The sequence below is a fragment of the Ovis aries genome, chromosome 3, assembly GCF_016772045.2.
Source record: "Ovis aries strain OAR_USU_Benz2616 breed Rambouillet chromosome 3, ARS-UI_Ramb_v3.0, whole genome shotgun sequence".
Taxonomy (NCBI): domain Eukaryota; kingdom Metazoa; phylum Chordata; class Mammalia; order Artiodactyla; family Bovidae; genus Ovis; species Ovis aries.
The window spans coordinates 172,532,250-173,640,396 of record NC_056056.1 but is presented as its reverse complement, the minus strand read 5'-3'; the positions used below and the strand labels follow the sequence as shown (position 1 = coordinate 173,640,396).

The window sequence follows — 1,108,147 nt, the reverse complement described above, 5'->3', positions numbered from 1 at the left end:
TTTCTCTTTAATATATTCCAGGAATAAATATTTTTTTCTTTTCCCAGTATTAACACAAGGACAGAGATGTGTGTTCGCTCAGTTCTGAGTATGTCATCAAGCATGTCAGCAGAATGACCTCATTTAATTCCACAACAGTCCCAGGAGGACTTATCTTAGCCATCCTTCCCTGAGGTCCTAGGAAGTAGATTTTATTCTTTGCTACTTGAAAGATGTAGCAATATCAATAACCTCAGATATGCAGATGACACCACACTTATGGCAGAAAGCAAAGAGGCACTGAAGAGCCTCGTGATGAAAGTGAAAGAGGAGAGTGAAAAAGCTGGCTTAAAACTCAACATTCAGAAAACTAAGATCAAGGCATCCAGTCCTATCACTGCATGTCAAATAGATGGGGAAACATGGAAACACTGACAGGCTTTATTTTCTTGGGCTCCAAAATCACTGCAGATGGTGACTGCAGCCTTGAAATTAAAGGACACTTGCTTCCCTGGTGGCTCAGAGGTTAAAGCGTCTGCCTCCAATGCGGGGGAACCGGGTTCAATCCCTGGGTCAGGAAGATCCCCTGTAGAAGGAAATGGCAACCCACTCCAGTATTCTTGCCCGGAGAATCCCATGGACTGAGGAGCCTGGTGGGCTGCAGTCCACGGGGTCACAAAGAGTCGGACACGACTGAGTGACTTTACTTATTTGCTCCTTGGAAGAAAAGCTATGACCAACCTAGACAGCATATTAAAACCAGAGACATTATTTTGCTGACAAAAGGTCAGTATAGTCAAAGCTATGGTTTTTTCCAGTAGTCATGTATGGATGTGAAAGTTGGACCATAAAGAAGGCTGAGTGCCAAAGAATTGATGCTTTTGAACTGTGGTGTTGGAGAAGGCTCTTGAGAGTTCCTTGGACTGCAAAGAGATCAAACCAGTCAATCCTAATCGAAATCAACCCTGAATATTCATTGGAAGGACTGATACTGAAGCTGAAACTCCAATACTCTGGCCACCTGATGCAGTGACTCATTAGAAAAGACCCTGATGCTGGGAAAGATTGAAGACAGGAGGAGAAGGGGATGACAGAGGATGAGATGGTTGGATGGCATCACTGACTCGATGGACATGAGTTTGAGCAAGCTCTGGGAGATGGTGAAGGATAGGAAAGCCTGGTTTCCTACAGTCCATGGGATCATAAAGAGTCGGACATGACTGAGCAACTGAACGAGAACTTGAAAGATGAGGAGACTGAAGTCGGCAGGCGTTATTATTCATTCTAGAGGGGGAAAATTGAGACTCAGAGAAGTTAAGGACTTTGCCGGAAGCTCACAGAGCTAGTCAGTAGTGGACTGAGAATGTGAATATAGCACTTTTTTAAAAAAAGATTTTTTAATTTGATGTGGACAACTTTTTAAGTCTTTATTGAATTTGTTACAATATTGCCACTGTTTTACATTTTGCTTTTTTTGGCCCCAAAGAACATCTGATCTGAGCTCCCCAGTTAGGGACTGAACCCTCACCCCCTGAATTGGAAGGTGAAGTCTGAACCACTGGACCACCAGGGAAATTCTGAGCACTTTTGACTGTGAGTTGAATATGAATACATCATAATATTTCCTTAAACCAAATGAGGAAAAGTGGAGCTATCTAAGCAGTATTTGTTATAGCCCAATCCAGACAAAACAAATCTGTCAACAGCAGAGTGGATAAATGGAATACTCGACAGCAAAGTGGAGTCACACAATGGAATACAAAGAAGAAAATGAAGGGGACACTGTCACCTTTCCCAACATGGATGCATCTCACAGGCACACATCAAGGGAAAGAAGTTGGACACAAGAAACTACCTACTGTGTGGTTCAACTCATAGAAAGTTTATGAACCCATCGGTTAGAGGAAAGGACCGAAATTCCTTTGGGAAGGAGGCAGAGGTAAGCAGTAGAGAAGCCTGTGGGGCAAGGCGGGTGTCTGGGAAGGAAAGTCAAAGTCAAAGTGAAGTCGCTCGGTCGTGTCCAACTCTTTGCTACCCCGTGGACACCAGGCTCCTCCGTCCCCCGGATTTTCTAGGCAAGTGTACTGGAGTGGGTTGCCATTTCCTTCTCTAGGGAATCTTCCCGACCCAGGGACTGAACCCAGGTCTCCCTCATTGTAGACAGATGCTTTACCGTCTCAGCCACCAGGGAAGTCTGGGAAGGAGGCAAAGCTCTATTTCTTTATCTCTTTACCTGGAGAGTGGTCACACAGCTGTGTTCACCTGTGCTAACTCATTGAGGATCACACTGGTGGACTGTGAATTTTCCTATATATTTTTACTTAAAACTTTTCTTTTAAACAGAGATATTTATACTTTGTTTCAAATGTTAATTTCAGGATTGCTATTCCAGAGATGTCTGTGATCTTCCAAGTTGAAATTAAATGCTCAAAGGCCCCAAAAGCACTCAACACAGTGTCTGGAATGGAGACCTACACCATATAAATTCTAGCAAGTGTTATTATTACTCTTATTATGTCTTTGGCTTTCCAAACGGCAGTGGAGAACTTTTGAAAAGTACACCACGACTAATTCCCAGCTTGACTGCCAGGAGTTTGCTTAAAGGGGGCCAAAGGGTGGTACCAAAGTATAATCCCCCCGCCATCTAGGACCTTTACGAGCATGGCCACAGGCCATGGAGGGCTGGCAGGGAGCAGTGGGGATCCCGGGAGGGCCCAGGCTGTCTGCCAACCTCTAGATCCCCTCCCGGGTCCATATGGTTTTCTTTGCCCTTTTTCCATTACCGGCACAGGACACCTTTTTATAATGTGAGCTTCTGGACTCAGCCTGAGCACAGGCGCAGGTACTTGTAGGAAAAGCAAAGCAGATCCTGGACACGGGCGACCACCAGGGCCAGCTGCTACTGCCACCTAGTTAACTGTGTCCCTTCCCAAAGGTCTTCTCTTCTCCAAGGGTACCTACACCTCTTCCCTACCTTGTGCCTTGCTCCCACGGCTGCCCAAGCCTGCGTGCTACCCTGGGTCTAGGGCCACCCGTGCACGCTCATGGGGCTGAGTTGACAAACATGTATCACACGTACATTCTCACTCATACAGGCTCATGTGCTGACAGTCACACGCTCACACACACGCACACATGCATGTTCACGCCATCTCACATCAAGAATGACTCAGGGCAAACAACACTGTTCAGTCCACTGCTGCTGCTACTGCTGCTAAGTCGCTTCAGTCGTGTCCGACTCTGTGCGACCCCAAAGACAGCAGCCCACCAGGCTCCCCCATCCCTGGGATTCTCCAGGCAAGAACACTGGAGTGGGTTGCCATTGCCTTCTCCAATGCATGAAAGTGAAAAGTGAAAGCGAAGTGGCTCAGTCATGTCCGACTCTTAGCGACCCCATGGACTGCAGCCCACCAGGCTCCTCCATCCATTGGATTTTCCAGGCAAGAGTACTGGAGTGGCCTTTGCCTTCTCCACCGTTTGTGCACTAGGAGAATCTGAACCCTGGGCACAGTTTCTCAAACCATGGTCGCCATAAACCCCTCTACACAATCACCTGCTGTGTGAAAACATGTATCCTGAAGGCGAAACTACAGCATCCTGGCCCAGGGGGGTTGCATTTTAACAAGTCACACAGGTGTGTTTTTTCTTACCGCAAACCTGAGAGCCAGAGATCTTTCTAGAAAGACATGCACACATCAAGGGAAACAAGTTGGACACAAGAAACTACCTAATCGAAATCAACCCTGAATATTGGCCACCTGATGCAGTGAATCATTAGAAAAGACCCTGATGCTGGTAAGATTGAAGACAGGAGGAGAAGGCCACGAAGAAAAACACTTTTGAGACAGGCATGCACAGGGCAATGCAAGTCCACACCTCTGACCCCAAGACCCGCTGCTCTGGGTCTGGTTGAACTCGGAGGAGGCTGGGACCCACCATGGGACAAGATGGAGGCAGAGGTTGGGTTTTTGTGCTTCAGCAGTAACAGAAGCATATTCCAAAGGCTGGAAGAGAGCAGATGTCACACTCTACAGGAGGATTATTTTCTCAACCCTGGAAGCTTTGGATGGGGACTTTTATACTAGGTTGCTTGACTATCAATTGACAGGTAATATACTACCCTAGCTTTTAATGGCTAAAACAACTATTTTATTATCTCACAAAAATTCTGTGGGTTGACCAGCTGGTTCATTTTTGTAACCACAGAACCAACCCCAAACTGGCCCTATCCTGTTTTGAACAAGATACTGATTTGTTTTCCAGAGACAACGAACAAAACTCCAAGTCGGACAGCTGCCATGCACAGAGGAGATTTTGACCTCAGACCACGCCTGGAACCCAAGGACAGGGACATGACCAGAACCTGAAGGCTGGAGCCCTTTTAGAAGCCCTTTTAGAAGCCCTTTTAGAAGCACAGGGTCCGTTGTCCAGGAAAACCTGATGCTGAAGCCCCTCTAGCACGCCTTACCGTAAAAGGCCAAGTTCCAGGGCCCTCTAGCCAACGCCTGCCCACCAGCGCCACCACACCTCAGCCTTCCTCCTCTAACTCAGAGAAGTGTGACTGAACCCCAGACTGGGGAGGCAGATTTGAGCCTTGCCTCCTGTCTCCTTGCTGGTCCACCTCACAATACACCTCTTTCTTTTCCCAAAGACCAGTACTATAACGTTGGCTTCCGTGTGTGTTGGGCATTGAGCCCTTTGCATCATAACAATGTCTGCTGGCCTCCCTTGGGGACACTTCTGTGGCTTCAGTAAGATGGCAGCTGGGACTGGAACTTTCAAAATGGCTTTGCTCACACATCTGGCATCATAGCAGTGGAAGGCTGGGCCTCTCTCTCTTTTCTCTCCCATAGTCACATAGCTAGCTTGGGCTTCTTCACATGGCAGCTGGGTTGCAACAGTGAGCATTCTAGGAGAAAAGAAGTCCTTCCTCTCCCCTGGTTTTCACACCATCTTGAAACAATCGTGAATGAATGTGTCTTTGCTTGTGCTGTGTGTGCTATGTGAAGTCACTTCAGTCATGACTTAACTTTTGGGCTAATTCTTTGTGACCCTATGAACTGTAGCCCAGCAGGCTTCTCTGTGCATGGGGATTCTCCAGGCAAGAACACTGGAGTGAGTTGCCATGCCCTCCTTCAGAGGATCTTCCCAACCCAGGGATCAAACCTGTGTCTCTTAATTCTCCTGTATTGGCATGCAGGTTTCTTTACTGCTAGTGCCACCTGGGAAGCCCTGTCTTCACTTGATAAAGTTAACCATTATAGCATCAACTAGAATGTTTTCAATTAATCTACACTAGTTTTTCATACCCTTAGGTGTCAAGGAAGAAAGCGGAATGTTTTGACAACATCCAGATTTTCCGTTTTATAAGAGAGAAAAAAACCTTTCCTGGAGTCAACCATGAATGGAATATCATCCTCACAGAGGAGAAATAATTCCTTCAAGACAGACTATTTCTTTTCAGATGTGAAAAAATGTTAAATATATTACATTTCTAAACAAAAGCATTAGAAAAAATCTTAAGGACCTTGGGTTTAGCAGTGATTTCTTAAGTAGAACATAAAATATCATGAACTGTGAAAGAAAAAAAATATCAATGAATTGGACTTCATCCAAACTTAAAACTTCTGTTCTTTCAGAAGACAGCTTTGAAAATTAAAATGCAAACCCAGCTGGAAGGAAAATATTTGCAAAACATATAGTTGACAAAGGACGTATATCCTTTGAATATAAATAGTACTAACAATTCAATAAGATAAACAACCTAATTTAAAAAATGAACAAAACATTTGAACAAACACTTCACCAAAGAAGTGATACAGGTGGCAGATAGACACATGAAAAGATGCTCAACATATTGCTAATTAAAGAACTAAAAATTAAAACCACAATGAGATAACAATATCTACCACCAGAGTGGCTAAAATTAAAAAGACTGGCCATATCACAGCAATAGAGAAAAGAATTATGGACATGGGGAGAGGGGAGGAAAGGGTGAGATGTACGGAAAGAGTAACGTGGAAACTTACATTACCATATGTAAAATAGGTAGCCAAAGGGAATTTGCTGTGTGGCTCAGGAAACTCAAACAAGGACTCTGTATTAACCTAGAGGAGTAGGATGGGGAGGGAGATGGGAGAGAGGTTCAAAAGGGATATATGTATACCTATGGCTGATTCATGCTGAGATTTGACAGAAAACAATACAATTCTGTAAAGCAATTATCCTTCAATGTAAAAAATTAATTTAAAAAAATGCCAGAGTCACAAAAGAGTGAAAAAATTAAGAGTGATTAAGAGACAGAGAAGACAGAAAGAAGATGCGCCATACGTGTACTTAAAATTCAGGAAGAGAGGGAAGAATGGGGCAAAAGCAATATCTGAAGAAATAATGGTTGACAATTTTCTGAAGCTTTCCCAACTGTCAAGCTACAGATTCAAGAAGCCATTCAAATCTCAAGCAGGATAAAATTTAGGATTAGAAGATGTGGTCTACATTATGCTTCCATATATACTTATTTTTATATTTCCACTGAATTCTTTTATAGTTCTTATAGTTTTATATCTTTCTGGTAACTAATTATGTAACACACAATATGTGGCATAAATGCTGCAACTACTTTCTCCAGGGTCAGGGTCAGAAACCATTAATTGGTCCTCTGATGGAGGCTGGTGCAATAAACCGTCCTCAAGGCGCACTCTGTTGGGAAGCAATCCTCTACGGCTTTGTCGTGTGCCTGCACAAATTCCGAGCAGAGCATTTACTGTCCATTGTTCTGAACCGTCTTTTCAAGGTTGTATAGCAAACACCCTTGGAAGATATAGTACCTCCCTCATGAACAAAGGGAAAATTTGCTAGTAAGGATAAAAGACTCAGCGGATTCATGTCAATGTATGGCAAAACAAATACAATATTGTAAAGTAATTAGCCTCCAATTACAATAAATTAATTTATATATAAAGAAAAGGATAAGACTCAGATCTTTAAGCCCCAAGTCTTTTTGTAACACATTGCTGCACGCACCAGTGTCATCTGGTTCTCTTCATATCACCTGCTGGGAATTGGGATCCAGGAACTGATGTAAAAATGATGTAAAAATGGGGTTCAGGATGGGGGGTCACATGTGCACCCATGGCTGATTCATGTCAATGTATGGCAAAAAACCATCAAAATATTGTAAAGTAATTATCTTTTCATTAAAATTAATTAATTAAATAACAACAGCAACAAAAAAAGAATGGCCGTATCAAATACTGATGAAGATACAGAGCAACTGAAACTCCTATAGTCTACAGGTGGTATATATACTATGGTATAACCACTTTATAAAACAGTTTGGTAGTTACTTATAAAATTATACATATACCAATCATACGACCCAGTCATTCCACTTCTAAGTGTTTACTCAGAAGAAATGAAAGTATATGTTTACATAAACAATTACATGAATGTTATCAGCTTTGTCAAAAGAAACAAAATCAAATGTCTATCAACAGGTGAATGGATAAACTATGGTATATCCATACCATGAAACACAATTCAACAATAAAAAGAAACAAATTACAGATACACACAACAGGATGATTCTGTGGTATCTTAAAATAATTCTGTCAAGTGAAAGACCAGACACAAAAAATACATACTGCATTGATTGCATTATATTAAATTCTGAAAATACAAACTACAGTAGCAGTAAGACCAATATTTTTACCTGGACACAGGAGTAGAGAGAAATGGGTTACACAGAGTCATGAGGAAACTTTGGGGTTGATGAGTATATTCATTGTCTTGATTGAGGCAATGATTTCACAGGTGAACAAATATGTCAAAACTCTTCAAATTATGCAATTTAGTGTAAGACCATTACACATTAATGATGAAAAATTAAAGTAATGCAAAAAAACCTTAATAAACAAGTACATGTTGGCCTTTACTTATTTGGAGCAACTCTTTCCACCATAAAAAGTATTCTTATATGTCCTCATTTATAAATTTTACCAATGCTACACCATGACATGTATTGGCGAAATCTATTGTCATTTTCTCTGGATGGAGAAGCTATTATTTTTTAGTTTATTACATAAACTTCTTCAGTATCCTGCGACATGACATCAGTGTGTTGATTTATCATGTTCTTTGAGAGAAGAACCTTTCTAATTCCTCATCCTGTGTCTCGTCCTGGCGTTTTACTCACTAAACCTTTACTGCTATTATTAGGTTTTCACCAACTATGTGGCCTTTCCTTCTCTGGGCACTAAGTTTTGCTGCTAGATAATTTGCTTTCTGTGCCTGAATGTGACTCTTTCTCCAAAACTTTACAATGTTTGAGATTCCAATTGCCGTTAAAAATGACCAGTTCTTTCCTCACCCAGCGGCCGTGGCCTGTGGTTCATCGTCTCCTCAGTGGGCCAGGCCATTCCTGCTCTTGCAAGTTGTCTATCACATTGACATGGTGGAACATGACCTCGGGAGTCACCAGCTTGTGGGAACCAATTCATGACTGATTTTCACGGTGAAGAATAGCATCACTTGTGTCCCTTAGTTGAATAGCACTGCGCGATGTCTCAGAAGACTATACTTTCTCATCACTGACTTCCGGTGTCAAGGCCCTCCTGTCACCCTCCCTCGTTCACTGTATCAGGACTGCCCACCAACCTGGCCCTAGCACTCTCCTCTTCTGCTTCACCCCTTACCTTTTGGAACTCACCATATAACCCTCAGAAGAGTTTGTAAAACACAAACAAAAAAACGGAAGGGCAGAGGTCCCCTGGTGGCTCAGTGGTAAAGAATCCGCCTGCAGATGCAGGAGACACAGCTTTGATCCCTGATTCGGGAAGATTCCCAGACGCCGTGGAGCACCTAGGCCTGTGCCACAGCTTCTGAACCTGTGCCCTAGAGCCCTGGAGCCGCAACCACACGCCCTGGAGCTTGTGCTCCACAACAAACGAAGTCACTGCAATGAGAAGCCTGGCGTTGCAGCTAGAGAGAAGCCTCTGCTCACCACAGCTAGAGAAAAGTGCAACAGAGACCCAGCACAGCCAAAAATAAATAATACATTTTTTAAAAAAAGAAAATACAAGGGCATCATAAATTTTCCAGGGTTGACAAGGACACCAAAGAGAGAGAGTGGGGAGCTGAGGCCAGGGGGTGGACACTCCTTTATCTTCAAGCAAATACATTTTTTCTTTTGTTGGTGGTGGCGGTGATCTATTTTGTTATCACTTGAAATTATTTATTTATTTTTTATTGGCATATAGTTGCTTCACAATGTTGTGTTAGTTTCTGGAACACAGCCAGATGAATCAGACACTCCTTTTTTTTAGTTTTAATATTTCTCTCAGATTACTCTTATGCCTGCACAGCTTGTTTGCTCCTGCAGTCAGCAGCAAGTAAGGAAGATTGGGAGAGGTCGTTTGGGAGGAAGAAACTGATGCCATCAACCTGCTACTACCTCCCTTTCATGCAAGGCAGAACTCTTTAGCTTTCTACAACCTTCCCTATCCGGAGCCAATGGATTCCAATGAGAATGGACTCGGAGGATGAACATGGCTCTGTTGTGTGTTTCCATAGGGGCTCGGGTGGTGAGCTTCACGTGCCGACTTGGTTAGGTTATTGTTCCCAGTTATTCAATCCTACACTCATCTTGGTGTTGCTGTAAAAGTATTTTATAAACGTGATTAAAGTCTATAATCTGTTTACTTTAAGAGAGGAAGATTATCCTAGATGAGCTGAATGAGCCAGATTCAATCAGTTGAAAGGCTTTCAGAGCAGAACTGAGGCTTTTCTGCGCCTCAGAATTTTGCCTGTGAACAGCAGCTTCAGCTCATGGCCAAGAATTCTGCCTGCTCTTCATCATGGCCTTCCACATGGATTTCAGACGCGCCTAAACAGCAAAGAGTCGGACACGACTGAGCGACTGAACTGAACTGAACTGAGACAGTTCCCACAACTGCCTAGGCCAATTCCTTGCAATCAATCTCTCTCCATTTATTTACAATCAGTAGGAAAGATTTTAGACATATATAAAGATATGTAATATGTAATTCACATATAATATGTATTACATAGTATAATATTAATATATCATATAGAATATATATGTGTGTTTATATATATATATATAAATGAATTTTACTGATTCAGCTTCTCTGGTGGAATCCTCACTGACAGAGGGACTGAAAGACCTTTAAAATTTTTCAAACAAGGTTACCCCCTCCAACTCCTTTATTGCAGATATTAGCACAATGCAGACACAAAATTTTAAATATGATGTGGGGTTTTTTCCAGTCATGGTCTCTCACCAACCTGGGTTCAAAGTCCTAGTTCTGAACAACCACCCTAGACCGCCTTCTCCATTCACAGCAATACTCTTTCTGACACTGTGAATTTGCTTACTTCTAGTTCTTTATCTGAGCCATGCTTTACAGGCTGTCTTACATAAGCAGCTCCAGCACCACAGCTCTGCTTGATCCAGGGACCCTTCTACCTCATTGCCCCTCTGCCCCTCACCACCACCACCCCCCCACACCACTTCAGCCAGTTCCCAAGAAGCTACCCATGGACCCAAGCAGAAAATAAAAATCTGCCTTCCAATGCAGAGGACATGGGTTTGATCCCTGGTAAGGGAACTAAGATCCCATCTGTCGCATGGCAACTAAGCTGGCGCACCACACCAGCTGCCCTGTGCTGCAACAAAGACCCAACGCAGCCAAAAAAAAGACAGAAAAGAAAGCTCTCCTTTTCTTCATGGAAAAGGAAAATAATGATATTTTCCTACCCAACTTCATAGGACTATTATGAGCATCAAATATGATAAAGGATTACTTTCAAAACTTAAAGTCATATAGGTGGAAGAATCATCATCTTTGTAATTATCCTAATTATTATTATCACTCTACTAAGCCCACCAATTATTCTTTTCCTGCCCACACCCCTTTCTAAGAGAAGTTGCCTTTATCCACAAACCAAGGTGGGATTAAGCCACTACATTTCTCCCAGGTGCAGCAGAGAAGACAGATGACTAAAAAATTTGGATTCCATGAAGAACTGGCTGTATAGTTCCACACTCGATATCCTTGAAGAAGTTAGTTCATATTAGTTAGGATTATTGGATTGTAAATTTCAGAAAACCCAGGTGTACTGACTTAAGAAAAATAGCTGACCAGCCCATAAACTGAAAATTCACAGTTGACTATCGCCACTAATGATTACACAGTACTACAGGTCATAGCCAAGTCTATAAAGAAAGAAAGAAACGGTGTGGAAATTGGAAGGTAAGAGCTAAAAGTGTCATCATTTACCGAGAAACACCAACAGGATCAACAGACAAAATATTAGAATTTATAAGCAGTATTGCCAGGTACAAGATTAGCTCATAAAAATCAATAGCAGTTCTCCACATCGGCAATACATCAGTAGGAAAAAGTAAGTTTAAGACATATTTTTTCCACATTTTAATGCCTTTGAAATTGGAATTCATCTTACATTTATGGCATTTTATATTTGAATAAATACAGAAGTGAAAATATCACACTATTCATAATAGTCACAGATATTTTAAAGTGTCTTCAGAACAATTCACCAAGGAATACACAAGGCCTCTCTGGAGAAAACTTTCAAACTCTGGTAAAGAATACAGAAGATGATCCAAATAAGTGAAGTGACTTTGTATTTAATATGTTCTTGGTGGGATGATTTAATACTATAAAATTGTCAGTTCTGCCCAAATTAACCTATCAATTCAATGCAATCCCAATAAAAATCCATATGGATTTTTTGTAGAGGAACTCAGTAAGATTTTACATAAAGACTTCGATATATAAAATAGAACTGTAAAGTTAATGTTTTAAACTATAGAATATCATTGTGACATGGGTTGATGTTTTTCAACCTTTTTCTATGTTCACCTCTCAAGGAGTCTTTTTAGACAATCCCACCCCCAAATGGAACCCCACACCCTCACCCCAGGGAAATTTTAATACCAAAATTATACTGATTTTCTGTTTATATATTGTACGTTTCTCTGCGTTATATATATATGGTGGTGGTAGTTTAGTCGCCTTATATATAAAAGGAGTTTAAATTCCTTTCACCCTTTCCCAACTCAAAAACTGCTTTTCATCCTTTTGGAGGTGATCAACCTCCAATTCACCCCACTGGAAACACTGCACACATATAGTTTAGAATAAACTTTTAAAAATTAATTTATTTATTTTCATTGGAGGCTAATTATTCTACAATATTATGGTATTTTTTTGCCATACATTGACATGAATCAGCCGCAGGTGTACATGTGTCCCCCATCCCGAATCCCCTTCCCATCTCCCTCCTCAGCCCATCCCTCTGGGTTGTCCCAGTACACCAGCTTTGAGTGCCCTGTTTCATGCACTGAAAAACAGGCACAGGAGACATCCATGGTGGTCCAGTGGCTAAGACCCTGCACGCTCAACGCAGGGGGCCCAGATTCTATCTATAGTTGGGGAAATAGATCCCACACGTGGTAAGCAAGAGTTCACATGCCGAAACTAAGACTAGTTCACGGCCAAATACATAAGTAAAACTAAATTAACATTTTAAAATAAATAAAAGCAGGCACATATCTTAAAGCAGAAGACATATATATGATTACTATGCAGCGCTGTGGTTAGTTGTTCAGTCATGTCGGACACTTTGTGATCCCATGGACTGTAGCCCAGCAGGCTCCTCTGTCCATGGGAATTCTCCAGGCAAGAATACTGTACTGGGTTACCACGCCCTCCTCCAGGGGATCTTCCCGACTCAGAAATCGAACCGGGGTCTCCTGCATTGCCGGTGAATTCTTTACCAACTGATCATAGGGGAAGCCCTAAGATTACTATACTGGTTTTCTATTGCCACCATAATGAATTACTACAATTTTTTTTTACTTCAAACAACATTCACTTATTATCTCATGGTTCTCTAGGTCCCCAGTGCAGTGGGCTCAGCTGGGAACTTAGCCCCACAGGCCGGCCTGGACTCTTTCCCAGAAGCTCTGGAAGAGAAGCCACGTGTAGGCTCATTCAGGATGCAGGCAGAGCTGAGTCCCATGCAACTGTGGGTCTGAGCTCCCAACTACTTCAATCCCGTTTGCCTGCTAGCCACCAGCCCAGGGGGCCTGCTCGCCATCAGCCCAGGGGGCCTGCTCAGCTTCCTGAGGCCACACCCATTCCTGGGTTCCTGGCTTCCTTCTCTTTCTCAAGCCAGTAGGATGCAATCAAGTTCTTCTCCACTTCCAATCTTTCTGACCTCCTTTCTCCTTGGTTTCTCCGCCTGCATCTCACTGATGTCAGCCAGAGAATTGTCTGCTTTTAAGGACTCGGGTATTTGGCTTGGGCACATCCATATAATCTAGGATAATCTCCCTATTTTGAGTTCTGAATGTTTGTGTCCTTTAAAATTCACTTGTGGAAACCTAAGCCCCAAGGCGAAGGTGTTAGGAGGCAGGGCTATCACAGGATGATTCGGCCATGAGGTCAGAGCTTCCTGGATGGGATGAGTGTCCTTATGAAAGAGGCCCCACAGAGCTCCCTTGCTTCTTCTTTCACATGAGGTTACAGCTAGAAGGTGCCATCTCTGAATCAAACACTGAATCTGCCAACACCTTGATCTTCAGAACTGTGAGAAATACATTTTTGTTTAAAGCAAAGCAGAACTTTATAAGCCATCCAGTCTCTGGTTTTTGTTGGAGCAGCCAGAATGGACTATGGCAGCCCAAAACCTTAATTACATCTGCAAATTCCCTGCACTATAGTATCTCAGTTAGTGCTTGATTGGATAATCAGGGATGGGACATCTTGTGGGGACATTAGATGTCTACCTACCACGATGACCTTCAAATGAAGGATTTCTGGTCCACAAAGGACACTCTGGGCAAAATTCATGGACAGATGAAAGGCAGACGGAAATATTTCAATTTCTAAAACCACCAAGTGTTGCTCATTATAAAACAGAAGAAACCCTTGCAAATCAACAAGAGGAACTGAGCAAGGACATGAACAGGCAGTTGAACGAGTTTATGGAAGGTAGTTTGTAGAAGGGATGACTCAAAATACTTACAGCTATATGAAGAGATGCTCAAAATCACTAGTAATCAGAGAAATGCTGATTTTAATAACCTTTACCATTATCTTAAAATTACTTGACTGGCAGAAACTAGAAAGCTGGAAAATGCCAAATGCTGGCAGAACTCAGTGGTAAAAAACACACCTGCCAGTGTAGGAGACTCAGATTCAATCCCTGGGTCAGGAAGATCCCCTGGAGAAGAAAATGGCAACACTCCAGTATTCTTGCCCAGGAAATCCCATGGACAGAGGAACCTGGCGGGCCACAGTCCAGGCGTCACAAAGAGTCGAACATCTGGAGGAACCCTTAGACACTACTGTTGGGAATGTAGACTGGGATATTACCCAGAGAAATCAGCAACTTAGTCAAACAAAGCGCTCCCAGACCAGAAACCCCAATGCAAGTGTTATGACCCATGGACATTCTTATTTGGCTCTATCGAGGGAAACATACTGCAGGTTCGTGCTGTGTATTCTGTGGCAGGGGAATGGATATATAAAATATAGTAATATGCCCTGGTGGCTCAGTGGTGGACAATCTGCCCGCCAGGGGAGGAGACCCAGGTTTGATCCCTGACCCAGGAAAATTCCACATTGCCAGGAAGCAATTAAGTTTGTGCACCACAGCTCCTGGGCCTGTACTCTAGAGCCTGGGAGCCGTCAGTACTGAAGCCCCTGGAGCCTGTGCTCTATGACAAGAGCAGCCCCCACAGGGAGAAGCCCAAGCACCACAACCGGAGAGTAGCCCCCACTTGCCACAACTAGAGGAAAACCTTTGCAGCAACAAAGACCCAGAGCAGCCCCCCAAAGCATACAAACACAAAGTTACGTGTTACATCATAATGGTTGCCCATGGGAAGGGATGGGGAAAAGGAATACACAGTAAGTTACTGGAAATAAAAAAATATTAGGAGATTTTGCATAAAGTGCCATGATCTGAGGATTGTGGTTAACTCAGTCTTCTTTACTGCTGCCCTTTTTTTTTTTTAATGGCATTAGGCAGTAACAGATTCAGGCATAGCTTGTTCCAGGCCTCAGGCAATGATACCAGGATCCTCCTCTCTGCTTTGTGTCATCTGGGCTGGGTTCCGTCCCCAGACTGGCTTAGACAGAAGTGAAATTTGATTAACTACAATTTTCAAGGTAAATATATATATGTTCTGCTTGATTGCATGTTCTTATTTGCAAAGTCATACCCAGACCAGAAGTTGAAAATACAGCATTTATTAGTGGTTTTTCCTGCCCGAGTAATTTGAGCCCCTGGAACCTATGCCATTTTGAACAGCTGTGGTCACTGTTCTTGAGACCAACAGTGTACATGTGAATCTGTGAATAAAAACATCCGCGTGTTGTTATGACCACCACCCTGCTCCCAGGCCATGGTTATGTTTTGATTAAGTACTTGAGATAAGCTTGCTTATTTTTCTGAGGAGTAGAGAAAGAGCAAACAATGAAAGTTCACTAGGTAAGGACTCTAGTTGAGTCAGAACGAAGACTGCATTAAGGCTTCGCTCCACTGGGGTGATGGCTATCAGTGGCAGTGTTGGGGGAGACTTGTCTCATCTCGCTTCTTATCTCTGAGTAAATGAGCTCCACGGGGGTCGTGTTCCTGGCTCCTCCTCCAATCCCAAAAGTGACTCGTTTTTCTGGCGAGTGGGGAAAGGACCAAGACTTTCTTGGCTCTGTCTCCCGCGCCATCTCTTGCCCTGGATTCTGCCCCGTACATTACTGTCCTTGACCGCTGTGTTAATTTGCTAGGGCTGCCGCAGTAAAGTGCCACAAATTGGGTGGCTTAAAACAATGGAAATTCATTCTCTCACAGTTCACGAGGCTGGAGTCTGAAGTCTAGGTGTGGTCAGGGCTGGTCCCTTCCGGAGGCTCCCGGGGGGAGGCTGTTCCCAAGCTCTCTCTTCACTTTAGGGGGCTGCCAGCAGTCCTTAGTGTCCTTGGCTTGTAGCTGTACCCCTCTAATCGCAGCCTCTGACTTCACAGGGTCTTCTTTCTGTATCCTTTCCTCTTATTAGGATGCCAGTCATTGGATTTGGAGCCCACCCTGATCCAGTAAGATCTCATCTTCTCCAGTTATATCTGCAAAGATCCTATGTCTAAGAAGAACACAATTTGAGGTCCCGGGTGAACTTGAATTTTGGGGGACACTATTCAACCTACTACAGTGATCAAGCCCTGCATTTGTGAGCAGTTGAGTCAGCCTCATGCAGACTCAGGGTGGGCATATATGGATCAGTAAGCTAGTGCATTGGACCTAGGACATGCAATCAGTAAGTACGACAGAGAAAGAAAAATGTCATATGAACTCCCTTATATGCGGAATATAAAAAGAAATGATACCAATGAACTTACTTACAAAACAGAAAGAGACTCACAGACTTAGAGAATGAACTTAGGGTTGCCGAGGGGAAGGATGAGTGGGAAGGATATTAATAGCTGGGCAGTCTGGGATGGACATGTACACACTGCTATATTTAAAATGGATAACCAACAAGGATGGGCTTCTCTGGTGGCTCAGTAGTAAAGAATCTGCTTGCTATGCAGGAGTTGCAGGAGAGGTGGGTTCAGTCCCTGGGTTGGGAAGATTCCCTGGAGGAGGGCACAGCAACCCATTCCAGCATTCTTGCCTGGAGAATCCCATGGACAGAAGGAGCCCGGCAGGCTACAGTCCATAGCATCACAAAGAGTTGGACACAACTAAAGCAACTGGGCACACACATAATCAACAAGGACTTACTGTGTAGCACAGGGAACTCTGCTCAATGTTATGAGGCAGCCTGGATGGGAGGGGAGTTTGGGGGAGAATGGATACATGTATATGTATGGCTGAGTCCCTTCACTGTTCACCTGAAACTATCACAATATTGTTTATTTTAATCGGCTATACCCCAATACAAAATAAAAAGTTTATAATAAACAAATAAAGGTCAGAGGAAGTTCTGATAAACCCCTGCCTTCTGCAGGCAGCAAAACACCTTCTACTCTGGTGGGAAGAAGTGGCAAAGAGTTTGCTTCTTTGCCAGTTTGCTTGGCAGTTTGCTTGGAGGTCCTAGGCTTCCTCCCTGGCCATCCATCTGAAGGCAATCATCTTTCCCCAGCTTCCTCGGGTGGCTCTTTCTCGTTTAATTATGCAGCTATACCAACCCCAGTATGTGAGCAGAATTCCTAACTGAAACCGTACCCAGTAATTGAGAGGCGTATCCAAGGAGACTGACAGGTAGCTGCGAATGTTATAAATCAAGATCTTGATGTTGCATTCTTAATGCCTTTTTCCTTTGAAAGCGCTTCTGTGCTCTCCCCTCACTCGAGTTGTCAGGGGTGTAATCGAACCTTGGCTTGCACCTGAATGAGAATGCCACCCTGTGCGATGCCCAAACTGGGTGGGAAATGATCCTCCCATCCTGGGAACCCAATTCCAGCTCCCAGTTCAAGATTTGGCCTCGGGGTGGAGGCGGGGGTGAGGATAGATACTACAGCAGAGCGAACTCAGAGAATTCACTCAGTCAATACCTCCATCCGGTTCAACCATTCAGAATGAAGTGGCCTTTCTTGAATGTTTTTACTTTTCGATTGATTGTTACAAGGTACAAATGCAGCCAGGGCGTTAGTCATTTGTCAAGATGTCATCCCTTATCCCTTTGTGAAGATGCTTCATAAGCTTTAAAATGATCTGTGGGTGAAACGTGTAAGAATTCTAAAGAGAGCAGATTGCTTCTTCTCCTTGAATCCTGATGGCTTATTTACTGAGTTATTCCCTGAATAATTTTTGAGCCTTATATTTTTATCTGTTGCTACATAACCAATCACCCCCAACTTAGCGGCTTAAACAGCAATGATCCTTTCATTTGTTCACAAAGATGCAATCTGAGTGGGACTCAGCTGGGCAGCACGTCACAGCATCCACTCAGGGTCACTGGAGCGGCTTCACCAGGGCTGGACCGTCCACTTCTAAGCCGGCTGCCTCCCATGGTTGTTGGCTTGGTGCTGGCTATCAGGTCCTCTCCCTGGGCGTCCTCACGGCCCGCTGGCTGGGGTTTGAGAACTGGTGTCCCGAGAGACGGGCTTCCCTGGTGGCTCAGACAGTAAAGTCTCTGCCTGCAATGCAGGAGACCTGGGTTCAATCCCAGGTAGGGAAGATCCCCTGGAGGAGGGCATGGCAACCCACTCCAGTATTCTTGCCTGCAGAATTCCATAGACAGAGGAACCTTGCAGGCTACAATCCATGGGGTTGCAAAGAGTCAGACACGACTGAGTGACTAAGCACAGCACAGCCCCAAGAGACAGGAAGCAGAAGCTGCTAGTTTCTTAAGACCAAGGCCTCCAAACTGGCACAGGGTCGCTTCCACCATATTCTACTGGTTGAGCAATCTTGCAGCCCAGATTCAAGAGAGGGGACATAGATCCCATGTCTCAGTAAGAGGAGTTCAGGCTCTGACAAGAACCCGCCGTGACCCAGTGCTCTGTGACAACCTAGAGAGGTGGGATTAGGCTGGGGGTGGGAGGGAGGTTCAAGAGCGAGGGGACATATGTCTGCATATGGCTGATGCATGCTGTTGTATGGCAGAAACCAACGTAACATTGTAAAGCAATTAAAGTTTTTTAAAAATCTGCTATGTGCTAGGTACTGGAGAAACAGAAATGATAACCAACATTTATTGAGCGCTTACTGGATACCGTATACATGTACTATCTCATTTAAATGTTAAAACAAAAAGAGCCTTGATGACATGGCATGGAATAATAGATTCCCAAAGGTGCCCAGAACCTGTGCATATGTTCCATCACTTGCGACTATGTTATGTTACATGACAAGGGGCATTAAAGTTGAAGTTGCCGATGGAATTAAGGTTAACTGGCTGAGCTTGAAATAGGGGGGTTATTCAGGGAGGCTGAATGGAACCGTTTACATTGGGAGCAGGAAGGCCAAAGAGCTGGTGTCAGAGAAGGAGACTGACGATGGAATCAAGGACAGAGTGATGAGACATGAGAAGAACCTGACCTGCCGTTGCTGCCTTGGAAGAAGGAAATCACAAACCGAGGAATGTGGGCTGCCTCTAGCAGCTGGAATAGGCAAGGGAACTACTTTTCTTTAGAGGTTCCAGAAGGAACACAGCCCTGCCCACATCTTGATTCTGCTCAGTGGGACGTGTGTCTCACATCCAATTTCTAACCTACAGAAGGGTAGGGTTTGTAGGATCTTTTGCTCCCAGACCAGAGACTGAACCCAGGCCCGGGCAGTGAAAGCATAGAATTCTAACCACTGGACAGCCTGGGAATGCCCATGCTGCCTTACGAACGCAATAATGCCATTTGCAGCGCCATGGTGCAACTGCAGATTATCATACGGGATGAAGTATGTCAGAAAGAGAAAGACAAATCCCATATGATATCGCTCTCATGTGGATTCTAAAATATGGCACAAATGAGCCTGTATGTGAAATAGGAACAGAGTCAGGGACATAGACAACAGGCTGGTGACTGCCAAGCGGGAGGGGGTGGGGGAAGGATGGGGTGGAGTTCGGGGTAGCAGATATAAGCTTTCATATATAGAGAATGGATAAACAGCAAAGTCCTACTGTGTGGCACAAAGTATATTCAATGTGTATGTGTGCGCTAAATCACTTCCGTTGTGTCTGACTCTTTGTGACCCCACGGACTGTAGCCAGAAAGGCTCCTCTGCCCATGGGATTCTCCAGGGAAGAATACTGGGGTGGGTTGCCATGCCCTCTGCCAGGGGATCTTCCCAACCCAGGGACTGAACCCACGTCTCTTACGTCTCCTGCACTTCTTTGCTACTAGTGCCATCCGGGAAGCCCCTATATTCAATATCCAATGGTAAACCATAATAGAAAGGAATGTCTTAAAAAATAATGAATATATATGTATAACTAAATCACTTTGCTGCACAGCAGAAACTAACACAACATTGTTCATCAACTTCAATTAGAAAAAAATATTCCAGGAGCTAGAAAGAGGCAATTCGCCAAAGGCAAAGCAAGGGTTGGTCATCAGAAGAAAGAGGAAGCAAAATCAGGCAGACAGAATCAGCTGCCCGCTGCTCAACCTCAGCTTCCTCACAAAGTCACATTTAACATATGAGGGTCGCACATGTGACATTTATTTATTATGGGTGGCATATACTGCTATACTTCCTCCCCACCCCCATCTCTTGCTAACAGAACTTGGAACTTAAATTTTGCTCTGGTAGATGGTAAAAAGCTCTTGAATTCAGGGACTGAGGACTCCTCCCCAAGCCCCAAGCAATTAACCATGATTGGGCTAAACCAATATGGCGACCCACTGCACTTTGCCAGATATTGTCTTTCCATCCTCCTGTACTGTTAGGCATGGCCACATACCTGAGTTCTGGCCAATGAGCTTCAAGGAGAAGTCAGCTTGGGGGCTTCTGAGAAAAGCTGAGAGGAAAGCTCCCTAACACCAGCCACTCCCCTCTTCTTGCCTTGAACATGCTGGTGTTAAGGACAAGATGCTTGGAGCTGCAGCAGCCATCTTGCAACCGTGAGGCATCAAGCCTAAGAACAAAGACAGCATACTGAGGGTGACAGAGGGGAGAGAGGAAGTCATCCGGAGCTATTGCACAAACCTGGAACTGCCTATTGCTAGACATCTTGTTATGAGATAATTAAATGTCTTTATTGCTACAGCCATCGTTAGGTATCCTGTAATGTGTAGCCAGACACATCCTGACACTTTATTATAAAATGAAAGATTATTACACCCTCTAGTCTGTTTTTCTTTGAGGATCACAAAAGCCTTTCCAGAAGCTCTCACCAAAACCATTATCTCAGATGCTCCTTCTGCCAGATTTTCTGCAGCTGCCCATTAATATAACTTCTGGAAGTCGGCAGGGCATTCGCAGGTAGTGTTGCTAATCTATGAAGCTGTTTTGACAGCACTGTGTACTATATTATTAGTGGCACAAAGCAGGCAAGTTAATTTCCGTTCCCTCTGAAATACATGAAGGAATAGGGTATAATTCAGTCCTTTATGGGTATTAAAGAGAAAATCATAAAGGACATTCTTTTGAATTATGAAGAGCCAAAAGCTCTGTTATTTAAGAGACAGAGTCATGAAAGTCCAACAATACACTAGCAAGACATTGTTGAAGCACTTGCAGAACTATATTTTGCTAAACAGAAGTGAATAAAACTTGACCTATTGATAAAAACTCACATGCAGCAAAACAGCAATACATGACCCACGTCTCTGGCAATCTGTAGAAATCCTCAACTTAATAGAAGCTCTGGAGGGCATACTTTGTTTATTTGGGCTTAACTCATTAAATAATAATCAAGTACTTGTGAACTGAAACAATAGTCTCCACAAGTATTTGTTGAATTCACATTCTATTACATATACGAGTACTTTGGTCAGTGCTTTCAATGCATCAACTTATTTAATATTCATACCCACCCAAGGCCATAGTTACTATTATTGATATTATTTCACTCTGTAGACTAGAAAACAAATCTGAAGACATTAAGTAAACTAACAAAGGTTGCACAGTTCCAGTGGTGTGCCAATCGTTAAATTTTCAGGAATTTTGTGAGCCAGTCGTTAAAAATAGGTAGCTTGGAACTAGTATGATGGGAGTATTAACACCGCAGAATTTGGAACACCACAAATCCTCCTCCCCATTAACTAGTACACTATTAGTTAATTATGGGTATTTGTTTTTGTTCAGTCGTTCAGTCGTGTCTGACTCTTTGAGATCCCATGGACTGCAGGATGCCAGGCTTCCCTGTCCTTCACTATCTCCCAGAGCTTGCTCAAACTCATGTCCATTGAATTATGGGTATAGTTCCACTATTAATAGTCAACTAAAACAAATACATGACTATATTGATGAGAAATGGTAGACCAGGTATATTGTTGATGGATTGGAAAATGGGTAGGAATAGTGACTATTCCAGAAATAAGAAGCCCCCAGATAGATCTAGGCAATGAAGTGTATATGTGTAATGAGAGAATTCTAAGAATACAGAAGAATCATCTCTGTGCTTCAGTAAGTCTCCAAATAGAAAAATGTAAATTCCTCAAAGCTTAATCAGTGTCATGGCCTCCAGCTCAGACATCTGAGTTATGTAAATATCACCAACTCCAGGGCTGGATAGTGTAGAATAAATTTGCAAGAATATAACTACTTTAAAGATATTTGCAGAGGCCTTAGCTTGGGGTCATTGAAAAGATTCAGCCCAACCAAGAACAAGAATTGAATCTACTTATGAGCTCAGAAAACAAAACTGATGGCAATATGTTAGTGTTTAAAATTAGTAAAAATGTAGATGGATGTGTCTACCAGGCAGAATAAATTCACATTTGAACTGAAATTAAAAGAAAAATAGTAAATATCCTTGGCCCTCAGTTTTTATTGTAAGTCTTAGATTATTTCCTTTTATTTCCTATACCACAGTCTACACTCTAGTCACTCTGACTGCTCACCTGGCCTTTGTACATGCTTTCCTCTCTGCCCTTCTTTTGGCTTAACAAACTCCTATGCAACCATTGAGACCCAAGTCAAACATCACCTCCTCTGGGCAGCCTTCCCTGACTCCTCTAGGCAGTACCAGTCTTACTGTTTTCTGAAGTCCTTCAGTCCCCTGGTAGATAGCTCTACTTTGCTATGACTCACCTAATACAACACATCCTCCCCACTTGATGGTGAGCCCCAAGGACAGCTGTATCTAATTCTAATCTGTATCCCAGCACACTCCCTGCCTCTTCCCCTGCCATTCTGCCTTATGTCCCACTTCAGTCATTCTGCCTACTCTCTACTTCTTGAGCTTGGCCAGGCTACCATCCACTTTAAGGGTTTTGCATGAGTTCTACAAAGAATGCTCAACACACACACACAGACGCCCTTCACCAGCTAAGAGCCAATCCTGATGTTTGATTCAATCTTCAGGCCTCAGCTTAAATGTCACCTCCTCAGGGAGGTCTTCCCTGATCTTCCAAGCTTAGTTAGATGCCACCTCTCCTCTTATTTTATATTCTCATGTTATCCTCCATTTTCCTCCTTAACATTTATTATGATTAGAATTACAGGCTAATTTCTGTATTAGCCTGTGACGTATAACTGCATTCTAGCGCTACAGTCCATGAGTTTGCAAAGAGTCAAACACGACTGAGCACAGACGCATGCACGCATGCTTGCTAATATGTGTCTGTTGTTTGTCTCTCCCCCGAGTCTAAGATCTATGAGACCTTAGTTCTCCTGCTCTTTATATGCCCCCAGCACCCAGCACAGGAACCGGGGCAATGTAGGTGGTAAACATCACTCATTGAGTGAGTGGATGGTTGGCTGGATGAGTTTGTTGGTCTACAGTTTATGTTTGAGGATGAGAGAATGTTTATTGAGGTGATGTGGGCTGAATTCCTACTCATCTCTCTCCTGCTTCCCTTTCCTTCTAACTTACAGGTGCTTTAGCACATTGTTGTCTTTCACCCGGTCTTGTGATTGCTATTTGATTTTATACAAAAGTATTATTGGTAAAAAGAAAGGGTTAGTTTGTATTACAAACCATTCCTGATAAAACCTTGAGTCCTTTTCTAGTAAGAGACTGAAAGATATTTTTCTTCATCCCCAGTGCAGCCCGACACAGCTAGGAGAGCAGACACAGCACTCTCTCATTCAGCTCTCCCCGACCCTCCCTTTTCAGGATTCATTTCTCTCTGGAGGAGCATTTAGGGGAGCCCTGCTGGCTGTTTGCTAAGACTGGAATCATCCCAACAAAGCAAGACTTGTTCACATTAGCTGCACAGGGGAGCAGCCAAGTCAAATAGACCCTCTCTCTGGGGCCATTAGGTAAAGCTCTGACCTACTCTCATCCCCTGCAGGCTAATTATCTAAACATCTATTGGGTAATTAATTCAAAGCTCCACCCACTTTGTTCTGATTGGTCTTCCATCTGTGTCCTAAACCTGTCTCTTGTAAAGTACTGGTGATGCTGTAGATTTGGCAGACAGGCAAAGTCGCTTCAGTCGTGTCCAACTCTTTGCAACGCTATGGACGGTAGTCTGCCAGGCTTCTCTGTCCATGGGATTCTCCAGGCAAGAATACTGGAATAGGTTGCCATGCCCTCCTCCAAGGGATCTTCCCAATCCAGGGATCGAACCCACATCTCTTACATTTACCTGCCTTGGCAGGTGGGTATTTTACCCTGATTTTAGCTGGACAGAACTCCTGAAAATTTAAGTGTCATTGTTGGAAACCTACCCAAGCCCATATAATTATGCACAGTCATCCTTTGGGTTCTTTTTGATAGCTGTAAGAATTTCCAGAATGTCTGAAGTGGGCAAGGGTTAACTTCTTCTCTTACAACCTTACTACAGTTACATTGAAAGGGAACTTCAGGTCCAATTCCATCACAGACTTTACCTTTAACAGGCATGCAGTTAACAAACCGCTTATACCTTGTAATTGTAAACTTGGTAAAGTTCCAGCTCTCCAACTTCTTAACTGATCTGCTCACATGTTACGGGGAACATTGTCTTGAGAATTAGATGACAAGGTTTCAGAGGCAGGATCCTGCTATTCCTATGCTTAGCAACCACATAACCTGCAACCCCGTGCCCAGACACAGGCACCATCTTTGAAGGTGTAGGGTGAGCCTCATTTGACTCCTCTACCTCAATCATCAAGCAGGGAGAGTGTCACTTCAGCCAATCCCCTAATCTTGAATACCACTAATTTTACTAACGAAAGCCCAGTTCTAACATCTGTTAGGTTGTTGGCCACAAATTTCACTAGTAAAACCCCTCTTTTGCTATTCTCTGTGCTAATTAGTAAGACACCTGAGCTTGGCCAGAGATACTGAAAACAGGGGAGATGTAGCAAGTATCTTGAGATGTGACCCTTCTGATCAAATGTTATGTCTCCCTAGGACTGTGAATCCCTGCCTGCCTGCACCATCTAGAACTAAGCATCTTTAAGCAGATTACAGAATACCAAGGCTTTTTTTAAACCTGAGATTCATAAACACCCTGGGCTTCCATGAATAGAATTTAGGAGGCCCATGGTTGTGGGTGGGGGGGGATGACATCTTGATTTTTGTTGACCTCGGTATTTGCAAGCCCTGTAACTTCTCACCAACAGAAGTCAGATCTTTCCATATCACATGGCAGCTGCTATATACATCTTGAGATACCAACACTCCCTGTTTTTTTAGATTATTAAACCCACCAATAGGTTCTTTGTTAACTATATTACTCTATCACAATACCTTCTATACTGCTATGCCATATATTGATAGTCATAGTCTATTTTGATAACAGTTTGATAACTGTGTTTCCATAAAATTGGTTTACTTTGCAATATGATGCATTTGTTTTATGCATTTCTAAACATTAAGAAAAGGTCCACAACACAAAATTTCTGACCTGCCTGAGAAGCAGCTTGACAGGTCAGGCCTTCAGAACATCACTTTCCTGCTCAGTGTCTGAAACTTCACAGAATAGTGCCTAAGATTCTGGCCAGCTAGTAACACCTGATACTCAGGTGGCTTAAGATCATTGTGCCAAGGTAATACTCTCTGTTGCACTCTGGGTCCCCCAGAAGCAGACTCAGAGATGGAGATTTACGTACAGGAAATTTACTGGGGAGTGTCTTTGGGAACAAAACCTGTCCTGTTGGTGCATGCAAGGATACAGGATTAGATAAGAGGGAGAGGTAGGGCTTCGGCGCCATCACAACATAGCCTTAGCTCACCCCACTGAGAGCTCTGGTGCTAGGCTGGTGCTTCAGACTTGTCCCCACTTGGCAGGGAGCTGGGCCTTTGTTCCCCCACATCAACCCATCCCTGGATGTGGGTGACCCTGGGGGAGCCAGGGCTCTCTGTCACCCATAAGCCTCCAAGGTGCCCAGCAACTGGGGAAATAAATGCTTCTGTCTTGGAGGGATTCCAGCCGGCACAGCACGACTCTCACTCCCCTGCATCCTCCCATGAACACTCACCCACGTGTGCTGTTTCCAAACCTCGCAACTGTCCTACAGGGTATGCACATCAGCCCCATTCTAGATTGTAGAGCCTGACATTCGGAACAAGGCGGTGACGCACCTCCTGCTAGTGCTGTCAGTGCCGCAGGCTGACACCTTCATTAAGTGTGGAACTTCAGGTTATATAACTCCATCTGTCCTCCAAACTAGAGTCAGCGAACCAAGGAATGACTCTAATTTCACTCACTTTAACCTCTTCATCTCTGATCACCCTTGCCAGTTGCGCACCCCTGGTCCCTCGCCCCCACTCAATCACCAAGTGTTGGGTTTCTCATCAGTCTCCCACGCCCAGTCCTCACCTGCCTTCACATCTGTCTATTTCATCCCTCCCTTCCCCCCAGCACCTCCACTTTCACCTGAATTGCCTTAAGAGCTTTCTGGCAATTTTCTGTGTCCCATTCCCAGCCCCTCTTCTCTCTCTCTTCCTCTCTACCAGCCAGAGGGATGTTCCTCAAGCGGAACTGCTCAGGCTCCAGCTAAACTGAGCTACTCATTTTATCCCCATCTTTGCTCATGGTCTTCCCTTTGCCAGAAATGTCCTTCCTGCTCGCTGAGCACCTACCACATGTCCAGCACCGTGAAGGAAGGAGCAGTGATCGCGATGAATGAGGTTCTGCCTTCCAGGGCTTTCCCTCTATTGGAAAAGGCAGATAGTGAAAAAATCAACTTGATAATTGCAGATTCTGGTAGCTGCTAAGAAAGCTTCCAGGCCATGTGCCAAGAACAGATCACAGATGTGAGAGATACAGAGCTCCTTGATGTTTGCCTCATCCTTTAGTCTGGTGAGTATCATTTTCTGCCTTCACCATGATGGGAGACAAGCTCAAAAATCAGGAGTGCTAGGGAAGCACCGTGTGGCCACGTGAGCGGAGACCAGACATGTGAGCAGAGATCGGAAAGGAGCCCTACACTGAAGGAAAGAGCAATCCAGGCAAAGGGTCCAGTGGGTGGCAAGCCTTGAGGCCGGTCAGAGCTGGGTATACTCCCAGGACACAAAGGAGCTGGGCAGAGGGGTCATGTACAGGCTGGTGTGAGATGAGCTGGAGGAATGGGTGAGAGACATACCTTCCCTCCTCAGAGGTCAGCCTGTGGACCTCACCTTCTAACGCATTATAAATGCAGGCACTTGTCCCCTCCCCAGACCTACTGAATTATAATTTGCATTTTAATAAGATCCCAGGCCATCCATATGTACATGAATATGTGGTTCAAAAGTAGGCCATGTAGGACATTTCAGATCCTGAAAAGGAATCTTAAACCCTTTCTCCCTCTCTCTCAAGATCACTATCAAATGTTCATCCCTTTAGGAAGTTGTCCTGATTCCTACAAGCCATTGGGATTATGGAGACAAAAATGCACTTGGGCTCAATTACTGGATCACAGGCTCCTTGAGATGAGAGATTATATCTAAATCATCTTGCAATCTCCAAACCTCTCTGCAACACCTTGCCCATCATGGGTAAATTATCAGAAAAAAACATCACACAGTCACCTACTGGTGCACATAAATTGAGTGATACCATATCAGACAGGCCTCTGAACTCTTTCCAGGAAAGTAATAGACTTTAACTACTGACTTAAGCAAAAAAAGGAGGAATTTATGAGCTCCCAGAGCTGAAAAATAAAGGAGAATAGCTTCAGGCACAGCTGGATCCAGGTGTTCAAACAATGTACTCTTTGTTTTTCTTCATTTCTCTGCTTTCCTCTAGACTAGCGTCGCTCTTAGGATCAAGTCCAAGTATTGATAAAAATGACCACCAGCAGTCCTGGACCCATCTTGTGCCAGCCTATAAACCTAAAGTAAAGACAACGCTCTTTCTTGATATTTACAACTCTTGTCTGTCCTTTGGATCAAGAGGTAAGACAGCACCACCTGAACCAAATACTGTCATCAGACAAAAAGGAGAAAAGATGCTGAGCAGAAGGAGAAGCCATTCACTACAGCCATCATGAGACAGAACTGCTGTGCTGTCTTTAAAAATCAGGGAGGAGAAAAATATGTATTAACCTGGGGAAAAATTCATAGAGTCTTGCTAAATTAAAAAAAAAAGTACACTGCCAAACATTATTGTGAAATGATATCATTTGTGGGTATGAAAATACATTTTTATACTGTTTGTATGCCTAGAATGAAGATAATAAGGAGGATCCATCCCAGTAGGCCCTGGTAGGATTAACATTTCTTTCTTTTTTATTTATTTTTTGCAATTTTCATATTTATATATTGAATGTGGACTGCACTTGCCATCATTAAGAAATATATTTAAAAATGAATGTATCTGTGATGGTTGATTTAGAGTATCAACTTGGCTGGGCCTCAGTGCCCAGATATTTGGTCAAACATTATTCTGGATGTTTCTGTGAAGGTGGTTGAATGAGGTCAACACTGAAATCGGTGGACTTCGATTAAAGCAGATTACTTTCCATAATGTGGATTTGCCTCATCCAATCAGTTGAAGGCCTGACTGGAACAAAGACTAACCTCCCCTGAGTGAGACGAAATTCTGCCAGTACACGACCACTGGACTCAACCTGCAACCCTTCCTTGAGTTTTGAGCGTGTCAGCCTAACCTACAGGTTTGGGGTTTGCCAAACCTCCATAAACATGTGAGCTAATTCCTTAGAATATGTTCTCTCTTGGAAAACATATATCTGTTTTGTTTCTTAGAGCTCTGATTTGTACAGTATGGTTCTTGCCTTCCATTATTAAATCCCTGTCAAAAATCTTAGAGCCAGAAAGCATATGTTTGAGCCCTGGGCTGCCCCTTGCCAGAAGGCTGGTCTTAGGCAAGTCCATTGACCTCCATGAGCCTGGTTTCCTAGTTTACATGGAAATGACCATTCCAGCCTCGATGGCAGGGTGCGAGGGATAGCGCCAATGATTACTGTGGTGACAGTCCTTAGTATCATTTTCTCAAACCTGAGCTGCCAGTTACCTATTTTTGAAGATTAAGTCCTGCTGTGAAATTCTTTACCTTAGAAATCAGCGTGGAAAAAAAATAGAACAACAAAATCTCGAGCTGGGAGACTTGTCACCAATAAATAGATGAAAAGAACTGTCTGTTTTATCTTCACACTTAAAACACCTCCAGTGTCAATACATTTCCCAATCTCATTATTAGCATAGAGCACACTGATTTGTGTTTAAACCCAGCAAGACTTTGCTCCCACCAGGAAGGGACTCTCACTTCTCGGATCACCTCTCTGACTTTGTACTTTCTTTGTGTGCTGAACATCAAATGTGGCGTGAAGTGAGAAACACTTTAAACCCCCACACTCTGAATCATTGCACAGGTTCTAAAAGCACCAGAAAGGAAACAGTTCTTGCTCTTGATTTCAACTCATGCTCACTGGGGATGCCCGGAAAGGAATGCCTGCCTTTGTTCAGATGCGGGTCTCATTGAAGACCCCAGTGGCCTTTCCTAAGGTCCTGTAAGCTGCCCTCAGGCTGCCCATGTTCTCTTACAGCCTCAGAGATGCTCAAGGTGACCCCTCAAGGCCTGTTAGTAACTGGAAAGTAGCCAAGACTCATTCTGTCCAGCCCAGGAATTCTCACACCTGTCAGTTCCAGCAACCCCTTCATAGAACAACAGATTGTAATGCCTCTTTTGCTGTGTTGAAATTAAATTCATAGATAATTTTACCTCCCTGCACACACAATTGAAGAAAAAAAAACAATAGAATGCCCTATCTATAATGAAAGAAGGAGGAATAAAAGAAAAGTAATTTAGAACAAAAATTAAAGTCAATAGGAATAAAACAAGATCCATGCTCTCAACCACTCAATAAATGGCTGAATGGTTTATGAGAACCTGTTCCCAGGCAACTCTGTAGGTGCCGAACAGTGAGGAAGACTGGCAAGAAGAGGGTTTTTAAATGTACGTAGTGTGTTAGTCTCTCAGTGGTGTCAGACTCTTTGTGACACGATGGACTATAGCCTGCCAGGCTCCTCTGTCCATGGAATTCTCCAGCCAAGAATACTGGAGCGGGTTGCCATTTCCTTCTCCATTGAAATGTTTAGGGTGTGAGGTAACAGCTTAGGCCAGACCTCAGTGGAAGTCTTAATGAACTAATTAGATGCTTGCATCTTCTTGTGTTAATTAATTCAATATTTACTGAATGTTAACCGGGGGTAGGCGGGGAGGCAAGGGACCAAGCAGTTTCCTGGGAGATGGGAAATCAGCAGTGAACAAATCCTTCCCCATAGAGCGCCATCCCAGGCAGGGGGCATAAGTCTGAATGTAAGCGGGATGTAGCGATCAGGAGCTGATCTCCATGAAGAAACAGGGAGCTGCAGGCATGGTAGACACAAGAATAAAAACTAGGATATCACACATCTCAAAAGAGAGCCTTTGTACGTGGATAAGAGAGAGAGTTGTGGGCCACCCACCCAGTCTTGACCCTTGCCTAAATTTAGGGCTAGAATGCTTCATTGGAGCATGAATCACCAGAAGTACGTCTGGGTCTTAGATGATAACCCAAGGCTTCCCACATCTTGGCCCTTTGGAAACAGGCAAAATAAAACCCCTCAGGCAACCTTCCCACTGCCACCTCACCAACTCTATGCTCATTTTCTCCTCTGGACTCATTCCTTCACTGAACCTGTGCTCTCATGACTCCACTCAGAGAGGGCCTCTCTGTCCGCTGTACAGAAGAACACTCCTGCCCCCACCTTGTCACAACTCACCCTCTTACTCTGCCTCATTTTCCACTCATAGCTCTTTGAAGGTATGTCACATGTTTACTGACCAGCTTGTTTGTTTACCGTCTGTCTCTCCTACTCTACACTTTTTTAGGGCAGGAGCTTTGCCTGTTTGGTTCACTGCGGTGCTGAAGGCACAGTGACTCACACACAGTAGGGTCGCAATCAATGTATATCAGATGTAACTTATATCCAGTGATGTGCTGGAGCCAGCTCACAATGGCTTGTGAGAGTCAATTACACACATCTTGACCCAAATGCATGTTCAATGATATCATGAGGGTATCTTAAAATCTGCCACGAAGGGACCATTTACACTATAGAAATTGGCCAACATTATATCAGGACTTTTATCATTAAACAAAAATGCACATGTGCTATCAGAATATGTCTCCTTGATTAAAAGGGGTAGTTTCCATACAACTCCAAGGAAAACAAGTCATTTGAGGAATCCAAGGGACAGTTTCAATGCCAAATTGCTTTTCTGTCATAGGCTTAACAGCTGGGTGCTATGTTGCAAAGCCCCAAAGCCTGACATATATATTTTTTTCTCTGCACACCATTACTGATATTAATGTACAAACACATTCTTAACGACACTAGAGCCATCTCATCTAAGGGTTGCCATTTTCCTTTTTTGCCCTAGTAATTAAAAAATACCAATTGCAATTCATTAAAATAGGAAAGTAGATAAATAGTTGTGATAATTGCCGCATTTTTCTCTTCAGAGAAAACAGCAATACTGTATGTAGTCATTTTCGATAAATATAGAAAATAAGTAATTATTGCTGGAGCTATTCATTATGAATCTCTATTCCCAGTCTCACTTCTGTAAACACCATTCATTGTTTAAAATAATTATTTTGAAAGGGCTGGCCAAAATTCTCATTACTGGCTGACAAGCGCCCTCTCAGATGGAGACACATGGATTAGCCTGGGTAGTTAGTTAGCTGGTTGTCTCAAAGCTGATTGTGAAAACAAGTTTGAGAAGATTACCTTTTCCACCATGGAAAAAGCCAAAAAGAGCAAGCAAAAGCTAGCATGTCTCTCTGTGTACCAGCCAGAGACAGCTGCAGCTTCAGAGATTTAATTAAGAAATGTGCAGTGGATGAATGTTTTGGGGTTGACTTTGCATCCATTCAGTCCACAAGTGCTTCCTTCATGTCTATCCTTGATTGAACCATGCTTCTCAGAAAGTCTGGACCTGATGGAAAATAAATTCCACTGGATTCGAATGGAGCCATTAACATCTCCCTTTTGGGGCCTGAAACATTTATTTGCTTTAAAATACACACACTCATCTCAGTTCTATTAGGAGGCAGAGCCAGCTCTTACCTGGGAGGGAGATTCATCAGCCACTCTCTCCCTCTTCCTGAATGCTGCCTCCTCCCTCAAAGCAGGACTGAGCTGCTGAGAGACAAGAGAAGGGATGAGGGGGAAAGGGAAGGGAATCCCATGGACTCCACACTTCATCAGCTGGTGGGAGAAGCCCTGAGACCATCTTGGGGTGTTAAGTCATGACCAACCCCAAACCCCTGCTCCCTCCCCAAACTCAGGTTTTTTATCTAAACTTTCACACTGTCAATGATTGGAGAAAGATTACTGGTGTAATATCAAGACTTGGGTCTAAATCCTGGCTCTGTCACTTGGGCAAGCCTCTCTCCCTGTCTAGATCTTAGTTCTTCATCTGTTTCAGAGGGTAGGTTGGACCAGTAGTTCCCAGATAGGGTACTGCTCCCTATGGAGCATTTCAAGATCTGTGAGAGCATATTTGATGAGCGCAATAACTGGGGACACCATCGGTAGGAGCAGGCATTGGCAAGCATACTAGATGTCCTGCCATGCTCAGAACAGTCTTTTACAATGAAGAATTATTCCACATCCTGTGGGACTTTCAAAGGCCCCACTGTATATTCCTGTGTCTATGTGATCTCTTAAGGTGACTTTGCTTCTCCAGATTTCACTTCCCTCATCTAGAGCTGAGAAGTATTGTTCTCTTGGTCCAGGACCGTGTGGATGTTGTACTCTGTGATAATGGTGAAAATAAACACGTTTATTCACAACAAGTCTTTCTCGAGCACCAGCAATGTATCAGCTACTGGGTTGCGTGCTTGCACCCAGCACTGAGCCAGACATGGGTCTTGTGTGTATGAGGTTCATAGTCCAGTGTATTCAAATCTGCAGTCCTAGAAAGGATATTACACTCCCGGATTATCAACATTCAATCTCCATTTATTGGCTTCCCATTAGGTGCCTGTCACTGAGATAGTACTAGAGATTCTGTGAGAGATAAGATAGATCCTACTCCTAAGGCATTCAGTGCGAGCAGGGGTGATGAACAAGTAAACAATAAGCCAGCCACACGGTGCAGTGTGATAAATCCTATGTTACAGGTTCGTGAGCTACATGATAAGAGCTACCATTTATCATTCACTTCCTAAGTGTCAGGCCTAGGAGAGTTACTTGACTTGCATCATGTCCTTTTAGTCTCACAACCACTTCACAAAGTAAGCCAGCATGTGTGTGCCACTGTTTCCATTTTTACCATTTTCACTTAACACCTGTTCTGTATTTACTCAGTGTTTTTAACTGACTCAATTCATTAAATCAGCCCTTGCCCAAGTAATGATATCTCTGAAATCATAAGACTGGTGATCTAGCTTTCTGTGAATATCTATATTTTTTCTAATACCTATAAAAATAAGTGTGTTACAATTTAAAGTTTGTAACTGGATACCATCTAAATCATCTTGGTTATCAGATGTTGGGAAATACTGGGTATGCAGGTCAGGGCAGGGAATACTGGGTAGGTAAGTCAGAGCAGGGGATGCTGGGTAGGTGAGTCAAAGCAGGGAATGCTGGGTAGGTGAGACAAGGCAGGGAAAGTTAAGTTAATTATTGCAGAAACAACATGGTCTAGGTTTATTCATTGTCATGTCACCATTTTATGTAGGTGATGGGCAGGTGGGGATTCTCCACAAAGTCACTCCAGGACCCAGGCTTTTTGCATCGAAAGGTTCCATCATTTCCTGCCACCATTGGATTCTCTGCATCCAGCTGGCAGATAAGGGAAGGGAGAGCATCGTATCTCATTGGTCAGAATTCATCCACATGACCCCACCTAACAGCATGGGACACTGGGACGGGAGGTTTACCCATGGATCCAGGAGGTGAAGGAAAACAGGTATAGTGAAGATCCAGCATGGTCTCTGCTACACAGGTGGCACAGTGGTAAAGAATCCTCCTGCCAATGCAGGAGATGCCAGAGACACAGGTTCAGTCCCTGGGTTGGGAAGATCCCCTGGAGGAGGAAATGGCAATCCACTCTAGTATTCTTGCCTGGAAAATTCCATTGACAGAGGATCCTGGTGGGTTACAGTCCCTGGAGTTGTAAAGAGTCAGCCATGATTGAACAACTGAGCACAGCACACACACACACACACACACGTGCACACACACTGCTATACTGCAGTAAAATTCCTCCTTGAGAAGCACTAAGATACACATTTCCACTTTACACTCTAAGTTAACTGCCTTAGCTTATATAGGTATCAAGCAGTAAAGCTTAGACTCTAGCCCAAGTCAAGGCTGTGATAAAGCCATCACCTGTGTGCTGAGTGAGGATTCTCACAGCTCTCTCTCTGCTCAGAATTCAGTCCTGAGCTACAGGATTGCACAGCAGAACTTCCACAGAGGTCCTCATCTGGCTGTCCCACAGACACCTCTAACAAATGGGTTCTGAACCCAGGCCGTCATTCCTCACCACCCCCAACCCTGGCACCTTCTCCTCCTGAATTCCCCATGTCAGTAAATGAGTCCATCAATCAAGCCAGAAAACTACATCTTAGCCTAGAATTCTCCCAGCACAGAATGCTTTCAGCTGCAAGTAACAGAAAACCTAACTCCAAATACATTAAACCACTAGGAAGTGCTCCATTTCATATAAAAACAAGGCCCACAGATGCAGCAGCTCTAGGACTGGTTAATGTGGGGGAGCAAACACGGTGTGGAGGACCCAAGTTCTTCTGCCTTTCTACTGGGCCACCCTCAGGCTCTTGACTCCGTCTCTTAGCCCAGCTCCCCTCATTCTCCCAAGATGCTTTCCCTGGTTCCAAGTCACACAAGCAGAGAGCAATGTATGGAAGCGGGAAAGCAAAGTTTCCCCTCACCATTCTCTTCTAAAGAGCAAAGAAACCCTCCACAGAGGTGCCCCACGCCTGTGAAGGATGTGATCTCCTTCACATCCCACTGGCCAGGATTTTGTCCCATATCCATCCCTAAGCCCGTCATGGGCAGAGAATAGAATCTTCACAACAGCTGAGATTAACAATGATTCACTTTCTGGGGTCCTGTAGAGACCCTCTCTCTCGTCACACTGGCCGCCTAATACCAGAACCAAGATGGTGCTCTTTGGGCAAGAAAGATGAGGCAGCGGACAAGCAGCATACAGTGTCTGCACAGTGCCTTCTTCCTTACCCCAACACCCAACCGATCACCACCAGCCTGCCAATTTCACCTCCTTCATTTCTCTTGGTTCCGTGCCTGGCTTCTGGTCTCCATCTAGGCTATCATAATTCAGAGCCTCTGGCAATTTCTACCAACAGTGAATAACTTTGTTAACATATAAATAAACACTTCTTAAATGCTAAAAAGTAAAGATTCTTTCTGTTAAATGATTTGTACTGTCAATTTGTTCCAGCAAATCTTTTCCTTAAAGAGATAAAAAAGATGAATTATCCCAGTTTTTGCATAAGTTAAAAAAAAAATCTCCAAAAATGAGACACCAGAATTAATAGGTTGGTACTGGATTTGATGTTCTCTGTTTCTAGAAATAATTGTGACTAAAATTATTATAGACTCTGATTTCTGAAGATGCATTAATTAACATTTTTTAAAGTGGTTCATGGGAGAGCATTTAGATCATAGATACTGGTAGCTAACTACCATTTGAAACACGATCACAGAAACAGAAATATGTGTGTATTGTACATATCCAAAACCAAACTGACTATTTTCCAATCAGAAAGTGCTTCTACCTACACTTACATTATGATATGATTAATGATCACTACTTCTTCCAGTTGCCCAGACCAAAAACCCTTTTGTATTAGTTATATATCATGGCATAACCAATTATCCCCAAACATAACAGTTTGAAACATATATGTATTATCTCTCCATTTCTGTGGGTGAGCAATCTGGACATGGCTTAGCTGGGCCCTCAGCTTCAGGGTCTCTCACAGGTTGCAATCACAGTATCAGCAGGTGCTGCAATCTTAAGTCAAACCTCAACTGGGGAAGGACCCACCCTGAGCTCATGTGGTTTTTGACAGGATCTAGTTCTTCATGGGCTGTTGGTCTGAGGGCTTCAGTTCCTCACTGGTTGTTGGCCAGGGGCTACCCTTGGATCCTTGACATGTGGACCTCACAAGTAAGGCATCTTGCTTCATTGAAGGGTGCAAGCTGAGAGGGCAATAGTAAGAATCTGCCAGCAAGAGGAAGTCACAGTCTTTTGTAACCTAATCACAGAAGTGCCATTCCATCAACTTTGCCATATCCTAGTCATCAGAAGCAAGTTACCTGGTCCAGCCTTGACTCAAGAGGAACGGAGTTATACAGAGATGTGACAGCCGGGAGATGGGGGTCTTTAGGAGCCATGTCAGAAGCTGGCTGTCTCCCCTTGGAATTCTCCCCAGTTTCTCTCCTTCTCTCACACCTTTGCTAGAGAAGACTCCTGAGAGTCCCTTGGACAGCAAGAAGATCCAACCAGTCAATCCTAAAGGAAATCAACCCTGATTACTCACTGGAAGGACTGATGCTGAAGCCGAAGCTCTAATACTTTGGCTACCTGATGCAGTGAGCTGACTCATTGGAAAAGACCCTGATGCTGGGAAAGATTGAGGGCAGGAGGAGAAGGGGGCAGCAGAGGATGAGATGGTTGGATGGCATCACAAATTCAATGGACATGAGCTTGAGCAAACTCTGGGAGATAGTGAAGGACAGGGGAGGGACGATGGAAATGTGTTCTCTCCTTTTAAAAACCCAGTACAATAAGAAAAAATTTTATTTAAAGATTTGAAAAGATTCCATTCTACCTATGCACAGAGGTGTGGATTCTGTTGGTTGCTTCATTGGGCTCCCAAACTGAGCCTGTCAGAGCTCTGACTCCCCACTACCCCCAAAGCAGATGGGACAGAGAGAGGAAAAAGCCTCATTTCAGCCCCCAAATTCTAGGGTGGTCTCTAATTTAGCCTTGAAAAACCACACAACATGGGCTCCTGGGCTAAAACTACAGGGGATATTCTGCCAAGGGAGACCTCAACTCTGAAGACCCTGCCCATCAACGCACAGACCATGGTCATGGGTGGACAGCAATGGAAGGCAGCCCAGGACAGAAGGAACTGGCTGTATTTTCTTGCCTAATGACCAATGGCTATGAGGCTCAAGGGAGTCTTTGTAAAGCAGAACTTCTCAAACTTTTCCACAACAGTATCCCTCAGGGCAACTAAAAATGAATACTCAATCTTGGGGGCTTTGGGAAAGGAGGGGCACGGTGAGGGGGGTGTGGGTATTTTGGGGGCGATATCTCATCTGAAGCTTACCAGGAAGACAAAAACCAATCTGCTAATTTTAATTTTCTCTTTAAAAGTCACCTACATTTCACATTTTCCTCAGTAATACAGCTGCATCTGATTCTTAATACAAAACAAATGCCTTAAATTATTTGTTTCCTAAAAATTTCTGCCTTTTTTCTTCAGTCAGTGCTAAAGTACCAAGGCTAAAGTTCCGAAAAATTGGGGCTGAATTGACGGAGTATATGCTGCATAGCAGATTCAGAACCCAGGCAATATCTTTGCATGGCTTTTGAAAATTCAGATGCACATAAAGATGTGGGTTGCAGAAGTTAGATGGCAGATGGTGGCAGGGAAGTCACAGGGACAGTGCTGCTGTAGCAGGGTAGGGATGGGGGTGAAGCCTCCTGCACCTCTTTGGGGCTCGTATCCCAAGGCAGTCTGTGAACATCCTCTTACTGAGAGGGCCAGAAGCTTGGGTCAAACGATAGCTCTAAGGTCTCTAATCCCAGTCTCTGTTTTTGATGGCTGTTTTTACCTTGGAAGAAAGACAGTTTTCAAAAGAAATTTTCCATGAACAAAGACTGATTCTTTTGTTCCTGTTTTATCACAGAGACTATAACTTTTGTCACCTGTAAATGATTCAGTCTTCACCTTCAAAGATTCAGTCTTCCTGATCAACTGCAGTCACCCATATCTCAAATTTCATTGTCATGGGATCAGTCTTATCATGGCTGATAAGAGCAGTAAGATAATATAAAATCTGCACTCATTCAGGCTTTTAAAAACATCTGCTAAGTAAAGGAAACTTGGGAGGGGCAGTAGCCTTTATCTTGGGTCCAACACTGAATAGACATTTTTACCCTTTGTCTTCATGTCAACTTAATCTTTCACAAAGAAGAGGAAGTCAACCCCAAATCCTATCCCTGAAGACTGGGACTGTCTCTTCCCCTGACAAAGGGAGCAAACATCTGTGCAAAAGTCTTACTTAAAGTCACTCCCCATTTCCATGTCGGATGGAAAGAGATGGGCAGCCAAACAGTCTTTGTTTCTGCCCTTTTCAGTATTCCACTGAATGCAATGAGAAACCGAGAGAAACTTCCCAATGTGCGATGCTCACAGTGAAAGAGGCAGGACTTGCTGGGGAGTTCAGGGTGAGAAATAACCTGGAGGCAGGCTACCTCTGCTATCTTTTTTGCTCTTCACAGACTTGACCTTGTCTTTGCAACACATTTGCACCTTTCCCCCTAATTAATTCTATGCTGGCTCAAATGCTAAAATACCAGTTGGATTGAAAATGCTTCACTAGTTACTACCTGACACATTATAAATTTATACTCTTCTACATGAGGTCCTGCAGTGCAGCTTCTGAGTCTGAACCCTGGAGTTGACTGCCTGAGTAGGAACCCCACCCAGCTCTACCAGTCTCTGGCTGTGTGACCTTAGCTATGTGCCTCAGTTTCCTTATCTGTAAAATGGGCTAACAATCATGAGGATTTGAATAAGTTCGTGCGTACAGAACTCTCATGCCTGGCAAGCAAGGAGTGCTGTGTGTGAGCTGTTCCTTCATTTCATTGTATCTAAGATGCCATCAGTTATAAGAAGCACCACTGTTTCATGTACAACTAAGAAAGAAAAAAAAATGCTGCCAACTAAAATATGACCCAGTGCTTTAGCTCTTAACATTTTTATTTTAGCCTTATCAAAAGTGCTTATTTAGACATATTGCATGTGGCCCTTGGGCACACCTGAGAGGAAAGTATAACTGAAAGAAATTGGTTAAGTTATTCTCAAAACTTCTTCACAGAATCCGAATCTTAGTGATTTTCAACTCAGTGCTGTCAGGGTTCATGTTTTCAACCCAAAGTTGCCCTGCAGGTGATCAATAGCATCAATGAGAGAGTGTTTCTTTCAAGGGTGCCACTCTCTGAATGTGATCAGAGGTGATGACAATGACAACCAAGTCATGACTTTGTGTCAATGACAATAAGACATTGATCATAAGTCATCCAATCACACAGCTGCTAAAGTATGTGTAGAGGGGGGAAGGGGCAGCATCTTGCAATCAGCGAAAATATGTAAACAGTATTACATTCTCATTATTAAAAAAAAACAGACAAAGCATACTAGAAATGATTGAATCATCAAAGTCTATGCCTTCATCTAATTGTAAAGAACTGTGAACCTTGGTCAAGATCTCAAGCACTTGTGTAAAAGTATTTTTTGAGCACAAGCAATTTGTCATTCCATGAGGGCAGTTTTCAGCTTGGCTACTTAATTTTGACCCAAATCAGATGCATATAAATCTTTACCAAAGTTTCTCTGGATGGGCAAGTCACAAGTCATTGTTTAAATTGAGATGTAATTGACATGTAACATATCAGTTTCGGGAGTACAATATGATTCAATATTTGTTAAATACATTGTATTTCACAATACTGTGTATATATTATGAAATAATCACAATAAGTCTAGTTAATATATAAATTTTTTCTTATGATGAGAACTTTAAAAATTACTCTCACAGCAGCTTTCAAATATATAGTACATTATATCCCCATGACTTACTTAGTTTGTAACTGGAATTTGAATCTTTTGATCCACTTCACCCATTCATTCCTCCACTTCCCCTGCTTCTGAGCTGCTTTTCGTTCTTGTTGCTTTTTTAGATTTCACATATGAGTGATATCATCCTTATTTTTATTTGTCTTTCTCTGTATAACTTATTTCACTTGGCAAAATGATCTCAAGATCCATCTATGTTATTGCAAATGGGAAAGATTTCATTCTTTTTTATGGCTGAATAATATTCCATTGTATAAATATACAACAAAATTCTTTATCCATTCATCCATCACTTAGGCTGTTTCTGTGTCTTAGCTATTGTAAACAGTGCTACAATGAATGTGGGGTGCATATATCTTTTCGAATTAGTATTTTTAATTCTTTCAGATAAATACTCAAAAGTGGAATTGTTAGATCATATGGTAGTTCTAGTTTTAATTTTTTGAAGGACCTCCATACTCCATACATGGTTTTTATTTATTTGGCTATTTCGGGTCTTAGTTGCAGCATGTGGGATCTAGCTCCCTGACCAGGGATTGAACCTAGGCCCTGGACCACCACAAAGTCCCTGATTGTGGTTTTTACTTCATTTCCCTGATGACTAGTGATGTTGAATACCTCTTCATATACCCATTGGCAATTTGTATGTCTTCTTTGGAGAAGTGTTTATTCAAATCCTCTGCCAATTTTTAAATCAGATTGTTTGCTTTTTTGTTATTGAGTTTGGATTCTTTATTAACCCTTTAATAACAGTATTTGCAAATACTGTTTTCATTTGTTGTTCAGGTGTTCAATTATGCATTTGAAGGAAAAGGAAACAAGCAGTGTTGATTCTCTTCAGATGGTCTCATCTCTTTTTTCTTCTCTGGGTTTGCCCAGAGCACCCCTAAAATGCAGCCAAACAGTGGTTCTCAAATCCAGTGGCTATACAGTCACTTGGAGAGACTGGTAAAAATGTAGATACAAAGACCCACTCAGGAATTGGACTAAAACAGCCTCTGGAAGTGAGCCTCAAGAATCTGCATTAAAAAACAAAACAAAACAAAACTGGTCCCTCCCCATGATTCCAACACAGCCTAAATTTGAGGGTCACATCTCTAGAAAAAATCATGGTAGGAAAAAATGGGCACGAGATGGGGAAAATGCCATGGGGGAGGGGAGCATAAGAAAAAGTTGTTTCTACAGAGCACAGTTTCCAAAAGTGGCTCTTTTCAACACCTTTTAAAGTAATATGTTGACTTTATAGTGCTGTTAAAATGAGATGAAAGCCAAGGAGAACTCATGGAAAGGGTTGAGCTTTAGGTGTTTTCTGCCTCCACCCAAGGTCCAATCCCAGCTGTGCTGAACGACCGGGAAGTACACTGGCCCGCCAGGGAGGAGGGCAGGAGCGCAGGCCAGCCGCTCCCTGAGATCCTGGGACACCTGGCCCCTTTCTGTCCCTCCGCTCTACCACATGCAGCGTCCCTCTGAAGCCTGGAATCCTCGAGAGTGGAGTGTGCCTGCCAGGGAAATCAGGATAATGTGACCACCTAGCATGGCCTGGAAAATGGCAACCAACTGGTCCGCCTGTTCAGAAATTACTGCAGCAATGGTGGTGGTGGGGGACGTCTTTAAGGAAAATATAGAGTCCACTGTAGAATAGTTTAAAGTGTATTTTTAACTACTGAAAATCCCAGCAGCCTTACAAGCTAATTATTTCCATTTATTAATAAATGGTGTAGGGGGGGAATGTCTTTAAGGAAAATAAAATATAGAGTCCACTGTAGAATAGCTTAAAGTGTATTTTTAACTACTCAAAATCCCAGCAGCCATACAAAGTAATTATTTCCATTTATTAATAAAGGCCTTCTCATTTAATTCTGATAAACCCATATAATGTTTACATAGTCATAATCACAGCGCGCTCCCGCGCACGCACACACACACACACACACACACATAGTTTTGAGCATCTTTTTTGCTCTTAATATTATTCTCTAAACTTTTCTTCATGTGTTATAGACACCATGTAATTTCAAGTAACAGCAGGTCATCTTTTATCAATAGGCCAACAGGTACTTAACCAAATTCTACGGTTTCTTCGAGTTGCTCACTGTTACAGGCAAAGCTGTGATGAAAATCTTTTGCATATGTCATATTCTACACACCCACTGCTTGAGTGATTGTCATTTTCATTTCTACCCTGTGGAAGAGAGACCTTTCCCTGGAGCCTCTCACAAACTGCTCCCTTGCTCACTGGGTAACATCATTAAGGTACCGAGCTTGAGATGGCAACATTATCCTGGATTATCTGAATGCGTCCGAGGTAAAAAACATCCTTAAAAGAGGGAGGGAAGGTGATTTCCCGGGCAGTCTGGTGGCTAAGACTTCAGCTTCCAATGCGGGAGGTGCCAGTTCAATCCCTGCCAAGGAGCTAAAACCTCACACGTGGCCAAAAACCAGAACATGAAACAGTGGCAATGTTGTAACAAATTCAGTGAAGACTTCTATGTTTAAAGGGAGGATACAGGATGGGAGTTAGGTGGAGGAGATGTGACTATAGAAGCAAGAGGTTGGAGGGATGTGAGAACAGGGTCCTGAGCTGAGGAATGTGGGTGATTTGTGGAAGCTGGGGAAACAAATGCTTCTGGGAAGGATCCAGAAAGAACTCAGTGTGCCAACACCTTTGTCATAGACTTCTGGTCACTAGAACTTTTAAGAGACTAGATCTGCACTGTTTTAAGCCACTACATTTGTTATAGCAGCAGGAGGAAACAGATACATGTACTGCTGGGGCTGGAGCCGGACAGGCACAAAAACCAGTAATAAGAGTGATAATAAAAGTACTGACTTTCTTCGAGGGCTTACTTTCTCTGCTTGCTTACTTACTTGCTTGTCCTGCACATCAACCTAGAGCATCACAACTCTGTGAGATGGGTGTCGTCATCCCCACACGCCAGACATGAACCTGAGGCTCACAGAGGTTGAGGAACTTTACAAGGTTGCACAGCCTGTGAGCGGTGGAGTCAGGATTGAGACTTAGTCCAGAGTCTAGCAAAGATGATGCACGCATAACACCTGTCCAAGGTGCTCAGTTATAGACAGATGCAAAAACAGCCAATCTCAGCCTCCCCATGGACTCCAGGGGACTCTTTCCTTAATAAAGGGGCTAGATTGGCCAGATGGTAGCGGGGCAAGAGGGTGGTGTGGGGGACCCAGACCTGGATGAAGACTCGGATAGATTCTTCCAGATTCTGCTCCAGGACTTGCTGGGCATCACTTTTTCCTAATCAGACAGAGGTTCCCGGTGGACGTCCTGTCTCCGCAGCTCCTCTTTGGTGATTCTGACATCTCAAAGCCAGCTCCACCCTCTCAAGCTTTTAGCACCTTTGTCTGTAGGGGAAGTCTGAGAAATGCTGCAAATTCCACCAGCCCAGTGCTCTTAGAGGGGTGCGTGGTGTGGTCTCTGCAGGCTCTGAACTCTAGCATTCCTCTCACTGAACTGAGCTTCTTGGAGCCAGTGGCCACTGCAAGCAACTGTGTGTGTGGAGCGCCACCTAGTGGTGTCCAGGGTCCCCAGCATTTCTTCTCAAACCTGGTCAAGAGGAAGGGGCCTGGAGCATCTCCCTTCCTCTGAGGTCATTCCAGGGAGGCTTGGGTGACTTAAGAGTAGTGGTCCCCAAAGACTTTTTGGCACAGCCAAAAATTTGGAAGTCAGTTGTTCCATGAAACGGGGGCGGGGTGGTTTCAGAGTAATTCAAGCACGTTATATTTACTATGCACTTTATTTCTATTATTATTAGATCAGCTCCACCTCAGATCATCAGGCATTAGATCCCAGAGGTTGGGGACCCCAGATTTAGAGGGTCCTCATCCCTCTAGGATTCCAGGACCCTTTAGAGAAGCTCAAAGCCTGCTGTGTGTTGTACTGTGTGTGCTCACTCATGTCTGATTCTTTGGGACCCCTTGGACTGTAGCTTGCCTATCTCCTCTATCCATAGAATTTTCTAGGCAAGAATACTGGAGTGGGTTGCCATGCTCTCTTCCAGGGGATCTTCCTGACCCAGGGGTCAAACCCACGTCTCTTGCATCTCCTGCATTAGCAGGGGGATTCTTACCACTGTGCCACCTGGGAAGCCCCCAAAGCCAGCTGCTCCCCTGAAAACCTGTCAGTTCATGTTGGGACTGTTGCACCCTGGCTCTGCCTGGCAGCCCAGATGCAGGCTCTGGGTTGAGATACAGAATCATGCTTTTTGTCATTTCTCAGTTCCATGGCCTGAAAGAGGGTGGGGAAGGTATCTATCTGTTGGGGTAGGAATTGGCATCTCTTTCCAGTGTGAAAGGAACTGATAGAGGAAAGTGAATTTTAAAAAGTGATTTTTAAAATCTGTATTGAGAATATAGATTACTTGACAACTTAGATAAAAATGGGCCAATTCCTTGAAAAACACAAATAACTACAACTCACTCAATATGAACTAGATAATTTGAATATGCCTACAACTGTTAGGGTTTCCCTTGTGGCTCAGCTGGTAAAGAATCGCCTGCAACGTGGGAGACCGGGGTTTGATCCGTGGGTTGGGAAGATCCCCTGGAGAAGGGAACGGCTACCCACTCCAGTATTCTGGCCTAGAGAGTTCCATGGACTGTACAGTCCATGGGGTCACAAAGAGTCGGACACAACTGAGAGACTTTCACTTTCACAACTGTTAAGGAAATTGAAAATAAAAAACTCCCTCTCAACCTAAACTATACATTTAATACAAAAATTAACTCTAAAATGGGTCATGGACTTAAATGCAAAACATAAAACTTTCAGGAAAAGACAGGAGAAAATCTTTGGGATTTTTTTAGGCTAATTTAAGAGCCCTCCTCCCTCCAGGTAATTCTAATGTCCACTCTTCTGCCTCAGTTGACAAATTCTGCCAATAGACAGAGGCCACTGATTCACAAACAAGTAGATACATCTGGCTAAAAACTATCAAAACTGTCATTTAACCTCTCTAATGATCAAAAGAAAGTTGACATAAAAACAGTAACTGAAGGAGTTCCCTGGGGCCCTAGTGGTTAGGATTCTGGGCTCTCACTGCCATGGCCTGTGTTCAATCCCTGGTCAGGGAGCTGAGATCTCAAGTACCACGTGGCACAGCCAAAAAAAAAAAAAAAAAGTCAAATGACCAAATTTACAAGTAAATCAAACAGAAGTTAATAATTCATGCTTCCCCTTTCACACCGGTAGGATAACCAATGGTCCCATTTGCCCAGGACTAAGGGCATTCCCAGAATTGACGACTTTATGTACTATGCCAAGTCAATTTGATGAGTCTACACAAGCCTCATGGGATCAGTATAATTACTGCTTACTCTCTGCTTTCCCCATTAGACAGAGATCCACAGGGGCAGGACCCTGTGTATCTTATAGCCTGGTCCATATCTTTGTATATCATAACTGTTCAATCAATATTTGGAGATGGAAGACAGAAAGGCAGGAACAGAGCGAAAGAGAGAAGGAAGGGGAGAGAGGAAGGCAGACAGACACTTGCTGGGCAGCCTCCCCCTCACATTACTCCACCATCAGACACACACCATGATCGCAGTTTTGGCTGCATCACAATATAGCTACTTATTTATAGGCCTGTCTCCCTCAATTAGGCCTGAACCCCTCCTGTACGTGGACTGTATTCTACACACTGTCGTATCATCAAAGATGCCAAAGCTTAGAGGTTAGGAGAATCAATGTTGAGTTCAGGCTGCCTGGGTTCATATCCTAACCCTACGGATTATCAGCTGGGACCTTTGACAAGCTGTTTCACCTTTCTCTACCTCAGCATCCTCATCTGGAAAACTGAATATGGAAAGAATAATACAGGACCTACCCTCATGGAGTTGCGAGAATTTTACATGTGTTACTGCATGTATGCCGTTTAGAATGGTGCCTGGAATTCTATCTAGAGCATTCAATGCCATAGCTAGAATTGTTACTGAGGGAACGGAACCCACAAACCCCACTTAAAGAACTGAAGTGGCCTCATGGCAATCAGGAGCCTACAGGTGGCTGTATTTTCTGGTTGGTGGATAGACGGCAGTCTCTCTGACTACCTCCAAAAGGTCAAGAGGAAACTTTTCAGGTTTGGGAGGGCAGTGAAGGAAGGCTCCAGGCTGACATGGGGCTTCCCTTGCCCACGTCCCTCCTGCATGTGTCCGCTACTCATTGCACCATGAAGGCCAGGTACCCCAGTGCCTCTGGTGTCCTCAGAGCATCTAGCCTACATGTGCACCTCCACATGTATTGTCACTTGAAGGGGGCAAGGGGCTCTCAGTGGAAAGTCAGATCTAGGTGAGTGAATCCTTCAGTTCATCACTGAAAGCCCAGAACCTGGTTTCCAGCATAGAGAAGGCACTCTGGAACTACTTGTTAAGAGACTAATTTTAATAAGCATAAATATTTTTTTTAACTAAGTATATGTGTATAACTGAGTCACTTTGCTATATAGCAGGGATTGGCACAACACTGTAAAACCACCACACTTTAATAAAAAATAAAATTTAAAAAATTCAACAAAGTTTAAAAACTGGTTGAAATGAAAATAAAGTTAAGCAGATAATATTTATCAAGTGCCTCCATACAGTGGCAAAATGGGTACTGCACAAATGTAAAACCTCAAACCTCACAGGTTGACATTTAACTGGGCATTCTTGCATCCGTTATTTCATTTGACACACCCACCCCCCACAAGTCTATGAAGCAGGTAATAAAGATATTATCTTTGATTTACAAACCTTTTCAAGTCCCAGTTGTCTGTCGGTGCCCAGATCCACATCACCTGTGGTCCTGCCCTTGACTGTGCGTCTCCTCTCCAGGTCCTTCCTGCTGGGTCATGAACCAGGAAGCAGAATGGCCATGAACCAAACTATTCCATCAGGATTTACCCAAAGGAGTTGGAAACTTACGTCCACACAAAAACGTGCACGCTGGTGTCTATGGAGGCTTTGTTCCTAATCACTAAAACCTGGAAGCAACCAAGATGTCCTTCAGCAGGTGGAGGAACTCATAAACTGTGGTACAGTCAGACAACGGAATACTGCCGCTGCTGCGGCTAAGTCGCTTCAGTCGTGTGCGACTCTGTGCGACCCCATAGGCGGCAGCCCACCAGGCTCCCCCATCCCTGGGATTCTCCAGGCAAGAACACTGCAGTGGGTTGCCATTGCCTTCTCCAGTGCATGAAAGTGAAAAGTCAAAGTGAAGTTGCTCAGTCGTGTCCGACTCTTAGCGACCCCATGGATTACAGCCCACCAGGCTCCTCCATCCATGGGGTTTTCCAGGCAAGAGTACTGGAGTGGGGTGCCACTGCCTTCTCCAAATGGAATACTATTCGGTACTAAAAAGACACAAGCCATCAAGCCATGAAAAGACGCAGAGGAACAGTGAATGGGTAATATTACCAAGCGAAGGGAGCCCATGTGGAAAGACCCTATCCTGGGGTCTTCAGTCTTTGTTGTGGCGGCGGGATATCTTTTTTCAGTTGCAGTATTTGAACTACTAGTTGTGGCATGTGGGATCTAGTTCCCTGACCAGGAATCGAACTCCCTGGATTAGGAGGGCAAGTCCTAGCCACTGGACCACCAGGGATGCCCCTCCAATTGGATGATATTCTGGAAAAGGCAAAACTATGGAGATGGCACAAAGATCACTGGTTGTCAGGAGTTTTGAGGAGGGAGGGATAAACAGATTGCAAGGAATTTTTAGGGCAGGGAAAGGATTCTGAAAAGTAAATTGGTTCCACCTGTGAATTCCCCAGGATTCCACCCCTCCCCACTGTCCTCTTGACTTGATAGAGCAAAGGAGAAGAGACCCAGCTGGGTTGAGTAGGCAAGAGACTAAATTGTCTTTTTTTTTGTCACCAGCCTTTACTAGGGATATACAGGAAGGCCCCTTTGTCCCAGCTCCTCACAGGCATTCATTCACCCTATTTGCTCTGAGGCACTGAATAAGCTTGTTCTTTGCGCTGGACTTAACCGCGCAGTTCGGTGTGATGAGATCATCCTTCCAGAGAGAGTGCTTGTGAAACCAATAAAGGCTGAGTTAGCACCAGGCTTCCCCTCCCCCTCCCCCAGAATAAATTTTCCCTCCCATGCCTGAGCCCCCGCCCCGGGACATGCCACTAACAACGCTTTCTCAAGCTTATTTCTTCGTCTCTTTCCCTCCTTAAACCACCACAGGGACCCTGTTCATCCATCACTCGTTGGCCAGCCCCACCTAGGAGGTGGCCGGTCCCGTGCTAAACACGGCAGACAGAGACGAATAGCCGCAGCCACAGCCTCTCGACTTGTTCACTTCCGCACCCTTGGCATCAAGCGCGGTGCTCTGCAAAGAAAAGACCTTTGTTGAAGGAATGGGTGAAAGAATCCCTGAATGACCCCACATCAGGTTATGGAAACTGCCCAACTGAAATCTGTTTGGGGGCTTTGGCCACCTGTGCCTGGGCCCCTCACTCCGGGAGAGCAGGGATGAGGACAGGAAGGGTCCTAGTGACATAAAGGATGGACAGACAGTGTCCTTCATTATCACAGATCAAAAGCCAGTTCAGCCAGCTCAGCACTCTGACAGCCCAGGCCGCCCTTTGTCCAGGAGAGAGATGCAAACCAGACAATGGTTCTTCCAGGAGTGGAAATGTACTGACACTGTTCTTGCTTGTTATTTATCTCCCCCTTTAACAAAAATGGGACCGTATAGTATGGACCATTTTGTAAATTTGGGTTCCCCACGCCCTGGCCACTTAGCGAGTATTTTTCCACAGTACTAAATTTATAAGGCAAGAAGTGGTTTTAATGGTTACATCACGTTTCCCTGTATGAATGTACCAGCTCTTATTTTAACTGTTTCTCTAGTTTGGGATGTTTAGGCTGTCCCTAGATTTTTGCTGGGATGAGTATCCTTATTCCTAAATCCTTAAAGAAACTGCTAGAAGAGGAATTGCTGAGTCAAAGAGCACATACATATCAACTTTTGACCTTTATGATCAAATTGCCTACATCTGTCAAGTTCCTGCAGGGGATGGGTGAGCACCGGGCCACTGTGAGGTTAGTGGGCAGTTTAATACAGATCCATGGCGCTTATCTGAATCCCTTGGGACCAGATGTACTTCAGAATTCAGAATTTTCTGGATTCTAGAGAAACACCACAGTGTATATTCTATGCGCCATCTTGTACCTCCAGAAGATTCCAGGGCAGACCCACAATCCAACTCATTACGATTTCCTCAGTAAAACACATGAAGATTAACAGTAAGTGAGACAATTCAAGACCACAAAGAGCCTCGTGGCAGCTCCGGTCAGGTTTTGGAGCTAGATACGCTTTGAAGCTAGAAGTATGTTTAAAAAAGAAAAAAACAACTTGCACAGGCCAGAATTTTTGTAGCTCAGATTTTTGGAGAAAGAACCATGGTCTGTAGTCTTTCTGCTGCTTTGTGAGGGAAACTGGCTTAGCGGGACAAGAGGAGGGAAGGCAGGGTGAGGATGGAGTCAGCAGCTTGGGAGGAAAATCCATCTGGGTTTGGATCCTGGCTTCACCAACTGCAAGCTGGGTGTCCCTGGGCCAGTAGCTTGCCCTTTCTGAGCCTCATCTCTGAAGAGCACAGAGCTGCGGCGAAGACTGCAGAGAACTGAGCATACAAAACTCTCAGCATATACCCAGCTAGCGCTGATTAGGTGACAGCAGTTATTCAACTTGCCTAGGGAGACTTCTCTGGTGGCCCAGTGGTCAAAACTCCATGCTTCCGTGCAGGGGTTGTGGGTTTGATCCCTGGTTGGGAGAGTTCCACATGCCGCGCAGCCAAAAAAAAATCACACGTACAAACTTGCCCAAGTAAACGGCGGCACTGGGAAATAAAAGGGAAATGAAAGTCTTTGCTTGTCCTGTGATGCCAGGCGTCTGTCAGCCCCCAAAGCTGACCTGCAGGAGTCTACTCTAACTCACCTCAGTGGAAGGCCCAGAAATTTGGGGAGAAGGAAGGGCCCACCAGGAGCCATGGTGGAATTGCTCCCAGTGGCCTCACTTGGCTTCTGCCCAACCTGGTGACGCTGGGGCCCTCTGTGCCCTGGCGCCCTGGCTGTGTGGGGCAGTACCCAGGCCGGCCCCACCTGGACCTCCTCAGAGACCTATTTCGGTGTCCCAGGGTGCGGTTGCTGCAAATGAAGCCCAGGATAGTGCGAAGCTGCAGTTATAGAAGTAAGTTTCCCCAAGTGCCCGGGCAAGACACCAGCAGGTCCCACAGATCGAGCTGTGGCATTAAGGACATGGGTGGCCCACCCGGAGGAGGTGTGAGAACAGGCGCAGAGGGCTGGGGTCCTCTGGGAGACCACAGGCGGGTGCTAGGGTGGGAGGGGTGGATGAGGGCAGCCCCGTGGCTGGGGTGGGGGGAGGGCACAGGTCTGGGCTGGGCTGGGACAGAGCAGGGTAGGGGAGGAATCAGGAGAAGCCATCCTTCCCCGTGTTCCAACCACATGGACCTGGAAGAGTGCAGGATACACCCCTGGGTTGTTTACCAAAATCGAAAAGAGAGAAGAGGAAGAGGAGGAGGAACAGACTTGGCAATAAAAGCCTGAAAAGCCCTCTGTTAGATCTCCACTCTGGACCAGGTTTTACCAGCACAGATTCTAGCACCTCAGCTGCTGGAGGCTCTTTGTGCCGAGAACTCAGACAGATCATGTTTGCCAAGAATAACTTTGTCAGGTCCTAACTGCTCTGCACCAGGATGTGCAGAGATGGAAATTTTCAGAAGCCCCCCATCCAATGGGACCTTTCACAGCTCACCAAACAGACCCTGGAAAACAGCAAACAACTGGCTCATCTATTTAGAAAGTACTGCCAGGATTTCTTTAAAAGATTTTTAGAAAATATTCCAGAATCCACTATAAAACTTTATCAAAAGTGTTTCTTCATCGCTCATAAGCCCACTGACTTTACACAATAATAGCTTTATTTCTAAACAGGCCTTCCAATCTTAATCAATACAAATTTCCATGTTCATAGTTTTAATCACAGTATTATTAGGTTTCATTTATACCCTTTTTCTTTATATTCCATAACAGTTTCTAATGGTTTTTTATAGTCCTCACCTTGATTCTAATAATAGCATCCATTTCATCATATTCTGGAGAAGGCAATGGCACCCCACTCCAGTACTCTTGCCTGGAAAATCCCATGGATGGAGGAGCCTGGTGGGCTGTAGTCCATGGGATCGCTGAGTCGGACACGACTGAGCGACTTCCCTTTCACTTTTCACTTTCATGCATTGGAGAAGGAAATGGCAACCCACTCCAGTGTTCTTGCTTGGAGAATCCCAGGGATGGGGGAGCCTGATGGGCTGCCGTCTATGGGGTCGCACAGAGTTGGACACGACTGAAGCAACTTAGCAGCAGCAGCATCATATTCAATACCACAAACTTCTCACCAGACTATAAAAAATCATTTTTCACTATTACATTGATAAATAATGCTGCCACAAACATCTTTGTACAGGTGGTATATTCACAGACCAACTACATAATTTTCTGTTATTTATTCAATATAGGTTTATTGGATACCTATAACTTTAGGCCCAAGGGGTAAGTGAACAAACGGACACAGTCTCTGTCCCAAAGGCCGAACAGTCTACTCTGTAATAATTTTCTGACTTGTGTTCCTTTTTCTGTCTGAGTAATATTCCTTACACAGCAGCTCATCCTTACAGGAGCCACGGGGCAGGAGATCAGGGACCACGCACAAGGTGCCTGAGAGGCCACTGGGGCATGAACTTGCAGCCCATCACAGGGCGGGTCTGGCCTCTGCAGGCCTCTCCCCGCCACCACTCCCACCAGGGGCCTGCCTCTCTAAACCGTTGGGGAGTGGGCTGCAGTGTGGGCAGGAAGTATTCTTCCGGGGACAGGCTGCTCTCAAAGGGGAGAGGACGTGCTGAGCGTGCTCAGTGCCTCTCTCCAGCCCCCCGCATCGGGCAACTCACTCCTCTCCTAACAGAGGGAAGGCTGCAACTGCAGCTGGGGCCCCCGCCCACCCCCGCGTGGCATGGAAGCAGGAGTGGGGGCTCCAGCGGCAGGGGGGAAGTGGTCCAGTCTCCTGCTTCCAGCCCCCATCTCCCCACAAGACCCACTCCTGACACCCAGCCCCTCTCAAAGCCTGGCCCTTGGGACTGGCTCTCCAGGGCTCTGGGACCCCGTCAGCAGGCTGACGGGTGACCGGAGGTGGTTGGGGAGGGAAAATGGCAGCATGTCACCCAAAGTCAGGACTGGAGTAAAACACTGACCCTGCGGTTGGTTTGAGTCTGCCGTTTGGTGGGATGACGGGTTACAGGGTCGATAATCAGGAGGCCAGTCCCTCAGCCACGGGCTGCTTTTGACTGAATTATCATCACTAAATTCACTTACTCAAGCCTTACTGTGTACCAAGAACTTTTCTTCATCATTGTCCTGCTGAGTCTCTGAGCAGCCCTCTGAGCCAGGAGCATTTACCGACTTTCCTTTACACTTGAGGGTAGATAACTTCTCCAGGATCGCCCTGGTGAGTAGCAGTGACCAAGTTCAAACCGCAACGTGTCTGATGGCAAAGTGCGAATTCCTAGCCTCTGTGCTATGCCATGTATCAGCACATGGTCACCCCCGTCTCTCGTGCCCTCCTTCTTCAGGATGCACAGTTGCTTGCAAAACCACTGCTCCGGTTACCAAAGAGAAAACGTTTCATTTGACTGATCACACAAGACATTCACAAGCATGGCTGGGAAAAGGCCAGTGTCTCCTGACAGCCAGATCTGAGCCTGCCGATGGCTCATGAACAATAATGATCACTAACACCAGCGGCCGCCTGATGTGAAGACCCGACTCATCGGAAAAGCCCCTGATGCTGGGGAAGATTGAGTACAGGAGAAGGGGAAGACAGAGGATGAGCGGGTCAGATGGCATCACTGAAAACGGACATGAGTTTGAGCAAACTCCCAGAGATAGTTAAGGACAGGGAAGCCTGGCGTCCTGCAGTCCGTGGGGCTGCAGAGTCAGGCATGGCTGGCAGACTGATCGCCATCATCACTGGAGTACTTTCCAAGGCCAGCTCTGTTGTCAGCATCCTCTGTGTGTGCGGTCAGTCGGATGCAACTCTGTGAGACCCTGTGGACCATAGCCCACCAGGCTCCTCTGTCCATGCAATTTATTCCAGGCAAGGATACCAGAATGGGGTGCCATTTCCTTCTCCAAGGGATCTTACTGACCCAAGGATTGAACCCACATCTGTTCTATCTCCTGCATTGGCAGGTGGATTCTTTACCACTAGCGCCATCTGGGAAGCCCCTGTCAGTACCCTGAAAGAAAATTAAAGTCGCTCAGTCGTGTCCTACTCTTTGTGACTCCGTGGACTGTAGCCCACCAGGCTCCTCCGTCCATGGGATTTTCCAGGCAAGAGTACTGGAGCGGGCTGCCATTGCCTTCTCCAGGGGATCTTCCCAACCCAGGGATAGAACCCGGTCTCCCTCACTGCAGACAGACGTTTTACTGTCTGAGCCACCAGGGAAGCCCTGTCAGTACCCTACGGACAGGTTAACTGATCTAGTCCTCGAAACAGCCGCATGAGGGAGGTACTGATGTTTCCACCTCGTTTCATAGCTGAGGTGATTGAGGCCCAGAGAGGTTAAATGACAAGCCCAAAGTCACACAGCAAACAGTAAGCTAGGATTTGAACATAGCTTGTCCAAAATTTAAGAAGCTATTGGGACTTCCCTGGTGGTTCCAGTGGCTCAGATTCCACACTCCCAATGCAAGGGACCCAGGTTTGGTCCATGGTCAGGGAACTAGGTTCCACAAGCTGCCACTAAGAGTTTGCATGCCTCAACTAAAAATCCCGTGTGTAACAACTAAGACCCAGCACAGCCAAACAAGCAAATAAATATTTTTAAACTCCATTTTAAAAAATAGAAGCTACTGGTTCAGCCACCCGCCCTTAAATCCTTTTTGACTGAAGAGGAACAAAGCAGCCCATCCATTTCAGAACACAGGACACTGTGGTGATTCATAGCGGTGGTTCTCCCCGAGCTCCTTCTGGCATAAACATCTAGATCTTTCCACAAAACCATCGCTGGGAAATGCCTGTTGTTTCCTCACATGGGACTCTGGGGCCATGGGGAGGGCTAGGTTACAAAGTCTCATTTTATTTCTCAGTCAGTAGACTGGTCTTTGCCGTATTCTTATGAACAAGTACTCCGCCCTCTGGGCCTCTGCACTGACCTTCTCTGATTCTAAAACTTCTCTCCGCACAAAACATTCCATTTCCATAATGTGGCCTTTCTACTTCGTGGAGACGTCTCTTCTCTGCAAATATTGACAAGAGTTTTTTTTTTCCTCCCTGTTGATGAATTAACACACCTCAGCCCAGCCAGCATTCTCTGTGCCCTGTATGCTTTGAAACATACAAAGTAAGTTTTCTCCCTGGTTTTATTCAGAGAGAACTGATTGGTCCTGGACGCAATGAGAACAAAAAATGAACATAACAAGGAGGATCCCAAGAGAAGAGGTTTTCAAGCAGATGCTGAGACTGCCTAATGAGGGTTTAACTAGCATCCAAGCCTTCCAACAAGGGAAGGGGGAAAGGAGACTGCGTTAGGATGGTTAGTTTCACTTGTCCTCTTGGCAGCTCGGACAGTCAAGCAAAGCAGTTATTTTAAAAGTTGATCTCTATGTATGGCAAATGAGATTGGTTCCCATTTATGATTTTGACGTGTGTTTTCTTTTTCAAATAAATGTGTTTACCAGGAAGCCACCAGGGAAGCCCACTGCAAGGTATGCTGTGCAGTGCATAGTTGCTCAGTCATGTCCAGCTCTTTGCAATCTCATGGACAGAGGAACCTGGCAGGCTCAAGTCCATGGGGATTCTCCAGGCAACAATACTGGAGTGGGTTGCCATGCCCTCCTCCAGGGGATCTTCCCAACTCAGGGATTGAACCCAGGTCTCCCATACTACAGGCAGATTCTTTACTGACTGAGCCATGAGAGGAGCCCAAGTAAATACACAGAGGTGACAAAAACGTGCATCGGGGTTGGGATGACACAGACAGGAAGTCCACAGGGATCTCTGTAGAATGGCGGGGGCGGGGGGGGGGCGGAGCAGGGTCTTCACCTGCTCCTCCTCCTTCCCCCATGAAGAAGCCTGGAAGGTGCTTTGTTGAGCTTCAAGAGCAGCCCCTTCCCAGGAACCCTTCTCTCCTGAAGGAAGGCGAGCCCAGGCAGAGGGCACAGACCCTACCAAGAAGGCTCCCAGCTACACAGGGCGTCTCTCGGTAGGACCTGGGCCTCCTGTCTCCCACAGAATGTCAGACAACTTGGGGTCTCTCTGTTTCTATTGTTATACCCAAGGAATGGAGGTTCCATTAGATCATGCCTGACATGTGTTTGCTTCCAGACAGGATGCGTCACGTGGTCACTATTCTTCCTCCTGCTTCACGAGGGGCCTCGGTGTAGACGTGTAGCGCAAGCGTGCCTGTGTGAGTGCCCCTGGGCCCCAGTGTCTCTGAACAAAGGAGCAGGGAAAGTGCCGAAATGGAGCGATAGCTCAAACTCCCTGTCCCCAGCACAGCACTGGCCTGCCCTGCAGCCCTTCCTCATAACATATAAAATACTAATGCATTTTATTTATTCTCTAATGAATTTCATTATAAATACAGTTAACGCTCTTATCCGTCTCAGACACAACACCTCGTGAATTTAATGAAGAAAGTTTCAAGAGAGTCACATCCTGTCATTATTCATAACTAAACTCAGATTCCAGGGGATGTCCACAGACCCTCAAAATCAGCCCTTATAACTCGAAGCGTGTATTTCTTACAAACAGCTTTAGGAGCCTCGTTGAATTCAAAAAAAGGGGGGGCATGCTCACCATTGCACAGGATGCGAAGCTTAATTTCAAAACCATGCACAGGAATGCCTGCCGCTGTCATAGCCTGTCACTGTGGTACACCACGTCACGTGATGCTCGCTTACATAGTAACAGGCTTGGCTTTCTTGTGATCCCTGGATTCTTGCTCTCTCATTGGCTGGAGGGATGCTGAGGTCCTCAGGGCCAGCTGAACCTTGGGGAACCTACCTGAGCATCTTACATAGAGAGTTATTCCCTGGGACACAAAACTCTTTAAGTCCCAGCATTGCCTTCAATAAACGTGCGCGTCTCAGTGAGCTGTGAGAAGGCCGAGGTCACACCCCAGAAAAACACGGGGGTCTCCCACATTTGGTGTATACCTATGTAGCTGGGGTTTTTTTTAAAAAAAGATTTTATTTTTTATAGCAGTTTTAGTGAAGTGAAAGTCGCTCAGTCGTGTCTGACTCTGTGCACTGTCCATGGGATCCTCCAGGCCAGAATCCTGGAGTGGGATCTTTCCCTTCTCCAGGGGATCTTCCCAACCCAGGGATCGAACGCAGGTCTCCCTCATTGCAGGCAGATTCTTTACCAGCTGAGCTACAAGGGAAGCCTAGAGCAGTCTTAGGTTCACAGCAAAAGTGAACAAAAGTTACAGAAATTTCCCACATATTCCCTGCCCCTACACAGACACACACACACACACACACACACACACACACACACACACACACACTGCCAACCCACCATCAGCACCTCCACCAAAATGGCACGTGCATTACCGTCCACACTGACACATCACTATCACACAAAGCCCATGGACTCCCTTAGGGTTCACTCTCGGTTCTGTACATTCTAGGGTTTAGTTAGACAAATGTCTAATGACATGCATCCACCATAACAGTATCATATAGAGTGCTTCACTGCCCTGAGAATCTTCTCTTTTTTCCTTAAGAATCCTCTGTTCATATACTGATTGTTCCCCCTGAGCTATAACCTATAAGCTTTTCCTCATATCATTAAGTCTTTTCTGAAAAACAAAAAAATGAATAGCTCTATTAGTCAAAGTACAGACAGCTAAGCTGCTGTATCAGAGGCCCCAAAGTGCTGTATCTTCAAACAGTGGTCCAGATAAGACACACGTGTCTTTCTCTCTCATTCAGCAGGTGGAGGCGGGCAGGGTTCTCTGGGGCTGGCCATCCAGGAACCCTGCCTGGGTCCTTCCTTCTTGTTTCAGTCTGGCTAAAACCGGACTGTTTGTCCCCTTTCTGTGCATATGTTACCACCCAGAGGTTCTTCTGGAAAATGGGAAAATAATGCCCAGCTTTTTGGTTCATCTGGGAGCCAAATGAAACACTGCATGTAAGCACCTCATTGCATGAGGCACAGGGGGTGTTTTTATTAGAATATCCTTATTTCAGATGCTCAGGGAAGGAGCAGAGTTTATAACAGTGACAGCGAGCTAAGCCCTTGTGAAGCCCGGCTCTTGAAATTCACATGGGGTGGTGGGGGGACCCCACACACACCAGAAGTGACCCTGGGCAGGCCCAGCCCTGATCTTTCCTTCCCTTCCTTTGCTTAATGGCCCTTAGTGTGGACTCCGGTAGAATGCCACAAGAATCATAAACAGAAATTTAGAAGAAGGCAGTTGTTGAGCTGTGTGAGCAAGACAGGAGGCAAGGTAATTGCATTCTAAATCATGTTCCTGTCCCCTCATTTTCACCATGAGAAATTCATCTCACCAACTATTAGGCTCAGATTCACTACAGCAGGAAAGGGGCCGGGAAGGAGGTGCCTGTTACAGAAGCAACACCGTACCACACACACACACGCGCGCCCTAGAGTGCCCGCACAAAACCCCTTCCCACATGAGGGTTTTGGGGGAGGGTGGGGAGTATTAGCTCCTGATAGCACCCCATCACCTTACAGGGTTCCTACAGGGGAAGACACAAGGCAAGGCTGTGTTTCCCTTTGTTTAATTTTGTAACTACTCTCAGATGAGGTGGAGAAGGAAATGGCAACCCACTCCAGAACTCTTGCCTGCAGAATTCCATAGACAGGGGGGCCTGGTGGGCTACAGTCTGTGGGATTGCAGAGTCGGACACGACTGAGCACACAGCACACACACACGCAGATGAGGCCTGTGAGGGTTCCTGCTGACGATGGGCCCAGCGCATGGAGGAGCCTTTCTTCCTGTTCTCTGCACGTGGCCCTGGGGCAGAGCCTTTCCCTCTGCCTCTCCTTCCGGCTGACCCAGCATTCTCCCCGGAGTCACCCTCACATCCTTGAGCATCAGCTGAGGCTCTGAGACACACTCCTCATCAGCTGGGCTCAGGGTCCCCTGGGAGGTATTTTAAAATGTGGAGTATGCTCCCCAGTTCCCAAAGGACTCCCTGGCTTGGGGGCCTGGAATGACATTTGGAGGCTGTTGTAGGCAGGAGGGAGCCAGACCAGAGTAGAGACAGGGAATTGTCTTGAACTTGACAATGCTGCCTGTTCACATTTTCAGATCTCATATGCTGAGAACTGCATTACTCATATTCAAATAATAACAACAGCACCCACTCACCCAGCACCCCCTTTGTGCCCACTGCTATTCTAAGCGTTTGACCATGTCCGTAAACAACTTAATCCTCCAGCAACTCTGGGAGATAAGCAGTTATTACCCCTGTTTAATGGGGAAGAAAAGGCCACTGAGAAGCTAAGATTCACCTGTCAGGGACTCCCGCCTACAGGAAGGCCGGCACCAGGGCAATACCCTCTCTCTTCAGCTTCCCTTTACTGCCATGGTTTCCTACTCCACGCCCCTCCACAGTCAGCTGCTCTGATCTGCTGAAAGTGTGCTGTCTGCAGGGATCCCTGGTGGGTGTTCGAGCATCTTTACGATGTATACAAGTGGCTGTCGGGTTCATTCTCTTCCCTGTTGCTTTTTTCCACCCATATCACGGTACATCTCATAATACTATTTCATCATCCTGCCTCCTCCTGGCCCACCAGTCCATCCCTCAGTGAGCGATGTCAGGACTGAGTCCAACCTCCCAGCACCACAAATGATGCCACGAGACATCTTTATGCACGTTCCCTTACGGACACACGAGAGATCCGTCAGCTTCGCTGGGGCTGATGCCCAGGAACAGGACTGCTAGACCACAGTGCCCAACGCCTGATCTGTCTAAACACCGTGAAGCCAATGGTCTGCTCTCGCACCAGCAGAGCCTGGGAGTCCCTTCACTCGGCCTTAAACAGCTTTCCGTCTCAGGTCTGTCGAGTACCAAGTGGCCTCTTGTTATTTACATTCACCTCTTAATCACTCATGAGTTTGCACAGACCTCATCTCTTGGGCTTCGCAGGTGTCATAGCGGCAAAGAATCCACCTGTTGATGCAGGAGACGTAGGAGATGCGGCTTTGATCTGTGGCTCAGAAGATCCCCTAGGAAATGGTTCCCCACTCCAGTACTCTTGCCTGGAAAATTCCATGGACAGAGGAACCTGGTGGGCTACAGTCCATGGGGTCACAAAGAGTTGGACATGACTGAGCAACTGAGCACACACATACCCCTCTTGTTAAGACTCTGGGGTTTCCTCTGAGAGGAATAACCAAGTCAGTGTCCTTTACCTCCTCCTTTTGGGACTCCTGTCTTCTTACTGATGACCCGAAATCCCTCGCTGTCACCTGGGTCTGAATCTCTTGTGAGTTTTAGACACTGAAATTGTCTTCGCCTGACGTTGTTTAATAACTTTTCCATGGTGGTCTTTGTGGTCAGACGTTTTGATGCAGTCATTTTGCCTTATGCTTTGTGGATTTTTTTGTTGTTGTTGGGGGGCCACAATATTCAGCTTGTGGGATCTTAATTCCCCAACCAGGAATTGAGCCCAGGCCCACATCAGTAAGAGATGGAGTCTTAACCACTGGACTGCCAGGACATTCCCTGTGGTTTATACCTTGAGGCCATGGTATATGAAGTTTTTCTCCACCTCTACATTACAGAGATATTTTCAGTATTTACCACATAAACTTTATGGCTGTATGATATATATTTAGGTCTTTACTCTGTTTTATGTCTAGTTTTGATGCTGTTTTATAGTTATACATACAATAATTGAGTTTCTCTGGCATTATCTGCTAAGGTATTTTTCTTTTTCTTTTGATTTTCTGCAACTTTTTAGCTCTGTGGCTTTGTTTCTTCCGGAGAAGGTGATGGCACCCCACTCCAGTACTCTTGCCTGGAAAATCCCACGGATGGAGGAGCCTGGTGGGCTGCAGTCCATGGGGTTGTGAAGAGCCGGACACGACTGAGCGACTTCACTTTTACTTTTTACTTTCCTGCATTGGAGAAGGAAATGGCAACCCACTCCAGTGTTCTTGCCTGGAGAATCCCAGGGACGGGGGAGCCTGGTGGGCTGTCGTCTATGGGGTCGCACAGTCGGACACGACTGAAGCAACTTAGCAGCAGCAGCAGCAGGGCTGCAGAGCAGCAGCCTGCTCTTCACAGAGGTAGACACTAGGTGGCGCACCTTCTCTTTCTGCGCTTTACAAGCCACGTGAGCTGGCATAAAAGACCAAGTGAGTCCCAGCCTTACTTTGCTCACCTGAAAAACGGGACCCACAGTTCTGAGGTTTAATCTTACAAAGATTAACAGAACAAGTCACTGCACATAAAGTGACCTGAAGGTACAGTTCTACTTTCTGACTGCAGTTCTCATTAATAATGTCTCATCTTCTTATAGCTCCGCTCACGGCCAATTTAAGGCCTTTGTTATCCTCACGCCCTTGTGCTTGCTTGAGTTACTCCCACATCATTGCAAATATAATGAAGGCAGCCCTTCCTGTGTTCAATCTAACATTTACAAATACACGAGCAGTGGGGGCTTCTCTGGTGGTCCAGCGGTTAAGTATTCCCTTTCCAATGCAGGGGATGCAGGTTCAATCCCTGGTCAGGGAACTAAGATCCCATATGCCAGGGAGCAACTAAGCCCACAGGCCACAGCTACTGAGCCTGCATGCTCTGGAGCTCTCGCAGTGCAATGAAGACCCAGTGCAGTGAAGAAGAAAATTAAACCAAATACAAAAAAACAAATATAGGGGCAATGGATCCAATGGTATTTGATTGGCTAAAATAATATTATCGGAGGCATTTAAAGATTTGTCCATTACAATTTTGCTGCATTGATTTTTTTTTTCCCTTCATGTTTCAAAGCATTTTGTAAAAGGTCTCAAATGTCTTTATAAACACTAGGTCTTTTTTTCATAGTACTTAGTGGATGAGAAATGGTAACCCACTCCAGTGTTCTTGCCTGGAGAATCCCAGGGACGGGGGAGCCTGGTGGGCTGCCGTGTCTGGGGTCGCACAGTCAGACACGACTGAAGTGACTTAGCAGCAGCAGCAGCAGTGGATAAAAGTGAGGAGCCGAGGGTGTAGAGTCTAGTTCCGAGTTGTACGGGGCCCAAACCTGCCCTTACACCCTTCCCTCCTTCAACACCAACTCATCTCATGGCTGCCGTTACCCCTGCTGTGTAGACGCTGACTCAAACCCGGCACCACCTCTGCCTCCTGCACCTGAGACCCACCACCCTAAACTCGAGCTTCTGGTATTCCCCTCTAATCTGCCCCTCCTCCAGTTTTCCCATCTCAGTGAAATGGCACCTCCAGCCTCAATCCTTCCAGTGCTGAAGCCCCAAACGGGGGACTCATCCTTCTTTCTCCCACCCCACATTCAGTCCAACACTATGTCCTATTGGCTCTACTCTCAGATACTCCATCTGTCCTACTTGGTTCTACTCTCACCTTCAGCTAAAGCATCATCCCTCTCCCTCCATCACGGCAGCGCCCTCCACCTGGCGCAAAGCCTCAGGCTGCCCTCAGCCCAGCCGCCCCAGTGCTCCTGGCCACCTGGGAGTGGTGTCAACCCTCCTCTGCTCAGAGCCCTCCAATGGCTCCCACTCTAGATCCTACCTGGCTTGCCCCTTCCTGTTATCTCTGACCTTGACGCATTCTTTCTCTGCTTCACCCACCATGCTACACGTCTGACATTTCCCCAACCTAGTCCTTCTCTGCCTCAGGGCCTTTACATTTGGTGACCTCTGCTTGGAATGCTTTCGCCCAGGATTCCTTTCACTTCTGTCTTCAAATGTCACCTTCTCTATGGGGTCTACCTCCACCACCTTCATTAAAATTCCACTCCCCACGCCCTACAGACCTCTTCCCTTCCCTGCTTAGGTTTTTCTCCAGGGTACTTAACACCATCTAACATTCAAAACAACTGACCTATATGTTATTTTTGCTTGTTTCCTTCTATGTAATTTTTGACGAGGATTACTGATGTTACTTGTGGACTGCTGAACTCGCCTGCCTAGAACAGTACCTGGTACCTAGTATCTGTGGAGGAGATGAAGGAGTAATTGAGCACATTCACCCAACCCTACCTGACCACACACATCTTCAGAGGTGAGACCTATTTGTTTTGGTCCAAGTTCTCTAGATAAAGTGGACCAGTAGGGGATGGGTAGGTAGATAGATACAGGTAATAGATTCATTATAAAGAATTGGCTGGTGCAAATATGTGCGTGCTAAGTGCCAAGTTGCTTCAGTCATGTCCTTTTGTGACCTGCTAGGCTCCTCTGTCCAGGGGATTCTCCAGGCAAGAATACTGGAGTAAGTTGCCATGCCCTTCTCCAGGGGATCTTCCTGGTCCAGGGATCGAATCTGGGTCTCCCACACTGCAGGCAGATTCTTTACCACTGAGCCCCTGGGGAAGCCCCAAGTATGGAGGCTGAGAAGTCTCACACGCTACCTGCCAAGGGGTCAACAAGACTAAAATATGAACCTCAGCATATCGACCAGGCCTGGCAGTGCGGCATCAATGAAACTGAGCACCGAATTCTAAGCACCGCCAACATGAGCCCTGACATCCATTAAGTTCTCAGGCAAACAAGCCCGGGACTACCATTCAGTAAGAAGGCACAACACAGTGGATATTAATACCTTTTAATGTTTCACATTGCTTTTTTTTTCTTCCAGAAGATTTATAACAAAAATACATGGAATTTAATGAGTTTCAATACACACCGGGCGATTACAGAGACAAGTCTGTAAGGTGGGACTCTTCTTGTGGGGGCAGAATATTCCATTCCACGAAGAAGACAGAATCACAACATGATTAGGCTTGATCACCCTGTACTGCCTGTGTTCTAGTTTCTTAAATTGGCAGACTTGGAGGGGAAAATAAAAAATTAAAAAAATAATAAATAAAACCGAACACAGTCAGCTGCCTCAATTCCCCTCTCTTTTTCCTTTTCCCTTCTCTCCACACAACCAGATGGGGTGGGCTGAGGCAGGGCCGTGGGACAGGCGAGGTCAGGGGCCCTGCTGACCAAATGCTGGGCAGACACCGAGTTCCCTGAGGTGATCGAGAAATGTACTTTGAATCGACCGCTCAGTGTTGTGGCTGAGAAACACACACAGAGGGAAGACCCAAAAAGAGGGCTGGGGGGCTACAAGAACTGCTGGTGGGAGGCCTGCCGTCCACAGCATGTTTAACATCCTACTTCTGTAGAGGGGAAACGGCCTAGATATAATGCATTGTCAGTAGCTGTAGCTAGAAATCTCTAACTGCAGGGTTAATAACTCTTTGTGATAATCCGAGTTCGAATGCCAGCAGAGCATAAACACTTCTGCCCAAATTCCACCAAGTACGGTCAATAGAAAAAGTCAAAACCACTTGGTTTTTAAATGAAAATCCTTCACATCCACCTGTGTTCAAAAATAATAAATTATGATATTAACAGCTTCCTTTTAAAAACAAAGCAATTACCACAAGAGTTAAATTGTCAAGTAGAAGCCTTTTTTTTTCCTATGAATGTAGTTCTCAAAGGGATAGATACCTAGCACACATGAAAAATAAAGCTCTGGAATCTTGTGATTTCAGCTTAAAGCAAAAGCTACTCCCCAAAACAGTTTTAAACAAGCGCTAAATGTTTTCCATTGCAACAGATCTCAGCTCACTTAGACCAGCACACAACAGGCTAAATAAAGACGTCTTTTGTTTTTCCCCTTTTCAGGTGTACATCTGCCTCCATGATGAAGAACGTGGAAACCACACTGCACTAGCGAGTCCTCTGCGGTGGAGACTCCTTCAGATAGGCTGGCCGGGTAGCCACTGCCCTTTCCAAACAGAACTAAAAACAATCACCAGTGGTGTGGCACGTGAGCAAACTGGCCAACCGTGCTTCCCTGGTTCTGGGAGGAGACTTGGGCCACAGGGCGGTCTCTCCCGGGACAAGCCTGGGAGCTTCCCCATGCTTTCCCGGCGGTGAGTCGCTTGTATTTGCACATGGTAGCCGTGACCTGCTTTGGGACCAAAATTGTTTGCTATCATCTCTAGTATCACTAACACCGAGGAGAAAAAGTGAAAAAAAGAACCAACATTAGAAAGCTTGACGGTGAACGTAAGAAAACCCACAAAGGAAAGGCCAAGAGAAAACTGCTTTGACGGTTCCATCACCACCCACCGCGAGGGGCTTGGGGCTGGTGACTTCATGGACGCATCACTCTGATGCTCTGCCAAAAGCCAGTTTTGAGTACATCACAGTAACCCCAATGCAAATGCTGCCTGCCTTCCACGAATCACCTCCCACCCGTGAGATCCAAGGGGGCCTCGGGGAGTGTAAGCACGGACACGCAGGTGCCAAACCCGAGAGCCTTTCGCAGCACTTCGCCTTGGACTTGGGCAAGAAACACATCGGTGGTTTGGAGTCTAGGCGGCAGCATCTACACTGGGGCTTAACCTCAGCAACCGGTCTGGAGGATGTTTCCCCCGGAGCGCTTGGTCACCGACAGAGTCGTGAACACCTGCAGGGGTGGAGACAACACGAGAGTTTCAGACACTGGGACGAAAGTTAGCAGAGCAGTTGAGATAACACCATATGTACAAAGGATGACTTGGCCGAGTACTTAAAATGTGTACAACAGAGGATAATACGACCAAGGTAAGCATTTCACCAAGGTAAAGCAGAGAAAATGTAGGCTCTATCTAATAAAGCACTTATTATTAGCATGTGATTTGTGAAGTGATTAAACAATCTCCCTGGTTGCTTATTAATTTTCTAAAAGAAACACACCATGGAATATTCTGGATACACAGAAGGGAATAAAGTGTACTATTCCAAATACCCTTGTGCCCAGCTCAGACAGCCTCATAATGTGGTTCGAACTCTGTGTGTGTCCCCCGCTCCTGAGCTGATCCTCTCTCCCTTTAGACCCTCTTATCATGATCTCCTTCAGTCGACTACTCCCTTTCAGGCAGGTTGAATCAGCTGGAGAGATCCGTTGAAGCTGGGCCTCTCCAGCCACCGTCTCTCCTGAGTTCCACGACAGTAAGACCGGACCCATACCTCTTCAGACTTAACTCTGTCCAGCACTGACCCTGTCTTCCCTTAACCCAGCTCCTCCCAGTGATCGGCATCACCACTACTTGGCTGCTCAGGCCATGAGCTTGGAATTGATTCTTAGTTCCTCTATTTCCACCACTGTTGATATATCATCATTTAGTAAGTCTTAGGTATCTTGCTTCTTTTCTGTCAAATCTGATCCTTCTTCCTGTTAACACTACTGTGATCATTTTGTTTCCAAAACAGATGGTGCCTTCACCTCCCTGCGATGACCCTGTATGGACACGTCATACATTCCTGCCCTACTGGACATGGATGTCAGGGACAGGGGCTTGCTCTGGCCAAGGAGGGGAAGTGGAAAGCATCACTTGGGAACACAAGCCCTGAGCACCAAGGTGCTCTTCCTGCACCTCCTGTCTCTCTGCCATTAAGCCACAGTGGCCCCAGAAGAAGCTGCCCTGTCAGCTGGGTCCTGGAGTGACGACAGCAGGGAGCTGGGCTGCAGCTGATCCGTGATGACCTCCAAGCCCCACAAGGCATACAGGAAAAACAAAACCACACCCAAACTGACTGTCCATACTGCTCAGGCATAAAAACAAAGTAATTTTGTGTTTAGCAATGTGGGAGACCTGGGTTCGATCCCTGGGTTGGGAAGATCCCCTGGAGAAGGGAAAGGCTACCCACTCCAGTACTGTGGCCTGGAGAATTCCATGGACTGTATAGTCCATAGGGTCACAAAGAGTTGGACATGACTGAGCGACTTTCACTTCACTTCACTTCAGCGAGCCAGTGAGTGTCTCACTGAGACAAGAAGCCATGGCTGATTTGGGAGAGTCCCCAGTGGAAGCAAGACTTATTGTCAGCATACCTGGACACCCTCTTTGGTCAGCTGCATCTTTGATTTTCAAGAAATATTTGGTTTCCTGATTTTTAATACAAAGAGGAAAGCACAAGAAATTGAGGCCGTTTTGACTTCTACAGGTCAAAGCAATAGGAATCAGCATCAAAAATACTTGTGACTAAGAGGGGAAAACACTTCTGTGTAAAGGAGGAACAATACTGAGAAAAATCCTTAGTCTATTTAACCCTAAAGCAGTGACAAAGCCTTTTTTCCCCCTCTATGCCAATTTATCAGCAGCACTGCAAAAAAAGTCAGACCCAAGTAATAACGGCTAGTAAAACATTTAAAGCATGAACCCAGAAGAAAATGTGAGAACAATTCACATTCCCAAAAATAATAATTATAAGAAGTTCACCCTTATTAACAAAGATATGTGAAAAGGCTTGAAATAGTCCTTTCTTTTGAACTTCTTACAGAAAAAGTTACACTGAATTTTGCAATATTTTCACGAGCACTCAAATTCAAAGCTGATGGCACTATAAACTAGTACAACTATTTTTTGAAGAGCAATATAACTCCTTTGTTTAAAAAAAGTGTGTGACTGTGGATGAGATCAGCAAGATAATATGCAATAATGAAAATAGCTGTGTTCGGATGCTGGTATTACAGGCAATTTAAAATACCATCAAACATGCTCTCTTTCCAATTTTCTAAAGAAAGAAAAATAATGAGCAAGGGAATACATTAAAGCCAATTTCATGCTTGTGAATTTGCAAGCTTATGTTTTATTCCTCAGGAATTAATTTAGAAATAGAACTTGTAGGATGTGTGGATAAAAAACTGCTGCTAAGTCGCCTCAGTCGTGTCCGACTCTGTGCGACCCTATAGACGGCAGCCTACCAGGCTCCTCTGTCCCTGGGATCCTCCAGGCAAGAACGCTGGAGTGGGGTGCCATTTCCTTCTCCAATGCATGAAAGTGAAAAGTGAGGGTGAAGTCGCTCAGTTGTGTCTGATTCTTTGCAACTCCATGGACTGCAGCCTACCAGGCTCCTCCATCCATGGGAGTTTCCAGGCAAGAGTACTGGAGTGGGTTGCCATTACCTTCTCCAAGGATAAAAAACTAAACCCATCAAAAATGGAAAGAAACGAAGGGGGAAAGAAAGAGCTCTTATCTATTTCTCTTCTACTGGAAACATGTTAAAGACACGGAAGAAGCCAAACTGCCATTGCTGGTTAGTCTATACGGAAAAAAACAAACAGGGTCAATTCCTACATGGATCTTATACGCACAGACCTGATTTACAATTGTCCTAAAAATATACTTGAAAAAAACGAGCAGAGGCAGCTTCTTGATCCCAGGACAAAGAACACTCTAACAAAAGGGTAAATAAACACTATGGGAGGCATGTACGTCTCTTACCCAGCCAACCCCTCCGAGCCTTACAAGATCCCCCCACCCCATCCACTGCAGACTGGGATTCTGTTGACTATTAATGAAACAAAACTTTCGATGTCTGGCACTAAAATTCATTCAAGACATTTCACAGATCTTGTCTCTGATGCTCCTTCTTCTTAAGCCATTATTTTTTCTTTACAGATAAACTTAATTAGTTGAAACTACTACTCAAAATCACATGTGATCAGTTTCTTCAATTATTACTGCTCAGATGTCCAGGATAAATAACCATCACACCAACCTCAAACTGAATAACGCTCGTGCGTCACTGACACCTCAGACCTTGAGAATTCCTCTCTCACCAACACCGAAGGGCTTTCATCAAAACACCAGTAGTCTCTCCTCCTCCCATAGCGACTCCAGAAGGAAACCCCGTGGAAACTATTTTCCTCCAAAAAAGCAAAGCCTCCACCGAGGAATGCGTCAGCTCCTATAGGGAACTACTTCGGAGCCAAAGGCTGTGCAATCACCCAGGTTCTTTTATTGAAATGGTACAAACCACCCACAGCTGGTGTGGCACTGCGACAGCAGTCCTGAGGGCCTTCAGGTCCCAGAATAAACCATGATCTCTGCCACACAGGGTTCTCGTACTTGGTGTTACCTCGGACTGGCTGACACGAATGCATGCTTCTCCTCTTGTGCGAGAACTGCCCCCAACGCCACGGTGCACTTGTCCTGAGCCCCCACCACCCAGATGTGTGCCCAGCCCTTCCCTCACCCGCCTGGCTGCTCTGACTCAAACCCCTGCTGCTCGCCAGCACCCAGCACGGAGCTAGGCACACAGCTGCACAACAAATGCACTCAGAGGGAGACAATGGCAGCCAGTTTTTAAATCTCATTAATCAGTTGCCTCCGTGGAAACAAGACAAAGAGAAAAGCGCTATGAAAAGAGTGAATGTTCACCTCTGAGCTTCAAAGTTATACGAGAAACAGCAGATGGAGACGCACAGCGGCACACGCTTCAGGAGGGTTTCCAGCATGCCAGGTGCAGCGCGGGCAGAGGCCTCCAGCTGACCTCTCCGCGGGCCTGGACTTCAGGGGGACGTCTGCCTTCTCCACTGCACCTCTCTGCCCAGCTGGCAGTGAGCCTGCAGACAGTGCCGCGTGCCGCCACTGGGTCATGACATGACAAGACACAACCAGGGAGGCAGCAGGAGCCACGCTCACGTCAGCCTTTAACCAGTCTGCTGAGAACCACGTTCAGATTAAAGAACTAAACGCTTGCACAGCCAAGTTGGGAAGGGATGTCTTTATCCTGGTTGAGGATGACTGCTGTTTTAAAGTATCCGAGACTTTAACCATACCCACCGTCGTGGGTTGAATAAAGTCCTCCAGAAAGAGAAGCTCAAGTCCTAGGCCTCAGTGCCTGTGAATGTCGTGACTTTGGTTGGAAACAGGGTCTTTGCAGATGTAACCAAGTGAAAAGGAAACCATGCTGGATCAGCAGGGCCTTAATCCATGCCCTTACAGTAGGAGGGAAATCTGGACCCAGACACACAGCAGGTAAGGCCACATGAAGCCAGAGGCAGAGGCTATAAAGGCAAGGAAGGCCTCGTCTCCAGGGGCCCTGGAGGGAGCACGGCCCTGCTTTCAGACCCTGGCCTCCAGCACTCTCATAGAAGACATTTCTGCTGTTTCTAAATGCCTAAGTTGCAACAGTGCGTTATGTCAGCCCCAAGAATCCAACGCACTGTTTTTGAAAAAGAATGACACTAACTGGCTCCTCTCCTTCCCTAGACAGTCTTAGTCATGACACTGAATAAAAGATACAGTGCACAATCTTCAAGAGCTTTTAAAAATCTATTCTCTTTTCAATTTTTATGTATCATTTTTCAAAATTCAGTTTTACTTCACAAAAACAAGTTTTCAAAAACAAATCAACAAATAAAACCCAGAACAAAACAACATATACAAAGTCTTCTGTGAATAATGACCTGGTCACCAAACAGGTGCATATCAGTATAGAGGAAGACACTCAGGGAAAAGACAGAGCAAAAGGAAACGAGAACATCCTTCCAGGCTGCACTTCTCAGCTCCGTTCCTAAGCCTTTTGATGTGTACCTCCCCCAGCCTCCAGCTTCTCCAGTGGACGCATGCCTGGCCTACAAGCCCTACTTAGTGGCAGCATGGTAAGTAACTGGCCCATGGATGAGCACTGATGGGTGTGGAGAAATGCTGACACCCGGAGGCCCCACTGGGAAGCTTCCAGCTCTGCTGTCATTGGCTTGATCTTTCTTTCACAAGCTTCGCTTTCTCATCCTTTGACACTGAAAGCTAACAAGGGAGACAACATCATTAGCCTGCAGGTAGCTCAGGGATAACTAGCACTGACGCTCGTTTTGAGTACGAATGTCATCATCAGCTGATTGCCATGAAAATAATTAATGACACATGATAAACGATCTGAAGCATATCCATATAAATCACTCTCATCATTTTTACTATTCAGCAGCACGACAGTACTATCTAGTGGGCTTTCCAGGTGGTGTAGTGGTAAAGAATCCGCCTGCCAATGTAGGAGACACAAGAGGCTCGGGTCCGATCCCTAGATCGGGATGATCCCCTAGAGTAGGAAATGGTAACCCACTCCAGTATTCTTGCCTGGAGGATCCCACTGTCAGAGAAGCCTGGTGGGCTACAGCCCATGGGGGTCACAAAGAGTCAGACATGACTGAGCACACACAGACAGGCACTATCTAGCCTTAATTGAAAGTGTGGAGAAAATATAATAATAAGAAAGTGTGGAGAAAACATAATAATAATAAAGAAACTGTGGAGACATACCTCTGCGCAAACAGGGTGGATCCCGATGGTGCTGTCCAGCTGGTCCTTGGTCAGCCCACATTTGAGTGCCGCTGCGAACCCCTGGGTCACCTCTCCAGCATTTGGACCCAGTATGTGGAAGCCCACAACACGTTCCTAAGATGCAAAATAGTGATACAATTATGTAGAATTTTCCCTCCTTAACAGCCTGGAATATTTTTCCAGTCTAATCTAAAAAAAAAACCCATTCAGAAATACTGATGCTTGCTGCTGAAAACTGTGTAGGCTGAAGGTACTGCAACATGGGCTAATACAGAACTGTGGTCACATTAAGCAAGAAGGAAGAGAAGGAACCAGCCATTGGTGATGATGAGGAAGAACACTTTGCAAAAGCAAAAATGTGTGCAAACCCGTAAGCACCAAAATGTTCTGGAAAGTGTTTTCAAAGGGCTGTCCAGTGGTCCCCTCATCTCTATCCGGTTGTCTCAAAGCTCCAGGTAAACCACCTGTGGTAGCTGAAACATTTAAGAGCAGCCATTCAAATTAAAAAACCATTTAAACTGAAGTTTTGGGAGTAGACAGAAGAACCTGAGAGCCTTCCAATGTGAAAACATTTTTGAAAGCAAGAGAAAAATATTTGGCAATTCTGAAATACCTGTGTGAGAATCATTTTGAATAAATGCTAAATCCAAACTCAGGCTACCCCTGCCAAGAGCAGGGAAACCTGTTGCATTCTACTGTGCAGACTTTCCAAGCTCTGGGCTGGCCCATCCAATCCAACCCTCTTGTAACAGACGAGGCAGCTCAGGCAATGAGGCGCAGAGCCTTATCTGATGTTCAGTGGCTCCCTGAAAACAGTCAGGAACAGCCTTCTGTATGTAATCCACTTCATGTTAAGACTCTTGCTTTATTCATTTTGGCAATTAGGGGTTGTGCATATGGATAAATGAAGCACAAAATACACTAGCTCTTAAAATACATTAGATTTAAATGCAATAATATGGATAGATCTCAAAAAGCGAGATTAAAAAGGAAAAGGTACAGGCTTCTATTTAGCTGAGGATACCACCTTTCTTTAAACCATGATGTATGATGTTTGAAGGACATAATAGGCAGCAGATATATAAAAGTATGAACAGTATGTCTCATAAAAGTATGAGACAGCCCAACGTGAGGAGAGTATGGCCTCTGAGGCAGGGAAGGAATGGGGGTGGAGGACCAAGAAGAAACGTGAAAGATGATTAGGCTAGAGGTTAACAGCATGGATTCTAGTTGCCTTGAACTGAATTCCAGCTCCTAGCACAATTAACTTCCACACTTCAGCTTCCTTGTCTATAAAATGGGGATAACAATAGCACAGTATCTCACAGGATTACATAAGGATTAAAGAAGTTAGTACATGTAGATCATTAAGTAATGGCTGACACATTTTACATGTTCAATAAGTAAATATAGCCTATTATAAACTGTGAGCTTCCCCAGTGGCTCAGGGGTAAAGAATCTGCCTGCCAAGGCAGGAGACCAGAGTTTGATCCCTGGGTGGGGAAGTTCCCCTGGAGGAGGAAATGGCAACCCATTCCAATATTCTTGCCTAAAAAATTCCATGGACAGAGGAGCCTGGCAGGCTATAGTCCATGGGGTCGCAAACAGTAGGACACGACTGAGCACATATGCGTTACGAACTGCCTCTGTGATGTAAATGTCTGTCTCTCATAAGAGAAGCTCTGGGCAAATACACCAACATGTTAATAGTCAGAGTCTGCAGTAGGTACTTGCCCTATTCCTTTCTGCAAATTTCAAATACACTGTGTATAAAAAGTACAGCATACAAAAAGAATAAAAGCCTAGCAAGCAAGTACTATTTAAAACCAAGCACAGTCACTGTGAAGTGACCGAACTAAAAATGAATACAGCCTGCCCCAAGGATGGTCAAAAACCAGAAGCAAGCTTTTATATAAGATGGCTTATGACAAAAGAGCAGTGAAAAGTATTCATCTCTTGTAATACTGTCTTTGTTTATGAAAATAATTGACAGCAATACCATCCAACAACAATACCATCCTCAGTTATTTTAATTAAAATGAGTTTTCACTGGTAGTGTAAGTTATTTTTCATATTATATTAAAAAAATGCCATTTGAACAAATGTCACAGCAGTAAAAGAAAAAAAAGAACAGGAGAACTGAGTACAGTTAAAATAGATTTGCTTGATATAAAGGAAACTTTTGAGGTTTCACTGACTGCTGTATGCAAATGAAGTATCTTCTACGAGATGTCAGACTGCCAGCGTGAGTGTATGGCATTCTCTCCTTTTGACTGTAGCAGCACGGTATCTAATGCATACTCATACAAATGACCTTATTAAAACTATATCTAAAAAGACAAAACTCTACATAAAACTGTTCTCTATGTCAATCCTGTATAGCTTGCTAGAGGTAATCCTAGTATGTCCATTTATTAAATGCATCTATTGATGACGTATTTTTGCAGCGAATCCAGGTGTTCCTAGAACTCTGCGCTCTGCAAAAAAGCAATCTGCAACTGTGCTACTGTGTAAAGCAGTAGTTACTAAGCCAATACATCACTTCGTGTCTGACTGTGCAACCCCATAGACTGCAGCCCACCAGGCTCCCCCGTCCCTGGGATTCTCCAGGCAAGAACACTGGAGTGGGTTGCCATTTCCTTCTCCAAAGCGTGAAAGTGAAGTCACTCAGTCGTGTCCGACCCTCAGCGACCCCATGGACTGCAGCCTTCCAGGCTCCTCTGTCCATGGGATTTTCCAGGCAAAAGTACTGGAGTGGGGTGCCACTGCCTTCTCTGAATAAATCACTTAATTATATTCAAATCCCAAAATGAAAAAAATGAATTTATTAGGCTATTAACATATGAATTCTTTTAGTTGTTTATATTTTTACTGGGGATACTTTTTGAAAAATAAGAGATCTCAACTAAGTTAAAAATATACCAATTCTCGTTAAGATTCAACCCACAAAGGTAAGAGAGAACAAGAGGTACAGACTTCCAGTTACAAAATAAATAAGTCACCATACAATCATGTACAGTGTGGGGAATACAGTCAGTAATTATGTAATAAATGTGAATGGTGACAGATGGTAACTAGAGTTATCATGGTAATCATTTGAAATGCACAGAAATATCAAATAATCAAAACTTTATGTTCTACACCAGGACTTAACACAGTGCTATGAGTCATTAATACTTTGAAAACAAGCTCACAAAAAGAGATCAGATTTGTGGTTACCAGAGGTAGGGGATGCGGGAAGGGAGAAATGGATCAATCTAGTCGAAAGGTACAAAATTCCAATTATAAGACTAAAGAAACACTCGAGGTATAACGTGTGTACATGAGTGCTCAACCGTGTCCAACTCTTGCCACTCCGTGGACTGTACAGCCCATCAGGCTCCTCCACCCATGGGATATCCCAGGCAAGAATAAAGGAGTGGGTTGCCATTTCTTTCTCCAGGGGATGTTCCTGACCCAGGGATCAAACTCACATCTCCTACAATGGCAGACAGAGTCTTTACCACTGAGCCACCTGGGAAGCCCCAGTGGTGTAATATGTAGCAGGATAATATAACTAACACCGCTGCCAGTTAGATATGAAAGTTGTTAAGAGAGTAAATCCTGAGTTCTCGTCACACGCACGGAACACTTACAGAGCATGCGCACAGACATACACTTGTCCCGGGTGACAATACGGAAAACGGGGGCAGCAGTCAGAAACGTCCGAAAACCAACCATCCCTTTGTAGGTATGGACACAAAGCCTGCGAGGTCAGGGGGTTTATCCTTAGGTCTTTGTTACTAGTTGTTACACAAAGCAGCAAGCAATGAAATCTTAAATCAGAACCCAGTTAAGATTTCCCCCATTCCAGCTTTCTCTCTAGTGCTGGCTGCTTAGCATATGAACTTGGGTTACTCCTTTCTTGTTCTGTCATTATTTTTAGATAGTCAATGGCTTCATTGGTTCTGACTGACTGCCCACAACACATTCATGCAGAGGGGAGTCAGGCCATGTGTGTCACCATGGGCCTCACCCTAGTGTAACGTCCACACAGCTGGGGAGACTCACAGGTGAATTACTAAAAGAATGCAATGTGTGTATCATGTGATCAAAACAGAGCTGCATAGTAAAAATAAAATGAAATCAGCAGAAAGGAGTAAATATGAATAGCACTTACATTGTCTTTGATATTGCAGACTACTTTTGCGTAACATTTGTTGTTATCTCTTGACGGAATCGTCCATTCCAATGGCCAAAAGTAACTATGGTAAACCTAGCAAGACAGAAGCACAATTTAGACCCATCGTATCAAGAAGTATGTCTGTCAAACATTAGTTGTGGTGTGAAGACAGTGGATGCTCTTTAATATTTAATAATTAGACTTTCATTACACAAAAAAATTCATGGAACATATAAGAACCTGGTCAGGAGGTAAATAACTTTAAACTCATAGTTGACAACCCTTTTGCCATAATCTCATCCCTTAATTATACTTCAGGCTCCAATGAATCAACCTTATGTAACAACAGCAAAGTGCAAGCAAATGAGAGAAAGAAGCCATGTAATTACTTTCCGTCTTGCATTAAAAAAAAGAAACCAACGCTATCTTGTTACCTCAAAAGAATGACAACTTCGGGCAAGAAACAAGTAAGGTGCCAGGAACAATTATAGCCAATTATCTAGTTCTCTTACTTAATACTTCCAAAGACATCTCCTTCTCTGAAATTATCCACCAAAAGTACCGAAGGAGGGAAGGAAGGAGGGAAAGACGACAGACAGATGAAAGGAAACAGGCATCCTTACTGACATTTCATAAACTTACGTCTTGGATGACTAACAGGATTTTTTCTCCTTCAACTGCTAGCCTCGATTCAAAACATACAAGGTTGGCAGGATATTTTAAAAACACACTGATTATCTAAACGTTATATAACATTCTTTTACCTTGTAATATGATATAAATTTTTTGATAAATGTGGGTTACAAAACTGAATGTATAGTATCATAGTATCACGACAATTACACAGGGGAAAAAATGATTTTTAAAACTACTAACAACAGCTGTGTTATAAACATAAGTCTATGAGTGATTGTTTCCTATTTCCTTTGTATTTTTCAAGATTTCTTCAACTCAAATGCCTTGCCTTTATAATGAAAAATGCCAATTCTAATCAAACAAATACAAAAATTTATCTGAAAAAAATACAGAATATTAAGAACCTTAAAATTTAAACACAATATATCCTCATAAAATAATCAGAGAAAGAGACAATGAGTAGCAAAGATGTTCATCATTCTATTCATAATAGTGAAACATTAATCTAATAAAATGGCTCAAAAAATTACTGTATAGTAGCACCCCTGAAAGGAAATATTGCAAGTCATTTTTTAAAATGGTGCTTTTAGAGGGAAATGCTTGTGATCTAATACTAACTGTCAAGTACAACAGAAAATTGTATGTAACTTAATCACACTTTAAAAATTAAGCTATGTATACCAACACAAAATTATATATATATAAAATACTTAGACTAGAATATGCAAAAATATTAATAGCAGTTATCTTTTCATGAATTAAAATTTCCTTTTTTAATATTTTGAAAATTTCCTATGAGTATACTATTCTTATAACCAGAAAAAAAATGCTAATAATGCATTACTGATAGATCAATATTACATGTTATTACTAAAATACAGAATAAAAGAAGTTGTTGAGAAGTTTAAAATAGACTTTCATATTACAAAATGTACTCTAATTCACAAATCTGGTCTTTTAGGTTTTACTGCAAACTTTCTTTCCCAAATGATTTGAAACAGCAGACCCTTTGTGGGGCATTATTTGTGTATATAAAAGTAGTTTACTTCATGTGCAGTTCCTTGACATTGGTGGTGGTTTAGTAGCTAAGTCGGGCCTGACTCTAGTGACCCCATAAACTAGACCACCAGGCTCCTCAGCCATGGGATTTCCCAGGCAAGAATACTGGAGTGGGTTGCCATTTCCTTCTCCAGGGGATCTTCCTGGCCTAGGAACTGAACCTGGGTCTCCTGTACTGCAGGAAGATTCTTTACCAACTGAGCTACAAGGGAATCCCTTCCTTGACTACATATAGGATAAAGTAACTGGCAACATTAGCTATAAATTAAAGGCTAATGGTAGGGAAAAAAAAAAAGCTAATAGAACAGTAGAAATGTAGGTACTTTTTAGTCTTTTTCCCTGTATTTTTAAACCATATTAATAATAGAAAGAAACCAGTAAAAGTGGTTTTGAAAAACAGAACCAAGAATTACCGGATCAACTGACGAATGGAAGGTAGGTCAGATAACAATATTATATCAACAGCAAACTGTCTAAAAGTAGTAACCACCGTGTGCTTAGATAGGAAAATGTCCTTGTTCATGGTATTAAAGCATTTAGGGGTAGAGGGGCATTCAACTTACTCTTAAATGGTTCAGGAAAAAGAAATACACAGATGCATGGAGATAAAGAAGACTATGAAGAGGATAAACCAAATGGGCAAAATGTTACTAATACATGAATCTGGAAAATGGGTATACAAAAGTTCTTTGTACTATTTTTCAGCTTCTCTTTATGCTAGAAATTATTTTAAATTTTGGAGGAAAGAGTAGTAAGTAGTGAAGAGTAAAACTTACCTCAACATTTTCTTCCCCAAATTTCTCCACAGCTTTCTCCTCAGAAAGACCACAAGACCCATATTCCAAAGGAGTGAAAACAGTCGTCGGAACGTTTTCGTAGTCGCACTGTTTCAAAACAGAGGAAGGGAGTTATGATGGGAGAGATTATAACTCAAAAGAACATATACTTCAAAAACCTTCAAAATGAGGAGAGAAAAGTAGACTAATAAAAGCCTGCTGTACTGAGAACCGTTAACTGATGTGGTAATATTTCAGCAGAGGTTTACATTCTGTCAAGAATGTAATGAATTCATGTAGTCATGAATGAGAGACTCATGCGGCTTCTCATCCAGCTACCAACTCACGTTGATAAGCACATGCTTTCTCTCCCTTAAAGAAAGCAAGAACAATCCTCAGGCACCCAATGTTGAAAGTCTGTTACTAATGCAGAAGTTAACAGACTTTACTGGAAAATCAATTAGGTAATACAAATCAAGAGCCATAAAAACATTTTACAGTTTTGGGGCCAATAACCTCACTCTTAGAAATCTATGATAATAATTTAATATATAGAAAAAGCTACATAAATTAACTGAGCAATGTCACAGTTCTCATCAATAGTGGGAATATCAGAGCGGCTTTAAAATTCAAATAAGAAAGTGGTTCTATAGTACATATTCTCAATGCAATCTTGTGCAGCCATTAACATGGTAACGAAGACCAAGGAACAAAAGAAGTTCATGATGGGCTTTCCCCTGGTGGCTCAGTGGTAAAGAATCTGCCTACCAATGCAAGAGACACAGGTTTGATCCCTGATCTGGGAAGATCCCACATGCCACAGAGCAACTAAGCCTACGCATTGCATCTACTGAGCCTGTGCTCTAGAGCCTGGGAGCCGCGACTACCAAAGCCCTTGTGCCCTAGAGCCTGTGCCGCACAAGAGAAGCCACCACAATGAGAAGCCTGCACATCGCCAACTAGAGAGCAGCTCCCACTGACTGCACCTAGAGAAAAGCCTGTGGAGTAACAAAGACCCAGCACAGTCAAAAATAAATAAACAAAATTATTTTTTAAAAAAGTTCATAACTATGACAGTATTTCCAAAGCATACTCTAATAGTCATAGATGACAAAAGGGTTCTGAAGTCAAACAAGTTTGTAAAATGCTGTATTAAGCAAATAGGTTTCTCAACCATCAGATTTCCAGAGGCTTTAATATGCTGATATGAATTATGAAAAACACAATTACGGAGATGCCAAATACATTTGCAAACGCCAGTTGGTAAAAACCTACCCAGTCATATTTGGACAAAGAGGTTAAGTCATTCTGAACTTAAAATATGAACAATACAAATCTCACTCTCTAACACAGTAGGGTGGAATCTTTAAAATGTGCCTCCCTCTAGAATTAGCAATATATAATCTTTTTTTCCTCTAATACCAATCCTTGGAATTCTGATTCAAAAGTAAAGACAGACTTCTGCTTACACCCATAATGGACCAGGTTTACTTCCTGCTTTAAATAACTTAAAAAAGAAAAAAAACAGACAAATATGAAACACTTCTTAGACACTGGACCATGGGTAGCACAACACCATGGCTGCTGTTGAGAAGGGAAACAAGAAAGGTAACAAATTAGGCGAGTTTCCTGCCCAGAGCAGTTTCCAGGGCTTGGTAAGGAGAGGGAACAGAGCGCTGAGTGGTCTTTCTGAGTTATAGCAACACAGATCCCGGTTCAGGGATGTCAACGTGGCCGGAAGCTGCAGGGCAGAACAGCAAAGTGCGTGAGGCTGCATAAAGAGAAAGCGAGATCAGCAGAGAGGGCCTCCTGAGATTTGGGCTGAGCACTGATCTGTAAATCAATGCCAGAGGAAAGCAATCAGGGTGAGGAAGGCGCCACCGGCAAGCAGTGAGCCCCAAAATGACTTACTCTTACATGCCAGAGTAGGGAAAGAGTTCACAGTAGGAGGAACGGGACAGACTCCTTGGAAGGGCCTCCACGGAGTAGAACTAAATTAGGCCTAAATGAAACGTTACTGTTGACACACCCAAAAAAAGCTGAAAAGCAAGTTACACGAGGATAAAATGACTCCTGTGTAACTTAACGGGCCACCAAAACAAACTCCAACACTACATAAAGGAATGCAACAAAACTCAGCACCCAACAGTGTAAAGGGCACAAAGTCTTCATCCACCCAAACTAATATCAAGACCAGGAATCGAACCCATGTCTCCCGCATTGCAGGCAGACGCTTTAACCTCTGAGCCACTAGGGAAGCCCTGTATCAAGAATAAAACTAATAAATAGAAATCGACACTGCAAAAGAGATGATGGGATTAGCAGAGGACATTAAAAGAGCTATTAAAAACGTGTTCTGTAGGCTCAAGAAGGTAGACAAAAATGCAGTCTGCTGAGGACAGAAAAGGAAAATGTAACTTGTAAAGATGAAACTACTTGAAGTACAAATTACACAAAGACTTCAGAAGAAAAGATCAGTGGACTTGAATACATTGCAATAGGCTCTCTGAGAAAATAAAAGCACAGAAACAGGGGGAAAAACATGAACAGAGCATCAGAGACCCATGGGATAATATCAAGTGAACCACCAGTCATTAATTTGAGGCTTGGAGGGGGGACAAAAGAGGAAGAAAGCAAAAACTTAACTGAGTAGCTAAAAAAAATTCCAAATTTGATGAAAACTATGAACAGATAAATCCCCAAATCTTGACACACCATAAGCAGAATAATTATAAAGAAAAGCGTGGCAAAGCATGCAATAATCAAATTGGTAGGAAACAGTGAAAGGGAAAATTTTAAGAGGAACAAAGATAAAAATGATAGCATATTCTCCTATGCAACCAGAAGACAATGGGCAAATTATTAAAATACTTAAATAAACACTGTAAATCCAGAATTCTCTATTCAGTAAAAATATCTTCCAAAAAGTATAAAGTGAAGGCATAATAAACTAAAACACCAACCAAAAGCCCCACAAGGAATTCACCCTAAGCAGATGTGCATTAAATGATGGCAGAAAATAATGTGTCCGATGGAAACCTGGACCCAAATTAAGATATTTTTTCTCCTTGGCACCCAAACTGTTTCCAATTAATGGGCTTAACTGACCATTGTGGCCTAGCCTGAGAAATGTAGTTCTTTTTTTCAATACTTCTATTTGGCTAATCAAGTTAATAAACTTTCAGAACACAATCCATCCTCAAATTGCAGAGATGTGTACTGTGGTTTCTCTATAGTTCTGACATAAAATATTTTTATATTTACTGTAAAATTGAGCTTACAAAGCACCATTTTAAGTAATAATAAAATTATTTCAAGTGTTTGAGAGCAATTCTAAAATCCAAGAAATCTACTGCTCCTTGCAGAAAACAGCTGGAGTGCCCATTCAGTTCAGTTCAGTTCAGTTGCTCAGTCGTGTCCGATTCTTTGGGCCTCCCTGTCCATAACCAACTCCTGGAGTCTACCCAAACCCACGTCCATTGAGTCGGTGATGCCATCCAACCATCTCATCCTCTGTTGTCCCCTTCTCCTCCCGCCTTCAATCTTTCCCAGCATCAGGGTCTTTTCAAATGAGTGCCCATTACAATCTTTTAAAGCTGGTACATGTGTCTTATCATCTGGCTTTTTAAACAGCTTACTAGAATGTCCATCACCTACAGGTTGACTCAGCTTTATGATCTGTTCTCTGTTTTTGAAATGATAAAAATATTTTTCTCCTTCCTCATGTTCCCAAAAATAACAGAGTATTTAAGGGCAAATACGTTTAGCAGCTTTGAAAATGACTTTAATCTACTGTTTAAAAGATTCATTTAAATTTTTTCAATATATTTTCCACTTCATTTAGTACAAGCACCTCTGTATTGGTGGTAGTCTTTAAAGTCTTGAGACATCTTTTCTACCCTCATCACTTTTTATAATTGATACTTCCCAAATCTTCCTCACTTCTTTGTGTTAGTTACTTAGTCATGTCCGACTCTTTACAACCCCATGGACTGTAGCCTGCCAGGATCCTCTGTCCATAGACTTCTCCAGGCAAGAATACAATAGTGGGTTGCCGTTCCCTTCTCAAGGGAATCTTCCCAACCCAGGGATCGAACCCTGGTTTTCCACACTGCAGGTAGATTCTTTACTATTTCACCCGTCTTTACAAGATGCAGGCTTCCCTGGTGGCTCAGACGGTAAAGCGTCTGCCTGCAATGCGGGAGACCCGGGTTCGATTCCTGGGTCAGGAAGATCCCTGGAGAAGGAAATGGCAATCCACTCCAGCACTCTTGCCTGGAAAATCCCATGGACGGAGAAGCCTGATAGGCTACAGTCCATGAGGTCGCAAAGAGTCGGACACGACTGAGCGACTTCACTCACTCACCTACAAATCAGATATGGACTAGATTTTTGCCTTGGCTGCCTCCAAGCACTGTGACTTTGGACAGTTACCTAATTCCCTGTAACATGTCATCAGTCTCTACAGCTGCTCTATAGTGGAATGAGGTGCGTGCATACACGGCATTGAGCACAGTGCCAGGCACGGACAAACATAGCTGCTCTTTGTCCTCTTTTCTCCAAACACTCTCATAGGGCAATGAATATATGTTATCAATTTTGGAGGAAGACACAAACACCCATTATTCAATTTGGGTTCTCTTAAAATCCCACAACAGATTTAATTTAGGCAGGTGTTTATGTTAAGCTGAAGTTTTCAACAGACAGCTAGCTGCTCCTTCAGAAGGAAGGCAGGTGGATGTGGGTCCATTAATGTTCTCAGATATATGGGAATGATCTATTAATGCACATGGGACAAAATTAAAAGGACTACATAGTTCTTAAAACAATGTGTAATTTCCCCAAATACAATTAACCTAGGTATCTATTAGTACTGCAGTTTTGTTTACTATACTTGACAAACAGACTGATGAGATTTCAAACTCAGGGACTTAGCAACACTTGTTTATTTTCCTGTTCAGTAAAGTACTTGTCCTATTAGTCAGACTAAAAAACAGGGCGTGAAAAAGGAACAACAAAAAAGAGTCCTTTAATTTCAATTTACATTAATTATGATGCTGATAAACGCTGACGGCACTTTAAGAATTTGGTCTACCTGGGAGATGCTAGAATATAGTATTCTGCTCACACAAAGAAGTTTATGTCCAAAGTAGGTGGATCCACTGGATTTTTAAGAAAACTGGTGCTACAGTAATTTCACATTTATTTACTAGCAATTTTTTGCATATTTGCCCTCTGATTATTATTGGTATAATTTTTTTTCCCTTTTCACTTTAGGAAATCAAAAAGATAAAAAAAAGGTCAAAACAAAATTAAATGTACCTCATTATATTTCTGAATTACCTTTTCTTGATTTACCATAAACTCAAAAACTCCATAAGGTATAAAAGACATAATTCATTTAAAGAGGCAGTTAAGTTTATTCCAAATAGTAATATGCTGCTGCTGCTGCTGCTAAGTCGCTCCAGACGTGTCCGACTCTGTGCGATCCCATAGACGGCAGCCCACCAGGCTCCGCTGTCACTGGGATTCTCCAGACAAGAACACTGGAGTGGGTTGCCATTTTCTTCTCCAATGCATGAAAGTGAAAAATGAAAGTGAAGTTGCTCAGTCTTGTCTGACTCTTCGTGACCCCATGGACTATGAACCAACTACTATTTCCTGCATGATCAGACAACCTTGTATTAAAAACTCTTTCAACCTCAATCCTGCTAATCGCAAAATATCAAGATTTATTATACTACAATCCAAGCTAATCCCATATACATTCAAAATGCTTGTCACAAATTTTATTAGCAGTATTCTTTGAGGCTCCATTGCTATAACCTAACTAAATCAACCTATGATGATTTATGCACAAGGAAAATAGGGAGTGACTAAATTCTTTACCATCCTTTTTTAAAAAATAATTTCCAGAATCCTTTTAAAAAAATAATTAGGGAGGGAACATTGATAATAATTAGGGGCAGAGGATATATAGAAAATCTCTATGGTGGTGGTGGTTGAGTTACTCAATTGTGTCCAACTCTTCCCACCCCATAGACTGCAGCCCACCAGGCTCCTCCATCCATGGGATTCTCCAGGCAAGAATACTGGAGTGGGTTACCATTTCCTTCTCCAGGAGACCTTCTTGACCCAGGAACTGAGCCCACATCTCCTACATTGCAGAAAGAATCTTTACCGCTGAGCCACCAAACTTCCTCTCAATTTTGCTGTGAAGCTAAAACTATTCTTTAAAGAATGTCTTAAAAAATTAATTGAGCATATTTATTCTTTTCTTTCCATCTAGTCTCATAAGATACAAATAAGAGTTTTAATTTCCTACACTGACTTTTAAAATAACTTTAGAACATTCATATAACACATTCAACATTCCAAGAGCAGGAGATCTATTTTTATAAAGGATGGGGGAATAAAGCCTGAATATCACTTCAAACAGCTCTGAAGACTTATATTATTTACCTACATCCTCAAATCCTTTTATAGCCTAGTCAGGTATCATAAACAGATTTAGAACATTATACACCAATTGGTAATAATGAATGGATGCAAGATGCAACTATTAGGAATTTACAGAATATAACAGGGCTGAAACTTGATTTACTCAAGCTCACTTTACTCCTCGTTTGATTCTGAGAGTGACAATGTCCATAATAAATCACAAAGATAGAGAAGTCATAACAATGTCTTGCCTGGAATAGTTACTAAAGCACATGTGGGAATGCCATCATCAAAATAACTAAATTATTCAAGACCTGGAAAACTTCACCACCAGCTTACCCAGAGCATCAGGAGGACCACTAAGAAAAACGTCTCAGTGGTGACAGCCCCAACACTCACCTTGACAGTGGAGCCACCATACAGCCTCTGAGCCAGCAGCCTTCCTGCCTGGATGGCCACTGGGGTGAGCTCCAGCTTCCCCTCTAATATATCACCGATGGCATAGATGTAAGGCACGTTGGTCTGCTCTTCCTCTGTGACAGGTATTTTTCCAGTCCTGCAAATTCATTCAGGTAAAAGTACTATCCATTACCACTGTTAACCAAGTCCAACAAAATTCCCTTTCTCCCAAAGAAACCCAAAACGGGGAGTAATGTATTACCAAAACAACAACAACAAAGCTTAGAGGAGCCAAAAGCTTAGACATTCTAGCTATTTTTAAAATCAAAGGAATAAGAAAACTGTTAAAAAACCGTGGAACGGGAAAAGTAGAACACAGTGGTTAAGAACAAAGGAGGATTCTGAACTACAGTAACTAGGTCTGTTAGTTATTACCTCTATGATCTTGGGAGGGCTATTTAACATCTCTAAGCCTCATTTTTCCACCTATAAATGGGGATGATGATAATGGGAATACCAGAAAAAAAAATATTATCATCTACCTAAAGGGGTTGTGAGGACTGAATGAACAAAACATTTAGCACAGCAGTCCATGGACCCTGGTAAGCCCAGAATAAATGTGAGCTCTTAATATCAAATAAAATCTAAACCTTGGTCCCACGTGCACACAGGCAAGTAGGTTTTCAAGATGGTGGAACACTTGGTCCAGGAAATCTTATCAGACCTCCTTGACTCCCTTGTCTCTCCAACCCAAGGGAGAAAAGAATAAAACAAAAATCCTCATATTAAGATTAAGAAATCTCTTCTGAATAACTTTTCCTCCTGAAAGAGGGAAGGGAGGTAGGGGGCGGTAGTGGGGACTCTCTATTTTCAATTTCCAAGGCACCTAGCCTTTCACAGCACTTGTTTTCAAATGGATGTAGGAAAGGTGATACTATGAAAATATCCCATGCCCCTTCCAGAAGCAGACAACAGAGTCTCAATTATCCAGAACAGTGGTACAGTGCAAAGGATTTTAGCTAATAAAACAGCAAAGTTTTCACATTTGCAGCTGTCACTAGAAACGTAGTGACCACTCTAGTGAGTCTAAGACTTGGTAGCTTTAAATCTGGTTCAAATCTGCATATTCGGTGAAGCTCTGAAAGCACATAACTGCAACACAGTGAGGAGTTGGATCTTTTACGGTACATAACACATTAAAGAAACAAAATGAAAGCCAGTGCATCTCGCATTTAGATTTCGAAAAAGGGGGAAAAAAAGACAAACAGGAAAGACGGTGACAAGCCCTGAATGAAGAGTCCCCTAAGCTTAAAATGGGAATGCTCCAACTGCGGTAAAAACTAACTTTAAAAATCTAAAACTCCAAGGACTTCTCTGGAGGTTCGGTTCACTTCAGGGAGCCAGGGTTCCACCCCTGGTCAGGGAATTAAGATCCCACGTGCTGCATGGCCAAATAAAAGAGAAACCAAGCAAACACCTAAAACTCCAGTACTAAATAAATGACTACTAAATAAATAAATAAATAACTCCACTACTAAACTCCACTGATAAATCACTGAAATAGTATTTAATAAAACATATTAAAATTTTTTTCTTACTTTTCATTTATCTTTACTCCCACGTTTTCTAAGCCAATTTTTCTTGTGCAAGCATCTCTTCCTATTGCCAGCAATACCTGAAAAATCATTAATATATAGTGACTGTCAATAAAAAGGCTGTGCATGAGTTATTTCATCAGATTTTTTTCCATTAGGCCAATCTGATTCATTTTCCAGACCTGGAAAGAAATATTCTATTAAGAAAATAATGCCAAGAGTTTAAACAAATCAAAATCATTTAAATTAAATCTTCTAAACATGATATAGTAAGAAGCTGTACACATTTCTTAAGAAAAAGGGAATTAACAATTCCTTAGTAAATTTAGCCAAGTACAGAGACAAAGCATTGCCTACCACTGAAGTTGTTTTTTTAAAGTGGTGGGCTGGGGAAATACAAGAACATGAGACAGAGAAATTCTAGCTCATTTTAACACGCTAATATTTTTCAATAACCATTTGATAAATAATATTTAAGTTACAGTAGAAAAAATTTAAATCCATCCCTGTACCAAAACAAATTATAGTATCGTAAGTAATAAAGGTGTCTTAGAATAGGAACAGAACCAACAGTTTAGAAACAGCAACCCAGCAAATACAGCATAAGCATATGATTTGCTTTCTAATGAAGTATGACCAAGGTCCATTCCTTACCGTATTATACTCTCCTTCGATGGTTTGGTCACCATTAGTGGACTTAGCTACCACTCTCAGTCGGCCTGGTGTCCCTGCTTCAATTTGTTCAACCTATGAAAGCGATAGAAGGTTTTACTCCACAATAAAGACACATATCAACATCAAGGTGGATAATTATGTCCTCTCTTATCTGATTAACCCAAAGTTAAAATACAAAATCTGGCTTGTAAGGTCTTTTATGTCCCATCTCCCTCACATCAACATCTTCAGAATGACATGAGATTCTTTCATTTATTCCCTTCTTTCTCATTGCTTCCTGTTTGTTAGAGGGGCTTCCCTTCAAATAATTCACAAATAAAATAAAATTCAGAGAGCAAATCAGCAAAGAAAAAAGCCAGAGAAAGCACACTACAATCTCTGGGAAAAAAGTTTTAAAAGTTAGTTGCTTAGTTCTGTCTGACTCTCTGCGACCCCATGGACTACGCCTACTAGGCTTCCCTGTCCATGGAATTCTCCAGGCAAGAATACTGGAGGGCAAAGCCATTCTCTTCTCCAGGGGATCTTCCTGACCCAGAGACTGAACCTGGGTCTCTTGCATTGCAGGAAGATTCTTTACTGTCTGAGCCATCAGGAAAGCCCACAATCTTTAAATCACCCTGGTAAACTGAGCAGAATGTTATGTACACAGACACAGGCTTATTTCACTAGGGATAGTCCACCATGTTCTCAAAGGGCCCACAACACCCAAAATGTTCAGAGATTAGAAAGGAAGATGCTACTTTTTATCAGTACAGCATATATATACAGCTGTTTCTTCTAATCACAGCCCTAATGCTAGTTGAATTCTCATGAGAACTATGAGACGGATGTTATCAATTATCATTTCACAAAAGAAAGTGAGGCTTGGAGCAGTCATTCTCCCAGAGTCACATGGCAACAAACTGGCAGAACAGGATTTGAACTCAGGTCTTTCTACTCCCCACACTTATACTGTTACTTACCAGCATCAAAAGATTCATACTCGCACAAAAAACCCCAAGTTACTAGCCCATTAAGCAATTTTAAAAACAACAGCTAAAATTCCTTAAACAATATTAAAACTAAAATTCCTTAATTTTAACAATATGGTCATCCTTACTTGCCCTAAAGGAATCTGTTAGAGACATGTCAAGTGATCGAGTCTGTCTCTCTTGTATATCAGAACATTTGTGGTTGACAAGTACCAAATATAATTTGGCACATTATTCAGCATTTTTTAAAGAACTGAAAAGAAGATTAAATAAGCAAAACAAGGCCAGCCAACATAACAAAATTCGATAATCATTTCCAGGGAAGCCAGAATAATACAGTGCATCTGTGGACTATACTGTATACTAAGGAGAAACATCTTTGAAAGAAAGAAAAAAAAGTCAGTCTAGTCTCAAACTCTTATTTAAATCACTGGTATGCAGAAAAAAATAAGCATTAATATAACAGGTCAAAGATAATAAAATAATGGAACATATAAAGCAAAGCATTTCAACAGAAGAGAATAAAAGGTGGTAAAGTTGAAAGGGGGAGGAAATCTGGTAGGACCTATTTAATTAGGTAGAAATAGTATATATACCTAAATCACACAATTGAGGAATGACAGTATCCCCAATGGTTCATAATGCTGAAAGGAGGCTTCTTCCCTCACCCACCCCAACTCTCTCTCACACTTTAACCTGAGTATAGAATCAACAAACCTCCAGGCAACCCCACTTACCTTTATTGGTACAAACTGTCTTATGAACTTGATACCATGTTCTTGCATATGTTCACCAATTTTGTTGGCCATGTCCTGGTCAAATCCTCTTAGGAGAATGGATCGTACCATAACAGTGACGTCTAAACCAATACCAGCAAGAAATCCAGCACATTCCAAAGCAACATAGGATGCTCCGACCACCAGGGTCTTACCCGGGCAATAAGGTAGAGAGAAAAGATCATCACTGAAAAAAAAAAAATTTTTTTTTTAAAAGAAAAAAAGAACAAATGTCCATATGTGTATAATAACCCAAATTAAAGTAGGTATTTTTACTTTCTTAAGAACAAGACACTTTTAGGATTAAAACCATCCCGATTAGCTACACACATAATATTTGAGAATTTTTTACAAGGTCTTAGACACTTCTCACCACTCAACTGCTGTGGGAGCAGCTCGGGCTTCCATGGGTGAGCACAGCAAACCATAGCAACTCTGACATTAGTCCAACTCCCACTAAAACAAGTTTATTTTGAACTATTTGGAGTAATTCTCCACTTACGTGTTTAAAATCGCACACGTGCAAACCCCCCACCCTCGTCCCACCACTCCAGCTCTCTCTGAGGTGGAAAACCTGTGTTACTTTTCCTCAACCACCACATCAATCACCAACGGTGGGGAGAGACGTGGAGAAAAGCTGTCAACGTGTGGGTTTTGTAATATAAAAACCATTCAAAGTAAAGCCTGACAAAATCTTCTAGCAGAGTGGGGAGGACATTAGACATAAGAGATCCTAAAAGTATTGTTGGTAGACTAGTTTTTTAAAATATGACAAGGGAGTTCATCTAAGACAGTGAAAACGAGAGATGCCAACTGAGCTGCCCCCAGACAAAGGTTCACAGGATAAACTCTTATTACAAAGGTAAAAAGCCTGAAAATAAGTAGTTATAACATAATCAGAAAGTAAGAAACTCCTGGGCAAAGAGCATCCAAGGAGACACATTTATCAATAATCTATCTTAATAACATCATAATTCAAAACTCCTGAACAACAATGTCACCAGTATTTCCACTCGATGGGCAAAAATAAGACACACAGCAAAACCCTGCCTGACTCACTGATTTCAGAAGGTCCCTCTGCACTGACACTGCACCCATTCAAATGGGAAAGACTAAGGAAAAACTAGGGTTGAGAAATCTAAATGGCCTGTTATCCTCTAAGTCGTGTAGTATCTACATAAAGGGTAATGCTAAGTCGCTTCCGTCATGTCCAACTCTGTGCGACCCCATAGATGGCAGCCCATCAGGCTCCCCCGTCCCTGGGATTCTCCAGGCAAGAACACTGGAGTGGGTTGCCATTTCCTTCTCCAATGCATGAAAGTGAAAGTAAAAGTGAAGTCTCTCAGTCGTGTCCAACTCTTCGCGACCCCATGGACTGCAGCCTACCAGGTTCCTCTGTCCATGGGATTTTCCAGGCAAGAGTACTGGAGTGGGGTGCCAGATAAAGGGTAATATATAATTCTAATTTTGTAAAAAAAAAAAAAAAAGGGGGGGTACAGACATATGTATGAATTATTTTCCAAAGTATCTGTAAATATCCATCTGGGTTTTACACAGTATACATTTAAAAGACACACTCACATACATATAAATTTCAAATATAAATATTGCAAGCATAATCTACATATGAGAGATAAGATGACCAATGTTTATAATCCTGAATTTTGTAAATGTTCTCTGGTTTAAAATTTTTTTCCTTTCTCTTTTTCCTAATTCCCTGTTCCCTTGGGCAAAAACATGGTGAAAAACTTAAGTTCTAGGAAGAGGATTAAGTGGATTTCAAGAAAAAAGAACAAGCAGAAATCCTCTTTTCTCCCCCAATTTGTCCTTACCTGCTGATACAGTATTCTTTGTCACCAGGGATACCCAAATAACGCGGCCTTTCACCAGTGGCAATGAGAAATCTCTCTGCTGAGTAAATCTTCTCTTTGCCTTTATTATTTGTTGCCTAAAAAGGAACCAATATATCCATTTTTAATAAGTTATTATCCTTTAGAATTGTCAACACTGTAATTAAAAAGGCTGTTTACTACAGTGACCAATTTGATCTTCATAAAAATTTGCTAATGCAGTGACAGGTTGCTCAAGGGCACAATGCTAGGAAGCAGACATAGAGCCAAGATTCAAATCCTGCTAATCTGGCCCCAAACCCAGTCCTCTTATCCTTCACTGCACCACAAGAGAAAGCCCCTAAGAAGTAACCGCAAAATCACCCAACTGGATGGTCAGGGTCACAAATGTTTTCCTAGGATAATCACCTTCACTCCCTACCCCCCCCCCCCAACAAAAGCTTAAAGATACAAAACGAAAAAGCCTTCTTAGACAGTCACACGCTTACCTTAATCCTGTGAGGCCCCACAAACTCCCCGTACGAGTTCTCGTAGGTGACCCTTTTCTCCCGCAGGGCCACGCGGTAGCCCCAGTTGAGAGAGCCAATGTGGTTCTGGACCGCCTCTGTCATTCTCTCCCAGTCATGCTTAACTGCACGAGAAAGACAGACACCGTGCTCAGCTTCTCAATCGCCTGACAAGTGTCAGTTCCCGGGAACTGGTCTGAAAGCTCAAGGCCTTCATTTCAAGCACATAAACAACCTTTTCAAGTATTTTTTCCATTTAGAAAACTACCCAACAATTAATTAGTGTAAAAATCCTGGAAATTTTTAAGACTAAAATAGCTATACCCAAACTTTTTTCTTCTTTATCTAGAAACAAACAAGAATTTTACCTTGGACTATGAACACTGACTGCTGGGTCAACAGGATGCGTAAGTAAAAGACCTAGGATTTAGGATGTATATCCATCTCCAAGGGATTCTGATGTAGCCAGGTTTGGAGTACTAATAAGCTGGAAACAGTGTCTGGACCAGAGACTGGCAAATTAAGGCACCACCAGTGAAATTCAGCCACCACCCCCTCTATACATGAAGCTTTACCAAAATCCAGCCACGATCATTTACTTCCATAGCTGAGCAGTTCTGACATAGGTAGGCCACAAGGCGCACAAAGCCTAAAATATTTACTATGTGGCTCTTTACAGAAGTGTGCCGATCCCTGGTCCAGACAGAAGTTTAAGAGTCTGCTTCATTATCTCCCAAACCACCTATCTCACCAAAGAGGAGGATTCTTAAAATTCTATCATAAAATTAATTCTTTGAGCAAAGGCACTAATATTGCATTTCAATGGACAAAAACAAATCCTGTCATTCATTAACAACTTCAACAATGACTGAAAAAATAGGACACAGGTAAAATCTACTCTGGTGGTAAAAGAAGGCAGGTTCTGGGGAAGCTGCGGTTTGCGCGGAGGAAGAAGAGAGTCAACACAAACTGAAAGCCTCTGACACAGAAATGAGCAGTCTGAGTCCTTGAGTCAGGGTTAAGTAGCTTGGCTCAGGAAAGAAGTACTAGAATCAATTCTGTGGGTACCAGCAACCGGCCTCTGGAAGCGGGAATGACAGCACAGACACTGGTTTGTAGCCTCCTAGAGAGCAGATTGCAGGGATTCAATTCACAGAGCCAAAAAATGTCTGGAAACACTGGAGCAAACCTTCAGATAAGAGTTCAGCTGGGGTGGGGGAACTTTGGAGGCCACTGTGGTCATGAGGCCAGGTGGACTAGGTGCTAGGGCCCAACAGATGTTACAGAGAGCCTCGACCAGCCTGTCTATCTGATGTCCATCCACCACCATGGAAATATGAGATAGGATTTACTGTTTCCCCACAAGGAATGGAAGAGAATACTATTAACTCACTCCCATGTGCCAATCATCCATATTTAACAATTACCAACATCTAACCAATCTCATTACATAACACATCTTCTTTTTAACTAGAATATTTTAAGCAAATCCCAGATGTGGTTTTATTGGTAGTGGTTTTGGTTGTCACTCTGACGCAAGTAGGAATAAAGATTGCCAGGAGAAATATCAGTAACCTCAGATATGCAGATGATACAACCCTTACGGCAAAAAGCAAAGAGGAACTAAAGAGCCTCTTGATGAAAGCGAACAGGAGAGTGAAAAAGTTGGCTTAAAGCTCAGCATTCAGAAAACTAAGATCATGGCATCTGGTCCCATCACTTCATGACAAAAAGATGGGGAAACAGTGGGAACAGTGGCAGACTTTATTTTCGGGGGCTCCAAAATCACTGCAGATGGTGATTGCAGCCATAAAATTAAGATGCTTACTCCTTGGAAGAAAAGCCATGGCCAACCTAGATAGCATATTAAAAAGCAGAGACATTACTTTGCCAACAAAGGTCCATCTAGTCAAAGCTATGGTTTTTCCAGGAGTCATGTATGGATGTGAGAGTTGGACTATAAAGAAAGCTGAGCACCAAAGAATTGATGGTTTTGAACTGTGGTGTTGGAGAAGACTCTTGAGAGTCCCTTGGATTGCAAGGAAATCCAACCAGTCCATCCTAAAGGAAGTCAGTCCTGAATATTCATTGAAGGACTGATGCTGAAGCTGAAACTCCAATACTTTGGCCACCTGATGCAAAGAACTAACTCCTTGGAAAAGACCCTGATACTGGGAAAGATTGAAGGCAGGAGGAGAAGGGGATGACAGAGGATGAGATGGTTGGATGGCATCACCAACTTGATGGCCATGCGTCTGAGCAAGCTCCGGGAGTTGGTGATGGACAGAGAAGCCTGGTGTGCTGCAATCCATGGGGTCTCAAATAGTTGGACGTGTCTGAGAGACTGAACTGACTGACACAGGGATGTCGAGTGACGCTAACTATCCTCCACCTTTGTTCCGTACAAGTAGGAGCTGTCCAGCACAGCATGCCAATAACACCCCCAGGGAGGAACAAGATCTAAGGCAGAATTCACTCTGAAATTTTACAGTGGTAGAAGTACTAAGTGGATACTGCTCTGCCAATCCTACAAGAGATACCATATTTGAAAAGAAGACACAGTTGGGACTAAGTAACTGTACAAAAAAATTATTTCAATGACAGAAATTCAGTGATTAGACCTAATTCAACACTAATTCTATTGTTAGGGATAAGCTTTGTAACTGTTAGGCCCCATGTGATTTCCAAACTCATCAAACCCCTTTTCTCTACCAAAGTCCCTTCATTCTCGGGTACAGTAGGCAGGCACCAATCTCTAGTGTGGTTATGCTCAGGCAAAAGAAATGTAAAAAGCTGCAACCCACTACTTTGGGATTCAGCATCAAGATACTCTAGCTGCTCCTATGGTCCTGGTCTTGCATTTCATTCTGAGAATTGAGTTTCAGTCTCACAAAATCCAAATTCCTACTTTACATGCTGCTGGTGGTAACCAGATTCCTGTTGGACTGTGGGGGTTACATACCCAGAACCCTAGTTCTCTAGGGCTGCCCTGCTTTCCAGTAATGCCCCAAATCCCCCACCTTCCTGCATTCCTATATACCACCTGCACACTCCCTGTTCCTAAACAGCCCACCCACTGGCACAGCCCAGCACCTCCCCCAGGCCTCCCGATTCCACTGGCCTGGTCAACCAGCTGTAACCTAATGCTGAGCCTCTGCAATGCTGATTCCAGCTACCTAGGCAAGGACTGTACTTCACCTGGGTGCGCCCTTATGCCCATCCTGGCAACTGGGTCTTAAGCCAATTCTCTCATGCTCCTGAACCACCCCCCCACTACTATACACCCCTAGGTTCGACAACAGTATTCAGACTAACAGAGCTACTAGCATCCTTTCATCTTCATTGCACCTGCTCACTTATACCTCAAATACCCTGAAGGGGCCCAAACTCCTTCCAGTATATACACAGGGAAACGAAGGATGGATGGATGACCTGCCCAGGGCTACACGGGGACTCACAGCAGCACAGACACACTGTATGTGAACCGCCAGCTGAGCATGGGAGGAGAATACAGGCATCTAGAAACTCTGCAAGCCCCCAAGTACAAACCAATAATTGCTTTCTCTCTAAGGACAATGGGATCCTACAACTTCACAAATGCTCAATTTTTTAAAAGGTACATTTAATTCTTGAGCACAAGAGAATTCAAACAGATATATCTAAAGAAAATACAAAGCCAGTAAATCTTCCAGAAGGGACCAATTCCTCCAGTTTTCATAACTGAGCTCATGTAATTTTTCTCTTATCACAGTCTCATCTTGGAGCTTTCAGGAGAAGAGCAGAGCGCAGGCTGAGTCCTGGACAAGTCACCCCCCTCTCCCCACCTCCCACCCCATTACCAGGCAGATTCAGCTGTGCAGCCTGGTCCAGGTCCAAAGGGCCTTTCCTTCCTCACCATGCTCAGAGCTATTTGCAGTGTCAGAGAAGACAGACTTCCAAGAAAATAGAAGCACTGTTCTTAGGTCAAGGGCATGAGATTAGATGTGTTTCTATTCAAAAATGCAAAATAAGCATTCACAGCTCATCTCCTGGGAACGCGGAGCAGCAGCCTCTAGTGGCTTCTCATTAGAAAAATATACCTCCAGTTTCTTTCCTCCTCAAAGATCTAATGATAAAGTGTTTGTCTAAGTCCACTGTATCCTTCACCACCAATATTTTAGCACAAAAAGGAGGGAGGCGATGACTGCTCCCTGGGTGGTAGATCCCAGCAGGCCGGGCCAGCCACTTCCACAGCACCCAGCTCTGGTTCCCACAGGGAGGCCAAAGCTTGCTTCATAAGGCACAAGGAGTAATGAGAAAGACAACAATAAAGAAGCCACCACGCTTCCACTTAGGAAGAGGGAAGGGATTTAAATAGAGGGCACATCTCCCGTCAGAGACTTTGGGATTACTGTCCCTGACACAGATCTACAAGAGGTGGAAGGTACAAAAATACAAAGATATATATTTCTATCTTAAAATCTGGAAAAGGGGAAGAAACATGAAAGCTAAAACTGTTAAATTAGTTGAATACAATAACTTCTGTAGAGATACACAAGTAAGATAACTTTTGAGTTGATTTATGTTTTAAAATTCAGAGAGCTCCTACTGATTTTACTGTGCAGAGCCGCAGTACACTGGTAGTGGCTGCTTTACCACCTCATCTCTGTACATTTATTAGTTTCTTATGTAATTCAGAATAAAGTCAATGTAAGTAAGCAAAGCCAGTTATTGTTACGTGACAACTATAAACGTTTCTTTTGCTGGAAAGAAGATCTGTCAAGTCACCAAGTTATATTTCATCACTCACTTGATTAATGAACTTATTAGAATTATACTTTGCTGACCCTGTTATTAAAATTTATTCTGCAGAGGCCTATACTTATCTCTTAAAGATTCTAAAGACCTGTTACATGTACTTTCCTACCGTTCTTACCAAACTAAGCTATTCTCTTCCACCTACTTCATTTTTCTGGAGTTGACAGTTTAAAGCTAACATTAACTACATACCAGTTTAAGTATGAGACCTTCCATGAATGAACAACATTTTAATGATCATGAGTTGTACCTCCCCAAAACTACTATTGAAATTTAAAGGCCACTGACGTTCACTATGAAGAAGAAAACACTATATGGAAATTATATTACTGCATAAATCAAAATTTGCTTGGAACAACCATACATTTTCCATCAAACTCTAGACTTTTTCAGATTAATATTCTTGTTACATGTCCTTCTCTTTGAGAGAAATAAATTGATTCAAACATACAAATTCCTAAAGATCCATAACCCATTAAACAAAGAACCAAGAAAAGTGCCGGGCAGAGTCTACTCCAATTGGCTGACACTCTGAAGGCAAAAATCAGAAGAAGCAGGTCCAGGAGGAAGGGACGAAACTAAGGCTGGCAGGTATTTTAATCACACTATTGTATCTAAAAAGGCTTTGACTTTGTGGACCACAACTCTGGAAAATTCTTAAAGAGATGGGAACATCAGACCACCTGACCTGCCTCTTGAGCAATCTGTATGCAGGCCAGGAAGCAACAGTTAGAACTGGACATGGAACAACAGACTGGTTCCAAATAGGGAAAGGAGTATGTCAAGGCTGTATATTGTCACCCTGCTTATTTAACTTAAATGCAGAGTACATCATGAGAAATGCTGGGCTGGAAGAAGCACAAGCTGGAATCAAGATTGCTGGGAGAAATATCAATAACCTCAGATATACAGATGACACCACTCTTATAGCAGAAAGCAAAGAAGAGCTAAAGAGCCTCTTGATGAAAGTGAAAGAGGAGAGTAAAAAAGTTGGCTTCAAGCTCAACATTCAGAAAAGTAAGATCATGGCACCTGGTCCCATCACTTCATGGCAAATAGATGCGGAAGCAACAGAAACAGTGACAAACTCTATTTCTGGGGGCTCCAAAATCACTGCAGATGGTGACTGCAGCCATGAAATTAAAAGACGCTTGATTCCTGGAAGAAAAGCTATGACAAACCTAGACAGCATATTAAAAAGCAGAGACATTACTTTGCCAACAAAGGTCCGTCTAGTCAAAGCTATGGTTTTTCCAGGAGTCATGTATGGATGTGAGAGTTGGACTATAAAGAAAGCTGAGCACCAAAGAATTGATGCTTTTGAACTGTGGTGTTGGAGAAGACCCCTGAGAGCCCCTTGGACTGCAAGGAGATCCAACCAGTCCATCCTAAAGGAAATCAGTCTTGAATATTCATTGGAAGGACTGATGCTGAAGCTGAAACTCCAATACTTTGGCCACCTGATGCGAAGAACCAACTCATTGGAAAAGACCCTGATGCTGGGAAAGATTGAAGGCAGAAGGAGAAGGGGATGACAGAAGATGACATGGCTGGATGGCATCACTGACTCAATGGACATGAGTTTGAGTAAACTCTGGGAGTTGGTGATGGACAGGGAGGCCTGGTGTGCTGCAGTCCATGGGGTCACAAAGAGTCAGACACAACTGAGTGACTGAACTGAATTGTATTTAATCCTCACCATACAGGTAGTAAACAGCAAAGTCAGAATTACCACCCTCATCTGTCTACTGTAACAACCTATACTTCAGTGAGGTGAAGAAAGGATCTTATCCCTGGGGGCTCCAGGGAATGAAGTCTCCCTAAGAATACTGGTAAAGAGTATGTGTGGAAGGACAGGGGTGGATCACAGATCTTATGAGAGTGGTTAGCAAATAAAATGAGTGGTTCTTGGGTTTTCCTCCCAAAGACCCAGAAGGGAAATTCGAGTGTGGCCTGCAGACTGCACATAGAACTTGCCCTTTTTGGGGAAAGAATGGTGAGGAGAGGTGTGAGAGTACTTGCTTCTACAACAGCTCCCAAAACCCTGGTCCTCTAGAAGAGTTGCCACTGAACCCATGGGGGCTGGAAGAAGACCACTTGTGTAAACCCCATGTGTTTTGAGGTCAGAGAGACTTCAATCTAAACTCTGTGCTGTGCTGAGTCACTCAGTCATGCCCGACTCTTTGTGACCCCAAAAACTGTAGCCTGCAAGGCTCCTCTGTCCATTGAGATTTTCCAGGCAAGAATACCAGAGTGGGTTGCCATGCTCTCCTCCAGGGGATCTTCCCAACCCAGGGATCAAACCTAGGTCTCCTGCATTGCAGGCAGATTCTTTACCATCTGTGTCACCAGGGAAGCCCAAGAATACTGGAGTGAGTAGCTTATCCCTTCTCCAGGGGATCTTCCTGACCAAGCAATCAAACCAGGGTTTCCTGCATTGCAGGCAGATTCTTTACCAGCTGAGCTACCAGGAAAGCCCTAGTGCTGCCAACTTCTTAGCTATGATATGGGGGCACCACTTCATGCCCTCCCCCAAGCTTCAGTCTGCTTGTCTGCCAAACGGAACAACAGGATCCCCCTCTAGGGACAGCAGGCTCATATACGTACTGCAATAAGATGGACTGGAGAATAAGGAAAATGGTCTGACTTTAACATGACTCCTGACCTGCAGGACCCCAGTGAAGCCATGAGGTGGGTATTAAGGAAAGACGGGAGCTTCCTCTCTGCTATAGCTATGGTCTTTACCTGCTCTCCCCTCTTCTTCCTGCTATCCCAAGAACCATGAAACATCTGTTCCAACTTGCCCTCAGCACAACTGCAGCTCGCTAAGCTGGTCCACATTCCTTCTCCTACCCTCATCCCAAACCGCCCAGGGCATTCAGTCCACAGCAACTGTCTGCTTTATGTTCCCATATGCTCCCTGATCCAGAGACGCCAACGTATTTACTATTCTCCAAGTACAAACCTTGGTCCTTTTCTTCTGTCTAAATGAACTGACTATCCTCTCCTCTGCTTATTGTCAAGGACACAACATCTAAAAAGTCATCTCCAGTCACCTCTTAAATCATTTACTGACCCCACCTCTGGGCACCCAGGGTACTCAGCTGGTATATCAACGACATCGGCACGTTGATGAAAACAGAACCTGTGTATCTACAGATTTGTATTATCTATATACTTCCCCAGCACAGAACCAAGTGCAAATAGTGGGTAAGCAATAGTAATATTATATAACTTCACTAGGAGATTTCTGAAAAGTCTATTGAAAAAATCTAACTCATTAAAAAATAATAATAATTTTTTAAAAAAATCTAACTCATTAACTGAAAGGAGATTCTGCTGTGAACTGGGCACACTGACAGCAGGCCCCCAGGAAGGAAAGAGTGGGCCAACGGCAGACGCAGGCACTCAGACACAGGAGCAAATAACTTGCAGGGTAGCGGGGGTAGAGGCGGGAAGAGAGGTAGACCATCAGCAGATTACGTGACAAATTCATGCTCCATTAGGTTGAGCCTCCTCACTGCCTTTTTTGCTGGGCAAGAGAAAAGGATGTGGTTTCCATGGTACTCTATTTTTCATCCAAGAAAACTCCCTTCTCAACAAATAACACTCCCAAATATCAGTTCATGAAACAAGACTTCTTGGATGAGAGAAAAATAACAGCTTCAAGGGAAAGCAAATGTAATTTGCATTCCCATAGGAAACTCTACAATTATGAGAATTTCTTTGAAAGAATTCTGGGTTTCTGTTATAAAAAGATACTCCAAGTACAATATCTGTTCTTACCATTAATAGTTACTACACAGCCAACAAGACACAGGATAACCACACTGTTTTTTTTTTTAACCACACTGATTTTATCCGTTAGAAAAACAAACAATAGAAACGACTTCCCGGTTATATGCTAGTCTCGTAAGAATGAATGGTGCACTGCAAGATCCCAGCTCAAGCCTCTCAACAGCACAAACGGAAGAGTAGCTTTCCCCACATACCTGTCTCCTCGACGTTCCACCCGTAGTTTCGAGAGTCTCGTAGGGCTTGTCCTAACAACGCTGCTTGGTGCATCAGTTTTTTAGGTATGCAACCCACATTCACACACGTTCCTCCAAGACCTGCAAAAGCATTGCAAAATCAGTTTATAGCCTGATGTACAATCCTCCAAAGAAAAGGGCCAACGGTTATTACCATCATAAGGGAGAGGGAAAATTGCCCATCTACCCCTCTTTAGTTCTTGTGGTTAGACAAACAAATCTGACATGAGACAGATCAACAGGAGAAAAAGAAATTCATTTTAATTTGTGCACATGACACTTTCATAGAAATGGGACCTAAGAAGTAGCCAAAAGAGACAGATTTTCTATTTTTTAGACAAAGAAATGATACATTTGTGAGGAACTGATAGGACAAAAACTGACATTTTGGGTGCTCAATTATTTAAGAATCAAAACAGAGTATGGGTTTGGGATAACAGGTAAAGAAGTAACAGTTTTCTTTACATTAGGCTTCTCAGCCCCGAATTCCCTATCTTTTGTGATAAGGGTGTCTTTCTACTTCTTGATGTAGAGAGTGCACCTTTCATGGGATGTACTTCCTGCTTTCAGGCAACAGAAAGGAGAGCCAGAGTGTCCCACTGGTCATTTCTTAAGTAACTTTAATTCAAAATAATCAACGTGCCATAGTGCATATTTTGGGTGGCCCACTCCAAGCCCCAATGCTATTCTATGAAACATCGCAATTCATTTGTTTAATGTAGTCAACACTGTTTATATGAGTTTATTCTTAAGTCTCACGACATTGCTAAGATCAGAGAGCCTTAGAGACTAAACACGGCAAAACTACCCTAAAACGAAAAGGAGCAGACTTCCACAACTTCCATGTACTTCAAAAATTCATAATTAATTGACTGCTGATTAAAAAAGCCAGATATTGAGATTTTACTTTGTGTACAACCTTACACTTGCCACTAAATCCATAAATAGAACTGATAATGGGGTTGCTGAGCAGGGGATGGCTGGACTACAGTGGGTCTGAAACCACACTCAAAGTTTGGTAAAGGGGATTTCCTGACAGTCCAGTGGTTAGGACTCCTCACTTAACTGCCGAGGGCATGGGTTTGACCCCTGGTCGAATTAAGGGAACTTAGATCCCACAGCCACACGATGCAGCCAAAAAGCAATAAAACAGTCTAGTGTACATGAGCAAATTTTTACGAAGGTGGTCCACAGCCTTCACCGAGTCTCACCAAAGGACTCATAACACCTTGCCTGTCCCTAAAAAATTTAGTGTCCCTGAACTTGAAGAACACAGTGATAACCTGTCTCCATTAGAACATAATGTAAGCAGCCAAAATGGGGAGGCACCCAAAATACCAAGAGTGCAAGACGGCAGAGGACTGCATAGCTTGGGAAACCAGCAGCCCTCCAAGGAGAATGCTGGTTGAGTGGCACCAGTGTGTGAGCTCCACAGGCCAGCAGACTACATCCAGCACAAGAACATGCCTGACAAGAGGTGACACCTTAACAAGCACCTGATGAATGAAGCAGAAATTGTGACACTGGCTTACCCAGACTTCCTGCCTCCTCCTAATTTCCACAGCCAAGTCAACTTGATGAAATTTACCTATCCCATTACTCCCCTTCCCAAAGGTTTCCCATTATGCTTGGATTATCAGGACCAAATCCCTCATCTTGGTCCACAAGGGCCTGTACAGTCTGACACTTGCCTTCCTCTCCAATCTTAGCTCCAGCTTCTATTACCCATGCCATAACCACCAAACCTACCCCAGGGCCTTTGTATGTGCCTTTTTGTGAGAAAGAGAAAAGTTGCCTGGAAGACTCTTCCTCAGCTTTTGGCAGGGCTGGTTCATTCTTACTCTTTGGGTTTCATCTAAAAGCCACCTCTTCAGAGATCACCACTGATAAAGCCCTCAAAGTTAAGACTTCTTTCTTTACCCAGTTCCTCTCTATTCCACCAAGTAACTTTTTCAATACCATGTATCACAATCAGTAAAGTTTTTGTTCATCTTTTGTCTTCCAGGAGAATGTAAACTCCACAGAAGCAGGAACTTCAGGTCTACACATTCACTGCTATATCTCCACAGCCCTCGTTCATAGTAAGTGTTCAATAAATATTTATTGAATAAATAAGTAATGAACACAGAATTCACCAAGACTAAGAAGAAGCAAGGGCTATCCATTAAGGTATCTAATTCCAGTTTTTGTTGAACACAGGAGACAGATTTCAAACAGAAATCCAGAAGAGTTTAAACTTTCACTTACTAAGCCCCTAAATATACTAAGTTACTCAAATATTTATCTTTAAATCATCAAAACAGCTGTGGATATGGTTTTGTATTATCTTGACGCTGTGCCAAGGAACCTAAGTATTCAGCATTTAACTGGAGTCCATTTTGACCTAGCACAATTGAGTTTCATTTGTTTTTTTTTAATTTATTTAATTTCAAAATTGGATTTTAGAAGTCATTCAAACAAAAGCCAGGGAAAAATCTGCTCCTACAAATTCACTTCTAAAGTATTTTAAAAGCTTACCCCATCTAGTTCCAAGAGGGGTTGGAGTGACAAAATCCAGAACCATCACCTTCTTGTCATATTTGGCTGCCTCCTGGAAAATAAATTATTAAAATGAGTTGGAATGGTTAACACGATGGACTGGAAATGGACCACTGAAAATCAATGCTATTTTAACACAGTTATAATGTCAAAAGCATAACCAATTATTAATATCTGAGAATTTCATATACCAAGATGATTAGTGCAACTCCAATGTAAAAATTAAATAAGGGTAGTTCTAAAAACATGCAGATTACAGTTGTCAGGATCTGACTACTTTCCCCATATCCCAGGACACACAAGGAGCCTTGCCTTGGCGGCTGCCAGTCCTCCAGAACCCCCTCCAATGATGATCAGGTCGTAGTCATAGGGCTCCGGGAGATCCTTGGAGCCATTCATTTTCACTGTATTTTGAAGTCTGCTTTCCTGAGAAGCCTAAAGAAGAAAAACAATGGAGAGAAAACAATTTAACTCAAAAGCAGCAATGTCTGAAAAGTTCTGTGAAAGGACCCTTCTTTGAAGAAAAACAGAAGGCACTTCCAAAGGAGAAACACAGTTTGTCACATCACAGCACACAATGGGAAATGTTCACCCTTTCCTCAATGGTGATCAGTTACCTGCTTTGTGGTGGGACTGTCCTCATGCCCCCTCCATGTGGCAGACAGCTACTGTAACGGGTCTGCAGAGTACACGAAACTACGGTCCTGATGGCCCAAAAGAATTAACTTACACCTGAGCTAAGTTTAAGTTTGATCAGCTCTTTTTTTCCTAGAATTTTTAAACTATGCTTTAAATTAGATTTTTAAAACACCTGTACTGTATGTTTTTAGTAGACTCAATACAATTTGGCAAACATTTATACTTTCTAGTCAAAGGTAGAATAATGAGTATACTAAGGTTATAGAGTAAGACAGGACCCTGCAAACGGCAACTGAAACAAGTTAGCCAAGTATTTATTTTTCTACATTCTTTAGGTAAAGCATAAAATCCAGAAATTCAGTAGAAAATCATTAACTGCCATCTACCTGCAGGAAAACTTAAAAGTCCCTGCTTTCATAAGATGTTTTAAATAAACAGGGGTGGCGGCTGGGGCGGGGGGTGGGGTGGGGGGGAGCGACGGGAGTTAAATAAATAAGTGACCCTTAGGCAGATAGCTCATTTCTTTAATCTGCCTATGCATGAAGTTACCTATATTTACTTTCCATTACTTGGCATTTATAATATAAACTTTTAATTTTACAAAATCCTTTCCTTCTACTAGTTTTAAAACACACTAGTTACACATTTGGGTGGAACATTGTTTTGGTGATGCATTTAAAATTTCTTATTAAAACAAAAATCTGCTAACATAAGAGAATGATTGGAATAGCTGTTACCAAACACAAAAAGGTTTTTAAATCGTTTTAACCTTCATAATCAAAAAAGCCCCCAGACTTACCAGCCCAGACTGCACATTTTCCTCCTGCCTATCATCAGATGTGGGGGGCAAAAGGCAGAGCTTAGTGTCAGTAGAAGAGGATGCTTGGGATGCAGAAGGGGGTGCGGTGTGAAAAGGTGGAGGAGGCGCGGCACTGTGGCTGCCCGTAGGCAGTGCAGCAGGTAAGCATGACGGTTCAGGGACTAAAGGGAGGACACCTGGAAACCAGCAACAGCAGGGGCATGACTGCATCATCCTGACCGTCTGCACGAAAGGTCTAACATAAGAGGCTGGTAAACACAGCCAGTATTCATCAACTGGCATTATGGCAAGGTTCCTCCTCCAATGCAAGGCACTGTGGGGAGAAAAACAGCCCTTCAGATCAAAGGATCAATATGAGCTTCAGGTCATAAGCGTTAACTGACACAGAGTCGGACACGACTGAAGTGACTTAGCAACAGCAGCAGCAGCAGCTGATCTCACAGAATTAGGGCTGACTCGCTGCTTTAGAAGAATTAACAAATAAATGAAGCTAGATGTTCTTCTGGGAAAATAACCATTTTTAATCTAAGTCTCATTTTATCTGCATGCACTTAACACAGATGGTGCCAGAACACAATCACTGGCTGCCTAAATAAAAACCACCAAGTTCCTATAACCACTTCCTCTACTATTGAATAAAACAAAGAAGGAAACTGTCATGCTGAAAAGCATGCTCCCTCCACCAACCTTCATAACCTGCTCTCTACTGAAATTCTGTATCAGACCTGGGTTCTTATGGGTCAAGTTTAAGAAAAATTGTATCAACCAGTGCACCAGTTTTACAAAGAGAGCTCTGGGTGAACCTAAATATTTTTAATTCTGTAAAGTAAAATCAGGACAGGGAATTGAGGAATTCAGCTGACCCCAGAACTAAACATGATGTTTTAAAATTATAATCCAACTTAAAACTGAAGCTGCTGTCATTCAGTTCTAAGATGTAAGACAGACAGACAGGCATACATCTCCTTCTCCTCTACAGCATAAGGAAGAAGCACACAGATGGGGTAAGGAGAGACGGGAGAAAAATGTCCCCCATTCTCCAATTACAATTGCTAGAAACAGTGGCCACTGACCAGAGCAGCTGATAAAAAACAGGAGTTCTCAAACTTTCAGTTTCAAGATGCCTTTAGAACCTTGAATTATTTAGGATTTCCCACAAAGAGCTTTGAATAATGTGGACGGGGCTTTGAATATTAGAAACTAAAACTAAGAAAAAAATTTTAATATCTTAAATATAAAAATATGTAAACTATTAAAATATCCATAAAATTTTAATAAAAACATTACTGTTAAACATAAACAACTGATTAAAAACATGTTTAATTAGTGAGAAAAGTGGCATTATTTTACATCTTCATAATTCTCTGATGTTTGTTGATAACACAGAGTGCACATCTTTTTTGTGTTCAGTCTGCTGCACCACATCGCCTGCTATGTAACCTCTGGAAAACTCCATGGCAGACTTGTAAGAGAATCAGAGTGAAAAAGATAGAGAGCAAGTTACTATTAACATCATTTTGACCTAAAGGACTTCTTGAAGGAGTAGGAGTCGGGGTGGGGATCTGGACCACATTTTGAGAACTACCCACAGAGATGTAAACATGTACCCTCCTCTCCCCAGCAGCTATTGGTGAGGCTTACAGAATGTACATTCTTCCATCTGCTTCTCAATGTCCTTCCTCTAACCCACCCCTTGTAAACATTGCTCCAGACTCCCCAGAAAGGTACAATACAGAAAGCAATTAGGATTTCTTTAAAATTAGAATGTCATCTTTATTCTCCCCCTCCAAAATTAGGCTCCAAAATCACTGAAGATGGTGACTGCAACCATGAATTTAAAAGATCCTTGCTCCTTGGAAGAAAAGTTATGACCAACCTAGACAGCATATTAAAAAAGCAGAGACATTACTTTGCCAACAAAGGTCAAAGCTGTGGCTTCTCCAGGAGTCATATATGGATGAATGTGCGAGTTGGGACTATAAAGAACGCTGAGGGCCGAAGAATTGATGCCTATGAACTGTGGTGTTGGAGAAGACTTTTGAGAGTTTCTTGGACTGCAAGGAGATCTAACCAGTCAATCCTAAAGGAAATCAACCCTGAACATTCATTGGAAGGACTGATGCTGAAGCTCAAACTCCAATACTCTTGCCACCTGATGAGAAGAACTGACTCACTGGACAAGACTGTGATGTTGGGAAAGATTGAAGGCAGGAGGAGAAGGGAATGACAGAGGATGAGATGGTTGGATGGCATCACCAACTCAACAGACATCAGTATGAGCAAGCTCCATGAGTTGGTGATGGACAGGGAAGCCTGGCGTGCTGCAGTCCGTGGGGTCGCAAACTAGTTGGACACAACTGAGCAGCTGATTTTAACTGACTGATTCTCCCCCTAAACACGACTCTACCCTTTGGGCAGATGTGTACTGGTCTTTGGTTTTTCACCCATTATACATGAGCTCTGGTGTCGCATTGACCTGGGTTAAAATACCTGCTCTACCATTCTCAAGGCTAGGTGATCTTGGCTATCACCTAATCACTGGGAGTCTGTTTTCACATTCTGTAAAATGAGCAAGCCCTCTCAACTACTGAGTCTGAAATAATGCATATTATAGCACAGTGGCTGGAAGGAAAAATCCATACATTCACTAATTCTCCCCTTCCTACAAAAGGGAACCTGCCTGCCCAAGGGGCTGAGTCAAAAAGCTCTGGTGTTTTGCAGACGTTATCCCCTACACTTCCCTGCATCACTGCTCACCTGAAATGCCCTCTTCCCACCAAATTCTGATCCAGTACATTGACGGCAGGTTATATTATTTCTATTCAATGTAAACAAAACATCACCCTTTCAAAAGCATTCCTTTAGGTTCTTTTACCAATATCTGAAGACCCCAACATAAGGCTATTCCTTCCATTGTTTCCCTAAGGTTCCCAAACAACATTATCTTTTTTTGTCACAACTGGATTAATACAGGTTCTCAGAGCACTCAGCGAAGGCTGTTCCACCCCAGCCACTTCCTGTCCTTCAAGATTTAGCTAGAAGCCTTTAGCTGACGGCAGACTGGCTCCTCTCCTGAGGCCCCTGGTGGTATCTTCACACAATCCCATCAGCTCCACAAGGATAGTTCTTTTCTTTCATCCTGGCATCACCAGTGCCAACTCCACATGCCTGTGATGTGATCAAAATGTGTTCAAAACCATTCTTAGAATAAAAGACCTGAGTGCTCATTCCTGCTGTGTTACATGTACTGAGAGGCTGGGCTTCAGTTCAGTTTTCTCATCATTAAAACAAAACTGTGGGAAAACACTAGAAGAGGTACCAGGTGTGTAGCATATTGGTTAGGAGCTCAGATTTAGTCCACATCTGAATCTGACTATGCTATTTATGTGATCCTGAGCAAACTGCTTAAATTCTCCTGCCTGGGCTCCTTGTCTGCGTAGTTATATAAATTGTATCAGCTGCTGCTGCCAACAAGCTGCAGCATCCACTAGGGGATATAGTCAAGCCTCTGTGCTTTGGATGACCATGGGCCAGGAGAGAAATAAGACTAAGTGATGGTTTAAATGCTACAAACTTTCTAGAAGAGCCCAGTGGGCCCCAAGGCCTATGACAGCAATTAGCAAACTACAGTCTGAGGGGCAAATTTAGCAGGCCTGCAGTCCTTTTTTTCTTTTTAAACAGTCCCTGAGCTAAGAATTGTTCTTCTTAATATTTTAAAGTTGTAAGCAAGAAAAAAAAAAAAAAATCAAGAGTAAAACTTCATGATACATGAAAATTAGATGAAACCTGAATTTCAGTATCCATTAAGTAATATCTCATTGGAAAAAGACCAGGCCCATTTGTTGCAACATTGTCTATGGCTGCTGTTTCTGCAACATGAGCACAATTGATTAGTTTCAACGAAGGCCATATGGCCCACAAAGCTTAAAATATTTACTATCTGGCTTTCTGCAGGACAAAAATTGCCAACTTCTGGCCTAAAGGAAATTTTAATCAATGCTGATAGGTGGTGCTGGATGAAAAGTACCCTACAGTAATACTAAGGGGTAAGCACAAATCAAAGAACTATCTTCCTGCTCTGGAAGTTGAGATGCTGGCTGTACTACCTTTCTTCCAGGAGGACTGGGGACACTGATTCTCCATGACCAGTTAACTATCTAGACCTTCAGCTAATATGTGCCTAAAATACTTAAGGGCCACAGTAACACTTGTGGCTCAGCTGGTAAAGAATTTGCCTGCAATGAGAGAGACCTGGGTTTGATCCGTGGGTTGCAAAGATCCCCAAGAGAAGGGAAATGCCACACCCACTCCAGTATTCTGGCCTAGAGAATTCCATGGACTCGCAAAGAGTCGGACACAACTTCTAAAGGAGATCAGCCCTGGGTGTTCTTTGGAAGGAATGATGCTAAAGCTGAAACTCCAGTACTTTGGCCACCTCATGTGAAAGTTGACTCATTGGAAAAGACTCTGATGCTGGGAGGGATTAAGGGCAGGAGAAGGGGACGACAGAGGATGAGATGGCTGGATGGCATCACCAACTCGAAGGATGTGAGTTTGAGTGAACTCCGGGAGATCAAGATGGACAGGGAGGCCTGGCGTGCTGTGATTCATGGGGTCGCAGAGTCGGACACGACTGAGTGACTGAACTGAGCGACTTTCACATAATCAGTAACATTAAAAGGACTCTAAATCAAGTATCCAGGCAAATTATTTACAGCAAACAGACTCCATTTCAATGCCCCCTGCCAGGGGCTTTGCCTTACCCACCCCCCACCCCAACCCACACACACACCCCTAACACAGCATCTCAACCACTCTCCAGGTAGTTTTTCTTCAGAGCAGTTATCACTGACAGAATTACTGTGGTCTCCCACTCTGTTAGGCTCAACAATAGTCCCCCCAATATCAAAGTCTGAATCCCCAGAACCTGCAAATACATTACCTGTAAAAGAGATTCTTGAGATGTGAGTTAAGAATCTGGTGATAGGGAGATTTTCCAGGATTACCCTCACAAGGCCCAACTTATTCACAAGTATCCTTATAAGAGGGAGGCACACGGAGACACCACAGAAATCAATGAAGACAGAAGTTGCACTGGCAGTTTTGAAAATGGAGGAACAGACTGTGAATCAAGGAATGCAGGCAGCCTCCAAAAAGGCTAAGCATTCTCCCCTCAGAGCCTCAACAGGACCCGGCCATGCTGACACCTTGACTTTACACCTTGCACACCCTGAGAAACTGATTTTGGACTTCCAACCTCCAGAATTGTTAAGATAATTTGTGTTGTTTTAAGCAACCAAATAGTAATTCATTACAGCAGCAATAGGGAACTAACACACATATTAAAACATAAATTCCTTGAGAGTAGGGCAATTTTCAATCTATCACCTTCCCCTCAGTGCTACTGCAGTGCCTGGCACAGTTGCTGAGTAAATTAACCAAGTGCTAATTCCAATCACTTGATAATGGTTTCCACAAAACAAGGGCAAGAATTTGAGAAAGCCAGGTCTAGACTTAAACTGAATGAACCAAGATGGAGAAGTCACCATGGAAGGAGGCGGCAGCTGCATTCTGACGCTGATCTACTGTGGCACTAACCTGAGTGCTCACAATGAGCCCATCCCTGTGCTGAATGTTTTGTACGTATCATCCCATTTACTCCTCACAATAGTCTTCTAAGCACATGTCATTTCCATTTCAGAAATGACAATAAAGAAACCTTTTGAGATTAAGAAACTTGTCCATGAGTCAAGAATTAAACCCAAGTCTAAACGATTACAAATCTCTTTTCTCACTGTATCATACCCAGTAAATCAAAGTACTTGTCACATACTGTACATTTAATAGGTCATTATTCCCACTAAGCAGATTAAAAAACCTAAGGCTTGCAGGTTTAATAATTTGTTCAAAGTCTCTAACTAGAATTTTAAAAGGCAGGATCTGATCCCAGGTCCTTTGATCAGAAGTGGTTCTGTTAAACAACAAAATCCTAGTTTAAAAAATTTGCATAATATTTTCCTATCAGCTGATTTTATTGAACCTGTGAAATTAAAGCCACTCTAAATATTGTTGAGAAACCAGCAGACTTGCAGTTTGGGTCACATCTAATCTCTATAAATTAATTATCTATTAGCCATTTTCCCTTTTTTCTTCAGGGTAAAGAGGGGAAGAAACAACTACTTTAGAAAATAATTGGCTTTAATTTCCAATCTATATGTCATTGACAACCAATTTAAATCGAAACCAGTGGTCAATCTGATTTACATTTTAACAGCTATAACTTTAGAGAAGACCCAAAAGATTACCTTCCTCCTAAACCTCCACATTCTCCATTCATGCTTTTAGTTAACACGTACATCTTCAAATACTCCTAGTAAAGACATCTGGTGTGTAAAGAGCAATCTGGTGGTAAGCAGACCTGAGGCAAGATCTTCTTGCTATCTCTAAGATTATCTTTTCCCCAAAAAGCAAAGGTCTGAAAAACCTAAGGAACCGGGATGGTAGAGGCATGCTAAAGGGAGGATCAGAGAGACTTCCACAACTACTAGATCAAAAGGTTGTAGGCACTGGGAAGGGTTAGCATCCCTTCAGAAAAGGGGAAGAAATGACTACTTTAGAAAATAATTGGCCCAGTTTCATGAGAAACTTCCCTTCTCATCATCTAGATGTCATTCAGTCTCTAAATTTCCCTTCCCTGTACTACATTCAGACTTACCAGGAAAATTTTATTATTCCTGTTACACAAAGCAGATCCTTATCCACTTGCCAAATAAGGTTTAATGGCAAGACCCACTACTACCAAAGACTGTTTCTACAGAGATCAAGAAAAACAGCTTGCAAGGATGCTCACTATACCTTCAAAAACTGTTTCCTTAAAAACCAAAATTTTCAGCAGGAGCGTCCAAGTAAGGTTGTAATTTATATTCTTAAAACAACAACAGCAGCCTTTAGAGCTTTATAGGAAATGAAGGAAATTTGGATAAACTAATCATATACTGGTATTTCAATTTACACAGGGAGAGTTTCCAGGCATTCAAAGTCCTATTAAGAAATCAAAATTGAGTTGGGAACAAATATTCAAGGCCAGTACATAATGAAACATCACCAATTCTGAGGAACACTCTGTGTACTAGCAGAAATTACAAAGGGAAACTAGGGGCCAGAGAAGAAACAAAACAAGCAGATAAAAATTGTAACTGGATGTTAAAAGATTTTGTGTTTGAAATAATCTAACAAAGAGAGGGCACTAACAGATATGGTAAATCAATTTTTGCCTAGTATAACATTTAGATAGAATAGTTTTCCAAAAAAAACATAGATTTCTCTGGAGCCATAACTTCTCACAATTTCACATATTTGACCCTCCATATTTCCCCTCCCGATCTCTGATCAATTCCTACTCACCTTTCGGTACTTAGTTGATGACTCACCTATTACAGTAGACAGTCTACTTTTGTTAAGCCCACATCACAGTAGAAATTATTTAGAACAAGGACACCCACTCATTAATCTTATGAGTCGTCTTTGAAATGAAGCATAGCATCTGAATTTTTTACGGTATTAACATGACTTACGCACTGCCCTACCGTCTTTCTTGACCTTTTTTTTTTTACCCATTCTTTCCCCCAACCTGGTCAAGAGCCCCATATCAAGAGCCCCATATGGGATTCCCTTGGTTCCCTGTAGCAGAGAAAGCAATGTAGTATCACAGAGCATCATAATTCATTTTTTAAAAGTTATTAAACACCTTTTATTTTATGGAATTCAGTTCTTACTAATAAAGTCTTAAGGAGCAGTCAAAAAATCTTTTGCATGAATACGCCAGTGAATTTTTTAAGTAACAGAAGGCCATGACAACTTTATAAAACTACCAAGAAAAATACAACGCACAGTAAAACAACTTATTTTCTTGAAAATATTTTTCACAAGAAATACAGTATGTGCTTCTGTTTGGATTTTACTCTCCACTATGTTATGCTTTACAAAGTAAACAAAACTGCATCCTATACTAAGAACAAAAATCTTTAGTTTGTGATCATAGCCTCTGAAATTTCGAAAGTTGCCACAATATTTTTCCAGTCTTGTAAACTCAAAGATATAACTCCCTGTTTCCTGCAGTGGAAACTGGGATCATTTCCCTCACCGGCTAGATTAATATTAATTGGCTCCAATATTGGTAGCCTGTCTTGGTCAAGCCTTATTCTTGCAAAACCATCCCTTATAATGAAAGAAACGTAAAATATATTCTCCACAGTACGAGAGAAAGAGTTTGGATCAATCACAAACTCAAAATAAGACACAGGAGTATCAGGATACTTTCGAAAGTACGTTTGCAACAATCCCAAGATTCTTTCTACTTCTTTTTCTGTGGCTTCTTGATTGCCACTCAGATCCAGCTTCCTCAGCTTTGTAGGCATATCCCCATTCTCTTCCATTTTCTGAACTTTTCTCCGGTGATTAAGCCGCGGCTTTCGCGCCGCAGACTCTGGTTTGAACGAACCAAAAAGAAAGTGGAATGTTTCAGCTTGTAACATCCACGATGTCGCTTCCTTCTGTACTGTCTCCCAGAAGGAAAGAGCTATGTTATCGTCACAGTTATTCAACGGATCACGTCCGTCATCTTCCATCCAATTTAGACCCACAAATATAAACAGAAAGTCACAAAATGCCACCTGATTAAAAAAGCTCATGTCAGAGTTCAGCTGCTTTGCTTTTTCTTTACCCAAATCAGAAGCCAAAACAAGAAACTGAGCGTCGAGAGCCGCTTCTCTTGTTCGACTCACTGCATCAAACAGGACATTGGCTTCCTCGAGAGCCTCGGTTAAGGTGTCGCTCGTCGTGTTCACGATGTCGTCACGGTTCTGCTGGACGGTATAGATGAGCTGCCGGTACTGCTTGCGGATACTCCGGCATTTCTCTTCATCCACCCGCTCCAGCAGGCTGGGGTCGATGTCGGCCTTCCCCCAGCTCAGGTCGTCAGAGGAGGTATCAGATTCGTCGTCAGAGGAAGTATCAGATTCGTCGTCAGACGCCGCTGCCACTTCCACCTTCAAAGATTCCTCCTCCTCCTCCTCCTCCTCCACCTGCTTCAGAAAGTACGCACTACTGGGCATGGTCACCACCGGCTGCGCTCTTGTCTCGTCGGCTCCCCTCAGGGAATCATTTTCATCGGCCATGGCGGCGGCGGGTGGCACTCAGGTAACGGTCTTCGCGACGTTTCGGCCAACAGCGGAAACTGCCGGGGTCACCCAGGGCCGAAGACGCTACCCATGCGCACTAGCGGCGGCCTAGCGGCCCCGCCCCTCTCAGTTAGCGAATGAGCGTCCCCCCGCCCGCGTAGAACGCCGGCAAGAACCGGCTCGTGGCGTCACACTGAAGTAATACCGGTTGGTTCAAGCGACGGCCGTTATTTTGGCGTTTACTGACAGTGTCATCTAGCTTTTAAAGAAACGCTTGCAAAATCTAACGACGAAACTATGAGGAGACTAAACGTACCGTACTTTAAAACATTGGCTGTCACATATTGCAGCATACTGTCATTAAAAGATGGGGCGGGGTGTGGGGGTGGTGTTTTTTGTTTTAAAAAATAAAATCTGGCTAAATTACAAACTGCTAACAAAGCCAAGGATCGCGGCCTGCACTGTCTCCATTGCAGAAAGACTGAACTCCCAAGGTTCACTTGCAAAGTGGTTGCTAGGAACTCGGTCTTCACTATACAAATGTAAATTGTGTTTTGAAGGCCTTCAAAAGCCAAATCCTCGCCAATCTACTCCAATGGGGGAGGGGGAGCGGGTGACTGGGTGGGTGAGCAAGGGTCCGGGCTGGCGCATGCGCAAAGGTGCGCTGCCGTACCCCACCCCTACCCCGTCCCCCAGTGTTAGGCAACTGATCTCTGATTCTCCAGCATCCAGGAGTACAAGAATAAAGTAGACAGGGTCTCCGCCAAAGGACTATTTGGAAGGTTGCAAAAATACAGGTCACACTCCCCGAGTGAATAGTAAATCTGAACCCTAAAAGGTGAGAAACCTGTGAAGACTTTAAACACAATCTGTTACTAGGATATGAACATGAACGCTGTTAAGTCACGTGACAAACTTATGTAGGAAAATACTGCCACTAGTTCCCGGGGGAATCACGTGAAGTTAGAGAAGGACTCAGCTCATTAGTCACAAGAGGGGAGGGAGAGGGGAGAGGGGGAGAGAACACCTCAGTGCATCTCAAGTTTTGGTTTCCCGCATCCGCAAGTGTCTGCCCTACCTTCCCTCCAATGCATCTTTACTGGTTCATTTTTCTTTGACCGTAGCACACAGTTTGGGAGTAGGAAATGGCAACCCACTCCAGTATTCTTGCCTGGAAAATCCCATAGAGGAGCCTGGTGGGCTACAGTCCATGGGGTCGCAAAGAGCCAGACACGGCTGAAACGACTGAGAGCACAGTTTCTTGTAAATGCATGAGCAGCAAAGGCTAGTATTCAGTTCAGTTCAGTCGAGTCGGACTCTTTGCGACCACATGAACCGCAGCTGCCAGGCCTCCCTGTCCATCACCAACTCTGAGAGTTTACTCAAATTCATGTTCATTGAGTTGGTGATGCCAACCAACCATCTCATCCTCTGTTGTCCCCTTCTCCCACCTTCAATCTTTCCCAGCATCAGGGTCTTTGCAAATGAGTCAGTTCTTAGCATCAGGTGGCCAAAGTATCGGAGTTTCAGCTTCAGCATCAGTCCTTCCAATGAACACTCAGGATTCATCTCCTTTAGGATGGACTGGCTGGATCCCCTAGCAGTCCAAGGGACTCTCAAGAGTCTTCTCCAACACCACAGTTCAAAAGCATCAATTCTTGGCGCTCAGCTTTCTTTACTATCCAGCTCTCACATCTATACATGACTACTGGAAAACCGATAGCTTGACTAGATGGATCTTTGTTGGCAAAGTAATGTCTCTGCTTTTTAATATGATGTCTAGGTTGGTCATAACTTTCCTCCCAAGGAACAAGCATCAAGTGGGCCTTAGAAAGCATCACAATGAACAAAGCTAGTGGAGATGATGGAATTCCAGTTGAGCTATTTCAAATCCTAAAAGATGATCCTGTGAAAGTACTGCACTCGATATGCCAGCAAGGCTAGTATTAAGTTACTCAAAAATAGTTATATTACTATTTTTGTTCACCATTATTTTTTTTAAAGTAGGGTTAAAATTCAGAAAGAAACATCCGTTTTTCAAAAACAGTATGCATTGTTGTTACTTGTACATATATATCATCCTGCTCTATTAGACTGTTCAAACAATGGGACTGGTTCAAAATTGGGAGAGTAGGTCAACGCTGTATATTGTCACCAAGCTTATTCAACTTTTATGCAGAGTACACCATGTGAAATGCCAGGCTGGATGACTCACAAGCTGGAATCAGATTGCAGAGAGAAATATCAACAATCTTAGATATGCAGATGATACCACCCTAAGGGCAGAAAGTGAAGAAGAACTACAGAACCTCTTGAAGGTGAAAGCAGAGAGGGAAAAAGCTGGCTTAAAACCCAACATTCAAAAAACTAAGACCATGGCATCCAGTCCCATTACTTCATGGGAAATGGGGAAAAAATGGAAACAGTGACAGATTTTATTTTCTTGGGCTCCAAAATCACTGTAGACAGTGACTGCAGCCATGAAAATTTTTTAAGATGCTTGCTCCTTGGAAGAAAATCTATGACAAACCTAGGCAGTGGATTAAGCAGAGACATCACTTTGCCAACAAAGGTAAGCATAGTCAAACCTATGGTTTTTCAAGTAGTCATGTATGGACGTGAGAGTTCAACCATAAACAAGGGTTAGTGCCTTAGAATTGATGGTTTCAAACTGGTGCTGGAGAAGACTCTTGAGAGTCCCTTGGACACAAGGAGATCAAACCAGTCAATCCTAAAGGAAATCAACCCTGAATATTCATTGGAAGGACTGACTCTGGAGCTGAAGCTCTGATACTTTGCCCACCTGATGCAAAGAAAGAGCTGACTCATTGGAAAAGACTCTGATGTTGGGAAGGATTGAGGGCAGGAAGAAAAGGGGGCATCAGAGGATGAGATGGTAGGATGGCATCAGTGACTCAATGACATGAGTCTGAGCAAACTCCAGGAGACAGTGAAGGACAGGGAAGGCAGGTGTGCTGCAGTCCATGGGGTTGCAAAGAGTTGAACGTGACTTAGTGACTGAATAGCAACAAATTAGACTGTTAGCTCCCCTAAAGCAAGAACTTGTTTGTAAATCTTCCAAGCTAAGCTGTTTTCACGTGGATATATTTGAGTAGACACATTTCAATGTATAAGCACAGATGAAAAACTTTGTTCCAGCAGCTATTGCAACTTATTTGGCAGCAAAAGATGAACTTCTTCTAGTGAAAGAAATAAATCTCACACATAGATAATAAAAGTTAACTGCTTTTCATAATTTAGCCTTATTTCTTCTCTGAAATGAAGAAAAAGCAACAGGAAAACAAAGTTGGGGCCCAGGATCATCTAAGGGCTATATTTTACCCCCAAGCCTGGCCAAGTACAAACTAATACTTAACCTGTTTTATATCTTTGGTGAAAACTCTTAGTCCCAAGTTCCAAATCCCAAAAAGTTTGGTTTTATAGTTAACCATATTTGGGGGACTTTCTGATATCCATTTCAAATTCAATAAAAGCAATTTATAGATAAACTCCAAAAGACAAGCCAACCTTCCCACCTTAAGGTGTCTATTTTCCCCTAGCTCAGAGCATGGTAAACAGGCTAGCACCAATTTGCTCCACACAAAACCTTTCATCAAAGAATTTTTAAATGCTTTAGAAAAGTAAATGAATTTTCCCAACCTACTTATAAAGTATTACTAATACCATTTACAGGGATTTCTCAGGAGATAACAGCCCACACATCTTACTCAGAGCAACAGCACACATCTAGACAAGCATTATGTTATTAAGTTGTACCTTCCAGTGCTAAATTTGTTCTCTACTAAATCCTTCTCCTAATAACCTCGGTAACATAGAGCATCCTCAGAAAGTCACACTTGCATTACGTTCTGCCTTTTTATATCTGCCTTGAGAGCACAAGGTTTAGATGTGGCTACAAAGTACAAATCTCAAATCTAATGATTTCCCCTGATCATTTTAAGAATGGAGTTGCTGCTAAAGGCTCCATAAGGCCTCTATTTCCTTTCTTCTTTTCTTCAATATTTTTCTCCAGTGTTACTGTTCAGTCCCTTTGCTAGGAGTTCAGATTCATTCGTTCCAAGCATTCTTAAGCTCCTTCCACAACCCTCAGTGTTCAACAGAAACATAATGGAATGGATGAATGTTACAGTGTGTTACAGGTCTCTCTATGGTCAAATTTTAAAAGTCATAAAGGATTCACTATCTTTTCCAGTGGGTTTTTACTGCCCGATTAATCTATAAAAAAAGAGATATTTAAGAGACCTCTGAGCCAAGCCAGGAACCAGTTGGGTTAGTCCTGCATGCTAAAAGATATCCTGCTATTCGCTACCTCCTGACACTTTCCTGTTCCTTCTTGCACAGAAGTTTTTCTCCCTTCATCCTGCCAGGATAAGCTGTGAAGAGACATGCTGAAGGCCTAGTTTGATTTGCCAGAGTAGCAGGGTGTTATGTACACGTTCTTTTTCATTTTCATCTCCTTTAAGGCTATGTTTTTAGGTGTATGTTTTTGCTTTGTTTGCCTTTTCATATTAAAGGTAAACTTTGCAATGATCAAGGCAGTGTATCTGTTTTTAAAATGAGCTTCTGAAAACTCCATGGACAGTGGAAGGAGGCAAAGCTGGGTTCCAATCATGTGTAATGCATGCGTGCTCAGTCATATCCTACACTTTTCGACCCTACGGGCTGTAGCCCACCAGGCTCCTCTGTCCATGGGATTCTCCAGGCAAGAATACTGGAGTGGGTTGCCATCTCCTCCTCCAGGGGATCTTCCCTACCCAGGGATCGAACCCATATTTCCTGTGTCTCCTGCATTGCAGGTGGATTCTTCACCACTAGGGCCATGAGGGAAGTCCAATCGTGACCTATTAGCATTTCCTTAGACAGGCTGCTTAACCTGTCAGCCTCTGGTCTCCTCATCTGTAAAATAGGAATACTGCTACTCTGTCATAAAGCTACCATAAGTATTGAATGAATCAGAATTACATAACAGATTTGACAATATTTACAACTACTGAGTAGTCACGTAAATCCTCAGTTATCCCAAAGGTAGCAAATGTTTAATAAACATTAAAACACTAAACAGAAAAAAATGTAACCAACCAGTAGCTTCACTCCTGGATGTTGTTTTAGGAACAGAAAAATGTTTTAAAGGCTAAATCCATAGAAGGAAAACAGAAATATATCTCACTATAATAATACCAGTGAAATCTGTTATATAATAAAATTTTAAAATCTACTAAGGCTTCAGTTAAGCTTCCCAGGTATCACCAGTAGTAAAGAACCTGTCTGTCAATTCAGGAGACATAAAAAATGCAGGTTCAATCCCTGGGTTGGGAAGAATCCCTGGAGGGCATGGCAACCCACTTCAGTATTATTGCTTGGAGAATCCCATGGAGAGAGGAGCCTGATGGGCTATAGTCCATAGGGTTGCAAAGAGTCAGACACAACTGAGGCGACAGTTGTGTATAGCACTTTGAAAGGTAAACCACTCTACTAGATATTCTAAATCTGGGCCACAAAATGAGTCTGAAATTATATGCAAGATTCTTTATGTGTATTCTTCTATAAACAGATTTCAGCAGATTCTTTGAAAATACGCTATATCTATAAAAGGATTTGAATAACTGTTCCATTCAAATAAGGCTGTACTGTTAGCTGAAGTAAAAGATAAAATGACAGTCATGTCCCACAAAGTAACTTGGACCCACCCACTGATACTTTAGAGTACATAAAACCTCCGCCCTTGCTCTGTGGTTTAAAGTCATACATTTAACTGACACTTCAGAAAACCAAGTACTGGCTGACTTGCCAAGCCCCAACAATTAACATAACCAAGGGTGTGAGATGAAAAGAGAACATTTCCCATTGTAAGAGCCATTATCAACTCGCCTGGGACATCTCAGAAGGCAGCAATGACCAGGAACATCATTTTGATAGACTAGGGGAAGGGAAGCACTGGGTGTGTGGCTTCTAAAGAAGGCAGCCTTGGAAAAACTCAGCCCTTGAGGCCTGAGTTAAAAGTAGTGCTTTCTTCAGAGTTTGACTTTCCTCATTTTTAAATGTCACCCATCAGATGACTTCTCTGTCACACAGAGAGGCCGTAACTCTGTAAAAAACCGTATTACAAAGCTTCAGGTGACACATATTACAAACATCAGGTGACAAATGTATTTTTAAATATACACATTGCCCTACAGATATTACAGATGACAAAGACAGGGCCTAGCTCAACAGCGAGAATACAGGGGCTCAATAAGCACTGGGCTTCTCTGATAGCTCAGCTGGTAAAGAATCCGCCTGCAATGCGGGAGACCTGGGTTCGATCCCTGGGTTGGGAAGATCCCCTGGAGAAGGGAAAGGCTACCCACTCCAGCATTCTGGCCTGGAAAATTCTATGGACTGTATAGTCTACAGGGTCGCAGAGAGTCGGACACGACTGAGCGACTTTCACTCATTCACTCACTCAATAAGCATTAGCTAAATAGACATAATGTGACTTTCTTCTCACTTGACCTGGACACAGCTACATAACTTGTTTAAGTGGACAATGCTCCAATCACACAGCTCCTTAAAAGTCTGAACTGCATTATATGCTGCCTAGAACCTCTCCTGAACCACTTTGGGCATAATCACTGATAGAGACAGTCCACTTTCACAAAATCAGACACCTCATAGCTAAATCCCTCACTAAAGTCAGTCCTTTGGCTCTGCCATCAACCATTCATTCCCCAAGTATTTACTGAGTGCCTACTAGGTATTAACACAACACATGGAAGACAAAAATAAACCATTTTTGTCCTAAAGGAAGGTACAACGTAGTAAGCACAGAGGAATGCAATTCCAGTCTGCAGGTATGCTGCACACCAACGCCAATTTGCCAGAACTATGCTAGGAATACCAAGATTTGCATGGGTTCAACCATGAGTCATGAACATACAATCACACCCAAGAGATCAGGCACGCATCCCAAGAGAGATAACACAAGCCAAGTGCCAGAAGTGTGAGAACAGCACAGTGAGCTTTACAGACAGCCAAATGGCAATCCACTCCAGTACTCTTGCCTGGAAAATCCCATGGACAGAGGAGCCTGGTAGGCTACAGTCTATGGGGTCGCAAACAGTCAGACACGACTAAGCGACTTCACTCACTCACTGCGCTCCATCCTGGCTTTGCTGCTGTGTCGTCTGGGCATACTCCTTAAGTTCTGAGGGACCCCACTCTGTCATCTGGAAAACTGGATCACACCACCTCCTTCATGGCACTCTTGTGATGATTAAATCAACTAGAGATCACAGCATTTAGAAGCTAGCACAGAAGACACATTCAATACATGGTCATTGATAGGCACACTCATTTAAATATCTGATGAGATCTTAAGACAGATCTGGAAACACAGGCACTAAGAATAAGTCTAGCTCTTCACTCTTGATATTGGCAGGACTCCTCTTGTCCCAGAGACGGGGATTTGTGGGAGTACTGAGGGCGCACAGAGGCGGGGAAAGAGGCAGATCTGGCCTTGTACTCTGACCCAGGTGGGCAGGTGGAAAAATGGGTCTGAGCAGGAAGAAAAGCCAGAAAATGACTTTTGAAATAAAATAAAGAACAGACCAAAGGAGGGAAATGTTAGGGACTATAGGGAAATGTTCTCATGAGCTTCCAGTATAGGCAAGGGAGCAGAGCAAGAGACAACCAGAAAAGCAGGGTGAGGCCAAACCCTGGGGAACACAGAAAACCAAATTTAAAAATGTACCCTTTATCCTGGATGCAGATCCGGGGGCAGCAAATAAGCAGTCAGGAAGATGACTATGCAGCAGATGGACAGGAAGGGCAAGAAGAGACAAGAGGGCAGCCAGTTAAGAGACTGTAGAGGCAGGAGGCAGTGCATACCTGAAGCAGCCTGGGCAAAAGTTATCGGAGGGAGAAGACACCTATATGGGAAACAGTCAGGCCTGGCAAATGAACACAATAACATAAAGGCAAAAAGAAATCTGAAGCCTGGACCAGAACAGTGACACCATTGTACAAGGACAGACAGCAAAGAGGTTTGAGTCATCTATTGGTTAAAGCGAGAGGAGAAGGCATTGGGTCTCACCATAGATTCACAGCTACTAAAAATTGTAATGTAAAATCAGCACCAGATAAATGTATTTGCAGTACGAACAATCTATGCCGCTTTTAAACACTGTTAGTCCTTACCTCTTACCTTCTTAAGAAACCAGGGTCAAAGCAGTCCTTCAACACTCCTTAGGCCTCAACCTTAATTAGGCTGAAAAGCACAGACATTACTAATCTCCCCAGAAGGGATTGTCTCAGAGGAGAGAATCGAGTTTTCTGCTCATTTTAGTAGAGTATTAAGAAAGAAAGTGGACTAGTCAGAGTTATTAAATTACCGCTCCATTTCCTGATGTCCATTCAGTCATGAGTTTCTGGTTTCTGGTAACTTTAGAAGGAGACCTGCCTATTTCAGTGCCCACCCCAGGCCCCACAGCCTGACCACCACACTATCACCCCTGAGCTTCCCTGACACTGGCTCCATAATTCACTTGGATCTTCATCAAAACGCACTGCTCTGTGTCTGTCATCTCTCCTGTTACTGCCTGGAATAAATTAAGCCCCATGTTGCAAGTTTTAGTCTTATCTCCCCAAGTTCTTCTCTCAAACTACTTAAGTCTTAACTACGTTTGGCCCTTGGTATTCCAGCAAGTGCTTTTTCACTCACTTTGCTCTTCCTCTCAATACCACCAATAGGCATTCATTTTGTATAAGTGGTTTCAAAACTCTGGAATCCAGGAGATGCTAATTTGCATATAAGATTTCCTGTAAGAAAATTTGCAAACTTGCTCTTAAGAACTAAAATATAAAATAAGCCATAATCTTTTGTTTGGTTTTCCTCAATTCTAATTATTTAGCAACTAATCTTGACCAAATTACCTCATACATTAAAGTAAATCTCAAAACGGGATATATATCATAAGAATTACCTGAGGGGGCTTGTTTAAAATAAATGTAAAGGCAGAACCTAGCCCCTTCCAGAGAGTTCAATGAATAACACCTCAGATATAGCCCTGCTAAGTCGCTTCAGTCGTGTCCAACTCTGTGCGACCCCATAGAGGGCAGCCCACCAGGCTCCAATGTCCCTGGGATTCTCCAGGCAAGAACACTGGAGTGGGTTGCCATTTCCTTCTCCAATGCGTGAAAGTGAAAAGTGAAAGTGAAGTTGCTTAGTCATGTCGACTCTTCACAACCCCATGGACTGCAGCCTACCAGGCTCCTCTGTCCGTGGGATTTTCCAGGCAAGAGTACTGGAGTGGGGTGCCAGGCATTCCAGGTGACTGCAGTTTTTCTGAAAGGCACTTCTTTAAAGCCTTTATCATGTAGGTAGTCATCTAAACTTATCAGTTCCTTCCAACAGGACCCTGCTCCCTGGTCTGCTACAGTTCACTGTGAATGCAAGGTAGGTTTTGGTGCTGCTGCTGTTTATTGAGGGGAAAGGAAGGCAAATGAAGAAACAATATTAAGAGGAGAAAAGAAGAGCAGACATTTTTATGAACTCCCACTTCATTATTTAGGTTGCAATTAAAGCAGGAAATCTTAGCCTTTAAGGTGTGGACTTTAGGATTTAGCACTAATCCTATAAGCACTCAGTTCTCCACTAAATAAATGCCTTTCTCCACTCAAACCCAATTTTCCCTAAGAATTTAGGACCTACCATTTAGCCCCATATGTGGCCAATTTGCTGTAAATTCATAAACATTTCAAAGCAGTAGTTCTTACCTAGCTGTCTTCTTCCATTTTTTAGTACTCATTAAAAACCAAAAATAAATGATACAAAGGAGAGTGATAAGTTTACTTGGAAGAAATGTGCTAAATAATTTTTTTAATTTTAATTATAATTTGGCAGTAGGCTTTTCATTCATGGCACTGCACTTCGTTAAATGGCTAAAATTAACTATGATCATACAGAATTGAGAACATCAGATCTTATCAATTAAGTGGGTGCAAAGCTTATTTAAAAATTCATAAACATTCTTTTTACTCCCATTGGTATTAAAGCCAGGATCATCTATAGAACTGATATAAAGATCAAATGCCTATACACCTTTTTAAGTGCAAATTTATGACACAAGTAGAGAGATCAGACAGAAAGGAATATTAATAGGACTTTGTTTCATTTTACTTGCAAACTAAGGTTTGAGTAACACAATATATTTTATATCAAGCTAAAAGCCTTTTTAGGGGTGGCTCAGTGGTAAAGAATCTGCCTACCCATGCAGGTTGGGGGGATGTGGGTTTGATCCCCGAGTCAGGAAGATTCCCTGGAGGAGAAAATGGCAACACAACCCACTCCAGTATTCTTGCCTGGGAAATCCCATTGACAGAGGAGCCTGGCAGGCTACAGTCCATGGGGAAGCAAAAAGAGTAGGACATGACTGAGCGACTAAACAACAAATAACAAAAGCCTTTTTATTTCAATTATTTTCCATTATTTACTATGTCTTTGAAGTCTATCGCCATTTTCTATACCCATTCTTCAAAAAGGTAATGATTCTTTTAGGAAAAAAGATAGTAAATAAAAATGCAAATTAATTGTTACAGTCATCCTGAAGGCAAACATATCTAAACACACTGTTAGACTTAACTGAGAACTCAAGCTTACTTAAGACAGCAATGGTCAAGTATGAGTTCCATTTCTTAAAAATTACAGATACAATTAAACAAGGACGACCAAAAAAAAAAAAATCAGCAAAAATTAAAGCAGATTTATCAAGGTGATAAGATTCTGAGTATCCCCCACACCTGATGTATTAATAGAACATCATCCATGGTGCATATCCCTCCAAAGGTGCACACTGCCTGCCAGCATTGGGCCAGTGAGATAGGCCATGACCCATCCAGATGGTCCTAAGGGAGGACTGCCACCAACTCACCACCACCCAAAGGAAAGATTTCTTTCTTTCCTTTGGTTCAACCCGGTTAACTCTGAGCTAGAGAAGAGACCACTGCAGGGAAATGAACTCACTCCAGGAGCTTGAGGTTGCTCTCCCCTGAGCCTGGGGTTTCTGGGTTTCCCTCCCTGAGAATTACAAAGAAAGATGATAGGGTCAGACAAAGATAACCATTCCCTGACCCGCTTTTCTCGGTACTTCTCTAAACAACTCACTTTCAGCAGTTTACACTGCTGCTAAAAAAAAAAAAAAAAAAAAAGTAAGTTATTTAGATTTACTGGAAGAGAGAGGGAGGGGAATAGGAAGGAAAGGAGATGAAAATAGGTCCCTCTGCCCTTCCAAGCTTCCCAGTTCTGAAATGTGTTTCATCCACGTCGATTCACACGTGAGCTGGCGCCCGCGTTTCTTCGTCGTTTGTCTAAGGATGTGCTCCTTTTGGAGGTTCGCTCACAATCCTGGGTCTGAGACCACGACCTGTTCGTTGAGCTTGTTCCCAGTTCAGGCGGGTAAAACAGACGTTAAGGTCCCCCACCTACCTTCAGGGTCGGACCATGGTGGCCTATCTTTCTCCGTTTCACAAGGGTTTTGGAGGTCCGTTCGGACAGCGCTCCCTCGAGGCCCAGCCCGTCCTCTGTGGCACAAAAGCAGAGCGGAGCGGGTCAGTCTTTCCGCCCCGGGGCCGCGGCGGGAAGTGCGCGGCGAGGGCGGGGCTTCCGCGTCCCCAACTGCACTCCCCCAGACGACCGCCCGGCCCCAGCCCCCGCCCTGACCTTGACCACGGCCGCGCGCCGGCTCGGGTCTCGGACCCACGCACCTGCACGCGGCCTGGAAACGTGGCATCGCGGCCAGCAACAAACCCCCGGTTCCGGCCGGACCCTTAAGATAAACAAGTCTCGCTAAAATACACGTCCTACTTTCCCAGCAAGTCCAGAATTCAGAAAAGCCTCATAAAGAAGGCTAAGGCACAATTATATCAGTTTTTATTAAAAACACCTCCCAACTTAATCTTCCTTTAAACTTTGCATCGCTAAAGCATGCAGAAGACCAACTTCCAAAGTTTCTTTGAAATCTGAAACCACGGAGCAAGATTAAGGTCACTGCCCACTGAAGGTGCTTTCATTTAAGAGCCTTGAAATAACAAGGCAACACCCTACATGACAGCCTGGGTGCAACTGGTCCAATCTTACAAACGGGTGAACTCAGGTAGAGAATGAGTCAGTGAGAATTAAAAATAGACTCCAGTTATCCTGACATCAGGTCCATTCATCAGACAAAAACCACCCAAGCACCCAAAAGTATAGTCTGATAATAACAATAATAGCAGGACCGATTCTGCAGTGCTTTGCATATATTAAGCCTGGATCGTCACCACTACCATTTCATGATGTTTTATCAGGTCCATTTCACAGATAGGGAAGAGGCACAGAAACACTTTCCTGCCCAAACTCAGGCAAGCTACCCAACAGCAGGATTCAAACCTGGCAGTGCAGCCTTTAAACGCCTACCCTGCCTGATACAGTGAGATGAGCACCAGTTCCTCTTGGTTGTCTCCTGTAACAGCCTGGGGAGTCACAGCAGTCTGAACGTGGTCTCCCCGCTTGCACACACGGAGACACATATGACTTGCCAACCTCTCGCAATATCTGAAGATTCAGTGGTGTGAAGATTACTCGACAGGCATCCTTAAATTGTTACACTCGCTTAAGGCTGACAAGGCTCTGTCAAACTATTCATCGTATCTGCACCTTCATTTCAAGACTCGTGCTCTACGAAACGATACAAAACCCCATTTTTCTCCAATATTCTGCAAACCGTCCCTATAAAGGAAAGCTAGACAGGAAACTACCAGTCGACAGAGGGCCGGTCTCACCTACCGACAAGCTAAGCTTTCACCGACCCGGGCGAAACAATGACCGACGCCAAAAAGCTCCCTCGCCTGGAGAAGCCTCACCCTTGCTCAGACACGCCTTCAAACGTCTCCCTTCCCCCTGCATCCCCAAGGCATCCGGCAGGAGGATGCTCTGGGCCGGCGAGCTCACAGCCCGGGGGCTCCAGGCTTCCTCCGTTCCCAGTGAACCCGAAGCTTACACGAACGCGAGCCCTTGGACACCCGGCGGTCCTCCGGACGTGTCAGTACCTTCAGCTCCGGATGCAATGCGGGACTGGAGCAAACTGAGCGAAAGGTCCGCGGGTTCCCAGTGGCTCCGAGAAGCCACGCCCTCCTCTTAAATGGGCGGGCAAACCGCCAGAGTCAGAATGACAAAGCAAAAATCCACTCCTCGTGCAGCCCTGTCGACTACGCGGATGGGCTTAGCAAACTGGGATCTCCTAATTGGGTGACAGCACATCCTCTTCCTGCTCACAGCGCCCCCAACCCAAGAAAGGTGCAAACGCACCTTAAGGAAATATGTGGAACCGGAACCAAAACAGTGAGCCTTAACTGAACTGGACTATGCCCTCAGGCAGTGACTCTGGAACTTTGTTACCGATTGTCATCAGGCAAGGAACTTTAAAAATACTGACACCTGGTACACACTCCCAAACATTCTGATGTATTAATAACTGGTATTGGCTGCCACCTGGGCGTCTGAGGTTTTTTACAACTCCCTGAATGATTCTAGTGAACAGCAGTTTGGGATCCATCACCCTATGGTAATGGATTAGTCAGTGTGGTGATTCTGTAAAGGAAGTGATGTGTCTTTTAAAAGAAACTTCCAGTCCATCCTGACTAATTCTGAAAAGTGACAAATTCTTACCAAGCATAACTTTGATTTCCAGTACTTCTTCCTTATCCCACTCAGATTCTGGTTTGTCATGTTTGTCTTAAGGAAAACTGAGAGTATATTTAACTCCAGCCATGCCAGCCACCTGCAGCCAGCTGCCCAGTTGAGCCACACTCTCTCATACTTCCTTGCTCTTATTCATATTCTTACTCAGTACTTGGTACTGGTAGGTGGCTATGAATATTTGCTAAAAAAATAAATAACTGAATGCCTTTCCCACTGTGATGGTTACTGCCTGACTGAAGCACGCTCAGCTGAAAGGGTTGCTGGTCTCTAAAGAATCCATGAAGCCACAATTTGCTCCTTTGAGACCCTTTCCCAGTGCAAGGCAGAGGCTTAGTGAAGCCTCTGGGAGTCTGAATGTATGCGGAAGCACACGTATGCACACAAACACACACACACATTATACATTTGGGGGAGGGGAAAAAACCTTATCTCCAGTCTCCTAGGTTCTTTTAGAGGTCTAGGAATTAAATTGTCATGAGACAAATTACAGGAGAACATAAAATGTAATTACATATGTGCAAAATTAACATGAGAATATGAGGTCCAAGGAAAAGTTAGGCAGGTTGAAGCTTGTATACTGTCCCAGAGAAGAATGAGGTAAAGGGTTTGGGACTACAAATGCAAGAAAGGAAATTCACAGGAAGAAGAAAGTGAGCAAATGTCTGATAAACATTTGTTCAGTCATGCAGATTTCCCAGGTGGCTTAGTGGTAAAGAATCCACCTGCCAATGCAAGAGACAAAAAACACGAGGGTTTGATCCCTGGGGTTGATCCCTAGGTCAGGAAGATCCCCTGGAGGAGGGCATGGTAACCCACTCCAATATTCTTGCCTGAAGAATCTCATGGACAGGGGAATCTGGCGGGCTAACAGTCCATAGGGTTGCAAAGAGTCGGACCAACTGAGCACACACGCACGGAGGCACAGTGGGACCCAGAGAGAACCTCAATCAAACAGGCTTTGCTGAGTTCCCCCAGTCTACCACACCTAGTTCACGTTATCTTAAGTTTTCTATGATGATAATTTTTTTTCCTGGAATAGGTCCTGTTGGCAGGTAAGGGGACAAGGTAAAAAGTTCTTCCTGAGGTTTTGTTTCTTAAAAATAATCGACCCCAAAGAATCTTCAAACCAAAGAGACACATTTTGGGGTGAAAAGTTTTGTTCCCCTACAAGACGCTAAGCTGACACTCTCCCTGTTTGGTGGTTATTTATGTGCATGTCTCACCTGATTCTTGCGGTGACCCAAAGACGAAAGAGCAGATAAAACCAAGGAGAGTCTTGGAATGCAGGTACGGAAAAACCAGACCCTTATTGTCATTTCTCCACCATGTTGTAACTATTAATGGATTTCAGATCCCCCTGAGCCATACAAACTGCCTCCCCTCCTACCCCACAGGGAGAAGGTGTTTGCTTTACTCTTCTCCCCACCCAGTATATGTGCTTCATCCAATCAGCAAATGACTCGCAAGACCCCTTTCCCACTCCTTGTACCCTGGGTGTAAACGTGGACTAAGGACCCCTGTTCAATGTCAGTTCTCGCTTGAGCTGGCCCACTGTTCTAACAGCATCTCCCGCTCTAATAAACTTTATTTTCCTCTCATTCTGTCTAATGTCTGGAAATTTTTTTCCAACCCACTCATGGACCACGACAATTCTGGAGTCCTGAGAAAAGAGGATGGGTCTAGCACATAAGTGTTCAGGAAACAAGATGACTTAAGAGAGCAAAGAATGGAAAATGTGAAGGAAAGAAAGCTGGGATTAAGGGAGAAAACAACATTTACTCCTGGCTGCGATGCTGAGCTCTGTATTAACCATATATATGGGAATCCCTCAGAAGAAATGGAGTAGCCATCATGGTCAACAAAAGAGTCCGAAATGCAGTACTTGGATGCAATCTCAAAAACAACAGAATGATCTCTGTTCGTTTCCAAGGCAAACCATTCAATATCATGGTAATCCAAGTCTATGCCCCGACCAGTAACGCTGAAGAAGCTGAAGTTGAACAGTTCTATGAAGACCTACAAGACCTTTTAGAACTAACACCTAAAACAGATGTCCTTTTCATTATAGGGGACTGGAATACAAAAGTAGGAAGTCAAGAAACACCTGGAGTAACAGGCAAATTTGGCCTTGGAATGTGGAATGAAGCAGGGCAAAGACTAATAGAGTTTTGCCAAGAAAATGCACTGGTCATAGCAAACACCCTCTTCCAACAATGCAAGAGAAGACTCTACACATGGACATCACCAGATGGTCAACACCAAAATCAGATTGATTATATTCTTTGCAGCCAGGGATGGAGAAGCTCTATACAGTCAGCAAAAACAAGACCAGGAGCTGACTGTGGCTCAGATTATGAACTCATTGCCAAATTCAGACTTAAGTTCAAGAAAGTAGGGAAAACCACTAGACCATTCAGGTATGACCTAAATCAAATCCCTCATGATTATACAGTGGAAGTGAGAAATAGATTTAAGGGCCTGGATCTGATAGACAGAGTGCCTGATGAACTATGGAATGAGGTTCATGACATTGTACAGGAGACAGGGATCAAGACCATCCCCATGGAAAAGAAATGCAAAAAAGCAAAATGGCTGTCTGGGGAGGCCTTACAAATAGCTGTGAAGAGAAGTGAAAAGCAAAGGAGAAAAGGAAAACTATAAGCATCTGAATGCAGAATTCCAAAGAATAGCAAGAAATAAGAAAGCCTTCTTCAGTGATCAATGCAAAGAAATAGAGGAAAAGAATAGAATGGGAAAGACTAGAGATTTCTTCAAGAAAATTAGAGATACCAAGGGAACATTTCATGCAAAGATGGGCTCAGTAAAGGACAGAAATGGTATGGACCTAACAGAAGCAGAAGTTATTAAGAAGAGGTGGCAAGAATACACAGAAGAACTGTACAAAAAAGATCTTCACAATCTGGATAATCATGATGGTGTGATCACTCATCTAGAGCCAGACATCCTGGAATGTGAAGTCAAGTGGGCCTTAGAAAGCATCACTATGAACAAAGCTAGTGGAGGTGATGGAATTCCAGTTGAGCTATTTCCAGTCCTGAAAGATGATGCTGTGAAAGTGCTGCACTCAATATGCCAGCAAATTTGGAGAATTCAGCAGTGGCCACAGGACTGGAAAAGGTCAGTTTTCATTCCAATCCCAAAGAAAGACAATGCCAAACAGTGCTCAAACTACCGCACAGTTGCACTCATCTCACATGCTAGTAAAGTAATGCTCAAAATTCTCCAAGCTAGGATTCAGCAATACGTGAACTGTGAACTTCCAGATGTTCAAGCTGGTTTTAGAAAAGGCAGAGGAACCAGAGATCAAATTGCCAACATCCACTGGATCATGGAAAAAACAAGAGAATTCCAGAAAAACATCTATTTCTGCTTTATTGACTATGCCAAAGCCTTTGACTGTGTGGATCACAATAAACTGTGGAAAGTTCTGAAAGAGATGGGAATACAGACCACCTGACCTGCCTCTTGAGAAATCTGTATGCAGGTCAGGAAGCAACAGTTAGAACTGGACATGGAACAACAGACTTGTTCCAAATAGGAAACGGAGTACATCAAGGCTGTATATTGTCACCCTGCTTATTTAACTTCTATGCAGAGTACATCATGAGAAACGCTGGGCTGGAAGAAGCGCAAGCTGGAATCAAGATTGCCAGGAGAAATATCAATAACCTCGAATATGCAGATGACACCACCCTTATGGCAGAAAGTGAAGAGGAACTCAAAAGCCTCTTGATGAAAGTGAAAGAGGAGAGTGAAAAAGTTGGCTTAAAGCTCAACATTGAGAAAACGAAGATCATGGCATCTGGTCCCATCACTTCATGGGAAATAGAAGGGGAAACAGTGTCAGACTTGATTTTTTGGGGCTCCAAAATCACTGCAGATGGTGACTGCAGCCATGAAATTAAAAGACGCTTACTCCTTGGAAGAAAAGTTATGACCAACCTAGATAGCATATTCAAAAGCAGAGACATTACTTTGCCAACTAAGGTCCATCTAGTCAAGGCTATGGTTTTTACAGTAGTCAGTATGGATGTGAGAGTTGGACTGTGAAGAAGGCTGAGCGCCGCAGAATTGATGCTCTTGAACTGTGGTGTTGGAGAAGACTCTTGAGAGTCCCTTGGACTGCAAGGAGATCCAACCTGTCCATTCTGAAGGAGATCAGCCCTGGGATTTCTTTGGAAGGAATGATGCTAAAGCTGAAACTCCAGTACTTTGGCCACCTCACGTGAAGAGTTGACTCATTGGAAAAGTCTTTGATGCTGGGAGGGATTGGGGGCAGGAGGAGAAGGGGATGACTGAGGATGAGATGGCTGGATGGCATCACTGACTCGATGGACGTGAATCTGAGTGAACTCTGGGAGTTGGTGATGGACAGGGAGGCCTGGCGTGCTGCAATTCACGGGGTCGCAAAGAGTCGGACACGACTGAGCGACTGAACTGAACTGAACTGATGCCTTATTTCATTTAAGCTACACAAAACTGTCCACGAACCAGGGTCATAACTCTGCATTGTTAAAAATCTTTAGAAACTACAGTTTATATCAAAAGCATGTCTTAGGATACAGAAGGACTTGAAAATCATTAAACTTAATGTGCTAAAAACAAATGATAAGGGTTGACTTCTAAGAGCCTTCTATGACAGACAGACAGAATTACCAGAAAAGGCTAGATAAGGCATTTTTAACTTGACACTGTTTTTTGTTTGTCTGGCCACATGGCAGGCAACCCATGCCCCTCTGTACTGGAAGCACAGAGTTTCAGCCACTACACCACACCAGGGAAGTCCCCTTCACACTGTTCCTAAGTGAGCAGATCATATTAACAACACAAATCCCAAGAGTAGCCCCATGTAGTTACTTTTTATGTGTTTTTTTTTTTTTTAATCACTATTAAAAAAAAAGCTTCACTTTCCTTTCAAACGATTCTTGCTGCAGTTCCAGGCCCAGCTATCTTATCCTTGTCGGGAAATACAGAGAATGCCTTAGTTCTATTTAGTTGCTGGTTAATGGGAAAAGAGCCTCATCGTCCCCCATCTCTCATCAGGTAGCATTTGTTCCAGTGGTACATCTTGCCTCTGTTGACTGGGTTCCTGTTATTCCTCCTGCCTAAAATTATCTTCCCTCCCTAACGGCCTCCTCCCTCAAAGCTCATTTGAAATATCACCTCCTCTGGGAGGGCTTGCCTGATTTCTACCTGAGTGTTTACCATTCCTTCCCTCTTAGGTGTCCTCAAATACCTAAAAATAATTACACAAACCATCTAAATCCAACAGAGTTTTAAGAAGGCAAAATCTTGCTTGATTTATTATGTCCTCCTGCTGCTAATGCTGCTAGTCGTGTCCAACTCTGTGCGACCCCATAGACGGCAGCCCATCAGGCTCCCCCATCCCTGGGATTCTCCAGGCAAGAACACTGGAATGGGTTGCCATTTCCTTCTCCAATGCATGAAAGTGAAAAGTGAAAGTGAAGTCACTCAGTCCTGCCCGACTCTTAGCGACCCCATGGACTGTAGCCCACCAGGCTCCTCCATCCATGGGATTTTCCAGGCAAGAGTACTGGAGTGGGGTGCCATTGCCTTCTCCGATATGCCCTCCTAGAACCTGTTACATATAGTAAGTGTGCAGAAAATGCTGGGAAAGACCCTCTGTTCCTGAGCTGTTATCTAAGCACACTATTAATGGGTCTACATAAGCGTTTGATCAAGGGTACTAGTGCACTAAACTACTGTTCCTCAATAAGCCTTTCTCACACACACACACACACACACACACACACACACACACACTGAACTGGAGCCACCTTTCTGACACTCAAATCTTCTCTGTTCACACCTTCAGTGGCTCTCTAGGAACCTTCAAATAAGGTCCAAAGTCCTCAGTTGTACTGACTTGACAAGGGCCACCCTTGTTAAATCTAGATATCCACATATTCTGTACCCTACTTAACCAGAAAACATAGCTGAAGAAAACACGAAATTAAAAGTAATTTCACTTTAAAGTCAAGGCCACTAATCTCAATGTGTCTCCAAAGCTGCCCAGCAGTCCTTTGTATCACTGATATATTTGTTTTCCCAATTTCCAGAGTGACACTTTTGTACCAAACCTCTAACACACTGTGAACAAAGGAAAATAAAGAGCATTGCTCAAGTTGGGGCCCAGGGTACGCCACCCCAAAATGTGCCTCAACACTGATTTTTCTTTTTAACTAATTACTTAAGAAATGGCCCCAGGATTTCTCTGGTGGTCCAGTGGTTAAGAATTTGCCTGTCAATGCAAGGGACACAGATTCGATCCTTGCTCTGGGAAAATTCCACATGCTCGGGGGCAACTAAGCCCATGAGCTACAACTATTGAAGCCCATGCACCCTTGAGCCTGTGCTCTGCAACAAGAGAAACCACTGCAATAAGAAGCCCGCACACCACAACTAGAGTAGCCCCCGCTCACTGCAACTAGAGAAAGCCCATGCAGAGCAAAGACACAGCGCAATAAAGAAATGGCCCCAGTGCAAGAACACTCTGACTCTCCTTTCTGTCTCTCTGAGAGCAAGAAATAAGTCACTCATGTGAAAGTGCACTCCTGCACCTGGAGGCAGAAGGACACCCTTATCACCAAAGATAGGGAATGTGGGGCCAGGACGCCTATAGAAGCAAACCTGTTTGGGCATCACTGACTCATGGACATGAGTTTGAGCTAGCTCCAAGAGTTGGTGATGGACAGGGAGGCCTGGTGTGCTGCGGTCCATGGGGTTGCAGACTCGGACACGACTGAGCGACTGAAATGAACTGAACTGAACTGAATATACCCCAAGCCCTTACTCTGTTCGTATTTGCCACTAACTGGGCACAGAGAACCTCAGTTTCTTTGTCCTGTCAGTTCCTCACAAATGTACTGTTTCTTTGTCTAAAAAATATAAAAGCTGCCTCCTTTGGCCACTTCATGGATCCCATCTCTATGGGAGCTGCATGGGCATGAATTAAAATTTGTTTCTGTTTCTCCTGTTAATCTGTCTTGTGTTAATTTTATTATTAGTCCAGCCACAAGGACTCAAGAGAGTCAGACTGGGAAATTTTCCCCTCCTCAATACGCAACACCCAGTTCTATAAGGATTAAGTTGCAACCCAATTCAACTGCCCACAAACCTGAGAGGAATTCAGGAGGGAAGCAGGATGAAGCATTCTATGCTTTGGATAAACAGGTCCTTAAACATTTAGAGGCATGTCCCAGGAAGAATTTCAGTGACCCCAGATCTTTGCATCTTCCCACACTTAGATAAGCACTAAACTCATTAAGTCGAGCTACCTATCCTCTGGGACTAGCAGTGATCTTTTATTAAGATGTATGCTTGACTTCCTGGGCCCCCCTGGTGGCTCCTGCGTGCAGTGCAGGAACCTGGGTTCAGTTCCTGGATTGGGAAGATCCCCTGGAAAAGGGCATGGAACCCACTCCTGTCTTCTTGCCTGGAGAATGCCATGGACAGAGGAACTTGGCAGGCTACAATCCATGGGGTTGCAAAGAGCTGGACATGACTGAGCGACTAAGCACACAAACACACGATTGACTTCCTAGCCAAAAGAAAAAAACACATCACGAGCACTGTCTCTGGGCTATAGTTCTCAATAAGATCCTGAATAAAACTTAATAAACTCCAACTCTTGTGTTTTTAAGCCAACAACACCTACACTTTGCCATTGTTTCATGACCTGCTTTTTACTTTAAGAAAATAGTATAACCAGAAAGAACCCCACCTATTTCCAACACAACCACCAAGCTGGCATATTCCCTGCCTTCATCCTTGTTTTAATGAAGGCCAACCTCTCCACTTGTGTTTGGATCTTCATGTTTTCTTGACTTCTCAATCTTCAATAATTTCATTCCTCAAATTAGCCTTCTTCTCTGGCATCATCAGCTTTTTGTTCCCACCTGATCATTCCCATCATCACAAAACACACTGTAGTGTTCCCATTTTTTAAAATCTCCCGTGATCCCACCCATATGCCCAATCCCTGTAGTTACCAGCCTAACTTCACTGCTCCCCTCACAGGAGAGGCAGAAAAAAAAACTTTTTGGAACGAATTCTTGGTAGCATGAGAATACAGTAGGGTAGAGAGGTCAGGAAAGATCTAAATATTATGCGAGCAGAGACCAGAGTGAAATGAAGGAGCAAGACTTAAGGGGGAAATCTTTCTAAGCAGAGGAAACAGGGTATACTAAACTCCTAAACGGGGAGACTGCCTGATTTGCCTGTGGATCTGCAAAGGAACCAGTGTGTCTATAATTCAATGAGTGAGGGAGAAAGTGGTAGGGAGGGAGGTCAGAGAAGTAGCCAGGGGTCGGATCCCAAAGGCCATAGTCAGGACTTTGGATTTCATTCTTAGTGTGATAAGAAGCCAAAGTGTCACAAGACAGGAGAGAGAAATGATCTAATTTGCACCCTTACAGGATTGCTCTGCTGTGTGGAGAACAGACTAAGATAGAGACTCAAAAGCGGAGGAACGCAGCCCAGTCAGGAAATTACTGTGATGGTACAAGCTATGATAATGAAGGTTTGGATTAGTGAGGTTAGACTATATTATCTGAAGATAATGCTAATTAGTTTTACAAATGGATGGAATGAGGAATGTAAAAGAAAGAAAAAATCAATAATGACTCCAGGATTTTGACCTTGGCTGATAGATGTGGGTACTCCTTAATTAAAAGTGGGGATGGTCAGGGAAGAGGAGAAAAGATGCGAGAGATGGAAAGCAATAGTTCTGAACAAATCCATGGTGTGGTTTGAGAGACCTACTGCTATTCAAATGGAGATTTTTGAGTAGGCAGTCGGTATGCAAATCTGGAATTAAAGGGAGAAGTCACGGTTAGAAATAAAAATTGGAAGTCAAACATAAAAGATACTTAATGCCATGGATATAGAATTGTATATAATGTCGGGTTCTTCAGAGAAACAAAAGCAACAGAGACAGAGAGAGATGTATCTGGCTCTCAGGAGTCAGGGCTGGCAAGTCTGAAACCTATAGAACAGGCCAGCAGGCTGGAAATTCCAGCAGTCTTAATGTTGCAGTCTTGAGCATGGAGGCCCAATTTGTTTTCCTCTGCAGGAGACCTCAGTCTTTTCTTGTAAGGCCTTCAACTGATTATAGGAAGCTTTCTTACTTTATGGAGAGTAATCTGCTTTACTCAAAGTCTATTGATTTTGCTGTTAATCACGTCAAAAAAAAAAAAAAAAACAACCAAAAAACACCTTCACAGCAACATCTAGACTGGTATCAGTCTGATCAAACAACTGGGTACCATAAAATCAGCCATCATGGGACTACATAAAATTACCTAGTAAGTTAATTTATTTGGAGAAATGAAGACAATCCAGGACTGAGCCCTGGCAAAGCGCAAAGGAGACATGTCCAGCAAAGAGGGCTGAGAAGGAGCTGGAGGGCAGTGAAGGAAAACCAAGAGAATGTGGTAAATCAAAAGCCAAGGAAAACGTGCTCCAAAAAGGAGGAAGATCGGTTATATCAGGTGTTGCTAAGAAATCCTGCAAGATAAGGATTGAGTCAGCAAAGTTATTGCTGACTTCATTGAAAATGATAAGGATGTGTGAGGGAGGAGGAAAGCCTAAGTAGAGGAGGTTCAACAAGAAACAGAAAAAAAGAAAAAAGGCCATGGAGGTAACACGTGTGTACTCAGTCACGTTTTGCAACCCCATGGACTGTAGCCCACACCAGCCTCCTTTGTCTATGGGATTTCCCAGGCAAGAATACTGCAGTGGATTGCCATTTTCTCCTCCAGGAGATCTTCCTGACCCAGGAATTGAACCTGAGTCACCTGCATCTCCTACATAGGCAGGCACGTTCTTTACCACTTGAGCTACCTGGAGGTGATAAGTACAGCCAACTCTTTCAAGGAGTTTTGTTGTAAAAACAGAAGAAGGAAAAAAAAAAAAAAAAGGGAAAGTAGCTGAAGAGGGCTATAGGAAGGTTTTTGGGGGTTTGTTTTGTCTAAGAAGGAAATTATTATAGCATATTTTTTGGTGAAGAAATAATCTAGGGAAATTTGGTGATTTCCAAAAAGGAAAGTAGCAAGGTGAGATCTGTAAATTACAGAGGTAAAGTCCTTTGAATATACATCCATTATGCAGCACAGGCTTAAGTCAAATCTGGGTTCTATTACTGATTAGAGAGTCAAATTACTAAGCCTCTCAGCTTTCTCACCCTTTTTCTACAAGGTCTTCTATGATCCTTCTACCTCTTTGGAGAGTCACCCAAATCTCTCCATCTCTATGCCCTAGCCATTAGCCTTTTTTTCAATCTCTTTTTCCACCCTCAAATCAAAAGAGCTTTTATTGCATCTTTAAATACCACAAATGAGTCTGAAAAACCATCTGGCATCTTGCTGTTTCTGTAGCCAGACCACTCAGATCTTATTCATCAGCTTGCTGAACTGTTCCTTTTCAGACACATAGATCCCATTCAAAAATTTTCTGATATTCTTGTTTGTTTAAAAAAATAATAATCTTTTTTTTCTTTTTACTGTGCTGGGTCTTAGTTAGACATGAGGGTATCTGGTTCTGTGACCAGGGATCAAACCCAGACCCCCTGTATTGAGAGCAGGGATTCCTAGCCACTATACCACCAGGGAAGTCCCTAATATTCTTGTTTTTACCTGTTATCATTTGCTGAATCAAAGCAGCTGAATTTGAAACAAGCTTAGTATTATTTCCTTCAAGAATTAACTCATCTTTCTGGGCTTGAGACACTGAACAAGGAACACCTTGCTTCATCTGAACCCCAAGGGGATGTATTTTTCACCTCCCCAAGTTTGGATTCCAACAAGAGAAACATTCTTGACATAGATGGAGAAGTGAGTGCACACAGACCTCATCATGTAACACAAGTCCAGTGTTACACCCTTGATCATGTTCCGTGCATGATTACAAATAGTGCAAACAGTCGCCAATTCTATTTCCCCACCATCTATCAACCTGGAGCCCCTTCTTTTTCTTTCCAGGGAGACTGAGCTCTACATTGATGTGATTGAAGTCTCTCCACAGGGTTCCTTTAGGACTCTTCACAATAACTGAATCCCTTCAAAGTAACATTGGCATTTTCTGGAATAGTCTGATTGCTGAGAATGGTTCATTCCCACAGTAGATGTAGCAAAGAAAGTTCAATCTCTTTAATTAATCTAACTATAGGCTTTGCTAACTCACTAACAAATCTTAGTTCAAACATGTCTTGCCAAATTGCCCTCTGAAATGCTGGGTCACCATGCATTCTTTCTGATTAGTATTTACCACAGTTGCAGTTATATTTTCATGTATGGATATTTGATCAATGTCAGCCTCCCCTCTGGAATAGCTTAGTTCAATAGAACTTTCTGTGATGATGTAAATAGTCTGTATCAGCACTGTCCAACTCAATAGCCTCTAACCACATGTAGTTATTGAACAAATAAAACACAACTAGAGCACTTGGGGATGTAGCTCAGTGGTAGAGCACATGCTTTGCATGTATGAGGTCCTGGGTTCAATTCCCAGCATCTCCATTTGATTTCTCCCTGTCTAATGCTCAGAAAATACGACAAGTACAGAAGTGAGTTTTAAATTTCATTTATGTTTAATTAATTTAAATGTAAATAGCCACATGTGGCAGAGATTATTTATGTCCCCCACAGTCTTCCCAGCACTTAATTCAGTGCCCACACTTAGTAACTGCTCAATAAATATTTCTTGAATGATTTCCCTGGCGGTCCAGTGGCCAAAACTCAGGTCTCTCAATGCAGGGGGCCCAGGGAACTAGATCCCACATGCTGCAAAGATCCCATGTGCCCAACTAAGACCCAGTGCAGCCAAATAAATACATTAACATTTTAAAATAATTATTTGTTAAAAGACTCAATCTGTACAATAGGGGTATGACTAGTTAACTTGTAGATTCAATCTTTTTTTAAGAGGAAAAGGGGAGAGGAGAGTCTCTACATGACAGGGTCAGCTATCAAAGATTCTCAGTACTCCTACAAAGGTGAATCTCACCTTCGAAAATTTGATTAACCCCAGAGGGTGGCTGGGGTAGTAAATAAGAACATATGGGTGATCTGGATAAAATACCACCTGCAATATGCCTAGGAAGTGTACCTGGAACAAGTGGTGGTCCATCAACTTCACAGAGGGCAAGTGAATGAAGGTGTAGGGAAATTGAAGAAGACTTCACAAAGCAGGTGATATTTGAATTATCTCTGGAGGAATAATAAAGGTGGTAGGAATGGGAATGGGATGAAGTCCTGAGAGGTTTTCAGTGCTTACCATGTACCAGGCATAGACTTGGGTTTTTATACGGCTAATTTAATCCTCACAATAACCTGATGAGTGAGATACCATTATTTTCCCCATTTTACAGACAACTGAAAAAACTGAGGTATAGAGACAAAAATCATCTTCCCATGGTCACCTCACTAATGAATGGCAGAGCTGAAGCTGATACCCAGCCCTTGGCTCCTACCATGATGCTCTTCTACCTCATGAACTGAATTTTTCTTGGCAGAGGGAATCATGTATAAAGACACAGTAGTAGAAAAGAAACGGCACGTTTTTGCATGAGATGCTGAAATGTAAGGGGAGATGAAACAATAAATAAATGCTAGGGTCAGTCTGGGGTTCCCAAGGCAGTTCAGTGTATGGCTCTGTCCCCTACATTTTCAGTTAATATTCACAATAATCCAAGTATTACACCATATTATAAAATAAGAAACAGAAATTCTAGGAAGTTAAGAATCTTGCCAAAGGTCACAAAGCAAGTGTGCTGAAGTTGGGATATAAATCTAGGTGTGCCTATTTCTAAATCTACTGTTTGTCTTACTATTCAGTAATGTATAGTGAGGTATGGGCTGAAAAAGAGGCAAAAGGAACATGCTCTAAGGACAAAAGAAAGGATGAGTTTTCTGACAAGAATCAGGTCAGAATTCATCCATGAAAGATCTACCTTGAAAACTCTGAAATCCTGCTTGGGGGACCATAATCTCTGTGAAGCCTTCTCTGATCAAACACAGCATTAGTCACTCCATCTTTATTTTTTAAGTCAAGCTACATTAAAGCTTTCTGTTTACATGGCTGCCACTCTCAGAACTGTGGCTTACTGAGCACCTCTCTGGCGGGAGCTTCACGTGTCATGTTCTCATTAATCATCTTAATAACCTTCTGGGAGATGTATCATCACCTCCATTTGCAGATAGTAAACCAAGGATAAGTGAGTGGCCAAAGGTCTGATAGCTAGTCCAGGACACAGGCCCCATGTTCTCTCTCCACCACAGTCTTTTTCACTCAGGGGCTGGTTTTTGCACGCCTAGTACCTGGCACAGTGCCTTCCCCATAACAGGCAGGCACTCACTCGAGGTTTGAATTCACCTGGTAGAATGGCAGGCTTTCAAATGTTAGTGAAGTAGAGAAAAGAGTCTAAGGTGTCCTAGGAAACCAGCTTTGGATGGTAGTGGGGGGAAGCCCTCATTTGGAGCATTTGTCAATTTCCATGGTATAAAAACTCCCCACTTAGGCTGATTTCAAGCTACCAACCTGATTGCAAAAGCCCTGGATGTTTAACCATGGCTCTCTTGACCTAGTAAGAACCAGTTCCAGCACACACCTGAATGTTCAAGGTCCTCAGGTACAAACTACTTTCCCTCCTACAGCTCCTCTGCACAGCAGCTCTCTATATCCAGACTTCTTTGCAATCTCAGAAGGGTAGGGATTTAACAGTAAAGCTCACCTTTACCACAGCCCCATGACCTATTCCAATTCCAAATGGTCCTGGGAACACAACATCCCTTAAACATCGCCTCCTTCTCTTGTATCCAGGACTATTTAATATTTAAGCACTTCTGCCTTCAAATGTGCCTCGGTCTCCTTTTCTGTGAATATCTGAGCTGGTCCCATAGCCTTGGACAGCTTTCTACTGACAAGCAGTACAGAGCAATAGTTATGGGAGCCTCCTCTGACGTCACACAACCTGGCATTTCTGCTGACAAGTGGCATGCCCTTAGGAAGTTTCCGTTACCTTTGTGTGCCTCAGTTTACTGATCTGTAAATGGTGATTTAAAAAAAAAAAAAAAAGAAACAGTACCTGCAGTTTATGTAGCAGTTGTGGAAGTTAGATGAGTAAGTAGATGTAAAGGGCTCAGAATGTGGTATAGGTATTCAATATTTGAATTGTTCTTATCATCATTATGTCCTTTAGGCATGGCACAAATCTAGGGAAGGCCTCAGTGTTAGGATTTTCCCACAATAACTGTTTAAAAGGTGTTACACTAGACTCTGTATAAAACTTAATTCAAGGGGGTAACCTAGTCATCTTTCAATTAGCAGTATATAGTTACGCATGTCATTTCTCACAGCCATCCATTCTCATGGCGCAGAGCTTGTTCTTTCTCTGGTAGAAGAAAAACATAATTTTCTCAACCAACTTGGTAAAAAAAATGAAAAGATATGAGGAACTTAAAAAAATAGTACATACATTTTGTGTTACATGTACACACATGCATACTGTACAGACACTGGAACAAGCACAAACATTCCCTTTCTACACCCCATTTGTTTTAGGTCTCATGGTGTCCCATTTCAATTCTAGAGGAAAGAAAACATTTTTAACCTAGAAAACAACTGGCCAGCAGAACCTCAGGAGGAACAGGCTTTACTGAAGTCAGGTCTCAGATGTCTCTCTCTTTTTTTTTTTGGCTGCATAGCATGTGGGATCTTAGTTTCCCAATCAGAGTGTGAACCCACCCCCCCTGTACTGGCAGCACAGAGTCTTAGTCAGCGCACCACCAGGGAAGTTCCTCATACATTTCATCTTGTAAGACTAGAGATCAGCCACCCTCACCACCAGTCAAGGGGTCATGTATTAATTAATAGTTGTAAACAGCTTTTAGATCTTACAGATGAAATAAGTACCATACAGTTTATTGTCAATATTAATCCCAAGACAGTTGATGACCAGTCATTGGTGGAGGTGTGTGGTCACACATAAAGCAGCCTTGAATCTTCCTGATTGGCAAATAATACTCCAGAGCCTGATTTGAATTAAAAGTGACCTACATCTCACTTATAACCTCAGATGTATTAAGACCAACTTTTCCATTCTAAGGACAGACCAAAGTATTTCTGAACTCCTTTATCTACAGGTTAATAATTGTCACCTAATCTTTCAATAATCTCAGGAACTCTCTTGAGGCTGTGTTGCAAAGCTAGATGACCTACTCATCTTGACAGGGTTCAATGTTAACCATTAAGTGAGTTTACTAGGCCTCTGGTTCAATGTTTGGTCACTGGCCTTTCTAAGAAGACAAAGTATTTTCCAACTTACTACCATCTTGACCTTAGTATGGTGCCTCATTCTTACGATTGAAGTAGGAGATGAATGTATGTTTTATATGGAAATTATTGTGCTAATTCCTTCAGACAAACCAACCTCAGCTTTTCCACAGGCAAAACCTTAGATGTTACTAGTATCACTAACTAGATTCTTGATTTTTAGCTCCCCAAAATAACGATTTCATGTCCCCATCTTCTTTCAAATATATGGCTAAGTGACTATATTATGGCCTATAGGATGTAAGCGAACTGTCAGGAGCAAGATTCAGAAATTGTTCTCAAATGTAAAGGACATGTCATCCTTCAACTCTTCTTCCACTGACGATTGGAGTTGGGGCACTCATCTCAGGATGTGAGATAGAAGACAAACACTCAGGACTGTGGAACATAAAGACAGGAGGACTCGGTATCGTCTCCAACATAGTAGAGTACCATCTAAGCCCTGGACATATTCAGTTCAGTTCAGTTCAGTCGCTCAGTCGTGTCCGATTCTTTGTGACCCCATGAATCACAGCATGCCAAGCCTCCCTGCCCATCACCAACTCCTGGAGTTCACTCAGACTCACGTCCATCGAGTCAGTGATGCCATCCAGCCATCTCATCCTCGGTTGTCCCCTTCTTCTCCTTCCCCCTATCCCTCCCAGCATCAGAGTCTTTTCCAATGAGTCAACTCTTTGCATGAGGTGGAGTTTCAGCTTTAGCATCATTCCTTCCAAAGAAATCCCAGGGCTGATCTCCTTCGGAATGGACTGGTTGGATCTCCTTACGTCTATCTGAACTTCTCTTAGGCGACAGAGAAATAAGCCTAGAGCTACTTTAAGCCACTGTTGTTTTAGGTCTTCTGTCACGTGTAGCCAAACCTTATTCTAATCAACACACATGTGCATTATAGGAAACACATTTACATGGTAGGAATTTTTAAAATGAATAAAGCAAAGGAAGAAAACAAAATTATTCAAAATTTCACATCTGTATGTAATCAAGACCTAACTGTCACTTCACTTTGCAAACTTTCCCTGAGTGTCTCCATCTATTCTCACAGCCTCAAACCTCACCTGGCGATTAAGCCTTCCCAAATCTCTATCTCCTGCTCATCTAGACTTACACACCCATGAGCCTATATATATCCATGCTGTACAATCACAATGTGTCCAAAACAAAAGTCATCATGTTTCCTAGTCTAAACTGCGTCCCCTTTCTCAGTGACTGATACCACCATCCCCTCTCTTCACAGCAGAGGTCAAGGCAGCTTGACCTATACCTATACCTCAGCCAACACTGGATTGTGATCATCTGTCTCCCCTACTAAAAAGGTTCCCCCAGAATAAATAAAATGTTCCCCTAAGGAAGAATCAGCTCTTATTCACCCGTGTTTCCTCAGTACCTATAGCATGGCAAGACAGATGCACAAATATTTGAGTGATTATTCCCATTTTGTGCATTTCTTTCCAGTCTTTTCCTATACTTTTTGAAGCAAGATGTGACTATTCTATATACACTACTTTACACTCTATTTTTTCATTAATCATTATAGTACAGAAAATTTCCCCTTACTATTATTAAAAATTCTATGTGGATCATTTTTAATGGTTGTATAATATTACATGAACTAGCAGCTACTGCTAAGCACTGACTATGTGTCAGGAACAGTATGGGCATTTTACATACAACCTCACTACATCCTCACTTCATAGATGAAGAAACAAAAGCTCCAAGAAGCAGAGTCCTCTGCTTGTGATGACTAATGAGCCACAATAGACCATGAGCCCATGAAAGGCAGAACTTAACATCTTTTATGTACAAAAGCAGGCCCTCCAACAACTGTTGAAAGAATTAAAAGAATTAACTATTTACAAGAATGTATATCTGGCAATTAAAAAGAGATTTACTTGTCTTATAAAAAGCTTAATCTATCCTTTGCATATCTCAGCACACTGAGAAGACATTAATTAAACACCATGTTAGATGCATTACAAACATCCTATTTAATTCTAACAACTCAAAAAGAGAAGTAACGCTGTGCCACCCGCCATGATAGGAAGCCAGCCATTATCTTTTCATAATACAAAGATATATTTTCTACTTCCTGCTTAAGAGAAATCCTTTTTTATAAACTGTGTATTGTTTTCTTAAATGGATAATCAGCTTCCCTACTTGCATTCATTCCAAGACAGAAATTTACTTGAATAGAAGTTATATATGTATGGATTTCGATGTGAGTTCTATAGAACCATCAGTCTCCATCCTCTTGATCCATGTATATAAAAGCAGAGCACACATTAACAGCCCAATCAATGCAGTGGTTATTTCCGAAAACAGTGCTAGTTCTAGTTCAGTCACTCAGTCGTGTCCAACTCTGCTAACACAGGAGTAAAAACTGCCCTGGTGTGTGAGATGTGCATGTGTGCGTGTTTGCGTGTATGTGTGTGTGTGTGTGCACATGCCTGTGTATAGAAGTTAGTGGGAGAACCATGACCAATAAGAGCATAGGCGCAGGTTAGATCAGAGAGCAGCTCGGCAAAGCCTGGCCTTTGGAGACATTCCCTAGTGTCAAGCTCCAGCTCTATCACTTACTGTTTGCATGACGTTGAGCAAGTTCTCTAACGTCTTTGTGTCTTATCTCCTTAGCTGTGAAATGAACATAACAGTAATATTTATCTCACAGAACAGCATGACTAAATTAGTTAACGCTTGAAGTGCTTACAGCAGTGACTCATAGAAATTGCTACATAAGGGTTTCCTGAGAAACATGAACAGACAATTCAGATAATATAATAAAACACATGGAAATTTTTTCCACATTAATAATCAAAGAAATACAGATTGAAATGAAGACACATTTCTACCCCTCAAATTGGCAAAAACTAATTTTTTGAAGGTAAAATGATATATTTATTACACTGAATATCACTGCCCCCTCACCACATGTCTGTAACAACTTATCTCTAAGTACAACACTTTTCAGCCTAGCTTTTGATTCAATTTTAAATCAAAACCAGTATTACAATTTCAACATATCAGAGATACAAGGCCAATTTTCTTTACACATATACTATACTTACAAGTCAACAGGAAAAGACCAATAATTCAATTAAATAAAAATGGCAAAGAATATGAAAGACTTACAAAAAAAAGAACTACAAGATAGCTCGCACATATGAGAGATATTCAATACAATATCATTACTAGGTTAGTATAACAAAAAAATAATTTTAAAGAAACTATTATTATTATTTCTTAATACCAAGTACAGGGAAAACTCATTGAACTTGTGGTTTGGTTCAGTTCAGTCGCTCAGTTGTGTCCTTCTCCTTGCAACCCCATGAATCGCAGCACTCCAGGCCTCCCTGTCCATCACCAACTCCCGGAGTCCACCCAAACCCACGTCCATTGAGTCGGTGATGCCATCCAACCATCTCATCCTCTGTCGTCCCCTTCTCCTCCTGCCCTCAATCTTTCCCAGCATCAGGGTCTTTACAAATGAGTCAGCTCTTTGTATCAGGTGGCCAAAGTATTGGAGTTTCAGCTTCAGCATCAGTCCTTCCAATGAATATTCAGGACTGATTTCCTTTAGGATGGACTGATTGGATTTCCTTGCAGTCCAAGTGAGCCTCAAGAGTCTTCTCCAACACCACAGTTCAAAAGCATCAATTCTTTGGCGCTCAGCTTTCTTTATAGTCCAACTCTCACATCTATACATGACTACTGGAAAAACCATAGCCTTGACTAGATGGACCTTTGTTGGCAAAGTAATGTCTCTGCTTTTTAATATGCTGTCTAGGTTGGTCATAACTTTTCTTCCAAGGAACAAGCATCTTTTAATTTCATGGCTGCAGTCACCATCCATAGTGATTTTGGAGCCTGAAAAAATTAAGTCTGACACTGTTTCCACTGTTTCCCCATCTATTTGCATTGAAGTGATGGGACTGGATGCCATGATCTTAGTTTTCTGAATGTTGAGCTTTAAGCCAACTTTTTCACTCTCCTCTTTCATCTTCATCACGAGGCTCTTTAGTTCTTCAATTTCTGCCATAATGGTGGTGTCATCTGCATATCTGAGGTTATTGATATTTCTCCCAATAATCCTGATTCCAGCTTGTGCTTCATCCAACCCAGTGTTTCTCATGATGTACTCTGCATATAAGTTAAATAAGCAAGGTGACAATATATAGCATATTGACATATTGCTTGACATATTCCTTTTCCTATTTGGAATCAGTCTGTTGTTCCATGTCCAGTTCTGACTGTTGCTTCCTGACCTGCATGCAGGTTTCTCAAGAGGCAGGTCAGGTGGTCTGGTATTCCCATCTCTTTCAGAATTTTCCACAGTTTATTGTGATCCACACAGTCAAAGGCTTTGGCATAGTCAATAAAGCAGAAATAGATGTTTTTCTGGAACTCTCTTGCTTTTTCCATGATCCAGCAGATGTTGACAATTTGATCTCTGGTTCCTCTGCCTTTTCTAAAACCAGCTTGAACATCTGGAAGTTCATGGTTCATGTATGGCTGAAGCCTGGCTTGGGGAATTTTGAGCATTACTTTATTAGCATGTGAGATGAGTGCAATTGTGTGGTAGTTTGAGCATTCTTTGGCATTGCCTTTCTCTGGGATTGGAATGAAAACTGACCTTTTCCAGTCCTGTGGCCACTGCTGAGTTTTTCAAATTTGCTGGCATATTGAGTGAGAACTTTCACAGCATCATCTTTCAGGATTTGAAACAGCCCAACTGGAATTCCATCACCTCCACTAGCTTTGTTCATAGTGATGCTTCCTAAGGACCACTGGAACTTGTGGAGTTACTAATTAATACACATTATTTAAAAGGCCTAGAACTTTAGAAATGTTTGTACTCTGACCCAGAAATTAATTACAATAATCTATCCTAAGAAAATAATTCTAAGTATTCAGCAAAAATTTATGCCTGAAGAAAATATTTTCTAACCTGTTATTCCATAATAGCAAAAAATTGGCAACAGAAAATGTCCAACCACAGTGGAATGGCTAAATAAAAATATTACATGGAATATAACAATGGAGAAATTATTAAGAACTTGTAATAACATGCAAAATACTTTAACAACAAAATAGTACACAGGATACATAAGAGATACACAAAAAATGTTAATAGTGGTTATCTCTGGATATAACTATATGTAATTTTTATATTTTATTATACTACAGACTCTTAAATTTTCTAAAATGAACATTCCTGCAGAAAAAATTTAAGTCTCATTCATAAAAAACAGAACAACTTCCCAGAGATTCCCCACTTCCTATTGATAAAATCTCTTTACTTTTACACTTTAATCTCTCATCATTTTCTCCATCAGACCCTCCTTAGTATGGTCACTCTAAATGAACAAGTCGTGATGTTTTCTAACTTGTTTTTGTTTATGGCCTTGAATTCCTTTCTATTTTTTTCTACCAGGAGAACACCTATCCACACCCTATCAGAGCTACTCTGTGATTCCACAGCCTTCAGAAAGGAGACAGAAACAAATGAGAAAAATGACCTTAAAGAACAGCACTGTGGGACTTCCCTGGGTGGTCCAGTGGTTAAGAATCTGTCTGCCAATGCAGGCAACAGGGATTGGAGCCCTGATCTGGGAAGATCCCACGTGCCGAAGAGCAGCTCTGCCAGTGGGCCACAACTGCTGAAGCCCGTGTGCTCTAGGGCCCAGGAGCTGCAACTACTGAGCCCAGAGCCTAGAATCTGTCCTCCACAAGACAAGTGGCCGCAATTGAAAGCCTGCAACCACAACAGAGTATGCCCCACTTACTGCAACTAGAGAAAGCCTGCATGCAGCAATGAAGACCCAGCACAGCCAAGAATAAATATAAATAAATAAATGTTTAAAAAAAAAAGATTACATGAGACAAAGAAGGATGTTATATATATTTTTATATATTTTTAGAAAAGAACAATTCTGTGCCTTATTCATCTCCTCTCCTGCCAGTGCTTGGCATGTAAACAGGTGTCCAAAACACATCTGCTGAACAAATACGTACCAGTTACCAAAGTGGTGAGATCTGAACTAGCCTGGGCACCTCTGCCTGTAAAGGGCTGGTTTTATTTTTGTTTATGTGGGATGTTAGTTCCTCAGCCAGGGATCAAACCCACACCACCTGCATTGGAAGCATTGAGTCTTAACCACTGGACCACCAGAAAGTCCCTGTAAAAGGGGCTTTTATTTGTTTAAGGAAAGCCATCTCTGAAGAAGTGAATGAGGAACCAGACAGGCCTAGGCTTGACACAGCAATGCTGAACAAGCTACTAAAATGCTGAGCATCTGCTTCCTCACTTGCAAAACAGAATTAAACCCAGCAGCCCCACAAGGTCACTGTGAGGATTCAGTGAGAGAGATGTGAAACACTGGCATGAAAAGGGAATGTTAATTCATCAATACAACTCAAATGTTAGCTCCTCTCCCTTCTGCTGAAGGCATTAAAGCCATGCTTTCTGTAAGCAGCCTGGGGGGACAAGGGTGACGCATCTCAGAACCCCTGGGCTAGTAACATACAGCATCCAGGTCCATACTTGTGGCAAACTGTCACTCGTGTCCTCTCAGACTTTATACCTGCTTTCTACATCAATCGCTGAAGAATGGCAACAGCTGCCAGACCAAATTAAGAGGGTTACTTTGATGTTGTCTGCTACACATATCAAAGTCACTGGGCAGACACCCGAGACCAAGTTACAAGACTTTGTATATCCGTGAGCCCTGTGAGTGGCAGCTCCCACACAGGAAGAGCCAAGGTGCAGCTGTCACGGTGGCAGGTTGCACAACCTCCGGTTACAACAGCCATCTTCGCACCTAGGAATACCTATCATGATATCCGTACTATGAACACCACACACAAGGCAGGTAGGGTGAGTCACGAAAGGTTCTGAGGAGGGAGGCAGAGGAAGCAGACAGGAGGGGCCAGGAATTACCAATGTGTTTACTAGCAAGTCAACTATCCTCTCTATCAATAATTTTCTATGCTTTGCTTCCTCTTCATATGAAGGTGGTACCACTACGCACCTCACAGATAGTATTCTGAGGATTAAAAAGGAGAGCATGTATGAGCCTCTGGCACAGGGAGGACGGTATTTGTGACCATTCCCACCGCCCACACACAGATGCTAATGCCGCGCCTGCCCATGCTGAGTGCCTCTCTCCAATACCAACCCTGATAGATCTGAGTTCACCTTGACAGTTGTTCTCAAGTAATACCCTTAATTCATCTAAAAAAAAGTGAAAGTGTTAGTCTCATGGCAGGTTCTTTTCGCCACCATAGACTGTAGCCCACCAGGCTCCTCTGTCCATGGGATTTCCCAGGCAAGAATACTGAAAAGGGTTGCCATTCCCTTCTCCAGAGAATCCTCCCTGCCTCCCTTCTTGATTTTCTTTGAGAGCTGATAGTACTTACTGCAAACACCAGAACTCACTCTATTACCAATCCAGTTAGACGGTACACAGCACTAGCTGCCACAGGCCCTCAGTTCTAAAGGAAGATTAAGGGTGTTTTCTGGGGAAAATAAAAACAAGTAAATTTCATAAGAACAGATAACACATCTGCTTGGTTCCCTACTGTATTCCCAGCACTTAGTATAGAGTCTAGCATGGCAAGCATTCAGGAAACATTCTAGATGAATAAATGCACCCATCTGATTCTATATCAAATACCCCTGACTACCAACTGGCCCTCTAATTATTTGAGAATCTACTCTTAATTCAGGCACTGGAGGGATTAGGGAGCCAAGACCAGTGTGAAAGGCATGCCTATGGTTCTTCGTGGGGTCAAGCAGAAACAGATAAGAAGCTGTATCTTTTGAAACCAGCACTTAAGAGATCACATCAGCAATTTCAGCTCCATAATCACAAGCTTCTTGAAGACATGGACAAGATAACATAACTCTCCTGTGCAACTGGTTCTGAGCCCACTCCTTCCCAACATGTTGGACCGTGTTCCTCCTATGCTGCAGACAAGTAAGTCTCACAGAATCCAGATTAACTGACTGGATTAATGCTCACACTTCCATCTTGCCTTGGAACACACAACCTCAAAGTCCGGGCGTCAATAACCCTTTGCTTTCTTAAATAATTGTTGAGAATCCCAAAGAATTTTTGTTTATATGGGTTACATTTATTAATATCTACTTGATTTAGAAATTAAAACATTTTTAAAATATTTATTGTCTTAAAATTAATAATAATAAACCCATTACATCTTAACATTTTAATTTAAAATAACTATATTTTCTTAAATATAATGAGAAGGTTGACATTATTTTACATTTTCTGCTATTTTTTAAGTGTTTGGTTTAAAAAAAGATGATTCTCATATCTGCTTTTTTATTTACTATATTGTGATATATGTTGTTTTGGTAGAAGTGTATGAAGAAAATCCAACCTCACAAAGACAAGTAGTTGGAAAAATGAGAAATATTTAATATATTTTTTTTTAGATAATTGTGGATATTCTTTTTTTATACTACACCAAAACTCAACAAGTGGTGACTGATTAAAGGTTAGGTGCAAGGGGGAATCAGAAACTATGTGGATGACATCTTTATACTCTATCACATTTGTCTTACACTTTGAAAGGCTCTGTTAGCCACGAGTGACTTTGTAAGGTCATATACTGATCATTAAGAAAATATTCATTCACTAAGTTACACAAATCTTCCAGATGTTGGCATATTTCAACACAGAATATTTTTTAATAATTATATTCATAAATAGTACCACTAACCTCATCAGGAAAGTCTTTCATAAAACTTTTTCTTTTGTGTTGGGAAGTGGAGAGTGAAAAAGTTGGCCTAAAGCTCAACATTCAGAAAACAAAGATCATGGCATCCAGTCCCATCACTTCATGGGAAGTAGATGTGGAAACAGTGCAAACAGTGTCAGACTTTATTTTTTGGGGGGCTCCAAAATCACTGCAGATGGTGATTGCAGCCATGAAATTAAAAGACGCTAACTCCTTGGAAGAAAAGTTATGACCAACCTAGATAGTATATTCAAAAGCAGAGACATTACTTTGCCGACTAAGGTCCCTCTAGTCAAGGCTATGGTTTTTCCTGTGGTCATGTATGGATGTGAGAGTTGGACTGTGAAGAAGGCTGAGCGCCGAAGAATTGATGCTTTTGAACTGTGGTGTTGGAGAAGACTCTTGAGAGTCCCTTGGGCAAGGAGATCCAACCAGTCCATTCTGAAGGAGATTAGCCCTGGGATTTCTTTGGAAGGAATGATGCTAAAGCTGAAACTCCAGTACTTTGGCCACCTCATGCAAAGAGTTGATTCATTGGAAAAGACTTTGATGCTGGGAGGGATTGGGGGCAGGAGAAGAAGGGGATGACAGTGGATGAGATGGCTGGATGGCGATGGACGTGAGTTTGAGTGAACTCCGGGAGTTGGTGATGGACAGGGAGGCCTGGCGTGCTGTGATTCATGGGGTCCCAAGGAGTCGGACACGACTGAGCAACTGAACTGAACTGAACTGATAGCCGATTAACAATCAATGATGTGATAGTTTCAGATGAACATCAAAGTTTCAGCCACACATACACATATATCCATTCTCCCCCAGACTCCCCTCCCATCCAGGCTGCCACATAACATTGAGCAGAGTTCCCTGTTGCACTTTTTTTTGTTGTTGTTTGGCAAAGCTGCGTGCATTATCTTAGTTCCCTGACAAGGGATAGAGTCCCTGAAGTGGAAGTCCACAGTCTTAATCACTTGACCACCAGTAAGTCCCAGAAAAGTCTTTAAGTATTAAAAAGCTACTGAAACTCATGTAAGAATTAAAGATTTTAAAATTAAAAAAAAAAAAAGCTACTGAGTTCATATGGCAGATACAACTTCCCAAATTCTAATATTCATGTGAAAGCTCAGTTTTATCATTGGCAACAAACACTGTCAATTGTTATCCTTGAAGAGACAGACTCATTTTATTCATTTTGGGGCCAATATCTGCCAAGTACTCAAGTTCAAATAACCATAGTTTGACTGTCAGTTATTTTTTCAAGTATATATTGTGTTCCATGAAAAAAGCTGCTAGTTCAGTTTGCAAGTCAAACTATTAATTGCATAAGTGCTTCTCCTTGAGAAACTCATCATACTTCATGTAGCAGAATACATTATGCATACTTTCCCCATCACACAGAATATTAGAAAGATCTATTCTCAAAGGGTTAAGATTTAATAAAGTTAACAATGTTTATGACTTCATCAAGGCTAGTCTTAAGTAAAATTGACATTTCTTTCACTGTGTGTGTGGTGGTAGTGAAGAATATGATAGAAACTAGTACAGTTTGATACCCCTAGTTTGATTCATGCTAAGCCATCAGCAGTTTTACCCACCGTTGCTTTGCACTATCCATGAAAATGTCAAAACATCTCAACATTACTATGAAATGGTAAATAACATCTCAAAATTACTATGAAAAAAGTTTTGACCTTGAGGACCACAAGAGTTCACAGGCACCACCAGAGGTCTGCAGACCACATTTTAAGAATTGCTGACTTTACAAATTCTGATTTGTCCCTGCAAGCTGCCCAGACTCTGAAAAAGAGAAGAAAGATAGCTCCTTAATATGTTACAAATTTACAAGTGAGGACACAAAGGACCATCCAGTAAGAGGTTCCCATTCTTAAACTACAGACAGTTTCAACATATCCCAATTCACATACTTCAGATTTTCTCAGACAGGACTTTAGCAAGGGGTGAGTGGAAACTCCCAGCAGGGATCTACAGATCTATTGCAACTTATACAACAAAAGAAAAGAGCTCCTGTCTGATTAGTGGCTTTAGAATTAAAATTTCAGAGTAGTTGAAGCTTGCCTTAACTGATCCCCATCCACCTTTTGGCACACTCGCCAATCTCCCTGTCTTCCAACTCCTGCCCCTAACCACTTGGTACATCCAGCCTGCCCATCCTCTTTCGATGTTACCCCCCTTATTTTCCCATTCTTAATTAATGTGTTCATTTGCTTTATCTTGTTAGTTTAATTACTTTTTTTCTAATTCACACCAAGCTGCACGTGACTTAACTTTCCCAGAAAACTTTTATTTTTAAAAGGCTACTTTGGGGGCTTCCCTGGTGGTCCAGTAGTTAAGAATCCACCTGCTAATGTAGGGGACACGGAGTTGGATCTCTGAGCAGGGAACATCCCACATACCATGAAGCAACTAAGCCAATGTGCCGCAACTACTGAGCCTGTACATTAGAGCCATGAGCCCCAACTACGGAAGCCCCCATGCCTACAGCCCCTGCTCCGCAACCAGAGAAACCACTGCAATGAGAAACCTGCGCACCACAACAAAGAGTAGCCCCCGCTCGCCTCAACTAGAGGAAGCACACATACATCATTGAAGACTCAGCATAGAAATAAATAATTTTTTTTTTTTTTTTCAAAACAAAACAGGCTACTTTTTGGCCCAAATGAAATTTTAACTACTGAGATTTCCTTTCATATACTATGGAGTGTTTAGGGGCAAGAGTCTTCCCTGATGGAGGAATAGAAAGGTCATGCTAGGAGAGACAGATAACATGGTATTATGGAAAGAACATAGACTTTGGAATTACACAGGCCTGTGTCCAAGTTACAGATCTACTTTTATGATCTGGGGGAAGTCACTTGACCTCTCTGGGACTCAATTTCCTCATGTGTAAAATGTAATGATAGATAATAACTTCCTTGCAGAGTTCCTGTGGGTATTAGTGACTTTGTGTATAAACTCAGCACAGTCTCTGTGAGACAGCAGGCACTCAGTAAGTGGCAGCTATTATCTGGTTCTGTGTTAGGGAATTCGTCTTTAGAAGCATCAAGTAATAGTTTTCCGCCCCACCACTACCTCCTGATCCTAGAAATGAGCTCTCTATCCTAATTACCATGTCTCTCTCTAGCTGAGTCTCTTCTCTGTCATTTGATTCCTTTGGAGACTGGGCTGAGACTATAAATACCTAGACAGCTTCCCCAAGCTACTAGGAATGAAGGTTACCTACCTATACTTCCTGACCTGGAGGGATCCCCTTTTTACAATAGAAATGATGATGCTGTGCACTTGATCAGATTCTTCATCATGCTTGACTACTGAGTCTTTGGGATTTTCTGACCCATAAACAAAAAACTGAGACCATGGTCCTGGGAAAAGGCCACTTTACTCTACCTTTATTTCCTTGGGATTTCTAGCCATATGCAACTATTTTCCAATGGCCCCTTTCATGGATCTTTATCATTACTGGTCTTTATATGTCCTTAACACAGTTTCTGAATACATCTCAAGTTATATTTAGTTAAAAATATTATTTGGTGTGACTTTCCAGGAAGGAGGCAAATTTGCAAAAATAATAAAGTTACCATAAAACTAGCATATACTGTACTTGTAACTAGATTCAAGGTTAGTAGAAATAATTGTTCCAACAATAGGAAACTCAGAGTAATACCTAAGCTATAATAAACTAAAGACTAAAGGTAATTAGGATTGGTCCTAGTGGAAAGCCCTGTCTAAATGGAACTAAGAGGTAAGAGGAATCAATTGGTAAGAGACTACTGAACAACAAAAACCTTGAGGAAGAAAAATAAAAGCCAGACACAATAGATTAAATAAAATGTACAGTCAGCAGATATAATTTACATATTAAACAGAATCTTACCTACCTGATCAAGTTCAAGCAAAAAAAATAAGGAACAGATATAGATTTAAATAACTTCTTTACCTGGAAGAAGTTGAAAAACAAAGGGGGAAATGTGAAAAAAAAAGTTATAACCAACAGTAGAGTCTCTTACCCACTTTGTTACTTTCCTCCTCAAGCAGCCTTCTCCTCTGAACAATTTTTAGTCGTTTTTATGTAACCAACAAGATTCTCCCTGTTGACAGTGAGATATTTAAGAGTATCTGAAGTCTGTTGATTCTGTTCTGTCTTCAGTGATTCACCTGTGTGCCTTCATAAAATATATTCTACATATTTAATGACTCAGTCTACTCCACAATAAAATGGGTTTAGTACTAACCATGTTTAAAAAGGCACTGGAATACTTAATGTTTCCAAAACATGTGCAAACCTGAGAGAAAAACACATCCTACTATGGTCAAAGTATTATTTATTTTTTGGTCAAGTAACTTTTAACCAACAAATCTGTTACAAAAGTCATATGAGCAAGATTACATAAATTACAATGGCAAAAACTTAAAATTTTACATGAAGAATAAGAGTTACATGTGCCAAATTTATAATGCTAAAAAACTTTTGCAGGGGCATTTTATTAGTTATTTTATTTGATTCTTTAAATTGTGCTATAAAATTGGTGTCACTGTTGCAATTTTACAGGTAAAAAACGTGCACACTTGTCCAAGGCATGTTAACAGAGTCTGGAGTCAAGCTCAGAGCTTGTTGTTTCCAAGGTGTTTACATTTCACTAATATTTAAAATTACCACTAAATAACTTTGAAATTACTGAATAAAAGAGAATTTAAAATTACATTTACATACAAGTTACAAATCGCCTGTTATTAATACTTCATAAAAGTGTAGAACCACATTCCTCCAGCGTAAAATGAAAAAGACCACCACTTTCGCCTGGAGTTCATAGAAATCATCAAAGAGGAGAATATCTTCTTAAATTAGAGATTATTTCCAGCTGTTGGAACAACTAGAGCACGCAGCACATGGTCCATCCAAGGATGACTTCAGTGCACGTGTATATTCAGGCAGACTAAGAATGACTAAAGAAAATCTTGCCTCTGCCTTGGCAGGCGCACAGTCCTAGTGGTAGCTGCATAGAGTGATTCTGTGAGTCTGAATACTTTCCTGAAATTAAGGGGAGATGAAGGGTGAAGAGGCAAGGATATTCACATGAGATTGCAGGTAAAGACAGCAGTTGAGAGGCTCTTATGGTCCAGGTAAGGAAATGTAAGCTAAGGGTTTGGAGAAGAGGACTTTTTTTGAGATATTATGTGTCAGTCTCCATTTTTGACCATTTTTTCCAAAATAAAAAAATAAATTGACCTATTAAAAGAAAGAGAATATCTTCTTGTCCCATTCTCACATAACTACTAAAACAGTAGGCTTTCTATCATACAGAAGTACATTTAAAGATGTCTATCATTTCTATAGGACTAAATATAGCATTTCTGTAAAAATGAGAGAACGAGTTCATTCACACAACCTCAGTGGCCTTTCTCTTACACTTCTCTGAACAGCACCTGTGCCCCAGTCTGAATCCAGCTTCTCTGGCAGCATACATTTAAAAAGACAAGAATCCTTTCAAAGAATGGTGGAGTGTATAAAGAGGGACTTAAAGGAAAGGGCAAGGAAAGCTATAGCTGGAAGACTGCCTGGACAAAATTCAATTCATACTCTAATGCTCATTTTCTAAAACTAAATAAAAAGTTTATCACATAAAAGTATAGACTTTAAGACTTCCTTACTGCTTAGTTTTAGAAGTAAACCATTTACAGTCTGTTACAAAAACAACAAAAAGTTGTCCAGATTTAGAAAGCAAGTTCTAAAAGTAAATTATCAAAATTCTAAAATTATCAAAGCATGATATGCGAAATTATAGAATACATACTCTCTAAATTTCAGAGTACACATGAACCCACTTCAAGAAACTATTTTGAGACTTTCCTGGTGGCACGGTGGATAAGAATCCACCTGCTGATGCAGGGGACACAAGTTCAATCCCTGATCCAGGACAAGTCCACATGCCACAGAGCAACTAAGCCTGTGCACAACCACGACTGAGCCCAAGCTCTAGGGCCCCATGAGCCATAACTACTGAGCCTGTATGCCCGACTACTGAAGCCATGTACCTAAAGCCTATGGTCTGCAACAAGAGAAACCACCATAATTAGAAGCCCTTGTACTGCAATGAAGAGTAGCCCCTACTTGTCTCAACTAGAGAAAGCCTGTGCATAGAAAAGAAGACTCAGGGCAACCGAAAATATTTAAAGAAATTTTTTAAAAAAGAAACTATTTTGTAAGTTATTTTAACTCTGATTAAACTTAAGCATTGTTCCTCAGTATAAGAGTAAAGATTAGTATTGAATATCAGAAGTACCAGTTTCTAGGGTATTCTTATTAATAAAACTAGAAAATGATAAAATTTTGTCTGTAAAATAACCACATGGGAAAATGGCAGTGGATCTAGATATCAAGCAGTGGATAAATTATAATGAAACATCATTTGCTAATCCCAACTGCATACTTCCGACTGCCCACTGAAACAAAAATCATATTTTCTAAAAAGATTGGGCAGGGGGGTGGTGTATCTATAAAACCCACACTTCACATAGGATCATAGTAAGGATGTGTTATGCAACAAGCAGGAAATGAACCTCTATATAACTTTATGTAGAATTTAATTTCCTTGTGGGTATTTCCCCATTTGAATTAATGCAAATTACATTACTCATCCTAGAGAGAAATATGAATCAATCAGGCCAAGTACAAATATAAAAATGAAGTTTCTCCACTCTGACTCATTCACATCACAACTGTCAAATGAGATGATAAAAATAAAAGCTGAAGAAAATAACCTGGGGAAATACTATTCCAAGGCAAACTTTTAAAAAATAAATGTGAACAGCCAAATATATAAGTTGTACCCCTCTCAGAAGAAAGTCACTGTTTTTACCAGGTGAGGTACCCAAGCATCCTTCATGGCCAAAGACGTTGAAAATTAATTTCCATATTAATTGGCGTGAATATGAAAACAGCTTATGTATTATATATATTCTAAAAAGCTAAGGAGCTGGTATTTGTCAAGGTAAAACCAGAAGACATTTGTCCAGAAGACCTGGTATACCCAGAAATTATTCAGATAATGACACTAATAAGTATTTGCACACTTATTAAAATGTATAATTTTATTTAGGGCTTCCTAATAAAAACATACTTGGTAGGCTTCCAAGTACTTTTCCATAGACTTGAAATTACCCGGGCCTCATAATGAAGCTGTGTGTTTTACAGGTGTAGTAGATAAGGTGGCACTGCCGTCATCACCCTGTTGTTGAGGAAACTGACATTTACAGAAAGAGAGCTGAGGCATTTTTCATTCAGCTGTTCCTTCTGCTGTACCAGCGTGAGGATGGCGCTATGAAGGGAGAGGCTAGATTAGAATAATAAACCAGTTTTTAATAGGGTCAATTGTGCTTGGAAGAGAGACTGATACTTGTTAATTGCCATCTTCCTAAGATTCAGAATTGACCAAAGGAAGATCACTATCCCAGGTCTTAAGTCTTGACAGGAAAACAGGAAGAGCAAATAGTTTGTCTGGTCGCTTGGATGGTAAAGAATCTGCCTGCAATGCAGGATACCCGGGTTTGATTCCTCGTTGGGACAATCCCCTGAAGAAGGCAATGACAACCTCCTCCAGTATTCTTGCCTGGAGAATCCCATGGACAGAGGGGCCTGGTGGACTACGGTCCATGGGGTCGAAAAGAGTGAGCCACTGAGCAACTAACGCTCTCTTATTTAACCAGCAAAATGGCAACCCACTCCAGTATTCTTGCCTGGAGAATCCCATGGAGAGGAGCTTGGTGGGCTACAGTGCACGGGTCACAAAGAGTCGGACACGACTGAGCAACTTCACTTTCACTTTCACTAAATAGCATTTACTATGTGTCAGGCTCGTTCTATGGCTTTTATAAATATTTATTAATTCAATCCTTTATAACGAACTTCTCAAATAGTACTATTATTATCCATATTTTACAGATAAGGAAACTGAAGCACAATAGGTAAATAACTTATCCAAGGTCATATGGCTAATAGGATATAGAACCAAGATCCAAACTCTGACTTCAGAGTTCAGGCTCTTAACCATTATTTGGTAACACAAAAGGTTAGACAACCCCATCACCTCATTACTAAAATCATCTCAATCATCAACTAGTCTCAGCTCTTCATTTGAAAGGTTAAACAAGGGAGAAGAATTTCAAAAGATCACCAGAGCTTGATAACTGAGCCTCCAGAGGGCAGGAATCACACAACAGATTTCTAAGACCCAGTCATTTTTAAAATTCTCTAACATTTACTGCCTATACTAATCATTTAGAATGTATTAATAGCATGGGTTATCTTGGATCATTTTTCTTTCTAAGCCTAAGTTCTGTCTTCTCAGTTTGAATAAACCTCTAGGGATGGGACCTATGCCTCCTACCTCTGGGCAACCCTACTCCCAATATATGTCCCACACAAAGGGAGTCATATGGCATCAGTAGGGTTGAGGCCATAGGTGACAATGAAGCAGACTATGTAAAGGTGAAGAACAAAGATGAAATGTCCTGCCTACTTTAAATGTGTCCACTGCTTGCCCTCCTTCCCTTTGTTTATATTTGGAAAAAGAGAACACACACACACACACAAGAAGCCTGTCTCTATGTAAGGCTTCCAGAAAAAAAGGCTTCTGAATTCAGTTTCTCTGAGAAGTGGAAAATAAGTCAAGAGATACATAATCTGAGGGAAAACTGAACTTAATGAATTACCTGCACAGATGGCCAGTTACCTTTACTTAAGAGTCCACTGTATCTAATTTCAGGGCTACCCTGCGTATAATTTAAAGCTAAACTTCAGTGATATTTAAATGCCCTCAACCTTCCTACTAAGCACCTGACCAAGTCTGTCTTTAAATTCTCAACTTCAATCTGTAGTTAATTTGAGGAGGATTAAACCAATCCTCCCCAAGGCTGTGATCACTGAACTTTTCTAATAATCTAAGATCATGAACCAAATAGGAAGCACAGTTCATTCTTTGTCCATAAAAAACCAGAGCATAAAGAAATATTTATCCAAACTAAGAGTACCTTAAATAACAATTCCATAGGAAATATTCCCTATTGACATATCTAAAAGGGCAGCAAATTACCCAGTTTGGTTAACTCCCCTACCTTATCTTCCCTGATCTTGACTACCTGACATCTAGGATTTTGCAAGAGCTAAGAAAAAGATTACTGAAGCAATATTGTGTTCTCAAATCAACAATTTCCAAGCACTCTGAAGCAAGTTACACTTATACATACCTGCTTCCTAAGGTGAAATCCAATTTTTACAGCTGAGCTCAAATGTCTGTTGAATTTCTCTCATTCAACAACTTGTCACCACCCTCTGAGGTTAAAGCCTTACCTCAGTATAGCATCTGCGTGTGGACCTGCTGAAGATGACCACAGGGTGGCTGTGGATACAGGCCCGTGCCTGGGCTCTGGGAGCCTCGAGGGCTGTGCTGGTGGACCCTGAGGTGGCCACTCACCACGACGGCTGAGCTTTTTGGCAAAATTTGACTAGAGAGATGATCCTTAGCTACAAGTAATAGAAGCAAAGATGCTAATTATCAGAAAGAAAAACATGATGATGCAGCTTCTAATATTAGGTTTACTCTACAAGCCTTATAATTTTAGCCCCAGGAGCCAAAATAAGGACTCTGAGGAAGGACTCTACCATGGATTACATCTTTAGTTCTGTCATCTGACTGGAGACTTCCGGCAGTTCATTCGCTATTCCCCACTCATTTCACCGTACTCAAAGATAGTTCTCAGGGGATCCTGACAAATAACAGCAAGAGCCTGAACCATCCCTGGAAGATAGAAGAGTTAGTAAGAGGCTCTGGACACTGAGGGCCACATGTACCCAACGCTCACTCCCACTTGTGTTTGACACACAGAGGCCCCAAATCAGACATTATGTCCCCTTCTCATACAACTTGCTCAGGGACACAGGCACAGCCAGCTCAAACCAAGCCTTCCTCCTTTCCCTCCAGCTAATTCTTGGATAAGCAGACACAGGATCTTTAGGACCCAGAAGCAGCCAATTTAAAAAAAAAAACAAAACAACTTTTTTTCAGCATCTCTGTTTCTTCCCTAGACTTTGCTGGGGCCCAATCTGGCACCATAACCAACATGATCCAGCTGAATGGTATGTGATCCCCACATGACAGCTCCGTCATCCTGTGCAGCATCACCAGCCAAAACCACGGAGAGGTTGCTACCTCCCGCTTGTAAATGTCTAAACTAGCCGTCTTCTTCAGGGCGCACACACACACCAAACTCGATCCTACCCTTACTATTAACACTTGCTCTGCGAATTATTTCTTCTCATTTCTGCTTGTCTGAGACCTAACTGTTCTCCAATCTCTTCATCATCTTCATAGTTCATATTCATGATTACTAGAGAGGGAGTGAATATCTAGACACATCATCTCATTTAGTGTTTACAAGGATACCATTAAGCAGGCTCTGCTATCTTATCACCTCTATTTTGCAAATAAGGAAACTTTCAGAGGTAAAGCAACCTCCCCAAGGTTCTTACAGTAAGTGATGGAGTTAAAATTCAAATCAGGGTTATAGTTCTCTAGAACTATACTTTAGCAAAATTGTAATTAAGCTCTGGTTTTCATTTGTCTTTTCCATTTTGCTTATTTTAGAAGGCACAGTGGATACAAGGATAGTATAGTGGTAAAATCTCATAGAAAGAGAATCACAGGATAGGAGCATGGGAAAGACATTTGGGGCCACTAAACTAACCTATTCATTCTACTGATAAAGAAACTGAGGTCCAAACACGTAATTAATTGGCGTTGGAGTCAGGGCTACCACACAAACTTCCTATCCCATTATGCCTTATTGCCTCTCTTGACTTCATGGGGATGACTGATTCTAAAAGAAGGTGACAATTCCTTACATAACATCTATGCTAAAGGCCCCACCCTCCTATTAAGCTCAGATATTTGTCAATACACAGAACACAGTACTAAGTGCCATGGCAAGGAAAGGAATATCTTCCGTAATCAAAAGAGCTGCAGTCTTCCTGGGGAAAGACTATTCACCACAAATAAAAATAAAACAAACAAATAGACTGCCCAAATAAACATAATCATCAGAATTTTTCCTTAAATTCCACCTCTAACAAAGGCAAATATAATTTATTCACTTTATCATTTATTTTCAAAATTTCCCCCTCAATTTTGAAATAAAATTTGAAGCAGCACTGAAAGAAATATATTAAGTAAATTGTTGCAAGAACTACACAGGACCAGGTGGTTAGAAAAACCCATATAAAATAATGTTTCTTCTATTTTGCCCCAACTCTTCCGCCTGAGATCAATTCATAGCATTTTGATCCATCACGTATCTACCGTCCACTTACAAAAACGCTAAAGCGTAATAAAAAAAGAAAATGCTCCATGCTTAAACATCTATAAGAATTATTTACATCAGTAAAAGAGATTGGATAGCCCAGAAACAGACATATATGGAATAATTTATAATAAAATATATCACAAATAAACGACCCAATCAAAAAATGGGCCAAAGAACTAAATAGACATTTCTCCAGAGAAGACATACAGATGGCTAACAAACACCTGAAAAGATGCTCAACATCACTCATTATCAGAGAAATGCAAATCAAAACCACAATGAGGTACCATTTCACTCCAGTCAGAATGGCTGTGATCCAAAAGTCTACAAGCAGTAAATGCTGGAGAGGGTGTGGAGAAAAGGGAACCCTCTTACACTGCTGGTAGGAATACAAACTAGTACAGCCACTATGGAAAACAGTGTGGAGATTCCTTAAAAAATTGCAAATAGAACTGCCATATGACCCAGCAATCCCACTGCTGGGCATACACACCGAGGAAACCAGAATTGAAAGAGACAAGTGTACCCCAATGTTCATCGCAGCACTGTTTATAATAGCCAGGACATGGAAGCAACCTAGATGTCCCTCAGCAGATGAGTGGATAAGAAAGCAGTGGTACATATACACAATGGAGTATTACTCAGCCATTAAAAAGAATAAGTTTGAATCAGCTCTAATGAGGTGGATGAAACTGGAGCCTATTATACAGAGTGAAGTAAGCCAGAAAGAAAAACACCAATACAGTATACTAACGCATATATATGGAATTTAGAAAGATGGTAATGATAACCCTGTATGCGAGACAACAAAAGAGACACAGATATATAGAACAGTCTTTTGGACTCTGTGGGAGAGGGAGAGGGTGGGATGATTTGGGAGAATGACATTGAAACATGTATAATATCATATATGAAATGAATTGCCAGTCCAGGTTTGATGCAGGATACAGGATGCTTGGGGCTGGTGCACTGGGATGACCCAAAGGGATGGTATGGGGAGGGAGGAGGGAGGGGGGTTGAGGATGGGGAGCACATGTACACCCGTGGCGGATTCATGTTGATATATGGCAAAACCAACACAATATTGTAAAGTAATTAACCTCCAATTAAAATAAATAAATTTAAATTTAAAAAAAAGAAAGAAAGAAAAGAGCAAACCTAGAATAAAAAATGTCTATTGATTTTATTTCATAATCAGAAATGCAAATTAAAACAATGAAGAATCATTTCTTACATATTAAAAATGGAAATTCCCACTGGGGGGTAATTGTACACTGAGGACAGTCCATGGATATGAGGGGGTATGTAAATAAACTCTTACTATTCTTTTGGAAAACAATTTGACAATGTGGATTGAAACGGAAAGGGCCATATATATATTTGAACCTAGCATTCTCACCTGGTTTACTATCTTAAAAGAAATCTAAAATAATGAAAATATTATACTGTATTCACAAAAATGATCCCACTTCCTAGTCTCATAAAAGCTTCCTGTAGATTTTAGTAATATAATTAGCATCACCTATGGAGAAGGCAGTGGCACCCCACTCCAGTACTCTTGCCTGGAAAATCCATTGGACAGAGGAGCCTGGTAGGCTGCAGTCCATGGGGTCTCTAGGAGTTGGACATGACTGAAGTGATTTAGCAGCAGCAGCAGCATCACCTAGTAAATGGAAAACTTCCCTTTTCAGTACATGTTCCATAAATTCAGGAGTAATCATGATCAGTTCAGTTCAATCGTTCAGTCGTGTCTGACCCTTTGCCACCCCATGGACTGCTGCACACCAGATTTCCCTGTCCATCACCAACTCCCAGAGCCTACTCAAACTCATGTCCTTTGAGTCAGTGATGCCATCAAACTATCTCATCCTCTGTCGTCCCCTTCTCCTCCTGCCTTCAATCTTTCCCAGCATCAGAGTCTTTTCCAAGGAGTCAGTTCTTCCCATCAGGTGGCCAAAGTATTGGAGTTTCAGCTTCAGCATCAGTCCTTCCAATGAACACTCAGGACTGATTTCCTTTAGGATGGACTGGCTGGATCTTCTTGCAGTCCAAATGTCTTCAGCAACACCACAGCTTAAAAGCATCAATTCTTTGGTGCTCAGGTTTGTTAGGGGCCAACTCTCACATCCATACATGACTACTGGAGAAACCATAGCTTTGACTAGACAGACCTTTGTTGGCAAAGTAATGTCTCTGCTTTTTAATACGCTGTCTAGGTTGGTCATAACTTTCCTTCCAAGGAACAAGCATCTTTTAATTTCATGGCTGCAGTCACCATCTGCAGTGATTTTGGAGCCCAAAAAACAAAGCCTGTCATTTGTTTCCATTGTTTCCCCATCTATTTGCCATGAAGTGATGGGACCAGATGCCATAATCTTAGTTTGTTGAGCTTTAAGCCAACTTTTTCACTTTCATCAAGAGGCTCTTTAGCTCCTCTTCACTTTTTGCCATAAGGGTGGTGTCATCTGCATATCTAAGGTTATTGATATTTCTCCTGGCAATCTTGAGTCCAGCTTGTGCTTCATCCAGCTTGGCATTTCACATGATGTACTCTGGATAGAAGTTAAATAAGCCGGGTGACAATATACAGCCTTGATGTACTGCTTTCTTAATTTGGAACCAGTCCATTATTCCATGTCCAATTCTAACTGTTGTTTCTTGACCTGCATATAGGTTTCTCAGAAGGCAGGTAAGTCGGCCTGGTATTCTCATCTCTTTCAGAATTTTCCACAGTTTGTCATAATTCCCACAGTCAAAGGCTTTGGCGTAGTCAATAGAGCAGAAGATGTTCTATGATCCAGTTGATGTTGGCAATTTGATCTCTGGTTCGTCTTCCTTTTCTAAATCCAGCTTTAACATCTGGAAATTCACAGTTCATATACTGTTGAAGTCTGGCTTGGATAATTTTGAGCATTACTTTTTTAAATTTTATTTTTACTTTATTTTACTTTACAATACTGTATTGGTTTTGCCATACATTGACATGAATCCGCCACGGGTGTATACGAGCTCCCAATCCTGAATCCCCCCTCCCACCTTCCACCCCATATCATCTCTCTGGATCATCCCTGAGCACCAGCCCCAAGCATCCTGTATCTTGTATTGAACATAGACTGGCGCTTTGTTTCTTACATGATAGTATACATGTTTCAATGCCATTTTCCCAAATCATCCCACCCTCGCCCTCTCCCTCACAGTCCAAAAGTCTGTTCTACACATCTGTGTCTCTTTTGCTGTCTTGCATACAGGGTTATCATTGCCATCTTTCTAAATTCCATATATATGTGTCAGTATACTGTATTGGTGTTTTTCTTTCTGGCTTGCTTCAGTCTGTATAATCGGCTCCAGTTTCATCCATCTCATTAGAACTGATTCAAATTTATTCTTTTTAATGGCTGAGTAATACTCCATTGTGTATATGTACCACTGCTTTCTTATCCATTCATCTGCTGAGGGACATCTAGGTTGCTTCCATGTCCTGGCTATTACAAACAGTGCTGTGATGAACATTGGGGTACGTGTCTCTTTCAGTTCTGGTTTCCTCGGTGTGTATGCCCAGCAGTGGGATTGCTGGGTCATATGGCAGTTCTATTTGCAATTTTTTAAGGAATCTCCACACTGTTTTCCATAGTGGCTGTACTAGTTTGTATTCCCACCAACAGTGTAAGAGGGTTCCCTTTTCTCCACATCCTCTCCAGCATTTATTTTTTGTAGACTTTTGGATCACAGCCATTCTGACTGGTGTGAAATGGTACCTCATTGTGGTCTTGATTTGCATTTCTCTGATAATGAGTGATGTTGAGCATCTTTTCAGGTGTTTGTTAGCCATCCCTATGTCTTCTTCGGAGAAATGTCTATTTAGTTCTTTGGCCCATTTTTTGATTGGGTCATTTATTTTTCTGGAATTGAGCTGCATAAGTTGCTTGTATATTTTTGAGATTAGTTGTTTGTCAGTTGCTTCATTTGCTATTGTTTTCTCCCATTCAGAAGGCAGTCTTTTCACCTTACTTATAGTTTCCTTTGTTGTGCAGAAGCTTTTAATTTTAATTAGATCTCATTTGTTTATTTTTGCTTTTATTTCCAGTATTCTGGGAGGTGGATCATAGAGGATCCTGCTGTGATTTATGTCGGAGAGTGTTTTGCCTATGTTCTCCTCTAGGAGTTTTATAGTTTCTGGTCTTACGTTTAGATCTTTAATCCATTTTGAGTTTATTTTTTGAGTGTGGTGTTAGAAAGTGATCTAGTTTCATTCTTTTACAAGTGGTTGACCAGTTTTCCGAGCACCACTTGTTAAACAGTATGTCTTTACTCCATTGTATATTCTTGCCTCCTTTGTTGAAGATAAGGTTGAGCATCACTTTAATAGCTTGTGAGATGAGTGCAATTCTGCAGTAGTTTGAACATTCCTTGTCATTGCCTTTCTTTGGAATTGGAATGAAAATGGACCTTTTCCAGTCCTATGAACACTGCTGAGTTTTCCAAATTTGCTGGCATATTGAGTGCAGCACTTTCACAGCATCATCTTTTAGGATTTGAAACAGCTCACCTGGAATTCCATCACCTCCACTAGTTTTGTTTGTAGTGATGCTTCCTAAGGCCCACTTGACTTTGCAGTCCAGGATGTCTGGCTCCAGGTGAGTGATCACACCATCTGGATCATGGTCTTTTTTGGTATAGTTCTGTGTATTCTTGCCATCTCTTATTAATATCTTCTGCTTCTATTAGGTCCATACCATTTCTGTCCTTTATTGAGCCCATCTTTGCATGAAATGTTCCCTTGGTATCTTTAATTTTCTTGAAGAGATCTCTACTCTTTCCCATTCTACTGTTTTCCTCTATTTCTTTAAACTGATCACTGAGGAAGGCTTTCTTATTTTTCTTGGAGGTGGTCTTAATTGCTGCCTCCTGTACAATGTCAGAAATCTCCATAGTTCTTCAGGCACTCTGTTTATCAAATTTAACCATAGTTTGGCCTCAGGCCAAACAATAGGGAGGGAACACAGCCCCACCCATCAACAGTAAATTGGATTTTACTGAGCATGGCCCCACTCATCAGAACAAAACCCAGTTTCCCCCACACTGAAGCTTCCATAAGCTTCTTATCTTTATCCATCAGAGGGCTGACAGAATGAAAACCACAATCACAGAAAACTAACCAAACTGATCACATGGACCACAGCCTGAACTCAATGAGCCTATGAGCCATGCCCTGCAAGGCAGTCCAAGATGAAGAGATCATGGTGAAGAGTTCTGACAGAACATGGTCCACTAGACAAGGGGATGGGAAACCACTTCAGTATTCTTGCCTTGAGAACCCCATGAACAGTATGAAAAGGCAAAGAGATATGACACTGAAAGATGACCTCCCCAGGTCAGTAGGTGCCCAAGATGCTACTGGAGAAGCGTAGAGAAATAACTCCAGAAAGAACTGTCGACTACAAATTGGCACTTACCAAGGCATTGCCAAGGAGTGAACAATAAAGGCATTTGCCATCTGCCTCTATGGAGATTGAACCCCACGCTGCTATAGCTATTGATCTTCAACAACCCTGGAGGGAGTTCAGGGTGGAGTGAGGCACTCTGTGCTCCAAGGAATCTGGTGGGACAGGTCTTTAGATAGTTTGGTATTTTTAGGAGCAGATTTCATGATCTTACTCCTTGCATCTCCTCATATCTAGAGAACCACTAAATCCCTTCATGGTGACATCAGATCCTCATGACTAATAAAAACCCTTTTGTAAAATGAGTGCTTCATGGCATTGAACTCCCCCTTCACCAAAACCTTATATATTGACCATCCCCACTGAATGGCAAACCACTTCAGTATTCTTGTCTTGAGAATCCCATCAACGATATGAAAAGGCAAAAGGACAGGACACTGAAACTCCTCACGTTGGTAGGTGCCTAATATGCTCCTGGAGATCAGTGGAGAAATAACTCCAGAAAGAATGAAGAGACAGAGCCAAAGCAAAAACAACACCCAGTTGTGGATGTGACTGGTGATGAAAGCAAGGTCTGATGTTGTAAACACTAATATTGCACATTAACCTGGAATGTTAGATCCATGAATCAAGGCAAATTGGAAGTGGTCAAACAGGAGATGGCAAGAGTGAACGTTGACATTTTAGGAATCAGCAAACTAAAATGGACTGAGTGAACTTAACTCAGATGACCATTATATCTACTATTGAGGGCAAGAATCCCTTAGAGGAAATGGAATAGCCATAATAGTCAACAAAAGAGTCCGAAATGCAGTCTGTGGATGCAATCTCAAAAACGACAGAATGATATCTGTTCGTTTCCAAGGCAAACCATTCAATGCCATGGTAATCCAAATCTATGCCCCAACCAGTAACACTGAAGAAGCTGAAGTTGAACGGTTCTATGAAGACCTAAAAGACCTTTTAGAACTAACACACAAAAAAGATGTCCTTTTCATTATAGGGGACTGGAATGCAAAAGTAGGAAGTCAAGAAACACCTGGAGTAACAGGCTAATATGGCCTTGGTGTACAGAATGAAGGAGGCCAAGAGAATGCACTGATCATAGCAAACACCCTCTTCCAACAAGAGAAGACTCTACACATGGACATCACCAGATGGCCAACACTGAAATCAGATTGATTTTACTCTTTGCAGCCAAAGACGGAGAAGCTCCATACAGTTAGCCAATCAAGACCGGGGGCTGACTGTGGCTCAGATCATGAAGTCCTTATTGCCAAATTCAGACTGAAATTGAAGAAAGTGGGGAAAACCAGTAGACCATTGAGGTACGACCTAAATCAAATCAGTGGAAGTGAGAAAGAGATTCAAGGGACTAGCTCTGATAGACAGAGTGCCTGATGAACTATGGACAGAGGTGTGTGACATTGCATAGGAGATAGGGATCAAGACCACCCCCAAGAAAAAGAAATGCAAAAAACCAAAATGGCTCTTTGAGGAGGTTTTATAAGTAGCTGTGAAGAGAAGTGAAAAGCAAAGGAGAAAAGGAAGATATACCCATCTGAATGCAGAGTTCCAAAGAATTACAAGGAGAGATAAGAAAGCCTTCCTCAGCAATCAGTAAAAAGAAATAGAGGAAAACAATAGAATGGGAAAGACTAGAGATCTCTTCAAGAAAATTAAAGATATCAAGGGAACATTTCATGCAAAGATGGGCTCAGTAAAGGACAGAAATGGTATGGACCTAACAGAAGCAGAAGATATTAAGAAGAGGTGGCAAGAATACACAGAAGAACTGTACAAAAATATCTTCATGATTAAGATAATCATGATGATATATATGATCACACCAACAGCCAGACATCCTACAGTGTGAAGTCAAGTGGGCCTTAGGAAGCATCACTACAAACAAAGCTAGTGGAGGTGATGGAATTCCAGGTGAGCTATTTCAAATCCTAAAAGATGATGCTGTGAAAGTGCTGCACTCAATATGCCAGCAAATTTGGAAAACTTGGCAGTGGCCACAAGACTGGAAAAGGTCAGTTTTCATTCCAGTCCCAAAGAAAGGCAATGCCAAACAATGCTCAAACTACCACACAATTGCACTCATCTCACAAGCTAGTAAAATAACACTCAAAATTTGCCAAACTAGGCTTCAGCAATACATGAACCATGAACTTCCTGATGTTCAAGCTGGTTTTAGAAAAGGCAGAGGAACCAGAGATCAAATTGCCAACATCTACTGGATCATAGAAAAAGCAAAAGAATTCCAAAAAAACATCCATTTCTGCTTTATTGACTATGCCAAAACCTTTGAATGTGTGGATGACAACTGTGGAAAATTCTGAAAGAGATGGGAATACCAGACCACGTGACTTGCCTCTTGAGTAATCTGTATGCAGTTCAGGAAGCAACATTTAGAACTGGACATGGAAAAACAGACTGGTTCCAAATCAGGAAAGGAGTATGTCAAGCGGTTATATTGTCACCCTGCTTATTTAACTTATATGCAGGGTTCAGTTCGGTTCAGCCACACAGTTGTGCCCAACTATTTGGGACCCCATGATCCGCAGCATGCCAGGTCTCCTTGTCCATCACCAACTCCCGGAGTCCACCCAAACCCATGTCCATCGAGTCGGTGATGCCATCCCACCATCTCATCCTCTGTTGTCCCCTTCTCCTCCTGCCCTCAATCTTGCTCAGCATCAGGGTCTTTTAAAATGAGTCAGCTGTTTGCATCACATGGCCAAAGTATTGGAGTTTCACTTCAACATCAGTCCTTCCAATGAACACCCAGGACTGATCTTCTTGGAGATCCTTGATCTGGTTGGATCTCCTTGCAGTCCAAGGGACTCTCAAGAGTCTTCTCCAACACCACAGTTCAAAAGCATCAATTCTTCAGCACTCAGCTTTCTTTATGGTCCAACTCTCATATCCATACATGACTACTGGAAAAACCATAGCTTTGACTAGATGGACCTTTGTTGGCAAAGTAATGTCTCTGCTTTTTAATATGCTATCTAGATTGGTCATAACTTTCCTTACAAGGAGTATGCATCTTTTAATTCCATGGCTGCAATCACCATCTGCAGTGATTTTGGAGCCCAGAAAAATAAAGTCAGCCACTGTTTCCCCTGTCTTCCCATCTATTTGCCGTGAAGTGATGGGATTGGATACCATGATCTTAGTTTTCTGAATGTTGAGCTTTAAGCCAACTTTTTCACTCTCCTCTTTCATTTTCATCACGAGGCTCTTTAGTTCTTCTTCACTTTTGGCCATAATGTTGGTGTCATCTGCATATCTGAGGTTATTGATATTTCTCCCGGCAATCTTGATTCCAGCTTGTGTTTCCTCCAGCCCAGAGTTTCTCATGATATACTCATGATGCGCATATAAGTTAAATAAGCAGGGTGACAATATACAGCCTTGACGTACTCCTTTTCCTATTTGGAACAAGTCTGTCGTTCCATGTCCAGTTCTGACTGTTGCTTCCTGACCTGCATACAGGTTTCTCAAGAGGCAGGTCTGATGGTCTGGTATTCCCACCTATTTCAGAATTTTCCACAGTTTATTGTGATCCACACAGTCAAAGGCTTTGGCATAGTCAGTAAAGCAGAAATAGATGTTTTCTGGAATTATCTTGTTATTTCTATGATCCAGCAGATGTTGACAATTTGATCTCTGGTTCCTCTGCCTTTTCTAAAACTAGCTTGAACATCTGGAAGTTCACGATTCAAGTATTGCTGAAGCCTGGTTTGGAGAATTTTGAGCATTACTTTACTAGCGTATGAGATGAGTGCAATTGTGCAGTAGTTTGAGCATTGTTTGGCATTGCCTTTCTTTGAGATTGGAATGAAAACTGACCTTTTCCAGTCCTGTGGCCACTGCTGAGTTCTCCAAATTTGCTGGCATATTGAGTGCAGCACTTTCACAGCATCATCTTCCAAGATTTGATATAGCTCAACTGGAATTCCATCACCTCCACTAGCTTTGTTCGTAGTGATGTTTCCTAAGGCCCACTTGACTTCACATTCCAGGATGTGTTGCTCTAGGTGAGTGATCACACCATCATGATTATATGGATCGTGAAGGTCTTTTTTGTACAGTTCTTCTGTGTATTCTTGCCATCTCTTATTAATATCTTCTGCTTCTGTTAGGTCCATACCATTTCTGTCCTTTACTGAGCCCATCTTTGCATGAAATGTTCCCTTGGTATCTCTAATTTTCTTGAAGAGATCTCTAGTCCTTCGCATTCTATTGTTTTCCTCTATTTCTTTGCATTGATCTCTGAGGAAGGCTTTCTTATCTCTCCTTGTTATTCTTTGGAACTCTACATTCAAATAGGTATATCTTTCCTTTTCTCCTTTGCTTTTGGCTTCCCTTCTTTTCACAGCTATTTGTAAGTCCTCCTTTGACAGCCATTTTGCTTTTTTGCATTTCTTTTTCTTGGGGATGGTCTTGATTCCTGTCTCCTGTACAATGTCATGAACTTCATTCCATAGTTCATCAGGCACTCTATCAGATCTAGTCCCTTAAATCTATTTCTCAGTTCCACTGTATAGTCATAAGGGATTTGATTTAGGTCATACCTGAATGGTCAAGCGGTTTTCTCCACCTTCTTCAATTTCAGTCTGAATTTGGCAATAAGGAGTTCATGATCTGAGCCACAGTCAGCTCCTGGTCTTGTTTTTGCTGACTATATAGAGCTTCTCCATCTTTGGCTGCAAAGAATATCATCAGTCTGATTTCGGTGTTGACCATCTGGTGATGTCCATGTGTAGAGTCTTCTCTTGTGTTGTTGGAAGAGGGTGTTTGCTATGACCAGTGCATTCTCTTGGCAGAACTCTATTAGCCTTTGCCCTGCTTCATTCTGTACTCCAAGGCCAAATTTGCCTGTTACTCCAGGTGTTTCTTGACTTCCTACTTTTTCATTCCAGTCCCCTATAATGAAAAGGACATCTTTTTTGGGTGTTAGGTCGAAAAGGTCTTGTAGGTCTTCATAGAACTGTTCAACTTCAGCTTCTTCAGTGTTACCGGTCATGGCATAGACTTGGATTACCGTGATATTGAATTTTACCTTGGAAACGAACAGAGATCATTCTGTTGTTTTTGAGATTGCATCCAACGACTGCATTTCAGACTCTTTTGTTGACTATGATGGCTACTCCATTTCTTCTAAGGGATTCCTGCCCTCAATAGTAGATATAATGGTCATCTGAGTTAAATTCACCCTTTCCAGTCCATCTTAGTTTGCTGATTCCTAGAATGTTGATGTTCACTCTTGCCATCTCCTGTTTGACCACTTCCAATTTGCCTTGATTCATGGACCTAACATTCCAAGTTCCTATGCAATATTGCTCTTTACAGCATCAAACCTTTCTTCTATCACTGTCCCATTCACAACTGGGTTTTGTTTTTGCTTTGGCTCCAATCCTTCATTCTTTCTGGAGTTATTTCTCCACTGATCTCCAGTAACACATTGGGCACCTACCGACCTGGGGAGTTCATCTTTCACTGTCCTATCTTTTGACCTTTTCATACTGTTCATGGGGTTCTCAAGGCAAGAATACTGAAGCGGTTTACATTCCCTTCTCCAGTGGACCACATTCCATCAGACCTCTCCACCATGACCCCTCCATGTTGGGTGGCCCCATAAGGCATGGCTTAGTTTCACTGAGTTAGACAAGGCTGTGGTCCATGTGATCAGATTGGCTAGTTGTCTGTGACAGTAGTTTCAGTCTGTCTGCCCTCTAATCCCGTCTCTCAGTGTCTACCCTCTTACTTGGGTTTCACTTACCTTGGACGTGGGGTCTCTCTTCATGGCTGCTCCAGCAAAGCGTAGCCTCTGCTCCTTACCTCAGATGTGTGGTAGCTCCTCTTGGCTTCCAACCCTGACCTTGGGTGCCAGGTAGCTCTTCTCGGCCGCTGCCCCTGACGTCTGGCCCTGGGTATGCCAGGCTGGATGAAGCACAAGCCGGAATCAAGATTGCTGGGAGAAATATCAATAACCTCAGATGTGCAGATGACACCATTCTTATGGCAGAAAGAGAAGAGGAACTAAAGAGCCTTGTGATGAAAGTGAAAGAGGAGAGTGAAAAAGTTGGCTTAAAGCTCAACATTCAGGAAACTAACATCATGGCATCCAGTCCCATCACTTCATGGCAAATAGATGGGGAAACAGTGAAAACAGTGACAGACTTTATTTTGGGGGCTCCAAAGTCACTGCAGATGGTGATTACAGCCATGAAATTAAACGACGCTCCTTGGAAGAAAAGTCATGACCAACCTAATAGCATATTAAAAAGCAGAGACATTACTTTGCCAACAAAGGTCTGTCTAGTCAAGGCTATGGGTTTTCCAGTGGTCATGTATGAATGTGAGAGTTGGACTATAAAGAAAGCTGAACACCTAAGAATTAAAGCTTTTGAACTGTGATGTTGGAGAAGACTCTTGAGAGTCGAGTCCTGAGTGTGCATTGGAAGGACTGATGAGCTGCAACTCCAGTACTTTGGCCACCTGATGCGAAGAACTGACTCATTTGAAAAGACCCTGATGCTGGGAAAGATTGAAGGCAGGAGGAGAAGGGGACAACAGAGGATGAGATGTTTGGATGGTATGACCAACTTGATGGACATGAGTTTGTGTAAACTCTGGGAGTTTGTGATGGACAGGGAGGCCTGGCATGCTGCAGTCCATGGGGTCACAAAGAGTCAGATATGACTGAGCATCTGAACTAAACTGAACTGCCACTTTGGAGCAGTTTCTCAGAGCTATCTGAGATACTGCCTCCTGGGCTATAGTCCTCATTTTGCCCCAAATAAAACATAACTTGCACAACTCTCAAGTTGTACGTCTTTTTAGTCAACAGAATGAAGAGATGGAGCCAAAGTGAAAACAAGGCCCTTGTGGATGAGACTGATGATGGAAGTAAAGTCCTTCGCTATAAAGAACAATATTGCATAGGAACATGGAATATTAGGTCTATGAATCAGGGTAAATTGGAAGTGGTCAAACAAGAGATGGCAAGAGTGAACATCGACATTTCAGGAATCAGTGACTCAAGAGGGATGGGTCACAGCGGAGAATTTTGACAAAACGTGATCCACTGGAGAAGTGAATGGCAAACCACTTCAGTATTCTTGCCTTCAGAACCCCATGAACAGTATGAAAAGTAATCATGATAACTTCCTGTAAAATCCAAGGGGAACAAAACAGGCCATTGACCTAACTAACTCTCTTTCACTCCCTGCCTCCTGAATGTTCATATCACCTTTCTAGAGACAAAGCTATATCTCGTTTCAGCTGCCTTTCTCCCTCCAAAGGCTATATTACAAAGATTCTCTCCCTGCTCTCTAGCCTACTTCACATCTTTCTACTCCCAGTCTCAATTACCCTCTTTTTATCTAACTATTCCCAACAGTTTTATCACAGTATAAACAATATACTATATAGTTAAGTTTTAAAAAAGTAGAAATAACAGATGTCTTCTCACACTAGGACAATGGCTAAATTACAGCAGCTCTCTTGTTCTTCAATAATTTTAATGGCTGGATACTATTTAAGACTCAAAACAATATGGAAATGGTTTTACATAATGATATTTAAAAAGAAACAGAATACCAAATCCTATGTACTGCAGTTTTGCAATTATGTAAAACTCTGCCTATAGATTTTTTTTGTAGTCTGAGCCACCAGGGAAGCCCTAAATACTGATTGGAAGGACTGATGCTGAAGCTCCAGTACTTTGGCCACCTGATTTGAAGAGCCAATTCCTTGGAAAAGACCCTGATTCTGGGGAAGACTGAAGGCAGGAGGAGAAGGGGTCAACAGAGGATGAGATGGTTGGATGGCATCATCGACTCAATGGACATGAGTTTGAGCAAACTGCTGGAGATGGTGAAGTACAGGGAAGCCTGGTGTGCTGCAGTCCATGGTGTCACAATGGATTGGACACAACTGAGCAACTGAACAACAAGTGCCTATATAAATCCTGAAAATGAATCTGTAAAATGGTCATGTAAGTTGTTCTGGCATGATAGGATTAGGCATGGCTTTTTCTCTCTTGTATTTCTCAAATTTAAACATTTTTTTTGCAAAGCATAACTGGCCACAAATTGCTACATAGAATCCTTAAACAGAGCCTGGAGTCAAATACACTGAGGAAATTTTACTATGGACTTGTGCTGGATGATATTATCATATCAACATTAAGCCCAACAGGTTTTTGTAGAAGAGTACTTCTTCTTTAGAGACACATCCTGATATAGACTGTTGACTTGGGTGAATTGTTAGATAGCTGGGTTCAGTTCAGTTTAGTCACTCAGTCGTGTCTGACTCTTTGCGACCCCATGAATTGCAGCACACCAGGCCTCCCTGTCCATCACCAACTCCCACAGTTCACTCAGACTCACGTCCATCGAGTCAGTGATGCCATCCAGCCATCTCATCCTCTGTCAAACCCTTCTCCTCCTGCCCCCAATCCCTCCCAACATCAAAATCTTTTCCAATGAGTCAACTCTTCGCATGAGGTGGCCAAAGTACTGGAGTTTCAGCTTTAGCATCATTCCTTCCAAGGATATCCCAGGGCTGATCTACTTCAGAATGGACTGGTTAGATCTCCCTGCAGTCCAAGGGAACTCTCAAGAGTCTTCTCCAACACCACAGTTCAAAAGCATCAATTCTTCAGCACTCAGCCTTCTTCACAGTCCAACTCTCACATCCATACATGACTACTGGAAAAACCATAGCCTTGACTAGACGGACCTTAGTCGGCAAAGTAATATCTCTGCTTTTGAATATGCTATCTAGGTTGGTCATAACTTTTCTTCCAAGAAGTAAGCATCTTTTAATTTCATGGCTGCAGTCACCATCTGCAGTGATTTTGGAGCCCAAGAAAATAGTCTGACACTGTTTCCACTGTTTCCCCATCTATTTCCCATGAAGTGATGGGACCGGATGCCATGATCTTCGTTTTCTGAATGTTGAGCTTTAAGCCAACTTTTTCACTCTCCTCTTTCACTTTCATCAAGAGGCTTTTAGTTCCTCTTCACTTTCTGCCCATAAGGGTGGTGTTAGTAGTTTTTAAAATTTTTGTAGAGAGTGCACAATATTATATTTCTGTTTGGATTTGTGAGGAAAGTCTGGCGTATTCATCTTCATCCCATCACCTTCAATCTTGTCCCTGCACTAAGGGTGGTTTGCATTTGAAAAACTCAGGAAATTTCAAGTCAGCTAACCCTAGAGACAGTAGGAAGCTGAGAAGCAATCCCTGAGACTGATTTCTTGATTTCCTTTGTTCAGACAGAATCCCAACAACTTCTCTGGTGCAAAACAAACATCTCTAAACAGTGGCCCTCAAAATGTGGTAGGCATACTCTTAGAGGTCTCTTCACCTTTTTAGAAGTGAAACTATTTTCATAATAAGATACATTTTTCTTTTTCACTGTTGGGGTCCTTAATAATGTTTAAGAGTAAAGACCTGAGACCAGATTTTTTAAAACTACCAACCTTGACATTTTGAAAAGTCTGAAAGAAAGAATATGTGAAAAGTGGAGTTTCATTAGGACCCCAAATTTTATTCTAGGATTGTAAAACAAACAAACAAGTTCTTCTCTTAAACCTAAGAGAATACAGGTTGGTTTCTCTTTCAAAGCCCCTAAAACTAATTGGAATAGGGCAGTCTTCTACACCTCTTTTTAAAAAATTGTTGTTGGTGTTGTTCTTTTGTTATGAGCTCTAATTCCAGGAAACGTAAAATGAAGAAGGAGGAGAAGAATAAGGAGAAGGGGAAGGAAGAGGAGAAGAGGCAGGGGTACAGAGGGGAGGGGAGAAGGAAGAGCAAGAGAAGGAGGAGAAGCAGTAGAAACAGCAACAGCAGAAACAGCCGGACTGCAAGGAAGAGGTCCATCAACAACTCCGCCTTTCTGAATCCTTAATCATTGCATGAAGGTGCAAAGGCCTGTGTTTCTACCTCATGTTCATAGCAACTAACAGAAAACCAGCTGCTCATTAGGAGAGCTGACTGATCAGAATTTTGAAGGGACCAGATCAAGGTCAAGAGGTTTGCACCAATCAGAGAATAAGAGAAGTAACCCAAGAACTTCAAAGCAGGGAAACATGGGGGAGGGCAAAGAAGAGCACAACAAAGAAAGCAAAATGGCAAGGTTAAACACAGACTGGAACTGCCACTTGTTAGAACTTGAATTTTTGCCATTAATTAGCAACATGATCACTTCAAATGTGATGATAAAAATTTTATAGCTCTCTACTTTGCCTGCTGTCATCACTTTCTGGTTTGTGGGTTTCTGACATGTGTGTTTTTAACCTGTTACGTGTGGTTAAAAGCATCTGGATGCAAGAGCTCTGAAGAAGTCAAGGATTTCTACAGATCCCATAGCTTAACAAAACTTTTTATTCAGTTCATGTGCAAAGACCACAAATACACCACCACTATCAGATTTTTTTAAAATAAATGAATTAATTTTTACTAGTATTTTATTCAAACCACTTTTATTCAAAGAAACATGGAATATCATTGCACTTGGGTAATAGTAAGGAAGCTTAAAGGGGAAGCATATATGATCTACAAAGTGAAGAAGACAAGATAATTATATGTATTTTTTGAAGACTGCAGGGTATGAGACATGCTAGAAAAATAAAACACAAGTATTTGTGGAAACACAAGGAAGACTAGAAACTCTTTAATGGGGACTTCCCTGGTGGCCCAGTGGCTAAGCCTCTGAGCTCCCAATGCAGGGGGCCAGGGTTTGATCCCTGGTTAGGGAACTAGAGCCCACATGATGCAATTAAGACTCCATGCAGCCAAATAAATAATCTTAAAAAAAAAAAAAGAAACTCTTTAATGGAACATGCTGATGAGTCTCTGATGCTGAACATAATACTGAGTTGACCGAAGAGTTCATTCAAGTTTTTCATAACATCATCAGAAAAACCCAAATGATCTTTTTGGCTAACCCAATATAGCTTAGTTTTTAGTACTAGTTATTTACCAACTTGGGGGAAAAAAAAAAACTTGGATGATTTTCAGCTTTAAAGGGAGATTTTAGTTCTTACAAAGAATTTGTCATATGAAATACTAATTATGTTAGAAGCAAGCTATTACAAAAAGGCAGGTGACATCCTGGCCATAGCTCTTCTTGTGTGTCCTTCAAAGGAGTCTTATTAGGAGGTTAAAATTAAACCTGGGTTGTGGTGTGGATCCTTGCCTAGAAGGAATTTCCCACTTGCCTCACTCCATAAATGTATTCAAATAATATGTGTGTCCAGGATTCAATGGCTATATGAACCTGAGAATATACATTCTGAAAAGAGATATCTCTTCCCCAAAGGACTGGTTTATGATGGGAAAAACAATGCCAGAAGATGGAGAATGTTGTTGCTGCAGCAGACTGTGTGGGGGCAGAAGGAAGGTTGGTCTTGGTTTACCCAATCACTCAGCCCAAAGGGTATCCTGTCAAGCCTGGGATTACCACAGGGAACTTGGAAGGGCTATTTAAGAACCAACTGGCAAAAGAAAAAAATATCCAACTTTCTCCTAGCCGGTAAATTTCATATTGATACTGTTAATAAGAAAAGAAAATCACTTTGAGGAAAATACTATAGAACTTTTTATGAATCAGAAATACAAACACTTAAAAATATTACGTGAAAGAATAAAATTTTAAAGTGTTTCCTAGTATATTATCTTTTTTAAATGATTTAAGAAATCAGATTTTTCTCATCTACGGTGGATATATCCTTGACTTAATAATGCCCTCTAGACTTTAATTTCTTCATCTGTGAGATAACAGTTGGTCTAGATATGTGCAAAATTTCTGCAAATATGACTTTTCTGGACATAAAGCATATACATGGAAGAACGTATAGGTGCTACCTTTGACTGTACAACACACCCACTACAAAATCTGAATTACAATCATTAAGATCATGAACTCCTTATTGCCAAATTCAGACTGAAATTGAAGAAAGTGGGTAAAACCACTAGACCATTTAGGTATGACCTAAATCAAATCCCTTATGACTATACAGTGGAAGTGAGAAATAGATTTAAGGGACTAGATCTGATAGAGTGCCTGATGAACCATGGATGGAGGTTCATGACATTGTACAGCAGACAGGAATCAAGATCATCCCAAAGGAAAAAAAAATGCAAAAAAGCAAAATGGCTATCTGAGGAGGCCTTACAAATAGCTGTGAAAAGAACGGAAGCCAAAAGCAAAGGAGAAAAGGAAAGATATACCCATTTGAATGCAGAATTCCAAAGATACCAAGGAGAGATAAGAAAGCCTTCCTCAGCAATCAAGGCAAAGAAATAGAGGAAAACAATAGAATGCGAAGGACTAGAGATCTCTTAAAGAAAATTGGACATACCAAGGGAACATATCATGCAAAGATGGGCTCGATAAAGGACAGAAATGGTAGAGACCTAACAGAAGCAGAAGATATTAAGAAGAGGTGGCAAGAATACACAGAAGAACTGTACAAAAAAGATCTTCACGACCCACATGATCACAAAGGTGTGATCACTCACATTCACCTAGAGACAGACATCCTTGAATGTGAAGTCAAGTGGGCCTTAGGAAGCATCACTACGAGCAAAGCTAGTGGAGGTGATGGAATTCCAGGTGAGCTATTTCCAATCCTGAAAGATGATGCTGTGAAAGTGCTGCACTCAATATGCCAGCAAATTTGGAAAACTCAGCAGTGGCCACAGGATGGGGAAAGGTCGGTTTTCATTCCAATCCCAAAGAAAGACAATGCCAAACAATGCTCAAACTACTGCACAATTGCACTCATCTCACACGCTAGTAAAGTAATGCTCAAAATTCTCCAAGCCAGGCTTCAGCAATACATGAACTGTGAACTTCCAGATGTTCAAGCTGGTTTTAGAAAAGGCAGAGGAACCAGAGATCAAATTGCCAACATCCGCTGGATCATGGAAAAAACAAGAGAATTCCAGAAAAACATCTATTTCTGCTTTACTGACTATGCCAAAGCCTTTGACTGTATGGATCACAATAAACTGTGGAAAATTCTGAAAGAGATGGGAATACCAGACCACCTGCCTCTTGAGAAACCTGCATGCAGGTCAGGAAGCAACAGTCAGAACTGGACATGGAACAACAGACTGGTTCCAAATAGGAAAAGGAGTACATCAAGGCTGTATATTGTCACCCTGCTTATTTAACTTATATGCAGAGTACATCATGAGAAACTCTGGGCTGGAGGAAGCACAAGCTGGAATCAAGATTGCTGGGAGAAATATCAATAACCTCAGATATGCAGATGACACCACCATTGTGGCCAAAAGTGAAGAAGAACTAAAGAGCCTCGAGATGAAAATGAAAGAGGAGAGTGAAAAAGTTGGCTTAAAGCTCAACATTAAGAAAATGAAGATCATGGCATCTGGTCCCGTCACTTCATGGCAAATAGATGGGAAGACAGGGGAAGCAGTGGCTGACTTTTTTTGGGGGCTCCAACATCATGCAGATGGTGACTGCAGCCATGAAATCAAAAGATGTTTACTCATTGGAAGGAAAGTTATGACCAATCTAGATAGCATATTAAAAAGCAGAGACATTACTTTGCCAACAAAGGTCCGTCTAGTCAAGGCTATGGTTTCTCCAATAGTCATGTATGGATATGAGAGTTGGACTATAAAGAAAGCTGAGTGCCGAAGAATTGATGCTTTTGAACTTTGGTGTTGGAGAAGACTCTTGAGAGTCCCTTGGACTGCAAGGAGATCCAACCAGTGCATCCTAAAGGAGATCAGTCCTTGGTGTTCATTGGAGGGACTGATGTTGAAGCTGAGACTCCAATACTTTGGCCTCCTGATGCAGAGAGCTGACTCATTTGAAAAGACCCTGATGCTGGGAAAGACTGAAGGCAGGAGGAGAAGGGTTTGACAGAGGATGAGATGGCTGGATGGCATCACCGACACAATGGACATGGGTTTGGGTAAACTCCAGGAGTTGGTGATGGACAGGGAGGCCTGGCGTGCTGCGGTTCAGGGGGTCACAAAGAGTCAGACACGATTGAGCGACTGAACTGAACTGAACTGAAGATATAAAAGGGATCTGTGGAAATGACTAAACTGATCCCTCACACACACCTACTAAATATCACTTATAACCTAAGAAGTTCTCTGTCCTACACTAGACCATTCATTCACAGGATTTCACTAAACATGCTTCAGATGTATTTATATATACAATACATACAGAAAATATTTCACATTTTTCATATCCTTTGTTACCTATTGAGTATTAAAAATAGCCAAAAAATGGAAAAATAATAGTACACTAAAATGTTTAGCCAATATAACCAACATTAGACTTTTAAAGAAAGTCTCAGTCTTTCCAGTTCTCTTATAATAGGTTTAGAAATAAGAGATAAGGTTGCATTGTGTTTGAACAGACTTTCTTTCAAGGGCTGAAGAGAAAACTGTAGAAAGCAGGAGTATTTAGAAGTTCTTCTGATGCAGCAACATTTTCACATATGTAGAATATCAAGAGAAAAAAATTAATAAAGATACCAATTTACACAAGATACCAATTTACACAACCTTGTTCAGAAAGTACAAGAGGAAGAACCATTTTCCAACCCATTTTGTGAAACCACTATTACCCTGATAGTCAAACTAGACAAAGCCAGCACAAGAAAACTGTGGACCAATATGCCTCATAAACAAAGACAAAAAATTCCTAAACAAAATAATGGCAAATAAAATCCAATGATAAATAATAATATACCATGAGCTAGTGGGGCTTATCTTGAGAATGCAAGGTTGGTTCAACATTAAAGAAATCAATTGATGTAATCTGCCATATTAACAGTTAAAAACAAAAACCACATGATCAATTGTATGCCAAACAATTAGATACCCAACACGAAAGTGAAAAATTCTGAGAAAGACATGACTACCCAAACTGACTTTTGAACAAATGGAAATCTGAACAGACCTATAACAAATAGAATTAGTAGTCAAATCTCCTACAAAGAAAACCTCAGGCTCAGGTGCCCTCACTAGTGAATTCTACCAAACATCTACAGCAGAATTAATATCAATTCTTCACAAACTCTTCAAAAAATTCAGAAGAGAGAATAGTTCCCAACACATTTTATGAAACCATTACTGCCCTGATACCAAAACCAGACAAGGACATCACAAGAAAAGAAAACCACAGACCAGGGAATTCCCTAGTGGTCCAGTGGTTAGAATCCCAGGCTTTCACTGTTGAGGCCCAAGTTCAATCTCTGGATGGAGAAGTAAGATCCCACAAGCTGCACAGTGTGGCCAAGAAAGAAAAAAAGAAAAAACACAGACTAATATCTCCTATAGACAGAAAATCCAAAAATCCTCTACAAAATATGAGAAAACCAAATCCAGCAACATATACAAAAGATTATATACCACAATGAAGTGAATGAATTTATCCTGGGATAAAGTCCCTTGGACTGCAAGGAGATCCAACCAGTCCACTCTGAAGGAGATCAGCCCTGGGATTTCTTTGGAAGGAATGATGCTAAAGCTGAAACTCCAGTACTTTGGCCACCTCATGCGAAGAGTTGACTCATTGGAAAAGACTCTGATGCTGGGAGGGATTGGGGGCAGGAGAAGAAGGGGATGACAGAGGATGAGATGGCTGGATGGCATGACTGATTCCATGGACGTGAGTCTGAGTGAATTCCGGGAGTTAGTGATGGACAGGGAGGCCTGGCGTGCTGCAATTCATGGGGTCGCAAAGAGTTGGACATGACTGAGCGACTGAACTGAACTGAACCTTTTTGGAGAAGGCAATGGCAACCCACTCCAGTACTCTTGCCTGGAAAATCCCATGGACGGAGGAGCCTGGTGGGCTGCAGTCCATGGGGTCACAAAGAGTCGGACACGACTGAGTGATTTCACTTTCACTTTTCACTTTCATGCATTGGAGAAGGAAATGGCAACCCACTCCAGTGTTCTTGCCTGGAGATCCTAGGGACGGGGGAGCCTGGTGGGCTGCTGTCTCTGGGGTTGCACAGAGTTGGACACAACTGAAGTGATTTAGCAGTCTCATCACTTCATGGGAAATAGATAGGGAAACAGTGGAAACAGTGTCAGACTTTATTTTGGGGGGCTCCAAAATCACTGCAGATGGTGACTGCAGCCATGAAATTAAAAGACGGTTGTTCCTTGGAAGGAAAGTCATGACCAACCTAGATAGCATATTCAAAAGCAGAGACATTACTTTGCCGATTAAGGTTCGTCTAGTCAAGGCTATAGTTTTCCAGTAGTCATGTATGGATGTGAGAGTTGGACTGTGAAGAAGGCTGAGTGCTGAAGAACTGTGGTGTTGGAGAAGACTCTTGAGAGTCCCTTGGACTGCAAGGAGATCCAACCAGTCCATTCTGAAGGAGATCAGCCCTGGGATTTCTTTGGAAGGAATGATGCTAAAGCTGAAACTCCAGTACTTTGGCCACCTCATGCGAAGAGTTGACTCACTGGAAAAGATTTTGATGTTGGGAGGGATTGGGGGCAGGAGGAGAAGGGTTTGACAGAGGATGAGATGGCTGGATGGCATCACTGACTCGATGGACGTGAGTCTGAGTGAACTGTGGGAGTTGGTGATGGACAGGGAGGCCTGGTGTGCTGCAATTCATGGGGTCGCAAAGAGTTGGACATGACTGAGCGACTGAACTGAACTGAACCTTTTTGGAGAAGGCAATGGCAACCCACTCCAGTATTCTTGCCTGGAGAATTCCTTGGACAGAGGAGCCTGGTGGGCCACAGTCCATAGGGTCGCAAAGAGTCAGACATGACTGAAGTGACTTAGCACTACTAACCTGATAAAGTCTACTATGAAAAATTCACAGCTCCCATCATACTTAGTGGTGAAAAACTGAATGCTTTCCCCTAAGATCAGGAACAAGTTAAAGAAGTCTGCTCTTACCACTTCTATTCAACACTGCACTGGCAGTTTTAGTTAGGACAACTAGGCAGTAAATAAAAGTAAAGTTATCCACATTTGAAAGGAAGTAATAAGACTAAGTGTTCACAGATAGCACAATACTATATGTAGAAAATCCTTAGGAATACAGATACATACATACACCTCTCTTAGAATGAATGAGAAAATTCAGCAAGTTATAAGATACAAAGTTAATATACAAAAATCAATTACATTTCTGTACACTAGCAATGAGCAATCTGCAAATTAAATTAGGCAAGCGTTTTTATTAACAGTAGCATAAAAAAGAATGAAATACTTAGGAAAAGGTTTAACAGAAGCAGTGTAAGACCTATACATTGAAAACTACAGAACATTATTGAAAGAAAGAACTAAATAAATGGAAAGACATCTCAAATTCATTGACCGGAAGACATAATATTGTTAAGACGGTAGTATTTCCCAAATTAATCTACAGATTCAATACAATCCTTTTCAAAATCCTAGGCTGTCTTTTTGCATAAATTGACAAGCTGATCCTAAAATTCACATGGAAATGCAAAGGACTCAGAATTGCCAAAACCTGGAAAAACAGGTACAAAGTAGGACTCACACTTCTTAATTTTCCAACTCACTACAAATCAACAGTAATCAAGACAGTGCGGTACCAGCATATGCACAGGCAACAGACTGATGTAAGAGAATTGAGACTCCAGAAACAAATCAATATGTTGATTTTTGACGAGTGTCAAGACAACTCAAAGGGCAAAAATAGTCTTTTCAACAAACGGTTGACAATTGTATATCTACTTACAAAAGAATGAATTTGGACCCCTTCCTTATACCATATGCAAAGATTAACTCAAAATACATCATGGAACTAAATGAAAGAATAAAAACTATAAAATTCTTAGAAAAAAAAATAGAAGTAAATACTTGTGACCTTGGATAGTTTCTTGGATATGACAGCAAACTAGATCCCACATGCCACAACTAAGAGTTCACTACCAAAACTAAAGATCTGGCATGCTACAAGGAAGATCAAAGAAGCCAAATATATATATAATATACATATATATTATATATATATATTTTAAAAACCTGTAAAACTGACAACCAAAATGTCAATTTTACTCATAGATTAATTTTTTAAATAAAATTTTAAAAGATATCCCAAAAGATATACTCATTTACCAAGTAGTTGTCATTACAAAAAAAGAAAACAAGACTGCAACAGAGATCATATGCGCAGAACAGGGACATAAATTAAAGGATCATTCCTTTCAGAGAACTGCTTCCAGAATTGTACTTGAATTTATGCAAATCCCTCTACTCAAATCTTTTCCAAATGCAATTAAGACATTATTTTGGATTTTATACAGTTGGATTTTAATACAGTTATTACTTTAAAGCAAGTTCTTTCCTGCTATCTCAGGAGTTGCTGACTTGTTCACATAAAATGAAGTGAACGGGTTAAAATCTTAGTAGTTATTCAGGCATGCATTCCAGAAGCCAAGACAGGAAAACAGACATGTCTGAGATAATAGATGTGAAATTACCTTGTTTATTGTGGAATCCTATAAAATGCTAGGTATTTTTGTATGAAATTATTACATGTTCTATGCATTTACTTTTTTCTTGGCCACCCTGCAAGGCTTGTGGGATCTTAGTTCCCCCACCAGGTATTGGACCTGGGCCCTCCGCAGTAGAAGTATGGAGTCTTAACAACTGGACCACCAAGGACGTCCCTACCTTTTTTTCTAGGAGACAGCTCCTCAGAATTTTGAGAGCTGGAAAGGATTTAGGCTGTATCCATTCACTTTATTTTGCAAATGAGGAAATCAAGGCCCAGAAGTGCCATGGAACTTGTCTCAAATCACACAGTTCATTGATGGTAAAACAGAACTAGAACTCCTCTCAGCTCTGATTCTCTTTCCACTCCCCTTCAAGTGATTTGTGGAGCCACAGTCTAAATAAGTACTCGTCAAATATAACAAGAGCTCTCTGTAATGATGGTTCTATACTGAGATCAACCTTAGAAGCTAAGTGTTATTTATCACTATCTTCCAATCAAGTATACATTCCAGGGAACAGACTGATCTTATGGATGTGAAGTGACGAAGGGATTCTACTCTGCTTTATAGGCAGGATCAGTGAGCCCGCAAGTATTCAGCATTCACCACCTAAGCAGGACATTTTTTATCGTATTCAAGATTTATATGACTCATTTTTAGTCTACCTGTCCTTAAACATAAGGGTAAACTGTCCTGAATATGCTCCTCTTCCCCTTCCAGGTACTGGCAATCCTCCAGAAAGTTTTATTTTAATTCAATTGCTTGTTTTCATGGGAACAAAATATTTTACTTTCAACTCTTACGTGGGAATGAGCGATGGAGATTCTCATTAGGTTAAATCTGGCTCATCAATCTATTGAGTGAGGCGAGAGATCACCAGCTTCCTCCCTGGCTCCACTGCCTACTGGTTGTATGCCCTGTATACCTCTCTGTGCCCATCTTCTTCATTTGGTTGTTGCAATAACTGAATGAGTTAGTACATGTAAAGCACTCAGCACAGTGCCTGGCTCAGAATGAGCGTTCACAATTATCACTACTTTTCATTAAAAGTCTCAGACGTTATATATCACCTCAGAAAACCACCTCAGATGTGCACATTTGCTCATATTCGCAGCCCCGACAATAATGCCTAACATCTAGAAGATGGTTAGTAGGGATTGAGTGAGTAGATACAATCCAGTTTACAAGATGACCTTAGCAGCTGTGTGTGTGTGTGTGAGTTGCTCACTCGTTTCCCACTCTTTGTGACCCCGATGGACAATAGCCCACCAGGCTCCTCTGTCCTTGGACTTCTCCAGGCAAGAATACTGGAGTTGGTTGCCATTCCCTTCCCTAGGGTATCTTCCCAATCCAGGAATCGAACCCAGGTCTCCCACATTACAGGCAGATTCTTTACCATCTGAGCCACCGGGAAGCCCACCTTAGAAGTTACCCTCTCTTTCAAAAAACTACACTATTTGGAACTACAATATCCCATATGGAATGCTGGAAAAACCATGCCTTCTCCCTCATGACAAGGGCAGTTTTACCTGTCTGAGCTGTCTCATTTGTAAGATTTCAAAGAGTCAGAAGCAAGAGAACTAGATAGAGGAGGTTTCCAAGGGGGGAAAGTGATTCTTGAATTGATCAAAGGTGGAGGGGGAGAATTAGATAGGAGAGGAAAACTTGACTCACTTTATTCAACCATTTACTGAGCACCGACTATGTGTCATACACTATCCAAAACAGGAAATTTAACTCTGAACCAGAGAGCCTTGCCCTGAGAACTCAGTCGAGTAGAATATAGTACACAATACACTATATGTCCTATGACACAAATGCGAAGGGGCCCAGGTGTTCACAAAAGGCAATACTAACTCTATTTGGGGAATCAGAAAACTGTCACTTGGACTTGGTCTTGATGGGTAACGAGAGTTTGCCCGAAAAAGAGAATGAAGGGTATTCCAGGCAGAAGAAATCAAACAGTCAAGAATAAAATAAGTGAGGGTAACTGTCAAGGCCAAGGAACAAAAAAAACAAAACTCTGTCAAATGCAAGACAGGAGGGCTTTAAAAGAGTCGTAAACCTGTCAAAAGTTCGTCAGTTCAGTTCAGTTCAGTTGCTCAGTCGTGTCTGACTCTTTGCGACCCCATGAATCGCAGCACTCCAGGCCTCCCTGTCCATCACCAACTCCCACAGTTCACTCAGACTCACGTCCATCGAGTCAGTGATGCCATCCAGCCATCTCATCCTCTGTCAAACCCTTCTCCTCCTGCCCCCAATCCCTCCCAGCATCAGAGTCTTTTCCAATGAGTCAACTCTTCGCATGAGGTCGCCAAACTACTGGAGTTTCAGCTTTAGCATCATTCCTTCCAAAGAACACCCAGGGCTGATCTCCTTCAGAATTGACTGGTTTGCTCTCCTTGCAGTCCAGGGGACTCTCAAGAGTCTTCTCCAACACCACAGTTCAAAAGCATCAATTCTTCGGCACTCAGCCTTCTCCACAGTCCAACTCTCACATCCATACACGACCACAGGAAAAACCATAGACTTGACTAGATAGACCTTAGTTGGCAAAGTAATGTCTCTGCTTTTGAATATGCTATCTAGGTTGGTCATAACTTTTCTTCCAAGAAGTAAGTGTCTTTTAATTTCATGGCTGCAGTCACCATCTGCAGTGATTTTGGAGCCCAAAAAAAATCAAGTCAGCCACTGTTTCCACTGTTTCCCCATCTATTTCCCATGAAGTGATGGGACCAAATGCCATGATCTTCATTTTCTTAACGTTGAGCTTTAAGCCAACTTTTTCACTCTCCTCTTTCACTTTCATCAAGAGGCTTTTTAGTTCCTCTTCACTTTCTGCCATAAAGGTGGTGTCATCTGCATATCTGAGGTTATTGATATTTCTCCCGGCAGTCTTGATTCCAGCTTGTGTTTCCTCCAGCCCAGCGTTTCTCATGATGTACTCTGCATATAAGTTAAATAAGCAGGGTGACAATATACAGCCTTGACATACTCTGTTTCCTATTTGGAACCAGTCTGTTGTTCCATGTCCAGTTCTAACTGTTGCTTCCTGACCTGCATACAGATTTCTCAAGAGGCAGGTCAGGTGGTCTGTATTCCCATCTCTTTCAGAATTTTCCACAGTTTATTGTGATCCACACAGTCAAGGGCTTTGGCATAGTCAATAAAGCAGAAATAGAAGTTTTTCTGGAACTCTCTTGCTTTTTCCATGATCCAGAAGATGTTGACAATTTGATCTCTGGTTCCTCTGCCTTTTCTAAAACCAACTTGAACATCTGGAAGTTCACGGTTCAAGTATTGCTGAAGCCTGGTTTGGAGAATTTTGAGCATTACTTTACCAGCGTGTGAGAAGAGTGCAATTGTGCAGTAGTTTGAGCACTGTTTGGCATTGCCTTTCTTTGGGATTGGAATGAAAACTGACCTTTTCCAGTCCTGTGGCCACTGCTGAATTCTCCAAATTTGCTGGCATATTGAGTGCAGCACTTTCACAGCATCATCTTTCAGGATTGAAAATAGCTCAACTGGGATTCCATCACCTCCACTAGCTTTGTTTGTAGTGATGCTTTCTAAGGCCCACTTGACTTCACATTCCAGGATGTCTGGCTCTAGACGAGTGATCACAGCATCGTGATTATCTGGGTTGTGAAGATGTTTTTTGTACAGTTCTTCTGTCTATTCTTGCCACGTTTTCTTAATATCTTCTGCTTCTGTTAGGTCCATACCATTTCTCTCCTTTGTCGAGCCCATCTTTGCATGAAATATTCCCTTGGTATCTCAGATTTTCTTGAAGAAATCTCTAGTCTTTCCCATCCTGTTCTTTTCCTCTATTTCTTTGCATTGATCACTGAAGAAGGCTTTCTTATCTCTTCTTGCTATTCTTTGGAATTCTGTATTCAAATGGGTATATCTTTCCTTTTCTCCTTTGCTTTTCACTTCTCTTCTTTTCACAGCTATTTGTAAGGCCTCCCCAGACAGCCATTTTGCTTTTTTGCATTTCTTTTCCATGGGGATGGTCTTGATCCCTGTCTCCTGTACAATGTCATGAACCTCATTCCATAGTTCATCAGGCACTCTATCTATCAGATCTAGTCCCTTAAATCTATTTCTCACTTCCACTGTATAATCATAAGGGATATGATTTAGGTCATACCTGAATGGTCTAGCGGTTTTCCCTACTTTCTTCAATTTAAGTCTGAATTTGGCAATAAGGAGTTCATGATCTGAGCCACAGTCAGCTCCTGGTCTTGTTTTTGCTGACTATATAGAGCTTCTCCATCTTTGGCTGCAAAGAATATAATCAGTCTGATTTTGGTGTTGACCATCTGGTGATGTCCATGTGTAGTCTTCTCTTGTGTTGTTGGAAGAGGGTATTTGCCAGGACCAGTGCATTTTCTTGGCAAAACTCTATTAGTCTTTGCCCTGCTTTATTCCACCTTCCAAGGCCAAATTTGCCTGTTACTCCAGGTGTTTCTTGACTTCCTACTTTTACATTCCAGTCCCCTATAATGAAAAGGACATCTTTTTGGGGTGTAGTTCTAAAAGGTCTTGTAGGTCTTCATAGAACTGTTCAACTTCAGCTTCTTCAGCATTACTGGTTGGGGCATAGACTTGGATTACCATGATATTGAATGGTTTGCCTTGGAAATGAACAGAGATCATTCTGTCGTTTTTGAGATTGCATCCAAGTACTGCATTTCAGACTCTTTTGTTGACCATGATGGCTACTCCATTTTCTGAGGGATTTCCGCCTGCAGTAGTACATATAATGGTCATCTGAGTTAAATTCACCCATTCCAGTCCATTTTAGTTCTCTGATTCCTAGAATGTTGATGTTCACTCTTGCCATCTCTTGTTTGCCCACTTCCAATTTGCCTTGATTAATGGACCTGACATTCCAGGTTCCTATGCAATATTGCTTTTTACAGCATTGGACCTTGCTTCTATCACCAGTCACATCCACAGCTGGGTATTGTTTTTGCTTTGGCTCCCTCCCTTCATTCTTTCTGGAGTTATTTCTCCACTGATCTCCAGTAGCATATTGGGCACCTACTGACCTGGGGAGTTCCTCTTTCAGTGTCCTATCATTTTGCCTCTTCATACTGTTCACGGGGTTCTCAAGGCAAGAATACTGAAGTGGTTTCCCATTTCCTTCTCCAGTGGACCACATTCTGTCAGACCTCTCCACCATGACCCTCCCGTCTTGGGTTGCCCCACGAGCATGGCTTAGTTTCATTGACTTAGAAAAGGCTGTGGTCCTAGTGTGATTAGATTGATCCTATGTCCAAGGAGTGGTGGCTGCTCGGGCGCAGGAGGGCCTAGAGCAGCTATCCCACATTGAAGGTCAGGAAGGGTGGCAGTGAGGAGATACCCCTCCTCCAAGGTAAGGCACATCGGCTGCGCTTTGCTGGAGCAGCTGTGACGAGATACCCCATACCCAAGATAAGAGAAACCCAAAAGTTCTTAGCTCTTAAAAAAAAAATTCACCTGGAGTTTCAGCATTGACCTTATCCAGTATGAATGATCATTAATCAGTGCCCATGCAAAAAGAAAAGGACTTCCCTAGTGGTCATGTGGTTAAGAATCTGCCTTTCAATCCAGGGGATGTGGGTTCGATCCCCAGTCAGGGGAACTAAGAGAGCCCTTGTGCTGCAACTAATAAAAGCCCACGCAATAGCAACGAAGACCCAGAGCAGCCAAAGAAAGAAAAGATCTCACATGCAAATTCCTTTAAAATCTACCACCTGCCCCTCCCATACTCCTCGGCTCACACCCATAGCCAGAGAAGTTGACTGGGTTTTGTTTTGCTGTTGTTGTTTGAATAAATACAATTAACACTACTTAGCAAGCCTGTTCCAACGGCTGTACCCTTAAACAAGCCACCAGACACACACCTGCTCATGCTTCCCTCCTGCTTGTCCCTACGTTCAGCTGCCTCTTAGCTTAGTCCCAGTGTTTGACTGAAGGCCAAATCCCAGTTCAGTTTCTCTTACATTCTGCTTTGACCTGGAATTCCCTCTCTTCCAGCCAGATCAGCCTATCGAAATCCTGAGAATTACCAGTCCAGCAGATAAAACCAAACCCTGGAAGATACCACAGAGCCCTGCTTGCTGTGGATGGGTACAAGGAAACAAACCATGCTTCCTGCCCTCCCAACAGCAGGACTGTTTAGCCTAGTATTATATTTCTGACAAACCTGCCTCAGGGGTGGAGAGCTGCTTATTGAGTTTCAGTTCCTTCTACCCCCACCTTCTTCCTTGATCTTACTGCATACATAAAAGGCAAAAAAAAAAAAAAAAATCTAACTCTTGCTCAGTTAGGTAAGATTACTTCTGTAAACCTAAACCAAACTTGATGAACAAACATGATGACCAACAGTGCTGTGCCCACCTCAAAACAGATCTTTGTGATAAAGCACTCAATGAAACAATTATTAACTGGATATGGCAGGGGGCAGGGTGAAAACTTCAATATGCTTACAGTGGCTACACCTCTTCAGGGTGCTGGACACACTTGAAAAAGTAGTCGAATTAGGGCAGCGCAATTTGAGAAGTGCAAAGAAATAGACGAAAACAATAGAATGGGAAAGACTAGAGATCTCTTCAAGAAAATTAGAGATACCAAGGGAACATTTCATGCAAAGATGGGCTCAATACAGGACAGAAATGGAATGGACCTAACAGAAGCAGAAGATATTAATAAGAGATGGCAAGAATACACAGAAGAACTGTACAAAAAAGATCTTCATGACCCACATGATCACGATGGTGTAGTCACTCACCTAGAGCCAGACATCCTGGAATGTGAAGTCAAGTGGGCCTTAGGAAGCATCACTACAAACAAAGCTAGTGGAGGTGATGTAATCCCAGTTGAGCTATTTCAAATCCTAAAAGATGATGCTATGAAAGTGCTGCACTCAGTATGCCAGCAAATTTGGAGAATTCAGCAGTGGCCACAGGACTGGAAAAGGTCAGTTTTCATTCCAATCCCAAAGAAAGACAATGCCAAACAGTGCTCAAACTACCACACAATTGCACTTATCTCACACGCTAGTAAAGTAATGCTCAAAGTTCTCCAAGCCGGGCTTCAACAATATGTGAACCGTGAATTTCCTGATATTCAAGCTGGTTTTAGAAAAGGCAGAGCAACCAGAGTTCAAATTGCCAACATCTGCTGGATCATGGAAAAAGCAAGAGAGTTCCAGAAAAACATCTATCTCTGCTTTATTGACTATGCCAAAGCCTTTGACTGTGTGATCACAATAAACTGTGGAAAATTCTGAAAGAGATGGGAATACCAGACCACCCGACCTGCCTCTTGAGAAACCTATATGCAGGTCAGGAAGCAACAGTTAGAACTGGACATGGAACAACAGACTGGTTCCAAATAGGAAACAGAGTATGTCAAGGCTGTATATTGTCACCCTGCTTATTTAACTTCTATGCAGAGTACATCATGAGAAACGCTGGGCTGGAAGAAGCACAAGCTGGAATCAAGACTGCCAGGAGAAATATCAATAACCTCAGATATGCAGATGACACCACCCTTATGGCAGAAAGTGAAGAGGAACTGAAGAGCCTCATGATCAAAGTAGAGAGTGGAAAAGTTGCCTTAAACTCAACATTCAGAAAACTAAGATCATGGCATCTGGTCCCATCCCTTCATGGAAAACAGATGGGGAAACCGTGGAAACAGCGGCTGACTTGATTTTTTTGGGGCTCCAAAATCACTGCAGATGATGATTGCAGCCATGAAATTAAAAGACGCTTACCCCTTGGAAGGAAAGTAATGACCAACCTAGATAGTATATTAAAAGGCCATTACTCTGCCAACAAAGGTCTGTCTAGTCAAGGCTATGGTTTTTCTAGTAGTCATTTATGGATGTGAGAGTTGGGCATCGAAGAATTGGTGCTTTTGAACTGTGGTGTTGGAGAAGACTCTTGAGAGTCCCTTGGACTGCAAGGAGATCCAGCCAGTCCATCCTAAAGGAGATGAGTCCTGAGTGTTCATTGGAAGGACTCAAGTTGAAACTGAAACTCCAATACTTTGGCCACCTGATGTGAAGAATTGACTCATTTGAAAAGACCCTGATGCTGGGAAAGATTGAAAGCGGGAGGAGAAGGGGATTACAGAGGATGAGATGATTGGATGACATCACTGACTCAATGGACATGAATTTGGGTGGACTCTGGGAGTTGGTGATGGACAGGGAGGCCTAGTGTGCTGTACACATTGGGGTTACAAGGAGTCAGACACAACTGAGCGACTGAACTTAACTGAAAACAGCTTAAAATATCGCTAAATAAGTGAACAATAATTTTGAGGTAGTCATAAATAAGGTATAATATCATGATCTTAAGAAAAAGTACCCAAAACTTGGAAATAAATGAAGGGATGATGATGTTTTTTCACTGTCATCCTGAGGCATTGTTTAAAAAACCTACTCGAGGCTCATTTAACAGTCTAAGAAAATTTACTATTTATTAGAGTCCAGACATAGACGTTTCATATTAACTTGTACATTTCTGTCCAATAAATACCAAAGGTTACAGTTTTATTGACCAGTTTATTGACCTGTAGGACATTAATCAGTTTTGTAATCATTAGCAAAATCCATTCAGCAATTCTTTGATTATGCAGGTTTCTATTCCTTGAATTCTCCTTTAAATCAGCTTTGCTACCTTATTGATTCCCTCATTAACTGATGCATTCAAAATATTTTTATATGTGTTCATCTTATTTGTGTTTTTAACTTGCTGAAGATCATATTTTGATAACAGTCATTACATTGCTCAGTCATTTCTCTGCATTGCATTCTAAGAAAAGTTATCTTCTTCCCTGGCCACGCCTTTTCATATATTCAAAAGGCACATTTTTTTTTCAATGTGTGCCAACTTGACATTATTTTACACATTCACGGGCCATAATTACCTGCAATCATACCACAATATCTTGTTTGGCCCTTATTTAACTGTTTTTGTTTTATTTAACTGAATTATTGCTGACATTTACAAATTGGAAGTCACAAAAATAATAAATATGGATTTTTAGTTTCTTTTGAGAAGTCAGAAGTTCTGGCAACACTATTCTCGTCTTTGCACCCAATGGAAGGGGACCTGAGTAGACGCTGCCCCCTTTAGAGCATTCTCCCCTCAGTCGGCTGCAGTCCCCACCACTCCTTATTGTTTACCACCTGCCTGTTTCATCCATTTGTATTACTTGCTGTCCCTATAGATATTTGGGTCTTAAACCTCTCAACCTGGCCTTTTAATTCTTCTCATAATGTTATTTCTCCATTTATACCACTTCCCACCACCTGCTCAGTTCAGTTTTTCATCTAACAGACACTTGACATCTGAAGTGTATTGGTCTTCATGTATGTATATACACCTTACACACACTAGTGCACACACACATGGGCACACACACACTGAACTGTAGCAAAAAATAATTTTTACATATTGATCAACAGTTGGTAGCACACCCATATGGAAGTTTCAGCACACTTGAAAGCTGAAACCCACTGAACTATCACTTGATCCAATAGGTAACAACGTGTTCATTTCTAAAAACAAAAGGTGATATTGATGGTGATTTTTAACTGTATACATGTGGTCTAGTTTCTCCAAGCTGCAGAACTGAAAACCAAGATATAAGGAACATCCACGAAATACTCAGAGATGTTCTATGAAGGTTAACAAGGTGGGGACATACAGATTAAGGCCTTCTTTCAAGAACTTAATCTATGACTTCCCTGGTGGTACAGTGGTTGAGAATCCACCTGTCAATGTAGGGGACATGGGTTCAATCCCTGGTTTGGGAACATGTCACGTGTCTCGGACGCACTAAGCCCCTGCGCCACAATTACTGAGCCAGTGCTCGAGAGCCCAGGAGCCACAACTTCTGAAGCCTGTGCACCTAGAGCCTGCGCTCTGCACCAAGAGAAGCCACCGCTACGAGAAGCCCCACACTGCAGCCAAGAGTAGTCCCTGCTCACCACAACTACAGAAAGCCCCCGTGCAGCAACAAAGACCCAGCACCCAAAAAATATAAAAGAACTTGATCCAACTGCAAATCTGAAATTCACATTTTACAAAAGACTAAACCATTTAAAAGCTTTAAATACTCAGTACACATTAGTACAAAGAAGTGACTATTCAAGTATGAAGATCCAAATAATGGGCAAAGATTTTATTTAAATTATCTGGTTGGGACTTTTCAGGTGGTCCAGTGGTTAAGACTCTGTGCTTCCTATTAGGGGGCACAGGTTCAACCCCTGGTTCAGGAACTAGAACCACACATGCTTCGAGGCACGGCCAAAAAATAAATAAATTTTCAAAAATTATCTAGCTAATGTAGGCGAAAAACAAGTTTTCTCGTCAATTATCTAGTAAATCAGCTTCTAATTGCAGATTCCTAGCATGTCAGCCAAGATGATCTTTGGCTCACAGCTTTCAGTTTCCTCTTCCTCCTTCTGACTCACTCTCTCAGCCTCAGTGATCCGCAGGGGCTGCCTTCACCCACACCTAGCCCCACTGCCGAGGACAAGAGCCTATTTCAGGAGAAGATGGTCTGACCCTGGCCCAGACACCTCGCTGCTGCATTCTCAGATCTAGGTTCTAACAGAATCAAGCCTCCAAAAGTGACGATTCCTGGCCCAATACCCTGAGACTGATTTAGAAGGCCCAGGGTGGAGACCAGGAGAAAGAGCTTTGAATCTCTACGTCCCTTAGTGTACGGATTCTCCTGCAGGTGGTGGTAGGATAACACTTGGAGAAACACTGCCTCACGTAACTAATTCTTACATGCTTAATTCTCTCACAGGTGGTCTTAGGACCACAGAAACTCTGTCTCCATGCCTCTCTGAAGACGCTGGTCAGCATTAGTAACACCGGCTTATGAAAAATTCCTCACTAAAAAAAAAAAAATTTCCCTTGAGCTTCCCTGGTGGCCACGTGGTAAAGAACCTGCCTGCCAATACAGGAGACACGGTTTTGATCCCTGATCCTGGAAGATACCAAATGCTGCGGAGCAAATAAACCCATGTGCCACAACTATAAAGGCTGTGCTCCAGGGGCCACAAGCTGCAACTACTGAAGTCTGCAGCACCCTAGAGCCCATGCTATGCAATAAGAGAAGCCACGGCAATGAGAAGCCTGCACATCCCAACTAGAGAGTAACTGCTGCTCACCACAACTAAAGTCCACACAACAATGAAGACTCAGCACAGCCCCTCACTCCCACCCCACCAAAAATAAATAAATAAATCCTTAAAAAAATTGTCCTTTGCAGTATGGACACATTTACTGACTCCCAGCTATCTTTAAGTTGCAATGCCAAGGACTGCGGGAAATGGAATAATAAACAAGATATGCTTCAGATCCTCAAATACCCAGCAGGAAAAAGAAATGTTTACAAGTCAACTAAAATAGAATGGGCTATGTGTCATGGCAGAAATATAGATTAAAATTTAAGCTCCCAGAAGTTAAGTCTTTCTACCATCTTTTTCAAGTATCTTGTACCTGTCCACTTTTATGATGACACATGATGACACAGCATTTTTCTGCATTACTCCTCTGCACTAGACTGTAGGCTCAAGGGCTGAGATCATGCCTTATTTACTCTGGTGTCCCTAGAGCCCGATAAGAAATAGATGTCTGCTTGAAGAGTCATCCAACCCAGACAGTCTTCATCATTACAACTTGGGCAACTCATGACTGTGAGATGCTTCACTTTAGATTCTGGCTACTCATTTAAGAAATTAGTTTCTTGAAACCTAGCCATATAATTTTATAGTGGGAGGGAACTTTGAGAACATATGATCTAACATTTCACTAAATTTGCAGATCACTGGTGAGACTCAAGAAAGGTAACTTCAAAAAAATAAGAGAAAGGTAACTTCTAGAATGTTTATAGGTGATACATGGAAGAACATTTTTATTAAAGTTCAACAGGATGCATATATGTATGTATATAGAAAAATGTGGGCTTCCCTGATAGTTCTTCCCTGATAGAAAAATGTGTAGAACAAAGCAGTGCTTCTATAGATTAATGCTTAAAAAATGCTAAACTTATTTTGAAGAGTTAATGCAAAGGTGAAATTTTTATGCTATTAGAAATAAGCAAAGGGAATTCTCTGGCAGTCCAGTGGTTAGGACTCCATGCTTCCATTGCTGACAGTCTGGCTTTAATCTCTCGTGGCAGAACTAAGATCCCTCAAGCCTTGAGGTGGGGCAAAAAAAAAAAAAAAAGAAGAAGAAGAAATCAGCAAAGTGGTTGCCCTTGGTGTGGTGGTGTGAGAGTAAGAGGCATGAGGGGGTTTCTGAGGTATTGGAAAGCTTGTTTCTTTAGCTGGGTGCTGGCTGGATAGGATTGTTCAGTTTGCAAAAATAATTGCACTTTTCTGTACATATAGTATACTTCAATTAAAAAGCATTTCAGAAGATGACATAATTAAAGAAAAATAGATCATAGTACATGAATATGGGGAAAAATTCTGAAACTGGTACATGGAAGGCAAACTTGGGACACACAGACTCAAACTCCTTCATTGTGTAGATGAGAAAAAGCTCAAATGGTCACCTAAACCTAACCCTAACCTGTGTGACCTTGAGCAGCAACTCCCCCACTCCACTTTCTCTCATTCTTCCCTTCCCCCAATTCAAGTCTTTACTACCTCCAGGCTAGTCTTATCAGCTGCTCCCAGAGCAAGAACAATCTTTCTCTTTGAGATACCCCTGCAAAATCCTTAACTTCCAAGGGAGTCCCCTTCCCCACTTGGCTGCTTCTAACATTCCTCTTAGACCTTCACCATATGCTGCTGCTGCTGCTGCTAAGTCGTTTCAGTCGTGTCCGACTCTGTGCGACCCCATAGATGGCAGCCCACCAGGCTCCCCCGTCCCTGGGATTCTCCAGGCAAAAACACTGGAGTGGGTTGCCATTTCCTTCTCCAATGCATGAAAGTGAAAAGTGAAAGTGAAGTCGCTCAGTCGTGTCCAACTCTTCACGACCCCATGGACTGCAGCCTACCAGGCTCCTCCGTCCATGGGATTTTCCAGGCAAGAGTACTGGAGTGGGGTGCCATTGCCTTCTCCATCACCATATGCTGCCCTAACTAAATGTTAAGTCTCTGAAAGAGGCAGACCCTACAGCATTTAACAACCCCATCAGCTGGGCAGGTTACAATTCACACAACATTGTAACTCAACTACACCTCGGTTTAAAAAAAATTTTTTTTTTTTTTAATCGGGCAAGTTACTTTTGTGGGTCTCACTTTTTACACTTGCGAAAATCAGAGGTGAGAGGTGGAGTACAATGGTGAAGACCTGGGCTTTGGAATCAAATTGCCTCAGCCATGTTCTACCACCTATGTTCTATCATTAATCAGTTGTGGAACTTTGGGCGGGTTTTGTAACCTCTAGGTGCCTCAGTTTCTGTATCTGTGAAACGAGGGGCGGGGGGATGTATCGCTGGTAAAATGACACAAGATTGTCCACGTCAAGTGTTTGAAACAGTGCTTAGTAACTGTTAGCCATTACGGCCATTACCTGCAAAGCCAAGGAAATACAAGAACCTTTCTCACCTCAAAGAGTAATTGAAAGGATAAAGTGGGGTGATGCACCAGAAACGTGCTGAAAATTCAAGGGAGTGGGGCAAGATCTGTCTGATAAGATTGGGGATAGATGCCAAGAGGGTGTCGGGGACAGATGGTACATGTGCCTCACACAAGACCTACCCAATCAGAATCTCCAGTTAAAACTGGTGTAAAATCCCCTCTGGCGCTTTGAGTCTGTCACTCTCAGCCCAGGGTTCGGGATTCCTGAGTAAGTAAGGAAGTGTTAGTCGCTCAGTCGTGCCCGACTCTTTGTGACCCCATGGGCTGCAGCCCATCAGGCTCCTCTGTCCGTGAGGTTTTCCAGGAAAGGACACTGGATCGAGCCCAGGGCTCCTGCACTGCAGGCAGATTCTTTACCGACTGCGCTACAACGGAAGCCCTGAGAGGCGAGGGTAATTACCCGGGGGTAGTAAATGGCTTGGTCCCTTCCCCTCTCCTCCTTCTTTGGGAACGCGGTGCTTGTAACAAGGGTGCACCTTCCACACCCCGCGAGCCAAAAAAAAAAAAAAAACCGCCAGTAATTCTCCATAACGTAGACTCTGAAAGCCCTTCGCAGGTCTGGTTTGCCGGCACCTGCCTCCGACCCCCTTGAAAGCGACAAAGCCGGGCGGCCCTCCGCCAGCCGCCACCTCCGAGTCTCTCGGTGAGCGGGTGTGGGGGGCTGGGGCGGAGAGTGGCCTCTCTCCGCCGCGGGGCATCGGCGGCGCCCGCAGCCGGGCAGGCCTCGCCAGTTTCTGGATTCTCCAGCTTGGCGCCCGTCAGGCCCGCGACGACGGCCAAAGGCAGCCCGGCCGAGGAGCCTGGAGCGCGGGGGCCCAACCACAGCGGGCCAGCGCTGGCCGTCTGGAGGGTCCCGGGGCCGCGCCTCTGCCCTCGGTCGTACCTGCCGTGCGACCGCCCCGGTCACTCTTGCGCTCGGCCTTCCGCTCGGCCGCCCGCGCCTCCTTGCTCTAGGCGCAGCCCATGGCGCGCGGGGCCCTGTGGGAACTCGAGGCCGAGCGACGCCGAGTGGGGGCCGCGCGCCCCCTGCCGGCCGCCGCCGGAGAGACCTCTTTCAAGACGTAGTTTTTTTGTTTGTTTAGTATTAAAATCGGAGAAGGCGATGGCACCCCACTCCAGTACTCTTGCCTGGAAAATCCCATGGACGGAGGAACCTGGTAGGCTGCAGTCCATGGGGTCGCGAAGAGTCGGACACGACTGAGCGACTTCACTTTCACTTTTCACTTTCATGCATTGGAGAAGGAAATGGCAACCCACTCCAGTGTTCTTGCCTGGAGGATCCCAGGGACTGTGGAGCCTGGTGGACTGCTGTCTATGGGGTCGCACAGAGTCGGACACCACTGAAGCGACTTAGCAGCAGCAGCAGCAGCAGCAACAACATTAAAATCCGTTCGCCAAAGATGATTCAGTTCAGGTCAGTCGCTCAGTTGTGTCCGACTCTTTGCGACCCCATGAATCGCAGCACGCCAGGCCTCCCTGTCCATCACCAACTCCCGGAGTTCACTCAAACTCACGTCCATCGAGTCCGTGATGCCATCCAACCATCTCATCCTCTGTCGTCCCCTTTTCCTCCTGCCCCCAATCCCTCCCAGCATCAGAGTCTTTTCCAGTGAGTCAACTCTTCGCATGAGGTCGCCAAACTACTGGAGTTTCAGCTTTAGCATCATTCCTTCCAAAAGAACACCCAGGGCTGATCTCCTTCAGAATGGACTGGTTGGATCTCCTTGAGAGTCTCCAAGGGACTTCAAGAGTCTTCTCCAACACCACAGTTCAAAAGCATCAATTCTTCGGCTCTCAGCTTTCTTCACAGTCTGACTCTCACATCCATACATGACCGCTGGAAAAACCATAGCCTTGACTAGACCCACCTTTGTTGGCAAAGTAATGTCTCTGCTTTTGAATATGCTATCTAGGTTGGTCATAACTTTTCTTCCAAGGAGTAAGTGTCTTTTAATTTCATGGCCGTAGTCACCATCTGCAGTGAATTTGGAGCCCCCCAAAATAAAGTCTGTCACTGTTTCCACTGTTTCCCCATCTATTTCCCAAGAAGTGATGGGACCAGATGCCATGATTTTCGTTTTCTGAATGTTGAGCTTTAAGCCAACTTTTTCACTCTCCTCTTTCATTTTCCTCAAGACAAAGCCTTTGACTGTGTGGATCACAATAAACTGTGGAAAATTCTGAAAGAGATGGGAATACCAGACCACCTGACCTGCCTCTTGAGAAACCTATATGCAGGTCAGGAAGCAACAGTTAGAACTGGACATGGTACACCAGACTGGTTCCAAATAGGAAAAGGAGTATGTCAAGGCGTATATTGTCACCCTGCTTATTTAACTTATATGGAGAGTACATCATGAGAAACGCTGGGCTGGAAGAAGCACAAACTGGAATCAAGATTGCCAGGAGAAATATCAATAACCTCAGATATACAGATGACACCACCAAAGTTGATTAGGAAAATGCTAAGTGGGAAGAAGAAAAAGTATCATCCAAAATCTTCCCCTTCAAACTGCTTTTGCTGAGTTTATTACTTCTTCTGAAGACTCTTGAGAGTCCCTTGGACTGCAAGGAGATCCAACCAGTCCATCCTAAAGGAAATCAGTCCTGAATATTCATTGGAAGGACTGATGCTGAAGCTGAAACTCCAATACTTTGGCCACTTGATGCGAAGAACTGACTCATTTGAAAAGACCCTGATGTTTGGAAAGACTGAAGGCCGGAGGAGAAGGGGATGACAGAGGATGAGATGGTTGGATGGCATCACTGACTCAACGGGCATGAGTTTGAGTAAACTCTGGGAGTTGGTGGCGGACAGGAAGGCCTGGTGTGCTGCAGTCCATGGGGTCACAAAGAGTTGGACTGAGGGACTGAACTGAACTGATTACTTCTTTTCAGCTTTCCCCTCCCACACACACAATGCATAGTTTGGCACCCAGCTTTTCACTTAATGCTAGCATTTTCCGTCTTATTATGTAGTCCGCCAGATAATTGCCTGGCTTCCATCAACACTTCAGAGTTTGCCAAAGAATGAGACTTATACTGCCATTGTATTTTACACAGAAGCCTGTTCAGACCACCCCCACACCTTACCTTATTCGTTTGTTCCTATAGCGCTGAGTAACTTGCCCTATTTTCTTGGTCTCAGGCTATCTCCTCTCTCCTCCTAAAATATACTGTTGTTGTTGCATAGTCCCTTGGTCTTGTTCCACTCTTTGCGACCCCATGGACTGTAGCCAGCCAAGCTCCTCAGTCCATGGGTTTCTCCAGGCAAAATTACTGGAGTAGGTTGTCATTCCCATCTTCCCAACCCAGGAGTCAATCCATGTCTCCTGCATTGACAGGCGAAGTCTTTACCACTGAGCCACTAGGGAAGCCCCTAAAATGTATAACCCAGCAGTATAACTTCTTTGCATGTTTTTTCCCCTTTGTTACATCCCAACAGTCCAGAACAGTGCCCAGGACATTACAGAAATCAATATCAAGAGGTGTAAGAGAGGAAACATATCTTTAGTAATCAGCAGCATAATAGTGCTTCCAGTAGAATTAAAGTACTAGGCCTCCTCAGTTCTCTTCATTAGACATTTAGTTTCTTCCTTATTTTAAAATATGAATAATGTTGCCATGAATATCTTTGTGTTTACAGCCTTAAGGCTGTCCTTACACATGGCCAAATTGCTTTTCCAGAAAAGCAGTCCTTGTTTGTACTCCCAAGAGTAATGAATGAAAGTTCCACCGCTCCCTGAGAGTGATTTTTTAAACACCAAAACCGTGCCACATCAAGCTGGGGGCGGGAAAGGGGGTCACTGTTCTTAATTAGTGCAGTGCTTTATTTTTCTTTCTTCTGGTTAATTACCATATGTGAAGCATCCAGCCCATATCTGACTCTGTTCTAGGTTTACAGGGCGTCTAATACAAGTTTCCTGCTCTTGAGGAACTTCCATCCCAGCTAGATTCAGGGAACTTGTCTGGTCACCAGCTGTGTGATAATGCTGCAGGCTCTTGCTTTTTATCTGGGTTTGTGGGGAAGCTTGTTACCTGCTTTTTTGGGGAGAAACCCAGAATCAAAATGCTCTTGGGAAACACTGGGTGTTAAAAACAGGCACTGTCCCAAGCCAAAGTGAATCCTAATTAACAGCCTCATGTTTGCTGTCCATTATAATAGTAACTAAATATAACTAAGCCCACAACCTTCTAAAGGCGAAGGAAAGCTTCCTCCCTCTGTGAACCAAGTCTATTTCCTTTGTTCAGATGGAGTGATTGTTTCAGAGATTTTTTAAAAAAATTATGCTTGTTCGACTTATGCTAAGACTACTATTTTGTCAGCAAAATTCCAATTGTGGCTGTCTTTTCTCTTTCTGTATTTAAACCACACATTTCACTAAAATGAGTTGTTTAGTCACTCAGTTTTGTCCGACTCTTTGTGACCCCATGGACTGCAGCACACCAGGCTTCCCTGTCCTTCACTATCTTCTGAAGTTTACTCAAACTCCTGTCCATTGAGTCAGTGATGCCATCTCACCATCTCATTCTGTCACCCTCTTCTCCTCCTGCTCTCAATCTTTCCCAGCACCAGGGTCTTTTCCATGGCTTTCCCATTAAAAATATAAATAAATAAAAGCTAGCAGAAGTGGCCGACAGTCTTATGTTTGAATCATCCTATCATATATCAATAATTTCTTGGGCATCCAGTTTAGTCCTTTTCACACAGTAGCTCAATGTTATCTGCATGAGAGCCTCACACGGAAGGGACTATTATTCTTCCTATGCTATAGATGAGAATCCTGATGCCAATCTAGTTCTCCTAGCTCCCAGGCCTCTGCTCTTACCCTCTAGTCTCTCTAAGCACTGTGATAGTGCAATCCACTCAGCCCTATGCATGAAAAGGACTCTTCCCTGGGAAATGTTTGGAGTTTGTCCTCACCACTCCGCCTGCAGAATTTCCCTGACTAGGGATCAAAATGGCTCCCCTTGCAGGGAAAGTGCAGAGTCCTAACCTCTGGAACACCAGGAAAGTCCTTCCTTCATTTTCAAACTTTCCGTGAATAAAACTTTTCAGAGTAACATGAATCAACATTTCATCGAAGTGAAGCTCATGTTTTTAAATCTTTAATTTTATCCCAATGGTAATTGACAATTTTTATTCATATTCCATGTGGCGTTTATATATTTTGCTGGAATGTCATGCTCATTAGTGAGTGAAAATTGCTCAGTCATGTCTGATTCTTTGCAACCCCGTGGACTGTAGCCTGCCAGGCTCCTATGTCCATGGAATTCTCCAGGCAAGAATAGTGGAGTGGGATGCCATTCCCTTCTCCAGGGGATCTTCCCAACCCAGGGATCGAACCTGGGTCTCCTGCATTGCAGGATTCTTTACCAGCTGAGCTACCAGGGAAGCCCATTCTTATTATGATGACTTATCAAATATCCCCTCAGTTTTCTTATGAACCAAAATATTCCTCTATTTATAGTAATGCACAAACTCACGGTTCCTAAAAGGTGAATTAATCATCATAGATATATTTATTTCAGCCTGCCTGAGTCAGTGTTGCTATGTATAAAAGGCTGCATTGGCACATGTTACAAAAACTGCAAGTCTATCTCAATAAATTCTCCCAGTGGAGCTGGTAGCAGAGGGAGCTTTGGGCATATGAGTTAGCATCTGGTCCCTGCTTGTTTTGTTTTATAGCCTTCTTCCAGTTTTATTGAGATATAGCTGACGTACAGAACTGTATAAGTTCAAGATGTACGGCCTAATAATTTACATACATAGATCATGAAATGATCACAATATGTTTAGTGAACATCTGTCATCTCATACAGAACCAAAATTCAAGTATTAGGAAAAAAAATTTCCCTTGTGCTGAGAACTCAGAATTTACTAATCTCTTGATAACTTTCATATAAAACACCTAGCAGTGTTAATTATATTTATGTTATACATCTCATCCCTGGGCTTTCCGGGTGGCTCAGATGGTAAAGAATCCTCCTGCAGTGCAGGAGACCGGAGTTTGATCCCTGGGTCGGGGAGATATCCTGGAGAAGGAAATGGAAACCCATTCCGGTATTCTTGCCTGGAGAATCCCATGGACAGAGGAGCCTGGTGGGCTACAGTTCATGGGGTCGCAAAGAGTTGGCCAGAACTGATTGATTAAGTGCACACACACACATTACATCTCTAGTACATATTTATCTTATAACTGGAAGTCTGGAAGTTTGTACTTTCTGATTGTCTTCATCAATTCCCCTTTCTGTCAACCCCCGAGCCCTCTGTCTCTGGTAAATACAAATCGGACAAATCTGATTCTTTTTTCCCCGCAGCCACTCCGCATATCATGTGGGATCTTAGTTCTCTGACCAGGGATCACACCCATACCCCCTGCATTGGAAATATGGAGTCTTAACCATTGGAACACCAGGGAAGTACCCTGATCTCTTTGTTCAATGAGTTTGTTTGGTTTTGAAGTATAATTGATCTAAAGCATTCTCTTAGTTCCTGTTACATGACCTGTTACACATGTGCATGCATGATAAGTCGCTTCAGTTGTGTCTGACTCTTTTGCAACCCCATGGACTGTAGCCTGCCAGGCTCCTCTGTCCATGGGATTCTCCAGGCAAGAATACTGAAGTGGGTTTCCATACCCTTCTTCTGGGAGATTTTCCCGACCCAGGGATTGAACCTGCATCTTCTGTGACTCCTGCCTTGCAGGCAGATTCTCTAATGCTAAGCCAGCGGGGAAGCCCATAGTTATCCAATATTTCTATACATTTCAAAATGATTGCCAAGATAAGCCTGATTATGTTATGTTACCACTCAGAGATATTGCATTATTATTGGCTATATTCCCCACACTGTGCATTTTATATGTGTGACTCATTTATTTTGCAACTAGAAGTTTGTGTCTCAGTCTGCCTCACCTATTTTCCTTCTCCCTCAGGCCCCTCCCCTCTGGCAATTACCTGTTTGTTCTCCATATCTATGATGCTGTTTCTACTTTGTTGTTTGCACACTTGTTATTTTTTAGATTATATATTTAAGTAAAATCGTACAGCATTTGTCTTTTCCTGTCTGACTTACCTCACTTAGCATAATATCCTCTAGGTTGATCACAAATAATAAGATTTCATTCCTTCTTATGGCTGAATAATTCTTTGGGCTTCTCTGATGGCTCAGTGATAAAGATTTCATCTGCCATTGCAGGAGATGCGGGTTTGATACCTGGGTCAGGAAGATCTCTGGAGAAGGAAATGGCAACCCACTCCAGCATTCTTGCCTGGGAAATCCCATGGACAGAAGTGTCTAGAGGGCTGTAGTACATGGGGTTGCGAAAGAGTCAGACACGACTTAGTGACTGAACAACAGCAACAGTATTCTTCTTTATCTGTTCACCTATCAATGGACATTTAAGTCACTTCCATATCTTGGCTATTGTAAAAAATGCTGCAATAACATAGGAGTGCACATATCTTTTCTAATTAGTGTTTTCTTTGGATAAAATCCAGGAGTGAACTTGCTGGAACTTATGGTAGTTCTATTTTTACTTTTTTGAGGAAACTTTATACTGTTTTCCATAGTGGCTGCACAGTCATTCGATTTTTATTATTTCCTTTGAGTCTCCAGGAAACCCAATGAGGTTCAGAGAGGTAAGGCAAGTCACTCAAGAGCGTGTAGCTGATGTGAGGCATGTTGGAGACATCAACCTCCATCTTCTGCCTGCACATCCGGTTCCCTTTCCCTCTGACACACCTGCAAGGGATAGAGACTAGGACCTAAATCCTTGAATAAAGTCTTTGATTGCTGAAGACTGATAAAACGCTGGGACTCCACATCTGTGTTCATAGAAGCATTATTCACAAGAGCCAAAAGGTGGAGCCAATCCAGGTGTTCACTGAAGGGTAAATGGAGAAACAGAATGTGGTCTATACCTGCCCTGGGGCAGTGCCTGCATGCTAAGTGACTCAGTCATGTCCAGCTTTTTGCAACCCTGTGGGTTGTAGCCCACCAAGCTTCTCTGTCCATGGGATTCTCCAGGCAAGAATACTAGATGTCTCGTGTATCAGCAGGCAGGTTCTCTACCACTAGTGCCACCTGGGAAGCCTGCAATGGGACATTGTTCAGCCTTAAGAAGGAAGGAAATTCTGACACACACTGCAACATAGATGAACTGAGAGGACATTGCGCTAAGTGAGTCAGACATGAAAGAACAAATATGCATGATTCCATTATATGAGATGCTTAAAGCAGGCAAATTCATGGAGACACAGAGCAGATGGTGGTTACCAGGGACTGTGGGCAGGGAGAAACGTGGACTTGGTGTTCAGTGAGCCCAGAATTTTGGTTTGAGGAAATGAAAAGAGTTCTGTGGCTGTGTGATGGTGGTGGTTGCACAACAATGTGAATGTACCGAATTCCACTCGGATGGACACTTGAAAATGGTTAGAATGGTGAATTTTCTCTTCTGTGTCTTTTGTTTTTTCCTTGGCTGTGCCAAGAGGCAAGTGGGATTTTAATTTCCCATCTAAGGACTGAAACTGTGCCCCCTACAATGGAAGTGAGGAGTCTTAACCACTGGCCTGCCAGGGAATTCCCAGATCACAATTTTTAAAAATTAAAAAGAAAGAAAATGCTGACTTCTTTAACTGGCTTCATGAATACGAGGTAAATTAGTATTAACTCAGGTCAGAGGGCAATGCCTTTGTTGGAGTATGCTCTTGTTAACACTTTCTGAGTTAATGTGGCGTGTACTGTGGATATCTGGCCACCTTTGACTACCTAGCACCCCATCCCACTTCCCCCGGGGAACAGAATCCATCTCTTTATTTGGTAGAGTAATGAGTCTGAGTGAACTCCGGGAGTTGGTGATGGACAGGGAGGCCTGGCGTGCTGCGATTCATGGGGTCGCAAAGAGTTGGACACGACTGAGCAACTGAACTGAACTGAACTGAACTGAACTGAACTGAACGCATACTATGAAGTTCAAGGAGACCCAGACCAGACCAGTCACATACTTCGTCACTTTGGTCACTGACATTTGCGCAAACAGAACCTTTATGTCATTTGAGCAAACAAACGCTTAGAGAAATTAAGTGGTTTTTATTAGAATGTCTTCCTACTTCAGTTTGAATGCCAGAGTGATTTTACAGCATGTTTACAAATTATTTAACGCTAGTCCCTTCAAAAGGTGGAGACTATTATCCCTGAGCATAACAGTACCCAGTGACTCACTTCTGACAAGAGGATGCTGCATAAATGAGTCATCTGTGGCTAAATCATAAATGACACGTGCTTCTCACGAGGATCGGATGGCTGGTTCTGGAGGACACTGGCTGCCATGTTATACACTGGATGCTCAAGCAGCCCTAGGGAGAGGTTCATGTGGTGAGAAGTTAAGGCTTCCTGCCAATAAGCAGTGTGGACCCAAGGCCATCAGCCAGCAGCCATGTAAGTCACACGGAAGGATCTTGGAAGCAGATCCTCCAACCCCAGTTAAGCCTTCAGATGACTTTGATGACTGCAGTCCCAGCCAACATTTGACTGCAACTTTGAGACCTTGTACCAGAATCACCCAGCTAAGTTGTTCCTAAATCTCTTCTTTTGGAGGGCCACACTGCAACATTTGGGCTCTTAATTTCCCAACCAGGGATCGAACCTGTGCCCCCTGTAGTGGAAACAGAGTCTTAACCACTGGACCATCAGGAAGTCTCATGCTCCTAAATTTGACTCACATAAATAGTGAGACAATAAAAGGTTGTTTTTTAAGTGATGTAATTTATTTTTTAATCACAGTAAAACACTCATAACATTTACCATTTTTTAGGTATATAGTTTGGTGGTGTCAAGTACATGCATATTGTTGTGCAACCATCTGGCTTCAGAACATTTTCCTTTTTGCAAAAACTTCAGACTTCACCTGCATCGTCAGCAATTCTGGGTCTTGAGACTGCTCATCCACACAGCTGATTTTGGACTTATCAGCCTACATAACCATGTGAGCCAGCTCCTTGTAAGTTTCTTAAATCTTTTTCTGTATATAAACATACACATTCTGTTGGTTCTATCTCTGGAGAACCCTGACTAACACAATACTGTATGTGAACGTGCATTCAAAACCAGTCTGGAAGTGCCTTTAGTCTTAGAAACGCTCGGTCTGCAGCCTCACATGTCACCCCATTTAAGAATCCTGTAGGCAAATTCATCCCAGTCCTTTGTGCTTTTGTGACACCTCTCCATCAAGCATTAGTTCCTCAGTCATGTCTGACTCTGCAACTCCGTGGACTGTAGCTTGCCAGGCTCCTCTGTCCATGGAATTCTCCAAGCAAGAAGGCTGGAATGGGTTGCCATTTCCTTCTCCAGGGGATCTTCCTGACCCAGCGATCGAACACAGGTCTCCCACATTACAGGCAGATTTTTACCATCTGAGCCACCAGGGAAGCATCTCCGTGATTGGCTGGAATGGCAGCGTGATTGTAACTTCATTTCCTCACAGTTGTAAACAAGAAAGAACCGAAACTCAAAATTCTTGACATGTCCCCACGTGCATCTTAAAGGTTCACATAATCAGCTTACTGAATAACACATTCTTAAAAGCATTCAATTTTTTCTAGATTGCTCTATATTGTTCAGTTTTCTTAAAAAGCCATTGTACTGCGGGGTGTACATATGAATATGGTGTGTGGTTGTTGTTTAGTTGCTAACTAAGCTGTGTCTGACCCTCTGCAACCCCATGGACTGTAGCGTGCCACGGTCCTCTGTCCATGGCATTTCCCAGGCATGAATACTGGAGTGGGTTAGCATTTCCTTTTGTGTAATAATGTGTAAAAAAAAGATACTGATAGATCAATCAACTGATCTAACATCTGTTTATCCATCTATTCTTATATGTCCATGCTTGCATATTCATGAACCTTCTCTGGCAATTCACAAATGAAACTGGCAACACTGGCTGTGTCCTAAGACAGGACACATAAGATAGTAGGGAAAAACGGATGGAGAGTTGATTGAAAAACATGAATTTATTCCTCACATTTCTGGAGGCTGGAACTCCAAGATCAAGGCACCAATAAATTTGATGTCTCATGTGAGCACACTTCCTTGTTCGTAGAGGGCCATCTTCTTGCAGTGTCCTCACCTGGTAGAAGGGGAGAGGGATCTAGGTGGAGTCTTGTAAACACATCTTAATCTTTATAAACACATTAATCCCATTCAGGAGGGCTCCATTATCATGACCTAATTACCACTCAGAGGCCTCGTTCCTAATACCATCACACTGGGCATTAGGATGTAACATGAATTTGGGAGAAATACAAACATTCAGTTATAGCGTCCAGCAAGACGGGACCATTTAAATAAGTTATGTTGTTGTTTAGTCGCTTAGTCATGTCTCACTCTTTTGCAACTCCCTCTAGACTGTAGCCCACCAGGCTCCTCTGTCCCTGGGATTTCCCAGGCAAGAACACTGCGATGGGCTGCCGTTTCCTTCTCCTAGGGCTCTTCCCAACCCAGGGGTTGAACCTACGTCTCCTGCGCTGCAAACAGAGTCCTTACTGCTGAGCCACAGGGGAAGTCCAAATAAATTACGACATATCCATAAAATGAAATGCTTGGCCTCCAGAAAAAGAATGAGAAAGCTTTTATGTGCTAATATGCACAGTCTCCAAAATCATTTTTAAGTATAATAAGCCAGAGCAAGGTATATAGCCACATGAAGAGCATACTACCATTCTGTTTCTTGTTTTCAAAAAGAGAAAAGAGAAAAAGAATCTATATATGTACTTGCTTGTAAGTATAGATTTTGTCTGTGTAAGGATTTACAAAGTAGTAACAATAGTTGTTTCCAGTGAGGGAGGACTAGGGAAGTGGAGACAGAGATGGGTGCGACTTCGGCTGCATATATCTTTTGGTATCTCTTGAATTTTGAATCATGAATGCAAACCATATTTTAAAAGAAAATCCTTTTAAAAAGTTCAGGGGACTTCCCTGGCCAGGGGCTAAGAATCTGCCTTCCAATGCAGGGACTGTGGGTTCAGTCCCTGGTTGGGGAACTAAGATCCCACATGCTGCAGAGCAGTAAAGCCTGTACGCTGCAGCAACTGAGCCCTTGGGACACAGCTAGAGTCCGTGCACCACCGCGCACCACAACGAGGGACCCCACGTGAAGAGAATAAGATCTGATGCAGCAAAATGAATAAACACATAATTTTTAAAAAACCTGTTAATTTAAAAAAAGAAAAATGAGCTTGGAAGCAGGTTTTTCTGTTGATCCTTCAGATGAGAACTCAGCCTGGCTGATCCCTCGATACCAGTCTGTGAGGTGGTATATGGCACGTGGTTGTAAGCTGCCAAGTTTGTGTATTGCTTCATAAGCATGGACCCAAGATAAGTTTCAGGGAGATCAGTGCCAGCCTTGTTTATTTTTTTATTTTGGCTGCACTGTGCAGCATGCGGGATCTTAGTTCCCCCACCAGACTGAACCCACGCACCCTGCATTGGAAGCCAGGAGTCTTAACCGCTGGACCGCCAAGGAAGTCTCCTAGCATGTTTATCGGTAACTATGAGATGGAAGATTTGCATCTGATCTCAACGAGAACCCCTTGAAGGGCCTCACTCGGCAGTGATCTCAAGGTTGCTACAGAGCAAAAGAAAAGAAGGTCAATGAGCAAGCCATATATAGCTCGTGTTCCTGGCCTCCTGGACACTCCTTTCTAATGCCAGCTTTTCATGGACCCTTTTAGACAAGCTGTCCTCAAGTGAAAGGGTCCAGCTGATTGTATTTGGCGGGCATGTCACCTGTGCTCCTTTCTGAGCATCACCCCAGGGGTTCAGAGGCCTCTTTTGAGCTGCCAACAACGGTTTAAAAGCAGGTTTTTGTACTAGTTGAGTTTTGTCACTCCTGCCTCTTTTACAGTTTCTCTTTCCAAAAATGGCCTATAATTTTACTAAGAACCTCTAAAGAAGGATTCTCCATTTGGAAAAAAAAAACAAAAAACAAAAAACAACCCTTTGAAGCCCTGTATGTGGAGAGATCTTAAAGTAGGAAATGGCAACCCACTCCAGTATTCTTGCCTAGAAAATTCCATGGACAGAGGAGCCTGGCAGGCTGCAGTCCATGGGATTCCAGAGTCTGACACAACTGAGCCACTGAGTATGCACCCACAAGCACCAACTGGTTCCCCAAAAATGTGTGAGGCCTTTCTCAAGTTTCCTGTTATTTCTATTCAGCAGCCATGATACACCTTCTGTGCTTGAGACAGACTTTGACAGAAGGACCTAGGAGTAAATGCTCATTTTAGATTTTTCTGAACATTAATAAGAATAAACTTTATGGTTTTTGAAAATCACTGGGAGCAGGGGGAACAAGGTGGAAAGGCCCATGGCTTTAGTACTTGGAGAAGGAACATCAGGTTTCTTATTCTTCTTTTAATTAATTTATTTGGCAGTGCTATTTCAGGATCTTTAGTTGTGGCATGTGAACTCTTGGTTGCAGCACGTGAGAGCTAGTCCCCTGACCAGGAATCCAACCTTAGCCCCCTTCACTGGGAACTGAGAATCTTAGCCACTGGTCCACCAGGGAAGTACCAAGCACCAGGCTTCTTAACCCAGACATTTTAAAGTGGCCATACGGATAGTATCTGCAACAGTAAGAAAGTTTACAATCCAAAAGAGAACTAAGCCAAAAAAAGCTAAACTTGGCCAAAGGAATGAATTTTGGTATTTACATTTGGAAATGGGTTTGTCTGATTTCTTGCACAACCAGACAAGAATGAAGCTGCTCTGACCCAGGACTCTGCTCTGACTCACAGAAACTGAACCAAGAGAGGCTAGAGACCCATAGTTTCCTCACCCAAAGATTTTACCTCCTACCTGATATTGTGAGAGCAGTGCCTTACTTTTCATGTCTAATCCACACTTTCTCAGAGTAAAGGTGAGATAATAATGAAGCATTTTTATTCAAAAAATAAAATCATTGGGGATTCTTTCAGGTGCAATTGGCATAAACACCAAAGTAAATAGATTAAATGAAAAGACAACTCATTTACCCATGGGAAGGAAAGGCTGTTGGCTTCAGGCACATCTTGATCCAGGAGCTCAAATGATGTTATCAAGACTCCCTTTCTGTTAAACAGGTCTTCTCTACTGGATAATATAATGATCACTGGCAGCTCCAACTTACCTCCTACCAGCTTAGTCTCCTCAGAGGCAGGAGAGCATTTCCCCAAATCCCATTGGCAGAAAAGTCTCAAGGAAGACTTTTTTTCAAGGAGGATTTTGAATGGTCTCATTTGGGTCATGTGCCCAATCCTAAGCCAATCATTATGTCTGAAGACACAGAGTCCCTTGGGAGCTGGATATGAGCAAAACCATGGTGGCTCAGATGATAAAATAATCTGCCCGCAATGCAGGTGACCCACGGTCAACCCTTTGGTTGAGAAGATCCCCTGAAGAAGAGAATGGCTACCCATTCCCGTATTCTTGCCTGGAGAATTCTATGGAGAGAGGAACCTGGTGGGCTACAGTCCATGGGGATCACAAAAGTCAGACACAACTAAGCCATTCACACATACACACACACACACACACACACACACACACACACACTAAATGGGAAGGTTTTTCTACAAGGAAGAAGGATGCTGTTTGCAAAAGAAGGAAGGGATGTCAGGCAGACAATTACCACAGATATTCTCCACAAAAGGCCTCCCAGAGTAACTTATCCAGCCTAATAGAGAGGCAGAAGGAAGAAAGAGGTGAAGCATGGGGTGCCATCTGTGGAACACACTTTTTTTTATGTTTAATTTCTTGTTTTCCTCCTTCCTTCAATCATTTTATTCAACAAATCTCCTTGCTTGTTGGAAACAGTAGGAACTGGGATTGCAGACTTACAATATCACATTCAAGAGTTTTAACAGAGACGTGAACAGTGGAGGCTGGACAGACTTCCTGAGAATTTAATTCTGAGTCAGGTCTGAGCAGCGATAAAGGAGATCATGAGGTGGGGGAGAAGTGAAGAAATAAATGCCAGGTCAAGGAGACAGCTGGCATCAAGTTATAGCCATTCTGGCAGAGTAGGCACATTTATTCAACACTGGAACATTCCCCATGGCTGGGGCAGGGGTTGCATGGGAGGAAGGAGGGCCGGTGATGAGAGAGGAGCCAGGAGAGGGACCTCAGGGCAGACTGTGAGCACCTTGAACATCACGCCAAAATGTTCGGACTTGATTTCTCTCTAGGTTTGGGGGAGGTTTTTCACCCGAGAATTAGTTTTTCAAGTATTTTTATGATGACGCCTGGCAGCTGACAAGAAGGTGAGGTGGGATTGGGCAGGACAGCTGGCAAGGAGCCCAGTTTGGAGGCTAAGTTGGGAATCCTGATCAGAAGTGACAAAGCCCCCAAAGGAAATGGTAGTAGGGAGGGTGGGAGGCAGAGCTCAGGTTGAGCTCAGGTAGAATCCATGGGACTTGATTCTGCCAGAGTTCAGAGAAGAATTGGTTCACAGAAGAGGTATAGGGAGACCAGAGTTTAAAGTCAGGAGTTACTGCCCTCCCCTGGCAAATTATTGACAGGATGAATCACCCATTAAGAGATGGGAAAGGTCACTGTAGTTTCAGAACAGAAGATGCATGTTTCTGGGACACATCAGGAGGTATGTGTTGCATTCGTGTGGATTTTCATTTCATTTGCTTTTCAAAACCTTTTAAAATACATTCATTCATTTATTTTTTGGCTGTGTTGAGTCTTTGTTGCTGTACATGGACTTTCTCTAGCTTTGGAGAGCGGGGGCTACTCTTCATGTGGAGAACAGGCTTCAGTAGTCGGGGCATGTGGGCTCAGGAGTTGTGGTGCATGGGTCGTTGCTCCTGCGCGTGTCGCATCTTCCCGGACAAGGGATCAAACTCGTGTCTCCTGCGTTGGCAGGCAGATTCTTACCCACTGTACTACCAGAGAAGTCCCCCAAACTTTTGAATGTATTTATTTTTATTTTTGACCGTGCTGCATCTCAGTTGCTTTGCGCAGGCTTTCTCTAGTTGTGATGAGCAGGGGCTACTCTTCATTGCGGTGCTTGGGTTTTTCACTGAAACGGCTTCTCTTGCTGCAGAGCACAGGCTTGAGGATGCACGCGCTCACTCATGGGCTCAGTAGTTGCAGCTCACAAGCTCTAGAGAGCGGCTCAGTCGTTGTAGTGCATGGGCTAAGTTGCGTCGTGGTATGTGGAATCTTCCCAGACCATGGATCAAACCCTTGTCATCTGCACTGGCAGGTAGATTCCTACTCACCGTACCACCAGAGAAGTCCATCATTTCATTCACTTCTCAAGAAACATTTATTAGGTCCTGTTACATGTCAAGTCCCATGCTAGATGCTGGGTACAGATTAGAAGTGAAACAGACATCGTTCTTTTCATCATGGAGCTTTCTATATACTGTACTGGAGGAAAGGACAATAAACAAATGTATGTATAGTTAAAACATACAAATGCTTTTAAATGTATAAAGACAACTGATTTCAGGTGCAAGGAAAAGAAATGAAGGGAGCAGAGAAGCTCCTAAGATAGGTGGTCAAGTTGAGACTAGATTCTGAGTGGGACTGTCCACATCACCTTTCATCTGGGGAGGGTATTTCTAGCCAAGCAGATGTCAAATGAATGACAATTTTGCTATATTAATAAATTTCGCTTTGAATTCAAAACCACTCTTTTCTCCAGGTATTGTGCAGTTTTAAATGTACTCTGAGTAACTTGCTTTACTTACCCTCAAGTTTTATGACTATAACTCATTTAGAATTTAGAATCTGCAGTAATTCTCTATTTGCTGACTGATTTATGTGCTGTTCCTTGGGCAAATTGTTACAATAATGGCTCCCACTCTATCACTGTTTCCCAGATCCAGTCTCTTAGGTAGACCCCTCCCACACTGACATGTGGTATAGCCATGGGACTTGCTTTGACCAATGGAATATTAGGAGATATGATACAAGCAGGGGCTTTCCAGGTGGCTCAGTGGTAAAAAATGCACCTATCAATGCAAGAGACACAGAAGACGTGGGTTCAATCCCTGAGTCAGGAATATCTCCTGGAGAAGGAAATGGCAACCCACTCCAGTATTCTTGCCTGGAGAATCCCATGGACAGAGGAAGCCTGGCAGGCTGCAGCCCATGGTGTCGAAAAGAGTCGGACACAACTGAGCGTGCACGTACGACTCAGCACATGATACAAGCAGAGAATTAAAAGTGCTAGAACACTGGGCTTGCCCTATTTTGCTCCCTGAGAATGACATGTGAGGAAGCCTGAGCTAGCCTCCTGGAGGATGAGTATCCCAGCTGAGGCCTCAGAGATCAGTCAGCTCTCAACCAGATGACTGTTACCACAGATGTGAGCCTAGACAACCAGCAGAACATCCATCTAGTTGAGCTCAGTCTAAATGAATAATCCAAAGAAATGTTGAGGAAATTAAAGGATTCTTGTTTTAAGTCATTAAATTTCAGGGGCTTTTTATGCAGCAATAGATAACTGATATGGTGAAATCTTTAAACAGCTTAGTTTAACAAGCTGTTTAACAAGAAAACTAAAAAGCAGCAAAGATAAATGATGCTACTAAGATCTCATCAGAGTTTGGGGATGTATCTGAATTCTTACTTTACATTCTAAAGACCACTTCATTTCTGCAAGACCCAGTATCTTTTGGAAAATATCTAAACCCAAACCTACTAATAAATCAAGATTCCCCAGCTTCCTAGTTTTCTTGGCATATCTTAAAGTGATATTAAGATACTGGGCTTTCATATAATTTAAATTATTAAGAGCCAAGATTATATTTAACTATATGACTAAATAGAACTAAACTGATCATTTTCAAAACAGCCACAGAACTTCATAACTTATAACCTTCTGGGAAATATATTATTCTATCATTCTAAACAGCAAATAAATTGAAAGGAACTATAAGGACCTTTTACTCAGCTTGTTAAAAATAAATCATTGTGACTTTTTTCCTTTGTGCTTATAGAAGAAATGTATTTTTCCAGTTCTTTGAAATATTAAAACAATAACTAAACCTAAGGTGGTATATAACACATATGTTTCTGAATCTTTAGATATGAAATAATTTGTTCCCTAGGACAAAAGAAACCTATATCTCTTTAATGTATTCTATATTTTTTAAAACATGACAAGCACTTTCAACTTTTTAATAATAATGACCCGAAGATGTTAAGTTACTTGCCCAAGACTATAGATTATAAGTCACAAAAACGGAATCAAATATTTTTCTTTTTGATGCTAAACCCCATTCTCTTAACTTTCCTATTCTATCATTATACAAGTAATATGTGCTCACTTTCTTCTTCCTAACTGAGTGACTGAACTGAACAGAAAGAATATTTTTGCAGTTTCCCATCTTCCACCCAACAGACACATGCTTCTGGGGAGATGGGCATTTGACCATCTTGAAGGCATGGTCCTTATTGGTCTATCTTTATCAATCATAGTGGTCTCAGCTGGTTTACACACGGACATGTGATCCTTGTAACACACAGGAAAAGTCTGTTGGGGCATTTATTCCTAAAAAGAGAGAATGCTTTTTCAGCTCTCCACCTACAGGGACCCTAACTGACTGACAGTCTCTGAGCACCTGAGGCTGTGCTTCCCAGGGCGGCTTCCAGCCAGTGATGAAGTGCGGCTGGGGTGCTAAGACAGACTTGTTCCTGGGAGACAGGAGACTCCCCTGACAGGTGAAGTTTGATCAAAATTGACTTTCACTCGGTGCCTTTGGCCTTCTCTGCTGAGGATTCTAAGTATCGATGCTTCTCCTGAAACTGCTGCAAGTAAGCCCCTTGAGGGGAGCTGCCAGAAAACAAAGCCTGCTCCCAGAGAATGGCAAAGCAGAGAGATGGAAAGAACCTAGGTCTCGAATGGTGTTCTGACCTGCTGAAGGGATCAACCCCAGGGTCCCCCTCCCCATGGACTTCTTGTTTTGAAGGCAATACATTTTCTTATTGTGTGAGCCACTGAGTTGAGGTGTTCTTTGCTTGCAGCAGAAAGCATTGTCGGGGATAGAATTATTCTTCAACTTCACTTCCTAAAGAAGAAATCTCTGATAACATTACTATGCACTTTTCCAATACATTTACAAACATGCACATAATTTTGCAACTTGATTTATTTTGTAGTCATCAATATGTTATACACATTCTTCCATATAGGTACCTATAGATCTACCCGTCTTTCTTTTTCACAGCCACACAGAATTCTACGTGGGTATATGCCCTCATCAACGTGCCTACGATCATTCATGCCTGCCCTTTTTCTGAGTCAAGAGACTTGAGAATCCCCGGTGGAGCCTTCTTTGGAGGTTAGATTATTATGTTCCTCCTCTTTCCATCCCAGTAACGGGGCCGCTGTCAATGCAGGGGGAAATACACTTTCTAATGAACACCAAAGTTAGTCTGAGCAAATAAGTCAGGAACCGAGAGGGCAGACGTTGAGTGTAATAGAAGACAGACCTCCCAGCGAGACCTGGTCACAGAGATGAGACTGTGCGGAAGAGAGGACGAGCATCCCAGATTATTCTAGGCACTTTTCGCTCCTTCACTCCACCGGCCTCTCTTCCTTCTCGGCTGCCTGGTACACCCGGTTCTGGGGGCCGCGAGAGATAAGAGGGGTGACTGGGCTTAGACGGAAGAATCATCCCACAGGAAGAGCCTCAGCTGCTCAGGCTGAGCTCGGTGGGCTAGCAGACGCTCACTCCACGCCACCCAGCCTAGCCAGCTTTCCACCTTCCTCGCCCGGAGGGAGTCCGGCCACGCCCCCCTAATCAGTCAGACCCCGCCCCAGCCCCACCCACAACTCACCTGCGGCCCCGCCCCCGCCCCCTGCTGCCCGATGCCCTTCTGGGTCTAGAGTCCACCTCTCCCGATACAAAGGGATGTTTTGAGCCGCAAACTACAAAACAGCACAGAAGTGTTCATGCTAAGGTGCTGTTTTTGTGACTCGCATTCTAAGGTGCTGTATTTGTTAAGAGTCAAACAGCTAATACGGTCCACCTAATAAGATCATTCACCTTACCTTCGGAAAGCCCAAGCCCTACACAGAGGTCTGGTGTTCAGGATAGAACTCTGCACCGGGATCCTTTCCATGAAGCTTCCCTCGTTCAGCCGGCTGGTTTCAATCACTCTATGCACCTCAAACTGGCCTGGTTTAGAGATGGATCTTATCTGGCTGGAAAGATAAAAGCAGCGGGCTTTTTTTTTTTTAAAGCTTGCGTAGGCCTGCTTGCTTATTATAGCAAACATTAAAATAGCACCACATCATATATTAAATATACTTTTAAAATTTTTGCTATGTTATTTGCTCAAGATAGAGAAAAGAGGGTTTAATATGCCAATGTTTATCTAAAAAGAGGGAGATACAAATCTTTATGTATATTTACTTATTTGGCAGAGAAAAGGACAATGGGAAAATATACCATTAAAATGAACAGTTATCTATAGGGAGAAAAAGAAACTGATTAGAAAGAATAGAAATACAAGCTAGTCATTGAATGTACCTTCTTTTTCAGATTCAAGATATCTTTTGATATTTTATATAATTAGAAAAATTATGTTAAATAAAAAAATATTTAACAGTGAAAGCAAGTTTTAAAAAAAAGAAGTTAAATGTACATTTGATTGTAATATAACCATACTATGAAGAAATAACTGTGACCAAAATACCAAAGAACCCTCTACTGGAAGATGCTAGAGAACTAAGTAATTATTCTGAAAACTGTTAATAAAGAGAAAGAATCAAACATTTACCTTGCCTCTCTTATACAAACTATGCTTTGGGGTGGAGAAGGCAATGGCACCCCACTCCAGTACTCTTGCCTGGTAAATCCCATGGATGGAGAAGCCTGGTAGGCTGCAGTCCATGGGGTCCTGAAGAGTCGGACACGACTGAGCGACTTCACTTTCACTTTTCACTTTCATGCATTGGAGAAGGAAATGGCAACCCACTCCAGTGTTCTTGCCTGGAGGATCCCAGGGATGGGGGAGCCTGGTGGGCTGCCGTCTATGGGGTCGCACAGAGTCAGACATGACTGAAGTGACTTAGCAGCAGCAGCAGCATGCTTTGGGGTAACAAATTAATTGACGAAGGAACATTTCTTTTTTATAGTATTCCAATTATTAAAAGAAGGAATGATAGAATTATAATATCACCATTTTACAGCATTGAATGAATTAATGGATCTAGGCAATCATCATCAGTGGTTGCAAATGTCTCAAAAAGAAATACAGGCAGATACTGTGTGCCTCCTGATAGACGTCCTCTGACTGAGGTTTCTAAAAAATGCTGATTACATAAGAATCTAATCAGGTAACTTGGTCTGACTGCCAAAGAACTCAGAGGAAATACTAGGAGGAGTGTGAAGGGACTCTGAAAGGTACAAAGTAGCAAATCCAGACTATGACAAATTCCATGGGACAAACACCTGGTTATTCAACAAGAAAAATTGTCAGTAAGAAGATCAAAAGGCATTTAAGAGGCATCATTCATTTACAATGACTGGACTTTATTTGGACCTTAATTCAAACAACTCTTTAAAAAAACCCAGCTCTATAAATAAACACACATATTTGAACTTCTGGCTAGATATTTGATGGTATTACAATTTTATTGTTTATTTATATTTACTGGGTTTGGGGGGTTATATTTTGTGTTTTGGTGGTTATGTTTTTTTAAGATTCCTTGTCTTTTCAAAGTAAATGTTGAAATATTTACAAACAAAATGATAGGAAGCATGTCTAGAATGTTTTTGAAAATAATCCTGGCTTGGGGGCAGGGCAGTGGGTAGGGATGTAGATAAACAAGATTGGCCACGAGTTGGTCATGGTTGACACTATTTTCTTTATATTTGTATTGGCTTGATACAGTGTTTTAAGAAATCTTTTGGAAAGAGTTCTTATAATTTTGCTTTTGAAATTACTTTCCTGTGAAAGTCACTCAGTAGTGTCTGACTCTTTGCAACTGCATGGACTATACAGTCCCAGGTCTCCTGCTGACTTCCCTGGTGGCTCAGACAGTAAAGCGTCTGCCTACAATGCGGGAGACCCGGGTTCAATCCCTGGGTCAGGAAGATCTCCTGGAGAAGGAAATGGCAACCCACTCCAGTATTCTTGCCTGGAAAATTCCATGGACAGAGAAGCCTGGTAGTCTACAGTCCACAGGGTCGCAAAGAGTCAGACATGACTGAGCAACTTCACTTTCTCCTGCATTGCAGGTGGACTCTTTACCAACTGAGCTATCAGGGAAGCCCTGAAATTACTTTACTTTCATTTAATTTGAGAAACTCATGAGAAGTTCATTTAATTTGGCTACAATTTCACATTTTGGAATTCTTTCCAAGTAAGAAAGCAATGATAATAACAATAACAGTCAGTACACATCCTTAGAGTATGCCAAGCATGTGTCTAACTGTTTTGCTCATCTAACCTTTTCAACAGTCTTTAAAGTTAGTAGTATAACTATCCCCATCTTATATATGGGATTACAGAACATGAGGAAATAGAAGCTCAGGGAGACTATAAACAACAACTCAGGTGGTGTTGGCCGGAAGTTACAAAGTAAATGAGGGGCCAGGATCTGACCACAGGCAATGTGGCTTCACAGTTCATGCTTTTAAATACTAGGGGCTTCCCAAGTGGCACTAGTGGTAAAGAACCTGCCTCCCAGTGCAGGAGACATAAGAAATGCTGGTTCAGTCCCTGGGTCAGGAAGATCCCCTGGAGTGAAGCGTGGCAACCCACTCCAGTATTCTTACCTGGAGAATCCGATGGACAGAGGAGCCTGGCAGGCTACAGTTCCATAGTATCACAGAGTCAGACACAACTGAGTGACTAAGCACAGCACAGCAACCTTCATTAACTTACATTCTGAGATTTTTCTCTTTGTATTATAGAGCAGTATTTTTTGCAAGATCCCAAATATTTTCAAAAGTCCCAAATATCTCATAGGCCCTATGCCCTGGGCCTCTCCTGCCCAGTGTATCAAACACCTGAGATCTGGGGCAGAAATTCTTAGGTGTTTGTATCAGTCTGATCCTCCTGTCTTGGTTTTGTCAACTTTCAATATCCCTCCCCATTGTCTCTACCTGCCTCTTTGGTATATCTGCAACTCATCTTCTGGAGTGGATCCCAGTGTATTTTTTTAAAAAATATTCATTTATTAGGTCTTAGTTGCAGTATGGGGGATCTTCAGTTGCAGAATGAAAATCCCAGTGTATTCTTCCTTGAGAGGTGAGTTTTAGTTTGCTCCCAAGGAATGCATTTTGGCTTTCCCACTTCTCCATAGCTCACAGGATTGGTTGGCCACTGTAGAGTCAGAATTCAGACTCTGAGCCTAAGAAATGCATTGAGTTGGGCAGGGCAATCAACTCAAAAATTTTTCCCCTCAAAATCCCCACTGAGACAGCTGAGTGTATGCTAGTTCAGTTCAGTTACTCAGTCGTGTCCGACTCTTTGCGACCCCATGAACCACAGCACGTCAGGCCTCCCTGTCCATCACCAGCTCCCGGAGTCGACCCAAACCCATGTTCATTGAGTCGGTGATGCCAGCCAACCATCTCATCCTCTGTCGTCCCCTTCTCCTCCCACCCTCAATCTTTCCCAGCATCAGAGTCTTTTCAAATGAGTCAGCTCTTCGCATCAGGTGGCCAAATACTGGAGTTTCAGCTTCAACATCAGTCCTTCCAATGAATACCCAGGACTGATCTCCTTTAGGATGGACTGGTTGGATCACTTTGCAGTCCAAGGGACTCTCGAGAGTCTTCTCCAACACCACAGTTCAAAAGCATCAATTCTTCAGCGCTCAGCTTTCTTCACAGTCCAACTCTCACACCCATACATGACCACTGGAAAAACCATAGCCTTGACTAGATGGCCCTTTGTTGACAAAGTAATGTCTCTGCTTTTGAATATGCTGTCTAGGTTGGTCATAACTTTCCCTCCAAGGAGTAAGCGTCTTTTAATTTCATGGCTGTAGTCACTATCTGCAGTGATTTTGGAGCCCCCAAAAATAAAGTCTGATACTGTTTCCACTGTTTCCTCACCTATTTGCCATGAATTGATGGGACCAGATGCCATGATCTTAGTTTTCTGAATGTTGAGCTTTTAGCCAACTTTTTCACTCTCCTCTTTCATTTTCATCATGAGGTTCTTTAGTTCTTCTTCACTTTCTTCCATGAGGGTGGTGTCATCTGCATACCTGAGGTTACTGATATTTCTCCCGGCAATCTTGATTCCAGCTTGTGCTTCTTCCAGCCTGGCATTTCTCATAATGTATCCTGCATATAAGTTAAATAAGCAGGGTGACAATATACAGCCTTGACATACTCCTTTTCCTATTTGGAACCAATCTGTTGTTCCATGTCCAGTTCTAACTGTTGCTTCCTGACCTGCATACAGATTTCTCAAGAGGCAGGTTAGGTGGTCTGGTATTCCCATCTCTTTCAGAATTTTCCACAGTTGATTGTGATCCACACAGTCAAAGGCTTTGGCATAGTCAATAAAGCAGAAATAGATGTTTTTCTGGAACTCTCTTGCTTTTTCCATGATCCAGTGTATGTTGGCAATTTGATCTCTGGTTCCTCTGCCTTTTCTAAAACCAGCTTGAACATCTGGAAGTTCATAGTTCATGTATTGCTGAAGCCTGGCTTGGAGAATTTTGAGCATTACTTTACTAGCATGTGAGATGAGTGCAATTGTGTAATAGATTGAGCATTGTTTGGCATTGCCTTTCTTTGGGATTGGAATGAAGACTCACCTTTTCCAGTCCTGTGGCCACTGCTGAGTTTTCCAAATTTGCTGGCATACTGAGTACAGCACTTTCACAGCATCATCTTTCAGGATTTGAAACAGCTCAACTGGAATTCCATCACCTCCACTAGCTTTGTTCATAGTGATGCTTTCTAAGGCCCACTTGACTTCACATTCCAGGATGTCTGGCTCTAGGTGAATGTGAGTGATCACACCTTTGTGATCATGTGGGTCGTGAAGATCTTTTTTTGTACAGTTCTTCTGTGTATTCTTGCCACCTCTTCTTAATATCTTCTGCTTCTGTTAGGTCTCTACCATTTCTGTCCTTTACTGAGCCCATCTTTGCATAATATGTTCCCTTGGTATCTCTGATTTTCTTGAAGAGATCTCTAGTCTTTCCCATTCTATTATTTTCCTCTATTTCTTTGCCTTGATTGCTGAGGAAAGCTTTCTTATCTCTCCTTGCTATTCTTTGGAACTCTGCATTCAAATGGGTCTATCTTTCCTTTTCTCCTTTGCTTTTGGCTTCCCTTTTCACAGCTATTTGTAAGGCCTCCTCAGACAGCTATTTTGCTTTTTTGCATTTCTTTTTCTTGGGGATGGTCTTGATTCCTGTCTCCTATACAATGTCATGAACCTCCGTCCATAATGTATGCTAGAGGATTTTACAAAGTTCTAGCCAATGAGATTCCTGCATTTTGTTTCTGTGTAGTGACCAACTAACTGGGTGTAAGAATAGTTTAGGCAATAGAAAACATAAAAAGATCTGCACATAGTCAGCTTCAAACTGTGCTGGAGAAGACTCTTGAGAATTGCTTAGACAACAAGGAGGTCAAACCACTCAATCCTAAAGGAAATCAACCCTGACTATTCATTGGAAGGACTGATGCTGAAGCTGAAGCTCCAATACTTTGGCCCTCTGATGTGAAGGGCCCACTCACTGGAAAAGACACTGTTGCCAGGAAAGATTGAGGGTAGGAGAAGGGGGCAGCAGAGGATGAGACGGTTGGATGACATCACTGACTCAATGAACATGAGTCTGAACAAACTCCAGGAGATAGTGAAGGACAGGGAAGCCTGGGGTGCTGCAGTCCATGGGGTAGCAGAGAGTTACACATGACTTAGTGATTGAACACCAATGGCCTATGAAGTTCTCCAATATGGATCCTCTGACACTGTTTATGGGACCTTGGGATCCCTCATGCTGTCAGTCATCTTGTTGTGCATCTTATTTTTCCACTTCTGTCTGTTCTTTGCATTTATTTTAATATCACTTAATCTGCCATAAATGTTTGGTGCTGGGAAGAAGGAACAGAGTGTAATTTGTCCTGGGCCCTCACCTGCTAGAGAATTATTAGCTATGAACCCTCCCTAAAGATAACTTTGAACACAGGATAAGCATGTATTCCAAGCATGATTTAATAAGAAGTCTGCAATGTATCAAAAAATAAAAGGATAAGCATAGACTGACTCAAAGATCAAAAGAGCAGTAGAACTTTGAACTTCTAAATCAATTTTTCCTTCAAAGCATATGTTTAAAAACATTTATTGGCAGCAAACCTGAAGGATTTTGGTTTTGTGGTCTCATAGATAAGCAGATCAGTTCAGTTCAGTTCAGTTCAGTCACTCAGTTGTGTCCGACTCTTTGAGACCCCGTGGACTGCAGCACACCAGGCCTCCCTGTCCATCACCAACTCCTGGAGCCTACTCAAACTCATGCCCATTGAGTCGGTGATGCCATCCAACCATCTCACCCTCCGTCATCCCCTTCTCCCACCTCCAGTCTTTCCCAGCATCAGGGTCTTTTCAAATGAGTCAACTCTTTGCATCAGGTAGCCAAAGTACTGGAGTTTCAGCTTCAGCATCAGTCCTTCCAATGAACATTCAGGACCAATTTCCTTTAGGATGGACTGGTTGGATCTCCTTGCAGTCCAAGGGACTCTCAAGAGTATTCTCTAACACCACAGTTCAAAAGCATTAATTCTTTGGTGCTCAGGTTTCTTTATAGTCCAACTCTCACATCCATACATGACTACTGGAAAAACCATAGCCTTGACTAGATGGACCTTTGTTGATAAGCAGATAGCCAGCTCCAAAGGCGGTTTTACCAGCATTAGTTTCTTCTTCCTTAGTGAATAAATAAAGTGCCACTTATTGAATTGCCTCTATTGGTCCCTGCACTGCCTATATATACTTGGAGGTGTCTGAAATTCAAGAATTGATCTGTTTGATCCTATGTAATTTAGGAAATTTGAAAATGGCCCAAGCAAATAAGACTCAGAGCCAGAAACACAGCCTGATATCAGTGACAAGACAACAAGAAGAGGATGAGATAAATACACTGCATTTAATCTTGTTAATGTTTGTGTTGCTGTTTGCACCATTCCAATTAAAGGAATGGATAGCCATTCCCTTCTCCAAGGGATCTTCCTAACCCAGGGTCAAACCCTGGTCTCCTACATTGAAGGCTGATTCTTTACCATCTGGGCCACCAGGGAAGCCCCAGTTAAAAGAGTTTTTAGTCGCTTAGTCGTGTCTGACTCTTTGCAACCCCATGGACTATATGTAGCCTGCCAGGCTCCTTTATTCATGGGATTCTCCAGGCAAAAATACTGGAGTGGATAGCCATTCCCTTCTCCAGGGACTCTGCCCAACCCAGGAATCGAATCCCAGTTTCCTACTTTGCAGACGGATTCTTTACTATAGCTGTACACAAGTGAAGTTTTCTACTGTTGTGATGTGAAGTAGTCCAGAACTGTGCTAGGCCAGAGTTTTCTAAGCAGTGTGGTGGTGTGGGATGGTGAGGATGAGTTGAAACGGAGAACAAGGTATGATAGGTATATGGAGTGAGTCACCATGTTGTACAACTACAGAGGATGCAGCTCAGTATAGACCAAGTCAACAGCGTCTCTGGCATCGGTCAGTGTGCCCTGGGGATCCAGGAGAGTAGGGGAGCCGTTATCTCACTAGTCCAGCTGAGTGATGCCTTGGCAGACAGGTTGATAGTCCTTTCCCATTTGTCTAACCAGTGAGTAATGGCTTCTTTACTTTTCAGAATCCGTTTCATTGTCTGCATCCTCTCTGAGGCTTTCCTAATACTGCATCCTGCCCTGAGAGAGTTAACAGCATCGTCTTCTATATTCCACCTCTCCCCCAAACACAATTTCTTCACTGCACATTCCACCCTGAAATCATAAGAATTAGGTGCCATCTCCCTTGCTGGATCATTTTTTGAAGACAGGAAACATTGTCTGTTTTGTTCATATTTGTAATCCTAATGCCTGGTACATAGTAGGCACTCAATAAATGTTTATTGAACTACACCAATAGTTCCTGAAGTGTGGACACAGCACAGAAGTCCCAGAGAAAAGCTTTTCCAAAGAGGGTGAACATGGCAACGAAACTGTCTCCTCATGAAAATCACAGTGCACATTACAGAGCACAAGCTTTACGAAGCCCTGCAATTAGAAAAAAAACAAACACATTTTAACTTCATTTTGAGTGCAAACTTTCCAAACTCATTTGAGCATGGTATCCTTTTCCCTTTTCTGTGGTAGCATAGCATTTCTATGGACACTTAAGAAACACTTCTAGAGTATTTTGATGTCCATAAACCAAGTTGTATTCACAACTCGCAAATTGAACCTGCCTTTTTAGTTCGCCCATGGAAAAAAAAACTCATTTCATTTATATATTCATTTGTGTATATTCACTTAAACTAAAAGAAAGGCAATGCCAAAGAATGCTCAAACTACCGCACAGTTACACTCATCTCACACGCTAGTAAAGTAATGCTCAAAATTCTCCAAGCCAGGCTTCAGCAATACGTGAACTGTGAACTTCCAGATGTTCAAGCTCGTTTTAGAAAAGGCAGAGGAACCAGAGATCAAATTGCCAACATCTGCTGGATCATGGAAAAAGCAAGAGAGTTCCAGAAAACATCTATTTCTGCTTTATTGACTATGCCAAAGCCTTTGACTGTGTGGATTACAATAAACTGTGGAAAATTCTGAAAGAGATGGGAATACAGACCACCTGACCTGCCTCTTGAGAAACCTATATGCAGGTCAGGAAGCAACAGTTAGAACTGGACATGGAACAACAGATTGGTTCCAAATAGGAAAAGGAGTACATCAAGGCTGTATACTGTCACCTTGCTTATTTATCTTCTATGCAGAGTACATCATGAGAACCACTGGGCTGGAAGAAGCACAAGCTGGAATCAAGATTTCCGGGAGAAATATCAATAACCTCAGGTATGCAGATGACACCACCCTTATGGCAGAAAGTGAAGAGGAACTAAAAAAAGCCTCTTGATGAAAGCGAAAGAGAGGAGTGAAAAAGTTGGCTCAACATTCAGAAAACGAAGATCATGGCATTTGGTCCCATCACTTCTTGGGAAATAGATGGGGAAACATTGGAAACAGTGTCAGACTTTCTTTTTGGGGGCTCCAAAATCACTGGAGATAGTGATTGCAGCCATGAAATTGAAAGACACTTACTCCTTGGTAGGAAAGTTATGACCAACCTAGATAGCATATTCAAAAGCAGAGACATTACTTTGCCAACAAAGGTCTGTCTAGTTAAGGCTATGGTTTTTCCTGTGGTCATGTATGGATGTGAGAGTTGGACTGTAAAGAAAGCTGAGTGCCAAAGAATTGATGCTTTTGAACTGTGGTGTTGGAGAAGACTCTTGAGAGTCCCTTGGACTGCAAGGAGATCTAACCAGTCAATCCTAAAGGAAATCAACCCTGAACATTCATTGGAAGGACTGATGCTGAAGCTGAAACTCCAATACTCTGGCCACCTGATGAGAAGAACTGACTCATTGGACAAGACTCTGATGTTGGGAAAGATTGAAGGCAGGAGGAGAAGGGGACAACAGAGGATGAGATGGCTGGATGGCATCACCGACTCGATGGACGTGAGTCTGAGTGAACTCCGGGAGTTGGCGATGGGCAGGGAGGCCTGGCGTGCTGCGATTCATGGGGTCGCAAAGAGTCGGACACGACTGAGCAACTGAACTGAACTGAACTGAACACATATGGAGTGTTTATAGCTCATATGACAAGGATAACAAAAGATGTCTTAGCCTTCCGAAAATTCACAGTCAAGACAAGAAGACAGGTAAACAGACTGTTGCAATACATACAACTCCATGTTTTTCTGAAAGAAATAGCCCCTGCTTCACACCACATTGGGCTGTTATTCACCTTGAAATTTAGATCAACTGGGAGGAGGTAGGGTGAATTCACCTGCCAGAGCGTCTCAAGCTCTTTGGGGTGAAGGACCAGTTGGTTTTGTGATATTGTGATTTATAGTAAGAAAGACATTTGGTTTTCTGAAAGTTCTGGGAATTTCCTATTAAGGGGATAAAGGTATCTTCATATTTATATAAACTCTTCTCAACTACACCTGAGTTTATGTCAGTGAAGCAACTTTTTAAAAGCTCCTAAGGATGAGGGGTAGTTGCCAAGGGAACCAACCAAGTGTTTAGAGAGTTGGAACTTTCAGTCCTCCCTGCTCTTCCCCCTGACCTGCCAAGAAAGCAGAGGGGCTAGAGATTGAGTTCAATCACCAATGACCAATGATTCAATCAATTGTGCCTATATAATGAAGCATCCATTAAAACCTGAAAGGATGGGGTTCAAAGAGTTTCCAGTGGATGAGCACTTTGAGATTTGGGGAGACTGATACACAGGAAAGGGTATGGGAGCTCCAAGCTCCTTTCCACATACCTTACCCTATGCATCTCTTCATTTGGCTGTTCATCCATTTCCTTTATGATACCCTTTATGACAAATAGGCAAACATAAGTAAATATTTCTGAGTTCTGTAAGTCAGTCCAGCAAATTAACTGAACCCAAGGAGGGTGTTGTAGGACCCTCTAATCTTTAGCCAGTGGTTGGAAGCACAGGTGACAGCTGGACTTGTGACTGGTGTGTTGAAGTGGGATGCAGGGGGTGTATCCTGTAGGTGTCAGCTCTTCTTCTGTGGGACCTGACACTATTTCCAAGTAGATATTGTCAGAATTGAATTGAATTATAGGACCCTCAGCTGGTGCTGGGAAAGATTGAAGGCAAAAGGAGAAGGGGACAACAGAGGATGAGATGGTGGATGGCATCACCGACTCAATGGACGTGGGTTTGAGCAAGCTCCGGGAGACAGTGAAGAACAGGGAAGCCTGTGTATGCTGCAGTCCATGGAGTTGCAGAGAGTCGGACACGACTGAGCGACTGAACAGCAACAGCTGGTGTTGGCACATTTCTTTTTGGTGTCGGAGAAAAAAAACCCAACAACAAAGTTTTTTCTTTTTCAGTCCATTGTGATTTGATACCTTTGCAAAATACATTTAAAATGTATTACTAAGATAGCGGAACACTGGGATTAAGAAAGACATATAGATCAACATCGAGAAACAAACCCTTAGATTTATGGTTAATTAATTTTTAACAAAGGTGCTAAGACTTTTGCTGAAAATCAATTAATTTAATGGGGAAATAGTACTTCTCTCTTTTCAACAAATGGTGCTGAAAAAACTAAATATCCATAGGGATATTTAAAAGAATGGAACTGGATTCCTTCCTTATACGGTGCAAAAAAATGAACTCAAAATTGATCACAGACCTAAATGTAAAACTTATTCTTATAAGAAAACATAAGAGCAAACTTTTGGAATCTTGGGTTAGGCAAAGCCTTCTTAAAGGATATAACACAAAAAGCACTAGAGAAAAAGAAAAAATAGAGAATAATTTTAATAATATTAAAACAAAACTTCTGTGCTTCAAAGGACACATCAGGAAAATGAAAAGATCACTCACAGAATGGGAGAGAATATTTGCAAAACATATACATCTAGCAAGAGGTTTATAACCAGAGTAGACAAAGAACTATTGCAATGCAATGATATACAAGATAAATAACCCAACTGAAAAATGGGCAAAGGGTCTCAATAGACATTCTTCCAAAGATATACAATGGCCAAAGATGTGATCAGGATTTGTAAATCAATAGGAGACACTGTGGAGCAGGCAATGGCAAACCACTCCAGCACTCTTGCCTGGAAAATCCCATGGGTGGAGGAGCCTGGTGGGCTGCAGTCCATGGGGTCGCTAGGAGTCGGACACGACTGAGCGACTTCACTTTCACTTTTCACCTTCATGCATTGGAGAAGGAAATGGCAACCCACTCCAGTGTTCTTGCCTGGAGAATCCAGGGACAGGGAGCCTGGTGGGCTGCCGTCTATGGGGTCACACAGAGTCGGACACGAGTGAAGCGACTTAGCAGCAGCAGTAGCAGCAACAGGAGACACTGTGGGTCCCCCAGGGTTAGCAAGACCAGGAAATCATGAGCAATGAAGGAGCAATGGGAGGGAGTAGTTTCAGAATCTATGGAGAGAGACTTCCCTGGCGGTGTAGTGGTTAAGAATCAGACTGACAATGCAGGGGAAATGAGTTCGATTCCTGATCCGAGAAGATCCCACATGCTGGGGAGGAATTAAATTGTGTGCCACAGCTACTGAGCCTGTCCTCTAGGGTCTGTAACAACTACTGAAGCCTGAGCACAGCAACAAAGTCCCAGCACAGCCAAAAATAAATGAATTAAAAAAAAAAAAAAAAGAATCTATGGAGAGGAGTTGAAGGGAGAGGGCTGCCCAGACAGGACTGTGGCCTTTGGTAGAGAGACACAGCAAATCCACTGCTTCCAGCGAGAAAGTAATCAGGAAAATAAACACCCCAAACCCACTCTCTTTCTGCCTTTAATTTCCTTCCCCATTGGCCAAACTCAGGAGTAGAGCTTGCATCCCCAGTTGGAACCCCAGTGGAATTAGGGTGAGTATAGAATAGGAATAGGAAATAGAGCTGTGCGTGTAATTTAGGGAATAGGAGACAGAGGGAGAATTTATGCATGGGATGGAAAATCAAAACGAAAGAAAAACCACGGTGAGGATCAGGGCAGGAACAAGGAAGGTGGGGTGGGAACAGTATATACTGTGGATTTAGATGTGATTAGGCTGCCTGTGGAGTGTCAGGATGTTCTCTGAGGGGTAGAACCCAGGGGCAGTTGGGCTTGGAGCTTAAGTGACCTAAAAACTATTCTGCTGTTTCCTCACTTCCGTTTGGAGCATTGTCCTGGGCCAGAGGTGATTTTTCTCAAAGGGCCAGCTGGTAACGATTTTGTTTTACGTCACAGTTACTCAACTGCCATTATAGCGAGAAAGTACAATGCACGTGTATGCAGACAGTACAGACAATACAGGAACGGCTTGTTTGGTTCCATTTCAAAATACCTTTATAAACTGCAGAGCTTTATCATCTGCAGGGCTTCCCTTTAGCTCAGATACTTAAGAATCCGCCTGCAATGTAGGAGACCTGGGTTTGATCCCCAAGTCAGGAAGATCCCCTGCAGAAGGGAATGACAACCCACTCCAGGGAGAATCCCAAGGACAGAGGAGCCTGGTGGTCTACAGTCCATGGGAACACAAAGAGTCGGACAAGACTGAGCAACTCACACTCCACTGTGTTTACTTATAAACACAGCAAGCCTGAAAGCTATAAGAATTTTTTTTATCATTTTGCCTTCAGGTAGACTTGTGATGTAGCTATTCAAATGACCTTTCCCAGTTCTGGCTTCTGACAGATAAACAATCTGAACTTCTTTCAGTGTACCAGGAATGAATGAGTGAGTAGATTCTGCCTTAATTCCTATGGATGTCTAAGAAAGGAAGCATGAGTATCTGACTAACCACTAACAAGGGACATGTGGCAGAAATTTCCAGTGTCCAGTCTCCAATGTCTTCATCTCAAATATTTTCCTAAAAATAGGTGAGACTAAAGGACGGAACTCGGGGAGATAGTGAAGGACAGGGAAGCCTGGCTGTACTGCAGTTCATGGGGTCGCAGAGTTGGACGTGACTTAGTGACTGAACAACAAAAGGAAGGTTTGCTTTTCATGCCAGGAACATACTCTAGTCGGGAGAAATGAGATGAAGCTTGGAAATCACACAGACCTGAGTTTAAAGCCAGTCACTTACGGGTTGTTTGACCTTGCTGAGCCTGCTTTCTCATCTGTAGAATGGAGATAATCCTTACCTCATAGGTAGCAATAGCTGTTATTATTATAAGGAGTCACAAAATATTGGGTTGGCCAAAAATTTCCTTTTGGATTTTCCATATCATCTGATGGAAAAATCTGAACGACCTCTTTGGCCAACCAAATATATTCCTGTTTAGAGCTTTTTTCTCTCTTACTCTTTTCTACTGCCCTCTTGAAGACTATTGGTTCTAAAAGTTTGTTCCCAATCTACAGGCTTTTCCCTTAGGTTCTCTGATGCTCCTTGGGCAGATCAAAAATAGGTCGCAGACAATTTATAAACTGATGGAGATCCTTTGTTTTTTTATTTTTTATCTTATTTTTTCATGGAAAGGCATTTTATTTTCAATATAGCGGTGTGTACAAGTCAATCCCCAAATCCCAATTTGTCTGTTCACCCCCTGTCCCTGCAACCATAAGTTTGTTGTCTAAGTCTGAGTCTGTTGAAGATTCTTCGCTTATAGCAACAGAAACTGAATTCAAACTCATGTAAGAAGAACAAAAAGAAAGGTGGGATAATTTATTGGATCCTGGAGTAGTTCTCCAAATTGAAACATAACTGTTCAGCCTCAGGAAAGCATGGATTTCAGGAACTGAACTCATATTCTATTTTCTCTGCATTTCTTATGTGGACGAGTATTTTCTATACTTCAAGAGAGGTGCCTGCTGAGAACTCTCAGTCATGTCACAGCTTCACCACCTATGAGGAAAGGAAAGTTCTTTGCCTCTTCTTCCCCTACAGCTGTATTTCAAAACTCCAAGAAAGGGTCCTGTCTGTCCTGACTTGGGTGGAACCCACTCCCCGAGCTACTTGCTGTGGCTATGGAGCTGAGGCACCATGGCCTGCTGAGCTTGTGTCCAGCACCCACAGCACCTGACTGGCCCCACTCACTCAGACCACGTGGCTGGAGTGGGGGACAAGCACTTGTCACTAAAGGAGAGCGATGTTACCTGAAGAAGGATGGAAAGGTGCGCTCGGCAGAGACATATGTGCTACATGCACAGGCCACATCTGCTCTATTCAGCACATCAACACAGCACTTTTCCCAAGTGCCTGCCACGATTACAGCGCTAAGATCCTTAGAATAATCGACAGGACAAAGGTGAGCACATGATTCCTGCTCTGTTGTTGGTGGAGTGGTGGGGGGTAGTTGTCAGTTGGGAGAGCTGTGAATAGGAGGATCAATTCCGTGTAAGATATAAGGTGAGAGATTGTACCAAATAGTTTTCCAAATGATCACACTAGACCCATTAAATTTTGATACTAGTGCCATAAATTTTTTTTTTTCAGTTGAAAACTTGAAAAGTGAAAGTCCAGTTCCCAGTGTTTCTCTTTTTTTATTCCTCTGGCTGTTTCTTTCTCTGTACTTGCCCTGTCACATGGCTCTCTCCTGGATATGATATCTCCCTAATTATAAGCTTTGTGATGATTTCTTTTGCATTACATATCACCTGGGGTGGTAGAGAGGTGACTGTATATATTAACTCAGATGAAAGGAGCTGGCAGGCAGTATCACAAAGAACAAAATCAACATCCCCTCTGTGGTTATTACCTCTGAGATCATACTAGACACAGGGTGTGTTACTCAGGACTTAACTTCAAGGGACAAAAAGCGGCTAGTACTAAGTGAAGTAAGTCAAACAGAGACAGACAAATATTATATGATATCATGTATATGAGAAATCTGGGCTTCCCAGGTGTCTGGGCTTCCCAGTGATAAAGATCTGCCTGCCAGTGCAGGAGACACAAGAGACGCAGGTTCGATCCCTGGGTTGGGAAGATCCCCTGGAGTAGGGAATGGCAACACACTTCAGTATTCTTGCCTGGAAGATTCCATGGAGAGCCTGGTGGGTTACCATCCATGGGGTCACAAAGACTCAGACACGACTGAACACACACACACATATGAGGAATCTAAAAATTGTATGAATGGACTTATTTGCAAAACAGAAAGACTCACAGACATAGAAAAAAACCATGATTACCATAGGGGAAGGAGAAGCGGAGGGGTAAGTTGGGAGTATGAGATTAGCAGATTCACACTACCATACACAAAATAGACAAACAACAAGGATTTTCTGTATAGCACAGAGAACTACATTCAATATCGTGTAATAAACTATAATGGAAAGAATCAGAAAAAAATGAATGTATGTATATACATGTGTGTATAATCAAATCAGTTTTCTGTATACCTGAAACACAATATTGTAAATCAACTATACTTCAATGAAAAAAAAAAAGAAATAAAGAGAAAAAATAAGAAAAAAAGAACCAGCCAGTACTAAGTTGATGACCAGTACTAAGCTGGCAAAAAGTTAGACAGATTGGTGAACCAGAAACTAGAGCCCAGCTGAGACCTTTCTTGGCTTCTCTGTGTGTGTGTATGTGTTGGCTGTCTCCATGGGGCTGGGGGCCAGGCGGTTGCCAGGCCAGTTCCTCCCAGCTTTGACACCAGACAGAGGTAGACATTTGCTCTCCTTAAAGTCAAGCACTCTTACTCGGGATAGGTTGAAGGCTGAACTAGCATCAGTTGCCAACACCAAGACCTGTCTTCAGAGGTCAGGCCGGTCACAAAATGTAAGGAATAGTCTGGTAGAAGCCTGGGATTGGTGGGGCCTGGGGCAAGTGACAGAAGTTGTTCCCAAATGACTTAAACTCCTCCCTCCCAGCTCCAAGATCCAAATCCTGTACCTGTCAGTTCAGTTCAGTCGCTCAGTCCCGTCCAACTCTTTGAGACCCCATGCACTGCAGCACACCAGGCCTCCCTGTCCATCACCAACTCCAACCATCTCATCCTCTGTCGTCCCCTTCTCCTCCCACCTTCAATCTTTCCCAGCATCAGGGTCTTTTCAAATGAGTCAGTTCTTCGAATCAGGTGTTTAAGTGACATAAAAGTATGTGTGCTGCCTCCAGAGACCAGACTGGCTGGGTAGGAGTTTGCAATCTTGGAGCTAGAAGGCCTAGAATGTCTTCACAATTGTGCAAATGAATCTGTAAGTTTGATTACCAGCAAACACAAGTGGGAGGAGTCTTTGCAGCCAGGAAAACCCTATTTCCCAGAAGGATAATGAAGATGAGGGAGGTGCCAAGTTGGAAGGAGCCGCTAAGCATCCTTCCCTTTACATTTCATAAAACTCGGTGATTTCCCAGATTATAGTCACAAATGCCTTACAAAAAATAAATAAATAAAGAAAGAAAACCTTATCACTCTAGGTGCAGAAAATTCAGTTATGTTGGTTCAGTCTTAGCTCATAATTGTGTATCCTTTGATTGCATTGGGTTCTCCCTGGACTGGGTCAGAGTCAAGTCAAAGGCATGGTGGTGGAAGGGTCTCTGGCTCTGAGGCAGGAAAACTTCAAGGGTCCTGGAGTCCCATCAGAGTAACCTGCACAGAGCTGGCCTGTTAGCTTTGTCCAGGGGCTTGTAGGCAGTGAGGGAGTTGGGGGGTGAGGTCACTCATTAGATAATCTGTTCATTTAGTAAACTGCCATTCACCTCTGAGCCAGGCACTGTCATAGGGTGCAGTGATGAACAAGGTGGACGTGCTTGGGCTCTCGCAGAATCTACACTCACAGGAGGGCATATTGAGATGAATATAATTCTAAGGCTTGGACTTGGAGGATCAGGAAGGCTTCCTAGAGGGGGTGATATCTACACTAAATTCTGGAGGATATGTAAGCAGTAGCCAGGCAAATGTCAATGAGTGAGAGGTCAGTGGGCTACCCTGGTGGCTCAGCGGTAAAGAATCTGCTTGCCAATGCAGGAACCAAGGTTTGATCCCTCAGTAGCGAAAATCGTCTGGAGGAGAAACCCACACCAGTATTCCTGCCTGTAGAATCCCATGGACAGAGGAGCCTGGCAGGCTAGAATCCATGCGGTTACAGAGAGTCAGACATGACTGAGCATGCATGCAGGGGAGGTCAGTAGCCCAAACTTCCCAGGTGGAATGAACCATTATGCATACCAAGAATGTGCTTAAGGACCAGCAAAACAAGGATATCAGAAAATGAGGGGAAATATTATTTGGAAAGAGTTTAATATTAAAAAACATCCCAGAGTGCCCATTTGGGAGAAAGCTAAAACTCTGTGGGACTTATATCCATGTATTTTGCAATAAAGTCTCCTTTTAATTTTGAATTAGATGTGAGCAACATGGCACCATAATCTTTTCGATGCCTAGGGCCACTGAAAATCCTCAGGAGCTGTCCTGCACCAAGAGGTGGGAGGGAGGTCTGTGGTTCCCCATTTCCTCCCCCTCAGGTTACCTCCTCCAGCAGGTCCTTCCCCTCCAGGGCTCAGCCTGCCTCATCACACCTCTCTTGTAGGCCCACTCCCTAACATGCCTATTAAAATTCACTGCCCTTTTATTCCTTCCCCCAAGCACCTCAAATCCACAGAGACATGCGTGTTAATGATCACATAGCATATAAATTACTCCCATAACTGAGCAGACTAGATAACCTTTAAAGATGGTCTGATTCCACTGTAAAAAAGAACATTAATAACTGTCAATTATATTACGTACTCATAGTTATTCTTAATTTTGATTTCATTCTCAGTCATCCCCATCTCAATAATTATAACAACAATGACTGGGCTTCCCTGGTGTCTCAGGGGTAAAGAATCTGCCTGCCAATGCAGGAGACATGAGTTTGATCCCTGGCCCAGGAGGATCCCACATGACTCAGAGCAGCTAAACCAGTGTGCCACAACTAAATTGAGCCTGTGCTCTAGAGCCTGGGAACTGTCACTACTGAGCCCACATGCCACAACCACTGAGCCCACATACCACAACTACTGAGCCTCGTGGGTCCTAGAGCCTGTGTTCCGCAACAGGAGAAGCCACCGCAATGAGAAGCCCGTGCCCTTCGATGAAGAGCAGGCCCTGATCTCTGCAACTAGAGAAAAGCACTTGCAGCATCGAAGACCCAGCACAGCCAAAAATAAATAGATAAAATAATAATGGCTAATGATTTTGACCAACCTTCAACGCGTCAGGCTCTCTTTTAAGTTCTTTATACTAACTCATGCCCCCCAACTCAATCTAAGAGTTATATTGCTATCTCTAAAATGGATGAGAAAGCCATCACTCTGCAGATAAGAAGACTGGGGCACACAGAGATTATGTAGCCTGTGCCTCCAAGGTCACTCAGCTGATGGTTATTACACCACGATTGCATACCAAGCAGTCCAGCTCTAGAATTCTCCCCTGCTACTCAGGCCAACCACCCAAGAGAAAATTCTATTTCTTCATACACATTTTTGGCACCAAATGTTTTATTTCTAAAATGTATCTGACAGTCTATCCACTACTCTCCATCTCTCTATCTCTCCATGAGCTATCTCATCAAGCATGTTTCAGGAGAGCAGTGACTTGGTCTTGTTCCCTATGAGAGCAAGATGTTCTTAGGGCTGGTGGGCACATTGTAGATATTCAGTAGAAATGAACTGAATGATTCCCTAACTGAAGTCCACACGAATGTGAGGAACAACTATTCTGTGTCAGAGAAAACTGTTGACTGTTAACATATTCACTTGCAGGTTTTCCCTGGAAGTATTCATGCAAATATAGACTTTCCAATTTGGAATCATATTGTATATCTTTTTGGAGTTTATTTCTCAACATTGTAATCTGAACATCTTCCTGTGTTACTAAAAATTCTTTAACAGATGTTTAACAGCAGTGTAACATACTATTTCACCTACTTTAAGCATTTTCAGTCTGTTAGACAATGAGGCTGTATTAGTTAACTATTACTATGTGACAAATTAATACCCTACAACTCAAAGGCATAAAACAGTAAACATTTTCTATCTCACAGTTTCTATGGGGTGGGAATCTGGCAGTGGCTTTGGCTCAGGCTTTTCAAGGTGGCTGTAGAAGGAAATGGCAACCCACTCCAGTACTCTTGCCTGGAAAAGTCCATGGATGGAGGAGCCTAGTGGGCTACAGTCCATGTGCTCACAAAGAGTTGGACATGACTGAGCGACTTCACTCACTCACTCTCAAGGTGGCACCCAAGATAGCTGGTGGGCTTCAGTCATCTCAAACTTCAACTGGGGGAAGACTCACTTCCAAGCTTCCATAGCCATTGGCAGAATTCAGTTTCTTGCTGGCTGTCAGCTATAGACAAGTTTTCTCTTTCTCTCTCTAGGTAGATAGATAAATATAGCTATAAATATTGATATACAATGGGCTTCACTGGTGGTTCAGACGGTAAAGAATGTGCTTGCAATGCAGGAGACCCGAGTTCGATCTCTGGGTCAGGAAGACCCCTGGAGAAAGAAATGGCAACCTACTTCAGTATTCTTGCCTGGAGAATTCCACGGACAGAGGAACCTGGTGGGCTATACAGTCCATGGGGTCACAAAGAGTCAGACACGACTAAGTGACTAACACTTCCACTTTTACTTTTCATCTATATACAAACCTCTCTATATTTACTATTTATATGTCTATCTACGTATCTCTGTATCTATTAGAGAGAGAGAAAGGATGGAATTCAGTCTTTTTTGTAATCTAATTTTACCTGTTACACTCTATTCACTGGAAGCAAATCAATAAATCCAGCCTACAAGCTAGGGGAGGTTAATTTATACATTTTTTGGCTACACCAGGCTGCATGTGGGATCCTAGGTCCCTGACCAGGGATCAATATTTATCCCCTGCACTGGAAGCTTGGAGTCTTAATCACTGGACCATCAGGGAAGTAAACAGGGAAGGGAACTGCACAAAGGTATGAATACCAGGAAGTAGGGATCATTGCAGGCCATTTTATGTTTCATTCTTTGGTACTATAATTTATCACAGATATTGATCTAGTTCCCTATGCTATACAGTAGGACAGGGGCCACTTTAGAGTCTGCCTACCATATAGCTTTTCTACTACTGACAGAGCTCTTCTGAATCTCTTATTACCTAATTATCATATTAGATAATATAACCTGCATTACAAAATTATTTTATTAGGTAATATACTATTACTTGCATTACAAATTATTTCCTTATGATTCATTTATTGACTAGAAGGGTAAAAGCATCTTAAAGTTTGCTGACGCACACTCACTAATTGCTTTCTAGAACGTTTCCTATCATCAGTGTATGGGAACACTTATCTCACCACATCTTCATCTTTGTTGTACAATTCTTAGCTTATTTGATTGTTGTTCAGTCACTCAGTCATGTCTGACTCTTTGAGACCCCATGGACTGCAGCACACCAGGTTTTCCCTGGCCTTTACCAACTCCTGGAGCTTGCTCAGACTCATGTCCATTGAGTTGTTGATGCCATCCAGTCATCTCATCCTCTGTTGGCCCCTTCTCCTCCTGCCTTATATCTTTCCCAGCATCAGGGTGGTTTCTAATGAGTCAGCTCTTTGCATCAGGTGGCCAAAGTATTGGAGCTTCAGCTTCGGCATCAGTCCTTCCAATGAATATTCAGGATTGATTTCTTTTAGGATTGACTGGTTTGATCTTGCAGCCCAAGGGACTCTCAAGAGTCTTCTCCAACACCACAATTCAGAAAGCATGAAATTTTTGGCACTCAGCCTTCTTTATGGTCCAACCCTTACATCCATACATGACTACTGGAAAAACCGTACCTTTGACTAGACAGACCTTTGTTAGCAAAGTCAAGTCTCTGCTTTTTAATATGCTGTCTAGGTTCATCATAACTTTCCTTCCAAGGAGCAAGCATCTTTTAATTTCATGGCTACAGTCACCATCTGCAGTGATGGATGCCCAAGAAAATAAGGTCTGTCACTGTTTCCATTGTTTTCCCATCTATTTGCCATGAAGTGATGGGACCAGATGCCATGATCTTAGTTTTTGAAATGTGGAGTTTTAAGCCAGCTTTTTCACTTCTTCATTTGATTTGAGGGGAAACTCCCCTCCCCCAAGCACCACATGTTTATTAGCTATTTGTATTTCTCTTTTGTGAGTTTTCTATTTTATGCCCTTTGCTTGTTTTTCTGTTGGAGATATGTGTTTTTCTTATCAATCTGTATGCACTTCACACATAAAGATTTTTAACAGTGGGTAGGATTTTTTTAAATAACAGCTTTACTGGGATGCTGTTTACCTACCATACGATTTAACCATTTAAAGTGTACAATTCAATGGTTTTTAGTATACTGACAGATTTGTGCAACTATCACCGCAATCAATTTTAGAACATTTTCATCACCCCAAAAGAAACCTCATGTCCTGTAACTGTCACCCCTTATTCTCCCATCCCCTCCTGGAGTTCTAAACAACCAGCTGACTTTCTGTCTCTATGGATTTGCCTCTTCTGTACATTTACTATAAATGAAATCACATACTCTATGGTCTTCTGGGTCTGCCTTCTTCTGCATAGATGTTTCCAAGGCTCATCCAGGTTGTAGCATGTGTCAGAACTTTATTCATTTTTATGGCTGAATAATATTCATACACCTCATCTGTTTATCCATTTATCAGTTGATGGACATTTGAGTTATCTCCACATTTTGGCTATATGAATAATACTGCTATGAAGCTTCAAGGTACAAGTTTCTGTGCAGATTTGTTTTTCTTTCTATTTTTCCTAGGTATACACTTAGGAATGGGGTTGATTGTTGGGTCAAATGTTAACTCTATGTTTAACTGTTTGAGGAACTGTCCAAACAGTTCCACCACAGCTGCACCTTTTACATGCCCACCAGCAGTGTATGAGGGCTCCGTGTATGAGGATTTCCCCACATCCTCAACAACATTTGTCATTAGCTGTTTTTTATGATAGCCAAACTAATGGTTGTGAAGTAGACTCACATTGTGGTTTTCATTTGCATTTCCTTTATAATTAATGGTGCTGCACATCTCCTCACGTGCTTATTGCCCATCTAAACATCTTCATAGAGGATCGTCTATTCAGATTTTATAAACAGGATTTTTATAAGAGAGATTGGGGTCAGAATGAACTTGCAATGTGGTGAGACTAAGAGGAGGTGTTAGCCTTGGCTCCCCCACTTATTAGCTGTGTCATGTCTGGGTTTCTTAAATTCTGAGCTTGCTTTCAGTTCTTTTAAATGGCAATAATAATACCTACTTCACAAGGTCATGGTGTGACTAAAATGAGAAAACACGTGTGAATGACTAGAGTACCCAATTGCAGTAAACATGCTGAAAGCGGGAACTACTGTCATGATTTTTAAAAGGTAATAACATGGTAATACTTGGGTTTCAGGAAGATTAATCTGAACCTGTCATAGTAAATAGATCAAAAAGAGACTGCAGACAGGGTCACCGGTTCAGAGAAGACAACAATTTAAGTGAAAGCAAACAAAATGAGAAATAGTTGTTCTCTGGCTTTCCTTTCTGTCAATTTTCCCACTGGTTCTTGGCCTGGGCGGCCCTAGAACAGAGAAAGATCTTTTTCAGATGGATCAAGGATGTTTTAATCATCTTCATATATTACTTTATCTAATCCATGCAGAACTAGTGATGAATATGTTTTGAATATTTGATGAACACTTCATAGTAACTTGAGGAATTTAAAATATGATTATTAGCTCTGTTTCTCTGGAGAGAAATGATACATATGGCTTTGGTAATTTCAGGGTCATTTATTTTATCAATTAAAATGCAGATCTTCCTTGATTTATATGGGGTTACATCATTATATCCAGATAAACCCATAGGAAGCTGAAAATATTGTAAGTTGAAATGCATTTAGTACACCTCACCTACTGAACATCACAGCTTAGCCTAACCTACCTTAAACATGCCCAGAATACTACATCAGCCTTCATGTGTGCATGGTAAGTTGCCTCAGTCATGTCCGACTCTGTGTGACCCTATGAACTGTGTAGCCCATCAGGCTCCTCTGTCAATGGGATTCTCCAGACAAGAATACTGGAGTGGGTTGTCATGCCCTCCTCCAGGGGATCTTCTTGACCCAGGGATTGAACCCGTGTCTTCTACAGCTCCTGCTTTGGCAGGTGGGTTCTTACCACCAGCACACCTGGTGAAGAGCACCCAGGAAGCCCTTACATCAGCCTATAATTGGGAAAAATTATCTAACACAGAGCCTATGTTACAATAAAGTGTTAAATATCTCATGTAATTTATTGAATACTGTACTGAAAGTGAAAAGCAGAATGGCTGTGTGGGGACAGAGGGGTTGTGAATGTACTGGTTTTTACCCTCATGATCTTGTGGTTGACTGGAAGCTGTGGCTCACTGCCTCTGCCCAGCATCCTGAGAATATGAATACCATCAGCCTGAAAAATGATCAAAACTCAACATTTGGTGGATTCCCTGGTAGTCTAGTGGTTCTACATCTAGAACCACTAGTTCTAGGTTCATGGATCTAGAGATCCATGCTTCCATTGCAGGGGGCATGGGTTTGATCCCTGATCAGGGAACTAAAGATCCTGTAAGCTGCACAGCCAAAACAAAACAAAAGTCTCAAAATCTGAAGAGCAATTTTTACTGACTGTATATTGCTTTTGCACCATTGCAAAGCTGAAAAATAAAAAATCGAACCATATTAGCCATCCATGTAGTGTTATCCAACGTCTGCTCATTCACTCATCCCATACATATCTCTGGAGCATCTACTACGTGCAGACACTCTTCCAGACCCTGACTATACAGAAGTAAACACAAGGTCTTTGCACGCAAGGAGTCTATATTGTAATACAGTGAAATGTTAAAAATCCATTCACTCAAGAAGTATTTTTGAACACCTACTATGTGCTTGGGATGCACAAAATAAGCAAGACTCCTTGTCCTCATAGAGCTTACATTCTAGCAGGAAGAGACAGACAAAACACAAACAAAATAAATAAGGAAGCTCTATAGGATGTCAGAGATGATAAAGTGTTACTGAAAAAAATAATAAAGCAGTTAAGAGAGAGTGGGGGAAGGGAACTAGAATTGCATCTTTAATATTTATTTATTTTAGCTGCATCCCCAGGGCATGCGGGATCTTGGTTCCCTGACCTGGGATCAAACACATGCCTCTTGCATTGCAAGTGCAGAGTCTTAAACACTGGACCTCCAGGGAAGGCCCTGGTATTACAGTTTCTAGATAAGAGAAAAGGCTGGTGTCACAAAGAAATAGAAGGAGGTGAGAGAGTGAGCTGTGTGGTTATCAGAGGGAAACATGTGCTAGGCAGATGGAATAGCAAATGCAAAGGCCCTGAGGTAGGAGTGCTCCTGCCATAAATAAAGATAAAAGGAAGTGGAGTGAGCAAAGGAGAAAATAGGATATAAAAGTTAGACGGGGAGTAGAGAGGAAATCTGGTCCAATCTTCATGAAAAGTGAAAGTCGCTCTGTTGTGTCTGACTCTTTGCAACCCCATGGACTATACAGTCCATGGAATTCTCCAGGCCAGAATACTACAGTGGGTAGTCTTTTCCTTCTCCAGGGGATCTTCCCAACCCAGGAATTGAACTGGGGTCTTCTTCATTGCAGGTAGATTCTTTACCAACTGAGCTATCAGGGAAGCCCGATCTTCGTATCTGACAGAAATAAAAAGTGATGAATATATTTCTGGCTAAGCAAAGGACAGCTGTATTGTAAGGCAGAGCATCTTTGAACAGAGAAGTCTAAGGTCTTATATATAGTGTTCAGGAAGCGCAGGGTTCAGAGACTGGAACTTTTAGAAGCTAGACTGATCAGAGATGAATTGGCCTTTAGCTGAAGAAGGAAGAGGATTAGTGAAGTATGCCTGTTGCTGATTGGCTAACTTCCTGAAGTTAGCAGTAGCCATGATTGGGAGGTTGTCACTGATTGATTAAAAAAGATTCTGGGTGTTGCTTGTTTAATGGCCAAAGAGCAATTAGTCTTTTCCTTTGTTCAACTTGAAATGTACAAACTTGTCACTCTCTGCTTGCAAGGCCACTGTAGAGTCTTTTGTCGTTTACTCTGGGGAAAATGGGGAGGTACTGGAGGATGTTTTGAGCAGAGGAGTGACAGAATCTGACATCCATTTTGGTGGGATCACTCTGGCTGCTGTGTAAGCCAGAGTAGAAGCAGGGGGACAAGTTAGGAGGTCACTGCAGCTGCCTTGGTGAGAGCAGATGGAAGGAGAAGTGTTCCCATTTTGGATATATTGATAGACAACAAACAACCAAGGTAATCCAATGAGGCTAAGCATAATGGAATGAAAGTAATAATATTATTATGATATGACTGGATGGCTCTCTATGATCATACAGAGTAACTGAGTGGGGTTTTAAAAGAGGTCAATGGTGAGGGAAAACCTTCTTGAAGAGATGAGGCCTCAAAGATGAAAAGGAGCCAGTTAAGACCCCAAGGCTAGAGCCTGTGTGTGTGTGTGTGTGTGTGTGTGTGTGTGTGGGTGGGTGGGTGTGGAGCAGAGCTGAGGCCAGTGTGTCTAGAAGGTGGTGAGGTGGGAGTGGGCCTAGAGTGATATCAGAGGTGGGAGATGGAAGCCGAAGCTGGACCCTTCCAGGCCCTCAGTGCTGAGAATGGATGGAGAGGACAGGGCAAGAGTAGACCAGGAAGCTGGAAACAGAGACAATACTAGTAATACAATAGATACTGTCATCATGGGGATTTATTAGGTCTCATTAAAGCAATAAAGTACAATCCAACTGAGGAGTCTTCATTGAGCCAGGGATTCTGCTTTAATGTTTGCCGAATTATGACTCATATATGGTGGTATAAATAAGGGGCAGCTGTGGTGTACGAACTAGGAAAGTATGTGCACGCTTAGTCACTCAGTCATGTCTGACTCTTTGCGACCCCATGAATTGTAGCCTACCAGGCTTCTCTGTTCAAGTGGATTCTCCAGGCAAGAATACTGGAGTGGATTGCCATGCCCTCCTCCAGGGGATCTTCCCAAGCCAGGGATCGAACCCAGGTCTCCCTCATAGCAGGCGGATTCTTTACCGTCTGAGCCACCAGGGACGCCCATGGACTAGAAAAGGAATGAAGTCAAATTACCTGTCCTTTGGCCTGTAATACAAAGTCAAGATTAGTCCAGAGAAGGTCTTTTCTTAGGCATTCAATTGTGATCCACATCCCTCTCTTTCACCGTGTGACCATGAAACCTGGTGGATGTTGATTGGAGGCTTCTGGAACACAGGTTTTAGAGGCACAGAGAACACAGGTGGTCAAGACTGGGTAACTGGCATTCAACTGCAGAGGGGGTGTGGCCTGGGTCTCCTGTCTCCTAGTGGTAGCTCCCAGGGGAAAGACAGTGCTTTATTCACCTTTGTAGCCCCATCACTCCTAGCACAGTGCTTGTGGACAGAAGGAGCTGGATAATCTGTTGACTCTGAATTAAGTATGTAGATTAGATCAGTGGCACTGAAATAATACCATAGGAATTCAGGGAAAGTAGTCAGTCATCTTTGCATCTTTTGAGTCATCATCCAGTGTGTGGATTCATCATACTTCCAGTTCTATTCTTCCTTTTTTATATTTCCTACCTTTGAGTACATGATTTCACTCCTAAAATTCCACTTTATGGATAATCATAAAGAAAGGGAGGGGTTAAAACATAGGCCAATTTTACTCCTTTTTAGCAAATAACAGTTTAAAAAAGTTTGTTGGAGGGGACTTCCATTGTGGTCTAATGTTTGGGACTTCGCCTTTCAATGCAGATGGTGTGGTTTTGATTCCTGGTAGGGGAGCTAAGATCCCACATGCCTCAGGGCCCAAAACCCAAACATAAAACAGAAGCAATATTGTAACAAATTCCATAAAGACTTTAAAAATGGCCCACATTAATAATAAAAACTTTAAAAATAAATAAAAAGTTTGATGGAGATTGAAATTCATGTGATACAAAGATCTTAAGTTAATGGGCCAAGTTTGTTATTATTATTATTTTTTAAGGGCTTTCTATGTGCATTTACTTTAAGTAAATTCCAAGCAATCCTAAGAAGTGGCTACTATTACTCCTATCTCAGAGGTAGTTACAGTACTTACCCAGAGATACAGAAATTTGGCTAGGGTCACATGCCAGTAAGAGAGGGAGTTGGAATTCGAGCCAGATTGTCTGATCCTAGGGTGGTATTGCTTACTTACTCTTGGAATAATTTGGAGTCTTTCATTTGTTTTTGCTTCCTTATTTGCTCCAGAAATGTGAAAATATGCAGCCCAACAGTAGGAGCTTTATAAATAAAACATAGCTATATATTTTTAAATGATTAAAGCTGGAAAGTTTAATGTGGCACGGAGCCACTTGTTTAGAGGAAGTAAAGGGAACGCGATTCCCGGCTCTGGTTGCAAAAACCCTGCGCGCTTTGCAGCGAGTGGTGTCTGGCTCGCCGCCCATCTGTGATGGTGACGGTCCAGGGAAGACCGACCCAGACTGCACTCAGGGAAAGACAGCGAGGGAGCTTGCACCAAAGCAAGAACGGGCCATGGATTCTTGAAGCCCAAATGTCATCTGGTTGGGAAAAGCCACACGTTGGTGTTGCAATATTTTAAGGGATATGCAATATTTTAAGCTGGGGTGAAGGCTCACTAGTCTGACAACTTGTTAAACCTGAAGGAGAGGATTGTATCTTTAGATGGAATCTGAAAAACTAACACCGGAGCTCGGTGGTCGACTGAGAAGGACCGCTGTACTTGTGGCAACATTTACAGCGACACAAGGCGAACACGAGGTACTTTCAGCACCAGGAGGCAATCGACGCACAGATCCACAGATCCACCCTGTCGCTCGGATGTCGCCCTGGCCCGCGGCTTCTAACCTTGGTTTACCCTTCTTAAAAATCGAGGCGCAGGCAGGCTGCACTCAGGCGGGTGAGACGCTTCCACGTGGGGGAGGGAGGGGATTGAAAAGAGAGGGCGGGCTGAGAAATCAGCCTTCTCAAAGCCTGGGGAAAACACCGCGGGAAGCAACTCGGCACAGACCTCAGCAGCATCTCACTCGGGCCCTAGTCCCTGGAAGCCCCAGCCGAACTAGGAGGCCACTGGACGGCTTGGATAGCCTCGCAGGACCAGCCCGCCGCAGCAGGCTGGCGGAGCTTCGGCCGCCCTGCGCGCGGGGCGGGGTCGGAGGCGGGGCCGGGGCCGGGGCGTGGCCGCGCCGGGAGGGCGCGCGGGAGGCGCGGAGGGAGGGTGTCGCGCCGAGGGAAGCGGCCCGCAGCGGAGGGAGGGGAGGCCGAGTCCTGGAAGCGGAGCTCCGCGCTGGGACTGGTTCCTTCGCAGCCATTTTCTGTCCAACCAAACAGCCGATTGGAGACGGGAGCCAACCAGGGCTGCATTGGAGGTTTGTGTCTCGCTTCGGCCAATGATCGCTCCTAAACCGACTCCACTTTAGCTCGAATGAAATGTCCGTCTCCTCCCGGCGCCGTCCCCGCCGCCAACGCCGCCGCGGCCGGGGGCACTCGCCTCCCTCCTGCCCACCCGCCCTCCCGCCTGGGCCGGGGCCGGGGCCGGGCGGGCGCCTGCGAGGCCTGTCCCGCTGCGGGCCCGGCCGGGGAGCGGGCGCGGGGCCGCTCCTCGGCTCTTTGTGCGCCGGGCCGAGGAGCGGCGGGACGCGGGCCAGGCCGCCTCTTGCTCGCCGCCGCCGAGCTCCGGGCCCGAAGCCGAGGAGGGGGCACCGGGGCACCGTCTGGCCCGCTCTCGGCGGTGTCCCGACCGGCTCCATTTTGTGCGGAGAGCCGGCCGTGGGGGCGGGGGACGCGGCCCGGACCCCCGGCCCAGATCCTGCCCCCAGCCCCGGGCCTGGCCCCCTCGCGGGGATTCCCGGGGGCGCCCCCCTTCCGCCTGTCCGCCCGCCCGCGGGGGCACGGCGGGGCCGGGCCGCTTTGTCTGCTGCCCCGGCACCCCGGGCGCCGCGCGGCGGGCGTTGGGCGCGGGCCCGGGCCCGGGCCTGGGCCGGACGAGTCGGGGGGATGCGCGCCAGGGAAGACCGCGCGGCGCGGGCGGGACTGACAGGTCGGCCGAGCGGGCCGGGGGCCCGGGGGCAACCCGCTTACCTTCGTAGGGGAGGAAGCCAGGTCCCCGGGAGGAAGGAGTGGATTTCGTTTCCCCGCAGTCTGGTTTACGCGTAAAGAATGCAGCCATCTGGCGGCTTGCGGTCCCTGGACTTGCCCCGAAGGTGGGAAGGAAGCTTTCCGGACTGGGCTAAGGTTTTAATCTTGGGTGGGAGGCGGGGAGGATGTGCCGGGCCTTAGGAGTAGTAGTCTCCGAGAACAAAGAATTACGGGGCACCCACAAGTCATAATCTTGCCCAGAGTACTTTAATGAGATGATTTAAGCAAGGTTAGGTAATGTAAGACTTAAAAAAAAAAGAATAGCATCCCTCTTAACCTGCGTGGACTCCACCGTTCGTGCCACGAATTGCCGGGATGGTTTCCGCTCTCTGATATGGAAACTAATCAACAATATGAAGTGATGAGGTAACCTGATCAATGTAAGTGGCGTTAACAAATAGGAATTTTATTTGTAAAATAAAAAGTTTAATCCCAGTACCTCAAAAGGCAATTATTCCTTCCTCACACTGCTCCTGTAGTTTAATTTAGGGATTGCATTGATGCAAAACTCGGGTCTCGATGCCAGAGACTGGAGGGTGGAGGAAGAGTCTGCTGCTTTTCTTGGATACAAATTTGCATTTCTTTAAACATTAAACAGATGTATGCATTCCCTTGAGCTTTCACATATATCATAACCTGCCTTTAAGAAAATATATACCATATGCGGTGATAGTGTTTTTAATATACCAAGTCTAAATATATACTGACTCAACTATTTGGGTGAGTGATTGTAGTGAGGTGTGCACCCCCTCCCCCAGCAAAATACATAAATATATACAGCTCCTACATTTTAAGTATTCTGAAGATTCTCCCTCCACCCCCCTCCAGACTCCCTTTGAAAAATAACACTTAAAGCTACAAGGAAGGAATTTTCTGGGCAACTATGGGTTAGAAAGAGGACGTTTTCTGAAAAGAAATTAGAAATTGCTTTTAAGATTATAGCAGAGTAGACAGTGCCAGCCAGTCTTGCTGCCTAGACCCTTGTAATGGCATTTTAAAATTCAATTCAGTGGTTACGATTTTTTCTGCTATTTACTAGATTTCATGCTTGAATGCATATCCATATTTTTTATTCCTTTAAAAATTAACACTGAAAGGGTATGTTTTTGTCCCCTCCACTCTCCATTTACTTGTTTTACTTGAGAAAAGGAAAAGCAAATGAGAAAGGAAGATTGTAACATTGTAGTTGATGCCAGTTAATTCAGCTGTTTATGCCTTACAGTGAGAATGAAGTGCTATCCAGATGCAATTTTAGTCCAAAATGGTGGTGCCTTAAAATGATAAATAAAGGTCTTAATTGATTCTGTTGTTCTCTGGGCAACATTCGTGTTCTCTGCGCAACATTTGTCTTCTCATTATAATATGAAATGTTTAAAAGCATTATATTCTGAGGTAAATTTGTCTCCCACTTTGAGCTTTTGGACCCTAACAAAGAAAACCCTCACCAAAAAATTAAGTTGATAAGTCTGGGTGTTGGTGTTTTAAATAGCTTAGATACGTGATGTGATTTTTTTTTCTTGCATATTATATAATTTGGTGTGTTGTGATGAATATTTATGATGAACATGACTAAATATATGTTGGAAAAGCAATATCTCTTCCCAATGGCATTAACTTTTTTGTAAGTTTTCCAAAATATATCTTCCAATTTAACAAACATTTATTGGGTGCTTGTATTTTGCATCATTTTATTGCCATATATTACATTAAATAATAGTAGGTAAAATTATACATGCCTTTAAAACTTTTACTAGGAAGAAAGCCTATGGGCTATACCTTTTTTTTTTTTAAACTACTAATAGATATTTATCTTCCAGGTTGAAATTGGGCAGAGATTAGACACCTTTTTTAGGCAGGTGTTCTTGAGTACCACTGACAACACGGTTCTCAGCGTATTTCATGACAGTAAGTATGTTTTATCATGCTGGTTGTTAATTAGATTTGAACTGTAATTAACTGAAAACAAAATTCTAAGTGGTTTATACCGAAGATTCCTGCTAGAATGAGTGCCTTTCCAGGCCAGACAGTACCTCTCCCCATTCCTGTTGATTCCTTCTTCTCAGTGACCTGCATGTATTAAGTATTTCCTCTGGGCCACAGGGTTAAAAGTTGTCCCATCTCAGGTGGCTTTCTGTTTAGCTGGCAGGGCTTTAGTCAAATTGTATTTAGAGGCAAGTTATGTGTGGAACAGAAAATGCTGGTTCTAAGGGTAGCACAAGTGAAAAGAAGAGAGGTGTGGTGGGCTGGGGAGTTGGGAATGTCACAGAAGGAACTAGTAGGGCTGGAACTGAGCCTTGAAGGATGGGTAGGGTTGGATAGGTAGATGCTGTCACCGGAAGTTGAACCCTGAAGGCAGGGCTGAGTGACTTCTGTTGGTGGCAGGGAAGTGGATCTGCCCGGTGCAGGTGGGGATCTCACAGGGTAACCTAGTGAAGAGATACCACTTGGCCTATCTGAATACTTTACTTTTGAATGGGATACTATGTCTGTGACAGGAGGCATGTCACAACTTCCTTGAGACAGGATTACCTTACTCCTTAAACAAAAGAACTGTACCTGGTGATCCATAAATAAGGTTTTTTAACCCTGAAGAGGTGAAAATCAGTTTTCAACTGGTTTAGTTTAGTTAGGTTTAACAAGGGAATCACTTATGTAAAGCCATGAAAACTAGGTTTGGATTTGACATGGAAGACTTTTAGAATCATCATAGGTTCAAGAGCTATAAAAGCAATGTTTCAGTGACATTAGTCTTAAAACATTATGTACCCAAGTAGGTTGGATTGTAGTCCAGAGGAAAGAGAAAAGGAAGGGCATATCCAGAAAACATTTAAAAAGAGGTCACAGATTAGGTAGAGCTTGGAGGAGATGGAAGAGCCTAAGATGACACTGTATAATTAGCCTGGAGGAGTAGAGAGATGGCATTGTTCTTAATGGAACAGTTCAAAAGGAGCTCCCCTCCACTCCCTCCCTGCAAGGGATGGGGAAGGTGAATTTCATTTTCCAGTATCTTAAGTTTCCAGTGGCAGGATAATCAAACATATCCTACAGGCCTGGCTTGCATGAGTGGCAGTCACGATATGGTTGTAGATGTAGGATTTATGAGCATAGAAGTGATGTGTAATGAGTTTATTAAGAAAATAAGGGAAGAAAGAGAAAATGATTGTTGGTTAAAATTAACAGTTAAGTGGGATGGGGAGGGCAGGGGAAAGAATACTGCTTTGGAAATGAAGGAGAATTCCAAGCATAAATGTGGGTTTAGCAGAAGCCAGCACTACAAAGAATAGTAGAATAATCAAGTAGGTTGAAGGCAAAATCTCTGGCAACTTTTGTGAGCAGTTTCATTATTGTGTTGGGATGGAAACGCACATGTTATGGAGTTTCAGTTGGAATGAACAGGGTGTGTAAGGACTGTCAGGGTGAGAACGAACCAGAGAGTGTAACAGAATTAAGGCTGTAGGTGTCTGTGTTCTTCAATATGTTTAATGAGGGGGATTAAGAATGTTTAAGGGAGAATGAAGAAGCTGGTATCAGAGATGAGGAATCATTGTATTATGCCTTATCTACAAAGAGATAAGGAATTGATCCAGAGAACAGTGAAAGGGGTTGTGTGAAAGAAAAAACACTTATGCCTGGGAAGAAGATGAGAACTGTATTTGAAGAGACAGTAATAATACTAGGTTACATTTGTTGAGTTCTTACTGTGTATCATGCATTTCGCTAAGTGCTTTTTATACAGTACTTCACTTTTCATAGTAACTTCATTTTGAAAATGGGAAAGGTAATATTGTCTTTGCTTGAGGAGCATCTTTGAATGTTTTCAGTATACAGTCAGTAGACTCAGAATTTACAGGGGAAATTAAAGATATAGGCTTAAGGACTATTTGAAAACCCATCAAGAACAAATACTGTACAGTACTTGGCATATGAGATTCCAGACTTCACTCCCATTTAGGGTGCCACCTTTGGCAAGTCGTTAGCCTCATATAACTTCTGTTTTCTCAAGTGTTTCAGTGGGTCATGAACATTGCATAAGATATTTAGAAAGTGTTCAGTAAGTGTTAAATATATTAAAAAGGGCACTATTTACACATTTGTGTAACAGATTATTCAGTTCAGTTCAGTCGCTCAGTCATGTCCAACTCTTTGCAACCCCATGAATTGCAGCACGCCAGGCCTCCCTGTCCATCACCAACTCCCAGAGTTCACCCAAACTCATGTCCATCGAGTCAGCGATGCCATCCAGCCATCTCATCCTCTGTCATCCCCTTCTCCTCCTGCCCCCAATCCCTCCCAGCATCAGAGTCTTTTCCAATGAGTCAACGCTTCGCATGAGGTGGCCAAAGTCTTGGAGTTTCAGCTTTGGCATCTGTCCTTCCAAAGAACACCCAGGACTGATCTCCTTTAGAATGGACTGGTTGGATCTCCTTGCAGTCCAAGGGACTCTCAAGAGAGTCTTCTCCAACACCACAGTTCAAAAGTATCAATTCTTTGGTGCTCAGCTTTCTTTATAGTCCAACTCGCACATCCATACATGACCACTGGAAAAACCATAGCCTTGACTAGACGGACCTTTGTTGACAAAGTAATGTCTCTGCTTTTGAATATGCTGTCTAGGTTGGTCATAACTTTCCTTCCAAGGAGTAAGTGTCTTTTAATTTCATGGCTACAGTCACCATCTCCACTGATTTTGGAGCCCCAAATATAAAGTCTGACACTGTTTCCCATCTATTTCCCATGAAGTGATGGGACCAGATGCCATAATCTTAGTTTTCTGAATGCTGAGCTTTAAGCCAACTTTTTCACTTTCATCAAGAGGCTTTTTAGTTCCTCTTCACTTCCTGCCATAAGGGTGGTGTCACCTGCATATCTGAGGTTATTGATATTTCTCCTGACAATCTTGATTCCAGCTTGTGCTTCTTCCAGCCCAGCGTTTCTCATGATGTACTCTGCATAGAAGTTAAATAAAGCAGGGTGACAATATACAGCCTTGACGTACTCCTTTTCCTATTTGGAACCAGTCTGTTGTTCCATGTCCAGTTCTAACTGTTGCTTCCTGACCTGCATATAGATTTCTCAAGAGGCAGGTCTGGTATTCCCATCTCTCTCAGAATTTTCCACAGATTATTGTGATCCACACAGTCAAAGGCTTTAGCATAGTCAATAAAGCAGAGATAGATGTTTTTCTGGAACTCTCTTGCTTTTTCCATGATCCAGCGGATGTTGGCAATTTGATCAACAGATTGTTAGTATAGTTAAAATACTGCCACGTCAAAAAATTACAGAATAAAATTTACTACTTAATCAGCTGACCATTTATTGCACTTAAGATTTTAGAGAACAATATTATCAGTTCAGCTAAATACTTAGGATAGTTAATTTAATGGGATTTAACTCCTTGTTGGTATTTCTCATTTCCCTTGGATCTAATGATTGATCATTCTTATCAGTCAGTATCCCTTGTGTTCTTTCCCGTTTGCTGTCTGGATGGAATCCACCACTTTAGCTTCTCTGTTCTTACCAGGCTTATAAGTATCACAGCTGGACCTATCGGTTCCACTAGACACGCCTGGTCACCAGCTTCAGCTGGGCTCTCTTCATTACCCAGCACTCCCCTCCCCTTCCTTTTGCATTCTCCAGGGAAAGCCATCTGTCTCCCCAGCTGTAAGAATCCCAGCGTTATCCTTGGTTTTTCCTCCAGCTCTTACTCAGTCAGTCACCAAGTCTGTTGATTTTACCAATGAAAAAGCTTTGTAGTCTCTGCTTCTGCTCTCCAGTGCTGTTTCCTGTCAATACTGGGAAAGTTCGTCATCTTGGCTGAACTCTTGCCCTAAACGCAGCATATGGTTCTTGCTGGTCTTCTGACCCCATTCTTGCTCCCCTTCCAGTTCATTGTCTACATGGAACTGTAACCAGAGTGATCTTTTAAAAAAGAAACTGGGCTGGCATTCTTCTGTTAAAACTCTAATTTGATTTACTCTTGTCCACAAGGCACTGCTTGACTAGCCTCTACTTAGCTCATTCCAGGCCACCAGTACTGTGTCTCGGTTTCCTTTGCTTGGAACATTCTTGTCCTATCTTTGTTTGCCTGATTGCTGTTCATCTTTCAGTCTCAGTGTAAATGTCATCTTCTTAAGATGCCCTTCCTTGATTGAGGTCCCTTATGGAGTCAGCTCCGAAAGTGTATCATGAAACATCTTTGTTTTCCTTAGCATTGGGCACGAGCAATTAGTTAATGATTTATAATTATAACATTTACTGAGTACTCTTTATTGTACTCTGCTCATCCCCACTTGCCAGTTATTAGCAGGGAATTCAAATCAGATGATCTGATTCCAGAGCCTGTGCCTTGGAAATGCTAATGGGCTGCGCTCCCCACCCCTTCTCCTTGCCCCCAGTTTACGTAATATTTGTCTTCTCTACAAGACAGGACAGAGACCTTGTCTTTGTTGTTGACCTGTTAGGTCGTCAGCACATGGTACAGACCTGATAAATACTAGGTGCTTACTTGGTAAATATTTGTTCACTGGCTTACTTATGCTCTACAAACTATTTTGAAATTTTAATAGGAAGTTTTAGAGCTAGAAGAAACCTTTGGGATGTATCTAGCAAGTTACCCCCCTCATTTTTTATACATATAAATAAGAGAATAGCTAGCATATTATAGGCATCAAAGATGAGGCTAATATGTGGAATGGTAAGAGCCTTAGGGATTCAAAGATGGGAACACTAATTTCTGGCTTACAGAATAGGGTAAATCAGATTCAGGAAGATGGATGAACACTGGGATTAAAGTATCAGGCAGGATTTTAATGGTAGAAAAATAGAGGAGAGGAAGACAGGAGTGGTAAAATGACAGAAAAGCTAAGGCTTGCAGAACCAAAGACACACACAGCTAAGTGGATGACGTGTGGCTCATTTTCAAAGGAGGGACGGCGAGATGTGACGTCTCCTATGTACACTGTGTGTCAAAGTCCATCCTTAGCAGGTTTCTGTTCTTTTTTTAATTCCAACAACTCTGTGAAATATTTGTAGAAATATTTTTTAGAAGACTGAGGTTTAGAAGCTAATGCTATTAATTCTGGTGATGATCTTGCTGCTAATTCCAGTTCAAGACAATATAATGTGACTTAAACTTTTTGCCTTAATACTTTTTTACATTGCATTTATAAATTAATTAATCTCTTAGACCATGGTTATTTCAACAGTCTTGCTCATCAGCTAATTAAAAATCCAGGCTATCTTGTAGACATTGATTTAGCAAAAGATTTGTTACTGCTTCATCCACCCCCCCCCCACCTTCCTAAAAAAACAAACTGGATTTGTTTCCAGTTGTACACTCTTAAACAACCACTTTGATCTTGTCTCTGGTACCTTGATCTTGTAGGGCATTGTAAAAACCAATCAATTCACAGCTATCCTAATTGAACTTTTTCATGGGTAATAAATCCATCATCATATCTATTAAAGGCTATTCTCCTAGTATCTTTTTAGCATTTTAGGATCAAAATAGCATTTTATAATTGGGTAATATTTCATGCATATATTAGCTGTTTTAAGGTGGGGAAGGTGAAATTATTATTTCTATTTTATATAGAAATACATTTAACTGGTAAGGATGTTTGTTTTCAGGGATCAGTGAGACTCTAAATCCAAGCTCACTGACTATTGTTTACCTCCTCTTAGAGGGCACTAAAGAGCATCATAAATAGGTACCCTGTACTTCTACAAATTATTAAAAGTAGGTGAATTCTTCTCTTTGCCCCTCAACAGATGCATCAAAAGCCATGTTGCTGAAGACTTGGAAACTAACCTGGTATTTTAGTATTATCTGATAGATAAAAATCCAACAGAGATGGAAAAGAGGTATTGCATAAGGACTCAAATATTGCAGTTAATAACATCAAGTTTGTGCTAGGTCATGGACCTTGATGAACGTTTAGAATTAAGTGTCTCTTCTTGAAAAACATATATAAATTAGACTTAATTTTGCTATATTTTTTATTCAGATAATACATTCAAAAAATTTCTACCCACAAATAGCCAATCCCTTATTGTTTTCAATAGTATTATTTGCAAAGTAGAAAGACTTCCAGGATTTGCCATGTTGGAATGGAGACAGTTCAGGGCTTATGGTTTTAGTTTTTTTTCCTTCCAAATTCTCCTTCTTTTACTTCTGAGCAAAATTAAGCAGGGTTCTTTTTTATTTTGTTTTGTTTGAACTTCTTATTTTGTACTGGGATGTAGCCAGTCAACAATGTTGTGATAGTTTCAGGTGAACAGTAAAGGGACTAAGGCGTACCGTGGACTGTAGCCCACCCAGCTCCTCTGTCCATGGGATTCTCCAGGCAAGAATACTGGAGTGGGTTGCCATTTCCTTCTCCAATAAATAAGCACTGCATGGCTTGAGGAATCTCAGTTCCCTGACCAGGGATTGAACCAGGGCCATAGCAGTGAAAGTGCCGAATCCTAACCACTAGACCTCCAGGGAACTCCCAGGGTTCTTTTAAAATACTCATTTTAACACTCATTTTTGTCTGTGGTTATAACACTTTCATATTTTTATATGCAGATCTCCAATCTCCCTGACCCCTCCTTTTCTTTTTTTCTGTACAAGTCAAAAGTCTCAGAGTAGGGGGTAGGGAGGAGAGAAAATTAACCTTTTAGTTAGAGGTGATGAGCTTGTTCAAAATGTGGGTGTACTTTTGGGCTGCATGGGTACAGAATTGTGCAAGGAATCCATGATTCTTATACCAAACAATAGTCTGAACCAGGACATTGTCTCTGTAGAACTTCTGAGATACCAAAGAAAGTCTGCAGCAAGAGCAAAAATGCTTGTGTAGGAATACACCTGGCTTTAGCAGGAGAGCTGAACATGCTGGATATAGGTGACTTCCAGGTGACTCACTGACAAGCTGATTTTGGCTCTTCTTGTTATTCCAGTGATAAATTAGGTTGTAAATCATGCTTGCCTGTACGGTATTTGAGGATTATGCAAATGAAAAGAAAGACGTGTGTTTTAGATTCATTTCTTTGTAGGCTTATCACTTAATGGAGGGTAGGTAGGAGAATCTTGAATCGTTGGCAAATTATTAAAAGGTTTCCAAAACAAGAAGTGGAAATGTTTTCTTTTAGTAAACATTTTAGTAAATGTTTCTTTTAGTAAACATTCCATAGCTTAAAGCTATGTAAAATGTAATTGATTCATCCAATAACAGTTTATGAGCACTGAATCTATTATGTAGTTTTTTAGATAAGTTTTATTGAAGATTATTGAAAAGCTTTTTTTCCTTGTAGATGGATGGTGACAGTTCTACCACAGATGCTTCTCAACTAGGGATTTCTGCAGACTATATTGGAGGGAGTCATTATGTTATACAGCCTCATGATGGTAAGAAAGCCACAATTAGAAACACATTCACAAGTAGGAAAAATGAGAAAGTGGAAATTTTATTGACGTGATGTTCTAGGTTACTTTTGTATTTACAGGAAAATTTGAAATCTTTTGTCATAGTTCAGTGTTTGTCTAAAAGCTGTACTTGCTTATTTTTATTAGAAATATTTTTCAAAAGAATGATGGGTTTTAGAAAAGAATTCTGTAAAAGTATGCCTTTTTAAAGCTGATACGGTTTCTTTAATTTGTTACTGATTCCCTACTTCAGTTCAGTTCAGTCACTCAGTCGTGTCCGACTCTTTGCCACCCCATGAATCGCAGCACGCAGGCCTCCCTGTCCATCACCAATTCCCAGAGTTCACCCAAACTCACATCCATCAAGTCGGTGATGCCATCCAGCCACCTCATCCTCTGTCGTCCCCTTCTCCTCCTGCCCCCAATTCCTCCCAGCATCAGAGTATTTTCCAACGAGTCAGCTCTTCGCATGAGGTGGCCAAAGTCTTGGAGTTTCAGCTTTAGCATCAGTCCTTCCAAAGAACACCCAGGACTGATCTCCTTTAGAATGGACTGGTTGGATCTCCTTGTAGTCCAGGGGACTCTCAAGAGTCTTCTTCAACACCACAGTTCAAAAGCATCAATTCTTTGGTGCTCAGCTTTCTTCACAGTCCAACTTTCACATCCGTACATGACCACTGGAAAAACCATAGTCTTGACTAGATGGACCTTTGTTGGCAAAGTAATGTCTCTGCTTTTGAGTATGCTATGTAGGTTGGTCATAACTTTCCTTCCAAGGAGTAAGTGTCTTTTAATTTCATGGCTGCAGTCACCATCTGCAGTGATTTTGGAGCCCAAAAAATAAAGTCTGACACTGTTTCCCCATCTATTTCCCAAGAAGTGATGAGACTAGATGCCATGATCTTAGTTTTCTGAATGATTGTATATGGAAAATTCTTATTCAATCGATAGAGTAAACTAGTTCTTTAGTGGGTGGGTGCTAGCTATTATATTTCCAGTACTTACGAACATATGTAGTTTTATTTTTTATTCAATATTAAGTATTAACTGTGTATTAGAATGGCAGCATTATGTTGGCCTGTCAGAAATAATTTGCTTTTGTGGCATTCTGATGTGTAGAATTAAAAAATACTAAGATGAAGGTAGTTGAGGGTCAGTGATTGATTATTTACTTCATTTTTAAACAATTCAAGTTAATTTTGATAACATCATTTTAAAATTAAATTTTCTTATGTAACATATATAAAAGAATGGGAAGTTTACTTTCAGGATACTGCATTTAATCATAAAAGGATACTTGTACTGTGAACGCTTCAGTTATATCTACATCTATATAATTTGAAAATTTACTTTTTGTGAGAACATTATATTACTGCTATTGCTTTGTTCAAAAACTATTACTACCTTAGTAATAATCCAGCTGGGTCAGTAATATTCACGTCCAGTTTTTCTGTTCTGTATAAACTTGGCTTTGGATAAACATACATCCTCTTAATCTAGCTATATGCATGGAGCCACAGATTAGTCTCTTACGTTTTACAGCTAAGTTATGTAACAAGTATTTATTTGTTCAACAACCTCCTCTGTTGAAGCTGCTTTACCAAATGGGAGAACATAAAGCTGATCCCTGGCCTCAGCCAAAAGCTAAGAGGAGAATAAGAAATAAGAATTACAAAATGTGTTAGAGAAGAGACAAAGAAGCACATGTGATATTTTGTGCGAGAGATCGCCTATAAAGGTGCAGTGAGACGTATTTGAGCTTTTTGGAGAGTTAATAGGCAGAGTTGAGGATAAAAGTATTCTAGGCAGTGGGTTTGAAATTAATGAGGATATTCAGCCCTGGGAAACTTGTGTAAAGGCCTGCCATTTTAATCCTGAAAAATAATTAGGAGATGAATCAGAATGTATCCTAGGTTGTTTCAGGTAGTCTTCTCTATCTTGAAGTAAAAATTATGAGAACCTATTAACTGTTATTTTCCTTTAGATACTGAGGACAGCATGAACGATCATGAAGACACAAATGGTTCAAAAGAAAGTTTTAGAGAACAAGACATATACCTTCCAATCGCAAACGTTGCAAGAATAATGAAAAACGCCATACCTCAAACGGGAAAGGTAATGCAGAGGAGAAATGTAACTAGGCTTTATTTTTCAGGGGTGAAGAGGGGGAAGGTAAGACTACGGGAACACATAGTTCATGAATGTAGTTAGCTATTGATTTCAGCCATTCAGCCTTTCAGCAGAATACTTAGTTCAGTGGTACGCGCTTGGTTACTGAGCAGTGTTCCAATTTCAGTTCTCTTATATCCCCCAAAGCTCCCTCTCCCCCACTTGCTGGAAGCAGATCAAACAGAATTAAGAATCGTTTTAAAAATAGGTACATTGTTAGAACTATCAGGTGTGGTGTCTGTGAAGTTGTAACTTCTAAATTGTTGCATCAAAATTGAATCATGTTGGACTAATGGATATTCCCCCCAAGTCTATATATCTGGAAACTCTGTCTATAATTGTAAATATTAATATACATTTAAATTCAGCTGGCATGATTTTTTAAAATTTTTATTTATTTTTGGTCATGCCGCATGGCATGTGAGATCTTGTTCCCCACCACGGTTTGAACCCGTATCCCCTATGATAGAAGCCTAGAGTCTGAACCACTGGACCACCAGGGAAGTCCTTGGCATGATATTTCTAAGTTGTTTTGTCTTATAGAGAAACAACCATATAGTTAACCGATAACAGCTTTAAAAACTTATTGTCACTCTGCTTATCACTTGGTCTGAACTGAAGTCCACACTTTTTATATTGTTTCACATTGCATAATAAGCTTTCTCTCATTTTATTATAGCTTAGAAAATACTTATGAAAGTAATAAAGCTTACAAGGAAGTATATTATTAAACTATATCGTTAAGCCTAGATGTTGCAATTTGAGTGGTCCTCCTGTGTTAAGGGGAAAGAAGCACAAGTGCTACTAACTGCTGCTTAAGCAGGCCTGCGCCACAGGGTACTGTGGCCACTAGCCACCTGTGGTTACTGAGCACTTGAAATGTTGGCTGGTCTGACTTGAGATGTGCTGTAAATGTAAAACATACCCCAGATTTTGAAGACATAGTATGAAAAAAAGAATAAAGATATCTCAGTTTTTTAAAATGTTTTTTAGTGAAGTATACTTCAACTTTTAAATAGATTCTATGTTTAAATGATAATATTTTGGATTTATTAGGTTAAACAAAATATATTAAAATTAATTTCATTTTTTTTTTTAGCATAGCTGCTAGAAAATCTGAAGTCCTGTATACAGCTCACATTATATTATCTTGCTTAACTGCATTTATGCAGTAACTCTTGTTACTTTTCTCCAGGATGTAAAATAGGTGTGGAGGTGAAAGACAGTGTGTTTCAGCAAGGATTTGGTCATTCCTGTTAGACGTGACTTTGGAATTGCATGGTTTAGTCTATTACAGTTTCACTTTGAAACCCTAGATCGCTGAGTGAATAAGATGACAGGTGTGTGCTTCTTTTGGTAGGCTTTTTCATAAACTCAAAACCTATTCCTGACACTCTGTGTCTTTATTAATAAAAATGTCACTAGATGTCATTATTTCACTCCCTTGTAAGCCTTACACAAACTTATTTGTTTTTAAAAACTTTCTGGTGTCCTCACTGGTGGAAACGCCAAGGCAGAGAAGCAGGACTTGAGTCTAGCCCACAGGACGCTCCAGACATAACAGGATTGATTTTCTTGGGCACTTGGTTAGTAAGAATTTTCATCTTTATTGGGTAATAGAGTCATCTAGTGGTTGCTTTTGTACCTAAATTCTGTTTTTTGTGAATAGCTGTCAAAGCCTCTCTCCTTGTATTTGAGTTTTCAGTCTCACTCTGGGGGTTCGAATTTTGACAACATACATTATTCAGTGTTATTAGCAGGTTAACAGTCATTAACTGAAATTTATATTCTTCTGAATAACTTTCTATTTTTGCAGGTTGTTAGGAAAGTGGTGATTGTATTCCCTGCAGATTTACCTTCGATTTTTCTCCTCAGATTGCAAAAGATGCCAAAGAATGTGTTCAAGAATGTGTGAGCGAGTTCATCAGCTTCATAACATCTGAAGCGAGTGAAAGATGCCACCAAGAGAAGCGGAAGACAATCAACGGAGAAGACATTCTTTTTGCCATGTCTACCTTAGGCTTCGACAGTTACGTAGAACCTCTGAAACTATACCTTCAAAAGTTCAGAGAGGTAAGTAAAGTGTCTCCTGTTATGCTTTTAAGAAAATTAAGGTACACTATTCCCTTTAACTTTTTAAACATGTGAATCATTTCTCAGAAGTATGTAATCAGTTATATTATTGAACTTAAATAGCAAGTCCTTTCTTCTTCCCTTTATTACTAATGGCAGCATAATTATGTAATGACTAAAAGAGCATGGACTCTGGATTTACACCACCTGGATGCTGAACTCCATGACCCTGGGCAGACTATTTAAGTACTTTAGGCCTTGGTTTCCTGGTCTGTAAAGTGAGGCTAATAATAGGACTTAAGACAAAGTAAAACAATCCATGTACAACCCTTGGCCTGGCACATACTGAATGGTCAATAATGTCACTAATAGCACATGCTGTTATTGTTATTAATTTAAAAGAGGTAGTATCTTAGCTTGGGGCATTTAGATAAAAAGATAGGGAACTACAACTATATCATTTTCTTATATTAATTAAATTTTTCTACATCTCATGTTTGGTTTTGCTTTGCCTATGGTATGAATTTGTGAAAATGAATTGAGATCAGCATATTTTTAAATTCTACACTCCAACTTGGGTGTCAGATTCATACTACTCATATTTCCTTAATGTCTTTAGTGTTAGAATCCCATTAACTTTGTGATATCTGTACAAAATGACTGGAGTAGGAAGAGAATATGTTAATTCTCTACAGAACTTTTCCAGATCTTCAGCATCATTAGATTATTAGAACCTGAGAGTAGACAGACACTTAAGCGGTCTTCGATCCAAACTGTATTCTGATTGAGGAATTTTAAACTCCCAGCTGTCTGCCTCTGTGCTGCCCCGTTGGCCAAGAGATGTGTATATAGTTAAATGATACTGGGATCACTTGTAGTAGATTTGCAAGCTGAGTATTTATAATATTTTGCAGACTACTTTATCTGTAATTAGACTTTTCTTTTTGACGTAGTGTCGAATTAGAATAACTTTTTACTCATAAGTATTTTAGATTTTCTAGGTCATTACTAACACTGTCTTGTGATGACTACTACATATATAGCAGTTAGCATTTTGAAGGACCTCTCCGTATGTTATTAACCAGAAGTGTTAATAAACAGTTTTATAAGAATAGAAGCTTCTAATTCTAGGAACTAAGCAAGCATTTTCATTTAGGAAGTAGGTTTTTGTTGCTGCTGTTGATGTTTTGAGTACAAGTGATTACTGTTTCATTTCCTTCCCCAGGCTATGAAAGGAGAAAAAGGAATTGGTGGAGCAGTCACAGCTACAGATGGACTAAGCGAAGAGCTTACAGAGGAGGCATTTAGTAAGTAGTGTTATGATACATTTATGCAAGTAAATTGTTGGCAGTGATTAACAGGATATGTCTTTAGTGGAACTTTTGGAATATTAGCACTGTGTGTTTTGACATAGTACTATTTTGAATAGTTCTTACTAGTTCATGCCCTTATATTTGAAGTTCGTGAGGGATAAGTGTATAAATTTTAATTCTGCAGAGATTATAATCTTTTACCAATAGTTCTGATTTCCATAGTCCCTAATTTTTTATTTAAGATTCATGAGATAGGAATATTGAGAATTGTTTATAATATTAAATCTTGTGATTTAAATAAATTTGAACTGAAGGTTTCTTAAAAATTGAGACATTAGGCATTGGTGAAATAAAAGGTCTATGGTGACTATATTTCTCATGTAAAATTTATATGTATATATTTTTATATTTCTCATATTTAAAATACATACTGCTTAGTTATGTAAGTGTTGTTCTCAGCCAAGCCTAAGCCTAGAGTTTAGGTGTATTTATGAATCAGAAACTTAATCCATCTTTTATGCACATGGGCAGTTAGTACACTTCATAAAATTGAAAAAATGCTATAGAAAAAAATGTGCTTTTGGGGAAACTTTTTTTAAATGGAAAATCACCCAGTCTTAAGATTCAGGTCAAGAAAGCAGATGCACTTCTTTACCTACTTTGGCATTTGTTTGTTTGTCTTTTAGCTAACCAGTTACCAGCTGGCTTAATAACTGCAGATGGTCAGCAACAAAATGTTATGGTTTACACAACATCATATCAACAGGTACCATACTTTTTTTGTATTTTAAATTACTTAAATTATATTCATTGATTTTTTTAAAAAAAAATCACAGGTAGTTAGCATCAACATAATTATTAAGAACTGGATAAAGAGGCTTGTTAAAAACTGTTTTCTCAAAATATATAACTGTGTATAGTATTCTCTTATGGTTACAGATATGTACACAGATGTTCATTTAGTCTGTCCTTCATATCCATGGGTTCCACACCATGGATTCAACCAGCTGTGGATCATATGCCGTCTCCAATCCGTCGTTGGTTGAATCCGCAGATGGAATTTACAGATGCAGAACCCGTGGATACTGAAAGCTGACTAAAGGACTTGAGCATCTGTGCATTTTGGCATCTACAGGGCGTTCTGGAACCAGTCTGCCGTGGATATTGAGGGAATGAGTGTATTCACATAGATTTCTATAAAGATATACAAGAGATTGTTGAAGTAGCTCCTTAGGTAGAGAGAATGGAGATTTGGGATGGGAACTAGTCTTATGTTTCATTGCCTTCTGTTTTTATTCTTGGAATGTTATAGTATACATGCTACTTTTAAACTATTTTTTCTTTAATTATGCTCAATTTAAATTTTCAAATCTTAGATTTCTGGTGTTCAGCAAATTCAGTTTTCATGATCTGAAGAAATGATGGAGCGGAGAGTATAGAGAACCAAGTCTGTATACAGATTCTGGAACAGAGACATTAGAAGGAACTGACTGGTGAAAATATGTCTCTTTGTATATTAAATAGCTGTAATGTAGCTTCCCAATGCTTGACTAATTGAGGTGTTAATTCTGACTTGAGAATCTTTTTCATGAATGATTTTAAAGAAAAATTTGGATTTTAAAGGTATTAAAATATTTTTGTTTTGTACGAGAGTTTGTTGCTCTGTATGACTCCTGTATGCATTGTATATTGCAATTTATTACTGTCAGAGATTTGTAGACAGTTTCTTATTTTCATATTGAATCATGTTACTTTTGTAATTCAAGTAAGCAGCTGGGTTAATTCATGATGTTTGCCCTTTTAATAAAATATAAGGGTAGAGTTCATTTTGAATGCAAGTTGCCTTTATTATAAATTTGAGTTTGTCTTGGTTATATAATATCTTGCATGATAACCTAGCTAGATTTTTAGCATTTGCCATATTTATTAAAAATTAACTTTTTTTGTAAAACATTCATAGCTTAAACAGTACCATTTTTTTTTAATGTAATTGAGAGATTAAGTGTGAATGCGGAAGCAACTATTGTCTGCCCTATTCAACTTGGTGCCCGTTAACAGTGTTTACACTGTTCCTTGTGCCTGTTAAGATAGTTTTAGTTTATTGGAGCTTTTGTTAAGACAAGATTTGTTTTCGAGTTATATTATTATGAGCATTGGAATTCATAAGTTTATTGTAGTCCTAGTGCTCTAGAAATGGAGCCCCTTTCATTTTGTATATGATTTTTCCAAAGCATATCTGCAAATACTACGTGATACCCTCTTCCAGAAGAGGAATTTTAGTCTGATGGTAAATGTCCCCATTTTACCTTTTTAATTGAAATGTCAAGTTTCCTATTATACTGTGGGAACCAGGAAATGTCAGACATCATTGTGTGTGTACAGACCTTTTTTGCATGGGTGAGTGAATGAAATGAAGAGCAGAGTGAGTGCTGTGAATGGTATGAAAGAGAAGCTGCCAACTTCTAGTGTGCTGTCTTGATCTTTGCAATAAACTAAATTTAGATAATGTAACTTTGTATAATTTAATAGCACTGCACTTGGGTTGTTGCTTTTTTAAAGTGAGGAGATTTGTATTTTCTCACCTGTTCTTTTTGGTAATAATTTTTTAATCAACAATTGCTCTTGTATAGTTTGCCTAAAAGACACTTGGAATGACTGTCATCTTGGAAGAATACTCAAATTTACAAGAGAGAAGCAATTTCCCAGATATGGGCTGGACAGAAACATTTTCTTTGCCAGAAGGAGCTTTTGAGGGCACAACTGGGATAATCTGACGTTAATAACTCCCTCTTTATCTTCCCATTTAAAGAATAATCTTCATTACAGAAAATTCAAATAGGCAAAAAAGGGTGGTTAAGCAAAATCAGCCATCATCCTACAATGTTAAAGGTAACCAATGTTAATATTTTGGTAAATATTTGTCCTTTTACTTTGCTAAATATGTATATTTTTATAAAATGGGCTCATACTTGCATACTGTTTTGTAACATGCTTTTTTCACTTAACAATATATTGTGAACATCTTTCCCAGGTCATTACGTAAGTCTTCTACTTTAATTTCGTTATTATTTTGTTGTATAGCTGAAACATAATTTATTTAAATCTCTGTTGGACATTTTGACTATATACATCTTTTCAGTTATAAACAACACTTCACTGAATCTTGTGTACATCCATGACTGTTTTCTTCAAGTTAATTCTATTAGCAGAATTGTTGGTTTAATAGATATGCAAAATTAAGGCTTTTGATGCATATATAATTGTATTTTTGAAATATCTTCTATTTGATCCAGGCAGTATGTCATTATATAACTGATAAAAGCACTTGATCTTTGGTTATCAGCTTCTTTCTCTAAAGTTTAAAGATTGGGCTGTTTAAGAATCAAGATAAAAAAGGAATTAAACAACTTTAAAATTTACATCAATATATACCAAAATGAAATTCTAAATTTAATAATTTGCTATTAGTACTGAAACTTGAAAAGGTAAAATTGGTCAACTTTGGGTTATACGGGCTTCAGACTCTGAAAGAACATTGGCCACCTACAGGTGTCAGGTCCATAGTCCCCTCTGATGCATGTGAGAGACAGTGTTGCCTTCTCACCTGGCTATGTCGCATGTAATTGAATGTCATGTTTTCTCCCTCCCTGGAACTTCTTACCTATATAAGCTCCTTCTCCAGGGTATTTTCCCAACCCAGCGATTGAACCTGGGTTGAATCCTCCTGCACTGTAGGCAGATTCTTTGCCGTCTGAGCCACCAGGGAAGCCCACATAAGCTCTTACATTAACCTACAAGTGAGTTTTTAAAATAATTGTGTACATACTGCTTTATGCTGTGATTCATGGGGTCGCAAAGAGTCGGACATGACTGAGCAACTGAACTGAACTGAAGAGAGACATGGATATCAGTGACTAAGTCATAGAAGAAAGGACTTAGTAGCTTCTATATACCCTCACTACCTCACTATAATGGAGATGCTCTAGAGTTTTTTTTAATGCTACCTTCCTAGTGTCATATGCTTGGTTATTTCTTTTCTTCTTACTGTATACTACCTATGCAGTATTTTCCTTTCTTCAAGTTTTCTGGATTGCCTTACTGGGTCACAGGAATACCACTTAACCTTTAATAATGCTAACTGAACACAGCTATTATGAAGGCCCAACTAAAAGGATTTCACAGCAGTATCAATTAGGCATGAAAAATTTAAAGAAAGTTTTTTAAAATAGTTTCTACCATTCACCAAGAATGAAATCTTGCAGTGTAAAATTTTCTGGGAAAATATATTTTCTCTTAGGGAAACTTGTTATCAGCGGTCTAAAACGACAATTATTTGAAACTATGCTTCTGAGTCACTTAAATGTTATTGGATGAGATTTCTACCAAAAGCCTAGTCTATTTTACTGAAAAAAAATTTTTTTTAATTTATTATATTTTTGGCCACACACACAGCTTGCAGGATCTTAGTTTCCCAACCAGGGATAAGGCCCAGGCCCCTGACAGTGAAAGCACCAAGTCCTAAACACTGCCAGTCAATTTTAAATGTATATTTTTGGTCTCCCTGAATTTGACTATTTATATGTTAGTTTATGTAATAATTTACATATACATACATAGCATTAAACTTATAAGTCATACGATGTGCTCTTGAGTAAAAAACAACTCTACTAACTTTGTCTTTCAAAGAGCTGTACTATACTGTCTAAAAAATACTCAGTTTTAATTTATGCTTCTTTTAGAGCTGAAAATGTTACTTTGTTTAATTTCACCAAGCTGAGCTTCCTCTTGCTTCATTCTGTTCTGCCATCCTGGCCTCCTGACTCCTTGTGCCCTATTCCTGATTCTTCCCACCACCCTGCCATGGCTGTAAACACATAAACTTCCCTCTGTCTAGAACATTCTTTCTCTTCCTCTGCCTGGCTAAGGCCTACTCATCCTTCAGATCTTAGTTTAAACTTTATTAAGAAAGCCTTTAAAATTTTTGTAAAAACTGTTCTAATCATCACAGAAAATAGCGCCACCTAAGACTGGATTATAATAGCCAATATGCTGGCTGCTATAGACTCCTGGATGTTTCGTTCAAGACTGTGCTGCTTTATATACCTGATTTTAAGAATTTTAAAACCAGAAGGCAGAATCCTTTCAAATCATGGACCATAGACGGCAATGGGATAGATTCATATCGCTGGCTTCTGGGCGTCACATTTTGAGATATAAGCTTGCCTATTAATACAGTTACAGCTTTCCCTGACCTTACTCCAAAGACAGTTTCCTTTTGTACTGCATATCAAATAGACACCTGTGCAAGGCAATGTACTAGAAGAACTCCTTGGCCAAGTTTAATGCCACCAAGCATGCCAAATAAAGTCAGTAAAGTAAGTGCTGGCCGTGTCTATAGAGACCTAACGGCTATGTATTGGTGTTAGGGGCAGAAATTACAAGTTGATAGGTAATGATCCATCTTCCGAAAAAAATAAAAGGTTAAAAAAACTCTCACATTACAGCATAAGTTTTTACCTCTTTTAAAAAGGCATAATTTAGGTCTTCCTTGAGTGTACTCTTAAGGGCAAACAGTAACAATTTTGTGTCTTACTTTTACACCTCTTTTCCAGGGCTCAATTTCAAAGCACCTGAAAAGACAGTCCTGAACCTTTAAGCATTGGGTAATCGGTGGCTCAGTGGTAAAGAATCCGCATGCCAGCCAGGAAATGCAGATTTGATCCCTGGGTCGGGAAGATCCCCTGGAGAAGGAAATGGAAATCCATTCCAGTATTCTTGCCTGGGAAACCCCATGTACAGAGAAGCCTCATGGGCTATAGTCCAGAGGGTCGCAAAAAGAATTGGATACAACTTACTAAAATTGGTTGAAACAATAGTGCCTTTCAGCCAGGACAGGTATGTCAAAGGGCCCATTCATGCATATATAATGCCCAATATTAGGTTTATAAGAAAACAAATCCTTTTTTCTAGACCAAAGCAGTCACTGATCAACACAAGTAATATTGGGGATAATAGCCATTTAAGGAAATGGCAGAGCCATTCTTTACTGTGGAGGAAGAGTGTGACTAAAAAAATAGTTTTCTATACAATTCCATACCATAAAAGTGCTATCTCACAGGACAGTACAATGGAGAGAACAAGGCATCCTGTAATTCTGAATAGACTACAACCTATTATAATTCCTACTTATATTAGGGCAAAGTAAAGCAAATTTTAATTTCTACTTCCTTTCTGAGAGTAAGGCAGTCTAGATACCTTCAGTAACCCCTGCTTTAAAAAACCAAATGCTGAAAAAATAGAAGAAACAATCTAAAGTAGTATTAAATAATATATTAAAAAAAAATGTTTATCACTGATTTGACATGAAAGTAGAAGGCATCTGCAAAATGCCAAAACTGAAGTGCAAACAGGAAGCCTGTAAGGGAAGCTGGCACAAAAGCCTGCCTTTGCCACGAGAGTTCTGTCAAACTCTGGAGACTGGAAGCTGCCAGTAGCTAGGGGACTAGATGGAAAGCCTGAGGCTCACTCAGGCCAGAATCTAGCTGAGCTACCACTTGAGAAGTGGGCAGGAGGAACCTGGCTGTTTGGTGCTGGGTGGCCGGGGGCTAAATCACTACCCTCCAATTCATCATTACTGGTGAGCCCTCAAGGTTCGTGATCTGAAATCAGAGAACCTTCAAGATCATAATTGAAATTGGTCTCAGTGGTCCCTAGGTGTTTGGCAGAACAGACAAATTCTCATGGAGATCTCAATTTCAGTCCTTATTTCATGTAATTCGCATTTTTTCCAAGGAAAACAAGTTTCGTATATCACAAAACAAGGGGAAATGGCACCATAAATGAAAAACAAGACAAATGTATACAACAGACAGTACACTCACCCACAATGAATATTGGTGTCAACACAAGAAAAATTAATGATGTATTGATATAAAGGAATAGAAGCATGAAAAATATGAATAAGGAGCAAAAGATTATACAGAAACAGAACAAGTACATTTGTAAAACAAATAGAACCCATAAAAAATAATAAAAACAGGAGGGGAAAAAGTAAATGAAAATGAAAGATAAGGAGAAGGAGACAAAAATTTTAAAAAGATGATATGAGAGCATAAAAATAGAAATAGGAATAAGTCCAAATTATATTTGTAATCACAGTAGATGTAAATGTATCAAACTATTCAAAGTTTTCTGTGGTCTTGTGTATCAAAATGTGAGGCTAAAGAAATATCTAAGATACTCAGATAAACACTAACCAAAATATTGCTATAGAAAGTACAGGTAACAACAAACAGATAAAAGCAAACAGCATTCACAGAGTCACTACATAATTATAAAAAATTCAATTCACCAGGGAGATGGAAAAGTTCTAAGTTGGGCTTCCCAGGTGGTGCTAGTGGTAAAGAAACTGCTTGCCAATGCAGGAGACATAAGAGACATGGGTTCAATCCCTGGATGAGGAAGGTCCCCTGGAGAAGGGAATGGCACCCACTCCAGTATTCTTGCCTGGAGAACCCCATGGACAGAGGAGCCTGGTGGGCTATAGTCTATGGGGTTGCAAAGAGTCAGATATGACTGAGTGACTAAGCACTCATGCATTCATCTAAAAATAAAGCCCAAACAGAAAGCAAACACCACTTCAAGAGAAACTGAGAAATCTGCTAATAATGAAATCTTGAGGCTCTTCAGTAAATAAGAAACCAAGTATAAGATAAATCAGTAAAGAAGATCTGCACAGCACAACTAACAAATTTGATCTAATGGACACTATATTCAACTGAGGAATATATACTTATCAATGTACACATGGGACATGTATGAAAACTGATCACAAGATAAGTCATAAAGCTAGTCTCAAATTTCAGATCTTATAGCTCATATTCTCTGGCAAAATGTCATTAGATAAAAAAATTAAGACAACTGTAATCCACCCAAGCATTTGGAAATACATTTTTTAAATGACTAGTGGGTTAACCAGTCAAACCTCTGGAAGGATTAACGATGAAGAAAAAATGAGAAGGCATAAATGACAGGAATGAGGAACAGTCATAACTACATATGCTGTGGAAACAAATGGTATAAAGATAATATGGATAACTATCAAGTTTTAAACTAAGATGAAATGGAGAAATCACTAGAAGAACTTATTAAATTTAATAAAACTGACTCAAAAATAATATATCTTAATGATGCTATAATCTTCAAAGAAATGGATCAACAGTTTACACGCTCTTAATGACCACTGGCTTTAAGACTAGTTCCAATCTTAAACTCTTCCAGACTGTTGAAAAACTCATTTAGTAAGATTAGTATAGTGCTCGCTTCGGCAGCACATATACTAAAATTGGAATGATACAGAGAAGATTAGCATGGCCTCTGCGCAAGGATGACACGCAAATTCGTGAAGCGTTCCATATTTTTGAGATGTTATGGGGAGGGAGGTGGGAGGGGGGTTCATGTTTGGAAACGCATGTACACCCATGGTGGATTCATGTCAATGTATGGCAAAACCAATACAGTATTGTAAAGTAAAATAAAGTAAAAATAAAAATTAAAAAAAAGCATCAAAAAAAAAAAGATTAGTATAACCTTGACACCAAAACAGACAATGCAGGACATAAAAGGAAAATTATAAGCTGATTTCACTCATGAATGTAGACACAAAAATTCTAAAGAAAACATTTGCAAGTTGAGTCCAACAATGTATTAACACACACACCCCAGGACCAAATTGGGTTTATCCTAGGAATTAAAGATGGGTCCAATATTAAAAAGTCAACTATCAATTTAATACAGTAACATTAAAACAATTCATCCCTTTAAATAAATGAGAAAAAAGCATTCAATAAGATTCAACATTCATTCATATTAAACTATTAGCAGGGACCTCCCTAGTTTAAGAATCCACCTTGCAATGCAGGGGATGCGAGTTTGATCCCTGGTTGGGGAACTAGGACCCCATATGCCACAGGGCAATTAAGCCCACACACCACAAATACAGAGTCTGTGCCGCAAAAGATCTTGCATGAGGCAAGAAAGATCCTGCAAGCTGCAACAAAGACTTGATGAAGGTAAATACATATTTAAAAAAAAAAACTATTAGCAAACTAGAAATAGAAAAGAATCTCCTTCATCTGAGGACAGGCCATTTGTGGAAAAAACATAAAACCTAGAAAACTGAAATGTTAAAAGCATTCCCTTTAAACTGGGACTGAGACAGGATATTCATCATCAGTCCTTTTCAACATTGTACTACAGGTCCTAGCAAGTACAGAATGTAACATTTTTTTAAAGGGAGAAAGTTCAGGAAAAGGAAGAAAACTGCCACCATTTCACATGATGTCATTATATAAAAAAACTCAAAAGACATCTAAATAAGAACTAATAAAATTTTAACATGGTTGCTAGATGCAGAATCAACATGTAGCTACAACAGATCTATAATCAGTAAGAACCATGTAGATAAGAAAGTGTAATTTTAAGAAATTTACCACAGCATTAAAAAATATATTAAAAAAAACTAATATAAGACGTGAAGGCCTTTATGGAGAAAAATAGTAAAAGTTTATTGAGAGATATTAAATAAATGGAGAAATACACAACGGTTTTGAATGGGAAGACTCATTATTGAAAAGATACCAATTTTCTCCAAGCTAATAAGTTCAATACAATTACAAAAGATAATACATAAACTGGGAGAAAATACATACAACATATTTAAGTGACAAAGGACTGGGATTCAGAATATATAAAGAAATTATATAAATCAATGAAATAAAAGACATCAACAGAAAAATGGGTAAAAGACATGAACAGGTATTTTACAAAGAGGAAACACGTTTATATATGAAAAAACATTCAATTTCATTAGTAATCAGGGAAACGCAAATTAAACGCACAGTAAGATACTATATAATCGCCACTCAACTGGCAAATATAAAAGATAGTCAAGATTAAGTGTTTGCTAAGACCTAAACATTTGCAATGCCACTCAACCTCTGCCAGTGGGAGCCTACTGGTACAAATGCTGTAGAAAACAGTTCAGCATGACGAAGTGAAACCTGCTTTTTGGAGCATCAGTTCTCAAATTTTTACTCCAGAACCTCTATACAGCCTTAAAAATTATTGAGGACCTCAAAGAGCTTGTTGTTCATGTGGCTTATACTTATCAAAATTTACCATATTAGAAGTTAAAACAGACATTTTCAAAACAAAAATACACAGGTACACCCTTGATAAGCTGTCAGAGTGATGTCGTCATATATCTGAAAAACATTTAAATGTGAAAAATGAGAGTGAAGCGGACAAATAACATTTTAGCACTCTTATGAAAATCATTTTGCCCTCACAGACTCCCCTCTGAAGGGGTGTCAGGGTCCTCAAGAATCCCTGGACCATATTTGAAAACAACTGCCCTAGAGAACTCTTGCACATGTGCACCAGGTGACATGTACAAGGATTCACTCATTCCTCAGATATTTATTAAGCATCCACCACGTACCAGCCTTGTTCCAGACACTGTGAATGTGTTAGAAAAAAATCAGATGAAGCAAGACAAAACCCCTGCCCACACAGAGCTTACACTGTAACTGGTAGAATGCTCATAGCAGTGTCATTCAGAATAGCCAAAACTGAAAACAATCCAAACCTCCATGAACAGGGGAACAGATAAATAAATTGTGGTACAGTCATACAATGGAATACTATACAGTAGTGAAAACAAATGAAATACACTTACATGCATAAACATGGATAGGAATCTCAAAAAACAATGTCAGAAAAAGTCACAGAAGAATATATAAAGCATGATACCATTTACATATAAGTTCAGAAACAAGTAAATCTAAATAATATATTATTAGGGATACATAACATAGAATGCAAAGCCATAAATAAAAACAAGAGAATTGTTACCAAATAATCCAGAATAATGTTTACCTCGTGGTATGTGTGGAAGGAAGGCAAAGTGGGGGAGCTGTTTACATCTCAGGGTATTCTAGTTCTTAAGCTGAAGACATGTGTGATCATTTTATTCTCAACAAGCATTTTAAAAGAAAAAAGGTTATGTGATACAATTTCACCAACAAAGAGAGGGAATATCTGATATTTTAGCCACTGTTCTGCATTGCAAATCAGCCAATTATTGTAACTGGTGGGGAAGAACTACATAGTAATAGGAAGAAAGGAATAAATACGAGCTATTCTTCACAGAAGTTAATTACATTCCCAGAAAGCTGGGATCTAATGAGATGGCAGTATTACAGTGCTGCTCTGCCAAGTTGGTTCAGCCACTGGCATGATTCTGGTTAACCGGTTACTTTGTTCACTGGGTATAATTATTTGTATAAGTGGAGAATAAAATGATAAGTGATGCAAATCCCAAAATAAACTGAGAAGACATTGACTCTACTGAATTCTGTTGACTTTCAAAAGTACAAATTCCCTTTGGCACATTCTTTTAACAGTGCATTTATGTATTAAGCAATTGAAAAATAAAGTGCATGGCAGCTAGTTTCTCCACACTGGTCAATAACAGGTGCCCAAGTTGTCATAACAATTTTGCAATCATATCTCTGCCAGGGTCATCACCAGCAGTGACATTCTGCAGATTAAACAAGGCACAGTTAAAGTGCAATTTAATCTTATTGAGGGGATTAACTATACATTTTGGTATTCAATCTAGAAATCTGAAAGAAAAAAAATCTTGAAACACTGGATCTATGCTTTGTACCCAGCAACACAGGCCAAAGTTATCTTGGGTTAGGGAGTTGGTACAAGAGGTGGACTAAGCCTGGAAGTAAATGGCTGGCACCACACTCCCAGGAAACGGAGAGCAGACAGAGAGTATCCTTTAGGTCCTGTCTCCCCACCCGGGTTCCAATCATTCAAAAAGTTCCAGACATCACTATGCTATTTTTAAAATCCTAGGCTGCTTGCTACAAGACCCAAAATCTTACCCATATGTGAACTGGAATGGACACTGCCACCAGGAAGTGCTCAACTGCAACTGGCTGCAGGATGATTTTGGACCAAGCAGTTGACAAGACCTACAGGGTCTCACCCACTCTCTTATATGCGATGCTGCCTTAAGTGGCACACCCACACCTTTGTTAAACCAGACATAATTATTATACCTGTAGCTTTGCCCTCCTTCTTCAATAAGAAACAGAGAAATAGGGAGGGGACTTTCCTCAAGCTCTTAAGGAACTTCCACTCTGTCTTCTCAGAGAGGAGGAGGAATGGATAATTCCCTTGGTCAGAGCTGGACATTTGCTGGACCATGAATTGCTAGTGGACAGATTACTCTTTGTTAAAAAATAAACATTAGCTGCTGTGCCGTACAGATATAGAAATAGAAGATACAAGAATCTATTTTGGATAAGGAGGCTGGTATAGCTTTTTCTTTCATCGTTCAGTTTTTAGAATTAATTGTTCCTCCCAGAATGCTGCAGTTCATGTTTTTCCAGGCTTGATTTTTAAAAAGTCTTTTCTGACTTATAGAAATGCATAACTATGTAAGAACTCCCAAGGATAACTGGGAAACCTGGAAGGAAGGTGTGCCACTGTCATCTTATTTTCAAGCAAAAGCTCTCTGTCCTGTAAGCTTAGAGGTGGCCACAGTGGCCTGACGGACTCCAGAGCAGTACTAATGCTGGGGCTCTGTGTCCTTCAGCAGCTCCCTGTGCTTACGTATTAAATAGGCAGCTTCTTCCAGACAACTGTCCATGGCTTTCCTGTGTGGAAATCAGAGAGACTGACTCTGGAAATATTTTTAGCTCATTTTGCTTATCATCCAAAATCACTAGAAATCCTGATCATTAAAAATCATTATCCAGTAATGCCAACCGATTTCACTAAATGCTCATATCTTTTTAGATCAAAGAATCCCTCTTGATATCTATACACACCCCTATTAAATCCTTTTTAGCGTAATAAATACATAGTAACATATCTCTTACTTATCTCAGAACTTCTCTTAGGAACCTAAGTAACAGCAGGGTAGAGTAAGACAAAGGTGGACCTTGTATTTCCTCCAAAAGCTTATTAAATCTGCTAAAATCTCTTTCCCTTTGAAAGCCTCCCTTGCACTTTGATGCAATTTGAGAAGAGGAGAGGAAGTATGGAAAGAGACATAAAGGTGACAGTTTTCCTTAATCATTTGTTAAAATATTTAAGTACCAGCTAAATGGCTGATACGGAAGAGAGATAAAGAGCCAGTCTCCGCCCTAGAGACCTACCACCTGGCAGAGGGCGAGGAACAATGCTGACAAGTTAAGGGCATAACAGCTTTTAGGCTGCTATGACAAGACTGAACAAAGGGCAGTGGGGGCACAGGAAAAAGGAGGCAAGTCTCCCTAGAAATAAATTATGTCAGGAAAGGCTTCATCAGATTGGCAACATTTACGTGAATCTCTGGAGACAGGTAGGAGTGGAAAACAGGACTGCAGACAGAGGAGATACATAAGAAGACAGAGGGCACAGTTTGACAGAAGCTAAAAAAAGGTGAAAGTGTCAAGTTTAAAGTAGTTAAAGTTTCAATGATAAGATTAAGTACAATGAAACAATTCACTGGATTTGGGAAATGAGATGTTATCCCTGACCTTTGCTACAGCCATTTTGATGGAGCAGCTAGGACAGAAGACAGGCTGCTATGAATTGAAAGGAAAAGCACGAAGAAAAAAATATTAAAAGTAAACAAGACCAAAGGAAAAAAAAAAAGAAATGGGACAACTAGGTTAATCTGTTTCTTGGAGCCATTTGCTTTTTTACTTTCAAGCATACTAGTTTAGCTACAATAAAGGTTAGAGAAGCTTTATATTTTTATCAGAAAATGACTCCCAAACACAATCCACTAACTCATAAACAAGTTTTTAGACACATTTTATTCTTTATGTGCCAAAAAACTGATGCTTTTGAATTGTGGTGCTGGAGAAGACTCTTGAGAGTCCCTTGGACAGCAAGACCAAACCAGTCAATCCTAAAGGAAATCAACCCTGAATATTCCCTGGAAGGATGCTGATGCTGAAGTTCCAATACTTTGACCACCTGATGCAAAAAGCTGCCTCACTGGAAAAGACCCTGATGCTGGGAAAGACTGAGGGCAGAAAGAGAAGGGGGCGACAGAGGATAACATGGTTGGCTGGCATCATCATCAGAATGGACATGAGTTGGAGCAAACTCTGGGAGATAGTGCAGGAAAAGGTGTGCTGCAGTCCACGGGGTCACAAAGAGTTGGACACGCCTTAGCGACTAAACAACTAACAGCAGCATTATTTACAAGATTGCCTATATTATTTTAAGTGATTTATACAAAATCAACATTTCTACAGATTTACTATGCCATCACTAATTTTTCTTCCACATAATTCAAAATAAATAACACCTGTAACTGGTTACAGTGGAGAAGGTGCTTTATTTTACATGTCACTGGTACACAGTCCATAAAACTGCCTAAAATTAGCCTTGGAAAACATAACTGTCAGTTACTTACACCTTCAATGGTCAAGGACCAAGTCTATTTTGTAACCTACTTCATTTAAGATCAGATGACTACAATACTTTTAAATATGAATAATCTCTTCATATCCAATGTTATAAGTTATTTTTATGCTACAAATGCTGCAATTTTAAAAAATATCTCCAGTTATATAGACCATATCTCTGCAACAAAACTCTGCTAGTCTACAAGTCTTTGAAATAATGGATCAACAGTTTGACTTTCTTACCGATGATTATATTTATGCGACTGGGTTAGAGGGAGCAGGGGCTCATACATGCAATCAGGTTTTTTTTTTTTTTTTTAATGCGAGTAAAAGTGAGTTTACAATACCCTACTTCTAGTTAAGTTGCCAAAGTTTACTAAACTAAAATGAAGTCAGTACAATATTTTAGAAAACATAATTCTAAGAGCGTGCAACAGAAAAATCTTTTTACTACTATGTGAACCAAAGCTGCAGAGTCCAGGAGGATTGTGGCACAAAGACTTGTACATCTGAATTGCTTATTCAGTTAGGAGGAGTAAAGAAAGTAATTTAACTCAGTGTAAATCCTCTTACGAAAGATATCTGCATGTTATCACTGCAGTCACTGCAGTCACTGCAACACCAGAGGATCTTCACTTAGAAAATGTGCAAATCATAAGAAGCTAAATGCACTTCTCCTATTATTTATCTCCATCCATTCTCTTCATAAACATACAGCTCAATGATCTCTTACTAACTATTAATGTCAAAGCCACAGAGATTTCTCTATGGCATCTTTCAGTCACCAACCATTTATCAAAGGGATAAATGTGACTAGAAGTTAATGTACAATTGTAAAAAAATGTTAAGAATTTGGGCTAATTCTCAAAGTAAATCCCTTGGTATACAAAGACTGCCTTTCTCTCTAGAAAATAAGACATATTTTAGAACCACAGGTTCATATTCACCTGCTAGTCTGGAACAGAAGAGGCATTTAAGCAAAGTAAACTAAAAAACAAAATACTAAATAGTTAGAAACACTCAAATATTCTATTCTTTGTTTAAAGTCAACTTATTCTTTGTCATTAAGAGAACTGCTTCAAGATGCAAACTGTTGATGCAGTTTGATTAACAAACTGTTAATCCTAAATGAGAATAAGGGGTTAAAAGCCAGACCTTTTCCTAATAAGGCAAGTAGATTATAAAATGACTGGGCTTGAAATATATACTTACTGTAACTTTCCATTGTTACTTTTTTTATAACTAAACATACACACATATACAACAAACCCTAGCATTTAATATGTGCAAAATTGCTTACCATTTATTTTAACTTTGGTTAAGTACTTCTTTAGCCTATATCAGACATATTATGGAAGCTATACAAATGATTACAAACATAATAATGAGGTAAGTTAAAATTCTACTAGTGCAAAAAGCAAGCATATGCCAAAAAGCAATGCATATGAGTTAAACAAATACAGAATGAGGCTCTCACCAAGGCAGGTGCTGGGCTAACAAACCAGAGAAGCTCCTTGTAAACACTGTTTGTAAAGTACACATTTAGAGATCAAGGATTCATATAGCCACAAAAAAGGTATTCTAACAACACCACAGTAGTGCATTTATTTTACCTTTAGAGTTTGGAAATCTCTCAATACATGTCTAACAGTTTGCATATTTACTTCAAGAGAAACTTAATTAGTGAAGACACATTAATTACAAATACTGTAGTATAAAAATCCCAGTTCTTTACAAAAATTATATATTAAAATATTCTATACACTTTAAATTAGTAACTGGAACATACATACATATCAGTTCTGCACAATTAAATCCATCTTTGCTGGGAGTATTATACATGAAGTTTGAGGACATAGCTACTCAGTCAACCTCAACTGGCAAAAGGTTACATGGTATAAAAAGGACAGACCTGTGCTCCTGCAGTTACTGCAGCTTAGTCTGAAATGTCTTTTCTGCAATTATTGCTCTATATATTTATTCTGGATTCGAATAGGCAGTGGAACCATGAAATTCCTAAAAGGTTTAAAACAAGTCACCTGTAGCAGACTCTCCATAATGCCTATATGTATCTTTAAGGTTGTAATGGAACCTGAGTAAGCTGTCTAATGCTTATATTTCAGTTGTAAAAAAGTTTATACAATTTCAAGGTAAAAACAATGCAAAAATAAAACATTTAGAGCATTTACAAAAATCTTACAAATGTTTAAAACACTATTTCAAAACTCATGTCCTGTTAAGGTGCTTCTTTCTTTCTGTGATAAGGAGGACAAAAAACGCTGAATTTTAAATTATGAACATTTTAATTTCAGCAAAAGCAAAATTAGATCCATTAAGACAGATGTTAAAATATTTAGTGATAAACTTCACTTCTAATGAACATACTGAATTTAAGTGCTGAAAGGGACCTTAAAGGTAAACTTCTTTTTAACTCCCTCATCTATTAATCAGGAAACTGAGGGCCAGGTAAGTGCTTTGGCCAAAAATATATTCCAATATATCAACCTGGTATGAATCAAGAAAACCCATTAATCTTTTTGTATGTTGCTATGAGTCTTGGAAAATGATAAAAATTCCAAAGCAGAGTTTCTGAACTTGCTTCTTTCTTTTTTTTAAATTTCTTAAGCTCTGTGCTAACTGTAGGTAAACAAAGAAATGAATCAAATGGCTCCTAAAATCAGTATTACAAATATTATCCAGTAGAAGATAGTTGCTAGAGGACCACTGCTCATACAGAATAACGTGAGACGAAGTACTCAAAAACTGGACCTTTTCAGTGTAGGGAACATTTACCATATAAGACAGCACAGTGTACAACAGCCAGTTACTAGATTCATCTCAATAACTCTAGGATGACTGAGTTACATGGCCTTTATAAAAGATATTGGGGTAATAAAGCCTTTAGCTTTTATCTTAATTTTACTATTTTTCTTTATAATAGAACTATAACTATAGGGAAGAATTCATATACTGATTTTCAGAGAGGCTTTGCTTCTTTTCTATTTTTATTTGGATCTAGAATTAAGCAAATACATTTTAAGAACAACTTACAAACTCAAATTCATAACTGCTAGAAATACAGTCAGAGAGTACTCTTTTAAATGACAAATCTCCAAAACCAGTTACTAATAAATAATCATCACAATAGCTTCAGTAAAAAAAAAAAAGAAAAGAAAAGAAAATCAATTTAAAGGTGCTTTTTTATTGTTACCTTGAAGCCATCGAACTTGTGTAGCTGGTCCATATCCCTTTTCATTCTTTGCTGATATCCTGAACACAATGGCAGGCCTGGATGTATAATCAATATGTGCATTTGCAAGCTGCCCAGCAGTTACTATACAAGATGTCTTAAGACCACAATAAATCCTCATAAACACAAGTTGACTTGGATTATCCTGTATTTGTGCTGTGCGGATAGCCAAGTAGGCTGAATATTCCAAAATATTTCCAGAAGGTGAAGTTGGAGGTTCCCAGGAAAGATGGATGCCCTCGACATTCTTGAAGAGAGCAGAAAAACAAAAACAGATAAAGGTTCTGAAGTTTTCTCTAGTAGCACTTACTATATTATCTTTAGAACACAAGATGTTTTCACTAAAGTAACTGTATCAGATGTTACAACTTTTGTTGTTGATTTTTAAAAATTTACCTTACCTGGATCCGTAATGTTTAATTTATGCCCTTTTAAAAAACATAACTAGGCTTAAATGTCTGCCTGTACACCCAAAGAACGAGATCTTTCTTATCTGAAAGCAGAACTTTTCTTCTCTAAACAGAGATATGACCTTAGGATAAAATATAATCCAATTAAATGTCAGGTGGCACAGTGGTGAAAATCTGCCTGCCAACAGCAGAGACGTAAGAGACACAAGATTGATCCTTGAGCTGGGAAGATCCCCTTCCCAACTAGGAAGGGTAGGAAATGGCAACCCACTCCAGTATTCATGCCTGGGAAAGTTCATGGACAGGGAAGCCTGGCAGGCTACAGTCCATGGGGTGGCAAAGAGTCAGACATGAATGAGCGACTGAACACACACATTAAAATTCTCTAGCATAATACTTTTCGTTTCTATAACAAGAACAAAATTAATATAAGAAGCATACACAGATCTCCCTGACTTTCCAAAATCTGGATGCTGTAATTCTGCTTGAAATTTGTGTCCTTAAAAGTATCATGCCCAGTAGTGGAATTGCTGGATCATACAGTAGTTTTATTCCTAGTTGTTTTTTTAAGAAATCTCTATATTGTTCTCCAAGTGGCTGTATAAATTTACATTCTGACCAAGAGTGCAAGAGGGTTCCCTTTTCTGCACATTCTCTCCAGCATTTATTATTTGTAGATTTTTTGATGATGGCCATTCTGACCAGTGTGAGGTGATACATCATTGTAGTTTTGATTTGTATTTCTCTAATAATAAGCAAATAGGAAAAGGAGTACGTCAAGGCTGTATATTGTTACCCTGCTTATTTAACTTCTATGCAGAGTACATCATGAGAAACACTGGGCTGGATGAAGCACAAGCTGGAATCAAGATTGCCGGGAGAAATATCAATAACCTCAGATATGCAGATGACACCACCCTTATGGCAGAAGGTGAAGAGGAACTAAATAAAGAGCCTCTTGGCTCTTTCCGCCATCTTGGACCCTGTGAAGGCCTGCTGGGAACAGGACTTCTAAAACGACAAATATGTCTGGAAGGCTGTGGTCCAAGGCAATTTTTGCTGGCTATAAACGGGGTCTATGGAACCAAAGGGAACACACTGCTCTCCTGAAAATTGAAGGTGTATATGCTCGAGATGAAACTGAATTCTATTTAGGCAAGAGATGTGCTTATGTGTACAAAGCAAAGAACAACACAGTAACTCCTGGTGGAAAACCTAACAAAACCAGAGTAATCTGGGGAAAGATCACTCGAGCTCATGGAAACAGTGGCATGGTTCGTGCCAAATTCCGAAGCAACCTTCCTGCTAAGGCCATTGGACACAGAATTCGTGTGATGCTGTACCCTTGGAGAATTTAAACTTCTTGAAAATAAATAAAAGTGTGGATTTGTAAAAAAAAAAAAAAAAAAAAAAGAGCCTCTTGATGAAAGTGAAAGAGGAGAGTGAAAAAGTTGGCTTAAAGCTCAACATTCAGAAAACTAAGATCATGGCATCTAGTCCCATCACTTCATGGGAAATAGATGGGGAAACAGTGGAAACAGTGTCAGACTTGATTTTGGGGGGCTCCAAAATCACTGCAGATGGTGATTGCAGCCATGAAATTAAAAGACGCTTACTCCTTAGAAGGAAAGTTATGACCAACCTAGATAGCATATTCAAAAGCAGAGACATTACTTTGCCAACAAAGGTCCGTCTAGTCAAGGCTATGGTTTTTCCAGTGATCATGTATGGATGTGACGAGTTGGACTGTGAAGAAAGCTGAGAGCTGAAGAATTAATACTTTTGAACTGTGGTGCTGGAGAAGACCCTTGAGAGTCCCTTGGACTGCAAGGAGATCCAACCAGTCCATTCTAAAGGAGATCAGTCCTGGGTGTTCATTGGAATGACTGATGCTAAAGCTGAAACTCCTAGACTTTGGCCACCTCATGCAAAGAGTTGACTTTGGAAAAGACCTTGATGCTGGGAGGGATTGGGGGCAGGAGGAGAAGGGGATGACAGAGGGTGAGATGGCTGGATGGCATCACCAACTCAATGGACAGGAGTTTGAGTGAACTCTGTGTGTTGGTGATGGACAGGGAGGCCTGGTGTGCTGTGATTCATGGGGTCACAAAGAGTCGGACACGACTGAGTGACTGAACTGAACTGAATAATATGCAATGTTGAGCATTTTTTAAGCCCACTACTGGGCAATACCCTGAGAAAATCATAATTGAAAAAGACACATGTACCCTAATGTTCACTGCAGCACTACTGACAATAGCCAGGACATGGAAGAACCCTAGATGTTGTTCATTGACAGATGAATGGATAAAAGAAGTTATGATATATATGTACAATGGAATATTATTAAGCCATAAAAAGGAATGAATTTGAGTCAGTTCTAGTAAGGTAGATAAACCTAGAACCTGTTATACAGAGTGAAGTTAGTCAGAAACAGAAAAACAAATATCATATATTAACACATATCTGAAAGAAATCAGTCCTGAATATTCATTGGAAGGACTGATGCTGAAGCTGAATCTCCAATACTTTGGCCACCAGATGCGAAGAACTGACTCATTTGAAAAGACCCTGATGCTGGGAAAGATTGAAGGTGGGAGAAGAAGGGGACAACAGAGGATGAGATGGTTGGATGGCATCACCAACTCGATGGACATGAGTTTGAGTAGGCTCCAGGAGTTCGTGATGGACAGGGAGGCCTGGTGTGCTACAATCTGTGGGGTCACAAAGAGTCGGATATAACTGAGTGACTGAACTGAACTGATGGAATCTAGAAAAATCGTACTGATGAACCTATTTGTAGGGCAGGAGGAGAGACTCAGACATAGAAAACAGACTTATAGATAGAGCAGGGGAAGAAGAGTGTGGGACTAATTGAGAAAGCAGCACTGAAATATATACATTACCATGTCTAAAACCAATAGCTAATGGGAGGTTACAGGGAAATCAGCCTGGAGCTCTGTGATAATCTAAGGGGTGGGGGGCAGTGGAGAGAGGTTCAGGAGGGAGGGGACATGTGTATACCTATGGCTGATTCATGATGATGTATAGCAGATACCAACACAACATTGTAAAGCAATTACCCTCCAATTAAAAATAAATAAATTTTTAAAATATCACGAATGAGGACTTCTCTGGTAGTCCAGTGGCTAAGACTCTGTACTCCCAATGCAGGGGGCCCAGGTTGAACCCTGGTCAGGGAACTAGATCCCACGTGTTGCAACTAAGACTCAGCACACACAACTACTGAGCACTCTAGAGCCCACGAGCCGCAACTACTGAGCCCATGTGCCATAATTACTGAAGACCCTGGGCCCTAGAGCCCGTGCTCCACCAAAAGAGACGCGATCATGATGAGAAGCCTGCTCACCGTAATGGGAGAGTAGCCCCCACTCACCATAATTAGAGAAAAGCCCATGCAGCAACAAAGACCTAACACAGCCAAACATAAATAAATAATTTTAAAAAAAGACTCAGCACAGCCAAATAAATTAAAATATTTTAAATAAATATATATTATGAGTGATTAGCAAAAAATGTTTTTTAAAAATTTAATCCACCCCTTTTAGATATCTCTCATTTCATCAGACACTAAAAGAAATCTTTAAACTGATAGTTTTACTTCATGTACAAAGTTTCAGTAATTTAAATCATTAAGTCTTGACCTGATGTCTCACCTTTGAAATTCTGACTGCAGAAGGAGCTCCAGGAAAACCGGGAATACAAGTTTTAAATTCACTGATTTTGCTGAAAGGGCCTATTCCACAACCATTGATGGCAGCAACCCTGAATCTGTATCCTGTGCCTGGAACAAGATCTTGTTTCTTAAGTAAACTGTAGTCAGGTGCGTCTGCATTTCCTATCTAAAATGTAATATATGCAAAAGTCAAAGGAAAGATGCAATTAATTATTTTTCATTGAATAACAAAACTTTTAAAGAATGAATTAAGTTTTAGGGTTGTAGTGCACATTATTTATTTTCCTCTTTCATATATGGAATGAACCCCCTCAAAACAAAAGTAAATAAGCCCATAAATTGGTGATTCTCATCCAGAGGAAAAGTGCGTTTCCAGTTGAGAGTCACTGGTTATAAAAAGAAATATAAAGGTATTCTGCACATCAAGAATACAGAGAAAAGAGAAAAAAACTAACCAGTATTAACAAAGTAACAACTATCTCCATGTAAATTTAACTTGGAATAAAAATCTCAGAAGATTTACTGACAGTCTAGCCAGGAACGATACATTTTGGACATAGGCAAGCAAGCTTGATAGAAAAGGAACAACTAGCACACCAGCACAGAGCATTTTAAAAATTAATATTCAGCAGATACTGAATAAATGTTAAATTAAATAACCGGATTGCATACTCTAGGTAGGAAGCTCATAACACCTACAACTTTCAAACAGTTTTTACATCACTACATCACTGTGAGACAGTGCCAACGTTTCATCCCATTTTTAAGGGAGTTACTTCATTTCACAGATGAGGAAACAGTCTCAGCAAGGTTAAACAAGTGATTTGTCCAAGGTCACACTGTCAAGTGCTGAAACTGATAACTCAAACTCAAGTTTACTATATGTTTCCTTCTTTGGGGAAAGACAGATAGCTACCAGGCCCTTAGATACAGGTAGTTCCATATATATGAAATCAAACTACAGCCAGAAATTTTGTTAGGCATAATACTAACACAATATGAATAAGGGTGTCTGTTTTTGTTAAGAATTGGAGGATTCAATATGTAAAAGTGGGACACCAGAAAGTAGTATTAGAGAAACCAAAATATAATGATAAATGTTACATTCTCCATTTGTAAGATCTTTGGGAGATTCAAACCTGAATATCCATTTTGTTGGCAATTCCCTCTCTGCAATTCCTATTCCAGAAAAAATTAGTTCAGTATGCTTTGGAGCTGTTATCTATTTCATAATTCTTAGAAGGTTAATTCTCTATATATAAGGTCCTCACTGTATTCAATAGTGTTAAGGACTTTACATTTCTTAAATTATGAAATTGGGACTAACAAAAGTTCTAAGTTAAAAAAAAGTTCCGTTCTAAACACTCCAGGTAACAACATTAGAGATACTTCAAGAAATCTTCATCTGTACTGGCCAGACTGTATCATTCCAGCCCAGTGAGTGTATAAGACTTTTTAAAATAACCTGCTTGTGATATATTCTATAAACAGAGCCTTAAAAAAGAATACAATAACTAATACAAACTCTTAATTATAGGTAGTAAACAGATCCCAATTTCACTCATTCAAATGTCCTGAATCAGGATTACTTCTTAAAGTTGCATGTTTGAGGCTTATACTAACAGTGTAGAATACACGTCAATAGCTACCTTTGAAATGCTTTGCTTCCCTTTTGGCAGCAAATAAAACTGGCTCACCAAAGCTGTATTATTTTTAAAAATTCCTACGTCACACCACTGTCGTTCTCCTGCTTTCACCATGGCCACCGGATTTGAAGGAGTCTCTTTCTAATTTCAGAGAAAGAAAAATTTATGAAGACTCTTACTGAACATACAAGAAATGCCAAGATTTAATAACTCCATGCAGTGATCTACAAGTATGTATATGGGTAAACGCCACAACATTAATAGCTCATAAGCAAATAAACTCTTAACAGATTAGGTCAACTGACAAGTGAGACAGGGATGCCAATTCAAACACAGGGAGTGACAGGCATTCTCCAAGTCAGTAGCTCTGTGCTATCAACCTACTGGAGTTAGCATGCTTTCCAATCAGTGATACGTTAAAATGCCAGCTGTTTTATAGAACATTGTCATTTCAGAGACTCTCTCAGAAAATGTAATAATCCCTTTAGTGTGACATTACAACTCGCTCCAAAAGGAGCGAATAAGGAAAAATTCATTGCAAGCTGGCTTATTTCTAGATTCAAAAACAACTAGCAGAAATTCAGTGATCTTTGCACTTGAAATACCTGTGATTCTCCAAACCTAAAAGGAGAAAAAATGTTCAAAACTAAAATGCAATTTGAATATAATTTAGCATACACTAAAGAGGAGCAGATTAAACAGTTTGACATTTTTATCTTGCTTTAACAAATAAACTTCCTGTACCTTAAACTACTTTTAGTGATAAGTGAATTATACTTGTCCTTTTTAAGCCCATCTTCTTTATAAATGAGACACTGTTTCCAGAAGCTCGAAACAAATATGTACTTCAGTTATTTAATCTGTCTTAAATATATAACAGCAGAGGTACATGCTTATAATTCACAGTACTTGTTATTGAGGCTATCACACATGATAAAGTGAGCTAACCAGGAGAGTCTTAAAGGTTTTTAAGAGAAATAGCTTTAAACTTGTTAAAACGCTCTTCAACAACTTTTATAAAACAACTGGCTCCAATTGCAACTATAGATACCATTCCAACTGATGCACTGTAAAACAGATTCAAGAGGAAAAAAATCATTTTAATAATTCTTCTTTGAGAAGAGTTATTAGAACACTACCGCTTAACATTCTGGAAAGGTGAAAGCTAATGAAGGTAAAGACATGATCAAAATCCACAGAATCATCACTGAAAGAAAACTAAAACTACAAACTGTTCTTGAAGGTTCTAAATGGTAAATGTTAGGTTAAATAAAAACTCTTGCTCATAGCAATAAAGTTGAAATGACTGATAATTTAAAAATATACAAAACTACATATATGTATTATCCTCCTATTCATCCACTTGAGACAATCTTAGTATAATATTTGTGAGGCACATTCCTGGCATTTAAGTTTGATACCAGGCAGACTAATTCTGGCCTTCCACCAAAAAATCCAATGTTAGAGATTATTAGGATATCCTACAGGTATGTCTGACTCAAGATTGCAATATTCTGTTGTTCTCCTATTAAACAGCTAGCAATAAAACCATCCAAGTTTTATGTTCTATAACATGTCTTTTTATTCTTTAAATTGTTAAGTAATTTACATATGTACATATATTTATGTATATACACACATTTCTGATTATGAAAGTTAACATTATAGAAAAAGACTGAAAACATAAAGAAAAAGTAAAAATTATCTTTGGCCCCACAACCTGAAGAAAATCATCTAGCAAGGTAGTATAGATTTGTGTGGACTCATGTGAGAGTGTGAATGTATGTACTGTGTGTTTTTAATAAAATTGGGAATGCACTATATATATTATTTTTTTATCCAACTTTTTCCACTTAAGGTTACACTGTGAACATTTTTCTCTTTAAGCCTCCATTTTTCAATCTGTGTCAAGTAATTACTAAGAGGATACCCAAGAGCCTTTTCCTGAATTTAGGCTGAAGTTGCTCAGCATTTAAAGTGTATTTAGCCATCTGTAAGCACATCTCATCTCCAGGGCATATACTTACAGAAAACGGCATCGTGGCAGCATGTGCCTCCACACGGCTTATCTTAGTTGCAGGCAGTGCACATGTTTCATCAACTAAAAATTAAACAATTCATCAGATAAGACTTATATAATCACTGAGCAAACAGACACATTAAAATATAACTTATAAATATGCAAAAATAGCCAGAGGGAGAAAAAAAATCACAACAATTAGAAATATGGACCCTCTAACTTGAACTAATTCACAAAGCTCATTTTTCAAGGATTTGCTGACTAGCTGGAACTTCAGAGAATGTTTGTCAAACATGAACCAATTCCTATTGCAAAATCATAAAATAAGAATTTACAAAATCAGAAATTGATCAAGCTATAAGAACTGTTACTCCATAGCAGAGAACTAATCTTTTCTAAGGAAAAAAAGTTTTGCTGAATAAACTCATGGTAGGAAAGATAAAGTCTGATTGTATTACAGTGCAGCAGAGAATATACTATGTAATGATTTTAAATGAAATGCCTTTATCTTTTTATATTCAATTCAATCCAAGATGAAATGCAATTCCCATCTAAAACAAATACGTTTGCTGAATTTCTATACAAAAATGGCTCAAAATACAGTATGTGAAACACATTTCAAACCTTCAGCTTTGGTACTGAATGCTGTTAGTGAAGTTTCATCTTTAACAACTGCCCCATTTGTACTGGATGATTCAGTTTTAATGGTCTGCTGGGTTACCATAGTTTGTGCGCTGGAAACAGTACTGGATACAGAAGTTTCAGGGATTACTGTTCTTAAGTCCAGGCAACTACTTAGAACACCTATATTTGCTGAAGTGTGAGGATCTAAAATTAAACGGAAAAGATTAACTATTAACAAATGAATATCTGCAAGTAACTGCTGTATCTTAGAGTTCTTGTCACCCAATTCTAAGCATTCTCAATTTTAAAATCATTAAACGTGAACACCACAAATGTCAGCCATATGACTTAACCATTAGGCATAAAATATCAACATTTAGAAAAATAAAATGCATCATATCCATGGATGTCCAACTTCTCAGTTCCTTCCTCCATTCTAAACCCTGAATCACTGTTCTTAAATTCTACTCAACCATAGATCAAATGGCCTTGCCTTCCATTTTAGGGAAAGAAATAGTCATCAGGCATGAATGCCACCCATTTTCTGCCTTCTCTTATCCTAAACTAGAAATGTTTTTATGACTGTGCCCAGCCCCTCTGTCTTCTCTTCCATTTCAGAAGATGACTTCTCCCCTAAGGTAAGTTTAATCTATTCGCTTGTGCTCTTGGTCCCATTCCTTCCCCTATATTTTGGGATCCTCTCTTATCAATCATTCCTCTCTCTTCAAGGTTTTCAAATTCTTCTGTGCAAGTTTTGGCCCTCAATCTATACACATTATCAAGTCTTCTCCAGTCACCATCTTCCCTCGCTACTTTCCTTCAGAGCAGTCTACTTTCTTGACCACCCCAATCTGATTGAGCACACCACTCTAAGGAAATGGCTCTGACAAATGTCCAGGGATAGTTAGCTCTAAGGGATACTGATCAATTTTCATTTACTTGACCTCTGTGTAATATAAACAATGCTGACCACATACATTTTTTTTGAAGTTGTTTCTGTCTATGACTTGTATTCACTCATGTATGCATCATAAACGTATAGTTATAAATGGTAATACCCACTACAGAGGTAAAAAATATGATACCATTATAAATGTATAGTTATAAATGGTAATACCCACTACAAAGGTAAAAAATATGATACCATTTTTTTTTGGTTCTTTGCCTAACCTTCTTGGGAAGCCTTTTCAATCTCTTTAGCTGACTTCTCTTGTTCAGATGACTCTAAATGCAGGTATTTTCCAAGCCCTATCTTGTCTCCCATTGCATATTTCCTTGCTGCTTTAGCTACCATTTACAAATCATACATCTCTCAACGATGTATGTCCTAGGCACAGTGTCAGGTCCTGAGAATCCAGCAGTGAACAAGTCAGAGAAGGTCCTTGTTCTTGTGGATATTAGACATTCTTAACTTTGAAATTAATATTTCCAGCCAAGAACTGCCTTCTAGACTCCAGACCTATGGTATCCAACTGCCCACTAGAAATCTTTACCAACATGTTCCTCAAGTGTCTCAAAAACAGCAAGTTCAAGGTTGAACCTATCTTATTCCCAAATCTGTTCTTGCTTCTGTATTTCTTATCCTGATGAAGAGTATCATCATCCACTGAATATCCAACTCAGAAAACTGGGAGTCATGTTCAACTCGTTTTCATTTCTCATATACAACCAGTTTCCTAGTCTAATAGGTGCTACTTTCTAAGAGTCTCTGAACTAACGTATTCTCTCTTCTCCATCTCACCCACTGCTTTAGTCTCTGTGCATCTCTTTAAGTCCTAAAAGAACCTTCTAACAAGTCTCCAATCATCTCCTATAATAGCTCTTCCTGATGGTGAGGCTAGAATGTCCTTTCCAAAATAAAAAACAAAAACTAATCGTGCCACTCTTTCACTTTTGAAAAATACCAGTTACTCCAACCTACAGAGGAAAAGCCCAATCTCCTCTTGTTAACCTGAGACTAGCTAGCCATTCATTTACATATTTGAATATCCACGATGTGCCAGATGCTGTCATTGTATAACCACTCGTTTCCCCATTTGCCTAATATTAATTTTATCCAAACTGCCTTATAGGTAGGATTTAGAGTACATTAGGATCCTAAAATCTCAAAGCTCATATTTGTTTTCAAGAGTGTAAACTTCTCTACATGATGGACATAGAAAATCACTATAAAAATTTAAATTGATGTCTAGTACCAAGCTTTCATAATTCTGACCAAATGATTCATTTACATCAGCAAATCGACAAAACAAAGTTTCTCCTCTTCCACAAGTAATGAAATCAGAAAAACTATAGGAAACTATTTTTCTTGAATATTTTTATCTACCATGGATTCTTAAAGAAAAATGGAAATAAAAAAGAATATTTGTCTTGTTATTTACTGAAGAGGGATTAGCTTTTTATTAACTGTCACAATTTTTTCAAATTAAAAATGAGGCCACATATTACTATGCAAGGGATATATCAGAATAAGATTTATAAAAGTTTAGATACTGAAATCAGAGGTAACATTTAATATATCACAAATGATACCAGAATATTAAAATTAAAATCTTTTAAATACAAGCCATCAAATTATAAGCTGTTCCATGCATTCAACAGGCTAATCAACAGTTCTCATAAATGAACTATCTTTCTGAGGATAATACAGTTATTTGCTAAACAAATATTTATTTATTCATTTATTTATTAAGTGACTACAATTTGCCAAGCATGGATCTGGGTGCTGAGGAAATATATGCGAACAAGACAGACAAAATCCTGACCCAAAATAAATAATTACAGATAGTTATAAGCACTAGGACAATAGAATAATGGAACAGTGACATTGAACACACTGGCCAACCTCAAATGGCATATGAGAGCTTGCCTCATTTAAATTCTGTAGTCAATAACTAATCTTCACTATTTAGGTAAGTTCTTGCTTGGTATCATGACATCATTTTAATTAGGGTTAATGTAGTAAGTATATATCATCTTTTGAAACTGGATCCAAACTATGTAACATTTACTTTTTCAAAGACTCTAAAATTCTCTATATTATAAAAAGCTTTAGCTTTATGTAAAATGCCATCTTTATACCTTCATTTTTCCTTAGCATATCCACCACACAACTATTATGATTAGAAGCATTAGCTGACAAAGATGAATGCAAAGAGGCATTAGAATCATTTGATGCTTTGAGATCTGGTTTGTTTTTCACTGAAGTTCCTTTCATGGCTGTATGTTCAGATTTTACACTGTTCACTATATCACTGATCTACAAGAAAGAAAATAATTTATTGCAGCAAGTAATGTTCAATTAAATAGAAATATATGTAAAAACAAGCAAAATAATTTACAACTTTAATGCTTTTGAAAATAAATTATCCAAAATATAAAACAGCTTAAATTATAGCCTTATATTATTCTTTAAATTTTATAATAGCTTAAGAAAACAATTTCTTTTCACTTAATATCCATTCTCAAAAGATCAATTCTGAAGGGAAAAGGAACAGTAAATTTCGAGGGAATAAAATTTATATTTTACAAGTGGTAGCTAGTATTCAAGTAAATATGGACAAGCTAGACCAACCTAGTCAGCATATTAAAAAGCAGAGACATTACTTTGCCAACAAAGGTTCCTCTAGTCAAAGCTATGTTTTTTCCAGTAGTCATGTATGGTTGTGAGAGTTGGACCATAAAGAAGGCTGAGCGCCAAAGAATTGATGCTTTTGAACTGTGGTGTTGGAGAAGACTCTTGAGAGTCCCTTGGACTGCAAGGAGATCAAACCAGTCAATCCAAAAGGAGATCAGTGCTGAATATTCATTGGAAGGACTGATGCTGAAGCTGAAAGTCTAATACTTTGGCCACCTGATGCAAAGCACTGACTCCTTGGAAAAGATGCTGATGCTGGGAAAGACTGAAAGTAGGAGGAGAAGGACGACAGAGGATGAGACGGTTGGATGGCATCACCGACTCGATGAGTTTGAGTAAGCTCCGGGAGTTGGTGATGGACAGGGAGGCCTGGCGTGCTGCAGTCCATGGGGTCTCAAAGAGTCGGACATGACTGAGCAACTGAACTGAACTGAATAGGTGACAATACCCAAGGTACTGAGTTTAACATTCTGGTCAAATTTTCTTAACAAGATTAGACATGTATACTAAAGATTTTGTGTGTGTTAAGTCACTCTAGTCATTGCCAGCTCTTTGCAACCCCATGGACTGTAGCCTGCCTGGCTCCCTTGTCCATGGGATTCTCCAGGCAAGAATACTGGAGTGGGTTGCCATGCCCTCCTCCAGGGGATCTTCCCCACCTGGGGATCAGTGTCTCTTATGTCTCCTGCACTGACAAGCAGATTCTTCACAACTATAGCACCACCTGGGAAGCCCTTACTAAAGATCTTTTGAATCCTAAAAGAAAAATCTGTTACATGAAACCTTCAAGCATACAAATTATTTTGTATGACTGAGTTTTCCATATAGGCATCAAGATTTAATACATACACATATCAATATTCTTCACCATTAAACATTTAAGATAGCAATCTTCCTAATCACCTGTTTATTTTCTTAAAGATACTATAATAAACACATTTAAACCTTTTGGTAATTCAAATCACCAATGTAAATATCAGTTATTATATAGCAATAACTATAGGTCTGCTGAACCATAAAGGTGATCTGGCTTCATTCAAATACCCCAATATTGCCTGCCTCTTTTAAGTTACCTGTTTTTTGTTACTTTTCTGTCTCCATCTTTAATGTCAATTATAACCATAGTCAATTATAATTTTTCATGGCTCAAAGGATACTTGTTCATAATATGCCCTCTGTGCTGTGCTCAGTCATGTCTGACTCTTTGCAACTGCATGGACGGTAGCCCACCAGGCCCCTCTGGCCTTGGGGCTTCTCCAGGCAGAACACTGGAGTAGCCATTCCTTTCTCCAGGGGGTCTTCCCGACTCACAAATTGAACCAGGGTCTCCTGCTTTGCAGGCAGATTCTTTACCAGCTGAGCTACCAGGGAAGCCCAATACACACTCAGCCTCCATTCTAATTGACGGTGATTATGCTAGTGCTAATAAATGACGATGGTGATATCCACAACCATTAGGGACCATTATACTACCTGATAGGCTCCATGATACATATTTATAAAGTCTGAATCTCACTTAAGTTTCACAAGAATTCTATAAATTGGATAATATCACCCTAGCTTATAGATGGAAAATAATGAGACTCAGAGATCTTAGATACCATACCCATGATCAAGTAGCCAGCAAGCAGCAAAGCAAGAATTTGACCTCAAGTTTATTTCACTATGAACTCCCCATGTCATACTATCTGCGAGCATAGTACAGTGAAGTGCAAAAAATGAGGCATGCCTTTATAGAGCAGAAAAGGCTGAAGCTAAGAGCCTGTAGGTGGAAAGTCATGGACAGGTGAACCATTTTTGCTAAAGAGCCCAGAAAGGCTTGGAAATTGGAGGCATCAGGTTCTTTGGAGGCTGAAGTACAGAATGCAAATAAACACCAGAGGACCATCATATAGAAGACTATATAAACGGTGGTTGTATGGGGAGGGAGGTGGGAAGAAGATTCAAGAGGGAGGTGACATATGCATACCTATGGCTGATTCACGTTGATGTTTGGGAGAAACCAACACAATTTTATAAAGCAATTATCCTTCAATTAAAAAATAAATTTAAAACTAAAAAAAAAAGTGGTTGTAGCCCCAGCTCTGCTCTTCCAGTATACAAAGGCAAACAAATTCCACACCTCCATTCCAACTGAAGAAGGAAGGTAGGCACAAAGATTGAAATGGGAGGCTCTGGACTATGGTACAGTATCTCTCTGGTGAGGCTGGAGAATAGGCAACCTACTGAAAATGGGGATTAAGTGAAAGTCTGTATACTGAACAGAGAGATACCGCTTACCCTGCATTAAGCTCCAGGCTTAAAACCCATAAGCAAGAGGCTGGAGAAGTCTCAGAGGAAACCCATTGGTCCAAGAGAAAAGATACTAGTATTTGTGGATTCTCACCCAGAAACCCTCATTAAGGTCTACTAATCAAACATGCTATATGCATAGAGCCACTATGGTCTGAGTATTTGTGTTCTCCACAATTACATGTTGAAATCTAACCCCCAAGGTAATGGTATCACAAAGCAGCAAGTTTGGGCTGTGACTAGCGCCCTTATAAAAGTGGCCAAGAAAGATCAGTTGTTCCTTCCACCATGTGAGGATACAATGATTAGTTAGCAGTCTGCAATCCTTCAGAGGTTCCTTACCAGAACTCGACCATACCGGCACCCTGATCTTGGACTTCCAGACTCCAGAAATGCAGGAAATAAATTGTTCTTGTTTATAAGCCATCTAGGCTATGGCATTTTGCTAGAGCAGGCCAAATGGACTAAGACAGCCTCCAAGCTCCTTTTTAATGCCTCACTTTAAACATGAAAGGATACCAAGCATCACCAGACATTTGTTGACAGGCTCTAATATGGAAGTCCAAGACCACATTTTTTTAAAAGGAGCTTGAAAAAATGAAATAATGCTGAGAGAAGAATATAACTCACCTTTTTTTAAAAAAAGCATAATTCTTGAAGAGATATATTATATTTTTGAAGCAAAAATAAAATGCCATAAAATAAAGAAAGAGTAGGATCAGGCTTTTAGAGAGTAACTATGTGGCTGAATATATTTAAAAACTGAATAAGAAATTTATAATACAAATGAAGAAACGTTTCAGAAAGCAGACCAATCAGAAGAAAAGATAGAAAATAAAAAGTTAAATCAGAGGATTAGTTCAGGAGTACCATCATTCAATAACAGGAGTAACAAAAAAAAGAGAATGTGGAAAGAAGAAATAATCAGTAGTGAAAGCCCTGAGTTCCCAGAATGACACAGTCCACTGAATGGACAGCACAGTGAACAAAGCAAAGACATACACTCTAAGGTACATGCTTGTTGAAATTTCTGAGAACTAGGGATTAAAACGAAACAATTAGGTCTCATGTAAATGATCAGGAATCCAAGTGGCATCCAACTTCTTAACAGCATCACTGAATGCTACAAGACAGTAGGAAAATGCCTTTCAGTTTCTCAGGAAAACATTTCCAATATAGAATTCTATAACCCAGCCAAACTACCAATCAAATGTAAACAGAGTGAGAGGCATTTTCAGATATGGAAGATCTTAAAAAGTTTACCTTTCATACTCCCTTTCTCAGGAAACTATTGGAGAATATCAAAAAAAGAGAATGACATGAGATCAAGAAACAGGCCCTAACACAGAAAAGAGATAAAAGAAGCTTACAATAAAAAACAAATGGGGACTTCCCTGGTGGCCCAGTGGTTAGGAAGTTGTCTGCAGGCTGCACATGCTGTGGAGTAACCAAGCCCATGTGCCACAGTGACTGCGGCGGCTTCTCTTGTTGAGGAGCACTGGCTCTGGGGAGCACAGGCTTTGGCAGCTGTGCTGCACAGGCTTAACTGCCTTGTAGCATGTGGAATCTTTCCAGACCAGGGATTGAACCCATGTCCCCTACATTGGCAGGCAAATTCTTTTATGACTAATTCACACTGTTGTACAGCAGAAACCAACACATTGTAAAGAAATTTTCCTCCAATAAAATAAGAAAAAAGGGGAGGGGAAAAAGAGCCCATGCACAACAATTAGAGAGCAGCCCTTACTAGCCACAACTAGAGAAAGGCTACATGCAGCAAAGAAGACCCAGCACAGCCAAAAAAAATTAAAAAATAAATAAAACTTGTTTTTTAAAAAAGAAACAAATGGAAGTTTTAAGATTATAGCTGAGTAGCAGACTTAGAGAAGAATTAGCACAAACTAGAGCATCAAGCCAGAGGTTTCAGTAGGGATGGTTACTCGGGCAGAGGGGTGGTAAAGAAAGAAAAAAGAAACTATATGTTCGAATATTTTGAGTTTTATTATTTTATTGGAACATCAGAGTATGAATTAATGATAGGCAAGAAGAAAATCAAGCAAATGAAAAAGTAAGGCAGTTAACAATGCCAAGAAAAACAAAAAATTACATGAAAAAGGAACAATGTTCATAGCACATTACAGGGCTCAGCTCTGAGTATATCATCATCACAATGTAAATATCACATAATGATTCAACTAAAAATATTATAAGTGCATGGGAAGAGAAAGGGGAGGAAATGAGACCAAAAAAATCTTCATCTTCCATTACTGAAAACAATTGATCTAAAACTAGAAAGTCAGGAAGTGGCAGCACAAGGATTTTATTTATACGCACAAAGGTAGATACAGAAGAAAGATAAAATATTTGAAAGTAGTAGTTTCTAGAGAGGCAGGATCAAGAGCAAATAGGAACAGAGTAGGGAACCATTGCTCTTTATTATAAACCTTGTAGTAACACCTAAATTTATTTTTTAAAATATATATGGTGTATATGCTTGTGTGTATACTAGCCTCTGATACTATGTACAATGAGACTTCAATCTCCTAGCCAAGGGTTCTTAATTCAGGCTACTGTCACAATGATACGCAGAGCTTTCCTTAAAAAACAGTTAACTTGGTCATCATCTTAAAGATTCTGTTTCACTGGATCTGGGGAAAGGCATGGGAACCTGTGTTTATTTGTTTTTAATCTCAGAGGTGAATGTGATGTATAGCCATGGTTGAGACTCCCTATCCTAAGGTAATATAAAATATTAATAAAAACTGGCAGTATAACCATAAACATTCATTTACCATTATACATTTTTTCAACTTACACTGTTAGGAATGATGCTATTACTGCCTTGTCTGTGAGGGTCCATCCTGACTCCTGTAGAAATAGGAAAGTTCAGACTGATATGCTATAAATAAACTACCAAGAAAATATGTCACAGTCAAATATTTTTAAAAGTTACATATTAAAGGTTTAAAAATTAGTAACTATCAAAGTTTATCTGTTTTCTTAATAGTCTGCTTAATAGCTGATTTAAATCCTTTTTGGAAGAACATGTAAAATTAAATTTGCTTTTACTTTCCAAGTGCCTGTTAGTTCAAATATTTTTGAAAGCTGAAATATTTATAAAAAATAATTAAACAAGTATCATGTCAAATTAAGAAAGCACATCAAAATGAACTACAAAAAAAACATTCTACCCTACACATCTATGTGTTCTACTATATCACGATGGTAATACAGCCAAGTTCCAGAGTTGAAACATATTTGATTTACCAGGTAGGAAACATCATAGCATAACATTTCTTAAACCAGATCTAATCACAGGCTTTTCTATAGTTATCTTTTTTTCATAAAGCATATGAGCATACATGCTCTAAGTGTAAAAACTATACTACCTTGCATATTTGGTGATGCTGAAGAATCTGATGAGGCAGCTTGGTATGGCAAGTCTGTATTCAACTGCAAAAGATAGCCCTCAACTGTAGGCACTTCATCCCATTTGACGTGAAAAGAATTGGTAGTGGCTTTGATCAGTTGTACTTGTGATGGTGCTGGTGGTTTCTCTAAAGAACAAAATTGGTATTAAGTATTTAAGTTTCAAATGTATCAACAGTTTCTCTATATAGTTTGTAGAGACCTGGAATTCTGAAAATATCAGCAATGAATATTTCATCTGTTTACTAAGAGGGAAAAAATTTACTCAGATAAGCAAAGCTATAGCAGGTCAAATGAAAATAATTTAGAGTTCTGATTCAATGTATTTATCTAATTACTTATGCAAATAAAACTATAAACAAAATAATCCAGGTCTAAGCTGAGTCACCAAATTAAAAAAAAAAATTAATCCTAGAGGAGAGGGGGAAACCAAGTACTTGACAGTTACAGCTTTACTATTTTACCTCTTCAGGAGCTTTTAATTTTATGAACCAATTTTAAGCCAAGAGAATACATGTTAGAAATACTGTTAATGTTAGCAAATATGATTTAGAGCTGATATTTTAGAAAAATATAACTTCTTTGAAGTTAATACCTTCTTATCAAAACTTGTACTACTCAAAACAGGTAATTATTTTGGCATAAAATATTACCAACATTTCTAAAACAAGTTACAATCGTGGACTCTTAGAACTGGAGAAAAGTACCTAAAATTATTTCTACAATATCCCAGTTTTCTTTTTGCTTACCTACAAAATTAGGGAACTCACAAATCCCAGAGCAGTATATTCCATCTCTAGACAGTTACATAAGGAAAATCTATTCTAGTGAGTTGAAATTCCCTGGTGGCTCAGAGGGCAAAGAATCTGCCTACAGATTCTTCCTGCAGCAGAAGATCCAGGTTTGATTCCTGGGTTGGGAAGATTCCCCTGGGGAAGGAAATGGCAACCCACTCCAGTATTCTTGCCTGGAGAATTCCATGGACAGAGAAGCCTGGTGGGCCACAGTTCACGCAGTCACAAAGAGTTGGACATGACTGAATGCCTAACAGTTTCAGTTCAGTGAGCTGAAATCTGTAAGTTATAATTTAATCTTTATATAACAAGTCTAATATCTATTTCTTTGTATCTTTTAGAATAAGAGTCAGCAAAAGCAAACTATGGCTCATGGGCCAGATCCAGTTTGTGCCTACTTTTGTAAATAAAGTTTTACTGAAATACACCTATGTTCATTTGTTTATGCATTGTCTATGAGTCCAGCTTTTGGGCTTCCCTGTGGGTTTGAACAGAAGGTAAGGGAAAGGGTAGGGAAGATCTCTATCCCTTGGTAGGGAAGATCCCCTAGAGAAGGAAATGACAGTTCACTCCAGTATTCTTACCTAGGAAATCCCAAGGACAGAGGAGACTGGAGGGCTACAGTCCATGAGGTTGCGAAAGAGTCAGACAGGATTAAACAACTAAATAACATGACTCCTTTTATGTTACACCAGTAGAGTTGAGTAGTTGTAATACAGATCATATGGTCCACAAAACTTAAAATATCTACACTCTGTGTCTTTACCAAAAAAAGTTTTATGACCCTATTTTAGAGGATAATTAAGCCAAGTTCTTTCAACTACTCCCATGTAAATTCCTCCATGATCCTATTCACAACTCAGTTTATTTATGTTTCTCAAAGTAAGGCAACCCATACCTGAGAAAAAGCGGACAAATAGACAAGTCCAGAAGATACACCACCCACATAACAGAAGTTACATGAAGAAAAACAGAGAAAACAGCAGGGTGTAAATCAGTGAAATAAATCAAGAAAATTCCCACAACTGAAGAACATGAGCTTCCAGACTGAATGGACTCACTGAGTACTCAACATAAGGAATTTAAAAGAGACACACAACAAGACACACAACATACATCATAAAATTTAAGAACAGTAGAGACAAGGAAAAAACCCTAAAAGCTATTAAGCATGAGGGGGAAGCTCACATTTAAAGGACCAAAATCAGAAGTGGTTTAGATTTCTCAACAAAAACGCCAGAAGTTTGAATACAATATAACACCTTTCAAAAAACATTTTCCCCAGCTTCCAAAATTCTGAAGGATAATGACTTCCAATATACAATTCTATTTCCACTCAAACTGCCAATTTGATGGGAAGGAATACTGAATGTATTTTCAAACAATGCAAAATCTCAAAATAAATATATCACCTATGCACCCTTTCCCTGGGATGTGTTCTACAAAAAATGAGGAAGTAAACTAAGAAAAGGGAAAATAAGAGATCCAGGAAGCAGGGAAACCAGCACAGGTGAGAGGCCAAAGACATCCTCAGGAAGATGATGAAGGGAGACTCTAAGAGGATAGGTGTGCTTAATCTGTAGAAGGCAGAGTTCCAATATACCCTTTACATCCCAGATTGGAGGAGGAGAAATTTCTCCAAGATGAGGAAGTCTGATAGAATATCTGATGCTTCTAACCATAATGAGAGAAGATTTAAACAACAGAGCATAGACTGAATTAGTGGTAAATATATACAAATCTAAAACAAGGTGACCATTACTAATCCAAAGCAAATGAAGAAGTTGTACAAGAGAGATAATCACCTCTCTGGGTATTCTACATAGCTTACCTGTGAATATGTTTATATGGTTAAAGGTCCATCTAATCAAGGCTATGGTTTTTCCAGTGGTCATGTATGGATATGAGAGTTGGACTATAAAGAAAGTTTAGCACTGAAGAATTGATGCTTTTGAACTGTGGTGTTGGAGAAGACTCTTGAGAGTCCCTTGGACTGCAAGGAGATCCAACCAGTCCATCCTAAAGGAGATCAGTCCTGGGTGTTCACTGGAAGGACTGATGTTGAAGCTGAAACTCCAATACTTTGGCCACCTGATGGGAAGAGCTGACTCATTTGAAAAGACCCTGATGCTGGGAAAGATTGAGGGCAGGAGGAGAAGGGGACGACAGAGGATGAGATGGTTGGATGGCATCATCAACTCAATGGACATGGGTTTGGGTGGACTCTGGGAGTTGGTGATGGACAGGGAGGCCTGGTGTGCTGCAGTTCATGAGGTCTCAAAGAGTCAGACACGACTGAGCGACTGAACTGAATGTAAAACACTGAACTCTCACCTAACAAAATGCTGGTGTAATCATAATCAGTCAGACTGAGCGAGTAGGGGTTAGAGAAGGCTCATAGGAGAGAGGTAAGCAGTGGTGGGAAGAAGTGAGAAATCCTTGACTTCCATGACTTCCACAGTTTGAAAAATGAGCATATTATGACTAAACTGAAAAAAGAGTAACATATTCATGTTATATGGAGATAGGAAGCTAAATACCATAGGAACTGTTTAACAGAGCTGAAAGCACATGCTTGTGAAGCAAGTAAGATGGGAGGAAAGTGGGAGCAAGACTGCTGTTTTTCATTTTTTAAAACTCCTTATGGAAGAATCCTAATCTTTACATGTTCTCAAGTGCACAAAACTTAACTAAAAGTTTAAAAAAAAGGCAAGATGAAGAACCTTTATATCCTTCCCCCACCCACACTGATGCCAAGTTAGCAAGAGAAAAAGCAAAATCTAAATTTTATCTTCATGATAGTGGCCATGATTACTTTTAGACAGATATTCCTGTCTATAGCCTTTTATGGAAAAGTTTATGAAAAACTGGCCATTCAGAGACAGTGATTTTTAATCTTTTAGAAGTCTCAGAATCTCTTAGATAATCTTGTTAAAGTAACATAGTTGCTACTGGAAAAAATTTATATGTGCATATTTTTCTTTTAATCTCAGAGACTGATTAGAATCTTATCCTTAGACTTCAGCTCATAATTCCCAACTTCAAAGATGAATCGTAAGTTCAGTTTTCTGTATTTTTTTCCTAACTCCTAACCTAATATGCTCATTTTTCTACTTTTTGCACAGAAAGCATTTAGTCTCTAACTTAACTGTTCCATTTATTACTTTTTCAAGTATCTTGAAAAATTTTTTAATCTTAATTTTAAAATTAAACTTTCTATATTATAAAAGCAACACATGCTACTGTAGAAAATACAGATAAGAAAGAAAACCTTTTTAAAAAATGTATAATCTCACCTCTTAGCTATTATTACTTTGGTACACAGTATATCCTTCCAGATTTTCCTGTTTATACACTTAAAGAAAAACTGGAATCATAGGTATGTTTTATAATTGCTTTTCTCATAAAACAACACATATTATGTCTCCAGATCTGATTTTTCTACTGCCTTCCAGATTTCTTTATTCCCTCAACTGCTTAACTGATCTCCTTATTTCAAACTTAGCAAGGTTTAAATGGAACTTCTCATTTTCTCCACAAGCCTGTTTTCTCCACAATCTTTCCCATCTCAGTAAATGGAAATAACACCATATTATTTAAGGTAAAAACTTCATTCTTTTTTTCTCTTTCTGTCAACTGCCACACCCAACTCATCAGTCAGTTCTGTTAACAAGAACTGTAAAATACATTTCAAACTTATCCACTCTTTCCACCTCTAGAGTCGAAGATTTCTTTGATGACTGCAAAAGCCTCTTTTTGTCTCTCTGTGTCTACTTTTGCCCCCTACAATTTATTTTCCATTCAAGTTCACTGATGATTCCAAAATACAGATCAGATCATGACACATCTCTCCTCCAACCTAATAAATCTCTCTACCATTGTATTTTAAAAACAATGTAATCTTTACCATGATGTTCCAGGTCCTATATGATCTGTCCTGTGGTCATCGCTCTAATCTCCATGCCTACACTCTTTTACTCAGCTCAGATCTGTTGACAACATGCCAAGTATTCCCATCTCAGGGCCCTCATACTTGCTTTTCATTCTTCCTGTAGTGTCCCCTCCCCGCCCCACCACCTGGCTTTTTACATGGATAGCACTCTCTCATCATTTGGTGCTGTGCTGTGCTAAGTGGCTTCAGCTGTATCCGACTCTTTGCAACCCTATGGACTGTAGACCGCCAGGCTCCTCTGTCCATAGGATTCTCCAGGCAAGAATACTGGAATGGGTTGTCATGCCCTCTTCATTTGGATTACATCTCAAATGCCAGTTCACCCTTTCCCGACTACCCATTCTCCAGTAGCCACCCCACTTCACCCCATTCCTAGTACCTCCCAATACTATCTTATTGTTCTATTTTACTGTCTTCAGGTACTCACCCAAAACTAAATTTATTTTGTTTATTTGTCTGATTACTGCCCATCAACCTTCTGTCCTCACACTCTCTTATAGAATATAAGTTCTTTGACAGGACAGACGTTATCATTCTTATTCACTGATTTATTCTCAGCATTTAGAACAGTTCCTATTCACAGCTGTCAACCAATAAATCCATAAATATTTATGGAAAAATGGACCTGAGTTCTATACTAAAAATTGTTTTTTATTATAATACTTCTTAAAAAAACTTTTTTATTTTGGAATAATTTTAGAATTATAGAAGAACTGCAGAGTTCCCATATACCTTTTACTCAGTATTTTCTAATGCTAATACACTTAACACTAAGAAATGAACTCTGGAATAACAGTATTTATCAAGGCTTCCCTTGTGGTTCAGTGGTAAAGAATCTACATGCCAATGCAGAAGACATGGGTTCAATCCCTGGGTCAGGAAGATCCCCTAGAGAAGGAAATGGCATCCCACTCCAGTATTGTTGCCTGGGAAATCCCATGGACAGAGGAGCCTGGCAGGCTACACAGTCCATGTGGTTGCAAAAGAGCTGGACACAACTGAGCAACTAAACAACAACACTATTTATTAACCAAACTACAGACTATTCAGGTTTTACCATTTTTTTAATAAATGGTTTTTGTTCCAGGATATCACCTTATATTTAGTCATCATATCTCCTTAGTCTACTCTAATCTGTGACTATTTCTTAGTCTTTCCTTGTTTTTCATCACTTTAAACTTTTGAAGAATACTGTTCACATATCCTGCAAAACATCTAGAATGTCCCTCAGTTTGGATTTGTCTGATATGTTCTCATATTTAGAATGGTATTACGCATTTTGGGGAAAAGTACCACAGAGGTGAAGTATCTTCTTATCACATGATATGGGAGGCAGGGACTAAGTGATACTAACACAACTTATCTCTAGTGATACTGACCTTGATTATTTAAGGTGATGCTTGCCAGGTTTCTACACTGCAAAGCTACTAGTTTTCCCTTTCCATACTCTACTCTTGGGAAGGGAGTCACTAAATTCACTCTAAACTCATGGAGAGGGAAATTAAGAAACTCCTCTAGAATGGAAAATACCTATACATATCATTTCTTCCATTCATTTTTAATTTTGAAAAAGAGGTAGTGACATGACAGCAAGCTCAAAAGACAGACATTACTTGATTATTTATCTAAAGAAAAACTTTGTTTGTTAAATACTCTTACTTACCAGTATCAAGATACCAAAGATCCTTGCAGCAAACTTGACTATTCAGTGCTTTTTTGTAGCCGTCTCTTCCACTCCAAAAATATAATCGAGTGCCAATTGCAACAGCACAGTGTCCAGCTCTTGGTCTTGGTCTTGAATTTTTTTTATCTTCCTGAGAATCTGATACTAGGGTGGTCCATTCTGCAGTATCTAAACATAGAAATATCCATGACTGATCAACTTATCTTAAATGACAAAATAATAAAAATTATTTTATTAATAAATTTTATTTTAGTAAATAATTCTTAAAAGACTTACCAAGATTCAGGTAAGAAAATGAACTGGTACACCTCCATTCACAATCATGAGGTGAAGTCTCAATATTCTCCCCTTTATGTGGAACCCATCCACCAAAGATGTACATCCTGAACAACAACAAAAGGAAAACATAAAGGAGCTGGTTTTCTTTTTAAAATCACTTATCACTGTCAAGGAAATGCAAATACGATAATGAATAAAGTGGTCTTCATTCTAGAGTTTATAATTTTATGAAGCCATACAGAATCAAAATTATTTCTCTCTGGCCAGTTATTTAAAGTAGGAAATATTTCAATTATAACACATTTAAAAATCAATATTGTATGCAATATACTAAGGGGTACCTCAGCCAGAAGCATGACATTGAAAGTCAAATTTAGAATTGATGTGTATAGTAACCAAAGAGAATTCAGTTTCATATAACTTTGGTCACTGATATCATCAAATGAAAAACATTAAATATGTTCCTCAGAGCCCTAAAGGTTCTTGAGACATGCCCAGTGGTAACTGAAAAGGTAAGGCTCATCAGGCAGAGCTTAGGCCATGTAGCCTCATGCCAACCAGAGAAGCTGTTTTTTAAAATCTGTTTTCTATATTATAGTTCTAGCAGAAAACCACATTTTATAAAAGAGTTCTGCTGTTTAAAAAAATGAATATCTTATTAGATTTTGCTTATGGTTATTTTTGAGAAGAACTAATGAGGTTCTAAATTTTAACTGTTGTCTCCTAAAAGATTACCGTTAAGATAAAGTCTCTACAGAGATAAGTACTTACTTCAATTCTACTTAAAACAATATTCCTAATCCTGGCTCAGTGTGGCATAAAAAAGGGAACTTGTTGATGACAGTTAACCTTGAAGGAGTGCTCTTTATGCACCAGGCACTGTTGGAAGCATTTTCCATGTACTGATTCATTCAGTCCTCATGGGAGCCTTGTGAAGGAGCTTTTACTGTTATCCCCATTTTATACTTGAGTTGGTTTAAAGCTCAATATTCAGAAAACAAAGATCATGGCATCCAGTCCCATCACTTCATGGCAAATAGATGAGGAAACAGTGGAAACAGTGGCAGACTTTATTTTTTGGGGCTCCAAAATCACTGCAGATGGTGACTGCAGCCATGAAATTAAAAGACACTTACTCCTTGGAAGGAAAGTTATGACCAACCTAGACAGCATATTAAAAAGCAGAGACATTACTTTCCCAACAAAGGTCTGTCTAGTCAAGGCTATGGCTTTTCCAGTAGTCATGTATGGATGTGAGAGTTGGACTATAAAGAAAGCTGAGCACCAAAGAATTGATGCTTTAAACTGTGGTGTTGGACAAGACTCTTGAGAGTCCCTTGGACTGCAAGGAGATCCAACCAGTCCATCCTAAAGGAAATCAGTCCTGAATATTCATTGGAAGGACTGATGCTGAAGCTTAAATTCCAATACTTCGGCCACCTGATGCAAAGAGCTGACTCATTTGAAAAGACCCTGATGCTGGGAAAGATTGAAGGCAGGAGGAGAAGGGGATGACAGAGGATGAGATGGTTGGATGCCATTACTGACTCAATGGACATGAGTTTGAGTAAACTCCGGGAGCTGGTGATGGACAGGGAAGCTCGGCGTGCTGCAGTCCGTGGTGTCACAAAGAGTCGGACATGACTGAGCGACTGAACTGAACTGACTGATAATTGAGTAATCTGAAGTACAGAGAGATTAAGTTTCTTTGCCCCTGAACAGACAGTACAAGTATCCAAGCTGAGACCTGAATTCAGGTAATCTGGTTACAGAGTCCACCTTCTATCCATAATGCCATCCAAAGTATAATCATTGAACACAGAAGCGAAATATACACCTGAGTATGAATCAAGCACTACCAAAAATGTGTAAGAAGGAACAATGAGTTACGTGTGTCAAATCTATTGATGGAGGACAGATAAGTTTGACATCACCCTGCCTTACCCTTATGTAATACCTACTCTGTGCATGATGTAAGGAATGCAAAGAAGCAGAAGGAGTATGAGAAGAAAATGCATGATATTTTGGCTCCTGTGCACGTATTATTTTGGTTTCAGTAAGTGCAATCAAGCATTATCAAATCATCTTCAAGAAACTAGCAGCATCACTCTTCTCTGTATGTGTCTTTCTTAAGTTTGTTAAAAAGAAAACAAGACCAAAATACAAAATAACACCATACTTATTTCCTATAACACTGGCTGTATGAAGGCTTCGTGGAAGTGGCACTGTCCCTTTAGTTTCTGGTTTTGACCATGACATAGTTTCTAAAAATAAAAACAAGTATATTAGCAACTTAATCTAATAATAGAGAATTACCTCAACTTCCAGAAATTTTTTTAAAAAGGGACCTACCAAAATGAAGCTAAAATGTTTCAAAACCATTATTTGAATTTTATCTTAAAATAAACATTTTCAGCTGACACAAATTGTCAATCACAGCAATCTATTTACACTTGAATGTTAGTATTTGCAATGGAGAGGTGTATTTAGGGTGCAAACAATTTTGAATTAAGACTAGATTAAGGTTTTTAACATTTTAAGTAAGAGCACATTGTGCAGAAGACACTCAGAAGTGACAGCAAATGTATCTTCCAAATATTCATTCCTACAGCACCTTAAAATAGCTGTGCAAGGGTTTTTTTAATCGACCAGCTGTAACATTCCTAATGCCACATTTACTATAGACAGGGTAACCACATAAATTCAATCATCCTCAACTGGGACACTTTACAGAATGAAAGGAGGTACTACTGATAATTACATGGGACAAGAAGCATAAAACAGGACCATTAAAGGCAAACCAGAAAATATGGTGATCCTACTTATAGGGAGCCCAGGAGTGTCACTATCATAAATCAAACATTCATTTGTTCAACTTGACTCATCAGCAATCATTCATATTAAATCTAAGTACAACTCAATACTGCAATAAAAATATTTTTCAAGGCAATTTTTATGTTTGCCTTTATCAATCATACTGAATTTCTAAGCCTGAATCAACTTAAGCTCACCTAAGTCAAGTTGCCATAGATCATCCAGGCGAGCACCACACATTCCACCAAAAATATACATTTTAGGGCTTCCAGAATCTCTTTTGCAATATATAACAGCTGTGTGGGATTCTCTTGGAGAAGGCACAATCCCTTTAGTCACCGGAATGCTCCAACCCACAACACCAGAACCATGCTGTAGCTCCAGCTCATAGAAGTCATTTAAATATCTAGGATATAATGAAATAAATTAAAACATTAATATAATATATACCTTTTATTTGCTTTTCATTTCTATTTATAAAAATTATATATGCTTACTGTGAAAAAGTCATACAGTACAGAAAAATATTAGGAGAGCAGAAACCCCATAACTCATTCATTCAATGCTATTTATCAAACATTACTGTGTACCAGGCACTCTGGTGGGGATCATCAGTGAACAGAAGAGATTTAAAAAACCTGCCACCATACAGCCAACACTCGTGTCCATGACAATACTGTGATGGTTTCAAAACATAGCCTCAAATTCCCTGACCTTTTTCCCTACAGCAAGTAGGGTTTATGTCCACTCCCCTAGGTGCTGGGCAGGTTGTGACTGCTTTAACTAATAGAGTACAGTGAAATGACACTATGTGATTTCTGGGGCTGAGTCACAGAAGGCCAATGCAGCTTCACTAGTGACCACTTGCATTCGGAATCCTGAACCTCCATGAAAGTTCAACTGTCAGAAAACCACCATCTGAACAGGACACACGCAGGCACACAGGATGACAGTCCTCGCTGAGTCCATCCTTCAGCCATCCCAGCTGAGGCATCAGACATGGGAGTAACCATTCAAGCCTTCCCATCTGAGGGCCTAGCCATCACTGCTGTCTCCCATATGAATTTTCAAAGGACAGAATCCATGGACACAATACAATGGTTGCTAGTTTCCATCACTAACTTTTGGGGCAATTTATTATACGGTACTAGATAACTGGAACAATCACTACTGACAAGAGTAAATACCCTTTAAGACCTCTCCGTCTATGGATAGCTACATACGTATAAGCAAGGTATACTAAAAATGTTGCTTTTCAACTTTTTTTTCTTTATAAATTTTCACTCTATAATGTCATAGCAATGTTCTACATAGCTTTTCTACTCTAGAAATTGGCATCAGACTTCTCATCTGTGACATGGATGTTTCCTATGTTTTCAGCAAAATGATTTTCATAGGAATCTGTTTCTCAATAATTGAGTAATCAAATTATTACTCAAGTATGAAGGCAAAATTAAACATTTCAGAACATATAAAACTTCAAAGTTTAGCCATATAATTTGTTTTGTGAAAAAAATGATTCTAGATCATCCATGAAAAATAAAAAGAAATCCAAGAAAGAATACACGGAATAAAAGAAATGGTTGTACAAATAAACTAGTAATTTATAATTAAATTTAAATTGATGTTGATAACTGTGGTTGTGAGGTCTAAATAATCACTGAGAAAGACTAATCAAAAAATTAATTTCTTAACATTATTGTCATTTGGAATAAGATTCACAATGCTACAAAACAGAAAAAAGGGAGGAAGCAGAAAAAGGCTACAGATAAAGATAATCTATCTCTAAAGATGAAAAGGTATCTTTGGTTTAAATGTGTATGATAATTTCCAAGCAACAAAGGAAGCACAGAAATAGCATGTATAATTTTCAAATCATTAGAAGGAAAGAATGAATCAGGAAAAAAAAAAGGAAAATGGGAAAAAAAAAGCATAATCTATAGAGATAGGATAGGAAAAAACCAACTATAAACAGTGTTAAGAGAAAAGAAAAACTGAAAACAATTAGTATACATCACAGAAAAGAGATCAAATTTTCTTAATATAAAGACCTATAAAATCAAGAAATCAAGATAATGACCAATCACACAATAGACATAGGTAAAAGGTATAAATAGGCAGTTCACAGAACAGGAAATGAAAATTACATGAATACACTTACACAAATATTCACCCTCATCACAACTTTTACAAATCTACAAAGGAAGAGAAAGGGGTATGGAGAAGCAACAACAAGCAGAGTTTACAGAAGACATAAAATTCCATGGGCAGGGAAAAAACTTCCCTATTATAAGACAAAGTCTCTTCAACGTAGGGAACGTGTAGGGGAATCAAAAGAACCCCAACTCCAACTATAAGCAATTAACAAGTGAAAGTGAAAGCTGCTCAGACATGTCCAACTCTTTGTGACCCCAAGGACTATACAGTCCATGAAATTCTCCAGGCCAGAATACTGTAGTGGGTAGCCTTTCCCTTCTCCTAGGGATCTTCCCAACCCAGGGATCAAACCCAGGTCTCCCACATTGCAGGTGGATTCTTTACCAGCTGAGCCACAAGGGAAGCATAGCAAGGATGATAATAAAACTATTTAACAACTGATATGGCATAGATTTAAACAGGTCAGAATGAATGCCAGCCAGTATGCTGTAAACAGTTCATACTAATTAACTGTTAGTTCTATTTACGAAAGGTAAGTCTGTAACAAAATAATATATACAGGTTGAAATTATATATAAGGAATAAAACACAAATTCACAATCACACTGGGAGATTTTAACATGTCATTCAGAAGTTGATATGAAAAAAAAAAAGAAGTTGATATGACCAAGATCTACAGCATAAAACAGTTTTGAATAATAATTTAAGACACTGATTTAATAAAGAACCTTTTACCCAAACAGTCAAGAATTCATGATCCTATGAACAACTATGGAATAGTTATAAAAAATGACTGTGAAATAGACCACAAAAATAATCACTAAAAAGAAGAAATTTCATAGACCGTATTTTTTAATTGAGCATAATAAAACTAGATATTAGTGATAATAACAAAATTTTCCATTTGAAAAAAATTTTAAATTATGCTCAACATACACTTTTGGTTAAAATGAAAAAAAACTGAATTATCAAACTACAGATTTAAGAAAACTTCCTTATATACAGGAACTTAAAAAAATATAACAAATTACTAAGTATAACAAAAAAGAATCAGACTCACAGATATAAAGGACAAAGTAATGGTTACCAGTGGCGAGAGGGAAGGGAGGAGGCAGAGAGGGAGGGGATGAAGAGGTACAAACTATTAGGTATAAAATAAGCCACAAGAACATATTGTACAACACAGAGAATATAGCCAATATTTTGTAACAACTATAAATGGAGTATAACCTCAAAAAATAGTGAATCACTATATTGTACACCTAAAACTTATATGATATGATACAACTATACTTCATAACCCCATCCACAGAGGAGCCTGGGAGGTTACAGTCTTTGGGGTCAAAGAGTTGGACACAACTGAGCACACGGCACGTGACATGATATTTCATAAACAAGTATAGAATGGGACATGATTCAGTGACTGAACAACAACATACTTTATATGCTGCTGCTAAGTTGCTTCAGTCGTGTCCGACTCTGTGTGACCCCATGGACGGCAGCCCACCAGGCTCCCCCGTCCCTGGGATTTTCCAGGCAAGAGTACTGGAGTGGGTTACCATTTCCTTCTCCAATGCATGAAAGTGAAAAGCGAAAGGGAAGTCGCTCAGTCGTGTCCGACTGTTAGAGACCCCATGGACTGCAATCCACCAGGCTCCTCTGTCCATGGGATTTGCCAGGCAAGAGTACTGGAGTGGGTGCCATTGCCTTCTTCAATACTTCATATATATATATATATATATACGTATATGTATATGTATATGTATATATACATATATATATACATATAATTTTTTTAAAAAAAGCTTCCTTAATCTGACCAAAGGCATATAGTGGAAACTTAAAGCAAACATCACTTAATGATAGGTAAATATTAAGTATATTAATGAAAATGAATAGAGTTTACAATAAAAGCTGATAATATTTTTCTATAAAGAGCTAGATAGTAAATATTTTAGACTTTATATGTCATAAGTTCAATTCTACTCTGTTCTTTTAATAAGCAGCCAGAGACAACATGTATATAAACAGGAATGGCTATGTTCCAATGAAACTTACTAGCAAAAACAGGCAATAAGCCAAATTTTCCATACAAAGAGTAGTTTGTAACCCCTGGGGTGGAGAGACTAGAAAAAGACCCATTTCTAAGAGAATTAAGATATGACAGACATGGGACTTCAAAACAGTGGGGAGGTGGAAGAAGACTGGCTTATTTAACAAATGGTTGTGGGAGAACAGAAAATTCATTCAGAAGAAAAAGTAAAAACCTACAAAAATATATTCCAAGTGCATTAACATCTTAAACATAAAAAGCAAAACTGTGAATGTACTAGAATACATGATAGAAAAATTATTTTTATAGTTTTGGGATAGGAAAGTCTTCTTAATAACCAAGACACAGAGCCAGAAAGCCATTAAAAAATATATATCATCATACTTGATAAAGGAAAAAGGAAAACTCTTAAAAGGGGGGAAGCAAACAAAAGACTTGGAAAATATTATTTAGAATATATAAATATATAGAACATACAAAAAACAGCAATAAAAAAAAACTGTAATCCATGAAAATATGATCAGAATAATAAAATCTTGTCACTGGATACAAGATCAATATACTGGTCAAGATCCATAGAGAGAGACTAACTTTATTTCTATATGCTAGCAATGAACAATCCAAAAATGAAATTAAGAAGCCAAATCTAGTCACAATGTCATCAAAAAGAATAAAAGATTAAAAATAAATTTAACAAAACAAGAGCAAAATTAGTACATTGGAAATCTGAAAACATTGCTGACCAACAACCTAAAGAAGATCTAAATAAATGTAGAGCCATTCCATGTTTATAGACTAGAAGACTCAATACTAATAAGACAGAAACTCTCCAAATATTGATATATCCAGTCAACACATTCCCTATCAAAATCTTAGGAGAACTTTCTGCAGAAACTGGCAAGATGATCCTAAAATTTACACAGAAATGCAAAGGATTCAGAATAGCGAAAACATTCTTGAAAAAAGAGCAAAATTTCAAAACTCAGATCTTCCTATTTCAAAACTTACTACAAAGCTACAGTAACTAAGACAATGTGGTATGAGCATAAGACCAGAAAAATAGATCAGTCAGACAGAATTAGAAGTCTAGAAACAAACTCTTACAGTTAGGGTCAATTGACAGTCAACAAAGATGCCAGAACAATATAATGAGAAAAGGATAATCTTTACAATGAATAGTGTTGGGAAAATTGAATATCCGTATGTAAAAGGATGAATTTACTCAGTTACTTTAGGCATAAAAATTACCTCAAAAAGAACCATAGATATAAATGTAAAGGACAAAACTATAGAACTTTTAGAACAAAATAGAGGAACAAATCTTTATGACCTTGAGATAGGCAAACAGTTCTTAAAAAGGATGCTAAAAGCATAATCCATATTTGCAAATCATTTATTTGATTTTTTAAAAAACAAACTTGTATCTAGAATATATAAAGAAGTCTTACAAGTCAATAATAAGAATACAAGCAACTAAATTTTATTTTTAAAATTTACTGTATTGAAGTATAGTTGATTTACAACGTTACATTAATTTCTGTTGTACAGCAAAGTGACTCAGTTACACATATCTATATACATTCTTTTTTATACTGCTTTCTATGATGGTTTATCACAGGATACTGAATATAGCTCCCTGTGCTACACAGCAGAACCTTGTTGTTTACCCAGCTCTATATGACAGTTTGCACCTGCTAATCTGAAACTCTCAATCCATCCCTCCCCCATGGCAACCACAAGCCTGTTCTCTATGTCTGTGAGTCGATTTCTGTTTCATAAACAAGTTTATTTGTATCATATATTAGATTCTACACATTAAGTGATATTATATGGTATTTGTCTTTCTCTTTTTGACTTACTTCACTGAGTATGATCATCTCTAGGTCTATCCATGTTATTGCAAATAGCAGTATTTCCTTCTTTTTCATGGCCAAGTGATATTCCATTGTATATACGTACCACTTCTTCTTTATCCATCCGTCTATGGACATTTAGGTTGTTTCCATGCCTTGGGTATTGTGAACTGTGCTGCTATGAACATAGGTGTGCAATGTATCTTTTTGAATTATAGTTTTTTCTGGAAAAATGCCCAGGAGTGGGATTGTTGGATCATATGACAACTTTTAGTTTTTTTAGAAACTTCCATACTGTTTTCCATAGTGGCTATACCAATTCATATTCCCATCAACAGTGTAGGAGAGTTTCCTTTTCTCCATACCCTCTCGAGCATTTGTTATTTGTAGACTTTTTAATGATGGTCATTCTGACCAATGTGAGGTGGTACCTGATTGTTATCCTGATTTGCATTTCTCTAATAATTAGCAAGGTTCAGCACCTTTTCTTGTGCCTATTGGCCATCTATATCAAACAATTTAATTTCAAAATGAACAAAGATTTGAAAAGAAATTTCACCAAAGAAGATATATAAATGGCTAAAAAGCTCATGAAAAGAAACTCAACATCATTGGTCAATAGGGAAATGCAAACCAAAACCATAATAAGACATGACCTTATACCCACTAGGTTGGCTACAGTCAAAAAGACAGACAATAACAAATGTTAGCATTTGATGTGGAAAATTTGGAACCCTTATACATTGCTGGTGGGAAGGTAAAATGGTAGTCACTGGAAAACAGTCCAGTAGTGCTTAAAAGTTAAATATAAATTTCCCACATGACTCATCAGTTCTATTACTAGGTATCTAATCGAGAGCAATGAATACATATCCATAGAAAGACTTGTAGGCAGATGATAACAGCATTATTATAAGAGCCCCAAATTGGAAACAATCCAAATCATCAACTGATGACAGATAAATAAAATGTGACATACCAGTACAATGGAGTATTGTTCAACAATAAAAAGGAAAAAACATTTGCTACATGCTACAGTATGGTTGAACCTCAATATTACGCTAAGTGAAAGAAGATAAATGCACAAAATCACATGTATATGAAATGTTCAGAAAAGCTAATCTGAGAGACAGAAAGTAGTCTGGTAGTTACGTGGGTATTGGTATGGGAATAAGGACTGACTGCAAATGGATAAGAAGTTTCTTATAGTAACTCATATATATGGAATCTAGGAAAGCAGTCCTGGTGAACCTATTTACAGAGAAGAAATGGAAACGCAGATATAGAGAATGGACTTGTGGACACAGAGAGGGGAGGAGAGGCTAGGAGAAATTGCGAGAGTGGCACTGACATAGGTGGGAAACTGCTATGTAACACAGAGAGAGCCCAGCAGGCACTCTGCGATGACCTAGATGAGTGGAATGTGGAGCAAGGGAGGCTACAGAGAGAGGGGAGATATATATATATATATATAAATAATTATGACTGACTCGAGCTGATATACAGCAGAAATCATTGTCTGAACCACCAGGGAAGCTCACAGAGACTATCACAACACTGTAAAGCAATTATCCTCCAATAAAAAAAGTTTCTTTTTGGAATGATGGAAATATTCTAGAATTGGATGGTGGTGATGGTTACACAACACTATAAATTACTAAAAATCTATGAATTGTACATATGAAAAAGATGAATGTTATGGTATATTATCAATTTTTAAACAAAAATAAATGTGGACCTAAACAATTTCAGAGTAGGAATTGTAACTATTCAATAAGCACTGTTAATTAAGCTCATTTATAGTTTAAAAATAAATCTAAATAAACCTATGAAATATATTTCACCAATTATGTTGGCAAGAACTAAGAAGAGTGAGATGATTCAGTATTGCCAGGGGTGTAAGGCACTCTTGTATGCTGCCATTAGGAGTATAAAATTGTTCCATCTCTTTGGACGTTGATTCAGGAGAACCTAACTAGAACTAACACCCAAAAGAGATGTCCTTTTCATTATCGGGGACTGGAATGCAAAAGTAGGAAGTCAAGAAATATCAGTAACAGACAAATTTGGCCTTGGAGTACAGAATAAAGCAGGGCAAAGGCTAATAGAACTTTGCCAAGACAATATACTGGTCATAGCAAACACCGTCTTCCAACAACACAAGAGAAGACTCAACACATGGGCATCACCAGATGGTCAACACCAAAATCAGACTGACTATTATTTGCAGCCAAAGATGGAGAAGCTCTGTAGTCAGCAAAAATGAGACCAGGAGCTGACTGTGGCTCAGATCATGAACTCCTTACTGCCAAATTCAGAGTTAAATTGAAGTGGGGAAAACCACTAGACCATTCAGGTATGACCTAAATCAAATCCCTTATGATTATACAGTGGAGGTGAGAAACAGATTTAAAGGACTAGATCTGATAGATAGAGTGCCTGATGAACTATGGATGGAGGTTCGTGACATTGTACAGGAGACAGGGATCAAGACCATCCCCATGGAAAAGAAATGCAAAAAAGCAAAATGGCTGTCTGAGGAGGCCTTACAAACAGCTGTGAAAAGAAGAGAAGCAAAACGCAAAGGAAAAAAGGATACCTATTTGAATGCAGAGTTCCAAAAAATAGCAAGTAGAGATAAGAAAGCCTTCCTTCCTCAGTGATCAGTGCAAAGAAATAGAGGAAAATAAAATGGGAAAGACTAGAGATCTCTTCAAGAAAATTAGAGATACCAAAGGAACATTTCATGCAAAAATGGGCTCAATAAAGGACAGAAATCATATGGACCTAACAGAGGCAGAAGATATTAAGAAGAAGAGGCAAGAATACACAGAAGAACTATACAAAAAAGATCTTCACGACCCAGATAATCACGAGGGTGTGATCACTCACCTAGAGCCAGACACCCTGGAATGTGAAGTCAAGTGGGCCTTAGGAAGCATCACTATGAACAAAGCTAGTGGAGGTGATAGAGTTCCAGTTGAGCTATTTCAAATTCTGAAAGATGATGCTGTCAAAGTGCTGCACTCAATGTGTCAGCAAATTTGGAAAATTCAGCAGGGGCACAGGACTGGAAAAGATCAGTTTTCATTCCAATTCCAACAAAAGGCAATGCCAAAGAATGCTCAAACTACTGTGCAACTGTATTCATCTCATACGCTAGTAAAGTAATGCTTAAAATTCTCCAACCCAGGCTTCAACAATACGTGAACCATGAACTTCCAGATGTTCAAGCTGGTTTTAGGAAAGGCAGAGGAATCAGAGATCAAATTGCCAACATCTGCTGGATCATGGAAAAAGCAAGAGAGTTCCAGAAAAACATCTATTTCTGCTTTATTGACTATGCCAAAGCCTTTGACTGTGGGATCACAACAAACTGTGGAAAATCTTCAAGCGATGGAAATACCAGGCCACCTGACCTGCCTCTTGAGAAACCTATATGCAGGTCAGGAAGAAACAATTAGAACTCTACATGGAACAACAGACTGGTTCCAAATAGGAAAAGGAGTACGTCAAGGCTGTATATTGTCACCCTGCTTATTTAACTTATATGGAGAGTACATCATGAGAAACACTGGGCTGGATGAAGCACAAGCTGGAATCAAGATTGCCTCGACAAATATCAATAACCTCAGATACGCAGATGACACCACCCTTATGGCAGAAAGTGAAGAGGAACTAAAGAGCCTCTTGATGAAAGTGAAAGAGGAGAGTAAAAAAGTTGGCTTAAAGCTCAATATTCAGAAAACCAAGATCATGGCATTTGGTCCCATCACTTCATGGGAAATAGATAGGGAAACAGTGGCTGACTTTATTTTTTTGGGCTCCAAAATCACCGCAGATGGTGACTACAGCCATGAAATTAAAAGACACTTACCCCTTGGAAGGAAAGTTATGACCAACCTAGATAGCATATTCAAAAGCAGAGACATTACTTTGTCAACAAAGGTCCATCTAGTCAAGGCTATGGTTTTTCCAGTGGTCATGTATGGATGTGAGAGTTGGACTATGAAGAAAGCTGAGCACAGAGAACTGATGCTTTTGAACTGTGGTGTTGGAGAAGATGCTTGAGAGACGCTTGGACTGCAAGGGGATCCAACCAGTCCTTCCTAAAGGAAATCAGTCCTGGGTGTTTATTGGAAGGAATGATGTTGAAGCTGAAACTCCAATATTTTGACCACCTGATGCAAAGAGCTGACTCATTTGAAAAGACCCAGATGTTGGAAAAGCTTGAAGGCGGGAGGAGAAGGGGACGACAGAGGATGAGATGGTTGGATGGCATCACCAACTCAATGGACATGAGTTTGGGTAAACTCCCAGAGTTGGTGATGGACAAGGAGGCCTGGAGTGCTGTGGTTCATGGGGTCACAAAGAGGCGGCCATGACTGAACGACTGAACTGAACTGAACTGAACAAAGTTAAAATGTATCCTTGATCATCACCATCTCCTTCCCAATTCCATTTATAAGTATCAATCCCAGAAAAAAATTCATATTATGCAAAAACTATAATAGCAAAATGGAAATATTTAAGTGTCCATCTGTAGGGGAATGGTTAGATAATTTGTATAACTCAAGACTACTTTTCCACTGTTAATAACAGGGCAATCCATATCTACTGCCATGTAAAGATATATTATTAAAAGTAAACAAACAAAAAAACTCAAGTAAACACCCAAAGTCCTAAAGCAAAAGGAAAGCTCTCACTTATATATAAAAAAAAAAAAAAAGAGTAGAATCAGATTAACATTCCCAAGTCCCTTCTCCCAGAAAGCAAAACATGTATCCTTGCATCACCCACTCAGGTCTTGGCCTTACAGCTTGCTTTGAACAATGGAATGTCAACAGAAATGAATGTGCTGGCTTTAATCAAGGCTTTAAAAAGCATCACATGTATCTAGTTATTCTCTCAAGCAACATAAACTTGAGAAGCTTACCCTTAACACAACAAAAACTGACTAATACAATGTGTTATATGAAAAAGGTCCCAAACATACACATCAAATTGAATTATGTGTGCCTTCCTATGTTGGGGAACAGAGAGCCTGTGAAAAAGAACTTTGTACATTGTCTGATTCCTTGAATTTCACAAGTCATTATCTCAAAACAAATCTGTTTAATGGAAAAATGAAAAAAGACATGTACTAAAAGTATCTGGATTAGTATGGGGAATACATAATTTTCCTCTTTTTCTCTAGTTTCCAAATTTTCTACGTGTTTCAGCATATGTTATTTTTTTCAAGTTTGTAGGGAAAAAAAAGGTAAGGCTCTAAGATTAATCTCATGTAGGTAAAAAGACACATTATAATGGTGATGACAACTACTGATATTGCTGATGGCAACTTGAAAGTGCTTTGAAAATTATGCCAATGATCTTATTTAGCAATCACAATGACACTAGAAGGTATGTATTTAATCACTCCCAGAAAACAGGCTTAGATTACTTCCACCAAAGGACACATACATGGTAAGCAGTGAATCAGAAAACAGTCCTGTGGACTCTAAACCTCCAAATCCTGAATGCTATAATGAACATGTGATCAAAACATTATGCAAAAAGAAAAGAGGCAGTGATTAATTCTGTTTGAACAAAGAAGAGGATTGGTTCTAAAGGTATTTGCTTGTGTGAACCACTCTTAACAGCTTCCTATGTGAAAAATGGAAATGAAGGCCTTCATTTGCTGTTCAGATTTTTGTCACCAAATTCCCTGAGAAATATAATTTGTAAATAACCATTTGTTACCTTTCATTATCACTTACAACAACTAAAACACATTATGGCTCAACATATACAATATAACTGTCACAAGCAGTTATATTAATACCAATTTAGTAAGATGATTTGGTTAAAAAAGGCACAGTTTTGAAAACTGATATACTCCAGGGACTAAGGAAAAATCACAAAAGGACACAAATTTGTTCACTGTTAGGTTCAAATGCAAAGGGATAAGCTTCATTGCTTTTAATAATTAAAGATGGAAGAAATTACATGTTCTTAATCTAAACCATAAAATAAACATTTGATCTGAAAAAGTGTTGGCATACCTGGGAACATTATTGTTTGAATCTTCACTTTCATTTGCCAAGCCACCAAACAAATAGCATTTGTTACCATATAAAGAGAAGCTATGTCCCAGTCGAGGACAAGGAGGTAAACCAGAAGAAGGGGGATGGGGTTTCACTTTTTTCCATAACCAACGACTTGCCTAAAAAAAGAACATAAATACACTCAGACAAAATCACGAAACATTCCTGTTAAAATACTAAAATATCATACCAATACATTTTAATCTGAATCCAATCAGAAGGCTTCAATAAACTACTTTGGGGACAAATGACAAATAACTAAATAAATTCTGAAATTAAAATGGGTGTTCCAACAGAAAATCAGTCTAGTCTTCCATATTCACAGCTTTCCACAATGGCAAACTAAGCTAATAATCATTAACACTAGTAATCATAAAATATTGGGTTAGCCAAAAAGTTTGTTAGAGTTTTTCAGCAACATATCATGGGGAAACTCAAACAAACTTTTGGCCAACCCAATATTTTCCAAATGAGGAATTCAAAATTATTTACAACTTTAAGATTACATGTAATTTATGCACTCTCACCTTTTGAAATTAGTTAATCCATGAATGGTATATATTTTAATCTTTAAATAAACATAAAGATCATAAAAAACAACTTTTTTTTCTTGGCCACACCACAGGGCATGTGGGATCTTAGTTCCCCAACCAGGGACAGAACCTGTGCTCCCTGCAGTGGAAATGCAGAGTCTTAACCACTGGCCTGCTACGGAAGTCCAATGTAAAGATCAAACCAAACTCCAATGTAACAAACCAAACTCCAAAACTTACTCTCTAGTCATGGATTGAAATTTTTTGAAATGAACTGCTTATTAACAGGCATAATCCATCTACATCTGCCAACTACCAAACACCCTCATGATCACAGCCTTGGGAATATAAGCACAGTTTAGGAATAAAAATTAGTCAGGGCTGTCACAGTGGGTTCTGAGCTGGTTCATTGGAGAGTCAAATTGGAAGGCTATCTGAAACTGTTACCTCTTCTGTATGCATTGCCAGGGTTGGGGGTGGGTGGGGGTGGGGATGGGGATTATTAGTGTTAGAGGAATAATTTTTATAACTAAGGCAGAAGTTTTCCAAAAGGTATGGTCCAGGGGATCAGCAGCAGGTGTGAATTTAGTAGGAATGCAAATTCTCTGTAGACAATACTGATTCAGAAACTGAGGGCGGGGCTCAGCAATCTGTTTTCGCAAACCCGCCCCCTGCTTCTGTTGCAGGCTAAAGCTTAAGAAAGACTGTACTAAGATACAAAAGCCCAAATATAACTTGTACAACTGATGCTAAGTAACAGATATCTTAATGTTACAAATGTTGCACTGGGTATTGGAAAAAGAATTACATTAGAAACTTTGGCTTTTTAGTGAAGTGGAAATGTTTTCCTTGAAGCCATAAAATGTGGAGCTCACACTTATCTTCAGCATGTTAATGAAATATTTTGCAATCTTTCAAAGAATTAAGAGCAATATCATTATTACCATTTCAGTCTGAGATAATAAATTTGAAATACACTTACTTGTAACTCATATAACTCATTGCTGTATCTTCCATATTCAACCATTCCCCCAAATACTAATATTCTGGTACCATCACAGACAAATCCATGGGCAGCGCAACCTGGAGGGATGTCTCCTCTAACAGCTGGTAGGAACCACTGATTTGTAACTAGTAGCCAAAATAAAATGAAAACCAATTATAATAAAGTTATCATAAACTATGAGTATGTACTTTTATAAGGATCGTTTATATCAGTGGTTCTTAACTGGAAATGATTTTGCGCGGTCAGGGACAAATAAAAAATTTTTAGCTGTCATAGTGGAAGGGCGAGAGTACTACTAGCAGCTAGTGGGTAGAGGATTAGGACTGCCAAACATCTTACAATACACAGTATCCGTGTGCTTAGTCGCTCAGTCGTGTCTGACTCTGCTACACCATGGGCTGTAGCCCGCCAGGCTCCTCTTGCATGGGGATTCTTCAGGCAAGAATACTGGAGTGGGTTGCCATGCCCTCCTCCAGGGGACCTTCTCAACCCAGTGACCGAACCCACGTCTCCGCATTTCAGGCCAATTCTTTACCGTCTGAGCCACCAGGGAAGCCCAATGCACAGTAAAGCCCCCTAAAACCAAAAATTATCCGGTTCAAATGTCAATAGACATGCTGCTGAAAAACCTTGATCTATATATCATTTCATTTCTCAACAAAAACCCTACCTGGGGAGTATCATCCTCTCCATTTTACAAGTGAAAAATCTGACACTTAGGTTAACTTTAGCGCGGATCCTAAGCAACTGGCAGAGCAAAATTCAAACTCGGTCTAACTTAACTTCAAAGCCAAGATTTTCACATTCTACCGAAGTACCGATTAACCTTCTAACTTTTTAAGTTGGGGTGCCAGAAGGAGGAGAAGGTGAGAAAATAAAAAATTTCTCCTACTCCACCATTTTATTCATTTCTAAATGACAGCTACAATTAAGCTATTCGGCCAGAGAAAAGTTAAGGACCGCGACGCTGATCTGAAACTCATTAATTAACGTTACACCAAGAAAACAGCTTTCTTATGACAGTTGGTGTATTTACAAGTGGGAAAAAAATGAAATTCCAACCTCCCTTATATTCCACAGAGGTACTCAAGGGCAAGGGCCTCCGCGGCCCGAGGCATTTCTCATCCGCAGTGGTGCTGAAGCCGACGGCCCTCCCAGATCGCCGAGCGCCGAACGGCTGAGCTTGGGCACACACACCGAACTGCGCAGACCCGGGCGCCGGTCTCACCCACGAACCACTTCCCCGCCAGTTAAGAGCGCTGAGAACGGGGTAAATATCTTGACTGCCACCTGCCAGATACGGGGCTCAACTGGGGGTGAAAGTACCAGAAGGCCTTTCCTTTTCCCTCTTCATTTTCCCTATATTCTCTTCCTACGAAGGAAGGAAAGCAAAGACAGGAAAGGCCCCGAGGAGCGCTCGTTTGGAGTTGGGTTTTGACAGGGAGGGATCTCGGGGCACCGGAGCGGGCGAGACTTCGGGAAGAGGCCCAGGCGGGTGGAAACAGTCTTTCTCGCCTACGTCCGCCAGCAGCGTTGGCGCGGGCCGGGAGGGGGGCGTCCACGACCGTCTGCCAGAGGGCCGGCGCGCCCCGCTCCGGGGCCGGTTCCGTCCCAGCGCAACCCGGGGAAACGGCGCTACGGCCCGAGACGCTGCGGGAGCGGGGCCACCCAGCCGAGCCGCAGTCTTCGCCGCCGGTCGGAGAAGGCAGTGACCCGGCGGTGACAGCTGTCAGGGCCGCGGCCGCCGCCTCGTCTCCCCTCCCCCTCCGCGGCTCCCGCAGGAGGGGCCGAAGAACCGCCGCCGCGCCTACCGGTGTTGTAGACGTGCAGCTCATCCGCGATGCCCTCGTTGCCCCCTCCAAAGATGATCATCAGCTCCCGGATGGCCACCGCTCGGTGTCCGTGCCGGGCGCGGGGGACCGGCCCCGTGAAGGAGGAAACCCGCCTCCAGTTGAGGAGGCTGGGAGCCGCCATCTTCCCAACCCCCGCCCCTCTGCCCACAATGCACCGCGCCCGCTCCGGCGCCGCTACTCCCGGGGGAGGGCGGGGACCGGCCTCCAGCTGTGCGCTTGGGGCGGGGGACGGTACCCCAAGGTGGGGATGATGGTCACGTGACCGCGGGGGGTCCAGGGCAAGGCTGGAAGGCTGTGAGGAGCGGAACGGAGCGGGGCGGGGCAGGGTGGGGGGCGAGGTACTGGAAGGGAGTACCGCCCCTACCCCCGGGCGACGTGGCTCGTCTTGGCACCCGGGGCAGCGGATTTTAGGATGGAAAGAAATTTCCTGCTGACCAGTCTCCCCTCCCCACCCAGTACCTCCAGTTTTGTGTTTGCAGGAGAAGATAGAGCGTTTCCCTTTACGGTCACTTTAATTGAGCATCTAGGATGTGCAGGCGAGTCAGACCCTTTAAACTATGACAGCACAGCAAGAGAAAAAAGCTCGCTTAGAGGTTTTGAAGTGCCGGGAGCGGGGCGAGAGGAGAGGGGAGTTGGTCTCCGCAGAGGGCGTGACATGCGTGCCCAGGCGCCGCGAGGATGCCCACGAAGGCGGGGGCATGGGGGGACCCGGGCGGGGGTGATGAGGGGTAGGGAGAGGCGGGCGGGGGTGATCGGGCGTTGGGGATAGGGGGAGCCGGTCTGGGGGAGGGAGGGAATCTGGACCATGACCGGGGGTCTGCGAGCGCCGCGTGCCGCCTGCAGCTAACTCTGGAGGGAAGACCGGAGCCAAGCTTGCCAAGACAAATAGGGCAGATCAGATTTGGAGGGTGCCATGCCAAGAAGTTTAGGAACGGTGAGCCGCGGAAGCTGTTTTGTTTAAGCAGGTGGGAGATTATGTATAGATTTCTGTTTTATTGTTGTCAGACGTTTGAGGGTATTTCATTGACAAGCACTGTCCTCCTTGCCTTATATGTGTTAACTCATGATTCTCCCAACAATCCAGTGAAGTGGGTGCTGTTTTCTCCTTTTAGTGAATGGAGAAATGAGGCACAGAAAAGTAATTTTCTCGTGGGCTCCCAGCAGAGAAGAATTAGGGCCAGGATTCAAAGGCACAACTTCTGATTCCAGAGCCCCAACCCCTAACCACTATACCATACTTCCTCTGAATGCAGTCATGCTGCTAAGTCACTTCAGTCGTGTCTGACTCTGTGCGACCCCATAGACGGCAGCCCGCCAGGTTCCCTTTTCCCTGGGATTCTCCAGGCAAGAACATCAGAGTGGGTTGCCATTTCCTTCTCCAGTGCATGAAAGTGAAAAGTCATAGTGAAGTCGTTCAGTCGTGTCCAACTCTTAGCGACCCCGTGGACTGCAGCCTACCCGGCTCCTCCGTCCATGGGATTTTCCAGGCAAGAGTACTGGAGTTGGGTGCCATTGCCTTCTCCGGAATGCAGTCATAAGTAACCCTTCTAAGTCTGGGCTGCCTTGTGATCTGGTCCTATAAAGAATCACACTCAAAGTCTTGGGCCGGGGAGGGGGGAGCCTGGGGGGGAAGGGGAGCTGGGGTGGTGGGGGTGGGGGTGGGGAATTAAAGCAATTTAAATCCCTACCTCACATTCTTCAGATATCAAAGAGGGAATACACATAGTGTAGACCAAATTTCCTAAAATTTTGGTTTTCCTTCTCTTATTTTAGTTTCTTTCATATGCCTAGCTCATCTCCTGTTCCCAACTCTCTCAAACCTAACCATGCCTCTCCCACCTTCTCATTCATCTAAACTTCCTTTTGAGAGGTCATTCTCTTCCTTTTAAGAAGGAATTCTTACTATTCTTTACAGCTCCTGTTTCTCAAATTTTTACTCTTGCTGATTAATGCCTGAACCTCATAATATGGTCAAAGAGACCTTGGAATAGGAAGATGGCTGGAAACAAAGCAAGCTATGAATATTTATGTACTGATTTGTTGTTGTTGTTGTTACATACATACCATGGGCTTTTAACTGTTTTGGTTATATTTTTTATCTGAAACAATACTGGAAAAGTTGGGATAGAGCAATGAGTTTTTCATAAAACATTAAATATTTCGTTTAAAGAAGTGTACTTTATTCTGAGAGTTTAGTGTTAAAATGTCCTAGCTTTTATAAATGATGCTTGTAAGTGAATGGTAGTTTGTTTTGCTTTTGTTTTAATGTCCTTATAGCAAAAGACTAAGGGTAAAATTAAAAGTTGCAAACCCAATGTTGATACTCAGATTTTAAAAAATCCAAACTGGTGTATGATATTTGAAAGTCTGAAAACCTCTGAACTAAGAGAAAGATGAAGGCAAAATGTTAAGACAAAAGAGATTACAAGTGATAACTGCTTGCTTAGATAAGGAGCTTCATTATGGTGGGACAGGTCTGTATTAGTTTCCTAAGACTGCTGTAATGAAGTACCACAAACCATGTGGATTAAAACCACAGAAAGGTGCTGTCTCACACTTCTAGGGTCTAGAAATCAAAAATTAAGGTATCAGCAGGGACATGATCCCTCTGAAACCTGTAGGGAAGGATTCTTCCTTGCCTTTCTAACTTCTGGTGGTGACTCTCAATCATAGACCTTCCTTGGTTTGTAGCCACATCACTCCAACTTCTGCCTCCATCCTCATATGGTGTCCTCCCTGGTCTGTGTCTCTTTTCCTTTTCTTAGAAGGTCATTAGTCATATCACATTAGGGCCCACCTGCTGACCTCATCTTAACCTGTTTACAGCTGCAAAGACCTTGTGTTCAAATGTCACAATCACAGCTTATTGGGCGTTAGAACTTCACATACCTTTTTGGGGGACACATTTCAATATGTGACAAGATGCTTAATCCACTATGAAAGATATTTTAACAGAGTACCTATGACTCAGCTCAGCTCTGCTTAAATGAGAAGTCTAGAATAGGTCCCCAGTTTTCAAGAAAGCTACCTTCAATCTTTGAAACTTTATGAATGCAAGTTGCCATCTAGAAGAGTGTAGAAAGGGAAGAGTGAGGCAGAATAGCACCCTAAAGAAACCAACTTCTAAGTGATAAAGACAGAAGGAGGCTCTCATGAACGAAATGGGGAACAAATAGCCAGAGAAGTCAAAAGGGAACTGGGTGAGGGCGATGTCAAAGAAGCCGCAGGCAAAGGGGCTTTCACAGAGCGGAAGTGGTTATCAAAGCCAAGAGCCATAGAGAGGTCAGATAAGAAAAAGACCAAGAAGCAGCATCTGCTGAATTTGCAGACAAGGAGGTTATTAATGGCCTAGATTAAAATACTTAGTGGAGTGGGAGGAGGGAAGCCACAGAAGATCGAAGAACGAATAACAAGTGGGGCTGCACAGATAACATGTATACTTTACTTCTTACACAGACTTGCCCTTGAAAGGAAAGAAAAAACAGTGGCTGGAGGGGAGGAATGGCTGCGTACAGAGCAAGCTGTTCTTATTCTTTTCCAGGGATGAAACTTGAACATGATTGTGGTCCTGAGGAAGAATCCAGATGAAAAGGTTAGAGATGTCTTAGACAGTTTAGGCTACTGTAGCACTGCAGGCTGGATGGTTTCTAAACAACCCACGTTTATTTCTCACAGTTCTTGAGGCGGGAAGACTTGGGTGCCAGCATGGTCAGATTCTGATGAAGACTTGCTTGCAAGTTTCACACTGCTGACCTCTCACTCTTTCCTATCTGGTGAAAAGGATGAGGGCGCTCTCTGGGATCTCTTATAAGGGCATCAATTCCATTCATGAGGGCCCCACTTTCATGACCTTAGATCAAGAGCAGAGGTTCTACATCCTAACACCATCACTTTGGGGTGTGAGGATTTCAACATTTGAATTTGGATGGGGATACAAACATTTCTGTTCAGTTCAGTCCCTCAGTTGTATCCAACTCTTTGCGACCCCGTGGACTGCAGCATGCCAGGCTTCCCTGTCCATCACTGACTCCCAGAGCTTGCTCAAACTCATGACCATCGAGCTGGTGATGTCATCCAACCATCTCATCCTTTATTTCCCCCTTCTCCTTCTGCCTTCAATCTTTCCCAGCATCAGGGTCTTTTCCAGTAAGTCAGTTCTTTGCATTAGGTGGCTAAAGTATTGGAGCTTCAGCTTCAACACCTATCCTTCCAGTGAATATTCAGGACTGATTTCCTTTAGGATGGACTGGTTTGATCTCCTCGCTGTCCAAGGGACCCTCAAGAGGCTTCTCCAACACCACAGTTCAAAAGCATCAATTCTTCAGCGCTCAGCTTTCTTTATGGTTCAAATCTCATATCCATACATCAGTTCAGTTCAGTTCAGTTGCTCAGTCGTGTCCAACTCTTTGTAACCCCATGGACTGCAGCACAACAGGCCTCCCTGTCCATCACCAACTCCCAGAGTTTACACAGACTCGTGTTCATTGAATCAGTGATGCTATCCGACCATCTCATCCTCTGTCATCCTCTTCTGCTCCTGCCTTCAATCTTTCCCAGCACCAGGGTCTTTTCAAATGAGTCAGTTCTTCACATCAGGTGGCCAAAATATTGGAGTTTCAGCTTTAACATCAGTCCTTCCAATGAATATTCATGACTGATTTCCTTTAGGATGGATTGGTTGGATCTCCTTGGAGTCCAAGGGACTCTCAAGAGTCTTCTCCAACACCACAGTTCAAAAGCATCAATTCTTCAGTGCTCAACTTTCTTTATACTTCAACTCTCACATCCATACATGACTACTGGAAAAACCATAGCCTTGACTAGGTAGACCTTTGTTGGCAAAGTAATCTCTCTGCTGTCTAGGTTGGTCATAACTTTTCTTCCAAGGTGTAAGCATCTTTTAATTTCATGGCTGCCGTCACCATCTGCAGTGATTTTGGAGTCCAAAAACGTAGTCTGTCACTGTTTCCACTGTTTCCCTATCTATTTGCCATGAAGTGACTGTGAAGAAAGCTGAGCACCGAAGAATTGATGCTTTTGAACTGTGGTGTTGGAGAAAACTCTTGAGAGTCCCTTGGACTGCAAGGAGATCCAACCAGTCCATTCTAAAGGAGATCAGTCCTGGGTGTTCTTTGGAAGGAATGATGCTAAAGCTGAAACTCCAGTACTTTGGCCACCTCATGAGAAGAGCTGGCTTATTGGAAAAGACTCTGATGCTGGGAGGGATTGGGAGCAGGAGAAGGGGATGACAGTATGAAATGGCTGGATGGCATCACTGAATCGATGGATGTGAGTTTGAGTAAACTCCAGGTGTTGATGATGGACAGGGAGGCCTGGCATGCTGCAATTCATGGGGTTGCAAAGAGTCAGACATGACTGAGCGACTGAACTGAACTGAACTGGACTGATGGGACCAGATGCCATGATCTTAGTTTTCTGAATGTTGAGCTTTAAGCCAACTTTTTTACTCTCCTCTTTCACTTTCATCATGAGGCTCTTTAGTTCTTCTTCACTTTCTGCCATAAGGGTGGTGTCATCTGCATATCTGAGGTTATTGATATTTCCCCCGGCAATCTTGATTCCAGCTTGTGCTTCATCCAGCCCAGCATTACAGCCTTGACATACTCCTTTCCTTATTTGGAACCAGTCTGTAGTTCCATGTCCAGTTCTAACTTTGCTTCCTGACCTGCATACAGATTTCTCAAGAGGTAGATCAGGTGGTCTGGTATTTCCATTGCTTGAAGAAATTTTCCAGTTTGTGCTGATCCACCACAGTCAAAGGTTTTGGCATAGTCAGTAAAGCAGAAATAGATGTTTTTCTGGAGCTCTCTTGCTTTTTTGATAATCCAACAGATGTTGGCAATTTGATATCTGGTTCCTCTGCCTTTTCTAAAACCAGCTTGAATATCTGGAAATTCACGGTTCATGTACAGTTGAAGCCTGGCTTGGAGGATTTTGAGCATTACTTTATTAGTGTGTGAGATGAGCGCAATTGTGCAGTAGTTTGAACATTTTTTGGCATTGCCTTTCTTTGGGATTGGAATGAAAACTGACCTTTTCCAGTCCTGTGGCCACTGCTGAGTTTTCCAAATTTGCTCGTATATTGAATGCAGCACTTTCACAGCATCATCTTTTAGGATCTGAAATAGCTCAGCTAGAATTCTATCACCTCCACTAGTGGAGGTGATAGAATTTGTAGTGATGCTTCCTAAGGCACTCTTGAGTTCATATTCCAGGATGTCTGGCTCTGGGTGAGTGATAGTACCATCGTGATTATCTGGGTCTTGAAGATCTTTTTTTGCATAGTTCTTCTGTGTATTCTTCTTGCCACCTCTTCTTAATATCTTCTGCTTCTGTTAGGTCCATACCATTTCTGTCCTTTATTGAGCCCATCTTTGCGTGAAATGTTCCCTGGAAAAAATGATAGCTTTGACTACATGGACCTTTGTTGGCAAAGTAATGTCTCTGCTTTGTAACATGCTGTCTAGGTTTGTAATAGCTTTTCTTCCAAAAAGCAAGCATCTTTTAATATCATGGCTACAGTCACCAACTGCAGTGAATTTGGAGCCTTTTAAACACAAGCATTTAACTCATAGCAAAAGAGTATGTCATTTGGAAATGCTCTCTCTTACAAGTAGCATAATATCCAATGCAGTGTGGCTAAATGATATGACAATTATCTTGCAGAAGAAATCTGGGGTAGGTAAGTCTAAGGTTATTTTAGCAGTTCAACAGTGTTACAGTTCCAGGTAGCAGCGCTGAATTTCTCTCAACCTTTCCTTTGTGGTTTAAAGAAGGTTGTTGTAGCTTTGGACTTTGGGTCCCCACACAACCAATGCCCAAAGGCATGAAATAGGAAGACATCCAGGACAAGGAACTAGAACTCTCATTTTACAAGGAGGAAAAGCATCTTGCTCAGAAACCACCCAGCACACCTGCCGTTAGGTTTCATTGGCCAGAACTTGGGCTTTTGGTATATTAACATTTCATTAGCTGGGGACTTCACTAGTGGTCCAGTGGTTAAGAATCTGCCTGCCAGTGCAGGGGACACAGGTTCAGTCCTGGTCTGGGAAGATTCCACATGCCACAACTACACTGGTGCGCCACAGATACTGATCCCAAGTGCTGTGGCAGAGTCTGTGTTCTGCAGTAAGAGAAGCCCAAGCACCACTAGCTCCTGATCACCACAACTAGAGAAGGCGCAAGTGCAGCAGTGAAGACCCAGCACATCTTCAAAGTGCAAAGAGAAATAAACCTATATATTTGGAATTCTAAAAAGACTTTAAGATTGAAAGAATAATAATAATAGGTATGTGGTCTCAGTCGAATTATTTTCTTTGAGCTTCAAATTCTCTGTCTAAAAAATGGGGATGATGATAGTATCTAGTTCTTAACGTTATTTTGAATATCAAATGAGATAATACATGTAAAGTACAGGCTGTGCTTGCTTTGTAGGAGAGTGTAGTTCCGTGAAAATGACCACAGAAGTTGGAAACCTGCAAAGAGATCTTAGGCCTCCCTGGCGGCTCAGACAGTAAAGAATCTGCCTGCAACCAGGAGGCCAATCTCCAACCAGGAGACCCAGGTTGGATCCGTGGGTTAGGAAGATCCTCTGGAGAAGGGAAGGGCTACCCACTCCAGTATTCTCGTCTGTAGAATTCCATAAACAGAGGAACCTGGTGAGCTACAGTCCATGAGTAGCAAAGAGTTGGACATGGCTGAGTGACTATCACTATCACTTCTATCAAAGAGGTCTTAATTCTCAGTGGGAAAAACTACAGTTGTTATGTTCTTCATCTTTAAAAATTGTCAAAATATTTAAAGTTCTCTTGTTGTTGGTTTTAACTGTCTAAAGAAACAAAAAAATAGTAGAGTTCATATTTATTTTTTTTACTGTAATTTAAAACAGTGGACCCATTGAAGATGAAAATTAAATGTTTTGGGTTGGTTTTGTGGCTTTTTTTTTTGGTACAAAATTTATTTAGCCAAGAGTTGAAGTTTTTTGGTATAAAACTTATCTAAGTTTTTGTTGTTGTTGTTGGTATGAAACTGAGCAGTGCTTGCCTTCTTGTAATATAAAATACTGTAGGGAGTAAGCATCTATTCTGTGCCTTAGAAAATGATCATATTCCTTTCTAAGTTTGGATCAGCATCCCATATTCTATCCTTAACACTTTCAGCATCATGAAATACCTTAGAGAGTTTCTTTAATGTGATTTTTTTTGCCTGTGTCAATCCCTCTGGAACATCTCCACCCTTATCACAACGACTTTCCTTATTTATGTTCGTAAAATCCCCTTTACTCAAATTTTCTGGCTGCATAGCCAGCATTGAATAGTGACAGTATCATCCCACAGCCGGCTATTTCTTCTCTACCTCTGTTTACCTTTGATGTGAGTTTCACTCCCACCATTATCATCTGTTGGTTGTTTGCTTTGGCTTTGTTGGGGCTTCGTTGCTGCTTGCAGGCTTTCTCTAGTGATGAGATGGGGCTACTCTCTAGTTGGGGTGCGTGGGCTTCTCACTGCAGTGGCTTCTCTTGTTGTGGAGCACAGGCTGCAGGTGGGTGGGCTCAGTAGTTGCGGCTTTCAGATGTTGCACGCTGTGGCACAGGGGGCTTGGTTGCCCCAAAGCCTGCAGAATATGAGTTCCCGGACCAAGGCTCGAACCTGCATCCCTTGCATTGGCAGGTGGATTCTTAACCCCTAGACTGCCAGAGAAGTCCCCATTTTTATCTCTTTTGCTAGCTTTTTTTGTTGGCCAAGTCTATTATCTGTTTTTTATAGAAGTCACATGAGTTTATCACTGGGAATTAAGGAAGCAATACAACTACATGCTTTGCTATCTGTACATAAACTGAATAACAACAGTCCACTGACCAATCACTTATAGATTGTAAGAGAAGTGACATGATTGGTCACAAAATCATGCTGTTATCAGCATAATAATTTTGTAGACTGAAAAGCTAACAGCAAAGTTTATACTTATCCAGTTACTCACAGTTGGTATACTGTGGTAACAGTTTTGAACTGTGTTGTAGGGGGACTGATGTTATTAAACTATACTGAAATGTGTAGTTTTTTATATGGCGCCTGAAATATATGCTGACACTGTGCACAACAAGGGAAGTGCTGTGCCTAAGCAGTGCCTGGCATGTGGTTAGCACACAGTACATAATAGATTGTTTCATTTCTATCATTTTCATTACATTACTACTGTCTCTACTCATCCTGAGCTATAGGATGGAGGGAGGGGCTGGTGCTAAGAGGCGGCAGACAGTGCAGTATTTTCGGTTAAGAGTGTAAAATTGCCATGTCCAAGGGACACCTTAATCTCAATCGAGGACTCGAGCCAAGGGCTTATTGGCAGCAGTCTGAGCTGGGTTTTGAGGATCGCCAGCAGGTGGGCAGAGCTCAACAGCAGAGAGCGTGGGCAGGCTCTGTTCCCACCATGGAGGAGGCAGATGGTGTTTGAGAGGTCTGCTCCCGGATCACAGGCCTCCAGCCATGGCTAGAGCAGCAGCCAAGGCCTGGAGAGGGAGGGCACTGGCAGGACCAACACAGGACTCTGGGCTAGGGAGAGCCTACACCTACGACCAGAGCAGGGAACTGGCACAGAAGCCAAGGAGGGAAAGCACTCATCTCATGGGGAGAAGGGGACTCCAGCATGCTAAGAGTCAAGCATGGGCACAATTGTCTCAGCTAAGGGAGTGGCAGAGAAGAGACAGAGCATCTGAGCTTCGACAAGGAGATGACCCATCACTGAGCCCCCATCAGCCAGGGAGAGGGAATTGAAGCCCTCAGAGTCATATTTCCTGCCCCCATGCAGTTGATCTTGGAGCCCAGCCCCGGGAGACCGAGGCCATAAATAGAGCTCATTAGCCTGTCCCAGGGCTGTAAGTCACTGCTACTGCCCAATGCTCCCTTTCCTTCCAGTCATGTTTATCAGCTTTTACAGACTTTATCTTACCTACTTATATACAAAGTAAAACATTCAACCAGGGCAGGCCCATTGGGTAAAAACTGATAAACATTTGGCTTTCAACCAATAAGAAATAAACATGGAATAATAATAACTCAGATAATTGGAGTTGTGTTGACTAATGACAGCACAAATGGAAAATGCATATAGATTGCATAGGGCTGCATTCAAGCAAGTAACTGAAACCTGACCAGAGCAACTTAACTGATCCAGGTTTGTCTTCCTCACGTGGTTATATGCTCCATAAATAGCTCAGGCTGCTATGGTGACTCCCAGAGCCATCAGGACTGAAGCTCCTCCTGTGCTCTTTCTTCTTGTTCTTGTTTAGTAGCTAAGTCATGTCCAACCCTTTGCAGAACCTGTGGACTGCAGCCTGCCTGGCTTCTCGGTCCATGGGATTTCCCAGGCAAGAATATTGGAGTGGATTGCCTTTTCCTTCTCCAGGGATCTTTCCAACCCAGGAATCGATCCCGTGTCTCCCAAGTCTCCTGCATTAGGTGGATTCTTTACTGCTGAGCCACCAGGGAAGCCCCATTCTTGCTCAGTTCAGTTCTGTTCAGTTCCTCAGTCCTGTCCGACTCTTTGCAACCCCATGGACTGCACCATGCCAGGCCTCCCTGTCCATCACCAACTCCCAGAGCTTGCTGAAGCTCATGTCCACTGAGTCAGTGATGCCATCCAACCATCTCATTCTCTGTCGACCCTTTCTCCTCCTGCCTTCAATCTTTCCCAGCATCAGGGTCTTTCCAATGAGTCAGTTCTTTGCATCAGGTGGCCAAAGTATTGGAGCTTCAGCTTCAGCATCAGTCCTTCCAATGAACACCCAGGACTGATCTCCTTTAGGATGGACTGGTTGGGTCTCCTTGCAGTCCAAGGGACTCTCAAGAGCCTTCTCCAACACCACAGTTCAAAAGCATCAATTCTTCAGTGCTCAGCCTTCTTTATGGTCCAGCTCTCACATCCATACACTCTTGCTCTGTCCTTCTTAATTGTCACATTCAGGGCCACTGAATCACGCAATGCCAGGTCACAGATATTTTCAATTTGCTCATTTGGGTCTGCACTCCTCTTTAACTTGCTCAGTGCCCTGAGACTGACCTAAATGTATTGCATCACCTCAACTCTCCAGGTCTCTGGCATCCAGTTGGGTTTGGCCAATGGAAGGCACTACTCACAGAAAATTGTAAGGTTGGGGTAATCAACCTCCTCATCCCTTTCTTGGGGTGAACAGAGGCTGCTCCTCTCAGGCAGCCCTTCCCCGCAGCTGTTTTCTCTTGGTCCTGGTAACCACTCCCTTCTCCTGCCCACAGAACTGGAAATGCTCCCTGCATTGCTAACCCCAGGCTACAGCCTTGACTCTTAACTATGTTTCCTAAAACTGACTACACCTTTTCAAATAGTGCCTGTTTTCCAAGTCTCCACCATCAGCCCATTGGAGTGAGCTGTGTGTGTCCTGTTGGGACCCTGACTGATTCAACATGGTGGTCTCTGCGCACAGCCAGCAGGACCATAGGCAGCAGCACAGGGTGGTCCTTCCAGCCACAGGGTGTTGAGATGGCTACTCCACCTCCAGGCTCCAAGGTTGGATTTCAGACAGGAGGAAAGGGCAAAAGGCACCAAACAGCTCTTTGCCAGGAAAACAGTAGCTTTCTAGGAAGTCCCAGACAGCCAACTTCAGCTCACATGCTGCTCTGGCCGCAGGACCTTGGAGGAGGTGTGAGTACGTTTCACTGGACAATCACCACTTCAAATGAGTGTTTCTATTAGTTGGCCAAAAAGTTCCTTCAGTTTTTAAGTAAAAATGAAAGACACATTTTTCATTTTTCCCAAGAACTTTATTGAACAACATATTCCATGTAGGTTTGTTGCACTCCCTTCTGCCATTTTTAGCCAAGTTCATAATTCTGTTTTCCCAAAACTTTTATATTTGAAGGGAAGAAGCAGAGAGGTTACTAAGTAGTACCAGGCTATCAATGTTGGCAACAGTGTATAACAAATGTGGACTTTAAAACAAAGAGTCACCACTCACTCACTGTTACAATGTCTTTCTTTTGTTCATACTTTGAAGTGTCTTCCTGCAACAACACAAATAATAGCTTATACCCTAACCCTAGCCCTTAGTGCTTTACATGCATGATGTTTTTTAACCCTCACAAGAAGGTTCTTCATTTAATAGATGAGGAAACTGAAAGTGGGCTTTTCAGGAATGTGTAAGTATAACACCTGAGCTGACACCTAGATCTCTGTCAGTCTCCAGAGCCCGGGCTGGTAACCACTGCACTTCTCAGGGTGCTTCCATATCCTGCATCTCTTTCTGTTCTTATTTCTTCCACAGGGGAGAATCTATGCATCCAGTGTGGAAATCCATGTCATAGATAATAAGCCTCTTGCATCCTCAGAACATGGCCCAGCAGAAATAAAGGAGAATCTGCAGTTGGAGGCAGTAAGGGATCAGGGAGAAAGTGTACCAAGAACAATGATAGAGAGATTTGGCTCCATATGGAAGTTAGTATGATCAGCAAGTAGGGTCTATGAAACAACATGATCATTATTTTGTTTCTGAGTCCCCTTCTTGGGTGCTTTGTTCTCATACTCTCTGAACCTCCTTATTCACCACCTCTTCCACTGGGTCAGGCATTTTGCTAAGTGGATGAGAGATGGGAAGGAGAGGAAAACCCAGCCTTTGGAGAAAACTGGACTGGGCAGGTGTGGAGCTTGGAGCTTCTGAAATGGCAGTGGCCAGCCCTGACCTAGGAAATGTTGGTATTTTGTTCATGTAGTTGCAGTGAGGGTTGGAACAAGAGTACTTAGCCCACAGTACCCCAAGCTATCACCCAGAATCTTTTGACTTCCTGCAGGTGATCAATATATAAAATGTATCTTTGCTGCAACCAAAGATAAATATCTTACAACCACACCTGTTAGCTGAAACATCGAGAATTGTGGTTTAAAACAGGTTCCTGGAAGTGAAGAGAGAAGAGGAACAGTGTGAAGTGGAGTCTGCTCCAAAGAAGGGTGGCACACTTGCTGGTGATGTTAAGGCTCTTTGCTGTTGTTTGCTTACTAACTCTTGTCTGACTCCTTTGCAACCTCAAGGGCTGTAGCCCACCAGGCTCCTCAGTCCATGGAGTTTTCCAGGCAAAAATACTAGAGCAGATTGCCATTTTCTACTCCAGGGGATCTTCCCAACCCAGGGATTGAACCCGGGTCCTGTGTTTCCTGCATTGGCAGGCAGATTCTTTACTGCTGAGCCACCAGGGAGGCCCGAGTATAGGGTATACAAGAGAATGACACAGGGCTGCCAGTCATTCTCCACAGTGCTTCTGAAGGATGACCTTGTTGGCTTTTTTTAAAATTTTTGGCCATGCCATGCTGTCTGCAGGATCTTAGTTCCCCGAGCCTTTGGCAGTGAAGATGCTGAGTCCCAACCACTGGACTGCCCAGTAATTCACTTGAAGGATGACCAAGTGAAGAAATAATTACGGATACAATTTAACACCAGAGTTGCTGCCCCACATCCTAGTATTTGAAACACTTCTCAAGTAAGAAACAGTTGCAAAGTGCTGAACAGAAATTCCAGTCCCTGCTTCATTACTATATTGCTGTGGGAACTTGGACTTTAACTTGCTCAAAGACTCAGCTTGCTCATTTGCAGACTGGGGCAAAAGATATCTGTTCAACTTACCTAACAAGAATGTTATACAAATAAAACAAAATAGAAGATATGAAAATGCTTTGTTAATGTTCGAAGTTCTATACAAATAGATCTGGTCTAGATACTCTGACTCTGCAAGTTCAAGTCTGAAACCAGCCCCCACTAAATCCTTCAGAGCCACAATGTTCATTATAGTAGCCTCTAGCAACACTGGCTATGAGAACTTAATATGTGACTAGTGCCACTGAGGAACTGAATTTTAAATTGTACCTAGTCTTAATCAATTTCAGTTGAAAAACTGGTTCATGATCCAGTTACTGGAAAAGTTTGAAGTGTGTTTGGAGCAACCTTAGCCTGCAAATCTATTTTTTAAATCATAAATTTTATAAAATCTAAATACATATAAGTTGTTTCTGATGAAATTTAGTCTTGGAATTGAGATATGTTGCAAATGTAAAAGACACACCAGATTTTAAAGGCTTCATGCAAAACAAAAAGTGTAAAATGTCTTGTTAATAAGTTTTCTGCCAATTAAATATTGAAATAATATTTGTAATGTATTGAGTTAAATAAAATTTATCATTAAAATTAATTTGTGTTTCTCTTTGTGTTTTTCTTTTTTGTGTGAAGGATTTTTAAAATGCCTTATTTTAAAATTGGAGGATAACTGCATTACATGTTACGTTAGTTTCTGCTTTGCGACAGTGTGAGTCAGCTATATGTGAGTCCCTCTTAGACCTCCCTTCCAGTCCCCCATCACATGCCACCCCTCTGGGTCATCACAGAGCAGCAGGCTGAGCTCCCTGTGCCATAGAGCAGCTTCCCACCAGCTATCTGTCTTACACACGCTAGTGTATATGTGTCAGGGCTCTTCTCTCAATTCGTCCCACCCTTTCCTTCCCCGACTACATCCACAAGTCCGTTCTATCCGTCGGCATCTCTGTCCCTGCACTGCAAATAGGTCCATCAGTATCATTTTTCTAGATTCCACATATACCCGTTATCATACAATATTTGTTTTTCTCTGACTTACTTCACTATACTTTTTTTAAACCAAGAGTTTTTATTTGTTAATTATTGGAAGATCGTGGCTTTACAATATTGTGTTAGTTTCTGCTACACATCAACATGAATCAGCCATAGGTATACATATGTCCCCTCCCTCCTGAACATCCTTCCCACCTCCCATCCTATCCCACCCCTCTAGGTTGTCACAGAGTACCAGGTTAGAGCTCCCTGTTTAATACAGCAATTCCCTTTGGCTATCCATTTTACACATGGTAATGTGTATTTTTCATTCTTACTCTTTCAGTTTGTCCCTCCTCCACCTTCCCCCACTGTATTAACACACATACATGTAATCTAGAAATATGGCACTGATGAACCTGTTTGCAGGACAGCAGTGGAGACGCTGACATAGAGAAGAGACTTGTGGACACAATATTTTTCTTAAAGCGACTACTGGAAATTTTTAAATGGCAATGTGGCTTGCATTATATTTCTGTTGGGCAATATCATTTTAGATGGAGGCGGTGAGCAGAGGCAGACTCATTTCCTTGTAGGAACTAGGGAGAGAAGCCACTGCTGAATACATTCCATGATCCCAGGCTAAGTGCTGGCATGGTTTCCTGGGTTTCTGAGAATAAATGGCAGGAACACAGAACAGCACAGAACTGGGTGGGGCTGATGCACTGCCTGATTCCTTTCCATGTTCAGGCACAAAACACACCATCTAGAAACTTTCTGTCACTATCATTGCCTTGGCAGAGGATACAACAGTTGTTATCTGGGTTTTGACTTGGAGATGAATGCATTCTAATGACAAGGGCATTTCAGGCGACTCTAGTGGCCATGAAGACAGTCTTAAAATTGGTATGCACTTAACTTCTTCACTTCTGCCCTCTCAACATCTACCTGAGATCCAATGTGTGGTGGAAATTCACCCTCCAAGCATTTGCTTTTTTCCAGTTTTGCATCTTTACCTCCAGAGCAGCCTTGTTTTCAAAATGATTTGCGGGCTGCCGGAGGAGGCTGCAAAAGGAAGTCTGGCCCATCGGAGCCAGCCAGCCAAGCACATCTGGAAGTGGTTTCAGAGGCCTCCTCACTCGGCCAGCACAGCGCCTGGATTCCCAGCTGCTTGGAGCAGGGGTGGAAGAAACCCGACCCACTCCAAAGTCGACGCAAGCAAGGGAGGTGCAGTGGGGGAGCAGGACTCTCTTGGAAACAGAATATTGGCCTCGAGGCTCTCCAGCCCTTTGAGATTTCCAATGGGATCTTAGAAGCAGCTGAAGCACCATGAAGGGCAGTACCCTGGGGCCAGCCACGATTTGAACACTCTGCCCTGCAGCTCTTTGGACGGAGGAACCCAGAACCCTGACCTCACCGCTCACCAGGTAAACAGAAATTTACAACAGGGTGACAGCCTGTCTATTTCACTCTGGCCTGCTGGCAGCTGTCCTTTATTTTGCTGTAGATGCAAGAAAGTAGATCTGAGGTGGACTGTCCCACGCAAACCGCCTTCAGGCGCCCCCAGCTGATGTTTGTAGCATGGCAGCGGAATCTTCATTTTTTTGCCATCGCCGCAAATCCAAAATAGTGTGCAAGTTTTTCACATCCTGCATTGCTTTTCCAGACTTGGATTTATCTCCATCTCCCTACCCGCCAAAGAGTGTTGATTTACTGTTTTCCTCATATTTTCAGTGTGGAAATCATCGGTTAGCTAGTACTTGATAAATGCTAGCGTTTAAAGCAGGTATGTTTCTGAGCCACAAAAGATTTAATTGAGTTATGAATCTTGTTTTCGGAATCCATCCTAGGAAGCTGTTCTGAGGGCTCCAAGCACCCCACCCCCTTCCCCCGCAAAGAACTAGCAATCCTATGAAATCTAAATAAGGGCTTATGGTAAATACAGTAGTCATAGTGTTCAGGCTGAAAAATGCTTTTTAATGTTCAAAAAATGTCCTCTTATGTTCAGTTTATGAGCAAGAATAATACATTGGCTAAGCCTGATAAAGATTGATATGTAATTTATGACAAAAGTTAAGAAGGGATACTTAATATAAGAGGAAAAAGAGAAAAAGAAAATATGATATCCAAACATCTGAATGTGCTGTGGAAAAGGCAGTCCCTAGCTGTTTGGCCCTGTGCAGCCAAATATCCCAAGCGACACTGGTTTGTTTGTCTTTTCCTCCAAATGTTTTGGTGTCTCATCCATACACAGAATGCTTTTGCATGCTGCGTGATGGAATTCTGGGTCTCTATCTAACTCAGAGCTGTGCAGGGCAGTGGTGAGAACACGGGCTCTGGGGTCTGACTCACAGAGATAAGTCTTTGCACTGCCACTTAGCAGCTTTGAGTCTGGGTGACTCTTTTTATTGGTAAAATAGGAATTAAGCGACATCATATGTGTGAATGCGATGTGTGCTCAGTCTCTCAGTTGTGTCCGACTCTCTATGGTCCCACGCACTGTCCATGCTCCTCTGTCTGTAGAATTTTCCAGGCAAGAATGTATTCCAGGGTATCTTCCTGACCCAGGGATTGAACCCATGTCTCCAGAGTCTCCTGCACTGGCGGTCGCTCAGTCATGTCTGACTCTTTGCGACTTCATGGACTGTAGCCCGCAAGGCTACTCTGTCCATGGGATTCTCCAGGCAAGAATACTGCAGTTGGCAGTCATTCCCTTCTCCAGGGGATCTTCCCAACCCAGGCATCAAATCCAGGTCTCCTGCATTGCTGGCAGATTCTTTACCAGCTGAGCCATCAGGGAAACACCAAGGCTTTGTCAAGTGACAAGTGACTAACACTTTTACTGTCTTGTGTCTGGAAGGACATAATGCAGGATCCGCAGAGCAGTGAGCCCTCAGGGAGGGAGGGAAGCTTCTCTAGAGGTGCTGATGATGATGCTGGGGGTGGTGAAAGTGACTACACACCCTGCACTGGGCCATAGCCCCGCTTTGGAGACACGGTTCCCCCCAATAGTCCAGTCACCAGATGTTCTTCACATCCACCCAAGTTGTCTCTCCAGGGCCCAACATTCTTCCTTCTCTTCAAACACCTCTCCTTCTTTTGTCCACTCTGCCTCTCTTTAGTTCTCTTGCCTCTTCCCTTGATGAGAGAAAGACACGCTCACCAAGCCACAGCCCTCACCGTTTCAGTCCTAGTTCCTAGGGAGCTTGATTCTAAAGACTTCTTTTATTTCAGCATCTGCCAAAGAATGTTCCAAAGAAGATAGTCCCATGAGGGAAATATGTTCTGTGAGCCATATCCTCCTCTCAGCACGCTCAAGTCATGACGGCATTTTAAAAGTCCTAAGAAGTTCTGGAGAAATCTGCTTGCTTGTTTAACACTGCAGTTCCCAGTTGATGCCGAGCCATTTTATCACATCACATAGCTTAACATGTTATTGCTCTGCAATATAGTGTTTTTTAATTTAATTTTTATTTTTGGGCCTTGCCACATGGCATGTGGGATCTTAGTTCCTCGACCAGGTATTGAACCTGTGCCCCCTGAAATGGACACTTGGAGCATTAACCCCTGGATTTCCAGGGAAGCCTTGCAATATCCTCTTCTGTCCACACCTGTTTTTATCTTGGTTCCTCTTATGGATGTCCCACTTGCTACCTCCCCTGGCGAACACCCAAGATGATTGGTCATACGTGACATATTGATATGTACAAAGTCTGGTCTAAGGTGGGCAGCAGGAATCAGCAAACAGTCATTGCAAAGGGCCATATAAGGGGCTTTGCAGGCCAGGTGGTCTCCATCATGATGGCTTTGTTCTGCAGAAGTAGTGTGGAATCAGCCATGGAAAAAACATCAAATATCAACATCAAAGAACAAGCCTGGCTATGTTCCCACAAAATGTTATTTAGAAAGAAACAGTGATGGGCAGGATCTGGCTGTAGTTTGTCAACACCTGATCTAAGGCCATGTCGTAAAAGAATGCTTGAACCCAATGCAGGAAAAAGCAGGATGGGTCCTCTGCAAAATGAAGACTTCCCTATCCTGTGTATTTTGGTGGATCTGGAGTAAGACCTTCATGCTCCAGCAAAACATAAAAAGGCCAGAGGTGTCTTGTTGAAGGTCAAATTCTTGAGCCCTGGTTTTGTCCCTTTTCTTCTCTTCAAGTGAACCCCTTGCTCCTGTCCTGTTGATGACTCTGTAGCCTGCCTGGTTTAAGCTGAAGAGCCCTACTGACTGTGTTTTATGCACCTGTGAACTTCAGAGTCGAGTCTGATAGAATTCTGTGAAATCACAGATCTTCTTGGCAGTTCTCTTAACCTCTCTGAGATTCAGTTTCCTGGGATAAACTAGGAAGAATAACCTTATAGGGTTGTTGTGGGAATCAATTTAATTAATTTACATGCAAAGGCCTTAGACCAATGTCTGGTTCATGGAAATTACTATGTAAATAATTATCTTTGTAATGCATTATTTCATCTAATCTGCCAAATAGTCCCATTTCACAGATTGGGTTTTGTAAATTGCCCAAGATTACGCAGTAAGAAATGAGGCAGAACCAGTATTCAAAGTCACAAAGCCTGTGTTGTTTCCACTCAGGTATGTGCTCTGCTGGATTTAAGTCATTCAAAAGTACATTTTAGGAGGCCTCACTTTTTTCTTCCTTTTGATTCCCAGGTCCTTTCCCATTACGCTTTACCTGAACTCATGGCAGACATGATTAATCAATCACAGTCCTCTCTTTCTTTCTTTCTTCTTTATTCTCTCTCTCTCTTTCTTTTACTGAGTCTGGTGATGGCTTTAGACACCATCTCCATTTATCAATTCTGAAAACTCCTACCAACTGATTAGAGTTGGCATGTAAAATCAAACTTATGGGCTCTGATTTTTGGAATACTTTTCTGGAGTTCTTCCCAGTTTTGCCTTTTCTTCCAAGGCAGAGCTAATCCCCTTAGCGACTGCCAGGTCTCAAAACATTCTTTCCAGATTTGGCCGCAGCCCCAAACTCTGGCATCTGGTAAACAACTCTCCATGCAAGATCCTCCTTGCCACCATTCAGGGACTTTCCTAAGGATTCCCTCTTTCCAACACCGACTGTGAAGTGACACCCTAGCTGCCTCTTTCTTGCCGTCCTGTAGTCAGGCCTATGGGCTCTGAATGTTCAAGGCTTGGCTGTTACTATAGGGAAACCACAACACAGAAGTCACTCAGCCTAGGAAAGCTTACAGAGGTGCAGAGGATACAGTTCTGGGCATCCTTGTTGTGAAGGTAAGAGAAAGGCCAAGAATAAAAACAGAGGGTTTGGTTCTTCTTCTTGGCCTTTCTCTTATTTTTCTTAGGTGTGATAATGGCATTGTGATTATACAGGAGGATGTCCTTATCCTTAAGAAATGCATGATGAAGTATTTAGGGCTGAAGAGCCATGTGTGTGCATGTATGCGTGTGTGTGTATGTGTGTGTGTGTATGTGTGTGTGTGTGTGAGGAGGGAGGCAGGAAGTGGGGAGAAAGAGAGAAAGGAAATATGGCAACATGTTATCAATTGGTAAATCTGGTGTAGGGTATATGAAAATTCATTCTTTCAGCTTTTTGTAGACTTGAAATGTTTCAAGTGATAAGGAAAAGGAAAATCAAACAAAAAATAAGGATATTAAAGCTGAGTGTATGTTTCCAATTAATTTAATATAATTATTAAACAATAAAGATAGTCACTGTGACCACTGTACCAGTGATAGATTGGGGAAGGGGAGGGAGCAGAGATTCCAGAGGTAGAAAGTCCAGGCGGGAAGTTCCTACAGAGTTAATGAGTGAGATGAGGCAGGATAGAAAGAAGAGGGGTTAGGAAACACGAGGTGAAACTGTCAGAATCAGAGATTGGTTGGATGAGGGATTGGGAGGAAGCAGAGGAGGACGCTCAGAGAACACCAGGGGAGCTTCTGTGGGGCAGGTGCTGATTTCAGGTGAGAACAGATGATGTTTGATGTTCTTGTGCAGCCTCCTGGAGGAGAGAGCCACTTGTTCATCCCTCCAGTCTGTAAATATTTTTGAGAGTTTATATCTCTGGGCACTTGTGCTGGGCATATGGCAATGAACAAAAACAGACAAAATACCCTACATCTATGAAACTTGTAGCCTATTGTTGGATGTTGGTGGTTTAGTCGCTAAGTCGGTGTCCAACTTTTGCAACCCCATGGACTGTAGCCTGTCAGGCTCCTCTGTCCATGGGATTCTCCAGGCAAGAATACTGGAGTGGGTTACCATTTCCTTCTCTAGGGGATCTTTCTGACCCAGGATTCAAACTCAGATCTCCTGCATTGCAGGCAGATTCTTTACCAACTGAGCTACGAGGGAATCCCCTACTGTTGGAGGGGAAAGACAATAAACCGGTGAAAAATGGGCAGTATGTTGGATGGTTGTCATTGCTGAGAAGAATATAGGCTTTCCTGGCAGTCCAGTGGTTAAGACTCTGTGCTCCCAATGCAGGGGGTAATCAGTCCCTGACTGGGGAACTAAGAAGTAATACATATTACTGGGGTTAGGGGGTTTTGCCTGAGTCTGAGCAAAGTGAAGAAGTGAGCCACGTGGATATCTGGGAGGAGCGTTCCGGGTGAAGGGAACATCATTCCAGGTGCCAGGAGTGTAAAGGGCTCTGAGGCAGAAGAGTATCTGGCAAGGAGGGCAGTGTGATTGGGTGAGATCTTATAGGACACTGTATGGACTTCAGCTTCTACTCTAAGAGAATTAGAGAGGACTTGGAGAATTCTGAACAGAAATCTAATATAAAAAATATTCAACTAAAGGGGGACAAAGACAGTCTCATCCTGTCAAAGGATGAAGCTGATCAGACCAGGGCGAAGGCAGTACAGGTGGTAAAGATTCTGGATGTATTTTGAAGGTGGAACTGACAGGCTTTGTTGTCAGTCCATCTGTAGGGAAGGAGAAACAGAGAAGAGTCAAGGACAAAACCCAGCTTATTTTCATGGAGCAATTATAAGAATGGAGTTGGGAAAGATGATGGTGAGGAAACATCACGAGCTAGAGGATGCCTCCAAGTGGAGAGGCCCACAGACACTTAGCTTTAGGAGTCTGGAGTCCACATGAGAGAAATGGGCTGCAGACAGTGATTTGGGAGTAATCAGCATGTAAATGGTATCTCAAGCCAGGAGGGGCTTCCCAGGTGTGAGGTGGTAAAGAATCCATCTGCCAATGCAGGAGGCATAGGAGACGCAGTTTCAGTTCCTGGGTTGGGAAGATCCTCTGGAGAAGGAAATGGCAACCCACTCCAGTATTCTTCCCTGGGGAATCCCTTGGACAGAGGAACCTGGTGAGTTTATAGTCCACAGGGTTGCAAGGTTTATATGTCCTCAGTTTCGGACATAACTGAGCTACTGAGCACGCATGCATCCAATCCAGGAAACAGGGTGAGACTGTCTAAGGCAAGAGGTTAAGAGAGAAGAAATAAAAAACTGAATCCTGAGGTGTTCCACCATTTAGAAGTTCTGGAGATGAGGGAATAGCCGAAGAATCTGAGAGTGAGCGATCACACAGTGGGTGGGAAAGCAGGCAAGTGTGGGGTTCCATAGGCTATACACAGGATGTGTGTAGAGTGGGAGAGAGCTGGCAGGTGGTCTGCACGGCTGTGCACCGGGTCCTCGTCCATGCAGGAATGAGTCTTGTGATGCATTTCCTCTCAGGCAGGAGCCATGTTAGCTCAGAAGAGCTCTCTCAGCCTCTGCCCCAGTTTCTTTTGGCCCCAGATCTCTGCTTCTTACTCTGTGTCTTCTTAAGTATCCTGCAGCCTTTCCCTCTAGCTCTCGTCCCTCATCTCTCCCATTGTTCTTCTACCCCTTTACACTTCTGCTCTCTCTGCCAAATCCATGCCATCAGCTCCTCTCTAGAAGATGCAAGCATCTCTTGGGTAACTACTTAATTAGAACGTTTTTGTCTGCAAGTATTGGAAACACCATTTTACAGCAGCTTAAATGGAATGTGCCATCGTCAGAGATGAGATGAAATTGTAAAGACAGGGAGAAAGATGCCAATCAGGCATACTGAATCTCTATAACAATCTCATATTCTTTTAAAAAAGTAAACAAAACAGGTTTTTTCTTGGAAACCTTCTCAAGAACTCCTCGCAGCCTTGCATTTCAAAATCACCGTAGAAGTTTTCCTATAAGAATTTGTTTCAGGGATTCCCTTCCTTGGCTCACCACTGCTGTACCTTGCAGTTAAATGTGCCATATCAGGTTTCTGAAGCCTCTCATTTTATCTTAAACAGAGTTTAGAGTTGACAACATGCTGGACAGGAAAAGATAGCACCCTTTGCAGATGCATTGATACTTACTCTTTGGTATGACCTTAATAGAGTAACTGAGCACTCAGGGGAAAGTGGACCAACTTTCCTGGGACCTGTGAATTTTATCAACACACAGTGACATCTGTTACCTGGAGCCCACCTCCCCTGCCTCTGGGTTAGCCAAAATAGCTCTTCAAGAGTCCTAAAGAGTGGTTAAAGAGCATCAGCTTTGAAGTCAGAAAGACCTAATTTCAAATCCCTGTCCCACCATTTAAATACTAGCTGTGTGATTTTGAGCAAGTTACTCTCTCTGAGTCACAATTTCCTCGTTTAAAAAATGGAATTAGTAATATATCCATCTGAGTTTGTTCATAAGAATTAAAGAAGATAACAATGTACCTAAATGGTCAACATAGATCTGGTGCAAATTAAGCTCTGTAAATTGTACCTGTTATTATCATCTGGCCCCTGCAAGCTTCTCTGTATATGTGCACACTGTCTTGGTTACAAGGAATGCATTTGTAAGGATCCTTGTTTGCAAGAAATGGAACATCATTTCAAAGCTGTTTAAGGAAAATACAGTAATTTATTGGGTTGGCTGACTGGGATATCCAGGGAGGAGCTGGCCTCAGGAATTCAGAGCCCAGAGCCTTCTGGCCTCCCTCTCATTCTCTCCCATGGTTTTTGCGATGGAACAGACATGTGGTCAAAGACCATGTTAGGTTGACATCTCCTCAAAAAGTTAGCTTAACTCACCTCAAAATGTTAGCTTGACACATATCATCTAGAATAGTAGGTGGATAAAAAGTACCTGAAACCAGTCTCAGAAGAATCATAAATAAGGTGCTTTTTGACTCAATTCTTCCTCAAGTTCATGAGGAGAAAAGGAAAAAGGCCATTGCCAATGCACTCAGAGCTCCTGGGTGTGCAGTCTGAACCCCGGGAAAATGAAAGAGGCATTGTAGCCAGTTGTTGACAGTGAATTAAAGGCTCGAATCCAATCCGCAGTGAAGCGTTTCCCCAGATCACTGCCAGCAAGTCCTCACAACGCTTTGGTTCATAAGGAATCCCTGGAGTACTATGACACCTTGCCTTTCCTGGTTTCACCCCTCGGAGTGTCTCTGTCGTTTTACTAATTCCTAAAGGTTAATAATCTTTGTTTGCTGACTGTTACCTCTGGTCAAATGTCAAGTTCAGAAGTTCCTTAGAAGGAGAAGAATTAAGAAGCATCAATTTAATTTTAAAATAAACTTCGAGTTTTCAAGACAAATTGTTATTTATGGCAAATTAGCTATTTTTCTTTCTCTTCTTCTTCTTTTTTTTTTTTTAAGATAAAGGAAATCAGTTTTCAGCTCCTGGAAAATGCCACAAAGAAATGACTGAATATGTGACAAAGTTTAATTTTAGGTTTCCAAGCTAAAATGAATTTTAAAATCTAAAATTCTAATGATTATACTTCATGTTTTTTTCATCAAACTTATCCTGCTATCTTCTGCTTCTCTTAATGCCCACTGCTTCTTCTAATGAACATATAAGATATTATGATAAGCATATAGATAAATGGTGAACTGGGACAACCAGGAAGCAGAGTTATAAGAGGAATATTTTGAGAGAAGAGAGTTTGTTAGCTCTCTCGAATTTTCAGAGCACAGATAAAATACTCCAGAATATTGTGCAAAGATAGAATGGATTTGGGGACATGTTTGGTTGAAACTTTTTAATGATGCATCAGCCCTTTTCCTGTCTCCTTAAGTCTGGTGCTACTTGTAAAATGTTGCTGAATCTTTATTTGATGATGTAAGTTACTTTTTAGCCACTGATTGCTATGCAGATCTATAATTCTTGTAAAACGCATAGGCGAGAATAAGAAATCATCTTTAGAACACATGTCATCCTTTAAATTCAAACTCCTTGACAAATTAAATATTAAAGAAAAAAATCAGTTCAAGGGAAAGTGTAGTCTTCTCAACAAATGGTCCCAGAGCAACTGGACATTTATATAACTAAAAATGAATTTTCACCTATACCTTAGGCCATATTAAAAAAAGGACTCAAAATGGAAATGTAAAACTACAAAACTCTCAGAAGGAAATGCAGGGGAAACTCATCATGACCTTGAGTTAGACTAAAAGTTCTCAGATATGACATTGAAAGCATGATATGAAAAAGAAAAAAGATTGATGAAATGGACATCATCAATATTAAAAACTCTTGCTTTGGAAAATTTGTTATTAGAAGATTGAAAAGAAGAGCCATCTGCTGGAGGAAAGTATTTGCAAATCACATATCTAAGAAAAGACTTGTATCCAGAATATGTAAAGAACTCTCAAAACTCAAAAATAAGAAAGGGACTTTCTTGGTGGTCCAGTGGTTAGGACCCTGTACTTTCAATGCAGGGGGTGTGAGTTCAACCCCTGTCAGGGAACTGAGATCCCTCATGCCACAGAGTGTGGCCAAAAAAATCAAAAAGAACAAATTATGGTTACATACAACAGCAAGTATGAATCCCAAATGTCTCTTGTAAGCGAAAGAAGAGTTTCAGGGGCTTCCCTGGTGATACAGGGGATGGGAATTCATCTGTCAATGCGGGGGACACAAGTTTGATCTCTGGTCTGGGAAGATTCCACATGCTGTGGAGCGACTAAGCCAGTATGCCACAATTACTGACTCTGTGCTCTAGAGCCTGAGAGTGGCAGCTGCTGAGCCCTCGTCCCCTAAAGCCTGTGTTCCGCAGCCAGAGAAGCCGCTGCCTTGAGAAGCCCGCACAGCCACTAGAGAGTAGCCTCCCATTGCCACAGCTAGAGAAAAGCCCACTCAGCAACAAAGACCCAGCACAGCCAAAACTAACTAAAGAAGAGTCTTGAAACACTGTGAACTGTGTGATTCCATTCATATGATATTCTGGACATGGCAAAACCACAGGGACAGAGCCTAGATCAGGGGTTACCGGGGCTAGGTGTCAGGTCGAGTCCATCTGCGGGAGGGCAGTGCAGGGGAATTCCCTGGAGGTGCTGAAATTGTTCTTTATAGCATTTGCTGGGATTATCACAAGAGTTTCTGCATGTGTTAAGAATCACAGAATGATACAATCAGAAAAGTGAATTCTACTGTAAGTAAAAATTTAAACATTAAAAAAAAATCAACAAATCAAATTTTGAAGCTGACCTGATATGCCTTTAATCACTGACATGTCACAAGAAGGAAGCCTTTTTTTTTTTTTTTTTTTTTTTTAAAAAAAAAGCAAGTATACTGAATTTTTATTATATGTCACCGGTTGTGTTTCTCTGAGTGAAGCGCTCTTTCTAATTATGGAAGTTCACAATAGGAAATTTATGGAAATCTAGGACACTACAAAGAAATGACCTTGTCAACATATTTCAAGTGTCTTGGCAGAATGGTTCTTATAAGGCCAATTCTTTATTCTTTGAAGAGGTAGTTGCCTCTCCTGTTAAAAGAAATTGTTCCTGTAGTATATCTAGCTGATAGATGGCTTGGAATTTGCTATGCATTTGTCTCAAGCAAAAGAAGTAAGAAGTTGTTCTGGGAGAAGATGAGGATGATTGCTGTGACAGCTACTCTGTTGTGTGTGTGTACGCACGTGTGCGCATGTATGTTTAGCTTCTCTTGTACTTAACTATTTATTTGACTGAGTAGATAATGCATTTATGTCATTCAACATTCTATGGGTGCCAAGGCTTCTGTTTATCAGTCAGAACAGACCAGTGGGACATCAGTGTTGCCCATTTTAATTGATTGGTGTCAAGAGCCATATTGGTTATTTAGTAAGTCCTATAAGATTATCAAGTGAAAAGTCTCCTTCTGTTTTGTGTCCTGAGCCCTTTTTTATTTTCTATAATGTTCAGTGGGCAGGCAGGTGTTTCAACACTGGTCTATATGAAGTTGTGAAAAGATGGATATTGTAATTACTCCTGGAAGTGGACAGCTATGAAAAACAGGCAAATCTTATCCCAGATCAGTCTCTGGCATGCCTCCAGCCTTCCTTTGAGGGCTTTCTTTTTCATCTGTGCTCCTCATCCCTGGCAGTCACCTTGAGAGTCAACCTGCTCCTCTCCTGTTTGCCTGGGACAATTTCTCATTCTGCAGTGCGCAACAGCCCACCCCCAAGTTCCTCCCCATCCCATGCCCATTCCCTGCTCCCCCCTCCCCCCCCTACACACATACACACACACTCTGTGAGTCTGGGGCTGCAAAAAGCTACAGCACAAACCTGGCAAATCTTCCCAAAGAAGCAATTTTACTAGATGGTGCAACATTAAAAACGCCAGTTTTCTCTGACATCTTAATCTAGCTACCATTGAATCAGCCCCAGAGATTCTGTAATATTTAACCTGAGATGTGCAGATGCTTAAAGTGTCCATAGGTACATTTCATTTTTCAGGCACTTAGATGGGAAAAAATGAATCTTTAATTTCACTAACCTCTCACTGAAATTGAGCATTTCCTTCACTTGTGAATATAGGCAACAAACCACAAAAATTGTGGTACCTGTGACTTCATTATCAGTATAAATCAGATGTTTTCATATTACATTATGGTTGTTACAAATATCTCACATTTTTTAAAGTTCATCACTACCTCAAGTTACAGTAAGTATTCTACCTGCTAATATTCTTTGTTATTTAATGAAGAAGTGTGTTTATTGGTAGATCACAAACTTGTCTTTTTCTGCAAATATTCTGATGGCGTGCTTTAAAATTTTATCATTGATTTTCTTTATAACACAATATACCTTTTAAGCTTTTAAAGATATTATTCTGAGAAGAGATCTGTAGGATTCACCAAACTTCCAAGATATTTGTGTCAAAAAAGGTTAAGATTCTAGCCATCTACCATCGATTTGGAGATTCAAAGGAAATTAACTCTCCTTTCCCCGATGCAATATTCCCTCCAAACTTTATACCAGTCCTTGACGGCTTCCATTCTCCTGTCCAGTACCCACAGAGCTTTATAGATCCGTTGCTTCTCTCTCCCACCCTCCATGTTCAAAATAAAGAATGTGCCCTCTTCCCTTGATTCCTATAAAATACAACAACGTGTGTCTTTAGATTCATGGGAAAAGCAGTGTGGAGGCAGGGTGGGGCTTAGAAGGTGCAGAGCATGGCCGAGGCTGCAGACTGAGTATTGGAGATTCCAGTTCTTTGAAAGTCCTGAGAGCCCATTTGTACAGGGAAAGAAATTCTTTTTGTTGCTGTTAATTTATTTTTTACTGAAGGATAATTGCTTCATAGAATTTTTTTGTATTCTGTCAAACGTCAACATGAATCAGCCATAGGTATACATATATCCCCTCCCTTTTGAAACTCCCTCCCATCTCCCTCCTCAGCCCAGCCCTCTTGTCCAGAGCCCCTGTTTGAGTTTCCTGAGCCATACAGCAAATTCCCTTTGGCTACCTATTTTACATATGGTAACGTAAGTTTCCATGTTACTCTTTCCATTCCTCTCACCCTTTCCTCTCCTCTCCCCATGTCCGTAAGTCTTTTCTCTATATCTGTTTCTTCATTGCTGCCCTGTAAATTCTTCAGTACTATTTTTCTAGATTCCGTATATGTGTGTTAGAATACAAAATTTATCTTTCTTTTTCTGACTCACTTCTCTCTGTATAACAGGTTCTAGATTCATCCACTTCATCAGAACTGACTCAAATGCATTCCTTTTTATGGCTGAGTAATATTCCGTTGGGTATATGTACCACGACTTCTTCATCCATTCATCTGTCAGTGAACATCTAGTTTGCTTCCATGTCCTAGCTATTGTAAATACTGCTGCAATGAACAATGGGATACATGTGTCGTTTTCAATTTTAGCTTCCTCAGGGTATATGCCTAGGAGTGGGATTGCTGGCTCATATGGTGGTTTTATTCCTGGTTTTTAAAAGAATCTCCATACCGTCCTCCATATTGGCTATATCAGTTTACACTCCCACCAACAGTGCAAGAGTGTTCCCTTTTCTCCGCACCCTCTCCAGCATTTATTGTCTGTAGACTTTTTGATGATGGCCATTCTGACTGGTGTGAGGTGACATCTCATTGTGGTTTTGATTTGCATTTCTCTAATAATGAACGATGTTGAGCATCTTTTCATGTGTTTGTTAGCCATCTCTCTGTCCTCTTTGGAGAAATGTCTGTTTAGGTCTTCTTCCCACTTTTTGATTGGGTTGTTTGTTTTTCTGGCATTCAGTTGTATGAGCTGCTTGTATATTTTGGAAATTAATCCTTTGTCAGTTGTTTCATTTGCTATTATTTCCTCCCATTCTGAGGGTTGTTTTTTCACCTTGCTTATAGTGTCATTTGCTGTGCAAAAGCTTTTAAGTTTAATCAGGTCCCACTTGTTTACTTTTGTTTTTATTTCCATTACTCTAGGAGGTGGGTCATAGAGGATCTTGCTTTGATTTATGTCATCGGCTGTTTTGCCTATGTTTTCCTCTAAGAGTTTTATAGTTTCTGGTCTTACATTTAGGTCTTTAATCCATTTTGAGTTTATCTTTGTCTATTGTGTTAGGAAGTGTTCTAATTTCATTCTTTTACATGTAGCTGTCCAGTTTTCCCAGCACCATTTATTGAAGAGGCTCTCTTTGCCCCATTGTATATTCTTGCCTCCCTTGTCAAAAATAAGGTACCCACAGGTGCACGGATTTATTTCTGGGCTTTCTATCTTGTTCAATTGGTCTATATTTTTGTTTTTGTGCCAGTACCATACTGTTTTGATGACTGTAGCTATGTAGTATATATAATCTGAAGTCAGGAAGGTTGATTCCTCCAGCTCCATTCTTCTTTCTCAAAACTGCTTTGGCTATTTGGGGTCTTTAGTGTTTCCATATGAATTGTAAAATATTTTGTTTTAGTTCTGTGAAAAATGCCATTGGTAATTTGATAGGGATCACATTGAATCTGTAGATTGCATTTGGTAGTATAGTCATTTTCACAATATTTACTCTTCCCACCCAGGAACATTGAATATCTCTCTGTTTATGTCATCTTTGATTTCTTTTATCAGTGTCTTACAATTTTCTGTTTACAGTTCTTTTGTCTCCTTAGGTAAATTTATTCCTAGATATTTAATTATTTTTGTTGTAATGGTGAATGCAATTGATTCCTTCATTTTTCTTTCTGATTTTTCATTGTTAGTGTATAGAAATGCAAGTGATTTATGTGTATTGATTTTGTATCCTGCAACTTTGCTGAATTCACTGATTAGCTCTAGCAATTTTCTGATACTCTCTTTAGGATTTTCTATGTACAGTATCATATCATCTGCAAACAGTGAGAGCTTTATTCTTCTTTTCTGATCTAGATTCCTTTTATTTCTTTTTCTTCCCTGAGTGCTGTAGCTAGGACTTCCAGAATTATGTTGAATAATAGTGGTAAAAGTGGACACCCTTGTCTTGTTCCTGATGTTAGGGAGAATGCTTTCAGTTTTTCACCATTGCGAATAATGTTTGCTGTAGGCTTATCATATATGGCCTTTACCATGTTGAGGTAGGTTCCTTCCATGCCCATTTTTTGCAGAGTTTTAATCATAAATGTGTGCTGAATTTTGTCAAAGGCTTTTTCTGCATCTATTGAGATGATCATATGGTTTTTATCTTTCAGTTTATTAATATGGTGTATCACATTGATTGATTTGTGTATATTGAAGAATCCTTGCTCCCTGGAATAAACCCAACTTGATCATGGTGTATGAGCTTTTTGATGTGTTGCTGAATTCTGTTTGCTAAAATTTTGTTGAGGATTTTTGCATCTATGTTCATCAGTGATATTGGCCTGTAGTTTTCTTATTTTGTGTTGTCTTTCTCTGGTTTTGGTATCAGGGTGATGGTGGCCTCATAGAATGAGTTTGGAAGTGTTCCTCTGCAATTTTTTGAAAGAGATTTAGAAGGATAGGCATTAGCCCTTCTCTAAATGTTTGATAGGGTTCTCCGGTGAAGCCATCTGGTCCTGTGCTTTTGCTTTTGGGGAGATTTTTGATCACAGCTTCAATTTCAGTGCTTGTAATTTGGTTGTTCATAATTTCTATTTCTTCCTGGTTCAGTCTTGGAAGATTGAACTTATATAAGAATCTGTCCATTTCTTCCAGGTTTTCCATTTTATTGTCATATAATTGTTCATAATAGTCTCTTATAATCCTTTAAATTTCTGCATTGCCTGTTGTAACCTCTTCTTTTTCATTTCTAATTTTGTTGATTTGTTTCTTCTCTCTTTTGTTCTTGATGAGTCTGGCTAAGGGTTTGTCGATTTTGTTTATCTTCTCAAAGAACCAGCTTTTAGTTTTATTAATCTTTACTATTATTTCTTCATTTTCATTTATTTCTGCTTGGATCTTTATGATTTTCCTTCCACTAATTTTTGGGTGTTTTTGTTCTTCTTTTTCCAGTTGTTTTAGGTGTAAAGTTGGGTTGTCTATTTGATGTTTTTCCTGTTTCATGAGGTAGGATTGTGTTGCTATAAACTTCCCTCTTAGAACTGCTTTTGCTGCATCCCATAGGTTTTGAGTTGTTCTGTTTTCATTGTCATTTGTTTCTAGAAATTTTTTGGTTTCCCTTTTGATTTCTTCAGTAACCTATTGGTTATTTAGAAACGTGCTGCTTAATAAGTTCTAATGTGTGATTGGCAGCTCCTGTCCCAGGATCTTTCTCCACTTTACATGCTGTTCTTTTTGGGCTGCTGCCAAACCACAGGATTCCAGATCATCATTTACTCTTAGCTTTCTTCTTCTCTTACCTCTATCCATTCATCTATGCATAGAAAATCTGGATTTCATAATGAAGAGTTTTCTCCCCCAAAAGAGCTCTTCTGACAATGAAAGGAACTACTTTTTTTTTCTCAGATATTTTTGTAACGGTTTACATGAATGTAAAGGTAAAACAAGAAACTTGTTAGGTATTTTCAACTCACTGTGGATGACTTTGAGTGTCTGCTCTCCTTTATCATCAGAATCTCTGTGGGAATGTTTGAAAAACATTACTTTAGGGATTTAAGGAAGACAAAGGTGGATGAAGGGGGCTACATGCACTTAAAATAAAACCCGTACTCCCTTACTGACCCCCACCAGTTTGTCTTCAGCCTCTTCTGGTCAGTCTCTCCCTTAGCCCGCCCTGTTCCAGCTACACTGAGCCTCTTGTGGTACGTAGGATCCTCCGCCCCAGGGCCTTTGCACTTGCTGCTCCCTTCGCCTGGTATGCTCCTCTGCATTCTCTCTACTGGCTCCTGCTCTTTCTCCTGATCAAATGTCATCTCCTCTGCTTTTCCTGATTTGTCTTCAAGATGCTTCCCTACCTCTATTCATCTAGAGATATTCTAGCAGCTCTATGTCTAATTTCCTTTATGTCTAATTATTTTATTCATAATCTACTGATAATTAGTTTGTTTGTTACATTTTAATATCTGTTTTTCCCACTGAAAATAGCTTCATGATGTTAGGGACCAAGGCTAGTTTGTTCATTACTGCATCCCCAGGACATAGCACTGTGCTGGACTTTTAGTAGGGTCTCAGTAAATGTTTACTGAATGAATGATTGAATGGGGGTGTAAAGTGTACTCCTCTGAGGATGGTTCTGTTTTCTTAAGGGATTCCTAAAGATGTAGGAGCATCCTTATCAAAGGAAGGAAGTTATGATAGCAGAGGAAAAGGCATGGGATTGATAGTTTATATCAAGGAAACTCTCATATGTGACATTTCTTTTAGTTAGTGCCGTCTGACCTGCTAACCCAGGGGACTCACATGGCTGTTCTTTTTTTATAAATTTGTTTATTTTTATTGGCGGCTAATTACTTTACAATATTGAGGTGGTTTTTGCCATACATTGACATGAATCAGCCATGGGTGTACATGTGTCCCCAATCCTGAACCCCCCTCCCACCTCCCTCCCCATCCCATCCCTCAGGGTCATCCCAGTAAACTGGCCCTGAGCACCCTGTCTCATGCATTGAACCTGGAATGGCAATCTATTTCACATATGGTAATATACATGTTTCAATGCTATTCTCTCAAATCATCCCACCCTTGCCTTCTCCCACAGAGTCCAACAGTCTGTTCTTTACATCTGTGTCCTTTTGCTGTCTCACATATAGGGTTATTGTTACCATCTTTCTAAATTCCAATATATGCGTTAATATACTGATTGCTGTTTTTCTTTCTGACTTACTTCACTCTGTATAATAGGCTCCAGTTTCATTCACCTCATTAGAACTGATTCAAATGCATTCTTTTTAATAGCTGAGTAATACATTGTGTATATTACCACAGCTTCTTGAAGAAGGTGAAAGATTACCATTGGGGGCCTTTTGCACATTTTGTACAACCAGAGAAATCAATCTGAAGAGGTGAGATCTACATTTACAAAATAGTTTCCAAAATTCTAAATTCAGAACAGTTAAGAATGATTATAAAATTTGCCATACACCAAACAGTCAAAGGCACAGTCCTTAATAATTATATTATGACTTTTGGGTTGATTATCTATTAAGCAAAATTTTATTCTTTAATCCACAGGTCACAGTTTTTATCCACGTGAACCCACATGGCTTTGTTACGAAAAAGTAAGATTACAAACTTTGGAAAGTTATGATTTAAAATAGATATTTTGGAGGACTGTTTTGATGCTGGGTCTTCTTCTGTGTCTTTTTCTTTTATTTATTTATTTAGTTTTGAAATCTTCTTTGATTTTCATGGATAGTTTTTCCAAAGGCAATTCTTAGCATCATCACAGGAGGATGATTTCTGTAGAAAGTTAAGTGTTTTGTTCAGGGGTAGATTTTTCATGAGAGTGGTCTGATGGTTCTATAAAAGTTGCAAATATGGTTTATTTTCTCATTTTAAGTAAATATTCATGTTTCTGTCTAATTTGTAATTTGTCTTCTTATTCTTAAAGAGTCATCTCAAATTATTTAATCTTATGACACCATCAAAACCTGGATTTGCCTCTGATTTTATATCCAGTTGTTTGTGAATCTAGTGGGAAAATAATAACCTAATTGTGTTACTGTTACCCTCAGAGTAGAGCTGCCCAATGTAGCAGATAAAAAGATAAAATATCCAGTTAGACTTGAATTTCTAATAAACTATGAATAATTTTTTAGTGTAAGTATGTCCCCAATACTGCATGGGACATACTTATACTAAAAAAGGGTCAGATGGTAGAGGCATTGGGCTGCTTCCCCAAACTGGCTGTGGGATGGGAATGTTAATCAGTTGTATTGACTAACTCTAAATTCTGTCTTGTCTTCTGCTTTTCTCTATTTCTGTTTTAAACTGAGTATAGTATCTGCTTGTCTTTGTCTGAATCTGATAACCCAGAAAGGCAGAGAGGAGATGGTGGATGTCAGTAAGGCAAAACAACTGAGCTTTAGGATGTAGCTCTGAAAGGCATCCATGAAGACTGTCCAACTCCTTCCTTTTACGAATGTGAAGATAAATGCCTAGGGGCCATAAAATAGATCAGTATGACGCCAATAAATGAATATCTTGATGCACAAAAATAGTAAATGATAATACATAAGAGTTTTAAAGCCTTTATTGGGCCTTCATTAGCTTTGTTAACTCTCAAAACACCCCTGAAAGGTAATGATTATTGTTACAATCCCCATTTAGCAGATGAGCAAACTGAGGCTCAGAGAGGTTAAGCAACCTGTACATCAGACTGCCTGGGAAGAGCCCTGTCTCTTCTTAAACTACACCTGGTATCCTTGAGTATCACCAGTATCACAGATTAACCCTTTATTCCGCATGCTGTCTGCTTAGAGAAAGGTTCTAGACCTCTACTTCTGTGTAAGTCAGAAATGTCAGGGAGCACATGTGTTCACACTGGCTATTGTAAACTTAATCCACAATTTCAGTTTGACAGGTTAGACTTGAACATGTTTCTGTCTTTATTTCAGTTAACCAGGTGTTGCTGTTCCTTCTGATTGTGACCCTCTGTGGGATTCTGTATAAGAAAGTTCATAAGGGGACCATGCTCAGGAATGAAGCAGGTATGATAAGTGATGCAAGCCAATCACAGAAAGATGGATAATGTGTGATTCCACTAATATGAGACAGAATAGTCAAATTCATGATGACAGAAGGCACAGTGATGACTGCCAGGAGCTGAGTGAGCGGGGGAGGGAATTATTGTTTACTGGGTATAGAGTTTCTGTTCTGCAAGATGAAAAGTGTTATGGGGATGGATGATACTGATGGTTGTACAACAGTTGTGAATGTATTTAATACCATTGAACTGTACATTTGAAAGTGCTTAAGATGGTAAGACTGTTCATAATATATTTATTTGGCTACACCAGATCTTAATTGCAACATGTGAATTCTTAGTTGAGGAATGTGAGATCAAGTTCCTTGACCAGGGATCAAACCCCCGGCCCCCTGCATTGGGAGAACAGAGTCTTAGCCACTGGAGCATCAGGGAAGTCCAAGATGGTAAATTTTATGTTGCATATTTTACCATAATAAAAATAAATATGGAAAAGAATGAAGCAGGTAAGCAGGCATGTAGTCCACCAAGAAGAGATACCTAATTGAGACTTCCCTGGTCCAGTGGCTAAGACTCTGAGCTTCCAAATGCAGGGGGCCTGGGTTCAATTCCTGGTCAGGGAACTAGATCCTACATGCCACAACTAAGAGTGTGCATGCCATAATTGATGATGACCTAAATGAGTGGGGTGGGGGAGGCAGTGGGAGCGAGGTCCAAGAGGGGACTCATGTGTACATAGAGCTGATTTGCTTTATTGTACAGCAGGAGCTAACATTGAAAAGCAGTTATACTCCAATAAATAATAATAATAAAATTTAGATTCTGCATGCCCCAACTAAGACCCAGGACAGCTAAATAAAGGGATGAATGAGACGAAATACTTAAAGACACAGTTTGAGTCCTTTCAATAGGTAGGTTCAGAGACAAGCAAAAATTTGGTCAGTTTCTAAGGACTTGTTTGTAGAAAACCCACCAAGACTAACATTTTAGTTTTGTTCTAGAGTTATTACTCCTACTCAAACTTTAACACTTATAAGAACCACACAGAGGGTGTGTTACAACACACTCCTGGCCCCAAGTTTGTTTGGTTGGTTTTTGTTTTTTTTCCTCAATCTATCTTTTCAAAATTAATTAATTTATTTTTGGCTGTGCTGGGTCTTCGTTGCCGTGAAGGCTTTTCTCTAGTTGCAGAGAGCAGGGGCTACTTTTCACTAAGTGCGGTGGCTTCTCTTGTTGCAGAGTGAGGGCCCTGTGCTGGCTTCAGTAGTTGCAGTTTGAGGGCTCTAGAGCACAAGCTCAATAGTTGTGGCGCACAGGCTTAGTTGCACCACGACATGTGGGATCTTCTTGGACCAAGAATCAAGCCTGCATCTCTTGCATTGGCAGGTGGATTCTTTATCACTGACCCACCAGGGAAGCCCCATTTGTCAATTTTTAATCGGCAAAAATAGCCTCATTTAGGGCTTTCTAGGTGATGCTAGTGGTAAAGAATCTGCCTGCCAGTACAGGAGATGCAAGAAATCACTGGGTCAGGAAGATCCCCTGCAGAAGAAAATGGCACCCTACTCCTGTATACTTGCCTGGAAAATTCGGTGGGCAGAGGAGCCTGGCAGACTACAGTCCTTGGGGTCGCAAAGAGTTGGATATGAGTGACTGAACACGCACAATGGCCTCATTTAACTTAATATTAGGGGGTTAGGGCTTCATCATTATACATTTTAGGGATATACAATTCAGTCCACAATAGTATGGAAAGAATGACTCAGTAAATTTCTTTGAGAAAGAGAGAAGGTCATATAAGGTCAAATGTTGCTTGAGCTCTTTACTCCACACGTTTAACTTCCTGCCCACAGGCCAACACATTCAGCTGGCTGATCCCACTGCAAACTCCTTTCTCCACGGAAAGAAATGGGTTGCTTTTATAATAGCTGTTAAAAGAACTGTTAGAAAGCACATATCCTGACTAATTAATTGGCCATATGGTGTTTGGACCACATAAATTTATCCAATAGCACATTTTTATCCCATTCAGTGTTAAAATTTTAAAAAGCAATCGGTGCTATGAAATACTGCCCAAAAGAACACAATGTTGGCATCGAAAGATGGATATCTGTGGTATGTTATATGAAAAAAGCAAGTTACAGAGACTATGAAAGTATGATTTCATTTTGGTTTTAAAATAATACATAAAATTTCATGTAATATTTATACTGTGTGTAGTTTACATGCTTTGGGTGTACCTTAAGAAGGGTTTGAGAGACATACACCCACCTAGCAGGAGGTCTGCCTTGGAAATGGAGGCTGAGAGGGCTGCAGAAAATGATCACCATTTACTGGATCCTCTTCCTTTTGGGCTGGAGTTTTTTGAGAAGTGCGTGTTGATTTTTTAATAGACTTTACTTTTTAGAGCAGTTTTAGGTTCACAGCAAAACTGAGCAGAAGGTACAGAGACTTCTTCCATTCCTCCTTCCACCACACACACACACACACGCACACACACAAATACATACATACACACACATACACACAGCCTCCCCCACTATTAACATCTTGCACCAGAGTGGTACATGTGTTACAGTCATTGGACTTACATTAACACATCATTATCACCAGTGTCCATAATTAATTTCTCTCTTCTTCTTGTTTTGGTCATACTACGAGGCATGCAGGATCTTTGTTCCCTGACCAGGCATCGAACCCTTTGCAGTGGAAGCTCTGAGTCCTAAGCACTGAACTTCCGGGGAATCCCCACCAGTGTCCACATTAGGGTTTACCCCTGGTGTTATTCATTCTATGGGTTTTGAGAAATTTATAATGACATTTATCTACTATCATAGAATACAGAATAGTTTCACTCAACCAGTTAACCAGTGGACACCAGGGAAATCCTCACATTCTTTTTAAAGGCAAACCCAATAGTTGCACATATACTGACACCAACATCTCACTGGTCAACACTTGGTCACTTAAAGCTGCAAGGGAGTCTAGAAAAATAGTGGTTGGCTGTGTGCCAGGCAAATTTCCAATGTTCTGAGAGAGGGAAAGGTTGGATATTGGAGAATGATGGACAGTCCCTTCCCCACAGTGTGTCTTCCCCCTGGAGTGGGAAAGACAAACCGGACTGTGAAATTCCTTCATGTTCCAAGACTCTGGTTCTGATGTTTCCAGATGATGACTCTGAGACCCCGGAGGAGATGGAGGATGAAATTCCGGTGGTGATCTGTGCAGCAGCAGGCAGGATGGGCGCCGCCATGGCTGCCATCAACAGCATCTACAGCAACACCGATGCCAACATCTTGTTTTATGTAGTTGGGCTCCGGAACACTCTGTCCCGAATTCGGTAATATATGTACTGTAGACTCTGGAGTTTTCTACTTCCTTTTTTTTTTTCTTTTTTAATCAACTTTTTGTTTTTAATATAGTTATTTTTGGTTGTGCTGGGTCTTCACTGTTGCTCATGGGCTTTCTGTAGTTGCTGCGAGCAGCGGCTACTTTCTATTGTGGTGACTTCTCTTGTGGCTGAGCACAGGCTCTAGCTGTGCAGGCTCAGTAGTCACAGCACGTAGGCTCAGTGGTTGTGGCACACAGAGTTAGTTGCTCTGAGACATGTGGGATCTTCCCAGACCAGAGATCGAAATTGTGTCCCCTGCATTGGCAGCTGGATTCTTGTCTACTGCACCACCAGGGAAGTCCCTCTACTTCCTGTTAATTGTTCCTATCTTTCCTTATATGGATTCTCTTCTTTCTTGGGTTTGATAAATGTTCTTCAAATTAATGAGAGGATAACCTGAGGTTTACCTGATGGCCTGACAAATGTGTTGCCTGGCTAAGGAAATTTCAGCAAAGCCTCATTAATCTGATAGGGCAGTGCATTGTTCTACAGAAGCGAATTATTTAATGCACGAAGGAAACTCAATCCTTAAGCCATTTACATGAGTCTTTCTTTCTCAAAGTTTCTCTTTTCTCTGTTTTCTTAACCTGATAGGCTATTAATGTAATCATCTAATATGGCTCAGAATCATCATTAATTATAATTCATAAACTGCAAAGTGACTTCTTTCCTATTACACAGCATACTAAACCATAAATTGGAGTTGGATTTAGAAGAAATAAACAGGAGATAAAATTCTAAATGTATTACTAAATTGCAAGATAGTCGTATAATTTTGGTATGGAGAGTGACTCCCAGACCTCAGGGGGAAAAAATGGACAGATTTGACTGCTAATATTAAAAAAATGTTAACTGATGAAAAACACTGAGTGAAACTGATCACACAACTGATTAGGAAAACTGTCTTCCACATGTATTGTAGAAAAAGGATTGCTATCCAAAATTTATAAAGAATTCTTACCAAAAAAAATAAAAAAGACAAGCATATAGTTGAAAAATGAGCACAGAATGCAGACAATGCACGGAACAAAAAGCTATAAATGGCCAGCAAACACGAAAAGATGTTCCATGTTACTAGTAGGGAAATACAAATTAAAACAATGACATATAGTTGTCTACTCATCAGGATGGTAAATCTAAATAGGACAGCACCATCCTGTGCAGGAAGATGGCCATGCTTATTCCTTGTTTGCACAATGTACACTTCATAAATTACTAAAGCATTTTGAGAGGACAGTATGGAAATATCTAATAGAATGGCATTGTGTATATATTTTGACTCACCATTCCATTTCAACAGCTGGGAATATGTACTACAGAAATTCTAGTATACACTACCAAAATATACATACAACAATGTTAATTTCAGAATTATGTGAAATAATAAAAAAAATTGCCAAGTGCTTAAATGTCCATCAGTGGAAGAATATTTAAATGAACTATGGAATATGATCCAGCTATTAACAAAGAAAGAAGGCATGGAAGATCCCCAAGGCATATTATTAAGTGGAAAATACAAGTTGCAGTACTCCTCATATACTGACCCAGTTTATGAATGTCTTAATTCATTTGAGTTGCTGTAACCAAATGCCACAGTCTGGATGGTTTGGCTTAAAAACAGGAGAACTTTACTTCTCAGGTTCTGGAGACTGAGAAGCCCAAGGTCTAGGGGCCAGCAGATTCATGTCTGGTAAGGGCTCACCTCCTGGCTCATAGCAGGCTGCCTTCTTGCTGTGTCTCACATGGAGAAGGGATAGGAGAGGTTCACCAGGGTCTCTTTTATAGGAGTACTAACCCCATTTATGTGGGTTCCACCCTCAAGACCTAATCATCTCTGAAAAGCCACACCTCCAAATACCACCACACTTGGGATTAGGTTTCAGCATACAAATATGTGGAGGACACAGCATTCAATCTGAAGCAATGGAATGAAAAGCCCCCAAATATAAATGTGTACATGTACATGTATGTATTTCTGTAAGAAGGAAAAAAAAAAGACCCAGAAATACCCACCAGCTCTAAAAAGTAATTATTTTTAAGAAGGATGAAAAAAGTGGAGAGAAGTGATGAAGAGAAGTTCAAGGTATTTCAAGTGTTGTTTCCATCATTTATAAGGAGAATGTATTCATGTTTGATTTTTATAATCAGATTTTTTTTTAACAGCACCAGAGGAGGTACTAAGATATAAAACACAATTGCTCTTTATCTAAACAGTCTTTGGCTGCTGTGGGTTTTTCTGTCTCGTTTTTTTATTCTTCATATCATTTATTATTTCAAATTGTTCACTTAGCACATTGTTAACAGCTCTTTAATTATCTGTGGGTATGAAAACCAGGCTTCCCAGGTGGCTCAGTGGGTTCAGAATCGCTTGCAATGCAGGAGACATTTGACTGAAACGTTGCAATGCAGTAGGTTTGATCCCTGAGTCAGGAAGATCCCCTGGAGGAGGACATGGCAACCCATTCCAGTATTCTTGCTTGGAGAATCCCATGGACAGAGGAGCCTGTCACAGGCTGCAGTCCATGGGGTCATGAAGAGTCAGACGTGACTGAAGCGACTGAGCACAAGCATGCATGCATGAAAAACAGATAACCAAACCCCAAACCAGATCACCAAACTCTTCTCATCACTTACTGTTGCAGATTGTTCCTTAGCCTGTTGTTAACAGCTCTTTAATTATCTGTGGGTATGAACACCAGATAACCAAACCAGAAGGATGGTATGTGTAATAGGAGTGAGGGTTTGTACTTGAACCAGAGGGAGGCAGGAACTGCAGGGTTTCATGACATTTAAGCAGGGACTGTTTCTCAGCTCTTGGTTGTCATCTCCACCACCCCATTTTAAAATATTTTTAAAATTCTTTTTTTTTGACATATAACACACAAACAGAGAATTGTATAAACCCCATGTACAGCTTAATGATCATCTTTGTGGGATCCTTTGGTAAACACGCCCCTATAACACCAGTGCTCGGCATGGTCAGTCTTTCTAACTCCTTTCTGATGGTGTTCAAGGGTATTGAATTGCGGTTTTAATTTTAGATTCCTTGATTTCTAATGAGGTTGAGCCCTTTTTCCCCACATGTTTCCTTACCATTTCGATGTACGTGTTCAAGTGTCTGGCCTATTTTTCTGTTGGTTGTCTCTCTTTTTCTTGGTTACATGATTTTTTCCTCCATAGCTTTATTGAGATATATTTGATATACAACATTGTATAAATGACTGATTTTTATGTTTCAAATTTTGCAGGTCTAAATTTTGTTTGGAAGAGTGAATCCTTCTGTCGATTTTAAAAAATAATTTTATTTATTTATTTTTGGCTGTGCTGGGTCTTCATTGCTTTGTGTGGACTTTTCTCTGGTTGCGGGGAGTGGAAACTGCTCTTTGCTGTGGTGCATGGGCTTCTCATCGCAGTGTCTTCTCTTATTGTGGAACATGGGCTCTAGGTCGCGCAGGCTTCAGCAGTTTCGGCACTTGGGCTCAGTAGCTGCAGTTCCCTGGCTCTAGAGCACTGGCTCTGCAGTTGTGGGACACAGGCTTAGATGCTCCTCGGCATGTGGGATCTTCCTGGACCAGGGATCGAACCTGTGTCTCTTGCCTTGGCAGGTCTATTCTTTTACCACTGAGTCACTAGGGAAACCCCTCTTGTTGATTTGTAATCAGCAAAAATGTTACCATGTGTGGTTTTAAAATGTGTGGCCCACATGAAAAATAAAATTGGAAATTTAATTTTGAAATGATTTCTATGAAGAATCGTATTACAAATTGGATAAAAGATAGGCAGAATTTCTGTAAGACCGAGCACACATAAGCGGAGAGGGTGGAGAAGAGGAGATGAAGGTGGGGAGCAAAGACAGATGGTTGAAAGGTAAAGGTAAATTTAGGTCATCCTTGGAGTCCAAACAGCAGAGTAAACACGATTCAGTCAAAGGATGCCCTGCCTCCTTACGGGGCTCTTACCCCATGGCAAAGAGAACACCAACAACTACAGATGCTGCTTTATAAGAGAGAAAGAACACTGGGACTTCCCTGGTGGTCCAGTGGCTAAGAACTGGCCTTCCAGTGCAGGGGACGTGGGTTTGATCCCTGGCTGGGAAACTAAAATCCCACATGCTGTTGAGCAACCAAACCCGAGTGCTGCAACCAAGACCAGTGCAGTCTCAATAAATAAATAAAGTTGTTTTTTTTTTTTTTTAAAGAAGAAATGCTTATTGTTCTTCCAGTTTCCTGCGGAGATATTATGAGGCTCTGGGGAGATATTTGGTTATTACTATTTTGCTTCATTTCCTTTGCAAAAGGAGTTACGTGAATGAAAAAAAAAAAGATTCAAAGCTGAACCAGATGGGGGAAAAATGAGAAGGATTTATAGACTAGAATTGACTAAGGTTACACATGCTGTATTTTTCATTTTCTAAGGAGGCAAGACATTGACTCCAAGGCGATAGGTGTATTGAGGCAAGGTTGGGGGGGCATGCTAGATGTCATTCTTTGTTTTTGTTATCTCTTTAGGAAATGGATCGAACATTCTAAACTAAGAGAAATAAACTTTAAAATCGTGGAGTTCAACCCTGTGGTCCTTAAAGGAAAGATTAGACCGGACTCCTCAAGGCCTGAGCTGCTCCAGCCTGTGAGTAGGGATTACACACGTGGGGGATGGTTCTTGGTGAGACGCTTATTCAGGGTGGAGGGCCAGCCACTGGGGTGCACATGAAAAGTTTCTGAAGCCTCGCAGTGTTAGATCTCCACCAAACTCTGCTTTAATCATTTATAAGGCATCTGTTGCAGAAAGGATGTAAGATGGTTTATATAATGAAGCTACATTATAAAGTTTACATAATGAAGCTACATAATGAAAGAAGAATTGAAGCATAAGAAAATGTAGGATCCTTTTATATGTGTAAATATACCTAAGGGGTGGTTGGGGTGCCAAGTTGTGAGACCAGAAAAATATATTCCCCACCCATTGGCAATTGTGTGTACTGTGACTGGACATTACATTTAGCTCAGAGTATCCTAGCAACTAAGGGAAAAGTTTAACAAGATTGGGTATTTACTTCACAGTATTGACTAATATTTTCAGGCAACACCAACTTTTTCCCTGGCACTAGCAATCTTAAAGTGTTTCACTGCAAGAGTTCTTACAAGAAGGACACTTTCCTGCATAAAAAGTGGTGTTTTGATGGAAGGTTTACAGAAAATTCAGCTTCCTTCTATGTATGATTATTACTTAAAACATCCTTGAAAATTTACTAAATTCTAAGCGTTCTAATGATATGATCTTTTCCAAATTCTAGATATTTATTATCAAGAGTGCTCACTGAGTTCGCACTTTGCTTTATACATTATTATAGCTTCCTGCATGGTGCTAGTGGTAAAGAATCTGCTGGCCAGTGCAGGAGATGCAAGAGTCCTGAGTTTGATCCCTGGGTCAGAAAGATCCCCTGGAGGAAGAAATGGCAACCCACTCCAGTATTCTTGACTGGAGAATCCTATGAACAGAGGAGCCTGGCAGGCTATAGTCCACAGAGTTGCAAAGAGTTGGACACAACTAAGCAACTGAGCACAGCACATTAAAACGTTAAGACACCCATCCTCAGCCCATGCATCTCTGGCTTTTCTCTGGTTCAAGGAGCTAAGACATTGAGCCTGTGTGTGTGATGTGATGATGTGAGGGATGATGCGTGTGTGTGTGTGTGTGTGTGTGTGTGTGTGTGTGTTTAAGGCTGTTTCAGTTGACCAGTGTCAAATTACTGAGTATAGAGAAAGGCAGGCAATTTGTGGCCAGAAAGATTAATAGCTTCTGTGGCTTCCACTGTAGCAGTTCACAGTGATGAAAATAGTGACAGTCTCAGCAGTGGGGGGGCGGAGGTTGGATCTAGAAGAACCTCTGATAGGTGCTGATTTCAGTTCCAGGGCCCCAGGTAAACTGGGCACTAGGAAGCTCAGGCAGGCCTCTCTGCAGTTTCCGTTTTATTCTGCTCCAAACCTAGAGCTGAGCCATGGTCATGGTCAAAGCTGACCCATGAGCACCCCTATTAGACACTGGAACTTCTGTCTCTTCCTCAGCATCACTTCTTTTCTTGTTTCAACAGCTGAACTTTGTACGATTTTATCTCCCTCTGCTTATCCACCAACACGAGAAAGTCATCTATTTGGATGATGATGTAATCGTCCAAGGTATACTCGCCGATGCCAAGAATACTCAGAAAAGGAGCAACTGATAAGTAGAATGCCCATCTCTGTTCAATTTTGAAATATCTAGTAGCTCAATGATTTTCATGGCTTATTAAATTTGGTAGTAGTATAAAAAATCAAAGAATATTTTGAAAACAAAGGTTGATATTCACTTTCTGGGACAATCCAGTTGACTCTCTGAGAGCCACTCCCTGTCAAAGTCTGTAATAGGTACCGTGCAACCCTGAAACACAGAGGGATAAAGCCTCACTGATGATGTTATTAGAAGCAAGCTAAACTGTAGTGTTAAACGCTGTCTTCTCTCTTTCCCGCATGCAAAATAAGACGAGCATTGGTGAAGTGCCTACAAAGCCACAGAAATAAAGAAATCTGACCAATGCGGATAGGAGCTTATTATCAAGTGGCTTTTCATATGATATGAGCCATTCTTATCAAGCAAAATGCCAAACCACTTGAAACCACAGATTACATACTTTTCCTCCACAGCAAAATCGGGGATTGTTTATGCTCTAAGCTCTCTCTAGCCCTGGAATGAATGCTATACTATTGTAACTCCTGGTGTTTGTTAATTCAGGGGACATACAAGAGCTGTACGATACCACCTTGGCCCTGGGCCATGCAGCAGCTTTCTCCGACGACTGCGACCTGCCCTCCTCCCAGGACATACACAGACTCGTGGGGCTGCAGGTGGGCACCCGTCTTGGGAATCCTACTTTCACTCCTTCTCCCCCTAGCATCTCAGAGCAAGTGTCATCGTTACCTTTGAGAAGCCGGCCAGTCGGGCAGGACTGATGGGCAGCACACAGCCAGGGGTCTGGGTGGCCCATTCACATCCCAGTTCTGCTCCCAATGACTCTGGGTCAAGTTACTTTCTTCTGCAAGCCCTCCTTTCTTACCTGGAACATGGCAACCATAGCACCTACTTGGTCATGTTTGTGGGTTGTGATGAAATAACATGATGTCAAAGTGTCCACTAAATGCTCCAGAAATGATGGTTGTTACTTAAGTCACTCGTAACCACACTCTATGGCAGAGACTGGTGTTTTCTTTAAAAGAGACTCACTGAAACTTCGGTTCTATTTTCAGAGTTTTTACTGCTCCCCCCAGCCCCTTTCAGTAGAGGAAAATATTGACTTTGTTCCAAGGTAAAGAGTTCCTTACCCTTGTAGAAATGAAGGAAGTCATACCCAAATGTAACACTGAAATCAAAAGAATGGCTTTAAAATAAAAGGTGCTATTACAAATTGAATGCTGTTCTTCAAAAAAAAGTTCCAAGAAATAATGACATATGTGTGACATTGAAGTGTGACACATTTTAAGGGCTAGGCCCTGGGCCCAGACCTGCCTGTCAAAATCTTGGCTCCATCACTCAGTAGCTTTGTGACCTTGGGCAAGTTACTTTCCCAGTCGTTTTCTCCTTCATTTGTCAAATAGTGGTAATAATAGAACTTCCTGGTAGGGTTATTGGGAGAGTTAACTTAGTTAATACATGTAAGTTATTGCATGCAACTAATGAGCTAAAGTGTGTGAAGTTCTTAGAACGGTGTCTGCACATAGGAAAGTGCCCAGATAGTTCCATTATGTCCAGGTCTTTTGAGCATCCCATGAGGCAGATTATGGCAGCCTCTGTGGGTGAAATAGTGTGTTTTTCCTCATGTTACATTCACTCAACAACCAGCTAGGAAGTGCTTGCTATGCGCCTGACACTGATTTAGGTGCTAGTAACACAGTAACAAAACTAAAATGTGTGCCTTTGTGTAGCTTCCATTCTAGTGGGAAGAGATGGTCAGCAAACAAGTGAAATATTGAACAGAGGATAAGAGGAGGTGGGGTTGAAATTTAAGTTGGGTGATCAGGGAAGTCTTTGTGGAGACTGTTTCTGAGCCTACACCTGAAAGACTTAAGGCAAGTATGTTTAGGGGAACCGTTCCAGGAGAGGTAACAGCAAACGTGGAGGCAGGGGAGTGTTTGGCATGTTAAAGGAACAAGGAGGTCAGGGTGGCAGAGGTGTCACAGGGGAGAGTAGCAGAAGGTGGAGAGGTAATGGGGACAGGGCAGATGGTGGAGGGCATGGCAGGCATTTTAGGGAGTTTGGGATCTACTCTGAATGAGAGGGGAAGCCGCTGGATGGGCTTTGAGCAGGTGAGTAACACTGAGACAGAGCAGGTTGAGAGGGGTTGAAGCAGGGCACAGGTTGGGAGGGGCTGGCAGAAACCCAGTGAGTGGTAAGGATGGTCTGGACCAGGAAGGTGGTAGAGACCCCTGGCAGTACAGTGGTCAGGACCCCTCGCTCTCACTGCTAAGGTCCTGGGTTCGATCCCTGGTGAGGAAACTAAGATCCCACAAGTCACATGGCAATATCCCACAAGCCATATGGTGCAGCCAAAAAAAAAAAAAAAGGAAGAAAAAAGAAGTTGTTGGCTTCTGAATTTATTTTGGAAGATGGGACCACAGGGTTGCTGAGATCTATATGGAAAGTGAGTGAGGAGGAGTCTAGGATGACCTCGTGACCCTAAGTTTTCTAACTGGAAGGATGGAGTGGCCACCAAGGTAGGGCAGGTTGTAGCAGAGCAGGTTTGGGATAGGATTGGGATCAGTTTGGGGCTCTAAGGAGATCTGCTTTACTAAGAAACCAGACAGACGAGTTGGCCAATATAGTGGAGCTGGAAACCGAGAGGTCCCGGATGTCCCAGATTTAGAGCCAGATGACACTGTTGAGGGAGTTCGTGCTGGAGAAATGAGCAGATGCCAGACATGAGACTAGGGGCACCCAGCGTTCAGAGGTTGGGGAACCAAGAGAAAACTGGGAAAGCACTGGAAGTGGCCAGTGCCCAGGAGGAAGCCCAGGTACTGCCTAATGGTTTTAAGAAAGTGGTTATTTTCCAAAAACAAAAAATTCCTTGCTCAAAAGCATGTGTATCCTTTTCCTTTATAGAACACATATATGGGCTATCTGGACTACCGGAAGAAGACGATAAAAGACCTTGGCATCAGCCCCAGCACTTGCTCTTTCAATCCTGGTGTGATTGTTGCCAACATGACAGAATGGAAGCACCAGCGGATCACCAAGCAGTTGGAGAAATGGATGCAAAAAAATGTGGAGTATGTGTGGGCCTCTATCATTTTTTCCATGCTCAGGAACAACATTATTCCATTAATTTTCTATGCATAGCTCAGGGGTTAGAAATCTGAGGTCAGATTTTCTTACAGAGGCACTGTTGAGAAAAAAGGGATCAGTGGATGAAAAAGCTATTCTCAAATGATATGTCAGAGGCAGTGAGATCCTGTGCAATCCCTTATTAATATAAACATTTTCTAATATGTTGTTAAATAATGTGATTTTAAATCTTCTCCCAGAATGCCAGTGAACCTTTTCAACTACAAATCATTTATCTTAGTAGAGCTTCTCCTTACACAGATTTAATAATTATTTTATAAAGTTAACTTTTTAAAGGTTGAATTTATTAAATCATTTTTCATTATTGAAATTTTAAGTGATAATAAAAATAACAACCACTCTTATCATGGCAGTGTATATCCTGTCCATCTTTTAAATCTGGATATTTTTAACATTATCATAACCTTGAATTTGTAAGTAAAGTCATTCTAAATAATATAGGTTTAGAATTTGGGATCTTCAATGTTTGCTATAAAAAAGCCTGAGAAGTAAAACAGCAAAATATTGACATTCTGTGAATCAAGGTAAAGCATATAGGAGTTCATGGTATTCTCACAATTTTGGGTAGGTTTAACAACTTTCAAAATAAAAAGTTGGAGAAAAATCCAAGACCATAGGCTTATTATTCAGTAAGGGATTGTCTTGTGCATGCTCAGCTGCTAAGTCATGCCTGACTCTTTGCAACCCCAATGGTCTGTAGCCCACCAGGTTGCTCTGTCCATGAGATTTCCCAGGGAAGAATACTGGAGTGGGTTGCCCTTTCCTTCTTCAGGGGATCTTCCTGACCCAGGGGTAGAACCTATGTCTCCTTTTTGGCAGGCGGATTCTTTACCATTGTGCCAAACCTTTTAAAATGATTAGATTCTACTTCATCTGAGTCTGTGGGACTCCAGGCCAACTGTTGCTTTTCTCTTCTGTTTCTTAGGGAAAATCTCTACAGCAGCTCGCTGGGAGGAGGGGTAGCCACCTCCCCAATGCTGATTGTGTTTCATGGGAAATACTCCACCATCAACCCCCTATGGCACATAAGGCACCTGGGTACGTATTTTAGAACACCAAGGTACATTTTATAGATGCTGTGAGGACCAAGGTGAGAAGAGTGTGCTATTATACCATCTTCCTCAATTCAAATCCTCCAGGTGACCTGGGATCTCACCTGGGATACATTATTTAACCTTCACTGCTCAGATTCTGCAACTGCAGCTGATAAAAAAAATAACCTGAGAGATGTTTCTAGGAAAAGCACTTCAGGAAAAGCAACTGGAATCATGCTTAGCATATAGTATATGCTCAATAAACATGGACTTTTGTTGAGATACAATGTTCACTGGCAGAACTTTTTCACATGCCTTTACTGCTCTCTTGCAGTAACCTATAGTGGACAGAACCAAACGAATTAGCATAATAGTTGACAATGAATTTAGATAGCTGGCAATTTATCTTATTTTTTTGGCTGTGCTGGGTGTTTGTTGCAGGGCACAGGCGTTCTCTAGTTGTGACGTGTGGGCCTCTCATTTTCGTGGCTTACCTTGTTGCAGAGCATGAACTCTAGAGCACAGGCTCAGTCATCGCAGTCAGTGAGTTTAGTTATTACCCTGAGGCATGTGGGATCGTAGTTTCCTGACCAGGGATCAAACCTGTGACCCTTGCATTGCCAGGCAGATTTTAAACCACTGGACCACAAGGCAAGTTCTGTAATTTATCTTTTAGGAAAAAACTGCTTGCTGACTGTATACTATGTGAGTCCCTCAAGTCTTTTATTCACTCTTCACTACAGGAGTACAGGCTCTGGGGTATGGACTGGAATCCCAACTTTGCTATTATCTAAGACCTTAGGCAAGTTACTGAAGCCCTCTGTGCCTTAGTTTCTTCACTTGTAAATGGAAGCTAATATAACCTTATTAAGTTTTTATAAGGATTAAATTACTTAATATGTGTAAACTGCTTAGAACAGAGCCTGACACAGAAGACATTCACTTTCTTTCAAATGTATGGCCCCAACCCATTTGCCAAACCCACTGGGCCAGACCTGTTTAGAAACTTAGAAACGTTCTGAAATTTTAAAAGGTAATGTGCATATACTTACATTATGCAATACACTGAGGGGGTTTTAGATGTTGCTGCCAAAGAAATTATTAAAAATCCTTTTGCTTTCAAACATTTGGGGATTGATTAGTTTAGAACTGGAGACAATGGATTGTGGGCATACACTGCCAAGCCCTGGGCGAGGCTCTGGGGGTTGCTATGAACGTCACTTCTCTCAACAATCCTGCAAGACAGCATGTCTCCTACTGTCCCTTGTAGAAGGAAGGTCAGAACTGTGGAAACTGCATGACCGTCTCCTCTTTATGATGCTGCATAAATAGTTCCTGTCTCCTCACTAGTATCACCCCTGATTTTCCTGAACATCTGTATGCACAGAAGAGTGATACGGGGACACTGAGGACACTAATATTTCATTTGATTTGCTTTATAATGCCGGGCTCATTGTTAGGTCAAGTGATGAGTGTGGAGAAAATCCCATCAAAGTAGAATAGCTATAAAATATGTGTAGGAACAGTGATGTGGCACTTAGACTGGGTTAGGGAAGTTAATGATCTTGGAACAGAGACTCAGAATTACGTTTTACGAACTATCTAATTTACTGACAAGCAGGAAGGGACAGAACCTTCTAAGGGAGAGGAGTCATTTTTTCTTATAGAACAGAGCCTGCATCTGCGCTGAAGGTTTTGGAACTGGGGATGGTCTGCAAAGTAAAGCTACACAGAAATCATCTGAAAAATGATTCCATTTTAGAGTGTTTTAAAGCAGTAAGCAGTATTAACATTAATGGCTATTAAGTTTGGGTCTAAACAGTTAAGGCTTAAGGTTTTAAAAATTTACAAAACTTAGTGAAAAGCAAAGCTGCAAGTCCCTACAGAGTCCTTCAGTTGTGGGGCTGAGACTTGCTCTTCTGCTTCCTGGAGATGACCCCACGTGAAGGCTCCACTCTCCAAATGAGCATTTCCTGCGTAGATTCTTCTACTGATAATTATTCCAATGATGCTACTATCGCCCGAACACCTAGCTCCTCTTCCGCAACTACCTACACAACTATGTTTATGAATAACAGACGAAAGGCATAGGATTTTTTTTTCCCTCTTACATCATATGTTAAAACTATAATATTCTAGCTATTCATCCTCTTTTGCCTCAATGGACTTTTAGATGTTTGAAAATATCACATTCCCTTTCATAGAAAGAAAATGTAACACAACAGAGGATATTTAAAAAAAAAAAGTTACATTCACAAGATCTTAATGTACTTCTGGAATATACACCCTAAAAATATCCTGCATAATAACAATATCAGGGTTATGCATAGTCTCTAAGCAGTTGCTTATGAGGGGAAAAATATTCAAATAGAGACAGTTGTTTGATAAAAGCAGATCTTATTCTCAGTCACATTTTATAGGATAAAAATGAGACTGCTTAAAAGAAAATGCTGCCATATTAAGGACAGAAAGGCAGAGAAAGAACTCCTGTAAACTCTGGGCAGGAGGGAAATGATGTAAATTCTTTGGGGGATAATTTGACAATCCCTCATCAAAATTTAAAAATCACAGACCCTTCAATCTAGCAATTCCAACTAAAAGATTTTATCCTACAGATACATCTGTATAGACATGCATAGAAGGCTGTTTACTGTAGCAATCTTTGTAACAACTTAGCAATCTTTTAACAACTTCTGCTTGTGAAGGGACAGAACCTAAATGTCCTTAATAAGAAACTCAGTAAATAATCATATCCATTCTATGCAATTATTAAAAATGATTCAGTGAATTCACATGTGCTGCTGTGGAAAGTTTTCCAAGATAGTAATTTTCAAAAGGCAAGGTACAGTTCTATTGAAATCTAATAACAATGTATGAGATAGAAAATTTTAAATATATTTATGTAGGATATATATACATATAAATCTATTAAATTATTAGTGACATCATTCAAGATGCTATTTTTTCTGTACTTGATAAAATATTCTCAGAGAAATGTTAATGTGTCTCACTATGATTATATATTTTTTCTTTTCCCTTATATTTCTTCTGATTTTTGCTTTATGTATCTTTCTTTGTTGTTAGGTGTTTAACAGTTTATGACGTCTATTTTCTTTGTGAATTGTACCTTTTATCAAAAAAATATTCATCTTTGAAAAAAAAGGCAAGGTACAAAAATACTCACATAGCTATACCAGTAGAACATTACTGGAAGAATTTCACAAGAAACTCTTTTAACAGTTGTTTCTTTGAAAATCGGGGTTGGGGTAAATTCTTCATTGTATACCCATCAATTTATCCATTTTTTTTCCTTTAGAATGAACTTGTATTCAATTTTTAATATGAAATTTTACTTTTCTAATGAACCTATTATTGTCCCCTAAACAATCAAGGCTGGAATCCAGATACCAGATATTCAGAGCATTTTCTGCAGGAGGCAAAACTACTCCACTGGAATGGAAGACATAAACCATGGGACTTCCCGAGTGTCCACAATGATTTATGGGAGAGCTGGTTTGTTCCTGACCCGGCAGGGATATTTAAACTCCACCACCCCAACAGCTGATAAAATTCGACATTTAAAATATTTCCTGTACAAATATGCGGAACTGTCCATTTGTAGCCTATTGTACCATTGTTTTTTGTGAACAGAAGCTGATACAAATGATCCACAGAAGCAAAAAACCCTACTGTGTACAAATAGTACCTTGAACCCTATAGGTATTGATTTAGTTCCTTAAATACAAGTGACAATTATAGATTATGTGAGTGAAATATATTATTGCAAAGAAATAAACCGAGCTAGGTTTCAGCAATTTGCTTATTAACTCTGAATGAAAATTACAGCCATAAATTTTAAAAATTTCTAAATGTATTTTTTACATGTAGCTATTTTTTTAATAAGTTGCCAATGTTGTCTTCTGTAGAACAATATGTTACATTTAAAATGGGAATGTCTAAAAAAATAAAATATTCATAGACTTTTAATGATTTTCATAATCTATTATTCTACATGCTAAATATAATAGCAGTAAACTGATCTCAGATTAACAAGGGAAAGAATACCAGAGTCTTGCTACAGAAAACACTGCAACTTAAGGATAATCATTCTCAATATTTTTTATTGTAAAAAACAATCAGACTTTCAAATGAATTTTAAAACTTTTTCAATATTATTTAATGAAAAAGTCTCATATTCTCATGTATAGTGTATATCAACATGTACTATTCATCTGTCATATTTAATGAAAAACACCATTATTGTATGCTTGGAAAAATCCTTAAAACCCATTCTCTAGTGAGTGTCCACCATAATTTAAAGGATATTTTCTCCACTCAAAAAAAAAACCAATCTATGTAAAGACTACAATCATTAAAAACCAAAGCAATACCTAGTTACATGCTTTACATAATCCCATGAAAAAATAATTAAATTGTTCCTAATCCCTGATGCAAGGCACATAAAAGCACCCGCACAAAACATCCATGTAAACAGCAATACAGTACATGATTTAAATAACATGAATGACTTTTACATGGCTTGACCTAGACTAAAGGAAAAATAAAATCCATCATGGCTACAGCTAAAAACCATGTTAAAATTCACAAGAATTTGTATCTCTTATTATAAAAAGAAAAGGCTATATAATCTTTTAGGAAAAAAAACTTCATAAATATTTTCATATTGAGAAACAACATGCTCCCTGGGTAGGAATAAAATCAGAATATTCAGCTGTGATCAGGAGTAAATGCAAGTGGCATTTCTGAATACCCAGCTTTGATATCCACCAGGCCTAGTAGTCTGGACTATTTGTAGCACCATGGAATATGCATTAGAAAATCACAAAAGTACATTATTTCAAACTAACCTTGACATGAGGTTCACTTAGTCCACAGTAACAAACAGCAATGATGCAGATAATTTTAAAAAAATTACTGGCTTACTTGATTTATCTAGCAAGAAAAATTCTGTATTATTTATTTTAGTACATCTCATGTACATAAAGCACCAGTTTAAATAAGATTATCAAACAACCTCCAGCCTCTTGTTACTCACCCTGAAAGTTCATTTCTCATCATTTCTATGTTACATGCTAAAAGTCAAGGAGGATAAAATTAGAATGGTGATAGATACTGAGAGAGAAGTTCAGTCTCCTTCCTATCAAATGTTATGTCTCTCAAGCAAAACACAGATGAAGTAGGAAAGTTTAAAAGGTTTTCTGCATTCTCTGGAACTTACCATCTCAGCAGAATAGTTTCTTCCTACTAGAGGATCAGCAGATGGGGGTGAGAGGACCAAAGTCAGGGCTCATGCCCTGACAGGTAAGGCCGGGTTAACCTTGCTGCTGCAAGGCCATACTCTATATTTCTACTGCAAAACAACCTCACAAATGCTCACCACTGGTAAAGCAAGGAGGCCTGAGTGTGACCACAAGTCAGGAAGCCTATTAAACACTGTGAAAAACTAGCAGATGAGACTCCATCAAGGGTTAAGCTCATAGATGAAAATCAGCACACGTGTCTCTTTACCAGCAGGAATACTATTAGCAGCATGCCCTTCTTAGGCATGAAAAGGGAGAATGGTGCATCTAAGTTTATGCACAGTTCATAGTCAAGTGTAAAGATGCAGACTCTTGCATTTTTAAATTACAGGTTAAAAGTGACGCCCAAAAGAAAATTAATTTCTTCATAAATGAAATACAGTTTTATAAAAAAGCTGGAATGATGGTTAATCATTCAAAACATACAAAACATATAAAAACTGATATACAGAAAAACCCTTTTCCTTCCAAACTACTTAGGTCCGTACAGTTGACTCCACTGTACCTTGATCACAACACCTGAATAAAATACGAATAAAATGCTTCAGCTAGCAAACCGAGGGCCACTTGACAACTGCATTAAAACTGCAGCATTTAAGCAGGGCTGAAAAACACCATCCTTAAACGTGGTTTCCTTCTTGTTCTTGCGTCCCACAGTGATTACTAAATGAAGGGATCTCCTCTGCAAACGACTGGGTCATCCACTGTCCATTTGGAATGTCACTGAAAGTTGATTCTCCATTGTCAGCAGCTGGGATGGGGGTGTGGGAGGGAGGAGAAGAACATTACTCTATTTAAAAGCTTTAAGTGATATAATTAGGAGATTTTAACAGTTTATTGTAGCAGAGTTGCTACTAAAATAGCTAAGCAAGCTTCTTGAATACAACTTAAATTTCTATTCTAAGATACAGGACTGATAAATTCTTGTTATTCAAGGAGGGAAATGCACCAAGGAGGACTTCAAGTCAGTAACTTCAAGAAAATGAGTTGTAAAAGCCTGTGTAGTTGAACATCAAATAACCATTGAATTTTCACTCTCAATCACTAAATAGACTTTTTAAAGATTTTTTTTTAATGTGGACCATTTTTAAAGTCTTCATTAAATTTGCTACAATATTGCTTCTATTTTGGTTTCCTAGCTGCAAGGCATGTGGGATCTTAGCTCCCCAACCAGGGCTTGAACTCAGGCCCTCTGTAGTGTAAGGCGATATTCTAACCACTGGACTACCAGGGAAGTCCCCCAGTCACTAAATAGATTTTTGTATTTCCATTCCCATTCTTCAGTAATTAACTCTCTCTTAAAAAAACAAAAAAACAAAACCTTCTTTCCCCCAATCCTGGCCAAGTCTTTGAAAGGGACAAACAAGGGGGAGGGGACATACCCAGCCCATTTGAAGAGAATCCACAAGGTTCACCAGGGCAGGGGTTTTCATTGTAAGCACCGCCATACGCTGCTTCATAACCTGGGTCGTATTTTTCTTCCTTCACAGCCATCTTCTTTGCATCCTCTGTGAGGAGGGTAAGAGGGATTTAAAACTGATTTTGTGTAACAATTTTGAAGATAGTTTTATTTGGCAATTATCAAGAATAAATCTTTTTGTTGAATTTCACATCCACGGAAACAACTTTCATATTAAACTCTTTTTAACATAAACAATATAAACTCCTAAGAACTGTAAAAGCCTATGAGATTTAATTTTAGGTGACCTACACTCCTGCTTCTCAGCATATGTAGGAACACTCGGATTAGACTGGAAGCCCTTGGTAAAAGGAGATTTTAAAAGTGACTAACACTTGTTATCAGAACACTCTGGCTGCCGATAAATCGTTTTCTTTTCTACTGCTTTTAAATTCACAACATTCTTTCTATAAGGTAGATATACATGGCACGAACAACAGGACTGACTAATGGTAACGCACCTTGGGCGAGCTGTAGGTCAAATGTATATTGCACTTCTTGAACGTCTGTGTTTCGTTCAATGCCTTTCAACTGATCTCTTAAGTCCTTCAGCTTAATGTAGTAATGCACTTTGTCCTGGGCGCGAGGAAACTGCGCACATCTTGCACTGGATGATGGCATCACATAGCAGAGCTGGAATCGCAACATTTCACAGTTACAGAAACCTTATAATTCCATTGAATCCACTCATACTGAGATTGGCTGCTAAGTCACTTCAGTTGTGTCCGACTCCGTGCAACCCCATAGACGGCAGCCCATCAGGCTCCCCTGTCCCTGGGATTCTCCAGGCAAGAACACTGGAGGGGGTTGCCATTCCCTCCTCCAATGCATGAAAGTGAAAAGTGAAAGGGAAGTCACTCAGTCGTGTCCGACCCTCAGTGACCCCATGGAATGCAGCCTACCAGACTCCTCCGTCCATGGGATGTTCCAGGCAAGAGTACTGGAGTGGGGTGCTATCGCCTTCTCCGTATTGAGATTAGAGACCTTCTTTTCCTTTGGGTAAATAACTTGATACTTACCACATATTAATATATGCAAAATCAGTAACAGCAGTTGTGTCTGAGTCAGATTTCTAATATTTACTTATTACAAAGTCAATAAATCAAAACCAATGAGTCTTTCCCCCCTCAGCGTTTGTACAAAAGGGCATATAATTATACAATGAAAAGTCTTTCCTCCTAATTCTGTTTCTATCCACCTAGTTCTCCTTCCCAAAGGCAATCTACATTGTTAGTTCCAGAGATATTCCATGAATTTAGAATCAAATTAAAAAAAAAACATGCAAATGGTAACATGCTCTACTCCCTGTCCTGCACCCTGCTTTTTCACTCAACAATGTCTCTCAGAGATAACTCTGTATCAAGTATCTATATCAGAATAAGTTTCCTTTTTTATAGCTGTGTAGTAGTTTCATAATTTATTTAACCAGCATCTACCTATGGGCATTTAGGCTGTTTCCAATCTTTTAATATTATCAACTGTAGTGAAAAGCCTTGTACATATTTAAATTTGAATACATGTGACTGTATTTGTTGGATAAATTTCTAGAAATGGAATAGCTAGAAAGCAGGGTATTTACATTTATCATTTTGGATGATGGTGACAAACTGTCCTTCATAGAGTATATCAAAATATACATCTTATATATAAAAGAGTGAGACTGCTCAATTACGGACTTTCCCGTTGCAATTTTTTATAATTTTTAATTTTTAAATTGGCCTCTATACCATGTATCATAGAAAAAAAAAACCCAAACTATTATTGACTTATTTTGTTTTACTTATGCAGTATTTAGAAAAGCCTGATTCAGAGGTACAAATGCTACCAGGTTTTTGTAATAGCACATTTTTCCAATCTCAAGACAGCCTTCAATTAAAGTGATCCAGAAACTTGAAAAAGCAGATGTTTTTAAAAGCTGGATCACTAACATCATCAATACCTATGAATATTTCATGATAAAGAGTAAATTTTATAAGACAAATGCACTCACAGATCATTGTAGGAGCCAAAGTTACCTATCTCGATATGATTCAGATTCACTTACTATCGCACTACTGTGATCACACGTCCCAAGAGATATACCAAGGCTCCCCTGGCATTTCAGGGACAATAATGCTCCTTCTACAGGAAGGAGTCTATTATCTCTGCAATTTTACCCAAGGAGACAAGGGTATGCCTTTATTTAAAGAGTGATCAGTGCTACAACCTACTTTATCAATTACACATTTACTAGTTAAAAACAGAAGAAACTATAAACGAAGTTAAAATATATACTGGCGGCAGAAACTGTATTCTGAGGTCTCCACAGAAACTTGTTGGCACACTGGCTTATCATTTAAAAATTCATCTACAGCACAGAAGTCTGTGCATGTGTATTTTTATTTCAGAAGTTGTAAACAAAAAATTATATTTAAGAAGCAAAATTTGAACCAAATGTCTGCAGAAACTCCACAGAAATTTATATAGAGTTTTAAAACCAGCATGTCACTGTATGATGCCCTTATGCATAAGGACAACAGCACCAAATGCCAGTCAGGTTGGCAGGATGCCTGTCTGCGACTGGGCTGTCCTGTTTATATGGCTCTAACATGAGACTGGGCTGAGGTACACCAACAAAGGGTGATAAGCAGCTTCACTGATCAGGATTGTGTCTATATTTGTTTCACAACTGAATAAGGGACTAACCCACTAGCATTTGGCAAGAACATCCCGTTAAATGTATTCTGAATGCAGCATGTGAGCAACCTCCTCTCAATATTTTGGCCAAATAATATAACTAACATAAAGTTATAAAGGCATTTATCTGACAAATGTTTCCTTTTTCTAATACGACTGTAAAAGCATCTGAATTAATCTGAAATTAGTTCAAGTTACTATGCAGATATTATTCCACAAAATACAGTGTTCTTTTTTTAATGGCAAAAATTACAAATGAACAGAATAAATAAAAAGGGAAAACCAGCTAGAAAAAAAATTTATATTTATCTGATTTGCAAATGCAGTTTTAAGGACTTACAGTTTCTGTATCTGGGATCTTATGGGGTTGAAGTCCAAACTCTAAGTTCTTAACCTTTACTCCAAAAACTTCCTTACTAAAAATTTCGTAAATACCTAAAATGAAATACAAATATATTTACATTGCCCATAATGTTAATCGAAGAAAAAAGATAAAATTTAAAAGTAAATCTTACATTTTCCATTAAACACTGCTATTCGTGGCTGATATTTCTGTAATTTCTGCACTAGAATACGTCCTCCTTCACGAAATTCTTTACTAAAATTGAATTAAAAAGTAGTCAAAATATAAATATGGCAGTATTTATAATGTGCTAAATGCAGACAGCTTTCAATAAAACAGAAAATCATAAAACTGCTATGCTCAGCTTGAACTAGTTAGAAACCTAGGATGCTCCTGGAGTGTGTAAAGCACAAGTATGGCCAAGGTTCCAACCTATCAAACCAAATATTCCATAATCACCTGGAAAGATCCTTGCTGCCTGGTGTTGTCCTTTCCACCATATTGGTAAATCCAATACCATATTTCCCTGGTAGAGTGTGATCGTCCATGTGACTCAGTTGGACCTCACTCAGCCCTGACATAAATAGGCACTTCCCTGTGAACAAGAGAGTTTAATTTAGAAAAAGTTCAGTTTATTTCTGTAGAAGGTCAAAGGTTTTTCTGCCCCATGAATTACGTGGGTCTATTCTTGAAATTAAAAAAAAGAAAAAATATCCCCGCCCCGTGGTGGGGCGTGGGACATGTGGCATACGGAAGACCCACTCCCTGGCGCCGCTCGTGGGGGGCCCAAGTCCTTCTGATCGAGGCCCCCCCCCAAAAAAAAAGAAAAAAAGATTTAGTATATTTTAAAAACTATAACATAGGTCAAATACCATACCAAGCAGTTATTATGTGCTGGGTACTATGCTAAGTCCTTCATATGGATTATTTCATTTAATCATCATAGCTATCTTATGAGATATCACTATTATTTATGTCCTTTTAATAGGGGGTCGGAGGAAATGCTTGTTGAGTATATAGCTAGACAGCGCACTAAACTCTGAAACTGTTTAGCTTTTTAACAACTGGAAGTAACACCACCTGTCCCTGGAAAACCCCAAACAGATAAAATATACACCAGTGACTCAGGGCTTCAGACATACTGACAGAGGAGAAAATAAAAAGTGAAATATCTCTAGAAATTTTTTTTCAAATAAGGGAGACAACATGTTATTAGTTCTAAAAATATATTACTATCATTTGTCCTAAAAGTGTTTTTCTTTTTTCTTGGCTGCACTGCATACATGTAGGATCTTAGTTCCCTGACCAGGGACGGAACCCATGGCCCCTGCAGTGTAAGTGCTGAGTCACTGGACCACCAGGGAAGTCCCCTGTCCTAGAAGTTTTTAAATAGTGCACTAAGATAATCAGCTGGTGTTTCCTGATAATCTGTTGCACTCCTGATTGTCTGTTAGGCAGTGTTAGATGATTTATATATAAGATAATACAACAGGAGTTATACTTGGTTTTAAAGCTCACTCTACAAGTATGAGGGTCTTTAATACTAATTTCTGCTACATGGAAATTATCCATAGAGAATGTCTACAATCAGAGCATTTTTTAACTATTACAACTTGATGGCCAATGCATTTCATTTCTCCTAGGAAATAAGATGAGCAGAAATCTGGAAAGGTATCAAGTTTTGTGTCTGCATTGGCACGATTACTGTTAATATTCTGTAGACAACAACTAAAAAAAGAAAAATTGTTTTAAAAAAGATAGTAAAACTCACTGAAAATAAACAAAAGAGAAAGTATTTCTTTCCATATCCCTCCACTCTTATAAACCAAAATGTTAAGTGTCAGAGGATTTCACACCTTTCATTTTTGTGTACACACACATTGAAAAGACGTATGTGTACTTACTCAACAAGTTTCTTTTTAAAAACACATTTTGGTTTAAAAAAAAAAACCAGACAAACCCAAACTATTAACAAGGACATCTAGTTTAAAAGTAAAATAGTAAAAGAAGGTTAACCACTTACAAAAATGGTTTCCAGGCCCAGGGTAGTGATGCCCTTTGTAAGCAGCCATCAGTCCTGGATTTATGCCAATCTACAAAACAAAATGTTTATATATTTCAGTCTTGAAAAGTAGGCTTAGGTCGTAGGGGTTCTGTGGAGGAGTGGTGAATTGATTAAAATAAAAATTTAACCCAGCATCATAAGCTTTATCAATTATCTACTCTTGACCTGAACAAAGTATTGCATTTTGAGGAAAGAGATTTCCTTTATATTAAAGTTTTGCTGATTTTATTTTTCCTCTGTGGCTCCGTTGTGTGACTTGGGGAATGTTCCCTGACCAGAGACAAACCCTGGGCCCTGATAGTGAAGGCCTGGAATCCTAACCACTAGGCCAATGGGGAACTCCTTGCTGTTGCTTTTAAAAACCAGTTTGAGTCCCTTATATCCCCAGCACCCTCACTCCCAACTGTCCTGGAACAGTCAGTCAACCAGAGCTCGTGTGCAGCTTTAAGTCTGTTTCTCAGCTCCCCCAAAGCAGCTGCCTCTACATCACCTACACAGTTGTCTACATGCTGGTGTTTCTTACAGTTACAAAAATCAAAGTTCAAAATCAGTGTTATCATTCATGGAGAAACCATAGTGTCATGCAACCCAAGTGATTCACGTGGATCATTTCGTGTAATTGCCGGAGGACCCACACCATCCTATCAACACGCCTGCTTCATCAACGAGCAAATTAAGTGTTCAGGAAGGCTTGTCCATGGACATACACCCACACGGCAACATCTGAGACTAGACAGCCTTGCCCTAGAGCCCACCTTCTTAAACACAGCCATATGATACAACCTGAAGAAGGTGACACCATTTACCACCAAAAGGATTCTCAGAAATGGTTATTTTCGGAAAAATGCTCTTTGCAAGGATATGGTTAAGTCACGTTAATCCACCAATGCTACTTATAAACCCAAAGGAGGACAAAATCCTTACAATTACAATGTCCAGATTGAAGGTCAAAATGTCTGGTAGAGTCTTGGTCAGAAGTTCAGCTTCTGAAACGCCATTGAAACGGTCCACTTTTCTTTTCACTTTAAATGTGTCTGTAATTTTTTCTTGCTTTTCTTTTGACTTTGTGGACTTGCCAGACTTTTTGGCCTCAGCAGGTTTTTGGGGCTCCACTGGCGTTTTCGGTTCTGTTGTTCTGGGTTTTCTTTTCCTTCCTTTTGGAGGAGTCTCTGAAACACAATGATTTCCAGGATATAGCTGCAGAAAACCTTAACTTACAAACTTTAGGCAGCTTTCCCAGAAAAGTCACCCATCAACATCCTTAGCTTTCTCTTCTATTTCACGACATCACTCTCCTCTGTAACATCTCCCCCTTCCTTCACCAGAGAACTGGGTCTATGTGGTCCCAACCCCACCTTCCTTTCTCTGCTGGCAGTTCTTGGGATGAGAGATCCTTAACAATCAGATTGATTTTCCACACTCTTACCTGGCATCATGGCTTCTCCAGGGACACAAAGTAGCTACATACCATTTATAAGAATTCTAAATGTAAATACATAAATAATTAAACAAACAAATGAAAGACCAAATAGAAAAACAGGGAGGAAAGGAAACATTTTAATTCAGTTTCCCCATAATTCCCAGCAGCAGAAAACTTCAAATGGTTTGCAGGCTTCTTTCCCCTGAACTGAGTGTATATTCTGTTCTTCACACAGTCAAAGAGGTGACTTGAGAGACACCAGGGATGAACTCTCTGGGCTGGCAGCGTCTGTCTGAAGGTAAGACTAGAACTCTGATCTCAGGACCTTAAACAGTTTCTCAGCCTTGGCCCTGCTGACATCTTAGGTGGAATAATTTAGCAACAGCGGCCTCTACTCACTAGATGCCAGTAGCATCCTGCCAGTCATGATGACCAAGTGTCTCCAGACAATGCCATAAACCCCTCAGGGGAAAATTACCCGTGGACAAGAACCAGTGACATAAAATTATCCAACAAGAAGCCTTGCCTTTTTATCCACAACTCCCCTAATATGGCTCTTCATCTCCCAGGCCCCCACCCTATTCCACTATTATTTGGCGTTTTCTCATCTGAGCCTTCCATCCATCCTCTTTTCTCCTCACATTGCTTCAACCACTGCCTGTGCCAAGGGATCCACCTCCATCAGCTGTAGCTGTCCTAGTGCTTCCTGCCCAGAAAAACAGAAGAGTTGAAGCAGGGGGACCTTCATCACAGTGGAGCTGCACATGCTCTGCAACCATAAACTGAAACTCAGCACTCTCTTCACACCACACTGATGCACGGGGGAAAATCATTACCTTCTCCCCTCAATCCACTGCTGAATCTGTCCTCTTCTCTTCTAATTCTCTGTCTTGGTGAATGGTACCTCCTTCATCCAACTGCCTGGAAGTGACTTCCAGACTCCTCTATCTTCCTCATCCCCCTCCATGAAATCCACTAACATGGCCATACCTCCAAGTTCTGCCCTGCTCTCTACCATCTTACTTTATTTATATTATTAGATATATATTTTACATATCTCTGTTACAGTCTATTCTCTAGAATATTCAAATGTCAATCCATTTATTAAGTCACTGTTTCCATTCAGTCTCTAGCTTCCTGTTGCCTTCAGAATAGAACATATGTTCTTTAGGTTAAACAAGCCTTGCTTGCCCCCTATCTAGACTCCTCTCTCACTACTTCTTTGCTCCACTCCAGTCTCCAATGACAGAGAATAATGGTTTTTCAACCATGTCATGCTTCCTCAGGTCTATAGTTTGATGCACGCCGCTCCCTCGGCCTAGAATTTTCCTCCTCCCATTCTTCCTGTACCGCTCCCTCACCCTTGAACTTCAGAGCTCCATGAAGCTGCCTCTGAGCCTCAGTCCGAGTTAGGTGCCAGCCCCACAGCATCCTGTGTTCCTCTTCACCACTTGGTGTGCTGAGGAGTTTCATACTCAATTTTATGTTCTCCTATGAGATGATTTGAGGGCAGAAGCTATGTTCTTTTATCCCCCCAAACCTATCAGAGTTCCTGAAACACAGTAAGCACTTAAAAAGTAGATTAAATTTTTTAACACAAAAATAGAGTTAAAATTCATCATTAAACCCTTTCTTAAATAAGTTGGCTAATGCCATGGTAATTTTCTAAACTATCCTGGCGAAAACTACCTTGTGTGGGTTCCTGAGCAGGTGTTGGGGCTGGAACTTCGGTTGGCATTTCTTGTGCATTCGTAACTGCCATATTAGGAACTTCAGTCATCATTTGTTGGAGTGGAAATGTATAAAAAGCTTGAGCTTGCTGAAGAGAATAGCTGAAAGAACAATTCAGGATAAGATAGGAAGACAAAATTACCCAAACTTAAGTTCAAATGATCTGCTCTTAAAAACCCCCAGGATTCAATTATTTCTAACCACACTATAGAATTTATTTAGAGTTGACAACAGGAGCAAAGAGAGGAGGAAGATTATTCCCATATGTATGTTTACCCAATCTTCACCTGGTGCCTACTAACCAACTATAATTAACTCTCACACTGATGTGTCATCAGTAAAACTTACCAGTCCTGTTAGGCAAGCCTATACTTTCCCTGAAGTGAGATCATGGGAATTTTCTAGCAGAGCTGAAAGTCCCACCAACCCATACAGAGTTAAAAAATCCACAAAAGTAATTTGTATTCCTACCTTCAGTATCTAATTCTCCTGTCACAGAAATCCTCTGCAATGTAACCTTTTTATGTTCAGCTTTATTGAGAGATAGTTGATACATTGCAACATTGTTTAAGTTTAATGTGTACAACAGTGCTGACCTGACACACATATACTACAAAGTGATTGCCATCAAAGCCTTAGCCAACATTTCCACCAGGGCACCTAATTACCATTTCTTTTTTGTGGTGAGAAAAATTTTCAAATCTGCTCTCTCAGCAACTTGCAAGTACATCCTTCAGGATCATTAAGTAGAATCACCATCCAGTACATTTTAGATCCCCATAACCTGTTAATCTTATAACTTGAGGTTTGTGCCCTTTGACCACCATCTCCCAACCCTACCCCCTCATCTGTTTTTTAATGGTCGCTGGATTTTTTGCCATTAAATGAGGGTTAGAAATAGATATTTCTATAAATATCTGTGAATTTATGGGAAAGACCACTCTAAACTTCTCTTCTGAACACGATTTAAACGCTGTTCAAAGTGTTTTGTTCAACGTAAGGAACACAGGCCTTCACAATACTGCTAAACAATACTGCTAAAAAGTATTTCTGGGGGCTATAAACTACTACCTCAAGCTGTTGCTATCAGCACAAAGCTGGGGAAGTAAACACATGTTGTACGAAACTCGAGTGACAGCTGATGCCAAAAAAATGCCATTAAATATGCAGAAGGAAGAAAAGCACCAGGCAATAAAATGAGTAACGACGTCTACCATTCGGAGAGAAAAGCCGTGTTTTCTCTGACAAGCTACTCTACTTAATGGTTTTCTCTTTCTGTGACGTGTGGAGAAAGAAAACAGGGTGCTCAGAAAGCAGAGGTTAACAAGGCAAACTTAAAAAAAAAGCAAACTAGTACATTGTAAATGGGTGAGCTTCACATGTAAATCATATCTTAATTAAATGTTTTTTGTTTTGTTTTTTAAAAAGGCAAACCAAAACATTTCCAGGATAAACTTAAATGGCCCATGCAGACACAGGGTCACAGACTATTGGTGGGGTAGCTAGGCTAGAGCACTGGATACTGAAAGAAAAACTGAGGCCCAACTCAATGGACAAACCACGGGAGAAGCATTTTAGCTTCAAGCTATCTTTAAGGGGTAAGATGGTAGAGAAAAGGTGAAGGATTAGTGAGAAAGATATTAAACTATCTTAAGAGTTTTATTTCTTTAAATATAGTTTTCAAATTACACAAAAAATAAAGACAATACAGTGATTTAGTACACTATAGTACATCAACATGAGAATACTATGCAGTTACAAAAATTAAGTTTATTAATATTTAAAAGCATAGAGAATGTTTAATATAAAGTGGAAAAGAATACAAAATGGCATTGTGAGCCAAGGCTGCACATAGAGAAAGCATGTAGGAAAGGACTAGAAATTAAGATGTAAAATTGAAAAGAAGCAAAGGTCTTAAACCTTGCCTGGCACGAAGTCAAATGTCCTTTTTTCCCCACACTTTTCTTTAGTAACACTCACAGCACTTTTGGATGAACTAGTTGTTCCATGTTAAAGACTCAGATATTCTAATGAGGAGCTGGAGATAGCCGAGTTAGTCGAGAGGTCTCGTGTGGCTGCCCTCTGGAAATTCTAGTGAAATATAATGTGATTTTTGATTGTGGCCAGTATCAGGTTCCTGAGACGCCAACAGCCCCACTCAGCTTGAATATACAAAAGAGCACTCCTGTGGTCACAGTGAGTGAGCCGCCAAGAGCATGCAGGAAGGTCTGTCCTTAGCTTGTCACAGCGTCACCAAGACGGTGTCTCACTCTCCCCCATGTTTACTGTTACGGCTCTCAGTTTCTCCCATTTGCCCCATTTTGAGCACTTCACAAAGATCCACTCCTAAAAATATATAAATCAGGGCAACAACATTCACATTACAAAAGGGTTGTGAACTTAAAAAAATTTCCAAAATGTGGCTCCGTTAGCATACTATCAGATCATTAAATTCTGAGGTTCAAAAACTGAAAATCAAAGTTTTAGATGTCAACTGGCTGAAGAAAAAGTAAAAAATAAGAGAAAATGCGGTCTTATTTTAGACATGTGTATCAATTTAGAAAAGAAAAATTCAGAAACTTGTCTATAATATAGATGGGTCCCTTAATTGTTCTAAAATTATCCCCGTCAGTTTATCATAAGATGAATTAGAAAGGAAACAGAGAAGGCTCTGGATAATAGAATGTGTAAGTTCTGAGGAAATATACTCTATCTGAGCATTTGATTTAGCTTGATAATCTTGATAGCTTCCTAACAATAGTGGAACAAAAGGAAAGAGGGTGGACTACAACATTCTTACTACTTGGCAGAAGACAGCATTCCACCTGTACGAAAACCTTCATGAACTACAATTCTGGATAATTTCATTTCCTATTATCTAATAAAGGTTAAGTTTGGAAGCAGCATGAACCTATTTCAAACTTAATGTGGATATAATTCCTAAATACATTTGCTGTATATATTAACATAGGATAACTGCCCCTTTGTATCAGAATTCTGCAGTGTTTATAACAATAATTTTCTCTGTATGAGAGACAGCAAAAGAAGCACAGTTAGTTAAGTCATTCATCGTCTTAGGACCTCCATTCCCTCCCCATGAAAATGAGGGTGAGATTTCTGTGATTTCCACATATAAGGAGAAAGTGCAGGAAATAGGACCAAATCTGTCCAGACTCAGAAGAGGCCCTGAAACATTTTAATTTTCTGTAATTCCCTGATATCCAACTCAGGAGCATGACAAATGATTTTACTTCCCTGTTGCCTTTTGTCCCCTATCATCTATGTCTGTTCTCATGATGATGGTTTTGCACCTCTCCCCTTTGCCTGCAGTTAACCCTCTACTCTCTCCTAGCCTCCACTGAACATCCTCTTCACTTGAACAATGCTCAAAGGACTGGTTTTCTACCACTGTCTGAAATTTGATAAAGTGTGCATTTTTGAACTGTCTTTCTCAAAATACACACAAACACACACAGTCGATTAAGTAAGGAGTCCAGTTAATTCGGATTTTGCTGTATTTAAAAAAACACTTGGAAGTTTCTCTAAGATGACTAACTTCTTTAATCCTCAGTCATTTTCCACTGTTCTAAAGATGTAAGTTGAAGATGTAAGTTCAACGGGGAGGGAGGTGGAAGAGGGGTTCAGGATGGGGAACACGTGTATACCCGTGGCGGACTGATGTTGATGTATGGCAAAACTAATACAATATTGTAAAGTAATTAACCTCTAATCAAAATAAATTTATATTTTTTAAAAATAATAAAATAAGTCCTTAAGTTGAACATTTAAAGCTGGTTAAAATAATAAAATTTATTTTTAATGTATAATGAAATTAAAACAAAAAAAGATGTAAGTTGCTTTTTCCCTAAATATATTTGTCTTAGTCCCTTCAGGTTGCTATACAAAGCACCACAGATTGAGTAGCTTATAAACAACAAATATCTGTGTCTCACCGTTCTGGGAGTTGGAAAGTTCAAGTTCAAAGTACTGGCAGACTCAGTGTCTGGAGAGTACCTGCTTTCTGGCTCATTTTAGGTTGCCTTCTTGCCGTGTCCCCACATGGCAGAAGGGGTGAGGGGTCTCTCTGGGACCTCTTTCACAGAGACACTACTCCCATTTAGGTGGGCTTGGGCCTCATGGCCTCATCACCTCCAAAAGACCCCTTCTCCCAGTGTCCACACTGGGGCTTAGAGATTTCAACATAAGAACTCTGGATAGACACAACCAACACAGCAACATTTTATTACCTTCATTTAAACAAGCATATATAACACTGAACACTTATAAAATATCAATGTTGAATAAACCAACTGCACAACCAAAAGGGACTATTACATAAATTATGATGAAATACTATCCTAGCTATCTAAAAGAACACAAAGAAAGCTGCGTGCCAAAGAATTGATGCTTTTGAACTGTGGTGTTGGAGAAGACTCTTGAGAGTCCCTTGGACTGCAAGGAGATCCAACCAGTCCATCCTAAAGGAAATCAGTCCAGAATATTCACTGGAAGGACTGATGCTGAAGCTGAAAATCCAATACTTTGGCCACCTGATGCAAAGAACTGACTCACTGGAAAAGACTCTGATGCTGAGAAAGATTGAAGCGGGGAGGAGAAAGGGACGACAGAGGATGAGATGGTTGGATGGCATCACCGACTCAATGAGTTTGAGTAAACTCCGGGACTTGCTGATGGACCGGGAAGCCTGGTGTGCTGTAGCCCATGGGGTTGCAAAGAGTCAGACATGACTGAGCGACTGAACTGAACTGAACTATCTAAAGTCTACATTCAATATTGCTAAGTGGGAATGTGTGTATTCACCATGCATTACGGGGTACTTGCTGTGCAGAGTCTATTTAGATACTGTGAACTCAAAAACAGAATGAGCCAGAACCCCCAATTTATTGAGCTCTTCTGCATACAGCATAATTTCAAGTTTCCTCACTATGATCATTTTTCTGCAGCTTAAGATAAAATAAAAATGCTCCATAGCCTCACTGACCTGAAACTGAGCAGCGTGATCAAATTCTTCATTCTGGAGACACATAACAAAATCCATTACATTAGCTTTGCTGGCATCCACATTATACTGTTGATTCGTACTGAGTTTACCATCAGTGAAAACTGCCCTTCACTGCTGCTCCCTCATCTCACATTAAAAGATGCTTCACATTCTAGTCAGTTGGGACTAACCTGGATTCTGACTCAGTCTATCAATTCCACAAACCCCTCGCACAGTTGCATCACTCAAATATTTTATCATCATGCCATTAGCACCTCAAAGCTGTTAAACTGTGAAAAGCTGGGGCAGGAGGACTACATGGCACATCAGTATAGATCTCTCTTCCATCTCCCTTTGACTCTCAGTAGTAAAGCAGTTTTGATTTCACCCAACATGACCACCATTGCCAACATCTGCTGGATCATCAAAAATGCAAGAGAGTTCCAGGAAAACATCTATTTCTGCTTTATTGACTATGCCAAAGCCTTTGACTGTGTGGATCACAATAAACTGTAGAAAATTTTGAAAGAGATGGGCATACCAGACCACCTGACCTGCCTCTTGAGAAACCTGTATGCAGGTCAGGAAGCAACAGTTAGAACTGGACATGGCACAACAGACTGGTTCCAAACAGGAAAAGGAGTACGTCGAGGCTGTATATTGTCACTCTGCTTATTTAACTTCTATGCAGAGTACATCATGAGAAACGCTGGGCTGGAAGAAGCACAAGCTGGAATCACGATTGCCGGGACAAATAGCAATAACCTCAGATATGCAGATGACACCACCCTTATGGCAGAAAGTGAAGAGGAACTAAAAAGCCTCTTGATGAAAGTGAAAGAGGAGAGTGAAAAAGTTGGCTTAAAGCTCAACATTCAGAAAACTAAGATCATGCCATCTGGTCCCATCACTTCATGGCAAATAGATGGGGAAACAGTGGCTGACTTTATTTTGGAGGGCTCAAAAATCACTGCAGATGGTGACTGCAGCCATGAAATTAAAAGGCGCTTACTCCTTGGAAGTAAAGTTATGACCAACCTAGAGAGCATATAAAAAGCAGAGATATTACTTTGTCAACAAAGGTCCATCTAGTCAAGGCTATGGTTTTTCCAGTGGTCATGTATGGATGTGAGAGTTGGACTATAAAGAAAGCTGAGCACTGAAGAATTGATGCTTTTGAACTATGGTGTTGGAGAAGACTCTTGAGAGTCCCTTGGACTGCAAGGAGATCAGTCCTCGGTGTTCACTGGAAGGACTGATGTTGAAGCTGAAACTCCAGTACTTTGGCGACCTGATGCGAAGAGCTGACTCATCTGAAAAGATCCTGATGCTGGGAAAGATTGAGGGCAGGAGGAGAAGATGACAGAGGATGAGATGATTGGATGGCATCACCGACTCAATGGACGTGGGTTTGGGTGAACTCTGGGAGTTGGTGATGGACAGGCAGGCCTGGTGTGCTGCAGTTCATGGGGTCGCAAAGGCTTGGACACGACTGAGCGACTGAACTGAACTGAATATGACCACCACCATTCCATCCTCATCTTCCCACAAGAGGCAGTGGAATTAGACTTTAAAGTTACACTGCCTGGATTCAAACATCAGCTCTGCCGCTAACTAGCCCTGTAGACAGGTTCCTTAACCTTTTCACATCCTTGCTTCCACATCTGTAAAATAGGAAGAAAAGCACCTAATTTATTGATTGTGAGGATTAAATTAGTCACCACATGTAGAACACTTAAAACAGAGACTGGCAGGGAATTCCCTGGTGGTCCAGTGGTTTGGACTCAGCTTCCACTGCCGATGGCACAGGCTGGGGAACTAAGATCCCATAAGCCATGTGACCAAAACAAAAAAGCAAACAAAATCCCCAAACAGTGCCTGGTATATAATACATTTGTCATAACAAAAACAAAGGAACGGGAGATGATTAAATATTTTAGGTACTCCTGTCATCTCCTTCTGATGCTATCTAACCTAGTATCATCATCAAAAAGGGAAAGAACCTAGCTGGGTAGGTCTTGCTTTATTCAACACAAACTTTTGCCTAATGATCAGTATCCTTTTAAATATGCTCAATAACCACTGAGAAATAAAAATTTTATTGAGAATCAAAGTAAATTCCATGGCAGAGTCTACCTTTGGAAAATAAAAGGGACCCATGTGCTTATATTTGGGCTTTAGGCCCCTCGCCTGTTTTCTACAGATTCTTAAAGAATGTTGTAATCTTGCCTCTCACTTGAAATACAACTGATTTGGGCCAGGAAACATGATTTCTGCTAGAGCAGCTGAAACTTCTCTTAAATGCCCTTATTGATCTTGAGCTTTAAATCTCTCTTACAGACATCCATTTGCCATTTTCCATCTACACTCAATTTTCTTAATTGAAAATGAAAAAGCAAAATCAGAACTAAGTGCTTATGTTCTCTGTCACCTAACAACATGTCAGTGAACTGGGAAGAAAACCCAAAACTTTCTTGTCCTTCTTGTGGTCTACACTAATGAAAATAAGTTCTTAGTCTCTTTACCATTTCTAGAAAGTTCCAATCTCATTTGAGGGTTAATCTTTCCTGTCTGTATTCTCAGTGGTCTGTTCCACACCTTTCCAGTTATTGATTCAGCATCCTACTTCCCATCTTTGGTAAGTCTCTTTTTCATGCCTGAGCTCATTAGAAACATACACAGGTCCTCGTCTTCCTTTTCTTCTCTCTGGTTAGTACTTTTTAAGACTCTTGAACTCTCTTCTCATTCTTAAAAAAAGGGCCTACATCTATAATATGTAGTTTTTTTGAAATTAATCTCTTCCAAAATAAAAAGGAAATTAACTATACCAAACATTTCATGATGAGCACAAAGACAAGGATGACAAAGCACTACTTTCTCAGGATTACCAGGGGCCTGAGTCATTTCAGAATCCCCAACAAAATACTCCTCAGAGTATTAACACAGTTACCCATACTTCCCAAAGTGAAAATGTTATAAGTCAGAATAAAAAATGGTCTATAACCCAATGGATTCAGTTAAGACCAAACAGAAGTCAGACAGTTTTGAGCTAAACATTGTACCAGAGAAACCTATTACTTTGCTGTAAGACACTCCCTGTGTGCATTCTAGAACCTACACAATGGCCAACTGGACTCTGCCATTTTTTCTTAAGGTACTTGAGCATACAGATTTTGGTGTCTCCGAAGGGCCTGGAACAAATCTATGGATACAAGAGAGATGACTGCAATCTATTTGATGGTAGGTGTTTACCCAGGTTTCAATTCTGATTGGAATGAAGATCATAAAGACAGGAGCAATTTCCACAAGTTTTATTTGTAAAGTTCTTTAGGGAAAGAAATGGAGTTCTTTATTTCAGGATTTGATTCATAATGTCAGGATGAAGTCTGCACTTTACCTCCTTCCCTAAACTCTTAAGACAATCTCTGTTGGTTACTAAAGCACTCCCCTTCCACCTAACACTGACTCATGTCAGAACCAGATTCCACGACGCCCTATTTTACAGACATCAACAGGCCCGGAGAACTTCAGTGTCTTCCCCAAGTTTAGAGCCCCAAATCAGGATAATTCTTAATGAGGTCTAACAGTATTGTGTTCCGATGTAAACTTTTTTTTTCTTTTAAAAGACTCTGTTATTATACTTAGTTTTTCATTTGGCTTTCCATCAGAGGTTCCAATTTCGAAATCTCTGCTTTTGCAAAACTCCCCACGCACCTCATTCCCCAAAGGGCACATGACAAGTAAATACTTAAGACTGTCGCCAAGACCACTAAAACACAATTTTAGATAACTTATTGGAAGTGTTATTGCTAGTTTCAGAATTCAAGAGCTCTAGAATGGCAACGTTATCCACCTCGTGCCCCTTAGGTACACCGTTGAGGAAGAAAGCCACAGTAAACCTACAACTCTGAGATGAAAACTCCTAGAGTTATACAGAGAGACTTCCCTGTAGCTCAAACGGTAAAGAATCTGCCTGCCATGCAGGAAACCAGAGCTTGATTCCTGGGTTCGGAAGTTCCTCTGGAGAAGGGAATGGCAATCCACTCCAGTATTCTTGCCTGGAGAATTCCACGGACAGAGAAGCCTGGAGGGCTACAGTCCGTGGGGTCGCAAAGGGTCGGACTTGAGCGACTGACACACAGACACACATACTGATACATGTGACATTTCCTCCTTACAGCTGTACACACACACACACACACACACACACACGCACACACACACACTGATACATATAACACTTCACCCTTACAGCTGTGCATGATAATAGAGGGTGAAGGGAAATGTAGCGGAGAAAGGTAACCGGAAAGAAACATTAATTGGAGACTGCTGGTTGCTTACGACCGTATTTTAATGTCAGCTAAGTGTCTGGAAAGTAGAGACATTACTTTGCCGACTAAGGTCCGTCTAGTCAAGGCTATGGTTTTCCTGTGGTCATGTATGGATGTGAGAGTTGGACTGTGAAGAAGGCTGAGCACCGAAGAATTGATGCTTTTGAACTGTGGTGTTGGAGAAGACTCTTGAGAGTCCCTTGGACTGCAAGGAGATCCAACCAGTCCATCCTAAAGGAGATCAGCCCTGGGATTTCTTTGGAGGGAATGATGCTGAAGTTGAAACTCCAGTACTTTGGCCACCTCATGCGAAGAGCTGACTCATTGGAAAAGACTCTGATGCTGGGAGGGATGAGATGGCTGGATGGCATCACGGACTCGATGGACGTGAGTCTGAGTGAACTCCGGGAGTTGGTGATGGTCAGGGAGGCCTGGCGTGCTGCGATTCACGGGGTCGCAAAGAGTCGGACACGACTGAGCGACTGAACTGAAGTGTCTGGAACGACTTCGGTAAAAAGTGGCCTGGCGGGCCGCCAGTGCGCATGCGCGGCCCGGACCTTGCTACAGGGGCCACACTGTTAAGGAACCCCTGCGTGCGTGCGTGCGTGTGTGTGCGTGCGTGTGTGTGCGTGCGTGTGTGCGCGCGCGCGCCCGCGGCCTGCCCCACAGCAAGGGGCGCGGGGGGAGGGGCGGTGTTCCGCCCCGGCCTTACCTGCCCGTGTTTTCTGTTTCCATTCCCTGCTGCCGCTCGCGCGCGCAGCTACTCGGACCCGGCAACCCAGCGACTCTGTAGTACCGCGGCGCACGAGCGGCGGTACAGTAATAACCAGACACTCGGACTCGATTGCTGGCAGAACTCGGACAGTGGCTGGTGCACAGGCTCCTCCCCCAAGCTTCCAATTCCCCCTCCCACACTAGGCCAGCCCCATCCTCAGCGCTGTGCTTCCGTCTGCTCAGAGCCAAATCCCACGCCCTGTGGTTATCACGTGATGCCCGGCCGTCCAGTCACGTTCGCGCTCCTCTCGTTGGTTCTTCTGCTTGCCAGTTGGCCTTTCGGGAAGGGTGGAGGATGAAAAGGCTGGGAGGGGAAGCACTCTGCTGACGTAAGCTTTTGTCCTGCTGACTGTTCGGTGATGGCCGTGTAGGGCGGTGCTTGCGAGTTGAAGTCTTCGGCGCTGTGTAGGTGTGGATTTTATGCTTGTTAGAGCTATCCGGGCCTTTCCACCCAACATTTTATTATGATTAAAAACAGTGCTTTGCATTAATTACCAAGTAATTAAAAGAAGACACTTTACAGTCAGAAAACTTGGGACTCTGGGCACTGTGTCATATTGGGCCTCAATATGTGATTGTAAAAGGGTTTCGTAAAATGTGAAACTTTCCATAAGCTGTTCTCTGCTTTACTTTTAATGTATAGAAATATGAAAGTTCGAAGTCTAAGAGTAGATGGCATTCATGTATGACTTCCTCATTTCAACCTTCTGGGCTAACCCTTCATTTCTTGATGACTTTGCCCCTCGTGTTTCTTTCATTAGTTCTCAAGTTATCACTGGTTTTTGTATAAGGACTTCATTAACTCTGCATGAAAATAGGCTTTGCTGTTTCTCTAGTTTACATGATGGGAGCCATGGCTGCTGTATTAGCTTTCCATAGGTTATGCTGTCGTACTAGATGAGTCCAAAATCTCAGTGGTTTACAGCAGGTTTTTTTTGTCACTCATTGATTAATATACGAGCTGGGAAATGGTGGAAGCTCTACTGTTTCTGTCTTCATTCTAGGATTCAGAAAAGGGCTTTCATGAGTAAATACAGAAATATTGATTTGTATTATAAATTGCTTAAGTGAAACTTCGAACACTTTTAAACTCTTCAGAACTTACATGAATATTCTGCTTATTGGTAGATATCACTCAGAACCTGAGTTATGGGCTGTATTCAGTGACTATCTGTTGAGTGACTGAAGTAGCAACAGCCCATCCTCTTTTTCTCTCTGGGTTTGCTAACTGCTCTGGATAAGGTTTAAAGCAACATCTCTTAACATATTCTTGTATTTTTTTTGGCTGCCACAGCATGTGGAATCTTATCTCCTCCATGGGGATGGACCGTATATCCCCTGCAGTGGGAATGCGAGTCCTAACCTGTAAACCACCAGGAAGTTCCGCATCCTGAATATATTTTTAAATGCCTGAATTAGGTGAGAATATTGTGGAAATTAACTAGAAGTGCAGGTTTTTAATGGGAAGCTCAAGAAGTAGGAATTAGTCATCTTGGATAGGAGATCGTCTCTGATGCTGGCAGGCAGGGCTAGCTTTATGGATGTGTCATCTGTGCGGTTGAATTTATTGTTGTCTAGCTGCTAAGTTGTGTCCCACTCTTTTATGACCCCGTGGACTGTAGCCGGCCAGGCTCCTCTATCCACGAGATTTTCCAGGCAAGGACACTAGAGTGGGTTGCCATTTCCTTCTCCAGGAGATCCTCCTGAGCCAGGGATTGAACCTATTAGCATTAGCAGGTGGATTCTTTACCACTGAGCCACTAGGGAGGCCCGAGTAGTTGAATAGGGCCCCATAATTGACTTAACTGTTCTGCTACTGCCATCTTGAAATTATTCATTTAACAGGGGCCTGCATTTTTACTTGAACTGAGGTTTACAGATTATTAGTTGATCCCGTTGACAGGTGTTAAAGAGGAAGATTAAATGTGCCAGTGTTGCTGTGGAATAGGGCGGGTCTTGGAGGGTGAGTGGGTACTAAAGACAGCAGTTATATTGATAACAGTGGTAATGACGATGGTAGAACTTAACAGCAGCATACATTTACTGACTGTACTGTGTACTGCTTTAAGTGCTTTGTGTGTATTAATCCTTATAATTATCAGGAGGAGACTCTTGAACAGATGTCACTGAAGAATCTAAGCTACTCCATTTTGTTAACAGAAACACTCCATTTAGTAAGGTTCCGGGAAAAGAGCCTTTGGAAATCTAAGAGCCTTTGGAAATCCCTTGACCTCACCCCACCACCCACGAGCCAATCGGACCCCAGACCAAAATCTCCTGATTTACCGCTTAGGAACTTGTGGTCTACCTAGACGATAGGGACCAAACAAGAACCAACACACAACCCTTTGAAAGAAGGTGACCAATCAGACGTTCCCCTACCTAGAAATCATTTTTTTCCATGTATACTCCCTATATAAGCAATGTAATCCAAAACCCGGGGCTCCTCCCTATAGCCGCAGCGTCGGTATCAGTGGGAGCCCCAGCTCGAGCTTGGTAATAAAAACTCTCTTGCTTTTGCATCGGATATCAGCTCCCTGGTGGTCATTGGGAGATTTCGCAACTTGGGCATAGCAGTCACGGCTCAAATTTGAAGGCTATCAGACTGGAGAACAGGAAGAGCCAACGCTCCAGTTCAAATCTGAAGGCCATCTGCTTGAGAATTCCTTCTTCTTCTGTTCAAGCCATCAACTGATTGAATAAGGCCCACTCACATTATTGAGAGAAATCTGCTTTGTTAAAGTTGTAGGATAGATCAATATAGGACAATCAGTTGTACTCCATATACTACCAACAAATCATCAGAAAAACACCATTCACAATAATACCAAAAAATATGAAATACTTAGGGATAAATCTGGTAAAACGTTACCCCAAAATTACAAAAATATTGCTGAGATAAGTAAGACCCAAATAAGTGGAGAGATACATTGTGTTCATAGATCAGAAGACAATATTGTCAAATTGATTACAGATTCAATATTATGACAATCAAAATCGTTAACAGCCTTTATTGTAGAAATTGATGAGATGATTCTAAGTCATACAGAAACTCAAAGATCTAGAATAACCAAAACGTTCTTTATAAAGAAAGAACTGTATAATATCACTTATGTGTGTAATCTAAAAAAATAGAACAAAATAGTGAATATAGCAAAAAGGAAGAAAAAACTGGAGGACTACACTACCTGGTTTTTATTATAAGGCAACAGTAATCAAGATAGTGTATCACAATAGATAAAAGTATATCAATGGAAAATATCCAGAAAGACACATACATAGACAATTAATCAGCAGATTTTCCACAAAGGTACAAAGGCAATTCAGTGGAGAAAGCATTAGCATCTTTTCAACAAATGGTGCTAGAACATATGCATACAGGCTTCCCAAGATGGCTCAGTGGTAAAGAATCTGCCCACAGTGCAAGAGACTCTGGTTTCAACCCTGGGTCGGGAAGATCCCCTGGAGGAGGGCATGGCAACACACTCCAGTATTCTTGCCTAGAAAATCTCACGGACAGAGGAGCCTGGTGGGCTACAGTCCATGGGGTCGCAAAGAGTTGGACAGGACTTGAGTGACTAAGCACACACATGCAAACAGAACAAAACTTGGGCCCACACCTCATACCAGACAAAATGTTTTGCTCAAAACGGATCATAGACCTAACTGAAAATCGTAAATCTATACAACTTCTAGGAGAAAATACAAGAGAAAATCTATGACTTTGGGTTGAATTTCTTAGATATAACAGCAAAACATGACCCATTAAAGAGAAAAATGGAAATGGGACTTCATTAAAATTAAAAACTTCTGTTTTTCAAAAGGTTATTAAGAAAAGTCAAAATATAGACTGGGAAAAAGTATTTGTAGATCAGATCCATCTTATAACTCCAACACTATAAGTACACTATTAGTTTATAATACTATAATATTTTGGCTTCCCTGGTGGCTCAGAGGTTAAAGCGTCTGACTCCAAAGCAGAAGACCCAGGTTCGATCCCTGGGTCGGGAAGATTCCCTGGAGAAGGAAATGGCAATCCACTCCAGTATTCTTGCCTGGAGAATCTCATGGACAGAGGAGCCTAGTAGGCTACAGTCCACGGGGTCGCAGAGTCGGACACGACTGAACGACTTCACTTTCACTTTTCACTTTCACTATAATATTTTGGCCATTTGATGCAAAGAACTGACTCAATGGAGAAGACCCTGATGTTGGGGAAGATTGAAGGCAGGAGGAGAAGGGGACAACAGAGAATAAGATGGTTGGATGGCATCACTGACTTGATGGACGTGAGTTTGAGCAAGCTGGGAGTTGGTGTTGGACAGGGAAGCCTGGCGTGCTGCAGTCCATGGGGTTTCAAAGTCAGACAGGACTGAGCAACTGAACTGAAGTGATCCATAATGTATAAAGAAGATTCAAAACTCATAATTTAAAGAACCCAACTTTAAAATGTGCAAAAGACTTGAACTTATACTTCCCCAAATGGTTCTCAACATGGTTATTCATGAGATACCATTACCCACCTATTAGAATATCTAAAATTTGAAGAGTGCTACACTGTGTTGAAGAGTATGTGGAGAAACTAGAACTCTCATACACGGTTGATGGGAATGTACAATCATATAACTACTTTGGAAAACAGTTTGGCAATTTCTTAAAAAGTTAAGCTACATATCCACATTGGCTGCAGCCATTCTACACCTAGGAATGTATGCAAAAAGCAGAAGCATATATTCATAGATCTGTACATGTTTTTCTGGCACTCTTCACTGTTCAGAGCAGTTTTTATTCATATTAGCGCCAAACTGGAAACAACCCACATGTTCACCAAAGGTGAATGGATAAGCCAATCATCATATAAACATACTCAGCAATACAAAAGAGTCAACTGATACATGAAACAGTGTGGATGAATCTCAAAATAATTGTGCTGCATGAAATAAGCCAGACCAAAAATAGTACATTCTGTATGACTCCATTTCTTTAACATTCTGGAAAGTGCAAACAAATCTATAGTGACAGAAAATGAGATCAGTTGTTTCCTAGGAAATGAGGTTGTGTGGGCAGAATTAGAGGTGTAAAGAAACTTTTAAAGCTGATGGATGTGTTCATAATCTTGATCCTAGTAATGGTTTCACAGGTGTACAAATATGTCAGATCTCATCGAAATTGTATACTTTAAATATATGCAGTTTACGGAATGTCAAATATACCACCATAAACTTGTGTTTAAAAATGTGACTGTATCATGATACATATTATACATAGAAGGTTAATTCTTTGGATTGTCTTTCATTAACCTTCTGCTTAATGAAACAAAACACAATCTTTTGTTTTACTTGAAATTTACTTGATTTATAATGTTGTGTTAGTTTCAGGTGTACAGCAAACTGATTCAGATAAACTCAAATATATGTAAGAATATATATTCTTTTTTAGAATCTTTCCCATTATAGGTTATTACAAGATACTGAATATAGTTCCCTGAGGTATACAGTAGGTCCCTGTTGTTTATCTATTTTATGTATAGTAGTGTCTGTTAATCCCAAACTCCCAATTTATCCGTCCTTCCCACCCCTTTTCCCTTAAAAACACATAGGCTAAATGTTGATTTCATTCTTCCACTTTTCCAGTGGCACCACGGCACCATGTCATAGCTGTCGGTGTGGCTGTTTCAGGTAACAAACGATGTGTAGGGTAAGGGAGTTCGAGAAGGTAAGGTTTGGAAAAAGAACGAGAGGGGCACTTTACAGGAACAGATCACCTTTAATGAGGTGAGATTAGTGAGCTGCTGCACTAACCCAATCCCATGGACAAAGGAGCCTGGTCGGCTGCAGTCCATGGGGTCGCTAAGAGTCGGACACGACTGAGCGACTTCACTTTCACCTTTCACTTTCATGCACTGGAGAAGGAAATGGCTACCCACTCCAGTGTTCTTGCCTGGAGAATCCCAGGGACGGGGGAGCCTGGTGGGCTGCCATCTATGGGGTCGCACAGAGTCGGACACGACTGAAGTGACTTAGCAGCAGCAGCACTAACCCAAGAAATGAGTAAGTATACATAGTCATATATGTAGACATTAACTGTCTTAAGGGGGCCTGTTCGTCTCCAAGGTTGTTCTGGCTAGTTCTCTCTTAACCGGCTGGGGCAAGGAATTCTGGAGATTAGCCAGAGGCTGGGACCGGCTGGGAGCTGGGTGTAATCAACCTTAATGTCCATTTTTTTTTTCCCTTCCGGTGAGAGAGTTCTGTTTTGCACAGAATAGTGGGGAGGACCCGGAGGGGAGTTTTAACTCCAGGCTATTTTGAGCCGTGTAACTTTCCTTCATAGGGAACAACAGAATGCTTTTAATTTCATTTGCTCCAGAGTGGCCTCACCTAAGCACGCATAGCTCAGTATGTGATTCTCCACCCACTCGTGAAAGGTAGAAGTGAAAGGTAGAAACGGGAGCAACCTCCTTCGTGCGTGGGAAAGCACACAAGATGCAACAATCCAGCCAGAGCTCAGCTCAAGACTCGACATCTGCAAGGAAAATTCAGTTCTATAGAAAATAATGAGGGCGCCCAGATCCTGGGGTCCAGAAGGGTTTTGGGTAATGGCTTTGGGGGAAAAAAAAAAAAAAAAGGCGCATGCTCTGGCCTAAAGCCCCACTTCCGTCCGGGTTAGGTTCCCGCGCCGGCAGTGACACTGCTTTCCGGTCCGGCGCAGGCCTTATCCCCCGCACTTTCGGTCCGGCCCGCGGCCACCCGTCCGGCTCCCCAGCGTCTTTCCGCTGTCCTCTGACCCGCTGCCGAGCCCCCGTGCAGCAGGCGGTATAGTCTCCCCCGGGGCGCACCTGTAGGCTGGGCAGTGCGGTCTGTAGTCCTTCTCCTCCCTGGAGTTCCAGGGGCGCGGTAAACCATCTGGTGCCGAACCACCCGCTGCGGCCTTCCGCTAGCTCGGCTAGAGCCGCCTTTGAACCCCGAAGGCCGGGTGCTCACACTTCGACACCGTGGAGGGCTGATCGTCCGCCTCTAGGGGGCGTTCGTGCGCCCAGCGCCCTCTTCATAATTGAGGTCCCAGGTGTTTCGACTCCGCCGCTGCGCTCTCACGGCTTACTCAGGACCTTCTAACACTGGCTGCTTTCCCTCCCCGTCCAGCTAGCCGAAGATGCCCGCTGGTGTGTCTTGGACGTCTTACCTGAAAATGTTCGCCGCCAGCCTCCTGGCCATGTGCGCCGGCGCCGAGGTGGTGCATAGGTACTACCGACCGGACCTGGTGAGTGCTGGAGAATCCTTGTCCCTCGTTCCTGGACCACTTCATTTTCACAGCGGTAAAGTTCAGTTCAGTCGCTCAGTGATGTCCAACTCTTTGCGACCCCATGGACTGCTGCACGCCAGTCTTCCCTGTCCATCACTAACTCCAGGAGCTTGCTCAAACTCATGTCCATCAAGTGGTGATGCCATCCAACCATCTCACCCTCTGTCATCCCCTTCGCCTACCTTCAATCTTTCCCAGCATTAGGGTCTTTTCCAATCAGTGAGTTCTTTGCATCAGGTGGCCAGTGTATTGCAGTTTCAGCTTCAACATCAGTCCTTCCAATGAATATTCAGGACTGATTTCCTTTAGGATTGACTGATCTCCTTGCAGTCCAAGGCACTCTTAAGAGTCTCCTCCAGCACCACAGTTCAAATCATCAGTTCTTTGGTGCTCAGCTTTCTTTATCATCCAACTTTCACATCCATACATGGTTCCTGGAAAAATCATAGCTTTGACTAGACGGACCTTTCTCAGCAAAGGTATGTCTCTACTTTTTAATATGCTGGCTAGGTTGCTCATAGCTTTTCTTCAAGGAGCAAATGTCTTTTAATTTCATGGCTGCAGTCACTATCTGCAGTGATTTTGGAGCCCAAGAAAATAAAGTCTCTCACTGTTTCCATTGTTTCCCCATCTATTTGCCATGAAGTGATGGGACTGGATGCCATAATCTGAGTTGTTTGAATGTTGAGTTTTAAGCCAACTTTTTCACTCTCCTCTTTCACTTTCATCCAGAGGTCTTTAGTTCCTCTTTGCTTTCTGCTGTGGTGTTGTCAGCGTATCTGAGGTTATTGATGTTTCTCCCGGCAGTCTTGATTCCAGTTGTGCTTCAGCCCTGCATTTCACATAATGTACTCTGCATATGAGTTAAATAAGCAGGGTGACAATATCCTGCCTTGACATATTCCTTTCCCAATTTGGAACCAGTCCATTGTTCCATGCCTGGTTCTAACTGTTGCTTCTTGACCTGCATACAGATTTTTTAGGAGGCAGGTCAGGTGGCCTGGTATTCCCATCTCTTGAAGAATTTACCGCAGTTTGTTGTGATCCACACAGTCAAAGGTTTTGGCATAGTCAATAAAGCAGAAATAGATGTTTTTCTGGAACTCACTTGCTTTTTCTATGATCCAGTGGATGTTGACAATTTGATCTCTGGTTCCTCTGCCTTTTCTAAATCCAGCTTGAGTATCTGGAAGGTCTTGGTTCATGTACTGTTGAATCCTTATTTGGAGAATTTTGAGCATTACTTTTCTAGCATGTGAGATGAGTGCAATTGTGCGGTAAACACTCTTTGGCATTGCCTTTCTTTGGGATTGGAATGAAAACTGACCTTTTCCAGTCCTGTGGCCCCTGCTAAGTTTTCCAAATTTGCTGGCATATTGAGTGCAGCACTTTCACAGCGTCATCTTTTAGGATTTGAAATAGCTCAGCTGGAATTCCATCACCTCCACTAGCTTTGTTTGTACTGATGCTTCCTAAGGCCCACTTGACTTCGGACTCCAGGATGTGTGGCTCTAGGTGAGTGAGCACACTATCGTGGTTATCTAAGTCATTAAGATCTTTTTTGTATAGTTCTTTTGTGTATTCTTGCCACCTCTTCTTACTATCTTCTGCTTCTGTTAGGTCCTTACCATTTCTGTCCTTTATTATGCCCATCTTTGCATGAAATGTTCCCTTGGTGTCTCTTAATTTTCTTGAAGAAATCTCTAGTCTTTTCCATTCTATTGTTTTCCTCTATTTTTTTGTGTTGATCACTTAGGAAGGCTTTCTTATCTTGCTATTTTTGGAACTCTGCAAAAGTGGTGTTGAAATTAGGATTGCATCTGCCTGGGGCCTAAAACCTTACAGTGGCATCTTGTTGCCATTAGAGCAATACATGGCCTGCTCTTAAAACAGTCTTATGCAGTTTTGAGGTTTTACTGGGTCTGTCACTTGCCTGCCACTGACCTTATCTTCTCCTCTTTCTTCTTTGTTCCCTCTGTTGCAGCCACACATTCCTTGCTGTTTCTCCAATTCATCAAGCCTGTCCCCACTTCAGGGTCATGCTCTTTTTCTTCTCGGAATGCTTCCCACCGCCCCCCCCCACCCCCCAGATTTTGTTTTGGTTTACTTCTTCAGAACTTTAAAGTCTCTGCTCAGATCTGATCTCCTCCAGCAATGAGTGTTCTTTGTATGGCACCCCCCAAAATTCCTCTTGTGCTCTTCCGTCTAGTCCTTCGTTTCGGATAGAGCACTTGTCACAGTTTGCAGTAATCTTATTCATTTGTCTCTTTACTTGTTCTTTGTTTCTTCCAGTAGAGTATAATTTCCAGGGTGGGGAGACTGCCTGTCTGGTTTGCTCTCCTGTCTCAATCATCTAGAAAAGATCTTAGAGTGTAGTAGATGCCCAGTAAATATTTCTTGAATGAAGGAGTGAATGTAGGCCTTCAAAGGAGGGAGGAATTTAATAAGCATTCTTTGGATTAGAACTGGCAACTGGAGATACTTCTGAGGAGTTACAGTCCTGGGAAGATGGAGGCAAGGAAGTACAGTGCAAATAATTACAGGAATGTGCTTGGTGTTTTATGCTATGGATGTGAGTAGGCTCCCGTGGTGGCTCAGTGGTAAAGAATCCACCTGCCATGCAGGAGACACAGGAGACCTGGGTTGGGAGGATTCCCTAGAAGGGGGCATGGCAACCTACTCCAGTATTCTTACCTGGAGAATCCCATGGACAGAGGAGCCTGGTGGGCAACAGTACATAGGGTTGCAGAGAGTTGGACACGACTGAAAGCAACTTAGTACAGCACACAAAGACTAAAAGTGAAAAATCCCCCCACTGACCACCCCCTTTCTCCGGTCTACTGCCCAGTGTAACTACCATTTGTTGGTTGGTATAGTCTTCCAGAGTTTTACACACACACACACAGACACACACACACAGACACACACACACACACACACACACAGAGTTTATGGGGTGCTTTTTCCTCATACAAATAGAAACTCATATACATGTTTCTCTGTGGATTCCTTGTTTTGGTTAACGACTGTTTGGATAGATTTGTTTATATTAATAGCTTTTTCTTTCTGGTCATTGAATAGTATTTCATAGTATAGATATTCCATATATTATTTACTCAATTCTCTGCGGACATTTAGTTGGTATCTAGGTTTTGTGCAAACAATGCGGCAGTAGCTCTTTCTTACCACTTTAGACTGCTTCTCTTGAATTTTTGGGAATCATCAAGGATAGTTAGTAGAGACAGGAAGGGGTAAGAACCTTCCACAGAAATGCAGTTTGTTTGGTCTTTAGCTTGTGCAGGAATAGACATCAAACAGGTTTCACAAAGAGAGGAGTGCCTGGGAATTGACACCTCATTCTCCCATCTCATCAGCAAGAAGGTTCAAGGATTGTTACCAGCAGCTGCCTGGACCTTGGGAGGAGGTGGCATGGGACAGGAATCTCTAGAAGGGGCATATTGACGTGTCCCAGGCCACCTCATCCTGACTGGGTGGTGACATCGGCAGTGGGGGACCTCTGTAGGGACTTGATGACCAGGGCTGGCAGGCTGTGTGTAGGAGGCTGTTGGCTTTACTAACACTTAAGGGATTTATGTTCTTTTATCTGTGTCTGTTAGTATTGTTCCAGCAGTTATTGTCACTATTGTAACTATCACCAGCCTTTGCAGGAGTCTTTCAGCCTATACAGCTAGAAGTCGGGGTGCATTTCAGAGCAGAGGAGACCAGGAGGGCTGCTTGGGGCTTGTGCTTAGTGCTATCTTAAGGCAGAAGCTCTAAGGCAGTTGTCCCTGAGCTCCAGGCTTTGTACCGGTACCTCCTGTCAGATCAGCAACAGCATTCGATTAAGAAATTGGGTGCACAATAAATGTAATGTGCTTGAATCATCCCGAAATAATCTCCCCCACCCCCCACCCCTGAGCTGTGGAAAAATTGTCTTCTACAGAATCAGTCCCTGGTGCCAGGAAGGTTTGGGACTGCTGCCTTAAGGGCACCTTTTCCTAGTCGTCCAGTCCAGGAGCAGATTCAAAGACTCGAGGCAGATGTTCTCTCCTGGAATTGAATGTTTTCTCCTCAGGCTTCCCTTTTGCATTTCCTTCTCCCCTGGCATTACTTTTACTTGTTCTGTTTTTCTTAACTTATCATCTTTTAATATTGGAGTCATAGTAGGTCAAAAGACAGTCTCTGGACTCATTTTAAAGCACTATTTTTTTTTTATTGTTGTTGATCATAATTTTTTTTCATCCTGAATCATTTTAAGTAAAGTGCGCTTTAGACATTTTGAATTTTACGTTTCTGAATTAAAATATTGAAAGCCTTTCTCTACACCACTTACTATGATATTTTCTTTTTTTGACATCTTAATTAATTTTGTTTTGGGGTGTAGCCAATTAACAATGTGATAGTTTCAAGTGGACAGCAGAGGGACTCAGCCATACATCTACATGTATCCATTCTCCCCCAAACTCCTTTCCATATACTATTGAGCAAAGTTTCTTGTTAAAGCATTTATTTTGGCTGTCTCCAAAAATAGCCATATATACAAAAACTGCTATTTAGGACCTGTGCCAACATTGCTAACTTTTAATGTCAAAATCATATTAAAATTGGTTATGTATTTAGTATGTAAATAAGTGCTTTCTTTTAATCAAAGTTGAATTGTCACTTTAGCCAAACAGTGGAAACAATCCAAATAAATATCCATTAATTGGTGAGTGGATAAATAAATGGATCCATTTAAGTGTATCCATGTGAATAAATGGATACATGGTGAGTCAATAAATAAATACAATGGAGTATTTTTTGGTCCTAAAAGGAAGTATTGATACAGGTGACAATATGGATGAATCTTGGAAACATGCTAAGTGAAAAAAACTAGTCATGAAAGACTGCATGTTGTGTGATACATTTATATGAAATGTTCAGAAGAGGCATGCCTATAGACAGGGCAGTGGCTTGGTGATGGTGGTGGTGGTGCGAGGGTTGTGTGGAAATGGGGATGACTGCTAATGGGTTTGGGGTTTCTTTTTGGGGTGATGAAATGTTCTCTAAATTTATTATAGTGGTGGATGTGCAACTTTGTGGCTATACCAAAGGTATTGAATATTTAAATAGGTGGTATTTAAACCATACCACACCAATATTTAAACCATACCATGCTTTGTGAATTGTTATCTTACTAAAGCTGTTACAAATTTTTGAGAAGTCACCTTTCTTGAAGGCAGTGTTGTAATTTTTTTTCCCTACTGCTTTATGCTTTGCACATAGTAGGCACTGTTTCTTAACAAATGAATTGATTCCTAATACCTGTTTTCTGACTAGGCATGTAAGAGAAGTCAGTAAATAGTGCAGGAAAGAATTTCCCAATGTGGGAAACCTTGTTCAAATTTGTGGCCTGTCAATTGATATTGATGCAGACTTTCTGTGAGTCCTTTAGTACTTAAGCTGTAGCCATGGTGATAGCTGTAAACAGAGGACTAGAAAGTAACTTAGATCAATAGCAGGTCCTCATAATATTTATCATTGAGTGGCAGGGAGCTTTTGTTCTTTTTTACTTTTTACTTTCTTTGATGTTTTTCAGGTCACATTCACAGTGTAAAAAAGCACGGCTGTCTGTATATTTCGTTTTTGTATTTTATAGACAATACCTGAAATTCCACCCAAACCTGGAGAACTTAAAACAGAGCTTTTGGGACTGAAAGAACGACAACAGGAACATCAAAATTCAACTCTGCCAAGAACTCTGTGAATGAGAATTAAATATATATTTTTAGAATTTAATGAGTGAAATTGTTTGTGTTTAAGCACCTAATACAAACTGCAAGAGAAGTGCTCAGTAGATGTTAACTGATTTAGTTATGGTTTGACCAGGTAATCTTGAAAACTGCCAGTTTATATCATCAGCTTCTGTAGTTTGATAGATACCCAGAGTGTAGTTTCAGTCTCTTGCCCTTATAATTCTGGCTTATTTCTCTGAATAAGCTTGACTATAATGGCAAATGTGGATTATAAATTAACTATAATAAAAGTTTGACCATTTCCAATTTGCCTTGATTCATGGACCTGACATTCCAGGTTCCTATGCAATATTGCTCTTCACAGCATTAGACCTTGCTTCTATCACCAGTCACATCCACAGCTGGGTATTGTTTTTGCTTTGGCTCCATCCCTTCATTCTTTCTGGAGTTATTTCTCCACTGATCTCCAGTAGCATGTTGGGCACCTACTGACCTGGGGAGTTTCTCTTTCAGTATCCTATCATTTTGCCTTGTCCTACTGTTGATGGGGTTCTCAAGGCAAGAATACTGAAGTGGTTTGCCATTCCTTTCTCCAGTGGACCACATTCTGTCAGACCTCTCCACCATGACCTGCCTGTCTTGGGTGGCCCCATGGGCATGGCTTAGTTTCATTGAGTTAGACAAGGCTGTGGTCCTAGTGTGATTAGATTGACTAGTTTTCTGTGAGTATGCTTTCAGTGTGTCTGCCCTCTGATGCCCTCTTACAACACCTACCGTCTTACTCGGGTTTCTCTTACGTGGGGTATCTCTTCAAGGCTGCTCCAGCAAAGCGCAGCCACTTCTCCTTAGGTCCATGAATCAAGGCAAATTGAAAGTGGTCGAACAAGAGATGGCAAGAGTGAACGTTGACATTCTAGGAATCAGCGAACTAAAATGGACTGGAATGGGTGAATTTAACTCAGATGACCATTATATCTACTACTGCAGACAGGAATCCCTTAGAAGAAATGGAGTAGCCATCATGGTCAACAAAAGAGTCCGAAATGCAGTTCTTGGATGCAATCTCAAAAACGACAGAATGATCTCTGTTGGTTTCCAAGGCAAATCATTCAATATCATAGTAATCCAAGTCTATGCCCCAATCAGTAACGCTGAAGAAGCTGAAGTTGAATGGTTCTATGAAGACCTACAAGACCTTTTAGAACTAACACCCAAAAAAGATGTCCTTTTCATTAGAGGGGACTGGAATGCAAAAGTAGGAAGTCAAGAAACACCTGGAGTAACAGGCAAATTTGGCCTTGGTATACGGAATGAAGCAGGGCAAAGACTAATAGAGTTTTGCCAAGAAAATGCACTGGTCATAGCAAACACCCTCTTCCAACAACACAAGACTCTATACATGGACATTATCAGATGGTCAACACCGAAATCTTTGCAGCCAAAGTTGGAGAAGCTCTATACAGTCAACAAAAACAAGACCAGGAGCTGACTGTGGCTCAGATCATGAAATCCTTATTGCCAAATTCAGACTTAAATTGAAGACAGTAGGGAAAACCACTAGACCTAAATTGATTAGGTATGACCTAAATCAAATCCCTTATGATTATATAGTAGAAGTGAGAAATAGATTTAAGGGCCTAGATCTGATAGATAGAGTGCCGGATGAACTATGGACTGAGGTTCGTGACATTGTACAGGAGACAGGGATCAAGACCATCCCCATGGAAAAGAAATGCAAAAAAGCAAAATGGCTGTCTGGGGAGGCCTTACAAATAGCTGTGAAGAGAAGCAAAAAGCAAAGGAAAAAAGGAAAGATATAAGCATCTGAATGCAGAGTTCCAAAGAATAGCAAGAAGAGATAAGAAAGCCTTCCTCAGTGATCAATGCAAAGAAACAGAAGAAAACAACAGAATGGGAAAGACTAGAGATCTCTTCAAGAAAATTAGAGATACCAAGGGAACATTTCATGCAAAGATAGGCTCAATAAAGGACAGAAATGGAATGGACCTGACAGAAGCAGAAGATATTAAGAAGAGGTGGCAAGAATACACAGGAGAAGTGTACAAAAAAGAGCTTCACGACACAGATAATCACGATGGTATGATCACTCACCGAGAGCCAGACATCCTGGAATGTGAGGGCAAGTGGGCCTTAGAAAGCATCACTATGAACAAAGCTAGTGGAGGTGATGGCATTCCAGTTGAGCTGTTTCAAATCCTGAAAGATGATGCTGTGAAAGTGCTGCACTCAGTATGCCAGCAAATTTGGAAAACTCAGCAGTGGCCACAGGACTGGAAAAGGTCCGTTTTCATTCCAATCCCAAAGAATGCTCAAACTACCACACAATTGCACTCATCTCACATGCTAGTAAAGTAATGCTCAAAATTCTCCAAGCCAGGCTTCAACAATACGTGAGCCATGAACTTCCAGATGTTCAAGCTGGATTTAGAAGAGGCAGAGGAACCAGAGATCAAATTGCCAAGATCCACTGGATCATCAAAAAAGCAAGAGAGTTCCAGAAAAACATCTATCTCTGCTTTATTGACTATGCCAAAGCCTTTGACTGTGTGGATCACAATAAACTGTGGAAAATTCTGAAAGAGATGGGAATACCAGACCACCTAACCTGCCTCTTGAGAAACCTATATGCAGGTCAGGAAGCAACAGTTACAACTGGACATGAAACAACAGACCGGTTCCAAATAGGAAAAGGAGTACATCAAGGCTGTATATTGTCACCCTGCTTATTTAACTTCTATGCAGAGTACATCATGAGAAACGCTGGGCTGGAAGAAGCACAAGCTGGAATCAAGATTGCCAGGAGAAATATCAATAACCTCAGATATACAGATGACACCACCCTTATGGCAGAAAGTGAAGAGGAACTAAAAAGCCTCTTGATAAAAAGTGAAAGAGGAGAGTGAAAAAGTTGGCTTAAAGCTCAACATTCAGAAAACTAAGATCATGCCATCTGGTCCCATCACTTCATGGCAAATAGATGGGGAAACAGTGGAAACAGTGTCAGACTTTATTTTTTTGGGCTCCAAAATCACTGCAGCTGGTGACTGCAGCCATGAAATTAAAAAGGCGCTTACTCCTTGGAAGGAAAGTTATGACCAACCTAGATAGCATATTCCAAAGCAGACATTACTTTGTCAACAAAGGTCCATCTAGTCAAGGCTATGGTTTTCCAGTAGTCATGTATGGATGTGAAGAGTTGGACTGTGAAGAAAGCTGAGTGCCGAAGAATTGATGCTTTTGAACTGTGGTGTTGGAGAAGACTCTTGAGAGTCCCTTGGAGTGCAAGGAGATCCAACTAGTCCATTCTGAAGATCAGCCCTGGGATTTCTTTGGAAGGAATGATGCTAAAGCTGAACTCTGGCCACCTGATGCGAAGAGTTGACTCATTGGAAAAGAGTGTGATGCTGGGAGGGATTGGGGGCAGGAGAAGGGGACGACAGAGGATGAGATGGCTGGATGGCATCACTGACTCGATGGATGTGACTCTGAGTGAACTCTGGGAGTTGGTGATGGACAGGGAGGCCTGGCATGCTGCGATTCATGGGGTCGCAAAGAATCGGACACAACTGAGCAACTGAACTGATGATACAAATGACATTGACCATGTGTGCTTAGTGAGGTTAGTATTTCTAAGGTTTGGATTCTTTTGGAGTTAAGTTTAGATTTATAGTAAAACTGCCAAGACAGCAGAGTTCCCAAATCCCTCTCCATTTCCGTGAATGCCCTCATGTAACATGACCGTGGTACAGATCACACATGCCAGAACTAGGTCTGATTCTGGATTTCCCCAGCTTTCAGCCATCCAGGTTACTATGACATTTAGTTGCCATGTCTCCTTAGTCTCCTCCTGTGAGGCTTCTTTCCTTGGTTTTGACCTTAAAAAGTTTGGAGGAGTACTTCTCACATATTCTAGGTTAGGCTGGTTTTGAAGAATACCAGAGGTGAAGTACCCTCCTTCACACGTCAGTGGGTACATGGCATCACTGGCTGATAGGAAATCACTTGGTTATTAGGGTAGCATCTGCTTAGGTTCTCTGCTCTAGCGTTACTGTTTCCCGCTTCCCACACTCTAGAAGACAGTCATTAAATCCAGCCTACCTTCAAAAAGGCAAGGATTCAGCTCCACTTCCTGTAAGGGGGAGCATCTACATGTACTGTTTGGAATTCTGTAATGAAGAGTATGTCCCTTCTTTCTATGAGTGATTTTTAAGAGTAATTTTAAAAGCCACTTTTTTAAAGTATGCATTACTTTTCTAAGAAGAAAACTCAGGACATAGGATCTAAGAACTATTTTATTTTGTATCTATGAGAAGATGGATGTTCACTACTTGTATCATTTCCTGATGTATATAAGTCAAGACATTATGCTGTATATCACCAAAAAACAGGAAGAAAAATCAACTATCAGGGAGCTCTACACAATTAATTATAAAAAGACAAGCAAGACATTGGATATTTGGGACCTTTTTTATTTTTATACACATGACAAGATTTTACACCAAGAATAGTCAGTTAAATAGTACAAATTTACATTCATGAGGAATGTTAAAAAAAATTCAACTAAAAAACCCACTTCTTCCTGTGACCACAATCCCAACATTTTACAGTGCAGAGGAGAAGGAGGCTGAGGGCGTAGGGGAGGGGGACACATCCAAAACAAGTCTCTTCCAAAAGAAATAAACTTCACATTCCCTCTCCACACAGGATCCAAATGGCAAGGGTATAATTTACAGTTCATCTTTTTCAGCTGTCGATTTCTGTGAAAACAGAAAAATCAGAATACATTAAAAACTAGCACAACAAACCTTTGCTCACTGAAGGTTCATGTATGGAAAAAATGGAAACAGATCCAGCCTGTTTCCATTATCTGATCTATATAGGCTGGAATCTCAGCTTGCTAATCTGCAAAATAACCTAGAATCTAGTAAGATCAATAGTCCCTGAACAATCAAAAATCTTAAATAGATTAATGTTACTGTAAGGCAGAAGCAAGTGGCAAAGAACATGGAAGCACCGTGGACTAAGGAGTAATCTGCTTAAAAACACCTCAAGAATGGATGGCCTGGGCTTCCCCAGTGGTTCAGGAATAAAGAATCCATTTGCCAATGCAGGAGACACGGGTTTGATTCCTGAGCTGGGAGTATCCCACATGCCACAGAGCAGCTGAGCCGCAACTGTTGAGTCTATGCTTTGGAGCCCAGAAGCCCTAGCTACTGAGCCCATGTGCTGCAACTACTGAAGCCCCTGCTCTGCAACAAGAGGAGCCACCGTGATGAGGTGAGTAAGCACCTGCTCTCCACAGCTAGAGACAGTCTGCACAGCAGCAAAACCCCAGCACAGCCAGTAAAAAGATTAAATAAAGTTGCAGCTGCCAGTCCCTGCCTCCTCAGGCTCCTTCCCTGTTCAAAAATAGAAAGAATGGATGGCTAAACTAAGGAAGTAAAGGCAGTGGGGAGGATCAAAATACACACTTTAAATAAAAAAGTGATTTGTTCCAGCTTTTTACTTTGGTATTAGATGCCTATTTCCTGACTTTGGCCATAGCTCTGACTTTGAAGAACTACAAATGCAAGGCCCCTCTTGGTTTGCTCTACCTCTGCTGTTTCCTGCTCTTCCTCATCTGTTCCTGCGTCCATCTCTTCCTCTTCGTCCTGCTCTGTGTCTTCTGCGGTGTCCTCTGCTGTTTCCTCGGGTTCTTCTTCGGGTTCTTCTTCAACCTAAGGGCAACATTTATGAGCCCATCAATGCATCCAACACCTTGGCTCTGTGTTCATTTTGTTCATTTAAATGTGTAAGATCATAATTAACTTCACTTCGGTTAATTCTGTTAACTACAAAACTATAGAGGAAACCCTATAATTAGAGTTAACAGTCATGCTAACAAAGGGAGACAGGCAAGAAAAGAAAATAGATGCAAAAGGGGAAATTTCTCATTCATTTTTGGCACAGTGCCTGATACCAGGACTCAAACATTCAGTAAGTTACATCAAACCTTTGCGTCAGGGTCGATGTTTAAGCTGAGGCGAAGCATTCTTTCTATTCTGTCTCCATATGCCTTAGTGTCTGGTAAAAGATACCCTGACCGCAGTGTTGCTGTTTCAAACAAAACTACAGCAAGATCCAAAACAGTTTTGTCATCTTCATCTTCCTGAAATGAAAGGAGTCACACACTTTATTAATACTAAAGGGTCAAAAGAAGTCAAATTAAAAGGAGTAAGGCCGTGATATTGCTCACCTTAACTCTTCGAAGCATGTCTCTAATCAGTGGGTGTCTGGGGTTAATTTCAAATGTTTTCTTCTGGCTGGCATAATAACTGTTACAGAGTAAAAATGAACGTTAATATATCAAATTTGAGGGTCCATACATTTCCCATATTCTAGTATAACATATAATTACAGATAACTTTTTAAAAATCAAGACATGCTTATATATTGTTAAATCACGCTTTCCCTTTTAAAGGGCAATGTACATGGTTAGATCAAATAGTACAATAAAGAACTACTTTATTTCCTAATGAATCCCAAGTGCCTTTTGATGAGTGGATGAACTGATTTAATGTCCTGTTCTTCCCCTCTTAATGTATTCACTATCATAACTGCAGCTGTGTCTCCCCAGAGTTCTGGAACAGAACAGGCTCTGGGTGCTGCTCAAGTAACACCTTCTCCATGATGCCTCAACCAATATGGTTCCAAGAAAAATGGCATCTTTTCACTAAGCTTGGCGGCAATACATTTTGGGTGTACCTTCATCATTGTTAGCATCCTAGCTGTCCTCCGTGACTGCCCTCCTTCCTACAGCTGCAGGCTGAGGACAGAAGGAACCCTTCTCCCTATATCTTGGCATACCTATCATACACACAGGACTTACAGAATTATGCCTTGATTTCTCTATCCTGACTAGTCTGAACATTGCAAAAGAGAGTAGTGATGTTTACTGTAGAGCATCAGTAAATAGACACATTAGGTGCTCAAATGTTTATTAGATAGAATTATGACAATGTAACCTACACTTAGGAGAAGAATCCTTAAGCTATGCTTGGGGGAAAAAAGTGACAATAGGTAGGTAGTAAGAAGATAGTCCAGGTTGAAGAGAGAATAAAAGCAAGGAAGAAGTCATTTTCAAAACTATTGTTGTTATGTTCAAATATAAACCTGAAATACATATTTCTTAAAAATAAAGGGTACCAAAGACCTAGTGTACCTCCAGTACTTGGTCCTTGAGTTCAATTGCTGTTTGTGCATCTTCTACCCTGTATTTAGTGGAGAATACTACTTGGGGGTAGAAGGGGTAATTAAAAAGGATTTAACTCATTTAAGAAATGTAACTGTCATTAACTTCATCTTTAACTATTATTTGAAAATGTAAAGGCAGTCCAGATACTAGGCCAAGCAGAAAATCTAATGCTGAAAGACATTATATGTAACAGATAAGAAAATTTCCATCTATATACAAAATACTAAATATAAACCACAAGTGCAAAACCTTTTCTTTAGTAATCTAATCATATTGTCAGCTTCTCTATAATGGAGGGTGGTAGACACTTAAAACCCATTAGTTCTTTGTGTAGAAGCTGTGTTATCTTCTAATGGGAGGCTGGGCGAGAGCTTACATCCTGGCAGGGCCTTCCCTGAGGATGCTTACTTGGTTGAGATGTCCTTGCCTGTCTGGTATGCCTGGGCTTTCATGATCCTTTCCATGTTGCCAGACCACCCATACTGGCTGGCTACCAGAGCACATGGAGATTCTGTCAGGCGCTGAGACACCACAGCCTTCTCGATCTTTGGAGGAGAAAGAGAAAGTTAGTTATCTCTAAATATCAACAGTAAAGGTTGTCAAGTAATTGCATTTCAATTCCTTAAGGACTCATCACTTAAAATCACAAACAAGCAGATCAGAAAAGTACCTCTCATTCAGATTCTTAGGAAAACTATCATTTCATAACTGAATTTCTTAGTCACAAATACTTAAACACAAACTTTCAAAAACATATACAACTTAAGTTTAACCTGTAAAATTTTAAGCTATTGTAAAAACAATATTAAATTATGAAAAACTTTCAGTTACAAAGGAAAAAAAAGTTACCTACATACAGAATAATCACATATCCCTGTAATTGTTCAGTTAAATTTTAAGCTTGTCCTCCCAATAATGTAACAGTATTAAGTGTTCTGTATAACTTTTAATGACCACAAAAGTAACCAGTTACAAAGTTTAATTTGCTAACAAAACAATACACAGACGCTAAAATTTTCAGTGTTTCTAATTTCTAGAATACCTTGTCCTTGAGGGCTTTATCTTTCATCCAGTTTAGCAGAGGCTCAAATTCTTTCTCAACTGCTTCACGACTCTCCTTACTTTTCTCACTTTCATCAAACTTCACTCCTTCTTTGGCAACATTCTGGAACCTCTTCCCATCGAATTCGGGAAGAGCCTGAATGCAGTATTCATCCACAGGTTCTGTGAGATAAATCACTTCATAGCCCTTTTTCAGAAGTCGCTCAACAAAGGGAGAAGATTCGGCCTACAAAATTGAAAGAAATAACACAAATTTCCAGTTTGGGCTTAGTATGTTTTCTTCATCCAAGTAGGTACGTTAATAGAGTACCAACAATCCCGTTTTATGGGTGGGGAATTAAGAGATGCAGAGAATACAAATGACTTTTTTCCTGTCAGTGACTGACCAGGTCTCAGAACTCTTTCAGTTTACAAATTTTCCTTTTTTTCTCTCTCAAGAGTTGGCTATAAATCAATCCCTAGCTACATAGCAGACCAGTCGAAGTTTTCTCACCTCTTTCCTGCTGGCCCCAGCCATGAAGTAGATTTTGTCCTGCTTCTCCTTCATTCTTTCCACATACTGGTCTAGACTAGTCATGTCACTTGGATGATGAGAAGATTGGAATCTAAGAAGTTTGGCAAGACGTGTTCGATTTGAGTGATCTTCTATCACACCAAGCTTGATGTTGGTACCAAATTCTTTCCAAAAAGTATCATTGTATTTTTCATCAGCAATCTTTTTGATCATGTCCAGAGTTTTACGGACAAGCTTCTTTCTAATCACCTAAACAAAACGATAGAATAACTCATTAGAGAACTTCACCACAAACTTTAGAGAACCTATACTATATAAGGTAGCAGGGGAGTAGTGGAGAAAGATACAAAGACACTGGTATTTATCAAGGGGGCAGGGGATGGCCAAGTATTCCTGTGTCAGACTGAATGGAAACTTAAGTTGTCAGTGGCAGCAGTTACAAGATTGCTTTCATGTTTATATTCTAACTTTAGACCAGATGGTACATATATATGGGTGCTCACTGGACACTTTTTCAACTTCTATGTCTGAACATTTTTAAGGCACTCACCTTAAGCAGTTTATGTTGCTGAAGAGTCTCACGGGAAACATTCAAGGGGAGATCATCCGAGTCCACCTGCAGACAGCAAAAGTTCAGTGGGCAATACAAACATCAGAGAAAAACAAAATCAACCAACCGACCAAAAAAACCCCACTTTCAGACCCCCACTCTACTCCCCTCTTCCCCGAATAACCTCCAGATACTTACAACACCCTTGACAAAATTCAGGTATTTGGGCATCATATCATGGAAATCGTCTGTGATGAATACTCGGCGCACATACAGCTAAAGTGGAGACCAAAAAAACCAAAGGTCACTTTCTGGAAATCATGCTTCCAAATTTTAAACTCAGTTTGTACTATTTAAAAATTCACCTTAATGTAATCGCTCTTCTTGGATCCATATTCATCAAACAGACCACGTGGGGCAGATGTGGGTACGAATAAAATTGACTTGAAGGTAACTTCTCCTTCAGCAGTAAAGTGGATATATGCCATGGGGTCATCGCTTTCCTAGAAAGTTGGTATCTTGGTCATTCAAAAGGCACAAGGAAAAGGCAGTGCAAAGTCTAAGCAACATAGGGTGTGGAACACGTGCAGTTTAACAGTCAACTAACAAAAAAGTTCCTTTACCAAAAAAGTGAAGGGGAGAGGAAGGCAAAGAGGGAAGAAGAAACAGTTAAGACTGCACTTCGAACTGGCTGGACACGGCTCTTCTGATGTGGCTGTCAATAACGTTTCTCTATTGCCTACCCCTGGGAAGGATGGCTGAGTCTAGGTTCTACACACGTGTGAGGATAGGGCAGGAAAACCACCATCCTGTCTAAATGACAAAATGACATGAGAAATTTCGTGAGTGTACTGTTCAACTAAAAAATTACTCAGCAACAGATTTCTTCCAAGAAACTTGGACTGCAGCAGTGGATCCAAGAGGTATGTAAAGACAGAAAATTCCTGTATTATCCATACTGAGCACCTGAAATGTAGCTAGTCCACACTGAGATGTGTTGGTCAGTGTAAGACATACATCAGACTTTGATAATGTAGCACCAACAAATATCCCACAAAAACCCCAATCAAACAAAAAACCAAAAAGGATCACTTTTTTGTACTGATTACCTGTTGAAATACTATTGGATATACTGGGTTAAAAAATATATATACTGTTAAAAGTTAACTTGGCCTGTTTCAATTTTTTTTTAATGTAACCTCTAAAAGACTTATAATCACACAGTGCTCACATATTTCTAATATAGCTGTTAAGATGAAAGTACCTCTATATATGCTAGGATTTTAGGTTACACGAGAATGAAAAAGGAGGCAGAACCAAGGGAAAGTTTTTAGAGGTAAAGCTTAAAGAGTAGTTGGATGTTATCGTAAGGGAAACAAAGGTTAAGTAACAAATCAGCAGATGGAATAAAGAATAAAGAATAATCAGAGTCCAGTAGCGAGATCTAGACCAGGGGTTGGCAAACTCTGGTTGCCACTCACAAGAAATTTCATCAGGACACAGCCTCATCATATGCTGTCTATGGCTGCTTTCAAACTACGGATAGGAGAGTTCTGACATGTCACAGATCCTATAGTTCATGAGCTGAAAATATTTACTAGCTGACTCTTTAATTAAAGGTCTGCTGATTCCTGATCTAGGCTAAAAATATGGATTAGAGAACCCCGAGAAGGAGCTGGAGCCTGAATCTACAACAGTGGTTAACACTGCATGAAGGACACAGTTTTCTCTAGCCATGCTAAGTTCATTAAATTGTTCTATTTGTACAAAATGCTGTTTGAGAAAACATTAACTTGAAACCATCTTAGTCAAAGCTAATTTTAGATTCTAAGAGTTATAAGAAACAATCAGTTAAAAAAAAAAAAAGGCAGGGCAACAGATTTAGTCATCATTTCTAGGCATGGCCTCAAAATAAATGTTTGACGTTGTAAACAAGCCTTTAAGATTATGGTAAAAGCCATTCAATAGCATGATTTTATGCCTTATAGGTTCTGTAGCGAAAATCAAGCATCTACTGACGTAGGTGGTTCTTAATCATTTTTGTAGCATAGACCCTTGGTGATCTAGTCTGCTGCTGCTGCTGCTAGGTTGCTTCAGTCGTGTCCGACTCTGTGTGACCCCCGAGACAGCGGCCCATCAGGCTCCCCTATCCCTGGGATTCTCCAGGCAAGAACACTGGAGTAGGCTGCCATTTCCTTCTCCAATGCATGAAAGTGAAAAGTGAAAGTGAAGTCGCTCAGTCTTGTCCGACTCCTAGCAACCCCATGGACTGCAGCCTACCAGGCTCCTCCGTCCATGGGATTTTCCAGGCAAGAGTACTGGAGTGGGGTGCCAGTCTGGAAGCCTATAAATTTCATCTCAGAGTAAAGTTTTTAGTGCATAATATAAAACACACAGGATTAAAAAGGAAACTGGTTGTGCTGAAATAGTTATGAACCTGTTTTTAAACCTATTTTTTATATAGGGATGTTTTCTTATCACATTATTGTAAAATAACATTTACCTTTGAAAATGATTTGTAGAAAGCTTTGTATTCATCCTCCTCTACTTCTTTTGATGGTCTCTGCCATATGGGTTTGATATCATTCATCAGTTCCCAATCCCAGACAGTTTTTTCAACCTGAAGTTACAGTATTTGATTAGTTTCTCCTAACAGGTATACCAATGGTATCAATAGTTATACTTCAATAACTATAGCTTTAGAACATTTCAAAATAATATTAATATAGGGTATCTCTATTATAATATGGTTCCTGCCAAATGGATCAAAATTTTTTTTAAAGGGCTTCTCTGGTGGTCCAGTGGTTAAGAATCTGTCTTGCAATTCAAGGAACACTGGTTTGATCCTGGTCTGGGAAGATCCCACATGCCATGAAGTAACTAAACCTGGGCTCCACAACTGAGACCCATAACAGCCAAATAAATAAATAAATATTTAAAAGTAAAAACAAAACAAAACAAATTTTTTAAGTATCTTTCTAAATATTTAAGACTGATATTTAATACAACAAAGGCAAATGGTTATCATAATAATTGGTAACAATCCAATTAAGATTTTTTTCAGTTATTTTTAACTAGCTAAAATGTTATTTCTTGAATATATGTTTTGAGGTTACAAGGATATACATATTATGTATTTCTATTTCATGATGTACAGAAATCCAACATCTTATATATTTCTCAAAATTCACCATTACTTCTACCTACTCTGCTACCTGAACAGACCAGAGAATCAATTTAATAGTTCATATCTAGGTGACAAAAGAAGATGCAAAAAGATTTCAAGGTTTTAAAATTCAAAACTTTTATCATAAGCCACCAGTCCTGGGCAATATATAGAAGTCAGAGAATTATTCATAAAAATGATTTGCATTTGCACTTAAAATTTTCTAGGGAGAGAAAACACACACAAACAGCTTGGATTTTAAAAGCTGGGCCTGCAGACTCCTTGAAAAAATAAGATCATGAAGAACTGAAGCTTCCATCAGTCTGTGCATACCTGGGTTTCTGTGTTTTTTCTAACATAATCTAAAAAATATTTTCCACCTTTGTTCTCCCCGCTCCCCTGCCTCGGTTTTATCAAGATACAATTGAGATCATTACTATATGAGTTGCAGGTGTATAACATAAAGGTTTACACATATTGTGAAAATGATGACCATAGTAAGCTAACCTCCATCATGTCATATAGATGAGAATAAAAGAATAAACAATTTTAAGAAATGGACCAAAAGAAAAAATCTCCTTATAATGAGAACTCTCAGGAATTAAGACTCTTGACAGCTTTTCCATACATCACAGACCAGTGTTGGCTCCATCACACTATCTTACATCCCTAGCGCTCATTTATAACTGGAAGTCTGTATCTTTTGGCCACCTTCCTTGAACCCAAACCCCTCTCCTGCAACAAGAAATCTTACCCCTTTTCCTAGGAATCGGGTACCTTATAACCTAAACAATATTTTAAGTAGGAGGATGAACCAGGCTTACTTTTTTAGTTTTTGGTTTCTTTTCGTCTTCTTCTTCTTCTACGGCAGCTTCATCATCAGATTCTTCTTTATCTTCTTTTCCTGCTTCTTCTTCTTCGGCAGGTTCCTCAACCGTTTCAGTCTGTTTATGTAGAAAATAGAATGATGGTTAAGCTAATGTTTCATAATTCTTGATTTTATTCTATAGGATATGAAACAAAATTACAGCTCAAAAAAATAGTCTTCAGTAAGAAAATACTGAGTATCCTGCATTAGAAGAACCACATTTAATCTTCATTCTTTCTGTGTTAAATAGTTAAATATGTCCAAGGTAATATAGATATATAAACTTTACTCATATAAATTTACCTTGCTGCTCCATACATAAATAGGAAAGTTTATGAACTGTGAATATTTTTTCACGAGGTTTTTAATTGTATCCAATTCAAGGTAATCAGATGCTTCTTCTTTTAAAACAAGGCTGCAAGGAAAATAAGACATTTAGAGACACGTCATTATTTAAAAGTTCTGATTATAAATTTGTGTAAATATTCATTTGACTATAATAGCCAACTGTGCATAACCCACAAAGTCCCCATTATTCATGTTAAGAACTCTTATCACCAATAAAGGTTTGTGAGCTAAATATACTAAATATGGGTATAGTAAAAGGAAGAATCTTTTTTGCACTCCCTCCCTCATGTGGAAAACATTCTTCATTATAAGCAAAAAATGAAAAGGTTTCCAACCTCCTCAATGTGCTGGATTTTTTTTCATTTGAAGAACAGAAATCTTAAGCTAGCTGAAGGTGGGAAGTTGCTGCAATATTCTGGAGAAAAGTAGAATCATACACATTCTACTAGCTTCCCTAGAAAATCAACTGATTACATACTGTAGACAGTTAACCCCTAATAAAAACACATTCCTTAAGAAAAAGCTAGAGGGCATCTCTGATGGCTCCGCAGTAAAGAACTCACATGCCAACGCAACAGTCATGGTTTTGATCCCTGATCCAGGAAGATCCCACATGCCGTGGAACAACTAAGCCTGTACATCACTACTATTGATCCGGTGCTCCAGAGCCTGGGCGCTGCAACTACTGAGCCCACGTGCCCTAGAGCCCATGTTCTACAACAAGAGAAGCCACAGCAATGAGAAGCCCATGCACCATGACTAGTAGACCCTGTTCACCGCAACTACAGAAAAGCCTGCGCAGCAACAAAGACCCAACATAGTCAAAAATAAATAAATGAATTTATTTTAAAATAATAGCTAGAACATTAATCTGAACTACTGTTTATTTGCACTAGACAAAACAGGAGCCACCCACCTGTTACATGTGATTATTTGTTAATAGTTAAAAGTCAGTTATAGTCAGTTATAGTCATAACAGTTAAAGTTAGTTCTTTAGTTAAATCGCCACATTCCAAGTCAACAGTCACATGTGGCAAGTAGCTGCCATACTGGACAGAGTAGTGAATGACCATGTCTACCACAGACAGTTCTATCAGGAACAGCACTGACTGAGATTATAATTATAGTACTGAAAACTGCAGCACTGCTTCCTCTTCTTCCTTACCACCCTTTCTGCAAACATCTCCTCCACCCACCAAAAATAACAGCCACATCATACTCTCAAACAAGTGGGTAGCCCATATCTTGATATTTGTGCTCCCAATAAAAATAGAGAATAAAAAAAAAAAAAAAAGGAGAATCCATGGTCCCCTCCTTGCCTCAAAAAGCGTATAGGAGTTTCCAGCAAGTACACAGTACGTGATGACACAGCCTAGTGAGGGGACTAAACCTCGGGTCTTGGAGTATACATACCTAGTGAGCCTAGGTTGGCACCAAGTTGTATCAGTTTTAGATGCGAATTGAAGCTGATGATTAGACATCTTAGTCAGGTATTCAAAAGGTAATTAGACATATAAGCCTAGAACCCAGTAGCAAGATCTAGACCAGGGGCTGGCAAACTCTGGTTGCCACTCACAAGAAATTTCATCAGGACACAACCTCATCATATACTCTATGACTGCTTTCAAACTATAGATAGGAGAGTTCTGACATGTTCATGAGCTGAAAATATTTACTAGCTGACCCTTTCATTAAAAGTCTGCTGACTCCTGATCTTGGCTAAAAATATAGATTAGAGAAGCCCGAGAAGGAGCCAGAGTCTGAATCCACAACAGTGGTTAAGACTGCATGATGGACACAGGACATAGAGGGCTAAAACTGCACTTCTGAAGAAAAGAGACCATCAACATGTAAGAAACAGGCAAAGGAAATTTAAAAAAAATGATGCTGGGTACTGAGTGGATTGTCTTAAGGAGTGAGCAGTAAAATGCAAATTCTGTAGAAAACACAAAAGAAAAACTCCAAAAAAAAAAAAAAAACAAGAGAGAGAAAGAGAAGCTATTGCTGGGGATCACAGCAACTAAAATAAGCATGAATCCACTGGATTTAGCAACAAGGAATATTGGTAATTTATTTCCATGGAAAAGTGGTGGATAAAGTCAAAATACCATGGGCTGAGGGGGGAATAGAAGGTGAAGTAGCAGCAAAGGCAAGTATGCTTTTTCGAAACACCCAACAGCAGGAAAGAAAATGGGAGAGCACGTGCCTGACAGCAGCACGGTGCATCACCTGCCTGCCCCCTCCTTCTCCTAGAGAGACTTCAATACATTTACACTTTGATGCAAAGAGGAAGGTGTTCAGCAAAGGCTGACTTTAAAAGATGCACTAGTAATTAATTCTCTCATCTCTGAGGAGATGGTGTGAGAGACAACAGATGAGAAGCAGTGACTAGCGTAAGGGAGAAATGTAGAATACGCCCTTCATGATAGGAGGAGGGGCAGAAGCCATTTTATGTTAGCATTTACAAGATGCTGATTTCATGATCTCATTTATGCTTCACTAAATGTCCCCTAAGTGGTGGCTCATTAAGGGTAAGAACAGGAGTAGGGAGGAAACAATTGTCTGACAGCCTCTACTTTACTGGTCCAATATTAAGATGAAGTAACATGTAGGTAGGGCAAGATCTTGACCTTGCTACTTCTTTGCCTTTGCTCTTTTCCCTTTGGCCATTCTAGACCTTCAGTTTCTCAAATGTGCCTCTGAAACTGTCCAATGTGCAGTGCTTGCTGCCTAGAACGTCTGACCCTAACTCAAAACCATTTCAGAAAGACCTTCTGATAAGGGGGTTGTCCCTTAGCTTCCTTTCTGGCATTTGCCATTCTGAAATTATTTCATGTGTTTTCTTAGTTGAATGAGCCATGTGAAAGGAGGAACAGCCACTGTCTTACTCTCCACTGTAGCCCTAAACTCTAGCAGTTTAGACTGCTAATCGCAAGTTAATAGCAAGTATCCACTGAGTGAATTGGTGGGGTAGGCCTTGAAGAAAAAAGGCAATTTTGCTCAAGGAAAGGAGAACTTGTTGTAAAGTTTCATTTACTGACCAACCATCCATACTATTCATGAAAACTGTCCTGATGACTCTTATCCATTCATACAAATATCTGCCAGTCACTCGTTAGCCACGGGGAATGGAGTATCAACAAAATGTTTGCTCGTGTGGAACTTATATCTATACATCTCACCTGTCTCTTAGCAACACAAGACATGAACACCTCTTGGGACATCATTTTCTATCTTTCTAGTTAAGAGATGTGATTTACCTGTATTCTCCTACCACCTAACAGAGAGGGCACTTGGGTATAACCATCAGTGATGCCTCCTTAAGAGATCAGGATATGTGAATGTTAATAACAAAGGGAGGGAAAAGTAAGTTTAGAATGAAAAATTAGTAAAAATACTAAAATGCAGTTGTCTAGTTTTTATTAAAGGAAAATTTGTGACAGTGAAGGCAAAAAATGTCTTCTGGGATGAAGAAAACGTTGAAATGATAAGATATATGTTTGTTTCCGACCTGCATATTTAAAAATCAGTTATATTGAGACAATTTTAAACTGAATTAAGAAAAAAAGGAAAAAGCAGGGCTGTGGGCACATTTTCACTTGGCAGAACTGGGTAAGTCAACTGACTTCTAAATTGGAATTTCTTTATCTCTACAATGAGAAAAAAAAACAAAAGCAAGAAAGCTGTCCTGTCTCCTGTCTGCTTCACACTTCACAGTGCTGTAAGCACCAGGAGATACTGGGCCTAAGATCTGCCTTGTTTACACCAACAATAGTTACTGGCTTGGGATTTCCCTGGAGGCTCAGTGATTAAGACTCCAAGCTTCTACTGCAGGGGATACGGGTTTGAACCCTGGTTGGGGGCAGGAGGAAAAGGGGACGACAGAGGATGAGATGGCTGGATGGCATCACCGACTCAATGGATGTCAGTCTGAGTGAACTCCGGGAGTTGGTGATGGACAGGGAGGCCTGGAGTGCTGCGATTCATGGGGTCGCAGAGGGTCGGACACAACTGAGCGACTGAACTGAACCGGGGAACTCAGATCAGATCCCACACGCCTTGGGGCAACTAAGTAACTAGAGAGCCCATGCACTGCAACAAGAGAAGCCCATGCATGGCAACCACTGAGCCCATGTGCTTGAGAGCCTGTGCTCCACAATAAGAGAAGCCCTTGTAACTCAACGCAGTGCCCCTGGCCCCACAAAGGTGGTGACTTAAATTCCACTTCAAATTCGACGACTTGTAACTCTCCTCAGTCATGTCTAACCCTTTGCAACCTCATGGACTTCAGCCTGCCTGGCTCCTCGGTCCATGGGATTCTCCAGGCAAGAATACTGGAATGGGTAGCCATTCCCTCTCCAGAGGATCTTCCCAACCCAGGGATTGAACAAGGGTCTCGGCATTGCAGGCAGATTCTTTACCATCTGAGCCACCAGGCAAGTTCTAACTATCCTCCAGTGAGATATTTTCTTCCAGAGAATTTTCATTACTCTCTTTCAAGTCCTTTATCTGTACCTGTTCTCTCTAAACCGCCCCCAACCCTAGTTACAATCTTGAATCATTTTCAACGGTTACCCAGGTTACTGAGAGTCTCTTCTCAACTGGCCCTGCCATCCTCCACACCACCTTCAGAAAACTTTAAAACTTCATTACAATTTCAATGAGTAACTCCACTGCCTGAAATGCATCCCTTGAATCTTGTCAACACATTGTATTGCCATGCCCTTATCCACAATGCTCCTCAGACTGCCACCACCTTTCTGAGTCCTGCTTCCCTGGAAAACAGATAAGCCCCCTGGCTGAGTCCTCTGATGCGCCTTCAGCCGGAAGAGCTAACCCTTCCTACTTAATGCCCTCCATTGACAGCAGCCACCATAACTCTGGGTCTGGTCCTTACCAAGGTCTCAAAATACTTAATGTGATGAGAACTGGTCTCACGTTCCTCATTTTTACAGGCAAAGAAATTAAGGCTCAGAATAGGCCATTGGCTCAGAGAGCTAGAATGGGAGAGTCCAGAGCCTGGCTATGGCCAATTAATTCTCATTAGGAGTGAGTAATACTCACGTAATGGTTGTTCCCCGTCCGAGAGTGTTTCCTCTGGGGTCAGCGATTACAGAAAATTCATTGGAGTCGGACTCCCAGATGTGTTGAGAGTCATTGTTGTGTTTCGATGTGACAATAACTTTATCTGCCACAAGGAAGGCAGAATAGAAACCAACACCAAACTGACCGATCAGTTCTGACGTTGATTGGCCATCTTCTTGTGCCTCAGTCATTTTGTTTAAAAACTCACTTGTCCCAGACTTGGCTATGGTGCCAAGGTTTTTCACTAACTCCTCCCGGGTCATTCCTACACCAGTGTCTGTGACGTGGAGCAGGTTCTTCTCCTTATCACACTAAAACCAAGAACAAGACAATTACACTTGCTTAATACTCACAATATGGAAAGGAAATACTCAGCTATATGCTGAGAAGCTATCAGCTCTGAAGCACATCAATTCCAATACAGAAAAAAACCTGAACTCCTTCCCTCCTTCAGAAGTGTTTTATGGTCTTTTCAAAAAGCATACACCTTAAGTACAAACATCTTTATTTACAGAGAAGAATTTTAAGTTTAGTGTATTTGATAAAGCATCGATCAATATAAGAGGGCAAGGACCAGTCTAAATGTCAATGGGCAGAGATAGACCTAAACAGAACAACTTACTTAAGGGGAAAAAAAAAAAAAAATCAAGAAAAATAAAATTTTATGTTTTCTCTATTTCACTGATAGAAGATAAAAGGATCTGAAACTTAAATGATTTCTGTCTTTTCTGTCTTTGTAATCTGTGGGAATCAATGTTCTTCACTAAATATTCCCAGCTCTCTGCCTTCCAGAAATATTACCAGAATGTATTTCCCTCACTGATAGTTGGTTAAGGCCATGTGACAAGTTCTGGCTAATGAGTTACAAGTGGGAATCAAAAGCATGGCTTTCAGGCTGGAGCCTTTAACTGGTGTGAGACCCACCAAGCTTTCTTTGCACCATGACAACCAGCTACACTCCAGATGGCAGCTGCTCCATCAGCTTGTGTCCTAGGGTGAGGATGATGCAAAGCAGAGGCCCCAAGGCAGCCTGTGATTAATGATTTAAGCCAGGGGTTGGCAAATTTTTTCTGGAAAAGAACCAGAGATTATCTTAGGCTTTGCAGGCCGTACGGTCTCTGTCAAAAGCAGTCACAGATATTTCACAAATGGGCATGGCTACGTTCCAATAAAACTTTATCTATAAAAATAGGCAGCAGGTTGGATTTGGCCCACAGGCCATATTTGACTGACCCCTGATTTAAGTCCCTGACAGTCTGGTAGTTAACTGTTACTGCCCCTAACCTAGTCTACCTTGACTGACAATGGATTCCCTATCTCTAAGAGTTCTTTCTACTTTAAAATTGTTCTAAGCTTACCTTAATTTTAACTGTCAACTCCTCATTTCCAGCAAGAGCATTTTCATCAGTCAGTGATATTAGTCTTATCTTATCTAAAGCATCAGAAGCATTTGAAATCAGTTCTCGCAGGAAAATCTAAATGGAAGCCAGATTAATACACACTTCGATTAGCCTCAAAATACATGACATCAAACTTAACGTCAAATTCATTTCTCCTCTGTACTCTGAAAAAACTCTCCTTAAGGACTAGACTTATTATGGTACAAGGGTGGCTTTACTCTCTTGGTAAAAGGAGATACAGTTCTTTACACAAAGAACTGGAACAACTATATGGAACACTTGAACTGGTTAGAGTAGTTACTACTCTATTTCCCTTCTTAGTGACCTTATTAATGTATTCAATACTTGAGGCTCAGTTTGTATGAATGTCCTTAAGACTCACAACTATTCAGCAGGCCATGAACACAACTGGAGGGGAAAGGCAGAAAGAAGGAAAAATGTCTCTCCCCCTTCCCACAAATACAAATAGGTATCTAGTAGCCATTCGTGCACATGCTGGGTCTTTAAACTTTGAGAACTATTTGTTTGGAATTACTATTATGTAAGAATATTAACTATTGGCTTTCCTGGTAGTTCAGTGGTAAAGAAATCTGCCTCTAAGGCAGCAGTTACAGGTTTGATTCCTGGGTCAGGAAGATTCCCTGGAGAAGGAAATGGCAACCCACTCCAGCATTTTTGCCTGGGAAATCCCATGGACAGAGGAGCCTGGTAGGTCACAAAGAGTCACACATGGCTTAGGGACTACACAACTAAACAGCAACAAAGCACAGTAACTGTGAAAGTCATCAAGTTAGCTCCCATACAGAAACAAAATAACATCATAACCACGGGCTGCTTACCTCTTTGTTTTTATACAATGAATTGATGATGAGTTTCATCATTCTGTTAACTTCAGCTTGGAAGGCAAACTTTTCTGATTTCTCTCTGAGTTCTCTTATCTGGGATGCATTTAATCCATCCAACTGAATAGCTTCTTCCTCTCTGAGGAAAAAAATTTGATCAACTAATACTGCATTACTTAGTTCTTTCCAAAAATACAGCATCTGTGATGAAAGCACAATGGTCTTAAGGATTGAAAAGGTAAAAAGGAAACCTTTATATTACCAGTCTACCATCTCACTATTATTTTTCCACAATGATAGATTACTTTTAATACCAAGCTGGAAATACTCTATGCTTAAAACTGTCAGAAAAGTGAACCCAACTTTCCTCTGCTATAAAGCAAAGTCACACACATTTCTATTCCCCTCACATGGGATACATGCCGGGGAGACTCTGGCTTCTAAGGGTCTACAAAGTTTTAAGCCCTAAAAGGCTGAATGAAAACGTTGCTCAACAGACATAAATTTTTTAAATTACAAAGTGTACACACTTACTGAGTATACAACCAAAGTCTTTTTTAAGATCTTAGCAAGGCTATCCTGCTAGTATTCTGAAATAGTTATCAAAATAGTTTTCAAGGGGATTAATTCATCTTATTCTGACCAGTCATTCTTAGGGGCAAAGTCAGGAGATACTATGTATGCACATAGCTGCTACCCCTAAGGTCTTTATTTTTCACCTATTTAAATTCAGAGTACTTCTGGGCCTTTGGAGAAGAGATACAAAGAAGCTACTTCCTTCCAGGTTCCCAAGGGGTTATATGTATAGCTTCAGAAGAACACAAACCTCTGTACTACTTCATCATCTGTCCTTGAGCCTTCTCTACTTTTACCCAGATCTTCTTCCACTGTCCCATCCACATCCACTTCATCATCAGCCCGCACTGACCCTGAAGGAAGATTTAACATCAGAAAACTTTCACACATCGTTGCTTCATGTACTTCTCATGAAGTGGCAAGATGGAACAGGGCCAGGATAGGGGTTGCAAAATTCACTTGGTAAATACTGGAGCCGGCGATGGAAGAATGGATCCACTGGTTTAAATAACCGATGTAAACCCAAGTCGGCATATTTCTTATTTCAGTTCAGACACTGAGGTACCTCAGGAGATGGAAGCGTCCATCACCTCTAAAAGGGTAGCCCCGGGATCCTTTATAAATACTGTTTAGCCGACTTGATACCAGGTCTTTTCTACATTCACACGTGTTGCGCGCAGGCCGAGACAAGGCCTCCAAATTGACCATGCCAAAACTTAGGCCTTCAATATCACAGGTCAGAAAGCAAAATGGGTTTGTGGAACTTCTAGCGAGGAGAACTGAAATTGGCCCCAGGGGCCTGAGAAAGGGAACAGATGATAAGAGATTTTAGGACCTTAAGGAGCTAGAGTAAAAGTGAATCAAATCGCTGACACTGCCGGTCTGCTGCCCCAGGGCCCCACGCTCCAAGCCCAGCAGCTAAGAAAGGAAACGCGTTGGCGAGGAGACTAGGGGCGGGGGGGTGCCCTCAAACTCTGATGATCAAAGGTTGCGCCGTCTGACAAAAGTCCTCCGGGAAAGGCACAAACGATGCTCTTGAGGGGCGCGAGCCCGAGGGAGGCCCCACCCCGAGGAAGCTGAGACTGCTAGGAGCGGATACCAGATCTTAAGGGATTTAAACGAATCCGGGCCCCTTTTATGCTTCCAGAAGGTGACAGAAAAGGAAATCCGCCAAACCTCTTTCGAGGAAGAGCGATGGACACCCCATCTGCTCAAACCCTAACCCTGTTATCCCCTCCTCCCAGGCTCAACGCCCCCAGAACCTTCGAGAAGAGGCCGCGCTTGAGGAGGGGGGGGGGGGCGTCCCGGGGTGCCCGCTCCTCCAGGATCACTCACCGAAGGTCAGCAGGACGCAGCAGAGGCCCAGCACCCACAGGACCCTCATGGCGCACGGCCGGTGAGTCTCAAGTCCCCTTTGAGCTCAGGAGCCGCCTCCGCCCCCCTCCTACGCCGGAGTTCCGAGGCTTACACCTCAAGCCGCGCGATCCGCCCACTACCCCCCGAGCAGGTCCGGCCGCTTTTCACCCCCACTTCTCGCGGGCGGGGGACGGGAAACACGAATCCACCAATCGTGCCGCACCACGCACCCGTTGTACCCAATGGGGACTCGTTGGGGGGACCGCAGTTCACCAATCGGAGCTGTCCAGGTGCGGTGCCCGATGCCCGAAGCGTGGCTCCTCCCGATTGGCCAGTCCTGGCCCCTTTTCCCCAATCAAATGGTTCCGCGGGCCCCTCTCACTCGGGACCGCCCCTTTGCTTGGGTTGTTCTGGCCTCTAAGGGAAACCGTCCAGTGAACGTCAGCGCAGAACTTATACCCACTTGCGGAGAGGTCGCGCGGAACCACTTCCGGATCCTAGAGAGCGTTTATTCCGTGACCAGGGGAAGCGGTAGCCATGGCAACGAGTTCTCCACCTTTTCCGTGTCCACGCGTGGGGTCACGTTAGGAATGATTCCAGAGCGACTTTTCACAGTCAGCTTTCTATTTGGCAGTGCTTCTCGGTAAAGAGACACACGTGAGAGTTTGGAAATACCCCGAAGCACTTTTCCATGCGAGTGATGAGGAACTACAGTTCCCAGCATGCAACGTACTAGAGAGGAAACTCCGTAGCGCCTGCTGGGAATCGTAGTCTTTGATCAGCTGCGTAGTTTGGCTCTTCCTTCTGCATTTCTCCTCCCGTGTCTTTGCAGGAACACTGCGCCGCGTGTTTTGGAAGTTACCCCTTGTTCCCATTGCCGTAGAGGTCTGTACGTATTCCAGACTCTCCAGTGTACATCCTTTAGAAGCGGGCCTAGAAAGCCCCCAAGGCCTTGGCCGAGACCCCTCCGTGTTCTGGGGGGCGGCCTCTCTGAGTCTGGCCCCAGCCTCGTGCTCGTTCGCAAGCCTTTTCCGAATCTGCCTTCCTCTGCGTCACTTGGGCAGCCGGAATCCCTATTGCGTCTGCTCCTTTCACGGCCGGAACCCCAGGCCTCCAGATTCGATTTCCAGAAGAGAGTAGCGGGGCTCCCTCCACCTTCCCTTGAGGGAAATTGCGAGCAACTTTAATGCCCCGACTCCCTCATGAAGTTCAAAGGCGGTGACCCGGTGGTCCCAGAGTCCCTGCTGTAAGTCAGGTGGCGAGCGTGGTAGTAAAGTCCAGTCTAGCACAAAAAAGAAGAAACACTTTCAGTTTGACGTGCAGGAGGATACACCTGCAGATCTTTGAAAGCAAAACCTGTGGGGCTGCAAATGAGAGAGGGAGTACAGCTTTGTAACTTCATAGAAGTACGGAAAGACCAGGTGTCTCGTGTGAGGGAAGTCCCTCACCCTAAGCTTGCGCCTTGGAAAATATTTTCTCTGTCCCTTTAACCTAGTCTTTACATAACCCCCACCCTGACTCATACCCCAGTTTCTGACAAAAACACTGCCTTCCTTACTGCTTCCTACAGGGTAATTGAACTTCAGATTTGTTTTCAGATAATCATGCTAATTCCTGAAGGCAAGTTTTCAATGACAGGCTGTCATATTTATTTATAACTTCCCCTATTTAGGTTTGCCAGTCTTAAATCTGTGGTCAGCACTTACCCATTGTGGTGATGCTTCATTTACATCTGCCTAAATTACCTGTCTTTGTTGTTAGTAAGAAAAGTTTAGCTTACAAATCTTTTGTCATGCTTCTGTGCTTTCATCTTTTTTTTTTTTAAGGGTATACTAGGGTATGAAGTACATTCAGAAATCTCAATATTTGCGTTTTTGTGTGTTTCAACTCTTATTTTTTGTTTTTAGAAAAAGCTGAGTGCCTTGACTTTTCTGCCTTTCATAACATTGCTTCACCTTTTTCTCTAGTTCTGAACAAGTAAGCAATCAGTTCTGAAATTGCAAACTCCATCTTAACTGGTCAGTGGTGGGTCACTTGTGCTGCACCTGGAGGAAACTGAGAGTGAGATGGGCCCTCCAAAATAGATCCATTGCTTGTGGGCACATGTTTTTGCAAACAATGAATGCACAAGACAGAACACAAGACAGACTGGCGGAAAAAGATGGTTGGTTGTTGTCAGGCTCAACTCTGTCCCTTTAAGACATGATTCATGGCTGTGCACCCTGTCCAAGGGATGGGCAGCTTACCCTGTTTCCAGCCTCTCTGTTTCTCCCATGTGGTCTCCACCTCTCCTGCCACTTGACCCATGATTGATCCTCAGGTCTTATCTTGGACTAGCTTCTCCAGAACTTACACTTCAGATTGTTATTAAGCTCCTGACCTTTGGATCTGAGTCCTTTCCTTCCTAATTTTAGTTTTTCCCTTTTGACAGTGTCCACGAATGCTACTGGAAAGACTACCATTGTTGTTTGTGTTATTGTTACTGTTGCTGTTGTTAAGCTTTTTCTTGAGCACAGTTAACTTCACTAGATAGCACATTCCTTTGTGGTTGAACTTGGGAGAGAAAAACCAGACAGGCACAGGGGTGCCATTAGGAACAATGGATAGCTCACCTGGTTGACAGGGGTCGTCTAGTGCTGAGTCAGGGAGAATGCAGACTGGGGAGATGAAGACACGATAGCAGGTGGCATCTGAGAGCACTGACGTGAGGAGCTGAGCTCCAGGGTGAATTTCTCGGTTCATTTTTTGGTTCACTCTTTCATTTATTAATTCAGCAATGTTGGAGACCTGGTATGTCCCTAGGATTATGCAAAGTGCTGGCAGTGTAAGGGAGAGCAATATAGATATGGTCTCTGTGCAGAACTTGAAGAAATATTCACATCGTCAGTGCATGCATTTTATTTAAACTGAAGCAAAGATATAAGAGAATGCAAAAGAATGTGAGGGAATTTTGAGGGGTGTTGATGGAAATGCTCTTGATCTTTATTTTCGTTGTGGTTGGAACTCATCAAACTGTAAACTTTGAAAAGAGTGAATTTCGTCATATGTAAATTATACCTCAATCCAAAAAACCCTAATTGCAACTATTAATTTAAAGAACAACAACAAAAAAATCTAAAACAAAGAACACTAAAACCCATTTCAGTAGGAAGCAGGAACCAGACAGAGATGCCCCCAGTTGTCAGTATTGTCCCACACTGTGTAAAAGTGTCTGAGACAAAAAAATGAAGGGGGCTTCCTGCGTAGCTCAGTCGGTAAAATGTCTGCCTGCAATGTGGGAGACCTGGGTTCAATTTCTGGGTCAGGATGGCAACCCACTCCAGGAATCTTTCTTGCCTGGAGAATCCCATAGACAGAGGAGCCTAGAGGGCTGCAATTCATAGTTAGCATTAATTTTAGAACAGTTGTGGGCTTTCACTTTAAAATTCCTTCCCACTGGTGAAATAATTGCCTATCTGAAAATTCAAGAAGCCCTAGCTAGGGGGAAAATAAGCATCAATAGACTTACCCTAATCTTGCAGAAAACACAGAAATGGAAATTCTAACACCTTCATTCATATTAGAGACCAAAACCGTAAAATACTTTGGAATAAACTTGAAAGACATATCTTCAACATGAAGAAAACTGTAACATCTTATTTAAAAATATAAAATGAATGGAGAAGTTGAATCTGGTGCCATACCCTATAGGGTATTATTGCTGTGTAACAAATTACCCCAAAACTGTAGTTTAAAGAAATAAACATGTATTATCTTGCACAGTATCTATTGTGGGGAATGTAGGAGTGCTTAGCTTGGTAGTCCTGATTCTGGGTCTCATGAAACTGCAATCAAGATGTCAGCATCTGCTGCTGACATCAAAGGCTTGGCTGGGGCTGGAGAACCTGCTCCGTGATGACTCACTCACATATTTACCGGAGTTTTCAGTTCCTCACTGCTTGGCCCTCTCCCTTGGGCTGCTTGAGTGTGCTCACAGTATGGTAGCTGGCTTTCCCCAGAGTGAGTGATCCACATCAGAAACAAGGTAAGAGCTGTAATAACTCATAACTAACCTCAGAAATCACACACTGTCATTTCTACAATTAACTCTACTTAGTGAAAGAGGCGATTATGTAAAGAGGTGAATACCAGGAGTCACTGGGGCCATGTTAGAAGCTGGCTGTTACCATACCCTAGCTGCAAGAGAAGCTGAGAAAGGTTCTGGCTGGCATCTTCAGCTTCTTTTGTGAGTAATGGGCTCATGAAAGGGGGAGGTGGGGGGCAAGAGCCAGAAGTGGGGATTTCCCCCCAAGTAGGAAGAGGATTCAGATGCTGCACAATGAAAAAGGATGATATGTATCCACTACATGTTTGAATAGACAAACAGAACAATATAGGTAAAGAGAGAATCCAGAGATAGATTGTTTCAATTTAATACATGATAAAATAGATGTTTCAGTTTAGAGGAGAAAGGATGGTTTGTTTTATAAATGATGCTGACCTTGACTGGTTATCCATGTAAAGAAAAATAAAGTTGACTCCTGTCTTATACCATATGAAAAAGAAATCCAGCTTAGGAGAAAATAAGAAAGGCTGTGAGTACATAGTAGGAATGGGGGAGACCTCCTTAACTAAGATTGAGCATCCATTTTTAAAGGGGTCACAAAGAGTCTGCCACGACTCAGTGAGAAGAATTAAATTGAAATTAAATCCTTATAGACAAATAGAATAAATACTTAAAATTGAAATGCTTGATAAAAATAAATGAGTTGTGTTTAAAGGATTTTGATACTGATAAATTACACTCTAGGAAAGCTGTACCAGTTTACATTCCCACCAAATTATGTTTTAAGAATAAAAAGCTTTAAAAAAAGAAAAAGTGCAGCTTGGGGCTGTCAAACTAAAATTACTAAAGTTAGATGCTGTGATCATGAAGGGTGGGGGTGGGGCATGTTATTTATATATAGAAATTTCTAAGCCTAAGCATATTAAGAGAAATTTCTGGAAAAAATAAAAAGCAGAGGAAATTTTCACCAGTTTGTAAATAGTCTCTTGCAGTGATAAATAGATTGATACTACTTTGAGGCTACTTTATCACAAAATTTGAAGTCAAACATTTGCTGTAGAGGTAATGTTAACACTGACAACAGCAGTAGGAATAGCAAACATTGACTGAGGACTTTATATATACCTTGCGGATTCTAAAATGTAAACTAAACGATGATTTGCTTAAGAAATCTGTTGGGAAGGCTGTTTCTTCCTTCCCTCCTTCCTCCATTCCCTCTCTCCCTCCCTCTTTGTCTCTTCATTTCTTTTTGGAAATAAGAACAGGGAATTTATTGAAGAGATGGTGAAGCAGTTCATAGAGTGGAAGGAAAAGCTAGACACCAGGCCTCAGGATCAACAGGACACCCAGGGCAGTAATGTTCATCTAGGGCACTGGAACAGGAGTCCTCAGCGCTTACGAGGGAATGTGCTTTCTTAATAAGTTCATCTTTGCGATGTTAAAAGAAAACAAATTAAAAAAAATGTTTTATTAGGTGACTAGTATGCAGAGTCTCATTTAATCCTGCTATATTGGATGTGGTCATTGTTTTCAGACTCACAGCTGCAAGAGCTACCGTCAGAGTGAGATCTTGGGGGAGTTTATGTCACTCCAGAGCCCACACTCAACCTCTGTATCCCCAGCAATGTGGAAGGCGCCACTCTAATGCCACTTGCTGCTATCAAATAGGCCAGGGACAGATATTAAGTAGCTTTGGTTCTCTGGCGCAGTTGTTGGGCTCTTTCAGTTCTGTTTTAGTCTTTCTGATTATGCCAAGAGAAAGTCAGTTTGGTCCAAGTTTGTCTTAAATAGCTCTCTAATAAGCACATATTAGTCTACATTTTCCATAAAAAGAGGAATGTATCTAATAGAATTTATTCAATGCTGTTTGCTATTAAAATTTTTTTTAATTTTTTTATTTTGTATTGGGGTATAACCAATTAACAATAATGTGATAGTTTCAAATGGACAGCGAAGGGACTCAGTCATGCATATACATATGTCCATTCTCCCCCAAACTCCCCACCCACACAGGCTGCCAGGTAAGATTGAGCAGAGTTCCCTGTGCTATACAGTAGATCTTTATTGGTTATGCATTTAAAATATAGCAGCACTGTTTGGTTTTTAAGGCATTATTTTTATGGCTACTATCTGTGACGTGTGATAAGGGTTTTGCACTTTATAGTAATCATGAAAAGTTTGTAGTTAATTTCTTTTTGCTTACATTGTTTTAAAGTAAAATTAAAAAATCATATCCTACTTTTATCTTTCTACTCCAAGATAACTTCTACTTCTGTCCACCTCCCCACTCCTGTCCCCATTAAGCCTCTATTTCTAAAAAAACTGGGAAGGTTCTTTTTTAGCAGTTGTGGAGTTATTAATATTATTACTTGGCCATACCGCAGGGATCTTAGTTCCTTGACCAGGAATCAAATTTGGGCCATCTGCACTGGAAAGGTGAAGTCTTAGCTACTGGACCACCAGGGAAGTCCTAGTTCTCTGATTTTTTAAGTAATCAGCTCTATTTTTGGTCTAATTTATATAAAATGCACCCATTTTAAGTGGTCAGTTGGTAAGTTTTGATGAATGCCTACACCTAACTACCACTATGATTATGATAGAAAACATTGCCGGTGCCATAAAGAGTTCCCTTCCCAGTTATTTTCTCCTCACCCTCCACCAGGCAACTAATGGTCTATTTTCTGTCACCATTTGCTGTTTTTTTTTTTTTTTCTTGCTTTTCTCTTTGACTCATGAGTTATTCAGAAATGTATTATTTAATTTCCAAAATTTGTCAATTTTTCAGGTGTCTTTCTGTCATCAGTTTCACATTTAATTCCATTGTGGTTAGAGAACAGATTTTATATGTATTTAGTTCTTTCAGATTTGTTAAGAGTGTTGGTTTATGACCTTGGATGGTTTATAACCTAGGATGGACTTCAGCAAACTTATTGCTTAAAACATCAGATAGAAAATATTTCAGGCTTTGTGGGCCAAATAATCTTTATCATGACTACTCAGCTCTGCTGTTGTAATATTAAATACTATAAGTGAAAGTGGCTGAGTTGCAGTAAAATGTTCTTTATAAAAACAGGAAACAGGTAGGCTTTGGCCTTTAGGCTGCATTTTGTTGAACTTTGGCCTAGAAGCTGGTTCATTTTGGTGATTGTTCTATGTGCATGCGAGAAGAATCTGTATTCTGCTGCTTTTGGGTGAAATGTTCAAAATCAATTTGCTTGATAGTGTTTTTCAGATCTTCTACATCTTTGCTGATTATCTGACTAGTTAAACTATTGATTACTGAAGAGACGAGTTTTAAACTCTCTAACTTGTATTATTGGTTTGTCTATTGCTCCTGTCATTTCTACCAGTTTTGCTTTGTGTGTTTTAAAACTCTGTTGTTAGGTGCATGCACACTTAGGATTATTATGCTTTCTTCGTGGACTACTTTGTCATTATGTAGTGTCACTTTCTATTACTAGTGACACTTGTTCTGAAATCTACTTTTTCTGATGATAACTCCCTTAGTTTACTTGCCTGATGTATAATATCTGAAAATACCTAATTCATATATTTTGTCCAGTTTTCTAATATTTTGAAGAGAGGTAGGTAAGTCTTATCCCTGTTATTTATCATGGCTGCAAGCAGAAGCCCATAACTTTCTTTTTAATATATATATATATATATATATATATATCGCTTGCCATCAGTGACTGTACTTTTACCCTCTTAGTTATGTCATTTGTGAAGACCATTGAGTCTTTCTTTCTTTTTCTATTTTTTTCTATCACAAACAATTCAATTAATACCTAACAGTTATAGTTTTTCACTATTTTGATTAGTTCCTTGGAGTGATTCCCAGAAAGTAGTAATATATTTTGAAGTACGTTGCCATTTACTTTCCAAACATACCTTCTAATAGCTTTCCAGAATTACCAGTTTACAATTCCATAAGAATTTCACCAATATTTAGATTGTTATTGTTGTTCAGTCACTAAGCTGTGTCCAACTCTTTGCGACTCCATGGTTTCGATAGCTGTACTTTCAAATATCTGTTATCATTGATTATCTGTATAATAATATACAGATAATTGATAATTTGATACAGATATCAAATATCTGTATCATTTTAGATTTCTTTGAATTCTAGAAGGGTTAAATATGCTTTTAGATATATTCTTGTATTTTTTTAACTTATTTATATCTTTTGCTTGTATATCTACTAGGATGTCAGTATTTTTCTTAGAATAAAGATAAATTTATTTGTGGCAAATTTTTTTACAGTCCATTGTTTGCCTTTACGTCTTTTAAAAATGTGGTTATTATTTGTACATCTTTTGTGATTCTATAGCTTAAAAGTTTTGGAAATCTTTTCCTTTTAATTATGTTTTCTTTTCATTTAAAAATTATACTAAATTCTTTTGTTCAACAAATATTCACCTGTCACCTACTCTGAGCCAGTCCTTATGCTGGCTGTTTGGGACCTGGTAGAGACCAAGATATAAATTACCTCTGATCACTTGGAAATAGGAAAAAGTGGATATTTTCAAGTACTGATAATCTAATTCTAGCCTCCTACATGGCAGGCAGGATGCCTCTTCAGTTATCTTTTCGATTTTGTTTGTGTGAGATTAATTGTTTCAAATTGTCACCTATTTATTACAGTATCATTTATCGTATAGGTGTTTTCTACGCATTGATCTATGGTATCTTCAAGACCTAGAGTTTTATCCATATAATATGGAGGCAGTATAATGCATGTGTCCTGGAGTCAGGCTGACTTGTTTTTAGATCCTGGCTCTTCACTTACTAGCCAAGTGACTTTGGACATGTTTCTTATCTTGTCTGAACTTTTGTTTCTTCATCAGTGAAGCAGAGTGGTAATATTATCTATTGTATGATTGTTACAATTAAATGCAAAAGGGTTAACACTTTTTCAAAAGATAATGCATTATTATATTCTTGTCAGGTGATCTTGATGGAAAATTGCCCTATTCCTGATAACACAGTATGTTTCTCTATAGGTGAAAGCAACAAACAGTGAAGCAACATTTGGTAAGGAAATGAGTTGCATCAGGAAAAAGCTCATAAAACTAGGTACTTTTCATTTAATCTTTTGCTTCTGAGCAAGATGCAAGCATATCTACCTCATTGTTGGAGGGTGTGTGTTTTTCCATTAGCTCAGTGGAATTGAATTCCCAATGCATGTAGGTGAATGGAATGTCATAAGAGCCCACACAACTTGAGGTAGAAATAATCACAGTACTCCATAAAGTTCTCAGATCCAGACTTCCTTGTGTCTCAGATGGCCAGGTGCATTATTGGTCTTGGGCCTTATTATATTGCTATTTTGATTTATTCCTCTTTCCTGGCCTCAACTTCATAACAATTCTCATTCTTGCTTCTGGTCACAGTCATGGGTCTTGGCTTATTCTGTTGCTAGGTATGCTAGGCTCCTTTTCCGCATTTGCCTTCCTTTTCACACTCTTCAGCAAGTTCCCTTGCATAGACTCCAAATTAACAGGGAGGGCCAGAAGGAGCAGGTGGCAAAAGGAACACTGGAAAGGTAGGATGGGGGTGCTGAGGCAAACAGGGAGAACTGTATTCAGTGCCCACTTAGCACCTGTGGATCTCAGCTCTTCAGCAAAAGCTTTGGGGAAACAGAGGATCAATGAACTTCCTGGAATCCTAAAAAGATTTTTTTTTTCTTTTTCAGTCCTGACTTAAACTCGGTTGTTTTTCAAGTTTGATCTGTGCATTGTTTGCCGTCACTCACGTTATAGTATCTATAAGAAGAAGACATTCTGGGGAAAGATTTCAATCTGTTTATAGCAAACATAATGAAGAGAAAGTTGTAGAAGCAGAGGAGGTTGGTGGCTGCACCAGAACAGAAATTGTTCTGTTCAAGGGTTATATCATCTCTGAGCAAAGTGAAATGAAGGCAAATGAGAGTGAAGACAGGTCTGCCCAATTCCTTTTAAAGCCACAGAAACCCATTCAGCCTTACATCTGTTCAACTCTGGGTGATTTTGAAGAAGAGAGAGACTTTTTGGCAAGCTACATCTTCCCTCAGCTGAATGAACTCTGCAATTCCCGGGGCACGTATTTCAAAGCTGTGGACCTGAGGTGGTCAGTGTTGGAGGCTCAAATACCCTCACTCTCCAATCTGTTTAGACAGCGATTTTGTCTCCAGTCGCAACACCTGAAGCTCTGTCTCGACTACGTGAACAGCTGCTTTCCTTTTTTCATCTGCTTGCTGGGTCAGACATACGGGGACTTTCTCCATAACTACTCACCTGTCATCTTCTCCAAGGCAACTGACTTGTCAAGTTTATCCAGAGTGGAACAGAATCTCTATGTTGCTGCAAAAAACGGTTATCCTTGGGTCCTGGAGTACCCCACCTGCAGTCTAATGGAGTTAGAGGTTATCCAAGCAGCATTTCTGAATGAGTCTCAATTTCAGTATTTTTACTTTAGGAGCGGAACCATGCCGCTGAAGACTTGGGATGAGGAAAAGGAGGAGATGCTGTCTTCAGGTTGTCTGACTGATGATGAGGAGAGATTAAAGATCGGAATGCTGAAAGCCAAGATTATTAGCAAAGGGCTCCCTGTCAGGTTGTATAGAGATCTCCATGAATTGGGTGAGCTGATTCTCAAGGACTGGTTGGTCGTGATAGAGAAACTTTGCCCAGCCACTGTAATGACAGAAAATACAGGTTAGTAAATATGGAGATAGCTGTCTATTGTCATAAGTTCATGTGTTTTGTGTGTCTTCCTTGTGAAAGGAATTTTAAAATGGTTGAAAAATGTTATTTATGCATTTAAAATTGTTAGCATATTCCTGTAACATTCACTTCATGTGAAGATTTTTTAAACTAAGAGTAAATAGTAGGTCATGGAAGACGATTTAGGAAGTCAAGGAGCTCAGAGGAGACCTAAAATATTTGGCAGTTAACTTGAAGATCCAGAGCAGAGGTTCTAGACCAAGGATGACTTTACCCTAAAGGGACTTCTGGCTACATCTGAAGACATTTTTGGTGTCACAGTTAGGGGTGTGCTACTGATATCTGCCAGGTGGAAGTCAGGGTCACTGTTACACATCCTCCAGTGCACAGAACTGCCCCTCATAATGAAGAAATTTTCAATTCCAAATGTCAATAATGCGAAGGTTGAGAAACCCTAAACTAAAGGGAAAAGAACTTTTATTGTCAAGTGATTTTTGCATGTTATCACTTTTAATCTTTAAGATTTAGACCTGCAAGGTAGATGCTATAATCGCTGTTTTACAGATGAACCAATGAAAGCTGTGTAGCAGTTAAGTGACTTACCTAATGTCACTTCACCAGTGAGGGATCATTCTAGGATTTGAACACAGGTCCTTTTGACTTCAAAACAATGCTCGTTTGCTTTCACCCTTACTATTCAGAGTCAGTAATCCGTGGACTGGTAGTCTCAGCATCACCTAGGAACTTGCTAGAAATGCATTCTGGGTCTATTGAATTAGAATTTGCATTTTAATAAAGATGACAGGTGGGTTGCACATGCATCAAAGTTTGAAAAGCACTGCCTGACATCATATTGAAATGATTATAGTTATTTTAAATGCAGTGTCTTGTAGACACGTATAGATTAAAAAGGGAAGAACAACATCAGAATAGGGTGGAGATTCTTCACCTAGAATAGACTTTGGGAGGGATCTGCGATGCCCTGAAATTATATGAAAAATAGAATGTTTTAATGCATATGTGTGTTTGGGGGCCGTAGGAAGACATCAATCAAAGGAAGACACTGTCTTTGATCAAAAAGGTTTAATGACACAAAAAACATTATGAATTACCATTGTAAGGGCCCAAGTAGTGTGGGAATGTGGAATGAGGGCATTCTCAGGTGCTTTAGGGACCAGGCAGGCAGAGTCCTTGTAATATGATAGGGAGCAGATCTGTGGTCAACTGAATAGGAGGGAGTTGACCCACCTAAAGTCATTCACATTCATTTTTGGAGGTGAGATGTGAAATCCCACTGTGCTGGTCAAACTAGACTCCATCTACAGACCAAATAATTTTGGGGTCCTAGAAAAGAATATTGTATCGCTCATTACTCTGGGTTGCAAATGACTTAAATTGGCTTCAAGAGAAAGAGAATTTATTAGTTTATATAACTTGAAAGCCTAGAGATAGGTCTGTGTTCAGCTCAAGCTGCATCCACTTGCTCAAAGGAGGATTCCAGGCCCTTGTTTCTCACTGTTTCTCTGATGGCTCTGCTGTCCTCATGCTGCCTCAATTCTTTGGCTTCTCCATTATGGAGGGAAGATGGCTGTAGCAGCTCCAGGTTCAAGTCCAGCAGTAAATGACTCAAAGTCCTACCATTAAGTCTTTCTGTTCCTGATTAGCAGGACTTGGACTATATGCTTGTATCTGACTCAATCGCTGGTATTGTGATTGATGTGATGAGATTCTCTGATTTGGCTAATTCTGGGTCCTATACCACCTCTGGAGGTGCAGGGAGACGGACCCACTACATTAACATGAATTGAGAGTTGAGACAAGGTGGGACCCGAATGATAGTCTGTGGCTCAATAGGGTGTTGAGCAGTCCCAAATATCTTGAGTATTCACTACAGCCTTGGAGTTTTAGAATGTCCAAAGACAGACATGTTCTCAGATCCAAGATTTTTCAGTTTTTAGCTATGTAACCTTGGGAAAATGACATAATATTGGTAAGCCTAGGTTTCTTCTTCTGATTTCTGGTTAGCATTAATCACCTTGAGAGCAATAACATATGTTAAGCACCCGAAATGGAGAAGGCAATGGCACCCCGCTCCAGCACTCTTGCCTTGAAAATCCCATGGATGGAGGAGCCTGGTGGGCTGCAGTCCATGGGGTCGCTAAGAGTCGGACATGACTGAGCGACTTCACTTTCACTCTTCACTTTTCATGCATTGGAGAAGGAAATGGCAAGCCACCCCAGTGTTCTTGCCTGGAGAATCCCAGGGATGGAGGAGCCTGGTGGGCTGCTGTCTCTGGGGTCATATAGAGTTGGACACATCTGAAGTGACTTAGCAGCAGCAGCAGCAGCAAGCACCCGAAAACAGTGCCTGACATATATTATGCTAATGGGGATGAATCATGAAAAAATGAGTCCTGGGAGAATATAGTATATATTTTACTAAAGTCTGAAGTATAGTTCAGTTCAGTTCAGTTCAGTAGCTCAGTCGTGTCCAACTCTTTGTGACCCCATGAATCGCAGCACGCCAGGCCTCCCTGTCCTTCACCAACTCCCGGAGCTCACTTAGATTCACGTTTGACTAGTCTCAGTGTGAAATGCATCCGTCAGTTAATGTTTATTAACATGTTTAAGAATCAAACTTTTTTGTGTATTTGGGTGAGAGACAAATTGTTTCTCTATAGTTTTCTTCTTAGTCTTGATTACTGTTGAAAGATTAGTTTGTTTTAGACTTTAGTTTTGAATATGTAATATATGGACTACATGTCTATAGTAGAAGGTACAGAATGTATGAATTATTTAAAAATCTTTAGAAAAGAAGGCTAAATTATTTTTGTTTTGGATCTTCAGTACCCTTTAATTGCCCACATAGTTCCAAAATCGCATAGCTGGGGTAAAAATAGGCCATTTGGGTAGCTGATGGTTATCATAAGGCAATGTTGAGCTCTCAGTTCACACTCTTGACTTTTAGAAGCACTACTGAGGTCCTTGGAGTTACCTGAGACTGGTGAGTGAGGTTCATGGTGAGCTAAAGAGACCCATTAGGTTGTGGGATCATCTCCAATTCTGTCTTAAGATCTTGAAATTTGAAGCTGACCTTGGCCAAACTGTTGGTCCTCTAGGTCTGTTCTTGCCCTAACCTGAACCGGAGGGCAGCCCAGTTAACTATGGAAGTATAAGATGTCTTGAGACCTTACCAGGTTAAACCAGAGATGTTCATTCTCCTGCCTCACATCGTTTAAAAAACAACCCCCTCCCAAACTCTGGAAGATGTAGGTATTTCTGGAGATGGGGGTACAATTTGGCAGTCCAGAATGCCTTGGCTTTAACAGTGAGCTTAGAAACAGTAAATTGAAGCTAGAAGGAATCTCAGAGATCCAGTTGTCTGGCTGCCACTTATTTTACCTGAGAGTTTAAGGGACTTGCCCAATGGCAGAGTTGAAACTATACTCGTGGTTATCATTGTATTAGGACATCTTATCCTAAAAATACACCCCACTCCCTCCCCCAGCCATTGCCCTGGGTAGAAACACATATGCCATGAGATTGAATTAGGTAACTTATACTTAGCTAACAATCTAAAAATACAAGAGGATATATGTAGCAAATCCAGTTTTATTATTTTTTTTTCTTTTGCCCTGTTCATTGTGAGGTCATGAAATAACTTGGAATCCTAAGCAGGATTTCAGATACAAGTAGCATTGCTTGCCTGTAGCTTCCTTGCATTACAATGTAGTGTGGGTTATGAAATATTGTGCTAACGTAGAAAGATGGTGATAGGGACCCAGAGCACTTTCCTGGGCATTCATAATAACCATGTGAAATGGAAAATGCTAAACTACAAATCTAAGACATTAAAGTATATCTTTTTGTCTCTAAAGACTTTAAGCACAACTTTGAACGTTTCTATCATGAAGAGTTCACTGAGAAGTGCAAGGAAGTATTTGTTATTTCCAAGGAGTCTAGCAAGATCTTTGAAATCTTGGAAAGATTTGCCTTAAAGGATATGGAATCTGATTTTAACAGTCCTGCAGCACACTCCAGCTTAGACTCTGTTCTCAGGTACGACGTCAAGAAATCCCAAGCAAAGCAGTCTGACTTTAGTGAATAGACTCCTCCAGTTTGGAATGTCTTCCTTCCCTCCCCTTTTCTACCCCTGGCTTCCTAAAGAAGCCACTCCCGGGTTAGAATCTCCTCATCAGAACTCACTCTGCAGCTGTGAAATTTTCCTATTTCAGTTTCTTTCTTCCAGTCTCCTCAAGAAGATTATAAACCCTGGAGGACAGAGGGCTTGCCTTCTGTTTAATCCCATAGTCCAAAGTTTGTCTCAGTCATTCCTAACAATGATGTAATGATTTTAAGGAGAAAAAGTTGGATTAGGAAACATGACTAATGCATCTGTGCAGTATTGCATAATTTACAAAGAACTTCCACATACATCATCAGCTCGTTATTAATTACTTTAAGATATTCAGCCAACACTTGTTAATGGCTGACTATGGGCCATAGCTTTGTATTTGTGAGTAAGGAATTGAGTTATCTTACCCAAAGTTTGCACTCCTTCACTTTTTTCAGTGTTCTCTTCATTCAGGCAAAGAATCCGCTTGCAATGCAGGAGACCCTGGTTTGATTCCTTGGAAGGGAAGATCCCCTGGAGAGGGGATAGGCTAACCATTCAAGTATTCTTGGGCTTCCCTTGTGGCTCAGCTGGTTAAGAATCTGCCCGCAATGCGGGAGACCTGGGTTCGATCCCTGGGTTGGGAAGATCCCCTGGAGAGGGGAAAGGCTACCCACTCCAGTATTCTGGCCTGGAGAATTCCATGTCCATGGGGTCACAAAGAGTTGGACACGACCGAGCGACTTTCACTTAACTTCACCCAAAGTTTGCACTCCTTCACTTTTTTTCAGTGTCCTCTTCATTCAGACCCCCATATCTTTTCCTTTTCTGGGAGGTGATGTATTCTCTTCACCACCCACAGGCATGAAGAGGCTGGGGCATGAAGAAAGCCCTGGGGTTGTCTGTGGTGTCCTTCCCAGTTTCAACCCTAGAAATAGGGAGGTTCCTTGGACTATTTTATTTCTTCTATCCTCATCGTCCAGTTCTTACCACAGGTATCATTTATTCTGTGAGGGTTTCAGGATTTGAGATAAACCCACAGTGGCTCAGGGCTGTGCTCCACCGTCTCTGCCCCAGTCTCAGCACCCACTGTGACTGCAGAGCTACCAACATTCTTATGGTTCCTGGAACCCAAGCCAAGAGGAAGACAGTTTATTTGGTTAAAACAACATGGTGCTTGGGGGACTTCCCTGGTGGTCCAGTGGCTAAGACTGTGCAGCAAGACAAGTTATACTGTGCTCATGCCAGTTCAGAGAAGTCATATTTATTCATTATTACAAGCCAAAACACCCCCATGGAGCAGCTGGCTACTGCTCAGTGAGTCACTGACAACTGCGGTCATTTTGTTGCATTTCTAATGTCATGGTCATCAGGATTATCGGAATCCTTGGCGTATGAGTGTTTTGATTTTTTATTCTCTCTCCTGATGGTGCAGAGTCTCCCTTCCAGGATCTTTGGGCAGGTTGGGCCCTTGACGTAACCCCAGGTTCATGTTGGACAACCCTAGAGTCTATGGTAGTTGGAGGAGCCTTCCAAGGTTGCCATCTTTCCACTCTCCTAATTTTATATAAGACAGAGCCGAACCCAGAGAGAGAATGACTTGTTTGGAAGCAAGTGAGTTCACAGTGGAGAGACTGGAATTTCTTTTAACTTTTAAAAGATTGGAATATAATTGCTTTACAATGTTGTGTTAGTTTCTGCTGTACAATGAAATGAATCAGCTGTATGTAGACATCCCTGGAGAAAGAAATGGCAGCCCGCTCCAGTATTCTTGCCTGGGAAATCCCATGGACAGAGGAGCCTGGTGGGCTACGGTTCGTGGAGTTTCAAAGAGCTGGACATGACTGAACACACATGCAATATGCATGCATATGTTCCCTCCCTCACTAAGCTCCCTCCCAGAGAGACTAGAATTTCATATCTCTTAGAGACAGATGTATGCAGGAAAAGTTTCCCTCCCTCCCTCTTTCTTGGTAGTTATCCTTGACTACGTTTCCCCCGTTTGTTTTTCAGAATAAATCCTCTTCCAGCTTACAAGTCTATTTTGCTGTTGTCTGGAGAACGTGGCTGTGGCAAGTCCACTCTGCTTGCCAACTGGGTGAACTATTTCAAGAAGAAATACCCGAACATGTTGCTGATCCCTCATTTCGTGGGCAGCACCTGTGAAAGCAGTGACATCATGTCCGTGATCCATTACTTCATCACAGAATTGCAGTACGAACACTATGGTAATAGAATCAGACTTTGAAATTCATTCAGAAAAATTTTGTTTAAAAGTGGTCATTCCGTCTTCTGCCCATAAGGCTATTTTTCTCTTATTCCAATCTAAACCTTTATATAGTCTTGCCTGTGTATCCGCCCACCTCTTCTGCTCTCAGAATTGTTTCTTTTCTTCCTTTCTTTCGTCTTTCCTTCCCCAAAGGTGAACTGAGTGCCTTATGTGCCAGTGGGGATACAACCGTGAAAAAAAATGGACAGAATACGTTAGCCTCATGGGGTTTCCCTGTTATTGGAGAGCAAAGGGGACAAAGAGTTAATGACTAAAAATTATAGAATGTTTGGAGGCGGTTAAGTTCTATGAAGAAAAATAAATCAGAGAAAGAAAGTAGGCAGTGTGTATGTGTAAGGATTTCAGGACTTTAAAGGTATCATCTGGGCAAGCTTCACTGAAAAAGGGGCATTTGAATATATACTTGAAAGAGAGAGCCAGGCAGATTATCTCAGGGAGAACATTCCAGTCAATGGGAATGGTTGCAAGGGCTCCAAGGCAGGACGTCCCTCTCAGCTATTGCTCAGGTTCAGTTCAGTTCAGTTCAGTTGCTCAGTCATGTCTGACTCTTTGCAACCCCATGGACTGTAGCATGCCGGGCCTCCCTATCCAACACCAACTCCCAGAGTTTACTCAAACTCATGTCCATTGAGTTGGTGATGCCATCCAACCATCTCATCCTCTGTTGCCCCCTTCTCCTCCCACCTTCAATCTTTCTAAGCATCAGAGTCTTTTCAAATGTGTCAGTTCTTCACATCAGATAGCCAAAGTATTAGAGTTTCAGCTTCAACATCAGTCCTTCCAATGAATATTCAGGACTGATTTCCTTTAGGATGGACTGGTTGGATCTCCTTGCAGTCCAAGGGACTTGCAAGAGTCTTCTCCAACACCACAGCTCAAAAGCATCAATTCTTCAATGCTCAACTTTCTTTATAGTCCAACTCTCACATCCATACATGACCACTGGAAAAACCATAGCCTTGACTAGATGGACCTTTGTTGGCAAAGTAATGTCTCTGCTTTTTAATATGTTGTCTAGGTTGGTCATAATTTTCTTTGCAAGGAGTAAGCGGCTTTTAATTTCATGGGTACAGCCACCATCTGCAGTGATTTTGGAGCCCCCCCTGAAAAAAGTCTGCCACTGTTTCCACTCTTTCCCCATCTATTTGCCTTGAAGTGATGGGACTGGATGCCATGATCTTAGTTTTCTGAATGTTGAACTTTAAGCCAACTTTTCTCCTCTTTCACTTTCATCAAGAGGCTGCCATAGTTCTTTGCTTTCAGCTATTGCTCCTCCCGTTTAGTTCAGTAGCTCTCTACTAAGCATGTTTATTCACTCATTCATTACAAAGTATTTATTGGGTGCCTGTTCTGTGCCTGTCATTGGTTTGGGTTCTGGGGACATAGCACTGAGTCTGGCAAGTAAGATCATGACTCCCATAGGTCTAATGTTCTGTTGAAAAAGGCAGATGACCAATAATCAAGAGATGTTTCAAATAATGATGAATGCCACACAGAGTGATGTGCTGAGATAATGGGCTGGCTGTTGAGGTTGAGTGGTCAGGAACTGTATCTCTGTATTAGTTGGAATAACTCTGGCTGCTGTTTATATATCCCATTTCAGTGGCTTCTTGAAGTTTATTTCTAGCTCGTGTTTGTGTTAGTCACTCATTCATGTATGATTCTTTGAGACTTCCATGGACTGTAGCCTGCCAGGCTCCTCTGTCCATGGGATTCTCTAGGCAAGAATACTGGAGTGGGTTGCCAGTCCCTTCTCCAAGGAATCTTCCCTGCCCAGGGATTGAACCTAGGTCTCCTGCACTGCAGGCAGATTCTTTACCATCTGTGCCATCTCTAGCTCATGCAGCAGTTCAGCTCAGGGTTCCTCATTAGAGAATGAGTGGCTTTTCCCCACGTGGTGGTTTGGGGCCGCGGGCTCTTTCCATCTTGAGGCTGTGTCATCTTCTAGGGCCTCAGAGTCATCTGCCTTTGGCTAGAGGAAGAGGAAATCGAGTGGAAAAGGCGCACCTTTCCTTAAAAGTCTCAGCCAGGTTGTGACACGAGTCATTTCCACTCCCATTCTTTTGGCAAGAAGTCAGCCGCCCTGGGCTCCCATGGCCACACTGCGAGTCAGGTAGGAACGGAAAGCTACCCCCACCATCTTTAAGGGGAAGCATAAACTTTCACAGGACAGGCCGCCATCTCTGCTACGCTCTCAGGAGATCTCAGAGACAAGAAGGAGCCAGCCATGCGGAGATCAGAACATTCCAGACAGAAGGGACAGCTAAGGTCCCTAAGCTGGAAACAAAGTGGAGTGAGTCAGAAAAGGAAAGAAGGCAGTGTGTCCAGACTCTGGTGGGGGATGCAGGGAGTGCTACCAGATGAATCAGGATAAGATAGAGGATGGGCTACTTTGTATCTGAGTTTTGTAGAACAGGAACTTGGATTAGATTCTACTGTGTGCAGTGGGAGGCCAGTGGAGGATTTTGAGCAGGGGACTGGCATGATTTGGTTGGTATTTATCAAAGCTCAAAATCATCTCCTATGTAGAAATAGGTGTGGGCAAGTCAGCATAGTGGCAGTGACACTTGTTAGAGGCCATCACAATGGTCCAAGTGGGAAGAGGTGATGGCCTGGGGAAGGGGAGTAGCAAGGGGAGGGATGGGAACACACTGAGGAACTGAATGTGAGAATTGAAGGATAGGGAGACATTACGGATTCTCCTAGTTTGCGGCTTAAGGAAACTAGGTGGACGGTCAGGGTGGTTCACTGAAATGGGACAGCATTGATGGGGCAGCAGGTTTTGAGGGTAATCAAGAGTTCTGCTTTGGTCAGGAGATATTGAAGATGCAAGGCTTACGTGGGCAGAGAGAACAATCCTATGGGATCCACCTCTGTTCTAGGAGCAGCTGGGGAGCCCGACGGCTTCTATTAGCTGTGAGACCTGGGCAAGTTATTTTAATTCTCTCTGGCTCAGTTTTCCCATCTGCAAAATATGGATAGGAAGGAAAAAGATGTCTTATAGGTAGTTGAGAGGACGAACTAAGATAAAGTCTGAGAAATAAAGACACTTAACACAATGCTTGGCATATAGTGCTGTGCTGTGCCTAGTTTCTCGGTCGGTCTGACCCTGTGACCCCATGGACTGTAGCCCGCCAGGCTCCTCTGTCTATGGGGATTCTCCAGACAAGAATACTGGAGTGGGTTGCCATGCCCTCCTCCAGGGGCTCTTCCCATTGCAGGGATTGAACCCAGGTCTCCCGCACTCACTGCAAGTGGATTCTTTACCATCTGAGTCACCAGGGAAGCTCAAGAGTACTGGAGTGGGTAGCCTATCCCTTCTCCAGGGGATCTTTCCAACCCAGGAGTTGAACCCGGGTCTCCTGCTTTGCAGGCAGATTCTTCACTGGCTGAGCTACCAGAGAAACCACAGCACCAGCAGATATTAGATATTATCATCATCATTAGGTGCCTTCTGTGTATTTGCATGTTTGTATGTGTCTGACCCTTCCTGCTTTGGAGACTTCATCCCTTCTCACCCAGGGCTTGTACCCACATGAGCCTCTGGGTACTGAGCGAGCGTTGGGGCCCTGGGTGAGTTTTGATGAGTGTAGATCATCTCTGGATGAAGGGAAAAATATGTGAGCTTCCTTCTGCGTGTGTGTGTGTAGGTGTTTCTGTGAGTAAATAAAGTGAACATGTGGGTGTGAGTTTTTAGTGGCTACATTTCTCAGAGTGTGCTAAGTGGGTAAAGTCAAAGTCAGTAGCAGCAGGTGTGTCTGATTCTAAGAAAAAGCGACTAGTACCACTCAGGCTCATCCCAAAGGTGTTTATTCTGGCAAGGCTGATGATTAGATGCTCAACTGTACACATGCAATTATGATTTTATTCCCCAAATAAATTGCTATTTTCTTGAGTGTCTTTTTAGGTATGGAAAGCGCCTAATGAAAACAGTTGCTGCCTTTCAAACAAACAAATCTTTAAGCTGACGAAGCAGAATAAATTCATTAACAGCCTGTGAACACTTTACAGTCAGGCAATACCTCTCCTTGTTAATGGGATGGCAGTGGTTCTGGACTTGGCCTGCCCAGATTTTCAGTTCTGGCTCCGCTATTTACTAGCTGTGTGATCTTAGGCAGTTCACTTAAGCAATCTGTGCCTCAGTTTCTCACCTCTAAAATGGGGATGGGAATAATAGTACCTACAGAAAGCTGTGTCAGGGTTAACAGATGATACATGTAAAGAACTTAAATGGGTCCTTGGCACAGTTTGCTGTTATTGCTTTTGTTATTATTCCTCACTGAGCTGGAGAAAGAAGCAGGGAGTAGGGGGCAGCTGAGGGAAACAAGAAAGTCCTATTCATTATCTAGACTAAGGGGAGCGAGGATGGAAAGCAAGAGAGTTGGTAGCTGTTCTTCAGTGTCTCCACGGTAAAGAATCTGCCTGCAGTGCAGGAGATGTGAGTTCAATCCCTGGGTCAGGAAGATCCCCTGGAGAAGGCAATGGCAACCCACTCTAGTATGCTTGCCTGGAAAATCCCATGGACAGGGAAGCCTGGCTGGCTACAGTCCATGGGGTCACAAAGAGTCAAACACGACTGAGCACGCATGCATGCAACACAGAAGCCTGGGGGAAGCCCGGATGAGCAGGGCTGGCTGCCTCCAGCATCGTTTAGCATCACCACCTTGGCTCGGAAGCTGGACCTGGAGGAGGTGGATGTGGAAAGAGAAGGAGCCACTGCTGAGAGCACAGCCAGGCCTGAGAGGTCACATGAAGATTCAGGCAGAGAGCATTTTCTCGTACCCAACTTAGCTGTCCGCTGCTGCAGCGCCTGTGTGGGCTGTGAGCCCTGCCCTCCTTCCCCATCATGGGGATGCTAAAACTCCGTTGGGTGAAGCTGACATTTCTGCTCCTCCGTCCCCACCCCTGCTGGCCAGGATATAGTGATCTAGCAGAGGAGAACTGGCCACCCATGGCCAAATCTCTGACCCAAGTGCCCTTGCCTGCTAGGCAGCTGCAGCTGACGTCCTCTTCATGACAGGCTTCATAGAAGGTCAGAGAAGAGCCTCCGCCTTTCCGCTTCTCATGTTTCCTCACTGTATTACTCCGGACCCTGGCAGCAGCCCTGACTAACAAGGACCTCCTTTTATCAAAGACTTTCTGGGTGCCAGATGCTGTGCTGAGGGCTTCATCAACATCTCATTGTTTTTCCCCAAGAGGTCTTTCTTGATGTTAGCACAGTTATGCTTCTGTGTAATACAGTTACTCTCCCTGCTTGGACAAAATAGAGCAAATCTTTAAAAAATTAATTAATTTTTGGCTGTGCTGAGTCTTCGTTGCTGCCCCAGGGATTTCTCTAGTTGTGGAGAGCAGGGGCTATTCTCTAGTTGCCACATATGGACTTATTGCGGTGGCTTCTCTTGTTGCAGAGCACAGGCTCCAGGCACGTGGGCTTTAGTAGTTGCAGCATGTGGGCTCAGTATTGCGGCTCAAAGGCTCTAAGAGCACAACCTCAGTAGTTGGGGCACATGGGCTTAGCTGCTCCAAGGCATGTGGGATCTTTCTGGATCAGGGATCGAACCTGTGTCCCCTGCATTGGCAGGTGGATTCTTAAATAGATTAAATCTTCATATACTTAAGAAACTTACTCCAGTCCAGTTTCTTTGCATAACTTGATTTCTAGATCCTAACAGATCTTAATTTATTTGAAAATATTAGTTTTGAAAATTAAAAGCAAGGCAGAAATTGTATGTCACAAAGTGCTCTTAGAATATTAGGTAGGTGATTACCATTTTGGGTTGCTGCTAGTGTGTCACTTAATCACATCCTGCAAGTTGGTCCTCTCAAATTACTTCCTTAGTCTTTGCTGATTCATTACTTAATTCTCCCTAGTAATTTCTAGAATCGAAGGTCTGGGGTCCATTACTAAGGGTAGAGTAATTTAGGATCAGTTGTGTTAGGTTTAAAATGAGCCAGGACCAAAGAAACTAGGTGGTGGGTAGGAGATGTTGTGTGTGTGTGTGTGTGTGTGTGTGTGCGTGCACACAGCTGGACCCCCAGAGTGGTGGCTGTGACCCCAAACAGGAACTGATCTTAAGGGGATGCAGAAGCTTCACAGATCACATAGCCTGACTTCTCTTTCTTCCCATCCAGTTCTTTGTAACATGATCAATTTTTGCATTTTGGAAAGTGAGAGTAGCGCTTTGGGTCATACATAATATTTTTTTATATAAAATCCTGAAAATATATAGGAGACATGTGGTGGTAAATATCTTTACCCCTTTAGGGTTGAATATTTTGAGACTGCTAATCACACATATGGCCTTCCCAGATGGCTCATTGGTAAAGAGCCAGCCAATTCAAGAGACACAGGATACTCGAGTTCGATCCCTGGGTCGAGAAGATCCCCTGGAGAAGGGAATGGCAACCCACTCCGGCATTCTTGCCTGGAAAATCCCGTGGACAGAGGACCTTGGTGGGTTACAGTCCATGGAGTCGCAGAGAGTCAGACAAGACTGAGTGAGCACGCACACGCCATCCTACGCCATCTGCGTGTGTCGTGCAGCTGTGAGCAGCACTCATCGTTCCCAACCCCTTCTGCTTCCCCAACCCGTTAACATATTTTAGCAGCGACGGAAACATTTTCACCTGATTTGAGCACATTTCTATGTTGCAGGTACCCAGCTTGAAACTGATATTCTCAATGAAGATGCAAATATCTTGGCCTTTTCACTTCTTGTAGACATGTTCATTGCTTCCATCAATGTAAAGCCATGTATACTTGTACTGGACGGAATTGAAGAATTGGCTGGCATTTATGGGATTTCAGGAGAGAAGGTAATCTCTTTCAAAATAATATCTATTTTATTATTATTTAATAAAAAGAAAACCCCTTAATTAATTTTTTTGAACTTTTTATTTTGTTTTGGGGTATAGCCAATGAACAATGTTGTGATAATTTCAGGTGAACAGAGAAGGGACTCAGCCATGTATATACATGGAGCCATGTATATGGCTCTCCTCTAAACCCCCATGTATATGGCTCTCCTCTAAACCCCCATGTATATGGCTGTCCTCTAAACCCCATGTATATGGCTCTCCTGTAAACCCCCATGTACATGGCTCTCCTCTAAATCCCCATGTACAAGGCTCTCCTGTAAACCCCCATGTATATGGCTCTCCTCTAAACCCCCCTCTCCTCCAGGCTGCCACATAACATTGAGTGGAGTTCTATGTGCTATACAGTAGGTCCTTGTTGGGAAATGGCTTAATTTAGAATGTACATAATATCATTCCCTTGCATTGCATATCTATAGTTATAGCCAATGCTGCTTCTAGTTACTTCTGAATACTTTATGAAACAAATACTTACGTAACACAATGATCCAGGCACTATTCTAGAAACTTTAGAGATATTTACATTGAATTCTCACAACAATCCTTGATAGACTGGGATCATCATCTCTATTTATATAAATGGGATTGGACTTGGAGATATTAGACAAGTTGCTGAAGGTCCTAAGGAGATGGTGGACTTGGAATTTAAGCATGGGAAGCCTGGTTCTAGAAACTGGCCGTTACTGCTGCACAGTTCTGCCCCGCTATTTTATACTTCAATCAGACATTTATTGGGCCCCTATTATATTCTTTAGGTTGTATATTTTGATTTGCCTTATCTATACTTAATTTTTCATATATCAAATTCTATCAGTTGTTTGCTATCTTTAGTTTTTCTTCTGATTGAAATGATATTGGATCAATGGCACCTCCAATGCTTTTTAGTATTAGTCATTACTTTGTGAAGCATTTTCTCTAAAACTTATACATGCATAATTATAAATTATGTGATTCATGTATATTTCTCATAGAGCATATAACAAAGAAGAAGAAAATAGAAAATTAAATATCCTCACAGCCTCACCATTGTTAAACCTTCTTTTTTCTATGGATGGCTGTATACACATACATATGCTTATATAAATGAAGTTATATACCATATTATTTTGTAATCTGCTTTTTAATTCAGTACATGGTGACCACCATACATCCAACAAATAATTATTGACTGCTTACCATGGGAAAAGCACTGTATGCAGACAGACATAGTCCCTAAGAAATAGAGCTTTCATTCTAGCAGGGAATGGCAGATATTAGTAATATCATCACATAAATAAATATAAAATGACAGCTGAGCTAAGTGCTGGCAGGGATCAGTATGTAGTATTGTGAAGGCCTCTAACAAAAACACTGGACCTTTGGAAAAGGCTTCCTGGAAGAGGGGCACAGGGAGAGCTCTGCAGGAGGAGGGGCTGTCAGGCAGTTCTCTGAGGCATCAGTGCAGTGGTGAGGGGCAAGCCCCTGCAGCCAGACCCTTAGTTTGAATCCCAGCTCTGCTGCTTACCCTCATAATGAATTTGATAAAACGTTTAGGCCCTCTGTGCTTCAGTTTCCTCCTTGGCTTTTCTGGAGGGTTGTTAGGGGGACTGAATGAGTTAATGAAATAAAATTATACCTGGGATTTAATTTATAGGGGGATAACTGAGTGATGGCATGGAGAAACCAATGGCATTGAAAGAATTATTTATGATTTACACTTTTGAAGAGAAGACATGCCTTGTCACGCAGGGCTCCGGGGGGAAATATTAGGGTGTCAGAAGGCAGAAGACAGGAGCCAGGGGCCAAAGCAATGACTGACACTAAAAAGCATTAGAGGTGCCATTGATCCAGTATCCCTTCAAACAGAAGAAAAACTAAAGATAGCGACCAATCAATGGGATTTGATATATGGAAAAATCAGTATAGATAAGGCAGATCAGAATATACAACAAAATTATTTTGGGGGTTTTCATGGGAAAGGCAAGGCAGGGCAGAGGACACAGTCTTGGATTGCTAGTTTGAATAATTCTAGTGGACTTTGGGGCATAGGGGCTTTCCCTCACTGTCTGGCACCTGACCCTTGGATGATTTAGGGCAGAGGAAGTACTGGCTTGGTGAGCGAAAGTTGAATAAGAAGATGGGTCAGGGTGTGGTCATGGGTTGGCTTGTCTGCACACAGAAGGTATGTTTCATGCAAGCTGTCCACTGCTCCCAGGAATTGGATGGCCTTGGGAGGAGCAATTTCCCTGGATCTGTAAGTTCCCCCGAGAGATGTGGAAACAACGTAAGATACAGAAAATTTTAAAAATGTAAGTAACCAGTGCGGTTGGTCCACACTCAACACAGTGCCTGGCTCAGAGTAAGCAGTCAGGATATGAGTATTGCTATTATTAGGCAAAGAGGGATGGAAAAAGCTGTTTATTAAAGGAGTCCAGAAAGATTTTATTAGGCGTTTCTTTTATTCCAAAATGAAACCATTTAATTTATGATAGTATTGCTACCCAAAGTGACAGTTCTCAGCACAAGGAAGTATCTTTTTTTTCAGCTGAATGTTTCAATTTGCACTCTGGCCATCACTGTAGGTCATTCTTCAGAAGTCTGTGATTTTGTTAAAGTGCTTACTTGTAGGAACCTCTTTTCAGAGTCTGCATTTGTGCTATCAGATCCCTAATGGAGAGGTGAGTCAGTCAATATGGAGTGTGAATTGGTATTGTCTTAGCACCATATTGCTTGCTATCCAGGTTGCTGTTAATAACTGTAACCCCAATCCTTACCCTATACTTTCTTACTATATTCCACTGAATCTATTAAAAATTTAAAAAATTGAAATATAGTTGATTTACAATGTGTTAGTTTCAGGTGTACAACAAAGTGATTCAGTTATACATATGTATATTCTTTTTTGCATTCTCTTCCATTTTAGGTTATTATAAGATACTGAGTGTAGTTCCCTGTGCCATACAGTAGGTCCTTGTTAGTTATCCATTGTATATGTAGTAGTGTGTATATTTTAACCCCAAACTCCTAATTTATCCCTCCCTCCTTCCTCCTTGGTAACTGGGTTTATTTTCTATAGCTTGTCTGTTTCTGTTTTAGGAATCAGTCTATTTGAATCTTTTTTTTGATTCCAGTTAGTGGTGATGTCATATTTTGTTTCTTTTTCTCTCTGATTTGCTTCACTCGTATGACCGTCTCTAGATCCATCCATGTTGCTGCGAATGACTGTTTTTCACTCTTTCTCTGACTGACTAATATTCCGCTGTACATATGTGCCACACCTTCTTTATCCTTGTATTTGTTGATGGACATTTAGGTTGCTTCCATGTCTTGGCTATTGTAAATAGTGCTGCTGTGAACACTGGGGCGTGTATATCTTTTTGAATTATGTTTTTCTCTAGATACATGCTCAGTAGTGGGAGGGCAGGATCATGTGGTAGCTCTATTTTTTTATTTTTAAAGAACCTCCATACTATTCTCCATAGTGGAGAGGGGTTTCTCCAGCATAAGAGGGTTCCTTTATCTCCACCACCTGCACCAGCAAAGCAGTTTTAAAGCTGTGAAGTTTTCAACCGTCTTTGACTCTTTTCATCAGGTGAAAGACATCTCCTGGCTGCCAGGCTCGCTGTCTCCTCACTGCAAGCTGATCATGAGCACCATCTCCTCCAGCCTCTCCTACAAGTCGCTGTGTGCCCGCCCTGATGTGAGGACAGTGGAGCTCGTCAGCACAGTGGACAAAGAAGCCCAACTACGCATCTTTAGAGAGCATCTCTCTTTTTCCAATAGAGACCCCTTCCGACAGAGCAGATACAGCTTGAGGAAAAAAACCAACCTGAGTCCTTTAAAGCTCACAATCCTGGCAAATGAATACCAAGAGTGCAGAATCTACCGAAACGAGTTCCAGTGCCTGAAGGAGTACTTGGGGGCGGCCTCGATTCAGGAGCTCTGGGGGTTGATTCTGAAACGCTGGGTTGAAGACTATAGTTGGGCTTTGAAACAAAAAAAGGCAAATTCTGACACTGTGGCTTCAGGAGAAGGTAGGCATTAAGCAGTATTAACCAGCTGGTCTGAGTCCATAGGGAGGAAGATCACCCCCCACACCCCCACCCCACACCTGCCTTCGTCTCCAGGGAGGAAGGTTGAGGGAGAGGATTGTCAGAGAAAGTACAGTTTGCCCAGTTAAATTTGAATTTCAGGTAGCAACAAATAATCTTGTAGTATATCCCAGATATTGCATGGGAAATATACTAAAAATTATTTAAACTACAGATAAGTAACAAATAATCTTGTATATAAGTATATCCCAAATATTTCTTGGAATATACTTATGCCAAAAATGGATTTATTGTTTACCTGAATTCAGATGTAGCTAGAGGCTCTATATTTTTATTTACTAAATCTGGCAGCCCCACCCAGGGAGCTCTGTGTGTGGATCATAAGGAGAAATACATTAAGCATAGATTTTAGTCACATTTCTCAGAGGTCTAAGGAATGAGCCTTTATTATTCCTATGATTCAATTTAATCTTTCTTTTGAGCCTACAGTCCCACTGATGGCAGAAACTAGGTTAATTCTGGTTAAGCTCATCCGTTTAGTGTATTTTCAGTCGATTCAGGAATTTTTTCAGCTGTGTGAGGGTTTGTGTCCTTGCTGTGACCCTGCTGTGGTGAGCTCAGATCTGAAGGCCTTGGTGCTGGGTGACCTTGGTTGTCACCTGTCCCCGCTGTCTTCCACTGAGGTGGTCGTGGCTCCAGATGGTCCATCAACACTGATGTGCCCTGTTTTTGGCATCCTCGGGGATGCCTGTGTTCCCATCTGTTCTGGGGTGGTTCCATGTATGCCACCATCTGCTGCCACGTGCCCTCGTCCTCATGGGCATCGTCGGCTCACTCCTTCCCTCTGCTTGAGCCTCCAGTCTTGCGGGTAATCCACATGCCCGACAGAGAATGTGGCCACGCACTGCGCCACTCGGAGGTCTGCGGCCTGTAGGTCTCCGCCAGTGTTCTCACAGCCATTTCTCCTCTCCGCCTCTTCCTGTGGCACTGGGAAATCTGTAGAGCTGCCGCCTTCCAGGCTTTTGGAAGCTCAGGTCCTCCCTCCCATCAGGTCTCAGATGCATCCAGAGGCCGGTTTCTCTCTGCTCCAAGCTGATTTGCTTCACGGGGAGGGCTCTGGCCCCTGCTCATAAACCCACTTGAGCAACTTTATTGCTTTCTTCTCTCTCTCTCTCTCTCTTTCTTTTTTAAATCAATTTTTATTGGAGTGTAGTTGCTTTACAATGTTGTGATAGTTTCTACTGTACGACCAAATGAATCAGCCGTACATATATTCTCTCCCTTTTGGATTTTCTTCCCATTCAGGTCACCACAGAGCACTGAGTTCCCTGTGCCAAACAGTAGGTTCTCATTAGTCATTTACATATACATAGTATCAATAATGTATTTATGTCAATCCCAATCTCCCAATTCCTCCTACCTACCTCCCTTTCCCTCTTGGTATCCACACATTTGTTCTCTATGACCGTGTCTCTGTTTTGCAAATTTTGCTGAACTCAGGAAGGTGTTAAAAGAGAGGCAGAGAGATCATCTAGAAAAATGGAATAGGTGATCTGTCTCTTTTTAAACTTTTCTGAATTCAGCAAAATCTCTTTTCTTCCTGGGTGGGAAAAAAAAATGTCCTCTTTACATCTTCCTGTAATTGTCTGAGGCTCTTTGTGGTTTAAAAAAAAAAAAATTAGTCCAAGAGTTGGCCAGGAATCTGTGGTTCAATATTCAACAATCAGGCTTTCAAAAACCCAAGTTTATTCTCACAAGGCATGGGCTCTACTGTGAGCCTCAAAAGTCTCTTGAAACTTGAGTTTTTCTCTCTTCATTTCTGCTATGACAGCTGTCTTTTAAGTGAATTAGAACAGAGCAGGGATGGGGAGGTGGAACTCTGAGAGAGAAGCAGAAGATACTGGGAATGAAAGGCACATTATTTGTTGCTCCGGCATATTATCTGCCCCCCTTTTTTTTTGGTCTAGAGCTTGCATTTCTGCAGAGAAAGTTAAGTTCAAGTTTAGTGTGCCCTCCCTAACCTGCACGGAGGTGAAAACAAGGTCTCTGTACCCCAGGAAGAATCATCCAGACAAAACTGCCCACAGCTGTGCCTTTGGCTAGACCCATGTCTCCAGGATTGTGCAGGAAAGCTCGGGTCCTCCCCACCCCACACCCCATAGGGACTGCTCCTTTTATAGGCAATTTTCCCCCTCCCAGTGCTGTCTGCTGACCCTGACTCAGGCCCACTGAGTTCAACCACAGGTCCAGGAGAGCTTAGTTGAACTGGGGCAAACCTCAGAGGAAGCTTGTGCACATCAGTCTGAACAACTGCCTCTGCTGAAAGGATGCAGGCATCTGGAGCCTCATTCCCCAGTCCTGTTTGATAGCATAAGAAATCCATTTCGAATGGTAGACCTTGCTCTCATTTTTCTCTGTGGCCTTAAGGATCTCTTTAGAGTTGGTTGATCCAGTGGGAGATCTTACTACGGTGGAAACATCTAGAGGGTCAGGTGAGTAATTGGTGGCTGGCTTGTGTGGTGTGTATGAATATGCAGTAGGCAGCAGCCAGACAGAAAAGCCTCTCATGCCCGTACATGCAAATCTGATGTTGGAAATCTTTAAATAAAGACTGCTCAGGAGAAATGCTGTGTCAGAACTGGCAAGCTTGCCAGTTGGTAACCGTAGCTGACACGGATGGATTCTTGTGACAATGTAGGTGATAATTTAATGGTCAAGAACATGGATTCTGTAGCCATACAGTCTGCATTCAAATCCCGGTTCTGCACTGGTTTCTGTGTGACATGGGGTAAGTTACTTAACCTCTCTGTGCTTCATTTTTCTTATTTGTACGATGGGGCGGCTATAGTAGCCACCTAGGGGATGATGGAAAGAAATGAGCTGGCTGATCACACACAACATGTAGAATGATCTGGCATGTGTGAGCCCTCCTTTGTCACCTTCATCAGTGTGCTGTCTGCACAGGGTTGGACGGCTGGGTGTCTGACACCCTGTGTTTGTTGAGCATCTCGCACTGTGGGCTGGCCGAGGACGAGATATACCAGCTTTTGGACATGCTGGGCTACAAGGGGCATTACAAAGTGACCACGTTGCACTGGGCTGCCTTCCGCAATGCCACCAGACACTGGCTCCAGGAGAAGCCCAACGGCCTCCTGTACTTCCGGCACCAGTCCCTGCGAAGCGCCGTGGAACACAAGCTGCTGGGTAAGGCTCGAATCTCTGCAGACACCTGCTGGCTAAGGGGAGGTGAGAGTCGCATCCAAGGGAAAGTTATAGCTGGGATTTCTTGAGTAGAAATGAGTCTATAAATATGCATTAAAATGGTTGCATAAATTAATATTTGTATGTGGCTGTAACAGAGCCATGATTTCAATTGCTTAATATACCAGGGTTTATCGGACAAGACTGAGCGACTGAACTGAACTGACTGATTCTCTCATTTGAAAGACTTCTGGAGGTCAGCAGTCCAAGCCTATGCTGTTGGCTCTTCAGAGTCATCTGGAGCCCAGCTCCTACCCCATCCCTGATCTGTTATGCTGGTTTACATTCTCAAGGTTACCTCATGTTCGTGACTACTGGACATAATATGGCTGCTGGAGCTCCAGCCATCATATTTCAAGCAATGGGAAGGACAGGGGCTGGTGTGGGAGAAGGGCTTGTGTTTCCTTTTAAGGAGTTTTCCTAGAAGTTTTCCACCAATATTTTCACTTAAGTCTCTTTGACCCAGGACTTCATCATTTGGCCATAGCTAGTTACATGGGGTCGCAAAGAGTCGGACACAACTGAGTGACTAAGCACAGCACACAGTTACAGGGGAATCTGGGGATAGAAGTTTCAGCTGGGTGTATTGCTCCCCTAAACCAAAGTGGGAATCTGTCACTAAGAAAGATGAGGGAAATGGATTTGGGGTAGGAATTAGCAGTCTCTGCCTTAGTTCTGAAATCAAATTCTTATCCCTTCCTGAAAAGAACTGCAGATCTGAATCGGAGAAACAGCAGTCACAGAACCTTACCTGGAGTCGGAGCACTCTCTGGGCATCACTCACACAGGGGACCTCGCATCTCAGGACTTTAAAACCCTTTAAATGACAGCCTCTGGCAAGATTCTAAGCTTAAATTTCCTTTTCAGTTTACTGTGTTCTCTTTTACTTTTTTTTTTTTTTTAAACCAGATGAATCCTTTTTATTTTTCCCCTCCCACATTGACATCATTCCTACCATCTCTTAAGTTACATAACGCAGAGAAGAGCAGGGTGAGGAATGAGGATGTTCTTGGATGTAGCATCAGCTTTTCTATTCATTCCATTTTATGATGGTTTACAAGGCTCTCAATCTCTCCATTTGACCAAGAACAGTAACATTCTTGGAGGTCTAGGGACTGAAGGGTCATGATGTTACTGGTAAAATTGTGGGTTCATGCTGTACTCCTTCCCTGTAAGATGAGCCCCAAAATAAAGCACTGCTGGCACTATTCACTGTGGTTAAAACTGCAAGTTTTCTTGCTTTAGAATCAGGCTGAGAATGCTAGTTTTTGTTCGAAGCACCAGGAATTGTAGTTTCAATAATTCAGTTCCATGCAGCCTTGGCATAAGAAGCAAGCCCATTCCTAAAGGATGAAAAATATCCCAAAGCCTGGGGCTACAGCATTTGTCTGCTGTGATATTTTGGTGAAGGGCTACATTTTAACGTCTTTTGTCCAGATGTCATGTCAGTCATTTTGAGGCAAACTGGTCTCTTAGGCACATATACCTGCAGGCTGCTTTTGTTTGAAATACTCTGCCTCTTATTGGGTGGTGCTTGTGGCTACTTCTGCCCATGAGTTGTAAGTGCTGACTGGCCAGGTTCAAGATGGCGACTGCTCCATCCATCCTGGGGTGAGGAGATCCACCTGGATTTGGGGTTCCAGCCAACACGTGATGGACATGGTTAATCTTTGCTCTTTTAAGCCACTGAGACTTGTGGGGTTGTTCATCCGCACAGTGAAATCTAGCCTCAGCTGTGTCGGACTCTTTGTGAATGCATGAACTATACAGCCCACCAGGCTCCTCTGTCCATGGGATTTTCCAGGCAAGAATCCTGAAACAAGTTGCCATTTCCTTCTCTGGGGGATCTTCTGGACCCAGTTGAACCTGTGTTTCTCAGGTCTCCTGAATTGGCAGGCAGATTCTTTACCCCTGTGCCACCTGGGAGGCTCCTAAGAGACAACAGCACTATGTAAATGTCAGCCAGTTAGTCTGTCTGTGAGAACTACACTGAACTTTGTAACACAGATGATCCCATGGTCAAGCCATTCCTCACATCCCACATGTAATTGGAGGAGCACTGGCATAAAGTCAGAAGGTTTGAATCCTTCTACATTTAGAAGTGTCAATGAAAAATTAATCAGTCTATCTAAGAAAGAATTGAAAAATTTTATTCAAGTCAAATTTGAGGGTTAAAACCCAGAAAGAGCATCTCAGAAGACTCTGAGAACTGTTCCACCTGTTCAGTTCAGTCACTCAGTCCTATCTGACTCTTTGTGATCCCATGGACTGTAGCACACCTGACTTCCCAGTCCATCACCAGGCACAGTTATATAAGTGTTTTGAAACAGAGTGTTATACATCAAATGATGTATTTTTTTAAAATTGGAGTATAATTTCTTTACAATCTGAAGCTCCAATATTTTGGCCACTTGATGGGAGGAAGTGACTCATTGGAAAAGACCCTGATGGTGGGAAAGGCTGAAGGCAAGAGGAGAAGGGGACGTCAGAGGGTGAGATGGTTGTGTGGCATCACTGACTTAATGGACATGAGTTTGAGCAAGCTCAAGGAGATGGTGAAGGAGAGGGAAGCCTGGCGTGCTGCAGTGCATGGGGCCATAAAGAGTTGGACATGACTGAACTGCTGTACAACAAAATGAATCAGCTATACATATGCATATATCCCTTCCCTTTGAACTTCCCTCCCACCCACCCCCGTCCCACCTCTGTAGGTCATCGCAGAGCACTGAGCTGAGCTCCCCGTGTTGTGGAGCAGCTTCCCACTAGCTGTCTGTTTCACACATGGTAATGTGTATACGGCCTGCCCAGGATGGGCTTCCCAAGTGGCTCAGTGGTAAAAAAACCACCTGCCAATGCTGGAGACGCAGGAGATGCGAGTTCAATCCTTCGGTCAGGCAGATCCTCTGGAGGAGTGAACGGCAATCCACTCTAGTATTCTTGCCTGTAAAATCTCGTGGACAGAGGAACCTGGCGGGCTTCAGTTGATAGGGTCACGGAGAGTCGGACACAACTGAGCGACTGAGCACAGGCGTGAGTGTGTATGTTAGCATGTCAGTGCTACTCTCCCAATTCGTCCCGCCATCCACTTCCCCCACTGTGTCTACATGTCTGCTCTGTACATCTGTATCTCTCTTCCTGCCCTGCAGATAGGCTCATCCGTATCATTTTTCTAGATTCCGCATATATGCGTGAATGGGTGCCGCGCTAAGTTGCTTCAGCCGTGTCCAACTCTTTGCGACCCTATGGACCATAGCCTATCAGGCTCCTCTGTCCATGGGATTCTCCAGGCAAGAATATTGGAGTGGTATCAAATGACATATCATTGACAGTTTACATAATCCAGATCTAAGCACCATTGTGGTGGGCCGTGTGACCCCTTTACAAAATCAAGAAGGAATGTTATCTTTTGAGGAGTTGTCTTGTTGATGCCAGGAGAATGTTGCTGTTTATGGTTGAGCAGTTTTCCTGCCGATGGGGGAGGTCTGGTGGGTGCATAATGCAGACACACTATGCGCAGAGCAGGGAGAGAGGAGGCCTGAGGGTAGAGAGCTTTTGTGTTTAAATTTTCCTTGTCTTGCCATAAGATATGAATTTTATTTCACCCAGATCATGTGCTGACCAGGGACAAGCCCCTTGGTCCCTCTGATTTCAAACAGGTTTTGTTTATTATATGGGGATTGTATTAGCAAGGGTTGTCTCTCTCTCTTTCTTTTTTTTTTTGCCATGCTTCACAGCATGCGGGATCTTCATTCCCTGATCAGGGATCGAATCTGTGTGCCCTGCAGTGGAAGCACAGAGTCTTAACCACTGAACCATGAGGGAAGTCCCTAACCAGGGCTCTCCAGAGAAACAGCACCAACAGGAGATAGATAGATAGATAGAGTTATAGAAAGAGATTTGTTAGGAAGGCTTGGCTCATGCTATTATGGAGGCTGAGAACTCCTGTTATCTGTCGTCTACAAGCTAGAGGCCCAGGAAAGCCCCTGGTACATACAGTTGGAGTCCAAGTCCAAAGGCCTGGAACCAGAGGAGTCAGTGGTATAAGTCCTGGTCAGAGAATAAAGGTCTGACAACCAGCACTACTGAGATCTGAGGGCAGGAGATATTCTAGAGAGAGCAAATCGTGCAGGCCCACATCCCAGTTGCTTTGGTGTGAAGACTGGCAATCTTTTTTATTCAGTCTACTGATTCAAACACTAATCTCTTCCAGAAACACCCTCACAGTACAAACCCAGAGATAAAGTTTCACCAGCTATCTGGACTCCCCTTCGCCCTGTCAGTGAACATGTAAAATTCACCAGCACAGGGGTTTCCACATCCTCCTCAAGAGATTATTTTGTAGAAGAGTAAAATAAAATGCAATGTTTGATAGGAAAACATTTTGCACACTTTATGCATTGCGTTTAGCACTCCAAATCTTGGACTCAGGGTGGCATTTGTCCTAGTTTTCATTTTCTCTCATTCTCCATGCCACTTTCCTAATTTCCTACCCACAAAAATGCCTTTTCCACACCCTGTGCGGGCGGGGAGTCATCTTCCAGGGGTCTTTTAAGCATCACACATGCCATCTAGGCACATCAGCACATTTTAGACCAGCTAGCATGGCATCTCTCCAAGTGGGTAGAAGACCTAGAATTCATTTCAGAAGAAATGCAGGATGATAACTTGAACAATGGGCTTCTTTTTTTGGTTATATTTCTTCTGAAGAGCTGGGCTTGGTGTGTCATCCAGCTGTATGTCTCATTTATCTTGCAGGAAAAAGTGTCAAGCAGAAAATTAAAAATACTTCTGCTTCAGTTTTCAAGGCTATATATCACCAAGACTGAACTAAACAAAACCCTTTTGTTTTTGAGAAGCTTGTTTATGGGGGGGGGGGCGGGTATGGTCTATTGGAACCCTTTCTCTTTGGAAACTCAGTATCATAATCTTGACTCAAACATCCAATTTGCAGTTAATTTGCTTGGCTACCCCTTGCCCTATGTGAGCTGCAGGCAGGAGATTCACTTCTCCAAAAATGCATACCCTCTAATATTTCAAAGTGCTCATTTAAGCAGTAACCATGGTGTACATTTAAAACTGCAAAGTAGGTTACAAATATTTTCTTGGGGGAGGGGGAAGACTCAACATGAAAAGTCAACATGCTCACAGAGTTTCTGAAAATCTAGGTCAGTGATCATAACTGTAACTAATTCTTTGGTAAATTCTTAATTGCCTTATAAGAGGATACATTTGTGATGTTTTAGTTTTTCTTTTTCCAGATCCTTTGACTTTTATTGTCTGAATATGGCCACTGAACTGTTACCTGTTTGCTGTAGTGTTTTCACAGTCTTAAAAAGTCAGATGCATTCTACTGTAACTGATTTTTATGTTGTTAAAAAAATTGAAGTATAGTTGATTTACTTCATAAATAACGTGTTAATTTCTGCTGTACAGCAGAGTGACTGTAACTGATTTGTGAATAGGTGTCATCACTCCCGTCAGAGAGAGCAGTCCATATAGCTTCCAGGACCCAGTGAATCACAAGAAAACACATTTCCACCGAATCTTGGTCAAATACTTCCAAAGGCAAACTGATTTCTGGAGAGTGTATCAGGAGCTGCCCTGGCACTTGAAGATGAGCGGCTGCTGGGAGGATCTGAGCAGCTTTCTCTCAAGTCCCAGGTGAGTCTCGTTGTTTTGATGTTACATTTGGCAGATTTCACTCTTCCTTTTGCTAAGCCCTACACTAAGGTACGGAGAAGGCAATGGCAACCCACTCCAGTACTCTTGCCTGGAAAACCCCATGGGCAGAGGAGCCTGGTAGGCTGCAGTCCATGGGGTTGCGAAGAGTCGGACATGACTGAGCTACTTCACTTTCACTTTTCACTCTCATGCATTGGAGAAGGAAATGGCAACCCACTCTAGTACTCTTTTTTTTTTTTACTTTATTTTACTTTACAATACTGTATTGGTTTTGCCATACATTGACATGAATCCATCATGGGTGTACATGAATCCCAGGGACGGGGGAGCCTGGTGGGCTGCCATCTATGGGGTCGCACAGAGTTGGACACAACTGAAGTGACTAAGCAGCAGCAGCAGCACTAAGGTACCATGATGCCCTTGAGCAAGACACATCCATTCACATATATTCATTCAACACCAGTTCATTCATTCGGATGGGACCATCATTTGACCGACTTCTATGGCCTATGGATCCCTGGGGTTGCCCCATCTGGCTCTGCAGAGGATTCTTTTCCTCTCTCAACTCCCCTGGATTCCCCTCAAAGTTAGGAGGCTTCCGAGGAGAGGAGGACCTGGAGTTGAGCAAGGATGAAGCCTAGACCGTGCTCTCCTGCTGGGCCCTCCTGCCTCCTTCCCTTGTTTCTTTCCTTCTCTTCCCCTCCACCCCACTTCCTTCCCTCCCTCCCCTTTCTCCTTGTCATTCATTCAGCAGACATCTCTCACTGACCCCTGCTGTCTCCCAGACTGTTCCAGGCCCTGGGAATTCAGGAGTGAAGGAGCTATGGCTCTCCTTCTAGAAGGGAAGGTATGGAGCCAGAGAATTGCTATCCATGGTGGGAAAGGCTTCACACAGACCTAGGTGAGCTCAGAAGAGGGAGGGGCTGGCTCTGCTGGCAGATTCAGGGAGCCTGGCCTGAGGAGGGGCCAGAGGACCGGCATTGGCTTCAGCTGGTAAATAGTGATAGGCTCATGTTTATCTGGTGACCTACTAAAGTCTTATTAGCGAAGAAGTTTACAGAGAGGCTAATGGGATGTGGTAAACAGAATAGCTGCCTTCAAGGCATGAAATACTAAAACAACTTCCACTAATACGTTGTGTTACAAGTATCACCGACTTTATAACAAAGACCCAAAGCCCGAGCTTCTGGACAAGGCTGCACCTCATCCACTACTGGAATGTATTATCAGAAATGGGATATGATGCTACTGAAGCCTACTTGCTCACAGCGGCCAAGATCAAAGCAGATCAGTGCCAGAAAATGAAGAAGAGATGTACGCTCTCAGGTACAGTGAGTACCAATGTCTCCATGGTCCGTTCTGCTGGGCTATAGTGTGGCCCAGGGTTACTGTTCTGTTTTCACACATCATCCTGATCAATTCACCAGACCTCGGAGCCTTCTCCTCACCACTTAAACCCCCAGTTCTGAAGATAGGCAGCGTTAGTATGAAATTTGAAATGGCTCCTTTTTGTCATCTTGTGATGGCTGTTTCTCCAAGCACTAGTCGTATTCTCTCTACTTTCTCATGGCTTCAGCCACACCCCTGACGCCTTCCTTTTTTATCTGTGTTTGGAGTTTTGACCTTTTGTAGTATCAGGGTCCATGCCCCATTTCCCGAGAGCTGCTAATAATTTTGTTGCTTGACCAACGGCTTTCCTGAATGACCTGCAAATTAAAGAGATGCAAAGCCTAAATTGTTTCAGATTGACCTGCCTCAAGCTTGCCCTTTATTCTATAGTCCCTCTGTCTACTGATGTTACCACTAATCCCTCCATCTCTCAGTGCTAGAAACATGCAGTTGCTGTCAAGTATGGCCTCAGTCCACACTGGGACAGTTCTTCTTTGACTTTCTGTCTATTGACTTGGGTTTAGACAACACTTTGGTTAATTTTCTTCTTTTTTTATTTTGCTCTCTGCAGTAGGCTGCTCTTGTCTCTCTCTCTCTCTCTCACTCTTTCTCATCCTTTATTTCCTGGCTTATTAAACAGTAATAACCTTCATTCATCCTTTCGGCAAACAGTAACTGTGTGCCTTCCCTGGGACATGGACTCACAGGGCACTGCTGACAGCAGCGAACAAGGCAAACTAGTTCAAAATGAGTTCAAAAGAACTAATCCCTGCTCTAAAAAAACCCCGTGGGGTGTAGCATCTAGTGATCATAAGAACAAATTTTGAGCATTTCTCATATGCCAGGCTATAAGTTTAATATATTGTATGTATTATTTTAATTCTTATAAGACCTTTATAATACTATTAATATTTTTCTTGAAGTTAAGGGAACTGAGCCTTAGAAAGGGTGAGATAGGTCTCAGATAGCTAGGAATGGATTGGGGAGTTGCGTGCATGCCTGCTAAATCGCTTCAGCCATGTCTGACTCTGTGTGACCCCATGGACTGTAGCCTGCCAGGCTCCTCAGTGGGTGGGATTCTCCAGGCAAGAATACTGGAGTGGGTTGCCACACCCTCCTCTAGGGAATCTTCTCAACCCAAGGATCAAACCTGCGGCTCCTGCATTGCAGGTGGAATCCTTACCCCTGAGCACCAGGATTGGGGCCATACTCTTATCCTTTTTTGTCCTTAGACATCCAGATTTTATCCTTATGACCATGTATGATTTATATAATTTTGAAATTTGTCTGATCCACTCATCCTCCATGTGGAAGGTAAATAAGCTACTTATACTTTTGACCCCGACCTGCCTCTGGTAGGTTCCTTACAAAGTGAGAGTTTTCTAAGAGTGCACAGTGGTTTTAATTTGATTGGGAGCGGAAGACATCTCTCCTGCCTCCACCAGGCTGTCGGTCCATTAAGGAGCGCCAGGACGGCTTCTTCGTTATTCCTCCCTTTCGCGTGGTTTGGCTCCCCCTGCTGGCTTCGACGAGAACAAGACACCTGATTTCTTGGGTTGGTGGAACGATGTGCAGTCCTGAGTTTGGGACTCGCTTCTTGGCTGATGCTTCCTGGTCCCGCTACCCCGCGGCGCTGGCTGGGAAAGCTGCATCTCTGATTGATAGGCTGGAAGAGAGGTCTTTGACTCAAAAAGACAACTTTTATAGTCAGGTCAGTTTTTATAGGTTCTCTTCGACATGATGGACAGGGAGGCCTGGCGTGCTGCGATTCATGGGGTCGCAAAGAGTCGGACACGACTGAGCAACTGAACTGAACTGAACTTCGACATGATACTTTCGGTTTTGGCTGGAGTCCTGAGTCACATTAAAGTAAAGAAAACCCGTTTCTGGCTGCCGTCACATTTTTGGACAGAGCCAAAGGCGAGAAGACACGGCAGAAGGATGAGTCCCAGCCTGGCTCCGTCTTGCCCACTAGATGGCTGGATGCCCTCCAGGTGGTGGCTGGGGTAGGGTGAGGAGAGTCATCATGTTTTTAAATTTAAGGGGCGGGTTTTAGGGCAAAGGGTAAATGCATTACATTACTGGATCTTGTCAGAAGTTTGTAGTAAATGGGAGAACATCAGCTTTTCAAGACTAATGTGTGAAGCTTTGCCCTTGATACCTTCAGAATCTCTAAATATTTTGTGGGCCAAAATAGCTCTACAGAAAAATTTAAAGTATAAAGGATACAATTTGCTATGGCCATAGAAAATATGAAATATCTAAGAATAAATTCAATAAGAAATCTGCAAATCTTTATTTTTATAAAAAAGCTTCAGAATTACAGAAAATAAGATTTCAGTCTGTAGGGAGCTATACCATATTCTAGGATAGGACAACTCAGTGTTATAAAGCTATCATCAATTCTTCCTCAATTGATTTATAGGCAGAAGATGTGTGAGTGTGTGCACGCTCAGTCATGTCCGACTCTTTGCGACCCTGTGGACTGTAGCCCACCAAGCTCCTCTATCCTTGGGATTTTCCAGGCAAGAATACTGGAATGGCCATTTCCTCCTCCAGGGGATCTTCCTGACTCAGGCAGCGGGATGAAGTCATTTCTGAATTTTTAAAATGATTCCACAGTTTTTGGAGAAAAAATATACAAGAATAAGAGCTTAAAATAATGAGGGCAATTTGAATGTCAAGTTATTTAAACATATTATGAAGCAATAATAGTTTTTAAAATACTACTGGGAGCAAAATTAGCTCAGTGGAACAAAATAGAAAGCTCAGATTCAGTTGCAGATGTAAAAAATATAGTAAATGATTGAAGCTTTTCAAATTAGATGGATTATGGAATAAATAGTTCTGTGATAATGATACACTATTTGGTAAAAAGTTGTTATCTGAAACATTGCACCAAAAAACTCCAGGAGGATTAGAATTAAATATAAGAAAGTGAGGTTTTATATTAAGAAAACTATACACTATAAGAAAATGTAGATGAGTCTAAGCAAGAAAGCAAAAGGGTAACTCATGAAAGAGAAGATAATTGATAAATCTGCCAACATAAACACATGAAGTTTCTATGTGTAAAATAACACAAATCAACTCTGAGAAAAGCAGAAACACAACTACAGGTGCTAACTGGGAAAAATATTTGTAACATATACAACAGGCAGAGGATTAATGTTTCTAATATGTAAAAATGCTTTTAAAATCAATAAGAAAATAATGAACACTTCAATAAAAATACGGAAAATCATGAACAGGTCATCCAAAGAATGTTTTCAGTCCTTGTCTGACTTGACTTGTTAGCATCAGTGGACACTTTTGACCTGGCCCTCCTCTAGTAAACATTCTGGTCTTGGTTTTATTGGTAATATATCCCCTGGTTCATCTTCCATCTCTCTGGCTGCCGCTTTTCTATTTCTTTTGTTAGTTCCTCCTCTTCTTCCTGGCTCCCAACTGTTAGAATTCCTTAAAGCTCTTTTCCTCTCATCGTTGTTTTCACCAGAGGAATATTATCTGTGTCCATGGCTTTCGTGATTGTTCATATGCATGTGAGTCACAGATTTACTTGCCCAGCTACGCTTATCCTCTGATTCCCAAATCCATCTATCTAGCTACCTACTTAATTCCACTTGCTGATGCCTTCAAAGCTCCTCAAACCCAACACATCTAAAACTGAACTCATGAACGTCTCTCCAAAACAGGATGTGTTCCAGGGGCTGTCTCTCAATTTGCCACGTTGGAGTAATCCTTGATACTTACCTCTCCTTTTCCTCTCCCCACATGCATTTTATTACTGAGTCCTGGCGTTTTTTATTCCTAAATGTTTCTCAAACATGTCCACCTCTACTACCACTGCCTTTCTCTAAGCTGTCAGGAATCCTGCTCACAATTGTGATTCGAATATGCATTTAAGTTTCCTTTCATGGCTTGACATTTCATTTCTTTTTAATGCTGAATAATATTCCAGGGTACAAATGTACCACGGTTTACCTGTTCACTTATTGAAGGACAAACATTTGCTATAAACTTTGCATGCAAGTTTTTAAATCAGTTGTGTAAATACCTAGAAACATGATTGCTGGATTGCATGATAAGACTGTGTTTACCTTTGTAAGAAACTGCCAGACTCACTAGCAATGAATGAGTTTCTGCTTTTCTGTATCCTTGCTAGTATTTGGTATGTCAATTTTAAAATTTTAGACATTCTAATAAGTATGTGGTGATACCTTCCATTGTTGTTTTAATTTGCAATTACCTAATGACAATGTTCGGAGAAGGCAATGGCACCCCACTCCAGTACTCTTCCTTGGCAATTCCCATGGACGGAGGAGCCTGGTAGGCTGCAGTCCATGGGGTCACTAGAGTTGGACACGACTGAGCGACTTCACTCTCACTTTTCACTTTCATGCATTGAAGAAGGAAATGGCAACCCACTCCAGTGTTCTTGCCTGGAGAATCCCAGGGATGGGGAAGCCTGGTGGGCTGCCGTCTATGGGGTTGCACAGAGTTGGACACGACTGAAGCAACTTAGCAGCAGCAGCAGCAGCAGCAATGACAATGTTGAACGTCTTTACATGTCTTATTGTTGAGTTTGAGTGTTTTGTATATTTTGGATAGAAATCTTTTATCAGATATATATTTTATTAAAACATATATTTTATCCACAAATATGTGGCTTGTTTTTTCAGTCTCTTAATTGTACTTTTCACAGAGAAGTTTTAAATTTTAATAAAGGCTAACAATGTTTTTTCATGAATTGTGCTTTTGATGTTGTGTTTAAGGTCATCACCAAATCCAAGGTCACATAGCTTTTCTTTAGCATTTCCTTCTAAATGTTTTCTAATATTTCATTTTATATTTAGGTCTGTTATCCATTTTGAGTAATTTTTGGTGAAAAGTGTAATGTCTGTGTCTAGATTAATTTCTTTTTACACATGGATGTTCAAACTTTCCAGCACCATTTGTTGATTAAAGTATCTCTATTGAAATGTTTCTGCTCCTTTGTCAAAAGTTGGTTGGACGTCTATAGAGGATTTTTAATGGGATTGCATTGAATCTATTGGTCAAATATCTTAACAGTGTTGAGTATTCCAATCCATCAACATGGTATATCTGTTTTTCTCTCAGTTGTGTCCGACTCTTTGCAACCCCATGGACTGTAGCCTACCAGGCTCCTCCGTCCATGGGATTTTCCAGGCAAGAGTACTGGAATGGATTGCCATTTCCTTCTCCAGGGGATCTTCCCAACCCAGGGATCGAACCTGGGTCTCCTGCACTGCAGGCAGACGCTTTACTGTCTGAGCCACCAGGGAAGCCCAAATGAAAGTGAAAGTTGCTTAGTCCTGTCCAACTCTTTGTGACTCCATGGACTATACCGTCCAGGGAGTTCTCCAGGCCGGAATACTGGAGTGAGTAGCTTTTTTCCTTCTCCTGGTCATCGTCCCAACCCAGGAATCAAACTGGAGTCTCCTGCATTGCAGGCAGATTCTTTACCAACTGAGCTATTAGGGAAGCTGCATCTATTTATTTAGATTTTCTTTAATATCTTTCGTCAGAATATAGCAGTATTATGCATATATATCATATACATATTTTGTTAGATTTATACCTAAGTACTTCATTTTTGGTGTGCTATTTTGTTTTAAATGTCTAATTCCAGTTGTTCATTGCTGTTTCATAAGAGAGCAATGACTTTTGAATATTAACCTTGTATCCTATAACCTTGCTATAATTGCTTTCTAGTTCCAGAAGTTTTTTTAAATAACAACTAAGTATGGATGTGAGAGTTGGACTGTGAAGAAAGCTGAGTGCTGAAGAATTGATGCTTTTGAACTGTGGTGTTGGAGAAGACTCTTGAGAGTCCCTTGGACTGCAAGGAGATCCAACCAGTCCATTCTAAAGGAGATCAGTCCTGGGTGTTCTTTGGAAGGACTGATGCTAAAGCTAAAACTTCAGTACTTTGGCCACCTCATGCAAAGAGTTGACTCATTGGAAAAGACCCTGATGCTGGGAGGGATTGGGGGCAGGAGGAGAAGGGGACGACAGAGGATGAGGTGGCTGGATGGCATCACCGACTCGATGGATGTGAGTTTGAGTGAACTCCAGAAGTTGGTGATGGACAGGGAGGCCTGGCGTGCTGCGATTCCCGGGGTCGCAAAGAGTTGGACACGACTGAGCGACTGAACTGAACTGACTGAAGTATTAACTTATTTCTTGTTGTTTTCTTTTTTTAAATTGGAGGATAGTTACAATATTGTGTTGGTTTCTGCTATACATCAACAGGAATCAGCCATGAGTATAAATATGTCCCCTCCCTCTTGAATCTCCGTCCCACCTCCCACCCTGTTCCACACCTCTCAGTTGTCACAAAACACCAGGGTTGTGTTTCTTGCGTCATACAGCAAATTCCCACTGGCTGTCTATTTTAATATAGTAATGTATATGTTTCGGGAGCATTTAAGTTTATTTTTTGGGTTTTTCTACATGGATAATCATATCATTTGTAAAGAAAGACTTTTATTTCTTCCTTCCCAACGTGTATATCTTGTATTTCCTTTTCCTGTCTTACTGCACTAGCTGGGACTCTCAGGATGATGTTGAAGTTAGAGGGGTCATGTTAACTTCAGGTCTACAATGAGATCACTCTAGTGAGCCTTGGTCACTATCACCTCTCCCTTGGCCTGTTGTAACAGTCTCCTAAGTGGTCTTCCTACTTCCATTTTTTGTTTTTTATTGGAATATAATTCCTTTACAATGTTGTTAGTCTCTGCAGTGATGAGAATCAGCTATTTATATACTTACATCCCCTCCCCCTCGGACCTCCCAACCCCCGCATCCCTACTTTCACTGTTGTTCCTACAAAATCAATTGTCTTCATAGTCGTCAAGATGAGTTTTTAGGAACGTAAACCAGATCATGTCACATGGCAGATTAAGAAAATTCCACTGGCCTGCTGTTAAACTTATACTAAAATCTAAATACCTCACTTTAGCCTACACTGCCTGGTACAGCCTGGCCCCCACATGCCTGGGTAGCATCATTTTGTATGATTCTTCCCCTGGGCCTCAGGATGCCAGCCTCCTTGGCCTTCTTTCTGTCCTTCAAGTACATTCTGCCTTTGGGCCTTGGCATCAGCTGTTCCCTCTGCCCGGAACGTTCCTCCCACTCACTGTAGTGCCGGTTCTTTCTGGTTCTTTGGACCTCAGCCGCAGGGTCACGTCTCAGGGTGGCCTTCTAGCTGAGCGTTGCACGTGGTCATTCTCTGTTAGCGTGTTTTAATTCTTGGCATAACTATCACAGCTGCCAGAGTTTGCCTTGTTTCCTTTTTTAATCCTGGATCTCTGTTCCCCTCTCCCCTGACTCTCACCCTTTCAGCTGCTGGAATAGCAGCTCCTGGAGAGTAGGGCTCTCCTCTCTCCTGCTCACTGCTGTGTCTCCAGTGCCTGGAATAGCACCAAGCACGATGGAGATGCTGAATAGTCGCTTAGTGGTGGACACCCTCCTTCCCAACCCGAGCTCCTGACGGGAACCTGGACTCAGTAACCCCCTGGAATGTGTGAGAGCCCCACTTGTGGGCAGGGTCTTATCCCTTAGTTGTGTCCATACTACTCTTTTATTTTTTTTTCCTGTTTTAAAAATGGTCTTATTTTAGTGGATGGAGGCAGGTGATTTATAACTTTCTTTTTTATTGACCGTGCTGGGTCCTTGTTGCTGCACGGCTTTGCTCTAGTTTTGGTGAGCAGGGGCCGCGCCCTAGTTGCAGCGTATGCCTCCTCCTTGAGGCGGCTTCTCTTGTTGCAGAGCACAGGCTCTGGAGCACAGGCTCGGTAGTTGTGGCTCCCAGGCTTAGTTGCTCCATGACGTGGGATTTTCCCAGATCAGGGGTCAGACCCATGTCTGCTGCCCTGGCAGGCAGATTCTCTACCCCTGAGCAAGTCGCCGGGGAAGCCCCCACACTGCCCTTTTCTGTCTGCTCTGAGCAGCTACTTCTGGTTCTTAGGGTTCCCCCGTCTCTTAGTTCGACCCCTCAGTTCTCTTACCCACCTCAGGCCACTTTGCTGAGAAGACCACCGCAGACAGGCGTCTTGGACTCTGGCCCTCAGCACTCTTTCTCCCCTGGTCCTGTTTAGTTTTGCTCCCCAGCCCGAGGTACCAGAGCTGTGGTTCAGAGGCTCCTGGAGGCCTCCCAATGCTGAGGCCTACACCCGTGTCTGCTGTGCTTGGTGTTCAGAGCCTGGAATGATGCCTGACATGTTGATGCTCACTTAACATTTATTCTGTGCATGAATGAGGATCCACCAAAAAGTTGGCAGAAAGAAAGCAAGAGGATACCCAAGGTCTGGGTGGCCAACAGTTTGTCCAGAGGAACAGATGAGGAATAAGAATATATTTGTTTTAGCCTCTCCTTTGGGGTTGGCCCGTCCCAGGTCTTGGGAGTGTACTATCCACTGACTGTTTAATAAAAGATCTGTCTGTTTGCAAAAAAGAATTTATTTGTTCCAGACACATTAAGCACACCAGTTTGAAATGTAACAAATGGACAAATGTAGCATTTAGATACTGGCACATTTGGAAAGAGAATTTCTGAAAATGATGACTCTGTGCTACCATGTATGTGAGTCTTCAAGTTCAAAAATTCTGTATTTTTTTCATTCGTATATGATACGGTGTGGAATAGGAAATGGCAACCCACCAGTATTCTTGCCTGGAAAGTTCCATGGACAGAGGAGCCTGGCAGCCTACAGTCCAGGAGGTCACAAAAGGGTTAGACATGACGCGCGCGCGCACACACACACACACACACACACACACGTATGCTCCCTATTTTGTTCTTCTAGCATTTTGTTCTTTCTGCTAAAGCCAGTAATTCAAGACATTTGCAACAGAGGGCAGAATTGTGTAAGAAATTTAAATGCCTTTTATTTATTGCCCGAAAATCACTCTCAAATACAAATGACAACAACATACGGATTGAGCTATAGAAATACTCTTTTTTGACTGCTTGGTTTTCAAAATTTACTTATGGAAGTTAGTCAAAGGCCTAGACTTGTTTTTGATGCCGTAGTTTAAGATACTCAGTAATATATGTAAACCTTAATATTAATAAAAGCAGGTATGCTGATCCTTTGAGAGAGAAACAGTGAAATAGAGATAAGTATTTAATGTTTAACTCTTTTATCAAGATTAAATGATAGGCACTCTTTGTTCCTCTCCAAATATGCTTTAGGATTATTGACTTTTCTTTCCATTCTAGTGTTGGAATGCAGGCTTTTTAAGGTTACTGCTGCTGACAAATGCCGATTAATATTCTTTATTGCAAGATTTCTGAAGCTTCTGGGCAAGACCAGGGAAGCAGAAGAGTTATTCTTGAGCATTGAGAACATGTTACTGCAGGTAAATTGGGAAATAATTTTTTAAATCCTCAATTGTTATTCAGTTTATTTTAGATATTTTCAGGTATCATTTACCTTTGTTCATTTACAATTTCATCCAGAAGGAGAGGAACTAATGAGTAATAAATACTCATTACTTATGTTGGTCAGTGAGGAATCTTTGATTTTAATCCGTGCCCCAAACTGTGTATTAGTGATGACAAGCAATAAGTAGATGGGAGGTATGATTGAATGAATGAATACCAATAGGTGTCATTTTGGAGGAGAAGAGGAATGTTAAAAAACAAGGGGTAAAGTGAGCAGTGGATTGAAATAAACTAATAAAATACTAGTTAAAGAGTTGGTTATACTTTTCAGAAAGATGTTGGGGAAGGTTGATTATCTTGTTCCTATTATTGATTTACATTTCCCAAAACAGAAACTTTTGGGCTTGTTGAATACAATGAAACTTTCACTCATAACCTAAAACTATAACTGTTCTTAGGATGACATTTAATGGCCCTTTAAAAACTATCTACCAATTCTAGTAATTTTTGGACCAAGGGTAGTATAACCCAAGTCAAAGCTATTTTTGCTCGAAAACAAAGGCCTTCACCTTCTCATGAAGGTCTGTTTGTGTCCCATCAACGCACATCTTTCTAAAAGGAATTCCATCTAAAGAGACGTGTAAGACCCTAGATCTGCAAGTCCCTTTATTACAGAGGCTGTGCTTATTTATCTTCCATGCTGTATTACAGCCTCTTCAGTGCTTAGTAAATGTGACAAATGAATCAATGAGCCAACTTGAATTTGCAATACTTTGTGTCCTTAGAAGGTAGCATTGGAGTAGTGCAGGAGCCTGGGCTATTTACAGACTGACCCAAATTTAAAGTGCTTTGGCACTTAATGCTGTGCAACTTTGGCAAGAATGTGAACCTCTGACTCAGAGTTCTTCATTGTTGAGGGTTCTGAGATCTGTCTCAAGAGCTGTTAACAGGGTGAAGTGAGCAGGTGCACAAAGCGCTTCGCACAGCGTGTGCACATAATGAGGTCTTAAGCTCCGTTTATTACCATCCCTGGGTTAAAAAGTAACCGAGGCCTAGGTTATAGACAATGCATTTGATTTGAGCTATCTCGGCCTCTTCTGCATTTTGACAGAGTAGAGTCCAGTGATTCTCTGATATCTTATGATTATGGAATTCCCCCTGTACCAAATGTTTTTCCTCATGAGGTCCAAGTTTTCATCCCTGACGTGTCTTCTTGGAAAGCACCAATTATGTTACTAGGTCATCACTGGGGGCCTGATTTCAGCCATTCTCTCAGTCACTCACTTATTCGTTCATTCACTCAGTCACTCACTCACCCACTCGCTCATTTTCTCACTCAGTCCCCCTTTACTCATTCATCCAGCCATTGCCTTACTTGTTCACTGAGCCATTTGCTAATTCATCCACTCACTCACTCACTCGCTCACTTGCTCATTCATTCACTCATCTGTCGACTTAGCCATTCATTTATTTACTCACTCATTCTCTCACTTGGCCATTCATTTATTCATTCACCTAGTCACTCAGACATCCGCTCACCAAACCTTCACTGAGGGTCTTGCCCAGCCTGAGCTCTGTGCTGGGAGTTGGGGTGATAGCAGCGGGTGAGGTTTCTACCCTCATAGAGCTCCTAGTCTAGCTAGAAGTCACTGCCAGCATTTCCATCAGTTATGAAGCGTAACCTATGGAATAGGTGGGGTGAAGGGAGGCGGTGGCTGCTCAGGAAGTGTGACAAGGCTGAGACATTCAGAGAGGATTTCCCACTTCAGAGCACTCCTTTCGGAGGCATCAATCTTATGATTTTATTCTCAAAATATTTTTGCAACAGTGCTTTAGGACTAACTACCACGGAGACTAAAAAAATTATTTTTAGGCTCTGAAGGCACTTCCAAAAGAGAAGTTCTAAAACTATTTTTGGCAATAACAACTTCTTTGAAACATGTGCTGAATATTTTTGAGGGGAAAGAGCTTGTTATTTGTGCTATATACATTCTGTACCACACCACTTTTGTAATTTCTTTCCATTAGGTTATTTTAAAATTTTGATGCAGGGGTTTTCATCTGGGAGACAGTTTTGTTTCTGAAGGAAGATTGGCGATGTTAGAGACATTTTTGGTTGTCACAACCTGGGAGGGGCGGTTGCTAATGGCATCTAGTGAGTAGAGGCCAGGGATGCTCTATACATTTTACACTGCCCAGACCAGCCCTGCCCCTGACCCTGCACCCACCCAGAGCAAAGTATTATATGGCACAGAAATCAATCGTGCTGAAGCTGAGAAACCCTGATTTAAAGTAGTAAGTATGCTTACTAAAACACTAAGTCTCATGACCCTCTCTTTAGTACTTAACAGTAGGTCCACTGGGCCACAGGAAAACTAAAGGATGCTTGTGTGATGGGGCCTCTGTTTGTGCATCAGAGGCCTGCTTGTTAAGAAAAAGTGCAGAGCAGAGCTTTGGAGACAGGCCAGTCTGTGTTGGACACCCTTGTTCTCCTGTTTGCCAGTCATGTGAACTCGGGTGATTGATGTAACCTCATTGAGCCTCAGCTTCCCTGCCTGTAAGAGAGAAGTAATAATCCCCGTTTCCTAGGGTTTCCGTAAATATCCACTGAAGTCATGTACGGTGAGAGTTTCGCTTGGTCAGGGCTCCATAGGTGGAAGCCAGTACAGACCATGGCCCAAGAACGCTTCACAATCATTGTGCAGATCAACAAATGCTTACTGAATACCCACAAACCATAAGGCTCAGTTCTTGGGCCACAGGGTCTCTGCCCTCAAGGAGCAGATGGTCTGGAGCAAGAGGGAAATAAAAGACATGTCTTCGTAAAGAAGATGCTGACAGTATATAGCTGCATTTGACCAATTAGTATTTCTGGCAATGTGGTCAGGGAGAAAGGACCACCCTGGCCTGGTGATGGGTTGGGAGCTGTCATCCTCCCTGGGCTAGGGGTTCTGCCCCACTCAGGCTGATTGAAAACATGGGCATGACATGGGGAGAAACCAAGGAAACCCTGAGGATCTGAGTCTGGTTGATGGACTTGGGGGAATTCAAAGAGGAACCTGGTTTTGGAGGGATGATGATGAATTTTTAACATTTACACTGCTGAGTCTGCAGTTCAGGAAAGATATCCAGGTGGAGTGTCAAGCCAGCTGGGAAATGCAGGATTGGAAATCTGGAAAGAGACTGGAGAGATGTCTACATACATGTGAATGCTGAAACCACAAGAGGAAACAGGATCTCTGATTGACAGTAGGAATTGGTTATTGGGAAATTACCCTTAAAAGGAGCAAAGGGAAAGAACCTGTATAGGGGTGAGATATTGGAAGAGAATCAGGACAGCCTAGTTCCTCTAAATCAAAGTGGGAGTGGCTAATAGCATCAGTTGTTGCTTAGAGGTCTGGACAAATGAGGACTGAAAGAAGGACCCTGGGCCTGGTGATTGACAGTCAGTGGTAACTCCTGAGATGGAAGGGGGGTGTAGTGGGAAGAGCCAGTCTGCAGAGCTTAAGAGGTGAATGTGTGATAATGAAATGGGAATGTGCATGCACTGATACCCGTTTGAGAAGTGTCAGTAAAAGATGAACAATCAGGCTATTACCAGGTTCAAGTTAGGTTTGATCTAGGATATATCTATTTGTGTGGAGCAGGAAATGACCCAGGGAGAGGGGTGGATTGGAGATGCTGGTGGGGACGTGGTGAGGAGGACATGATTCCCAAGAGCTAGGGAAGGAGCAAGCCCTTGGTAAGGAGATTGGGTATCCCTTCCTCTGGAATAGACAGGAAGGAAGAAAATGGGTGAAAGCACTGCTAATTTTAAATTAAAAAGAAAAGAGAAGTGAGGCATACCAGAGACTGTAATTTCCCAATATCTGGTCCCCCTTTCATTGTAAGTTATGTCCCCACCCTCCTCATCAAACGACTGGAAAGAAGACTACATCTTCCATCATCCGTTGAAGCAAGGTACGAGTACCTGCCTAAGTTTTGGCTGATAGGATTTAAATCGAGGTGCTGAGGATAACTTCTGAGAAGTCTCCCTTTCCTCTTTTCTCCTTGCTGCTGTTTGGATTGTGGATGTGATGGCTGGAGATGGAGCAGCCATTTTAGATCAAGAGGCATCCTTGGGAATGGAGGTCAGGCAAGGTCAAACAGAGATAAGAGAAACCATGTCTCTGACATTATGGTGTGTCATCCACTTCCTGATGGTTGCACTAGAGAGAAATCAAGCCACTGTTAATATGGGATTTCTGTTACTTGTACCCAGTCATAATCTTAATCAATATCTGAGGGCAATCTTTCAGAGTAGTCTTGATCTCAATAAAGTCAGCATGCAGGCCATCTTGAAGTGGAGGATGGACAGTGTGAGCACTAGGGCTGAGATCTAGGATAGCTGCTGAGAAGGGGGGCTTTTTGAAGGATAGCCATGAGGGAGTGTAAAAGACTACAGGTCTATAAGCCCATGGACTCCACACCACTCCCAGCTGCCTTCAGGACTGAGGTCATCATTTCAGAGTAGCTATAACGTGTTTGCAGGACACTTACTGGAAAGCTCTGGGTCAAGCTGCAGAAGGTAATATTCAGTAGGTGCAGGAGAGCAGAAAGAATTCCCATGATGGAGACAGGCTCAGTCAGTCAGTACATTTCAGTACAGCATGAAGTATTACATAACCATTGATAATGGTACTGCTGTCTATTTGAATAGGGCCTATTAATTGCCAAACATATTCACAGATACTCTTGTTAATATTAAGTTTTCTGAAATGAGATATTAATAATAAGATAACTCATCACTAGCTCTCTTTTAAAAGATTATAACCAACTAGTATATTCTTCTGTATTGATAAGGTTTTGATAGAGATGTGATTTAAGTTAATGAAGTTTAAGTATCCCTGAAACAAACATGCTAAACCAGGAAAGAGAATTGAAGTTCAGTATTTAAGCAAAAATGTATCAAACATGAAGTTAGCAGGGACTTCCCTAGTGGTCCAGTGGTTAAGAATCCACCTTGCAATGCAGGGGATGTGGGTTTGATTCCTGGTCAAGAAGGTAAGATTCCACTTGCCCAGAGCAACTAAGACCATGCACCACAACTAGAGTCCCTGTGCTGCAATGAAAGACTCTACATGCCGCAAAGAAGATCCAATTCAGCAAAAAAACAAAACAAAACAAAACAAAACAAAAAAACAAAACAACACAAAAACCCAAACCAAACAAACCCCCATAAAGTTAGCAGATCTCTGGTCACAGTTGAATTCAAGAGTCACACAGATGGTGATTTTAGGTGTTCGACTGGATTTTAAACGCCTCCTCCGTGAGCTTTAATAGATGTGAGACATCAGCATGTTATTCTCACCTTCAAAAAAAAAAATTACCATTAACTAACAACTTGTGGAAACATGTTCCAAAGATTAGTTTTGGTTTGCAGTGTCTCCCCATAAACGTGTGACTGTAACAATCATTCTGTAAGTATTTAAAATTCCCCGAGACCTGCTGTGAAGCGTGCCATCTTTTGCGAGTTCATTATGCAGTGAGCTTTCTCCGGTGGGTATCTGGTGGCTGTGCCTGGTCTCATGCTGTGTCCCCTCATGAGTGTGTTCTCTTTCCTTATATGTAGAGTCAGTCCACGACCACAATGCTTCCCAGAGTACAGAATGCTATTGGGGAGCTCTGTCTGGAAATAGGGATGACTCAGGAAGGCTTCCAGTATTTCCAGAAAGCGTGGTTCAACCTGATGGAATTTTCATCCAGAAATTTAAAAGACAACCAGGACTTGGTGAAGCAAAAAGGTAGGGTGGGCACATGGAGAGGGCATCACTTCTTGTGGTTCAGAGTCAGACTCCTGGGCTCTTACCAACCATGAAGACAGGGAACCGGGCGTGTGAGCTTTGTTTGCTTGATTTTTTTGGTGGGCATGTGAGGGTTAACCCTGAGCACACCTCCTTTGACAGACCATCCTTTTAGCATGTGGGAGGCTGTTGTGACACACCTCCTGCTGCTTTGAGCAGTAAGGGGACCACTGGCTGTGAAGCCAGCCTTTCTGGCTTCAAATCCTGCCTCTCCACTTCTGTCTTTTGCTCTCATTTATTTATCTATTATTTTTATTTTTAGGCTCATTGCTTTTATTTACTTGTTAAGTTTGTTTTTATTTTTTGACTCTCAGACTTGAAGAAAGTAGGGGAAACCACTACACCATTCAGGTATGACCTAAATCAAATCCCTTATGATTATACAGTGGAAGTGAGGAATAGATTTAAGGGACTAGATTTGATAGAGTGCCTGATGAACTATGGATGGAGGTTTGTGACATTGTAGAGGAGACAGGGATCAAGACCATCCCCAGGAAAAAGAAATGCAAAAAAGCAAAATGGCTGTCTGAGGAGGCCTTACAAATAGTTGTGAAAAGAAGAGACGTAAAAAACTAAGGAGAAAAGAAAAGATATACCCATTTGAATGCAGAGTTCTAAAGAATAGCAAGGAGAGATAAGAAGTCTTCCTCAATGATCAATGCAAAGAAATAGAGGAAAACAATAGAATGGGAAAGAATAGAGATCTCTTCAAGAAAATTAGAGATACTAAGGAAACATTTCACACAAAGATGGGGTCGATAAAGGACAGAAATCGTATGGACTTAACAGAAGCAGAAGATATTAAGAAGAGGAGGTGAGAATACACAGAAGAGTATAAAAAAGATCTTCATGACCCAGATAATCATGATGGTGTGATCACTCACCTAGAGCCAGACATCCTGGAATGCGATGTCAAGTGGGCCTTAGGAAGTATGACTACGAACAAGGCTAGTGGAGGTGATGGAATTCCAGTTGAGCTATTTCAAATCCTAAAAGATGATGCTGTGAAAGTGCAGCACTCAATATGCCAGCAAATTTGGAAAACTCAGCAGTGGCCACAGGACTGGAAAAGGTCAGTTTTCATTCCAATCCCAAAGAAAGGCAATGCCAAAGAATGCTCAAACTACTACACAATTGCACTCATCTCACACGCTAGCAAAGTAATGCTTAAAATTATCCAAGCCAGGCTTTAGCAATATGTGAACCATGAACTTCAAGATGTTCCAGCTGGATTTAGAAAAGGCAGAGGAACCAGAGATCAAATTTCAGCATCTTCTGGATCATTGAAAAAGCAAGAGAGTTCCAGGAAAACATCTATTTCTGCTTTATTGACGATGCCAAAGCCTTTGACTGTGTGGGTCACAATAAACTGTGGAAAATTCTGAAAGAGATGGGAATACCAGACTACCTGACCTGCCTCTTGAGAAATCTGTATGCAGGTCAGAAAGCAACAGTTAGAACTGGACATGGAACAACAGACAGGTTTCAAATAGGAAAAGGAGTACATCAAGGTTGTATATTGTCACCAAGCTTATTTAACTTATATGCAGAATACATCACGAGAAATGCTGGGCTGGATGAAGCACAAGCTGGAATCAAGATTACCAGGAGAAATATCAATAACCTCAGATAAGCAGATGATACCACCCTTATGGCAGAAAGCAAAGAAGAACTAAAGAGCCTCATGATGAAAGTGAAGGAGAAGAGTGAAAAAGTTGGCTTAAAGCTCAACATTCAGAAAACTAGGCTCATGGCACCTGGTCCCATCACTTCATGGGAAATAGATGGGAAACAGTGAAAACAGTGGCAGACTATTTTTTGGGGGCTCCAAAATGACTGCAGTTGGTGACTGCAGCCATGAAATTAAAAGACACTTACTCCTTGGAAGGAAAGTTATGACCAACCTAGACAGCATATTAAAAAGCAGAGACATTACTTTGTTCACGAAGGTCCATCTAGTCAAGGCTATGGTTTTCCAGTGGTCTTGTATGGATGTGAGAGTTGGACTATAAAGAAAGCTGAGTGCAGAAGAATTGATGCTTTTGAATTGTGGTGTTGGAGAAGACTCTTGAGAGTCCCTTGGTCTGCAAAGAGATCCAACCAGTCCATGCTAAAGGAAATCAGTACTGGATGTTCATTGGAAGGACTGATGTTGAAGCTGAAACTCCAATATTTTGGCCACCTGATGTGAAGAGCTGACTCATTTGAAAAGACCCTGATGCTGGGAAAGGTTTACAATCAGACAAGGCATAAGGACTCTAGATTTATGTCATATTTAAATAGCTATGTCAATTAGCTTCTGTTGTATAGCAAACCACCCTGAAACTCAGCAGGTCAAAAACCAACAACCACTTGTTTTTGCCCATGTCTATGAGCCACCAAGGGGATCCCCCTGATCTGGGCTGGGCTCATGCAAGCAACCCAGCTGGCAGGGCCAGTGAGCTCCAACTCTCAGAACACCTCACCCTGATGTCTGGTGGCAACAGGGTTCTGGGCACGAGCTAGCTGCTCATCATTCAGGAAATAGTCCAGTCCTGCTCCCCTGGGGGCCTGCAGAATTCTGAGAGTGAGAGCACACGTTTACGCCTAAACAGAACTGGCACAGTACCCTCTTACTCTGCATGTAATTGGTCACAACAAGTTGCTAGGCTTCAGTCCGGGGCCAAGAAAGAGACTCTGACCTCTGGATGGGAGGAGGTGCAGAGTGGCATTACCAAGGAGAGAGCTGGGTACAGGCTGGCATGGAGAATTACCACTATCTTTACAGTCTGCTGTAAGATTTAAGGTCACCTTGGGAAAGTTAGTTACCCTCTCTGCATTTCACCTGTAAATCCACCTTGACAGTAATAGTTAGCATTCGTTTCATGCTCACTAGGTACAAAGCACTTCATGCTCATGATCTCTTTTGTCTTCTGGTATACCTCCTGTGGTATATACAGTTACTCCCATTTTACAGATGAGGAAACTGAAGGTCAGAGAGATGAAATAAAGTACGTCAGCTCCCAGCGCTGGCACCTCTGGTGCCATGAGTCTGAGAGGCCTATCTGACTGTTTATCCAGGCCTGTCTGGCCCTAAGGCTGTCTGCACAACTCGTTGCTGTGCAGAATCTCTTCTAGTGTTGGCCTTTATAAAGCTCTAATGCTAAAGCTGAAACTCCAGTGCTTTGGCCACCTCATGCGAAGAGCTGACTCATTGGAAAAGACTCTGATGCTGGGAGGGATTGGGAGCAGGAGGAGAAGGGGACGACAGAGGATGAGATGGCTGGATGGCATCACCGACTCGATGGATGTGAGTCTGAGTGAACTCCGGGAGTTGGTGATGGACAGAGAGGCCTGGCGTGCTGCGATTCATGGGGTCACAAAGAGTCGGACACGACTGAGCGACTGAACGGAACTGAATGGAATGCTCCACATGTAGAGGCTGGCTTCTAAGTCATCATCCTAATGCAGGCAGGCCTGGTTGCAGGCATGCTGGGACCGTGGTGAGCAGAGGAAACCCATGTGGAAACCACCGATACTTCTGTGGGTTCCGGGACTGGCCTCCTAGAGCCAGCTGGGCAACGAATCAGGTGCTATCAATGATGGGATGCTTTTTTGATAATTTAATGGTAATCTTTTATGGTTAAAGCTGAATTCCATAGTATAGGGAGTTAAATCTGCCTTGTTTACTGCTAGCAATACTCTAATAACACCTTCTAGAAGCATAATTATAGTTTTATCTCTTTCCATAATAGAGTGTGGGCTTCGCTGGTGGCTCAGATGGTAAAGCGATAAAGCATCTATCTGCAATGCGGGAGACCCGGGTTCGATCCCTGGGTGGGGAAGGTCCCCTGGAGAAGGAAATGGCAACCCACTCCAGTACTCTTACCTGGAAAATTCCATGGATGGAGGAACCTGGTAGGCTACAGTCCATGGGGTCGCAAAGAGTCGGACATGACCGAGCGACTTCATTTCAGTATAATAGAGTGTGGCTTGGAAAATCGTGGACTTCCCTGGTGACTCAGCTGGTAAAGAATCTGCCTGCAATGTGGGAGACCTGGGTTTGATCTCTGGGTTGGGAAGATTGCCTGGAGAAGGGAATGGCTACCCACTCCAGTATTCTGGCCTGGAGAATTCCATGGACTGTATAGTTCATGGGGTTGCAAAGAGTTGGACATGACTGAGTGACTTTCATTTTCACTTTGGAAAACCATAAAACTTTCTACTTTTTAGAAGTCTCTTATTGTTAGCATATCTAACTCAAAATAACTCGCAAAATCTTAGGCCTCTGCAAAGGGTACATTTGATGTGTATCTAGGTACAGCATGTTATTTATTAACTAGGTTTATGGGGCTTATTCATGTGTTTCTGTCATAAGGCTTTAATGTTTCATTGTTCCTTATTCAAGGCTGTACCAGCTGCCTTTTGTAGAACTCGGTTACCACATGATAGTTGGTCTCACTACATCCATATTCTCTATTTCTGACCTGTTCATTTGTAAAATAGACTTGAATTTGGTTTCAATCTATTGTCTTTGTTCCTTGGCCCCATAACTGCTACCCACATACCAAATTTATTACTTGAAAACCAAGTCCCATGCAATGTCGGTCAGTAATTGATTTATTAAGAAAAAACCCCAACTATTGGCAGCGATGAAGAAATGCTACCAAATGCTCTGCCTAGTGACTTCTTAACTCTTCTGTAGGAAAAAGCCTTGAGCATCATTTCTTTGCCAAAATGTATTCCCTGCAGGCAGAGTGCTGAACAACCTGGCAAAGTCAGCAACTGAGGAGTACTTAAAAGAAAACCATATTTTGCAATGTGCTACCGAAATGTCCAGCTCACTGGACAGCAATCCCTGTGACCAGGCTACCATGAAGTACACCGAAGGTGTTTTAACGTAAGCATGTGTTTTTCTTGAAAAATGTCTTAGTTTTCTGTACTAGCTGTTATTGTTATAATTAATCTACTTAATCCATACTTGCCAATCCACGTCCCACCTGGCTGATTGAGTTAAGAAAGGCTGAATTTTAGCATTTCTATCCTCTGGTTCAGTAGTTCTGAACTATGGGCAGTTTTGTCCCCTGTGGAACCTTTGGCAAAGGTCTGGAGACATGTTAGCTTGTCATGACTGGGGGCATTGCTACTGGCAGCTAGTGGGTACAGGCCAGGAATGCTACTAAACGTTATATACTGCACAGGACCCTCTACAACAAACTGTCCAACCCGAAAGGTCAATAGTAGAGATGTGGATGGACCTAGAGTCTGTCATACAAAGTGGAGTAAGTCAGAAAGAGAAAAACCAAATGTCGAATGTTAACGCACATATATGGAATCTAGAAGATGGTAGAGAGGAACCTGTTTGCAGGGCAGCAGTGGAGATGCAGATGTGGAGAATGGACTTGTGGACACGGTTTGGGAAGGAGAGGGTGGGATGAGTCGAGAGAGTGCATCCATGTATGTATACACTACCGGGTGTGAAATAGATAGCTAGTGGGAACCTGCAGTTTTGCACAGGGAGCTCAGCTCGGTGCTCTGTGATGACCTAGACTGATGGGATTGGGGTGGTGGTGGAAGGGAGGCTCGAGAGGAAGGAGAAAAATAGTGTCCCAGTTTCTCATGAAGATGTATGCGCATCTTATCAATCACTTTGAAAGCCTCAAATCTCTGCTAAAATAAACTACTGTGCTGTTTTGTGTCTTGAATACAAAGGACGTTTATGAGATTTGTTTTTGGAAGCACAACGAAGGTAGCCAACATGTACTGTGCTCAGTAAGTCGCGCACGTGTGCATTTTGTTTTCAGATTTGCTGCTGGAAACACTTGTCTTGCAAAAATGAAACTTCAGGAATGCTTACATATCAGGAGAAATTTGTTTGGCGAGAAAAGCATCCTAGTTGGAGAAATTATGGAATTTTTAGCAGATTTACTGTTTTTCCCACTGAGATACAGTGAAAGGTAAGTTTTTATGAAATGTTTCAAGTTGTGTGTCTCCACCCCCCTCCCCCCTAAAAAAAAGCCCATGTTTGGCAGGGAGATCTGTACTCACTCATAGGGGTATCTCACTTCTTTGGCTGCAGCCTTGTCCAGAAAATGAGAGACTCACCAGGCCTGAGATTTCACCCTGAACTATTTGCAGGACACTGACCATCATGAATTTGAAAGGCGCTCTTAGCTCACAAACCATGTAGAGGTTTTGGCAGGAGGAAAAGTAAAAAGGAGTATGGCGTCACAGTCCCGGCATCACTCCTGGGTCTTGTGAGGAAAGGGGTTGTGCTTGAGGCCTCTGTGGAGTGTGGGTCTGTAGCATCATGCCTGCTGGATGGACAGTTACTGAGAGGAGACATCAAGGGTGGGGTGGGGGTAGACTGGGTAAACTGATCTAACAGGATTCTTGCTAAGACAGGCCATGGGGAGCAGAGGTCACTGTGGGACAGTGAGGGTGAGGGATTGGAGAAGGACAGTAATCAGATATCAAGCAAGGCTGAACTGACTGAGCAGGATCCCCACTGAAGCTGGCCAAGGCAGAGATGAACACAGAAGCCCAGAAGTTGAGGTCTAGTTGGGAATTGCTCAGGAGGGCCTGTGTAGAGTTTGGTCAGGAGACACTGTCAGCACCTGTGTTTTAAAGCAGGTTGTAGGTATCACCCTCTGGGTCTAATTCCTGTTAGGATCTGCCAGGCAAGACTGCTTCTTCCTTTGACAGGCTGGTGTGAGTGAAGGTTCTCTGTGAATCCACAGGGAGCCCATCACGCCCTTCCTTCAGCCTGGCCTGTACTGTTTTGCAGCCAGGTGAGCTGACTGAAGGGTCAGGGATGTTCTAAGTGAAATTATAAAGTTTTGAGGTTTTGCTTTTTTGCAGCCCCTCCCTCTCCTCCCTATTCCCTGCCTTGCCTTTCACTTTTCACTGTCCACCATCCTGGAGAGCATGCTATTTACACCAGGGAGAGGACTCTTCTGGCTTTTGCTCCCAAGAAGAATATGACATGAGTCATCTCTGGCATTGAACTGCAGATCAGTATTAACGCTTTCCAAGAGTGGTGTGCATGCACAATCGTGTCTGACTCTCTGTGACCCCAGGGACTGTATAGCCTGCCAGGTTCCTCTGTCCATGGGATTTCCCAGGCAAGAATACTGGAGTGAGTAGCCATTCCCTTCTCCAGAGGATCTTCCTGACTCAGGGATTGAACTCATGTCTCCTACATCTCCTGCATTGGCAGGTGGATTCTTTACCACTGAGCCACCTGGGAAGCCCTTTCCAAGAGTATTTACCTTTCAAAGAGCAGTCCCTAATGGGAAAATGCTGGACAGCACAGCAAGCTGGGCTCGGAGCTCTGTGATGACTTAGAGGGGTAGAATTGGGATGAGGGGGAGGGAGGCTCAAGGGGGAGGGGAGAGATGTAGACACGTAACTGATTCACTTTCTTGTCAGCAGAAACTAACACAACATTGTAAAGCAATTATACTCCAATAAGCGAAAAAAAGAATAGCTCCAATAAAGGTGCTTCTAAGAGTCAAGTTACCAGTGCTCTACAGCAGTGCTGAAATGTTGGGCTCTGGGGTTCAGTTGCCTGGGTTCAAATTTTGTTTCTACTGCCTGGTAACAGTGAGAACCTGGGCACATACTTAACATGTTGGTGTCTCATTCATTTCCTTGTTGGTAAAATGAGAGCAGTGACAGTATCTTCCTCGCAGGACGATGCTGAGAACTGAGAGATCCTCTGTGTGAAGTGCTGAGCACACTGAACGAGTTGATAAATTGAGTTCTTAGTATTATTATTTTGCTCCCTAGCAGGGAATTTTTGAGGCACTTGACACCACATAAACCTCCTTTTGTTCCTCTTAAGACCAGCACTGTGAGCAGAGAACAGGCCTTTCTTTAGAGAAGCAAAAGGCTTGACAGTAGAACCATTGCCTCGTAAAAGAGAAATCTAAACACGTAGCATACTGACTGAGTCATTGCTAGGCCTGGGCTGCCCCACCTCGAATCCAGGGCTGGTGGCTCGTGACTCACGGGACCCTGAACCCCGCTGCTGTTCCACGCATGTGGCCCCTGTGTCGGAGGAGCCGGCCATACTTGGTATCCTTCTTTCCAGATGCCCTTGTCCCTGGTCAACCTTCTGAAACGACCGAGAAGCCTTTTTCCTTGCTGAAGGTTGTCCTTAGGTGACCTCATTTTCCACATTGGTTAAGATCGGGAAATATTTTGCTGTGGGACTCAGCTCATCTCTCAGACATATGGAGATCCTTTCTCCTGGTGGCTAGGGGCTCCTGAAACAGCTCTCATGCCCTACAGAAATAATCCAAGGGTCCTGAGGGCCTTGGGGAGTGGGGATAGGTAGGGATGGATACATGAGGTCAAATCACAAAGTTAAAAGTAAGCCCCTGTACCCCAGGAAGGAGAAGGATGAACAAAGGGTCATAAGAGAAACAGGGATGTATTCTCAGTGAAGTCAGTGTCATTGCTGTCTCTCAACTTTGAATCCATTCACCAGCAGCCGTCTTTTCCTTGTGTCCCCTCCACAGACAAGTGTTTCCACTGCCTCACTTCCTGTTGATGTCATTCACTTTCTCCCTCCACCCAGCTCTGTTTTGTCCATCCTTATGAATGTCATCAGTAACATCCTAGGTCTGTGTCTTTGCACTTTGATCTTGATGGTCCCCTGCTCTGGGAGCGTTTGACAGCATCATTCATTCCTGAAACTGTGCTCTCCTGGTTTCTGAGCTACCCTCCATCATGGCCATCTTCTCTGATGACACCTTCTCGGGTTCTTTCGTAGGTTTTCTCTTTCTCTCCCAACTCTCGACCAGATGGCAGTGTTCTCTTGGGTTCAGTTCTTGAACTCTGCATGTCTCAGTCACAGTGCCCCAGCCTTGCCTGTGCCTAGGGCTGCAGCCAATATTCAGTAAGGCGATGGCTTCTTGTCTTGTCTCTGCCTCTTCAGACCTCCATCATCAGCTGCTCACATGTGCATCCACTGGCCCTCTCCCTTTGGGTAGCCAGCATATTAGGGCAGTTCGGAGTGAACGTTATCGACAGAGAACACATCCACCCCGTCTCTGTGACAAAATGCATCTTCTCCCATGTCACCCAGTGCAGACCCCAGGGCAGCATTTTAATGATTCATCTTGGTGATATTTATTATAATCAGTCACCATGCTAAACCCATTCCATACATTTTCTCACTTAATCCTCACCACAGGTCTGTTAATCTCATTGTGAACATGAGAAAACCAAGGTTTAGGAGCCTTGATGCCTAACCACTGTGTCACTGCCAAGCCTGCCTGACTTCAGAGCTCTAGCTCCTAACCTCTTCGTCCTACTGCCCAAGAGGATGTCAGGGCTCCTGGCACCAGGCCTACTACCTTCCATGTGATGCCAAGACTTAGCAGGCCTCCTGTCACATCTGTGGCTGCTGCACTAGCTCAGACCCTCATCATTCTTTGGACCAACTGGTCTCACTGCATAAATCATCATCTGCTACTTCACTTGCACCCAGGTGAAGTTTCTAACATGCAAATTTAATCATATCACTCTTTAAAAAAATTTATTATTTATTTAGCTGTGCTGGGTCTTATTTGCAGCATGCAAGATCTGTAGTTGCAGCATGTGGGATCTAGTTCCCTGACCAGAGGTCGAACCTGGGCTTCTGCATTAGGAGCACAGAGACTTAGCCACTGGACCACCAGGGAAGTCCCTGAACCACGTCAGTCTTAATGAAAAAGCTTCAATATTGGAGTCCCAAACTCCTAGGTTCACACTCAATACCCTTAACAAGTGGTTGGTCCTATGTTTCACTCTCCAATCTCTCCTTCTACCTAGGGACACTCTCTGAGGGCAAGGGTTAGTCTTTGCACCTGGGCCCCAGCACCAGCATTCCATGAATGTTTGTTGGATACATGGATGAACGCCATGCTTCTTTGATGCAAAACTTTGATTAATTTTCTCTTTTCTAGATTCCAAAGGAAGCAAGCAATTGAATATTATAAACAAGTGATAAGAATAAAGGAAAATGCAGGCACTCTGGCCAACTCCCCACTCGTCAGGCATCAACTGAGCATTAGCCTAAGTGATACCTTGTGTAAATTAGGTAATTGCTTTGACATATTTCTATTAGAAGCAGATGACTTTTCCCTCCATCTCACTTGCATACTTTGCTTATTTTTAAACAGTCTTCATCTTTGAAGTTAGCAACTCCTGTTCTATATTATTTTCAACTTTCTCTCTCTGTCTCTCTTTTTTTTTTTTTTTTTTTTGCTGCTTATTTACTTTCCCTCATTAGATAAGTGTCTTAGTCTGTTGCTATAACAGAATAGACTGGGTGGGTTAAACAACAGAATTTTATCTCTCATAGTTCTGGAGCCTGGGAAGTCCAAGATCAAGGTGTCAGCAGATTAAATATCTGGTGAGTGCCTATCTTGGGCTTCTCAGGTGGCACAGTAGTAAAGAATCTGTCTGCCAATGCAGGTGATGTGGGTTTGATCCCTGGGTGGGGAAGAGTCTGTGGAGTAGGAAATGGCAACCCACTTCACTATTCTTGCCTGGAAAATTCCATGGACAGAGGAGCCTGGTGGGCTGCTTTCCATGGGGTTGCAAACAGTTGGACAGGATTGAACAACTGAGCACAAGGGCCTATCTACTGGTTCAGAGACAGCTGTTTTCTTGGCATGCCCTCACATAGTGTGAGAAAGAGCCTGAGAGCTCTCTGGAGGTCTCTTTTATAGTGGCACTAATCCCATTCATGCAAAGATGTGCACAATAAGGGACAGAAATGGTATGGACCTAACAGAAGCAGAAGATATTAAGAAGAGGTGGCAAGAATACATAGAACTATACAAAAAAGATCTTCATAACTCAGATAGTCACAATGGTGTGATCACTCACCTAGAGCCAGACATCCTGGAATGTGAAGTCAAGGGGGCCTTAGGAAGCATCACTACAAACAAAGCTAGTGGAGGTGATGAAATTCCAGTTGAGCTATTTCAAATCCTAAAAGATGATGCTGTGAAAGTGGTGCACTCAATATGCCAGCAAATTTAGAAAACTCAGCAGTGGCCACAGGATTGGAAGAGGTCAGTTTTCATTTTAATCCTTAAGAAAGGCAATGCCAAAAAATGTACAAACTACCACACAACTGCGCTCATCTCACATGCTAGTAAAGTAATGCTCAAAGTTCTCCAAGCCAGGCTTCAACAGTACATGAACTGTGAACCTCCAGGTGTTCCAGCTGGGTTTAGAAAAGGCAGAGGAACCAGAGATCAAATTGCCAACATCAACAAATGGCCCCATGAACTGTATAGCCCACCAGGCTCCTCCGTCCATGGGATTCTCCAGGCAAGAATACTGGAGTGGGTTGCCATGTTCTCCTCCAGGGGGCCTTCCTGACCCAGGAATGGTTTCTTAACCGCTAGCACCATGTGGGAGGCCCTACTAGCTCAGTTAGGTGGAATTTACTTACATTTTAAGGGCTACTATTGAAGAACTGAGAGCCTCTGAGACAAAGGGCCTGTTTTCCTGGTGGGCTCTGCTGTTGCCAGAGATGAGGGTAACAGGACCACATCTTTTACTGCCTCAGTACTTATTGGATTCAGTAGCCCATTCCCATGTTTTGGAAATAGTCACACACTGAATTCTGTCATCTTCCTACAGCATCACCACCAAACCTGAGAATGGAGGAGAATGAGAGTTGAATTGGAGGCTGCAAATACTGGTTGGTAGTTAGCTGGAGAGAGGCCACCGCAGGAGGGTGTGCTGGGGGGAGTCAGGGATGTGATTCCCACAGATAGCACTTGCCAACCTTTGTGCCTCCAAGGAGTAGGTTCACATAGAAGGAGGGTTCAATGATGGTCAAATACATATCTCTTTGCCCTTGGGCAGCTTTGTTGATTTCTTCCAGAAGGCTACACTAAAAATTGCAGTTTCTGTAAATGCCACAACTAGAAAAATTCTGAAACACTATCAGAGCTCCTGAAATCTCATCACCACAGGACAGTCTACTTCAGCTTTAAAGAGTTGTTTTCAACCCAGGCTGATTTTGACCCTCAGGACAAAAAAGCTGGAGAAATGTTTGATGTCATGGCTAGGGGTGGAGAGTGCTAGTCATTTAGTCAGTGGAGGCCTGAGTAGTTGCTAAACATCATATGTCCCCAGGAAAGCGCCCCCACAGTGAACATTATCCAGTCCAAGGTGTGAATAGTGCTGAGACAAAGAAACCCTGATCTAAACCAACCACTTTCCCCAGCAGGTACGATTGGCATCTATATTACAGTAAAACAGGATTGCTTTCAGCCTAGTCATTTGCTGACAAAAAAGACTTAAAATTCTTGATATCTGCAGGGAGAGAATATTTTCTGTTTTCACTCTGTAGATTTAGGAATGAGTGTGCCCATGTGTGTGTATACTCTTTTTTTAAGGTAAGGGTTTCCATGCTGAGTACATGAAAGAAAGATTTATGTTTGTAAAGAGAAAATGCAGATGCCAATCTAGAGCATGTTAGTGGAAAAGGAACTAGTTTACCTGATCTAGTTGCCTATATTTTGTTCTCAGTTTTGGTGACTTGTCTATGATGAAAGTATAATGTATTCATTTGCTTTCTGATAACAGAGCCTCTGTGGAGAAGGCTATGGCACCCCACTCCAGTACTCTTGCCTGGAAAATCCCATGAACAGAGGAGCCTGGTGGGCTGCAGTCCATGGGGTCGCTAAGAGTCCGACATGACTGAGCGACTTCACTTTCACTTTTCCTTTCCTGCATTGGAGAAGGAAATGGCAACCCACTCCAGTGTTCTTGCCTGGAGAATCCCAGGGACGGGGGAGCCTGGTGGGCTGCCGTCTATGGGGTCGCACAGAGTCGGACACGACTGAAGTGACTGAGCAGCAGCAGCAGCAGCTGTAATGGCAGTTGTCCTATTTGGTGATGTCTTAAATAAGTCTTCATGGTATGTTTCAGTTTTGCAGTCCATTTTCAGTGTGGTTCATGTGGTTCCGAGAAAATATTTTTCTGTAAGGAGCACTTTCTCGCCATAATTTTATTATTTTTCTCTCCCACTGTTGACTGAAGTTGATTCATTTTGCAGAAGGTGCACTCCAGGCTTATAGGAACACTGTAGGTGGTTAGGTCAGCTGTCAAGGCAGGATTCTTGGGCTTTTGTTTCAGTCCCTGGTGGTGAGAGCTGATGGGTATCTTCAGTACAAGAAGAAGAAGACCTTGGGAGGGAAATAGACTGTTTATAGAGACCTTGGCATCATTTGCTCTTTGACATATTTTTGGTTTTCCTACATGGAGGTAGAAAAAATTTCCTCCATCCTCTCAGGGTCCCTGGCTGAGCTTGAAAATTAAATTGACAAGACTGACTTTCGCCACCCCAATTCCACCTGACTCTGTGGGCAGAAATTTGAGAGCCTACTTTGATAAGAAATATTATCTTCAGCAGGCTTTTGTCAGAGGCCCAGGATCTCTTAGCTGCAGCTTTTGGACCTAGTAAGGAGTCCTGGATGATAGAATTCCACCTTTGTCACCAAAACTCTAAAAGAGAAAAAAAATTTTTTTTTTCCTTTACCCTCCTAGGTTCTCCTGCTGGGGCCCTGTAAAATTAGCCTCAGAAAAGATTGATTGAGGTTAAGTGAACTGAAAGTTGCTCAGTTATGTCTGACTCTTTGCGACCCCGTGGACTGTACAGTCCATGGCATTCTCCAGGCCAGAATATTGGAGTGGGTAGTCGTTCCCTTCTCCAGTGGATCTTTCCAACCCAGGGATCGGACCCTGGTCTCCCGCATTGCAGAAAGATTCTTTACCAGCTCAGCCACCAGGGAAGCTAAAAGATTCATCAACAGGAGAAAAATCCAACAGAAGTTTATTTGTGTGTACATCATACTTGCACACGCACTCAGGAATGAGCAACTCCAAGGGGTGGCTTGAACTTGCGATCTGTGTACTAACTTAGGGGGGAGGGAGGTGGGGAAAAGGCACTCATGGGAGGGCAGATAACTCTTTGGAAGCATAAATAGACCCTTAGGAGAATAGACGATGTGGCAGTTTGTGACAATGTCTGCCTGGGTATGGTGCTGGCTTCCTGTTGCCCCAGGGAGGGGACTTACAACACTTGAGTCCTTGCGACAGGCTCTGGTTTCAGGCACAGAAGGGATCCTAGGAACTCAAATAACTCGGCTCATAATAAGTCCCATGTCAGCATGGCCTACTTTGGGCTGGCATAGTGTGATCCCCTTGAGAAAGTGAAAGTGTTAGTCGCCCAGTCATGTCTGACTCTTTGTGACCCTTTGGACCATAGTCCGCCAGGCTCTTCTGTCCATGGAATTCTCTAGGCAAGAATACTGGAGTGAGTAGCTGTTCCCTTCTCCATAAGTTCTTCCCAACCCAGGGATCAAACCTGGATCTCCTGCATTGCAGGCAGATACTTTACCATCTGGAGCCACCAGGGAAGCCCCAGGTATCCCCTTGATCTACCTTTAATGGAAAAAGCCTATCTACAGGGAGTGTGCCCAAGGGGCTCCATAAAATATGAAGGAAGCCAGAGCCACATGTAGCTGGGACTCATCACTAGTCATTTTTAAAGAAGTCTTGAGGCCTCTGTAGTAAAAGTGTTACCGAATATTAGTCATCAAAGCAATCCTCTTTAAGAGTTGTTCCATTGAGGAAAAAAGAAAACTATGGTATATGATGCTTGCTTGCATGCCAAGTCGCTTCAGTTGTGTCCGACTCTTTGAGACCCCATGGACTGTAGCCCACCAGGCTCCTCTATCCAAGCATCAAGCCAGGCTTGGCTTCAGACATCACCTGGCTGGTGGTGGAAGGTGAGAAATCTGCCTAGATACCAAGGGTGATCAGGTTGGAGGAGGGCTAAACTTACTTAGCAGGATTCTTCCTGATTGGAAGAATTGGACTCTATAGAGATGAACATAGAAGCCCAAAAGTCAAGCCTAGTTGAAAAAGCTCAGAGAGCCTGAGTAGAGTTTGGCCAGTGAGATTGTTAGGTGACAATCTCTGTTTTAATTCCTGGAGACAGAGCAGTGAGAAGGACAGGTAGACCCACAGTATCTTCACTGAGCTCACAATGAGGCCAACAAGCTGTCAGACAACTGTTAATAAATACAAGACTGTTTAGCTGCAGTTGTGGAAAATGCCACAATAGAGATGGCGGTTGGATAGCTAAACACACAATGGTTGAACTACAATTTGGCAAAGTGCTATCATGGCAAAGTACAAGTGCTAATGGGGGACCTCAGTCTGTTAGATGGAGGGGCATGGGTGGAGGGTGCTTCTTATGAAGTGATGCTTTAGGAACCTAGAGTCCTGCATTCCTCCAGCATCGTCATCACCAGAGATTTCTCACACAAGATGTTCAAATTGTCTTGTATGTCCAGTGTCATGAAGGAGCTCAAAGAACCCATTTTTGACCTTTCTATTTCTGTGAGTATTTTGACCTTTCAAACAGACTGTGAGCTGCCAGGGGGAAGAGTCTTGTCATTTATTCTTTGTATCTTCAAAGCATCAGAAAGAGTGCTAGCTGTGTAGGTCTATCACTATGCTGTATCAGTGCAGGAAGTGTGAGGAAAGTGGATAAACAGGTTCCTTCTGGGGGGCTTACACAATTTGCCTGGCTTTCCGATAGAAGTGATGGCTCTGCTCCAGGATAACAACATTAAAAGAAGTGACTGTAATTGTATTTTAGCCTATTGAGAACAATAATCTTTAGGGGACATTTTAGATATCAGTTTGGATTATAGATTAATGATGATAATTACTAGCTTGAAAGTTTTGGCACCTGCATCTTCCTTAGTCTTTTATTACATTTAATCAATGTATAGGCTACAGTATAACCTTTCAAGGGGTATAAAAATAGTAGGCGTCCAGCAATGATCATTCATGTTTTAATTATGCTCACAGCAATTTTATGCATGAGATTATACTGAGCACATATTGAAAAAGAAATTTGGCTTCCCAGGTGGCAGTCGTGGTAAGGAACCCACATGCCAATGTAGGAGACATGAGAGACACAGGTTCAATTCCTGGGTTGGGAAGACTCCCTGGAGGAGGAAATGGCAACCACTCCAGTATTCTTGTCTGGGAAATCCCATGGACAGAGGACCCTGGCGGGCTACAGCCCATGGGGTTGCAGAAAGTTGGACAAGACTGAGTGACTAAGCATGCAAATGACATAGTAAAATGATGGGTTCCTGAGAGGGTGATAATCCTGAGATTTATTGCTTCTTCTGATCACATTTTCATGAGGCACTTCTTCAAAAATGAAACCTTTTTATGTTCAATATTTCTTTTATAGCTCTTCTTCTCTCCACTTTGATCCAGTTTCAAGAACAAACCTTAATCTCCTAAAACTGCTAATCCTAGAAAGATAAGACAACCCCAGACATGGAAAGAGGATTTTTGTGATTTAGTTCTCTGCCACCTTTGACACAGACCAATCTTTTTTTCTTTAATTCTTCTTCTCTTATAAATGTTTAAATCCACCTATTGAGAAATCATTTCAGTGGGAGGAAAAAACAACTGTGGCTTTCATGTTCCATTCTGTCTTGCTGAGTGTTGTATATGGAATTGTGTAATTTGGATGAGGTATGGTAGATGAACATTCTGTTACTCCCCTCTCCCTGGGAATCTTTTACAGAAGAAATGCCAAGTATCTCAGTCACACTTGGAAGAACCTAAACAAAGGTACTAGTGGGTGACTTTCAGTGGGGTGAGTCAGTCCTCTTTTCCTCATTTGATTTTAAAACTCTTGGCTCAGCCAGAGTCCCCTTCTTGCTAGCAGGAGGTCCCTGAATCAGAAATGTCAGGAAAGTGATACAGACAAACTTTACATTTTCATTTTAACTTAAACATATACATGTAATTCTTTGCGTCAACTTTAAAATTCGAAGTTAGATCTTTGTTTTTAATGGGTCCTCTGATTGGAATTGAATGTCATATCTCTCAAAATGCTTCATCCACAGTTTTTAGTTTTAGTTTCTGGAGGATGAGAACTTCAGGCAGTTGTGATACTTCTGGGCAGGATTCTTTCAATGGTTGACTTTTTCTGCCTTCAATCTTTTATGATTTTCTTGTTCATAATTCCAAAACATTCATACTATTTTTCATAGAAAACAGCCCTCTTTCACGTCACACTCTTATGTTACTAGTGTGTACCATACTTAGGTCGATTACCAAAATTAGACTAACAAATAAGGGTGATACCACCCTTATGGCAGAAAGTGAAGAGGAACTCAAGAGCCTCTTGATGAAGGTGAAACAGGAGAGTGAAAAAGCTGGCTTAACACTCAACATTCAGAAAACTAAGATCATGGTTTCTGGTCCCATCACTTCATGGCAAATAGATGGGAAACAATGGAAAAGGTGATAGACGTTCTTTTCTGGGGCTCCAAAATCACTGTAGGTGGTGACGGCAGCCATGAAACTAAAAGATGCTTGCTCCTTGGAAGAAAAGCTATGACCAACCTAGACAGCATATTAAAAAGCAAAATTAGTAGAAGGAAAGAAATCATAAAGATCCTAGCAGAAATAAATAAAAAAGAAATGAAAGAAACAATAGTAAAGATGAATAAAACTCTAAAAGCTGGTTCTTTGAGAAGATAAACAAAATTGACGAATCCTTAGCTAGACTCATCAAGAAAAAAAGAGAGAAGAATCAAATCAACAAAATTAGAAATGAAAAAAGAGAGATTACAAGAGCCAGTGCAGAAATACAAAGGATTATGAGACTATTATGAACAGTTATATGGCAATAAAATAGATAACCTGGAAGAAATGGACAGATTCTTAGAAAAGTTCAATCTTTCAAGACTGAAGCAGGAAGAAATATAAATTATGAACAACTCTGAAATTGAAGCTGTGATCAAAAATCTCCCCCTAAACAAAAGTACAGGACCAGATTGCTTCACAGGAGAATTCTATTAAACATTTAGAGAAGAGCTAATGCCTATCCTTCAAAACCTCTTTCAAAAAATTGCAGAAGAAGGAACACTTCCAAACTATGAAGCCACCATCACCCTGATACCAAAACCAGACAAACACAAGACAGAAAAAGAGAACTACAGGCCAGTATCACTGATGAACATAGATGCAACAAAAATTTTAGCAAACAGAATTCAGCAACACATCAAAAAGCTCATATACCATGGTCAATTTGGGTTTATTCCAGGGATGTAAGGATTTTTCAATATACACAAATCAATCAATGTGATATACCATATTAACAAGTTGAAAGATAAAAACCATATGATCATCTCAATAGATGCAGAAAAAGCCTTTGACAAAATTCAGCACCCATTTATGATTAAAACTCTTCAAAAAATGGGTATAGAAGGAACCTATCTCAACTGAGTAAAGGCCATATTTGATAAGCCCACAGCAAACATTATTCTCAATGGTGAAAAATTGAAAGCATTCCCACTAAGATCAGGAACAGGAGAAGGATGTCCACTTTTGCCACTATTATTCAACATAGTTCTGGAAGTCCTAGCTACAGCAGTCAGAGAAGAAAAAGAAATAAAAGGAATCCAGATCAGAAAAGAGGAAGTAAAGCTCTCACTGTTTGCAGCTGACATGATACTGTACATAGAAAACCTTAAAGATAATATCAGAAAATTGCCAGAGCTAATCAGTGAATTAGCAAAGTTGCAGGATACAAAATCAATACACAAAAATCACTTGCATTTCTATATACTAACAATGAAAAACCAGAAAGAGCAATTAAGGATTCAATTCCATTCACCATTGCATCAAAAAGAATTAAATATCTAGGAATAAACTTACCTAAGGAGACCAAAGAACTGTACACTGAAAATTATAAGATACTAATGAAAGAAATCAAAGATGACAGAAACAGATGGAGAGATAGCTCATGTTCCTGGGTAGGAAGAATCAATATTGTGAAAATGACTATACTACCAAATGCAATCTGCAGATTCAGTGTGATCCCTATCAAATTACCAATGGCATTTTTCACAGAACTAGAACAAAAAATTTCACAATTCATATAGAAACACAAAAGACCCTGAATAGCCAGAGCAGTCTTGAGAAGGAAGCTGGCGGAATCAAGCTTCTTGACTTCAGGTTATACTACAAAGTTACAGTCATCAAGACAGTGTGGTACTGGCACAAAAGCAGAAATATAGACCAATGGAACAAGATAGAAAGCCCAGAAATAAGCCCCTGCATTTATGGGCTATTTTTGACAAAGGAGTCAAAAATATACAATGGGGCAAAGAGAGCCTCTTCAATAAATGGTGCTGGGAAAACTGCACAGCTACATGTAAAAGAATGAAATTAGAATACTTCCTAATACCATACACAAAGATAAGCTCAAAATGGATTAAAGACCTAATGTAAGACCAGAAACTATAAAACTCTTAGCGGAAAACATAGGCAGAACACTCCATGACATAAATCAAAGCAAGATCCTCTATGACCCACCTCCTAGAGTAACGGAAATAAAAACAAAAATAAACAAGTGGGACCTGATTAAACTTAAAAGCTTTTGCATAGCAAAGGGAACTATAAGCAAGGTGAAAAGACAACTCTCAGAATGGGAGAAAATAATAGTAAATGAAACAAAAAGGATTAATTTCCAAAATATACAAGCAGCTCATACAACTGAATGCCAGAAAAACAAACAACCCAATCAAAAAGTGGGAAAAAGACCTAAACAGACATTTCTCCAAAGAAGACATACAGATGGCTAACACGTGAAAAGATGCTCAACATCGTTCTTTAACAGAGAAAGGCAAATCAAAACTACAATGAGATATCACCTTACACCAGTCAGAATGGCCATCATCAAAAAGTCTACAAACAATAAATGCTGGAGAGGGTGTAGAGAAAAGGGAACGCTCTTGCACTGTTGGTGGGAATGTAAACTGATACAGCCACTATGGAAGACAGCATAGAGATTCCTTAAAAAACTAGGAATAAAACCGCCATATGACCCAGCAATCCCACTCCTAGGCATATACCCTGAGGAAACCAAAATTGAAAGAGACACATGTATCCCATTGTTCACTGCAGCACTATTTACAATAGCTAGAACATGGAAGCAAACTAGATGTCCATCAACAGATGAATGGATAAAGAAGTTGTGGTATATAGACTCAATGCAATATTACTCAGCCATAAAAAGGAACACATTTGAGTTGGTTATAATAAGGTGGATGAACCTAGAACCTATTATACAGAGTGAAGTGAGTCAGAAAGAGAAAGATAAATACTGTATTCTAACACACATATATGGAATCTAGAAAAATGGTACTGAATAATTTATTTACAGGGCAGGAGGGGAGAAACAGAGAATAGATTTATGGACATGGGGATAGGGAAGGAGAGGGTAAGATGTATGGGAAGAATAACATGGAAACTTACATTACCATATGTAAAATAGATAGCCAATGGGAATTTGCTATATGGCTCAGGAAACTCAAACAGGGGCTCTGTATCAACCTAGAGGGATGGGATGGGGAGGCAGATGGGAGGGAGGTTCAAAAGGGAGGGGATATATGTGTATCTATGGCTGATTCATGTTGAGGTTTGACAAAACAGCAACATTCTGTAAAGCAATTATCCTTCAATTAAAAAAAAAAAAAGCAGAGGCATTACTTTGCCGACAAAGGTCCATCAAGTCAAAGGTATGGCTTTTCCAGTAGTCATGTATGGGTGTGAGAGTTGGGCCATAAAGAAAACTGAGCTCCAAAGAACTGATGCTTTTGAACTGTGGTGTTGGAAAAGACTCTTGAGAGTCCCTTGGACTGCAAGGAGATCCAACCAGTCAATCGTAAAGGAAATCAATCCTAAGTATTCATCGGAAGGACTGATGCTAAAGCTGAAACTCCAGTACTTTGGCCACCTGATGTGAAAAACTGACTCACAGGAAAAGATGTAATGCTGGGAAAGAATAAAGGCAGGAGGAGAAGGGGAGGACAGAGGATGAGATGGTTTGATGGGATCATTGACTCAATGGAAATGAGTCTGAGCAAGCTCTGGGAGTTTCTGATGGACAGAGAAGCCTGGTGTGCTGCAGTCCATGGGATTGCAAAGAGTTGAACATGACTGAGCAACTGAACTGAACTGACTTAACAAAAGCAGTTGGGTCTTGGTCGTGTTAGAATTGCACAGTTAGGAGCAGAAGCTTGCTAGCACAGTGGAGATGAGCCCTGTAGATGCAGGCTTTTAATGTGTCCTGGGCATCACGTGGAAAGTTCTGCAGAGGAAATAGAGGGCCCTTGGTTAATCCAGCAATCCAGTTTATGTCTGTTAGCAGAGCTTCTTTTTTACATGTTATGCATGTTGAATGATTTTTAACATTATTTTTATAGAGTACAATAACATATTATAGACTATACAATACATTGGTTGTATATTTGTAAATGCTTTTGGTTGTAAGAGAATGTCAAATATCCCTCATAAGCTTAAACTTTTAAACCTGAAATGGACTCTAGATATGGCTCAGCAATTTTAAAGCTGAGGAAATAGAAGATATTTCATATGACTTATCCCAGTACAGCTTATCAGAGCATCCTATCAGTTAGATATTATTGTAGAATCACTGAGGCTCAGAAAGACCAAGTGACATTCCAAAACTTTGCAGCTAGTAAGCAGTAGACTTATTACTTGGACCCCAGGCACCTGACCTGAAATTCTGAACTCTTTCTACTATTTTGGGGCTCTGGGAGTTTGTGGTCTTATTGGGAAGAATCTTATCTATTTTTTAAAAATATTTGTTTATTTTTATTTATTTGGCTGTGCTGGGTCTTAGTTGTGGCATGTGGGATCTATTTCCCTGACCAGAGATTGAACCCCAGCCCCTTGCATTGGGAGTCTGGAGTCTTAGTCACTGGACCACCAGGGAAGTCCCTAGATTTTGCCTTTTAGATCCAGCGCTCTCGAGGCTGAATAGAGGATGGAATTGGTCAAGAGGAGAATGGAAACTCTACTGTGTTCACTAAGAGAGGGCCAAGACAAATAGAAAAGAGTGTATTTGTGATTTAGTAGGTAAATCCTACAGGGCTCAGTGCCTGATTTGATATAGCAGGTGAGGGAAAGGGACTAGTTAGAGGCCTTCTCCAGTTTATGGCTATATCCAGGGCCAGTGCAGCTGGGTGGCTGGAGCTGTTGGCATTCCAAGGCAGGAAGCATAAAGTTGAGAGGTGGAATGGGAGCCACGATGAGCTAATTTGGGGCCTGTTGAACTTGAATCTCTTATCTAAGTAGAGATGTTCAGTAGGCAGAATATGGTGCTTAGAAGCTGTCAGACTGAAATGGAGAAAAACCTTTGGAAGTCCTTAGTCCACAGATGATGGCCAAACCCTGTAGAAGAGTTGAAAGAGCCAAGAAGAGTATAAGACAAGAAGGTGGCAGGAGACAGAACTTAGGAGATGGGCCAAAGAGATGGAAGAAAATGGCAGAGGAATAAGACAGAGATCACCAGCCTCCCCACAGATACATCAAAAACTCAAGATATGGAACAACTTCTACAAAACAACCTTTAGACGACAGCAGAAGACCCCAGGCCTTCAGGGGGGCAGGCTAGGCTCCCTGGAATGAGAAAACCACAAAATTCTGTAAAGCAATTATCCTTCAATTAAAAAATAAAGTGGAAAAGAAAGAAAGGGGCTGAGGAAAGTGTTGTAGCGAGAGATGAGGAATGGCTCTAAAGGTAGCGGAGAATCAGTAAAATCATGGATGCCAAGAAAGGAGGGGGCTGAGAACTGACCACCAGATCTAAGACACACCATTGCGTTTAGCAGCAGAATGGTCATAGGGAACCATCAATTTTGGCAGAGTGGTAGGAACAAAAGCTGTGTAAGAGAGAACAATGCATCTGTTCCTTCTCCCCACAGATGGGGTCTGCAGAGGCCCAGCCCCTTGAATTGGTAGAGTTCCCGCTGTATTTGGGGCAGAAGACAGAGGACGCTGCCCGCCATCTGCTTCCAGGTCTCTCTGAGCAGACTAGCCAGTGGCCTTAATGGAGGGGGTAAAGGGAAAGATCCAGTCCCCTCCCCCATCCCCACATCCCCATAACCTTTTATTGTTTTCTATAGGGTGGAAATACAGTGCAAGGAAACATCCCATTGCAAGCTTTTATTGCTTCATTTGGGACAATGATCGACAATTTCCCCCCTCCCTAGTCTGTTTATAGACATACATTTATTGAAAGGAGGAGTCAAACAAGCTTCATTTCTCAAATGGAAAGACTTCTAACAAACTTTAGTCATACTTACATGGGCCCAACTGTGCCTAGTCATACTTATGAAACAAAAGGAAAGTTTAAACAGAGAACCTTGAAATACTGCATAATTCCCCTTTCTTATTACATGTCGGCAATCTGTCTTCTGGATGGAGAATATAAGCTATGATTATTTCCACTTCGTAGCTATTCACTCCAAGCACAGTGTGGAAGCTCGTTTGTGGGCAGGGTCCCTAGTCTGTACTCATTCAGGGAAACTTCCTGAGGCTCTCCACCAACACCTGCAATTTTGCTTGTTACCTGGTGACAGCAACCTAAATTATAGTTGTGTGCCCTGGGGAGGAAATGAACACAGGACTGGCAGTATAAAAATCTGCCTATTAGGTGACAGCAAATATTATATGAAGCAAGAGGAACAGGCTTAAATTTCAGTAGACTAAAGGTTAGAAGAAGTTGTACCTTAGAAGATTACTTAAGAGGACAGAGGACTGCCTTTGGAGAAAGTATTCTTACTTTCTTTTTCCAGAGGAAATACTAAAGATGTATTTCCAGAGGAAATACCAAAATAATAAAGATACTACTTTATTTTTTGCTATTAAGCACTGAAAAAAAGGTGAGGGAACTAGGAAAATTTATCGTTTAAAATACAAGAACAGATTCTCCAGGAAGCTAGGTCCTAGGACCTTGCCCCTCACTCCCATCCCCAATTCACTCTCCCTTGGAAACAGGACAGATGTGGCTGGGAGGTACACAGTGGAAAAGGTAATGGATGCTTCCTTCCTGGTTGCGGTTTTACAGAAAATCTCCTAAGGAACCAATGTGAGAGGGAGAAGAATGTTCTCTTTTCCCATTTCTAGAAGTTATGGTCATTGGATCTTGGGACCTGGGTTTAAATCCCAGTTCTGCTATTTTCTGGGCTTGTGGACATGAGCTCTGAGTCTCAGTTTTCTAATGGCAGAAAGAGGATGACCATCTCTGCCCACAGGGTTATCCTGAAGACTTAACAAGATGCTGTATGTAAAACGACCAACAGAGTCTGCAATGAAAGTTAAGTTCCCTCCCCATCCAGGATGAATATTTTTTAAAATTAATGAATTAGTTAATTTGGCTGTGCCGAGTCTTAGTTGCAACACTCGGGGTCTTCCATCTTTGCAGTGGCATGCAAACTCTTAGTGTGACATGTGGAATCTAGTTCCCTGGCCAGGGATCGGACCTAGTCCCTCTGCATTGAGAGCCTGGAGTCTTAGCCACTGGACCACCAGGGAGGTCCCCAGAATGGAAATTTGAAGTGGGCAGGAGGTTCAGTGACCTCTTTTGTATGCAAATGAACTCATCCTGGTCTTTTTTCTTACTTGGCTTGAAAGGACTGAGTGAGCTGGATAGTTGCTATCCAGTTGGTACCACCCCTGAGGGAAAATGGGGTGAACTGTGGTTTGGCCTGAGCTAAGAATATCCTCTCCTGGCAACTACTCTGCTTGCTGCCAGAAAGAGATAGGTTGCGTTTAAGAAAGTTCTGAGGTCAAAGCTGTCGATACAGGTCCAGATGGGTCATGAGGGTAAAGGGGCCTGAGGAGCCAAGGTGTGTGGCCAAAAGGGAGTGTGGGGAGCACAGGCATGAAAGAGTTTGTCAGGGGCATCAGCAGCTGGTTTGGGGGACAGTTTCAACCTCCCAGCAAGTTAGAATCTCTTAAAGGGCCTTCGGGGAGAAGGAACAGTCTGCGTGCCTGGTGATCAGCATCCGCAGGAACTCTAGGAATGAGTTGCTCAGCTGCCAGCGCCTGAGACATTCTAGCTCTGTGCTTTTCTACCCAGATGGCGCTAGTGGTACAGAACCTGCCTGCCAATGCAGAAGATGGAAGAGATGCAGGTTTGATTCCTGGGTTGGGAAGACTGCCTGGAGAAGGGCATGGCACCCCATTCCAGTATTCTTGCCTGGAGAATCCCATGAACAGAGGAACCTGGCAGGCTATGGTCCATAGGGTCGCAAAGAGTCGGACAGGATTGAAGTGATTTAGCCCTCACACACAGGATGACCAATACAACGTGGTCATCCTGAGCAGGGTAATTTGCAAGTGCTTTCTGCTGAGCTTTGTGGGGGCAACTGAGAACCTCATAGAGGGTCATGAAAATAATTCCCAAAGAAGAAAAATAGCCATTGATTGCTAAGCGGAGCCAACAGCTGAAACTCCCTATTAGCAGCAGAAGCACTGTGAGATCTGTGCTATGACCCCTGCAGCAGAGCTACAGAAAGAGCCTCTCTGCAGACAGTGTCACAGCGCAGATATGCAGAAGGTCAGTCCAGGAGTGGGGAAGAGGGGGCCTCCCACAGAGTCAGGGGCATGGGCTGGTGGATGAGGCTACCCCAAGACTGTTCAACCACAAGCTGGGGCGAATGACTAGACCTCTTTCAGTTTTCCCATCTTTAAAAGCCAGTGACATGCGCAAAATATTCTTTGAAAGAACACCGGTTTTTGGAGAAGATTGCACAGATGGGAACCAAGATGGGAGAGATGCTTTTTATTTCACATCTTTATACGTTTTCATCTTTGAATCCTGTGGATGTGTGTCCTGTTGAAGAGAGTAAATATTAATAATGACAAAAAAAGACAAGTGATGATAGTTTGTACCTTATAGGATTACACACACCGGATAGATGGTAATTACATAAATTGCAGTGTTTATTGTTATTAATATTAATACAGGGATGCTGGCTAGGCCATCTTTCAGTATTTTTTACCCTTAAATACTCAACAGTCTTGTATCAGGTTTCCCTGGTGACTCAGACAGTAAAGAATCTGCCTGCAATGCAGGAGACCCGGGTTTGATCTCTGGGTCAGGGAGATCCCCTGGAGAAGGGAATGGCTATCCATTCCAGTATTCTTGCTTGGAGAATTATTTGGATAGAAGAGCCTGGCAGGCTACAGTCCATGGGGTCTCAAAGAGTCAGACATGACTAAGTGACTAACACTTTCACTTTCAGCCTCTTATCAAGTATCCAGATTGATGCCCTACAGGCACTGGCCTTACATTATGTTTGTAATCAACAATATCAATTTAGTCCCTTAAAAGCAGTCTTGTAATTGGGTAAAATGAATAAATGAGTGCCACTTGCAGATTGACTAATTTTTTTTTTTTTTTTACTTTTCACATATTTTAGAGAATTATATTAATTGTTGACAATGGCAGAGGGCACTGTATAATGAACACCTACATACTCATCTGTGATCACTAATTGTTAACATTCTGGTCACATTTGTGTTCTTCCTTTCACATACACACAAATATATATGTATTTTCTGGATTATTGGAAAGTTAGTTGCAGATGTGGCATTTTTATTTCTAAATACTTCAGCATGTGTCTTCTGAGAATAGGACATTCCCCTACATAAGTGAAAGTCACTCAGTTGTGTCTGACTCTTTGTGATCCCACGGACTGTAGCCCACCAGGCTCCTCTGTCCATGGAATTCTCCAGGCCAGAATACTGCAGTGGGTTGCCATTCCCTTTTCCAGGGGATCTTCCCAGCCCAGGGATCAAACCCAGGTCTCCCGCATGCTGGTGGATCCTTTCCCGTTTGAGCCACCAAGGAAGTTCTTGCTTGCTTGGTGGCTCAGTCCTGTCCTATTCTTCCAAGACCCTTCGGACTGTAGCCTGCCAGACTCCTCTGTCCATAGGACTTTAAGACAAGGATACTGGTGTGGGGTGCCATTTCCTTCTCCAGGGAATCTTCCTGACCCAGGGATCGAACCTGAATCTCCTATGTCTCCTGTATTGCAGGCAGATTCTTTACCCGCTGAGCCACTGGGGATTCTCAAACACAGGAAATTTAACCATTACACAAGACTATTATCTTACGTACAGCTCATATGCAAATGTTCCAGAGTGTCCCATTAAATGTTCTTTATAGCTGTTTACTTTTTGATCCGGAATTCTGCTGAGGATCTTCCACTGCATTTGGTTGCCTTCTTTAGTTAAGAACATTTTAGTAGGACTTGTTTTGCCTTTCATTGACATTGATATCTTTGAAGAACCTAGGTCAGTTTCTACCCTCCCCTCCCTGTCCCAATGTCTTGAATTTGTATCTGATTGTTTTCTGATATTAGACTCAGGTTAAATGTTTTTGGCAAAAATACTACTATCGGTAATGTCCCAGTGCCACTTTTTAGAATGCTTTTTATTCTCTTTTAAATGTCTGAAGCCAGGAGTCATTTTTAAAAATTCTAACATTCTCATTTTCAAATATCCAGCAGGTCAGTTATTGATAAGTGACTCCTGTCATCAAGTCATGATGGAGGCTGTAGGCTATTTATACAAATCACTTGATTTAAGGGCCACCTACCTCGGATATTCTCATTCATCGATCCCTGGAATCCTACAGTGAGTTTCTGTTCTGTATCTCAACAAGAAGTATACTTCAGGTTATTCTTGCCCTGTAAATGACCTCTTGACAACTTTCATTCCTTTGCAGCCTTCTGAGGGAAATTGAGTGGACTCGGGGTAGGAGATGTTGGCCTCAAGGTATGAGCCAGCAGTCTTCTGAAGGTCTTAGGCGTGGCGCCTCATTTTTGGAGCACTTGCTTAAATTAAGCTATCACAATGCTCAGAGTTCAGACACGGTGAGTTCAGCAATGTGCACCAAAGCAGATAAGCTACAGGGGGCTAAAAGCTTGGACTTGGTGGCTCAGACAATTTCAGATAAATCAAAACACGCTTCAGGACAAGGAAAAAAGCCCTTGAGACCCATTGTTTCCATTTCGGCTGTGGAAAAGACTCGATGGAAGACACAGAGTAATGTTGAAATATGGAATGGCCCGGAAAAAGAAGCAGTGAAGAAAAAGAAAGATTATTCCTCTAAAACTTTACCTTTGGGTAAAATGGGTGGTGTAGTAAAGCTTTCACGGCAACGGATTTTGTCAACTAAAAGTGAGAGTGAAAAGGGCCTAATTAATGCAAATTACCAGCATCCCCTGGTAGAGTCTGTTAGCGCAAATAATCCCTGGAAACCTGTATCTGAGCTCATCTCAGAGAAGTGGCTTTTTCATAGACCAGATTACAGTTCAGTTTCTCGCAAGTGTTTTTTGCAGAGAAGATCTCAGTTTGAAACAAAGTTGATGGAAGACCTCATATGATACTAATAAAAAATAAAGATTTTCATGGGCTCTTCTATGTAACTTTTTTCTACTTGTCATTATTTAGAATTCTTTGATGAGATATATTCTGGTGATAATCAAGGTCTGGGGATTTTATTTTTATTTTTTAACCCCTTGAAATATTGTAACTGACTGTAGCTAAAAAGAACACTTTTTAAGTCATTCATGTTTCTGTGGTAAGTAGAAAACTGTTGATACCACAGGGTTCCATATCTAAAAATATATGGAGATAATGTTACTAAAGTTCTAATTGTGTTACTTTTACTATCATTTGTCTATGAATTTATGAATTAATGTTTTATGTACACAAAATTTACAGTTGCTGTCACTGCATCTCTTTAACATAAGGAAAGACATAAATTGGAATAAACTAAAACCATAAAGTTAGTTTAAAGTACTAGAGTCCACAGAGTTGATACCATATCTGTGTTAAACATTTTAATTGCCTCTCATTTTATCAGTGATTTGTAAGATATTACCTGTTAACTGCTGAGGATTAATTATTGACTTCCTTCTTGCTTATCACCCAGTGAAATCCTACCTATTACGTTAGGAATCCAAGTGAAAGAATGGGCTTAGCTGTGCGACTTTAACAGCACTATCGCACTTAACCTCAGTTTCATCACTTAGAAGATGGGAGAAATTATAGTGCCAACTTTTTAGGATTTCTGAGAGGACTGCATGAGAAAATGCACATTGCAAGCCTTCAGTAAATAGTAATTACTGTCTGTTATGATCTAACCCATAGCCCACCTTTTTCCATGAAAACATCTGATCCCCTCAGCCCACAGCTTAAGCATACAGGAATGCTTTGGGTTATTTGTCTTAAATCGTGCCCCACCTGTGTCACAGGTGGTGGTGTGGTCTGCTTTGTACTGCACTGAAACCCAGGGTAGCTCGGCGAGCCCTCGCAGTCCAGGGATTCTCAGCTGGGTTCTGGGTGGGCCGCATCAGACTTTCCCCCAGGGGCCAAGTCTGAGTCATTGGACACTGAAACGTGGTGTCGTGAGGTTTACTGTTTGTTTGGCTTTGGTGGAACCGTAACGCACAGAATAGGTGCAGCCTTGTAGGTCTGAGAGAAGACGCGTCCACTGCACCATGTAAGCGTGGGCTGGAGCAGGGGGACTGGTGTCCCGAGGGCTTCCCTCACGAGCCAGAAATCTTGTGGCGGCTGGGCACTGCCCTGCCAGGCTATGCAGTGGGGTGGGGGTGGGGGGTGCCTGTCAGGCACATCGGCCTAGGTGTGGGACCTGGGCCCAGATACTGGCTCCTCGGTGGGACCGGAAGGATCCAAGTCAGGGACGCGGGACCTCCCAGACCCGTCCTCGCAATCCAGGGGAGGTCCAGGCCGTGGAGGTCATTAATGCAGAGAGGTCGCTTCCTGGAGTCAGGGCCAGAGGCGCGCTGTCTGTACAGCCAGGGTCGGGGGACAGTCGCAGAAGGTGCTGCGGGGTCGGCGTGAGGTGCTGGGATCCCGACTCGTGGTCCAGGGCCAGCAAAGAGTCACTCCATTTCATGTGACCTCGGCTGATGGGGCGTTCACGCTACCGCACAGCCACCTCTGCGCGTCACACGATTAAGAAGTGACTGTAGCATGTTTCGCTCGTGGTCTCGGCTGTCTGGAAGCTGCTGCCCTGCCCGGCGAAATAGGCCCTGCTCCAGGCCCCGCCCCAGCCCGCTCCTCCAGGACTCCGCCCCACCAAGGCCCCGCCCCCCAGAACTCCGGTCCGCCCCTTCAGGACTCCGCCCCAACTAAGGCACCGCCCCCGCGGCGGCCGATGGGGCGGGCCGCGCCGCCACGTGCTCAGACGCAGGGACCGCCCGCCCGCTGGGCAGAGCACAGGCAGAGCAGCGGCCCTGGGGTGCCACTCGCGGCCAGGCGGCGGCAGGCATGGCCACGGCGGCGGTAACAGCGGCGGCTCGTGGAGCCGGTGCAAGGGCAGTGACGGCCCTGCGGGATGGCTGCCGGACTGCGGTCCGGGGGCGGTCGCGTGCTGGCCCCGCACGGCCCTTGTGCACAGCACCTGGGACCGCCCCGGACATGAAGCGCTATCTATGGGAGCGCTACCGGGAGGCGAAGAGGAGCACGGAAGGTGAGTGGGGCTGCGGCTCCCGAGCCCTCTGGACGTGTAGGGCCCCTCTCCGCCGGGCTGGGGTGCCAGGTCGCGTCCCACGCGGCCATCCGGGAAGCCGGCACCCTCGGACCCGCGAGGTCCGCTGAGGACCGCCAGACCTCCCTCCCCTTCCTCACCCTCGGTCGTCCCCAACCCCAACCGCGGGCGACAACGCCTCTGCAGTGCGACTCCTGGAAACGCGGAAAAATGCGCCTGCAGAGAAACTTTACAACTCTTGCCTTTCTCCTGTCGGGAAAGCCTGTTTATACATTCCTGAGATTGTTTAGCCAGAATTCCACATCGAAAGCGCTTTGGACCCTCCTGGGGGGTTCCACGGACATCTTTTGGGAGACGGTCACCGCCACGCATCGTTAGGTATTGTTATTAATAAACAGCAATAATAGTAACCGCCGGAGTCCGGCAGGCGGCGGGTTACCCTGGATTCCGGCTGCTGGGCAGGTGCCGAGGGTCCGGAGGCTGGTTTATCTTCATTCTTTGTTTTAGAGGATAGGGTAAGATTTGCTGTACTTGTAATAAGAGGGGTCCAGGTTGGGAGTGTCCCGAGTTATCTACTAACCTCAGCGAGGAGGGGATTCCAGGGCGTGACCTCTTTGTGGCCAGAAAATGAGCTTGATTTGATTGTTGGTAAGGGAAACAGGGAGGCTAGAAAGAGGACCCAGTAGATACTCATATCAGACACATAAATTGTGTCCTGGAATTCTTCCCCATACCTAGGAAGGAGCTGCCACATCCTCATCCTATAGATGAGAGAGGCCAGACTCAAGTTTAAGAAGCCTGGCCAAGGTGTGGTCTCCACCTCGAGTCTGTCTCAGCCCCTCACCCATTGTCCTGTTTCCCGCCTGCCTTCCAGTAGCAGCTCATCATTTGGGAATTGGTGTAAAGGGCCAGTGATAATTCATGCGTGCTGCTTTTACAGCGAGGACTTAGAATAGAAATTTTTGTACTCATATTTTGTGTGTGTGTGTGTGTGTGTATTGGGGGGGGGGAATGTGTGCTGGTGGAGATGGCAGAGAGAGGCAGAAAATATTTAGTGGAGAGAACATTTTTTAGAATCACACTTTCCATCTTTTGTCCAGAAGTCATGAAAGAACACAAGAGGCTTATTTTCACCAATTGGAATAATTTTCTGAGGGAACTCAAAAGTGACCGGAAGTGCAAAATTCTGTGAAATACGGTTTGTTGTCTTAGTTTTCCTTTGCTCAGAGTTTAATTTTGCATCGATTTTTGAAGTGGTGTGTGTGGCAAGAAGACTGGCTTTGAGATATTGAGAACTGCAGATCTTAAGTGAAAGGAATATAAAAAGATCATCAAACCTGATGGGTAGGCAAGACTTCTTAATTGAAGTTTTCAGTTGTGATAATTGTATCCTGTGCAGTTGTAAGAATTGATACAGGGAGATCTAGCATAACCTTTAACCTCTTTCTCCCACTGGCAACATTTTGCAAAACAACAGCACAGTATCACAACCAGTATATCGGCATTGATACAACCCACAGATCTTATTCAGAATCTCCTAGTTTTACTCATACTTATGAGCGTGTATTTAGTTCTACACAGTTTTATCACGTGCAGGTTCGTGTATTCAGCATGGGTCAAGATACAGAACAGTTCACTACAATGTTGCTCCTAGTTTTTGACCATGACAGGTAAATAAAGCTCCTGTAAATCTTTGTGTACAGGTTTTTGTGTGAACAGATGTTTTCATTTCTCTAAATGTTTGGTTGAATGGCAGTTGTGTGTTTTATATGACACTGCTGCTGCTGCTGCTAAGTCACTTCAGTCATGTCTGACCCTGTGCGACCCCATAGACAGCAGCTCACCAGGCTTGCCCGTCCCTGGGATTCTCCAGGCAAGAACACTGGAGTGGGTTGCCATTTCCTTCTCCAATGCATGAAAGGAAAAGTGATAGTGAGGTCACTCAGTCGTGTCCGACTCTTTGCGACCCCATGGACTGCAGCCTACCAGGCTCCTCTGACCATGGGATTTTCCAGGCAAGAGTACTGGCGTGGGTTGCCGTTGCCTTCTCCGTTATATGACACTACAGGCAAAATTTTTGCCATTCCAATTTTACAGACAAGGTTTGCTGCTGTAGATTGTGACTCTGGGAACATCACAAAGCTCCAGTTTCCTTATCTGTAAAATGGGGATGGATGCTGGTTGTACCCACATCAGAGGGTTGTGGTGAGGAATGAGTGCGTCCATCATGAAAGGTATTTAGAATAGTGCCCGGTGAATGAAATTCCCTGGCAGCTCAGCTGGTAAATAATCCACCTGCAATGCAGGAGACCCCGGTTTGATTCCTGGGTCGGGAAGATCTGCTGGAGAAGGGATAGGCTACCTCTCCAGTATCTTGGGCTTCCCTCATGGCTCATCTGGTAAAGAATCTGCTTGGGAAAACTGAGGTCAGAGAAAAGGAACTCAACACCAGAGCTAACACATCTCAAAATCTCCTCAAGCTGACCTACTCCAAACCCTGTGGGATTATCCCACACCAAAGCCCAACTCTGGCCTGAATCTGATCTTTATCATTCAACCCTCCAGCTCTCATTTGCCAGTGAAAGTTGCTCAGTTGTGTCTGACTCTTTGCGACCCCATGGACTATACAGTCCATGGAATTCTCCAAGCCAGAATACTAGAAGGGGTAGCTGTTGCCTTCTCCAGGGGATCTTCTCAACCCAGGGATTGAATCCAGGTCTCCTGTAAAGCAGGCAGATTCTTTACCAGCTGAGAAGCCCAGGAATAATGGAGTGGGGATAAAGCGAGGATTTTTAGAGTAGGCTTGGCAGACACTCAGGGGATAGTAGCTCTTGTGGCTAGTTAGTAAATAACTCAGTCTTAGTCATGCTTAGTAAACTGTGGAGATGGGCTAGTAGCACTAGGGTCTGTGTCTCCTTTTGCTTAGCAGAGCACCACGTGTGGCCTTGAACAAGCCATCTAATCTCTTTAGTCGTCTTTCTGTTGAATGAAGCCCTGGGAGTAAATAATATGTGAGCTTTTTCGGTGTTACAGGTCTGTGAATCAGTGTTCGGGGTCCTGTCCTCACCTCCCAGCACGTGCCCACGTGGTCCATGTCTCACCACAGCGGACACAGGGACTTTCTTCCTTCACCCTGTCTGGGTCTGCACCACCACTTTAGCTGAAGTCTGTACATGTGCCCAACCTGAGTTCATTCACCAAGTATTTGCATTCACTAGACTTTTATTAAGCAGGTACCAGTGGGCTTAGGGCTTCCTGGTGGCTCAGAGATAAAGCCTCTGCCTGCAGTGCGGGAGACCTGGGTTTGATCCCTGGGTCAGGAAGATCCCCTGGAGAAGGAAATGGCAACCCACTTCAGTACTCTTCCCTGGAAAATTCCGTGGGCTACAATCCATGGGGTCGCAAAGAGTCGGACACGTCTGAGCAACTTCACTTTCACTTTTCACTTTCAGTGGGCTTAAAAGCTATTGATTTCATAGATGGACACGACTGAGTGGGAGGAGCCCTTAGGGGCTGAGCACCTGCCAGGGCCAAGGGAGAAGGACCTGATTTGCACGGATGGGGAGGTTGGTAAACAGATAAGTGTTGGTCCAGCTTGGGGAAGATATTAATAAATAACCAGCCCCAGGGGATATGCAGCAAATGCTTGACACTGTGTGTGTATAGAAGTAAAGACTCAGAGGAGATACTGATGTTCATACAAAAACCTACCCCCTGCCCCCCCATCCCTCCAGTTTACTAGAGGACAAAGTTTTATTTTCTCCCTTCCTGATTATTGCTTTCTGGTGTTTGATCTCTTGCCTTAATTGGAACAATCCTTTCAGGTGTCTTCTCTTTGAAGAGACTCCCAGAATGAAGCCTGCTCGGGGAGGAGATGATTTTTACCCTTACTCTTTCTCTCCCACCCTCCAAATTAAAAAAGACTGTTGTTTAGATCAGTTTTAGATTTACAAGAAAATTGCATGTTTCTGTAAACCCCATGACTATGGGATGGTGATATTGTGATTTTTTAAAATCAGAAATATGGCACAGAGCTTCTAAACCCTTGGAATTTCCCAAGTACCCGGATGGATAAAGGTATCCTTTGTTGTATTAATTAGGTGACTTTTGGAGTACTCCTAGGCAACCAAGGAGGGGAGCCTGGTTGCCAGGGGGACCCAGCCCTGTGATTGGAGACTTAGCACTTGTGTCTTCTGGTCCCCCCACTCCTCGGGGAGGGAGAGGGGGCTGGAGATTGAATGGATCACCAGTGGTCAATGATTCAATCATTGCCCATGTAACGAAGACTCCATAAATGCCTGCATAATGAAGACGACTCCAAAAATGTCTCCATAAAAACCCAGAAGGATGGGTTCTGAGGGCTTCTGGGTGACAAATGTGTCTAAAAGGTTCTGCACCCAATTCAGATGTGGGTTTTCCCCCCGGCCACCAATTCTTGGACACATCTGAGTGTCCTTCCACACTGACACTTCCTCCTGACACTGCTGGGGAGAGCGTCAGACCCTCCAAGTTAAGGGCTCAGTCCTACAGGACTGCCATGGAAATTCATGTGGGGAGAGAGGGACACCCACTGAGGACATGGAAATTCGTTGTGCTGTCTACCAACTTTGCCCTATGCATCTCTTCCATCGGGCTCTGCCTGGGTTGTATCCCTTTACAGTAAACCAGCGATCTAGAAAGTAAAAGGTTTCCCCGAGGTCTGTGAGCCACTCTAGTCAATTACTTGAACCTGAGGAGGTAGTCAGTGGACCCTCCAGTCTATCGCTGGCCTGTCAGAGGCGCAGGTGACCACCAGCACTGGTGATTGAAGTTAGGCTGGGGTGGTCTTGAGGGCTGAGCCTTTAACCTGTAGGGTGTGATGTTCTCTGCAGGAGGTGTCAGAAGTGAGCTGTCTTGTAGGACACCCTGTTGTGTCCACGCATTGGTGGCCTGGGGAAAAAATCCACACCTGAGTTGGGTATAAAATGGGTACATTTGTCACAGTTAACCAATACTGCTCCATGGTCAGTATGTATCAGTGTTAAGCAAAGTCCCTGTTTAGTTGAGAATTCCTTAATGTTTAGCTTAGTTTCCTTTTCTCCTCCAGGATCCCATCCAGAATAGCACACTGCATTTACTTATCATGTCTCCTTGGGCCCCTCTTGGCTGTGACAGCGGCTCAGTTTCTCTGTTTACCATGACCTTGACAGTTTTGAGGAATAGTGGTCACATACCTTGTAGAATGTCCCTCACTTATTCCAAGTTCCTTGTTCCTCTTTTTTTTTAAACTTGAGATTTCTGGGCATGTAATAGTTATGTATCTGAAGTCAAACTCAGCCCGAAGAAAAGGTTCTTTCTTAGGAAAAGAAATGCTAGTCTATTTCCTTTTTGGGTTACCTTTAGCAAAAATTTCCTATAGAATTATGGCTCTCATCTGCAGCAAGGGAGGGGGGATTTTGACTCCCAGTGGATGTTTGGCAGTATCAGGAGATGTTTCTAATAGTCGCAACTGGGAGAAAGAGGGTGATGCTGGCCTCCAGCCAGGGCTGGGGGGAGGGAGAGGGAGGGTTGGAGGCCAGAGATGCTGCTAAACATCCTACAAAGTATAGTACACCCTCCCCCAGGAATCATCAAGCTTCAGGTTTCAATAGTGCCAAGACTGAGAAACCTTGTCCTAAAATGGTGAAAGTCTGAGAAATCACTGTGTGACTGTAATTCAAAGATATGAATATACTTGTGTGTGGTCTGTTATTTTCTCTTATTTATACATTGTGTGTGACTTTTTGAACTCAAGCCTGGGCTTCCCTGTGTGCTGATCAGATAATTATCCTGTCCTGTTAGGTACAGGATGGAACGTTCCTGTGCCTTCAAGAGAAGTTACTCCAGCTGTACACTTGGGTTGCCTGGTGGATTTTCCCCCTGCAGAGGTCATCTCAGAGCTTGGTTCTTTTAAGAATGTTTGGCTACTTGGCCAGGGCTACGAAGGATATTAAGTTGTGGAAAGAAGTGTGGAGATTAGTACAAAGTGTTACAAGAAACTCTTCAGTTCAGTTCAGTTGTTCGTTCAGTCGTGTCCGACTCTTTGCAACCCCATGAATCGCAGCACGCCAGGCCTCCCTGTCCATCACCAACTCTCGGAATTTACCCAAACTCATGTCCATCGAGTCAGTGATGCCATCCAGCCATCTCATCCTCTGTCGTCCCCTTCTCCTCCCTCAATCCCTCCCAGCATCAGGGTCTTTTCCAGTGAGTCAACTCTTCGCATGAGATGGCCAAAGTATTGGAGTTTCAGCTTTAGCATCAGTCCTTCCAGTGAACACCCAGGACTGATCTCCTTCAGAATGGACTGGTTGGATCTCCTTGCAGTCCAAGGGACTCTCAAGAGTCTTCTCCAACACCACAGTACAAAAGCATCAATTCTTCGGCACTCAGCTTTCTTCACAGTCCAACTCTCACATCCATACGTGACTATTGGAAAAACCATAGCCTTGACTAAAGGGACCTTTGTTGGCAAAGTAATGTCTCTGCTTTTGAATATGTTATCTAGGTTGGTCATAACTTTCCTTCCAAGAAGTAAATGTCTATTAATTTCATGGCTGCAGTCACCAGCTGCAGTCGTTTTGGAGCCCCCCAAAATAGTCTGCCACTGTTTTCACTGTTTCCCATCTATTTTCCATGAAGTGATGGGACCAGGTGCCATGAGCCTAGTTTTCTGAATGTTGAGCTTTAAGCCAACTTTTTCACTCTCCTCCTTCACTTTCATCAAGAGGCTCTTTAGTTCTTCTTTGCTTTCTGCCGTAAGGGTGGTGTTATCTGCATATCTGAGGTTACTGATATTTCTCCCGGCAATCTTGATTCCAGCTTGTGCTTCATCCAGCCCAGCGTTTCTCATGATGTACTCTGCATACAAGTTAAATAGGCTTGGTGACAATATACAACCTTGATGTACTCCTATTCCTATTTGAAACCTGTCTGTTGTTCCATGTCCAGTTCTAACTGTTGCTTTCTGACCTGCATACAGATTTCTCAAGAGGCAGGTCAGTTGGTCTGGTATTCCCATCTGTTTCAGAATTTTCCACAGTTCGTTGTGACCCACACAGTCAAAGGCTTTGGCATAGTCAGTAAAGCCAAAAGAGATGTTTTTCCGGAGCTCTCTTGCTTTTTCGATGATCCAGCAGGTGTTGGCAATTTGATCTCTGGTTCCTCTGCCTTTTCTAAAAACAACTTGAACATCTGGAAGTTCATGGTTCATGTATTGCTGAAGCCTGGCTTGGAGAATTTTGAGCATTACTTTACTAGCATGTGAGATGAGTGCAACTGTGTGGTAGTTTGAGCATTCTTTGGGATTGCCTTTCTTTGGGATTGAAATGAAAACTGACCTTTTCCAGTCCTGAGACCACTGCTGAGTTTTCCAAATTTGCTGGCATATTGAGTGCAGCACTTTAACAGCATCGTCTTTTAGGATTTGAAATAGCTCAACTGGAATTCCATCACCTCCACTAGCTTTGTTCATAGTGATGCTTTCTAAGGCCCACTTGACTTCACATTCCAGGATGTCTGGTTCTAGGTGAGTGATCACACCATCATGATTATCTTGGTCATGAAGATCTTTTTTGTACAGTTCTTCTGTGTATTCTTGCCACCTCTTCTTAGTATCTTCTGCTTCTGTTAGGTCCATACCATTTCTGTCCTTTATCGAGCCCATCTTTGCATGAAATGTTCCCTTGGTGTCTCTGATTTTCTTGAAGAGATCTCTAGTATTTTCCATTCTGTTGTTTTCCTCTATTTGTAAGCTCTTAAAGGGTGTCAAAGGATTTATTCAGAGTTCTTGGTTGATGTTTAGTGAGGACTGGGTGTAGCTCAATGGTGCAACCTTAGTGTGTATAGAATAAGCACAAAATGCAAATCCTTCCCTGGAGGAACTGCAGCGGGTTAAAGAGATACCTGTAAGATAATTGAAACGTTAGGCCAGTGATTCTCAGACTGGGTTCCACCGTCTCCTGAGAGATGTGTTTAAAGAAATGTGCAAAATGTATGTTAAAGGAACTTCTTTACACATAAGCTTATCAGAGCTAGTGAATCCGAGTCTTTAAAATACATAACTCTCCAAGAAGGAGGATGAAGGTTTAGTACTTCCCAAGTGAATTTGACTGTAGAACCCCCTTTTTGGAGGAAATGGTCCAAAATAGAGGTTCTAAAGAATACTTTAGGAGGTGAAAGGAGATAAAGTACAAAATAGAAATAAAAAGATAACTTTATTGTCAGTCTTCAAAGGTAGGTAGAATTAAACATATTTATTGTTTCAGTAATTCTCAGACTTGATGGGCATACCAGAATCATTTGGGAGCTCAGTTAAAAATGGACATTTCGAGGCTCTAGCCCCAGGTATTCTGATTCAGATGGTGTGGAGCCAGGGAATCTATATTTTTACAAGCTGGGTTTGGAAACCAATCTTTAGTTGAGCTCTTGAAGACAAGCGCAAACACAGACATGCTCTGCGTTTTAAAGTTCTTTTGGATTTTGGCTTTCAGCAGTTTGGTAGACTAGATGTTGTTGACAGTCTCAGAACCCTTTTGGTACAGGATGTTGCTGTTGTTCAGTTGCTCAGTTGTGTCTGACTTTTGTGACCCCGTGGACTGCCAGGCTCCTCTGTCAATGAGATTTCCCAGACAGGAATACTGGAGTGGGTTGCCATTTCCTTCTCCAGGGGATCTTCCCAACCCAGGGATCGAACCTGTATCTCCTGCTTTGGCAGGTGGGTTCTTTACTACTGAGCCCCCAGGGAAGCCCATGGTACGGGGCACTGACACGTAAATGAAAAATACAAAGAACATTATTTGCATGTACAGTTGAGCTCTGAGAAACTGACGAGAAATCACAGGGACTAAAGATGAAGATTGATGAGCAGTGCTAAAGGTGTTATGGTCTTGGGAGCGCTTGTTGGGGTTTATTGGCTGTGCCTGCTAAGAGGGAGTGCGTATACACACACGTATACACTGAGATGCCTGTGAATTCTGTCCTGCTGGGAGGACATACACAGTCTGAAACTGTTCAGTAAATCTGGGACCTACAGGGAGCTGCCTTCCATGCGGAGACAATAGGGAAATGTGTCAGTCTTGCTTTCTGCTCTATGCTTGCTCCTGTGTGGGTGAGGGTGTCCTGAAAGTCTGCCCATGACCTTGTGCTCATAGGCTAGTCCTCACATGGGTTTGAGTTTGAATTTATTCTGCTTGGGTGGTCTGCTTGTGTAACCTCAAGATAAGAAATTAACTAAAAGTGGTCCCAGGGTGATAGCCTCCTGGAATTCCTGATGGGAGCAAATATAAACTCTTCTGGATGAATCGACTTTCACACCGGGTCCCAAGGAAGAACAAAGGAATTGACTGACCTCTGAGTGAATTTAAACACATATTGACAATACAGAAATCAGTCCAAAAGGGAGCAGGAGAAGAGGTGACAGAAACTGAGAAAAAGCAGCAAGTATCATGAAAGATGTTAGTGGATGTAATTCCCAATGTATCGGTGATCATGATAAACTCAGGTGAACAGATCGGATGTGAGAAACACAATCTAGCTAGATGCTGTTTGCAAGAGATCCATCCTGAAAAAAGAGGTAGAAGAGGTTCACGTTTAATGAGATGGGATAAGACATCTTGGGCAAATGTGAACCAAAGAAAACCAGCAAGTGTGACTATCAGACAACTACTAAAATGGCATCAAAAGGAAATAATGTTAACTATGGGAAGAACTGCAAATTACAGTTCACGGACCAAATCTCGCCTCCTTTTTTTGTGTATTATGTTTTATCAGAACACAGCCACACCCATTTGTTTCCCTATATGTATCTTTTGGCTCTTTTCGTGTTGCGATATCAGAGTTGTGCAGGTACAACAGAGACTTTATGGCTCCACAGCCCACAGTGTGACTCCTGAACTAAAGCTGTGCTTATTTATCAATATGGATGAGTCTCCCCAAAATAAGACTGAGTGAAAAAAACAGCAAGTTGCAGATGAGTACTAATTATAAAAGGTTTGGAAATACATAAGAGATACTTGTAGGGGTACACATGTACGTGGTCAAAGTCTAAAGAAATGGAAGAAGGACGATAAGCGCCTAATTCAGGGTAGTGGTTACCGCCTTGGCAGGAGGAGAATGCAGCGAGGGCGTAGCGGGTTTATTTCCTGAGCTGCATGGGGGCCTACCAGAAGACAGCTGGAATATCTGTGTGTTCTGCATTCAGTCTGCTGCAGTGTCACAGGTCTGTTAAGCCTCTGGGAAACTGTACTCTAATGAGTGAATGAACGAAAAAAGGTAAATCATGTCTTGACGTGGGTTTGATCCCTGGGTCAGGAAGACCCCCTAGAGAAGGGAATGGCCACCCACTCCAGTATTCTCGCCTACAGAATCCTGTGGACAGAGGAGCCTGGCGGGCCACAGTCCACGGGGTTGCAAAGAGCTGAACGTGACTGAGGGACTGAGCACACACAGCACAAGGCGGTCGGGGGACGTGGGTGTGGTTTGTTTTATTTTTATACCTTTCTTGTATCTTAGAAAAATAGCATGATACAGTTTTTAATTTTTTTATTTTCCTTTATTTTCCTTTACAATACTGTATTGGTTTTGCCATACATGAACATGAATCCGCCACGGGTGTACACGTGTTCCCAATCCTGGACCCCCCTGCCACCTCCCTCCTCATACCAGCACGATACAGTCTTAAGAAGTCTTTTGTTTAGGTGTGTGATACTGATGACCCTTGGCTACAGGAAAAAGTAGCAAAAGGGCTTAAGAGAGAAACGTGTTGCATCATTTTCACATCTTCAGGTAGGAAGAGTTGCTAAGAAAGGAGAGAGCCAGAAGGCCTTCTGCAGGTCATGGAGTCCAGGCCTCTGCTTTGAGAAGAAATCCCTTTTCCATCGCCCTCGCTGGTGGCCACCTGGCATCTGCTCGAGTTTGCCATGTGACCCCAATGCAGCCAGTATTTATTTTGGATGGCCTGAGTCACAGAGAGTATGTAACTCCAGTTCCCCTTCCATATGATCGCTGCCTAAGTGGGAAGATGGTGATCGTGCATCACCCTAGCCCTCCCCTTAGCCTTGATTATCTGGGACGCTTGTTCACACGTACTCGAGTTTCTTGACATCCCTTGTGGATCCTTGGTCCTGAGCGCAAGAGGCCGCGTGTGGTTTGACTGGAGAGAAGCAATGCATGGCGTATGGAAGGCCCTAATAGTTACTTTCTTCTATTTCCTCTGTGCTTTGATGAAAATTTCATGATAGCTTACCTAGTGTTTGATCTTTTTATACGATTAATATTCTTTTTCTAATATTTTCCCTTGAAACAAATGTACTTTTCTTTTGAACAGTTTTTTAAAAATTAAATGACTTTGAAGATTGTGTTGTCATTAAATCATTACTCTATATAATTTTATTTCAAGTACCATTGCATATAATTTTCTATTTGGGACTTTAGGAAGCATGATGGATATCTATGGAGCCATCAGAATTACGGATATTACTTACAAAGTAATAAGGTGTAAATTGTGGTGGGAGTAGTATAAATGTCATGTGTATTATTAATTATTCAGATGATTCGTTCTATTTGTCATGAATTACTTTTCCCTGGAGATAGTGCAAAATACCTAAATTCATGGAAAAATGAAAGCTTCTTTTGAGATGAATAGATGCAGTAGAAAGACTTCTGAATTGCCCTCCTCAGCGGGCCTGCCCAGCCTCAAGTTAAGTTCCTCTCGTCTCTACCCATCAGCGTGATATTTCCTGGTCTCCCACCTCTGCCTGGGATGTTGCTTACTACAGAGCTTGTGCTTTATTATTATCTTTTAATATTCCCTACACAGTGCCCTGTACAGTGTCTGGCACATAGCGATTGTGGAGTAAGTGCTTATTAGAAAATTCCTGAGTGCTTAGTAAGTGAGAGAACCAGTTTACAAACATGTTATGTTCTGGGTGATCCCATTTATATAAAGTTCTAGAAAATGCAAGCGAATCTGACCAGAAGAAGAATAGCAGGGGACCGAGGGAGAAGTGGGATTCAGAAAGGTGAGGGGAAATGTTTGGGGATGTTGGATATATACTTATTATCTTTATTTTGATGATGGCTTCATTGTTGTGTATGTGTGTCAAGCCTCATCACACTGTATGCTCTGTGTGTAATTTATTATATTTCATTTGTGACTCAGTAAAGGTATATAATAAAGACAGGGAATTCCCTGGCGGTCTAGTGGTTGGTACTCTCTGCTCCACCGTCAAGGACCCAGGTTCAATCCCTGATCAGGGGACTAACATCTCATAGGCTGCGGGGCCAAAAAAAAAAAAAAAAAAAAGCTGTATCGTAAAGACAGAGAAATAAGGGAAGGACTCTGGTTTAGCCTGGCTTGCGGCAAGTACCCCCCACTCCTGGAGATGGGACCCTAGACGTGGCCCAGCACAAGTCAAGTGTTTTAGTCTGAATAGCTGTGGCTGGAGGGATGGGGCAGAGTCCCAGAAGAGCCCAGAATGTGTGTGTTTAGAGGTGGGGAAGGGACATTTGTTAGCTAAGGGTTAGGGCTTGCTGGGCAGGGAACCCTGCAGAAGTTCACCTTCATGGTGGAAAGGATGCCCAAGACACTTTGTTTCATGTTGGCGTCTTTTATTGGGCTGTCGCAGAAGTAAAAGTGATGTGCAACTGAATGGTCAGTGGAGATACTGGAGAAAACAGTTTCTGGCAAAAGATAGTTGTTTTTATTTTTTGTTTTATTAAACATTTTTTAACTCAAAGTGTCGTTGTTTTACAAGGTTATACTGATTTCTGCTGTGCAAAAAAGTGATTCAGTTATACATATATACATTCTTTTTCTAAAATATTCTTTTCCATTATTGTTTATCATAAGATATTTAATACAGTTCCCTGTCCTTACTGCTGGACCTTGTTACTGTAGCCATCTGCTAACCCCAACCTCCCACTCCATCCCTTCCTCCCCCGCCCCGCCCCTCTCTACGCAGCCACAGTCTGTTCTCTGTGTGAGTCTGTTTCTGTTTTGTGGATAGCTTTGTTTGTGTTGTATTTTAGGTTCTATGTGTAAGTGATATCATATGGTATTTGTCCTTCTTACTTCACTTAGTAATCTCTCGTTGCATCCAAGTTGCTGCAAATGGTATTATTTTGTTCTTTTTTATGGCCAAGTAGTATTTCTTTATATAGAGGCGCCACATCTTACTCATCCATTCGTCTGTCTGTGGACATTTAGGTTGCCTCCGTGTCTTGGCTGTTGTGAATAGTGCTGCTATGAACAGAGGGGTACATGTGTCCTTTTGAATTATAGTTTTTGTTTTTTTCTGGATATATGCCCATGAGTGAGTTTGCTGGATCATAAGGTAAATCTTTGTTTAGTTTTCTAAGGAACCTCCATACCGTTTTCCATAGTTACAGCACCAACTTACATTCCCACCAACAGGATAGGAGGGCTCCCTTTTCTCCACACCGTCTCCAGCATTTGTTACTTGTAGACTTTTTGATGATGGTCATTCTGACCAGTGTGAGGTGGTATCTCATTGTAGTTTTGATTTGTATTTCTCCAATATTAGCGATGTTGAGCATGCCTGTTGTCTATTTGTGTAAAAATGGTTGTTTTAAAATCTCTAAAGTCTGGTAGTATTGTGCTCCTATGAATTGTCTGATTGCAGGTCATACTTGCCATGCAGTTTTATTTCTCTGACTGTAATTATCAACAGTTCAGTTCGGTTGCTCAGTCGTGTCTGACTCTTTGCGACCCTATGGACTGCAGCATGCCAGGCTTCGCTGGAGTTTACTCAAACTCATGTCCATTGAGTCGGTGATGCTATCCAACCATCTCATCCTCTGTTGTCCCCTTTTCCTCCTGCCTTCAGTCTTTCCCAGCATCAGGGTCTTTTCAAATGAGTCAGTTCTTCGCATCAGGGAGCCAAAGTATCAACAGAAAGTACATTAAGTGAACACATATCAAGCAACATTTGTTGGCAGGAAACCATATTCTAAAGATACTTGTGAAACTTCTGTTATGGTCATATTGCTCCCTAACATATTAGTTGCACCAGAACAAATTAGCATTTTTCAGAGAATGTGAAGATGTCAGTGGCAGAACTGACTGGCCCTTATCCAAGTCTTACTTGTCAGAAGGAAGTTGTAATGTGGTGGTTTGCTAAGAGAAAATCACCTATCGTGGGGGTTGCCTTTTTCTTGTTATTTTTAATTGGCATTTGTAGATGAGAAGTTTAAGTGTTTGTAATTTGGGTGTGGAACCTTGAGTTCATTTGTGGAAACATTTGGGGGAGATGTAAATACTGCTTCACATTAGAAACAAAAAGTCCCTTCACTTTTTAAAATGTGTTTTCAATCTGTATGTATAGTTTTAAAAGAAATTTTGACTGGGTATACACACCAAGGAAACCAGAATTGAAAGAGACACGTGTACCCCAGTGTTCATCGCAGCACTGTTTATAATAGCCAGGACATGGAAACAACCTAGATGTCCATCAGCAGATGAATGGATAAGAAAGCTGTGGTACATATACACAATGGAGTATTACTCAGCCATTAAAAAGAATACATTTGAATCAGTTCTAATGAGATGGATGAAACTGGAGCCGATTATACAGAGTGAAGTAAGCCAGAAAGAAAAACACCAATACAGTATACTAACACATATATATGGAATTTAGAAAGATGGCAACGATGACCCTGTATGCAAGACAGCAAAAGAGACACAGATGTGTAGAGCGGACTTTTGGACTCAGAGGGAGAGGGAGAGGGTGGGATGATTTGGGAGAATGGCACTGAAACACGTATACTATCATGTAAGAAACGAATCGCCAGTCTGTGTCTGATGCAGGATACAGCATGCTTGGGGCTGGTGCACGGGGATGACCCAGAGAGATGTTATGGAGAGGGAGGTGGGAGGGGGGTTCATGTTTGGGAACGCATGTACACCCGCGGTGGATTCATGTCAATGTATGGCAAAACCAATACAGTATTGTAAAGTAAAATAAAGTAAAAATAAAAATTAAAAAAAATGCAAAAAAAAAAAAAAGAAATTTTGAACCGTTGTTTTCAGTCTACCTGTGAATGTTAAAAAAATTTGAAGCTGTGTTAAGTAAATACCAACTAATTTGTAATTGATTTTGAATATTTATGAATTTCATGAAATATAGGAGCATTATGAGATATAAACTGAAGTTAATATTTGACAAAACAAATGTTTAAAATTTGCCCTCACTTTTGTCGATGGAGAAGCATAGAGATATGTTGCAAGCAATGAATTATGACCCCAAGCTGGTAATCTTGTTTCATCTTCATTTTCCTGCTGTAAAGTGAGGATAATAACTAGTGTCTCATGTTAAGTGGGGGTCCATGTATCTGCTTCATACGGTGCCTGTTGTGTAGCTGCTAAGTCATGTCCGACTCTTCTGCGACCCCATGGACTTGGCCTGCTAGGCGCCTCTGTCCATGGGATTCTCTAGGCAAGAATACTGGAGTGGGTTGTCATTTCCTCTTCCAGTGGCTCTTCCTGACCCAGGGATTGAACCTGGGTCTTCTGCTTGGCAGGCGGATTCTTTACCACTGAGCCACCAGGGAAGTCCATATGGTACCTGGCACGTTGTAACATATGCGTTAGATCATCTCTGGATTATTTGTAATACTTAATAAATATAAATCCTATGTCAATAGTTGTAAATACAATGTAAATGCTGTGTAAATAGTTGTGAATACAGTGTAAAGGCTATGCAAATAATTTCTGACATGTGGCAAATTCACGTTTTGCTGTTTGGGACTTTCTGGAATTTTTCCTTTTGGGGATATTTTCTATGTGCATTTGGCTGAATTTGTGAAGGTGGAACGTAAGGATTTGGAAGACTGACTGTAAATGGGGAAAAATGGAGACTTTTCTTCTGTTTTTTGAAGCTCTAAAATTCTCCATGAAAAAAGTTGTTTTTTTTTTTTTTCCCATTTTGCCTTTTCCTTTTCTTCCTAAGAGACTTCGTATCTTTATATTCCTTTTTGTTAAAATTTTTTTTAGGAGACCAGGTTGATGTCTAGGGCATATTCCAAAAAGAAAAAGTAATTAGTTAAAGAAAAATGTCATCTTAATGTCTCTGGGATTGTGGATTTTGCATTACCAAAAAATTGAACTTCAAGGATTTTCAAATGCTTTTCAGCTTTTCTCTTTGAACATTTTTGTGTTGCCATGTTTGGTTTCTGAGTTTGGGTATCTGAGATGTGTATGTTTGGACCTCCAAGTAGAGCGTGTTTTCTTCCAAGTTTTGCTTTTTAATATAACTGCAGTGAAATCTTTCATATAAATCTTGGTCAGTATGAATATGTCCTTAGCATGCATTCCTAGAAGGAGAATTACTAGGTTAAAGGGTATGAATATTTTTAAAAGGTTCTTGGTGCTTATCACCAACCTTCTTTCCAGAAAGGTCGAACCAGCTTATATCCTTAAACAGCAAGGAGTGAGGCTACCTAGTCTTAGCACCAATACCCACTCTGTGTTCTGTCATTAAAAACAAAAAGAAACCACATACAAATAACAACAGCAGCAGCAACAGAAATACCACTGCAGTCTTATCAGAGAAAAGTTGCGTCCTAGTTTTGTTTCTTAACCAAGTTACACATGCTTATTTTAGAAAATAAATGTTGAAGTAAAGACACTAAAACCATTTGTAATCCCTTTTCAGAGAGAGCAGCTTATAACTATCCAATTGTTTTCATTTGCTCTTTAAAACATAATTGGAATGGTTGAGCATTTATGTTTATAAGCCATTTAATTTCCATTAAAAAATTCATTTATTTTTAATTGAAGCATACTTGCTTTACAGTTTAGTTTGTTTTCTGCCATGCACCAACATGAATTAGCCATGGGTATACATATGTCCCCTCCCTCTTGGACCTCCCCCCCACCACCACCCTTGTAGACTGTAACAGAGCCCTGATTTGAGTTTCCTGAGTCATATAACAGATTTCCACTGACTGTCTATTTTACGTGTGTCACTGTATACGCTTCCATGCGACTCTCTCCGTTTGTCTTACCCTCTCCTTCCTCCCCACTGCCCATGTCCATAAGTCTGTTCTTTATGTCTGCATCTCCATAATTTCCCTTCCTGTAAGAGAGAGACTCTTATCTTTCTATTTTTTGGATTTGTATGACTTCTTTTTACCCTAAGGATGTTAGTCTTTTGCTGTTTGTCTTTTTGCCTAATATAACCCTTCCCTGTTTTTGATACCCAGATGTTTAAAATTTTTATACTGTAAATCTGTTGGTATTTTTCTTTTGTGACTTATTCTATTGCTTTTACATTGGGAAGTTATATTCTGTTCTTGGATGAAATAGATAGTAATCCATATATTTTTCCTACCATTTTAATGGTTAAAAAAACCATAACTCATTCACATGGTGTTAGTTCCACAGCATAGCATTAAAGAGAATCTTACTCAACATCCTTCCCGTACAGCATAGCAGTGTTTGTTTAGTTAGGCAAAGAGAGAGAATAGTATTCAAGCTGCTATTCAGTTACAGTATGTTCTGGAAAACACAGATTAGTAGATGGTCCATCTTGTTGAAAATAGGGCATATGAAGGAGGATTTCAGATTGGGAAGACGGATAAAAGTCTAAGTGGGGACTGCCTTAAGATGCCACGTTAAAAGTTGACATTTGTAGGCAGTAAGAAGTTTGAGAACCTGAATATCCTTGAAATGAACCTTTAGGAATCCTTCAGCTACAAGCAATATTTAAAAAAAAGCCTGGGTCAAACTAATTTAATTACAAGGGGAACTTGGAAAGATATTTTGTGGGTTGGTTCAGCTTCAAGTGTGACTTGTTCCAAGTTCAGATAATGTGGTCGGGTGGCTTCTCTCCGTCTCTTGACCTTGCTTTCTTCCCTACTGGCCTCTTTTTTAGGTTCCTAGAGGTGACCTCCTCATATCTCCAGATTTATATCCTCTTAGGTCCATGTTTGGGGAAAACGAATGTTTCTTTCTTGAAATTCCCTTATAGATCCAGAAATTTCCTTGATTGGACTCAGTTGGCTGCCTGTGGCTTTAGGGTACATAGGAAGATGTTTGGCCAGAGGGTGTTCTGTGGCTGTCCCGGATGAATCCGTGTTGGTAACTCTGGGGTTCTCTTTGACCAGGTCTGGATCACATGTTTCCTCTTAGAAACAGAACCTCCCCGGGACCACACAGTCTGAATGCTGGGCTTGGGGTAGTTTCTCAGGAAAAGTGAGCATACTGGAGAAATAGACGGTGTGTCAGTCAGGTTACGCTCAGTTGTGCTGCAGTGACCAGTGACGCCGGACATCTCAGTGGCTTAATATAGGCAGCTATAGCCGCAGTTTATTTCTCTCTCCTGCACTGTTCTCTGGAGCCTCCGGCTCCTCTCCAGGGCAGCTGTGCTCCATGTGGTGACCTCGCCTGCCGGGCTTGTCGGTCTCCTCCATCCCCTGCTGTATGTGTCGTGGAAGCCTCGCGCATGATTCTGTGATAGATAGAGTGCGGGAGGGAGCGTGCTGTGGTCTGGAAGTGATGTGTCTTACGTCTGCCCACAGCCCGTTGGCCAGAGCAGAAGTTGGTGGCCAGAATAAGGGGTGAAGAGAGGGTTGTAATCCCCAAGTGCCTGGAAGGAGGGAATGTGAGTGAGCATGAGGTGGCCCAGCCACACCGGGTGGCACAGAAGGCCAGGGCACCCTGTCACTGCCCACCACAGGCTCCCTCGAGGACCTCAGTTGGTTCAGCTCATCCCTTATGCCCCTCCTCCTGATTTTATCTGACTTGTTCCTGGGATGGTGCTGAGGACAGGGAATGGATTCCTTCAGAGCTTCCCAGGGTTGTGTCCTCAAGGGCTGAGGGACAGTCATATTGCCTTTCTGAGGACATTATGAGTATTTCTTGACGTGACTCAGGCCATAGGTTTCTACTCAGCACTGTCCCCATGCACTACTCATTAGACTGGAGACCTTTTAAGAATTTCTGAACATCACAGGGTTCAGAAAAGTGCCGTCACGAAGTACTTGGCAAAGACTGTATTTCCCAAACTTAGATGTTTATACAGTTTAACAATATTTCCTTAAATAGGTGGAAAGTGTCTGACTTCTATACCTAAGTTGTGATTTCATTCATTTTCTCTGTCAGTAGTAAAGATAAAATTAAGGCAAGGAAGGAATTCTTCTGTGGTGATCTTACAAACTAGAAAACCAGGACCCCAAACACCAGAAAATGCTGCAGCGGCTGTGGCAGACAGTATGATGGTTCCTCAGAAAATTACAATCCAGTTTACCATATGCCAGCAATTCCACTTCTGGATATATACCCTCAAGAAATGAAAGCAGGGGCTCAAAGAGATATTTGTCCACACATGTGCATAGCAGCATTATTCACAATAGCCAATGGGTGGAAGCAGTCTAAATGTCCTTCAGTGGGTGAATGAATAAACAAAATGTAGATATACAGAAAATGGAATATTACCTAGGCTTAAAAAGGAGTAAACTTCTGACCCATGCCCCAACATGAATGAATCTTGAAGATAGATATTATGCTAAATAAAATAAGCCAGCCCCAGAAGACAGCTGCTCTATGATTCTCCTTATATGAGTCACATTCCTAGAGATAGAATGTAGAACGGTGATTGCCAGGGGCTGGGGGAGGAATGGGGAGTTAGTGTTGAGCGGGTGTGGAGTTTCAGTTTTGCAAGATGAAAGAGTTCTGGAGATGGGTGGTGGTGATGTGAATCACCTTAGTGCCACTGTGCTGTACACTGAAATGGTTAAAATTGTAAATTTTATGTTACGCTTTTTTTTTTTTTTTTTTTTTTACCACCATAAAAATAAGCAAAGACAGAGTCTCAGAAAGCTTGCAGATGACTCTTGTTGTAGGTGGTCCACTGGGTGTCCCGGTGCTCCATGGGATCAGCAAGTGGGTAACCTGTGAGAGTGCAGGGGTTGTCCAGCTTGCTGCCTTGCCCGAGGAAAGGCGGTCACCTCCCGGTTCAGGGTGGCTGCCTTGGAACTTGGCTATGGTTGGGGCTTTGGGCAGAGTGACAGAACTGTCTCTCCACATCTTTGTCCTCATTGTGGCATCTTGTTGTCATCATCCATTGAGTGCAAAGGAAATTTGCTCTCTTAATTCGTACCCACTTTTGTCTCTGCTTTGGGCAAGTACATAACTGACTAGTCAAGGGCCCTTCTGTTTATATTTGGAGTCCACGGTTTAGACAAACCATTTCTCTCTGTCTGAGTGGTTGGCATTCTTTTCTTTTGCCTTGTAATGACTTGCATTAATTCTTAGCACTTTCTTGAAGTGGTTGCATGGGGTGTTGAGCTCCTTTTAAGCTACTGGTGTTCCTGGTGTTTATTTCAAGTGATGACTAATTAAACACGCATGCTTTCTGGTGATGTTCATGTGATGGATACACCCCGGGCTTTCCCGCCAGTGGAGAACTCATTCCTGGGCAGCCCCTGGAGATGTGCTGACTGTCAGCACCGTGTTCCAGCATAGTCGTGTTTCCTTGAGGACCTCACATACTCTTCTCAGGTAGCAGAAAGGGAGAGAGGCTTTCCTGCCAGCACCAGTTCTAAATAGAAACTTCTAATGGCAGCAGGCTGTGAGAACTTCCCTTGGAAAGGTCATTTGTGAAAGAGGAGCTTTTGGTCATTCTGTGAGTGATCCTGTTTCACTGACTTCGTTTGGACAGTGCCATGCAGTCCTATTTGGAAAGTGACATCCTGGGCAGTGACCTGTTGATAATGTGAGGCCAGATGCTCTTCAGTGTTGGATGCTAGTCCTTTCTCAGGACTAGTTCCTGTGAACTGTCTGCCTTCAAGTTTCTTAAAATGTGTTCCCTATCTTCAGATGAATCTTATATGTAAAAAAGAAGAATAAGACCAAGGTTATTGTCTCATTGATTTTGACAAAAGAAACTAATGAAGAAATGAAATCGTTGGTGAATCTTGACTGTGATTTTCAGTAGACTCAGTCATATCTAGTTGTCAATGGGAGAGAAATTCATTCCTTCATTCCTTCATTCCTTCATTTGCTGTCTTTGGCCTGGATGTGCCGTGTGGGGATGTGAAGGCTTGGTTTTAAAGTTAGTGTAATGTGGCATCTTGCTTGGTGACCATGAATAGGCTTTGGGGCCAACCTCCCTGAAGTTTTCCACAAGGTTGGTGTTTTTCTGAGGGGAGAGAATTCAACGGGTTCTATTAGGTTCTCAAAGGGATCCAACGCCGCAGGTGTTAAGGAGCTTTCTGAAATGCTCAGAGTATGTCATTGTGGCTCATATGGTCCCCTAATTAGAGTTGTCACCCTGTGAAAGTAAGTACTTTTGGATATTTCAGGATATTTCTTTAGAAGTGGATAATGTGAGAAAAAGGTGAGCAGAGGGAAGGAGGGAACACTGTAGACTCTATGGTAAGCATTAAAATGAAGAAAAGTTGACTCTGTTTTATTTAGAAAATAAATACTTGCTTCTCAAATGCTTGTTGACTCCCCTAATCTTGCAGAAGAGCATCAAGTGTGTAGATTCTGAAGCCAGACTCCCCAGGTTCACATCCTACCTCTGCCATTTAGTGGCTGTGTGTCCTTCAGTAAATTGTATAATTTCTGTGTGTCACTAATGTTTTCATACATTAGATGGGGATGATAGAGCTTTTGCTTGCTAAGGTTGTCATAAGGATTAAATGAGGTGATACAAAGTGCTTCTGAGTATGTAATACATGGTAAGAAAGAAAAAGAAAGTTAAGTCGCTCAGTCATGTCCAACTCTTTGCGATCTCTTGGACTATAGCCCTCCAGGCACCTCTATTCGTGGGATCCTCCAGGCAAGAATATTGGAGTGGGTTGCCATCACCTTCTCCAAGGAATCTTCCCAACCCAGGGATCGAACCCAGGTCTCCCGCATTGCAGGCAGATTCTTTGCCATCTGAGCTACCAGGGAAGCCCCTAATACGTGGTTAAGATCTTAATAAATATAAGATCTTAATAAGTATTAGCTCTTACGATGGAGTCAGAGGTGGTTCTTAATAATGTAAAGAGTAGTAGAATACACCCATTCAATTTCATTCATAAGATGTGGACAGTTCACTTTCTGTGTGTATGTGTTGGTGGTTTTGTACCTGTTTCCATGAAGGCACCTGTCTTCAGCTTTTGTCTATTGATGAACTGCTTCAGGTAAATTTTTGGTGCATAAGCATTGTAAAAAGTGAGAGAATGCTGTCCCATATCCTTTTAGCAAAATGGGATGGTCTGTGTTCTTGTCACAGAATGTTGCATGAGGAGGTTCTTTGTGTTAAATGACTACTTGTGAAATGACAGGATGACAATATCATATTTCCCTGTCTTTAAAAATATAGTATGCAGCCCCTGATCCTAAATTTCATCTGGGACGTGGTTATTGAAAACTCATAGTCTGTTTCACTTATGTGATTAATTTCTCCATCATTACTAGACTCTAGAGAGTTGCTTTTTATATCTTTGTGTTCATCTTTTGACTCATCTGATAATTGTGAAATGTCTTCTTCTGACAGGTTTATGCTTTTTGCCACTCTGGGTGGAAAATAGAATCCCATACAGTGAATTCTCAACTGTGTTTCATGAAAGCTAAGGAAATGACTGCAAAGATGTTATCTTCAGACTTCTTTGATATACTTTCCTGAAAATGATGCGATACTTCAGGCAGGGCGATGAGGAAACTGAAGGGTGATGTTGTAGTGATAATTTCTTTTACTTTTGCAATATCTTGGCCAAGTTCCTGTCATTCTCTTGCTTTCTTGTGTATGTGCACGCTCAGTTGCTCAGTTGTGTCTGACACTGCGACCCCATGGACGGGCCCTCAGGCTCCTCTGTCCATGGAATTTTCCAGTCTAGAATACTGGGGTGGGTTGCCATTTCTTTCTCCAGGGGATCTTCCCAACCCAGGGATCGAATGCATGTCTTCTGCATTGGCAGGCAGATTAAAAATCATGATTGGGAATAATTGAAAGATAATGACTGTGTGGATCACAGTAAACCGTGGAAAATTCTGAAAGAGATGGGAATACCAGACCACCTGACCTGCCTCTTGAGAAACCTGTATGCAGGTCAGGAAGCAACAGTTACAACTGGACATGGAACAACAGACTGGTTCCAAATAGAAAAAGGAGTACGTCAAGGCTGTATATTGTCACTCTGCTTATTTAACTTCTATGCAGAGTACATCATGAGAAACGCTGGGCTGGAAGAAGCACAAGCTGGAATCAAGATTGCTGGGAGAAATATCAGTAATCTCAGATATGCAGATGACACCACCCTTATGGCAGAAAGTGAAGAAGAACTAAAGAGCCCCTTGATGAAAGTGAAAGAGGAGAGTGAAAAAGCTGGCTTATAGCTCAACATTCAGAAAACGAAGATCAAAGCATCTGGTCCCATCATTTCACGGGAAATAGATGGAGAAACAGTGGAAACAGTGTCAGACTTTATTTTTTTGGGTTCCAAAATCACGGCAGATGGTGATTGCAGCCATGAAATTAAAAGATGCTTACTCCTTGGAAGAAAAGTTATGACCAGCCTAGATAGCATATTGAAAAGCAGAGACATTACTTTGCCAACAAAGGTCCATCTAGTCCATCTAGTCAAGGCTATGGTTTTTCCTGTGGTCATGTATGGATGTGAGAGTTGGACTGTGAAGAAAGCTGAGTGCTGAAGAATTGATGCTTTTGAACTGTGGTGTTGGAGAAGACTCTTGAGAGTCCCTTGGACTGCAAGGAAATCCAACCAGTCCATTCTGAAGGAGATCAGCCCTGGGATTTCTTTGGAAGGAATGATGCTGAAGCTGAAACTCCAGTACTTTGGCCACCTCATGCAAAGAGTTGACTCATTGGAAAAGACTCTGATGCTGGGAGGGATTAGGGGCAGGAGGAGAAGGGGATGACAGAGGATGAGATGGCTGGATGGCATCACTGACTCGATGGACGTGAGTCTGAGAGAACTCCAGGAGTTGGTGATGGACAGGGAGGCCTGGTGTGCTGTGATTCATTCTGTCGCAAAGAATCGAACACGACTGAGCGACTGAACTGAACTGAATGATGAAATAGGCTTTCCAGGTGGCTCACTTGTAAGGAATCCTCCTGTCAATGCAGGAGACACAAGTTCGATCTCTGGGTTGGGAAGATCCCCTAGAGAAGGAAATGGCAACCCACTCCAGTATTCTTGCCTGGAAAATCCTGTGGACAAAGAAGCCTGCCGTATAGTCCAGGAGGTTGCAAAGAGTCCGACATGACTAAGCGACTGAGTACACACCCAGCCACACTTCCCACCCCTTACTCACAGTGGTGGAATGATTCCTGCAATGGTAAAGTGGCAAAATGTTTCAAGATGTTGGAAAATAAAATCACTGACCTCCCATATTGCATCTTAGATTTTTTAAAGGGTGTGGTGAACTCATGAAAGTTGTATAGTAAGATGAGTTTTTGAAAAATCTCCAAGAAAGAATACAAGTCATGAGATAACAATCCTTACAAATAGAACTGCTTAAAACAGGAACTTGAGACTAACAATGACTCCAGGGAACTCTGATGGTATCCCGGGGTTAATTACATTTCTGATAATCTATCTGGAGGAAATCACCAGAAAGCAAAGGTGAACATCTGAAGGTACTTATTACTGTGGGTTTTTTTTTTTTTTTTGCTTTTGTTTTATTTTTTAAATAGGAAAAGTCATAAATGTGTATGAGTAAAAGGCTGATTTGGAGCAATGTATCAATCGTATATGATGATTTAAAGTTTTATTCTCAGAAACTCTGTAATGATAGAATACATTATGATAGAATATTAGAGTGGAATACAAAGATGTGTGTACAATGTGAGGTCAACTACGTACACTATATGCATAGAACAATATCGGTAGCAAATACATACAATGTTTTTTTCTGGATGATGTATGATGGGTGATTATCTACACGATTCTCTATCTTCTAAAATCTGTAACTGGCATATATTCTTTTATAAACAAAAACAAATCTTTTTGTGATGTTGAAGCAAATTATTTTTTATAACAGTCTTATTGGGATGTTATGTACCTACCATACAATTCACTCACTTAGTTTCCCGTTCAGTGGGTTTTAGTATCACCAAAACCACTGCTCAGCCATCACCACAATCAACTTTAAACATTTTCATCACCCCCCAAAGAAATTCTATGCCCATTAGCATTCGCTCTGTTTCTCTCCATCCTGCCGGTTCTAGGCAACCACTTAATCTAGTTTCTGTCTCAAGGGGTTTGCCTATTCTAGACATTTCATTTAAATCGAATCCGACAATAGGCAACTCTTTGTGACTGGCTTCTTTCACTTAGCATCATGTTTTCAAGGTAAAGCTAATTACTCTTGTGCTTTAATTTACTCCTTTTGTTTACGTATTGCTAACCTTTGTTTACCATAGGGTGTAACGTCTTTTTCCCCCCTTTACTTCTAGAACTGGTTCCTTCAATTATGAACAACTTGTTAAATCCAGATGCCATCTTCTCAAACAATGAGATGAGCCTGTCAGACATTGAAATCTATGGCTTTGACTATGACTACACCTTGGTGTTTTATTCAAAACACCTTCACACACTGATATTTAATGCTGCTCGGGACCTTCTCATCAACGAGCACCGGGTAAGAGCACAGGGACTTCCAGTCTCCCCCGACCCCGCGCCCCCCTCCCTGCCACCATGGGGATTTGAGCTTGACCTGATCTCAGACCTGGCACAGTAGATGTCATTTAGTAAATTGTTGTTGAATGTTTGAGTAGATGTGGTTCTATTCCAAATGACTGGAAAATAGTTTTTTAAAAAAATGCTTTTTTGAGTTATGATTGACATGTAAAAAGCTATATATATTTACATATATATGCATATACATATGTATATACACACACACATATATAAAGCTCATTGAGTTTTGGGATAAGTGTATAAACCACCATCAAGGTCATAACTGTCCGTCACTTACCTAAGTTTCCTCCTGCTCCCTTTATTGTTATTGGGTGTACGCATGTGTGTGTGGTGCAATGTTTAGCTAAGATCCACGCATTTAGCAGATTTCAAGTACAGAATACAATATTGTTAGCTATAGGTACTATGCTGTATAACAGATCTCCAGAACTTATTTATCTTGCCTAACTGAAACTTTGTACCTGGAAGGTAGTTGTATGTTTAAAAAGATCTTTAGATGTCTCTGATAGAAGACTGTGCCAGGTTACTCATTAGTGGAGATTCTGCTGTGGTCATTTGCACTCTGCTCTCTCACAGAGCAAGTGACACAGGTCCTCCCAAAGTCTGATGAAGGGGCAGCCTGTTGACTTCTGGTTAGAAGGAATCCTTCAAACCGTGGGCAGTGTGTTTCCCTCATCACTGAACTGAATTGCATTCTTAGATAAGGAATATGTTAATATCTTCTGATGCTTAGTATTGCTGAGAGCTTATAAAAAAGAAGGAAGAAAGAAACACTCTAAACTGAACGTGGTTTTCTCCAGTCTAGTTGGAGTACCTTTCAGGAAGCAGGATGAGAAGCATCTTCAGAGGTCGTCTGGACCAGGGCCCTTTGAAAACCCCCCACAGCATTCCAAGAGAGGTGACTGGAGGGCATCACTCCCAGAGGTGTTCTGAATGTGGGGAGAGTCTTCCACTGATACGTTCTTTTTCCTTCATTTATCCCTTCACTCATTCCTTCATCCTTTACTCAATGCCTCTTCTGTGCTGAGCTGTCATGAAGCAGGCAGGGTGAAGGTGAGTAGGACACAGGTGCTGCCTTTGGAGAACCAGCAGTCTAGTGGAGGTGTCTGTCCTGTGGGCAGGTAAATTACGAAGTCTCCACCTGGTGGAGCCCTACAGACATCTGAACAGAGAGCTAGACCTGTGTGGAGGATGGTTTGAGCAGTTTTCTCTGCCCAAGGGAATTTCTCTGCAGGAATTCCTCCTGCCTGAGGAAACAGCCGAGAAGGTGATATTTCAGTGGAGTCTGGAAGGAGTTTATCCACAGAGGTGGGCTGGAGGTGAGCAAGGGTGGACATGAGTAGCCTAGAAACCTAAATCGTGAACATGGATGTTTTCTACTTGGCTATTTGAGTCACGGGCTGGGTGTTATAATGGACCGTTATGCCCTCCAGGTCTTCTCTTTTCCCAGTTGGATTATTCCTGGTTTTCCCAGCCATTCCCCCTTTGGCCTCTTTTCTTTTTCATCGTTTTGTGTGTGCTCTGGTTTATCCCCCTCAAGTATGAGGCTCCGAACTGAAGCTGTTCCTGCAGGTGGGGTCTGATTAGTGTGGAACAGGGGGTGACCATCGGCTTCCTGGTTCTGGATAGCAGGTCCTTGCCATTTGATGCAGTGTATTTCCTGATTCCCCTCGGCTTTTGTCTGTCATCTGTCCTTATTCACAATGCAGAAATGGTGCTTGCCCAAAGTAACATTCCCTCAGCCACCAGGCTCTCTTTAGTTATGGCCACTTGATCAGAGGTAAACTCATCTAGCTATTCTCCACCCAGCTGCATGTCTCCGTTTGTTCAAGCGACTCCCTTCTCTTCGGTCTAACCTGCGGACCTTTCCCTGACTTTGAGGATGGCAGCAGAGCAAGAGTGAGGTGGTCCCGCCCTTGCTGTCCTGTCTGCCAGCCTGCCCCACCATCTCCCCGCCACCCTGCTGGAAAGTGAGCTGAAGGGGTCTTGCACTGCAGCTGGTGTTTGAATTCTAGGTCGTCTGCAGTGTTTGCTGTGACATTACTTATAAAACATATTAAATAAAATATCATTGCTGTGATATTACTTATAAAACGAAAGTCATTATGCTAACAGCATCCCGTCTGTTCGTTGTCTGCTTGGTGCCAAAAGCACAGGCTCTGGAGCCTGACTTCTGGATTTTTAATCCTGGCTTTTACTACCTATCCTTTATGTAATCTTGAGTAACTTAATGCTTCTGGACCTCAGTATTGTCCTCTGTGAAATGGGCACAGCAGTAGTACTTTCCTCACAATGTTATTATCATAATTAAAGGAGTTGATTTATGTGAAGTGCCTGGCACATAGAAAACACTCATTAAAGTAGCTATTACTACTGTTATTAGCTGTTACTACTATTATTGCTAATCTGCATGACAGCCCTGCAGATAGTGTCTCTGTTTTACAGTTGAGCAAACTGAGACTTACAGAGTTCAGCTAGTAGTTCAAAGCCACAAGACAAGAAAGAAGGCAGACCCAGAATTTGAACTTACAAAAAAAATTCATTTATTTATTTATTTTTTATTTCTTGGCCAAACCACATGGCCTGTAGAATCTTAGTGCCCTAACTGGGGATCAAATCTGTGCCCCCTGAATTAGAAGGGCGGAGTCTTAACCACTGGGCCACCAGGGAAGTCCTCGAATTTGAACTTCAATTTATTTGCAAGGCACAGATGCTGTCTTCTGTTCACATTGGCCCTTGTGGGATTAGTAACACCTTTTCTTTCTATCCTATGGGTTTATTGTTCAGATGAAAATAAAATATTCATGAAGATTAAAAATTTATGAAATTTGAGGACAAAGAGAGATGAAATAAGGGAAAGAAAGGTATACTCATTCTGATTCGAAAAGCTTCTTGATTTAAGATAATTGAAATTTCATTCCCATTATGTCTCTTGCTTTAATAAAAGAAGTATGTCCTAACACTAATTATATCAGACATATTAATAGAGGCAATTATGCTTATGCAAATTTTTCTCTGGATCTGAAAATGATTCTTCCACGATGCTGTTGGAAGCACTGAATTTGGTTCCATTTTTTTTTTTTCTGCCAAAGACTAAAAGTACTTGAGAAGATGAGAGACATCTGCTTTTGAGATGCACAGTAATAGAGCAGCAAGTTTGCAATTTAGCATCTTCCCTAAAAGCAGATGTAAATGTTCCAGCCTCTTCGTAATTATCCATTCTCTCCTCTCTTGTTAAAAGAGAGTGGGAGTTATTTTTTTTTTTAAAGATTGACTTATTTTTTCGGCTGTGGTGGGTCTTCATTGCTGCATTCAGGCTCTCTCTCCCTGCAGTGAGGGGGGGTTGGGGAGGGCTACTCTTTGTTGTGACGCAGGCTTCCCATTGCAGTGACTTCTCTTGTTGTGGAGCACAGACTCTAGGGTGCAGGCTTCAGTAATTGTGGCTCCCAGGTCTAGTGGCTCCAGGGCACATGGGATCTTCCCGAACCAGGGATGACTCTCAGTCTCCCTTCGGGGTGCTGCACTGTATGGGAGGAAGTCAGTCTCTGCAGCTGTGAGCTCTCTTTTCACTCATTCAGAAGATATTCAATGGAAATGTGTCCTGCCTCCATCCACTTCTCACCTCCTGCGCTGCCTCCACCCTGGTGCATGCCACCATCACCTCCCACCCGATGGTGCAGTAGCCTTAGACTAGGCTCCTTGCTTCCATTCATGCCCCGTAGTCTGTTCTCCATTCGGCAGCAAGAGTGAACCTTTAAACACTAGGCATCTCACTTTTGGACTCAGAATCTCCCCGAGCCTTCGCATCACGCTTGGAGTGACACTGAAGGCCTCCAGTGCTCCTGGACCCCCGGCTTCCTCACCCGCCTTGCCTCCTCCCACCCGCCCTCGCTGTGCTCCAACCACAGCAGCCACCTGGCTACTCCTTGAACCGCCACACATGCTCCTACCTTTGGGCCTCTGCGCTTTCCAGTTCCTCTGGTGGAATGTCCTGCCTGGCTCCCAGTAATCTGAAGCCTCACTCTTTAGTTTTTTTTCCCCCCAGATTTCCAAACCCTTTTAGTGCATTTTTTCTGCAGTACTTACCACCATGAAGCACTGTACAAGTGTTGATTTGCTTTGCCTGCCCAGCATAGGATGGAAACTTCTTAGGGGCAGAGATGGTGTCAGTTTTCTTTTTTTTTTTTTAATGTTGTTGTTTTAATTTTTTTGGCCATGCTGCACAGCATACAGGATCTTAGTTCCCTGACCAGGGACCAACCCATGCCCCCTGCAGCAGAAGTTCAGAGTCTTAACCACTGGACTGCAAGGGAAGTCCTGATGGTATCAGTTTTGTTCACTACTGCGTTCCCAGGCCTTGGCGCAAAGTACGTGCTGAGTAAGCACTTGACATACTCGTTGAATTTCACCTGTTAAGAGAGTATCATGATGCAGGTAGTTTTGTCCCGGCTTCATGTTCTGTGTGGATTTTGGAAAACTTTGTTTCTATACGCTTTTGCTCTCCTCTAATTAGACTCATAATTTAGGTTACTTTAAACATCAAACTGAGGCCTCTGAAAAGCGGATATATCATATTTATAGGCACTGGGGCCTCAGGAGCTCACAGGCAGTGCTGTAATGTGGAGGTTCGCAGCTCTGTCCAGAGCTCCATGATTGATTATCCAGGAAGGGGTCCATGTGGACAGGCTACAGAATTTTAGAAATTATGCACAGGGAATTCCTGGGTTTCTCTGCAGCATTTTAGTATTAACTTTACTTAAAGCTGTAAAGATCAGTTCTGTAGCATTTTAAGGGGAAACTTTGATCTTTGCCTGCACACACTAGCCTGTCCAGATTGGACTCAGATAAGAACAAATCTAGGAACTGAAGGAAACCCATACAAAGCCCAAATCAGAAGTCTTAATAAAACCCCAAGTAAAGGTCTTTTATTGTTTATAGTTCTTCTGCTGTCAGGGACACCAGTCATTTTCATGACGCATTGGGTGAGTTATGCTTTTCTGGCTGGTGGGCACTTTCTAGGCTATATGAGTCCAGACAATCTAGCCGTAGGTCATTGGAGAGACATGTCACTTCCTGGCTGATGGGGGCGTGTTTGACTTCCTCGACTAGATGTGACTGTTAACGGTGTTCCCAACCAGAGTTTCCATGTCTGTGTGTCTGTGTGTGAAGTGTATTAGTAAAAATGAAGGACCATACACTGTGTGCAGATTCTTGGAAACGCCCAGGAGTGGAAATAGCATTGAGTGATTTCTTGGCACACATGAGGGGTGTTAGATAAATGAGCCCAAATGTGACATTTGACTCAGCGCTTCATGCCGCTTGGCTGGAATTACTCATTGCGTGTGGGTCAGCCTGGTGATTCCAGGAGGTGTTCTCGCACACGCGTGACCTTGGCTCTGCACGAGGAGATGGCAGTGCAGTCACGCAGAGGGGCTGCCGTGCTGGTTGATGGTTGTCTAGGCCTTTAAGTAAGCAGATTCCATCATGATTGGCAGATTGTGGGGACACAGCCTCCCTGGACTCAGGAGGGGATATTCTGGCTGGTAGGTCCATGCTGTGAGCGCAGAGGCAGTGGGGAGACCCTGACCCCCATGCCTCTGCACATCCCTGCTGTGTGGCCTGGGCCAGGTTGTCTCATCCGAAGCCTCTGAGGTCCCTTCTGTCAAATGGGCATGGTGGGGCCTGCTGCCAGTGGGGTCACTGGTATTCTACTTCTGAGATCTGGGGAGAGAGGAAAGTACTGGATAAAGAAGGGGCTGGGATTTTTGTGTAGTAGGAGGGACTGGTTTATGACTAGGAAATAGCAGGGGAGCCAGGCCACGTGTTCTAAACCAGCATTGGAGCCATAACAGGCTACCATGTGCTGAGAGAGAGTGTCTCTGGCCCCAGGGGGAGGAAGGCTGTACTGATGGCTTAAGGGATTCCTGTAGCTGAGGTGAGAATAGGTAAGGCTGTGGAGGTTGGGGGGCTGAGGCCTTCCCTGTGTGTGGGCAGATAAAGAGGAGGGTGCTCTGTGGCCTGGAGGCGCTTGGCCTGAAGTAGGAGACAAGCTGCGGTCCGTCCCTTCTGACCACAGCTTCCTACCCAGGTGCACCAGTGCCTCAGCCTCCTAACAAAGGCCAAGTGTGGATGCTATCTTGACCTTGACCTTAGTACATCGTTAGCTAAAACCAGTTCCTCTCTTCCTTCTTAGTATCCTGTGGAAATCAGGAAGTATGAGTATGACCCAAACTTTGCAATTCGTGGACTGCATTATGACGTGCAGCGGGTAGGTATAATTCTCATGTTTTTCTACAGTTTAGCACGTTCGGGAATAAAATGTATTCTTGGTGCTTTTCTTTGCTGCATGCATAAATAGGTTTGAAATTATATTCTCTGGGGCTGCAGAACTAAATTATCCAAAACACTTTTGGATGAAGTCTTTTCCAGGAGACTATATATTGGAAGAGAATGAATGCATTTAGCCACTGGGCAATACTACTTATGTCCAAATACTACTTATGTCAATTTCAATGTTTTGAGGAGGAGCTGGTTGTCATTTTTATTTTTTTTAATTTTTTTGCAGACAGGTCATTTCCTTAATGGGCTTCACAGTGTTTTATTTAGCAAGCAAACCTTTCAAAAACATACAGTGTGTTTCTTTGTGTATGACGACTTAACGTTGATAGGATTCACAATGACTCCTGGAACTTTCATTAAATATGCAATTTGTGGTGCGTTAATTTACCTGTGCATGTGCTTGTGTTTTTGAAGGCGGTCTTGATGAAGATTGATGCTTTTCATTATATCCAGCTGGGAACTGTCTACAGGTAAGAGTAAGAGGGGGGAAATTTAATCCCCTCCCCCACAAGTAACCAAAGTGCTTTGGCTTTCAAGACTCCCTGACTGTTTAGTGTTAGGGGCCTGCAGTGTGTGTGTCTGTAAAGCATTCATTCATTTGCCCGCTCCATCCGTCATTCAGGAACATTGATCGGGCCACTACCATGTTAGATGCTAATGGTTTGGCTTGTGAGGGTGTCCTCAAGGTGCTTGGAGTGTAGGTGGGAATCCACACAAGGAAACCAGTGAGTGCAGTCCACAGTGACCCAGGCTATGATGGCTGTGTGCTCAGGCTGTTAGGGGCCACTTTGGAGGACTCTGGGGAGGGCGAGCTCTCCAGAGGTGATGGTGGCCCCCTGAGTGAGAGTCCTGCAGAGGAGGTGGGGAAGGATGGTGGGGGCAGGTTGTTCCCACCATGATAGTCAAGTAGTTTGGATATTGTCTCTTTTCTTCTTGTTTATTAGAATTAGTAGAAGTACTGAGCTCAGTGAGAGATCTTTGTAACTTTGAAATAAAGGCTTTTGCCTTTTCTAATTCTCAAATTTGGGGATGCTGTTGAGGATTGTGGTTTTTGTGTGTGTGTACAGATAGGTATGTGAAAGTGAAAGTGTTAGTCACTCAGTCGTATCCGGCTGTTTGTGACCCCATGGACTGTAGCCCACCAGGCTCCTCTGTCCATGGGATTCTCCAGGCAAGAATCCTGGAGTGAGTAGCCTTTCCCTTCTCCAGGGGATCGTCCCAACCCAGGGATCAAAGCCAGGATTCCCACATTGAAGGCAGGTTCTTTACCATGTGTATAAATATTTGGTATTTTCTTTCTGTTCCGAAATGATGTGCTCATACTTCTGCTTCCTAATTATGAACTCTGGACGTTGTCCCTGCTGTGAGGACTGAGGACTTGGCCCTCGAACACATGCAGGCGCATCTCCAGCCTCCTTTCCCTAGCCTCATTAAGATCCCTGTCTGCTTGCTTCGCCGTCTTGTTTGCATTATGATTCCGCAGGTCGTGTTCATTCTTAAGCAAGTACTGCGTTGTTTTCTTTCTTGGGCAGCATTTGGTTTTCCTAGGTTTACTAATAACTTCAGTTTTTATTTGCTTAGTTTCCTATGTAGCTATCTAGTTTTTTCCCTAAATGTTCCTTCACAGATATCAAGCAGGCATTTATTTCCCCACAACTCAAATGTTTTACATAATTTCTCAGTTAATTTTTTTTTTTTGACTACTGCCTCCTATTCTGATCTGCTCTGATTGCTCATCCAGGGACTTCAATTTGCTACTTTCTCTTTCCTGGCTCTCATCTCTTCCTCTTTCTAACTTTACTCCCTCATTTTGCTGGAGCACATCCTGCAGTAGCTTCCTGGTGCCTCGTAAGGCTGAGTCTTTCTGGGGATCTGTGATGGTTCATCAGTTCCTCTCTTTGGGCTCCCATTGCAGGCTCTGTTCTCAATGATGTTAAGTCAGGGGCCTCCTTTCACCAACTGTTTTCCCAAAACATGTTGAAATGTCTTATGTGCTGATGTCTTTGCTCTCATTTCCTTTGACCTGTTGAGCAGTTTATTCTTTTACTGTCATTTTAATGGTGTTTCAAGAGGGAGAAGAGGTGGTGGTGATGATGCGAATAATTATAGTAGTAGCAATAATAAACAGCAACTCAACAATATTGAGTTTTGCAGTGCAACAGATACGGCTGTAAGGGTTTTGAGTTAACTCATTTGATCCTCAAAATAATCTTATAAGGTAGGTACTGCTGCTATTGGTCCCAAAGATGTTCATTAGTAACTTGCCCAAGGCCACATGGAAGTAGAATTCAGACCCAGACAGTCTGGCTCCTGACTGTGCTCTTGGCCCATGTGTAGCATTTCTGAATGTCTGAGAGTTAACTGGCAGTCTTCAGCAGATCTTTCGAATCTGTCTGCCATCCTTCCTTGGACTCAGACACTTACCCCTTCTCTCCTGGGCTCCTGTGGTTTTTTGCAGCACAGCCCACAGACTGGACGTTTTGCTAGACTGATTTACCTAAAGCATTGCCTTAAACAACCCCCTTCTCTCTTCTGAATCCTGGATGGCTCCCCATTGTCTAAGAAATAGAGCCCAGGTCTCTTAAATATTCCATCAACCTTCTCTAAACCCTTAGCTTTCTCCTCTTCCATACACAGCTCCTTCACTTCCTTGATTGGTTAAAAGTCTTGGTTTCAAGTGACTGAGACACAACTCAAGCTGGCTTAAACAAAAACTCAGTTTGGACTCACTAATGTTGTAGTGCAGGGACAGATCTGGTTGCAGGTGTAGCTGGCTCCAGAGGCCCAAATGGTTGTTGTCAGTGCTCTTTCTGTCTCTTGACACTCCTCCTTTCTGGGTTTACTCACAGCAGGCCCTTCTGCGTGGTGAACCCTGGCAGTACCAGGCTTCCACCCTCAGCTCTAGGTTAAGCGGAAAAAGGGAGTTATTCTTTCTAACAGTTTCAGCCAGTCTCAGAGGGAGTGGATGCCAGATTTGTGCAAATAGCAGATAAATACCTTTCCTCTGAGTTCCTTTTTTTACTGCTCCGCATCTGTGCAGGCTGGCATTCTTCCAGGATGAGGTTTTCCTTCCTCTCTGCTTCTTGAAATCTCACTCACCCTTCTGCATGGCTGACAGGTGGCAAGGCCTCTCCTCACCCTCTCAGCTTGACATGGTCTTTCTCTCCTCTCTTCTGGGCCACACCATCCTGTGGCTCCTAATTACCTTGTTCCTTCTCCAGATAAATTGTCTGTTATGTTAGCGGTATGGATTGGACTAGGTAGGAGGAGCCACGAAGGCATTTAAATGGGAAGGAGTGCTCAGGTTGAGGTCCTGGGCAGATCGCTGGGGCCTCAGTGCTGAGAAGGGGTGTGGCAGCCAAGGGACCAGGGCTGCATGTGTGGCTCTGGAGTCGCACTTCCTGAGTGTGAACCCTAGCCCCACTGCTCACCTGTGTGTGACCTCGAGCCCATTCTTGACCACCTGTTTTAAAGCCTTGGTTTATTGCTCTCTAAAATGGGCATGATTCCAACACCCACCTCAGGGCGGCTGGTTGTTTGGACTAGAGCAGGCTTGGAACATCGTGTGTGCTAAGTTGCTTCAGTGATGTCTGACCCTTTGCAACCCTGTGCACTGTAGCCTACCAGACTCCTCTGTCCATGGGATTCTCCAGGCAAGGATACTGGAGTAGGTTGCCATTTCCTCCTCCAGGGGGTCTTCCCTACCCAGGAATCGAGCCTGTGTCTCTTACAGCTCCTGCATTGGCAGGCGAGTTCTTTACCGCTAGTGGCACCTGGGAAAATGTCCCTTTCCTTCTCTCGCCCCTCTGAAGGGATAATGGGTGAGCAAAATGAGGGGAAGAGTGCTCACACCTCAGCCTTGCTCCCCTCTGAGCCCCATGCCCTTGCATCCCCCTCCATTGGGTGGCTTTCAGGTTGCATGTGGGCTGTGCAGGTGAGCACTGCTGGGCTGAGGGGGAGACTGACTTTCCACCACAGGCCTGCTTAGCACCCACATTTTAAGTTCTCTTTAGGAATCTGGTGAAAAGCTAGGGTTGTTCCCACCGTAGCCGTAGCACGGAACTTAGATGGCGCTTCCAAAGCAATGGGTGCCGTTCTCTTTATAGCAACCCATTTAAATATTCTCAGCAGCACCAGGAAGTGGGGACTGGTTTTGCTGCTCATTTAAAAAATGACACTAAGACCCGAAGAGGTTAAATTACTTGTTCCTTGTCCAGGTAATCCCTCAGCAGTTGAGGGAGCTGGGATTTGAACCCAGGGCAGACTCGTTCGGATCTGTGCTCCTACCCTTTATTTCTCGTAAACACACAGGGTGTATAAAGTAGTTTTCATTGTGGCTTCAGCTCTGGTTTAGGCCACATTCAGGTGCGGTTGGCCACCGTCTGAGCCCGGCTCCAGCAGGTCTGTATGTTGTGGGTACTGCCTGCAGCAGAATTCAGCTGACTGTGGCCCACCGAGTTCAGTGCATCTTTTGAGCTGATACTTGGTTATGTGGACCTTAAAGATGTGGCTTGTGTGGCCACATGCCTGGAAATGTGTCCTGGAGGTGGCAGTGGCTGCTGAAGGACTGGAAGTGTGGTCCTAGTATGGGGAAAGAAAGGTAATTCACCCAGTGGAGTTCCTTTTCACTGTGTTGAGTTTCTTTCTAGGTGTTAGATCCTTCAAGGTATGTACTGCTTACTGCTGCTGCTTTAGCCAGAGTGGTTTTCCAGGCTCACTGTCTGGAAGAAGCTGGTGTAGTCCCAGTGTCTTATCTGATTTCTGGAGCAAAGATGGGAGGGAAGCACAGTGCTTTTTTGTTTTCAAAGGCCAGTAGTTGTTTCAGGTTAATCAAGATCGGACGCAAAACATCAGTGAATCCCCTTGGATATTTTTAAAAGTAAGATAAGAGCGGAGAATGGAGGAAAGAGGCTGAGATGATGTTTTCATTAAAGTTACAGGTCAAATATAAGTTATGTTTTATGTGTACTTTAATATTGACCAGGTGATTTTGTGTGATAAGCTGTATGAGCAACTGAAATTCGAGCTGAGTTATTTTTACAGCCACGGTAGCAGAGCGTGGTATTGCCATCACTCGTTCTGTGGTTTCCTCACCACTGGTGTCTGCTTCTCAGGAGCCTTCTCCTCTAGAGAGGGGGCGGGGAACAGACATCTCCCTCCACAGGGCTCTCGAGGCGATTCCAGGGGAGGAAGTCTGAGACCATTAAGTTGCAGGGGGAAGCACCTGCTCGCAGCACAGGCACCAGAGGCAGGGGTAGAGTCTGGGCCACTCACATGCCATAGTGTTTGTTCCCTCTGTTTGGACGAGCTGGATTCATTTATAGATTCTGGTGCAGCCCCCAGAAGCAGGCTGGTGGTGCATGTTACCTCTGCTTTTTACAGATGGGGAACCTGGCCCTCACTGTGACACAGCATTTGGGATCATTCCCTGCTAGAGGTGGTGTCCAGCATCCTGACGTGGGGGTTAGTCCACCTGAGCCTGGTCCTGACTCTTTCTGCGTCAGCACTGATCTTCTTAGGGTAGAGCGTCGGAGGGCAGGGGAGTGATGGGGACAGACCAGCCTCTCCCTAATGTAGTAAAAACATTAAAAAAACACAAAACAAAACACACCCACCCAAAGCAAGTCATTAGGAGACTGTGTGCCTCGTTAAAGGAGGCAGTGTGATGTGGTGGTTGCAGAGCCCAGGAGCCAGTCCTGACCCCCCACTTTCTACTTTGGTGACCTTGAGCAGGATCTGTGACCTTTCTGTGCTTTGGTGGCTTCTGCTGGAAATTGGGAAGAATAATAGTGCCTCACTCCTAAGACTGCTGAGAATGAAGTGAATGACTGTGTGCAGTTCACTTCTGGCATTCAGTAGGACCGTGTGGTGTCGGCTGCTGTCTTTCCTGCTCTCATTACCAGTAGGATGATAGTAGTAGTAGTAGTAGCGGCATCATGCTTGTTATTTGTAGCAGTTACCAGTGGCACCACCTCCTGCTTCCTTGTGACAGCAGCATCTTGCACCTCAGTTGAAAAATTTCAGCAGTCACTGGAGGTCTGAATATCACTGCTGTCTGCCTCTAATTGATGCTAACTGCTTTGCCTGTGATTTTCCCAGAGGCCTCAGTGTGGTCCCCGATGAGGAGGTCATTGAAATGTACGAAGGTTCCCACGTGCCTTTGGAACAGATGAGCGACTTTTATGGGAAGGTAATGAGAAATTATTTATTTAAAGTAACCTATCTTTTTCCTTTACGAAATGTGGCCTGGTAGCTTTAGGATCTTAAACTACTAAACTCTTTGCTCGCAAGGACTCAAGAAGGCAATTGAGGTTGCGTTTTGAGAGACCCTCGATTTGAGAGAGGTGAGTATATTCGAGTCGCTCCTGGGATCTTTCATGGTTCTTCTTTCTCGGCCCTTCCTCCCTACCTGCTGAAGGCTCTTTGCAGCTTCCTTGTAGCCCTCCCCCATTTGCCACCACCTCCCTAGGCATGTCCCCACTCTCTGGAGGAGTCACTGAGGTCGTCACTGTAGCAGCTGTTGCCTCCGCTGAGATTAAGAGCAGGGCAGCACACTGCTCTGTGCCTAAGGGAGACCTCTGCCTTTCTAACTTTTGTGGTCTTCTTTGCCCTTAGAGTTTTTACTTCTTGTCATGTTAGATGCAGTCTCTTTGTGTTACCAAAATGCAAGGAAGATGCCTAGTCACCTGGTAAACTTAGTTTTATAAATCACAAGTGTTCAGGGAAAGGCTCTTTCCCAAGCTCCCATGTGGGCTTTTGAGGGGGTGGGAGTGGTGGTGCTCAAATTCAGGAGAGTTAGAGGCTTTTTGTGTCATTCACGTGGGCAAAAATCAATTTACTGCCTTTCCTCTGTGTATGATGAAAGAGTGTGAGCTGAAAATTGGATGGAACCTAAAGGAGAACAGAAAGGGAAGGCTGGCTAGACTTTTGAGGGGAAGTCAGGGCATTTCCTTGGAAAGCCCATTTGCACTTAGAGTGAGACATCAGCTCTGCCATGAAGGACAAAAACAGGGTGAACTTATTTTTAGAATTTTTCTTTCCTTATGGGGAGGGAGCCAGATGTTGATGACCAGGATCCCCCAGGTTGATGTAAAGTCTGCTGTGGTGTTGGCTGCCTTGCTAAAGCCTCCCTCCCTGTCTGCAGAGTTCCGGAAACACCATGAAGCAGTTCATGGACATCTTCTCCCTGCCTGAGATGACCCTGCTGTCCTGTGTGAATGAGTACTTTCTGAAGAACAACATCGACTATGAACCTGTGCACCTGTACAAAGATGTCAAGGTTGTGTAGACATGGGGGGGTCACCATGCTGCACCTCTTCCAGTGCCTCAGAAGGAATAGAATTTCTGGCTTCCATTGTTGGCTGGGTGTTTGAGGTCGTCCTTTGTCTTGAATCTCTTTTATTTGCCGTTTAACCTTGGAAATCCTAAGAAAGGGGTTAGGGGAATTGGAAATGAGTCAAATTGTTTGTTAAAAGAAGAGGGTACTTGTTACCTAGATTTCTGTGTGCATATACATACCCACATCATTTAAATAATCTTGTATTTATGTATTTTATGTTCACATTTATGTGTGTTTATAGATGCATTCTTTAAGCTGTCTGAGCTTTTTTCAGTATTTAAAAATGTTTATATATTGCTTATTTAATATATATTTTTAATGCACGTTTCTAAGCATCTTTATATATATAATTTAAATATCATTTTAAAAGGGGCTTCCCAGGTGGTGGAGTGATAAAAAATCCACCTGCCCACACAGGAGGCTCAAGATTCGAGGGTTCAATTCCTGGGTCAGGACAATCCAGTGGAGAAGGAAATGGCAACCTGCTCTGGTATTCTTGCCTGGAAAATGCCATGGACAGAGGCGCCTGGCGGGCTACAGTCCATGGGGTCCCAAAGGGTCGGACGTAACTGAGTGACTGAGCATGCAGAGTTTTAAAAGATCTGTATATACATACTACAATGTTTTTATTATGTGTTCATGACTAGATTTAAATATTGACTGCCTCAAATCATGGGTTTTAGAAAATACAGGGTGAATTACAGTTTCTCAATATCAGTTTGGTATTGTTTTAACTAAATTTAAATATTTAGTTTCCATCCTCTGTTTTGGCTCACACAGATGCTTCATCTTTAAGGATCTTTAAGAATTACTGGAGCTATGCAACCCTTAGCATTCATGAGGAAAGCTGTTTACTGCAAAGTTCAGTTTTTACTATGAAGCGTGAACTACCACTGCATGTGCATGAGTACACACGTGTAGAGGTTACTGTGTTCTGGGCACTATTTTTCTGAATGCTATATGCCTATTAATTAATCAAATCCTTGCAAGAATGCCATGAGGTATCATCGCCTTCATTTTACAGATAGAAAGATTGAGGCACAGAGAGGCTGAGTAAGTCGCCCAAGGATATCCAGTTAGTAAGTAGCAGAGCCTGGATTTCAGGCCAGGAAGCTGCACTTCGGCGTGCTCTTAACCACTGCTTTCTGCCGATGTGCAGTTGAAACAGGCCTCTGCCAGAAGGTAATTGAGGTTGAGTTTACAATCAGGAGGTGCTTGTTCCTGACAGTAAGCACCTATCAGTTTTCTAAGGTTTTGTGGTCCTTGTTTAGTCGCTAAGTCATGTCTGACTCTTTTGCAACCCCGTGAATTGTAGCCCGCCAGGCTCCTGTCTCCATGGGATTTCTTATGACCCAGCTTTTCCTGCAGCCCAGTCCTCATTACAGGCTCCGGAAAGTTTCAATGTGCTTCCGGGAATGCCCACCTATGTAGTAGATCGGCTCAGAGCCCCGCTAAGAGCAGGGCTGTGCTTTGACACCTGCCAGGCATCAGGCTGCCGCTCTGCCAGGCTCTTCCTTGTGTCTGCCTGCTGGATCAAAGCTCTGCCTGCGTTCTGAGCTCCTTGACAGTTCCTTGCCTTTTGGTAGCACTGAAGAGAGGAGGATCTTACGCTGTTGGTCTCTGCCTCTTTTTTTAGGTCATAGAATCTGTTGTTGGGGTCCAGAGAAGGGTGCAAAGATGAAAGCAGCAGTCCTTCCCTTTGTCGGGGTGACCTGAAATTACCTGGTCTTCATACAGCATATAAATGACTGTTTGTCCTGTGGGACTTCATTCAGAATTGTTCACACAAATTGCCTCCTCCAAGTGACTCTTTCGAAAATTGCACTGGAACCTGCTGCTGTCACCATGGAAACTTAAGTTTCTTCCTGCCCATGATAAATGGACCAGAATTTAGATTTCATTTAGTGCCTTGGTTGCCACACTCTGCAGACAGACATTATCCTAATGACCTTTCGCTTGTCCTCTCACTCAGACTATCTCAGTTATACTCAGACTGATTAAAAACCTATATTTTGACAGGATTCAATTCGGGACGTGCACACCAAAGGAATCATGTACAGAGCAATTGAAGCAGATATTGGTATGTACCAGATGTTATGTGAAGATCAGCATTTCCTTTTGCTGTATAATTATGTAGGCATTTTACTATCACTCCAGGTGCTGAGCAGGGTCTATACCTCTTCTTTAAAAAAAAAAATTTTTTTTGGCTGTGCTGGGTCTTCATTACTGTGTTCAGTCTTTCTCTAGTTGTGGCGAGTGGAGGCTACCCTAGTTGGGGTTCAACGGCTTCTCATTGCAGTGTCTTCTCATTATGGAGCAAGAGCTGTAAAGCACACAAGATTCAGTGTGGCTCACGGGCTCTAGAGCGCAGGCTCAGTAATTGTGGCATATGGGCTGAGTTGCTCTGTGGCATGGGGGATTTTAGCTCCCAGACCAGGGATCGAACCTGTGTCCCCTGTGTTGGCCGGCAGATTCCTAACCACTGGACCACCAGGGAGCCCCGCAGTACCTCTTCTGAGTGCAGTGCAGGGACCTTGCCTCCTTGCACCTCACATGTCTCCCTCCCCTTTGTCTCAGTGGTTGACATAATCCTGACTCAGGTAGAGGAGTTGGCAGCCACAGCCACTGAAGTTTTTCCCACTGAGACTGAAGAGGCAAGGTCTTGGTTACTGATTCACTGGGCACCAGTACACCGACTTGACCCAGGCTTCTTGAAGGCCCCAGACAGTGCTGGATCCATCTGCCCCCCTTAGGAAGTGCTTGCAGATTGGCTGACTTCACCCTGAAACCCTGTGTGCTTTTTCCTCTTGCTCTTTAGAGAAGTACATCTGCTATGCTGAGCAGACCCGTGCGGTGCTGGCCAAGCTGGCTGATCATGGCAAGAAGATGTTTCTTATCACCAACAGCCCCAGTAGCTTTGTGTAAGTTCTTTGTTTCCTGCCTAGTTTCGGGCTCACTTCTGATGTTCTGTGTATTTAAATAGTTGAAAATTTGAAATAAAAAAATTGCAATAGTTAATCCCTTTAATGTTAGGCTAACCTGGCTGCCGTGTTGTTCTAGGGACAAAGGGATGAGGTATATTGTTGGAAAAGACTGGAGGGACCTGTTTGATGTGGTCATCGTTCAGGCTGAGAAGCCCAACTTCTTTAATGATAAGCGGCGGTAGGTGTCTTTTTAGAGACCAAATTTGATTCATCTGATGCTCTGAATACTGAACTGTATCTTGGTGATATTGTGATAATGTGTCTTGGTGAAATACAGTTGGAAAATCACAAGCATCTGACATTACAGCTTTTGATACTTAACAAACCTCCTAACAAGTAATTGGGAAAAAGGTAGGATGAGTATGTACACAGCAGATAGCTTATTATTGAAGCAGTTCTCGATTTGACTCAGGCTAGTCAGTCCTATGAGTCAGTCTTTAAGAAAATGATCGACAGCAGTTAAAATCCAAACTTAACATCACATAGTAAATTAGATCTCTCTATGTGGATGCATTGTGAAGTGTAACAAAATAGCAACAGCAAACCACCTGGCGAGTAGCTCTTAAACAGAACTCTAAATGGTGCACCAGGTGTCCCTAGATTTTGCAAAACTTCTCTACAACACAAGTTTTGCATCAAATGGAGTAAATCTCTACCCAGACTTAGATAAAGACTTTCTGCCATGGTCGCTTTGGGAAATAGAGGCATGGGAGTTTGGGTTGTGCTCTTAGCATTTAGTGGCGGGTGGGCTGAGGGTAGGGTCAAGTGTCTTACAATGTCTCTTTAACATCCAGGACTGACCTGTTCACCGGGAGGGTATTAGTCGCTCAGTCATGTCCAACTCTTTGTGACCCATGGACTGTAGGCCAGTCTGCCACGATCCTCTGTCCATGGAGTTTTCCAGGCAAGAATACTGGAGTGGGTAGCCATCCCCTTCGCCTAGGGATCTTCCAAGTCAGAAACAAACATAGGTCTCCCACATTGCAGGCAGATTCTTCACCATCTGAGCCACCAGGGAAGTCATTGTCCCCAAATGTCTATGGCATTGAGAGTTACTGCACTGGGATTATAAGAATGATTCGAATCTGTGTAGTAATGGCCTACACTTGAAACATTTTTACCTACATTTCTCTGTCCTGCAATAGGTAACCATGCAGTCTTCCCTGCTCTGCTAGGCGACTTATTTTTGAACAATAAGACTGTATCCATGATGGGGTGTGTCTTTTTTTTTTTTTTTCCTATTGTCAAGATCTTTTTGATGTGGACCATTTTGAAGATCTTTTTTGAATTTGTTACAATATTGCTTCTGTTTTATGTTTTGGTTTTTGGCTGCAAGGCATGTGGGAACTTAGTTTCCTGAGCAGGGCTCAAACCTCTACCCTCTTCACCGGAAGGCAAAAATCTCAACCACTGGACTGCCAGGGAAGTTCCTATGCTAGGTGATTTAAAGCTTGATAATTCGGTGTCCTGTAGTCAGCGTTGAGTGGATTAAACTCCTCTTGTGATGCTAAATTCTAGTTTCCTGAATGTCACAGTGGCTCCTGGAAGAAAAGGCAAAACCAGGAACAATGTGCAGAGACTGAGAATTTAAGAGAATGTTCAGTCTGTAGGTTTTAGAGTTAGATGTAGATGTGCCTGTAGCTGTAATCACTGACTGGCTGCTTGGTCACTGATGAAATGCTCTCTGGCCTTTTCTTTATGGATCTCAGGGAGGTGGTCAGGGGAAGGACCTCATCTCCCCTTTCCCCATGGACCTCCCTCCTGTGTCATGTTTTTGCACAGTGGCAGGATGGTGTCTTAGATTATTAGATTTCCCTGGAGGAACCCAGCACAGCTCACTCGCTCTCACTCTAGATGTCTGGATTAAAAATCCTCTACCTGTATTCATCCTTCTGTTATTTATAATGATGAAGGTTAAGGAACATCCGTATGAGAAGATATTATGCAGTCATTAAAAAAGAAGTTTTTTTTTTAAAGGCAGTGAACATATCTCCTGACTGTAAAAAATGATGTATGAATCACATGGGAAATTGCTCACAGCCTTGGAGAAGAGAAGATACATAGCAGTATCCAGAAATGATCCTCATTTTATATTCATAAAAAAGAGGAAGAGAACAGATACATAAAGACCAAAAGATATGGACTGAACTCATGTGTTTCTACCTGGGTACTGGAATTATGGATGATTTTCTTTTTCTTTATTGTATTTGTCTACATTTTCCAGATGTTTTTTGCAGTGAGTTTGTATTTTTCTCACCAGAAAAGCTGTTCAAATAAGTGTTACCTAAATAAAGAAAAAGAACAAATAAAGCTTGTGTTTTTTTGGACTAGCACATCCAGGTTGAGGAATGAGGCCTTTATTCTGTTTTTCCTATTTTCCATCATAAAATAATATGCTCGATTCTCTGATGTGTCTTGTGTCTAGACTGGCTGCATTTTAAATGCAAAGCTGAATGTAATAAGCAGTATTTCTATAAGCTTTATTTTTGGTAAAACATTTTCTGCATGGTTGAATAAGTTTGAAAATCTGGGTTAAAGAAAGTTTCTTTGTAGGAGGGCTTTTCAGAACCATCAATAACTTTTAAAGAGGGACGTGTCTAGGGCACAGTATTTTCCAAATTCATCTGACTCTGGTGTTCGTTTTTCACTAACCCCTCCTGGATCCCGTGGTCTGTAGCATGGGATGGTTTGCAGGAGGCTGGGGAACGTGGTGGTGGGGTTTGGTTTGGGTTGTGGGGCTCGCTTCTCTCTTCGGGTGGGTAACCGTGCAGTTTTTCATCCAGCACACAGCCTGCATTGCTACCACACATGGTAACGTTTCCTGTTTCTGTTGTTAGACCTTTCCGAAAGGTGAATGAGAAAGGTGTCTTACTCTGGGATAAAATCTACAAGCTGCAGAAAGGCCAGATTTACAAGCAGGTATCTCGTGACCCATCTGTCTTTTTAGTCGCTGTGCTTTGTGATCAGTTATATGATGTAACGGCTGACATTCACTGAGGCTCACTGTGTGTCAGGCAGAGTCCTGGGGGCTCTGCTTGAATTGACTGTTTATAACTTGGTGGCAGAATTTAAGCTTAAGTCAATATATTTTTAATGTGCTCTGTGTGAATTAACTCAAAATTGAGCAGCTTTAAAAAATATATTGTTAAGCATTTTTTTCTGTAGGATATAAAATTTAGAATGCCAGTTGTAAAATAGAAGTTTCTCTTTAAGAAGTGTTTAATCACATGGCATCTTACCCCAATTAGTAATTATTTCCTGATGAACTGTGTTTTAGGTATAGTTTTGATATATTTTGGTTTCATGTAAAGCTTTCCCATGTTGAGTGGATGATTGAATTGCTGTCCATTTTTGTGTTACTGAAATTAGGTTTTTAAATTTTGTCCTTTAAACATTTTATATTTGTATAATTATAACATAAGATTACAGAAGAGCACTATATAGTTTTTTTTGAACCATGTAGTACATTCCTTGTATTATGTACTGTCCAACTGGTTCATACCTGTTGTATATGTAACAGACTGCTGGATTTGGCACTAAGTATATTTTCTAGGCCTGAAAGATTAGCTTGGATACAGCCATTCCCCATCTAGGAAGCTAGCGGAAGAAAATGATTAAGATGTAGCTAGCTGAAGAAAACTATTAAGAGGTAGCTAAAGCTTTGCTAAAGAATGTTTATCATGATGTTACTTACAAAATAGGTAGCAAGGTAAATGTCTAGTATCAGATAACTGATGAAGAGAATCATGGGTAGTCTCAGCTGCTGAAATTACATGGCAGGAGAGTATTTATTGACATAGTCAATAAATGGCAGAATGTTAAATGTAAAAAAGAGACCTTTGGAAAGGTATACAATATGAACCCCTCCTGAAAAGTACATTTGACTTAGAAGAAAGGGCTGAAAGACTTCACATGAATGCCTTTTATCTTAATATTTCGACACTTAAACTGTAAAAGCAAAAATATTTTAAGTTTAAAAAAAAAGTAGGTATCATGGGCCGTGGGGTGTACAGGCCTTTTACCTGTCATATAATGCAATATAACACCCATATTTTTCTGTTATTGCAGGGCAATTTATATGAATTTTTGAAGCTTACTGGATGGAGGGGCTCCAAAGTGTTATATTTTGGTGACCATATATATAGTGACCTGGCGGTGAGAAACTTATTTCCTATTTCTTTGTTGGTACAGTCTTAGGCCCACTTATTGAGGAGTTTATCTCTTATTTAAGACTATTTTCATACTTTCATAAAAATGAGACCTGGGCCATATTGCTTGCTGCTTTTTTTTTAATGTCTCATATTTTACCAAACCAAATGGATCAGAGTCATGAAATAGAAGAATTTTGGGAAAATGATGGAAATTAACAATTTTCTCAGGTTATCAGAAAAAAATCTTTACTCAGAAAAAAAATCTTTCCGTTTAAAAAGGTAGGAAATAAATGACAATGTTGTTTCCTTTTCCTTCCTTTGTTAAGCATCAGAAACATACAAATGGTCTGTAAAAGCTTGTAAACAATCAGTCTGGGTTTCTTTTGCCTGATAGTCATTTTGAAAGAGTACACACTGTAGAAAGTACAATAGCTATTTCTAGGAAATGGCTATTAGGTGAAAATGAGGCTTTCGTGCCCTTTGGAATGACTGGAGTGTCTCAGGACTTGAATTATGACTTAATTTATAATTGGCACAGGAATGAATGAGTCACACTTATCACCACCCTTGGTTCCTTGTGGAATGAATTTATGTATATGTATTTATATATAAATAAAATTCATTTATACGAAGAGTGAAATACGTGAATGTATACAAAAGTGCTTAGTAAAGTAGAAACCTAATAACTGTGCTACCCAGGAGGCATGTGGGTACCTGGCCCCATGAGATCCCCCCTACACAGAGACAGGTCTTAGTGCTAGGTGAAGCTTCACATTGCAGTTGTTTGTCCAGTGTTATCCCTGTGACATTGGCATCACCCGGGAACTTGTTCGAACTGCAAATTCTTGGCCTCACCCCAGACCTGCCGAGTTATAAAGAAGCTCTGGGGTTGGGGCCCAGCCGTCAGTGTTGTTCTCAGCTTTCCCCGCCAAAATTTGATGTCACGGTGTCGCTGACCTCATGGAATGAGTTAGGAAGAGTTTCATCTTCCTCAGTTTCTGGGAGAGTTTGAGAAGGATTGATGTTCATTCTTTTATGTTTAATAGTGAAACCATCCGGTTCTGGACTTTTCACTGTTGGAAGGTTTTTGATTCCTGATTCAGTCTTCTTGCTAGTAAGAGGTCTGTTCAGGTTTACCAGTTCTTCGTGATTCAGTCTTGGTAGGTTGTGTGTTTCTAGGAATGTGTCCATTTCATCTAGATTATCCAGTTGTTGGCATACAGTAGTTTACAGTACTCTTTTATCATCTTTTTTTTAATCTGTAGAATTGGTGGTAATGTCACCACTTATATTTCTGATTTTAGTAATTTTAAGTCTTTTTGTTTTCTTATCAAACTTAATGGTTTGTCAATTTTGTTGATTTTTTTTGAAGAACCAATGCTTAGTTTTATTGATTTTTCTCTGTTTTTATATTCTCTATTTTATTTATTTCTGCTCCAATCTTTACCATTTCTTTTTGTGCTGCTAGCTTTCAGTTTAGTTTGTTCTTTTTCTAGTTCTTTTAGGTATAAAGTTAAGTTGTTGTTTTGAGATCTTTCTTTTTCAATCTAAATGGCTAGAGGTGTTAATTTTCATTTTAGTCTTGCTTTTTTTTGTATCCCATAAACTTGGGTATGTTGTGTTTGTGTTTTAACTTGTCCCACGGTATTTTTCTAATTTTCCGTGTGATTTCTTCTTTGACCCATTGGTTGTTGAAGAGTGTGTCTTTTAATTTCCACATATTTCTGAATTTTTCAGTTTCTCCTTTTGCTATTGATGTCTAGTTTCATTCTTAGTGATAAGAAAAGATACTTTGTATGATTTCAGTCTTCTAAAACTAATCAAGACTTGTTTTGTGGCCTAAAATACAGCTGCTGCTGGAGAATGCTCCATGTGCATTTGAGAAAACTATTGTATTCTACTTTTGTTGGGTGGAGTGTTCTGATTGATCTGTGGTGGTGTTCAGGCCCTGTATTTCTTGTTTGATCTGTCTGCTTATTTTATCCATTATAGAAAGTGGGCTATTGATGTTTCCTATTATTATTGTAAAGTTGTCTCTTGTTCCCTTCAGCTCTGTTAATGTTTGTGTCATATGTTTTGGACCTCTGATGTTTGGTTCATATGTGCTTTTAATTGTTATATATTTTTGGTGAATTGACTCTTTTATCATGATGTAATGTCATTCTTTGTGTCTTGTAACTGTTTTTGACCCAAAGTCTATTTTGCCTGATACTAGGATAGCCACTTTTGCTTTGGTTACTATTTGCGTGGAATGTCTTTTTTAGTCTTTTCACTTTCAACTCTGTGTGTTCTTAGATCTAAAATAAATTGTCTCGTTAGACAGAATATATTTGGATCCATCCTAGAGTTAGAAAACCACGGTTTTAAAGTGATCAGACCAGAATTGATTAACGTGTCAGAGATTTATGTGGGCAATGAATATTACCCTTCAAAGGAATCCCTTGAGAATGTAGATGCTTCCAATGTTGCTGCAGTTTCTTGAAATAAATTTAGATGCGCCCTTTGGGATATATTTGAGAACCAGCTTGAGGCACTGGAGAAAATTAATTTCGTTATCATTAATTCATTGTCATGTACTTTTAGGAGTGTTCCAGTTGACTTTTTACCTATCGTCAGAAATAAGATCCATCTTGAAAAGTTTGCCACCACTGGGAATATTTAGAAAACTGTGCTGTATGTAGGGTTTCATATATTTTAGGAGGAAGAGAATTATTGAAAGATTTAAAGAAATTCAACCATGGAAGAAGATAGGCATCCTTAGGACTTGTAGAGCAGGGATTCTAGCTTTAGGGGAGTAACAGAGTGAATTTTCAAAATAGTAAACTATATACCACTTCTATCCTTAAAAGTGCTCTCCTTAGAAGTATCCCTTTCTCCCTTAGAGTAAAAGCCTGGCTTCCCGCAATTGCTGTGCTTGAGCTCTGTTTCCCCAACCTCTCCTCCCTCTCTGAAGGCACCTCCTGCCTCTGCCCTCTCTCCCCTCTGCCCTAGGTTCCTTGCCTTGCTGTTTCTTAGCACACCCTGCTCCCAGCATGTTCCTGCCCCGGGGTCTTTGCACTTGCCCTTTTTCCAGCCAGAATTTTCTCCTCCCATACATTTACGTACTTTTACCGTCCTTTCCTTCAGACCTCTGCTTGAATGTCCCTTTGTTAGCCTGGCCTTCTTACTCCATGTAAAATGGCAAGTCCTTATTTTGCTTGATTTTTGTCCATTGTGTTTCTTACCACCTGCCATTGTGTATTTGCCTGCTTATTTTTTTGGTCCATATTTCCCATGAGAGCAGAGGTTTATTATTTTTGTTCACTATTTTATTCTCAGTTTCTAGCACAGGGTCTGGCAAACAGTAGTATTTAATAAATGTTTGTCAAATGAGAAAATGAACAGCCATTCAGTATGGGGATTTTATATCTTAGATTTGCCAGGACATAACTTATATCAGATATTCTGGATTATTGTCGTATCATAGGAGTACAATATTTGGGATGAAGATACTATCATGTATGTTGGTTGGTACTGAATGATCATTCCAAGTCTGAAATTTCCCATAACCCAGGAGGCTTGGGTGCCATGGGTGTCCTCCAGTGTTCTGTGGGTAGATTGAATAAAAACCTTCAGTAGCATTTCAATTGACCCTTCTTCTGCCCCTGACCTAATTGTTGTTTTAGAGACTGTGGTTAATGACTGGTGATCCTGTGTTTCTGTGGGTGCTGTGACTCAAGCAATTATTTCTGGAACAGAAACTTTCTTTGGGGGGGAGGGAAATTGCCAAAGCCTGGGGCTAAATTGGCTTTAATTAAGTATAATTCATTGAGTTTGGCTTGGTTAATGACCAACCATTACAATTAAAATTAATGCAATGAATGCCTGTTGTGTCTGGGAAAGGTAATGAAATGGTTTCAATTCTGTTGTGATGAATGTTGACTTTTTGTGATCTTTGCAATCAGGACTTGACCCTGAAGCATGGCTGGCGAACGGGTGCGATTATCCCAGAATTAAGATCCGAGCTCAAAATCATGAACACGGAGCAGTACATTCAAACTATGACCTGGCTACAGACCCTGACCGGGTTATTGGAGCAGATGCAGGTTTGGAATTCTTTTTCTCTCCTACTTTTTCTTTTTTTAAAAGAATTATTTATTTGGTTTTGGCTCTGCTAGGTCTTCATTGCTGCGTGCGGAATTTCTCTAGTTGTGGCAAGGGGGGCTACTCTAGCTGCGGTGCACAGGCTTCTCATTGCGGTGGCTTTTCTCGTTGAGCACAGGCTCTAGAATGCACAGGCTCAGTCTAGTTGTGGCACACGGGCCTAGTTCCTCCTCAGCACGTGGGACTGTCCTGGACCAGGGATTGAACCTGTGTCCCCTGCAGTGGCAGGTGGATTCTTAACCACTGGGCCACCAGGGAAATCCTCCCCTGCTTTTTCTTTAAGCCTGAGGTTAGTCCACTGATCAGAGTTATTTCAGATATTTTCCTGTTCAATTGTGGTCCTAAAGTATGAGGCAGAAGTCATCCTGCAGAATAACCATTGGGGTGATTTTGCCCCTGAAAGAATCTTGCCATTTTCCCTAAAGAGAATTTTAAAAATGACTGCCAAAGCCATTTGGAGAAAGAGTTTTGTGGGGCCCATATGGGGAATTCCAGAGTCCTTACTGCTCCACCTAGGCCCCGCTGAGAGAGATTCTGTGGGGAGTGGGGTTCGAGAACCTCTGCCTAGTGTTCGGGTCCAGTCCTGCTGCTGCCTTTAGGCTGCTGTGGGACTTCTCCTTTCTGGGCCTCAGTTTCCCCATCTGTGAAAGGGAATGAACACTTCAGGCCGGACACCATGGCTTGCTGGGAAGAGTCTCAGAGCAAAAATCGAGATCTCTGCGTGCAGCTTCCGTCTGCTTTGAATCAGTTTGCTGGCTCACTGGTGTTCAGTGGTGGTTTTCTTTCTTTCTGTGAGTTACATAGCCAGTTTTAGGCAGGTAGTGAGGAAAGTCATTTTGGTAATTTCCTGGCCCATGGAATATGCCCTCTGTTGCAGCTGTGACTCCCGCCCCCCACCCTTCTCCCTCGCCAAGTCTCATGAGACACCTTGCTTTCTCACCTGGTTCAGCTGTCCTGGCCATCAGCGTCTCAGCGTGAGTGCTTACTCTTAGGATAAGGGGCATGGATGCCTGCTCTCTTGGCTAACACACCTGCAGCCTCTGGCCATGGCCTGGTGCCCACAGCCTGCCAGCCTGTTTTGGAAACAGGCAGGGAACTGCCTTGCCTGGCCCAGCTGGCAGCAAGCTCAGGCAGGGATCCAGGGAGCGCCAGGCCCTCACTCCAGGGCGCACACCTTCCAGGGCATGGGGCCCTGCACGTCCCCTGGACCTTGCTTCCAGCTCGTCTTGGCTGTGTTGCTCTTTGGCTCGCCTCTGATGAGGACTGGTTCTGTTTCCCTTCCTGTGCTTGTCTGTGAGGTGATTGTCTAAAAATAAAAGGCATGGATTCTGGGTTACTGCAGCTTCAAGTCTGTGCATAGGTCACACGTAATAATAGTTGCTCTCTAGGTGCTGGGCATTGTGCTGGGCGCTTGCTCTGCAACATTACTCTTCACTCGTCCCAGCTGTCCTGTGTACAATTTTCCACGTTAGAATGAGGAAACTGGGTGTCTGAGAGGTTAGGTAACATGTCCAAGGTCATAAAACAACAGAGCAATGACTTGAACCTGGGCTGTGTGGTCCCTGCTTTGGGGCACTGCACTGAAGTGCTGTTTCACTGGGCGGTTTAGAGCTTTCGCGTATAGCCAGAGCCCTCGCCTTAGGTGCAGTCTCTCTGTGATGCGGGCAGCTGGTCAGATACACAGATGCAGCCTGCAGGTCGATGGTTTAGCTTTGGTTTCCTTTTCCAGCTTTCTGTCTGGGAAGATTCTCTAGGACATAGAGGAAGGTGATTGATGATTAAAAAATTACCCAAATGAGCGGCATTTCTCACTGTGCTTCCTGTTCCCTTTCTCCTCTCCCCCGATCCCTGTCTTCACCTGGAAAACTATACATTATTCCCGTGACCTGTGTCAGATGTTTCTATAGCTCCTCTTTTTCTGATAATGTGCACACAGCACATTTTCTGGACGCTATTTTCTGAGAAGAGAAATTGGTCCTTGAAGTTGGGTGTGATTTTTTTTCCTTTTTCCTTTGGTAGCCAAAAGTGTTACCTGGAGCTAGGTCTGATGAATTAACTGCAAGTATTTAATTTTTGGATTTAAGGAAGTAGCTATAAAGAAGAATTTTTGCTCATTAGCCTTGAAGTGCCCTCTTGAGTGGTACTGTTCATGGTGGTCATGCTGGTGGATGGTGTGGTGGTATCAAGTCTTTCGGGTAACTATGTTAGAGCCACATTTAGCCCGGGCTGGACAGACTTCTGCAACAAGCCAGCTAGCCATTATGTGGTTGTACGGTCTCAACTCCATGCTGGTAGCATGAAAGCAGCCTTGGAAAACATGTGAGCAACCAGTTGTAGCTGTATCCCTGTCATTTTATTGGTGGACACTGAAATTTTAATTGCATATCATTTTTAGCATCATGAAGATATTTTTCTTTTGAATTTTTTTCAACAACTTCAAAAGGAAAATCTGTTCTTGAGTTCCTCAGGATGATAGAAAGGTGGGCAGTGGGCTGGATTTGGTCTCCGCTGGTAGAGGTTATCAGACTTCTGGCTAGATGGCAATAATTCTGCCCATGCAGGAGTGGGCTAGCCCGTACAGTATGTTTTCATCGATTGTAGCCATAAATGGCTGAGTGAGCTAATCCACGAGAGGGGCTGAAGGTGGCTGAGGTGTCTGTAGGATCAGCTTCTGGTGTGGGCTTCTGGTTAGTCTTTTCCTGTGCTAGCTCCCCACCCTTGAGTGCATGGTATCACTTAAAGGTTAATTATAGCTAAGTCATACCCAGTCTTTGAAGTATTTTAAAGTAGGTATCAGACTCTTGAGATTGCTCTCTTATAAAGTTTAGCCTTGTAGGAGGATCAGAGCTGGAGAAAGGGGTGGCTCAAGGAGAAACTGCTTTTACTTCTAATGGGAGAGCCTTCAGCATCTTTAAATGCTGATGGGTAGACTCCAGGGGAGGATGTTGATCACATGGGAGAGATGATAAATGATGAAGAAAGGGCAGGTGGGAGGGAGCCCTGGGTGGGTGTGGGTGGGCCTTGGATGGGAGAGTGTGAGGGGAGGCTGGGTTGCGGTGCACACACCCAGAGCTCGGGTGCCCCCTGCTTGGGGGGGTGCTCCCTGGCTCAGCTCTCTGGGGCCTTCCTCCTTCGCTTGTCCCTTCAGCAGTCTTGGGCTTTGCTGCAGATGATCCCGCATCCCTGGCCCCGCCCTGTTCTGGAGAAGCTGGGCTGGAGAAGGTGCCATGGACTTGGAGACCCGAACTGTCTCTTCATGTCTGTGTAGCCCGCCCTCGGGTAGGGGCCCCTGCTGGGGGTAGAATGGAGAGGCCCAGTCACGTGGCCTATGGCCGCTAGGTTCCCAAAGGAGAAAGCACTAGATGCACTTTGGGTATCTTGCTTCTGGTCGCTAGTCAGAGAATTCTCCTATCCTGCAAGCTCAGGGAGAAGCTGCTTCTTTACTCTGGACACAGGGGCCCCGTTTGTGGGCCAAGAAGTGGGCAGAGGTGGGGGGAAGACTGATGTCCCGTTCTGTGCAGGGTCACACTGTTTTGCCCTGGTCTGCTTACCTAGGTGTGCCCTCTGCCAGGGTCTCCATCTCATTCTCTTATATCTTCAGTATCTAGCACAGCGCTCGCCATACAGAGGTGCTGAATATGTACCTGTGTGTATATATGTATGCATATATGTATACATGTATGAAGGAAATGGCAACCCACTCCAGTGTTCTTGCCTGGAGAATCCCAGGGACGGGGGAGCCTGGTGGGCTGCCGTCTGTGGGGTCGCACAGAGTCAGACACGACTGAAGCGACTTAGCAGCAGCATACATGTATATCTATATGTATGCATGTGTATCTGTATAGGTATGTCTGCATGCATACTTGTGTGTGTATGTATATTTATGTTTTTATATATATATATATGTATGTGTATATATATATATATATATATATAGAGAGAGAGAGAGAGAGAGAGAGATTCTTTGTGGCACCTTGGAGAAGGAAATGGCACCCCACTCCAGTGTTCTTGCCTGGAGAATCCCAGGGACGGGGAAGCCTGGTGGGCTGCAGTCCATGGGTCGCAGAGAGTCAGACGCAACTGAGCGGCCTCGCTTTCATGTATATGTAAACAGATTCTCTGTGGCGCCCTACAGAGTTTTGACCTAGTCTTACATTTTGTAGTGCCTCAGTTCTATGGTGAGTGATTTGTTGACTTAAAATATGAGAGCTCACTGAAACCAAACTCACAGGACCTGCCTCGCCACCCCCAGAAGGGACCAGTCTTCTGGTGCTCCAGTAACACACATCCAGTGGCCATTCAGAGGTGGCTGCTTCCTGCTGGTGTAGACAACAGTGGCAGGCAGGAAATCGAGACTACAAGCTCAGGGTTTTGTTTTGAGTGGCAGCAGCCCGTAGCGGGTGACTTGGTCAAGCTCTTGACCTGGGCATACGTGATAAACAGAAGGGCCTTGGCTCCCGTGTCAAAAGCAGATGGTTTGCTCGTTTGGCATTTTCCTCCGGGTCCTGAGGCCGCCCCTGTGACTGTGGACTGCGGGAACCCTGCCTGGCCCCTGCGGTCACACGCACCTCTGGCTCTGTTCGTGTGTTCGGTTTAACCCTAGGAGGTTTGGAGAGAGACTTGTGAGATTCCATGTGTTAGGGTGCATACAGCTGTCATTTTCTTTTTGCCTTTTGCTCACATTTCAGTCCACCTGGAGAAATCTCCAGTTTCCATCTGGTTGAGGTGTTCTGCCTTCTTGCCTTTTACAAAAACAGTTTTTCTTTCTGTTAAGCACTTTAAAAGGTATTAATAAAATGATATTGAGGAAAAAGATTAAGCCAATTATAATTGTTACCCTTGAACAAATTAAAGAAAAAGTTTCATGTTAATTTCCAAATGCACGTTTCTACATGCTTGAAATTTGTGGATGCCCTGTTAAATCTGCTGTTTCCACTCACTGCCATTTGTATGTGTGTGTGTGTATAGTACATATATTTATGATATATATAAATGGGTCTATTAGGTAGTGTGTGTTAGGTGTATATTTATATGTGTAACACACGTGTAATGGATACATTACACACGTATAATACACACATACATTTTATGTGGACATATATGTATTATGCTCATACAAAGCCTTTATAATACTTTAATATCTCTAGTTTAACAGGGACCTTGCATCCCTGTATTGCGTCATCGTATTATGTCTACATTTGGTGAAGAAGGGCAGCAGCTGGGTAGTCTGAAAATGTATTATTTCATCCAAGTGCCTATCTCTTAGATCTGAATAAAATTTCTCCCAGAAGAGCCACCCGTTAGAAAATTCTCATGACCTAACGAGTTTATTCGTATCCAGAACCTTCTCAGTAATTGGCTTGTGTCCTGCAGGTTCACAGAGATGCGGAGTCACAGCTGGTTTTGCAGGAGTGGAAGAAGGAGAGGAAGGAGATGAGGTAAGATGGTCTGTTGTGAACGGAGTGAATCCTTCACCGTGGCCCCATGCACTCAGCCCACACACTTTCCCCAAGGCCGGCCAGAGGTGGGACTCAAAACAGCCTTGCTTAGCTGCCGGGGGTGCCTGTGACCCCCAGGATCCAGAACGAGCCAGCTGCCATTAGTGATGAGTGACATTTCCTCGAGGTGGCAGCGAGTTCCCTCCCACCTTCTGCCCACCCCTGAGTTTGTTGTCTGTCCATCCCTCCCCGCATCCCTCCCTCCTTCTGTCCCACTTAACTTCCCCATTTGGGCAGCCAGCAGCCCAGCGTGGCCGGTGCAACAGTGGTGGAGGTGGCTCTGAACCGCAGTGAATCCTTGGGGCTCCTACAGTGCTGGTGCTTATTTGTAACACTGCTGTGTTAGGTATGTGCAGTCACTCAAATCATGATGCTTATTGATGAAGGAAGCCCGTCTGCTGTCAGATGGGTGTTTGTCTTAAGGGCATAAGTTGTTTTTGCTTTTTATTAAACTATAGCTGATTTACAGTGTTGTGTTAGTCTCAAGCATACAGCTTCAGATTCTTCTCCGTTATAGGAAAGATTGAATATGTTGAATAACGATATCAAATATAGTTCCATGTTCTATATAGTAAGTAAATCCTTTTTGTGTATGTATTTTATATAGTAGTGTGTGTCTGTTCATCTCACACTCCTTATTTATCTCTTCCCCTCTTCTTTTCCCTTTTGTACCCATAAATTTGTTTTCTCTGTCTGTGAATCTTTCTGTTTTGTAAATAAGTTCATTTGTATTATATTTTTAGATTCCACATATAAGTGATATGTGGTATTTGTCTTTCTCCGTCTGACTTACTTCACTTAGTGTGATAATGTCTAGGTCTGCCCATGTTGCTGCAGATGGCATTGTTTCATTTTTTTTATGGCTGAGTAATAGACTAGTATATGTGTGTGTGTGTATGAAAAGTGAAAGTGAAGGTGTTAGTCGCTCAGTCGTGTCCGACTCTTTGCGACCTCTTGGACTGTAGTGTGTCAGATTCCTCTGTCCTTGGAATTCTCCAGTCAAGAATACTGGAGTGGGTAGCCATTCCCTTCTCCAGGGGATCTTCCTGACCCAGGGATTGAATCTGGATCTCCTGCATTGCAAGGAGATTCTTTACCATCTGAGCCATGGCTTGGCTCAGAGCATCTGGCACTTAATTCAGGCTAGACGGTAAAGATTTTAAAGGAGCAATTATTCTCAAGAGGCCTTGTGGACAGTTGTGCTTCCCTGTAGAAGAGGGTGCTGTGTATGTGGACAGTGTTGATGTGGCCATTTCTGCTCTTGTGATCCCCCCACGCCTCCCTCCCAGGTAGCACAGCTCTCTCTAAGGTTTGGAGGTAGCGCTCACTGCCTGGTTCTGACCTCTGAGCAGTGGGCAGTCTGGTGGAACAGGTGTGCCTGGAAAGTGGGCAGAGTCCATTCCTCTGGGCTGCAGAAGCCACGGCTGTACTGAATTGATCCTCCTCCCTCTCAACGTGTTGGTTATTGGGAGTGTATTGGTTATTATAATGTGATTATTGGTATGAAATGTTGGGTGAGAGGGTGATGGGCATATGATGCATATATGCTTATAATGCAGGCTTCAAGGAGGTGCTTGAAGCTCTGTATTAGATGGTAGAGGTGTGCTTACATCGCTGTAATATAACGCTTACTCTCTTAAAGTACTTTTGAGTTTTATTTCTCTTACCTTACGTAGTTCTCACTATAACCTCACAAGAACGGGACCTTGATCCTGTTCTGTAGATGAGGGAAGTTTGGAGACTCTGAGAATATTCTCCATTTCTGTGGACCTTCAGAAGTGGCTCTTTCACCTTCCATTTTTGTTTGGGAAATGGGGTGTGCATGTTTAGGGGCTCACACCTTGCCTCTGGAGCTTTCAGCCGTGTTCTGTCCACTGGCCTAAGTGGGGAATGTGGTCGGAATCATTTTGATGGATGAACAGACTGTTTTCCCAATGAGAAGTCAGGGCTACTCTAGGCTAATTTGAGTCCTATGCATATGAAGTAGGAAGTTAAGAAACATCTGGAGTAACAGGCAAATTTGGCGTTGGAGTACAGAATGAAGCAGGGCAAAGGCTAATAGAGTTCTGTCAAGAGAATGCACTGGTCATAGCAAACACCCTCTTCCAACAACACAAGAGAAGACTCTACACGTGGACATCACAAGATGGTCAACACCGAAATCAGATTGATTATATTCTTTGCAGCCAAAGATGGAGAAGCTCTATACAGTCAGCAAAAACAAGACTGGGAGCTGACTGTGACTCAGATCATGAACTCCTTATTGCCAAATTCAGACTTAAACTGAAGAAAGTAGGGAAAATCACTAGACCATTCAGGTATGACCTAAATCAAATCCCTTATATAGTGGAAGTGAGAAATAGATTTAAGGGACTAGATCTGATAGATAGAGTGCCTGATGAACTATGGATTGAGGTTCGTGACATTGTACAGGAGACAGGCATCAAGACTGTCCCCATGGAAAAGAAATGCAAAAAAGCAAAATGGCTGTCTGGGGAGGCCTTACAAATAGCTGTGAAAAGAAGAGAAGCGAAAAGCAAAGCAGAAAAGGAAAGGTATAAGCATCTGAATGCAGAGTTCCAAAGAATAGCAAGAAGAGATAAGAAAGCCTTCCTCAGTGATCAATGCAAAGAAATAGAGGAAAACAACAGAATGGGAAAGACTAGAGATCTCTTCAAGAAAATTAGAGATACCAAGGGAACATTTCACGCAAAGATGGGCTCGATAAAGGACAGAAATGGTATGGACCTAACAGAAGCAGAAGATATGAAGAAGAGGTGGCAAGAATACACAGAAGAACTGTACAAAAAAGATCTTCACGACCAAGATAATCACAATGGTGTGATCACTCACCTAGAGCCAGACATCCTGGAATGTGAAGTCAAGTGGGCCTTAGAAAGCATCACTACGAACAAAGCTCGTGGAGGTGATGGAATTCCAGTTGAGCTATTTCAAATCCTGAAAGATGATGCTGTGAAAGTGCTACACTCAATATGCCAGCAAATTTGGAAAACTCAGCAGTGGCCACAGGACCGGAAAAGGTTTGTTTACATTCCAATCCCAAAGAAAGGCAAAGAATGCTCAAACTACCACACAATTGCACTCATTTCACACGTTAGTAAAGTAATGCTCAAAATTCTCCAAGCCAGGCTTCAGCAATACGTGAACTGTGAACTTCCAGATGTTCAAGCTGGTTTTAGAAAAGGCAGGAGAACCAGAGATCAAATTACCAACATCCACTGGATCATCAAAAGAGCACGTGAGTTCCAGAAAAATATCTATTTATTGAAAGTTTATTGACTTTGCCAAAACCTTTGACTATGTGGATCACAATAAACTGTGGAAAATTCTGAAAGAGATGGGAATACCGGACCAACTGACCTGCCTCTTGAGAAATCTATATACAGGTCAGGAAGCAATAGTTAGAACTGGACATGAAACAATAGACAGGTTCCAAAAAGGAAAAGGAGAACATCAAGGCTGTATATTGTCACCCTGCTTATTTAACTTATATTAACTTATTTAACTTATATTCATGAGAAATGCTGGGCTGGATGAAGCACAAGCTGGAATCAAGATTGCCGGGAGAAATATTAATAACCTCAGATATGCAGATGAAACTACCATTATGGCAGAAAGCTAAGAACTAAAGAGCCTCTTGATGAAAGTGAAAGAGGAGAGTGAAAAAGTTTGCTTAAAGCTCAATATTCAGAAAACTAAGATCATGGCATCTGATCCCATCACTTCATGGAAAATAGATGGGGAAACAGTGGAAACAATGGCAGACTTTATTTTTGGGGGCTCCAAAATCACTGCAGCCAAAAATGAAAAGATGCTTACTCCTTGGAAGAAAAGTTATGACCAACCTAGACAGCATATTAAAAAGCAGAGACATTACTTCGCCAACAAAGGTCTGTCTAGTCAAAGCTATGGTTTTTCCAGTAGTCGTATATAGATGTCAGGGTTGGACTATAAAGAAAACTGAGCACTGAAGATTGATGCTTTTGAACTGTGGTGTTGGAAAAGACTCTTGAGAGTCCCTTGGACTGCAAGGAAATCCAACCAGTCCATCCTAAAGAAAATCAGTCCTGAATATCCATTGAAAGGACTGATATTGAAGCTGAAACTCCAATACTTTGGCCACCTGATGTGAAGAACTGACTCATTTGAGAAGACCCTGATGCTGGGAAAGATTGAAGGTGGGAGGAGATGGGGATGACCAAGCATAAGGTGGTGGGATAGCATCACCGACTCAATCGATGTGAGTTTGAGTAGACTCCGGGAGCTGGTGATGGACAAGGAGGCCTGGCGTGCTGCAGTACATGGGGTTGCAAGAGTCGGACATGACTGAGCGACTGAACTGAACTGAAGCATATGAAACAGTGATTAAAAATTTTTTTATTGATGTATAGTTGATGTACAATATTATATTAGTTTCAGGTATACAACATAGTGATTCAAAATTTTTATGGATTTTGTAGCTTATTTTTTTAACTTTTAATTTTATGTTGGAGTATAATTGATTAAAAGTGTGTTAGTTTCAGATGTACAGTAAAGTGATTCAGTTATATAGATATATATGTGTAACATATAATGTATCTTTAAAAATATCTTTTGGCTGCACTGGGTCTCTGTTGCTACGCGCGGGCCTTCTCTAGGTGCGGGGTGTGGGCTTTTCTTGTTGCAGAACACAGGCTCTGGGGCGCCCTGGCTTCAGGAGTTGCATTGCGTGGGCTCAGTAGTTGTGGCACGTGGGCTTAGTTGCCCAGCGGCATGTGGAATCTTCTCAGACCAGGGATCGCACCCACATACCCTGGAGCTGCAGGCGGATTCTTAGCCACTGGACCACCGGGAAGGTCCTACGTGTATCTCTTCACTGTGAAACAGTGATCTTGGTGTCATCTGATGTCAGTAACTAAAAGCAGACCTCGGGGGAGTCACACTGTTGCTTTTTTTCTTCTCTCGCCTCTTCAGGGAAATGACCAAAGGTTTCTTCAATGCCCAGTTTGGGAGCTTGTTCCGCACAGACCAGAACCCCACATACTTCCTGCGGCGCCTGTCGCGGTTCGCCGACATCTACATGGCGTCCCTGAGCTGCCTGCTGAACTACGACGTCAGCCACACCTTCTACCCCCGGCGGACCCCACTGCAGCACGAGCTGCCCGCCTGGTCTGACCAGCCCCCAGCTGCCCGGCTGCCGCTGCTGCAGGAGGCCCAGGCTAAGTAGCTGGCGGCCCCACCACCCCTGGGCACCAAAAGCCAGGACCGGTGATGGCCCCACGCTGGGCAGACTCTGCGGGGATGTGAGCGTCCCTTTTGGAAATGATACGGATAGTCTTAGTGATACCTGTTTTGTACATTACGGAAGATACCCCCCAGCTCGTGGAGAAGGGAGCTCCCAGCTCACAGAGCCCACCCTCCTATGCACGTGGGGAGGGGACAGCGGCTGGCCTCCTGTCGACACCCTGTGATCAGCCTTCTTGTTTCCCAAGGTATTGTATCCAGCATCAGACTTCCTGGGATGGGGAGTCTTCTTGATGTCCTGTATTCCAGCAGGTGACGTTTTGAAACTCTTCTTAACTCTTCTGCGGAAAGTGCGTGGAAAATGCTGAACACGCCCAGTGCTGGACCCAGTGACATGCATCCACTGGTCAACTGCTGATGCTTTAGTGGGCACTTGGATAGCGTACCATGGTGTCAGCGGCAGAGATGGACCCCAGGTGGCAGCTGGTTCCCAGACATCTGGTACTAGGGCTCTGGCACACTGGTGCCTCCCTTGACAGCAGACTCAGCCTCCCTGGAGGTCTTATGTGAGAAAGAACAGGAGAAGTTGCAAGTCCTTGGCCTTGATTGTTCTCAGTATCCATTTCCTGTGTCTTGCCCCATGCAGGGGAAAGACCATGGTGCCCCAAGCGGTGGGCAGGTTCACTCTTTTCTTTCAGAAAAGGAGGACAAGGAGAGAAAAGCTTCTGGTTTAATGTCCTGCCGGAAGAGCAGACTGTAGAATGAGGCTGCTACATGTGAACGAGCGAGAGGACCCAGTGCGTTTGTGGTGGGTATCCCAGGACTTTATAGCCCCTGACTCTACCACCACACGTGTGTTGCTTGAACCTGCTCATTGGAGGATGAAAAATGAAACGAAAGAAAATGTCCTCATAGTTTAATGCCGTATGGTGACCCCCTGCCGCCCTCCCGTCAGGTGTTTTGCAATCTTGTTAAACTGTGTGTTACCAGAAACCATCCTCGTGGGAGGGCAGTGAGCAAATACCTTCTCTCCTGATTCATCAGCCGAGGAGAGGGGCTTGAATCCAGCCAGAGCGAGGGAGGTGGCTCTGTCTGCTTAGCTGTCTCCCACCTTCTCCCTTTAGATTGCTTTCTTGCCATGTTTATGTGTCTGTTTTGGGGATTTCTTTAGTGTCTGTGTTTAAGGTGGGAGCAGATCAGGGCATTGAAGTTGAGAGAAACAGAGTTGGAAGTAGCCTCACTGAGTGAGTGTTCCCATTTCTGAGGACAAGGCAAGTGGCACCTATCCTTAAACCTGAAGGATGCAGGGGCGGAGGAAAGGGGCTTGAGGAGAGACTGCTCGCTTATTTGGCGTTTTTAATGGATTTGTGTGGAACCAGCTATTGAGGAAATTTGAGCGTGGCCTGCCACAGGCTACCTGCCCGAGTGCAGAGATTAGGTGACTTCTACAGCATGTTGTATGACGCTGTGTGTTTTAATGGGACTGTTGCTGTTTAGTCGACTCTTGGCAACCCCATGAACTGTAGCCCACCAGGCTCCTCTGTCCATGGGATTTCCCAACCAGGAATACTGGAGTGGGTTGTGACCTCCTTCTCCAGGGGATCTTCCTGACCCAGGTGTTGAACGCGCATTCCTGCATTGGCAGGTGGATTCTTCCCTGACTGAGCCACCAGGCGCACCTGTGATCTTTTCTTGTATTTAACTAAAATAGTGAAGGTGACTCTAGACCTAATAGGCCCAGCTGGCCTTCTTTTTTCCCTTTATTATGAACACAGGTGTCCATTCCTTTTTCAGGCTGCAGGAGGCACTTTGTTGGCTGTTTGTTAGTGCCTGGGAGTTTTAAGCATCAGAGTGTATTGGAGACTGGCATTTCAGGGGTGCAGGTGGCATCCAGAACTGCTCAGTGTTGGGGTCCTCAGAGGATATGCTGGTGCTTTGGGCTGATAGTTTCTGCTTTGGAGAAGCTGGTGAGGAAGTAGGTATTTTAAAACTTTTTCTAATCAGGTATTCATTGGCTATCTCCTACGTGCCAGTGATAGGATGTTTTGTTTACTCAAGAAAATTGTTACTCAGAAACAACTCAGGACAGCTGTTCTGACTGCTTTCATGTATGTCTGGGTTAGGAGACCCAAGCCTGGGGCAAGAAATACATTTTCTAGGTGTGTGAATAAGGAATTTTAATGACATCACCAATTAAGGTTGAGCAAACTCCAGGATATAGTGAAGAATAGGGAAGCCTGGCATGCTGCAGTCCATGGGGTCGCAAAGAGTCAGACATGAACAACTGTGGGCCATGGCACGTGGTGGTACTGAGGTCTGTCTGCGGAGGACCCACCGAACATGCGCTGGGGCCAGCACAATCGGTCAGGACTGCTGTCTCTGTACGAAGGACAGAGGGCTTCTCTTTGTCTGTGCTCTGTCGTTTTAATTTGTCACTGTCGTGACTCAGCTGGGATTCAGCACCCTGTACAGCATTCTATTCCTCCTGGTTTAGCCTCTGGCGAGCCCGCTGATGAACGCATTTGGGTACAAGGGAAGGGAGTCTATTTTCTACCACTTAAAAGATCAGTTTGGAAAGTGAGCAGAATAAAATTATCTTGCACGTTGAAAAATATTTTCCCTTTTTAGCATTAGTTAGACTGATTTTCTCGGAAGGATGTGAACAAAAATTCACAGTCCAGGGGCTGTCTGTGCCCCTAAGGCTCACCGTAGCTGTAGCCAGTTGTCCGGGAAGGGACCTGCACAACTGTTTGTTCCAGAATCGTTTTTTTTAGTAGATGAAACCTGGCTTTTAATATATTTTAGAAGTTTGGCTTAGAGCTCCCACTTTCCTCCTAACATAGCCTTTAAATTTTTTTTTTTTCTTTTAAAAATTCCCTTCAGCTCCACTAATGCCAGTTAACATAAACCACCTGTTACTGATTCAGGCCCATCTATGACTGAATTCCTAGTTGCTTTGAAGGCATTGGTCCTCTTAATTAGTGCCAAGGAGAAATACAAAGTCCTCTTTCCTGCTAGCTAATTTAGCTTTGGATGAAGTAAATAGCTTCCCCCGCCCCTTTTCCTCCCCAAAGGCCTCTAAAGCAGTAGAGTGTGCTAAACGTTGGAATTGAATCCGCTCTGCCAAATGCTCATCTGTTGCCAAAGACCCACTTGGGGGCCCTGGTCTGGAATGTGCTCTCAGACTCAGTCTGGCCAGAGGCAGGGAGGGTTCCTTGATTGCTCCATTCAGCTACCCAGGAGCTGTGATGTGCTGGCTTAGTACTGATTTCCTTTTGTACTAATTTCCTTTCTTTTTTCCGTTAGCATATGGGAGCTAGGCTCCAAGCCTGGCTTAAGTGAAAACTGAAGTTGCTCAGTCGTGTCTGACTCTTTGCGACCCCATGGACTGTAGCCCACCAGGTTCCTCTCTCCATGGAATTTTCCAGGCAAGAGTACTGGAGTGGGTTGCCATTTCCTTGTCCAGGGTATCTTCCCAACCCAGGGATCGAACCTGGGTCCTCCCACATTGCAGGCAGATGTTTTACCATCTGAGCCACCAGGGAAGCCCCCAAGTTTAGCTTAGCTTACCTTTAATACCCTAGTGGATTGAGGAAGAAAAAGGGAGTGAAGTTTCCCTAATGTAAGGTTCAGCACACTTTCCCTGTCAAGGACCAGACAGTGAAGACTTACAGCTTTGCTGGCCGTTTCCTGCAGCCCCTCCTCTGGGACTGGGCCTGCCTATGGTCCAGGGCAGCCTGGCCTCTGAAAACAGGCTGCAGGCTGGATTTGGCCCTCGGGTGGTGGTTTGCCGACCCCTGCATCGACAGACTGTGTGGGTGGCCGTGATGAGATGATGACTTTGCTAAAAGTGTGTGTGCAGGGTGGTAAGCAACCACAGAACACAACTGTGTGCAGCCAGTGTAAATAAGTTCTGTAGGCAAGCTCGCATCTTCCCCTACGAGCTTCTCTCTGGACATACTTATGTGGCCAGTGGTAACATACTGTGTTTCCAGCACATGGCATGATTGTCAGTTGTGTGACTGAGTGGCCAGCTCGGCACTCATTGAATATACCTCTCATTGTGTTCATTTGTGATTGTGCTAGTAGCGTTGTGATGGGCTTGGCTACCCTGAAGGACTTTATCCCCCAACTGCTGTGGGGGTCGGTTGCTGCTGGCTCACTGTCTGCAGCTGTGGGTCCTCTCTGGGAGCTTCCCCCTGTTGAAGAGTCCTGCCTCGGGTGAGGGTGTGGTCAGACTCCCTCCCTGGAGCAACTCTGAAGGCCCATCAGCTCCTTCCTGCCCTCCTTCCCCTTTCCCAGGCGTGCATCCCAAGGACAGTTCCCTGTAAACTTCCCGTGTGAGACTCCCCACCTCATGCCTGCTCTCTGGAACCAACCCACAACACTGCTCTGTACTTTTCTACACTGCAGTCTTGAACTCTGACTTAGGACACTGTTTTCTAATTATTTAGTAGAAGGACAGATGTTGCCTGTTTAATTTCAGGCACGGTAAATGCAAATTAGGTAGACTTGCTATTTATCCTGAATGTGAATTTGCTATTTATTCTAAATATTGATTTTATGTTACATGACGTCGAACTTACTGCCAAATAAAAGTTTGAATTGTATTGTCCAGTTTACTCCCAGTCATCTGCTTTTGTGTGCTTCAGTTAGTGGCAAAAGTCACATCACATTCTCAGTCAGTTCAGTCGCTCAGTCGTGTCTGACTGTTTGTGACCCCATGAATCGCAGCACGCCAGGCCTCCGTGTTCATCACCATCTCCCGGAGTTCACTCAGAGTCACGTCCATCGAGTCCGTGATGCCATCCAGCCATCTTATCCTCGGTCGTCCCCTTCTTCTCCTGCCCCCAATCCCTCCCAGCATCAGAGTCTCTTCCAATGAGTCAACTCTTCTCATGAGGTGGCCAAAGTACTGGAGTTTCAGCTTTAGCATATCATTCCTTCCAAAGAAATTAAGAGATGGCAAAGGTGAACGTCAACATTCTAGGAATCAGCGAACTAAAATGGACTGGAATGGGTGAATTTAACCCAGGTGACCATTATATCTACTACTGTGGGCAGGAATCCCTCAGAAGAAATGGAGTAGCCATCATGATCAACAAGAGAGTCCAAAATGCAGTACTTGGATGCAATCTCAAAAACGACAGAATGATCTCTGTTCGTTGCCAAGGCATCACATTCTAATGTACCCAAAAAAGAATATCCCTGAGAAAAGGGGCAAAAGGTTGATAGTTCCTTCCTCACTACCCTGGTCTCCCCACCCTCAGGAAAGCACACTTGCCTGTTCTCAGAGTTTGAAGACCATGTAGTGAAGCCACAGAAGGAAAATGGGTGTGAAATTGGCCTTAGGTGGGCAGCAGTTGACCCACCTAGAATTTCTGTCTCTCACAGACAGTTCCCTCCTTGAGAACAAGGAGAAGACAGTGATCCACCTGTTTGTCTGCAAAGTACCAGGAGAATGGAAAATTGGAAGCAGTGTTTTAAGGGAAGCAAATACTAATACTGAATTAGGAGCGCATGTTGTGAAGTCAGTTCACTGCTGGGTTTTGGATATACTTATATTTTGAAGAGCCTTTTTAAACTGTTTGAATGTGTTTAAACTTAATATCCTTGACCTCTCATTGTGCCAGGACCTTCATCTCCTTCACTCCTCTCTCGGGTGCCTGCTGTTTTTCCTCTTAATCATATGCCTTTCTGTCCCCTTGATGGTGGAGTTGGACTCACTAGTGAATCCATCTCACGGTCCCCTTGGGAAGCGAGTTCCTGGAGTGCCAGCATTGCCCCGTCACGGCACATTGTCCAAGAGGAGGTGGTAGATCGTGTCTCTGCCTGAAATGGGCATTTATTCCCTTTCCTGGAGTTGTGAGGAAGCTTCTCAGACTCCAGGGGCTTCTGAACTTTGGACTTGGCTCAGCAAAAACCCTGATGATTTGGGAACAAAGCTGTTTGGGCCGTGAGGGTGATGGAGGAGGTTCTGAGATCTGTTCATCCCAGCCATTCCCATCTCCATTTCCCAGAGGGGGTTCCCGAGCCTGGCTAGTGCTACCCCCGGGGTAGCTTGCAAAAGGGTGGTGGGTGGGCTGGAGGCACTTGGTTGTCACAGTGATGGAGAGGCCACTTTGGGCCTTTTGAGGGTCTGGTGGACATCCAGCCTTGCACAGAGTCCTGCATGGACAAGAACTGGCCCGATTCTGGACGTTTCATATAAATGGAATCATACGGTATGTGGTCTTTTGTGTCTGACTTCTTTCACTGAGCGTCATGTTTTCAAGGTTCATCCATGGTGTCGCGTGTATTAGTACTTAGTTCTGTTTTGGGGTGGAATGCTATTTCATTGTGTGGCAAGATGCAGTTTGGTTATTCATTCGTAAGTCAGTAGACATTTGGTTTGTTTCCATGTTTTGGCTATGAATAATACTAATAATGCTACCTCTATAAGTTGTTGTACGGACATGTGTTCATTTCTCTTGGGTCTGTACCCAGGAGTGGAATTTCTGGATCACATGGTAATTCTATGTTTAACTTTTCGAGGAACTGCTGGAATGTTTTCCACGGTAGGGGCACAATTTTACATTCCCACCAACAAAGTAGAAGGGATCCAGTTTCTCCACACCCTTGTGGATACTGGTTATTGTCTGTCTTTTAAGGATGGCCATCCCTGTGGGTGTGAAGTGGTATCTCTTTGTGGTTACTATGTCTTCTTCACACAAACAAGCAAACCAAACAGAATTAAGAAAGAAGCACTCTTAATGCAGATGTTGGCTAACTAACAGCCCTAATGAGCCCTAATGAGTTGATTTTACCTTCAGAGTTTGACCCCATCACTTCATGGGAAATACATGGGGAAACAGTGTCAGACTTTATTTTTTGGGGCTCCAAAATCACGGCAGATGGTGATTGCAGCCATGAAATTAAAAGACGCTTACTCCTTGGAAGGAAAGTTATGACCAACCTAGATAGCATATTCAAAAGCAGACATTACTTTGCCAACAAAGGTCCGTCTAGTCAAGGCTATGGTTTTTCCAGTAGTTATGTATGGATGTGAGAGTTGGACTGTGAAGAAAGCTGAAAAAAGAATTGATGCTTTTGAACTGTGGTGTTGGAGAAGACTCTTGAGAGTCCCTTGGACTGCAAGGAGATCCAACCAGTCCATTCTAAAGGAGATCGGTCCTGGGTGTTCTTTGGAAGGAATGATGCTAAAGCTGAAACTCCAGTACTTTGGCCACCTCATGCGAAGAGTTGACTCATTGGAAAAGACTCTGATGCTGGGAGGGATTGGAGGCAGGAGGAGAAGGGGACGACAGAGGATGAGATGGCTGGATGGCATCACTGACTCGATGGACGTGAGTTTGAGTGAACTCCGGGAGCTGGTGATGGACAGGGAGGCCTGGCGTGCTGCAATTCACGGGGTCGCAATGAGTCGGACATGACTGAGCGACTGAACTGATGGCAAATGGTCGATTTGCTTCCCCAGACACTGGATTTGTTCCACTGACTTTATTTCTGTTCTGTAACCAATAATTGAGCACATTTCACATGCCACAGACTGTGCTGGGTGCCAGGGTACAAAGATGAATGAGGAAGGTCTCTGCCTTCGGAAGCTTACAGTCTAACAGGGAAATAAGGTCACTAGAGTGCTGGGCAAAAGGTAAAAGGTGCTACTGAAGGTTGGGGAAGATAGCAGAGGGTCAGGGAGGGAGCAGTCCCCTGGGTGGTGGGTGGGCTTAAATGGGCTCTCACCCATAGAAACAGAATATCCCCTGGATCAACTGAAGAGATGAGGTACTGTTTGAGTGCTCCAGAATTTGAAATGTTAAAGGAGCTTACATTTCCCACAGTCAACTGGGGCTGAGAATTCACAGTTGATGGCCTTTCTGAGGTGGCTCTGGGGACCCAGGTGGCAGCAGTGATGTCTGGATGGGGCAGGTCCAGCCCTCATAGCGCCCCCAGGGGGTCACTGCTGTCCAGCTGCTGGTCGCCAGGGTCCTGGAAAAGAGAAGTCTGTGAACCAGGCAGAAGGTGCATCCTTCCAGGTTGAGCATAATATTGGCTACTGGTCTGTGGCCTTGGCAGGTTTAGGACACACTGGTTGTTTAGTTGCTAAGTCATGTCCAACTCTCTTGTGACCCCATGGACTAGCCCACCAGGCTACTTTGTCCATGCGATTTTCTAAGCAAGAATACTGGAGTGGGTTGCCATTTCCTTCTCCAGGGGATCTTCCCGACCCAGGGATTGAACCTGTATTGTACTGGCAGGTGAATTCTTTACCAGTGAAGCCCTGGGGAAAGCCCTTAGGACATGCTACCCCCAATACAGTAACTTGGCTTGTTAAATGTCAAACTGCAAGAATTCTTTTGAATGACAGAAGCAGGAAGGTCACTCTGACTAACGCTGCCCCCTACCCTTTTCCCCTGAAATGGGTAATGAAATTCTCTCATGAAATTTTCTTTAGAGGAAAGAAGAGGCATCACTTCTGGGGAGCTGGGGGCTAAGAAACCTGTACAAACAAACCTTGTTCACTAACCCTTATCTTCCTAGTGACTTCTTCACCATTTACTACCTCTAGGTGCAAAGGCTTCCTGTTCCAGTCCCTTCTTTGGGTCTTCATTTTCTCATGAAGGCTCCCACGTACACATAAATGTTCAATAAAATATATATGCTCTTCTGTGAGTCTGTCTTTACCAGTTTACTTTTCAGGCCCAGCCGTGAATCATCAGAGGGTCAAGGAGAACATTTTCCTCCCTTTCAGCCTAAAAACACTATTTTTCCTGCAGTCTCTTGTGAACACATCCGGTGAGAGCGAGGGTGGCTTCACGCTGCTGTCCTGTGGCTCATGGCCTGAACATGGGTACGGTCTCGGCTGTTTGAAGGTATGTGGCCCTGAACAAGTCATTTCACCTCTGTAGTGTTTTTCTCATCTATTAAGGGGCCTAATAATATTTACCTGACAGGGAGGTGTGTGAATTAAGTTAGATACTACTCTAAGGAAAATAAAACCACCCCACAAAACATGGCTGTTACTCTGATTACAAAAAAAAATCCTTTCCGGTTGACAGTTCAGCCTGAACTGGGTCTGATCAGAAGCAACAGTCCAGAGGCGGCCTCCTGAACCTCCTGCTGTCTGTGGCTCTGATCAGACCGCAGCTCTGTCCGTTCACATAATGGATGCTCACAATGTGTGGATTGGCTCCAGGCTCCAAGGAGGCAACACCTGCTCCTCCAACATAAAAGGCATGAGAATAAAGCAGATTTGGGGCTGGTGCCCTCAGCTTAGGATTCCTGTAACTGGAACATTTTTGCCACCTGGTCTGATTAGGAAGGTTGAACTGAGTCCTGTCTCTTAGGATACTCTCACCTGCCTCAGGTGAGTATTCCATGGACAGTGCTCATGGGGCCCCGAGAAGAGGCCAGATAGCTGAGAGGCCATGGAGAGCCCTGAACAGAATGTGTAATTTTCCCCCTTGTTTTTAAAATGAGATTAATTCCCATATCACAAGGCTTACAGAAATTGACTGTTAATAAATGCAGCTTAACTGAACTTGCCCTTGCAATTTGGACTAGAAACCTTTACATGGGTTTGATTAAAAAGCAATAGGATTTATGATCTGATTATTTTTCAGTATTGCAAATATATTAAATCTACTACCACAGGCACTGAGAACCATGGGATAGTTGCATTTGGTTCACTAGAAAAATAACAAGTGTTGCATTCTATAAGCTTAAAATGGTACAACAGAATACTGTAATGTTTCAGTGCCAACTTATAAAAATTCAGCATAACCACTGCTCCATGGACTTCAGGTGCATCACCCTCCCAGTGTGGATATGTTCACCACCCTGGAAGCTCTCTGAACCCCCTACCATTGGGATTTATGGATGATGATGGAATAGAAGGATGTGAGCTCACCTCTTACGAAAACACCAAAATTACAAGTAAGGCTTTCATTCAGATTTAACAGAGAAATCAAAAGCTTTGCAGACAAGCAAAAGCCAAGAATTCAGCACCACCAGACCACCTTTGTAACAAATGCTAAAGGAACTACTCTTAAGTGGACAAGGCCACAACTAGAAACAAAATCATGACTAGAAAAGCTCACTGGTAAAGGCAAACATCCAGTAAAGGATGGATATCACACAGAAGTGATATAAAAACCAGCAGTCATGAGAAGAGGAGAGCACAAATGCAGGATGTTGGAAATGTATTTGAAATTAAAAGACCAGCAACTTAAGGTAATCTTGTTTATATATGCACTGCTCTAACAAAACCTCACGGTAACTACGAACAAATCTATAATAGATACACATTTTTAAAAAGAGGGGGAGTTTTTATGGAGACTTCTTCACATCGACTATCAGCTACATTTCTAGGCTTTCTCTCCCTCTGGAGAGTGAAGAGTGGAACTGAAAAATCCCAGCCTTCGAATCACGGTTTGGTCTTTCTGGTGACCAGCCCCCATCCAGAAAGCACACGGGAGCCAACCCAGAATCTCAGAACAAAGAATGTCCCTAGTACTCTTACCACTTAGAAAATCAGAGGAGTTAATGAGCTCTGGGGCAAAGACCAATATGTTTTCTTTTATCTCACTCTTAGCTTCTCAGTCCAGACCTGGTAACATAGGCAGAGTGTGTCTCGCACATTTGATGTGAATGGGTTCCCTGCCATGGTGCTGAGGTCAGTGGCGGCACCATCCAAGCTCAAGGGTCACTAATTCTAGAAACAAGTGGCCCTTTCTTGGAAGACCAGAGCAGAACCCATGCCCCTAGATTAAAAAAAAAAAAACTCATCAAAGAGACGTAGCTCCTAAAGTAAGAAGCAGCTCTGACAATAGGCAGAAGAATCCCGAACAACAGTGTAAATGTTGAAGCAGTTTTAGGGCTTCCTTTGTGTCTCGTCAGTGGTAGTGGCAGAATTCAGCCCAAGATTTCTTCTCCTTGTCACCTCGCACCTGGGCACAAGGTTGGGGTTGTGCAACCCCTAGTTCTTTTCTAGATCTAACCGATGGACGCCTCTGCAATCCACAATCTGCCCAGGAGAGCTCAGAACACAGAACCACTACAGGGCTTCACCCAACTTGCTTCTAGGCTTGTAGCCTGGAGACGTGTCCTAGAAGTGAGATTTCTTGGCACAGTGCTCTCCACAGGTCTGCTGAAAGACATCATTGCCTTGCCTGCCACCCCAGCCTGAACCCCTCGCCGCCTCCCAGCTGAACCTGTTTTAGATGAAAAGACAAACTCACTGTGAAGGGGTCGTAGGAAGGTTCTGGGGTTGCTGAAGTTGTGCTCTCGTACATGGGGTTCGAGATATTCTCAGGCTGCTGCTTGCCAAGAGCTGCGACGTCAATGTCCTCTTCAGACTGCTCGGACAGACAAGCACAGGGCTGAGCACCACAAAGTCCCCAAGGTGGGGTGTTGCAGCCAAGTCGGAAGCTAAGGTAAGCCCCGCCCCCACCTCCACCTCTGGGAACTTTTCTGTTGTCCTTTTATTGAGATCTGACTTAGATGTAATATCATGCACCAATCTTAAGTGTTCAGTTCAATGACTTCTTAAATATGTTCACCCATGTGTGACCAGCACCCAAATCAGCACACAGGGCATCTCCATCCTCCAGGAGGTGCCCTTACACCCCCTGCCTGCCGATATCTGGTCCTGCCCATGGTAACTGCTTTTCTGACTCCCATCACCTGGAATGGTTTTGCCTGTCCTTGAACTTAATATGAAAGGAAGCGTGTAGCATGGCACTTTTGCTAAATGTGATGTATACAATGCTTGTACAGGTTATCTGCCAGAAGGAATTGACCTACGGCTGCAGCCGTATCTGGCCCACAGGGTCTCCCATGGTGAGCTCCTGGATGTGGGCTCAGCCATTCAAATAGGGCCAGTGTGTTTCACTGGCTGTGACCTGAGGCCTCTGGCTGCGCAGGCCCCCTACCGTGTCCCCACCCCACCCTTAGACTCAGCTTTGAAGCTTGTCTTCTGATTCCTCCAAGGTGAGTGGCCTCCTGGGCCCTGGTGAATTTGGCTCCAAGCCACACCTGTGGCATGAAGGGCTACTGGCTGCCCTTCACCCTCCTCCATCCTCTGACTCAGCTAGGTAGAGGGCCCTGGAGCTGCCACTGCTGATCTCTTCAGGGCAGAGGCCCCGTCCAGGAGACAGGAAACGTGCCAAGCACTCAGCGAGCTCCCTGAAGCAGCCAGTCTGCTGGAGTAGCCCAGAGCTGGGGCTGGGATTCAGAGTGAACCCCCATCCCCATGGTCCTGTTTTTCTCTGTCTCACCTCAAAATGCTGGAAGCCAATCGTTCTCCGGTTTAGTCGAAAGTAGGAGTATGCTGCCAAAGCAATGGCTCCGATGACCAGGATGATGGCAAAGAACACTCCTGTTCCCAGGCCGGTGTGGCCTGACGTCTAGACAAAGAAAGGGCAGCGGCTGGTATCAGAACTGGTGACCTCCCCAAAGAGGCGTGCTTCCTGGAGCCCACCCCATTCTGGCTCGCCTGAGGCATCTTGTGCCGGCTGGGATAAAAATAATGATAAAGCTGTCAATATGTATCTAGCCCTTACTACTTGCAGGGTCTGTTCTAAGCCCCCTTACATAAAATAATCCATTTAAATGTATAATAACACAAAGAGATGAGAACAGTTTCTACTGTTTCCATTTTTACATGGGAGAATGGAGACACAGAGAGGGTAAGCACTTGTCCAGTGTCACACAGCCCATGAGTGGTAGAGATGGGCTTTGAAGCCAGCCTGGTTTTGGCGCTTCATAACTTTAGAACAAAGTTAGAAAACTAACATCACCGCCAACCAACCACAGCCAGCTGACCAACACTTATAAAGCATGTGCCAGGGACTGTCTTTATTATTTTACATTAACTCTTTGTAAGGAAGAAGGAATTTTGACCTCCATTTTGCAGATAAGAAAATATGGGGCTTGATGATGTTTCTGGGGTTTGTCTGAGTTCACATGGGTACAAAGTGGAGGGGCTCAGGATTTTCACTCCTCTTCCAGTGGTTTCTCCACTGGCACACCCTGCCCTTTCCATTCAGCAAATATTGGTGGTGATGGGTGTTATGTCACTAACACACTGGATGGGGGCTGGGCATCCCTGACGCCAGCTGCCATGGATGAGGTGGACAGGGCTTCCAGGAGTAGCTTGCTACTTGGGGAATGGACATCGAGGCTCCTTCTTACCAGGAACTCTGGGTACTCACCCCTGAGGGAGCTTTTAAAGGCTTGGAAATGACATGAATAATCCCATTGGAGGCAAAGATGTCCCACTGCAGAATGGTTCTTCCATCGACGAACCTGGTCTAGGGAAGTGAGAAGAGGGCTATCGGAGATCTCTGACCATCTGATTCTTTCTTTCCATGTGGGAAGCCCTTCCATGGAGGAAAGTTGTCCAGTTTCCCTGAGGTCCTAGAGCCTGGGTTTCAGGCCCATCCTCACCGACAAGCAGTATGGGGCTTGTGCTCGCCCTCTGGACAGCCCAGAACACAAAACATTAGTAGTTCTTGTGCCAACAAACTGTTCTGGGATGCAGAGAACCCAGGAGGTCATTCTATCCAGCCTGCTTGCTTAACAGATGAGGAGTCAGAAGGAAAATGGTGTGATCACATAGTTCGTGACCATACACACCAAGATCAGATAGGTAGTAGGTGGCAAACCCCATGCCTTAACTCCAAACCCACTGCTGTGAACATCACACCACACAAGAAAGGGATGTTAAGTGAGCTAATTCCTTGCTAATCAAAGTGTGATCCACTAGCTTGTGGTGTGGGCAGACACCCAGGAGTTGATTAGAAATGCAGAACCTGGGGCCCCACAACCCAACTGCTGAATTACAATATGCATTTTAACAAGCTCATAAGTGATTTACATGCCTGTTAAAGTTTGAGAAGTACTGGTCTAAACTACTGATCTTCAATAATAAAGATCATTTATTAGCTAAGTATTAAAAATATTCATTAGGTGGTGAATGAATGCATATTCATTCATTCCCTGGTGGTCCAATGATTAGAAGTCCATTCACCTTCCAGTGCAGGGGACACTGGTTTGATCCCTGGCCCAGGAAGATCCCACATGCCTTGGAGCAACTGAACCCATGTGCCACAATTGCTGAACCTGTGCCCTAGGCCACAACTACTGAGCCCATACACCATGATTGCTGAAGCCTGTGTGCCCCAGAGCCCATGCTCTGCAACAAGAGAAGCCACTGCAATGAGAAGCCCATGTGCAGCAATGAAGACCCAGTGCAGCCAAAAATAACTAAATAAAATTAAAAAATATACAGTGTTTATAAAAAATATTCATTTAGCCCTTGCTACATAAAGCTGAAGCTCCAGTACTTTGGCCACCTCATGCGAAGAGTTGACTCATTGGAAAAGACCGATGCTGTGAGGGATTAGGGGCAGGAAGAGAAGGGGACGACCGAGGATGAGATGGCTGGATGGCATCACGGACTCGATGGACATGAGTCTGAGTGAACTCTGGGAGTTGGTGGACAGGGAGGCCTGGCGTGCTGCGATTCATGGGGTCACAAAGAGTCAGACATGACTGAGCGACTGAACTGAACTGGACATGTCAGATACCATTATCACATATCAAAATCCCTGAATCACTGAATCTCCATAAAAGCGTATGATCTGACAAAACCACAATTATCACTTCACACCAGTGAGAATGGCCATCATCAAAAAGTCTACAAATAATTATTAATGCTGGAGAGGGTGTGCAAAAAAGGGAACCCTCCTACAGTGCTGGTGGGAATATAAATTGGTGCAACAACTATGGAGAACAGTATGGAGTTTCCTCAAAATACTAAAATTAGAGCAACCACATGATCTTGCAATTCCACTCTTGGGCAAATTGCTAGAGAAAACCATAATTCAAAATGATACATGCACCCTGATGTTTATGGTAGCACTATTAGAGGAGTCAAAACTTGGAAGCAACTTAAATGGGCATCAACAGATGAATGAATAAAGAAGATGTGGTACACATATACAATGGAATATTACTCAGCCATAGAAAGAATGAAATAATGCCATTTGCAGCAACATGAATGGAGGAGCCTGGTGGGCTGCAGTCCACGGGGTCGTGAAGAGTCTGACATGACTGAGCAACTTTGCTTTCACTTTTCACTTTAATACACTGGAGAAGGAAATGGCAACCTACTCCAGCGTTCTTGCCTGGAGAATCCCAGGGACGGCGGAGCCTGGTAGGCTGCCGTCTATGGGATTACACAGAGTTGGACACGACTGAAGTGACTTAGCAGCAGCAGCAACATGGATGGACCTAGATTACCTTACTGAATAAGTCAGAAAGGTAAATTCTGAATGTATCATATATGGAATCTAAAAGAAAAAGACGAAATTGTCTCCAAAACAGAAATAGGCTCATAGGCTATTTCTGTAAATTTATGGTTAAAATTAGACAGCATATTAAAAAGCAGAGACATTACTTTGTCAACAAAGGTCCGTCTAGTCAAGGCTATGGTTTTTCCAGTGGTCATGTATGGATGTGAGAGTTGGACTATAAAGAAAGCTGAACACTGAAGAATTGATGCTTTTGAACTGTGGTGTTGGAGAAGACTCTTGAGAGTCCCTTGGACTGCAAGGAGATCCAATCAGTCCATCCTAAAGGAGATCAGTCCTGGGTGTTCATTGGAAGGACTGATGTTGAAGCTGAAACTCCAATACTCTGGCCACCTGATGTGTAGAGCTGACTCATTTGAAAAGACTCTGATGTTGGGAAAGATTGAGGGCAGGAGGAGAAGTGGACGACAGAGGATGAGATGGTTGGATGGCATCACCGACTCAATGGACATGGATATGGGTAGACTCCGGCAGTTGGTGATGGACAGGGAAGCCTGGAATGCTGTGGTTCATGGGGTTGCAAAGAGTTGGACACGACTGAGCGACTGAACTGATCTGAATGGTTAACAAAATGTAAAGGTGGGAGGAGGGATAAATTATGAGTAAAGGATTAACATACATAATGTGAAAAAAGTGTTAATCGTGTCCGACTCTTTGCGACCCTATAGACTGTAGCCTGCCAGGCTTCTCTGTCCATGGAATTCACCAGGCAGAAATACTGGAGTGGGTAGCCATTCCCTTCTTCAAGGTTCCTTTTCACAGGAAATATATAGTTCTCTGTGCTATTGTCTGAGCCACCAATTGGTCTGAGGGTCAATATTTTATAATAACTTATATAGGAAAAGAATCTGAAAATACATATATACCTGAATATATCTATAAAAAACTGAATCTTCTTGCTGTGCTCCTAAAACTAGTACAACATGTAAATCAACTAGACTTCAGTTGAAAGAATACTTTAAAAGCCTATGATTTGAACATCATGGTCATGTTACCACCACCACGATCACCACTTCTAATATCACAACCACCACCATCATCCCCACCATCATCATCGAAATAATCAACACCACCATTATCAAAATAATATCACTGTTACCATCATAAGCATCATCACTGCTATTGCCATCATCAACACATCACCAACATCCCTGTCTTTCAGATGAGGAAACTGGGACCCAGAGAAGTTCAGACAAGTTACCTAAAGCTAGAGCTAGTGGGTGGCAGACATACTAGGGTCACTTGACTTCAGGGCTCACATGTTAACACCTGGGATTGGCTGACAATCTGACAGAAATAAAGGCACAGAATCAGACAGCTTTAGAATGGTTTCATTTACAGATCCTCATTATCAGCTTCAGGGGCTGGTGGTCACCAGGGGCTTAGTTCTCAAGGGGTAGGGGCTGCCTGACCGTCAGTATGGTGTGTTCTGGTCTTCAGCCGGTACCATCTTACTGCAGCTTTAGAGTTTTCTTTCACATTATAAGCATTGCCATCTCTTAAGCACCTACTATATGCTAGAAACTTTGCATTTATTATCTCCATTTCTCCAAATAAGCCCAGAAAACTTTTCATACCAGTTGGCGCTGGTCCTGGCTGGAGGTGATGAGCAGCTGGCTTCCCAGCCTCGTGTGTAGGATGGTACCATTGACAAGGTCATTGTAAAAAAAGATGCTGATGTTGGAGAGGTGGTGCTCTATGTCCCGCCCAGACAGGGTCTGAGAGGAGAGGAGAGACATAAGAATGGTCTTTAAAAGTCAAGCAATATTTTTCCATTTTCATGATAAGGATGACACAGAAAAAAAAAATCACTTCTGAAGGCCTTGGCTTTTCTGCCTCCACTTTGAAAGTCATTTTAATGGTCTAAGCAAAGCTTCCCAGTGATGTCCTGGGAGGAGTGGGTCTCGAGTTGGTAACAAGTGAGCAGAGGTATTGATTATCTCAGCCCTCAGTGGGATGAGGGCTCGGGGCTGGCAGAGCCTGTGGGCGGGCTTAATAAACGCTGCCAGTTCCTGTGTGTGCCATGACATGAAGGAGGTCAGTGTGGTAGATCAGTTGCATCCCTGGCCCCAGTTCTTCACCCCTCCCTGTATCTTTGCCCTTTGCCATATAACTCTGAGGGCCTCCCACTCTGGCTTTGGGCTCAGCCATGTGACTTTTTGGGTGTGTGGTATGTTAGCAAATGAGACCAGACAGGGTCTTAGAAGGTGCTGGCGTTTTCTGCCAGAAGAACATGCCTGAGATAACCTGCTGAAGCCTGAGAGCCCTGTGGAGCAGAGTCCCAGACAGGCCAGGCTAGATCAGCTGATGGCCAGCCCAGCTCAGACACGTAAGCATGCCTGGCCAAGCCCAGGAGAACTGCCAGCTGATCTGCAGCTGTGTGAGCCACATTAATGTAGCTACTGCATCGTGGGGTCATTTGTGACATTGCATCGTTGAGGTGATAACTGATACTGTCTAGAAGCACAGATACCAGGAACCCAGCTCACCTCATTTTCCCCGAGCCCACTGTTCTGGGGCACAAAGAGGGTGCTTCGGATTGACAGGTCAGTCAGGTGTTTCAGGAATGCCCGGCCTCTGGCTGAGCTGTTGGAATACGCCAGCACTTCCTGGGGATAGGAAGGAGGTGGTTAGAAGAGTCAGCGTGGTGTTCAGGGACTGGCTAGAGAGGGTGGCATCACCCCTTTGGGAGTACTCCTGATGATTACCCCAGCTCAGGCTGCCACTCATCTGCTCATTTTTCTGAGTGCCCCTTGGGAAAATATTAGGAGGATTTTTCCTTTCCTCGATAAATCCTATGGTCCTAAGACACAGCCAGATCACAGGCCATTCTCGGCAAGGCAGCTTGTATAGGCTTTGAAATCTTAAGTGAATTCTGGAGTCTCTTTTTGCCAAAAATTTGCAAGGCGCCCGCTTCACCCAGAGGAAAAGCCAAAGTCCTTACAGTGCCCACGAGGCCCAAACCACCTGGACTCTTGCTCCTCTGACCCTGCACGCAGCTGTCCTCTTGCTCCTCTGACCCTGCACCCAGCTGTCCTCTTGCTCACCCTGCCCCAGCCACACTGGCCTCCTTGACGTTCCTCAGGCTTGCTCAGCAACGTCCTGCCTTTCATCCTTTGCCTGGCTGTTCCTTACGCCTGGAATATTCTTCCTTGAAACCTGCATGGCTAACGTCCTCTCTTCTGTCCATGCTTTGTTTACATCTTACCTTCTCACTAAGGTCTTCTCTCATCACTCTAGGCAACATGGGAACCCTGTGGGTTCCCTCCCCACCCCCACAGTCTAGATCACCTTCTAGCATTCAATACTATTCTCTTTATTCTGTTTCTTGTCTGTTTTGTTCACTGATATATCTCAAGCACATTGTTAAGTACTCAATAAATATTCACTGAACAGATTTTAAGAAATCTCACTACCCAGTTCAGCACTGTCATCGTACAGAGAGCCCCTGCTGCTGCCCAGAGAAGCTGAGAATTTGCTGAAGGGCACACAGCCAGTGGGTTTTGTTCTACAAAGTTTTTTCTCTGAGATGCTGTCACAAGCCACACCCCTACACAGCACAAACATTGGTTTGGGTGTTCATCTTTAGAACATTTACAGTAACCCTGAGTTTTTAGGTTAGTTAAGTGGATACCTTTGGTCTGTGGACAAAGACTCACTATTTTGGGGTCCTTGGTCTAGCTTCTGCCCTGTTCCTACAAGCCCTGTACTTATGCTCCATCCCCTCTCGTTGGCTGTGTCCTTGACCTTGCTAAGCCTCAGTTTCTTTCTCTGCAAAATGGGATTAATGGCAAAAGTGACTTCATAAGGTTGCATAAGGATTTATTCTATCTAACAAGTATTACTGAGCACCTACTATATGCTAGCCACAAGGCAGAGAAAATAATTTCCCTTATGGAGCTTATGTTTTGTGAAGCAAGTGAAAAGTAACCTGAAAGGCCTCAGAAAATGCCTTGTGTGAAGAAAATGCACAGGAAATGTTAACTATTGTTATTATTGCTGTTATTAATATCAAAGCTCAGTTCTTTGATAAGTTCAGTTCAGTTGCTCAGTTGTGTTTGACTCTTTGTGACCCCATGGACTGCAGCACACCAGGCTTTCCTGTCCATCACCAACTCCTGGAGCTTCCATATACTCATGTGCATGGAGTCAGTGATGCCATCCAACCATCTCATCCTCTGTCATCCCCTTCTCCTCCTGCCTTCAATCTGTCCCAGCTGCTGCTGCTGCTGCTAAGTCGCTTCAGTCGTGTCTGACTCTGTGCGACCTCATGGACTGCAGCCCACCAGGCTCCCCTGTCCCTGGGATTCTCCAGGCAAGAACACTGGAGTGGGTTGCCATTTCCTTCTCCACCTGTCCCAGCATTAGGGTCTTTTCCAATGAGTCAGTTCTTCACATCAGGTGGCCAAAGTATTGGAGTTTCAGGTTCAGCATCAGCCCTTCCAATGAATATTCAGGACTGATTTCTTTTAGGATGGACTGGTTGGATCTCCTTGCAGTCCAAGAGACTCTCAAGAGTATCCTCCAACACCACAGTTCAAAAGCATCAATTCTTTGGTGCTCAGCTTTCTTTATAGACCAACTCTCACATCCATACATGACTACTGGAAAAACCATAGCTTTGACTACATGGACCTTTGTTGGACTAGATGGACCTGTGAGCCTCCGCCTTCTCTCAAGGACTAGACTCTCTCATATCTGCTTTGAGTTTACCCCTCCACCCCAAGGTGAAAGCAAACAGATGTGGTACAGACCTTTAGGAAGTTTGTGAGTGAGGGGAAGGACATTAAGACCTGCAACAGATTTCCACTGCACGAGAAGCCATCTCCCACGTAGCCCACCTTGCAGGTGCAGTTCACATCTGGAAGGCAGAAACACATAGAGTCTCACACTGGTGAGGCAGGCGTCTTGGCTACCCCATCTCACGCTGGGAGGTTGGCCAGCCCAGCTGAGGATGGCTTAGCAGCTGCATGGCCTGGAATCGGAAGCGAGGTTGGGGCCATTACCTTTCATCCGGTAGCAGAAGACATCCCACATCTCGCTCTTGTTGTTTCTTGGTCCGTAGTCCACTATCCCGACGACACCAGAGCCGCAGTTCTGGGAGGCATAGGATGTGGGGTAGGCTACTCGCCCACTGTCTAGCCAACCTGCTGAGCAGAGGTGGTACTTGGCCTGTAGAGAGAAAGATGTGGATGTTGGTCAGCTGAGATTTCATATCTGTCGTGGAGTTCTGTGGCTAGTGGCTGACTCCCCCATCAGACCGCAAACTCCATGGAGTCAGGAGTTATGGCTCATTTTGCCTACTGTACCCCTGTGCCTGAAACATAGTAGGTGTTCATTACATTTTTGTTGATTGAGCCACTGGATGGATGAAAGTGGTGCCTTCTCTTCCCTGTAAGTGCTCAAGTCCTTCATGCCCATTTTCCTTCCCTCTGCTCTTGAAAAGGTATTTACAATTAGTTAGTTACCCCTAGGTGCAAATTCCTCTGCTTACGGGTCAATGGGACTCCTATTGATCACCATCGCTATCCTCACCATCATCATCCTCATCATGAACCATCATTGCCAGCATCACCATCATAGCACTTACTGAGAGCTTATTTTGGGTCAGGTCCTTTTGCAAGCACTTTTCATGTGCTAAAACCTTTATCACTTACATCAACCCTTTGAGATAGAACCTTAAAAAAAAAAGTCTCTATAATTGAGAAAACAGAGGCAAAAGGGGTTAAGTAACTTGCTCCAAGTCATAGAGCCAGCAAGTAGCAGAGCTGAGATTCAAACCCAGGCACTCTACTCCAGAGCTCTTAATCTTAAAACCTGAGTTCCCATGTGTGTCAGTCACTCTGTCTTATTACCTTTGAAGTGAAGTGAAGTGAAAGTTGCTCAGCTGTGTCCAACTCTTTGCGACTTTGTGGACTACACAGTCCATGGAATTCTCTAGGCCAGAATACTGGAGTGCATAGCTTTCCCATTCTCCCTAGGATCTTCCCAACCCAGGTACTGAACCCAGGTCTCCCACATTGTAGGTGGATTCTTTACCAGCTGAGTCACAAGGGAAGCCCTTGTGTGGCTTATTACCTTTAAGCCTTTATAAACATGCCAGGTGGGACTGGGGTTTCAGTGCCTTGATTGAGGTCACACAACAAACAAGCAGGCAGGCGTACACATGCTCAGTTGCTCAGTAGTGTCCGACTCTTTGCAACCCCATGGACTGTAGCCTGTCAGGCTCCTCTGTCCATGGGATTATCCCAGCAAGAATATTGGAGCAGGTTGCCATTTCCTCCTCCACAGGATCTTCCTAACCCAGGGATTGAACCCAAGTCTCCTGCAGCTCCTGCACTGGCAGGCGGATTCTTATTGCTGAGCCACCTTGGAAGCTCAAGCAAAAAGGAGAAACAAGAATTTCTGACCCTCCAAGATGCTGGATCCTGGCATCAAGGGCTTTGTTCCTTGTAAAGAAATGTCAGGTCTGAAGATCTGGTCATGATGGAGGTTGGAGGAAGGGCAGTAAAATCACGAGGATGGGCAGTGATCTTGTGAGCACTCACTAGTAGGCTGCTCCTTTCCAAATGGGCTGGGCTTCTGATGTTAGAGGCTGAGAGAGTTACCTTGGCCAGAGCTTCATTTCCTACCTGGCTGACAGCTGGGGCAATTTCTCTGTACGCCCTTTGCAATGCCCCCAGGCATAGAGAACCTGGGCTATTCCAGAGACACTTGGCTGCCTTTGGGCTCAGGGGCTCCCTAGGCTTGTGGGTAACTGATCTCCTTCTGGTTTCCAGCCGTGAGGTGCACACTTCCAGTCAGTGCCTCTGCCTCGGTGGTTGAATGTCATGATCGGGAGCAGACTTGTGGAGTCGGGGTATTGAGAGAGTCATTTCCTAGGCAGGTTGATAAGAAGTCTAGGGGTTCCCAAGGAGAGAGGGGTCTGGAATTCTCAAGGAGGAAGGAAAACTTTTTTTCCTTCTCTACATTCCTTAGGATTATATAACAACAATGTATTATGCCTAAGGACAGTCTCTGGATTAAACTTTCTGGCTAATTCTGTAAATTATGGGAGTAGACCTGCTCTTTACAAGGATTATATAACAACAATGTATTCTGCCTGAGAACAGTCTCTGGATTAAACCTTCTGGCTAATTCTGTTATCTTAAAATGTAAATTATGGGAGTAGGTCTGGTGAGGTCTTTACAACCTCCTGACATTCTTTTGATTTGCTGGAGAGTATATAACTCCATTGTTAACACTAGCAAGGGGGTACTCTTTCTGCCCCCTTCTGATGCCTATGTCAGAAGCTTTCTCTATCTCCTTTATACTTGAATAAAACTTTATTACACAAAAGCTCTGAGTGATCAAGCCTCGTCTCTGGCCCCGGATTGAATTCTTCTGCTCTGGGGGCCAAGAATCCCGGCGTCGTGATTCAACAACCACCTTTCAGTATGTTGAGTCCTGGATCTGCCACTTCTTGGTTGGGTGATGTTGGGCACGTTACCTTTCCGAACCTCAGTTTCCCTATCTGTAAGATGGCAGTAGGAACATCTACCTCCAGGGATGTTGTAAGAATGGACACTAATGTCAGTGAAGCACCCACTCTGTGCTGACACGTGACAGACCATGCTTGGGAGCTCCCTGAACTCCCCCCTCCAGGAAGGCAACAGCCAAAGCCTCCTGTGTTAAGAGGAAGCAACAACCCCACCGTGACACCCAGAAGACCCTGCCTGCATGGCACCCACAGACTGGCAACCCACCTTCTGGGCATAGGAGAGCTGGTTGTAGGTTGCCATGGTTGCAGCTTCCTGAGCACAGGCCTCTCTGGCTTTGTCAAAGGTCAGCTTGTACTGGCCGAGCGGGGAGCGTAGATGGAACACTCCGACGGTGGTATCTAGAAAGGGGGAGGAGAGGAATTGTTCAGCCCCACACCTCGGCTGGCAGTTCTCCCAGCAGAGATTCTCAAAGTGGGATGCTGGCCACATCCCAGGGTTTCTTGGGATGCCACTTTCCTTTGAGATGTCATTTAAAATACTTATTTCTTTTCTAACTATGCAAGTAGCATGTGTTCAAGGTGGAAATGTGGGCCAGACAGAAAAGAAATGAAAATCACCCACCTTCCTGCTCTCTGGAAATAATCATTACTCCATGGCTGACATTTTGATGTACTTCCGTCCAGAATTTTTATGTTTGTAACTTTTAATTTTGATGTAATTTCACTCTTTCAGTCTTTTTTCTATTCGAGGGTCATATATGTCACAAATACGGCAGTGTGCTGCATGTATAGTTTTTAGAAGTCTTTCTTATAACATTCTTTCTGAGGATTCTTTCCCAATATTATACATTTTCTCTGACAACATGATTTTACCTTGATACTTTAAGTTGAACACTTTTTGTGAACTTCACAGCCATGAAAAAAAATACATTAAAATGAATTTCTGCCAAGGAACCCATGTATTTTCTGATCGCCATTATGCCTTTAAAAAAGTTTTCTAGCCATTTTCCCCTTAGATAATAGAAAATATTCATACCTTTAAAATATATGATATCTCTTTTAAACCAATTAATGCAGAGATCAGAAATAGATCAAGAACCAAGTCACATTTTTATATTGTCAAGTTTATTATCAGATGCCACTAAGAGGGTACATTCTACCCTCCAAAAGAGCTAAGATTAAGGTTTTCTTTATTCTTTTTGGCTGCTCTGCCTGTGGGATCTTAGTTCCCTGACTAGGGATCAAACCTATGCCCCCTGCAGGGGAAGTGTGGAGTCCAAACCAGTGAAAGTGAAAGTCACTTAGTTATGTCTGATTTTTTGTCACCCCATGGACTATACAGTCCATGGAATTCTCCAGGCCAGAATACTGGAGTGGGTAGCCTTTCCCTTCTCCTGGGGATCTTCCCAACCCAGGGACTGAACCCAGGTCTCCCGCACTGCAGGCAGATTCTTTATTATCTGAGCCACAAGGGAAGCCCAAGAATACTGGAGTGGGTAGCCTATCCTTTCTCCAGCAGATCTTCCCAACCCAGGAATTGAACTGGGGTCTCCTACATTGACAGCAGATTCTTTACCAACAGGAAATGCACAAGATTTTCTTCTGTGACAATAGCCAATAGTATATTCATTCCACAGGCCATATAATATTGTCAGCCAGATCTGGAACATAAACACTCACCAAAAGAACAGCTTGGGGAGGAATGGATAGGTGTTTAGCCTCGTATCCTCGCCATGACAACACAATTCTTAACTGTATCTTTGAGAGGATATAACAGTATATTCGATCATCATTTACTAATTTGTTATTTCTCATTTTTTGTGATGTTAGGTAATGCTGGGGTGGTGTGAAGTGAAAGTGTTAGTTGCTCAGTAGTGTCTGACTTCTTGTGACCCCATGGACTGTAGCGTGCCAGGCTCCTCTATCCATGGAATTCTCCTGGCAAGAATACTGAAGTGGGTTGTCATTCCCTTCTCCAGGGGATCTTCCTGACCCAGGGTTCAAATCCAGGTTTCCTGCACTGCAGGCAGATTCTTTACTGTCTGAGCCACCAGGTTAACTTTATTCAATTCTTAGATTATTCCTATAGGATGTGTCCCTTGAAATGGTGCTATGAGTCTTGGCATGAATTATTGCATTGCTTTCTGTACACATTGCCAAACTGGTTGCCTCGAAGGCTATGCTGGTTTGCCCTCCTCTGAACTACGTGAGACTAGGCATGTCCCCCTGAGTGTGGGATGACTCTGCGACCTGCCCACCAGGACGGCTGGGCCATTATCCCAATGTCGTCTTGTCTTGCTAAGGGTAACCACTCAGCTGCAACAGAAGGTGGATCCAAATGTGACTCTTGGTCACTTAGTATCACTACCATAATTTTCTTGGCATTCATAATAAAGTAGAAGGGTGAAGCCCCCAGGAGAAGATGGGTGATGCTCTAGGCAATGAATAGATTCTGTGAGCTGTGGGAACAAGCAGGACTGGCTAAATGAACTGTGCTCTAAAGAAAAAACCCAAGTATCTCTTAATTCTACATTCCTCCTGGCAAATGACTCGTGAATCAACATCTCTTATTCCAGCTGATCATTCTTGACCCCATCCTACATAGCAACTGCCTACAGAATCTCTGCTTTGAAGTCCTACCATCACCTTGTGATAGAACTTGGAAGATCCACAATCACCTTGAACATAGAATGTCCCCAACCAAGCTTTCCAAGTTCTTGGGTCCCCTTCTCCCAGATTGCTTTAATACCACCATTGAATTGGCCTCTCGAGACGGAAACCTTACATTATGGTGGATCCTTTCCTTTTCTTCACTCTCCATGTCTACAGAGTGCCCTTCTCTCCCTGGTATCATTCCTCTTCCCAGCAGAGACCCTGTTACCTTGGGGTTACAGGCTTGATAATACACCATACCTCCTCGTTGCCTTATCCTTTCCAGCTACCCTTGATAATTCTCTGCTGTCCACGAGTCCTCTCAGCAGAAATGCCTTGGCAGCTCCTCTCTGCTTAATCAGCTCAAGCATCTTTTAAGCCTCCACTGTAGCCCCCAGGGAGCTGTTTCCTGCCGAGGACTGCTTATATCATTACACTGAGGGTTAGAATTTCAACACACGAATTTGTGAGGAACACAAACATTTAGTCCATAATATGTATTAAGTCCTAAGACACCTCCAACTCATTTGGGGGATGGAATAGAGGGTATATAAGCAGGAGAAATACATAGGATATATGACAATATATGACACTGTCTCTTTTTTTAAGGATGTTCCCAATGTAGTTGAGGCCTTTTTAAGATTAATAAAACTGGGGAAAGAAAAGTAGTAAGACAGATGACAGCAATTTGTCTCATGTAAGCAAGCAGCTTTTGGCAGGCAGAGCTCTCTGCGGGAGGTCCCCTTATCTTGTCATTAACCTTAAACCCAACATCCCCATGTTCTACCCACCTCCAACCCTAGTCCAGCTTTCAAATCTTTTGATCACATAATACCTTGCCTAATGTGTTGGTTTCTTCTGTAGATTGAAGAAGTAGAAATGAAGAATAAGTAATTAACAGATGACCAGATCTCTTCCCTCGCTTCCCCTTCAGTCATTTCATGAACCGACTGTGTGTACAAGAGAGCATCTAAAGAAAAATCATAAGAAGTCGACCTGCACACAGTGGGGCATAGTGACAACTCTGTCCCCCCTCATCGCAATGATTAACTGAGATTACATCCCTGTTTCCCTTTAAAAGCTTTCATGGCCGAGCAGAATCTTTGGAAGTTGGTTTGGGGAAGGGGACACTGAGTCCACCACCTCCCCAGATTGCTGGTGCCTTTCCTTTCTACCTGCGTTTGTGAATATTGATTTTGTAAGTGGTGAGCAGTGAGACCTGATTTATTAACAATGATGTTAGAAGGTGGGGCCTTGGGGAGATTATTAGGTAAGGAGGTTGGAACCACAATGAGTGGGCAGAGCCCTTATAAAAGGGACCCCAGAGAGCTCCCTGTTCCTTCTGCTTGTGCAGACACTAGGAGAAGTCAGTAGTCCGCAACCTGGAAGACAATCCTCAGCAGAACCCCACCACACAGGCACCCTGATCTCAGGTTTCCAGCCTCCAGAGCTGAGAAATAAATTTCTGTTGTTTGTATGCCACCTGGGCTTTACTGCAGCAGCCCAAACAGACCAAGCCAGTACATAGCAGGTGTTAAGTCAACAGTTATTATTGAGATGTCAGAAAGCTGCGCCACTAACATTACCATGTCTAGAAAACAAACAGCAAATCCTGATTGGCCACAATGCACGGTGCTCTAAATCGCTTTCTGGACCACTGCGGTCACTCCTTGCCCCGGGCTCAGAACCCCACTAGTGGGTCCTGGATGGCTTTTCTCCATCAGGGGTCAAGATGCCCCACCACCCACATCTCTGCAGTGCTACCTGGCTTTTTATTGTGTGTTATGATTCTTAGCGTGATTCTACCTGTGGGTTTATGATAAGCCATTCAAATCATTCATGGAAGTGAATGCATATATGCTGATTGATGTGCTATTATTAAAACAACTTCTAAGAAACTGCTGCTCTGCTTGTGGCAGGCACTATCTCTTTGTTATTTAATATCTTAAACTATGCTCCTCAGATTCAACTCCAATCCACAGTGGCAAGGGTTGCTAAGCAACCAGGGAAGAATGAGTATAGTAGCTGACCTGCGAGCTCCCTCCTGGTTCTAACACTCACAGTCCAGTTCTGAGCATACTCTGCCCCTGGACTGCAGAAGCCCACTACTTCCTGGGCAATGCATGGGCTGTTTGGTCCCAGTTTAAGACTTTTCCCTTTTGCTCCTACAGAGCTTCTTTCCCCAACCCTTAAGATCACGCGCTTTGGGTCAAGATGACGCTGACCTTGAAAGTGGAGGTCGGCACAGTCGGCATTGGCATGGCACTGCCCGTTGTCCTGCAGGCAGCGGTCGAGGGGTAGCTGCTCTGGCTCACAGTCCAGCCCATCTCCCACGTAATGACTTTTACATTCACATTTGTGCTTGCCCTAGGGGGAGAGCAGGAAAGATGAAAAAGCCTCTTCTCTGGGCCCCCAGAATCCCACGTGCTCCACGGGCTACCAACCAGCATAGGAGATGCTCAGAAGGGTGAGCAACATGCCTCTCCTGTCCAGTGGGAGTTGAGTTACTGCTCTGTCTCGCTCTCGTCCAGACTCAGGATGGAGTGTCCTCCTTTACATCTCGGCTCAGTCACCTCCTCAGAGAGACCCTCCCTGTCTCCTGATCCCTTTTATCACACTGGCCTGATTTCAGAACTGAGCATGCCTCTTCCTTCTATCATGTATAAACTTTTGATCACTACATCCCTGACAGCTACAACAGCACATAGTAGGTACTTGATAACCATTTGTCGAGCCAATGAATGAGCTCCTTTAGTCCCCATGAATGATCCTGTGAGGTCTGCATTATTATGAGGCTCGTAATTTGTGGCTAAGGAAACTGAGGCTCAGAGAGGTTAAGCAGCCAGCCCCAGACTGCACAGCATATCAGGCCAGGAGCCAAGACTCAGAGGCTGCCTGACTGTTGAGTTCACATTTGTAGCCGTAATGGACATCATCTCCCACCATCTTCCCTTCCCATCAGAGAAAAGGGCAACAGGGCACTGACTGCACTCTATAAAGGTGTAAGTGAGTGCACTTTTCCTGCCACTTCTTACTATCTTTTTTGGTTTGTATTTTGAATAATTTTAGATTTATAGAAAAGATGCAGAGAGTCCCCTTATATTCTCCACCCAGTCTTTCCTAATGTTAACATCTTACCTAACCAGAGTTCATTGTCAAAATTAAAAAACTAGTGTTGATGTGTTACTATTAACTAAACAATAGACTTTAAGTGGACCTAACCAGTTTTTCCAGTAAGGTCCTTTTCCTGCATTGGGTTCCACTTTGTATTTAGCTTGTTGACTTATCAAGAAATAGAGAAATAGACTTGGGTGTAAGAAGGCTTAGAAAGAGGCCAGTGGCGACCTGAGTGGAGAAGCCAGGCTGGGGGAGGCACAGGTGGTACCCCACCCCCCATTTCCCCTGGGACAGAGACTTACCGGGCCGGTCATCTTGCAGGTGGCATGCTCGTGACACCTGCCATTGAGGCCATCTGCACAGGGGTCAATCGCCGTGCAGCTGTGGCCATCCCCCTGGTAGCCTTTCTGACAGCTGCAGGAGACCTTCGTGCCCTTCTGGGAGCACTTGGCGACCTTTGCACACCCGCCGTTGTTCTGTTTGCAGAAATCCACAACTGCAAGAGCAGAGGAAGGTAGACTCTGTGTAACAGGGGCTTCAGATCAGGGTGTGGGTCACCCCAGGACCAGGCACACCGGGCAAGGAAATGGGACCCAACATGTCAGTGCCTCCTCTCCTGGTGCCTGGTGGCCTCTGTGCTACCTCTGCCAACGCTAGTGTCCTGCAGTTAACACCCTAATACTGTGGTCCCCAACCTTTTTGGCACCAGGGACTGGTTCCATGGAAGACAATCTTCCCAGGGGCCAGGGGTTGGTTTCAGGGTGATTCAAGCTCATTACATTTATTATGCACCTTATTTCTGTTATTATTACATCAGTTCCACCTTAGATCATCAGGTGTTAAGATTCTGGAGGTTGGGGACCCCGCCCTAATAGACTAGGCCTGGGGATATCTGTCCACCTATGCCCTTTTTAATCACAGACTTCTAGGCTCCACTTTGATAGTAGTTTTCTAATGAGTTTGGGTTTTTAATGTTAGGACATAGTTGTGTGTGTGTGTGTGTGTGTGTGTGCGCGCGCGCATGTGTGTGTGTGTGTGTAGGGCTAAGGCACTACTGAGCACCTGTGACACAGACACTGTTACCCCCATTCTACAGATGAAGAAACTGAAACTCAGAGCTTAACTGACCATCAAAGGCAAACTAGCTACAACGTGGAGGGGTTGGTTTTAAACCCAGGGTGGTTTGATTCCAAAGCCCACATTTCCCCCACTCTTCTGTGTTGCCTCTTAACCTTTGTTTTCACAATCCCCCAAATTTCAACTGACTAACAGATTAGCTCCAGGCCCAGGAGTAGCTGGAAAGCCCTCTGATTTCTCTCCTCTGCCTTTCTGGCTGAGAGCATGAACATGAGGACAGAAGGCCCAAGGCTGGCAGAGCAGACAGACAGAACCTGGGTCTTTGCTGCCACTGAGGATGCTGAGCCAATTCTGGACTGCCTTGTGGCAGATTATAAAGTAGCGGGAATAGCAAGATCTCAGTTCTGTAAAGAAAGTATCTGCCCCTATATGAACAGGGACATTCATGTTTTCATCAGTGTTTATGAAAACAGAAGGTACATGTGTCTGAGACTGCTAGTTTTCCCCTAATATCTCCTGTCTGCTTTTTGTATCTGAGATTTATAGCTTAGCTCATGGTTGACCAACTGAAGACTCCATTTCTCAGGTTCCTTTGTCCCAGGTGTGACAGAGAATGAGGTTCTAGACAACGTGATGGAGCAGACAGGAGTTTAGCAACTTCTGTGTGTGCTAAGTTGCTTCAGTCGTGTCTGACTCTTTGTGACGCCATGGACCATAGCCCACCAGGCTGCGCTGTCCATGCGATTCTCCAGGCAAGAATCCTGGAGTGGGTTACCATTTCCTCCTCCAGAGGATCTTCCTGACCCAGGGACTGAACCGTGTCTTCTGCATCGGCAGGTGGGTTCTTTACCACTAGCGCCATGCCATGTGGGAAGCCCTCGGTATGTCCTTAAAGGGAATGAGCTTTGCTTCCCCCCGACCCCGACTTTCTTTACTTCTGCTTCCTGGGATGTGCTTTTGGTCGAGGCCATCCCAGGCCAGGTGAGTGAACGATGGCAGAGCAACAAGACAGAACGAGTCTGGGCCCCAGACTTTCACAGAGAAGCCCGATGTTAGCTCTCGGTACCTCCATCCAAAGTACTAAACAAGATAAAAATAAATACCTAAACATCTGCCTTGTTTATGCCACTGTTTATTTGGATCTCTGTGCGGCTGAACCTATATCCTAATTACTAGAGACAGAGACATATCTGTGTTCAAAGTGATTCTCACTGAGTGGTGAGAGTAAGTGTAGGTTTCACTGTTGTTTTAAAATTGCTGTTTACACGTGTTCCCCATCCTGAACCCTCCTCCCTCTTCCCTCCCCGTACTATCCCTCTGGGTCGTCTCAGTGCACCAGCCCCAAGCATCCAGTATCATGCATCGTGTACACCCAAGGTGGATTCATGTTGATGTATGGCAAAACCAATACAATACTGTAAAGTAATTAACCTCCAATTAAAATAAATACATTTATATTTTAAAAATTGCTGTTTAGTTGCTAAGTTGTATCTGAGGGAAGCACTGTCCTAAGATACTATAGAATATTTTCTCAATTTTTTGACATACAACTGGATTATTTGTAAAGTTACAAAAACACCATAAAACAAAGTGCATTGCAGTTTGCAAAGCAAGTTCAAAGTCATGGCCTGGGAAGTGGGCAGGTTAGGCATGAGCAAAGCCATCACAGAGAGGGTGGGTGTTGCTGAAGCGGTCCAAGCAGGAAGCAGAAGGGCTGGGACGGAGCCCAGGTCCCCTGACTGAGTTCCATCCGGCCCTGCACCCTGCTGCTATTCCACCCATGCACAGACGGGACTTACCTGTGCACGTTATTCCGTCTCCTTCATAGTTCAGGTTACATTCGCAGGTATTGTTGGTCTTACAGGTAGCGTGAGCAGAACAAGGAGGCATGCACACGGGAGGCAAAGCTGCAAAGAAAGAAGTCATAATTCATCTCCCACTGTGATGTGAGGTGTTGGGATCCAGCTAAGGCATCTTCTGAGATGCCATCTGGTTGCCCCTGTGTTTCTAAAGTGCCCCCTTATGGCTGCGAGATGGGTGGTAATGGGGTGATTTACTAAGGTTCCTCCCAGCCTGGGATTCTGAGATTCTAGAATTATTCTTTTGTATTAAGACTTTATTTCTGCCATGTTATCCAGATCAAAATGCAAAGATGTTAACCTTAGGGGCAACCAGTGAAAACTTTATACCTCAAAGTCTGCCATCAAGGATGAATTTTGCAGACTAGCTCTTTGGCCCTGAGAGCATGGGGTTCCAGAAGAGATGGTTAAAAATTGGAGCAGAAATTCCAGGGTCTTCTTTGTTGTTGTCTCCAACTCTTTGTGATGTCACGGACTGCAGCACACCAGGCTTCCGTGTCCTTCACTATCTCCTGGAGTTTCCTTAAACACATATCTATTGAGTGGGTGATGCTATTCAACCATCGCATCCTCTGTCACCGCCTTTTCCTCCTGCCTTCAGTCTTTGCCAGCATCAGTGTCTTTTCCAGTGAGTCGGCTCTTCACATCAGGTGGCCAAAGTATTGGAGCTTCAGCTCCAGCATCAGTCCTTCCAAAGAATATTCAGGACTGATTTCCTTTAAGACTGACTGGTTTGGTCTCCTTGCAGTCCAAGGGGCTCTCAAGAGTCTTCTCCAACACCACAGTTCAAAAACATCAATTCTTCGGCATTCAGCCTTCTTTATGGTCCAACTCTCACATCCACACATGACTACTGGAAAAACCACAGCTCTGACAATACAGACCTTTGTTGGCAAAGTAATGTCTCTGCTTTTTAACACGCTAAGTTGGTCATAGCTTTTATTCCAAGGAGCAAGCGTCTTTTAATTTTATGGCTGCAGTTGCCATCTGCAGTGATTCTGGAGCCCAAGAAAATAAAGTCTCTCACTGTTTCCATTGTTTCCCCATCTCTTTGCCATGAAGTGATGGGACTGGATGCCATGATCTTCATCTTTTGAACGTGGAGTTTTAAGCCAACTTTTTAACTTTCCTCTTTCACCTCCATCAAGAGGCTCTTTAGTTCTTCTTTGCTTTCTGCCATAAGGGTGTGTCATCTGCGTATCTGAGGTTACTGATATTTCTCCTGGCAATCTTGATTCCCTCTTGTGCTTGATTCAGCCCAGCATTTTGCCTGATGCACTATGCATAGAAGTTAAATAAGCAGGGTGACTGTATACAGCCTTGATTTACTCCTTTCCCGATTTGGAACCAGTCCAATATTCCATGTCCGATTCTAACTGTGGCTTCCTGACCTGCATACAGATTTCTCAGGAGGCAGGTAAGGTGGTCTGGTATTCCCATCTCTTTAAGAAGTTTCCAGTTTGTTGTGATCCACACAGTCAAAGGCATTAGTGTAGTTAATGAAGCACAAGTAGATATTTTTCTGGGATTCTTTTCTTCTTCTATGCTTCAATGGATGTTGGCAATTCTAACTCTGGTTCCTCTGCCTTTTCTAAATCCAGCTTGAACATCTGGAATTTCAAGAGCCTTCTTAGGGTACCACTAATCTGGGGCTTTGGTGATTGAAAGGGGCTGCAGTATCCAGAGGCAGCATGAAGCCATGGGATGGTTAGGAGAGAAAGAGAGGCAGGAAAGCGGAGGAAGAAGGGGGAGGAGGATGGGGAGAAGCAGGGAGGGAAGGAGGGGGAGGGACTGAAGCTGTGAGGACTGCCAGGATTCTGGCACTTTGGGTTGCTGTTACTCATAAGAAGAGCTCGGTCATGCCCTTCTGCCCCCCAGGGACGATGAAGTGACAACTTGCTCATCAGCCTTCACACCTGAGACCTTTGGACTGGAACACAGGGCTCAGGGTGCAAGGGAGAATCAGAAAACTGACAGCTCAGTAAGGATTGAGGTCATGACAAAGATGGCAGTAACTGACGATGATACTGGCAGCTACTGTTCCTGAGTGCCCACGTGCACTGGCGCTCCAAACCCATGACCCTGACCCTCACAACAATCCTTCCCTACAAGCCATGCAAGAGGCTCTCTGTTTACGGACGAGTTTATCAAGATCCCGAGAGGGTGGCTTTTCTGAGGCCATTTGTCTAGTACGTAGCAGAGTTCAGGGTCAGATCCTGGCCTCCATGGAATACTGTATTTTCCATGAAACCCTCCAACTCTGTGTCCACACACAACCAGACCTGGGCAGTGATCCTGAGGACCACTCCTGCCCAACAGTCCTTTGCTTGAGGTGGGTCCTTCTATGACTGACAGGACTGCAGGCTGATTTCCTGGGTTTGAGTTCAATCTTTTCATCTAGTTTCCTCCAGGTCCCCAGACCTCCTGACCCCAGGTCCGCATAGCCATCTTTCCTCGTGGATAACTGAACCCCTGCTGAGCTGTTTTTTTCAGATGTCGCTCAGACCCCCACCCTCAGTCAGCTGCTCTTGGCAAGGTCTGCTGCAGCGAGGGGCTGCTGGCGGCCGACCACCCTCACAACAGACCTGTCTGGGCGTCACAGAAGCGGCCCGTCCACCCCGTCTCGCAGAGGCACTCCCCGGAGCCTGTGATCCCGTCGTCGCACTGTCCATGGTCCGAGCAGCCACAAGCTGTAGAGCAAGTTGGAGTGTAGTCATTTAGCAGGGATCCGGGGTTGAAGTCCAATCTGCCAGCTCACTGGCCATGTGCTGGCTGTGTGCTCAGTGTGGGAGGCCCCATGCTTATCCACAGTCATTCATTCAAACTTACAAAAAATAAACATACTCAGTGGCTACCATGAGGCACAGGGTACCAGGCAATGAGGTTACAGTGGAAAACATAAGACACAAGGTCCCTATTCTCAGGGAGCTTACAGTCTAGGGGTAATGGGCTATTGAACATGTAATGATAAATATGTTGAGTGTTGTAAATTACGGAAGTAGAGGGTGTCATGAGGTACAGAATAGAACAGAAAGGGAAGGGAACCTTATCTGGGCCTCCTGACAGAAATCAATTTAAAAGTCAAAGCTGCAAGAAACATTCCTTCTGCTTCTGACCACCTCCAGCACCAACACCTTAGCCCAAGGCACCGCCATCTCCCACCTGGATTGGGGCAGTAGCGTCCCCAAAGCTGGCCCTTCTTTTGCTCCTGCTTTCCCGTGGTACTCTCTGCACAGGGCAGCTGGGGTGGCCCTTTCTGTTTAGGACACCCCTACCCTCCACAATCCTCCACCGGCTGCCACTGCAGTTGGATGAGACGCTGAAGATCTGTCTCTGGCCAAGCAGCCCCCATATCGTCTGGCCCCTGGCCACCTTCTGAGCCCATCTCTGCGTTCTCTCTCTCTCCTTTGCCCACTCTGCTCAGCTACCTCGGCCGCTTGGCTGGGCCTTGCATGCCGAAACTTGTCCTTCCTCAGGGCCTTCGCACTTGCCTCTCTTCCCAGAAAGTCATTCCTTCAGTCTGCACTGTCCCACAGAGCAGCCAGTCATCTGTGGCTATTTAAATGTAACATAATTAAAATTAGCAAAAATCAGTCCCTCAGTCACAGATTCTGTGTGCTCGATATCCACACATGGCTCGTGGCTTCCCCATGGCAGAGTTAGGCGGCATGTCCAGCATCACTGAAATCTGACTGGACAGAGCTATTATTGATAGCCCCACACCTGGCCCCCTCATCTCTGCTAGATCTCTACTCAAATATTTTGTGAGATGTTTTCTGGAGGAGTATTTCCTTTCTTTCTTGATCCCCTTCACCTGCTTCTTTCTCTTTGCACCTTTATGTCTACTTTTGTCTCTTCCCTTTGAGTGTAACTCCTTGAAAGCTGAGATGCTATCCCCTTCTCATACCCTGTACCCCTACAATTTAGGACTATTCCTGGCTTTAGGCTCTTTGTGCCTCAGCTTCTCCATCTGTTAAGGAGAGATAATAATAGCTCCCACTTCGAAGGCTTGTTGTGAGGATGAGATGCTACAACATACCTGCCTGGCACATGGCAGGCACTCCATACATGTGAGCTACTGATACTAGGAAAGACTCAGCATATACATGGTAGTCGAATGACTGAATGAACATTGGTTGGCTACAGCTTGCCTGGTTGGCTGCTGGGGATGTGAATTTCAATTTTATGGATGAGGCTCTTTCAGTGGATGGAAATTGGGAACATATCCAAGGAGGAAAAAATAGCAGGCAAATGGGAGGCTGGGAAAAAGAGGAAGGATGCTTCTAGGTCAGGTGGATGGCATGCCTCAGGGAAGGAGGCATGTCCAGCTGATGACAGGTGAAAACTCAGTGGAGGGGATGCCACGTACGCTGGCAGTCAGGCCCGAATCTCCCCGGCCAGCACAGCTCGCATGCTGTCCCGTTGAAGCCGCTGTTGCATTTACACTGTCTGCTGGGCGAGTACTGATCCAGGCAGACACCCCGGTTATTACACGGGGTATCTGGGCCTCCAGGGCAGGCTGGAAGAGATGAAACAGCAGTGACTGAACAGTCTCCCCAGGCCAAGAGCAGCTCAGTGCCTTTGTAAATGTGCTGCTAACCTGACCTCAGCTGTGGGTTCTGTCCTCCAGTAGTCTAGGAGGTCTGCTGTCCTGGGGACACATCCATATAGTGTCACTGGATGTTTAGGGTAAGCCACTGGCTGAGAGTTTAAATGTATCTGATAGGACTGGAAGGGTGATGTATTGAACTGTGTGCTGTATTTGGCGGTCAGGAGACCTGGATTTGGCAAAGAAACTGCCTGCCAATGCAGGAGACATCAGAGACGTGGATTTAATCCTGGGTCAGGATGATTCCCTGGAGGAGGAAATGGCAATGCATCCGAGTATTCTTGCCTGGAGAATCTCCAGGATGGGAGCCTGGTGTGCTACACAGTCCATGGGGTTGCAAAGAGTCGGACACATTCAAAGTGACTGAGCACACACGGGGACTTGGGGTTGCTGGTCTGGGCTGAATAATGAACTTGCTCTGAGCGTCAGTTCTCTAAACTCTAGAGGCTGGGGGTGATGCCCACTTGCCCTATTCCATGTTGTGACTATGAGGATCAAATGAGATACTGTAACTGGCAGTATTTATATTTGAAAATATAAAGCACTGAACAAACATATGGGATGGCACCGACTTTGGTGAATGGTCTATGCTTTAGTGATGGAGAAGGGAGTGAAGGTTGAATAATTGTGTAGACTCTCAGCCCAGAATTTTCTCAACTGGATCATGATAAATAAGTATGGTGGTGATTTAATTGCTAAGTCGAGTCCAACTCTTTGCAACCCCATGGACTGTAGCCTGTTTATGGGATTTCCCAGGCCAGAACACTGGAGTGGATTGCCATCTTCTCCCAGGGATCTTCCCCTATCCAGGGACTGAGCCCACATCTTTTATGTCTGTATTCAGGTCAGGAAGCAACAGTTAGAACTGGACATGGAGCAACAGACTGGCTCCAAATAGGAAAAGGAGTACGTCAAGGCTGTATATTGTCACCCTGCTTATTTAACTTCTATGCAGGGTACATCATGAGAAACCTGGGCTGGAGGAAGCACAAGCTGGAATCAAGATTGCCGGGAGAAATATCAATAACCTCAGATATGCAGATGACACCACCCTTATGGCAGAAAGTGAAGAGGAACTATAAAGCCTCTTGATGAAAGTGACAGAGGAGAGTGAAAAAGTTGGCTTAAAGCTCAACATTCAGAAAACTAAGATCATGGCATCTGGTCCCATCACTTCATGGCAAACAGATGGGGAAACAGTAGAAACAGTGACAGACTTTATTTTGGGGGGCTCCAAAACCACTGCACATAGTTGACTGCAGCCATGAAATTAAAAGACACTTGCTACTTGGAAGAAAAGTTATGACCAACCTAGACAGCATATTAAAAGCAGAGGCATTACTTTACCAACAAAGTTCCATCTAGTCAAAGCTATGGTGTTTCCAGTAGTCATGTATGGATGTGAGAGTTGGACTATAAAGAAAGCTGAGAGCCAAAGAATTGATGCTTTCAAACTGTGGTGTTGAAGAGGACTGTTGAGAGTCCCTTGGACTACAAGGAGATCCAACCATTCCATCCTAAAGGAAATCAGTCCTGAATATATTCAAAAGCAGAGACATTACCAACTAATGTCTGTCTAGTCAAGGCTATGGTTTTTCCTGTGGTCATGTATGGATGTGAAAGTTGGACTGTGAAGAAGGCTGAGCACTGAAGAATTGATGCTTTTGAACTGTGCTGTTGGAGAAGACTCTTGAGGGTCCCTTCGACTGCAAGGAGATCCAACCAGTCCATTCGGAAGGAGATCAACCCTGGGATTTCTTTGGAAGGAATAGTGCTAAAGCTGAAACTCCAGTACTTTGGCCACCTCATGCGAAGAGTTGACTCATTGGAAAAGACTCTGATGCTGGGAGGGATTAGGGGCAGGAGAAGAAGGGGACGACCAAGGATGAGATGGCTGGATGGCATCACGGACTCGACAGACGTGAGTCTGAGTGAACTCCGGGAGATGGTGATGGACAGGGAGGCCTGGTGTGCTGCGATTCATGGGGTCGCAGAGTTGGACACGACTGAGCGACTGAACTGAACTGAACTGACTTATTGGAAGGACTGATGTTGAAGCTGAAACTCCAATACATTGGCCACCTGATGTGAAGAACTGACTCATTGGAAAAGACCCTGATGCTGGGAAAGATTGAAGGCAGGAGGAGAAGGGGACGACAGAGGATGAGATGGCTGGATGGCATCACCGACTCAATGGACATGAGTTTGAGTGAACTCCTGGAGTTGGTGATGGACAGGCAGGCCTGGCGTGCTCCAGTCCATGGGGTCGCAAAGAGTCAAACATGACTGAGTGACTGAACTGAACTGAACTCTTATGTCTCTTGTATAACAGATGGATTCTTTACCACTGAGACACCAGGAAAGCCCATTGTACCGAAAATCATGGCTCCTGGAGACACAATGCGGGAACTTGGACTCGCTTCTTATCCAATGGGTACCTCCATTTTCTCATCTGTAAAATGGGGGTAACAATGGAAGCTGCCTCTTAGGGCTTGTGGAGAGGTTCAGATGTATTGCCATATATGGGAAATTGTTTTGTTCTTTGGTCATTAAGTTGACTGACTAGACTAGCCTGTCAGGCTTCTCTGTCCATGGGATTTCCCAGGCAAGAATACTGGAGTGGATTGCCATTTCCTTCTCCAGGGGATCGTCCTGACCCAGGGATCGAACCTGCGTCTCCTCCACTGGCAGGAAGATTCTTCACCACTGAGCCACCAGGGAAGCCCTGTATGGGGGGTAGCACTCAATACATGTGTTCATTTAAAACAGTGCACGGTGGACAGGAAGTTCCATGGCATTCGCCATGCTGTTGCTGCTGCATTATTAGCTAGAAGCGGTTTCAGGAGCCCTTTCCTGAAAGGGCGAGGCTAGGGAGGATGGGTGATGTTACATGTCTTATAACAGGGGAATTTTCGGGAAATAATGGCCCACACATACCACATTGATATAGCACCCTGCCGAGGTGGATGTCCTTAGATGCATTTAAACTAGTGCGCTTAATCAGTATCATAGACTGGAATCAGTACCATCTCAAAAATAAAATATAGGGTTTCTAGCACCATGCGAAATGTCTTATTCTATAACATTAAGGAAAAAACACATGATTTACAACCTTTGCACAGCAGAATCTCAACTCTGTAAAAACCAAATATGATAAGAAAAAAAAATGGAGAGGAAAGCTACACAACTCTTCAGAATAATTGCTTTTGGATCTTTTCTTAGTAGAATCATTAAGAACAATATATTCCCTTGCTCCCCCGCCCCCACCTTCCACTTTATACTTCTGGTACTTTCAAAGGGTCCACAGTGATTGTGCAATCATTTCAGAATCACAAGATAATAAGAGGCACTCTTACCCTGACAGTCTGGCCAGAAGTAGCCCTTGCAGCACTTGGGGAGCTGTATCACCAGAGTGCAAAGTTGTCTGCAGCCTTCCAGGTTCCTCTTGAAGGGCAAGTCGTACAGACACTTCCGCTTCTGGCCCTAAAGGAAGAGATCCAACCATCCCTTCACGTTCCATCCCTGTACTTGAGCTCTTGGGCTCTAGTCTGCCCCCTAGTGGAAGATCCTAGGTACTGCCCAAGTAGAAAATGGGCCTCAAATAGGCATGAGCCCTGTGCAGGGAATTCTTTTCTCAGGGGCATAGAGAGGCAGATGAATGGGGTAGGGGGCAGAGGTGGAGTCTACGAAAAAAAAATTTGCCCATTTTAAGACAAAGGACTTGGGGGCCTTTAGAGCTGTTTGCAAAAGACGAGTTTACCTGGGGAGAAAGTGGGGAAGATGTAGCTTTCTATCCAGAGAGAGGTCTGGCAAGCCCCCAAGATCATCAGTAGAGAGGGTGTACAGTTCATTTTTGTAGGGGTGTTTCTGTTAGAGGGGTTACTAGTAGGGTAGAAAGAGCTTGACTTTGGAGTAAGCGCTTAAACCAATATTTAACTAGTACTTACTATGTGCCAGGCTCTGTACCCACATTTGAAAACTTACTTTCCTAATAATCACACACAGAACTATTATTAGCTCCATTGTGCAGGGGCAAAAGCATATAGATTAAGTGACTTGTCAAAGATCACCCACTGGAATTTGACCCCATAACTGTGGACTCCGAATTTCATTGTCTTAACTATTACTCTTACATTGTATTTTAGGCTCTAAGCCTAGCTTTGCTTCTTATAGCTGTGTGGTCTTGGGCTGATTGCTTACCCTCTCTGAGACTCATTTGTCATAAATTGTAGTAATATATTTTCCTGTGTTATAATGGGAACAGAGGATAATGTCAAAACAAAGAGTTCAACACAGAGCCAGGGACATAAGCAGCAACCAACTAAAGGCAACTATTATTTTCATAATTAGCATTATTTTTGTAACTCCTTCTAGGTCTTTAATCTCATGACTCTTCTAGATTTTAAAAGTGGGCTGACAGTTTCCCTGGGCTCAGAATGTTTACACTCTCATCCCATTGGCCTGACTGTTGAAAGAAAGACATGAATTAGTTACACACAGTTATAACACACCCACAGACGCACACAGATGTGCACACACCCATACCTATAAGGACACTGGGGTCTAATAAAGAAACAAACCTATCACTCTCCAAACATTATCACTGTGCTCATAGTTACCTTTGGTTTAGTCCACTTGGGGCAACTGGGAGTAGAGATACAGTTTCCACAACTCCCCTAGAATGCAAGAAAAGAAACACTTAAAAATCCAGAATATTAGGAAACAAAGCAAATGCCCCTGGTTATTGCTATGATTATTTGACTAAGAACTTAATCTTGGTTAAGATTCAAGCTATGATTAAGAATATAAAAACAAATGCACTGTAATTTTGCCATAGAGAATTCTGAAGGTCTGTCTTGGATCTCAGCTCCTTGGTTTAGTTTTTTGAGGTGATAAGTTCCCTATCAGATGAAGGGGCACCAGGGCAGGGTCACACGGCACCCGGCACAGCAGCCATGGGGAATGTGGATACAAGTGTCAGTTTCCTTAGAGATCAGCTGCAAAATGTTTGCGAATCACATTCTTTGATCCTTAGTCTTCTAATCTATAAAATAGGGATACTAATTCTTGCTATTGATTTTCAGGGGATTTGTGAGGAAAAATGATTAACTGAAAAAAAAATGTGTGTGTATATACTTTGGAAGTTAAGAAGTTAACAACTATTTTTTCATCTCTTACTTTGGCTGATTGGTATTCTAGCAATCTAGGTATTTATCAAATGCCTATAAGTCACCTGGTATAGAAATCAACTGGTCACAGACTTTGCCATTTAAGTCACTTCATCTCTTTGAGACTCAATTTCCAAATTGACATAATGGAGTTGATGATCATTACTCCTATCGTTGGATAGGGGTAACATGGGCATTGAGCAGAACAGTAGGCTCAAAGGTCATACTCAATAAATGGTACTGGATGGATGAACGAGTGTGAAATGCACATGTGCCTCACACAGTGCAGGGCCCAGGACAGAGGCTCAATCAGCGTTAGTGCACGAACAAGTGAATGGAAGTATGGGCAGCATCTATTAGATATTAGAACCATATGACACGGCCATTTTTGTAGTCATACTCTGTCAAACATGGCAGTTTCACATGGTTTATCCTGGCAGAGGCTCAAAAACTGCTTGTTGAATGGATAAGTGAATGACTGAGTGGATGGGTGGGTTTGAAAATGACTGGCAGGACAGGGCATACTATTGGTCCCCAACAGCTGCTCACTTAATGGTGAGGGGATGAATGGGTGGGTGGATAAATGAGAATGGGCAAGGCCTGTACAGGACTGAATAGATGCTTGTTGATGGTGAATCTGAAAAGCCCTGTCCTGTGGCCTCCTGATCCCCTGGTTCCCATGTTCGCTGGGGACCAGCCCTCTGAGTCTTCACAGCAGGGTCCACGCTAGGTCACAAGGGCTGTTTGTTGGCCCAAGGGTCTCTTTCTACAGCAATGTTTCCAGGACTGACCGAGACATCGAAAGTGGTAAAAGTGTCGCAACGGCCCCCCAGGGTGGGGTCAATCAGTAGACAGTCGATACCATAGGCCACACCCAAGTCAAATAAGAGCTCCCGCTGCACAATTCTGCACGTTTGGCTGTTCAGGAAGAGGTCGCCCTGCGGGGAGAGAGAGAGGGTGAACAGTCAGTGATCCTCAGACTTCTCTTCTCAGGCCATGGAATGTGGCCAGAACCTACCAGAGTCAGAAAGAACTGATACGTATTGATATCAGCGTCTGCATCACAAATGCTCAGAATGTATTATTATTCCCAAGCACTGTTCTTTGTGCTTTACCTATGCAAGTTCCTTCAGTCCTCACAGCCACCCTACGATGTGGCTACTATTGCCTGTGTTCTCATTTACAGAGGAGGAAACTGAGGCAGTGAGTGGTTAGGCAACTCACCAAGGGCACACGTCCAGTAGGTGGTGGTGTAGATATTCATGCCCAGGATGGCAGTCTCAGCCCCCCACTCCTGGCCACTCAGCAATACTGCTCCACCAAAGTATAGATGGTAGTGGTGGGGGTGACAAGGTGGAGCAGATGTGGCCTGGCCCTGGCTCAGGATAAACTTGGCTGACACGGCCACTTCACAGGCAGTTACCCAGTTTTCTTATTTAGTGCCAGCACCTAGCAAAGCTCCAGCACCACTTCCTTTCCATACAGTGACAGGCTTTAACCTTATAATGACAGCAACTTCTTTTTCACATGCACTAGGAGAAGGCAATGGCACCCCACTCCAGTACTCTTGCCTGAAGAATCCCATGGACACAGGAGCCTGGTAGGCTGCAGTCCATGGGGTCACTAAGAGTCGGACACGACTGAACATCTTCACTTTCACTTTTCACTTTCATGCATTGGAGAAGGAAATGGCAACCCACTCCAGTGTTCTTGCCTGGAGAATCCCAGGGGTGGGGGAGCCTGGTGGGCTGCCGTCTATGGGGTCGCACAGAGTCAGACACGACTGAAGCGACTTAGCAGCAGCAGCAGGCATTGATGCTTTTGAATTGTACTGCTGGAGAAGATTCTTGAGAGTCCCTTGGACTACAAGGGGATCAAACCAGTTAATCCTAAAGGAAATCAACCGTGAACATTCATTAGAAGGACTGATGCTGAAGCTCTAATATTTTGGCCACCTGATGCAAAGAGCCAACTCATTGGAAATACCCTGATGCTGGGAAAGATTGAGGGCAGGAGAAGTGGGCAACAGAGGATGAGATGGTTGGATGGTATCACTGACACAATGAACATGAGTTTGAGCAAATTCTGGACATAGTGAAGGATAGAGGAGCCTAGCGTGCTGCAGTCCATGGGATCTCAAAGAGTCACACAACTTATTGACTGAACAAGAAGACATTGTCTAAATCATGCTCTAGATACATTATTTTGTTTAATTCTTGCAACAATCCTTGAGCATCCCTTCCTAAAGTCCACACAGCTAGTAAATTGATGGATATATTCCCCACCCCCACCCCTCAACAGGAAGCAAAATGCTTTTAGAAAGTTCCATGAAAAGAAAAAGACATCTCAGTAGTGTTTGATAGGACACACACAGTGTGATTCAGTGGGAAGAACACTAGAAAACTGTAGTTGAATCCCCGCACTTTCACTCTTGCACTATACGAGCCAGTCCCTAAACTTCACTGAGGTTTAGTTGTTTTCACCAGGTGGATAGGATTAGTGATTACATTGCATGTAAAGTTTAACTAAATGGTACTCTGAATACAAAGTGCTCTGAAAGCCTTACTAGCACTCAGGATGCTGCTAGGTCGCTTCAGTCATGTCTGACTCTGTGTACCCACAAGGCTCCCCTGTCCCTGGGATTCTCCAGGCAAGAACACTGGAGTGGGTTGCCATTTCCTTCTCCAATGCATGAAAGTGAAAAATGAAAGTGAAGTCGTTCAGTCATGTCCGACTCATAGTGGCTCCATGGACAGCAGCCTACCAGGCTCCTGGTCCATGGGATTTTCCAGGCAAGAGTACTGGAGTGGGGTGCCATCGCCTTCTCTGAGCACTCAGGATGAACAGTTGACATTCTTTTGATAAGTTCCCAGTTCCTATGGAGATAGTGTAGCTGATCTCAAGAGTATAAGTACATTGGGATAACTTTCCAGAAGTTGGGGTGTAAAGATGTTAACACTCTTTGGATTCAGGAACAAATTTAATGCCATTCCAATCCAATCATCAAGAGGGATTCTTGCTTGTCAGAAGATGTAAACAAAATGTTGTCTGAGACTTCTCTGAAGGCTCCCTGAAGGTAACCGACTCAGTTTGGAGGTAAATCACTTCTTCACTTTCCCCTGCTTAGAAAGTAAGTGTGATGGCTGGACCTCCAGCAGTCATGTTGGACCTTGAGGTGACTGTGAGGCTAGAAATACATGCTACAGAGCAGAAAGACAGAAGGAGCTCCCTCAGTGAGCTATCATACTAACTCTGGATTGGCTACTTGTAGTCTTTTTTTTTTTTTTAAAGAGAGCTAAACACTTATATATTTAAGCCACTGTCATTTTCCATTAAATATAAGATACAGGGTGTAGCTACTATTATCCCACCAAATCTACTTATCATGTGGAATTACAGGAAGGTAATATTGTCAGGAACTAGCCAAAGAAGGTGAAAATTGCAAATTTTCTCTCTGTTTGCTGATCTAGGTAGATATGGCCCAGAGCTGGCCCTGATGGCCAAGAGAGGGCTGGAGGGGAGGCTGCAGAGGGGCCAGGAAGGAAGGGAAAGCAATGACTGCGTTCTCTCTTGTTTCAGGGAGGTATCTCACACTGGAAAATAAATCTTCTGAAAAATCAACCAGAAGCTACTTTCTACAAGTGTAAGGGGGGCTCCCTGACACCTGGTGAGGGCTTGGGCTGGCCAGGACTTATCAGGGTTTTCATATTCACTTATTCAGGGGATATAGTCATGAAAGCACTGAGAGAAAGAACTTGCTACCAATGTGGGAAAAAATGAAACATCTCCTGGAAGTGGCAATGGTTGAGGCATGCATTCTCTGCCCCCGCCCCTGCTCTGGGTGACAATACTCACGATGTCACTGCCAGCTCCACACTTCACACTCAGCTCAGAACCTTGCAGGGTCTTCCAGGTAGCAGATCTGGGGAGATCCACTGCCAAGACCTGTAGGAGTGATGGGATCATATTAATACCCTGAATCTGCGTTGAAGAAGGAGCTTTGCTAACAAACCAAATTTAGATGCAAGATTTTTTTTTCTGAGTTCTAATAATTCCAGCTTCAAAATGACAGTAGACAGAATCAAAAGGAAGAATAAGTGTGGATTCTCTAAGAAGTTGGCCTTTTTTTCTGTAGGAAACTCTCCAGCTTGTTTCAGTCACCCTTCCTTCCCCTTCTGTGTTCAGGAGTCCATGGAAGATGCTGTGTTGCTGCACAAAGCCTGCGGCAGACCAGGGTTAGGGAAATTGCATTAGGGCTCCGTGATGGGTTGAATTGTGACCCCTCAAAAGTTTCACTGAAGCTAGGTCCCCATTACCTCAAAATGTGATCTTCCTTGGAAATGAGATCATTGCAGATGTAATTGGTTGAGATGAGGTCACATTAAAGTAGAGAGAGTGTTAGTCACTCAGTCGTGTCCGACTCTCTGCGGCCCCATGGACTGTAGCCTGCCAGGCTTCTATGTCCCTGGAATTCTCCAGGCAAGAATACTGGAGTGGGTAGCCATTCCCTTCTCCAGGGGATCTTCTTGATCCAGGGATCGAACCCAGATCTCCTGCATTACAGGCAGATTCTTTAATGTCTGAGCCACCAGGGAAGCCCATACCAGAGTAGTTGAGTTGAAGTCGCTCAGTTGTGTCTGACTCTTTGTGACCCCGTGGACTGTAGCCCACCAGGCTCCTCTGTCCAGGGGATTCTCCAGGCAAGAATACTGGAGTGGGTTGCCATTTCCTTCTCCAGGGGATCTTCCCGACCCAGGGATTGAACCCAGGTCTCCCGCATTGGAGGCAGACGCTTTAACCTCTGGGCCACCAGAGTAGAGTGGGCCCTTAATCCAAAAAGACTGGTGTCATCTTAAGAAGAAGAGAGAAGAGGAGAGTGCCATGTGAAGACACAGAAACACACGGGGAGAGGACAGCCAGCCACGTGACAACAGAAGCCGAGACTGGAGGGATGTAGCTACAAGCCTGGGGTGCCGAGGATGTCTGGACACCACCAGAAGCCAGGAAGAAGGCAGGCAACAGCCTCTCCCTTGGGAATTCCAGCAGAAACAACCTTGTCAACACCTTGATCTCAGACTTCCAGTCCCCAGAACTCCGAGGGGATTTATTTCTACTGTTTCAAGTCACCCAGTTTGCGGTCATTGGTTATGGCAGCCTAGGAAACTAACACAGGACCTACAAATTAACCCAAGTGAGGACAGCAGGCCCTCTTGGATTAGATGTCTTACTCCTCGGGGGAAACGGTCCTGGTGGAGGATTCAGAGGGACAGGGTTTCAGCAAGAGCTGCCATGTTCCTACAGAATCCTGCTCCCCTAATCGCAGTAGATCGGTACACGAGCCAACAACTGGTCGCAGCTGGATGAATCCGTCCTTTGCCTAGAAACTCTGGAACTGGGGGAGAAAGAGTCCCTCTGGGAGAAACTTGGGAACTGTCAAGAGACACTTTGCCTTGTGAACTAGGGAAGGGAGGGAGCTGGTCTGCAGTAGAAGAGGGGAAGGATGCATGGTGGGGGAGAAACAGAACCAGATGAGCTATACTCTTGTGGTCAGTTCCCCACAGCCAGCCAGAGGAGGACACAGCGGGGGCAGGGGATGCTCAGACCTCCCAACACCACGGGGGCTGAGAGGTCAAGACAGTTCCTGGATTTGATCACCTCGAGGGCAGCCTTGCCGTTCCCGTCTGTGTGAAAACAGAATACCTTGGCATCTCGGATCACATGGAACTTCAAGTACTCCTTCAGCTTGTCCTGGTTGTCTTGGTTGAACAGGAAATCCTGTTGTTCACGGGGCAGGGCTTGGAGAGCTTGGTCACTGGGCCAGAAAAGTGTGACTGGGGTGTGGATTGGGTTTGTGATGACACTCAGCAAGCCAGAGTCCTGAAACACAAGGAGTTGGTCAGGTGCGCCCCAAAGCCCAGCCAAGAAGCCCTGGCTCTGGAACCCAAGGGCCAGAGCAAAAGCCAGCCTGGGGCCCTCTCTGTGCCTGCCGCCATGGGGCTTCTCAGGCCTTTGGCTAGTTTAAGCGAGATTCAGCCTGAAACTAGAGGCCTTCTTCACACTCCTGTCATTCTGACTCTGATTTTCTTAGAAAGTAAAACAGAAAAGCCAATTCTGGGCTTAGTTAATAGGGAAACACACTTTAGCAAGACTCTTTTTTCGCCACTACTCTCGTCCAAACGTTTTAATTTCTGGAAGACCCACGTAGCACTTTCCCCATATTTCCTTTAAAAATGTGAAACCTATACAATTTTGAGATAGTTGTATATATTTAGAGGATTTCTAGATCACATAAACTCAAAAAAGAAATTGCCAGGTGACTGGCAAAGAATCATTCTGAGAATCTACATTTTTTCTTGTACATCATATACATTTTTCCTCGTAGTTTTCCCAAGACCCTATGAAGTGCATTGTGATTCCCTCTTTTTGAGACCCAGAGAGCCTTTTAACTTGCTATAAAAGCTTGTGTTCAAGCAGACCCAATGCCCAGGGGTGGGGGCACTAGAAGGTTTAGGGAGTGGGTGGGTGGGCAAAGATACTGGTCTGTAACACCACTGGAGAGTCTTATTATGAGCACCTTCCAATCTCCTTTTCTAAAAAGCTCCCCAGAGAGTCCAAGCCCCAGACCCCTCTGGAAATCGCTGGTCTGCACAGAGGTTTGCAGTCTGTGCTATGGGGACCCTAGGGTTCTTAGAGACCTCCTGAGACTGCTGGGGTAGGTGGTGGAGGAGGTCGTGGAAGAATCTGCTCCTTCCTGATTATTCTCTGAAATCTTTGAACAAGAAATTTCTCTACACAATTCGTGGGACTTGTCTCTGATGTCAGAAAAATGTGGTTTGAGATGTAATTTCTGCCTGTCTAATGGGCAGAGATTTCCCGTCTTTGCCTCTCAGCTTCCCCATCTCAGTAAAGGGGGTGCTCATTCCAGACATAAGCCCCTATTTTAGGAATGGGCACATCCTAATTCCTTTCCCTCCCTCTAGCCTCAAATACTTTAACTTCTAACTCAGCGAGGAAACATTTGGGGGATGGAGTGGCAAAGCATGACTGTATTCTCCAGAACATGAGACTTCCTTAAAACCCCACAGCAGCTGGCTAGTGCCGCAAACAAAAACTCTGTAACAGACAAAAAACCAAACCCCGTTAGGTAGGTTACACCCTCTGAGGCAACTTTTCTCCGAGGCTTTTACCTGAATCAAGTTGCTAAATTTGCCGTAGCCGTGGTTCATGGCCACTGTTGTAAGATTTTGCTGCAAAGATAGTAAGAATGGGAATGAAACTTTTATTCGTACAGTTCACAAAGCACTTTAACAAAAGCTCAACTGAATAAAATGAGGGGAAGATAACAGGAGGCTCTGTAGGTTGTACGCCTGCCTTTCCGTATCACAGGGGCTGGATGGCTACGCGCTACGTTTTCCCAGACTGCCCCGCAGCTAGAGTCCCACATGTGGTATGGGATCCTCCAAGCAGAAGTGCTTGTGCAAAACTTATAGGCAGAAAGACACGACACGAGGAGGTGGTGGCTGCTAGCAGGGCTATTAGATCTTCTGATGGTCACAGGGCTGGAGGCATGTGGTATGCAGACTCTTGTCTCCTAGTGATGGGGCCGGAGACAGAGGGCACGGGCAGAGCTGGTTCTGAACGGCCCTGTGGGGGAGTCAGGTGTCCTCCCTTCACAAGTGCCCCGGCTACTTTGTCCCCAGCTGTGTAGTGTCTGAATTAGGCTCTCTTGCTTTCCAAGAGATTTGGTGATATACTTAACATCCTTAGAAACTCCTTTTTATTTAAATGAGATACAGTGGATTCGGCTGTCTGCAATGAGAACCCAACACTAAAAAGTAACGAAAAAGTTGAAAGTGTCTTTTCTGTCCATTGAGAAGATGTTTACTTCCCTGGTGGCTCAGACGGTAAAGCGTCTCTCTACAATGCGGGAGACCTGGGTTCGATCCCTGGGTTGGGAAGATTCCCTGGAGAAGGAAATGGCAACCCACTCCAGCACTCTTGCCTGGAGAATCCCATGAACGGAGGAGCTTCGTGCAGGCCACTGTCCATGGGGTCACAAAGAGTCAGGCATGACTGAGCGACTTCACTTTCACTTTCTTAGTTTTAATGGTATCTGTCCGTCTATCTGTCTGCCTACCTATGTGCCTATCTACCTGTGGCTCATCTATCTATCATCTCTCTCATCATCGTTATCACCCATCTATGTAATTTCTCCATCTTCCAAATCTATGCACAACCTGCCCTTGTGGAAACTAAGGAATAATTTACAAAATCCATTCAACTATTTTAAATAGTCTTTCACCTATTTACTTCTTACTAGGAATAGTACTGTGAAGAAAGCTAAGAGCCAAAGAATTGATGCTTTTGAACTGTGGTGTTGGAGAAGACTCTTGAGAGTCCCTTGGACTGCAGGGAGATCCAACCACTCCATTCTGAAGGAGATCAGCCCTGGGATTTCTTTGGAAGGAATGATGCTGAAGCTGAAACTCCAGTACTTTGGCCACCTCATGAGAACAGTTGACTCATTGGAAAAGACTTTGATGCTGGGAGGGATTGGGGGCAGGAGGAGAAGGGGATGACAGAGGATGAGATGGCTGGATGGCATCACTGACTCGATGGACATGAGTCTGAGTGAACTCCAGGAGTTGGTGATGGACAGGGAGGCCCGGCGTGCTGCGATTCATGGGGTCGCAAAGAGTCGGACACGACTGAGTGACTGAACTGAACTGAAGAATAGTATTTCTTATGGGCTTCTCAGGTGACTCTACTGGTAAAGAACCTGCCTGCCAATGCAGGAGACATAAAAGACTCAGGCTCGATTCCTGGTTTGAGAAGATCCCCTGGAGGAGGGTATGGCAACCCACTCCAGAATTCTTGCCTGGAGAATCCCATGGACAGAGGAGCCTGGCGGGCTACAGTTCATAGGGTTGCAAAGAGTCGGATATGACTGAAGCGACTTAGCATGCACGCAAGAACAGTATTAATGAGGTTTTGTTTTTCTTGGGGGGTAGCGTGACATGTGGCTTGTGGGATCTTATTTCTCTGACTAGGGATCGAAGCCAGCATCTCCTTCTGTGAAAGTGCAGAGTCTTAACCACTAAACTGCCAAGGAAGCCCCAGTGAGGTTTTTAATAGTAACTTGAGACTGAAGCAGCAAAATTTAACTGTCTTGAACAATGCCTCAAAAGCAGAATTGAGATAATAAATTACATCTTATGAGTCACTCCATGCTGAGAATCTGACAATGAGTTCACCCACCAGAATTGTTCCAGAGGCATCTCTAGGAGTGATAAGCAAGTTTTGGGGAGACAGCAGTTTATCTATGACGTGGATGATTCCGTTTGTACAGATGATATCACTGGATATGATCCTGGCTTTATTATTTATCAACACCATGTCCTGAAATCAACCAAAAAAGAAAAAAGAGGAAATGAGCACAAAGAGAAATAGACACAAAATCACTTCTTGCAAAATATTCTGTGAACATATTAAACCATCATGACAGTGAATGTTCAAGCAGAGCTGTGAGCAAAATCTGAAGATCCAAATTACTTAAGCATATATCAAGAATATAGTTTTCACCTGGAGAAGTTAATAGCAAATAATCTCCAGTACTTTGGCCACCTGATGCGAAGAGCCAACTCATTGGAAAAGACCATGATGCTGGGAAAGATGGAGAGCAGGAAGAGAAGTGGGTGATAGGATGAGATGGTTGGATGGCATCACCGACTCAATGGACATGAGTCTGAGCAAACTCTGGGAGACAGTGAAGGACAGGGAAGCCTGGCATACTGCAATCCACGGGGTTGCAAAGAGTCACACACAACTCAGCGACTGAATAATTAACCAAAACAGTTATTTCACTGTGATTCTCCAATATGAAATAATAAGCTGATCAAAATTGGCTTCTCTTTCAGATGTCTTCCCTAGCAACCCCTCTTCTGACCCCACCACATACTTTTTCCCTTTGTCATGAATTCCACAGTCACCATGTGTTTCTTTTTGTGGTGAGGGAAGGCATCAGTATGGTCAAGGATTTGAACAAAAGCTTTCATCCCTCCCCAGCTACTGCTGAAAGCAGTTCTCTTGACCACCTGAAGCTGCCTTGCCTCTGAGTTTCAATTCCAGCTCTAATATTAATATTTACTTGGTGTGTGACCTTGGAAAAGCTACTTAACCTGAGTTCAGTTTCCTAATTTTTAAATTGAGGAAAATAATAATATCTACATTATGGGATTCTGAGGATTAAATCAGTTAGTACATATCCCCAGTGGCTCAGGGATAAAGAATCTGTCTGCAGTGCAGGAGTCATAGGAGACACAGGTTTGATTCTTGGGTGGGAAGATCCCCTGGAGGAGGGCATGGCAACCCACTCCAGTATTGTTGCCTGGAAAATCGCATGGACAGAGGAGTCTGGCAGGCTACAGTCCATGTGTCTCAAAGAGTCGGACACGACTGAAGTGACTTAGCATACACACATCAGACAATTAGGATAGTAGCTGGCATAGAGCAGTCATTCCCACATGCGTTAGTTGTTATTATTATTATTACTCTTATTGCTCTAAGGAAGAGGAAGGAGAGAGGGCCCAAGGAAAATGAGCACCTTCCTGAAGTGGCTTCTCCTACCTGAGACACGGAGATGACAAGTGACTCCCCTTGGAGAGAAGTAGCATTTGGGGTCAATTTCAGGTTTTCCAGAAGCAGCTGGTGGCAGGCGATCACGTGATACCGAAGAATCTGGGGCATCAGGCCCCCTTTGTCCCAGTCCTTAATCTGCAATAGATCCGAGGGTTCCAGCCAGAGCTAGCAGCCCTCTGGCTGGAAATATTCAATAAATGCTTTCTACATTATTACATATTAATGGATAATCCAGCATGAAGAGTCCAAGTGAATGTTAGACAGTAAAGCCTCTGATAAATTCTGCAAGAAAAGAACCTATTTATATCCCATTAATCTAGCATTCCTTTTTTTTTGGAGGGGTATCTATCAGGGTTTAAATTATTTAAGAATGGTTGGTCTTTCCCAATCGCCTACCCTATTTAGGGATGTCCTCTAGAAGTCTCTGCTAGTGGTGACCCCAAATCCACTTGAATGCTTCTCCTGATGGGGGTTCCCACACTGACAGGCAACCCCTTTCATTGCTGGTCTCCTCCAGCTGATTCTAAATCTCCTGTTTAGAAATGTCTTTCGTGTTGGTTCCAGGGTAATGCCCAAAGATTGTGTTCCAGTCCCAAAGCTCTTCTACCTACCTGCCTCTAGCTTCATGCTTACCTGGGATTCCTCATCAAAGGCTGCAGATAAAGGTGCCAGGACAGTGAAGGGGCCAGGGCCAATCAGGTCTCGCACAGAATGTTCCTGTGGGGAAGGCAAGTGGGGGCCACATGCCATGTATTGGGTGGGCCAAAAAGTTCATTCAAGCTTTTTTGTACCGTCGTATGGAAAAACCCAAATGAACTTTTCAGCCAACCCAATACCTAACATAAGTAAAGGCAGGGGCTCAGACAAATAAAAGAGAGAGAGTACACGATGGCAGAGAGGAGAGAAAAACTGAATGGGGAGACTTGTGTTTCATTTAGCCTTAGATTCAGAATCACCCACTTCCTTAGACATGGAAATAATGTTCATTTTTATCTGGTTGTAGAATGACATACGTTTATTGGTATGAAAGATTTGAAAATATAGTATAAAAAAGAAAATAACTACCCATAATCCTACTACCTAGAAAGATGCCTGTCATTTCCAGATAACTTTTTGCCAGTGTGTCTCTTTCACACACTAAATGTTTTCTATGGTTGAGATAAGAATGCAAATGTAAGTAATATGACAATTTACTCAACTGTTCTGTGTTCTTGCCAAGGCTGAGGACTTATGGTTACTTATATTTTCTTCTAGATTTTACTCTTATAGATTTTTATTCTTTTTCTTCAATATCTCTGGACTGTATTCTGATGTATGAGAAGCAGAAAGATTTAACTTAATATTTTCACCCAAAGAGTTAGCTGATTGCCCTAGTAATGCTTCTTGTCTCAACGAGTTGGATGGCTGTTTTTTTTTCATAAAATACATTCTCACATGTGCAACAGGCAAAGGCAACCTTTATTCCACTCGTGTGCTGTCCACCTGGGGCCTGAGAAATTCACAGATGACCAACACAGAGAGTATTGCAGAAATGTAGTTTCCAGGACTGTCTTCTATCTTTACCTACTCCAGAGGTTACAGATTTAATCTCATATCTTTAACCCATATCAGGGTTTGAGACTCAATTCTTCTAGTTTGACATACATACTCATTCTTACCAGCAACTGGAAGTAAAACTGAGATGTTTTTGGATTCTTGGGAAGCTCCTGGAAACAAAGACAAAAAGGTCCACTTAATGGCTGTGAATCAAACACAAGAACAATAGAGGGTCATCACAAGGCAATTTCTCCAAGATTGGGAGAATCTACCATCTTTTTAGAGCTTAACAGGTGGCTCAGTGGTAAAGACTTTGCCTGCCAATGCAGGAGATGTGGGTTTGATCCCTGGGTTGGGAAGATACCTTGGAGTAGGAAATGGCAACCTACTTCAGTATTCTTGCCTGGGAAATCCCATGAACAGAGGAGCCTGCTTATGGGCTACAGTCCATGGGGTCGCAAAGAGTCTGACATAACTCAGTGACTGAGCATGCACGAATGCACTGCCAGGGCAGGCCTCTTAAACAAGTCTCACCTGTAGGCTCGCGACTGATGTTCAGAATGACAGTGTGGATATACTGTGAGTTCTCAAAGCTTCCTGGAGTCACCATCTGATTTACCATGGAGAGGTTCAGCCAGTTATAGAAGTACCTGAGCTTTAAGAGCATTTCTGAAAGTTCAAGTATTAGAAAAATCTGTCATAGGTTTATGGCAGATTTATTTTCTCTACTAACAAGAATATTTGAATCAGCCAGAATGCTCTGATCCCTCTTTAAACCAAAAAACAGGATGTTCACTTTATAATAGGTAGACATCTACAGGTATCACATCCAAGCATCTCTCCACCAAGTACAGATGCTCAGGTATGTTCACACACACACACACACACACACACACACACACCCCAACAACAGCCTACATCATGGCCATGCGTTTGAGTTACTGTGTACTCTGTGCCTGCTACACACGTTGTTTCATTGAAATCCTATAACAATTCGCTGGGAATGCTACCATTATTTTCTTTTAAAGGCTAGAAAACAGATATATCACAAAGAGGTGATATAATCTGCCTAAAGCCACATTACCATAATAACTGGTTGAGCTGAATTCATACCCAGGCATTTTCTGACTTGAGAACTGTTAATCTGAATCACTGCATGCCAGATCAAGTGAATTCTCATGGGAAGATAAAGTTTCCATGTTTTATAGTTTTGTTTGTTTGTTTTACATTTTGGCCATGCTGTGTGGACAGGGAACATGTAGAAGTGGACATGGCACAACAGACTGGTTCCAAATAGGAAAAGGAGTACGTCAAGGCTGTATATTGTCTCCCTGCTTAATTAACTTATATGCAGAGTGCATCATGAGAAACACTGGGCTGGAAGAAGCACAAGCTGGAATCAAGATTGCTGGGAGAAATATCAATAACCTCAGATATGCAGATGACACCACCCTTATGGCAGAAAGAGAAGAACTAAAGAGCCTCTTGATGAAAGTGAAAGATGAGAGTGAAAAAGTCGGCTTAAAACTCAACATTAAGAAAACTAACATCATGGGATCTGGCCCCATCACTTCATGGTAAATAGATGGGGAAACAATGGAAACAGTGATGGACTATTTTTTGGGCTCCAAAATCACTGCGGATGGTGACTGTAGCCATGAAATTAAAAGATGCTTGCTCCTTGGAAGAAAAGTTATGACTAACCTAGACAGCATATTAAAAAGCAGAGATATTACTTTGCCAACCAAGGTCTATCTAGTCAAAGCTATGGTTTTTCCAGTAGTCATGTATGGATGTGAGAGCTGGACTATAAGGAAAGTTGAGCGCCGAAGAATTGATGCTTTTGAACTGTGTTGTTGAAGAAGACTGTTGAGAGTCCCTTGGACTGCAAGGAGGTCCAACCAGTTCAGCCTAAAGGAAATCAGTCCTGAATATTCATTGGAAGGACTGATGCTCAAACTCCAATACTTTGGCCACCTGATACAAAGAACTGACTCATTGGAAAAGACCCTGATGCTGGGAAAGATTGAAGGCAGGAGGAGACAGAGGATGAGATGGTTGGATGGCATCACTGACTCAATGGACATGAGTTTGAATAAACTCCGGGAGTTGGCGATGGACAGGGAGGCCTGGCGTGCTGCAGTCCATGGGGTTGCAAAGAGTCAGACACGACTGAGTGACTGAACTGAACTGTGTGGCATGTGGGGTCTTAGTTCCCAGACCAGGGATCAAACCCTATGATGGAAGTGCAAAGTCTTAACCACTGGACCTCCAGGTCCCTCCAGGGACCCCCCTCACATTTTAGTTTTATATGGAACAAAACTCTTGCACCCTTCTCAGTGCCTTAGATTCTTCACACAAGGAGGAAAGTGGAGTTCCCTTTACAGAAACATGCCTTGCATTACCTGATGGATGTTGCCACGGCAGGTAAACCCATCCCCAATGTAGTTTGGTTTGCAAGTACAAGTCCTTTCATCTTGTCCAGTGTGGTTGCAGATAGCAAATTCACTACAGCCGCCATTATTCTGGTAAAATTTCCAAGGAGTGGGGGATAGAAATCAGACCAGTTAGCTTGCCAGCCCTGTCAACGCTCACAAAGCAATTCTGTATTGACATTCACTTTTTGTCTTACACTCTGACTGGTTTCTTTTGAACTGTGGTGTTGGAGAAGACTCTTGAGAGTCCCTTGGACAGCAAGGAGATCAAACCAATCAATCCTAAGGGAAATCAGTCCTGAATATTCATTGGGAGGACTGATGCTGAAGCTCCAATAGTTTGGCCACCTGATGCGAAGAACTGACTCATTGGAAAAGAGACCCTGATGATGGGAATGACTGAAGGCAGGAGGAGAAAGGGACAACAGAGGATGAGATGGCTGGATGGCATCACCAACTCAACGGACATGAGTTTGAGTAAGCTCCGGAAGTTGGTGATGGACAGGGAAGCCTAGCGTGCTGCAGTCCATGGAGTCGCAACGAGTTGAACCCGACTGAGCGACTGAACTGACTGGTTTGCATAATTTGCCCTTTTCCTGAATCTGTGTTCCATCTTCCTAAAGTTGTAAGAGTCATCCTACTGACCCAGCCTTACACAGACATGCCTCATTTTACTGAACTCTGCAGGTACTGTGATTTTTACAGATTGGAGGTTTGTGATGACTTTGTGTTGTTGGATGATGGTTATCAATGTTTAGTAATGAAGTGTTTTTTTAAATTAAGGTATGTATTGAGTTTGCCAAAAAGTTCGTTTGGGCTTTTCCATGAGATGTCACAAGTGAATCCAAATGAACTTTCTGGGCAACCCACTACATTATTTATTTATTTAACTCTTAATGTCTTCTTTTTAAAATTGAAGTATGGTTGGCTTACATACATTGTATTTTTTAGACATAATGTTATTGCATACTTAACAGATTTCAATATAGTGTAAATATAAATTTTATATGTATTGGGACACCAAAAATTCTCGTGACTTGCTCTCTTGTAACAGTCACTGTATTTTGGTGGTGTGGAACCAAAGCCACAATGTCTCTGAGGTGTGCCCATATCTCAAGATGGCAAGTCCATCCCAGCAGATCTCCAGCCCTGAAGAGATCAGTCCAGAGTTGCCAAATGGGAAGTTTATCAGCACCCAGGAGTTAACTAGAAAGGCATCAATCTTGTTTGACACTTCTCAGCTGACAGCTAAACTCTAATCCATGATAGAAAAGTAATAGTCACCAGCCAGAAGGCAGTTGGTGTAGAACAGACAGACCATCACGGGGGACAGTAGGGACCTCGCCTGGAGAGAAGGGGCTTTAATTATGGAGTATCTGTGCTGTTTTCATGCTTGCAGGAGGCTCTCACGTGGGCAGAGATGTGGATGAGGAGGGAAGGTGTATGAGCTGGGCCTCTGCTGGGGATCAGAGCCTCGTGGAGAAACAAGCACAAGAGGTGGTCAAGGGTGTGGCCTGTGAGTCAGACAGACAGGGCCTCAAGTTCTGACTCTGCCATGCGCTCGTTCTGTGACTGGGGCCAGAGACCCCTTCTCCTCCCGCTCTGGGGTGGGTTGAATTATGTGCCCCCCCCTAAGCTATGTCTACATCCTAAGCCCTGGTCTCTGTGAATGGGACCTTATTTAGAAAAAAGAGTCTTTGCAGATGCAATGAAGGATCTCGGAGATGCAATGTCCTAGATTAACCAGGGGGTCTTAAGTCCACTAGTGTCCTCACTGGAAGAGGAAACCCAGACACAGAGGTGAGGCCACATGAAGACGGAGGCAGAGACTGCAGTGTCTCCAACTCTGCAACTGGGACACGAGGAAGAAATGGCCCAGAAGTAGCTCTGATGGAGGCCACCTCAACACCGCACCCTAGATGCAGGGAGGGGGCTGTACTCACGGTCAAGCAGACGTTGATGAGGGTGCAGACCTTCCCATCTCCAGTGTACTTTGGCAAACAGTTACAGACGGCCTGTCCAGGAAGAAGGCAGAATGGGGCATTTCACAGACAGGTCCTGCTGGCTCTCACTCCATCACCCATCCAGTTTCTGATGCACCGTTTCCTGCTTGCTCACAGTGTGACAGGGACTGAGGGAGGCAGAGTCGGGTTCCTGAGCCTCCAGCTTCCCCACCTGAGTCTTTTCGCCCCTCAACCCCTCCCCTTCTTTATGTGGAGTCCTCACATGCTCCCGCCTCCCCTAACCTTCTCCCTAGGGAGGCAATGCATCAGCCACAGTGCTGGGGAGTATGTGACCAAGAGAGGGCTTAAAACCATTATCTTCTGCTGTTGTACATGTATTTCAGAGGCTCAAGCCCAAGAAAAATGGTAAGATTCTGGGCATCAGAAAGCTGAAGGAAAGGAGAGCATGGCTGGAGAACTTCATGATTCTGGAGCCATCTGGTGTTTGCACATGCCCACTTCTTCCCACTGCACTGTGCTGTGTTAGTCGCTCAGTTGGGTCCAACTCTTTGTGACCCCATGGACTGTAGCCCATCAGGCTCCTCTTGTCCATAGGGATTCTCTAGGCAAGAATACTGGAGTGGGTTGCCAAGCCCTCCTTCAGGGGATCTTCCTAACCCAGAGATTGAACCCAGGTCTCCCACATTACAGGAGGATTCTTTACCGTCTGAGCTACTGGGGAAGCCCAAGAATACTGGAGTGGGTAGTCTAACCCTTCTCCAGGGGATCTTCCTGACCCAGGAACTGAAGCGGGGGCTCCTGCATTACAGGTGAATTTTTTACCAGCTGAGCTACCAGGGAATCCCCACTGTAGGAAAGGCCTTTCCCCCATGAACTCTTTGTTCCCTGCTCCTCCCACCTTCCTCTTCTTTCCAAAACAACCATCTCTAGGGGAATTGTTTCAGAATTTCCTCTAATGTATTGATTTCATCCTGTTGCTCCCTAGAGGCCTGTTCTCAGCCCCTCTCCCTCAGGCCTGGGTCTGTATCTGCAGGAATTTGCTACTAGGAAAATGTAGCCCCCCAGAGAGGCAGAGCTCACCTGGTTGGGTCCTGTCTGTGTGCACTCTGCATGCCTGTGGCAGCCACCATGGTTCTCCAAGCAGGGGTTGATCTCTTTAAAACAAAAATCCCACACCTGGCATAAGAATTGAGCCTTATTTTTAAGTAAAGGCATCTTGATGGATCCAACCAAGCAGAGCAGGTGTCAAGGCGTGAGTCAGTTTTCTTGGCAACTCTGTGGCTGAAATAACCCAACAGGGAGGGTGCTGGCTGTGGTTTCTCAAAACTGCCTCCTCTGGGACGGGACTGTGCCAGCAGAGGCGTATCTGCAGGCTTGACTCTGTCCCTCTATTGAATGAATATGAGTGTTTGCAGCCAAGGACTTGAAATAATAGAATTTTGGAGTCTAATTCAGCATGTTATGAATGAAGTCATGTAGGAATTAAAAAAAAAAACACATTTGTAACCATCACAGTGTAATTGGCTCAGAGAAGAATCATCAGTAGATGCTCAATTTAGGAGGACATTTTGATGGCAAGCAGGATGTCTGCTTGGTGTGAAAGTGTTTCCTAGCCGATTGCTTTTAAGCAGCCAAGGGAAAACAAGTAAATGGAAAACAAGTGGAGGGATCAGACAGCACCTTGACCGAGGGGTCAAAACTAAAGGCAGTTGGAAATCGCAGGTGAGAGGTGGTACCTACCTATGCACACGATGCCATCACCAGTATAGCCTGCCTTGCACACACACACCCGGCTTCCTGGGGTGGTTCTTTTGCAGATAGCCTTGGCAGAGCAACCTCCATTGCTGATCTCACAGGCATTGATTGCTATAGAAGAGAAAGACGACACAGAGCAGTAAGGAGGAGGGGGAAAATTGATGTGTTTTTACTTGAGTGACTGAGAAATAGAAGTTACTTCAAACTGGCAGGCATTGGATTAAACATAGATAATTCAAAAGAATGCAAAGCACCAGATGTCACTGGTGAATTCTATCAAACATTTAATAAATACCAAAATTTCACATGCTCTCCTAAAAACTGAAAGAGGAGGGAAGACTTCTCAATTCATTCTATGAGGCCAGTATTACCCTGATACCAAAACCAGGCAAAACTATCACAAAACAACTATAGACTAATATCCTTCATGAATATAGATTCAATATCCTCAAGAAAATACTTGCAGGTCAGATTTAGAAATGTATAAATGTGATTACTTACTGTAAGAAAGAGGTACTAATATAGGAGTACAATTGTTTAACATCCCCCAAGTCAATGAACGTAACAGAGCACAGCAACAGAATGAAAGACAAAAACACAATCATCCTGGTATAAGGAGCGGAGCCTCTTGTCAAAATTCAATATTGTTAATGATAAAAACACTCAACAGACTAGGAATAGAAGGCAACTTCCTTACCCTGATAAAGGACATTTTTTACCTATGAAAAGCCCACAGCTAAGGTCACGCTTAGTGATGGCAGACCAGACGCTTCCTCCCCTGATTGGGAACAAGGCAAGTAGGCCTGCTCTTACCACTCCTGTTCAACACTGTGTTGGATGAAGGTTCTGGTCAGGGCAATCAGGCAAGAAAGAAGCAAAAGGCATCAGATTAGAAAAGATGTAATGGCGTTTCTGTCTGCAGGTAACATGATGTGCTATGGAAAGTCCTGAAGAACCCACTAAAAAGAATTAGAGCGAATCATTGAATTCAACAATATCGTAGGCCACAGGATCAACAGTCAAAAGTCAATTGTACTCCTAGACCATAGCAATGAGCAAACTGAAAATGAAATTAAGAAAACAATTCCACTTACAATAGCATCAAAAGATGGACTCCATTAACAAACTATAAAACACTCTGAAAACTACAAACATTGTGGAAAGAAATAAAAGATGACCTAAATAATAGAAAGACCTTCCATGTTCATTGATGGAGATAATTAATATTGTTAAGGTGGCATTACTCCCTATATCTGATCTACAGATTAAAGGCAATCTATCAAAATCCCAGTTGATTTTTTGCATAAACTGACAAGATTATCCTAAAACTCGTATATAAATTCAAAGGGCCCAGAACAGTCAAAACAATCTTTTTAAAAAAAAAAGAGCAGAGTTGGAGGACTCACACTCCCTAATTTCAAAACTTACTACAAAGCTTCAGTAATGAAGACAGGGTGGAACTAGCAGAAGGATCCATGTGGAATTAAGAGTCTAGAAATAAACTCAAGCATCTGTGGTCAACTGATTTGCCACAGAGGTGCCAATATGTTATTTCCATCACAGGAAGAATGATCTTTTCAAAAATTGATACTGAGACAATTGGATATCCATATGTGAAAGAATGAATTTGGACCTCACTATATATACAAAAGAGCTTCTCTGATGGCTCAGCGGTAAAGAATCCACCTGTAAAGCAGGAGACACAGGTTCGATCCCTGGGTGGGGACGATCCCTGGAGGAGGGCATGACAACCTACTCCAGTATTCTTGTCTGGAGAATCCCATGGACTGAGGAGCCTGGTGGGCTACAGTCCATAGGGTTGCACAGAGTCGGACAGACTGAAGCAACTGAGGACACAGGCATGTATACAGAAATCAATTCAAAGTGGATCCAAGATCTGGAGTCCCAAGGTGTGCGTATGAGTCCTGGCTTGCCCTTCATTCACCATGTGACTTTAGACAAACGACTTAATTAGTATGAATTCTGGGGCACACCCATACAAGCTTATGTGCAGGTTTGGATAATGTATATGAAAGTTTTATAGAAATATTGAGCATTATATTAACTTACAGATGACAAAATGATGCAAAGAGAAGTCAAGCAGCTGTCCCCAGGTAACATAAACTGTAAGAACATGGATTTGAACCCAAGGAGACTAACATCGGGGCTGTTTTTGACAGCTGTCTCATTCTGTTATTGTACGTGGAGAGGTCATTTCATCCCAAATTGCTCTACAAGGGACATTGTTTTATGTTTACTTTAAGGGTTGTTTAGAGACCACCCAAGGCCATGTGGGGAGTGGGAAAAAGAACCAGGGCTCAAGCCTCTTTGTGTCCCATTTCAGAGTCCCCATGCCCAGGCCACACCCTTGGTCAGCCAAATCCATGATTTTTAAAGCTCTCCAGGTGATTCCAATTGTGGCCAAGACTTAGAGAAGAGAACCAGGGCAGTGGCCCCGGACGTTCCAAAACCAACACATCTCATCCATGAATAGTAGGTATCCTGCCCCTGAATGAGATTAGCTACCCTACCACATCCAGTTCCCCATCACTGTTTGGTAGCAGCTGTCCATTTATTTATATTTGGTCTCATCACATGGCATGTGGGATCTTAGTTCCCTGACCAGGGATCGAATCCACACCCCCTGCATTGGCAGCATGAAGTCTTAACCACAGGACCACCAGGGAACTCCTGCAGCTGCCCATTTAGTCTGCAGAAACACAGATCTCTCAATAGCTTGGGTTACCCTCCACCTAGCAAATTCCTTCTCTACTTACCTGTGCAGACAGTCCCATTCCCCTGGAACCCTGCTGCACATTTGCACAAGGCTGTGCCATCCGGATTGAGAAGACAGCTGCCAAGAGAAAGGGCAAGTGGTGTTTGCAGAAAAATGCACAACATCCTGCCTCCCGCCTGGATGGGACTCACAATACCCTTCCCTCTAGGACCCTAGCTCCTGCCCCATGAGGCACTCAGAGGTCCTCCCTAAGGCTTGGGAGAAGAGTTGATCCCTAGTACAACCCTGCCACGGGCAGCTAAAACTGAAGTCACTTATCAGGTAAACAACAGAGTGTGTATATGGAGGCACTGGTCCAAGGATACGGAGGGCAGCCGCCCATCTTCAGAGAGCATCCTATGTGCTCAAACCTATACTTTACATATCACTTCACATAACCTACACAATATCCAGTAGCCCTAACAGGTAGGTCTATCATTCTTCCCATTTTACAGATGAGGAGAGCAAGGCTTAGGGGCATTAAATAAGTGACTCAAGGTTATACAATCAATGGAAATAAAAGAGGCTGATTCAAGTCTAACTCCAGCTTCTGGATTCTTAATGAATTAACCCATTAAGCTCCTCTGGGTGTTATGAATATGAAGTTCACTTATGAAGACGGAAGGCTTGGCTGTGAATTGCAAGTAAGATTTGATGAAATTGAGGCCCACCAGGCTCCCTCTGCTTCTGTGAAAGGGTCCCTGTGGCTTGAATAGGGGTAACAATTGGCACTCTGCCAACATGTCAGGTAGCTCAGGGGACAGCTTGTTCAAAAGGCTGGATCTGGCAAACTGATGGTGGCATCATTTTTAGTTTTGTACTTAAATCTATCATAAATCCTCAGAAAAGGTCTCAGGAAGCTGCTTCCCTAAAGATGGGGTCTGGTGGACACACACTATTAGGAAAAATCCCCTTTGCATCATTCCCAAAGGTGGCCAGAGGGCACCTACTTGGCGCTGGTGTGGCAGGTCCCGTTGCAGTTGTCTTTCGTGATCTCTGAAACAAGAGAACCAAATGCTGTCAGCCTTTCTTTAATAAATCTCACTCAAAAGTATTCTTTTAGTACTTGGTGATAGGAAATGATTTAGTTCCTCACAAGTTAATATTCTTTTAGTACTTGGTGATAGGAAATGATTTAGTTCCTCACAAGTTAACTGGTACACATCATGGGAACTATGTGACCATGTAAATTCTCTTTTACCTTGGTTTCTAGGAAGCTCAGAGACAAATCTGAAGGTCAAATACACCAATGGAGTGTCTCCTGTGTGCCAGGTTCATGCTAGGTGGTGAGGCTGCACACTACTCCCTGGGGTTTAATTTCCTATTTTATTGGGTTGGCCACAAAGTTCATGTAAGAGCTTTTGTAAAAGTTCATGTAAAGTTTTTGTAAGAGCCTATGGAAGGCCCCAAATGAATTTTTTGGCCAACCCAATATTTATACTTTCTATGTTCCTTATTCTGTTTTTTCATCATTTTGCTACAGAGTGATATAAATAAGCAAATTTTGTTGTTGTTGTTTAGTCACTAAGATGTGTCCTACTCTTTTGTGACCCCCACGGACTGTATAGCTCCCCAGGCTCCTCAATCTATGGGATTTCTCAGGCAAGAATACTGGAGTGGGTTGCCATTTCCTTCTCTAGGGGATATTCCCAATCCAGGGATCAAACCCACAACCCCCGTCACCACTGCAAAGTGTATTCGTTACTGCTGAGCCACCAGGGAAGCCCAAATAAGCAAATACCTAATTATAATTAAGTTACTGTTGTTGTTGTTTTGCATGTGCAAAAATAGCCCAGAGCCTGGCATGCAGCAGGTACTTACTACCTCTTTGCCGAATTAATTCCTAAATTTCCTGGAACAATATTAAGTTCTTATTCTTGGATGCCCAGCTAACAGATACTTCCTGGCAGGGGAGGATCTGGCAAGAAATTGTTAGAGATGATGGAAAAGTACCCACTGGGCTGGTCACTCAGGCTAAGAGCCTCTGGGAAAGAAAGCTCGTTAGGTCTGGCCAAGTTATATAGAAGGTCCTGAAACAGAGGCCTGGCTGTGAGAGTGGTCGTGTTTTCTGTGAGAGGGAACATTTATAGATTCTGATGAGCTAAGTGGATGCAGTGCCGTTCTGTGCCTTTACGTGTGCTAGTCCCTGAGTCTGGAAATCTCTTTCTCTCTGTTCTGTTTCTGAAATCCCAGCCACCTTTTAGGGCTCCCTCTCTGGAATCTGCTCTAGACATTTGATTCAGTTAATTGATAGAGACCATGTTGGTGTGCTCTTTTGAGAAGGATGTGGAGCCCCTATCTGACCTCAGAGGGAAGAGTGCAACGATCAATTAACGATGTCTGACATGACTCGGGAGTGGGGGATTTGCATGCGAACAAAGAATAATCTAGTCTGGTGGAGAGGCGCTTTACTCTGCACTCTTATATCACAATTTTTTGAATATGAGTGAACATTTATTTACATTACTAGGCTGAAGCTCCTTGTACAGATTGTGCTCCTTGTACAGACTGTTTTGGAAAACTGGGCAAGTGCCAACTGGCAAATAGCTTTGTACTACACTCTCCTAACAGAAGAAGATACTAAGAAGAAGTGGTAAGAATACACGGAAGAACTATACAAAAAAGATCTTTATGACCCAGATAACCACGATGGTGTGATCACTCACCTAGAGCCAGACATCCTGGAATGCAAAGTCAAGTGGGCCTTACGAAGCATCACTAAGAACAAAGCTAGTGGAGGTGATGGAATTCCTCTTGAGCTATTTCAAATCCTGAAAGATGATGTTGTAAAAGAGCTGCACTCAATATGCCAGCAAATTTGGAAAACTCAGCAGTGGTCACAGGACTGGAAAAGGTCAGTGTTCATTCAAATCCTAAAGAAAGGCAATGCCAAAGAATGCTCAAACTACCGCACAATTGTACTCATCTCACATGCTAGTAAACTAATGCTCAAAATTCTCCAAGCCAGGCTTCAACAGTATGTGAACCATGAACTTCCAAATGTTCAAGCTGGTTTTAGAAAAGGCAGAGGAACCAGAGATCAAATTGCCAACATCCATTGGATTTTTGAAAAAGCAAGAGAGTTCCAGAAAAACATCTATTTCTGTTTTATTGACTACACCAAAGCCTTTGACTGTGTGGATCACAACAAACTGTGGAAAATTCTTCAAGAGATGGGAATACCAGACCACCTGACCTGTCTCCTGAGAAATCTGTGTGCAGGTCAAGAAGCAACAGTTAGAACCGGACATGGAACAACAGACTGGCTCCAAATTGGGAAAGGAGTACATCAAGGCTGTATACTGTCACCCTGCTTATTTAACTTATATGCAGAGTACATCATGAGAAATGCTGGGCTGGATGAAGCACAAGCTGGAATTAAGATTGCTGAGAGAAATATCAATAACCTCAGATATGCAGATGATACCGCCCTTATGGCAGAAAGTGAAGAAGAACTAAAGAGCTTCTTGATGAAAGTGAAAGAAGAGAGTGAAAAAGTTGGCTTAAAACTCAACATTCAGAAAACTAAGATCATGGCATCCAGTCCCATCACTTCATGGCAAACAGATGGAGAAACAATGGAAACAGTGACAGACTTTACTTTTTGGGCTCCAAAATCACTGTGGATGATAACTGCAGCCATGAAGTTAAGACTCTTGCTCGCTGGAAGGAAAGTCATGACCAACCTAGAGAGCATATTAAAAAGCAGAGACATTACTTTGCTGACAAAGGTTCCTCTAGTCAAAGCTATGGTTTTTCCAGTAGTCATATATGGATGTGAGAACTGGACTATAAAGAAAGCTGGGAGCCAAAGAATTGATGCTTTTAAACTGTGGTGTTGAAGAGGACTGTTGAGGGTCCCTTGGACTGCAAGGAGATCCAACCAGTCAATCCTAAAGGAAATCAGTCCTGAATATTCATTGGAAGGACTGATGCTGGAGCTGAAATGCCAATACTTTGGCCACCTGATGTGAGGAACTGACTCACTGGAAAAGACCCTGATGCTGGGAAAGATGGAAGGTGGGAGGAGAAGAGGACAACAGAGGATGAGATGGTTGGATGGCATCACGGACTCGATGGACATGAGTTTGAGTAAGCTCCGGGAGTTGGTGATGGACAGGGAGGTCTGGCGTGCTGCAGTCCATGGGGTTGCAAAGAGTCAGACACGACTGAGTGACTGAACTGAACACCCTCCTAAGGTGTTTTTCCTATAGGCAATGAAATTCTCCTCCTGCAAGCAACAGAGAATCACAGCAGGTCACTAAGTTCTGGGGCGTGGGTGGGAAGCAATACTGCTGTGGTCCAGATGTTTCTGTCCCCTCCCCCTGTCCACACTTTGAAATGCAATCTGCAATATGTTGGTACTTGAAGGTGGGGACCCAGGTGATTAGCTCATGAGTGTGGAATCTTCATGAATGAAACTAATGTCCTTATAAATGAGACCCTGGAGAGTTCCCTTGCCCCTTCTGCCACCACGTGAGAAGACAGCCCTCTGCAACCCAGAAGAGGGCTGTCACCAGAACCCAGCCATGATTCTGAATGCTAGCCTCCAGAACAAAATAACTTTCTGTTGTTTATAAGCCAGTCTATGGTACTTTGTTATAGCCTGAGCAGACCAAGACATCTACGCTTTAGACGGTTCTGTGTGGCAGCAGCGTGAAGAATGAAATGGAGGAAAATGTGGCAGAAGGCGAAGAGACGGATCACAAGGGCGCTGGTGAGAGGAGCAGTAGGAGGAAGGAGCTGAAACAGTTCACCTACGGTACTAGGGACAGGGCAGGGGAGGCTGAGAGGGTGGCTCCAAGACTGGGTGAGCAGGTGGGGGTGGACTGGGGTCTTTTTCCGCAGTAGAGAAAGCAGGAAGAAGATGAATCTGGTGGTTCATCGTTGGCCCCGCTTTCCTCCCCTCATGGCACAAATACACCTCTGCCTGCTTAATGACATGTATGTCTCCAGCCTTGGCCTCAGTCTTGAGACTTCCACGCACACACTCACACCTGCTCTACAGTGACTGTCTGGAAACCTTCCTCATCTTCCCCAGACTGCCGGCTGCTGGGGCAGGGACCACACACTGCTCGTTGCCGTGTTCTCCGGCAGGAGCTCCAAGTGTCTGATGAATGAATGAGTGAGCTAATACCTCCTGGGAATCTCCACCTGGGTGTTCTCCTGCCCCTCAAACCCACCCGCCTGCAAACCATGCTACCTCTTGCACCATGCCCCTAAGCTGGACTCTTCCAGAACTGGCCCAGCATCTACACAGTGGAGCCCTCCCTCCCTCTTCCTTTCTTCTGTATCTCTAGTTGCCTCGTGCTCTTGATTTTAACTCATTTGACAATTAAGTGTCTTTGTTTTCCCTGCCACAGTCAGGCCACCACCTTGGTTCAGATTTTTGTTAACTGCCTCCTGAAAACCTGTGCAGCCTCCAGGTTGTTCCCTGTCCCTTTAAATGTGGTTGGTCCGCCTGTGCTCACGAGGGTAGTCTATGATACAACAGATGACCTCCTGATTATCCTTGGCTGTCACTTCTGTCTTGCTCTATTTCAGGGATTCCCCCAGGCTGTCTTCCTGTTTATGTGACCCCATTGCTCCCTACTTTCCTATCCCAGACCCTCTAAACTCTTGCTTGGCACACCAGCATTCTACATCTGCTCTAGGGTATCTCCTTGGCTTGAGACCATTTACACTTCCAACTTTAGCTTTTCAATGAAATCTGTGTTACCCTGATTTTTAGCATCACCTGGAGTTTTGGGCAAAGACACTCCTTCTGATAACTCCATATCCCTGGAGCTCTCATTGGGCTGTCAGGCACCTGTGACTCCTCTCCAGCTCCCGCCCCAGAAGAGGGGGACTTTCTGAATACCTGCTTCTAGGGGTAATTTCTCCAGTCCAGTGTCAGAATGACCTTTCTAAAACACAGATCACATCATACTGCTGACTTGCTCAAAACCCTTGAACGGCTTCCCAACAGGAAGCTTCAGCAGAAGGTCCGCCACCCTTAGGCTTCCATGACCTGACTCCTGCCCACATCTCTGGCCTGTTCTCATTCCACGTTCCTCTTTGCCCCTATATTCCTCTCATCCTGCAATCCTGTGGTTCTGTAGATGTGCAGAGGTCCCCTACATCTTTGGGCTTTTCATAAGCTTCTTTCTGTGTGAAATTTTCTCTCTTCTCATCACTCTCATAGGGACACATAAGGAATCATCAGTGCAGTAGGAGGGGGCAGGGTTTAGGAAAATGGACCGGCTCAGACCCTACTGAGAGCGGGGAGTAAACTGACATAATCTCTTGGCAATAAGTAGCAAACTTTTCCCCCAAAGTACCAACTGCTAACTCAGAAATTCCATCTCAAGAAAACTAACCAAATGGATTAATAAGATAAATGCAAATATATATGAATATATACACACATATGCATGAATATATATATATGAATGAAATAATCTTTGCAGCATTGTTTATTATAGAAGAAAACTAATTTTAAGAACATGGTAAAGAGAATGGCTACCCACTCCAGTATTCTTGCCTGGAAGATTCCATGGACAGAGGAGCCTGGTGGGCTACAGTCCATGGGGTCACAAAGAGTCAGACACGACTGAGCCACTAACACGGTCTGATAATTGGATATTATATAGAAATTAAAAAAAAGATATTTCTCTATGTATTTATTCACATGAAAAGATATTGATCCTATGTATTATGTGAAGTGAGAGACTCACAAAACTGTGTGCAGAGCATGGTCCCATACACATATCTATACCTAGAAAAAGGCTGGAAGGCCAATATGAAATACTAATGATAGTTTTCTCCCTGCCTTGGGAGTATGAATAATTTTCATTTTCTTTTTAATGCTTTTATTTTACAAACTATTTTTGCTGCAAGTAGGAATTATTGCCAAAGAAAGAAATGAAGATGCCATTTCTATTTTAGGAGGAAAAAAGAGAGAACAGATCACAAGTACCAGAAGGTTAGCTCTTACCACTGTCACATTTCACTCCTCGCCAGCCCACATCACAGTCACAGGCACCGTCACCCAAGGGTCCTTGACTGCATCTCCCGTGGACACAAGTACACTCTAAGTGGAAACAGCCACACACTGTCAGATTTTTGACCTGTGTTCAACAACTCACTTTTCATTTACTACAAAGTTTCACTTCTGTGCATTTAAACTTCTATCTTTTTAAAAAAATTTTTTAATTTTTACTTTATTTTACTTTACAATACTGTATTGATTATACTTCTGTGCATTTAAATTCTCCAGTCCACTTCCAGATAATTAGTGTCACTAATGGGTGGGTGGGGGAAGGGGTTGGATTCCCAGGAAGGGCAGGGGGCATAGGAGTAGGCTAAATGGTGAAACAGGTTGTGCTTCAACAAAGACCACCCTCTGGGGACTGTGTAGCACTGCGGGGCAGTGACCCAAGCAGCGTGAGCGCGTCCTTGGCTCAGGTTATCAGAGGAGCCAAGGTTATGTGGGATCCCTTGGGATAGAACCATGTTTATTCCCTAAGAGTAGGTTTCAGAGAGAAGTCCTCTAGGATCCCATAAACCTGGTGAGGCACTGCCTTCATTGACTACATAGAAATGCTGAAACTGGAGCTGATTATACAGAGTGAAGTAAGCCAGAAAGAAAAACACCAATACAGTATACTAACACATATATATGGAATTTAGAAAGATGGCAATGATGTCCCTGTATGCAAGACAGCAAAAGAGACACAGATGTGTAGAGCGGACTTTTGGACTCAGAGGGAGAGGGAGAGAGTGGTATGATTTGGGAGAATGGCATTGAAACATGTATACTATCATGTAAGAAACGAATCGCCAGTCTATGGCCGATGCAGGATACAGGATGCTTGGGGCTGGTGCACAGGGATGACCCAGAGAGATGTTATGGGGAGGGAGATGGGAGGGGGTTCATGTTTGGGAATGCATGTACACCCGTGGTGGATTCATGTCAATGTATGGCAAAACCAATACAGTATTGTAAAGTAAAATAAAGTAAAAATAAAAATTAAAAAATAAAAAGAAATGCTGATTCCTTTGTTATGCAGCAGTGTGGTGAGTGTCTTTAGGAACTGGATGAAAGCTAAGGATGCCTTTCTCAGAAAAAAACATTCAGCCTTGGGGGTTTGCTGGAAGGATCATCTGTGGATCCTAGGTTAGGAAATCCTGCATAAATGCAGGTATATAATTCTTCCATATAACACAGAAAAAATCAGCACAGTAATGCCAATTACATATTATACAGCCCAATTATAATGATTCAATTATATACTGATTTTTGTCTGGCTTGGACTGGCTGATGAGAAAACAGTGATAGCCAGATCACATGCATGACTCTCAGTAGAAGGTAGAAAAAATGCTTTGTTTGCCCATCCTGGATTAGAAAACCCCTTCTTTCCTGTCAGCCCACTCATAAGTGTGTGCCCCTGGGCACAAGAAAGTCAGGGTGAGAGACTGCAGGTGACTTAGCTAAAACAGATCACAATTTTTGTAAAAACAGCACAAGGCATGTGGCTGGCTGTGTGGACCTATAGAGTGACCATCACGTAAAGGGCCTGATTCAAGAACAAGGCTTTGGAGGGAGCAGGGTGTGCATTCAAACTCACCAGGTGTGACCTTGGGGGAAGTCATTCACCCTGTTTGCCTTAAGTCTTCATTTGTAAAAAGGGGGCATGAACACTCCAGTATATATGGTTCCCATGTGGATTAAAGGAGATAATGTGCACAGATCTGCTTTTCAAACAATCACACAATGTCCAAAACTGAGTGTAACCACAGAGACCAGGGCCCACAGACTCACACAGAAAGACGGGAGTGTTGGGCAATGTCAGTGAGCAGATGGGAGTGGGCTGGTAGGTGCAGGTTGGTCAGTACTATAAATGTTTGGCGTTGCTGCCCTTGCTGTCCGGTGCAAATTACACAGCACAGAAGTTCTCGTCATTCACATGGTAATGGCGGTGGGGGCGAGGTGGTGGGGGGTGGATTCCAGCCTGCCCTGGACACCAGCTGGTTAGGGAGCACGTATTTAGACTCTTTCCTCCTGCATTTCCGGCTGGCTTGGGGAGCCCGCTGGTGGTGGTGGGGTACGCACCTTGGTCGCAGTGCACGCCGTACTTGCCCTCAGCGCAGGTCTCACAGGCCGTCCCGCTGAAGCCCCGCCCACACTCACACGCGCCTGTGCCATTGGCTCCGTCCAAGCAGATCCCGTTTCCGAAGCAGACGTTCTCAGGTTTCCCTGGGCAAGGCTGGCACTGGGGGCCAAAGTAGCCCGCACAGCATTCTCTTGTCTGAAACAGAAGGGCCAGGCTGGGGGGAGGGGGGGACTGGGCCATACAGCCGTCCTTTGCATGTGTCCAACCACAGTGTGGACATCTTGCAGGCGGGACTGATGTGTGCCCATAGCCTTGACCCCATGTGGAATGGTTATAAGGGACGGGGACAGCATCCCCCAAGAAAGGGGCAGGGGGGCATGCAATTTCCAGGGGTGCCAGCATCAGCATGGAGGCTTCTGCTGAAGAGCTAGGAAGGACCGGAAGGAAAAACGCAAGCAGGAGGAGAGGGTGAAGAAAAGTGAGAGGGGAGGAGGGGCAGCAGGAAGAAAGAGTCATGTAGGTGATGCCAGATGGGCCCCGCTGTTGTTTAGTCACTAAGTGGTCTCCGACTCTTTGCGACTCCATAGACTGTAGTCTGCCAGACTCCTCTGTCCATGGGATTTCCCAGGCAAGAAACTGGAGTGGGTTGCCATTTCCTTCTGCAAGGGATCTTCCCGGCCCAGGGATGGAACCCATGTCTCCTGCACTGCAGGCGGATTCTTTACCACTGAGCCACCTGTGAGGGGCCCTGGTCATCCCCAAACCTGGCCCCTGTGTGTTGTGTTATTTCATCTGGTACTGAAGGTTGGGAGGCAGGTGAGACCTCTGATGTTCTATGATGACTGTCTTATTTCCAGGAAGCCCTGCAGGATTATCTATTTGCTTGGGCCTGCTTTTATTCTTGACTGCACTAAAACACAACGTCTCCTGCAGCTGCATGCTCCACAACTTAAGAGCTGAATCACTGGCCTCTAGGATTGGCAGAGGCTGTGTCTTCTGTGAAAGGAGCAGGGCAGGATGTTATAGAGAATTTTCCTGCAGATTCCAAAGCCACAGATGAGAGGTCCCTAGCCCTGGGGTTCCACTTTTCTAAATGACCAGGCACCCCTGTTCTTGCTTTAGGGAGTTGCCCATTTCCTGTCTCTTTCCCTTTCTTGTGAGAACAGGAAGCTCCTCTTAGCCTCCTGGTCCCTCTATTTCTTCATCATGAGACTGCAAATTACAGCTGTCACCAGTGTACTGACTTGTAGGGCTGTCCTCAGTTTTAGTGCTACTCTGGCTATTTTGAGTGACAGCTGTAATGGAGATAATGAGGGGACTTCCCTGGTGGTCCACTTGTTAAGAATCTGCCTTGTAATGCAGGGCATGTGGGTTTAAGCCCTGGTTGGGGAACTAAGATCCCACATATCATGGGGCAACTCAGCCCATGCACCAGAACTAGAGAGCCCATGTGCCACAATGAAAGATCCTGCATGATGCAGTGAAGCTCTCATATGCTGCAGCTAAGGCCTGATGCAGCTAAACAAATAAATATTTAAAACTAATGAGAAGGAAGGCAAGATGGCAGAAAGAATCCATGCAAAGGCACTTTGAAAAGTATAGCATATGACTATATTTCTCAATATTACTGCCACTGTTAGAAGGCTTATTAAATTGTTATACTCACAATGACGGTTTTCACACACTTTGGCTGGCACCCAAAGACTGGGGATCGCCTGCCCATGAAATAAATGGTATAGAGACATCTCCTCGTCTCTTGGCCCTATGAAATAACAGCAATTATCTTAATATCAGCTTTTCAGTTAGGACAAAGCTTTCCAATCTCTGAAAGCAAGGGGGTGGGTGATACATTGCTGTCTCTCTAATTGAAATGTTCTGGAAAGGGAGGGGGTTGGCTTCTTGGAGCTGCTTCATAAAAAAGAAAATGCAACATTGGAATGTTGGCTACCAGAATACTAGGTGGCAAAATGCAGATAATTATCCCTTAAAGTGATACTCCATAAAGAGAACTTTTCTTTAGAAGATGAGTCCAAGTTAGGAAGAATTATAGAGTATCTCAGATAAAAGCATCTTCCCAACACTTGACATTGAACTGAGACTTGGTTTCTTTTTACTTATTGGTTGATGGTTGCCTGGTCTGAGGCGGGATTAAGGCTGTTTACAAAGACTTATACAAGAGTAAATGCAAATTCCAGTGAGAAGAGTCAGCATTGTTATTGTCATAAATGACTACTGTGCCATGGAAGATGCATGTGTGTTGATTCTTTGTAATTGTTGGAGTATCCTCTGAAGCACTTTTTCCCTATAAACAGCTAAAAGAAACATAGACAGGTCATTCATTCAGAGATAAGTGTATCACACCCCAAGTCTGTCATGTGGATAACTAACTTCAACCATAGAGGGAATCAGGAAGGTGGGACTCCTCAAGGCTTGAAACAGTGTTACTGTGAAGTCCATTTCCTGCTCTTGTCCTCAACCAGCTACTGGGATATGGAAGATGCAGAAACTGAAAAATCCCTTCTTCCACAGGGCGTTGATAGAGATGAGCTCCTGTTTATATTTATTTATTAATCAAAATTTTGCTTTGGTTGAAAAAAATGGATTCAAGATTTTAGAAAGATGCATACAAGATTAAGAAGGTGAGATTAAATTAAAACCCAGTGAAGGAAGGAGGGCAGTGAAATGAGGTGTGCTGGAGACTCACTTTCTAATTCAGACCTTCCTGTGATCCAGAAACAGTTTTATCAAAGAAGATATCAAAGAAATACTTACTAGTGGTTTAGTTCCAAACGGGCAGATGGGCGCCTGGGGACACTTTCCACACTTTCCCTTGGTAAAACACAGAGGCAAAGTGAGCATTTCATGGTTATTACTTTGAATCAAAACAAGGCTGCAAATATTTTCCAGACTTGAGACTGAAGGTTTCAGGCTACAGAACTGCAAATCAGAAGCTCATCTGGCTAACCTCTTTCATGTCCTTTGAGCCAAACACTTCAGCTACTTCGGGTCATGGACACTGGAGCATCACTTTCTCCACTATACATTTCAGAGGCGTGTAATCTTGTAAACTGTGTGAATCTTAGCTCAGTTAAATCCTAATTCCTCTAACACCAACTCTCATTTGTTGAAAACCTACTATGTAGTGAATTGGGCCAGACTATGAGATTAAAGAATGTATCACCTACAGTGCCCTCAGCCCTAGGGGCACACTGTCCAACTGCGAGGTCAGCATGGAGATAATACCCACTGTCATGAGACAAAGATTCACAAGTGAAGACATTTAAAAGTGCCAGCCTGTTCCAAAACAGGAGGAGGCCAGTGTGACTAGTTCTTAACTTGGCGCCTCTGGATGGTATAGCTTGGCCACTCACAGCTCTCGCTCTGGGGCCAGACTGCCTGGACTTGAACTCCTTTGCCACTTGCTAGCTCTGTGAACCTGGGGGTGTCACTTAATCTCCCTAGGGCTCACTTTCCCCATCTTCAAAATGGCAGACTGATAGTGCTTACTCTGTAGGGTGTTGTGGGGAGTCCATGGGTTAATACATGTGAAATGTTTAGAGCAGTGCCTAGCACATAAAAAGTGCCCAACAGATGTTAACAGTTATCATTATTACTGAGAGAACCTATACCATCTCATGGAGCAAAAAGTCTCGATTACTCATCCTATATTATACTGAAATGATCCATTTCCATATTTTCTCTCCTGGTAGACGATGGTGGGCCCATCCCTGCCAGTGGGTGTACAGGGCTCCTTCCCTATGGCTATGCTGGGCATGACACATTTTCCCCTTGAGGAAGACCATGGCTTTGAAATCCGGCTCAACACAACCCTTCAGGCAGCCTTTCCAAGGCATACAAGGCACTAGACTGTGAGCCCATTGAGGGCAAGGGTCATGTCATATTTATTTCTGTAGAGCCACAACCAAGTACGCTCCTTGGCACTTGGAGATGTTCCTGTAGTGGTGTTTTGAACTGAATTGAGATACTCTAATAGACGAGTCCCAGGCTTTCAAAATTATAAAAAATAAGCCAACACTCTTTAGTTACATCACTGGTCTTGGATAGAACTTACTCGTACGATAGTGGTGTCGTTAATGTCACATCTATTCTTCTGAATTTCCAGCACTTTCCCCAAGCCATGGATCACTCCCTTGTCAGTGGCTACATTGGTGTAGTTTATCGGAGCCTCATTTACGTAGAGCTGTGAACAGGAAGGTTAACTGTCAATCTGTACTCCAGTGATTTTTAAGGGAAATAAGGACGATAGGGATTGGAGGATGTCAACATGACACTAGCCAAGGAGATACTGCAATATTCACCTGGCAGGTGTAGCACATTGTGCTGGAGGCAGCTCTGCCCTAGGAGAGCTGAGTGACAGTTCTGCACCTGGTACCTTCTATCTGTGTGACCTTGGGCCAGTTGCTTTTCCTCTTTGAACCTCAATTTCCTCCTTTGTAAAAAGAAGAGGTTGTTCCTGATAATCTCTAAGTTTTCTCTCCATCATCCAAATGATCGGTTTTCACTGTTCAAAAAATTCTGAATCATGATCACTATGTTAATGCCATTGATAATATGTCTCCAAGGATGTGCTCAGCTGTGCTAGTTATTGGTGGCCTCAGAGGTGTGGATGCCTTCCACAGCCAAGACATAGAGAACGAAACTTAGCATCCTTTTAGCATATCTCTGCTTCCTGGTTAACTTGCAACCACCCCTCATTAAGACTAAATTACCATTATACAAGAATAAAAATATTTGAGTGTTTTAGAGTTTGCAAAAATGTGTTCTACCTGATAGATCTATCTCCCTGACAGATCACTTTCCAGGGTGTGGAGACTGCTCAGAGGTCTCATTAACCATATCATGTTTTCCTTGGGGCTTCTCTGGTGTTCGCAGTACGTTTGTATTGTCTTTGTTTGTGCTGTCTTTGCCTAGTGTGTCAGTAAGCGTGTAAGACATGGGAACTAAATTTCTAACTTAAATTCAACTTTGAGTTATAACTTGTTTGGTTTTGATTTTTTAAAATGGGAGGATATCTTAATGATTGTTTAGTGTAAAATAAGTAAAGCCATTAATTCATTCCTGAGTATAACTAATATAACTGAAAACAAATGGCTGTTTGAAAAACTGGGGGGTTATATGTGTGTGTATAGGTGTAGTAGGGCAGAGGTTGGGAGAAGAGGGAATTCTTTGTTGTACTAAACAGATGTCAACTTCATATCTAATGAGCATTTAAAAATGATTAACATCTCCCAAACTCCCCAATGCATCAAGAGTGAAGTGACTCTATTAAGTGTTTAAATTTGAACTTCCACTGAATGTTAAAGTCCCTGACGATTTACTTGGACTCAAGTGAATTTCCATGGGATGTTGGGCTGAATCATGACTGAGGTCCACAGAAGTGGTCCAAGGCCTGTGTAGGTTTGGAGAAGCAGCAGGGGCCTCACTTGTGATGTCAAACGGTGATCATGAAACAAATCTGCAGAATTCCAAGAGGCTGAGCTGATTTAAAATATTAAAATGTCAGAACTTCTGATGTTGTAATACTGTTTATTTGGCATAAAAAATCTGAATCATTTTTATTATGAGATTTACTTGAATTACAAGCTGCATTAGAATTTTGATCTGAACACAAGTCTCTTCATTTAGACAGCATTTTCCCACATCTCTGTTGTCCTGAGAGTGAATGAGTTATCAATAAAAGCAAAACCTCTATTGTAAGATAGAACTATTTAAGATAAAGTCTCTATTGTAAAAGAAAAAAAAAAAGCTCCTGATCAGAGACTTTTCAAACACATGGAAAATAAACATGACAGAATAAAAACTGATCCAACTAACCAGAATATTCATTTCTACATGGTGAAATAAAAGATAACAAAGATAAACAATATAGAAGGCCCTTATCAACAAAAGTTGCCTTACCTGGAAAAAAAAGAAAATGTATTTAAAAGGATCTCCTCAAAATTATTACCCAATAGGTAAGATTATTTATAGGAGTCAGAGGGAAATATTTGGTGTTAGATTATTCTCTAAGTAATGAAAAACCAGAAAGATTAAAAAAAACACAAACCCAAAAGCTGAGCATGTTAAAAAAAAAAGCAACTGTTACACAAAATTCACCTGGGCTTCAATGATGATAACACTGAGAATATTGTTTTCAAAATTGTGCTTTTTAAAAAAAATGCACTTTTTTTTACAGGGAACAATATTACCTCTTAAAAATTTGGGATTAAATTTTCATCATTTTAATACAGTGCTTGCTGCTGCTGCTGCTAACTCGCTTCAGTTGTGTCCGACTCTGTGCGACCCCATAGATGGCAGCCCGACAGGCTCCCCCATCCCTGGGATTCTCTAGGCAAGAACACTGGAGTGGGTTGCCATTTCCTTCTCCAGTGCATAAAAGTGAAAAGTGAAAGTGAAGTCGCCCAGTGGTGTCCAACTCCTAGCGACCCCATGGACTGCAGCCCACCAGGCTCCTCCATCCACGGGATTTTCCAGGCAAGAGTACTGGAGTGGGGTGCCATTGCCTTCTCTGAATATAGTGCTTAGTTTCTTCTAAATAATCATTAGTTTTGATTACCTTTTCTTGTGAGAATTTATACCAGAGTCACATAGTGAATTTCTTATTGAATTTTCAGATTGACTGTTTCACTGGCTATTTGACATAGGTACATAGAATTGCATACTGAAATGTTTAAAATATGTATTTAGTCTCAATTCTTTTTACAAATTCTAAACACTTACAGTGCTTAGAGGTTGTGTGAGATTAATACTGGGATACTGGGGTGGGGGCAGTTGGCTCTAGGTCTGCAGTCTGTATGAACAAGCAGTGGTAATAACGTTCATCCATTTGGCTGCTGGATCCTTCCTTCACATGTCAGGTGGCTCCTTACACCCTGAGGCCATGCCACTTTGGGGGGTTACGTTTGGCTGCCAGGTTCCCTGCCACCTTGGAGGTGGCTTGGGGACTGTCTGTTATTAGGAAGCAGAACTGAAGCGCCCTGTAACTGTTGGGATTCAATCCCAAGACCAGTCAGACCACACTGATGGTCTGAGGGCTGGTGATGGGGTGGACAAGAGGGAGCTTCCCAGTCTGGCCCAGCCATTACTTTATGGTGGAACACAGACAGCTGTCCGCTGTGGATAAGGCTGAGGAAGTGGTGGTGAAGATTATCCAATGCGGAAGTGATGGTGGATGACAGAGCTAGGATGCCCACTGTGTGTTCAGGGGGAGGATCGCACCTGGTCATCACGGAGGAAGAAGCCGAGGAGGTAGGAGAAGCCCAGCATGGTCTCCCGGTGCATGCCGTTGTGCAGGTCATTCTTCAGCAGCTTCTCCTCCAAGACCACGTGATACCTGAGTATGTCTTCCTCCTGGATGACACACAGAAGGGAAAGTCAGCCCACAGGCCCACCAGTCCCTGGGCACTCACTGGGCTACTCACTGGGCATCGTCCCAGCTGCATCTCATCACACTTGCAGTGGCAGCTGAATCTGAATGGCAGAGACCTGTGACTCCCAGAGTGGTTCTATCATGTTCCCATGTTCCTCAAGACGCCAGCACCAGCCTGGCAATGCCTTCTCTGAGGGCCCTCAGGGACCCTCCTCCAACATCAGAGCCACTAGACGAATGGGCCCCGCCCCTCACAGGTCTGAGTCACCGCTTCTCTGGGCCCCTCCATATTTCTAAGTTTTAGTTGTCCTGACCTCTTTCCTTTCTTCTCTCAGCCTTTGGGGTTATAGATGCTTCTATGCTATCTCTATTTTACCTTTCAATTATATTTATATAGCTTAATACCCAATAAACAATTCATAATATTAAATTTTCTCTGGTATGGTTTCTGTCTCCTAATGGACCCTATTTTTTTTTTTTTTACTAATAATTTTTACCTTTCTATACTAATATCCTTTTCATGGAAGAGCACTTTGTGAGTACATGTCAGTCTCAAACTTCCAATCTATCCCTCCCCTACACTCTGATAGACTCTGATTGGTGCAAGGACCAAGCCCCTTCCTCTAATGTCCTGTTGGGACAAAGTACCAGCATGGAGCAAGCGAGGAAAGAAGATTTAATTTTAAATCCAGTTCAAAATGTTGATAACTACAAGGGGCTGGTTTAAAAAAATTTTTTTTTAAATTTTTACTTAATTGAGATTATGTTTGTGGCTGAAAGTGATGATAAGATTTTCTGCAAGACTGCCTGAGGTTTTATCCCAGGGCAGTTAATGAATGTTCTCTGCTAAACAGGTTCAAAGGGATGGGGGAGGAGTGGGGAGACAAAGAAAAGATGACTTCCACTTCTATTCCAGGAGTGCTGCTTGCTCAGCATGCCAGTTACAAAAATCGAATGCCCAGAGTTTTCATCTAATTGGAGAACTAAGACCTACCCACCTGCAAAGACATTTCCTTATATGAGGTGTAGAAGTGCTATGGGGTGTACAGATGGTCTGAACTCAGAGGCAGAAGAGATTATCTGCAGCTAAGGGGCCAGTTAAAGGCCTCATAGTCAACAAAAGAGTCTGAAATACGGTAGTTGGGTGCAATCTCAAAAATGACAGAATGATCTCTGTTCGTTTCAAAGGCAAGCCATTCAATATCACAGTAATCCAAGTCTATGCCCTGACCAGTAATGCTGAAGAAGCTGAAGTTGAATGGTTCTATAAAGACCTACAAGACCTTCTAGAACTAACACCCCAAAAAGATGTACTTTTCATCATAGGGGACTGGAATGCAAAAGTAGGAAGTAAAGAGATACCTGGAGTAACAGGCAAATTTGGCCTTGGAGTACAGAATGAAGCAGGGCAAAGGCTAATAGAGTTTGGCCAAGAGAACACACTGGTCATAGCAAACACCCCCTTCCAACAACACAAGAGAAGACTCTACACATGGACATCACCTGATAGACAACACCAAAATCAGATTGATTATATTCTTTGCAGTCAAAGAAGGAGAAGCTCTATACAGTCAGCAAAAACAAGACTGGGAACTGACTATGGCTTAGATCATGAACTCCTATTGCCAAATTCAGACTTAAATTGAAGAACGTAGGGAAAACCACTAGACAATTCAGGTATGACCTAAACCAAATCCCTTACAACTATAGACTGGAAGTGACAAATAGATTCAAGGGATTAGATCTGATAGACAGAGTGTCTGAAGAACTATGGACGGAGGTTTATGACATTGTACAGGAGGCAGGGATCAAGACCATCCCCAAGAAAAAGAAATGCAAAAAAGCAAAATGGCTGTCTGAGAAGGCCTTACAAAAGGCTGAGAAAAGAAGTGAAAGGCATAGGAGAAAAGGAAAGATATACCCATTTGAATGCAGAGTTCCAAAGAATAGCAAAGAGAGATAAGAAAGCCTTCCTCAGTGATAAATGCAAAGAAATAGAGGAAAACAGTAGAATGGGAAAGACTAGAGATCTCTTCAAGAAAATTAGAGATACCAAGGGAACATTTCATGCAAAGATGGACACAATAAAGGACACAAATGTTATGGACCTAACAGAAGCAGAAGATACTAAGAAGAGGTGGCAAGAATACACAGAAGAACTGTACAAAAAAGACCTTCATGACCCAGATAACCATGATGGTGTGATCACTCACAGAGCCAGACATCCTGGAATGTGAAGTCAAGTGGGCCTTAGAAAGCATCACTAAGAACAAAGCTAGTGGAGGTGATGGAATTCCACTTGAGCTACTTCAAATCCTGAAAGATGATGCTGTGAAAGTGCTGCACTCAATATGCCAGCAAATTTGGAAAACTCAGTAGTGGCCACAGGACTAGAAAAGGTCAGTTTTCATTCCAATCTCAAAGAAAGGCAATGCCAAAGAATGTTCAAACTACCGCAAATTGCACTCATCTCACATGCTAGCAAAAGTAATGCTCAAAATTCTCCAAGCCAGGCTTCAACAGTATGTGAACCATGAACTTCCAGATGTTCAAGCTGGATTTAGAAAAGGCAGAGGAACCAGAGATCAAATTGCCAACATCCACTGGATCATGGAAAAAGCAAAAGAGTTCCAGAAAAACATCTACTTCTGCTTTACTGATTATACCAAAGCCTTTGTGTATATCACAACAAACTGTGGAAAACTCTTCAAGAGAAGGGAATACCAGACCACCTGACCTGCCTCTTGAGAAATCCGTATGCAGGTCAGGAAGCAACAGTTAGAACTGGACATGGAACAGCAGACTGGTTCTAAATTGGGAAAGGAGTACATCAAGGTTGCATATTGTCACCCTGCTTATTTAACTGATATGCCAGGCTGGATGAAGCGCAAGCTGGAATCAAGATTGCTGGGAGAAATATCAATAATCTCAGATATGCAGATAACACCACCCTTATGGTAGAAAGTGAAGAGGAACTGAAGAGCCTCTTGATGAAAATGAAAGAGAAGAGTTGAAAAGCTGGCTTAAAACTAACAACTCTTCAAAATGAAAGTCTGTATGCATGATCCCATCATGTTTTATGCAGATGAAACAATGGAAACAGTGACAGACTTTGTTTTTGGGGGCTCTAAAATCACTGAAGATGGTGACTGCAGCCATGAAAAGACACCTGCTCCTTGGAAGAAAAGTTGTGACCAACCTAGACAACATATTAAAAAGCAGAGACATTACTTTGCCAACAAAGGTCTATCTAGTCAAAGCTATAGTTTTTACAGCAGTCATGTATGGATGTGAGAGTTGAACTATAAGGAAAGCTGAGCACCGAAGAATTGATGCTTTTAACTGTGGTGTTGGAAAAGACTCTTGAGAGTCCCTTGGACTGCAAGGAGATCCAACCAGTCCAGCCTAAAGGAAATCAGTCCTGAATATTCCTTGGAAGGATTGATGCTAAAGCTGAAACTCCAATACTTTGGCCACTTGATACAAAGAATTGACTCATTTGAAAAGCCTCTGATGCTGGGAATGATTGAAGGTGGGAGGAGAAGGGGAAGACAGTGGATGAGATGGTTGGATGGCATTACCAACTCAATGGATATGAGTTTGAGGAAGCTCCAGGAGTTGGTGATGGACAGGGAAGCGTGGCATGCTGCAGTCCATGGGGTTGCAAAGAGTCAGACATGACTGAGTGACTGAACTGAACTGAAGGGGCCAGAACCAGCTTTCCTGAGGAAGGTGAGACTGGACTTGAAGAATCAGTGTGGATGAGGAGGATTCAGGAGGCAAGGAAGGAGGAAGGACAGCCCTCCTGAATGAGGCGGTGGTGTGTGTGTGTTGTGGGGGCTTCCCTGGTGGCTCATTGGTTAAGAATCTGCCTGTAGTGCAGAAGACCCAGTTCGATCCTTGGGTGGGGAAAATCCCCTGGAGGAGGAAATGGCAATCCACTCCAGTATTCTTGCCTGGAAAACCCCATGGACAGAAGAGCCTGGAGTGTTCCTCTGTGTGTGTGTGTGCGTGTGTGTGTGTGTAGACAGGAGCAAACACGCCTTTGGCGTCTTTAGATCTATATGACATCACTCTGGTTAGACCACAAGGTGTCTGCAGAGAATGGGTAGGGAGAGAGCAGTGGACCAACAATGGCTTAGCGGGACTTCAAGTATCAGCCCTGTCTCCTTAGCATTGATTACCCTATATTAAGTTAGAAGTGAAAACAGCTCACTTGCTGTGCAATTACAACTTTAAACTTGTTCCCTTGCTATGGGGCTGGGGGTGGGACACCCCTGGGATCCTTCTAAATGGAAAGTCTGGTACCAGCACTGAATAGAAGGTAATTGTGACCAGTTTGTGGAGGCTGTAAGTACCTGGGGAGACAGTCTGGACTTAGTCACTGAGGAAATGGAGAGCCACCCAAGGGTTTTGAGCCAGAGAGTGAAGGGATTGGAGCTTTTCATTGGGTTGGCCCAAAAGTTCATTTGAGTTTTTCCATAAGATGTCACAGAAAAACACAAATGAACCTTTTGGCCAACCCAGTATTATTTCACAAAGTCCTTTGAAAAAGTTTTGACTGTTTATCCCCAGATGTTAGGAATCGGGGAAGACAGAGATGGGGCAATTAGGAGGAAGATGGGGATAGTCCATTCCCTCTAGATCCCCTGTGCTGACAGCTTGCTGCGTGGGACCGGGGAGAAGCCGGGGAGGGGAGGAGGGGTGGCTATGAAGATGCTTCCAGGTTCCTGGGGAGACTGCATCTTTGTGTCTGTGAGCCTGAGTGTGTGCTTCCAGGGCTATGGATGAAATACATGAACAGCTCTGGCCTGGGGGAGGTTACCTGGGAACAGAATGGGTATGAGAGTCTCTGCTTGAGTTTCTATTAAATAAGTGGATACTGACAAGGCAGTTTTGATGAAACAGTGAAATGGTACATGGTGGATCGACTGAAAACTTTAAGTGCTTGAATTTCCGGAAAATAGTTTCCTGGGTTATTACTGCTAATACCTACCAGAGTTGTGACCTTCTTCTCTCGGATATAACTCTCAATGGCATCATTGTTTGGAGCAAACACCGTGTAAGCATCAGCAGCCTCGATCGCAGTCGCCAGGTTATATTGCTGTGATGGAGAGAGACAGGAGCACGTGAGGGACTTCCGTTCCTAGGTAACCTGAGCAGAGGGTCACGCGGAGGATGTGGTACTTGCAATGATGTAGCCCCGGAAGCTGGAATAGTCAGGCATCTCATCCAGTCGGGTGAGCAGGTTTGGTAAGGAGCCAGTTAGACCTCTCTGGGGAACCAGAACCTGGGAAAGGAAGTCCCAAAATTCTGTTAGCTTGTGTTGGTAGGGCTTCCTGCTCTCCAATATACTGGTTCACGTCACAACAGTATGTAATTATAATGTTGTTGTTTAGTTGTTAAGTTGTGTCTGTTCTTGTGACACCAAGGACTATAGCCCACCAGGCTCCTCTGTCCATGGGATTTCCCGGGCAAGAATATTGAAGTGAGTTGCCATTTCCTCCTTCAGAGGACCTCCTGACCCAGGGATTAAATTTGCATCTCCTGTATTGGCAGGTGGATTCTTTACCACTGAACTTCCAGGGAACCCCATGTGATCCTGAGGCCACTTCAAGTTGAAACAAGGCATTCTCTGATAGTCTGCAAGACTAAACAGGGGTGTATAGCTTGGGGCATGAAGTGGGTTGGATTTCAGCCCCATTGCACCCTTAGACCAGGCCCCGCTAGGCAGGGAACAGCCTGCATAGCTGTTTGTGGTGGCCCTGACAAGAGGGACCACAGTATCCAATGGATAGATAGAAAAGGGGCTGCTCAAGGAGCCAGTGCAACCCAGAGGCTAAGCAGCAAACTTGAATCAGTTGACACACATCCATGAATCTTTGTGTTCACACACATTTCTTCCTCAACCCATAGGAGCCTCACGTGTCCCATTTGGCAAGTGAGGAGAATGGTACGTACTTTCTTAGGGTTGTTGTAAAAGTCAAATGTGATGCATGATACTCGGCATGATGCCTGGCACCTATCGGGCTGTCAATCATTCCAATTTTACTGCATGTCAGGTGAGGTGGTAATGCTGATGCGGGACAGAGAAAAGAAGCAGTTCCACCCCTCCAGGACGTGCCATCATACAAGAATGATGCTCATGGCCTAGTCCACAAAGAACCATCAAACAAGGGGGTGCAGTTATGTCAAATGAGTTCCATATCAGAAATCCCACAGGATTTCAGAGGAAGGAAAAGGGAATAAAACTGAGATTTAGTGTGGCCTCACTAGGCAGCAGACATTGAGAGAGACGGTGTTGCTCAATCCTCAAAGGAAGGAAAAATGAACTTCAGAGAGGTTAGGTAACTTGCCCAAGGTTATAGAGTTAGCTGAATGCCTGAACCCAGATCCTGTATGATTCTAGGACTTATGTGCTTGCCACTATGTTAACCTCGGTGATATGGGTTGTAGAGATCAGGAAAGGCTTTCGAGGAGGTAGGACTTTGAATGGGTCCCATGATAATAACGTTCAGTATAGGAGATGGGTTGGGGTGCCATTTTACTAATGGGGTTGTGTTCATCAGAAATAAAAACATAAATGATAAGAAGAGGTAATTCCATGATGTTTTTTTAAGAGAAGTGTGTTTTTTTAGTACTTTGAAAAGCCAGGATTGGAGAAAAAACACTCTTGGTAATGTTGCTTTCTGATAAATGAAGCCATAAACTCAGCATGGTTCTCTGCAAGTGACCTACCACTTGCTCATAAAATGTATTTATTTATGCCTCTTGTTAATACAAGAGACTTGCAAGGTCTTTGGAAAATATCACACTCAGAAGTCTTATAAGAAGCCTCTCTTTCCTGAACAGAGACTGTTAACATATTCTGTAACTTGAAATTAAAAAAGGGAGTGTATAAGTGTCAAATGAGAGTAATTTTAGTTAAAATGCAATTAGTTAACTGTCTTTTCTAATCTTCTACTTTTCAAAATTTTCCAATATGCCCTAAATTCTAACTTCAAATTTAAATGAAGTTCTTAACACAGTAACTGAAAATTATAGGATAGCTTAAAAAGTCATTTTCCATTTAATTTTCTTTCTATTTCATACCTTTGAATACTGTTGAATTGCATCTGAAGAGAAAATAAAACTTCCACAATATATTTTCTACCATTTTCCTTTTTCTCCCTTGGGCATAATAATGCAGAGAGGAGAGGACCAGTGACACACACATAGTTGCCTTTCTTCCAGTTCTTGATGATGTCCCACCTGGGTGTATGGACTTCCTGATACTAAGGTTCTTGGGTGCCTTGTAAGATGGTCTCATAAATAAGAGATATACATGACTACACTTTATATGAACCCACTGCAGGATACAGGCATAAGTAAAGAATAGCTGAGTCTTACTGAATGAGTAGAGCCTCTAAATGGTTTAAAATACAAATAATGAAGCAGGTTACTTTCATATTAAGGCTAAGTACTCCCCCCCCCCCCAAGATAACATACAGGAGGATAAATAACAAAAGGAGGAGATGCCACATGCGTAGGAGGAAGCAGTCTTGTACCTTGTTGATGATGTGTATCACTCCATTTGTGGCTGCATTGTCACCATCAATGACGGACGCTCCTCCGATTGTGATATTCTGTAAACGTACCAGAGTGAGAAGGTGAGTCCCTACAGAGTACACCCAGGGACTGAATGATTTCTAGGTTTTCCACATTTTGAGCAGTAGCGACCTTCTCTCTTTTGGACCATGATGTACAGTTAGAAATAGTTTAAAATTGTGAGCCATTTGATGTCTCTCTCTCTCACACACACAACTGAAATGAAATAATAATTTCCTCTGCCATGTGGGAGGCATCTGATTGATTCTACTCCATTCTATTTCATTAAAAAAGTGCTGGCTGAGGCTCACTAAACAGACCCTGTAGTTGGAAAAGCACTGTAGATAGTATGGTGGGTTGAATTGTGTCCCCAAAATTCATATGTTGGAGCCCTAACCCCCAGTGCCTCAGAATGTGACCTTATTTGGAGACGAGGTCTTTATACCAGGTAACTGAGTTAACATGCGGTCATTGTTGTTTCTGTCACTTAGTCACGTTTGACTATTTGTGACCCCATGGACTGTAGCACGCCAGGCTCCCCTGGCCCTCACTATCTCCTGGAGTTTGCTCAAATTCATATCCATTGAGGTCATTAGGGTGGACCCTAATCCAATGTGACCAGTGTCCTTATAAGAAGAGGAAATTTGGACACAGGAGCTATGTGGGCAGAACACCATATGAACATGAGGACTGCCATCTGCAAGCCGAAGAGAGCGCCTGATGTCCCAGTCCTTAGACAGAACCAACCCTGTCCACACCTTGACCTTGGACTTCCAGCCTGCAGAACTGAGACAGCAATTTCTGTTGTCTAAGCCACCTAGTCTGTGGTTCTTGGTTACAGCAGCCTTAGCAAAATGATGCAGACAGTTACTGACAGTTACAAGAATATGAAATGCATGGGGAATGGAGGTAAGCAAAGCTAAATGCACACTCGTGCAGCCACCAGCCACGTATGACACAACTGGCCTCCGCTCTCTCGGGGCTCCTCTCCTCTTCTCCCACCACTGCAGTCTGATTGAAATTCTTCCCGGGAACCCTGGATCCTGAGGGGACTTGTCTCATCCTAGGCACGTCAGCAGAGGTCCTGAAGCAAATAACACTGGCCGCCTTGCACCTCTCTTTTGATTACAGGGGGATGTTTATATCAGACTTAAGAAAGAACTCATTATAATTGTGCCTTTGATAGTTACCTCCTCTAATTCACAGGTCTTAATTGATTTACTTCTGAAGCTACAACCCTGGGATGAACCTTCCCAAGGTGAGTGTTCAGTTAATGCTTGTTTAGAGAGTCAATGATTTAAAACACTAGTGTAAAACCACCCATTGACTGATATATGTGCGTAAGGTTCTAGAATTATTGTAATAAAATGTAGAGAGACCATGCGGCCCTATGAAACTCTTTTATACTTTCTGAAAGGACTATTCTGATGAAGCACATATGTTTATGTAATACCTAAATAGATAGAACCTTTTCACAGCACCATTGCTGATGGGTAGGAAGGCAAAAATGCTTTAGAACTGCAAATCTAGAGCATTCTGACTGTGGCCCACAATCCATTGATGGGGTAGTTCTCACTTCCCAGTAGACCCTCTATCCTCATTTTGTGCAGTTCATAGAAAGAGCTTTGAATCACTGCTGCATTCAGCAGGGCAGCCAGACCTCCTTACAAAAAACCAAATCCAAGTCCTTGAAATGCTGTAGAAAATGCCAGAAGGTGAGCATCTATAGGGCTCCCCTCTTCCTGTGCACTATCCTGTCTCCAGCACTCTGATCAGTTCCTGACGTACAGTAGGTGTTCAGTAAACATCTGCAGACTGACTGACTGACCCTAACTTAGTATAATATCGTAGTGATCTCTAATGATTCAATCAGTAGGTTACCAATAACAAGCTCTTAACCACACATAAAAATCCAAGTTGTGAAACTCCACTGCCTTCACCCAGAAGAAGTGAAATATTTGTCTTTCTGGATCAGTCTGTGGTCTAATAGAAGAGCCTGTGGCCAACCAGTGGGCAGAGAGCCTCATTTTATAGGAGCCCTGCTACACAGAAACTCTGTGAGTGTGTGTATCAGTATATGTTGATAGTCGTTGACGCTGGGTGATGCCTACCATGGAGTTTTACGTTCCATCTATTTTTGCTCATGTTCGGAAATTTCCATAACATAAAAACTTCACAGTACGATATGAACGTATGTCGCAAGTTTCCATTGAACAGACCCAATACGGTGCTCTCTTACCCCATCTGCCTTCACCAGGTGGAGGAAGTTGCCCTGCAAAGATGTTGCCAGCATGTCAGAAGGTGACAGGGCCTGCAGATCAGCCACTCCGTATGTGCCCAGCAGCGTATGGTACCTATAACAATAGTCCATAAGGGCTGTAATGAGGCACTGATGCTTGAGACAGTGGTGGTAGGTGTAGTTAAGAGGGTAGGTTCTGGAGCCAGACCACCAGGTTCAAACTCTCCCCTTGAAACTATTGGCCATGGCCTCTGGGGTCAGTTACTTAATCACTCTGTGCCTTGGTTTCCACATCTGTAAAATGGGAATAATTATAATGTCTATTTCACAGAGAGGATTAACTAGATTGTATGTAAAAGCAGTTAGCACAGAGTTGGCTGTCAGTCATGTTGACTACTTCCATCCTGGGGGAAGGAGCGGGGGCGGGGGCGGTCCTAGAACATGTTCAGTGGCAAGGATCTGAAGGTCCATGGGGCCCACCTCCACTGTACTTCATTCACATTGATGCTAGTAAGACATCGTGAAGAACAAAATACATAATACCTACTTTATGAGGATGGGAATGTTGCTCTTGGTCAACCAAAAGGCTTTCTCTTCTTGGTCCATGTCCGCAATGGCTTGTCGGGAGGGCACAAGGACAGTAAGGTTTGAGGTGGTCGACAGCAGGTGTTGGAGGGAAGCATTCTGAATCCCAGAAGGAAAAGAAAGTGGCCTGACTCATGTCAGAGGACAAACGGGGCTGACTTAATCCTTGGCAGAAATCCAATATCCCGTGTGATATCGTTTCAGAGATACTGGGAAGGTCCTAGGGATTCCTTTCCCAAATCCATCCCACCTACTGACTGATGCCTCCACATTCCTTCTGAGACTCATTACTTTTATTTAAATGTGGGAGCCTTGACAAAAGGTATATCTTCCTAATCAGGCCACACTTCAAATCATTATCAGTCATTCACCCTTTAGTCTAAACGAAGAGGCAGAGAACAGTCTTGACAGGATCATGTGTGTATGTGTATGTGCAGACGTGTGTGCAGAGACCCTGACAATCCTTGGATGCCTTTGGAATAAGGATGGTAGGAAGACGCGGGAAACAGTTTCAGCAAGAGAGAGAGACTGAAGGCCTGAAATCAAACTTTATCTATTTGCCTAGAGGTATTAAAAGTTCTGGGTAGAAGCTGTGATGGACTTAATGTTTAACAACTGGCTCTCCAGAAAAACAAACAAACAAACAAACAAACAAACAAACAAAAGCCCTGGTTTGCAGTGCTTGCTGATTTCTATGGTGTAACTTCTCCCATAATGGCTGATTTCCAGCCGCCATCACGACAGCATTGCAAGAGGGGCTGGGAAAGCTATACTCTTGTGAGCTGGGATGAGTGGGATTCAGCACACCACGGGCAAACTCATGAGTGTGGGGTGGGTCCTATGGAAATTTTTGCCAAGGATTAAGTCACCTTCTGTAGGGCCCTCCTCTCCCATGTGATGGGAGTCAGAGACCCCACGTGGAAGCAACAGGAAGCTGTCCTGGAGTGGCTGCTGATCACACACTGCATGTCTTGGCACCTGTCTTCTTCAGTTCAGTTCAGTTCAGTCGCTCAGTCGTGTCCGGCTCTTTGCGACCCCATGAATCGCAGCACACCAGGCCTCGCTGTCCATCACCAACTCCCGGAGTTCACTCAGATTCACATCCATCGATCAGTGATCCATCCAGCCATCTCATCCTGTCATCCCTTTCTCTTCCTGCCCCCAATCCCTCCCAGCATCAGAATCTTTTCCAATGAGTCAACTCATCACATGAGGTGGCCAAAGTACTGGAGTTTCAGCTTTAGCATCATTCCTTCCAAAGAAATGTCAGGGCTGATCTCCTTCAGAATGGACTGGTTGAATCTCCTTGCAGTCCAAGGGCCTCTCAAGAGTCTCTCCAACACCACTGTTCAAAAGCATCAATTCTTTGGCGCTCTGCCTTCTTTACAGTCCAACTCTCACATCCATACATGACCACTGCAAAAACCATAGCCTTGACTAGACGGACCTTAGTCGGCAAAGTAATGTCTCTGCTTTTGAATATACTATCTAGGTTGGTCATAACTTTTCTTCCAAGGAGTAAGTGTCTTTTAATTTCATGGCTGCAACCACCATCTGCAGTGATTTGAGAGCCCCCCCAAAATAAAGTCTGACACTGTTTCCACTGTTTCCCCATCTCTTTCCCATGAAGTGACGGGACCAGATGCCATGATTTTCGTTTTCTGAATGTTGAGCTTTAAGCCAACTTTTTCACTCTCTTCTTTCACTTTCATCAAGAGGCTTTTGAGTTCCTCTTCACTTTCTGCCATAACGGTGGTGTCATCTGCATATCTGAGGTGATTGATATTTCTCCCAGCAATCTGGATTCCAGCTTGTGCTTCTTCCAGCCCAGTGTTTCTCATGATGTACTCTGCATAGAAGTTAAATAAGCAGGGTGACAATATGCAGCCTTGACGTACTCCTTTTCCTATTTGGAACCAGTCTGCTGTTCCATGTCCAGTTCTAACTGTTGCTTCCTGACCTGCATACAGGTTTCTCAAGAGGCAGGTCAGGTGGTCTGGTATTCCCATCTCTTTCAGAATTTTCCACAGTTTATTGTGATCCACATAGTCAAAGGCTTTGGCATAGACAATAAAGCAGAAATAGATGTTTTTCTGGAACTCTCTTGCTTTTTCCATGATGCAGTGGATGTTGGCAATTTGATCTCTGGTTCCTCTGCCTTTCTACATCCAGCTTGAACTTCTGGAAGTTCATGGTTTATGTATTGCTGAAGCCTGGCTTGGAGAATTTTGAGCATTACTTTACTAGCGTGTGAGATGAGTGCAATTGTGCGGTAGTTTGAGCATTCTTTGGCATTGCCTTTCTTTGGGATTGGAATAAAAACTGACCTTTTCCAGTCCTGTGGGCACTGTTGAGTTTTCCAAATTTGCTGGCATATTGAGTGCTGCACTTTCACAGCATCATCTTTCAGGATGGCACTAAACACTTGTCACAAATGGCTGCTGAACCTGCCACCTTGGGCCACTTGGGCAAGAGATTCAGACAACTGGGCAAGCTGGAGATCAGATTCTTGGTTTTAGAACTTTCCAAGGGAGAGGGGACAGTTTCTCAGGACATGTTGGGCTGAGGGCAAAACCCACGTGAAGTGTGCTAGGATTGCAGCTATAACTGCCAAATCTAACTTGGTGAATTACTAATGATGAATTATATTGAGTTTGTAAAAAGACCTTTTTTTCAATGAAGAATGAAGCCATACATATATATTTAGGTTGGTTGGAAAGTCGATCACCCCAGCTTATCCTAGACTAGAAGTACTGAGCCCTGGTTGCATGCTAGATCACCTGTGAGGCTCCTGATATACATGGATGCCCAGGTCTAACCTCTGCCAATCAGATCAGAGCATCTGGGGGTGGGAGCCTAGGCATGGCTATTGAAAGACGTGTGTTCCACATGGTTCTAAAGTGGACTCAGGGCTGAGAACCACTGCTCTAGACGACTGCCTTCCCTCCCCCACCAGCTGCATTTTCAGTCTTCTATTACATGCAGTCCGTATCTATAAAATTATATATATTTCCAATCCTATTTTCAACAAAGGTACTCACATTTATCCACTGGTTAAATACAGCTGCAGCGGAGAGAAAGGACAATTCCTTATTCATTTCGTGCAAGAGAGGGAGGAGAGAGAACACAGAGGAGGATCAGTGAGAGGCATGTCAGGGCAGCTCCGGGAATCGTCCTTGCCAGCCTTGCCCATGTTGACATGAATGATGCCCAGGCTGGATGAGTCCCTGTGTTGCTAGAGCCATGCAGTTTCTTTCATGCTTATTGGCTCAAATTATCTTCTATATTTAAGGTCAAGGAGTGTTTCCAGAAAGTTCAAATGAAACAACAACTTCAAGTTTGTCCAAATCTGTATTTTGGTTGTAAGGACATGGCCACCCTGCCCCTCAGAAAGGTCACAGAGCTCAGTAAACTGCCGGCTTTCAGAGCCAGCATTGAGCAGGGCCTTGGGACATGGAACCAAACCACCTGGGTTTTCTTTCTGGTTCAGCCATTTCGTAGTTCCTTAGGTTAGGGATCCCTAACCTCTGTGATCTAATGCCTGATTCTCTGAGTGGAGCTGATGTAATAATAATAGAAATAAAGTGCATAATAAATGTAACATGCTTGAATCATCCTGAAACCATCCCTCTATCCCCAATCTGTGGAAAACCTGTCTCCCACGAAACTGGTCCCTGGAGCCAAAAAGGATGGGGGCTGCTGCCTGAGGCAAGTTACTTCATCTCTCTGGGCCTCAGTGTTCCCAGCTGTAAGATAGGGATGACCAAAGTTCTGACTGTTAGGGTTGATGTGGCAGCTGGAAAGGTTAATGTTTTTAAAGTGCTTAGAATAGAGGCTGGCATGTAGGACACAGTAAGTTTTAGCCACTATTATTTCTAACTTATCCACCATGGGGTTTGTTAATGAACATATATACTGAACCATCACAATTGGCACCAGGATGGAGGGAGGCTGTAAGATATGAAAGAGAAAAGCTGGCCCCTGACCTTATGCAACTTATAGCTGTTTTGGGGACTTTAAGATTTGAAAAGATAACCCAGAATGCTAGTAGATTAGTGACATTTGAAGGTATGATAGAGTAAGGAAAGCTCTGGACTTTGAGTTTAAAAAGGCTGGGTTCAGTTCCTGGGTCTGCCATTTACCAGCTGTATGATCTTGGGCTTAACCTCTCTGAGAATGCAAGAGCATAATCTGAATAATGATTTTGATGACACCTTGCTCCTGGGATTATGAACATTACATTCATTAATGTTTGTGAAAACATTTTAAAAACTATTGAACACCACGAAAATGGCAATAACAATTACTATGTGCAAATTTGCCAAAAGATAATATATCTCAGAGCTGTCTTAACTACTTTTTGAAAGTACTTGAGGTTATTGAGTAAGTTGGTAAACCCTGGTTAAAAAGTAAACCAGTTTAGTAAGTGATACAAGAACTGAGATGCTCAAATAATCCCTTCAGGGAGAGGAGGGTGCGAGCTGGAACTGAACTCAGGGGAGAAAGACCCAAGGCTGGGTCTGTGGTGGAGGGGAACAGAGCTGGTGTCGAGCTGGGAAGACAACAGCTCTGGTAAAATTGTTGGAAGCAAACTGAGTTGAGGCCCTGTGAGGTGCTCGCAGTGCCAGGAGGAGGACTTGGACTTGATCTTGCTTCCCCTGGGAGGAGAGGAGCATTGTGAGAGTGGGGTTTTAGAGTTCTAAAATTTTAGGGAGTGTGGCCATGGACAGTGTAGAGAAAATGTGAGGTTCAAGCTCCAGGGTATGGGTGTCAGGAGATGAGCCTAATGGGATGAAGAGAAACGGGTGCAGTGAAGGGTGGGAAGGACCCTGCTAGGCAGGGCAGCCATGGTGGAGGCTGCAGCCGTCAAAGAGCATGTTAGGGCAGGCGCAGCCCTGGCACTGTGAGACCAGTGGTGCCCATTGAGAGGAGGCGCAGGAACCAAACTCCAGAGAGCTGAGCAAAAAGTGAGTGAGGAGAAAATTCACCAACTTGCTTTCTCATTTCAAAAGATCTTTATGAACAGTAGGAATGAAGTAGGAAACACGACGAAGACCTGCCCTCCAGAGGCGATGGTCCAGTGGGGTGTGTCCTATATTGATAGATTGTGCTGATGGTTAAGTGCTGGGCTCTGCACGTAGACAGCTGATGAGCTGAGGAAAGTTTGATTAGGCTCTTAGTTTCTTCATTAATAAAATGGGCACAATAACAGCATAAGCCCAGAGTGTTGTGATGAGGTTTAAATGAAGTGCAGCTGCATGTTAAGGATTTAGTAAGATGCCTGGTACACAGAAGGTGCATACATGTGCACACACACATACCTTAGATAGGGGTAAGCACAGCGAGCTCTAGATACCTATAGAAGGCCTACAAACTGGACAGGATTGCCCAGGAACTCAGCAGGTGCCAGTTATTTGCTTGTTTGGGAAGTCTGGGACTGGAAAGAGGCAGAATGGCAAGAAAGAGAAGTCGAGACTGCTTTGGTACACAGAAGGTACCGAATAAAAGTTTCCTCCCTTCAATTTGTAGAAAATTTGTGACCCATTGAACACATATGCCATTTGTGAGAAGTTGCTTGTTTCAGATAGAATCTCCTGGAGCACATGATTGGAAGAGCACTTTAAAGGCATCCTAGCCAAGAGTGTTTGTCTTTTTCTTTTAAACTGGAAGATTTTTGTCTTTATGATTCTGTCCTGAAGTTGCTCTCAGAGAACTTACCACTGCCGCATTTCCATAGCACAGAAGGCCGTCTCCTTCATAGCCTTCTTGGCAAACACAACTCCAGATGCCGGAGGAAGTAAGCTGACAGGTTGCCTGATACAAAGGAGATGAGAGAAATGATCTGCTTTCCTAAGTAAAGCATTAGATCTGAGATGTACCTGTGAATACTTGGGCTCTGTCTACAGTGAAATTCAGGGCTGAAAGATTGCTGGAAATAACCCACAGGCCCTCAGCCCTTCCTGCAGGTTTGGTGTAGCTCTTACGGAATCACAATTAGATTCTTTTCATCCTGTCAAGATTTAATAAGCAGAAATCAGGACACACAGTTAATGTGAATTTCAGATAAACAAAGAGGCTTTTGTGTATGTATGTCCCATATGCTATTTGGGGGCATGCTTGTGCTGGAAAAGAATTCACTGTGTATCTGAAATTCAAATTTAACTAGGTATCCTGCACTTTATCTGGCAACCCTATGCTCATTCTTCCACACCTTGGGATAAAGTGGAAGTTCCAATAACCTCTCATGTTTGGAATATCAGGGCTTAGTCAGCCTTAAATTAAGACTGTTGGAGTCTCTTCAGCTTTGTGAAGTGCTCTTATGACTCTTGGGTAACAGATACTTTAGGGACATCTCCCCCCATTTTTTCTTCTTTGAAAATCACCCACCTCCCCACATATACTAGGGCTGGATCTGGTAGCCCTGCTCATGTCATCCTACTCTCTGGCAAGCATTGACTGCCTCATGTGTGGACATCTGGGCCCAGCTGCGCTGGAACCTTTCTGGTCCAGACCCTGGTCAGATCCTTTCTCTTATGAGTAAGAATTAGGACATGGATGCTGTTGAGTTAGTGGGCATCATTGGTAGATGTCCCTCTAAGAATGGGGAGTCAGATATTCCAAGATGCAAACAACTGCACTTAAATTTGAGAGAACGAGACAGAGACAGACGCAGTAAGTAAAAGCACAGGGAATAGCAAAATGAGAAACTGGATGGTCTCAGAGGATTGATGGAAAAAGCTGCCTAGATCCTGATTCTAAGCCCTTGGGAAGTTTTGTAATTCCTGCCTATGGAACTACCCTGGGGGCATATGTCCAACAAATCCCTCTTTTGCTTAAGTTGAGTTTTGTGGATTCTGTTATTTGCAACCAAAAGCATTGTGACTAAGTGTTTTCATCGGTTCTGATGCTGGGTGCTTAGTGATGTTCTCTTAAAAACACAACCATGACCAGCTCTAACATCTGGGCCTGCTTTTCCCTAATTTAGATACAAGGCTCAGCCTATCCTTGAATGGGCATTTTCTCCAGTAATTTGGGTTAAACTCTGTTATGACATTCAAAATGGGAATCTAGTTACCCTTTCAACTATTCTGTTTTTTTAGAATTGCCAGATTTAGCAAATAAAAATACCAAGAATGAATTTTAGATAAGTCATGAATAATTTTTTGTTTAGATCTATCTTATATAATATTTGGGTCATGCTTGTCCTGAAGGATTGTCATTTATTTGAAATTCAGATTTAGCTGGGAATCTTTTCTGGCAATTGCGTGTTGATTCTTCCATGCTTTGGAATGGAGAGGAATTTGCAATAATTACTTACATTCTGCTTAGGGACTCCCTTTGGGAGTAAGAGAGATTTTGTTCATTACTGGGCCCAGGTTAAAAAGAACCCAAACTTCTTTCTTTCTCAAGTAATTGTTTTAAAGTACTAATGAGAAAAATCAAGTAACTCACCAGTGGGTGACATTTCTCAGTTTGTTCTAAGCATGATGTTATTGGTTCGCAGTCAATCCCATTGCCTCGAAATCCTTTCTTGCACTCACATTCATTCTGTAATTCCAAGAGCAAAGTGAAAGAGGTTATTGAAAACAACAGACTTTCATACCTTGCCCTCTCACAACACCAAGAAATGAACTATGGAAACCATGGCTGTTTGGCCCTTTTAGAGAACACCAGTAATGTCTTTCTTACACTTCTGACTCCAGAGCTATTGGTCTTTGCATTCTATGTTACATTTCCCAGTCTAAAGCTCCTTGTTACTTTCCTTTTTAAAAAATCTTTAAAAATGTTTTAAAACTTTTAATTTTGTATTGCAGTAGAGCTGATTAACAATGTGATAGTTTCAGGTGGACAACAAAGGGACTCAGCCGTAGGGACACATGTATCCATTCTCCCCCAAACTCCCTTCCCATCCAGGCTGCCGTGTAACATTGAGCAGTGCTCCCTGCGCTATACAGTAGGTTCTAGCCGGCTGTTACTTCCTTTTTGAATTCCTTGCCCTAGAGGGACCATATGGAGATTTGTCTCAGAGAGACCCTAAAGAACATTCCACTGAAAAAATTGGCCCCTTCACCTAAGAGGGAAAGATGAAGTAAGTTATGAGGCATCCACTTGGTGGAAATCCATGCACAAGACCACTGCTAGCCTATAAGGCACACGGGTGTAATTTTGAACAGTCATCCCCTCTGAGCAGGCAGATCTGAGTAAGGAAGGTACCATCTCTACATGCACAACACACGGCAAGTGACTCAGCAGGTAGACAGTTTCATCATGCAAAAAAAAAAAAAATGTCCCCCTTCTTCTGGGAAGGTTTGGGTTCACACCAGGGTCCACACCTTGGTGAGCAGGGTGCAGGCTGGGTTTCAGCCCCGGCTTGCCCCATAGGCTGGATACTTTGTGTAGCATACCAACTACAAGGAAGCAGCGGCCCCGATCATGCAGTTACTAACTATGATAGTGATGGGTTGTATAACAAAATGGGGAGATGTCTGTGCTAAGTACAGAACAGGAACCAAACAAAAATGTAATGGATTGCAACAATGGAGAGGAAAATAAAACCCTCTGCATTAAAAAGACCAGAAGGAAAAAATATATCGGCACACAAATGGTGACTGCGGGTACACTGTGAATGGTGTTAATTTTTCTCTTCACTTTTATTTTCCCAAATGTCTTCCAACATCATATTGAAGTTAAAAAACTTAATTTAAAAAGAAGTAATCATTTCAACAAACAGAGGTACTTAGTACTTAGGTACCAGCAATGAACCTTGAGGCTGCTTTCACTGAAGAGAGGAAGACAAAGCATACCAAGTAAGCAAGAAGAATCCGACCTTTAACAAACACTGGGAAACAAGAGATGCTGTAGGTTTTATGGATGAAGTGGCACATGAGATGCTTCTGTGATGAAGACCACAGCTGTTCAGAGGAGGGGGAATGAGCTGGGAAGATTCTTCTGGGAAGTGTGGTGTGGATGGACCTTAAGAGAGGGTGGGAGGAGTGGAGAGCCCATGTACACTGAGGTCACATGTTGGAGAAAAAGGAACAGAGGGACTGGTCTAGAGAGTGGTTACATTTAGAGGTGATACAAGATGACCCACCAAGTTGTGGGAAGAAATGAACAGAACCTTTATTTATGAATTTTCATCTTTAAGGGTTTAAGTATTATTTGCTGTGTATGCTTTATAAGGTAAATTGGGTATCTTATATGTAAATATATGCTCACTTATATATGTAAATACATGCTCATCTATACAACTTTACAAGTTAGGGCAAGACCTTATCAATAAGAGTGTTTAATCTTCTTGGGGTAGCACCTTCCTGCACCCCCAAGACTAATATGTTGACCCCCAGATGGTCTGTCTTTTAAAATAAACATTCATGGTAATTAGGACTTTTGCCTATTTGGAATATCTCCAAGACTGCAAGGCAACTAGTAACATTACTGAGGGCAATCATAGATACGGCCTATTTTATTTCTTACATTACACCATAAAAAGTCCTTTCTCTTCCTCCATCACCCCCCGTTAGAAGTTTTTCATATTTGTTTGCAGAAAGGATGATAGAGCAGAAGGGAACAGATACTATTACAGGTTGAATTGTGTCCCTTCCCAGCCCTCCTCACTCTTATGTAGAAGTTCTGACTTCCACGAGTACAATGTGGCAACTCTGGTGAATCCAGAATGAATTGAATTGTTGGTCAAATGCTTGGCAAGAGATAAGAATGCAGTGAGTTCTTTTATGTCAACTCTTTGCATGAGGTGGCCAAAGTACTGGAGCTTCAGTTTTAGCGTCATTCCTTCCAAAGAAATCCCAGGGCTGATCTCCTTCAGAATGGACTGGTTGGATCTCCTTGCAGTCCAAGGGACTCTCAAGAGTCTTCTCCAACACCACAGTTCAAAAGCATCAATTCTTTGGTGCTCAGCCTTCTTCACAGTCCAACTCTCACATCCATACATGACCACAGGAAAAACCATAGCCTTGACTAGACGGGCCTTTGTTGGCAAAGTAATGTCTCTGCTTTTGAATATCTAGGTTGCAATCTAGGTTGGTCATAACTTTTCTTCCAAGGAGTAAGCGTCTTTTAATTTCATGGCTGCAGTCACCATCTACAGTGATTTTGGAGCCCCCCCAAAATAAAGTCTGACACTGTTTCCACTGTTTCCCCATCTCTTTCCCATGAAGTGATGGGACCGGATGCCATGATCTTCGTTTTCTGAATGTTGAGCTTTAAGCCAACTTTTTCACTCTCCTCTTTCACTTTCATCAAGAGGCTTTTGAGTTCCTCTTCACTTTCTGCCATAAGGGTGGTGTCATTTACATATCTGAGGTTATTGATATTTCTCCCGGCAATCTGGATTCCAGCTTGTGTTTCTTCCAGTCCAGCATTTCTCATGATGTACTCTGCATAGAAATTAAATAAGCAGGCTGACAATATACAGCCTTGATGTACTCCTTTTCCTATTTGGAACCAGTCTGCTGTTCCATGTCCAGTTCTAACTGTTGCTTCCTGGCCTGCATATAGATTTCTCAAAAGGCAGGTCAGGTGGTCTGGTGTTCCCATCTCTTTCAGAATTTTCCACAATTTATTGTGATCCACATAGTCAAAGGCTTTGGCATAGTCAATAAAGCAGAAATAGATGTTTTTCTGGAACTCTCTCGCTTTTTCCATGATGCAGCGGATGTTGGCAATTTGATCTCTGGTTCCTCTGCCTTTTCTAAATCCAGCTTGAACTTCTGGAAGTTCACAGTTCATGTATTGCTGAATCCTGGCTTGGAGAATTTTGAGCATTACTTTACTAGCATGTGAGATGAGTGCAATTGTGCGGTAGTTTGAGCATTCTTTGGCCTTGCCTTTCTTTGGGATTGGAATGAAAACTGACCTTTTCCAGTCCTGTGGGCACTGTTGAGTTTTCCAAATTTGCTGGCATATTGAGTGCACCACTTTCACAGCATCATCTTTCAGGATTTGAAATAGCTCAACTGGAATTCCATCAGCGTTGTTCGTAGTGATGCTTTCTAAGGCCCACTTGACTTCACATTCCAGGATGTCTGGCTTTAGATGAGTGATATCACCATCGTGATTATCTGGGTTGTGAAGATCTTTTTGTACAGTTCTTCTGTGTATTCTTGCCACCTCTTCTTAATATCTTCTGCTTCTGTTAGGTCCATACCATTTCTGTCCTTTATCGAGCCCATCTTTGCATGAAATGTTCCCTTGGTATCTCTAATTTTCTTGAAGAGATCTCTAGTCTTTCTCATTCTGTTGTTTTCCTCTATTTCTTTTCATTAATCGCTGAAGAAGGCTTTCTTATCTCTTCTTGCTATTCTTTGGAACTCTGTATTCAGATGCTTATATCTTTCCTTTTCTCCTTTGCTTTTCACTTCTCTTCTTTTCACAGCTATTTGTAAGGCCTTCCCAGACAGCCATTTTGCTTTTTTGCATTTCTTTTCCATTGGGATGGTCTTGATTCCCGTCTCCTGTACAATGTCACGAACCTCATTCCACAGTTCATCAGGTACTCTATCTATCAGATCTAGGCTCTTTAATCTATTTCTCACTTCCACTGTATAATCATGAGATTTGATTTAGGTCATACCTGAATGGTCTAGCCGTTTTCCCTACTTTCTTCAATTTAAGTCTGAATTTGGCAATAAGGAGTTCATGATCTGAGCCACAGTCAGTTTCTGGTCTTGTTTTTGTTGACTGTATAGAGCTTCTCCATCTTTGGCTGCAAAGAATATAATCAATCTGATTTTGGTGTTGACCATCTGGTGATGTCCATGTGTAGAGTCTTCTCTTGTGTTGTTGGAAGAGGGTGTTTGCTATGACCAGTGCATTTTCTTGGCAAAACTCTATTAGTCTTTGCCTTGCTTCATTCTGCATTCCAAGGCCAAATTTGCCTGTTACTCTAGGTGTTTCTTGACTTCCTACTTTTGCATTCCAGTCCCCTGTAATGAAAAGGACATCTTTTTTTGGGTGTTAGTTCTAAAACATCTTGTAGGTCTTCATAGAACCATTCAACTTCAGCTTCTTCAGCGTTACTGGTTGGGTTATCATGATACTGAATGGTTTGCCTTGGAGATGAACAGAGATCATTCTGTCATTTTTGAGATTTTATCCAAGTACTGCATTTCAGACTCTTTTGTTGACCATGATGGCTACTCCATTTCTTCTGAGGGATTCCTGTCCGCAGTAGTAGATATAATGGTCATCTGAGTTAAATTCACCCATTCCAGTCCATTTTAGTTCGCTGATTTCTAGAATGTCGACGTTCACTCTTGCCATCTCTTGTTTGACCACTTCCAATTTGCCTTGATTCATGGACCTGACATTCCAGGTTCCTATGCAATATTGCTCTTTAAGGCAAGTGTGATTACATCAAATGAAAAAGCTTCTGTATAGCAAAGGAAAGCAACAATAAAATGAAAAGGAAACTTATGGGATGGGAGAAAATAGTTACAAATCACAATCTGTTATGATTTTAAAAAATGGGTAAATGATCTGAATGGACATTTTGCCAAAGATGACATATAGATAACCAATAAGTACATGAAAAGATGCTCGACATCACTGATAATCAGAGAAATGCAAATCGAAACCACAACGAGGTATCTCATCTCATATCTGTAAGAAAGGCTATCATCAAAAAGACAAGAAATAATAAAGTGTTGGCGAGGATGTGAAGAAAAGGAATCCTTGTGCACTACTGGTATGAATGCAAATTGGTGCAGGCACTTTGGAAAATAGTATGGAGTTTCCTCAAAATAGTTAAAAACAGAACTGCCATATGTTCCAGCAATTCTACTTCTGGATATTTGTCTGAAAAATATGAAAAGACTATCTTGATGGGATATATGCACCCCCATGTTCATTGCAGCATTATTTACAATAGCCAAGACATGGAAGCAACCAAACTGACCATCCGCAGATGAGTGGATAAAGCAGATGTAGGGTATGTATACATTAGAGTACTATTCGGCCAAAGAAAGAGTAAAATCTTCCATTTGTAACATCATGGATGGACCTTGAGGACATTATGCTAAGTGAAACAGGTGAGAAAAAGACAAACAACATATGATCTCACGTATATGTGGAATCTAAAAAACAAACAAACAAAACCAAGCTCATAGATATGGAGAACAGATTGGTGGCTGCCAGAGGTGGGGTGTGGGTGAATGGGGTCAAAAGGTAAAAGAAAATATACTACCTAGTCACAGGTTTGTTGCAACAATTAACTCCTTCCCACTGTTACAAATGATTAAAGAGTTGCAGTAAGTTCTAGCCAGAGTACTTCTGTGTTTAGAGAAAAAAAGAAAATCCACTGCAGGAATCGTGTTTCTTCTTTGCCCTCCACCTCATCACGCCTACCTGCCCGGGGCCTACATACAAGCAGGTCGCATTGTGGTGGCAGCCTCCAGCACTGGGCAGCAAGCAGGGGTTGATCTCTGAGCAATCTCTTCCATCCCCGGTCCATCCCTGACGGCATACGCAGGTGTGGGTGCCCCTGCCAGTTCTGATGCATTCTGCCTACAAGAGGAAAAGCAGCAACAAAGCCTCTGAAACGCCAGACCAGACACATGATTGTAAGTGCAAAAGAAGGATTTCCAGAGGTGCCCTGAAGAGGTATATATTTTCATGGAGTACAAAGGAAATGATTAAAATACACACTTGCATTGAGATCGATGGAAAAGCTAAGATGATGTAAAGAACAAACTGGCTTGTTGTTGACCAGCTAATGGCCAGCGCTGCTAACATCACTGCCACTTACTGAGTCAGGGACGGTTCTGAATGTTTGGCAGGTGTAAGCCTGCATCTTGAGAAAGGTACTGTGATTATCTCTAACTACAGATAAGGGAACTGAGGCTCAGAGGAGCTAAGTGACTTGCCCAAGGTCACACAGCCACGAAGAGGCATCAACCCAGGTACAGAGGATGTTTTAACCCAAGCTCCTGTCTGTATGAATTCCAGGCCTTTCAGGGTGACACCAGGAGGCTGAAGGACAGAGTGAGAAGAGCAAGGAGGGCTGTGCAGGTGAGGCTGAGTGGGTGGGGCTTGTCCAAAGGCAGTCTGGAGAGTCGGGCAAGGCACTTGCATCTGTTTTCACCATCAGAGCCAGGGGAAGTTCCCGAAGGGGTTTCAGCGTGTGGGGGAAACAGGATCTGATCCACTCTGGCTGCGGCTATAGAGAAGCAGCAGGGACAGCAGTTATTAAACTGTAGGGAAGAGTCCTGGACCCCCAGCACGAGTGGATTTCAGAACCGGGGGGTCACAGAAAGCACCTGGCACCATCTGTAAAATGCAGGGTTCAAGCAAACATGCCTCATGCCATGAAGTCATTCAACACTGCCTTCCTTCAGAATTTACCCGGAAGCCTGGATATAAAGAGCAACACTCACATAGCGGCTGCAGCCCCCCGGGGTTGATCCTGAACAAGGGTCCATCTCCACACAGAAGCTTCCATCTCCTTCGTATCCTGGTTTGCAAACACAGCTGCAAAGAAGAGTGAGCACACAGTCAGCCCCAGAAATGTAAGTACCAGCTATCCCCACCCCGCTCCCAAAAGTCCAGCTAGCTAGCGGTGGCCGGGTTCACGGCTGAGCGCCCTGACGCTTTGCCCTTATGAGGGGAGCAAATGGCACAGTCGTCAGGGCCACTCCTGTCTCTGTAGTCAGACACACCTGGCTGGGAATCCAGGCCCCACCTTTTAGCGGTTGTGGAACCCTGGGTGAGTCCTTTAACCTTTGGGAACCTGTTTCCTTATCTGGAAAATGGGTTTAACGTCTTTATAAAGCTATGTGTGAAAGTGAAAATGTTAGTTGCTCCAGAGTGTCCAACTCTTTGCAACCCTATGCACCACAGCCTGCCAGGCTCCTCTGTCCATGGGATTCTCCAGGCAAGAATACTGGAATGGGTGGCCATTCTCTTCTCCAGGGGATCTTTCCAACCAGAGATCGAACCTAGGTCTCCCGAACTGCAGGCAGATCCTTTACTGTCTGAGCCACAGGGAAGTCCATATAACCCCTTAGGAAGATGCATTTCTATTGTACCACCATGGAAGAGCAGTGCCAGTCTCTCCCCTATGCCGCCTGCACACTGGTGGGGGAGGTTGGCCATAAACAGGGATGGATGCACTTAATTAGGTAACTCCAAATTAAGAAAAGGGAAAGTCGCTCAGTGTCTGATTCTGTGACCTGATGGACTATACAGTCCATGGAATTCCCCAGGCCAGAATACTGGAGTGGGTAGCCTTTTCCTTCTCCAGGGGATCTTCCCAACTCAGGGATTGAACCCAGGTCTCCTGCATTGCCGGCAGATTCTTTACCAGCTGAGCCACAAGGGAAGCCCAAATTAAGAAAAGTGCTGCAAAAATAAGGCCAAGAATCCCTCAGGTCTGCATTTTCCAGGAAATTTTTTGTGTAGATGCTGCTTTTGAACCATATATTCCCAGAGAGGAAAATTTTCTGACTCCCTCGCCCCCCACACCAGCCCATTGTATATGTTAGACAACATTGAGACATCAACTGGTGATCCAAAGACCCAGTTTTCCTGTAAGATGTCTTTAATATGGGAGTTGTTATTAATGATCTTAGGAAGTAAAAGAGATTTTAAAGGGTTGGAAAGTTGGTGAGTTAATCTTCATTTCTTTCACATGAGTGATGGTAATCATTGCAGTTTCCATGACTGAAGACCTATGATGTACTAGCCCTGGTGCTGGGTGCTTTGACACTCAGTTGTTCTGACCTCCACAACTGCCCTGCCAGGTATGCAACATCACCCTTATTGTACTGATGAGGAAAGTGAGGCTCAGAGAGGTTAAGTAACTGCCCAAAGTCACACAGCTGGTTAGGTTTCAAAAATAGGAAGTGCCACAATTTGAACCCAGCTCAGTCTGAGGTTTTCTCCACTAAAGCCGTGCTGGCAGCTGGAGGGAACAGGCCTTGGTTCATAGAGAGGTTAGATATGGGTTGGGTCTGTCTGTAGGTAACAGGGTGGCATGCCTGCCCTGGCCCACCTTGCCGTCCCATCACTGTATTCACAGGTGGCATGGATGTGACAGAATTGCACGTAGGGCCCACAGACTGAGGTCTGCTTGTGGCAGAATCTCCCCGCAGAGCCGTTCCTGCAGGTCCCAGGAAGGCAGGCGCCGTCGCTGTCAATCCTGTTATCACACGTTCCGAAAATGCACGGACATGCTGAAGGAGAAGGAAAAGGGCCATTCAGGGCTTGGGGCCAAGCTTAGCAATGGGCACATGGGTCACAGAGGAAGTCTCCCATCCTCAACCCCCGTCTCCTCACTCCTGTCAGGACAGACCTGGTGGCTGAGCCTGGGAAGGCTCTGGGAGCATCTTTGTCCCTGTGCCAGGACAGCTTTCAGAGAAAAGAGCTTGAGCTCTGTACTGCTGTGTATGTCTGTGTGTGCGGTGCAGTGGGAGGGTGGGTGGTGATGAACGAAAGCAGCCAAGGAGCTCAATTTTCACCTAATTCCTATTGGAGAGTTTAGTCTGACATTTTCTGCCTTCTCCTGAAGAGGTTCTGGAATAAACAGGAGTGATTTCTCCCGCCAGCACAGCCTCTCATGTGCGGCTTATATATGCGTTCTTCACTCTCTGTCATAGCAGACCGATGCTCACTGATGGCTAGTATTTGCACATTGACCTTGTTCTAGGCATTGGGCCAGCCTTTAACCTGTACCCTCTCAATCACGGTGTTTCCCTGGTGGCTCAGGCAGTAAAAGAATCTGCCTGCAATGCAGGAGACCTGGGTTTGATCCCTGGGTCAGGAAGATCTCCTGGAGAAGGAAATGGCAACCTACTCCAGTATTCTTGCCTGGGAAATCCCATGGACAGAGAAGCATGGTGGGCTACAGTTCACGAGGTCACAAAGAGTTAGACATGACTTAGCGACCAAACCACTCTCATTCATAGTCACCAGCTTCAAGAGATAGTTACCATTCCCATGTTCAAGATGAGGAAACAGGCCAGAGAGGTGATTGTCTAATTTGCCTAACTTGCTGGTAAGTTCCCATACAGGGACTCGAACTCAGACCTTCAAATTCCATTTCAGTTAGTGACCATGAGTCACTAACAGTAGATCAGTAAATCGGCTGGCATTTCCACCTGTCTGTTATCATCTTAAACTTTAGCTGCTAACTTTGCTTTTGATTACAAATATTTAAAAATTGCTGCAATGTGAGCCAGCTTATCAGAGTCAGGCTCACACTCTAGAGATTCTCAAAGGCAGGTGGCAAGGATTTGGGGGTTTGAATATGATCAGAAATGAAGGAATCTGTGGGTTTGCCCCAGAAGGGACTGTGGGGAGAGGAATTAGTGTGGGGGCTTGGAGCCAGCATCCAGGAAAAAGAAACATAGTGAGTGGGGGCTGGAAGAGATTTAAAACAAAAAAGACTTTCCATAAACTTTTATGAAAGTCAGGGCTTAGTTAGCAAGGAAGAAGACCCCAGAAAGAAGAGGAAGCTCCCCAGTGTGAGATGGTGGGCAGTCACAAACCCGGACAAGAGGCTTTGGAGCAGGAAGCCTACCAGTCCTTTCCCAGCCTTAGCATCCTGCCTGCTAGCCTCATAAAAATGCCTCTATCAACAGGCTTTGGAATAAGCTCCTATTTTCTTCCCTCAGAAACCTTATTTGGCAAAAAGAGCATTGGACTAGGATCAGCAGCCCTGATTCTGCTGGGCTCTGGTGTCCCATCCCTCTTGAGAGGTAGTTGTGAAAATCAGATACGGTAAGAGAGGAGAGGGGTTGTGTGTTTTGTAACATATGAGTGGAGTTAGCAGTGTTAGTAGTAAGAATGGCTTCATTTACTGATTATTTGCTAGGTACGTGCTCTGGGCTAAAGTCCTAAATTATGATTCAACTTAATCAGCCACCTAGGAAATGTGTACAGTATTGTCTTCATTTTATAAATGGGGAAACTGAGCTTCAATGAGAGACTTTGTCTAAGGTCTCAGATTTTTTTTTTTTTTGCTGTGCCACATGGCTGGTGGGAACTTAATTCTCTGACTAGGGACAGAACCTATGCCCTCAGCAGTGAAACCATGGAGTCCTAACCACTGGACTACCAGGGAATTCCCGTTAAGGTCATAGAGCCAGTAAGTTTCAGAATGGAGCTTTAATTTCATGTTGGTCTGACTCCACAGCAAGCTCTGATCTACTCTTTTTTTTTTCCCATCAGGTTCTGATCTCAGCTTGGCGGTGCTGGTTTAGTCACTGAGTTGTGTCCGACTCTTCTGACCCCATGGACTGTAGCCCGCCAGGCTTCTCTGTCCATGGGATTTTCCAGGCAAGATTACTGGAGTGGGTTGCCATTTCCTTCTCCAGGGGATCTTCCTGACCCAGGGATTGAACCCAGGTCTCCTGCATTGCAGGCAGATTCTTTACCACTGAGCCACCAAGGAAGCCATTTTTTCCCCCAGTGAGTTCTGATCTTAGCTTCGATACACAGAGGTGTATATTTTTATTTATATACTTATATATTCACATTGTATTATTTTTAAGAACAATGTATTTTCTAAGATTATATAGCTGTACATTTTTCAATACCTAGTATTGTGGAACTTTCTACATGTTCTATGAGTTTCCTGACATTTATGTCACTGAACTTAGCATAACAGCAACAGTGCCAACAATAATAGGTAAGAATGACAATAATAGATAATAATATTGGTAGTGCATTCTAGGTGTGAGGCATCGTTCCTGGGCAAGTGTTTTCCATTTAGAACTTGTACTAGCCTTATGAGGTAGTTACCAATATGACTCTCATTTTATAGATGAGGAAACTGAGGCCTAACTAACCCAAGGCCACACATTTAGCAAAGGGAGGAGCTGATGGAAGACGACTGCTTGAAAGGTGGGGGGGCTATGTGCTGATAAGAAGTCTGTGATCAGTTCAGGTACATGGGAAACCCCACATGGCTGGTTTTTAAAGGTGGTCTTGGGTCAGTGGTGCTGATATCCCAAGGGACTTGTTAAGAGCTGCAAATCCCCAGGGTACCACTCAGGCCTTCTATCTCAGAGCTCTGTGAGAGGGCTCAGCAACCTGGCACATGCTAGCATTTGGGACCCAAGGGCTTAAGAAATGCCCTGTGACAGGGGCACCCACCACGCAAAGGGGCACCCAACACCAGAATTGCACCGCAGAGCCGTGGGGACCCTGGCTAAGGAGCGGAAGGCAGCTCTGGAAACGACACTTACTTTTGTCACACCGAGGTCCGTATTTACTGGGGTCTGAACAGAACTGGCACCAGGAGCCTCGGAAGCCATCCTGGCAAACACACGTCCCGTTGCCATCAAGGCCGTCAGCGCACTGGGAACAAAGACAGGGCCCCTGGCCGTCAAGACAACACACCTCCCACCCACTACCCCTGGCCAGGAGTCCCAGATGCTTTTGTTTCCTGACCTGCTTCTTTGACTCAGATTCTGCTTGAAATGACTCCCTGGGAACCCTTGTGGAAAGTGGAGCCGTGGGTATTAGGTACAAAGCTAAGAGAATGACATATAGGAATCCCGAGCCAGGATTCAGAATTTTACAGGAAGTCATTTGACGGGGGGCGGTCACAACTGGAACTTCTACACAATGCTTAAGGGTCGGACTGATAAACCTCCAGCCTTCAGAATGAAGGCCATCCTTTCTCTACAGATTCTCACGTGCTCAGCTATGTGATTCCAAATGGCAGTGTTTGTCCCTTCAGTGTGAGCATTTTGCCCCCTAGCTCTCCAGCAGTTTCAAGGTTTGATTTGTATTGACTGATATGCATCACAATAGGGCTTTTGGCCCCAAACAGATCTCCCAGCTACAGAGGTTAATTTGTAGCAGCTTCGCCCTATTACCCTCGTCTGTGTGGTGTCCCCCTTGGTGGTCAGGCAGTTTTTCCTTCCTTGAAAGAGGCATATTTTTGACATGGATTTCTTATATGTGCAGATCCATAATTTCCCCAAACGAACCACAGCCACTTTTACCTTTGTTTGTTCAGCCCTGGCCTCCATGCTAGATGAGTCAAGTTTTGGCTCTTGCACTTCATTAAGCCAGGTTTTGTAGGTGGGCTAAAAAAGCATTCCCTGAGCAGTTTCTTTTTTTCTTTTTTTTTTTTTTAAAGAATAACAAAATTTTGGTCCTAAAAAATCTTGGAACATCAATACAGGCCAACAATGCTATCTCCCACAGGAGGAAAGTGGGGTCCAGAAAGCCTTGCGGAGTTGTTCAAGGTCATGCCTTCAGCAGTAGGAAAGCAGGCCAGAAGGGACCTTGCCGGACACTCTGCCCCCTGCCACTTCCCCAGGAAAGATTCCTTCACCTGTAGACATCTTCTGTTCTTTTAACAACTGATCTGTTTCTTTTGTTCCCTGGGAACTGTGACTGGCATTGAATCATTTCTTGGTTTAATGGTTTTAAGAATTCTTTTTTTTTTTTTTATACTTAATACAGGTCAGAAACATTACTTTGCCAGCAAAGGTCTGTCTAGTCAAAGCTATGGTGTTTCCAGTAGTCATGTATGGATGTGAGAGTTGGACCATAAAGAAAGCTGAGTGCCAAAGAATTGATGTTTTTGGACTGTGGTTTTGGAGAAGACTCTTGAGAGTCCCTTAGACTGCAAGGAGGTGAAACCCGTTAATCCTAATGGAAATCAACCCTGAATATTTACTGGAAGGATTGATAGTGAAGCTATCAATACTTTGGCCACCTGATGCAAAGAGCCAACTCCTTAGAAAAGACCCGGATGCTGGGAAAGATTGAGGGCAGGAGGAGAAGGGGACGACAGAGGATGAGATGGTTGGATGGCATCACAGACTCAATGGGCATAACAGTGAAGGACAGGGAAGCCTGGCATGCTGCAGTCCATGGGGTTGAAAAGAGTTCCATGAGCAACTGAACAACAACACAGGTCAACCTCAGCCTTTGTGAAAAAGTAAGCCTCAGCCCTTATCACCTGCCCATTCCCGGAGCACGGATTCGAGAAGCCTCCTGGGCACTGGTTGCAGTCTGGCCCGTAGAAGCCTTTGCAGCATTTTGGAATCTGAAAAACAAAATGCATGTTGCCTTTTGGAATCCCAAGCAGAGTGCCAGTTCCTCAAAGGAAATTAATCTTATTCATTTTCATTCCTATTATAATCACAAACAGTATCAGCCCCCCTCCCTTCCCAGGAGAATGCCTTTTTCTTGGGTGGACGACAGCGTGGCTTGTGCTCAGCCATCTGTTCACCGTGAACCTCCTGAGGGCTGCCCCTGGCTGCCTGCCCGGCTCTGGCACCGTACGAGCAAGAGAGACATGGGCTTGTGCTCATGGAGCCTATGTTCCAGCTAGTCAGGGAAAATAAAAATAATACATTAAAAAACAAAAAAGAGGATTTCAGAGAGTGGTATGTGCTGGGAAAATGAAGTGCTGTTATCAAGTGGTGGCTGGGGACAGAGGTGTGGGGCCACTGGGGGCCACTGTGGATTGGGCGGTGACTGAGAAAGTGATGGCGGAATGGAGACTTGAGAGATGAGTCAGCCCCGAGAAAACCTGGAAAAGCATCCTGAGGGAGGAAGTAGCAAAGGCACACATGCTGAGGTGGGAATGAGGGTGAGAGACACGCCAGGGCACTGCTGAGTGTGCGCCAGGTAGGGGAGTGTCAGGGGTGGGGGCTCTGTGATAAGAGCCATAGGAACCATGGGATGGATGCAAAGATGCAGGGAAGAGGCAACCTGGCCACCACAGGGAGACTCTGCTCCAAGCTTCCTTTGCAGGAAAGTGTGGCCAGGCTCCCACTGGCAACCTCTGATTCACAGACCCTGCCTGGGGCCTAAGAACTGCCCAGCCTGCTGGCTTCTGTATGGGCCTTGGTGGCCTGGATGAGGTCCCCAGCCGCACACACACGCCTCACCTTCACGGTGGCATTACAGTATCTGGCACATCCATTCTTCAGGCTCCTGATTCGGCCAGGGTAGATACACTTGTGAACAAAGAGTGTCTGGAAGAAAGTCAAGGAGAAAAAGCACTGCAGTCTGCATTTTGAGGTCATCTGGGCATCACTTGGCTTCTCTATACACTAGACGATCTATCTCCTTCAGTTTACCATCGGTGCCAGGATAGAGCACTAAAGCACACAGCTCACGCAGCTCACACGGCTCCAGCAGAACTCGGTCACCTGTTAGGCTCTGTTTCCTTGTTGGGAGAATACAGGCCAGGGTTTGCATGATGACCTGGGGCAAAGGTACCTTTCATCCCCTCTCATGTCCTGGCAGACATTGCTGATCAATCAGGGAACATGTTCCTGTACATCGTGGGTGTGGTTTAGCCTTCCTTTCAATTAATAACCATCTCTAACCTCTTCTTGGACAAAGGGGCCTGGAGGGCTACTGTCCACAGGGTTGCAAAGAGTCAGACATGACTGATGTAGCTTAGCACATACACACAAAACCTCCTTGTATACAGAAATTCTGCAGCTATTAGAGATTTCCACCCTAGTTTGTACAAAGATCTACCAAACAAAAACAGTGCAGTCTGTGGCATTATAGGGGCAGATTTCCTACCATTCTCTAACCTCTGATACCCACTCAGAATGTTTGAGAACCTCCTAGGGCCAGACACACTGCCCATAGGAGAGATCATCATTCTTTAACTCTGTATGGATATTTCTTATCCCCCTCCCCTTTTTTTTATAGATGAGGAAACTGAGGTCTGGACAGGTTAAATCTTCTTTCTAAGGAATACTGCTGGTAAGTGGTAGGTCGAGAGAATGGGTCTTACCACCTATTAACTTTAGGATCTCAGAGGCAAGTCATACTGCCTCCTGGGCCTCAAGCTGCCTAATCTGTGAAATGGGACAAAAGTGTTGATCTCAACTTTCATCCTGAGCATTTAATCCATGGCTCAATTTTATGTTCGATAAAAACTAGTATCAAGGTACTCCTCATCTTAGGCTCTTACTCAAGAAGAGATCAATGAAAACTTCCACAGTCAGTAAAATCCTAAAATCTTAGATGTTTGGAAGAATTCTGAAGTCATTGAGGAAGAATTACTCAACCCTCTTTGGCTGTCAGGATACCTAGCCAAGTACAGACCATAGGAGCCTGGGAGGGGCAGTTTGGGGCTCTCTGGGCTCTGACCCATGCATCTCCTTGTAGTCTAAGGGACTCTCAACAGTCTTCTCCAACACCACAGTTCAAAAGCATCAATTCTTTGGTGCTCAACTTTATAGTCTAACTCTCACATCCATCAATAACCTCAGATACACAGATGACACCACTCTTATGGCAGAAAGCAAAGAAGAACTAAAAAGACTTTTGATGAAAGTGAAAGAGAAGAGTGAAAAAGTTGGCTTAAAATTCAACATTCAGAAAACTAAGATCATGGCACCTGGTCCCATTACTACATGGCAAACAGATGGGGAAACAGTGGAAACAGTGACAGATTTTATTTTGGGGGGCTCCAAAATCACTGCAGATGGTGACTGCAGCCATGATATTAAAAGATGTTTGCTCCTTGGAAGAAAAGCTATGACCAACCTAGATAGCATATTAAAAAGCAGAGACATTACCTTGCCGACAAAGGTTTGTCTAGCCAAAGCTATGGTTTTTCCAGTAGGCATGTATGGATGTGAGAGTTGGACTATAAAGAAAGCTGAATGCTGAGGAATTGATGCTTTTGAACTGTGGTGCTGGAGAAGACTTGAGAGTCTCTTGGACTGCAAGGAGATCCAACCAGTCAATCCTAAAGGAAATCAGTCCTGAATATTCACTGGAAGGACTGATGCTGAAGCTGAAGCTCCAATACTTTGGCCACCTAATGTGAAGAAATGACTCACTGGAAAAGACCTTGATGCTGGGAAAGATTGAAGGAAGGAGGAGACAGAGGATGAGATGGCTGGATGGCATCACCAACTCAATGGACATGAGTTTGAGCAAGCTCCAGGAGTTGGTGATGGACAGGGAGGCCTGGCATGCTGCAGTCCATGGGGTTGCGAAGAGTTGGACACAACTGAGTGACTGAACTGATGTACATGTTAAAAAAAATTGTGCTTTTCTCCTGTTAATTTATCTTATATCAACTTAATTTGCAGGCTCAGCCAAGGACCCCAAGAGGGTGGAGGTAAAGTTTTGTCTCTCTTAAACAAACACTAGGTTTTATTTAAGAGGAAAACTAGAGAGGGAATGTTTACTGAGTGGCTATTTGATCCAGGCATTGCACTTGGGTTTTTATCTATTGTAAAACATCTATTTCTCCTTTATTGACTATGCCAAAGCCTTTGGCTGTGTGGATCACAATAAACTGGAAAATTCTGAAAGAGATGGGAATACAGACCACCTGACCTGCCTCTTGAGAAACCTATATGCAGGTCAGGAAGCAACAGTTAGAACTGGACATGGAACAACAGACTGGTTCCAAACAGGAAAAGGAGTATGTCAAGGCTGCATATTGTCACCCTGCTTATTTAACTTCTATGCAGAGTACATCATGAGAAACGCTGGGCTGGAAGAAGCACAAGCTGGAATCAAGATTGCCGGGAGAAATATCAATCACCTCAGACATGCAGATGACACCACCCTTATGGCAGAAAGTGAAGAGGAACTCAAAAGCCTCTTGATGAAAGTGAAAGAGGAGAGTGAAAAAGTTGACTTAAACCTCAACATTCAGAAAATGAAGATCATGGCATCTGGCCCCATCACATCATGGGAAATAGATGGGAAAACAGTGGAAACAGTGTCAGACTTTATTTTTGGGGGGCTCTCAAATCACTGCAGATGGTGGTTGCAGCCATGAAATTAAAAGACGCTTACTCATTGGAAGGTAAGTTATGACCAACCTAGATAGCATATTCAAAAGCAGAGACATTACTTTGCCAACAAAGGTCCCTCTAGTCAAGGCTATGGTTTCTCCAGTGGTCATGTATGGATGTGAGAGTTGGACTATGAAGAAAGCTGAGTGCCAAAGAATTGATGCTTTTGAACTGTGGTGTTGGAGAAGACTCTTGAGAGTCCCTTGGACTATAAGGAGATCCAACCATCCCATTCTAAAGGAGATCAGTCCTGGGTGTTCTTTGGAAGGACTGATGCTAAAGCTGAAACTCCAATACTTTGGCCACCTCATGTGATGAGTTGACTCATTGGAAAAGACTCTGATGCTGGGAGGGATTAGGGGCAGGAGGAGAAGGGGACGACAGAGGATGAGATGGCTGGATGGCATCACTGACTCGATGGACGTGACTTTGAGTGAACTCCGGGAGATGGTGATGGACAGGGAGGCCTGGCATGCTGCAATTCATGGGGTTGCAAAGAGTCAGACATGACTGAGTGACTGAACTGAACTGAACTGAATCCTGCTTCTGCTGCAGATGTTGCTATTACTATTATTACTATTTACAGATAAGAAAATTAGAGTAAAAATGTGAAGCAACTTACCTTGGATAAGTGAGCAAGATCTCAAACACAGATCTGTGAGCTATCTTTCTATCGTCTCCCCAGATAGAGCAGGCTAAGAAGCAACTTTTTATTATCCTAGTTGGAATGATTATCTTTTAAGAGGGAAGGTGGGAAGGATGAGAGATCACACCCGTGGGGTTGCTGGGGTGACGTGTGCTTCCCTGAAGCTGTCACACTCACTGTGGGCTCGGAGTCGGCAGGACATTTGCTCCAGTACACCATGGAACAGCTCACACAGGTGCCCTGGAAGGAAGGACAGGGGTCAGTGCAGGGGTCCCTATAAGAAGGAGCAGCAGGCCACTGCATCTGGCCTTATGTCTCCTTATGTCCCTTAGAAAGATGGTCCCACTAGCATCCCACTCTTGGCCCCTCTCCCTGCCCCTACTGCCTCCTCCCTAGAGAGAAGGAGTGATGTCAACGCTAGAGAGGTTTGGGAGAAGTAATTAGGTCTGCTCAGAGGAGCCCCTTCCTCATCCTCTTTCAGGTTCAGATCGTCTGCAGGCCTCAGGCTTCAGGTTAACCCTCAGCCATGTAGGGAGGCCCTTGCCCCTGAGGGGACACTGCAGTTGCCCACCTGTTCCAAGAATGAAGCATTAGCATTGACTACACACTCAAGTCCCTCTGACTCTCTCTACTGGGTTCTTTGCTTCCGCAGGTCAACCTTGGGCTTCCTCACCAGTTTCCAATTGGTCTGGCTGAGCGGCCAGCAGGATATCGGTGGGTAGGAGGAGGACAGGGTCAAGGTATCTCTTTCTTGCTTCCTCTCTGCTCGAGTGCCATCCCTCCAGCTCCTGGTGGACACCTCTTCTTCCCTTTGCCCTGCTCCCAGTGGCTGCAGGCGATTCCCACTCCTACCCACCCTTGATTCTCTGTTGTATTGGTTTCCTGCCACTGCTTCTCCGTGGATGGTCCAGCATCACTTGCTTGTTTCCTCAGCCCTGCGCACCCCTCTGTCTGCTGCTGCTACTGCTGCTAAGTCGCTTCAGTCGTGTCCGACTCTGTGCGACCCCAGAGACGGCAGCCCACCAGGCTCCCCCGTCCCTGGGATTCTCCAGGCAAGAACACTGGAGTGGGTTGCCATTTCTTTCTCCAATGCAGGAAAGTGAAAAGTGCTCTGTCACAGGTTCTTAAAGTCTCTTCATTTGAACCACTGGGATAAATTCTGTATCCGGCCGGGATCCTGACTGGTATGCTGCTGCTGCTAAGTCGCTTCAGTCATGTCCGACTCTGTGCAACCCCATAGATGGCAGCCCACCAGGTTCCCCCGTCCCTGGGATTTTCCAGACAAGAACACTGGAGTGGGTTGCCATTTCCTTCTCCAATGCATGAAAGTGAAAAGTGAAAGTGAAGTCGCTCAGTCGTATCCAACTCTCAGCGACCCCATGCACTGCAGCCTACCAGGCTCTTCCATCCATGGGATTTTCCAGGCAAGAGTACTAGAGTGGGGTGCCATTGCCTTCTCTGCCTAACTGGTATAGAGAGTTATTAATTAAACCTCTAAATCTAAGTATACATGCCCAAAGGCAGCTATGGGTTCTGAAAGATTTCTAGAAGGGACTAGCTATTCCTACTGTTTATTAGCCCTCAATACTTCTCAGAGAATTCACTGCTACTTTTAATAGATCTGATCAGAACAACCCTAAACCAGAGCACATTGGTTTGATTTAAATCCAGATAAAACAGTAAAAGAAGACTTCATTCTAAGGTAGCTATGGGGAAGCTCTTCTTATTTAACTAAAATTCTTTGGGTGGCTCAAGCCCACATCTTGATTCTTTTTTGGGGGGAAATGGAGAATAAGCTCTTGAACAATCTTCAGGAAAGTCTTGACAGGAGTCAACAGTTAGACTTGTTTAGAGCTCTCCCACCCTAAGCAGCTGTTGTTCAAGTTCAGGGAAGGAAGTCTGTGGAGGACAAGGGCAGCTGTGACTCCCTGCCTTGTTGTGGGGTGGCTCTGGTCCAGGTTGTTCAAAAGCTTGTTGAAATTTAGTTGTTCTGATTAAAACCAGCTGAGCCAAAAAGTTGCAATGGAAATAGGAAACCCTGATTTTGGACTTCGGGCTTCCAGAACTGTTGAGAGAATAAATTTTTGTTACTTTGAGTCACTTGTTTTGTGGTAACTTGTTATGGCAGCTTTAGAAAATGAATATCCCAGGGTAGCAATGGTCAGTGTGGAAATTCCCCCAGGAACTTTGGTTTGTGTTCAGTGAAATAGGACCTCAGGCCCCTCTGCCTCTTCATGAAGATGGAAACGCCTTTACAACAAGGCTCCCGTGTGAGACTCTCCCCGTCAGTTCCCTCAAAATCATGAGGACGGAACGGTCAGCTCTGTGAGGGCTCTTTAGGGTCCCCTTATCGAGTTCCCTAGTTTCCTTACCAGTCTCATCTCTCTCTTTGTTTCATCACATCGATGGGGCAGGATTGGGATGATGGAGGGAGGTATGAGAACTCCCCTCAGCGTGTAAATCCGGCCGTTTTTGGCAGCGACCTCCACTTCTTCCAGAGCCATGCCGTTCACCAGAATCTGTCCCTGGAGAGAAACAACACCGTCTTTCTGCCTGAGGAGCACTGGTGGCCCCCAGGCAGATCCGAATGGTGGCAGCTTCTTGAAAGAGCCTTCAACTTCACTTAACTTTCTGCTGAGGGGAGGATTGTGGTTAGAAGGGCTTGGCTGACAGGGAAAGACGACTCTGTTGAATGAATTCTCAACTGGTTCTAAGCAAGGATGTCCTTGCAGAAATGGTCCTTGCCGGTGCTGGACTGGGGAGGAGGTATAACTTTTGAGTTCTGTGATATATTTGCTATGAGACCTTGGGCAAGCTGTCTTACCCCCATGGTGAAATGGAGATCCATTTGCTCAGATACACTGGAGTGACTCTACTTCGGGGTCTCAGGAGATATCAGTGAACAAACTCAGACAAGTTCCTGCTTATGTTGTAGGCGAGGGAGCAGAAAATGAACAAATTAGCAGAGAATTCTGATCTCTACTTTCCTTCCAAATCTCGCTGGGTGAAACTAATGGCAACACCACCCTTCTGGTGGCTCCAATCAGAAGCTCAGGAAACATCTCTGGCTTCCTCTTTCCTCATCCCCCGTTGGATCCCTCAGCAAATTCGGTTGGTCTCCTTCAAAACACCTTCAGAATTCAGCCACTCCTTACCAGGTCTCAGCTACCACTCTGCTCTCAGTTACCATCATTCCATTTAACTAAAAAACTTCAACACAAATTCTAAAGGTTGTTTTCTACTTACAGTTATTAGAAAATAATGACTCCACTGCCCAGGTTGTATAATACATCCTTAAGCCTATCTTATGCCCAATAATGTGTACCTCTATTTTGCCCCTTTCCCTGTCTCCCTGCTAGTCACTGCCCCTCTTCTCCGAGTGATTACATTCCCTCCTAAATAATCTCCCCGGATGTATGTCTGATCACATCAAAATCCTCTAATGGCTTTTTATCTCTTTTAAACTAAGAGCCGTCATCCTCGCCCCGAGTTTTTAGGCCACGTGTGACCTGACCACACCTCTCCTTCTCCCTCTTACCGCCTGGACCTCCTCCGACCTCACTCCTCTTGTCCCTCTGTTCTGGCCCCGAGGACCTTGCTGTTCCTCACTCAGGCCGGCACGCTCCTTGCTTCGTGCTTTTGCACTCTCTGTTTCCTCTCTCTGGAGTACTCTGTCCCCAGGTACTCACAGTGCCTATTTCTTCATTTCCATCAGGTCTTTGCTCACATATTTTCTTCTCCATGAGGATTTCTTAGACACTGTATCTAAAATGTCATCCCCATTCCCACTTTCTATTTCCCATCTTTGCTTTGCTGTTTTTTTTTTTAACCTTAACACTTACTACTCTGATATAGGATGTATTTAATTTGCTTATGATCTATCATCTTATTTACTAGAATGAAAGTTCCATGCAACCAGGGACTTCTATCTGTTTGTTCCAAACTTGAGGGCATAGAATGATCCCTGGCACATTCTTGGCACCCAACAGAAACTTGTTGAAAGGATGAGGGGCATCGCCATCACCATCCATAGTGAACCAACAGGAGACATAATCTTTCTGATGCCAGATTTCTGTTAATATTACAACCCTGAGAAGTTAGCTGAATAACACTGCCTTCTTTGAGTTTCTTACATAAGTCATGTTCCCTCCCACCTCAGGACCTTTGCACCTGCTTTGCCTTCTGCCTGGAACTCGCTCCTACTCATCCTTTGAAGCATCATGTCCTGACTGAGGACTTCTAGAGCCCCAGATCTGCTGTCTACTTCTGTTGCTGCTTCTGCTGCTCCAGAGCCCTCTTAACTTCCTCATGGGAGCCCTGTTATAATTGTAACTAAATAACTAACTGGTCACTAATTAGTTGCTTAAGGGTTGCTTTCCTTGCTGGAATGTAGGCCTGTCTTTTCCACATCTTTATCCTTGGCTTCTAGTTTAGACTCACACACTTGGAGTTGCTCAGCAGATATTTGCAGAAAGACATATGAATGAGTGAAGCAATCACAAAGAGCTGAAGCCTGTGAATTAGCGCTGAGGTAGGATAACCCGATGAACAGCCATAAGCAGAGGAAAAAACACATGTGAGCAATGACACCAGAGACAGTTTTCACTTACTTCGTTGGTTGTGTTAAATCTTATGATCTGGTTGGCCATGCTCCTGATGTGAGGGGTCGAAATGAGGGTGGCCACTTCCAGCTGCAAGAACAAGAGAACAATAGAGATACTGAGAGCAATGCCCAGAGTCTTCACTGGAAAAAATAACTTGTAAGTTTATGAAATAAGTGATGGGAGCTTTCTGCAATGGGTTTGGAAGAGTTCTTAGATGACAGGTTCATTATTCACATAAGCATGCGCTCAGAGCTAAGATAATAAATAATTGTTACACATTCTCTAGCACTAAAATATTGAAATTTAAGACCAGATTTCTTGAAAACAGGGGAAAAAAATAGGGCAGGAAAGGAGGGCCAACCTGAGTAAATGGGACAATGTGGTATCTGATGAGTTCCAGTAGCTTCCGAGATCCCTGCAAAGGAATCAAAATACTTCTTTAAGTCATTGAGGAAAACACAGATTTCCCTCTCTTGTGTAAAATTTCTCAAGTGACTCTGGTCACTTGGTCAATAAAAATAAATGACCCATAATCTCTCTTGGGAAATTCAGGGTGAGAAAAACCCCATCCCCCAAATAACTAACATTTTTTTTGTGACAGGCAGGGGCTGTTCCCATATGTTCCCATTATGTGCACCTCTCATTTAGTCCTCCCAACAGCCTTGTGAGGTGGGGATACTACTGACTCATTTTATGTATAATAAGACTGAGTTTTAAAGCCATGTCCAAGGTCACAAAGCTATTTATAACTTAGACTATAAGCCTGAGAAGTAACTCAAGGTCTCAGTTACTCTGCTCCATCACCTCTCTCAATGTCTAAGGCTACCTTCTAGATTTTCTAAGACAGCCTCAGTTTGCAATTCTGTTTCACTCACTCCATAAATAACTGTGGGCTCATCAGGCCATGTACTGGTTATTTCGGAACATACAGTCCTGTTAGGAATATGTGACCAGGACTCTTTCTTCTTCTGTGTTCTTATGGTACATGTTCATCTCACCTTCAAGGTCCTTTCCAAGGTTTCTCATGCTTCAGGAAATAGAAAAAGAGTCTTGGGACTCTAAGCAGGATGAGCAGTCCCTATAGGGGTGCCCTGGAGACAGTGGACAGAATTAAGGCACACAGGTGCCACTCTCTGGGGGAAGGAGGCAGGGGCAGTTGACTACAGGATGATGTAATCTCCCAGCTGAGTCAGAGCCGGGGGTTACAAGCTTTGAAGCCCTGAATTCTGCTACTTCAGTGGCACAGCCATAGCTAATGTGTCTTGGAAAAGTAAAGGATCACAAATTGAGATCATAATAACCTCCAAGAGGCTGACCAGCTAGGGACATGTTTCAGCAGTGTGAGGTCCCAGGTGGAAAGAAAGCCCTGCTGAACCCGAGTTCTATTCGCCCAGATTCTTCTCTGCACTTTCCCTTGGCCCCTATGCCAGTGGAATTACCTGTAAGCAGAGGGACCACACATCCTCGTTTGTCTAGAACAACCCTGGTTTACAGCGATCATCCTGGCAGCCCCATTCACTTTCAAAATTGTCCTGGCGTGAACACTTGGAAGGCCACTATCTCTACAGGTCAACAGCATTAAGCACAGGGCAGGGTGACTGGTAAGAATATAGAAATTGACCACCAGCTGGCCAGCCCTGGAAGTGATTGTTTCTGTAACCCTGGTTCTGTTACCATAAGACTTTGAGCAAATCACTTAGCTTCTGAGTCTTAACTTTCCCTGACAACTACTTTATGGAACCTAGCAGTGAGGACTTGCAGGCAGAAGCAATGCCAATACAAGCTTGAATGCTCAGTGGCAGAAAGGGTGGGGAAAAGTGGGGACCCCTTGAAAATATCAGACCAAAGTAGACTTCAAACTCCCAGAGGGCAGGAACTGGGTCTGTCTGGCTTATTAATCTCTGTGTCCCCAGTCAGCATAGCAGGACCTGCATAAACATTTGTGCCAGCAAGTTATTAAAGGGAGGAGGGAAGAGGTCCTGAGAAGGTCACTGAGCTAGACCTTGGGAATCTGAGATTAGTCCTGGTTCTTCTTCTGTGTGACCCTGAGCAAGCATCTCATACCTCTAGGCTGCAAAATAACAGGGTTAGTTTGGGCCCCTTCCAGCCCTCTATTTTATAGGAAAGACTATCAGCTGGATTATCTGCTTCTAAAGCCTCAAGACTTAATTAGCATCGGACCGTTCTATAGGAAACTGGAGAATGAAAGGGACAAAGGAGTTGATCAGCATCATTCCTCTATTGTCTGAACCTGCCACTTATCTGGCTGGGGGCCATTATCCAGCCAGAGTTTAGTCCAGATGGCTCAGATCCACAGGATTCGCTTACAGGTGATGCTGTCGGAGAGCTTGTTGGTGCAATGCATTCTTTCCTTTATGTGGATGTTCACTTCCTACTTGCTGTTTTAGGTGAAAACAAACAAACAACAAAACTGAGTTGTTTGGTGCCAGAGACAGAAAGGGAGAGTTTTTCTACCAAATAGTGACTACGACCTTGAACTCTGTCACTTCACCTCGTTTTGTCCCATTTTGTTCACAAGGTCTCTGTGAATTTGCAGGGGCTGGTCTCTCGCTCCCTTTGCTTTAATTTCTATCTAGTTCAGTGATGAAGTCATACACTGGGGCTTGTGATCAGTAGCCATGGTCTCTGCAGGGATCAGATCGTTCAGGACTGAAATTTTGCTTCAAGGAGAAGCAGAAAGATAACTGGGAAGGAAACAAGGCACTCCCAAAGCAGAATTGGAAAACATCCCTCTAATGAAACCAGCCTGCCTTTCATTTCTAACTGATGGGGAGCTTATTGTCTCTCTCTGAGGCTCCTCCCTGAAGGTAAAGCTGAAGGATGTCATTAAGATTCGTGGAGAAAGAGGGAGCTCCCTATAGGTTCAGGAATCTTAACCCACATTGGCTCTGGACCAGAGAAAGTGGTAGAAAAGATGATTCTATTCCTCACCTAGAAATCGGAAGTGGAAAAACAACTTGAGACTCAGGATTGAGAGACTTGAAGTTATATGTTCTTTGTGAGAAGTAAGATGTTGCCTTTGAGAGAAATGAGATTGAGAGCCAGGAGCAGTGCTGTGCTGTTAAATCCATTCTATGAGGAAAAAATAAGCCCTGATTTATAGTACTGGCCAGTTTCCATGGTGTCCATATTCTTGCCAGGGACTGAGTTCAAGCTACTGATGTGATTTCACTGAATGGAGCTGGGAAGTTGTTGTTGCTCAGTTGCTAAGTCGTGTCTGACTGCAGCACACCAGGCTATTCTGTCCTTCACCATCTCCCAGGGCTTGCTCAAACCCATGTCCATTGAGTGAGTGATACCATCCAGTCATCTCACCCTGTCACCTCCTTCTCCTCCTGCTCTCAATCTTTCCCAGCATCAGGGTCTTTTCCAATAAGTCAGCCCTCTGAATCAGGTGGCCAAAGTAATGGGGCTTCAACTTCAGCATCAGTCCTTCCAATGAATATTCAGGACTGATTTCCTTTAGGATTGACTGGTTTGATCTCCATGCTGTCCAAGAGACTCTGAAGAGTCTTCTCCAGTACTACAGTTCGAGAGCATCAATTCTTTGATGCTCAACCTTCTTTATGGTCCAACTCTCACACTGGTACATGACTACTGGAAAACCAAAGCTTTGACTACACAGACCTTTGTCAGCAAAGTGATGTCTTTGCTTTTTAATATGTTGTCTAGGTTTGTCTAGGAGATGGGAAGAGCTACAGCCTATTCTTGAGAGCCTGAGTGAGGCAGCCCCAGTCACTGCTGGAAGGAGTTACAAAAAGAGAGGGGGTTCTCGAACAAAAGTGCTTGACAGAAAAGCAGCAAGGTTGACTTTTTCTATTCTAGCTAAAAGGTTTTAATTTTAAGTTCACCTGATTAGGTTTCTGAGAACTCTTTTATTCTTATTAAAAAGTATCTGTATCAAAGAAAAACCATATAATCTCAGAATTTTAATAGATTCCCAGGGGAGAAATTATTACTTCTTTGGCTTTTAAAATTAAATACGAGTATGAGTTCTAAAGAGAAGAATAAGTTTTCCTATAATAGCTAGGTTTCAGGAAACCCGAGTGTGAATCATATTTTTAAAATAGCATCCTATTTTAAAGGCACTGGGAAATATGACTTTTTCAATGAAAACCTGTAACAGGTCTCTAAATATGTTTAACATCTGCTTGTAATGTAAGAGATTACCTTCTGACTTATTTCCTTGATACCTATTTTTTTTTTAATGCAAAGTATTCTGGATGCAGGGCTTCTCAGGTGGTGCTAGTGGTCGAGAACCCACCTGCCAATGCAGGAGGCAGAGACACGGGTTCTATCCCTGGGTTGGAATGATCCCTGGAGGAAGAAATGGTAACCCACTCCAGTACTCTTGCCTGGAGAATCCAAAGGACAGAGGGGTCTGGGAGACTATAGTCCGTAGGGTTGCAAAGAGTCAGATATGACTGAAGTGACTAAGCATGCATGCATTCTGGATGCGGGATATCCTTGTAGATACCTGAAAGTATTCCAGAAAGGGAAGTATCCATGTGACCCTCTGCATCATTCAGGCAACAAGTTTCAAGTGCCAAAAACAGTGTGACTTGGTATCTGAGTTAGAAAGCTGGTGCTTACCAAAATGTCTATTTCCAATGACATGAAATCAGAATTCTTGGGGTGAGCTTCTATAATCTGCCTATTTAACAAGTTCCCTGGGTAATTCTCTTCCTTATTTCTGTCTGTGCTGGATCTTTGCCGCCGCACAGCATTTCTTGGGGCAAGTGGGGGCTACTCTCCAGTCGCGGTGTGCAGGCTTCTCGCTGCTGTGGTCTCTCTCGCTGCGGCTCCCTGGCTCTAGAGCACAGGCTGAGCAGTTGCGACACAGGGGCTTAGTTGCTCTGTGGCACGTGGGATCTTCCTGGATCAGGGTTGAACTTGCGGCTCCCTCACTGGCAGGATTATTTACCACTGAGCCACCAGAGAAGCCCTCCCTGGGTAATTCTTAAGCACGCCAAAGTTTGAGGATCACTACTCTAAGAGACTCAGACCCCCGGTGTAATCAACACTGATCTACGCAAGGTCACAAGTAGTTCTGCCCCATTTCCAAGATGGTGGCAGGACCTCAGGGCACTGGGAAAAAGTTTGTGGCCTTTCCTATAATTTCACTATTTGGCATTCTAATGAAAAATTCCATAATTAGCTAACCTTCTTTTCAGTTGGGCTTCCCTGATAGCTCAATTGGTAAAGAATCCGCTTGCAATGCAGCAGATCCCGGTTCGACTTCTGGGTCGGGAAGATCCGCTGGAGAAGGGATAGGCTACCCACTCAGGATTCTTGGGCTTCCCTTGTGGCTCAGCTGGTAAAGAATCTGCCTGCAGTGTGGGACACCTAGATTTGATTCCTGGGTTGGGAAGATCCCCTTGAGAAGGCTACCCACTCCAGTATTCTGGCCTGGAGAATTCCATGGACTGTATAGTCCATGGGGTTGCAAAGAGTTGGACACGACTGAGCAAATTTCACTTTTCTTTTCCGTTTAAGGCTGTTATTCCTGAAAGAGGAAACACTTTAAATGGTGTCCATTATTTTTACCCTAGACTGAAAGAGTAAAACAAATCTCCTTTCTTGAGGAGGATGTGCGAGAGGTGAAGGTTTGTGGAGAGAACTGAAAGCCATAGAAAGCAGAGTTGGGAGCCCCTAAACATAACATTCCTTTTACATTTAACCTAGACTTGACCCAGAATGCCCTGCCAGGCTTCATTTTTTAGATGGTTTTAGAGTTGTAGGGAACTTAAAATTTATGATTTTGCTATTGAGAAATCTTAGAAGAGAAAGGACATAGACTGGTCTTATAGTGACACGCAACTCTACTGGGGAGATGGTAGTCACATCTAGGCTTAGTTCCAGAGCACTAGTTCCAAGCACCTGTGATTGATTAATGATGTCTGCCTGGGTTGCAGAAATGTAAGTGGTACATGTGCTACTTATTTGTTGTCCTTAATTTAGAAAAAGCCTGTGTAGGTACAGATGGAAGCAGTGGTGCTGTCATGACACTGTTAGAGTACTCAGGATACAATACCTCTGAAGAAAGGAGATAATCGAGAGTGCCATCCTTCATGTTATTCAATGCTTCATCATTTGGAACAAAAACAGTGTATGGTCCACCAACTCCATCTTCATTTAAGGCATGTCCCACATTGGTTTTCTGCGTTTAAGAAATGAAAATTTGTATCTGTAACCTATCTCAGATAGATATATGAATTCCCCAGAAAGTATTTATAATTGATACCCCCTGCTAATTTTATTGTACCAAGGACTAGACATAAAAAACTTTCTAGGAGTTCATGAAAAGTACGTACCTCTAACAAAGATCTGAATTTGCTGTATCTTGGTTGTAGCATGGTCATTATGGTTTGCTAAAAAGAGACATTTTGCTTAAAGTTCAGTACAAAAAATGGAAGTGGTTTAGGAAACAGCTGCTCTAACATGAAAAGACTGATGACGGGATTTCGTGGAAGTGTGGACATCTATGGGCTTCCCTGGTGGCTCAGATGGTAAAGAATCTGCCTGCAATGCAGGAGACCTGGGTTTAATCCCTGGGTCGGGAAGATCCTCTGGAGAAGGGAATGGCCACCCACTCCAGTATTCTTGCCTGGAGAATTCCGTGGACAGAGGAGCCTGGTGGACCGTAGTCCATGAGGCAAAAGAGTCAGACACGACTGAGTGACTAACACTTTCTCTTTTCTGATGGAAAGCTAAAGAGGAAAGTGGACATCTATAAAAGGATCTGGCTAACCACAATACATTATACATGTGTTTCCAGTGTTCATTTAAACAGTAGTTCAGATCTGCATGTTCTGAAAGTCTTCGCATGCTAAGTCACTTCAGTCATGTCTGACTCTTTGCAGCCCTGTGGACTGTAGCCCGCCAGTCCTGTCCATGGCAAGAATACTGGAGAGGGTTGCCATGCCTTCCTCCAGGGGACCTTCCCAACTCAGAGATCAAGCCTGCATCTCTGATGTCTCCTGCCCTGGCAGGCAGGTTCTTTGCCATCTGAGCCACCTGGAAAGCCCCAAAACAGTCTTTGGCCATCATCTAATAGATCAGAGGGAATGAATGTTATCACAGGGAGGATATGCCTTCCTCCACAATGCACAAGGGATGAATTTATGTGACAACTGGTCTGAGTTATCAGGTGTGTCTATGAAAAAGATCACACAATCAACCTCTTTCCTACACCTGCTGCTGCTGCTGCTGCTGCTGCTAAGTCACTTCAGTCAATGCCTTTCTCTTTCTCAGTGTCAGAATTCTACTAAAAACAGAAATACAAGCACATAGTGCTGGCTTGCATTTTCTTCATGAATATGAGTCTCTAAGGAACAAGGGACGGTGGATTTGACTTGACATCACTTTTACCTGAAGTTCTCACCTCAGTATTGCTCTCAAATGTGGGCACCACCTTGTCCATGGCTCTGTCGAGGATGTGCAAGAGCCCGTTGGAAGCAAGTATGTTCCCTTGTATAATTTTTACCTTCTTTTTGCCTTCATAGAGTTTAAGCTTTAGCTGATTGTCCTAAAACATCAAGGAAAAATAAAACAAAATTAATGTGTGTCCTTGAAAATCGAGCACTGGATTAGAAGAAGTCTTAAATCCTTGGGTTCTGTCATTTATTGGCTGTATGATCTTGGATAAGTTCCCTAACCTAAAAACGTGGATGATGGTTTCTGCCACACTGAATTCACAGGTCTTCCCTTGAGCTCAAATGAGATAACACACGAAATCACTTCTGACTATCAATGATTGCTAAATGGGGAATAAGGAATTACTGTATAGTCTCCCCCCAAAAGACGGCAAGCTACAAAGGGACCCCAAACTCTTCAATTTATTGTAAACTCATTCCTTACCTACTTTGGTGTTTTGGACAGAAGAGGCACACCATAAAAAATATGTGCTGGATGAATAGGTAAATGAATGAGCACATGTCCCTGTGAGAAAGGAAACCGCATCTTCATCCATACATCCACTCATCTATCCATCCATCCATCCACCCTTATACACACAATACAACATACTGGTTAAGGGCTCAGGCTTTGGGGGACTTCTCTGGGGATCCAGCAGTCAAGAATCAGCCGTCTAATGCAAAGGGTGCAAGTTTGATCTCTGGTTGGGGAACTAAGACCCCATATGTTTCAGGGCAACTAAATCTGCACATTGCAATGACGGAAACTCTGTGTGTCATGACAAAGATCCCACACACTGCAACAAAAACCCAGGGCAGCCAAAAAGAAAAAAAAAGTTACAGTGATTCACGTTTGGGGATCAGGCAGACCTGAGTTTGAATCCTGCCTTTGGCTCTTACTGTGTGACCTTTTAGTTTTCCCACTGGAAAAATGTTCACGGGATTGTTGTGAGCCTTAAATATCACAAATAGAGATTTACCCCAGTATCTTGCATGTACTAAGTGCTCAGTGATCTATCAACTATTGATATTTGGTGAAATGCAACCAGATAGGTCATAACCACCCCCAACCCCATCCCCTACCATGACTCTCTGTTGATTGACCATGTGCCCTTCAGCTCAGTAAAGTCACAAAAAATTATTTTAAAACAAACAAAACAGAATTAATGGCATTAGGAGAGATGGAATGTTGAATTGGAGAGGGTGGATACTTGGCCACCTAAAACAAGCAATCCATTTCCTTTTCTAAGATGAGTGCGGATCCGGCTTTGTGCTGATGCTTCTAGGAAATGGGTTTACTGTCAGTTTTCTCCTTCCTGCTGGCAGTCGAATGATGCCTGCCTTGAAAACTAACTCAGACCAGGGCAAAATCACTGTACAGTCCCATTTCTGTTAACAGTCCACCCCCTGCACCTGACCCTTTCCAGCGTTGGCTCTTCGTTTTTGCCTTATGTAGTAAAGTACTGTGACAAAGGAGGAACAAGGAAAGAAGTTCTTCATAACCTTTCATGACCCCTGGACACCAAGAGAGAGCCTGCTGTGGCGATCGACTCAGTGGACACTTTGGTTCGGGGAGTGAAGATCAGAGAGACCCTTACCTTATCTTCACTGAAGATCTCTCCCGACTTTCCCGTCAAAGTATAGAATGTGTCTGTGTTGTTCATTTGCTCAGTGCTCATCTGCCCAGCGATTATGTGGAGCTTCACAAAGTACTGAGCAGCGTTGCTATCCAGCAAAAACTCTTTTACCTGAGAAAAGAAAGCCGATTCCTTCCATCTCTATGGCGGTTTGGACGAGAAAAATGAGGTTTGGGACTTGGGCTATGACTCCTTCATCATCAAGAACATCAAAGTGAGTGTACAACTTGAGTCTGGGCTCTTTCAAATACAGATGACCTTCCCAGAGTTAAACTCCCCTGGGCCAGGTGGTAAAGAGGGCAGAAATTTGGAGAGTGGGAGGTGATACATGGTACGCTCTCAAACTCTGGGGCACGCTCTAGCAGGGAACCAGTGGGGAGCACTGGGGCCAGCAGGACCAAGGTGAGTGGCAAGAGTCAAGGGATCAGTCATCTTGAGCCCAGGAATCAGTTGGGAACGAAATTTGAAGTTGTTTAAAAACACGGGTAGAGTGGACAAATAGAGATTTTGAATTAAAAAAAATTAAGAATTTTTAAATCCACCGGACCAAATGGACATTTTGTCAATATTATATAATCAACAATCACTCAACAGAGACCTTTCTTAATCCTATGTAAATTCAACCCCTATATTAAACTGGCGATCACATGCAGAGTGTCTAGCCCAGGCACCTTCCACATCCACTAGCTCGCCTACCCCACAGGGGAGATGTGAGTGCCTCTCCAAAGATTAATGACATATTCATTTTGGGCAGATGAATGGCGGTGGCATATTAGGAGGAGAGAGTCTGAAACTCTCTGGGTGTTGATTTAATTTAGCACACATTACAATCACAAAATATCTTGGATTAAGATAAACCAATTCCATATAAATCAATGTGTTCACTATCTACATTAAACCATATCTAACTATGGCACTGATGCTATCACAATGGGACACATCCACCAGGTACTGTGGGTTTCATCCCCACTGGTGGACATTATCTGAGATAGCGGCTGCTCACATTGAAGACTCCACTTCTCTTCTAGTTTCCTCTATCCTTGTTGCCATTTATGGTCATTTGAAAGAAACAAATACCTAGCTGGTACATAAGTTTAATTCTTCTTGTGGTGAGTGAGCAGTTTTGCATAATGCAAATCTTATTTAGCATGTGACCGCAGTTGAGAACCCTTAGGGATTACCCTTGAGGAGTAATGTTTGGAAGAGGGCACTGGGGAGTCTTGTAGGGAGCTACAAATGGTCTTGCTAGATACATGGACATACATATTGTGACGGTTCATTGAGTTGTACACTCCTAATCTGTATACAATCCCTAACGGTGTCATATTTTACAAAAAGTTTACAAAAGAAATTGCCATCCTTGTCATCAGTAGATTGAATTTTAATGGAGGTTTCCCACTTTAGATAAAGAGGATACTGTCTACTAAGGTTTTTTTTTTTTTTTTTTTTTTGCCTTAGCCCCTATTTATAAAATAAAGTTATTTTAAATACTTACATTGAATCCTTTTAATCCCTTGTCTGTTGGCAACAGCACAGTAAATGGTCCCAGGTTACTCAGTGGCCAGGCATAGGCTTTGTCTTAGGAGTCGAAACACACAAAGAAAGAAAACAGCAAATGGGTCAGTGGCACATGAGGAGTAAAATCAGGCAGTGGCCCTTGTCCACTTAGACCTTCTGACTCCTGAGTTTCTCTGTTCTAACTGGTATTATGCAGGCCCTCAAGGAAGGGAGATGCTAACAATGTGAAATGTTCCTCACAACTGTGTGATTTTCCCTGCAGCCACAGTCTTGGCTCCAAGATACCCTGGGAGGAGAAGCTCTGTGAGGGTCATGTGACAAAATCATTGGCCACCTCCTGTCCCTGTGCCTGACTTTTCGAGCTGTCACCATCTTAGTGAGTAAAGATGTAGCTCTTGTTTCATCCAGGAGATGGAAGAGCTCAGAAGAGCCTCATGCTTGGTTTAACGCTTTGCGGCTGCCGTTGTGACATGCTCAATACTTTCTGAACAAAGAGCCCCTCCCTGTCTTTTCATTTGCACTGGGCCCTACCAATTTCATAGCTGGTCCTGTTTCCATGCTCCTGGGGAGCTGGGACAGCAGGCTGGGCTCTGTGCTCTCACACAGGAGGCCATGTGTCCTAGCACCTTGTAGACCAGGCAGGTGAAGGGTGACTGGGCTTTGCCTGAGGGTCTGTACACTGCCCCCTTTGTCTGCTCTCGCTGATATTCTACAAGCACAGAGAGGAGGGAGGGAGATCCCAGAGGCCCACCAGTGATGCCAGACTGCCCGTGGGGTGTCTGGCAAAGAGCAAGCTGTTTGTGTAGGATGCATGTGATTTGCCTTGAGAACACAGCCCCGATCCATGCAGAACACTTTCTTCTCTGTCTGTGCTCTTTCTGGGAAATTGTGCTTGCTGACTGGTCAGTTCTAGAGACTGATATTTTAAGGATTTGGTTGATTGCTCAAGCCCATTTTCTGTTGATCAGCAAAATTTGTGTCTTGTTGAAAATCTTGTCTAATGCTGTAATTGGCTCTATTTCATTCTTATGGGAGGGAGGGGTAATGACCTCTTGGGGGCCTTTGGACATGCAGAAGGGTGTTTTTGGCTGTCACCTTGTCCAGGGGCTGGTGGAAAATGCGTCACTCTAGATTGTTAGTGTTTGGGGGTGGGAAAGGATGCTAAACACCCAGTGATGAGTGAGACGGTCGGTCACATGCCATCAAGACTATGCCCCACATTCAAACAGCACCTCCACTGAAGAGCATGAATACCGCCTGCCAGTATTGCCTGTCAACATTGTTTCCCATCTGGAGGACCCATAAGGTCAAGGGAAAGAGGATGGCATCCATCCTGACGTCTGTAGCTGCCTATCTCACTGCTGTTGCAGACCTATTACTCAGTGGTGACCCCAGGACCTTTGCCTGAGCTGCTGCACTACTGGATCTCTTGGCACTAACTCCTGTCTCCTTGGGACATCTGCCTGTCCATTTCCTTCCATTTGCCCTTCCTAGAAAGGGCTGGTCCTGCTAGATAAGAGGCTTGCCTACCCTGCACACCCCTTTCTGAGTAATTGTGTGTCTCAGATGTCCTTGCCCACCAGAAGGCTGCCTTTTCTGCGGAAACATGCACCCATGCCTGCATACCCAGGAGAGAGATGAAAGAGGTCAGCCTTCCTTGCCATTTTCCTCTGGGTTCGGTGTTTAATTCTCTGAGTCGCTCCATGATGTTTCCATAACAGGTTGAGCCATCGCCTATGTAACCTTTACGACAAGTGCATCTACGAGAGGGTGAAAACATATTTTCAGGGTCCCAAAGTCACTGGATGTTGAGAACATACAGTTCAAACCTCTCACTGTGCAGAAGGGGAAGATGATGCTCAGAGTGGGACAGAGACAAGGCCGGAAGAGTGGGATGACCACAGGTGAGCCTTCCTAATGTTCTGGTTCACATAGAGCAGCCCACGAGACATGGATATTTAATAAATTATGTGTGTATATGTAAACATTGCTTCCCTGGTGGCTCAGATGGTAAAGAATCTGCCTGCAATGCAGGAGACTTGGGTTTGATCTCTGGGTTGGGGAGATCCCCTGGAGAAGGGAATGGCAACCCCCTCTAATATTCTTGCCTGGAGAATTCCATGGACAGAGGAGCCTGGCTTGCTACACTAGATTTCTTTGTATATCTTTGTTTTCAATATTTTTTCCAAGCATGAGCAAGAGCAAACTCAGGGAGATAGTGAGGGCCAGAGAACCCCTGGCATGCTGCAGTCCCATGGGGTTACAAAGAGTTGGACATGACTTAGCAACTGAATAATAACATGACCAAAAGCCCATGTACACCAGAACCATTAGGACTTGCTATAAATATAGGGTCTCAGTCCCTACTGCAGAAGCACAGAATCAGAATAAGCTGCTGAAGCTGGCCTCAAGTAAAGAGTCAGAGCTGTGGACCTGCTCGAAAGATTCTCCCCCTCCTCTTCCTTTCTGAGATCTCTGCTCAACCATCCCTTCCTAGGGGAGCCGTCCTTGATTTTCTATTCCCTGCCCCCCCCAACTTGGTACATCATATCCCCCTTAGTGTGCCATGAAGCTCATGGCACCAGGTGGCTCTTTTCTGCAGCACCAGTTCCAGTTACAATTTTACCCTCATCTGAGGGGTTATTTGATTAAGATCTACTTCCCCTTCTGATTTGAGAAAAAAGTGAGGACAAGGGCAATGTGTGTATTTATTCATTTTCATAAACCCAAGATCCAGTGCAAGCCTAGGCCCATAGTATGTGTTTAATGAATAGTTGTAAAATAAACAGAAATACATAAACAAGGAAAGTCACAGAATTTTATATGATAGTTTTATAATAGTTTCTTGCAAAAGAGAAATGGAATTAAAGATGTACTAGCAGTGGTGTCCTGGTAGATGTTAAACACCCAAATCACCAGGGGAAAAAATAGCTCTGATTTGCAGACTTTGACAGTTTCCATGGTTCACACTCCCACCTTGGCCAATCTCAAACTAGTGTGACACTAACCAGCCAGCAAGTTCCTGAGAATTTAATCATCGGCTCTCAGGACTCAATAAGCCCTGGCTTTAGCAAACCACTGCTCCCTAGCAAAGACTGGTTGGCGGCTGGCTGAAATTGGCAAGGTGCTTAGGAAGGTGACATTCACCAGGATCTTGGTGATAAGTGAGAAACAGGAGATGGGGAAGAACAGTTCAGACAGGAGAGATGCAAGGGTGCTGTGAGCAAGCATACCACAGGTATGACTCATGTGTAGAACAATTCCAAAGAACAATTAGACCCTTTCTAATCCAGTTATGTTTCTAAATCAGTCCCATGGCACGAAGATATATATCTTCAATGTTTGCTGAAACATGTTTCTGAACAAATCCCTTGCTTGGATTGCTGCAATGACTCCCTAATTGGTCTTTCTGACCTGAGTTTTCCTCCCATTAAGTCAGTCTTCCACACAAGCCCTGGGTGGTCTGTCCTAAAGGGCAATCTGGCATCTCTGTGCTTAATTCTCTCAGGGGCTCCTTTTGTCTACAGCAGGGGTCCCCAACTTCCAGAATCTAAATGCCTGATGATCTGAGGTGGAGTTGATGTCATAATAATAGAAATACAGTGCACAATAAGTGTAGTGTGCTTGAATCATCCTGAAACCACCCCAGTGCATGGAAAAGTTGTCTTCCATGAAACTGGTCCCTGGTGCCAGACAGGCTGGAGACTTCTGATCTATGGGATATAGTTTAAGTGCTTAGCAGGCATTCAAGACTTCAAAGAGGGGAATATTGCTTGTGTCTCCCTTTTGCTGTTCATGCAAAATCCTAGCAACAATTTGCTTTTTTTTCTAGACTGTTCTGTTCTTCTTAAGTGGGTATCCTGCCAGGACCATTCTCATAGCTCAGGTGTGACCTGCTCTGGGCAGCCTTACCTGACCTCCCAACACCTTCCCCACAGAAGCATCCCGTCAGTACCTCTACCACGACTGTTCCTACCAGAATGGCCTCATCAGGTGTTTCCCCCTCTGCTAGCTGGAAGTTCTCCTAGAATCTGGATCCCACCTTATTTCTTCTCCTTGTATTCCCGCACCTGGGACAGTGCCTCATTGTTGAACCAATTATTTTTGAAGTACCTACTGAAATCTAGAAACTGTGATAGGCGAGAGGGCTATAAAGATAATAACAACAGATATCTTGCTCTTTTAGCATCATGTTGCTGGAAATGAGCCTGAAAACAAATAATTGATGATGACATGATAAAGATTACTTAACATCTTTGGGCCCCAGTTCGCTCATCTGTGAAATGGGTTTACTAACAACATCAGGGCTATTGACAGAAGAGACAATGCATGGGTCATCTATCTATGACCAATGCAGCAGGATTGGGAATATTCTGCATAGACTGATTGCCACATCGAGAAGGCATAGACCTAACAAATCCCTCTTCTGGGTGAACTAAATTACTGATGGCCCCATATTTTATCAATGTCACTCAGCCAGCCTTTAACCTAGGCTTCGTCCCTGTTGAGGTTCCCTGGTGGCTAAAGAATCCACCTGCCATGCAGGAGATGTGGGTTCAATCCCTGAGTTGGGAAGATCCCCTGGAGAAGGAAATGGCAACCCACTCCAGTATTCTTGCCTGGGAAATCCCATAGACAGAGGAGCCTGGTAGGTACTGTCCATGGTGTCACAAAAGGGTCAGACATGACTCAGTGACTAAACAATGACAAAAACAACTTCCCAGCTGAGGATAGTTTTCTTTTGAGGGGGGAGTCAAGGAGATTTTTTAGTGACACACAGACCCCTAACATTGATGATTAGTTCCACTGACATTCTAGACACAAGTTTTAATGCAACTTCTATTATTCTGATGTTCCAGTTTCATTTTTCTATTTTATCTTCTCAAATACGGAAGAAAGAAAATGTTTAAAGTGTTCTGCTCAAGTTTTCTCAGAGGATAGTACAAAACGTGTAAGCTGGCCAGTGCTGCGGTCACTGCCAGAACCTGGTTTCAGCAGAGGGCGTGCTCTGCGGATGCGTGTGTGCCTGTGTGTGCGTCTGGGAGGGGTCTGTGTGTGCATGTGTGTATGCAGCTTTCTGTGTACCAGGTTCCTCTCAGAGACGGGTGAATGCAACCTTATTTAATCCTCATCACAGCCCTGCTTGGAGGCTAAAGTTTTCCCCTTTTGTGACAGAGGAAACAAGTTAGAAAGGTTAAGGGAAGTGGCAGAGCTGGGTTTCAACCCAGGGGTTCTGACACCCATGCTCTTTCTCTTCCATCCACAGAGTGTACAGATCCATTTACTTGCCCAGAAAGAACACAGTGACCATCAAATCTGGGAAAAATCCACCCATTCAAGACCCATCTATGAAAGGTATGCTAGAAGAAGCACAGAAACTGTCCTATGTCTACTGTGGCTCTGAGCTCTCTACAGCAGAATGGGCTCTTTGCAGATGGGGGTGACAATGAGAACCAAAAGTAGCCTCGAGATGCAAGCCTCTACCTGGGAGACAAAAGACTTGGGTTCCAGCCTTAGTTCACCCACTGATACAACATAACACAGCTGGAGAGGAGTTTCCAGAACATTCTCTCATGAATCTTCACAACAACTGTCTGAAGCAGACATCACCACTCCATGGAGGAGCTGAAGCCAGAGAGACCACATCACGTTCCCAAGGTCATGAATCTGACAGGCACCAATGCGGAGGCTTCAATCCAGGTCTTTAAACTCCAAGTACCATCTTCCCACCGGATGGACTGCCCCTGTCCCAAGCATTTTCATGCAAATATTTTTTACTCACGGTAAACCCCTTCTTTTGAAACCTGGAGTCCAGAAAACACCACTTGCGTATGTTCACACTCCCCAGTTTTCACTTTCCCCTTGTTTTGCGCCACTGACAAGCACTGTTTCATAGAGGACATGTGCATTAGAGGTCAAACCCCTGTCATTGCAATGGACATTCGTTTTCCCAGTGGCAATGGCTTCATTCTCCCATGCTCTGACCACTTTACACCATGTTTTCAGATCAGGTCAATATTTCAGGGTGTTGTCAAGATCACTATCAAGCAAATTGATTATTGAACAATTCATTGATTATACAAAGACATACTGAGCCTCTACTATGCTCCTTGCATTGTGCTATGTGGGGGTGGGGGTGGATGCAAGGCTGAATAAGACACACTTCCTGCCCTTCGAGGACATTTCAGCATTGACTGGCCACCACCTCCCCCTGTTGGAAAGACCGTGGTGGAACTGAAAAGACTTACTTGGTTTGGCCTGGTGCGATGGTGATGCAGTCTGCATGTGTGTGGCAGGGGTTGTTAGATTCACACAGATCGATCATACTGCATCCCACTCCAGGGACAAAGTTGTGGTAATGTTGCTTACACTCGCAGTAAGCCTTCAGCAGATGGGAAGAGAAGAACAAAATGGTTTTCATTAGTCACTTAGGCTGACATTCTTAAATTCCTGTCTTTACCCTGGCATGCAAGCTGACTTGGGGTAGGTCTAAAGTATGGGCTGAAATTGAAATTCATCAGTGTATCTAAAATTGGAAATCATGTTTTCTCATCTGTTTGGAAATTCATATACTTTGTAATCCACCTTTCAGTTTCCTGGTTTGCTAACCCTGGGCCTCCCTGGTGCCATACTTCCTGCTTTTAGATTTAGATGGTGGAGATCAACATTCAGATGTATTATTTCTCTAGAATAGTGGTGTTCAACTGGGAGTCTCAACCCAAGGGACCTTGGTGATGCTTGGAGACATTTTCGATTGTAACAACAGGAGAAGGGGCCAGCGTCATGAGAGGCCAGGGATGCTGCTAACCATCCTGCAATGCACAGGACACTCCTTACAACAAAGAGGTCTCAGGTTCAAAGTATTAATTATGCCCAGGTTGAGGAATGACTTGTTCTGGAAAAATGAATGTGAACAATGTTTCTGTGTGAACGATGCTTCTAAGACTTGAAAATATGCCTGGGGACTTCTTCTTCTTTATTTTTTAAAGGGACAAGGTATATTTTTAATCTCACTCCCAAGGTACGGGGCCTTGATTCACAATGTAACATAACTTTTCCCACAAGAGATCTCATGTAGAAGATGGGAATTCAGCCCTTTGAATTTCTTGCCAACCCGCCTCAGAAATCAATAGCAGAAATGTTGCGAGACATATTCTTTTTCTTAGAGATGGGATGCGGTGGATTCTTTGCAGGGCACTCTAGGAGCATCCCCAGGGCATGCAATGAGACTGCTGGGAACCTGTGGCTGGTTTTGGTCGGGCACTGAGGCCTTTCCTTTCCTCAGGCAGCTGTAGTCTCCTGCACGGATGGATTTCCCCCACTGGACACTTCACATGCAATTATGGCTGCACTAAGTGACGTGAAGTCGCCCAGTCGTGTCCGACTCTTTGCGACCCCAGGGACTGTAGCCTACCAGGCTTCTCTGCCCATGGGATCTTCCAGGCAAGAGTACTGGAGTGGATTGCCATTTCCTTCTCCAGGGGATCTTCCTGAGTCAGGGATCAAACCCGGGTCTCCCGCATTGCAGGAAGACACTTTACCCTCTGAGCCACTAGGGAAGATCACATGGCTGCAGTAGGCACCCACTATTTGGTGGGTAAATGAGATACTGGGGAAAGGTCTCTCTTATCTGGATTCTGCAGCAAAGGTCTCCTGACCAGGCTGATTTTACCTGGCAAGGTCATGATGTGATTTAGAGAAAAACATATGGCTCACTGCAGGGCATCTTCATTGCTCCCTACAAATCTGTCCATGCTGCCTAACATTTTGTCAGCATTTATCTTTTCTGGGACAGTTTTTTGGTCCTTAGAGTCCTCTGTCACTTTGAAAAGACCTTAGAGAGAATGGAGGATTGCGGACGAAAGTCAATTACATATTCACGTAACAGTTAACGATGAATTTCTTAGTCAAATTTGAGTCATATGTATGTATTTTGTCAGTCATCAAACAGGACAGGGATAGAAGAGACAGTGAAGTTTTGACTAGAAAGCTGGGCAAGGGCAAGTTCAGAGGGTAGATTAGGGCTCACTGAGGTTGACCCCAAGCACATGGGGCCCTGGCTGGGGAGGAAGCCCAACCTGAGCAGGGAAAGGGAGAAGTGGGAGGCGCGGATGACAAATTACACCCCGGCACGGTTTGACCTTCGGCGGGTGGTCCTCCTCCTGTTCGCATCAGTTCCAGACACCCTTAGCTCACCTGTCCAGGCCCATTGTATCTGCACACCGTGGACTCTGTCGGGCAGTTTCCGAAGTTAACCTGGCAGGGGTCCACCGGGAGGCACACGTGGCCATCCCCGCGGTAGCCTTCTTGACACGTGCACCTGTGCTGATTTGGTCCCAGGTAGGTGCACCGAGCATGAGGGTGGCAGATATTTTGTGAGCACGGATTGATGGCTGGAGAAGCAATGACCAAACAAGGCGGTTACCACATGCAGGGAAGGAGAGGGGAAATCAACCAAGTGAAAAGTGAAAGGCGCTCAGTTGTGTCTGACTCTTTGCAACCCCATGGACTGTATAGCCTGCCAGGCTCCTCTGTCCGTGGAATTCTCCAGACAAGAATACAGGAGTGGGTAGCCGTTCCCTTCTCCAGGGTATCTTCCCAACCCAGGGATTGAATCCAGGTCTCCCACATTGCAGGTGGACTCTTTACCATCTGAGCCACCAGGGAAGCTGCACAGGCAACCTAACAGTTTCAAGAGAGAGTAAAAAACATTTCATCTTATCTTCTGGATCACCTCCACCTACCAGATAGATTTATATATGCCTTGCAGGAATGATAACTACCAGTACTGTGATGATGTATTATTATGCCATGCTATGTGTGGATTTAAATATAAAGTGGCATGAAAGAAAGCACTAACATTTATAGAATTTATAATATGTACTGGCCCTTTTCTAAGCATTTGACATATATGAACTCAATTAAGCCTTACAATCCTCTAGGGTAGTTACCACTATTATGCCCATTTCATAGACAGGAAAATGGAGGCACAGGCAGATTCAAGAATTTGTCCAAGGTCATGTTGTCAGTCAACAAGCAGATCTGGGATTTATACACAGATGGCCTGGTTCCAATAGCATGTTCAGAACCAATTACAACCTCTCATGAAGTGAAAGAGCATGGAAAGAAGGGAGAAAGGAAGAGGCAATCAAAGTACATTCTATCTTAACACTGATTCAGGTGATATAAAGCAAAAACATATATATGTTTAAGGGATCAAACCTGGGTATCCTGCATTGCAGGCAGATTACTTACTGTCTGAGCCACAAGGGAAGCCCTGAAAATCTATAGGTACACTTTGATAACAGGAGAAATGATCATTTATTGAAGAGCTACCACATGATGAGCATTTTGCCTAGAACTTTTAATATATACCATTCAACTACACAGAGAGAAATAGAAGTGTTCATTGTGCTAATATTAAGAAGGCTGTGAGGCTTTTTCTGATGAGGAATCTAACCATCTTAATAAATAAACCTGCAGGATGGAGGTTCTACTCACGCTCGCAGTGTTTGCCATCGCCTTTGTAATTGGGAAGGCATTTGCATTCTAGCTTCATTTCCTCTTTGCTAGAAGGTGAACATCTGGAATTTTCTGGGCAGAGCAAGGCTGCACATTCCGGGATGGCTGGAAAGGAAGATTGTTGAGGTAATTGCATTAGTAGTACAACCAGTTCTTAAAAAAAACAAACACACACAACTCAACAAATACAGTATTTCCTATTATTACAAAAGTGACCACAGATTCCTTGTAATAATTTAAAAAATACCGAATTTGTAAGGCAAAAATTAGCGGTCTTCTTAGTCTCATTCTCCTACCCCACTCTCAAAATAATAAATGGCAAAAACCAATATAATACATTTACATATAAGATATTTTTTTAAACAAAATGGAATCCTGTTAAAATATTTAAGAACTTAAGTTTTAATTTAACATTATGGAAGTATTTTGGAGAAGGCAATGGCACCCCACTCCAGCACTCTTGCCTGGAAAATCCCATGGATGGAGGAGCCTGGTGGGCTGCAGTCCATGGGGTCGCTAAGAGTCAGACACAACTGAGTGACTTCACTTTCACTTTTCACTTTCATGCATTGGAGAAGGAAATGGCAACCCACTCCAGTGTTCTTGCCTGGAGAATCCCAGGGATGAGGGAGCCTGGTGGGCTGCCCTCTATGGGGTCGCAGAGAGTTGGACAAGACTGAAGCGACTTAGCAGCAGCAGCAGCAGCAGCATGGGGGTATATAAGGATGTACTTTGATCTCTAATGACTGCATAGTATTTTATATCAATAGATGGTACTTAGATGGCTTTTAAAAATGATAAAGAATCTGACATAAGGAGCCAGCTTGCAAAGTAAACAATTTGGACTGACACAGTAACACGGATGCTGCTAGAAGATATGATATGCCGGGGTCAGAGATAAAGGACAGTTTATCACTCACATCAGGAGCAGTAGCCAGAGGGTCGGTATTTTTGGACCAGTTCTTGAAGCCCCAGTTCCTACCAGGCAATGGGAAGAGGGCCAGACTGAGACCTGAACAGGTGTCATTACAGAAGACATGCCCTGACTTAGGGAAGTGAAATGCTGTTTTGTTTGTTTATCTTTAAATAATAGGCAATGTTTGAGTTAGGGCCTGGGTAAGAGATAGAAATCACACAATTATTTAAACAGGGAAAGTTTTAGTGTAAAGATTCATGAACAGATTAAAATGGCCCCTGAGAGTTAAAAAGAATTGGAAAGAATAAAGGGAAAAAAATAAACAGCCATCACTCCTCTTGGGTTAAGATCAGAGCAAGTCCTCCTCCCTCCAGAGCTGAGACACAGATGTCACTGAAAAGGACAGGATCTTGGTCACTTCTAGAGTGGAGAGGTTGCTGAGGTGTCCGACGGTGAGACTTATTGGACTCCATCCCTCTGGGGCTCCAGGGAAGGTCATCCACAGGGAGGTGCTAAGCCTTAGGGCTCCCTTGGCACCTGGGCAGGCTGCTCACCTCAGGATGTTACTGGAAGTAGGAGCTGAGAAGCCCATGCTCTCAGAGGCATGGTGCACTCCTGTGCGTGAGTGGGGTGGGGTGGCTTCAGGAGCCAGCTGTGTGGCATGAAGGTGGGTGGTCAGTTCTCCAGGTGGCCAGTCCTGTGGGGTCCCTGGTGTGGATGGGGCTGAGGGGAGGGTGTGCAGAACAGCACGCCTGCTCCTGAACTGGGGCACCAGCCTCACTGTCCCAGGACTCCTGGTTGATGCTGCTGCTGCCTGAGTTGATCACCAGACAAGGTATGCAGATATCAAATAGCAGAGCATCCTAATCCCCGCAGGAAGCTAGTGCTGGAGAAACTGTGCGGGGCTGAGCAGTGTGCTAAGCCAGAAACAAGACAAGAAAACACCCTTCCTCCTTTGGTGTCCCTTTAGCGCCCTCTGTTGGTGAGGTTTCACATCTTGCTGGCAGGCAAATGAGAAATATTCCAAAGCCTACTTTATATTCACAGAGCAGGCAAGAAGGGTGAATTTGGAGCTGACAGGCAATCCATTAACAGGCAGTAAGTGTGCCTGTATTTGCTCCCAAGGGAGGTCTTATATCTTCCAAGGCTGCTCGCTATGCAGACATCCTCAGAAAGATGTTGGAACAAAGGGTAGTCAGTGTGTGACTCTCAGTTCAGTTGCTCAGTCATGTCTGACTCTTTGCAACCCCATGGATGGCAGCACGCCAGGCCTCCCTGTCCATCGCCAGCTCCTGGAGTTTACTCAAACTCATGTCCATTGAGCCAGTGATGCCATCCAATGATATCATCCTCTGTTGTCCCCTTCTCTTCCAGTCTTCAATCTTTCCCAGCATCAGGGTCTTTTCCAGTGAGTCACTTCTTTGCATCAGGTGGCCAAAGTATTTGCGCTTCAGCTGCAGCATCAGTCTTTCCAATGAATATTCAGGACTGATTTCCTTTAGGATGGACTGGTTGGATCTCCTTGTAGTCCAAAGGACTCTCAAGAGAATCTTCTCCATCACCACGGTTCAAAAGCATCAATTCTTTGGCGCTCAACTTTATAGTCCAACTCTCACATCCATACATGACTACAGACCTTTGTTGGCAAAGTAATGACTCTCAAGATGTGTACAAATGTGAGGTACACATTTGTCTCCCGATACTGGCTGGCTGAATCAAAAATTCAGAGAGAGTATCTTACATTTAGGTCTTTAATCCACTTTGAGTTTATCTTTGTGCATGGTGTTAGGAAGTATTCTAATTTATAATAGCTAGGACATGGAAGCAACCTAGATATCTATCAACAGATGGATGGATAAAGAAGCTGTGGTACATATGTACAATGGGACATTACTCAGCCATAAAAAGGAATGCATCTGAGTCAGTTCTAATGAGATGGATGAATCTAGAGCCTATTATACAGAGTGAAGTGAGAAAGAGGAAAACAAATATCATATATTAATGCACATATATGGAATCTAGAAAGATGGTACTGATGAACCTATTTGCAGGGCAGCAATGGAGACGCAGTCAGAGAGAACTGACCCGTGGACACGGTGGGGAAGGAGGCAGTGGAGCTCATGGAGAGAGCAGCATGGAGACAGACATACTACTGTATGTAAAATAGACAGCCAGCGGGAATTTGCTGTATGACGCAGGGAGCTCAAACCTGGTGCTCTGTGACAACCTGGAGGGGTGGGATGGGGTGGGAGGGGGGAAGGAGGTTCAGGAGGGAAGGGACATATGTACACCTATGGCTGATGTATGCTGATGTGCAGCAGAAACCAACACAATATTGTAAAGCAATTATCCTTCAGTTAACATTAAAATTTTAAAAATTCATAGAGAATATCCCCTCACCTCTTCCATAAAGTCAAACTGTGGCTGGGAAGGGGCTGCCTTTTCAGAGTCACATTTTCAACCCCCCCACCCCTTTGCATCCAGGTGGGCTTATATGACTTGCTTACATTGATGGAATATTGGGCATCCTATGTATCATTCTAGACTTTATAAGCAAATCTGTCTCTACACTCTGTCCCTCCTTCTGTGGCTCAAAGTAGAGCATTCTGAGGTTCTATAGACTGACAGACACACACAGTGGAAAGCTCTGGATCCCTAAACACCATGTGGTGGGAGCTGGTATCAGCCAGGAACACCCACATTGGACTGCTACCTGAGTAAGAAATAAACCTCTGCCGTGTTAAGCCAGAGCATCCCCACATTCTCAGGTCTCAGTGTCCTCAGTGTTTCCGTGCCCTTCAACCTTGGCTCGTCGGTGCCCTGGCAGATGTTGCTGCGTGACTGCACTCCCATGCTGGTTTGGCAAATCAGCAAACTTCTCCCCTATCAAGCGGGCTGCCACCACATCTTCTCCAAGACGATTTGAACCCAGTCTTGGGAATGGCTGTGGCCTTCTCTGTTAGGCCCCATCAGCCCTGTGGTTTAATCTGTGTGTTTACAGCCACTCTCCTATTACTAATTCTTTACATTAAACTTCCCTTGTTGCAATCACCCTGTGACCTCTGTCTCTTGCTTGAGCCCAAGGGGATCAATTGTGTAGAGAATTTCGTGACTTGAGTACCACCCAGCCCTTCATTATTTTGTGAACTTTGGTGAATCATTTAACCTTGGTGAGCCTCCATTTCCTGCTGATGCGCTCTGCCTTTGAGACCTATAAGTGAGTACATGCCTCATCTCCCTTACAAGGGACCTAACTGGCTGCAGTGGCCCCAGCGTCTTCCTCTCCACCCCATCTTCACTGCCACCAGCTTGGGCCTTCCTAAAACACGGCTGCAGCCATGCCACTGTGTTCCTCCCAAACCTTCTGGGACTTCCCATCTTCCAGACTATCCCTCCCCTCTTCTTCCTCCCCTACCTCTCCCCATCTCCCTCCCTCTCTTTTTGTCCTCTTTCTTTTTAAATTTTTGACAATATTCCAGCAAAACATTTGATGCACATCACCCACCTAGGGCCCCAGTAATGAACACACATGTGAAATGCATACATCTGTGTATTTGATTTGCATGATATATTAACTGTTAGTTGCTCAGTGATGTCCTATTCTTTGCGACCTCATGGATTATAGCCCACCAGGCTCCTCTGTCCATGGAATTCTCTAGGCAAGAATACTGGAGTTGGTAGCCATTCCCTTCTCCAGGGGATCTTCCTGACCCAGGGATCAAACCCAGGTCTCCTGCATTGAGGGTAGATTCTTCATCATCTGAGCCACCAGGGAAGCCCAGTGGAATGAAGGAAACTAGCAATACTTACGCTCATCACAGTTGCGGCCAGTGTACCCAGAGTAGCACTCACAGGTCCCATCACCGTGTATTCCACTGTTGCATACTCCATGAACACAGCTGCACACTGTGGACAGAAAATGGGGGCTTCTTGTTACCTGATACAGACTTCCTCCAGAGATTCTGGAAGGGTACTGTTTTCAGAAAGTGTAGACTGAGATTTTGCTTGACGAAGTGGCGAAAACCATGGGTGTGAAGCCCTAGAGACCTGGGTTTGAATCTTGGCTTCTTTTTATTAGCTTCAGTTTACAGTAAGTCCCCTACCTGCAGATGAGTTCCTTTCTGAGCGCACGTTTGTAAGTCCAATTTGTTCATAAGTCTAACCAAGTTAGTCTCGGTACCCAACTAACACAATAGGCTATATAATACTGTACTGTAATAGGTTTATCATAATTTTCACACTAATAATAAATACAAAACAGAAATAAAGAAAGCTTTTAAAATCTTACAATACACTTCCTTGAAAAGTACAGTAGTATAGTACAGCAGCTGGCATAGAAGGGCTGGCTTTGAGTGAAGAGGCAAGAAGAATTACTGACTGGAGGAGGGAGAGGAGGTGGGAAATAGTAGGCCTGAAGGATCGTCAGCAATAGGAGATGGAGGGCAAGCTGCAATTTCCTGGCACGGTTTCTGGTTTCTTGCTGGAACCAGATGCACGTTCACATCTTTGAAAGTTCACAACTTGCGTGTAGGGGACTTACTATATTTGTCTATGTGTGTGTGACTGCTCAGTGGGGTCTGACTCTTTGTGCAAGCCCATGGACTGCAGCCTGCCTGGCTCCTCTGTCCATGGGATTTCCCAAGCAAGAATATTGGAGTGGGTTGCCATTTCCTGCTCCAGGGGATCTTTCCAACCCAGGGATTGAACCCGCATCTCCTGCAAGTCTCCTGCATTGACAGGAGGATTCTTCACTGCCGAGCCTCTGTAACATGTAGAAAATGATGCCCACTTCATGGGATTTCTATAGAGTTTAATGAGGACATGTATATAAAGCACAGGTGGTATATCACAGGCACTGGAGTGCTCTTCCCTGCTCTCAAGTTAGTTACTTCATCTCCCGATACCTCAATATAATGTCTTATATACACACCTTTCACATTTAAAAGAGAATTGCTACTGCTGACTCAATTGCTGTTGGCAGGAGGAATCTACAGGAAACCTACTCCCCAAACGATGAGGGCAATGCAAATGTAAAGACGAAACTCAAAAGGCTAGAGAATAACTAAGCCACATTGACTAGCTTGAAACAGATGACTTTTTAGCCCTGTGACAGATCCCTTCAGGAATGAGAAATGAGGGACTTCCCAGTTGTCCAGTGGTTAAGAATCTGCCTTCCAGTGCAGGGGACATAGGTTCAATCCCTGGTCAGGGAACTAAGATCCCACATGCTGCTGGGTACCTAAGTCCACGTGCTGCAACTACTGAGCCCCGACACAACTAGAGAGAAGCCTGTGCACAGCAGCAACGAAGAAGCTTTACGCTGCAACAAAGACCTGACGGAGCCAAATAAATATTAAAAAAAAAAAAGGAATGAGAAATGAAGCGCATTTGAAATAAATATTCATCTCTTTAGCACTCAGCTTGTGGCTCATTTGTAGAAAGGTTTACTGTCTGACTGGGTCACCAGCATCCTCTGTCCAGCCCCCTGTGAAGTATATTGTATGGGTTTCCTTTAGCTGCTGTAACAAATTTCCACAAAGTCAGTGGCTTAAAACAACACACATTTATTATTTTATAGTTCTGTATGTTTTAAGTCTGAAGTATGTCTCCTTGGGTTAATGCTTTCAAATTGTGGTGCCAGAGAAGACTCTGGAGAGTCCCTTGGACTGCAAGATCAAACCAGTTAAAGAAAATCAACCCTGAATATTTACTGGAAGGACTGATGCTGAAGCTCCAATACTTTGGTTACCTGGTGCAAAGAGGTAACTCATTGGAAAAGACCCTGATACTGGGAAAGATTGAAGGCAAAAGGAGACAGGGGAGGCAGAGGGAGAGATGGTTAGACAGCATCTCTGACTCACTGGACATGAATTTGAGCAAACTCCAGGAGATAGATAGTGGAGGACAGAGGAGCCTGGCATGCTATTGTCCCTGGGGTTGCAAAGAGTTGGACATGACTTAGTGACTGAACAACAACAAAGGTCAGAAGCCTGAAATGTGTTTCCCTGGACTAAAATCAAGTTATTTATTGGGCTGTATTTCTTCCAGAGACTCTAGAGGACCATCAGCTCCCTTGCCTTTCCGGCCTCTAGAGGTTGCCAGCATTCCCGTGCTCCTGGCCCCTTTCTCCATCTTCAAAGTTAGTGGCATCAGGCCAAATCCTTCTTAAATTGCCATCTTTACTGGTCCTTTCTTTTCTGCCTTCCTCTTCCACTTCCAAGGACCTTTGTGACCACATTGGGCCCACCTGGATATTCCAGGCAACTTCTCCCATTTTAAATCACCTGTTTAGCAATCTCAATTTCCCTTTGCCTGTAGCCTAACATATTCTCAAGTTTTAGGAATTAGAACATGGATATCTCTGAGGGGACCATTATCCTGCCTACAATGCATGTGTTTAGTACACATAAGTCAATTTAACATTAGCTCAAGTGAAACATTATTAAGAATACCCCAGCTTAAATCCTAATCATGCCAGAAAAGCCAGATGAATTAGGTTTTAAGTATTTCAAATATCTAATAAACCTTCACATTCTTTGCATTCGTTGTGACATATCCCCCTTAATCCTCTGAGCTTCAATCTCCACGGGAACCATCCTCTTGCAGGTTCTTATCCTATTTTGCCCAGACTGTTGCAGTAGCATTTTACCTGGACTTCTTGTCTGACTTCTCACCTCTGCATGTTATCCATTTCACTTGATCAGTAATGGTATCAAACTGATCTTCCCTCCAATATCTCAAAGACTCCCAGTTGCTAACCTAATGAAATCTAAATTCCTGTTTGGAAAACAAGGTCCTCTCCAAGCCGACTCCAATCTTTAACAATTTTCATGTTCATCTTTCACCATTTCATTTTATACGTCCTAGTATCTAAGTGCATGGGAAGACCCACTAGCTCACCATCTTCAAAACAGGTATTGAACATCGATACATAGGGCACTGTGTTCGGGACTGAGGACTCGAAGTCCCTGCCCACAAAGAGCTCACAATTGGAAGGCAGGAGAAAGCAGCCCATCACAACATGGTGTGATCAATGCTATGACATACGATATGACATACAAGCCATATGACATAACAGTAGTCATGTACGGGCGTGAAAGTTGGAACATAAAGAAGACTGAGTGTCGAAGAATTGATCCTTTCGAACTGTGGTGCTCAAGAAGACTCTTGAGAGTCCCTTGGACTGCAAGGAGATCAAACTAGTTAATCCTAAAGGGAATCAACACTGAATATTCATTGGAAGGACTGATGTTGAGGCTCTAGTACTTTGGCCACCTGATGTGGCCACCGACTCATTGGAAAAGACCCTCATGCTGGGAAAGATTGAGGGCAGGAGGAGAAGGGGGAGACTGAGGATGAGAGGGTTAGATAGCATCACTGACTCAATGGACATGAATTTGAGTCAATTCCTGGAGACAGTGCAGGACAGAGGAGCCTGGCATGCTATAGTCTATGGGGTTCCAAAGAGTCAGATAAGACTTACTGACTGAACACAACAAGCAATGAGTCAATGGCTATGAGGGCTGGCCAGGAAGAAATGGGAAGGCTGTCCAGGGAGAGATGGGTGTGGAGCTGTCCTGGGAAAGACCGTGCCCCGCGGAGGTGCACGCTGTACTTCACAGCTCCGTGCTTTGGCCTCCACTGTGCTCCCTTCTGCATGCAGTTGAAATCTTCATCCTTCCAGGCCGGCTAAAGCCCCTCTCCTCTGTGGTGCCATCTCAGAGGTGCCAGAACAGAACCTGCGTCTCTCTGGGCTCCAGCAACACTTTCTTTGTACCTTGTTCACCATCACATTCTGCTGCAACTATTCATTTTGTGGTGCCCGCCAAATATCACCAGGAACACAGCAGTGGTTCAAATCGGCAGTGCTGGGGTGAGGGTGGGGTGCAGTGGTCCTGGAGAAGTAGCAGTAGCCACTTGTGTTAACCAGGAGAGATGGCGGTTGGGTTGCCCCCCGTCACTGTTTATTTCTCTATTCAGGCATGACAAGTCGGTGGCCTAGTTTTTGTCTTGTTATAGCACAGACACAGGAATCATGGATGGTGACACTCTGTGACGCTGCCTATGCTCAGCAGAGCCACACCACGGCCTGGCTGGGAACAACTAGGCTAGCAACTGGCTGAGAGCTGTCGGGGGCTCTGTTTCTCTTTCTCTATCTATTTTTGTCTTCTATTCCATTAGAATCCCATGGAAGGCTTTCCCCTCCTACTTCCCTATAACATCTTTTAGAGCATCTTATAACATTGACAACTGCATAGCTCAGTTTGAATGAAGACAGCATCCTGCTGGGTTAGGGTGAGGACAGCGAGGCAGGGGAGTTCAAATGCAGAGTGGAATCCTGCCTTTTTTTTTTTTTTTTTAACATTTTGATGTTTTGCTTGATAATTTAAAAATATCATTGTCATGGGTTGCATTTTGTCCCCTCCAAAGTCCTAACTCCGAGGACCTCAGAACGAGACCTTATTTGGAAGTAGAGCTATTACTGTAGATATAAGTAGCTAAGATGAGGTCCTACTGGAGTGGAGTGGCTTCAGTCCAATATGATTTATAAGAGGAGGCAAGGACACAGACAGCAAAAGATGACTCTGACTGCAGTGACGTGCCCACAAGCCCAGCAATGCCTGGGGCTTCCAGAAGCTGGAAGAGACAGGAAGGACCCTCTCCTAGAGGCTTCCAAAGGAGCCTGGCCCTGCTTACATGCAGACTGTGGACTTCTAGCTTCCAGAACTGAGACAATACATTCATGTCTTTAAATCACCCGGTGTGTGACAGTTTGTCGCAGCCACCCCAGATAATCTTAAAAAACGATTTCTCTCAATTACTGAGTTTTTGATGCCTCCTTAAATTTTGTACCTAAGACATGTTTTTCTTCATGTTGCCCTAGAACTGGCCCTGCTTGACCCTTTATTAAGCACTTACTCTCCTTCAGGCATTTTGTCACATGCTTTATAGGCATGATCTCATCTGATGCTCACAGCACCTGGGGAGATAAGATAATTAACCCCATGCTACATATAAAACATGGGAGACAATTAGCTCCAGAACTTATTCAAATTATTGAAGAATTAAATGGACTTGCAATTATCATCTTCCCTTCAAAAATAAATTTATCATTGTTTCCGTATCAGCAAAGCACTTTGATGTCAACCTCTGGCTGTAGCTTTTTGAACAGAGTTCCAGAGGGAAGTTGAATTGGTCATGGAGATAACTGGGTTGACGTGGGAGTGTACTATGGACTTGGTAGCAAAGATGTAAATTAATTCAATTAAAAAAATATCTACCCAGTTCCAACTTAGTGGCAGGCACTGGATTAGGCACTGCGTATACAAATAAGTCAGAGAAGGCAATGGCACCCCACTCCAGTATTCTTGCTTGGAAAATCCCATGGATGGAGGAGCCTGGTGGGCTGCAGTCCATGGGATCGTGAAGTCGGACATGATTCAGCAACTTCACTTTCACTTTTCACTCTCATGCATTGGAGAAGGAAATGGCAACCCACTCTGGTGTTCTTGCCTGGAGAATCCCAGGGGCAGAAGAGCCTGGTAGGCTGCCATCTCTGGGATCGCACAGAGTCGGACACGACTGAAGCGACTTAGCAGCAGCATACAAATAAGTCATTCACAATATCTGGATTCAAGCTGCTCACAGCGTAGTGGGACAGCCAGACTCTAAAAGATACAGGGATGCCGCGTGTCCTGAATGATGTCATGTACCTGGTGGAAGAGGGGAGTCGAACATGACTCAGCCCCTACTCTCAATCTCAGTGCTAACTACAAGGGCTGTCCTCCTCGCTAAGCTTCTCTTCCAGGCACCCCGTGTCCTGCCTTCTGGCACGATCTCTATACTGGATTAACCGACCTGGCACAGTAGCTTTCAGGAGCTTCTGACACCCACTGCTGCCAGTCACTGCCCAGAAAGCGTCCTTGGAAAGCAGATGTGAGCGGCAGAGGGATTCCCAAATGTCACTGAGAGAGCCCTGGGCATTTGTGAAACCAGCTACAGCAAATCTGTAGAGACATGTGAACCTTGGGGACAGGACTCGAAAGCGGCCAAAGCCATGGCCACCGCGGTCAGAGGGGCAGGGCACAAAGCCCCCGAGCCATCCCCTCGGCAGAGCAGGCTGCCCTCTTGTGTTCCTGCAGCATCCTGCATGCATGGTGCACACTGGCTCAGAAGCATCACCCACATTTCCAGATCCTTGAGGGTGGGGAGCTATTCTTCCCCCTCTTTGGATGCCCATCGCCTGTCAGGGGTCTAACGCAAGATGGATGTGTGCCAGGGGCCGAATGGTGCAGTGGTTGGGCACCCAGGTTCTGGAGTAAGACACCTGGGGTCAAACCCTGCCTCTATTCCTGAAGTAGCTGCAGGACCTTGAGCAACCTCGCTGCTTCTTCATTCATAACACAAGGAACCCAGCTTGCAGAGCTGTTCCAAAGAGATTCTGTGTGTCAAGCCTTGTGCACTGCCTGGTGCCCAGCAGGCATTCAGCTACTATTATTTACAAGGCAAGACTGTGGGACTGATCTGGGGTCATGTGAGAGAGGGGGGCTTTGTCTTCTGCCCTAACCTGGGGTGAGGCACTGAGCAGGCAAAGGCCTTGGTGGTTGAGATGAACACCCTTGATAAATGCAGCTTGAAATTACCTCTGAGCACATCAAGAATCAGGTAGGAGAATGCTCCAGCAGCAGGTTAAAGTCAGTGTTAAAAATAAAACTGCAACTCATAGCTGTCCTACTTACAGGCAGAATTGCCACCGCCGACGGCCAGCGCCTCAGTGGGTGAAACAACACTGGCACCCAGTGGATGCTTGGCTAAAAAGGTTCGCAGGTTCCCCCAGTTCTTGCCAATGGGAAATGGTCAGCATCACTGAGCCATCCTTCGGGCACAGGTGAGTGAATGCTCTCCTTACTGTAGAACTGCTCTTGTCCTCACTTAATATCAATACTTGCTTTTACCAAGTGCTCATGACATGCTGCTAAGAGCTTTTCTACAAGTTAATCCCATGAGGCAGGTGTTATTATTCCTGTTTTATAGATGGGGAGGGCATAGACAGATTAAATAGCTTGCCTCAAATCCCATAGGCAACTGGGCTTGGTTTCAAACTCAGGCCAGCCTGACTTCAAGCCTGCTCTCTTGGCCATTATGGTCTAGAGCAACACTATCCAATATGGGAGCCACTAGGCACTTGAGGCTCTTGCTGCTGCTGCTGCGTCACTTCAGTCGTGTCCGACTCTGTGCGACCCCATAGACGGCAGCCCACCAGGCTCCCCCGTCCCTGGGATTCTCCAGGCAAGAACACTGGAGTGGGTTGCCATTTCCTTCTCCAGTGCATGAAAGTGAAGTCGCTTAGTCGTGTTCAACTCTTAGTGACCCCATGGATTGCAGCCTACCAGGCTCCTCTGTCCATGGGATTTTCCAGGCAAGAGTACTGGAGTGGGGTGCCATTGTCTTCTCCTCCACTTGAGGCTATTTAAGTTTAAATTGAGTAACATGAGCTAAGGGGCTTCCCAAGTGGGGCTAGAGGTAAAGAACCTGCCTGCCAGTGGGAGATATAAGAGAGTCAGGTTCAATCCCTGGGTCAGGAAGATCCCTTGGAGGAGGGCACAGCAACCCACTCAAGTACTCTTGCCTGGAGAATCCCATGGACAGAGGAGCCTGGTGGGCTACAGTCCAAGGGGTTGCAAAGAGTTGGACACAACTGAAGCGACTTAGCATACACACACGCCTTGTGGCTACCATGTTTGATAGTGAAGATCAGGACATTCCATCATCTCACAAAGTTCTGTTGGCACTAACAACTGGGAGTCTTATCTCCCGAGTCTCAGTTTAGGTTTCCAATTTTCTGGCTCAAAAATTTGGATTTTCAACAAACCACCTTGCTCCCTTTCACTTGCCCTTTCCCCATGGCACAAAGAGGTGTAAAGAGAGGCAACTTTTTAAATTAAAAAATGTTTGGAATTTCCATGTATGTCTATGCTCATTGGCAACCAACACCAGTTTCCTGGAAGTGACATGAGCTCATCTTCTTTCTAAATTTTTATCCACAATTACTTGGCTTTCTTGCTAAGTAAGAGGTGTGGGATTCTGTCTTTCTTCCCATTTCAGTATTTATTTAAAATATGTGATTTAAACTGTATTGTGGCAAGGAAGGGACAATTTGTTTATCATGTTCTTGATAAACAATTGGTTGATTACATTTTACTGTCTTTTAATGTATTAGTTTTGGCTAATCCAATACAATGTTAAAGAAACACTCAGAATGCTAACATCTGGTTTAAATTTGCTTTTGCTAACACTCTTATGAAATAATCTTTCATAAAGTGATGGATTAAGAAAAACATAAGACTGGGAGGGAACACTAGGAAATAGTAGGTATTAATAATAGTCATAATAATTGCTAACACTTATTGTGCACCGATTATCTCATTAGATCCTCATGATAATTCTAAAGGAGGCAATGTTGTTTCTATTTTTACAGAAGAAGATGCAGAAAGCATGCTCAGTAAACTTAAGGTTTCCACAATTTGCAGCAGCCCTGGGACTGAAACCCAGTCTGAGTCTAAAGCTAATCACCTCGACACCATGCCTTCCAACACCCATGCTTCTGGGTCAGGACAGAAGCAGATAAAGACAGCATCGGCCTCCAAGGACCCCATGGATTAGAGGGAGATAATATCTTCATTATTACAAAGGAAACTTGCTATGCAGTGTACAAACTTACAGGGGTGGGATGTCTGTATTTTTCTTGCCAGAAATATTTGAATCAATGCAGTACCTACCAAATATGATTTTTTTTCCATAAAAGCCAAGCCAAAGTGGTGCTGGAGAAAGGTGACCTGACCTATCCTTTTTTTGGGAGACTAAGGCTCTGGCAGACACTGTCCCTACCATGCCCACATTCTCAGACCTCACCAAGTCCACACATTCAGCTCCCCTCCAGTAGCAGTAGCCTGTGGACACTTCTTGGGATGGCCGCTCCACCGGCTGCTTCACTTGGAGCTGGAAGTGCCAGGAAATGAATGACTCTGCCCTAGTGACTGTATGTGTTAGCTTCCTGTTGCTGTTGTAACAAATTGCCACAAACCTAGTGCCTTACACCACACACATTTACTGTCTTACAGTTTGGGAGGTCAGAAACCCAAAGCAGTTGTACTAAGATCAATCAAGGTGTTGGTGGTTCCACTCCTTTCTGGAGGGGAGCATTCTTTCCCTGCCTTTTTCGGCTTTGAGATGCTGCCCACACTGCCTGGCTCGTGGCTCCCTCCACCTTCAAAGCCAGCAAGGTAGAGTCTTTCTCCCATCTTGCCACTCTTACATCTCATCACATCTGGAATCTTTCACACATCAGAAGGTACACATCTATATCTTCTGTCTCTGTCTCCCTCCTCCACATTTAAGGACCTTTGTGATGACACTGAGCCTACCAGGATAATCCTGGATAATCTCTTCATGGTAAAGTCAGATGATTAGCAACTGTAATTCCAGCTCAGTTCAGTCGCTCGGTCATGTCTGACTCTTTGCGACCCCATGGACTGCAGCATGCCAGGCTTCCCTGTCCATCACCAGCTCCTGGATCTTGCTTATACTCATGTCCATCGAGTCGGTGATGCCATCAAACCATCTCATCGTCTGTCGTCTGCTACCTTAATTTCCCCTTGCCATGGAAGGCAATATATTCCCGGGTTCATGGTATTAGAATGTGGACATTTTGGTGGCGAGGGAGTGGGGTTCCATTATTCTGCCTACTACCCCGAGGCTCCCTCTCCTCTCAGGTGAGGTAACTCCAAGGTGAGTGTTCTTTGCAGACTCCAGAGTTCCCCAGGGGATTAAGCTCTAGTCATTCACGCTGGTCTCTGGCTTGACAGCACACCCTTTATTTCCTCTATGTCACTTTCTTAGTGTTCCCCTGGGTCCCCTCTCAAATATGCCACTTATATGAGAACATTCACAGAGTGGGTCAGCTTTTGGGGAGAACCAACAATGAGAGAGTGGAGAAACCCATGTTGGGGACAAATCCATAATCTGCAAAATGGGACCAACAACCTCTGATGACCTCAGGTGTTTGCGGACTCCAGAAAGGAAGGGATAGGTTAGAATGTGTTGGGACCTGTGGTGGATATAGAGGCCCTTGGGGAGAAGGTCAGTGCTGAGACCACAGTCTAAAAAGACCTCAGGGAGTAGCTGGGCAGGAAAACAACTGGTGGATGTTGGATCCTGGAGCCTAGAGTGAGGTAATCCTAAACCCCTGAGTTTGTCAGGAAGCATTCCTGGTGAGTGGCTGCCTGCAAGTGCCGAAAACCACAGACGTACTGTCTGTCCTTTCAGACTGCCTTTTAAAAGATTTGTTGTCAACTCTTTGTCTTGTCTGTGCAGCCTTGGTTTGGAGAATTGTTCTGCATCCCCCTCCAAGGAACTTTATTTCTGGGGTGTTGAGGTGTATAAGCCATGTCTGGCTTTGGACCTTCACAAATGCATTTGACGACACCAGAGTGAGACATACCTGCTGAACAGCTGGGCCCAAATACGTTGTCAGCAGCGCAGATTTCACAGGCTGTTCCACTGAATCCTTCCTGCAGGACACCACGGGGGAGCGTGTTAGACTCAAGCAATCTGTGTTACCCATGAAGACCATAGATTTCTGACTATCTGGTCAGCATTCATCTCTCCAATGGATCTTCCCTTTGTGCCTGTCCTGAAATTCTCTTTCTTCTTTGCTCTTTTTTGTGTTATAACTTGTACATTCATCCCTTGACTCGGTCTGGAGCTGAGTCTGGAGCTCTTCTGAAGAAAGTTGCTTCAAAGGTACAACTAGAGAATCAACACTGAGGGCCACATCCTAAATCCACCCAAGGGGGAAATGAATACGTTCTCAGCTTTGCATTTCTAATCTAAAGACAGTTGAGCTCAATTCTTTTCAGAGGATTTCTTTGTATTCCCATAGTGTAAGGCTTGAAGCTTGCAAAAAGTCCCTTTCGTGGGATAGCAAAGAAATTCCTCAATTGGCAGACCAAGTGCTCACCTACGGGTCTGAGTACAGCTCCAAAGACTAGTCTGCTAATAGTGGTGACTTTAAAGGGTAACAATGACACAATTTCTAGAGCCCTGCATTGTTCTCATCTCAGTTTTTCAACAAGTATAATTGCTTCAGTATTATTATTAAATTCATTTTACAGATGGATTCACTTAAGGCTGAGCAGTTAACTGACTTGCTCTAAGGTCCCCCAGCCTGTAACGTGTCATCTTATTGCCCACTGCATACACTTCCCCCACCCACCCCCACTAACACCGCTGCTTCTTAGAGTCTTCACCCAGTGCGTGTTTACAGAGGGACAACAGATAAGGAGAAAGCAGAGTCAGGAAGGAGGAGAACACTGTTTTGAACTTACTTGGCATAAGCAGCTTCCATTTCCTTCCATACCTTCAGCACAACGGCCCCGGCCACTGCAGGGGGACCTTGCTCCTCCTGGGCACTCTGGGGAATCAAAAGGCAGATATATTCATTTGAAATTGCACACAACAAGCATTCTGCAAAGATGCATGAAGCATCTGCTAGGTGCCAGGGATAAGAAATAATTGAAGACCCTGCAGGCATCATCTAGGGTTACGTAGGGGAGAGGAGTGAATCGCAATGTAGTCAGGGACTGTACTAGGACCCGTCAGACCTTCTGCCCTTTCTTAAGCATTTGCTGTTCACTTTATAATCAACTAATTAACTCATCTCCATTACAACCCCCAGGGTTTTATGCTTCTTAGGCCACTGGGAGGTGATGAGTCAGTGGGTCTTTGCATGGGGATGGTTATGTTGTGTATGGGCGGGGCACCAGGCAGGGTCCATTGTGCTTCGGCCAGGGTCTGCTGTGAACAAGCTTAGCAAGGAGTGAGTGTCTGGACATTTAAGTGGACCAAGATGTGCTTCAGAGGAAAGCGCAGCCCTGGGCAGCTGGTGGAAGGCCAGCTGTCCTGCCCACATGGAGCTTATATTCTAGATTTCAATGAACACTGGGGATACAAGATCAAAAGGTATACTCTGTAACTTCAGGATGATCTCAGTCTAATGCTTTCATTTAGAAATTATTTTTCATCAGAATATAGCAGGAATGAGAGAGGAGACATTGCCACAAATCTTAGAGACATTAAAAGGATAATAAGCAGATACTAGAAACAACTTTATGCCAATAAACTTGACAATGTAGATGAGATGAATAAATTCATTGTTCCAAACTACCAAAGATCTTCCCTGGTGGCTCAGGTGGTAAAGAATCTGCCTGCAATTTGGGAGACCTGAGTTCAGTCCCTGGAGAAGGAAATGGCAACCCACTCCAGTATTCTTGCTTGGGAAGTCCTGTGGACAGAGGAGCCTGGCAGGCTACAGTCCATGGGGTCGCAAAGAGTTGGACACGACTGAATAACACACACACACACCAGAGATCATTCAAGTGAAAATAGATAACCTGAATATTCTTGTATCTATTTAAGAAATTTAATTTGAAGTTAAAATCCTCCCCACAAGGAAAACTCCATGCTGATGGATTCCCAGTGAATATTACCTCAAACTTAAGGAAGAAATCATATCAATTATAAAAAAAACTCTTCTAAAAAGTTGAAGAAGAGAGAACACTTCCCAGTTCATTCTATACAAAGAGCATTATTACTCTGATTCCCCAAACTGACAAATACATCACAAGAAAATTACAGACCAACATCCCTAATGAAGTGACGTGAAGTCACTCAGTCATGTCCCTCTCTGCGACCCCATGGACTGTAGCCTGCCAGGCTCCACCGTCCATGGGATTCTCCAGGCAAGAATACTGGAATAGGTTGCCATTTCCTTCTCCAGGGGATCTTCCCAACCCAGAGATTGAACCCAGGTCTCCTGCATTGCAGGCAGATGCTTTTACCGTCTGAGCCCCTGGGGAAGTCCCACATAGATGTAAATTCTTTAAAATCTAGAACAAATATTGAACATTAAAAAATTCTAAACAAAATTATGCCCACTGAATCCAATGGTACACAAAACATAATACATTATAGTCAGTGCAGTAAGGTAAGAAAAAAAAGACTCAAAATGGATACAGATTGGAAAAGAAATGAAAATTTTCTTGATTCTCAGACAATATGATTTTCCACATAGAAAATTCAAAACAATCTCCAAAAATTCGTTAGAACTAATACATGAATTTATAAGTTCTCAGGACACAAGGACACATAAACAAGAATCAATTACATTTCTATAAACTAACATGAAACTGCTGATAACTGAAATAAAAGTATATAAGTAAGCTTAACAACAAAGTCAAAACTCAGGTGTGAATACAACAAGAATTGTGCAAAATCTGTAAGATGAAATCTATAAAACACGGACAAAAATATTTAAAAATCCCAGATACACTGTGGTTATGGATTAAAAGAGTCAATATTTTAGGTTGTCCCTAAACTGATCTATAGATTCATTGCAATTTTAGTTAAAATCCTAGCAGGAGTTTTTGGGTAGAAATTGATAAACTGATTCTAGACTTTATAGGAAAAGTAAAAGAACTAGCGCAACCAAGTTAATTTTGAAAATGACCAAATTGGAAGATTTACACTACTTAATTTCAAGACTTACTATAAAGATACAGTAATCATGATAGTGTAAGGTGAAGGCATAAACACATAGATCAATGGAGCAGAATAGAGTCCAGAAATAGATCCACACATTGATGATCAATTTATTTTATACAAGGGCCCAAAGGCAACGATGCTGGAATCATGAGATATTTGTATAAAAAGAAATGAACTTTGATTCAGACCACGAGTCACACGCTAAAGTTAACTTGTAGTGGATGATGGACCTAAAAGTAATGCCTAAAACTACAAAGCTTCTAGGAGGAAATATAGAAGAAAATCTTTGTGATATTAGATTAGGCAAAGACTTCTAGATGTGATACAAAAAGCAATTTTTCAAAAAGCAATATTTCAAAGAAAAATTAAAATATTTGATATCACCAAACTTAAGAACGCTTGCTCCTCAAAAGGTACTGTTTGGAGAGTGAAAAGGCAAGCCACAGACTTTGAGAAAACGTTTATTAACCATATACCAAATAAAAGACATATCTCAAATAGTTAAAGGACTCTCAAAACTCAGTAGTAAGAAAACCACCTGAATGATACATTAATAGCAAATAAGCACACAAACCATGGAAATTAAAACAAACTGCAATGAAATACTTCTGATCAGAATGGCTGAGATTAAGAACAAAAATCTGATTATGCCAAGTGCTATCAATGATACCAAGCAATTTGAACTTTCACATGTTGTCGGTGGGAATGAAAAAATGATGCAGACACTTTGGAAGAGTTTGGCAGTTCTTATAAAGTTAAAATACATTCAATATACAATCCAGGACTCCCACTTCTAAGTATTTACTCTCAAGTGAAATGAAAACTAATGTTTACACTAAAGCCTGTACATGAATGTTCATAGCAGCTTGATTCTTAGCTGCACCAAATTGGAAACCCAAATGTCTTTCAGCTGGTGAAGAGATGAACTGGGTAGACGATGGTGGACTATGAAACATTAGAAAAGGATGAACTGCTGACCTTGTAACATGGATGAATCGCAAACACATAGGCTAAGTGAGAGAAACCAGACTCACAAAGGTACGCACTGTATGATTCCAATCACAGGACACAAGGCACAGAAAACAGATCAGTATTTGCCAGGGGTTGGGGGTAGAGGGAGAACTTGACCACAAAAAGTATTTTGGGGAATGACCTAGCTGTTCTCTATCTTGATTGTGGTCCTTGTTACACAATGGTTTAGGTTCATCAAAGTGTGTATAACTTTACATCAAAAAAGGAGAATTTTACTGTAGGTAAATTATGACTTAAGCATAAGTGAAAAATCCTTTAGCATATCATGTTCTTCAATGACAGATTTGGAAAAAGTAGTCAATGTCCCTATAAATAATTAAACTTTACTTCCACGTAGAGGGGAGTCTACTTCCATAGTTTATACTCACTGGAAAGGAAAACAAATTAAGGACCCAGAGTCAGAAAGGGCTGCTTTTAAACACATGGTAAACTGGAAAAGGTCAGTTTTCATTCCAATCCCAAAGAAAGGCAATGCCAAAGAATGCTCAAACTACCGCACAACTGCACTCATCTCACACACTAGTAAAGTAATGCTCAAAATTCTCCAAGCCAGGCTTCAGCAATACGTGAACTGTGAACTTCCTGATGTTCAAGCTGGTTTTAGAAACGGCAGAGGAACCAGAGATCAAATTGCCAACATCTGCTGGATCATGGAAAAAGCAAGAGAATTCCAGAAAAACATCTCTTTCTGCTTTACTGACTATGCCAAAGCCTTTGACTGTGTGGATCACAATAAACTGTGGAAAATTCTGAAAGAGATGGGAATGCCAGACCACCTGACCTGCCTCTTGACAAACCTGTATGCAGGTCAGGAAGCAACAGTTAGAACTGGACATGGAACAACAGACTGGTTCCAAACGTCAAGGCTGTATATTGTCACCCTGCTTATTTAACTTATATGCAGAGTATGTCATGAGAAATACTGGGCTGGACAAAGCACAAGCTGGAATCAAGATTGTCAGGAGAAATATCAATAAGCTCAGATATGCAGATGACACCACCCTTATGGCAGAAAGTGAAGAGGAACTCAAAAGCCTCTTGATGAAAGTGAAAGAGGAGAGTGAAAAAGTTGGCTTAAAGTTCAACATTCAGAAAACTAAGATTATGGCACCTGGTCCCATCACTTCATGGCAAATAGATGGGGAAACAGTGGAAACAGTGTCAGACTTTTTATTTTGGGGCTCCAAAATCACTGCGGATGGTGATTGCAGCCATGAAATTAAAAGACACTTACTCCTTGGAAGGAAAGTTGTGACCAACCTAGATAGCATATTCAAAAGCAGAGATATTACTTTGCCAACAAAGGTCCATCTAGTCAAGGCTATGGTTTCTCCAGTGGTCATGTATGGATGTGAGAGTTGGACTGTGAAGAAGGCTGAGCACCGAAGAATTGATGCTGTTGAACTGTGGTGTTGGAGAAGACTCTTGAGAGTCCCTTGGACTGCAAAGAGATCCAACCAGTCCATTCTAAAGAAGATCAGTCCTGGGTGTTCATTGGAAGGACTGATGCTAAAGCTGAAACTCCAATACTTTGGCCACCTCATGCGAAGAGTTGACTATTGGAAAAGACTCTGATGCTGGGAGGGATTGGGGTCAGGAGGAGAAGGGGACGACAGAGGATGAGATGGCTAGATGGCATCATCGACTAGATGTACGTGAGTTTGAGTGAACTCCGGGAGTTGGTGATGGACAGGGAGGCCTCGCGTGCTGTGATTCATGGGGTCGCAAAGAGTCAGACACGACTGAGCGACTGAACTGAAGTGGAACAATTTCCTACCTTCAACCCCTAAATTTTTTCATTTGAATACTTCAGTGTAGTTGTAAAAATATCCATGTTCAGGAGGTGTTTCTTCAGGTCCAAAACACCATTTAGCAAACCACTAGGCCAGATGTTGGTCCTAGAAAGACCAATATGACTTGTTTATCCTTTCTGTGCTGTCCTGTTTTATTATTATTGTTGCTGTTGTTGTTAGCAATCGAGACTCGGGTGGAATGCTAAGCACTGTATACATATTGCATCAGTGTATTTAATCTCCACAACTGTGAATTATTACTGTTCACCCTATGGAGTGGTTATATTCACCATTTTACCTATGAGGATACTGAGGAATTCATAGATAGGTCACCAGGCCTCTGGGCTCAGAGATAATGATTCACACGGGCCTGGTCTGACTTTAAGAATTTGTGATTGTGCTTCTCTGAATGAATTGCTTATAATTATTTTAAATGGCTTAAATATTTTATAAGTCATTCATTTAATGAATTAGTTAAACCTTCACTAAGTGCCCTCAATTATCTTCAAAGTTGGTGATGTTTCCTCCATGTCCTCAAGGGCCTGCGTGCAGGGAGGGGCTGATATGGCAACCTCAGTGCTTCAGGCTGATTTCTCAAGATGCCTCCTTCTCTGGAATGAGCAGCCTGATCCATGCAGGGCCCATTGAGTGTCTGCTTATGGCGGGGCTAAGGGTACGTCGCCTGCTGGCTAGAACTGGCTGTCTCCAGGAGTCTTCCTGAGCCTAAGCATCACATGTTCTTCAGGCGACATGAGGCTTTCTCTGCAGCATGTTCCTCTTTCTGGCCAGCCATCTCAGCTGGTGGCTTGTGACCCACCAGGCTAAAGGGCAAAGTGAATGCCTACTGTTATGGACTGGATATCTGTGCTCCCCAATTCATATGCTAATGCCCTGACCTCCAACGTGATTACACTAGGAGGCAAGGCTTTGGGACATCATTAAGTTTAAATGAGATCATGAGGGTGGGGACCCCATGATGAGTCTAGAGCCCTTATAAGAGAAAGAGGGACCAGAGCTTTCTCTCTGCCATGTGAGGCCACAGAGAGAAGGCAGCCATCTGCAAGCCAGAAAGAAGACCCTCCCTGGGAACCAAAAGCTGCTGGCATGGTGAACTTGGACTTCCCAGCCCCTAGAACTATGAAAAATAAATGACTGTTGTTATGGTATTCTGTTAAAGCAACTTCAGCAGACCAACCGACTACTGTCCCCACATTTCTGAAGGGCAGGCCTTTGCTTTGACCTGAGGCATCAGGGTGACCCATGGGGTCCACAGAAAGTCAGACACTGGTGGGAAGAAAAATAATAAACCCAAGGGATCACAAGCCATATAAAAAAATGAGATGCACAGAAATGTCCTACGTGGGGAGGTGGTTATCAGCTCAGCAATAGATGGGGAGAACTTGTTGAATACGCATTATTGCTAAGCAGTTTGCATGTCTGTTCTCATTCTCACAGCTGTACAGGAAGCTCTCATCCTTGTCTTCCTTTCCAGGTTACAGATAACAAAACAGGCTCAGAGAGGTAAGTAACTTGCCCAAGATCACAGGTCTGGTAAGTGTTGGAGTTGCCATTGCAATCAGGCCCAACTCAAGATTTTGAGTCCTTAACACCAAGCCAGAGTATATAAGATCAGTAGCCTAGAATATAAGACTAAACCAAGACACACCTCCTGAACTAAAGAGGCCAGCCAGTGATCTGAGAACCACAGAAACAGAACTGGTAAGGAGCATATTCTGAATGCCTACTATCCGCCAGGCACATCCTAAGTGCTTTATATGTACCAGCTCCCTTAGTCCTCAGCACCGCCTTTGGAGGTAGGCATAGTAGCACCAGAGCTTCCTAGGTGGCACTAGCGGTAAAGAACCAGCCTACCAATGCAGGAGACATGAGAGTTCAATCCCGGGGTCTGGAAGATCCCCTGGAGAAGGGAATGGGAACCCATTCCTATAATCTTGCCTGGATAATCTCACAGACAGGGAAGCCCGGCGGGCTACAGTGCATAGCATCACAAAGAGTCGGACACGACTGAAGCAACTTAGCACCCATGCATATTTCCACTACTATTTCTGTTTTACAGATGAGAAAACTGAGACCAAAGGATTCATTTACCAGATAAAATATAGGATGCCAGTTAAATTTCAATTGCAGATAAACAATGAATAATTTTTTAGAATAAGCATGTCCCAAATATTGTATGCCTATTTGTTGTTTATCTGCAATTGACTTAACTGGGTATTCTCTAGTGTTATTTGATAAATCTGGCAACTGGGCAGGGAGGGTAAGTAACTAGCAAGGTCTCAGAAGGAGAATGTGATAAAGGCAATTTGACTTTAGTGATTACAACCTTTGTAAAGCCACATTACCTCTTAGTGCCAGGTTGGAACTAGGGGGGACTCTGGTGTCAAGGAATCAGCTCCAGGCAGGTGACAAGCTCCCAGCTAACAGTGGAAGCAAGTTTGTCAGGAGCAGGCTCGTTGAGGACAGGCTGCTTTCCCAGTAGCTGACTTGGCAACACAACCAGGTATTTGGGCAAGGAGACAGGAATGGGTTGTAGCTGGGGCTCTGCAGAAGATGGCCCTTGTTTCTTGTTCTGTTCCGTGGTTACTAGATGGCTCTCCTTGGGCAAGCTGCAAAAGGCCCCAAAGGCCCCAAAGGCCCCAAAGGCCCTGGGTTCTCACCTGGACTCTCAGGTGTGTCTGTTTTGCATCCCTGTCTCTCAATCTGTGAGCTCCTTGTGGGTAGAGACTGGGTTTATCATGTAGGAGGCTATGAGCAGCTTACAGCAGGGGCTCAAGAAATGCTTGAATTTTATAAGTTGGCCAACCCTGGAAGGAACTCTGGAAAAAAGCTAGCAGGAGTGTGAGAGTATGGAGAATCCTCATCTGTTGTCCTATGTCGAATGTTTTAACAATTTGTGAAAACAACTTGTTTGGTTTTAAAATCAAATTTTAAAAGTGTACATTTCTTTACTGCTTCTCAAGTCATTTTCTATTACCTCAGGTCCCTTCTGTGGTGCTGGAGAAGACTCTTGAGAGTCCCTTGGACTGCAAAGAGATCCAACCAGTCCACTCTAAAGGAGATCAGTCCTGGGTGTTCATTGGAAGGACTGATGCTAAAGCTGAAACTCCAATACTTTGGCCACCTCATGCGAAGAGTTGACTCATTGGAAAAGACTCTGATGCTGGGAGGGATTGGGGGCAGGAGGAGAAGGGGATGACAGAGGACGAGATGGTTGGATGGCATCACCGACTTGATGGACATGAGTTTGAGCAAGCTCCAGAGATGGTGAAGGACAGGGCAGCCTGGCATGTTGCAATCCATGGGGTTGCAAAGAGTTGGACACGACTGAGCAACTGAACCAACAACAATAGGCCCTCATTAGGAAAAAAAGTTGGTGAGGATTGACATTCTCAGCAACCACCCTTGAAAAAGCTCTTCTAACATTTGTTCTCAAGGCATGTTTCTGAAACTTGGGGGAGGGCTCAGGCAGCTGATAAAGCTATTTTCGGTCATTATCACATTTCCCTGTGATCACCACTGCTCTGAGGGTCTCACATCGTGACTTTGCTCACGCAGGAGGCTTACCCAGGCAAGGTGTCAGCAAATCATCAGACGTTCTGTTCTTTCAAAGGCAGATAATGAACTTCCTGGCCAGCAAGAGGCCAGGGACCTCCCTGTAACTTTATCTCTCAAGGAACTCCAGAGGCAGCCACTTGTGCCACTGTCTTTGTTTCAAAGCCTGCTGCACAGTGCTAGACAGAAACTCTGTCCTGGTTTGTAAAAATGGTGAATATTTCACTGACAGCTCTAGCTGGAATTGTCTGCCTGGGAAACTGATATGAAACTAGCTTCCTCGTGTGAACTCAGTGTGAATTTGTCACTCACAGCCAAGAAGGACATGCCTCACAGAGTGTTTTCAAATCCACGTAGTCCATTATTTGCAACCCAGGCAGTGAATGGCAGGAAACACACACAAGGAAAGGATAAGAAGTCTGAAGATGCAGTGACACAACACAAAATAATAAATGTGCCTAATTTGATGACATTGACTTCACAAAGCATCAAGGCCATTTCTATATTAAATAATCAGATGGAAACAATTGAGTTTCTGTGTAACCCTACACCCACATTGTTTTTCTGATGCTCTTGAGATTTTGCAAAAACCTGCTAAAGTTCATAATAGGATAAAAAAGAACTGGGATGTTCAAACTGAAACATCCATTTCCTCTGAAATAGAATATTGGTTGTTCAAATGTGATTAAGTTTCAAGGTTAAAAATGTTTTTGTGCTTATCAGAAGAGACTCCCATACACAGTTTTGATAAGGCTGTACAAGTTTTAATGAGGGAGAAGCAAGGTAACCCTGAGTAGAAACATCTTCCTGACATCAGGATGACATATTTCTCCCCCCGGGGAGAATTCCTGCCTTATTCCTAATTTTAGAAGATAAATCAGTTCTTTCTGTGTGCTTTTCTTTGTTTTCTAAGTTTTCAGAGTTTATCATTGAATTATCTAATTTTGCATAAGGCACTATGAAAATAATTTAAAAGGTAACCCAGAGGTGTTGACTGTGAATGTCTTTGTCAATGGCATTGAGAAGGAAGTGGATTCAGCCCTTGCCTTGGAAAGAAGCCTGTGCCAGGGCTTGTACTTCCTCAAAAAGAAGGATGGACATATGTCAGTGGCTGTGAAATGGCCTTATCCTTTCAGCAATGTAAAGCAATAATCAAGATCTCACTTGTCATCACTGCAAAATGGGAGAGGTGAAATACACAGCCAAGTAGAGCATTTATCTCTTTCCTGAGCCAAAGGAAGGAAGCCTTTTGAGATGTTTGGTATGTTTGGAAGATGAAGATAAATGGGAGTGCCCTTCTGCCCCAACGAGAGAACAGCAGAAAAATGTCCTGACCTTGGTTTCCACATTTTGCTTCTCTGGCCTTGAGACCTATCACAAGGAAAGGCCTGAACATTCAAGGAAATCTGCGACTCCTTCTATTGTAGGTGCAAGTATTGCCACAATTTTGGTATAGCCAGTGTGATGCATGAAACCCACCAGAGATTTTGAACCCTGTTGACTGTTTTATGAAGGCCTCACTGTTTAAAAGGAGCTCAGAGAAAGGGAGTCATTTTACTTGCCTTTCATGATCAGAGGTCTGTTTGACTCTGATTCTCTCGTTCATTCATTCATAAAATGTTTACACAAAGCTTTCTTTGTGTCGTAGACTCTACTAAGTACTTTTGCCTATATTGATGTTTTAAAATCCCTCTTAGAGTTTTGTAAGGTAGGACTCTACCCTCATTTGATAGCTATGGAGACTGTTGGAGAAGCAGCAAATCATTTGCCCAAATTAGCGATGAGGGGAATAGGTTCAAACCTCAAACTTCTGGTAGCGGGCCTTGGGTTCTTTTGCTCTCTGGGCTGTGGTCTGTTATTCACTAGACTGGATATGTTCACTTTCACTACTGCTTCTTAGACAAAGCCTTTTCTTGTCTACTCTGTGTCTAATTAACTTAAGAGCACATTAGTTTCTGTGGATTAGGAATAGAAAAGCAAATAAAAAATTCAATTTTATCAGGATGATTCTGTGAACTGGATGTGACCATGACCCCATCTGATGCTTAAAAGAAAATTCACGACATCTGGATGTCTGGGTTAATTGCTTCATTCTGATGTGACCAACTCCTAGAACACAAAGTGCCAACATGTTAAGGTGAAACAGAGCAGAATGGTTAACAGAGAAGGGCCAGGGTACCCTAAACCCCAAACCTTGAGCTTCCCAGGGTAAGGAGCATGATCCAGAAATTGACTGAGAGGGCTGAAGGGACCTACCAAACAGAAGAAAAATTAGAATGCTCAACACCACTAATTATCAGGAAAATGCACATCAAAACCGCAATGACATGTCACCTCACACCTGCCACTATGGTTATCATCAAAAAGAACACAGCCAACAAATGTTGGAAGGATGTGGAGAAAAGGCAACCTTTGTACACTGTTGGTGGGAATGTAAATTGGCGTAGCCACTGTGGAAAACATTTTGGAGGTTCCTCAAAAAACTAAAATTAAAACTACCATAGTGAAGTAGCTCAGTAGTGTCTAACTCTTTGCGACCCCATGGACTGTAACCTGCCAGGCTCCTCGGTCCATGGGATTCTCCAGGCAAGAATACTGGAGTGGGTTGCCATTTCCTTCTCCAGGGGGATCTTCCCGACCCAGGGATCGAACTCGGGTCTCCCACATTGAAGGTAGATTCTTTACTGTCTAAGCCACCAGGGAACTACCATATGATCCAACAATTCCATTCCTGTGTATATATTTGAAAGAGATATGCACTCCAATATTCATATCAGCATTACTTACAATTGCCAAGATAATATATTAAAGCAACCCAAGATTCCGTCAACTGATGAATGGGTAAAGAAGACATGGTATATATAATGGAATATGACTCAGTCATAAAAAAAGAACGAAATGTTGCCATTTGCAACAACATGGATAAACTTGGAGGGTATTATGCTAAGTGAAATAAGTCAGAGAAAGACAAATATTGTATGATGCTTATATATGGGCTTTAAAAATGTAACAAACTAGTCAGTATAAGCAACCTCACAGATATAGAGAATGAAGTAGTGGTTACCTGTGGGAGAGAAGGAAGGGAGAGGGGCAAATATTAAAGTAGGAGATGAAGGGGTACAAACTATTTGGTGCAAAATAAGCTACAAGAATATGCTGTACAACACAGGGAATGTAGACAGTATTTTATAAGTGGAGTGTAAACTTTAAAAATTGTGAATCACTGTATTGTATACCTGTAACATATTATTACACAACAATTACAATTAATAAAACCATGGGAACAAATAAAAAATACTTGTAGAAAAAAAGAGAAATTAGAAATATACTGGGAAGTCCTTTTTTTTTTTTTTTTTTTTTAAAAACAAATTCTGCTCCAGGCAGTGGGACAGAGTAGAAAGCGAGCAGACTTTGGTGACAGGCAGCCCTGAACTTGAAGTTGCTTCATCTACTGACTCCAAAGAGAGAGGCAAGAGACAATCTTTAAATTATATTTCTCATAGGCAGGATAGGGATATGAAAGTGTAACTTGAAGATGTGTCTTAAGAATTAAATCAGATTGTATAGGCCAACTACTTCTCTAGTACCTAGTGTCAGCAGTATTGAGTAAATTGAAATTATTTTTCATTTAATCACTAGTTAAAAAAAAACAGGCAATGTTATGCATATAATATGGGCTCAACTATTTACAAGCAATATGGGGCGGGGGGGGGGGCGGGGGGAAGGAACAAGGAAATAAGCCAAAGTATTTATAGTTTTCTATGTGTGATAGAATACAAGTCACTATTTTTTCCTCTTTCTTTATACTTTTCTAAATTCTACAAGTTATGTACAATTTGCTCATGTTATTTTAATGAGAAAACACACAGCAAAAGAGAACTAATCTCTCCCTTTAAGTAGATCCTTAAGATGTTTTCATTACATCTTAGAAGATGGAAAGTGATGGTAAATTCATGAATAAAAATGCCTGATTTTTACTATCCTTCCCTCTCCAAAAGGGATCTCATGTAATTAGCATGTCTGTGGTCAGGGGCAGCGGCCAGGAGGAGACACCCCGCGTCCAAGGTCAGGGACGGCGGCCGAGAGGAGCTACCCCACGTCCGAGGCCAGTGGTGGCCGGGAGGAGACACCCCACGTCCGAGATCAGGGGCGGCCAGGAGAAGCCACCTCGCGCCCGGGGCCAGGGGCGGTGACCTTGAGGAGCCACCCACGCCCGAGGCCAGGGCCGCTGGCCAGGAGGAGCAACCCGAGGAAAGATGGCTGCGCAGGCACAGGAAGGCCTAGAGGAGCTATCCCACGATAAAGGTCAGGAATGCTGGCGGTAAGGAGATACCCCTCATCCAAGGTAAGGAGCAGCGGCTGTGCTTTGCTGGAGCAGCTGTGAAGAGATACCCCACGCCAAGGTAAGAGAAACCCAAGTAAGATGATAAGTGTTGCAAGAGGGCATCAGAGGGCAGACACACTGAAACCATACTCACAGAAAACTAGCCAATCTAATCACACTAGGGCCACAGCCTTGTCTAACTCAATGAAACCAAGCCATGCCTGTGGGGCAACCCAAGGCAAACCATTCAATATCACAGTTATCCAAGTCTATGCCCCAACCAGTAATGCTGAAGAAACTGAAGTTGGCTGGTTTTATGAAGACCTACAAGATCTTTTAGAACTAACACCCAAAAGAGATGTCCTTTTCATTATAGGGGACTGGAATGCAAAAGTAGGAAGTCAAGAAACACCTGGAGTAACAGGCAAATTTGGCCTTGGAATGTGGAATGAAGCAGGGCAAAGACTAATAGAGTTTTGCCAAGAAAATGCACTGGTCATAGCAAACACCCTCTTCCAACAACACAAGCGAAGACTCTACACATGGACATCACCAGATGGTCAACACCGAAATCAGATTGATTATATTCTTTGCAGCCAAAGATGGAGAAGCTCTATACAGTCAACAAAAACAAGACCAGGAGCTGACTGTGGCTCAGATCATGAACTCCTTATTGCCAAATTCAGACTTAAATTGAAGAAAGTAGGGAAAACCACTAGACCATTCAGGTATGACCTAAATCAAATCCCTTCTGATTATACAGTGGAAGTGAGAAATAGATTTAAGGGTCTAGATCTGATAGATAGAGTGCCTGATGAACTGTGGAATGAGGTTCGTGACATTGTACAGGAAACAAGGATCAAGACCATCCTCATGGAAAAGAAATGCAAAGAAGCAAAATGGCTGTCAGGGGAGGCCTTACAAATAGCTTTGAAAAGAAGAGAGGCAAAAAGCAAAGGAGAAAAGGAAAGATATAAGCATCTGAATGCAGAGTTCCAAAGAATAGCAAGAAGAGATAAGAAAGCCTTCTTCAGTGATCAATGCAAAGAAATAGAAGAAAACAACAGAATGGGAAAGACTAGAGATCTCTTCAAGAAAATTACAGATACCAAGGGAACATTTCATGCAAAGATGGGCTCAATAAAGGACAGAAATGGTATGGACCTAATAGAAGCAGAAGATATTAAGAAGAGGTGGCAAGAATACATGGAAGAACTATACAAAAAAGATCTTCATGACCCAGATAATCATGATGATTGATCACTAATCTAGAGCCAGACATCTTGGAATGTGAAGTCAAATGGGCCTTAGAAAGCATCACTATGAACAAAGATAGTTGAGGTGATGGAATTCCAATTGAGCTGTTTCAAATCCTGAAAGATGATGCTGTGAAAGTGCTGCACTCAATATGCCAGCAAGTTTGGAAAACTCAGCAGTGGCCACAGGACTGGAAAAGGTCAGTTTTCATTCCAATCCCAAAGAAAGGCAATGCCAAAGAATGCTCAAACTACCACACAATTGCACCCATCTCACATGCCAGTAAAGTAATGCTCAAAATTCTCCAAGCCAGGATTCAGCAATACGTGAACTGTGAACTTCCTGATGTTCAAGCTGGTTTTAGAAAAGGCAGAGGAACCAGAGATCAAATTGCCAACATCCGCTGGATCATGGAAAAAGCAAGAGAGTTCCAGAAAAAACATCTCTTTCTGCTTTATTGACTATGCCAAAGCCTTTCACTGTGTGGATCACAATAAACTGTGGAAAACTCTGAAAGAGATGGGAATACCAGACCACCTAACCTGCCTCTTGAGAAATCTGTATGCAGGTCAGGAAGCAACAGTTAGAACTGGACATGGAACAACCGACTGGTTCCAAATAGGAAAAGGAGTACATCAAGGCTGTATATTGTCACCCTGCTTATTTAATTTCTATGCAGAGTACATCATGAGAACCGCTGGACTGGAAGAAGCACAAGCTGGAATCAAGATTGTCAGGAGAAATATCAATAACCTCAGATATGCAGATGACACCACCCTTCTGGCAGAAAGTGAAGAGGAACGAAAGAGCCTCTTGATGAAAGTGAAAGAGGAGAGCAAAAAAGTTGGCTTAAAGCTCAACATTCAGAAAACGAAGATCATGGCATCTGGTCCCATCACTTCATGGAAAATAGATGGGGAAACAGTGGAAACAGTGTCAGACTTTATTTTTGGGGGCTCCAAAATCACTGTAGATGGTGACTGCAGCCATGAAATCAAAAGACGCTTACTCCTTGGAAGAAAAGTTATGACCAACCTAGATAGTATATTCAAAAGCAGAGACATTACTTTACCGACTAAGGTCTGTCTAGTCAAGGCTATGGTTTTTCCTGTGGTCATGTATGGATGTGAGAGTTGGACTGTGAAGAAGGCTGAGCGCCGAAGAATTGATGCATTTGAACTGTCATGTTGGAGAATACTCTTGAGAGTCCCTTGGACTGCAAGGAGATCCAACCAGTCCATTCTGAAGGAGATCAACCCTGGGATTTCTTTGGAAGGAATGATGCTAAAGCTGAAGCTCCTGTACTTTGGACACCTCATGTGAAGAGTTGACTCATTGGAAAAGACTCTGATGATGGGAGAGATTGGGGGCAGGAGGAGAAGGGGACAACCCAGGATGAGATGGCTGGATGGCATCATGGACTCGATGGACGTGAGTCTGAGCGATCTCCTGGAGCTGGTGATGGACAGGGAGACCTGGCGTGCTGCGATTCATGGGGTCACAAAGAATTGGACACGACTGAGTGACTTAACTAAACTATCAGGGACTTAGTCACTGCTTGAGGGTCAACATCTTTAATCATGATAAAAGTTCAGTTTCAGCTGAGGAATGTTATATTTGACCACAGGAGTTCAAACTATGCTACTGGCTCAGGTTTGGCCAGTGGTTCTTCTTACAATGGAGCCTGGTCATTACAGAGCTTGCTACTGCACCCTAAGACAATTTTTCAGAAAAGTTAATTATTATTTTGGTTGCTAAACAATACCTACAGTTTTTGAGATACTGTAATCAAATGTCATCTTAAAGAAAATTGTGTTGAGATCATACTAGTCCAGCATCTTACTCCCTTTCTATGGCTGCTGCTGCTGCTCAGTCGCTTCAGTCATGTCCGACTCTGTGCGACCCCATAGACGGCAGCCCACCAGGCTCCCCCGTCCCTGGGATTCTCCAGGCAAGAACACTGGAGTGGGTTGCCATTTCCTTCTCCATTTCTATGGCTAGTAAAGTCTTTTATAAAAATGAATATCCTTTCAATTGCCCCCTTTTCTTTGCAAAGGAATTGTCTTAAAGAGAGATCCCAAAAGAGAGAAAAGCAGATATCAATATAAAAGCTGACAGGGCTGAAAAGGTTTTCCACATATGGATGGAAAAGGAACTTTCTAGAAAAAGATGCTAACATTCTCTTTCCTTCCTCTTGATTTCCTGTACAGTGAGACATTGAGAAGCAAATATCAAAGAAACACGCAGGCCACTTACCCATGCAGTCTGGGCCCCAGTGGCCTGGACAGCACTGAGGCTGGAGATAATCCCTCCTACAGATATGGCGGCATCCGGGCAGAAACAGGGAGTATGCTCTGACCTCAAAGGTGTACCTTGAAGGGAAAAAATGGATGTTCACCCATGGTTACAGCAACTCAGTGAACTCTGGGCAGCGAAATTGCCATAGGTTTTAATTCAGGTCTTTACACTTGCCTATATTTAAAAATATATAGATTGAACACATTTTGCTTCCTAGGTGAAAGAAAGCTTAATCATGATTCATCTTTAATGTAAGAGCTGGATGAAAAAAATCAGGGAAGGATGAAATAAGGGTGAAATATCTAAAATGTTAGAAATAGAGTTAACTGATAAAAGAAATGATATTAGGTTCTAGGCATATGTTAGATGTAGACTTCAGACTTGTCTCTGACCATCCTAGCAGCCAGTGAAAGAAGGGAAAGTTCAAGTGTTACATGATACACAGTATCTGTGGCTTCAAAATAAACTGATCATTTAGGACTTGTAAATTTTTTGCAGATGCTATAGATGGAAAATTTCTGTGAGAGGTGTTCTAAGGTAGGGAGCAATATTTGCCATGGTTTCCTTGAGAGAGAATCATGAGTTCCTTGGAACAGTTTTTGTACCAGCTGAAGAACAGATATTCTATGGAGGTTAAACACTTGTCTATTTGCAGAGATCTTTGCACGGATGGCTTATTCCAGGACACAACTGCAGTGTATCTAGAGCATTCTTCCATGACTGTCATTTCTTTTCATTGGGTCATTAAGAATAGTGTGATGCTGAGTTCAAGGTTGTATCCCTAAACCAGTCCCTGGAACATTGCTGATTAACTGCAGAGCTACTGGCTTTGTGGGCACTCGAGTTGGAGATAGTGTTGAGTATTTCTTTGAAAGGCTGAACATACTGGCATGGACATTTCTTCACAAAGAATGGGAAATGGAGAGCACAAAGGAAAATGAAATGTCCCCTCAAGAACCAGGCATGGCATAGAAAACAAACTTATGGTTACCAAAGGGGAAAGTGGTGGTGGGGGGGCGGTAAATTAGGAGGGATTAACAGATATGCACTATTATATATAAAAGAGATAAACAACAAGGACCTACTGTATAGCACAGGGAACTATATTTGGTATCTTGTCATAAACTATAAAGAAAAAGAATACATGCATATAACTGAATCACTTTGCTGTCTACATGAAATTAACACTGTAGATCAGCTATATTTCAATTAAAATTTTATATTAAAAAACCAGCCTTGTATTTGTTTCAGCATAAATGTCCCCAGTTCTAAAACAGATAGATAAAATCTATCTAAAATCTATGCTATCTATCTAAAATAGATAGCATGCGTGCAATAATCATATTCTTTTGTGTTTGTGGGAAGTGGAAGAAGTGGGGGGGCACGTAACCAAGTGCCCACTTTGGTCGTGAAGAGTACAGTATAAAGAGTGTTCTAAGTTCCCCTGTAATTTTAACCTTGAGCCCCAAATCTTTCTGATGTACTTTCTCAGAGAATCTGGTTGCAAATTGTGCCTACTTTAGTAACTGAGTGGTCAACTGCTGCACATCCTTGCTAATACCAGGCCAGTTAATGCTGGGAAACTTCTATTAAAAATGATGACTTGGGGTTTTAGAATATAGTACAGTTAATTGCATTAGGGCTTCCCAGGTGGCACTAGCGGCAACGAGCCCGCCTGCCAGTGCAAAAGACTTAAGAGATTTGGGTTTGATCGCTGGGTTTGGGAAGATCCCTGAAGGAGGGCATGACAACCCACTCCAGTATTCTTGCCTGGAGAATCGCATAGACAGAGGAGCCTGGGGGCCTACAGTCCATGGGTTCACAGAGTCAGACATGACTAAAGTGACTTAGCATGTAATGATGCACAGCTGCATTAAGCAAATGTGAATTTAAAATAGTATAACAGAGTTAATTGTTTCATTTTATACAAAATTTTTCCAGTCCCTCACCCCTGAATTAAAAGGAAACTCGTTGAATAGTTTAATTTTTAAATTAGGAGACTGAGTAAATTAAATTTGTGTTTGCATTTGAGCTGCCTGGATGCATTCATGAGCTAGTGGGCAGAAATGCTTGTCATCTTTGTAAGGATTAAATTTGAATTATAAGAGTTTTGAGGTCAAAAAGAGGTCTTCAAGAATGCAACACTCACCTAAAATGAAACAAATCTGTCTCCCTTCTCTGGGTTCTATAGTATCAGGATGCAGAGCTGGTTAGTAAGATGACGATTGGAACCAAAGCCTTTAAAAATTAATTTTACTTGGAGTATAGTTGCTTTACAGTGTTGTATTAGTTTCAAAGGAAGACCCAAGGCTTTTTAACAGGCTCTCACTAGAACTCTTTCCAGAGGAAACAAACCCCAGATGTTCAAAATAAAGAAGGGCAAGATGAGAGGAGAATATTTCTGTGCAATGCAATGTAATCAATTTTGTATGAAAATGTGAATCGTAATATAATTTTTAGACTCATGGTCATAGTTGTGAGTTGCTGAAGTTTGGGCTCAGTATAACCTTAGAACAAGAAAAAATCACGGAAATGCTTTGTAGTTTTAAGTCGGGAAGTTTCCATTTGGATCACAATCCCTTAATTTCCAAGACTCCAGCACATTATCTCATGATGAGTACCTGCAATCTCGGATTCCCACAGTGCCGTTGGTAATCTTGGTATAACCATCTGGGCACTTTATTCCAAAGGTGACTAAGCAGGACTGGCACTCAGTTCTAATTGTAACGAGAGACTTCTTATCACATCTTTTTCCCTGTGAAAACACAAAAAAGAAAAAAAAATCAAATCCCACTAGCAGAGCCTGGATTGGCCAATCTCCTCCATTAGCTTCATGTAAATGAAATGACAGGGACGACAAAGAGGTTGATAGGTGATGACTGACCAGTCTTTCCATCAGATCTGAAAGGAGTGTTGGGATCAACAGGGATCAGTGTCTGCCGTGGGAAGCTGCTGCTGGTACCATGCCTTTGCCATCATGGATCTCAAGTATGGAGTCTGGCAAAACAGGGCAATGTCACTATTGACATATATTCAAATGGGAAACTGAAAGTATACCACAGGGTACACTTTTCAAATGGGAAATTGTAAGCGGGTTCTTCAAGGTCAATTGTTCATGGATCAACAGGTCTGAAGAATATTCTTTCAGCATTGATTCCATAGGGATAATGTGGTATAGGTGCTAAATTAAGCATACAGTTCCTGCTCCAAAGATGTTTACAATCTCTTGTTACAATCCAGCTAGGATGTGGGCTCCACGAGGGTGGTAATCTTTATCTATCTTGTCCTCTGCTGTACTCCGAACACTTGGACCAGTGTCTAGCACACAGTAGAGTTTAGTAATGATTTGTTTATTGAATGAATGACTTGCGGGAAATCACCAAGACACACCATAAATAGTCATTTGGCAATAGCAGGTGGCAAAGAATTCACTGCTAAAGTGAACGATGCAGACACACTTTGGCTTTGTCTTCAGGGTCCCTCATCCATGATTCTGGTACCGATCTTCCATGGATCTCCCCCCTTTTCTCAAGTTTCCTTCATCTCCCCATCAAACATAAGCAGCAGTTTTGTACAATGAAAAAAGATTGAACTTGGGACTCAAAAGACCTAAGATTGGAATCAAGCTCTGTATCTTGCTAAATATACAGTCTCAAATGAACTCCTTATTCTTTGCCATCATCTGTAAAGGGGGGATATTGATAACCACTGTACAAGTTATTGAGACCTCTGAGTGGTATAACACGTGCAAATCACCTGGCCAGTATCTGGAATGTCACAGGCCATAAATGTCAGTTTCTGTGATGCTTTTTTTTTTTTTTTGCCACATCATACAGCATTCAATGAAGTCAGTTCTCTGATCAGGGTCTGAACCCATGCTTCCTGCATTGGAGGCTTCCCAGGTAGCCCAGTTCAGTGACAAAGAATACACCTGACAATACAGGAGACATGGATCCAATCCCTAGATCAGGAAGATCCCCTGGAGTAGGAAACGGCACCCCATTCCAGTGATCTTGTCTGGAAAATCCCACGGACAGAGGAGCCTGGCAGGCTACAGTCCATGGGGTCGCAAAGAATCAGACACGACTGAGCAGGCACACCTGCACACAAATGCAGTCTTAACCATGGACACCAGGGAAGTCCTGCTGCTTCTCTGTTCTGACCTCTGTGTTTGGCCTCTTGACTGTACTGATCAGAGTGTTCTTTCCTCTTCCCTTGGTGACCAAAACCTTGTCTCCTTTAATACCCTGTGTCACCATATCCACAAAACCACACTCATCTTTCTTCTCTCAACTCCTCTTCGCCCTATGGCTGATCAGTGAAGAATGTTTTGTGGTCTCTCCATTAGAAAGACCCTTGCAGGAAAGGACCATTTTCTCCTATTTCTTTGTCATCCCTGGGATCTGGCACTAGGTTAGTGGCGGTGGGAACATCCTAGCTACTTCTAAATTCACTGAAATATGTGAGGGCTGCATAAGAAGAAAGCTTACATTTACAGGGAAATTTATGGTCATGCAAGCTTCCAAAGGCATCATCTTATTTGATCTCAACCACTGTAGAGATAAGTAAAGGAGGTATCATTATCCTCACTTTAGCGGAGAGAAAGCTGAGGTGGGGGAGGTTCAGTGACTCAGCCAAGGTCACACTGTCAGTGATTTTGATTCCTTCATCAGCATCATCAGTGGCATATAGAAAACAAACATCTGTTTTTACTGGCAGGTTTCATTTGGTGATCATTATGAACCAAAATAGCACTGGAATGTTCTCAAGCATTATCAGAGTATAGTCAACTAGAGTAAAATTGGTATTGATAAAGTTTGCCTGGCACAAGGAGGAACAATGGGGATTTTGGGATTAGCAGGGGCAAACTATTATCTGTGGGATGGTATGCAACAAGGTCCTAATGTATAACACAGTGAACTATACAATATCCCATGACAAACCATAATGAAAAAATATGAAAAAAATAGATATGTATAGCTGAGTCATTTTGCTGTACAGAAGAAATTAACACATCATGGTAAACCAGTTATACTTCAATAAAAAAAAATTGCCTGTCACAAAACAGACTCACAGACATAAAGAACAGAATTGTAGTTGCTAAGGGGGTGGGGGGATATGGGAGGGGTATACTGGGAGTTTGGGATCAGCAGATGTAAACTAGTATACAGAGAATGGATAAACTACAATGTCTTATTGCATGGCACAGGATATACTCAATATCCTGTGATAAACCATCATGGAAAAGAATATGAAAAAAGACTATATATATATATATATATATATATATATATATATATATATGCGGGTATATATATAAAGAAATTGCCTGGCACAGATGCAGAGTCATGTTTATGTTTTATTGGTCATAAAGCAGAAATCCTAACTTGTGAAACACATTTTAAATAAGTCACTTAGACCATCTCTCACATACACTCCTATATTTTTTTGGCTGCACAGCTTGTGTTATCTTAAGTTTCCTGACCAGGGATCAAACCAATGGCCCCTGCAGTAGAGTGCTAGCTTCTGGACTGCCAGGGAGGTCCCTCACATACCCTCCTCTAGCCTAGACTTGCTGCAGAGCTGGTTCTGAACCTGCTCTATGATGACAACTCACGTGTCATCACAGGCAGGCGTGCTGGTGTCCTTCATCAGGCCATTGATTCCACTACCCTGGGTCCTTTGACTGCAACTCATGGTAGGTAGATGGATGGATTCCTGGCATTTTGGTGACCTTGTGTTTCTCAATCAGTTATGACCTGACCTGGAATTCCCCAGAGCTCCTCTCTACTCATCTCTCTACAGTCATTGTTATTTTCAACATTCAGAATGATGCAATGGGAGGGATTCATTAAAACAAACAGAAAAGACAGCAAAATCCACAATGGAGAGAGGAATTTTAGGGCTAAAATCAGAGATCCCAGCGATTGCATTTTAGCACAGAATAGAACCAACTGGCTTAGTACCTCTTCAGACAGATGGATCCTTGTTAGCATCCTATTCTCCATAAGCTCTTTATTTTGTGAAGCCCAGAGAGTACACTTAACTCACGACCACATAGGAAAGCAAAAGGTTTTAAACACAATCATGAAGGTGAACAAACTTTTAAAAAACATAAGTTTCATCTTACCTGTTCTGCAGTTTCAGACAGGGAGCAGAGATTTTGTACCACCAATCCAAGAAAGAAAAGTATTATACTTTGTAGCATGGTGAGGAAATATTCGCTTCTTCTCCACGTCAGGCAACTGTCAGGACTGTGTAGCTACTTAAATTTAGTTTGATGAACGCCCAGTGAATTCTTTCTCATTTCAGTGTTTGCTTTTAAATCTTTTCCTCTCCTTTTTTTCCTGGATTGTAACAGATGATATGTGAGAGCTGCCTCTAGACAGGAAAAATGGCCAATCTAGGGGTCGTGGTGAAATCGGCTACTCTCAACTGTATACATGTCCTGGCTCAATGACAGGATATCCTGAAGGGGCCGAGGCAGAGACATGATCTGGAATTTTTGTGCCTTGTGAAACTCCCAAGAAAAAGCTCCTGCCTCCCACTGCTCTGCCCATCCTCCTCTGGTCCTGCCTACTGCTGACCTCAGGCCCTGCCAACATGAACACAACCACACCATGGAAAACTGCAAGCCTCTCTCTCTGAATGCAAAGGTCCGAGCTTGTCATCAGGCAGTATATACGGGGGTACCCATAAATGGGCACAATTCCAGGTGTGGAGGGGATGTTGCAGAAGGCTGGTTCTTGACTTAGGTGATGGTGGTGGAAAAGTCTATCACAAAGAAATGTCTCTTTTAAGATGCCATTGGTTGAGTTTTTGACTCATCCTTTGGCCTCTTCCAGGTCACTTTAGCAGCAAATAACTGAGTCTACAGGTCTCATCTTACGCTTCAAGGCCTAGGTCTAATGTCACCTCTTCCAGGAAGGCTTCTGTCCTGCTCCTCTAATATTCATCTTGGAGGTCCTCCCAGCATTTTGCACATCATGCTGTGAAAGCCCAGTCACCTCCATCCACAATTCACTGTCTGTCTCCCGTGACCAATTATTAATTTCTTGAGGAGCAGGCCTAGCCTTTAACTTCTGTAACTCCAGCAGCATAGAGCAGAGATCTGTATTTGAAAATAAGAAAAACAACTCCAGCCAACATTTGTTGAAGTCTTACTATGTACTACTCACTCTGCTAGACTTCTCCATGGATTAACCCATTTAATCCTCACAGTTCTTGGTGAAATAGAATTGTTCTCCTCATTTTACAGATGAGGTAACTGAGGCAGAGAGGTTAGGCAACAACTTTTCCAAAGTCACACAGCAAGTAGGTGAAGATCTAGTTTTCAAACTGGGTGACTCCAGAGCTAGTACTATTAACCACTATCCTCAACTTCCTAAAACAATACTTTACATATAAATAGCAGGTGGTGCTCCAGTCTCATTGACATGATAGAAAAATGTCAGACCTAGCACCACAAAGGATAAAGTCTGGGCTAATCAACTCTTGAGAGACCCTTGGACAGCAAGGAGATCAAACTAGTCAATCCTAAAGGAAATCAACCCTGAATATTCATTAGAAGGGCTGAAGCTGAAGCCCTAATACTTTGGCCACCTGACGGAAGAGCTGACTCATTGGAAAAGACCTTAATCCTGGGAAGGATTGAGGTAAGGAGGAGAAAGGGGAGACAGTGAATGAGATAGCTGGATAGCATCACTGACTCAGTGGATATGAGCTTGAGCAAACTCTGTGAGATAATGAAGGACAGAGAAGCCTGGAATGCTGCAGCCCATGGGGTCATAGAGAGCTGGACATGACTGAGTGACTGAAAAACAATAATCACCAAAACAGGCTTAAGGTGTATCTCATGACACCGAGTTAACTGGGAGACTCACAGTTATATACTAGTTTTTGTTAAATAATCCTAACTCTAAAAAATCTTTCCCTGTGGATGTTTGAAACATTATATTCTATTGATCAGTAATCCAAGAAACTTCTGGTACAGATAAGCCCTTCAGAGGCTAACCCAGAGGTCTGAATGAGAAGACACCAGATGAGGAAGTCCTCACAATCCTTTGGTTCAGTGTATTTCAACCTCATTTAGAATCTACAAAGCTTTATAGATGATTCCACTTGCATGGGTGATAGCTGCTTAACAATGGACTATTACTGTGCAAAGTCAATGAAATTGAGGTTAACCTGTTAACAGAGCTATGTTACCTTAACTAATACTTGAGGGGAAGAAGTCGAGAGCATTTTTTTCTGATTCTTTTCTCTCTGAAGAACATGGATTAGTGTCTGTGCCTAGGAATGCGTTGGATTCCTGTGTGTGGGGGTGGGGAGGGGGAATGAACCCTTATTTGCATTTCCTAAATGGCTGTGGATGGAGAAGGTGATGGCACCCCACTCCAGTACTCTTGCCTGGAAAATCCCATGGATGGAGGAGCCTGGTAGGCTGCAGCCCATGGGGTCGCGAAGAGTCAGACATGACTGAGCAACTTCCCTTTCGCTTTTCACTTTCATGCATTGGAGAGGGAAATGGCAACCCACTCCAGTGTTCTTGCCTAGAGAATCCCAGGGATGAGGGAGCCTGGTGAGCTGCTGTCTATGGGGTCACACAGAGTCAGACATGACTGAGGTGACTTAGCAGCAGCAGCAGCAAATGGTTGTGGAAGATGCTTCAGGGGGTTATAGAGAAGAATTCTATTAGATAATTTGGAACACCCTGCCTCTGCTGTACCTTTCTTATGGATTGACCATGCTCATTAGCTCATTAAAGTTTCTGAGAAATCTTTCAGTAAAACATAAGGTAATAAAACCAAACAGCTTCACTTTGCTGAAAGCAGTACTTTCCAAAAGTTTTAGACCAAGAGAGCTTTCTCTCTTTGCAAACTAACCTTCGCACCTCCAGGTCTACATTCTATTTTATATATTTTAAGGGAGATACTATCCTAGACTATAGCAGGTTGAATATGCCATCTTTAAATAATTCAACATTAAGGTTTAGAAATTAGCTTGCCAGTGGCCATGGGGATTCTGCAGTCTAGGACCTGTTCACACACTTTATTAATTGCATCAGAAACATTTCTAAATACCTGGCTTTGATTAGCAGTTGAATAGATTTATTAATTTTATTTCTGTTAGGCTCATTTGATTGCTGTGAAAAAAGGTTCAAGTTATTTCAAATCTCTGCCACTGCCTCTGCAAAACACATGCAATGAACAAGAGCTTAAAATGGTGCAGTGTTCAACCACTCTGTATTATTGTATTATTAAAATCTGCTGATGTCATGGATGACTGCTGCACAAATCTCTACCCTTAGGTGAGGTGCTGAGCCATTTTTACTATCATTGTATTATTAAACATGGCTTCTACACACATCACATCTCTACTCTTAGCCCAGCAGAGCTGTGAGGTGGCTCTGAATTTCCTCTGTCCTGAGTTGACCCAGTTCTGCTGACCTCTGTGTGCCTCATGGGGTGGGATGTCATTTTCACTATAGTGGACCCTGTTCCTTTTTGCTGATTGTTATAAATTGTCTCTAGCCATTCACGGTTGTTTTCAGATGAGGATTTTTAATCAACAGTACTTCACAGGCAGTTTGTCCCCTCCAATATCTGCTACTGGGATGTTGGCAGTTATTCAAGGCCTGGGCATGGCTTTCTTCTTCTGTGCTCTCCTGCTTCCTCCTCATGTCCCCCTTGACTGGCACTCACCTCCTTACCAGTGCCCCCCACCCCCGCGACCCCTGTGATCTGCCCTCAGCAGTGACAACATGACGGGTGGTCATTTCTTCGTGAGAGAGAGGGTTAATTTCCTGATTGGAATCTGGAGATTGTTCCATATTGGAAAAGGCAACAGAGGGGCGAGGACACTTCTTGGGTCACATCGTGGAGCACCCCCTATGGCTGCAGGATTCTGGATTGTTAGTGCTCCTTTTTCTACATCATGCCACTTATTCAGATTTAGTCCCTGGTCACTTTGACTAGGTTTTCCTGGCAGCTCAGAGGTAAAGAATCTGCCTGCAATGCAACAGTCTTGGGTTCAATCCCTGGGTGGGGAAGATCCCCAGGAGAAGGGAATGGCAACCCACTCCAGTTTTCTTGCCTGAAGACTCCCATGGACAGAGGAGCCTGGCAGTCTATAGTCGATGGGGTCACAAAGAGTTGAACGCGACTTAGTGGTTAATGGCTTCCTGGGTAGCTCAAATGGTAAAAAATCTGCCTGCAATGAGGGAAACCTGGATTCAGTTCCTGAGTCGGGATGATCCCCTGGAGAAGGGCATGGCAGCTCACTCCAGTATTCTTGCCTGGAGAATTCCATGGACAGAGGAGCCTGGTGGGCTCCAGTCCATGGGTCGCAAAGAGTTGGATATGACCGAGTGACTAAGGGTCAAGGCAGCAGCAGTCTTGTGAATGAGCGAGTGAAGTCGCTCAGTCATGTCCTACTCTTTTCGACCCCACAGACTATAGCCTGCCAGGCTCCTCTGTCCATGGGATTTTCAGGCAAGAATACTGGAGTGGGTTGCCATTTCCTCCTCCAGGGGATCTTCCCCACCCAGGGATAGAACCTGGGTCTCCCACATTGCAGGCAGACTCTCTACTGTCTAAGCCACCAGCAAAGAACTAACTTCCCTAGTGACTAACACTAGTGACTAAACCACCACCACTTCAACTAATAAAATGTTTCACATGTGCTTTGAGCAGCCTTCTAAGAACGGAGAATTATCATCCTCACCATGACCATCACAAACACACACATAAACTTTTACACACTCAATTTTTAACTCACTTGGGCTTCCCAGGTGGTGCTAGTGGTAAAGAATCCCCCTGTCAATGCAGGAGATGCAGGCAGGTTTGATCCCTCGATCAGGAAAACCCCCTGGACAAGGGCAGGGCAACCCACTCCAATATTCTTGCCTGGAGACTCCCATAGCCAGAGGAGCCTGGTGGGCTACAGTTCATGGGGTCACAAAGAGTCGGACACAGTGGAAGCGACTTAACACACACGCATGCACACCCCCCTTTTGCAGGTGAGACTGAGGCAGACAGAGGTTAACTCAGTTGTCCAAGGTCACAAGACTATGAGTGATGGAGTGTGAGACGAATGAAGGCAGTGTGAAGCCCCGGTAGATGCTGAGGCGCCATCCACAGGTCCTGCTTTGGATCTTGAATCTTGAACAACGTGCTTCTGGACTTTTTGAAGCGGCCAACAGAGTTAGAGCTTCCGAAGTAGAAAAAACCTAATCATTTATTGGGAAATTAACTGTATCTTTTGCTTTGCAGGGGAATAAAAAAGGCCAGAAATTGAGCTGTAAGGTGAGTTTTCTGGTCAAGATTTATTTTTCATTCTCTCTGCACTTTTTGCTAGACTGAGGAAGAAAAAGAACTCAGAACGGTGGCTACCTGTTGGTCTCTCTTGAGCAGCTATCTAGAAAATGGGAAAAGTTGCTTTATGTAGCTTCAACATCTCCAAGAACTCCTAGAATTTTTCCAAATGGTGCTTTGGGAAATAAAAATGTAGAAACGGGAAAACAAGACTACATTCCTGAAACCTTTCAGCATGAGAAACTTGTTACTGAATCACGTTTGTTAGCCAAAACGCTCGTGCTGAGGTTTTTCAGCAAACAGGAGGGTTTATTCAAAAGGGTGCCGAAGGAGGAAACTGGAGAAAAAATCCCAAATCTGCACTCCCAAAGGCAACAGGCTGGGGTTATTTATGGGATAATGAATAACGGAGCAGGGTGGTCCAAGGCATACGGAGCACGGAGAGAGGTGATTGGAAGGTGTGGTAATTGACATTCAGCTCAGGCGTAACTAGGTTACTGGCATCTGCAAATTCAAAAGGTCACTAGGAGGACCCGCGCATGCCCAGTTGGCGGGTGGGTGGTCCAAACTGGTCTTAACCAGCTCAATTAGAATTGGATGCCCATGACTTCAAGTTGCTGGAAAAGAATCTGGCAGATATCTTACTCTCTAGACCGTAAAATCCTTGAAGGACTTGTGAGTTTTGTAGCAGCAATGAAAACGACCTTGATTAGTGAAGGCAGATTACAGGTGAAATGGATTTAACCCACGATTTCAAAATCAGGGAGAACTTTCTGGCAACGCCGCTCATCCCTACTCAGACCCTTCCAAGCCTAACATGAACGTTGATGAAATTTAAATTTTGGCCAAGGTGGAACAAACAGAATGAACAAAACAGACTTTCGAAAATCGCAGTTTGTAATTTTAAGCAGTGTTAAATGTAGTCTCCCAGAAGAGAGAACTAGCTTGTGCTGTAGCTTGAGGATTTTATGCCGAGCAGGCATTTTCAGTGGAATCCATTTTTTAGAATAGGAATAGCTTGCTGATGATTATCCTGGATATTCTTCCTGTGTACTCATTGGGTAGAATTCTTGGCATCTGAAATATCTTGGCCGGAGCATGAAATCTTTGCTTCTCTCCTTCACATCTTACTCAGTTCATTTCAGTCAGTCATGTCCGACTCTGCGACCCCGTGGACTGCTACACGCTAGGCCTCCCTGTCCATCACTAACTCCTGGAGTTTACTCAAATTCATGTCCATTGAGTCAATGATGCCCTCCAACCATCTTATCCTCTGTTGTCCCCTTCTCCTCCTACCTTCAACCTTTCCCAGCATCAGGGTCTTTTCAAATGAGTCAGTTCTTCCCATCACGTGGCCAAAATATTGGAGTTTCAGCTTCAGCATCAGTCCTTCCAATGAATATTCAAGGCTGATTTCCTTTAGGATGGACTGGTTGGATCTCCTTGCAGTCCAAGGTACTCTCAAGAGTCTTCTCCAACACCACAGTTCAAAAGCATTGAATTCAGCATTCAGCTTTCTTTATAGTCCAACTCTCACATCCATACATGACTATTGGAAAAACCATAGCTTTGACTAGAGGGAACTTTGTTGTCAAAGTAATGTCTCAGCTTTATCTAATAGTAAGATTGAAACAATTCAACAGCTATTTATATTCCAGATATAGAAATTACTAAAACCCACATTCTTTCTGTTTTAAAAAGTTTTTTCTTGTATCCATCTGCAGAGCAATATTGAATTCTTTTTTCTTTGCCCTTCTCTCTTCCCTGCTTTGGGTAAAAAAATATCTTACACTTTTCTAAATCAAAGGACTTGACAAGCTAAACTGAAGGTATCCTATAATTTCATATCATATTTTTTATATAAGCAATGGAAATTTCTTTTTTTAAAATTTCGTTTTTAAAATTAATTTTTATTGGAGTCTAGTCTGGGCTTCCCAGGTGGCACTAGTGGTAAAGAACCTGCCAGCTAATGCAGGAAACAAGAGATGAGAGTTTAGTCTCTGGATTGGGAAGATCCTTTGGAAAAGGAAATGGCAACCCACTCCAGTCTTCTTGCCTAGAGACTCCCATGGACAGAGGAGCCTGGAGGGCAACAGTCTGTAGGGTCTCGAAGAGTTAGACACGACTGAAGTGACTTAGTGCTAGCTTGGAGTCTATTCTACAGTACAGCAAAATGAGTCAGCTACACAGATACATATATACCCTCTGTTTTGGATTTCCTTCCAATTTGTCATATCATGTTTTGAATAACCTCTTTAAAAGGTCTTCAATTAAAAGTCTAAATAATATTTTATTTGGTCTGGTTTATATATGTCATTGTTCCAAATACTCCCAAATATCTTTGATTGTATAGACATATGTTGAGTCTAACAGGATGCTTTTTCTGTTGCCACCACACTGTAAATTTTACTTCGTCTTTCTTTTGTACCACAGACATTTGTGGAATGCCAGACACCATTCTGGGCTCTCAGGACACAGAAGTGGGTAAGTCACCTTGCACTGTGCATTATAATTTTAACCATATTTTTGCACACGTTATCTTGCTTAAATTTTATTATACCCTTGTGAAATAGACTGGGGAAAAGGTGATATCTTGATTTGGTAGATGTGAAAATGGAGGCATTTACCTGTTATGATAAACCAGCTAATGAATGGATTATCATGGTTCATCTAATTCATTCATTCAAATGCCAAACTTGTCTATTTGTTGTCACATGAGGCAAGGTCATGACCACCAGGAGTCCTGAAGAATAAATATAAGGAATATGATTGAGATTCATACAGACACAGACATACTTGCACCAGAACTGAAGTATACCCATTCCCGGTGGCCCACTGCATGATCTCCTGGTCTTGTTGTCTGTGGCATAACATGGCATGGCAAATCGGATGGATTGAGGCTTCCTGTTTTTTTATATAAAAAAACTTAGCCATGTTCCAGGACCATGTACCACACCAGCTCTATGCAGCATATGGTGGAGCAGACACTTGCCAAGCATGCCTCTCCCTTCCTGACTTGCCTAGCCTGGAAACAACCTTCTCCTGAGAGTCATTTGATTCATTTCCTTCTAGCTTTTGTTCAAATCCACCTTCTCCAAGAGACATGTGCAGACTATTCTACTGAAAGCTCCCGCCCCAGCAGGAACAGCTGCTGCTGCTTCTTATCCTGAGATTTTTTTCCTCGCTCCCCCCAGTTAGAATATATGTTCATTTACAGCAGAGATTTTTGTCTGTTTACTTAACTGATAGATCTCAAATATCTGGAAGGGTGCTTGATAGACTATAAGCACTCAATACAGGTGACTGACAGAACTCTCAGAAGTGAATATTTCTCAGCTACATAAACAGGTTAGATAATTCAATAAAAACACCACCATCACCCCCAAAACATTATTGAAACATACTTTTCTTTTTTCTTTAAATTCCGTGAGCCACAAATCAGTTCTTTCTGCACTTGACACCACTCAGTTCTGCCATAGCATACTTCTCTAAATGAATCACTCTAAAATTTCCCTGTTGCTTGTTGAGTTTTTTCCACATCTTTTTCTGCTGGATTATTATTCTGATACCTGGGAAATAAAATTCTTGTAACTTTTGTTAAACATTTTTTCTGTTTCTTACAAAGTGGTTTTCATCCACAAGTCCTAGGCTCTTTCCATCTATGATTAATATAGATTCAGAAAAGAGAGTTAGTTCAACACATACAAGGGTCTGGCTCCAGTGATGCCCCTACTGACCCTGACCTTGAGCAAGCCCTTCAACTTCGATAATAAAAGAAGAGGGTTGAATGACGTGATATATAATCTGCTTCTCCACATTTACAGCATATTGTAATAAAGAAATATAACTTCTTTATGTAATATAATAATTTGATAATAATTTAATGTAATAACAAATAATAAAATAAAACATTTCTTTTCACATTTCTCACCCTAAGATTTCTCTCCTTCCACATTTCTTTAAGCCTGAACATGTTTGGTGATTGACTTGAATTCTGGGTGCATCCTAGAGAACTATAGGTAAATTACTTTCCCTCCCAAGTAATCTGAATTGGCTTAAATCCCTCAAAATGACTGTCTCAAAGGAAACAAACATTCCAGGATTTTGAGAAGAGGGTGGTGGGGATATAGTTAAGCTAGGATTTATTGTCATGGTGGTATTTTGCCTAAGTGATTTCATCAGCCTGAAGAGGAAAATATCAGGCTGAACCATACGAAATACATTTAGGTCAAAAATAAGCTTCACAGGGTACACCCCACATGTACCTGTGTAGCACTATTCATGATACAAAAACAGTTTGAAACTTAATCTTCACAGAGAGGCACCCTCCGAGTCCATTGTCATTTCTCAGGGGCTGAGTTTGCAGGAAGGTTATTATTGGGAGTATGAAGATACAAGGGCTCAAGTGACTGTCAGTCTGAGTTGAAGTGCTGTGTCTCCAGGTAGCACGTCCACTGGGGTCACGGCATCGCCTCTCCTTCATGCTTCCTAACAGAAGGGAAGTGCTGACTATGCAGATGAATAAACGTCCGTGCCTTCACCTGGCCCTGAACACCCCTCCTGGTTCCTCTGTGTTGTGCTCTGAGAGAGTAAATAAATGCGTGCAGTTATTATGAGGAACTGACAGGGCAAAAGGGTTTCCTGCACACTCATCAGATCCTGGCCCTTGCAGGAGTCAGCTTTCCCAAGCAGGGGATGTGTCCAAACACGTGTCTCCATGTCCTCTTGGCCCTTTCCTTTTCCTTTGTTAGGGCAAATCTTTCCAGGCAGCAAACTTTCTTTTTTTGTGATTTTGTTTTTCCTTTCTGTGGAGGCCAGTCAGCAGGTCCTGCTTTAGGCAAAATTGTAAAGTAGGCAGAGTTTCTCTTTGGCTTCCGCCTTCCCTCCCCGTCACCATCTCATGCCCCCCACTTCATCCGTTCCATCGACCAGTCTTAACTGGATGTTGTTCTCCATCCTCAGGGCATGTTTCTGATTGGGATGTTATTTCAAGATAATATCCTAATTCTTAGTTAGAATTCATTATTTTTTTGAAAAGATTTTTTTGATGTGGACCATTTAAACATTTATTGAATTGGCTACAACATTGCTTCTGTTTTATATTACATATATTTTTTTTTTTTGGCCCTGAGGCATGGAGGATTTTAGTTCCCTGACAGGGATCAAACCTTCACACTCTGCATTGGAAGGTGAAGTGCTAATCGCTGGACTGCCAGGCCAATCCCTAGCATTCAGTATTAATCAATTAGTTAGTCAGTCAGTGCAGTCATTCTGTCGTGTCCAGCTCTCTGTGACCCCATGGACTGCAGCATGCCAGGCCTCCCTGTCCATCACTAACCCCTGAAGTTTACTCAAACTCATGCCCATTGAGTCAGTGATGCCATCCAACCATCTCATCCTCTGTTGTCCCTTTCTCCTCCTGCCTTCAGTCTTTCCCAGCATCAGGGTCTTTTCAAATGAGTCAGTTCTTCACATCAGGTGGCCAAAGTATCAGAGTTTTAGCTTCAGCATCAGTCCTTCCAATGAATACTCAGGACTGATTTCCTTTAGGATGGACTGGTTGGATTTCCTTGTAGTCCAAGGGACTCTCAAGAGTCTTCTCCAACACCACAGTTCAAAAGCATCACTTCTTCAGCACTCAGCTTTCTTTACAGTCCTACTCTCACATCCATACGTGACCACTGGAAAAACCATACCTTTGACTAGACAGACCTTTGTTTGCAAAGTAATGTCTCTGCTTTTAAATATGCTCTCTAAGTTGGTCATAACTTTTCTTCCAAGGAACAAGCATCTTTTAATTTCATGGCTGTAGTCACCACCTGCAGTGATTTTGGAGCCCCCAAAATAAAGTCTCTCACTGTTTCCATTGTTTCCCCATCTATTTGCCAAGAAGTAATGGGACTGGATGCTGTGATCTTAGTGTTCTGAATGTTGAGTTTTAAGCTAGCTTTTTAACTCTCCTCTTTCACTTTCATCAAGAGGCTCTTTAGTTCTTCTTCACTTTCTGCCAAAAGGGTGGTGTCATCTGCATATCTGAGGTTATTGATATTTCCCTCAGCAATCCTGGTTCCAGCTTGTGCTTCTTCCAGCCCAGCGTTTCTCATGATGTACTCTGCATAGAAGTTAAATAAGCAGAGTGACAATATACAGCCTTGACATATTTGTTTTCCTATTGGGAACCAGTCTGTTGTTCCATGTCCAGTTCTAACTGTTGCTTCTTGACCTGCATACAGATTTCTCAAGAGGCAGGTCAGGTGGTCTGGTATTCCCATCTTTTCAGAATTTTCCACAGTTTATTGTGATCCACACAGTCAAAGGCTTTGGCATAGTCAATAAGGCAGAAAGAGATGTCTTTCTGGAACTCTCTGCTTTTTCTATGATCCAGTGGATGTTGGCAATTTGATCTCTGGTTCCTCTGCCTTTTCTAAATCCAGCTTGAACATCTGGAAGTTCACGGTTCACGTGAATCGTACTGTTGAAGCCTGGCTTGGAGAATTTTGAGCATTACTTTACTAGCGTGAGAGATGAGTGCAATTGTGCAGTAGTTTGAGCATTCTTTGGCATTGCCGTTCTTTGGGATGAGAGTGAAAACTGAACTTTTCCAGTCTTGTAGCCACTGCTGAGTTTTCCAAATTTGCTGGCATATTGAGTGCAGCACTTTCACAGCATCATCTTTTAGGATTTGAAATAGCTCCACTGGAATTTCATCACGTCCACTAGCCTCATTTGTAGTGATGCTTCCTAAGGCCCACTTGACATCGCATTCCAGGATGTCTGGCTCTAGGTGAGTGATCATACCATCGTGGTTATCTGGGTCATGAAGATCTTTTTTGTATAGTTCTTCTGTGTATTCTTGCCACCTCTTCTTAGTATGTTCTGCTTCTGTTAGGTCCATACCATTTCTCTCCTTTATTGAGCCCATCTTTGCATGAAATGTCCCCTTGGTATCTCTAATTTTCTTGAAGAGATCTCTAGTCTTTCCCATTCTGTTGTTTTCCTCTATTTCTTTGCATTGATCACTGAAGAAGGCTTTGTTTTCTCTCCTTGCTATTCTTTGGAACTCTGCATTCACTAGTTGGTAGCTGGTGTTAATTATTTAGTATTTACATAATAAGTTTTGATATTTACTTGATCATCATGAGCATTTATCCTCCTAAATGTTCAACAGTTATTTTTGTTTCTCTTCTTTTCCTCTCCATTGGTAGAACCAGCCATTCCTATTGATCCTGTCTTCCCTAGTGGCTCAGATGGTAAAGAATCTGCCTACAATACAGAAGACCTGGATTCGATCCCTCGGTCAGGAAGATCCCCTGGAGAAGGAAACATCAACCCACTCCAGTATTCTTGCTTGGAGAATTCCATGGACAGAAGAGCCTGGGAGGCTACAGTCCATGGGGTTGCAAAGAGTCAGACATGACTGAGTGACTGTCACTTTTCATTCCTTTTCCATAAGTAGACTCCTAGCATAAATCTGAACACTTCTCTTCATCCTCACCTCTCTCACCTTGCTTCATGCTGCCATCATCTTTTGCCTACATTATCATAGTACCATCGTAACACCCTACTTGACCTCCCTCCTCCCCCCTTTGCCCCCTAATCCATTTTTTGAACAGCAGTCAGAATGACCTTTTAAGCATATAAGACCAAGTTTTCCCAGCTTAAAACTCTTGAATGACTTGCCATCACATTTTCTACCAAGCCCCAACTTATTCCTGTGGCCTTGGGTCCTAGCTGATTTGGTCTCTGGTCTTTTCTGTGGCTTCCCTTGCAGCTCAGTTGGTACAAAATCTGCCTGCAATGCAGGAGACCTGGGTTCAACTCCTAGGTCGGGGAGATCCCCTGGAGAAGGAAATGGCACCCCACTCCAGTGTTCCTGCCTGGAGAATCCTATGGGCAGAGGAGCCTGGTGGGATGCAGTCCATGGTGTCACAAGAGTTGGACACGACTTAGCAACTAAACAACCACCACCACTTCTCTCTGGCCTTGTCCTGAAGCACTCTCTAATGCACTCTGCTGCACCCCTCCTGCCTTATTCTGTGTCGTCCACACCTCAAGTTTGTTCCCCTCTTTGGCATTTTTCAAATGCTATTCCTCTGCCTGGACTGTGCTTCTCTCTGATTTTTGCACAGTTGACTTTTTCTTGTCATCACCCCTCGAGGTCATCACGGAGCCCCAAGCTGAGCTCCAGGGCTATACAACAGGTTCCCACTAGCTCTCTATTTTACATCTGGTAGAGAAGGCAATGGCACCCCACTCCAGTACTCTTGCCTGGAAAATCCCCTGGATGGAGGAGCCTGGTAGGCTGCAGTCCATGGGGTCGCTAAGAGTCAGACACGACTGAGTGACTTCACTTTCACTTTTCACTTTCATGCATTGGAGAAGGACATGGCAACGCACTCCAGTGTTCTTGCCTGGAGAATCCCAGGGACGGGGGAGCCTGGTGGGCTGCCGTCTATGGGGTCACACAGGGTCGGACACGACTGAAGCGACTTAGCAGCAGCAGCAGCAGTATGTATATGGCAGTGCTATTCTCTCAGTTTGTCCCACCCTCCCCTCCCCACACTGTGCATCAGTTCTTATTGGAATGTCACTTACAGAGAAGCTGCCCCTGATCACCTAAGCAGGACAGTCATCTAGACACTGTGTTACACCAGTCCACTTTGGTTCTCCACCTAGTACTTATCCCATGTGACAGTATCTTATTTGTTACTGGTTCTCTTTCCCTCACTGGAATGAAAGCTCCCTGAAAGCAATTTACCCTAGGCATTTCCCCAGTGCCTAGAACAGTGCCTGATACATAGTAGACAAATAGCAAATTAAATTTTTGTTGAATGAATTTGTAAGTATTAATGTGCCTGGTTCTTAACTTAATCTTCTCAAAATTCCTTTGAGAAAAGTACTATTATTTTTTTTGTTTTACAAATCAAAAGGACAGAGGCAAGTAGAGCTCTTTAAAGAAGGCTGGATATATAACTTGTAGGGTCCAGTGCAAAATGGAAATGCAGGACCCTTTCTTAAAAATTAGTAAGAATTTTTAAGATAGAGACAGCTGGGCAGAGTAAGGAGTTTTTAGAGAGCTGGAAAAGGCATCTTGAGTAGGGCTCACAGGGTAATCCTCACTGAAAAGGTGAAATGTGAGAAAGACTCAGGGTTGCTGAGGGGATTTGCTGAGTGGATAGTCAAGAGTAGCATTGCAGATACAGGGAACAGCAGGAGAAATGGTCCATAAGTGGAAGTGGTCATGGGAGATGGAAAGTAAAAGTCTCAGTGAAGATTCTGGAAAATGTTGGAGGGTTCTGAGTAGAGGAAAGATGTGGCTTTGTCAGGAAACTATCATTTCAGCTGCTGTGCTGAGAATAGATCTTGGAGGAGCAAGTGGGAAGGCTTCCGACAGGTATTGCAACAACCAGACAAAAGATGATGGTGGCTTTAACCGTGGTGGAGCATGGAAGTGGTGAGAAGGAGTCAGACTCTTGCTCTATTTCCCAAGGAGGATGAACAGAATTTATTAATAGTTTGCATGGGAGGCAAGTAAGAAAGAGAAGAGTCAAGGATGATTTCGATGCTTTTGACATGAGTAATTCAAAGAATAAGGTTGCTATCCTTTGGAATAGGAGGGTATGAGTAAAGCAGGATTTTGTAGGGGATATTGAGAAATTCAGGCTTCCCAGTTGGTGCTGGTGGTAAAGAACCTGTCTACCAGCAGGAGATTTAATAGATGTGGGTTCGATCCTGAGTTGGGAAGATCCCCTGGAGGAGGGAATGGCAACCCACTCCAGTATTCTTGCATGGAGAATCCCATGGACAGAGAAGCCTGGCAGGCTATGGTCCACAGGGTGCAAAGAGTTGGACACGACTGTAAGACATCCTGGAATGTGAAGTCAAGTGGGCCTTAGAAAGCATCACTATGAACAAAGCTAGTGAATGTGATGGAATTCCAGTTGATCTATTTCAAATCCTGAAAGATGATTCTGTGAAAGTGCTGCCTCAATATGCCAGCAAATTTGGAAAACTCAGCAGTGGCCAAAGGACTGGAAAAAGTCAGTCTTCATTCCAATCCTAAAGAAAGGCAATGCCAAAGAATGCTCAGACTACCGCACAATTGCACTCATCTCACATGCTAGTAAAGTAATGCTCAAAATTCTCCAAGCCAGGCTTCAGCAATACGTGAACCGTGAACTTCCAGATGTTCAAGCTGGTTTTAGGAAAGGCAGAGGAACCAGAGATCAAATTGCCAACATCTGCTGGATCATGGAAAAAGCAAGACTGTTCCAGAAAAAACATCTATTTCTGCTTTATTGATTATGCTAAAGCCTTGACTGTGTGGATCACAATAAACTGTGGAAAATTCTTCAAGAGATGGGAATACAGACCACCTGACCTGCCTCTTGAGAAATCTGCATGCAGGTCAGGAAGCAACAGTTAGAACTGGACATGGAACAACAGACTGGTTCCAAATAGGAAAAGGAGTATGTCAAGGTTGCATATTGTCACCCTGCTTATTTAACTTCTATGCAGAGTACATCATGAGAAACGTTGGGCTGGAAGAAGCACAAGCTGGAATCCAGATTGCCAGGAGAAATATCAATAACCTCAGATATGCAGATGACACCACCCTTATGGCAGAAAGTGAAGAGGAACTCAAAAGCCTCTTGATGAAAGTGAAAGTGGAGAGTGAAAAAGTTGGCTTAAAGCTCAACATTCAGAAAACAAAGATCATGGCATCTGGTCCCATCACTTCATGGCAAATAGATGGGGAAACAGTGTCAGACTTTGTTTTTCTGGGCTCCCAAATCACTGCAGATGTTGACTGCAGCTATGAAATTAAAAGACTCTTACTCCTTGGAAGGAAAGTTGTGACCAACTTAGATAGCATATTGAAAAGCAGAGACATTACTTTGCCAACAAAGGTCCGTCTAGTCAAGGCTATGGTTTTTCCAGTGGTCATGTATGGACGTGAGAGTTGTACTGTAAAGAAAGCTGAGTGCCGAAGAATTGATGCCTTTGAACTGTGGTGTTGGAGAAGACTCTTGAGAGTCCCTTGGACTGCAAGGAGATCCAACCAGTCCATCATAAAGGAGACCAGTCCTGGGTGTTCATTGGAAGGACTGATGCTAAAGCTGAAACTCCAGTACTTTGGCCACCTCATGCAAAGAGTTGACTCATTGGAAAAGACCCTGATGCTGGGAGGGATTGGGGGCAGGAGGAGAAGGGAATGACAGAGGATGAGCTGGCTGGATGGCATCACATCACCGACTCTATGGACATGAGTTTGAGTGAACTCTGGGAGTTGGTGATGGACAGGGAGGCCTGGCATGCTGAGATTCATGGGGTCGCAAAGAGTCAGACACGACTGAGAGACTGAACTGCACTGAACTGAAGGGACTTAGGAGGCATTGAAAAATTTAGTTTTGGACATGATACATTTGAGATGGTTAATTGATATCCAAATAGAGAAAAGGATAGTTGAATAAATGAGGCTGGAGTTACATAGATATTTGAAAATCACCAGCACTTACAGGTTGTATATAAAGCCTTGGGTTAGGGTATATCAATAAAAGAGTGAGAGCAGGTAAAGAGTAGATCACTTAGGGCCAGGGACACTGACATTAACAGATGCAGGAGAACCAGGTGAGGCAGGAGGGAATGCTTACCTTGTGTCCATGACAATGTGAGATGGAAAGGATTGATGCTATGCTTCTGGACTTAGCAATATGGAGGTTTTTGGTGAACTAGACCAGACCAATTTCGGTGGAGAGGTAGGGAAGAATGCTTGAATGGAGTAGGTTTAAGAAAGAATAAGATGAGAGGAATTAGAGATGGAGAAGATTCATTTTTTTAAAAATTGGATTCTCCCCCAAATGAGGAGCAAAAAATAATGTAGTACCTGGTAAGTGGGGAAATGAGTCAAGGAAGGATTTTTGGAAGATGAGAGATATAACTGCATTTTTATATGCTCTTGGGAATGTTCCCACAGAGAGGGAAAATTGGATGATGTTCAGAAATAATTTCAATTTTGAAAAACCATTGCTATTTATATCATCCTACTTAATTCACTACCTGGTGTTGCTGGGATGTATAGAGCCTGGTGGGCTACAGTCCATGGGGTCGCAAAGAGTTGGACACGACTGAGCAACTAACACACACACATAGATACTGAAGTGACAATTACTTCTGGCCTTGAGACTTCTGCAGGAAGCTTTGAAATGTTAAATGTTTGTTTTTTAAATGTTTGTAATCCACATGGAAGGGAGATAAGTTTTAACTAGGCTCTGTGAAAAGAGTCCAGTATACATACACAAAAACAACTCCACATTGTCTGTCCCAAGTAACGATGTGACGCCTGTAAACCTGTGACTTATGCCCTAACTCCACCCATCTCTTTCACGTTCCCACCCCCAACATTCCCTACAGGAGCCCCAGCCCAGCGTTGGTCCTTGAGAGGAGGAGTCTGCAGTGGGCTGGGGTGGCCTGTGCAATTCTCCAGGACGTCTTGCCTGGTGGCACTTTGCTGCAGTGAATACCTTTGTCGGAGATCAAACGCAATGTGGAGCTATCACAGACTCTCAGACAAGACCCCCAAACCATTTAAAATAAAACTTTTCCAAACTTCTTACTCCAAGCTGTGAAAAGTTACCAAGTGGCTGTACATTCTCCAGGCTTTACATTTTAGCTCTCCATTTACAAGCTGTATAAAGGGCTTCCCTTCTGGCTCAGCTGATAAAGAATCTGCCTGCAGTGTGGGAGACCTGGGTTTGATCTCTGGGTTGGGAAGATCCTCTGGAGAAGGGAAAGGCTACCCACTCGAGTATTCTGGCCTGGAGAATTCCATGGACTGTATAGTCCTTGGGGTCACAAAGAGTCGGACATGACTGAGTGACTTTCACTTTCTTTCTTTCAATCTTGGACAAGCCACATAACTATTAGGATTCTTAGGCTCCTCAAGTTGAGTCTGTTCTGGTTTTGACTTTCTTTTTTTAAATTATACTAGCTTTGCTGAGTCTTTTTGGAGATCTGCATCAGAAAGTTTTTCTTTTTTCATTTTCTCTTTCTCTCTCTTTCTCTAGTTGAGGACCTAAGTAACCTAAGAAAAATACAACTCGAGGGTTCATAATTTGTTAAAAGGAAGTTCATTTCCTTATTGCAGTTAATATATTAATACACAGCATATAATTTACCATGTTATCCATTCTTCAGTGTACAGTTGAATGGCATTAAGTGTTCACATTGTTGTATAGACATAACCATTATTTATCTCCAGAACTTTTTCATCATCCCAAACGAAAATTCTATACCAATTAAATACTAACTCCCCACTTCCCCCCTCACCCCAGCCCCAGGCAACCACCATTCTGTTATCTGTCTCTAAGAATTTGACTATTCTAGGTATGGAATACAAGTGGAATCACAGTATTTGTCCTTTCGTGTCTGGCTTATTTCACTTAGCAGAATGTCGTCAAGGTTCATCCATGTCTAAGCATATGTCAGAATTTCCTTCAAGGCTGAATAATATTACCTTGTGTATATAGCCACATTCTGTTTACCCATTCATCTTTTGATGGGCCCTTGCTTAGGTTGATTCCGCCTGTTGGCTACTGTGAATAATGTCACTACAAACACGGTTGTACAAATCTCCATTGAGTCCCTGCTTTCAATTCCTTTGGATCTGTACCTGTGAACTCAGATAAAGAAGTTTACTGAGGCAAGCTCAAAAGAGCAGAAATCAAGTTTTTTTTTTTTTTAGGAATAGCAGAGGAATTGCGACTCCCCAAATGCATGCTGTACAACTCACAGGTAAGTCATTGAGGGTTTGGGGTGGGTTGTATCCATGGGCAAGGAATGCAAAGCGCAGGGTGTCCAACCGGAGTCCAAGCAGCGAGTTCACTGACTTGAGGACGGGGAAAGATTTTGGCAGGTGTTTATTGGTCAGGAGATGAGTCTCTGTCTTCTGTAATCAGGCATTTATAGGAAATCAATCTCGGTAGGTTTCAGTTGGTAGGTTTCGTTCTTCCCAGGGTGCATGCCCAAGAGTCTCCATTTCCTGTCCTCCCATGTTACCAAGAGAGGAATTGCTGGTGTCGGTGCATAACCTCAGGACCTTCTGGGGGTAAAATCTGAAACTGGTCCCACAAAAAGCAAGGAGAGACCCAAGAAAGAGGTGGATGGTGCCAGATTGATAAGCGGCTGTTTTAATAACCAAAGGGGTTTTCCTATGTTGTTTATCCTGGTGGTGGGAAGATGAGCAGATCTCCATGCCTGGAGTCTTAAAAATTTGTACAGATGCCGTAACGTTCATTTACTTGCATGTCCAGAAGTTCTCAGCAACCCGTTGCTATCTCAAGGCTGTGTCCTTGGGGCAGCTTCTAGGTTGGGGAAAGCAGGTGGAATGTTGGGGAAAGCAAGCGGACAGGGGCAGGGGTGAGGAGCTTCTGTTGCCAGCATCCGGCTCCGGGGAAAATCAGTGGTCAATATCCTGTCCATGACCCCTTCCAGCAGCTGACCATGTGGTAGTTCTCTTTAATTTTTCAAGGCGCTACTATATTTCTTCCCACAGCGGCTGTACCATTTTATATTCCCATGAGCAGTGCGCAAGTGTTTCGGTTTCTCCACATCCTTGCCAACACCTGTTGTTTTGAATTTTTTTCCTTAGAAACCATCCTAATGAAGTGATATCCCACTGAGGTTTTGACTCGCATATCCCTAATGAAGCATGATGTTGAACATCTCCTCGTATGTTTATGGGATATTTGTGTATCTTCTTTAGAGAAATGTCTATCCAAGTCCTTTTAAATCAGGTTGTTTGTTTCTTGTTGTTGAGTTGTAGCTTTTTATATATTCTGGATATTAACCCCTTATCATATATATAGTTTATAAATATTTTTGCCCAATTCCATGAGCTGCCTTTTCACTTTGTTGGTAGGATCCCTTGATGCACAAACCATTTTTAATTTTGATGAAGTCCCATTTATCTGTTTTTTTCTTTTGTTGGCTCTATTTTTTGTGTCATGGCCAACAAATCATTGCCAAATTAGAGTCATGAAACTTTTCCTCTGTGATGTTTTCTAGAAAGCTTTTTATAGTTTTGGCTCTTACATTTTCGTAATTTGGTATGTTTGTGTCTTGGATGTAAAAAATTTCACTAAGGCTGTTTCTTAAAGAACAGGAATATAATATTTTATTCAATAAATAATTGATTAAAATATTTCATTTAAATATGACCAATAATCAAGGGAGCGAAAAAAGAGAAAGGTAAAGAGGGTAAAAAGTGTGAGACAGAGAGGGAGGAAGACAGAGCAGAAGAAGAAGGTGGAGAAAGGAAAACGGAAAGGAAACCTCAGACAGTTGAAGAAGCAAAGATCTGCTTTATTATTCCTATTCTTTGAAAATATACCTCCTGCCAGCATTTGCTATAATAAAGTGTATATTTTATTGGTTACCTAAATTTTGTATGCATTGAAGTTATTGAAAAAAATTATAATAAAAAATTACTACCTGCTCTGGGATGCACATTAGGTGAAAAACAAAAGCTTAAAAAAATGTCTCACATCAGGAATTCCCTGGTGGTCCAATGGTTAGGACTCCAGGCTTCCACCGTAAGGGATGTGGGGTCATTCCTGTTCAGGGAACTAAGATCCTGGAAGCCTTAGGGCTTGGCCAAAAAAGGAAAAATCTTGTGTCCTTGAGTCATGGCCCCTTTTGTGGTCCTTTATGGTCCTGCTATAAAGGCATATGAACCACCCTTTGATAGTTCATAAGTGATCCAAAATAGTCCCAAAAGGACAGTCAATGGGATTTTAGCAAAAATAGACACCATGTTATATTTTCTTCTGTGTCCTGTGGATTTAATAACAATAATGGAAGGAGTTGTATCAGCAGACGCAGGGTGAATGATCTCTTGAAGTGCTGCTGCTGCTGCTAAGTTGCTTCTGTTGTGGCCGACTCTGTGCGACCTCAGAGACAGCAGCCCACCAGGCTCCCCTGTCCCTGGGATTCTCCAGGCAAGAACACTGGAGTGGGTTGCCATTTCCTTCTCCAATGCATGCATGAAAGTGAAAAGTGAAAGTGAAGTCGCTCAGTCACGTCCGACTCTTTGCGACCCCATGGACTGCAGCCCACCAGGCCCCTCCGTCCATGGGATTTTCCAGGCAAGAGTACTGGAGTGGGGTGCCGTCGCCCTCTCCCTCTCTTGAAGTGAGAGACCACGGAATCCGGCTCGCGTGCCGGGCAGAGGTGAACGGCACTGATCTCAAGTTCCTTTGCTTCTTGCTTCCCTTCCTCCCAAGAGGAACTAGCCTGAAACCGACTTGGTCCTAGCGTGGGATGCGCCGCCTGGTTTTAAGTGTGTTGTGTGCTCTTTTCTGTCGTGAGAGAAGTGCCCCTGGAATCACTGGACCAGGGTGAGCGATCACCCTGGTGGTGGAGCGGGCAGTTTCCCTTCTAAACACACGACGTCTGGGAGCCACAGAGGATGGTCTCCTCAGACTGGAGGCGTGATGTGACCCACTTGAAAAAAAGGTATAGTTGTAGAGAGAAAGGTGGCAGAAGGCTCTGTCCTTGAGGAGAGTGCTAGAAAGAACCCTGATTCCGGGAGCCTGGGGTTGGCTAATGTTCTGGAAGGCAGCATGGCCTGTGAACTGAAAGAGCTGATCCCTAAAAGTAGTCACCTTGGGGGCTCCACAGGCCCCCTTGTTGCACTTGACACAGGAGTCAGGATGGCCGTCCCTCCAGAGTCAGTTCAGGACAACTGGCACAGGGACCAGGACCTGCGCGCCAAGGCCATGAGGACCTGCAGCATCTGTCTTTAACAGTGACCCCGTGTGGTGAAAAGGAGCAATGACAAGCCTCGAGATTCCAATTTTCTCCCAGCCTGGATGTGGGAGGCATGTGAACCCTGCTTTCTGACTGTACAGTTCCCTGGGGTTTGTGGATTGGGGGGTACCGAGTAGGGTGGAATCTTCCATAAAGAGATGCTAGGTTTCATGTCAGATAAGGTTCATGGGGCCTTGACAGGTGATTTTAGTAAACAGTTGCCTCTGGTTCACTGAGCAACTCATGTCCTTTATACTTTAATAGAGTGAAAGTGACATCTTAGATTTTGTACTTGGGTCCCCTCCTGCCACCTTCCAAAGGAGGGTTTTCAGTCACAATAGAAGGAAAATATAGCTTTGTGTCTTTGATAATTTTGGCTTGTGCCTATCACTAATTGCTAATATATGACACCTGAGGGTTCAAAAATTTCATTGCATACAGGGTGAGCTAGTGGACCTGTTTTGGGTAATAAAAGAATTTTCCCCCACAATCCATGCCAACTGAGATAGTAGGAGAGGGGACTTCCCTGATGGTCCAGTGATTAAGAATCCACCTGCCAATGCAGGGGACATGTGTTCGATCCCTGGTCCTGGAAGACTCCACATGCCACAGAGAAACTAAGCCCGTGTGTCACAATTATATTGAGCTTGCGTGCCTAGAGCCTGTGCCCAGCCCAGCAAGAGAAGCTACTGCAGTGAGAAGCCCACACACTGCAACCAGAGAATAGCTGCAACTAGAGAAAGCCCTGGAGCAGCAGCAAAGACCCAGTGCAGCCAAAAATAAATACATAAATAAGTAAATGTTTTTAAAAAGATAGGGTGGAATCAAGATTGCTGGGAGAAATATCAGTAGCCTCAGATATGCAGATGATCCCACCCTTATGGCAGAAAGCAAAGAGGAACTAAAGAGCCTCTTGATGAAAGTGAGAGAGGAGAGTGAAAAAGCTGGCATAAAACTCAGCATTCAAAAAAACAAAGATCATGGCATCCAGTTCCATCACTTCATGGCAAATAGATGGGGAAATAATGTGAACAATGACAGACTTTATTTTCTTGGGCTCCAAAATCACTGCAGATGGTGACTGCAGCCATGAAATTAAAAGACGCTTGCTCCTTGGAAGAAAAGCCATGACCAACCTAGACAGCATATTAAAATACAGAGACGTTACTTTACCAACAAAGGGCCATCTAGTTCAAAGCTTTGGTTTTTCCACTAGTCATGTACAGATGTGAGAGTTGGACCAAATAGAAAGTTGAGTGCCAAAGAATTGGTGCTTTTAAACTGTGGTGTTGGAGAAGACTCTTGAGAGTCCCTTGGACTGCAAGGAGATCCAACCAGTCCATCCTAAAGGAAATCAGTCATCAGTCCTGAATAGTCATTGGAAGGACTGATGCTGAAGCTGAAACTCCCAATAGTCTGGCCACCTGATGGGAAGAGCTGACTCATTTGAAAAGCCCCTGGTGCTGGGAAAGATTGAAGGCAGGAGGAGAAGGGGATGACAGAGGATGAGATGGTTGGATGGCATCACCGACTCAATGGACGTGAGTTTGAGCAAGCTCTGGGAGTTAGAGATGGACAGGGAAGCCTGGTGTGCTGCAGTCCATGGTGTTGCAAAGAGTCAGACACGACTGAGTGACTGAACTGAACTCTACAGACAAATCGCCTCCAAATATTTTCTCCCAGTCTGTAGGTTGTCTTTTTGTTTTGCTTATAGTTTGCTGTACAAAAGCTTGCAAGTTTGATTAGGTCCCTCAGCTAGGCATTTTGATACAAGTTTTAGCAGACAATTGTATCCAAATAATTTAGTCCAACTTAGCCAAATCTAAACACAAGTGTTTATCCTGTTTTTTTTCAGAATTGCAGTGTTCATCGACCTCTGATATGGAGGTCTTCTTTTCTTACTGCTCTCTGTAGAATTTTGCAGGATTAGGATTAGGCCACATCCTTTTCCTTTGCTGCTAGAGACAAAATGCACATTTTAGAGTCTGCCCCTTTTGCTCTCTCTTATCTTTGTTATCTAAAGTCCAGTGTATTTCCCGCTATTCCCAGCTCCCTCTCTCCTTCTGCTTGAATAGAGGATGGAACACTTGGAGCCTACTGGCAGGGGCCCAGTACCGTTGTGTCTGATTTACAAGAGATATTTATGCCCTATTCATGTCCAACAATGGCTCCAACAATTCCCCAGGACAATAAGAGAGCTGACGCATCAGTATGAAGTGGTCGTGACTTCATGAAGCCCTCAATAGGTCAGGTCCAGCAGTAAATCAGCCACTTCCTGCTTTTCAGTTACTCCGTTCACTCATTTTTTTTCAGCAAGTATTTACTTATGGCCTACTATGTGCCAAAGGCTGTTCTAGGCCTGTTTATTTCTGGCCCATGGGTCAGCAAATTTTCTCTGTAAGGGGCCAGAGAGTATTTCAAGCTTTGTTGGTCATAAGCTCTCTTTGGCAGCTAGTCATCTCTGTCATTGTTCTGCAAAAGCAGCCATAGACAATGTATAAACTAATGAGTGGGGTTGTGTTTCAGTAAAACTTTACCAAAACAGGCAATGGCCAGAGTTTGCCTCGTGGTCCTAGTTTTTTGACCCCTGCATACATGCTCAGTCATGCCTGACTTTTTGCGGCCCTATGGACTGTAGCCTGCCAGGCTCCTCTGTCCATGGAATTTTCCAGGCAAAAATATTGGAATGGTTTGCCAGTTCCTTCTCCAGGGGATCTTTCTGACCCAGGGATTGAACCTGTGTCTTCTGCATTGGCAGGCAAATTCTTTACCACTGCACTACCTGGGAAGCCCTAAGAGAAAGGGATTAAGACCTGGTAAAGAGGTTTACTTAATAATGATATATTCACACACACACACACACACACACACACACACACACTAATTTTCGGCTATTATTTTGTAGTATCACATGTATTTTAGTAACATAAATTATATATATATGCCATGCTTGCTAAGTTGCTTCAGTCATGTCCAACTCTTGAAGACCCCATGGATTGTAGCCTGTCAGGCTCCTCTGTCCATGGGACTCTCCAGGCAAGAACACTGGAGGGGGTTGCCATGCTCTCCTCCAGGGGATCTTCCTGACCCAGGGACTGAATTCAACGTCTCTTACATCTCCCGCATCGGCAGGTGGATTCTTTACCACTAGCACCACCTGGGAAGCCCCAAATTATATACATATGTTTATGTAATTTATTTAAATATTGGTTGAGATCTACAAAATACCAGGTGGCAGTCTAAGTGTTGTCCTTGTGTGACCTTACTCGGTCACCCAGCAACCAGTTGAGGAGGTGAGATTCCTCGATGGCTCAGTGGTAAAGAATCTGCCTGAATACAGGAGACCCAGGAGACCTAGGTTTGATCCCTGGCTTGGGAAGATTCTCTAGAGAAGGAAATGGCAGCCCACTCCAATATTCTTGCCTGGGAAATCTCATGGACAGAGGAGCCTGGTGGGCTACAGTCCATGAAGTCGCAAAAGAGTTGGACACGACTGAGCATGCACATACGCATAGCCAAGAAAATGAGAGTTCCAAGTAGTGGAACAGCGTGTGCCATCTAGCAGGTGTGGAGTGGGACTTGTGTCTCCAAAGCTTATGCTCTTCACCGCTTTGCTATAATGACTTGCTGGATGAGGGGAGAATTAATAAAGTAATAAATTCCAGACTGGTGGATTTTTTTATGATTGCATTTTGTTTGTAAATGAAAAACATTTTCCTTTTGCGGTGCGAGCTTCCAAGATGGCAAACACAAGATGGTTTGTGTCTCCGTGGCCTTGGCATTACGATAACTGTCATTTACAAACCCAGCGCCCAAGAGGCCTCATTAAATCAACGGGACAATGGGACGCATTAAAACCTAAGTGCAGCTGCTCTGTGGTGGAATGTCGCCTGGGGGACGGAGCCAGGCCTTTATCAGGCCGAGCGGGGTGGCTCTGGGCAGAGGGCACAGGCTGCCGCTCCACCCTGGAATGCGGGCCTGTGCCGACAGCTGACAGCCACTCCGCTAGCCTGGGGAGGGGTGGTCTTAGCCATAGATTAGATCTTGAAAGCTGCCTCTTTGGGTGTCTTTTTGTTGTGTGACTCAAAAGAGTCGCTCAGCTGGCGCAATTGCTGTCAACAAAAGGAAGCTGTATTTGAACAGGAGCCGGGCAGGCCAGCCCCAGGAGGCCTGCCGAAGCAAGCAATGGATGCTGAGTGAGAATCTGAGAGCTCACATTCTCCTGGATTTTGCAAGTTAAGGCTGCACTGGGTCATGCGTGTGTTTGGAGGTGCTCTCTGGCCTCTAAGGGGCACATTGCTTTGGGAATGTCTGGCCTCTCTCTGGCAGAGCACACAGTTAGTGTTATGTGGGACAAGAAGAATTTCTCTCTCAACTGTTTAAAGTGCTACAGTGTTGGCCCCAGAAGAACTTGCTGGATGCAGTGGCAAAGGTGACCACAGAAATAGTGGGAATTACAATGACCAGGGCTGAGAAAATCTGAACTTTAGATTCAGTTCTGTTCCAAAGAACTGTGTAACCTCTGATTAGCCTCTTCACCTGTTTGGGTCCTGATACATTTATCTGGTAAATGATGGTGCCGACAGGAATGACTTGAAGTTCCCTTCTGGTTCGAAAATAGTATGGCTGTGTGGAGATAATCTGGGAAAAATTCTTTGTTGTTTTAGGTATTGTTACAGAGCAATCGTAATGAGAGCGGGAAAGAAGTTGTATCTTCCTATCCCTAGCAAGATCTGTGGATTGACAATGGCCATAAGTCTCAGGACTGAAGTAAGAATGTGAGGCAGAACTAAAACCAGTTTTTCTTGGAAATGGATCCATTTCTTGTGTGTGTGTGTGTGTGTGTGTGTGTGTGTGTGTGTGTGTGTGTGTGTGTGTGTGTGTGTGGCTGGCCCAGTGTGCATTCTCCTCTTATTAAAAGTATTTTCATTTTTCCTCTGGATACAGTAGTCAGATTTAGCAAATAAAAATACAGGCTGCCTACACAAGTCAATCCTAAAGGAAATCAGTCCTGAGTATTCATTGGAAGGACTGATGCTGAAGCTGAAGCTCCAATACTTTGGCTACCTGATACAAAGAACTGACTCATTGGAAAAGACCCTGATGCTGGGAAAGATTGAAGGCAGGAGGAGAAGGGGATGACAGAAGATGAGATGGTTGGATGGCATCACCAACTCAATGGACATGAGTTTGAAAAAGCTCCAGGAGTTGGTGATGGACAGGGAAGCCCGGCGTGCTATAGTCCATGGGGGTTGCAAAGATTCAGACATGACTGAGCTACTGAACTGAGCTAGTACAATACTGTAGATTGATTATCAGTCAGTTCAGTCACTCAGTCGTGTCCGACTCTTTGCGACCCCATGAATCGCAGCACGCCAGGCCTCCCTGTCCATCACCAACTCCCAGAGTTCACTCAAACTCACGTACATCGAGTCGGTGATGCCATCCAGCCATCTCATCCTCTGTCGTCCCCTTCTCCTCCTGCACCCAGTCCCTCACAGCATCAGAGTCTTTTCCAATGAGTCAACTCTTCGCATGAGGTGGCCAAAGTACTGGAGTTTCAGCTTTAGCATCATTCCTTCCAAAGAACACCCATGGCTGATCTCCTTTAGAATGGACTGGTTGGATCTGCTTGCAGTCCAAGGGACTCTCAATTGATTATAGTATAAAATAAAAATTAAATAAAAAAATACAGGACACCTAGTTAAATTTAAATTTCTACATGTAAGTGAGGTCATGTGGTATTTGTGTTTCTCTGACATTTCATTAAGCATAATACCCTCTAGGTTCATACATATTGTTGCAAATGGCAAGATTTCATTCTTTTCGATAGCCGAATAATATTCCAGTGTCTGTGTGTACCACGACTTCTTTATCCAATCATGTGTGGGTGAATGTTTAGGTTGCCTCCATATTTTGGCTATTGTAAACAGTGCTGCAATAAACATTAGGGTACAAGTATCTTTTCAAATTAGTATTCTTTTCCTTCTGGTAAATACCCAAAAGAGTAGGATTGCGGGATCATGTGGTACTTCTAGCTTTAGCTTTTTGAGGACCCTCCATTCTGTTTCCTTTAGTGGCTGCTTCGATTTACGTTCCCACCACCAGTGCACAAAGTTCCCCTTTCTCCACACCCTTACCAGGAGGATGCAATGCAGGAGACATAGGTTCGATCTCTGATCTGGGAAGATTCCCTGGAGAGGGAAATGGCAACTCACTCCAATATCCTGTCTGAAAAATGCCCATGAACAGAGGAAACTGGTGGGCTAGTCTGTGGGGTCGCAAAGAATCGGACATAATTTGGCAGCTGAACAGCAACAGTGATTAGTGATGTTGAGAGTCTTTTCATGTGTTTGCTGGCTATCAGTATGTCTTCTTTGGAAAAATGTCTATTCAGGTCCCCTGCCCATTTTTCAGTTGTTTTTTTTTTTTTTTTGATGTTGAGTTATATGAATTCTTTTTATATTTTAGATATTAACTCCCTGTAAGATATGCTGTTTGCAAATATCATCTCCCATTCAGTAGGTAGCCTTTTCAATTTGTGGCTTCTTTCCTTCACTGTGCAAAAGGCTTTTAGTTTGATGTAGTCCTATATGTTTATTTTTGCTTTTGTTTGCTTTGCCTGAGGAGACAGATTAAAAATATTACTTAAACTGATATCAAAGAGCATACTGCCTGTTTTCTCCTAAGAGTTTTATGGTTTTAGGTTGTACATTTATGTTTTTAATCCATTTTGAGTTTATTTCTGTATATGGTTTGGGAAAGTTTCATCCTTTCGCGTCATGCTAAGTGAAATATGCCAGACAGAGAAAGACAAATACCACATGATCTTACTTATACATGGGATCTAAAAAAAGCAAAACAAAAATAGACTCATAGATACAGAGAACCAGTGAGTGGTTGCCACGGGGGAGGTGGGTAGGCAGTTGGGTAAAATAGGTGAAGAGGATTAAGAGGCACAAACCTCCAGTTGTAAAATAAATAAACCACAGGGATCTAACATACAGCATAAGGAACATGGTCAGTACTATTGTAATAACTTTGCATGTGAACAGATGGTTACTAGACTTACCATGGTGATCACTTCACAGTGTATGCGTGCATGCTAAGTTGCTTCAGTCACGTCTTGACTATTTGTGACCCTGTGAATTGTAGCCTGCCAGGCTCCTCAGTCCATGAGATTTTCCAGGCAAGAATACTGGAGTAGGTTGCCATGCCCTTCTCCAGGGTATCTTCCCAACCCAGGGATTGAACCCATGTCGCTTATGTCTCCTGCATTGGCAGGCAGGTTCTTTACCAGTAGCACCATCTGGGAAGCCCAGATGCAAATGTCAAATCACTGTGTAGGAGACAGACTTATTTTATGGGGAGCTGTACACAGCATGTGTTGTGGGGCAGTGGTCTGAAGGGGAACCCTTCATCTGGTCCCTGCTCTTTGCCTCTCCTTACATCAGTGCCTGTTGCCATGGAGCTCTGTAGTGCACTTGCTGCCTGACCTGAGCACAGGCTTTGGCCAATGGAATGTTAGCAGATGCTATGTAAGCAGAGGCCTGAAACTACCTTGAGCACTAGGACGTGATCTCCTGATCCTCTGGCATTGCCACAAGAACATTCGAGGGCTAGCCTGCTGGAGGGTGAGAGTCAGGGGGCACAGAGCTCATTCATCCCGGTAACCTTAGCAGAAACCAGTCTAGATCATCTGATAGTCAGACAACCCCTGGAATTGAAACAAGATAGCAGAGCTCAAAAGGGTGAAAAGTAAATGCCTACTGTCATATGACAATGGGGGCTTCTCAAATGGCACAGTGATAAAGAATCCACCTGCCAATGCCAGAGATGCAAGAGACTTGAGTTTGATCCTTGGGTTGGGAAGACCCCCTGGAGAAGGAATTGGCAACCCATTCCAGTATTCTTGCCTGGGAAATCCCATGGCCAGAGGAGCCTGGGAGGCTACAGTCCGTGGGGTTACAAAGAGTTGGACATGACTGAGTGGCTGAACACACACACTTATAACAATGAAGTGGTTATTAGTTATGTTGTGAAAAAATACTGATACGTGGACCCAGGGAATTTCATTTCTGTCCTAGCCTTTAAAGGCTAGATGTATTCTTAGTGCAACTGTGACCTTCGGGGCAATTCTAGATCTTTTCTTGCATGGATTCTGATTGGCTGTAGCATACAATGGAAACTGATGAGGGGACCAGAGAATATCTGGGATGAGTCCAGGATACATATACATTCTGGAGGCTGGAGGAGAACCAGGCTGACCACGAAGCAGGGTTCCCAGAGATGTGCTGTCAGTGATTCACTGCTTTGTTGGGCAAAGGTACCTGAGAAGGTTTACTTGCTTGAGAGACCTGAAGAGAATGTGGATACACACTGGGAACACACACAAGCTATATGAGAAACCAGGGACTGATGGCTGACTCTTAGAAGAGTCAGTCAGAGTAACCCATTGATCAAGCAGATCCAAATGCATTTGCTCACTGCAGTAGGGGGATGGCTGCACTGCCAGTCTTAGGAGCATCCTAGAAGGGGGAGTGGTGTGTCATAGCCGGGAGACTGACAGTGTTTTAGGGTTCTGGTTAACACAGATCTTTCAAAGCAAGGGACTGATGGCAAAGGGGTCAGATACCTTCAGTTCAGTTCAGTTCAGTTCAGTTCAGTTCAGTTCAGTTCAGTCGCTCAGTCGTGTCCGACTCTTTGCAACCCCATGAATCGCAACACAACAGGCCTCCCTGTCCATTACCAACTCCCGGAGTTCACTCAGACTCGCGTCCGTTGAGTCCGTGATGCCATCCAGCCATCTCATCCTCGGTCGTCCCCTTCTTTTCCTGCCCCCAATCCCTCCCAGCATCAGAGTCTTTTCCAATGAGTCAACTCTTCGCATGAGGTGGCCAAAGTACTGGAGTTTCAGCTTTAGCATCATTCCTTCCAAAGAAATCCCAGGGCTGATCTCCTTCAGAATGGACTGGTTGGATCTCCTTGCAGTCCAAGGGACTCTCAAGAGTCTTCTCCAACACCACAGTTCAAAAGCATCAATTCTTGGGCGCTCAGCCTTCTTCACAGCCCAGCTCTCATGCCCATGCCTTAGGGTACCTCTAAAGGTGCACCTAGAGATACAGCAGCGTGGAATTCCTGCACATGGAGAGTGGAGTTTAGAAGGGAGCCTTGGAGAGTGAGCAGTGGTTTGATGACCCTGGCTGAGAGTACTGAGAAAAGCCCCTTTTACCCCAAGGTGGGCTAGCTGAGTAGTCTGTAGTTTGACCACAGAAAGTTCCCGGAGCAGAGTTATTCAGATCTTCATCTTCCTGGACAAGAACTTTCTGAAATTGTGAAGTCATGTTGGAGCCCCATAGGGAGAGACTATCACACTGGTGAAAACAGTCAGCTGGGTGGTGGGGGGTGATCTCTAGATCAGTGAACCCTGTGTTCTCACCATGTGAGCTGGGAAGTCATGTGGCTTTTCTGAATGTCCCCTTTCATGAGTCCAATGAGGATAATGACTGTTCCTCTGGCAAAGTGTTATTGTGGAGACGGAAGCTGATAAGGCATGGGACGAGCTGACAAATGCCAGGTTTGACACAGGAAATGCTTGACAAATAGGGGCCATTTCCAGATTCCAACTGCCAGAAAACCAAGTGACATTAGTAACAATTCTGAGGTTTTGGTGAATCTGACAGGTAGAGTGAAAAAGGGGAGAAAAGACAGCAGCCCTGCTTAAAACAGACACTCTGGCACCAGCAGTTGGATATTAATGGACAAGAGACACCTGGATAAGTTGAAAAGGTGAAGATGGAAATTAAGTACTTCTAGCTCCATGAAATGGGGCTTTTACAAAAGCATGACAAATTGTTTCTGCAGAGCCTGACTTGAGGACATTGTGCATTAGAACATATCAAAATTACTTGCTTTAGAGTCTTCAGTAGGAATGAAGCCCTGCTGATCCATTTGGACTTCTGACTGCCGGAACTGTATGATAATACATTTGTGGTGGTTTTTTTTTTTTTAAACTTTTATTTGTATTTATTTTTTGTGGCATTTGCTCCCTGACCATAAGCTTTTGTTTCTTCAGTTTCTTCTGGGATATCCTTTTTTTTGAGGGATGGGGGGATATCTTTTTCTTCTGTGCAACCTTCTCTTCTGGTTTAGGCACAATCTGTTCTTTTTCAGTAGGGATCATCTCCCTGGGGCAGAGAAAGCTCATGAACAGGTTGATCTGACCATGAGCTCTGTAATCCAATGTCGCATGTTTGGGGCCTTGTTCACCAGGATGTGCTAATGACCGGAGAATCTAAGCCCTTAAGTTCAGCATTACTCTGTATTTTTGAGCAGGTGCAAAAAGTTTTTTGAGCAGTTCAGCACTCTTGGGGCCACTGGCCATGCGTCCAGCCCCAGTGTTTGGCCTGTGCATACCTACCAGCTCCAGCATTGTAATGACAGAAAGACATGCATTGCTTCTTAAAAGTGACATTCTTCAGCTACTTGGTGGCATTTCGGATGTGCATACCCTCAATGGCCTGGGCAGTTTCATGAGTGTTCTTAAAGTGTACACAAAGATTTGAACCTCTTGATTTACACGATTTTGTGGGGCTTTCTGAGTCAAGTGAATAGTGACCTATTTTTCGAGGTCACTTCAGGCCTCTTACTGGAGAAAAAAGGCATTTGTGTTGTTTTTAAGGCACTAAATTTTTGGTCATTTGTTTCAGTAGTAATAAGAAAACAAGTATTGAGGCTCAATACTTTAAAAAAGGTATGAGGGTGGACCAGAAAATTTGAAAAATACTGTCCTGGATCATGAAGCTCAATGATATAGGCAGAGGTGAGTGACATGGAAACAGAGAAGAAGGCAAAGATGCAGCCAGAGGACGCGTTACAATAGCATCAAGGACCTTGTGTGTGTGTGCCCAGTTGTGTCCGACTCTTTGCGACTTCATGGACTGTAGTCTGCCAGGCTCCTCTGCCCATGGAGTTTTCTGGCAAGAATGCCAGAGTGGAATACCATGTCCTCCTCCAGGGAATCTTCCTGACCCAGGGATAAAACTTGTGTCTCTTATATCTCCTGTGTTGGCTGGCAGATTCTTTACCATTTGTATTCATTTTTCAAAAGAGAGTGGGTGTGGTTACTTGTCTAGTTTGTGTGTTTGTGTGTTTTGTTTGAAGAAGTGCAGCCCCTTCTTCACACTAGGAGGAAGCCCAGCGCACAGAATCTACACACTTGGTTGGCTTTGGCTCAAACAAGAGCGGCCCCTGCCCCAGCCTCATCTCCTCCCAGGCACTCCAGACGCCCCTTGGAGCGTGGTGTGAAGAGTCCCGTCGAGGCCAAAGTCTTAGAGTTTCAAGTCATGTTAGGATTTTAGTGCCTACTGATCACTCCAGTGGAGGGACTGTGAAGAGGGCTGAGCGCCAAAGAACTGATGCTTTTGAACTGTGGTGTTGGAGAGCACTCTTGAGAGTCCCTTGGACTGCAAGGAGATCCAACCAGTCCATTCTGAAGGAGATCAACCCTGGGATTTCTTTGGAAGGAATGATGCTAAAGCTGAAACTCCAGTACTTTGGCCACCTCATGTGAAGAATTGACTCATTGGAAAAGACTCTGATGCTGGGAGGGATTGGGGGCAGGAAAAGAAGGGGACGACCGAGGATGAGATGGCTGGATGGCATCACTGACTTGATGGACATGAGTCTGAGTGAACTCTGGGAGTTGGTGATGGACAGGGAGGCCTGGTGTGCTGCGATTCATGGGGTTGCAAAGAGTCGGACACGACTGAGCGACTGAACTGAACAGAACTGAAGCATGGGGATCTTCTGGAAGACAAGCTAGCGCCTTGATTAGAGAAATGAAATTTGAGTGAAAATGAGCTGAATGAGTTGAAGAGCTTCAGGCTGAAAATCGTCATAGTTATTAATTGAATGCTGTGGGTGAGGGAGAAGGATGACTCACATCAGGGGTCTTCAACCCCCGTTACGAAGTGGGCCACAGAGCAGGAGGTGAGCAGTGGGCAAGCCATCGAAGCTTGATCTGTATTTATAGCTGTTCTCCATTGCTCGCATTACCACCTGAGCTCTGCCTCCCATCAGGTCAGCGGCAGCATTAAATTCTCACAGGAGTGAAACACACCCTGAGGGTCACTGTCTCCTATCACTCCCCAGATGGGACCATCTAGTTGCAGGAAAACAAGCTCAGGGCTCCCACCGATTCTCCATTATGGTGAGTTGTGTAATTATTTAATTATATAAATGTAATGCTCTTGAATCATCCTGAAACCATCTGGTGTGTGCAAAAATGATCTTCCACAAAACCAGTTCCTGCCAAAAAGGTTGGGAATCTCTGACTGACCCCATGGATTTCGCTGTTGGATGGCTTGTGGAACAGTAACAGTGGCTAACATTTATTGAGAAGCACCATATGCTCTCTGCTTTATAGGCATATCTCTATCTTGTTGTGTCCTCACAGTGACTCCTGAGGTCTGTATTCCTTCACCCTCATTTTAAAGATGAGAAAACTGAGGCATAGACTTCAGGAAAGAACTAGGAACAGCTGAACTGGATTCCCATCCAGTCACACTCCAGAACCTGCACATAACCATTCCTTGTGCTGTTGGTAACTGACCATGCACACAGATACTGGCTGCTCTTCACCGTTTTGGGATTGCACATTGCTCTAAGAATCTCATGAAAGCTAAGTATATATCCTTGCACCAGTAATTATGTGCACAGGCTTAAACATGAAGTCTGCTTTGCACGTGTCCCAGTCACTCAGCTCGTGGGCATCAGAACCTCACCTTACCAAGGCCTTGTCTCCTTTCATCTCCTCCAACCTCTTTTCCTTGAAGGCAATGACTTCTCTTCCACAAGCATTTAGATTTCCAGTGGGAACAGAGAGTAGTGGACTGACATGAGATGTATTTGGGGTTTAGAACTCACCTCTTGACGGGAGGTGGATATAAGGTTGAGAAAAAGAGGAGTTCCACAGCTCTGTGTATCTCCTTGGTAGATGTTGATGTCAAGCAAGGCCAGTTTAACATTTAGATAACATTAAAATGAAACAGGTAGGCAGTTTAAATAAATTCTTGAAGAAGACAAAGTTTTCATGTTATGCTTTTGGTTCTGAACAGCTTCCAGCTCAGTGTGTTTGCAATCTGCCTTAGTTTGGGCTCCTCAAGAACAGACCCACAGAAAAAGATCCAAGGGGAAGTGGTTTATTTGGGAGGGGATCCCAGGAGACACTGGTAGGGGAGTAGGGAAAGAAGACAGGAAGGGGAGCAGGGTAGTCTTCTAGGCATTTGGGGCTTAGTCCTGCTGGTGACTCAGTGGTCAGAGAGTCCCAGCAGAGATGTGGGGCACAGGGGTGTGTACACCTCAACTCCAGTTATACACTGCTTGAGGGTTTTTCCTGGGACCTTCAGGACTCTACCTTGCCATGTGTCCTAGGCAGAGCAGGCTCTGTGACCAGAGGAAAACTTTAGGCAAAAATGGTGCAGATGCTGGCAATTGGGCCAGATTGTAATAGAAGGCCCATGTGGTGGGGCCTACAACTTTTAACACACAGTGAAAATAAAGAAGGCTGAATGAAAGGCTGAACAAAAGGCTGATGCTTTTGAACTGTGGTGCTGGAGAAGACTCTTGAGAGTCCCTTGGACTGCAGGGAGATCAAACCAGTCTATCCTAAAGGAAATCAACCCTGAATATTCATTGGTAGGATTGATACCGAAGCTGAAGCTCCAATACTTTAGCCACCTGATATGAAGAGCCAAATTATTGGAAAAGACCCTGATGCTGGGAAAGACTGAAGACAGGAGGAGAAGGGGGCGACAGAAGATGAAATGACTGGATGGCATCATCAACTCAATGGACGTGCGTCTGAGCAAGCTCCGGGAGATGGTGAAGGACAGGGAAGCCTGGTGTGCTGCAGTCCACGGGGTCAAAAGGAGTCGGACACGACTGAGCGACTGCACAACAACAGCTGAAATACTTCATAAACAATTGAATGTGTGAGCATAGACACTTTTTAAAAATTATTATTATTTTTTATTTTACTTTATTTTTTCTGGGAGCATAGACACTTTTGGTTTTGTTTTGTTTTCAGTTAAAAAACTTGAATGAATTTTTTTGACTTAAAAAATTTCGACATGTTTTCATTGATTTCTAAACTTTGTGTCTTTCACTATGTTCAATCTTTCTTCCTATCATTTTCTATTCCTTCTTGCATGACTCTGGATGAACTCAAATGTTTTCTTGGAACCGAATATTGTTTATTTTGCTCTTGGCTGCTGTATTTGTTTCCCAGGACTGTCATAAGAGATGATCACCAGCTGGGTGACTTGACACTGAACAGATTTATCTCCTTGTAGCTCTGGAGGACATGTTCCCTAAGAAGGCTAGAGGGCAGATTCCTTCCTTATTTCCAGGCATTCCTCTGTTTGTGGCTGCATAACTCCCATCTCTGCTCCATCTTCACCTGGCTATCTCCTCTTATCCCTCCATCTCTCCTCCATATTCCTCTTAGAACAACACTTGGCATTGGATTGAGGGCCCATTTGGATAGTCAAGGATGATTTTGTTCTGAGACCTTTAATATCTGCAAAGACTCTTGGTCCAAACAAGGTCAGGTTCATGGTTACATTCACAGGTTTTGGCCTGTAATGTTCATGACAGCGAAGAATAAAGGGAAGGTTTAAACGCCCCATTTATAGATAAAGACCAAAAGCTAGAGGGAGGGCCGTTGAACGCAGATGGTGGCATAGGAAGAGTCTGAACTTAACCTACTCCTATGAGCACAACAAATACACAGCTACCTGTCAATCATTTCCCTCTGAAAAGAACCTGAGAACTAGTGAACATCTCCTTCACAATGAAGGCTAAAAGGACCACATTGAGAGGGGTAGGAGAGGCAGAAAGACGCTCTTGCCAAAACCCTACCTCTGATGTGATTCACACGGTAGGGAGGGATCCCACCAGGTGGGTGCTTCTCCTGGATGACTGAAGAGCTGGCACCCCGCATTAGGCAGCCATGTCCCCTAGAATCTATATCAGAAGGATGAGCCCCCAAAGCATCTGGCATAGGAAAGCAATGGGGCTGATATCCAAACAGCCCAAAGTGCTCTCTTACAAGGCTTGCCTGCGGTCTCAGTCACCCTGAGATGCCATTAGATACCAGAAGTTTGAAAACTGCAGAGATTGTATGCAAAGGAGAGTTATCTCCAAAGCTAAAAGCATTGGCTGGATGGGCAGGGGATAGAAGAACTGGTCCCCGGAGATAGAGGCGCTGGTGGACATCGCTGTGAGTCCCGTCTAATGTGCTAGCTCAGGTGGGAAAGCTCCAACAGGAGTGAGCAGTCACAGAATTATCCTGCTGCCTTGCTAAAGTTGAAAGTTCTGTTGGTTGCAGCATTCCCCCACTCCCTTCCTGGGGCTGGTGTTAAACCCGAAGCATGTACATACAAGGCACACTGCTGCTGCCTTGCTGAAACTCCTGGGCACACGCAGTTATTTCCTGATGCCTTTGTGAAGCAAGAGAGCTTCACAGTCTTTTTTTGAAAAAGGCCTGTTTACTTAGCATGGAAAGTCATCTTGAGGGATAAGCTTCATGTTTTCCACAGACTTATATGTAGAGTACATCATGTGAAACGCTGGGCTGGATGAAGCACAAGCTGGAATCAAGATTGCCAGGAGAAATATCAATAACCTCAGAATGCAGATGACACCACCCTTATGACAGAAAGTGAAGAACTAAAGAGCCTCTTGATGAAAGTGAAAGAGAAGAGTGAAAAAGTTGGCTTAAAGCTCAACATTCAGAAAACTAAGATCATGGCATCTGGTTCCATCACTTCATGGCAAATAGATGGGGAAACAGTGGAAACAGTAGCTGACTTTATTTTTCTGGGCTCCAAAATCACCGCGACGGTGATTGCAGCCATGAAATTGGAAGATGCTTGCTCTTTGGAAGGAAAGTTATGACCAACCTAGACAGCATATTTAAAAGCAGAGACATTACTTTGTCAACAAAGGTCTGTCTAGTCAAAGCTATGGTTTTTCCAGTAGTCATGCATGGATGTGAGAGCTGGACTGTGAAGAAAGCTGAGCGCCGAAGAATTGATGCTTTTGAACTGTGGTGTTGGAGAAGACTCTTGAGAGTCCCTTGGACTGCAAGGAGATCCAACCAGTCCATCCTAAAGGAGATCACTCCTGGGTGTTCTTTGGAAGGACTGATGTTGAAGCTGAAACTCCAATATTTTGGCCACCTGATGAGAAGAACTGACTCATTTGAAATGACCCTGATGTTGGGAAAGATTGAAGGCAGGAGGAGAAGGGGACGACAGAGGATGAGATGGTTGGATGGCATCACTGACTCAATGGACATGAGTTTGGGTAAACTCCAGGAGTTGGTGATGGACAGGGAGGCCTGGTGTGCTTCAGTTCATGGGGTTGCAAAGAGTCGGACATGACAAAGCGACTGAACTGAACTGAACTGAACTGGGGCTAAGGAGGTGCTCCTAGAGAATGTAAATAGGGAAGTGCCATCTATGTGTACCCCCTTTGCCTTGCTACAGCTCAAAAAGACTCCTCAGAAAGCAGCTGATACCCTCATCAGGAGCTTTGATTTTTTCAATTGTCCTCCAAGGGAACTCCCCAGATCTCCTGGTCCAGAGGCTATCAGGGATTGTAATTGTGACCCCGCAGGACTGTATAGAGCTGCATACTTCAACAGCTGCTACCCGAGGCTCTGAATGTCACTGGTGGCTCAGTGGTAAAGAATCTGTCTGCAATGCTGGAGACTCGGGTTCAGTCTCTGGGTTGGGAAGATCCCTTGGAGGAGAAAATGGCAACCCACTCCAGTATTCTTTCCTGGGAAATCCCGTGGACAGAGGAGCCTGGCAGGCTACAGTCCATGGGGTCACAAAGAGTTGGACATGACTGAGCACACACACACACAGACACACAGACACACAGACACACACACACGAACAGCTCACACACAGACACAAACTTAAGTGCACATAAAACTGGTGAAATCTGAATAACCTCTGGATTGCACTGAAGTCAGTTTCCTGGCTTTGCTTCTGTACAGTAGTTGTGTATTATAGGTGAGTAAGATGTTACCATTGATGCAGGTTGAGAAGGATGCACAGGAACTCCTTGTACACTCCCCCCACTTCCTGTGAATCTAAAAGTTACACCAAAATAAGAAGTAAAATTGAACCAAACCCAACCACCACCACCAAAACCCTCCAAACCCCCAATAAGTGCTGTAAGATACAGATGTGTGCACAGTATGATAGAAGCAGAGAAGGAGGCACCAACTCTGAGATTTTATAGCTCTTTATGGAATAAGGAATAAGAAAATAATAAAGAATTTGGAAGCTAGTAAAATAAAAAATGACACTACTAATATCATAGCCATTTTAGAACTGGAGGTGTCTGTGTGGTTCATCTAGAGTTAGAAAATAGTCAACATTTTACAGGTAAGGAAAGAGGGGTCTGAAGAGGTAAGGTTACTTGCTAAGGTTGTAGACCCCTAAAAGAGACTGGTTTGAGCTGTGAAATTTTCCAGGTGTTGTGACAGTGACACGCAGGAGAACACAGATTCTTTCCTTTGCACACTAGGATCCCTAGAAGTTTGGAGTTCACTGGTCCAAACCAGTCCTCCCCACTCTTCCCAATAGTGTGTTCCCAGTTTGCTTACCACGAGATGGCAGCAGAACATAAACCATCCTCTTCAGAGGTCCTGCTGAGGCCCCGTGGTTGGCCATCAAGGAGTCAGCTAGACAGGTTTTGATTGTATAGTCCAATCAGCACTGCGGTACTAACATATTATGTATGTTAGAAAATAAACCACTGAAGAGGATTTAAAAATAATGCGAAGATGAAGTCAATAAGCCACTTTAATATCTTCATTCTATTGTTAGCCAATATTGTAAGGCAGAATGTATATTTACAGGGAAGTTGATAGTTAAGGCTAGTGGGTATACTGTCCACATTTCTAATGATCTTGATAATTTCACCTTCTTTGAACTCACTTCCTGTAAAGTCTCATGAGATGGTCATTGTCTTGCCTGGTAATGTGGCTGATCGGCTGGCCCCAGGGATAGTGTCATTTTCTTGTTGTTTGCAAGCATTAGCTTGAACCACATTAAATTGTTAGTTTTCTCATATAAAAGCTGAGCAAACATTGGCAATATCATGCAGTCTAACCTATCTATAGCTGTGTTATTTGCATTATCTTCAGTCTGCATTTATTCTTACGTAGAAATTTTTTAACCGTTATCTCGGAAAAACTGGTGATTTGTTTAGTATAACATGTCCATGTACTCACTGGGTCTGCAGCTGTCATGTGTCACCATAAGCTCAAGGCAGAGTGGCAGAGCCTCCATGCTGTGGAGATCTTGCTGCTCCCTAACGATTCCTCACATACCTTGTGTGAGCACAGACTCTCCGACGCAGCCTGGAGGTGGGCGCCTTGGTCAATCCAGGTGAGTGAAACTGGCTTCCTCATGTTTTCAGATAAAAGTAAATATAATTAATTTGAACATGATCTTTTGGAAGCTGCAGGGGATGGTCTTATAGTCTCAACTTGTTCATTTTACAAATGAGGAAATAAGCCGATTTCAAAGAACCACCTCATTGGAAAAGACTCTGATGCTGGGAAAGATTGAAGTCGGGAGGAGAATGGGATGACAGAGGATGAGATGGTTGGATGGCATCACCAACGAGATGGACATGAGTTTGAGTAGGCTCCAGGAGTTGGTGATGGACAGGGAGGCCTGGCGTGCTGCAGTCCATGGGGTCGCAGAGTCAGACACGACTGAGCGACTGAACTGAACTGATTTACATTCTCTCTTTGGAGGAATCTGAACACTTAATATCACACAACAGTGAACCACACTGGACCATGTGATGCTGTCTGAACATGCTCCCTTTTATCCTGAAAATGGGTGAGGGAGACAGCTTTAAAAGGACCCCCGTCTAGGATTCTCTGTTAGAGCCCTCTGTTGTCACACTGTGCAAATCTCATTCCATTGTCCCCAGAGTTCCAAAAACATTCCTTGAAACTAAAATTGGAAAATTTGGATTGGGGTACTTTGGACAGTTTCAGTCTTGGAAGAAATTGTGCCTAAGGAAAAGTTTCCTGGGTTCTTCTATCCCCTGAAGCAGGTCGCATATCTTTCTTCCTTTCTAGGTAATAAACTTCTTGAAGGCAGTGGTCATGTCTAATTTGTTTTTTTGTCCATCTCCCTCTTCCCCCTCCCATGGATGGTTCAATGTATTGTATCTAGAAGACTGGGGTTGGTAGAATAGATAACTGTTGACTGAAGTTGATAGAATTTCCATGTAAGGCATTTAACTTTAGACCATCTCAAATGTCACTAAAAATTGTATCTGTAAATGTGCAATAGGACACTAGGGAGGGCTATTCCCTTCCAAGATGTGGCTCTCAGTTCAAATAGAACTTTCTACAACAATGGAAATATTCTAAATCTGAGCTCTCCAATGCATTACCTGCTAGCCACAGATATCTACTGAGCACTTGAAACATGGCTAGTGAAGTTGAGGAATTTAATTTTTCCTTTTATTTAGTTTAAAGAGCTGTATGTATCTTTTGACCTCATATTGGACAGCACAGAAAGATGATAAGTTATTAAGCACAGTAGCTTCACACTTCAACAGTCTTCATTTATCTTACAATGACATCCTTCAAAACACCTCACATTTGTACCACCTCACCAGCAGTTTCTTCTCCTGTTCTCTCACATCCCTTAAGATCCCCAGGAAATACTGTTTCTCCTAAGTGTTTATTTTGTTCAACTCATCATCTAAACAACAAAATCACACACAAAAAAACCCTAAAAGTAATGAGGAAAATAGTGATAATTTAAAAATAGAATTCATGTTATCATTCCCTTAGGGAGTCATGGCAAGACCTTTCTGTAAAAGCCTCAAGCTCACTGGGACTCCAAACATTGGTTCCTCTTTAGGGGCAAAATTGTAATTGGGTCTTAAAGAAATCTAGATAGTTTCCTTTGCCAGTCAATTAGAAGGTTAATACTGAGTCATTATATACTGAGTTTCCTAGATCCAATTTCTTGGATTGAATCACCAGTTTAGCCCCTACCCATTCTTTAGGGCTTGGCTGCATCATCTTCTCAGGATGACTTTCTTCCTTCCTTCCTTCTTTTATTTTTGATTGTGCTGGGTCTTCACTGCTGCGTGTGGCTTTCTCTAGCTGTGAGCAGGGGCCATGCTCTGTTGTGGTGCTGGGCTTCTCCTGGTGAGTTCTCTCGTTGTGGAGCATGGGCTCTAGACCACAGGCTCAGGAATTGTGGCGCACGGGCTTAGTTGCCAGGCGGTATGTGGGATCTTCCTGGGCCAGGGACCCAACACGTGTTCCCTGCATTGGCGGGCAGATTCTTCACCACTGGATCACCAGGGAAGTTCCATCAGAATGACTTTCTGATCTGACTTTCTAATCAGATTTCCCTCAGATGCTTTCTCTCAGCCTTTGCACCTCTCCTCACAGGGTTGTTTTAAAGACAAAGAAAGTAATGCAGAGCAAGCACCTATTTAGTGCCTGATAGACAGTAAGTGCTCAAGAAATACGAGTTGTTCTTATTTTTATAGAGTCCCCCTATCCAGATGGAGAAGCCTTAATGAAATTCAACAATATTGAGCTTTGGGTTTAAGAATGAAGGAAAAATCGTAAACAGACAAAATAATTCTGAGGTCACAAGCAGGTTGAGGTGATGGTTTGAAATTCAAATATAGGTAAAGCAGAGGAAGTGTTTCAGAAATGAAACTGGGAAAGAGAAAAGATTACTGTGTTGTTCAGTTGCTAAGTAATGTCTAACCCTTTGCAACCCCGTGGACTGCAGCATGCCAGGCTTCCCTGTCCTTCACTATCTCCCGAAGTTTGCTCAAACTCATGTCCATTAAGTCGGTGATGCCATCCAACGATCTCATCCTCTGTTACCCTCTTCTCCTGCCCTCAATCTTTCCCAGCATCAGGGTCTTTTCCAGTGAGTTGGCCCCTTCGCATCAGGAGGCCAAGGTATTGTAGCTTCTGCTTCAGCATCAGTCCTTCCAGTGACTATTCAGGGTTGATTTCTCTTAGGACTGACTGGTTTGATTGCTGTGAAAGTGAAAGTTGCTCAGTCATGTCCAACTCTTTGTGACCCCATGGACTATATAGTCCGTGGAATTCTCCAGGCCAGAATACTGGAGTGGGTAGCCTTTCCCTTCTCCAAGGGATCTTCCCAATCCAGGTCCCCTGTGTTCCAGGCAGATTCTTTACGAGCTGAGCCACCAGAGAAGTCCAAGAATACTGGAATGGGTAGCTTATCCCTTCTCCAGTGGATCTTCCTGACCCAGCAATCAAACTGGGGTCTCCTGCACTGCAGGTGGATTCTTTACCAACTGAGCTACCAGGGAAGCCCCTGAGTGCTGTGGGTCCATTGTAATTCAAGACTTCCCCTTACCTTAGTGGCAATTTAAAGGATATATGTGCAAGACCATCTGGTCAACCTCTTTATAGTTGGGCAAGATAGCACTTAACAATCCACCCTTTTGTCCATGTTACCTTTCAGTCCTTGTCTATAGATTTAGACATATTTGGAAGAATATGTATGTTTTAACAACTTGTATATTTTCCCTCTTTTTATAATATTTTGCCCTTATTTTCTCACACCAAGTGTTGGCCATTCTGAAGTAATCAAAACAGTTTGTATGTAGCTCTTTAAATCTTTCTCTATGCTCATACACATATGCAAGTAAATATATATTTAAATATTTAAAAAAATATTTATTGTTAGAAAAATTGTGTTATACTGTATACACTTGCTTACAACTTGTTCTTCACATAGCTGGTGTATCCAACATCTGTTTGAATTGTTCATAATAAAAATGGAATGTGTGTTAGATTTGGTGTCTGTTCTGATTCCCATTTGAAAACAAACCAATCTTCTATTTCTGGAAGAATAGTAGAAAAGATACTCTACTTATCCTCCCAGTGAAGTCCTCAAATGCTGAATAAAATTTAAAAAATCCTAAAATGCATCAATGAACTGTTAGGAGGAAATGAATCTCAAGAGGTAAACAAAGTACTAAAGATACTTTCATTCTGAGGACATTTGAAGAAACCCCAGCAAAGCTAGGTTTTGATTGTAATGGTCTCTTACAGATGGGAGAAAGTAATGGGAAGAATAAGGGAGGTCCCCAGTATAGCTGGAACCCCACAAGTCCATACAGGCTGAGTATGAAGGGTAAGCTAAAAATAAAGCTGCCAGGCCCCCAAGTAGAGAACAACAAGGAAAATGGTCGGCCTTGAAACCTGGTACTAGAAGAAAAATAATCAGTGGATGGATTTTAACAGTAGATTAGACAGAGTGAGGAAAAGGAATGATGAACTGGAAGCTAGACCTGAAGGAAGTATCCAGTACAAAGTACAAAGAAATAAAAAGATGAAAGATAGCTAAAAGAGGAGACATAAGAATAGTGTGAGATGGTCTAACATTTGGGGTCTCAGAAGAAGAGAAGAGGTACGTGAAGGAGAGGGTATTTGAGGAGATAATAGCAAAGGATTTTTCAGAACCAGTGAAAAGCATCAATCTTCATATTTAAGAAACGAATCCATCCCAATCAGGACAAATAAGAAATACACACTCGGAAACTTTACAATCAAACTTTAAAATCTCCAAAGAAAGATAATAATTTCAAAGCTATTGTCTATGAGAAAAATAGACTATCTACAAAAGAATGGCAGTTGAATAGAACTGACTTCTGAGCAGCAACTATGAAAGCCAGAAAAAACTAGAATTTTGTGAATGTACAGAGAAAATACCTGTCAACCTAGTATTACCTAGAAAAATATCTAACAGTGAAATTGAAATAAAGACATTTTCAGAAAGAATAAAAACTGAGAATGTTTGATATTAACAGATTCTTTGTGACTGCTGAGAATTCTGAAAGGATGCACTTGAAGAATAACCAAGGTGTTTCCATATAGAAGGTTCTTAGATGCAAGGAGGAATGCCTACTTAAAACGTTGTAAATCTATATATAAGTCTAAAACAAAGATCAATTTTATAAAATATCGATAGTGATAAGCCAAGACAATTAAATACACAGAATAACAATAGTGTGCAAATTGGAAGTAACTGATTGGATTGAAGTGTTTTAAGGCTTTGTATTTCATGGGAAGATGATAAAGATATAATTAATTTTGGACTTTATGATTTATGTGGAAATCTAGAACAATAGAATTAGTGATTATAAATTCTAAATCATTAGAAGAGACAGTAGAATGGGGGAAAAATCAATCCCAAAGAAGGTGTGTGCATGCTAGGTCACTTCAGTCATGTCTGACTCTTCCCAACCCCATGGACTGTAGCCCCCTAGGCTTCTATCTTTGGAATTTTCCAGGCAAGAATACTGGAGTGGTTTGCCATTCCCTTTTCCAGGGGATTTTCCTGACCCAGTGATCAAACTGCATCTCCTGTGGCTCCTGCTTTGCAGGTGGATTCTTTACTGCTGAGCCACCTGGTAAACCCCTGAAAGAAGATTACAAAAAAGAACACATGAGACGAGTATAAAGTACAAAATAAATTGGTAGAGGGACTTCCCTGGTGGTCCCTGCCCCGATTGCAGGGGTTCTGGGTTTGATCGCTGGTCAGGGAACTAGATCCCATATGCCACAACTAAGAATTTGCATATCACAGCTAAAGATTTCACATGCTGCAACTAAAGATGCCGGATGCTGCAGCAAAGATCTAAGATCCTGAGAGATGCAACTAAGACCCAGTGTAGCCACACACACGCACACACACACACACACACACGCACACACACACACACACACACGCACGCACACACACACGCGCACACACACACACGCGCGCGCACACACACACGCACACACACACACGCGCACACACACACGCGCACACACACACACGCGCACACACACACACGCACACACACACACACATACACACACACACACACACGTGTATATGCATATGTACCTAATGGGCTTCCCTAATTCAGAATCTGCCTGCAATGTAGGAGACCGGGGGTCATTTCCTGGCTCAGGAAGATCCTCTGGAGAAGGAAATGGCAACCCACTCCAGTATTCTTGCCTGGTAAATCCCATGGACAGAGGAGCCTGGGGTCACAAAGAGTCAGATATGACTGAGGGACTTTCACTTTTTTCATATGTATATAATATATATAATTTGTTTATTATATATAATATATAATAAGAAATAAGTAGGTGGAAGTAATTCCAGATGTATTTGTTATTGCAAAAAATTAAATTGTAAATATTCCAATTAAAAGGCAAAGATTGTCAGACTGGGTTTAAGAAATATATATATAGCCATGTGCCGTTTAAAAAGTGAGAAATTTGAAACATTACATACAAAAATTTGAAAGGTATAGAAAATAATATAGCTGGCAAATGTTAGTCACAATAAAGCTGGTGTAGCAATATTAATGACTTTAGACTTTACAGTAAAGAACAACATGAGAAATAATGAAGGTTGCCATGCAATGAGAAAAGTTCCAATTTATGAGAAGAATACAGAAATTCTAAAGATAATTTGCCTAGCAACCACACCCTCAAAATACATGAAACCAAAACTAGCTACAAGGAAAAACTGACAAATCTCTAGGGAGATTTTAGTACATCTTTCTCAGTAATGGATAGATCAAGGGGACAAAACTATGAAAGAGTTGAAAAGTGAAAAGAATGTATATGATCTCATGTTCAAAAAAATATAAGGTGAAATACTGTTTCAGACATGTTTAGCATGTCAACTTTTTTAAAATACATCTTTGACTTTATTTATTCATTTTACAAATTTATTTATTTGTTTATTTTTTATTTTTTAAATTTTTATTTTTACTTTATTTTACTTTACAATACTGTATTAGTTTTGCCATACCTTGACATGAATCCACCACAGGTGTACATGCGCTCCCAAACATGAACCCCCCTCCCACCTCCCTCTCCATAAAATCTCTCTGGGTCATCACCGTGCACCAGCCCCAAGCATGCTGTATCCTGCGTCGGACATAGACTGGCGATTCGATTCCCACATGATAGTATACATAGCATGTCAACTTTTAATTAATCCTACAATTTTAGGAATACACACATATGTCTTAAGACTGTATTTTAAAAAGTAAAGCTTTTGTGAAGATAAGATTCAATAAAACCATTTCAGATGGGGAGAGGTATGGGAACAGAATTGAGGATGCACATAGGTAAATGTAACTTGTTAGTATTCAAGTTCATGTCTTGGATTCTGGGTAGATAGGTGATTTTTCCTTATTAAAGTAATAAACAAAAAGGAAAGATCATTTAAATAAAATTTAGGGAATTTCCCTGATGGTCCAGTGGCTAAGACTGCGTTCCTGATGCAAGGCGCCCAGGTTCAATCCTTGGTCAGGAAACCAGATCTCACATGCCACAGTTAAGATGGAAGTTCCCACATGCTGCAGCTAAGACCCAGCACAGTCAAATAAATAAGTAAATATTAAATCAAATTCAGTGCAGCTGAGTATCTATGTCTGTATCTATATCTGTATCTATATATGTATATTTGGAGATGGACTTCCCAAGTTAAAATTCTGGCTCTGCAGTCAATCTCTCTATCTTAGTTCCCTTCTGTGCAATATGGAAGTATAATAATTATATTTATTGCATCATGGTGAACACTAAATGAGCTAATAGATTTAAAGTCCTTAGATCATTATTTGACATAGATTAAGGGAGCAATTGGAGAAGGTGATGGCACCCCACTCCAGTACTCTTGCCTGGAAAATCCCGTGGACAGAGGAGCCTGGTGGGCTGCCATCCATGGGGTCACGAAGAGTCGGACATGACTGAACGACTTCACTTTCACTTTTCACTTGCATGCATTGGAGAAGAAAATGGCAACCCACTCCAGTGTTCTTGCCTGGAGAATCCCAGGGAGGGCGGAGCCTGGTGGGCTGCCATCTATGGGGTCGCACAGAGTCGGACACGACTGAAGTGACTTAGCAGCAGCAGCAGCAGCAGCAGCAGCAGCAGCAGCAGGGGAGCAATACATGGTAGCAATTAATACTATTGATCCTGAGAGAGAAATGACTTTTTGGATGTCCCACCCTTTTTTTCTCTCGAGTTTATTCATACTCATCCTTTTTTCTTTCTCTTCTGAGATAATTAAGATAATTCCGATTTCTTTAAGGCTCACTCCTTTACTCAAACTCTGAATGCTGTCCTTATCTCCCCTGCCTCCCTGTCCTCTTCCCACAAACGATCCTGTCCTTTCTTGCTTTTCTAAGCTCTTTGTATCAGTAAGGTTTGGACCAGGGAAACAGAAACCACTCTAGGTATCTCAAACAGTGAGGGGTATAATATACGGAGCTGGAGACTCTCAAAGTTGTTGGAAGAGCTGAGTGTGGGGTGAGCAAAGTTCAGGAAAGTCACTTCTAGACTTCAGGAAAATGGAATATGCACACCATTCTTTCCACCTGAAGCAACTTTCCTTCCCATTTGATAAGTGAACTCTATGCAGCCTTCAGGATTTGGCTCCTCAATCCCTTCTTTTGGGAAGACGACTTGAAAATGTTAATAAATGTTAGCTTCCCCCAGTCTCCTAGCTTTTGGCAGAGAGCACAGACTCCTGAGTCAAAGACAAAGGAAGGCATATTACTCACAGCAGCAGCAGTTGCCAGAGTAGCATCATTTCTTGTATGGCTCTCTGAGTTCGGTTTCTACAGGGTGAGGTAAGGAGGGCTGACACTTGCACTCGGTGGGTTGCATTACAGGGGCGGGATCCTGGATTTAGAGAACCTGAAACTTTTCTAATGGGTTGCAAGAAAACCTGCCCAAAATTCATCCCAGGGAGAGCCTTTATCTTTATTTTACTGGACAGTAAAAAACTTGCTCTTTCTCTGAAGGGAAATACTATTTCTAGTTTCCAAGACTGTTTGCTCTGCAAATATCCATGAAAATTTCATCTCACCAAAAATGCAATAAATGATTCTGCTCACAAGTCAGGCAGAAATTTGAGAGACCATGGAAAATTTGTCTCATACCACTTATTACAGTTTTTTCTAAGTGCTTGTTCATTTGATATTTTGTCTAACTGTACTGTAAGTTGCTTGAGGGCAGGGTGCAATCTCTTTTCATTGCTTTATCCCTAGGATAGTGACTGAGTGTGTGTGTGTAGTTGCTCTATCGTGTTCAACTCTTGGCAATCCCATGGACTGTAGTCCACCAAGCTCTCTGTCCATGGAATATTTCAGGCACAAATACTGGGGCAGGTTGCCATTTCCCACTTCAGGGGATCTTCCTGACCTAGGGGTCAAACCAGAGTCTCTTGCATCTCCTGCGTTGGCAGGTAGGTTCTTTACCAATGAGCCACCTGGGAAGCCCAGGACAGTGACTAGTGCATGGTAAATGAAGTAAATATTTGTGGAATGAATGAATGCCCTCAGGTCTATGTGTAACACAGGGTTGGGAATGGTGCTCCATGTCTAGCTCTTATTATCTAAGGCTACAGCAGTATCTGGGAAGCAGTGCTGGGATTCTCTGAAAGGGTCATAGCGTCTCTGGATCATGCTTGGTCAACTATTTGGGAATGTAATTGCAGGAACAGGAGGATATGATTATGAGGTGCCCCAACATTCTTCTCCTTTCCCCTCTTCCAGAGCATGTAAGTTGAGTGTACAGAGCCTCAGGAAAATTGCTGTGATATTTATTTGAAATCTAATGCTATTTCTAGGCTGGTGAGTGAAGTGAAAGTTGCTCAGTCATGTCCAACTCTGTGCGACCTCATGGACTATACAGTCCATGGAATTCTCCAGGCCAGAATACTGGAGTGAGTAGCCTTTCCCTTCTCCAGGGGATCTTCCCAACCCAGGGATTGAGCCCAGGTCTCCCACATTGCAGGCAGATTCTTTACCAGCCTTGCCACAAGGAAAACCCTCTAGGCTGGTAACTGGCAGGTATTTTTGGTACAAGAAGAATCTTTAAACGATCCTCAAGGAATTTTGATAAAACAGTAACATCCACTGGAATGTAAGCTCCATGGGGGTATTTTTGGAGGTAATAGATCCTTAATATATTTTGTTGATTGCATTAAAGAAGTAAATGTATTGAGTACTCACTATATACCCAAACATGCAACCAGGCATGGAGCTAAGCATTTAATATATTTCACTGGCACAGTGATACTATAAAGTAGGTCCTATATTAGCCCCATTTAGCTGACAAGGAAACTGAGGCTTAGAGAAATTAAGACTGACCTTCACCACATTATTTGCAAGTGCTAGGCTGGTGTTCAGACCTAGGCATGACTCCACACAATACATCTTTGTCCACAAAGTGCCAAGGTTGGAGAGTTATCATTTATGGAGGAGGGTGGTAGGATATTAGCACATACTGTGTTTTTCACTGGATCATTTTCTGATCCTATGACTTGAAAATTGTAGCTTGACAAGTATTTTGCACTTGAATAAGATCAAATTGCTGATCTGTGAAACTTTTTGCCCTATAAAAATGGTATTTAATGCTTTCACATATTTTCATCTCAACTGTGTGCTGTAAACATCTCAGAAAATGTGGTTTTTCAAAAAGTAGCTTCAGAAACATTAATATACTGAGTACAGGACATGCTTTGGTTCCCCAGACATGCCTGGCATCATAGTTTTACCTAGACCCTGAGGTCATCCAGAGGACGTTTTCATAGAAAATGGGGATCAGGGAGAGGATATTTCTCACCTAAGATGTGTGAGGACCAAAAAACACAGTGGAACAATAAAGACAGCAGCTGCTGAAATCATTGAGCTAGCGAATTTGAGATTAGCCGGGCTCTGCCAAATATTAAAACTTTACACTGTCAGAGTGAACTTCTGGCTGGAAATCTGAAGAGACAATTTGAGAAAATTCAAGTTCCCCAAAACGAATTTGCTGCTTTCAGCCATGACAAATCACCACCGTATTCAACAAGCTCAGTGATTACTGAGTTAGAGGACATAACCAGCATTGTTACTCCAAGTTAATATCCGAGGCTAAATATTCATTTACATCGTTAGTGTTAGGAAACGCAGCCAGAAAATATCCAGGAGCCTGCTCTGTTGGCCGAGTCAGCCTGAAAGGAATCACATCCTGTCAAGGGCTGAACTGAAGGCTGGGTCTTTGTGTGATTGGCATCGGTTCCAGTCCTGCCAGCAGACACACAATTCGCTGTTGTCCCTGTGATCCACGCTTCACCTTGCCTGTGGGGCAAGCGTGGTTTGATGTGACCTCTTTGAAGACTCAATGCTGTGCCTCACCCTGTTGTACAGAGGAGGCTGGCAAGCCCGGAGACCACTGGAACTGGGACAGCAGTCATCCTCATTCTCCTGCATGCGGTCACATAGTTAGTAGGTCACATGTACTAATGATAATTTAATAAGCATAGCAGTCTGACGGCAGATGACAACGTTTGATTTTGCCATGGAGGTCGGAGATCTGAAAGCCAAAAAGTTTCTATGTCATTGTGTCAGGAGTTTGTGGAGAATGAAACAAAATTAGATACAGCTACTTCCCTTTCTTAAGAAATTTTCTCTCATTGAGAATAAATACATACTTTTTCCCCCTGATAGACAAAATGACTGTTTTATGAGCTATGGTATAAACTGTTTTAAATTCAAAGTAGGACGGAGGAGCCTGGAAGGCTGCAGTCCATGGGGTCGCTGAGGGTTGGATGCCACTGAGCAACTTCACTTTCAGTTTTCACTTTCATGCATTGGAGAAGGAAATGGCAACCCGCTCCAGTGTTCTTGCCTTGAGAATCCCAGGGACGGGGGAGCCTGGTGGGCTGCAGTCTATGGGGTCGCACAGAGTCGGACATGACTGAAGCGACTTGGCAGCAGCAGCAGCAGCAGCAGCAGCAATAGAAAAAAAAATCAGTGACAACCACAATGAATATTTTTAGTACATCTTAATTTTTTTTTCTTTTTAAGAGAGATCCTCTAATAACTGTGATTTTTATTATTTTTAGTAACTTTTTTCTATTCTTTTTTATTGGGGTATAGCCACTTCACAATGTTGTGTTAGCTTCCACTGCATAACAAAGTGACTCAGCCACACGTATATATATATATACATGTATACACACACACACACACACACATATATGTATATATACTCCCTCTCGGGCCCCCCTTTTTTCCGCACGTAATCCCATCCATCTAGGTCACCAGAGAGTTGTTTAGTTGCTAAGTTGTGTCTGACTCTTTTGCAACCCCATGGACTGTAGCCTGCTAGGCTCCTCCGTCCACGGGATTTTCCAGGCAAGAATACTGGAGTTGGTTGCCATTTCCTTCTCCAAGGACTCTTCCTGACCTAGGAGTGGAAACTGCATCTCCTGCACTGCAGGCAGATTTTTTACCACTGAGTCACCAGTGCTTCCCATTTCTAATTTAAGTATAAGTCCATTTTATAAAACAAGTTGCCTCATACTAGACACACTTTTGGTATCAGGTTTTTTTTCTTTTTTCCATTTTTGTATGCTGTAAATATTTTATTGACTTTTAAAAAAAGGATTCATTGGAGTATGGATTTACAATGTTGTATTAGTTTCAGGAGTACAGAAAAGTGAATCTGTTCCACCCATACATATATTCACTCTCTTTTAGATTCTTTTTCCATACAGGCCATTACACAGTACTGAGTAGACTTCCCTGTGCTGCACAGTAGGTCCTTATTATTTTTGGTAAATAATCATCTCTTACTTATTTGTTTCTTTTTTTGTGGCTATTTGATATTCTGTGATGCAAATGGGCTTTTCATATACAGGGTGTGGAGGACAGACACAGGTTTAAAGCATAGCTCTGTGAAGGCCTCAGTTTCCTCAGCTGTAAAATGGGAGTACGAATATTTGCCTGGCAGCCTTGGAGAGTTGTCATGACAGTTTAGTTTCTGTGAAGCCTAGAACATGCTAAGCTCATAAAGAATTCTTATTTATAGATATGTTTATGGAACATTTGGGTATCATTTCAGAGATAGACTATAACACTGGAATCTGTCTTCATCATTTGGTCTTAACCCACCAAACATCAGAACCCAAATTATGTCAAAACTATAATCCCTCAATTCTTCCTAATGCAGATTTTAAAGTTTTGGGTAAAATAAAACTTTTAAGGAATCACCACACACTTTTATGAAGTTGTCTTCTTTTCAACAAAGAACTGGGGTGACTGACTCTGCTTTCCTTTGAAGGTCCTGTGAGGGCTTTAGCCTTCAAACAGAATCACTGATGGGCTTTGATGCGAAGTGAAAGTTGCTCAGTCCTGCCCGGCTCTTTGCAATCCCATGGACTATGCAGTCCATGGAATTCTCTAGGCCAGAATACTGGAGTGGGTAGCCTTTCCCTTCTCCAGGGGCTCTTCCCAACCCAGGGACCAAACTCAGGTCTCCCACGTTGCAGGCGGATTCTTTACCATCTGAGCCACCAGGGAAGCCCAAGAATACTGGACTGGGTAGCCTATCCCTTCTCCAGCAGATCTTCCCAACTCAGGAATCGTTTGGGGTCTCCTGCATTGCAGGCAGATTCTTTACCAACTGAGCTACCAGGGAAGCCATGCATGGACTTTGATACTGGGTGAGAGTTCAGAGGAGCCTCTCAGGGTCCAGGAATTAGTATGTTTTGATGAATGCTAAGTTTTAGTAGTTCCCTGGTTAATATTCTTTTACTTAAAATATAATGATAAGAACTTGCCACTCAAACCACTGAAATCATGCGTGTGTGCGTGCACAGTCGCTTCAGTCGTGTTGGACTCTTTGTGACCCTATGTGCTGTAGCCCACCAGGCTCCTGTGTCTGTGGGATTCTCCAGAGTTGCCATGCCCTCCTCCTGGGGAACTCGCATCTTTTACGTCTCCTGCATTGGAAGGCGGGTTCTTTGTCACTAGTGCCACCTGGGAAGCCCACTCAAATCCAGATCCTTCCATATTTCTGGTTCCAAGACCCAATTCTGCTTTCCTTTGACAACAGAAAACCCTGTTTAGACCAACTCCTCCCAAGATGAGTAGCCCTTGACTGTTCATGTCCTGCTGCTACAGAGGACCCTCCTGGGTTATCCCAACCTGCTGACAAGAGGGTAGGGCTGGCAAGCAGTTGTGCTCTCCTTGCTACAATGTGTAGAGAAGGAAATGGCAACCCACTCCAGTATCCTTGCCTGGAGAATTCCATGAACAGAGGAGCCTGGAGGGCTACAGGCCATGGGGTGGCAAAGAGTTAGACTGAGCAACTATTGCTCACTCACTCACTCCTACAGTGTGCAAAATGTTGATCACCGTTGTTGTTGATCACCATTGTCATTCAAAATGTTGAAGCTTTAAAATGTCTCATGTTGATCACCACATGAGGTGAGGTGAGGCCAAGGTTTATTTTGTTAAAAAAGGAAAACTAAAAGAATTCAACTTCATTGATTGCTGCCCAGACTAAACGTTAGCCACTGCACCGGTTTTCACGGTAAGGAGAAACTCTCTGATGGGGAATAAACATCTGATCAACTTGTGTTGCCGAGAGAGGGATGGTGTTAGGAAGAGGTTATACACATCCTTCCATTTGGAGGAAATGAACTTGGCGGATTGCGCCTCTTTATTGATACAGTTTTCTCCCCCCTTTTCTTTTTCGAAATAAGTTCCCTGGAATGGTCGGGCGATGTGGGAAAATATTGTGACACTCAGGCCTGTTTACGTTTGCGGGGGTGGGGGGTGTGGGGTGTGGGGCGGCTGTTTTGTTTGCCTTGCCGGCCGCTGGGCCCCTCCTTTTCATGGTCGGCTGTCCCCCGACAGCTCGGATTCCTCCGCTGACATCTGCGATAATGAGAACCCTGACGGGAATAGATTTGCAAAATGATGGGCCCACAATAGGACGGCGCTGTCCCCCAAACTTCGCTGGAGATAAGCAGATGGGGTCTGAAAACAGAGCGTTTGAACCGATTAGGTCGAGGTGACCGCCTTTATTCAGCGCATACTGGAGCGCTATTCGGCTCCGGACCCCACCCCCCAACCCCGACTTCCCTGCCGGCCCCCCCTTCTCCCCGCAGCCCTGCCTCCCCTGGTTTGAAGCCGGGAGGGCCGCTGATGGCCGCCTTTCTCTGCCTCCCGCGCACTCGCCTGGAGCCCGGCCCTTCCCGTCCCCAAGCGGAAGCCTGCTGGGCACCCACCTCGTGCCAACCGACTGAACGACAGAGAAAAGCCACCCCTCACGCCGCATAAAGAGAAGCTGGGGCAGCACATGGGGCTTTCCCACTCGGCACAAATGATGGCTGTTTGTGCTAGTTAACCTTTTTCGGAGCCCGGGTCGCCCCTGCTGGGAGGCAGGGCCAGGCTGCAGGGAGCGCAAAGCCTGGCAGAGCCCGGCGTCGTCGCCAGCGCGCCCGCCCGGGGGCCCCCAGCACGCGCCGCCGCCTCCGCAGAATACCAAAGCCCCGGCCCCCGCTCTCCATAAGTCAGCCGGCCCCATGTGCTGCTGACAGCTTGGATTCCAGAAGAGAAGGGCCTCCAGGAAAACTCCACACACAGTTCCTGGTGACTAGGATTGCCTGGCACGGTTTACCTTCCGAAGCCCTGAAAAGGAGAACATGGAAAGGTTCCCACCCCGGGCTTTGTGATGTTCAGTGTCTCCTCCACTAGCTGTGTCAGAGGCAACCTCCTTTGTACTGTGCAAGCCTAGAGTCAGGTCGTTAATACACTTTTTCTTTTCGCTGTATATTTGTATTTTAAAAAACCTTTTAATCTTGTATTGGAATACAGACAGTTAACAATATGATAGTTTCAGGTGAATAGCAAAGGGACTCAGCCATATGTGTATCTGTATCCATTCTCCTCTAAACTCCCCTTCTGGTCCAAGTCCCTGTGCTATACCCCAGGACGCTGTTAGTTATCCGTTTTAAGTACAGTAGTGTGTACATGCCCACCCCAAACTCCCTAACTATCCCTTCCGTCCACCATCCTCACCCCTCAGTGTGAGTTCGGTTCTCTAAGTCTGTGAGTCTGTTTCTGTTTTGTAATTTCATGTGCATTATTTCTTTTTAGTTTCCACATTACCTCTGTACTCATACGACTCTGAACACTCTGGATCTCCTCTGCTGATACACTTTTTAATAACTTGTGCCTGGAGCTAATTGACTGAAGCAAAACCAAGACAGGGTGATTGTACAAATGTGTTTCTAAGACCCATTCTCTAGGTCTCTGGGGGGAATTTTGATGGTGTCAGAGCTGTAATGCTAGCTAAGGAAGAATGAGGACACAAGGTGATCATTTTGTGAAGGAAATTTTTGGAAGTCGCTTTTCAGGGCAGGGGAAAGTGGGGGGAAGCAGAAGTTTAAAACCAATGGGAGTTCCATGCCCAGGTGGAGGGCTGGTAATGCTGCAACACTGAAATAGCCAAAGTAGTAAAGGGAATCAGATTTCTGCAAATTGCAGGTTGAACTAATCAGTGGAAATGCATTTATTCCAGCTGCCAGGGTTCTGAAGAGCGGGACTCCTACCCTCCAGTACACTCCAGAGAACAGTCTGTAGAGCTCATGTCCTCAAACCCCCCATCCCTGACTATCTCCTGCTGCCAGCCCAGACCTGTGGGGTTTTGTGCTAACTCAGTGCAGCTCGTTTATGAGGTGGTATTGTTCAGAATTGGGTGTTCACCTGGCATTGACTTTCCTGAGAGCGGAGGGTTTGCTCAGGCACAGTTGAAATAGTTCATTAACCAGGAAAGCCATCACAGCAGTTCCACAAATAGGTCAACAAAATCTAGCATGGTAGATATCACATTCTGAGGATATCCACCTCAGAAGCAAAGGTTTTAATAAACCTTTGTTTATCGAAAGAAATCATAGAGGATTCACTAAAACATAATAATTGTGGCCACCAGTCGTGGTAAAGAGAAGAAGGAAATAAGAGGATGCAAAGGTTGGGAACTTGAGCTACTTTTTATTGGGAATGTTTGAGATGAAATAAAGGTTAAGGACACCAACCATCTCTATTTTTTAAGTCCTGTCCTTCATGGAAGCTCTCGGGTACTTGGAGGATGGGCATGTTTTGATTTTCATAAAACCATAGGATGAAATATTAAATTTAGCTTGCAGTGTTTTTTTTTTTAAGGTGCAAACTCTTATAATCCTTTAGAAACATAAATGGTTGAAAGAACATTTAGTTTTGGGTTCACAACATTTGAATTTTGTCTCTGCTAGTCATTGGTTGTGTGATTTTGAACACATTTGTTAACTTCAGTGAGTCTTGGTGCTGCTATGGACTAAATGTTGTGTCCCCCTAAATTTCATTTAATTGAAGACCTAACCCCTATGCAACAGAAGTCAGAGATGGGGCCTTTAGGAGGTAATAACGTCATGAAGGTGGAGGGCTTAAGGATGGAATTAGTGCCCTTAGAAGAAGAGACATGACAGAGATGAGCTCACTCTCCACCATGTGAGAATATACAGCAAGAAGGTGACTGTTCCAAGCCAGGAAGCCAGGTAGCTTCAGTTCAGTTCAGTTCAGTTCAGTTCAGTTGCTCAGTTGCATCCGACTCTTTCCGACCCCATGAATCGCAGCACGCCAGGCCTCCCTGTCCGTCACCAACTCCCGGAGTTCGCTCAGACTCAAGTCCATTGAGTCAGTGATGCCATCCAGCCATCTCATCCTTGGTCGTCCCCTTTTCCTCCTGCCCCAAATCCCTCCCAGCATCAAAGTCTTTTCCAATGAGTCAACCCTTCGCATGAGGTGGCCAAAGTACTGGAGTTTCAGCTTTAGCATCATTCCTTCCAAAGAAATCCCAGGGTTGATCTCCTTCAGAATGGACTGGTTGGATCGCCTTGCAGTCCGAGGGACTCTCAAGAGTCTTCTGCAACACCACAGTTCAAAAGCATCAATTCTCCAGCGCTCAGCCTTCTTCATAGTCCAACTCTCACATCCATACATGACTACTGGAAAACCATAGCCTTGACTAGATGGACCTTAGTCGGCAAAGTAATGTCTCTGCTTTTGAATATGCTATCTAGGTTGGTCATAGCTTTTCTTCCAAGGAGTAAGCGTCTTTTAATTTCATGGCTGCAAGCACAATTGCAGTGATTTTGGAGCCCCCCAAAATAAAGTCTGACACTGTTTCCACTGTTACTCCATCTATTTGCCATGAAGTGATGGGACCGGATGCCACGATCTTCGTTTTCTGAATGTTGAGCTTTAAGCCAGGTAGCTTACATATACCTAAAAAAGTAAACTGTGTCTTATTTTGCCTGAGGGTTGTATTACTTCTTTTCAAAGATATCTTCAGTTCAGTTCAGTTGCTCAGTCATGTCCAACTCTTTGCAACCCCATGAATTGCAGCACGCCAAGCCTCCCTGTCCATCACCAACTCCCAGAGTTCACTCAAACTCACATCCATTGAGTCGGTGATGCCATCCAGCCATCTCATCCTCTGTTGTCCCCTTCTCCTCCTGCCCCCAATCCCTCCCAGCATCAGTCTTTTCCAATGAGTCAACCCTTTGCATGACGTGGCCAAAGTACTGGAGTTTCAGCTTTAGCATCATTCCTTCCAAAGAACACCCATGGCTGATCTCCTTTAGAATGGACTGGTTGGATCTCCTTGCAGTCCAAGGGACTCTCAAGAGTCTTCTGCAACACCACAGTTCAAAAGCATCAATTCTTCAGCGCTCAGCTTTCTTCACAGTCTAACTCTCACATCCATATATGACCAGTGGAAAAACCATAGCCTTGACTAGACAGACCTTTGTTGGGAAAGTAATATCTTTGCTTTTGAATATGCTGTCTAGGTTGGTCATAACTTTCCTTCCAAGGAGTAAGCGTCTTTTAATTTCATGGCTACAATCACCATCTGCAATGATTTTGGAGCCCCCCAAAGTAAAGTCAGCCACTGTTTCCACTGTTTCCCCATCTATTTGCCATGAAGTGATGGGACCAGATGCCATGATCTTCGTTTTCTGAATGTTGAGCTTTAAGCCAACTTTTTCACTCTCCTCTTTCACTTTCATCAAGAGGCTTTTTAGTTCCTCTTCACTTTCTGCCATAAGAGTGGTGTCATCTGCTGGAATCAAGATTGCCGGGAGAAATATCAATAACCTCAGATATGCAAAGGTATCTTGGTAATTCTATTTTATTGTTGCTTTGTTGTCGTTCAGTCACTAAGTTGTGCCTGACTCTTTGCAACCCCATGGACTACAGGACACCAGACTCCCCTGTCCTTCATATCTCCCAGAGTTTGCTCAAATTTGTGTCTATTGATTGAGTCAGTGATGCTGTCTGACCATCTCAACCTCTGCCACCCCTTTCTCCTTTTGCCTTCAGTCTTTCCCAGCATTGAGATCTTTTCCAATGAATTGGCTGTTTGCATCAGATGGCCAGAGTATTGAAAATTTAGCTAAGAATACTATTATGGATTCTTTATCATTCTTTGTTGAGGACTAAAAGATGTAAATTGGAAAGTTCTGCATGATTGAAAAATAAGACACAGGAGGTTTCTTGCAAATAGCATAACTGTTTAAGAGAGCAGGCTCTGAAGTTAGACTGCCAGGGCCACATGTCCAGCCCTGCTTCTTACTGGCTGTGTAATATTGAGAAATTAATCAACTGATGTTTCAGTTTCCTCATTTGTAAAGTGGTAACAATACAGCACTTATCTGTGGGGTTGTTATGAAGATAAACTGAGTTAATATACAAGAAATGCATAAACCAGTGCCAAGACTGATCTCCTGTTTTCTCCATCATCATCATCATCATGGTCACATTTTGTAGTGAAACGTTTGCATGCATTAAGACAAATTCCTGCCGATTCTTTATTGTCTGAGCCACTAAGAAAGCCTTAAGGTAAATTCCTAGAGGAGCTGAATTGCTGAGTCAAAGAGTATTTCCCAAATGGCTCCTTTAAGACTCAACTTCAGTTCAGTTCAGTCGCTCAGTTATGTCTGACTCTTTGCAACCCCATGAACTGCAGCGCGCCAGGCCTCCCTGTCTATCACCAACTCCCGGAGTCCACCCAAACGCATGTCCATTGAGTTGGTGATGCCATCGAACCATCTCATCCTCTGTCGTCCCCTTCTTCTCCTGCCCTCAATCTTTCCCAGCGTCAGGGTCTTTTCAAATGAGTCAGCTCTTCTAATCAGGTGGCCAAAATATTGGAGTTTCAGCTTCAACATCAGTCTTTCCAATGAACACCCAGGGCTGATCTCCTTTAGGATGGACTGGTTGGATCTCCTTGCAGTCCAAGGGACTCTCAAGAGTCCAACACCACAGTTCAAAAGCATCAATTCTTCGGCTCTCAGCTTTTTTCACAGTCCAACTCTCACAGTCATACATGACCCCTGGAAAAACCATAGCCTTGACTAGATGGACCTTTGTTGACAAAGTAATGTCTCTGCTTTTAAATATGCTGTCTAGGTTGGTCATAACTTTCCTTCCAAGGAGCAAGTGTCTTCCAGTTTCATGGCTGCAGTCACCATCTGCAGTGATTTTGGAACCCAGAAAAATAAAGTCAGCCACTGTTTCCACTGTTTCCCCATCTATTTGCCATGAAGTGATGGGACCAGCTGCCATGATCTTAGTTTTCTGAATGTTGCGCTTTAAGCCAACTCTTCCACTCTTCTCTTTCACTTTCATCAATCAAGAGGCTCTTTAGTTCCTCTTCACTTTATGCCATAAGGGTGGTGTCATCTGCATATCTGAGGTTATTGATATTTCTCCTGATTCCAGCTTGTGCTCTTCCAGCCCAGCATTTCTCATGATGTACTCTGCATAGAAGTTAAATAAGCAGGGTGACAATAGCCCTTCCCATCTAATAGGTCCAGTAGGAAATTTGGCACTTGGTCTAGGTGTGCTTTGTCCTTAGCCTTTCTTGGACACCGGAGGAGGCAACACAGATCAAAACCAGATGCAGGTACTGCAATGCTGAGCTTAGCCAGTCACGGTGACAACATAGGTGTCCCTGAGAACATTTCCTGGAGGGTGTCTTGTGGGTCTCTTGGCACTTAGCTCACCCATGTCCTGTCTATTGATGGATCTGGGAACAGTTCTGTTTGTTATGCCCCTGAGCAGCCATTCATCATGAGACACCCTGTCAGGGAGTGATCAGAGCCACTGTGACAAATAAATGTACTTAGCGAGTTATATGGTTCAAATAAATCAAAGTTGATTTGGTCTGGCCTCACTGTGTCACTTGGCTGACATTCTGATAAGTGGCAAGGTTGATGACCATCTGGGTTTGCTAGGTTTGTTCATGGGTAGCGCTTTAAAGGGAGCATGTGTCCAGGGTTAGCTGTTGCTTGTTGCTTCACATACCCATGTTGTTTCAAATATATTTAAAGTTTTTCTAATAAATTTAAATGAATTAAGAAAAAAAATAAAAAAAATAAAGGGAGCATGTGTCCAGGGTTAGCTGTTGCTTGGTGTGAATGTGGAGCGTGCCTGGGGAAGGGGCAAGGGAAGCGTGTCTCCCTCATTTGGGCGCATTGGGAAATGTGACTGGGCATGTCTCTCTTGTCCCCACTCTGTGCCCCAAGGAAGCATGGCTGAACCCGAGGGGCCCTGTTCTCACCCATTTTTTGGTTCCTCGCTATAGACCCAAGCTCTCCTCCCAGACAGAAGGAAGGAGTGGGGTGGTGGGAGAGACTCAAATCACTGGGCTGATTTCCTCTTTCATCTTCCTTTGTAGGTGAGCTAAAGGCCAGAGAACAAACAGATAATACAAGAACAAGAAATCCTTGAAAAAGGAGAAGCAGAGTGGGTCTTAGGGTTTGTGAAAATAAGCCAAAAGGGAAGATCAGATTCTATTATCCTTTCAATCTGCTTAAGCTGAGTAAAAAGAATAATTGAATTAAATTGGCAGAAGGAACATTTTTAGAGGAGCAGGGGTTGAATAGGCTTCCCAGGTGGCGCTTGTGATAAAGAACCTACCTGCCAATGCAGGAGCTGTTTAAGAGACTCAGGTTCTATCCCTGGGTCAGGAAGATCCTCTGGAGGAGGGCATGGCAAGCCACTCCAATATTCTTGGCCTGAAGAATCCCATGGACAGAGGAGCCTGGCAGGTTATGGTCCAGAGGATCACAAAGAGTTGGACGTAACTGAAGCAACTTAGCACACATGCACACAGGAGTTGAATAACAACTATGTTTACCCAAAGGTTATAGCACATGCCATGTACCCAAACATGCCTGTCACTTGAGTGGATGAATGAGTGAGTGATGGTAACAATAAGGTCTTATAGACCTGAATTTTTATCTTAGATTCAGCAGTTATTATCTCTGTGGCCTTAGGCAAGTCCTATACCCATTCTGACAAATCTAGACAGCATTTTAAAAAGCTGAGACATCACTTTGCTGTCAAAGGTCCATATAGTCAAAGCTATGGGTTTTCCAATAGTCATGTACAGATGTGAGAGCTGGACCATAAAGAAGGCTGAGCACCGAAGAATTAATGCCTTCACACTGTGGTGCTAGAGAAGACTCTTGAGAGTGCCTTGGGCAGCAAGGTGCTCAAACCAGTCAATCCTAAAAGAAATCAACCCTGAATATTCGTTGGAAGGACTGATGCTGAAGGTGAAGCTCCAATACTTTGGCCACTTGATGCAAAGAGCCGACTCACTGGAAAAGATCCCAATGCTGGGGAGGATTGAAGGCAAAAGGAGAATGGGGTGGCAGAGAATGAGATGGTTAGATAGCCTCGGTGACTCAATGGACACGAGTTTGAGCAAACTCTGGGAGATAGTAAAGGACAGGGAAGCCTAGCATGCTGTAGTCCATGGGGTCACAAAAGAGTTGGACATGACTGAGCCACTGAACAATAGCAACATTGATACTGAACCAAGTTAGATGTAGGAAATAATCTTGCTATACAAAGATAGTCCTTCAGACTGACTCATTTCAGAGCTGGGGTTATTTTCCTCTCTGGGAGTGAGAGGGGTGTGCTTATCCGGCCACAAGAGCCTGCTAGATGTCAGCTCTTTCCATCATCCTCTTGACAGTGAGGCTTGTTTCCAAGCTGCCTTGCCCAGGAATTGGGGGTAGTTTGTTTCCGTCGTCAGGTGAACTGGACATCATGGTTTTCCGGTCTTTTGTGATCCCTACCCTGGGTCTTGTGGGTTGTTTATACTCTCCACTCACTCCCCAGGTTAGTCAAGCAGAGCTTGTCATTCGTCCCTTTGAGGGCTGTCTGGGCCACTTCAGTGGCCATGTCACTCCTTTCCACTGCCAGGTGGCCTCTGTGGTGCCCATCTCCTGCCACCAGAAGTCTGTGCAATGTCCTGTGCCTTCTGCCCTTCTCTTCCCGTACCACTGCTCTCAGAATGGGACCTCATAACCCTCACTTCTGTCTCAAAGTAGGTTATTAAAGTCCATGATCTTGTCAAGCCCATTTCTTATGGTTGAACCCTGCTCCCCGACTTTATAGTCATCAATGAGCAGTTTGTGCCAGTGCACGTGTGTGTGTGTGTGTGTGTGTGTGTGTGTGTGTAGGGGGCCTGGATGAGGGCTTTCTGGGACCCTCGTAATACAGATAGGCACCTACTTACTCCATTAAAGCATAAGGCTTGTTTTTGTCTCCTTGATGTGTGGACCTGATATTCATTGTGTCTATTCTAGTCCGTTTGTGCGCTGTTTCCAAAGATGTCATTGCATCAACTGCGTGAGAAACTCTCATCATTTCCACTTTGTGGATGAGGAGACAGATTCAGAGGGTTAAGTAATTTGCCCAAACATTACATAATTTCTAGGTGGCTGATCTAAGACTCAATTGCAAGCGTTAAAAATGTAACAGTTAAAAAAAAAAAGTAACAGTTGAAGTGAATGAAATTGCTGTCTGCTTTGTATCTGGTACTAAGTAGCTAGTACAGAGAACTTGGTATTTGGGAACAATTTGAAGAGTAGACTTTAAATTTACTCTTGGCGCATGACTGAGAGGCAAACCTGGGATGTGAGAATAGACTTGGGTTCAAATCCAGATTTTTTTGCTTCATCATTGTGTGTTCTTAAATAAGCCTCATATTCCAGAACTGGGAAGTAGGATGTATGGGAAATAATAACGAGACCAGGCTGCCCAGAATGTGGGGTTTGGGGAGAAGAAATATGAATGAAAAAGGTAGATTGGGATTCATATGGGACTTTTGTCATTTGTGGCTGTCATTTGTTAAATGAATGACTTTGAATATTCTCTCTACATTTTGATGGTTTCTCACCTTGCAAGTCCACGTTCCTGGACTCTCTGAAACCTGGGATGCCTGTGTGTGGACAGGTTCTGTCAGATGGGACCACCCACGTGAAATCTGATTTGGAAGACAGGAGTGAGAGGAGCTGGCCACACGTAGGGGTGAGTCAGTCTTTTGGGTGTGGTGGAGCAATGTCATCTGGGGCAACAGTGGGAGCTTCTGGTACTGGGTCCCAAGAGAGGATGCTGAGCAGAGTTGGCAGTAATATTTCTTTAGAGAATCCCGTGGGGTGTCTACTTTACATACCTTTTAATAAATTCTCTCTCTACTTAAACCAGCCAAGGTAGATTCTGTTATTTGTCATCAGGGACTCTGACAAATATGTCACACTGAAGCAAGCCTGTGAGCCAATTTATTGCTTAGAGTTCAAAAAGACATCTGTGCATCTTTCTCAAAAGTCAAAATTTCTTTAACCTTCCTATCTAGACAGAAGTGTTTTCATTTCTGCTGGGCCTTCAGAGGCGTTAAAGTATTTCTATTGCCTTTGCAATACTGCTTAATTTTTTTTTTCTTCTGATTTATGGTGACAAAAAAGGAAGAAAAAATATGGAGGTAAAATCTACAGACATACCATTATTTTACATCTTCTTTCAGAAGAAACTATTTAAAATGATGGTTCAATGAATTTTCTTTCAAATCCCAACTATGTCCTCTGTGGCTCTTAGTTCTTTCCCCTGAGCAGAATCTTGCTAAAGACTGTCTTTAAAAGCTAAATTCCAGGGGTAACAGAGACCCACTTTGCGAGAAAAGACATTACCATTAAAAATTTGATAGTTCAAAGCACAGCTCAAGTAATACAGTTCCCAGAGTCCAGCCTCTCTTGTGACAGAGGCCTATCTTAGGGGTATCTTCAAATCTGAAAATACCAAAAAAGAAGTTTTAGCTCACTGAACTCTCTAACCACTCACCTGAAATGGTCTGTTTAATTTATGGGTCATCCATCAAGCAGATCACATCACTCCTGAACTTCAAGCGGGCTGATGCCATTGCCTGATTGGCATCAACAAAGACGTCCCAAAGGCCTCCTCCACATCCCACTCTCGGTGCTCTGACCTTGACTGTGCTGTGCTCAGATCGCTCACTCCTGTCTGACTCTTTGTGACCCCATGGACTATAGCTTACCAGGCACCTCTGTCAATGGGGATTCTCCAGGCCTGAATACTGGAGTGGGTCGCCGTGCCCTCCTCCAGGGGATCTTCCCAACCCAGTGACCGAACCCAGGTCTCCAGTACTGCAGGCATATTCTTTACCATCTGAGCCACCAGGGAAGCCCATGACCTTGACTACTTCTATCCAAATCTCTTGCTGCAGATTGCAAGCTTCCCAGGCCACAGTTTTGTTGGTACAGGAATGTCGGCTTGCAGGAAAGGCAGGGCAATATGGATATACAGCTCCATGATTAATTAATTATACTGTTTTGACAGGAGCTAGCAGAAGCAGCTACTTGCTTGTCTCACCCAGAGGATTCTTAAGCAAAAAGAGTTGGTTGGATGTATATTTACAGAAGGGACACATATGTATATAGGGTCTGTCTTACTGTGTCACCAATCTGGTTTGCCCAAACTTCTTCCTTCCATTATTGTGTTACCCACTGTATAGGGAACAGGCTGATTGGACAGCCTGGTCTTTCCTGGCGGTCCCTTTAGCAGATCTGTAACTGGTCGGTTCCTTCCAGGGGCTGTTGCACCATGGTATGTGCTTGGGGTCAAAGCTAAGCAAGAATCTGTGCTCTCTGTTAAATCTACTAGATACTAGTTGTATTAAATGGGTGTGTGTTTTCTCACAGCTTCTGCCATTTGTTTACTCCTTTATTGTAGAGCCCTGTTTTTTTGTCAGATGTTTAACTCTACCTATTTATAAAAATGGTACTCGAACTTGAACGTACATTAGATTGTGTGTTTTGCTCCCTATCACGCTTACCTCCTAAATTCTTTGCATGTGGAATTTTTGTTTTATCCCTTCTTTGAGAAAATACTAACTTGAAGAGAAGTAAAAACAAATTTCCATCTCTTCCACCTTTATCCTATTTAAAAATATATATATTTATTTATTTTTGGCTGCACTGGGTCTTCATTGCTGCGCAGGCTTTCTCTTGTGGAGCATGGGCTCCAGGTGTGAGGGTTTCAGTAGTTGCAGCCTGCTGGCTCACTAGTTGCGGCTCAGGGGCTTTAGAGCATGGCTCGATCGATAGCTGTGGTGCACAGGCTTAATTGCTCCAAGGTATGTGGGATATTTCCCAACCAGGGACTGAACTGATGTCCCCTGTATTGGTAGGCAGATTCTTAATCGCCGGACCGCCAGGGAAGTCCTAACGTTATGCTTGTTCATTTTTAAACCTCAGTATCAGGACCTCCCTGGCAGTTCGGTGGTTAAGACTCTGTTTCCACTGAAGGGAGCACAGGTTCTGTCTCTGGGGAAGATCCCACATGCCTAGAAGAACAGCCAAAAATAAGTAAATTTAAATGATTAGTTCTTTAAAAAAAAATCAAATGATACGGGCTCCTTTGAATGATTGCCTAGCCACAGGTTGCTATATTATGTTCTTTAATGATGATGAGAAAATATTAAGTAGTTCATCAAGTCAAGAATTTCTTATGTTTGCAGAACCTCTATTAAGGTTAATGTTTTCCCAATTTAGTTTAAAATAAGTTTCTAAGGACTAACTGAACAATGTTGCATTTCTATAACCTAGGAAAAAGCTCGTTCCAACACGCATATGTACTCTCACCTCTCACATATCTTTCTGATAAATAATGCTGGCTAGAGCACAAATATAAAATATTATGTAATCTTTCTCTAGGTACAATCATCAGTGAGTTAAAAATCCAGAAAGTGTTTCTGCTCACCATATAAAATGGAATTTAAGAGCCTTTCTTTTATTTTAAGTAGATTATTGCTCCATTGTACATAAAACATCACATATGATAGTTCGCTTTCTTGTTCCAATGAAACATCTCTTTTTATTACATACAGTTAGCATATCATTAGAAAGCAGGCAGTTTGAAAACATCATATTTGTAGTTCACACTTTTTTTTGGAGCCACCCCTTCTGTAGCAGTTAAAGGCCTTGATTTGCACTTCACTGATGAGGGGCCAGAACACTGAGGGATTTAGCTTTTCAAGCTCAGATTCAACTCCAATGTGCTGGAATGGAATACAAAGTACAGCTCTGCATTCATTATCACTTAATTATGCAACTAGTTGGGTTTTCAAAGGCATTTTCCTCCCCAAAGCAAAATCTGTGCCAGGTACTTTTGTTTTTCTGGAATGACATTTTCATATTAAAAAAAAAAAAAGTTTTCTTCCATTGCAAATTCAGGAATACTCTTATGTCACTTTTACCCCCAATAGTCTATTTGAGAACATAGGCTGCTGTTAATTTTTTTTTTTAATAAGTTGTTCTTAAATGTAAAACAGCAACTATAATCTTTGCCTTTCAGATGATTTAGCCCAGGAGGAAAATAATCAAATCCATCTTGTGCTTCTCTGATTTCATATTTATTGCCAGTTTAAGAGTCACTAACACAAAAACTAAGAACAATGAATCTTTATATCCTACAGACTCGGGTTTTTCATCCTCAGCTCTATTGACATCTGGGGCTGGATAGTTCTTTGTCAGTGGGGGCCTGTGCTGGGCCTTATAGATGTTCAGCAGCCTCCCTGGCTTCTATCCGCAAGCTTCTAGGAGCACTCTCTCCCCTCCTTGCCTGCTGAAAATCATGACAACCCCAAAGGTCTTCAGATATTGTCAAACGTTCCCCTGATTGAGAGCCACTGGTCTGGAACTGTGAGAGACTGAAATAATTATTTCTGCACTATGGCTTTGAACTCTTTACTGGCTGGTATAATTGCGAATCATCTTCAGTAGTCTTAATTTCTTCATTTTCATTTCATTCTTCATACCAATAAACTACTTGGATTTGGAGGTTTTTATACTATTTCTGTCTAAAAGCTTTAGTGGGATTACCTAGAGACTTATCTCTCAGCTTCTGTCTTACCCCGCCCTGCCCATCCCCTTACTCATTTTCTACAGCGAAACTATTTGATTCTTTCTATGATGTCAGGTCATATCTCTTCTCTTCTCAAACCCTCTAGTGGTTCCCATCTGAGTCAGAGTCAAAGTATAGTCTTTCTAATGCCTTGGGGGATCCCAGGATCTGGCCTCTCTCCTAACTCTGACTTTACTTCCCCTGGATCCCTCCTTACCTGTCTCAACCACATCAGTCTCCTGGCTGATCATGGGTACAGCCCAATACATTCCCACCTTTGAGTTTTCCCTGGTGCTCCACCCTCTGACCTGAACTGTTTCCCCTCCCCCCCCCCCCCCCCCCCTCCCCACCAACTCCTGCCAACTCCCACACTCAGAGAGCTGTGTGTGTCCCTCCCACAGTGTCTCCAGCTTTCTGCTCAGATGAGAGGCCTCTCCTATCAACCCATCCCCCATTCCCTACCACTCCCTATCCCCCCCCACAATCCCCATCCAGCTTTATTTTTCTCCAAAACGCCTGTCACCACGTGGCATAGTACTTACTCATATTCTGGCTTCCTCCCGGGACTGTGAGCAACAGGAGAGCAATGCTACCTCTCTTTCAGGCTGTCCCAGTGTTGGACACAGTGACTTCTCCAGCAAGCATTTAGTGCTCAATAAATGCATGTTAAAGGACTGAATGCTGTTTCTGTTAATGCATTTAGTTCAAGTGGGTTTTGGTTCTGTTTTAATTTTCTTGCAAATTAGAGATCCAGATCCAGAGATGGACTGTTATCCATCCTCGGAGAAAGACCTCACCTCCTAATCTGAGGGTAAAATCTTAAAATAATTTTTTTGTTGTTGTTATGGAGGGAAAGTCTGATTATAGAGCCTGCTTTTATTCAGACTTTTTTAGTTGCAAGGGACCCAAAACACCTAACTCAGATGGGTTTAAGCAAAGAAGGGAAGGTATTTGTTCGTGTAATTGATATTCTGGGTCATAACTGGCCTTACAGATGGCTAGATCAGTTATGAAGTCATGGCCTCAGAAATCCTTTTCTTTCTGGAATCTCTGCTCCTTCCCTGTGGCTTCATCTTTCTTTTCACATGGTGGCCGGAAATGGCCAAATGGAGCTCCAGGTTTCCCTTCTAACTGTTTGCCAAACCTCCTAGAAAGAGTTCCCCTTTGCTGAGGGTTCATGCAAACATCCTGACCTCCGAATCGGTTACTGTGCCATTTTTGGGACACATGCCCCATTGGACAGATGAATTGAAAGTTTGGGGTGGGCATTTTCCTAAAGGACTATTAGCAAACTCTTGCCTGAAGAAACTGAAATGGATGCTGGGCAGACAGCAGTAGGTGTTTTAGGTGTCTGTACACAGTCAAGGCCAGCGTCCTTCCCATCCCCAGCAACGATAGTCCCGAAAGTTTCCCAAAGTCTCACTGGAGGGCAGGCCACTTGGGCTCTTGGCTATAAATTCCATGAAAGAAGCCAAAATATTACTGAAAATGTAATGCGAGGGAGAAAATATGTACTTCCAGTTGAGAACCATTGTGACAGGAAAGAAAATATGGCTCCTCTTCTTGGGAAGGGACCAAGATTCCCAAGGAGCAGGTGCAAATCTGAGCACTCACTTCTCAAACTGCTCTCAGGAGACTGGTCAGGGTGCCTCCTGGACTTCTGGTTTGCAGAGTAGATTAAAGCACATTTGAAGCAAGAGCATATAGGTAGCTTCCATTTCCTAACAGTGAAGCTAGGGCTTTAAATATGTAAATTTTAAAAGTATATTTGTATATTTCAAGACTTACACTAATGTAAAGAAATGTAAAAATTTAAATATTTAAGGAATAGCAGTTATAACAGAGAAGGCAATGGCACCCCACTCCAGTACTTTTGCCTGGAAAATCCCATGGACAGAGGAGCCTGGTAGGCTGCAGTCCATGGGGTTGCTAAGAGTCGGACATGACTGAGCGACTTCACTTTCACTTTTCACTTTCATGCGTTGGAGAAGGAAATGGCAACCCACTCCAGTGTTCTTGCCTGGAGAATCCCAGGGACAGGGAAGCCTGGTGGGCTGCCCTCTATGGGGCCTCACAGAGTCGGACAAGACTGAAGCAACTTAACAGCAGCAGCAAGAGCAGTTAGAAAGGCATTACTGACTTCATCAGGGATGTTACATTATTGGCCAACTTAGAGACCAAGGGACACATGTCTACTTGCCCTGGTTTTAGCTGTACAAACTTTTTGAAGATGCACAAATACATCAGTGGCTCTTTTGAGTAAGTGAATATATGTATGTCTCTAGAAAGTGTGAGAGCAAAGTTAGGAGAAACAAGAGAAAGGAGAGTTGAGTGATGGAGTGAACCAGTTTGAAATGCCTTACACCCCAAAGTGAGGATTAAAGGGTGTTTTTATAGTGATAATCTTTGTTACATCTCATATATGAGATGTATGTATATGTGTATATACATGCATATCTATAATGCGTGTGTGCTTCCCTGATGGCTCAGCCGGTAAAGAGTCTGCCTGCAATGCAGGAGACCTGGGTTTGATCCCTGGGTTGGGACGATCCCCTGGAGAAGGGAAAGGATACCCACTCCAGTATTCTGGCCTGGAGAATTCCATGGATAGTATAGTCTATAGGGTTACAAAGAGTCAGACGTGACTGAGCGACTTAAAAAAAAAATATATATATATATGCATGTATATATACATACATGTATTATATAATTTTATATTACACATTTTATAATGTAGTTATATAAATGTATACTATTAGGGCTTCCCAGGTAGTGCTAGTGGTAAGAACCTGCCTGCCAATGCAGGTGATGTAAGATACACGGGTGTGATCCCTGGGTGGGGAAAATCCCCTGGAGGAGGTCATGGCAACTCACTCAAGTATTCTTGCCTGAAGAATCCCAAGAACAGAGGAGCCTGGCAGGCTATGGTCCATAGAGTCACAGAGTCAGACATGACTGAAGTGACTTAGCATGCATGCATACTATTATTGATATAAATTATATAAAATATAATTCTACTAAATATATATTAAACATAGAAAATATTTGTTTTGGTTCTCTTTTACTTCTTCAACTTTCTAAACATCACTGGGCTCCAACTGAAGGTCATAATGAGACTCACATCTTTGGTGAATGAAATTCTCTTTTCCAAGGCCTCTCTTCCATTTCTTCTTTGGGGGCTTTAAAAATTGGAACTCTCACCTGGGAGCCTCTTGAGAGTCAGGATGGAAAATTTTGTCACCCAGCCTCATGGAAGGGTACCTTGACATCTCTCCAAAGTGTACAGGTGATGTCTATCACTTCCTAGCTGCTTGGGAAGTGTTGGGAGAAGAGGGGGTTGGCCCTGATGTACAAGGACAGGATACAGAGGAGAAGCACAGTGTGCAGAAGTGCAACAAGGATTAAAGATGGGCTGAAACCCAAATTGCAGTCATTCATTAGAAAAGAGGCAAATATACGATTATTGATTTCACATCAAAGTTTTCTGTCCTCGAATACTTATGACCCTGCTTCTTTTGAGTCTATCGCACAAAGGAGGGAGGGAGTGTGATACTGTAATTTTATCACAGATGAAAGGATTGCTTCAGAGGGATTTAAAGAAAATTATATCTCCATGTCAGAACTCCCTCGGTTCAGAAAGTCTAAAGGTCTAAGCTGAAACAGGATGTGGAAATTGTTATTATGTGTTTAGGGAAGAAAAGAGAAAATGTCTGTTAGGATTTATTATACACCACCTGTGGGTGTGACCTCTGAAATCTTGCCGGGTTATACTGCTCAAAACAGGAATTCAGAATAAAAACGTGAGTTGGTTAGAGTCAAGGTCCCCAGGTATAATATCCAGTACCTGGTCTGCTCAGAAGTGATGCTAAATTGGTTCAGGCTTGGAAACTCACTGTGATTTACCATTTTCGCTCCTTGACAGTCTCATCTGTATTTTGTACAAGGATGCTTTTTTGGTTATTGTTTAAATTGAATGTTCAAATCTGTCTACAGGTGTTCAGTCTTGGCTCAGGGGCTGAAATTTATTTATTTTTTCCTTTGAAAATGGCAGATTTGGAAATGTTCTGGGAAAATGGTTCTTCCTTGAGCTTCTTAGTTGGGTGGTGATTAACTTCAGAAGGAGTGAGATACTTTATAGACTTACTCTTGTATCCTTCCCAATTCTTCAGCAATAAACATTGCATACTTTGGAGCATAAGGTAGTGTAAGATTAATACCTACCAAATGGTGCAGATGGGGAGGGGCATGAGGAAACCCTAGTGTGAAAAGATCACTCAAGGCATTCATCGCCGAACTGAGTGCTTTACAAATTATTTCATTCTGGCATCGGATGGGCTAAATGTAAGTAGCATCCTAATGAACAGTATGAAAAGGCAAAATGATAGGATACTGAAAGGGGAACTCCCCAGGTCATTAGGTGCCCAATATGCTACTGGAGATCAGTGGAGAAATAACTCCAGAAAGAATGAAGGGATGGAGCCAAAGCAAAAACAATACCCAGTTGTGGATGGGACTGGTGATAGAAGCAAGATCCCATGCTGTAAAGAGCAATATTGCATAGGAACCTGGAATGTCAGGTCCATGAATCAAGGCAAATTGGAAGTGGTCAAACAAGAGATGGCAAAGGTGAATGTCGACATTCTAGGAATCAGCGAACTAAAATGGACTGGAATGGGTGAATTTAACTCAGATGACCATTATATCTACTACTGTGGGCAAGAATCCCTCAGAAGAAATGGAGTAGCCATCATGGTCAACAAAAGAGACTGAAATGCAGTACTTGGATGCAATCTCAAAAACGACAGAATGATCTCTGTTCATCTCCAAGGCAAACCATTCAATATCACAGTAATCCAAGTCTATGCCCCAACCAGTAATGCTGAAGAAACTGAAGTTGAACGGTTCTATGAAGACCTACAAGACCTTTTAGAACTAACACCCAAAAAAGATGTCCTTTTCATTATAGGGGACTGGAATGCAAAAGTAGGAAGTCAAGAAACACCTGGGGTAACAGGCAAATTTGGCCTTGGAATGTGGAATGAAGCAGGGCAAAGGCTAATAGAGTTTGGCCAAGAGAACACACTGGTCATAGCAAACACCCTCTTGCAACAACACAAAAGAAGACTCTACACATGGACATCACCAGATGGTCAACACCGAAATCAGATTAATTATATTCTTTGCAGCCAAAGATGGAGAAGCTCTATACAGTCAGCAAAAACGAGACGGGGAGCTGACTGTGGCTCAGATCATGAACTCCTTATTGCCAAATTCAGATTTAAATTGAAGAAAGTAGGGAAAACCACTAGACCATTCAGGTATGACCTAAAGCAAATCCCTTCTGATTATACAGTGGAAGTGAGAAATAGATTTAAGGGCCTAGATCTGATAGATAGAGTGCCTGATGAACTATGGACAGAGGTTCGTGACATTGTACAGGAGACAGGGATCAAGACCATCCCATGGAAAAGAAATGCAAAGAAGCAAAATGGCTGTCTGGGGAAGCCTTACAAATAGCTGTGAAAAGAAGAGAGGAGAAAAGCAAAGGAGAAAAGGAAAGATATAAGCATCTGAATGCAGAGATCCAAAGAATAGCAAGAAGAGATAAAAAAGCCTTCCTCAGAGATCAGTGCAAAGAAATAGAAGAAAACAACAGAATGGGAAAGACTAGAGATCTCTTCAAGAAAATTAGAGATACCAAGGGGACATTTCATGCAAAGATGGGCTCAATAAAGGACAGAAATGGTATGGACCTAACAGAAGCAGAAAATATTAAGAAGAGGTGGCAAGAATACACAGAAGAACTGTACAAAAAAGATCTTCATGACCCAGATAACCACAATGGTGTGATCATTCATCTAGAGCCAGACATCCTGGAATGTGAAGTCAAGTGGGCCTTAGAAAGCATCACTACGAACAAAGCTAGTGGAGGTGATGGTATTCCAGTTGAGCTGTTTCAAATCCTGAAAGATGATGCTGTGAAAGTGCTGCCTCAATATGGCAGCAAATTTGGAAAACTCAGCAGTGGCCACAGGACTGGAAAAGGTCAGTTTTCATTTCAATTCCAAAGAAAGGGAATGCAAAAGAATGCTCAAACTACCGCACAATTGCACTCATCTCACATGCTAGTAAAGTAATGCTCAAAATTCTCCAAGCCAGGCTTCAGCAATGCATGAACCGTGAACTTCCAGATGTTCAAGCTCGTTTTAGAAAAGGCAAAGGAACCAGAGATCAAATTGCCAACAACCGCTGGATCATGGAAAAAGCAAGAAAGTTCCAGAAAAACATCTTCTTCTGCTTTATTGACTATGCCAAAGCCTTTGACTGTGTGGATCACAATCAACTGTGGAAAATTCTGAAAGAGATGGGAATACCCGACCACCTGACCTGCCTCTTGAGAAATCTGTATGCAGGTCAGGAAGCAACAGTTAGAACTGGACTTGGAACAACAGACTGGTTCCAGATAGGAAAAGGAATATGTCAAGGCGTATATTGTCACCCTGCTTATTTAACTTCTATGCAGAGTACATCATGAGAAATGCTGGACTGGAAGAAACACAAGCTGGAATCCAGATTGCCAGGAGAAATATCAATAACCTCAGATATGCAGATGACACCACCCTTATGGCAGAAAGTGAAGAGGAACTCAAAAGCCTCTTGACGAAAGTGAAAGAGGAGAGTGAAAAAGTTGGCTTAAAGCTCAACATTCAGAAAACAAAGATCATGGCATCTGGTCCCATCACTTCATGGAAAATAGATGGGGAAACAGTGGAAACAGTGTCAGACTTTTATTTTTCTGGGCTCCCAAATCACTGCAGATGGTGATTGCAGCCATGAAATTAAAAGACGCTTACTCCTTGGAAGAAAGTTATGACCAACCTAGATAGTATATTCAAAAGCAGGGACATTACTTTGCCGACTAAGGTCCGTCTAGTCAAGGCTATGGTTTCTCCAGTGGTCATGTATGGATGTGAGAGTTGGACTGTGAAGAAGGCTGAGCGCCAAAGAATTGATGCTTTTGAACTGTGGTGTTGGAGAAGACTCTTGAGAGTCCCTTGGACTGCAAGGAGATCCAGCCAGTCCATTCTAAAGGAAATCAGTCCTGGGTGTTCTTTGGAAGGAATGATGCTAAAGCTGAAACTCCAGTACTTTGGCCACCTCATGCGAAGAGTTGACTCATTGGAAAAGACTCTGATGCTGGGAGTGATTGGGGGCAGGAGGAGAAGGGGACGACCAAGGATGAGATGGCTGGATGGCATCACGGACTTGATGGACGTGAGTCTGAGTGAACTCCGGGAGTTGGTAATGGACAGGGAGGCCTGACGTGCTGCGATTCATGGGGTCGCAAAGAGTCGGACACAACTGAGCAACTGAACTGAACTGAACTGAATCAGCTTTTGGCTGTGTGGACTTGAGTAAATTACTTAGCATCCTTAAGTCTCAGTTGACTTCATCCGTAAAATGGGGAAAATATTGTAGCTACCTCAAAGGGTTCTTGTGAGGATTAACTATAATATTGCCTATATATATATATATATATACATGTATATATATATATATGTATATATATATATTTACAAGATCCTAGTAGAGATCCTATCAAATTGGGAAATGAGGGAAATTTCAGAGAAGAGTGATATTTCTTCTTAGCAGGAGAGTGGACAACTGCAATACTGTCAGTCTTATACTGACTGAATTGCATTTCTGGTTATTGGCTGTGGGCTTTCAGATTTGACTTGGTACCTTTTTTTCCTATTTAAGTGTTAAATGGAAGCTTGTCATGGAAATGACATATCAAATGTCATCAATTTTGCTAAGAGAAACTCAAACGCTTGCAAAGCTGCTGGGAAATAATTTTTCTGTGACTCTCATGTTCACCCTGGCAGCAAAACAGTCGCTCTACTCACAAGATTTATTCATATTTGCTAATCACATGGGCACTTTCCATATCTTTCCTTTCCTTTAGGCTTTGTTTTTTCATCACCATTAATTATGATTTTAATCTTACAATTCTTTGTGACATTAGACACTTTCCCATCAATTCTTGAGCACCGGTAGATTCTGTGGCTTTCTTCCTAACACGTGTCTGTGCTTGTTTCATCCTATTAGCTTGCTGAGTTCACCTCTAGGTGTCCATCCTACACTCCATCCATTCACTAGGATGATCATAACTGTTCTTCATGGGGACTGGAGGAATTTTTGGTTTTGTTTCTAGCAAGTTCTGTAGAATTTTGATGATGGAAGAATTAGAAACCACTAATAAACAGACAGGGAACTGATGATAATAAAAGCATGCTGGGTTTGTGGTATCATACCATCACTGCGGTACTGAACTACAAAAACTCAGAAGGAACAAATCACTAACAATGAGCTACAGCAATCCTCAACATGCTTGCTACTTTTTTTTTCCCTCACCTATTATATTGGGTTGGCCAAAAAGTTAGTTCAGGTTTTTCCATTACTTTTTGGCCAGTTCACTTCAGTTCAGTTCAGTCGCTCAGTCATGTCCGACTCTTTGTGAACCCATGAAGCACAGCACCCCAGGCCTTCCTGTCCATCACCAACTCCTGGAGTTCACTCAAACTCACATCCATCGAGTCAGTGATGCCATCCAGCCATCTCATCCTCTGTCGTCCCCTTCTCCTCCTGCCCCTAATCCCTCCCAGCATCAGAGTTTTTTCCAGTGAGTCAACTCTTTGCATGAGGTGGCCAAAGTATTGGAGTTTCAGCTTTAGCATCATTCCTTCCAAAGAACACCCAGGACTGATTTCCTTTAGAATGGACTGGTTGGATCTCCTTGCAGTCCAAGGGACTCTCAAGAGTCTTCTCCAACACCACAGTTCAAAAGCATCAATTCTTCGGTGCTAAGCCTTCTTCACAGTCCAACTCTCACATCCATACATGACTACTGGAAAAACCATAGCCTTGACTAGATGGAACTTTGTTGGCAAAGTAATGTCTCTGCTTTTGAATGTGCTATCTAGGTTGGTCATAACTTTCCTTCCAAGGAGTAAGCATCTTTTAATTTCATGGCTGCAGTCACCATCTGCAGTGATTTTGGACCCAAAAAATAAAGTCTGCCACTGTTTCCCCATCTATTTGCCATGAAGTGATGGGACCAAATGACATGATCTTCGTTTTCTGAATGTTGAGCTTTAAGCCAACTTTTTCACTCTCCTCTTTCACTTTCGTCAAGAGGCTTTTGAGTTCCTCTTCACTTTCTGCCATAAGGGTGGTGTCATCTGCATATCTGAGGTTATTGATGTTTCTCCCAGCAATCTTGATTCCAGCTTGTGCTTCTTCCAGCCCAGCGTTTCTCATGATGTACTCTGCATAGAATTTAAATAAGCAGGGTAACAATATACAGCCTTGACATACTCCTTTTCCTATTTGGAACCAGTCTGTTGTTCCATGTCCAGTTCTAACTGTTGCTTTCTGACTTGCATATAGGTTTCTCAGGAGGCAGATCAGGTGGTCTGGTATTCCCATTTCTTTCAGAATTTTCCACAGTTGATTGTGATCCACACAGTCAAAGGCTTTGGCATAGTCAATAAAGCAGAAATAGATGGTTTTCTGGAACTCTCTTCCCTTTTCCATGATCGAGCAGATGTTGGCAATTTGATCTCTGGTTCCTCTGCCTTTTCTAAAACGAGCTTGAACATCAGGAAGTTCACGGTTCACGTATTGCTGAAGCCTGGCTTGGAGAATTTTGAGCATTACTTTACTAGCGTGTGAGATGAGTACAATTGTGTGGAAGTTTGAGCATTCTTTGGCATTCCCTTTCTTTGGGATTGGAATGAAAACTAACCTTTTCCAGTCCTGTGACCACTGCTGACTTTTCCAAATTTGCTGGCATATTGAGTGCAGCACTTTCACAGCATCATCTTCCAGGATTTGAAATAGCTCAATCAGAACTCCATCACCTTCACTATAGCCCAGGCATCCCAAGTTGGTGAATCAGAACCATTCACAGCAGCTTAATAAGTGCAGATCGACAGATCCACCACCAGGAGTTGTGATCTGGAGGTGCTGGGGGATATCTGAAAAATGCAACAAAAGGATGTGATGAAGAGTCATTGCAGGGAGGCTGGGAGGGAAGAGGGCTGCTCATTTATATAGATGACTGAGAAGCCTCTCTGAGAACATGCAGGTGACTGGCTCTGAGACCTGAATGATATGAAGATATGGGCTCTATGGAGTCCTGGGAATGAGAATTCCAGGCAGAGGGGGCAGGCAGAGCACAAGTGCTTGTGAAGGAGAAAGGGGAACAGTGTGACAGAGAACGGAGAGAGGTCCAAACCTCACAGTAATTCAAAGGTCATTTTAAGGAGTCTGTGTTTCACTATAATTGCACTGTGCTATGATATGCATTTTAAAAAGGCCACTCCAAGTGCTCTGTGGCCCACGGCCTGGGTACAAGCAGGTTGGAAACTGTTAGGACGTCTCGGTGAGAGCTGATGGTAGAAATTGTGTCTAAATTGGAAAGGAAGGATGAGTAGGAACTGGCCAAGTGAAGAGGGTGGAGAGTGGAGAGTTTCAGAAAGAATGGCAAGTGCAAGGTGCCAAGGTGGAAAGACTATTCTAGAAACTGAGCGAAGGTAAAAGAGGAGCTGTAGGGAAGACAGAGTCCGGATGACATAGATTCCAATGGATTATTGAGGTGAAAATGGTAAGCATTCAGGATGACTGAAGGATATTGATATCTTTTGAATGACAACCTTGTTTTAGATGTCAGAACTTTCCATATGTTAATAATAACAGCCTGCTCTGATTTTTTCAAGAGAACTTAGAAATTTGGGGACTTGTTTCTCTATTTTTAAATGTTAGCAAGGTAGTTAAAAAATAAAAGCAAGCATTTTTTAAACCCAGCATGTCTGTGGGCTGGATTTGGCTTATGACTTGCGGTACGTGGTCTTCGACCAGCACGAAAACCAAATGATGCCTTTGTGCAAATTAAGGAAGGCATCTTGCTCTATATTTCTCACCATCTGAAGGGTAACTGTCATATTACACAGACATACCAGTGAGGACTGTGATGAACATGGCACTACCATGGTGTGCAGTGTGGAGTTTGCACAAGTTAGCAGCCTCATCTTTGAACAAGAATACAGGGTGGGAAGAAGAGACAGGAAAACATGAAATAGTAAGGGCAGTGGTGTTTGTGAGTCAACTTGCACTGACTCCTCAAAGCTGCTTGTACATATCTTTCCCCAACTCTGCTCTCACTAACGTCATGTTGGAAGCTGGAAATCAGTCATGTTTGGTTGGAGTATTTACATCATGGAAATTGGCAACAAATCAGGACTTTATCCTCCCAGAGAGCTGGTTGTTAAACATTGGTGAGGGCACAACGGGACAAGATCATATGGAGGGCTGAGATAACCCTGAAGGATGTGGATTTAGACTGTAGGCAAGGAAGAGACAACACAGTGACCTAATCAGAACTCCTCTGCATTCCTGGCCTCTTCATTCAAAGGTCCCTCCACTTCTGACCTAACTAAAGCTTGTTTTCCTTTGTCAGGATGACTTCGTTTGCACCCCCCTGGGGCAGACGCTGTTCATCCTCACTTATCTTTGATCAGACAGAGGAGAAAGAAGGGAATAATATTCTTTTGTCCCCCTACTGGCTCTTTCAACCATTAACAATCCCCTCTTCTTTGACACACCTGGTATGTTGCCCAAACATCCTTTGCTTGACCACTGAAACTTAGTAGAGTTACTGTTCATTTTCCCAAATGAGAGCTTTGGTGCCTCCTTCCCACCCTTCTCATCGACTCTAAGGTCATCAGTTTCCTGCAAGACTCAGTGCTCATGTGGATGATCTGGCATTCTAATCTCATGGTTGTAAACTTTGTCAGTGTCAGGGATACCTTGCTTTAGCTCCACTTCAGACACGCTCACCTGCAGCCATATCCTGGATTGCAAAGCCAGCTTAGGAACTGTATCTTTGAAATGTGGTTATGATGACACCTTGTCTGCAAGCTTGAATTAAAAGGATTAAGTGACATAATGTATGGAAAGCATCTAGAAGATGCCTGGCATTTAACAGGTACCCAATGAATATTACTTTTCTTGCCTTTTCAAGACAGAAGCATAATTTTGAAACTCCGGTATTTCTTCTCCTTTTATTTTAGAGTGTTATTTGAATTTGACGTAAATGTCTGATGCTTATGTAGTAAATCCTCTGCTAGGTGACATCCTTAGAGATCTGTGTTCTAGCACTCAGGAGCTGCTGGCATCCAATATTATGGGTGGCAATTGTGCTAACATGCACAACACAATGCCCACCCTTTTAATTACAGAACATTCTTGCAGTAAAGTGACACTGATTCTCATCTGATTAATATTTATAGTTTTCAGTTTTGGCTAAATGCCAGCTATCTTCATCATGTGAATTTCCTCAGCTTCTCAGCTCCCCTTTGCTGCATCTTTTCCTTTAGCTTAGTTGTGTGAGTATATATCTTTGTTCCTACCCAGTTCAAGAGTGCTGTGGATTCTTTAAATTGCAAGCTTTCTACCCAAGATGAATTTTTAATGTGCAGTTGTAGCTAAATTTAAGTAGTCAGTGATGAATTTCATGTGACTTTTAAGATGACCACTTGAATGCTTACATTTGTGGGGGTGCAGGGAAGTGTCACTATGCATCATAACTTTGATTGTTGCTCAATAATTGGTTCTCCTGATTAATAAGTTAAAGGAGCATTAGATATCTCTCATCTCTACCCTCCTTTTGGTTATATTTACAAATCTTCCATTTTCTTGAGACTCAAAAATCTATATTCTGACATATGGGTTACATCTGAAGCAGCTAGTACTAAGGAATTTATATTTTTTCCAAAGCTTCTGCAAGTGCGGGAATGTGTTGGCCATAGTAATAGTTAAGATGCACAGTTTGTTACATATTACTATTGAAAAATATCCAAATTCAGACTGTACCAGAGCTGAAATTATTTTCCCTGAAGCAGAAAGACCGTTCATATTAAGGATTTCATCTTCAAAATCTCTTTATCATCCATTTCACTACCATTGGCACCTATCTAATATGTCCTCATTATTTTGTGCTTTGACAATTTCAATAGCAACCTAAATGCTTTCCTAGACTCCTTTTCATCCAGACTCACACTCTCGTGCTTAATGCTGTTCAGTGATAGCCCACTCCCCAGGGCACTTAAAAAAAAAAAGTATTTCAAGGGGAAATAGTAGGGTTCCCCAGCAGTGCCTAGTGGGCAAGGTTGTGGACGGGAAGCAGGATGTCAGATCCTATTCCTCTTTGAGCTAGGGCAGCTGTATTTTGGTCAATTTCATTGTATTTGAATTTCTTACAAGATTCTGCTTAAAACAAGTGTTCTGCTCTTAAAAAACTATTGGTCTTCAAGACAAAGTCCACATTCTTGGCGTGATATTCCTGTCTCTTCTCCACATGCCTCCACACCACCGGTCCATCTTTCTCTTTCTTCTCCCTTGTTTTGCCCACAGTGAATTGTTCATTCATTCCTTAAACAATATGTCTTGAAGCCTTTGCTCATGCTGTGATTTCTTCCTCTGGAATTTCTTTCTTACTTGGAGAATACATCATTCATTTAACAACTATTTTAGAGCATCTGCTCTGTGCCAGGTCCTGATCTGGGTGCTGGGGATGCCTACTAACTCTTCATGGTCCGGTTTATGACATCTGTGCGGCTCTATCTACACAAAAATCATCTGATGCTGTCTCTATACTTCCATGACACTTTGTTCTACTGATAATAATTTCTAATTAATTACATTATGCTCTGGTTTTTGTGCGTGTGTTTTTCTTTTTGAGAGTGATATCTTACTTGTGGGTATATTTTCCCCTATCTAAATTGTCAATTAGGTGCTCAAGAAATGTTTGCTGGGTAAAAGAATAAAGAGGTAAAAAAAATCAATTTAGGACTTCCCTGGTGGTCCAGTGGTTATGAATCCGCCTGCCGATGCAGGCGACACAGGTTTGATCCCTGCTCCAGGAAGCTTCCACATGTTGTGGGGCAACTGACCCCGTGTGCCACAGCTACTGAGCCTGTACTCTAGAGCCCACGAGCCGCAACTAGAAAAAAGCCTGGGCAACACGGTGAAAGGTCCCACATACTGCAACTAAGACCTGATGCAGCCACAAATAAATAAATATTAGAAAATATCTATGTACCCCTGTCGAATAGTGAGTACCATGAGCGAGGGGTCTTTGTCTAGTTTGCTTTGCACATGGCAGGTGTTCGATGATTATTTGCTGAACGGGTGAAGGGTTCTCATCTCTGTCGTGAAGCCAGCAGCTGTTGAAGTGGGAATAGAGCAGATTAAGAGCATTTTGAGGTGCTCTTGGCGGGGGAAAGCTGCTCTGCTGGGTGGTTAGTGGGGTTGAAGGTGCCCTGAACATCCCCAGCCTCAGTCTGTAACGATCTTGGGGTACTTATCTTTTGGTTTCAATTATCAGAATCCCAGGGACAGGATAGCCTGGTGGGCTGCCGTCTATGGGGTCGCACAGAGTCGGACACGATGGAAGTGACTTAGCATAGCATCTTTTCTATAGTGGGAATGATGCCATGATTCTGTCTATTTGGAAGTACCTTTTGAATCAAAGAGCATGCCTTCTAAGAACTCTTACCTTTAATTCTGGAAAATTAAAAAAGCAATTTTGGATGGGTAGATTTTAAAAAAATCTTTTAAGCAAGTTTATACATTACTCACTTGTTTTTCTTTTTCCTTCATCTCATGAAAAGCACATAGATATTTTTATGGTTGACTTTTTTCTCTTACATTAAATGATAGGAACAACAAATAAATGTAACAGTAAATTTTGAAATTTTAATCACAAAATTAGCCTAATTCATGGTGTTCATATCTAGAAATCATAAAAGTGTGGGAGAAACTTATTTGATGAATGAGATTTTAGTTGGAGAAATTATAGGGGGTCAATATCACAAACCTGATTTAGCATAATTTTAAATATGGATTTTATTAAAGAAAAGAAAAATGTAGCAAAGGACTGGGGAAAATTTGAGATTAGTAGACAATGTAACAATTTCTTCAATACAAAGGGTTGACTTGAAAAGAAGACAAATTCTGTTTCTTCAGAAAGCAGAACCGCAGGAAGTGGGTTTGAGTTACTAAGTCAAACAAAGACTGTTGGTCCCTCAAGGGTTGCCAGCTTCTGGAATGAGATCTATTCTAGAAAGATTTGGGGTATTCTTGACTCAGAAAGCTTTAGAAACATGCTGGGATTTTACCTGGCTGAAAGTGTTTTAGATGGTGGTCTGGGAGGGAGTGGGGGCATCCAGCTTGGGACTCATTGAATCCCAACTTTGTACTGCTTCTGTTATTCTGCAAAGGAATAAAAGCAGCTGGCCCACACAGAAAGAAGAAAGAAAAACAGATATGAGTTGTGATTAAAGCTGAACAATTCCTTGGCTCTTTGTGGGCTGTGTTGGGTTTATGTGGGGCAGTCAACTGTCCCTTGTTTATGACTGACCTCTGTTGGTGCATCTGGTGTCCTTGACCATTGGCGGGATGGTGTGGAGATGCGCAAGGACACAGCACAGATTTTCCTGGAAGTTTTTAAACCAGACAGCATGACTTGGATCAAATATAATCCCAGTGGCCCTGTTCTCATCTGTAGCCTAGCTCTGCCCCCTGCTGTCGGCTGCATCACTCACTAAGCATCTGCTGTCCAAAAATTATGTTGAGTGCAAGGAATAGGAGTGGGTGGAAGAGGGATTTCAGGACTTCTTGGGGGGTTTATCTCCAGAACTATCCCCTCCATGGAAAAGCAGCCCATTCAGGTAAGCCCAGAGAGCAGGTATCACTCATATTCTGCTCTCCAAGGCTCCCCGTCTTGGCGATGATCCGCAGACCAGAATGTCAGAAGAGAGGGCGAGGGGGGCAGTTATCTGTGACTTGGTAGGCTGGAGCCCAGGAAGTTCTACCCGTGACACTGATCCCACTGTGGCTGCCCAGAAATTGCAGGGCTCTCTGAACTGCGCTGCGCCCACAGGGACGGGCTGAGCGGGCCAGCTCCCAGGAAGAGGCGGAGGGCGGCACTCACCGCCCCCCATTTCCTGCCCCCGGACCTGGCCCACGCAGCTCCAGGTAGACGCGAGGGTCGCAGTTCTCGCCCTCTGGGTGAGTCTGCTCTCTGCCCCACCTCGAGATTCCCGCCACCTCGTCGAGTGGAGGCAGCTCGGGTGCCTTTGCAAAGCTCGAGGGGCAGCGGCGAGCGCTCGCGCCCGCCACGGTGATCGCCGGGCCCCTCCGCCGGGCTGACCTGTCCCTGGGCTGCGGGCAGCAGAAGAGCGGGCAGCAGAGGAGCGCCCAGCTCTCGCCCCCGCCGCCGCCGCCGCCGCCGCGGCGGCGGGGACGAGAAGCACACGCTCCTTAATCCCCCGCCCCCCGTTGCCCCGGCGACGGCCCAGACGAGCAGGTGATGCATTGACAGCGAGCAGATGGTCCCCCGCGGAGGCGAGCGCGGCCCACAATGAGCCCCGCGCGGCGATCCCACTGCTGCCCTCCCCCGCCCGGCCGGCCTGCTGCGGCCCGCATGCTAATGCGGGGGGTGGGGGTGCTGCGGGTGCTGCGGGGGCGGGGCCATGAGGCCGGCGGAGACGCCCCACCCTGCTTTTGCAGGCTGGCTCACCTCATTTTTCTGAATGCCCTCCCCAAATCCCTTAGCCAGAATAGACACGCTCCCCCGCCCAGCCCGCTCCAGCTCTCTTCTAATTCTCCCCAAGTGGTTAATTTCCATTGAACTAAACGCTTAACCCCCTCCTTCCGTGGCCCTTACCCCCATTCTGCAGCCCTTACCCACATCTGCTCCCTGCTGGCATTTAATATTCAATTTTGGAAGACCAGAGGAATGGATTTAGCATCGCACCCCGTATCCCCACCCCGCGCCTGGTCCCTGATTCTAGAGTTGGCGTTGACACTTTGTAAAATGTGTACAAACCTATCATTTATCTCACATCCTTCACCCTCGTGCTTCAGGACGTTTAGGCAGATTCTCTTGGCTTTTCTATCTGAAATTTCAAAAATAAATCACTCTTCTCTTGTAACTACCGTGTTGCTCCCTCCAGGGAAACCTTCCCCATTCACAGTCCCTCCTCCTCCCATTCATTTGACACCCCGCCCTCCTCACCCTATTCACCGCTGTGTGGCAAATTGAGGCGATCTCATAGTAAGTGCATGAAAACTGCTAGGCATTATTCACAATTTTAATACTAACTTCATAGCTGTCACATAAATTCATTCCCGAGCCTACTCTATAATGGCCAAGAAGGAACTCTGAGGGAAGAGGAAAAAAAAAATCTGAAGACCCTGTTCTGGTGCCTTTCTTTGATTTGCAGGTGTTTCTTGAAACCATTACTACAGTAACTGCAGATAGCTTTTTCTAGCTGCCACATAGGGTGCTGAAAGAAAACAACAACAAAAAACCAACCTCCTCCTTTTCATTTTACAGTAGATAAAAAAATGCCAATAAAGGCTTAAAAAAAGGGAGGGAGGGAGAAAGAGAAAAAGAGACTAGTGAATAAAGTTGGGACAATAAAGGGTCACAGAGCTGTCGAACCGATGTCATAGTGTGGCTGTCGGGCAGGAGTACAGAAAACTTCTTGTTTCTTGATTTTTATGGAGATTTGGTCTAAGGCATGTAGCACTCTCTTAACAGGTTTAGAACAAGTGGCAAAGAAAGAACTCTTCACAATAAACTCCCTTCTGATGGGCTTTATGCCCGCAAACACCTGGGATTTACAAAGAGGCATTGCAGAGGAGAAAAGGAGGCGAGAGGGCCAGGCTATTGTGGGGAAATGATGCCTCATGTACCCGTGGTCCTAAGAGAGGGTCGTTTTATTTTAAAACTTGTCTTGGATGCTCGCTGTGCAAACTTACAATGACAAAAGAAGCATTAGACTCTTCTAGTGGCTTATAATGACTTTTTCAAATGCTTCTAACTCATTTTGAGGCTTCATTTTGATAAGTTTTCAAATTAGAGAATTTTGTAGTCACCAGAGTTCAAGGGAAATCGACTTGTAGGATTTTGAAGGCAGAAAAGTTGGAAACCATTACAGAAGACTTAGGGGGAAAAGTGGTTAGAATGTTCACTTGCGGCACCTACAATCTTTACATTTATTTAAAAATTTTATGAGTCTTTTTTTCTCCAGGAAGGTTAATAATTTTATGCTTATTTCTTTCCAATTTCTTGCTTTTCCTTCATTTTTCTTTTTGAAGGTTTTTTTAATTGTTATTTTTGCTTCTCTTTTTGGCTTTTTCTTCTCTTCTACTCTTTGTAGTTTCTTTTTCAATAATTTAGGGAGATAGGTTTTAAAAAATGAAAACATAAGGCAATAAAATAAAGAATTATAATGGGAGAAATTTCCTTTGGATAGAGTGGCCAAGTAAAGATATTCAGAGAAGATCTAACCTGTAAAGCAAGTGAAGGAGCAGACAGAAGGTCAAGCAAAAAGAAGCATGTGTGCAGAGATCCTAAGGCAGAGAAGAGCTTGAAGGGTCCTGGGTCTCTGAAAGAAGGTGTTGTGGCTGGAGCACTCTAAGTGGGAGAAGCATAAATGAGATGACATAGAGAGTTTAGCCAGGACCAGATGATGGAGAGCTGTGTCAGGCATAGGAGAAGGCTGTATTTTATCCTAGAAAAAATAGGGAGCTATCGAAGAAGTTTAAGTGAGGGAGCTCTTTGATTGAATTTATATTTTTAGAAGGTCATTATTGCTGCTCTGTGGAGTACAGCGAGAAGAATGGAAGGAATAGGGAGTGAGGTGACTGGTTAGGAAACCTTTAGGAGGCTGTTGTAATAATCCAGATAGGAAATAATGGTGTGTGGATGAAGATAGCATTAATGGAAATTAAGAGAATGGATGGATTTGGGATCTACTTTAGAGAAACGATGGGACTTGATGGATGGGAGCAAGTGAGGTGATGAGAGAAAGGGAGGAACCGAGAGGAGAGGATGTAGCACTGAAGAACTGGGAGACAGAGATCGTAGTGTGGAAACAGGGGAGAGAACAAAGATGGGAGACAGGCTTGAATAAGGGTGTGAGTCAAGAAATCTGTTTCAACATGTTTTTTCTGAGCTGTTATTGAGGAGGTCAAATCAAGATGATAGGCTTAGGGACAGACACTTAAGAGGCCCTAGGCCCCCTGTTGGGCTTCCCAAGTGGCAATAGTGGTAAAGAACCCACCTTTCAGTGTAGGAGACTTAAGAGACATGGGTTTGGTCTCTGGGTTGAGAAGATCCCCTGCAGGAGGGCATGGCAACCCACTCCAGTATTCTTGCCTGGAGAATCCCAGGGACAGAGGAGCTTGGTGGGCTGCAGACCATAGCATGGCAAAAAGCTGGATACAACTGAAGTGACTGAGCACGGGCCCCCTGTCATTCCTTAGCTTCCTTGGGATCTTTAATGTTTCTTGGCAAGAAGGCATGAGCTGAGCTGGGAAGATTCCCTACCTCCTGAATCTGAACTGGGAATACTGAGCATCAGAGGATGAGGTGAAAAGTATTGAGCTAGGGAAAAATCCATTAAAGATCATAATAAAATGGGTGACTTGAATAAGCAGAAGCTATGAAACATACTTGAAGGGGAGGAAATTATTTGTTAGAGGAGAAAGTGACAGAGAGAAGTAAGTTATGTAAAGAAACTGTGCCATGTGACTAGATAACATTGGAATGAGGATGTATAAAGTCATGAAGTTGAGGTCTTTACAGTCACTTTTGACCCAGACTGAATCTCTTAGTTTAGACTGTGAAATAACAATAATGACATGCAAATTGCTGGAAAGCCTATTTAAGAAAAAAAATAACAAAATCACAAACACATACAATTGAGAATGAAAAGAGATGTATCTAAAAAATTAGGGGTTATGTTTGGAATATCATTCTCTTCATTCCTTCATTCTCTTCAGTCCTGTTTAATAGGGTAAAGGCTGATGTTTTGCATCAAGCTAATCATCTATATTAACACAGGCCAATTACTCTCTGAGTAAAGGGCTCCTGATAGAGATGAATTGGGGATTGAGGCTTGAGTTCAAACCAGAATGGAATTCCCACTCTCTCCAGTCTGAAATGACTGATTATAGCTCACAAGAACAATAGTGATTGGCAGGCCCATTGCCAAGGTCTATGAGGTATGCTTACCATATTGACCCCAAGAACTTGGCTTGTAGAAACCATACCTGCTATGTCCAGGCACAGGAAGGTAGAAGAGGATGCAAGGTGAAAACACAGAGTGAGAGATATACCTATATTACCTTTTTAATGCTTTAACTCTTGATAAATTTAGCCCTGTAGATATAAGCTTTTCTCCAATCTCACCAATTATCTCTTGAAGGGGGGACCATTTCTATATTTTCCCTTCAGGCATAAAACAGAAGCTAGTATACCTATAATTCCAAGGAAATAAAATCCATGAACCAGAGTTTCCTCTTAATTTAGTACATATAGAGGTTTAAAATATAAGAAACCCCTACGCAGAAAAATTTGAGGGGGGGATACATTTAAAAGCCTCAACAAAATTGTCATATTGAAATGCAAAAACAATTAAAATTCACTCAAGAGAGATGGAGGGCTTAACTTAAACAGTAGTCATGACAAAGATGAAAAATGCTTTCAAATAATTAACTCTAAAAAAGGCTGTAAGCCCAGACAGTTTTACAGGCAAGCTCTTTCAAGGTTTTAAAGAAACAGAAGTTCCACGTTATAGAAACTGTTATAGTATATAAAAACTGGTGAAATTTTTAAAATGCATTTGACAGCCAACTGGACAAAAGTAGTGTAAAAAACCAAAGTCAATAAAATGTTTTACTTGTGAATATAGATGCCAATATCCTAAAATACCCATGAACAAGTGCTGACTATGGGAAGACTACACAGAAGAAATACATAAAAAAGATCTTCATGACCCAGGTAACCACGATGGTGTGATCACTCACCTAGAGCCAGACATCCTGGAATGTGAAGTCAAGTGGGCCTTAGAAAGCATCACTGCAAACAAAGCTAGTGGAGGTGATGAAATTCCAGTTGAGCTATTTCAAATCCTAAAAGATGATGCTGTGAAAGTGCTGCACTCAATATGCCAGCAAACTGGGAAAACTCAGCAGTGGCCACAGGACTGGAAAAGGTCAGTTTTCATTCCAATCCCAAAGAAAGGCAAGCCAAAGAATGCTCAAACTACCACACAATTGCACCCATCTCTCATGCTAGTAAAGTAATGCTCAAAATTCTTCAAGCCAGGCTACAGCAATCGTGAACTGTGAACTTCCAGATGTTCAAGCTGGTTTTAGAAAAGGCAGAGGAACCAGAGATCAAATTGCCAACATCTGCTGGATCATGGAAAAAGCAAGAGAGTTCCAGAAAAACATTTATTTCAGCTTTATTGACTGACTATGCCATAGCCTTTGACTATGTGGATCACAAGAAACTGTGGAAAATTCTTCAAGAGATGGAAATACCAGACCACCTGACCTGCCTCTTGAGAAACCTGTATGCAGGTCAGGAGGCAACAGTTAGAACTGGACATGGAACAACAAACTGGTTCCAAATAGGAAAAGGAGTACGTCAAGGCTGCATATTGTCACCCTACTTATTTAACTTCTATGTAGAGTACATCATGAGAAACCTGGGCTGGAGGAAGCACAAGCTGGAATCAAGACTGCTGGGAGAAATATCAATAACCTCAGATATGCAGATGACACCACCCTTCTGGCAGAAAGTGAAGAGGAACTCAAAAGCCTCTTGATGAAAGTGAAAGAAGAGAGTGAAAAAGTTGGCTTAAAGCTCAACATTCAGAAAACGAAGATCATGGCATCTGGTCCCATCACTTCATGGAAAATAGATGGGGAAACAGTGGAAATAGTGTCAGAATTTATTTTTTTGGGCTCCCAAATCACTGCAGATGGTGATTGCAGCCATGAAATTAAAAGACGCTTACTCCTTGGAAGGAAAGTTATGACCAACCTAGATAGCATATTCAAGAGCAGAGACATTACTTTGACAACAAAGGTCTGTCTAGTCAAGGCTATGGTTTTTCTAGTGGTCATGTATGGATGTGAAAGAAAGCTGAGCGCTGAAGAATTGATGCTTTTGAACTGTGGTGTTGGAGAAGACTCTTGAGAGTCCCTTGGACTGCAGGGAGATCCAACTAGTCCATCCTAAACGAGATCAGTCCTGGGTGGTCTTTGGGAGGACTGTTTCTGAAGCTGAAACTCTAATACTTTGGCCACCTGATGCGAAGAGCTAACTCATTTGAAAAGACCCTGACACTGGGAAAGATTGAGGGCAGGAGGAGAAGGGGATGACAGAGGATGAGATGGTTGGAGGCATCACCAACTCAATGAACATGAGTTTGGGTAAACTCCGGGAGTTGGTGATGGACAGGGAGGCCTGGTGTGCTGTGGTTCATGATGTCGCAAAGAGTCAGACATGACTGAGTGACTGAACTGAACTGAACTGAAGGGGATGTTCCAAACTATAAGACCAACAGCACTGAATCAAGAATCAAAACTGTTGGCTAAAATGAAGCAAACCTACTGACATAAAAATATGTAGGAAGATGCATTACCTCTCATACACTACCTGCATCCTGACTGCAAGGGGTCTGATTTAGAGTCAATGAAAATGCTTCTTCTCCCATTGCTCCCTGCTATATCTCTTTAGACATCAACTCATGTTCCATGAGTTCAGCTCCTTATAAACAGTGGATGGAGAAAGAACAGCTTAACAGTGATGAGACAATGAGAAAAATGACATTTTTAAGATACTGAATCATCTTAACTATGAACATATTTCTTTTCAGTGACTGTCAATAAAATTATATACTTTTCTACATAAAGTTCTTGATTGTCTTTTGTAAGATGTAATCTTAGGTACTAGTGGGATTTTTTTTGTTTGGTCAGTTTTACTTATTTTGCATTATAAATGGTATCTTTTAAATTACATGTTTTTCTAATTATGTTAAGGGTTAAAAATGTGATTTAATTTTATATACAGTTTTAAAGCAGCAAGTTAGCTAAACTCTCATATTAATTCTCAAATATACATCTATAAATTATTTGGGGTTTTAGTGTGAACAACTGTATCACCTGCTAATAGTGACACTATGTTTGTTCCTTTCCATTTTTTATTGTCTTACTGCACTAGCTTACATCTCTAAAATAGCACTGAACAGCCTAGTGATAGTAGGCACCCATGTTTTTCCCCAAAACAGATTTATTGTTGATATACTGAAATAAATAAAGCTTGCATGCACAGGCCCCTTTGAGTTCTAGGAATTACTAGGATTTGTACCATAGTCAATGGCAACCCACTCCAGTACTCTTGCCTGGAGAGTCCCATGGGCGGAGGAGCCTGGTGGGCTGCCGTCCATGGGGTCTCGAAGAGTGGGACATGACTGAGCGACTTCACTTTCACTTTTCACTTTCATGCATTGGAGAAGGAAATGGCAACCCACTCTAGTGTTCTTGCCTGGAGAATCCCAGGGACGGGGGAGCCTGGTGGGCTGCCATATATGGGGTTGCACAAAGTTGGACATGACTGAAGCGACTTAGCAGCAGCAGCAGTAGTACCATATTCTAGGTAGAAAGGGCAAGGCTAGAGAATGTGGGAGGTACTTCTGATAAGTTGCTTTAAAAGGTCTCAAAGTGACAAAACTAAACACACTCTTCCCACATGATCCAGCAACCATGCTCTTTAGTATTTACCCAAAGGATGTGAAAACTTCAGTTCAGTTCAGTCGCTCAGTCGTGTCCGACTCTTTGCGACCCCATGAATTGCAGCATGCCAGGCCTCCCGTCCATCACCAACTCCCGGAGTTCACCCAAACTCACATTCATCGAGTTGGTGATGCCATCCAGCCATCTCATCCTCTGTTGTCCCCTTCTCCTCCTGCCCCCAATCCCTCCCGGCATCAGTCTTTTCCAATGAGTCAACTCTTCGCATGAGTTGGCCAAAGTATTGGAGTTTCAGCTTTAGCATCAGTCCTTCCAAAGACCACCCAGGACTGATCTCCTTTAGAATGGACTGGTTGGATCTCCTTGCAGTCCAAAGGACTCTCATGAGTCTTCTCCAACACCACAGTTCAAAAGCATCAATTCTTCAGTGCTCAGCTTTCTTCACAGTCCAACTCTCACATCCATACATGACCACAGGAAAAGCCATAGCCTTGACTAGACGGACCTTAGTCGGCAAAGTAATGTCTCTGCTCTTGAATATGCTATCTAAGTTGGTCATAACTTTCCTTCCAAGGAGTAAGCGTCTTTTAATTTCATGGCTGCAATCACCATCTGCAGTGATTTTGGAGCCCAAAAAAATAAATTCTGACACTATTTCCACTGTTTCCCCATCTATTTTCCATGAAGTGATGGGACCAGATGCCATGATCTTCGTTTTCTGAATGTTGAGCTTTAAGCCAACTTTTTCACTCTCCTCTTTCACTTTCGTCAAGAGGCTTTTGAGTTCCTCTTCACTTTCTGCCAGAAGGGTGGTGTCATCTGCATATCTGAGGTTATTGATATTTCTCCCAGCAGTCTTGATTCCAGCTTGTGCTTCCTCCAGCCCAGGTTTCTCATGATGTACTCTACATAGAAGTTAAATAAGTAGGGTGACAATATGCAGCCTTGACGTACTCCTTTTCCTATTTGGAACCAGTCTGTTGTTCCATGTCCAGTTCTAACTGTTGCTTCCTGACCTGCATACAGGTTTCTCAAGAGGCAAGTCAAGTGGTCTGGTATTCCCATCTCTTTCAGAATTTTCCACAGTTTATTATGATCCACACAGTCAAAGGCTTTGGCATAGTCAATAAAACAGAAATAGATGTTTTCTCTGGAACTTTCTTGCTTTTTCCATGATCCAGCAGATGTTGACAATTTGATCTCTGGTCATTTTAATCCCCTCATAAAAAATTTTGCCACCCTCAGGATATGTTACATCTCTGCTAGGAAAACCTGGAGAGACAGTTCCTATTTTCTCTGCTTTCTTTTGTGCACTTATTAGATGGCTCCAGATCATTAGGGTGGGGCTTATCTCCTCACTTCAAAGCAACTGGTTTACTCCTGATAAGTTGAGTAAGTCAAGGCTTTCAAGAAAAGATAGAGACTTTTCATTGACACATAACCATCTCGTAATGTTAAGAATGATACTATATTCATTGCCTTTTGCTGCTGTAACAAATTATCACACACTTACTGGTTTGCTGCTGCTGCTGCTGCTGCTGCTGCTGCTAAGTCGCTTCAGTCGTGTCCGACTCTGTGCGACCCCATAGACGGCAGCCCGCCAGGCTCCGCCATCCCTGGGATTCTCCAGGCAAGAGCACTGGAGTGGGTTGCCATTTCCTTCTCCAATGCCTTCAAGTGAAAAGTGAAAGTGAAGTTGCTCAGTCGTGTCTGACTCTTTGTGACTCCGTGGACTGCAGCCTACCAGGCTCCTCTGTGGATGGGATTTTCCAGGCAAGAGTACTGGAGTGGGTTGCCATTGTCTTCTCCGACTTACTGGTTTAAAGCAACACAAATCTGTTATTTGTGTTTCTGCAGGTCTTATGTCTGATGTGGGTCTCACTAGGAAATCAAGGTTACGTTCCTTTCTGGCGACTTTGAGGGAGGTTCTGTTTCCTTGCCTTTTCCAGCTTCCGGAAACTGCCTACATCCCTTGATTCCTGTCACCTTCACTCCAGAAAAACTGGGTTGACTCTTTCTCATAGTGCATTTCTGGCCTTCTCTTCTGCCTTCCTCTTCAACTGTTAGGGATCCTGGTAATGACGCTGGTAATTACTTCCTGGTAATGACGCTGGGCTCACCTGGATAATATAGGCCAAAGCCTTCACCTCAAGGTCCTTAAATTAATCCCATCTGCAAAGTCCCTTTTGCCATGTAAGGTAACATGGTTGTAGGCCTCTTAGAGGGTGGCCAAGCTGTCTACCATCACTTCCTATCCCCATCACCTTGCTTGCTCTGCTCTGGCTACATTGCCCCACATCCAGACTCAGTACTCACCATTCTCTCTCTTTTGCCTGGGGGAAAGCATTCTCATAGCTCTTTTACTTGATTCATGTCTCTGTCCAGATGCCATTCCTCAGAGGGCCTTGCTCTATCTGAAATCCATTCTGTGCTTTTCCCCCCTTTTATGGTGCTTCATTTCCCCCTATAGCTTGTCTCTCCGGCTCCCCTGCTGGAAAGTCAGCTCCCTGAGGGCAGAGACTTGGTCAGTTTTGCTTCCCTGGGTCACCCAGCATCTGGCCCAGTGACTGACACATAGGAGCGCAAGTAAATGCATAAATAAATCGCATTCTTAATTGCATCCTTTAACACAACCTTTTCTTCAGTGAGCTGGACCAAAGTGAAATCTCTGCAACTAGAATTAGCTAAATTTAAATTTAAGTATGATAAGTATGACCATTGCACTTGGCTTTTTCACTGAGAATGCTATTTGAGTACACAATCTGAGTAGTCAGACTTAAAACTGACATCAGGAAGTGATGAAGCACTAAATATCTTTCTGTGAATCACCCTCCTACTGATTGTACCTTTTGAGACTGGAGATTGATAGTAATAATACCATCACTTTTGCTACCATCTATGGGATGCTACTATGTACCAGTTACTAAGCTCTTTACATGTATTATTTTATTTACTTTTTTCACTCCACGTGGTTTTAGAGCACGCATTTATTGTTTTGTCTATCCCAGGAATGTGTCTTCACCACTCCATACTTCTTTTGAGAAACTGCTCCTACCACGGTCACCAGGTGGTTCTCAGGATAGCCTGAGCACAGGACCTTGGTGGTTGACCCAGTCTGGGCCAATCAGAGTCCCCACAGTGGGAGTCCAGTGAGTGACACAACTCAGTCAAACCAATCAGAATTCTTTTTCTCAATTTTTAAACTCCAGCTAGGAAGAGAGGGTTCTTTTTCCTCTTGGGTCAAAAACTGCAAGGATATGAACCCAAAGATGCCTCTGGTCTGTAAAGTAAATAGCTGGAAAAAATGGAGCAGGGACCAGAGTTGAAAAGTCCTGACTTACGTATTATACAACCTGGTTTTCTGTATTTGATGGATGAACAAACATATCACAGAGCAGACTCTTATACTTGCCATAGGTTGAGTAGCTAGTAAATAGTAAATGGGGGGAATTTGAGCCCCAAGTCAGCCTGACTTCAACAGCCATATTTTCTTTCACTTTGTTGTGCTGCATCCCGGCCTCTCTGATGCATGAATACCTCTACATATCCTTCCCATCCTGTGTGATTTCTGAAAACTTGAAACAGGGAAATGCATGCCCTGTATTACTACCAGAGAATGTCTTGGACAGTTGTTGATCATCTGTTCATCTTATATTCTGGTGAGTTTGTTTACTTGATACTCCAGGGCTGGAATGACTTATTTGCTTCATCTTTTGTGCCAATCTTAACACATTAAAAATGGCCACCTAGAGCTTTGTGTTGAGAAGGATTCTGAGGCTAACAGAAAAGGATTCTTGGCTAACAGAAAAGGAGGAAAGTGGAGTGAGGAAATGAGCTACTAAATTCACTTCAACTGTTTGATAATTTGGATTATATTTTGGAACTGTGGAGCTATAATATTTTAGTGTTCCAAGAGTGTTGTATCAACAATGAAATTTTTCATTTCAAAGAATGTTTCAGTTGTTAGCCAGAGGCTTACCTGTGTGCCAAACCAAATCTAGTAGTCCCATCACTAAGAGGATGATGGCATCTTACTCGGAGCACCTTCCTCTCCAAAACGCCCTGACAGTCCTATCCCACAGTGATAGGAACAGAGACATGACCTGAATTTAGATTCCAGAATGGAATGTCATTAATGAGACAACTTTTCTGGTGAGAGAGATGTTAAATCACAGCCACCCTGAAAAATTGTCATGCCCCAGTATTGTTGAACGTTTTCTAACAGCCAAATTGGGCCTCACATTTTGTGGGTTGGAAGTTCCATTTCTTCATCTTTGGCCCAAGTTACTTAGCAATGGCCAATCAAACTATGCACCCACCATATTGTTTTGCGTGTTTGACTAGAACACTGACAGATTAATAGGAAGGGTAAATAGCAGAGCACAACTGCAGGGGCCCAGTGTGGGGCGGCAGGATTGACTGCTCCGGACTTTGTTGTGTTTGCTCAGAGGAAGCCGCAGCAAAAGCCTGCTGGGATGAGGTGACCTGGGTCACAGGCATTTGTTTCTTGTCTCTATAGAAAACAATTGTCTTCTCAATGGAAGATGGCTTTTTCTGAATCTACATGGTTCCACTGATGAGGAAGCCTCTGCCATTCCGTGGTGCTTGCAAAAACACACACATACGAATAAAAAGGCCACACAAAAGTTCACATTTACTGTATTCCCCAAGATGCCATTGATTTAGGTTAACCAGGAGAGAAGCCTAACTTGGGAAAGTTTATCTTGAGGGTCTCTATAAACCTTCTCTTCTTCATAGCTAACTCCCAATCTTTGATCTTTATGAAGTTTTTAAATGGTCCAGCTACCTCCCCATACCCCTGGTTCATGAGGGCAGAATCCATTAACATTTAGCACTGTTGACTTTGTAAACTCCAGCTTTGGTGGAAAGACATTTTGATCTCAAAATCACTCTACTCTGAATTGGTAGGAATGAAATATGTTAATAATGAAAAAAAAAAAAAAACAACCCACATTGGGCAAGGTTTAATCGACCCAAAGTGATGGCTTTATCTCAAAGTGAGAACTATGTCTTTAGTGGATAGATTGCTTTGAATTTTTTCTTTAGAATTACATTTAGTTTTAATAAAAGACTTCAAAGGATTCTACACCAATTTTTTCACTAATCTTTCTTGATCTCTCTCTTTGCTTCTCTCTCTCATATATATATAGTGAATAATATTATATTAATAAATATGTGTATAATTAATTAGAAAATGTATTGAAGTGTTATTAGTAGTTGTGGGAGGAACCATTTTAGTTCCTTGGTCTCATTGTATCTTATGCATTTCTTAAACTGAAAAAAATCACCATGGAGGGGGAATCTCACAAACACAAGGAATAAAAATCTCTCAGTGAACTAAAAACTAAGACCAACCTGAATGTTAAGAAAAATCAAGGCATTTGCATTGATATAAGAGCCTGGTGGTGCTAGTGGTCAAGGGCCTGCGTGCCAGTGCAGGAGACAGAAGAGATGCGAGTTCAATCCCTGGGTTGGAAAGATCCCCTGGAGGAGAGCATGGCAACTCACTTCAGTATTCTTACCAGGAGAATCCCATGGACAGAGGAGCCTGGCAGGCTACAGTCCATGGGGTTGCAAAACATTGGACATGACTGAGCAACTAGCACACTGTGCTGCCCTGAGGAGAGCTCCTGTCCTTAGGGAGCTGATGGTCTTGGGTGAAGATTGGGGACTGAAAATTATTCAAGAAATTACAATACAGTGTGCCTAGCACCATGGTGTGGTAACCCTTAGGAGGCTATAGACGGGTACAGGGGAGGAAACTCTATAATTTCTCAAGATAGCAGAAGATGCATGCTTTTCTAGTCTTGTGGCTTTTTCTTATTAGAGCTAAATTTAATCTTATTTGTAGAGTGTAAAAAAAGAACAACTCTCTAGTTTGATGCCTATATTATATAAACATAAGATGTGGGGAAGGAATATTTTGCTGGAGGCAAGAAATGCATCTGTCTCATTCACTGAGATGGTGTGAACCTGGCACTGATCCTGGACTCCATAAATATCTGTGGAATATTTATGGATGATGCAAAACCCAAAGACCTCTGTTACCACTTTTTAGCTGTGTAACCTTTGGCATGGCCTGAGGTTTCTGTGTGTGCCCATGTCTTCACCTGTCATATGTAATACCCTCCCATGTCATAGTTTGTCATAAGATCAAGTCCTATTTACTGAGCATCAACTATGTGGAAAGTCTTAGTTTAAGGACTTTTCTTGTGTTTGCTTATTTCACCTTCCACAAAAAATATGAAACAGTTAAAATTATTATCCCACTTTACAGATTATTTTGTGGGCTAGAAAGTATTGTATGACTCAAATAAAAGGCATTGTAATGAAGATTTTTAATATTCCAGAAGACAAAAGGATAGGAATAGTCCTCTATAAATCTTGTGTCCATGAATCTCCTGTCTGTGACTCTGTGTTTGTCCCACTCTGCCCTTCTCTCAGATTCTTGCTGTGAGAATATTTCAAGAGCCCATTTAACTAAGGAACTTTGTGTTGTAAAGAACTAAACGCTTTACAGATCTCCAGAAAGAAAATTGTGTGTTTTTGTTGTGAGTACACAGCACTGGATTTGAAACCAGAAAGCCCGTGGGACTTGTCCTGCCTAGAGCGAGCAGCTCCTCTTTGTCTGGGGGCACAAGGCGTCTGTGTGCTCCTCTTCACACGCATACATCTTCCTCCTGCTTTGTGTGGCCTTTTTGGTATCATCATCGCTGGGGTATGCCCGTCGTTACCATGGCCTCTCCAGCCCCATCCTGCCACATGACCATTCAGTGTCTACTCTCTCGACTCTTTGGATTATTTACCCATCATTCTCACTTTCATGGGCTTCCTAGGTGGCGCTAGTGGTAAAGAACCCACATGCCAATGGAGGAGATGTAAGAGACGTGAGTTCAATCCCTGGGTTGATCCCTAGTTTGATCCCTGGATCCCTGCATGGCAGGGAGGGCTTGGCAACCCACTGCAGTATTCTTGTCTGGAGAATCCCGATGACAGAGGAGCTGTGGTCCATAGGGTCACAAAGAGTCGGACATGACTGAAGGGACTTATCATGCCCTCACTTTCATTCCTCACATGGTCCAGCTCCTTTTCTCATGTCAGGCACATCATCATTCTCTACCCAGCTAATGGTCCAAATAGCAGAAGCAGAGGGGCAAATGGGATCCTGTGCTGTGGTGCCTGGTTGGGGCTGTGGCCCTTGGGAAGGGCTTTGAGCAATGAGGCAAATGCAGGGTGAATATCTTTCCTGTATCTTCTATTGCTGTCCAGAAACCAGATCTAGTGTGGAACTGAGATATCAGTTTGTTTGTTAAATTTATCAAATAGACCTTTTCATTAAATAGTCTCATGTTAAAAAAGAGAAGGGTTTGATAGAAATGATAAAGTTTCTTTTTAATTTTAAAAAAGGTTGTATTAAAACATTTTGTGTTTAGCTCTTTGGTGAGTAATCTTTACTTTTTCATTTTTTATTTTTTTATAATTTTTTAATCCAACTTTATTTTAGAACAGTTTACATTTAATAAAAATTGCCAAGATCATACAGAGTTCCCAAGTATCCAAATATCCAATTTCCTACTATTGTTAATATCTTACTGTCATATGGTGTGCTTGTTGCAATTAAAGAGCCAATGTTAATGCATTCTTGTTAACTAAAGTTCATACATCATTCAGATTTCCTTAGTTTTTACCTAATGTCCTTTTTCTTTTTATTTTTTGGTCATACTCCACAGCATTTGGGATCTTAGTTCCCAACCAGGGCTCAAAGCCACATTCCCCGAATTGGAGGGTGGATTCTCAACCACTAGACCACAGGGAAGTCTTCTACCTAAGACCCCAGGACAGAAAAAGGACATTGGGTAGAAGACTTCCCTGTGGTGAGTAATCTTTAAAGTAGAAAAGGGTTTTGGAGTAATGACCTCCCAGATTTTAAGTCAAGTTGGATAAGGAATGTAGTGATTTTTTTAGTCTCTGTATTATGATCAATTAGCAAGAAGTTATGCAATCAATTTGATGGACTACTAAGTACATTTTGTCACAAAGAGTTGGATATGACTGAGTGACTAACACACACACACACACCTTGGGCTTCCCTGGTAGCTCAGATGGTAAAGAATTTGCGTGCAATGCAAGAGACCTGGGTTCAGTCTCTAGGTTAGGAAGATTCCCTGGAGAAGGGAGTGGCAACCCACTCCAGTATTCTTGCCTGGAGAATCCTCATGGACAGAGGAGCCAGTTCATGGGGTCGCAAAGAGTTGGACACGACTGAGCAACTTGAAGGCAGGAGGAGAAGGGGATGACAGAGGATGAGATGGTTGGATGGCATCACCGACTGAATGGACATGAGTTTGAGTAAACTCCAGGAGTTGGTGATGGACAGGGAGGCCTGGTGTGCTGCAGTCCATGGGGTTGCAAAGAGTGGGACACGACTGAGCGACTGAACTGAACTGAGCAACTAAGACACACAACTAAATTTTAAAAATGAGAACTAGCCCAAAAAGAATAGAGAAGATCAATATGTTGTATACCTGGTAAGGTATTTATTGCTTTCCTGACACTTCTAATTCATGTGTGTTGGCGTTCATTGGCTATGATGTAAGATGCATTTTTTTTTTTTTCACCATGGGGCATGGCCAAAAGGCTTGAAAGCTACTCATGCAGTAGTTGAGAAATGGATTTGAAGTCATATGACCCTGGATTCAAATTCTAGCTTTAACATGCAGGAGCCGTGTTACTCTTTTAAGTCACAGTTTCCCCTTCAGTAAAATGGGTTTAATAAGACTTACCTCATATGGTTATGATGCTAAAAAAATGTGGTTAAAGTGCTTAGCATTACATTCAACAAATGGTAGCTTATTTTACTATTTTAACTGAAATTAACCTCTGTTAACTGTTTATTTAGTTGAGTAATAGAATCTTCTGGGAGTTTTTTTACATTCGACGTGGATTCACTTTGCTATGCAGCAGAAAGTAAAGCAACATCGTTAAGCAACTATCAGTTCAATTCAGTTCAGTTCAGTCGCTCAGTCGTGTCCCACTCTTTGCGACCCCATGAATTGCAGCATGCCAGGCCTCCCTGTCCATCACCAACTCCCGGAGTTTACTCAGACTCATGTCCATTGAGTTGATGATGCCATCCAGGCATCTCATTCTCTGTTGTCCCCTTCTCCTCCTGCCCTCAATCCCTCCCAGCATCAGGGTCTTTTCCAATAAGTCAACTCTTTGCATGAGGTGGACAAAGTATTGGAGTTTCAACTTTAGCATCATTCCTTCCAAAGAACACATAGGGCTGATCTCCTTTAGAATGGACTGGTTGGATCTCCTTGCAGTCCAGGGGACTCTCAAGACTCTTCTCCAACACCACAGTTCAGAAGCATCAATACTTCGGCGCTCAGCCTTCTTCACAGTCCAATTCTCACATCCATACATGAGCACTGGAAAAACCATAGCCTTGACTAGATGGACCTTTGTTGGCAAGGTAATATCTCTGTTTTTGAATATGCTATCTAGGTTGGTCATAACTTTCCTTCCAAGGAGTAAGCGTCTTTTAATTTCATGGCTGCAATCACCATCTGCAGTGATTTTGGAGCCCCCCCAAAATAAAGTCAGCCACTGTTTCCACTGTTCCCCCATCTATTTCCCATGAAGTGATGGGACCAGATGTCATGATCTTCGTTTTCTGAATATTGAGCTTTAAGCCAACTTTTTCGCTCTCCTCTTTCACTTTCATCAAGAGGCTTTTGAGTTCCTCTTCACTTTCTGCCAGAAGGGTGGTGTCATCTGCATATCTGAGGTTATTGATATTTCTCCCAGCAATCTTGATTCCAGCTTGTGTTTCCTCCAGCCCAGCGTTTCTCATGATGTACTCTGCATAGAAGTTAAATAAGCAGGGTGACAATATGCAGCCTTGACGTACTCCTTTTCCTATTTGGAACCAGTCTGTTTTTCCATGTCCAGTTCTAACTGTTGCTTCCTGACCTGCATACAGGTTTCTCAAGAGGCAGGTCAGGTGGTCTGGTATTCCCATCTCTTTCAGAATTTTCCACAGTTTATTGTGATCCACATAGTCAAAGGCTTTGGCATAGTCAATAAAGCAGAAATAGATGATTTTCTGGAACTCTTTTGCTTTTTCCATGATCCAGCGGATGTTTTCAGTTTGATCTCTGGTTCCTCTGCCTTTCCTAAAACCAGCTTGAACATCTGGAAGTTCACAGTTCACGTATTGCTGAAGCTTGGCTTGTAGAATTTTGAGCATAACTTTACTAGCATGTGAGATGAGTGCAATTGTGTGGTATTTTGAGCATTCTTTGGCATTGCCTTTTTTTGGGTTGGAATGAAAACTGACCTTTTCCAGTCCTGTGGACACTGCTGAGTTTTCCAGATTTGCTGGCATATTGAGGCAGCACTTTCACAGCATCATCTTTCAGGATTTTAAATAGCTCAACTGGGATTGCATCACCTCCTCTAGCTTTGTTCGTAGTGATGCTTTCTAAGGCCCACTTGACTTCGCATTCCAGGATGTCTGGCTCTAGGTGAGTGACCACACCATCATGATTATCTGGGTCATGAAGGTCTTTTTTGTATAGTTCTTCTATGTACTCTTGCCACCTCTTCTTAATATCTTCTGTTTCTGTTAGGTCTATACCATTTCTGTCCTTTATTGAGCCCATCTTTGCATGAAATGTTCCCTTGGTATCTCTAATTTTCTTGAAGAGATCTCTAGTCTTTCCCATACTGTTGTTTTCCTCTATTTCTTTACATTAGTCTCAGAGGAAGGCTTTCTTATCTCTCCTTGCTATTCTTTGGAACTCTGCATTTAGATGCTTATATCTTTCCTTTTCTCCTTTGTTTTTCACTTCTTTCCACAGCTATTTGTAAGGCCTCCTCATACAGCCATTTTGCTTTTTTGCATTTCTTTTTCTTGGGGATGATCTTGATCCCTGTCTCCTGTACGATGTCACAAACCTCCGTCCATAGTTCATCACGCACTCTATCTATCAGATCTGAGTCCCTTAAATCTATTTCTCACTTCCACTGTATAATCAGAAGGGATTTGATTTAGGTCATACCTGAATGGTCTAATGGTTTTCCCTACTTTCTTCAATTTAAATCTGAATTTGGCAATAAGGAGTTCATGATCTGAGCCACAGTCAGCTCCCTGTCTTGTTTTTGCTGACTGTATAGAACTTCTCCATCATTGGTTGCAAAGAATATAATCAATCTGATTTCGGTGTTGACCATCTGGTGATGTCCATGTGTAGAGTCTTCTCTTGTGTTGTTGGAAGAGGGTGTTTGCTATGACAGCCTTTTCCCTGCTTCATTCCACATTCCAAGGCCAAATTTGCCTGTTACCCCAGGTGTTTCTTGACTTCCTACTTTTGCTTTCCAGTCCCCTATAATGAAAAGGATGTCTTTTTTGGGTGTTAGGTCTAGGAGGTCTTGTAGGTCTTCATAGAACCGTTCAACTTCAGTTTCTTCAGGGTTACTGGTTGGGGCATGGACTTGGATAACTGTGATATTGAATGGTTTGCCTTGGAAATGAACAGAGATCATTCTGTCATTTTTGAGATTGCATCCAAATACTGCATTTCAGACTCTTTTGTTGAGCATGATGGCTACTCCATTTCTCCTAAGGGATTCCTGCCCGCAGTAGTAGATATAATGGTCATCTGAGTTAAATTCACCCATTCCAGTCCATTTTAGTTTGCTGATTCCTAGAATGTCAACGTTCACTCTTGCCATCTCCTATTTGACCACTTCTAATTTTCCTTGATTCATGGACCTGACACTCCAGGTTCCTATGCAATATTGCTCTTTACAGCTCAGACTTTGCTTCTATGACCAGTCACATCCATAGCTCGGTATTGTTTTTGCTTTGGCTCCATCCCTTCATTCTTTCTGGAGTTATTTCTCCACTGATCTCCAGTAGCATATTGGGCACCTACCGACCTGGGGAGTTCCTCTTTCAGTATCCTATCATTTTGCCTTTTCATACTGTTCATGGGGTTCTCAAGGCAAGAATGCTGAAGTGGTTTGCCATTCCTTTCTCCAGTGGGCCACATTCTGTCAGACCTCTCCACCATGACCTGTCCATTCTGGGTGGGCCCACAGGGAATGGCTTAGTTTCACTGAGTTAGACAAGGCTGTAGTCCATGTGATCAGGTTGGCTGGTTTTCTGTGATTATGGTTTCAGTGTGTCTGCCCTCTGATGCCCTCTTGCAACACCTAAAGTCTTACTTGGGTTTCTCTTACCTTGGGCATGGGGTATCTCTTCACAGCTGCTCCAGCAAAGTGTAGCCACTGCCTCTTACCTTGGATGAGGGGTGTCTCCTCACTGCCACCCCTCCTGACCTTGAACGTGGAGGAGCTCCTCTCGGCCCTCCTGCGCCCGCACAGCCACTGCTCCTTGGATGTGGGGTTGCTCCTCTAAGCAACTATACTCTAACAAAAATTAATTAAAAAAAGATGTGGCTCAGCAGCAGGATCTGGGATAGGAAGTAGACACAAAATAGAAAAGAGCAGAGAAAACGTCACAGACACTTAAATGCCAACTGAAAAGTCCATTTCTAGATATTCTCATGTGCTCCACAGTGACTTCAAGTCTCTTTGTCAATGCAGTCATCAAAAATATTAATATTCAATATTGCTATGAATGCCCCGATCCAATGTTCAGAGACTTTTGAAAGAAAAGTAGGAGACCTGGTAGCTCATGGGCTGAAGATGGAAAAGGTAAAGATGAAGAATAATTGTCTTAGTCCATTCAGGCTGTTAAACAAAATACCATAATCTGGGTGGCTTATAAGCAGCAGAAATTTATTTCTCACAGTTCTGGAGCCTGGAATTCGGAGATCAGGGTGCCAGCATAGTCAGGTTCTGGGGAAAGCCCTCTTGTAGGTTGTAGACTGCTTACTTCTTGCTGTGTCCCCACAGGGTGGAAGGGGACCTCTCTGGGACCTCTTTTATGAGGGCATTACTGCCATTCAAGAAGCTTCATTCTGATGACCTAATCACCCCAAAGGCCTCACATCCTATAACCATAATCGGGGGCATTAGAATTTTAACATGTAATTTGAAGGTGGTGGTGGGACACAAAGATTAGATGATAGCAATAATGTAAGGGAACAGGAGGGTGGGGAGGATGAGGGACAGGGGAGCGGAGGAGAGGTATTCCAGGTTATTACTGGAATAATAAAAAAAGATAGCAAAAAGATAGCACTAAGTGGTGTCCGACTCTTGCGATCCCATGAACTGGATCTCACCAGGCTTCTCTGTCCCTGGGTTTCTCCAGGCAAGAATACTAGAGCAGGTTGCCATTTCCTTTTCCAAGGGAACTTCCTGACCCAGGACTTGAACCCAGGTCTCCTGCATTGAGGGCAGATACTTTACTGACTGAGCTATGCAAGCAGCCACAATTATCTTATTACTGGAATAAGGTATGACTTATTGCTGTATAACCAATTGCCCTTAATACAATGAATAAAAGTGTCATTTTATTACACTTGTTGTGTGAGTCAAGAATTCAGCAGGAGCACAGTGGAGATGGCTTTCTTCTGCTCCGTGAAGTCTGGAGCATTAGCGGAAAGTCATGAAGACTGTGATCGACTCAAATGGCTGGGGTCTGAAGTGGTCTGGAAGTTCCTCCCTCACACGCCTGGTGCCTGTCTGACTGGAAGACTGGGTTAATTAGGAACTGTCAATCAGTGCATCTCCCTGGGGCTTCTCAATAGGATGTAGACTTCCTCAGTAGGGGTTCTGTGCAGTCAGGCTTCTTACATGATGGCTCCAAGAGTAAGTGTTCTCAGCAGACCAGGAAGAAGCTGCACAGCCTTTTATCAGTGGTAAAGAATCTGCCTGCCAATCAGGAGGGCATGGCAACCCACTCCAGTATTCTCACCTGGAGAATCTCATTCACAGAGGAGCCTGGCAGGTTACAGTCCATGGGGTTGCAAAGAGTCAAATGACTGAAGCTGTTTAATACACAAGCCAGTCAATGTAGAATGGTGCAAGAGATGTGGGTTCAATCCCTGGGAAGATCCCCTGGAGAAGGAAATGGCAACCCACTCCAGTAATCTTGCCTGGAAAATTCCATGGACAGGAGAGCCTGGCAGGCTACAATCCATGAGGTCACCAAGAGATGGACATGACTGAACATGCACACACAGAGGCAGAGAAGATTCATTTGTATTTGATTTTAGATTGTCGTGGGGTATCTTCAGGCGAGACTGAGTTTCCTAATGACACTACTGTGGTTAACTCTGAAACATGAGATTTGCACACTGTGACTCCTTTCCTCCCAAAGAACCCTCTCTGAGAGTTGAAAAGTGATGACTGGTGAACTGCTGGGTAGCAGGCTTGCTGGTCTAAGACAGTGCTGCAAAGATATGAAAATTCAATGAGGAAAAAGTTTATTTACCAAGCAAGAATAGCACTGAAACGTGTATATTACCATATGTAAAGATAAATGACCAGTGCAAGTTCGATGCATGAAGCAGGGCACTCAAAGCTGGTCCTCTGGGATAACCCAGAGGGGTGGGGTGGGGAGGAAGGAGGGAGGGGGGTCCAGGATGGGGGGACACGTGTACACCTGTGGCTGATTCATGTTGATGTGTGGCAAAACCCACCACAATATTGTAAAGTAATTTGCCCCCAATTAAAATAAATAAGTTAATTAAAAAAATTATTTACCAAACAGCAATGAAAAGTATCTCCTATCTCCCCATTCTCTCCACATTTTAAAATTGATTTTATTTTTACTGAAAGTCGCTACTGCTTAGGAAACTGGGTTAGGAATTAGAAGAATTCTTAGTTTTTAGTCCCAAATTCATGGTTAAATGGTCAGATGACCCCTGGCAAGCTGCTTCGCTTTCAGCATATCGTATGCTCTTGGAGGTCACTCTGTTTCCTGTGGCTTTCCAAATACGTTGACTTTACAGCAAACCAAAGCCATACGTAATGTATTGTGTATACATAAAGTACAAAAGTGAGTTTTGACCTGAAATTACCATAGATTAAAAGCTCGATGTTGATGAAAGTACATTAATATGAGACTCTTACTTTGCTGTTGAACAGATTGTCTAATTGTTACAGCTTTTCTGGAAAGCAATTTGGCTCAATTTTTATTATTTTTTATTTAATCTTGTTCAACTTTCAAGTTTTTAAAATTATTTTTTTTAAACTTTTGGCTACTCCATGAGATTTGTGAAATGTTAGTTTCCTGACCTGGGTTTGAATCTGTCAGAAAATGAAAGCATGGAGTTCTAGCCAGTGGACTGCCAGGGAATTCCTGGCTCAGTTTTATGTATCAATTATATTGAAATATCCATATCCATCGATACCTTTCATCGCTTCTGAGACTCTTTCTTAAGAAAATAGAGAGTGAGACCAAGATTTTTGTACGAAGGATTGTCACTACATTGTTATGTTTAATTACGCAGTAATTGAAACCACCTATATTGTCTAGTAATATGAACATTCTGTAACTTACAGGTGCACAGAGATAGTGATATTCTGTGACTGGAAGAATCATATTTTCAAAAAAGTACTTATACACAGTAAAGTTGCACATGTGCTAAGTCGCTTCAGTCGTGCCCAACTCTTTGTGACCCACTGGACTCCTCTGTCCAGGGTATTCTCCAGGCAAGAATACTGGAGTTGGTTGCCGTGCCCTCCTCCAGGCGATCTTCCCGACCCAGGGATGGAACCCATGTCTCTTACGGCTCCTACCTTGACAGGCAGGTTCTTCACTCCTAGTGCCATCTGGGAAGCCAAAAAAGTTGCACAGAGTAATTAAAATCTGCATTGAGAAAAGCTGGAAGGAACTGTATCTGGATAAAAGATATCTGTGTAAAAATATCTGGATAAAATTATTGATGATTGTGTCCCTTTTGAAGTCTTTCTGTTTTTTAAAAATCTATAATGAACGTGTATTTTCTTCAGAATCAGAAAAGGAAGTGAATGGTACTGATAGATGTCTTTTACAATTTGCTTTTTTAGTCTTGTTTCTGCTCAGAAATATAGCTGTCATGTTAAGGCCTCTCAGAGTTTGACAATCATAAATACTGTGTCTTCAGCCCCTTCCCTCCCCCAACTCACCGCTACCTCTAACCCCAGTTGGGCTTCCCATACTGGGCACTGGCTTTGAAATTGTGACATGGAAAAAGCAGGCCTGGATGTTCCAGGGGTTCAGCCCTAGACAATATATTAAAAAGCAGAGACATCACTTTGCCGACAAATGTCCATATAGTTGAAGCCATGGTTTTTCCAATAGTCATGTACGGGTGTTCAGTTGGACCATAAAGAGGGCTGAGCACTGAAGAACTGATGTTTTCAAACTGTGGTGTTGGAAAAGACTCTTGAGAGTCCCTTGGGCTGCAAGGAGATCAAACCAGTCATTCCTAAAGGAAATCAGTCCTGAATACTTATTGGAAGGACTGATGCTGAAGCTGCAATACTTTGGCCACCTGATGTGAAGAGCTGACTCATTAGAAAAGACCCTGTTGCTGGGAAAGATTGAAGGAGGAGAAGTGGGCAACAGAGGATGAGATGGTTGGATGGCATCCCTGACTCGATGGACATGAGTTTGAGCAAACTCCGGGAGATAGTGATGGACAGGGAAGCCTGGCTTGCTGTAGTCCATGGGGTCACAAAGAGTCAGATGCAACTTAGTGACTGAACAACACAGTTCAGCTTGGAATTCTTGAGTGGTGATGGAGTCTGCGGGCACTAGACAGCAGGGCGGCATGCATGTGGCCTCCTGGAAGAAGGCCTCAAATCTACAGGGCTATTAGCTGGATTTTGCTGGAGTAAATTACCATTGCTTTGCAAGAACATTGACGAATTACCATGAAAATGCTGTCATCATCAGCACAAATGTTTCTCAAAGCCTCACTTCAGTGGGATTTTTTTGTCCAGATTCATAAAATTCACTTATTAGTTCTCAGAAAAGGAAAGACTAGGCATTGAGGTTATTTGCACTTTCCTTGAATTCACTGGACTCTTTTTTCCTATAGGGCTTGTTTTGTATCCAGGCTTATGCACAACTTTTATAAAAGGCAGTAGCAGTTCTGTGTGCACTTGAAATGGGAGAGAATTCCCAAGCTGTTGCCTCCTGTTAAACACCGAGGAGATTACCTCCTAGTCAAGAGTAAGAGTCTGAATTAGGGACAATGGGGATTTCACCTTTAAAAGTCTGATCCAGGAAACAACTGTGGGTTACAATTTGTATGCAGTTTGCAGTTTGCAGTTTAAGCTTCTGGTTAATAAAATGACATAAGCAAACTATAAATGTGACTATCACATGCATTATGTTTGCAGTTCCTTGGATAATAAGTACCTTTCTTAAACCAGAGTCCTAAGAAACTGCATACAGGGGATTTAGAAGGGCAGGCCACCTTTATGAGGATGAAAACTGTACTTTGTCCATCAACTACTCTTTGAATGCTAGCATTTTATATTTGTCTGAACACTTTTTTGTTGTTGCTGTTTAGTCGCTAAGTCCTGTCTGACTCTGCCACCTCATGGACTGTAGCCTGCCAGGCTCCTCCGTCTATGAGGTTTCCCAGGCAAGAATACTGGAGTGGGTTGCTAGTCCTTTCTCCGGGAAACCTTACCCACTCAGGGATTGAACCCATGTTTCCTGCATTGCAAATGGATTCATTCCTATCTCTGGTTAAAATTTAAAAGCAGGCTAAAATCAGAAGAGTGGTTAGCAAGTTTATTAAATAATACAGTATTCCACATAAATATTTATAGGCTGAAATTATATTACCAGTTACAATTATAGAACTTATAGTAGAATTAGAACTTAAACTACCAATTTTGTTCTTACAGTGTGATCACATTCAGAAATGTTATTTTTCCAAGGCGCATTGTATGAAACTTTACTCATTTTGTATTTACTAATTCAAGTTTGCTGTTGGTATTGATTTCATTTTAAAATGAGTGGACCTGGCTCAGGCAGACTGAGAGGGCCAGGTAGGAAAAAAAAAAAATCTATCTTTCCTGTTTTTTTCCCTAATCTGCATATAGATAGATTACTTAACACAAGGGTTACATATATGCTTTTGCAACCAGCAAAGTAGACAGAAAAACAATCTCTCATTTCCTTGAAAAGAAAAAAAAAACTAAATAGAAACTAAAATACAGAAATGTTTGGCTTTTTGTATTTGGGTTGGCCAAAAAGTTCATTTGGGTTTTTCCATACCATCTTAGCAAAAACCTGAATGAACTATTTGGCCAACCCAATATTATATCAGGAAGTTTACAATCAGAATAGCAACATCCCAGCATGCAAGACATTTTGTGTCATTAAAAAGCATATATATATATATATATTTTTTTTTAATTTTAGTTTTTTATTTTTTAAATTTTAAAATCTTTAATTCTTACATGCATTCCCAAACATGAACCCCCCTCCCACCTCCCTCCCCATAACATCTTTCTGGGTCATCCCCATGCACCAGCCCCAAGCATGCTGCATCCTGCGTCAGACATAGACTGGCGATTCAATTCACATGATAGTATACATGTTAGAATGGCATTCTCCCAAATCATCCCACCCTCTCCCTCTCCCTCTGAGTCCAAAAGTCCGTTATACACATCTGTGTCTCTTTCCCTGTCTTGCATACAGGGTCGTCATTGCTATCTTCCTAAATTCCATATCTATGTGTTAGTATACTGTATTGGTGTTTTTCTTTCTGGCTTACTTCACTCTGTATAATTGGCTCCAGTTTCATCCATCTCATCAGAACTGATTCAAATGAATTCTTTTTAACTGCTGAGTAATACTCCATTGTGTATATGTACCACAGCTTTCTTATCCATTCATCTGCTGATGGACATCTAGGTTGTTTCCATGTCCTGGCTATTATAAACAGTGCTGCGATGAACATTGGGGTACATGTGTCTCTTTCCATTCTGGTTTCCTCGGTGTGTATGCCCAGCAGTGGGATTGCTGGGTCATAAGGTAGTTCTATTTGCAATTTTTTAAGGAATCTCCACACTGTTCTCCATAGTGGCTGTACTAGTTTGCATTCCCACCAACAGTGTAGGAGGGTTCCCTTTCTCCACACCCTCTCCAGCATTTATTGCTTGTAGATTTTTGGATCGCAGCCATTCTGACTGGTGTGAAGTGGTACCTCATTGTGGTTTTGATTTGCATTTCTCTAATAATGAGTGATGTTGAGCATCTTTTCATGTGTTTGTTAGCCATCCGTATGTCTTCTTTGGAGAAATGTCTATTTAGTTCTTTGGCCCATTTTTTGATTGGGTCGTTTATTTTTCTGGAATTGAGCTGCAGAAGTTGCTTGTATATTTTTGAGATTAGTTGTTTGTCAGTTGCTTCATTTGCTATTATTTTCTCCCGTTCAGAAGGCTGTCTTTTCACCTTGCTTATATTTTCCTTTGTTGTGCAGAAGCTTTTAATTTTAATTAGATCCCATTTGTTTATTTTTGCTTTTATTTCCAGAATTCTGGGAGGTGGATCATAGAGGATCCTGCTGTGATTTATGTCTGAGAGTGTTTTGCCTATGTTCTCCTCTAGGAGTTTTATAGTTTCTGATCTTACATTTAGATCTTTAATCCATTTTGAGTTTATTTTTGTGTGCGGTGTTAGAAAGTGATCTAGTTTCATTCTTTTACAAGTGGTTGACCAGTTTTCCCAGCACCACTTGTTAAAGAGATTGTCTTTACTCCATTGTATATTCTTGCCTCCTTTGTCAAAGATAAGGTGTCCATATGTGTGTGGATTTATCTCTGGGCTTTCTATTTTGTTCCATTGATCTATATGTCTGTCTTTGTGCCAGTACCATACTGTCTTGATGACTGTGGCTTTGTAGTAGAGCCTGAAGTCAGGCAAGTTGATTCCTCCAGTTCCATTCTTCTTTCTCAAGATTGCTTTGGCTATTCGAGGTTTTTGTATTTCCATACAAATCTTGAAATTATTTGTTCTAGTTCTGTGAAAAATGTGCCTGGTAGCTTGATAGGGATTGCATTGAATTTGTAAATTGCTTTGGGTAGTATACTCATTTTCACTATATTGATTCTTCCAATCCATGAACATGGTATATTTCTCCATCTATTAGTGTCCTCTTTGATTTCTTTCATCAGTGTTTTATAGTTTTCTATATATAGGTCTTTAGTTTCTTTAGGTAGATATATTCCTAAGTATTTTATTCTTTTCGTTGCAATGGTGAATGGAATTGTTTCCTTAATTTCTTTTTCTACTTTCTCATTATTCGTGTATAGGAATGCAAGGGATTTCTGTGTGTTGATTTTGTATCCTGCAACTTTACTATATTCATTGATTAGCTCTAGTAATTTTCTGGTGGAGTCTTTAGGGTTTTCCATGTAGAGGATCATGTCATCTGCAAACAGTGAGAGTTTTACTTCTTCTTTCCAATTTGGATTCCTTTTATTTCTTTTTCTGCTCTGATTGCTGTGGCCAAAACTTCCAGAACTATGTTGAATAATAGCGGTGAAAGTGGACACCCTTGTCTTGTTCCTGACTTTAGGGGAAATGCTTTCAATTTTTCACCATTGAGGATAATGTTTGCTGTGGGTTCGTCATAGATAGCTTTTATTATGTTGAGGTATGTTCCTTCTATTCCTGCTTTCTGGAGAGTTTTTATCATAAATGGATGTTGAATTTTGTCAAAGGCCTTCTCTGCATCTATTGAGATAATCATATGGTTTTTATTTTTCAATTTGTTAATGTGGTGAATTACATTGATTGATTTGCGGATATTGAAGAATCCTTGCATCCCTGGGATAAAGCCCACTTGGTCATGGTGTATGATCTTTTTAATGTGTTGTTGGATTCTGATTGCTAGAATTTTGTTGAGGATTTTTGCATCTATGTTCATCAGAGATATTGGCCTGTAGTTTTCTTTCTTTGTGACATCTTTGTCAGGTTTTGGTATTAGGGTGATGGTGGCCTCATAGAATGAGTTTGGAAGTTTACCTTCCTCTGCAATTTTTGGAAGAGTTTGAGGAGGATAGGTGTTAGCTCTTCTCGAAATTTTTGGTAGAATTCAGCTGTGAAGCCATCTGGACCTGGGCTTTTGTTTGCTGGAAGATTTCTGATTACAGTATCAATTTCCGTGCTTGTGATGGGTCTGTTAAGATTTTCTATTTCTTCCTGGTTCAGTTTTGGAAAATGGTACTTTTCTAAGAATTTGTCCATTTCTTCCACGTTGTCCATTTTATTGGCATACAACTGCTGATAGTAGTCTCTTATGATCCTTTGTATTTCTGTGTTGTCTGTTGTGATCTCTCCATTTTCATTTCTAATTTTATTGATTTGATTTTTCTCTCTTTGCTTCTTGATGAGTCTGGCTAATGGTTTGTCAATTTTATTTATCCTTTCAAAGAACCAGCTTTTGGCTTTGTTGATTTTTGCTATGGTCTCTTTTGTTTCTTTTGCATTTATTTCTGCCCTAATTTTTAAGATTTCTTTCCTTCTACTAACTCTGGGGTTCTCCAACTCTTCCTTTTCTAGTTGCTTTAGTTGTAGAGTTAGGTTATTTATTTGACTTTTTCTTGTTTCTTGAGGTATGCCTGTATTGCTATGAACTTTCCTCTTAGCACTGCTTTTATAGTGTCCCACAGGTTTTGGGTTGTTGTGTTTTCATTTTCATTAGTTTCTATGCATATTTTGATTTCTTTTTGATTTCTTCTGTGATTTGTTGGTTATTCAGAAGTGTGTTGTTCAACCTCCATATGTTGGATATTTTAATAGTTTTTCTCCTGTAATTGAGATCTAATCTTAATGCATTATGGTCAGAAAAGATGCTTGGAATGATTTCGATTTTCTTGAATTTATCAAGTTTAGATTTATGGCCCAGGATGTGATCTATCCTGGAGAAGGTTCCATGAGCACTTGAAAAAAGGTGAAATTCGTTGTTTTGGGGTGAAATGTCCTATAGATATCAATTAGGTCTAACTGATCTAATGTATCATTTAAAGTTTGCGTTTCTTTGTTAATTTTCTGTTTAGTTGATCTGTCCATAGGTGTGAGTGGGGTATTAAAGTCTCCCACTATTATTGTGTTATTGTTGATTTCCCCTTTCATACTTGTTAGCATTTGTCTTACATATTGTGGTGCTCCTATATTGGGTGCATATATATTTATAATTGTTATATCTTCTTCTTGGATTGTTCCTTTGATCATTATGTAGTGGCCTTCTTTGTCTCTTTTCACAGCCTTTGTTTTAAAGTCTATTTTATCGGATATGAGTATTGCCACTCCTGCTTTCTTTTGGTCTCTATTCGCGTGGTATATCTTTTCCAGCCCTTCACTTTCAGTCTGTATGTGTCCCTTGTTTTGAGGTGGGTCTCTTGTAAGCAGCATATAGAGGGGTCTTGTTTTTGTATCCATTCGGCCAGTCTTTGTCTTTTTGGTTGGGGCGTTCAACCCATTTACGTTTAAGGTAATTATTGATAAGTATGATCCCGTTGCCATTTACTTTATTGTTTTGGGTTCGGGTTTATACACCCTTTCGTGTTTCCTGTCTAGAGGATATCCTTTAGAATTTGTTGGAGAGCTGGTTTGGTGGTGCTGAATTCTCTCAGCTTTTGCTTGTCTGTAAAGCTTTTGCTTTCTCCTTCGTATTTGAATGAGATCCTTGCTGGGTACAGTAATCTGGGCTGTAGGTTATTGTCTTTCATCACTCTAAGTATGTCTTGCCATTCCCTCCTGGCCTGAAGAGTTTCTATTGACAGATCAGCTGTTATCCTTATGGGAATCCCCTTGTGTGTTATTTGTTGTTTTTCCCTTGCTGCTTTTAATATTTGTTCTTTGTGTTTGATCTTTGTTAATTTGATTAATATGTGTCTTGGGGTGTTTCGCCTTGGGTTTATCCTATTTGGGACTCTCTGTGTTTCTTGGACTTGGGTGATTATTTCCTTCCCCATTTTAGGGAAGTTTTCAACTATTATCTCCTCAAGGATTTTCTCATGATCTTTCTTTCTGTCTTCTTCTTCTGGGACTCCTATAATTCGAATGTTGGAGCGTTTCATATTGTCCTGGAGGTCTCTGAGATTGTCCTCGTTTCTTTTAATTCGTTTTTCTTGTTTCCTCTCTGATTCATTTATTTCTACCATTCTATCTTCTATTTCACTAATCCTATCTTCTGCCTCCGTTATTCTACTATTTGTTGCCTCCAGAGAGTTTCTGATCTCATTTATTGTGTTATTCATTATATTTTGACTCTTTTTATTTCTTCTAGGTCCTTGTTAAACCTTTCTTGCATCTTCTCAATCCTTGTCTCTAGGCTATTTATCTGTGTTTCCATTTTGATTTCAAGATTTTGGATCATTTTCACTATCAATATTCGGAATTCCTTCTCCGGTAGATTCCCTACTTCTTCCTCTTTTGTTTGGTTTGGTGGGCAACTCTCCTGTTCCTTTACCTGCTGAGTATTCCTCTGTCTCTTCATCTTGGTTATATTGCTGCGTTTGGGGTGGCCTTTTTATATTCTGATAATTTGTGGAGTTCTCTTTATTATGGAGCTTCCTCACTTTGGGTGGGGTTCTATCAGTGGCTTGTCAAGGTTTCCTGGTTAGGGAGGCTTGTGTTGGAGTTTTGGTGGGTGGAGCTCGGTTTCTTCTCTCTGGAGTGCAGTGGAGTGACCCGTAATGGGTTATGAGACATCAAAGGTTTTGGGATAATTTTGAGCTGCCTGTAAATTGAGGCTCAGGGGAGTGTTCCTGTGTTGCTGGAGAATTTGGGTGGTATGTCTTGTTTTGGAACTTGTTGGCCCTTGGGTGGAGCTTGGTTTCGGTGTAGGTATGAAGGCATTTAATGAGCTCCTATTGCTTAATGTTCCCTGAATTCAAGAGTTCTCTAATGTTTTCAGGCTTTGGGTTTAAGCTTCCTGCTTCTGGTTTTCAGTTTTATTTTACAGTAGCCTCTAGACTTCTCCATCTATACAGCACCGATGATAAAACATCTAGGTTAAAGATGAAAAGTTTCTCCACATTGAGGGACACTCAGAGAGGTTCACTGAGTTACAAGGAGAAGAGAAGATGGAGGGGGTAGTTAGAGGTAACTGGAATGAGATGCAGTGAGATCAAGAGAGGAGAGAGCAAGCTAGCCAGTAGTCACTTCCTTATGTGCGCTCTATAGTCTGGACTGCTCAGAGGTATTTACAGAGTTATACGGGGAAGAGGAGAGGGAGGAAGTAGACAGAGGTGACCAGGAGGATAAGAGAGAGGAATGAGCAGGAGAGAGACAAATCCTGCCGGTAACCAGTTCCTTAGGTGTTCTCTACCGTCTGGAACACACAGAGATTCACAGAGTTGGATAGAGAAGAGATGGGGGAGAAAAGAGACAGAGGCCACCTGGTAGAGAAAAAGGAGAGTCCAGAGGAGGAGAGAGTGGTCAAGCCAGTAATCTCGCTCTCAGGTAAACTTGGGTAGTGAAGTTTGGGTTTTTAAATGTACAAAATTGACAACAAAAACCTAAGAGCAAAGATTAAAAATCTGGAGTAGAGGTTGTATTTTCAAAGATACAATATTAAAGAAAAGCAGAAGGAAAAAGGAAGAAAGAAAAAAAAGAATTATTAAAAAACAAACAAACAAACAAAAAAAAACCAAAACAAAACACCAACAACCATCCAAAGAGTATATATGGTGTTTGCCTTAAAAAAAAAAAAGTCTTTTTTTTTTAAAAATAGTAATACTAGGTTATAGAAATAAAAATTAGAGGAGAAATAGAAGACTTAACAATTAAAAAAAAAGCTCGGAAAAAAAAGGAAAAAAAAAAAGCAAAAAGCAAAAAAAAAAAAAAAAAGAATGATTTTAAAAATATTAAAAAATTAAAAATGTATCTGGCTCTTCTCTGATGTTATGGGCCGTGTGGGCTCACTTCCAAGGTGGTTCCCTCTGTTTAACTTCTTCTGGTTGCTGGTTTTTAGGCTCACTAGTTCAGTCGCGCTGTGGGGAGGGGGGATGCTGTTTTTGAAGACAATGGTCTGCTTTTCTGGTTGCCTGATGTCCTCTGCCAGCCTACAGAAGTTGTTTTGTGGAGTTTGCTCGGCGTTGAAATGTTCTTTTGAGGAATTTGTGAGGGAGAATGTGATCTTCCCGTCCTATTCCTCCGCCATCTTTTTCTACCTCTCCAAAAAGCATATATTATTTTGAATTACATATGGCAGTGTTGATGCTCTGAGTATCAAAATATCTTTCTCCAATCCTGCCCAAATACACAATGTGAGTTTAAGCCCTTATGACATCTAGACTTTTAAAACAGAAGTCATTTTTTGCAGTGCAATGGCTGAATGGAAATACAGGAGGCAGGCTCATGATCCCTTGGTTGCAGAAAAGAGCGGCTATGCTGAAATATACTTACTCAATCCAGTGTTTGCCCCCCTAATCATGGAGGGCTCCACAGTTACTCTTTCTGAGGAAGCAGAGCAGAGGATGCTTACTTTTCAGCCAGGACAAGCCAGTGTCTTGGATTTCTCCAAGTTAGGGAGAAATCCTCCATGTGAATTCCAGTTGCTTGATTCGGGGTGCAGTTAGTGAAAGTGAAAGTGATGTCGCTCAGTCCTGTCCGACTCTTTGCGACCCCATAGACACCAGGCTCCTCCATCCATGGAATTTTCTATTCAAGGGTACTGGAGTGGGTTGCCATTTCCTTCTCCAGTGAACTTCCCAACCCAGGGATCGAACCCAGGTTTCCCACTTTGTAGACAGACGCTTTATATTCAGAGATGAGGAGCAGTCTCAGAATGCACTGTGAACAGAAATTGATATCCATCCAATCATTTAGCAGAAATCCCATTTCAGGGAGAAGACACCGCCCATCCATCTCCATACTGTTTTCAAATAGGGACATACTAATTTATAATCTCACCAACAGTGTGTTGAGGGTTCCCCTTTTTCTACATTCTCATAAACGTTATCATAAAGCCATTCTGACAGATGTGAGATGATATCTCACTGTAGTTTGGATTTCATTTTCCTGATGGTTAGTGATGTTGAGCATCTTTACATGTATCTGTTGGCCATCCATATGTCTTCTTTGGAAAAATATTTGGTTAGGTACCCTGGTCATTTTTTAATCAGATTTTTTAAAAATATTGAGGTATATGAGTTCTTTGTATATTTTGTATATCAATCCTCAATAGGATATGTTGTTTGCAAATATCTCCTCTCATTCAATAGTCTGACTCTTTGTTTTGTTGATAGTTTCCTTCACTGTGCAAAAGTTTTATTTATTTATGTATTTTTTTAGTTTGATGTAGTCTCATTTGTTTAATTCTGCTTTTGTTTCACTTGCCTAAGGAAGACAGATCCAAAAATATATTGCTAAGACAGATGCCGAAAGAACCTACTGCCTGTTTTATTCTAGAAGTTTTATGATTTTAGGTCTTCAAGTCTTTAATCTGTTTCGAGTTTTTTTCTGTATAGGTGGTCCAGTTTCTTTATTTTTTGCATATAGCTCTATAGTTTTCCCTATACCATTTATTGAAAATGCTGTCTTTTCCCTATTGTATATTCTTGCCTCTGTTGTTACAGATTTGTTTTTGTGTGCACGCTCAGCTGTGTCTGACTCTTTGTGACCCCATGGACTGTAGCCTGGCAGGCTCCACTGTCCATGAAATTTTCCAGGCAAGAATACTGGAGCGGGTTACCATTTCCTCCTTCAGGGGAACTTCCTGATCCAAGGATCAAACTCATATCTCTGGCATCTCCTGCATTGTCAGGTGGATTCTTTACCACTGCATCACCTGGGAAGCCCCTATGGTAGATTAACTGACCATATACGCACGGGTTTCTTCCTGGGCTTGCCATTGTATTCCGTTGATCTATGTGACTGTTTTTGTGTAACGTACTTTTTTTGATTACTGTAGCTTTGGAGTATAGTTTGAAATCAGAGGGTATGATACCTCCAACTTTGTTCTTTTTTCTTAAGATTGTTTTGGATATTTGGGATCTTTTGTGGTTCCCTACCAACTTTAGGATTCTTGATTCTAGGTCTGTGAAAAATGCCATTGATATTTTGATAAGGATAGCATTGAGTCTCTAGATTGCCTTGAGTATTATGGCCATTTTAACAATGTTAATTCTTCCAATTCATGAACACAGTATATCTTTCCACCTGTTTATGTCATCTTCGGTTTCTTTTGTCAGTGCTTTATAGTTTTCAGTGCAGAAGTTTTTCATCTTCTTGGCTAGGCTTATTCCTAGGTATTTACTTTTTCTGATGCAATTGTAAATGGGATTATTTTCTTAATTTTTCTTTCTGATAGTTTATTAGTGTATAGAAATACAACTGATTTCTGTATATTAATTTTGTATCCTGAAAAGTTACTGAATTTATTTATTAGTTCTAATAGTTTTTTCATGGTGTCTTTAGGATTTTTTCTATGTAGTGTCATGTCATCTACAAATAGTAGCAGTTACTTCTTCCTTTCCAATTTGCATTCTTTTTAATTTTTTGTTTGTCTGATTGCTCAGTCAGGACTTCCAATATTATGCTGAATAAAAGTGATGAGAGTGGTCATCCTTGTCTTGTTTCTGATCTTCGAGGAAATGCTTTAACTTTTTGACCATGGGGTATGATGTTGGCTGTGGGTATTTCATATATGACCTTTATTATGTTGAGGTGTGTTCCTTCTATGCACACTTTGTTGAGAGTTTTTAGCTCATAAATAGATGTTGAATTTTGTGAAAAATTTTCCTATATCCATTGAGATGATCATATGATTTTTGGTCTTCATTTTGTTAAGGTGATGTTTCACATTGACTGATTTGCAGGTATTGAACCATCCTTGCACCCCTGGGATACATCCCTTTGATCATGATGAATAATCCTTTGAATGTATTATTGAATTTGATTTGCTGATAATTTGTTGAGCATTTTTGTGTCTATGTTCATCAGTGATATTGGCCTATAATTATCTTTTCTGTGGTGTCATTGACTAGTTTTGGAATCAGGGGTGGTGCTAGCTTTGTAGAATGAGTTTGGATATGGTCCTTCTTCAGTTTTCTGGAATAGTTCAAGAAGAAAGGTATTAACACTTCTTTACATGTTTGGTATCAGATCTACTCCCTTGAATCTATTTGTCACTTCCACTGTATAATCGTAAGGGATTTGATTTAGGTCATACCTGAATGGTCTAGTGTTTTCCCCTACTTTCTTCAATTTCAGTCTGAGTTTGGCAGCAAGGAGTTCATGACCTGAGCCACAGTCAGCTCCTGGTCTTGTTCTTGTCTTGGTGACTGTATAGAGCTTCTCCATCTTTGGCTGCAAAGAATATAATCAATCTGATTTTGGTATTGACCATCTGGTGATGTCCATGTGTAGAGTCTTCTCATGTGTTGTTGGAAGAGGGTGTTTACTATGACCAGTGTGTTCTCTTGGGAACATTGGATCATTCGGTACTCCAAGATCAAATTTTCCTGTTACTCTAGGCATTTCTTGACTTTCTACTTTATGCAGGTCAGGAAGCAACAGTTAGAACTGGACATGGAACAACAGACTGATTCCAAATAGGGAAAGGAGTATGTCAAGGCTGTATATTGTCACCCTGCTTATTTGACTTATATGCAGGGTACATCATGAGAAACACTGGGCTGGAAGAAGCACAGGCTGGAATCAAGATTGTTGGGAGAAACATCAATAACCTCATATATGCAGATGACACCACCCTTATGGCAGAAAGTGAAGAAGAACTAAAGAGCCTCTTGATGAAAGTGAAAAAGGAGAGTGTAAAAATTGGTTTAAAACTCAACATTCAGAAAACTAAGATTATGGCATCCAGTCCCATCACTTCATGGCAAACAGATGGGGAAACAGTGGAAAGGGTGACAGACTTTATATTTTTAGGCTCCAAAATCACTGCAGATTTCTAGGAATTTATCCATTCCTTCTGAAAGAAAGTGAAAGTGAAAGTAAAGTCGCTCAGTCGTGTTCGACTCTTTGCGACCCCATGCAGCCTAAGAGGCTCCTCTGTCCATGGAATTTTCCAGGCAGGCGAGAATACTGGAGTGGGTTGTCATTTCCTTCTCCAGGAGACCTTCCCGACCTGGGGATCACACCTGGGTCTCCCACATTGCAGACAGACGCTTTACCATCTGAGTCACCAGGGAAGTCCATTGCTTCTACACTGTCTTATTTGTGGCATGTGTGAGTCATAGTAATTTCTTATAATCTGTCGTATTTTAATGGTATAGGTTGTAACTTCTGTTGCACTTCTGATTTTATTTATTTGGGCTCTCTCTCTCTCTCTCTTTTTTCCTTAATGAGGTTTGGCTAGAGGTTTGTAAACTTTGTCTTTTCAAAGAATCAGCTTTCAGCTTAATTAATCTTTCTTTTTTAAAAAAAGTCTTTATTAATTTATGCTCTGATCTTTATTATTTCCTTCCTTGTACTAAACTCTGGGCTTTGCTTTTTTTTTTTTTTTTTAATCTTGTTTCTTTAGGTGTTAGGTTAGATTATTTAGTTAATATTTTCCTTATTTCCTGATGTGTGACTATGTCTTAAGTTTCCCTCTTAAAACTGCGTTTGCCGCATCGCATCGATTTTGGATCAAGGTGTCCCCATTTTCCTTTATCTCAAGGAATTTTAAAAATTTCCATTTTGGACTTTTAGGCTAGAAGTACTAAAAGCTTGTCAAAAATGCAAATAACTCTCAGTTTTTGAAATGATGATTAGATGAATCAGCATAGCTGAATCTTAAACTCCACTGTATCGATCCTTGGGTCTAGACTAAATAAGTTTGCAAGAGATTTGGACATTACAAATGTGCTTATTTTTCTTTAAAACATTCTACATTTGCTTATCACTCTGCAGTTTTCAAAGTTCTTATCCATATATTTTTTCTTTTATTCTTGAGAGAGCCCTAAGCTGGAAAAAGAGTAGATAATTTTATAGGTAGTTTTCTATTTGTGGAAATGGAGATTCAGAAAGGTTAAAGATATGTGGGGGAAGTGATTTAATTAAAATATCAGTTTTACAAAGGAGGAAACCAGAGCCCAGAGAAGTTAGATAAGTTATTCAAAATTACACAGCTAGTAAATGCAGAGCTGAGTCAAGAATTTAAGAACTCTGGACTCCTAGATCAGAGCTCTTTCTACCATCCCCTGAAATTAATCTCTGATCCAGTTTCATGAGAATAAATGCAGACATGGCAAATACAATATCATTTATGTCCATGTGTCTGTAAGTGTTATGGAAATATTTTGTAAATGCAGAGTACATCTGGAAGGCAGTCTTTGCATATTTCTCTAATCAGGATTGTATTGTTCGTCTTCTTAGCAGACCTAAAATTTCCTGATTTTAATTTGTAAGCATACGGTATTGTCTATCCTCTAAAATGGACAAGGCAGTGAGGGGGAGTTCTGGAGGGAGGGGACACATGTATGCCTATGGCTGGTTCATGTTGATGTATGGCAGAGGCCATCAGAATATTGTAAAGTAATTATCCTCCAATAAATATAAATAAATGGGTTAAAAAATAAAATGGACAATGCAATGCAGGATTATGTTGTTCAGAGATTATGAAAGCTGCTTGTCATCTTCAAAGTAAAAAGCTCTGATTCAGATTTTAAAAAAGATTCTATTGTTTGTTGTCTGAGCTAAGTGGCTAGACTGCCAGCAGTCTTTTGCCTTCCCTCCAAGCATATGTTCAAGATGGCATATTTGCATATGTGTAAAGACACGAAATAAAATTTCACCATAATGCAATAAATGGGGTCCAAAAATTTTATTCTCATAAAACATGTTGCCTCATTGGATGTTAGTGGAAGACAATATTTTTAGTCAGTCTGTATTGTTCCAAAGACCACTAAAGGTCAATGTCATGGTGTTTTTAACAGATTGTATGTTGCACAAGAAAATCCCTGAATGACCATAGATAGTCACTTCCTAACATATCTGTGAGCCACTCATCTTATGGTAAGAATTTAATCTTGTTAGAGGATGGTAACCAATTGCCTGGTATCCAAATTCACATTTAATAGATACTTAGAAAAGTTATGACCAACCTAGATAGCATATTCAAAAGCAGAGACATTACTTTGCCAACTAACGTCTGTCTAGTCAGGGCTATGGTTTTTCCAGTGGTCATATATGGATGTGAGAGTTGGACTGTGAAGAAGGCTGAGCGCTGAAGAATTGATGCTTTTGAACTGTAGTGTTGGAGAACATTCTTAAGAGTCCCTTGGACTGCAAGGAGATCAAACCAGTCCATTCTGAAGGCGATCAGCCCTGGGATTTCTTTGGAAGGAATGATGCTAAAGCTGAAACTCCAGTACTTTGGCCACCTCATGCGAAGACTTGACTCATTGGAAAAGACTCTGATGCTGGGAGGGGTTGGGGACAGGAGGAGAAGGGGACGACAGAGGATGAGATGGCTGGATGGCATCACCGACTCGATGGACGTGAATCTGAGTGAACTCCGGGTGTTGGTGATGGACAGGGAGGCCTGGCGTGCTGCGATTCATGGGGTTGCAAAGAGTCGGACACGACTGAGTGACTGAACTGAACTGAACTGATGCTGACACATATATTTAACTCCTAGTTTACGGATAGACTTTCTTGTTTTGTTGATAAATAGGCTGTTTATAACCCCAAATCCACTTTCTTACAGGAATTTTCCACCTAACAGCATTTACTAAGTGTCCAAGGCTGAGCCCCCAGGCAGCTCACAGCCTGGTTGTTAGGTTCTGCAGCCAACCTCTTGCATGTGCAGTTGCTTAGTTTTTGCGACCCCAGGGACAGTAGCCCACCAGGCTCCTCTGTCCATGGAATTTTCCAGGCAAGAATACTGGAGTGGGTTGCCATTTCCTCCTCCAGGGGATCTTCCCAAAGAAAGCCAACCTCAGAAATATTTTAAAGCAAGACCTTTTAACTCAGTCCTGTTGCACAGATAGATAGTAGCTCAGTTAGCTGAGAGCCCAGTTCTCAGTTCCCAGTGTAGGACCTTAGCAGAAATGACTAGGGACTAACCAAATCTTCTTCTTGATCTGGAGGATATAGATGAATCACAATTCCCAGCCTCCCTTGTAGCTGGATGTAGGTATGGAATTTTTTCTTGTCAATAGATATTTATGGAAATGATAGATCCCATGTCCAGGCTTAACCCATAAAAATTTTCCCGATTCCAACATTCTCTTAATTTCTATTTACTGTTTGGAAGAGAAGATCCCCAGCCCCTAGGAGTTGACCAAGCAGAGGTCCTTGACTCATTGTGTTGAAGACTACCTGCTAATTACCTGCATGGATTGCTGGATATACAAAAAATAAATTTCAACTGTGTGAAGCCACTGAGCTTAAAGAATTTATCTATCATAGCAGTGAGGATTAACTTATACTGCTACGAGTCCAGTGTCCTTGAAGATAAATCACTTTGGTCTAAATTCTTTGATAAGATGGGATGGCAGCCAGGAAGAGGTTCAGGATACAAGGAGCTCTCAAGGTAGCTGAGGAGGAAGGCTTCTTACAGAAAAGATATGGAGAAAGGCAAGGGTATGAGGGGCCTCAATAGTAGGTGTTTGCTCAGCCATGAAAGAATGTCTTCTATCTGTTGCAAGTGTTCCAGACAGTGCAAAGGCAATGTCATCAGCAGCTCTGCTTGTGCATAGCTTGCTTCACACAAAAACTTTCTTAATTGAGAGATTGGCTTTATAAATATATCTAAGTAATCCTTCTTGAACTCTCCAAGTTTTAATTTAAGGCTGTTCTACAGCTGGAGAAAATATGAAACCCAATTAGGGAGCTGTAGAAGTCATTAGATTTCCCCTCTCAGATATGTCATGAGGCCAAATATAGCCAGGATACTGAGATCCATCCTGGCAAATAAGAGACCTCCAATGGCTAATGGTGGAAATTAAAAGATGCTTACTCTTTGGAAGAAAAGCTATGACCAGCCTAGATGGCATATTAAAAAGCAGAGACATTACTTTCCCAACAAAGGTCTGTTTAGTCAAGGCTATTGTCTTTCTAGAAGTCATGTATGGATATGAGAGTTGGACTATAAAGAAAGCTGAGCGCTGAAGTTGATGCTTTGGAACTGTGGTGTTAGAGAAGACTCTTGAGAGTCCCTTGGACAGCAAGGGGATCCAACCAGTCCGTCCTAAAGGAAATCAGTCCTAAATATTCATTGGAAGGACTGACGCCAAAGCTTAAACTCCAATACTTTGGCCTCCGAATGCGAAGAACTGAGTCATTTGAAAAGACCCTGATGCTGCTAAAGATTGAAGGCAGGAGAAGGGGACCACAGAGGATGAAATGGTTGGATGGCATCAGTGACTCAATGGGCATGAGTTTGAGTAAACTCCAGGAATTTGTGATTGACAGGGAGGCCTGGCATGCTGCAGCCCATGGGGTTGCAAAGAGTGGGACACGACTGAGTGACTGAACTGAGCTGACTGGCTGACTTTGGCTTGAGAACTTGAAGTTCTAGACGTACTTTCCTTGATGGCATGGCAATCTAGGAAGCTTCCACCCAAACTTCTTTCCTTCCTTCCTTCCCTCCTTTCCTCTCTCCTTCCCTTGAGGTCAGGCTCGTCCCGCCCCATTTTCCCACAGAGATTTCCTTGAATAAACTTCTTCATGTTTAGTCTGTTCTGGTGTTCCCTACTCAGAGGACCTAAATTTAATCCAGAAATCAGTCCCATCTTTCTGTTGGAAGTCTGATTCTCTTAAAATGTAAGGAATTTGTGGCTGTCTCATTTAGTTCCTTGACTGGGTGAGATTCCATTACAAACTATGAGTATTTCCCCTTGAGCTGTACATGGAATCTTGGGTAAAGTATGGTTACAAAGATCCCAAGAAATGAGAAAATCAAGTTACAAAAGTCACTAAGAAGATAGCTACTTGCTTTTATTTTTTATTTTTTTATTTTTATATTGATTTTTATTTTTATTTTTTAAGGTATAGTTTATTTTTTCTAATTTTTATTTTTTAAATTCTAAAATCTTTAATTCTTACATGCATTCCCAAACATGACCCCCCTCCCACCTCCCTCCCCACAACATCTCTCTGGGTCATCCCCATGCACCAGCCCCAAGCATGCTGCCCCCTACGTCAGACATAGACTGGCGATTCAATTCTTACATGATAGTCTACATGTTAGAATTCCCATTCTCCCAAATCATCCCACCCTCTCCCTCTCCCTCTGAGTCCAAAAGTCCGTTATACACATCTGTGTCTTTTTTCCTGTCTTGCATACAGGGTCGTCATTGCCATCTTCCTAAATTCCATATATATGTGTTAGTATACTGTATTGGTGTTTTTCTTTCTGGCTTACTTCACTCTGTATAATTGGCTCCAGTTTCATCCATCTCATCAGAACTGATTCAAATGAATTCTTTTTAGCGGCTGAGTAATACTCCATTGTGTATATGTACCACAGCTTTCTTATCCATTCATCTGCTGATGGACATCTAGGTTGTTTCCATGTCCTGGCTATTATAAACAGTGCTGCGATGAACATTGGGGTACATGTGTCTCTTTCAATTCTGGTTTCTCGGTGTGTATGCCCAGCAGTGGGATTGCTGGGTCATACGGTAGTTCTATTTGCAATTTTTTAAGGAATCTCCACACTGTTCTCCATAGTGGCTGTACTAGTTTGCATTCCCACCAACAGTGTAAGAGGGTTCCCTTTTCTCCACACCCCCTCCAGCATTTATTGCTTGCAGATTTTTGGATCGCAGCCATTCTGCCTGGTGTGAAGTGGTACCTCATTGTGGTTAGCTACTTGCTTTTAAACTCCAGGATTCCTAATAGAGATGGGAAAACAAAAAATGATGAACTAAAGGATTCACTAAAACCGTACTAGGCTGAATGTTTTCCATCTGGGATCTCACTGGATTATTAAATGAAAATCCATTTCAAGTAGATGCTTTTTATCCCAAAGATGGGATAAAAAGGTGAGGTTCTGATAAGAGGCAGAGCTGATATTTGAACCCAGATCTTCTCTATTCTGTAACCCTTCATATTCTTTCTCCTTGACCACATGTTTCTTCAGAAAGCAGTTTTGCAGTGAAGTTTTAGAAAAGTACTGTCTGCTTTCTTCTTACAAGCTGGTGCTAGAAACTTACCAGTTTCAGAGTCCGTGGAGGAGGAAAGGCCTCCTTCCACATTTTGTTGGAGTTGCCCTCCCCAGCCCCCTACGTCTTCTTTTTGTGAAATGTCTCATAATTAAAAACTAAAGATTCTATACAGACACAGAGGCTTTTCAGTATGAACCCCATTTCCAAAAGTGGTTATTATGCATGGATGTGCTTAGAGAATTAGATTTCTGTAGTCTTGACTTTAATTGCCCTGTCTAGATATGCGATTAAGCTTTTGTTCTTTGTTTCAAAATGACCAGTCAATGGAGTTGTGTAGTTTTAATTTTATCTGAAGTGTAGTTAGAGAACAGGCAACAGAGCCTAAGGCTTTTTTCCCCTTATCCTTCTCAGTTACTATGGCTATTACTTCAATATTTTCAGATCTTATTAAACTCCAGGAGTGGTATGAAATAACATTATGTGATGGCCAAGTTTACAAGGACAATGTGGATTTTTTTTTTATTAAAAAGATGCAATGCAAAGTGGGAACAAAGATTAAATCCTATTTGTGCCTTTACCACCCGACACCAGCTCCTTCCCCAAGACAAAGCACGTACATGTGAATCTTGTGGCAAGTTGAGGAAAACATAGTTTAATATAAAACTGTAGGTCCCTGTCTGGAACATCTGTTACCATGGCAACCGATTTAAAAGCCTGGAAGACCAAGCTATTTGGGCAACTTAACTATATGTTTTTGTAAGTATGGGAACTAAAAATGTTTTAAAAACAGACACAAGTAGATCCCCATTCAGCTGACCTGCTTGACACTGAAGTAAGGCATTGCTGTGACAACTGGAGGGATTACACAAAAGAATGTGGTTAAGGAACAACAGCTTCTGCCAGGAGACAGTCTGGGTACCACGACTGTCATTTTCTTAACTGCCTTCAGGGAGATGGTCAGCTGGATGAGGCTACAGCCCCCCTGCTAAACAAGTACAACGGTACCATTAGCTTCATCTTTTCTGCACCTGTCAACCACAGATAGAGGTGCAAACTAACCATTTCCAGGGTGCAAACACAGAATAGAGAGAAGTGAATTTTCTCAGAGAAAGACAGGATGCCCGCTGCCAGTGGCTCCTATTCCTAAGTATATTTAAAATGAGTCTTTGGTGGGAAAGTGATCCAGAGATTTGGTCTTATGTGGCTCAGATGGTAAAGCATCTGCCTGCAATGCGGGAGACCTGGGTTTGATCCCTGGGTTGGGAAGATGCCCTGGAGAAGGAAATGACAACCCACTCCAGTACTCTTGCCTGGAAAATTCCATGGATGGAGGAGCCTGGTAGGTTACAGTCCATGGGGTCACGAAGAGTTGGACACGACTGAGTGACTTCATTTCACTTCACTTCACACATTCATTTGGAACTGCGAATTCCCCCAAATTATCCCCTTCTCATCAGAGGTAGTAGGTTTAAAGTAGGAAAGAAATAAAGGTTTCCAGTAACTTACAGCCAACAGGTTGAAATTCTATGAGCATTGTAGTTCTTCAATACATATTGGTGATCAAGTTAGCTGAGGAAAGATCACAAGAGGGAGATGAAGCATCAGGCTCAGGTGTCCTTCCTTCTGTGTCATGTGTGGACTATTTAATCTTCTCAGAAATTGCATTTTTAGAACCAGCAGTTGGACCAGACAATCTCTTTCTTTGAGAAATCTTTTCGTCATCCTGATGAACTTTTCAAAGAAGATTATATTACTTTAGAAATCAAAGAAGACGTAAATAATCTGATTGGATAAAGGATTTTCCTAGATTATTAATTTATTCGATGTGTGTGTATGAATGCTCAATAGAGTCCGACTTTTTGCAACCCTATGGACTGTAGCCCACCAGGCTCCTCTGTTCATGGGATTCTCCAGGCAAGAATGCTGGAATGGGTTGCTATGCCCTCCTCCAGAGGTCTTCCTGACCCACGGATTGAACCTCCAGAGGTCTTCCTGACCCACGGATTGCAGCTCCTGCATTGGCAGGCAGATTCTTTACCATTGAGCCACCAGGGAAGCCCCAATTTATTTGATAAAGAGATACATTAGAAACTGCCTTGAATCTGTGAGGAATTTTTAAATGAAGGAAAGCTGATGGGTTCAGATTGAAGAGGGAAGTTGCAGCCGAATTTCAAAGATCTACTGACAAACCTCCACCTTTAAGCAAGAATTTATTTTTTATGGGAATGCATGTAGTACTGTGTACCCAAGGAGATATCAGAGGAAATATTCAGTGTTTAATTTCCAAATGCTTATTTTATGTTTTGGTCTTGTTTTTTTTTTTTTTTCTCATGTGCTGTGTTTCTGTTATTTGCATAACAAGAATTGTGGATATTGAGTTTAAAGTCTACTTTTTCCTGGTCCAGAGAACATGGCAGTTCTAAAACTGGAGATTTGAGTCCAAACATTAGTGAACTAAGGCAGGGCTGAAAAGTCTTTGACTGATTTTTGAAAAACCCTGTTTGTTTCCAGTAAATGCCTTACAAATGCCAAAAGCCTTCATACTCAAAGGAGGTCTGTTCTAGAAACATCACTGATACCAACATCAAGTAGACAAAGAAGAATCTGTAGATCTTGGATTCTTAGTAAGTGAAGTTATTAGTATTGGAAAGTTAAAAGGAATATTGTACAAGTAGATGCTTGAAATGTCTCCAGTTTAACTCCTATTTATTCAGAGTTTGACAGGATCTCCTCTCTAAGGATAGAAAAGGACAAAAAGTTTATTTTTAAGAGGAAAATCAGTGAAAGTAGAAGAAGACTCTCATAGCTTAAGAGGGGACAAGTGGGAGAGAGATTTGACTTCTCAGTGTTGCGAGGACCAGAGGAAAGGGCAACAGAGGAAAGGTGCCGAAGATAGTTTATTTGAAGGAAAAGACTCCTTCAAAGACTTCTAGGAGAGCAGAAAAGGTAGGTCTTAATTTTTTTGTTTCATGTGTATAGCACAGTGATTCAGTTATACATATACATACATACATATACATATATGATACACAGTTGGGAAGATCCCTTGGAGAAGGGAATGGCTACCTACTCCAGTATTCTTGCCTGGAGAATTCTATGGACAGAGGAGCCTGGTGGGCTACAGTCCATGGAGTCAGCGTCAGACACAGTTGAGTGACTTTCACTTTGTTTCATGTTTATATATATTATTTTTCAGATTCTTTCCTCATATAGGTCATTACAAAATATTGAGTGCTATATAGTATGTCCTTGTTGGTTACCTGGTTTACATATAGTCATGTGTATATGTTAATCCCAAACTACTAATTTATCCTCTCCAGCACTCCCATCCCCCCTGCCCCATTTCCCCTTTGGTAACCATAAGTTTGCTTTATATGTCTGTGAGTTTATTTCTGTTTTGTAAATAAATTCATTTGAATCTTTTCTTTTTAGATTCCACATATAAGTGATACCATATGAGATTTGCCTTCCTCTGTCTGACTTACTTCACTTAGTATGATAATCTTAAATCCACCCATGTTGCTGCAAATACCATTGTTTCATTCTTTTTAACGGCTGAGTAATATTCCGTGTGTGTGTGTGTGTGTGTGTGTGTGTGTGTGTGTGTGTGTGTGTTACGCATGTGTGTGGCCACATCTCCTTTATCCATTCACATGTCAACACTTAGGCTGCTTCCATGTGTTGGCTATTGTGGATAGTGCTGCTGTGAATATTCAGGTGCATGTATCTTTTTGAATTACAGTTTTCTTCAGTTACATGCCCATTACACATATGCCCAAACAACCCAGTCAAAGATACTTTCCAGCTGTATGCCCAGGAGTGGGATCGCTGGCTCATACAGAAGTTCTGCTTTCAGTTTTTTGTTCTCAGTGGTAGCCGCATCAGTCCCCACCATCAGTGTATGAGGGTTCCCTTTTCTCTGCATCCTCAACTACATCTGTTATTTGTGTTCTCTTTGATTACAGTCATTATAGCAGGTGTGAGGTGGTATCTCATGTTGGTTTTGATTTGCATTTCTCTGGTGATTAACCATGTTAAGCGTCTTTTTATGTGCCTGTTAGCCAGCGGCATATCCTTTTTGGAAAAATGTTTATTCAGGTCTGCCCAGTTATTAATCGGTTGTTTTTTGATGTTGAGTTGTATAAGCTGTTTATGTATTTTGGATATTGGATCTTATTGCTTATATAATTTGCAAATATTTTCTCCCATTCAGTATGTCATCTTTTAATTTTGTCAATAGTTTCCTTTGCTGCGCATAAACTTCCAAGTTTAATTAAGTTACATTTGTTTAATTTTGCTTTTATTTCCTTTGCTTTATGAGACAGATCCAAAAAAACATTGCTTTAATTTATGTCAAGGAGGGTTCTGCCTACGTTTTCCTCTAGGAGTCAACATGACTTCTTATGCTGCCTTAGTAGTCTTTAGGATACCCGTCTCTCCAGGTACCCAGTTGGGTAATTTCAGATGTGCAAAATGTTGCAGAACAGAGGTTTCAAATGGATGTCAGGATTTGATACAGATGTATTTAGTTTTACCCACATAGTGTTTTGAAAGTTTTTGAATTATTGCCAATTTTAAAAATAATTCAAGGGATTTCACTTAGAAATCCATATTTCTGGCATAGCTGAGGATTAGATGGGGTTCATGCTCTTCCATTTGCTGCAGTTCTTGTTTTAATCCTAACTCTGTTCCACCAGCAGGGCTGTTTTTGGAAAATTACTTAAACTCCAGAGCTGGTAGGTTTTCTGTTTTTTTTTTTTTTTTTTTTTTTTGTAGAGTGGAGAGAATGTTAGGTTTATAAAATGATTGCTAAGGTTAGTGGATATCGACTAAGAATGAATGTGGAAACATCCAGCAGAATTGGAGGGTCCAGTAAAATATCAGTTTCCTCTTTTACCTTCTGTTCTTTTTTTCTATTATATAAAATAGACACCTGTTACTCGGTCTAGAAACAAGGTGAGCAATACAGTTATCTTGACAACATGTTCAGTAATAACCAACCTTCTCTGCTTTGATGTTTGATGTCAGTTCGCTCTAAAGTACAGAAGTGCTAGCTAGCACCTCCTCGACAGCCTGTAAACAAACTCAAAACTTCAGTTTCTTTTTACAGGCTCCTTGTCTTCACTTGGCACCTCTCTCCATGGACTGTGAACTCTTTTTAGTCAGATTTAACACCTGCCCTGTTTACTCTTGTTCTTAGCACTTAGGGCAACACATGCACTAATAGGAATTAAGTACATATTTGCTGAATGAATGATTATATGAAAGGAGATAATTATATATAGACAGATAGATAATTATGCACATATAATTATAATATATCATTAAATATTATCTTGTAATTATATAAAATTAAATATAAAATTATACAAAATCAAATATCAAATATAGTCAATCTATCATATATTTATGTTATAGAGAATTTAAGTATATGATTAAACATAATTATAGAAACATAAAATATATATCTGGGAGAGAAGTAGTGCACATATAACTAGAAGGGCAATTTCCATTTTGAATTATATGAAAGATTGTTTTTTATTTAATGTATTCATGATGTCTTAATTCATTTCTTTTTTATTTTTCTTTTTAAAAGAAAAGCATATAGGACAGTGTCTGACACATAGAAGATGTTTATTTGTTTATTCAAGAAATTGATCTACATTGTTCTAATCACAAAGCACTGTGATTTGAATGATTTGTTTAAAAAATGAAAATTCAATGTATACCAAGATGGAAATAAAAAATGTGCACCGAAAAATATAGTTATAGGATGGAGGGCTGATAGAGTTTGGCAGGAAGAAGCCAGAATGGAACAGTCTAGGGCTCTATTCGCCAGATTGGAATGTCAGCAATAGGGTTTTCCTGAGAGAACCTCCTCTTCCTCTTCCTGCTGAAGTCCTCGGGTGCCTCAACCAGCAATCTGTTAACTTGCCCGTCTGTGCTGTCCAGTGCGTGCCAATGTCACAGCTCACAGAGCTGTCATCCCCGTGTGACTGTGAGACCTGAAAAGTAGGTATGAGATCATCAGTCAGTTCTCTCCTTGCTTTTGCAGAGAAATGGCAGTATGGTGCACATGTGTTATGGATAGTGGCTGGCATTACCTTCTTGTAAAAATCGAGGGGAAAATATGTACACCAGATTTTAGAGTATGGAACAGAGGTTAGAGGAGAGTTTTCAAAGTGAGGGAAGAGGAGCATGTGAAAATATGAGTGGAAGTTTTAAAGGTTACCATACAGATTCTTGATTTTTAAGAGGGAAGAATTTGTCTATAATGATTGGATTTCCTTTAAAGTGGAATAACATTTCTCCCTTTCTCAACAGAAGGTTCTGGTTTTCTTTAGAGAAGACATTTCCTGGTGTCACAGTTGCCCATCTAAAAATTGTACCAGCCCTGAAAGATGAAGGATGCTGCCATGTACGTCCTGAAAATGGGGTTTCTTGACATAGCACCTGGCCCTCAGCCCACTGCTATTGCTTCTTAGGACTCTTCTGTGATGAGTTTAATCATTCATTCCTGACTGAAGCTTTATCAGGGCTTCTCACAGTCTCAGAAACTTGCTCCTGGGTGGCAGGTTCACAAAGATGTCTGAATCTGAGATTATGAAAACTTGGGACATATAGGGGGGCTTCCCAGGTGGCAGAGTGGTATAGAATCACCCTGCCAATGCCCCCAGACCCCAGAGACTCAGGTTCGATCCCTGGGTTCGATCCCTGGGTTGGGAAGATTCCCTGGAGGAGGAAATGGCAACCCACTCCAATATTCCTGCCTGGAAAATTGCATGGATAGAGGAGCCTGGTAGGCTACAGTCCATGGGATCACAAAGAGTCAGACATTACTGAGCCCGCACACACACACACACACACACACACACACTCACACACACACTCACACACAGGGACATATAGGGGGCAGGAAGAGGTGATACGTTTTTGGTTATGTGTAGAAAGCATTTCTTAAAACAGTTCACTCTGAAGTAGTTGCCCCAATTTCCTTTTTCCTTTTCATGATCAAGTTTTAGTTCAAAGGTTTCACACCTGGAGAAAAAAAATTAGCTCATTTCTGTAAGCCAAAATCTTTCAATTTGTATTAGTAGTAACTGACATCAAGATGTGTAGACATCTTAAAAAATGGAAATTTCTTCTCCCTTTTCTACTTACCATTCGAGGAAGAAAATTTTACAATGAGCTTGGGTTGGGGAAGAGATCCTAGACATCACGAGCTCTTTGGAGATTAAATACTTGGAAGGAAATAATACTGTTTTCGATAGAGTAAAGATAGTTGCTTACCAACAAAAAATGATACTGGTCACATATAATCCACTGTTTTCTTGCTAAAGAAATGGATTTATTCCTTTTCCATTTAATGGTATGCATTCATATTCTCAAATTTAAAAAATTATAGCAATATAGTAACATTTCACCCACTGATAACATGGATCAATGTAGCATTTCTCAAAGTGTATCTTGTGGGCATACATGAGGTTAATAGATGTTCAGTGTAAAAAAGGGCTATGTTCAAAGTTTGGCTAAGGTTAAATGAGGTCATAATGGTGGATCCTAATACAATCTCATTGCTGTCCCTTATTAATGTTGATGTATGGAAAACCAATACAATATTGTAAAGCAATTAACCTCCAATTAAAATAAATAAATTTATATTAAAAAAAGAATAGAGTGGGACACAGGGAAGTACAGAGGGAAGAGCATGTGAGGACAGAGCAACAAGGAGCTGAAAGCTAGGAAGAGGGGTCTCAGAAAATAACAACCGTGCTGCACCCGGATTTTGCACTTCTAACCTTCAGAACTTTGAGAAAACAAATTTCTGTTGTTTAATCAAAAAAGCCAGTGTACATTGCAACTCACCAAGAAGGAAGCTGCCACGCTGATTTGGCTCCCTGACCAATGACCTGCAGTCTTCATTTGATTTGGAGGCAGACAAATCTGGCTTGGAATCCTTTGCTACCCTGGGCAACTCACATGACCTCTTTGAGCTCTGGTTCATCTGCAAAATATGTCTGACAGCACCTGTTAAATGGTTTTGTGGTGAATATCAATGAGATAATACACATAGAACACCCAGCAAGAATATTGCATTGAGGCTAAATGGTAATTTAAAATTTATACCTTTATAAACAAAGCTAGTGGAGGTAATGGCATTCCAGTTGAGCTATTTCAAATGCTGAAAGATGATGCTGTGAAAGTGCTGCACTCAATATGCCAGCAAATTTGGAAAACTCAGCAGTGGCCACAGGACTGGAAAAGGTCAGTTTTCATTCCAATCCCAAAGAAAGGCAATGCCAAAGAATGCTCAAACTTCCACACAATTGCACCCATCTCACATGCTAGTAAAGTTATGCTCAAAATTCTCCAAGCCAGGTTTCAGCAATACGTGAACCGTGAACTTCCAGATGTTCAAGCTGGTTTTAGAAAAGGCAGAGGAACCAGAAATCAAATTGCCAACATCCGCTGGATCATGGAAAAAGCAAGAGAGTTCCAGAAAAACATCTATTTCTGCTTTATTGACTATGCCAAAGCCTTTGACTGTGTGGATCACAAGAAACTGTGGAAAATTCTTCAAGAGATGGAAATACCAGGCCACCTGATCTGCCTCTTGAGAAATCTGTATGCAGGTCAGGAAGCAACAGTTAGAACTGGACATGGAACAACAGACTGGTTCCAAATAGGAAAAGGAGTACGTCAAGGCTGTGTATTGTCACCCTGCTTATTTAACTTCTATGCAGAGTACATCATGAGAAATGCTGGACTGGAAGAAGCACAAGCTGGAATCAAGATTGCTGGGAGAAATATCAATAACCTCAGATATGCAGATGACACCACCCTTCTGGCAGAAAGTGAAGAGGAACTCAAAAGCCTCTTGATGAAAGTGAAAGAGGAGAGTGAAAAAGTTGGCTTAAAGCTCAACATTCGGAAAATGAAGATCATGGCATCCGGTCCCATCACTTCATGGGAAATAGATGGGAAACAGTGGAAACAGTGGCTGACTTTATTTTGGGGGGCTCCAAAATCACTGCAGATGGTGATTGCAGCATGAAATTAAAAGATGTTTACTCCTTGGAAGGAAAGTTATGACTAACCTAGATAGCATATTCAAAAGCAGAGACATTACTTTGCCGACTAAGGTCCTTCTAGTCAAGGCTATGGTTTTCCAGTAGTCATGTATGGATGTGAGAGTTGGACTGTGAAGAAGGCTGAGCACTGAAGAACTGATGCTTTTGAACTGTGGTGTTGGAGAAGACTCTTGAGAGTCCCTTGGACTGCAAGGAGATCCAACCAGTCCATTCTGAAGGAGATCAACCCTGGGATTTCTTTGGAAGGAGTGATCCTAAAGCTGAAACTCCAATACTTTGGCCACCTCATGGGAAGAGTTGACTCATTGGAAAAGATTTTGATGCTAGGAGGGATTGGGAACAGGAGGAGAAGGGTCTGACAGAGAATGAGATGACTGGATGGCATCACTGACTCGATGGATGTGAGTTTGAGTGAACTCCGGGAGTTGGTGATGGACAGAGAGGCCTGGCGTGCTGTGATTCATGGGGTCGCAAAGAGTCAGACATGACTGAATGACTGAACTGAACTGATCCTTAGTCTTTGTAGTTAGAGGTCTATTGTGAAACACCCATGTGCACTGGAGTAGGACTTAGAAGAAGCAGGTAACCTGACTGAATAATCTTGGCAAACCTCTTAACCAAGAAAATTGTGTTTCCAATGTCTTCAGCTTCAACAACAATAACATCTTCCCTCTTCTGTAGAGCACTTGAGAATCAAGTTAATTTTAAAACTGTTCTGGAAATTCTCAAACATCATGCTATTGTATCCATAGATTTTTCAGCATGCATCATTCATTGTTTAGGATGTCCATATCTATACCTAAATTATATCTCTCTACATTGATACATCAGACCATACTATGATTTGTGGTGGTGTTATTTAGTCGCTAGCTAAGTAGAGTCAAACTCTTTGCAACCGCATGAACTATAGCCCACCAGATTCCTCTATCCATGGAGTTCTCCCAGCAACAATACTGGAATGGGTTGCTATTTCCTCCTCCAGGGCATCTTCCCAAAGGGATCAAACCCACATCTCCTGCATTGCAGGCAGATTCTTTACTGCTGAGCCACCAGGGAAGCCCATACTATGATCATACATAACAAAATTAACAATAATTCATCAACACAGTGAAATATTAGTTCCCATTTGTTTTTCTCAACTTGTCTTAAAAAAAGTCATTTTATGTTTAATAGGATTGAATCAAGATTCAAAGAAATTGTACACTCTGAATATGCTGTTATTTCTTTTATGTTCTCTTTAATTTTGTGGCACCCTCCCTTTCCTCTTACCTCCAGCCCACGCCATTGCTTTATTAGAGAAAATAGGTCATATATTTGTAAAATGTCCCACATCCTGGATTTCAGTGATTGCTTCATTGATATACCTTTTAACTTGTCCTCTCAGCCTCTATATTTTTAGGAACAGCTGGTGAGATCTAGAGGTTCCATTAGACATTGGCACAATTTTTTAGGAAAGGTACTTCAAAGATGGTGCTATGTCCTTGTTATATCATATCATGAGGCATACTAGTCACCCCCTTTTTAGATATTTTAAGATTGATCAATGAACACAGATGGTGTTAACATGATCCTATCATTGTAAATTCCCCATCAGTCATTCACTAATAATTTTAACATCCATTTTTAGTCATTTTAGCATTAATTGTAAAAGCAATCAGCATAGCCCCATTTTTACATTGAGTAACAAGCTGGCAATTGCATAATTTTATCATTCCTTTGGACTTATTGGCTATAATATTCCTATAAAGAAGAACTTTCTGACATCAACTATTTGGTTATCCAAGACCACAGGAAAGGAAGGATAAAACATTTCCTCTGGTTTTACTCATTTAATGAATATCTATTGTGATCCAGAAATAATGTTAAATGTTGAGGACACAACAGCAACCATATCTGCACTCTACTGTTAGGAAGCCTGAATTGAAAGTTGCTCAATTGTGTCCGACTCTTTGTAACCCCATGGACTATACAGTCCATGGAATTCTCCAGGCCAGAATATTGGAGTTGGTAGCCCTTCTCTTCCCCAGGGGATCTTCCCAACCCAAGGATCAAATTCAGGTCTCCTGCACTGCGGGTGTATTCTTTACCATCTGAGCCACCAGGAAAGCTCTGGACCCAGTTAGGAAGCTTGTGAACCCAGTAATGCAGATGAGTGAATAAATGATTGCCATATTGTGTGGAATATTATTTAGTACTTGGTTCTGTGGGAGTCCTTCTGGGTTTGGGTCTTATATTATTGCTTTTAATCTATTTTGTATAGTGCATTAATTTGTTAGAGTTGCTATAACAAAATACTATAGACTGAATGGATTAAACAACATAAATTTGTTTTCTCAAAATACTGAAGATTAGAAGTCCAATATCTAGGTGCAGCAGGGTTGTTATTTTCTGAGACCCCTCTTCTAAGCTTTCAGCTCTTTACTGCTGTGTTCTCACATGGTCTTCCCTTTGTAGCTCTCTGCTGATCTATTCTTTTTTTTTTTTTTTGAGTCTATTTTATTTTATTTTATTTTTTTTTTAGTTTTTTATTTTTCAAATTTTAAAATCGTTAATTCTTACATGCGTTCCCAAATATGAACCCCCTCCCACCTCCCTCCCCATAACATCTCTCTGGGTCATCCCCATGTACCAGCCCCAAGCATGCTGTATCCTGCATCAGACATAGACTGGCGATTCACTTCTTACATGATAGTATACATGTTAGAATGCCATTCTCCCAAATCATCCCACCCTCTCCCTCTCCCTCTGAGTCCAAAAGTCCGTTATACACATCTGTGTCTTTTTTCCTGTCTTGCATACAGGGTCGTCATTGCCATCTTCCTAAATTCCATATATATGTGTTAGTATACTGTATTGGTGTTTTTCTTTCTGGCTTACTTCACTCTGTATAATTGGCTCCAGTTTCATCCATCTCATCAGAACTGATTCAAATGAATTCTTTTTAACGGCTGAGTAATACTCCATTGTGTATATGTACCACAGCTTTCTTATCCATTCATCTGCTGATCTATTCTTAAAAGGACAGTAATGAGATTGGATTAGGATCCACCATTATGACCTCATTTAACCTTAATTATGGGCTTCCCAAGTGGTGCTGGTGGTAAAGAACACTCCTGCTAACGCAGGAGACATAAGAGACAAGGGTTCAATTCCTGGATGGGGAAGATCCCCTGGATGAGGGCATGGCAGTCACTCCAGTGCTCTTGCCTGGAGAATCCCATAGATAGAGGAGCCTGGTGGGCTATAGTCTGTAGGGCCGGAAAGAGTCGGACATGACTAAAGCAACTTAGCTAGTGCACAACCTTAATTATATCATTAAAGGGATTATCTCCAAACACTGTCACATTCTGAGGTAATGGAGGCTAGGACTTCACCATATGAATTTTGTGGGACACAGTTCAGCCCATAATATAAAGTTGTTGTTGTTCAGTCTCTGAATCGTGTCCAACTCTTTGCAAGCCCATGGACTGCAGCATGTCAGGCTTCCCTGTCCTTTACTATCTCCTGGTGTTTGCTCAAACTCATGTCCATTGAGTTGGTGATGTCATATAACCATCTCATCCTCTGCCGTCCCCTTCTCCTCCTGCCTTCAATCTTTCCCAGCATCAGGGTCTTTTCCAATGAATCAGCACTTCACATTAGGTAGCCAAAGTTCTGGAGCTTCAGCTCTAGCATCAGTCCTTCTGATAAATATTCAGGGTTGATTTCCTTTAGGATTGGCTGGTTTGATCTCTTTGCAGTCCAAGGGACTCTCAAGAATCTTCTCTAGCACCACAGTTTGAAAGCATCAATTCTTTGGCACTCAGTTTTCCTTATGGTCCAACTCTCACACCTGTACATGACTCTTGGAAAAACCATAGCTTTCACCATATGGATCTTTGTCGGCAAAGTGGTGTTTCTGCTTTTTAATATGCTATGTTTGTCATAACATTCCTTCCAAGGAGAATAAGGTAAGGCTGAGTATTTATGCACTGTCTCTTTCACTAGCTTCAAACCTTTTTAGGGAGCAGGAACCTTCTATTATAACTCATAAATTCCTAATACAGTTCTAGTAAATTTCTAGTAAGAGGTTTCTAGAAAATTAAGTCACAATAGAAAACATTCACTGAAAGCTTGTGTGAAGGAGAAAATAGTATAACTCCTGTTTCCTGGGCACTTACTGTGGATTAGGTTAAGTAGTTTACATATGTTATTTCAGCTTCAAAAGAACCCTCAGTTAACTTTTAAGGGAGAGGAACTTGAGAGGTAAGAGATGCTGACTTCTCTGGGCAGTCAGAAGGACTAAGTATAGGATGCAAGATGTGAACCCACAGCTCATGGTTTTATCACAATATTACACCACTCATGATATTTAGGAAAGTGTTTCATAAATGGTTGGCCTTCATAAAAGGTTAGATATAAATGCAGTTTGGCACAAATAGCATGGACTCTAGGGTCAAAATGGCCTTTATTTAATTCTCAACTCCATCACCCCTCACTGTGTAGTCTTGGACCCTTAGTTTCTCTGAGTCAGAGTTTCCCAGCCTAGAAAATGGAAATAATGACAATATGACTTAATGGATTGATGTGAGCATTTGAGAGGCTGTCTACAAAGATCTTAGCACAATGTCTGAAAGATCAGATTCTAGGTGATCACTACTCTTCCAGTCTCCTTACCATCCTTCCTATGTTTCTATGCTGAGTGATTTTTCTTATTTGGTGATAGGTAGTTACCACAAAGGAATGAAGATAAAGAGGGTTTAGTAACAGATTACATTATTACAGCTGACCTCAGAGCTGCAGATCAGGTTTGTAGATTCATTTATAAGTTCATACCCACAGTATGTATCTTGTGCTCTCTGTGTGTGAGAAAATGGAAAAGGCCCTGTCCATAGGGAGCCTGACCTCAAAGCGCTTCACTTCTAGGTGAAGACTGATGTAGATGTGTTTCTTGCAAGTTAAGTGCCAGTGCTTTCCATCCATCTATTTTCCAAAATGGCCCCAATGTCATACAACACAAAGATTATCACAGAAGCATAAACCAGACAAACCACCAGTGCCATGTACTTCCTTTTAAATTCATCTTCAGTTAATAAAGGTGAGTGAATTTTTATGTTAAGCAGATAAAAAAATTTCGTATATAAAAAATAGAAATATAAATTTGAAATCTCAGTAGAATTACCTAGGAATATAATTTTCCACTTGTTATCTTCAGAAGAGTTGCTGAGAGTTTTGACTTCATTCGGAGTGTTCATTTGCTAGTTCTTTTTTGGCAACTCATTAAATTTTAACTAGATGCACACTCTTTCTGCTCAACTTGGGGGGAAAAGCGTAGTTTAAATATCTGTCAAGTCCGTCATCCTTGCTCGTAGAAATGTGCCTTCTTGTAAACCTGGAAATGCTGATCTGCTGGGAGGAATGCCACAAGTGTCACCCATCGAACGGGCACATGTAGGAATAGTGGAGCCCAAATCTCCCCAGAAGTTTCCTGGTGCATTAATACTGAAGGGCTTGATTTGGAAATTTCCCATTCAACCCTACTAAAGAGTCGGGGGTGGGGTGGGGAGAGAAAACCCACTTATCTTAAAGATTCATGATTGAAGCGCCTGATAGAAGCTGCAGTTTCCATAGCGCTGGGCCCTAGATTTCCCTTTAATGTAATTAAGCCTCAAGATTTATGAATACAACAGGCCAGAACTTGATCCGTGTTCATTTTCAATTACTGCAGTGAAAGGGCTCCATCCAGATGTCTCTATTTACCGCGTTCAGGCAGGCCGGACCGAGGGCTGCGGGGGGAGGGCCCACAAATTGTCACACTTGTTAATTCTTCACAGAGGATACTCAGCCGAGGTCCTGGCTTTGACCCTGTGACAAAAGGCCGGGGGCCCCCAGGGCAAGGGCGTCAATGCTTCCAGGGACAACACGGTGACCCACGGGGGTCACTCCCTCGGCTTTGTAGGTATTTGTGTAAGAATGGGGTCCAGTCCTTATTTTTATTTTTGTTACAGTTCTGGGAGCATCCAAAGGAAAAGCCTGGCTCTGATGTGAAAGACAAACATATATAATGAGAGCATCAAGTGTCCCCTGGCAACAGTAACCACGAGAAAATGCTACAGGGGAAATACACAGTATGCAGTGACCCACATAATCGGGCCTATTTGGGAAGCATTGTTTTATTTTTCTTTTGAAGGGTGATGTGTGTGTGTGTGTGTGTTTTCTTTTTAATGTTCCCAGGTCTGCAATTTAGTTTTGTTGGGAATATGGGAACACAATGTCTTTTGCTACAGTTACAGTCCTACTTGTTCTATAACCACCGAATACCCACCTGCTAGCACAGCCTAAAATATTCCATTTTTTCCCCTGTATTTTTTTCCTTGACAAAATTTCTGTGCTTTCCATGACCATTCTACAGGTTTCTTAGGCGTGTGCTAAGTGCTTTCTTACACTAGTGTGGACGTTTGCATTGAGGTATCATTTTAAAAGGAAAATCCCACACAAAAGCCTGAGAAATAAGAGCCCAGCGGGAGACTCTGAACCTCTAATGAAATGTACTGCATCCGTAAAAAACCTCAAATCCTACCCCACACTTTTCCTCTATGGCGTGTGTCTAGCCCATCATTTTATTTTCTCAACTCACAGACCAGAGTCGTTACTTTGTGAACAAGAATGAATTGGGATATGGCTTTTGTTGAACAATAATTGGCTGTTATATTAACATGTGGCTCAGTAAAATGGAATTGTTGGCCAATTCTCTTCCATTTCAGAAGGTTGTTTCTTGAAAGTACTGCAAGTCTCCTCCTTGATTAGCCCCTTTAAATCAATTTTGGGTTTTTCTTTTTTGAATCATGGCCTTTACAGACCTTAAATTCATTTTGGTGAATTTAAAGAGATTTGAATAGAACAAGAGATTGTTCAAAAATAGAGCTTTCACTCAGACATATTCCATTCTTGTGCTTCAGAGCAACACTTCTTTTTTTTCCTTTTTAAAGAAATGATTTAATAATTCAACACCAAATCTAATCAAGTGCGTTATACATGAATTTTTCCCTCTGCCTCTAAGGCATGTATTTCAGGTACAAATAGTGTGTTTTCTGACCATCTTATTTTATTTAATTCTTTTGGAAAGTGAACAGAGCAAGTATACAGGGCCAGAGAATAGGACTGAGGGTTTTGTGATTAGTCACTCCTCGAAGGCTCTTATACTGGCAGTTTTAGCAAGTAATTTGTACCTTTTGCAGAAACACTAGTGTAGACTTCAGGAAGCCCTGCAACCTTCAGTTGCTAGAGGGAATTAGAGCCAAGGGTATGTATTGGAACAGCTGTTTTGTAGCAGTATTGAGCCAGTGCTACTGTACCAGAATATTAGTTCCATCAAATTTTAGTTGGTTCTTTTGCTACTTCTGGCCAATAGATCATGTTGGTATCAGTATGTGTGTATTCTGTGTTAAGTTGCTTCAGTCGTGTCCGACTCTTTGCGACCCCATGGACTGTAGCCTGCCAGGCTCCTCTGTCTGTGGGATGCTCCAGGCAAGAATCCTGGAGTGGGCTGCCATGCACTCCTCCAAGGATCTTCCCAACCCAGGGATTGACCCCGTGCCTCTTATGTCTCCTGCACCGGCAGGTGGCTTCTTTTACTATCGCTAGTGCCACCTGGGAATCTTGTATCAGTATACTTTATTTTCTAAAGTATTTTTGAGCTTACCTTTACTTGGTCTTAATCTTCTCATTGCCTCTTTACCTCCCTTTTATGTTCTTTTCATCCCTTCTCTCTTTTTCTCATTTCTTATTAGTCTCAGGGGATTTTTTTTCCCCCGTACCTCTATATTTACGTTTATGGTGATAAGGACCCAGTAAAATGTGTGTGTGTGCCCAGGACAACATGAGTTTTCCCCTTTCTAATATTTCCTTTGGATTTAAAAACTGCAACATTATATGAAATGCATATATAATTTTATATGGTTAATAATGATTATGGAAGTTTTTGTTGCAGAAGACTCTGTACGAGTTCAGTTTTGTGGCAGAGAACCGTCTGTGTAAAACCCCTGTAGATGGTAGGTTTGGGTTCTAGGTGGCAGAGCATGGTATCCCCAGAGGGGACAGAAATTGAAAATTGAAAGAACCAAAGGGTGATTCTCACCTGAGCTTCTCTGGAAAACCTGGAGAAGCCAAGCTCAATTACAGGAATGGACACAAACAGGCCCAAAGGACTGGTGTGTGTACTGAGCAGAATTGGAGAATGTGGGAGTTCAGCCTGGAGAATTCATGGAGGGGCCATTCGAACCCCCCTGGGATCCTTACAGTCATCAATGGCATGGTCCCCTGTCATCACACTGCCCCTGGTCAATTTTAACCCACACAACCTCCAACCTGGGGCCAAGGTGACCCTTCTAAAATGTACTTTTACTTAAAAAAAAATCACACCTTGGCTTGAAACCTTCTTGTACCTCCTGCTCCATTGCCTCCAGAATAAATTCCAAACTCCTTTACAAATGTGCAAGGTCCTTTGCCATCTAAACTCAGTTTCTTCTCCAGCTTTTATCTGCCACCAAAGTCCCTTTCTTCTCTCGGCTGCCATCTCTCTGGACTACTCATAGTTCTCTGAAGTTACCATCATCTTCCCAGGTGTGTGGTGTGTGCTGCCTTCCTGCTTATCCAACATTCAGGACCAAATTTGGATGGTGCTTTCCTTAGGAAGCCTTCTGTGATATCCCCGGACTGGCTTGGATGGCCCTCCTCTAGTGAAGCTGTTTGAGACTCACCTGTTTAATTCTCTGTTTCACCAATAGACTCAGAGAACCAGAAGCACATGTATAAAGAATGCCAGACTTTTGTCAGCAGTAGAGACAATATAAGTAAGCTGTACGATATGGCTACCAACTCTACTTGCCCTATCCCACCCTCTCGTGCTTAATGACAGAAAGCAACAATAAATTTAATGGACTATTACATATGAAAAATGAGGTTCCAAAAACAGTTTTTGGACACTCTGGTTAGCAATTGTCTACAAATTATTAGTTCTTACTTGAGTAAAGACACTGGTCTATGCCAGACCTTTTTGCCATATCCAAGTAGCTTCTTGCAGTCTCGTTGGAGATCAAATTATCTCAGCAGCACTGTGTGTTATGTAAGAGTCTGTGGACTTTCCGTGAAGACCGCACACTTCTATCTAAGAGGGGCACATGGCTGCTGGTATCAGACTTTTCCTATCCTTGTTTTGAAAACTCAGAAAACCTGTGTCTAGCTGTTGATGGATCCAGAAACGTGAATTTTTCGGAGATGAAGATGATTGTATTGAGAAAACAATATAAGTTCCCAGTCAGTGAAAGGAGGATTTGGTTAGGTAGTACTTTAGAAATAGATCTGGGTTGAGATTAATTTAAATATCATTCCCAAGCTAGCTTTAGAAATAAATAGCTATTCTAAATAGCTCTTGGATGTAAATCAGAGCCCCTAAGTTATCTTTTAAAAATGTCTTTGTGAACAAAGTTGGATTAGATTAGAAACAGAGTTCACCTGATGTTCTTTTGGAGAAGGCAATGGCAGCCCACTCCAGTACTCTTGCCTGGAAAATCCCATGGACGGAGGAGCCTGGTAGGCTGCAGTCCATGGGGTCACGAAGAGTCGGACATGATTGAGTGACTTCACTTTCACTTTTCCCTTTCATGCATTGGAGAAGGAAATGGCAATCCACTCGTGTTCTTGCCTGGAGAATCCCAGGGACTGGGGAGCCTGGTGGGCTGCCGTCTATGGGGTCGCACAGAGTCGGACAGGACTGAAGCGACTCAGCAGCAGCAGCAGCAGATGTTCTTTTCCAGAAATTGTTTCAATTGATTTTATTTGTAACTGTTTTTCTATTTGAATCTCATGTATTATAATAAGATATACCTCATTGGCTTCCCTGGTGGCTCAGACAGTAAAGCATCTGCCAGCAATGCAGGAGACCCAGGTTCAATCCCTGGGTCAGGAAGATCCCCTGGAGAAGGAAATGGCAACCCACTCCAGTACTCTTGCCTGGAAAATCCCATGGATGGAGGAGCCTGGTAGGCTACAGTCCATAGGGTTGCAAAGAGTCGGACACGACTGAGTGACTTCAATTTTCACTTTCATTGGTTCATTTATTCAACTGTTGAATCATTCATCCATTTATCCACTTATCTGTTCATTCCTCATCCTTCCGTCCACCCATCAATCCAGCTGTTTCTTCTCCTATCTATGTCTGCATCCATCCATTTATCTACCCTGTAAAAGTTGTGTAAGCATCTACCCAGGATTAGGCTTTCATAGTCATTGAGGGGATTCAGAAATAATCAGGGCAGTCTTTCTTCTCAAAGTGCTAATTTACCATTAGTAAAATGGTCTCTTGAAAGCAAAAGTAAAAGTGTTAGTCACTCAGTCATGTTCAACTCTTTGAGACCCCATGGAATCAGGCTCCTCAGTCCATGAAATTCTCCAGGCAAAAATACTGGAGTAGGTTGCCATCTCCTTCTCCAGGGGACCTTCCTGACTCTCCTGCACAGCAGGTAGATTCTTTAACATCTGAGCCACCAGGGAAGCCCCAGACTCTAATGGTCTCTTAGAGCATTAAAATTAAGACCTAAATATGGAGGAAAGAGAGCCAAGGAAGAAGACAGAGTGTGATGCTGCTATGCAGCTGGAAAAGTGTGAAGGATGGCGGGGACCCTGAGGTTTGTGGAAGAGGAGCTGAGTGTGTCCAGGGGAGAACAGTGCCCGTGGTTGGAAAGGCAATTTGGATAAAGGGGTTGCTGCTGCTAAGTCCTTTCAGTCGTGTCTGACTCTGTGCAACCCCATAGACGGCAGCCCACCAGGCTCTGCCATCCCTGGGATTCTCCAGGCAAGAACACTGCCATCCCTGGGATTCTCCAGGCAAGAACACTCTGTGCAACCCCATAGACGGCAGCCCACCAGGCTCTGCCGTCCCTGGGATTCTCCAGGCAAGAACACTGGAGTGGGTTGCCATTTCCTTCTCCAGTGCATGAAAGTGAAAAGTCAAAGTGAAGTTGCTCAGTCGTGTCCGACTATTAGCGACCTCATGGACTGCAGCCTACCAGGCTCCTCTGTCCATGGGATTTTCCAGGCAAGAGTACTGGAGTGGGGTGCTATTACCTTCCCCAGGATATAGGGGCAGAGGGTCTTAAATGTCAAACAAAGGAGTGTGGAGAACCTGGGGTGATTTTTGAGCAGGGAAAATAACATGAAGGTTAACTATTCTTTAGGAAGATCAATCCAGGTCAATTTGGGAGATGGATTGGAGGAGTGGGATACGAGAGAGATAAGAGGCAGAGAGACTGGTTAGTGCTTCGAGATAATTAGGTTTGCTCTGATCCGGGTCACTTACAACACATGGACTGTGTCACAGTTAAGTTAGGGGACTTTCCCATTAAAACTCCTCAGGTACTGGTCATATTTCAGGAATAGAGGAGAGCAGTTATGTTTATGTGACTCTTTGGTTTACGTCCAATGTTGACTTTCTCCTAAGTGTTCAGGAGGGTAATTTGTACATTGGAAAGTACTGTTCTTGAGCTGAAACCTTCAGGTAGCTTTTGTTGGGGTGACAGATGAAGGCTTAGAGAAAAGATACAATTATCAAAGTCTAAGTTTGAGACTGGGGGAAAGAGGGGCCTCTTCTCTTAGTAAAATAACATCAGCATTAGAAACCTTTGTCCTACACGTACTGGTTGTGATATCTTTTGTGTAACTACCGTGAAAACAAATATTTGACTCATTAGTGATATAGCTTGCTTTGAAACCAATGCTGGGGATATGGAAGACTAAGACAGATGAAGAATTCTAATTCTGTTCTCAAGGCCACCAATTTCAAAGGAAACAAAGTTAGAATCATGCAAAGTATGAACAGTCTATTCCTTTCTTACAGGGTGGATAGAGTGTTTGCAGAGTTGTTAGCTGTTATTGCTATTTAGTTGCTAAATCATGCCTGACTCTTTTTGACCCCATAGCCTGTAGCCCTTCAGGCTCCTCTGTCCATGGAATCCTCTAGTCAAGAATACTGGAGTGGGTAGCCATTCCCTTCTCCAGGGGATCTTCCTGACCCAGATCTCGAACCTGGGTCTCCTGCATTCCAGGCGGATTCTTTACCATCTGAGCCACCAGTTACTTAAGGGCAAGAATCTCTCTGTTCTCTCTGAAGTAAGCTCTGTTTTACCTGCCTGCATGCAGTTGTAATCAGAGCACAGATACAAATAAACTCCTTCATTTTGGGGGAGTGGGCTACTTTAATGCTTTCTTCCATTTTAAGAGAATATCTTGTCCCTACCCATTGATCATTCCTGCTGAGCCTTGTTTAAAAACAACCAACCAACCTAAAACTTCATTGCAGAAATGTGCCTTGGTTACCACTAGGTTTCCAGCCTCCCAAGAAAATGTGCCTGTTTCCCTGGTCTGTGGAGCTCTGCCCAGGGCCCCACACTGTCAGCTCCCCTTTCCCCCAAAAGTAAACCTTTTGGTTCAGAGAGTACTGTTGGATTTTGAGAACTTCAGCTCTTCAGATCAACTGAAAAGCTCTGGGAGTCGATACTTTTTTCTACCTTTCTTGTGTATCACTTTCTGTATTATTTTATATAAGTGCACACGCCCCTGTTGAATGACATATATTTTAATTATTATAAAAAAGGAACCAAAGCGACACCATACCACATGCGTGCACACACACTGAGTTGCAAAAAGGCAAGTGAGAAACACTTGGAAACAAAGGCAAGGGGGCCTCAGTCTTCACTGCTTGATCATGTGGACCCATCTCAGATGAGGGGGAGACTGCATAAGAAGGCCAAGGGGTTTTCTCTTCCTGGAAATGGGGGGAAATGAATAAAATTTGGCCCTTTCTCAGTGTAGCAGCTGTGCCTGTCTTCACAAGAAAGCACCATCATGCAATCCGTGAATTCATGTTAAATAATTGCTCTTTGTGTAAGGTGACTATTGTATGCTGTCCCTCATTATGAATATCTTGCAGTCTAATTTTCAGCACATTTAATTCTGCTCAAAGTGAAATGAAACTCTGAAAGCATATGTTACTGTAAAGCTCGAGTCACAGACTGTTGTCATATTTTGCAGATTATTCAGCAGCTGTCTTAAAAATTAAAGAGCAAAGAGGTACCTCGACTAAATGCTTATCATGCGGCAGAGGCTGTTATTAACGGGTTTGTGGACTGATTCAGGGAGGGTGGTGGGCGAGGCATAAGCTTTGCATTCAAGGGCTTGAGGACTGGAACTCACAGTATCACCTCTTACCTGAAGAGCTGACCTGACGGGGGACAGCATCATTGTTCAGAAAATGCAGGCAAGAGCCAGTGTGGCCGAGCTGCCTCTGGGCAGGCCCTACACCCCTGGGTGGTGCAAGGTGAAGGGAAAGCCCTACGAACAGGCTGCCTTAGGTATGGTGTCACTCTGTGGCTTTCTCCCAGTAGCAGGTTGAGTAATTTGAGGGACAGGTGAGACTATGTGAATGTATAGGTTGTGGTAGTTTAGTCACTAAGCCGTGTCCAACTCTTGCGACCCCATGGACCGTAGTCTGCCAGGCTCCTCTGCCCACGGGATTTCCCAGGTGAGAAGACTGAGTGGACTGGCATTTCCTTCTCCGGGATACATTCCCCGCCCAGGGACTGAACTTGCATCTCTTGTGTCTCCTGCATTTCAGGCAATTCTTTACCACTGAGCAGCCAGGGAAGCCTGACTATCTAGATGGATAGTGTATTAATTTCATTGACTTGCCCAGAATCCACAAGAAAAGGAAGGGGTCTCTGGTACCCAGAAGTTTTCAGACGCTCATGTTTGAATTGACAATTTAAACAAGTCACCCTCCTCTAAATATTTACTTGTCTTTTTTGCTTCTTTTGATTCCCACGAGGCACTCTGTGCCACATCCAGGGGAGTCTCACAGGGCTTCCTAACTCTCTGACCACAGTGGGCTTATCTATCACCACCTATATAACCATGTCATTACTGCATGCTAGCCCATCATGGGCCATGCCGTCCTGACTCAGCTATAACCAAGCACACACGGCCCTACCACGCCTCTGTGGTCGAGATCTTGCAACAATCATCACCTTAATTCATAATGTGTTATAGACCCATTCGGCAGTAAGCTGACATTCATAGGTTTCCACTGTCCTTTTATGTTTGGTTCTCATGTTTGGTGAAGGCTGGCTCTTCCTCAGATAGTTAAACTAGTTTATTTCTAAACTACAACTTTTCTTGACTATATATATGAACACCATATATATGAAACTGAAAGTTGCTCAGTAGTGAGTGTCTGACTCTTTGCAACCAATGGACTATACAGGCCATGGAATTCTCTAGGCCAGAATACTGGAGTTGGTAGCCTTTGCCTTCTTTAGGGGCTCTTCCCAACCCAGGGATCAAACTCAGGTCTCCCACATTGCAGGCGGATTCTTTACCAGCTGAGCCACCAGGGAAGCCCAAGAATACTGGAGTGGGTAGCCTATCCCTTCTCCAGGGAATCTTCCCAGCCCAGGAATTGAACTGGGGTCTCCTGCATTGCAGGCAGAGTCTTTAGCAACTGAGCTGTCAGAGAAACCATATATATATAAAACAACTAAGTGAAAGGTACTAGTACTAGTCACTCAGTTGTGTTCAACTCTTTCGACCTCATGGACTGTAGCCCACCAGGTTTCTCTGTCCATGGGATTCTCTAGGCAAGAGTACTGGAGTGGGTAGCCATTCCCTTCTCCAGGGGAACTTTCCGACCCAAGGATTGAACCTAGATATCCTGTACTGCAGGCAGATTCCTCACCATCTGAACAACTAGGGAAGCCCATATAATTTGATTATATTTACATATAGGTATAGGTATCTTTATATCACACCATAAGTTTTACTCACCATTTGAGTCCTCTATTATCAATTGATACTTCATTGGGCTGGTATTAGAAGAGCTAACACAGGTAAGATGCCGGGCGCAGGTAGGTGTTTGATAAATGATTGCTTTCATGATTATCTCCCCAGGTCCTAGGGCTAGCAGAGGAGGGATAGGCACAGCAACCCAGGCTGCAAAGCCCACGTGTCACCCGCCTCGTTCATGGCACATCCTTCCATGTGAAAAGGAAAGCCAAATTCGCTCTTTGGTATGGGAGAGGAGTCTCTCTCTCTACTGTTTAACTCCAGTTCATTTGTTAAACACCATAACATGCCGGGGGCCAGCGTGAGGAATTCCGCCCATGGCAAAGGTCATGAGGAAGGAGGCTTGGCATACGCAAAGGCGTGATCAAGCCTCAGGAAACCCCCTGTTCCCGAGCATCTAACCCCAAAACCAGAGTCTGTTTTATGCTCTCACCTACACCTCTGACTTTACGGGGGCTCTCCCCCATAACCGTTCCTCTCTGAGAAGGAGTAAACGTGCAGCTCCAAGGCAATAAAAATTCTTGGGCGTGACAAGAGTGTTTCAGCTTACGGACTCCTCTGAAGGTTATCTAGCCCACCTGTATAGGTTTGTCCGGCCACATGTGATTGTTTACAGCCTCCCAATCTGAGAGGCACGAGATGTTTTAGACTTACTAAAGACAAATTCTTTTGGGGAGTTAGAAATTATTAGTATAGTTGGTTAGGAATTGTATTGGTGAAGGGTCTCTTCATTTGTTGTGTCAATAATTGCTGCTGATTCCCTGCTCTGGGTGGGACAAGGATGTCTCAGGTCAAACCTCTCTGCTGACAGACTAGCTTGTGTGACAGGATTATCCTTACTGCTGCCACTAGGCACATGATTGTTTACTACCTCTCAACCATAAACAGCACAGAGAGTTTTGGAGTATTTTGAGAGTCTTAATTAGCATAGGACTTTTTCTTCTTGTTGAGTCAATGATCGCTGCCAGGCCTCTATATCCTTAGGTACCTGGGAATATATTAATCAATGTATTTGGAATATAGCAAAGGAAATATGGTAGTTTTTGATGTTAGCAATACTAGACTTTTTGAGTTAATGGATTTTCTCTTTTGTAATAGATCACTGTACTTTGTTATATATCACTGTGTCCTTGCTGTGTAAGAATGTAACTTTATCATATCTTAAGACTAAATAGATCTTAAGGGGAGCATTGGTGAAAGGATTTTCATTTGTTGGGTTGATGTTTGCTGCTAAATCTCCATGTTCCCTACCCTTATAATGAATATAACTAGCATATAGGAAGAAATAAGTATTAACCTTTAAGACTAATCATGTTAACCTTGGGTTGAATAAATTCCTTTCTTGATTGTAACTCACTACACCCTCACCCTATAGGAATGTAACTTTATTTGGAGGGTGGTGCCTGGTTTAAGAAAAAACACCCTTGGAAGAAATAAGTTTTTGGTTATCAGAAAGAAAGCATCATAAAATGTCAGCAGGTCTCACTCATGGCCAGAAGATGATGTACCTTTTTTTATACATTTATGTGAAGCACCTGATTTTGATAAAGGTCAGGACTGCTGACCCCCACGTGACTCTGTATTCATCCCTATGTGTAACAAAAGGTATATAAGCAAACCCCAAAATAAAGAAATCGGATCAGTTTCCGGAAAAACTGATTCCCTCATGTCGTTCTTTTCTGCTCCCCATTTTTCGGGCTGAATTCCCATCTGGAGCGTGGGTGCCCTCCAGGTCTACTTATTCGCCCCGGTTTTCAAGACCACGCGAGAAGGAGCCCAAGGAGGGGCACCTTCCGATATTCAAGTGGCACCGGTGGCCCAACGTAGATGGTGCAAATTCCTTGTCTTGGAATTTTATTGGTATCCCACGTAAACCAAGTTATTCAGCCCCCTTTTTTCTCTCCTACTATTTTCTGGCCGAATTTCCATCTGGTACATGGGTACCCACCAAGCCTACTAATTTTGCCTGGGCTTCTAAGATCGGACCGGGGGGGCCCCAGTGCCACCTCTCCTTCTGGAGAACGGGAAGACGCCTGCGGCCTACGTAGGTGGTGATTGGTATCCCATGTGAACCAAGTTATTCAGCCTCTTTTTCTCTGCTAATCTTTTAATCCCTTTCTATCTGTAATTAAGTAAGTTATTTCCAGAGACGCCGACTCCGTCCCCACCTTCGAATCACCCTGGATCCACCGGGGCTGGACCCCGGCAATAACATATGTTTGTGTTACAGTTCTATCTGGTTATTACCATTTAGTGGAGGTCTAATAATCTTCATGTTCATCTGAAAGCCTGTTCATTAATAAAGGACCCAGTGTTCACTGTATTTCTTATTTTGATTCCAAAATCTGACATTTCACTTGTGCTGTTTCAAATGTTAAAACTTTGGACCCGGTGAAAATGTTAGTTAGCAGGATAAGCTCCAGAACATATGCCTAATGCTGGGGTATCAGATGGTGTTGCACTGCCTTGGTAACCAGTCCAGATGTGGCACCTAAGTGTTTGCAGCGTCTATTTAATTGCATCTACAAACTCAGAGCACTGGAGTTAGCTGCCAGTACTCACTGGCACTCATCTGTCATTCAGCCTGTTCCCAGGGCTCTTTATGACTTATTTTTAGAGTGGGGTTGAGGTGGGGAATACAAGTCATCCGTTTTAAGTTTCTTGCTCTCTCTTTCTCTGTCTTTCTCTAATTGTCCCTATTTCAGATTTTCTTTCAGTGGTTTCACTTTTGAATAACTGTATTTTATAATACCCAATGCTGGTGCTGCTGCTGCTAAGTTGCTTCAGTCATGTCCAACTCTGTGCAACCCCATAGATGGCAGCCCACCATGCTCCCCCATCCCTGAGATTCTCTAGGCAAGAATACTGGAGTGGGTTGCCATTTCCTTCTCCAATGCATGAAAGTGAAAAGTGAAAGTGAGGTTGCTCAGTCGTGTCCAACTCCTAGCAACCCCATGGACTGCAGCCTACCAGGCTCCTCCATCCATGGGATTTTCCAGGCAAGAGTACTGGAATGGGTTGCCACTGCCTTCTCCGAATACCCAATGATACTATATCAAATAGAAATAGAGAGTTGCAAAAAGCTTAGGTTGCTACAGTTTTTCATAATAAAATTAACAGGAACTCCTTCTTGATCTTTACTTAGGTTAAAACTTTTGCATATTAAGAAAGGTTAATGGGGTTAAATATATAACCCCACTCAGTTCAGTTCAGTTCAGTTCAGTCGCTCAGTCATGTCCGACTCCTTGCAACCCTATGAGTCACAGCATGCCAGGCCTCCCTGTCCATCACCAACTCCCGGAGTTCACTCAAACTCACGACCATCGAGTTGGTGATGTCATCCATCCATCTTATCCTCTGTCGTCCCCCTCTCCTCCTGCCCCCAATCCCTCCCAGCATCAGGGTCTTTTCCAGCGAGTCAACTCTTTGCATGAGGTGGCCAAAGTATTGGAGTTTCAGCTTCAGCATCAGTCCTTCCAGTGAACACCCAGGACCGATCTCCTTTAGGATGGACTGGTTGGATCTCCTTGCAGTCCAAGGGACTCTCAAGAGTCTTCTCCAACACCACAGTTCAAAAGCATCAGTTCTTCTGTACTCAGCTTTCTTCATAGTCCAACTTTCACATCCATACATGACCACTAGAAAAACCATAGCCTTGACTAGATGGACTTTTGTTGGCAAAGTAATGTCTCTGCTTTTCAATATGCTATCTAGGTTAGTCATAACTTTCCTTCCAAAGAGTAAACATCTTTTAATTTCATGGCTGCAATTACCATCTGCAGTGATTTTGGAGTCCAAAAAAATAAAGTCTGCCACTGTTTCCACTGTTTCCACTCTTTCCCCATCTATTTCCCATGAAGTGATGGGACCGGATGCCATGATCTTAGTTTTCTAAATGTTGCGCTTTAAGCCAACCTTTTCACTCTCCTCTTTCACTTTCATCAAGAGGCTTTTGAGTTCCTCTTCACTTTCTGCCAGAAGGGTGGTGTCATCTGCATATCTGAGGTTATTGATATTTTTCTTAGCAATCTTGATTCCAGCTTGTGCTTCCTCCAGCCCAGCATTTCTCATGATGTACTCTGCATAGAAGTTAAATAAGCAGGGTGACAATATACTGCCTTGACGTACTCCTTTTCCTATTTGGAACCAGTCTGTTGTTCCATGTCCAGTTCTAACTGTTGCTTCCTGACCTGCATACAGGTTTCTCAAGAGGCAGGTCAGGTGGTCTGGTATTCCCATCTCTTTCAGAATTTTCCACAGTTTATTGTGATCCACATAGTCAAAGGCTTTAGCATAGTCAATAAAGCAGAAAGAGATGTTTTTCTGGAACTCTCTTGCTTTTTTGATGATCCAGCAAATGTTGGCAATTTGATCTCTGGTTCCTCTGCCTTTTCTAAAACCAGCTTGAACGTCTGGAAGTTCACAGTTCACATATTGCTGAAGCATGGCTTGGAGAATTTTGAGCATTACTTTACTAGCATGTGGGATGACCCCATTAGAATGATGTTATTACAATAGAAGGTTAATGATTTTTTTTAGAATATATATATATATATATATATATACACACATATAGCAAATTAGTTGCCTATTAGCTTGATGTAATGCAGAAAGCTGACAAGCAAATTTGCAGGTGTGCATTGTGTCAGAAGTGTTGGGGAGGATGGAAATCACTGGAGGATAGTCTTTTTTTCTGTACTCCTGATTTGAACGGAGTTAGAATAATGGTAAAAGTTATTGACGTGCATTTGGCAACATTCTGGGGACAGATTTAATTCAGATCCCCCTTGTTTAGTAGCGCCAAGTATCCTTAGGACTATCATTTAATCTTCCAGGCAGCTCTCTCTCCTGAATAGAGACGAACTCCTCTTCAGAGCTGTTGAGATGTGCTCAGTAACTTCTTTCTGCTGACTCTGTGCTTGATTTTTCAAGAGAGTGGATGGACCTGAACTTACAGTCTATTTCTTTTAACCTGATTTGCTGATCTGAAAGGACAGAGGTCAGTCTCCTCTGATCCCCAAGACTGGAATCATTTTGGAACTAGTTCCTATGTTCTCACCTGCCCCAATCTCCCAGCTGTTCTTACTGAAGCAAAGTTTTGGTCTCAAGTGTCCTTCTTCTAGCCCTTTCCTAGGCATTACTCAGAGCAAAGGTGGCCAACATGGGCACGTTCCTCCCCCACCCTGAGACAGGATGCTCTTTCCCATGAAACCTGGATGGTCTCAACATCCTTCTTAATGCAGCGTCCAGATAGCTGCCACCAATGGATCTGAGTTGGTATCCAAGTTGAAGCCAATTCTCTATCCTGACCTAATAGCTCTAGAGGAAGAAAATTTATAGCACACAGATTTGAATGCAAAGAACTTGACCCAAAGATGATCCCACAAATATTTTTGCCTTCCTTTTTACACGAGCACAGAGAGATTAAGTGTTACTCAAGATCCTATTTTGGGTTCAGAGCCAGGATTAAAATTTGGGGTTCTTGACCTCAAAATTAAGCCTCCTTTTAGTCTAGGTTTTCGATTTTCACTTATGAAAGAAAGGGTTGTCTCCCTGGAAATGGGTGGCTGTAGGAAACAGTGAGTTTGAAGTCTTCGTGGAATTATCCAGCCACAGACTGGGTGACAGTGGGGTGGGAATGGGATGCAGCCATTCACACATCCACTGGGATGTCAGATTAAATCATCTTTAAGATGTCTTCTGGGGCCCTGATTCTAAGATTCTCCTTATGATGTCACTCAAGAATGCAATTTCCTGAACTTCAGATCTTTCAGGAAGTAAGTTCCATGTCTGGCGCTCATTTGTTACTAGACATTCAAGACCCTAAATGACATTTCGGTTAATTAAGTTTTGTCTGGTTTCATACAACACACTTAGCACTTTTGATCATGTCGGTACATTTGCCGATTATAAAGTTATCAGTAGACTTGTAAAAATTGGGAAATTTGGAAAATAAGGATCGTTACATAAATACCTAATATTTTAAAGTCAGGGCACTCCTAAATGCATGACTAGATATCATGTCTATTTTTTTCAGTAGGAAAGAAATCTTATTCATCTGAGCATCCTTTTAAAAAAGAATCTGTAAGAGAGTTGATAATTTAAGATAATTCTAGAATACGAAATTTCAAAAAGTGCACATCTGTCCACTTCTGACAGCAATGAATGTTAAGTAGATTTCAAGTTTTTTTTCTTTTTAATGGGTATCAAAGTGATGTTCTTATTGAATGTTAAAAGCCATAGTAAGCCTCTCTTGTCTCCTGCCTTCCCCTTGCCGAGCTGTAAATCTAACTTCTGCCTGTCCCATTGTTCAGAAAAAAGCAGACATATTGTGCTGATTGCTATTAAATTAAAGCAGAAAGGGAGACACACAAATGTGGAAGGCCATCCTACCAGCGGGGCTACCTCTATCTTTTATTTTGCATTTTGGGAGGGTCAGAAAGTCATGACAGGCATCTGACCTCTGATAACCTCTTTGGTGCTTCTGTGTGCAGTTTTTGGGGGAAGAACTTAATTAAATACAATTGAATTTCCCTGCTAACACTGCCACTGAAAGGACTCCTTTTAGATGGCTTGGTGTTTGCTGGTGAGGAACAAACAAAGATGCTTCTTTTGTTCCTCAAAGAAAAGTTAGCATACGTTAGTTAAGGATTTGTGATTTCTTTTGACTGGACTGGCAGGTTCCTAAAAATTCAATGAGACTTCTGAAATGGTACCCACAATAAAAGAGGGAACATAACTGACTAAAAGCCTAACTTTTCTTATTCCTGATAATTATTGTTAAGGCTAATATTTTTTAAAGAGTTTACTATATTTATTTGTCCTCAAGTAGAAATTAGGATTATAGATTTATAATAAGGTTACTAATATTTGACCACACAAAATAAAACTTGTCCATCCCCAGGATTCTCTGGTCACCAGAGGAAGAGAACTGGCAGCAGATGTAGTTTTAGTGCTTTTTTTTGGAAACTATAACAAGAAGTGTTGACAAAGAATATACAGTTTTTGGTTATGAACCATTTATTATTATGCATATTGTTAAATATGAAGCCTAAGTTACAATTTGATAAAAAAACAATAATTACACAAATATGTGGATTAGAAATCCATTTTCCCATTGTTATTCTTGGGCTTCTGAAATCAGTAGCTGACTCTTAGAAACTGAGGAATCAATTTTATTATGGTGACATATGGAAAGAATAGGTTATTTTATTCAAGTTTAAGTCTTAGCGCCTATTTTAGGAGGAATTAAGTTTACATCTTCTTCGATTCAAAGAACCTTTTAATCCTGAGATGATTTTGTTTTCCTTGAAGAGAGGATTAGAAAAAGGAATCGATGCTTTGAATTTAAAGTTGACTATTGTGTGTGTGAAGCCTGCTTCCTCACCTCCACACCCTTTCCCTCTATTTCTGAGCTTTCCCAGGTCTCTAATTATTTAGGGGGGAAAGTCAACACTTGACCCTGTTGCCCTGTCTGGTTTTGGTCTCATCTCCTGTCTTCTATTCATGGCTAAACTCCTAAGGGCTGAGTGTTCTGCGCTTAACGGCTCTTGTGTCTGCTTCGCTATCTTTTCGAAGTCTAGTTTTGATGTTCACCCCTGTGCACTGTGTACTCCAGATGAAGTCACCAGCATCAGGGCCACCATGTAAGAAGGCAGGAAGGGTGTACCCTACTCAAGGGCTCCAGTCCAAGGGGATAAAAATCAGGCTAAAATTCAGCCCCATTTTCTGGTGAAACCAAGTCCTGTCTTGGGACTGTATCTGCCCAGATGGAGCAGGGTTTTTTTTTTTTTTTTTTTTTCTGCAGTTTCCCCAAAGTCTCCATTGGATTAGCTGTAGCTTCTTTGATGGTATTCTTGGTCCAGTCTCAGCCTGTGCTCCCTGACCTTATTCTTCAAAATCTAGACCTTTTAAAAGATAATAAATAAGCATGCAGTCAACAGGGAAATCATTAGTTTTTAAAGAGTCCACAATTCTTTGCCAATTGGTGTCTGCCCAAGACAGTTAAAATCTTAAATCACTATGGGGTTGGGATGAATAGCAAAATGCTAGTTGAAGGAAGGAAAATTCAAAGCTGGAATCCGTATGAGAAATTAATGTAAGCATCTTACCAGATCAGTCTCTGCCTCACACCCCTTAGCCTGGTCACACTGAAATAGTCATGAAAGACTCCAGAACGCAGAGAACTAACACAGGCGTAGCTACTAGGCAGGTTTGTATTGGACTCTAGCTCCACCGCCTCCTGAATATTCATTGGAAGAACTGATTCTGATTTCTGAAGCTGAAACTCCAATACTTTGGCTACCTGATGTGAGGAACTGACTCATTGGAAAAGAGACATGGGAACGCTGGGAAAGATTGAAGGCGGGAGGAGAAGGGGATGACAGAGGATGAAGATGGTTGGATGGCATCACTGACTTGAAGGACATGAGTTTGTGTAAGCCCTGGGAGTTGGTGATGGACAGGAAAGCCTGGTGCGCTGCAGTCCATGGGGTCGCAAAGAGTCGGACACGACTGAGTGACTGAACTGAACTGAGCGCCACCATGTCCTTTGGGATTTTTCCATGTTGTTTCAGTCACTAAGTCATGTCTCACTCCTTTTTGATCCCATGAACTGTAGCCCACCAGGCTCCTCTGTCCATGGGATTTCCCAGACAGAAACATTGAAGTGGGTTGCCATTTCCTCCTCCAGGGGACCTTTCAGACTCAGGGATTGAACCCACATCTCCTGAATTGGCAGATGGATTGTTTACCACTGAGCCACCAAGGAAGCCCAAGTCCTGATAGTACAACCTTTTAAAACCAGTTACCAGCTACAAAGATTAGTAGATTACTACTTTGCTGTGTGGAAACTAGTGTCACCTGGGAGCTTGTTATATTAAAAACAGAATCTCAGGTCCCACTTGGGACCTTCTGAATCAGGATCTGCATTTTAACTAGTTTCCAAGGTGATGTGAACGCCTTATAAAATGTGAGAAGCACTGGATTAGTAGCAGGTGCCTTAACGGTTAGTCTATTCCCTGACTCTCCTGATATATAAAGAAACATGTTTGTTTATGAAGACTCAGCAAATGATATTGGGACTATTGCAAAGAGAATGAAAGATTGATGAGGTCTTGGTCAAAACCAGAAAGTAATTTTCAGATTAAGAAAATCTCGAATGAAACACTCCACATTAGATTAGAACTAGGTAGATGATCTAAATATTTAAAATGGTTTTAAACAAGGGAGAAAAATATTTTTCAGTATAACACCTTGATCCTCTGCTTGGAAATAAAACATTTATCTTTTATTTCTTTTTAATTTAAATTTATTTTAATTGGAGACTAATTACTTTACAATATTGTATTGGTTTTCCCATACATCAACATGAATCCACCACAGGTGTACATGTGTTCCCAATCCTGAACCCCCCTGCCACCTCCCTCCCTATACCATTCCTCTGGGTCATCCCAGTGCACCAGCCCCGAGCATTCTGTATCCTGCATTGAACCTGGACTGGTGATTCATTTCATATATGCTATTTTACATGTTTCAGTGCCATTCTCCCAAATCATCCCACCCTCCCCCTCTCCCACAGAGTCCAAAAGACTGTTCTATACATCTGTGTCTCTTCTGCTGTCTCACATACAGGGTTATCGTTACCATCTTTCTAAATTCCATATATGTGCGTTAGTATACTGTATTGGTGGTTTTCTTTCTGGCTTACTTCACTCTGTATAATAGGCTCCAGTTTCATCCATCTCATTAGAACGGATTCAAATGTATTCTTTTTAATGGCTGAGTAATACTCCATTGTGTATATGTACCACAGCTTTCTTATCCATTCATCTGCTGATGGACGTCTAGGTTGCTTCCACATCCTGGCTATTATAAACAGTGCTGTTATGAACATTGGGGTACATGTGTCTCTTTCAATTCTGGTTTCCTCGCTGTGTATGCCCAGAAGTGGGATTGCTGGGACATAAGGCAGTTCTATTCCCAGTTTTTTAAGGAACCTCCACACTGTTCTCCATAATGGCTGTACTAGTTTGCATTCCCACCAACAGTGTAAGAGGGTTCCCTTTTCTCCACACCCTCTCCAGCATTTATTGCTTGTAGACTTTTGGATTGCAGCCATTCTGACTGGCATGAAATGGTACCTCATTGTGGTTTTGATTTGCATTTCTCTGATAATGAGTAACGTTGAACATCTTTTCATGTGTTTGTAAGCCATCTGTATGTCTTCTTTGGAGAAATGACTATTTAGTTCTTTGGCCCATTTTTTGATTGGGTCGTTTATTTTTCTGGAATTGAGCTGCAGGAGTTTCTTGTATATTTTTGAGATTAGTTGTTTGTTAGTTGCTTCATTTGCTATTTTCTCCCATTCCAAAGGCTGTCTTTTCACCTTGCTTATAGTTTCCTTTGTTGTGCAGAAGCTTTTAAGTTTAATTGGGTCCCATTTGTTTATTTTTGCTTTTAGTTTCAATATTCTGGGAGGTGGGTCATAGAGGATCCTGCTGTGATTTATGTTGGAGAGTGTTTTGCCTATGTTCTCCTCTAGGAGTTTTATAGTTTTGAGTTTATTTTTGTGTACTGCGTTGTGGTCAGAAAAGATGGTTGGAATAATTTCAATTTCAATCCTGGAGAAGGTTCCATGTGTGCTTGAGAAAAGGTGAAATTCATTGTTTTGGGTTGAAATGTCCTATAGATATCAATTAGGTCTAACTGGTTTATTGTATCATTTAAAGTTTGTGTTTCCTTGTTAGTTTTCTGTTTAGTTGATCTATCCATAGGTGTGAGTGGGGTATTAAAGTCTCCCACTATTATTGTGTTATTGTTAATTTCCCCTTTCATACTTGTTAGCATTTGTCTTACATATTGCAGTGCTCCTATGTTGGGTGCATATATATTTATAATCTTCTTCTTGGATTGATCCTTTGATCATTATGTAGTCCTTCTTTGTCTCTTTTCACAGCCTTTGTTTTAAAGTCTACTTTATCTGATGTGAGTATTGCTACTCTTGCTTTCTTTTGGTCTCTATTTGCATGGAATATTTTTTTCCAGCCCTTCACTTTCAGTCGGTATGTGTCCTCTGTTTTGAAGTGGGTCTCTTGTAGACAACGTATATAGGGGTCTTATTTTTTTATCCATTCAGCCAGTCTTTGTCTTTTGGTTGGGGCATTCAACCCATTTACATTTAAAGTAATTATTGATAAGTATGATCCCATTACCATTTACTTTATTGTTTTGGGTTTGAGTTTATATACCCTTTTTGTGTTTCCTGTCTAGAGAATATCCTTTAGCATTTGTTGGAGAGCTGGTTTGGTGGTGCTGGATTCTCTCAGCTTTTGCTTGTCTGTGAACCTTTTGATTTCTCCTTCGTATTTGAATGAGATCCTTGCTGGGTACAGTAATCTGGGCTGTAGATCATTCTCTTTCATCACTTTAAGTATGTCTTGCCATTCCCTCCTGGCCTGAAGAGTTTCTATTGAAAGATCAGCTGTTATCCTTATGGGAATCCCCTTGTGTGTTATTTGTTGTTTTTCCCTTGTTGCTTTTAATATTTGTTCTTTGTGTTTGATCTTTGTTAATTTGATTAGTATGTGTCTTGGGGTGTTTTGCCTTGGGTTTATCCTATTTGGGACTCTCTGGGTTTCTTGGACATGGGTGATTACTTCCTTCCCCATTTTAGGGAAGTTTTCAACTATTATCCCCTCAAGTATTTTTTCATGGTCTTTCTTTTTGTCTTCTTATTCTGGGACTCCTATGATTCGAATGTTGGGGTGGTTAATATTGTCCTGGAGGTCTCTGAGATTGTCCTCATTTCTTTTAATTAGTTTTTCTTTTTTCCTCTCTGATTCATTTATTTCTACCATTCTATCTTCTAATTCACTAATCCTATCTTCTGCCTCTGTTATTCTACTATTTGCTGCCTCCAGAGTGTTTTTGATCTCATTTATTGCATTATTCGTTATACATTGACTCTTTTTTATTTCTTCTACATCCTTTTTAAACCTTTCTTGTATCTTCTCAGTCCTTGTCTCCAGGCTATTTATCTGCGATTCCATTTTGATTTCAAGATTTTGGATCATTTTCACCATCATATTCAGAATTCTTTATCAGGTAGATTCCCTATCTCTTCCTCTTTGTTTGGTTTGGTGGGCATTTATCCTGTTCCTTTACCTGCTGGGTATTCCTCTGTCTCTTCATCCTGTTTATATTGCTGCATTTGGGGTGGCCTTTCTGTATTCTGGTAGTTTGTGGAGTTATCTTTATTGTGGAGTTTCCTCGTTGTGGGTGGGGTTGGACGGTAGCTTGTCAAGGTTTCCAGGTTAGGGAAGCTTGTGTCGGTGTTCTGGTGGGTGGAGCTGGATTTCTTCTCTCTGGAGTGCAATGAAGTGTCCAATAATGAGTTATGAGATGTCACTGGGTTTGGAGTAACTTTGGGCAGCCTGTATATTGAAGCTCAGGGCTGCATTCCTGTGTTGCTGGAGAATTTGCATGGTATGCCTTGCTCTGGAACTTGTTGGCCCTTGGGTGGTGCTTGGTTTCAGTGTAGGTATGGAGGCATTTGATGAGCTCCTGTCAGTTAATGTTCCCTGGAGTCAGGAGTTCTCTGGTGTTCTCAGGATTTGGACTTAAGCCTCCTGCTTCTGGTTTTCAGTCTTATTTTTACAGTAGACTCAAGACTTCTCTATCTATACAGCACCATTGATAAAACATCTAGGTTAAAGATGAAAAGTTTCTCAACAGTGAGGGACACCCAAGAGGTTCACAGAGTTACATGGAGAAGAGAAGAGGGAGGAGGTAGTTAGAGGTGACCCGAATGAGATGAGGTGGAATCAAAAGAGGAGAGAGCAAGCTAGCCAGTAATCACTTCCTTATGTGGGCTCCACAGTCTGGACCACTCAGAGATGTTCATGGAGTTATACAGAGAAGAGAAGAAGGAGGAAGGAGACAGGTGACCCGGAGTATAAAGGGGGGAATCAAAAGGAGAGAGACAGATCCAGCCAGTAATCAGTTCCCTAAGTGTTCTCCACCGTCTGGAACACACAGAGATTCACAGAGTTGGCTAGAGAAGAGAAGGAGGAGGGAGGAGATAGAGGCAACCTGGTGGAGAAAAAGGAGAGCTCAAAGAGGGAGAGAGCAGTCAAGCCAGTAATCTTGCTCCCAAGTAAAAATAGGTACTGAAGATTGGGTTCTTAGAGTTACAAAATTGATAACAAATACCAAAAAGCAAAGATTAAAAATCTAGAGTAGAGGTTGAATTTTCAAAAATACAATATTAAAGAAAAGAAAAAAAAAGGTCACAAAAATTATTTTAAAAAATATATATGAAGTTTGCTTTAAAAAATAGGGTCTTTTTTTTGCAAAATAATAATAGGTTATAAAAAAGAAAGTTAAAGGAGTAATAGAGGACTTAAAAATTTAAAAAAATTTTAAAAAAGAATGATCATAAAAATAGTGAAAATATATCTAGTACTTTCCCTGGTGTTGTTGTGGGCAGTGTGGGGTCAGTTCATCTTTGGATAGTTCCTTGGTCTGGCTTATATATTTCTCAAGATCTATAGGCCCCTTCCTATGTAGTGAAGTGAAAGTGAAGTCGCTCAGTCGTGTCCGACTCTTTGTGACCCTATGGACTGTAGTCTACCAGGCTCCTCTGTCCATGGGATTTTCCAGGCAAGAGTACTGGAGTGGATTGCCATTTCCTTCTCCAAGGGATCTTCCCAACCCAGGGATTGAACCCAGGTCTCCCGCATTGTAGACAGACACTTTACCGTCTGAGCCATGTAGTCGGTACTAACTACAGGGTTTTAACCTATTGCACCTGTCACTTCCAAGGCGGTTCCCTCTGTTTTAGCTTCTGTTTGCTGGTCTTCAGTGTCTGATTTCCGCCCTGACACAAGCGGGGTGGTGGTGGACACTTTTTTAGGTTCACTTGTTCAGTTACGCTGTGGGGAGGGAGGGATGCTGCAAGCAAATAACACTGGTGTGTGCTCGCAGTGTCTCAGCCGCACTGGGTCTGCCCCTGCTCACGGCACGTGTGCCCTCCCTGCCCACACTGCTCAGGCTCTAGGTTGCTCCACCAGGAGCCGTCCGAGGCCGGCTCTGAGCTGCATGCACCTCCCAGGTCTAAGCCTCTCAGGTTCAGGCACTTGGGTAGTCCTCAGAGGTGCAGACTCAGTTGGGCCCGTGTTTTGTGCCCTTCCCAGGTCCAAGCAGCTCAGGTGATGAGGTGTTTGGTGAGCGCAGTCGCTGTGACTTATCACCTCCCCCGTCCCTGCCGCTCGGTTTTCTGGGTGTACAACTGGAGCGCCTTCTCAGGCGGATGTTGACCATCCAAAACCCCAAGAAGTCTTAGTTAGCAAAGAAGCCTGTTTGCAGTTTGGTAGATAATGTCTCTCTGGGCCTGTGATTGCCCCCTTCCAGCTCTGGCTGCCTGTCCCTGGAGGGGGTTGGTATGCAGCCGACTAGCTCTGTACAGTCTTTTGTTCTGGGAGCGGGCCTGGCGGTGCCTTAAGTTGGGCTTTTCGAGTGGCCCACAGTCTGGTTTGCTAGCCCAAGTTAGTTCCCTCAGATTGCCCTCGGGGCATTCAGGCCCGATCCTTACTCTAAGCAATGCAGCCCGCGCCTCCCTGCCCAGTCCCCGCTTGCTAGTGGTGGGTGCAGGCATCTGAGCTGCTTCTCTGCTGGGGGAGTTACCGTTGGGCACGTGATCTATGGGTTTTAATTATTTACTTATTTTTCCTCCCAGTTATGTTGCCCTCTCTGGTTCCAAGGCTCGCCACAGACTCGGCAGTGAGAGTGTTTCCTGGTGTTTGGAAACTTCTCTCTTTTTAAGACTCCCTTCCCAGGACAGAGCTCCATCTCTATCTCTTTTGTCTCTTTTTTTGTCTTTTATATTTTTTCCTACCTCCTTTTAAAGACAATGGGCTGCTTTTCTGGGTGCCTGATGTCCTCTGCCGGCCTTCAGAAGTCGTTTTGTGGAATTTACTCAGCGTTTAGATGTTCTTTTGATGAATTTGTTCGGGAGAAGTTGGCCTCCCCATCCTATTCCTCTGCCATCTTAGGACCCAACCAAACATTTATCTTTTAAAAGTGAGACCACATGTCTTGAAAGATATGTACACACCATGTCAGGGCAAACACATTTTTAAATTTGGTGTCAGTTAGATGACTATGTAAGGATTTCAAAAGCTACTCCTGGTTTCCGTTTTCTGTTCCAATCCCAGGGCAAAGCAAGTATTTGCTTTTACCATAGTGGACATCCAAGTTCTTGGGAAATGTTTCCACAAAGCCAGCTGCCCCTTAAGGATCCCCCTGGGAACCATTGTTTCGGTTACTAACCGTCAAGTGCCTACAACCCCCATTTGCAAAGGTATTTGTCAGATGGGGAGGGCTTATGTGTCTTCAGCTCTTTTTGAGGAGGACACTCAAGACTCCTGTTTGGAAGACTTTGTCCCCTCTGAGACCTTTGGGCTCATCTGAAGACTCCAGCCCAGCCATCCTCTTGCAGCCTGAGGAAAGCAAAATAAATAAACACATCCAGCCAGCGCCTCTGTAATATTTCATGAATGACAATTGCTGGGTTGAAAATTCTGAAGTGCTTTTCACTTTGAAGGCTTCGTTGGATTATGAGTGTATTTTTGGAGCAATGTTTCTGTTGATGAATGCTGGGACCACCTGGAATTTTGTCTTTTCCCCTTGCTCTCTAACCAGTTCCAGGATAGAGTTTTCCCAGGGCAGGTCACCTTTGTTTTCCCTACCACTACCCTTCTTCCCTCCTTTTTAAAAGGAGCCTTGCACGCATTTAATGGCTGACCTTTCATGCCATGGGCTTCCACAGTGGCTCAGTGGTAAAGAATCCGCCTGCAGTGTAGGAGATATGGGTTTGATCCCTGGGTCAGGAAGATCCCCCTGGAGGAGGGCATGGCAACCCACTCCAGTATTCTTGCCTGGAAAATCCCGTGGGCAGAGGAGCCTAGTGGGCTGTGGTCCGTGGGGGCACAAAAAGTCGGACACAACTGAAACAACTGAGCACACACACCGCTTCATGCCGTGTGCTAACTTGAGTAAAAAGCTGTAGTCCAGCACTGATTTGGAAACTCGAGTTAACAGAACTGCCAGTGACAGAGACCTGGTAACTACAAGCTGAGATGCAGGGGTTGGCTAAGGACTTCACTGAGGGTTCAGCTTTTATGCTTTACACATCTAATAGGTATCTCAAGAATGTAGAACCTGTGTGTGTGCAAGTGTGTGCACGCCTGTGTGCATAAGCAGAACAAAAACTTGAACTCTCTGTCACAGACCACCTGTTTTCACATCATTGTGGTCACAAAGGGTTTTTTTTTTTTTCATTCTTTCTCTTTTTTAATTAGCTGAGCTGTCCTATTTTTCAGTAACTTGCCTCTTCTCTAACATATGGGCTGTAACCGTATTTCTTTTCATTAGACCTGGGCCTTATTTGTCATTTACACCATACTTTTGCCTTTCTCTTTCATTCTGAAAGAAAGGGAGGTTCTTCTATTATTTTAGAGCAAAGCACCTCTGGTTTATGTGGCGACTCTTGTGGCTTTCTAAATGCACTTGATTTAGCTTTCAATGTGTAATTACTGCCAAACAAGTTAATTGCTTTATAAGTGTCCAAAATCCCCTGGTTTAATTTTGCTTTCATTTACCAACCTTCATTATACATCCACTGTTCAACATAAACACAAGTGATTGTTAATGAATGCCTAATGCCATATTCATTAGAAAATCAGGTTAATGACTGGCAATGAATATCCCAGCTACTTTATTCTTTCAAGCCTTTTTTTTTTTTTTAGCTTGTTGATTACAATAGCTTTTTTTGTTTATCAAAAAAGTCTACCTGCATTCTAGGCTTGCTTAAAAGTTCAGGATAGAGCTTTTCTAAGGAATCAGATAAGCCCATCTCTAAGTCTTCTTTCTTCTTACAGCTGTCTTTACCCTTTAGAGAGAGTCTCCTATTAAAATGAAACAGAATGCACAGGATTTCCTTGGACTGTTGGCTACCATGATGGCTTATTGTTTGGAGAGCAGAAGTCTCAGGATGGCTGTGTATAGATGTTCAGGTGGTGCACTGAACAACCAAAGGGATGCATTGTTTGTATCGCACACTCTGTGAATGATAGTACTCAGTTCTTCCATCTACAACAGGCAGAGCTCTGAGTAGTGGTGTTGAAAAATCTTCATTGATTTAAGAGCAGTGTAGTTTGGGACAGCATCCAGTTCTTAGTGCTGACTGCCCTCGGCAAGAGTTACCTACTCAGAAGACAAGCAGATGTGTGAAGCAATGTGGTTGGAGTGAGTAGCACGAAGTTCACTGAAGAGGATTGAGATGGAAGTTATGGAACTGAGCCTAACTCTCCATCTGGTGATTCTTGCTTTGTAACTGAGATTCCTTCTCCTTCCTGAAGACAAGGTGTTGCTTTCTCAATCAAACCTAATAGCTGGACTTTGAAGACCAGATGTGCTCATAACTGAATATAGGACTATGGGATAGACCTGGGAGTCCAGACTTTGAAATTTGGCCGCTGGCTTGTCATTGCATGTGTGCGTGGTTTTGAGCATTTTTCTCATCTATTCAATGAGAATGTTGGTGATTTAGGATATCTTTCAGTTCTTACACTCTAGATTCTTTAATACACGGGAGAGGATCATGACAGAGTCCACCTGTATTCTTTTAGGATCATTGGAGGATCCACCTGTGTTCTTTAAATACATTGATAGGATGCTTACCTGGTGCCCAGCACAAAGTTGATGTCAAGGAACAGATAACTCCGATCTCTGGTTCTTTTTTTACTTTGTAAAAGTAGATTCTTCCTTTACTGTGTAAAAAACACATTTTCTGACCTCATGAAGAGACAAATAAGTGGTTTAAATGCCTCCAGCTGCACCTGCTAGGCTGTATCCAGTGGGGTATGTTTATGGTACCACTGAATCTCAGTGCTCTGACAGCTTTTTAGACACCTCCCACTCCCTCAATGGTTTCCTCCTGTCATTTTACTGTTCTTCTTCCACCTGGAAACTCCTTCTTCTCTTGTCATACTCTTTCAGTCTTGGTTACTTTGATTTCATAGATGCCACTCTAAGATGTTCCTTCTTCCAGTTTTGTCTAAGTCAACATAATCCGTACTCCTTGGCTCCCCACATGCCTGGATCCCATGTATCTCTCATTTATAACATTTAGCATCATTGAAAATTTGCCTTTATTTATGTGATTCTTTTGCCTACCATCTTCTGCTTTGGACTCTAATCACCTTGAGGAGAGGAAGTGGTGGAGTCACAGTTGCCTTCTTTGGTATTTCGTCATATGCTTATGTCCTGGTCATAGCTCAGTTGGGGTCTCTCCTTCTTAACAACAGGTTATTTGGGCCAATAAAAGGCTGAGGCACGATATTAACAAACATTGACCAACAAAAAGCCAAAGACTTTGAGGATTGGCTAACCAAACAAAAAAGCAGCAAGTTGAAAAACAGAAATATGAAAATAAATCCTGAGATGGTCTTTTTAAGGTTTGGTATTTGAAGTAAAACTACAAGGCTCCTTACCATTGTCACATACTCATGGGTGCCTTTCCTGACCTCCATGAATGAACTTATTGTATATCTGTTTCAGTTATATTTCTGCAGTAATGATTCTGCATAACAAGCACCTAAATCAGTAGCTTACCATCATCAGCAGCCATTTTTAATTCATGTTTGCAGGTCTGTGGTTGGCTTTGTCTCTGCTAGCCACATCTGGGATTAGCTTGAGGCTGCGGGTTAGGTTTGAATCTGTTACACTTGTCTCCGCCTGTCTGGGACCAGTAGCTGCCTAGGGCATTTTTTTTTCTCTTGTCAACATACAGCTGCAAGAGGTGGAGCCCAACCCTGCACATATATTTAAAACCTCTTCTCATGTCATACTTACAAACATGTCATTGGCTGAAACAAGTCATGAGGCCTTTGTCAGCACCAATGGGACAATGAAACATACTTCATTTACTTAAGTGGGAGATACTTCAAAGTCACATGGCAAAGAGTATACATGTATAATTCTATTTCATCCTAATACATCACTGTGCTCCCAAAATTCTTAGTCTCTCTCATTCATAATATCTGTCATTGCTGAATATTTACATTTATTTGTATAATTCTTAATTACTACCCGTGTCTTCCTCTGGACTCTTGATGGTAGGAATTGTATCTGTTTGGCCTCACCATTGCTTCCTTAGCACCCTGGGCAATGTCCTGGCCAATGTCAGGCACTGAGTGAGTAAATAGCCATTGTCTGAATTTTTAAATTGAAGAATAATTGATTTACAATATTATATTAATTTCAGGTCTACAACATAGGGATTCAGTATCTTTACACTTTATAACCCACTAAAAGTTATTGAGATGATGTCTATAATTCCCCATGCCATATTCCTGTTGCTTATCATTTTACACATAGTAGTTTGTATGTCTTAATCCTGTACGACTGATTTGCCCCTCCCCATTCCTTCTCCCTGTTGGTAACTGCTAGTTTATTTTCTATATTTATGAATCTGTTTCTGTTTTGCATATGCATTCATTTATATTATTTTTATAGATTCTACATGTAAGTGATATATAGTATTTGTCTTTATCTGACTTACTAAGCATAGTATTCTCTAGGTCCATCCACATCACTGAAGATGGCAGAATTTCATTCTTCTTCATCACTGGGTGAAGTGAAGTGAACTCGCTCAGTCGTGTCTGACTCTTTGTGACCCCATGGACTGTAGCCTGCCAGGCTCCTCTGTCCATGGGATTCTCTAGGCAAGAATACTGGAGTGGGTTGCCATTTCCTTCATCACTGGGTAATATTCCATTAAAAAAAAAGAGAAATGGCTTCTGATCTTCCCGCAATTTAACTCAGGAATAGAAATATAGTTTTATAAGAATTATTAAAGTGTTTCAAATTTTTTCAGAAATCCTCCAGCTATATTCCCACTGTGAGAAGTGCAACTCTGAGAGAACAGGGTGTCCCATGCACAGGTGAGTAAGCAGGATGTCCTTGGCAGGACTGTATCCATTGTGTCATCGTTTGGAGTTCAGTCGCTTGATACTGTTGACTTAAAAAATAGTCACAACCTAAAAGTTAAGAGTTATGTTTTATTTGGTGGGAATTTTTAAGACCTCAAGCCTGGGAAACAGCATCTCAAGTAATCTTGAGAGAACTGTTCTGAGAAGGTGAGGAGGGGGACCAGCCAGGTTATATAGAAGTTTTGCAACAAAGGGCAGATAGTCTGAACATCAAAAGATTATTGTAAATTATAGAAAACCAGACATACCAAGTTAAAGAATTTTGTGCTTTTCTGTGTATGGGAAGATGCAAGAGTCTGGGCTCAGTAAAATCATTCCTTTCATATGCATCTCAGCTATCCTGAGCTGCTATCCTGTGCTTTTTCACATCCTGAGCTCCCTGGGGGCTCACCATACGGAGTGGCTGCAGCCTGATACCTGTTGGATCACAGGTATTCTTCTCCTTCCTGAACCCTGAAGGCTCACCAGCTCACATTGGAGGGCTGCAATCTCTGATGACTGTGACATCCTTGTTTACTAATATGGCAGGAAATAGTCCATTTCTCAGTACATAAAAGGATTTGTTCCTTCACTTAAAAAATGTATAACTGGAGAAAGATTTATTTTTTAGATTTAAAAATAAGGAGAATGCTAAAAGACATTTCCCATAGTACTTTGGATCCCTGTTTGAAAATCATTCCACCCCTTTTTCCTTTACACACAGATATGTGCACTGAGGGGGGAAAAACAACAACATGTATCATTAATCAATCTGATGAGCAAGAATAGAAAGGCAGTACTTGTATTGGTATAACATGCAGAAAAGAGGATAATGATGTTATCTTAGTATAATCAATAAAAAGAAACAACTGAGTTCATCAAGTAAAAGGCTGATGTATTAGTAGTGTTCTCCCCAGCCTACCTTGTACACACAAGTTGCTAGTGATGCCCTCTTGGGGAGAGCATAAGTGACTGTTTGTCCTGCAGCGTGCATATGCATGTCTGTAAATGGCTGTGATGTGCACATGGAGATGGTCGCCATAGCTGGCCCAGCCAGTTGGCGTGGAGATTTGGTAGCTCCTAGGTTTAGTCCTACTAGAGCTTTTTTTTTTTTTTTTTTTTTTAATAAAAGCAGGACCAGGGGGAAAAAAGAACCTTTCAACCAACACTGAAATTTACATCCTAAGGGCTCTAATTGCCTTCATTTCCTTCCTGTTTACCATGAAGAGAAAGGTAAAGTTCTTTAGAGATGACCACAGAGCTCAGGGGGCTTTAGAGATGACCACAAGGGCTTCTCTGGTGGTTTAGCTGGTAAAGAATCTGCCTGCAATGCGGGAGACCTGTGTTCGATCCCTGAGTTGGGAAGATCCCCTGGAGAAGGGAAAGGCTACCCACTCCAGTATTCTGACCTGGAGAATTCCATGGACTTCATGGTCCATGGGGTTGCAAAGAGTTGGACACGACTGAGTGACTTTCACTTACTTACTTACAGATCTCAGAGACACTGATGAAATCATAAAGTCCCAAACCTTAGGGGAGGAGGCAGTTCTAGTTTTATCATCAATTGTTTCCACTTTCGAAAAATTTTGGGCCAAATTGCTCCAAGTTACTGCTTGCTGAAAAGTAGCATATGGTGACTGGAAATAGAAATCAAGAGTAGAAATCAAGTGATGTGGAAAATCACATGTTTAAAGATGAAAGTAAAAGGCCAGCTGAGGGAAGATGCAAAACATGACCTGGTTAAAAAGCATAACCTGGTTTTCTAACTGCTAAAACCCAGGAATATATCTAAATAAGGCATCTACGATATGCTGTTTCATTAGTTATTTTTCCATTTGGACTTTGAGTAACTGAAGGGGTTCCATGACTCCCAGCATGGACTGTGTTGTGGAGGAAACAGACTCCAGCAAATTCCCCTGATTCTTGCCATTCCACTCTTCATGCACAGGCCCCAAGAGGTCAAGGCTTTATAAGAAGGGACCACAGGCCCGTCCACTTGGCAGAGAGTGGTGCAGGTGACAGTGAGAACCATACATTGTAATTAGCTTTTGCTACAGCCATATACAACCTCTCAGGATTACAGACAGGTGCCACATGGATACCCATCACCCCTTTCCTCATGGCAAGGACTGGGAAACAAGTGCAGTCCTATGAAAGCATCAGCATCAGCTAGATCCTCTTTCAAATTGTTGAAATCTCCTCCCTTTTCTCCTCCATTCTCCTCCTTTCTGCTCCTCTTCTTTCTCGTTCTCTATGTGTGTGACTTTGGAGGAATTATAGAAGTAGGAATACAAAATTTTAAGATGTACATCTTTCAAAGGCTTTCATATTACTTGTCATTGTTTGTAGTAGATTGACTACTATACATTTTATTACATAGTATATATTATACATTGTGTATTATGTGTTGTACATTGTATATTATTGTATATGGAACATATTTTATGTAATATATTAGACGTCATATATAATACTACCATGTATTATGGGCTTCCCTAGTGGCTCAGATGATAAAGAATCTGCCTGCAATTCAGGAGACATGGGTTTGACCCTTGGGAAGGGAACGGTTATCCACTCCCATATTCTTGTCTGGAGAATTCCATAGACAGAGGAGCCTGGCAGGCCACAGTCCACAGGGTTGCCAAACAGTTGGATGCAACTTAATGACTAAACAACAACAATTATACCTCAAATAATTATATGATGTGTGTTCCAATACTATATATTATATGCTGTATTCTATTTACCAACACCAGTGGGGGTCAGCTGGCTGTTCTAAAAGCAACAGTAAAAGAAACATCTTTTCCTTCTAGAAACCCATCATAAAGTGAGAAACAGAAATAGTGGAAAATAAGCAGCACAAATACATAAGGCAATTGAAACATAAAGTAATGAAAACTGCAATGGTGTAAAGAAGGTAAGTTGGGGTACTGACGTTGAGGGTGACTTATGGTGGCAGGCGGTTGCTGCTTTAGCTAGGGTGAGGTGGCCTAGAGGCCCTTTCTGAAGAGGCAGTCTATAAGAGGAAGGCACTCAGGTAAAGCTCTGGTTGGCAGAAAGTCCTTGGAGGCAGACTGCACCTAGCAGAAAGAGCATCCTGGAGATGGGCTGGGCTTAGCACATCCAAGAGCTGGCAGAATGTCAGTGCAGCTGGAAGCAGGTGGAGTAGTGGGCAGGGGCCAGATTATGCAGGAACTTGGGTGATGAATTGTGGCCAATGAAGGGGGCTTGTACTTTTTTCTGCTTGTAAGGCAGAAGCCATATGAGAGTTTATTTTATGGCTGGGGATGCAATGATCTGATTTGCTTTTTAAGTTTCTCTGGCTGTTTGCATATGATGAAGTGTCGGGGAAATAAGAGACCTTGAGTCCCAGCAGAAAGTTACTAGAATACTCCAGTGGTGGTTGGGACTAGGTTCATAGCAGTTGAGTGAGTGAGAGGTACAAGCATTGGAGAAAAAGGACAATATTGATTATATACTTTGAAAATTATCTCCAAATTATTAAAACCAAAGCTACCAATTAGCTTGGAAAAAATGTAACAAAATATTTTTGAGACACATGTGGAGAGAAGTACAAAATGTTATTAAATACTTGATGATCAAAGAAGGACCTGGATTAAGGAAGAGACACACTAGGCTAAGGGATGAGAGATAATCATAGTGTTTTTGGTAAAACTAAATAGCTGATACTACAAGTTGTTTGGCAGGTCAAAGACTAAGTATAAATAAAAGAGTTATGAAGAAGAACATAAGGGAACTTGTATCAGCTATGAACACTTTTCATAAAGATACAAGACAATGAGCTATTGGATCAAGTATAGACCAATGGAATAGAATAGAATATGTAAATCTTATATATGAGAAGGGACATTAGATACTGGTGGGGAAAGGAAGAATTCCCTAATGCATCTCTCATCAGTTCAGTTCAGGTCATTCATTCAGTCATGTCCAACTCTTTGCGACCCCATGGATTGCAGCACATCAGGCTTCCCTGTCCATCACTAACTCCTGGATCTTGCTCAAACTCATGTCCATTGGGCTGGTGATGCTATCCAACCATCTCATCCTCTGTTGTCCCCTTCTCTTTCTGCCTTCAATCTTTCCCAGCATCAGGGTCTTTTCCAGTGATCATCTCCCATAGCATATAAAAAAGTAAATCTTGGGTGATTTTATGACCCACATATGAAAGGAATAACTTTTAGAAGAAAATAAAAATATTTTTGCGATATTAAATGTTTAAAAAAGCTTTCTTCAGCAAGGAATGTAAATCACAAACTTTGAAATTATGTTGATACATGCTAATGTATGGCAGAAATCAATACAATATTGTAAAACAATTATCCTTCAATTAAAAATAAATAAATTTAAAAATAAAAACAGTATAATGATAAATTTTACTACATTCAAATTAGAACTTTTTTTTTTACAAGATTTTTTTCACTCAGTCTGGAAAGATGAGTTAACAGTAAATATTCGGACAGTAAATACTAACAAAGGATTGGTACCTTGAATATCCAGAGAATTCATAGCAGTTGATAAGAAAAAGATAAGTAATGGGGTAGAAAAATGAGCACAGAATAGAAACTGACAATTCACAAACAAGAAAGCTGAATATCCAATAAATGTGCTAATTGATGTTTAGGTTTACTTGTATCCATCAGTTGACATAAATGATAAGATCTTAAGTTAACAACTGTTGGCAAATGTATAGAGAAATAAGAAGTCTTGTACTCACTGCTGTAGAATCACTTTGGAGAGCATGTTCATGAGCTAACACAATAATAGAATGCAAACATTTGTCCCAACAATTCCCATAATCTGTGAATTTAGAGACTATGTGTACTCAGGGATACACACTGAAGAATGGTTTTGTTGCCTTAATTTTTGGTAATGACAAACTGAAGAGACATATCTGTCTATTAACAGGAGAATGGATAAATACATTGCAGCATATATATACGATGGACTGTTGCACTGTTAGTAGGAATGTAAAATGAAATAGCCACTGTAGGTTATAGAACTGAAAACAGAGACTCAAACAGATACAATTATGCCAGTGTCCATAGCAACATTATTCACAATAGTAAAAATGTAGAAGTAGCCCAGTGTCATTAATCGATGACTGGATAGTCATAATGTGGTATATCTATACAATGGAATATTACTCAGCTATAAAAAGGAATGAAATTTTGGTATTTGTTACAACATGAATGGACCTTGGAAACAGCTGCTGCTGCTGCTGCTGCTGCTAAGTCACTTCAGTTGTGTCTGACTCTGTGCGACCCCATAGACAGCAGCCCACCAGGCTCGCCCATCCCTGGGATTCTCCAGGCAAGAACACTGGAGTGGGTTGCCATTTCCTTCTCCAATGCATGAAAGTGAAAAGTGAAAGTGAAGTTGCTCAGTAGCGTCCAACTCCTAGCGACCTCATGGACTGCAGCCTACCAGGCTCCTCTGTCCATGGGATTTTCCAGGCAAGAGTGCTGGAATGGGTGCCATTGCCTTCTCCTTTGGAAACAGTATTCTAGGTAAAAAAAAGTTTGCATGATTCCACCTATATGTGGTATTTAGAATGGGCAAATTCAGAGAGACACAAAGTAGAATTTGTCAGGGAATCTGAGGGAGGAGTTAAAGGGAGGGCTATCCCTTATTGAATATAGAGTCTCTGTTTGAGATGATGAAAATTTTCTGGGATTAGTCATGATGACTACTGCACAAAATTGTGAACCTACTTAATGCCACTGAATTATATACTCAAAAGTACCTAAAATGGTAAATTTTTAGTTTTGTATATTTCTGTAATTATAAAAATAATTATGTTGCAATATAATTATAATTTTTATAATTACAAAAAATTAGAAAGATAATATTTGTAATTATAAAAAATAAAGATGAAATGATGCAAAGCACTTAAAATTATGCCTGGAACTTGGTAAGTGCTCTATAAGTGGCACAAATGTTAATTTTGTATGAGATACTGGGGATGCAATTGTAAGAGAGTGAAAAGACATGTACAGAGGAATGAAAATCAGGCTAGCAGCAGAATGTCCAGCAGCAATGCTGGAGACCAAAGACATTGAAATAACATCTTTAATGTGCTGAGAATAAACTAACCTTGAGTCACTAGCGAAATGATCTTTCAAGGATGGGGATTAAATAAAGAGAGTTAAAGTGAAAACAGAGATTTTACCACAAACAGACAATAATGAAAGGAATTTCTAAAACTGCTGTTTCAAGAAAGAGCAGTATGGCCCCAGAGAGACCTGAGATGCAAGATGTGAAAACAGGGCAGCTGGGAGTGCAGGTGAGTTCAGCATGTGCTGCCTGAGTTTAGACTGAACTTCACAGCCTCTCTGGGCCTCCTGTCTTCAGGGACAGTGGACTCCTCAGCAAAATCCCTGGATCTGAGGTCAACCTCTTCTGTGACCCCAGGGTTAGAAACCGGTTGGATGGCTTGATGAATGAATCCATGAGGATAACATAGAAATAATGGGGGCACTCAAGGGAAGGTCTATGACTTTCATTCCATGAAAGACATCCCTACTTGCCTAGGACAGTCCAGGTTTACACCTGTCATTGGTTCCAGAGTAATTCTTAGTAGGCTCCCCTTTCATGCTCAAAAATGTCTCAAATTGTTCAAAGCAGTCATGGTTGGGGGTGCGGGATGGGGGTGGGAGGTATTGGTCCTAGATCCTGTTCAGTCTACCAGGCAGTCGTTGAGGATTGTACTCTGAATAAGATGAGGAGCCACTGGAGGGCTGTGAGTGGCTGGATGTGACTTGGGTTTAACAGGACCATTCTGGCTGACTTCTTGGAGCTGAAGAAAGAGTTAGCAGGTGTGGATTTCCCCCAGGAGATCGGGGTTCTGGATAGGAGAGGTACCTGGGCAGCCCAGTCTGATCCTCAGGACTCCCTCCAAGATCTAACATCTGGAGGCTCAGTCAACACTCCAACATGTGTGGAAGTTCAACCCACTTCAGAGCTGGTTCACTTCATGACAGCTGCAGCAAAAACAGCTGAAAATAGTGTGTGCGACTTCAGCTTATTCTGTGTCTTCTAAGTGGTCCCACACTGCAAGAGCGGTTGCCATATTTTGGATCATGCCAACCCTTTTTTGTGATAAACTTTATGCCTAAGGACCAAAGTCATATTCATGACAAGTTCAAGAAGATGATAAGTGGCAGGGACTTTGAACACTTAGCCAGTATTTGAGTAACCTCCCTTACTACAGTGTGTGTGACATTGATCAGATGAGTTTCAGGGCTTAGAGTATTGAGAAAGGAGGAGTAAGTCCATATCAGTAAGCCAGAGATAACCTGGGGTCAGGACAAGATGGAATTTCAAGAGGTCAATTCAGTTCTAGAGAAGAGTTTGGAACTACCACCGAGTTTTGGATTACTATGTTCCAGATTACTGTGTTCCAGGTTACTTAGAAATGTGATGCTGAGGATACTGGTACCTGTTTTCAGGCTGTGGCTTGAGTGAGTGGAAAACTGAATAAATGGTAAAGAATAATGCTTATACAGACAGATTCTGAAGGCAGACATCCTTAGTTCAAATCTTGGCTTTGCTGCTTTTTGGCCTGTGACTTGGGAGATAGGTCTCATCTTTCTATGCCTTAGCACCCTCGTCTGCAAGATGGGGAAATAATAGCACCAACCTCATAAGGTTATTGTAGGAGTTAAGTGAGCTCAATGTCAAATGCCTACCACTGTGCCTGGCATGCATGGAAAGCCAGCTACATACATTAGCTTTTACTAGCATTTCTTCTGACTAGTGCACTTTATATTTGAATCTCTCTTTTTCACAAGGCTGGTCCTTTTTGATCACGGTGATTGGCACGTTGTCATCTTCCTGGCTTGAGAAGTAGGTGAATTATTTCCTCTGAGATTCTCTCTAAATCCATCAGCAAATGTTTTTAGTTTTAAACAAAGTCAGGCGTAACATGCATCTCAAGTTTTCATTTTCACTTCAAATATGAAAAAAAAATCAAGCTAAACTTCATCGGATTTCAAAGTAAAACTGCTTTTTTGGGGTGGTGGGGGATGTTTAAATCTGATTAGACAAATGAAATTTAGTACTCTGGTAAACAGAAATGATGAAATACATTGTCCTCAGAAAAATAAGTCCAGAATTCTCTAATGAAGAAGATGACATCATTACAGCTTGTTTTAATCATTTAAAAACTTTATTGAGCATTATAGGAATTTATTTATGAATCTGGTTTTACCTGTGTCGCTTTCATATTCTACCAACTGGTTACTTATATAACACAAGAGTGAGTACATCTCAAGGAAGAATATATTTGGGTTCATTACTCATCATAAGTGTAATTATTGTTTAACAATATTATGAAGGGCTGATGATGACACGCAGGTGTTTAAACATGCAGTGCCAATAGATTTGACACGGTATTCAGTTCTAGGCGTATACATTTTTAAAGGCTTCTATTCACTGAGGGGACAATAAAGCCCCACACAATGGCAAGTGTGTTTGCTAAAAACATGAAGTAACTGGTTAATTTTCAGTCTTTAGATTTTAAAATGGAGTTTTTTGGGGGGCAGTGATATGTGTTTCTTGACTTGCTGGTCTGTACATTATACTTTCCAACCAGTTTTTGGATGTAGAATTTGGGCTTGCTTCCTTGTGGTACCCACACTGAAGTGGGCCATGAAATGACATAGCTTTATCTGGGTTGCACTGTGATCTCATTTGTGTAAAAAAAGAAAAAAAAGAAAGAAAAGCAAAGAAAAGTGTGTGTATAATGGCGCTATATACGCATCAAAATTTACTGAAAGCAACTCCGGAACATTTTTGTAGTGTTGCTTGGTTCTTGAGAGTGATAAAATCAGCATGCCCTTCTGTACTGTTTAAGACTTTTTGAGTGACCATTCATTATTTTTATAGTTTAGAAAACAGATATATTTAGTGATACAGGTTGTCTTTCTTATAAATTGAATAGCAGTATTTCTCTTAAGTGGAGGACTTCCCTGGTGGCTCAGACGGTAAAGTGTCTGTCTATAATGCTGGAGACCTGGGTTTGATCCCTGGGTCGGAAAGATTCCCTGGAAAAGGAAATGGCAACCCACTCCAGTACTCTTGCCTAGAAAATCCCATGGACAGAGGAGCTTGGTGCAGGCTACTGTCCATGGGGTCGCAAAGAGTTGGGCACGGCTGAGTGACTTCACTTTCTTTCTTTCTTTCTTAAGTGGAGGAACTGTCCCAAGCAGCAGTTATGTTTCTTGCCTCAAAAGGCTTTAGAATGTAAGATTGTGGAGAAAACTGCTTCTAATGTAAGGCCTAACAAGTTTAGATAATTATACTAAGGCTCTTGGAAACAGAATAGTGCACAGATGAAAGGGCAGATCAGAGTTAAGTCACTGCATGGTTTCATTCCTCACAAGCCGTCTAGGTGACATATCAGGGAGGGCTTTTCCATCTTCAAACTGCTGCTGCTGCTAAGTCGCTTCAGTACTGGAGTGGGTTGCCATTGCCTTCTCTGCTTCAAACTGCAGAATGGACATTAGGTCTTCATAGCGTCTGTATGGGTCTAGAGAGCTGGGTTTGGAAAATAGCAACGAAGCTATCTCTATAGGTTAGGAGAGAAAAACCTTTGCCTGGTACCATGTGGCTCAGTGGTAAAAGAATCTGCTTGCAATGCAGGAGATGCTCAGGAGACCCGGGTTCAATCCCTGGATTGGGAAGATCCCCTGGGGAAGAAAATGGCAATGTGCTCCAGTATTCTTGCCTGGAGAGTCCCATGGAGAGTGAAGCCTGGTGGGCTACAGTCCATGGGGTCACAAAGAGTTGGATACAACTGAGCGACTAAACAACAAGCAAGGATTGGGCAGAAACTGGAGGGTCTGTCTGCCCCTTCGGTTTCTGCTGGGTGCTGCTTCTCAGTGGAGAATTTCTTCCCCACGATGTGAAGAATTGGTTTGGTGCTGAATAGACCAGAAAACAAAAGTGAAAATAACACCAGGTAAAATAAAACAAACACAAAACTCCAATCCAAACAAAACCAGACAAATGTTCCTACTGGGGGATCTGAGGAATCAAATTTTTTTTAATGTTTCCTTTTTAAAAAAATTTTAAATTGAAATTTATTTATTTTAATTGGAGGCTAATTACAATATTGTATTGGTTCTGCCACACATTAACACGAATCTGCGAATCAATGTAAAAGTTGTTTGTTTGTTTGTTTGTTTTAACTCTTTGCATGAATTTTGAAGCAGGGAGAGAGACAGAAATATTTGCTAAAAGAGGTCAAAACACCAGATAGGATAGGAATGTGATTTAAGTGTGTGCCAAAAATAGGCTTTGTCTTCTGATTTCCAGAATGGCCAGCTTGCCTGAGGCTCTGTGGTAGCACTTTAATATGACAGAATCCCCCTGTGGTGGGGGACAGCAGATGCTTTCTGAAAACTAACCTCATGTCTAAAGGTGCAGGGGAGCCACATGCATTCCATAGACCCCCAAAGATGAAGGAGGAGTGTTCACTGAGCCAAAGGTATTCAGTTGTTTCCTCCACATTCTCCAATCGGGCAAGGCATCCCACCCTCAGGGGATGAAGAGAGGCCAGGAGTGATTTGCAGGCAGGGTTTTCTCTTCAGGACAAAACAAAACTGGAGGGTATTTTTTATAAAGAGGGTGAGAGTTCGTAGAAGGAGGACCAGACTCTTAGCATGGGAATTGGTGTCTTAGAATGAAGCCCTCCCGTTCTGACATTTGGAAGAGCTGCAGCCAGCTCACCCATACCGATAAAGAAGCCATTCCGTTCACATGCTTTGACAGTGTCTACCAAGATCATGGTCCTTGAGGTGTAGCCCTGAATCTTCTAATAAGAGAATAAACATTGGCAAAAAGAAAGACAAAGCCCATTCACTAGGCTTTGAGCCATCATATCAAGGACTGCCAGATTTTAAGAAAAACCAGTTGCACAAAGTGTTAGTTGTTCAGTCGTGTCTAACTCCTTGTGACCACATGCACTGTAGCCTGCCAGGCTCCTCTGTACATGGGATTCTCTAGGCAAGAATACTGAAGTGGGTAGCCATTCCCTTCTTCAGGGGAAGATCCTGATGAGGGATCGAACCCTGGGTTTCAGGCAGATTCATTACCAACTGAGCCACCAGGGAAGCCTGAATGTTCTTTGGAAGCACTGAGGCTGAAGGTGAAGTTCCAACACTTTGGCTGCCTAATGCGAAGAGCAAGCTCATTGGAAAAAACCCTGATTCTGGGAAAGATTGAGGGCAGGAGGAGAAGTGGGCAACAGAGGATAAGATAGTTGGATGGCATCACTGAGCTCAATGGACATGAGTTTGAAAAAACTCAGGGAGACAATGAAAGACAGGGGAGTTTGGCATGCTGCAGTCCATGAGGCTGTGAAGAGTCAGGCATAACTTAGTGACTGAACAACAACAACAGCAATTGCACAAAAGGACCAAGAAGATTCAATAGAAAAATGGGCATCAAAAGACACAAGCATATTTCAGAAACCAGAAAAAAATTTCACTCTAAAAAGATACCTAATTAATATCCTCTGGGAGATTCTGAGAAAATCCATAAAATAGGGACAACTGCGTCTTGGAAAAATAAGCAGTCAGCAAACAGAAAGAGTTCAAGGATCAAACATATATGTATTGAAAGTCAATAATTTAACAGAAAATTGCAAAAAAGTTGTGGAAAATCTCCTAGAGTGTAAAGCAAAATGATAGGAACAAAAAAAATGCAAGAGGAAAGCCAAAGTATGGGGAAATCGACTAAACTGTAGTCCAAGCAAACATGAAAGGTAAGAGAACTACTGGTCAGTTTGCTCTGGACTACCGGTGCCTCCTTAATGGTGCGTCACTGAAGCTTCTAGCCAGACACTGAAGGGACCGCCATGCCAGGGCACTGATATTGGTCATCTGCTTCTTCAGTCACTGAATCTGAGTCACCCTTTCAACTACTTTCTATCCCATGCAACTGTGCATAGCCACATGACCCATTCTGAACCAGTTTCCCTAGCTTCTTTTTCTTCCTTCCTTTGTTCATTTTCTTTTCTTTCCTTCCTTCCTTCTTCATATCACACTCATTGGAATGGCTGCCATGAAGGTTTAGGTGCATTTCTGCTATATTTATTCTTCTTCCTTATTTTATCTCTCTAGTGTCAGAGGAAGAGCAGAGGCCATGGGTTTGGGGGCAGGAGGCCCACTGCTCGTCTGTACCTTCTTCCCTCCTTCTTCATGGCCCCTAGTGACTTGACTATTTTCTCCTCTGCTACTTCTGCCTTAGTATCTTCATGAACACCATAAAGCAGTCCTCATGAAATCCTAAAGTCTCAATAGCCTAATATGATTCTACAGTGCTCAAAAGAACATTATGTTATTAAAATGTAAAAACAGAAGTAGATGAAATCAGCCACGTAAATCATGAAGCACAAGTTCCTGTTTTAGTTCTCTGGCCAAGGTGGAAAAAAAAAATCACTCACTTTTCATCAGGATAAAAAGTAGAAACAAAGAAAAGTCATGACTCTATCTTTTAACTTCCCAGTACAATAACCAATCAGTTGATGGCACCTGTCACTGAACAATTAGTTGTATTACTACCCATAACTCTCCAATGTGTATAGGTATTAATACATGTTGATGACCCTCCATCTGGCTATTATAAATTCTCTATGAATATTGTCATTGAATTGTCATAAATATCAGATGAGAGTTTCTGTTATCCTTATTTTACAGGTGAGAAAATGAAGGCAAAGAAAAGGAAAGCACCTTGCCCAAGTGGTAGATCCAGGATCTGGTCTGGGCAGTTTGGCCCCAGGGTGCGTGCTGTAATCCACTGCACACATTGCTTCTTTGTGCTGATGAGCACTTCTCTTTCTTATTGTTACACTTGTTGTCATTGTCACCATTATTGTTACTCCGATTGTGCTTTTGCCTTCCTCCCACCCACCTCAAATAAACCTAGATTGTAAGTGAGAGCTCAGGAGCAGAGTGGGGGAGTGCGGGGAATGTTCTAGACTCAGATTGTAAGAGCTTTGTCTTTGACCGTACCTTCACCTGTCATTATCCTGTCAATGTCACTACTCCCATTGGACTTTGTTTCAGTAGAGAGTTGGGTGATTTGCTCAAGGATGGAGAGCTGGTGCTTGGAGCCTGAGCTAGCAGTGGAGCTACTCTGATGGGTCTTGACACGCCATTTCCTTCAGGTTGGAATTAGAGTGAGCATTGCTGTAAAGTGCTGCAAAGTGAGTAGCCTGAGTGTATATCCAGTTGGTCAAAAATTTGTTTGGGTTTTCCCATACCAACTTATGGAAAAACCCAAACCACCTTTCTGGCCAACCCAGGGTCACATGGAATAGATTTTGGGACCCTGAAGGGGAAAATTTGTTTGAGCTAGAGTTAGAAGTTTGATGTATAAAGCCAAATCTAATTACCATGATGGATTTCATCAAGAAAAAGTGTTATGTAACTTTGAGAGTAGTGGAAGGCAGCTGGGAAATTTATTTAACCTCTTGGTGACTCATTTTCTTCCTCTGTAAAATGGGGAGGATAAAATAATGATGTCATTGGTTACTGGGAAGATTTGAGGCATTTAGGATGTTGAAAGTGTTTAGAACAGGGTAGTAGACACTCAATAAAGTGTTAGTTACTGGTGGCATATAATGAGTAGTAAACAAATTATAAAACATATTCCTAAAAAGTAAACTACAGTTATGGAGAATCACACTATCTTTTTCTTCCAAAAGCAATTGTATCTTTATCCTTTGGTGGATCTCGGCATTCTTATTTAGGCAGTTTTACAACTTGGTATTTTTTTCATCCTAATAATTAGATCTGCTTTTATCAAACTTTTAATCCCTAGTTCCAGTAATTTTCCCCCCCTCTGGGTTTCCCGAATTTATTCTATGTGATGTGTACTCAAGTTGCTTGTAACACAGCACTACTCTCTGAGACACCATCCTCTTTGCCAAGAACTGTTTTACATCTTACACATCTTTTGGTGTTGTTTGGTAGGAAGCATTGCATTTATTATCAACAGCACAGATTTAAGAAATTACGCTTTATGAAAAAAGAAATCTCACCGCAGAAGCTTAACATCTGTTGGTGCAGTGACCTCAGTAGGTGACTCTGAATCCCCTTTTGTAAATTTCCTTTTAAAATTCTGGCTCTTCGACTTCTAATTCGGTATAAAAAACTTTCATCAGATGAAATTGGGCAGAAAACCTTGCCAGCACAGCTAACTTCTTGTCCTTTAAGAAATTATACTTTGATTTTAGAGGTTTGACTGCTAGATAACAAAATTATCATGGTGGAACAAGCCATAGAAATAATAAATACAGTAATTCTTCTTTGCCTATTGTGTGCTTTTGCTATTCATAAATTTTAGGGCCCTAGATATTAGATACACTTACGTAAGGCCTCACGAACGGTAATTATCTTTGGCCAAAGAGAAAACCCAAACGAATGCTAAGCTGCATTATTGCTTGGCTTCTGACATGAGCTGATAATCAGATTTTCTTGCTTAAATCCATGGTGCTCCAACAATGCTACCCACTGTCTGTGCTTCCCGATATTACCCTTAATTAGAAAGAACAGAAACACAAATCTGAATTATTTCAAAATCTGGTTTCCATGGTCAGTGGTTTGAAGGGCTTAACTTTATTATAAATAAACCTGGCTTTATTGGCTAATGAAATCTGAAATGCGAAGCCTGGGATAGAGGGAGTGTAATACTCTGATGTTTACACATCAGAATAGCCAGTGTGGGCAAAGTGTTTTGTAATAAATCATTGGATAATTGAATTATGATTCCTTTGTCCAAGTACAATCTAAACCTCAAACACTAACAGGAACCTGGAAGGAACTTTATATTTTCTTGAGAAGCAGTGTTTGTAGGTTTAATAACATATGTACTCATAGCTATCCAAAAGCCACTGACTTTTTATTTAGTGTCTCCTACTTTAGTAATTTTTTTGCTTTCACATACTGGAATATATGGTTACAAGTGTGTGATGGTCTGGACCTTCACACATATACATCCCTCAACAATTTAATATTAAATATTCACATTGGACTTTTTTTCCACAGAGAATAATGTGTGGGCTGGCATCTGAGTGAGGCAGATGATAAGATGGGAGATGGGTTGTACTTTTATTTATAGCCTTGTAAAAAGAGAGCTAACAATAAGGGAGAATGCCTGACCTCATTTGAAGGGCTAATTAATAACCAAGTGGAGATAGTAAATTTGTTCCTCTCCTGAAAACAAACTAACTCTTAGAACCTCTGTCACATCAAAGGAACTCAGATACTATTGACAAATATATATTTGTATGTAAGTGTGTGCAGTGGCTCAGTTGTATTCGACTCTTTGTGACCCCATGGACTGTAGCCTGGCAGGCTCTGCTGTCCATGGAATTTTTCAGGCAAGAATACTGGAGTCGGTTGCCATTTCCTTCTCCATTATATATGTATATATTCTTTCTAATATATTATATATATATATTTATACACATACCCTGTTTTATATATTATATATCTCTATCCATCTGTTCTGTATTTTCATGGATGGTGGGGGCCTAAGGATCTATGTATTTGTAAACTGTGGCTCTGATCCCTTTTATTCTCTGTTTAATGTTTTTTCCCTAAGACTATCCTTTTCCTTTGTGAATGTTGTTTTTTTCATTTTAACCCTTATCAGTATTTCCTCCACTCGTTGTTTCACCAACTCTGTGCTAGGCACTTTGCAGTTACATTCTCCCTTAAACATTCATAGCAACAGGAGTTACTCTTAAATCCTGTTTTCCAGATGAGGGCATTGACATCAAGAGAGAGAACAATTTCCCTAGGATCAGAGATGCAGCAAAAAGTGGAGGGCAGGATTCCAGCTCAGGCACTATGGTCTTCAGTGCTGTGTTATACTGTCCTGCCAAGTTGTGTGGTAGTTTCTTTTTAGATTATTCCCTTTGACTTCACTGCAATTTTGTTTCATTGGCTGGGGTAGATGCTCCTTTTTCTCCAGTCACCAGGGACCAGGATGAATGTGTCTGGGGTTCAAGCCTCTGTGACTTAAGTGACTCATTATGGAGGTATTTGTCTTAGGTGGGGAGGATGAGGGTAAGAAGAGTTGCCTTTACTACTTTCCAACAAATGTTATATGTTTTTTTGTCCCTTGTGACTTTGAAATAATTGGGAAACACTGCTTTAAAACAAAAACGTTCACCCACAAGGATAAAAAACAAAGACAAAGAAAGGAGACAATATCAAGTAGGCATGTTCAACAGTTTTTTGAAAGTTGTGAAGCTGGTTAAAAAGTGGTCACAGGAGGCGTGATTTCCCAGTGCAAGTCTACACAGGGGTCCTGCAAGAAGAAGTGAGTCAATTCATTTACCTCTGAGAAAACTGGAACTCAAAGGTTTCACATACTTTCTAAAGCAGGGCTAAAATAAGGGGCTGGTGACAGTCTGGATGCAGGGCTCCGCTCTTCCTTAGCTCAACCTCCAGAGTCAGGACAGAGATTTTGTTGTTGTTCAGTCACTAAGTCGTGTCTGACTCTTTGAGACCCCATGGACTCTAACATGCCAGGATCCTCTGTCCCCAGCCATCTCCTGGAGCTTGCTCAAATTCATGTCCATTGAATCAGTGATGCTATCTTATTCTCTGCTGCCCCCTTCTCCTTTTGTCTTCAATCTTTTCCAGCATCATCTTTTCTAGTGAGTCGACTCTTCCCATCAGGTGGCCAAAGTATTATTGGAGCTTCAGCAACGGTCCTTCTAATGAATATTCAGGGTTGATTTCCTTTAGGATTGACTGGTTTGATCTCCTTGCAGCGCAAGGAACTCTCAAGAGTTCTGCACTCAGCCTTCCTTATGATCCAACTCTCATCAGTGCATGACTGCTGGAAAAACCATAGCTTTGACTAGACAGACCTTTGTTGGCAAAGTGATCTCTCTTCTTTTTAAAATGCCATCTAGGTTTGTCATAGCTTTCCTTCCAAGGAGAAGAGATTTATTATCCAGTAAAATTAAGTTAGAGAGGGACACTGGCCTCAGAGATAAAGTGGGATCTCCAAAAAGGGGTTTCCTGAAATTTAGAAAGTGACCCTTTCTCCTATTCTGTTCCCTGAGTGCCATCAACCAAGCAACAATTTCCTAGGCTGGGATTTGGAGGAATCTTTTCTGGAGAAACCAGAGAAAAACCCTCACATTCTGACATTGAGGAGTCTTTCAAGGAAAGGGCAGGACAAATGACTCATGCCACAGTGAAGCCCAGTAATCAACAAGGCTTCCAGTGAGTCCAGAGTTTGCAGTCAGCCTCTTAGTGCCTTACTATTAAATATGATTGGATAGCCAAGATTGCCAATAACTTTTGATAAATTTTGATTTTCAGGAGAGTTTTTCTGCTGATGCAACTAACAACTGTGTATTTTATGGAGGGTGAAATACAAAGATACATTTATGATAGATTATTTTGAAACATAAATTTTAGTACATCTAGAGTTGATGATTTTTATAGAATAATTTTCCTAAAAATATTTGACTCTGTGCAAATCCATTCTATGTAAATCAGAATTTCATTTTAAATTTAAATTTAAATAGTGGCTTTTTCATGTTTCCTCTGATATTTCTTGTAATTTGTGGAGGCTTTATAAGAAAACGATGGAGAAGGCAATGGCAACCCACTCTAGTACTCTTGCCTGGAGAATCCCATGGATGGAGGAGCCTGGTAGGCTGCGGTCCATGGGGTCGCTAAGAGTCGGACACGACTGAGTGACTTCACTTTCACTTTCACTTATAAGAAAATGAAGGCGGCTTAATGATTTTCATATAATTCAAAACACTTGTTATGTAATTCTTTGGTGATCTTCCTAATCCAGCCCCCAAAGGGAGGCTGGTTTCAGCTCCTCTGTATATTGACAAGACCAAAATACCTTTTTATTTTAGTTGTAAGGGTTTGTAGTTTGTCTTTCGCTTTTGGAATGAGTAAATTACCTAAGACTTTTTGGCTCAACTGGTTAGGGAATGTGTCAACAAGGTGAAGTGCACATCATTCTTTATTAGTACAACCCTTATCAGAACTGATCACTTTTCCCCAAGGTGAAACAGACTATCCTATGACCACAGACTGCATTTTGATCCTCATATCACAAATACAAGTCTCTAAGAACCAGACAGAATTGGCAAAGTAGTAGAGCTCACCCAACTCAAGCTGTCTCACCAAAAAGTAATTTAAAGTCAGCAGACACTTGTGTTTATGAGATGGCTGCAGCCACTCCAGACCCTGCAGTCTCTTACTGTCAAACCTTAACCCTGGTTGCCCCAATGAGATCTCATTACATCACTTTGGTTCTGAACTTCAAACCCTGCAGCTCTAATAGCATTGTAATGTGCTGGTGTGTCAGATCTGAGCATTTGTTTTATCCCTGAAGTTTAGGGGAATCACTCACTTAACTGTATGGATCAAGATTTTGAGTTGTGTCAGTTAAGCTCCGTGACTCAGTTGTGTCCAACTCTGCGACCCCATGGACTGCAGCATGCCAGGCTTCCCTGTTCATCACCAATTCCCGGAGCTTACTCAAACTCATGTCCATTGAGTTGGTGATGCCATCCAACCATCTCATCCTCTGTCATCCCCTTCTCCTCCTGCCTTCAATCTTGCCCAGCATCAGGGTCTTTTCCAATGAATCAGTTTTTCGCATCAGGTGGCCAAAGTATTGGAGTTTCAGCTTCAGCATCAGTCCTTCCAATGAATAATCAGGGTTGGTTTCCTTTAGGGTTGACTGGTTTGATCTCCTTGCAGTCCAGGGGACTTTCAAGAGCCTTCTCCAAGACTACAGTTCAAAAGCATCAATTCTTCGGTGCTCAGCTTTCTTTATAACCCAACTCTCACATCCGTACATGACTACTGAAAAAACCATAGCTTTGACTAGACGGATCTTTCTTGACAAAGTAATGTCTCTTTTTAAATATGCTGTCTAGTTTGGTCATAGTTTTTCTTCCAAGGAGCAAGTGTCTTTTAATTTCATGGCTGCAGTCACCATCTGCAGTGATTTTGGAGCCCAAGAAAATAAAGCCTGTCACTGTTTCCATTGTTTTCCCATCTATTTGCAATGAAGTGATAGAACCAGATGCCATGATCTTAGTTCTTTGAATGTTGAGCTGTGTAGATTCCCAATAATTGCTTCTGGAAGCAAAATAAAGATATATAGGGAATGAAAAGTAACAAACATCCTTCCCATTGGTAGTATTAACAGAGGCTGCAACACTTTGAGAAGTCAGCTTTGGGTAAGAGAAAAGCTAAAGCTTTACACCGACCATTTGTCCCTCCATCCAGTTTGTCATCAACGCTAACTTGATCACACGGTTTGGTTGACGTTTACTTAACTCTAATGCTACCTTGAAACATAGCTCAGTGGAGAGAGATTAAGAGCAGCAATCAAGATCACATGGGGCATCATCCTACTCCATTGAATGGTGGGTGATGCTTAATGTCAAATAGTAGCTTTATTCAGTATTTGTGTTTAGACACTTGGGGTAATATTCTAAGTGGCCACCCTCAGTCACAATTGGAATTTCTGCTTGCTGAAATTCCATACTTATTTCTGATTGCAAGTCTTCATGCTCAGGTAAAGAATGGTTTTGGAAACTTCCAAAGTAATTCAGTGGTTAAGAATTCTCTCTTCAATGCAAGGGATGCGCGTTTGCTTCCTGGTCAGAGAACTACGACCCCACATACCTCAGAGCAACTAAACCTGTGTACCGCAACTCCTGAGCCTCTGCCCTCCAGAGCCCACGAGCCACAGCTGGAGAGTTGGTGCACCGTAACGGAAGGCACCCATGACGCAGTGAGAGATCCCAGCTGCTGCAACTAAGACCTGATGAAACAAAGTAAATTCATTAATTAAAAGAAAAGAATGGTTTTGGATTTCAGAAAAACCAGGTTCAAAAATTTCTCTGCCAAATACTAAGGCTATTGAGGAAATCCAGTCCTTTCCTTTTGATCTGCAACGGTGGTCCATTTCCTATCCTCCTAGGAGACAAGTGCTCAGACAGAGGAGTTTTAATTTTTGTATCCCTCTTCCCTTGCACTCTAATAACAGTTGCTGCTAGGTGTCCTGAAGCCCACGCTTCCCCTACAGATTTCCAGGAGAGAAAGAATACACACCTTCATTGGCTACTGTACTTATAATGGTTCCTAAAACCAAGCAAGGAAACCACAGCGATCTTGGCAAGCAAACAATTGAAAGTCCAGGTGCTGGCAGTATGCAGAGCCCCAGAATCAACATGACTTGGGAGAAGAGGGGGTTGAAGAACAAAGAAAGGTGCTTTCATTCAGAGAAATTTATTTCTTTTAAATATTTGCGGTCTGCAGTCGCTCAACACAGGAGGCCACTTGGCACGATTTCCCCACAAAGGGGAGGGCTGGGTGGTAACGAGCAGATGCTTGAGTGGCCTGTGGTGTGAGGTGTACCATCCGTCAAGAATATCAATATTTGTTGTTCTTGTATCTTTGTGGTGAAAGTTTGCTCTTCTTAAACAAAAGAAAGGTGGGGGTTGTGCTTTAATATATAGAGCATGGGTTTGACTTTAGGCAGTAAATTAACTGAGAGCAGCAAGGATTTCACAGGCAAGACCACGTCCCCACCTCCCCTGCCCCATGATGCCCTCTTCCATGTTTGAAGCAGTAAGATGCATCTAGCTCATGACACTGACTGTCTTTTCTCCTTGCATTGTTTCTTGTTCCGGTTAGACCATACCTGGATGAAAGATGCAATGTGAACGTAGTACTGTATTATTTCAGAAATCCATGTTTTAAAGGGTTCATTGATCCAGTTCCGTTTGACTCAGCATGTGTCTTGTGAGGTAGGGACTGTGCTAGGCTCTAGGGTGGCCAGGATGGAGAAGATGGGGAATTGCCTCTTTAGATTTTTGATGCCTCAGGTTCCTTAATTTGTCAAACAGATCACAGAGAGAGCCCTGTGAGATCAGGGGTTGGGAAAGGGATAAATAGATGATGGGTCATGATCAGCCTCCTATACCATGGGAAAGATATTTTATTCTTTAGATAAAAGTGTCTTTTATGTCTTTATTGTATATACAAATCATCTGGGAATTTTTAAAATTAATTTTTACTGGAGTAGAGTTGCTTTACAATGTTGCATTAGTTTCTACTGTACAGTAAAGTGAATCAGTTATATGTATACATATGTCCTCTGTGTTTTGGATTTACTTCCTATTTAGGTCACCACAGAGCACTGAGTAGAGTCCCCTGGGCTATACAATATGCTCTCATTAGTTGTCTAGTTTAAGTGTGTGCTAAGTTGCCTCAGTTGTGTCCAACTCTATGGATGGTAGCCAAAGTCAAAATAAGCCTTTGATTTTTCATTTCTGACCATGATCATGAGATCAGATGCCAGGCCCAGGATGATGGTAGTGATGAAGAAGGAGTTTCTGGAGTCTCGACTGGCTTCCTGAGCAACTGGGACCTTGCCTCAGCTGACAGGTGGAGTGTTCCTCTTGCAGCGTGTGTTAACCCTTTGGTTAAAAGTAACAAATATACCTTTAGTTAAAATAACAAGGAAGGATTAGTTTGCTATTTTTGCCTTAAATAAACCAAACCCAAGTGGCATGAGGAGAAAAGACACTGGAATATCATAAAGCTAAACCAAATTTCTTATCAGCTGAGCAGGAGTAAACTCCAGGAGTTGGTGATGGACAGGGAGGCCTGGTGTGCTGCAGTCCATGGGGTCGCAAAGAGTCTGATATGACTGAGCGTCTGAACTGAACGGAGCGGAAGTTAGGAAAGGAGACCATTCTGTGCAATGGACCTTAGCAGACACAGATATTGAAGTAGACCTGTATACAGAGCTTTTATTTGTTTGTGACCTAGAATAGAGGTCTGAGCTTGAGGAAAAGGTTATGGAGTCATACAGGGGTTGTAAGAAAGTCTTGAGAGTGGATGAGATGATAAAAAGAGGGGAAAAGAAATGAGAGCTGAGACTGGAACTCAGAGGGATAATATTTCAGGGACACGAAAGGAGGGGGAAACTGAGAAGGCTTGTGACCAAGAAAGGTGAGAAAGAGGCAGGAGCTGACAATTGTGGAGGAGCAAGAGGAGGAGGAGACCAGATGATCTATTCTCTGTTTTTGAATATTTTCAGTCAACCGATGAGAACCCAGAGGGCCAGTCAGCAGAATCTTATAGAAATATGTATTTTAAAAAATTGCAGATAGTAGGGTTGGTAACTAGCTAAAACTTGTGGTCTCCCACTTCTCATTTTCCTTGGTACTTCCCAACTGTGGTGGGAAGTATCCAATCCACAGGCTGACTTTTGAGTTTAAATTTCAAGTTAACCATGGATGAATTGTGTGATCTTGGCCAAGTTCCTCATCCTCATTTCTCCTAGTATTCCTAAGTTAAAATAGGGACAATCATGGGACTTTCCTGGTGGTCCAGTGGTTAAGACTCTGCTCTCTTAATGCAAGGGGGCCAGGTTCAATCCCTGGTCAGGGAAGTAGATCCCATGTTCTGCAACTAAAACACAGCACAGCCAATTAAATTTTAAAAAATGAGGACAATCCTATATCTGACTGCTAGAGTTCATTGTGGGGATAAGGATCACAAAATAGAGTTCTTGGAATGTGCTTGTTCCCCATCACATGGCCGATGACCATTAGCATGACTGTTAGCAGCGTTTAAAGGAGGTCATGGGTTTCAACTGGAGGGAGAGTCTAGTTGGCATAAAATAGTAAAGAAAGAGAAAAGAAACGTACTAGGGATGCTCATTTAATTTGACAACTAGGACCATTTGGTAACTTTAACAAAAGTAGGTTTTTAAGAGTCGTAGAGCTCAAACTAGGCTGCTGAGACTCCAGGAGGTGAGAAGATGTGAGGCCCTGGCTCCATCATCTGCTGTGTGACCTTGCACAAGCTGTTTAACCTTTCTGGATCAGTCTCCTGAGCTATAAAGCAAGAAGAGAAGGAGACCAGATGATCTATTATCTGTTTTTGAATATTTTCAGTCAACTGATAAGAACCCAGAGGGTCAGTCAGAAGAATGTTATAGAAATATATATTAAAAAAAAATTGCAGATAGTAGGGTTGATAACTAGCCAAAACTTATAGCCTCCCACTTCTCACTTTCCTTGGTGCTGCTCCTTTCAGAGCAAGATATGTACATGATCTGATGGACTATAGCCCACCAGGTTCCTCAGGTTCTCCAGGCAGGAATACTGGAGTGGGTAGCCATTCCCTTCTCCAGGAGATCTTCCTGAACCAGGGATTGAACCAAGGTCTCCTGCAATCCAGGCAGATTCTTTACCATCTGAGCCACCAGGGAAACCCCACATGTACACCAATACAGATGTAAATGCAGACAAGAGTATGTGTCTGTCCATGCACACAAACACAAACACACACATGTGCAAACACAAGTCATGCTGTCCAGCGATCCCTATGACAAGACTGCATGTAAGGAGATTATGCCACAGACCACAGAGTCAACCACCACTTACTAAAAACTTACCATGTTCTGGATGTTCTGCTAGGTGTTGGCAGGGGAAGGGGGACACATGGATAAATCTGTCAATGTGATTATCCTTGAAGATCTTATAATTTAGTAGCAAGATTAAGAATTTATCAAAGGGCAAGAGAGCTGGCTGGTATGAGTTCTATGACACAGTTCAAACATTTATTAAATGCTGACTCTGCACCAAGCACCATGCTGGGAACAGGGGAACAACAGTGAGAAAAGTCAGGGGAGTGTAAAATTATTTCTAACGGTGAGGCCTCATAAACTTTCAGCTTTTTTATGAACCCTGGTGGCTCAGATGGTAAGAAGTCTTCCCCACAATGCAGGAGACCTGGGTTCAATCCTTGGGTCAGGAAGACCCCCTGGATAAGGAAATGGCAGCCCACTCCAATATTCTTGCCTGAAGAATCCCATGGACAGAGGAGCCTGGTGGGCTATGTCCATGGGGTTGCAAAGAGTAGGACACAACTGAGTTACTAACACATTCACTTTCACACACTGACTAATAGTAGCTGGGTGACCTTGGCATTCAGCTGGGAGCTCTCCTTCTGCTGGCCTTAGTCTTGGCAGTAGCTTAGGGATCATGGCCTGGAGAACTATAAGAAGGGTCAGGAAGGGGAGAGGGAGAGCTGGGGTCTTGTTCTCCTCACTCATGTCACTTCACTGGCAAACCATGGTTCTCTTTCTAGAGCTGAGAGTGAAGTGCTTCTCCTTCCCTAAACATGCCCTGGGAGGCTTCCTGTGACTGCTGCCTCTCACCACCATTCTGCTGGCACTGAGGGTGGCTTCAGCACAATCCACTGGCTGGAAAAGTCTTCCCAAGGTTGGAGACCCCTGTAACATAGACCCCGGAAGCTTCCAGGAAAAGACTTATATTTGCTCCTCCCAAGCATAATTTGGCTTCCCTGATAGCTCAGTTGGTAAAGAATCCGCCTGCAATGCAGGAGGCCTGGGTTTGATCTCTGTGTTGGGAAGATGCCTTGGAGAAGGGAAAGGCTACCCACTCCAGTATTCTGGCTTGGAGAATTCCATGGACTATGTAGTCCATGGGGTTGCAAAGAGTCAGACACAACAAAGCCATTTTCACTTTTACTTTCCCAAGTATAATTAGGAGAGATGAAATGGCTTCAAAATGTCATTGTTTGCTCAGATGTAGCTCACGTCAGTCTTCAGAATTACCTCATAGCCCACCAGAGGTGGATGAAGCCTGACTAGGCCTCACCCAGATAAGTTTGCATTTGCTGGAGGCTTTCTTGCTCTTTCCCTGCCATTTCCAAAGGCTCCCGTTCTTCTCGGTTTCTGACAGGATGCTTTCGGGCTACTTCCCCTCCTGAAGAAGCTGTGATTCCCACTGGAACCGTGAAAGCTTCTGCGCCATTCTTGCCGCTCTCTTGCAAAGAGCTTGGGGTGGGATCTGCCATCCACCCAGGCCTGGGTGAAAACAACTTTTCACGGGTTGACAGAAATCTGCACTGGGTGGAGGAGGGGTGAAATTTTCAGTCGTTTGGCTTTTGGAGGGAAATAATGCAAACACAATCCCTGGGCCTAGTTCTTGGGAAATTCAGGAAGGGTCTCCCAGAAGGGGAGGGGAAGAAGGACGTTTGTCAATGTGCCCTTGCTCCCCATGCTCACAGAAATGCTTCCTCCTTTGTTCCTACTGGACTCCAAAGAATACAGCTCTAGTGCAAAGCCAAGGAGGCACTGGCAAGTAAAAGCAACACTGTTTTCTAATCTCCCTGGATCAAAACCACACAAGTTTCGATTCTGTAAAGATTCTTCCTTAGCATGCTGGATTAATCACACGGATTAATATAGCAAGTCGCCTTTACTCACGGTGCCTTTGTGCTGATCACCCTCCCTCTCTGGCCCCTCACTCCCGCCCCCACCTCCCGCCATTTAAATTCTGTGGACGTTTGAGAGAACAGAAGGCCTGGAATCTTCTATGAGTGCCCCGGCCATTGGGTCCATTGGCCCAGCCCCTCTGGAAGGTGGGCTCCTGTAATCTCTCAGTGTGCAAAGCGCTTGTTTGTACCTTTGTGCCCCAGGGGAGACTCACGGTGTCTTGTGGGCCCTACATTCTGCATGATTTCCTGTGAGTGAAAAGTTGCATGTTGCTGTCCTTCACATGTAAACCAGAGGAAGGACTGAATGAAAGCCAGTTAGGACATGTTGAGGGGTATCCGATAAGGCCCTTGGCTAGATAGATATGCAAATATTGGTCCCAACCCTTTTTGGCCTGTTTGTCTTTCATAAACCCACACTTCCTTGTTTTCTGGGATAAGATCAGTCAGCCTATGTGTGATTCAACAACAGCATTGACAACAGCTAAAGTTCGTTGAACTTGACTATCTGCCAGGTATTGATTTAACACTTCACCTGAAGTATTTCTTTCACCCTCAGAGAACCCCTCTGGGGCAGCATATTATCCTTTGCATTTCCCAAAAGAGTAGCTGGCATCAGGGATGCTCAGCATCTGGATAGGGGCTTAGGCCACTGCTTAGTGGTGGGACTGAAATAGCTCAGTCACTCTCCAGAGCCTAGGACCCTAACCTCTGCTGCTACTTTTTCATAGCTTGAAGCCAGTTTGTTTAAGCATTTGTTGGCTGCAGTGGGTCTTCATTGCTACTTGCGGGCTTTCTCTAGTTGCAGCGAATGGGGACGTCTCTCTAGTTGCAGTGCCCAGGTTTCTCATTGTGGTGACTTCTCCTGTTGCAGAGCACAGACTCTAGGGTGAGCAGCTGTTGCACGTGGGCTCAGGGGTTGTGCTTCCCAGGATCTAGAGCACAGGCTCAGTAGTTGTGGTGCACAGGCTTAGCTGCTCCATGGCATGTGGGATGTGAACCCATGTCCCCAGCTAAGGCAGATTCTTAACCACTGGGCCGCTGAGGGAAGCCCTCATTTAAGCTTTTTTAAACCATTACCTTCAACAGTGAGATAAATACTTATAGGCTGTGTTTCAAGTTTCTTACTGAATTGTGCCTTCTTCAGAGTGAGGAAGTAAAATGGCAGTTTCTGTTCTGAGCCCACAGTGCATAGTTCTTATCATTCATAGGCTGGAAAACCCTGATTGAAACCTTGTAGGACAAAACAACAGAGAGGGAGAAACACCTGGAGGACAGGGGAGTGGCTAGGGAGGGGAGAGAAATCTGTGAAATGAACCAACAGGTACAGTTACAATGGCATCTTGTCCTTGTCTGTGCGAATGTCACTGTGAGGTGGGGAAGGGACTTGTTTTTGCTTTTTGTCACCTCTCTTTTACACGGCATCCTCCCCCCTCCCCTTCCTTCCAGAGTGAGAATCCTTTCTTGTGCCTCCGCCCACTTGGTCTCCTCTTCAAACTGACCAGCAAGGAAGATTCTGCCCTCTCCAGGGAGCTTCTTGGCCTTGTATATCAGAGCAGGGTGATAGGAGAGCAAAGAACCAGAAGGAAAAAAAAAAAAAAAAGAATCCAAAATGTATGCAGAGCAAGAGAAGAAAAATGACAATGTCAAGGAGGGCAGAGAAGAAAGGGCGAAGGAGCCTATGGTGCCAGCTGGTGTGGAGGAGGGCTTTGGGGGCTTGTTGTGGGGAGAAATGGAGGACTGTGTTGCAATATAGGAGAGAGCAGGAAGGGGAGAGAGTACGGAGAAGTGGGGAAGGAAGGGGAGAAGATGGGGCAGGAAGTTAGGGGAAAAGGCTTTTAAGGAATTTGTTGTGTGAGATGATTAGTTAGCATCACTCAATGGACAAGAGTTTGAGCAAACTCTAAGAGATAGTGAAGGGAAGCCTGGTGTGCTACAGTCCATGGGGTTGCAAAGAGTCGCAAAGAGTCGGACATAACAACAGAAATAAATCTAAACTTTCTTCCGTCTTTCCTCAACAGATTGGAATTAAAGATTTGTATTAATCTTTTAGTCTGAACAATTTTTGGATACCAGTTAAATTTGATTTTACTAAGATTTGTAGGCATATCTGGGTAAGAAGGGGCCACAAGTGGGCTCCCCTTATTGGAGGTTACACACCCCAGGAAGTTAAAATTCCCAGGTTGTGAGCATAGGTGTTATCTTTTTCTTGGTCCAACTTCAGCCCCATCACTAAAATATGTGGACCTGCCAGTTGTTTCTTCTTGGATATATAAGGGGTAGTAGATTTATTCACTTTTTGTTCATAATGATATTTGCAGAGAGCCAGCTCAGTGCAAACCAGTAGTGAACAAGGTTTGATCCCTGCCCTTGAAAGCTGGCTCCCCAGGGAAGGAAGCAGAAAAGAAACCACTAAAAACCTATAAACAACATCAGTACACATTGTGAAAAGATCAATAAAGGAAATAAAATTGGAGCTACTTCCTGCAAAAGTAACAGTTAAATCATGACAGGAAAATAAGAATCTAGTTGTATATATGGGGTCTCACAGAGTTGGATACAACTGAAGCGACTTAGAAGCAGCAGCAGCAGCAGCAGCAGTTGTATATAGAGCTTTGGAAGAAAAGTAGGTTATGAATTCTCAGCGAAATGCCTTAGACATACATTTCTAATAAGATTTTTTCACATCTCTCTCTTTTTTAAAATCCAAGTATTCAGACAGATCAACAGAATTTCCCCAATCTGAACAAGGGAGAGAAAATGGACTGATAAAACCAACAACAAACCCCTGGGGGACACACATGATGATAACCAAGAGCGGTTGGAGTCCCTGAAGGAGAAGAGACAGAGTAACACAGAGAACTATTTGAAGAGATAATGACTGGAAATTCCCCAAATTTGGTGAAAGACATAAACCCGCATGTTCAGGAAGCTGAGAGAATCCCAAGTAGATAAACCCAAAGAAATCCAGGCTACAACACTTCCTAAAGAAATGTCTGAAAACGCAAGATAAAATCAAGATATTCCATTAGTTGCCCTTAAAGTGCTGGTGTAAATTTTAAAAAGTGAAGATTTTGTGTTTTCAGGGCAGGGGAAAATATAATTGGAGAATCATATAGTGATAACTGGCCCTATAACTAGGATCCAGAAAGAAATATTTGGCACATTTGAAAGAGTCTCACAGGGACTTCCCTTGTGGTCCAGTGGTTAAGACTCTGACCTCCCAATGCAGGGGGCTTGGGTTCAGTCCCTGGTTGGGGAACTAGGATCTCTCAGTCAATAAATAAACAAATAAAACATCAGGACATTTTAAGAAGTGGGCATCTCAGAGAAAAGAGTTTAGTAAAGGAGCAATATGCAGAGAAGTGGGAGGATTTAGGCTCTATAACTTGAGGCACGAGGGAGTTAAGATAAGAAGGCTGGAAGGCAGTGGCTATTTCTAGGTGTTGTTACCAGCGCCTGGTGGAAGGTGGAGCTGTCTGCTGAAAGAAAGTATAATGTATAAGGGCGTGCTGGTACTGTGGTGAAACACAGCGGGAGAACTAGACGCCTTCCTCTTTCATCCCCTCAGTCTCTCAGTGCCTCCTGCAATCCAAACCCGACTGGGAGGCAAAAGAAGAGGAAGACTGGTGATACACTCAGTGGAGACAAGCCACCTGTGGCACAGATCTTCCCAGAAGAGAGAGGAAAGTAATTGTAGGTGGGACGGAGGTAAATAGATAATAACTAGCACCCTGTAGGTTGAAGTTGAATGGTTCTATGAAGACATACAAGACCTTCTAGAACTAACATTCAAAAAAGATGTCCTTTTCATTATAGGGGATTGGAATGTAAAAGTAGGAGGTCAAGAAACACCTGGAGTAACAGGCAAATTTGGCCTTGGAGTACAGAATGAAGCAGGGCAAAGGCTAATAGAGTTTGGCCAAGAGAACGCCCTGGTCATAGCAAACACCGTCTTCCAACAACACAAGAGAAGACTCTATACATGGACATCAGCAGATGGCCAACACCAAAATCAGACTGATTATATTCGTTGCAGCCAAAGATGGAGAAGCTCTATACAGTCAACAAAAACAAGACTGGGGGCTGACTGTGGCTCAGACCTTGAACTCTTTATTGCCAAATTCAGGCTTAAGTGGGGAAAACCACTAGACCATTCGGTTGTGACTGAAATCAAATCCCTTATGATTATACAGTGGAAGTGAGAAATAGATTTAAGGGACTAGATCTGATAGACAGAGTGCCTGATAAACTATGGACAGGGGTTCATGACATTGTACAGGAGACAGGGATCAAGACCATCCTCAAGCAAAAGAAATACAAAAAGGCAAAATGGTTGTCTGAGGACATGTTAAAATAGCTGTGAAAAGAATAGAAGCAAAAAGCAGAGGAGAAATGGAAAGATATAAGCATCTGAATGCAGAGTTCCAAAGAATAGCAAGGAGAGATAAAAAAGCCTTCCTCAGTGATCAATGCAAAGAAATAGAGGAAAACAATAGAATGGGAAAGATTAGAGAGCTCTTCAAGAAAATTAGAGATATCAAGGGAAAATTTCATGCAAAGATGGGCTCAATAAAGGACAGAAATGGTATGGACTTAACAGAAGCAGAAGATATTAAGACGAGGTGGCAAGAATACGCAGAAGAACTATTCATGACCCAGATAACCACAATGGTGTGATCACTCACCTGGAGCCAGACATCCTGGAATGTGAAGTCAAGTGGGGCCTTAGGAAGCATCACTATGAACAAAGCTAGTAGAGGTGATGGAATTCCGATTGAGCTAGTTCAAGTCCTAAAAGATGATGCTGTGAAAGTGCTGCACTCAATATGCCAGCAAATTTGGAAAACTCAGCAGTGGCCACAGGATTGGAAATGGTTAGTTTTCATTCCAATCCCAAAGAAAGGCAGTGCCAATGAATGCTCAAACTACCACACAATTTCACTCATCTTACACGCTAGTAAAGTAATGCTCAAAATTCTCCAAGACATGCTTCAGCAATATGTGAACTGTGAACTTCCAGATGTTCAAGCTGGTTTTAGAAAAGGCAGAGGAACCAGAGATCAAATTGCCAACATCTGATGGATCATGGAAAAAGCAAGAGAGATCCAGAAAAACATCTCTTTCTGCTTTATTGACTATGCCAAAGCCTTTGACTGTGTGGATCACAATAAACTGTGGAAAATTCCAAAAGAGGTGGAAATATCAGACTACCTGACCTGCCTCTTGAGAAACCTATATGCAGGTCAGGAAGCAACAGTTAGAACTGGACATGGAACAACAGACTGGTTCCAAATAGGAAAAGGAGTACATCAAGGCTGTGTATTGTCACCTTGTTTATTTAACTTATATGGAGAGTACATCCAGCCCAGAAACACTGGGCTGGATGAAGCACAAGCTGGAATCAAGATTGCTGGGAGAAATATCAATAACCTCAGATAGGCAGATGACACCACCCTTCTGGCAGAAAGTGAAAAGAACTAAAGAGCCTCTTGATGATAGTGAACAAGAAGAGTGAAAAAGTTGGCTTAAAGCTCAACATTTAGAAAACGAAGATCATGGCATCCAGTCCCATCACTTCATGGCAAATAGATGGGGGAACAGTGGCAGACTTTATTTTTTTTTTGGCTCCAATATCAGTGCAGATGGTGATTGCAGCAATGAAATTAAAAGATGCTTACTCCTTGGAAGGAAATTTATGACCAACCTAGATAGCATATTAAAAACCAGACACATTACTTTGTCAACAAAGGCCCGCCTAGTCAAGGCTATGGTTTTCCAGTAGTCATGTATGGATGTGAGAGTTGGACTATGGGGTAAGCTGAGTGCCCAAGGATTGATGCTTTTGAACTGTGGTGTTGGAGAAGACTCTTGAGAGTCCCTTGGACTGCAAGGATATCCAACCAGTGCATCCTAAAGGAGATCGGTTCTGGGTGTTCATTGGAAGGACTGATGTTGAAGCTGAAACTCCAGTATTCTGGCCACCTGATGTGAAGAGCTGACTCATTTGAAAAGACCCTGATGTTGGGAAAGATTGAGGGAAGGAGGAGAAGGGGACGACAGAGGGTGAAATGGTTGGATGGCATCACCGACTCAATGGACTTGAGTGTGGGTGAACTCTGGGAAATGGTGATAGACAGGGAGGCCTGGCGTGCTGCAGTTCATGACGTCGCAAAGAGTCAGACATGACTGAGCAACTGAACTGAACTGAACTGTATGTTGACTCAGGAGTGAGGACTTTTGTTTTCACTATTAATCAGCTGAGTGAATTTGGAAAAGTCACCTGTATTCTTTGAGCTAAAATGTACTTCTCTGTTACGTAAAGGCTTGAGATTAGAAAATCTTGAATATTATCTTTCAACTCTTTGTCTTCTGTACAAGTTCCATGTCACAGCTGCTGGCACATGCCATCTGGGTTTCAGTTATTCCAAAACTGAAGTATTTAAAGACTATATACTCCCAGATGACAGTAAATATTCTCTTACAACCCCCAACTTAACTGACTTTCTGCTTCCTCCAGATTCACCAACTTCCCCCATCTCCTTAGCAGGACATTATGATACCCACAGCATATTGCTATCTGCTGTGGGTGTCTATTTTATCCATCTATTTCTCTCACCAGTGAGTATTATGTTTGTCAAGAATCCGTTGTCTTTTCTCTAACGTGTGTCTGCCAGTTGTGTATGTATTATGATCATGTAGCAATTAAATATTACATGAAAGCAAACGAGTTGTTTCTTTGAAAGTACTAAGTTGAATGCTTCAGAAATAGTTTTAAATTAGGCTTACAATTATTGATAGTAGTAAGAATATAAGAGGAAATTACTAAATCTAGAATGAATTTGCATTTAGCTCACTCTGGAAGCATTCCACTCTACTTTAGGAAATGGAAACTAGAAACTGCAGGTGGGTAATTGTAGATGTATATTATGAATGCAGCTTATGCAAGAAAGGAAAGTTGAAACTCCATCAGCTCTTAGACCCATGCTCAAAGAAAAGGCCTTGACCCTACATCAAAAGTTTGGTTAACAGTATGCAGACATATGCAGATGTATGTTTTAAACAAATAAAAAAAATATATAGGAAGAATATTTGGATTTCTTGCTTTTTTTTGATTAACCGATCATTTATTAGATATAATCAAATTGGGTTAGAATGCTTATACTATCCTTGATGTTTAGCATGTTTTTCTTCTGTAAGAAATAACTGTCACTAAACTTACTTCATAAGCTACTAAAAACAGCAGCCTGTGGATTAAGACTTCATAGACTGTTAGGTAGTTAATTAATACTTCTGAGTCTAGGCTAGTACCTTGTGAAATTAAACCATTTTCTTTGAAACTAATGCATGTGTCTTGAGATTGTGTTTATCCAAGAAATGTTGGGTGGCCTGGGGGTATGAGCTATGAAATGGAAAGATATTTGCTATTGAATGACTTGCTGTTATCACTTGAGTGTTGAAATTCTATGGTGTCTTCTACAGACAAATGCTTTTAAAAGGAACTTTTTTTTTTTTTTAATTTTAGAAATGGTGTGTGTACTCAGTTGTGTCTGACTCTTTGTGATACCATGGACAGCGCAGGATTTTCCTGGCAAGAACACTGGAGTGATTTGCTGTTTTGTCCTCCAGGGGGTCTTCCCAACCCAGGGATCGAGCTGCCATCTCTGGTATCTCCTGCATTGGCAGGTGCATTCTTTACCTCTGAGCACCTGGAAAGCCTTTTTGAGAAGAAATAGTCCTTAATTTATTTCCAGTGTGTATGAGAACTAAAGTCCTTTGCTTGGTATCTGGCTGCTCCTTTGGAGACATAGCGTTGCTTCGTCATAACAAACAGTCACTTCAAGTGTCAAATACACTCCTCTGTCTCTCCTGGAAGTAACAGATGTTAGAAGATCTCTAAGACCTGTCTCTCTACATGGTAGACAGTATGAGATGATTGATGTAAGACTGGATTTGATAGGAGACTGGAAGGAGAAGGAGAACATGGGAGACAGAAAGAGCTATGGCTAGTTGACAGTTATTACGAGTTATGTTTTTTTTTTTTTAAAAAAAACCTATGTTCTGCAAAATCATATACAAAAATGGAAAAAATAAAGTTGGACTGATCACTCATAGCATATGCAGTTTTGGAAAGTTACAGAAATAGTAACAAGATGAAAATACTGATGCTGTTAAAAAGATATATTGAATTTCTGCTAAAGAACCAGAGCACTAAATACAACATTTTAAAAACCTTTTAATTTTTGTTTATTGCATTCCCAAAGTATGGGAAATTCCCTAAATGGCTGAAGAGTACAAAGAACCATATGACCCATCAATCTCACTACAGGCATATACCCTGAGAAAACCGTAATTCAAACAGACACATGTACCTCAGTGTTCATCACAGCACTATTTACAATAGCCAGGACATGGAAGCAACCTAGATGTCCATCAACAGATGAATGGATAAAGATGTGGTCCTTATATACAATGGCATGCTACTCAGCTATAAAAAATGAATGAGATTGGGTCATTTGTAGAGACATGGATGAACCTAGAGTCAGTTATACAGCATGAAGTAAGTCAGAAAGAGAAAAACAAATATTGTATATTAACACATACATATGTATTTATCTATATCAATATCTACATCATATGGAATCTAGAAAAAATGATACAGATGAAGCTATTTGCAGGGCAGAAATAGAGATGCAGACGTAGAGAACGAACTTGTGGACACAGTGGGGGAAGGGGAAGGTGCGACTAACTGAGAGTCGCTCTGAAATATATATACTACCATGTGCAAATAACTAGCCAGTGAGAAGCTGCTATACAGCACAGATTGCTCAGCTCAACTGGGAGGGGATATATGTGTACTCATAGTGGATTTACGTTGTTGTACAGCAGAAAGTAATACAACATTGTAAAGTAATTATACTCCAATTAAAAAAAAAAACAGAGCAATTTTCCAGACCCAGCAAGGTAGCCCCTTTTAACAGCTTTTTCTGTCTTTTTTTACAGCTTTTTTAAAAATGTTAAAGCAGGGCATAATTTTTAACTTTTTTCTCCTTTTCGGATGCAAAAGAGAGCACATTGTGCAAGGTGTCTGCATCTTTCATTTTTCAGTTAATAATCTATCTTGAAGTTCTTTCCACATCAGTACATTTCCTTTTCATTGCTAAATATGACTCTTACAGAATCTTAAGGTAGTTTAATGTTAGAAAATACAAGGAAGTGTTGAGGTTGCTAAATTTTGTAGGCAAGGGCGAATGCATAGTGATTTGGGAGATTTTCATGATTAACTTTGCAGGACTGAGCTGCTGGTCAGACAGAGTAAGAAGGGTGTGATGGTGGATCCTCCGTAACTTGCTGTGTTTAGTTATATTGCTGTGCTGTGCTAATTGCTCAGTCATGTCTGACTCCGGCCACATGGACTGTAGCCCACCAGGTTCCTCTGTTCATGGGGATGCTCCAGGCAAGAATACTGGAGTGGGTTGCCATGCCCTTCTCCAGGGGATATTATCAGCCCAGGGATTGAACCCAGGTCTCCTTCATTGCAGGCAGATTCTTTACCATCTGCTGCTGCTGCTGCTAAGTCACTTCAGTCATGTCCGACTCTGTGTGACCCCATAGATGGCAGCCCACCAGGCTCCTCTGTCCCTGGGGTTCTCCAGGCAAGAATACTGGAGTGGGTTGCCATTTCCTTCTCCACTTTACTGTCTGAGCCACCAGGAAACTATATTAGGGCAAGTTAAATTCAGCTGCTTTTACTAGTGGTTCAAACATTAACACATTGGGAAAGCTAGATATGAAAAAAAATGTGATTTTCAAATGACTGCATTATATTGACCTCATCCGTTATTTACCAATGACAAATGAGCTAATTTTCTTTATAGAAATGCACACTGTAACAGGCCATATATGAAGAATTCGAGTAATATTTAATTGTTTACCATGATCCATCTGCTTCACAGATTATGCTTTTCGGGGAGAAATTAACTTCTTATTCCATAAGATATTAATAGCAAAATAACAGAATAGTGTTATTACATTTTCTGGCCAACATATTTGAGAATTCTTCACATAAAAGCGGGGGCTATAAGCTACATCTGGTGGGTAGCAATTTATTCTGATATTGGAAAGATTAGATAGAAGCAATAATAATTGTAGGTAACGTTTATTGACTGTTTAGTGGTATCATTAACTCTGCTTAGCACTTTGATATGTTATTTTATTTTAAGAACACGCAGCTTGTCCACTGCAGAGCTAAATTTTCAAACCAGAGTTTGATTTCAGAACCTCCTCTCACCTGAACACTAACTACTGCCTTGAGTAATTGTTGCATATGATGTGTGAGACCATTTTGTGCAGTCCCTAAAGAGACTGGGCTTTTCACAGGGATGTGATCAAGAAGACTTTATTAAAAAACCACAATTTTCATGCCAAGAAAATCTTGCCCATCTTGAGATAAATGATACATTTATCTGTCTTTTCTTCTAAGGGTAGATACTAACTAACTTTTCCTTCCACTGAAACATGTGGATAATAATACTGTCATTTCTTAGGGGTTACCTCTAATAGCTCCCTTTTTTTTTTCTAATAGTTTCAAATAAATTCTTCAATATATATTTGTAGTTGAGAAAATTTATGAAAAAATGTATTTGAAACAAGGAGTTTAGCAAGCTATGCCTACATCCAGTATCTCTTAACTTTCAGTCTTTGTTTATGTAATTTAAGATTTGGGATATTCAGTTCAGTTCAGTTCAGTTCAGTCACTCATTCTTGTCCGACTCTTTGTGATCCCATGGAATGCAGCATGCAGGCCTCCCTGTCAGTCATCAACTCCCGGAGTTTACTCAAACTCATGCCCATTGAATCTGTGATGCCATCCAACCATCTCCTCCTCTGTCATACCCTTCTTCTCCTGCCTTCAATCTTTCTTAGCACCAGCGTCTTTTCAAATGAGTGAGCTCTTCACATTAGCTTGCCAAAGTATTGGAGTTTTAGCTTCAGCATCAGTCCTTCCAGTGAATATTCAGGACTTATTTCCTTTAGGATTAACTGCTTGGATCTCCTTGCAGTCGAAAGGGACACTAAAGAGTCTTCTCCAACACCACAGTCCAAAAGCATCAATTCATCGGTGCTCAGCTTTCTTTACAGTCCAACTCTCATATCCATACATGACTACTGGAAAAACCGTAGCTTTGACTAGATGGACTTTTGTTGGTAAAGTAATGTCTCTGCTGTTTAAATATGCTGTCTAGGTTGATTATAACATTCCTTCCAAGGAGTAATTTCATGGCTGCAATCACCCTCTGCAGCGATTTTGGAGCCCCCCCCCCAAAAAAAAGTCTGCCACTGTTTCCACTGTTTCTCCATCTATCTGCCATGAAGTGATGGGACTGGATGCCATGATCTTAGTTTTCTGAATGTTGAGCTTTAAGCCAACTTTTTCACTCTCCTCCTTCACTTTCATCAAGAGGCTTTTTAGTTCCTCTTCACTTTCTGCTAAAAGGGTGGTATCATCTGCCTATCTGAGGTTATTGATATTTCTCCTGGCAATCTTGATTCCAGCTTGTGTTTCTTCTAGCCCAGTGTTTCTGGGCTGGATATACTCTCCATATAAGTTAAATAAGCAAGGTGACAATATACAGCCTTGATGTACTCCTTTTCCTATTTGGAACCAGTCTGTTGTTCCATGTCCAGTTCTAACTGTTGCTTTCTGACCTGCATACAGGTTTCTCAAGAGGCAGGTCAGATGGTCTGGTATTTCCATCTCTTTCGGAATTTTCCACAGTTTATTGTGATCCACACAGTCAAAGGCTTTGGCATAGTCAATAAAGCAGAAAGAGATGTTTTTCTGGAACTCTCTTGCGTTTTCCATGATCCAGCAGATGTTGGCAATTTGATCTCTGGTTCCTCTGCCTTTTCTAAAACCAGCTTGAACATCTGGAAGTTCACAGTTCACGTATTGCTGAAGCCTGGCTTGGAGAATTTTGAGCATTACTTTACTAGTGTGTCTGGCACCCTGGTGGCTCAGAGGTTAAAGAGTCTGCCTCCAATGCGGAAGACCCAGGTTCGATCCCTGGGTCGGGAAGATCCCCTGGAGAAGGAAATAGCAATCCACTCCAGTATTCTTGCCTGGAGAATCCCATGGATGGAGAAGCCTAGTAGGTTACAGTCCACGGGGTCGCAAAGAGTCGGACACGACTGAGCGACTTCACTTCACCTCACCTCTTACTAGCATGTGATATGAATGCAATTGTGCGGTAGTTTGAGCATTCATTGGCATTGCCTTTCTTTGGGATTGGAATGAAAACTAACCATTTCCAGTCCTGTGGCCACTGCTGAGTTTTCCAGATTTGCTGGTATATTGAGTGCAGCACTTTGACAGCATCATCTTTTAGGATTTGAAATAGTTCAACCGGAATTCTATTACCTCCACTAGCTTTGTTCGTAGTGATGCTTCCTAAGGCCCACTTGACTTCACATTCCAGGATGTCTGGCTCTAGGTGAGTGATCACACCATCGTGGTTATCTGGGTCATGAAGATCTTTTTTGTATAGTTCTTCTGCATATTGTTGCCACCTCTTCTTAATATCTTCTGCTTCTGTTAGGTTCATACTGTTTTTGTCCTTTATTGTGCCCATCTTTGCATGAAATTTTTCCTTGGTATCTCTAGTTTTCTTGAAGAGCTCTCTAGTCTTTCCCATTTTGTTGTTTTCCTCTATTTCTTTGCATTGATTACTGAGGAAGGCTTTCTTATCTCTCCTTGCTATTCTTTGAAACTCTGCATTCAAATGGGTATATCTGTCCTTTGCTCCTTTGCCTTTCACTTTTCTTCTTTTCACATCTATTTGTGAGGCCTCCTCAGACAACCATTTTGCCTTTTTGCATTTCTTTTTCTTGGGGATGATCTTGATCCCTGCTTCCTGTAGAATGTCATGAACCTCCATCCATAGTTCCTTAGGCACCTCCGTCTATTAGATCTAATCCCTTGAATCTATTTCTCACTTCCACTGTATAATCATAAGGCATTTCATTTAGCTTATACCTGAATGGTCTAGTGGTTTTCCCTACTTTCTTCAATTTAAGTCTGAATTTGGCATTAAGGAGTTCATGATCTGAGCCACAGTCAGCTCCCTATCTTGTTTTTGCTGACTATATAGAGCTTCTCCGTCTTTGGCTGCAAAGAATATAATCATTCTGATTTCGGTATTGACTATCTGGTGATGTCCATGTGTAGAGTTCTCTTGTGTTGTTGGAAGGTGTTTGCTAAGACCAGTGCATTCTCTTGGCCAGACTCTATTAGCCTTTGCCCTGCTTCATTCTGTACACCAAGGTCAAATTTGCCTGTTACTCCAGGTGTTTCTTGACTTCCTACTTTTGCATTCCAGTCCCCTATGATGAAAATGACATCTTTTTTGGGTGTTAGTTCTAGAAGGTCTTATAGGTCTTCATAGAACCATTCAACTTCAGCTTCTTCAGCATTACTGGTTGGAGCTTAGACTTGGATTACTGTGATATTGAATGGTTTGCCTTGGAAACAAATAGAGATCATTCTGTTGCTTTTGAGACTGCATCCAAGTACTGCATTTCAAACTCTTGTTGACTATGATGGCTATTCCATTTGTTCTAAGGGATTCTTGCCCACAGTAGTAGATACAATGGTCATCTGAGTTATATTCACCCATTCCAGTCCATTTTAGTTTGCTGATTCCTAAAATGTTAATGTTTACTCTTGCCATCTCCTGTTTGACCACTGCCAATTTACCTTGATTCATGGGTCTAACATTCCAGGTTCCTATGCAATATTGCTCTTTATAGCTTCGGACTTTGCTTCCATCACCAGTCACATCCACAACTGGGTGTTGTTTTTGCTTTGGTTCCATCTTTTCATTCTTTCTTTCCGGAGTTATTTTTCCACTGCTCTCCAGTAGCATACTGGTCACCTACTGACTTGGGGAGTTCATTTTTCAGTGTCTTATCATTTTGCCTTTTCATACTGTTCTTGTGGTTCTGAAGGCAAGAATAGGGAAGTGGTTTGCCATTCCCTTCTCCAGTGGACCTCATTTTCTCAGAACTCTCCACCATGACCCGTCCGTCTTGGGTGGCCCTACATGGCATGGCTCATAGTTTCACTGAGTTAGACAAGGCTGTGGTCCATGTGATTAGATTGGTTAGTTTTCTGTGATTGTGGTTTTCACTCTCTTTGCCCTCTGATGGAGAAGGATAACAGGCTTATGGAAGCTTCCTGATGGGAGAGACTGACTGGGTCTTGTTCTGATGTGCAGGGCCATGCTCAGTAAATTTTTAATCCAATTTTCTATTGATGGATGGAGCTGTGATCCCTCCCTGCTATTTACCTGGGGCCAAACTATGGTGGAGGTAATGAAGATAATGGTGACCTCCCTCAAAAGATCCCATGCGTGTACTGTCACACTCAGTGCCCCCAGCCCTGCAGCAGGCCACAACTGACCCCCGCCTCCACTGGAGACTCCTGGACACCCACAGGCAAGTCCGGGACAGTCTCCTGTGGGGTCACTGCTCCTTTCTCCTGGGACCTGGTGCACAAGTTTCTGTTATGCCCTCCAAGAGACTATTTCCCAGTTCCGTGTAAGTTCTGGCAGCTCTATGGTGGGGTTAATGGTGACCTCCTCCAAGAGGGCTTATTCCATACCCAAGCCTGCTGCACCCAGAGGCCCTGCCCCTGCGGCAGGCCACTGCTGACCCGTACCTCCGCAGGAGACACTCAAACACAGTCTGTCTCAGTCTCTGTGGGGTCCCTGGTTCCTGGTATGCATAAGGTTTATTCGAGGCCTCTAAGCTATTGGGATTATTTTTTGTAAACCTTTAATTTAATTAATCATAAATCCATTGACTAATTATATAGCTCCTTTCATGTATTTGAATTATATTATTTATAATAACCATTTCAGGCAGGCCAATCTATGTTTAAATTTTTTCTGTGTTTACCATGGCCTTTTATCTTGATTAACCTTTCAGTTTATTAAGGACATTTTTAAGTAAATTTTAAAGATGCATATTTACTTGGTATATCTTCTGATCCCTTGCATATCTTAACAATGCATTTTTTTTCTGTTGTCTTTTCATATGAATGAAAACTAAAAGTAAAATTATTTGGTGTTTGTAGATGATAATTCATTGTCTTTAGTATTTAAAATTGCATAAGAAGCAGAATATTAGCTTAATTCTGGTACTAAGGTGTATGGATATCTGTTCTTTTTCTATGAAAATGCTTGCATAGTTTTCCTTTATCCTTGAAATGAAAAACAAAATTTGCTATTATAAGCCTATACGACACCCTTAAAATTAATTTTATTTAAAACACAGTGAGTGCTTTGGTCTGATTTATCAGGATATTTTCATCCTGGGATCATTTTTCCTTTAATTAATTAATTAATTTTGGCTGTGCTGGGTCTTAATTGCTGTGTGGGCTTATCTCTAGTTGTGGTGAGTGGAGGGCTGCCCTCTAGTTGCAGCACACAGGCTTCTCATTATGGTCGCTTCTCTTGTTGTGGAGGAGCACGAACTCTGGGGTGTATAGGCTTCAGTAGTTGGGACTCCTGGACTCCGAAACACAGGTTCAATAGTTGTGGTGCCTGGGCTTAGTTGCTCAGTGCTGTGTGGAATCTTCCCAGACCAGGGATCGAACCCGTGTCTCCTGCACTGGCGGGCTGATTCTTTACCACTGAGGCACCAGGGAAGCTCTCATTTTCCTTAAATTATATCTTTGCTCATTGCATGAATTTCAATTGTTCTCTAGTTTTATTTGGGAACTCCTTTAATTCTTAGGTTTAATTTGTATTATTTGTCTTTATCCTCCTTACTTACTATTCAATGATGGTTTTCATTTCTTTGTCCTTTTTTTCCCCCTCAGAATGGGTGCACTTTTCAATTTGTCCTGCATATCAGGATTCTTTTAAATACAACTAACAGAAGCCATGCCCACGGTGGGGGCCCTGCCCTTGAATTAGTAATGTAGTCTTGCATTCCAGAAGAAAATCACTGTATCTGTGTGTCATCACCATCCCCAGCGAACTCTTCTCTGAAGACCCCAGCAGACTTCCCTCAGGTCTCTTTGACTTTACCCAAGTCTCCCACTCTCCCCTGAACCAATCATGGTAAAAGGAATGTGGTTCTCATTCACAGGGACTTCCCCCTGAACTGAAGAATTGGACTCTTTCTGAGCTGTGGGTACTTGAATCAAAGGTGGTTTCTGTTTGCAGAGATTATGGTTTCTGTTTGTACCAGCGGCGTCTGCTGCACCTTCCTTGCTAGTGATTTGATTTTCTTGCAGTGTTGCTCATTCCATTTACTCATCCATTTACTTGATGTTGCTATTGGACATTTAATTTCCGTGGAATTGTTCCTTATCTCGCTCTGCTCTGCTTTGTCTCTGCTTACAGGTCTTTGCTGGTCATCCTGATGTTTTTAAACCATTTAATGCTCTTGTCCTTTCATCTTATTCTGTTCTTTTGCAGGTTCCTGTTTCATAAAGCTCTGTCTTGTATCCTGTTAAGGATGCCAAACTGTTTTCTAGGATTTCCAAAATGGTTCGTTGCAGGAGGTTTTTCTGAGCTTCTGGGATGATGTGTTCTCTTCCTCAGTTGGCTCTATTGTGTGTAACTACTTATCCATTCATACATAGCACTGTATAAGTTCATATTTTTTCATCTTTTTAAAAATTTGGCTGTACCTGGTCTTAGCTGTGGTGTGTAGGATCTAGTTCCCTGAACAGGGATCAAATCCCGGCCCTCTGCACTGGGAATGTAGTCAACCACCAGACCACCAGAGAAGTCCCTCTTATTTTTTCATCTTTGAGTGGGCAGCAGTATATTTTCCTTGAAGCTTTCTAGAAGGCACAACATGTACTTTGCTTCTGTTCATTATCTACTTGGAAGTTATTTGTTCTTTTTTAGGCTTGATGCTGGGAAGTAGGTTCATAAGGGCCAAGTCTGTTCTCAGGGAATAGCCTAAATCCTTACCCTAACCCTCAGTTCAGTTCAGTTCAGTCACTCAGTCATGTCCGACTCTTTGCGACCCCATGAATCATGGTATGCCAGGCCTCCCTGTCCATCACCAGCTCCCGGAGTTTACTTAAACTTATGTCCATTGAGTTGGTGATGCCATTCAGCCATCTCATCCTCGGTTGTCCCCTTCCTCCTACCCCCAATCCCTCCCAGCATCAGGGTCTTTTCCAATGAGTCAACTCCTCGCATGAGGTGGACAAAGTATTGGAGTTTCAGCTTTAGCATCATTCCTTCCAAAGAAATCCCAGGGCTGATCTCCTTTAGAATGGACTGGTTGGATCGCCTTGCAGTCCAAGGGACTCTCAAGAGTCTTCTCCAACACCACAGTTCAAAAGCATCAATTCTTCAGCACTCAGCTTTCTTCACAGTCCAACTCTCACATCCATGCATGACCACTTAAAGAACCATAGCCTTAACTAGACAGACCTTTGTTGGCAAAGTAATATCTCTGCTTTTGAATATGCTATCTAGGTTGGTCATAACTTTCCTTCCAAGGAGTAAGCGTCTTTTAATTTCATGGTTGCAATTACCATCTGCAGTGATTTTGAAGCCCCCCAAAATAAAGTCTGACACGGTTTCCACTGTTTCCCCATCTATTTCCCATGAAGTGATGAGACCAGATGCTATGATCTTTGTTTTCTGAATGTTGAGCTTTAAGCCAACTTTTTCACTCTCCTCTTTCACTTTCATCAAGAGGCTTTTGAGTTTCTCTTCACTTTCTGCCATAAGGGTGGTGTCATCTGCATATCTGAGGTTATTGATATTTCTCCCAGCAATCTTGATTCCAGCTTGTGCTTCCTCCAGCCCAGTGTTTCTCATGATGTACTCTGCATATAAGTTAAATAAGCAAGGTGACAATATGCAGCCTTGACATACTCCTTTTCCTATTTGGAACCTAACCCTCAGCCAGCCCTAAGCCAGGCCTACCTCCACCTCTATCTCATGCTGCTCTTCCTGATATAGTGAGACCTCCCTCTCACTGCCTAATTATCTGGTACTCATGGAATATAAGAGGGTTACAACTCCAGTAAGCATTGTTACCAGGAAACTTTTCTTTGACCTGCCACTTGATGTGCAGGGTCTGTATTTTCTGGAATAGACTGCACAATTGCCACTCTCTCCTGTACATCCAGGCAGGGCTCTAGGGCAGGGAGTGGAGTACATGCCTTGCCTCAAGAATCAGTGTCTACAATATGTACAGGAGGCTCTGCCTTTAAAATTTTTTAATTTCTATTTTTTGACCACAAACCCTTGTTCACTGGGCCAGGAGGTAGACAGGGGCAGAGGAAAAAGTCTCTTTCCTATTTTCCAATCAGCTTGGACTCCTTTGCTAATTATTTAAAGATTATATATGGCACTGATGACTGTTCTCATTCCATCTCATCTGGATATAAATGCCTCTTAAAATCTAGCCTAGGGTGTCTCTGAGGCTTAGATTTTAACAAAAAATAAAGAGACGCTGAGCCTGGAATGATGGCTAGACATTCACATTATTCTGCTAACAGTGTTACTCTCTCTCTCTCTCTGGGTACCTGATCCTTCACTCTTCTCTTTCTGTAAACCAGCTTTCTCTTACTGCTTGCACTTAGCCAATCATGGACCTCCCTAAATGTGCCTGTATTCCCTAGATCCACCAGAATTTTCCAGCCATTTGATTTATTCCCTGTGTCTGAATTTCAGATTTCTGAGAATGGAGTGTCTGAGGGGTCCAATTTGGCCCAGGATTTATCTAAACACCTGTGGTGTGTGTGTGTATGTGGGTGTGTTGACATGGTACCAGGCTGTGGGTAGTTCCCTTTCTCTAAGCAGGGGTTGACATATTTATTATTGATTGAAATGAAATAGGCAAAAACCTGAGCTCTCCCAGTAGAGGAAAGGGACAGTGTGCTCCTTGCTGCCTTGGAGAAGGCAATGGCACCCCACTCCAGTACTCTTGCCTGGGAAATCCCATGAACGGAGGAGCCTTGTAGGCTACAGTCCATGGTGTCGCTAAGAGTCAGACACGACTGAGTGACTTGACTTTCACTTTTCACTTTCATGCATTGGAGAAGAAAATGGCAACCCACTCCAGTGTTCTTGCCTGGAGAATCTCAGGGATAGAGGAGCCTGGTGGGCTGCCGTCTATGGGGTCACAGAGAGTCAGACACAACTGATGCGACTTAGCAGCAGCAGCAGCAGCTCCTTGCCGCCTGCTTCAGCTCATACACAGAATCCTTCAGAATTCTCAAGTGGAATTCTGCATGGAGGGATTCAGTGTCCATTGGCCAACCCTCTGGCATCATCGTGGTCATTTCAGCAGCTGCTCCCTTTGTGCCATGAAAACACAGCCTCAAGAAGTTTGAATTAGACTAACTCTCAACTTTGCGGATGAGTGAGGAGGACTTCTTTATCTTGATCCAAGAGGCAGCTGCCCCCACCCCTCTTTATTGTGTAACAAAGATGAAAATGACTGAAAACAACTTAATTTTGCACAGATATAGGAGAGCCTTCAGATTAATGGCCTTTCCCTGTTTTGATCGCATCAGCTGACATCTGGTAATGTGCATGAGCTTGGCCACTGTTTCTGGTCTGGGTTAAAGATGACAAAGATAAAAATCTTTTTTTTTTTTTTTTTGGATATATACATGCAGGGCATGTGGCTAGACTAATTGGTAGTGCTTATTATGGTAACAAGTCAATAAATTTGTACTATTAAAGCTAGCAGCCCTGGAGAAAAATGTTGGACTTTATCCCCATGTTTCAATTCAAGCATTACTAAAAATTCTGCCTTCTGAAACACCATTAAAAGGCATGTCAGGAGGTATTCCTCGGCTGACTGTGTTGCTTCTTTTAAGATTATTCAACTACAAAATTCCTTTCGTAAATATTCTTTAGGAAATGGAGAACTGTGTCCACAATTTTTCAAAAAATCATTGATTTTAGCATACTTCTCTTTTTAAAGCAATCCTTTAATTTCACTTTCCTGAATTATTTTTTTTCTCAGGGTAAAAAGAACTCAAACTGAATCGATTTTGTGATTCAAATACCTATATAGAAATAAGCTAAAAGAGGATACTAAATATCTCAATTTCTGTGGGAAGACTTTGTGTGTACTTGGTATAGAAGAGTTTTGCTTTCCTTTGTGAACATTAGAATTTTAAAATTTTGTTAACTACATTGGCAGCCACATTTTTACTTTGAAAACAGATCATTCCAGTTGGATTTGTACTAAAACTCTAACATATACATCTTTTATTTTTATTTATTTTTATTGTATTGGTTTTGCCATACATCAACATGAATCCACCACGGGTGTACACGTGTTCCCTATCCTGAACCCCCCTCCCACCTCCCTCCCCGTACCATCCCTCTGGTTCATCCCAGTGCACCAGCCCCAAGCATCCTGTATCCTGCATCGAACCTGGACTGGCAATACATTTCTTATACGATATTATACATGTTTCAATGCCATTCTCCCAAATCATCCCACCCTCTCCCTTTCCCAATACAGTATACTAACGCATATATATGGAATTTAGAAAGACAGTAACAATAACCCTGTATTCGAGAGAACAAAAGAGACACAGATGTATAGAACAGTCTTCTTTTTCTTTTCTTCAATGTTACAACAGCTTCGACAGGTCCTTACAACGCTCTGCATCCTGGATGTGGAGTGCAGGTTGTAAACAGGGTAAACAGGCAAAGTGTTCTTGAACAGTACCCTTGAATTTACCCCCTGTACTTGTCTGGTTATTTTTGTTCTGACATCTGGAAGGGCAACAGAGACCTGGTGACAGGACAATGAGGTTTTCCTATCAACGCTGACCCTCAGAAACTGACGTCATCTCTGTAATTTAATTCAGTCCCATCGTCTCTGCATGTTGTAGCTTCTGTCATGGGGTTTTGTTTAAGAGTAGATTTGTTTTTCTAGAAAGAGAGGGGGGAAATGCATATGTAATCTTCGAGTCTTTTTTAACTTAAAAAAGAGCTTGGATTTTTTGGTCATTTACAAGCTCTCTGATTAACTTGCTTGAATTTCTTAGAGAGTTTATATGGTGAAGTCATGAAGCTGTACTTGGGCAGATTGGAGGACTAGAGGTTGTGCCTATAGGGCACCTACTACAGTGCTGATTTCACTTATATGCAGAGTACATTATATGAAATGCCAGGCTGGATGAAGCACAAGCTGGAATCAAGATTGCTGGGAGAAATATCAAGAAAGTGAAAGAGGAGAGTGAAAAAGTTAGTTTAAAGCTCAACATTCAGAAAACTAGGATCATGACATCCAGTCCCATCACTTCATGGCAAACAGATGGGGAAACAGTAGAAACTGTGGCTGACTATTTTCTTGGGGTCCAGAATCACTGCAGATGGTGATTGCAGCCATGAAATTAAAAAATGCTTGCTCCTTGGAAGAAAAGCTATGACCAACCTAGACAGCATATTAAAATGCAGAGACATTTTTACGAACAAAAGTCTGTCTAGTCAAAGCTATGGTTTTTCCAGTAGTCATGTATGGATGTGAGAATTGAACTATAAAGAAATCTGAGTGCTGAAGAATTGATGCTTTTGAACTGTGATGTTAGAGAAGACTTGAGAGTCCCTTGGACAGCAAGGAGATCCAACCAGTCCATCTTAAAGGAAATCAGCCTTAATATTCATTGGAAGAACTGATGCTGAAGCTGAAACTCCAATACTTTGGCCACCTGATGTGAAGAACTGACCCATTTGAAAAGAACCTGATGCTGGGAAAGACTGAGGGAAGGAGGAGAAAGGGATGACAGAGGATGAGATGGTTGGATGGTATCACCGACTCAGTGGACATGAGTCTGAGTAAGCTCTGGGAGTTGGTGATGGACAGGGAGGCCTGGCGTGCTGCAGTCCATGGGATCACAAAGCGTCAGACAGGGCTGAGCGACTGAACTGACTGACTGACTGACTACAGTGCCTGATACACAATAGGAACTCAATGCGTATTCATTCTTCTCTTCCACCTCTCTTAATGTGAACACCGTTTGTAATGAGATCCAAAAAGGCACCATTCCTTGCCTACATCTCTATTAGAGTAACAGGTCATGTGTGAGTGCTTAGTTGCTCAGTCATGTCTGACTCTTTGCAACCCCATGAATGGCATGCAGGTCTCCTCTGTCTATGTGATTTTCCGGGTAAGAATACTGAAGAGGGTAGCCATTCACTTCTCATCAACCCAGGGATTGGACATGGGTCTCCTGCATTGCAGGCAGATTCTTTACCATCTGAGCCACCAAGAAAGCCCATAGAGTGCCATATCCCAGACTTAATGGGAAGAGAGAGAAAGTCTATTACTGTCACTTGATATCCTTACAACACTTTGTCTTCGAAAGTTGTTTCTTCAGTTAAAAGGAGAAGGTTGAGGAGGACCATCAATTAACTTGAGTATCTGCTGAGTCTTTGAGGCCCATCACATGCCAGAGGTGTCCAACCCAGCACCCCTCTACCTTGAAAGTCTGTAGAAATGCAATAACCATCCTTGTCTGTCTATCTTTCTCCTTCTACATCAACATCATCACATATTATTTATTTGAATTATTGATTATACAACATACCCAGTGGATGCATTGTAGGTAAAGAATGTTATAGATAAGGAAGAAACTGAGAAATGATGGGCATATAACATCAAAGTGTACTTTCCCTCTAGTCTAAGGGATCTTTCTTTCTTTTTAAAATGTAAAATAGACTTAAGCTAGGCAACTCTTTAATCAAGACATAATATATATAAAATACACTGCTCATATTTAAGGGACACAAATACAAGATTTGACATATATACACCTATGAAAGCTTCACCACACTCACAATAGTGAACATAACAATTACCCCCCAAAGTTTCCTCATTTGCTTTTGTAATCCTTCCATCCTATCTCTCCATGCCTCTCATCCTTAGGCAACCACTCATTGGTTACTTTTTTGTCACTGTAGATGACACTGTAGTGACACTTTTTTGTCACTGTAGATTGGTTTGCATTTTCTAGAATTTTATGAACATGAAATCATGCAGTATATACTCTTTTTTGGAGGGGGGGGGTCAGGCTTCTTTCAGAATGATTATTGTGAGATTTGTCTATGCTTTTGCATATACCAACAGTTTGTTCCTTATTAGAACTCGGTAGTATTCCACTGTATGAATACACCATAGTGTGTTTATTCATTCACTTGTTGAGGGGCATTTGGATTGTTCTCAGCCTAGGGCTTTTATAAATAAAGTTGGTATAAACATTTGTGTACAAGTCTTCATATGGGCATATGTTTTCATTTCCCCTGGATTAATACCTAGGATGGAAATGGTTAGATCATCCCGTAGTTTAACTTTCTTCTTAACAACTCTAACTTTTTTAGAAACTGCTAAATTGTTTCCATTGTGATCGATCTGCTTAAGTTCCCACCAGCAGTGTCTGAGAGTTCCAGTTGCTCCATCATCTCAGCAACAGTTTAGTTGTTTTAATTAGCCATCATAATAGGTGTGTAATGGTTTTAATTTGCTTGTTAATGACTAATGTTGATTATCTTTTTACACTCCAATTTGCTATTGACATATCTTTTCTGGAGAAGTGTTCAAATATTTTGCCAGGGTTCCCCTTCCCCGTGTCATGGCCAGGAATCTCTTAGAAGGTGGTGAGCTAGACAGTCTTAGCAACCATCTCATTTTTCTCTTGTCTCTCTAAGTTCACTGTCCTTTTTGATTTCCATGTTAATTTTTTTCTAGCAAATTTTAAAAAGTTTTTCCCACTTTCTAAGAAACACTGTTAAATGCATTTCATAATAGATGATTTTATTTAAATTCTGAGTAAATTATTTGAGTACAGATGATCTTTTGAATATCACTGGAAATTCTGAAATACCATGACCTTACTAGAGTACAAGTAACATGTAAATGAAATATAAATTCAAATCTATATTTGAATTTACCCAATAATATATATATCTTAGTATGTCATCCTGTCTTCGACACCCAACATGCAAATACAGCTGACCAACCCTTCTGCACCATCTAAAATCCATGAATGACTAATAGCCCTCTGTATCCATAGTTCCCTCAGATTCATGGCACCTAATCTATGTATTCAACCAACCAAGAACTGTGCAGTACTATAGTATTTACTCTTGGAAAAAAAAAGTATCTGTATAAGCAGACTCATGCAGTTCAACTCTGTTGTTCAAGGACCCACTAGAAAATTTATGTCTTGAATTATTTTTATTGTGAAAGTTAAGAAAAAAGTCATCTAAATGTAATCTGTTTATAGTTTAAAAATCAGTCAGATGATGAAACATCAGCATGTTTATGTTGAATGTGAATGAATATTCCAAGTTGTTTTTATAAAAATGTGCTTCTATGTATCTTCATGACAAAGGAGAGATAGGTTTGTCCCTTGCGGCTCCACGGTTGTGTCTCTACAGAGTTGGATTCAGCTAATACGCTGGAAAAAACTGCTGAGATCAGTCTCAGGCTCTTGCCTTCTTCCTCCTCTCCTGCCCTCCCCCTGCTGCACTGCTCCCCATTCCAGCCCCTTTCTGCCAGTTCATGCCTTGCCAGCCCCTGTGAACCAGGAATCAGCAAGAAACCCCACAGAGCATCTCTTTCATTTGACAAGTGTCAAGGATCTGGCAACAACAGGATGAAGCTGCAGTCTGAAATCTGAAAAGGATAAAAGTGTTGGGGGAAAATAAAAACCCTTCTGGAAGCTAGTACCTTATAGAGAAATCTGGGCTTGGAGGAGAGGATTATAAAGATTGAACACAACAGAACCATTTCAAGTGACCAGGAAACCTTTCTTCAGACCTCCTTAGAAGAGTTTGCTGTCCAGAAGCCAGATGCTACTGTGAGCTGTCCCTGGATGGCTTCCATTTCAAGTGTATCAGTATAGCAGTAAAACACAGAATCTGAAATGCTGAGTTCTAGATAATGGTGAAAGAATTCGTATAGATTTTTTAAAGGAACCTGGAAACATGGTCTGTTTCTTTGCCCTGTGAGGATGCTTTGGTTTTTCTCTGTGTAGGTAAGATAGGGCAGGTGCTGGGAGAGGGTTCCTTGAGAGAGGAAGCACACAAGAAGTGACAGAACTTTATGTCTGCACTGCTTAGCATGCTAGCCGCCAGCCCCATGCAGCAGTTCAAATGTAAATTACTGAAAATATCAACTTTAGTTTTTCAGTTGCACTAGCCACATTTCAAATATTTCCTAGCTACATCTGACTGGTGGCCACTACCAAAGCACACATCTAGAACATTTCCATCTGTGTAGAAAGCTCTTAGTCAGTGCTGTTTAAAGGGATACTTATATTTTAGGGGGTTCCCTGGTGGCTCAGTTGGTAAACAGTCTGCCTGCAGTGCAGGAGACCTGGGTTCAATCCCTGGATTGGGAAGATCCTCTGGAGAATGGAATGGTAATCCATTCCGGTATTCTTGCCTGGGGAATCCTATGGACAGAGGAGCCTGTTGGGCTATAGACCATGGGGTCGCAAAGAGCTTTCACCAGTTTACACTTTACGTTTTAGAGAGGTGGATGGTTAAGCAGAGATGGTTAAGCAGTAGACAGAAAAGAAGAAAATCAGAAATATGGATGGAGAGCCAGAGAGGGCAACATCTAAAGAGACAACATGAGCTACAAAAGTAGGGAACATACCAAATAGAGAAATGCTGCCCAGCAGACAAGGAGGAAGAGGATACAGAAGTAATTATTGGCTTAGGTGATTAAGGCTTGGTGCTGACTATGTGGAGAGCAGTTTCAGTAGTGGAGACAGAATTCAAATAGGAGTTCGGAATGAGAAAGTAGAGGTGATCAGGTAAACCATACTTACTTTCCCCAAAAGTTTGGCTGTGTAAAGGGAAAAGAAAAATAAGATAGCAATTAGTAGAGCAATAGTAGAGGTCTGACTCACTTTGGGGTATAGAAGAAGAGATGGAAATTCCCAACAGAAACAGAAACATGGACAATTACTACAATGTCGTATGGGGAGAAGTGACAAGGGCTGAAACGAAGAGGCCAGGTCAAGGCTGGATTGAGTTTTTTGGTTTTTTTTTTTTGTGTGTGTGTGTGGTTTTTTTTTTTTTTTCCTTTTTTCTTTTTTATGTGGATCATTTTAAAAGCCTTTATTGAATTTGTTAGAATATTGCTTCTGTTTCATATTTTGGTGTTTTGGCCCCAAGGCATGTGGGATCTTAGGTCCCCAACCAGGAATCAAACCCATATCCTCGGCAATGGAAGGCAAAGTCTTAACTGCTGGACCACTGGGGAAGTCTCTGGATTGAATCTTAACAAAGAAAAGAGGACAGGAAAAGTTGGGTGAGTGGGAAGAGAGAGGAAGAACATGAAGGAGTTCATGGTAGATGGCTGCATCAGAAGTGATCATGCTGGGAATGGCTCCTGGGGTTGTGGAGATTGGAGAAGGTTCGTGTGGTTACCCTGGCAGGTCCACAGAGGTGAGGAAATGAGTGCTAAGGGAATTAATGTGGTATTCCCTTCTAAGCACCATGTAGGATTTTACATGGAGGACTTCTGGAGACAACATCTTAACACCAAATCACGACTACATGAAAGGGTAAGAATTTCTGGGTAACCTAGTAATGACATAAGTTGAGAAAGGAAGGGAGACTCTATAGCACACCTCAGCTCACTCCATGGATGAGTCTATGCCACTCTCCACAGAATTAATATTGATTGCCACTTCCTGTTTGCCCAACCAGCTTGAGAGTCACTTCAAGCTGTTTATTTTTCCCAGTAATGTATTTTTAGTGTTTTATGAATTGATATCTATGAGAAAATAATATTTTGCTCAAAATAAGAGGGTAGATCCATAATCAGCTCCTCTCATGTTCCAGGTTAGTGTTTATTAATGATTCCTTCAAATTGGATGCCCCAGGATTAAGTAGATTGGATGCTTTGAGGATTTAGTCATTGATTGTAACTAAGAATAACCACATTTCATAGATGATAGACTTTGTTAAGAAACATATTAGGCAGTTTGTACAGCTTACCTTTTAATCCATAAAATGCTGCAAAGGAGATATTATCCTTTCTCTTTCTCTTTACCTTTTATAAACACATGAGGGAATTGAGGCTTAAAGGAACCGGGTGGTGACTGGGTGGTGACGTCTGGCACGAAGCTTGGGATGTAGGACTTCCAAATTATTCTGTTGCCCCTACCTTTTCTGGACAAAAGTACATGGGAAACACCATGGCAGGTGCTCTTTGACCACAAATGGAAATGTAGGAAAAAATGAAATGTTTTTTCCTACAGTTACAATTTTAGAGTAGAGAGAAAAATATGACAATTACAGGCCAGTGGCAGTCAAAAGGATAATTCTAATTAGATGGAATGGAAGATGCCCCTAGTTACTATATTCAATATCAACTTCCAGTGCCCATGGGAAGGAACTCTCAAACTATGGTCTGCCAAAGGTCTCATGGTTCCTAGACTGCTCTTGTGTAATATTCAAGACAATTTAAAGTAGTTCCTTGACCTCTGCATGCTTAAAATTTATATCCTGTGGTTCCAACCATCTCACTGGTGCTAAGCTCTAGGTACTGAAGACACAGTAAATAGCAAATAGAACCCACCATGTCCTCAGTGAGTTGATAGTCTAGCCGGTGATGTAGGTATTTCCCTAATTGATTAAAAATATAAAATGAAAATAACAGTTGTTATTTTATGGCACTGACTCTTTTTTCTTGTGAGACCTCTCTTGACTGGCTCATTAAATCAGCTCCTCCTCAGCTGATTTATTCCAATGAGGCAGTTCTTTTTCAGCCATGAATAGGAGGGAGGATCTTGGAGGACTTGGCTATGGTAAAATGGTCTGCAAACTAAAGATATTTGGGAACCACTGACCTATAGCAAGGCCCTGAGAATTGCATTAGAGAACATTTCAATTCCCCATCTCTCTTTCTCAGAGTTCATACATTTGCATGCAGAGAACGTGAAGGCCAAGGTCAGAAAGCAGTTTGATGTAAAACCTCTCAGGAGCAAATCAGCATTGCCTTACCCTAGAAAATGCAAAAATAGATACAAACTTAGGTATTTTTATCTTGCACTGTATATGGAATAAATGATTATTTTCTGACTGCATAGAGATCTTTCCCTCTTTTGAGAGAAATTATCTGCTGATTAAGCCTTCTACTTTGGGGACAGTGAGCTTGAAATCTTGACTGGGTTCTTAAATTTTCATGCTAAGAGCACCAAGTGTATTTTCTGATGGAATGAGGAGGTGTTTATTTAAAGAGATCAAAAAGGTCATCCTGCTTGGGACAGCACTAACGGTACTCACTACAAATTTATGTTCACCTCTTCTGCATCAAGGGCAGAGAGCATCCTGGTGCTTGGCTTTGACGAGCCATATTGACATGGATTAAGTCACTCATTTTGAGAAAAAGAAGATGGAAGCCAGCTTATTTAAAGAAATGCATTTGGTTGTGAAAACTGGGCATCTCACATTGGGTTGCAGCCTCTCAGAAGAAGAAAAAAATAATTACAGTTTGCTTTAAAATACTACAGACTCCCTATCATCACCTATCTGAAAGGAGGCAGAGAAAAAGGGACAGAGCTTGAAGCTGGCAAAGAAAAAAAAATCCTAACTTTTGTGAATGTATAGGCATTCAGCTCACACTGTTCATTAACACACATATTGCTAATGTTTGGCAATGAAGCGGACATTTTTCTTGAGTAAGGTCGAAAAACTAATTATTCACCATATGGTGGTTGGCGCAGCAACAATTGCTAAAGTCGTGGAAGCAAAGGGAAGTTGGCTGAGTGGTTTCTTTGGGCAGTTTGCACAGCTCTGACTCTCTTGACATATGCCATTCATGTGGCCTCTGGAGAACAGATGGGCCAGGGCTGGGAACGGAGGGGATGTCATGGCTGGGATCTGGTGGCAGCCCTTGTCTCTTTATCCTTCAGAATGACTTGGAGTCACATGGCATGCGAAAATAACAAGTAGGGGATTGTACTCAGAGGATTTCCCTGCCTTCTTTTATAAAGCCACAGCGTAATTTTGACTGCCTTTTCGTATTTTGTTTATTAAAGGGATCAGGGTTTTAGATGAAAGAGATTCCTTGGTTGTGGGTAGAGTCTAGCCTGTGCCAGTGACCCTTGCTCATTGTCAGCAGGAAAAATGCTGGCAGTTTGATAAGGGATAAGAAAATAGAGGGTTTTTTAAAATTAAAATTTAAATTACTCCTTGTTTGTTCTCCTCCCATTTGTAAATCTCACATCAGCAGGTTAAGATAAGAGCTGGTTCAGATAGGATACTCAAACCTTCTGAAGCGAGTTAGTATGGGTTATTATTATTATTATTTTCTCTTCAGAGGATCCCAGGCAGCAATGTTGAGAGTCATATGGGCATTGAAGAGATACAGCTTGGGTGCTTTCTGGGTATTACATTATCCAAAGGGAACAAGATAGAAGAAGGAGGAAAAAGTCACCAATTACAGAGTAGCTGGGTATTAATATGCATAAAACAGATTAAACTGAAATTGTTCACTCAGTAACTTCAATTTTAATTAAGAAGCACTAGCAGTTAGGGAGGGCTTGCAAGCTACAACCTTGAGAAGGTACTTAGGCTGCCATTCTTGCTTTGCAATGATAGCCCTGGAACTCATACTAAGTATAGGCCTTTGTTCTTGGTCATAATTCTGGACTTTGACTTCCAAAGCTGACTCCTCACAGAGAGAGACATCTTGAATGACAACAACTGTGTTTTACATTTCAGAGCTTTTAAAAGCAAATTTTCTTGGTGGTTTGAAATGAAAGAATTACAGGCATTTTTTCTTGTCTTCCTACATTTTGAAATTTTATCATTGAAAATTTGATCCTAGTACAAGAAGACGGTCTTGAAACCAGGTGGTTAAACAACAGAAAAGCACTTTCTCATAGTTCTGGGAGCTGGAAGTCTGAAATCAAGCTGTGGGCAGGGTATGTTCCCTACAGGAGGGTTCTCCCTTGCCCTTTTTGTGTTTCTGGTCTTTGCCAGCAATCCTTTGTGTTCCTTAGTTTTCAGCTGCATCATTTGATCGTCATCAGACGACCTTACTGGGTGTCTCTGAGGCTCTTCTCCCTTTCTAAGTACACTGGTCATTTTAGACTAAGGGCCCACTACTATTCCAATTGGCTTCATCTTAACTTACACCTACATTTCATCCTTAAAGACTCTTTTCAAATCGGTCACTTTCACAGGTACATAGGATGTGAATAGCTCTTTCTGGGGACAAAATTCAACTCATAGCAGGTGCCTAGCATGGGACAGGCATGGCTGAGAAGACAGTAGCAACCAGACCTAATCCTGCCCCTGGGGAGCCTCCATGAAACAGACGGAAAGACAAGCACATACAGTATTTTCAGGTAGTTGTTGCTCAGTTGCTCGGTCACGTCCGACTCTTTCGATCCCAGACTGCCACACGACGGGCTTCCCTGTCCTTCCCCGCCTCCTAGAGTTTGCTCAGACTCATGTCCAATGAGTTGATGATGCCATCCAACCATCTCATTCTCTGTCATTCCTTTCTCCTCATGCCTTCAATCTTTCCCAGCATCAGGGTCTTTTCCAATGAGTCAGCTTTTTGTATTAGGTGGCCAGAATATTGGATCTTTAGCTTCAGCATCAGTCCTTCCAATGAATATTCAGGGTTGATTTCCTTTAGGATTTTCAGGTAGGGATAAGTACTATTTAGAAAATCAGACAGGGTAAAAATATTAAAATACAGGTGGCTATTTTAACTGGAACAGTCAGTAAAGGACTCCTTTCCGCCCCCTCAGATTTATTGAGGTGTGACTGACAAATAAAAATTGTATATACTTAAAGTGCAAAAGATGATATTTTGATATATGTATACTTTGAAATGATTCCCAAATTCAAACTAATTAACATATTCATCACTTCACATAGTTACCATATGTTTCTTAACTTTTTCTGTGGTGAAGACACTTATGACCAACTCTTGTAGCAAATTTAAAGTATACGATGCAGTATCCCAGGGGCAGGGGAGCCTAGTGGGCTGCCGTCTATGGGGTCACACAGAGTCGGACATGACTGATGTGACTTAGCAGCAGCAGCAGCAGCATTATCAACTATAGTCACCCTTTAGTTTCCAGAATTTATTTATCTGATAACCAAAGTTTGTACCCTTGGACCAGCATCTCACCATATTTCCCCCCCACCTAGCCCTTGGTAACCATTTTTCCACCCTGTTTCTGTGTGTCCAACCTCGTAGATTCCACATGTAAGTGAGATCACTCAGTATTTGTCTTTCTGTGTCTGGCTTATTTCACTCGGCATAATGTTCCCCAGGTTTCCATGTTCATCTATGTTGTTGCAAATGGCAGATTTCCTTTTTTTTTTAAGGCTTAATATTATTTATATTACATAATATTAATATTTCTATATATATATATACATTTTCACTATCATTCATCTGTTGGTGAACACTTATTTCCATATTTTAGCTATTGTGAACAATGCTGTACTAAACATGGGAGTGCAGATATCTCTTTGAGATGGTAATTTCAACTCTTTGGGTATATATCCAGAAGTGGGATTGCTGGATGATACAGTAGTTCTAGTTTTTATTTTTTGAGGTTTATCCATTTTGTTTTCCATAATGACTATATAAATTTACATTATCACCAACCATGTTTAAGAGTTGCCTTTTCTCTACATCCTTGCCAACACGTATCGTTTGGCTTTTTGATAATAGCCATACTACCAGGTGTAGAGTGAGATCTCATTGTGGTTTTGATTTGCATTTGCTGATGATTAGTGATATTGAACACCTTTTCATATACCTCTTGGCCATTTATATGTTTTCTTTAGAAAAATATCTATTCAGGTCCTGTACCTATTTTTTTTAATCAGATGGTTTCTTTGTTTGTTATTGAGTTATATGGGTTTTAGATATTAGCCACTTTTCAGATATATGGTTTGCAAATATATTTTATCATTCTATAGGTTGCATTTTCATTTCACTGATTGTTTCCTTTGCTATGCAGGGTTTTTTTGTTTGTTTGATATAGTCCAACTTGTTTATTTTTGTGTTTTTTTGATCTATGCTTCTGATATCATATCCAAAAAATAATTGCCAAGACCAATGTCATGGAGTTTTCCTCTGTTTTCTTCTAGGTGTTTGACATTGAAGTCTTTAATCAATGTTGGGTTGGATTTTCTATATGGTGTAAAATACAGATTCAATTTCATTGTTTTTCATTTGGGAATCTAGTTTTCCCAACAGTATTTGTTGAAGAGACTTTCTTTTCTCCTTTGCCTTTGTCCTGGTGCCTTTGTCAAAAATAAGTTGGCTGGTGGGCATGGGTTTACTTCTTTCTCTGCTCTCTGTTCTGTTTCATTGGCCTATATATCTGTTTTATGCCAATACCTACTGTTTTGGTCACTGTACCATTGTAATACAATTTGAAATCAGGAAATATGATACCTCTAGCTCTGTTTTTCTTTAGGTAGGCAGGGTATTTGGTAGCTCCATACAAATGTTAGGATTTTTTTTTCTATTTCTGTAAAAAATGTCATTGAAATTTTGATAGGGATCGCATTGAATGTGGGTTCATTGCAATAGAGATTGCACTGAATCTGAAGAACACTGAGGGCAGTGCTCTGATGATGACTTTGTTGAAAGTTTGTTAGAACTGAAGATCAGTTTGTTAGATAAGAAGGACATTTTGACAATATTAATCCTAACTCATGAATACAGGATATCTTTTCATTTATTTGTGTCCTTATTTTCTTTCATCGATGTTTTATAGTGTTCAGTGTATAGATATTTAACCTCTTTGGTTCAATTTATTCTTAAGTATTTTTTTTGAATTTTTTATAAATGGGATTGTTTTCTTAATTTTTTGGAAAGTTCATTATTAGTATATAGGAACATGTGGAATTTGTATGTTGACTTTTGTATTCTATAACTTTACTGAATTTATCTATTAGTTCTAACAGCTCTTTGGTGGAGCCTTTGGGCTTCCCTGGTGGCTCAGAGGTTAAAGCGTCTGCCTCCAGTGTGGGAGACTGGGGTTCGATCCCTGTGTTGGGAAGATATCCTGGAGAAGGAAATGGTAACCCACTCCAGTATTCTTGCCTGGAGAATCCCATGGACGGAGAAGCCTGGTAGACTACAGCCCACAGGGCTGCAGAGTGGGACAGGACTGAGCAACTTCACTTTCACTTTAGGATTTTCTATCATGTAATTTACATGTAAGATAAGATTGTGTAATCTACAAACAGAGAATTCTCCTTTTTCTTTTCTGATTTGGATTCCTTTAATTTCTTTTTCTTGCCTAATTGTTGTGACTAAGACTTCTAATACTGTGATTAATAACCTTGTCTTATTCCTAATCTTAGAGAAAAAGCTGAAAACCATTGTGTGTGATGTTAGCTATGGGTTTGTCTTATATGGCCTTTGTTATGTTGAGGTGCATTCCTTCTATACCTAATTTATTTAAAGTTTTTATCATGAAAGAATGTAGAAGTTTGTCAGATTTTTTTTTCTGCAGCTACTGAGATGATAATATAACTTTTATCCCTCATTATGTTAATGTGGAGTACCATATTTACTGATTAGTGTATGTTGAACTATCTTTGCAACCCAGGGATGGGTCCCATTTGATTGCAGTATATGATTCATTTATTGTGCTGCTGAATTCAGTTTGCTAGTTTTTTTTTGTTTTTTGAGAATTTCTGCCATCTATGTTCATCAGCATTTTCTTTCATCAGTGATTTTCTTTCCTTGTAGTGTCCTTACTGGATTTTGGTATCAGAGTGCTGCTGGCTCTCTAGAATGAACTTAGAAGTGTTTCTTCCTTTTCAATTTTTTTGGGAGAGTTTGAGGAGGATTGGTATTAATTCTTCCTTAAATGTGTTGTAGAATTCACCAATAGAGCCACCTGGTTCTGTACTTTTCTTTTAGGGGGTAGGGGGAGATTTTGGATAGTTCAGGACTCTTAATGGCTAAGTCAGCAACTTCCCTGTACTGTTCTTAGTCTTCCATTTCAAATTCACCTGCACTTCATTGCCTAAAGGATTTTCCCCAAACACTGCTTTCACGACTCTGACTTAGTGCCTCTGGAACAGAAGAAAGTTACTTTAGAAGAAATCTTCAGTACTGCTACTAGTGGAATGAGATGATTGTGAGAGTTAAATGAGCTAGTTTTGTGGAAGGTACTAAGCTCAGTACCCAGCATACACACAGGTCCTTGAGAAGCAAATGCTCCAGTGTGTGAGGTTTTTCATTTTCTTCTTTTACTCCTTCTTTCTTTATACTTCTTTTGAACAAACTTTTTTCATTGTCATTCTCTTTTCTTCCTCTGTGTATTTCTTAGAACTTCCCCTTCCCAATTTCTGTTAATTAAAATCCTCACCATTTTCCAGAGCCCATTTCAAAGACTGTGCATCTCCCCACTGCATAGGGTGGGAAGGTTAGAACCCATCCACTTAAGACTTCTCTGTAGCACTTTACACCTCCAAGCCTACATTTCTACGCTGTGTCCTAACTCATCTCCCCCGGTTGCCAAGGACTATTTCTATGTCCATCTCTTTTGTTTAATTCCTTATGTTTAGGATGCTGACACATTTGGCTGTTGTTCATAGTTTTATTAAGATAAATATTTATTTGTTAATGGACTTGAATTTTATTAACCTAATCTCAGATTTGCTGAGGGTCAGAACTGTACTTGGAGCAGTGGATTGGACATATGAGTCTTATGTTCTTTTCCTAAGAAAGGCACAGTTTAAGACAGCGGTTCTACAGGCCAGTCTGGCCTTCAGATGTGCACAGTTTTCCTTGGAAAGCAGATTAAAAAGAAGGAAAGACAAAAACTCACCAGAAAAAAGTATAAGTAGGTGGATGTTAAGGTTTTTTGTTTTTCTTTTCAGAACAAATAACTTACATGTTTATATTTGTGTCATCTACTTGACTCTATAGATATTTGAAGTTGTTAACACCTGTTGAAGCTGAAACTCCAAAACTTTGGCCATCATATGTGAGGAGCTGACTCTTTGGAAAAGACCCTGATGCTGGGAAAGGTTGAGGGCAGGAGGAGAAGGGGACAACAGAGGATGAGATGGTTGGATGACATCACCGACTCAATGGACATGGGTTTGGGTGGACTCCGGGAGTTGGTGATGGACAGGGAAGCCTGGCGTACTGCAGTTTGTGGGGTTGCAAAGAGTCAGACACGACTGAGTGACTGAGCTGACTGACTGAACATCTGCTCTACAGGTAGGAATGTAATATTTGAACATGAATCAATACGTGAGAGCAATGTGTTCCATGATTTATCAGGAACTTTCTTGCACATTGTACTTGAATCTTGTGTTAAGTTCTTGAGATAGAGGGAAATAGTTATCCTTGTTTTATGGGTGATATTACTAAGGTTCAGAGAGTTTGATTTCTGTTCACCTGCCAAGAAAGAGCTAATGCTGCTGCTGTGAGTGTGCTCAGTCAGTCTTTGACCCCATGGACCATAGCCCACCATTCTCCTCTGTTTATGGAATTTTCCAGCCAAGGATACTAGAATGGGTTGCCATTTCCTGTTCCAGGGGATCTGATCTTCCCATCCTAGGGGTCAAATCTGGGAATCTCTAACTTCTGCATTGGGAGATGGGTTCTTTACCACTAGCACCATCTGAGAAGCCCAAATGAGCTAATATTCATCCCCAAATCTTCTGTCTCTACATTTAGTTGCACCTCTATAGTTGTGAAAATAGTGCATTATTGTTCAAAACATTTATTGCCTTGAATTATGGGAGGATTTTGCTTCTCTGCCTCATTGACATCAGGGTTGGCCATGTGACTTGTTTTGGCCAGTGAGGTATGAAGAGAAGTGTGTCACTTCTGTGCAGAAATTGTAAGAGCTGTGCCCTCTTTTCCCTTTGCTCTGATACCAGCAGTGTTCCACGTAGAGCCTGCTCCTCTGCAGGAGACCCAGGATGAAGTTAATGTGGAGCAGAGCTAATGCCAACAGGTAGATGAACAGGAATAGAGCATGAGAATAATTCTTTATTTCTATTAACCACAAAATTAGCGGATTGTTTGTTACTGCAGCATAAGTGAGTCTTAAACTGACTCATTAATATAGCTTGAAACCAAGTGCTAGATGATTTCTTATGAGCAGCAGATCTAGAAGAGTGGTTCAGATAATCCTACTTACATGGCTGGAGCAATCAGTCGTAAACATAACACAATAATGGATGACTACTTTAATCATCCTAGCTTCCCTCCCCTTCTAGAAAAAGTCCTGTGTTTCTGCAGAGGTATCATGCTGTAGACATGTAATAGACCAGAACCTTTTCTGATTCTAACTATCTTGTGCCATATGCCAGAGAAACAGGTTCAATCTCTAGGTCAGGAAGATCCCCTGGAGATAGGCATGGCAACCCATTCCAGTATTTATGCCTGGAGGATTCCATGAACAGAGGAGCCTGGTGGGTTACAGTCCATAGAGTCACAAAGAGTCAGACACGAATGAAGAGACTTAGCACAGCACAGCACAACCTTCAGGAACCTGATGTTTCTGAGCTTCAGTTATCTCATCTGTAAAATGGGAATATTAATGTTTACTAACCCTACATGCCAGAACTACTGTGAGATGCTCCTATCCCATTGGTGCAGGTTTCCATGACAGCTTTTGTTACACTATGTGGCAACAGTATGTTTACTTATTTTGCTCCTTCTGGACTGGAGTCTCTAGAAGGTAGAGATGGGGTTTCATTTAGTTATTGCTATAAGACCACTCTTTGGGGCTTTCCTGGTGGCTCAGAGGTTAAAGCGTCTGCCTGGAATGCAGGAGACCTGGGTTCGATCCCTGGGTTGGGAAGATCCCCTGGAGAAGGAAATGGCAACCCACTCCAGTACTTTTGCCTGGAGAGTCCCATGGAGGGCGGAGCTTGGTAGGCTACAATACCTTGCACAGAGTAGATGGTAACATGAATTGTTAGGTGAAAGTTGTAAGTCTTCTTTGAGAGTGAATGATGCATGGAGCAAAGGCCTTTCCAAGAGGTGGTAGATGTCTTGTTGACTTTCATGAAAGCATACCCAGTCATGTGTGCCTCTGTGCACTCTGGAGAAATGGGAGTGCTAAAAGTTTGTAGAAGAGTAGTCATTAATCCCTCCCCATCCAAGTGACAGTAGACATAAGAAGACAGAATAGAATCAAAGCCTAAATTTTACCAGCTAATGGTAAAGCTGGATGGGAGAAAGTGGCAGTTTTGCCTGGTGTGCTTACAGCATGAGCATTGAAAGGACCAGGTGAGTCCATCCTGAAGAAGAGCAGCAGGCATATAAGAGAACAGGAGCATGACAAAAGGAAAACATTCCATTTTCCTGCGTTGGGGAATAGTGATTCCTGTAGCTGGCAATCTGGCCAGTCTTACCCTGGGAAGAGGAGGAAGCTTGGTGATGGGAGAGAGGACCAATGAGACCTGGACATTGAGTTCCTCCTACACTTAAATATAAACACATGGAAACAAAATAGATGAGGAAGGCAGGTCATCTTTGCAAACAAAGGAGTCCAGTAAGGAACACAGATAACTATAATTCATGATGATACAAGTGGCAAGAAATAAAGCCCAAGGAGGATTAGAACAGAGAAAAATGATGAAAAAGGACACAACTAGAACGCAAAAGATGAGGATTTAGGAATAGAAATGATAGACAAGCACAAAGTTGTGCTTGTCTTGGCCAACTATTGAAATAAATTCAGACCATATTGTGCCTCTATTCTGTGGGCTTGAGCAGCCAACCACTTCAGTGTAAAGTTAATGGTTACAGATTATACAGACTTTGACACCAAGGGACTTATTGACGCTAATGGGTCTAATCCTATTAGGACTCCCTCTGCACTCCTGGGAGCGATTCCTTTACCTCCAGTGGAACTACTTCCTCATTCTTGAATTTACAAAATAAGATAAGACAGTCTGAAAATCATTAGTAACATTAACACAGATATAGGTCTGCAAAATTAAGAACCACATCTTCTGTGTATAGCTCGATCTTCAATAGGATTGACCCATTAAATTTTTAAATGGAGTATTAAAAGTATAATACTCATCCCAACCCAACAGTGTAAATAGAGAATGCTTTGATATTGGTCTGAGTGTAAGGGAGAGTATTGTAAAATCACATGAGGGTTGTTTGTTACTTATATTTTGTCATTGCTTCTATCATCTGAAAGGTGAATGAGCAAAGGAAGTACAACAACATTTTATCTCCTTTAAAAGTTTATGGCACTTTAATTTTCTTAAATTTTGGAGTTATAAATCACAGTCTGTTTTGCAGTCTGACATCTTTGCCTGCCCAAATGAGTCATTTCACTTGACAATTTCTTTTTATCGCCTTTGTCAAAAAGACTGTCCAAAATGAACAGTGATATGATCATACAGCAATATTAGAGTCATAAAAAAGTCTTCAAAGAATATTTATTGACATGGAAAATTTCTAACAGCGGAGAGTTAGGTTAAAGATGCATAAACATAAATCATCTGTATTATTGTAGGTGTTATATATGTATGTGTATGTGTGTATATATATATCTCCAAGGCTACATATATACATTATACATTTTACATATATTATGTTAATATAGATTACAATTATCTATTTGTAAAGAAAGAACAGAGAAAAACCACAATAAAAATAGCATGAAAATGCTAATAGTGATTATACATTTTTCCTTTTTAATACTTTATTTGCCAAATTTTGTGCCATGAGCATTTATGCTTTTATATTAGCAAATTGAAAGCCTTCCTGTTTTGAAAAGACCTATAACATCATTTGGTTTAGTCTCTTTTGGACTATCTTAGTAGCCACTGAAAGAGCAAGGTGACAAACTAAAAGATGTTAAAAATTCTTACACACAAACCTGTGGCCCCTTGTGAAAAGGTAGTGGCAGGAGCCCTCTGTGTGTCCCTGTTGGGTTAAGTGCCACCTCCTGTGCTGCCTCGGCCCCGAATGCATATCTATCTCACTATCTTCATCGCATCATTTCACAGTCTCCTCCGCATTTTTCCCCCACCTCCCTAGGTCAGGATATTCTGAAGGGCACAAACCATGCTTTAGCTATCTTTGTATTCCTAGCTTTCGGCATGGTAGCTAGAACATACTAGGTGCTCCATAATTGTTTTCAACTCAGAAATGGTCAAGAAATACAGAGGAGGACCAGCTCCCTTTCCTTCCAAGGCACTGATTTCACAGTGTTGGAAGAATCTTTGGAATTGGAGTCCTCACCCAGGACGGACTGCCCCCTCCACGTTCATTCCATTCTGTCAGCACGATGGCTTGCCTACTCCTGGAGCTAGGAAACCAGTGCTGGGAGAGGAAACGCATTCTGTCACGGCCTGTCTGTACTTATTGGAAAGGTGGTCCATCTAAGTGGTAGTGACTCAGTCGTGTCCGACTCTTTGTGATAGCATGGACTGTAGCTCACAAGTTCCTCTGTCCATGGGATTCTCTAGGCAAGAATACTGGAGTGGGTTGCCATGCCCCCTTCCGGGGTATCTTTCCTGACCCAGGGATCAAACCAGGATCTCCCACTTTACAGACTGTTTACTTCTGAGCCACCAGGGAAGCCTTCTAAAGAACTGAAATATTTTCAGTTCAATAATTGTTTTCACTAAATGGAACTGGACAGTGGGTTTGCGGGAGGGGGAGAGATGCATTCTGGTATTGCTGTAGAAATAATGGAAGCATAGCTGGAAGAGGATGATTTTAATAAAAGTGTGTTAGGGTGTATGATACCTTTTATATAGCTGGCAGAGATTGAATTTGGAATATAAGACTCTCTGATGTTTTTATCTGCTCTGATTTCCCTTTTCCTCTGGTAAAATCACCGTCCTCCCCTGCTAGCAGTTTCCTACAACTTGGGTGGGGCGACCCTACTCCAAATTTCCAGGAATGAATGAGTCCATAATCGAAATGAGTTAAATACTCATCAGAGCATTTAATTCTGCTGGGCACTGTGAAGCGGGTTTGGGGATTGGCATCTGATACGAGGAGAGACCATGACATCATGTCCTGGTGATTTTACTGAAACTGATGAAAGAGGAATGCTTTCTCCTGGATGAGCTTGCTAACCTGTGAGGATATCAGCCTGGAGCATGGGTGACCTACCTTATCTTTATCCTTATCTCCACCAGAGGAGACTGCCTGAGAATGGAGCTGATGCAGGGAAAGTAGTGCCAGAGATGGATCTGAATTCTGAGGGCATCATTTCTACATATTTCAATTCAGTTATTCCTGAGTCAAGATCTTTTTTTTTTTCAGTGCAAAGTAATAAGTTCGTTTTTTTTGTTTGTTTTGTTTTGTTTTGTTTTGTTTTGTTTTGTTTTGTTTTGCTTAAGCTTGTTTGAGTAGATTCTAGTCCTTTGCAATGAATGGAAACCCATCTAATACAGAGGTCTGTTTTCATTCCTCTGTAGGATTGAATTTCTAGCACTGGAAGAATCTTTGGAACTGATCCACCCTCACCCAGAACAGACCGCTTGTCTCAACATTCACTCAATTCTTTCAACAATATGGGAATGGAAAACCAGTGCTGGGAGAGATAAGCCATTGCACTCTTGCCTGCCTGTATTTACTGGAAAGATGTCTTCAACATCTGGTCTTCATCTGTCCTCTAGAGTAACAGAGGTCATTTCCCTTCAGTTATGAAGGTCGTTTCCCTTCAGCTATGTGAGTATCACTGAAAACCAGGTTCCTTTCTCAATCAAACTTATCTTCTCCAGACTAAATATCATCTCTCCCTTTCAGTTTAGTTCAGTTCAGTCGCTTAGTCATGTCCGACTCTTTGTGACCCCATGGACTGCAGCACGCCAGGCCTCTCTGTCCATCACCAACTCCTGGAGTTTACTCAAACTCATGTCTATTGAATCTGTGATGCCATCCAACCATCTCATCCTCTGTTGTCCCCTTCTCCTCCCGCCTTCAATCTTTCCCAGCATCAGGGTCTTTTCAAATGAGTCAGCTCTTCACATCAGATAGCCAAAGTATTGGAGTTTCAGCTTCAACAGCTGTCCTTCCAATGAATATTCAGGACTTATTTCCTTTAGGATGGACTGATTGGATCTCCTTGCAGTCCAAGGGATTCTCAAGAGTCTTCTCCAACACCACAGTTCAAAAGCATCAATTCTTTGGCACTCAACTTCCTTTATGGTCCAACTCTCACATCCATATATGACCACTGGAAAAACCACTGCCTTGACTAGACGGACCTTTGTTGGCAAAGTAGGGTCTCTGCTTTTGAATATGCTGTCTAGGTTGGTCATAACTTTCCTTCCAAGGAGTAAGTGTCTTTTAATTTCATGGCTGCAGTCACTATCTGCAGTGATTCTGAAGCCTGGAAAAATAAAGTCTGGCACTGTTTCCACTATTTCTCCATCTATTTGGCATGAAGTGATGGGACTGAATGCCATGATCTTAGTTTTCTGAATGTTGAGCTTTAGGCCAGCTTTTTCACTCTCTTCTTTCACCTTCATCAAGAGGCTCTTTAGTTCTTCACTTTCTTCCATAAGGTTGGTGTCATCTGCATATCTGAAGTTATTGATATTTCTCCCGGCAATCTTGATTCCAGCTTGTGCTTCTTCCAGCCCAGCGTTTCTCATGATGTACTCTGCATATAACTTAAATAAGCAGGGTAACAATATACAGCCTTGACGGACTCCTTTTCCTATTAGTACAAGGTTTTTCTCTAAGTGTGGTCTGCAGTGTTTTCAGATAGGATATAGGACACTCAGTTTATCCTTCAGATCATTTTTAGTGGTATGAGCATGTCCCATGCAATACATTTTTGTTTATCTGAAATTCAGGCCTACCTAGGCACCCTGGAGTTTTGCCTGTTAAATCTGACAACCCTAACCACAGAGAATCTGCGTCAGAATCACCTGGGTATTCCCCACCCTGGAGGTCCCGATTCAAAAGGTGTACACTTGTTCACTGAAGCTTAAGAATGACCACTTTATTTCTCATACTCCTACTTGTCTTTCTCAGGCATGCTCTTCTTGAATAATGTTCCACATTTTTGAAATGCTCAAAAGTAAAGCAATCTTAAGCAGCATTAAGGCTCTGGAGTTTTGTGAAACATATTGAGAGCTTTTTATATACCAGACACAGGTTTAGGTAATGAACAAGAGTACATAGGATCCTACCTTATGGAATGGACACTCTAGTAGGAGAGCAAGGCAGTAAGCAAGTGAACAAATAGATTATTATATCACTTCAGGCAGTGATAAGTCCTATGTCATTTTCTTCATGCCATATTTCTCCAAGTCAAGATAAGGAAAAAGTACTGAGATTTGAGAGGTGATATCTTAGATAATGTGATCAAAGAAGGCTTCTCAAAGGAGGTGAGATATCTGCAGAGTCTGAAGGAGGCAAGAGGTTGAGCCAATGTCAATGTCCAGGGGAAATAACATTCTAAGCGGAGGCAAGAGCAAAGGCATGGGATCTCGGAGGGAATAATCTCAGGCAGTTCAAGAGGCTAGAGTGGACCTAAAAAGATGGGGTGTGGTAAGGTGATAGGTTGGTATGGAGGTAAGAAGGAAATAGACCACATCAGATCTTGTGACCATGATTTGTTATTGTTTAGTTGCTCAGTCATGCTCGATTCTTTTGCAGCCTCGTTGACTGTAGCCTGCCAGGCTCCTTTGTCCGTGAAATTTTCTAGGCAAGAATACTGGAGTGGGTTGCCATTTCCTTCTCCAGGGGATCTAAGAGGTTTTAATCTTTCCGTAAGTGCAGGGGGAAGTCATTGGAAGAGTTTGGACAAAGAAGATTTAATTTAATCTGATTTAATCTTTAAAAAGACGCCTCTGATGGCTCCATGGAGAACAGACTGAGGAGCATGAGGATGGACATTGACCCTGATGTTGAGCTTATTGCAGGGTCTTGGTTCCTGCCTTTGGCAACCTGTTCTTGTCTTACTGACTTTCTCCCAGTCCTCTCTGGAGCTCCATAGAAAATCGGTGGAAGAATATGAGCTCCGACACCCAATGGCCTTGGCCAGCTGTGCCAATTAGTATCTGTGGGATACTAGCCAAGGCTCTTAACTACCCGGGGCCTTGTTTTCTTAATTGAAAAAAAAAATGAGGATAATAATTATACCTACTTCATCAGGTTGTTGTGGGAAATTATATTAGTAAGTACACGCAAAATGCTTGGAACAGTTCCTGGCATATCACAGTAAATAATAAATGCCCAAATAAATATTAGATACTATGATGACTCCGCCCAGCACTCTGTTTCTTTCCTTAGGACAATATTGCCCACTTCCCCCTAGTCATCTGGCTAATTTCTGCTCATCCTTTACACTTCCTATTGTCATAAGAAGTCTTCCCTATCACCTTTGCCCCACTTAATTGGACCTAACAAGTCACAAGTCCAGGGGTAGGGAGACACACTCTTATTTTGCGATGGCGCAGAGTTGTATTCCAAAGGAAAGGTGGAGAATTAGGGCCATTTTTGGAATCTTCCACCACAGAAGCCAAGAGAAGGATTGCCAAAAGGTGCTGAAACACACACTTTTGGTCATTTAAGTACCCTAAGGGCCTTGATCAAAGATAACTTAAGCATCATGCTGTGACCTTCGAGGGTGATAAGAACCAGTTTCCCTGCCGTCCAGAGTGCTGGCTCTTCTCTTGGCTGGATTTGCTACTTTCTAAAGGGAAACGTTGCAAAAGGCAGTCTTGGGATATGAGAGCCTGACAGGGCTGTGAAGGAGGAGGACCTGTGTGCCACTGGACACACACACTTCGAGCCATATAATGATCTTTCAGTGAAGACAGCTCCAGTTGGATGGTAAAGCTTGGGGCCACGGGGCTCGGGGTCTATAAACATCAGATTCTGTTAACGCTGTTGTTCTGGCTTTGCCACAGAGTTGGTGCTCAGAAAGGGAGTCCCCACACTCTGCCCGTGAATGAGGCCCGCCTGCCAACACCAGTTCCAGCTGTGAACATGTAATCAGCTCTTCTATGGCCCCGAAAGGAGTCCCCGAGCCCTAAATTTAATTTTCATGCATATTTGTCATCTCGCTCTACTTTATGCAAACACAGTTCTGTCGCCAACACAGGCGCCAACTGTTTTGTTTGGATAATTGCTCCAAGTCAACCCCAAACTACAGGGAGCTCCCTTTTTCAGAAAAAACGTTTTGGTTAATTTTCCGTTCACCAAATGATACCTTCCTTCGGCACCTCCTTCAGGGGTTCAGCGATGATTTCTGTAGGCATTTTCTTCCTTTTGAAGCAGTTCAACGCCGTCAGGTTTATTATCCTCCGCGCTGGGTTGGTTGGAAGGAGCAAAGAAAACAGGGGCACCGCGGCACCGCGGATCATTTGCGGCTGCTGTTTTTCTTCCAAATAATTCTCTATTCATCTTGTCACAATTGGCCGGTCCTAGAGTGGCTGAACTAACCCGAGTAGAGGTTTGTGGCCATAATAGAGATGAGGAGAGAGAGGAAAATGAACTCTTGGAAAACAAAGGTCTTATTTTCATGGAAATGAATAGAAACTCTGAAATAAGGATGAGACATATGGAAAAGCATAAAATATGAACAGAACATTTTAAAATAGAAGGTCCTCAGAAATGCTCCATATGGCCCAGCGGTATTTAAGGTAACAGAAAACAGTCCATGGTGCAGCTGCAAATGTTCATTCCTGGGGTGCAGGACTCAGTTCACAAAACTGTACTTTTCGCTTTGTCTTGAAGAAGGCCTCCTTTGTCTAACTCCTGGGACTAATTCTTTTAGGGTTAGGGGGAGAGTTAAACTAATAAGTTATTAATTAAGATCTGCAATTTTAATTAATCATATTTCACTCTTAATGAAGTGATACATTACTCATAAGTCATCATCATTTCTTATCCTTTCCTACTTAGAAGTCAATAGTTATGAAATAGTTATGAGTCAATAGTTATGAAAACTTCATGCAATTTTAGAGTTTATTGAAAGCTTATGGACTCTAAATATTACAGCATAGTAATATTGCAGGGTTTATAATTGAAATATCAATCTAAAAATGATACAGGGCATTACAATGACATCCCCTAAAAGCACAGTTGACATACACTGTTAATGCTAGTGAATGATTACTATTCAAAGAGTCAACAGAGGATTTTCTGATTTTTGCCATAGTATTAAAAATGTTTTGGGGAAATTGATGTGAACATCAAACAAGTTTTGTTATTTAGAAATCTCCATAGACAGTATGCATTTCAATATTCTTTTTGCCCTGTAGAAAATGAAGATAATATTTGATCTACCAAATATGAAGCTAGGCCACATAGAATGATCACATCAGAGTCTGTCATATGACAGACTTAGCAAAAGAGAGTGCTTCTTTTTAATATCCTTAGTTGAGGTGGAACTCAGATCTCTGGATACCAGCTTTGTTTTTTTCTTGATTTGCATCTTAAGCTTGAATTTTGAAAATGAAATGTAACCAAGAGGAAAAAGAGAGAAATATATAACCCCATACAAAATTAATAAATCTGTTTTTGTATATTCAATAGCACCTCTATATTTCTGACAGTGAGCATCAAAAATCTTCCTCTTACTTATTATCCCTTTTAAGTCTATAATCGCCACCAGCGCTTTCACCATGCTATTGTACTGACCTTTGTTTCTTCATTTTATGTTGTCTGCACAGTCCTGATCAACTAATTTAATTTTTTCTGTTGCTAAACTGTATTTTTTTTTTTTTGGCTGAGTTGACTGGATGTTTGGCTTTGTGTAGACACAGCCTCACTGTAAGTTGGCCCCCTAATTCAATAATTCACCATGAAGACTGGTTTTTATCCTCAGTGTGTTGAACAGGCATCTAATCAACCATTAATTTCCTTTTTGTTGGATGAACATAATAACTATTTCTGTCTTTCTTTCTAATGGGAGACAGAGGCAAAGAGGCTTAGTAGCTGCCCTAAGTCAGAAATGACGGTTGAGGAATTCAGCTTTACGAATCCGTATAGTATTCGGGATTAATGTGGTGAGAAAAGACCAGACTTTGGGGGAAAAAGAGATGGAAGAGAACTCATGGATATGTATACCTATTGGGTGCTAACCATTGTGCTAAGTACTTTAAGTCAAGCCTAGAGGATTGCTTCTGCCGATGAAGAGTTTGGAAGAGTTTGGGACAAGCCTCTTAATTTCACTAGGTCTATTTCTTCATCATCTGTAGAGTGCAACAGATAGAGTGGAACTGAGCAATATTTCATTTTTTTATGTACATAAATGCAATATTTCCAGTAGAAAATGAGCAATTATTATTGTTATTAGCAGCCTTGTCATTATTGTTCTTGTCTTTTGAATTTATTAAGAGGTGGTAATAAATGTTACTATATTTATGAGGATCAAAATTCTTCATAACTCATCTAAGTAACTTTTTAAAATAAATATCCCATTTATTTAAGAGAAACAACAGATGAACCTAATAGCATTCTTGTGAATTTAGACATTTGTGATGGAGAGATCAGTTTAAACGTATAAAGAAGCACAGTTTCAGTTAACGTGATACAATAATAGTGACTAGTTTTATTAAAACTATTTGAATACTCATGGAGATCAATCAGAATTGCTTTGGTCAGAAAGAGAGGTATCTTATACATCTAAATTAAATGGAATTTGGGGTGAGTCAGGCCTCAAGGAACGTCTGAACCAGGGAATATGAGCTTCCTTAAGACCCTCCATCTTGTGCCTCTCATTCTCTCTGCATGTTGCCTTTATTTTCTCAGAGAAGCTTCTTCAATGAAAGCTGAAAACATGGCCTCCAATAATTTTCATTTCACATGTCACAGCATCCCCTCTGGAAAGGAACTGAAATATAGTCTCTTAGGTCCTAAGAACAAAAACCCATTGAAACAGTCTCATTGTCCAAGCGTGCATCAATTGCATGAACCTGGACCCATCAACTCTGGAAAGGAAGTAGGGTACCATCTTGAGTGATTTTTGTCATTGTAGTGAAATCTAATAATCACAAGACTCTCATTCAAACCACTTAGAGCCATAGAATCATTGTCCCAAGTGTATGTCTGAGTGGTCAGACTAAAATATGATTATATGGAAACCAAACATTGCCAACAGAGATTTCTTTAGAATTTCCTTACATACTTAAATGCTTGTCCTTATAAGTTACTGCATTTATTTTGAAAATATTCACTCACAGAGTGCAACATAGTAGACAGTGTGTTGAATTCAGAAAAGTATAACTATACAGATTCTTCCCTCAAATAATTTATATATATTTTTTTGGTTAAAAAAATGCACACTTATCTAAGACTTTCAATTACAGTGTGGTTCATGTCCATTGGGAATACAGGAAGAACTAGAGCCATTCAGGATTCAGGGAGAGGGCTGTGAGGGGGAATCTTCATCAAAACAGTAGTACATATCCTGGGCCTTGAAGGCTAATACACTGTCGACAGGTGGACCGCATTCTACATGGAGGACCTTCTAAGTGGAATTGACACACAAAGGAAGAAAGAAGACCTTAATGCCAAAACATGTGGCTAAGTGTTGTCACTGATATATTATGTATGTAAGTACTTTGCCTAGCAAACACCCTTTACAAAGATGGTTTAAGCTGACTTTCTCCTATCCCTTATCTGGTTATGCTTTGTTCTGAAATAATGGGTTATGAATTGGTGAGGCTTCATTGTAGTTGCTCAGTGTCTTCTCTATAATACAATAAAGGTGAATTGCTCCAATGCTGAATCCTTCCTTCATGTGCACAAAAATTTCTTTTATTTAACAGAAACGTGTTATAAGTCAAGAGATGATAAATTCAGACTTTGTTACAGTTTTGTTATTGAAAGTTACTACTTATGTACAAAAGTTTGTGGAGGACCTATGAGAGTGAAATTGACATATCCTGTCTCTCTTCTTATGAAGTTTGGAGTAATTTTGAAGATAAGTTGATTCAATAAGCATTTTAAAGTGTTGAGTGTTATGATAAAGCAAATCAGAAGAAGGATGACAACATACAGCAGAAGGATCTGAGCATATTGGGAGTTGTGAAAAACCGGGGAGGGAGTAGAAACTAGTCAGAGGAACAGGGGCTGTGGAAAAACACCAGATAGAAAGAAACTGTCTAAATGTCAGGAGAGAGTATGAGAGTATGATGCATCCAAGGAACTAAACAGAATTCTCTCTTTTCTTTCTTTCCCTCTTTTATTCCCTCCCTGACCCCGCGCATGACTGTGATAGTAAGGTCAGAGTGAGGGAGCTGAGATATACACTTATTCACTAATCATTCTCTTGATTATATTCTTTCAGCTTTCTTAAATAATTTTCAACTTTTACTTTAAAATGACGTTTAATAAGCAGAACACCATATTTCTAGTATTGAGCATAGAACAGTTTCTGATCAAGACCATCACGTAAGAAAGCTTGCTCCCTGCTCTTTGCTGTTGTTTAGTCACTCAGTTGTGTCTGACTCTTTTCCACCCCGTGGAGCGCAGCACACCAGGCTTCCCTGTCCTTCACTGTCTCCCAGAGTTTGCTCAAACTCATGTCCATCGAGTCAATGATGCCATGAAAGCATCTCATCCTCTGTTGTCCCCTTCTCCTCCTGCCTTCAATCTTTCCCAGCATCAGGGTCTTTTCCAATGAGTCAGCTATTTGCATCAGATGGCCAAAGTATTGGAGCTTCATTATTTCATAATGGTTACTAAACCTGCTCTTAGATTTAGTATTAAATGCATGTGCTACCATTTAGTTTTATTCAGTTCTGCTGTCATACTTTATGTAGGTTTTAACAAAGATGCAGTGTTGTCCTCAGTCCCAGACCTTTGAGTCCTTTGGTGCCAATTGTATTAAACCTTATTGACAGAATTTTCATGAACTTGTTGGTCTTTACTATTAAGAAGACCATTCAAGACTCTAACCTGTTAAACTATGTGATTTCTCTTCTCAGTGTGGAAAGTTATACCTATAAGAAGGAGATGCCATTTGGTCTAATGATTACATGTTATTAAATTAATATTTTAATTGGGTTGCCTGATTATTCTAACCCCCTGAGACCTCAAGGTATATTTCTTAAACACAATCTCTCGCCATAATGTCTGCTGCTTCAAAGAAGTGAAAGGAGATTTGTTAAGAGAGGAGATCATCACTCAAGATCATTGCCTTGTTGCTGTCACCTGTCAGACTAATACATTTATTTGGACAACAGTAGTTTCTGACAGTTTATAAAGTTCTCTTTCTCGGTTGTGAAATATGATGGATGTGCCATACCAGTGACCTTTACACAAGGCCACATGTTAATATTCAGGACCTTCCTTTTGTTGGCCTCAAACAATGGCTGTCATTAAGAAAGCTTGGTTTGCCAATATGCCCTCTGTTAGGATGCTGGACTACTCCTGATTGGTCACTAGGAAGTATCATGTGCCTTTGATGGAAATGACATGGAAGATGTATGGTCGAAGTGCTGTGCTCAGCACCACTGCTGTGCAGGGGAGAAAACCACTATGACCCAAATAGCCCTGCCTTCAAACAATGTCGCACCAACCAAAGACAACATATTGGGAAGAAAAATGCTTGTAAACTGCGTGTGTTAGAAGATGTATTGGCCAGACGGCCATAGGGCAATCTTTGAACTATTGAAATCTTTAGAAATATTGTTTGGTTCTGAAACAATACTTACAAACCTAATTAATCAAGCATAGATGGTTTATTTTCAGGCTTTCCACAGTGTGTTTCTTTAATGCAAGAATAGGGTCTGTTGGGTTCTTTTTGCTGTTTCACAGAGGCATGCAAAAACTCAGCATGGGCATTCATGTTCATACAAGTTGAAGCTCTAAATTTCAAAATAATATCTACATAGATCTCCGGTGATCCCTTCAACAAAGGCCGGGGTTGGGGGTAGCCTGGATTCCTTTTTCAATTGTTTCTGATTCTATGTGTGACTTTTTCTTCCCACCCTTCTTAATGTTATTCATCAGCATCATTTAAGAAAGATCATCATTCCCATTGCATTCTCTGGCTTGAGGGGAAAACGCTTTTGCCTTTTTTCTTACAGAATAAATACAATAAAAGTTTTCTTTCCTGAATATGTGCCGTTGAATGGTGTGATTTAAAATGTTTTCCAGTCTTAGTATCTCATTTTAAAAAGGGTCACTGAGAAACTGCACATTCTCAAGGGGGAAAGGGTGAGCAACTTAAAAACCATTTCATGTAAGAAGGCTGGGGTGCCATCTGGAGTGTTACAGATAGACAGACAGGTAGCAGAAGCCCTTTGTGTCTCAAGCAAGCTGTGGCTGAAATAGCTCATCATTCAGATGAAAGAATTGTACAAGTACTTGGTTGCATGCAAAACAATGCTTGGCCAGAGTTTTAGCAAGACATGAAATATTGCACTGGGTCATGGCAGTTGAATTGCGTTGAGTACAATCCCCAAGAGTCAACTCCTGATTATTTATTTTGAGGCAAATTATCAACTTTGTGGATTATCCATGTGCTCCCCACTGTGTCCTCCAGGGCTATGCCACTATGTATCAGCTGGTTAGAATATCAGAGGCAGGAGAAAGGAAAGGGGTGGAAACTCAACCCACAATCACATTGCTTGTAAGCAATTCCGATTAAAGATGTGATGGGTGGAGAGATGCTATTGGGAAAATGAAAAATTTAAAATCACTATGCAGTCCTGTTTTATACCCACCAGAATAGCACACACTGAAAAACACAATAAAGTAATAGCAAGTGTTGACAAGTATGTGGAATAATAGGAAGACTTATACAGTGCTGGTAGGAGTGTCAGTTGGTAAAACCGCTTTGGAAAACTGTAATATCAAAGACATGGATACCCTAGGACTTGGCCATTCTACTCCTAGAGAAACTAGAGTACATGCAACAGAAGACATGCATAAAAATGTTTATAGCAACCTTTTTTTTTTTGTAATATTAAGACCAAAACAAAAGCAAATTTCATGCATATACTCATCAGTAAGGGAATGGATGAATAATTTATAGATATTTGTATAATGAAATTGAGTTGGTCTGTGGCTGTTTGTTTCCTTTAAACAATATGTATATGTCATCTATTGGTTTCCTAGGTGGCTCACTGGTAAAGAATCCATTTGCCAAGCAGGAGACATGGATTTGATCCCTGAATTGGAAAGATCCCCTGGAGAAGGAAATGGCAACCCACTCCAGTACTGTTGCCTGGGAAATCCTATGGACAGAGGAGCCTGGTGGGCTATAGTCCTTGGGGTCACAAAGAGTCGGACACAATTTAACAACTAAACTGCAGCATATGTCACCTATACTCTTATAACCATGATATTAAGTTATAAAATGTGAAATTCCCTACATATAACAATTTTTATCCTATAAAACAGCACTTTTGTATGGTAACATAACGTTTCCAAAAATAAAGTAGTTAAATAAAAGATGTTTCATGCAATGAAAAATAACCTCAGAAACTCACAGAATTATTAGGGCTAGAGGATACTTTAAAGGTCATTTTAATTCTTCCATCACTGAAGAAATCGAGGCCTTCAGACAGTTATTAAATGGATTCACCAGAAACCAAATGTAGTGGCTCTTAAATTATACCTCATGTTTAAAAAATTTAAAAACAAAATATTTGGACATGCATCTGTGTCCCTGGTCTGAAGACTCTATGATTCAAATGCAACTGCATAAGATGGATGGTGTCATGGGCAAAGGGGAAGTGTATCTGCATGCACTTGGGTGACCTTCCAGTGTCCTTTTACCCAAGGACTCTGATCCCTTGCGTCCTTTTACTAGAGGAAGAGAGGTGGTTGAGTGACCCAGGAGAAGGCACATCCCTCCCCCAGAAGGCAGGGAAGGCACCCTCTTACTTAGCAGAGTCCCTCAGCGAGGACAACTGCCTGCCCCTCTTGTGGTCATTTCATCCTCCCACATCCCTGACAGACATCGGTAATTTCCCTTAGAGTGAGACACAGTCCTGGAACTCTTGAAAAATTGAAGCACAAAGGGGTACTGGTGCCCAAAATGGAAGCTTCTTAGTATCGGATATGACACTAGAGCCAGAAAGAATGATTGTGGTGAACTGAGCAACATGGACTAATCCTCGAGGAAAGACTTGCCTTGCTGCACCCAGGCAAGTCTGCAGAAAGGGAGGATGGAGGGGGATAAGGTGGACAGAATGAATAAAGCGAGGTAAACTGGTTGAATGAAAAGGTATTATTTTCCACTTGAGTCCTTATTGCTGAAAGAGTCCATTTAGGAGCTACAGAAGGAGAGAAAGGAAGAACAATTTCCAACAACAGCAACAACAATAATAGCATCTAAGTCTTACTGAGTACCCCCTACCTGTCACACAGGGCTCTAAACTCTTGTTTATTAACTATTTAAAATCTGCACCTCAACCCTAAGTGGTAGATATGATCTTATTGCCATTTTGTGAATGGGAAAACTGAGGCACGGGGCACTTAAGTAGCTTGACTTAAGCAGCACAGCCCGGAAGAGGTAAGCCAGATTTGATCCAAGAAGTCTGGGCTCAGAGCTTGTGCACTTGGCCTCTAGGCTTTACAATGTTCAGGTCAGGGCTTGATGCCTTCAGCCTCTTCCCATGGACTTAAAAAACTGTCACTCTGCCCCTAGGGGAAGTGGTGACATTGAGGTGGCAGACTTCATTCAAATCCACTGTGTGGTCTAAAAATACTTTAAAAGCACGTGTCATTAGAGTTTTCAGTATTAAATGAAGACCTAGTTAAGGTTTAGGTTTGATGTTAGTTATGTAGGAGATGGGTTTTCCTGGTGGCTCAGCTGGTAAAGAATCTGCTTGCAATGCAGGAGACCTGGGTTCCATCCCTCGGTTGGGAAGATTCCCTGGAGAAGGGAATGGCAATCTACTCCAGTATTCTTGCCTGGAGAATTCCATGGACAGAGGAGCCTGGAGGGCTACAGCCCATGGGGTCACTAAGAGTCAGACATAACTGAGCAACTAACACACTTTAATGCAGGAGATGAAATAAATTATTTAGCCTCTATTTTGAGCTTCCCAGGTGGCTCAGATGGTAAAGAATCTGCCTGCAATGGGCAAGACCTGGGTTTGATCCCTGGGTTGGGAACATCCCCTGGAGAAGAAAATGGCAACCCACTCCAGTCTTTTTGCCTGGAGAATCCTGAGGAAAGAGGAGCCTGGTGGGCTACAGTCCGTGGGGTTGCAAAGAGTTGGACACAACTGAGTGACTAACACACACAGCCCCTATTTATGCATACAGTTCAGGGCAAGATGAACTTAGGGAATGAATTTCCTCTGGATTTTTATTTCTCCTTCTAGGACAAGTGCCTCTAGTCTCTTCATAACATGCTGGAGTTAGAAGCCCAAGAGAGAAAAAGACATAGGTCTGGGACTCAAAGACTTAGAAGTTCTGTGTTGAGGCGAAAATGCCAGGAGTAGGTGTGAGGAGTATGCCACCCTGTTCTGCGGCAGCCCAGAGGGGACGCCGCATGCAGGGGGCTACCACAATTGTCTTTTCCTAATGAATAGAAAATGAATAAATCTGCATCTGTCATGATGTATCGTGAGCTATTTTGCAGCTCAAGAGAAAGATGAATTGTTTCTGTGAAAAAATAACACTCAGCTCTGAGGTTTATCTTATTTGCCTTGAAATCTCCTGTCTGCCACAATATTATTTCAAGAGAAATAGCAACAGATGGAACACCTGTGCGACAGCTTAAGAGGCACAGTTGCCTACACATTGAAATAACCTGCTAAACTTGAATGTCAGGAAGAATTTCTTAAGATGAGAAACACCCAAAAACAAGTAGTTGAGAAAAGTAGAGTCTTTACATCAGTGAGTGAGCCTGGGGAGAGGTTTGGGTTAGACTGTGGGCTTTCGTGGGACCTGATTTCAGTCACCGGTCTTCAGGCAGAGTACTTAGCCTAAAGTGCCCTGCCTTCTTCTGCACAGAAGTTACATGCTGGTTGCATCAGCTGCTGGCAAAGGCATGTCCAGAAGGGTGGTCAGTGCTCACTATTTGCAAGCTGTTGTCATGGACATATGTATCCCTCCCTTCATTAAGCCGCTTCCCTGGTGGCTCTGTGGTAAAGAATCCACCTGCCAATACAGGAGACACAGGTTTGATCACTGGGTCAGGAAGATCTTTTGGAAAAAGACATGGCAACCCACTCCAGTATTCTTGCCTATGAAATCTCATGGACGGAGGAGCCTGGCAGGCTACAGTCCATGGGGTCACAAAGTGTTGGACACAACTGAGTGACTTAGCACCTCATCAAGCCCAGTTCACGGTAGTCACATGTTTCTTCTTGCACCACTGGCATTAATGGGGCAGTAGAAAAAAACCAAACTCCTTCAAAATCTAAGACCTGTGTCCCAACCCCAGCTTCTCTGGTGCTTGATTCATGATATAGACAGATGCTTACTTTCAACCTCAGGTTCCTCCTGAGTGAATAAACTGAAGAGTTGTGGTCTGAATCAAGTGGTGATTACTGGTATGAAAGCAAATAGCATAAGGAATATCTAAGCTGTAAAGTAGCAGATACTTCTGGTATCTGTCATGAGGACTGTTCACAGAGAGATAATGCTTGGAGGAGAGAGACATCCCTGAGGTCATGGCTCTAGCTTGTTCGTGAATGTTTGGGATGTGTACAGTTTGTAACAGTATCTGACACTTCTGATAACTGAGACTGGTGGCTCTACACATCATAATCCCCAAGGGGCTTACTAACTACAAGACTGGGACCCTGGGACCATGTGCTTGTATTTTTCAGAGCCTGCCAGATACTGGTGCATGAACAGCTAAGACTGAGAAATACTGAAGCAGACTCAAGAGCCAAATAATGTAACAAAGAGCACTGGAATTTCAATCCTGAGCAATGGATTGGGGCTCAAGTTCTGCCACTGTCTTGGTAGGGAGATTTGAAAAATTGAAAAAAATAAAGACACAGCCATTGGAAATTGAGAAAGGCCATTGCATTTCTATCAACACTCTCTGGTTGTTTAATGCCCAGACTACTAGTGAAATCAAGATTTCCAGGAGAAATCCTGGAAAGCTGGAATCAAGATGGCCTGGAGAAATATCAGTAACCTCAGATACACAGATGACACCACCTTTATGGCAGAAAGTGAAGAAGAACTAAAGAGCCTCTTGATGAAAGTAAAAGAGGAGAGTGAAAAAGTTGGTTTAAAACTCAACATTCAGAAAACTGAGATCATGGCATCCAGTCTCATCACTTCATGGCAAATAGATGGGGAAATAATGGAAACAGTGTGAGACTTTATCTTTTTGGGCTCCAAAACTACTGCAGATGGTGACTGTAGCCATGAAATAAAAGATGCTTGCTCCTTGGGAGACAAGCTATGACCAACCTAGATAGCATATTAAAAAGCAGAGACATTACTTTGCCAACAAAGGTCTGTCTAGTCAAGGCTATGGTTTTTCCAATAGTCATGTATGGATGTGAGAGTTGGACCATAAAGAAAGCTGAGTGCCAAAGAATTGATGCTTTTGAACTGTGGTGTTGGAGAAGACTCTTGAGAGTCCCTTGGACTGCAAGGAGATCAAACCAGTTCATCTTAAAGGATATCAGCCCTGAATATTCATTGGAAGGACTAATGCTGAAGCTGAAGATCCAATACTTTGGCCACCTGATGTGAAGAACTGACTCATTGGAAAAGACCGTGGTGCTGGGAAAGATTGAAGGCGGGAGGAGAAGGGGACGACAGAGGATGAGATGGCTGGATGGCATCACCGACTCAATGGACATGTGTTTGAGCAAGCTCTGGGGCTTGGTGAAGGACAGGGAAGCCTAGTGTGCTGCAGTTCATGGGGTCGCAAAGAGTTAGACATGACTGAATGACTGAACAGAACTGAACTGGTGAAAGTGAAAGCAGTTCAGTCATGTCTTACTCTTTGCGATCTCTGTCCATGGAATTCTTCAGGCCAGAACACTGGAGTGGGTAGCCTTTCCCTTCTCCAGAGGATTTTCCCAACCCAGGGATTGAACCCAGGTCTCCTGAACTGTGGACAGATTCTTTACCAGCCGAGCCACAAGGGAAGCCCAGACTACTGGTGTTTCTATTCAATTCAGGCAACCTGGCAGTTGTATCATAGAGGAAACCTGAAATTCACGCAGGTGAAATTGGGAGGGTCTGAGTTCCTGTGCTGAAGTCCATTTTGCAAAAAATCAGCTGATCAATTTAACCTCAAAATGATGGACTCTGTTGATGTGGGTAACATTTTGCCTTTGTTGTGGTACCTTAGTATATCATAGGAGTTCAAGGAATATTGGTTGAATAACTAAACAAACATAGTCACCAGCTGTCTCAACATCATATAAGTTGACTTTGATAATTATTCCCTATATAAAACTTGCCTATTTTCCTTTCTATCTATCTATCTAAATGTGCCTTTTTATGTAGCAAATACAAAGTTACTTACTTGCTTTTATGATAAGGAGTGAAATCTCTGATGCAGAGGTAGTGAGACTGAGGGCCCTGGTGGTATATAAACAGAAGTGGGTGATGATGGATGGTGAAGGTCAGCCTCAGATGGCCTTTAAGTTCTCTTTCAACCCATAACTTCTGGAGTGTGAGGGTACTTAAAGTGCTTTCAGGCCCTCCAATCTGTTCTTGATATTTGAACAAAAGAGAGGGCAGATCAAATGCTGTGGGTTCCAAGGCTGTAGATTTTCCTTTGGGATCAAGAGTCCCATAGCTACTCTTTTCAAAGATTCTAGAAGTTTCTCTGCATTTGGGAAAGACTTAGATTTGTTTACCATTTCAAATTCTGGGCTTTATGATGAAAAGGACGAGACAGTTAAGATTAAAATGAAAAGCTAGGTCTCCCTAAAGAGTTGGAGGAAGTTGAGACTTCTAGAACTCTATAGTCTGCTTAGGCACAGAGCTTGCAAACAAATCCCCATGGCTCCAAGCCAAGTATTTAACAAATCATGTTCTAAGATGAAGATGGTATGAGAGGAGGTGAATGATGGTGTGACTTTTATAGGGCTGGCTGCAGCTCAAAGATGCACACTGGTGGCCCTTGATGATTCAAAGAGCAGGTGTTATGTGGAATCCAAACCATATATTTTTCCAAATTGAATTACCAATATTTAAAAATCAGAAGCTTTTACATATATAAAAACCATATGTCTGCTTCTCCTGAAATCCAGAAAAATCTGTCTTCACTGGGCCCACATTCCCTCAGGACAATAAAAGAAGGTCTGAGAAGTGACTGCCCCTTCTGATGGAATATACTCCCAGGGTGCTCCCACTTGACCTCTTCTCTCATTTCTAATATTATATGTGGGGCCTCTGGAGGCATTTCTTTTGATTCCCTACTGAAGACAAAGCTGTGGTTTAGGAATGGTGTGTCCTGGTACCTAACATGGTGAGCGTCTTTGCCACTTGACTGAACATTGAGCACAGGGAATGCAAGTCTTTTTAACAGTTGGTACACCCTGGGAGAATTCTCTGGTGGTTCAGTGGTTAAGACCCCGCCTTCCAATGCAGGGGGCACAGGTTTGATCCCTGGTCAGAGAAATAAGATCTCACATGTCTCAAGCCCCCCCCCCAAAAGCAAAATATAAAGCAGAATCAATATTGTAACAGATTCAATAAAAACTTTAAAAATGGTCCACATTATAAAATCTAAAAAAAAAAAAAAATTTTTTTTCCCCAAAAGGGAGTTGTATCCTGGCACAGTTTCTGCCACATAGTAGAACCGAAGAAATCCACTTCATTCCTGTCTCCACTCCACACTTCCTTACCTCTTAGGTTTTATTCTTTCCTATTCCCCAAACCTAAACAATTTTTTTTTCAGTGAAAAGGGCTGCTATTAATAATTATTCTTAGATAACACGTGTGAGTTGGACTCTTTGTGGGTATATTAGCTTCCGAGGACTGTCATAACAAAAACCCCAAACTGGATGACTTAAAACAGAATTATTATCTCACAGTTCTGGAAGCAGAAGTTGGAAATTCAGGCATCATCAGGCTTGACCCCTCTGGAGGTTCCAGGGGAGAAGCCACTTCATGTCTTCCTCTTAGCTTCTGGACGATGCTACAGTCCTCGGTTACCTTGGCTTGCGGCTACGCCACTCCACTCTCTGCCTCTGCCATCACGTGGCATTCTTCCTGTGTGTCTGTTTTCTCTTCTTATAAGGACACAAGTCACATTGGACTAAGGCCTTAACACTAACAACCTCAGAATTTCCCTGATGCTTTAGCAGGTAATCCGTCTGCAATGCAGACACAGGAGATGCTGGTTTGATCATTGGGTAGTCGGGAAGACCCCTGGAGGGGAGTATGGCAACCCACTCCAGTATTCTTGCCTGGAGAATTCCATGGACAGAAGAGCCTGGCAGGCTACAGTCCATAGATTCGCAACGAGTCAGACATGATGGAAGAGACTTAGCACAAAACACAGCAACCTCATCCTGATTTGACTGCATCTACAAGACCCTATTAACAAATAATGTATGTTCACTGATATAGAAGGTTAAAACCTCAACATATCTTCTTGGGGGACTCAACTAAACCCATAAGCGTCAAACTAGCTTTTCTGACCTGAAAAAAATAGAGCCAATAATTCTGTTTGTTAGATGATGTTCTGATGAGGCTAAATGACCAGCGTGCCCAGGCTCTCATTCAGCACCTGCAGCATAGCTTGACCTCAGTGAAAGCACGGTCCATGTCTTTTCTTCCAGTCCACGTGTTTTCTCTCTTCTTCTCTTGCTTGGGCACCTGGATCCTCGGCTTCTTTGTCATTTTGTTTGCTCCTGAGAGAAACATGAAACAAACAAAATCCATCCATGACTTGATTTCACCCTTCCTGCCATTAATTTAGTAGGTGCTATCGAAGTGTATTCCTTCAAAATAGTTTACCTTTTATGGTATTTAGAGAAAGGACTCAGTCTCCAATGGCATAGAGAAGACAGTGCTACACTCACCAGTACAGCACCCCCTGGGCCTCCAGTACAGCTTCTTGCAAAGAAGAAAACCATGGAGAAGTGAGTCCCTCCCCAACACCACCCAGTCAGTGGGAAGAGACCCCACTCATCTTCACTGTCGGGCAAAATGTGAACATGGGAGCCAGAGGCACACCCAAATGGACCTGGGGTAGTTTATTTCTAGAACAGTCAATGACAAAAACGTGTGTTCAGGCCCACTTAGTAAATCCTATGCACCTGGAGGCCATAGGGACACACATCCAGGGGCCAATGAGACTTCAGAACCTGCCCTCTTGCAGTTCCGAGGGAGATTCTGTTCCATCGGTTGAGTATCAGTTCGTGCTTTCTGTTTTTTACCTCTTTTCATTTGGCCATATTTTGCTTTTAACTTCGATAGAAACAAGCAAAATTATTTGACTCAAGGGCAGATACTGTTCTGCTGCTGCTGCTGCTGCTAAGTCGCTTCAGTTGTGTCCGACTCTGTGCCACCCCATAGACAGCAGCCCACCAGGCTCCCCCATCCCTGGGATTCTCCAGGCAAGAACACTGGAGTGGGTTGCCATTTCCTTCTCCAATGCATGAAAGTGAAAAGTGAAAGTGAAGTCGCTCAGTCGTGTCCGACTCTGCGACCCCATGGACTGCAGCCTACCAGGCTCCTCCGTCCATGGGATTTTCCAGGCAAGAGCACTGGAGTGGGGTACCATTGCCTTCTCCGAGATACTGTTCTAAAACATTCTATAAAAACTGTAGTTGCCAAGTTTTCATGGAAATCCACTTGTTGCCACATATTATATTGGAGGAGAGAACAGGTATGAGCTAATGACACATGTTTGATGATTCAGTTATTGTACCTGATAATGGTGATGAGGGCAATTGTCATCATCAGCAACCTAGCCTGTCACCAAATGCCAGATTCTGTGCTGAGCATTTCACATTATTTTATGAAATCCTCATATAACTCTCTTGGGCAGTTAATGTTATTATCCCCGGTTTACAGATAAGGAGGTGGTACTAGTGATAAAGAATCTGCTTGCCAATGCAGGAGTCATAAGAGATGCAGGTTTGATCCCTGGTTTGGGAAGATCCCCTGGAGGAGGTCATGGCAACCCACTCCAGTATTCTTGCCTGGAGAATCCCATGGACAGAGGAGCCTGACGGGCTACAGTCCATGGGGTCACAAAACGTCAGACATGACTGAAGTGACTTAGCATGCACGTACACACAGATAAGGAAGGTGTAAATTCATAGCACAAGTTAATGTATATAAAAATTAATTATAAAACTGCATAATAGGATGCATGAAGATGGACCAGAAAGAATAAGCTTTGAAATCATGGAAACCTGAGTTCAGAACCAGAAAGACTTGACCTCAAATTTCTGCTGTCTCCAGTTTCAGTTCTTTAGCCATTATCAAGTCCCATAAATGTTCTTTGAGCCTGGTATTTTCTGTAAACTGACAATCACTGCCTTGATGAGATGTTGTTGATATAAAATTCCCTGAACACAGCAGAGCTGACTAAATGGTGGTTGTGAGGATAGCGGTGGTGTTCTGACTGCAGGAGATGAAATGTAAGGAAACAACATGTACCTCCAAATATTCTAAAAAGTGTCGTGTAGAATAAGGATTAGTCTCATTTTATGTAGCTCCTTTATGGTTTTATAATGTGCTAGTTTCTGCTCTACAACAAAGTGAATCAGCTATATATATACATATATCCCCTCCCTCTTGGACTTCCCCAGCATCGCATCCCTCTAGGTCATCACAGGGCACCAAGCTGAGCTCCCTGTTATGCAGCACGTTCCCGCTAGCTATCTGTTTTACACACGGTAGTGTGTATATGTCAATCCTAATCTCTTGATTCATCCCACCCTGCTCTCCCCTGACTGTGTCACAAGTTTGTTCTTTACATCTGTGTCTCTATTCCTGCCCTGCAAACAGGTTCATCCATACAGTTTTTGTAGATTCCACATTTATGCATTAACATTAGACATGTGTTTTTCTCTTTCTGACTTACTTCACTCTGTATGGCAGACTCTAGTCAATCTCCATCTCTACAAACGACCCAATTTCATTCCTTTTTATGGTTGAGTAATATTCCATTGTATGCATGCTCCACATCTTCTTTATCCATTCATCTGTCGATGGACATTTATATTGCTTCCATGTCCTGGATATTGCAAATAGTGCTGCAATGAACATTGGGATGCATGTGTTATTTTTTTTTTTTGTTTTGTTTTGTGTTTTTTTTGCATGTGTTATTTTGAATCATGGTTTTCTCAGGGTATATGCCCAGGAGTGGGACTCTTGGGTCATATGGTAGTTCTATATCTAGTTTTTTTTTAGAAGCTTTTATGCTATTCTCCATAATGGCTAAATATCAATTTATATTTCCTCCAACAGTGCAAGAGCGTTCCCTTTTCTCCACACTCTCTCTAGCATTTATTGTTTGTAGATTTTTTTTGATGATGGCCATACTGTTTTTTAGGTAACTTTATGGGTTGATTTGGAGAAGGAAATGGCAACCCACTCCAGTGTTCTTGCCTGGAGAAGCCCAGGGACGGGGAAGCCTGGTGGGCTGCCATCTATGGGGTTGCACAGAGTCAGACACGACTGAAGTGACTTAGCAGCAGCAGCAGCATGGGTTAATTTTGATGCAAATATTTGTACAGTTTGTTGGAATTGACCAATAGAAGAAAGAGATTTTGAGAGCCTTCTTTGAACTAGAGGATAATGCCCTTCCTGGGCTGTAAATTGTAAGGTTGGTGCTGGGAGACTTCCACCACAGATGTTGAGTCAGAGATTCTTCTTTTCTGGGAGGATGAGCTTGATGATGGGATGTTGAGGATGCTGGCTAGTTAATACACTTTGAGCCTTATGTATAAGGCAATATAATAAAATCTGAATATGCATCTGCAATTATGGTCCATATGGGTACCTTCTGAGAAAAGAACTGTTATCTCCCCATGGCTTAGATGAGGAACTAGAGGCTTATAAAGATTCTGTTACTTTGGGGAGGGAGGAGCCAGGATTCAAGCCTCCATTCTGACTCCATGTCAGAGCACTCTTATTTTAAGATTCTAAACATGACACTAATAGCACTTGGGTACTAAGCACCACAAAGAAGGGTTGAGCGCTGAAGAACTGATGCTTTCAAAATGTGATTCTTTGGAGTGCCTTGGACTGCCAGGAGATCAAACCAGTCAATCCTAAAGGAAATCAATCCTGAATATTCATTGGAAGGATTGATGTTAAAGCTGAAGCTCCAATACTTTGGCCACCTGATGCAAAGAACCGACTCATGGGAAAAGACCCTGATGCTGGGAAAGCTTGAGGGCAGGAGAAGAAGGGGACAGCAGAGGACAGGATGGTTAAATAACATCACCAACTCAATGGACATGAATATGATCAAACTCTGGGAGAGAGTGGAGGACAGAGGAGCCTGGCATGTTACAGTTCATGGGGTCCAAAGAGTTGGACACAACTTAGCAACTGAACGACCACAGCAACAATTGTGCACTTACTATATACTAGATGGTTTACATTTTATTATGTTCTTCCCTTAGATACTTGCTTAGTTTGAAGAAATGCAAAGGCTTCACAGGTGGCTCAGTGGTAAAGAATCTGAGTGCCAATGCAGAAGACTTGGGTTTGATCCCTGGGTAGGTAAGATCCCCTGGAGAAGTAAATGGCAACTCACTCAGGTATTCTTGTCTGGAGAATCCCATGGACAGAGGAGCCTGTTGGGCTACAGTCCATGGGGTCGCGGAGAGTTGGACATGACTAAAGTGACTGAGCACATACTCACACAGTTCAACACCCACTGTTGGGAATGCAATATGCATTTGAAGTCTGCATATTTTTTTAATTTGCCAGTGATGCTTTTCAGTTCAGTTCAGTTCAATCACTCAGTCGTGTCTGACTCTTTGTGACCCCATGAACTGCAGCACACAGGCCTCCCTGTCCATCACCAACTCCCAAAGTTCACCAAAACTCATGTCCATTGAGTCGGTGATGCCATTCTACCATCTCCTCCTCTGTCATCCCCTTCTCCTTCTGCCCTCAATCTTTCCCAGCATCAGGGTCTTTTCCAGTGAGTCAGCCCTTCCCATCAGATGGCCAGAGTACTGGAGTTTCAGCTTCAACATCAGTCCCTCCAATGAACACTCAAGACTGATCTCCTTTAAGATGAATTGGTTGGATCTCCTTGCAGTCCAAGGGACTCTCAAGTCTTCTCCAACACCACAGTTTAAAAGCATCAATTCTTCAACACTCAGCTTGTTTTGTAGTTCAACACTCACATTCATACATAACTATTGGAAAAACCATAGTCTTGACTAGATGGGCCTTTGTTGACAAAGTAATGTCTCTGCTTTTTAATATGCTGTCTAGGTTGGTCATAACTTTCCTTCCAAGGACTAAACGTCTTTTAATTTTTTGGCTGCAATCACCATTTGCACTGATTTTGGAGGACAGAAAAATAAAGTCTGACACTGTTTCCACTGTTTCCCCATCTATATGCCATGAACTGATGGGACCAGATGCCATGATCTTTGTTTTCTGAATGTTGAGCTTTAAGCCAACTTTTTCACTCTCCTCTTTCACTTTCATTAAGAGGCTCTTTAGTTCTTCTTCACTTTCTGCTATAAGGGTGGTGTCATCTGCATATCTGAGGTTATTGATATTTCTCCCAGCAATCTTGACTCCAGCTTGTGCTTCTTCCAGCCCAGCATTTCTCATGATGTACTCTGCATAGAAGTTAAATAAGCAGAGTGACAATATACAGCCTTGACCTCCTCCTTTTCCTATTTGGAACCAGTCTGTTGTTCCATGTTCAGTTCTAACTGTTGCTTCCTGACCTGCATATAGGTTTCTCAAGAGGCAGGTCAGGTGGTCTGGTATTCCCATCTCTTTCAGAATTTTCCACAGTTGATTGTGATCCACACAGTCAAAGGCTTTGGCATAGTCAATAAAGCAGAAATAGATGCTTTCTGGAACTCTCTTGCTTTTCTGATGATCCAGCAGATGTTGGCAATTTGATCTTTAGTTCCTCTGCCTTTTATAAAACCAGCTTGAACATCTGGAAGTTCACAGTTCACATATTGCTGAGGCCTGGCTTAGAGAATTTTTAGCATTACTTTACTAGCATGTGAGATGAGTACAACTGTGCAGTAGTTTGAGCATTCTTTGGCATTGCCTTTCTTTGGGATTGGAATGAACACGGACCTTTTCCAGTCCTGTGGCCACTGCTGAGTTTTCCAAATTTGCCAGTTTTCCATATTGAGTGCAGCACTTTCACAGCATCATCTTTTAGGATTTGAAATAGTTCCACTGGAATTCCATCACCTCCACTGTCTTTGCTCACAGTGATGTTTCCTAAGGCCCACTTGACTTCACATTCCAGGATGTCTGGCTCTAGATGAATGATCACACCATTGTGGTTATCTGGGTCATGAAGATCTTTTTTGTACAGTTCTTCTGTGTATTCTTGCCACCTCTTCTTAAAATTTTCTGCTTCTGTTAGGTCCATACCATTTCTGTCCTTTATTGAGCCCATCTTTGCATGAAATGTCCCCTTGGTATCTCTAATTTTCTTGAAGAGCTCTCTAGTCTTTCCCATTCTGTTGTTTTCCTCTATTTCTTTGCATTGATTGCTGAAGAAGGCTTTCTTATCTCTCATTGCTATTCTTTGGAACTCTGCATTCAGATGCTTATATCTTTCCTTTTCTCCTTTGCTTTTCACTTCTCTTCTTTTCACAGCTATTTGTAAGGCCTCCTCAGATAGCTATTTTGCCTTTTTGCATTTCTTTTTCTTGGGGATGGTCTTGATCCCTGTCTCCTGTACAATATCATGAACCTCTGTCCATAGTTTATCAGCCACTCTGTCTATTAGATCTATTCCCTTAAATCTATTTCTCACTTCCACTGTATTATCATAATGGATTTGATTTAGGTCATACCTGAATAGTCTAATGGTTTCCCCCACTTTCTTCAATTTAAGTCTGAATTTGGCAATAAGGAGTTCATGATCTGAGCCACCGTCAGCCTCCGGTCTTGTTTTTGCTGACTGTATAGAGCTTCTCCATCTTTGGCTGCAAAGAATATAATCAGTCTGATTTTGGTGTTGGCCATCTGGTGATGTCTCGGGTTGTTCCAAATAATTGAGCCATCTGCATGCTATTCAAAGTCCTTTAAAAGCTCATAAAAAGCAATTTAAAGCATGTAAGTTATCTTAATACACTACTGAAGAATTAGATTTTAATTTGCAAGGTCAATGGACAGGATTTGTTACATAAATATGATTTTTTTGCCCTTGTTACATGGGATGTTAGTTCCCCGACCAGGGATTGAACCTGTGCCCCCTGCAGTTGAAATGGGGAATCTTAACAACTGTACTGCCAGGAAAGTCCCCTGAAAATGATTTTATATGTATGACATATATTAAGATTTGATATATATATATATATATCTACATACAAATGCATGTGATATATACATATATATTGTTTAAATAAAGAAAAAATCAAATCTATTATTAGTGTATATGTATGTATTGTGTAGAGCCAACATTAGATTAAAACACAGTTTTAATTTCACATGGTTTGATATTTCTAATAAAGCTCATGAAATGATTGCCTCTTGGATTTTAAATTGTCAGTCATAGTCTAAATGGCTGTAAAATTGTTTGTTTTTCCATGATCTCTAACTCCAGTATAATTTCTATTCAAAACCTTTCCCCAAATTTCAAATATGAGGCTTTATTTTAGTCACTCATTCTTCCCTCTCTTTAGAAGTTTTGGATTGTTTTCCTTGAAATTAAAAGTTTTAGGAGGATTCTGTAAAAATTGTTTTGGGAGAAGGAGGTTCTTTCAAACAATAGGAAAGGAATGCTGCTGCTAAGTCGCTTCAATCGTGTCCAACTCTGTGTGACCCCGGAGACGGCAGCCCACCAGGCTCCCCCATCCCTGGGATTCTCCAGGCAAGAACACTGGAGTGGGTTGCCATTTCCTTCTCCAATGCATGAAAGTGAAAAGTCAAAGTGAAGTCGCTCAGTCGTGCCCGACCCTCAGCGACCCCATGGACTGCAGCCCACCAGGCTCCTCTGTCCATGGGATTTTCCAGGCGGGAGCACTGGAGTGGGGTGCCATCGCCTTCTCCAGGAAAGGAATAGATAGCACTTTATTTTCTTAAAGAAACATGGGAAGAACACGAGCATAATGTCAGGGGATTTAAAATTTTTTCTCTCAGCTTGATACAAACGTCGTGGATTTCTGAAACATCCAGTTATCAGGAGAGTTTTCTTCTTTTTTTTTAAGTTTTAGCGGGGGTGGACGGTCGGTCGGTGTAAATTCCTCACAGTTGAGCACCACCTTGGCTCTTCCTTGCCTTCCAGGTCTTATTCTGAGGCCTTACATTGCCATTGGTCTCTTCCGGAGAAGCCAGACCCCCTTTGCATCGCCCAGAGTCTACTGGAGTTCCTCAGAACTGGAGCTGGTGGAGAAGACAGCAGCCCCAGTAGGTGCACCGACCCGTAGGCCTAGATTCCCAAAGCCGGCTCCCAGGCGCGCCCGGAAATCCAGTCCGAATAGGCACAGTTGCCATGGCACCAAAGATGCTCCCCAAGCATCCTCATTCCCCCCGAGGAAAATGGGCCCGGGGCAGACGCCTCCCTCCACAGTAGTCTGGCAGGAGCTTCCCTTCCTGGATTTGCCAGTACTCCTACCCGTCTCCTCCCCAAGAGGTTAATCAAGGTTTGCTCCTCTCCCCACTCCCGCCCACCCCCGCGTTTCCATATGGTTTGTTCACAGGCCCCTCCTAGGCCGGGGGTGAATGCTCACTTACACTGACCGCTGCGAGGGAATTGTTCGGTGAGTGCTGCCTATCTTCAAATCAATGCCTGCCCAGAACAACAGAAAGGGCCTCAGATGTACTGGTTTCCACAGAACCATTGTCAGGCTTCACAGAGGCCGTTCTGAACCTAATAAATAATGTCAAAAGTCTCTATCACAGCCAAAAAATGTTCCTTTTGAAGCATTTCTAATAGTATTTTTGTTCTGCGGTGTCTCTCAGTGTCACAAAGAATTTGCACCTCACAATGGGGATGGGGTACATCGCGTGCCACTTCACCATGGGCCCAGGGATGGGCCCGACCCCACTTTGTTCTTCTCTCGCAGGTAAACGGTTTCGCTTGCCAGCCTGGGCTTCAGTTTAAGGATGTTTTCTAAGGGCCTTTTGAATCTCTAAACAGAGGTTTGGAAAACATAATTGAATGTCTGTAATTTAATAGTTAACATGAAATTTGATTACTCTCCATGTGCCTAGGGGAATTCTTCAGGCTATATTAAGGTTTTTATGTCAGAAACCTGAAGCTAGAACCTCTTTGGAGGCCCCTGAAACACATGGAACTAAGGTTAATGCAGAAGAGACACTTAGGGAACATTTATATCAACTTGAGGTTTTAGGCAGTGTTTTCGATTTTGGTTTAAGGTCAGTTAAACTTAGCAGCTTTTCACTGTGAGGCAATGCAGAAACTAATTTAGCAAATGATTTTATGAGTTTAGTTTTTTCTCTTTTTAATGTACTGTTTTTTTCACAGAGTGAAACACAAATCAATATTACCATGACATTCACACACAGTTTGAATTGCAAGTTTCTTGCAATTTTTCCACAAACTTGGATTTATAGAATTTGATACATGGAGGCTGTAAAATCCTACTGCATTTTCCCCTTCAGTTCAATATATATAAAATATATATAAAGCATATATACTACCATATATATACTATATGTAGTATGTCTACATTTTTGTGATCAGGGAACTCTGATGTGGTGTGTATTTTTTTTTAAATATAATGCCTATAAACACCTTGGACACTAGTGTCTTGTGGAATGCATTTGAGATAACATGACTCAAAACTCTATTCTAAATATACTAGAATCCATGTAAACCAGTAGAGGTCAAAGTAAGGGCTTCTTTAAAACAAAAAAAGAGGATCAAAGCTAAAGAGAGCAGTCCTTCATAAATACTTCCAGAAACCCGTTCTTCCTTGGAGGAAATGTAATGAGCTGTCTTAATTTACCTCATTTTGGATGCATATGGTTGGGAGTTTAGCTGGCCTAACTATGACCATAGTTTAGATAGTGATGGTAAAGAACATTTGCAGTTTTGACTGTCATAGTTATGGGGTACGGGTGTTCAGGTCTTTCTGAGAGGCACTAGAACTTAGACAAAAATGCCCCAAGGTAAGCATAGTTAAATCTTTCTTACTGTCATTTTTTTCTGAAAATCATGTTGAACAATTGTAATTGAGTATGAATCAATTTTAAGAAATAAATAATATGTGTATTTGCATTGGAGTCTGACTGAGGACTAGAACAAGGTCCTATAGTATAAAATCAATGTTGCTAAGATTTTGGGTTACAGCTTGCTTTTATTTTTTTGGGGGTATGTGATTTGATTTAAGGGATTTTTTTTTTTACTTTATCTTACTTTACAATACTGTATTGGTTTTGCCATAAGGGATATTTATTATCACACGCTATAATAGTCTTCCTAAGAAGATAATGTGTCACTTTAGGGAAAAAAATGTTTTTCTGAAAGTTTTGCTGAAAAATAGTGATAAAACTAGTACATGGAAGAAACAAAATATTTAAGAGCATCTCTAGTGAACAATGTTTATAAGTGAGGAATCCTTTTTAATATATAAGTAATAGTTATGACAGATAATGCTTCCTGAGTGTGTATTTTATATGAGACTGTTCTAAGCATTTAGAATATATTAATTCATTTAAGTCCTCACAGTGGCTTCATGAAGTAGTTACTATTGTCATTAGTGCCATTTCACATACGAGGAAGCTTTATTCTTAACGATTATATATACGTTTGTATATTTTGAAGCTTATAATTATACCTGCTAATTGACTCATTTGTGTCTGACTCTTTGCCACCCCATGGACTGTTGCCCACCAGGCTCCTCTATCCATGGGATTCTCTAGGCAAGAAAACTGGAGTGGTTTGCCATGCCCTCCTCCAGGGGATCTTCCCAACCCAGGGATCCAACCCAGGTCTCCTGCATTGCAGGCGGATTCTTTACTGTCTGAGCCATCAAGGAAGCTTTATACGTGATATTATTATATACTAAACAATATTTTTTTGTATATAAGCCATATTATTGTGTACTGTGTCATTAGAACTATTATATAAGTACAATGAATATGTGTGTATATTCTATCTATATAGATATCATATATAAATTAGTTTTTATTTCATGCTATTGGTACCTAAGTGAGGTAAGTCTAGAAACTCTACTTATATCCCTCTTCCTTGTAACAAAGTGGAGAATGGGAGGTGAGTGTTGTGAGTTGAGGACATATATGTCTGAACACTTTGAAGAGCAGAGATGATCGTCACATAGTTCTTTTTGTGTGAAGCAACATCATCTCTGTGAATGAAGTCTCAGAAACTTAAGAAAGGGAAGGTGGTTTTGAGGTTCGTTAAAGATGGTAGCGCTTTCCAAGATTACTAGAGCTGACCTGCATCAAAGTGGTGGAAGGGACGGGACATCGTAGAGGGAGAGGGAAGGAAGAGCTCAGGAGCTGGGCTGACTTGGGTCTGAAGAGCCGGAAGCACGTTCCTGTAAATGTGATCTGAACTTAGCATCTCGTCTATCTTTTGGCTGCAATATCTTCTCAGTAAAATTGGGGTAACATTTTGTTTACTGCAAGGGATACTTTGGGGATCAAGTTTCTACCAAATCAAAGCATTTTGAAAAGCACAACGGCAGTGCAAATGCAAATAATTATTTTGTGACTAGTATAGACAGTGGCGGTGGTGGTTTAGTCACCCAGTCATGTCTGACTGTTTGCAATCCCATGGACTGTAGCCCATCAGGCTCCTCTGTCCATGGGATTCTCCAGACAAGAGTACTGGAGCAGATTGCCATTTCCTCCTACAAGTATCAACAATAATTAGCGCAAATATCACCATCAGTTATGCAGGGCTAATGGAAGGCTTCTAGATACAGCTGCTTTACACTGACAGTGAGTATTATTTCTGGTGACCAGGTTATCGTGTCTCTATATTCTTTACCTTCATCAGAGCATTGTGGGGTTAAGTAGTACTGTAGTATCTCTTTTATTGATGAGGAAACAGACAAAGCAATTTGTTCAGACAGTGACTTCCTCCAACACTCATGCTCAACATTCTGTATTTTTAAAATGAAGTAAATAGTTGATGAATTAACAAAATATTTCATTAAGAACCTTCAGTTTAGAAGAGTTCAGAGTACAAAATGATAGTCGGCAGTATCTACCATCACAAGTAACTTTTTTTTTAAAGGTGGTTTTAAACTTAAAAAAAAAAAAATTTCTTGGCTGTGACACATAGCTTGTGGGATCTTAGTTCCCTGACTGTGATTTGAACACATGTTACCTGCATTGGAAGGTGGGTTCTTAATCATGGAACCACCAGGAAAGTCCCTCCAAGTTTTTTTTTTTTTTAAAGAATGATTCCAGTTGTAAGTATATTTCATAATGAAAGAACTTTATCACATTTCTCATGTTTTGACTCTGTAGTTAGTCAGTTTCCAAACCTTAAAGAAGATTTGACAATCACAGATAATTTAATATACTTACATAGCAAACTCATTAAAGAGGAGAAAGGGCTGCATTTCATTTTGAAATTTACCTTTTAAGTAGACTACTTAGGAATGGATTATCTTTAGATTTTAGGGGATAAGGTTGAATTTTGAAATATATTTAAAGATTAATCTTTTAAGATTAAAGTTGAAATTTCAGTCTTACTTTTAGTCATACTACATAACAGTACTCTTTTTTCCAAAGCTATTCACAATGATTTATACTTACTCATAAAAATAATTACTGATGCTCAGTGTTTATTGAGCCCTTACTCTGTGTCAAGCACAGTTCTAATTCTTTTATTATAGTATTTTTCCACCCTCCTTTAAAAAAAGTATTTTTTTTTTTTTTTTGCCACAAAGGTTTGTCCATCATTCTTGCTTGGTCTCTTTTGTTTATTTTTAGCAACCTTATTGAGATAATTTGTACACTATACAAGTCATCCATTTAAAGTGTACAATACACTGGTTTTTAGTATATTGACAAATATGTGGGGCCATCATCACAGTAAATTTTACATTTCACCTACTCAAACAGAAATTTTATCCCCTTTAGCTATCATCTTTCTATTCTCTTCTTCTCCACTCTCCAGCTCTGAACAATCACTAATTTGCTTTCTGTCTCTAAGGATTTCCCTATTCTGGGAATTTAAAATGAACAGAATTATATAATATGTGGTCATTTGTGACTGGCTTTCTCCACTTAACATTCAATATTCTTCCATGTTATAGGATGTCAGTATATTATTCCTTTTTATGACTGAATAATATTCCACTGTGTGGCTAGACCACATTTTGTTTTTCCATTGGCGTTATTTGACTATTTGACTATTATGAATGATGTGGTGTGTACATTTTTATTATGAAAAACTTGTGTGTATAAGCTTTTGTGTAAATATATGTTTTCATTTCTGCAGGATGCAGTCTCTCCTTTAATCTTCCCAATATTTCTGATGGCCTGTTGTTACCTCTTTTTACACAAGTGGAAACTGGCAAGAGGGAGGTTAAGTTCCTCGTCCAGAGTCACATGGCCTAAACAAGGCAGAATCAGGCTGTGAATATAGGCATAGAGTTGGGCTGATTCAGATTTTCCTTGTTACTTCTCTTTAGATCATCTTTGCTCTGATGGGTTCTGAGACTTTCCTTTTAAAGATATCTAAGAAATTGCACAAAAGAAATAACTACTATTTAAATATATCCACCCACTCAACTTTTACCCATCATCTGACTACATGTCAAACACTTTTCCCAAAGTGAATCTAGGAAATAAAACTCTTAACAAATGTAATAGCCAGCATGGAATTAACATCACTAGCATAAATTATTTTTAGAAAAGTCACTCACTTTGCCCTAAATTACACTTACCTTCTTAATACACAGTGTGGATGGATATTTGGAATGGCAAAGACCATCCCCAAACTATCTATTAATTAATCCTCTTGGGGTAAATCCCTTCCTTTCCGAATTCCTCCTTGGGATAAAACCAGTATTGCATGTTAGTTTCTTCCTTCCCACACCTCCTCTAGGTTAGAGTTGAATTCTTTGAGATAGAGATTTTGTGTGTGTGTGTGTGACTTTAACAATGTCCTCTTCGCATGTCCTTGCATAGGGCCAACAATTGCTTGTTGACCCATTTTAACCTCTTTTGAGCGTCATCTTCAAAGTGTAACTGTCCTTGACAATGAAAGAGACCTTCCTATTGTCTGGTCCTTCCAGGCAAGCTATAGCATGGAGCTAAATGGCTTTCAGATGGAGGAGTTGACCAGAGGAAGGAGACAAAGTAAGCTGTTGTTCCTGAGTGACTTTGCGAAAGTTTCCCTTTTCTCTCTTAGAATGGTGCCTTTCTATAGAAGATGACAGACGTTTTGACAGGTGCAATATGCTTTGAACTGCTGTGTCCGAAAATTCTTTTGTCTTGGATTTTCCCAGCAGAGTGGTACATCTTGGGATGCTGATATGCATATTGTTTGCTTTTCATTTACTGTGGCGAAGTCTTCCTTCTCGCTTCCCCTCCACCTCTCTTTTTAGGCCCTTTGCATGCATGTCACTAACCCAGATGGGAAGACAAGTATTGGTGCAGAAACCTCTCCCTAACCTCCCCCCAGCCCCCTTTTTTTTCTCAAAATGGAAATCACTTCTTGCATAGTTTTCTCATTATTGTCAGAAAAAAAGAAAAAGAAATTACTTAGGAGACAAAAAACAGTGACACATCAGAGGCAATGACTGATAAATTAAAAGCCTAATATGAATAGTACCTAATATATATGGACCATGTGTCAGATACTATGCTGAGACCTTAACATGAATTGTCTACTGTGGAAAAAAGTGAAAATTGTCTATGGCCTAATAAACCCAGTCACAATCACTGTTTACATTTTGGAGCATATCTTTTTAATACTTTTTCTTAACATATTGCATCTTTGTACTCTTCTTGCAAAAATGAGCTCATACTGCACACATTGCTTTATAAGCTGATTTTCCTCCTTATCACACTGAATTGTGGCTATCTTTGCAATATCAATAAATAGTGACCTTTATTGCTGTTTCAAAGACCTACAGAGAATTTCATTGCATAGTCATAATGCAATTCGCCAATCCGTTATTTGGGGACATTTTAGTGACTTGCAGATTTCACTATTAGCAAATATTTTTTGTAATTAATATGATGAATATACCTTACATGTTCTTATTTGTATTTTTTTTGATTATTTTTATACTATAAATTCCTAAATGTGGAAGGCTGGTTGAAATGCATGCAAGATTAAACTTTTGCTTCTCTTTTGCCCTTGTCAGAAAAATTCTAAAGTATTTCACTGGACATGCTCTCTGACTTCTAGAACTTAAAGAACTGGTATTAGAAAAGATTTAGCCTAAACTAAAAATACACACCAGAGATCCTAAATTGAATCATTTTGTGTCTTCATCTTTTGTCATGCTGTTTGATCTGCACAGGTTTTTCCGCTTTGGTATAAGTGTAGGAAAGTTTTTATTTGACAAATTAGAGGACTTCTCTTATTTTAGGAGCTAAACTGGGAACTTCCAAGCACTAACTGTTCCATATCTAAGTGGATATGGAAACAGAACCTTAATATGACCCAATTTGTTTCTCTGGATGGTATTTTGGGTATTTCTGTTAAACGTGGTTGTTGCCCAGCATCTTGTCCCAAGTATGACTAAAAAGAACAGCCTGAACCAATGTGGGAGGGAATTGTTTATTAAATAAAATTGCCCTGCCCTCTGTAATACATGATTTTATATTTTAATTTATATTTTCCTTAGTGCTCAAAAATTTCTAGGATCAGAGGAAGAATGTACTAAATCTCCCTTTTTATTTAGAGAGGGAGTTTTGGATTTTGCTAACATAAGAAATACTTGAAGGTAATGTTGAGATGTTCAGTTATCTACCTTTCAGAACCATCTAAAGATACTCTTACAAATAGCTGAAGCACCTTAGCATATAAGCAGTAACAAACAGAAGTCAAAGAAGGTCAAGATGTGTCCAAGTCTGACATAATAATGACTATTTAGGTTTACAGAGCATCTGAAAAATCAAAATACTGTGCCCTATGGAAAATGGTGAAACACAGCATCTATGATTTAGACTGAAAAAAAAAGGGACAAGAATAAATTTAAATGCGTATGGAAATAATGAGTAAAGGTACTTGTAATTTTCAAATAAGGACACATAAAGTAAAATTGGGTAATATGCTAAGATGTAATTTTTATTTCCAGTTTGCTTTTCTTGTAAATCTTATGGCCAGCTTATCTTGTTTACTTGGTAACACCGCCCCTGTCAACACACACACACACACACACACACACACACACACACATACTTTCCCACCCATCTCTGGGTTTTTTTTTACTTTATTTTACTCAGTGGCTCTCCACAGTCTAAACTGAACCCTGGCTATGAAAATCAGCATAAGTTATGAATTCGGCTAAGTGGGAAGAGTTACAAAGTCACTTCTGCTTTCCTTTAAGCAGCAGGATGCTGGCCGTTTGGCCGTGGGTCATGTGATCTGCTGACCTCTATCTGGGTTCCGTGACTCTGCCTAGTAACAATTGATTAATGGTGTATGGTGACTTTGAGAGCAGATCTCATCAGTTCCCTTGAGTTTGAAGACTTCCTCATTATCTTAGACCTTTCACTGCTGCCCTTAGGAAATTTTACTCACAAATTAGGTGGAACAAAGTCTTCTCAAAGAAAATTATTTTCGGTGTTTGGTCATCGGGGAGCAGAAGGCTTGATGGTCATTTACTTCATTGAAAAGGGGAGTGGGAGGCAAGTGATGATTATAGGACCCAGACAGCATTCAGGCTTCCTCCCTCTATGCTCCAGGACTGGGTTTTTAGAAGAAGCTATGTGGAAAAACAAACAAACAAACAAACAACAACAACAACAAAAAAAAACTTGTCACTCCAGTGATGAGTTGGCTTCAAACAGTGTTTTGGTGGGGAACGGTGGGATAGGATATTGATGTTTGTGCTGGCATAGAGGTTATGAGCACATTTATTTCTGAGCTTTAACGTCCAGTGGCTGCCTGGATTCAGTACGGGGACTGCTGGTTGTCTACCCAATCTCTCTACTTCTCAGTAACAGAACCTGAGTTTTATTTAGGGCAACAATGTGCTAGGTTGAGTGTTCACATATCCATACTTCCCTGCAGCTAGAGTAGCTGTGTTAACAGCCTGTTCTGGTCAACTAGTAATAAATAGAATTCTACTGGAAAAGCTACCATTTTCTTGATAAAAAAAGGAACAGATTTGGTTACATGTCCTTTGTCTCTCATGGGCTTCCCTGGTGGCTCAGATGGTAAAGAAGCTGCTGCAATGCAGGAGACCTGGGTTCAATCCTTGTGTCAGGAAGATCTCCTGGAGAAGGGAATGGCAATCCACTCCAGTATTTTTGCCTAGAAAATTCCATCGACAGAGGAGCCTGGTGGGCTACAGTCCATGAGGCAGCAAAGGAGTCAGACACGACTGAGCAACCTTTGTCTGTTGCTTTTCTGCTTCTTCCTGCTTCCCGACAGATGCAGTGCCTGGAGGCGCAGAAGTCCACTTCTGATTCGGCAGACAACAGCCACAGGTTAAGGGTGGTGCCTGTGGGAGCAAGAAGGCAGCTGGGTCTGTGGGTCTTTGATGACTTCCTGGGCTGGTTATGAGCCCTGAGTTCTTTATGCTTCAATTCCTTGTTATGTGAGAAAAATCAAACCCTTATTGGGTTAAGTCACTGAAATCTGGTTCCTATTACACACAACTGAATACAGCCCTGATCAATGCTATTCAAATCCTGGCCCCATCATTTTCCACTTGGCTGATGCTCTCTAAACCTCAGTTTCCTCATCTACCAAGTGGGTGTTGACAATAGCCATTCCTGCCTCAGAGGCTTGTTGTAAGGATGAAATGCAATAGACAATCCATGTCAAAATCATAGCGTAACATCTGATTGTGGAAGATGCTGATATAAATTAGGTGTTATTAGAGATTTAGCTCTGGCTGCCGTCTCCTCTGATGTGCCACTATGTTTTGTCTCTCTGATATTCAAGTTAATACCATCTTTTTAAGATCTAGATGATTAGGTATTGATTAATGTTGGGATAGCATTTGACACATACTTATTTCCCATCTACTGTATATGTACCCAGTCCATGGACAGATTGCTAAATCAAGAAACAACGTAGAATAAAAGCTGTTAAATATAATGGGATTATGATCTGAGAGGCTGTTTCTATTTCCAGAGGGACAAAGAAACTGGACTCTTAAAAAACTGGAATATAGTTGATTTATTGTACAATGTTGTGTTAGTTTCAGGTATACAGCAAAGTGTGTATATATGTATAGTGTGTGTGCATTTTTATATACGTAAATACACACATATATGTTTGTATTCTTTTTCACATTCTTTTCCATTATGTGTTATTACAAAGTATTAAGTATAATTTCCTGTGCTATACAGTAGGTCTTTGTTATTTATTTTATGTATAGCAGTATGCTCAGTCATGTCCAACTCTGTGGTTCTATGAACTATAGCCTGCCAGGCTCCTCTGTCCATGAGATTTCTCAGGCAAAAATATTTGAGTGGGTAGCCGTTCCCTTCTCCAGGGGAATCTTCTTGATTCAGGATTGAACCTGCATATCTTGCATCTCCTGCATTGGCAGGCAGATTCTTTACCACGAGCACCACCTGGGAACCCTCTATATAGTAGTGTGTATCTGTTAATTCTGAATCCCTGATTTATCCCTTCCTCCCCCCTTTCCACTTTGGTAACCATAGTTTGTTTTCTCTGTCTGTGAGTCTATTTTTGAGAAGCAAGAATCCACCTGCAATGTGGGAGACCTGGGTTTGATCCCTGGGTTGGAAAGATCCCCTGGAGAAGGGAAAGGCTACCCACTCCAGTATTCTGGCCTGGAGAATTCCACAGACTATGCAGTCCATGGGATCGTGGAGAGTCAGACACGACTGAGCAACTTTCACTTTCTTTCAATCTGTTACTTCTGAATCCCTGCTTTATCCCTTTCTCCCCCCTTTCCTCTTTGCTAACCATAGTTTGTTTTCTCTGTCTGTGAGTCTATTTCTGAGAAACTAAGTATTTTCAAGGGGACACAAACCATGATTTGATCCCAGATCATTTAAATTTTACTGAATTAGAGATTTCTCTTTGTTTCCAGAGGCAAGGAATCAAGAGTTCAGCTTGTGACTAAGCACACACTTTAGATTATGAAATCTTTTGAAAGCAAGGTTTGTTTATCAGGTTTTTGTGCCATTCAGAAAAACAAGGAAACTTTGGTATTTTCTGTTGTTTACAACCAGAAAACGCTTGCTTATTAACTCTTTTTATGCCAGGATGGGAAGGTAAAATTATGGCAGATGGGCAGTAATTGACTCCACTAATAATCAGAGTTTATTTTAGGTATTTCTTCCACCTTTAGATTGCATTTTTTGGTAACAAATGTTTTTTTTAAAAAAAATTATAGGCTTTAGGAAACCTAAGTTCTAAATTCTGTGTTACCTTGAGTTAATTATTTACCTTCTCTGGGCCCTGGTTTCAGAGAAGACTCATTCATTCCTCTGGTAATGAGAAGGAGTTTCAGGGATCATGTTTTATGATTCTATGCTATTTCTAATTTTACCAACCTCCCTGGTATACCCACAATATCCTATTTTATCTACTTCCATTTGTTTGTGACCTTCCTTTTTGCTCTCTCAAGCAATACCTTAACTTAGTCCAATACGATTCTGTATTCTGTGATTCCATCTCTTTATATCAGACCTTAGAAGAGAGGGACAAATGGATCCAGAAGTTGACAGATGGTCTTGATTATAAACATAAAGTACATGTGCTTTGCCTCTCTATTGCATCATCACCACCATCATCACAATCACCACCACCGCCATCATCATCACCATTACTACCATCATCACTATCGTCTAATGGCTAAATTGTACCGATTAGTTAGTAGATGCCAGGCCCTGTACTATGCACTTAATACGTATTTCTGGCCAATGGAGCATATAAGAAAGTCTCTTGGGATTCTTAGGAATGATCTGCTTATTGCTGTCAAAAGAGAGGCACTTGGGAAGCAGCAGGTGTTTTTACACTGTGAAGGCAGGTCAGGAGAATTCTGGAGATGCAGGGCCAGATGCTCATCATTGCTAAACAGTTCTGTGGATCGCCCACCCCAGGCTGCTTGTTTACAGAAAAATAAATACATGATTTAAGCCACTGCTGGTCAAGTTTTCTGTCTCTTGTAAGCAAAAACATTCCAACTGATATAAATGACTATGTGCCAGACACCAAGGTAAGTCTTTTACGGTCATCATTCCATTTAATCTCACAGCAATTCTAAGAGGTAAGTACTGCCATTTCCCTAATTTTAGAGATGAGGAAACAAGTTGAAAAAGCTTATGTACCACATCCAAGGCACAGACTGTTAGTGACTCTCTGATGACGCCCTGTCTTCCCTGGAGGCCCTGAGCCACCTGTGGTCAGGGAATGTCAGTATCATATCCTCGTACCTCTAAGCAGCAGGTGGACCTCCATAAGTTGGAGGGATAATTATCGAGTGAATGCTCTGCTTTTCATTTCCAGTTCATTCTACCCTCTTTTCATGTTGGCCTCAAGTCAATACAAGGATCACCATCAAGGGATGGTGCTTATTAATAAAACATTCTATTTTTCCGTGTTTCCAAATAGGCATGATGGAGTAAGAAATAAAAACTCCAAATAGTTATTTATATCATCGGCAGTGTTGCCATTTCATTTTACGTTCTTAGGAGAACTGCTTAGATTAGGAACATTCAGGCATCAAGACTCACGAGATTCATAAATTCTGTCTCAGGTCTTTGAGGAGATTCTGTCGCTTACTTTTTCCTCATCCCCAGAGTTACCTGAAAGGTGTCTTGGGTGGAACTGGAGCAAAGCTTTCAGTCTAACATTTTGTTGTTGTTGTTGTTGTTCAGTGGCTAAGTCATGTCCAACTCTGCGACTCCATGAACGGTAGCACACCTGTCCTTCACTATCTCCCAGAGTTTGCTCAAACTCATGTCCCAACTGAATCAGTGGTGCCATCCAATTAAAATGGAATTTTAACACATTATTGACTGGGGGATTTTTGCAGAAACTTATACTTGTGGAGTTAATACCTCTCTGGTCAATGATGTGCTAACAAAGTATGTATTGCATTAGAAAATTCTTTAAGTTACTTATTTTCTTTCAGCCTTAGTTTTCTGGACTTGTAAGAAGATGAACTCTTCACTAGCTCATTCTTTCCTTCTGTCACAAAACATTTATTGAACAGCTACTATGTGTCAGGGAAGGTGTTAGGTGCCAAGAACAGATAGAAAGAAGACATTACCTTTCACTTTGGGGAGCTTAGTGCCAGTGAGTGGGAAATATGAGGAACTGTCAGAATGTAGAATAGGAGAAAATGGATTTATTAGGGAGTCAAAACAAAAATAAGGGTTAAAGGAAGAAGGTTTAAGGAGGAAACTGGTTGGTCTAAGTCTGGGAACAGGAAACAGACTAGCAGGCTTGAGGCTGTATTTCTGGAGCACAGAGAGCGAGGAGATTGTGATCAGAGATCAGGTTGAATAAATTAGTGGAGGCCAGACCCAAGAGCCTGGAGGCCTTGATAAAGATTCTGATTTTCTACTGATAGTGATGAAAAGGTGTGGAAGGGTTTCTGTTAGTCAGATACACTCTGAATACAGACAAAAGAGTGGGAGCAGGCAGTCCAGCGTAGAGGCCCTACAGCCATGGTCTAGGAAGAGAATAGTGGTGACTTGGACTAGTGACTTCGCATGTAGCTCAGTGGTAAAGAATCCTCCTGCCAATGCTGGAGGCTCATGTTCGATCCCTGGGTTAGGAAGATTACCTGGAAAAGAAAGCGGCAGCCCACTTTTTGCCTGGGAAATCCCATGGACAGAGGAGTCTGGCGGGCTACAGTCCATGGGGTTACAAAAGAGTCAGACATGACCGAGCGACTAAACAACAACTACGATAGTGGTTGTGGAAACAGACAAGTGGGCAGGGTCTGAGGTTACCAGCCACCAGATCTCGTATTCTTTGTCAGCACCTCACTCTGTGCCCGTGTAACATGCTGATTGCAGATTAAGGTATAGGCTAAAATGCTAGGAAACATTTTCAGTTCCAGACGGCAATATAAAACATTGTTTTACATTAAATAAGAGAATATGAAATCAAATGAAACATTCATGTGACATTTTAAAGCCCCGTCAGGAGACTTGAAAGACATTTTCTGCTTAGGCCAGAATGTTTTAGGCTCTACCTTCTGGTTTCCTGGAGTGTTTGTGCACTTGTCATTTGCCTCTAAGAAGAAAGGTGCTTCTATGGAATAACTTGAGAAAAATACTGTCCTGAGGTTTTACTAAACTCTCCCTCAGGGTGGTTTCCCCATGTAGAACCCTTGTGACATGTCCACATTGCTACAGTGAACAGGCAAAGAGGTGGCACGTGCCATTGATTCACCAGTAAGGACACTAGTGTGCCTGCTCTTTGGCATGGCAGATAAGATGGGGCACCTCACTCCAATACTGACTGACAGATGAAGGGAGCTCAGTGTGTGGGCAGAGGTCAGCATGAGAATCCCACATCACTCCTCAAAGTGGAGTCATCACTCCTCACTGCCTTCTGCATATACAACTGGACAGACCTCATCTTAACAAACCACACAAGCTTGGCCTGTAATGTTATGTCCTTGGGTTTTTTTTTTTTTTAATCTCTTTGCTTCTTTTTTCATAGTGGAGGAAAAAAGGATGATTCTTGAAAAGCATACTTTTATCAAGTGGAGGAAAAATTAATTTCTGGAAGCATATTTTGAAGTGAGTTAATTTTATTTTCCTTTACTGTAGGAAAAGATCCGATCAATAATCAAAAATGCCTCCGAGACTTTCTGTAGACAATGTGTCCTTTTTTGTTCTTTGTAAACAAATGTATCATCTGGCCAAGGGTAGTGCTCCATTGAGAGCAATGAGAGACTTGAGAAGCTGACTTAAACCTAAGGTGTATCCTGGATACCTACTGGAGTCAAGTCCAGCTGAGCTCAGCCACACCCAGCAGACCCAGACTCCAATCTACAAGCGTTATTCAGTCACTCAGTCGTGTCCCACTCTTTGTGATTCCGTGGACTGCAGCACACCAGGCTTCCGTGTCCTTCACTCTCTCCCAGAGTTTGCTCAAACTCATGTCCATTGAGTTGATGATGCCATCCAACCATTTCACCCTCTGTTTCCCCCTTCTCCCTCTACCCTCAATCTTTCCCAGCATCAGGGTCTTTTCCAATGAGTCAGCTCTTTGCATCAGGTGGCCAAAGTACTGGAGCTTCAGCTTTAGCATCAGTCCTTCCAATGAATATTCAGGGTTGATTTCCTCTAGAACTGACTGGTTTGATCTCCTTGCTGTCCAAGGGACTCTGAAGAGTCTTCTCCAGCACCAAAGTTTGAAAGCATCATTTATTCAGTGGTCAGCCTTCTTTATGGTCCAATTCTTACATCTATACATGACTACTGGAAAAGCCATAGTTTTGACTATATGTACCTTTGTCAGAAAAATTATGTCCCTGCTTTTTAATACACTGTCTGGGTTTGTAATAGCTAGTCTTCCAAGGATCAAACATCTTTTAATTTCATGACTGCAGTCACTGTCCACAGTGATTTTGGAGCCCAAGAAAATAAATTATGTTTCTATAAGCTGGAGAGTGAAAGATACTGATTGTTGTAAAACATAGTGATCAGGGTTGTTTGTTACCTGACATTGTCACAGCTGCCTGCTGTCACCCTGTTTGTTTAATCTATATGCTGAGCACATCATGAGAAATGCCGGGCTGGATGAATTACAAGCTGGAATCAAGATAGGCAGGAGAAACATCAACAACCTCAGATATACAGATGATACCACTCTAATGGTAGAAAGCCAAGAGGAACTGAAGAGCCTTCTGATAAGGGTGAAGGAGGAGAGTGAAAGAGCTGGCTTAAAACTAAATATTAAAAAAACTAAGATCATGGCATCTGGCCCCATTGCTTCACGGCAAATAGAGGGGAAAAGATGGAAGTAGTGACAGATTTCCTCTTCTTGGGCTCTAAAGTCACTGCAGATGGTGACAGCAGCCATGAAATCAGAAGACTTTTGCTTCTTGGCAGGAAAGCTATGACAAACCTAGACAACATGCTGAAAATCACAGACGTTACTCTGCTGACAAAGGTCTGTATAATCAAAGCTATAGTCTTCCCAGTGGTCATGTACAGTTGTGAGAGCTGGACCATAAAGAAGGCTGAGCACCGAAGAATTGACACCTTCAAACTATGGCTCTGGAGAAGGCTCCTTAGGGTCCCTTGGACAGGAAGGAGATCAAAGCAGTCAATCTTAAGGGAAATCAACCCTGAATACTCCTTGGAAGGGCTTATGCTGAAGTTGAAACTCCAGTATTTTGGTCATCTGATGCGAACAGTTGACTCATTGGAAAAGTCCCTGATGCTGGGAAAGATTGAGGGCAGAAGGAGAAGAGGGCATCAGATGATGAGATGGTTGGATGGCATCACTGATACAATGGACATGAACTTGGGCAAATGTCAGGAGATGGTGAGGGACAGAGAGGCCTGGTTTGGGGTTGCAAAGAGTTGGACCTGACTGGGAAACTAAACAGCAACAACAATTGTCACAGTATACCTTACTAATCCATGTGGATGAAGGGGTAATTTTTGATGACTGACCAATTTGAGGACTATTGGTCAGGCATTTTGTAGAATGTCCCCCAGTTAGGGTTTGTATGATGTTTTGCTTAAGATTAGACTAGGATTGTGGGTTTTGAGGAGGAGGATCACAGAAGTAAAGTCCCATTCTCATCACATCATGTCAAGAATAGATGCTATCAATATGATTTAACAATGTTGATGTTGACCTTGATCACTCAGCTGAGGTAGTGTTCATCAGTGGTCTCTACTGTGAAGTTATTCTTTTTATTCCATTTTCCAGACTGAACGCTTTGGTTGGAAATCTCTATGGGCAGCCCACACATAAAAATGGGAACATACAGTCCACTCTTTTAGGGTGAGCACCATTTCTAGGTTTTTGCTAGTGTAACTTACTGATGTTTTAATTGATTTTTATATGCAACGACTTATAATTGAAATTTGTGAGTTCTAATAGTTTTTTGCATTTCTTGGGTTTTTATTATAAATCATAATACCATACAACTATGAAAATTCTGACTTTTCTCTTTCAGCCCTTATATCTAATTTTAAAAAATGTTTATGTTGGAAAAGATCTCCAGGACTGTATTGATCAACCCTCATTCAGTTCAGTTCAGTTGCTCAGTCATGTCTGACTCTTTGCGACCCCATGAATCGCAGCACGCCAGGCCTCCCTGTCCATCACCAACTCCTGGAGTTCACTCAGACTCACGTCCATCGAGTCACAATATGATAAGAAATACTATCAAATCTCAGAGGTTTCCAAAATCAACGACGTGATTGCATCTACCCATTGGTAACAATTGGCTGTGAATGGATGCAGTCTTGCCTCCTTTCTTTTGGGATCCAGTGGAAGAAGCAGCTCCCATCTGGGAAATAATAGCCTTCTGATGGCATAGGGGAAAAGGCAATTGCAGAACCATGTTGTAACTCTTCAGTTCAGTTCAGTCACTCAATCATGTCCAACTATGCATCCCCGTGGACTGCAGCATGCCAGACTTCCCTGTCCATCACCAATTCCTGGAGCCTACTCAAGCTCATGTCCATCACTTTGGTGATGCTATCCAATCATCTCATCCTCTGTCATCCTCTTCTTCTCCTGCCTTCAATCTTTCCCAGCATCAGGGTTTTTTTCCAATGAGTCAGTTTTTTGCATCAAGTGGCCAAAGTATTTCAGCTTTAGCATCAATCCTTCAAATGAATATTCAGGACTGATTTCCTTTAGGATGGACTGGTTGGATCTCCTTGCAGTCCAAGGAACTCTCAAGAGTCTTCTCCAACACCACAGTTCAAAAACACCAATTCTTTGGCACTCAGCTTTCTTTACAGTCCAACTCTCCCATCCATACATGACTACTGGAAAAACCATAGCTTTGACTAGACAGACCTTTGTTGACAAAGTAATGTCTCTGCTTTTTAATATGCTATCTAGATTGGTCATAGTTTTTCTTCCAAGGAGCAAGCATCTTTTAATTTCATGGCTGTAGTCACCATCTGCAGTGATTTTGGAGCCCCCCAAAATAGAGTCTCTCACCAAAACCTTGTGTGCACCAGGACCCAGGAGAAAGGAGCAGTGACCCCACAAGAAACTAATCCAGACATGGTAACTCTTAGAGCTTCTTGATGGATGCGGCAGAGCCAGACTTGATAACAATGCCCTGGGAGGTCCACTCTGCTAACGGGTGGGTCCCAAGGGAGAGCTGGCTAAAGATGAGCCTGGTAGAGAGGACAGGGTGTAGTTAGGAAGGGTATTAGAAGACAGTAAGCTTCCACAAACACTAGGGAGAATGATAATGGCAATTGTCACCCCTGTCGGTCTCCAATGTCTAAGAAAATGACTGAAAATGTTTTTCATTAAATATAATGCTTGCTATAAGTTTTTGGTAGCTTGTTACCATGTTATCAAAGTTCTTTCCTATTTGTAGTTTTAAATTTTTAAAAATTTGGCTTGGTATTGAAATTCATTAAAAAAATTTTTTCTAACATACACTGAGGTGAACATGTAATTAAAAAAATGTCTATCTTGATTTTTATAAAAAGACAACTGTTTGATCATGACACATTCCAAAAAAAATTATTTGAGAGTTTTGCCTCTGTTTTATTAAGTGAAATTAATTCTAATCTTCTTATATGTCTTTACCTAATTTGGGGTATAAACTCATAGCCCCATGAAACGAATTGGGTTCTTTCTGTATTGTTTTTAGCTCTGTAACAGTTTATCTAAGATCAGGATTATTGGTTCCTTTGAAGTTTTGCATAGAACTACCTGAGCTTAGGGTTTTAGGGAGCAGAGGGAAAGGCTCTTAGGCATACAATGTTAATATCTTTAACATGTTGGTGCATTAGTTTTCTTTTTCTTCTTGCTTCAATATTGACTTTTTATATTACTTCTCAAAACTTAATGTGGTTAATATATGTTTCAAAATTACTGGTATATATTTATTTATGATATTCTTATATAGTTTAAAAGGTATCTGTTACAATTTTTTTCTAATTCTGTTAACATGTTTTTTTTTTTTCTGTCAGACTTTCCACTAAAATAATTATTCCTGAAGCTTGTAGATGAAATAACCATAGAAACAAGTTTCTTCTTTTCTGGATGATCAGCCACAGGAAAATGGAATGTAGGAGATGCTGATAAAAATATGGAATTTAAGGATTGAAATCCAACTGAACTTGGGTAAGGCATTTACTTTAAATTTTAAAAATAAACTATAGATGGGAAAAATGAGTGATTTTTTTTTTCTCTAAAGATCATCTCCTTTCTCATGAAAGAAAACTCCAAAATGGAGTGGAGCAGTTAATATAGACCCAAGCAGTTAAAATATCAGGAGGAAAGAGAGTTCAACACTGGCATATCAATTAGGACCTTGGAAACTAAAGGAGATCAGTTTTGAATCGAGCATAAAGTGTTTGGCTAGATCAAAAGAATAGCAGCTGAAAACTTCTGTTTATCAAATTTGAAGAGGGTGTAATTCTGTTTTTTTTTTCTTCCAGACAGAAAATGCTAAACCTTGAGAAGGATTCATTTATTCCATCCAAATGAAAATGTAGTTTAAAATAAGTGCGCGCACACATACGCACCCATACACACACACACCTCAGAAAAACAAATACTTCTTTCTGTTTTCGAACTTTAACTTTCTAGTTCAAATAATCAGTATCTGGAGGAATTCTGCAAGTGTGTTAGTCTGAAACTGCACAAACATTAGTGCTGCTTCAGACCCATGAAATAATCATGTCAGAGGCAAGGGCTTCTCTCCCCCTTTCCATTCCCGCCACCCTCCCCCCCCCCCCATCTCTTCCTTATCTCCCTTCTCCTCCTCGTTCTCTTTCTTCTTTTCCCTAATTTCTGTTTTCTTAAATTTAGTGATCTTATTCCCATACCACCTCCTTATTCTTACCTTTTAGATCTTTAGATACAGCACCGTAGTATAGTAGTAAACTAGACCTATTTTCAGTCATGACACTAAGAATGAAAGAATCCAGACCTTTCATTTCGTAGATGAGAAAATATGCCCTGAGAGTTAAATGATGTGCTCAAGATTACAGAGTGGATGATGGAGTTAAAGTTACAGTTAAGATGTGTCCTCCAGCAGAGTGGTACACTCTCCATTATCATAGGTTATGCCCAAACATAATGCTATGTTCATTTTTAAACTGATTATTAAAAGCAACCATTTATGTCTATTGAATTTTACCTATAGCTTTAGTTAGGTAGTGTATAATGTATGCAAAATACATTCTTGTTCTTTTATTGCATTAAAAAAAAAAAAAACAACCTTAGTGATTCTACATGGAAGAGGAGGGGCATAGTCTTTCTCTTATCAAACTGAACCTGGGCAAGGTTTCCTAGTTGTCCCCTAGTGGGTCAGTGGTGAGTCTAAATTGGAAACACAAATTCCAGCTCCCAGATGGTCTGAGACTGAGTCACACCGGCATAGAAAGAATGACTAATGTCCCAACAGCTACGCTTCATCAGGTGTTGGAGCAAAATAACCTGTGTTAAAAATATTCCTCTATTTCATGTCTGCTGCGAACACATAGGTAGCATAAAAATAAACTGGAACAAATGAGCAAACTAGACTTTACCTATGCATATAATGAATGTGTGATTTATTGGAAGCAGACAGCCTGGAAAAGTATTTGAGGAAAAGGCTTGGGTGACTGTTGACAGAGAAAAAAGTCATGCTAGGTTAGTCAAGGGGCCTGCCCTGTCCTCCCTGTGGCTCTCACGAGGTGTGTCCCTGGGCCCTAAGTCACTTCCCCTCCCTGGGCTTCAGTTTTCTCCTGTGTAGAAGGAGGAGTTAAGACTCACTGCTCTCTAAATTCTCTTTAGAGCAAGAGAATTTTAATGGTTCAAGGCCTACAATCCTAAATAGTCTTGACCTTGTACTATTTCCTGGGGGTCTGTTTTCTGTCATTCTGTATCAGATACCAGAGGCAGTACAGTAGAGTTCTTTGAAGCTCTGTTGAATTTTTTTTCCCTTTCTCTCTTTTTTCTTTCTCTTGATAGCCTTTCAGTAGATAGGCTATCTATTCCTTTTGTGTCTGGTGAACTCCTACTGATCCTCTAAAACCCATCTTCAGAGTGACCTCTTGGACTTACCTCAATCCATTCCCACAAAACTGCTTTTCTATGTTTGCACAGTACTTACATCATGTTTCTATCAGAGTGCCCACTGTATTGTATTGTAAATATTTGTTGCCAAGTGCTGATATATCACATAACTCCCCTGCTCAAAATCCTTTAGGGACAGCTCATTAATTTCAGAATAAATTCCAAACTCAATCTGAAATCCAGAATCCTTTGTGGTATAAGCCCTGAGAACATCTCATTTCACATCTTGCCAGCCAAAACGCTTTCATTCATAAAGCTGGAGTGTTGAAAAGGGCTACATCTCTAGCTCATTATTTCCCCAATGCCTCGAGTAATTACCCACCCCCGACTCTTTCCCACTGCAGATGTCACCACTCCTAAGAACCTTACCTGAGCCTGCCTGGCTTCCCAGGGGCCCTCTCGTGGTGCTTCATGGATCATTACCACCCTACTGAGGCCCCTGCACTGGATTTGTTTTTCCCCCACTAGATCGTGACTGCAGAAGTTCTGGATCTTCTATCTGTATATCCCCAACACCCAACTGAATGCCAGGGACTTTCTAGGTGCTCAGTAAATCTTGTTGAGTTTAATAAATTAAGAACAGCCATGGCCAATGGTGATTCTGATAGACATTGCATGAATATTAAACACTGATTTATAAACCTATAACCAGATAGCAGAAAAGATAACCTGCAGAGCAGGAAATTTTCATGGAACAGACATTCCAAATACTGTGATTATTGATGGTCGTTACTATTGCTATTGTTTGATTCTTCCTAGTTTTGGAGGGTGAAACCCAGCCTTAGCACACTGCTGTGCAGTTTCACTTGGGGCAGAGGTCTTCCCACTGATTCGGCCCAGATATCCCTCCCAAACAAAGCTGCAGCCATGCAGCACCTTGGCTTTACCATGTTATTTGTCTATTTGGGGCATTTATTTGCTGTCACTGAGCTGTGCTCTCTCAACTCTGATTTTGTATTTGACCTCAGCAGCTGTAATATAATATTTTGAGGTGGTGTACAGTTGTTTTAAAACAGCACTTCATTCTGCAGGTTACAAAACTAACAGAGACCCTTAAAATACCGCAAAGATAATGAGGACAAAAAGCAAACACCTCCACAGTTGTAGTCAGAAGTCATGTCCCTCCTCGTTTCTGGTTACTCTCCCTCTTAATTCCTGGCAGCCCTGCATTCATAGAGCTCTGGTCGCCAGCACCAAATGGTAATTTATCATCTTTCTTGGCAGGCTTCCTGCTTCATCCTGCACCTGCCTTCTTGAAAGAAAACAAGACATCAGATACTTACTCAAATAATGGAATAGCTGATCAACTAGGTTTCCACACAATAGTGAGTTATCCATGATAAAAGAACAACTTTTTTTCATGTGTTATATGTGACATATGCATCCTTTCTCTTAAGATTTATGAACCCATGACTTTGAGTATTGTTAATATAATCAAACCTTTTACAGCCTCACTCTGAAGCTTAAACTTACTATCAATTGGCTGCTAGAGGGGAGTCAATCAATTTCATAAACGTTTAAACACCTGCACTTTCTTTGGATCAGGGGGTAAAAATCAATACCAAGTCCCGATTTTTATCCAAGTATAATGCAACCAAATCTTGCTTACAAGTTCAGGAGGACTTGTAATTCAGATAGCTGCACTTGAAAAGACACTGTGAGCCTAATCCTGAGTGGTGGTGTGGTTGCTGCTGTTGTTGTTTTTAATCACTGCTTTAAAAAAAATCCTGAATCCTAATGAAAGAGCAAGACTCAGGAAAAAATAAGTGAAATGGGTACTGCTACTACCATTTAGAATTAAGTTCCCTGTTTGTATGTGTGTGTATATGTCCTGTAGAAACAGTTATTACTATGTGCCTGTTAAGTAAATGTGATACTGCTCCATAAAACATGCAAGACAGACAGATATGAGACAGAGGCCCAGGCTTCAGTATACTTTAATCTAGAAATGGATGAAGACACTTAAACAACTTCCTCTAATTGTTATATAAAGCAGAATAACCTAATTGCTGAGTATCCAGAAAAAGAAAAGAAGGATAAAAAGCAAAGGAAAGGAAAGAAAGTGAATAAAAAAGAAAATAAAAGGAAAGGATTGTTTGTAATGCTTGTTGCTACTAGCTAGGCTAGAAGCTCCATTTCTGTGATCACATTTAATTTTTGTAATATGTGGTGAAAACACAGAGGGAAGTATAAATATTCTTACTTACTTACTTACTTACTTAAAGTCGCTCAGCCGTGTCCGACTCTGCGGCCCCATGGACTGTAGCCTACCAGGCTCCTCCCTCCATGGGATTCTCCAGGCAAGAGTACTGGAGTGGGTTGCCATTTTCCTTCTCCAGGGAATCTTCCCGACCCAAGGATCAAACCCGGGTCTCCTGCATTCCAGGCAGACGCTTTAACCTCTGAGCCACCAGGGAAGCTATTAATTCCTTTTTGTTGCCTATTTCTCCTTTTTTTTTAAAAAAAAAAAGATATTTCAAAATGCAGAAAAGCAGAGTCTCATAGAGGAAGAACTGTTTATTCATCAGAAAGTATTAATTAAAATTCACCTTTTTTCCCTTCTGCTTTGTGTTTTATTTAAATAGTATAAATAGAATCTTGCAGATAAACTTGAAGTCACCTCCTTTCCCTTTTTGCATCCCACTCCTTACCCTTCCTGGGTCTCTAGAGGTAACCCCTCCTGGAATTTAGTGTTTCCAGTTCAGTTTGCATGTTTCTAAGTTGACCCCACTTGGTTACTCCTTGTACTTGTCATCTGTGAAGTAATGTTATTAAACTAGCTATTTTTCCTACCCCATTGGGCTTTTTTGAGCACTGAATAAATTCCCGATGTGAAAGTGTCTTGTAAGGCTATATGTTACTACTGAAACATTATTTATTGTTATTCTTGGAAATAATTCTAATTCTTTTCATAAACAACTGCAGTACCCTTTATACGCTTAGAGTCTGCATAAATTCACACACATACAAATATTGCAGCTATCTTTTTGTTCCTCAGTAAATTAATCCACCTGCAATGTGGGAGACCTGGGTTCGATCCCTGGGTTGGGAAGATGCCCTAGAGAAGGGAACTCCAGTATTCTGGCCAGGAGAATTCCATGGACTGTATAGTCCTTGGGATCAAAAAGAGTTGGGCATGGCTGAACAACTTTCACTTCACCTTTCCCCATGTGAATGTGCACTGTTAGAATCATGCCTGGCTCACACTGGGTACTAGACCCATTTGTTGTTCATAGAATGCCTGGCATCTCTGTTTCCATGAGATGCTTGGCAGCTTGAGGCTGTCTATTTTCATTTCTATTGACCCCTCACTAGCTGGCACAGTGTTGGTGAATTGACTGGAACCAGATGTCCGTCCTTCCTTCCTGGAAGGGATGATGTCTTATTGGAGCCTGGAAAGTTATCCAGTGAAGCATGGATGAACTGGAGAATAACAAGAGAAAAAGCCAGTGATGCTGAAAGCAACTACCCCTGCCTTCTCTGCTTTTTGCCAGCTTGTTCCTAGATATGAATTTGGAATTGTCCCTTGTTAGCTTATATCTGTTTCATAATCATATTTTCTTTGTGGTCAAGTTGCAAAGCAAAATTGCTGCCAAGGGTTAGAAGAATCATTGTTTGGCCTTCCTTGGAATTTTCCCCAGATACCCTAGAAGGTTATTTTTCCACTTTTTATACTTGGTGTGCTGTTTGATAGTGTGACACCTGGTGACTGGAGTTTTCTAGCTCTCCACCTGCTCACAAAATATGGTATTTCTTTGATCTAAAAATACTCTTCTTGTAAGATGTAGAAGAGAAAAAAACAAACTAAAAAGTTTAAATAGTCAAATTAAGCAAGCAGCATTCAAGATTAACCTGGGCTCCATCTGACGGCTGCTTTTGTTCCCCCCTCCCCCAGATCCAGAGAGGAAGAGGAAGAGACAGCCCCTACTTTTGCACACGCTTATCTTGACCAAATTGACAGTCCCTTGCTTTTTTCTTTGTTATTTCTTTGAATTTCTTCAGAATTTAAAAACCATAAAGGGATACAAACATAACTACTTTAATCACAGAGAGAAAAATATCTTGCTGATCAGACTAGATAACCAAATAGAAATTAGCCATTCTGACTCCTCTGGTAACACAGTGCATATACATGCTCCTGAATGGCGGTCCTCAGCTGGACAGTCCTGGGGTGGGCCAGCTGACCAATAACATAAAGATCCAGACATAAATATGACCAATCCTGCAGATTTTGTCCCATGGCATTTCCTCCTCCTATTTTGGATATCGAGTTTTTAGGACTTTGGTCTCCTTTCTATATAAAAATATATTCTTCTATGTAATTATCATGATTTGACATTGTTTTAGAAGTATTTTATTTATTTATTCACTTGGCTGCCTTGAGTCTTAGTTGTGGCACACGGGATCTTTGTAGCCTCATGCGGGGTCTTCTGCTGTGGTGCAGACTCTTTAGTTGTGGCACTTGGGCTCAGTGGTTATGACACGTGGGCTTAGTAGCTCCATAAGCAACATAAGATCTTAGTTACCTGACCACGGATCAAACCTGTGTCCCCTGGTTTGCAAGACAGAGTCTTAACCACTGAACCACCAGGGAATTCCCCATGATTTGACCTGAAACAGACCTCTTCAAGAATGCACTTGTTATATGGTTTTAGAAGCTTTTTCTAGAAGTTCATTAAAAAGAAGACACAGTGTCTGTGTTCAAGGAGTGTAAACATTACTGTAGAGAATGCTGGTAAATTTGTCTGGGCAAAGATCTTATCCTTTGCTTGCAAGGTTGGTAGGTTTCCTGGTGAGAGGGATCTTTTGTCGAAGGCCAGTGAGAAGGAGAGTTGTTTAAGATGAGCATCAAAGTTGGCCTTGATCAACAGACCTCCCAAAGCAAGAGGTTCAGGATGGAGATAAATAGAATTGTTGCGCAGCATGAGTCCCATAAAACCCAAAATGAATACATAAACTAGCCTAAGAAATTTCCAAACAGTGATGGTGGGCAGTGTGTATGGACTGTCTTTTCTCTGCTAGCTCCTGCTCTCTCCCCTGCCTTGTCCCCATGTGAGTCTCAGTCCCTTAGAAGCAATACCTGCTAATGTCATTATGTTCGGTGTCTTGACAGTGTCATCTGTAAAATAATATCAGTAAAACTAGTTCCCTTTCCTTCCCCATAGGATGTTTTTTCATTTGAAGTATAGGTGATTTACAATATTTGTGTTAATTTCTGCTGTACAGCAAAGTAATTCAGTTATACATACATATGTATTTTTTAAAAATACTCTCTTCTATTATGGTTTATCACAGGATATTGAAATGCAGTTCACTGTGTTATAGAGTAGGATCTTGTTGTTATCTGTTATACACACACACACACACACACACACACACACACACACACACACATATATAATAATTTGACTCTGTTAATCCTAAACTGCTACTCCACCCTCCCCTTTGGCAACCACAAATCTGTTCTCTATGCCAGTCAATCCGTTCCTGTTTTGTTGATCAGTTCATTTGTGCCTTATTTTAGATCCACATGTAAATGATATCATATGGTATTTGTCTTTCTTTTTTTGATTTGCTTCATTTCATATGATAATCTCTAGCTCCATCTATGTTGCCACAAATGGCTTTTTTGTTTTTTTTTCACTTAGTCACTCAGTTGTATCTGTCTCTTTGTGATCCTATGGACTATAGCCTGCCAGGCTCCTTTGTCCATGAGATTTTCCAGGCAAGAATACTAGAGTGGGTAGCCATTCCCTTTTTCAGGGGATCTTCCTCACCCAGGCTTGAACCTCAGTCTGCTACATTGCAGGCAGAGAGATTATTTCCTTCTTTTTTTATGTGGCTGAGTAGTACTCCAGTATGTGTGTGTGTGTGTGTGTGTGTGTGTGTACCATTATCTTTATTCATTCCTCTGTCAATGGATATTTAAGTTATTTCTGCATCTTGTCTATAGTGAATAGTGCTGCTGTGAACACAGAGGTGCATGTATCTTTTGAGTTAGTTTTATCTGGATATATGCCCATGAGTGGGACTGCTGGATCATATGGTAATTCTATTTTTAGTTATTTGAGAAACATCCATACTGTTCTCTATAGTGGCTGTACCAACCTACATTCCCACCAACAGTGTAGGAGGGTTCCCTTTTCTCCTTTTCTCTACACCCTCCCATGGAGTTTTCTTGAACCTCAAATAAGATATTGGCTGTGAAACTACTTTATTAACTAAAAATGTCTATTGAAATAATATTTATTGTTTTATTATATAATTCTAAGTCTATTAGAATAGAACAGAATGAAATAGAATCAAAATATATAAAGCATTTACCTACCATTTTGGTAGAAGATTAACAGGGCAGGGACATTATCTGTGCTGTTTATGGCTGCATTCCTAGCACCTAGCATAGTGTCTGGAACATAGAAGGAACCAGATAATTATTTGCTGAAGGAAACCAAATGTTTCAAAAAATGAGTGAAAAAATGTTGCTTGGGGCCATTTGCATAGGTATATATGGAGATATAAAGATAAATAAGGAGAAACTGTAAGAGATAAAGTAACCATCCAATCAAATGAAAGCCCCATATGATCAGAGAGTGCTTTAGCTTCAGACTTTGATTTTGGAGTTATAAATAAACATAATTCTTTTTGCTTTTAAGTCCACTCATTTTCTATTTTTCTATGGGTTAGACCCTACAAATCCCTGACTTTAAGTAAACCAGTCAAATCAAAAGATCAAGTCACATGCTAAATTGTAGATTGTTGAATGGGAAATGTCAGGCTATAGAAATTTGTAGGCTAAACTAATTTGGAGTATATGGAATAACATTAAAAACCATTATTCAGTCAGCTAATAAGTACATCAGAGGGCCTGCTGTGTGCCTGGACAGTGCCCGGGACCACGGCAGCCATGGTCCATAGGGCTTTTCCTTTGTCCATCCTGGATGGTTGGCTCATTTCCTTCCTTCATCCTTTGTGACACAGTAATCAAATGGGTAGTATGCTCTGAATTAAACCTCGCTCTTTTCTAACCATTTCAGCATCATCTATGGGAACATTCAGTTCATTTTACAAAGGACACCAATGACAGAGTTCATTTTACAGCCACAGGGCTGCAGCACAACTGTGACCTAAAGCCAGGTGAACCTTTTAAGTGTGGGTTTACTCTAGGCATGGCAACCCACTCCAGTATTCTTGCCTGGAAAATTCCATGGACAAAAGAGCCTGGCAGGCTACAGTCCATGGGGTTGCAAAGAGTTGGACATGACTGAGCAACTAACGCTTTACTCTAGGTATACGATTTAGAAGCACTGTCACGCTCAGATTTGAAGCTAACAGTGCAGAACATTAAATAAATATATTTCCACGATAAGATATGTTTTGATGGCACGAGCTTCACGAGAAGTGGTTTTATAGAGAAGGGGAGGACAGCATTTTGCAAGACATATAACCCACCTTAGGCCAGATGGTAAAGGATGGGAAAGAAACTCCTATCCTTCTCTAATGAGACATGGCCCCAGGAGACAGGTTTCAGTTCAAAAGCAAAGTGTGGGAGATATTCAAGGAAGAGATCGGCAATGTAGAATGCTGACCAGGCTGCACTCTCCAGGCTGTACTAGAAGGGTTTGGAGTCACAAAGGAGTGTGAGAAATGAGATCAGACTAGAGGACGGACAGAGACATACAGGAATCAGAGTCCGGGTTATATGGGATGTCCTGGGATCATATATAGTTATGAAGGGGCATGATGGGGTTTGCCTTATGATCCCAAATGCAGGTTAGGTAAGGTTGAGAGTGTGCGGCAGGGAAGGAGAGGGACTCCTGGCCAGAAATGTGACCAATCACCAGGGGTTATTATCCTTTAGGAACTTTTCTTGCTCTGCGGGTGCCCTTCAGGTTCAGTCCAGAAAGGAAAGATAACTATGACAAGAGAAAAGAGCTCATTAAAAAGTTTAAAATAAAGAGGTATTATGGCTTCATTTAAACAACTTTTTCCCCCCTGTGAATGTCAGTTCAGCTTGGCCACTTGCTGGGTGGGTCTACCTTGACTAAAAGGTATTCTTTTTACAGTAACATTTGTTTTCACTCCCCTTAGTATACCTGCATACAAGTTTGTTTTATAAATTGGATACACAGAAAAAGTAAAACAAGAAAGTTAAAATCACTGATTTCTTACTCTGACATAACCATAGTTATGAGTCTGCTTTCTTCAGACTAGGATGGACTGCTGCACACATCTAATTTCATTTTACTAAACTGTGCTATGTTACCTTTTCAAAACTTAGCATTATACCAAGTAAGTCCTGTTATGTAACTGTACCTCATTTGAAACTGTATAGTATTCTGCCATATAGATGTTACATGATTTATGGTTAGGCATTTTGATAAAAATCCTGCCATAGAGTCTTGTATCTGAAGATTTGTGTGTACCTCTGATGATTTCCCCAGGATGAATCCCTAAAAACTAGAATTACTGACACAAAAGGTACAAATACTCTTACGTTTCTTGACTGTGATTATAAGCATTCTTCAGTTCAGTTGCTCAGTTGTGTCTGACTCTTTGTGACCCCATGAATTGCAGTACGCCAGGCCTCCCTGTCTATCACCAACTCCCGGAGTTCACTTAAACTCACTTCCATCGAGTTGGTGATGCCATCCAGCCATCTCATCCTTTGTCGTCCCCTTCTCCTCCTGCCCTCAATCCCTCCCAGCATCAGAGTCTTTTCCAATGAGTCAACTCTTCACATTAGGTGGCCAAAGTATTGGAGTTTCATCTTTAGCATCAGTCCTTCCAAAGAACACCCAGGACTGATCTCCTTTAGGATGGACTGATTGGACCTCCTTGCAGTCGAAGGGACTCTCAAGAGTCTTCTCCAACACCACAGTTCAAAAGCATCAGTTCTTTGGCACTCAGCTTTCTTCACAGTCTAACTCTCACATCCATACATGACTACTGGAAAAACCATAGCCTTGACTAGACGGACCTTTGTTGACAATGTAGTATCTCTGCTTTTGAATATGCTATGTAGGTTGGTCATAACTTTCCTTCCAAGGAATAAGTGTCTTTTAATTTCATGGCTGCAGTCACCATCTGCAGTGATTTTGGAGCCCCCCAAAATAAAGTCTGACACTGTTTCCACTAATATAGGTTTATTTCTCTTCTATTAGAGTCACTGTGTCAAGAGGAACCAGTAACCATTTCCAGGTACCATGAATGTCATATTGTGATGAATTTCTCATCTATAAACATGTTAGAAAATTTAAAAAGTAACTTCTGAGGGAGGAAAGTCCTGAAACCAAAGTCAAAATATCTAGCTGTTATTTCCCACTGTGGCAGCAACCAGCTATTTTCCCTTAGGCCTGACACTACTTCTATAGACTCTTGAAAAATTCCCTCATTGTCCCTGAAATCAGTGTGTTGAATTAGTAACCCTCAAAGTTCCTTTTAGCTATCAAATTCGATGAGCTTATTTTTTTCATAAATCTGTAAAAAAGCTATTTTAAGAGAAAATGTGTAAAATTCAGTAAATATTTGTTGAATGAGAGGAAAAATGAAAGTTACAAACTTTGATATAGGAAGTAGTTAAATCTTTACAAGTTTAATTAAACAAATTTTGTTCTACTCAAAGAATAAATTACTGCCTGTCTTCTCCAGGTAATAATCTTTGTTAAATTTTATGGAAGACAAAAAATACAAACAGAAGATCTGCAGAACTTGTACACGAATCAGTTATGAGTTTTGGTGGGAGAATTTAAAAATACATAGGAATTACTATAACATTTACCCTTAAGGTGATTGTAATCTCATAGAGATAGTTTGTGGGCCGAGGTGACATAGCTCAAATAAAATGGTTAAGAAAAATTTTAAAGTGTAAATGATACCACTAAGAAATTGTGTAAGAAAGTGTTATGCTAATCCCAAGTGCAACCCTTAAATTTCTTGAAGACAAATATCAGAAGAAATTATATTATGTTTTTAGGAAAACTACCCTCACGTTTGTTAAGGTAGGAGAGTTCAGGGGAACACTAAGACAAGTATGAAAACGATCTGAGTTTGACAGTGTTACTGAGACCAAAGATATGCCTTCAAATTCACCATTATAGTGAGGTGGCAAAACTCACCTTAACTTCTTGGAAATGGTTTCTGAAAAAGCCATGCAAAAGCAGATATCCATTTGGGATAGTTTGCCTGATAGTTTCATATTTTGGCAAAGCACTAAAGATCTCTTTGTCCACATTTAGTGAGAACCATGTGATATCCAGCAAACTAATCTCTTAGATCTTGTTATTTGGGCACTTGTTCTTTAATATTATTATTGTTAAGTTTTAATTTGCTTGGTCACCTTGTACTCTCCTACACTGGTTAGCATATCCTCATTTTCCCAAAGAGCACTTGAGTTTAAAACCATTTACTTAAGACAATTTTTAATGCCCATGACTTAGAAAGTTCATTCAAAAGCCAAATGGGCAGAACTAATATACAAAGCTCAGTGTATCTGGTTGCCTGGGGAAGTCGACTTGCCTTGCATATGTGAAGATATTAAATTCCTAACCAGTTAATTAAAAGAGCTTCTTCATGTGTCAGTGTAAGACCTGGTCTATAAATGGGGCATTAGGAGTTGACTCTTGTTTCAGGAAACAGCATCCTCTCCAAGTTTCTCACACTTTAAAAAATTTGTTTTTTAGAAGTGCCTACTAGTCACCTGTGCATTTCTTGGCAACAGGCTAAATAGTCTATTAAAAAATAAAATTGACCTAGTTCTATAAAGATATTTTGGGGAGAGATAACTGGTTGGTTTTAGTTAATTCAGATTATATAATTTTCCCTTTATTCTGATTTTAATATTGAAAATGTACCCATTCAATTTCAAACAGAGCAATAACAATATTTTATAGCAAGACTGTGGAGGAGTCATCAAGAGATCAAGTGCTGCAGTTCAACAGACATAAATGTAAGTCCATGCTTCATTACTTCCTAGCTAATTGACCTTGACCTTGGGTAAATTACTAATCCCTTGTACCCTCAAATGCACCAAGCATAAAACGAGGGTGACACACTGTCCTTGTAAGGTTGTTTTCAGGATGAACTCCTATAATTTATATAATATGTTGAGTAAGAGTGTCAGATTATGATAAAGGCTCTAACAGATAATTATATTTGGCCTTGAGACAGAGGGATACCTGAAAATTTTTGAAGTGCTTTATGAATATTATTGCATTTTATCCTCAGATGAGTTAAGATGGGTGAAGTCACTAGCCACTGAAAAAAGACAACACTACAACTGACTTCTACCTTCCATGCCAAAATTTTTTCACTCTACCTTAATGGAAAAACCTAAAAAAAAAAAAAAGCCTATACTATTTGGACTGAACATTCTAAAATTTAAATTTATTTATAACAAAGTTATGATTCTAGGAGAGCCGTAAGGTCTTTTTGAGTTAAAGATCTCTGAGCCAGGAAGATTGATCCCCTAGAGAAAGGAATGGCTACTCACTCCAGTGTTCTTGCTTTGAAAATCCTATGGACAGAGAAGCCTGGTGAGCTACACAGTCCATGGGGTCGAAAAGAGTTGGACATGACTGAACGGCTAACACTTTCACTTTCAAGGTCTTATAATAGTGAAATCTGAGCCCTGACATAATGCTGGATTCCAGACTAAAACAAAATCAAGTAAGTCAATCATGACTCAGGATTCAAATTCCCATTTATGTGTTTCTGTTTTTGGATTCTTTGACCTATTCAATTGGTCTATGTGTCTTTTAGGCTACCCAAACCACCACTATCCTAATTACTAAAATTTTGATTTAAGAATTATAATGTCTGGGAGGTTGAGGACATTAGCTTGTTTTTCAAAACTGCTTGGCCATTTAATCTCTCATGTGAATTTTAGGATCAACTTTTTGTAGGGTTTGAATTGAAATTATGTCAAATTTATTGATTAATTTGAGGAGATGATATTTTTATGATGTTGAATCAGGTCATCTATGAGCATAGTATGTCTCTTCTTTTATTTCAATCACTTATTGAGTCTTGCAATAAAGTTAGGAAAGGCCCAGTACGATGTTTCAATATGTAATTTCAAATCCTTTTTTTTTTTTTAAATTTAAGGAAGTTTTCTATTTTGCTTCTTTACTTTGGTTCTATTCTTCAGGAACTCCTAGTATCTATATATTAGATAATCTTTACTCATCTTTGTATTTGTCACTTTCTCTTGAAATTTTTTAAAAAAGTCTTTCTTTCCATTGATTTTAAAAAATTCCCTTTTCACCTGCTATCGTTTAGCCCATTAGCTGAATGTTTTTTTTTCCAAACTGTATCTTTCTATTCTTGTCTTCATTTCTTAGAGGATATTTTATTTCTAGTTCTTTCCTGAGTTCTAGCACTTAGATTCTCAGCTTTAACAATTCTGATATATGTTCTTTTTTCATATTCAATGTCATCTTCTTAATGTCTTCTAACTAATTTTTAAATAGTAAGTTGCATTTTGTGGACATATCTCTCTAGCATGCTTTCATCATCTCTGAAAATGTTATTATGCTCCATATTATCTCATTTCTTACTATAACATATGGGATTTGAACTTGATACTTCTCTGTCGTTCAGTTTTTATGTGAAATTAGTTTTCCTGACCCTTTATATTAAGGCAGAATTTAGGAAAGCTCTTCTAATGTCACAAAGCTCCTCTTTTTTTGTTATTTTTATGTAATGTTTAAAACAATGGTCTCTTGCTTCCCAAGATTTCCTTTCTCCACTTGGGTGGAAATATTCTCTTTTTTAATCTTAATTTTCTATAATTGCTCAATTTTATTCAACTTCTAGTAATTTCTCCAGAGTATGGTTCCTTAACTGGAAGGAGATCCATTTACATTTTGAGACTTCGTAAGGATTGTTGTTGTTCATTTGCTAAATTGTGTCCAACTCTTTTCGACCCCATGGACTGCAGCATGCCAGACTTTCCTGTCCATCACTGTCTCCCGGAGTTTGTTCAAACTCTTGTCCATTGAGTTAGTGATTCCATCCAACCATCTTACCCTCTGGCATCCCTTTCTCCTCCTGCCTTCAATCTTTCTCAGCATCAGAATCTTTTCCAGTGAGTCAGCCCTTTACATCAGGTTGCCAAAGTATTGGAACTTCAGCTCCAACATCAGTCCTTCCAATGAATATTCAGGGACTCTGAATATTTGATGTCCAAGGGACTCTGAAGAGTCTTCTCAAGTACCACAGTTTGAAAGCATCAATTCTTCAACACTCAACCTTCTTTTTAAGAATTAAGCTGCTTTAGCCCTTTCAGTCCCTTGCTTCATGCTCCTTGAACTCACTTGGTGTTAGAGAATCCATCCTCAGTTTCATCTGCTTTCTCAAATTGACCCACTGTGCTCCCCAGCAAATGACTATTAGCTGTTTGGGATTCTGTTCATCATTAAATGCAACCATATTTGGTTCCTCCTCTTTCTCTTACACAAGTGCCAATACCATGTGATCCTTATGGCTGTTGCCTAGTGTTTTGGTAAATTTCAATTTATCTTTGGTTTTGCTATTTAATTTGTTATGTTTGCTTTAATGTGGAGATTAAATAAGATTAATTGGCATTGAAACATGTATAATATCATATAAGAAATGAATTGCCAGTCTCGATGCAGGATACAGGATGCTTGGGGCTGGTGCACTGGGATGACCCAGAGAGATGGTATGGGGAAGGAGGTGGGAGGGTGGTTCAGGATTGGGAACACGTGTACACTCGTGGTGGATTCATGTTGACGTATGGCAAAACCAATACAGTACTGTAAAGTAAAATAAAGAAAAAGTAATTAAAAATAAATAAATAAGATTGAAAACCACACTGTCACTACCATCTGCCTAGAATCTCTAGATTGGACTTTAAAAGCAAAAGTGATAACAATAACTAATTCAGTAATTTTTTTTTATAGTAGGTATACCCAAAAATATTTATTGGGTTTCCGAGGTGGCTTTAGTGGAAAGAGCCCTCCTGCCAATGCAGGAGATACAAGAGACAGGGGTTCCATCCCTGGATTGGGGACATCCCCTGAAGGAGGGCATGGCAAACCACTCCAGTATTCTTGCCTGGGAATCCCATTAACAGAGGAGCCTGGCGGGTTATACTTCATAGAGTCACAAAGAGTCAGACATGACTGAAGTGACTTACACACAGGCACGCAAGACATATTTATAAGGAAAATTTTAACATAAAGGAATAGGAAAAGATTCACCATGTGGTTAGAAATCAAAATGTAACTGATATAAGGCTATTTAAATTAAATAGCCCTTAAGACAAAAAGCATTATTAGCAAAAAGAAAAACACATCATTACATAGAAATAATTTATCAGGAATATATAGTCAGAAATTTGTATTCTTTTAAGAAAATAATCCTCAAATTATATAGAGAAAAACTGAATAAACTGCAAGGAGAAATTGACCAATATGTAATTTAAATGGTAATTTGTAACATATTACTCCCATATACAAAACAATGATTAAAGTTGATCCAATAAAAAATATATTTAGAATCATGCATAAGACAATTACAGAATACCTTTTTTCAAAGATATATGGAAATTTCCAAAATATGAGTCTGTTGAAAGTCACAAATGAAAACTCAGTAATTGAATTGAAATTACACTGACCACATTCTTCAATCACAAAGCAAAATAATCAGATGAAAAGATTATCTCTCTCCCCATATCTACATGCTTGAAAACTTTAAACACTCATAATGTGTTCTGAAACAAAGAGGAAATCTAATGAAAGTTTAAAATATTTAGAACTTGAGAAGTGAAAGTCACTCAATTGTGTCCAACTTTTCGTAACTCCATGGACTATACAGTCCATGGAATTCTCCAGGCCAAAATACTGGAGTGAGTAGCCGTTTCCTTCTCCAGGGGATCTTCCCAACCCAGGGATCGAACCCAGGTCTCTCACATTGCAGGCAGATTCTTTACCATCTGAGCCACCAAAGAAGCAGAACTTGAGAAGGAAAACACTTATTGCAAAACTTACAGATGCAGCTAAAGCTCTAAATGCATATGTCCAAAAGAAAGAGAAAACTAATGAACTCAAGAAAATTTAAATCAACTCAAGAAAATTTAAAAAGAGAACTACAGAATAGACTCAAGAAGGAAGAAGAGAATATTTTGACAGTAACACATATTCACAAAATAGAAGAAAAGAGTGGATTTTTAAAAGATGAAATGTGTTTCTTAGAGGAGAATTATCAAGTGGCCCAAACCTAACAAGATCATAATTGCTGTAGAGCTTGCACAACCCGTGAAGTGTTTGAAGTGTGTTAGCTGCAACTGTGTGAACTGTAGCACCCTAGACTCCTCTGCCCATGGGATTCTCCAGGCAAGAATACTGGAGTGGGTTGCCATTTCCTTCTCCAGGGTATCTTCCTGACCCAGGGATCAAACCCAGTTCTCCTGTGTTGCAGGCAGTTTCTTTGCTGCAACTTTTAAAGATTCTATTTTACAGTATGTAATATATGTATACAGCATGTATACAGTAATATGGGCTTCCCTGGTGGCTCAGTGGTAAAGAATCCACCTGCAACTCAGGACACACAGGAGACGTTGGTTCAGTCCCTGGGTTGGGAAGACCCCCTGGAGGAGGGCATGGCCACCCACTCCAGTGTTCTTGCCTAGAGAATCCCATGGACAGAGGGGCCTGGTGTCCACAGGGTTGCAAAGAGTCGGACACAACTGAAGCGACTCAGCATGCACACACACCTACAATAATGTAGAAAAATCTATGGCAGTTTTCTGAGACTCTTTGATGCTTTACTTCCCTCAAGGCTGTGTTCCTCTTGCACAAAGACGTCCTTCCATGAATTTACTTCTTCTGCTGTGAGGAAAACAAATATTGCGTGCATAACATATGACAGTTTTTAGAAAGGCAGTTCAGTCAAACACAACATGGAACAATCCAGTCTCTGGGTAATAATAAGTTTTTCTCTAAAGAAGTCTTGGTTCTGCAAATGCATTCACAAGTTAATTCCCATAAGAAACAAGTTCCCGTAGTGTTTTTTTTAAATCATTTAATTCATTTTATTCTTATAATTATGAGGGGCAGTATTAACTGAAAAATCCCCTCCTATTGGTTTAAAGCTGTAATTCAATTTTTAAAACTTTGGAGGAATAAAACTTGTACAGAAAATAAATTACTCTTCGATACTTGAGAACTTCCCTGATGACTCAGATCATAAAGAATCTACCTGCAATGCATGAGACCTGGATTCAATCCCTGGGTTAGGAAGATCCCCTGGGGAAGGAAATGGCAACCCACTCCAGTATTCTTGCCTGGAGAAACCCAAGGACAGAGGAACCTGGTGGGCTACAGTCCATGGGGTCACAAAGAGTCAGACACGACTGGGTAACTAACACTACACTATTACAAATGGTGTGCCCAGCAGTAATTCAAATGCTGAAGTCTTATCCCTGCAGTTTTTCTTCTTAAAGCCATGGACAGATGCACTCAGATGATCCTCAGTGTGAGCACCTCCTTCAGCTTTGAGCTCTATGGACCTCATTCTTTTCATTCTGCTTCTGGTTTTGGGTACATCTTCTTTTCAAAAGCCACTCTTAACTGTGGTGTAGTCAGCCAGGGAGCAGAGGGAGTAATTGTGTTCGCTGAGCACAGTCTTGAAGGTGGTAACTCAACAATTTTCTTGGCTGCTTAAGAGTCTGATGAATGTGTTGTGGAGATATGGAGGAGGCAGTGGGTACCCTGGATTGTGTGATGGGATATCAGTGCTAGGCTGTGATGCTTGCACTGATATTTATGAACACATATACACTCAAAGTGTTTAAACATATTTATTCATGTAATGTTATAAGAGTGATGCTCTTATTATTTCATCTTACGACTTGTTCAAGGTTACAAAACTACTAAATGACAAGGCCTAGATTGGCATTCAAGCTGTCTGTGCTCTCAAATCCCCTGGCCCAAAGGTAGAGTCTATTCCATGCTCCACTAACCAGAGTTGCAGGTCCCACACCCAAGCCAGGTGTTGGAACGTGGCTACCCTTAATTAGAAATCGAGGGTCCAGCTTAGATCTCCATTGTCTGGAGTTGAGCTGAACTTCTTTCCAGAGTTTCTCAGGGTCCAACCCCATGACCTCTCCTGGTGGGAAGTTGTGTGGCCTTTAATTTATCCACGTATATGTCCTGCCCTATCCAGTCAGCCCAGAAATATGATTGCTCTGTGTTCTCAATGCTAAAGAAAGTCAACTCACTCCAGTGAAGTTTGCATGCTCTGTACTCTGTATCAACAAGGGCAGATACCATGAGGACACCAGCAGGGCTAGGCAAAGATCTGTGGATGAATAAATGAGTGAATGAGTTGATAGGGCACCAGTGTGCTAGGTACTGTGCCTGTAGTAGTGATAAAGATCACAAAGATTAATCAGACCCCACTCATCTCCTTCAAGAGCTCATATTCTCATGAGGAGTTTCTGAAGGTTCATCATCCTCTCAAAATAATTCAGGACATGGATTTTGAAATCAGATAGATCTGATTCACCTGACTGATTGTGTGGCCTTTGACAAGTTATTTTACTCCATTTATTCATCTGTAGAATTGGTATGATACTGTTACCTGCCTCATAGATGTGTCATGAGGTTGTTCATTTGCTCAATTGTGTCCGACTCTTTGCAACCCCATGGACTGCAGTATGACAGGCTACTCAGTCCTCTACTATCTCTCTGAGTTTGCTCAAACTCATGTCTATTGAGTCAGTGATGTTGTCTAACCATATTATTCTCTGCCGCCCTCTTCTCCTCTTGCCCTCCATTTTTCCCAGCATCAAGGGTCTTTTCCAATGAGTCAACTCTTTGCTTCAGGTGGTCAAAGTATTGGAACTTCAGCTTCAGCCATTAGTCCTTCCAATGAGTATTCAGGGTTGGTTTCCCTTAGAGTTGACTGGTTTGATCTCCTTGCTGTCCAAGGGACTCTCAAGAGTCTTCTCCAGCACCACAATTTGAAAGTGTCATGAGGATTAAATGAGATAATGCTTGAAAAATTACTGTGTTCCCAAAAGCAGCTGCCTCTGGTTTCATTCTTTGCTGAGGACCTGCAGGGACACCATGGGAACTGTCTTTGGCTGGATCAACCACAGAAGTCCGCAGGCACTGCATCCCACTTAAGCATCTGGCATGTTCACCATTCCCTATTGTGTGAACCTGGATACTTGGGAAATAAAACCGCCATAATTAAGAATAGAAGTTACCTGTGTGGGGTAACTTTAGAATGAATGGTGAAGGTGACTCTGGGCACTAGGAATAAAGATGAGCATATGAGAAAATGGGAAAGACAGCATTTTATTTTATAAATATTTATTTGGCTGCGTCAGGTCTGAGTTGCTGAGGGATATCCATTGCCTTATGTGGATCTTTCAGTGAGGCATGAGGGCTCTCTAGTTGTGGCAGGAGGGGTGAGTTGCCTTGAAGCATGTAGGACCTCAGTTCTCTGATCAAGGATTGAACCTGAATTCCCTGCATTACAAGGCAGATTCTTAAGCACTGACCACCAGGGAAGTCCCAAGACAGCATTTTAAAATACAGCTTGATACTGAAGTAGTGTGACCTTCTGCTATAAATTACTGTCTACCAGGATGCTGACTCTGTCTCTCATGTCGGCCTCTCCCTCCCCCGGATTATCAACATACTGCATTTCTGTGGCTGTAATGATTGGTTTCTTCTAGGATGGGTGGAGTCCAAAGCTATACCAGCTGGATTTTATCTCAGAACCACATGTAGGAGCTTTTGGGAAAAAGGTTCACCTTTCCTACTACATGTGAAAGTGAGATGTGTGAGATTTAGGGGCAGAGTTAGGGTTAAGCTAAAGCCATTTTACAACAACAAGAGGAGAAGGGAGCAAAGATGGAAAAAAGAAGAATGGAGAGTCAGGAAAACCAGGGCCTGGTGATGTTTGAGTGCCTTATGGTGACATGCCTAAATCCAGCCTTGTTTCTCTTTTATGAGCTGATAAACCTCTTTGCATTTTTATCTCAAAGACTCTTAAACTGACTTTCTTAGAAGTAAAATATGAGTCTTTTATAAAATTAAACACACCTACATTTAGATATATTTGATTTTTGTAACTGGGGAAAATGTTTTCATTTACTTAAACACCAGATCATGACCCTAGCAATGCAGAAGCTGGTGTTCTATAGGGAATATTGTCATAGCTTGAACAAAAACCTTAGTGGGTGTAACACAGCTTTCTTTCTAAATGGCAATGAGCCCTGCTGAGTCAATGTTGACACATGTAACTCTTTCCTGGAAGGCAAGAAAATCTGAAAATTGACTGGTTTGCTCACTCACCCTGGCTTTTGTTTCCTAATGAACAGGTAATATTAGTCTTTCAGTATGATAACATAAAGCCAACCGATTTGCATCACTGGGTATTGTCCACCCTGTGTGTTTGAGTTTGTTCTCTTATTTAATATAAGCTGTACTGAAACTGTGTAGTCTCTGTTTGTTCAGCAGCCTCTTATGAGAGCCTGCCTTCTCTCCTGGTTTGGACCAGGGAAAAGATAGATGTGGGAAATGTCTGAGGAGGTTTTCTTAGCAAAATGAACTTTCCCCAATTTTTCATTGGGGATTTTTCACTCCAAGGGATTTCAGTAGGACCTCTGATATCTTTAGAAATCTAGTCACTCCAGCTTGGAATAGAATTGATGTTAGTCTCTTGCTTCACTTGTGTTGAGATCCTGGCCCAGCTGGTCTTAATCAACTACCCTCTTTTGCTGTGTCTTTGAATCATGACATCATATGATTGTCACACTCATTTATTATCTGATGTTCATACTTGTAAACATTGATAAGCACTCTCCAGTCTCTGCTCTTTCATTGTCTGAAAATGGGAATATTCATAAGTAACTTGTAGGTTTGTTGTGAGGTTGAAATGAGAGCAAAAATAGAGAACTTCACTGTCAATCTCCATGAATATTCCTAAGCCTGAATTGCTATCCCTAAACTTACCCTAGTTCTCCTCTGACCTGTTAAGACCCCCTTAAACACGTCGCCTCCCCATCCCGTAACAGGCCCCTCCCCAACCTAGTTCTCCCTTCAGTCTGCGCTCATTTCTATCCAGCACAATGTAGTGTTTATTTGTAGGTTTTCTGATCATTCTTATCCACTAAAGTGTGGACTATTTTGGAGGGTCAATTGTCTTCTATCTCTATATTCCCAAGGGATGAACCATGTCTAGAACATTAGTGTGCTGTGCTCAGTTGTGTCCAACTCTTTGCAACTCCCATGAACTGTAGGCCACCAGGCTCCTCGGTCCATGGAATTCTCTAGGAAAGAATACTGAAGTGGGTTGGCATTTCCTTCTCCACAGTATCCAGTTCCAGTTCAGTCATTCAGTCATGTCCAACTCTTTGCAACTCCATGAACCACGGCATGCCAGGCTTCCCTGTCCATCATCAACTGCCGGAGTCTACCCAAACCCATGTCCATTGAGTCAGTGATGCCATCCAGACATCTCATCCTCTGCTGTCCACTTCTCCTCCTGCCCTCAATCTTTCCCAGAATCAGGGTCTTTTCCAATGAGTCAGCCCTTGACATCAGGTGGCCAAAGTATTGGAGTTTCAGCTTCAATATCAGTTCTACCAAAGAACACCCAGGACTGATCTTTAGGATGGACTGGTTGGATCTCCTTGCACTCTAAGGGACTCTCAAGAGTCTTCTCCAATACCACAGTTCAAAAGCATCAGTTCTTCGGCGCTCAGTTTTCTTTATAGTCCAACTCTCAAATCCATACATGACCACTGGAAAAATCATAGCCTTGACTAGGCGGACCTTTGTTGGCAAAATAATGTCTCTGCTTTTCAATATGCTATCTATGTTGGTCATAACTTTCTTTCCAAGGAGTAAGTGTCTTTTAATTTCATGGCTGCAATCACCATCTGCAGTGATTTTGGAGCCCCCAAAAATAAAGTCTGATGCTGTCTTCACTGTTTCCCCATCTATTTCCCATGAAGTGATGGGACTGGATGCCATGATCTTAGTTTTCTAAATGTTGAGCTTTAAGCCAACTTTTTCACTCTCCGCTTTCACTTTCATCAAGAGGCTTTTTAGCTCCTCTTCACTTTCTGCCATAAGGGTGGTGTCATCTGCATATCTGAGGTTATTGATATTTCTCCTGGCAATCTTGATTCCAGCCTGTGCTTCTTCTAGCCCAGCGTTTCTCATGATGTACTCTGCATAGAAGTTAAAGAAGCAAAAAAACAAAAAAAAGTTAAAGAAGCAGGGTGACAATATACAGCCTTGATGTACTTCTTTTCCTATTTGGAACCAGTCTGTTGTTCCATGTCCAGTTCTAACTGTTGCTTCCTGACCTGCATACAGGTTTGTCAAGAGGCAGGTCAGGTGGTCTGGTATTCCCATCTCTTTCAGTTCCACAGTTGATTGTGATCCACACAGTCAAAGGCTTTGGCATAGTCAATAAAGCAGAAATAGATGTTTTTTTCTGGAACACTCTTGCTTTTTCCATGATCCAGCAGATGTTGGCAATTTGATCTCTGGTTCCTCTGCCTTTTCTAAAACCAGTTTGAACATCTGGAAGTTCACGGTTCACATATTGCTGAAGCCTGGCTTGGAGAATTTTGAGCATTACTTTACTAGCATGTGAGATGAGTGCAGTTGTGCAGTAGTTTGAGCATTCTTTGGCATTGCCTTTCTTTGGAATTGGAATGAAAACTGACCTTTTCCAGTGCTGTGGCCACTGCTGAGTTTTCCAAATTTGCTGGCATATTGAGTGTAGCACTTTCACAGCATCATCTTTCAGGATTTGAAATAGCTCAACTGGAATTCCATCACCTCCACTATCTTTGTTCGTAGTGATGCTTTCTAAGGCCCACTTGACTTCCCATTCCAGGATGTCTGGCTCTAGGTGAGTGTGTGTGATCACACCATTTTGATTATCTGGGTCGTGAAGATCTTTTTGGTATAGTTCTTCTGTGTATTCTTGCCACCTCTGCTTAATATCTTCTGCTTCTGTTAGGTCCTTACCATTTCTCTCCTTTATTGAGCCCATCTTTGCATGAAATGTTCCCTTGGTATCTCTAATTTTCTTGAAGAGATCTCTAGTCTTCCCCATTCTGTTGTTTTCCTCTCTTTCTTTGCACTGATCACTGAGGAAGGCTTTCTTAGCTCTCGTTGCTATTCTTTGGAACTCTGCATTCAAATGGGTATATATTTCCTTTTGGTCCTTTGTTTATCGCTTCTCTCCTTTTCACAGCTATTTGTAAGGCCTCCTCAGACAGCCATTTTGCTTTTTTTTGCATTTCTTTTTCTTGGGGATGGTCTTGATTCCTGTCTCCTGTACCATGTCATGAACCTCCGTCCATAGTTCATTAGGCACTCTGTCTGTCAGATCTAGTCCCTTAAATCTATTTCTCACTTCCACTGTATAGTCATAAAGGATTTTATTTAGGTCTCCACAGTATATCTATACATAAACATTTGAAAGAGAGACAAGTCGATTTTCAAATGAAAAAATGCCTTCTTCATATGGAACTCTTAAATGAATAGTTGCCTTGCCTTGACTTATTTAGCTATGAAGACTGCTGGAAAGAGTCTAAATCAGATTATTTTGAGTACTTTATTGTTGACTTACTGTAATATCAGGTCATGATATTTGAATAGTGAGTGGAAAACATCATCATGTTGATTTCCATATATGTAAATGAATAATGGAAGTGTGTATTGAAAATTCCTCATATAATGGCTACACATTTGATAAGAAGAGCCAGTACATTGTTTTAAAAAGACAATGAAGTTGTTTTCTTCTATTAAATGCTGCTTCTTATAAATTCTGCATTTACATCTCAAAGGAGTTTTCGATGCTAAACATAGAATAAAATCCCGAGGAAAGTAGGTACACCAAAGCGATTAATAGAACAGATTTTATAGTCAGAAAGATCTGGATTGAAATACTCTCTCACTGAAGATTACTTGCAGCATGACCTTGGAAACATTACTTTTTTCAAGCTTCAGTCACCTTATCTATAACAGGGAGCTTATAATAGTGTACGTCAGATAGAATTGTTGGCAAATTGAAATGATGATACACTTAAAAGGGCTGAATGCAGAGCTTGGCAATCAATGAACACTTCAGAGCTATTAGCTATTTTTTCTCTTTTTTTTTTTTTTTTTAAGTATCAAGATTTTTTTGAAGAAATGAAACATTACAGTCACATTTTACTCCCTTCCTCCCCAGACAGTTGCCACTATCATGCATTTAGTGCCTTATTAATCTCTTGCATTTTAGAAAAGTTTTACAATTTATATATATTTTCACAAATATAAGTAACACTGTACTTCATTGATCCTAAGTCAAACATTTTTAAAACCATTGGAGATGTATCTTACAACAGATAGTGTAACTGGCAAGTGATACTGTAACTGGTTGCATTTTTCTTTTTAGTAATATGTGCCTTTAAAAATTTTTTTATTTTGCATTGGGATATAGCTGATTAATAATGTTATGATTGTTTCAGGAGAATAGCAAAGGGACTCAGTCATACAAACACATGTATCCATTCTCCCACAAACTCCTCTCCCATCCAGGCTGCCAATTATGTGCCTTATTGATCTTATTTTCTATTTCACCTAACATTAAACATAGATAAGCTGCTTTATACCTTATAAAAATTTAATCATTTGAGTTTATTTTTCTTTTTTTTTTAAGATAAAATATTTTAGTTTCTTATTTTTAAAAATTTTAAAATCTTTAATTCTTACATGCATTCCCAAACATGAACCCCCCTCCCACCTCCCTCCCCATAACATCTTCCTGGGTCATCCCCATGCACCAGCCCCAAGCATGCTGCATCCTGCGTCAGACATAGACTGGCGATTCAATTCACATGATAGTATACATGTTAGAATGTCATTCTCCCAAATCATCCCACCCTCTCCCTCTCCCTCTGAGTCCAAAAGTCCGTTATACACATCTGTGTCTCTTTCCCTGTCTTGCATACAGGGTCGTCATTGCCATCTTCCTAAATTTCATATATATGTGTTAGTATACTGTATTGGTGTTTTTCTTTCTGGCTTACTTCACTCTGTATAATCGGCTCCAGTTTCATCCATCTCATCAGAACTGATTCAAATGAATTCTTTTTAACGGCTGAGTAATACTCCATTGTGTATATGTACCACAGCTTTCTTATCCATTCATCTGCTGATGGACATCTAGGTTGTTTCCATGTCCTGGCTATTATCAACAGTGCTGCGATGAACATTGGGGTACATGTGTCTCTTTCAATTCTGGTTTCCTCGGTGTGTATGCCCAGAAGTGGGATTGCTGGGTCATAAGATAGTTCTATTTGCAATTTTTTAAGGAATCTCCACACTGTTCTCCATAGTGGCTGTACTAGTTTGCATTCCCACCAACAGTGTAGGAGGGTTCCCTTTTCTCCACACCCTCTCCAGCATTTATTGCTTGCAGATTTTACACAACAAAGGAAAATATAAGCAAGGTGAAAAGACAGCCTTCGGAATGGGAGAAAATAATAGCAAATGAAGCAACTGACAAACAACTAATCTCAAAAATATACAAGCAACTTATGCAGCTCAACTCCAGAAAAATAAACGACCCAATCAAAAAATGGGCCAAAGAACTAAATAGACATTTCTCCAAAGAAGACATACGGATGGCTAACAAACACATGAAAAGATGCTCAACATCACTCATTATTAGAGAAATGCAAATCAAAACCACAATGAGGTACCACTTCACACCAGTCAGAATGGCTGCGATCCAAAAATATTTTTTCTCTTTTAAACTTAGTCTTGTTTAGTTCAGTTATGGCTGCATGATCATTTTATTTTATTTTGGTGATTCATTTCTTATATGATATTATACATGTTTCAATGCCATTCTCCCAAATCATCCCACCCTCTCCCTCTCCCACAGAGTCCAAAAGACTGTTCTATACATCTGTGTCTCTTTTGCTATCTCGCATACAGGGTTATCGTTACCGTCTTTCTAAATTCCATACATATGCGTTAGTATACCGTATAGGTGTTTTTCTTTCTGGCTTACTTCACTCTGTAAAATAGGCTCCAGTTTCATCCACCTCATTAGAACTGATTCAAATGCATTCTTTTTAATGGCTGAGTAGTACTCCATTGTGTATATGTACCACGGCTTTCTTATCCATTCATCTGCTGATGGACATCTAGGTTGCATGATCATTTAAATACAAGCTTTACATTTCTGACTGGTACAGCCAAATCCACCTGCTAGAGAGAGAGATATACAGAGTAATGAAGAAGCTAGGCACAGCTAGACTGGAGAGAATCAGGGAGAGTCCCAGTGGGAAAGTGATGGGAAAGGTTAATCTTAAAGGGGGGCAATCTCATGGGAAAAAGGAAGGATTGGGGTGGGTATCAGGAGGACAAATTGGTCTGGGAATACTCATGGGAAGTAGAGGAGCAGAGTTTTATTTCTGCTTTCTCATTTCAAACTCGCAGCATTTGAACAGTTTATTCCTGAATGGAAAAATGAAGTTACTTCTTGGAATTGTGTAAGAAATATTGGTTTCATAAATTATATACTCATAAAATTTTCTTTGACATAAAGTAAATAGAATATTAGTCAAATTTCTTCACCAGAGCTCAAATTATTATATGGTGTCTGGAACAAATGAAATGTTTCATTTTTATTCTATTTTTTTCAAGCAAAAATGAGTCTGAGAAACTGCAAAACACTTAGCTATCTTATGTTGCATTGCAATACTTACATTTCTAATATATTTTCTCCATGTCATTTCACTAAATATTAACTCAAAATATCAACTGATCAGACTATTAGTAACAATTTTTGTGTGTGTGTAGAAAATGGTACTTGTTACAGTGAAAAAGAGGCTTTCATTTTAGCAAATTCAGAAGTCATGGGTTTAAAATTTGTTATCAAATATTGATTTTATAGTTTTGATTTTCTTTTAAAGACCATAAAAATTTTTTGTTTCTTTCAAAGTGTAGTTTTACCAAGATAAAATATTAAAGGAGTGGAAATAAATTATTTAAAATAAAGCAAAATATAATAGTCTTATTTAATCAATTTTTTAAAAATTAACTATGCATAATAAAAATTAAGCATACTTCTTAATGAATAAAAAATAAAGACTGAGAAATTTCAGACCCAGAAGAGTTTTATGTTTTCTTATATTTGTAATAATGAGCCTCTGGGCTCACACTGAGTAGGAAAGAAGATTTTTAAAGACATAGTCCAAATGGTCATTTTAAGCTTTTCATTTTTATTCTTCTCTGCTTCCTCTTCCCCAGATTCAAAGCCTCCATCTGTTGGGCCCAAAAGTGGCTTGTTTACTCTGACCGTATGAACAGATAATCCCTTTCTCCCAGGTCTATGTCTTTAAAAAGATATTAAATCTTTGCACGGTTGAACTATTCTTATGACTTCATTTCCAATATTTGGAATGTTTAGGTTCCAAGGGTTATATCCACACTGTCAACAAATAACAACATCATTTAAAAAAATCAGTTTAATTAACTTTGATCACATATGGTACAGAGTCATATGGCATAAGTTCATTAGAATATATTCTGACATTCTTCCAAATCATTTAAATCCTAAGCCCTTAAAATAGAATTAATTGCTAAAGAGGTAAATTAATGTATGGTAAATGTTTATCCAATGAAATTTCCCTTAGTAAAATCACTTCAATTTCCAGTTATGTTCTATTAAAACAGACTGTCAAACTGATTTTATCTGGTATTGAGAGGGTTGGTGTCTTCAATTGCATGGCATATTTCTGCTTTAGTTTTTTAATTAAGTTTTTAAACTTTTATTTTACTATGTTAATTATTTTTAAATTGTATTTATTTATTTTAAATTTTTATTTATTTATTTTAAATTTTTATTTATTTATTTTAAAATTGTATTTGTTTATTTATTTTTTCAATGCCATGTGGCCTGCAGGATCCTAGTTCCCTGACCAGGGATTGAACTCATGCTCCTTGCATTGGGAGCACAAAGTCCCACCACTGGACTGCCAGGGAAGTCCTTGCCTCAGCATTCTTAAAGTGATCATTTCTTAGAGTTTACAGAATGCTTCCATGTTTTAGCTTTTAAAATACTAGCTTATTTTGGATTTACTTTGAGTGACTCTGCAAGCTTGAAATCAAATTGACTATTTTAGAATAAGTCAGTAATTGGCTAGCAATTGGATTACTGCTGATCATTTCTACTCTGTTAAAAATATGGACAAATTAAATGATGTCCATTAATTTGGCTGTTTTATTGACTGATACCTATCTGTCTCACCTGGATTTCCTTCACTCACATTTTGGCCCATGCAGCTCCTTCAAGACCCAACTCAAAGGCTACCACTTCCCTCTAGTCTCCAAATTTCTCTCCTGGACTTCTCCACTGTCTTAAAGAACTTGATTGAGGCAGGTATTAGGCATTGAGCTGCCGATAGCTGTTTTTATATGCCCCTATGTCTTATCTAAATTATTACTCATTGAGCGCCATTAGTTTATTTTTTAAAATTTCTCTACATAGAAGCGTAGGTGTCTATGCATTCAGTCAGTTCAGTCGCTCTTTGCGAACCCATGAATCAACTCTTCGCATGAGGTGGCCAAAGTACTGGAGTTTCAGATTTAGCATTAAGGCTCAGTAAATATTTATGGAACAAATTTATTTGGGGCCCAGTATTTGGCTCTTACAATGACTAATCTTTGCAGTAGATTCCACTTGATGTGAAATAATAATTACTATTAATTTTAAAGTGCTTAGAATGCACCCAGAATTTAACTAGGCTCTTAATTCATGTTACTTCTTTAACTTTGCTATTACTGTCTATACTGGAGATTGTTTTTATATTTTTTTTTCACGTGAAAAATGTGAAGCTCAGAAAAGTTAGTTAACTTGCCTATGATTGCTCAGCTAGTATTTGACAGAAATGGGATTCAGTGACACATCTTTCTGACTCCAGAGCTTGTGCTCTTCTGTGAAACAATTATGTCCCTTGAGAGTTACTATCATTGGACAGGTAAGAACATTGGAGTTAAGACAGCTTAATAATCTTGCCTAAGACTTCAGTTGTGTCTGACTCTTTGGACCCCATGGACCATAGCTCACCAGGCTCCTCTGTTCATGGGAGTCCCCTTGCAAGAATACTGGAGTGGGTTGCCATTTCCTCCTGCAGGGGAACTACCCAACCCAGGGATTGATCCTGTGTCTCCTGCACTGCAAGCAGATTCTTTACTGATGAGCCACCAGGGAAGCCCATATAACAAATAACCACTGCTGAAATTTCTCTAGTAGATGCATTTTCCAATGTCTGTTTCTGATTATTTTTTCTTATCTCAAGGTAATTGTATTAGATGCTTTTTATACTGTTGGAGTGGGGTTCAACTTTTGAAGAACACACTCTTTATTTTTTTAATCGATCCTCTGGGATTACTTAAACAATTCTATTCATTTCAGACATTTATTGGTTGCATTTGTCCCTGAAACTTGGAGGAAATAAGATAATACAATAATATCCACTTTCCTTTTTTTTTTTCCTTTGCTTCAGTTTACTGCTTCCCATTAAATATGTTCTTTTAAGAGACAAACTAATATATTAACTTCTAAAATCACCTCAAGTAAAGGCCTACAGAGATGTCCATGTACTTTGGAATCATCATTGCCTATTTAACAGGAATATTAGTTTAATAATATATATTAAACTATATATATTATTATATAATATATATATGTATATATATATATATATATATATATATATAAAGTAAATTATGTCCAAGTAAAAGATAAATTACATTTATGACTTTGGAGTCAAGATAACAAAGAAGGACATTTCGTGGATAGTTATTTATAATATAGTTTTATATGTCATTAGCACTATCTTTGATCAATTCTGCCTTAACACTAACTTAGGGATTTTTCACCTCCATTTCCTCCTTTCATAGAATGCCAGGAATTGCTTAGATGAAGAGACAGTTTACCCTCGAACAAAAGACATTAAAATTGCACAGGTCCACTTATACAAGAGTTTTTTTCACTCAGAAATAGTATAGCACTATATGATCCCTGGTGTGTTGAATCTGTGGATAGGGAACTGCAGATAAGGAAAACCACATGTATGGAAGGCTGTCTATAAATTATGCCTGGATTTGGGACTGTTTGAGGGGTTGGTGCCCATAACATCCTTCCTCCTACCCCCATTGTTCAAGGGTCAAATGGATTTAGAATGGACAGATAGTAGTTGTCAGAGCAGGTCTTCAGGTACTGAGAATAATCATGTGGGAAGATCCCTGTAGTCCACGGAGTGAATACCATTCCCACACTCATCTAAGCATTTGTGAAGCAACTGCACACAGACCCAGTCACACTAAGCAGGTGACCTCAGAGGGGATGGCATGCTGCTGCGGTGGGTGCCTGGAGCAGATGGACCTCATCTTCTCAGAGGACATTAGCTCTTTCCTAGAAGAGCCCTTCATAGACATCAGCCCAAACCCCAGCAGGCCAGGGAATGGGGCCTTTTCCTTTTCAAAAGGCAGGACTTCTAAGATCAAAAATTCTAGGTGGCTATTCGAGGTTTTTTGTATTTCCATACAAATCTTGAAATTATTTGTTCTAGTTCTGTGAAAAATGTGCCTGGTAGCTTGATAGGGATTGCATTGAATTTGTAAATTGCTTTGGGTAGTATACTCATTTTCACTATATTGATTCTTCCAATCCATGAGCATGGTATATTTCTCCATCTATTAGTGTCCTCTTTGATTTCTTTCATCAGTGTTTTATAGTTTTCTATATATAGGTCTTTAGTTTCTTTAGGTAGATATATTCCTAAGTATTTTATTCTTTTCGTTGCAATGGTGAATGGAATTGTTTCCTTAATTTCTTTTTCTACTTTCTCATTATTCGTGTATAGGAATGCAAGGGATTTCTGTGTGTTGATTTTATATCCTGCAACTTTACTATATTCATTGATTAGCTCTAGTAATTTTCTGGTGGAGTCTTTAGGGTTTTCCATGTAGAGGATCATGTCATCTGCAAACAGTGAGAGTTTTACTTCTTCTTTTCCAATTTGGATTCCTTTTATTTCTTTTTCTGCTCTGATTGCTGTGGCCAAAACTTCCAGAACTATGTTGAATAGTAGCGGTGAAAGTGGACACCCTTGTCTTGTTCCTGACTTTAGGGGAAATGCTTTCAATTTTTCACCATTGAGGATAATGTTTGCTGTGGGTTTGTCATAGATAGCTTTTATTATGTTGAGATATGTTCCTTCTATTCCTGCTTTCTGGAGAGTTTTTATCATAAATGGATGTTGAATTTTGTCAAAGGCCTTCTCTGCATCTATTGAGATAATCATATGGTTTTTATTTTCAATTTGTTAATGTGGTGAATTACATTGATTGATTTGCGGATATTGAAGAATCCTTGCATCCCTGGGATAAAGCCCACTTGGTCATGGTGTATGATCTTTTTGTTGTTATCAACTTGCCTGACTTCAGGCTCTACTACAAAGCCACAGTCATCAAGACAGTATGGTACTGGCACAAAGACAGACATATAGATCAATGGAACAAAATAGAAAGCCCAGAGATAAATCCACACACATATGGACACCTTATCTTTGACAAAGGAGGCAAGAATATACAATGGAGTAAAGACAATCTCTTTAACAAGTGGTGCTGGGAAAACTGGTCAACCACTTGTAAAAGAATGAAACTAGATCACTTTCTAACACCGCACACAAAAATAAACTCAAAATGGATTAAAGATCTAAATGTAAGATCAGAAACTATAAAACTCCTAGAGGAGAACATAGGCAAAACACTCTCAGACATAAATCACAGCAGGATCCTCCATGATCCACCTCCCAGAATGCTGGAAATAAAAGCAAAAATAAACAAATGGGATCTAATTAAAATTAAAAGCTTCTGCACAACAAAGGAAAATATAAGCAAGGTGAAAAGACAGCCTTCTGAATGGGAAAATAATAGCAAATGAAGCAACTGACAAACAACTAATCTCAAAAATATACAAGCAACTTATGCAGCTCAATTCCAGAAAAATAAAAGACCCAATCAAAAATGGGCCAAAGAACTAAATAGACATTTCTCCAAAGAAGACATACGGATGGCTAACAAACACATGAAAAGATGCTCAACATCACTCATTATTAGAGAAATACAAATCAAAACCACAATGAGGTACCACTTCACACCAGTCAGAATGGCTGCGATCCAAAAATCTGCAAGCAATAAATGCTGGCGAGGGTGTGGAGAAAAGGAACCTCCTACACTGTTGGTGGGAATGCAAACTAGTACAGCCACTATGGAGAACAGTGTGGAGATTCCTTAAAAATTGCAAATAGAACTACCTTATGACCCAGCAATCCCACTGCTGGGCATACACACTGAGGAAACCAGAATTGAAAGAGACACATGTACCCCAATGTTCATCGCAGCACTGTTTATAATAGCCAGGACATGGAAACAACCTAGATGTCCATCAGCAGATGAATGGATAAGAAAGCTGTGGTACATATACACAATGGAGTATTACTCAGCCGTTAAAAGAATTCATTTGAATCAGTTCTGATGAGATGGATGAAACTGGAGCCGATTATACAGAGTGAAGTAAGCCAGAAAGAAAAACACCAATACAGTATACTAACACATATATATGGAATTTAGGAAGATGGCAATGACGACCCTGTGTGCAAGACAGGGAAAGAGACACAGATGTGTATAACGGACTTTTGGACTCAGAGGGAGAGGGAGAGGGTGGGATGATTTGGGAGAATGACATTCTAACATGTATACTATCATGTGAATTGAATCGCCAGTCTATGTCTGACGCAGGATGCAGCATGCTTGGGGCTGGTGCATGGGGATGACCCAGAAAGATGTTATGGGGAGGGAGGTGGGAGGGGGTTCATGTTTGGGAATGCATGTAAGAATTAAAGATTTTAAAATTTAAAAATAAAAAACTAAAAAAATAAATAAATAAAAAAAAAATCCAGATGCACATTAAAAAAAAAAAAAATTCTAGGTGGTTGAATGTTTCATTTGGTGACATCAGAAATGTGATCTACTGGAAATGAGAGATATGAAAGCAATCAGCACTCAGATTCTTTTCTCCTCTTGTCTCTTCTATATCCCCAGTTCTCACCTTGACTGCATGTTGGAATCAACTCTGGGTGCTTTAGTGAATATGGAAAATTGGGCTGCATCCCCAAAAAGTCTGATGTATAGGCATACCTCCTTCCACTGTGCTTTACTCTATGGTGCTTCATAGATATTGTATTATAAATTGAAGATTTGTGGCAACCCTGCATTGAGCAATTCTACTGGTGCCATTTTTCTAACAGCATTTGCTCACTTCATGTCCCAACGCCCCATTTTGGTAATTCGAGCAATATTCCAAGCCTTTCCAAAATTATTACATTTGTTATGGTGACCTGTGATCAGTGATCATTGATGTTACCATTGTAATTGTTTTGGAGTGCTATGAACTGCATCCATATAAGACAGTGAACTTGATGAATGTTGCATATGTTCTGACTGATACACTGACCACCCATTTCCCCCCTTCTTTCCCTCTCCTTGGGCTCCCCTCTTCCCTGAGACACAACAGTATTGAAATTAGGCCAGTTGACAACCCTACAATGGCCTCTAGTGTTCAAGTGAAAAGAAAAATCACACATCTTTCACCTTAAATCAAAAACTAGAAATGATTGAGCTTTGTGAGGAAGGCATGTAGAAAGCTGAGATAAGCCAAAAGCTAGGTTGGCCTCTTGCACCAGTTAGCCAAGTTGTGAATGCAAAGAAAAGTTCCTAAAGGAAATTAAAAGTGTTACACATACATGGCAAGAAAGTGAAACAACTTAACTGACGGAGAAAGTCCAAGTGGTCTGGATAGAAGATCAAACTAGCCACAACATTCCCTTAACCCGAAGCCTAATCCAGGGTAAGATCTGAAAATTCTTTTCAATTCTATGAAGACTGAGAGAGGGGAGGAAGCTGCAGAAGAGAAGTCTGAAACTATCAGTGGTAGGTTCATGAGGTTGAAGGAAAGAAGCCGTCTGCATCACATCAAAGTGTAAGGTGAAGCAGCAAGTGCTTAGGTAAATGCTTCAACAAGTTATCCAAAGATCCAGCCAAGATAATTAATGAAGGTGATTATACTAAACAATAGATTTTCAGTGTAGACAAAATAGCCTTCTGTGGGAAGAAGATACCATCTAAGACTTCTATCATCAGAGAGCAGAAATCATGCCTGGATTCAGCGCTTTAAAGGACAGTCTGGTGTATTAATATTTGTTGAAACGCAAAATTCATTTACCATTCTGAGAAATCTTAGGGCTCTTAAGAATAACATTAACTCTATTCAGCCTATCTTCTTTTAATGGAACAACAAAGCCTGAATGGTAGCACATCTATTTACAACACAATTTACTGAATAATTTAAGCCCACTGTTGAGACCAGGAACAAAGACTTCTTTTCAAAATATTACTGCTTGTTGACAGTACACCTTATCACCCAAGAGCTCTGATGGAGATGTATAATGAGATTAATACTGTTTTCATGCCTGCTAACACAACATCCATGCTGCATCCTATGGGTCAATGAGTAATTTCCATTTTCAAGTCTTATTATTTAAGAAATACATTTTGCTAAGCTACAGCTGCTGTGGATGGTGATTTCCCTGATGGATCTGGATAAATTAAGTCTTCTGGAAAGAAAAAAATATCACTGTTCTTAGATGTCATTAAGAATTTTCGTGATTCACGGTAAAAGGTTAAAATATCAACATTAACAGAAGTTTGGAAGAGGTTGATTCTAACTTTCATGGATGACTTTAAGGAATCCAAGACTTCAGCAGAGGAAGGAACCACAGGTGTGGTAGAAATAGCAAGAGAAGTACTGAGTTAGAATAGAACAGAGGTGGAACTTAAATGTATGACTGAATTGCTGTAATCTCATGATAAAACTAAACAGATAAGGAATTGCTTCTTATGGCTGAGCAAAGAAAGTGGTTTCTTGAGATGGAAACTAGCCCCAGTGAAGGTGCTGCAAAGATCATTGAAATGACTATAAAGGATTTAAAATATTATATCAACTTAGCCAATAAAGTAGTGGCAGGGCTTGAGAGGGTTGACTCCAGTTTTGAAAGTTCTACTGTGGATAGAAACTGTCAAACAACACTGCATGTTACAGAGAAATTGTTCATAAAAGAGGAGTCAACAGATGGAGCAAACATCATTGTTGTCTTACTTTAAGAAATTGCCACAGCCACCCAAACCTTCAGCAACCACTACCCTGGTTAATCAGCAGCCATCAGCATAGAAACAAGACCCTCTACCAGCAAAAAGGTTATGACTTACTGAAGGTTCAGATGATAGTTGGCATTTTTGAGCAATAAAGTATTTTTAAAGTAAGGTGTGTAAAAAAAAGTTAAGATATCGCCAGTCTAGGTTCAATGCAGGATACAGGATGCTTGGGGCTGGTGCACTGGGATGACCCAGAGAGATGGTACTGGGAGGGAGGTGGGAGAGGGGTCGGGATTGGGAACACGTGTACACCCGTGGTGGATTCATGTTGATGTATGGCAAAACCAATACAGTATTGTAAAGTAAAATAAAGTAAAAAAAAAAAAAAAAAGAATTATATGTTTTAAAAAAAGAGAGAGTGTTTTATGTTTCCATAAAACACTGGAAAAAAAGTTAAGGTATGTACATTTCTCTGACATAACTGTTATTGTGCATTTAATAGACTACTGTGTAGTGTAAACCTGACATATACACATTGCATGCATGTTATGTTAAGTCACTTCAGCCATGTCTGACTCTTTGCAACCCTATGGACCATACCTCACCAGGCTCCTCTATCCATGGGATTCTCCAAGCAAAAATACTGGAGTGGATTGTCGTGCCCTTCTCCAGGGGATCTTCCCAACCCTATGGGATCGAACCCACATCTCTTGAGTCTCTCGCATTAGCAGGTGGGTTCTTTACTACTAGCGCTACCTGAGAAGCTATATATGCATTGGGAAAACCCAAAATTCATGTGCAATAAAACAGACATTGCCTTATTGAAGTGGGCTGGAAATGAGCCCACCATATCTCTGTAACTGGAATAAATGTAGCCTACAGAATGGGATTTTAAAAGTTTCCCAGATAATTCTATTGTACAACCAACATTGAAAGCCATTGCTTTGAAGTACCCATTTCTTGCTGATATAATGTGTTTATTTTACTTTCTTCTTTTTCTGGCACTGCCATAGATAACATCCATGTTTCTTTAACAACTAACTTCACCTTATCCTCTACAGCTGGGAAAAGGAGACAAGCCTTGGTACTTTCATGAAATTAAATCTCGTGACTGAAAATAATTACCAATATATCATTAAGCTTATTGTGGCTAGAGGTTTGCCAACAAAAAGAAAATTTTTCTAATTATCAGAAGGGCATGATAAATCATTAAATGTGTAATTATAACATTATTAATAATGTGCCTTTGGGGAAGATTTTTAAATTGCAGATGGTAGGACACTGAATAAAACAGGGCATTTGTCCTGAGTACCTAATTGGAATTATTTTAATGATTACAGAAAGTGTACTGTGAATGTTTTTGTAGAGATCAAGGCATTGAGAGCATGAGAACATTTGCCAACTACTGTTTTTTTTTTTAAGCTAACTTGTCTTCTTCATCTTCACTTAATTTCAAATATGTAATGCAGTAAGATTTTCCATAACATTCACAAATTCAATGATTTCCCATAGACATCCAGAATTTATTTCTTAAAAATATTTATTTATTTGGCTGCATAGGGTCTTAGTTGTGGCACACAGGCCCCAGTGCCTACAGATTTCAGTAGTTGTGACATGCAGGTTTAGCTACCCTGCAGCATGCGGGATCTTAGTTCCCCAAGCAGAAACTGAACCTGAATCCTCTGCATTGCAAGGTGGATTCTTCACCACTGGTCCACCAGGGAAGTCCCAGAGTATTTAATTATGATTGATTATATGACAGTAAATGATAAGTAGTAAAGAATGTTATAATGCCAGAGATCATGATTTCCATAATAGATAAGTGCCACCAAAATTAGATTTAAGTATAATTTATATTAATAAACTTCCTTTTAATGTTTTAGAAAAATTTAATATTAAATGCAATTTTATGGTGAATCTTTATGTGAAGTAAATTATTACAAATGTATGTTTTGTATATATTTGGATTTCCATATGTTAGTTTTTTTCCAAAGTAGCTACTAAAATATTGCTTTTCATGTCTTAAAAAAGGTGTTTAATCACCTAACCTAAATTGATTGCCATATATTTCTACTCCAAATGTTAAGGTGGCAATATCTTGTGAGTACACATCTGATGCTTGCTTTATTGCAGATGGTTAGTGGGATAAAATGACATCTCAGAAATTAGAATTTTGGTGTTTAGTGACCTTTTAAGACTTTTTTTTAGCAGAAAAGAAGAAGTCACTTGGAAACTGTCATAAACATTTTAGAGTATGGCAATATTATTAAAAATAATATTTCATAAGCTAGTTGAACTTTTCTATGCAAAGTACTACTATAAAAAAGATATTGTCATGGTTATATCAGTGTAGAAAATACAATCGAGCTATTATCTGGAGTTTCTGCTGTATAAATTAAGACTGATATGAAATATAGACAAAAACTTCACACCACCAACTGAGAGATAATAAATTTAGATAAAGCACAAACACAATCTACAGTATCTTTACATTCAGAATGGGGCTTCCCTCATAGCTCAGTTGGTAAAGAATCCACTTGTAATGCAGGAGACCTTGGTTTGATCCCTGGGTGGGGAAGATCAGCTGGAGAAGGCTTCGGCTACCCATTCCAGTATTCTTGAGCTTCCCTTGTGGCTCAGCTAGTAAAGAATCTGCCTGCAATGTGGGAGACCTAGTTTTGATCCCTGGGTTGGGAAGATCCCCTGGAGAAGGGAAAGGCTACCCACTCCAGTATTCTGGCCCAGAGAATTCCAGGGACTGTATAGTCCATGGGGTTGCAAAGAGTCGGACATGACTAAGTGACTTTCACTTTCATCTCAGAACAGGTGGGTCTCAGAGCTGAGTTCCGCTGGTGCTGAATTTGGAAAGCTTCTGAGAAAAAAGTTAACATTTAGTTCTTTTGTTGGCTTATTGTAGTCAAGAGGTTGGAGAACTTGTGTGAATCAAGTTCTAAAAGTGGATGGGAATTCCCTGGTGATCCAGTGTTTAGGACTTCCCACTTCCACTGCAGTGAGGTCTGGTTCGATCCCTGGTCTGGGAGCTAAGATCCCACATGCCAAGTGGCTCAGTTAAAAAAAAAAAAAAAAAGGAGACCAAGCCAAACCAAACTAAAACAAAAGTTCTAAGACATGAAATAGTAAACTCCATGAGCCAAATGAAGAAGGATGAGGAAAAAAAGCACATCCACCACAAGAGAATTTTTACCTCTTCAATTATCTTTGGAAGAGCTTACCAGATAACAAGATTCAGCAAGCCTTTAGTTAAATATATAGGTACAAAACTGTGGGACTTAATGAAGATCGTTCCTTGAAAAAGCTTTATAACATAGGCTAAGTAGCCTTGAAAAAAAACGAGTCTAAGGGACTTGCCTGGTGGTCTAGTGGTTATGAATCCACCTTCCAATGCAGGGCACATGGCTTTGATCCCTGGTCGGGAAACTAAGATCCCACATGCTGTGGAGTAACCAAGCTGGAGCACCACACATAGAGAATCCCTGTGCTTTGATGAAGATCCCACGTGACGCAGTGAAGATCCTGTGTGCTGCGACTAAGAGCTGACACAGCCAAATATCGATAAATAAACAAATAAAACTTTAAAATGAGTTTGATATACATTTCAAGCTTGTTTTTGATCCTGTGTGTTTCAGTTGGGCTTCCCTGGTGACTCCGCGGTAAAGAATCTGCCTGCCTTATGCAGGAGACACAGCCTAGATCCCTGGGTCAGAAAGATCCCCTGGGGAAGGAAATGGCAACCCACTGCAGTATCCTCGCTTGGGAAATCCCATGGAGAGAGGAGCCTGGTGGGCCACAGTCCATGGGGTCGAAAAAGCATTGAACACGATTTAGTAACTAGAACAATGACAAAGCACTTGTTAATGGCAAGCCCTGAGGGCAGAAGCCATGCTGTCTATACCTCCTTGTCCCTGCAGTGCCATGCAGAGTGTTGAACTCAGAGCAGATCTTGCTGAATATTTATTAAATGAATGAATGTAGAATTGTAAGATGGGAAGGACTTTTAGAGGTAATTTTGTCCAACCCTCTTTTTTAAAGACCAGGAAAATGAGACTCAGAGAGAAAAATGTGCAGCCAACAATGGTCATGTCGCTCTTAAGATCAAAACTCTGGCTGGGGCCTGAGAGTCCCAAACTCATGTTCCAGTGCTCTTTCTATTTGGCCTTCAGAAGGTAAAGAATTCTGCCAGCTAGTTTTCAAATTGCCCATGGAAAGTGGTCCAAATGGCAGGTGCAGCCACCGGACATAGTTACTTGATCTGTTCAGTTGTATTTACTTTTCAACATGTTTACTTTCTGAACCGGAGAGGCCAGCTCCATTAGGTGAATGACTAATCCACTAAAATGGAGTCTAAATAAATGAAGTGGCATCTCGGTGGCAGGTGATGTGAAGAGGTAGGGAAAGGGAAAGGCAAGAACAGGAGAGGGAGGATACAGGAAGAAATGCCTAACAAAAATTATTTAAAAGCAAAACAGCTACTTTTCTCACCAAGATTTAAAAGCAATGCCATTACACATGACTATTAATTTTATATTATCAGAGCCTAAGACATTGACTCATTGGAAAAGACCCTGATGCTGGGAGGGATTGGGGGCAGGAGGAGAAGGGGACGACAGAGGATGAGATGGCTGGATGGCATCGCTGACTCGATGGACATGAGTTTGAGTGAACTCCGGGAGTTGGTGATGGACAGGGAGGCCTGGCGTGCCGTGGTTCATGGGGTCGCAAGGAGTCAGACACTACTGAGCGACTGAACTGAACTGAACTGAACTGAAGACATTACCTAAAATATAATTGCTATTCAATAATTTTGTTGTTGTTTTTTAGTCAGTAAGTCACGCTAGATTCTTTGCGACCCCATGGACTGTAGTCCTGCCAGACTTCTCTGTCTGTGAGATTTCCCAGGCAAGAATACTGCCATTTCCTTCTCCAAGTGACCTTCCTGACCCAGGTATCGAACTTATGTCTCCTGCACTGGTAGGCAGATTCTTTACCACTGAGCCATCTGGGAAGCCCATCCAATAATTGAACTTTATCTTTTAGAATATAAAACACTTCTGAGATGAGCATATTTTTTTTCATATACATTTTATCTCAAAACATTTTGCTGAAATAACTGATTGAAAAGCAAAAAAAAAAAAAAAATCAATGTACTAACTAGGAGTTTGTAGTTAACTAAAACACAGTGCACTTTTCCAGTATTTTTTTCCCACTGCATTGATTGATACATTAACTAGTTTATTTAATTAATTTATTTAACTAATAAACTTAACTAATTTATTTAATTTCTAAATAATTTTAAAATAATTTTTTTGAAAAATTTCAGAATGGAGAAAAAGAAAGTTATTAGCATATGAGTGACTTCTGTGTTGGAAATGGCATTTTAGAAATACTTCCCCATGTATATTTCCTCTCAGTAAACCAGTTTATCTTCCTGCATATCAGAAAACATTATCATCCATTCATCTGAAAAATATGTATACTCTTGTTGAATTTGTAAAAAAAAAAAAAGAACAATGCCATTGGGTATTTTGAGGCCAAATAATTTTTATAATCCTTGTCAATAAATTTGATCACTTTTCCCAAAATACAGTAGAATATAGGAATAAATAATAAAGAAATGTCATAGAAATCTAATTAGATATTCACATTTCTGTAAGTGATTTTTGTCTCTTCACGATGATTGAAAGATATAAGAACAGCACTCTACCATGAGCAGTTGGTTAGGCCATTCATTCATTCATTCTTTTATCCATTCAGTAACATGTATAAGGCATCTGCTCTGTCCCAAATGTTAATATTAGATAATCCAGACACAACGATTACTCAAAAAAGTAGTAATCCTTGACATCCAGGAACTCGCAGTCTTCCTGGAAAATTGTACATATAAGTAACTTCAATACAACATAAGATATGCTTTGATAGAGGTGTGTACGCTCTGCTCCCATACCAAGGAAGACGTGACTCATTCTGTATATGGAGCAGGGTAGGGGAACTCAGAAAAGACTACAGGGAAAGCGTAATGTTTAGAGTGAATCTTGAAGTAGGAATTGATTGTGTGTGTTAGTTTCTTAGTCCTGTCTGACTCCTTGCGACCCCATGTACTGTAGCCCACCAGGCTCCTCTGTCTGTGAAATTCTCCAAGCAAGGATACTGGAGTGGGTACCATTCCCTTCTCCAGGGGATTTTCCCAATCCAGGGATCAAACCCACATCTCCTGCATTGGAGGCAGACTTTTTACAGTCTGAGCTGCCAAGGAAGCCCATAGTATTCCTGTTAAAGCAATGATTTTACTTAATTTACAGTATTACATAAAAACTGCTGTAGGCCATTACACTACAGTCTGACTACTGTTGTGTCTGGTTGTATTGTTACTTAACTCTAGTTAATCAGGAACATGTGTGACACTTCTGAGCTCCAGAGCTGGTAGGTAAGGATGTGAGAACTCTGGAATTAGATGCCTCATTTCAAATATCCAGCATCCAGACTTTCCAGCACATCTTTCCTTCTGTGTCTTAGTTTTCCATTTACCAATGGTGATAATAATAGAAGCTACCCCTAGAGCTGACATTAAACCCTGCATGGTCTCACCAGTTACTTCTGGTTGGCATCTGCTCATGTCACTTTATGTCTGGGTCATCGAGGCTGTGAGGCATTTTGACGGTCTGTCTGACCCAGAGTTGTTGCGATGGCTAAATAAGAATGGTTATATGTATATGTATGGCCGAGTCCCTTTGCTGTTCACTGGAAACTATCACAACTTCATCGACTGGCTATACCCCAATAAAACTTACTTTTTTCACTTAGAAAAAAAGAGAAATGCATGTTGTACATGTCAAGGACTTATCTTAGTGCCTGGTACATGGTGCATCTTGTGTGCTAAGTCACTTCAGTCATGTCTGACACTTTGTGACCCTGTGGACTGTAGCCTGCCAGGCTCCTCTGTCCATGGGATTCTCCAGGCAAGAATTCTGGAGTGGATTGCCATGCCCTCTTCCGGGAAACTTCCTGACCCAGGGATCAAATCCGAGCCTTTTATGTCTCCTGCATTGGCAGGTAGGTTCTTACCACTAGTGCCACCTGGGAAGTCCTGGTGCATGGTAACACTCAGTAAACATTGACATTTTATTAATGAAGTATCTGAAGGGTTTTTGCACATGATAGAAGATCTATAATGGTAGATTGAATGCTTTAGTTTTCAGAGCTGTATTTACTGGTAATATAGCCTCTTTATTTTTCCTGACTTATTTCCCCAGTTCTTCCTCAACCATTGCTGGAAGTTCAGACACATTTTGTCTCCAGTTCCTACCTTCATCCTGATAAAGCAACAGTTTTTGCCATCTGCATCCTCAGGGTTTCCTTGTCAATTCACCAAACCAATATGGTTTGGAAGAGTACTGAGAAGACCAGTCTTATTTATACCCCCCAGACTCCTTTCCAAGAGAAATCACCCACTTTTATCATCCACAGCTGATTGGACCAGAGATGGATATCTGATCCAAGGAGAGTCAGTCTTAAGCTGGCTATCTAACCACCTATGGCCAATGCAGAAGGATAAGCTGGACTAATCAGCTTCTTTCATGGTGGGAAACATGAAGTGAATTTTCCACCTGGCAGTGCAGCTGAAGATGAGTGCTAACTTAGCATGGCAGCCCTAGGGATATCTGCACTTCAAAACTGTGAGAAACCAAAAAACATGTGGAAGATAGTAGGAGGAAACCAATGTGTAGAAAGAGAAAGATGTCCTGAAAGCGATGCAGAGAAGAGAGGCAGATGAGAAATTAGACAAAAGGAAGAGGAGAAACAAAGGCCAAAGCTCTTCCCAAGGACTTCCTGGGACCCTGATGACATTTTGGTCCTGTTCTGATGACGATGATGACAATAATGACAATATGTAGAATTTCTGGAGCATTTTGTATGTTTCAGGCAGTATTTTAAGCATTTATATGAAATAACTCAGTGCTCACAAGAAATTCACAAGGAAGGTTTTATTTTATCCCACTTTTATAGAGTACCTATTTGCAGTCTAATAGAAATCCCTCATGTGCATTTATTCTCATCTGTATGTTTTTGAGAAAAAAATACCTAAAAACTCAAGGAGTCATCTTGAGTGCTCTTTCCAAAGCACTCAAGAGAGGAGACTCAACCACCACCTCCAGGGGTTGGTTTGCTACACAATGAAAACAAACTGATACACCTACTATGGAATAAGCACATTCATTATCAAGAATCTTTCTAACTACCATATGAGTTAAGCATATGTCCATTTTATAAATAAGGAGTCACAGTTCAGCTAGTGAACCTGCCCAAGATAGCGAGTGGGTAAGTGACAAAGCTGGGTTGAAATTGGTTCCAGGGCCTGGGCTCTTTCCACTGAACCAGTGTTGTCTCTCATTTCAGTTTGGTTTGATCCCCTTTTTCATCTCCACTGGCATCCCCAACCTCTCCCTACACACACACACACACACACACACACACACACACACACACACACACACACACACACACACAGCATTGTAAGGACTTGACATGTGAGGTTCCAACCCAGCCCACCAGGAAACACCAGCTAACATGTTTGCCAAGGAGGTTCTGTCATAACAAATCTATAGGCTGTGTGATTGCTCTCAGGACAAGTTCCACATGTTACACTTCAGAGCACACGAGATTTAACTCCAATATATCCAAACCCATACGTCAACAAGCCACTTAAGGAATATTGATATTAATGCAGCTGTTTAAAATTAAAAACTATATTGTTGTTGTTCAGTCACTAAGTTGTGTCTGACTCTTTGCAACTCCATGGCTTGCCTGTCCTTCACTATCTCCTGGAGTTTGCTGAAACTTATGTCCACAAAATCCATGATGTTATCCAACCATTTCATCTTCTGTTACCCCCTTTTCCTTCTGCTCTCAATTTTCCCCAGCATCAGGGTCTTTTCTAATGAGTCGGCTCTTCGCATCTGGTGGCCAAAATAATGGAATTTTAGCTTCTACATCAGTCCTTCCAATGAAAATTGTATGGTATTTCCTTATCAGGAATAACATATATTTTGCAGTGTCTGAGCATGGGATGAAGGGTGACGTGTCCCTGGACGCTCTCGATTGGACACGTGCTTGCATCTGCCAGGTCTACAGTCCTTTTGGTGAGCATGATTTTTTGGTCTCACCGATTTAATGAAAGATTGATTTTCTTCCTTCCTGGCCAAAGATAAACCTCATGAAATGGTTATTTAATTCACAACACAAAGGCATGAAAGCCCGCCTTAAAATTAAAAGGAGTCTTCACACAAAAAAGAGCACATTCATTCACAGTAATAGACCACTTTATTTTTTCTTAAGGGCAATAGAACTTTGCTAATTCTCGCTAATGACAGAGGGTGCCCATTGTAGAAGAACCAATTTTACTGATTACTGAATCGTATAAAATATTCTGAGAAAGAAATGAAATCTTGGTCATTCAAGACCCTGTCGTGGATCCATGTGTCTTGCTGAGAAATAGGCAACCACTGCTGTTTTAATTGGGAGAATAATCAGGTTTGCAGTTTAGTGAACTGAGATAATCACAAATACCATCCAAGTGAAAAAGTACATTTCAACGATGATTAAAGAAGACACTTTCAGGTGATAAAAACCGGCAGATCCCATGGCACAAATCAGCAACTCATTGACTTCAAGGTAAGTGTTTTTAGAGGTGTGTTTAGTTTTCAGGCCATTAGGGGAACTAGGTTTCCGGTTATACTTGAAAGAGTCTGTTCATCTGGCAAAGTCCGACCCAGTAATTTATCATCTTAGCGTATACTTAGAATTCCCATATTAAAATACATATTAAAATGTCTCATTTGACATGAAAGGTTAAAAGCAGATGTGAAGTTAGAACACAAACCTGGCTCACAAATGCATATAATGGATGACTAAGATGTTGAAAAGTAGTGGTTAATCAAAATGTTTAAATCAAGTGAATTTATTTATAAAATGAAGAAAAACAATAAAGTGTTCAGGATTTCATGAAATGTTATCTCAGAGCTCTTTAACAACGGCAACTGGAAGGTGGATTCTCCAGAGAAAGTCTTGCATTTGACTGGGAAGAGTTTCTTATTCTTTTTCCAGGGTCATTATGAGCATTTCTAAACTTTTTTACTGACATATGGCACCACCAGAATTGGCAAGAATTTTAAACAAGCTGTTTCAAAGATAGTGCAGCAGGTATACATATTTTAAGTTCAAATTTCTTCATTACTTTATTTTTTAAAGCACATAAATTCATCATGTAAATAAGAGATTGTTGTAGTTGGATATCCAAGCACAGTATTAACCTTATAGGAGTTCACTTGTCATGTGTGAAAGGCATTCCTCTAAAAACTTTGCATTTATGAGATCTCAATGCTTGCATCAACACTGTTAGGAGTTTTCCAGGTGGCTCAGTAGTAAATAATCCACCTGCCAATGCAGGAGATGCACGAGACACGGGTTCAACAAGGGACACAAGAAGACATGGACGGATTCCCTGGAGGACAGCATGGCAATCCACTCCAGTATTCTTGCCAGGGAGATCCCATGGACAAAGGAGCCTGGCGAGATACAGTCCATGGGCTCCCAAAGAGTCGGACATGACAGAGCGATTGAGCATGCACACACAACACTGTCAGACAAGTTCTAGGATTAAAACCACTTATAGATGAGGAAAGTGAAGTACAGACAAGTTACATAACTTGGTTAAGCTCTCATGCTAGTAAATGGTGGAGTTTGAATTCAGACCCAGGTGGCTCACTCTACTCAGGCCTCTACTGCCTTGATACCATTACAAGGTGCACCAAAATACGTAGGCTTCCATAGGGAAAAAAAAAAAATTCTTCTGAAAATCGTTATAAGCATTGTTGCTGTTCAGGTGCTAAGTTGTGTCCACTCTTTGTGACCACATGAACTGCAGCACACCAGGCTTCCCTGTTCTTCACTGTCTCCTGGAGTTTGCTCAAACTCACATCCATTGAGTCAGTAACGCCATCTAGGTATCGCCTGACATTGTCTAAGTTTGCCATAGCTTTTCTTCCGAGTAGCAAGTGTCTTTTAATTTCATGGCTGCAGTCACAATCCACAGTGATTTTGGAGCCCAAGAAAAGAAAGTCTGTCACTCTTTCCATTTTTTCCCCATCTATTTGCCATGAAGTGATGGGACCAGATGCCACGATCTTAGTTTTTCGAATGTTGAGTTTAAGCCACTTTTTCCAGTCTCCTTTTCCCCCCTCATCAAGAGGTTCCTTAGTTCCTCTTTGCTTTCTGCTATTAGAATGGTATCATCTGCATATCTGAGATTGTTGATATTTCTCCTGGCAATCTTGATTCCAGGTTGTGAGTCTTCCAGCCTGGCATTTGGCATGATGTACTCTGCATAAATGGTAAATAAGCAGGGAACATAACATAACTTTGTCTAAAGAAAGATCATCTTAATTATTAATATTTCATGAAAAAAATCAAGTTAGAAAGCAACTTCTAAAATGATGAGTATCTTATTGTTTTTTTGATCCTAACATTGAGCCTCTCTTGATGCTCTATCTTTAGCCATTCAGTTACCACATTGGAGAAAATGCTGACAAATCTAGCTAAGTAGGAAATGGGATGTGATATGTCACAAAGCCTGCCAGGGGTGTGAAATGAGCTGCCAAATTGATTCAAGTTGTTTTAGTACAGCAAGTCTGGAACATCTGGGTCTTGAATTACACAACAATTTGTGTAAAAATGTCAGTAGTATTTATGGAAATCTATTCATGTTCTATAATTAGTTTGCTTTATCCCAGAACATTTATGATGTTTAGGCAGACAGATTCTTTCAAAGTGATTTTTAATTAGTAAACTTATAGACATGAACATTTCTGCATTTGAATATGAAAATTTGCCTCTTCTTTTAGTATTTATATATTGATACTTTCCTAGGTAGTGTTGGGCTACAAAAATGATCAAGTTGTAGAACTTATGGCTACCAATGGGGAAGGGTCAGGGATAGTTAGGAAGTTTGGGATTGACATGTACACATTGCTATATTTAAAAATGGATAACCAACAAAGACCTACTGGATAGCACAGGGAACTCTGCTCAATAGTATGCAACAACCTAAATAGGGAAAGAATTTAAAAGAGAATAGATACAAGTATATGGAATATCCCCTGGAGGAGGGCATAGCAATCCACTCCAATATTCTTGCCTAGAGAATCCCATAGACAGAGAAGCCTGGTGGGTTACAGTCCATGGTGTTGCAAAGTGTCACAAAGAATATATATGTTCATGAAAATATCATGTAATACAAAATAAGGCAATTAAAAACTGAGAAATACAGTGAGTACTATTGAGTTTTAGAGAAAGGAGGAATCTGAGAAGATTCTTAAAGGACATAGGGTTTTTATTTTATGATTTTTGATTACAGTATAGTTAATTTGCAACATTACATTATTTCCAGGTGTACAGCATGATGATTCAGTATTTTTATGATTATACTCCATTATGTTATTATAAGATGATAACTATAATTCCCTGCTCCATATAGTAAAGCCTTGTTGCTTGTACATTTTACATGTAGTTGTTTGTTAACCCCATACCCCTGTGTGTCCCTCCCCTCCCTCCTCTCCTCTTTGGTAACCACGAGTTTGTTTTCCGTATCTGTTTCTGTTTCTGTTCTGTTCTGTTCGTATCTGTTCTGTTCTGTGAATCTGTTTCTGTTCTGCATATGCCACATCCTCTTCAATGTTTCTTATTTACAGATTTTGTGATGATAGCCATTCTGACAGGTGTGAAGTGATATCTGTTGTTTTGATTTGGCTCAGATGGTGAAGAATCTGCCTGCAATGTGGGAGACCTGAGATTGAACCCTGGATTGGGAAGATCCCCTGGAGGAGGGCATGGCAACCCACTCCAGTAGTCTTGCCTGGAGAATCCCCAAAGACTGAGGAGCCTGGCAGTCTATAGTCCACGGGGTCACAAAGAGTTGGACATGACTGAATGACTAAGCACACAAGAATTAGCCATTTGTATGTCTTCTTTGGAAAAAAAGAAAAAAAAACCCATCTAATCAGGTCTTCAGCCCATTTTTTGGTTGGGTTTTTTTTTTATATTGAATTATAAGAGCTGTTTATATGTTTTGGATGTTAACTGTTGTTAGTCACATAATTTGCAAGTATTTTCTGCCATAATATTCTCATTTTGTTGATAGTTTCCTTTGCTGTGCAAAAGTGTTAGTTTAATTAGGTCCCAATTGTTAATTTTTGCTTTTATTTCCTTTGCCTTTGGACACCAATCCAAAAAAATATTGCTATCGTTTATGTCAAATTATGTTCTGCCTATGTTGTCTTCAAGGAATTTTATGGTTTCCACACTTGGGTCTTTAAGCATTCTGAGTTTATTTTTGTATAATATGTGAGGGAATCTTCTTTTAAAAAAAAAAATTATTTATTTATTTATTTGGGTGCACCAGATCTTAGTTGTGGCCCTCAGAATCTTTGATCTTCATTGCAGTATACAAAGTGTTAGTTGTGGCAAGTGGGATCTAGTTCCTTGACCAAGGATTGAACCCAGGCCTCCCTCTTAGGAGCAAGAGTCTTAGCCACTGGACCACCAGAGAAGTCCCTGAGAACGTTCTAATCTCATTGTTTTACAAGTGGTTGTCCAGTTTTCCCAGCACCACTTGTTGAAAATGATGTCTCTTCTCCATTGTATATTTTTTTGTTTTCTCCATCGTATATATTCTTGTTTGTTGTAAATTAATTGATTATAAGTGAATGGGTTTATTTCTGTTCTCTCTATATTCTGTTCCACTGATCTTTGTGGTTTTGTGTGTGTGTGTGAGAGAGAGAGAGAGTTGATACCATGCTGTTTTGATTACAGTTGCTTTGTAATATAGTCTGAAGTCTTGGAGGGTTATATCTCCAACTTTGTTATTTTTTCAAGATTGTTTTGGAAATTTAGGATCATTTGTGGTTCAATATGAATTTTAGAATTAATTGGTCTAGTTCTGCAAAAAATATCCATAGGTATTTTGATAGGGATTGCATTAAATCTGTAGATTGCTTTGGATAGCATAGCCATTTTAACAATATTAATTTTTCCAGCCCCCAAACACAGGATATCCTTTCATTTCTTTGTATAATCTTCAGTTTTCTTCACGAGTATTTTATAGTTTTCAGAGTATAGTTCTTTCACCTCCTTGGTCAAGTTTATTCCTAGGTATTGTATTCATTTTGGTGCAATTTTAAACAGAATTTTTTTTAAACTTTCTCTTTCTGACATTTCATTATTAATGTATAGAAGCATAACAGATTTCTCTATGTTAATCCTGTAGCCTGAAACCTTGCTGAATTCATTTTTAGATTTGATAGTTTTGGGATGGAGACCTTATAGTTTTCTATATAAAGTATCAAGGGATATGGGGGTTTTAATATGTGTATGTGGATTGGGGAAGATCATTAAAAGAGAAGGGAACAACAGGAGCAAAGGCAAGCCATGACAGGGAAACAGAGTAAGTGATCTAGTGTTCTAGTAATATTAAATATGTGAGAGAATTGGGGGAAAGGTTCAAGAAAAGAAGTAAAACATAAAGTTGTATAGAGACCTGTCATCTTCCAGCATGCCAAAGAGTTAAGTGGGATATGATGTGTGCCAAGGAAGCGGGTGTGGGCAGGGTGATATAATATCAAGTGCTCTTTCCTCACTCTTACCACAACCATGCTGTGCTCTTCCTCAGCAGCCACAACCCTCAACACTCACCATGACAAATCTCTCCAGAACAGTAATCAAACAAGGACATTATATAGAAGACTTGATGAATAAAACTAATGAGTGTTCTAATAAGCAAGTATGGAATACTACCTAAGCATATGAAAAAGTTATAAAGATGGACTGTATTGTATATCATAAATATCAACAAATTTAAGAAATAGTGTATATAAGACCACAAATTAAAGATTGATATTGAAAAGATAATTTTTTAAAACTATACATTTGGAAATCTAAAGCATACTTTGAAATGATTTATGAATTATAGAAGATATGATACTGGAAAGTATAAATATCATGTGAATAATAAAAAAGATATTTATAAAACCTGTGGGACACAGCTATAGTAGAGAAATTCACAGCCTTGAATGGTTTCATCTAGAAAAAAGAAAGGTCAAAAGCTAATGAATTAAATATCTAACATTAAGTTATACAAAGAACAGCATAAGAAATCCAGAGAAATTAAAAAGAAATCCGATATATTAATATAACAGCAAAATAGATGAAAAATCAGATAAATATAAAACTGAGAAAATCAACAAAGAAATCAACAAAACCTAATTCATTTAGAAGACCAATACTCCTGCCTTTGGTAGGTTCAATAGAGAAAGAGAAGAAAAACTTCAGTGATTTTAGAAATTAAAACAGGGACATAATTATGAATGCAACATAAATTTAAAAGATAATAAGAGAAAATGACAAGTATCTTTATAACAAAATATTCTGAAGGCAAATCTCTATAAAATTATTACAAATAACCAAAGCAGATTCAAAATAATGTAGAAATCTGACTGGTCTTATAATCATTAGAGAAATTATATCTGTAGCTTAAAATCTTCCTGCAATAAAAACACCATGTCCACATGATTTTTACAAACTCTAGAAAATAGTCAACAAATAGCTAATCCCAATCTTAGAACTTTCTCCAAGGGGAAAAAAAGTTTTACTATCCAGCTTATTTTGGGAATTTGTGTAAGCTGGATACCAGTAGACAGGAGAACAATGAGAGGAAAATGAAATATAACTCATTCATGGAGATTTCTCTGGTGGTCCAGTGGTTCAGGCTTTACCTACCAGTGCAGGTGGTGTGGGTTTGATCCCTAGTTGGGGAACTAATATCCCACATGCCTCATGGCCAAAGAACCAAAACCTAAAACAGAAGCAATATTGTAATAAACTCAAACCGTCTGAGCCACCAGGGAATCCCCCAATAAACTCAATAAAGACTTTTAAAAAATAGTCCACACCAATAAAACTTTTAAAAAAGTGAGGGATGGTACGGGGAGGAAGGAGGGAGCGGGGTTCAGGATGGGGAACACATGTATACCTGTGGCGGATTCATGTTGATGTATGGCAAAACCAATACAATATTGTAAAGTAATTAACTTCCAATTAAACTAAATAAATTTATATTTAAAAAGTATAACTCACTCATGAATGTAGATGAAAAATTCTAAAAATTATTAGCAAAGCTCATTTAGAAATGCACTCAGTAATTTGAGTTCATCCCAGAAATGGATGTTAGGATCATCATTAGAAAATTTATCATTGTAATTCATCATATAAGGAGATACAGAAAAATCAATACAATTAAAGCACATTTGCAAAAAAAAAAAAAATTCTCCTAGCAAACTAGAACTAGAAGAAATATGTTTCACCTGGCAAAAGATAGCTAATAAACATTTAGCACAAACACTAAAGTCATTCCCTTATAGCTATGAAATAAGGCAAAGATATTTACTATCACCATGTCTAATCAGTTCTATATCTAAGACTTTAGACAGCAATGACAAGAAAAAGGATTGAAAATTATAAAAATGGGAAAGAGAAAAACAGATGTCATTCCCAGAGAGTATTTAAATAAAATCCAAAGTGATTTACAATTTAAGAATGAATGGATTAAAATGAACTGAGCATGTTTGCAGACTGAGTGAAAGAAGATGATGGAGAGGAGGAGGCTGGTGGTATAGTAGAAGATGAGAGAAATGATAGAGCAAGGTTCCTGAGAAAGAAGCAGGACAGGTAACACTCTTGGGCTTGATCCAGTCCCCTCCTGGTACCCCACACAAGGTAAGTGCACTACTGTGTTCCTAATTTGAGGTGGGGCATCCAGGTAGGGACAGGAAGTAGATTCATTCAGGGATGGGAGAAATTTTCCTTATAAGCAAAATATATTTACACAAGGGAAATGGGGAAAGTCTCATTTGTAAAGCTAGTATTTCAAGCTCTACCAAGACTATGGCCTTCCCTTCATCCCTGGTCCCATTCCTATAGTACATTATTACCAGGAAGTACTCAACAATTATCCCCTCCTGTCTGTAAGACCCATGGACATGCTGGTTGCCTCAAAAGCTACCACATATAAAGTTGCATCTGCTCTAGATCTTTCCTATATCTTGAGTCCTAGGAACTTGCTGAAGCTACTCTCACTGTTTCCTTTTCTGCTTCATAGACTTTTGACATAAATTTCAAACATGTCAATCTTTATCACAGGCCACTTGGGGATTCAGTGAGATAAATTCTGCCCTCAAGTTGCTTAATATCAGAAAAGATCCTTAAACTGTGCTATTCAGTCTCCTTGCCCCAAGGTCAAGGAATCGCAGACATTGGCATTGAAAGGGAGGATGGAAAGGGGTTTCCTTCTCCCTCATTATAAATGCAGAAAGCCAAAAGGACCCACTGATTAAGGGGTTTGTCTATGTCCACAAAATCAATGAGAGCCTGAGTCTCTGACTCTCTATTAGTACATTTCCCTACATCATGGCACTACCTTGAGAAACTACTATTTGGAAGACTGGTGTAAAGTATAATAGAATAGGGGTCCCCAGCCTCCAGCCCACAGACCAGTACCTCTTGTCAGATCAGTAGTGGCATAAGATTAGAAATAAAGTGCACAATAAATGCAATGCACTTGAATCATCCCTAAACCATTCCTCCCCCTTCCTGATCTGTGGAAAAATTGTGTTCCACAAAACTGGTCCCTGGTGCCAAAACTACTGGGGACCATTGTTAGAGAATACAGAAGATGAAAGTATAGTCCCTGACCTTCAAGGCTGTATAAATAACATAGCAGAGCCCCAGGTAATTATATTACTGAGGGTTTTTTAATGATTAAAGTGTATGTAAGTGAGTGCAATAGATAACTCTTGAAAACTGGAAATGGATTTTATTCTTTTCATTTCTTTATTTTCCAACACAGTACCTAGCACATAATAGGTATTCCAAAAATGAATGCTATGTGGATTTTGTTTTGTTTTGTTTTATTTTTGCAAAGTGGATTTTGAACCTCAAAATACTTAATGAGTGTTTTGTTTTGTTTTGTTTTGTTGGTAAATGTGCCTCTGTGTAAATGTGTTTGGATTAAACATTTCCTAGAGTCTAGGACTTAAACTGGATGTTTTCTTTGAGACAAGAGGTTGCTGGTATGTGATATTTTTCAAAATCATGGCTGCATTAAAAAAAAAAAAGACAGAAATACAAATGATAGAGTTCTCATTCTGCCCATACTAAACATGTACATGGAATGGTCTAGAACCTTCTCTATAGGATACTGTTCCCCCATTTTATTTCAAGCATTCATATGCCTTTAGCCAAAATAAGGCCAGTATTTCCTGAATCATTTGACATTCAGCTGTTGCTGAAGATGTTGAAACTACAAGCAAACCTGCTAATCGTTGGCAACAAAGCAGCTTAATCCTGGCTGACCAGCGATTTGTTTTGGAGCCTTTGGAGCAACAGAGAGATTCAAGTTGATAAAAAGAGGTAAATAATCGGTTAGAGATTAGAAGCGGGGGTGGGAGGGGGTAGAGGGGGAGGAAAAGACTTCTTTCTCCCAGACCACACACTGATAGGGGATCTTCCTTGAGCAATTGTGAGAACGTTTCACGTTTCTTCCTCCCGCCCCTCTCCTTGGCTTCACTGCCCGTTCTCCCCCTTCCTCAGCTATGGAAGGTTTGACTGACACTTGTCACCACTGATAGAGAAAGATGCTTCAGGAAAAGGGGGGGGAGGGGACCTGTCAAAAGCAGCAGTAGTCAAAAGATGATTCCTTCTTTCTGTGTGTTTTGTCTCTCTCTAAATCATTCAAATCTGGGTGGCATCTCGGATAACTGGCATTTTGACACAGCTTAAGGGATTGTCTCACTAACACCATTGAACTGAAGCTGCCACCCTTTAAAAAAATGGATAAAGAAGCTCTTTAGTATAATCGGATGTATCTATCAGTGAAAAGCAGTTTCACGTAAAAGGCCTTAAAATTTTTTCAGCAGTTATATTTATTTTTGACCTATTATTCTGTTTCACCCATCTGTAAGAGTACTCTTTATGAGCTTAAGAAAGGGCAGAGCTCTTTCTTGGATTTCTCTAAAGAATATGCATAATAGCTTGGTGGATATTGGTTGTTTATGTGGCTGAAGCAGCTGGTTGAGAAGGTAGACATGGAATTTTCTAGGCCAGAAAATGTTTGTCTTTGTCAGAAATATTTTTAGTGTCAGAGTGTGGGAGGAGCATTGCAAACTTAGGGTGGTATGGTTATAGCCCCAGATATGCTACTGGCAAATAAAAGGTCTTAGATAAGTCATGGAAGCACACTGAGCCAAGTTTACCCCCAACCCCTAGGGAATGAGGCAATAGAGAGGTTGTTCTTAACTCCTTTCAGCTTTAGAATCAGGTAATTGTTGACTTATTTTTTTAATTTATACTTTTTAGTAGCATTATGCCATTCATGGTCTTCTTGAATGGAGACATTAATTGATTTAAAACCTTAGTTCAGTTCAACAACTGATTATTGGTGCTTTTGAGGCAGACACTGTGCTGAGTACCTCATGGTGTGTGTGTGTGTGTGTGTGTGTGTGTGAATAGGTGGTGCAGATACTAAGGTGAGTTCCTGCTTCTTATTCTCAAGGACTTGGTAGTTTTCACATCTCTTGTTGGTTTACTCTCTTATTTCCTGTTAGTAAGATGCTCTGAATGTATAGTTGCTGTATTTAGCAAACAGAATGCCCAGTTACATACGAAATTCAGTATAACAACTAATAGTTATGCAGTATTTTGAATATACTTAGACTAAAAAAAATTATTCATCATCTGAGATTCATATGTACCTGGGCATCCTGTGTGTTATCTGGCCACCCTAAATGAATTCACCCCCTGATCTCTTCCTCAGATTCCTCTGTTGTGGAAGTAAGTTCAAATCCAAGGAAAATTAAAAATAACAGTGGGTAGATTTTTTTTTTTCCTTTGATAGAAATACAGGAGCTACTGCTACCTCAGGAAGAATCACATTTTTAGATCAAATGTTAGTGCTGCCACCGACCATAACACAGGTTCAGGTGAGAGGGAAGGAGCAGAAACAGAGAAAGGAGTCTTGATGCCTTTCCTGCTTTCCTCTGAGTCCATGCTTGTTGCTCAGTGCCCATGATTTGTGAACTTAAGCACAGCTACACCTGGGGCTGCTGTAGCAAAGCTCTGCAGACTAGGCGGCTTAATTAAACAACAGAAATTAATTTTGTCACAGTTCTGGAGGCTAGTTCAAGACAAAGGCATTGTCTGGATTGGTTTCTCCCAATGCCTCTCTCCTTGGCTTGCAAATGGCTATCTTTTCCCTGTGTTTTCACATGGCCTTGCCTCTGTGTGTCTGCATGTCTGAGTCCAAATTTCCTCTCATTATAAGGATACTGGTCATATTGAATGAGAGGCCTCCCTTATGATCTAATTTAACTAAATTATCTCTTTAAAGTCCTTATCTGCAAATACAGTTATAATCTGAGGTGCTGGGACTTCAGCATATGATCTGTAAGGGACACAAATCAGTCCATAACAGGTAGTATGGAAGGAAGGACTCTCTTATTATCTCCTCTCTCAGAGGAAGGCTTTTGAGATGTTTGTCTTCTTAGGAAATTTAGAAATTTTCAGTGTAAACAGTTCCAGTCCCAGGTCAGTTCATTTTCCCCATCCAATGTGTAAAAAAACTCTTAATTTCTATTTCTTTATTGAGTCCTGTGTTCCAGGTCTTGGGTATTTTCATCCTACTCCAGAAAGTATCAATTTTGTGATGGATGGTGCTTTGTTGGAGGGGTCACTTAGCTAGGTTGTCAAATGGGCCAACTGGCTCTCTGTACCACCAGCCCTCAGATGCAAGCCTTTAGACAGGACCTGAAAGACATTGGGTTCTATAGACACTCTTACCTAGCTTCTATAGACATTGGGTTCTATAGACACTCACTGCCTCTTGTGGGCAGTTCTTGGACAGGCAGAGATGAAAAGTGACTGATCTTCAGGGATTACCTCCTTTTAACTGATCAGTGGCTGCTGCTCATCTGTTAGATAACTCATTCCTTCTCCATGAAGAGGATAGGCAAGGGAGAGGGTAAGAAGCCAGGGGTTCTGCTCTCTTTGGATCCCTCCATGTGGATTAAAACCTGAAAAATGTTGTGTTAGTATCAGTATCAATATCAATATTTGCTAGTATTTGTATCAGTAGATAGTATTTCTATTAATATTTGTACTAGTATTGGTGTCAACATTATTATCAGTATCAGAGTCAGTGTTTATTAATGTTAAAATTGGTGTTGGTGTTAGTAATAATGCAATGAAATGTTCATATTAATATAATAAAATATTTAGAACCATTTCTTAGCACAAACAGAGGCCAGGAAAGGTTTATTTCCTTCTCCTTCATGCTCCCTTTCACTGAAATGTCTCCTTTTGTTTTGGAAAAGGATTGATCATTTCTCTTCCGTTTGAGAATCATTTGAGGGTCAAATGATCTGCCACTGCAGGGTACTGACTTTGGTGGATGGAGACAATTTTTGATTTAGAAGAACTTTGAATAGTAGATTCATTCTTGGGGAACATGGGGGAGCCCCTAACAGAAAAGGGACCACTTTTGGACAGTTTTTGTGGGGTTTGGTCTGGGAGAGATGAGTAGAGGGGTCAGGGTATTGGAAACGTGGCATGAATATGGACACCTTCTCTCCAATGGCCAACCTTGCAGAGACACAACAGAGAGAATGGAGAGCATTTCAGGGGAGTCAGTGGGACCAAGTGTCCTTGGGTTTTCAGTGGTGTCTCTTTATGATGAGAGTTGTTTCCATAGACAAACAGTGGCAGTGTGGACGTTCTATCTTAAAATGAAGAACCTGCTTTTCTGCGGGCTTGATTTTGATCTTTTTATGTGAGCCGGCTCATTATTCTGGATGTGTGCTCATTGCTAAGTCGTGTCTAACTCTTTGCAATCCTGTGGATTGTAGCCGGCCAGGCTCCTCTGTGCATGGGATTCTTCCAACAAGAATACTGGAGTGGGTTCCCATTTCCTACTCCAGGAAATCTTCCTTACCCAGTGATAGAACCCACCTCTCTTACATCTCCTGCACTGGCAGGCAGATTCTTTATATATATATAAAATCAGTTCAGTTCAGTTCAGTCACTCAGTTGTGTCCGACTCTTTGCGACCCCATGAATTGCAGCATGCCAGGCCTCCCTGTCCATCACCAACTCCTGGAGTTCACTCAGACTCATGTCCATCGAGTCTGTGATGCCATCCTGCCACCTCATCCTCGGTCGACCCCTTCTTCTCCTGCCCCCAATCCCTCCCAGCATCAGAGTCTTTTACAATGAGTCAACTCTTCGCATGAGGTGGCTAAAGTACTGGAGTTTCAGCTTTATAATCATTCCTTCCAAAGAAATCCCAGGGTTGATCTCCTTCAGAATGGACTGGTTGGATCTCCTTGCAGTCCAAGGGACTCTCAAGAGTCTTCTCCAACACCACAGTTCAAAAGCATCAATTCTTTGGCACTCAGCCTTCTGCACAGTCCAACTCTCACATCCATACATGACTACTGGAAAAACCATAGCCTTGACTAGATGGAACTTAGTCGGCAAAGTAATGTCTCTTTTTTTGAATATGCTATCTAGGTTGGTCATAAATTTTCTTCCAAGGAGTAAGCGTCTTTTCATTTCATGGCTGCAATCACCATCTGCAGTGATTTTGGAGACCCCAAAAATAAAGTCTGACACTGTTTCCACTGTTTCCCCATCTATTTCCCATGAAGTGATGGGACCAGATGCCATGATCTTCGTTTTCTGAATGTTGAGCTTTAAGCCAACTTTTTCACTCTCCTGTTTCACTTTCATCAAGAGGCTTTTGAGTTCCTCTTCACTTTCTGCCATAAGGGTGGTGTCATCTGCATATCTGAGGTTATTGATATTTCTCCTGGCAATCTGGATTCCAGCTTGTGCTTCTTCCAGTCCAGCGTTTCTCTTGATGTACTCTGCATAGAAGTTAAATGAGCAGGGTGACAATATACAGCCTTGACATACTCCTTTTCCTATTTGGAACCAGTCTGTTGTTCCATGTCCAGTTCTAACTGTTGCTTCCTGGCCTGCATACAGGTTTCTCAAGAGGCAGGTTAGGTGGTCTGGTATGCCCATCTCTTTCAGAATTTCCCACAGTTGATTGTGATCCACACAGTCAAAGGCTTTGGCATAGTCAATAAAGCAGAAATAGATGTTTTCTGGAACTCTCTTGCTTTTTCCATGATCCAGCAGATGTTGGCAATTTGATCTCTGGTTCCTCTGCCTTTTCTAAAACCAGCTTGAACATCAGGAAGTTCACAGTTCACGTATTGCTGAAGCCTGGCTTGGAGAATTTTGAGCATTACTTTACTAGCGTGTGAGATGAGTGCAATTGTGCGGTAGTTGGAGCATTCTTTGGCATTGTCTTTTTTGGGGATGGAATGAAAACTGACCTTTTCCAGTCCTGTGGCCACTGCTGAGTTTTCCAAATTTGCTGGCATATTGAGTGCAACACTTTCACAGCATCATCTTTCAGGATTTGAAATAGCTCTACTGGAATTCCATCACCTCCACTAGCTTTGTTCGTAGTGATGCTTCTAAGGTCCACTTGACTTCACATTCCAGGATGTCTGGCTCTAGATGAGTGATCACACCATCATGATTATCCCAGTCATGAAGATCCTTTTTGTACAGTTCTTCTGTGTATTCTTGCCACCTCTTCTTAATATCTTCTGCTTCTGCTAGGTCCATACCATTTCTGTCCTTTATCAAGCCCATCTTTGCATGAAATGTTCCCTTGGTATCTCTAATTCTCTTGAAGAGATCTCTAGTCTTTCCCATTCTGTTGTTTTCCTCTATTTCTTTGCATTGATTGCTGAAGAAGGCTTTCTTATCTCTTCTTGCTATTCTCTGGAACTCTGCATTCAGATGCTTATATCTTTCCTTTTCTCCTTTGCTTTTCGCTTCTCTTCTTTTCACAGCTATTTGTAAGGCTTCCCCAGACAGCCATTTTGCTTTTGTGCATTTCTTTTCCCATGGGGATGATCTTGATCCCTGTCTCCTATACAATGTCACAAACCTCATTCCATAGTTCATCAGGCACTCTATCTATCAGATCTAGGCCCTTAAATCTATTTCTCACTTCTACTGTATAATCATAAGGGATTTGATTTAGGTCATACCTGAATGGTCTAGCGGTTTTCCCTGCTTTCTTCAATTTGAGTCTGAATTTGGTAATAAGGAGTTCATGATCGGAGCCACAGTGAGCTCCTGGTCTTGTTTTTGTTGACTGTATAGTGCTTCTCCATCTTTGGCTGCAAAGAATATAATCAATCTGATTTTGGTGTTGACCATCTGGTGATGTCCATGTGTAGAGTCTTCTCTTGTGTTGTTGGAAGAGGGTGTTTGTTATGACCAGTGCATTTTCTTGGTAAAAGTCTTCATTCCACATTCCAAGGCCAAATTTGCCTGTTACCCCAGGTGTTTCTTGACTCCTACTTTTGCATTCCAGTCCCCTATAATGAAAAGGACATCTTTTTGGGGTGTAAGTTCTAAAAGGTCTTGTAGGTCTTCATAAACCCGTTCCACTTCAGCTTCTTCAGCGTTACTGGTTGGGGCATAGACTTCGATTACTGTGATATTGAATGGTTTGCCTTGGAAACGAACAGAGATCATTCTGTCGTTTTTGAGATTGCATCCAAGTACTGCATTTTGGACTCTTCTGTTGACCATGATGGCTACTCCATTTCTTCTGAGGGATTCCTGCCCACAGTAGTAGATATAATGGTCATCTGAGTTAAATTCACCCATTTCAGTCCATTTTAGTTTGCTGATTCCTAGAATGTCGACATTCACTCTTGCCATCTCTTGTTTGACCACTTCCAATTTGCCTTGATTCATGGATATGATATTCCAGGTTCCTATGCAATATTGCTCTGTACAGCATCGGATCTTGCTTCTCTCACCAGTCACATCCACAGCTGGGTATTGTTTTTGCTTTGGCTCCATCCCTTCATTCTTTCTAGAGTTATTTCTCCACTGATCTCCAGTAGCATATTGGGCACCTAATGACTTGGGGAGTTCCTCTTTCAATATCCTATCATTTTGCCTTTTCATACTGTTCATGGGGTTCTCAAGGCATGAATACTGAAGTGGTTTGCCATTCCCTTCTCCAGTGGACCACATTCTGTCAGATCTGTCCACCATGGCCCACCCGTCTTGGGTTACCCCACGGGCAGGCTTAGTTTCATTGAGTTAGAAAAGGCTGTGGTCCTAGTGTGATTAGATTGACTAGATTTCTGTGAGTATGGTTTCAGTGTGTCTGGCCTCTGACGCCCTCTTGCAACACCTACCATCTTACTTGGGTTTCTCTTACCTTGGGCGTGGGGTATCTCTTCACGGCTGCTCCAACAAAGAACAGCCGCTGCTCCTTACCTTGGACAAGGGGTATCTCCTCCTGCCGCCCTTCCTGACCTTCAACATGGGTTGGCTCCTCTAGGCCCTCCTGCGCCCGGGCAGCCACCACTCCTTGGACATGGGGTTGCTCCTTCCTGCTGCCGCCCCTGGCCTCGGATGCGGGGTGGCTCCTCCCGGCTGCTGTCCCTGGCCCGCCTGCGCTTAGTACGCCAGCTGCCGCCACCGCCTGCGCTTAGTGCCATATATATAGCTTTATATATTACTCTGGATACATCTTTCAAATAACAGCTCATCAGCCTACTTTTTAAATATAGAAAACCCCTGGCTAGATAAACTAGAACTGTGTGAAGGGAGGAACTGAGATGTCAGTGCTGAAATGAAAAGGGACACAGTCTGTAGGAACTGCATTTATCAGTGTTTTGGAAAAAGAGATCTTTAGATGATTGTTATATGCCATGGTACCTCCCTCAAAAAGTTAGGTATTTATTATATAGAGAGGCTCAAAAGGGAGATGATATATGTATAGTTATGGCTGAATTGCATTGTTGTATGGCAGAAACCAAAATAACATTGTAAAGCAGTTTTGCTTCAATTAAAAAATAAATTAATGAAAAGTTAGGTGTTGTTCAACAAGCCTTCACAAAACATCTTCAGTGGTACCTGAGTTCCACCAAGACAAAAAGAAAAAGAGAGATCACAGATTTGTACCAATAGACTGTACAATGTGATTTCCCACTTATGTTCTGTGATATTAGGGAGAACTAATATTCTAAAGCCTATGAATCCTGTCACGGCAGCTCAGGTTCAGAAAATCAGGTCCTCCTCAAGCAAGATATCTAAACAATATTATAAATTATTTTAATTACATAAATACTTAAATATATGTGAATGTACATACACACACAGACACACACACAGTGGGTTACCAAAGACATACAAGCATTTCTGGAGCCAATTCAACTCAGTAGGATGTCTAAACAAATCATAAAAATTATACGTCAGGCCATCAAAATAGATGGTAAGGGCAAGTATTTTCCTATATAGAAGTATATGGTAAATGAAGACATAGTAATAGAACTAATAATATCTTACCATTTCTTATCCCCTCATGATTTAGGGGATATAGACAATGATTGTTGGTGGCTGCTGACATCAAGAAAAAGAGAGACAGATGTTATGTACCTTCTGACAGATGTACTCAACATCATCCATGAATTAGTCTTGTCCTCTCCCCTAAAACTGAAATGGAATCTGGTCAGCCAGGAATAATAGAGGGCTGAGGAACACAGTCAGCAACACCAGAGAGATGCCATCAGAAAAACTCAAGACTATTTAGTACATTAGAGGACAAATGACTTCTTTTCTTTGACAACATTGAAAACATTACAAGAAAAAGATAAAAGAAGGGCATAAAATTAAAAGAGAAATCTATCAACCTATTGCATTGTATGGAACCACATTCAAGTCCCAATTTGAACAAATAAACCATAAAAAAGAAAAAAAGAGAGAGAAGCATGTTTATAAAGCAATCAAGTAAATATGAATATTGACTAGATATTTAATGATATTAAGGAATAATTATTAAATTTCATGGGTAATAATGACACTGAAATTATGTTTTAAAAAGGGTCAAGTCAGATACTCTTTGACCTAAACACTTGAAACTGTAAACAACTACATGGGGAAATTAAAGAAGATCTAAAAAATGGAGATACACTACAGTTATGGGATCAGAAAATCCAGTATTATGAAGACAGCAATTCTCCTCAGATTGACCTATAGATTTAATGCAATCCAAATGATAATCCTAGCAGGCTTTAAAAATAAATTGATAGGCTGATTCTAAAATGTATGAGAAGAGTGAAATATTCAGAATAGCAAAACAGTCTTAAAAACCACAAGGTTGGAAGGCTTGTACTACCTAATTCAAGGCTTCTATAAAGCTACAGTAATCAATAAAGTATGGTATTGGCATAAGGTCAGACTTATAGATAGGAGGAACAGAATAGGGAGTCCAGAAATAGATGCACACCATATGGTCAAATTTTCCAAGGAATTCATGAGAAAAAGTAACAGATGGGTTACCTGTATGGAAGAAAAGAAGGAACATTAACCCTCACCTCACACTATCAACAAAATTTAATTTAAAATAAACCAAATGCTTAAAATTGTAAAGAGGGAAAACTGTTAAACTTCTCAAAGAAAACATAGAAGAAAATCTTTGTGACACCGGGTTATAGGTGAAAATTTCTTAAACAGGATACAAAAAGTGTACTCTTTGAAAGAAAACAATTATTAGATAAATATACTTTATAAATTTAAAAAGCACTTTTAAAAGCATAATTAAAGAAGCGAAAGGGCAATTTACAGACTTAAAAATATTTGCAAAACATGTATTTGACAGAGGGCTGATATATTAGTTATCTATTACAGTACAACAACTTATCACTGAAACTTGGCAGCTTAATAAAGCAACAAACATTTATTACCTTGCACTGTATCTGAGGTTTGAAAGTCTAGGAATGCCTTAGCTGTATTGTTCTGGCTCAGAGATCTTTCACAATATTGCAAGAAAGCTGTCATCACGGCTGCTCCATCAGGAAAAAAATAAATTAAAACTGCAATACAATACTATTAATATACTCATCAGAATGTTTAGACTAAAAAGACTGACAATGCCAAGTGCTGGTGACCAACTGAGACTGTCCTATACTGTTAGTAGGAATGCAAAAGGGTACAGTCACTTTGGTAGAGTTTGACACTTTTTAAAAAATCAATTTAAATACATACTTTCCATATAATCTGGCAATCTCATTCTTGAATTTTATCTAAGAGATATGAAATTATATGTCCATTCAAAGACAAAATTATATGTCCATTCGAAGACTGTGTGCAAATATTCATAGCAGCATTATATTGCTAAAAGCTAAAATCTGGAAATAGTCCATCAACTAGTGAATGGACAAATAAATTCTCGTGTATTCATACTATAAATAGGGCTTCCCTGGTGGTTCAGATGGTAAAGAATCTGTCTGCCATGCGAGAGACCCAGGTTCAATTCCTGGGTCAGGAAGATCCCCTGAAGAAGGAAATGGCAACCTCCTCCAGTACTCTTGCCTGGAGAATGCCATGGATAGAGGGGCCTGGTGTCCTCCAATCCATGGGATCACAGAATAGGGTATGACTGACTAATATAACACATTCATACTATGAAATACTTACACCAAAAAAAAAAAAAAAAGAGACTGAATTGTTAATGCACAAATCACATGGGTGAATCTCAAAAGCAGTGAACAAAATCAAGCACAAACTATATAAGACAAAAGGAAAAACTATAGTGACAGAAAACAAATTAGTTGGGACTAAAGGCTGAAGGAGAGAATTGTCTACAAAGGGTATGAAAGATCTTTGGCAGTGATGGAAATGTTCTGTATTTTGATCATGATAGAGGTTACACAGCTATAAATAACTATCAGAATCTAACAAGCTGAATACCAAAAATGAATGAATTTTATTCTGTGTAAATTATACCTCATAGAGCTATTAACAGAGTAATCTTTTTAGAGACATGCTGAAATATTTACAGATGAAAATATATGATGTTTCAAATTTGCTTCAAAATAATTCTGAGTCTGGGAGGATGAGTAAGAGGTATATGGAAGCAAGATTGGTCAGGAGGTGACTTGTGTTGAAGTCAGGTGATGAGGACATAGGGCTTTATTTTAATTGTTTTCATATTTTAAAAGAGATTTCCACAATAAAAATATTTAAAAACAAAAGCAAAACAAACCACGCTGATTAACTATATCTGAATAACATTTGTTCAGAGCCTTTGAATCTTTCCAGGCTATCCATCTTGAACAAGCAGAAATGTGAAAGAGTAACAAAGAATTGTAACAAAGAGATTCTAAAATATTAGCTTGAACAAGGTAGAAGTTGATTTCTTTATAAAATAAGATAGAAGTCAATTTTGAACTCATTAACTCTTCAAGAACTAAGGGGGTAATCTAAGATGGGGAGGAAAGTCTGTTCCATAGGGTCATGTGGTGGCCCAGGTTCCTTCTATCTTGTTCCTCTGCCTCCTCCAGGATGTTATTTTAATGATTGAAGCTGACCTGCCAGCACCATTTCAGCCAGTGGGAAAGAAGAGAGTAAAAGGCAATACATACTCTTTTCAGAGATTCCTAATACTCACATTCCATTGGCAAGAACTTAATCACAAGTCTCCACTTGTGAAAGAGGCTGGGAAGTATACCCTCTGTATGGATAGCATGTTAGTTTGCTGAACATTTTCACGTGTACACATACACACACACAAACATACAACTTTTTATGTACTGTTCTTTAGGAGTAGAGGGTGAGTTACACCAAGATGTGTACAATAACAGTGATAGAGGAAGCATGGAATTCACAAAATGAAACAGAACACATATAAGAGGCAAAGGGATTTATGTCTTGGGCAACAACACCTGGAAATCTCAGGATGATGGTTCTGCAGATTAAGAGAGAAAGCAGATTCTAGGTGAGGGAAAGTGGAAGGAGTCAAATTACCTGTGTCTGACTGTGTGGAAAAAGAATGTCGAGAAGGAACTCAACTCAAAGTTTATTTGGGTGAGTTTGGGAAGTATTGCAAATATGGAAAATTATATAACTAGAAAATGAAGTGGTTATCTCAAGGTAGAAATTGGATAAGGAGAAAAATATAACCATAGTTCATGACTTGGCTCAGCATAGAACATCTACTCAGACATAGTAATATGAATGTTTGATATTGATTAAAACAAAAATTATGATAATATAAAAGCTGGAATAATGAGAATGGAAAGATAAGCAGGAGGAACACAAAAGTGATAGACTGTCAATTCTTAAATTAGGAAGACAATAGAAAACATCAAAATTGACAAAGCTGCAGAGGCATATTGTTGAAAAATATGGAAGACAAAGCTAAGAGGCCACAGAGGAATTGCTTTTAAAGTGTGAGGCTGTGTGTGTATTTTTTTAGCACACTTGTTCTATTTATCTCAGTAAACTATGTGTATGCTGTTCTTTGATAAACACAAAATCGAATCTCATTGGAAAAGAAAGTGTTTGTAGCATAAAAACTGAAAATCAGTAGGAGAGAAAACACATCTCTCCATCCCACATTTATAAAAGTAGTTACTGAACTGAAGGTAAACAAGCCACACACAGAGGGTTGACTGGCCACGCACGATGAGGAAGAGTGACACAAAGGGATGAAGGGATGATGGGGAAGAATGAAAGGCTGAGCCTCTCTAATCTGCTAGGAGGTAATTTCAGGAATGAGAGCTTCCCTGAGGATTATCCCCTTGAGACTTCGCCTTTGAAAAATGGTCCAAATTCTGTGACTCAGTACTGGCTGTCGCATCAGTATGAGTCACACTTGGGGCATATTAAGAGTGGATGACACAGGTAGAATTGTATTGCCTGCAAGTCATCTTTTATTAATCTTATGTCCTGAGGATTGTATGACATAAGCTAATAAATGGAGTCCAGAGATAGAAACTTTGCAGGATAGGTGCTTACATTCACAGCATTCTAATGAATTTTATACATATATAATATATATATATATACATATATATATATATATATATATAAAGATTGAAGCTGAAGTCTGTTTCATTCTCTTCAATGTCTCCTAGATCATGTTGAAATTACCATATATAATGGATAAGTGGAGATGCAATGGGTATCATGCCACCTAATGGAATAAGTGAATTGAAAACTGTTGGTTTTTAAGGAATTTTTGCATTTCTGAGTGAGATTAACAGCCTACATACTCAAATATATCTTATTACAGATTACTGAAACTTCATCATTCCATAAAACACAGATAGATATACTGAGTACCTTCTGAAGAGAGTTCAGTTTTAAAAATCAGTATTTCACATTCTGTCAGTAGTCTCTCACCCTGAAACCACATTCAGTTCAGTTCAGTTCAGTTTAGTCGCTCAGTCGTGTCTGACTCTTTGCGGCCCCATGGACTGCAGCATGCCAGGCCTCCCTGTCCATCACCAACTCCCAGAGTTTACTCAAACTCTGTCCATTGAGTCGGTGATGACATCCAACCATCTCATCCTCTGTCGTCCCCTTCTCCCACCTTCAATCTTTTCCAGCATCAGTGTTTTTTTCAAATGAGTCAGCTCTTTGCATCAGGTGGCCAAAGTATTGAAGTTTCAGCTTCAACATCAGTCCTTCCAATGAATATTCAGGACTGATCTCCTTTAGGATGGACTGGTTGGATCTCCTTGCAGTCCAAGGGACTCTAGAGTCTCCTCCAACACCACAGTTCAAAAGCATCAATTCTTTGGTAATCAGCTTTCTTTATAGTCCAACTCTCACATCCATACATGACTACTGGAAACACCATAGCATTGACTAGATGGACATTTGTTGACAAAGTAATGTCTCTGCTTTTTAATATGCTATCTAGGTTGGTCATAACTTTTATTCCAATGTAGTCACCATCTGCAGGATTTTGGAGCCCAGAAAAATGAAGTCTGCCACTGTTGCCACTGTTTCTCCATCTACTTGCCATGAAGTGATGGGACCAGATGCCATGATCTTCGTTTTCTGAATGTTGAGTTTCAAGCCAACTTTTTCACTCTCCTCTTTCACTGTCATCAAGAGCCTCTTTAGTTCTTC

At 42.1% G+C, this 1,108,147-nt stretch overlaps 13 protein-coding genes, 4 non-coding genes and 2 pseudogenes across 45 annotated transcripts; 11 read left to right on the top strand and 8 right to left on the bottom strand.

Annotated features, from left to right (window-relative positions):
* Positions 1-62,759: 62,759 nt before the first annotated feature.
* On the bottom strand, positions 62,760-125,249 carry TXNRD1 (thioredoxin reductase 1). 11 transcript variants are annotated; one of them, XM_042247158.1, is made up of 16 exons: positions 125,164-125,249; positions 123,612-123,706; positions 119,278-119,434; positions 101,804-101,926; positions 101,471-101,543; positions 98,915-99,034; positions 90,108-90,250; positions 89,602-89,717; positions 87,731-87,956; positions 86,002-86,094; positions 85,351-85,427; positions 83,753-83,909; positions 76,913-77,020; positions 74,439-74,534; positions 70,259-70,393; positions 62,760-64,638 (listed from the first exon to the last, which is right to left on the bottom strand). In XM_042247158.1, the coding sequence occupies exons 4-16, from the start codon at positions 101,888-101,890 to the stop codon at positions 64,576-64,578; spliced, it is 1,494 nt and encodes a 497-aa protein (XP_042103092.1). In that variant the 5' UTR covers positions 101,891-101,926; positions 119,278-119,434; positions 123,612-123,706; positions 125,164-125,249; the 3' UTR covers positions 62,760-64,575. The 11 variants fall into 11 exon arrangements, with proteins under 11 accessions (XP_042103092.1, XP_042103089.1, XP_042103093.1 ...); XM_042247155.1 differs by lacking the exon at positions 119,278-119,434 and adding an exon at positions 102,930-103,263; XM_042247159.1 differs by having other exon boundaries at positions 125,213-125,249.
* EID3 (EP300 interacting inhibitor of differentiation 3) lies at positions 110,676-112,170 on the bottom strand. The gene has a single exon (XM_004006686.5). It carries the CDS (start codon positions 112,124-112,126, stop codon positions 110,975-110,977), a length of 1,152 nt encoding a protein of 383 aa, XP_004006735.2. The 5' UTR covers positions 112,127-112,170; the 3' UTR covers positions 110,676-110,974.
* Positions 125,160-137,007, bottom strand: LOC105611359 (large ribosomal subunit protein uL6-like; annotated as a pseudogene).
* Positions 137,008-137,350: 343 nt separating this feature from the next.
* On the top strand, positions 137,351-137,422 carry TRNAA-UGC (transfer RNA alanine (anticodon UGC)). The gene has a single exon. It is a non-coding gene; the product is annotated as a tRNA-Ala (tRNA).
* A 110,553-nt stretch (positions 137,423-247,975) lies between these two features.
* NFYB (nuclear transcription factor Y subunit beta) lies at positions 247,976-267,107 on the top strand. Of its 9 annotated transcripts, none has more exons than XM_004006683.5 (8): positions 247,976-248,038; positions 250,625-250,712; positions 258,102-258,195; positions 260,198-260,328; positions 262,258-262,455; positions 263,681-263,762; positions 264,455-264,534; positions 265,145-267,107. In XM_004006683.5, the coding sequence occupies exons 2-8, from the start codon at positions 250,707-250,709 to the stop codon at positions 265,175-265,177; spliced, it is 624 nt and encodes a 207-aa protein (XP_004006732.1). In that variant the 5' UTR covers positions 247,976-248,038; positions 250,625-250,706; the 3' UTR covers positions 265,178-267,107. The 9 variants fall into 9 exon arrangements, 8 of the variants coding, with proteins under 8 accessions (XP_004006732.1, XP_060269126.1, XP_012030328.1 ...); XM_060413143.1 differs by adding an exon at positions 256,578-256,670 and having other exon boundaries at positions 264,455-267,107; XM_012174938.5 differs by having other exon boundaries at positions 247,976-248,872.
* A 4,975-nt stretch (positions 267,108-272,082) lies between these two features.
* LOC114114147 (U6 spliceosomal RNA) lies at positions 272,083-272,189 on the top strand. Its single transcript, XR_003588986.1, has one exon. It is a non-coding gene; the product is annotated as a U6 spliceosomal RNA (small nuclear RNA).
* Positions 272,190-273,309: 1,120 nt separating this feature from the next.
* Positions 273,310-324,462, bottom strand: HCFC2 (host cell factor C2). 3 transcript variants are annotated; one of them, XM_042247146.1, is made up of 16 exons: positions 324,279-324,462; positions 322,444-322,592; positions 320,887-321,047; positions 308,977-309,185; positions 308,145-308,229; positions 305,963-306,069; positions 305,666-305,854; positions 299,217-299,384; positions 298,643-298,695; positions 292,980-293,157; positions 289,899-290,102; positions 289,282-289,355; positions 287,258-287,395; positions 285,589-285,774; positions 281,463-281,748; positions 273,310-274,033 (listed from the first exon to the last, which is right to left on the bottom strand). In XM_042247146.1, the coding sequence occupies exons 1-16, from the start codon at positions 324,439-324,441 to the stop codon at positions 274,026-274,028; spliced, it is 2,358 nt and encodes a 785-aa protein (XP_042103080.1). In that variant the 5' UTR covers positions 324,442-324,462; the 3' UTR covers positions 273,310-274,025. The 3 variants fall into 3 exon arrangements, with proteins under 3 accessions (XP_042103080.1, XP_042103081.1, XP_027823477.1); XM_042247147.2 differs by lacking the exon at positions 324,279-324,462 and adding exons at positions 322,807-323,043; positions 323,530-324,278 and having other exon boundaries at positions 273,310-281,748; XM_027967676.3 differs by having other exon boundaries at positions 273,310-281,748.
* On the top strand, positions 282,872-283,297 carry LOC101112471 (large ribosomal subunit protein eL33-like). The gene has a single exon (XM_042247149.2). The coding sequence runs from the start codon at positions 282,937-282,939 to the stop codon at positions 283,267-283,269; it is 333 nt and encodes a 110-aa protein (XP_042103083.1). The 5' UTR covers positions 282,872-282,936; the 3' UTR covers positions 283,270-283,297.
* On the top strand, positions 323,624-376,977 carry GLT8D2 (glycosyltransferase 8 domain containing 2). Of its 3 annotated transcripts, none has more exons than XM_042247148.2 (10): positions 323,624-323,737; positions 357,720-357,766; positions 359,105-359,197; positions 362,362-362,533; positions 367,093-367,210; positions 368,676-368,760; positions 369,353-369,465; positions 371,714-371,880; positions 372,882-372,994; positions 376,383-376,977. In XM_042247148.2, the coding sequence occupies exons 2-10, from the start codon at positions 357,748-357,750 to the stop codon at positions 376,553-376,555; spliced, it is 1,053 nt and encodes a 350-aa protein (XP_042103082.1). In that variant the 5' UTR covers positions 323,624-323,737; positions 357,720-357,747; the 3' UTR covers positions 376,556-376,977. The 3 variants fall into 3 exon arrangements, with proteins under 3 accessions (XP_042103082.1, XP_004006730.1, XP_012030326.1); XM_004006681.6 differs by lacking the exon at positions 323,624-323,737 and adding an exon at positions 340,214-340,349; XM_012174936.5 differs by lacking the exons at positions 323,624-323,737; positions 357,720-357,766 and adding an exon at positions 340,214-340,349.
* Positions 376,978-377,093: 116 nt separating this feature from the next.
* TDG (thymine DNA glycosylase) lies at positions 377,094-398,236 on the bottom strand. The gene is made up of 10 exons (XM_027967675.3): positions 398,051-398,236; positions 387,964-388,106; positions 385,779-386,023; positions 384,813-384,882; positions 383,249-383,384; positions 382,962-383,044; positions 382,787-382,881; positions 380,232-380,403; positions 379,694-379,819; positions 377,094-379,062 (listed from the first exon to the last, which is right to left on the bottom strand). The coding sequence occupies exons 1-10, from the start codon at positions 398,071-398,073 to the stop codon at positions 378,932-378,934; spliced, it is 1,224 nt and encodes a 407-aa protein (XP_027823476.1). The 5' UTR covers positions 398,074-398,236; the 3' UTR covers positions 377,094-378,931.
* A 223-nt stretch (positions 398,237-398,459) lies between these two features.
* LOC101111954 (ubiquinol-cytochrome-c reductase complex assembly factor 6) lies at positions 398,460-411,189 on the top strand. 4 transcript variants are annotated; one of them, XM_027967674.2, is made up of 3 exons: positions 398,460-398,517; positions 405,252-405,369; positions 411,050-411,189. In XM_027967674.2, exons 2-3 carry the CDS (start codon positions 405,262-405,264, stop codon positions 411,155-411,157), a joined length of 216 nt encoding a protein of 71 aa, XP_027823475.1. In that variant the 5' UTR covers positions 398,460-398,517; positions 405,252-405,261; the 3' UTR covers positions 411,158-411,189. The 4 variants fall into 4 exon arrangements, with proteins under 4 accessions (XP_027823475.1, XP_060269128.1, XP_027823473.1 ...); XM_060413145.1 differs by having other exon boundaries at positions 398,460-398,521; XM_027967672.2 differs by lacking the exon at positions 398,460-398,517 and adding an exon at positions 404,833-404,924.
* TRNAW-CCA (transfer RNA tryptophan (anticodon CCA)) lies at positions 402,052-402,123 on the top strand. The gene has a single exon. It is a non-coding gene; the product is annotated as a tRNA-Trp (tRNA).
* A 4,431-nt stretch (positions 411,190-415,620) lies between the features above and the next one.
* HSP90B1 (heat shock protein 90 beta family member 1) lies at positions 415,621-434,306 on the bottom strand. Of its 2 annotated transcripts, XM_012174925.3 has the most exons (18): positions 434,148-434,306; positions 433,063-433,165; positions 432,234-432,375; positions 431,353-431,469; positions 429,974-430,305; positions 424,865-424,976; positions 424,518-424,637; positions 423,031-423,147; positions 420,893-421,030; positions 420,726-420,803; positions 420,528-420,593; positions 419,957-420,226; positions 419,444-419,689; positions 418,810-418,946; positions 417,403-417,481; positions 417,160-417,315; positions 416,762-416,884; positions 415,621-415,924 (listed from the first exon to the last, which is right to left on the bottom strand). In XM_012174925.3, exons 1-18 carry the CDS (start codon positions 434,194-434,196, stop codon positions 415,895-415,897), a joined length of 2,415 nt encoding a protein of 804 aa, XP_012030315.1. In that variant the 5' UTR covers positions 434,197-434,306; the 3' UTR covers positions 415,621-415,894. The 2 variants fall into 2 exon arrangements, with proteins under 2 accessions (XP_012030315.1, XP_060269122.1); XM_060413139.1 differs by having other exon boundaries at positions 415,621-416,884.
* A 631-nt stretch (positions 434,307-434,937) lies between these two features.
* LOC101123368 (putative tetratricopeptide repeat protein 41) lies at positions 434,938-516,170 on the top strand. The gene is given in 17 exon segments (XM_060413138.1): positions 434,938-435,414; positions 443,909-444,908; positions 448,796-448,976; positions 451,045-451,259; positions 457,977-458,137; positions 461,769-462,210; positions 465,193-465,432; positions 470,952-471,150; positions 472,319-472,497; positions 481,808-481,947; positions 487,584-487,755; positions 492,547-492,694; positions 493,599-493,751; positions 497,751-497,884; positions 515,247-515,376; positions 515,468-516,113; positions 516,115-516,170. Coding segments are annotated over 16 exon segments (3,951 nt in total). The 5' UTR covers positions 434,938-435,414; positions 443,909-444,127; the 3' UTR covers positions 516,145-516,170.
* Positions 516,171-517,955: 1,785 nt separating this feature from the next.
* On the top strand, positions 517,956-584,275 carry NT5DC3 (5'-nucleotidase domain containing 3). The gene is made up of 14 exons (XM_027965966.2): positions 517,956-518,242; positions 543,712-543,896; positions 550,149-550,223; positions 550,709-550,764; positions 556,394-556,484; positions 557,439-557,573; positions 559,653-559,713; positions 560,452-560,554; positions 560,694-560,795; positions 563,455-563,536; positions 564,686-564,772; positions 568,713-568,853; positions 574,285-574,349; positions 579,384-584,275. The coding sequence occupies exons 1-14, from the start codon at positions 518,041-518,043 to the stop codon at positions 579,634-579,636; spliced, it is 1,638 nt and encodes a 545-aa protein (XP_027821767.1). The 5' UTR covers positions 517,956-518,040; the 3' UTR covers positions 579,637-584,275.
* A 2,863-nt stretch (positions 584,276-587,138) lies between these two features.
* STAB2 (stabilin 2) lies at positions 587,139-758,324 on the bottom strand. 3 transcript variants are annotated; one of them, XM_012174923.4, is made up of 69 exons: positions 758,050-758,324; positions 754,541-754,674; positions 751,878-751,993; positions 735,428-735,513; positions 734,542-734,611; positions 723,852-723,947; positions 719,105-719,230; positions 717,800-717,996; positions 715,852-715,985; positions 711,230-711,363; positions 709,581-709,663; positions 708,047-708,196; positions 706,418-706,561; positions 705,348-705,404; positions 705,068-705,193; positions 699,374-699,427; positions 699,019-699,099; positions 696,781-696,933; positions 694,586-694,648; positions 690,868-690,954; positions 689,931-690,017; positions 688,198-688,309; positions 685,002-685,182; positions 683,386-683,479; positions 682,358-682,516; positions 676,445-676,540; positions 674,711-674,806; positions 672,034-672,081; positions 668,955-669,091; positions 668,408-668,522; positions 666,129-666,206; positions 663,773-663,871; positions 663,578-663,685; positions 658,431-658,562; positions 655,264-655,392; positions 653,964-654,020; positions 652,858-652,953; positions 651,191-651,386; positions 649,073-649,168; positions 643,047-643,092; positions 642,098-642,174; positions 639,306-639,431; positions 638,646-638,719; positions 637,545-637,616; positions 635,572-635,691; positions 633,289-633,336; positions 632,264-632,347; positions 631,619-631,765; positions 630,251-630,391; positions 628,180-628,239; positions 626,693-626,869; positions 624,848-624,937; positions 621,784-621,930; positions 620,444-620,500; positions 619,181-619,307; positions 615,585-615,734; positions 613,801-613,905; positions 611,156-611,263; positions 608,582-608,775; positions 607,388-607,529; positions 602,776-602,909; positions 600,037-600,202; positions 599,785-599,891; positions 597,520-597,639; positions 596,608-596,748; positions 592,868-592,966; positions 591,932-592,060; positions 590,894-591,010; positions 587,139-587,642 (listed from the first exon to the last, which is right to left on the bottom strand). In XM_012174923.4, exons 1-69 carry the CDS (start codon positions 758,125-758,127, stop codon positions 587,592-587,594), a joined length of 7,641 nt encoding a protein of 2,546 aa, XP_012030313.3. In that variant the 5' UTR covers positions 758,128-758,324; the 3' UTR covers positions 587,139-587,591. The 3 variants fall into 3 exon arrangements, with proteins under 3 accessions (XP_012030313.3, XP_060269120.1, XP_060269119.1); XM_060413137.1 differs by having other exon boundaries at positions 587,139-591,010; XM_060413136.1 differs by having other exon boundaries at positions 587,139-592,060.
* A 31,641-nt stretch (positions 758,325-789,965) lies between these two features.
* Positions 789,966-790,566, bottom strand: LOC132659533 (large ribosomal subunit protein uL22-like; annotated as a pseudogene).
* Positions 790,567-951,400: 160,834 nt separating this feature from the next.
* Positions 951,401-951,473, top strand: TRNAK-CUU (transfer RNA lysine (anticodon CUU)). Its single transcript has one exon. It is a non-coding gene; the product is annotated as a tRNA-Lys (tRNA).
* Positions 951,474-1,013,196: 61,723 nt separating this feature from the next.
* Positions 1,013,197-1,021,186, top strand: C3H12orf42 (chromosome 3 C12orf42 homolog). Its single transcript, XM_027965965.2, is given in 3 exon segments — positions 1,013,197-1,013,281; positions 1,020,796-1,020,896; positions 1,020,898-1,021,186. Coding segments are annotated over 3 exon segments (390 nt in total). The 3' UTR covers positions 1,021,102-1,021,186.
* The last annotated feature ends 86,961 nt before the right edge of the window (positions 1,021,187-1,108,147 follow it).

Coding starts and splice junctions, on each gene's coding strand:
- TXNRD1 (XM_042247155.1), bottom strand. CDS start 103,232: ATGCCAGTTGATGAATACTGGCTGTGTTTACCAGCCTCTTATGTTAGA. Junction 85,428..86,001: donor TCGAAGGAGAGTATAATACG/GTAAGGAATGGA, acceptor ATGATTTTTCAG/GTATTGCTGGCAATAGGAAG. Junction 64,639..70,258: donor TCCACCCTGTTTGCGCAGAG/GTATGTCTCCAC, acceptor CCACCCCTGCAG/GTGTTCACGACTCTGTCGGT.
- EID3 (XM_004006686.5), bottom strand. CDS start 112,126: ATGGCCGATGAAAATGATTCCCTGAGGGGAGCCGACGAGACAAGAGCG.
- NFYB (XM_060413140.1), top strand. Junction 258,196..260,197: donor TGTTATACAGCCTCATGATG/GTAAGAAAGCCA, acceptor ATTTTCCTTTAG/ATACTGAGGACAGCATGAAC. Junction 263,763..264,454: donor GCTTACAGAGGAGGCATTTA/GTAAGTAGTGTT, acceptor TTTGTCTTTTAG/CTAACCAGTTACCAGCTGGC.
- LOC101112471 (XM_042247149.2), top strand. CDS start 282,937: ATGTCTGGAAGGCTGTGGTCCAAGGCAATTTTTGCTGGCTATAAACGG.
- HCFC2 (XM_027967676.3), bottom strand. CDS start 324,441: ATGGCGGCTCCCAGCCTCCTCAACTGGAGGCGGGTTTCCTCCTTCACG. Junction 289,356..289,898: donor ATTCAGTACCAAAGCTGAAG/GTTTGAAATGTG, acceptor TTTAATTTTTAG/TTGATGAAACATGTGCACTG. Junction 287,396..289,281: donor CTGCCACGATGCCGTTTTCT/GTAAGTATATGC, acceptor CTCTGAAATTAG/AAAGAGACTCCTTCAAATCC.
- GLT8D2 (XM_042247148.2), top strand. Junction 362,534..367,092: donor AACACTCTGTCCCGAATTCG/GTAATATATGTA, acceptor TTATCTCTTTAG/GAAATGGATCGAACATTCTA. Junction 368,761..369,352: donor TGATGATGTAATCGTCCAAG/GTATACTCGCCG, acceptor TTGTTAATTCAG/GGGACATACAAGAGCTGTAC.
- TDG (XM_027967675.3), bottom strand. CDS start 398,073: ATGGAAACAGAAAACACGGGCAG. Junction 388,107..398,050: donor GAAACAGAAAACACGGGCAG/GTAAGGCCGGGG, acceptor TTGTTCTTTCAG/CTATTCTCTTCAGCAAGCTC. Junction 384,883..385,778: donor TCAATCTGGACATTGTAATT/GTAAGGATTTTG, acceptor TTTGTTTTGTAG/ATTGGCATAAATCCAGGACT.
- LOC101111954 (XM_027967674.2), top strand. CDS start 405,262: ATGCCCGCTGGTGTGTCTTGGACGTCTTACCTGAAAATGTTCGCCGCC. Junction 405,370..411,049: donor GGTACTACCGACCGGACCTG/GTGAGTGCTGGA, acceptor TGTATTTTATAG/ACAATACCTGAAATTCCACC.
- HSP90B1 (XM_060413139.1), bottom strand. CDS start 434,196: ATGAGGGTCCTGTGGGTGCTGGGCCTCTGCTGCGTCCTGCTGACCTTC. Junction 433,166..434,147: donor CTGCGTCCTGCTGACCTTCG/GTGAGTGATCCT, acceptor ATCTTCCTTCAG/GGTCAGTGCGGGCTGATGAT. Junction 418,947..419,443: donor ATAAAGCCCTCAAGGACAAG/GTATTCTAGAAA, acceptor TCTCCTCCAAAG/ATCGAGAAGGCTGTGGTGTC.
- NT5DC3 (XM_027965966.2), top strand. CDS start 518,041: ATGGCCACGGCGGCGGTAACAGCGGCGGCTCGTGGAGCCGGTGCAAGG. Junction 550,224..550,708: donor TGCATTATGACGTGCAGCGG/GTAGGTATAATT, acceptor GTGTTTTTGAAG/GCGGTCTTGATGAAGATTGA. Junction 559,714..560,451: donor AGCAATTGAAGCAGATATTG/GTATGTACCAGA, acceptor CTTGCTCTTTAG/AGAAGTACATCTGCTATGCT.
- STAB2 (XM_060413136.1), bottom strand. CDS start 758,127: ATGCTACAAAGTATAATACTTTTCTTTCTTGGATTGGTGGTACAAAAT. Junction 688,310..689,930: donor CGTGCTCCGGGAATGGGCAG/GTGATAAGGGCT, acceptor CTTTGTTCCCAG/TGCGCTGACGGCCTTGATGG. Junction 655,393..658,430: donor TCTTCCTCCGTGATGACCAG/GTGCGATCCTCC, acceptor TCCTGTTCACAG/CTCTACGTAAATGAGGCTCC.